Source organism: Oryctolagus cuniculus, chromosome 12, assembly GCF_964237555.1.
Source record: "Oryctolagus cuniculus chromosome 12, mOryCun1.1, whole genome shotgun sequence".
Classification (NCBI taxonomy): domain Eukaryota; kingdom Metazoa; phylum Chordata; class Mammalia; order Lagomorpha; family Leporidae; genus Oryctolagus; species Oryctolagus cuniculus.
This window is the reverse complement of record NC_091443.1, coordinates 28,182,572-29,310,466: the sequence shown is the minus strand read 5'-3', so window position 1 is coordinate 29,310,466 and position 1,127,895 is coordinate 28,182,572. Positions and strand designations below refer to the sequence as shown.

General features: G+C 38.3%; 1 protein-coding gene, 2 long non-coding RNA genes and 1 pseudogene across 3 annotated transcripts in view; 1 reads left to right on the top strand and 3 right to left on the bottom strand.

The window, feature by feature from the left end:
- Positions 1-155,018: 155,018 nt before the first annotated feature.
- Positions 155,019-1,051,773, bottom strand: MDGA2 (MAM domain containing glycosylphosphatidylinositol anchor 2). Its single transcript, XM_008269620.4, has 17 exons — positions 1,051,486-1,051,773; positions 662,807-662,946; positions 560,786-560,960; positions 492,855-493,051; positions 470,001-470,133; positions 442,610-442,879; positions 404,487-404,816; positions 379,939-380,232; positions 303,403-303,672; positions 254,420-254,568; positions 201,686-201,863; positions 197,692-197,712; positions 193,890-194,045; positions 192,753-192,911; positions 183,259-183,389; positions 174,183-174,288; positions 155,019-171,856 (listed from the first exon to the last, which is right to left on the bottom strand). The coding sequence occupies exons 1-17, from the start codon at positions 1,051,556-1,051,558 to the stop codon at positions 171,768-171,770; spliced, it is 2,871 nt and encodes a 956-aa protein (XP_008267842.3). The 5' UTR covers positions 1,051,559-1,051,773; the 3' UTR covers positions 155,019-171,767.
- On the top strand, positions 218,664-219,941 carry LOC108178310 (26S proteasome regulatory subunit 4 pseudogene; annotated as a pseudogene).
- LOC138844537 (uncharacterized) lies at positions 955,793-1,009,631 on the bottom strand. The gene is made up of 2 exons (XR_011380456.1): positions 1,002,123-1,009,631; positions 955,793-1,000,920 (listed from the first exon to the last, which is right to left on the bottom strand). It is a non-coding gene; the product is annotated as an uncharacterized lncRNA (long non-coding RNA).
- A 55,997-nt stretch (positions 1,051,774-1,107,770) lies between the features above and the next one.
- The window catches only part of LOC103351248 (uncharacterized), a 406,717-nt gene continuing 386,592 nt past the window's right edge, over positions 1,107,771-1,127,895 (bottom strand). The window contains exon 11 of the long non-coding RNA XR_011380454.1: positions 1,107,771-1,108,177. This is a non-coding gene — a long non-coding RNA (uncharacterized lncRNA). The remainder of the gene's footprint in view (positions 1,108,178-1,127,895) is intronic.

The following is a 1,127,895-nucleotide window of genomic DNA, read 5'->3' as shown; positions in this document are numbered from 1 at the left end:
TCACTAGGCTAATCCTCTGCCTTGCGGCGCCGGCACACTGGGTTCTAGTCCTGGTCGGGGCGCCCGATTCTGTTCCTGTTGCCCCTCTTCCAGGCCAGCTCTCTGCTGTGGCCAGGGAGTGCAGTGGAGGATGGCCCAAGTGCTTGGGCCCTGCACCCCATGGGAGACCAGGAGAAGTATCTGGCTCCTGCCTTCGGATCAGCGCAGGGCGCCGGCCGCAGCGCGCCGGCCGTGGCGGCCATTGGAGGGTGAACCAATGGCAAAGGAAGACCTTTCTCTCTGTCTCTCTCTCTCACTGTCCACTCTGCCTGTCCAAAAAAAAAAATTTTTTTAAAGAGAACTTTCTCTTTTGGAACAATCTGAAGAACTAATTTCACACTTTCTGGGATCTTAACAATGCCTTAACACCTATGTTCTCTTGATTTATCATTAGACATTGTTTTCCTGAATGTATCCTCCTGGATTTGTTTTTTGCCAGGAAGTTTTTTCCTAATTTGTTCCTTGGAGAATCTGTAAGTGAAAGATATTTTTATTTTGAAGCCAACCGATTTCAGCTTTTTTTTTTTTTTTGTAATATTTATCAATCTATTCATTAACTAACCTCTTTTTTTTTTTTTTTTTTTTTTTTTTAATTAGGCAAGTAGAAGAAGCCAGGTAGCAGTTTGAAAATTTTGCTGGACTCTCTATCTACAGCCATCAGTTCAGTGAGCACATTTTTTATTTTCTGTGCTACTACAGGCATCAATGTTGCCCTTAGGCAGAGCTGGAAATCCACTTGGAGACTTCTCTTCCATGTAGTTATGGATGATGGGAGTGGTTGCCAGGGTTCTCACCTGTAGCTGTCTGTCAGTTTTCTGCACTTACCTATTCCATGTGCCCAAGGCTTCCTTAAAACATTATTTCTGTGTTTTAAGGAATGGAATCCTGATAGAAGAAGTTGGGTAGGTCCTGAGTTAACTTTTTGTAACTAGCCTTACAAGGCATGTGGTACCACTGGCACCACATTGGATTTGTTAAAAGTTAAATGGCAATAAGATTTCTAGAATAGCTGAGAAGGGACCTATGAAAATCTGCTTCTCCATAAAGGCAATAATAAGTTTGACAAAAATTGTAAAAATTGACTTTTTCTGAACTCTGGAAATTAAGATTTGCAACAGAACAAGGAATACTTATTCTAGAAAAGTTGCTTCTTTGTATTAAGATCAGTGAGCTTTGTGGCAGGGGCTGGGCCAGGCCAAAGCCAGGAGCCAGGCAGATGCAGGGGACCAAGAACCTGAGCCATTCTCCTCTGACTTTTCAGGCACATTAGCAGGGAACTGGATTGAAAGTAGAGCAGCTGGGACTCAAACCAGTGCCCATTTGCCATGCCAGTGCTACAGGCAGCAGCTTAACATGCTACAACACAACACCCAGCCCAGGAAATCCGTCCTTACAGCAAATGGTACTGAGACAGCAATATGCATGCAAACCTGGCTTCAGATCAGGGCAGCTCTGGTCATTGCAGCCATCTGGGGAGTGAACCAGCAGATGGAAGACTTCTCTATTTCTGCCGTTGCCTCTCTGTAACTCTGCCTTTCAAATATATAAGTTAATCTTAAAAAATGACCACAGATGTGAATGCAAACTAAATTTATAAGAGTTTTAGAAGAAATATAATGATAAACCTTTATGGTTTCTTTTATGTGACCTAAAAGCACAAGTAACAAGGAAAGCTGTTGGATTTCATCAATTTTAAAAACCAGTATGGAAGTGAAAAGATTATTTATAGTATTTCTTTAAAAAAGATTTATTTATTTGAAAGGCAAATTACAGGGACAGCAGGGGAGACAGAGGGAATCTTTTATCTGCTTACTCTCCAAATGGCCACAATGGCTGGAGCTGGGCTGATCTGAAGCCAGGAGCCAGGAACATCTTCTGGGTCCCCTTTGTGGGTGCCAGGGGCTCAAGCACTTGGGCTGTCCTCCACTGCTTTCCCAGGTGCCTTAGCAGGGAACTGGCTAGAAGTGGAGGAGCTGGGACTCGAACCAGTGCCCACATGGGATTCTGGCATTGCAGGTAGTGGCTTTACCCCTTAAAGCACCAGCCTCATATAACTTTTCTTACATGTAATCATTTATCTGTTAATCAACACATGGTGTGCCCTCAAAATTTTTTTAAAAGACTAAACCAGATGGTAGTAATACTAGAAAAGTTTAAAAATGTACATTGGAATACTCTAGCAATTACATTTAAGCAGATTGAAACAATATAAAAGATATACAGAGACTCTTCATTAATATTATATTGGCAGGAGCTGGTCTGGATATTTTACTTCTCTTTGCTGCTTTGATAAATATAAGGCAAATAAAATGCATATATTAAACAACAGAGAAAACAGTTATTTGAAAGAACGCTATATAATGCATATTGCTCAGGCTTCTGTTTTCCTAGAAATAAACAGTAACGACTGGTTACTTTCTAAATAATAAAATGTAGACAGAATTAAATCTAAGAACAATCTTTCAGAAAATTATGAAATATTAGAATATTAATGACTAATTTAGGTTTCCATGAAATAATCCTCTTCAGCAATCTCTTACTAATTTTCAAATATAACTGTTACTAATATGAAAAACAAAAATCCCACCAAGCTTTTCTGGACATTTTTTATAAGGTATCGTGATAAGAAAATATAATTATTGATGTGCCAGATATTACAGCATTTATATACCATACAGATTTCTAAGAATGAGATAATTATGATGATTAAATTATTATAAAGCAGTTAATTGGCTCCTTTATATGAGTATAAATATTTAGAGCTAAAAATCTATAAAGACATGGATATTAGGACATATAAATTTTTAATTCTCTTCATTGATCCAGTGTTGCCATCCCAAATCATCTTTACTGTTTAATGGATACAGTTTCATCCTCTTGGAAAATGGCTTATAGGAAGCCTTTCCTGCCTGGCACATCAAAATTCACACCTTCTCTCCTAATGATAACAGTGGCCACTCCTCATCTGGTCACTGACACATGGAATCAGACACTATCTCTTGTGTACAGCTGCATGGATCTGTCAGCTACAAACTTGATCAATCTCAATGTTCTGATTATTTATTTATTAAACAAAGTCTTCAGTTTTAATTAAGACTAAACTAAGTTAAAATGTGTTGTGACTTGCATGCTTTTTACCTGAGTTAGTTAGCCAGGAGCTGAGGACCAATGCTACTAAGTTAATTCTGGAGATATTTCCTCACAACAGAACTATTTTTTTGTTTGTTTGTTTGTTTTGACAGATAGAGTTAGACAGTGAGAGGGAGAGACAGAAAGGTCTTCCTTCTGTTGGTTCACCCCCCAAATGGCCAATACAGTCAGCACTACGCCGATCCAAAGCCAGGAGCCAGGTGCTTCCTCCTGGTCTCCCATGCGGGTGCAGGGCCCAAGCACTTAGGCCATCTTCCACTGCCCTCCCGGGCCACAGCAGAGAGCGGGACTGGAAGAGGAGCAACCAAGACTAGAACCAGCACCCATATGGAATGCTGGTGCCGCAGGCGGAGGATTAACCAAGTGAGCCACAGCGCCGGCCCACAACAGAACTATTTTCATAACATCTCTTTTTGCAAGCATTTTTATCTTAGTTGACTCTGTCTGAATCAAAATCAACTGTAATTTTCTATGTAGCATTAAATCAATCTGATCAACTAATCCACAAATATCTATTGAATGCTAAATGCTAAATTTTATGCTACCGTATTCTCAACGTGTGGGTAGACATAATGAAGAATAGATGATTTGGGAGATAAAAATTTGTGCACATGAAAAGATGACTAAAACCTCAATATGATAATTGCAATATAATTGGTATACACAATCGGAGATAGGAAAGGTGGAAGAAAAGAAAGTGTTCCTTAAATTTAGATGGTGAAAACACCCCATGGAGATTTCATCTGTGAATATCAACAGTGTTCTCCTTTGCTTCTTCTAAGATGGCACTTTTTTTTAAGATTTATTTACTTGAAAGGCAGTGTGAAAGAGAGAGAGAGAGACAGAGAAAGAGATTGATCTTCCATCTGCTGTTTCACTCCCCAAATGGCCTCAACAGCCTGAGCTGGGCCAATCCGAAGCCAGGAGCCAAGAAATTTTTTTCAGTCTCCCATGTGGGTACAGGGGTCCAAGAACTTGAGCCATCATCTACTGATTTCCAGACCATAGCAGAGAGCTGGATCAGAAGAGGAGCAGCCAGGACTTGAACTGGCCCCCAAATGGGATGCCAGCACTGCAGGTGGCAGCTTTACCCACTAAACCACAGCGCCAGTCCCCCTAAGATAGCACTTCTGATGATTGAGAGGAAACTTGTTTGTGAATCTTCTCTATTTCCACTCAGTGTCCTTCCTCTTCTGTTGTCCTGTAGCCTGAAACCTACTAGTATGGATGTGGTCTTCTTTTGCAATAGAGGTGTTTCAACAGAAATCCTGATACATCAGCAGAAAAGACAAAGTTCTCAACACGTGTAATGACAAAATGATTGTTCATATACTCATTTTTGTTCATGCAGTTACTGGAACCTGAGGTCAGAATAAGAACTTCAGGTCATTTAATAAGGCCTTGTAACTCAATTAGAAGCAATTAGAATGAGAAGCGAAGGAGTCAGCTTCTGTTGTATGCAGTTTGTTATCAGAGAGAAAATATGTCTTTTTTGAATTCTTCCCTGTAGTTTCTACAACTACCTTAGCTAGATAAATATTATCTACTTCTATGACAGGCTTGGAGATCGGAAGCCCATATGAATGTTTTCCATTTCAGCATTTCATCTCTAGATTAAGGATTGTAAACAGCTTCTACCTGTATAGATACGGTTTTGCCTAACATACCTCACACTTTCACTTACAGCATTACACTCAAGTCCTTCTGAGGATGAGTGGCACAGACAGTCACACCAGTTTATCATCCAACCATAACTTTCTGCATACATTTCAAATAAAAATCGAAATGATCACTACAATTTTGTGACAATTTTCACAGCACTGCAGATTTATTATTTTATTGGGTTGGATTGTTGTTAACATGCATAGTGATTATTATTATAGTTATCAGATATCTCTTATATACCCCAGTTAGGTGTGGAAGGAAGGAAGGAAGGAAGGAAGGAAGGAAGGAAGGAAGGAGTGCTTCACATTCAGTTTGAGATTAAGATTTTACATCTGAAGGTATTTGAAAGGTTTGTGGAAAAAATGGAATTAAAAGGTAAGTTCATTTTGTAACAAAAACAAGAACTCCATGCGTAGTTTTTTCTAAGATTTATTTATTTTGAAAGAGTTACACAGAGAGAGGGAGAGACAGATATCTGGTTCATGTCCCAGATGGCTGCAACAGCCAGGGCTGGGCCAGGGCAAAGCCAGGAGACACTTCATCCACATCTCCCATGTGGGTAGCAGGGGCCCAAACATTTGGGGCCATCTTCTGCTGCTTTCCCAGGCCGTTAGCAAGTGCTACATGAACCAGCACCCATATGGGATGCTGGTGTCACAGGTGATGGCTTTAACCACTAAGACACAACACTGGCCCCAGTTTTTTCAAATATGTATGTTTCACGAACATTTTGAACACTCATATTCATGGATTTCAAATGTATTTTGCCCCCAAATTATATTTTTATCCCATTTCCCAATAACTTCATGAAATAACCTCATATTGTTTAGGCTTAGATCTCTCAGATTAGGTGAGTAAGGTAAAATAACAAGTTGCCCCAACAGTCCTAGGAAAATGAAAAAGTTCTCCGTAGATGGAAGATTAAACCAGGGGATTTCTTTTTAACCTTGTTAGTGGGATGAGTTTTACAGATAGGGACGATTCTGAATCAGAGGAACACAGGGCTTGCAGCAAAATTTTATATTTGTAATATTATAAAGAATAAAAATGTTTTTGAAAGTATGAAATGAGTAGATTTTTTTTTTGCCTTTTTTTTTTTTTTTTTGACAGGCAGAGTGGACAGTGAGAGAGAGAGACAGAGAGAAAGGTCTTCCTTTGCCATTGGTTCACCCTCCAATGGCTGCCGCAGCTGGCGTGCTGCGGCCGGTGCACCGCACTGATCCGATAGCAGGAGCCAGGTGCTTCTGCTGGTCTCCCATGGGGTGCAGGCCCCAAGCACTTGGGCCATCCTCCACTGCACTCCCTGGCCACAGCAGGAACTGGCCTGGAAGAGGGGCAACCAGGACAGAATCCGGCGCCCAGACCGGGACTAGAACCCAGTGTGCCAGCGCCACAGGCAGAGGATTAGCCTAGTGAGCCGCAGCACCCACCGAAATGAGTAGATTTGAACAGCAAGCCTCCCGTGCAGTGCTTGGGTCTTGACTGATGCTCTGTAGCTCCTTCTTGAGCCTGGCAAGATGCACCACAGCTGTGCGTTGGCTCCTACACTGGCCGCCTGGCTCCCAGAGAGCCTCTCCGTGCTCCCCAGCCCACCTCTGTTCTAGGTTCTAGGTCAGCATCCTAAGTACCAAATCTAATACTGAAAAAAGTTCACCATTGCGTGTTGGAATAGGGTGGGCAAATACAGAGAGGATTATGATGCTTTTCCACACATGGTACCAAGGTAGGATATCCTCAAATACTGGGTCATTTTTCTTGAAATATCACTGGCTGACTGTATCTTTGTTTCCCCAGATGGACCAGAAAGTGATGGTGTTTTGCCCCCAGATTGCTTTCTGGCTGTGGATTTTAGTCATGGATACACAGGGAGATAAGGGTTGTTGTCAACAGCTGCATTCTATAACCAATTTCTGAGCTCTGAACACTGCTCATCTCCCTCGCCCCCTCCCCAGCTGTGGTCGTGGACTCTACAGCACAGTTCTTACTGATGATCTGACTTTCAGGTGAGGTGCTTATCTTCTATTAGTTATTCTCAGGGGAGACATGGGGTGATGGTTTATTTTATGTGGCAGTTTAGGCCAAGGGATGTTGAGATACTTGGTCAAACATTTTTTAAGGGAAATTAATATTTGGATAGTTAAACCGAGTATTCCTTAATGTAGTCTCTTTAATGTGAGTGGTCCTCATCCAGTCAGTTGAAGGCCCAAAAAGAATAAAAAGCCTGGATCTCCAGAGAGTAAAAAGGTATGCCTGATGCTTGACTGAGTTAGGACATCAGTATTTTCCTGCCTTCAGGTGAGAATTGAAACATGGGCTTTTGTGGGTCTAGAGTCTACTGGCTTTCACATGAGAGCTTATATCCTCAGCTCTCCTGGGTCTTCAGATTGCCAACTACAGGTCTCAGGACTTCTTTCCCCCTCATAACTGTGTGACAAATTCCTTATAATAAATCTCTTTTTCTGGCTTCCCCTCTCTGACATAAGATGAGATGATAAATTTATTTTGATGCAAAATAATTTTAAATACATATCATAATCTCCTGTCGGATTTCTCTGCAGAACTTGGAGTAAACAGAAGAGGTGTAGGTCTTCTACTAACTTCAATTTCAACTGCTACAACTGATGTAGAGGTGTTGTGGTCAGTGGGGGTACCCAGCTGGGTTCATTAGAGGCTCTTTCTCCCACATATGAAAGAATTCAAAGTGGAGACATAAAGATGTACAGGGAAATGGAATGCATTCAAAGCAAAGAAATATTCAGGCAAGCTCGAGAGAAACAAAAATACAACACACAAAGAGATCCTAAACAAGCAAGAGTCCTTCACAAAAAATACCCTTCCAAAAAAGGTTGGTCCATCCCGTCATACTCTCTGGAGGTATAGAGAGTGATGTCGGGGTAGAGCTTAATTGAACATTCAAAGGAGGTGTGTAGTTTGGGTCAGCGTTTGAGAAACACCCATTTCTCCGCCCTTTTTGGAAATATCAGCTATGTCATGGCATTGGGTGCATTGTGGGAGTGGGAGTGCCACAGTGGCATAAATGGCATCATGGGGAAACATCCCACAGCCGTACTGGATCTTTCTGGTTGGCACTGGTTCTAAATTTACAGCGTTGTGGAACTTGTGGTTTCTGCTGCATGGCTTGGTGGTGAAGAGAAGATGGTCATGGGTGGTGCACAGAAAGTGCGGTGTCGTGCAGACTGGGGTAGGTTGTTAAGCAGGGACTGGCCCCAGCTCTTGTGAAGAGAGCTGTTAGACACCCCCTGCACTGGGTCATTGGAGCTGTGAAATGTTGGCCCACAGTGCTGCAGGGGTCAGCTGAGCCGACTTCCAGTGGCCTACACTACCGCTGTGCATCAACGGTAGCTATTAACTCACGGTGGGGCTGTGGCTCTCAGACCTTTTAAACCAGCTAATATTACCTGCTTTCCCACATCAGAGGAACAAGGTCACAATATATACAAGAAAAAAAACAGATTGTAGTCACCATTGCTGAGCGTTCTTGACTTTTCTAGTTAAAACACAACTATCGCAACTATTTTACAAGGAGAAATTAAAATATATTTAATAGGAAAAAATTTCCATATACAGGTTTATATTTATGTTAAATTTATGTCTTTTATTTCAGCTGGTTTATACATTTACAAACAGAATTTTAAGAAAAAGCTACTCATGTACTGGGGAAGGAGGAAGGACTTGACATTTCTTGCACAGAGCAGGTGAATGTTTGGTCATCTCTGTGAAAGGAAGGTGGAGTGACTTACTCCTGAAAGTTTGTTTCTTAGTTAGAACAAAGAGTAAGGTCAGCAAAAGTCTCTATAGGTCATATAACCTTTACTTGCAGGGAGAGTGAGACTTTGTCTTAGTGGAGATAGTTAGCTATTTCTGGTGTGGACAGCATTTAGTCCACTGTGTGGCTATTTTAGAGTGAGAATGTCTTCAGAGAGTTCTATTCAAGAGGAACAGAAGTCAATTTAAAAATTCAACTTATACTGGACAAATCTCAGATACCATACCTGGGAAACTCTAAAGAAAAAAGGGTAGAAAGTTAAGAAAATCACCTATTTGAGCTCAGTTTTTTAATGGGAATCTACCCTAGCTTTTGAATTTAAAGTTTATAAAAGTCAGATACATGTACATCATGAGTGGCACATCGCCTTGTCAAATTGTAAATGTTTTTAATTATACATTAGTTAACTACATTCATGCTTATGAGAGTGAGCTTCCTGTCTTTGGTACTTAACTGAGCCACAGAGAGCTACAAATAGAACCTAAGCAACCTCTAAGGACACTTAACCAAGTGTATTTAATTTTAATGGTACCAAGTGTTAAACTGGTTTAGTAGAAATAATGACTTCTTTAATGAATGTTAATCAAATATTTTGATAGAAAAGCCCCTGAACACCATAGGATATATTGGATTCTACAACTCCAAGTAATGTAACTGTTCCTTAGGTGGACAACATGATTATTAAGACACATCCCCTGCTAAACTCAGCATTATAATATCACTTCAAAGGCATTCTTCCTAGAAATACTAAGAAAGCAGATTCCATTTAAAATATCTCAATGTTTTTAAAATTTTGAGGAGCGTTAGATGTTAAGAATTAATTTAATGTGCGCTTTATTTCTTGGATGTCTTTTGTAAACATCCCAGTGAAACTATGGCAAGATTGAAAAGTTTCTGCATCTACTCAAGAATTATATCACAAAGCAAGATTTGTCACTGGCTAGGAGAACACGTTCTGACTGCACTGTAAATGCCACCAACGGTAACAGCCGCTCTTGTTTGTAAAACACATGACTGAAAACAACAGCATTTTGCAATCATCTACATGGGGCTGGCATCAAAACTTTATCTACTAGTGAAGCTTCAGCAACATGGAGGGAGCCTGGGTACCTTGGATTAAAAAGTTCTGAAGGCATTCTGAATTTCCAAGAAAGATCAACTAGCAAAATCCATCACCAGTGGTTGCCATGGAAAAGTCAAAGTAGAGAAGTATGGCAGTACCTGTTCAAATTACACAGAAGCTGATTTTCAGAGTTACCTCTGGCATGAAATTCGGCGAATTTTCAGAGGGCCCCATCAATGAAGACACCAGAATTTCTACAGAGTTTGCATAGAAGTTAAACCCAACGTCCTGATACTGTGCTAGAGGAACAAGTCGGTAACTAATCCTTCATCATATGGATAGTACAAATTTCAAAGGAAAAAACAGGCAAATGTTGATAACACACAGTACTTGGGGACATGTTGGGATAATTTTAAAAATTAGCCAAAATTTAAAATGCGCAAATTCTTTGACTCCACTATTCTAAGCTCTTATTCCAAAGAAATAATCAACAAATTTGTGTATTCTTAATTAAATCACAAATTCATGGGAAATTCAAGTGACTTAAAGAAGGAAATAGGAAACAAATCGTATAGCAAATATGCTGTGTAAAACATATTGATAAGGATGGTAAAATATTAAAAAGAGTTAAATTTGTACAGACAATAAATGACATTAGATTTAAAAGTTTAAAAACAAGGTAAGAAAAATTTGCAATATTCTCTATGTATAGTGCTAAATGCTCCACCCTAAATTCCTAAGCCTTCTCCATCAGATATTTCTGGTGCCTGAGGCCTATTTCTAGCTCTGAGAATACACAAGGCAGACATGAAGTGTATAAAATTAGCACCTTTGAGAAAAACAGCCCTCAGCCAATAGTGGATAGGAGTTTGTGATTAAATAACCCAGGTGCCTAACCCATTGTGTGGGACAACTCCAATTCTTAAGTTTCCTAGCAAGACTGAGCCCGAGGTTCCCACACCCATTACGGATTCATTAATGCTGCCCACTGGGCTTTCTTCTGTCTGAATGTGCCTTTTCCACACATGCTTCTGTTTCAGCCTCCACCTACAATGATTTGTTCTTCATTCCTCAGTAACGGTGTGCTTATGGGAAAATCCATGAGCAATATTTTATGCATATTTTATGATATGTATGTGTAGTAAAAGGCAATAGGGATAAAAACCAAATATAACAAATATTTCTCTGTACTGTCAAAGTACCATTTATGCTGTGTTGTATTATATTTTATATTATTCAACACAAGGAGGTGTGGGCAAGCAAGACAGTCAATGAGGCCTCCTGGGTGGATTGAGTTCTAGACCTAGTAAACATATATTCCAAATGGCAAAGGCGAAGATTTGCAGCTCATATCCCTCCCTCTTGCTTTAGGATTATCCTTTCTATGCTGGAACTTGGCAGGGTACAGACTGGAAGCCAGCTCTCTCAGTGGGCCTGTGGTGCGGAACTGCAGCAGGCAAAAGTAAAGGCAATGAGGTACATCTGTCACAAAGGCCAGCGAAATCCCAGCACCCTGGCTTTCGGCAGCGTATCAATTCAGCACAGACTAAGAATGATTTAGTAATTTCTTTCCCAGTTAGATGAAACTTCCGTCATCTTGACTGCTGTTTTCTGTTACTTCTGTGAAAATAACACAATTGTATGCATAGCAATGTCTTTGTACCATGATGAGGGCATATCCAGCAGTGCCACATGAGTTCACATGATGGAATGTCAACAGTGAAGATATAGACATTTCAAGGAGTAAAGCTAAGGATTAGACAACTTCCATTAATTTTCTCTGTCTTGAAAGACAATGATTTATCACCATATCTCTATATCTATTATGTGTTTGTGTTATTCCCTATTTACTGTCTTAGAAGTAGGGATTTTTTGTTATAAAATTCAGACATCTCAGAATTTTATTTTTCACTTATTATTGAACTAAAAGATAAACTGACACATTTCCATAGTGTCATTCATTAAGGCCATGGATTAATAATCTTACTTCATTAAGCATTACTTATCTGGTTTATTCCATCTATCTCTAAACAGAATAAAAACTTGTTAGCATTTTTTATTAACTGTAATTGTACATGATCCTAACATCAGATTCTACTCTAAAGCTAAGAAATAGCAGAAAAACATAAGTTGTAGATAGCTAGATAGTCTTTGAATATCCTTATAGAAAAAAAACAAATATTTTACTTAGATTATTATGTAATATAAGTATATTATTAACTGCAGAATGAAATTTCATTACCTTTCATCATTGTGATACTTGCACTATAATATTTGGTTAAGGGAAATTGAAAGATATGCCTACATAATGACTGAGAAATTCTATGAGGCCAAATTTTTATAAGAAACATGGGTTATTAAAAATTATTTGTAAATTATATGTAGAATCATATTACTTACTAAAACTTTAAATCATACACACAAAGATGTAGTCTAAATTTTAGCCCCAAACATAAATTCATTCAAAGCACTTCATATTTCCAGAAAACAAAAATATAAAATACAGTTCATGAATGGCTTAGGATTCAATTGAGAAGAAACAAAGCTTATTATTAAGAATAGCCAGGGGGAGGCCTTTGACTCAAGGGTTAAGAAATTGTTTGAGACACATGCATCCAATATCAGTGTCTGGGTTTGAGTCCCAACTCCCCTCTGATTCCAACTTCCTGCGGATGCACACCATAAGCAGCAGCAGGTGACGACTCAGGTAGCTGGTTCCCTGCTACCCATGTGGGAGACCCAGGTTGGGTTCCTGGCTCCCAACCCAGGCTATTTGCAGTTATCTGGAGATTGAACCAGTAGATGGGAGTTCCCTCTTTGACACTCTTTCTGCCTTTCAAGTTGATTGATTTGATTAATTAATTTAAAAACAATAGTGGGAATTTTACTAAAGAACTAAAAGGCAAAAAGCCAAAACAAGTATATTAAGATTTATGCTAGATGGCATTTCTTGTATAGAACAATTGTGTACAGTCAAAATCATTTCAAAATGATATTTTTAAGAAATTCTTTCCTTTTAACAGCACTCAAATACTGAAATGTTTAGAGTGAGATGAAAAATATGCTACTGCTATGGTATATTCAGTGTCAGTGTTTGTCATATGTACAAATTGAAATACTCTTAAAATAACCCTATTAAGCATAATGATAAAGCTTAACTTACCAAGTATTAACTGCCAATAAAATGTGGTTTATTAAGTATGAATGAGCAAGGTTTCCTTATATCTCTTATAAACGGAGATAAGCATTCAACTCAAGGTTGAATACTAAATTTAAAAAAAATTTTCTTGCTAGAAAAAATTCCTATGTTAAGTGAATGAACAGATTTTGTTTTTATGTGTGAATAATATTTTAATCTAGAGATCTTTGACCACTTTAAAATTATAATATTCAATTTTAATATAGAAATAGTGAGAAAAATTCAGTGACTGTACATTATTTTTAAGTACCTCTTTTGTCTCATGAATGAACCTCTATTTTCATGTGTTCAGTTACAATGGGATAATAAAATAATCACTTATTTTATTCATTTTTTAATATTTGTAGTTTTAATTTTCTACTTTGTCAGATATTTTGTTATTTAGAATGCATTAACTAGTGCCATTTTCAAAATAACTATCTTAAATAGATTAGCTTATTAGCCTTTTTGAGCAGATGAGATCATTGAGGTTTAAGTGACTCACCTAAGTCCACACAGCTTCTAAGTAACACAGTTGGGATTTGAGTAGATCTAAATCAGAAACTGGGTTTGGATTATTTCCTATAACTAAGAAATTCTCCTGTCACTTCTTACTTTATGCTTATGTCTATTACCCTTTATAGGAATTGAATATTTTACAGTGAACACATTTACAATATATATTATTTCCTCTGTATTCTTTGGAAACATGTTGATGCAAAATACCATTAAAAACAGCAATAACAGTATACTGATATTGTTCTTGTATGCATGCTCTCTTTCTAAATCTTAAATTATGAAAGTGTTTTTTGTTAGAATGTACTGCTATTATGTGAAATTATTTGGCAATGAAGAGGCCCATCATTGTAGAGTGTTGTTGCTGTTATTTTAATAGAAACACAACAAAAAAATCTGTCTATCCTGCAGTTAGACTGGCATCATGGTCTTCTTCTACCATTTACCAATTACTGATCATATACACTGGGAAATTTACTGATATGTTCTTGGGGTCTTGTTTTTTTGTTATTTTAAAGATTTGTTTTACTTGAGAGAGAGAGAGAGAAAGAGAGAAACAGAAATAGATCTTGTATCTGCTAGTTTACTCTGCCAATAGCCACAAAGGCTAGGGATGGGCCAGGCTGAAACCAGGAACCTGGAACTCCATCCAGGTCTCCCATGGGGTTGTAGGGGCCCAAGCATCTGGGCCATCTTCTACTGCCTTCCCAGACTCATTAGCAGGGAGCTAAAATGGAAGTGGAGCAGCAGGAGCTCGAATCAGTGCTCCTGTATTGGATGCTGGCGTCACAAGCAGTGGCTTAATCTGCTTTACCACAATGCTGGACTCTGGCTCTTATTTGTAAAATGAGCACACCAATTATACTTTGTGGAATTTTAGTGATAATTTATACACACACACACACACAATTTATGAAATGACTAGTAGAAGGGTTCAGTTAATGTTAGGTATCAAGATGAAACCAACGGTAGGCAATACAATATGGAAAGTACTTGTGTCCTTTCCCCATACTAATGGCTTCTATTCCTGTCTGTCTTAGTTTATTTCTTCTTCCTTATAAATCTTGGTGATTTTTTTTTTTTGGCAGGGGGGGAGATACTTCACTTTTCCATTGAATTAAAATATGCAAACTTCTTTGACAAAAAAAAAGAACTTGGTAATTTATGGAAGGTTTATATTATTTCTTTTTTTTTTTTTTTTTTTGGCCCAATGCACAAAGTATAAACTCAGTTACTTTCTAATCAATCACTCCAAGTATGTGGGTTTGGCATTGCATATGGGTTGGTTAATAGCTCTAATGATGTTCTCAGCAGTAGGATGGTTTTTTAGCACATGTTTCAATCTTCACTAATATTCCCATGCAACATTCTCTTTTATCATTTTGTCATTTTCCTGATGGATTTACATATACTGAGATATTTGTAAAATCTATCAACTGTCAATTTTAGGATTACATTTTTGTTACAAAAGGTAAGCTTTCCAAATGTTTCATTTCAAGCCTGCAATTGATCACTTCTTTCCTTTTATAAGAATCATCTAATCATTATAAAACAGCTAATAAAACCTACATTTCTTCTTCCACAAAAGTGGGCAAAGAGAAATATCTGTTGCGTATTATCAAACTTACTTCCATATTCATCTATTATTCCAACGATTTAGTAAGACATAAAATCAAAGTTTGAAATAAAGGAAAAGTCTAAACATTCTCAGTGTGAATCAGAGAACAGATCTATCCAAAGTTTCTCATCAATATATTTTCCTGTTTATCTGACTTTATTAATAAACTTTCTGAGCAATTAAATTTAGATAGTTAAATGATTGAAAAAAATCTTTGGTTCATGACATATGCTTAGTAAGGTACATCTGGGTAGTTTCTGATCAAATAATCTGGGTAGTTTCTGATCAAATATGCTGACATAAATAAACTTACAGTTTGAATGAACATTGTTTTCTTCTCTGTCAAGTCTAATACCATGTTTCTACAAAGATAAAATTGATTATTGCAAAGAAAAAATGAAGCAAATATGTCCTGGACACTCAACAACAAATTGAAATCCTGAAAGTTGTGTAGGGGATAAATAAGCTACAAAAGACATACAGTAAGTCACAGGTGGAAAATGAGATAATTACAGGCCACATGAACAAAACCCACAATAAACTAGAAATAACATTTTTATTATATGTGGACTCACGTGTTTAATATAGTGCTAATAATTTGAGGCTCACTAAATCTTTTAAAAAGAACATGATGGGCCGGCGCCGGGGCTCACTAGGCTAATCCTCCGCCTAGCAGCGCCGGCACACCGGGTTCTAGTCCCGGTCGGGGCGCCGGATTCTGTCCCGGTTGCCCCTCTTCCAGGCCAGCTCTCTGCTGTGGCCATGGAGTGCAGTGGAGGATGGCCCAAGTGCTTGGGCCCTGCACCCCATGGGAGACCAGGAAAAGCACCTGGCTCCTGGCTCCTGCCATCGGATCAGCGCGGTGCGCCGGCCGCAGCGGCCATTGGAGAGTGAACCAACGGCAAAGGAAGACCTTTCTCTCTGTCTCTCTCTCTCACTGTCCACTCTGCACTTTGCCTGTCAAAAAAAAAAAAAAAAAAAAAAGAACATGATGGCCGCTATAGATTCTCCCACTGCAGGGTATCTATGTATGTATCCCACATCAGGAACACTTTTAGTTTTGTCAACATGTCAAAAAACGTGCAACTTTATTCCCTTTAAACTTCAGCTGTCCATACCCATTGCCATTCTTCATACAAACTGCTATTTTCCTGCAAATGTTGCTATTCTAAAGCTTTCATGTCTGTATTCCAGTAAAAGCAATCTCTGTTTGGTCTGATAATCTCATCCTTATCAACTAATTATATCTTATCAAGTGGCTTGACCCCTTCACATTTCACACTTAACCCTGTTTTGAGCAAATTCCCTTCCTTCAAACCAAATACTAAACACTTTCACGCCTCGCCTTAGCAGCTCTCTCTCAGACCTGTTTTCCTTGTCCCACCATGTCCACTCTCAAAACAGCTCATTTTAAACATATCCCAACGTCTGTCTGAGATACTTCTGCCCTAAGCTGGGGAGGGTTGCTAGAAATAAAAAAATTTTATGATAGCACCAGGTAGCCTGTGAAGTTATTTTATTTATTCATGTTCCGTTCTTCTCCCACTCATGTCACCAGTGTGTGCAGACAGCTGTTTCCTTAAGTCTCCTAACGATCCCTTACTTAACTCATCCATTGGCAGACAACTGTTTTATTTCTAACATGTGGTGTCTTTGTCTGGGCTGCTCTACCAAAAATATCATTGACTAGGTGGTGTATATACAATAAGTTTATCTGTTGGAGTTCTGGAGATTGGAATACCCAAGATAATGGTGCTGGCAGATTCTGTGTCAAGTGAGTGCCCACTTCCTCAAGCATGGCCGTCTTCTCATTATAAACAGACAAGATGGAAGGGGTGTCATTATTAAGAGCACTAATTCTACTCATGATGTCTCTACCCTCATGACCTAATCACCTCTCACTTCCTAGTACCATTCCTCTTTCCTAGGACATAAACATTCAGACCATAGTGAATGGGAAATGTGTAACGCTCTGAATTCCAAATTGCCACCAGAGTGATCTTTCCATTGAAAGGAGGAAAATGCAAACATCTGCACATTCTATGATGCAGTAGCAGCAAGAAACTGAAGACCTCAGTACTGTAACAGCAAGGATTGCATTCTTAGTGACCTGAAGGAGCAGCCTATGAATTCACTCCCCAAAGAGACATAACAGCCAGGACTGGACCACCTCAAAGCCTGAAGACAAAAACTCCATCCTGGTCTCCCATGGATGTGCCAAGAACCCACGCATTTGCACTGTCTTCTGCAGCTCCTAGGCCTGTCATCATGGAGACTGAAAGCAGAATAGCCAAGACTCCCATGGGCACTCCAATGTGGGATGTGGATGTCCCAAGTAGTGGCTTAACCAACTACACCAAAATTCCCACTCCTCAAATTCTTGTGATTTTTCCCGTGGTTTTTCTCTCTTGATACATTCTTCAAAAAATATAAACAAACCTTGGTGATGACCTGTGTTACTTTAAAATAATTATAATGTCTAAAGTCTACACAAATGCTTTCAAGAACTTTTGATTCTTCCTTCAATCTCTTATTGTAAAAAATGTTAGGCTATGGTCCCATCATAGATAGATCATCTCATTCATGAATCAACAATTTTTTACTCGTTTTTAATTTTGGATGATAACTTCATTTCAACCTCTTAGAATGATCTCAAAGTCTTCCCCATGTTCATAAAGTCATTGTGGTAATCCACAGAGAGTGAGAGAGAAAGGTGGGGGACAGAGATAGAGGGAGGGAATAGGGGAGAGGGAGCTCCCGTCTATTGACTCACTCTCCTAGATGCCTTCTACAGCCAGGGTTGGGCCAGGCTGAAGCCAGGAGCCTGGAATTCAATGCAGGCCTGCATGAGTGACAGGGACTCAAGTACTTGAGCCACCACCTCCTGCCTCCCAGGGTGCACAGTAGCAGGAATCTAGAATCAGAAGTGGAGTTGGAACTTGAACGCAGCAACTCTGATACAGGATCTGAGAGGCAACTAAACGATTGCTGCAAACACCCACCCTGGGTTAATGTTGTCTACAAGACTACATTTTATATTGTTCACTAAATGGTGAAAGCAGAATTTTTAAGAGTACAGAATTTGGTTTGATCTAAGTTAAAATAACATAATAGATATTCATCATAGTTTCAGTTACTAGGCACCCAAACATCTTTCCTGTTTTTGTAAGATCTGTCTAGACTTTCTCATATAAATTAGGTCAGTTCTAAGAAGAAAAAGTATGAGCTCTTAATTACACCAAATCAGCCAGCACAGATCAGGAAGTAATTAGACAAATGGCATCATGGAGTCATTCTAATTTTAGGGAAATTCTTGGATCAATCGGAGTAGCACCCTGCTTCCCACAACGTGACTTCAAGGGCATAAAAAAGTTCCTTTCTTCCACTCTGTCACAGCTATGACCTGAGCAGCATGCAGCCTAGCCTTAGTCAATTAGATACTTGAACCCAGGATAATTCTGAGCAATTTTTAGAATACAGATCCAGAACCAAGGGTGATCAATGGTAGAAGGCTAGGTTCTAGGAGAAGGTAATACATGAAAAACATTGATATGGATGTGACTACAAGCAGAAGCTCATTTAATGATAGCTGTTTGTTAATACAAAACTGTTTCCTTGATTTTTAATTGGTTTTATGTATATTTCTCTAATATTTTAGAATTTACAGTAGTAAATATAATTGGCCTAAAACAGCAACAAAAAACCTCCATGACATCTCTCCTTTAACTGAAAATCTTTTGATGAACTTACTGATGTTACAAGTTTAGCTATAAAATGTTTTAGACTGTTTTAACTTCAGCAGTGCTTCAGACGATGACCCTCCTTGTTATCTCTGAAAATGTACTTGCTAGGGGTGGGCATTTGGCACAGAGTGGTCAAGATGCAACTTGGAATGTTGGCATCCCATATCAGAAGGCCTAGTTTAAGTCCTGCCTCTGTTTCTGGTTCTAGCTTCTTGCTAATATGCACTCTGGGAGGCAGCAGGTGGTGGCTCAAGCAGCTGGGTCACTGCCACCCACGCGCGAGATCCAAATTGAGTTCCTAGCTCCCAGCTGCATCCTAGTTTAGCCCTGGCTGTGGCAAGCTTTTGGAGATGAAATCAGCTGATAAGATCTCTCTCTGCCTGCCTCTGTTTATCAATAAAAATAATGAGAAATAAAATGACCTTGTTAAAGTTTTGCTACTTTGCTGCTATTCAAAGGAAAATTATTTGCACACATCAGTTTCTTAGGGCTAAAATATTTCTTATGACCTCATATTAATCACTTATTAAATAAATTTAGATTATGTGGCTAAGGGATTTTCTTGAACAACTTTCTACTGAATGAAATGTCAGAGATAGCTAGCGGTAACTTTTATGTTAGGTTTGTGCACAATGGAATGTTCTACTTGGGTTACACTGCTTTAAAGATTATGGTCAACAAACAAACAAAATATCATTGACCTGTGGGATAGGACTTCCTTTACCTGATTCCAGTGGACTGATTATCCTAACTGGTTTAAGAAACATTTCCATGCATTTCTAGGGGCTCTAAAGCCCCTAGTTGTTGTTTTCCTGTCTTTTCTTGAGACTTAGGAAATATTCCAGGGGAAGGGCTGTCATTCCACCATGCTGAAATAAACATTAGCAAATCACTTCATTTACAAAAGCCTCTGCAAACTTGATGGAAAGGAAAAGCACATACATTTCTCATGCAATTCCATTGATAACTCAATGTAACTTTTGAGTAAATTTCCATGGAAATAAATACAATGTAAAACAGTGAAGGTTAGGATAATTTCTGTTGAAGGTTTTTGTATCCTGAAGAAAAGAGCCAGATGTCAATTCCTATAAGATTTGCACTTTTGGTCATTTTTTTCTAGTCTTCCAGGATTCATTTTAGGGTTTTGGCAACTTTCTAACAACTCTTGGAAACATAAAGAGTTTATTTTGTCCCTTTATAGGAGAGCTTAACCTCTCATCAGCAAGCGGCTTACTGCGAAACAATGGCGACAATAATAGCACTCATCAAAGAGCTTATTTTTTCCAAAGGCCTGACTACTGTCCTAGAATAGTAGTTAATCCATTTATTCCCTCCACTGGATTCCTCTCTTCATCTGTCTCCGCAACCAGTCGGCACAGATGATTGTTTCTTTTTTTACTGCAGCAGAAACAAAGGAAAACGTATTTGAAATTCTCGGTATGTCCTTCTATCTCCCTTCTCATAAAGAAGGACTTTAAATAAATTGGGAGACGCACATGGAGTTCCAGCACCTGGTGTTAGTCTGAACCAGACCTGACTGTTGTGGCCACTGGAGAGAGAACCTGTGGATGAAAGACCTCTCTCTCTCTCTCTCTCTCTCCTGCCCCCTTCTGTCACTCTGCTCATCACATGATTTCTTTTAAGCCTTTTTTTATAAAACAAAAGGATAGTACTTTTTGGGTAGCTGTATTTGTTGGAAATGGTGAAGAGAACATATCAATGTGTATCTTAGGATGGATCACATGTGGTACACTTAACAATGAGAAAAACTGGAAAAAAGCATCTATACATGCTTTGGATGAGAAGAAAGGCATTAAAGAAAAGGACGCGGACTTGAATTCACAATTATCTCAAAACAAAGTGTGCACACTGAAGAAGATTCCTGTAAAACGAGGCGAAAGTGCTCAGCACTGGCCGGTGTCTTAACCGGGAAATAGACACGCTGGAAGGCCTTCTGTGACTGAGAACTCGGAACAGGACACTCCTCGGACCCTGTTCAACCGGACTGAAGAACTCAGAGGCGGTTTGTCTGCTGGGGGAGAATTTGTGTGGACAGAAAACGAAAGGGAGATGTCTGGAGTTCCGTTCCCTAGCAGCAGAGCCTGAGACTGCGGGAAGTGATTTCTGGAGGGAGAACCGTGCACCTGACTCCTAGGAGGGCCTGAGGGAAGCGCTGTAGCGGGGGAGCTGCTTCCCTTCAGCCTGGTCCCCCGGGAGCCCTGGAGCTTGTGTGCTGTCACAGACTTTTGTCCCCTTGTGGCCAAGAGAATCAGTCTTTGATGGACTCAGCTTGAGGAGCGGAGGGAGTGGGACCCTGGACGTGGCAGCTCCTACGTGCAGAGGGAGGATTTCAGCGGGATGTCTTGCTGGGAGTCCTGAGCAGTCAGCACTCCCTGGGAGGGTGGCTGACCTGAACTTACTGGTACGGGGGCACCACCCGGAACGCTTAGAGTTGTGAGTCAGCATCGTGCATCCGCGCTGAGACATCGCTGGCACGCTCAGGACAGGACAGAAAGACAAAAAGCACTGAAATATTTCCAAGTTTGAATTAGTTCACTCCAAATGAACCCTCCTCAGAGCATTGTGTTGGTTAAGAAAACAAAGGCCTGTCATTTAACCTCCTTTTACTTGGGTCTTCAGTTATAACTGAAATAAACCCTATCTGCTACACCCAACTTTCTTGTACATGTAGCTTTGAAAACATCTATTTAACAGAAACATAAAATATAAAAAAAAACACTAATCCTATTCAATGGATAGGGGCACCTGGTATGTAAAATACATTGTGCAGCTTCTCACTTCCCTCCCCATTAGGAAATTAGATTTTTTTTTTTATTCTGTAAAAATCCTTACACACCCAGCTTTAAATTTGAAGCTATCAAAAATATTAGTCCAATTTATCTAAGTCTTTGCTTTTGCCAGGCAGTATAGCTATCCTCTTGGCTACTTTTCTTACATAAAAAGTTGCACCATTTATCAACTGCAATTACTGACCACACACAGGAGCTCAAGACCCTGGATTTTCTGCTTGACTGCATCCTGAAGAGTTACTTTCCATTTTTTTTTTTTTTTTAATAATCTCTGTCATGGAAGAGACTTATCTTACAAACTTTCCTAATAGTGATAGGACAGCCTTCTACCAAAACACTGTCTTATTATACAACCTCATTGTTTTAAAGATCAATTTATTTATTTATTTGAAAGAATGACAGAGATGCGTGCGCGCACACACAGACACACACACACACACAAGAAGAGACAAAGAAATCTTCCATCCACTCGTTCACTCTCCAAATAGCCACAACAGCCAGATCTGGGCCAGGCCAAAGCGCCGTCTAGGTCTCCCATGTGGGTGGCAGCTGCCCAGGCACTTGGTCCTTTCTCCCCATTGCTTTCCCTGGTGTGTTATCAGGAAGCTGGATTGGAAGCAGAGTAGCTGGCTGGGACTTGAATCAGCCTATGCTGTAAGTGTAGCTTAAGCTGCTGCAACACAACACTGGCCCCTTGTTACATATTTTAACACATGTTCTGGTGAAATAGTTCAACTCTCATAAGCAAATGTCAGGATTACAAACAGTTCAGCTGTCAGGTAAGGCATTTATCCTAGGGGACAGTATTCTATTCCCCTGTTGAGGGTATCTCCTTTGAGTTTGAAAAGTTGGTTTCCACCCATCCTTTTTTCTTCTCCCCTTCCCCTTCATGAATAATGAAATATGCTCCTGGAAAGACTAGGAAAGGGATTCAGCACGCATCACATCTCACATCTCCTGTGTTAGTCTTTTTTGTTCCTCCTGCAAATATCAATTAAACTTACCTCCTCTCATGGGGAATTGAAAGGTGGGAAGCTTGCAGGTTAGTTTTAGATGGCAGGTATAACAAAGCACCACCAAACGGGTGACTTAAAACAACAGCAATGTCTTGCTTTATAATTTTGAAGGATACAAATCTGAAACCAAGTTGTTGGCAGGGCAATGGTCCCTCTAGACAGAGGTTGGGATTATCTGGCCCGTGGGCCATATGAGACTCGTGAAATCATGCAGTCTGACACTGCCAAGGCAACTGCTGGTGGAACTCAAAATTCAACCAATCTATAGCAGGCTAATTTTTAAGTTGATAATTTTGCATGGCTCACGAATGATATTATAAATATTCAAATGGCCCTTGGCAGAAAAAAAAAAAAAAAAGCTTTCCACCTCTGCTCTAAAACCTGTGGAGAAGAATTCTTTCTTTCCTTTTCCAAGCTTCTAATGAAAGTCATTGATGGACATTTAAAGTTCCGAGGCTTGTGGTTGATTCACTCCAATCTCTGCCTCTCACCACAGGGTGGTTTCCCTCTGTGTCTATGTCTTCACATGTCATTCTCTTCTGTCACTCTCTTCTTACAAGGTCATCATTTCAAATAGGATTAAAGTCCTATCCTACTCCACTTGACCTCATGTTAACTAATAGCATCTTCAATGACCCTATCTCTAAGTAAGCCCACATTCCAAGGTGTCTCAGGTTAGAACTTTAGCACTTGTTTTGGTAGGATACAATTCAATTTATAGCAAATAGAAAGTTTAAGTTGGGCTCTCCAGTCATTTGTTTATTTTTATTTTTATTTATTTTTTTGACAGGCAGAGTGGACAGTGAGAGAGAGAGACAGAGACAAAGGTCTTCCTTTTCCGTTGGTTCACCCCCCGATGGCCGCAGCAGCTGGCGCACCGCGCTGGTCCAAAGCCAGGAGCCAAGTGCTTCTCCTGGTCTCCCATGTGGGTGCAGGGCCCAAGCACTTGGGCCATCCTCCACTGCACTCCCGGGCCACAGCAGGGAGCTGGACTGGAAGAGGAGCAACCGGGACAGAATCCGGCGCCCCAACTGGGACTAGAACCCAGGGTGCTGGTGCCGCAGGCAGAGGATTAGCCTATTGAGCCGTGGCACCGGCCTTTTCCAGTCATTTATTTAGCAATAAAATTTATTTTTATCACTATCATACCTATGTATGTTTCTCAATTGTTTATTAGTGAATGAAAGAATATAATTCACACATCAGTAGGAACTCCAAAACACGCCCAGATGATATGTTTCATAGTCACTGCTATAGAATTTTCCCATAAATAGTATAACTTGTTCTCTTATCTGCCTGAATCATTTGATAATTCTGCAAATTCATCATTCTCCCTCAGCCACTTTGTCCACTCCCTACTCATGTCCTCCAGCAACTGCATATTTTTTCATGAATTGAACTATTTGTTTCATTTCTCTTCACCTAATGAAATCCTACTCATTCTCCACACTCCAGGTTAAGTGTTTCTTATTCAGTAAAGCCTATCACAAAAGTTTGATCAGATTCCTTTCTTCAGTATGCTCACACATACGGTTTCTTCCTTGAAGAACTATATTAGCAGTCTGACATTGGAAATTAGAACCATCAACTAACTTCTATTTCTCACTCTAGCCTTCAAAGTTTGTAAGGGATCAGTTTGTTTTTGTTCACTGTATTAGTACTAGAGATAAGCAAAATTCTTGATAGGCCCCAAATAAATATTTGTTGAATATGTAAATGAATATTGTTTTGTTAAAATATTTTTGCATGATTTATGTAAGTGAATCTTTGAAATCTGCCTTAAATGCATTTTGGATGATGTAGAAGTTTTTTGATTTATTTTCTTTTTCTGGGATCAAGATGATGGTTATTATCACGTTCTGAAATTTAGTCAAACAACTGGATATAATTCCATGATTCTTGAAAAAGCATACTCAAGATGTCACTTAAGGTTGATCTTTCTCTTGGTATTTCTAAAAATGTGTGCTTTATCTGTGCAAGTGGTTCGAGTTTTTAATAAAATGTAGGCATAATACAAAAAGTCTCCCTTTAACAGTTTCAATGGAGAATTCATTTTACATTTTAGTTGATTAAGCCAGAAAAGTAGCAGCATTTTCTCTTTTCTGCATTATATGAAAATTATGTTCTTGCAAATGTAAATCCCATAAAACAAAGTTTTATTTATTACTTTATCTCAAACATCTCTTAGTAGATACTAAATAGTTTTTTTTTAATTAACATGAACACATGAACTATAGAAACCAGCAGTTCACTATATGTTGGTAGTAGCTATTCTGAAATCCCAAGAAGGATTACGTTTGGCCAATTTAACCCCATTTTAGCGAGTGCAAATAGCACATAGTCTAATATTCTTCTAGTTCACTCTTAGAAAATCCTCTTAAATGTCTAGGAAAATAGCAGTGATATGTTTTCAAATATTCTGTATTGACTGAATGAATAGACGATAGTGGTATCAATTGCTACCTTGGTTATATTCAATCCAAGATCCGTTTTTTCTGAATCTGTCATTAAGTTTCTATTTCACCTGAACATTAGACTGCCATAGACCTGAAAAGGAATGGTATTCAAAACTATTACTATTGATCTGGAATGGAGGCCCAGTATTTAAAAGTAAACTATCAAAAAAAGTGAAATCATTTCAGTATTCATTTCATATGAATGGGTAGATTTCCTCCAGCTAGTTCGCAATTTGGCATTCATCCTGTGGGGATATACCCAAGTGCCCCAACTCTAAATGTGGCCATTTACATTATTAATAAAGGTCATTGAATCTAACCTGTGCCCTTGTGGGACTGATGAACCTCAGAGGGGTTTGCTTATCTCGTTTATAAATGTCAATAAGATGTTAAATTTTTGCACTCACTTGTATCAAAGTGAGCATAAATGATCTTTTTCAAATGGTATTTGGAATGAGTTTTTTATTTCCCTTGAGAAGAGTTAGCTGTTAAGAAATAAGTACTTTAATGTCAGTTCATGAGACACTAGCAAGTCACCTAACCTTTCAAAATTTCTCTGCCTCTTATATCCCCATATTTATGATATTTGACAATGCTGACCAGCTTCTCACAGCAATATAGGGAATTGTTAATTGGTGTGATTCACATAGATTCTATGACTGGGCTACCAGCCTCCAGTTTCTCATACCAGAGAAATATCCCCAAATTCAGGTTCTACAAATACTTAATATAGCCTTTCTCTGTGCCAAGTGCTAGACATAAAAAGTAAACACTATGCAAACCAGTCTATGGTTAAAGAGAAAAACAAAAGTAAACAAGCACTAAACATGTTCAATAATAGATGCATATATGAGTTGTTAAGGGCAGGGAAGTTAAAGGCAGAGCCTCTAATATTTCATGGATTCCGGGCATTATATGTAGCAGGATAAATTCTATAAAGAGAAAAAGGAGGAAATGAATTGTCAACAATCAACATGATTTCACGGTGGACCTATTGTGGACAAGAATGTTCGAAGAACAACTTATCTAAACCAAGTAGTTTGAAAAGTCTAAGAAATCTGAAAAATGAAATAATAACTAATAACTTAAACCACTTTACATGAAAGAATGGAATGATAAGATTTCTATTTTAGAAATTCACTCATTCTCAGATGATTCATAGATATATCCCCCCAAAAGGAAGAATTATGGGTAAATGGATTCTGAGAGAGCAGATAACTGACATTAGATAACAGTATGCAAAACACTGGGCAAACAATTATGAATAATATACACAATTCTACAATTAAAATTCAATCCATAGCCCTAAATTCCTATTTGAATTTTACAGCTCATGACTCTCCTGCCAGTAGTTTTACTTGAACTATTTTCTTGCTCCCACTTGGCTTTACCTATTTGCTTTGCTCATTCTAGTCTCTTAACTTGAACCAACCTTATCAAAAAATGAACCCGAGGATATGTAACAAGTGTAAGGTATTAAATACCTTAAGAAAGCTGTGTATAATATTCTGGAATTAAAGGAAGACATAAATTCTTCCTTTCATATATCCTCTGGGCCACTATAGGAGCAATGAGAAGGAAATTCAGAAAAGAGAAAAGATCAGATTAAGGGTGAAAGTTAGTCTAAATATCAATACTTGGATGGGGTTTAAATACTCAGCTTTGGGAGAGGAAATTTTCTTGATAGAATATAAGCAAAATGTGTAAGGAGGCAATAAAATTAGCACATGTTGCTAGAATATAGCTCCCAAGGGGTGTCCTGCTTCCTTTGAAATCTAGATGGAGGTGGTCCTACCTCCAGGGCTCTTGAAATCTGTATACTGGCAGAATTGCCATCATGTGAGTATTGTCACAGCTTACAGCTTGCACTCTCCAGAGCTGCAGCCCAAGTTGCATCTGGGGATATCTGAGCCCTAGGTGGATCAACCAATGAGTGCTGCACCAGAATTCACAAAGCCAAGTTCTGAGATGACCCTGGGCAGCAGGTCTGAAGAAGATTCCCTATGCCAGCCTTCTGAAACCATTCTACCCTCCTGGAGCTCTGGACCATGTATCACTGGAAACCTAATCTGAAGACCCCTGAAATGCCTTTGGGGTCTTTTGCCTACTGTTTTGCAATTAGCATCTGGCTGCCTTCTGTCTTCTCCCTTCGGCTCATCTCTTCTGTAACCTGTCACTCAGCCACACTCTTGGCATTCTTTGATAAGCACATATTTCCGTTCTTTATATATAGTCTGGATATAAATTTCCCAGATGTTTATGTTTGACTGCCTTGTTAATTACAAATTATTATCAATGAACACAAGGCAAGCTTATTTAACACAAATGGGCCCAGGACCTCATCAGAATGACTTTTACTGTCCATAATCCAATCAGCACTCTGGACACAACCATGCAAGTAATAATTAAGTTCCAGACTTTCTTTATTCTTTTTTTCTTCTGCTATCACACCAAAATGACCATTAGTGATCTGCTCGTGACATTCTTGGTGTTTCCTAGCGTGTTCCTTCAAATCCTTCTAACACCTGGCTATGTTGCAGTTCCAAAGCTGCTTTTACATTTCCAGGTATCTTTATAGCAACACGTTAATCTGATACTAATTTTCTTTATTCATTTTCTGTTTTCATAACAGAAAACTTGATACAAATGACTTTTAAAGAAATGAAATTTATTTAGCTCACAGTCCTGGAGGCAGGGATGTTCAAGACCAGGTGGCCATATCTGCTTGACTTTAGTAAAGTCCACATGCAGCTCCATGCATGACTTAAAGTGAAAGGGGAAGTGGGTACCTACGTTAGAGAGAAGGGAGTCAAAGGAACTGACCCACTTTATAATAACCCATTCTTGCAAGAGCTAATTCACATCCATGAGAACTAATGCAGTCTCATGAGAAATGTTCCATCTCTCAGCATCACTACAATGGTAATCAATTTCAACATGAATTTTAGGGGAGGACAATTGACATTCAAATCATAGCAAATAGGATAACAGAGAACCTTGAATATAAGCCAAGCTAAGGATATTGGGATTCAGTTCTTGATCAGGCAAATCTTAGAAATTATAGGTTTCTGGCATCTTTTTCCTATTCCTATCTACTCTCAAATCAGGTATTCATCCAGCCCCTCAGATTCCCAGGTTATTGGTTCCCTTGTACTTCAAAACCTTAAGTTTTGGTACACAATTGGTATGTTAGTTAAGATCCTCCAGAGAAACAGTACCAATGGGATATATGAAGGGACTTTAACTTTATGAAAAAGTTAAATTAAAAATGTGATTTAATTTTAGTACAGATTCCTGATGCAAATTTTTGGTCATGATACGTGGAAAATGTGTGTTATGGAAAAACTATATGTAGATTTCAAAAAAACTTGCTTGCACCAAAATAAACCCATACTTAGAAAAATTATTTATTTGAAAGTCAGCATGGGGGAGAGAGAGAGATCTATCTGCTAGTTCACTGCTGAAATGGCCACAACAGTCAGGTCTGGGCCATGCTGAAGCCAGGAGCCTGGAACAGCATCTGGATCTCCCACACAGTTGGCAGGACCCAAGTCCTGGAGTCATCTTTTGAGGCTCATTAGTCAGAAGTAGACCCATACTTCTGGTTCTACTTCAATAAACTTTTTGAAGTAACCTGCATAGAGATTCCTGAGGGAATTTATTATGAGAGTTGGCTCACTTCATTATGGAGGCCCAGAAGTCCCATACTTCACAGTCTTCAAAGAACAAAAAGAACAGGAGTATAATTCATTCTGAATCTATTCATGCTAGTCTCCTTAGCCAAGGGTTACTCCACCACACCATTGCTTTTCTCTCCTGGTAGTGTGCTTTCATTCCCTTCCACATGGCTCGGCTGAACACTGTCCAAAATTTTCCACTGTCCCATTTTTAATTAAAAGTCTCTCTTTAAATTATTTTCTCCCTCTTGTTTCACTATAAGCAGTCAAAGGTAGCCATGTGGCTGCTGAATGTGTTGAAATCTCCTCCACTAGACAAATCATCATTTTTAGTTTTCATCTTAAGTCTTGGACACATGTATCTTACGTTCTTTGCCGCAGTGTAACAAGGGCAACTTTTAGTCCAGTTTTGAATAAAGTCCTTATTTGCATCTGTGACCTCAGCATTATAACATTTATCATCCACATTTTTAAAACATTGATTTTGTTTATTTGAAATAAAAAGTTACAGAGGCAGAGTTACAGAGACAGAAATAAAGATAGAGATCTTTCATCTGCTGGTTTACTCCCCAAATGGCCACAACATCTGGAGCTAGGCCATGCCAAAGCCAGGAGCCAGAATCTTAATCCAAGTCTCCCGCGTGGGTTCAGGGACCTGAAACTTGGGCCATCTTCCACTGCTTTCCCAGGCGCATTAGCAGGAAACTGGATAACTGGAGCAGCCAGGACTAAAACGGGTACCCATAAGGGATGCCATCACTGCAGGTGACAGCTTAATCCATTACACCACAATGCCAGCCCTGTATCGTCCACATTTCTAACAGCATCTGGTCATGACAACCTAACCAATCTCTAAGATAGTCTAGCTCTTCCCTGATCTTTTCTTCTGAGTCACAAAGATGATCCAGAACAGTCTGCCTATAGTATTCTAAACATTTTATCTGCTATTGCGAATTCTTCCCACCTCTGCCATAACTTCAGTTTCCAAAGCCTGCTCTTGTGTAGTCAGAGTAACACTTCCCTCCTTGTTGCAGATTTTCTGTATTAGTCAGCTTTTCATTAGTATAATGAAATACCAGAGGAAAACCACTTTATATGTGGCTTAGCCTTTGATAATGGCCTTCCTGCTGGCAGATCAGGAGGTAGCACAGGGAATGCAAGAGATAGGGAATGGGCATGTCTAGCTCTCTATCAGTAGGTTCTCTCCCCCTTCTCCTCCCCCTCCCCCTCCGAAAACCATCAGGACCCAACCGTAGGGGCTCTATTCTAATGTTCTTCTCTATAATCACAATATTACATTAAGTTTCTGCCGTGACAAACCCATGCATCCAATATGGGATGGGAGGCTCTCAAGTGTTGTCTTAACTAGTAGGCCAGACACTTGCCCCATGGGTTTCCCACGTGCTTAGTTTAGTTTTTATGGTGGTGGTGTTTATTTAAGCAGTTATATTCTTTAATTGTTTTAGTTTTAATTTTACTCTTAAATAGTTGTATATAAATTGAGAAATAGTTATGTCAGGAACATTATATACTGGCAAAATACATACAAATTTGGTGTTTTCAAAACAGTAGATATTGAGATGATTCCCTTTGCTTTGTTTTGTTTTGTCTTGTTTCCTCCCAGGCAGGAACTGGCTGTGTTGAAATCATAACCCTCAGTGTGATACAAATAGCACCCTTAGGTTGAAGGCCCCTGAGGACTGCCTTCCCCTTCTACCATGGGAAGGAGAAAGTAAGAAATGGCCAGTCATGAATAAGGCTCTTTTAAACACTGAATCTTCTGGCAAACCCAGGACCTTTGACCTCTAAGACAATGAGAAATTTCTTTTGTTTATAAGTCATCCAGCTTATTATAAATTTGGTATAGCAATCCAAATGCACTAAGATGCTTACCCATTTTCCAAGCCATTTTACCATTATCAGATGAAGGATTATTCTGCACTTTTTTATCTTCAGAAAGCAATTTATGTAAGGCAAATGGTTTCCTTATAAAAAGCACTTTTACAATATTTACTTTTATGTAAACATTATAACAAAAATATTTTGGATCCTCCACTAAATTAAGTGAACCATACATTATGTATCTCTTCTTCAATAACTTCACCATCTGTGCTTAGATTTGGCCCTTTGAAGGCATTTACAATTATCTGCTTGAGTTTATTTTCTATCTTCATATCCATGTCTGATATCCATTGGATATCAGATCTATCTTTCATTATAGATAAATAAAATATTGATTGATAGAGTCTTTACAGTACTACAACATTCACTCTGACAAATAAGGTCAATAAGCAACAAGAATTGCAGTGATGAAAAGTGGGAAGTCATACATACAAAAGCATCTTTTTTTTCAAAATCTTTTAAGGGACTGGCATAGTGGCCTAGTAAGTTAAGCCCATGCATTACAATGCCAGCGTCCCATATGAGCACAGATTTGAGTTCTGGCTGCTTTACTTTTTTATTTTTTTAAGATTTATTTATTTATTTGAAAGGCAGAGTTACAGAGAGGCAGAAACAAAGAGGGAGGAGACAGAGAAAGAGAGAGAGAGAGAGAGAGAGAGAGAGAATAGGTCGGTCAGTCGGTTGGTCGGTCAGTCTTGCATCTATTGGTCCACTCCCCAGATGGCCACAATGGTCAGAGCTGCACCAATCTGAGGCCAGGAGCCAGGAGCCAGGAGCTTCTTCCTGGTCTTCCACATGAGTGCAGTGGCCCAAGGACTTGAGCTATCTTCTACTGCTTTCCCAGGCCATCACAGAGAGCTAGATCAGAAGTAGAGTAGCCAGGACTCAAACTGGCGCCCATATGGGATGCCAGTGCTACAGGCAGCAGCTTTAACCACAGTGCCAGCCCAGGGATGCTTTACTTCTGATCCAATTCCTAGCTAATGCACTTGGGAAGGTAGCAGATCATGATGCAAGTACTTGAGCCCCTGCACTCACGTGTGAGACCTCAATGGACTTCTGGCCTCACCCAGTTCTAATCTTTGTGGCCATATGTGGAATGAACTTGAAAATTGAAGATATCTGCGTTTCTTTCTATAACTGTCTTTAAATTAAAATAAATAAATCTTTTTTAAGAGTGCTGTGATATCTTTTACATTCCTCTAGAACTGGAAAAGATCTGAGCAATTTTTATCAGTAACAGATACTACAAATTAAATCCTACAGCAACAAAATTCTGGTTTTTTTCCTCCTAATTGTTGATAAATTATTTGAAAAGTGGACCATCATTAAGATTTATACCTAGAAACCTTGAATATATATAGTATTGCTTTTGTAAATAGATTTTGACCTAAAATACTTTAAAATTATATTTAGAAATATGTGCTAATGTAGTACTTCAAAAGTATCTCTTCCAGAAAATTATATACCAATTCAAACCATTACTGCTTAGAATTACTTGAGTTTATCTACAAAGGGATAAGCGATACATGAATTAATGTGAGAATGGTTTATAACAAGCATTGATTCTGATTTCCTCAGTAACTAAGGGAGTGTGTATATATGAATTACACCAACTATGTACAAGTTACATTAGTGTGCCAGTGATCTGTGGTCATCTCAGAAGTGAATATTTTGCACGGAATTCTTGTGACAATATTTCCAAATGATTTTCCTTTACAGTAACAGTATTTTAATTAATCTAGAGTTAAGAAATAAAGCTGAATATAGTCATCAATCCTAGAAAATTCATTAGCAGACTGTTCATGCATTTATCAGGAGCAGTAATTATTTGGGAGCAGTCATTTCAAAATTTGTGTTTACAGAAAGGCAGCAACCGAATAACTTTAATGCGTGGACATGAAGCAAATGCCAAAATGACATTTGTAAATAATTACACCAATGCAAGCCTGCATGTGCAAATTGTAATTTACTCTCTAGAAGAGTCTTCCTAACAGTGCTAGAAATGTTAATATTTATAGACTAATCCTTTCAATAAGGTCACTGACGTGGCATGTCATTGTAGATAGCAGGATGTGTGGGGCTTATTAGCTAATTTATACCCATTTATTCAACCAATAAATTCCTATCAAGACAACAAATTTCTTAATTAAGTACATAAAGTACCCACAGTACACATTTTTAACAGTAGAAACTTAAAAACATTCAGAAATTCACTTTTCAAAATTCTTTCTGCCTTTATAAAGGTATAACTGACATGTCAAGCTACATATATTTATAATGCATAGAATGATGTTTTGATAAGTATATACATGGTGGAATGATTAAATTAATCTGATTAATATGCCCATCACCCTGTATAGCTATTTCACTTTTTGTGGAGAGAACATTTAGTATCTACTTTCCTAGAAATTTTCTTTTTTTTAAACCTTTTATTTAAGGTATACAAACTTCATGCATTTCATATATACAAATTTAGAAACATAGTGAGTCTTCCCACCCTGACTTCCCTCCTGCCTGAACTCTCACCCTTCTTCCTTCTCCTTCTCCTATCCCCCTTCTTATTGTTTACAAAGATCTATCTTAAGGTAACTTTATACTCATAAGATTAACCCTAAACTAAGTAAAGAGTTCAAAAAATAGTATGAAGAAAAAAATACTGTCTTCAACAGTCAAGACGAGGACTGTTCAAAATCATCACATCCCAAAAGGTGAATTTCACTTTTATATATTGCCTTTCCATACTCTATCAGTTACCACAGATCAGGTAAAACATATTGTATTTGACTTCTAGGGACTTTCTTATTTTACTAAGTATAATGGCTTCTAATTGCATCCACTTTGTTGCGAGCAACAAGATTTTTTTTTTTTTTTTTTTTTTTTTTACCGCTGTGTAGTATACCTTTAGCTAATCTTCAGCTTCAGCTGATGGACATCTGGGCTGATTCCATATTTTAGCTATTATGAATTGGGCTGCAATGAACTTGGGGATACAGATCACCCTTTCATATGATGATTTCTTTTCATTTGGGTGAATTCCTAGGGAGTAGCATGGCTGGGTCATACAGTAGGTCTATATTCAGATTTCTGATTAATCTCCATACTGTCTTCTGCAGTAGCTGTACCAGTTTACATTTCCACCAACCATGGATTAGGGAAACCTTTTCCCCCACATCCTTGCCAGCATTTGTTGTTTGTTGATTTCTGTATGAAAGCCATTCTAACTTGAAAGAGATGAAACCTCATTGTGGTTTTTGTATGCATTTCCCTGATGGCTAGTTAGTCTGCACATTTTTTCTTTTTTTTTTTCTTTTTTTTTTCTTTTTTGACAGGCAGAATGGACAGTGAGAGAGAGAGAGACAGAGAGAAAGGTCTTCCTTTGCCGTTGGTTCACCCTCCAATGGCCGCCGCGGCCGGCGCGCTGTGGCCGGCACACCGTGCTGATCCGATGGCAGGAGCCAGGAGCCAGGTGCTTTTCCTGGTCTCCCATGGGGTGCAGGGCCCAAGCACCTGGGCCATCCTCCACTGCACTCCCTGGCCACAGCAGAGGGCTGGCCTGGAAGAGGGGCAACTGGGACAGAATCCGGCGCCCCGACTGGGACTAGAACCCAGTGTGCTGGCGCCGCTAGGCGGAGGATTAGCCTAGTGAGCCGCGGCGCCGGCCTTAGTCTGCACATTTTTTCATGTGTCTATTGGCCATTTGAATTTCCTTTCGTGAAAAATGGCTGTACAAATCCTTTGCCCATTTCTTAACCAGACTGTTTTGTTGTGAATTTCTTAAGCTTTTTATAAATTCTGGATATTAATCCTTTATCACTTACACAGTTTGCAAATATTTTCTCCTATTCTGTCAGTTGCCTCTTCAATTTGCTGAATGTTTGTTTTGCAGTGCAGAAGCTTCTCAATTTCATATAATCCCATTTATTGATGTTGGCTTTGATTGCCTGAGCTTCTAAGGTCTTTTTCTAGAAGTCTTTACCTATGCCAATGTCTTGCATAGTTTTCCCAGTGTTTTTTAATAATTTGATGGCATTGGGTAACAGATTTAGGTCTTTAATCCATTCTGAGTGGATTTTTGTGTAAGGTCTTAGGTGTGGGTCTTGCTTCTTACTTCCAGTTTCCCCAGCACCATTTGTTGAAGAGACTTTCCTTGTTCCAGGGATTGATTTTAGCTCCTTTGTCAAAGATAAGTTGGTTGTAGATGAATGGATTAGTTTCTGGAGTCTGTCTTTTCTATTTCTTTCTTTAATATTTTGTAATTCTCATCATAGAGATCTTTGGCATCCTTGGTTAAATTTATTCCAATGTACTTATTTTGTAGTTATTGTGAATGGAATTTATCTCAGAAATTCCATCTCAGCCATGGCATTGTATGGGTATATAAAGGCTATTAATTTTGTGTGTTAATTTTATATTAAGCCAGTTTACCAAACTCTTTTATGAGTTCCAACAGTCTGTTAGTGGAGTCTTTTGGATCCCCTATATGTAGAATCATGTCATCTGCAAATATAGTTTGACTTTCTCCTTTCCAATTTGTATCCATTTGATTTCTTATTTTTGCCTAATGGCTCTGGCCAAATCTTCTAAGACTATATTGAATAATAATGGTGATGGTGGGCATCCTTATCTGGTTAGATCTTAGTGGAAAGCTTCTGGCTTTTCCCCATTCAATAGGATGCTGACTGTGGGTTTGTCATGAACTGTTTTGATTGTGTTGAGCAATATCTCTTTTATATTCAATTTGCTTAATGTTTTCTTCATGAAAGTATATTGTATTTTATCAAATGCTTTCTCTTCCTCTGTGGAGGTAATCATATGGATTTTGTTCTTCAGTTTGTTAATGTGATATGTCACATTTATTGATTTATGAATGTTGAAACATCTCTGCATACCAGGGATAAATTCCATTTGGTCCTGGTGATTGATCTTTCTGATATGTTGTTGAATTTGGTTGCTTAGTGTTTTGTTGAGGATTTTTGCATTTATGTTCTTCAGGGAAATTTGTCTATAGTTCACTTTCTCTGTTGTACCTTTCTTTGTTTTAGGTATCAAGGTGATGGAGGCTTCATAGAAGGAGTTTGAGAGGATTCTCTCCCTCTCAATTGTTTTGAATACCTTGAGAAGAATGGGAATTAATTCTTCTTTAAATGTTTGATAGAATTCAGTAGTGAAGCCATCCTGGTATGGGTTTTTCTTTGTTGGAAGGGTGTTTGTTACTGATTCAATTTCCATCTTGGTTATTTGTCTGTTTTGGTTTCTGTGTCTTTATGGCTCAATTTAGGTCGGTTGTATGTGTGCAGAAATCTATTCATTTCTACTAGGTTTCCTGATTTGTCAGCATGCATCTCTTTGTAGTAATTCCTGACGATTATTTTTATTTCTGTGGTAACTACTGTTACATTTCCTTTTTCACCTCTGATTTTACTTTTTGGTCATCTCCCTCTTTTGTTGGTTAGTTGGGCCAATGCGGTATCAATTTTGTTTATTTAAAAAAAACCAGCTTTTTGTTTCACTGATCTTTTGTATTTTTGGTTGGTTTCAATTTTGTTTATTCTCTAATTTTAATTAGTTCTTGCATCCTACTAATTTTGGGTTTGGCTGGTTGTTTTTCTAGGTCCTTGAGATGCACTGATAGCTCACTTATTTGGTACCTTTCTAATCCCTTGATGTAGGCACCAATTGCAATAAACTTCCATCCTAACACTGCTTTTGCTGTATCCGATAGTTTTTTTTTTTTTTTTCAGGCAGAGTGGACAGTGAGAGAGAAACAGAGAGAAAGGTCTTCCTTTGCCGTTGGTTCACCCTCCAATGGCCACCGTGGCCAGCGCGCTGCACTGATCTGAAGGCAGGAGCCAGGTACTTATCCTGGTCTCCCATAGGGTGCAGGGCCCAAGCACTTGGGCCATCCTCCACTGTACTCCCTGGCCACAGCAGAGAGCTGGCCTGGAAGAGGGGCAACCAGGACAGAATCCGGCGCCCCGACCGGCACTAGAACCTGGTGTGCCAGTGCCGCAAGGCGGAGGATTAGCCTAGTGAGCCGCGGTGCCGGCATATCCCATAGGTTTTGATATGTAGTATTCTCATCTTCCTTCATTGCAGAAATTTTTTTTATTTCCCTTTTGATTTCTTCTGTGACCCACTGTTCATTCACAAGCATGTTGTTTAGTCTCCTTGTGTTTGCATATGTTTAGTCTCCATGTGTTTGCATATGAGTTGATTTCCAGCTTCATTCCATTGCAGAGAAGATGCATGTTATGATTTCAATTTGTTTGCGTTTGTTGAGACTTGCTTTATTGCCTAGCATGTGGTTTATCCTGGAGAAAGTTTCATGAGAACAATGTGTATTCTGCAACTGTGGGATGAAAAGTTCTAGAGATAGCAGTTATGTCCACTTGGTCCATAGTATTAATTAGCTCTGCTGTTTCTTTATTGAATTTCTGTCTGATTGATTTGTCCATTGCTGAAAGTTGTGTGCTGAAGTCTCCCATTTCTATTGTATTGGAGTCTATGTCTCCCTATGGATTCATTAACATTCCTTTTAAATAGCCAGGCAACCTGTAATTTGGTGCATATACATTTATTTTAGTCACATCTTCCTGTTGAATTAATCCCTTAATCATTATGTAGTGCCCTTCTTTGTTTCTTTTATTAAATTTGTGCTAAAGTCTATTTTGTCTGATATTAAGATGACTACAATAGTTCTTTTTTGCTTTCGATTGGCATGTAATATCTTTTTCCATCCTTTCACTTGCATTCTGTGGGTATCTTTGTTATTGAGATGTGTTTCTTGTAGGCAACAAAAAGATGGGTCTTGTTTTTTAATCCACTCAGCCAACACGTATCTTTTAACTGAGAGTTTAAGCCATTTCTTTCAGGTTACTATTGGTAATGAGTTAGCCCTGCCGATATTTCCACAAATATTCCTATAGTTCACTTTTGATTTTCTTTGTACTTTTACTGGGAGATTTTCTGTCTTCACCTTCCTTTATAGTGATGACTGTGTTTCTTTGTTTCTGTGTGTAGTCATCTTTAAGCATCTTTTGTAAGCCTGAACAAGTGGTGACAAATTCTTTCAATTTTTGTTTGTTATGGAAGGTCTTTATTTCTCCTTCACTCCTAAATTAGAACTTTGCAAGGTACATAATCTGGGTTGACAGTTTTTTTCTTTCTCTTTAGACTTGGACTATGTCCTGCCATTCTTTCCTAGCCTATAGGGTTTCTGATGAGAAGTCAGCTGTGAGTCTAATTGGAGATCTCTGAAGTAATCTGGCATTTCTCTTGTGCATATTTCGGAATCTTTTCTTTACATTTTACTGTTGAAAGTTTGACTGCAATGTGTCATGGTGAAGATCTTTTCTGGTCATGTTTAATAGGAGTTCTCTGCGCTTCCTATATTTGGACATCCCTTTCTTTCTCCAAATAGGGGGAATTTTCTTTAATTATTTCACTAAATAGGCCTACCAACCCAACTAACCCATTCTCTCTTTCCACACCTTAAGGAACTCCTAAGACACATATTTTGGGTATTTGGTAGTATACCATTTATCTTTAAAACTTTTTAAATTTATCTAATTTTTTTCTTTCTTTTTTTTTTTTTTGGTCTGAAAATTTTCAACAATTTGTTTTCTAGTTTGGATATTCTTTCTTCCACCTCACCAAGTCTGTTGTTAAGGGTTTCCACCACATTTTTTTTTTTATTTATTGAATTCTTCATTTCTAATATTTCATTTTGATTTCTCTTTAAAATATCAGTGTCATGGGAAAAATTGTCATTCATGTCATGTATGGAGTTCTTTGGTTCAGGGATTTGCTTCTGATTGATTCTGTGTAATCCTATGATTAATCTTTTGAATTCTGTTTCACATATTTCCTCAATCTCTTGATTTTTGTATTCTAATACTGAAGTGTCTTTGTGTTCCTAGGGGAGGGAGTGGGGTCGCATTGTCTTCTTTATTCATGTTTCGTGATTTTTCTGTGTTTATTTTTAGGTATCTGTGGAGATAATTGTTGTTGTTGTTGTTGTTTTTCTTCCTGTCATGGCTGTTATCTTTGGACTATACCTATGTGGCTCAGTGGATTATCTGCTCTTTCAGGGAATACCCAGAAGCGTGTTCTGGGTGTGGCCAGGGAGTTCTCACCAGTGCTTGAGGGTTGGGCAAGTATCCAGGGTGACACCCCATTGGGCATGGTAGATCACCTCTTTTTTATCAGAAGGGAGAGTTTAATCAATTCTTTTTGCACAGTCACACCCTCACTTCAGCTTTTCTTAGGTGATCAGTGCCCACGTGGTAGCCCAAAGTGGGTGCAATACTCATTCACACTGCAGTAAGAAGCCCACAAAGGATCTGTGCAGTCCTTGGTATGAGCCTGGATCCCAGTGCCATGACCCACCCCAGGCAATCAGGAAGCTCTGAACATGTGGAGCCTCTCACAGTGAAAACCCAGCTATACCCTGTGCCCTCTTGTGCAGTCAGTGTTCCCAAAGTGTCTCATGCAAGGTTCCCACAGTCATGAGGTGCTGAGGATCCAAACTACCCCACTATTCTGTCCTGTGCAAAGAGAGGCAGAGACACTCCCAGAGCCAGCTGTCCATGGGTGCTCCATCTAGGCAGTTTGAGCCCCAGAGCCTGTGATGCATTGGAAGGCAGGGGCACTTCACTGTCCTACATAAGCACCTAGTCTACTGTTCATCCTCTTAGCCAGGCTCAGGCATCTCCTCTCAGCTGGTTTTGGACACACACCAATTATCACTGCAAATGCATAATAATTACACCAAACAATGCACACAAATTCTCATGTTAATGTGATATTAGTACAAAGAGAATAAATTCCTTGTAGTTCATTCTCTCTGTTTCTTTCTTTCATAGTTTCTTTTTAAATTTTTGAGATAACACTTTTACTTCAAACTATAGTCAAAGCTTAGTGCTCCACTAAATAGACTTCAACAAGTAAAAATTAAAAAATAATAGTTCACTGGGAATACATGCAAGGGCTATAAACAATAAAATGAAAAGTTGTCCATTTCATTCATATGCAGTAAATTTAAAATAGATCATAAAAACTATAGTAGCATATCATTCTCAACCATTGGACATTAAATGTTGATGAAATATCTATTCAGGCCGGTGCCATGGCTCACTAGGCTAATCCTCTGCCTTGCGGCATCAGCACACCGGGTTCTAGTCCCGGTCGGGGCGCCAGATTCTGTCCCGGTTGCCCCTCTTCCAGGCCAGCCCTCTGCTGTGGCCAGGGAGTGCAGTGGAGGATGGCCCAAGTCCTTGGGCCCTGCACCCCATGGGAGACCAGGAGAAGTACCTGGCTCCTGCCATCGGATCAGCGTGGTGCACCGGCCGTAGCACGCCAGCCACGGCGGCCATTGGAGGGTGAACCAACAGCAAAGGAAGACTTTTCTCTTTGTCTCTCTCTCTCTCACTGTCCACTCTGCCTGTCAAAAATAAAAATAAAAAAAGAAATATCTATTCAGTGTGAAGATATAACAATTATAAACACATATGTACTCAACAAAAGACCACCAAAATATATACAGCAAATATTTGTTGACATAAGGGAGAGATAGACTCTAATACAATAATAGTAGATGACTTCAGCAACACACTTGATCAATGGACAGATCATCTGGACAGAAAATCAATAAAGATACATCAGTGTGAGAGAAATGGATCCAACAGACATTTCCAGAGCATTTCACCCAATACCTCATCAGCACACAGAAAATTTTCTAGGATAGACCACATATTAGGTCACAAGTCACGTCTCAGTGAATTTAACAAGACTGACATCCCATGTGTCTTCTCAGACCACAAAGTAATAAAACTAGAAATCAACAGGAAGAACAACTGAATATTCACAAAAACATGGAAATTAAATGACATGCTACTGTATGACTGATAGATTACTGAGGAAATTAAAAAAATAAATTGAAAACATTTTTAGAATACATGAAAATGAAAACATAAGTGGGATACAGCCAAAGCAGTATTAAGAGGGAAGTTGATAGCATTAATTGCTTATGTTTAAAAAAGAAAAAGTCTCAAAGATGAAATGATACATCATGAAGACTTAGACAAGAACGAACCAAACCCCAAATTATCAGGATGCAAGAAATATAAGAATCTGAGTAGAAATAAATGAAATTGAAACTGAAAAATGCAAAATATCAATAAAACCAAAAGCTGTTTCTTTCCCAAGAAGCTTAATGAAATCGACAAACTGCTAGCCAGATTAACAGTCTAAAGTAGAACCAGCACTAATAAATCAAATTTGAGACGAAAAAGGGGACATTCTAACAAACACTGTTGAAATGCAAGCCTCATAAGAAGCTACTATGAAAAACATGTTAAGGAGCTGGAAAATATTAAAGAAATTGGTAAATTTGTAGATACATATAACCTAACATTAAATCAGGAAGATAAAGAAAAATCAATATAGACCAATAGTAAGCAATGAGACTGAAACAATTAAAATTGTCATCAAGGAGAAGTCCATGACCTGATAGCTTTTCTACTGAGTTTTACAATATATTGAAAGAGGAATTAACATCAATATTTTTCAAAATATTCCAAATATTGAACAGGATGGAACTCTGTCAAACTTTGTATGAGGCCAGCATCACTTTGATACCAAAGCCATACTAAAACACAACATAAAAACTACATACTGCATCTTGGTCTCAACAAAATACTAGCAAAGCAGTTCAAAACCGCATCAGAGAGAACATACATCACAATCAAGTGAGATTTATCCCAGAATTGCTAGGTGGTTCAACATACACAAATAAATGTCATAAAACATCAATAGAATGAAGGACAAAAACCATATGGTCGGATGGTGCCGTGGCTTACTAGGCCTATCCTCCACCTGCGGCACCGGCACCCCAGGTTCTAGTCCTGGTTGGGGCGCTGAGTACTAGTCCTGGTTGCTCCTCTTCCAGTCCAGCTCTCTGCTGTGGCCTGGGAGGGCAGTGGAGGATGGCCCAAGTGCTTGGGTCCCTGCACCCACGTGGGAGACCGAGAGAAAGCACCCAGCTCCTGGCTTCAATTCTGCGCAGCGCCAGCTGTGGCGGCCATTAGGGGAGTGAACCAACGGAAGGAAGACCTTTCTCTCTGTCTCTCTCTCTCACTGTCTATAACTCTCTCTGTCTCTCTCTCACTGTCTAACTCTGCCTGTCAAATATATATATATATATATGGTCCTCTAAATAAAAGTAGAGAAAATGTTTGGTAAGAGCCAACACCCCTTCATGATAAAACGCTCCACAAATTAGGTATAGAAGGAATATGCCTCAAAATTATAAAGGCTATATCTGACAAAACAATAGTCAATATTATACTGAATAAGGAAAAGCTGAAAACATGTCCCCTCAGAACTGGAATAAGACAAGGGTGTCCACTGTCACCACTCTTATTGAAAACAGTATTGGAAGTACTAACAAGAGCAATTCAGGAGGAGAAAGAAAGAAAAGGTGTCAGAAAAGTCAAAATATCCATGTTTGCAGATGACATGAGGTTGTACATGGAAATACTCAAGGTAATGATATGATACATTCTTGTAGTAAAATAGCATTGTTTAAACAACAAATGTTGGCGAGGATGTTGGGAAGAGGTCATCCTAATCTGCTGTTGGTGGGAATATAAACTGGTGCAGCCACTGTGGAAGACAGTATGAAGATTCTTCAAAAACCTGAAAATAGATCTGCATGACCCAGCTGTCCCTCTCCTGAGAATTTATCCAAAAGAAATGAAATCAGCATATCAAAGAGTTATCTGTGGCCCTCATGTTGATAGCAGGTCAATTCACAATAACGAAAACCTGGAATCAACCAACCCTGATGTTTATCAACTGATGACTGCATAAAGAAAATGTGGTATATATACACTATGGAATACCAGTAAGCCATAAAAAAGAATGAAATCCTGTCTCTTGCAACAAAATGTATGCAGCTGGAGACCATATGCTTAGTGAAATAAACCAGACCTAAAACCACAAATGTCATGTATTTTTCTAATTTGTGGTAGTTAATATTTAGAGTACAAAAAAGTAATGTATGTGAGTGAAATATACATCTTCAGATTTGATTAAGTTCAACATAATGGTTGTTGAATATTCGTTTATTTATTTGAAAGGCAGAGTAGATGATAGAAAGGGGAGAGAGACAGATCTTCCCACTGCTGGTTCACTCCCCAAAAGGCTGCCTGAGCCTGGCAGAAGCCAGTAACTCCATTCTGATCTCCCTTGTGGGTGGCAAAGGCCCAAAAATGCAGCCATCTTCTAATGTCTTCCCAGGCCATTAGCAGGAAGCTGGATCAGAACTACAGCAGCTGGGACTCAAACTGGCACTCCATTATGGATGCCGGTGTCATAGTTAGTGGTTTAACCTGCTGAGCCACAATGCTGGCCCCCACAACTTAATGCTTTGTATGTAGCTCATTGTGTTAGGCTCAATAGGCTAATCCTCCGCCTAGCGGCGCCAGCACACCGGGTTCTAGTCCCGGTCGGGGCGCCGGATTCTGTCCCGGTTGCCCCTCTTCCAGGCCAGCCCTCTGCTGTGGCCAGGGAGTGCAGTGGAGGATGGCCCAGGTGCTTGGGCCCTGCACCCCATGGGAGACCAGGAAAAGCACCTGGCTCCTGGCTCCTGCCATCGGATCAGCGCGGTGCGCCGGCCGCAGCGCGCCGGTCGCGGCGGCCATTGGAGGGTGAACCAACGGCAAAGGAAGACCTTTCTCTCTGTCTCTCTCTCTCACTGTCCACTCTGCCTATCAAAAAAAAAATAATAATAAAAAAGAAAAAAAAGAAAAAAAATAAATCCCAAATATTATAGTAGTGCTACAGGTCTCTTTGCGTTTAAATTATTGGAAACTATTAAGACTAATTTGAAATTCATATATTTGAAAGCTGTTACTTTAAACCTAAAATACAACAGAATTATTTATTACTAATTCCGACAATGTATGACTAATTGAGATGTCTTGATTAAAATTTATGACTGTGTTTTGTCTCTGTATTTAACGAACATTTTTTAAAAATCCTATTTTCATGTTGGTGTTCACTGCCTTGTTAATTCAGTAAAGAGGCTTCATAATTTACCACCTGACATTTAAGATTTTAAATTGTTATGCCATTTTCATGTAGCACATAGGCATGGTCTAAGACAAAGCAAAATAAACACAAAGTTAACCAATTTTCAAATTATTATAATAATCTACATCAGGGTTTAGAAAACATTTTCTGTGAAGGGCCAAGAGCAAATACTCTAGGCTTTTGGGGCTTGTACCTGTTGTGAGCAAATGGAAAGTGAACCAGCAAGTAGAAGTTCTCTTCCTGTCTGTCTCTGTGCCTCTCTGATTAATAAAATAAATAAACGTTTGTTTTTAAAGATTTATTTATTTACTTGAAAGAGTTACACAGAGAGAGGAGAGAGAGAGACGTCTTCCATCCACTGGTTCACTCCCCAGTTGGCTGCAACGGCCAGAACTGCGCCGATCTGAAACCAGGAGCCGGGAGCTTCCTCCTGGTCTCCCGCATGGGTGCAGGGGCCCAAGGACCTGGGCCATCTTCTACTGCTTCCCCAGGCAACAGAAGAGAGCTGGATTGGAAGTGGAGCAACTGGGAGCAGAACCAGCGTCCATATGGATGCAGCGGATTAACCTACTGCGCCACGGCATCGGCCCCAATAAATATGTTTTTATGTTTTTAAAACTCAATATTTTTACACCTAATTCTTTTCTGAAAAGTATATTTGAACAAAATTTTATACTTCATTATTGTTTATATTTTATATATTAAAACTGACCTAATTTGGTTTCTTATAACACATGAGATACTGAGTTTCACAAGAGCCAAGCTTCAATTAAAAAAAAAGAAAGGAATGGATACATGAAGCAGTTCTAAGGAATGCTCCATTCATTCATCCTAATGAAGAAATAAAGCATTATGCTTGGTGAAATAAGCAAGTCCCCAAAAGAGAAATACCATGTTTTCCTTGATCTGTGATAACTAAGAAACAGAGTACAGAAATGCAAGGTGTATGAGCAAAATTAACATTTTGAGATTTGATTATTATTTAATATCTCTTGTCTATATTCTTGTGGAACAGTGGTTTTTCTACTTACTACTAGTTGAATTCTTTATTTAATGGAGGGTTAAGCTTATGATTATAAAAGAAACTAAAAGTATGTCATTATAAAAATTAAAATAAGGAAGGGAGGAGAGGGGTGAGAGCATGGGTAGGAGGGTATGGTGGGCAGTATCATTATACTCATAGATCTGTATATATGAAATACATGAAATTTCTCACTCTATATAAATAATTTTTAAATAAAAATAAATATTTTTTTAAAAAAATAAATAATCCCTAAGGTAGGCTCATATAATTTTTTTAATTTTTCCATATACTAACTTTCTAAGTGCGCAAATCATTCATGTCTATGTTTACATTTGTTGACTAGCTATGGGTTATAACTTTTACTTCTTTTAGACTATTGAAGCCAGTTTTGAAGGTAGTTAATCATAGATCAGTTTGGGCGAGTCAAAGTAAGTTTCACTCTAGGGCTGCTTAATACCTTTTACTAAGGCATATACTTCTTGGGGTTTTACTAACTACCACAAGTATTCAACATAGCTTTCCACTCTGGCTGGTCAAAATGTAAACATCTGCTATGCCTATGTTATATCAGAAAATTGTTCAGCTTATAGTTTCCTATCGGCTGTTCTGACTTGAGGGATTTTCACCCCAGCTATGTGTCACAAGAGATCCCTAAAGCTTAGTTCTCAGTTCAATTTCCTGTATTTCTGGTATGCTGATCTACAAATTTCAGCCTCCTGGGTTTCCCTAAATTTTTATCTTGGTATCCTCACTTTGTCAAGACATCGTGGCTTTGGGATTCTCTCGGCATGTATGGAAGAAACTGCTTTTCAGTAGGCAAGTGGCATCGTGGCTTTCTCAGGCATTTGCCCTCTCTTGGGGATCAAAGTTATGAATCACCTGTTGTCCAATACCTGAAAACTTTTTTAATGTTTTACTCTACTTTTATTATTATTTACAGTGAGAGAAAACATAATTCCAATTGTTTTTAATAAGTGAAAGGAGGAAATTACTTTTGTCATTAAATAATAAGAATCCTACATTTTAAAATAAGACTCATATTTGACTTTTTGTGAAATATGAGATCCTGTTCATCTTTTCCTTCGTATTGAATATCACCTGAACTGTGTCCAAAATGGTCATCAGTACAGGCAAAGACGTGCTAATCATTATTTCCTGAATTTAGAAACCCATTGTCTTTTCAGAAACTTAAACAAGTGTAGTCATCCTTCTGTATCTGTGGAGGTGTTTTGTCAGGATCCTACCATAGACACCAACACCTCTGGCTACTCAGCTTCCTTCTATAAAATGTCATAATATTTGTCTGTTACCTATCTACATCCTCACATATTTTTCTTTTTAATATTTATTTAAAATGTAGAGTGACAGAGAGAGAGAGAGACAGAAAGAGCAACAGAGAGAGAAAAGGAGAGAGAGAGAGAGGGAGAGGGAGGGAGAAAGAGAGAGAGAGAGAGAGAGAAAGATCAATCTTCCACCCACTGGTTCACTGTACAAATGGCAGCAACTGCCAAGGCTGGGCCAGGCCATGGTTGGGAGACCATAATTTCATCCAAGTCTCCCACATGGGTGGCAGGGATACACTTGGGCCAGCTTCTGCTGCTTTCCCAGGCACGCTAGCAGAGAACTGGATAACAAGTAGAGCAGGGGCCAGCGCCGTGGCTCACTTGGTTTATCCTCCGCATGCAGCTCCAGCATCCCATATGGGCGTCAGGTTCTAGTCCCGGTTGCTCCTCTTCAAGTCCAGCTCTCTACTGTGGCCCAGGGAAGGCAGTGGAGGATGGCCCAGGTGCTTGTGCCCTGCACCCGCATGGGAGACCGGGAGGAAGTATCTGGCTCCTGGCTTCGGATCGGCATAGCTCCGGCCATAGCGGCCATATTGGGGTGAGCCAATGGAAGGAAGACCTTTCTCTCTGTCTCTGTCTCATTGTCTAACTCTATCTGTCCAATAAACTATGAAAAAGAAGTAGAGCAGCCATGTAACCAGTGACTTAATATTGTTGCACCACAAGTCTAGACTCTCTAGTGTTGTTTAAATTATTTTTAGATAACTTATCTTACCTTACAATAAAATAAATGCTATGTAAATAGTTGCTATACAATATTATTTTATGAAGAATGTCAGGAAAAATAATTTGTACACATTTGGTTAGAGGTAATTTAAAATATGTATTTTTTTTTATAACTATGGTTAGTTGAATCCAAGCAAGTGGAGCCCACAGATGCAAAGTGGTCACTGTAGACACCATCAGCTATCTGGATTCTGCATTGTGGAGCTTATGTATCAGAACTTCAGAAATTTTTAGCATTTTATTTTAACAAAGGTCACTTCAGTAATAAAAGTAAATACACAAGATCATCTGCCTTTCAATATAAATGATACTAAAGAGCTTTAGAGTGAATTGAAAATGAATAACCACATCTTAAAATTGCAGAATAAATTGACTTATTGGACAGTACACTTTCCACTTGACATGACATTGGAGAATTTTAGTGTCTTTTATGTTAAGGTATTCTTCCTTGCTAACATTAACAAACACTACCACATGATTCTCAAAGAAACTCTTAGCTCGAATTAACACAGATCATGCCAAAAACGCATAAGTGGATGCTCTTCTTTTGCTCTCATAGATTGTCAACAGCAAAGAAATTATGAGTGGGTCTCCTCAAGCTTTGTAAACAATAGTAATAAATTATTTCAGAGTGAAATCTTAAAATGAGAACATGTTTTATTCCATTTGCTGGTAGAAATTAGAATTGAAGTTTGATCTCTTAGCAGTTTTTCTTTTCTCTGATAATGGCTGTATTGTTTTGTGTAGACATTGAAAATTTGTTATTAGACTGAAAGTTGTGTGATCACAATTTATCACAATGCCCTATCTCATACGACTTCAGATAGCTTTAAATAGTAAAGATATGCATGTTACAAACATAGACTGTGCCCACAGAGTAAATATTCGCCACACTATTTCCATTTTCTTCTGAGGACACAGCCAGACCAGTTTCTCCAGATTACTATTTAGTTAGGTTTGTCTGGGTGATCACTGGGAGCATAAATTATAAATCTTTCCAGGCTTGCCTCATGATAATCTTCACCATGATCCTCCCTCCTCTCACCTCCCACTCATTCTGTTGGATTCCAAAGATGATTCCAAAAATATGAAGGAGGGCAGCAGAGAATAGGAAAGGAAGAAGAGTCCCTGAGTGGAATGCTGGTCACACTCTTGAACACACTGGACTACATGCACCCAAGAAATCAAATTTTATTGTATTAAGTCACTAAGATTTGGGAATTTTATAAAGTATAACTAATGCATACTTATATTCAAGCCATAAAGACTCTCGTCCTGTAAGTTGTAAAGAGGGAGATGCCCATTACACAGTGTGAAATATTTAGTTGACTGAACTGAGTCTAATGGCCCTGTACCCTATGGGCAGTTAGAAAAACTCACGGGGTTATGTATGTGGCTTTAGCTTTCTGCTTTGGACAATATATTTCCTGAAAGCGATATGTTTTAAGAAAAATTTCTTGGTTTTCAGACATCAAGGATATTATTAAGAAGTGAGAGAACATGGACTGTACAGGCTTTGAAAGGCCAACTTAGTTTATCTTTGACGAAGGAGCTAAAATCAATCCGTGAAGCAAGGACAGTCTCTTCAACAAATGGCGCTGGGGAAACTGGGTCTCCTCATGCAGAGGTATTAAACTAGAGCCCTACCTTATACCTTACACAAAAATCCACTCAAAATGAATCAAAACCAAAACTATCACCCAATACCATTAAATTTCTAGAGAACATTGGGGGAAACCCTGCAAGACATTGTCATAGGCATCTACTTCCATGTATTTTCCTACTTCCTGGAAAAGATCCCAGAAGCACAGGCAATCAAAGCCAAAATTGACAAATGGGATTACATAAAGCTGAGGAGCTTCTGCACTGCAAAAGAAACACTCAGTAAAGTGAAGAGGCAACAGACAGAACCGGATAAAGGGTTAACATCCAGAATCTATGAAGTGTTCAAGAAATTCAACAGCAAAACAAACAATACCGTTAAGAAATTGGAAAAGGATTTGAACAGCCATTTTTCAAGAGAGGAGATTCAAATAACCAACAGACACTTGAAAACATGCTCAGGATCACTGGCCATCAGGGAAATGCAAATCAAAATCATATGGCATTCCACCTCACTCCAGTTAGAATGGCTCTCATATAGTAATCAACAAACAACAAGTGCTGGTGAGGATGTGGGGAAAAAGGTATCCTAATACAATGTTGGTAGGAATGTAAATTGGTACCGCCACTGTGGAAGATAGTATGGAGATACATAGACCTTCCATATGATCCAGCCATCTCACTCTTGGGAATTTACCCAAACCAAAATACATCAGCATCTAATCAACCAAGATGTAGATCAACTATTGACTGGATAAAAAAATTATGGTATATATACACTATGGAGTACTACTCAGCTGTATATATATATATCTTTATATATATACTTAGCTGTATATATATATCTTTATATATCTTTATCTATATATATATATATATACCTGTATATACATACAGATATAGATATATATAAACCCTGTCTTTTGCAACAAGATGGACACAACTGGAAACCATTATACTTAGTGAAATAAGTCAGTCCCAAAAAGACAGATATCGTATTTTCCCTGATCCAAGGTAGCTAATATACTGGAGTGAAATGGACTGTTTGAGATTTGTTGATTGTTTACAGCCCTTGTCTCCAGTGTTGAGGAACAGTGTTTTTTTCTTCATACTATTTGTTGAACTGTTTCACTTAGTGTAGGGTTAACTTTATAATAATTAGTAAATGGAAAGTAGATATTTATAAAAATTAAGCGTGGGAATAGGAGAGGGAGGAGGAAGAAGGGTTGGAGCGTGAGTGGGAGGGATGGTAAGGTGGGAAGTATCACCACGTTCCTAATTCTGTATATATGAAATATATGAAATTTGTATAGCAAATAGAATGTTTAAAAAATTAAAAAAGAATATAAATGAAGGGGCTGACACTGTGGCACAGCAGGTTAAGCTGATGCCTACAACACCAGCGTCCCGTATGGTTATCAGTTCCAGTCCTGGCTGCTCCATTTCTGATCCATTTCCCTGCTAATGTGCCTGGGAAAAGAAGCAGAAGATGGCCCAAGTCTTTAGGCCCCTGCATCCATGTGGGAGACTGGAAGAAGCTCTTGGCTTACAGGTACATGAAAATACATTCATAGGTCAGAAGCTAGCTATAAATTGCTAACAGAGTTATGTGTGCACAAGCACACATCTCCTATCAAAGTAGTCTTTTTATTACAATCTTCCTATATCTGTTCTGTCATTCTATATAAGGTATTAGAAGGAGAGGGATAAGTTATCTTCTATTGAATGAGTCATTTGGCCTTATAAGTACATCCAGAACCCACAACCTGATAGGAAGGATGGCATATCATACCGAGTCCCTGCACTTCTTCCCGACGCCATGACTACAGAGGGCTTTGGTTTACCTTACTTCGGGGAAAAAGTGATTCTCTTTGAGAGATGAATAGATAACCAGTGGCAAACAAGGTCAGGCTATGATAGAGAACAGCTAGCAGTTCACCAATTCCCATTTCTCTTCCTCCTGGGCCTGGAGCCAGTCTTTGTCTAACTTTCTCTTGGTGGTTGGTGGGACCATAAGCTAAATACTGAATATGGAAGATAAGTGGCATTTATAGATGTCATTTCCGCAACCCTAGGAGAATGGAGAAGACCCTGATTGTGTAAAGAAAGGCTAACCGTAAGAAGGATGGAGCCTGCCTGCATGCTTGACAGCTGTGAATCGCAGCATTCTTCCGCTACCCCCTGAATCTCCCAGCTCTCCTCCCACGCTCACTGATTTTCCAAGAGAATTCACTGAAATTATTTTGTATTTTTATTTGTTCATTTCATTTATTTAAAGGCAGAGTGACAGAGAGACCCAACTGTGGGTTTACTCCCCAGATGCCCACATCTCAGGGCTGGACCAGGTCAAAGCCAGAAGCTAGGAAACAAGTCCCAGTCTCTATTGTGAGTGGAAAGGACCAGCTACTTGAGCCACAGCATGCTATCTCCAAGGGTGCACTTGAGCAGGAAGCTAGAATGGAAACCTGTGCCACGAGTGAAACCCGGGTACTCCAATATGGAATACAGGGGCCCCAAGTATGGTTCAAATTGCTATGCCAAACACCCATCCCGACATCAGGTTTCTATTGTGCTAACTCTGAAATTTCAATGCTAACAAATTACAGCCCCAGTATTACTTTAATTAATATCCATATGTGAATGTATCTTCTTTATATGCACTTGCAAAGCAATGTAGGAAATAGGAATAAATGTCACAGTGATGAAAGTACTGATTTCTGAATTTTGTGAAGGCAAAGGGGAACATATTAAAATGTTTAATAGAATAGTGTATATATATATAATATTAACAGCTACATGTATTAAGTGACCTCTGTGCTGAGCACTTGTTAATTTATTTACTCAACAGCATTAAAATGAAGACTTGTCTCGTGCTACTCACTGTAGTTGGAGAGTTGAACAACAAACAGAAATCCCGCTTTGATGATGTTCCTGTCTTAGGAAGACAGCATGATAAAATGAGGTACGTGTTGTTATGCCATATGTTACAGATGATTTTATGACAGTCAGGAGGCTAAATATTTTGCCTGAACTCATAGAATTTTATAAAAGATCACATGTCTTTGACTCTAAAGCTTTTAATGAATTTAAGTCTGGACACTTTAAGTTAAAGTAACTAGTGGTATTTTAGCCATCTGAAAATTGCCTCACTTATTGTTTGGATGTGACCACATGGCTTATTGCAAAGTCTTTAACGTTACTGCACTGCAACATTTGGAGAAATCTTTTCTGTGAGAACTTGATACACTTAAGTCACATAATGCATTTCAGCCCAGAAAAATTTCCAAGAGAGGGCAGGCATTGTGGTGTAGTAGGTTAAGCTGCCCTGAGATGCCTGCCTCCCGTAGCCTAGTGCCTGGGCTTCAGTGCAGCTTCTGTTACTGACGCAGATTTCTGCTAATACACACCCTGGCAGGCAGCAGATGGTGGCTCCAGTGCTTGGGTTTCTGCTCCCCGCGTGGGAGACCAGGTTGGAGTTCCGGCTCTTGGCTTTGGTGGCCTGGCCCCAGCTGTTTTAGGTTTGGGGAGTGAACAAGCAAATGAAGATTCCCATTCACCCCCCCATCCCCTCACCATTGCTTTGACTCTCAAATAAAAATAAGCCAATAGAAAAATCTTCCAAGGATCTTTGACTTAATGTATCAGCAGCACAATTTTGTGTAATATATTTAACCAATAGAAGAAAACTTTGGCAAGTTTTTAATCATTCTGATAATTCCTTCACTTTTTCCTCCTGCTTAATATATGCTTAACCAGTTGCTAAGTTAAAAGCAGAGCTAAGCATAAGCAGAAACGTGATAATCACTGACAAATTCTTATCTTTCACTGTATGTAGATCACATATTTTGAAATTGATTGCCTATATCACTATAAAATCTTGTGTGAATATTGTCGCAGGTAGTAAGGAACTGGTTGAATAATATGGCAAAAATGCAAACTATAAATTAGAAAATGAAATCTTGATTGATTTTCTATTGTAATTCAAGTGTGAATATGAGTAAGTTCAAGGAATTTTATAGACTTTGGCTCCATAATACACTGTTGGTTTGAAGTTTCCTCTTGACTCTCAGTTCCTTGGGTAAAGCTGTTAGATTTCATATGTTCGTGTCAGACTTGACAAATGGTACCCTGACTGAAGCACACTGATTACAAATGAGAAATTATTACTCCAGGAGCAATTTGATGAGCTCAGAGAAAAGTCACTTACTACTTTGTGTCTCTATATCCAGAGAAACTAATTAGTGGAAATGTTGCTGGAATTATAATCTGTTAGCGTAGCTACTTTAATATAAAACCTTGGTGATTTTCATTTCAGTTTGGCTGCAATTATTTTTCAATTAACAGATCAGAACAATGAACTCTAGAGTTTTACCACTAAGCACTATATTTCTCTGTACAAAATGAAAATGTTTTCAATAAAATGATCCTCTTTCAAAAAGAAAAGAAGGCACCACCTAAAGAGACAGTTAAATACTCGCTGATATTTGAAAATCTTTGTTCCAAGTTAAATGCTACATAAGCAAATCTGAATAAATAAAATGAAGTAATACAGTTCATCTTGATCACTGATTATTTTATTGAGTGACAAAAGAATACCTTTCATAAAGATACTATTTTAGAACAGTGGTCAACCCCATCAGTTTAAGGTTATTTATCATTTTATTCTGTATCGGTATACAAATGGTGCTATAAGAAGTTATCATAAATGTTGTAGCTCAGGACAACACAGAACTATTGTTTTACAGTTCTGGGGTCAGCATTCCAAGATGGGTCACAGAGTGAGTGGGATGTGCTCCTTCTGAAGTGTGGAAACCCATTTCTTCATCATTTACAGCTTCTCCAGGCTGCCAGGATTGCTTAGCTCACAGCACCAAGTAACTTCTGGTTCTGCTTCCTTTGTCACATTACCTGTTCACTTTTAAGACTACATTGGACCCAGCCTGATACTCCAGAGGAATCTCCCCATCTCCAGATGCATAACTTAATCACATATTGTCTAGTCCCTTTTATAAAAGAAAGTGGCATATCCATGGGTCCCAGTGATTTGGATGTGGGCATTTTGGAGGGACTTTTAAGCAGTTAGCAACCCTTGATTTGTGATATTTACTGAATATTAATTTATTTCAATGCATGGATGTTTTAGGTGACACAAAGCTGAAAAGAACTGGATTCTATATTAAACAGTTGACAGAAAAGAAAGGAGAAATATTGGCTATATTAATAAGTATCAGTGCAGGTACAGGAGAAGTGTTATGTAAATTCAAAATAAAAGCTACCTTGCCCCTTTCAACTCACAGAACTTTAGTTCTAGAAATCACAATAAGATGCAAACCGTTGCTTATTGATATAACAAATAAAATTGTTATAGATATGGGGAAAAAGTCAGATGAGACAACATTTTTTAAACTGGGGATATTTAAATCGGCCTTAAAAATGAAAGAAATCCTTGTATTTGCAACATTATGCGTAGAGAACATAATGCTTGGTGCAATAAGCCAGAAAAAATAGAAAAATATTGCATGATCTCATATGCACAATCGAATAGTGGGATTCATGAAAGAACAAGGTCAAACGGCAGTTGTTGGGTTATAGAGGTGGTGGGTGAAACGTGAAGTTGTTGGTCAGAGGGCAGAGTTTCAGTTATGGATAGTTAGTTCTGGAGGTCTAATATATAGCATGGTGACTACGGTTAACAACACTGGCTTGTATACTCAAAATTATCAAAGAGGGTAGATCTTTATTATTAAAGTAATTATCAAAATAATTTCCATGTGAGATCATGCAATATTTTTCTACTTTTTTTCTGTCTTATTTCACCAAGCATTATGTTCTACACACATAGTATTGTAAATAGAAGGATTTCTTTCATTTTTAAGGCTGAGTGATCCAAACCTTAACTAGTTTGATTCTGCTGATCATTTTTTTTTTTTTTTGACAGGCAGAGTGGACAGCGAGAGAGAGAGACAGAGAGAAAGATCTTCCTTTTGCCGTTGGTTTACCCTCCAATGGCCGCCGCGGCCAGCACGCTGCGGCTGGCACACCATGCTGATCTGATGGCAGGAGCCAGGTGCTTATCCTGGTCTCCCATGGGGTGCAGGGCCCAAGCACTTGGGCCATCCTCCACTGCCCTCCCAGGCCACAGAGAGCTGGCCTGGAAGAGGGGCAACCGGGACAGAATCCGGCACCCCGACCGGGACTAGAACCCGGTGTGCCAGCGCCGCAAGGCGGAGGATTAGCCTAGTGAGCCGCGGCGTCTGCTGATCATTTAACAATGGATACATACATCAGAATATCAGATTTTCCAACTGTATTGAAAAAATTTCTATTTTTTCAGTTATACATTGATAAAGGTGAAAAACAATTTTTACAAAGATGCTGTGGTAGCCATCTTCCTATGTTTGAGAAATATCCAAAAGTATGTGTCTTGCAAAGACAGTTTTACACAGTACATGTAAACTATAGGAGCCACCCTTTGACTCAAAGTAAGAAACATGTCTTTGAGGATCAGTTCCATCCACAAGAGGAAGGGCATTCTTCAGGAGGAAGGAAATTATTTTGAAAGCAAACAGGATGACTGCTTGGCTGTGGAATCACAGAAAAGCTTCAAACAATAGCTATGTGTTTACGCTAGGTGACCCACTGTCTGCTTTCTAAAGTCTCCAGTTCTGTGGTCAAACTCTGGGAGTTTTCTGTGATTCCACAACCACATAGTCATCCTGTTTGTTTTCAAAACCACAATCTTCAGATAAAGAACAAGATGTGGAAGCGACTATGTTTCTTTTATATATGTATAGGTAAAATGAAGCCATATTTTCTGGGGATATATTTATAAATATTAAACTTAAGAGAATAAAGGTAATTATTATCATAAAATACTGAAAAATAATTCTAGGGGCAAATGAGGCTATTGCAAGCAAGGAGGGGCATGTGGTGAGGACACAGGTTTTGGGCGATGTTCTAATTCTCTCCTCGATGGTAGGTAGGTGGAGCTATGTCTTGTTCTCTTGCTCTTACCTCATGAGATCACCCATTCATTGTCCCACATTTTCCGTTAAGGTTTAACCCCCCCCTTAAATTCTATCAGCCTACTCTTCAGCTAAACATATTGGGACTTATAATACTCTGTTGTCTTCAGATTTTTAAGGAAGATAAGTTCATACCCACAATTTCTTCCCTTTGTCCCCTAAGAAATTAAATTTCTTCCCCTGTAATAGCAGTGGACATTTAGGAGAGAGTACATTTAGGAGAGAGTGCATGAAATATCAGTGATTTTCATTCTATTGTTCTTCCCCACCTCTCTCTCTCCTTCTGTATTTTCCTTGGTACCATCCTGTGTGTTTTTCTTTCAGTTCTGGTTCATTTATTCCAGGGATTTCATACCAGAGTTTTGGATTACCATTTAAAACTATATCTATATTTTTGTAATGGAATAAGCTTATTTACAGTAGAATGTCAGGTAGTTATACCATAAGAAACAGATAAAATGAATTTATTTGCACATAAGACTAAATTCAAATTCAGTAGGAGAATTACAGGTAAGCATACCTAACATCTCAGCACCTAGAGGGTAGCCAGAAAAAGCTATAATAAAAATAAAATCCCAAAGCCATTCTTGTCATTTTACACAGAATTTTAGTGATATGTTAATACAGTGCATGCAACTTGGTAATACTCTTTTATTGCCCGTAAAATGTAATATCATCATAATAAGTCTTTATGGCACAGAGACAAGCTATACTTGGCTTCTTGACTTTTCTTTAGTATTTAAACCCCAAATAAGAAAGAAACAATAATTTTTTTCCAAAAACTTTTGATCAGGTGAGAAGTGTTGGAGAAGTTTGTGTGTGTGTGTGTGTGTGTGTGTGAGAGAGAGAGAGAGAGAGAGAACAAGAGAAGTCACAGCCATCTATATACTGATGATGACCAAATTGATTCCTCAATACAAAGTTATCTTAAGCTCAAACGTGTATATTAATTACTTATTGAATTTCTCCATGTGAATATCTGAGTCACTTCAAAGTCAAAAAAATAAAACTAAACTTACCAACATGGTTCACAAAATGCTCCCATCTCCTATACTCCTTCTCAGCCTCTCACATGGTTGTACAACCTCCTGCTCCCTGCTCCAAGCCTCAGTTTTAGGCATTTAGTTCAGAATGATCTTTCTGAACCCCATATCCAATAATTTGATTACTCTGAATTGTTCAGATTTAACCTGTGTCCAAAGTACACATTTTATCTTCTCTAAAAATCCATCAAATCCCTGATCATTCTGTTCTGGTCCCTGGTTACCCCTCCATTATCATGGACTTTACCCTTCTCAGCTCTGCCATTTTCGTGCTAATTCCAACTAGTTTGTCCTACTCTCTACAATCTCTGGCCTTCAGAACTTTAAATGTCTCCTATTCCACCTACTTCATCTACTTAGTCACTACACATTTTTAAAATCTCACCATATAGTGAGATTTTAGTGGCTAGCATATCCACTAAAAAGTTTCCCTAACCTCCTGAGTCCAGACTAAATCACTGCATTTCGTGATGCTACTTCATGGACAACACTAAATTACGTGACGCCCACTCTAATGTAAGGCTGAGACAGTCAAGAAATCTCCCCAGCCTTTATGCCCTGAGAAATTTCTGCAAAGGACACCAGGCTCTAGTGTGTTCCAGAATCACACTTGCCTCCGTCCCTCCTCAACAATTCCCTTATTGCTTGAATAAATGATAGGATACAGCAACTGATGACTGAAAAAAGAATAGATCACTTCTACAGATTTCCAAATAATATATTTAGATGCTACTCCTACAAGAAAGGGGAGCTTGATTTCCCTCCTCTTGATTTTGTGCTGGTTTAAGTTCAAAATAAGTGTTCAAGGGAGAGAAAAAAGACTAACTGTACAGTGGAAAAACCTGGTAGGCACCACCTTAATCAAGTGATCAATGTAGATACCACTAATCAGTTGTCAATATGTGTAAGTGCCTTCATCTCTGTATAATCTTTCTAAAGATCCACACTTTTAATTTTATGAATATTAGACAAACCCAAATTGGGACACCTTCTACAAATTACCTGACCAATATTATTTAAAAATACATTCAAAAATTTATAAAAGACAAAGAAAATAGAAAACATTGACTTAGTGAAATCAGCCAATGCCAAAAAGATAGATATCATATGTTTCCTGTGATCTGAGTTAACTTAGAATACCTAAATGTAAGGTATTGGAGAGAAATAGACATTTGAGATTCGTCGATTGTTTATAGCCCTTGTCTCTTTGTTTGAGGAACAGTGTTGTTTTTTTTTTTTTCATACTATTTGTTGAAGTCTTTTACTTAGAGTAGGGTTAACTATACAATCATTAAGTGTACTGAAAATAGATCTTTGTAAAAATTAAGAGTAGGAATGCAAGAGGGAGTGGTGGAAGGTTTGGAGCACGGGTGGGAGGGAGGGCAGGGGAGGAAGTGTCGTTATGTTCCTAAATCTGTATATAGGAAATACATGAAACTTGAGTAACTTAAATAAAATTTAAAAACAGTTTTGAAAACAGTAAAAAAAAAAAAAAAGACAAATAAATGAAACACAGTCATAGATAAGGGATGCCTAAGGAGACCTAATGACTAGATGCAATGTGGTATCTACCATTGGATCCTGGAATAGACAGAAGACATCCATGCAAAAACAGGTGGGATAGAAATAAAGATCATAGTCTACTAAATGATACTTAATAGGCAGTATGCTTATAATATGTATTCATTATATTTGATCAGTATGCCATGGTGATGGCACTTGTTAATGTAAGTTATAGGGAAAGAGTATTCAGGACTCTGTCCTATATTTACAACTCCTTGGTAAATCTAAAATTAATTTTTACTTAGTGGAGGATTGAGCTTGTAATTATAAAATAAACTGAAAGTAGGCCATTGTAAAAATTAAAAGGAAACATAAGAAGGGAAGGAGCAGTGAGGGTGGAAGCGCGGGAGGGAGGGAGGGAGAAAAGGGTGAGAAGCATCACTATGCTCCTGAATCTGTAAATATGAAATTTGTTCATCCATATAAATAAACAACCTTTTAAAATGAATAATAAAAAAGAACAAGATAGATATTTAAATTTCTATTAAGCAAGTCTGGAGTTAAATAAGATTTGGGTTAAAAATACTTCAGTTCTTCTCTGATTTTTGTCATCTACTAATGTATTCAGCTCTCAGTGTTTTAAAATGTGCTATGTATAGGCTAAACATATTTCAATTCTTCCTTTTCAGTTTGCTATATGAAATTTTTCAGTAAATTCTTTAAGTTCTCTCTTGTGTTACTTCTCTGTGCTTGCTTCTTAAAACTACTGATCCTTATTTAAGTGCAGAAGCTTGTCAACACACATCTGAACTCCTTCAGTAATGTCCTATTCTTCAGCTAATGTTAATAAGCTCACCAATCTTACCAAGTGTAGACATTGATACTATAATAAAATTTTAGATCAAACTACTATCTTCTTAACACAAATATACACATGTACACACACTTATACGTACAGGCCAACTGTTTTCAAATCAGGGGTATTGGTTAAAGTATGAACTCCTCATTGAGATTTTAAAGACTTGACAGAATTTCGATCTGGGAAATATTTTAGTGTTATGCATAATTTCCAGACCTGTACTTATGGCAATCTACTCTTGATGTCCTTGTGTGTCTCAGCAAGCTTTCACCAAATGCTTAATATTTTTATCTTAAAAGTAGAAAGTTTGTAGACTTTTGATAGAAAATTTCATGTTAATGAATATGTGAATAACGAATAAAGTTTTATAAAGCAGTCTTGGAAATAAGTTATAAGCAAATTAAATAGTCATACTGATGCAATGTATTGTTCTTTGAAATTCCTGATGTTCCCAAATACTCATTATTCTAGCAATTTATTTCATACCAAAATGTATTTGGGCCAATAAAATAGTTTTCAAGTACTCATGAGATGTATAGTATTTATAAATTACAACCCATTTCGTATATTGCCCACAGTACAATATTATGCAGTTATTTAATATAAATTACAAACTGATATTTTAAAAACACATTTAAGAGCACCTAAAATTTTTAAAATCATTTTATAATATGAAGTATGTTGTTACTAAATTAGGTATAAATTTTAATGAGATCAATGATCTAAAATTATAAAATTATGTCATCACTCTTAAAAATAAAATACTTTAAGTACTGAGAAGCTAAACATTTTTTTTTTTTTTTTTTTTTTTTTTTTTTTTTGACAGGCAGAGTGGACAGTGAGAGAGAGAGACAGAGAGAAAGGTCTTCCTTTGCCGTTGGTTCACCCTCCAATGGCCGCCGCTGCAGCCGGCGCACCGCGCTGATCCTGGCAGGAGCCAGGATCCAGGTGCTTTTCCTGGTCTCCCATGGGGTGCAGGGCCCAAGCACCTGGGCCATCCTCCACTGCACTCCCTGGCCATAGCAGAGAGCTGGCCTGGAAGAGGGGCAACCGGGACAGAATCCGGCGCCCCGACCGGGACTAGAACCCGGTGTGCCGGCGCCGCAAGGTGGAGGATTAGCCTATTGAGCCACGGCGCCGGCTAGAAGCTAAACATTTTTAAAATATGTAGAATTTGTTTCATAGATGGCAGTTTTTAAATTTTATTAATAAAATAACTGAACATTGTGATTCCAATTTGCAAAAGCATACATACTAAAATGTATCTCTGGATTTGTTATTCTAACACTTGAAGTTTATTTATTATAAGAAAAGATATTGAGCATACAGAAAAGTGCCTGTTAGCATTATTTTTTCAATGTTTAGATAAATGTTGTATGAGGCATGGCCACAAAAATAAAACTGAGCTTATCCATTGGAGAACAAAAAAAGGTATTTAAAAGGAAAACCAAAATGAACAAAATGATCTCCCCAGAACAGGCTTATTTGAGACTAGTAGGATTATAATCAAATTATCTCTTATAATAACAATGACTGAAAATAAAAATTACAAATATCAAACTTGCCCATTTACTTAGTTAATAGCTTTAAAAATTCCATGTGGAGCACAACACCTAAACGTATGAGTGGTCTAGGCAAAATAAACTGATGCTTCAAACAACTGCTTTTTCCACAAGACTGGTCACAGAACCTGACTGACTGCTGAAGTTGGGTTCCTGAGATGAGGTGTATGTAGGTAGACAACTTCCTGTTCTCCTCCCTAGAATGACTGCTAACAGAGTGTGTAGTTCACACACACGTACAAGTGCAACACAGCTTACTAAATGTTACGTAATACTTTAGATGGTAAAAAATACTCTGTTCTTTATTTTCTAAAACGTGTACCATGCACCAATCAAAAATCTCACAGAATATTCTTTATATGATTTGTAATCATATCCCTGTATTGGATGGTCACAAATTCATTGTTAATAGCCTGACATTACTTAATATACTACTTAATATACTACTTAATATAAATATGATTTATGTAAATTAATAAATAAAATAACAAATGAAGACTAATAAGTTTCTAAGTGTAAGATTTCAAAATTATGTGAGCTGTTTTAATTAGTTCAGAGATAAAAATGGAAACAACTATTTGTAAACATCAACTTATTTAAATTAGTTATAAGTTGTTGACTGACTATGTAGTTAATCATTTCTCAGGAGCTCCTATGGCACACAAAATATTAAATAGCTTATCTTCTTTTCAAGTAAATGGTAAGCCACTCTGAAAAGTCTGTAATCTCATCCAAAGAGAGCCACTGCATATTGAATTCAAACTTCATGCCAATGTTCCTTAAAAACAAACATCAAACAGTTAGAAAGCATAAATTACATATAATTTATGGTTATAAGCAGCATTACTGCTGCCATTTTTTCACTTCCATCTCTTAAATCATACTACTCTTAATTGATGATTCTGTTCTCCTGGTTCAGCATACTCATATATTTTATGATTTATTCTTTCATGGAGATAAGCTGCAAAAACTTTCTGAAAGCCAAATACATTCCAAAGAGTCATTTAGAAAAATGGCATATTACATATAAGGTATCAATTTATTATCATTTTAAAGTTTTCTTTCTGAAAACATTTTTACTTCATGATAGTAAGATATATTCAGTATAGTAATGATAAGTAAAGTATAAAATTCTCCAGTAATATCTCACTTCACCGAGAACTGCTTTTATATTTTGACTTTTATCTATCACACTTTTATACATATATCTAAATACATATTTTATTGTATACACGCCTTTGAAATATAGAGTCATAATGTGCTTACTGCTTTATAAGTCTCATAATGTTTTTCCACTGTTAAGTATTGGTCAATAATATTAATTGATGATTGCATATTAGTTTGTTAATAATTCATATGCCATAATAAAATTAACCTAACTCCTCCTGTTGGACAAGTAGACAGTATCCTTTTTAAATATTTTTGTAGTGAATATTCTTTTTATCAAATTTATTTGCACCTGCATAATTTTCTCAGCAGTATAAATTCCTATACATATAAAGTCAATAATCAAAGAAATGTAATTATACATCTTTTGAAAAGCATAATAATATTTCTAATCCCCAAAGCAATGCTACCTTTAACTCATACCAATTGATAACTAGAGTGTTTGTTTCTTTGTTCTGTAACTACACTGTAGATTATCTTTCATTTTAAAACTTAAATTTATTATGTGTTATTCTGTTATAAGCTGTGAAGTCTTCTTATATATTTGCCTCCAAAAATGTCTCACTTGTTTTTATACTATTTGTTAAAAGTAGCTATTATTTCTGCCATTGAAGCATCAACTTAGCTTGAGTTAAATTTGTTCATATTTATTGGTCTTAGGATTTCTGTTCCTTTGGTCTATTTCTGAAGCGAATCCAATGCAGTTTTCCTAATGCACTTCATTCTGTGTGCTGTCTGACAGCACTCTATTCACCCTATCATATTACCCATCCTCACAGCATTGTCATTTTATATTTCCCATCCCTATATCTCACCCTAGACTTTGAATTCCAGGGTTTCAGAGACTGTCTATAGTGTATTCTCTATAAGTGCATGAAGCAGTCATGAAAATATATTTACTCATAGTCAGTATCTGAGAGGTAAACACCTTGTAGTCTTCCTCACATCTTTTTGTTATTTTGTTTATTTTTCCCTCAGATCTCAGTGTTATTTTGACATCACTCATCCCAAAATCTCAGTGCAATTTTATGTTATGTTTATGAGTTCATTGAGAAAAACATACAACCTTCAGGAACCAGAGTTGTGGTGCAGTAGACTAAGCCAATGCCTGCGATGCCAGCATCCCATATGAGTGCCAGTTTGAGTCTTTGATGCTCTACTTCTGATCCAGCTTCCTGCTGATGCACCTGGAAAAGCAGCAAAAAATGGCCCAAGTGCCACTGGTTCACTCCCCAATTGCTTATAACAGCTAGGGCTCTGCCAGGCCAATGCAAGAGCCAAGAACTCTATCTAGTCTCACAGATGGGTGGCAGGGACCAATGTACTTGAGCCATCACCTGTCTCCCAGGATGCATGTTAGAAGGAAGCTGGAATCAGAAACAGCTGGGTCCTTCCCAGGCACTCCTCGATGGCATATGGGAACCATAGCCAGCCACTTAATCTCTGCACCACAATTCCCGCTGCTGAACTTTTAACATAGTTTTCCAACGATTCTTAAAGTACTCTTAGAGTTTATTGCTGAATTTTGTATATATTTATTATTTACTGAATTATGATTATAATTTATACTCCAGAGGTCTTTATTTATTTTTTTACACTTATGCTATGAATGCATCGGGAAAGGGTTCCAGCAGCTCAGGCCCCTCTTGGTTCTGACAAAGTGGGCTTCTCTGGTTAGAGTGGGCTGGGCTTCTGTTGAACCCAGGTACCTTTCGCTTTCACTTGCTTCTTTTTCTGATCATTTTCCTTCACGTTTCAGGAAGCTATCTCAGCTCTTACAGAGCTTTATATGCCCAATATGCATGTTTATTCTCTTAGCAAGGATCTTGCCCTTAACTTGGTTGTTTACAACAATGCCAACAGCATTTGCTGGCTAACAGTATGACTCTTCCAATGTTGCCATAGTAACATTTTGAGGCATTACATTTTTTTTAAGGGAAAGAGTTTATTGGGGAAGCTCAACAGACTGGAGTGAAGGAGCAAAGGGGTGAAAAAGGAAAAAGAGAGTGAAGGAAAATGTAAGAGAGAGAGTGAGAAAGAAATCCAGACAGAGAGAGAGACACAGAGGTCAGGAGATGGAGAGAGAGAAAGAAACGTGTTCCGGAACACGTCCTTTTAAAACTTTGCCGGGTGGGGGAAGGGTTGGCGGGCAGGGAAGCAAGAGTAGCGAATCCCTTCAGGGTGGGGATGGAGCTTGACACCGGTGGTTGGGCCACATGGCCACCTGGCTTCCAGCAATGGCAGCGGGGGCTAGAGCCTGGGATGGTGTCAGGGTGTAGATGGCACCATAGATAAGACCGTGAGATTTTACTAACATTCCCCCCTTTTGTTTTTTATATAGCAGGAGTTGTATGGGATTACATTAGCCCCAAAAGTCCAGAATGGGTAGAGGGATGATCTTTAGAGGTGCTTCCTGTTGACGTGGGGTGATGAGGTACTCCCTGCTGGCATGGGCAATGTCTCAAGCCGCTGTCCCCTGGGTGGGGAGCCAGGATATCCCTGTAGCAGCATTTGTTTGACCACCTGGTTGCTGAAGGCCTTGGTTTGTTCTGTTATCACCTCCTGTAAATACTTAAACAGACAGTGTAGCATAAAAGGATGAGAATAGCAACCAATGATCCTAAGAGTGGCATTAACCAAGTAGGCCTGGTTAGTACTTGGATGGGGCATTGCTTTTTGAATAGTACCCATTCCTTTGATGTCTACAATGTCAGTTTGTGTATATACACATGTGTGTGGCCCAAAGAACAATTCTGTGTTTTCTCAAAGGGCTGGAGAACACATAGGAGGTGTCCTCTTTCCTTCTGTGTTCCTCATCTTTGTGAATTACTGGAAGATGATGGTTCCAGCTGAAAGAACATTTATTGAATTATTATTATTTTCACAGTTTTACATCTTATTTCATGGGATTTCTAGAAACATATCTTAAATACACTTTATATATTTATATCACTTTTCTGACATTGTTATTCTAATTTATTTTTATGTTTATTGTATAGGCTAACATTTCCAGAGTAATATTAAAAATCATTAATGGGCATAATTAATACTATTCTAATTTTCACAGAAATGGTTCTAAGACTTCATTATAATGTAGAATGTTGGCTCTTTGCTTGAAATTTTTATATCATGATAAGGAAATTTTTATTCTGAATTTACAAGGAGCATTCTCTATTAAGTTTGATGCAATATGTTCACTGCTTATGATAGGCATTTGAAGTGCTAGGGAAGTTGATGTAGGCCTTTCTATTCTGTGACCATCTCTATCCTCCTAGACATGGTTAAGAATAGTGTGAATAGATCCTAGAAGGTCACTGTTGCTGGCTGTTTCTTCAAGGGAAGTGCTCGGTGACTCGCACACCCTGATGCCCTGTTATACTAAGCTTGCACAGTGGAGCTTACTGTGGCCTCCGTTAGAGCAGATGAGATTAATTGCATCAAAGTTTCTCAGCTTCCCTGATCACTTTCATGAGTCATCTTAATATCACGAACTCTGCAAGCTAATAAATCCAATATATCTTTGTTGTTGCACAGCCAAATTAAAAGGCGCCTAGAAAAGATCACAGGAAACAGAAGAGAATATGTGTTTCCAAGAGGGAGCTGTTGCACAGTGTAAGATTTGAGTTGACAGCCGGCACCATGGCTCACTAGGCTAATCCTCCACCTTGCGGCACCGGCACCCCAGGTTCTAGTCCCGGTTGGGGTGCCGGATTCTGTCCCGGTTGCCCCTCTTCCAGGCCAGCTATCTGCTGTGGCCCGGGAGTGCAGTGGAGGATGGCCCAAGTCTTTGGGCCCTGCACGCCGGCTGCGGCAGCCATTGGAGGGTGAACCAACGGCCAAGGAAGACCTTTCTCTCTGTCTCTCTCTCTCACTGTCCACTCTGCCTGTCAAAAAATAAAAAATAATAATAAAAAAAAAGATTTGAGTTGAATTACCACTGAAGAACAATATAGGTCTGAACTACATTAGGGTCACTTTAGCTTTCCCTTCCCTCTAGTCTTTACTGTTCATCACTGCCATTCTTGAGCTTTGGCATTTGTATTTTTTCTTCCTTAGGTAATGTACTTATGTGCCACAAAACTGCATTTCTGACATCTGTGTTACTTTTCTTTCATTCATTAATTCACCAAACATTTTTGAGAAAGTCATTAAGCAGGCCACATCAGACTGGAGAAATAATGCTAATGGAATTTGATGCATTCGTGACAACTATAGCTTCCTTTCTAGTCAAGAGATTATAGGCCAAATGTTATAGATATAAACAAAACTTGTATCATGTGTTGTATGATGCAAAAATTAAAACCCTACGATGTGATCGAACATAATTGGAAGACTGCTTTAAAATCATTGAAGGGAGGGGCTCTGGCGAGAAGAGTCTAAAATTCTGCGACAAAATGGAGTCCTTTAATTTAGATATCAGCCTCCTTAAGAGTGTGAAGTTCTGGAATCAGCAACACACAAAGCTGGTAGTAGCCCATACCAGTTTTACTTAGAAGATCAAAATGTTGACGGAAAAGTAGAGGTAATCTGGAATAAATGGTAGGCAAAAGCAAAGGACACTGAAAGAAGAAAAGAAATAAGAAAAGCATAATACAAGAATATGTGGACAAATTGTAACTACTCCACAATATCTCCCACAGCTGATATTCAGCAAAATGTGTCATACCAACAATGTATAATTAGTAGGGCTCCTGCTCATTTCAACCGTTTGTGTGACATATGGCAACAGCGCCTGGAACAATGCTCTGTAAAAGCATTTCTGGAACTCTTGTAGCTGTTACTGAAGATATCTTTACTGCTGCGGTACAACTATTGCATACTACTGGCAGGGATATTATTATTCCTATTACAACCTGTTCTAGCAAAAGATTTTCTCAAAATTGAGAGAAGAAATCTTGTATTTGTTAAAGAACTCCATCGCTTAGGAAATACCTATAGTTAAGTTTCAATAATCTTCCTAGTATATGTGGACTTTTTTTTTTTTACATCATTGCAAAGCTGACATGCTGAATTAAAAATAAATGTAGACTTTGAATTTCAATCAGGCTGAGAGCTTCTTATGAGCAGGGTACTTAGAGTTTATAAAACTTTTAATCTCATACTATTTAATGTAATGCTTAGTACGTAAACAAAGCCAGGAACGAATTATCTGAATGTTGTATACCACACTAAAACAAATATACAACTCTTCTTATTTTTTTGGGTCACTGTTCTTTGAGAGACCTGCTTATGTAAAACAGAACCAGAGCCATTGTTTCCCAATATGTAGAAGAATTCATCAAGTATGCCATATTACTTTACAGAAAGATTTATAGAACATTATTTGCCATAACAAATATTTTTTTAAAAACCTCATCAGAAAAGGTCTACTTTTGATATTTACGGGATATCACGGCATTCTCATTTTAACCTGGCCTTGAGCTGATTAATCCGAACTCTGACACAAGCAAGTCAACAAGATTTGATACTAATCAAACAAAAATCTTCAAGTGAAAATGTTTGCTTACAAAATATTCTAAAACTTCCTTATAATTATTTCATCTTATTTTTTCCAAGAAAAATAAGCATTATCGAAAACCTCTTAACAATTGTAAAGGGATTTTTATACTAAGATAAAACATCCAATATATTCCAAATGCATGCAATAATTAAATGAATGATTAGTAAATATTAAGGCAAGGGGATATTTCCATGAGCTTACTTTAGAAGAGATACTTTGTTAAGCTGCACACTCTGTGTCTACCTATCCTGCTGCTGCCACATTCTTTGAAGTAGGTCCTGACTCCCAGGCCCTGTTCCAGGTGAAAATTACTGCAGTGGATCCCTGGGGGCTGAATCCTTATATGAATTGGGTCAAAGCATTACTGACTTCAACTCAGGAATCCAAGTATCCAAAATAGTACCAGTATCACTATACACAATTGACAGAACTTTAATGTTATATCTTTCAAGTATATTTTACATGTGTATGCTTATAGTTTGCTATAAATTATCCAATAAAATACCCAAACATGGATTATGTTTAAAAATGCAAAAATTAATAATCCATTGACAACTGATGGATTGAGAAAATTGAATCACACCTATGAAACAAGTGTATGAAGATATCATAAAGAAGGAAATTGTAACACTAAGTAAATAATGTTTACTCATGATTTATCACATCAGGCAAGATGGGGTTCTCCTAGTACACAATAACTTTGTATTTATAAAAAAATGAGTAAGAATAAACAAATGTTCAACTGTAGGAACTTGGTAGTATCTTTTGGAAAACACAGCAAGTATCATAATTTATTAGAAAACATAGGGCTGTTAAGCTAGCAAATAAATCACGTAAAACAAAATTTACATAAATTATAAGGTTTTGTGACAAATGATATTCAGTAGGTCAGGTGTATTAAAAGCATTTTCAAGTCATTATTTTCAATTTACAATAAGTTTATTGGAATATAACCCCATTGTCAATGAAGGATCTGTTAAATATAAGAATGGGAATAAGAGAAGGAGGAGATGTACAATTTGGCACATGCTCAATCTGACTTGCCCCAAACAGCAGAGTTAGAAACATGCCAGGGGATTCCAATTCAATCCCATCAAGGTGGAATGCACCAATGCCATCTCACTAGTCCAAGTGATCAATTTCTGTTCACAATTGATCATAATGATAGGACTAAGAGCCAAAGGGATCACATAAACAAGACTAGTGTCTGCAAATACTGGCTGATAGAATAAAAAAGGGAGAGAACGATCCAACATGGGAAGTGGGATACACAGCAGACTCATAGAATGGCAGATGTCATAAACAGCACTCTGGCCTCAGAATCAGCCCTTAAGGCATTCGGATCCAGCTGAAGAGCCCATGAGAGTATTTCAGGCACGGAAAGCCAAGACACTCTGGCAAAAAAAAAAAAAAACAAAACAAAAAAATGACCTACATGAAAGATCTCTGTGAGTGAGATCCCAGTGGAAAGAACAGGCCATCAAAGAAGGAGGTACCTTTCTCTGAAGGCAGGAGAGAACTTCCACTTTGACTATGACCTTGTCTAAATAAGATCAGAGTTGGTGAACTCAAAAGGCCTCTATAGCCTTGGAAACTCATAAGAGCCTCGGGTGATTACTGACACCATAAACAAGAGTGTCAATTGTTAAGTCAACAACAGGAGTCACTGTGCACTTACTCCTCACGTAGTATCTCTGTCCTTAATGTGGTGTTCAATGTAAATTATTGCTATAATTAGTACTCAAACAGTATTTTACACTTTGTGTTTCTGTGTGGGTGCAAACTGTTGAAAGCTTTACTTAATTTATACTAAATTGAAGTTCTGTATATAAAGGGAATTAAAAATGAATCTTGATGTGAATGGAATGGGAGAGAGAGCAGGAGATGGGAGGGTTGGGGTTGGGAGGGAAGATATGGGGGGAAAAAGCCACTGTAATCCATAAACTGTACTTTGGAAATTTATATTTATTAAATAAAAGTTTAAAAAAATGAAGGAACATCTGTAATTACTGCAGATTCAAAACAGATCAGCTTGAGATTGAAAATCTCCTGGAATTTTTCAAATTTAAGTTACAGGAGGCCCCCACACATTTGTGGGTTTTATTGCCAAATGTCAATAAAAGTTCTCATCGTGACAATCAGAGTAAAATTTCTCTTGTTGAACCAGCAGGCTTAAAAATGTAACCATCTTGAAATGTGCCCAGGGGAGAGTCATCATTTTGAAATAAGTCCAATGCATTCTCTACAACAAAAGCAGGACCATCAAGAGAAAGATATGCACCTCTTTTATCTGACTTTCAGGCAGGAAATTTAGCAAACTCCAGCTACCTCTTGCTTTCTAGTCTCACCTATAATGAGGGAAAAAAAAGCTGAAAATCATTTGTGAATGTCACAGCCCAGCCCGGGGAGGAAGGATTTGTAGGATTACAGATAACTACTTCTTCCTTCACACCTTACCACTACAGCAACCAGACTCCTGCATAATAAGAACCAATTACAACTGAAAGGACCACAAAGCTCACTCTATTATTATGGAATTTCTAGGGAAAACCTACCAAACAGGAGAGATAAAATAAGAACCCTAGAGTATATTGAAGTCACATATGAACAGCCACCGCAAACAATCTACTTCTAGCCAGATAAGCATAAAATTTCACACTATTGGTTTATTTTCCTGAATTCCTATGATTAATGCATCATAGTTGGCTTTCAACAAGGAGAAAAAAAAAACACAAACATGATCGGAAGAGACAAAGCAAACATCAGAAATATCAGATCTGACAGAGATTTTGTGATTATCAGGCTGCAAATGTAAATTAAATATAGTTTATCTGCTCCAGGCTCTCATGTAAAGTGTGAAAACCATGCAATGACTAATGGATAATGTAATCACAGAGATAAAAATGCTAAGTAAGTATCAAAAGGATGGCTTTGTTTCTGCTGAATGCTTTAACAGAAATGAAAACCACCCTGGATATGCTCATCAATAAACTGGACACAACCAAAGAAATAATTGTGATCCAGAAAGCATGTCAATAGCAGCTTCCCAAACTGAAATTAAAAGATGAAACAAGAATGCAAAAAAGTAGAATAGAATGATGAAGAACCATGCCAATTCCAAACATGCGATGTGTAACAGCCAAAAAGGACAAGAAGAAAGGAAGAGAAAAAAATACATTTGCAGTAATATTTGTTAAGAATACTCTAAAATTTAAGACAAAAATCAAAACACAAACCCAGTAAACTCAGAGAAGCCCCAGAAGGATAAATACCAAAACCCCTACACCTATGTACATCATATTCAAAGTGCAAAAAGACCAAAAGAAAAAAAAATAAAGGAGAACAAATCTTAAGAGAACCCAGAGGAAGAAGATACCTTTCCTATTGTGACAATGAATTTTTATGTGTGAACTTACCTAGGTCAAGAGCACACTTTATTCTTTTAATGTGAGTGATCTTTGGATGAGATGAATATTTAAGTTGGGAGACTGATTGCCCTCACTAATAGACTGGGCCTCATCCAGTCACTGGAGGACCTCCAAAGAACAGAAACACTGGCTTCCTTGATTAGGAGAGGATTTTTCTTACCTGACTTCCTTCTTCTTAGAATAGCAGCTGTGGCTTGCTTTTACACTCAAACTTCCATTTCTGCTCTCCCTGATTCTCAAGTCTACCATTTGTAGGACTGATATACAATAAAAATACACTTTATGTATATTCAATAGTGTAGCTATGACGGTACTTCAAAACATTCATGGGAAAATCGAGTCAAAAGAAACATACTTCTTTTTTTGCAAAATGTTTGGAAGTCCATACATATGGAGGGGCTTCAGAAAGCTCATGCAAAATGTATATTATAAATTATGCATGGACATAAATGAACCTTTAGTAGCTTTTAATCGATTCATCAATTAATTGACATTATTTAGTACTTAGAGCCTAGGATGCCTCAAAAACTAGACAAAAGGTAACTATTCAAGATTTGTTACAGCAGTACAACCATACAAACGATCCAGAACCTTGTCCTAACATTCTGTATTGGTCAGGTTTCTCCAGAATAATAGGCGCAGCAGAATAGTGAGAAGAGTGAGGGAGAGGGAGAAAGGGGAGAGGGAGATTTATTATGGAGAACTGGCTCGCAGGATTACAGAGGCTAAGAAATCCCTTGGTCTGCCATCTGCAAACTGAAGCCTGAGGGATTGCAGTGGTAGAATTCCCAGTTCCAACTCAGAGGTCTGAGAGCTGGGAGAACCAATGGTATGAGTTTTAGTCCACATCTGTAGACCTGAAAATGAGAGAGCTGATGGTATAGGTCCTGTTCTGAGGGCAAGGGAAGTCAGACATCCTATCTCAGGCAGAGAAAGGAAATTCTCTCTTCACTTCTTTGCTTTTCTATTCAGGCCTTCAGTGGACTAGCTGAGGCTCCCCAATACTGGGTAGAGTAGTATGTTCTACACAGTCTACACATTTAAATGTCAGTCTCTTTAATTATCCAGAGATAATTATCCAGAGATAATGTTTCATTATCCAGAGATAATGTTTGACCAAGTATGTGAGCATCCCATGGCCCAGTGAAGTTGGCAAAGAATTAACACCATACCTACACAGGACTCTTACCCTGTTGTAAGCCAGAAATTACGAACTAAGGACTCATCAAATATGGCCTTTTTGTGATTTTGTTTTGTCTGTAAATTACTTTAAATTTAGTAAATTCCCAGATTACTACATATTTATAAATATAAAAGATCAGTCAATTTCTATTGCATTTCTATTCTCTCATAATAATTTGTGGCTTTAGTTTGCCACAGCCCCTAATACTCTCTGTTATCCCTTGCTCATTTAAATGACTGATCTTATCTTTAAAGACATTTTAGGTTGGATCCTTAAGTCTTTATAAAAGTGAAATATTGTTCAGAAATTGTTAGCTAAAGAGTATGCTACTAATTATTTGGTGATTTTCCTCAGGTAGACAAACATCAGTCTTTTACACAGGACAATATCCAAATCATAGTGATTTTAAGAACACATTCTGAATACCACTTTTGTTTTCCAACAAATGATCAGCAAAACAACCTGTAGTATCACTGATGAATGGTTTTGCTCACAGCCGAGAAGAAAATGATTTCTTCCAATCCAATGCAACAGAATTTTATAGGTATATATAATTTTCCTGTATGTCTTTCTCTAACAGAAAGAAAAACAATGTGTCTGGGTCAATTTTTAATATTCTACAATGCTTGGCACAGTGCCTATACAGAACATTTAATAAATATTTACTACATAATACATTAAAATAGCACATTCATTTTCAGTACCAGAAAATATTTTGAGATTGGAAAGTCACCAAAAAATAATTTTCCAAAAAATAATTTTCCAAAGCACTTAACATGTTTGTAACTCTCTCATCATTACCAGTAGAATAAAATAGCTTCAACAAATGGTTGAAAAAAATTGATTGTGTAGATATGATTTGCTGAAAAGTACATACTTTTCCTGTTCTCGAACAGTAATTTTCCATTGTGAAAATACATTAAAGAAAAAAAATGAAAGTCTAGAAATTGCTTTTATTGCTTTTAAAAGACTTATATAGGTATCTGATATTTGGAACTGATTGACCAGCTAAGTGTTTTCAAATGTGTCAGCTTTCAATCTCTTGAAAAGCCAGTTGCATCCAAAATAAATGTACCAATTCTAGCCTGATAGAATTGGATCACTTTAGTAGAGGACTAAAAGCTAACTGGCACAAATACATCATGTAAAACAAAAGAAGGGGCGTTTGAATAGAAGTCCCAGAACTAATGATTTCAACTTCAACTTTCCTGACTACAAATGGTTGCTATATAAGTATCTGTGCTTTTTAAAGTCCCCAAGTGGTTGAATGCAAGTTAAACAAACAGAAGATCAGGTTTGCACATTAGCATGGGATTAAAATAAAAAGGTGCATATGGTTTCTACCCATAGAGATTGATTAGACAGGTCTGAGGTCTAGCTGCAGACCTGTCCCAAGTCGTTTTAGTGCATAGCCAAGTTTGAGAACTATTATTCTAGCCTAGGATTTAAATTCTGTTAGTAGCCCTTCTCTCACTCATATGTGAAGAAAATATGCTTATTTTACTTCAGACTTCATAGATTAAAAGAACATTAATGTACAAGCCTATATCAAGAATGATCCAGGTAAATGTTGTTTACTTGGTATCAGCAATGTCTGGCTTTATTTATATTTTCTTGACTATACCATTCCTTTCAACCCCTTAAGACACACACACACAGAGAGAGAGAGAGAGAGAGAGAGAGAGAGAGAGAGAGAATCATTTTATTCTAGTCTGCCATTTCCAAATACTCTTGGTTATGTCTCCTGAATAGATCCATTGTTTTGTATATACAATTTGAAGTTATAATTTTTCCCAATCAAAATAAGCACATCAACAAAGGGTATGCTTTTGTGTTTGTTGCTGTAAGTATTTAATGTCTGAGCTTTCAGCAACTGTGTCACAACCTCCATTGTGTCTAACCTCCAATATTCTTTGTACAGCTTCTATTGAATTGAAAAAGCACTTTAAGTGATGTGGGCAGAAAGGCTGCTCACAAAGAGGAGCTGAGAATTGCCAGCCCTGGCACCACAGCCTTACCTGCACTGCAGCGCCATGCGCATTTGCCAAGCTCCACCTCTTTGCTTATGCCAAGACAACAGCTAACTATATCAAATACAGCTGCTGTGTCCCCATGATGACCTTTAGTTCATTATAGTGGAATTACCATTGCTGACACTCCCACTGTCGTCATACATCTGATGCCATGACATTTCCAGGATTGCAAAACTTTAAAAAAAAAGTGAAAAAACAGGCAATACTCAAGCTCCACCCTTTTTAAATATTCAGTTAAACCTCATGCCAGTACCCTGCCTAACGCTGTCAGATCTTAGAACGGCAGAATTCTGCTAATTATGGCTCTTTCTGAGTTTGCTTGCACTCATTCCTCATTGTGTACTTCTGTTTTGAATAAATTTTGAAAACTGAATTCTTTCTTGGGATGAAGAATCTGACCTACCTAGCCAGGGGCAACCCTATCCCCTAAGCACAGTGAGGCTTTCTTACTCAGAAACAAGGGCAATTCAGTGCTTATATAGAACAAACATGGTTATAGAGAACAAAAATTCTCTAACCTAGCAAAGACATCTCATCCTTATAGGGAACTTGTGCGCCTCAAGAAAGCAATGATGGCACCCCCAGTGTAACTTTCAGATTGTAAAAATGTGAATGCAATTTGAACTATACCTCTGTGGCAAGGTGGAAGGGCCTGTTTTCATGTTGTAGCTCTCTTTACCAGGCAGACTGGAACCTAATATTTTTCAGTTGCAAGTTATGTCTTCTAAGATAGCATCAGAGAATTTGGAGAAGCTTGAGTTTCCAGGTCCCACAGTATTTAATCAAAATCTCATGGAGTCTGGCCAGTAATCTGTGTTTTAACAATTTTCTGTTTTCATGCATCAGAATGTATGATGCATCTGATGAATATTAGACTGTTCTAAGTACTATTCTTATGGAAAGATGACTCCCTACCACCTACAATAAACTAAGTTCAACTCATGTCAGAATAAAGGAAAAGATTTGGACGATTGTTCTTTGGTGGCTTGATACTGTCCAGGAGTTACAAAGTCTAAAAAGAAATCTTTACTGAATATAAAGGAAAACAAGCCAATAAAAGTGATTAAAGGGTCGAACTGTAGTTTTCCACAGTCAGAAAGGGTATGTAGTGGTGTTACATAGCAGGTAACATAGATTTCATGTTTTTTGTACATGAAAGGATGCTTTTGAGTTTGAATCCAATGTGGAATTTAATCTTTCTGTCAAAGGAATTGAATTATAATCTCACCTTTTGCTACAGCTCCATCAGAACACACAGGAAGCTGGCCAGGAGCACAAACAAGTCTCAGAGAGACAGAGGAGAGCATACGTCAGTGCTAGCACAGTAGACAACATTTCTAGGAAATAAGGCACTGAGAGAAGGCATTTTCAGAATGCCAGAAGGAAAAACTTAAACGTGTGAGTTCTATGAAGCTAAAAACAGAGATAACTCAAACTCAAGAAATGCAGCCAACAAAGATCTTGTATTTCAAAAACTTCCTGCAAAAACCAAAAATATAAAACTAGTGGATTTCTTTCATGCATATTTACTGAAATATCTTAATCTAAAATTTGAGTAAACCAAAAGGATGTACTCTTCCCTGCAAACAGGATGTGATATTATTAGTCATGTCTGTCCACTGAACAAAAGGAAGAGAACTTCGCACCTGTGGCTAGCTGACTTTTGTAACTTTCTGTCTGGTAGGATAGTCTTTCAGTGAAACCTCTGGGTTTTTTCCTCCTTTGTAATTCTTCTGAAATATAATTCTCCCACGACTTGAATAGACGTGGTAGACAAAAATGACACAAAGAACCTAATCAAATATTAAAATCAAATCCTTGATTGAAAAATAATTTTGAAAATACTACTTTCAAATGCAAAACCTGAGTTTCTTGACAGTAAAAATTACACACACACACATATATATATATAGAACATCCAAAACTTATATATATATGTGTGTGTCTATGTGTCTGTGTATGTGTGTATAACATGCAAGCAATATATATATATATATGACCCCAAACCTATATAAATCAAAACCCAAAGTGAAAAAATCAGAATATGAAGTTTATAGTATAATAACAGAGTGGGAAGTGCATCATAAAAAGGTTGTTTAATAGATATATTTTTGACAATGAAAAAAATTGAGAACTAAATTCAGTGCAAGTGGTTCAGATTTAGATGTTAATGTTTATCTCAGAAGAAGATCATAGACACATACCTAGCTAAATACAAGTATAAGGATGGTATAAAACAATAAATACCCCAGATAAGTTTGGGGCCTAGGTATAAGAGCATCAGGAACTGGCTCTTGGGAAATATTCTAGTAGACCCTAGATATTATCATCAAATCTGTTCAAAAGTAGAATAAGAATGGCTGATGGAAGTCCTTGGGTGGGTCCACTTGCATATAATATCTTAACACTCACATTCCAGGTTGGTTCAAGAATGCTACTTAAGAATTCTCAAATACTACCCACCAAAAAAAAAGAAAAAAAAAAAAGCCCATAGGAATCCTGAAATACTCTCTGAATAATGACTGATATAGTGCTAGCACCTATGGAATCCTATTCTTTGAGTGGAAAGGACTTACCAAGATTTACCCCTTGAAGTCATGAGAATACTTCACATTCTTTTGGGAACAGAAGTCTAAACTTTCTAATTAAATGATAAAAGACAAAAGAAATAAATAAGGTAGGTGAAGAGACTAGGGTATATTATATGAATATATGAATATGATTGTGGATTTAAAGACTGATGAGGGCTCAAATGTTTTGAGAGCTGCAATAGTAAAGAAAGTGATGTATAAATAGAGGAAATGATAGAGAAGGAAAACTTGCAGATGAAATGGAAGGACCATAGTTATTGGTGACACTTTGAGTCATGACGAAAATAGGCTAATAGCTGAAGAGGAAATGCCAGAGATAGGAAAGAGGGCAAGATTGCACAATGTCGGGGAACTGAAAGATAAGCTGCTATAATGATCACTGATTTTCAAGAATACTGTGATTGCATTGGAGATCCTGGTGCAAAAATTTCAAGATGTTAAAGAGCATGGGCATGGTAGCAGATGAGCACAAGAAAGAGGGGAGTGAAAGCTGGGGGATGATACATTAGGGAAGGAAGGAGGGAGCCTGCAAGTGGTAGAGAAGCACCTCTGTGCTCAACTATACTCATGATAGCACAGTGGGCATGGGGCTCAATATCCAAGAGGCCTCAATTGAAGCAGGGTTTTCAGATCCATGGATGTTACTGTGTTTCCATTTGTTTAGATTGCCTTCACTGTTCCAGCAAAATTCTCTGCTTTTTCAGAGTATACACCTTGTACATCTTTTGCCAGATTTATCTCAAAGTATTGCAGACATTTTGATGCAATTGGAGCTGGTAGTGTTTATTTAGTTTCAATTTTTGGTCATGCATTATTAGTAAACTAAAAATTATTAAAAGCAACAGTAATTATTACCTTAAAACTTCAGAGGACTAGGAATATGGGATCAGTCCAGCTGAGTGAATCTGGTTCAGTGTCTCATGGGGCCATTGTCAAAGTGTTGACCAACACCCTTTCAAGTCTGGACTAAGGCTGGACAACATACACCCATGTTCTCACCATTCTTCCTTGGGTTGTTGGAACGAGAGTTTTAGGTTCCTGCCACTGAAAATTCCCCCATAGAAGAACTCACAATGTCATTCTCAACTGACTCTCTCATACCCTGGAGCCGTTTTCTGGTCTCCTAAGCTCTGTCTGTGGAAAGGGTGAATTTCAAGATGGGAGATCCAGGCTGGACTCCCAGAAGGCTGTGGAGTGAGGCCAGAGTTCAGAGTGCCCTTATCACTCTGCCCTTATTATTTTTAAATCTCTTTCCTCCTTTGTTCCAGTTCAGATAGCTTGTACTGCTGTAAGTTAACTAATCTTCTCTTCAGTAAACACAGAAAATGCCTTTAATTCTACCCACTACATTTTCTTATTGGACATTACAGATTGTTATCTCCAAAAGGTTGGTGTCTTTTACATTTTCCATATCTCTACTTCCTCTTTCCAAATAGCTTCTTGAGCATACAGACTACATTAGTAGTAACTATTTTCCTGTCCTTCTCTATTGATTCTGGCATCTCTATCCTTTCTGGGTCAATTTTGACTTCCTGAAGTTTCCTCCTCATTGTAAGTCATTTTTTAATGCTTCTCTGAATGAGTCCTAACATTTTTTATTGGGTGGTAGACATTGTGAGTTTTATCTTGGTGCAGAAGCAGACAGCTACTTTAGAACACTTAATGAAGATACTGGAAATACTGTACCACAGTATGTGGTGGATCCCAGATTTCAGTTTAAAAGTCTATTTCCAGAACTTTGTGATCTATAGCATTTCTTATTGTCTCTGCTTTTCCTTGGTGCATATACTTGACCACTGGGCCTTTCTCTTCATCCACTGCCATTCCTTGCTTGTCCCTTTTTGCCTATAATAGTATCTATGCCACTAAATTATGTCTGTCTCTGAGCCTGCAACACTGACATGCTTTTTTTATTTGAAATAATCACAGTCTCAATCCCTCACTTTTCTAGAACCTTTAAAATGTATACGCTTCCTATTACTCTGTATGTCAAATGCAGTGATAGCAAGTAGGCACATTTTTGCTAAATTGAACTTAAGCTTAGTGTCAACAAAAACAACTCCTCTGTTAGAAGCATTCATCTAGAACTTGGAAGGATAGAAAACATCCTTTAGGGGTGTGACACAGTGGTATCAGGAGCATTTTGATGCAGATTCGATTGCCTTGAATTAGGGGCATTTTAACACAAAGAAACAAAAACAGGTGAAAGTCAAACACACTGCTGTCCTATATTGCTAACAATGGAGAGCTTCTGGGTTGTGGGGAAAAGTGTTGGGGAAATATAATTAAAAAGTGAATTCTTCAAACTCAAATATTCACAAGGTAATGGAGATAGAAAACGATTTTATTATTGAATAAGAGTTAAAACAGAATATGATGCACATCACAGGCTGTCTACTAAAAGAAATCACACGTTGTATTATACAGCCAAGAAGGTTCAACGTATTACTTGTATCCACATAAACAATAATTAGTCCTCAAGGGGACTTGGGAACACCAGGTTCATTCTAAATGTTCTTGGTTCATTCTAAATGCACAGTTCATTCTAAATGTACTTGGTAGCTGGGTGCCCTCTTGTGAGTCTATTCACTTTAGACAAAGGAAAATAAACTTGTCCTATCTTTATGACAAAAGGTAGTTTAGCAACTTGCAGCCTAAAGATCCCATAGTCCCACAGAAATGGGGAGATAGAGTGGTAGCTCCTTTGACATTTAGTCCCTTCCCCCATCCCTTCCTTCCTTCTTTGTTCATTTATTTATTCCATAAAATTTATTTGTTTATATATTTGAAAAGCAGATTTACATAGAAGGGAGAGAGAGATCTTCCATTCTCTGATATACTCCCCAAATGGCTGCAATGGCCCAGCGTGGCCAGGAAAAAGCTAGGATCCAGGAGTTTCTTCAGGGTTTCTCCCATGGTTGCAGGGGCCAAAGCCCTTGGGCTTTTCTGCTGCTTTCCCTGGCACATTAGCAGGGAGCTGGATGGGAAGTGGGGCAGCCAGGAATTGAATTGGAGTCCATATAGGATGCAGGCATCCCAGCATGTGGCTTACTGCTATGCCACAACTCAAGACCTGTATCCCTGCATTTCAAAAAGATGGCTCCTATGTTTTTTCCCTATGTTTTGTCATAAACGTGACAAAAAGGCCTAGAACATTGTCACGTGGATTTGTATACATTTCAATGAGAGGAGAAAGTGTTTAGTTGTCTAAAGTAAGTGGCCTAAGATAAAGGATGGGAAATAAATATCTTTCCTTACTTTTCACAGAAAAAAAATTAAGCCTCTTTTTAAATTTGTCTTTGTTCTTAAAATGACAGTCTAAATCTTTGTTCTCAAAGTGTGAGCTCAACACTAACAACATAGGATCCTGTGGGGATTTTATTAGACATGCAGAGTTTCCATCCTCATCCCAGGCCTACTGAATAAGAAACTGCATTGTTAATCTCCCGTTCTTACCCCTCCTCCCCAGTTTAGCTTAATTGCCAGTGCTCTCTCAAAAGCACTGCTTTATTGGATGTTATAGGAGTTCCAGATCTTCATCCACCCAGAGTCCAGGCTGTAAACTATTTCAGGCTTCAAAAAACCGTTCTGTCTGGTTATTTAACATCATTTTGGGTACTCAAACCAATGAAAATTCAGATTCCAGGCAAGTATACCTGAGTCAGTGACTTCAGGTTGAATGGCTCTGTATCTCATGACTCGTGGTCTAATTTCTAATCCCTTATACTCCACTCCCACACATATTTCCAAGGCTTCTTCATACTGGTGAGACTTTATAAAATACTTTTAGAGTATGAGCTATTTCTCCTTAAAGTAGGTTGGCAACTTCAATATCCCATCTATGTTTTGACTTACATAATGCGACAGAAGACAGTGTCCAGTGGTTGGTATAAGGCTTTCTATCTGGCATTTTACACAAGTTCAGTAGTAAGAGGCATACACAGGAGAAGGCTGGGACTCTCAAAATGCTAAGTGTGGGTGATACCTCCTTCTAGTGGCAGGACAGCTGCAGGGAGATGGGAGAGTATGAAATTTTATTCATTTTGTCTAAGATGTTCCCAATCAAATATATATCATAAGACCTAGTTCCTTTCCCTCTACTTCCCTTACCTTAGCTTACAGTCCCGGGATGGGGTGCTTGAACAGTTCATTAGGGTGAAGTCTTAGCTTTGCAATTGCAACTGTGTAATTCTTATAACTGCAATGCAGGTGTGATCTGCAGTCATGTACTAAGTATAGCAGTCAGCAGTCAGAGATAAGGTATTTCTTTCAAGCTATTTTTGAAATTTCTTGATCATCAAGTTGGTTATTCATAATCTTTCATTTCTCCTTCTTCCTGTATATGTTTTCTTGTGCCCCCAGAGGAAACCATGACACTGATAGTCAATTTTTGTCGTGGTGACTGGGTGCTCTCCTTTTATATGCCACACTTGTGATGTGAGTAACAGTGATCTCAGGGGGTGGCTACCTTGCAGCCACAGCCTTACCTCTGGGAAAGAGGCTGACCGTGTGCTGTCGAGGAGGGACTATGCTGGGGCTACTCCTGCTTTCCAAGTCTTCCTCTGACGTAACATTAACAAACATAAACTGACTACCATTTTGCCACCCAGCGATTTGCTGTGCCTCCCATTTCTCAAATGAGAGAGTGGGAGAGCTGTTTGGTGCAGTCCACAGATATCCTAAGACACAGAGGGCAGGATGAATCTGGAGGGGAAAGTGGAAGATACCCAACGTATCCACTATCTGAGTTCTCAACACAGTATTTACCTTTCAGGTTTCTTCCATGAGGAGAAAAGCATAACAATACTCATTACAAAACTGTGATTATAGTGCCAACCCTTTCTATTTCTCCTTCACTAACAGAAAATAATTCTCACAGCAATACTGAGACTGGCCTTAGACAAGACTGCTCATCAGATTGGCCCCTGGCTTATGCCTGAAAACTTGACTAGTAAATAGTTTTCACCAGTGATGTAAAACTTTATGAATGGGTCTGGCAATGTAGCACACAGGTTAAGCTGCACTTACAATGCCAGAATCCCACATGAACACCGGTTCAAATCCCGGCTGCTCCACTTCCTATCTAGCCCTGTGCTAATGCACCTGGGAAAGCTGTGGAATATGGCCAAGTCCTTGGGCCCTTGCTATGCATGTGGGAGACCTGAATGGTGCTCCTGGTTCCTGGTTTGGCCTGGCCATTTGGGGAGTGAAACAGTGGATGGAAGATCTCTCTTTTCCTCCCTCCTTCCTTCCTTCCCTCCCTCCCTCCCTCCCTCCCCTCCTCCTCTTCCTTCTCCTCCTCCTCCCCCTCTTCCTTCTGTGTGTGTGTGTGTGTGTGTGTGCAACTTTGACTTTCAAATAAATCAGTGTGCCTCAACCATACAATGTGGCTTTGTGCTGAGTATCTACTTTCTCCCTAATAATCTGGAATTTCACATGGGATCATGCCCTAATAAAATTCCTGGAGTCTACAGCTCAGTATAGCTTCCTTTGTAGACAACACTTTATATGTGTTGTCATAACGTGTTGGTTGCTGGAACAGTTAAGCCCATCCTGTGTGATTCCTCTGGGAGAGAACTCAAAATTTTGTTCCCGCTTTCCTCTGGATTTCACCCCATGTACCTTCATCCTTTGATGATTTTTGCTTTGGATCATTTCATTGTAATATGTTCCAGCCATAAGAATGACTGTCTGGGCCGGTGCCGCAGCTCAATAGGCTAATCCTCCACCTTGCGGCGCTGGCACACCGGGTTCTAGACCCGGTCGGGGCACCGGATTCTGCCCCGGTTGCCCCCCTTCCAGGCCAGCTCTCTGCTGTGGCCCGGGAGTGCAGTGGAGGATGGCCCAAGTGCTTGGGCCCTGCACCCCATGGGAGACCAGGAGAAGCACCTGGCTCCTGGCTTTGGATCAGCGCGGTGCGCCGACTGCGGCGGCCATTGGAGGGTGAACCAACGGCAAAAGGAAGACCTTTCTCTCTGTCTCTCTCTCTCTCACTGTCCACTCTGCCTGTCAAAAAAAAAAAAAAAATGCCTGTCTGGTGGGTCCAGTGAGTCATCTAGCAAATGGTGGAACCTGGAGCTTGTCATAGACACTACAGTCCAGGAGCATTCTCCAGTGTTAGAACATCAAAGATAGAAAGTGTACTCATTCATTCATCTACTAAAATATTTTGGCGTGTTGCTGTGCTTTGAATATTTGTCCTCTGAAACTCATGCAAAGTTAGTCTCCTCAAAGTCTTGTACTAATAGTACTCAGTGGATGGAAACATAATGTGGCTACGGTGTTTAAAGAAGGAGAAGCTTTTGGGAAGTGATTAGATTGGGTTAGGTCGTTGGGTTGGAGCTCCCATGATTTAATCCAGGTTGCTTTCGGGGTGGGGGGGAGAATTATTGAGCCAGCAAGTGCTCGTGAAAGCTTCTGAAACAAATACAGACAAGCAACTGCACTCCTGCCTGACGTGAGTTTGTCCAGGGCACCCTCTCGAGGGCCTGTGCCAACCTGCTTGGACTTTGTATTTCATAAGTTATAGTAAGAAAAAGTAATTAATACAAGTGCCTTCTGAAAGGTAGATACACTATGCTTTCAGAAAATATCTTTAAAGTTAAGCAATTTCCAAAGTCTATAGTTTGATCATTTTCATGGAATTAAACATCATTTTCAAAAATACATAAAAATTGTTTGTGCCATTATACTATTATCCTATATCCCTATCTGAAACAAGTAATGCAAAACAGAAAATTAAAATGTTTTATAAGATGTCATAGTCTACCAGTAGAATTACTTTCAGCAAGATATTGAGCATGAGATTAGAGCATGACATTTATCTTATATTAATTTTTTTTGACAGGCAGAGTTAGAAAAAGACTGAGAAAAAGGTCTTCCTTCTGTTGGTTCACCCCACAAATGGCCACTAAGGCCGGCGCTGTGCTGATCTGAAGCCAGGAGCCAGGTGCTTTTCCTGATCTCCCATGCGGGTGTAGGGCCCTAGCACTTGGGCCATCCTCCACTGCACTCCCGGGCCACAGCAGAGAGCTGGACTGGAAGAGGAGCAACCGGGACAGAACCTGGTGTGCAGACACTGCAGGTGGAGGATTAGCCTAGTGAGCTGCGGCACTGGTCAATCTAATATTAAAATTTAGTACTGAAACAAACAGGGCATAAGTATACATCTTAAAAATCAAAGTCGTATGGTAATCTTTCTGAGACTAAATATAAACCCATTCCAAATTATGATTTACAGATCTGATGTTAGCCATGTCCATTTCATGTGTCAATAAGCTCAAGATCTTTAACTGAATGTATACTTATATATTAAAAATTGAACTAAAATAACCTTCTTATCTATGACTACAAAATGTCCACCTATCTTGTTCTCCATTTAACTTATTTTAAAAATATTGTAATCACTGGCAATAATTTTAAATACCAGTTTTAAAATTTAAGGTTTTGCTTTCATTGGTAGCAATACCTAACATAAGAGAAATCCCTGAATCCTATTGCTCTTTTGACCAATGCTTTCTTGTGTATCTTAAGTCTATAACTGTGTTCCACCACTTTTAACTACATATAGACAAAAGGTCTTTTCATAGTAAGAATAAAAATGGGCAGCTCAAATAGGCTAATCCTCCACCTGTGGCGCCAGCACCCCGGGTTCTAGTCCCTGTTGGGGCGCGGATTCTGTCCCTGTTGCTCCTTTTCCAGTCCAGCTCTCTGCTGTGGCCCAGGAGTGCAGTGGAGGATGGCCCAAGTGCTTGGGCCCTGCACCGCATGGGAGACCAGGAGAAGCACCTGGCTCCTGCCTTCGGATCAATGCGGTGCGCCAGCCGCAGTGCGCCAGCTGTAGCAGCCATTGTGGGGTGAACCAACAGAATAAGGAAGACCTTTCTCTCTTTCTCTCTCTCACTGTCCACTCTGCCTGTCAAAGAAAGAAAGAAAGAATAAAAATGTAAAAATGAACTACATTAACTATGACCTCTTTTTTTCATTTTCAATTGTCTTTACATACAGAAGATCAACTTATTGTAAACTAAGTAAAGATTTCAACAGACTGTACCCACAAAGACATACAAAGTATAGAGAACTGTTTGGGTAGTAGTTTTACCGTTAATTCGCGTAGTACAACACATTAAGGACAGAGGTCCTACATGGGGATCAGGTGGACAGTGACTGCCGTTGTTGATTTAACAATTGACATTCTTGTTTATGGCGTCAGTAATCACCCTAGGCTCTTGTCATGAGTTGCCAGGGCTAAGGAAGCCTCTTGAGTTCACCAACTCTGACCTTATTTAGAAAAGGTCATAGTCAAAATGGAAGTTCTCTCCTCCCTTCAAAGAAAGGTACCTCCTTCTTTGATGACCTGTTCTTTTCACTGGGATCTCACTCACAGATATCTTTCATTTTGGTCATTTTTGTTTGTTTGTTTTTGCCAGAGTGTCTTGGCTTTCCATGCCTGAAATAATCATGGGCTTTTTAGCCAGATCTGAATGCCTTAAGGACTGATTTTGAGGCCAGAGTGCTGTTTAGGGCATTTGCCATTCTATGAGTCTGCTGTGTATCCTGCTTCCCATATAGGATCATTCTCTCCTGTTTAATTCTATCAATTATTATTTGCAGACACTGGTCTTATTTATGTAATCCCTTTAACACTTTTTGATCTTTTTGATCAATTATGAACTTAAACTGATCACTTTAACAAGATGTCATTGGTACATGTCACCTTGATGGGATTGGAATCCCCTGGCACATTTCTAGCTCTACCATTAGGGGTAATTCTGAGTAGGCATGTGCCAAACTGTACATCTCCTCCCTCTCTTATTCCTACTCTTATATTTAACAGGGATCACTTTTCAGTTAAATTTCAACACTTAAGAATAATTGTGTATTAACTAAAGAGTTCAACCAATAGTATTAAGTAGAACAAAAAATACTAAAAGGAATAAAATATTAAGTTGTTCCTCTTGAGAACTAAAATGTGCCTCACAATTATTTTAATATATTACAGATCTGAAAAGCAGGTAACCTTGTCCAATAATCAGAGACAGATGCCCAGACATATGAAATATCTCTCTTTAAATAGGGCATAACATTTCAGGAATACATGTATTTCTTTTTAAGTGACTGACAATGCCAGTTGTGTATTGCGTTAAAGCATATTGTTGATTTTCTAAAAGATGTGGTCTTCATGAAGGACAAAGTCCATGGAGTAAAGTAGAATGAATAGTAGCTGTTTTCTCTCTAAATAGTGACTCTAAGGACAGAAAAGAAAAGTCATTTAAAAAAATAACCTTGGTATTACAATGAAAGTATCAAACCCAGTGGGAGAAAAGCACATAATATACTCCAAAGTGTGTCGCATGTATTGCACACATATATTTCTATCAGGAAGATTACGGAGAGACTCATCTCTTATCCAGTTTTTTTTTTTTTTCTTGACAGGCAGAGTTAGACAGTGAGAGAGAGACAGAGAGTTATAGATAGTGAGAGAGAGACAGAGAGAAAGGTTTTCCTACCGTTGGTTCACTCCCCTAATGGCCGCTACAGCTGGCGCTGTGCCGATCTGAAGCCAGGAACCGGGTGCTTCCTCCCGGTCTCCCATGCAGGTGCAGGGCCCAAGCACTTGGGTCATCCTCCACTGCCCTCCCAGGCTACAGTAGAGAGCTGGACTGGAAGAGGAGCAACCGGGACAGAACCCAGCACCCCAACTGAGGCTAGAACCCGGGGTGCCGGTGCCGCAGGCGGAGGATTAACCAAGTGAGCCACAGCTCCGGCCTATCCAGTTTGTTTTTAAACACAATAAGGACATATTTTTGGAAAAGAAAACCATATATGTAGAGGAAAGACTCTTTTCACTGAAGAATAAGAATAATGATATTCTAAAATTAAAACTTTGGGGGAAAGAAAAGTGATGTTAGGCTTGTGGAAGTTCATGCATATATGATCTATCACTTTTCAATATCTTTTCTCCTAAAATGTGATTTAAGAGACTTGCTTTTTAAACAATTCTATTTAGCACATATTAGTTTAAAAAAATCCCTCCAGTAAGTATCATAGACTAGATTCATGCAGGCAATGTCAAAAGCTATTATGCTTTCTCTTTGGGGAGCTGCCACCCAACGGATTAGCTCCAGCAGTGATCACAGGAGCTTGATAGTTGGAAGCTTATTGTTAGCCGTAATAGAGCTTAAAAACATACAGAAATCAGCTTCCCTCTCGAAAACCTCCGCAGCAGTTATTTCATTTTCAGCTTTTTATGAAATATGTATCTAAAATGTATAGCAATACATTTATATTATAACAATAAAAATGTTTTCTTTCATTTTAATCAAGGGAAGGAGTAGTTGTGATGCAGCTGTCTTTTTGGTGAGGATATGTTTAGTTGATGATCTGTCCCATATACTGAAATATAAAAACAAAGTGACTGTATTAATTCAAACATTCAAGGAAGCCTACTGCTAAAAATTCTTTATGGTTTTACTCAAAGTGCAGTTTTTTAAATCAGAATAAATACATTCATAAGAAATCAAATACAAAACTAGTTATCTTGGCTTCAGAATGGCTATTTGGTTGCTGAATAAAAAGGAGAATATATGTAACTAAACTAGACCAATAATTTTTATCATAGTCCATCTCATATTCGAGTGAATCATTATATTCTTATAGATGCAATCAAATTTAAGATTTATCACAGATTTTTCTGGGATTACTTCTTTCTTAATATAGAATTCAATGAGTCACTTGCTTAGGCTGAAAGAAAATCAATACTGCAAATATACTCAATTTTTCCACAGAAATTCCCAAGAGAAATTATTCTATGGTCCAATAAATTTCTCAGTGAAGAAATATATTCTGTTGCTAGGCCTAAATATGTACTTAGTCATTTTACTCCATAACATTCACTTATACTGCACACTTGTCTTAATAATATAACCCTTTCTTCTTCTTTATAGAACAAATTTTTATATTTGCATAAGTTGCAGGCAGTTCTAATGTTCCTTTCAAGTTAGGTTACAAAATATTAAGGTAACAGTTTCTTCCTAAAACTGACAGCTATAAAAATCAACACATAAAAAGTATCCTCATTTGCAGCACCAAGACATTCTAAGAAACTATATTTAAATATATTCCTAATGAGGCTATGTTGCTAGCTCTGTCAAATTTGGGTAGATTCTGAAAACACAGTAGCCAACAAAATTGTTACATAAGTTAGGAAATTATTACTTTGAGGAAGTACTGGATTACAGTCTGCATATGAAAACTCTAGTTACTTAGAGATACAATTTCTTCAGCAAGATGTGTGGGTAGAAAACCCTTTGTCCAAATGAGGAAAGTCATATAATAACACCCATGCTTGGCAAACAAGCTCTTGTCATTAGTTTTTACCTTGCAAAGAGTCTTAAAAGTGAAGAAACCTTCTGGCCAGGTTTACCTGGCAGCTGTAGTTAGCAGTAGAAATTAATATATTTTACAGATTAAAAAAAAATCAATCCTTAGAATTGAATTTGCCATACCATAGTCACAAATAGAGTCACTTCTAGATGAATTATAACCAACTTTGTCAGCCTGAGCCATTAGAAACTAAATAATAGAAACGTAAAGATCACCAAAAAAAATTATTCAAACCTTATTGGGTTTTGTCTGAAATGAAAAGACAGCTACCTATTTTGAAACTTTTGATGCATTTACTTTTTCCACAAGTATGGGGCCTGTGTTCCAAGCAACAGCCTAGCACCTCAAATACATGCACAAAGGACTGGCAAATCTGAACCCCACTACATTAGTAAAATGTTTTATAATAGGTACTTTTTTTAAGTGACTTATCTTTCCTAGCAATGAGAAGTTTGGAAGATTAGGATCAGAGGAAGCTTTCAAGAAAAACAAATACATTTCATCTGAGTCTTAAAAGACGAAAACAGAAACTGCTGTGTAACAAGTACATATAACATGGCTACAGCAAAAATAGGCTACCAGAAAATACCATCATACGTCTCTCAAGCCTCCAACTCCATCCAGGTGAAGAGTTCAAGATGATAGGAATGTTATGGAAGTGAGTTACTTCTGAAGAAGTGGGCTGTGAGTTCCATCTTTAACCCCATGTCCCTAAGAGGAAACATGGGTAGTTATTTTGATCTCTCTGAAATCAGAGTATATCTTAAAATCAATAGTACACTATATTTTTTGGCAGCTTGCTTTTTCCTTTTAGCAGAAAATAAATTACTGGAGAACATATCATGCGTGGCTTCTCAGCTTCAGTGAAATATGGTAGGAAAGGCCCTGTGAAGAGAGTAATTTGGAAGAACTGCCTGGATGCTGTGCCTCAAAGACAAGCCGCACCCTTACCTCATGTGCAGGGCCTTGCTGTGTCTGATTTCTTTCCAGAGAGGAATTTGAAAGAGACCTGCTCTTTGATCTCAGGTGAACTCAGAGGACCAGGTTCAAATGTAAAGGGACAGAGCTTCTCTGAGAGAAAATGAACTGAGTTTAGTCTGCACGTGCAAAATTAGTGTTTTCTATGGATCCTAGGCAGGAGTGCACAGGATCATCTCATAGCCCATCCAAAGGGTTGACTGAGGGCCTGGTGGGCTCAGGGATTGATTGACTACTAACCCAGTGTGCCAGAGTGGAAGACGAATGTAAAAAACAAACAAACAAACAAAAAAACCCAGAGAATACATCCCTGGGATAGGTTGAACCCAAACTGCAAGAATCCTTAAATTTCAAGTTTCAAAACTGGGTATTGATTCTCTATGCATTGGAGAGCCAATTTAGTAAGCTAACAATAGTATGTCCTGATCTCTGTTTTAAAATGTTAGTTTGTAGCAGATAGTGACTAGTGAGGAAGAATGCAAATCTAAAACAGAAAATCGATTGTTTAAAGCTAGCAATACAAATAAAATTCTTTGGAAAAAGCCGAGAGATAAGTTGTGCTAGACAAGGCATTACCTCTGAAGTGTTTTCATATAAGGAGGAGTTCCTCCTTTTCCTATCTTAAAAACACCCATTTTAAGTGGAAGGGTTTAGGAATTTTTTAAACTACAGTGGTATCAAGAACTCTTTCATTTTCAAATTGAAATTTATAAACTCATTTAGCTAAAATGCATATTCTTCCAATCTTTGCCATACAACATTATGTGGCTGGAAGTCACAGAATATGGTTTTAGAAGAAGCTTCAGTGATATCTGAATGTTTGAATTAAATTGAATAATAATTTAGTGCAAAACATTTTTGCTTTAGATCTGCAGTTTATTCAATATTTGCTGCAGTTTTTAATCTCACCATGCCTTCATCATAAATATAAAACTGTGGGAAAAAATGCAGTAGCCTGTAGATTATGCATCCTATTGTATAAGTTTCTCCCATTGTATTCTGAGCAGAATAATGAAACAGTAGTAAAAACAGCTGAGTCTCAGCAAAAAAAAAAAAAAAAAAAGAAAAGAAAACCTACTACTGCTATCTTTCCAATTTTTATTAGCTAATGTCCTATCATTTTACCATTTAAGATCTTTTTAATACTAGAGATAACTCTTTCTTTCTGTTATTTTGTCATCAGGCACAAAATTTATCATGAATTTTTCTGAATTTTTCAATTGCATACACAATTAGCATTTTGTTATAAGAAAAAAGTAATTGTAAACACCATACAATATTGCTACTGTACTGCAAGTAATATTTTTGTTTAGTTCTTATGAGCAGTGTCAACTAAATGGATTTATTTATCAATAAAAAGCCCTTCTTAGAGTCATATAATTACTGAACTGTAACTTTATATTTAATACATTTAAGCCACTGGCTTTTACTGATGATACTACTGTCTTAGATTGAAATGAACTATGGGCATCTGATAATCTGAACTAAAACTTAATTCTCATCCAAGTTTAGTAACTTTTTTATGACTAGATGGTAAATAGATTCTTACTCTAGAGGGGAAAACTCCTGCAGATTGATGGTAGCTATGGTATTGAACCTTAGCAGATTAAGTGTGGAAATGCTGGCAAAGGTAAATTTCAAAAGTGATGATTTCAGTGGTTTGGCCAGTCTTAAACCAAATCATAATGCTTTTAGAATAGAAACTTTATTCCATACCATAGCGATTTATGAAACATTAGCCCAGGTTATTCATCCTGTGGACAAGTTTCACCAAAGAAGTCCACAAATATTTCCCTCTTCCTGGAAAAATTGATTGGCCAAAATTGAAGCCTCAGCTGGCAGACTTCCATTCATCCCTTCATTCAGAAACATAGCAGGAAAGCAAGAGCTGTGTGCAGAAATGACTAAGATATAGGTCTTGATCTCAAACAGCTCATTATCTAGAAGAAGGGATGGGGGTTAATAAATAAAGGAAAATAGTGTCTGGAGTACTGTTAAAAATTAAGTTGTCACACCAACAAAGGAAAGGGGCATGTGAGGCTAACTGCCCAGGTGACGCTTCCTGCCCATGTCCAGGAGAGAGCGATGCCAGGGTAACAATATTTCCTCATGCCACAGGAGACAGTGCCTTTGATAAATGAGAGACATTTTCTCCCAACTGAACAGTGGGAGTCCCTCGTCTACTAGATCCTTAATACCAGGGAAGGCATTATAGAATTCTGCCCTGAAGGAGTGTAATTCTACCCAAATCAGCCATGAGCATCACAAACAAACAGTTAAAAGTAGTTGGAAGAAAAAAACTGAAATATCCCAAAAGCAATTTATAGATTCAATGTGATACCAATCAAAATACCAAAGACATTCTTCTCAGATCTAGAAAAAGTGATGCTGAAATTCATATGGAGACACAGGAGACCTCAAATAGCTAAAGCAATCTAGTACAACAAAAACAAAGCCAGAGGCATCACAATACCAGATTTCAGGACATATTACAAGGCAGTTGTAATCAAAACAGCATGGTACTGGTACAGAAACATGTGGCTAGACCAATGGGACAGAATAGAAACACCAGAAATCAACCCAAACATCTACAGGCAACTTATATTTGATCAAGGATCTAAAACCAATGCCTGGAGCAAGGACAGCCTAGTCAGTAAATGGTGCTGGGAAAACTGGATTTCCATGTGCAGAAGCATGAAGCAAGACCCCTACCTGACACCTTAAACAAAAATTCACTCAACGTGGATTAAAGACCTAAATCTACGACCTGACACCAACAAATTATTAGAGAACACTGGAGAAATCCTGCAAGATATAGGTACCAGCAAAGTCTTCTTAGAAAAGACCCCAGAGGCACAGGCAGTCAAAGCCAAAATTAACAATTGGGATTACATCAAATTGAGAAGTTTCTATACTGCAAAAGGAACAATCAGGAAAGTGAAGAGGCAACCGACAGAATGGGCCGACAGAATGGGAAAAAATATTTACAAACTATGCAACAGATAAAGGGCTAATAACCAGAATCTACAAAGAGATCAAGAAACTCCACAACAACAAAACAAACAATCCACTTAAGAGATGGGCCAAGGACCTCAATAGACATTTTTCAAAAGAGGAAATCCAAATGGCCAACAGGCACATGAAAAAATGTTCAGGATCACTAGCCATCAGGGAAATGCAAATCAAAACCACAAGGAGGTTTCACCTCACCCCGGTGAGAATGGCTCACATTCAGAAATCTACCAACAATAGATGCTGGAGAGGATGTGGGGAAAAAGGGATACTAACCCACTATTGGTGGGAATGCAAACTGGTCAAGCCACTATGGAAGTCAGTCTGGAGATTCCTCAGAAATCTGAATATAACCCTACCATACAACCCAGCCATCTCACTCCTTGGAATTTACCCAAAGGAAATTAAATTGGCAAATAAAAAAAGCAGTCTGCACCTTAATGTTTATTGCAGCTCAATTCACAATAGCTAAGACCTGGAACCAACACAAATGCCCATCAACAGTAGACTGGATAAAGAAATTATGGGACATGTACTCCATAGAATACTATACAGCAGTCAAAAACAACGAAATCCGGTCATTTGCAACAAGATGGAGGAATCTGGAAAACATCATGCTGAGTGAAATAAGCCAGTCCCAAAGGGACAAATATCATATGTTCTCCCTGATCAGTGACAACTAGCTGAGCACCTAAAAGGAAACCTGTTGAAGTGAAATGGACACTATGAGAAACAATGACTTGATCAGACCTTGTCCTGACTGTTGATGAACAACTTAATACTTTATCCCTTTTAGTATTTTTTTTGTTCTACTTAATACTATTGGTTGAACTCTGTAATTAATACACAATTATTCTTAAGTGTTGAAATTTAACTGAAAAGCGATCCCTGTTAAATATAAGAGTGGAAATAAGAGAAGGAGGAGAAGTAGAATTTGGGACATGCTCAATCAGACTTGCCCCAAATGGCAGAGTTAGAAACGTGCCACGGGATTCCAATTCAATCCCATCAAGGTGGCTTGTACGAATGCCATTTCACTAGTCCAAGTGAGCAATTTCTGTTCACAATTGATCATAATGATAGGACTAAGAGTCAAAGGGATCACACAAACAAGACTAGTGTCTGCAAATACTAACTGATATAATAAAAAAGGGGAAGCAGGATACACAGCAGACTCATAGAATGGCAGATGTCCTAAACAGCACTCTGGCCTCAGAATGGGCCCTTAAGGCATTCAGATCTGGCTGAAGAGCCTATGAGAGTATTTTAGGCGTGGAAAGCCAAGACACTCCAGAAAAACAAACAAACAAACAAACAAAAACCTATATGAAAGATCTCTGCAAGTGTGATCCCAGTGGAAAGAATGGGTCTTCAAAGAAGGAGGTACCTTTCTCTGAAGGCAGGAGAGAACTTCCACTTTGACTATGACCTTGTCTAAATAAGATCACAGTCAGTGAACTCAAAAGGCCTCCATAGCCTTGGAAACTCATGACAAGAGCCTCGGGTGATTATTGACATCATAAACAAGAGTGTCAATTGTTAAGTCAACAACAGGAGTCACTGTGCACTTACTCCTCATGTAGGATCTCTGACATAAATGTGCTGTACATTGTGATTTAATGCTATAACGAGTACTCAAACAGTAATTTACACTTTGTGTTTCTGTGTGGGTGCAAACTGTTGAAATCTTTATTTAATATATGCTAAATTGATCTTCTGTATTAAAAAAAAATAAAATGTTGTGTATATTCACTATAGAATACTACTTAGCCATAAAAAATCAAACTCTGGCTGGTGCCACAGCTCACTAGGCTAATCCTCCACCAGTGGCGCCGGTACCCCAGGTTCTAGTCCTGGTTGGGCACCGGATTCTGTCCCGGTTGCTCCTCTTCCAGTCCAGCTCTCTGCTGTGGCCCGGGAAGGCAGTGGAGGATGGCCCAAGTGTTTGGGCCCTTCACCCTCATGGGAAACCAGTAGGAAGCACCTAGTTTCTGGCTTCAGATCAGGGCAGTGTGCCGGCTGTGGCAGCCATTTGCAGGGTGAACCAATGCAAAAAGGAAGACCTTTCTCTCTGTCTCTCTCTCTCTCACTGTCTAACTCTAAAAATGAAACTGATCTTTTCAACAAAATGAATACAACTAGAGATCATTATGCTAAGTGAAATATTCAGACCCAAAAAGTAAAATACCATATTTCACTAGTCTCTCTCATTTGTAGTAGTTAATATATGTAGATACACTACTATAGTTAAATAATCTGTGATTATTTTAAAATTTACTGTATATGAGTGCAATGGACTTATTTGATTTCATTATTTGTTCTAGCCTTTGCCTGTATTTCTGCTCAACTAAGATGTTCTTATTTTTTTACTTCTTGAATTCTTTATTTGGGGTAGCATTAAATCTTTAATGTACATTTAAAGTGCTGTCTCAAAAATTAAGAATGAGAAGGAAAAGCAAGTGTACATAAGCAGGAAGCTTGAACAGAAGTCGAGCTAGAACTTGAATCAGGCACTCTACTGTGGGATGTGGACATCCCAACTGGCATCCAAACTTCTGTGCCAAACACCCTGCTCAGACATTCATGAACTTCCTTTAATATATGACTTTGAGAGATTTTTTTAATTTACTAAAAACTTTATCAAAAAAAAAAAAAAAAGAGAGAGAGAGAAGGAAAAGCCAGAGAGGGAGGGAGGGAGGGAAGGAGGGACATAGGAAGGCAAGTATCATGTTCTTAGACTTGTATCTACACACTGCATGGAGTCTGCTCTCTTTTTATTAGTACCACATGAACATGAGAATTGAGGAACAAAGATGGCAAATAGGCTAAATAGCTGATATTCAAACATCAAATCGCATAAATGGCATGCATTAAAAAGTTACACCATAAAGAAGAGAAGATTAATAATAAAAAAAGAAATGGCAACATCAGGAATTGTTCCCTGAGATACCAGAGATGCCTGACTTCAGTGTTTTTATCCTGTGCATTTTACCATGCCACCTCCAAATAATTCAGGCACTAAAAAAAGAGATCTCCTTTCATGATCATTATACATGGTTCCTACTAGTGTACTTTATGTCAAAGCTCATGAGTTAAACTTCAGAAAAATAAATTTCAAGAAAAAATAGAATCAGAATGAATTCAGTCTCCAGTTTTCCTGATTCTCCACGATGTAGACTACCTGCCATGGGACTTCTTTGCCTTCATAATCACATGAGTCAATTCTAAAAATAATAAATAGACATGCTTTTACACACACATATGTAACACACATATAATATACACATACACGTATACACACATGTGTATATGCACACAAACACACACACACATGATATGGTTGTTTCTTTGGAGAATCCTAACTTCCCCTTACAAATCTTGCAACCTGTTACATAATAAACCAAAGTTAGCCAATTTGTATTGACCCCAAGGTTTTTTTGTTTGTTTGTTTTTTTGACAGGCAGAGTGGACAGTGAGAGAGACAGAGAGAAAGGTCTTCCTTTGCCGTTGGTTCACCCTCCAATGGCCGCCGCGGCCAGCGCGCTGCGGCCGGCGTACTGCGCTGATCCGATGGCAGGAGCCAGGTACTTATCCTGGTCTCCCATGGGGTGCAGGGCCCAAGCACTTGAGCCATCCTCCACTGCACTCCCGGGCCACAGCAGAGAGCTGGCCTGGAAGAGGGGCAACCGGGACTAGAACCCGGTGTGCCGGCGCCGCAAGGCGGAGGATTAGCCTAGTGAGCCGCAGCGCTGGCCATCCCCCAAGGTTATTTATTTACTGTAGGCTAGGACCCATTAGCTATAATGCCCACTGGTGCCATACTCAAATTTTTACACAGCCAATGAGGAGATTTTTTTTTTTTAATGTTACTTAAGTTATACAAGTTTCATGTATTTCATATACACAGGTTAGGAACCTAGTGACACTTCTCCCTTCCCCCCACTCGTCCTCCTGCTCATGTTCCAATCCTTCCTCCTCCCCATTCCCAGTCTTAATGTTTACAAAGATCTATTTTCAGTTTACTTAATGATCATATAGTTAACCCTGCACTAAGTAAAAGAGTTCAGCAAATAGTATGAAGAAAAAAACAAAAACAAAAAACAAAAACCCTGTTCCTCTACAGAAGAGACAAGGGCTGTAAACAATCATTAAATTTCAAAATGTCTATTTCATTCCAATACTTTATATTTGAGGTGCTCTTATCATTGAATCTCAAAATATCTATTTCATTCCAATACATTACATTTGAGGTACTCTTAAAAGCTATTGAGAGCCTTCTTGCTCTACCTACCCTACAAAATCTATTACCATTTGCTGGAGCTTTCTATCCCAGGGATTCTCCCCATCCTTGTACTGCTGAGCAACAATATCTAGACACGAGTCTGCTCTTTCTTCTCTCACAAAGTTTCCTACCCCTTCTCTTCTGAGAATGGATCCCAACTACGCCCTTAGCCCTGAGGGAATTCTCTTGTGATTTATCTTCACACAAACCTGTAGCTCATCCCCAATAAAGCTGTTTGTTACTGCCCCCTGGTGGTAGCATCCTTTTCTTTGCTCACTCCCCAAATTCCTAGAACCTGCTACACAACCTAACGAGGGGATTCTCTACCCTTCACCAAGGGAAATGATGAAATAAATTGGCTTTGTGTTTTAAAATTGTCAACTTAGAGACTGTCAGGAAAAAGATAAAGTCATATCATTGATTTGATGAGGGTCATTGTATGGACTTCCTGCTACAATTTTTATATATTGAAGGCTATCATCTCTTTCTAAACAAGTTCCTAGCCCTTCACATCCCTCTTCTTTCTCCATTTTTCTCTACTGGATAGTTACATCCTAAGTTATCAGATACTGCAAGAGAGGCACCCAAGACAGTTTGAGCTACAGGGTGAATGGTGAGGAGAAGCATCATGCAGCCAGAGAGTGGCAGAGTGCATGGTATGGAAAGGGTCTTTGTGGGACCAGGGCTAGTACAGTGTGAAAGCAGCTGGCATGTGGCTTGTTGTGGAGTATCAGAGCCTTGGAGAGTTAGCAGAGGAATCCCTGCAGAGATGGTCTCACAAGAGATAACAGAACCCACAGAATAGGGAAGCCATCCTTGCAGAGTCATGTGGCAGGAATGAAGACGGTATTTATTCTGTGGAAAGTGTAGGAGAAGAGATAAGAGTTGGTTTCAGAGATGGATTTATCAGATATGCTAAAGATAAAAGGAGTTACAAAGATGGAAAGGAAGGGCAGGTGCTATGGCGTAGCAGGTTAAGCCTCCATCTGCGGTGCCAGTATTCTAATATGTGTGCCAGTTCAAGTCCTGGCTGCTCTACTTCTGATCCAGCTCCCTACTGGTGGCCTGGGAAATCAGTGGAAGATGGTCCAATTGCTTGGCCCCTGCACACACAGGGGAGACCTGGAAGAAGCTCCTGGCTCCTGGCTTTGGTCTGGTACAGCTCCAGCCATTACGGCCATGTAGAGAGTGAGTCAGTGGATGGAAGACCTCTCTCTGTCTCTCCTTCTCTTTGTCTGTAACTCTGTCTGCCTCTCACATGAAAAATAAATCTTTAAAAAAAAATGGAAAGAAAAAATTAGTAGAATGAACTCTGTGGTGTTATACTAGAATTAGTGGTATTATCTTTATATTAGTTCTTAGGGTTAACAGCAAAATACCACAAACTAGGTGACTTAAACAAGTGTCTTTTCTCACCATTCTAGAAGCTGAAAGTTCAATTTCAAGGTAAAAGCAGGCTTGCCTTCTTCTGAGGCTTTTGTTCTTAACTTTGCAGGTTGTACCCTATTGTGTCTTCCACGTCCTTCCTCTGTGAGCATATATCTCTAGGTTCTTGCTCACCATATTCAGATTTATTCATCTTATATGGACACCTATTAGATTGGATAGGACTCATGTTACAGGTCTCATATTAATATAATCCCCTCTTTATAAACCTTGTCTGCAGACATGGTTCAATGCTGAGTTCCTGAGCACTAAGACCTAAGCCCATGGCACTGTTGTACATTTCAGGTACACAAATGCGTAGGGATCCAGCTTGACATGATTGCAATTATCTTCATCGTAAGCTTCATCTTGCCCTCTGGATGACCCTGGCAGCCATCCAAAACGATATGAGGTTAAAAAAAAATAATTAAGATAATCTTCTGCTTTTAGGTGATATCTACGTCTCTTTCTGATATCTAAATGTTAATATTTCTACAGAAGTGTATATTCCAGTTGGCTACAGACTATCTTTGTTTGAAAACGCCTTTTCTTCCATTTCTTCACACCAGGATCCTCTTATCTTATAGTTTTCCAAGGCTTGATTTGGTCTGAAGTCTAATAAATTAGATGTTGTGTAATCCTGGTTTCCCCACTTCTTTCTTTGATTTCATGGGTCCTTCCACCTTTGTCCAAAGTAAATAGATGAATACATTTAGGGCAGGTTGGTGACATAGTGGGTTAAGCCACTTTTTGGGATGCCCATTTCCCACATTAGAGTTCCTGGTTTGAATCCTCATCTATTCCTCCTCTGATCCAGCTTCCAGCAGGTGATGGCTAAAGTGGTTGAGTCCCTGCCATGCACTTAGGAGACCTAGCTGAAAGGTAGTCTTTCTTTCCCTCTCTGTTTCTCTCTCTGTCACTGTCTTTCCCCTTTTGAAATAAATGAAATAAAAATTTTAAAAATCAGCAAATTTGGGTCATGGTTTCAAAAGTAAATGATAAAAGCACATGTAAATTTCATTCTTAATTAAGTCTGAAAGAATTTGACATGGAAAAAATGCCTTTTGGAAGGTGAAGAGTTGAAGGACCAGTGTCCATTTTTGTTGGACTGTTTAGTGAATGGAAGAATTTTACCATTGTAATTAAACTAGGTTGTCTTTTCCACAGAGATTATCTTGGTAAATAGAACCACTGAACTTAAATGTTATCATCACAATTGTATTTTTTAATGTTTTCTAAGATTTATTCAATGACAAAATCAGATAAGTGAATCATATTCAGTGGCCAAAACGTCTATTTTGCTGCTATATATGTGGGTTGCTACAGAGGCTTGTAAATAAAATACTTGATTTGGTGGCTTAACTTGGGTACTTCATAGGAGTGCCACACTTGCAAGGTGCAATAAACTTCCGAATATACACTTGTATACTTTGGGGAACCAATGGGTGAAGAAAGCAAGAGAAGCAAAAGGCTGCTGGGCTAGAGTGAGTGCTGAGACCTGCAGCAGGTTACAATGGATGTCCATGGCCAGGGCATCTAGTTATAAATTCTTTTTAAAAAGTGATGATAACCAAATATATCAGTACATGGCCGCTGACTATGCTTAAAATATTTTATTTTTATTATATAAAGCATTTAGCATTTCTGGTAAGTTTGTATATTAGTTTTATAAACATCTCAAAATTTAAAGTGCCATACTTTCATATGAGAGAAGTTTGTTCTTTTTGTTCCTTAAATACCCAAGGGTTTCATACACATATTCTATCACTACAAACTACCATTCTTGGCATCTACTAACTGATTCATATTTAGAAGAGATAAAATTAAATAAGCAATAGTAATGATATTTCATTCCCATTGGGAAATAGAGCCATTTTCTTTTTTAAAATCTCAGATTGCTGAGATTGTCAGCCAAAAGTAATAAAAAAGTATTAATGTTCATGTCCTGTGAGGTTTTATTATATCTACCTAACCAATACAGAAAAAACTAGAGGATTTTTCTCAGAAAAATGTATGTTCAGAGTCAACTACTTTAAGAGGTACAGTATAATTATACCCACCTTGACACAGCAATGCATGAAAGATTTCAAATGTAAGTATTAATATAGAATAGGATTATTGATTCATCCAGCAGTCCACTTTCTATCACATAATTGCAATTTATGAAAGTCATTGTGTTAAAAATTTTGAGCAGCAAACCTAAAACTATCAAAATGTGCCATGAAAGAATGACAAATTAGGAATCAGTAGTGGGAATTGAAAACTTGGGTATGTTTGTAATCCTTTCAGAAAGCCCTGATAATTTCAACTGACATGCAGAATGAAGAAGTTCAATGATTATCAAAATAGTTCTAGATAATAACATTTTGGTTGGAAAATATATAGCAACTTTAAACTGATTTGGAAGTATGATTTTTTTGAATTGTACTTAGTTCTCCTTGCTTTGTGCAAGTAAACACAGTCACGTTAGATACACATCTCAGCAGTTCCACATCTGGGGATGTACTGAAAAGAAATCAAAATACATTTTCATGTAAAGACTTATGTGCGAGTTCATTGGAATATTATTCATTATAACCAATGTTTATAACTAATTAAAGAAAAAGTGATATGGAATACCATCAGCAATAAAAAGATATAATGATGGCACACACTATAAATAATGTGAATTAATGTCATGAACATGAGGCTGAATGAGAGATGCCGAATGCCAAAGCAGTGCATGTTGTGTTCTTCATGGGATCGGTGCTGTGGCATAGCAGGTAAAGCCACTGCCTACAGTGCCAGCATCCCATATGGGCGCTGGTTCAATCCCGGCTGCTCCACTTCCAATCCAGCTCTCTGCTATGGCCTGGAAAAGCAGTAGAAGATGGCCCAAGTCCTTGGACACCTACACCATGTGGGAGGCCTCAAAGAAGCTCCTGGCTTCGAATCGGTGCAGCTCAGGACATTGTGGCCATTTGGGGAGTGAACCAGTGAATGGAGGACCTCTCTCTTTCTGCCTCTGCCTCTGCTTCTCTGTAACTCTGCCTTGCAAATAAATAAATAAACAAACAAACCTTTAAAAATTTTTGCATTCTTCCATTTATTTGTAAGAGAGCTGAGGGTAAGTAGAATTGCTACAGAAGAACATGGAGAGTCTTCTGGGGCTACCGGCACTGTGATAATGATTGTGTCACTGGAGGAAAGGTCGTGGAAGCCGTGGGGTTCTTGTCTTCATGTAAGAAAGAATTCAGGCGTGTGAAAGATGAGAGTGATAAGGCTTTATTGGGGATGGGGCATCCCTCAGAATGGAAGGGACAGAGAGAGCACGCCCAGTTGCTGGGACTGGGGGAGAGCGAGGTGACATGGTTGAATGGGGAGAATACACCTGGGCAGGCCAGGCGGGGGGCTCAGCCGAGAGGCAGAGGGCTGAGTCTGCAGTCTGTTTGGACTCCCTAGGTTTTCAAGGGAGTCTGTTTACCCACCTCCCCCTCTCCTTCAGGACAAAATTTGGTAAAACTTAGCAAACTCCTCCCCAGATTTGCTGGTGCTGGGCAGAGTGGAGGGGTTTCCCTTGGGCGTCTGTGAAGGTTTTATGCCCCATGTTATCAGGTCAGGTAGCCCATTTGGTCCTGAGGAGAGGATTCTCCTGGGAGCTTTCCTTGGGGGAAGGGCTGGGACCCCCTGGGAGGTTATCAGGGTCTGTGCAGGACTTTGAAGTGCGAGATGCTTGGCTTCTGGGGCTTCCGCAGTGGGTGCTGGTCTTCAGGCCTGTCTCCACACACACATAGCCTCAATTTCTGACTCCCTGCCTAACGGTTGTACATCTCTATAAATTTACAGAAAATTACTGACTTGTTCACTTATAATAAGTGAGTTTTGTGGCATACATATTATATCTTCATAAAGTTGCCAACATTTTAAAATAAAGTAGCACAGAATGGCAAGAAGTGGTAGTCGGGGGGGGGGGATAGATGAAACAGATTGGTGATGAGTTGATAATTTTTAAAACTTGGGAATGAGTGTGTGGGATCTTTTCTCACTCTTTTTCTGTCTTTGCACATATTTTACACTTTCAAAACTAAAAGTTAAATTTTTAAAACTTGGTCCTGTTGTATCTAGATTCCACAGCAAAGAAAGTCAGCCTTGATAATGTTACTGTATGGACTAATTACACAATTAATTTTCTGTAAGATCAATGTAAATATAAATAAGTCAGCATTTACTTATTATATTATTTTTTTTACCCATTTGTTTAAATAGAAGACAATATAAGAGTTCTTTAAACAAATTTATTGTAACTAAAATAGTGTATATTTGACATGCCATGGGCAAACTAATCTTTATATGTCAGTTATAATAGCTTCAAGCACACTTGGAGTAATAATTTCTGGACCAAGTGTTCAGTGTACTGGCATTTCTGGGAAAAAAATTATTAACTATGAACAGAAATAGAAGCCTTCTGTTTGTGGTGTGCTAGAATAAATTAATGAACCATAGTACAAGTTTAAAAATTCCTTTTATTAAATGAAACAGAAGGAGCAAATTATGTCCGTTGTTTGGGACCTTGTGTCGTTGTTAACTTATAGCAGTATATTTTCTTTGATTATTTGTCTGGCATATTTGTCTCAATAATAGAATCCAGTGTAAAGGATCTCCTTGAAAGATTTGTAGCTTAAGATAGGCAGTAGGGCAAAGAAGCATTTATCTCATTCTCTTTGGAATCATGGTGCCATTTCTGTTGGCTATTGGTACACACAGACTAAAGTATCTGAAGAGTCTACAGAGCATGGCCTGATGTGATTTTTGAAGCATTGAATGTTTGCTCCTTCTTTCCTTATGCTATGAAACTTCAAAGGCCAAGTTTCGATGATATAAAACATTGAGTCATCTTTAACTCAGATTCCTATCGAGAGCCGATGTTTCATGATCTCTGAGAAACTATTTCAAAATGTTTCTGATCCTCCAAGTTACCGTATCCTTATCTACATTGAAGTGTTTCTGAAGTATCAGTGCAGTTTACTTAACTTTTATTTTGATATAATTTCAAGCTTATAGAAAAACTTCAAAAGTAGTACAAAAATATTCATATACCTTTATCCAGATTAACTACTTATTAACATGTGGCCCCATTTCTGTATTATTGAAGTAATTTTATAAATGTGATTGTAATAATTTTATAGCGACATACTTAAATAATTTAACTTTGAGCTAGAGGAGACTGTTTGCTGCCTCAGTCAGTAAATCTACATCCAACTGCCAGCCTTTGAACTGGGAAGCTGATTTGATTTCGCCAAATCTGAAATTCACTACCAATCATGGGTGATTTGAGTGTCAGGACACCCAAAAGTTTCCCAAAGAACCACTGCTGCTCCTCAAACTGATCCGTCAAAGCGCCTTGAGTTAACGAGAGCTGGAAGGACCTAGAAGCTGCTTTAGATCCAAGGTCTCTTTTACGTTCCCTTGTTTTTCCCTGCAAGCTCGGGGAGAGGCTTTCTCTGAAGTTCCTTGTCAGATGGAGGAAATGTCTCCCAAAGGAACTGCAATTGTCTTAAATTCCCTCGGAATCTCGTCAACTGGCCAGGAAAGACGAACCAGAGAGGAGACTGAAAGTCATCACCAGGCTGAGAGACATTTCCTCTCCTGAAAGTTTTTTAATGTTCATTTGTTTTCATCAACTGAAAGGTAGAACAGGAGAAAGCAACAAAGGGAGAGGGGAAGAGAGAGAGCGAGCAGGAGAGGGCTTCCCTCTGTTGCTTCATTTTTCAAATGCCTACAGCAGTCAGGGGTGGCCCAGACCAAAATCAGGAGCACGGAAATCTCTGTGTTTCCTTTCTGGGTGGATGGGACACAGGTATTTCAGCCAAGATCTGCTGCATCCCAGGATCCGTTAGCAGGAAGCTGGATGGGAAGTGGTGTAGCCAAGGTTAGAATCGACACTCTAACATGCGGTGTGGGTGTCCCAAATGCAGCTCCAGATACCGTGCCATGTCACCACCCCTATCCAAATTTGAAAGGATGGAAGCTCAGGGCTCAGTGCTGTGGCATAGCAGGTTGGGCTGCTGCCTGGAATGCTGGCATCCCACACAGGCGCCAGTTCCAGTCCTGACTGCTCCACTTCTTTTTATTTTTCTTTTCAGAAAAGAAAATGTTTATTACACAGTAGAATATATGGAATAAGATGCAAAACTACAAAATAATATAAAGAGAAAGTATTTTTGTATGTAATTTTTTACCCTCCTGGATTATGCCATGTGTCAGGGTATAGATAATTTTAATGATCCTGGAAATGCACTGTGAAATTGCTTATCCAAAATGTCAACCAATTAATACTGCCACTGTCACTAGATTTAAATGATACTGTTATTCTTTGATTTTAGTTTATTATTAATCCACTGGTGTTAACATGTTAATTTCAAAACTACAGAGGTGAAAATAGTGTCTTTATTCTTTCTTTTCAAAGAATTGGGAGACATGTTTTCTATAAAATAAACTGAAATCAATTAGATAATTGTATAACTTGACTTCTTTTTTAAACTTTTATATAATAAATATAAATTTCAAAAGTATAACTTTTATGTTATAGCGGCCTTTCCCCCATAACCTCCCTCCCACCCACAATCATCCCATCTCCCACTCCCTCTCCCATCCCATTCATCTTTCAGATTCTTTTTCAAATATCTTTATATACAGAAGATCAGCTTAGTATATACTAAGTAAAGATTTCAACAGACTGCACATACAGACACACAAAGTATAGAGTACTGTTTGAGTAGTAGTTTTACTGTTAATTCGCATAGTACAACACATTAAGGACAGAGGTCCTACATGGGGAGTAAGTGTACAGTGAATCCTGTTGTTGATTTAACAATTGACACTCTTAGTTATCACCCAAGGCTCTTGTCATGAGCTACCAAGGCTATGGAAGCTTCTTGAGTTTGCCAACTCCGATCTTATTTAGTCAAGGCCATAATCAAAGTAGAAGTTCTCTCCTCCCTTCAGAGAAAGGTACCTTCTTCTTTGATGGCCCGTTCTTTCCGCTGGGATCTCACTCACAGAGATCTTTCATGTAGGTCTTTTTTTTTGTTTTTGCCACAGTGTCTTGGCTTTCCATGCCTGAAATACTCTCATGGGCTTTTTAGTCAGATATGAATGCCTCAAGAGCTGATTCTGAGGCTGGAGTGCTGTTTAGGGCATCTGCCTTTCTATGAGTCTGCTGTGTAGCCTGCTTGCCATGTTGGATCGTTTTCTCTTTTTTAACTCTACAAGTTATTATTGGCAGACACTAGTCTTGTTTATGTGATCCCTTTGACACTTATCCTATCATTATGATCAATTATGAACTTAAACTGATCACTTTAACTAGTAAGCTGGTATTGGTACATGCCACCTTGATGGGATTGAATTGGAATCCCCTGGCACATTTCTAGCTCTACCATTAGGGGTAAGTCCGAGTGAGCATGTGCCGAACTGTACATCTCCTCCTTCTCTTACTCCCACTGTTATATTTAACAGGGATCACTTTTCAGTTAAATTTAAATAACTAAGCATAATTGTATGTTAGTTAAAGAATTCAACCAATGGTATTAAATAGAACACAAAAAGAATATTAAAAGGAATAAAATAGTAAGTTGTTCTCCGACCGTCAGGACAAGGGCTGCTGAAATCATTGTTTCTCATAGTGTCCGTTTCACTTCAACAGGTTTCCTTTTAGGTGCACAGTTAGTTGTCACCGATCAGGGAGAACATTTGGTATTTGCCCCTTTGGGACTGGCTTATTTCACTCAGCATGATGTTTTCCAGATTCCTCCATTTTGTTGCAAATGACCGGATTTCTTTTTTTTTACTGCTGTAAAGTATTCCATAGAGTACATATCCCATAATTTCTTTATCCAGTCTACTGTTGATGGTCATTTGGTTGATCCCAGGTCTTAGCTATTGTGAATTGCTGCTCCAGTTCTAATCTAGCTCCTTGCTAATGCTCCAGGGAAAGCAGCAAAGATGGCCCAGTATCTTGGGTCCCTGCCCCTACATGGGAGACCCAGGGGAAGTGCCTGGTTCCTGGCTTTGACTTGGCCAAGCCCCAAAATTGCAGGATATAAAATTAACACACAAAAATCAATAGCTTTTTTTAAAGATTTATTTATATTTGAGGAGTGAACTAATGGATGAAAGATCTATTTCTTCCTTTCTCTATGTAACTATACCTTTCAAATAAATAATCCTTTTTTAAAATATGTTTTTAACTAAGGGAGTTTTATTTTGCAGCAAGAATTTGTAAGACTGACTTCCTTTTTAGTAGGTAGCTTCTCATTCTCCAGTTTTTGAAATTTTCCAACTGTGGCTAAAGAAAAATGGTTCTGAACTCTAGGGACTTCAGTCTACAGCCTGCTGTCCCAGGTCATTAAATGATGGTATGAGCACCTAATTTTCAATACTGCACACTTTCTAAGATTAGATACAAAAAATTGGAAAGGAGCAAGTCAAAGTATCCTTGTTTGCATATAACATAATCTTTTATATAGAGGAACCAAAAGATTACCTTAAGAGACAATCAGAATCCATAGAGAATTCAGCAAAATTGCAGGATATAAAATTAACACACAAAAATCAATATCTTTTTTTAAAAAGATTTATTTATTTATTTGACAGGTGGAGTTACAGACAGACAGAGGGAGAGACAGAGAGAGGTCTTCTTCCACTGGTTCACTCCCCAAATGATCACAACAGCTAGAGCTGGGCCAATCAGAAGCCAGAAACCAGGAGTTTCTTCCAGGTCTCCCATGAGGGTGCAAGGGCCTAAGCACTTGGACCATCTTCCACTGCTTACACCACAGCACTGGCCTTAATCAATAGCATTTCTTTTCTTTTTTAAAGATTTTTTAAAATTTATTTGAAAGAGTTATACACACAAACACACACAGAGAGAGAGAGGGAGGGAGAGAGAAAGAGAGGTCTTTCATCCACTCCCCAATTGGCCACAATGGCTGGAACTGCACCAATCCAAAGCTAGGGGCAAGGTTAGCTTCTTCTAAGTCTCCCACGCAGGTGCAGGGGTCCAAGGACTTGGGCCATCTTCTACTGCTTTCCCAGGCCATAGCAAAGAGCTGGATCAGAAGTGGAGCAGCCAGGACTCGATCTGGCACCCATATGGGATGCCAGCACTGCAGGCTGCAGTTTTACCCACTTTGCCACAGCACTGGCCCCTCAACAGCATTCTTATACATCAACAATGCTTTGCTAGAAAGAACTTGTAAGAGCATTCCCATTAACAATAGCTATAAAAAATTTTAAATACTTTGGGATTAATTTAATCAAGGATGTGAAAGTTCTCCATGATGGAATTTAGAAAACATCATTGAAGGAAATAGAAGATGGCATGCACATGCGCACACACACACATGCATACACACAACTAGACACACCTTCCATGTTCATGGATTGAAAGAATTAATATAGTCAAAATGCCCATACTAGCTGAAGCAAGTTACAGATTTAATGTGATCCCCATCAAAATACCAAGGACATTCTTCAGAGATCTAGGGGAAAAAATCCTAAAGTTTATATGGAAATACAAAAGACCCTGAATAGCCAAATGAATCTTAAACAATAAAAACAAAGTTGGAGGCATCACAATACCAAATTTCAAGAATACTACATGGCTGTTATGATCAAACAGCTTAGCACTGACACAAAACAGACATGTAGCCCAATGGACCATCACAGAAACTTCAGAAAGTCATCCATGTATCTGCAAACAATTAATCTTTGACAAACAAACTAAACTCACTCCCTGGAGAAAGGATGGTCTCTTCAACAAATGGTGTTAGGAAAATTGTATTTCCACATGCAGAATATTGAAACAAGACCCCTCCCTTATACCTTTGAACTTCAGCTCACAATGTATCAACAACCTAAACATTGAACCTAAAACCATCGAATTACTGGATGAAAACATAGGGGAAATGCTGCAAGACATTGGCCTAAGGAAAGATGTCTTGGATAAGACACCAGTAGCACAGGCAATAAAAGCAAAAATGCCAACTATGATTAGATTAAGCTAACCAGCTTCTGCGCAGCAAAGAAAACATTTGACAAAGTAAAGAGGCAGCTAACAGAATGGGAGAAAATACTTAAAAACTATATTTCTGATAAAGGTTTAATGTCCAAAATATATAACGAGCTCAAGATACTCAACATTAAAGAATGTTTTACAGGGTCCAGCATGGTGGCATAGCAAGCAAAGCTGCTGTATGAAATGCTGACATCCCACATTGGAGTGTTCACATTCCAGCTGCTCCACTTCCCATCCAGCTCTATGCTGATGGCCTGGGAAAAGCAGCGGAAAATGGCCCAAGTGTTTATATCTCAGCCACGCACATGGGAACCTGAAGGAACCTCCTGGCCCCTGCCTGGCCTAGCCCTGGCCATTGCAGCCATCTGGAGAGTGAACAGGTAGATGGAAGATGTCTCTCTCTTTCCATCTCTCTGTAAATCTTTCAAATAAAAAAGAAATAAAGCTTTTTTTTTTTTGAAAAAAAGGAATGTTTTACAAAATACTTGGTGATACATAAATATACAAAACTATTTAAAATATTAATTCAATGTGAGACAGATTGGCTAACTGAATGTAATAAGCAAAACAGGGCTAGTTTTTCCTAAACTGTTATGGATTTTTAAATTATGTTTCATAAGCATCAGTGATTTGGTTAATATTGTGAATAGATTTTAGCATGGAGCCCATGATCCCCTCTTTCTGATATTAATATCCGTGGGTAATGGTCTCCCTTTGAATGTGAGTAGCCCTCTCTCTGAGAGTCTGAAATTAACTGAATTCTGCAATAGTATGAGTAACATGAGTAAAACACATGAATGAGGTAACAAATCCTTTCACACTCAAGCACCATATGAGACTTTAATCCATACTGAAACCTTGATTTAAGCCTGGCAGATGTCTCAGCTAAGCAGTGCCCAGAATCTAACTCTCAGAAACTGTGAACTAATATATGAGCCGCTTTAAACCACAAAGTTTATGGCGATGTTGTTACATAACAACATATCATTTGTACAGCTAATCTGATGTGGTTGTAACTACAATGCACCCACAGAACTGAGCATTCTTTGATATTCCACTCAGATAACAATTCACATATGTCATAAGCAAATCACATATGTAATGAATAAAACAAGCCTATATGCTTTGATGCTCAAAATTGAATTCTGTAGTGAAAAAGCTGCTTCTAACCAGCACAAAATTATAGTAAAATAATTTGCTAGGATGTTTATTATATGATAGTAGTAGTGGAAGAACTGCATTTATCTACAGATAATCACCTGAAGTGAAGTTCTATTTGTTTAATAATGTGATAAAGATAACAGGACTTAAAAATTCATAGAAAAGTAAAATTAAAAGATAATACATGTTTTCAATGAACATTTTGAAGATGCCTCATATATATTAACTATGCATTTGCTCTTCAATTTCTTTTTTTGCTTCTGTGTTTTGAAGATGTTTGATATATAGTTCAATTCTTACGTGAGTTTCTTGTACTTTGTTTACATGGCAATGTTTGTTCCTAAAACGTCTTTCATTAATTCATATTAATATCATTAGGTATATACCAAATATATTTTCCAAAGGGTAAAAGTAGCACAACGAGCACTTCAAACAAATCACCATCTTCAGCAATCGTGAAGTCTGGCTGAGCTTGTTTCTTGTACAGCTCTACCTGCTTCCACAGAATTCCTATGTGTCCACATGTAAATATCTTAGAATACAGTTCTAAATTTTAAAAAGAGCAACCTTTAATTTCAAATCCCTTCAAACTTGTAGGTGTTAACAGAATAACAAAATACCATCTGTTCCTTTTATCATATGTGAACTTTTTTCATAAATGAGAGAACATTTACAAATTTGGAATTATGTGTACAATTGTAAATCAATGTTATGAGCTTGTAACATATTGGTAGCAATTACATCTCCATGCTTGTATTTGAAAATGAACTTGTTACAGCAATATCTTTCTCATTTAAGGAGATACTTACTTTCTGATATAAATATGAAGTTTCAGAAATGATAATAATTCAATACCAAATGTGTGAGTTGTGAAGATTAATGGGATAAACAGTATCCAGTATACAGTGAGTTTTGGGAAATGTCTGTTCTAACATAACATTATTCACTTCATGTTAATATTTTTGTGGAGAAACCAAAAATATATCTAAATGTTTCTATATGAGTTGCCAAGAAATTCTATTTTCAAATATTTATCCTAAGGAAGCAGCATAACACAAGTACAAAGGTATATTTTCTCATATGTACAGTAAGCATTATTCTACTATAGGGAATTATTTACAAAGAGATTATACTTTAAATTAAAATGAAATACTTAATTACTAAAAATGATGCAGAATCATATTAAGTATTATTAGTGGGATATCAGATTATACACATATATGATACACTTATTATTAGAGGCACTCACAACCACTGTGTGGTACAATTCCTGAGGCAACATTCACAAACACTACAATGCAACTGCTGTCTTGGTGGCATCTCCTACACTACAGAGTTCAGGACAGGGATCTGGGATTGGGTTCATTCATTTTCTAACCCTTGTCTCCACATCTAAGTTGTGTAAGTGTTAAAATCATTTCTCTGGAGTTAATGTGAATATTAAATGAGCTTATTCATCAAATGCACATTATATCATGACACTCATTATTTTTATTTGTTCATGTAGGATCTGTACCAATTATGTTTTTCTCACTACTGTATCCATATATATAATTGCTTTTCAATAGTATTTTTATATTTTAAATTAAAAATTAATCCAAGTGTAAGTTGTATTGTATATAATTCCTTTATAGGGTGGAAATTCTGCAACACGTGTCTAGCTTTAATAGTGGTATTATTATGTAAAGCTTAATTTTGTTGTTTATATTTTATGAAGATTTTAACTTGAGCATATATTTTTTTTTAACTTTTATTTAATGAATATAAATTTCCAAAGTACGGCTTATGGATTACAATGGCTTCCCCCCCATATCGTCTCTCCCACCCGCATCCCTCCCCTTTCCCACTCCCTCTCCCCTTCCATTCACATGAGGATTCATTTTTGATTCTCTTTATATACAGAAGATCAGTTTAGCATACATTAAGTAAAGATTTCAACAGTTTGCTCCCACACAAACATAAAGTGAAAAATAATAGATGATTTTTTAAGTGATGATGAAATCAGATCAGACCTATTGTCATGTTTAATCCCAGTGAGAGTCAAGTTGGGAATTGATCATTTCTTTTTTTTTTTTTTTTTTTTTTACAGAAGATCAGTTTAGTATACATTAAGTAAAGATTTCAACAGTTTGCACCCCCATAGAAACATAAAGCAAAATATTACTGTTTGAGTACTCATTATAGCATTAAGTCTCAATGTGCAGCACATTAAGGACAGAGATCCTACATGAGGAGTAAGTGCACAGTGACTCCTGTTGTTGACTTTACAAATTGACACTCCTGTTTATGGCATCAGTAATCTCCCTATGCACCAGTCATGAGTTTCCAACGCTATGGAAGCCTTTTGAGTTCACCGACTCTTATCTTGTTTAGACAAGGTCATATTCAAAGTGGAGGTTCTCTCCTCCCTTCAGAGAAAGGTACCTCCTTCTTTGATGACCTGTTCTTTCCACTGGGATCTCACTCACAGAGATCTTTCATTTAGGGTTTTTTTTTTTTTTTTTCCAGAGTGTCTTGCCTTTCCATGCCTGAAATACTCTCATGGGCTTTTCAGCCAGATCCGAATGCCTTTAGGGCTGATTCTGAGGCCAGAGTGCTGTTTAGGACATCCACCATTGTATGAGTCTGCTGAGTATCTCACTTCCCATGTTGGATCACTCTCCCCTTTATTTATTCTATCAGTTAGTATTAGCAGGTACTAGACTTGTTTATGTGCTTCCTTTGATTCTTAGTCCTTTCATTATGATCAATTGTGAACTGAAATTGATCACTTGGACTGGTGAGATGGCATTGGTACATGCCACCTTGATGGGATTGTATTGGAATCCCCTGGCACGTTTCTAACTCTACCATTTGGGGCAAGTCAGCTTGAGCATGTCCCAAATTATACATCTCTTCCCTCTCTTATTCCCACTCTTATGTTTAACAGGGATCACATTTCAGTTAAATTTCAACACTTAAGAATAACTGTGTATTAATTACAGAATTAAACCAGTCATATTAAGTAGAGCAGACAAAAAAACTACTAAGAGGGATAATGTATTAAGTTGTTCATTAACAGTCAGGGCTATGCTGATCAAGTCACCGTTTCCCATAGTGTCCATTTCACTTCAACAGGTTTCCTTTTTGGTGTTCAGTCAGTTGTCACGGATCAGGGAGAACATATGGTATTTGTCCCTTTGGGACTGGCTTATTTCACTCAGCATGATGTGTTCCAGATTCCTCCATTTTGTTGCAAATGACTGGATTTCGTTGTTTCTTACTGCGGTATAGTATTCTAAAGAGTACATATCCCATAATTTCTTTATCCAGTCTACCGTTGATGGGCATTTAGGTTGGTTCCAGGTCTTAGCTATTGTGAATTGAGCTGCAATAAACATTAGGCTGCAGACCGCTTTTTTGTTTGCCAATTTAAATTCCTTTGGGTAAATTCCAAGGAGTGGGATGGCTGGGTCGAACTGTAGGGTTATCTTCAGGTTTCTGAGGAATCTCCAGACTGACTTCCATAGTGGCTTGACCAGTTTGCATTCCCACCAATAGTGGGTTAGTGTTCTTTTTCCCCACATCCTCGCCAGCATCTGTTGTTGGTAGATTTCTGCATGTGAGCCATTCTAACCGGGGTGAGGTGAAACCTCCTTGTGGTTTTGATTTGCATTTCCCTGATTGCTAGCGACCTTGAACATTTTTTCATGTGCCTGTTGGCCATTTGGATTTCCTCTTTTGAAAAATGTCTATTGAGGTCCTTGGCCCATCTCTTAAGTGGGTTGTTGGTTTTATTGTTGTGGAGTTTTTTAATCTCTTTGTAGATTCTGGTTATTAACCCTTCATCTGTTGCATAGTTTGCTGTCGCTCCCCGTCTTCGTGGAGGAACGACACAGGACCCTGCACTGTTCTTTTGTCTGCTCGGCCCTCCCCGGGTTTGCTGCTGGTTCTTCCCGGGTTGGCTACCGACCCTTCCACCTCCGTGGAAGGGTGGTTCCCCCTAGCGGCACACCGCCGGCCGGCTCTCTCGGGGGCTGCACAGGTGTTCCTTCAGATAGATGTTCCCCTTAGATGCTCCTGGTGCATGTTGTCTCTCTCTTCCTTTATAGTCCTCTTCCACCAATCCCAACTCTGCTACCCACACGCCGAGTATGCTGCTCTCCTCCAATCAGGAGCAGGTCCTACAGTTTATTGGTTGAACTGGAGGCAGCTGTGTAGAAGCTGTTTCCTCCTCTCCCAGCGCCATATTGTGGGAGAGCAGATGCATAGAATAAGCCTTAATTCCAGTAACTTAGTCTAGTCCGAGTTGCTCCCAGTTGCTCCCCACAGTTTGCAAATATTTTTTCCCATTCTGTCGGTTGTCTCTTCACTCTCCTGACTGTTTCTTTTGCAGTACAGAAACTTCTCAATTTGATGCAATCCCAATAGTTGATTTTGGCTTTGACTGCCTGTGCCTCCTGGGTCTTTTCCAGAAATTCTTTGCCTGTGCCAATATCTTGAAGGGTTTCTCCAATGTTCTCTAGTAACTTGATGGTGTCAGGTCGTAGATTTAGGTCTTTAATCCATGTTGAGTGGATTTTTGTGTAAGGTGTAAGGTAGGGGTCTTGCTTCATGATTCTGCACGTGGAAATCCAATTTTCCCAGCACCATTTATTGAATAGACTGTCCTTGCTCCAGGAATTAGTTTTAGATCCTTGATCAAATATAAGTTGGCTGTAGATGTTTGGGTTGATTTCTGGTGTTTCAATTCTGTTCCATTGGTCTATCCATCTGTTTCTGTACCAGTACCATGCTGTTTTGATTACAACTGCCCTGTAGTATGTCCTGAAATCTGGTATTGTGATGCCTCCGGCTTTGTTTTTGTTGTACAAGATTGCTTTAGCTATTCGAAGTCTCTTGTGCTTCCATATGAATTTCATCATCATTTTTTCCAGATCTGAGAAGGTCTTCAGTATCTTTATTGGTATTGCATTGAATCTATAAATTGCTTTTGGGAGAATGGACATTTTGATGATACTGATTCTTCCAATCCATGAGCATGGAAGATTTTTCCATTTCTTGGTATCCTCTTCTATTTCTTTCTTTAAGGTTTTGTAATTCTCATTGTAGAGATCTTTAACGTCCTTGGTTAAGTTTATTCCAAGGTATTTGATTGTTTTTGTAGCTATTGTGAATGGGATTGATCTTAGAAGTTCTTCCTCAGCCATGGCATTGTCTGTGTATACAAAGGCTGTTGATTTTTGTGCATTGATTTTATACCCTGCTACTTTGCCAAACTCTTCTATGAGTTCCAATAGTTTCTTAGTAGAGATCTTTGGGTCCCCTAAATAAAGAATCATGTCACCTGCAAAGAGGGATAGTTTGAGTTCTTCCTCCCCAATTTGTATCCATTTAATTACTTTTTCTTGCCTAATAGCTCTGGCTAGAACCTCCAGAACTATATTGAATAGCAGTGGTGAGAGTGGGCATCCCTGTCTGGTACCAGATCTCAGTGGAAATGCTTCCATCTTTTCCCCATTCAAAAGGATGCTGGCTGTGGGTTTTTCATAGATTGCTTTGATTGTATTGAGGAATGTTCCTTCCAAACCCAGTTTGCTTAGAGTTTTCATCATGAACGGGTATTGTATTTTATCAAATGCTTTCTCTGCATCTATTGAGATAATCATATGGTTTTTCTTCTGCAGTCTGTTAATGTGGTGTACCACATTGATTGTCTTGCGCACATTAAACCACCCCTGCATACCAGGGATAAATCCCACTTGGTCTGGGTGGATGATCTTTCTGATGTGTTGTTGCATTCTATTGGCGAGAATTTTATTGAGGATTTTTGCATCTATGTTCATCAGGGATATTGGTCTGTAATTCTCTTTCAGTGCTGCATCTTTTTCCGGCTTAGGAATTAAGGTGATGCTGGCTTCATAGAAAGAATTTGGGAGGATTCCCTCTTCTTCGATTGTTCTGAATAGTTTGAGAAGAATTGGAGTTAGTTCTTCTTTAAACGTCTGGTAGAATTCAGCAGTGAATCCATCTGGTCCTGGGCTTTTCTTTGTTGGGAGGGCCTTTATTACTGTTTCAATTTCTGTCTCCGTTATGGGTCTGTTTAGGTTTTCGATGTCTTCCTGGTTCAATTTAGGTAGGTTGCATGTGTCCAGGAGTCTATCCATTTCTGATAGGTTTCCCTGTTTGCTGGCATACAAGTCCTTGTAGTAATTTCTGATGATTCTTTTTATTTCTGTGGTGTCTGTTGTTACATTTCCTTTTCCATCTCTGATTTTATTGATTTGGGTCTTTTCTCTTCTTTTTTTAGTTAGTTGGGCCAATGGGGTGTCAATTTTGTTTATTTTTTCAAAAAACCAGCTCCTCGTTTGGCTGATTTTTTGTAATTTTTTTCTTGATTCAATCCTGTTGATTTCTTCTCTGATTTTAATTATTTCTCTTCTCCTACTAGATTTGGGTCTGATTTGCTGTAGGTTTTCTAGATCCTTGAGGTGAATTGAAAGCTCACTTATTTGGTGGCTTTCCAATTTCTTGATGTAGGCACCTATTGATATAAACTTTCCTCTTAACACTGCTTTTGCTGCGTCCCATAAGTTTTGGTATGTTGTGCTGTTATCCTCATTTACTTCCAGAAAATTTTTGATTTCTCTTTTAATTTCTTGAATGACCCAGTGTTCATTCAGGAGCATGTTGTTCAATCTCCATGTGTTTGCGTATGCTCTAGGGATTCCTGAGTTGCTAATTTCCAACTTCATTCCTTTATGGTCTGAGAAGCTGCATGGTATGATTCTAATTCTTTTGAATTTGCTGAGACTTGCTTTATGGCCTATTATGTGGTCAATCCTAGAGAAGGTTCCATGTACTGCTGAGAAGAATGTAAAATCTTTAGCTGTTGGATTGAAAGTTCTGTATATATCTGTTAGATCCATTTGGGCTATAGTGTCGTTTAAATCTACTGTATCCTTGTTGATCTTCTGTCCTATTGATCTGTCTATTTCTGAGGGTGGAGTATTGAAGTCCCCCAGTACTATTGTATTGGGGTCTAAGTCTCCCTTTAAGTCCGTTAACAAATCTTTTAGATAAACTGGTGCCCTGTAGTTAGGTGCATATACATTGATAATTGTTATATCTTCTTGTTGTATTGATCCCTTAATCATTATATAGTGCCCCTCTTTGTCTCTCTTAACAGTTTTTGTGGTAAAGTTTATGTTGTCCGATTTTAAGATGGCTACGCCTGCTCTTTTTTCATTTCTGTTGGCATGGTATATCTTTTTCCAGGCTTTCACTTTCAGTCTGTATGGATCTTTGTTGGAAAGATGTGTTTCTTGTAAGCAGCAAATAGATGGGTTTTGTTCCTTAACCCAATCAGCCAATCGGTGTCTTTTAACTGGACAGTTCAGGCCATTAAGGTTCAATGTGACTAATGAAAAGTGGTAACTTTGCCCTGCCATTTGCCAAGGAAAAGTTCTAATATATGCTTTGAATTCCCTGTGATCTTTTGCTGTGAGGTTTCCTTCCTTTACCTTCTTTCATATTGATGACCGTGTTTCTGTGTTTCTGTGTGTAACACATCTTTAAGCATCTGTTGCAGGGCTGGACGAGTGGCGACAAATTCTTTCAATTTCTGTTTGCTATGAAAAGTCTTTATTTCACCTTCATTCACAAATGATAGCTTTGCAGGATATAATATTCTCGGCTGGCAGTTTTTCTCTCTTAGTACCTGGGCTATATCTCGCCATTCCCTCCTAGCTTGTAGAGTTTCTGATGAGAAGTCAGCTGTGAGTCTGATTGGAGGTCCTCTGAGAGTAATCTGACGTTTCTCTCTTGCACATTTTAGGATCTTTTCTTTATGTTTCACTGTGGAGAGTTTAATTACAACGTGTCGTGGTGAGGATCTCTTTTGGTCGTGTTTATTAGGGGTTCTGTGAGCTTCCTGTACTAGGATTTCTCTGTCCTTCTCCAAACCTGGGAAATTTTCTGCTAATATCTCACTAAAAAGGCCTTCTAATCCTTTCTCCCTCTCCATGCCTTCAGGAACTCCTAGAACCCGAATGTTGGGTTTTTTTTAATAGTATCCTGAAGATTCCCAACAATATGTTTTAGATTTCTAATTTCCTCTTCTTTTCTTTGTTCTGACTGTATCCTTTCCTGTTCTCTGTCTTCTAAGTCCGATATTCTCTCTTCTGCTTCACCCATTCTGTTTGTAAGGCTCTCTATTGTGTTTTTCATTTGATCTATTGAATTCTTCACTTCAGTCACTATCACAGTTTCCTGTTGTACTAGTTGTTTCGTTTCATTTTGATTCCTCCTTAATATTTCATTTTCACGAGAGAGATTTTCTATCTTGTCCATTAAGGATTTCTGTAGTTCAAGAATTTGTTTTTGAGAACTTCTTAATGTTCTTATCAATTTTTTGAGATCTGCTTCTTGCATTTCTTCTATGTCATCATCTTCATAATCTTGAATTGGGGTGTCTTTTTCATTTGAGGGCGTCATGGTGACTTCCTTGTTTTTATTACCTCGGTTTTTGCGTTTGTTATTTGGCATATTGGAGATATTTGGTTTCTTCACTGTGGTGCTTTTTCTTGTTATACTATGACTCTAGATTAAGTGGACTATCTGTTTTTGATGGAGCCTTAGGGCTTGAGATGGGTGTGGCCTGAGAGCTCTGTTTGGTGTGCCAAAGGTGACACTCCCAGGTTAGGTGTGGTAAATCTCTCTCTCTCTCTCTCTTTCTTTTTTTGATTCAAAAGGGAAGTAATTCCGCACAGCTGAACAAAGTTGGAGGTAGTTAGCAGGCAAATGATATACCCACAGGAGCCAGAAATCGGAAGCTCTTTCCCAAGGACCACACAGTGAATCTGTTCGGCCCTCAGAGTGGGCTCAAATTCTCCTTCAGTCTTCCACTGGGTTGCCAAAGTTACGGAATTGTAGCGTCTCTGGAGAGTGCCCACGTGAATTCCGTGAGTTCTCTTCCCCACCGTCTCTTTTTTCACAGTCTCAGTTCAGTAGCACCACAAATTTACTAGGGCCTACTCTCCTGTTAATTCGCCCCGCCCAGAGTCAGGTTTTTCTGCTAGGCTCAGGGCCGGTGCAGACCTGAGGTCGCTCTGCTTATGATGTATGTCCAAGATGTCGCCTGCTCTTTGTCTTGCTCACCCTTGAGAGGTGAGTGGAGAGAGAGAAACCCGTGTCAGTACCAGTCACCTTTTTTTTTTTTTTTTCTCTCTCTCTCTCTCTTCCAGTTAGCCTGGTGAACTTGCCCCCCCCCCCCAGGGGTCGTTCCCTCTAGTCTCCTCTCTCCACTTGCCTGCCGGTGTCTCGGGCTATTGAGGTTCGGCTCACCTCGCGTTCCAGCACTGGTGTGTTGAGTCTGCCGGCCAGCACCATTTTTTCTGAGCATATATTTTTAAAAGTATTGTAAAATGCCTCTGCATACCTGCTTGCACTTATCTGACCTTTGACTCAGAAATTCCATTCCCAGGAGTTTACTCCCCCTCAAGTGGAAACAAATATTTTTAAAAAGTTCAACAATGTTCAAATATTCATAGGAGTTTTATTTATGCCAGCCAGAAACAGGAACTCAGCCAACTACCAATCAATAAGTGAATTAGTTTAACACACTGTGATGAAAGTTAATGCAATACTAATACATGCAACCACATAGATGGATTGAATATATATATATATATATAGAGAGAGAGAGAGAGAGAGAGGGAGAAAGAGAGCAAAATAAATTATACTGATGCTGGTATCACATCCTTTATATCAAGATTTATAATAAAATAATCAGTGAACGTAGTTGTTTTGTGGAAAGTGAGGGCAGAGTTTTATTGTGAAGAATAGAAGAAAATTTTCTAGGGCTTTGGTCAGATTCTATGTCTTAATAGATTTTTGGATTACAATTACATAGCTGTAAAAATTATTAATATATTCATGTGCACCAAATGCACACTTAAAATTTGTACATTTAATTAAACTTCACAAGAAAAAAAACTCATAACGATTATTTAATACAAAGTTGAATTATTTAGCAGAAAATACACTGATGAATTTAAGGATTACTCTATATGGTGTATTTCTAAAAGAGCAAATATAGTAAAATATAAATGAGAGATCTAGAAGAGAATATGAATATTCCTCTTAAATAAAACATTTTTTGTGTCCTTGAAATTTTTGATCAAAACTTAATAAATATATTTTAATAATAAATTCATAAAAGAAGTGTGGGTCACTGATTCTTGACCCATATCAAATGTACCTCAATGGTGACAAATTTAAGATATAAATAACCTCTTCTGATATGAAAAGTACCTAACAATAAAATTGAGTTGGTACCACTACAAATGAAAAATGGTATTTAAGCTATGATTTGCATTTTTGATTTTTTAATTTTGACATAAAATTACTTTGATCAGTTCAGCATATTAGGAAAGTAAGATCTGCTACAAATTTAATTTTATGTAAAAGTATATTTTGGCCAGCGCCGTGGCTCAATAGACTAATCCTCCGCCTTGTGGCGCCAGCACACAGGGTTCTAGTCCCGGTCGGGGCGCCAGATTCTGTCCCAGTTGCCCCTCTTCCAGGCCAGCTCTCTGCTGTGGCCCGGGAGTGCAGTGGAGGATGGCCCAAGTACTTGGGCCCTGCACCCCATGGGAGACCAGGAGAAGTACCTGGCTCCTGGCTTTGGATCAGCGTGATGCACCGGCCGCAGTGGCCATTGGAGGGTGAACCAACGGCAAAAGGAAGACCTTTCTCTCTGTCTCTCTCTCTGTCCACTCTGTCTGTCAAAAATAAATAAATAAATAAAAGTATATTTCATGCTTAAAAGTATTTTCCTTGTGCTTCAAATCAGATTCTGTGTAAGTGATTTGGTTCTTAACCTTCAAAGAGGAAAGGATAGTGGAGTAACTCGCCTTTCCCTCAAAATTCCTCAGTATAGAGAAGGCAAACACTCGGACACTGTGTAATACAAAGGAAGGCTTAGTTGATAATCCTCTCTTTTCTCCCTTGTTTTCTTTTACATTAAGTATGGGATAACTGAACACTAGTCTTATTTTGAAGTTAGGCTTAGTCATGAGACTATCTGAACCACAAGGTGGTCTATGTGTGGGTTATTTCTGGAGAAATGATGTATTTTCCCTCTTCTATATAAAGCAGTATTTCAGAGATCTGTTGCTATCTTACAAACAAGCCCACAGCACTTTGGCTTAGAACAGAGATTTGCCAACAAGGACATTAGGACCAACCACTTATTATGAACAAAAATTTATATATATTTTAACATTAACCTTTTTAAAAATTAATGTCATAATTTTAAATGCAGTCAATATGATGTTAATGCAATAGCCATTTTAAATTATATGCATTCTCATCTATTTAAAAATTTGTGGAAAAGCATTTTCTAAAGAGTGATAGTTTTACACTGTTTTTATTTGAATTCATATTTCCATTTCACTTCTGCAAAATATTTAAATTAAAATATTTTTGTCTGCATGTAATTCATTAATATATTTCTCACATAAAGAAAAACTATTCAGAAATATAGTTATCGGTAAGTGCACAAGATTTTTACAATCTTACATTGAAGAAACAAGTCCCCTAAAAGGACAGTTCAAAAATGTAGCCATAACAGGGCATTCGAAGGGACAGGAGAAGGGAGAGACTAGTTATACAATCATTGTGTTAGACACATGAAGCAATAATGACTAAAGATTTCCTGACTCTGCCTGATAGCTGAGTGTCAGTAGAGTGAGGTGGTAACTACTCCATTGAACAGATCTTAATTCCAAAAAAAAAAAAAAATTCCAGAAAATATTTGAGGATTTCATCAGGCACATAATTTCTTCTCAGGAAAAAAATGAGAAAAATTCTCTCCATCTGCATCTGGTACTTCTCCACTTTCAGGCACTCTTTCTTGATCATTGTATTATGGCTTTGGAAGATGTTAAGATGAGAAGAAGCAGAGTAAGGGATATAAGGGAAATATCTGTACTATGTTTAGAATCCTCTAAATCTAAATTACTTCAAATATTCTGATTTTAAATTAAATATTTATGTAGCCCCAATATTGTTGATTAATGTTATTAGAAACTATCAGATAAAAAGTGGGAAAGTGAAAATACATAGTATTTAGATTAATATCTGGAAGAGATACATACATAGTACAGAATATAAATAAATATAATACTAATGTTTAGTATTGTTATACAAATTTGTTGTATATAATGTTATTTAATGCCTATATTTTTCTTTACTTTAAATTTTTATTTTTGATATAGGAAATGCCTATTAAGATAAGTGCCCTATATTTAATGTATCTCATGTTTAAACTACATTCTGCACATATCAATGGGAATTGGTACATAAAGTATTCACAAACCATAAATGTATTTTGAGCACTGATTCCTCTGACTTACTCACCAAAAGAAATGGGACATTTGAAGAAAGTACTCAGAATCCATGGTATTAAACAGAAATCTATTTAGAGGAGCAAACCCATTCATAACAGGATACGTTCCTAGGGTAGTTTACACTTAGTCTACAAACTATTTCAATTTTTGAATCATGACTACTTGTTATGGTAATAGATGGCACTTTTACCTAAGTGATTTCATGTTTTACTCGGGACAAAGTAGGTGACATTAATGGAAATTGGTGTTTCTTGGAACTAACAAGTTCCTAACATACAGGGATGAGTGTGGTGTCTTTTCATGGTACCTGCTTCCAACGGAAAGTACCTTGTGGGTTGACAGTAAAGGTCCAAGAATTACTATAAATGTAGGGGGGTACTTTCATACTAAATCTGCTTTTTGTCTTGGGTAAAAACACACCCCTAAGTGAGTGTGTGGTTGGAGCAAAAATCGGCCCATGTGAAACTCCCTGTTGCTAATGTGTTGGCACAAGGAGGACTGACAGTATTTAGTGCTCAGTCAATGTTTCTTTGAAGTGAACTGAGTTTTATTGAGATTTTGTCTCCATACTGTTTCACATTTTTTTCCCAAGACAATTAGCACTATCCAATCTTGGTTTCAGTTTTATGGCCTCCAGACACTTCATTTACTACCTGGCTGAGCATCCTTTTTCGTTTGTTTATATATTCCTTTAAAGCCCCTCATTATTCACCATGTAAATACGCAGTCTGCACCCAGCAGGCTTTCAGAGTGTCCTATTCTAGCTGATTTTCCCCCTTTGCTAATGCAGTCTGCTTTGTTTCACAAATCAAATCTTCCACAGCTTCAATTCTTTCATGTACTTCTTTAACTGATTATTCTAATTGTTTTGCAGCAAAATTTCAGCCTATTCCTTTTTAACTTATGATTGATATTTCTTTAACTTGCATATGAATAGAGAAAAGCTTATTTTTTCCTAAATATTCATTCATTTCCTGTAAGAGCTCTATCTAAGGGTGAAAATTTTTTGGCATTTTTTTCTTTATTTTAAAAAATGTATATATTTTCCATGAGGTCTTTAAATTGATCTATTTTGTGTTTTGCTAATATCTTGCATATATCTTGCTAATCATTAGAAATTTAGTGTCATAGTACATTATGTACCAAGCTCAACAGTGACAAATCTTTATGTATTATTTCATTACAACATCAAAAATTATAAAAATTGATACCATTATTCCTACCTTTCAGTTGCTTAAACTGAGGCTTAGATATTTTAAGTAAATTTCCTACATAATTTTTGGATGAACAAATACAGGTCCTTTAACCCCAAAGCCTGCTTTCTTCAAAGATCCGTTCATGCAGTTCAGAGCACTGTTCAGCTAATAACTGACAGTCCACTTAGTACAAGCGTGTGTGTGGTGCTTTTCTGCAGTTCATTTAAAGGAAAAATCATTCCTTCTGGAAACTAGACCTTCCAAAGGTTAGTGATGTTGAATCTTAAGCCTTCAATGCCAATCTCTCAGGCCAACAGCCTAAGGGAAAGTGTGAAAGGAGAACCAGGGAAACATCTGTTTGAGATGATGTCACACTTATTTGGAACCTTCCCTCTTTGTCTGCCTTTGACAGCCTGTCATCATTTGATATCCATGTAAGTGACGTAGGAGATCTGTGTGGGGTGATCGGTTATAAGTCCCTCGGTGTCATTTTCCTGATCACACACAGCCACCTGGTTGAGAATTTGGCATAGGGACCAAGCCATTGTCGGATGTGTCCCTGCGGTGAAGTCAGTGTCTTCTCCCAATCCAGAGCCTCCCATGTAGGAGGAGCATCTTGGCAGTTTCTCAGGTCTGCTTCAAGTGTGGAATTGTAGTTTATATCAACAGGTGTCTGTTTGCAAGGCAGGCTTCTGCAGGTTGTTACCTGTTTGACATTTAACTTTCTGGCACTTTCATGGCTATTTTAGTGAGGAACAGGAAGAGACCATCGCAGCCAGAGGAGCTTGGTTAACAGCTTCTGGAAGCCCTGCCTGTGTTCACGGATGCAAGTGTGATATTCAGACATCGAAAAAACCTTTGAAGTCAGCAGTTTCTCTTCCAGATATTAATCTAAGGAATCATTTTTTTCCTGTTTCTTGACAGTTTTGCTTTCAGATAAATATATTCCATTACTCTACACAAATATATACATATCTAAAGTGTTAAAAGGTATGCAAATTATTTTATTTTGATTTTAAATGGGAAAGTATCCTATTGCATCAACATTAGCATGGGTTTACTTCAAAATGTTGGTGGAACAACTGAGTTAGAATTTAAGCTTATTGTGCTGCAAAAAGTTTTTGAAATCAATGCATAATTTTTAACACAATACTCATTTTGAAGACTCCTGACAACATAGCAGAGGAAGAGTGTCTTCAACCCTTCCAGGGTTCCTAGAGAGGTCTGAGGTGTAATGAAAAATGATTAATAGGAGGAGAGTGGAACAAACTCATTATATTAAAATTTTATATGACTTGGAAGCCTTCAGCAATTACCCCCAAAACCCAGGGGAAGCTGTCTATTTTCATGCTTAGTACATGAAGGATGGACAGCTATGAAGAGCTGTAATTGGACAAAAGGGTGTGACCTGATGATCATAGTCGCCCATGTGGGAAGCACAGCAAGACCTGCCCCCCGATTCCTCTTGGTCGTTGTGTGTGCTGTTCTTTTCTCCTTGGCATGGGGCGGGACCCCTTCTGGAAAGAGGATCTTAGGACTCATTCTCATACAACATAGGCCAGAATGGTTTTTTATGGCCAGCTATTAGAGAATAGCAGGGGAAGGGTAGAGGAACATTTGCAGGAATTATGGTGGGCTTGGGGGAGGGGAGTTCTATGACTCACCTTCAGGAAGCAGAATTCTTAGTTTCTGATGGTCTGCTCTGGGGGAGAAGGGGAATGGGGGAAAGAATGGCAGGAGAAAAATCACAAAGAGCCAGAGCCTTCGCATCTGAGGCTTGTCCACCATCCAGCAGTTTAAAGTACTAGGCGCATCAAGTGCTGTACTCTGGGATGTTGTTTTCTGAACCCTAACAATAACACTATTCAATAAAAGATATGCTGGCTGGCACCATGGTTCACTAGGCTAATCCTCCGCCAGCGGCGCCGGCACCCCAGGTTCTAGTCCCAGTTGGGGCGCCGGATTCTGTCCTGGTTGCCCCTCTTCCAGGCCAGCTCTCTGCTGTGGCCCGGGAGTGCAGTGGAGGATGGCCCAGGTGCTTGGGCCCTGCACCCCATGGGAGACCAGGAGAAGCACCTGGCTCCTGCCATCGGATCAGCGCCGTGCGACGGCCATAGCGGCCATTTGGGGAGTGAACCAAAGAAAGGAGGACCTTTCTCTCTGTCTCTCTCTCTCACTCTCTAACTCTGCCTGTCAAAATACATAAATAAATAAAAAGATATGCTTACTTTACAATCATATTGATCTTTTTTTTAAAAAAAGAATATTGACAATTTGAAAATTCATTCACAGATAACAATGCCTACCTTGTAATAATTGGGATTTCGGATCTATGTCCATTTACTGGATATTCTCTCTACTCTCAAAACCTATTCCATATTTCAAACTATTTGAAAGACAAAACATGTTTTCAGATTATTCTTAGTGTGATTTTCCTAGAAAGTTATTTAACACTACCTTCTGCTTCTTTGATTTTTCTTTTTTTTTTCTAAGATTATTTATTTGAAAGGCAGTGTTACAGAGAGGCAGAGAGAGAGGTCTTTATCGGCTTGTTCACTCCCCAAATGACTGCAGTGGCTGGAGCTGGGCCAATCCAAAGCCAAGAGCCAGGAGCTTCTTCAGGGTTTCCAATGTGGGTGTAGGGGCCCATGGACTTGAGCCATCTACTGCTTTCCCAGGCCATCACAGAGAGCTGGATAGGAAAAGGAGCGGCCAGGATATGAACCAGCTCCAACGTGGGATGCTTGCATTGCAGGCAGCAGCTTTACCCGCTACTCCACAACACCAGCCCTCAACTGTATCTTTCACATACAACTTTCCAGAGGGGCTAGCATTGTGGCTAAGTAGGCTAAGCCTCCACCTTCAGAGCTGGCATCCATAAAGGCCCAGGTTCAAGTCCTGGCTGATCCACTTCCAATCCAGTTCCCTGCTAATGGCCTGGGAAAGCAGTACAAGATGGCCCAAGTTCTTGGGCCCTTGTACCCATGTGGGAGACCCAGAGGAATCTCCTGACCCCTGGCTTCAGATTGGCATAGCTCTGACCCTTGCAGCCATTTGGGGAGTGAACCAGCAGACAGATCTCTCTCTCTCTGTCTCTCCTCTTTCTATCTGTAACTCTGCCTCCCAAATAAATAAATCAATCTTATAAAAAGAGACTTAATGAGGTAAAACTATGGTTCTAATAGAGATATAAAATTAATGCATGTCAAAAGAATATGTCTCCTTAATTATTGAGGCATCCAGAATGGATTCAAGTAACAATTTGACATGTTACAACAACAACAAAAAAAAAAAAAAAAAAAGAAAAAAGAACTTAATACTTTACCCTTTTAGTATCTTTTATGTTCTACTTAAAACTATTAGTTGAACTCTGTAATTAATACACAATTACTCTTAGGTGTTTAATTAATGCTATAACTAGTACTCAAATAGTATTTTACACTTTGTGTTTCTGTATGGGTGCAAACTGTTGAAATCTTTACTTAATATATGCTAAATTGATCTTCTGTATATAAAGATAATTGAAAATGAATCTTGATGTGAATGGAAGGGGAAAGGGAGTGGGAGAGGGGAGTGTTGTGGGTGAGAGGGAAGTTATTGGGAGGGGGAAGCTATTGTAATCCATAAGCTGTACTTAGGAAATTTATGTTCATTAAATAAAATTTAAAAAATTTTTTGACATGTTATATATATGTAATTTTACTGGACATATTTACATTAATAGAGATGATAGCATTTACATTGCTATTCATTTTCTATAGCCTAAGTTGTTTTATACCTCAGAAGTGTAAAATGGCCTTTTAGAAACAATGAATGCTACACATTGATTCTTTATCAGGTAATCCTCAGTACAAGTTCTAACACTCATGGCTGTGGTGTAGTGTAATCACCCTGGTCTGGACAGTAAATTGCCAAGTCATCAGTCTAGTTAATTAATAGTCTTTGACTCATTCTTTTTAGTTGTTAAACACCCATCAAGTTCTAGAAGTAGCAGACCCTGGAGTTAGAAAAATTACAAAAGAGAGAGAGAGAGAGGAGACAAAGTGCTGGCCCTGAAGCGACTCACAATCAGATACAGTGGAGTGACAGGTAAAATTAGTTACAAAGCACGTGCCAGCTACAGGATGAAGGTACAGTGTGGCATGAAGAATGCTCTCCACTTTTGCTTTAGGGATTGTCAAGGAAATCTCTGTAGAACTGGGGTATAATAAAACATTTAAAAATGAGCTCATTTAAATTAAAAATAGTGTGACACTTCTGACAGGAAAACATTAAGTATATATGAGAAAAGTAAAGATGGCCGCCAACTGAAATTTCAGAAACCCCACAAGGAGCAGAAACTGCTATGAAAGCCCATGTAATGCTGTCGATCCTATCTCTGCAGGCCCTCTGACACGGGATGGCCATCCTCAGGCTTCCCGCTTCCTAAGCTAAAGCCTCTGGCTTGTTCCTCTGTGCAATGTCTGACTGCAGAGCCTCTTCCTTTTCCTTTTATGACAGCCATTTCTAAGACTCTTAAAGCTTTGCTGTCATTTCTCCCTCTCTTTTCTTCATTGTCCCTCTTCCGTCATTGTTGTTGCCAGGAAGGTATGATTTTTAAATCTCTGCTGATTTTTTTTAAAAAGTAAATCTTTGCTTATTTTAGGAATTTGCCCTAATATATCTAACATTCTTACATAGGAATTTTTGTGGTCCTAGAGTTTCTCTCATTTGCCTTCTTACAACTCAGAAACCAAAAACAAAAAGGAGGAGACTACGAATACCTACAAGTTTTTTTTTCGTTTTTTTTTTCTTTTGTTCTGGGTAATTATACAAACTATTAATATTATCTTTTCTTCAAAACAAGATAAATTTACATGATCACAATGGTCATTTGTGTGTAGTATTTTGGAGAGTCTGCTGCTGTGTCCCTGTTTTCAGTAAAACAAGACTGGAAGTGGAAGATCTTGAGAGAGAATGAGATGTGTTCAGAAGTGCAAAGACTCAACCTGAGATGTCTCTACTGGAAAACAATTATATTAAAAATTTTTACCTATTTGTAAAGCAGAGAGAGAAAGAGGGAGAGATATCCATTCACTGGTTCACTCTCCAAATGCCCATAAAATCTGGGGCTGGATCAGGCTGAAGCCAGGAGCCAGAAACTCAGACCTGGTCTTCCATGTGGGTGACAGGGACCCAATTATTAAGTGGATGATGAACATTTTAAGGAAATAGTGGAAAATTAAGGAAAATGCATGATTAATTAGAACTTCAGGTTAGATTGCATTCATGTTTCCTTCTCCAACTCTTATTTTTATAACCATCTATCTTGTGGTTTATTTCTCTTTAAGAGTATATATATTTTTTTAAAAAAATGAGGTGAGCTATCTTTTGCAACCCTAGGATCACATACTCACAATGTTGTATGCAGTGATAAAATGCCTCTTTCCATAACCAGTATTTGATAAGAACCATGGAAGTCTTTTTTATTTCTATGGCTGTAGTTAAATGTTTGTATTTTCTACTAGTACAATTACTAAGCTGATCTTTGTGAGGTTATTTTTTTAATGTGGTAAATAGAACTAATTTTTAAAATTTGAAACCATACAGTCTTGGAGTAGACCACACTAGATAAATTTTCTAGTTATCTGTTTATGCATAACAACCATCCTAAACTCAGGGTTGCTATAATTTAAAATATTACTTTTATATCTGTGGTTCGGGGGTGGACCAGGCTCAGCTAGGTGGTTTTTTGCTCTCAGACACTCAAAATGTTGCAATCAGGTGGTGGTCATGTCTGAAGTTATACCAAAGTCTTCCTATCCATCTACTGTAAAACAACTGATGCTGGTCAAGTGGGATTTGAGCTTGGGGTGCCCACTGGAACACAAGTCTCCGTACGATCTTCCCTATAGCAGTGGCTCAGTTCCCATGACAGTCTCTCTATAATCTCTCTCTACAATCTAGCCAAGGAAGACTTTCAAAGTAAACAGACAGCATTCACCACAAGTAAATCTGCATTATAAGAAATATTGAAAGTTTTTTTTTTTTTCAGATGATAGATTTTTGCAAAGCCCTGGGACTTTCAGGGTTTACTGTCCCTCTCACAGGGGAGAATATCTTGTTTCACAGGAGAGAAAGGTCTCAAGTCTGTGTGAGATTTCATGCCCTAGCCCAAGAGCAGTAAATCATCCATTGCACAACTTTGTCTCCACGATGGTCCTTCTTGTCCCTTGCTCGATTCTCACTTTTTCTCAAGAGCATCTGCCTTTGACTCATGGGAAAGACCCTGAGAGAAAATGTAAAATAACCTTGTCTCAGGAGACTCACCATTCACGTCCTGCTGTCCTATGCTTTCTCTGCACGAACACATTAAAATTGTAGCTATCTTGTCATGTATGCTTTATGCTGTTCATTTTTCCTTCCAGCGGTTTGCCAAAGATGAAACTGTTCAGGAAATTTGTCATTCTTTAGAATTCAAAATAGTGATTGCTTTGTGATAAACGGCACACAAATAACACAATTTTGTGGGTCCCTCAGGTATTTTCTCATTGTTGGTAGTATGATAACATTCTCTTTGGCCTTTCAGTGTCCAAAACAGCAGTGGAGCCATCAACTTTAGTATGGAGGGATATTTTTACTTGATATAAAATTGACATTAACAGAACCATTTTTTATTTCAACACTCTGAAGATGTCTTTTCATATTTGCCTCAATTGCATAATTGATGATAAGTTTTTTTAAGTTTAGAAACTTTCATTTATCATTTCTCTTTTTGGCTGATTTCAATATTTTTCATTCTTTTATTATCAACTTTTGATTGCTCTGTAACAAGTTATATTAATTTGGGTTTATCTTGCTTTAAATTTGATTAACTCTTTGGACATATGAGTTGATATTCTTCATAAAAATTTGCATTGGACTTCGTTGCTTCAAATATTTTTCCATTCTAATTGTTAACACTTTCAATTTCCTTCTCTTCCATTAACAATCCGTTAGACTCTTTTCTATAATCTCTTTTTTCCTCAAAACTTTGTTCACATGTGTATAATATACAAAACAAATTCATGGAAAAGAAAGAAATACAATATGACACCCAAATAAGTTTACAGTGATTGACAGTGACAAAGTTAGTTTCAGCACAGATTCTTTTTTTTAAGATTTATTTATTTGAATGGAAAAGTTACAGAGAGGAAGAGAGAGAGAGAGAGAGAGAGAGAGAGAGAGATCTTCCATCCACTGGTCCACTGCTGGATCTGCACCTATCTGAAGCCAGGAACCAGGAGCTTCCTCCGGGTCTCCCATGCGGGTGCAGGGGCCCGAGAATTTGGGCCATCTTCCACTACTTTCCTAGGCCATAGCAGAGTGCTGGATCATAAGTGGATCAGCTGGGAATCGAATGGGCACCCATATGGGATGCCAGCACTGCAGGCAGCCACAGCACCAGTCCCTCAAAACATTCTTTTTCTGTGTGCTTCAACTAGGGTCATTTTTACTTACATATCCTTTCTTTTGTAAGAACTAATCTATGGTTAAGCACATTCAGTAAGTTCTTAATTTCATAGGTAATGTTTTAAAATATATAATTTCTATTTGGTTCTTTATATTCTTTCACTTCTCTCTTAGGGTTCCCATCTCTAAATTCATTATATATATATATGTGTGTGTGTGTGTGTGTGTGTGTATACACATATTTATTGATTTTATTAAATCAGCAACTTTGTTTTTATAGCTGGTTTCAAATTCCTTGACATCTGATTTCAATTTATATGTACATATACATATGTGTCTCTTCCTCTTGTTTCTTTTCTTTCCTTTTTTTTCTTCTTATTTTAGGGATCTCTTGGTTATGAGTCTGATGTTCCTTTACACTTCTCATTTTTTCCGTTGCTATATGCTGCACATTGTCAAGGTAATATTGCTAGATTTGATTTATTCATTTTTAGTTAGAGGATATTAACTTTAGCCCTAGAAGTCTGTTTATAATGTAGCCATTAAGATTGGCTCTAAATGCTGATTCAGGATGTTTAGGACAGCTTTACAGTAGCTAATTTTGGGACTTGTAATAGCCTTGTTTTTAAAGTACAGCTTAGTTTTAAATTGTAGTTGCTTGAAGTAACACCTCTTCTTTCAATGATCCTTTGGTTTTATTGTCTTAACCTTGATTTACTGCTAAGAGAAAAAAAATATTTCTTTGTGATTGGCCAAGACGTGGTGTCATGGAGTCAGAATTTTTGGTAACTGTTGAGTTTCACTTCCCTGTTTTGCAACTGTTGAGTTTCACTTCCCTGTTTTGCCTTGATGACAACGTGGGTACAGTGACAATGAATGCTAGTCTAGTGCTGACTTTCACGGAATGCTCTTTCAAGAGCAGTACAGGAAGGGCCAGTTCACAAGGCATTACTGCATTTGGAAGTGCTCTTGGGATGAAAAAGAACACCAATTGCTCTATTTCACCTTCTGAGGATTTAGTTTCTTTATTGTTTTTGCGTTAAAATTAATTCTGCTACTTTCATAGTAACAAAATTCATGGCATCAGTTTATGAAAAGATGTGAATAATTCAGCTAAATAAACCAGTGCTGACAGCTGTAATTCATTTCCACAGCAATCAATATGCACCAAAATGAAATCATTTATAAAAACATCTCAGAAAGCAATTCGTAGAATCAGTTAGAACCACATGATGGAGATGTATTCTGAGCTGTGTTTCATTACATAAAGAGAAAATCAAATTTGCTGCTTCAAATTAATAGGAACTTGAGGTACACAGACATACAATAATAATTTTTAAAGTGATGTTTGGCCTGATATTTTTTTTTCTTTAACAGGCAGAGTGGACAGTGAGAGAGAGAGACAGAGAGAAAGGTCTTCCTTTTTGCCGTTGGTTCACCCTCCAATGGCTGCCGCGGCCAGCACGCTGCGGCCGGCACATCGCGCTGATCCGAAGCCAGGAGCCAGGTGCTTCTCCTGGTCTCCTATGTGGGTGCAGGGCCCAAGCACTTGGGCCATCCTCCACTGTACTCCCTGGCCACAGCAGAGGGCTGGCCTGGAAGAGGGGCAACCGGGACAGAATCCGGCGCCCCGACCGGGACTAGAACCCGGTGTACCGGCGCCGCAAGATGGAGGATTAGCCTATTGAGCTGTGGTGCCGGCCCTGATATTTTATATATCTATAAAATATGAGAGAAAATGTAAAATATAAAATTTAATTTTTCCTTTTATTTTTCCAATTATCAGCCTCTGCCTTGACTATTTCCTTTGGTAATTAAAGCTTTGTTTTGTATGTCATAAACTTCAACTTCTCACTTACTCTCTTGGGAAAAGTAGCTGCTATACTGTGACAAGAGACCCAGTGGGGAGAAGATCAAGCTTTATGCCAACAGCTGTGTGAGTAGGGTATCTTTAAACAACTTCTTCACTTGGTCAGATCTTCAGATGACAGCATCCCTGGTGGACAAATGACTATAACTACTCAAAGACCCTGGCTCACAACTATTCAGTAGGCTCCTCCGGAATTAATGACCCACAGAAACTCTGATATATTTGGTTTAAACTATAGAACGTGTGGAATAATATGTTATGCAGCATAAGATGACTAATATATATGTTGGTACCCCGAGGTAGGGAGCTACTATAAAATAATGCTATCTTGTGGGAATGCCTTTGAAATCGAACAGGAGAAAGAAGCTGGGGAATCTCAGGCTGTTTGTAAAAGCTGAAAGAAAAGCCTAAAAGAAAATATTTGCTAAAGAATCATGGCATTGTCTGAGACTATGCATGAAAGCTAAAAGGAACAGGAGGAAAATACTACTAAAAACTGAAGGGAGGCAGATACTTCCAATGCAGCAGGAGTTAGCAATATTGCCTCTTCTGATAGTGTTCAGAAAGCAAAATACATTCAATGAACTGCAGGCTCCAACTTCACATGTTTCCAGCCTAAACATACTGTCTGGTGGCTTCTTAATGCTTAGAAGTAGGATATGGGAGGGAAGGTATATACAAGGGAGGAAATATTGAACATTAATGATTAATAGTTTTATGGCATTGGCAATTTTCAGACTTTACAGAAGGCAAACAAGGTTCAAATTAAACACCGGCTTGCTTTGAAAGATTATGTACTTATTTGAAAGGCAGAGTTTACAGAGGGAGATGCAAAAAGAGAGAGAGATGAGAAAGAGAGAGCTTCTATCCGCTGGTTTACTCCCCAAATGGCTGCAATGGCTGGAGCTGGGTGGATCTGAAGCCAGGAGCTTTTTAAGGGTCTCCCCCTTGGATGGCAGGGGCTCAAGTACTTGGGTCATCTTGTGCTGCTTTCCCAGGTGCCTTACCAGGTAGCTGGATTGGAAGTGGAGCAGCTGGGCCTTGAACTGAAGCCCATATGGGATGGGGGCACTGCAGGCTGCAGCTTTACCTGCTACGCCACAATGCTGGCCCCTGCACTTACACTTTTACCAATATCACAGTCTCTCGGTCAATATTGTGTTGAAATCCATTTGTGTGTATACTCCATTTTTTTGTCTTTTCATTTTCAAAATTTTCTTGACTATTATAGTTTTTATTTTTCATGTAAACTTTAGACTTATCTTGCCCATTTTTAGTAAAAGTGGTCATACAAGAGTTTGATTACAATGCATTAAACCCATAAAATTTAAAATGATTTTTTACCATCTCAAGAATATTTTTCCAGTCTTTGATCTAATAATTCCCTACATTTACTCCAATCTATTTGTGTTTTCATTAGTGCCTCACAATTTTCAGAATGTAGATTTTTATAATTTTTGTGAGATTTATATGTATTTCATGTTCAGTGTCATTATCTTACTGTTTTCTACATTTCAGTTTCCAGTTACGATTTTTGCAAATTGCATATTTATTACCCTCACTAAATTCACTTAATATTTCTAGTAACTACTTTGTAGCTCTTCTGAGTTTGTTTATGTAGATAATCCTATCTTGTGTGAATTCAATAGTTTTAACTCTTCATTTTCAATTGCAGTCTCTTTTGTTTTTCCTTATTATTAGCTCCTTCTCTTCTATTTCATGATAGTTTATCTGTTATGAAGCCATAAAGTGCTACAGCCATATAGTTTTCTTAAGAGCAAAGATTCTTTTACAAAGGTGAATCATCAATTGTGTTAGTAAAGAAAAGAAAAGAAACAGGGTTCTTTTAGGTTCATTTAGGCCACTTAATCAAATTAATTCTGAATCTCATTCTATTTCTGTCTTTCCAATATTATGAGCAAGGTCTAGGTTGTCTGCCATTTGAAAGCATTTGCATCATAACAGATGAATAATTACGTAATCTTCTTAGAGCCATTTTAAAATTTGCAATTGTTTACTCATTAAAGGTTCAGTTTATAACAAAATCTGCTGTTCTCTGCATAGAGTGCCTAGATTATTTTGTCTTTTCCTCTCCTTCACTCTCTAAACTTTGGTCCACATTATTTTAATTTTCTCAAATATGGCGTATCCTATCCTGCTCAAGGTTTTTTTGTGTGTGGTTTTCTCTACCTGAAGTACGTGCCCTAGGGTAATCACACAGCATATCTCACCTTGAAATATTTGTTCAGAGATACCTTTGTTTAGGACCACCCAATCAGATTCCTCAATCCTAACATGATCCCTCCCTGCTTCTCTTTTTTTTTTTTTTTTTTTTTTTTTTTTTGCTTTTTCCTGTTTGCACAGTTGAAAGGAAGAATTTCTACAACCTCCCTCTCCAGTGTTGATAATTTGCTAGAATAGTTCACAGAACTCAGGAAGACACTATTAATATTTATCTGCTTACTATAAGGGATACAAACAAACAGATTAAGAGGTTGATAGGGTCAGATCTTGAAGGATCCTGGGCACGTGAGCTTCTGTCCCAGGGAGTTAGCACGTGCCACCCTCCCCACATGCCGACATATTCACCAGCTCTGAAACTCTGAACACCCTTGTTTAGGGATCTTTACGCTAAACTCATTTATAGGCATGATTGACTAAACTATTGACCATTAGTCATTGACCCAATTCCAGGCCTCTCTTCTCTCCTTGGAGATTATGGGATAGTGCTGAAAATTCCAAGCTTCCAATCATGACTGGGTGATCAACCTCATCTGGAAGCTCTCTAGAAACTCCATAGCCAAGAGTGATGGTCAACATAGGAAGGATACTCATCACTCAGGGCATTCCCGGGGTTTCGAGGGCTGTGTGTGTCAGCAAACAGGGACCAAGTCCAGTATATATATATATTTTTTTTTATATCACAGGTATAGAAAATGTGATTACAGTCTTTTACTATAAATGAGTATTACTAGGAAAAAAGTTTTATTATATCACAGTGCCATAAATGAGATGAAGTTTGAAAAATGAGCTTATCTTTAAAAATGGAACTGTATTAGTTCTTGGAAGCAATAAAAATAAAATAGAAAAATCCAAACTTTTCTAAAACAGAGTTAACTTATGCCTAAAATATCGGTGAACAATTATACTCAAACATACTGAGTAGGAAAAGTTCCAAAGTGATTCTGAAATGATATTTTAAAATATACATGACTTTAGCTTGCTTAACTTATCTTTGCCAATTTGAATCTTTTGGTGGAATAGACACTTTACTGATTATTTTCTCTATTTCCAGACATTGAATAATTAATAATTAAGTAAATCATTGCTATACTATCAATAATAAAATAGCTTATACTTGAATACACTCAAGATTTCCAATTAATTGTATAGTAGCTGATATTGACTGCTATATATTTGGTTGTGATTTTTTTTAAGCTCTGAATACCAGAGTTATATAATATTCTTGTGTGTCTTATTTTCCTCTTGGGAATCTGAAATGTTGAAATGGGTGGGCTATTTTAAGACTTGATTATTCTAGCCTGGGAGATGTTGAAGGGATTATATCACTTTTCATGGTAGTCATCTCATTCTTCAGCTGCTGTGGAATGGAAAATCAGCATTGGGTGTATGTATGTATATAGACAACATAAGTTCTAATTAGGCATCCAATAAATCCCTCTGTTTTTCTCTATTTTAGAAGATTGACAGAATGCATTCATTAAACATAAAGTTATGGTTATATTTAGTGATTTGGGGATTAATTGGAGATAATCAAAATGACCTAAATATCTAATTTATAAGAAATGAAAGGAAAAGTTACTCATAAATGTGAGACACATGGATATGCTTCAAGTTGATCATAGATGTTTTGCTTGTCCCTCAGAGGAGATGGACTTTTGTATAAAATTGGTTAGGATGTAAAAATTGATGAGGCCACATACATCAAAAGGATTGAACAGATTATTAGTAACACACCGATCCATTTGTGAAAATCAAAAGAGGGTCCAGGACACCTTCCTGAATGACTTGAGATACCAAAGAGGAATAACCGGTTCTGGCTTTTATTGCGGTTAAGAACTGGGTGGAAGTAAAGATTTCCTCAGGAAACCCAAGAATTAGGTGAGTTGAACTTCCTTCCAGTGCCAAAGGAGGGAGCATCAAGCTTTCTTATTGGCTTGTCCAAATGTGAGGCAAGAAGAGAAAAGGGAGAAAGAAATTAAAAATTGTTACAGTTACAAATCAAAAATGAAATCAGTCTTTTTATTTTAATAAGTTTATCTGAGAGGTTCTTTACACAGCAACCCTGCTTAGGTATGTTAAATGTGAAGTGCACGTGCCCAAGGCAAGAGGCTTCTTCTACGGCCCCATTGTATGCACTATCACCATCCCCACTACATCTTCATCTTCTGGATGAAGGGTTTTGGCACTGGTGAAAGAGGAAGAGACCTGAGTCTTGACGCCCAGATGGACAGTGTTCAAGAAGAATTAATCATTACAGTGTTCTTGCTTCCTTGTGGGTTACAGGCAGAGGGCTTAGAAAAACCTCTTTCACATTTTTTCCCCTTTTAGAATGTTCCATCTTATTTCCCCCCCCCTTTTTTTTTTTTTTTTGCATTTTTGTCCACATCCTTCTTTTAGACATATTACTCAGCTTTGTATTTATTTTTTGGGAATGTGTCTTTATCTAATCTCACAGGGCTGTTTGAATGGGGAGTTAGAATCAGGCATATTCGGAAATGTCACTATGACTTGCTCTTTGGAATATAAAGCCAAGTGAAAATTCAGTAGGGCCTAGGAGAGGGAAGTAAGTATAGAGATATGTGAGCCTGCCTTTTGTCTGTGCCAAAACACTGTGCTTGTTGTTCACGTATTGTCTTGTGCAGCTCATGTAAGATTCTTGTGGCAACCAGCATGTAGTACACAGACAGAAGACTTCTGATTCATGTCTATATGATAATACTGTGAATGAGTCCTTATGGATAAAACAGTTACCACACTGCCTAGAGACATAAAAAAAAATCCAGTACATCATAAGTATGTGTTACATAATGAACACATATACTGTGTTCTTAAATCAATGCTTTTGAGAATGGAACTGGAAAAGTCTTGATTTGTTAGCATATATATATATATAATAGCATATATATATATAGCATATAGCATATATATAAAACCACACATACCATACAATAGTCTCCTCTTATCCATGAGTCATGCTCTAAGAAATTCTGTGGACGCCTGAAACCTCAGATGTTAATGATCCTTATGTGCTTTTGCATATACAAATGGGGTAGGGGAGAGGCTTCAAATAGTTTATGTGACATGGTTTGTTTTGTATGTTTGTTAAAAAAAACTATGCATGGATTTCCAATTCTTGGAGCAAAAGTTATTTTTAATTACAGTTTTCAAACATTTTGAAAGGCCCTCTTACATACTGTTAATAAAGTTTAATATCTAAATTAGGCATAGTAAGCGATTAGCAACATTAAAAAGCTAGAACAACATTCTGTGATATAAATAAAAAAACAAAATAGCAACATCCTGTAATAAGTTATTTGACTTATGAGTTATTTCTTCTGACATTTTCAAATTAACATATTTAGACTATAGTTGCTCCCTAGTAAACTGAAATCATGGGAAGTGAAATTGTAGATAAAGGAGGACTATGATACACTGATTTCTGTGATATCCTCATATAAATCTTTGGAAGAAGCTATGCCCATCATTCGCTCTCTGAATATGGACCTGGAAATGATAGCAAGAATGTATCAGTTGGTGTCAGCAGTCATGCTAAAATGGCACAGGAGAGTAATCTATGTATCTGTAATATTTATACTTCTGTCATTCTAAGAATCTTTTGTAGTAAGGTGCACGTCATATTCTTTCAAAATGATGTAAAAGCTGAGTATCTAGAATCTGTTGTGTAATACTCAAATTGTCTCATTCATTTCCTTGTTTCCATGCATTCAATTTACTTGTGAGTGCTTTAAAATGTCATATTAAGCAAGAGATACAGATATATAAATCTATCTTTATAAATACATGAAATATATATACATATTGTATAAGGTATGGATGAATCCTGACTAAACCTATGGAAGAATGTCCTATGTTTTATATAGATAAATGTAGCTGAGAATTTCACGTTTAGATTTAAACTCAGATTTCTCTCCCAAACTTTAGAATCTTATTTACTGTATTTAAAAGGTAGTATTAAAACACAAAATATGCAAAAACCCCAAACCTCTGAACTTAAACTACTCCCACCCTAACTGCTCTGTTTCCTTTCTGATCTTGGTTAGTAGCAATGCCACTCTTCCAGTGGCCCAGGCCCAAACCTGGGAATTTTCTTCAACTGTAAGCTTATTCTCACATCACACATCGAGCCTACTGAGAAATAATACCTCTGTCTTCAAAATCAATCCATCTTCAGCCACAAAGCTCACTGCAGTGATTCTTGTCGCTATCCTTGTTTACGTGGATTTCTGATTTGATCCTCTGTTTCCACCTTTGCTTCCTACGGTCTTCTCAAGTGGGCAATCAATGTGATTCATTTAAAACATGGCCTCCACCTCAACATTCTTTGAAATATCTCTGTTTCACTTGGTGACATATACAAAGCCCTGTTTTCTCTGTCTTCTCTCACAGCCTCTCTGATCTCATCTCCTACTAATGTCTCTGGATCAATATGTTGTAGTTACAAAAGTTATTGTTCATTTCTTAGAACGAGCCAGGCACACTCTCACTTTTGATCTTTGATCTTATTGTTCTCTCTTTCTGGAATATTCTTTACTCAAGCATTTATGAGTTAACGTTTTCACCTCCTTCAACTCTGCTCAAATTTCATCTCATCACTTTTTATTAAAATTACCATGTCAAATTTAAAATTCTGTCAATTTTAATTCTAAATCATAATTTCTCTGCCTTACATTTTCTGCATATCCCCTGCCACTCCCACACCTGGCACCAGCACATCTAAATACTACATGATTTACTGAACAAATGATACTTTTTGTTTATTGTCAGTTTCTCCGTATCTAAGATAAACATCCAAGAAGCCTGGATATGTATCTGTTTTGTTCATTGATGTCTTCCAAGTGCCAAGAACCGAGTCTGACACATGGTAGGCACTAAGCAAATATTTGTTTCTTGAATAAAGGATCCAGATGATAACAGAAGGAGACACAGCTAGATCTACATAGAAACAGACACACAGAACACAGTTGAGTCAGTGTAAATAGGAAACATTATCATACACATTCAGGAAGTTCTGCTACTCACCAAATGTTGAACCCAGAAAGAATTATAGTCTGCAGTAGCATAAAACTTCTTTTCACAGATGTATGTGAAATTCAGATTCTCTTATACCCATAAATGAAAGGCTTTCAAAAAGCTCATAAGAAAATGCAGATTCAATTAATTCCATTTTCCCAGAAACTTTTTGAAGTACTCTCCTAAGTGCTTAATCCTACTTGGTACTACCTCAGGAACAAGTATTTATGATTAATGGTACCTAGGAAAAACACAAACAAAAAAATTTCTAGACCATATGATATGGAGCCTCCCAAAATATTTTTCAAAATTATCTTGGCTTTCACTTAATATATAGTAAACTTATGTATAGAAACGGAGGAATATTCATGCAAGAGAGTTAATTATTGTATCTATTCCTTAACATCATAAATTATAGCCACATTCTAAAAATAGTCTGGCAAAAAGATAACTAATTGCAATATTCACAGTCAGTAATTCTTACAGTAAGTTTATTTTCAGTTTTAAAAAAAGGAAATTCAAGGGAGATTGTATTGTGTTCTCTTTGAAGCTTGAGTTGAACTATGAAATCAAAAGTAATCAAAACTTCTTTAAACATTGAATATGATATAGTATATTTATACCCTTGTGTTATGCATATTTATTTTACATAAGTTAAAAGTAGGTCTATGAGATCAAATGTTTTTTGATTATTAAGTAATCTTTTTAATTTTTAAATTTTTATTAATAGAAAAAGAACAGATATAATGTATTCCATAGATCCAATTCTAAAATACTCATACTTCCCTCTTTCTTTTTTTGCCTCCATCAATCTTCCTCCCTCCCTCCCTCCTTCCCTCTCTTCCTCCCATCCTTCTTCCTTCATTTTTATAAAACCATAAATTCAGTCCGCTCTACAATCTCAGGCTTAATGCACCACTAACCATAACATTCAACAAGTAAAAAGTAGAAAAACCAAGTCCCACAAGAATATGAACAAGGGTTAAAAGTGATCAAATCATAAGATGTCCATTTTGTATATATTTTTAATATTCTATATTAACTGCCACATATCAGAGAAAACATGATGTTTGTCTTTTGGGGCTGGCTTATTTTACTAAGCATAATAGTTTCCAGTTGCAACCATTTTTTCAAAGATAGGATTTCATTCTTTTTTATATTTGAGTAATATTCCATAGTGTCTATTTATCACACTTTCTTTATCCACTTGTCAGTTGATAGATATCTGGGTTGATTCCATACCTTAGTTATTGTGAATTGAGCTGAAATAAACATAGGGGTACAAATAACACTTTCATAATCTGATTTAATTTCCTTTGGGTAAATTCTTAGGAGTAAGATGGCTGGGTCATATGGTAGACCTATTTTCAGATTTCTGAGGTATCTCCATACTGTCTTTACAATGACTGTACCAGTTTACATTCCCACTAACAGTGGTTTAAGTTACCTTTTTCACCACATCTTGTTGATATTGGTATGAAAGCCATTCTAACTGGAGTGAGATGAATCCTCACTGTTGTTTTGATTTGCATTTCCCTCATGACTAGATTTCCTGCACATTTTTATGTGTCTGTTGGCCATTTGTATTTCATCTTTTAAAAAATGCCTGCTCACATACTTTGTCCATTTCTTAATTGGCTGTTTGTTTTGTTGCTGTTGAGTTTATTGAACTCTTTATATATCCTGGATATTAATTCCTTATCAGTTTCATAGTTTATGAAAAATACTGTCAGTTGCCTCTTCACTTTGTTGAGTGTTTTCTTTGTAGGGCAGAAGTTTCTTAGCTTGGTGCAACCCCATTTGTCTATTTTTAGTTTACTTTTTTTTAAAAACAGAGTTACAGAGAAAGGGAGAGAGAGAGAGAGAGAGAGAGAGAGGTCTTCCATCCACTGGTTCACTTCCCAGATGGCCGCAACAGCCGGAGCTGTGCTGATCTGAAGTCAGGAGCCAGGAGCTTCCTCCAGGTTCCCCATGTGGGTGGAGGGGCCAAGGACTTGGGCCATCTTCTTTTGCTTTCCCAGGCCATATGGGATGCCAGTGCTTAAAGCCAGGGCTTTAATCCACTGCACCATAGTGCTGGCCTCCTGTAGTCTTCTCTAAGGAGTCATTGTCTCTGCCAATATCTTACAGAGTCTCCCTGTTTTTTTCCTCTAGCAATTTGATTGTATAAGGTCATAGGCTTAGATCCTTAATCCAATGTGAGTTGACTTTTATAAAAGGTGTAATGTGGTAGAGGTCTTTCTTCATACTTCTGCACATGTAGATACAATTATACCAACACCATTTGTTGAACAGACTACTTTCTATAGGGAGTGATTTTAGCTACTTTGTCAAAGATTAGTTGGTTGTACATGTATGGATTCATTCTGGGGGTTTCTAGTCTGTTCCATTTGTTTACATGTCTACTTTTGTGCCAGTAGCAGGCTATTTTGATAGTAACTGCTCAGTAGTACGTCTTGAAATATGACATTGTGATACCTCTGGCTATGTGTTTGTTGTTTAATAATGCTTAAGCTATTTAGGGTCTCTTGTGCCTCCATGTGAATTTTAGCATTGTTTATTCTAGATTTGAGAAGAAAATCTTTGATATTTTGATTGGAATCACATTGAATCTCTAAATTGCTTTGGATAGCATGGACATTTTCATGATATTAATTCTTTCAATCCACAAACATGGAATTTTTTTTATTTTTTTGAATCTTCTAATTGTTTCTTTAATGTTTTATAATTGTCATTGTAGAGATCCTTCTTATCCTTGATTAAATTTATTCCAAGGTATTTGAATTTTTTGTAGCTAGTGTGAGTGGTACTGATCTTAAAAATTCTTTGACGGCCATGGCACTGTTTACGTATACAAAGGCTATAGATTTTGTGTGTTGATATTGCATCCTGCAACTTTACCAAACTCTCTTATGGGTTCCAATAATCTCTTGGTGGAATCTTTTGTTTCTCTATATATAAGATCATGTTGAGCCTGGAGCTGTGGCATAGCCAGTAATACCGCCACCTACAGCACTGGCATACCATATCCACCAGTTCAAGTCCCAACTGCTCTACTTCAAATCCAGTTCCCTACTAATGGCCTAGGAAAGCACTGGAAGATGGCCCAAGCACTTGGGCCCCTGCAGCTATGCAGAAGGCCTGGAGGAAGTTCCTGGATCCTGGTTTCAGATCAGCCAATCTCTGACCATTGCAACTGTTTGGAGATTGAATCAGCAGATGGAAGATACCCCTCTCTCTCTCCCTCTCTTTAACTGTTCCTTTCAAATAAATAAGAAATACATTTTTTTTTACAAAAGGGATCATGTCATTTGCAAATAGGGATAATTTGACTTCCTCCTTTCCCATTTGTAGCCCTTTGATTTCTTTCTCTTGCCTAATGGCTCTGGGTAAAACTTTCAGCACTATATTGAATAGCAGTGGAGAAATTGGGCATCCTTGTCTGGTTCCACCTTTTTCCCATTCAATATGATGCTGGCAGTGGGTTTGTCATTTACTGCCTTGATTGTGTTGAGGAATGTTCCTTCTATACCCAATTTTCTTAAGGTTTTTTAATGAAATTATGTTGTATTTTTTCAGATGCTTTCTCTGCATCTATTGAGATAATCATATGGTTTTTAGTCAATTTGTTAATGTGATGTCTCACATTTACCAGTTTGTGTACATTGAACCATCACTGCATCCCAGGGATAAATCTCACTTGGTCTAGGTGAATTAACATTCTGAGGTGTTAGATTTGATTAGCTAGTATTTTGTATGATTTATGTATCTATGTTCATCAGGGATATTGGTTTGTAGTTCTCTTTCTTTGTTGTATGATTTTCCAGTTTTAGAGATAAGCTGATGTTGGCCTCATAAAAGGAGTTTGAGATCATGACCCCCTTTCACTTGTTTTGAATAGCTTCAGAAGAATCGCAATTAATTAATTTAAAAATTTTGGCAAATTTAGCAAGGTAGTCATCCTGCTTTGGGCTTTTTTTGTTTGGAGGGTTTTATTACTGATTCAATCTCTGGCTTGTTTATTGGTCTGTTTAGGTTTTCTGTATCTTCATCACTCAATTTTGATAGATTGTATGTGTCCAGAAATCTATCTATTCCTTCTAGATTTTCCAATTTGTTGACATAAAGCTGGTAGTAGAAATTCCTGATGATTCCTTTTATTTCTTTTTGTTTTGTTTTCCTTTTTTTTTATTGTTTTTATTTCTGTGGTGTCTGTTGTAACATCTTCTTTTCCATATCTGCTTTTATTTTTATTTTTTAAATATTTATTTATTTGACAACTAGAGTTATAGACAGAGAGAAAGACAGAGAAAGGTCTTCCTTCTGTTGGGGTTCATTCCCCAAATGGCCACTACAGCTGGCGCTGCGCCGACCCGAAGCCAAGATTCAGGTGCTTCTTCCTGGTTTCCCATGCAGGTACAGGGTCCAAAGCTCTTGGGCCATCTTCCACTGCCCTCCTGGGCCACAACAGAGAACTGGACTGGAAGAGGAGCAACCGGGACTAGAACCTGGCGCCCATATGGGATGCCGGTGCTACAGGCGGAGGATTAGCCAAGTGAGCCAGGGCGCCGGCCCCATATCTGCTTTTATTAATTTGAGTCTTTCCTTCCCACACTTTATCTAGGGGGTTAGCTGGGCCAATGATATATCAATTTTATTTTTTCAAAAAACCTATTGTTCATTTCACTGATCTTTTTTTTTTGTTTCAATTTTGTTTCTTTTATAATTTTAATTATTGCTTACCTCATAGTAATTTCGGGTTTGATTTGTTTTTGTAGGTCCTCGTGATGCATTACTAGATCATTTATTTGATGTGTTTCCAATTTATTAATATAGGCAGTAATTGCTATAAACTTACCTCTTAATAAAGTTTTTGCTGTATCTCATACATTTGGACATGTCGAGTTGTCATCTTCATTGGTTTCTAGGAATTTTTTATTTTGACTTCGTTTATGTCCCACTGTTCATTCAGGAGTATGTTGTTCAGTTTCCACGTGTTCATTTATTTTCTAGAGTTTCTTAAGTTGTTAATTTCCAGCTTGCTTCCATTGTGGTCAGAAAATGTACATGGTAGGATTTCAATTTGTTTGAAATTGTTGAGATGTTCTTTATGGTCTAGCATATGGTCTATCCTGGAGAAAGTTCCATGCACTCATGAAAAGAGTGTGTATTCTGTAGTTGTGGGATAAAATGATCTGTATATATCAATTAGGTCCTTTTGGAACTAAATAATCTTTAATATTCAGTTCTCTCTTCATGAGTGGTGGTTGCTATTGTTTTGTTTTCTTCTTACTTTGAGCAACTTCATGGTACAGTGTTTAGCATTTGCAGTAAGCCTTCCAGATCATTCTTAGTTTAAATCTTAAATATTCATGAGTAATTTGATTAACTACAATTTGTCACATCGAACTTAGTATGTTAATGATTTGAAAGAAACATCTTAAAAACCTCTGAGTTTTTCAGAAAATACAACTCTGAAATTGCTTATGTTTGCCATATTTTTGTTTCATTTCTTAATGGTAACTTTTCACTCCCCCAATCCTGCTCTTGAGCAGACAATGATCCAATTCCTAATAAAGTGACCAAGTGCTTACCTTTGATGCAACCACTTTCAGGTCACTTGAGTCCATTTAGTAAATTGCTACTCCAGCGCAATAAGTGGAACCCCAATAGCTTAAAATCATTAATGCATGTAAAATTTGGCACTTGCCAGTGATGGTAGAGCACTTGTTTCCAGATCCTCATTGTAATGATTATGAAGAAAGAATATGTGCCCAAAGAATAATATGGGTAGCCATTAGAATTAAATACGCTCTCAAATTTATTATAAAACTTTGTCATCTAATGTCAAATAATATATATTTCAGAAAATAATGGCCAAAATTTTATTTCCTGATAAAATACAATGTTTATTATGCTTGAAATAAAAGGACCCACAAATATATACTCTAGTGTTTACATTTTTCTAAGATTTATGTATTTGAAAGGCAGAGTTAGAGGGAGAGACAGAGATCCATCTGCTGGTTCACTCTCCAAATGGCTGCAATAGGCAGAGCTGAGCCAGGCTAAAGCCAAGAGCCTGGAACTCCATCTGTGGCCCCAGCCTACGTACTTCCACTGCTTTCCCTGGTGCATTAACAGGGAGCTTAGTTTGAAGTAGAGCAGCCAGGACTTGAAATGTTGCTCATATGGTTGCCAGTATCACAGGTGCAGTTTAATCTGTGCCACAGTGCTGGCCCCAAGTGCTTTCTTTTAATTTTCTTCTCATATTTAATCAGATTACTACATTAGTCTCTAGGCAAAAATGTTGTAAGATGTGGATAGAAATGAAAGTATTGGGCTACAAAGTTTGTGTTATACTGAATGAACAGGTTCTGGAGATCTAAGGCACAGCGTGGCAACCATAGTTATTAACACTGTATTTCACACTTGGAATTTGCTAAGAGAGATCTTAAATATTATGACAATGAAAAGATAAATAGGTGATAAATTCATTAATTAGCTTGATGGGGATAGTCATCAAATGGTATGTGTATATCAAAATATCATGTTCTTTCTCAAATACATACAAGTTTGTTTTGCCAAGTATATTCAATAAAGCTGGGGGAAAAATAAAGTCATAGAAATGGAAAGAATTTGAACAGAGTTTTCTGACAATTAAAGGGCTATACCTTCACAATGATAGTTTGGTATCCTGTGTATAAAACTTCAGGGAGTTTCTACTAAGTATCAAAAATCTTTTTTTTTTAAGATTTATTTATTTATTTGAAAGGCAGAGTTACAGAGAGAGAGAGAGAAGAGGCAGCAATATCTTCTATCTGCTGGTTCACTCCCCGAATATTGCAACAACCAGGGCTGGGCCAGGCCAACGCCAGGAACCAGGAGATTTCATGGGTGTCTCCCTCATTGATGGCAGGAGTCCAAGCATATGGGCCATCTTTTGCAGCTTCCCCAGGTGCATTAGCAGGGAGCTGGATTGAAAGCAAATAACCGGGACCCGGTGCCCTTATAGGCTGCCAGCATTGCAGGTGGCTGCTTAGCCCACTACACCTCAATGCAGACCCCTAGTATCAAAATCCTAGTAGAAATGCAATGGTTAGGATGTTTTAAGGCTAAATTGAAGCCATAATCACCTAAATCTCTATGTTGTGCTAAATTAGCACTCAGTTATCAAATGCAACAATTGGTGCCAAGTATTTAGTTTCAGTCCACAGACGTGTTTTTGGCTCACTTAAATCCACTGATTATCTCTTCATAATGTGCGACTCACCTTTTGTCAGTGTATAAATCAGAGAAACAGTGTCTAAGTATCTGCGCTGTGCAAAGCATGAGCAATTGTTCCAAAAGATCCAGTTCACTCTCCTATTTCTTTTTTTCTTCTTCTTCTTTTTTTTTTTTTTTTTTTTTTGACAGGTAGAGTCAGACAGTGAGAGAGAGGGAAAGAGAGAAAGGTCTTCCTTTTGCTGTTGGTTCACCCCCCAAATGACCGCTATGGCCAGAGCTACTCTGATCCAAAGCCAGGAACCAGGTGCTTCTCCTGGTCTCCCATGAGGGTGCAGAGCCCAAGCACTTGGGCCATCCTCCACTGCCTTCCCGGGCCACAGCAGAGAGCTGGCCTGGAAGAGGAACAACCGGGACAGAATCTGGCACCCCAACCGAGACTAGAACCCGGGGTTCTAGTCCTGAGGATTAGCCTAGTGAGCCGCAGCGCCCGCTTCACTCTCCTATTTCAGTACTAAAAGCTCAGCAGAATTCTGCATGTATTTTTGGGCATCCTAATTTCCTGGTGTTCAGTTCTTAATTAGTCAGAGAGAGGTAAACTAGGATCTGTAATCCTGGGGGGTTGAGGTAAGGGTTGTGTTTAATTGAAGGTTTAGAATTACTTGGAAATTGGTATCCTTAGAGATATGGTGCCTGTCCATCATATTGGTATCATTAAATGTAGCCTGTATAAATCACGAGACACCTTTTAAGCCTTATAATGAAACCAGTTTGTTCTTTGCTTCTATAAATTTTTTTGCTGTACTCTGTAGAGTGTTCCATTTAATTTGTGTGTAATATAAGATGGTTTTATTTTTCTTATAATTGTTACCCTCTCTGCTCTGTTAGAACTGTGTGTGTGGAATATCAAGATCACTTTTTGATATCTCAATTAGATTTCCCTAAGTTGTGATTCACCATGGGTTACTAAGACAGTTCTATTATGGCAGTTCTATTCTGCATATTTTAAAACAAGATTCATCTTTGAGTTAATGCCCTTCCACTTCTCCCAATGCAAGCTCAGTGAGGCCTCAATAGCTTGTCTTGTAAGGTGGGTGAACTTGGTCGACTGCTCTCAAAATTTCCTTTCTTCTATATCTTCTCTGGAGGATGAAGCAAGGGGTTATAAAAGGGAAAGTGGTTGTTTTTGAATGTCCATGGCCGGTGGGCTGATTCTGTGGTTCCTGTGTAACATAGGAAACCCCATATTGGAGGTGATAAAGTTGAGGGCTTTCTTTGTGATAGCCATTATTGATTTTTTTTTAAAGATTTATTTATTCATATGAAAGTCAGAGTCACTCAGAGAGAGAAGGAGAGGCAGGGAGAGGTCTTCCATCTTCAGGTTCACTCCCCAATTGGCCACAATGGCTGGAGCTGTGTTGATCCAAAGCCAGGAGCTTCACCCCGGTCTCACACATGGGTGCAGGGGCCCAAGGACTTGGGCCATCTTGTACTACTTTTCTCAGGCCACAGCAGAGAGCTGGATCATAAGTGGAGCAGCCTAGACTCGAACAGGTGCCCATAAGGGATGCTGGCACTGCCGGCGGAGGCTTTACCTGCTATGCCACAGCTCCACACCCCCCCCCCCATCATTGACCTTATAGTTTATAGAACCATTGAGAAGAAAGACACAAATCTCACTGAGAAGACCTTCGATTATAGTCTCCCTAGAGATGTTTTCAGAACATGCCTCAACCTTCATCTGAGCCCGTCTGCAGGCTCCCCACCGCCTCCGCTGTGTGGATCCTCCTTCCCAGGGTGGCAGTAAATGAGGCGACCCTGTTCTAGTGTGCTTGAGCAAACCTCATCTGCCTCATGTCCCAAACCTGGCACGGGATCGATTCCAGAGATCCACCTTCTCTACCGTTCAGGAATCTAAACGGGCAGAAAAGCCTCACTTACACCCAGTCTCTCTGTGCGCCAAGTCGTCCTGCCTAAAGGACCCCGCCAACCCTGCCGGGAACTGCTTCTCTGGGTTCCGACTTTCCCTGTTCACCCTTTCTGAACCACTGTGGGCAGTGGCTTCAGGCTTTGGGTTTGAAACTATCACGTGCGAAAGTTTCACTGGGGGAGTGTGTTGAATGTAAATGTTGGTTTGTTGGAAGGAAATATGCTGTGGTAAGGACAACACAACAGAAACCATGGGACACAGGCTGTCCTCAAGCCCAAACTCAAGCCCCGGCCGGGATTCCAGCGGAGCTCGGCAGAAGTTCCAGGGTGACGTCATCTGCGTGACTCAGGACCCCCGTACATGTATTCCCTTCTCAGCATGTGATGGACTACTTTGCTTTGCTTTCAGTGTTTTTTTCCCCAACTTTATGGCTTTTTTCTCATATTTTTATGCTTTGTAGTGTTCTTGTCCCTACAATGGGGAATAACTAAGTCTAAATTCAGCCCCATTTCAAGCTGATACTAGGCAGAAAGATTCAAGGAATCCCGAATTTGGGTCTTTGGGCAAAGCACCAAGTAAACGCTCTTGCTAGTTGGATCTCTGTGCTTTAATTCAATGGCAACTTAATGGAAACTACTATGTGTCTAACACTGTTTAAATTTGTGGAGCAAATTTAAATAAGTTTGTCTAAAAAGATACTTATACAAAAATTTAGGTATACAGTGTATCTTAAGTGTGCTGTGGAAACCAAAACTCACTCAGCAGAGATGATTAGAGGAAAAGGCAACATGAATTGGATCTTATAGGGTGATCTTTAGTATGGCTTGATTAAATATTGATCCCTGTAGGGATAGCTACTAACCTCCAGTGCCCATTCTTGTGATATCTGGTAGGACAGGCACAATTTTAGCAATTCATTTTTCCACTGTAGTAAGCCAGAATGTACCCAGATTTAGCCAACATTCAAACTGATGAGAGCCAATGTTTAACTAGAAAAAAATAAAATAATATAAACTGCTTTGATGGAAGATGAGGGAACATCCCCCAAATTAACATGAAATTTCAGTGGACAACTGTTAGCAAAGGAGAGCTTCTTCAGGAACTATTGATTGGGACAAATACTGAATACAAATATGTATGAAGCCATTTTGTGCTGAAAGAAAAGACATCTTGGAAGATAAAACAGCCTGAGCAAAAATTACAGAGTCATGAGAACAAGGCTATAAGTAAGCCCAGTCATGTGCAAGGTGAAACTGGTGAAACTGCTGAATGGTTATAGTCTAGAGGTCATGAGGAAAGAAAGACTAGGAGCTGAACTATATATACTGGTTTGATTTTTTTTTCTGGAAATACAGATCGAAGGATCTGTCTTACTGATTTTATTTCTTTCTTTCTTCCTTTCTTTCTTTATTTTCTTTTTTCTTTCTTTTTTCTTTCTTTCTTTCTTTTGACAGGCAGAGTTAGACAGTGAGAGAGAGACAGAGAGAAAGGTCCTCCTTCCATTGGTTCACCCCCCAAATGGCCGCTACAGCCAGCATGCTGTGCCAATCTGAAGCCAGGAGCCAGGTGCTTCCTCCTGGTCTCCCATGGGGGTGCAGAGCCCAAGCACTTGCGCCATCCTCCACTGCCTTCCCAGGCCACAGCATAGAGCTAGACTGGAAGAGGAGCAACCGGGACAGAATCTGTCACCCCAACAGGGACTAGAACCTGGCGTGCTGGCGCCACAGGCAGAAGATTAGCTTAGTGAGTCACAGAGCTGACCGTAATAGCTTCTTTAGATGTGGACACATTTAACCAGAGTTAAATATATATATATTTAATATATATATATGTATATATATATAACACAGATATATATATATAAAACAGATATATATAACATATATATAAATAAAGGACAGATATATATAACAGATATATATTATATATTACATATATAACAGATACATATATTTTTTTTCTCAATTGACTATATAGCAACACAAATTCCGTTAAGCTCCTGGTAAGTATATTTTTGAAAATTAAATTTAAGGTTCTGCCAGAGCAAACTCCTCCAAAAGACACTTTTCTCATGTTGTTTCTTCAGAATTTTTAACATGTTTACTTTATAAATTTGTCTAGTCATTTTGTAAAATGTCAGGTCTGTGAGAAATGAGAGATCTTTGAGCAAATGACTTCACGAGACCCTCACAACCTCCAGAGGGACTTCCTCCCTTCCCTTTGTGATCACCCTATGTTGGTCACTCTAGCAATTCTACTCTGCAACATGATGCTAGCTTAATAGGTTATGAATGGCCTGTAGAAACAGGAAATTATTTTCACATGAAAAAATGTTCAAGATCACTAGCAATCAGGGAAATGCAAATCAAAACCACAATGAAGTTCCACCTCACCCCGGTGAGAATGGCTCACATTCAGAAATCTACCAACAATAGATGCTGGAGAGGATGTGGGGAAAAGGGGACACTAACCCACTGTTGGTGGGAATGCAAATTGGTTAAGCCACTATGGAAGTCAGTCTGGAGATTCCTCAGAAACCTGAATATAACCCTACCATTCAACCCAGCCATCCCACTCCTTGGAATTTACCCAAAGGATTTTAAATTGGCAAACAAAAAAGCAGTCTGCACCTTAATGTTTATTGCAGCTCAATTCACAATAGCTAAGACCTGGAACCAACCCAAATGCCCATCAACAGTAGACTGGATAAAGAAATTATGGGACATGTACTCTATAGAATACTATACAGCAGTCAAAAACAACGAAACCCAGTCATGTGCAACAAGATGGAGGAATTTGGAAAACATCCTGCTGAGTGAATTAAGCCAGTCCCAAAGGGACAAATATCATATGTTCTCCCTGATTGGCGACAACTAACTGAGCACCAAAGGGGAAACTTGTTGAAGTGAAATGGACACTATGAGACTTGATCAGCTCTTGTCCTGACGGTTGATATACAATGTAATACTTTATCCATTTTAGTATTTTTTTTTTGTTCTAGTACCATTGGTTGGACTCTGTAATTAACACACAATTATTCTTAGGTGTTTAAATTTTAACTGAAAAGTGATCCCTGTTAGGAATTTGGAAAACATTCTATTGAGTGAAATAAGCCAATCCCAAAGGGACAAATACCACTTGTTCTCCTTGATAGGTGACAACTAACTGAGCACCAAAAAGGAAACCTGTTAAAGTGACATGAACACTATGAGAAACGGTGACTTGATCAGCCCTCACCCTGACTGTTGATGAGCAGCTTAATATGTTATTCCTCTTAGTATTTTTTTTGTTTGTTCTACTTAATACTTTTGGTTGAATACTGTAATCAATACACAAGTCTTCTTAAGTGCTGAAACTTAACTGAAAAGTGATCATTGTTAAATATAAGAGTGGGAATAAGAGAGGGAAGAGATGTGCAATTCAGGACATGCTCAAGCTGACTTACCTCAAACAGTAGAGTTAGAAACATACCAGGGGATTCGAATTCAATCCCATCAAGGTGGCATGTACCAATGCCCTCTCACTAGTCCCAGTGATCAATTTCTGTTCACAATTGATCGTAATGATAGGACTAAGAACCAAAGGGATCACATAAACAAGAATAGTGTCTGCAAATACTAGCTGATAGAATAGAAAAGGGAGAGAATGATCCAACATGGGAAGTGAGATACACAGCAGACCCATAGAATGGCAAATGTCCTAACAGCACTCTGGCCTCATAATCAGCCCTTAAGGCATGCGGATCTGGCTGAAATGCCCATGAGAGTATTTCAGGCATGGGAAGCCAAGACACTCTGGGGGAAAAAAAAACCTAAATGAAAGATCTCCACGAGTGAGATCCCAGTGGAAAGAATGGGTCATCAAAGAAGGAGGTACCTTTCTCTGAAGGGAGGAGAGAACTTCCACTTTGACCATGGCCTTGTCTAAATATGATCAGAGTCAGTGAACTCAGGGGGCTTCCATAGCCTTGGCAGCTCATGACAAGAGCCTAGGGTGATTACTGATGCCATAGACAGGAGTGTCAATTTGTTAAGTCAACAACAGGAGTCACTGTGCACTTACTCCTCATGTAGGATCTTTGTCCTTAGTGTGCTGTACATTGAGATTTAATGCTATAACTAGTACTCAGACAGTATTTTTCACTTTATGTTTCTGTGTGGGAGCAAACTGTTGAAATCTTTACTTAATGTATGCTAAACTGATCTTCTGTATATAAAGAGAATCGAAAATGAATCTTGATGTGAATGGAAGGGGAGAGGGAGTGGGAAAGGGGAGGGTTGTGGGTTGGAGGGACGTTATGGGGGGGGAAGCCATTGTAATCAATATTCTGTACTTTGGAAATTTATATTCATTAAATAAAAGTTAAAAAAAAAAAGAAATAGGAAATTATTTTCAATATGAGCCTCTTAAATTTTGTAATGCAAAACAAAAGTGGAATCAGTTCTCAGAAATCCTGTATGGTTTGGGTTATGTTTAAGAAATATTTACTGAGAACTGAGAGCAATTCCACATGCATATACAAATATTTTACTCAAGATTCATTATTGTTTCCCATGCAGATTATTGAGACTAAATTTCTTTAAATTTGAAAAACAAAGCACAGTTAAATAGATAAAATTAGCTTAAGAACAGGTGGTGTTGGGCCGCCACCATGGTTCACTAGGGCTAATCTTCCACCTGTGGTGCCAGCACCCCAGGTTCTAGTCCCGGTTGGGGTGCTGGATTCTGTCCCGGTTGCTCCTCTTCCAGTCCAGCTCTCTGCTGTGGCCAGGGAGTGCAGTGGAGGATGGCCCAAGTGCTTGGGCCCTGCACCCGCATTGGAGACCAGAAGAAGCACTTGGCTCCTGGCTTCGGATCAGCGTAGTTCAGGCCATAGTTGCCATTTGAGGGGTGAACCAACGAAAGGAAGACCTTTCTTTCTGTCTCTCTCTCTCTCACTGTCTAATTCTGCCTGTCAAAAACAAAAGAGCAGGTGGTGTTGACATTTTGCTCACAATGAATTCTTAGTTCTTAGCACAGACCAAGCGCGTAGTAATGTGCTGTACTTGTGTAGCTTCAAAAGCAGGACAGTTATAGATCGACTGTAACTGACTCATAAGTCCCGCACTCTGCTTAATACAGAGAACCCTCAACTTCCAAGACCAAATCAATTCACAATTGTAAAAAGGGGTGTGGTGGGCCTTTGGCATCAGCATTAAAGCACTGCCTGGGACTTTGTGTGCCATGGGAGAGAGCCTGAGTTTGCTTTATAGCTCCTCTCCAGATTCTAGCTTCCTGCTAATTCATACCCTGGAAGAGAACAGGTGATAGCTCCAGTATTTGGGTTCTTGCCACCCACCTGGAAGACTGGATTGAGATACTGACTCCTAGTTTAGCAGGCATCTGGGGAATGAACCAGAGATGGGAGATCTCTTTCTGTCTCTGACTCCGTGTCTGTATGCCTTTCTCTCACTACTTCTCAAATAAGTAAATGAAATGTAAAAAATTAAACTGAAAAGGAATAAAGATGTAAAAAAATCCTCTGAGAAATATGATAAGCCAAATTTTATTATTAAAAGTACTTTATAAAGATGGAAATGTTCTGTTTCTGAACAAACATTTAGGACACAATTTTCCTTTCTAACAGGAGAAACTGTATTTCATGTAGAACAGGACTCTTACTCTACCAAGTTCAAAATTGATCTTTTTGAATCTTATTAAGGTTAAAAAATAAATTCATTTAAAAAATATCAGCAGCATTGTGAAATTTTTAAAGAAATAACAAGACATTCTTCTTAGTATTTGCACTTTGAATTCCAGCATTAATCCCCACTTCTCCTTTGACTCATGCATGTTTAAAATCTCTCTTTATGAAGTTTATCTCTACTTAGTTTCAACATAAAATTAACCGTCTATAAATCCCATTTTGATACTTATATCCATTTGGAAGTGGCTATAGGTCCTGTACCAAACAATTTTTCAGGAAGGAAATTACAAAGTTCGGTTTTCCTTACAGCTAATTCATGTCATTCATTTAGCAACATCAGTGCACTAGTGAGTGTTTCAACCACTTAGTCACACGGGGTTCTCTGTGTGAGTCTGCTAGCATGGCTTTTCCAGTTCTATTCTTGAGCCTATACTCAGTGCTAAGGAAGAATGAGGAAGATTGTTGATGTTTACACCCTACGTCTTCCTTGCGCAGTTTCCAGTATAACTCTAGAACCAAACCATAAGGTATCATAGAGACTCTTATTCTGGCTTGTTCCTGTGCAGACTGCAGTGTCCGAGTGACACCACAGTAACTGAAGTGGCAGCAGTCACTTGAACCTTATTTTATGCTATGTTCTGATGATTTCAAATTAACATGAACATGATTAAAATTTGATGTGAATGCAAATCCCAATTTTGTCACCTCTGAGCTACAATGCGATATGCAGATTTGTAGTTCTTTGTTGAAAGATTAGTATGCCTTCTGAGAAATGGTCTCTAAAGCCTTTATTCTGTATCATAAGGTTGGAAGAAATAATTACATGCCTCGGATTTTCAGTCACATGCTATACATATACATATATATACACACATAGATACTATATATACATTTATATATACCATATAGACAAAACAGATTGTGTGTATACATATACACATGCATACAAATGTGTATGAAAATTTACATAATTTTTGCTTATATATAGTTATAAATACCTGATAAATTCTTATTTTGGCATTTATTTTTACACTAAACTGTTTTGTCCATCTTCCCATCATTTAATAGAATATCTAGTGTATGTTCTACACAGATTATGCCTCTATAAAACAAGATATAACTATCAAACACCATTAATATATCAATTCCCTTTTTATGTGCAAATAGTACTAGGATTAGGAGACTATGTTACAGCAACAAATGTTAAAGACACTTGGTTTTAATTCTGGCTGTGTTTTCAGTCATTTTACCTTAAGTAGTTAAATGATGAAATCTCTGTACTCCCAAACCAATAGGATGATTATTATTTGTTCTATCTTATAGATCATTTGAGAATGTGACTCTGTTAGAAAATTTGAAGATAATTCCTATAAACTTGGATAATATTAAATCTTATAATAAAACAAATGATACAACAGGAACAATAAATTCTTTATTCTATACATTCTGATGTACAAATTTTACTGATTTCTTAAATTTTTCTATGTATATATGTACATTTTTATTAGTTTGGTTTCCTACATATTTAATTTGATTCAACAAATAATAGTTGAGCACCTACTGTATGCCAACCCCTGACATTGGCATTGCAGGGAACATAAAATTAATAACAAATAATACCTGCTCTTAAGGAGCTTACAGTCTCTATTAGGGAAACAAGACAAGGACCCAATAGTAATAAAGTAAACATGGATTCCATAAAATAGGTGCCAAAAGGTTAGGGATTTCAAGAAAATTATCAGGTAAAAAAGATTTACTTGACATGAATGTTCAAGAATTGGAAGGATTCCTCCCACCCCATCCCAAGAACATGAGCTAGAAGTCACTTAAATAGCAGAATAGAAAGATAAAACTGAAGAGTTTAGAAAGTGTGAATATGTTCTAAGGATGGTATGCTTTCCAGTAAAATTGCAACATCTGGCAAGGTATATTATAAACATTTAGGAAAACACTGAAGGTATGCACTTAGATATTTGTACTCTTACTCAATACATTATAGGTAGACACCAAGGATTCCTGAGCAGGGAAACAGTATGTTTTAGGCTCCTCATTCTTTTAAGAGAACGCATCAATACTTAGGAAGACTGATTTGACAGGTTGTGGTGATGAATTTGGCCACAGGGGTTCCAAGGGTAAATAACATGATTTGTGATAGCACTGTGTAGGGAGGTGAAACAGTCCAGTGTCTCTGAAAGCAGGGTTTGATTAAAAACCCTTTTTAATCAAAAAGCGTTAAGAATGACATAAAGGAGGAGACAATACTGACTATACTTGGGACACAAGAAATATGGAGCAAGGATGATTCTATGAGTTTTGACTAGGGGTAGACACAATTGACAGGAAAACAGGGAGCACAGTGATGGACAACTTAGCCAAGACAGAGGATTAAAAAAGAATTTCAGAACGCAGGAGAAAAACAGGATTTTGAGAATAAAGACACTGATCTGGAACCTTTTAAGGTAAGATGCAACATAAATCTTGATTGTCCCTAACAAATGTGGGCTAGAGAATGAGGTCAATTGTGTATCATCCATGGAGATGCAGTAGATGGGACAGACTTTAACAAAGGAACATAGACCTCTAAAAATACCTAACAGGTTAGATGAGGGAGTATGTGGCATATGACATGATAAATAATACCCAAAACAATCAAGGAAAATCAGCATGAACTCTAACATATGCTAACATTTTTAATTTTAAAAGAAGAAAATGATTGAAGAAAGAATCTTAGGGAAGTGTTTGGACTTGGCTTCTGTGGGGTCAATAGTGCAGAAGCCCAGTCATTCATTGTTACTGAACAAATATTTGAGGCTCTTCCATGCCAAAAAATAAAATAACATACTATGATATTATAAAAAGTGCATGGAAAATATACATTATGAGGAGAAATACCTGGATTCCTTGGTCTTTTTGCACCAAAATAAACTCTTGATTTTTCATGAATTTTGAACTTTTTTTTATTTTCTAGGCAGAGAGAGAGAGAGAGAGAAAAACAGAGCTCCCGTCTGCTGCTTGAATCTCCATGTGCCTGACAATGACTCAGTCTGGTCCAGGCTAACATTAGGAGCAGAGACCTCATGTGGGTGGCAGGAAGCCAACTGCTGGGGACCTCACCTGCTGCCCAGGGTGTGAATTAGCAGGAAGCTGGAATCTAGAGAGGAGCCAGGAGTCAGACCCAGGCACTCAGATATAAATTGTAGGTATTGAAGTTCCTGGTCCAAATGACTTCCCCTCTGTGAACTTTTTAAGTAAGTATTCTGGTGAGCATGTTTTCTGTAGCTTCCTAGAATTGATAGTAAAGGGAGCTCCTAAAAATAAAACAAATACTCAAAAAAAAAAAAAAAACCTTTTGAGAAATAGTGTAAGGGAAAGGAAAATACAGAAGAAACTTACTTGGCCTAAATGATGAAATAAGAATTCCCAGAGGAACACATGTGCATGCCAAGACCAGGAATGAACCAGGCGAAGGGCAGGAATGCTTACAGCATTTAAGACACTACAAAAGCATATGCCGAGCCTAAGTGTGGCAGCAGCACTGGTGAAACTGAAGACATGCTCTGTTTCTGAAATGAAATAAGCAACAGGGAGCACGGTAGGGTAATGACCTTCCATCTAGATAGGATGATCTGTTATGTAAGGTGATGCATATGGCACAGCACCAGTACCCAGCAAACAAGGGAGATAAGGCTGCATTCATGGAAAGAGGCTGGATTACGCAGGCTTTTTATGCTGCTTTAAGAAATTCAGTTCTTGTCTGGCAAGCAATGGTAAATCATTAAAAGACTTTAAGAAGAAAAATGAACTTGTATTTGTATTTCAGGAAATACAAGTTACAGTTAAAAGAATGACAGAGGGTAGCAGGCAGGAGGTAGAGGAACATGATGAGAAGTTACTGTAGTATCCTTACAAGAGTTCATGGTGACATGGCCAAGGGTAGTGGCATTGGAGATGGCAGGAAGCAATTAGATTCACAACATATGCAGAAGGCAAGATCAACAAGATGTGATAGATTTTATGCAGGAGGTAGAGAATGGGGAGGCAGCAAGGTTGACTCCAAGGCTTTTTTTATAGTGACTATTGGTGCCTTTCTAGACATCCAGGTACATTAGTGTGAAACATGGTCTTCACACTTTCATTCAATATTGATAATGATAAACATCAATTTAGCCACACGATCTCGTCTTTGTCCTATTTCTGAGCAGTAATAAGCATCTGTTAGATGTTTGGCTGAGACTAGCAGTGTGTTTCCATGGACTTCAGCTCTCTATGTACAGCTAATTAGGATGGGGTTTGATTGTACATCACTGCCCTCATTAGTACATGCCCACATCAACAGAGCTAATCAGATGAGAAAGATGAAAAGAAATGCACTCATTGTGATGGGAACTGCTTTCATGTACAGTGTACTGTTGTCTAAAACAGATAAATACATTTGAGAGACTGTAATTGAGATCAACAAATAATTAGTGTATAGGAGGAGAGATAAAAGAGGAAAAACAATCTTGTAAAGCAGGTCCATTCTGTTCTAACACAGCAATTTCTCCTGGCATGTAAGCTATTGTCATTCACCCTTAACTCACATGTCACGGTTCTGATGACTTACAGACATGATTTTCACTTTTCTCCTATTAATATACACAACCCAGATGTTGAAATAAGGATGTTTTATGAAATCAAGCGAATTTTGACCCATCGACCTATTTCTTTTCCTTTGCTAGTATCTAATATCAGGTGATGTTCTGTCCTTGCTAACTGGCCTTTTTGCATTATTGTGGGACATCCCTAAGACCTGACCAGGCAGGCACACAATTCTCTGCCCTGTGTGATCCCACACACGGGATACCTAAAGCTGTCTTTTCTAGGCCATAGAAACTTAGAAAAGACCTACTTCTTTTGAATAGGAAAACACACCAAAAATCTCTTCTGTTACACCAGCCATTTTCTTCTCTTTCTCTCCTGGGGAATTTTCAAACTACAAATTTATCATTTATTTACTGTGTGTGGGAGAATTGGGAAGAAAACAGAAAATGTTAACTATTAAGCTACACTTGCCAGACAGGAAGAATGCCAGTAGTTGGGTGAACACATGTTTTTATAAATACTCTCTTAACCAGTGACATTCATGTTACAAAATTTTTAGATAAGGTAATATATAGTAGACATTTATATTTTAATACATACAGTTAGAGCCTGTTGTTGAAAACAGATTATTGGTTCTATTATAAATAAAATGGTTCAGCGGGGTTCTTTCAGGGGCAGTCTCAGACCAGGGTTTCAGTGCAGTATTTTATCTGGATGGTGATTCCAAGAAATACTAAAAGGGATGTGAGGAAATGAGAAAGGAAGTTGAGGCAACAGATGCAAATACAGCTCTTCATCCAGAGACCACTGAAGGTAACGTGTGGTACCCACTGGAGAACTCTGCCTGTCTACCAAACACGATCTTCAGAGTTAAGCTGCAAGGGCATTGGTTGAGGGCAGCTGGTGCAGTGTGGGGTGGAGTGGTGCCTGCTTGCGGTAGTTAAGTATCTGACTCCTGAAGAAATCTCCCACTCCACTGGCAGTCCTAGGGCTGCGCCATGCTGTTAAAACCAGAGGGTACATGAGCCCGGCTATATGGTGTTCAGCATTCCCTTCCTGATGGGCATTTAGATTGTTTCCAGTTTTTCACCATTCTCACATATTCTAATACCCCCTTATATACTTTTTAACATGGATGTCTGATTATTTCCAGGACAAAATTCCTATAAGTGAAACTAAAGAGTTACTCAAAAGACTCCATTACTTGCCAAACAAGTAAAAGCTTTAAAAACTAAACACTTAGAATGTGTTTTGGGATGGAGAGAGGAAACTTTCTTCAGTTTATATAAATGATTTTTTGGAATGTTTATGTAATATTTTATAATTAATTTTAATTGCAATAATCTAAATTTAGTTTAATATTCAAAGTATCCAAGTTTATAGGCATATTTAAAAAGTTATTTTACATCTTCCATCACTGCTATAATTGGAACTAAAATAGACATAACCTTAAGACAGAATTTAATATTTGTATAATTATCCTTCTTAAGATAAGGGTAACATTGATTTTTGCCATGGTGCTGGCATCACATATGGGCACTGGTTCTGGTCCCAGCTGCTCCAATTTTGATCCAGCTTTCTGCTGTAACCTGGGAAAGCAGTGGAATATGGCCCAAGCTTTTGGGCCCCTGTACCTGCATGAGACCTGAGGAAGCTCCTGGTTCCTGGCTTTGGATCAGTCCATATCTGGCCATTGCAGCCATTTGGAGAGTGAACCAGCAGATGGAAGACTTCTCTCTTTCTGTCTCTCCCTTTCACTGTCTGTAACTTTACCTCTCCAATAAATAAATAAAAACCTTAGGGGAAAAAAAGGCTGTATATTTAAAAAAAATACAATCCATTCAAGGAAAGAAAAATATAAACTGAATCCCATCAAAATTAAAATATTTTTCCTTTCAAAATAACAGATGAAGACAAGGATAAGACAAAATATAGACTGGGAGAAAATATTTGAAAGCATATATCTGGCAAATGACTTTAATGTAGAATATAAAAAAATTCTAAACAGTTTAAAAATTGCAATTAGAAAACTGGCAAAGGACATGGCTAGACATTCCACAGAAGAGGATATTCAGATGGCAAATGAAAAAATGCCCAGCCTCATCAGCCTTTAGACTTCATTTCAAAACCATAAATGGGGTGAGGACTTGGGGTAGTGATTATATTGGGCTGCAGGTTCCTTTATCAGGGTGCCTGGTTTTGAGTCCTGGCTGTACTCCTTATTCCAGTTTCCTGCGAATGCACCTGGGAGGCAATAGGTGATGGCTCCCACATGGGAGGCCTGGAGGGAGTTCCTGGCTCTTGACTTTGGCCTGGCCACTGCAAGCACTTGGGGAGTGAACCAGTAGATGGGAGCTGTCTGTATGCCTCTCTGCATGTCATATGAGTAAAATAAATGAAAGAAAACAATTAAATATGCATAGTGAGATACCACTACACACCTATCAGAATAGTTAAAAAGATGGTGACAATAGATAGAATATTCACTCTGGAAAATACTTGGGCAGCATTTTGTTTGTTTGTTTATTTTTACAAAACTAAGCATGAAACTACCACAGTACCCACCAGGAATTACACTCCTGGGCATTAATCTCACAGAAATGGAAAACAAGTTTCAGGCAAAAATGTATCCGTGAACGTTTGTCGTAGCTTTATTTGCAATAGCCCCACACTGGAAACAAACTAGATGTCCTTCAATCAATGAATGGTCACACAAACTAGCACAACTACACACAGAATAACAAATATAAACCATTGGTGCATACTGCAGCTGCAGTAAATCTCTAGGCAATGAAGCTGAGTCAAACAAGTAAATCCCAGAAATGCAGATATCATATGCAACACCATTTCTAAAACATTCTTGCAATGACAAAACTGAAGAAAGGAAAAATGTGTAAGTTATTTCCAGAGTATAGGACGCATTAGGGAAGGGAGAAGCATGGTAAAATGGTGGAACAGGAGGGTTTCTCGTGGTGGTGAACTGTTGAACTTGAGTGCGGTGGTGGGTACATGACCCTCTGGGTGCAACTGAGCAGACATAGTAAGCAGAGCAGCAAGTACAAACAAAACTGGGGAACAAGATGAGTGGTTCATATCAAGGCAAGATGTCACTATGGAAAACTGGGTAGAAAAAATAGAACAGTGTGTATGGGATCTTTGTACCACTCCTTAAAACCACACATTGAATGACGTCAAAATTAAAGTTTTTTTAAATGAGTGTTCGTATAGAACGTAAGTGTATATGTAATGTTAAGTTAATGCCAAACTTGTCCTTTAAAACTAACAAGTATTTTTTTCTGTTAAAAATTTTATAGTCTAAAGCATTTTATTAAAAATCATTTATATTATAAAGTAAAGCCAGAGACTTTACTTCACTGAAGGGCTAATATATAAAACATAGGTCCCCAAGAGCATTAAAATACTTGAATAATTTAAACATCATGGAGGGGCAGGTGTTTGGCCTCCCGAAAAACAGGAGTGCCTGGGTTTGAGACCCAATTCTGGCTCTTGCATTCAGCATCCTCCTAATGCAGACCCCGAGAGGCACTGGTGATGGCTCAAGTGATTGGGTTCCTACTACCCCCATGCAAGAACTGGATTGATGACCTGGCTCCTGGCTTAGGCCACAGTTCAGGGCCACAGTGGACATGTGGGGAAGGAACAGTGAGTGGGAGTTCTGGCCAATAATTAAGTAAAAATTTAATAAAAATATATTGTGGGAAATTCTTCCTTGCTTATCTTTCAAAAGTAACAAGGAAAAGGAAACAAGGGTTTTTCATTAAGTTAACCAATTGTGTATATGTGTATGTTTTCTTTTTTAAAAAGATTTTATTTCAGAGGTAGAGTTATAGACAATGAGAGAGAGAGACAGAGTCTTCCTTCCGTTGGTTCACTCCCCAGATGGCTGCAACGGCCGGAGCTGTGCCCATCTGAAATCAGGATCCAGGTGCTTTTCCTGGTCTCCCACATGGGTGCAGAGGCCCAAGGACTTGGGCCATCTTCTACTGCTATCCCAGGCCATAGCAGAGAGCTAGACTGGAAGAGGAGCAGCCGGGACTAGAACCGGTGCCCATATGGGATGCCAGCGCACAGGCAGAGGATTAACCCACTGTGCCACGGAGCTGGCCCTGTGTATGTTTTCTAAGAAGCATACTTCCTTTGTGAAATACTGACATCATTTGATTATCATGACATTATGAGAAGGTACTATTATTCCCCATTGTTATAGATGAAATGAGATGCAGTACTTGTTAGGACCAGTAATATTCTAAGTGTTTATGCATTTAAGGTTATTAACCAGAGAGTGCACGATCCCCTAGTACAGGTACTGGAAATGATAAGGGCAATTATGTTAAGGAAAAATTTAGACTGGCTCTGGCCTTCTACGCCATGTCTCCAGGGAGCTCTAAATCAGAGAGATTTTAATCCATCTACTCAAGGGACTCCTACCAATAAAATCAAGACCTGAAAAGAGGTTCTTTCCACTGCACTGATGTGTTTCAAACTGTGAGGTTTTGAGGGGGAATCACTTACATCAGAAGCATTTGGCAGCCTTTTACAAAAACCTGGGCTCTCCTGTCCCCCAGCTCTGTTGATTCATCTGGTGCCCAGAGCCTGGAATCGGAATGGTCAACAGCCCTCCTAGGAGATTCTAATTAATGCAAAAGTCTGAGTCTAACTGCACCCTGACACACAAAACCTGTGAGGTTCAAGTGAAATGTGCAGTGTAATTATTAATGATGTCATACTTTGTCAATTTTAACACTCAATTGCTTCCCACAGCTCAACATCTCTGAAATAGAACTGTGTATTATATCTGGTGGTGTCTTGCAATCCCAGTGAACACAGAATGCTTTTCCTTCTTGGTACATAAAAGAATATTTTAGATTTGATGAAATTTGAATTTCACTGGACAATAAAATACAAATTATAGTGCTTAGTAAGTACTGTTCTTTTTATTCCAGGGTCACATGTGTAAGGGTTCCATATGCATGCTATGAGAAACGGGGTGCTGGGAAGAGATCCTTGAGCCATTCACCGTACCTAGATTCACGTACACCATGGGTAAGTGACTAATCAGCAGGGTTACAATAGATGAAATGATGCTTGAAAATACTTTGTAAAAGGTAAATCTTTGTGAAAATGGTGTTGGTGTATAAATGTGCCTGTATGCATGGAGTTGGGGTAAGTTTAGTAGAGAAAGTGAAAATACTCATTTCCAGATAGCATATGTGTAACATTATGACTCTTTGTCTTCTAGGAAAATCAAGCACCTTATCAAAAAGGTAGTGCTCCTTAGTGCTTGCTATGTCTGTTCTGGGAAATTATCTAAGTGCTTTACAGAGATTTTTGCATTTGAGTCTCCCATCAATCTTATGAAATGCAATGTGATTACTATTGCTCTTACCCCTATTTTTAAAGGGGAGAAGACTGAACTTTAGTGACCTTAGGCGAGCTTAGTAAAATTACATACTGAAAAAGTGGTGGAGTAAGAGTGTGAACAGGGAGGCATTTGAGACAGGAACTCCGTTCCTAAAGTTTATCTGAAAGTAAAATGCACTAACCCACATACTGTGGACTCAGATAACACAGGAAGGAGCACGCAGACAGAGGATGAAGTGGAACCATTGTCAGTGAGTAGGGAAAAAGACAAAGCAAAAGAATGTGAGGTAAAATATCTGTAAACACATTTATTGCAATTTTTCAAACCTATTTTAATATACCATTTTCATAGACATTGAATAGGTATGGATTATATGCTTCATGATTAAACTAATCAACTTAGAGTGTTCATAGAATGAAAAGAAAAATTCCATAACTGCATCTGGTAGAGACACAGAATATGAAAATGGCATATTAAAATAAGTTTGAAAAAAATTGCAATAAATACATTTACAGATATTTTACCTCACATTCTTTTGCTTTGTCTTTTTCCCTACTCACTGACAATGGTTCCTGTTCATTCTATGAACACTCCAGGTTGATTAGTTTAACCATGAAACACATAATCCGTACCTATTCAATGTCTATGTTCCCATCCTGGAAGCTCTTTCACTTTGTTGTTGGAGGCTTTGCCTATACTGGAGAGCCTGGCCTTGCTCCCCTTCTATCTATGCTTTTTTTTCTGGGTATGCAACCTGGACCTGGGATCAAGGAAAACCATGACATGAGTGTGGTGCTGGAAGTTCTGTGCCTCTCCTCTCAGCATTACTTCTCTATGTTTTTTCATTCCTACACCTTGGTCCAGGGTTTTTCTCATCCTGTTTTTCTTGTCCTAGAAGAGAATCAGCTGATAAAATGTTACCCTACAATGTTATGGAGTAGGATGTTTCCTTTATGGAAGTACTTGTAGTTTAAAGCCCAAATGGTGAAAGCATGAAGGATTGAGCCGCTGAAAGGGGAACTGCAAGGCCCTGGTGGGGCATGTTGATTGGAATGGATACAATTCTAGTCACTTCAAGTAGGATGACATTGGAAAGGCTGATTTGACACATGCAAAAATCCCAGTGTCATACATGATATTGCCAATCTAAATCAGTGAAAAATTAAATATTCATGTTTATTTCATTAAAAATCCTAACAGACACTATATTCTCTATTCCATGTATTTTAAAATTATTGTGTGGCTACCACATATTAGCATTACAAAAACCACTTGGGTACACTGGGCTGTAGAATTTTTTTTTTTAATTTTGGAAATTAAAACATACTCAAAGTAGAAATAAATTCAAATGATAAAAATTAATACTTTCTGTTCGGCCCTATTTCCAATTTTAAAATTAATTTCTCATGATTTTGTTCCATGCATATTTTGCTATATCAACTATTACCCACACTATCTAATTTTTATCATTTTGCTTTACAATTTGAAGGAGTAAGACTGAATTTAGCCAAGAGCTCATGCGATCTAACATAAAAAAATTAATCATAGCTAATACAATACATTCTAGGTGAAAGAAACGTTTCTAGTGTTGTTGTGGATAATGCTGGCATCTAACACAAAACAAACAGGATTTGCTTGATTTTTCCTTAGTTAAACCATATAATGATTTCATTTGCAAAAAACATGAACAACATTTGCCCTTCTTCTCTACAGAATATCATTTTTTTTGTTATGAAACTAAGAAGTGCCAGAAAATTGTGTTGAAAATTGTTTAAACTTACTTCAGGTGGGTTGACTTCTCACTTGCCATAGTACACTGGAGATGTCTTCTCTCCTTGCAATTTCATTGATTTTATAAACGAAAGATTAAAATTGCTGCTTATTTCCTAGGTTCACCGAATAATCCCATTCTAAATATTGCTCTAAATCATGGGTAACTCAATAATCATTCATTCAATAATCTCTATAGGATCTAGATACAATGAATGTAGGACCTATAGAGAAAACTGAAGATGTAAAAAGTGTATATATATATATATACATATACATAATATACATATTATATATATCCTTGCCATGAGGAGGTTACAATTTCATCTAGAAAGCAGATATGCAGACAACCAAAGACTACTTTAATAAAAGTAGTAGAAGAAATAAAAATTATAGGTAAAATCAATTTGTTAAACTAAAAAGTTATATAAAGAATAAACAGTATTTTAATATGATTTAGAGAGTAGTTGGAGGTTTGATTTTCAAACACAGTGACTGTTAATGTTAACTATATTTACATGTCCAAAATTTCATGAATTTATTTAGAGACATGATACCAAAGATAAAGAGAAAATTAGCTAAATAGGCAGTAGGGAAACAATAATAAGCAAGTTAATTTTTTGGATTCCATTTAGACTTGGGCTCTCTCAATCACTGTCAAACTGTCTTGTTAGTTTTCCCACAGAACACCCACGTATACTTTAGAGAGTGACCATGAAATACATGATTAACATGATCTTCCTGGATAACATCAGCACCATTAAACCACAATTATTTCACATATCACACAGAAGCCCAGAGTTACTAAATGGAGCCATAATTCTGAAATCACATCCATTCAAGAAGATTTTAGTGCCTACTTGTTTAACACAATCTTACAAATGATCCCTCACAAAGGATGTGAAAATCAACACATATCTTAATGGGCTAATTGTGCTCGCTGCAGTGTTGAGTCTATAAAAGCATTTTAATAGTGAGACAAATGATGGCAGTCTCATCTTAAATTGCAAACATAATTGCCATTCTAAATATCTTTTTGTTCCTAAGTTAAGTGCTCATTGACAGCAGAAATTCCCCCAAAACACTAATAGAGTGTTAAACATAATTTCATTTATTGAAAAAAATCCAAGGGAAAATAACACAGAGCTAACTGGAACTATTTAGCAAAGGAAAATATCAAAAGGAAAATGAAACCTTAAATTTGAGATCCCAAATGTAACTAATAGTCAACATAAATTCAACACAATAGATGTTTGATTCAACTTGTACATTTAAATATAATGATACTGAAGAAATAAAAAGCATATCCTGGAAATCCAGGATAATGATTGAGACCCACACAAAAACAAACTGCAACTAACAAGCTAAACCCTATATCATAGAATTTCTCATCATTTTATTGAAAAATGAAAATACATTTCAGCTCAACTCATAGAATATTAGTACAACTGAAATTAAATTCAATCCATTGTAAATATTATGTGGAGAACACCGAGTTTCTATCCAGTGTTTAACTTCTGTCCTACTCAATGTTTGTTTTTATTCCAACTTCTTAATTTCAATATATTCAGTGTGGGTTCAGGGTAGTGAAATCACCACTCATAATTAATTAAGCTTTAAATTAAATGTGTCAATAAAGTAATCCACATACAAATATAGGGAATATCTTCTTTTATGTTTCTAAGCAGACATGAACATATGGTGGATTGATTCTAAGCTGACATATTGCACATTAAAATTTCAAGTCCATAAGTTTTTCTATATAATAATAACATACATGTTTACTTATAAATATTGTGGATATTCAGCAAAGACTTTTTATACTATATTTGAAAAAAATTCTGATCATTCTGTAGTAGCGTTTCTTTTAAGTTGAAGTAGAAAATGCCAGACATTGATTTTTAAAAATAAGCACTAAGAAAACTAATTAAACTGGATAGCCACAAAGGGAACATTGTAGGAAAGGAAAATAGTTTGGGATTGAACCCTATGATTTTATTGTTTTCACAGAAAATGCAATAACTCCTCATTGACATCAACTGCCCAGTTGCAAGAAGAGTATATACCTTCTGCTTTGTTGAGACACAGGTGAGGCAATTCCTAAGAAGTAGTCATGAACCAAGAAGCTAATGAATTTGGGGTAAACTTTTTCCAATTTAAATGTCTGTTGAGTGGCCCTGATCTTTGAAAGGCACATTAAAAAAAATGTTTTCTGGTAAGGAACATGCGTTCAAAAGAATCCTTTGAAATCTGCCATTAAAATCAGATTAGTATGTCACCATCTTTCAAATCAATAATCAAAACAAACAAAAATAGGTCATGAAAAATACCACAGTCAATTTCATCGAGTCTTAAATACAGAACTAAATGAATTAATTGCTCTTCAAATAATACATTTTATTGACAGATCAGTTTATTATGAAATCTTTAAAAATGCATGTTTGGTGAAAAGTCAGTACAGCTGTAATTTCTATTTCACTATATTAGAAAATATAAGGAATGGGCTTATTTTAACTATTGATCACATGACGTGACTGACTAGTTGGGTGCTAATTCTGATTATTATGTTTGTCATAATTCATTGCCATGCTAAACTCAATTGTGATACATTTGAAATGAAGTGCTATTACTTTAGCCTACTGCATGACATTGTGGTATACCATGCCTCTTTCAAATGTTAAAGAAAATTTAATGACAGGCCAAACTTCAGGCCTGCTTGGTACTGGGATTCACATGGAACCAGGAAGTATTTTAAACCAGGGATACATAGCGGGTTGCAATTCATGGTGGAACTAAAGAATAAACAAAGGCTAAGTCTGTATGGAAAGAATGTAAGAGACAATTTTTTGAAAGAACAAAATAAGCGTTATTTGTTAATACTGCATAGTCAGTGAGCATTGAATATAAATCCCACAAACATGAGTGGCTATCTTTTTGTCACTTCGGGGTTTGTTGAGATGTAATAACGTTAGGCATTATGTGGCACTTCTGGAAACTAGCGTGAAAGTCATCCTATCTCTGATGCTATCAGTTCTAAGATGTATTTTATATCTTATGAAACAGAAATGCCACCAGTTCCAACTAAAATAAGCCTGATTGCAGCAATATTCAAATGTAGTGAAACAAGGATTTTTAAACTATAGAGTAATGCTTCTAATTAATGGACTCAATTATAGGCAGTAGGGGAATTACACTGTGATGTTTTTGTCTCAGAAAATTAGAGGCTTCAGTGCCTGATACCTTGCTATAAAAGAAATATAAATGGCATCATTAACTTTGAATATGTTATCAAAATGGAAGAGGGGAAATGTGTCAGTGAGCTCAATTCACAATAAATATAAAAAATATTAGGAAAAAGAAGGCAGTTGCTAAACAGTGTTTGAAAGTTCTCATTATTATTACTAATATTAAAGAAGAGGCTACTTAACATAATTTACATTTCAGTTATGCCAATATTTTCAAGTTTTCTGCATTTTTACCCATTTATTTTCAATGAAAGCAACTAAACACTTGATCTGAAGTGAAAAACATTGATTCTAATCTTGTTTGTTGGTTTACATAAGAGAACCAGAAGCTACTTGACAAATGCATTTCACTTATCACCATCTCAGTAACTCTCATTGTGAACTACTTCCTCTGATTGCCCCTTTGTTCTTCACATTCTTCCACAACTTCTCAAATATTTAACTGAAATTAATTTTGAAGTACCAGCCAGTTCTCATAAACTTTGAAGTGTTAAGTGTTCTTACTGTGTGAGAAGTTAAGAAGGATTTCAGTATTTTATGAATTCTTATTGGCAAAAGTGAAGCTTTCACTTAGAGCACTTTCGCTGTGTAGGATTACTTAGGAAAAAAGGAAATTTGTTTTCTTGGAAAGGATACATATAAACTCAAATATTCTGAACAGTTTTCTGCAAAAGCCTCGTTCCAATCAACTTAAAGATCATGGGAAAAAGGCAATGAGTTAAGTCTCTTCAGATCTAAAATATTTTTACTGATAGTATCACCTGCAAGTGTATAGATAAGAGAGCAATCTACTATTTTGGATAGTGAAGAGAAGTGGTTAGGTGTCATAAAGTGATAGTCAGGGTGAAGGGAGATTTTGCAAATATTAAACTTAGTTCTCCAGCTATAATTCACTTAAATCTCTTTGGTTTGCTAAGGTAAGTGATTTTGAAAAGTTTTCAATATGTGTTACTTGTTTGAAAAAGTCATGAAACTCATTTGTTTATTGTGTTTCATTTAAAGGACTTGGTTTCACTTAGTTCTATCACTACCTGTATAGTCTGACTGGTTCCCCCTCTTTAATTGACCATGAAAGTATTAAAATCCAAGTTCATATTTGTTTCCTTATTTTACCTTCAAATGTTTAACATGTATTACATGTCTTACAAATATAGGCGTGTGCATCAGGGAATTGTTATTAAAATTTCTTCCTGCAGATATTAAGGTAGATGAACCCCTGACGATTTATCCCATGATAAAATAACCAATAAACTGTGTAACTAATCTCATTTTAGTGATAAATGAACACTGCTCAACAAACACACATACCGCTTGTCATACCTTACCTGGAAAGAGGCTTTATTGAACAGAGCTGTAAAATTATATTTTAAGATGAATTACTGAATTTGCACAAACATTTCTACAGATTTGTTTTTTTAAAAAAAATCAAGCTTCATCATTTTCTACTACATTTTGTTGTGCTTTTTATATTAATAATTGCAAATGTTATAATTAATTTAATGCTTATATCCCAATTACTTGCATAATCAGTTTTTTTTTTAATCCTGGGGTGTTGAAAGAACATATAATAGTAATATTCTCCTTTAGACAAAAGTCTTTTTAAATGAAGTTAAAAGCTGAGATAATTTAAGGAAAAAGATCTTCAAATTTTCATAATCAACAAGTTTAAGTGAAATTTACAATGCATTGGAAAACTGGCTGGTTAAAGGTATGATTTGTCCTCAGGTAGCTCAAAATCATTTTTACAGGTTTTTGTTTTTTTGTAAAAGTGTTTTTTAATCTTGGTAAAATAATAAAATAATATTTCACAATTTGCACAGAGTCTGACTAAAGGGCAGAGGCATATGACCCTCAGTGTTTGGAATAAAGCCGGATTTCTCAGGCCCAGTTCCGCTGCAGTTTGTATGCACTGCAATCACAAACATTTTCTTGTTCCCTCTAAAGCTAGGGCCAATTTCATTTCAAATGGAGGTTAGAGTAAAAAAAAAAATCACTTTTGTGTTTTACCACCTTCTAAGTATCATCTTAATCACCTTTTGCTCTGGTTGACCCATTTAATAACCTGGAAGAAAAAGTGTTGCTCCCATGTCTGGTCTGAATGGAAGTTATTCTCTAATGGACAATATGCCGAAAGGCCATGGCTGTCTAGGAGGTTAAACAACAAATATCTTGTCTGCTTGGGCTTACGCAGCAGCTCCGGTCCCTTCTTCTTCAGAAGCGGCTCTGTTGTCTTGCCTGTCGTTTGCACATTTAGGCTCTGCAGTTTGTTTATAAAATAGTTTTACACAAACCACTCGTAGCAGTGCAAGCTTCTGAGTTGAAAATTATTCAGGCTTGTTTCATTGAAGGCACTTGGTTTCCATGGCAATTTATAAAAGATGGTGGTTTGGTTTCTTCATTGAACAGATGACGTAGTTTGGGTGTTCAAGTGGCCGCAAGCAAACTCCGCTAAGCCTGTGTAATATGTAAGCCCAGGTTTACCGTCCTGGAGAGCAGTGCATGCAAGAAGAGACAGCATACAGTTATCTAGCTTAGCCATGGGAGGAAAATAATAATTAATAATAATAATGATAATCAAGGTAGGACGGGAATAAGGTGGGGAGGAACATGAACGCCTTAAATAATTCTCAGTTCGGGTTCTTTGCAAGGAAGGGTAACAGCCAAAGGTAAAAGGGCCTACATTTATTTACTTCTCTATGTAAAACCTTCTTGAAAGGAAAATAAATGCCAGCTCTTCACGTACCCTGTTTACAGTGAGGTTTTTGTTGGCAGGCCATTAGGTTTCCATGGTAACAAGCAAAGTATTCATTTGAAACAAAACCAGCCATGACTTTGTGCTTTGACAAGGATTTCTATAGCTCTTTCTTTCTTCTTCTTCTTCTTCTTTTTTTCCCAAGAGTTCAACCAGATGACGCCGTAATCTTTTTAGCCACAAAAGCACCTGAAGGTCTCTTCTCAACTCAGGTCAATATTATCTTTTATATGTAGTTTGGAATAAGTTATACTTCCATGACATCTTTTTATCCCCAGTGCTTAAAAAATTTGTTTTTATTATTTTATTTTTGAGTCAGTAGTCAGTGGAGGAATCTTTGGTAGTTTGTTTTTTCAGTGTCCATTTACAAAGACTCTTTCTTCATGCCAGTGCCTGGTGAATCTTGTATAGCCTCTGCCAGGATAAGGTCACCTTCGAGGACTTAAGATAGAGATGAGGACGATAACTGGAAAAAGCCATATATGAACTAAAATCCCAACAGCACCATCCACGGAATCTGAAGATAGGGCAAATAAATGCCAAAAAAGAAAAAAGAAAAGAGAATAAGCCTTCCATGCAGCTACTAATATAACTTCAGCGAACTAATAAAATTTATTGTCTGGAAAGCATTATTAGAAAGTTTGTCATTTATAAACTCCATTTCTAAGGCAAGTGAAAAGGAAATCACTTGAATACATGGTTAGAGATTTCCTAAGATATTATTCACAGATTTTTAATGGCTATAACATGCTATGAAAACTTGTTCTGGAGATATTCTTGTGGGTTTGTGCTGGACCTCATCCTCACAGTTCTGCTAACTATGTGAAACAGTGCACACAGAAAAATTCTCAAATTATAAAGAGATGAGTTTAAAAGACAAGCAAAATTCCAAAAGTATTTAAGGCTTGAAGACTGAGATTAAACTGCTCTTGATGGAAACTAGGAATAGATGACAATGAGGAAGGAAAAAGAGTTCTTTTTATATTAACTTTTAGAGGCAACATGAAGTCCATTCTAACTAAAAACTGCATTATACCAATGTGACATGACATTCCTACTGTAGCTGATATTGCAATGAAAGCCACATGTCCAGGTGATACCTCTTGGAATGCACCCCTTAAGCAAGCATAAGCAAACATGGTGAGGCATTGACCTGGGCTACATTTACAAAATGGCTTTACCTAGGGGAGATTTGGAATTTGAAAACAGAGACACACAGTCTTAGCTCTGGGGGATGAGGGCCATGGAACCAAAGAGTGGGAAGGGTTGGGAGTCTGAGGAGGATTTTGACTCGCAGGCTGGTCTGCACTTAGAACATTGTATATACGTGTTAAAACAGTCACCCATGTTTCAGAATTTACTAGGTTGGGTGGGTGAAATTAATACGGAAAATATTGTGGTGTGCATTAATGAACTCCCTATAGGCACTCATATTCATTTTACTGCGATTCCTCTGACCGTTTCTGGTTTCTCTCTAGGGAATAAATTTTGTTCTCCTGCTCTCCTCTTTTGGATAGTTAACTCAATTTGTTGAACTAAATATATGGTATTTTCTAGCAATCAAATTATAAAAGTGTAAGATTCCTGTATAGAAATGATGACTACTTTCAGTTAATATGTTACAGCCACTGATTCATGCTTTGAAATTTAAATAGAATTTCATTATTCTCCAAGGAGAATGCAAGATTTTCTGTACATGACACAAACCTGGTTCATGCAGGCACAGCTACTAGTTTACTAGTTTTCTAAAGCAAAATTTAGCCAGACTCAGGCAGAAGTTGTTACTAAATGTGATGAAATGCTAAGTGTAATGGCAAGAAACTATGAGCAAATGGCTCATTGTTATCCACAATCTTAGTATTTGTCTTATTACAATGCTTAAAAATGGAGGTAATTCAGTTCATAGGAGCAATCACTGGATAGTTGTACGAATTTGACTTTCAACATCTAGACTGATAACTTAGCATGTTTAGTGAGAAACTTTAACAAAGACTCTGATTCGCTCTAGACTCACACAACATTGATTTTAATGCTTTGGTATGTACTGAATCACTGATGAGTTATTTGTGTAAATTTGTCTTGATTGCTACCTCTTTATATGACCACAAAATTAGAGTCCAGATTAGCCTAAGAAAATCCTTCAACAGGAAGAACCTCTAATCACAAAGATATTACATTTGTCAATTTCAAATGTATAACAGGGAGATTAAGATTTTAATAGGCAGATGAAGAAGAGTTTAATAGCTTAAACATAGTTATAATGCTATTTGCATTTTTTTATGTCTATGGTTAAAAAATATATTGTTAAAATGTAATCAAATCAGGAAAATAACTAAAAACCAAATTATTAATCAAGACTGAGGAACTAACAGGAGATTAATTATACTATATAAAATTAGGGTTCTCTATTCTGCAATACGTGTACTAAGAATTTTTGTATGAAATGTGTTACAGTAATTGGCATAAGTTAGATCTAAGAAATATATACCTAACCTGGTGATATAAGGACAACTATGGTTATATAAATGTGTGCTGAGTATGTACATTCAATAAAAGCTTTTTGAAATAAATAGTATACATTAAAATATTTAAAAATATTATTTAAAAATGAAAGTGTGGTTGCCTTAAATAGAAAAAATAAAAATTACTTTTATCATATGACAAGCTGCCTACAATGAAATTTTATACTTTGATTTAAAAATATCTTCAAAATGTTAACATCTTAGATATTGGAAATTTCTAAGTAAATTAAAAATAACATTTGAAACAGTAGAATATATTAATTTACTAGTAGTTTCACTATTGTAATGTCATATCAAACCAGTCCAAGATAAGACACTTACTCTTAGTCGTTAGGTCTTGTTTTGCACACTCTCCTTCTGCAATTGATACATCATCAATGGCAATGTCTCCTTCTATTCCAGGACCTCGAATACCTTCGAAAATGAGCTACAAATGTGAATGAAACAAACCTAAATGAGCTGCAATTTGTTGATCAATTTTACTGAGAAGTCAAGGAAACAAAAGTCAATAATTCTGGCGTAATTTATTCTTGATTGTTTTCAAAACTGTTACTCACAAAAATGTAAACCTAAAAGGGAACATGGAATCCATTATGGAATTGCATAGTATCAGTTTCTCAACACTAAAAGCATTGTGTCAATTTTAGAGCAAAACTAAATCTAATTGGGTAGTAACAGTAAAAAACACCAACTAAATTCCTCTTTTCTGGAGCAAGCGGCAGTTCGTATTTGAGCAATCTTCCTCTCAAATAGAGTCCTTTCAGTTTTCTCTAAACATATCTCAAAAATTAGTGTTTTAGAAACATTTTTTTTAAATGAATCAATTCTGGAGTCTTAAGAGTATTATGTTTATGGAAGCTAAGAACAAAACTTTATCAACTCTGTAATAGTTTATTCTTTTGTAAACAGGTTGAATAAGTTCCGCATACATCTATGCTTTACATTTTGATACCCTCGTTTTAAAGTTGAAGATATTTATGAGTCCACTGGTGTTGAACGTCTCCTGGTAGGCCTATGGATTTCCTGTCTGTAACAGTGTATGGCACTGGGGCTTTACTCGTGAGATTGAAAGAAGAGATTAGTGAAATCAGATTGCCCTTGTGACTTCATTGTAGATATAATGACAACATATGGACAATTACCAAATTTTTGTTTAACAGCAACAAGACTCTCGGAATTTTCTCTAACCTTCAAATACTTCCGGCATAACCTTTCATTCTTTTGATCCTATAAGAAAGCCTATGCATTTAATGATTTTTTTAAAAAAAAGTTTTATTTATTTGAAAGTCAGAGTTACAGCCAGAGAAAGAGAGATGGAGGGAGGGAGGGAGGGAGGGAGATCGTCCATCCACTGGGTTCACTCCACAAATGGCCACAACATTCAAGGTTGCTCCAGGCTAAAGCCAGGAGGCAGGAGCTTCATCCAGGTATTCAAAGTTGGGCCAGCATCTGCTGCTAGGTGCATTAGCAGGGAGCTGAATCAGAAGTGGAGTAGCTGGGACTCAAACTGGTGCCTATATGGGATGCTGGCACCAGAGGTGGTGGTTAACCTGCTGTGCCACAGTGTGGGCCCCCCAAATTAGTGATTTGTATTCACAGAAAAGAAAGTTTGAATATCAGAATGAACTATGTAGTTGGTCTTTCCAAAGAAATGGGCATTTTATGCAGCTCTTAAGATTCCACTAGGGAAGCCCAAATCCCAAGAACCTGTTTCAAGTCCAGGTTCTCCTTCTGCTTCCAGTTTCCTGCTAGTGATGTGTCCTGGGAGGCAGCAGACAATGGCTCAAATACTTCAGTTTCTGCCACTCACATGAGAGACTCAAACTGAGTTCCTGGCCCCTGGTTTTGGCTTGGACCAGCCCTGGCTGTTCCAGGCATTTAGTGAGTGAACCAACAGACAGAATCTTAGAATCTCAATATCTTTCTCTTTGGTCATTTAGGGAATGAAATGATAGATGGAATGTCAAAATCTCAATCTCTCACACCCTCCCTCTCTCTTTCTCCTTCCTTCTTCCTCCCTCTTTCTCCTTCCTTCATCTGCCTTTCAAATAAAATTTAATAACTTTCACGGACTAATTAGCAAAGCTGTTTCTAATACCAAACCGATGTGTGTGATTTTATACAATTTCTATTCTTATTTCATTACAACAAATTTGAGTGAAAGTATATTTTTCCCTTTTCCTTTAAAAACAACTTCTTAATGGCAAATTTAAGATGATGTTCAGAAAAACATAGCTCCTTTAGAGAAAATGGTCGCCTGTTTTTTCATATGCTGTCATAGTTTTCTCACTGGAAATCGCTAAGTAGTCTGCAGAAGTATTGGTTTTCAACTTTGGTATTGAGTTGTGTCCCCCATTTAAACAGCCCCTAAGAATAATTTTCACAATCAGATAGAGTAAAACAGGTGTAAGGAATTTTTATTAATAGAGTTTCCTGATTACTTATGTTGAAATAAAGATGTTAATCAAGATTGCCCAAAGGCATGTCTTAGGTGCTTACAACATATGCCCTTTAACATATTCATAAATTTCCCATCTCATTGAGCTATCTGTTTGAAGGTACTGTCTTGTTCTTACCAGCAAGTTTTTAAGGCTTTCAGGTATTTTTTTTTTCTTTGCTATGTGCTTCTTACCTGATAGAGAGTCAATTTTAGAATAAGTCCTTAGCTAGCCCCAATCCCTAATATGAAGGGAATTTTATCTTGGAAAAAGAACTTAGATTCCTGCTGAGTCAGTCTGGGTCCATATAATCAAACATTTTTCACTCCAGCCACAAGGCTAAAACTGGGTTGCCTGAAAGTGTAATACTGCCATTACAGTAAGCTTTATAACATATCCTAAATAATTAAATCCTAAATAAATTAATACATATGGATGCATGCATACCAGAGAGGTTTTAATTCTGGAGTGCAGAAGTGAGAATGCTTTACATGGGAAAATTGGGTAAATGGAGAAATCTCAGTCATCCAGAATTTTAATTTCAAAGGATGGAATTGGGAATGAAAAAGAAGTAACTGCTGCCTATTGAGTATGATACAGAGTTTGCACTGTAGCCATGGGGATAATAAGAGTGATACACTGTCATCTTTGTGTATGGAAGTAGGATGTAGGCGAAGACTCCAATAAAGAAAGGGTGGAATGTTTCCTCGGCAGCTGACACTTGAAATTCATACAGATGAAGCTGAAGTCAGTGCTGTCATGGAGGTGGATGCTGAAGAGATGAGCTTGGTAGCGCATGGACTTCCCTTAGCTTTCTAAGAGTAGTCGGCTTGTTAAAAATATCCACAATTTTTAAAGTACGTAGTGATTGTCCCTTTGTATGTTCATGATATCTGCAGGTAAGGGTCAATCTAAAATCATGAGATTATGTTAAACATCAAAACTAAAATATATAAATCAACGAGGTCATCATTGAACTTTTCAAAGTTGCTTTCTCTGGAAAGCTACATTTTAATTATAATGATCTTGCCATTGCTCATTCTCCTGACTTCCTGTCTGGCCTGATCAAAATCAGATGGCTGGACCTAGACTTGTGCTAGAGATAAAAGTTAGGGACAGTAACTTTTATGGTTCAATTGAGAGCAAGTGCTGTGAAGCTGCTCATAGCACACACCAGAGGGGAAATTGGCTGACAAGTTCATTTGTTGTTGCTGGCAATATATTGACTACAAGTGTGTTGTTAGTCAAACAGCAAAAATAAAAGTGAACAAAGGTCATGCTGTCATGTTTTTGGAGGGTTCCATATACCAAGAACACTACCATAAATGAATACTTCATCCTCTGGTGATAATTATGAATGAAGTGGTACAGCAATAAAAACTGCTTGCATTTACAGCCATGTAAATTGTAATTTGCCATTGAATGAAGCAGGTTGATTTTTTTCTTATACATGTGTAAGTACAGCATGAGTTACAAACATTGTGAGGAAAAACATCATGGAATTAGTAGCTATTAACTAGTATGATAAAATAATTTCTGTGTATTAAAACTCTTGGAACAATCATAATTAATGTCTTCCTATTTTTTTTGAAATCTTGTGATGATATGGATATAATTCAATAGACCAGACAAATATTGTTGATTTCCTCTGGGTCTTTTTTGAGAAGAGAAAGGTCCTGAGCAGTATATGTGTTTCTTTTGATTTCCATATAGTTTGCTATTGGGAAGGTACTAGTTGTTTTCTTTATATCCGTGTTAACTATGAAACACATTATAGAAATGAAATGCATAGGTATCAAATTTAAAGTATATACCTGAGCCAAAGTGTCAATTGTTTACAAAATATAAATCTTGGCTGACAAACAACTTTTTCTTCAATATAAACATGAGACATAACAATAGTCCATTAAAATATGCTGTATTTCAACATGGAAGTTGTGATCTGGATACATTGGAAGTAAATCTGTGTCATGTTGACCTTGAGCAGAAAGGTTATCTAATTTTAAAAGTTAAATTGTCATGTTTTTACAAAGCTCACCTTGATTCTATTATTGTATCACAGAGATTAAAGTATGTTCCCTTCCTCTCCAGTTTCTCTAAAATGGATTTCGTTTAACTGACTTGAAGAAGGAATTGAATTGCATCTGGATACCCAGGTAGAAAACGTGGAAGTTCAGGTCTCCCTTTCTTTACACATAGTCCTGTTGATAGTTTTGTAGTTTTCCTTAATGGAAATTTAAGTGTTTTCCTAGTGTATGCATGTGATTCTGAAAACCTGATATGCAAAAAGTACTGTATAATAAGGCAAATAACTCTTAGTGTGGAAATTTATATGACTTTTTTTTTAAATCTAGAAACCTTTTATTTAAGGTATATAAACTTCATGAATTTCATATATACAAATCTAGGAACATAGGGATTCTTCCCACCCTGCCCTCCCTCCCTACTTCTCACCCACCATTCTTCCTTTTCCCTCTCCTAATCTCTGGATGGCAATTTTTTAAAGTGCACTACTGTATTAGAATAACAGCACACAAAATTGTTTCTATTAAGCAGCTGATTACTTTCTGATATTAAATATAATGCTTTAAAGCATATATATTAAATATCAATATTTAAACACATATATGATGCTATTAAAAGTTGTAGTATTCGGATATAATTTCTCAGCAAGAATAGCTTCACATTAACACTAATGAGTAAAAGTTGATGGAGACACCAAAGAACAAAATGTATTTCGGATTATACGATATGCTTTTGTTAATAGTGTCTTCTGCAAATGTGGGTAACATATTTTCTGACAAGAGACAAACCATTCTGATTACTACTGATGAAACAAGTGCAGTAATCTGAGCTTGAAAATCGACAGCGTATATCACTTTGGGAAACTGCAGGAAATAAATACATGTGGAAATAGCTATTATCAACAGTATTACCTTTATTTTGTTACTTATTCAGCCCACAACAGAACTATCTTCAATTAATAATATTATTTGAAGAAAGGCAACATAATATGCCAACTAGGTGGACTTGTCCATTTCCCCAAGTGAACCCGAGGCAGCTAGAGTGTCCAGAGCAGAATACCAGAAAAAAGGAATTGCATAGAGACGGAGCATGAACAAGAACTGCCTTGATGATTCAGCATAGTACCGATTAGGACATGAATATAAGGAAACAACACAAGATCTAGAGGAACTAAAATGATGCACTTACTTACTAGTGCCCAGCCCACATAGGACTGGGAATGGTAATACGACCACCAACAAAACTGGAAAACCTTGTAATTCAATGGTTATTGCATAAGGTACTCAGAAGACTGTCAATGGAGTTGTATGAAATAATTTGCTGTCCTCAAAACACTGCTTCAGTTTGAACTAGCAAATTTTAAAAGCAACACCTAAGAAGATCAGACTGTTTCCAAGTTTCTATTTCCTCCAAAAAGCCAAGAATCATAAAAATCTCTGGCGTCTGTGAAGGTATAATGCACATTGCCTGGCACACAATCACATTGCCAGACTTGCAAAGAAGTTGGAAAGTAAAGATGCGCAATGGGAAGAAAAATCAGTCCACTGAAACCAACCAGGAACTGATACAAATGTAAGCTTTAGTAGATAATGCCTTAAACCAGTATAACTGAATTTCACATGCTGAAAACAACAACTGGACATATAAAAATATTTTCTAAGAAGATTCACATTGAAATTGTAGAGATGACCAATGACTGATAGGAATGAAGGAAGATTGGACATTGTGGATGAAATGATTAGTAAATGTGACAATACAATTGAAAGTACCAAAAAGTAAACATGAATAGAAAAAAGTTTTAAGTGACAAAAAAGTATAAATAATATGTAGAACACAAGGAGCTTTATATTTGTTTTTATTTATTTATTTATTGACAGGCAGAAAAGACAGTGAGAGAGAGAGAGACAGAGAGAAAGATCTTCTTTTACTGTTGATTCACTCTCCAATGGCCCCTGTGGCAGGCACACCACGCTGATCCGAAGCCAGGAGCCAGGTGCCTCTCCTGGTCTCCCATGCGGGTGCAGGGCCCAAGGACCTGGGCCATCCTCCACTGCACTCCCTGGCCACAGCAGAGAGCTGGCCTGGAAGAGGGGCAACCGGGACAGAATCCAGCGCCCCGACCGGGACTAGAACCCGGGGTGCTGGCACCGCAGGTGGAGGATTAGCCTATTGAGCCGCGGCGCCGGCCAAGGAGCTTTATATTTGTATATTTGGAGCCTTCAAAGGAGAAGGGAAGCAAAACTATGTTAAGAAGGAGAAAATCCTCAAATTATATGCAAACCGTAAAACCACAGACCCAAGTTAAATGAATCTTAAGCACATAAAAATGAAGAAAAATACATTAAAGCCCAGCCTTATCAGATTTCTCATAAACAATGATAAAAAGTATCTTAAATCAGAGGGAAAAAGACACATTGCATAAATATAAGCATTTCTACAAGTTTATCATGGGAAAAAATACAAGAAGACAGTGAGATATTCAAAGTTTAGAAAAAGAAAGGGATAAATCTTTCAACGAATAAAGATTGAAAAGACCCTGTTCTTCAAGAAATGTTAAATGTAGTCCTTTAGGCAAAAGGAAATTGATACAGATGAAGATAGGGATGTAAAATATTAGATTAAGTGTACCAGAAATGGTGCAAATGCTGAGTGCCACCTGTATAAATCTCATCTGATGTTTAAGTTGGAATGAGAAGAGTTTATGAATGCAGAGAGTAAGGCTCTCTAAGGTTGTAACCATTATGAATAAAGCTTCAGTCATCTGAACATTCCTAAACATCTCCTTTGAACATACTTTTTGTAGATTTAATATGCTACAGAAAACCTGTTTACATTTTCGGGAAAATGTGAGAAACCTCTGCTCTGAGTTCACTCTGACTCCAGTCTTCCTGATAACAAAAGACTGTCTTCTTGAAGTTCCTCATTTTAATGAATAATCCTGAGAAGAAGATGGAATGAATTAAGATTGGCCAAATCACAAACAAAATCAACTCCTTTGCACAAAAGTGGAACAACAAACTTGGAGCTAGTCCTTTGCTTCTTTTATTTTCCTAATGGAACTCCTATCATTTCATGCAATGTGTGGCACATATACACTTAAGACTCCCTAATTGAAAAATTCTTAGTCATCCATAACTACTTCCCAAATTCCAAACATTAATCTGCTAGTTATTATCTAAGCATATCTTGGGTTTGTTTTCTATCATTGTCCTTCAAAATCTTTTAAAATTTTCTTAACTGCTTTGCCAACCCCGCCTGCTATATAACCTGAGTGTACCATAGCATCATGGGTGAAATATTTTTGATGACTCCCCATTGCCTAAGCCCTCATCAGTCCTGGATTTATTTTCAAGCACCAAAATTCTAGATAAACAGCTTTGTATTTCTCTGGCAAATCCTGTGGGAGATGACCTTGATGTTTCTGTGTGCTCCACACTTTGCCAGAATCCCACTGCTGGCCTCTTGTCTGCTTTGCGACTCTGCTGGATTCAGGTTTTACCGCATAATAAGCTTTTCTTGACCCTACTGACTACTCTTCCTGTTGGTTGGGCATGTTTACAGAACTTTGTGCATATCTATATTGTTGCAATTATTACAAGTATAGGATTTACCTGCTTAGATGTATCTTTGCATCAATGTGAGGCAAATAATCATTTTTAAAAATCTCCCTGCCTTGCATTGTGCTTGGCCTATAACAGGAATTCAAAAAATATTTTTGCTCCACTGTCTATAAGAACAAATACTTGTTCTGAAGGTGTTCAGAATGCTTTTTTAAGTGAGTGCAAATGCTAATAAAGGAGAATCCTGAAGGCAAAATTAATATGACTGCACTGCTTGATCTTGTGTATGTATTCCATTTAATAATTTACTGTTGGAGAGAAGTCAAGGAAGAGACAAAATACCTCTACAATAACATCAACCTTTTAGAAAGAAAAGCTTTTTGAGGCCTACATAAATTTTTAATTTAGTTTACATGTTGGCATATATTGAATTTTCATAATTGTATTGTCCTTCAAAAACAAAACAATAATTTTTTCAGAGTCTTATGGTTGGGGTTGCTGTTATGTATTTGTACACAGTTGGCTAGTCTTAATTATTTCTTTACCATTGTGAATAGCTGTATGCATTTTAACCATCCTGCTTAGATCCAGAAGTGCTATCTCTAAAATTAGAATCTTATGTTAAAAGAGGAAGGCATTCCACCAACTAAATATTGGAGCAGTATCATATATTTTCTATATGCATCTAATAAATCATTAGAAGAAACAGTGCTATAATCTCATAAAAGTATTTTATTCCTTTCAACATAAGGGATAGATCTATAAAATGTATGATTAGATTTTAAAATCACTATATTTTAAAAATATGAAAAAACTGGTTATTTGTAGGATATTTATGTTTATAGTTATTAGATCACTGAAAGTGTATTAACATCATTGAAATAGTTTCACGATCTCATCATTCGTTTTGATGGTCACTGTTAAAATCTGTTTTTTTTTATAATTAGCTCTCTTCTATCAATTAGAACCTTACTTATGTCTACATAAACAAAGTAACTTCTATAAAGTGGTAAATTACTGAAATGACTACCTTGAACATTAACATTTTGTTAAAGGTGTATGGAATTCCAAACACACTAATTGACTAGCCAGTTCCATTCATATAAAACTTGGATTGTTTTTCTTCACAGAATAAAATATTTCATGTGATTTTTATAGAAATGGAGTGCATTTTCTCCAGGTGAATTATTTTAATTTTAGTATACTATTATTCAAATTAAAAGGGGCATTTTTCCCTGTAAGACAGCCATTAGTACTAGTGGGGAACTTTATCTGTGATGGCCATATCACAGGACTCCTGAACACTCATATTTGAGTATTTTTCAAGCACTGGCTTTAATGCTATGCTCCCATAGAGTTACCTATCTTTCTTACCTGAAATGAAGTAATAGGATAAATATTAACATGAGCCTCATTCCATCGTTGTCCTTTATTCCCACTGGAAGACCACAGTGGATTCTCTATTGTCGTCTGCCCTTTCAATCGTAGATAAACATTTAAAACACCTAAAAAATAACAATGACATTTTATTTTGTTTAATTTTTTGCTTCACAATAGTTTCTCCTCCAAAAAGTAGAAACTTTTAAACGTGTAATTTCTCAATTGATTCTAGTGTTTCTTCTCATTTCTTACCTTACACTTTCGGCGTGTGATATTTGATCCAAAGATAACCATGACCTAGTACCTAGAACTTGTAAATGCTACCTTACGTTGCAAAAGGGATCTTATTGAAAATAGGAAGCATGTAGTCTACAAACTGTACTTTACCATGAAGTTTTTTTTTTTCAAGAATATATGATGCTTCGAGTATGTGCCAGAATAACTTTAATTTTTTTTTCTCTGTGATTCTTTATTTTCATTCTTAAATTATAGACGGCAATTCTATGGTGGCTTTCCTAAAACAACTTTGAGAGTTCTTTGGTATCATTTTACATAGACATTATATGTTTGTTGAGTACCATGACCTCCTGTTCTGATTGAGAGGAAATTGAAACTATCATCAAATCAATATATGGACATTTTAAATATATTATATTACATACAATATATTCTGTAGATGCATCAGTTTTAGTTCACTAACAAAATAATGCATGTCTTTTAGAATTAAGGGATATATGCTTTAAAGAAACACATTTACGACATGACTTATTATTATATTACTAATAAGGTCTTGTGCCAGAATTGAAAAAGTGTTTTCTCAGCGATATGCTTTGCCAATGACCATGTTTACATTTCTTAATTAACATTTCCATTTCTAGATATATAGTATAAATTCAAATGAATTTAACTTAGGTTTATTGAATATATATTATGTGAAAAATATTTTGTCTAGGTAGCTCCAAAGAAACCAGGTCTGAATTATTGTAGACTTTAAATTAGGTTTTCAAACAGATAAAACAGGCTGTTTTCATTTGTGGCTGTATTTTATTTATATAAAATATACTTGCTTTACAAGAAAAAGACACTAAAATTATATTATGGGTCCAGCTCTGGCTGTTGCAGCCATCTGGGGAGTGAACCAACAGATGGAAGAGCTCTCTGTCTCTTTATCTCTCTCTTTGTAACTCTTTCAAATAAATGAATATTAAAACAAAGAATAAAAACAAGACTTAGAGTGAGGTCAGACATTGCATTTTTAGACATGTTGAGTTGGGAAGCAATCCACACAGCAGACTCATAGAATGACAATTGATTTAAATAGCATACTGACCTCAGAATGAGTCCTTAAAGCATTCTGGTATGACTGAAAAGCCCATGAGAGCATTTTAGGCATGGAATTCTAAGACATTGTGGGAAAAAAAAATTCCTGCATGAAGGATCTTCATGAATGAGACCCCAGTGGAAAGAAGGGGCCATCAAAGAAGAATGTACTTTTCTCAGAAGGGAAGAGAGAATTTTCATTTTGTCTTTGGCCTTGCCCAAATACTGACAAAGACTGTGGTCTCAAAAGGCTTCCATAGCCTGGGCAACTCATGGCAAGAGCCTTGGGTGATCACTGATGTCACACATAAGAGTGTTAATTAACAGCAGGAGTCACTGTGTACTTACTCTCCATGCAGGACCTCTGTCCTAAATGAGTCATACTATGAGATTTAAATGTAAAACTTGTTCTCAGTTTTTTTTTTTAATATTGAATGCATGTGTTTGTGCACAAATATTTGAATCTCTGTTTGAAAAAACAAAATATTTGAAATCTTTACTTAGTACAGAGCTTGTCTTCTGTGTATAGAGTTTATTGAAAATGAATCCTAATGGAGAATGGGACTGGGTGTGGGAGCGGGAGGAGGAAAGGCGCATGGAGTGGGTGTGGTTTGTGGGTATGGTTGGAAGAATCACTGTATTTCTAAACATGTACTCATGAAATTTATACTCACTAAATGAAAGTTTTAAAAAAATTATAACTGAAATAAAGCTTTTAAACATAATTTTATTGCCTTATTAAGTACATAGTAATAATTATCATGCTAATCAATGAATACAAACTACTTATTCACTGTTATATTTTAGAGCCTGATTAATATACCAATGACCTTGAAACTCTCCTCTCCCAGCAAGTTTCTAGTTCTTAAGTTTATAAAATAGAGCTCAATGTTAAAAGATATTTAAACTTAGGGCATCTTGGTCAACAAAGTTAGAACTTGTGAAACAGTATAAAGCTGTTGAAGCGAAGATGAATTCAGCAAAGCTGATTCAGCAAATAATAGGGCGTTGTACTAAGAAAATGGCAAAGCGAATATGATGGATTGTGTTAATACCCTTTAAAAGTAATTTTAAATCTTCAGAGACTCTGTATTTACGCTTTAGTGGGCACCAGATACCAAATCATATGAATTTAAATCATCCCCAGAGATTTTCAAAGGCTGTATAATTCCAGGATAAAAGTTTGAAGCAGTTAAGCAAAACTTAAACTGTCTTTTTTTCCCTCTTGGTTGCTAATACTCATCTTGATCACCTCTCCCCAAGCATCATATCATCTCCCATATGCCAGAGGGAGAATGGACTTTGGTAATCTCTTAAAGTTAAGGATTTACATTCATAAAAAGAAAAACTATCTAAATGCTCTTTTACCTCTTGACCAAAATTTGGGGACCATCTCTGGCATATGAAAAAGAAGTATTGTTACTTTAATATATTATTACATAGAAATTGGCATATAAAACATAATTTGCATAAATATTATCATTACTATTGCCTTGTTCTCATCTTTCAATCTTTAATATTTTACCATTATTTTACTATAAATATGTATTGCATTTATTTCAGAAACATTTATGTATATGTCCAAAACTGTGCATATATACTTCTAATAGATACTTGAAATTGCCAAGTTCACATGAATTAATTTGTGATTTGGTTTAACTAAGACCTGGAAATCCCTTGCATAAAAATAACGTTGTTATTATAATCAGTAACACAGACTCATTCGAGTTTCACGTTTCATGAAAGGTGAGGATGTGCCAAAATCATCCGGCTCCATGCGAGATCTATGTAAATTGATAGGTAATTGTTGGCATCATTTCTTGTATTCATACATACATAATGAGAAGTCATAGAATCATTATTTTCTGCTTCAACAGAAACGGCTGTATGCATCCATTATTTTTCCAGCACATAATTACAATTGTATCTTAAATAAAAACTGTCAGTTCACTTTTTTCAGTTATTACTGTAACTTCTGGAATCCACTTAAACCTGTGCATTAGTGTGGTAACAGATTTTCCAAAACATAGATTTCATGAGGCTTTCTATTTCTGTGACTTATGTCACATCCCGTAGGCGGATCTTTTCACTCTTTGGTTGTATTGCTGTTCCCATTCTTCTATTATGTAACAATATTTCACATTCCTGCAGCATGGCTACTTCTACTTCCTGCTTACCTACCTCTTTTGGAGGATGCCTTGGGTTTCTCCTCGCCCACAGAAACCCATGTTGCCCTAAGTGTTCTCCCCCTTATGGATGCACAACATGGCCTGCCATACTTGAATAAATATCACTACCTGACTTTGATTTTATTCAGTAATTTACTATCTGAAATAAGCTATATGATGGATAAGGACTCCTACCATAGTTCTTTCTATCCTGTATCGAATTCAAAGTCTATAGGCACATGTGCAGTTTGTGCCATTGAATACAATTAAGTGAATTCAAGACCTATGGGTAAAAATACCCTAAACAAGAAATATTTACTTTCATTGAAGTTCGTTCAAAAAGTTTTAAGAGTGAGTAAGAAACTAAAGTGGTAAACTCACTTGGTTACCATTAATTCAATAGGTTAGATGATCTTTTCTATAAATTACAGTGGAAATAAACTTGTATATTTTGAAACACAGCTAATTCGGCCTGTTTATTAATTTGATTTAAGCATACTATCTCCTATTATCCACGATATTGGGTCATCAACAATTAAGAATCAAATAGAGGCAAAATAAGTTTACAGGCAGTTGGTAGTTTGAAACCAGATACCTAAAGGTCAATGAATTAGCTCTTAAAGTTTCATTAGAGGGTCAGTAACAAGTGTCTGTTATAAGGTTTACATTGTAAGTGCTAGTAAATCGTGACTAGATTCAATCTACTCCCTGCCCTTTAAAACATGAAGGCACTTCAAAAAGTTGGTAAAAAGATAGATTCAACAGACAATATACATTTTCCACGAATTTTTAAAAGATTCTCTCACACCTTTTTTTAAACAAAGAGGTTTACTGAATGAACATCTTGCACCAGTAGCATTATTTTCACTGTGATGGCACTGGCATGATTAGTATAAAATGCACACTGGGCTTCACTCAGCATTGACTAATGCTTACCAGAAAGAGACTTAATGTCACTATTACCAAACAGCTCACTCTTTGGTAGCAACACTCAGTGATCTTTTCGATTTCCTCAGTTACCTTGGAATGGCTTTTTTGCAAAGAATTTAATTTTGAGAATGTATCAAAATATAAGCATTTTACAAACTCATTTTACTGACAGTCTTTTTTTAAAAAAAATCATTTATTATTTGAAAGCCAAGTTAGAGGGAGGGGAGTGAGAGACAGATCTTTGATCCACTGGTTCATTCCCCAAATGGCCACAATGGTCTTGACTGGGCCAGGCCTAATACAGGGGCCAGAAACTCAATATGGGTCTTCCATGTCTGTGGCAGGGATCCACGCATCTGAGCCATCTTCTGCTGCTTTGCCAGGCACATTAGCAGGGAGCTAAACTGGAAGTATAACAGCTGGGACTTAAACCTGTGCTCATATAGGATGCTGGTATCATGGCAGCAGCCTAAGCCACTGTATCACAATGCTGGCCCCATATTTCCCTGATATTCCTCTAGAGTCAATGTAGTCATTGCTCTAAAATAATGGCAGCTTATTGTAATGGCGTCTTTCAATTGGTGTTGAAATCCAAGGAGAAACATCCCAATGTCTGAAGAGATTTCTTATTTGAGGAGTATATGCAAGATCTAAGTAAGACTGTTGGTATTTTTAAGTTTAATGAGAAAAAATATGGTGTTTGACAAAAGTGATAATAAAATTCTGAGTTATAATGCCATGCAAAATATTGTCAGCATTGATTTCTTGGTGTCAAGTCCCTAGTCTAAAATCTTTGGATGTTGGCATATCTGGCAATTAAATACCTTTAATTCAACACTTGTTAAAGAATAACAAGATGTATTCTTAACAAAAGATAATGAGAGGTTAAGTCTGGATTCTTTAAATTCTTTTCCTACATTAAGTTACATCATCATAAGGTCATATGTCTGGATCATACTTCAGGTGTCATCTCTAGCCTCTCCAGCTCTCTGTTTCAATGATAAGTTGTGCTCCCTTATACTGATCTCCTAAAACTGTCTAACATGCACCTGTACATTTATTTTTTTAAAGGAAACAGAGACTCTCAGGAAGGCAACTTTTGTGTGTGCCTGCTGCTCTAACATCTAGAATCTTTGAGAAGCCACATTGGTTTTTCCTTCCTTCCTTCCCTCTTCAAGATTACTTCCCTCTGACTTTTGTATTTCTTGGGGGCAGGTGTTGTAGCCCAGAGGTTTAGCTACAGCTTAGGAAGGCAACCTTCCATATCAGAGAGTCAGTTCAAGTCCTGGCTCCTGTTCTTCCAATTAATGTGCCTGGGAAGGCAGTGGATGGAAGCCCACATCCTTGGGTCCCTGTCACCTACAAGGGAATCCCTGGCGCAGCCTTGGCCATTGCAGACATCTGGGGAGTTAACCAGTGGATGTCCATCCACTCTCTTTCCATTTCTCTTTCTCTCCCTCTCCAACCCTGTCATTTTGACTTTTCAAATAAACTAATGCAATTTAAGAAGTCACCCTTTCTCTATACTTTTTTTCTATGAGTATCATAAAACAGTAGACTTCATTAGTAAACTCCTATTTCTTTGCCCCCATTTGCTTCACAGTAAAATTTGCTTTCTAGAGACATAGCTTTTTAAACTCTTCTTGTCAAAGTCACTGAATTCATTCATAAATGTCTTTTGTATTGTAATTTTTAATTTCCTGGGGTGATATGTTTATATCTCATTTTCTTTATTTTAGAAATATAGTCTATATGTAGTGGCTTTTAACAAGTTTTCCATATACAGTGAGATTCATTTTTTTTTTTTTTGTAGGAATGTTAGAACTTCCGATGATTGATCAAGTAGTAGAATGCCCTTTGGTAACCACAGGAATGCTGAAATAACTTAGTACTCTTACCAGCCACAGGTATGGTACGATTTACATCTAAGTTAACAGTTCAAGGGTAACCTGTAGTGGTTATTTACAAATGTGTTCTCTTCTTTCAACAAGTTGGATGAAACATTTACCATGAAATTTTTCCAGGGCGGCAGGTTGCCTTCCAATGATCTCAACCTCCTGTCATTAATAATACTCTGGTATAATTCCCTCCCATTGAGTAGGAGTTGTAAATATCAACTTGAGTAAAGAGTAAGGTAGGAGTCACAGGATGTCTGTCTCTCTGACAGATTGCTTGCTAGAAGGAAGCCTGTTATCATGGCTTGAGACAGCTTTGTAGGGAGGTCCAATCAAAAGCCAGCAAGAAGATGCTATGTGTAGTGCAACACCTGATCCAAGTATAGGCATACCCTAGAGATGAATCTTCATATTAAACTGGAGTCCTTGCTTGGGATCTTGACTTCAAACTTAATGAGAGACCTTGTGTCATAAGCAACCAGCTAAGCTATATTCCTGACACTCAGAAGCTAGAATAACAAATCCTTGTTGTTTCAAGTCACAAAAGTTTGATGATATTTGTCATGCAGCAATAGATGAATAATACAAACCATTTGGCTTTACTTCAGGGGAATCTCACTTCTAGAAAATGCATCACCCATATCTGTATTATTAGAAACTTGTGACTCTTCTCAATGATATGCTATCCTTTAGTCAGTTAAACTGCAAGATTTATTTATAATTATCCAAAAAGTAACAGGTGCAATACTCCCCTGGTTTACAGATGAATGAGGGTCTGAGCAGAATATATGGAAAGAAGAAAAAAGTTTGAATTACAGGCACCATCTCCCTAATGAAGTGTTTTTGGTTAGAAGTTAGTAGGCAGCATGGCTGCTGTGCCCTTCTGAGAGGGACTCAGATAACAGATTTGATGCCCATCCTGCAACCTTGAATCATCTAATAAAGCAGCGAAGTGGCACAGGGCTGAACACAGTACAGGTATTCCAGGAAATGGAGAGCTATCTTCCTCAGCCCAACCCCTGAAACAATCAGCATGGCGTTAGCAGAAAAGTAACCTGAAGACCTATTGACAATAAGAACAAGAATAATGATTGGGAAGCTTTTTGCCTATAACATTACCCTTGGTGTCAGCATAAGCACACAGAACTTTTAAGAGGAAACTCTAAAAGAGCCACACACTTAGGCAATTGTGTGTATATCTGCATCCTGTCATGGTTTTCACTGCACTGAACTGATGGCTACTCTTGTAGCTTTCTAAATGCTTTTCCAGTCTGTATTCTGTTTTCCAATTATTTTGCCCACTCCTATGATATCTACTTGTCTAAATCAAAGATCTCACTATTTTTTTTGCCTACATAATAACTCACCCACACGGCTAAATAAGTGTCACATACTTAGCTAGGGTTTCATGGCACTCCAGAAGTCTTCCTGATGAGCAGTAAGACAGACAGACTCTGTGTCCAGCTTCTCCAATTGGAATTATGGCTTCACTACTGGCTATCTGGTGGGCATTCTAATTAAAATATTTGTATCTCAGTTTCCAGGTCTATGAAACAGGACAATGATATTAACTGGTACAAATGTTTATCGTGAAGCTTACAAGAGAGTAAATCAGAAGGGTCTTGATGCAGGATGAGCACTCCATAAATATAAGCTATTAATTTATCGCTATTTGAAATTCAGTGTAATCTAGAATTATGAGTTTCTACCATCTGATAGAAGATATTATTTATGCTATCGCAGTTTTCTGAAACAGGAATTGTTTTTTTTCTCATTTTATAGAACAGAATACCAAGAGCCAGACCTTCTATGTGATTTCTCAAAAGTATTATAATGACTGAGTACTATAACCAAGTAGCAGCTAGTCCCTCTGATTTCTAGTTGAGGGCACTTTTCTCTTCTAAAAGCTATCTTCCTTGTCACCTACTGCTCTACTGTGAAGAGTATGGGTTACTAGTGTCAGCTATGAGTTTGAAGTCCAGCACTTGGCAATTTTATAAACATCTTGAAGTTCAGTTTTCTCCACTGCTAAGGATGTATTGGCATGTTCATTTTTAAAAGAGAATTATTTAGTTTAAATGTATATGATGTGTCCAAATTTATTAGTTTTGGTATTTTATTAACTTAAAACAAGACAGCACAGTCATCCTAAATTCCCACATTTTACCGTCTCATTATCAGTGTCATAATCCGCACTGAGCTAATCCCTAACTCTTGTATACCCAGGACAGATCTTTTCCTTTGTTTTGAAGCATTACCTCCTTCACAAACCACAAATAGGTCCACAATCCCTTGTCTAAGATCTGTAGGCCTACATACACTTTCTTACTAACGATTTTGTCTTAGGTTAGAAAAGTATATCTCTTGTATATGATATGCTACCACTGTAATCACGGGGAGCAGGATCCTGTCATTACACATGGCATTATTTTTGCTTTAAATGATATAAATCTTCATAGTCATGTGCATAAATGGGTTCATATCCATTCAAGTCATATATTCCCAACACATGTATTGCCAAATGATTACTTTTAGAACTTGTTGGTGTTAAACTTTTCTTGATTTTGGAATTGCACATTTGCTAATCTGCCCCACAGGGAATCCACTCTCAGTATTATATGCTAAGCTATCTTTTACTCATCTTAGCCTTCATTACTCCTGTCTACAGATTCTCATGGCAAGGGATGTATCATCTCGGCATGCTCTTTAGAACCTAGAATGTCCTTAAATTGTAGTACTGTGTTAGGCTACTTTATAAACAAGGAAAAGATCACACCGATATCCTAAACAGGTGGATGGTGTGAAAAGTACTTGACAGTATGAAATTATGACTACATTCCTTTTCATCATTATTAATTTTTGCATTGAGACACTATTCAAGCACATTTCTTTAGAAACAAACAAGCTAAACTGTGAAACCTGTTGATGGTCAACTTAAATCAGGATATCTGAGCAGTTAGACTTTGAAAATTTGGAAAATTTACCTAACATCAATGTGTAAATCAGATAGCAGAGGATAATTCTTAGCATCTTATTTTTGCATTTTTCAGGTAGGTCACTTAAAACAACAGTTATGACATTATTTGACTGCAATTGTTGTCATGCTATATTGGTGAATCTGTCTCTTCTTAGCTATGACAGCCTTTACAGGAAACACGACTCGCTGTCATCTCACCTATGTGTTGTCCATACATGTGGTAAAAGAAGCTGAAACAGTATGCAGTGTTGGTCGGTCCATACGGGTTTTTAGGAGCTATGCTGAAAACAGGGCTGAGAAGTCGAGCCTTTTCGCCTTCCAGTCTGGGTCGAGAGGTCTCAATGTACATATAAAAACCTTAAAACAGACAAAATAGAATGGTTAAATATATTATTAGGCAACATGGCCTTTCAAGTCCTTAGGGATTTGTAGAATTTCCATGTACACTCAAGAACAATAGGAGGATCTGCATCTCCTATATCAACTCTTTATGTGTACATGATGAACAGTGGCTTTAACAAAATGAATGATCTTGTTCATAAAATAAGGTATTCAATTAGAAGTTTATGGGCAATGTTGTGAAGCAGTGGGTTAATCTACCACCTGTAACACTGGCCACCCATACGGGCACATGCTGCTCCACTGTCCCTGGGAAAGCAGCAGAACATGGCCTGAGTGCTTGAGCCTGTGAGGGACTCCGGTGGGGTTCCTGGCTCCTGGCATTAGCCTCTCATTGTGGCCATATGGGTAGCCAGTGTTACAGTGTTACTAAATCAGTAAGTTTCACTGTAAACCAGCAGTGAAAGATCTCTGTAACTCTGTCTCTCAAATAGGAAAGGAAGAGTTATAGAGACAGACGAGAGAGGTCTTCCATTCACTGGTTCACTCCCCAAATGATGTAAATTTAGGCAAGAGCTGGGCTGATCTTAAGCCAGAAGCTTTTTCAGTTAACCTACGTGGGTGGAGGGGTCCTAGCACTTGGACCATTTTCCACTGCTTTCCCAGGCCGTTAAAACGGAGCTGGATCAAAAGTGGAGCAGCTAGGACTCAAACCAGCATACATAAGGGATGACAACACCGCAGGCAGAGACTTAACTTACTATACCACAGCACTGGTCCCATCAAATAAATAAAAAGTTTAGACAACGATTATATAAAAGATTTACAAATCTCTCAGCTATGCCAGTTCTAAGAAAAAAATATATGGTTGTTGTACCTAACATTTATGTGGAATTCTATCTTCTAATAAATGGCTAATGATTCTTTGTATTTCCTATTCATAGCATTTATAAAACGACCTGATTTCTATGAACACAGCACTTCACAACCTCATACCTTCTTTGGAGCCACTACGGTCAGCATTAGGTCCCGTGTTGGGGGTATATTTCGTATTTCTTGTTGCTGTACTTTGTTTGGTCCAGTCAAAATTATCTGTATCATCTTGCGTGAACAAACAAATGTTTCCATCTTCAAACCCACAGTGAAATTCCCCTGTTAACAGATTTTCAATACATTTTTAAATGTTAATTAAATCAATACAAACATTGCAATACTAGTATAAGGAAATTTAAAACATTGTACAGAAATAATTGTATCAGAGCTGTAACAGACCACAAGATTACAGCTAAACATAAAACTAATTTTAATGAAGAAGAAAAATTGCTTGTAAAATTGAACATGACTTATGTAAGTTTCCTTTGAAATATCCATATAACTTAGGGAATATAGTTCATACTTGAGAAATTTTCCCAACTTTCATTTAGTAAATTTAGGGACAACAAAAACATAACTGTCAGTTAGATAACAGTCTTAACTAATCCAATTTTTCATGCCATGTCTAAAATTTTTTATGTGTACCCACTTACAATAATGAAAGGTTACTAGGGCAATGTGATAGCAACGTATTTTAGAAAATATTTTTCTTCACTTTCATACTTTGTGAGTTTGTCAGATGCTTGAATTCACTTGAAATGGAATATTGAAAAGATTCTGTGAAGACTCTGATGCACAACTAGGATTAGATGCCTACCACACACTGAATTAGATCCAACACAAGGTCTGAGAGCAACTTTTTCATCTGTCCTGATGTCTGGGTAGTAATAATGTTTCTAGGTATAAAGGTTTGGGTCTTATTTATTTTTTTAATTGGTGATGGCCCTACCTGAAAAATAAGTATAAGAGATTGATAAGCTCCATTAGATACAATGTACATCCTTGAGCAAAATGAAACAGTATATATTATTTCATTTGACCTAATAAAACTCTATGAAATTCCCCAAATACTTATTAAACTCACAGAGAGGCATTCTTTGGATAAAATCAGCTATTAAATGATAAATTCAAAATGACATCCAGATTAATGGAGATTTAAACTTTTAAGGAAATCCGGTGCCACGGCTCACTTGGCTAATCCTCCACCTGTGGCGCCAGCACCCCGGGTTCCAGTCCTGGTCGGGGTGCCAGATTCTGTCCCGATTGCTCCTCTTCCAGGCCAGCTCTCTGCTGTGGCCCGGGAGTGCAGTGGAGGATGGCCCAGGTCCTTGGGCCCTGCACCCCATGGGAGACCAGGAGGAAGCACCTGGCTTTGGATCAGCGCAGTGCCAGCCATGGTGGCCATTTCTGGAGTGAACCAACAGAAGGAAGACCTTTCTCTCTCTCTCTCTCTCTCTCTCTCTCTCTCTAACTCTGCTTGTCAAAAAAATAAAAATAAAAAAATAAACTTTTAAGGATAAGGGACTCTGGTTTAGTTTTCCTGCCTTGCACAGTTGTGAAAAGATAGCTGAGTTAATTGGAAACAATGATACTTACAAATAAAAAGAAAATAGGTGGGCTTCCCATTACATTAAGGAATATGTTTTTGTCATGTCTTTTTTTCAGGTTAGACTGCTGTACTTCTTACTCATATTTTATATTCTGAAGAATGTAGGATTTAAGAAACTCTAAATCAGTAAGTTTCTGGATAAACAATATTCCACACAAATATAAGACATGTTTATGTCATAGATCTTATAATAAGATAGGACTTTTTGCTATTATCCATGAAAAGTATCATGCTGAAGTAGCAGTGCAGTTACATCCATGCATGATGTCTTTTATATTTAACACAAATTTCCCTTAGCTGCTACTTTGGAGTACTGTGGATTACTGTAAATATTTTTGCCTACAAAATTATATATTATGTATACATAAAAAGATGTTAGAGAACATGTAAAGATTTTAAGATTATAATTTTAATAAGATAAAAATTAAGATTTGGATGCAGATCTATAATGATATTTATCCATCTTATTTTTAAAAATGAATAAAAAGCATTGTTTTACAGTGAGTTAAGACACAGCTTGCAATACTGGCATCCCATATGGGCTCTTGTTGCAGTTCTCAGCTGCTCCACCTCCAGTCCAGCTTCCTGTGAATTTGCCTGAGAAAACAGCGGGAGAAGGCCCATGTAGTTGGGCTCCTAGAGGTGGAAGTTTGAGGTGTGAACCAGTAGATGGAGGATCTCTCTCTCTTCCTCAAACTCTGCCTTTTAAATAAATACATAAATCTTTTACAAAAATGAATAAAAGCTTCAAAAGTCTGAATAATTGTCTCTCAAAGTAAAATTTAGGAATACTACAGCTTAACTTACTTCATGTATAAATTGTTTATGATATTGTAATTACTATAATCAAATCGGGCAAATATATAAGCAACATAAGTAACTCTTCATTACTTCTGAAGTATATAGTTAAAAAACCTATTACTGGAGAGATTTTCATAAACAGTTTATAGATATAATTGAAAAAACACTAGTTTGGAACATAATAATTTTATGACTGTATACTCAGCTTCAATGAAATAATTATAATTATGTACAAGGAAGTTGACTCATAAAACATGCATGGGAATACAGAATATTTGATAAATAATGAAAATGTACTCAGCTGTATAAATTTATCAAAAGAACTCATAAAATAGGAAAGTAATAGAGTCTAGGGTTTTTTACAGTTTTTCTAATTAGAACCTGATTTTGGTAGAGTTTTAGAGGTCACATGGAAATAATAAAGAGATTTCAAATAGTTCACATTACAAAATCGCTAAACTTTTGTTATCTTTTCTTGAACCTTTCCCAATGTGATGATGACTCTTCAGGATTCAAAAATAAGAAGCCTGAGGGCTGGCGTTGTGACACAAGAGGTGAAGCCTCCACCTTTGACACCTGCATCGCGTATGGGCACTGGTCCAAGTCCTGCTGCTCCACTTCTGCTCCAGCTCCTTGCTGAGGCCTGGGCAAAGCAGCAGCAGATGATGCAAGTGCTTGGACCTCTGCCACCTATGTGGGAGAGCCACATGAAGCTCTTAGCTCCTGTATTCAGCTGGCCCAGCCCTGGCCATTGAGGAGTGAACCAGCAGATGAAAGACCTTCTCTCTGTAACTCTGACTTTCAAATAAATGTATCTTCAAAAAAGAATAGTAAGTCTGATACCCAGCAACCCTCTTGCACCTGCCCTCTTTAACCCTTCCTTAGAACCTGCAAAAATCTAACCTTGCAATAAAAATAAATGCTCTCCTGCGCTGACATTTTAGAGTGGATTTTCATGGTAAATCAATTTTAGTTCAAAGTGGCTTTCCAGAGATAGGGCAGTTTTCAGGCGTGGGAATTTCTGGTAGACAGCAAAAGACAATTTGCCAAAAGCACTGAAATTTGATAGTTTTAAAAATCTGTAACCTACATCAGACCAATCACATTGGGATTAAAGTAGAGATGTATGAAAGAAACACACACACACTTGGTCAAACCATTCCAATAGTCACTTCCCAAGTGATAATACTGTTTCATGAGTGGAATATGGAAATTCAAAGTGATATGCAATCCCACAAAAGAAAAAAAAACTGTAGTTATAGAAATACTAAACAGATTGGGAAAATGGCTGTACATTTCCATATTCAGGAAAATTTATAAACATCAACTATCAATATTAAATAACTTGTCCCATGCCCATATCCTCTTAAATTTAAAATCCACATTTAGTGCCAATCTTACTGAGGATAAACCATTGTGTTTTACATTTAATAATAATAGTTAGATAATTTATATATTGTCTACTTTTCTTAATTATGAAAGATAGTGACATTTTTAAAGTAAAAATATACTTACTCAAATGAGGATTTACAGGAGCTATAAGGAAAGCAAGAAAATAAGACAATGTTAGCATGCTTGAAATAAATAAATGTCCAGTGTCTCATAGTTCCTCCCAAAAACTTAAATGATCATCCCCACTGTGGCCATGGAGAATTATATCTGCAATTCATTTTGTTCTAGAGGACTGAATAGAGTATAGCTTGGAGCTCAACAATAACCACCTCAAAGAACCAAGAGGATCAATGCTAAATAGCATAGGGGAATTGCTCATTTCTAAAAGAATGGATTGCTGGGCTTTTACATCTTAAGCAGTGCTAAACAAACCCCAGAAATCAAATCTGAAGCTGACAGTAGGCCAACTGATGATGATTTGAAAGAAAGCGATATTCCAACAGAGCTTACACTACGTTGTTGCTGTTACTTACATTCAGAAAAAAATGGCATGGCATATGTGAAAATAATTTGCATGCCATGTAATGTGTCCCAAAACAAATAACTACTTCCATCCCACTTTGTCACACACACCCCCACACACAACTTGCATGCATGTGAGTTTTCAAATGATAAGCAACACATTTTACATTTTGTGCAACAAAATAAACATTTGGTTTACAAAACTACATTTACAATATTACTGTTAACTGCTGTCAAAAGAGAAATGAATAAATTTCACTAAAATATGGACAAAAATATATGTAACCTAAGAGACAAAATGGTATGCATATGTATTACTTAGGTATTTAATCACTCAGAGAAAATTGCATTCCGGTTGAAAAGAGTATTATTGTAGTCTCCTTAGATTACAAAAGGTAGTTAATCTATCCTTCATAACTTTTTCTATTTAGTCATTTTATTGTTACTTCTTATTTGCCTTTATCTAACCTGTGCATTACTAATGAAGTATGAAGGAAAAAACAGATGCACAAATCATATTCATATTCAGTTACCGCATTAACACACTGAGATGAATTTTAACAACCTGATTTAGCTTCTCAATCATAGTTACTATTTCAATATATACAAAGGAAATGCTATTACCTTGATTACTTTTCTGATTTTGCTTTCAGATTGTAAATTATGAAATGAGTAATATAGACAAAGAATGGTATATTTACTAGTTCCACTGAAGTGAACTAAAAACAATTCCTTTTCCTGCCTGATACTAATAAATTTTATTTTGAAAACTCAAATAGTTAAATTTAGTTATTTCTATGAAATATGTGTCAATGAAGTAAGCATCTCCAAATTAAAATTTAGTTTTAAGAAACATCATACCTACATGCAACCTCTGTTGATACCTAGTCCCCAGTCTGACTGTGCCGGGAACTAGGGCCTTTAGTGAAGTAATGGAGCTTAAGTGGGATCCTAAGGGTGGGACTCAAATCCTGGTGCCCTTGTAAGGAGAGGAGACACTGAAGAGCTCTTTGTGTGCCATGTGATGCATTGTGAGAAGGCTGCAATGTGCAAGCCAGGAGAGAGCAGGAAGCCAACCATGCTCCCTCCTTGATCTTGGACTTTGCATCTTGCACACCTGTAAGTAATAAATTTCTTTTCTTTTCTTTTCTTTTCCTTTTTTTTTTTTTTTTTTTCAGGCAGAGTGGACAGTGAGAGAGAGAGACAGAGAGAAAGGTCTTCCTTCCATTGGTTCACCCCGCAATGGCTGCTGCGGCTGGGGACCGTGCTGACCTGAAGCCAGGAGCCAGGTGCTTCCTCCTGGTCTCCCATGCAGGTGCAGGGCCCAAGCACTTGTGCCATCCTCCACTGCACTCCTAGGCCACAGCAGAGAGCTAGACAGGAAGAGGGGCAACCGGGACAGAAACCGGCGCCCTGACTGGGACTAAAACACGGAGTGCCGGCGCCGCAGGCAGAGGAATAGCCTACTGAGCCACAGCGCTGGCCCAAAAACATTTTAAATTTACTTTATTGCTTAAGAATTTTTATTAAGAATTCCTGAACTGCTATATTTTTTAAAATTCCTCTTTAGAGAAAGTCATAAGGACCTCCAAAACTCAAAGAAGCAAGATCATCTGCAATAGAGGGGTGGACAGTAGTTCTAGTCAGGGTTTATTATTTCACAGCTGTTTAACTTTGGAGGATACCAAAACTTCCTATTTTCTAGTATTTTCCATCTTTTAAAAGAATGAAAATTAATGCCTGGTTTCTAATGTCCTCCTTCAAATAGTCCACAATTTCTAACTCAGAAGCAGGAAAATACTATGTAAGAGGATGTAACAAATATTCTATAAAAATATAAAACATAACAAATGTTTATAAAATACATGAAAAATTTCATAACATTTATGAAACAAAATCTATAAAATATATGAATCAAAATAAATATAGATAGACTTCTCAGTGGAATCATGAAGCTGATTACAATATAACAATTGCTACTATGTGTTTATTTTTAATTCCAATACAAAACATCCACATATTCGTGAAGGACTATACTTGAGAAGAGATATCTTTATCCTAATGTTTTCATACAAATATCTCAGTCTTTATTATATATCCTAACACTTCAGTGAACATTGAATATACAATTTAATTGGTTTTAATAGTTTCATTTAATTTTTCACTTCTGACATTATTCATTGTTTCCCTGGGAAGTAGGAAAACTACACCTAATGTAAGACAGTGGAGTCCTTCAACTGCAAACAAAATGAAGGCTTTTGTTACCTTTTCAGTGACAGCCCTGATAATTAAAAAGAATGATATCCCACTGAAGCAATGAAATAAATATGACATATTTCTTAGTGATTCCTTAATACTGAAAAATTCTACAGATAGTCAATGATCGTTAAAGTTTTAAAATGCATAAATATATCAATTTATATTCACCTCTTTAAAAGACACAAAAATAATAGCATACCTTGAAGTAAATGCCATTATTTTTCTTCGAACTAGTCTAGATAAACGTTTTAGATCACCTTGTAATTTTCTCACAGTTCTAAGCTAATTTCTATTTTTGCTTAAATGTGAAGAAATATTTTATGCCTAGGTTATAAAGGTAAGCTAGACCAACACATACATACACACACACACACACACGACTTTTAAAATACTAGTAACTTGAAAAAAAAAAAGGACCATCAACAAAAATACACACAACAACTCTGATGGCCTTCACAAACTGAAAGGATACGCTAACTGTGGTATTGTTACCAACAGTATATTATTTAACAATAACAAGAAATGAGCCAGTAAGCTACCAAAACACCTTGGAGAAAACCCAGATATGCATTGAAATCAGCAAGGCTAACAAGTCTACTGGCAGTACAAATCCAGCTATGCAACCTCTGCAAAAGGAGAAGCTACAGATACTGATTGTCAGGGCTAGAGAGGGCAAGGAGAAGCAGACAGGTGGAACGCAGGGGAACTGCACGTCAGTGAACCTTCTGTACGGTATTCTAACTGGTGGACAATGACATCATATGCTTCTCAAAATCTACATAACTGAACAAAAAGAGTAAGTTCTAATGAAATATATGAACTCTAATAACATTGATATTTATGAATCAATTGCAAGAAATGTACCATATGTCAGATATTAATAATGGAGAAACTGCATGGGGAAGGAACTTTGTATATTCTGAATAATTTTCCATAAATTGAAAATAGCTCTAAAAAATAAGTGTATATTTTAAAAACAGAAAAAAAGATTTTGATCATATTTCTTAACTTCTTAATAGTATACACTTTAAAGTCATCACAAATTGGACAGACAAAATCCAGAAAAATATTGCATCATGCATTGGGATCACATTTCTATCACAGAGGTGCAATGTCTATGAAATCATTATTGCATATTTCTACATTTGTAACCAAATACTACCATTTTTGGTGACTAAAGGTTTTCTGACAGTTTTCTGTTTGGTTACTTAGATGATTATCTAGAAAGTCAATAATCTAAATTTCACTTTTTATCTAAATTTGGTTGATAGTAGCATCATAAATGTTACATATATTTAACATGTGATTAAATGCTTTCAAATAAAAGGCTACTTACCACTATATTTGATCACACGAATTGTTGAATCTCCTTCACCAAATTTGGTAAGAGGAGTCAGTCGAACTTCATAAGCCTCTGGTTTAATTAGCTCTGTCAAGTTATATGTAATCAATTCTCCCTTCTGAATATTCCCATTTATTTTAATCTCCTGTTCCCACCATCGCTGCTGTCCAGCCTGAAATCAAAACAATTATATAATAATGTTCCAAGTGTTTACCTCAGAGGGACTTAGCGAGTTTTAAGAAAATGAAATAAACCTCTAAATTGTATTACATTTGAAAGGCATTACATAAATTTTATGAAAGTTTAATTCCCATAATGAACAACAATTTTACAGATGTTTGCATGCAAATGTTTGCAGAAAACTGCCAAATTATTAGAGGTTAATTAAATAAATTTAATAGGTCATCCAGAAAGTTCAAACAAAATCCCACTAATCAAAGTTTTGAGAGATGTAACTTTAACTACTTCTTAGTGACATATTAATGACATATTAAACTCTTGAGTACCTGCAACATCTTTATTATGTTAATAAACTATGTATTACATGTAAAACAGTTGTCAGTATGTATTGAGGGCATTAGTAATATACAGAAAACTGATTCTTTAATGTCTAAGTTTATTAAAAAAGACAATAAAATAAATGAAATATCCATATTGCAATAAAGGAAAATAAAAAGTGCCAAGGGGATTAAGAGTGATAAAGAGGAGGTTGGTGTAGGCACTCTTTTTATTTTAGGTAGTCACAGGGCAGTTCCAAAAAAAGGATGTTAGAAAGTTAAATAAGAGGACAGCTAGGAATTGGCCGCTGGCTGGGCTTGACAGGGATCTTGAAATAGAGTGCCAGTGGAATGGAGAAGATGAAAACCTGATTGCAACAAGTGACGAAGGATCTTCACACTACTTTCCACACTAAAACACACAGTACTCAGACACCTTTACGGGAGAGTTAGACAAAATGGTCAGAAAGCACAAATTCTGATAATATATAAATTTTTCCAGAGATGTAAGAAAACTAACTTTCCAAATAACTTTAATGTAAACAACCAAGAAAAAAAAATAAATGGCACTAGAAAAGAAAATTACATAACTGAAAACCAAATTCACCAGGTTTTATCAGTCATACTATATCCAAGCTGGTTTACCTTACCAGGATGCAAGAATTACTTAATAGTAGGAAGCATTTTAATGTATGTAACTGATAAGAGAAGAAAAAAAATACATTTCTCTTAAATAAGGTAAAATTTGACCAACTTCAACTCCTATTTACTATAAAACAGTAAAGAAGTTAGGAACTACATTAAACTGGTAGGTAAAAACCAACAAGTATTTATTGGATACTTTATTTGTAATTCTTGTACTTTAGAATGATTTCCTTGGGGCCAGCACTGTGGTGAAGAAGGTTAAGCCACCATCTGCTACACCAACATCCCATAAGGATGCTGGTTCAAGTCCCATCTGCTTCACTTCCAACCCAGCTCCCCGCTAATGCACCTGGGAAAAGATGGTCAAGCACTTGGGCCCCTGCATGTGCATGGGAGACATGAAAGAAGCTTCTGGCTCCTGGCTTTGGATCAGCCCAGACCCGACTGTTACGGCCATCTGGGGCTTCTAGCAGATGGAAGAACTCTATCTCTGCCTTTCAAATCTCTCTTTCTCTCTGTAATTCTGCATTTCAAATAAACAAATCTTTAAAAAAATAATTTCCTTTAGAACCACAAATGAAAAAATAAGCTAAATATCATGTGTTGAAAATTCCAATTTATGAAACATCTCTAGGGTTGCTACAAAGAAATCAATCTGTGTATGTGTGTGTGTGTGTGTCTCCTCCCCTCTCCCTTTTCATGTAAATGTTTGGTTTTCTCGTCCCCCCATTTACTTCAGACTTACTATATGTCTTTTTAAGACTTTTACATGGTCTTCATTAAATTTATTAAAATTATGCATGTAATACATGAGATTACATGAGATATATTTTCATATATTTGCTGTTATAACATGGGATTTTGTTTTATTTTAAGCTATTTTTTCTAGTCCATATAATTGTGATTTTTATTTTTTCCTATATTCATATATATATTTTTGTATGTGTGTGGTGTACATATGTAATAGTTTATCTAGCTCTGCTTCCTTATTATCTGTCATCAGTATAGCTGCCTCATAGCAGGTATCTGCTACTTTTCATATTTGATATCGATGTTGTTGTTTCTTGTGACATTATCATACTAGCAGGAGACTGGAGACTCCTGGGATAAAGAAAAAGATTTGCAACATGACAGACCTCGTAAGTTGTGTGCTAGGTTGCTTCCTTTTGCCCTCAAAGTCCCATGGAGGTAACACAGAAGTGCCAAGGTGAAGAGACAACATGCCTTGGTTGTGCATCACATGTGAGGGAGGCCAAGGTCAGGAAATTTTAGCATTTTAAAATTTTTAAGAAGATTTATTTCTTTGAAAGTGAGAGAGAGGGAGAGATCAACTTTTCTTACATCTGCTGGTTCAAGTGGCTGCAATGGCCAGAGAGGAGGAGCCAGGCTAAAACCAGAACTGCATCCAGGTCTCCAAAGTGGGAGGCAGAGGCCCAAGTTCTTGGGCCATTTTCTGCTGCTTTTCCCAAACCGTTAGCAGGGAGCTGGATCAGAAGTGGAGCAGCTGGAGCACCCATATGGAATGCCAGTGTCATACGTAGAGGCTTTACTCACTATGCCACAACGTTGGCCCCTGTATTTTTTGCTTGAAAGGAACCAAACTTCCGAATCAATGCCCAGAAAGGATACACCTTTGTTTACTGTACATCAAACTTCTAGTATAGACACTATTCTAATATTTGCAAATGACCTTGAAAAGACAGGCCAAATGCAAGAGGTCACGAAACACTCTTCTAAAAATATAACCTTGATGAATATATACACCGCTATAAGCATGGATAACAAACTGGCAAAAAAAAAAAAAGTTACAATGAGAACAGGTAAACTCTTGTACTTGAAAACAGACATATGCATGGCATAGAAAGCAATATTATTAGTCGTCTATCAAAAGAAGTAGAATGATCAAAATGTAGACTCCTCATAAAATAGATACAAAATGCAGCCTAAAGAAAGAACCTAAGCTACGCATATCAACATGGGTGAGTTTCAAAAAGGTCATATTGGGCTAAAATTAATTTTGCGGCAGACATATTTTAAGTTTACGTTTTGAGACAGATGCATAGATCGGTTTCACAGTATAAAGAAATGCAGAAGGGCACAAACACCAAGGTGAAGGTTCTCGTTATTCTGTTCATGGGCATGTTGAGAAGACCTTTAAAGCACATACAAAGAACTCCAACGATATTTGTTGATTTTTGCTTCTTAAGATCGGTTGTCTATTTCCAAATTGCATTGTTTTGTTATGCCTGAAATTGTTTACATTATTTTTTTTGACAGGCAGAGTGGACAGTGAGAGAGAGAGACAGAGAGAAAGGTCTTCCTTTGGCCGTTGGTTCACCCTCCAATGGCCTCCGCGGTCTGCGCGCTGTGGCCGACGCACCACGCTGATCCGATGGCAGGAGCCAGGTGATTCTCCTGGTCTCCCATGGGGTGCATCCTCCACTGCACTCCCTGACCACAGCAGAGAGCTGGCCTGGAAGAGGGGCAACCGGGACAGAATCTGGCGCCCCGACCGGGACTAGAACCTGGTGTGCCGGCGCTGCAGGCGGAGGATTAGCCTAGTGAGCCATGGCACCAGCCTATTTACATTATTTTTTAAAGAGAAAACTGGTGAATAATAGAAGGGTGGGTGTTTGACTTAGCAGTGAAGACCCCACGTGGAATGCCAACATCCCATAGTTGGAGTGCCTTGCTTTGAATCTTGGATCTGCTCTCCATTCTAGCTTGGATCTGCTTCCCCAGCAGGCAGCAGGTGATGCTCAGGTAGCTAGGTCCTGCCATCCGTGTGGGAGACCAACTTCCTGGCCTTTGTCATTGGTTTGGGCCAGCTCCAGCTAGGTAGGATTTGGGCAGTGAACCAGTGGATGGGTGCTCTCTCTCTAACCGAAAAAAAAAAAAAAAAAAAAAGGAAATTTTGAACTTTCTTAAACTTTGTTTCTTCTGATTTCTGAAGCAGAGCTCTCCCTACATCAGCATTTCTGATGACTATTTATGCCCTTTCTGGACTGCACTTCATTCTTCTGAGTTCTAAATGTCGGTGTCTCCAAGATCATGTTTTGGTATTTTTGATACTCTGTATTAGTTGTTCTTATTTTTGAGTATGCACGATAGTTACTGGACAACCTTGTAAAAAGCCAAAATTCCAAGTATTACCAAAAGGTAATTTATGCTTCAGTGAGATTGCAAAACACAGTTTAAAAAAAAAGCATCACCTCCTATCCCACAAACAGATTTAGGAGCAGATAACCCAGGGTTCCAGTTGCTGAGTCAAAGCTCAGTCTCACCTCCTAATTAATGCCATAGGTTTCCTAATACCTCTACATTGATAACTCCTTAACCTGTTTCTTAAGATCAGATAATTTAAAAAACCTATCAATCCTTTGTGTGCCAAGCACTAGATTTAAATATATCATAAGTATTATATTTAATCTACCACAAAGCTTACTATGTAAGAACTAATATTAGCTCTATTTTATAAATGAGACAACAGAGGCACAGAAGGTTTATGTGTTTACCAAGCTTGAACAGCTGGAGAGCAGCAGCTCCAGAATTGGATTACACCTAAAATGACTCTTCCTTATGTCACTTTCTTTTTTGCTTCTCAAGAATTTACTATCTTCTTAATTGTTTTGAACAGAGCCTTTGCATATTTAGTTATGATACAGCTATAGTACCGCTTTTTTGCATATAGGTTGTAAGCAAGAACTACTTTCTATTAATTTTTATACTCACATTCATGATTATCTTGATAAAGACATATGTATATATATTTATATATATATATACATGCTAAATTCCAGCATACACTGCATATTTAACTGGCCTCAAACAGGTACATTAGGAAATCAAAGTTATTTCAGTGATAATTGTATAAAGTCACTGATTTTACTGTCATGTATGTTTATGACAGCATAGAAGAGATACCTTGGGAAAGGATATAAGCCTAAATTCCAAAAGAAACAATTCAGTATTCATGGATAATCATGCAAAGCTCAGAGCACATTTTACAAATATTTTTATCAATTCTGGAAGCTTAAATTCCTAAAGTAATTTAAAGCAAATAATAATTTCACTATCTTTAGTTTTTACATTTTTATATGTATGGGTTAAAGGCAAAGTGCTGTTATTTCAACAGGCAGATAAAAGCAGTTTAAACCTACAAAACTGTGTACAGAACAATTGACATTTTACTAGCACCTTAAGACTCACAAGTTTAATGAAGATGTGCTTTTCCGGATGTTAATGTAATTTTAGTGTCACTCAATATCCGTAGTACATCCCACGAAAGAGATGGTAGATATTCTGTTGTTATAATGAGTTGCTCTACTCAAGTAATTTTAGTTAGCAGATCTGTTGATGTTACTTATTACAAACTCCAGAGTGTAAGTTCTTATGTGTATTAAAAAAGCAATAATTATATTTACAGTTGGAGGAATACACAATGTAATATTTTATATTGTCAGTGAGCTATGCAAAATGGAAAAATGAAAAACTAAATACAATCATTGCATATACTCAAGAGAAAATGTGATATTCTCCTACTGATTGAAAGCAAGCCCAGGAAAGCCTCATGTAATGTGGAGCAGAAACCACCATGGCAGACGGCAATCTCCAGATCACATCTATAAGCACACAGATAAAGACGTCAGTGCCAACATATATTTTCACATCACTTTAAAAAACTCATTTGGTTTTTCTTTTCCCCAGAAATTCGTTTCTTTCATTTAATTTAGGGATTAGCCTAAAAAATCCCCACTTTTCCTACAATGAGAGTTTTCATTAAACACTACTTGTTATTTTTACCACAGAGAATAATTAAAAGGTTATGGATGAAAAAGGTCTCAGAATGAAAAACGTTCTTTCTCTAAAATGTGTAAGGAACAAACAAGCTCCTTTAAGCACAAGGCTTCTGCAGCCTTTGAGATGTGAAGAGGGAAGTCCTGCCATCATTTCCTTTGGACTCTGAGCTTTTTTCTGCACTATAATGAATAAAAAGCACTGGGGGAGTGAGAACCTAAAAGAGAGGAAGGGAAATATCCATCCACTGACTCAAGGCATATGTACCCTAGATCAGTCCATCTGTGTTCATGTAACGCTGTGGGGGAGGCATCAGTAGTCCCCTTCGGTGAGAAATTATTATTCATGTTTATCAGTCACCTTGCTAGAAAAAATAATAGCTCATGTTAAAATTCTAGGTATTACAAACCCTAACTCATATACTCTTAGAAGATTTCAAAGGACATAAGCTTGCTTACTTGTTATGTATTAAAATCAAATTGCTTACAACACAAAATAAAAGATAATGTGGATTACACGATGCCCTGTAGTTTTTGTTTTTTGTTTTTGTTTTTTGTTTTTGTTTTTGTTTTTGTTTTTTTTTGACAGAGTGGACAGTGAGAGAGAGAGAGAGGTTTTCCTTTGCCGTTGGTTCACCCTCCAATGGCCGCTGCGGCCAAGCTTGCGGCCAGCACACCGCGCTGAACCGAAGGCAGGAGCCAGGTGCTTCTCCTGGTCTCCCATGGGGTGCAGGGCCCAAGCACCTGGGCCATCCTCCACTGCACTCCCTGGCCACAGCAGAGAGCTGGCCTGGAAGAGGGGCAACCGGGACAGAATCCGGCGCCCCGACCGGGACTACAACCCGGTGTGCCGGCGCCGCAAGGCAGAGGATTAGCCTAGTAAGCCGCGGTGCCAGCCAGCCCTGTAGTTCTAATAACACTTTTTAGAGGGTAAGATATAATAAATTATATGGCATTAAATGTACCTTACTTCTATGTTCTACTCATAATCACATACATTTTTCCAGCTAATTACATACCCTTTCTTCCCTCCTTACCACACACTTGCGTGTTATCTCCTTCACGGTCTATGAATTCTGAATGAGAGTTACTTTTCACAAGTCCATAGAAGTATTTTGCGTATGATACTTTGTTCACGATATTAGCACTGTCAGCAGTGACAACGTACTTTTAAACGTACAGGTGTTTACTAGCTTCTGTCTGCCATTTGTCTTTGCTGGCTTGCATGATTATGTCTACATTAGTTAAGTAATGCTCCCTGAAATTCAGCCTGAAGCTCTGACAGGCTGACTTACGACTCATCCCTCGACAGATGACATCAATACCTGTTCACTTTGGAAATTCGGTGGCTCTGCAGAGGGATGAGGGCAACATCAGCTGCTTTTCACTGCGTTTCCACCACCACACATTATGATAGGTCATTTCCAAGTACCTATTTTCTTTGATTGTGAATGCACAACACATCATACTGTGACATAAAGGCATTTTAGAAAGCATTTAGACATCAACATTTAAAACACAATTCAAAGATATAGTGTGGCAACAGTGGAAATAATGCAACTCATGTTAGATATGAACAATCAGCAACTAACATCAACCCTTTGTAAGTCTAAACAGCTAACATGAAACTTCCACTATTTCAAGAAACCATAAGCCATAATTTTCTTGCAACCAAGATATATAACTGAAAATGTTTAAATTGTCTGGAAATTATGATTCCAGTTAGTGAGATCAGAATAGGGTGACAACATGAAAATATGGAGCATTAGAAAACTATATTCAGTAGCAATTAAAGACTATTCTTAACTACCAACTTGACTTTTCCAAAAATGGAATATTCTTATCTTTCTAAAATTAAATTTTACTTATCTAATTTCTGATGACAGAAGAATGATTTTTGTGAATTCAAATTAAACACCGTATATTTAGAATTTTATTATGGGTGAAACGGCGGTAGAGAAAAGATGACTTGGTTCTTTGTCTCACATGGAAGAATTTCCAAGCAGACATGGCAAAGAGAAAAGCAGGATGCATTTAAAAGCAAGGTATGGGTCCGGCGCTGTGGCTCAGTGGGTTAACGCCCTGGCCTGAGGTGCCAGCATCCCATATGGGTGCTGGTTCTAGTCCCGGCTGCTCTTCTTCTGATCCAACTTTCTGCCATGGCCTGGGAAAGCATGGAAGATGGCCCAAGTACTTGGGCTCCTGCACCTGCAGGGGAGACCGGGAAGAAGCTCCTGGCTCCTGGATTCGGATCAGTGCAGCTCCGGCAGCTGTGGCCAATTGGGGAGTGAACCATTGGATGGAAGACCTCTCTCTCTCTGCCTCTCCTCTCTCTGTGTAACTCTTTCAAATAAATTAAAAAAAAAAAAAAAGCAAGGTTAATTTAAGTCGGAGATCTCCTGCCAGAGTGGCCTGGAGGGGAGTTCCAAAAGAGCCAAAACCTGAAGGGACTGGAGGTAGTGGGGTGTTTAAGCACATTTTTGTGGAAGAAAAAAAAAACAACTTGATGATCAGACTGACATTCATATACAAGCAAAGACAACACCCACCAAAACACCTGATCTGTTTGTATAGCAAACTGTGAGCTCAGAAGGATGAGATCATCATTCTCTTGCTATGTTCATGGTAAACTTGGAAATTAAGAAATTAATTAAATTAATATATTAAGAAATGGGGCAGGCACTTTTGGCCTTGCTAAAAGTAGCTTTGGGGGAAAGCAAGCATTTTGCATCTTGAATTTCCACTGGGACCAACCTGATTGCCTATTAACCTGGCTCCTCAAAATCTGAACTTAAACCCAAGTTTAAAACTCAATCACTCTCAGTACTAGGTACTGCAGAGAAGTACTTAAGTGGAGGCAGAGGCAGAAGCATACCCAGCTTAGGTGCGTACTCCCATGGTAATGGAAGGGCTACTTTTTGATTGGGTTTCCTTCTGTTTCCTTTGACACTGTCTCACTTAGTCACCTTTATCTGGTCTTTCCTATTCTGTTCTAAGATCTAGTATCTGTTTTAGTGATTTGACCTCTGCTCAGTAGTCTATTAAGTCTGAGTCGTTCTACAGCACACACAGGTCCTAAAGTCTAGCCACATTATCTCTGCTTCCTCTCAGGGCCTTGGAAGCCTGCCTGCCTCCCTGGTACTCCAGTACTGATCAGTCCTTATTTCCTGAAAATCTGACTCAATTACCCTAGCGGTTACTCAACAGCTCCTCAGGTGGGACCCCAAGTTCTTGTCAAGTCTTGGTCTTCCTCAAGTACAAGATGGGAAGACAGCCCACACCTACCAAAGTCTGTTCTTTAGAAATAGACACATAGATACAGTATGTATTGCTTGTACCTCACTTTCACTAAAATAACCCCTTCCCCAAGCCTGGAGCTTTGTGCAGTGGGGATTTCTCAAATTTTTTTTTTTCAGACATCAAGCATTTGGAAACTCAACATTTTTTATCTCATTCAATCACATCCTACCCAGTTCCATGGTCATGACTTCCACTTGCTTTAAAATGAACGCCTTCAAGGCTGCCGTTTCTGTTGTATTTTAGACAATCTAACCAAAGTTCACTTTGTCTCACTTTTGTTTCATGCAAATACATGTTTGTGGGTTTGCCTTCCCATTCTTAGGTCTTAAACCTTCTCTTCCTCTGTTGTCATTTTAAATAATAAAGAGTAGCTACTATAGAGAATAATGAGAAAGAAAAAAAATCCATTAGTTAATATTTCAAATTCTCAACTGACCTCTGCAATTAGTTTTTAACTTACATAGCAAATTACTGCTGACCTGTGTTTAGCTTTGCAGGCTATGAAAATCATTCCCTAAAGTACCTCTTATTTATGCTATATTTCTTTTAGCAATAGTTCCTAGATTATAAATTAAAACAAAAAGTCACCCCTGCATTCAGTTAAAGATGGTATTAAGTGGGAACCCAGCTTCAGGGTCTTAATCTTTTATGTAACTTGATAAGTTTGCTTCCCTTTCTTATGTCAGTGAACCAGTGGTGTCTGGAGAGTCTTGAACTGAATTTACAGGAAGAGTCTCTGGCAAATATCACTGGTATATGAATGAAAGGCCTTGCAATATACTTCAGGGATGTTTTAGACAGAGAAAACTACAATCAGGCCCACAGCACAAAGTCTTCTGTGATAACCAAATGAAATAGTCTTGCTCAGTGATCTTAAAAGAAAAAGAAAACATAGGAATAAAAGAATATTCAAACTGAAAACTCCCTCAGTACATTAAAGGTGATATAATAAAGTCAAAGAAGAGGTTGCACAAAATGCAAGACAAAGAATAGAACATTGGGCAAAAGGGCACCCCTTACTACCCGGAAACAGAATGCTTCTGCAATAGCAATGAGTGGAATGCCTGCAGGGATGAAATACACATCTAGAATTTTACACAGTGTTTAACATTAAGTAAATAATTTTATGTGAAATAACTTTATGTTCCAATGTTATAGACATGAACAATTGTTAATTTCTTTTAGTTGTATTTATTTCTTTTATTTGAAGGAAGAGCAACAGTGAGGGGAAGAAGGGAGAGAGAGAAAGAGAGAGACAAGGAGAGGGAGGGAGAGCCTGCAACAGCCAGGGCTGGGTCAGCCTGAAGCCAGGAGCCAGGAATCCCATAAGCATCTCCAATTTTGGTGTAGAGACCCAAGTACTTGAACCATCACCTGCTCCCTCCCAGGGTGAGCATTAGCAGGAAGCTGGGTCAGATGTGGAGGCAAGACTCCATGATGTCCCAGGCAGCAGCCTAATCCACTGTACCCCTGCTCCTTTTTTTTTTTTCTTTTATTTATTTGCAAGGCAGATAGAGAAATGCAAACGGAAACACAGAGATCCTCCATCTGCTGGTTCACTCTGCAAATGAGCACACCAGCTGGGGCTGGGTCAGCAGAAGCCAGCAGCCCCGAATTCAATCCAGGTCTCCCACATGAATAGCATGAACCAAGAATTGAGTTATAACCTGCTGCCTTCCAACATGCACATTAGCAAATGCTGGAATTGGAAGCAAAGCTGGGTCGCAAACCCAGACGCTTTGGTATCTGGTGCCCCAAGCAGTATTTTATCCACTATGACAACTGACAACCCCCATGAATAATTTTAAATATAGCTAATGATTATTGAATAATTACTCTGTGCAGAATCTAAGCATTTGAGTTATTAATTTAATCTCAAAGAACTCAATAAAGTAGCTGGATAATTAAATTTAAGTTGCATTCACATTCTTAAGATTTTAACACATTATACTAAAATATGTAGAAGCATTGCTTCTAGTGATAACAATATCTGCAAAAATGGAAACAATAAAAGTGAGCAGAAAGAGATGAGATGCAAGATCCCAGAGGACAGATAAAACAATGTGCAACTCTGGCCTCAGAATCAGCCCTTAAGGCATTTGGATCTGGCTGAAGCACCCATGAGAGTATTTTAGGCATGGAAAGCCGAGACACTCTGGCAAAAAAATAAAAAATAAAAAAATAAATAAAAAATAAAAATAAAAATAAACCTAAATGAAAGATCTCGGCAAGTGAGATCCCAGTAGAAAGAATGGGCCATCAAAGAATGAGGTACCTTTCTCTGAAGGGAGGAGTGAACCTCCACTTTGACTATGACCTTGTGTAAATAAGATCAAAGTCAGCGAACTCAAAAGGCCTCCATAGCCTTGGCAACTCATGACTAGAGCCCAGGGAGATTACTGACGCCATAAATAAGAGTGTCAGTTTGTTAAGTCAACAACAGGAGTCACTGTGCACTTACTCCTCATGTAGGATCTCTGTCCTTAATGTGTTGTTCAATGTGATTTAATGCTATAACTAGTACTCAAACAGCATTTTATACTTTATGTTCTGTAAAGATTTCTGTTGAAATCTTTACTTAATATATACTAAATCGATCTTCTGTATATAAAGACAATTGAAAATGAATCTTGATGTGAATGGAATGGGAGAGGGAGCAGGAGTTGGAAGGTTGCCGGTGGGAGGGAAGTTATGGGGGGGGAAGCCATTGTAATCCATAAGCTGTACTTTGGAAATTTATATTTGCTAAATAAAAGTTAAAAAAAAAAAGTGCAAATGTATTTCTAACACTTATTTTTCCTGTCCCTGTCATTTGAAACATTTTGCTACTTAGTTTAGAGAATGCTTGAGAAAATTTCATATATTTAAAATATTTAATGTACATTAATGTAATTTTTTCTGATTTATGTAGTTACTTAGTGATAACATTAACAATGAATTATGACTGTACAAGCTACACTGAATAATACAGTTTAAACTTATATTTTGGTAGAGTTTAAACAACTTGATATTAACCGATAGGGTATACAAAGGTCAAATTTAGATAAATTAAGTGGTCTTTTTTGACTTTATGAAAGAATAGGTTCTTTTTGTTGAAACAACAGGACACAGATAAATACCTAATAATTAATTTCAGCACCTGACGCATTTCTGATTATTGGACATTTTTTAACAATGAGACTAGAACATTCCATTTGATGCCATGATTATAGTAAAAGCTTTTAAGACTTCAAAATGGAACAATATGAGCATTTGATTTTTTGTAAGCTTCCTGTGCAAACACAAATGAGTAAATGTGTTATGGAGTAGAGCTGAATGTGTGTAGACTGGTCTCAGAATAATTGTAATTGTGGTCACACTGAGACTAAACTACTCCTACTCGTGGGATATTGTCCCTATAGGAAGCACAGATTCCCAAGTTATAAGTGGCCACTCCTTAAAAAGGGAGAATTTGCTTCTTTTAAAAACATAATACAAAAATGTTTGTATAGAGAAATAGTGACCAGAAACAGAGTGGAACTGGCATAAAACAGACACAGAGTTCAGTGGCCTAGAATCCAGAATCCAGAAATAAGCTTAACAATATATATTCAGCTAGACTTTACAACGCCACCAAGAAGACACAATGCAGAAGGGACATTCTCTTCAATAGACAATGCTGGGAAAACTGGGTATTTGTGTACCAAAGAATGATTTGACCTTTATCTTATCACACTATACACAAATTTTAATTCAAAATAGAGACCTAAACATAAGATATGAAGCAATGAAATTCCGAGAAGAAAACAGGGGGAAAAGCTATTTTAACATCTATCTATATCTATATATGTATCTATCCATCTCCTACTAAAAGCATTGGCAACAAAATAAAAAGAAACAAGTGGGACTACATCAAACTAAAAAGCTGCTATTCAGCAAAGAAAAAATTTACAAAACAGAAAGGCAGTTAATGAATAGAGAAAAAATTTGGTAACTGTATTTTAGATAAGGGGATGATGTCCAAAATGTACAAGGAACTCACACAACTCAGTACCAAGAAAATAAATAATCAAACCGAAATTGGGCCAAGGACTAAAATAGGTATTTCCCCAAACAGGAACTAAAATTGGCTAACAGTTATATGAAAAGGTGCTCAAAATAACTAATCTCCAAGGAAATGAAAGACAGCTCCACATGTGTGTTCACTGTAGCATTAGTTACAATAGCCAAGATATAGAAACAACCATCAATGGAAAAAACATATAAAAATATACAATTTGACCTTAAAAAAAGGATTCCCTGCTATTTATGACAACACGGATGCACTCAAGTAGTATAATGCTAAGTGTGCTAAGTGAAATAAGCCAGACATGGAAAAATATTGTATGATTTCATTAAATGTAGAGCCTAAAATAAGGAAAAAACAAAATAATGAAATTAAATACAGAGCATGAGACTATGGTTGCCAGTGTCAGGATTGTTGGTAAAATACAGAATTGAAAGTGAAATGGTACAGTGTTCCACTTATGTAGGATAAATGAACTGAGATCTACCATTAGGAATGTTGACTAAATATTATTTTAAATTGTATATGTATGCTAGACATTTCCTAAAAGATTAGAGTGCAGGGGCCCAATCACGTGGGCATTCTTCTGCTGCTTTCCCAGGTGCATTAGCAGGGAGCTGGATCGGAAGTGAAGCAGCCAGGACTTGAACTGGAACCCATATGGGATGCCAGCATCGCAGGCAGCAGCTTAACCTGATATGCCACAATGCCAGCCCCTAATTATATAATTTTATAGCAATCATTTTACTATATACATGCATATCAAAACCTCATATTAGATTTTCAAGTATATAAAATAAATAACAGAAATTAGAAATGTAACAGTATATGCACATTTTAATACAGATGTGCCTCAACATATGATGAGATTAGGCCCTGATAAACATATTGTCAATATTAAGTCAAAAACCCATTTTGTGCTCAACTTTCTGAACATATCAGGTTAGCGCATCAGCTGTTCTTCCTCAGGATTACATTCATGTGGCTGACTAGAGGCTATAGCTCTGTGTTACCTCCACCCTCCTGAAATATTATTATACTGTACATTGCTAGCCTGGGAAAATATCGAAATTCACAATTCAAAGTATAGTTTCTACTGAATGTATATCAGTTTTGCACCATGTAAAAGTGAAAATTGTGACTCACACCACTGTAAGCATCGTCTGTAGGTACTATACTAAAATTTCTAGGATCAAATTTGGAAACTGCAGTAATTTTCACATGGCCATTAAGAAATTAATCAAATACATGAGATTGAGCTTATTTGTGCTAAAAACACATAAAAGGATGTGTTTTTAGTATAAATTATATCATAACAGACTGTGATCTCAACCAGTAGGGTGTCTAAATGCCAACTTCTGTCTATTCCTAATTCCACCACCAGCTATTAGGAAGGCAGATCCTCTAACAGCACATATTCATCTTACACCATTTATGGAATTCCAGTCGGGATGGTATTTTGGAACATTTAAATGAAGTACTTTTGTTTACTAAGAAAAGTACAAGAAAAAAATAATCGCTGCCAACATTTCAAGGACTCACTATTAACAGTATTTTACAACAGCTTTTATACTTTAATTACAAATATCCACTGTAGTATGATTACCCTTATTTCCACAGTTGAGGAAACTGATAAACTAATAGTTTCTTAGGTCACACAGCTGGTAAGAAGACAGAGATGATATAGGCTCACAATTAACCTAATTTCAAGTCTACGCTCTTCATCACTATCCTCTATTTCCTGTTATTACATACATGTTGTCTTCACAGATTACCCAACATTCCTTTAGAAAAACGATAGTGGGTTTTTTTTTTTCCTCAAGGGGGAGGCCTAATTATGTTGAACTGAATCCACACTAATGAATGATAGCCTACGATAATAAATCTGTCTTTAGGAGAAGGGTTAATCAACAGAGCTTGTTATTCTGCAAGGCCTGACAGTTTCAGTGGTGTCAAATTCTGCTTCGGAATTTTATCTAGGGACTGCTGTGAAAGTGTGCTCTCACGGCGCTGAGTTTTCACTCATGAATGTTACATAAGTCACTAAATGACAGCATAGTTCACATTGTTGCATACGCATGTTGAAAGTATTTGTATGTTACTGACATATTCCCTCAACCATGTATGTATTACTTCCATCTGTTAAAACAACAAGACTGAAAACTACCCAAGAGACCATGTATAACAGTAAAAATAATCATTTTTAGCAGGCTCTGAGAAACTACTATGGAAGAAAAATCTTGTTTCCTATCAAGTTTGAAAATAACATAGTCTAATTATTTTCTTGCCATGCTTGGATCAGCAGGTGAAAGGACATCTCAACCTAAAGATTAATGTATTATAGATTTCAACTCTGATAAATTGGAATTAAATGGCTCAGTAAGCATCTTTCTTCATAAGTTAGATTTCTCAGGGAGTACTAACAGATTGGTATTTAGGTTCTGAATGTTTAGAGTTCTTATTTTTCTTGGTATCTCTCTGACATGGGCGGATCATAATCACTTCCTACAGTTATTTTTATGAATGATGAGGTGTATGTCTTTACATCTATAAGATATTCTACTGTTGTTATGTCCTGGGCTTATAATTAATAACCTTATACCTATTCTTACATAAATGCCACCTGTCCCTTCCACTTCTCATTGGAAACTTGCTTTAGTTATTATTTTTTAATTTTTTTAACTCTTATTTAATGAATATAAATTTCCAAAGTACAGCTTATGGATTACAATGGCTTCCCCCCCATAATGTCCCTCCCACCTGCAACCCTTCCCCTTCCCACTCCCTCTCCCCTTCCATTCACATCAAGATTCATTTTCGATTCTCTTTATATACAGAAGATCAGTTTAGCATACATTTGTGGGGAGCAACTCGGACTAGACTAAGTTACTGGAATTAAGACTTATTCTATGCATCTGCTCTCCCACAATATGGCGCTGAGAAGGGAGAAACAGCTTCTACACAGCTGCCTCCAGTTCAACCAATAAACTGTAGGACCTGCTCCTGATTGGAGGAGAGCAGCGTACTCGGCGTGTGGGTAGCAGAGTTGGGATTGGTGGAAGAGGACTATAAAGGAGGAGAGAGACAACATGCACCAGGAACATCTAAGGGGAACATCTATCTGAAGGAACACCTGTGCAGCCGCCGAGAGAGCCGGCCGGCGGTGTGCCGCTCCCCTGCGGAAGTGGGGAATGTGGCAGGGGGAACCGCCCTTCCACGGAGATGGAGGGACAGTAGCCCACCCGGGAAGAACCAGCAGCAAACCCGGGGAGGGCCGAGCAGACGAAAGAACAACGCAGGGTCCTGTGTCGTTCCTCCACGAAGACGGGGAGCGACAACATTAAGTAAAGATTTCAACAGTTTGCTCCCACACAGAAACATAAAGTGAAAAATACTGTTTGAGTACTAGTTATAGCATTATAGTTCATAGGTACAATTCTCTCAATTGTCCTCCATCTCCCTTTTATTTTTTACTTTTTGAGATAATATTGCTTAAATTTACATTACAGTAAATAGACAATGCTTCACCAAATATGAAGTTTAAGAAATAACAAGCAAAAAAAAAAAAAAAGACCCAAGTAGGCAACGGCTATAATCAAAAAATGAATAGAAAAATGACCATTTTTCCAAAATGCAGTAAATTTTACAGTAATCATGGATCAGGCAGTAGCTTGAGCAGCCGAGTCATGATGGGTCAAAGTCAGATTGGTGGTCATGGTCCTGGAGGTGGCCAGAAAAACGTCAAGGACAAAAAAAAGAAATACAAGCCTCTGCCAAACCAGAGGGGGAAAACGAAGAAGAAAACAAAGGGGCCAGATGCTGCCAGCAAACTGCCACTGGTGACATGCCAAAGTCAGTGCTGGCTGGACTCACTGAAGTCAGAATGAAGGACTATCTTTTCATGGAGGAAAAATTCATCAGAAATCAGGAACAAATGAAACGATTAGGAGAAAAGCAGGAGGAAGAAAGAGCAAAAGTAGACGACCGGAGAGGGACCCCACTATCAGGAAGAACTTTGGAGAAGATCATCGATGACAGACACGCATCGTGTTGACATCTGTGGGCGCAAAACACTATGTCAGCATCCTTTCCTTGGTGGGCAAGGATGTACTGGAATTAGGCTGCTCGGTCCTGCCCAGCCACAAGGTACATGCTGTGATGGGGTGCTGATGGATGACACAGCCCCCTGGATGTAATGATGAAGGCAGAAAAGGCCCCTCAGGAGACCTATGCTGTAATTAGGGGGTGGCAAATCCAGGAAACGAAGGTATCTGTGGAGTTTCCTCTCACCCACCCAGAATACTGCAAAGAGATGGGAATAAAGCCCCAAGGGAGTCATTCTCTGTAGCCCACCTGTTGGTTTTACCAATAGGTAAAACCTTGTTGGCCAAGGCAGTGGCAAACCAAACCTTGGCCACTTTCAGAGTGGTTGGCTCTGAACTTAATTCAGAAATACCTAGGTGATGGGAAGTTTCGCATTGCCAAAGAACATGCACCATCCATCATGGGTACTGATGAAGTTGATGCTACTGGAACTAAAAGAGAAGACTCAAATTGCGGTGGTCAGAGAAAACTTCAGCGAACACTGCTGGAACTGTTGAGCCAGCTGGATGGATTTGATTCAAGAGGAGACGTGAAAGATATTACTGCCACAAACCAAACAGAAACTCTGGATCTAGCACTTATCAGAGCAGGCCACATTCACACGAAGATGGAGTTCCCCCTGCTGGATAAAAGCCCAAGAGACACATCTTTCAGATTCACAGGAGCGGGATGCGGCTGGCTGATGATGCAACCCTGCACGACTTGATCCTGACTAAAGATGACCTCTCAGTGCTGACATCAAGGCAGTCTGTGCAGAAGCTGCCCTGATGGCCTTGAGAGGATGCAGAATGAAAGTAATGAATGAAGACTTCAAAATATCTAGAGAGAAAGTTCTTTATATAAAGAACAGAAGGCACTCCTAAGGGCTCTCTCTCTTGTGGACCATGGCTGCCCACAGGATAATGCCTGTACTTTTCCTTATCAACAACAGAGGTGTGGATGGGGAAGCTGCTCCAGGGAACCCATGTTCCAGCTGATTTTTACCAGCAAACATTCTGTGTGTCTTTCTGAGTGTGAGATGTTCTTTGGTCACTGCTCATTCTGCTTCCCAGTTAAGTGTGCCCTTACCCACACAAAAAAATTTAAAAAATTTTTTTTAAATAATCACAGATCAAAACTATAGTAGTCTAACATTCTTAGATACTGGTTTGACAAAGGCATAAAATAGAGTTTTACAAAACTATATCTGCAGCAATACTAATACACACGGGCATTTCATTTTTTTTCTAATTATCTTTTTTTTAATTCATTTTAATTCAAATATTTGTTGAATATTTCACAGTACAGGAGTTCAAATAAGCTAATGACAGGATGATTTGTATTTTCTTTTTTTTAATTTTTTTATTTTTTTTTCTTTTTCTTTTTTTTAATTCCTTATTTTTTATTTTTTATTTTTTAACTTTTATTTAATGAATATAAATTTCCAAAGTATGATTTATGGATTACAATGGCTTCCCCCCCATACCATCCCTTCCACCCACAACCCTCCCCTTTCCCACTCCCTCTCCCCTTCCATTCACATCAAGATTCATTTTCACTTATCTTAATATACAGAAGATCAGCTTAGTATACATTAAGTAAGGATTTCAACAGTTTGCTCCCACACAAACATAAAGTGAAAAATAATAGATGATTTTTTTTAAATGATGATGAAATCAGATCAGACCTATTGTCATGTTTAATCCCAGTGAGAGTCAAGTTGGGAATTGATAATTTCTTTTTTTTTTTTTTTTTTTTTTTACAGAGGATCAGTTTAGTATGCATTAAGTAAAGATTTCAATCGTTTGCACCCCCATAGAAACACAAAGTGAAATATATTGTTTGAGTACTCGTTATAGCATTAAATCTCAATACACAGCACATTAAGGACAGAGATCCTACATGAGGAGTAAGTGCACAGTGACTCCTGTTGTTGACTTTACCAATTGACACTCCTGTTTATGGCATCAGTAATCTCCCTATGCTCCAGTCATGAGTTTCCAAGGCTATGGAAGCCCTCTGAGTTCTCCGACTCTTATCTTGTTTAGACATGGTCATAGTCAAAGTGGAGGTTCTCTCCTCCCTTCAGAGAAAGGTACCTCCTTCTTTGAAGACCTGTTCTTTCCACTGGGATCTCACTCACAGAGATCTTCTGCCAGAGTGTCTTGGCTTTCCATGCCTGAAATACTCTCATGGGCTTTTCAGCCAGATCTGAATGCCTTTAGGGCTGATTCTGAGGCCAGAGTGCTATTTAGGACATCTGCCATTCTATGAAGTAAGAAACAACGAAATCCAGTCATTTGCAACCAAATGGAGGAATCTGGAACACATCATGCTGAGTGAAATAAGCCAGTCCCAAAGGGACAAATACCATATGTTTTCCCTGATTGGTGACAACTGACTGAACACCAAAAAGGAAACCTGTTGAAGTGAAATGGACACTATGGGAAATGGTGACTTGATCAGCATAGCCCTGACTGTTAATGAACAACTTAATACATTATACCTCTTAGTAGTTTTTTTGTCTGTTCTACTTGATGGGTTTAATTCTGTAATTAATACACAGTTATTCTTAAGTGTTGAAAATTAACTGAAATGTGATCCCTGTTAAACATAAGAGTGGGAATAAGAAAGGGAAGAGATGTATAATTTGGGACATGCTCAAGCTGACTTGCCCCAAATGGTAGAGTTAGAAACATACCAGGGGATTCCAATTCAATCCCATCAAGGTGGCATGTACCAATGCCATCTCACTAGTCCACGTGATCAATTTCAGTTCACAATTGATCATAATGAAAGGACTAAGAGTCAAAGGGAGCACATAAACAATTCTAGTACCTGCTAACACTAACCGATAGAATAAATAAAGGGGAGAGTGATCCAACATGGGAAGTGAGATACTCTAATTATCTTTAAAATAAACTTTTTACTTCTGTTGACTCATTTTTACTACACAGACTACAGATTTCCAATAAAGTAGCTTATTATTATTCTCCTGCTCAAATTTTTTGTCATTTTTTGTATTATTTACAATAGCAGATAACATTATTGAACACCACTATGTACACTGATGAATTACTCAACTTAAGTAAAAATTCATGCCACCATGAATGTTTTATACACTGTGTTAAAACTGTTTTAGCTTGATACTATTTAAAGAAGTACCCATTTGGGTGCTGACCTGTGGCATAGTAGGCTAAGCTGCCGCCTGCAGGGATGGCATCCCATATGGGCTCTGGTTTGAGCCCAACTGCTCCACTTCCCATCCAGGTCCCTGCTAATGGACCTAGGCAAGCAGAAGATGGTCCAAGTGCTTGGGCCCCTGAGTCTGAATCCCTGGATGAAATTCCTGATTCCTGGCCTCAGTCTAGTCCAGTCCTAGCCATTAAGGCCATTTGCAGTACATAAAAGACTTTCTTTCTCTCTCTCTCTTTCTCTCTCTGCTTCTCCCTCTCTGTAACTCCTCATTTCAAATAAATAAATAAATATTTTTCAAAAAAAAGAGATATAGCCATTTGGGTGATCAATTTTACACTGATGAGAAACCTCCAGCTTACATATTTTCATAGATTTTTTATACTAGAGCATATTTATATACAAATTTAAATGACTGAACTACAGGGGCTTTAGTTCAATTATTGACACTGATAAAAAGTTTAATCAGCAAAGTGTTCCAAAATTATAGACTTAGAAGAAAAGTAGGAATAGGGAAGCTCATATAAGTGTTTAGAAAGAATTTGACATCACTAACTCATTTTGGGACAAGAGCCTAGGGTGATTACTGATGCCATAAACAAGAGTGTATATTTGTTAAGTCAACAACAGGAGTCACTGTGCACTTACTCCTCATGTAGGAGCTCTGTCCTCAATGTGCTGTACATTGTGATTTAATGCTATAACTAGTACTCAAACAGTATTTTTCACTTTGTGTTTCTATGTGGGTGCAAACTGTTGAAATCTTTACTTAATATATACTAAACTGATCTTCTGTATATAAAGAGAATTGAAAATGAACCTTGATGTGAATGGAAGGGGAGAGGGAGCAGGAAAGGGGAGGGTTGCAGTTGGGAGGGACGTTATTGGGGCGGGGAGCCATTGTAATCCATAAACTGTACTTTGGAAATTTATATTCATTAAATAAAAGTTAAAAAAAAGAAAAAAAAAGAGAAAACATTACACCAAATGAAAAAAGCTAGAAATGAGGACTGCACATTCTATGAATCCACTTATGTAAAAGGTCCATCATCTGCACCTCTAGAGAGAAAGTATTCCTGCCTAGGGACAGGGAGGTGGGGAGATTGGTTGGTGCCTGTTAAAGGTATAGAGTTCCTTTCTTTGGTGAAAAAAAGTGCTCAAATATTGGTTAAGGGGAGAGGGCTGTACAACTCCATGAAGATACAAAACATCTGAATACTGAATTATGTGATTTGCATGTTATCTGAATTATAGCTCAATAAAACTGATGCTAAATAAATAAAAAAATAAAAATATCAATATGATAAAAAGTTTAATGAAAGTGTCACAAACTTATAGATTTAGAAGGAAAAAAGAACAACAAGTAATGCTTATAAAAATGTGTAAATGCCGTTTAGCGTCATTCACTGGATTTTGGATTTAAAATGTCAATAATACTCTCTTTTCAAGGAAATCATTGAACAAAACCATTGACTGATAAAACTATTTTTTCATGAAAATTAGCTAACTTAGGTACTTATGATAAACAAAAGTAATCAAAAACCATACAGAGTAAGCTCCTTTTATATTATTTCAGTATTAAAATTGAGAGAAAAAGGGAGAACAGACAAAAACATGGCAATATTATATAAAACATATTCAAACACAGTGTAATATAATTTCAACATGTTATACACTGTGAATCTTATAAAATTTAGAATTTAAAATTCACCAAAATGTAGTCTTATCTTGTAATGAGTGTATGGCCTGTGAAATAGAATATTTTTTAATGAAAAAATAGGACAATGTGGCAGAAAAGCCTGCCTGCTAAAATATTCCCAGTTCTTGTGCTCTTTAAAAGAGAATTCAAATTTCAGTTGTTCTATACCAGAGCATCCCTTGAAATTAGGTATGGTCATGTGACCTAGTCCTGGCCAAGGAGATGTAAGTGGAGGTGCCCTGTGGTGCATCTGGGAGGAGACTGAAGTAAGCCTCAGAAACCAGGCTTCTTCACTCTATTATTTTGCAAATTATTCTAAATTTTTTTGTGTTTTCCTTTTCCTTTTCATTCTGATCTACCACTATCTGAGAGGATCAGGAAACCTTAAGCCTGATAGTCATGCCCTGTAACAAAGAAATAAAAACAAAACAAAACAAAAGTGAAAAGCAGGCTGTCAGGTAATACTGGGAGCACCAGGTGAAGAATGGATTGCTGGCATCTAAATTTATTTTCTGCTAGACATATTTAAACATCTGTTATTTTGCTCATTTTAGATATATGCAGTCATATGTGATCTTAAGTATTATACTAGTCATTTTTTTTTTTAATTTTTTGACAGGCAGAGTGGACAGTGAGAGAGAGAGAGAGACACAGAGAAAGGTCTTCCTTTTGCCGTTGGTTCACCCTCCAATGGCTGCCGCGGCCGGCGCACCACACTGATCCGATGGCAGGAGCCAGGTACTTATGCTGGTCTCCCATGGGGTGCAGGACCCAAGCACTTGGACCATCCTCCACTGCACTCCCTGGCCACAGCAGAGAGCTGGCCTGGAAGAGGGGCAACCCGGAAAGAATCCGGTGCCCCGACCGGGACTAGAACCCTGTGTGCCGGCGCCGCAAGGTGGAGGATTAGCCTACTGAGCCGCGGCGCCAGCCTGCACTAGTCATTAAAGATAGAATGTTGAGTTTATTCAATGCAAATAATTATTAAAGAATTTTTAATCATTAATCATATCAGGTTTTGTTAATATCATCATGTATCAATGTAGCAGACTGCAAATTACAATATAAGATATGTCAAATGTAACAACCAGCATTTATTTCTTACTGGTGCATCAGTAGGTTGTCTGTGCTTTAGCTGATCTAACCTAGGAGTAAATAGGAGTGTGTTTGGTCATGGAAAGAATTCAGATTAGTGCTGTTTGTCTCTTTTTTTTCTTGGACCGCTGAGCTACCTAAAGCAGGTTCTTCTCATTTATGAGGTCAGATTGTTCCAGAGAAGTGAGCAGAATCATGCAAGGACACTTAACGCCTAGGCTCGGAACTAACACTCTTACTAATACTAAACATATTCCACTGCCAAAAGTAAACTGCATGGCTGAATCCAACACCGTGGGCCTTGAATGTATTCCTCCCATGAGAAAACAGAGCTGGGGGAAATAAACCTCAGATGAAAGGATAATCTACTATGAGGTTCCAGTAGAATTTGGAACGACCACATATTTCCATTTGTACAACTGCATTATTAAAGAGAAAGTAGCAAAAATATAAGCTCTTTAAGCCTAAAATTAAAGGTGTATCATGCAGTCATATAAATCAGATTTTTTCATATATCACAAATAAAAATAACATTTTGAGAAACCATCATCTACCTACAATAAGAAAGGCCATCAATTTTAGATGCTTAGCTATATATTCATTCATTTCTCTTATATAACATGAGACTAATTCTAATTTTATAAAAGGTATAATTACTAAAAATTTTTCTACAACCTTCTGTGAATAGCATATTATTTGGTATTGTTATAATTTGTGCTTAACTGAATTATACTATATACATGACATATACCCTTTTCTTCTCACTTTATGATCACTGTCATGAATACCATTTTTTGTGATATTAATATCCCTGTTTTCAAGAAACACAGTATGTATTTGTATGTATATAGTATCTACATATTAAGTGAATATGACAAAATATTAAAGGTTAGTAAATCTAAAATTAAAAACAATTAGAAAAAAAGAATTCAAAATTTTAAGTTTGAGAAGCCACTAAGGCATTCAAGCAGAGTGAGTAGGTTTAGAGAGGTAACATTAAAACTTTGACACCCCCATTCATTGTCATATTCTTTGATATTGATAAATAAGATAATGGCAATCACATATTTTATAATTATTTCTTTAATGAAAAAAGTAAATTGGGTTAAAAAAAAGAGAGATTAGAAGCAGATACTCGATGGCGAGACTGCAAGACTCGATGGGAGGTGAGGGTCTGAGGAAAATGAAACTGAGAGCAAAGGGTCTCAATCATTGCAATTAAACAGGTGATATCAGCAAAATATTGAAACAGGATAAAAATTTTAGCCCAGGTAGACAGTACTCAACTGTCCACGGTTTAGTTCTCAATTAAAAATGAAACTTCCTCAATGCCAGCCCTGGAAATGCTGTAAAACAAGAGGCAGACCAATGGGCCCACAGGGAAACCTGCAGTCCCTATAGGAAAGGAGGCCATGTCACAAACAGGGGTAGCTGATCATCCTTTTGCCTCCCAGCCCTTATCACTGTTATGAATTAATCACCACTAAAGCTTTTCCCTGGAGACAATAAAAATGAATCAAAACAGATAACAGATCAGGAGTATATAACATTTACAGGTGAATTAGCGACTACAGTATTCTCCATCCCCTTACTTTCCTCTCCCCATAATTATTACTTGTGAAGTGGCCACTCCAAAGCATTCCATTCCACATTTTCATGAAAGTAGGGTGGGAGACCGGGACAGGTCAAGCCCAGTCTGTAATGCATCAGGCTACACTCTGAAATGAATTCATTGTAACATCCACTTTCTAATCGATTCTCAAACTCCAGTGACTGCAGAAGTTGTGATCTGAGCCTTAGCTTATCTCACAGATACTTATGACTACCCAAGATAGTAGACACATCAAAGGAACAAAATGCACTCAGGATGAGAATTGGATGGGGTGCCTAGAGGAGCTCAATGACGATAAAGAAATAATAAATAAAGAAATAATAAAGAAAACAAGCTACAATAGTTAATGTTACAATGTAGAGTTAATGTCAAAAATCTTAACCAAAATGTCAGTTAAGATTTTAAAATCAACTTAGCCATCCCCAGAGAAGTAGAAGCATTTTTTAAAAATACTTGATATAAAAAATAGCTTTGAAAATCTCTGAGAAATACTTGGTGCTTCAATGACTACAATAAAGAACTAAAGAGACGTGCTCAATGAAATTGGATGTAGCTTAAGAAAAAGTTTTGACCCAGATTACATCAAACAAATCTCTCAGGAGGCGTCAGTAAAGTAGGGTTAAGAAATTATAAAGAAAAGTTAATAAGTAGGCAGGGAAGAAATAAAAGTATCAATATTCATATAGAAGAAAAATATTGATACTTTACTGACGCCTCCTGAGAGATTTGCTGAGAGACTGAAAAATATTCAATATGTAAAGATAGAATCACAGAATTTTCTAGAAATGAAATGCCTATTTTTTGTAAAGTGTGTCAAAGACATGCACAGCCATTTCTCTGAAGAAGATATAAAGATGAAAAATTAACATGAAAATGTTTTCAGTACCAATAATGAATTCAAATATGTAAATATAATTACAGTACTAGAATTGCTGAAAAGAAAATAGTGATAGCATCAAGTCTGGGTGACTGTACAGAAACTGGGTCACTCAGGCAGCTTTCGTGGGAGTGTAAATGGAAAAAACGCTCTGGAGAAACAGTGTGTCAATTCCTTTTTAAAACTAAAAATGGACTCACTCTACCACTCTGACACTGCACTGTTGGCATTTATCCTAGAACATGAAAATTTATTTCCACACAAAAATGTGCAAATGAATGTTCATAGCAACTCTATTTGTGATAAAGACTTAAGTAACTGACTACATTTCAAAGCAATAATTCTTCATCAAACTGCGGTATACCCACACCATGAAATACTGTTCAACCATAAAAATGAATTAACTACAGAGACAGGCAACCACTTAGATGAATCTCAAGGAGATTATTCTGAATGCAAAAAAGTTCACTTCAAATCATTATCTATTGCAGGATTCCATTTGTGTAACAATTGTGAAATAATATAAATGTAGAAAGAGAGTGGAAACGAGGGGTTTCTGTGGAGTTTGACAAGGGTGTGGTTTGAAAGGAATGACATAATGAGATAATGTTGGTGAGAATAAATACAATGTCTTTATAGGAATTACTGTCTAATTTTAAATTAGTTTTAGTTCATTCTTTTCATTTGTGTCACTAAGACTTCAATTTTGAAAACAATGTTAACATATGAATTGTTTTTATTTAGCGGTGTTGACATGTGAAAATTAGTGAAATTTTATTTACCTTATGCCATCATTAACTTATTAAAATATACTTATAGACTGCCTGCCACATACATGGCATTTCTAGACAAAAGTATATAGAGTACTCCTTATCCAAATATTTGCCACAGTACAAATTTAACAACAGTGAATAAAAAAACACAGTAAAAGAAAAATGCCCAGTTCTTACACATTAAAATTTTCACTGTGGGAAACAATGCTAAAAAAAATAATTAAATACCTGATACGTAGGAGGCTAGTAACTGTCACAGAGATAGTAACAGGGAAGTTTGGTAAGTAACACAGAATGCTCCCTAAAATTATAGTGACAAGAAAACTCGGGTGGCACTCACCATATAATTCCTTAACTCAGGAGGTGGCTTTTGCAGTATGTAGAATACACTCACGATTCCAAGTGAACCTTTCTCTAGAGTTGTGCAAATGTGATCTTTTTAATTCATCTGTTTTAAGCGTGACACCTTGTTGTATTTGCTTTTTATATCTTTATTTAAAACATTATAGATTTTGAAGTTGAAACATAGATCATAGTGTATTTTACTATAAATATCTAAAGGTATTATTCAACAATATTAGCTAAATGGAAATTCAGGAAACAGCATATATGTGTTAAAACATCTTAAAAAAACAGGTTTCAAATGTGCTAATAATCTAAGTCTGGTTACTTGAATTCTACTTGCTTTATTAAAACTTATTTCAGACTGTTGAGGTGTAATTGACAAGTAGGAGTTACAGACATTTAAGGGTGTGTATGTTTAGATGTACACAGACATTGCCAAACGATCTCCTTTTCATCACGTGTTAGCTGCTTGTACTCAGGCACATCATGAAATCTGAGGTTGGTTGGGTTTTTGGTAAGTGTTTAAGACATGGCTTGGGACCTCTGCACACCGTATCAGAGAGCTGGACTTCAAGTTCCACGTATCTCCTAATTCCAACTTCCTGATAATACATACCCGGGAAGGCAGCAGGCGATGGCCCAAATACTTGGTTTCCTGTCAGCCACAGGTGTGGATTGTGTTCTGGCTCCTGGTTTTGGCCTGACTCAGCCCCAGCCATTGTGAGCATCAGAGCAGTAAATCAACAGATGTAAGATCTCTCTCTCTCTCCCTCTCTCTCTTTTCTCTCTCTCTCTTCTTTTCTCTCTCTTCTTTTCTCTGCCTCCCCTTATCCCTTTCATATAAAATGAAAATAACTTTTAAAAAAGAACTTCGATGACTAGTAACATTAAAACCAGCTTTAAAACAAGTTTTGGCACTCAAATTTATAATAAGTATTTGAGCATTGTGGAATATCTAATTCTGAGGACTACACTCTCATCCTCTATTATCCTTTTTTCTATTAATAATGGAGCTAGCTAAATATTTTCTGGAAGTGCACTAAGTTCATCAATTTTACTGTGTAACAACACAATGATACATCAGAACTACAGACACATCTTAATTTGAAAATACTTTTAAAGCTATGAAAAAAAATGTTGAACTGCAGAAGAGTACACAGAATAAGATGTTTGCCTGAGATTTGTTTATTAAACAAATAAAATTTCACTGACAGATGAGATCTCATAGTCTACTTCCACCCAGACCTTTTCGTCTTTTCCCACAACACAGAGGACTATATTCAGAATGTCTTATCTTCTTATCTTTTCCCAAATATGATTTTATACTTATCCAACATATGTTTGACTATATAGAAATTATAGTTATAGTGGGAAATATACCCTATTACTTCTAAAATATTTGGATTTTTTTTTTTGCTATGCCAAGAATGATTTTTTTTTTACAACAGAGTTTTTATTTCAAAGTGACCTCACCAAAGTGGGCATGGCATTGTATTGATTTAGAACATACATAATGCAAGAGCTATAATGAAGAGTTTCTTCTTTCCATTTGTCTACTTTTATTGCTTTCTATGTGGCAATAATATTCTCATGCTCTCAACTAACAATGACTAAGAATCTGTTTTATGTTCAAGATAATGCTGTCTGGCATTTTATGGTACAGAAAATAAGCATTTTCTCAAGACTTCCATTACCTGGTATGGCAATATATTTGCTACTACCTCTAAGGCATCAGGAATACACAGGCTGAGATAAATATACAGTTAATCACTGTGTCTCTTTTTGGTTGTAAGATATAATTCTCTTTTTAAATAAATTCCACAAGAAAATTAAACGCATAAGTTGTTATATGCCAAGAATTAACTTTTATATATGAAAAGAAGTAACTTTTATATATGAAAGTCTCTTATTTATAGCCAATATAATGTACCTATTTTCTGACAAAATTAGTTTAACAGATGAAGGTACTTCACAAAGTTTGTGAAAAATGGAATTAATAGATAATTTTATTTTGTGCTTTCATCTCTGACATAAACACTGTTCTGTTAAGACCTCTTGCCCTAACAACCTAATCACTCTTCTCATTTGCAAAAGGCTCAATTCTGTTTTGTTGGTCTTTGTATTATTATAACTACTGATTCACAATAAAATCTTTAACTTAGACCTCCATTGTTCTGACTAGCTGTATTTCTTGAATAGACTGCTTGCCAGTGCTTAAGAAAATAAATGTAAAACATATCTAAGATGTACATGTTCTACTTTCCTGTGATATATGCATGTGTTGCTATCCTATCTGGGTTCACTTGTGACTCCTACTTCACATTTTCATATCTCTGCTCAAATATCAAGTCCTCAGAGAGGCATCCTCTGACCCAGTTTCATAGAGAGTTGCAGCATCTTTCACAACTTCATCATCTGGCTGTGTATCTCAAGAAAAACACTTATTACAACCTGAGACCAGAGCGGCAACATATTTGTATGCACAGTGACTTCCTGAATTTAAAATGGGGTTTCAAAAGGTAAGGAATTTTGCCAGAGGATTTTGTTAAGATCTATTCTGGTCTCCTCATTAGGGTAGAGTGAGAGACAAGTCTTTGTCCTGTGCTTCACAGTATAAAGCATTGATTCAAAGGCAGCAGGAAGAGTTCTAGGCATCACATTACTGTGAAATAAGGTCTCCGAAACAAACCACTCTCGCACCTATCAGCACATTGCTATCACATCAACACAAAACCACACTGTTAACATGTCTATTTCTGATGCTCATTCAAAAAATGAAAGTTAAAATTTGAATAAAAATTTCATTCGGAATTTCACAAGAAAAATGGGCTTTTTTCAAGGCATAGAGCAATCTGTCTGGGAGGGGGGAAACAGTATTTCCTAATATTATGCATGCTGAGTTGGGTAACACTTCCCTTTGAAATTTTTGCCTTTGTCGTGGTGCTCTTAGCATTGTATAACTCTAACTCCTGTGATTTGGGATCATTCTATCCTACTTATAAAAATGTGATTAGTAGGACAGAAAACTCAAAGTAATTATTTAAATAGGAAAAGTACATTATAATTGAAGCATTTAGGAGTCTCAGCCCCTTTTAAAACCTGCACCTACAATAATGCCTCTTAGAACCTCATAGGTTCTTATTAGTTGGCAATTTGGTCTTATGCCAGTGGCTTGTCTTATAAACTGTCATTATGTTTTGCATAGCCATCAGATAGAATACACTCTCAATAGATTATATAGTACATATTTTTATTAGTCCTACATAATTTATAGTATGAATGCGGTCATTCAATTTTTAGATAATTTTCCTTACCTCAAATAGCTTTTAAAAATCACTAAAATGGAAAATGAATGTGGGAGAAGCTATTATTGCTTCATTTTAGCTAATTTGCTGGACTGTCCGAAATTAGATTCTTTTCTTTTCCAAAATTTAACCATTAGTCTACTTCTCATCAATATGGTTTTAAAATGATGAACATGTGTAATAATTGAAAATCAGCCTTTAGATACCTTCTCAAATTTTCATTCATTCTGGGTACAGAATGAATTTAAAGGTATCCTCTATTTCTTCCTAACTTTTTACATAGCATTAGTCACCTTCTGAAATTATTCTGTCTGTTCTACTCCCTAACCAGAATAATTTCCATAAAATCATGGACTTTTCTGTTGCATTTACTTACTTACCCAATGTACATGTAATGGTATGAAACACCTAATTAAAAGAGAACAATATGTTGCATCAAATACTGCTGTCCATAAGGGCAGCCCTTGGTGGTAATTTGAGCTCTTTACCAGCATCTTGTCCTTTTATTCTTGGCAAGAACACAGAGGAAAGCAGGTTTGCCCAGCGGACCTAAATGAAGTCATGGCTTTACTCAGATGAAGGAAGTATGAGCAAAAGTGATTTGTGCCTCTCCCAGAAGGAAAACTTAAAAGCTGGCACATGTGTTAGCATGCTCTCTGCAAAACACATGTAATAGGTAAGATCATTCAGACTATTACATACAAACACAGACTAGTACATCAGTATTTGTGGGAAACTAGGACATGATGAAAGGAAAAAATAAAAATTATAAAAGAGATCATGTAAAGATGAAAAAATACTTCTAAAATGAAACTACTTTTTAAATTTTCTAGGATACTATTTGTTGAACTCTTGATTTAGTGTTGGAATAATCATATGACTATAAAGTAAACTGAAAATAGATCTTTGTAAAAATTAACAGTGAGAATAGGAGAAGAAGGAGGGAGAAGGGTGGGAGCGCAGGTGGGAAGTATCACAATGTTCCTAAATTTTTATAGATGGAATTTTTATGTCTTAATTAAAATAAAAAAATTTCCTAGGATTTTTAAAACTTAAGATTTACTCTAATATCTGATATGCTTTCATAAACACATGTATACTCAAAATTAACTTCTCTAAGCAGACACTAATTATTATATAAATAAAACTACCTTTGACTTTGTTATTCTTTTTGCAAAGGCATGGATCCTAGAAAGATAAATTTTAGTTTAACATCTTTGAAACAGGAGGTCTGACATGGCCAAATACTGAGAAGCTGCACTGACCTCAGCCACAGAAACATTCCAGGAAATCAAAGGAAGGACCACATTCCTGGGGCACTGACGGAGAGAAATTTCAGTAGAGAAGTGAGTGAACAGAACAGAGATTCCACGGGGCAGTGAGGAGAAAGGACAGACACACTGCCACCAGCTGGGTCACCAGCCACCCCTGCAGCTACACCACTGTTTCCCTGAAAAGCAAAATCATCTTCCTAGGATAAGGTAGAAAGAAGATTTAACCAGGGGAGAATTCAGTCCCCTGCATTCAGGTCCAGCCTGGAGAGCTGAGGGGCACTGAGCAACCACTTTGTTTTGCATAGGGAAGCCACATGCCTGTATCCTATTCTCCCACCAAAGCACTGGACCCGGTTGGATGCAGTAGAGCAGCTGCAGAGCTCTGTTCCGATTCAGGGAATACCAGAAGTCCCACTGCCACCAGAGACAGGGCAACTTCCAGGAGGGAGAGCTGATCCCCCACACCCTGTGACTGTGTGAGTCCTGGGCCTGGGTCTTGGAGCTAAGAGAATCTCAGTACGAGGCTGGTTTTCCATCATCTGCCCAGTATGACTGCAGCGACTCAGAGCGCCCTAAACACTAGGGGTGGATCTCACAGCGGCTCAGAAGACACTGCAGAGTGAGCTGGTGCTCTGGATGGTGCATGCCTCAGTGGGTAAAGCACGCTGGTACCTTGTGCTCACTCTCAGCTGTGGATTAGCTTGTTCACACCAGCACCTGGAAATGGTGGAACTGCAAACAAACCAGTTGGCTGCAATATCCCCGACCCACCCCCCACAGGCCACTGACAAAATGGAAGAAAATATTTTCAAACTATGCATCCTATAAAGGATTGATAGAATTATAATGGGCCCAAGAAACGTCACAAAAACAAAACAAATAATTCAGTTAAGAAACGGGCAAAGGATATCAGTAGACATTTTTCAAGGGAAGAAATACAAATAGGTAACAGACACATTAAAAGTGCTCAGGATCACCAGCTATTAGGGAAACACAAATAAAAACCATGACACAATTACACTTCAGTTAGAATGGCTAATATCCAAAAGTCAAAAAATAACAAGTACTTGAGAGAATATGGGGGAAAAGGTATTCTAATGTATTTGGTGGGAGTGAAAATTGGCATGACCGTTATGGAAAACAGTATGGAGATTTCTTATAAAACTAAAATTGGATCTGTCATATGACCCAGCTATCCCACTCCTATATATATATATATATATATATATATATATATATAGAAAATGAAATTAACCTATGAAAGGTATACCTGCAAACCTATGTGTATAGCAACTGAATTCCCAGTAGCAGACATAAGGACCCAACCTTGATATACAACAACTGATGAATGAGTAAAAATATAGTATATATACACAAAATTGGATCTCTGCATGCAGAAGTGTAACAAGACCCCCTCCTTACACCATATACAAAAATCAACTCAATATGTATCAAGGATATAAATCTATGACCTGATACCATCAAATTACTAGAGGAGAAAATTGGGGAAACTGCAAGACATTGGCATAGGCAAAGGCTTCTTGAAAACGACACAGAAGCATAGGTAATCAATTCAAAAATAAGACAAATGGGATTACATCCAGCTGAGAAACTTCTGTGTTGCAAAAGGAACACTCCATGAAACTGATAAAGGATTGAAATCCAGGATCTATAAAGAGCTCAAGAAACTCAACAACATAGCAATAAACAAACAAAAATGAAATCCTGTCATTTGCAACAAAATGGATGCAACTGGGAACATTATACTTATTGAAATAAGCCAGTCCCAAAAAGGACAAATACCATGTGTTCTCACTGATCTGTGGTAACTAATAGAGCACACTAAAAGGTAATCTACAGAAATGAAAATGACACTTTGAGATGCGATGACTTAGCCTTTGTCTCTACTGTTGAGTAACAGTTCTTTTCTCTTACTATTTGTTGAACTCTTAACTTAGTATAATACAGAGTTAATCTTACATGTATAAAGCGAATTGAAAATACAACTTAGTAAAAAATAAGAATGGGAGTAGGAGAGGGAGAAGGAAGAAGAGTGGGAGTACAGGTAGGGTGGGAAGGATCACTATGTTTCTAAATTTCTATTTATGAAATGCATGGAGTTTGTATACCTTAAATAAAAAGATTTCTGGAAGAAAAGTAAACAACAAAAGAAACAACTTAGTTAAGAAATGGGTAAAGGTCTTGAACAGGGATTTTTCAAAAGAAGAAATTCAAACAGCCAACAGACACATGAAAAAATGCTCAGGATCACTAACCATCACGGAAAAACAAATCAAACCAAAATGAGGTTTCAATTCACCCCAGTTAGAATGGCTCTCTTACAGAAACAAAAAAAAACAAAAAACGCTAGCAAGGACGTGTGGAATAAGGTATCCTAATTCACTCTTGGTAGGAATGTAAACTGGTGGAGCCACTGTGTAAGATAGTATGTAAACACCTCAGAAATCTGAATACAGATGTACCATATGACCCAGCCATCCAACTCTTGTGAATTTACCCAAATAAAATGAAATCAGCATATGGAAGAGTGATCTGTACTCCCATGTTTATTCCAATTCAATTTACAATAGCTAAGATATGGAATCAACCCAGATGTCCATCAACTGAAGATAAGATAAAGAAATTATCAAATAGATACAGACAGATAGACAGACTATGTAGAATACTACTCAGCCATAAAAAAAATGAAATCCTGCCTTTTGCAACAAAATGGATGCAACTGAAAACCGATACACTTAGTGAAATAAGCTACTCCAAAAAAGACAAATACCATATATTTCCCTGTTCTGCGTTAATAGAGTAACAAAAATGTAATATATAGGAGTGAAACTGCTATTTTGAGTTTTAATTATTGTTTACAGCCCTGAACAGTGTTTTTTCCCATTTTTACTATTGTTGAAACTTTTACTTAGTGTAGGGTTAATCTTATGAGTATAAAGTAAATTGAAAATGGATCACTGTAAAAATTGAGAGAGATTAGGAGAGGAGGGAGTAGGAAGGCTGGGAGTGTGGGCGGTAGGGAGGTAAGTGTGGGAAGTATCACTATGTTCCTAAATCTGTACACATGAAATTTGTATACCTTAAATAAATTGTTTTAACAACAAAATGGAGAAGGGGAATAGTGGTAACTCTTTTCGTATGAGTAGTGTTTTGTTCTTAATTTGGGTGTTGGTTATGAGTGTGCTCACTGAGCAAAAAACTCTTTTATATGTACAGTCACATTCATTCCTTGCTATGTATACAGTTCTTCAGTGTAATGTTTAAATAGATTGTTGGAACACAAAACAAAATGTTGCATGTATACATAAGTATGTTAAAGCAATTGTATACTATGACTTCAAGCTTCCTGCAGATTATCTTTTAAATTCATTTTATATTTCATTGAATATATTCCATTAAACTTGTGCCTAACACCCATCTCAATAACAATTCATTTCTCTATTAAATATGAACAATCATATTCAAGACTCTATTCTAAACTTGTAGAAATGAGACAGCAAATAATATGTTTTCACATAGGAGTCTTTAAAGACAACAAGCCCGTAGGTAGCAAATACTGTCCCCATACCTGTCTTCTTGCTTCTTGTACTTCTTACCTCCATTTAATCATCAGATCCAACAGATTTGCTACATATATTTTTCACCAGTTCCCAAGGCAACATCATTGATTTGGGTAGTTACATTTCATTAAAAAAATACAACTGGCTTTAACCTGTTTCCTATTAATTTTATACAACAATAATGATGAATGGAATCCCTGTTTTGACATTTTCAATGTCTTCCCACTTCTCATGGTATAGCTTAATTTCTTTGAAACATTTCATAAGAGCCTTCAGGACCTGTGTCTTTCAGATCTCCAACTTGATCTCTTTCATTTTTTTCTGACTGTGATCCGGATATACTACACTATTTCCAGTTTTCCAGAATTTTATGGTATCTGTGTCCAGCACATGTTAATTCTATGCATCCTTCAGGCTGCATCTAGCATTTCCTCTGTCAGCATTCCTGACTTCCCACAGTGATCTGAGGTTTCCCTTCATACTTCTACAATACTTTATGTGCACACCTAACATGATACCTGTTATACTATATTGTCATAGCCTGCTTGACTGTTTTCACAGTTTAAACTCTCCGCATATAAGAACCATCCTCCCACTCACCTACCACTACCCCGTCATCAAGTGAAATGTTTAAGTACATCATTTGCTGATTACATGTATGAGTTCTGATTTTCTATTTTTGACTTTCTTATAAATGGACATGAAATAGAGAACATATATAAGCATTTTATTAAAATAAAGCCTACCCCTATATTATCAAACCTTATGTATTTATGGAAAAGTAAAACTTCTATTCTTGAACTAATTTTTTAATTTATAACATTCATTAGTAGAGGTAAAGACAACAGCTTAGTAGACAGATATAGATCTTCACAATATGACTCTTACCTACCTCTCCAGCCTCATCTCCAACCAAATCCCATCACTTTATATACCATAATTCCAAGAATCACAGTTATGTATGTAACACTGAAGTATAAAGCTTAAGCAGAATGCTGCTAAAATTAGACAAGCAATGTTGATATAATCTCCCAGTAACCTCGCTTTGCAAAATGTGGGTGCATAACTTAACCCCTTGAAGATTATTTCCTCAAAAACCAAGAAGATGATACAAATTAGACAGAATTTTATTAGTGATCTATATTATATTGAAATGTCCTTTAAGCACAGTTATTAAAAACAGGTAATGCCAAGGACATTAGAAATGTTACCTTCAGATTTTGAAACTCATTTATGTCTTTCCAGAAAAAACTTTCAAAGTTTGAAATACACTGAAGCAACTTATGTAGTATAAAAGGTTTTGCATTTCTTGTTCGAAATTTTTCAAAACAAAGAACTAACCTTAGAAAATACAGCAAGCCATTATTAAGCAATTGTAAAGCACTAATCATACAATTTTACTGAAATCTTTCATGTTCAACATTTATTATTCAATGATCAACATTGTTCTAACCACTTTAGTTAAATATTTTAACTGCTGAAAAGTGTTAGGGTTTTGGTATAAAAATAGTGTAAGAGAATGTGCAGCTTTACACTTTAGGATAATGTAAGAAATTTTAAAGAACAAAGTGGAAAAGCTAAACCTAAACTAACAATAATTTATAATTAAAATTGAGACAATATTGAAAAAGATGATCAATTCAGAACAATCTAGCAACAATTATTTAGATGACCTCGTAGGAAGAGTTTTGATGCCACCTACTCCTTTCCAGCTGCATGCCTTCGTATGGCTTAGTAGGACTTTGTCATCAGAAAACTACCAAATGCAGGTTTTAGTTTCTGTGTATCATGATTAAGTAACTGATAATATTTCATTAGTAGGTTTCTTAGAAGTCTAAAAATCATAAGCCTAAAGAACTGTGTACACCCTCAAGAAAATCGATGAATATATTTGCATTTGGAATAGTGCTGATTCCACCACGTGAACTTTGAGGCTTGATGTTGTAATAATCTTTGACCTGGAAAAGCATTCATCCAAAGCATAACAAAGAGTGGAATTTCTAGTGAGTAATCTATAATTACCAATGTAATATGCAAATTTCAAATTAATTTGTTCTCACAAATGATTTTTGAATACCATATGTCAAACACTGTCTTTGACACTATTTATAGAGTTAGTTTTCATATTCAGATTATATAAGAATGCGAATATGTTAAAAAGTCAAAATATGGAAATGTGATCAGATCTCCATCTTTAATTTTAGTGTGATGAAATAAAACAGTGGTTCTCAAAATATGAACCTAAACTAGCTCTATCAGCATTACACAGGTGGTTTTTAGAAATATAAACTTAAATGTTAAATGAATGACTATTTTCTATTGAATTCTACATACCTAGTTATACACTGGTTTATTGAACAGTTTATTTGACTTGGATCAAAGTCTTGGAATTCATAATAATAATGTACTTGTAATCTATAAAGGAAACAGTTTAGATACTTAAGAACTGTTCTTTTGTCCAAGAAAATACATATGTAAGTAATCCTTTCTTTAATAAAATATTGACACAATTGGACAATCAAGACAACCCAGGTCAATTTAATTAGGTTTGCCATCAGTTAACCTGGGAATAATACTAAATCCATCTACAATTTTTGTTATCCTCTCCTTAACTGAAATTTTAAAAGTAACACCAATTGGTTGGCATCTAATATATTTTAAAGATTTTATTCATTTATTTGAGAAATAGAGTTGCAGACAGAGGGAGAAACAGAGAAAGGTCTTCTGTCGGTTCACTCCCCAATGGCGGCAATGGTCAGAGCTGTGCTGATCCAAAGCCAGGAGCCAGGTGCTTCTTCCTGGTCTACCATGCGGGTGCAGGGGTCAAGCACTTGGGCCACTTTCTACTGCTTTCCCAGGCCACAACAGAGAGCTGGATTGGAAGAGGAGCAGCCGGGACTAGAACCGGCACCCATATGGGATACTGGTGCTGCAGGCAGAGGATTAACCTACTGTGCCACAGCGCCAGCCCTGGTTGGCATCTAATATCTTGAAATTTTAAGTGTTTTAACTCCCCATACCACACACATTCACAGACTCTTCCATTAACTCCCATTAATGCATCAGATTCTTCCACCTCTCACTTCCTTCCCTTTACTGGAAATTCTATCACTGCTGCATTCATATGGTAAATTTATATCTCCACATATTTGGTAATCTCAGTTCTCATGACTACTCTACCGTAACTTTCTTTACTCAACAGGAAGTGTTCACCTAAGTTCTAATATGTCCTAACTAGGGTACCATTGTTTATTTCATCTCCTTCTATTAATCATTTTTAAGAAGCATAAATTTGAAAATGCAAGCACACTTGCCAACTTCGATTTAGACTATATTTATGCCAGTAATTCGATAAAATTTCATAACAAAAACCTCTTCAGAGTTGTTCAATATCTACCACATCCCGGGTCAAAAAGAGAAGGAAAATTCTAATTAGTTTTCCCAAGCCATATTGTTAAACAGAGCAAAATCTGTTGGGCCACAGACTCAGACAAATTCTTCAGAGAGAACTTGGAATTTTCCAAGGCAAGGAACCCTTATATTGTAGTGGAGGTCTATATATCACTCATTTGCTGCACATTTATTTACCATATAGTTACCACATATTTATTTGTCACAATAGATATACTGCAAAGTTAGTGGTTACAGAAATGAACCAGACACGTGCAGGGGCCGTCACATGGAAGATCAAGGTAATTTCACTTTTGATTAAAGGGACTTATGGCTTATTTCTTTTTTAGAGCCAAAGAGAACATTTGCAAAATGTTCGTTCTATATGTCTCCTATATGTATCCTGTTTCTTTATCTCATCTCTATACATTTTATATTTTTCAGAACATTCATTAAAAACATTGCAGTGAATGACAGATAACGTTAAGTCATTGTTCTTTTCAGAAATTTTTCTCAAATTTACATCACTATTGTAGTTTTGTCCATTTCAATAATTTATTAGCTCAATTGTTCTTCCTCTCTCCCTTCATTACCTTAATCTAAATCATTGCTTCTTATTTCAAACATATACCCAATGGTGTTCTTTTTCTCTGTTATATTATCAATATAATCTATACAGTATTATCAGATTAATCATTAGAAAATCTCATATTGAGATATGGCTGTTTAAGAAAATACTTGCTGACCTTGACCACAGGAATGTACGAGAATAGGGGAGGAACCAGATTCCCAGGAGACAGGTGGAGAGACATTTTCAGGGGAGGGTACAGAAAGAAGAGAGACTGTGGAGCTGTGGGGACTGTATCCTGCCCGTCATTCCTGTAGTCGAGGGCTAGTGGGGACCATATTCTGGGAGTGAGGTGAGAGGAACCTGCAGCAGCCCAAGTGTCACTGGTGATACTGTCTGAAGAAGAACTTGTAGCCCCCACTGACTTTGAGTCCAGCCTAAAGTGCTGGTGGTAGTGGTGGGGGGCAGGGCAGGTGGCCATCTAACCTAATGAAGGGGGAACATGTTATTACCCTCCAACCCCACCAAAGCCCTGGACTCAGCTTTCCAGGGCACAGCACTGACCAATACTTCAGGCAGGTGACTGGCTCTGGGAATTGCGTGGCTGTTTCCATGGATGCACTGGTTTGCAGGGCAGAAGGAAGATTCCTGCTCCCTGTTACTGTGTGATGGGTCTTTTGGAAATTCACTGTGTCTGGCTCCAGAAGCTCAGCATTCCCTGAGTGTTAAGGAATATCATTGTGGAGGGCTCTGTGCTTACACTAAACAGCACAAAGATCCTTTGTGTGGGTTATGAGCCTGAGAGGGTAGGATGCATAGACACTGTGGGCTAACCCTAGGTAGTCTGTTTACTATGGCAAGGAGTGGCTGTAGCTATGACCAGGCCAGCCAGCTTGATCATACCCTTCAACCTATTAACAATAAAGGAGACCTACCACACCCAATCTGGGTGCTACTCTGTACTCCTGTCCCACCCGCAAGCTCTAGCTGGACCTCCCTTACCCCACAAAATACATTTATGGATATCCACTGAGGGAGCAAACACTCCACTAAGCAATAGAGGCACATTTCAAAGGACAAAGCTCTCAGAGAGAAAACCAACAAATGTTTCCACAGATGAGTAAAAATAAAAGTAGAAATAAATACAAGAAACATGTACAAAGAAGACAATATGACTTCCTCAAAGAAACACAGCACTTCAGTATTAGATGTGAAGATGAGTAGATTGAGGAAATGCATGAAAGGGAATTCAAAAGAATTATCATAAGATTACTCCAAACACAGAAAAAAATATTATAAGTTAAAGAAATCCATACATGACATCAATGAGAAATTCTGCCAGGAGAAAGAGATATTAATGAAACATCAAACAGACATATTAAAATTAACAATTCAATATGTCAAATAAAAATACAGTGGAAAGTTGTAACAACAGATTTGGTGAATCAGAGAAAGAATTTTTGAGCTAGAAGACAAATCTCTGGAATATGTCAGACAAGAAGAAAAAAGAAGAAAAATTTAGAAAAAAACAAAAATGGTGTTCTAGATTTTTGGGATGCCATCAAACAACCAAATATAGGCATCAGGATGTCCTGAAGGTATGGAAATAAATAATGGCTTAGAAGACTTAGGGAAATAATAGCAGAAAATTTCCCTAATATGGAGAAAGACATGGATATCCAAGTACAGGAAGCATATGGAGTCCCTAATAGACATAATCAGAAAAGATCTTCACCAACACACATTATAGTAAACCCTCCAAAAGTAAAACATAAAGAAAACATCCTAAAATGTGTGAAAGAAATACACTAGATTACCATAAAAGGCTATCTAATTACATTGAAAGTTGATTCCTTATCACAAACCCAATAGGTTTGGAAAGAAAAAAAAAAAAACAAGCCAGAATACTTTACCTAGCAAAGCTCTCATTAAAAATGAGTGTGCTTGTCCTGACTGTTGATGTACAATGTAATACTTTATCCCTTTTAGTATTTTTTTTTTGTTCTACTTAATACTATTGGTTGAACTCTGTAATTAACACACAATATTTCTTAGGTGTTTAAATTTAACTGAAAAGTGATCCCTGTTAAATATGAGAGTGGGAATAAGAGAGGGAGGAGATGTACAATTTGGGACATGCTCAATCGGACTTGCCCCAAATGGTGAAGTTAGAAATGTGCCAGGGGATTCCAATACAATCCCATCAAGGTTCCATGTACCAATGCCATCTCACTAGTCCAAGTGATCAATTTCAGTTCACAGTTGATCACACTGATAGGTCTAAGAGACAAAGGGATCACACAAACAAGTCTAGTGTCTGCTAATACTAACTGATAGAATCAAAAAGGGAGAGAATGATCCATCATGGGAAGCAAGAGACACAGCAGACTCATAGAATGGCAGATGTCCTAAATAGCATTCTGGCCTCAGAATCAGCCCTTAAGGCACTGGGATCTGGCTGAAAAGTCCCTGAGAGTATTCTAGGAATGGAAAGCCAAGACACTGTGGCAAAAAAAAATGAGGACCAAAATGAAAGATCTCTGCGAGTGAGATCCCATTAGAAAGAACAGGCCATCAAAGAAGGAGGTACCTTTCTTTGAAGGGAGGAGAGAACTTCCACTTTGACTATGACCTTGTCGGAATAAGATCGATGTCAGTGAACTCAAAAGGCTTCCATAGCCTTGGCAACTCATGACAAGAGCCTAGGGTGATTACTGACGCCATAAACAAGAATGTCAATTTGTTAAGTCAACAACAGGAGTCACTGTGCACTTACTCCTCATGTAGGATATCTGTCCATAATGCGTTGTCCTATGTGAATTAATGCTATAATTAGCACTGAAAGAGTATTTTACACTTTATGTTCTGTGTGGGTGCAAACTGGTGAAATCTTTACTTAATATATACTAAATTGATCTTCTGTATATAAAGATAATTGAAAATGAATCTTGATGTGAATGGAATGGGAGAGGGAGCGGGAGATGGGAGGGTTGCAGGTGGGAGAGAAGTTATGGGGGGAAAAAGCCATTGTAATCCATAAACTGTACTTTGGAAATTTATATTTACTAAATAAAAGTTTTTTTAAAAAATGTGAAATAAAAGCCTTCCAAAACAGAAAGTGAAAGAATTGTTACCAACTGGCCAGTAAAAATACAAAGGAAATCCAGAACAAACAACAGGGATATTTACAGAAAAGTGGCAAGACCCTGTCATTACTTATCAATAATAAAATTGAATGTAAATGGCCTCAATTCTCCAGTTACAAGACTCAGACTGGCTGAGTGGATTAAAAAACAAGATCTATATGCGCCTATAAGAAACACACCTCACCAACAAAGATAAACACAGAATAAAAGAGAAAGAATGGAAAAAGATATTCTGTGGAAATAGAAATAGAAATGAACAGGAGTTGCCGTGTATCCATCCTGGTATCAGACAAAATAGACTTTAAGACAAAACTGTTAAAAGAGACAAAGAAGCAGATCTTTTCATGAGTGCATGGAACTTTCTCCAGGACAGACCATGTGCTAGGCCACAAAAGTCGTCTCAGAAAAAAAAAAAAAAAAAAAAAAAAAAAACACCTAAAATCATATCATTATCTTTACTGACCACAAAGGAAGAAGCTGGAAATTAACAACTTCAGAAACTTGTGGAGCCAGCATTGTGGCATAGATGTTTATGCAGCCTACAATGCTGGCATCCCAAATGGGAGTCAGTTCCAATTTTGGCTGCTCCACTTTCAATTCAGCTCCCTATTTATGTGCCAGGGAAAGCAGTAGAAAATGGCCCAAGCATTTGGGTGCTTGCATCCATGTAGGAGATCTGGATGAAGTTCCTGGAACCTGGCTTTGGCCTGGCCCGCCCATCCTTGGCCATAGTGGTCATTTGGGAAGTATACCAGTGGATGGAACTTAGAGATTCATTCTCTCTCTCTCTCTCTCTTTCTCTCTCTCTCTAACTCTGCCTTTCAAATAAACAAATCTTTTTTTCCAAATAAAACCCTGAAAAATATACAAACACATGAAGATTGAAGAACATGATCCCAAATGAGCAGAGTTCATAGAAGAAATCAAAAGGAAAATAAAAAAATATTCACAGAAATGAATGAAGATGACAAACCAACATATAAAAACTTATGGGATACAGTAAAAACATTGGTAAGAGGAAAGTTTATAGCAATTAGTACCTGCATCAAGTAATTGGAAAGCATAAAATAAATGACCTAACAACGCATCTCAATAACCTAGTAACACAAGAACAAATAAACCCCAAATTAGGAGGAGGAAAGATACAATAAAAATTAGAAAAGAAATAAATAATACTGAAATAAAAATGATATAAAAGATCACTGAAATGAAGAGCTGGTTCTTTAGAAACAAAAAGAATATTTATAAACCATTGGCACAAGAAAAACCAAAAAAATGGAAGATGATTCAAACTAATAAAATCAGAGATAAAAAAGGAGTTGTTACAATGAATACTACAGAAATAAAAAGAATTATCAGGAATTACTATAAACAGCTACATGTAAAACTGGAAAATCTATAAGAAACACAGATTTCTGGACACATACAATTTACTAAAATTGAAGCAGAAGACATAGAATGTCTAAGTAGACCAATAACAAAGACAGAGATTGAATCAGTAATAAAGACTCTTCCAACAAAGAAAAGCCCAGCACTGGGTGGCTTCACTACCGAGTTCTACTAAACTGTTAAAGAAAAAACTAATCCTAATTCTTCATATATTCAAAACAATTGAAAAGGAGAGAACCAGCTCCAACGCCATTTATGAGCCCAGAATCACCTTAATTCCAAAATCAGAAAATGATACAACAAGGAACAAGAACTACAGACCAATATCTCTGATTAGAATAGATTCAATAATCCTCAACAAAATACTATCAAATGGAATCCAGCAACAAATCAAAAAAATCATCCACCCGCACCAAGTGAGTTTTCGCTGGGCTGCAGGGATGGTTTTGTATACTCAAATCGATAAACATGATACATTACATTAACAAATGTAAGAATAAAAACCATATGATTATCTTAATAGATACAGAGGGATCATTTGATAAAACACAACATCCTTTCATGATAAAAACTTAAGCACATTCAGTATAGAAGGAAGATAACTCAATAAAATCAAGGTGATAAATGACGAACTCACAGCAAACACCATATCCAGTGGGCAAAAGTTGAAAGCATTTCCACCAAGCTCCAGAACCAGACAAGGATGCCCACTCTTGCCATCAATACTCAGTACAGTTTTGTATGTTTTATCCAGAACCATTAGGCAAGAAAGAAATAAGAAATCAAAGGGATTCAAATGAGAAAGGAGGAAGTCAAACTGTCCCTTTATCCAGACGACATATTATTTATACATAGGGGAACCAAAAGAATTTATTAAGAGATTATTGGAAATCATAAGGGAGTTTGACAAAGCTGTAGGATGTAAAATAAACACATGACAATCAGTAGTATTTGTATACACAAACAAAGCCATTGCTGAGAAAGAACTTGTAAAATTATTCTAATTCACAAAAGCTTTGAAAATATTTAAATATCTTTGGATATTTTGACCAAGGAAGTGAAAGATTTTCTACAATGAAATTACAGGGTCAGCAAGGTGGCAAAGCTGATAAAGTTGGCATCCCATATCAGTGCCAGTTTGTGTCTGTCTGCTCTGCTTCTGAACCAGCTCCCTGACAATGGCCTGTGAAAGGCAGCGGAAGACGGCCCATGCGGGAGACCTGGAGGAAGCTCCTTGCACCTGGCTTTGGCCTGGCCTGGCATGGCCCAGCCTTGGCTACTGTAGCCATTTGGGGAGTGGACCAGCAGACAGAAGATCTATCTGTTTCTCTCTCTCTGTCTATATATATGATTCTCAAATAAATAAATAAATCTAGAAAAAAAGAGAAAATTATAAAACATTAAAGAAAGAAATAGAAGATAAAAATAAGGAAATATTTTCATGTTCATGAACTGGAAAAATTAATATCATCAAAATGTCCATATACTTAAGGCAATTTACAGATTCAATCTGATACCATCAAAATACTAAGGACATTCTTCTCAGAGGCAGAAAAAAATAATCCTAAAATTCATAAGGAAACACAACAGACACTGAATAGCTAAAGCAATCTTAAGCGATAAAAACAAAGTTGGACGTTTCACAGATATACTACATGGCAGTTCTAATCAATACAGCATGGTACTGACATAAAAGCAGACATGTGGACCAATAGAATAGATTAGAAATTAATCCACATATTTACAACCAACTGATCTTTGAAAAACAAGCAAAATCACTCCATGGAGAAATGATAGTCTCTCCACAAACTGTGTTGGGAAAATTGGATCTTCGCATACTGAGGTGTGAAACAAGATCCCTCCTTTATACTCTCTGAAAAAACCGATTTTCAGTGGATCAAGAATCTAAATGTAAGATGTGAATACATCACATTACTAGAGGAATACAATTAAAACATTGCAAGATACTGGAACAGGCAAGGACTTCTTGAATAAGACCCCAAAAGCACAAGCAATAAAAAAAAAAAAAATACAAATAGGATTACATCAAGCTAAGAGGCAAAGCAATGAGGACAATGCATCTGATAAAGGATTAATATCCAAAATATATAAGGGGCTCATGAAATTCAACAACAACAAAACAAATAATCCAGTTAAGAAATGGGCTAAGGATATGAACGTGCATTATTCAAAGGATGAAATACAAATGGTCAACAGACACGTGAAAAGATGCTCAGGGTCACTAGCCATTAGGGAAATACAAATAAAAACCTCAATTCAGTTTTACCTCACTCTAGTTAGAAGACTGTCATTCAAAAATCAAAAAGTAGCAAATGCTGGTGAGGATATGCAGAAAAAGGTATCCTAATACACAGTTGATGGGAATGTAAACTTGTAGAACACTGCAGAAAATGGTATAGAAATTCCTCAGAAATCTGAAAATTGATCTACCATATGATTCAGTCATCACACTCCTTAGAAGTTACCTAAAGCAAATGAAATCAGCATATGAAAGAATTATTTGTACCCGCATGTCTACAGCAGCTCAAGTTAAAGTAGGTAAGATATGGAATCAACCCGACATACATCAACTGACAATTAAAGAAAATATGATGCATATATATATATATATATAAATACTATATATGTGCAAACTACTCAGCCATGAAAAGAATGAAATCCTGTCTTTTGCAACAAAATGGATGTAACTGGAGATGATTATGCTTAGTGAAATAAGCCAATCCCCAAAAGATAAATAATACTTTTACTCTGATCTTTGGCAAAAAAAATGTAATGCATGTGAGAGTGACATTTTGAGATCTGATTATTTTTACAGCCCTTGTCTCTGTTGCTAAGGAACAGTAGTTTTTTGAACTTTCTACTTTATAATTCTTTATTTAGTGGAGGACTAACCTTGTGACTTTAAAGTAAATTTAAAGTTACTGCAAAAACTGAAAGAAAAATAAGAAAGGCAGAAGGATGCAAAATATTATGTTGTAAACCTGTATCTTTGAAATACATGAAATCTGTTTTCTTTTTATAAATAAATTTGCATAAAAGAAGAAAATGTCATAGTGAAACCAAGTCCCTGTATAGTGCCCTTGATATAAATGCTACATATTGTCAGAACCTAGTCTCTCACAATCTCCCCATCTCCTTCCTTTAGCTTAATGTCTCTGAAATATCAGCCTTTTACTAAAATTAACTAAGTAAACTCAGATTGTGATCATTTATATCCTCTTCAGGTAAATGTTTAGTTTTTCCTTGGTGTTTTTTTTTTTTTTTTCCCCCAGGATACCCAGACCTTGGATAAAAAGTAAATACTGTCTTGAGTAAATCCCACTTTGCAACAATGACAATGCCCTAAAACCTGTGCTATCACTGACTAATGAAACCTGTGCTATCACTGACTAATGAAAGGAAGACCCCAAGTACTGGAAACTCTTACCTGAGCTGAGTATGCAGCCCCCAACCCTAACTTCAATCCACCAGATCCCTTATCCTTACCTCCCTGGGGAGCCCAGGAATTCAAGGAGAACTGCCCCGCCCCTAGTTCTATGCTTTGCAGGAAGTAGCAAGTGCTTTCAGGCACAGCAGGTAAGATGCCCCTGGAATGCCCACATCTCCTATATAAGTGCCTGATTTTGAGTCCTGACAGTCCTGACTCTCCATCCCAGCTGCTTGCTAATGTGTTCCCTGGGAGGTCAGAGGTGATGAGCCAAGCGCCTGAGGACCTGCCACACACAGAGGAACCCTGCATAGAGCTCCCAGCTTCTGGCTTCAGCCTGCCCCAATTCCAGGGAACTAGGGATGTTAAACGAGTGACACAGAGATGGGAGAAATCAGTCTCTCTCTGTTTCTGTATGTCTATCTTTTTATGTTCCTTTGCGTTTCAAATAAATAAAATTTAAAATAATTGTTTTTAAAAATTTTACCCTTTGCTGGTGTCAGTGATGGGCTGCTGCATGTCTGGTGAGTGGATGTAGATTTTAGAGTTCTACAAAGATACTGATGATGATTTAAAACTATTCAAAACAATTCAGATTATTGATCAAATCTATAGATGTCTCTGCACTAGAATTAAAAAGCCCATGTCAAACAGTCCCTCAAACATCTCTCTCGACAAAGTCTAATTGGCTTGAGTCAAGCACATATGGTATTCCATTTTCATTTTTATCTTCCATTCTCTTTCGGCATCTATACAATGTACTGCAATACTAATACTTTTTCATACCAGTAGTTTAAGTATAAAAAGTCATTCCTCACAATCTTGCAAACTCTGCAAATTTTGATTTTTTATAAACATATTGAGTACTTAGAAACCACAATAACCACAATTATTACATACATTGTTATCTATAAGAAATCTATAATTTTTTATTTACTATGAAGTATTACAATATTGTGCTTTCACTAGCATAGGGAGATTACTGATGCCATAAACAGGAGTGTCAATTTGTAAAGTCAACAACAGGAGTCACTGTGCACTTACTCCTCATGTAGGATCTCTGTCCTTAATGTGCTGTACACTGAGGCTTAATGCTATAACGAGTACTCAAACAGTATATTTCACTTTGTGTTTCTATGGGGGTGCAAACGATTGAAATCTTTACTTAATGTACACTAAACTGATCTTCTGTAAAAAAAAAAAAAAAAAAAAGAAATTATCAATTCCCAACTTGACTCTCACTGGGATTAAACATGACAATAGGTCTGATCTGATTTCATCATCATTTAAAAAAAAATCATCTATTATTTTTCACTTTATGTTTCTGTGTGGGAGCAAACTGTTGAAATCCTTACTTAAGGTATACTAAGCTGATCTTCTGTATATTAAGATAATCGAAAATGAATCTTGATGTGAATGGAAGGGGAGAGGGAGTGGGAAAGGGGAGGGTTGTGGGTGGGAGGGACGGTATGGGGGGGGAAGCCATTGTAACCCATGAGTCGTACTTTGGAAATTTATATTCATTAAATAAAAGATTAAAAAAAAAACCCAATATTGTGCTTTCACTAAATAACAGTAAGCACGAATTATTTACTAAAACAACTTCAAAAAATGCTTAACCAGAAAGAGGAATATGCAGTAACTCAATTACTCAATTGGCAAAAACATGTCTGAAGACCAGAATGAATCTTATAAGACAATAGAATAATTATAAAACAATTTATATTTTGAGGACTGATTTCTTTGTTAGTGATTATTAATGATTACCACTTGAGTAGAAAATTTGGAAATAAACCTATAAAACTAACAAGGTCTATGTTAGTGATGCTGTAACCCACTACTGGGCAGTAGTAGCTGCTCCCAAACTTGATTCTGTGGCACGTTGTATATATTTCTATTATAACATTTATTTTAATAGGACATTTAAGACAATTCTTCATTTTTAAATACCATATGATTAATTAAAGTTTCATTGATTGAATGGGTGAGGAAATACATATGATAACTCTAAGCACTATAATATACTATGGTTTAAGAAGGGAGGAGTGGGGCAACTAAAGCACTCTAAGCAATGACATATCTTACTTTCTAAAATGATCATCAAAATGTCACACTCATTGTAAATTTGTATGGCAAAATATGAAAAAAAAGTGTATAAAACTGTAAAATCTCTTATTAAAAACTGTAATTGTCTCTATTGCCAGTGGATTCTAATGATGTTTATGTTGGTTAGTATATACAAGTTAGAAATAATTTTGCTAGTTTCTTAATTCCTTAGATACCATCTGAGGCAAACATTCAAATAACTCTTTTCTCTTTCCTATTAAGCAACAAATGAAGCAAGTAATTGGAGACTAGTAGCTGTCTAAGGAAATTAAACAATTGCTTAGCTGAGCCTGAAAAGTATAACTTAAGAACATTAAGACTTTAAGAAAAGTTTTTTTCTGCAAATTAGTATTTTGGCTTCCCATGATATATTTCTCCTTTTAAAGCTTCTTAAAGTAGTTATTCCAGAGTTCCAGTGCTTTACTGTAGATACTGTGAAGTATTTTACTTGAAGTATATTGGGCAACGGTAAAATTTTTTTTTTTTTTTTTTTTTATTTTTGACAGGCAGAGTGGACAGTGAGAGAGAGAGAGAGAGAAAGGTCTTCCTTTTGCCGTTGGTTCACCCTCCAATGGCCGCCGCTGCAGCCGGCGCACCGCGCTGATCCGATGGCAGGAGCCAGGATCCAGGTGCTTTTCCTGGTCTCCCATGGGGTGCAGGGCCCAAGCACCTGGGCCATCCTCCACTGCACTCCCTGGCCATAGCAGAGAGCTGGCCTGGAAGAGGGGCAACCGGGACAGAATCCGGCGCCCCAACCGGGACTAGAACCCGGTGTGCCGGCGCCGCAAGGTGGAGGATTAGCCTATTGAGCCACGGCGCCGGCCAACGGTAAAATTTAAAGACACTGTTCCACATCACAGTTAAGTACTGATCATATATTTTAATAAAAAGTCAGTTAACACTATTAGAAAACTACAAGGAATGCTGTTTTTCATTTTACCAACTCTATCCATAATGGGTTTAATAACAGCAATAATTTTATAATCTTATTTAAGAATAGGTAATGAAGTTTCTAAATGTTTATAAATTAAAAAGAAATTATAGAGTTTTTAGGATTGAATTTGTCATTAGTCTTAAAGAATCAAATTTTTTCCCCAAATCTTCAAAAATACAATGAAATATTGTGTTCTGAAGGCCATATTTGATATTAAAAGGAAGATATTTTATACTAAATGACCTAGGTATTTTGAAGATTAAAGAAATTAGTTAGATCTATGGGATTAAAATGTAAATATAGCATGAACATTAAGACTCCAGAATCAATAAAATATATACTGTGAGTTAATAATTCCTGGAAGAAAATTTCATCTTATAACCAAAAACATAAATAGCAGTGATTAGAGAAATGTCATTTTTTTTAAAACTTATGTTGTAGAGTCCACATTATAATACAGTTTATTTAAACTGTTTTGTTGATTATATTCAAAGTTCATTGATTCAAGATTCTGAGAGAGTTTTGGAAATGAAAAAAAAAAAAAACACGTGCATGTAAGTCATAAAGCCAGCAGCCCTTCAGATTGGCATGGTCAGTTACCCAGAGACTGTGAAAATATGGCTGAGGAAGAAAATAGAAACTAAACGTAAAATTCTGACTCTCATTGCAAATGAACCCATAACCAGAAAATAGTAAATGACATCTAAAGAAAGCAGCTTAATTTTACAAATACCAATTACTCTTGGAGATAGATAGATAGATAGATGAAAATGGATAACCAAATAATGTGGTAGGGAACTAAGAAAAATAAAAGAGAAGAATTCCTTGAGAAGTTTCTAACATGAAAATTTAAGAACAATCACTGTAGCAAAGAAAGATGTACTTTTCTCTGAAGGGAGGAGAGAATTTCCACTTTGCTTATGGCCTTGTCTAAGTACTGACAGAGTTTGTGGACTCAAACGGCTTCCTAGGGAGCTCATGTCAACAGCCTCGGGTGGCCACTGATGTCATACAGTGTTAATTGTTAAATTAACAACATCAGTCACAGCACTAACTCCCCATGCAGGACCTCTGTCCTCAAAGAGCTGGATTATGAGACTATCAGTAAAACTAGTTCTCAAACAGATTTTTTTGGGGGGGAGGGTGCATGTGTATGCAAATTGTTGAAATCTTTACTTAGTATAAAGTTGGTATTCTGTGTACAAAGTTAAATTAAAATAATTCTTAATGGAGAATGGGACTGGCAGGGGAGGGGTGGGAGGTGGGTATGGTGCAAATAACTATATTCCTAAAGTTGTACTTATGAAATCTGTATTACTTAAATAATTAATTAATAAAAAAAGTAAGCTCTCAGAAAACAAATGATGCAAAACTGAAAAAAAAGAAAACAATGGCTGTGTTAAGAAAAGAAAAATATAGTCATATCCCACTTGTCAGAGTGAAAACTGCTAACCACTTTTGCTTTCACTTTTATCTTCCATGCCAATAAAAATGATCAAATTAGAACAGGTAGAACAATCAACTTTGATGTGGCTTTAGGATTTACATAAATTTACCCAAGGACAAGTGCAAATTTTCAGAATGGTCCACTGAGATCTGCTGTGAGCATTCATGCAAGCTATCAGTCATTAACAAGTAGCAGTATGTTTCCACCAGGAGGGATCTCTTACATTTTTAAGACCATTAACTAATAAGGAGGACATATTCAAGTTCCAATCTATCTTAATTTGAGAGGTTGTCTAACAAATTCTTTTATTAAGTCATGGTGAGCACTATAGAGAAACAATGGCTTAAAGACAGAACTGCTGAATCGGTTGCTAGAAGTTTACCAGTCTTTTATCAAACAAATTTTTTCTTTTCTTCTGTTCCAAATCAAAATGTTATTTCTAGGATTTAGTTATACAAATAGAATGTACACTTTGCAAATCTGCAGATGATATACAATTGGGAGGAAGAGCTAACTGACCAGGTGCTATTCAAATATATCTTGAAAAACATTGTGTTAGGCTGAAACAGTTCCTCGGATACTACCTAACAAGAAACAACGTAAAGATCTACATTTAAATTTGAAAAATATTACTTATACCTGCAAAGGCCAAATGAGCTTAACAGTGGCTCATTTGAAAAAGATACATGTTTTCATGTAGTGCACAGGGAAAATACCATACTTTATTATTTCTTCATATTTTACTAAAGCATATTCTTTGTCAGATCTATTAAATTAACTTTCAATGCATTCTCTGTATTTCTTGCATGCTTCAAAAATAATATTCAAAATGTACAGCTCCTCTGGAAACAAATGATTAATGAATATGGTTAAGTAGGGCACATCTTAAATAAGTTCCTGGCATTTGTAGCATACAATTTCTCCAGCATATCTAGTACGGAAGGATTTCAGAGACCTCCAATAATGTTGCTTTAATATGTCTGCTGTCATAGGGGAAAGTATGTAAATCAACTTAAAAAATTTGTATGTAATTCAGAGCAGTTTATACAACAAGATATTATCTCTGATAAAGGAAAATACATCCTGAAATTCATGAAAAAAGGTTAGAAAAATTGTAGTAACAAAGTCTGCACAAGGGTTACAAAGGAAAAATAAAAGATGGCAATTAAATTTCTTACCTGCCTAATACCCAATCGGTACGCAACAATCCGATCCACGGCGTCGGGATTCATTTGTGTCCACTGAAGGCTGTAGGAATAAACACGGTGTCTGTTCTGCCACACGGGATTGTAGGTATCATAGTAGAATTCTGGAGCATATGCCTTTCCTGAAAATAGAGGGGTGCTTCAATGTGAGTGATGACATACTGCAGTTCAATAGTGCATATTTCCTTTGACCCTTTCATCTCCCTCTACTGAACTACTAAAAAAAGCCACATTATTAAAATCTAGTCAATTTTATATATACTTTTGAGAGCAGATATAAGAATAGATAAGTGGGCCGGCACCGTGGCTCACTTGGCTAATCCTCTGCCTGCGGCGCCGGCACCCCGGGTTCTAGTCCTTGTTGGGGCGCCGGGTTCTAGTCCCAGTTGCTTCTCTTCCAGTCCAGCTCTCTGCTGTGGCCCGGGAGGGCAGTGGAGGATGGCTCAAGTGCTTGGGTCCCTGCACCTACATGGGGGACTGGGAGGAAGCACCTGGTTCCTGGCTTTGGATCGTGCAGCGCTGGCCATAGCGGCCATTAGGGGAGTGAACCAACGGAAGGAAGACCTTTCTCTTTGTCTCTCTCTCACTGTCTAAAACTCTCTCTCTGTCTGTCAATCTCTCTTACTAACTCTGCCTGGCAAAATAAATAAATAAATAAATAAATAAAATAAGAAATAAAGAATGGATAAGCACTGTGAGAAGTCAAGACTGAGAAATGACTCCAAGCTTTCTGTTCTGAGCAACTGGAGGAATGTAATTTCCATTAAAACAATAGAAAGCTAGGGGAGGATCAAAGTTTGGGGGAGAAGATCGGGAAGTCATTTTTTGAAAATTTTAAGTGAACCATATTGAAACATGAAGCATACAAAAGGATATAAGTATCCTGGACTAAAGGAAAGATCAGAGCTGGATCTAGGCCTAGTGTTGTGGTTCAATGTGTTGGGCTGCTGCTTGTGACACCATAATCCCATATGAGTGCTAGTTTGAGTCTGGAATGCTCCACTTCCCATCGGCTGCCTGCTGATGTGCTTGGGAAAGCAGTGGAAGATGGGCCAAGCACTTGGACTTCTGCTACCCTACATGGAGTCCAGAATGGAGTTCTAGGCTTCTGGCTTTAGCTTTGCCTAACCTCATCCGTTGTGGACATCTGGGAAATGAACTAGCAGATGAAAGACTGTCTCATTCTTTCTCTGACTCCTCATCTCTTAAATAAATTATTTTAAAAAATAAAATTTGAAAAAAGAACTAGAGCCATCATCTTGCAAAGCACAAGTTTACAATTAGAATTTGAATCAAAAGCCGTGAGACAGAAGAGATACTACAGAGAGTTTGAGTAGACCAAGAAAATCTGATCACTGGGCAAGCCATAGTTGGAGTCATGGGAAGAGATAAAAATCACATGAAGACGTGAGATAAAACAACCAGGGAAAAGGAAGAAAACCAAAAGTGTGGATCAAGAGAAGCGTACAGGGGTGAATGACCAAAACTATTTAAAAACAAATAAATAATGAAAAACCAGGGCAAGCCTTTGAGCTAGCTGATAAGACACGTTTAAGATGCTGCATCCCATGAAACAGTACATGGGCATGAGTATGACTTCTGGCTCCTGGCCCCTGCCTCCTGTTAATATAAACACTTAAAGGCAGCAGTAATGGCTCAAGTAGATGGTTCCTGCCTCCCACATGGGTGACCCAAATTGAATCCCTGGTTTTCAATTTCAGCCTGGCTTAGGACAGGCCATTGTAGGCATCTCTCCACGACTCTCAAGCAAATAAAAATTTAAATGTTATTTGAATATTAATTCAGTTGAATTGAAAATGGATTACTACTAATATGAGGAATCTCACACAGAAATATCGAGAAGAGCCATTATATTCATATTATATTTCTTCTTCCATTTTACATAGTATTTTTACTTACTATAGCACTATTTCACGTTCACAATAGCTAAGAACACAGCCTACTTGAGAGGTAGCCACTACACTAAATGGAGGAATCATTGCCCAAAGTATTTTTGACAACTTATATAAAAAATCAAGGTTCCTTTGGCTGGCACCGCGGCTCACTAGGCTAATCCTCCACCTGTGGCGCCGGCACACTGGGTTCTAGTTCCGGTCAGGGCGCCGGATTGTGTCCCGGTTGCTCCTCTTCCAGTCCAGCTCTCTGCTGTGGCCCAGGAAGGCAGTGCAGGATGGCCCAAGTGCTTGGGCCCTGCACCCGCATGGGAGACCAGGAGAAGCACCTGGCTCCTGGCATTGGATTGGCACAGAGCGCCAGCCGCAACACGCCGGCCGTAGCAGCCACTTGGGGGGTGAACCAACAGAAAAAGGAAGAACTTTCTCTCTGTCTCTCTCTCACTGTCTAACTCTGCCTGTCAAAAAAAAAAAAAAAAAAAATCAAAGTTCCTGAATGCCATGGCTGAGAAAGAATTTTTAAGATCACACCCATTAACAACAGCTACAAAAAATTAAAATATCTTTGAAGAAATTTAACCAAGAATGTGAAAGATCTAAACAATAAAAATTATAAAGCATTAAGAAAGAAATAGAAGAAATAACCAAAAAATGGAAAAAATCTTTCATGTTTGTGGAATGGAAGAATAATATCAAAATTATCCATACTATTCAAAGAAATTTAAAGATTCAATGGGATTCCAATGAAAATACCAATAACATTCTTCTCAGATATAGAAAAAAATCCTAAAGTTCATATGGAAACATAAGAGAACCTGAGTAGCTGAAGCAATTTTAAAAAATCAAAAAAGTTGGAAATATCCAATGCCATATTCAAAGACATACTACAGAGCTGTTATATTCAAAACAGCCTGGTTGGTATTGGCAGACAAACAGGTGTGCTGAACAATAAAACAGAATAAAAGCCCCAGAAATTAATCCATGCTTCTATAACTAAGCTTTGACAAATGAGATAAAATCACTCCCTGAAGAAAGAATGATCTCCTCAACAAGTGGTGTGGGGAAAATTGGATCTCTGCATGCATAAGTATGAAACAAAGACTCCTCAACTATCCTATACAAAACCAAATAACGATGGATCAAAGTTCTAAACCTATGATCTGAAGCCATCAAAGTACTAGAGGAAAATACAAGTGAAATGCTGCAAGACATTGGCATAAGCAGAGACTTCTTAGAAAAGACCTCAGAAGGTCAAGCAGTAACAGCAAAATAAACAAATGGATTTACATCAAGCTAAGAAGCTTTTGTACAGCAAAGGAAACACTCAACAAAGTTAAGAGGCAACAGACAGAATGGGAGAAAATATTTGCACAATGCATCTGATAAGGATTAATATTTAGAATATATAAGGAGCTCAAGAAACTCAACAACAAAACAAACAATGCAGTTAAGAAGTGGGCTAAGGATTTGATCAGTCATTTTTCAAAAGATGAAATACAAATGGCCAACAGACACATGAAAAGTTGCTCAGGGTCACTAGTCATGTGGGAAATGCAAATAAAAACCACCTTGAGGCTCACCCCAGTTAGAGTAGCTATCATCCAAAAAATAAAAAAATGCTGGCAAAGGTGTGGCAAAAAAGGTACCCTAATGTGCTGTTGATGGAAATGTAATCTATTACAACCATTATGGAAGATAGTATGGAGATTTGTCAGAAATCTTAAAACAGATCTCCAATATGACCCAGCCACCCCACTCCTGAGCATTTACCCAAAGTAAATGAAATAAGCATATGAAAGAGGTGTCTGTACCAATATACTTATAATAGCTATATTCAAAATAGCTAAGATATGGAATCAACCCAGATATCAATCCACTGATATTTAAATAAAATATGGTATATATACATGATTTGACACAGCCGTAAAATAGAATGAAATTCTGATTTTACAACACAATGAATGTAACTATAGACCATTATGCTTAGTGAAATAAGACAAATCTCTCCCCTGAAAAAGATATGTTTTTTTCTGATACGTGATAGTTTATACAGAGTCAAAAGAAAACCAAAAACCCTGAATATCTAAGGGTGAAATTGACATCTTACGGTCTGATAATTGTTTATAGGCCTTGTCTATATTTTGGTGGAACAGTGGTCTTTCTAGATTCTACTTCTTGAACATTATGTTAGTGGTGATTAAGCCAGTGATTATAGAGAAACTGAATGTCCATTATTGCAAAAATAGAAGCAAGGAAACATTCAAAGCAAAACAGGGACAGAATAGATTCACAACCAACGGCTATGTAGCACAGATAAGAAGTATCTGTTAAAGGTGGATACATGGAGTTTTTTTTGAGTTGATAACATGTGATAATAAAGAAAATCAGACTAAATGTTCAAAGATCTATAACAAAATACACATCAATGATTTTTATTAAGCAAATACAAAGTTTGACTTTGAAATGTCCTATCAATGGTCTCTAAATACAGAATTGCCTACCCTACCAGACTCTGAATTTCCTTTCAGGAGAGGTGTTTTAGTCAATATCCTAAATAGCCATTCAGCTATTTCAAAGTCACTGTCTCTGAGATAGCCATGAAGGAATCTTTCAGTCTTGACTGCACAGTGCTCTGAAATGCATGCCTAACATCAAATCGAATTTAATACCCTATTTTAAATGACATATGGTTAAAAAATGGAGGAACTAGCAATTACAAATTATATTACAATTTTGTATTAAGTATTTGTTTTGAAAGGGCTTACACTTACTATGAAGAAAAATGTTGCTCCAAATTATATTTAAGTATGAATTCATTTTAAGGCTAGCCCAGGAAACCACATAATTTATAAATATCTTGGGTTATTCAGATGAAGGAATGCAGGCAACACATTTTGAAATGCTTTAAAGGATCTGAAATCACCTCCAAGTCTGCATAACAAAAGACTAAAAAATTAATTCTAGCGTAAGAATCGTCTATCTCTCGGGTTTTCATCAATCTCTAAGAGAGCAGCAGACATGATCCAACAGCCAAGTTCTGTAGGGCAAGACTAAGGAAGGTCAGATAAATGGGATTGTGACAAAGTGGGATAGAATTATGAAAAGAAATTCTATTCTGGGCATTTCCATATTCTAGAATATTTGACACTTAGTTGACTGCTGGCAGAGAGGGGGGTGGATCTGCTTCAAGTAATTAATGCAAATTGTTATAATTCTAGGAAGATTGTTGATTTAAATTAATACTTTTAAGTTTATTGAAATTGTTTGACCTTGAGGTTTTAAAAGGATCCTTGTGACCTGGTGAATAATATGAATTTGTTCATCAAGAGTTATTTTCAAGCAGTGAAAAAAGATAAGTTCCAATCTAATCCTCATTTAAATATTCTAAATAGATCAATTACTTTAAAATTCCATCATTATTTTTATATTTAATTGCAGATTATTAGAAAGGCTTTTCAATGCATTTTTAAAATGCTATATTTTTCTTATTTTTTTATTTCAACTATCTTTAAAACAGATAAGAACAGGGAAGTAAATATGGAATCTTCCAGCATTATTGAACATTAACATAAGTCCTACTGATTGCAACATTTGAATGGAACAATCGGAAAGTAGAAAACCTGTCGTATCTTCCCTGCTCTCATTTCTACCCCACCAAGTAGGGAACCATTTTCTTGGTTTAATGGTTCCTCTTGCGAATGCAATTTCCTACTTTTTAATTGTTAAAAATATTATTAATATACACAGGATAGATTTCATGCATTTCATAGATACAATGCTGGATAATCATACTTCCCTTCATCTCTCAATCATCTCTCCTTCCTTTTTTTTCCTTTACTTTTTGAGATAACATACTTTCAGTTCACTTTATAATCACAGACTTAATGCATCACTAACAATAAAGTAGAAAGACCACTGTTCCATAGGAATATAGACAGGGCTGTAAATAATAAGCAAATCTGAAGATGCCTGTTTCATTCTTATACACTACTTTTTTTCATGTTGTCTACCACATATCAGAGAAAGGACATGATATTTGTCTTTCTGGTACTGATTTATTTCACTAAGCATAATGATCTCCGCTTGCATACATTTTGTTGCAAAAGACAAGATCCCATTCTTTTTATGGCTGATAGTATTCTATTTGTGTATATACCACATTTTCTTATCCTGTCATCAGCTGAAGGACATCTGTGTGGATTCCATATCTTCGCTATTGTGAATTGAGCTATTATAATTATGGGTATACAAATAACTCTTTCATATTCTGATTTCTTTTCTTTTAGGTAAAGTCCCAGGAGTATGATGGGTGGGTTATACAGGAGACCTATTTTCAGATCTCTGAGGAATCTCTATACCGTCTTCTGTAATGGTTGCAATTTTCACTGGTTAAATCATATGTAATAAATTTTCATGGAACACTGAATTAGAAAAACTTTAGATATCATTCCAATGTCATACAAAGAAATTTAGGATAGACTAGAGACAGTGATGACAATATAGAAAATTATATATTAGTAATAAAAATTATATATTAGTAATAAAAATTATATATTAGTAATCAAATACAATAACTCAAGAAATTTTTAAAAATTAGGAGCAAACCTTATGGTTCAGTGGGTTAAGCTGCTGTCTGCAACGTCAGCATCCCATATAAGCACCAGTTTGAGTCCAGGCTATTCCATTTCTATCCATCTACCTGCCAAAGTGCCTGGGAAAGCAGCAAAAGGTGTCCCACCTGCTTGAGATCCTACCACTCATGTAGGAGACCTAGAGGGAGTTCCAGGCTCTTGGCTTTGGCCTGGCACAGCCCCGGCTGTTGGGACTATTTGGTGTGAATAAAAAACAGATGGAAAAATCTCTTTCTTTCTTTCTCTGTAATTCTAAATTTCAAAATAAAAAAAAATTTAAAAATTTTGACTACTTTTATAGCTGAATAACTACATTACCTTATAATTACATGTTAAATGACTTTAGATAATTACTCATGTTATTGATCAGTAAAAAATAATAATGGATCACAAATAATTTTGAATAGCTGTAGTTAAAAATAGATATGCTTGCTTATGTCCCAGAGCAAACTTCTTTGGAAAAATCTTAGAAAACAAACACATTTCCTGATTTCAACTGAGAAATAAATCTAAAAACTAAGCAAACACACAAACTTAATTTTTTTGTCTAATTTCAGAGCCAATCATAATTAATGTCGATATACTCATTTGTAAGTGCACAATAATATCAATAATTTTAGGATTGACAGACTAATGGGACATCTGCTGGTTGAACAGAGAAAGATTTCATAATACATATTTTTTTCTTTGTTTTACTTCAGGCATTTATCTTATTTCAGCAAGCATTCCAAGAAAATATTCTTGGGCTCTCATACTCTAGTTTTATTTTTATACAACATTATTCCAGTATAAATATTCTTTGATTAACTGATCTAGAAGCACATTCAGTATATAAACTGGAAGATCATTTTTAGATACATTATGGATAATGATATATTTTAAAATATTTTAAAATGTATAGGAAAACATTATATGTCCAAAATATCACATACAATTTATGTGAAAGTATAGACATTCTTTTTTGAAAACAGCTTTATGGAAATGAATAAATGAGGGTTGAAAACATAATTTTAGGCACAAAACTCAAATACAAATGGAAAATATCATCCATGTAAAGACTTAAAATGTCCTTAGCCATATGAATCGATTTTAATAAAGTCAAAATAGCTTTCGTAATAAAAACAATTAAAGAATTGCACAGTAGTGGTTCAGCCCACATATATTTCTTGAAGGCAACTAACATTTTGGAAAGTATCCTGAAGGAACACAAAGTAAAATAAAACAGCTAAATTTGCTTTACAAAAATATTTATAAGGTACCTTTGCACACATGAGGGATATCTGCTAATCTTTTTCATTTGTAGAGAGATATTAAATAGCTAATCATGTCACGTTATTATGAAGTACTAACAAAATCTAGACAAATAAAATCAAGTCAAGTCTCCCATCAAAGAAAAGCTCAGGATCAGTTTGATTTGCTTCTGAGTTCTAAGACACATTTTAAAAAGTGTTATGTTCTTACTATCTGTTGAATTTTTTAGTGGAGGGGTAAGATTATAAAACAAACTGAAATTATGTAATTGTAAAAATTAAAAGAAAGAATAAGAAAAAGAGGAGGAAGGAGGGTGTAAACACGGGCAGGTGGGAGGGCAGAGTGGGAAGTATCACTTCGCTCCTGAAACTTTATATATGAAATACATAAAATTTTTTCAACTTACATGAATAAAAAATTTGAAAAAAAGAATTTACATTAATTATTCTTAGTCTACCAAATACAAGAGGGGGGCTAGCATTATTGCATGGTTGGTTAAGCCACTGCTTGGGATGCAAGCAACAACAGCAAACCATATGAGTGCTGGCTAGAGTCCTGACTTCTCCACTTCATTGCCCTTTCCTGCTAATGCTAGTGGAACAGCAGCATAAAATGGTCCAAGAACTTGGTTCCCTGCTACCCATGTGTGAGACCTGGATAAAGTTCTAGGCTCCTGGCTTTGGTCTGGCCCAGCCCTGGCCATTGTAGCCATTTGGGGGATTGACCAGTGGGTTCAAGATCTCTCTGGCAGTCCCTCTATCTAACTCTGCCTTTCAATTAAATAAATAAATCTTAAAATAAAATAGAAAAGACTGGGGCTGGTGCTGCAGTGTAGAGGGTAAAGCCACCGCTTGCAGTGTCTGCGTCCCATATGGGCACTGGTTCGAGTCCCAGCTGTTCCACTTCCAATCCAACTCTGCTATATCCTGCAAAGCAGTAAAAGATGGCCCAAATCCTTGGGCCCCTGCATCCAAGTGGGAGACCTTGGAAAAACCTTTTGACTCCTAGCTTCATATCGGCCCAGCTCCGGCCGTTGCAGCCATTTGGGGAGTGAAATAGCAGATGGAAGATCTTTTTCTCTCTCTCTGGCTCTGCTTCTGCCTCTCTATAACTCTGCCTTTCAAATAAATAAATACATCTTTAAAAAAAAATAAAAAAGGCAAGAATTATTCCAAACATCATCCCTTGAGTCTAGCACTAACTTGACCTCATAACCAGACAAGGACACAGCAAAACAAAACAAAGCTTCTGGTCAATAGCCTTGATAAATTCATATGCAAAAATACTCAACAAAATGCTAGGAAATCAAATCCATAGCAGGTTTAAAAGATTATTCACTTCTTTCAAGGGGGATTCATGCCAGTGATACAAAGATGATTCAACATATACAAGTCAATAAATGTTATACAACATCAACACGAAGAAATACAAAAACCATATAATCATTTCATTAAGTGCAGAAAAGGCATTTAAAAAATTCTCATCATTTCATGATAAAATCCCTGACCGCATCAGGTATAGAGGAGAGAGACCTCAACACAGTAAAGATTATATGTGGGTATAAGAAGCCAATAGCTAACATTGTAATGAATAGGGGAAGCTGAAGACTTTCTAAGATCTAAAACAAAGCAAAGATGCCTACTTTCACCAATCATCTAGAACAAAAAAAAAAACCTGGAAATCCCAGCCAGAGCAATTAGGCAAGAAAAACAAAGAGCAAGTACTTCACAGGGTGGTTAAAACAGTTCTTGGAATACCCACATCCGCTTTCAGATTGCCAGGATCCAAGTGTCAGCTCTATTCCTGATTCCAGCTTCCTGCTTATGTACACCCTGGGAGGCAGCAGGTTATGACTTAAGTACCTAGGTGCCTGCCACCCACATAGAGGACTCTAACTGAATTCTGGACTCCTGGCTTTGACTTGCCCTACCTAGCTGTGTTGACATTTGAGAAGAGATAACCAGCTAATGAAATAATTCTCTTTCTGCCTTTCAAATAAATAAAAATTAAAAAGAAAAAGGTAAAAAAAAAAGGTAATTAATTTGCACAAGGTGATGTCAAATTTTCACCGTTTACCAACGACCTGATCATACATATAAAGCCCGATGGGGCCAGGCTGGTGCTGTGGCACAGTGGTTAAAGCCCCAGCCTACAACACTGTCATCCCATATGGATACTGGTTTGAATCCCACCACCCCACTTCCAATCAAGCTCCCTGCTTATGCCCCTGGTAAAGGCAGAGGATGGTCCAAGTGCATGAGCTTCTGCACCTGCATGGGAGACCCAGATAAAGCTCCTGGCTCCTGGCTTTGGCCTCGCCCTGTCCCAGTTGTTGTAGCTATTTGGGGAGTGAACCAATGACAGAAGACCTCTCTCTCTCTGTGTCTCTACCTGTCTCTGCAACTCTGCCTTTCAAATAAATAAAAATAAATCTAAAAAAAAAATATTTTGAACAAAAGCCCAAAGCTTCTACCCATAAATCTTTAGAACTAAGAAATAAATTTGGCAAACTTTTAGGATGTAATATCAATGTACAAAAATCAGTAGTACTGCTTAATGCAAATAGCAAATTGTCTGAAAAGGAAATCAAGAAAGAAATCCCATTTCCAATAATTGGACAACTTCATGCACAATAAAGAGACTAGATCCCTATATCACACCATGTTAAAACAAAACTCAATTCAAAATAGATTATAGATTTAAATGGAAGTCCTGAAACTATGACACTTCTAGTAGAAGAAAATGTATGGGAAATATTTTTATATATTGGAATGGACAAGCATTTTTGGGGGGGATCTGAGCCCAAAAGCACAAGAAACAAAATCAAAAATAAGCAAACAGGATCTCATCCAACTATAGAGCTTTCACAAACCATAGGAAACAATCAACTGAGTGAAGAGACAACCCACAAATTGAAAGAAAATATATCCAGATGTCAATGAACTGATGACTGTATGAAGAAATGATGGTATACATACACTATGGAATACTGTTGAGTGGTTAAAAATAAAAAGAAATCATGTCTTTTGCAACAAAATGGATGCAACTAGAAATCAATTTATGTGGTGAAATAAGCCAGTCCCAAAAAAACAGATATTATATGTTTCCCCTGATCTATGCTAATTAACAGAGTACTTAAAATGTAATGTAAAAAAGTGAAACTGACATTTTGAGCTTTGATGATTGCTCACAGCCCTTGTCTCCATTGTTGAGGAACAGTGTTTTTTTCTTCATACTATTTCTTGAACTCTTTAGTTAGAGTAGGATTATAATTATGAATATAAAGTAAACTGGGAATAGATCTTTGCAAAAAATTAAGAGTGGGAATATGAGAGGGAGGAGGAAGAAGAGTGGGAGCATAGGTGGGAAGGAGGGTGGGGTATGAAGTATCACTATGTTCCTAAATTTGTATAAATGAAACACATGAAATTTGTATACTTTAAACAAAATTTTAAAAAAACAGCCTTGAAAAACCGAAATATTTACAATCTTGCATGTGACAAGTGATTAATATCCAGATCATATAAGGAACCCAAGCAACTGAATAGCAAAAGGCAAAAACAAAAAACCAAAACAAACTTGCACAAAAACCCAATTTTACAAAGGGCAGTACATTTAAACAGGCATTTCTCAAAGGAAAACATATGAATGGCCAATACACATCAGAAATTAAAACAAAGGCTCCCCATCACCAAGCATCAGAGAAATGCAAAACAAAAAATAATGATATTACCTAACTCCAACACATTGGTTATTATCAAAAATATAAAAATTAACAAGTGCTGGTGAGGATTCGGAAAAAGGGACATCCTTGCACACCGCTGGCAGGAATGTGAATTCACATCACTATTGTAGAGAATAGTATAGAGATTCTTCAAAACTACCAAAGGATCTACTGGGTAAATCCAAGGTAAATGAAATCAACTTGTCAAAGAGGTATCTTTAATCCCATGTTTATTGATGCATTATTCACAATGACTAAAAAATAAAAACAACCTGTCAACTGATGAATGGACAATGAAACTGTGGTAAATACAGTTGCATAGAATTAAACTTTTTGCACTGAAAATTTTTATTTTCAATTTTCCACAAACTTTTAAAACTACCTTCATATGCAGTGGAACACTTTTCTTTACAGAAAAGAGGAATGCACACAAATAACAGAGTCTGGCTTATTTTTTGGTATATGTAGTAAATAAAGCTAGAAAAAATCTGATTTTTTTCCCAAGCACACTAAATTATTAATACATATATTTCTAGGAGTATACCTAAGCTTACAAGTAAACAGAGGAATTCTGCAATGAAAGACTGACAATAAACAAGAGTTGGGGGGAGAAAAAAGATTGTTGTTGGTCTTTCTGCCCTCCAGAGATGGATTTTTTTTGGGCTCATGACAATGAAATCAATGGGCCAGTGTAAACTGAGAAGTCAGAGAAGATCCCCAAAAAAGTGACAAAATCACAAAGAGCTTTAACTTCAGAGAATACTAGAAACAAATGGCCCTTTCCCAGTTGAGACTGAAAACAAAAATATTTAAATTAACTAAAAATATTTAAATTAATATTTAAAAACACCATTGGCTAGTGATACCACAAATACTTGAGGAGAGGCCAACACTAATAGATTTTGAAAGATAAGTGCACAAAATTCTACCAAGAAAAAAAAAATCCCTCCACAGCCCAATGATTCCAACATTATGAACACTTAAAATGCCCCATGTTGTATGACTCAAATGGCCGAGGAACAGCAGAATTAGGCCTTAGGCAATAAAAAATGAAATAAACTCATAAGTGAGTATGCAAAACATCAACTGACACACATATAGAGAATATAAACTGGCACTGGGCATAGTCTATGAGAGAATAACACTCTTTAGATTAAGGAAAGGCTTCATGGGGTACAGGTCTGACATTTGCATTGACTTAAAGGACAAGAAATTGCTCAGACAACTGTAGTTCACAGAGGAATAAAGAAACAAGGCATGATCACAGATGGTAGAAAAATCAATGGTATAATGTTTCTGAGTCTATCACAAGACACTATGGTTATAAAATGCAGTGAGCACCTTCGTTACCCAATCATCGTTTACCCGAATGGCTAACACAATACATGTGCTAGAATCAGACATCAGGCATCTTATCTGATAGGATAACATGTTGAATGCTGGTCAGTTAAATTAGTTTAACCTGTACTCACATCTGGTGTTTCTCCTGATTTTCATTTCCCAATGTTAAAAAAAAAAAAAAGATAGCAAAAAATTGACGGGAACTAAAATAATGAGTAATAACCAAAAGGTAGTAAGGAAACAGTTTGAAAAAACACATTTACTGTATAAAAATAATTGTACATAAAACTTCTCATATGTTGGGAATAAGAGAGGGAAGATGTGTATAATTTGGGACATGCTCAAGCTGACTTGCCCCAAATGGTAGAGTTAAAAACATACCAGGGGATTCCAATTCAATCCCATCAGGGTGGCATGTACCAATGCCATCTCACTATTCCAAGTGATCAATTTCAGTTCACAATTGATCATAATGAAAGGACTAAGAGTCAAAGGGAGCACATAAACAAGTCTAGTACCTGCTAACACTAACCGATAGAATAAATAAAGGGGAGAGTGATCCAACATGGGAAGTGAGATACTCAGCAGACTCATAGAATGGCAGATGTCCTAAATAGCACTCTGGCCTCAGAATCAGCCCTAAAGGCATTCGGATCTGGCTGAAAAGCCCATGAGAGTATTTCAGGCATGGAAAGCCAAGACACTCTGGCAAAAGATCTCTGCGAGTGAGATCCCAGTGGAAAGAACAGGTCTTCAAAGAAGGAGGTACCTTTCTCTGAAGGGAGGAGAGAACCTCCACTTTGACTATGACCTTGTCTAAACAAGATAAGAGTCGGAGAACTCAGAGGGCTTCCATAGCCTTGGAAACTCACGACTGGAACATAGGGAGACTACTGATGCCATAGACAGGAGTGTCAATTGGTAAAGTCAACAACAGGAGTCACTGTGCACTTACTCCTCATGTAGGATCTCTGTCCTTAATGTGCTGTACATTGAGACTTAATGCTATAACGAGTACTCAAACAGTATATTTCACTTTGTGTTTCTATGGGGGTGCAAACTGTTGAAATCTTTACTTAATGCATACTAAACTGATCCTCTGTAAAAAAAAAAAAAAAAAAAAAGAAATTATCAATTCCCAACTTGACTCTCACTGGGATTAAACATGACAATAGGTCTGATCTGATTTCATCATCATTTAAAAAAAATCATCTATTATTTTTCACTTTATGTTTCTGTGTGGGAGCAAACTGTTGAAATCCTTACTTAATGTATACTAAGCTGATCTTCTGTATATTAAGATAATCGAAAATGAAATGGAAGGGGAGAGGGAGTGGGAAAGGGGAGGGTAGTGGGTCGGAGGGACGGTATGTGGGGGAAGCCATTGTAATCCATAAATCGTACTTTGGAAATTTATATTCATTAAATAAAAGTTAAAAAAAACTTCTTATATGTATATTAATTCAAAAAGTACTTGTTGAAATTCATGGTAAACTTAGAACAATGAGGGTTCAGAGATTTTTTTAAAAGCAGTCTTCAAGTATACACATCACAGCTCTGAGCTTGTTTGTGTTTTCAGTAGAAGCTGAACAGTGTAGTCAGCTGATTTTGGAGTCAGGGTCATTATACATTTAGATCCCCAGACTGACTAAGCAGTGGATTAGTCATTCTGTTACATTTTATACAGAGCAAAAATCTGCACGGCTCTGTGTCATTCTTCCACAGAGCAGAGGAAAGAACAGTCAATTGCTGGAACCAGAATGACTAGTTTCTCTTCAAATGAATCAATCTTGAGTCATAAGAAAAAGAAAAGAAAGGAACTATGGGGGGTAATGCACAAATTAATTACCCGGGTTTAGTCAGCATACAATGTAAATATACTTCAAAATATCATGCTGTAGCTAATAAACACAATTTTAACTGTCAATGTAAAAATTTAAAAAATTAATAAAGAAGAGAGGAAAAGAAAGAAAAGGATTGATTTTTCTAATTTTTTTAACCTGGAAAATGATGTAACATCATTTTCAATTTTGCTGTTTTGTTTATGAGAGAAAGAGATAGACAAAGACCTTCCATCTACTGGTTTACTACCCAACTATCTGCGATGGCCAGGCTTGAGGTCACTTCAAAGTCAAAAGCCAAGGACTCTATCCAGGTCTCCCATGTAGATGGCAGAGACCCAACCTCTGGAGCCATCACATGCTGCATGCCGGGATGCACATCAACAGGGAGCTGGAATCAGGAGTGGAGCGAGGATTCAAAACCAGGTGCTCTATAAGGGATGGGGACACCTCGATCAGCTGTTTAACCACCAGGCCAAATGCTCATCCCTAAATTCATTTCATATTTTACAAAAGTATCTGGGGGAAATGAGCAGGATGAATGGAGTAGGCAAGAAGCCCTAGGCAGGAAGAAGATACTGACTACAGAAAAAAGACATGTGACTTGGGGAATGAAGACAAAGCAGACGAAGACTGCACACGGACAACTGTTCCATCCATGCTCTTCCTCTGACTGCAGTCAGCGAGGACTCCTGAATTTCAATCTCCAGAGAGGGCCTGTACATGCCAACCTTGGCTGAGATGCAAAATGACCTCACGCATCTCACCCTGGAAAGGAGCAAAAAACTGCATTATTCCTTAGATCCCATCTTTCTAAAAGCTTATCATTTGGATTCAAGGCCATGTAAAAGTTACTGGAGGAAAACTGGTACTTTGGGGGATAAAATTCTTTACCTGTAAAGCCAAGAAAAATTGCTTAAAGAGAAGGTCAATGAATTCATTCTCTGTCACCTGTATTTGGTATTTAGTTGAATAATCTAAAGATAATATTATACCTGACATCAAAAGTAATAAAGGAATTATTATTACTTTGATAGGTTCTACCTATTTTCTTTTGACTTGAAAAGTAGTAAATTAATGTGAAGAAGGAATTTAATAATGGAATACATGTAAGTAAGACTTAACAAAAGAAATTATGGTATCTAAGATGACTATCAAAACAGTAGTAAAATTCAATGTCATCAATATGTTTTCCAACAGTGATAACTTGTGAAGATGTATGTAGAAAATGTAAATATAACACATAAATAATACAAATGTGAAGTCAATGACAACATCTAAAGACTGCTTTGACTTGTTTGAAAAAAAAGGAAGATGTATGTAAGAAACTAACTCAGCTATGCATAGAATTTAGGTGAGGGTATTTTTGCTCAAGACAAAGAAACATTACCCTTACTGTGCTTTCCCATTTATAATTTCAAATGATTGATCACTGTTACCACATTTTAAAACTACAACACAACTGATTTTATTCATCCCCTATGTGAATCCATTTCCTTATGCACAGCGAGAGTTGTGCATACTACATGGTAGTAACCGCTTGTGACCACACATCAGAACTCAAGAACTGCCTTGGAATTCATACTCTGAAGAGCAAGCTCATTGATCGGTTAAATAATAGAACTATTGGTAGTATTGTCAGGCTTTACAAATCAGTGGGATCTCTATAGAAAGCCTTCAATCCATTCAAGCATGAGGTACAGTTGTTATATTTACAGTATCTTGATTTGTCCTGTAGGCATGAATTTTCAAAAATAAAACTGCTAAAAATTAGGTTTCTCATTCCAAAAATGTTTTCACTTAAAATATACTGTATTGTTGGTATTTGTGTATTTCTTTTTTCTTTCACATTTTTTTATTTAGTAAATATAAATTTCCAAAGTACAGTTTATGGAATACAATGGCTGCCCCCCCCATAATTTCCCTCCCACTCGCACCCCTCCCATCTCCCGTTCCCTCTCCCATTCCATTCACATCAAGATTCATTTTCAATTCTCTTTATAAACAGAAGATTGATTTAGTATATATTAAGTAAAGATTTCATCAGTTTGCACCCACACAGAAACACAAAGTGTAAAATACTGTTCCAGTACTAGTTATAGCATTACTTCACATTGGACAACACATTAAGGACAGAGCCCACATGAGGAGTAAGTACACAGTGACTCCTGTTGTTGATTTAACAATTTGACACTCTTGTTTGTGGCGTCAGTAATCACCCTAGGCTCTAGCCATGAGTTGCCAAGGCTATGGAAGCCTGTTGAATTCGCTGACTTCGATCTTATTCCGACAGAGTCATAGTCAAAGTGGAAGTTTCCTCCTCCCTTCAGAGAAAGGTACCTCCTTCTTTGATGGCCCTGTTCTTTCCACTGGGATCTCACTCACAGAGATCTTTCATTTAGGTCTTCTTCTTTTTTTTTTTTTTTTCCCCAGAGTGTCTTGGCTTTCCATGCCTAAAATACTCTCATGGGCTCTTCAGCCATATCTGAACGCCTTAAGGGCTGATTCTGAGGCCAGAGTGCTGTTTAGGACATCTGCCATTCTATGAGTCTGCTGTGTATCCCACTTCTCATGATGGATTGTTCTCTCCCTTTTTGATTCTATCATTTAGTATTAGCAGACACTAGTCTTGTTTGTGTGATCCCTTTGACTCTTAGATCTATCAGTGTGATCAATTGTGAACTGAAATTGATCACTTGGACTAGTGAGATGGCATTGGTACATGCCACCTTGATGGGATTGTATTGGAATCTCCTGGCACATTTCTAACTCCACCATTTGGGGCATGCTCAATCGGACTTGCCCCAAATGGAGTTAGAAATGTGTCAGGGGATTGCATTACAATTCTTTCACTTAATAATTGTTATTTTCAACTTAATATTTTATTTTTGGGGGATAATGTATTTTTGATTTATATTACAGTCAAAGGCTTAATGACCCATTAAATAAAGTGTTCAACAGTAAGAAGTAAAAAGACCATAGTTGAGTAGGAAAATAGGCAAGAGCTATAAACAATAATCAAATTAAAAAATGTGCCACTTCATTCAAATGAATTTTAGTCAGAAAATCATTAAACTAGTTGTACATAATTCTTAATGTGTTTGAAAAAGACAAACATTGACAAAACACTGAATTTACACCAAAATTGATACAGGCAATTTTTTATTTTAGTTTTTAAATTTTCTTTAACTTTAGCTCCCACATGTAAGGGACAGCATGCAGAATCCTTCTGTCTTCTGCATTCTTCTGTCTTGCTTATTTTTCTCAAGATGATGTCCTCCAGGTCCAACCATTTTGATGCAAGATAGAATTTCATTCTTTTTTTTTTTTTTTCTGACAGGCAGAGTGGACAGTGAGAGAGAGACAGACAGAGAGAAAGGTCTTCCTTTGCCGTTGGTTCACCCTCCAATGGCTGCCGCGGCCAGCGCGCTGTGGCCGGCGCACCGCGCTGATCCGATGGCAGGAGCCAGGAGCCAGGTGCTTTTCCTGGTCTCCCATGGGGTGCATGGCCCAAGCACCTGGGCCATCCTCCACTGCACTCCCTGGCCACAGCAGAGAGCTGGCCTGGAAGAGGGGCAACCGGGACAGAATCCGGCGCCCCGACCGGGACTAGAACCCGGTGTGCCGGCGCCGCTAGGCGGAGGATTAGCCTAGTGAGCCGCGGCGCCGGCCGAATTTCATTCTTTTTACAGCTGAATAATACTACATTTTTCTTACCCATTCACCTAATGATGGACACCTTTGTTGATTCTATATTTTGCCTATGGTGAACTGTGCTGCTATAAATGTGGTACAGGTGCCTCTTTGATACAGTGAGTTCATGTCTTTTGCATGTATACCTAGTAGTGGGATTGCTGGATCATATAGAAAGTCTATTTCTAATTTTTAAAAAATTTTTATAGTTTTTTCCACAGTGACGGCACTAACATATTCCCACCCAAAGTGTATAAGGGTTTCCTTTTTTCCACATCCTCACCAGCATTTGTGGCTCTCTGTCTTTTGGATAACAGCCATTCTGACATGAGTGAGGAGATATCTCACTGTGATTTTGATTTGCATTTCCCTGATGATTAGTGATATTGAGTATTTTTCATATATTTGATAAACCAATTCAGTAAAGTTACAGCTTATGAAATCAACATAAAAAAAGCCAGTAGGTTTTTTATATGCCAATAATAAACCTGCTGAAAGGAAATCAGGATAGAAATCCAATTCACAATAGGCACAAAACAAGCAAATACTCAGGAGTAAGTTTACCCAAAGAAGTGAATAATCTCTACAATGAAAGTATTAGAATATTAATGAAAGAAATCATCCAGACATACAGAAACATGGTAACATATTTCTTGCTTATAGATTGTAAAAATTAATATCATTAAAATGTCTATACTATCTAAAGTAATCTATAGATTCAGTGTAATCTATATCAAAATACCAATGGCATTTACAGAATTACCAAACACAGTCCTAAATTCACATGGAATCACAAAAGACCCATAATAGCCAAAGTTATTTTCAGTAAAAAATATTTGCGCTGGAGGTATCCACAGTACCTGACAGAAAATCATACTACAAATCTATAGTAATTAAAGAGGCATGACACTGGCATGAAAATCAACACATAGAGCAGTAAAACAGAATATAGGTCCCAGAAATTAATCCACATATAGATGGCCAACTGATTTTTGATAGAAGTGCCACGACCATACACTGGAGAAAGGATAATCTCTTCAATAAATGGTGCTGGCAAAACTGGATGTACATATGTAGAAGAATGAAATTAGACCCCTACCTCTCACCATATACAAAAGATAAACTCAAGAGAGATCAAAGACCTAAACTTAAGACCTGAGACCAAGAGGTTACTGGAAGAAAATGTGGGGGAAACACTTCAAAATATTGGTGTAGAGAATGACTTCTTGGATAATACCCCAAAACACTGGGAACAGAAACTAAACTAGACAAAAAGGATTATATCCAACTTAGAAGCTTCCACACAACAAAGGAAACAATCAATAGAGAGAAGAGATATCCCACAGAATGAGGGAAAATATTTGAAAACTACTTATCCAACCAGGGATAAATATCCAGAATCTATAAGCAACTCAAAAAAATCAACAGCAAACAACAACCAATCCAGTTAAGAAATGGGCAAAATGGGGCCAGTGCTGTGGCTTTGCAGGTAAAGCCTCCACCTGCAGTACCAGCATCCCATTTGGGCACAGGTACGAGTCCCAGCTGCTCCACTTCTGATCCATCTCTCTGCTATGGCCTGGGAAAGCAGTGGAATCTGGCCCAAGTCCCTGGGCCCCTTCACCCACATGGGAGATCCTGAAGAAACTCCTGGCTCCTGGCTTTGGATCAGTGCAGGTCTGGCCATTGCAGCCATCTGGGTTGTGAACCAGTGGATGGAAGGCCTGCCTCTCTCTCTCTCTCTCTCTCTTTCTCTCTCTGCCATTCTGTAACTCTGCCTTGAGAATAAATAAATCTTTAAAAAAAGAAATGCACACATAATCTGCACAGTTCTCAATGGAAATGTTTTTATTTTCTATGTAGAAAAAATATATAATAAAAAATTGTACCATCATTTAACAAATACATAGTCACTAAAACAAAACTTTTAATACATATACGAATTTGTCTTATCAACTGATAAATTCCTAATCATCTGTCTAAAGAATTTTATGGTGGAAATATGGAACAAGCTTTATGGGATTTACCATTAAATTAATTTATAAAAGGAAGCCTTACCCACTTATATTTGCCATTGTTCTTTCTTGTATTTGCAGACTCATGTTTTGGCTTGTTTTTATTTGTAGCTGTTGAAGTTATCCGCTAACATCTAATTTCATATCATCATTTCATACTAACAAAAACCTGATACCTCAATATTTGTAGAGGAGGTGAGTTGGTAAACTTTTCCACCAGGTTCATTTCTCTGTTCCAGAGTGTAATGAATCAGAATTGCTAAGGGTTAAAGTTTCTTTTTTTTTTTTAATTTATTTATTTATTTGAAGTCAGAGTTACACACAGAGAGAAGGAGAGGCAGAGAGAGAGAAAGAGGGAGGGGTCTTCCATCCACTGGTTTACTTCCCATTTGGCCGCAATGGCCGGAGCTGTGCCAATCCGAAGCCAGGAGTCAAGAGTTTCTTCCGGGTCTCCTAGGTGAGTGCAGGGGCCCCAGCGTTTGGGCCATCTTCTATTGCTTCCCCAGGCCACAGCAGAGAGCTGGATCGGACATGGAGCAGCTGAGACTTGAACCAGCACCGAAATGGGATGCCGGCACTGCAGGCAGCAGCTTTACCCACTATGCCACAGTGCCGGCCCCCTCATGCACCTCCTTCCCATAAACAAAAATATTTGCTCTCGTCATTTTTCTCTGTCTTTCTTATTCTTATGCACCTTTTCATCTATTTCTTCTGTTAATTTTTCTATTTAATAAATATCATATGTTCTCCCTGACCAGTGACAACTAATAGTTAATTTGGAAACCCCAGTGTTATATAATATATAAGTCTTTGCTGATGGTATGTTTGTAAAATCATTTCTATTTCTCACTGAGTCCCTCTCCCAGATTTAGACATAACTGAGAGGAGTACAGGGTGCTCAACAATGCAAGCTACTCCTGCCTGCTGTTACAAAATAATACAAATGCTAACGATTTAAATTTCAGCTAAAATATTTTTAAAATGAGAATCATGGTATAATAAACAAGGTTTCTAAATAAAACTTTTACTTTACTTAATTACAGCCATTAAAGAGATGTACTACTACTGACCACGAGAAACTTTCCTTGCGTATGCGTATGTTTTTAATGTTAATCCTTCATTGAAATATTTTGTATGATCTACAAAGATACAATGAAATGGCATCATTACTATAAAAGTAATATAGTACTTACGTATTTTTATTTACAATTACAGTTTAAGACCCTACATAGGGACTTCAGGAAAGTCACATTAATATAAATAGTTCAGGATATACTAAGTTTGTAACTAAAAAAAAAAATGCTTCTATGAGGCTCTACTTATCTTCCAAATTGCTTATTTTAAGTATGTAATTTATGTATTTATGAACTAGAACTATGATGAAATGGTTAAGTTAGCCATATAAAATATCTTACGATGTGTGTAGCAAAGCATAAATGTTGAAAGCCTGCAAACAGATTCCCTTGGATAATCTGACCCATGTATTGTCCAACTCATGTCACATCAGACACTCATGAAGGGAAAAGGAATGACATATTTTTGATCCCTTAAAAAATGAATGCTGAGACTGGTAATCTCTTGTATATTTTGTGAATTATTAATAAGATTTTACATTGTAAAAGATCTATGATTCATGTGAACTTGTTTTGACAACATGAACCTTTTTGGTAAAGGAAATATCTAATCCAGTTATACAATATTTGAAAATAGATGCATGACCTTTTTATTTAGAAATTTAATTTGTAAGTTAATTTGATTAGTGAATAAAATGAAGGGGTCCTTCAAAAGAGTCTTTCAATATATTTTAAATAACATAAATATATAGACATCTGAGCTGATATGTGCTTAAAATTACATACAATTTTTAATAAATATATGTAGTCCACAATGATATAATTTGAGAGGGTAATACAAGTGCAAAATCACTTAATTATCAGTGAGTTTTCAGGTTGCTTAATTTCCTTATTTTATGTTTTTCAGAAGTGATATGACATTCCAATTCTATTTCTTTCATGAGTATTTAATACTCAAGTAAGGAAAAAGTCAGTATTTCTTACTGTAATAGCCAGATGTTGACAAGTAACTTCAGTATATTTTAAAATAATTTATTGTATCTCTTACAAACATTTGATTAAAAATAGGTATCAATTGGGGCCGGCGCTGAGGCGTAGTGAGTGGATAAAGCTGCTGTCTGCAGTGCTGGCATCCCATATGGGCGCTGGTTTGAGACTCGGCTGCTCCACTTCTGATCTTGCTCTCTGCTATGTCCTATGAAAGCAGCGGAAGATGGCCCAAGTCTTTGGGCCCCTGCACCCACGTGGGACATCCAGAGAAAGCTCCAGGCTCTCGGCTTCAGAGAACCGGCCATTACAGCCAGTTGGGGAGTGAACCAGTGGATGGAAGACCTCTCTCTTTCTCTCTCTGCCTCTCCTTCCTCTCTGTGTAACTCTGACTTTCAAATAAATAAATCAATCTTTAAAAAAAAAATAGATATCAATTGCAGTTTGTAGAAGCACAAGTAACTGTTTACATTTTTTAGAACAAATTGAAATGGACTTAAAATGTATCAGTAGGTATTCTTTAAAAGGCCAGTCAATCTCATATAGTTTTAGATAGTCTATGCATTATTCTCTGATATATCGCCATTGATCAATAAACTTTGGTCACTGACAAGAATATTTAGAATAGAGATATAACAAGTGTTTTAAAAGTATCACAAACTTGAAAATATTTAGAAAACTTCAGTTGAAATAAAATTATATAATTTTATATGTCCTTCTTTATGACAAATAATTTAAAAGTTCAAGATTCCATTGGTGAAACATAATTGAAATGGAAGAGAATTAATTTCACCATATGTTAAGTAACCATTCTGTATATTTTCTTTAACATTAGTAATAAAGACCTTACTTATACACCTTGCTTCATTTTAATACAATTACTAATGCTCTACACTACATTTTCTACATGTGCTACCCAATTAAATTTCACCACTCTTTCTGTTGTTACTTTATCTTATTCTTTAAAAAAATCTTATTCTCTTTCTGTTGTTACTTTATCTTATTCTTTAAAAAAATACATTAAATTAATGGCAGGTATCTCTTTCAAATATTATCCTATTAGTAAAGGATCTGAAGGAAATCAATGGAACTCAAAAGAAATCTAAATTTTATCACAAAAGCAGTCATTTACAACTGGTCTTTTTTGGGTGGGGAAGACAAAAATCCTGGTGATTACTGTTTACATAGCAGTTATCATAGTACGTTAATTAAAATTTTAAAGCTGGAAAATTATTTTGAAATTTGTAAACAGTACTCATAAATAACTCCTCAGGATAGAGCACTCACATAGGCAGCACCAATCTCAGTGATATCTTGGAAGTTATGTCATCATTTCCAGTTTTAAATAAGAAAATAAAATATTTTTTCTAAATTTATTTCAATTTACTTTGACCATTTTTAGGGTAAATGAGATCATGTTGTCAGCTAAATTGAAATAAAACTCAATTTCAATAAAAGCCATTACTGAATTGTCTTTAACTCTTATTAAATAAAAGTTATTAGAAGATTACACAAACATCAAAATATACCACTGGAATAACAAAATCTATACAGAGCTAAAAGGAAATATGTGTGTACATTACTCAGAAATTAACAAATATTTAAATTATTAAAAATATTTTCTTATTTGCCTTTGACTTATCTACATAGGTTCAAATTTGATTAGGATCATTAACAGAATGTTAAAGATAAATTTGGATAAGGCACCATAATAGAACTCTAATGATATGCTTGTAAGAAAGTATCATATAGTTAATGGATTTCATTAAAATATATTAGTATAACGTGTTAAAGTTATATGGAGACTCTGATATTGTTTTCCTAAAGTAAAAAAATAATTTAGACATAAGAAAACTTATATCTTTTTATAGTTCGCATCAATAATTCAGGCTCATATGAATCTAATGTCCCATGTGTTTCAATGACTAGGTATTTAAAAGAAATGTGTTTCTAGAAATATCCACTTGTGACATTATTTGACTATAATGAATACAAATTGTCCAAATTTAAAAATCATTTAAAATGGATAAACACAATTTATAAACTTGCCTAAAATCATATTCCTGTGTTAATATTTAGCCTTTTCCTTAACCTCCAGGAAAGCAGTGGCTCAATATGGCCTCCAGGCCTATTGCTAAGAGGCAGAAATAATGAGAATGATCATTAAATCCATAGACTATAAATAATTCACCAAGAATCTTGCCATTGATTATTAGGAAACAAGTCATTCATGCTAAAGTAGGTAGATAACCGAGTACTCAGAAGTAATATGGGTTTGTAATTACTTCAGTTTCACCAAAAAAAAAAAAAAAAATCTTCTTTACCAACCCCCTAAATACTCATTCCATATATAATCCACATCAGGTAGAAGGTAACATGATATGTTTCTTATTGATAAATTTCTTCCCCAGTTGAAAACACTTCTCAGAAGTGTTCATGATTTCACTTGAAGAGGACTTCATGGTACAAAACCATTATCCTTTACTAACACAGTAATTAATAAGTGTGTTTTTACAGAGTATTAATAACAGACATTTAATTACTAGTTAAAACTCAGGCTAACATTTCTCAACATGAAAATTTTTATATGAAATTCAAAGGGGAAGGGGTAGAATGATATGTCTGGAAATCCATTTATTCAATATATATAAATATTCTTTTAAAAATTTGAATAGGAGATTCCAAGATGGCAGAATAGTGACAGGGCAGTCTGCTTTAGGCTAGGTGAAAATAGTTTAAAAAAATAAAAGTGGAGCAAGTACATACTCAAGGGAGAGTTGAAGGGCAAACTGCAGTGGAGATCCGGCAGGAGCAGGAGAGGTGCTGTGGATCTGTGCGGAGGGTGCAGTCACTCAGCGATGGGCATGAACACAGCAAACAACCCCAGCAGCCCTGAGCAAAGTGCCAGCTTTGAAGACAAGGTAAGATCAGACTGACGCGGTCCATGCCACTGGTGACAGAGCCAGAGAGAGAGCCTAGTGGACTACAGGAACTTTGAGTCCAACCAAGAGCACTGAAGGGGACAGGGTGCTTGCTCACCCAGAGACAGAGATGGGGGGGCGTCTCTCACTATGCCTGATCTCCCCCAACAGTAGTGCCCATCAGCTGGCTGAGAGAGGGCAGGCACCACTGTGGACATTACTAGGTAGCAGCTGCTACAAGTCTTGTGTGTGCAAGCAGCAACTGGCAGACAGGCGCCATCTTGTCAGCACAGGCAAACATAGGAGCTCCAGTGCACAAATCTGGAAACGGATGGGGAGAATGAGCCATTCCAACATTAGTACCGGCTGCAGAGACCCTTGTACATGCCCAGCACGGTCATGAGACCAGTAGGTCTGCAGCAGGCAGGTGTTATGTATGCACGTGATCCAAGGATTTTACCAGAGGGGGAAAAAAAAAATCTGTGTTCCCCACTGACTTTCACTCTGGCTGAGAGATTTGGTAGGGGGCTGAGCACCCACATATCTCTGTGAGGTGCCCCCAGCCTCTCAACCTATCATCAAAGGCTCCGGGGATCCAGGGCTCAAATCGCCTAGGCAGAGCACCCGCAGGGAGCTATCTCTGGGAACGTGTCAGCATTTCTGTGGATGGAACAGGCTAGCAGGGTGGAGTGGATTATCTGCACTCCTTGCCTGTAGGAGCCCTGAGTGGTGAGACTGGGAATCCTGAGACTGCATGAGAGGGCGTAAGGTGTAGCTGTGTCTCTGGGCTATTACTGTGTACGGCACCACGTGCTCAGAGCTCCTGATTGCCTGGCAGGGTCATTGCACTGGAATCTGTGGTTCATATAGAAGCACTGATGAGTGTTGCACTCACTGCGGACTGTGGGGAGCAACTCAGACTAGACTGTTACTCGAATTAAGACTTATTCTATGCATCTGCTCTCCCACAATATGGCGCTGGGAGAGGAGGAAACAGCTTCTACACAGCTGCCTCCAGTTCAACCAGTAAACTGTAGGACCTGCTCCTGATTGCAGGAGAGCAGCGTACTCGGCGTGTGGGTAGCAGAGTTGGGATTGGTGGAAGAGGACCATAAAGGAGGAGACAGACAACATGCACCAGGAACACCTGAGGAACATCTGAGCAGCCCCCGAGAGAGCCGGCCGGCGGTGTGCCGCTCCCCCGTGGAAGTGGGGAAAGTGGCAGGGGGAACCGCCCTTCCACGGAGGTGGAAGGGTCGGTAGCCAACCCGGGAAGAACCAGCAGTAAACCCGGGGAGGGCCGAGCAGACAAAAGAACAGCGCAGGGTCCTGTGTCGTTCCTCCACGAAGAGGGGGAGCGACAGCGGACAAACACCTGGGCACTGATCACCTTACAAGAGAGGACGTGAGGGTGTGATTACACCAACAGAGGTGACCATACCCCTATCCCCCCCCAACTTCTGTTAACAAGAGATCTATCACTCTCAACTTGGGTGTCACTCTGGATACTTGCTCCACCCTGGAGTACTGACTAGAGCTCTCTGGTCACACACAGCACCCAGGTATGGATGACTTCACAGTTGAATTCTACAAGACGTTTAAAGGAGAATTCCAATTCCTCTCAAGCTATTCAAAACAACTGAAAAGGAGAGAGTCCTCCTAAACTCCTTCCATGAAGCCAGCATAACGTTAATTCCTAAGCCAGAAAAAGATGTGAGAGAGAATTATAGACCAATATGCCTGATGAACATAGAAGCAAAAATCCTCAATACTAACTAATTGAATCAAAAAACACATCAGAAAGATCATTCACCTGGACCAAGTGGGATTTATCCCTGGTACACAGGGATGGTTCAACATTTGAAAATCAGTAAATGTGATGCATCACATTTACAAAAAGAAGAACAAAAACCATAGGATTATCTCAATAGATGCAGAGAAATTATATGATAAAATATAATATCCTTTCATGATGAAAACCTTAAGCAAATTGGGTATTAAAGGAGCATTCTTCAACACAATCAAGGCAATCTATGACAAACCCACAGCCAGCATCTTAATGAATAGTAAAATATTAGAAGCATTCCCACTGAGATCTGGAACCAGACAAGGATGCCACTCTCACCACTGATATTCAGTGTAGTCTTGGAAGTTTTAGCCAGAGGCATTAGGCAAGAAAAAGAAATCAAAGTGAATCAAATTGGAAAGGAGGAAGTCAAACTATCCCTATTTGCAATGACATGATTATATTTATAGGGGATCCAAAAGATTCCACTAACGGAATTCTGGAACTCATAAAAGAGGTTGATAAGGTAGAAGAATATAAGACTAACACACAAAATCAATAGACTTGGTATACACAGACAATGTCAAAGCTGAGAAACAACTTCTAAGGTCAATCTTATTCACAATAAATAAAAAAATGGCCAGCGCCGCGGCTCAATAGGCTAATCCTCCACCTTGCGGCGCCAGCACACCAGGTTCTAGTCCCGGTCGGGGCACCGGATTCTGTCCCGGTTGCCCCTCTTCCAGGCCAGCTCTCTGCTGTGGCCAGGGAGTGCAGTGGAGGATGGCCCAGGTGCTTGGGCCCTCCACCCCATGGGAGACCAGGAAAAGCACCTGGCTCCTGGCTCCTGCCATCGGATCAGCGCGGTGCACCGGCCGCAGCGCGCTGGCCGCGGCGGCCATTGGAGGGTGAACCAACGGCAAAGGAAGACCTTTCTCTCTGTCTTTCTCTCTCACTGTCCACTCTGCCTGTCAAAAAATAAATAAATAAATAAATAAATGATTAAATACCTTGGAATAAACATAACTTAGGATCTCTATGAAGAAAATTATATATAACAAAAATTATATATATAATTATATATAACAAATATATACAAAGGTATATTTACAATATAACAAAGATCTCTATGAAGAAAATTACAAAACATTAACAAAATAAATAAGACACAAAAAGATGGAAAAATCTTCCATGTTCATGGATTGCAAAAATCAATCTCATAAAATGTTTATACTACCAAAAACAATTTACAGATTCAATGTGATACCAATCAAAATACTTAGGACATTCTTCTAAGATGTAGAAAAAATGATACTGAAATTCATATGGAAAACACAAGATAATCTGAACAGCTAAAGCAACTTTATACAACAAAAACAAAGCCGAAGGCATCACAATACCAGATTTTAAGACATACTACAGGGAAGTTATAATCAAAACAGCCTGGTATTGGTACAAAAAGAGATGGATAGACCAATGGAAAAGAATAGAAACACCAGAAATCAACTGAAGCATCTACAGACAACTTTTGACAAAGGAGCTAAAATCAATCCTCGGAGCAAAGATAGCCTTTTCAACAAATGGTGCTGGGAAAACTGGATCTCCACATGCAGAAGTATGAAGCAAGACCCCTACCTTACACCTTACACAAAAATCCACTCAAAATGGATCAAAGACCTAAATCTATGACACAATACCATCAAATTACTAGAGAACATTGGGGAAACTTTATAAGATATTGACATAGGCAAAGACTTTTTGCAAAAGACCCTAGAAGCACAGGCAATCAAAGCCAAAGTTGACAAATGAGATTACATCAAGCTGAGAAGCTTCTGCACTGCAAAAGAAACATTCAGCAAAGTGAACAGCCAATGGTCTGAATGGGAGAAAATATTTGCAAACTATGTAACTGATAATGTGCCTGAAAGTATCACTATTTTCTTGAATATGTATTTATGAAATACCTGAAATCTGTATAATTTAAATAAAATGTTCATAAAGAAAATAATATTTGAATAAAACCTTTTATACAGTACTGACTGGACACATAATGTGTTCAATAAATATTACCTCCCACTGCAACCCATTAACACAAAAAATAAAGAAGTTAAAATAAAACTCTCCAGGAAGATTTGTATAAGCTGGTTTTACTGTTTATTGTCAATAAGCACAGGAATATGAAACAATTTTAAAACTAAATTAGATAAATTTAAATGAGCTCCCATTTATTTTTTTAAACTTTAATAAAGCAGTATTTCAACACAACTGAATCACCCTTGCTCCCTTTTTGGCATCATCTTAAGGAAAAAATTATTTATGCAAATCACTGGAACATATGCCAAATATATATAGTTGCCTTGAGCCTTACAAAATAAATACATGCATTTATCAGATAACAACATTTCAAATTAAATGAATATTGCTTTTACCCTATAACTTATACTTTGCAAAAAAATGGTGAAAATATTAATAATGTAAGTCCTGTTTTTCCACATAAAGCTTATAGTAGAACCTGGTCCAAAAATTCTAAAAGGTGATTTGGATTTGATGAAACAGTTAGCTTTGACACTTGGCATGCAACTTGGAAATTGCCTAAACATTTAAGGAAAGTTTGAAAATAAAACATGTTAGTTCATTGATGTTTAACTTGGAAACACCTAAGTAAATGTTATGTACATTAAAACCCCACATTTTAGAGAAATATAATCTGGAGAGCTCCTTTGAGAATACAGATTTTTGACCACTGGTGAAAGAGAGACTTGTATGCAGAGGAAGAAGAAGAGGTATCCTCCAATTATCCTTTCATTTGTATACCATAAAGATTTCCCAGGGGCCTTCACTCATCACTGCTCTACTAAGTGTTTTAGACACATGCCAGAATTGTGTGCATAGGGATGCAGTTTAATAGTTGCTCTATTGTATTTTTACTCTTCATCAGGACTCATGGAACAAGAAAAAATAAGAGATAATACTACCTCGAAGTTATATAGGAATTAGCAGCATACAAAGAATTTTCACTAATACTAAGTTCAGTCTTCAGAGAGGTGGTAAAAGAAAAATAAGCAAAGGAATATTAATTGGTTTGCATAACAAGCCTGAATAGTTAAAAACAGCAACATAATTATGGACCTAAAATAGACTATTTTCCTCACTGAGTCTGAAGATTGTCTCTCAAAAAGATCTTAATGGGTATTTCATCAGAAGGAATGCAGAAATATAATTCACTAAAACAAAGAAAGATGGCATTAAAACAGAACCTCTGATTCCTACCGTCCTTAAATTATAGTCATACAGGGGCTGGCGCTGTGGCAGAGCAGGTAAAGCCACTGCCTGCAGTACCAGCTACTCCAATTCTGGTCCAGCTCCCTGCTACGGCCTGGGAAAGCAGTAGAAGATGTCCCAAGTCCTTGGGCCCCTGCACCCACATGGGAGACCTGTAAGAAGAACAAGGCTCTGGCTTCAGATCAGCCCTGCTCCAGCCGCTACGGCAATTTGGGGAGTGAACCAGTGGATGGAAGACCTCTCTTTCTCTCTCTTTCTTGCCTCTGTAGCTCTGCCTTTCAAATAAACAAAATCTTTTTTTAAAAAAAATTACAGTCATACATCACTTAACAATGGAAACGTCTTATGTAGAAACATAGAAATTTGTTGTCAGGTAATTTCATTGTTGTGTCAACACCACAGAATAGGCTACTACACAAGTAGGTGGCATGGTATACTCTGTTGCTCCTAGGCTGCAAACATCTGAAGTATGTACTGGTACTGAATATTGGAGCATATGAAACAATATATTTGTGTACTAAACATATCAAAGGAGATTTGTTCATAAGCACCAAATATTGGTAATACATTGAATTATACTACCTTAGGTGATAATTTTTCAACTCTTCTTAGAATCTTATGGGGCCACTGTTATATACCTGGTCTGGTGTTCACTGAAATGTTATTATGCAGTACATGAATGCATATTAGATCAGGAATAATATGAAAACAAAAATATGAGAAACCCTTCTTTATGGAAATATTATAGCAAATATTCCCCAAGGCAGAGGAAACACAAACCTATTTTTGCTTCATTTTATATTTTCAAAAATCATATTGTTAAAATATGAAATGTGTTAATTGTCATTCTGACTTTATTATTTGTGGATGAGGAAAGATGGCTACTCTGACCTGCCACACTTAACTACACCACAATTATGGCCTTAGGTCAATTCTCCTTTGCTTACAAGTCAAGATCTACAGACTAGCTCTTCAAAAGTTATGCCCCTTCTTTCCCGTATCACCACTTTCTCAGTGAGCCAACTCTAGAATATTTGAGTGTGGTTGGGTGGGAAACAGAGAGATAACTGACACTGCAATAGAAATTCCATAGATGTCACTACATATCACAAGATAGCAGCAAAAGCAGATGCAGAAAATTATTAAATGTACATAGTATCCAATTCCTGAGATTTCACAAACACCCCATGTTGCAGTGAGTGTACCTTTGTTAAAAACTTCCCATTTTAAATGAATACTGAGCACAATCAGTCTGTTTTTTCCAGCTCCCCCCGTACATCCTTTATCTAAGACATACTTCTAAGTTATCTGTTAAAGAATCGAATCACTGAAGCACCTAGCAAGTATTTAGAAAGTCAATTGCTAATTCTTACCTGGTACAGAGAGGGAAGAACTCCCTCTAGTTCTGTTAAATATAAAATACATACAAGAGCATTTCTGAGCCAAAATGGAAAAATTCCCAGAACTCTGCTTACTTAACAGGTTCACATATTTTAAGCCCTGGAACTTCTTCCTGACTGTTTTTACAAATCCCCACAGGACTACTCACAGGTAATCTTTGCTTTTCCTTTCTTGCTTCAACTTCCACCTATCCATTGGAGAGGCCCATGAGTCTAGGTAGCAAAGGCTAACCACACCATCTACCTCCATCGTCTCCAATGTTCTGTCTCCAGAAGCTTCCAGCAGTTCACTGGGTGTAGAATGGAGTCATAAACTGGCAGAAAATTGCTGAGCTGACATAGAGAGGTAAGAGAAGTTCCTATACTTATACCCCACTCCTTAGGGATGATTTATTCATTAGACTACTGGAGTCACAGCGCCTGGGGCCCAGAAGGTATTAAGGGACCAAGAAACCTTTTAAATTTTCATTTCTTTTAAACTTGGAAGAAAATTAACATAAGATTGCATAAATAATAGTTGGAATTAGTTTATTTTTAAGATGTAGATATAGTTATATATATTTTTAAAGATTTATTTGAAAGAGTTATAGATAGAGGGAGAGACAGAGAAAGGTCTTCCATCTGCTGGTTCACTCCTCAGATGGCCACAGCTGAGCTAACCCAAATCCAGTAGTCAGGAGCTTCTTCTAGGTCTCCCACATGGGTGTGGGGCCCAAGCCCTTGGGTCAAACTCCACTGCTTTGCCAGGCCATTAGCAGGGAGCTGGATTGGAAGTGGAGCAGCCAGGACTCGAACTGGGGCCCAAATGGTGCTGCAGGCTGAGGTTTTAACCCACTGTGCCACAGCGTGGGCCCCTAATTTTAAACTGTAACTTATTCATGTATTGTTCAGAAGAACAAGCGGTTCACAAAGACAAAAGGGCCTAAAACCCAAAGAAGTCTCAATGCTGCCCTGTCACTCAGTGCTTCAAGCTCCTGCTAACGTCTACAGCTTGACACCTGCACGCCTCCGTCAGTTTAAGACATTAGCCCACACCGCAGGAGCACAGGAGACCAGATGTCAAGGGACATTCAGAGGAACGAGAAGACACCTTTCCCTTCCATCACCTGACTCTTCTATGAGGCCTGCTCTTCCCCTCTAGGAACTGATTCTCCTCCCCCCAACCCGACTGTGTATATTGGTTAAGTTGGGGGGGGGTGGATATATATGAATTTGAATTACGTAGATGAAATAATCTATGAAAAGCACCAATGTACAAAATTTGAAATAGAGTACATCTAAACAAGGAAAAAAATCTCAGAGGATAAAATATTAGAGAGTTGATTTATTTGGGTTCACGCCTTATATCAGACACTGAGATTTTTCTCTTCACTTCATACACCATAAATACATCTGTATAGATGGATAACTTCCCATGAAATTTTCTTGGGTCTTCCTATTCAAGATTTTACAAGCCCGCTTCCAGTGTTCTACCTCATAAAGAAAATATTTTAACTGCACCTTCTAAATCATTGCAAGGAAGTTTAATATTGGGAATAAAACAGTTTGTTCTAGATTTACAAAAAGAAGAGATCATTTATTTCTCCAAGACAAGAAGAAGCTATTTAAAGGCTCTTTTTAGTTGCTCCTATTTGTCAACTTGCATTTGTTTTTTTTTTAAATATTCACAACTTCCTACAAAATGTCAACATTCTTATCTATTATCTATTTTATCCTTACAGAAGATAAAAGTGAAGACAGGGGATCGGAACTTTGCCTCTAGGAAGCAATCATCAAACCACAAAGCTACATTCTAGACTAGGCTGTCCAAAGCAGGTCTCACTGGAAGATCCAAAGCCTCTGGGTGTGACCGCTCACAAGCGTGGCAACCCCTGGCTGACGGCTAAGTGGAGCTGCATCTAGGCTCAGTGCGTCCTGTGACATCCTGTGCCCTGGAATAAGACTCCATGTCCTTCAAGAAAGCAGCTTTGGATCCTCTTTAGTTCACACACAGACACTGTACAGGCTGATGGGTTTCATGATAAGAGGGTACTTCCACTATCCAAAAAGGATGGCTACTTATCTACTTTGCCCTCTGTGAATATAGAATTTTAAACCACAATTCTGTGTCTGGGACTCAACCATATTTTCCACATCACATCACTACCTGAAAGTGTTGTCCACTCAGGAATTTATAAAAATAAAGTTTGTATGGGGCTGATGTTATGGCGCAGTAGGTTAAGCCTCAGCCTGCAATGCCAGCATCCCTTAAGAGCACTGATTGAAGTCCTGGCTGCCCCACTTCCAATCCAGCTCCCTGCTAAAGCATCCAAGGAAAGAGCAGGAGATGGTCAAAGTCGTTGGGTCCCTGCCACCCACATTGGAGACCCAGATGGAGTTCCTGGCTCCTGACGTCTGCCTGGCCCAACCATTTGGAGAGTGAAACAGAGGGTAGAAGATCTCTCTGTCTCTGTCTCTGTCTCTGAATATCCCTGCCTTTCAAATAAAAAAAAATAAACCTTTTAAAAGACGTGACTAAATCTCTAATTTGAGAACTGCAAGTATTTTATTAAACATTTAACTCAGGAATAATGAATAACGAATAGGCTGCAAATAAATGTATTCAGTCTCCCTTGAATCTACACATCCTCTTATAACTTAGCAGTTCCAAACTATCTAAAGCCATGTCTCCATTTAAAGGGCCATTGGCTGTCAGGTGTGTGTTGTGGGGAACAGATGGATGACTGATTCAGTGGCACCCAGGCTGAGAGCACTGAGTGTTCAATGGTGTACTTACAGACCACATTAACTTCTTGGCAGTTGCCACTGCTGTACACGTGGGTGGCCCATCAGTGAATATGAATGTGCTGAATATCATTGAAGCAGGGAGCAAAAGGAGATCAAGCGAGTTGGAGAGAAGCCCAGAAAGTCTGCTGTTTATCTTCTAGGAACATTTATTTTGACCAAATCACATAACTTGAGCTAATAAAGTGGATTAGGGTGTGAATAAAGGAAACTAGTTATTGAAACTGCATCACTGTGATGCTGTGAGAATAAATAAAAGATCCTTGAACAAGAGAAGGATTAGAGCACAAAAAGGTGTTCTAATCACGCTGCTAAGAAACACTGGTCTGGATTTGAGTATGAAGCAGTGTCAGCCAGCAGTCAGATCCTAAAGTGTCCAGTAAGTGTCTTTTTGCTAAGTTCCTTAAAAATGGACAAAGTTCATTAGAAATGTGAGAGACAGAGATTTCTTGAATAATGCTCACCTAAGCAAGGGGAAATTATTAAGACTATGGTTATATTCTATGGTGGGAAATCCCAAAGTAATTTACAAAATAAAAACCTGTATTGATTTTCCTCACTTACAGCTTTGTCACAAAATCTCCCCTGAAAAATGATGCCTGATCAGGCTGTGTGCTGTCATGTGTGGGATCTCCCTCTTGCCCGCATTAACTGCTTTCTGGCATGCCTTTGCAACAGGTTCTGCACTGATCTCGTCCATTAATCATTCTCTCAGGGTGATGGACAGAGGCCAGGTGCCTAAGGAGACACTTGGAGGCTTCAGAGATGGCTTTGATACCAGTGAAAAAGTCCTGTGAGTCATTCATAGATTACAGCCACTTGATATCTATTGGAAAGTCCAAATACACTGAGTGCTAAACAGGCTCTTACGAAAGGAACAGAAACAGTACGCAGATGATAGTCAACTATTTACGTGCGGATTTCTACTGTCTACTTTTTTGTCTTGGTTTTTATTCTGGTTCTATTCTTTGAGGGACACCTGAGATTTCAGATTTTTCTTATCTTCTACAAATGAGATCTAAAGCAGATTCCAAACGAAGGTAAGGAGTTGTGAGAATAGTTTTGGAATCCTATAGCCTCACTTACTATGCTAATCTGTTTTCTCTTTATTCTACAGTACAACAAGTCTCTGCTTAAGAAACAGGTATGCTCCAAAGCCCAATTCTTATCTTTCTGAATAACTTTTATACATGCCCTCTGATACCAACAGGAGAGTATGAGGTCATTTTAGATTCTTGACATAATTGCTACTGTCTCTTACTTAAAGCAAGAAATTATGAAGTACTTATTTCCAAGTCTAGCTTACTTGACAAATATCCATTTATTTGACAGCACTTTTTAAGCTATAATTTGCATTCAATAAAACACATATATTGTAACTACACTTTTTTTGATCTTGGAAAAAAAATATTACTCTGTAATCATGACTCTGAAGAAGAGACAAATTTCCATCACTGCACAGAGTTCACTTCTACCTTTTATAATCAATCATCTCCACCCACAGTTCAAGGTAAATGGGAATAGACTTTCTATTACTGAAGATTAATTTCTCCTCTTCAGGAAAGTCAAATAACTGGAATCATAAAGTATAAACTTTCTGTGTCTGGTTCTTTTCATGTAGCATTGTTTTCAAAATCCAATCATCCACAGTATTTCATGTATCAGTATCTTACCTGTTTTTAGTGAGGAAAATTCAGTTAGTAGAATGCAAGTCATTTTCACTTTTGATGGGTATTTGGGTTGTTTCTAGTTTGAAGCTGTTACAAACAAAGCTGCTATTAGCATTTGGGCATAAGTCTTTGTGTAGACTATATATGTTCATTTCTGTTGGGTAATAATCCAGGAATGAAATCATAGAATCATTTGGTAAGTGCAACTTTGAGTTCATAAGAGAATGACATTTTTTCATATAAAAATTTCATAAAATATCCTGATTTTATTTTGCATTCCCACCAGCAGTGTGTGATAATTTCATTTATTTTATATCTTCAGTGCTACCTGGTATTGTCAGTCATTTTTGCTTCAGATATCACAATGTATGTATAGTATTATTGTAGTTTAAATTTATTGATAACTAATGATGGTGACTAGTTTTCATATGCTTTTTTTAAAATAAACTCATCTTTTTAAAAAAATTTTTAATATTTTTTATTTTTTGCCAGGCAGAGTTAGACAGTGAGAGAGAGAGAGAGACAGAGAGAGAGTTATAGACAGTGAGATAGAGACGGAGAAAAAAGTCTCCCTTCCATTGGTTCACTCCCTAAATGGCCACTATGGCCAGCGCTGCGCCAATCTGAAGCCAGGAGCCAGGTGCTTCCTCCTGGTCTCCCATGCGGGTGCAGGGACCCAAGCACTTGGGCCATCCTCCACTGCCCTCCAGGACCACAGCAGAGAGCTGGACTGGAAGAGGAGCAACCAGGACTAGAACCCGGGGTGCAGGCGCCTCAGGTGGAGGATTAGCCAAGTGAGCCACAGTGCTGGCCTTCATATGCTTATGTGTCAATGTTCAATCAGACTTCTTATCACTGAAATATAGGAATTATTTCTATACTCGATGTAAGTCCCTTGTTACATATATGCATCTCAAAGACTTTCTTCTAGTCTATTACTTGCCTTTTTTTATTTAAAAAAATAATTTGTATATTTATGTGAGAGGCAGATGGAAAGAGACACACAGAGAGATCTCTCATCACTAATCTACATCCCAAATACCCACAGCAGCTGGGATCAGGCAAAGCTGGACTCAGAAGCTGAGAACTCGATGCAGATTTCCCACATGAGTGGCAGGAGCCCAGTCACTTGAACCATCCCCTGCTGCATTCCAGGGTCTGCAAGTGCAGGAAGCTTGAATCAGGAGCCAGAGCCTAGCAGTGAACCCCGGTGCTCTGATATGGGGTACAGGCTCCTTAGTGAACATCTTAACCATTAAACACCTGTGCCTTTTGCTTTCTTACTGATGTCTTGGAGAACAGAAAAATATGGTACCAATAAAGTGTAATATGTTTTACCAGTAGCATTTTTATTTAATATCTAAGACATTTTTTGCATATTTCAAGTTTGTGTAGGTTTTGTTATTTTTCTTCCAGAATCTTAAAGCTTCTTACAGTTAGATTTATAGTTATAATCTTGCAGGTAGTGCAATGTCTTGTGATATGTTAATTTTTTTCCATCTGAATATCCAGTTATTATAGTATAATTTATTCTCAAGACTAGCTTTTCTCCAGTGGATTGTGTTGATTACTTTGAAAAGTCAAATGACTACATTGCTGCTGTATATGAAACTATAGAAGTCTATTACTGGGGGCTGGCGCTGTGGCACAGTGGGTTAACACCCTGGCCTGAAGCGCCGGCACCCCATATGGGTGCCGGTTTGAGACCCAGCTGCTCCATTTCCAATCCAGTTCACTGCTATGGCCTGGGAAAACAGTAGAAGAGGGCCCAAGTCCTTGGGCCCCTGCACCCACATGGGAGACCCAGAAGAAGCTTCTGGCTCCTGGCTTCAGATCGGAGCAGCTCCAGTTGTTGCGGCCAATTGGGGAGTGAACCATCGGATGGAAGACCTCCCTCCCTCTCTCTCTCTCTCTCTCTGCCTCTCCTTTCTCTGTGTAACTCTTTCAAATAAATAAATAAATCTTTAAAAAAAAAAAGAAGTCTATTACCTGATTCTCTATTTTCTCCCATGGATCCAGATGTTTATTTTTACAAAAAACAAAGTAATCCTTTATAGTAAGCCTTCAAGTAAGGTAGTACGTGTTGCCAATATAGCAATAAATAAAAAATTAACAAGCTAAGATAAGACATATTCAAGTGGTTTTTAAAGAAATATTAATGGCCTAAATATTCATTCAGCAAATGGACTGGAGTTTGGCCTTGTGGAATACACATTATAATAGTGGACATGGTAAAAAAAAAACAATAATAACAAATATAATGACAACGGGTACATAATTCCTGAGCTTGGTAATATTCTGAAGAAATGATCTCTGGAAAGTGACGATCCGAGGAAGGAGCTGGACACAGAAGACCTGCAGTAAAGCGTTTTCCAGAATGAGAACTTTCCCTTTCGCTCCTGAAAGAAGGGCTGCCCTTCTTGCTGATGAATGTCCACTCCAGCCAGCCTGCGAGTCTCCCTCATGCTTAGGTTCCTCCCCCTAATGCTTCCAGTTACAGCTAGTGGTTTCCTGCTCCATGCTAAGGCCAGGAAATGGCCCACCCATAACAAAATACAGAGGGAAAATCCTCACCTGTAAGACACAGTCCTCTCTCAAACTAGCCCCAGCATGTTGTCACTGGCTGCTTCTGCTCCAACCTAATAATCTCAACACACTTCTTCCTCCAAGGTGCAGCGTAAGTGTCATTGGTACTCAGAATGACTATACGTCAGATCAGCCATTTCTTGATTTGATATGATCATACTGTTTTGCTTTGAAAATACCTTCATATTGATTGGCTTATTTGATACTCCTAAAATCATGGAAATATTATCTCACACGCGGATAAAGAGGCCAAGACCACAAAGAGTCATATGGGTAGTATAAGGCTGTACAATTAGAAGCTGCTTATGTTTGACTTTTAGAACTATCTTTACATAGTGAACACAAAAACAGAGCCATACTCACAATAAATTATTCAGAATAATTTAATACAGATCAGAGAAGTTCATATTTTTACCCCTTATTAAAATTTTATCTGGGATTTCTGCTGTGACATTGTACTTAGCACTGTGTACTTACTTGGGTTCTCAACAAAACACTATAGATTAGGTTGTTTAAATAGGTATTTATTTTCTCAAATTTCTGGAGGATAGAAATCTTCAATCATTGTTTCTCCACATATTCATCGTGTTCTCCTAATGGTGGAGAGTGAGAAGCATACTTTCTGATTTTTCTTATTATATGGTGGTAATCCCTTTAAACTGTCCTCATGTAAAACTAATAACTTCCCAAAGAGACCAACTCCAAATACCATCACCCTGGGAGTTAAAGCTTCACGTGAAAATCTGCAGGAAGAGGACACAACTAATCTCATAGCCGAAGCCTTTCTGAGTTTGTGTCCTGTCTCCTGCTTCTGGTTACATGGAGATTTTTTTTTTTTTATTTGACAGGTAGAGTTATAGACAGTGAGAGAGAGAGACAGAGAGAAAGGTCTTCCTTCCGTTGGTTCACTCCCCAAGTGGCTGCTACGGCCTGCGCTGCGCCAATCCGAAGCCAGGAGCCAGGAGCTTCCTCCCAGTCTCCCATGCGGGTACAGGGCCCAAGCACTTGGGCCATCCTCCACTGCCCTCCCGGGCCACAGCAGAGAGCTGGACTGGAAGAGGGGCAACCGGGACTAGAACCCGGCGCCTATATGGGATGCCGGCGCCGCAGGCGGAGGATTAGCCTAGTGAGCCGCAGCGCCGGCCAAGATGTGGTCATCTTAACTTACTTTTACCTTGAGTCCAGCTATCAGTTACACTCCCCTCCCTGGCCTTCTGACCAGATTTCTAAACTTTGATGTATAACTTTTTCAAACCTAAGTTTACTAAATTCAATTAACTATAGGACTTACCATGTTATTTAGCCCTAAAAAAGCACAGACATTTTTCTCTCTCTAGAAATATAGTATCGTGGGAATGATGATTTTCTTAGTTTATCTATCACTTTATCTGTTTTTAATGAAATGTAAATGCCTAAAAACTACACTAAATTGATCTTTGACATGGCAGTCATTTGTTAAGAGAGCCCAATAATAGACTTTGATAGCAAGACTGCTTTCATGAATCTTTAATGGGAAAAATTATGATATTTTAAGATTATTTATTGAAAAGCAGTTACAGAGAGAGATACGGAGAGACAAAGAGAGACCTTCCATCTGCTGGTTCATTACACAAATGGTAGCAACAACTGGGGCTTGTCCAGGCTGAAGCCAGGAGCCAGGAGGTTCTTCTGGGACTCCCACATGGGTGCAGGGGCCCAAGGACTTGGGCAATCCTCCACTGCCCTGCAGGCACATTAGCAGGGAGCTAGATCAGAGGTGGAGCAGCTAGGACTCGAACTGTTGCCCATAGGGCTTTTCGGCACTGCAGGCCATAACTTACTGCACCAAAATGCCGGCCTCAAATTATGATTTTTTTAATGAAGAACTTGTGAGTATTGCAGAGAACTTAAGGAGCCATCATGCTACTGTGAAAATAAAGAACATTTTAATTAAATTTTTATTTAAGTGTGCTATGAATTATTCCTGATGTGTTTACTGGGGGAAAAATACACTTTCCTAAAATACTATATAAATTTATATTGAATGTCAAGATATATATTTTAGTAAAACTTTTTTCTAAGTGATAATACTAGCTTCCTTAAATTGCATTTATATTTTATTCTTGCTTTTTCAGATTGTACATGGATTCACCTCCATTTTATCTGGTTTTATTATTAAAAATTCTTTTAACACCACTAATAAAAGAGTCACTGAGTTATCAGAAAGAACTTGAACTATTTATTCTTGGCTTCCTGGGCTTCTGTCACTTATCTGTCAAAGAAAGGTGACAGAATCTCTTCAGCAAATGCATTAGGGATGTCAGGTATGTGGGATCACTTTGTACACCAGAGAATGCTATGTATTAAGTTGTTGTTTCACATTTTTTACTATAGGCTATTTTTTAATGTAACTTCAACGTAAGGCCAAGCTAAAACATTAGGATCCACTAGTCTATCCATTATATCATTTAAAAATCTAATTAAATGAAATTCTTGCCCTGAAAACATTTGCTTGAGATGGAAGTTTCTTGAATTTTAAAATTGTCACAGGGAATTTCACTAAAAGGTATTTTTTTCATTTTCACAGTAAGATTAAGCTGCTCTTATTTTTCATAGCTAATAAGGACTTTGTAACAATCTTATGTCATTTATTTTAAATACTCATGAGAAACAAGGATTCGTGCCAGCGTTGTGGTGTAGTGGGCTACACTGCTACCTGCAGTGCTGGCAACCCATATGGGCACTGGTTCGAGTCCTGGCTGCTCCACTTCCAATCCAGATCCCTGGTAATACGCCTGGAAAAGTAGCAGAGGATAGTCAAAGTGCTTAGGCCCCTGCACCCATGTGGGAGACCCAGACCAAGCTCCTGGCTTCAGCCTGGCCCAGCCTAGCCACTGGGGACATGTAGGGAGTGAACCAGTAGATAGAAAACTTGTGTCTCTCCTCTCTCTGTAACTCTGCCTTTCAGATAAACAAATAAATAAATCTCAAAAAAAAAAAGAAAAAAGAAAAGAAAAGAAAATGAAACAAGTATCTAGATGAACAGCACAAAAATAAGCACTGTTAGAGAATAAAACACACTTCAATGTAAAATCAGAATACAAAAATAGAATATTTGACTAGGAGTCAAATCTCCTTTTGTTTCTATCCTTTCTCCTCACTCTGGAACACCAGGAAGATGCTAGAGTGCTAGAGTCCTCTAAAATCCTGCCACAGGTAATACCACAGCCTCACATCATTCTGAATCTCTACATTCACTGAGTGACATTTTGAAAACTCTCCTCATGCCTGGTGCTGTGGCACAGTGGGTGAAGCCACTGTCGCCCATGCAGGTGTCCCATATGGTGCCGGATGGAGACTTGGCTGTTCCTTTCCCAATCCAGCTTTCTGCTAATGGCCTGGGAAACAAGTAGAGGATGGTGCAAATGCTTGGGCCCCTGCACCCACGTGGGAGACCCAGAAGAAGCCCCTGGCTCTTGGCTTTGGATCCACTCAGACCATTAGCAGGGAGCTGCATTGGTAGTGGAGCAGCCAAGACACAAACTGTGCCCATTTGGGATGTCAGTGTTGTATGCAGTGGCTTTATTTGCTACTCAACAACACCAGCCCCAGAACAAACATTTTTATACCAAAGGTAAAAGTAATTTTCATGGCAAATTTTTATCTGGTAAATCCTATTTGCTATGACTATGGGAAGAATTAAGTATCATAATAGAGCTAGCACTTACATTCATATGTAAATTAGGTTCTAACCATAGTAATGGCAGGAAAGGTTGGCATGAGTTGCTACAGACCCTAAATTAATTCCCCAGGGTTCCTACCTCCTGGTTTTCATGTCTATGTAATTACCTTGTATTGAAAATGGGAGAAAATTGTTAATTCTTTCTAATGAGTAGAAGCCAGCAAAGGTGGTTAGATGTTACTTCCATGACGGTGTTAGGTTATGCAGGAGTCTATGTCAGCAGACTGGAGCTAGATTCTCCTTGTAGGCCTGATGAAGTAAGCAGTCATTGTGGAGAAGCTCGTGTGACAGAGAATTGCAAGTGAGTTCCAGGACCTCCAAGTACTCTCTAGTCCCTGACTATAGACTCCAGCCAAGAACCAGCACACGCCAGGGCTCTCTCATAATGTAATCACAAGGAATCACTTCTTCTAAAACATGAATAAGGTTGGGAGGACTTCATCCCCACTTGAACTTCTAGATAAGAACACATCCTAGCCAACACTCTGTGGTCTTGTGAGAGCCAAAGCCAAGAGTCAAGCTAAGCCATGTCTGAACTCCTGACACACAGAAACCCTGAGATTATAATTATGTGCTATTTCTACATGTTAAGTTTGCACTAACGTGTCTTGCAGAAATATGTAAATGACACAGCCCTCTTAAACCCATTGTCCTTATTATTAAAATTTCTTTCTTGTGATTATAATTTAAACATTTTCTTATCTTTTTAATTATTCTAAGACTTTTGATGCTCATGGCTCCTTGAAAAGGAAGTATGACTAATAGAAATAGCATAAAGTTTACAGATCTGAAACCATTCATACAGTATTTTCCTTTACAATCTCAGTTTGAGCCCCATCACAACATTTTCAAATAAAGCCAACTTCTCTCTCTCTATGTAATGTAATTTATACATACAGTCTTTACTGAAGGTGAAGCAATATGATGTCATTATATCCAGTGACATGCAAGCATAAAGGGTATGAAAAATTACTGGGAAGAGTCCTCAAAAAGAATGAGTATGCTTTTACTTTAGGCTGAACTGGGGAAGTAACGGTTGGAACTTAAGTAGGTCTGTGAGATGTGCCATTTATTAATGATGTTTGAACAATAAGATATAGGAGGCCTGAATCCCTGAGAGCCTTGTAGCACCAAGCCATCATTTTAGTTTATGAAATGATACATCAAGGACTTAGCCCAAGTGAAATGATTTTCCATCCTGTTTAAATCATGGTTACTTGGAACTTATTGATACTTTCAAGTGTTCTACAAATATTAACATATCTAATTGTTTTGTGAATCACAAAAGTGTAAGCTTTCACAGCTTGTATTCTCTCAAGAACAAAATTCAACATAACTGTCAGAAAGTCATATAAAGGTAGTAATAACTATAGAAGAAGAATATAAACAGAGGCTAGTATTTCAGAATAAAGAAGCATGTGAACAAAGGCTGAGAGTCTTGAAGTGTATAATATTTGGTGGAAGGCAGTGTAGTTCAGTCTGAATATAGTTTGGAGAATTGATATAATTTAGGGAAATATGAGTGTGAATATTTTCTTTGGAATATTACTAATGAATGGTCTGAAGAATTCTGACAATGAGGAATTTGCATACCATCCAAGAGATCATGAGGAGCATCAATATTTCTCACTTAGAAATATAGATCTAGAAAAATAAAATCAAGCAATATAAAAAATGGCGTGAAATAGTAAAAGGCTAAAAGTTCAGAGGATAGATAAGAGACTATTCCAATATCCAAGAGGAAAATATGAAGCTCAAGAAAGGCAACATGAATGAAAATAAAACTATAGTTTCAAGAGATTAAGCAAATATAAAACTGGACAAGGTTTTGGGAGAAATTACTCATTGTTCTGTTTCTGGTCTCTAATCTACTACGTTATACTTAGTAAGTACATAGCAAATAGTTGTTAAGTGTTTTCCTGATTGCAAAAAATGCCATTAGTTGAGAGAGTATATACTGATTATTTTCCATCCATTTATAAATTACGGGTACACAATAAAAATTTATATAATACATATCCACTGTTATCTATTTAAAGAGAAACCATTCCTTCATTTAAACAAATATAAAATTGTCTTCATTGAGCACATTCCTAACTATTTTACAGGTCTACGTCAATATAACTCTGTGCATATATTTTCTGGAAGTTATAAAGTCATTTTACTTTTACTTTAGGGACATCATATAAGATGGTGATTACTATTTTCTTTGACCTAAAACCTAGTGTAATAACTATTTATGGCTATACTATCACATGATATTTAAGCAACAAGTCAAAAAAGCTATATATAATATTTTCACAATACTCATTTCCTCATCCAATCCACTAATAAATATTAGTCTCTTGATATCTATAAATATTTCAATAAAACATTCTCAGAAACAAGTCTGTTAAAGGAAAGATATATAAAGATAAACTGGTTAGTGGGAACATAATTGGAATAGCCTAGAGCTAGATACTGATTGCTAAATATTGAGGAATATCAATCAGAACTATTTAACACATGTATAATGAAATACTTTATAAATCAACACTACATTTTACTGCCAGCAGCCTGTTTTTTTTATTATTATTATTTTTTTATTTTTTGACAGGCAGAGTGGACAGTGAGAGAGAGAGAGAGAGAGAGAGAAAGGTCTTCCTTTTGCCGTTGGTTCACCCTCTAATGGCCGCCGCGGCCGGCGCGCTGCGGCCGGCGCACCGCGGTGATCCGATGGCAGGAGCCAGGAGCCAGGTGCTTTTCCTGGTCTCCCATGGGGTGCAGGGCCCAAGCACCTGGGCCATCCTCCACTGCACTCCTGGGCCACAGCAGAGGGCTGGCCTGGAAGAGGGGCAACCGGGACAGACTCCAGCGCCCCGACCGGGACTAGAACCCGGTGTGCCGGCGCCGCTAGACGGAGGATTAGCCTAGTGAGCCGCGGCGCCGGCCCGCCTGGTTCTTAATGTTCAAGAAAACAGTAAAGGTGTATTTTTATTGACCTCAAGTGCAAGATTTAATAAAATCTGCCAAGAGATTCTTTTATCTGGTTTCAGGATGTTGGAGTCATCTTGTCTACCGATCATGTAAACAGATCATAGCATTTCAATGGGAGTTGTCCCTTGTACATATATTCCCCGAATTATATTGTATTTTGGATTCAACCTTTTACTTTTCTTCAAACCTACAGTATATTGTATGTGGAGATCTTGAAACAATGAGGTTAACCTGATGACTGAAAAATACACATTCTAAAGAAATTAATACATGGGGCTATTTCCTCTTTCTCTGTGGTGCAACCTATAAAGGTCTATTCTTTTTGATAGCTATCAAAATCTACTTGCTGCACCCCAAGTATGTTGATTGGAAGAATGTAGCCCATGTTTCCTCTGGTCTCAGCTTGCCTTCTGGTTCAAAGAACAGAATGTGGATCACATAATAGAGAGCAACTGAAAATTTCCAGAGGCAGCATGGATCGAAACCTTCTAGCTATAACAAAACACTGTTACCACAGAATGGTTTATAAAGCCAAAAAGGTTGAGGAAAGAGATTTAGTTAACTTTATGGAGTATTTTAGTTTGGAGAGATTAATGAATGAAAGTGAGGTGATTCATTCACATTCAGATGTGAAAAATAATAGTCTCTGAAGAATTCCTATAGATTTTATAAATAATACATAAACAAAAATTGAAAGCAGTTTTGTGTTAATGGTTTAAGAATCAAAATGAGGGCCATGCTGTGGTGCAGTGGGTTAAACCGCTGCTTGGGACACCTATATCCCATATCAGAGAGCTGGTTCAAGTACTGGCTCTTCTTTTTTAAATTATTTTATTTTATTTATTTATTTATTTTTTATTTTTGACAGGCAGAGTGGACAGTGAGAGAGAGAGACAGACAGAGAGAAAGGCCTTCCTATACCGTTGGTTCACCCTCCAATGGCCGCTGCGGCCGGCACACCATGCTGATCTGAAGCCAGGAGCCAGGTGCTTCTCCTGGTCTCTCATGTGGGTGCAGGGCCCAAGCACTTGGGCCATCCTCTTCTGCACTCCCAGGCCACAGCAAAGAGCTGGCCTGGAAGAGGGGCAACCGGGACAGAATCTGATGCCCTGAATGGGACTAGAACCCGGTGTGCCAGCGCTGGAGGATTAGCCTATTGAGCCGCGGCGCTGGCCAAGTACTGGCTTTTCTATTTCTGATCCAGCTCTCTGCTAATGCACTTGGGAGGCAGGGAATGATTACCCAAATACTTAGGTTCCTGCCAGTTACACAGGAGAACCATATAAGGGGTTCCTGGCTCTGGGTCCTGGTTTTGACCTGGCCCAGCCCTCACTGTTCACTGTCAAATTGAACAGGAGGAAGGATGCTATTTCTCTCTGCCCCTCCTCCTCTTTCAAATACACAAAAGGTTAATCAATAGGCTAATCCTCTGCCTGCGGCGCTGGCACAGCTGGTTCTAGTCCTGGTTGGGGCACTGGATTCTGTCCCAGTTGCCCCTCTTCCAGTCCAGCTCTCTGTTGTGGCCTGGGAAGGCAGTGGAGGATGGCCCAAGTGCTTGAGCCCTGCACCTGCATGGGAGACCAGGAGAAACACCTGGCTCCTGGCTTGGGATCAGCGCAGTGCGCCGGCTGCAGCGCGCCGGCCACAGCAGCCATTGGAGGGTGAACCAATGGTAAAGAAGACCTTTCTCTCTGTCTCTCTCTCACTGTCCACTCTGCCTGTCAAAAATTAAATATATATATATTTATATATATATATATATTATATATTTATATATATATATATAAAAGCTTCAAATTCAACTGAAACTTAATAAAAGGCACTGTCAAACAAAAAGGAAGAAAAATCAACAGAGGACAGTTTCATGTTCTTTGGTTAGCTGGTTATATTTCATTTAATTAATAATACACTTTAGGAAGCAGTCAATATTTTCAGAGTTCTCTTACCAGTAAGAATTTATCACTAAGAACTAATGTTATTAGTGAAGAGGTCTTCAGCTTGAAACACTGTGATAATTTTTTATGACTGCTTTTTGAAGAGTACATAAATTCAAGGTTTTTCTCTTACTAATATAAATACTGAAACTATTACAAGTAATTCTACCTTGGACAAAAGAACAATGAGAAGTATTTCCTTTTATTATATGGCTAAACTCTATTTTGAAAAGAGCACAGATTTACTTTAGTACATAAAATATAAAATAATATAAATATGTAAGGCTTAATATTGAGAGAATACTTAAAAGATATTAACATAAGAAAGTGTGAATATATCTCCCTAGCTTATTAAATGCTAGGTACAATTTATGTGGGTACTTCAAATAGTATGGAATGCGCTATAAAAAGATCTTATTTTAATGCAAAAAATTTTGAAATCTATGTTAACAAGGGATCTTCAAAAGATAATGGAAATGAGTATTTTGAAAAAGCTATTCATCTATTTTCAAATTTGTATGCAACAAAATAAGCTGATCTTTCTCTCTAAAAATTAACTTTTTCTCTTTTATTTACTTAGATGGCAGAGAGACAGAGACATACACACAGACAAGCAGGATCGCCCGTGTGCTGGTTCACTCCCCACCCACAATAGTGGGGGCTTGATCAGACTGAAGACAAAAGCTGGGGACTCAATCCAGGTCTCCCATGGGTGACAGGGACCCAATCACTTGAGTCATTATCTGCTGCTTTGCAAGCTGCACACTAACAGGACACTGGACTTCGGAGTAGAGCCGGGACTTAAACCCAGGTACGCTGATACGGAACGTGGGCATCCTAGTGTCTGCAACACTGGGTCAGATACTTGTCCTTAAACTTTTACTTTTTTTCCAGGAACTACTTGAATCTCCATATTGTTTTTCTGCGGAATATTTTTAAAATTATGGCAGACTAAGAACAGAATGGAAAGTTATCATACATTGAAAATAAATTCTTAAGTGAATGGATAGTAAAAATCACTTTCTCTGCTATTAAGAAAACAGGAGTAGGCATATCTTCACATAATTTTAGACTTGACTTGCATAAGAAACACATAACTATTAATACCTGTAATGTGATCCAGATGAAACTAGTTAACATCACTAGTTCTCACTTTATTACTAAAATACTCAAAATAACTAACCTCATCACTGACTCAATTTGAATTCAAGTTAACTTCTAGGTAGTCTAGAGGCACATGTACTATTTTAACTATTAAAATAGGCTGGCTTTGAAAATAAACAAGCAGAAAGTCTAATTTGCAGATCCAAATTGCTCATGGTATGCTCCATGGATTTAAGAAATGTTTACATTTTTATATTGACATAGACTTAACGTCCCTTGGTCTAAAAAAATAAAAACATAAAAGCAAAAATCTGGAATCTTACCTGTAACAAGAAAGCTGCATCTCCCAGCTCCAGCTTCATTCATGATGCTACAGTTGTAAACCCCATAGTTCTCATTGGAAAGACTCTTCACCGGGTACTCCGTGTACTCCTGAGAGTCAAACTGACCCGTCCGTAATAACTTATTGCCCAAGCGCCACTCATAGGTCAGTACCCGTATTGGATAGGCTCTCAGCACCCTGCAGCTCATCGTGACACTTCGGTCCTGTCCTTGCCGGATCTCCAGGAACGCCGGTTCCACGGCAGGGGGATCTGATAAAAACACGGTGGAGAAGAGATGAAGGATATGCCTTGCAATAAGCCAATGGCCATTCTTATTATGAGAACTTATTTTTATAAACACAGTCCCAAGTAATAGGGAAATAATTTTTTTTTTTAAATTTACCCAGAACACCTGGTACCTTATTCATTTTCATTCACTATGATTGCTAACATGGTTAGATACAAATATTAAAGTCCTTGTGAGGGCCAGCTTGCGGTTGCAATTTCATGCGTGGACTTCGCTATCACCAATGCTGTGCTCAGTTCAAAATGACAATTTTCTGGCACTCCCTTCAGAGTGGGAATGTGTAGACTGGGTTTCCTGCTGCTCTAGTCCTACCCATTCAAGAGCTACTTAGACTTTTGACTTATTAGATATTAGGCAACAAGATATACAAACATGTGGGTTCTTTTACACTCCTAAGTATTAGGTTGGTTTGTTATACAGTAAGATAATTTAAAGAAATGCCCTTTACCCTTCAAAAACATGGCAGTTTGATACTGTATCTGGAGGCTTGGTATAGGAAAACAAAAAGACAAGAGGATAACCCAGACAGGACAGCATAAGTGTCAGACAAAGCTGGCTCTGGAAAGATATGACTTCAGAAGGAAGCTAACAGGAGAACATTCAATTTACTGGATCAGTAGAACAACTTGAAAACCTGGACAGCAAGTAATGGAGAGGGTCAAAGAATCTGGAAGCCAAAAAAGCTGCCGTCAAGGGACGGAACTTTTTTGGAATTTAAATATTACAGAGGCAGAGAAATCTGGAGTGCTTACAAGATCAAAGATACATTCAAAAGAATGAAATGCTAAAATGGAGTAAAGCTTAGTGATACTGGAGTCAAATGCATACAAGTGAATATACATTTGCTCTCACTTTTTATCTATGTAACAAAACTAAAAGTGTGCAAAGATTTATTCTTAAGAATTTCTTTAAAGTGGCAAGGGTTATCAATGAAAATAATTATTCTTAACACAGGAAATATTCTAAAATACATATTTACTTAACTTGCTGTGAGGGGCCACTGCTGTGGTGACTCAATGTCGATGTCCCAGATTGGAGTGCCCAATAATGCATCTCAGGAAGCAGTGAAATACAGCCCCAGGACTTGGGCCCTTGTAACCCATGTGAGAAACTTGAATAGAATCCCTGGCTCCTGATTCAGCCTGGACCAGCCCAGGCCATAGTGGCCATTTTTTGGGAGGATGGGGGTTTCGGAGGTTGGTTGCTCTATCTTTCAAATAAACAAATGGATCTAAAAATTTTTCTGTGAGAATTATTTGAATTACTCTGACCTACTGGATTGCTTAAGTAAGTTTTTTAGAGCCTTCTATATATGAATGTGACATTTTTTTCTGTACCTAAAAGATTCAACCTTTTCAATTGTTAATGATCTATAATCATGTCTGATATGGTAGTTAAAATTATTTAAAAACAGTATACTTTCCTGAATTTTAATATAGTCTAAATTAGAAAGCATAATTTCTATAAAAAAGACCACTCAAAATATTTGTACACAGGGTGGTTCCTTAATTTAAAGAAACCTCATTTTCCAAAAAGACAGGAAGTATGAAACTGAACACATTCATTATAGTCCAATCAACTATGACTATGGTAACATTCACATTCACTTCAAGTGCCCAGGCTATTAAAGAGCTCAACATTTTAATCTTTGTATATGCAGGGAGAAGGACTGATATTTGCAGTTATGATTTGATTTATAATATGAAGTCTTTGAATATGATGAAGAAAGCTTCAGATGTTAAAATTAAGAGCTCATGATTCTGATAGACTCAGTTTTTTCTGTTGTCACAGTTATTCAATATACTTTATTATGAATTACTTAGCATTATGAAAGTGAAATAAATGAATATGTTATGAGAAAAATAAACTTTCATATGAAATATTAAAAAGTAAAACTCCTTAGAGAAATAAATAGGAACGTATTTTTTCAGTTGAGCAAAATGATTCTTAAAATATTAGTTATATAACTTATTAACTTATATATTATATATGATTTAAAAGTCAATCAAAATTCTCACTACATATATACTGAATGATGATAAAATTAAAATAAAATTATATTTGTTGATACTGAAAGTGAATATTTGCTAGGCACTAGGTAAGGTATTTATAAGACTTCCTTTTATAGCAGTCACCCATTTTATAGAAGAGGTGAAGACTACAGAGGTTAAACAAACTCATTCAGTTACCAAACAAAAGGTATAATAAGGATTAAAAAAGGCAATCTGATTCTAGAATATATACTCTTAACAATTATCATTTTTGACTATAATTACTTCCAAATACAAATATTATCAATAGTGTATGGTTTGTCTTTATTCCTCAAAAGGGCTTTGAAAATTTTACCCCATTGGTTATTTTCTTTAAAGATTTATTTTTATTTTTTTGCAAGACAGAGTTATAGAGAGAGGTAGAGACAGAGAGAGAGGTCTTCCATCCGCTGGTTCACTCCCCAGATGACCACAACAGCCAGAGTTGCACCGACCTGAAGCCAGGAGCCAGGAGCTTCTTCTGGGTCTCCCACGTGGGTGTAAGGGCCCAAGGACTTGGGCCATCTTCTACTGCATTCCCAGGCCATAACAGAGAGCTGGATCAGAAGAGGAGCAGCCAGCACTAGAACCAGCGCCCATACAGGATGCCAGCGCTGCAGGCCAGGGCTTTAACCGGCTGCACCACAGCTTCAGCCCCACCCCACTGGTTATTTAAAATTATCAACTAAAATAGAGATTGATGTGTTCAAATTACTTAGAATTCAAAACTTTCTAGGTAAAAAACTGAAATCATACTTTGTGGAAAGCATGAAAGTATTGCAACACAACTGCTAGGTTAAGGAAAAAGTGCTAATGGGTTGTTACAAACCAGATTCAAATTGCGGTTTATGTAGAAGGGTACTCCATATATATTATGTATTACTTGTAAATTAATATATCTAAGTGCATACAAAACAGTAAGTTGTGAAGGTTAAGGTGTAATGTACTAAATACATTATGGGTTTTAAGTGTATAAAGTGCTCAAAATTAATTCCAAATTTGACATTTTCCTTTCTTGCACCTATAGGCTCAAGATGTCTGACAGGTATTCCACAGTGAGGGTAGTTCCATGTTCAAGTTCATTTACAGATGCCTAACACTTCTGGAAAGGGAAATGCATGAAAATGCTGGATTATTTAAAAATGTGTACAAGTTTTTGTCTTAAGGGGATCAGAGATTAGTTTATGAGTTCTTTTTATTTCGCATATGAATAAAATTTGTCTTCATTTCTTGAGAACAACTGCCTGCTTCAGATGTGTATCAAAAGTGTAAGACAGGGGCCAGTGCTGTGGCGCAGCCCGTAAAGCCGCCATCTGCAGTGCCGGAATCCCACATGGGCGCCCATGTGAGTCCACCTCCTATCCAGCTCCCTGCTATTGCACCTGGGAAAGCAGCATAGGATGGCCCAAGTGCTTGGGCCCCTGTACCCATGTGGGAGATCCAAAAGAAGCTCTTGACTCCTACTTTGGTCTGGCCCAGCTCCAGCAGTTGTGGCCAGTTGGGGAGTGAGTCAGTGGACGGAAGATCTCATTCATTCACTCTCTCTCCCCTCCCTCCCTCCCTCTCTGTAATTTTGACTTTCCAATAAATAAATAAATCTTTTTTAAAAAAAACCTATAAGACAGGAAGTACATTTAACATAAAATAGATCTACAATATATGATCCAGCAATCCCATCCCTGGGCATATATCCAAGAGAAATGAAATCCATATGCCAAAGAGACATCTGCTCCCCATGTTTATCACAGCACTGGACAATGTATGTATGTATCCACTTATGAATGGATACAGAAAATGTGGTATATATCCACAATGGAATATTACTAAGCCATAAAAAGATGAAATTTTGTCATCTGCAACAACATGAATGGAATTGGAAGTCACTAACATTAAGTGAAATAGGCCCCAAACAGAAAGACAACCACCAATGATCTCACTCCTAGGAGGAGTCCAAAAATGCAGGATCTCATAAAGTTAAAAATACAATGGAAGAGGCCGGCACTGTGGCAGAGTAGGTTGGGCTGCCACCCTCAACGTGAGGATCCCATATGAACACTGGTTGAAATCTGGGGTGCTAATGCACCTGCAAAAAGCAGCAGAAGATGGCCCCAGTGCTTAGGAGTCCTGGATGAAGCTCCCAACTCCTGGCTTCAGCCTGCCCAGCATTGGCTGTTGGGGCTATGTGGGGAGTGAAACAGTGGATGGACTCTTTGCCTCTCTCTCTTTTGCTCTCTCTCTCTCTGTAACTCTGCCTTTCAAATAAGTGAAATAAATCTTTTTTAAAAAATGGTGGATGCCAGAGGCTGGGGAGGGATTTGGGTATCGAGGGATTAGAAGAGATTGATTGATGGGTACATACTCATAGCTAGAAAGGAGTAAGAAGACTGGGGGTTCTATTCCACAGTGTAGTAATTATAAATAGTGTTAATAAACTGTATACTTTTCTATCTAAAAAACTTAGAAAATAGGATTTGGTAAACTTTCACTATAAAGAAATGTTAAATACTTGAAAGCATAACTATGTTTACTCTGGATATTATACAATATATATGGGTAATGAAACATCATGTGGTCCCTAATATATAAGAATGCTTTTATATGTATGTTAATTTAAAATAATAAAAACAAGTCATATTTAAATAAGACTCTTCAAACTAATTGTAACAATATTAATAGAAAGCATCTTAAAATCCTTATGGGAGTATGATACCACAGATATTAAAAATAGAGTTTTATTCAGTCACTAATAGTAAAAGAAAAGAATGTTCACTACTTTGGAGTATGTTAGCACAAGTATGACCACAATTAAACATTAGAGGGGACAGCGCTATACCTAAACAAGTCAAAAGGTTTCCCAAATTCTTGTCATCTGCTTTTTGCTAGCTTTAAAGGGACTAGAGAAACTGCACTCAATAATTAACATATCCAATATTTACAGGAGAAATCTAAAATTTGGAGTATTAAGTCAATGGATGAAATTCTTCCTTTTTCCAGTAAAAATAATAAAGTGGCGACACACAGTATGATGACCTCTAGCTCCATGAATACACAGAGGTCCTGGGAGGTGATGTGCCAAAAGACAGCAAGGAAGACCCACCATTCCCCAACATCCTAACTCTACACACCTCCTCCATTTGGTTCTTCCTAAGTTGTAGACTTTATAATAAACCTGTAAATGTAATTATTTTCCTGAGTTCTCTGAGTTGTTTTAATAAATGATCAAATCTGAAGTGAGATAATCAGGAACATCTAAATTTATAGCTTGTAGATTACAGATGCAGGTGGCAACCTGGCATCTGAATAGAGGCACTCTTGTAGGACTGAGCTCTTTAACTCGTGGGTTCTGAACCAGCTCTGGGTTATAGCTGAACTGAATTAATGGATGTTACGTTGCTGTTGGTAAGTCAGGTAATTGATTCAGAGATCAGCTCTTTAGAGAAACTTTAGGTTGGACATTAAATTTGAATCAAACAATTGGTGAGTATTTAACAGTACAGAAGGATTTGTATGGGAAACAAACATTGGCAGTCTTCAATCTGCTGTGAACTCAAAAAAATGAATGGGATTCAGAATATATGCATTCTAAACTGAGGCTTTCAAATTAGGCAGCTTCTACTGAATTGCAAAGATTGTTTCAGCACAAATAGAGTAAAAAGTAATAGTTAGGCTATATAAAAGGTTTCATGAAAATTGACTAGAACATAATGATAGAGTTAAATTATGGTAGTGCACCATCCCAAGGCAAAAGTTAGCAATATAAAGCTACTGAGCAAGGGAATGATACAGTTTAAGGAAAACTAATTCTATTTCTGATTTGAGTAAGGGTCCAGGAAGGTAATGATTAATTATGTAACATATTCCTATTGATGAAACTGTCAACCCTAAAGCCATCTGATTTCTTCATAGAGTATCTTGGAATTTCAGTTTGTGAGCTTATAACTCAATGAGGTAGTTTCAAAAAAAAAAAATAAAGATATAAGTTGGAGTACTGACTTGCAGCAATAAACTACATTACAGATAAAGTTATCCGTGAGGAAGCAGAACTGGAAGAAACTAAATCTTCATGTCCTCAACCCTTTCTATCTTTTTTACTTATCAATGTAAAGTGTATTTCAGAAACTTGGTGACCAGTAAGGGTTATTTCAACAAAAACCATTTTTTAAATTAATTTGAAGTGAACCAGAAGTCCAATTAAGCAGAAGAACTTTCCCAGAAAAGTGGAATTGCAATATCTACAGTTTATGCTTAAGTTTGATTTATAACACAAAGAAGATGAAATAGACTAAGTTTTGCAGTCAATAGACTATGATGCCAAGTCACCAGTTCTGTGTTTTGGAAATTCATACACGCCATCAAATGCCACTTTCACGATTAATTCAAACTAAAATAAAAGGATTATCTTAAAATAGGTTTTAGGAAAGAAACAATTGGGGAATCATCTAACCTATCCTTTATACGACAGAAGATGAATTTGAAAAACAGGAGATAAGTATCATGTAGGAGATACAATATCATGCCACTGACATGTCAATTCTTGAGAACTTGGAAGAACTCACATTTTGTACTTAGACTTATGTTAGGGAGGTGACAATTTAATTTGTTCATGAAATACATTTCCCAAGAGAAATGTAGTTCACACAGGATTAAAGAAGAGTTGAGACAGTCTAAGAAGAGTGATTTTGACACTGAAAATTAAATTTTGGAAAAGATACAGAACATTGGTGTGAATAACAGAATATGCCATATGTATCATCAAGCTCTAAGTAAAAACTGACTCTAAAATTTTGATATTACGAGACAATTTTTTGAATACCTTCTTCAAAAATATTTTTTCATACAAGGCCCTCATTTTTTTTTCTTGAAGGATAGTATAAATTTCTCTGAAGATGTTACATGGAAAGAGTTCAAATGAGAAACACTGAAATTTCTAATGTTTTCTTCCTCTCAAAAGAACAGACAACTATTAACAACAAAAGAGACAGAAATTCAGACTTCTCATTTTCTATGTTCAGATTTAAGCAACCATAGTTAGACAATCTATTGTACTTTTGATTATATTTCTACATACAAAAATTAACTGGTTATTTGATAATAGCCCCAATTAGGCTAATATTGGACTATTCAAAATTCAGTTAAAATGCTGCCTCTAATATCTGATTATTAATTATAACTAACTCTAAGTCATAGAATGTAACTTATAATAAATGCCTAATTCAAAACTTTGGATATAAATTGATTCATCCTTTACAAAGGGGATAAACAGGTAAAACAGCACATTAACATGACAATAAATTTGATAGGAATGAAAATTTTTAGAAATACATGTTTTTATTTTTTCCTGCAAGAATTGGCCAGATAAAATTGAGGAGACTCAGAATATTAACTATCCTTGAAAATTTTATAAATGATATTTGAAGCCTAATCTTAGGCCAGAAGAGCTGAAGATGTACACTTTAGTTTTAGGAGAAAGAAGGTATTAAATATTGATTTCATCAACAAAAATGTGAGACAGTAGTGGCTGTAAGTTTTTCAGTTTTTGCTCATGGTGTAATGGTTTTGTTCAAGGAGTGTTTCTCTACTTAGAAGATACTTATTTTATTTTCCTTGGGGATTAAAATCCTTCTCAACAAAACCAAAAAAAAAAATCAAAAAAAAATATTTAAAATTGTGTCATATCAAATTGATGACCATATTGTTTTAATTTACTCTTTTTCTATTATAATGAAGATGAACACTTTGACGAAAAGGATTCTTAGACAACACTCATACAGAAAATATTTAAATCAATATATCATTCTAGTCTTCATAATGGTTTATTCATTCATAATAATTTAAGGAAAACATTTAACATACATCCTAATAGTCCTGCAGTACATTAAATAGATTTGTGTGGAATGGAGGCTATGGGTAGTCACTCAGCAGCATGTGTTACATTGTTGACACTAATTACTAGGACCTAAGGTGAATGTGCTCAGTAAATACTTCAAAACAGTCTACCACTACTTACAAGGACAACACATATTTTCTCTAAATTTCACATAAATGTAATAATAGAAGAAGCAAGTCAATTTTAATGTGCTATGCATTTTTATGGTAAATCTGAGGTTTCGGGTTTGAGAGGTTATTGTTGGTAACAGAGGAAGAATTGTTTTCATTGCCTCTGTCAAGTTGGGCTTTCTATATTTGAACACCTTGGGAAAATACTGAAGAATCCCTATTAAAAGGTGTTAAATCTTTCCTGAAGAATGACACAAGGAAGCAAAATATTTTATCTCCAATCGTATTCAGTATATTGGTAATTATATATTTATGTTTAATACTGAATTTGCAAATTAGGTCATTTCCTGGATTTATCACATACATATGCCCTGACAACAAATGTAAAAAGAGATTGGGTTTGTATCCAATATTACCACTGTAAAAAATTCATGTACTCAAATTCTAAAAAACTTCTAATCACCCATTACAGTAGAGTCTTTATAATTTTTCCTTAAGAAATAGCACAAATTTACGTCAACAAATAAACAAACACCTATTGAAATAGTTGAGAACCATGTAAAATATGTTTCCTACACCTCAAGGACTTTAAAGAGTCTTAACTAGAAGATAGGAAATAAGATGAGAAAGTGTTTATAACACTGTGAGAAATACAAAGTCCCTTTCTTTTTAGGATTCATGGTCTGGGTCGGGTAGACACAGCTTGGACCCATGAACCTTTAAAGAGCACAGTGAGTAAGTCTGAGTGTAAGAAACTTGGAGTGAGTGATAGATGCACAATGGGTGTGATAGGGTACTAATGCTCCAAGTTACCATGAGAGACAAATGTTATTATGTATAGGGTTATCAAAATTTTCATGACCCAATTTTAAAATAATATTTTGAGAACCCAGAGAGGAGGAGGCAAGGAAAACTGCAGAGAAGCACCACTTAGTGTGGAGAAGAGCTGGGACTGAAAATCTAAACATTGTACACTTCTTCAGTCTGCACTTTCTCATCAAATACCTGAGTTTTAGCTAATCAAAGGATTTAGGGGCCGGCGCTGTGGTGCAGGTTAATCCTCCACCTGCAGCATCATACCTGGGCGCCAGTTCAGGTCCCAGCTGCTCTACTTCCAACCCAGCTCTCTGCTATGCCCTGGGAAAGGAGTAGAAGATGGCCTAAGTCCTTGGGCCCCTGCACCCGTGAGGGAGATGGAGAAGAATCTCCTGGCTCTTGGCTTCAGATGGGCACAGCTCTGGCCATTGCAGCCACTTGGGGAGTGAGCCAGCAAATGGAAGACCTTTCTCAATCTCTGCCTCTACCTCTCTGTAACTCTGCCTTTCAAATATATACATATACATAAAATAAAATAAAATAAAATAAAATAAAATAAAGTAAGATTTAGACTGGGGTGGGCCTTTGGCTAAGAGATAACACGCACACTCAATAAGAAAATGCCTGGATTTGATTCCCAGCTCCTCTCCAGATTTCAGCTTCCAGCTGATGTGTACTCTGGGAGGAAGCAGGCATGTTTCAAGAGGTTGACCCCCATGACCCCCATGTGTGAGACTCAGAATGAGTTCCAGGTTCCTGAGCTTCAAACTGTCCAGCTCCAGCTCTTTCAGGCATTCGAGGAGTGACCCAGTGAATGGACGCACTCTTTCTCTGTGTTTCAAATAAAATCAAAGTTAAAAAAAGGCTTAGACTGACCACAGAGATGAACAATTCTCCAAACAAAATTATACAAGTGGTAAAACTAAAAGCATGTGGACAGCAGTGAAGGATAGAAAGCCACAGATGGATATCATCTTCAGTGCGTTCAGGTACTGGGTAATGTATGATGTGTGTGGAACTGGATTCATACATCTGGTCATTCATTCATTAACACTTAAACATTACTCAAATATTGATGACTCCTTTGGGGACAGGTTTAGAATTATGTCAGATTCTGCACTGCATTCAAGAAATCTGTAATTTTCCTTGGTAGTTAAGATATATACGTATATCTATCTCTATCATATACGCATCATATATATCACACATACACACATATATTTGCTATAATACAAGCACCAACATGAAAAGACAACCAGGATAACCCTATGATTTATCTTCTTACCTTATATAGAAGATCTCTAAATCATTAAATTGGTATAATATTGAAATTTATTGGCTGACAAATTATTTTTAATAAATTGTTGGAAGGCAAAAATTAGCTTCTTTAAAACAGAACTCAATTTTACTTTAATGAGCAAAGTTTATATAGCATAAGTCTATATTAACTCATAAACATTTTAATTTCATTAAGCATTATCAAAACTAAACAGAATAATTCTTTTAGATAATCATGTATCTTACTCAGCTCCTTAGCTGACTGTCCAATAGCATGCCATCAGTATTTTTCTGAAAATTAATTTTCTAATTATTTTAAAGGAAAATCTTTATTAAAAAATCATTTATTGTGGCCAGCACTGTGACGTTACTATTAAGTTAAGCCTCTGCGATGCTGGCATCCCATATGGGCTCAAGTTCACGTCCTGGCTTATCCTCTTCTGAGCCTCTTCTCTGCTATGGCCTAGGAAAGTAGTGGAAGATGGCCCAAGTTCTTGGGTCCCTGCACCCATGTGGGAGACCCAGAAGAAGCTCCTGGCCCCTAGCTTTGGATTGGCCTACCTCTGGCCATTGCAGCCATTTGGAGAGTGAACACATGGATGGAAGACCTTTCTCTCTGTCTCTCCCTATCTCTGTCTGTACCTCTGCCTCTCAAATAAATAAGCACAAGGAGAGAAAGGAAGAAAAGACAAAGAGGGAGGGATGATAGGAGGGGAGAGGAGGAAGGAGAGAGGGAGAGAGGGAAGAAGAGAGGGAAGGAGGGAAGGAGAGATAAAGAGAGAGATAGAAAGAGCAAGAGAGAGAGAGCAAGAGAGAGAGAGCGCAAGAGAGCGCTCTCCCATCCACTGTTCACTCTCCAAATGCCTGTAAGGCTCAGGATCTGACTGAACTGAAGCCAGGACTCAATAACTCCATCCAGGTCTCCCATGTGGGCGGCATGAACATAGCTCCTTGAGCCATCACCACTGCTTTCTAGGTTGTGTATTGGCAGGAATCTGGAACAAGAAACCAAAGCAGGGAATGGGGTCCCAGATACCCTGATGTGGGACGTGGGCATTCTAATCAGTGTCTTCACTGAGATGCCAAATGTCCTCCACCACACTCCCTGTTGTCTATTACTTATAATTTTATATAAGATTTCTGATGTGTTCCTTCATAGTTGTAATTTTTGATTCATAAATTCAAAATTAAGTCTTTCTCTTTCAATGAGAATTTTATATGAAAAAGTCTGTTAATGTGTTTCCAGAGAAACACCATCAAAACATTCCTATCAAAAATGGAAACATCCCGAAGTGCCATTGGATATTTAAAAATTCTGTGCCATACATTTGAGTCCTCCTCTCATTTGTTAAATCTCTACTTGTTCTATAGGGTGGCTTTCACTATCTTGCTGGTTGCTCTTCGCTAACATCAATGTGTTGAAAAATTTAACAGTTGAAGTTTTTTGGCACTCCAGACATATAAAAAGAGTTTCAGCTGTTGGTAACTTTACACTCACATCATATTTCTTGTCCTATGCCATTAAAAATGGAAGGGAAATGATGAACATTTTTACTAGTTTTCTTCTTTTCCTAATAGGCTCATAGCAGCCTAACTCAATAAAATCAGGTACTCAATAAAAATCAGGTTGGATATTAACTTATTTAAATGTACAGAAGTAAAGCCACCAATATCACTAAGTATAAACAAGCTATACTATAGACTTATTATTCTATTAAAACATTAATATATTTGTATTAGTTTATAGCTCAAATTAGAACTCAACATTTCAACTCCTATGCACACCTGCATCTAGCCTCCTACATCTTTGTTTTTTTTTTTTTAATTTTTTTTTATTTTTTGCCAGGAAGAGTTAGACAGTGAGAGAGAGAGAGAGAGAAAGGTCTTCCTTCCGTTGGTTCACTCCCGAAATGGCCACTATGGCTGGCACTGTGCCGATCTGAAGCCAGGAACCAGGTGCTTCTTCCTGGTCTCCCATGCAGGTGCAGGGACCCCAGCACTTGGGCCATCCTCCACTGCCTTCCCGTGCCACAGCAGAGAGCTGGACTGGAAGAGGAGCAACAGGGACTAGTACCCTGTGCCCCAACCAGGACCAGAACCTGGTGTGCCAGCGCCGCAGGTGGAGGATTAGCCAAGTGAGCCATGGCGCCGGCTTCATCTTGTTTCTTTACTTTTAACACAGAAAACTCTCGTAACTATTTGTTTTACTGATATTTCAAGTGAGTATCTGACAAAAATTACGACTCCTCAAATTGTTACAAGGAAATAAATGAGGAATTATTATTATTTCTCTCTAGGAAAGTGTTCACCATGCTCATTTCTGTTTCATCTTAGTTTTTCTATTTGTTAATGACTTTGAATAAATGGCTCTATTTTTTATGGTTTCATTAAGTCTAAAGCTTCGTTTCTCTTTTCTACCTGACAATGGTCTTCCACAAATAACTGTGGCCGAGGTTAAGGATTCTTCTGTAGGCAAAGGCCTTTTGCCAATTTGAAGAACCAGAGATTACTTCCATGTTCTACATCTGTTAGTAAGAAAATACACACGTGGCTCAGGTCTTCATTTTTCTCTTTCATGCTGTGCACTTACATTTTTCTATAATTAGAAAAACTTTAGCTTGAACATAATAACATCACTGTAAATTATAATCAATCCTGAACACCCTAAACAGGCATTTACTGAATTTCCCTGAAGACATTATTGTAACTGGGAATTGTTATTTAAATATTTAGTAGTAAATTTCATTTTATTTTCAATTCATTGTTTTCCTCTAAGGCTTCTAAAGAAATTACAAAGTTATAAGAAAAGAACACAGTTTCAGACAAGAAACTAGAACTCTCTTCTTGTTCGTGAAACTGATGGCACTGGTGACTGGATCAAACAACTGAATTTCCCTTGGATTCAGTTTCCCAGTCTGGAGTTCTGTGCTTTTTATATAGAATTTTCCTTTGTCTACCAACGTGCTATTGTGAAGGTTATATGAAATAAGGTTTAAAAGTTGTTACAAATAATTCATAAAAATATAAATTAGTATCATTGCAAGGAAAAAATCTATTCTACTAATTTATTTTTTTTCAGTTATCTAGTACAGACTATTGAATGTCCTTATCAAGAAAAATTTGTTGAAAAGAAGTGAACCCCGGGGCCGGCACTGTGGAGTAGCAGGTAAAGCTGCTGCCTGCAGTGCCGGCATCCCACATAGGCGCTGATTCGAGGTCTGGCTCCTCCACTTCCAATCCAGCAATCTGTTGTGGCCTGGGAAAGCAGTAGAAGATGGTGCAAGTGCTTGGGCCCCTGTACCCCTGTGGGAGATCTGGAAGAAGCTCCTGGCTCCTAGCTTCAGATTGGTGCAGCTCCAGCTGTTGTGGCCAATTAGGGAGTGAATCAGCAGATGGAAGATCCACTCCCCCCCTCTGTGTATGTGTATGTGTGTGTAACTCTGACTTTCAAATAAATAAATAAACCTTAAAAAAAAAGTGAACCCTGGAGAATTATACATTTACATGTAATGATACTTTTTAGTTTTTATACACCAGGGGATGTTGAAGCTGAATTGCTTTATTCAGTTTAAATTTCTACTAATGTTCTCTTTTTTCTCAGTGCCTGTGATTATGTCATAGTGATTTATAATACAGATAGATTATTGAATTTTGGGGAGAAAGTTTAATTTTCTTAAGTGCATACCTAACCCACACTTATCTGACTTACTGCTACCCCAAACAGCATATTGGGGAAAAGGATATTATGTGCAAGAAAGGAATCTAGACCACACTGGAAACTTGCAGTACCAAAGGTAAGCAATGGAACATGGCCCTTGACAACTTAGCAAGCCTTTGTTTAATAGCAATGGAGCTCATAGAGTTGAGAATCAGTTAGTTGCGCATCTGAGATCATAACAAATACTTACATTGATCACAAAAATAACATAAGCAAAGAAAATAACATGGATGTCATCAATTTGTCCTACTGCACTACTACCTTATTCACCATTAGACCTGTACTTGGAATATTTTTTTCATGAAAAAAGATTTCCAGTCTTCTTAAGTTTCACAGATTGATCCATAAGTTGGATGTATCAAGGGGCAACTATTCTCAGTAATAGCTTTGCTTATATAAAGTGTCAGTTATTTTGTTAGTCTTGACAACCTGATGAAGCTTGCTGGAATATCAGATTCCATGTGAGGGCTAGTATACTACAGTAGTCACAAACCACTGTTTTCACCTTACGGTGTTGACACTTGGCACAGACACAAAACAACAGATGGCACAAAGATAACAATTGTTCTCTACTCAAAAGCAATGTCACATACAGAACTCAATTATGCACAAATGGTTACAGAAACCCTTTGTGTAAGAAGTTTTATCAGCTACCTCTACATCTGTGCCTCTGTTGTTTGTATCAACAAAGCCTCTTTGGGGATTCTTTCTGAGAGAAAGCTACTTCTTTTAATTATAGCACTAGGGTGCTTTGCTCAACATTAATTTCCACATAAAATGGAGAAACAATATTTAAGGCTGACAACTTGAGAATTTGTCAACACTGATCCCAAAATATCCCTGAAAATATTTATGTGAGAAATTTTTTCCAATTCTCATTTACAGGCTGATTAAATTCATGATTAATTTTGCTGGAATTCAGTCTTAAAAAGGCTATTAAATAACTTTTCAAAAGACAAACTTCTTAAAAGCAATTACGGAATGAAGCTAGAAATTAAAACTTAAGAATTTCTTGAAAATATGCAAACACATCAACACTAAACAACATGTTTTGAAATGAACAGTAAATATAAGAAATCAAAAGGAAAGTAAAAAAATTCCTGGAAACAAATGAAGATGATTATATAACATATCAAATCTTATGGGATACAGTAAAAGTAATGCAAAGAAGGAGATTTATAGCATTTAGTGCCTACGTCAAGAAGTTGGAAGCATCAAATAACTGAGCTATCAATGCATCTCAAAGGCCTAGAAAAACAACAACAAACCAAATCAAAATTTAGTAGGAGTAAAGAAATAATTAAAATTAGAGAATAAACGAAATTGAAAATAAGAAACAAAAAAAAATACAATACAAAAGATCAGTGAAATGAAGAACTTGTTTTGACAAAATAAAAAGAATCAATATACCATTGACCTAACCTCCCCCCCAAAAAAGAGAAAACTCAGTAAAATAAGAGACGTAAAAGGAGATGTAATGACAGATACCACAGAAATAAATGAACGATTGGGAATTAACTACAAATAGCTATATACCAACAAATTGGAAAATCTAGAAGAAATGGATAGATTCCTGGACACAGGCAATCTACCTAAATTGAGTCATGAAGATATATAATACCTAAACAGACCAATAATCAAGATGGAGATTGAATCAGTAATAAAGCCCACGGCAACTAAGAAAAGCCCAAGACTGGATGGCTTCACTGATGAATTCTACCAGCCATTTAAAGAAGACCTCATTCCAAGTCTTATTCAAAACAATTGAAAGGGAGAGAATCCTCCTAAACTACTTCTATGAGGCCAGTATCACCTTAATTCCAAACCAGAAAAGATACAACAAAGAGAGCTATGGATTAATATCACTGATGAATATAGATGCAAAAATCTCCAACAAAATAATAGCTAATTGAATCCAACAACACATCAGAGAGATCATTCAAGCAGACCAAGTGGCATTTATCCCTGTTATGCAGGGCTGGTTCAACATACACAAGTCAATGTAATGCATTACATTAACAAATTGAAGGATAAAAATCATATGATTCTCTCATTAGATGCAGAGAAAGCATTTGATAAAATATGACATCCTTTTTTTTTAAGATGTATTTTATTTATTTGAAAGAGTAAGAGAGGTAGAGACAGAGAGAAAAGTCTTCCATCTGCTGGTTCACTTCCCAATTGACTGCAGTGGCCAGAGCTGCACTGATCCAAAGCCAGGAGCCAAGAGCTTCTTCCTGGTCTCCCATGTGGGTACAGGAGTCCAAGGACTTGAGCCATCTTCTACTGTTTTCCAAGGCCATAGCAGAGAGCTGGATGGGAAGTAGAGCAGCCAGGTCTTAAATTGGCACCCATATGGGATTCTGGCGCTTCAGGCCAGGGCATTAACCCACTGAACTAAAGTGCTGGCCTCAGTATGACATCTTTTAATGATAAAAACATTAAGCAAATTGGCTATAGATGTAACATTCCTCAACACAAGGCAATTTATGACAAATTTATGGCCAGAGTCCTATTGAATGAGGAAAAGTTGGAAACATTCCCACTAAGATCCAAGACCAGACAAGGATGCTCACTCTCAACATTGATATTCAATAGGGTCATGGAAGTTTCAGCCAGAGTTATAGGCAAGTTTGAAGATGACAAGATTCTATATATATAGAGGAACCAAAAGACTTCACTAAGAGGCTACTGAAACTCAAAAGAGAGTTTGATAAAGTTGCATGATATAAAATCAACAAAATAAACAACTTTTGTAAACTCAGAGAGTGCCATGGCTGAGAAAGAACTTGTAGGATCAGTTCCTTAGAATAAATTCAATCAAGGAGTTAAAAGATTTGTTCAATGAAAATTATACAATATTAAAGAAACAGAAGACACAAAAACATGAAAAAATCTTCCATGTTTATGGATTAGAACTAGTATCATCAAAATGCCCATACTACCAAAAGCAGTTTACAGATTCAATGGAATCCCAATCAAAACAACAACATCCTTCCCAGATCTAGAAAAAAAAATGATGCTAAAATTCATATGGGGACACAAGAGGTCCATGAATATCTAAAGCAATCTTAAACAATGAAAACAAAGCTTTAGGCACCACAATACAAGATTTCAAGACATACTACATGGCAGTTGTTTTCAAAACAGCCTGGTATATGCACAAAAATAGACATGCAGACCTATGGGACAGAATAGAAACTACAGAAATCAATCCACAAATCTACAATCAACTACTCATTGACTCAATTCCTGGAGAAAGGACAGTCCCTTCAAAAAATGGTGCTGGGAAAATTGGATATGTGCATGCAGATGTACGTTACACCTCAACTCCAAATGGATTAAGGATATAAATCTACAACCTGGTGACATCAAATTTTGGTAGGATAACACAGGAGAAACTCTGCAAGACATTGGCCTAAGCAAAGACTTTTTGGAAAAGAACTCAGACGCATAGGTAGTCAAAGCCAAAATATACAAATTGGATTACATCAAGCTGAGAAGCTTCTGCACTGCTAAAGAAACACCCAGCACACCGGGTTCTAGTCCCGGTTGCTCCTCTTCCAGTCCAGCTCTCTGCTGTGGCCTGGAAAGGCAGTAGAGGATGACCCAAGTGCTTGGGCCCTGCACCCGCATGGGAGACCAGGAAGAGGCACCAGGCTCCTGGCTTCGGATCGGCGCAGCTCCGGCCATTGCAGCCATTTGAGGGGTGAACCATCGGATGGAAGACATTTCTCTGTCTCTCTCTCTCACTGATTGTAATTCTACCTGTCAAGTAAATAAATTAAAAATCTTAAAAAAAAAAAAAAGAAACACTTAGCAAAGTGAAAAGGTGAAGAGGCGACTGACACAATGGGAGAAAATATTTGCAAACTATTCAACTGGTAAAGGATTAAATACCCAGAATCTATAGAGAGCTCAAGAAACTCAACAACAGCAACAAAAAGCATCCAGTTGGAAATGGCAATGGACTTGAACTGGGATTTTTCAAAGGAAATACAAATGGCCGACAGACACTTGAAAAAATGCTCAGGATCACTGGTCATCAGGCAAATGGAAATCAAATCACAATGAGGTTTCACCTCTCACCAGTTCGAATGGCTCTCATACATAAATCAACAAACAAATGATGGCAAGGATGTCTGGAAAAAGGTATCCTAATCCACTGTTGGTGGGAATGTAAACTGGTGCAGCATTGTGGAAGACTGTACAGAGATATCTCAGAAATCTGAAAATAGATCTAGCATATGACTCAGCCATCCCACTCCTGGGAATTTATCCAAAGGAAATGAAATCAGCATATTAAAGAGTTATCTGTACCCTCATGTTTCTAACAGCTCAACTCACAGTAGCCAAGATATGGAATCCACCCATATGCCCATCAACTGATGACTAAATAAAGAAATTATGATATAGGTATAGTATGGAATACTACTCAGCCATAAAAACTAATGAGATCCTTTGTTTTGCAACAAAATGGATGCAACTGGAAAAAACCATACTTAGTAAAATAAGCCAGTCCCAAAAAGACAGATACGGTATGTTTTCTCTGATCTTTGGTAGCTAGTAGAGTACCAAACAAAAATGTAATATGTTTTGAGATTAATCATTTATAGCCCTCATTTCTGCTGTTGAGTAACAGTGTTTTTCTTCTTCCTATTCACTGAGTCCTTTATTTAGTGTAGGGTTAATCTTATGAGTATAAAATAAACTGAAAGTATAGATAATTGTAAAAATTAAAGGAAAAATAAGAAATGAAGGAGGAGTGAAGGTAGGATCACAGGCCAGAGGGAAGGTAGGATGGGAAGTAACGCCAGGCTCCTAAATCTGCATATATGAAATACATGAAATTTGTTCACCTTAGGGAAAAAAGCAGAGTGAAAAAAGAAGAAATCAAAAGTGCAGCAGAAATTACCTACTCAAAAGACACAAGTAGGTGTTAGGTGTTTAGCATGCTGCCCTAGCTATCCTATAGACACACTGGTAATTTTTTCCCCAAAAGTATCACCAATAAGCTATATTTAATTGCTAAGGACTGATTCAGTTATGGAAATCAGTATAAATAAGTAACTTACTCTGTACTTCTTAGCATAAGCTGCCAAGTGTGTCAGATTTTCTCTTAGAAATTGCTTAGAAACTTTGATTAAAAGTATTAATTTTTAGGACCATTCTTCATGGACCTTATGATGTTCAAAGACAGCTATTGACATTTGCTCAAAGTGGCCCTAATTTGATTTCCAACTATCATAATGACACACTTACTCTGTTCCACTGGTGTATGTATATATGTATGCATGTGTGGTGTGTGTGTATGTATATGTGAGTCTAACTACCTGACACATAATTTGTATATACATCAACTTTTTTAAGAAATGTATTAAGACAGAACTTACTTTCAAATGAAAGTTCTCTATAGAATATGAAATAAGTATTAATGTATACCAGGTAGCTCTTTGGGAAAAGGCTGGTCAAATAAACAAGACTGGGTTTTTTTCATTACTGGTTTGTTAGTTGATGTGATAGTTGAGTGCCCTTGATTATTAGTGAGTAAATATGACAAAATATTGTTTGTGATCTTCCCTAACATGATGTAACAAAGAGTTTGATACAAAAAAGTCTAAGGTAATAAACATCATTTTCTGCTCTTTATTTGCAATATCTACAACAATTTCTCCTTGACCAGAGCCTGGATACTTGGGCAGATGCTCTCTACTCTGTGCCGGTGGACATAAAGAGGCCTATATGTTGAGTTTTCCTGATTATGGACAAAACAACATGGCAGTTGCTGTACTGACACACCGAGGTAGAGTTTTCTTGGTGATCTGAAAAGAAAATTGCTTTAAAGAGCAACACTGGTGTATTTGACAGTTGTTTAAGCCTAAGACTCACAAAAATGTTGAAAGAACCATCCCCCTAATAACCCACAAACATGAAATGACTGACGCTGACATTTAATAAGTTGCTACTGTGTGTTAGACAACTGACCCTGGATTGAGTAAAGTGAAAATGCAGTAACAACATTCTGGCCTCAAAAATGTAGCAAAATAATAACACCGCAGGGTATCCTTACTGTGATCAACTGCAATGCCCAGGGACGTAGAGGCAGGATGTATGCCAAAGGCTGTTGGGACTGAATAATCTGAGGGATATGTATGTATATAAGTTATAATTTTCCATTGATATTTACTACAATTATTTGCAATTGATTTTTTTATGTGGTGGTAAAAGGAAACATTTTTGAGATTAATATTGTTAAAGTAATATGCTAAATATTAAAAAATAGTAATAGAGAATGGAGAACGTCATGTAGAAGGAACAAAGAGGAGACCAGCATATATAGAAATCTGGAATACTTAGCTCTGGTGTTGTCTGAGATCTCAGGATAAGTCATGGAGCTAGAGATAAATGAAAGACGATGCCTGAGACACAGGTATCTCCGTCAAAAGAACAAATCACACCAAATAACCCACCCACTGGATTTCTTGGAGAGTCTCACAACATTCCAAACCACTCTTTGGAAAAACATTACTCAATACACTCCACTGCCTTTTAGAGATAAGTAAAATATTGTCAATTCAGTGCTACAGTTACCAAGAAGGGAATCATCAAGAATTCAAAACATAAAACTGAGTGAGCTGTGATAATTATTAATAAGCACTAATAATAGTTGTCTAAAATTATTTTGAAAGAAAAACTAAAAGATTACAAATAATTATTGTAAGATGAACTGGCATCAAAGGGTTATCAAGCATTTAAAGAATGCAAGTTGAGAATCCCAACCTCAAATCAATGAACTCATTCATTTGAATACTTGGAGATTGTCTTTTTCACTACTTTTTCTAAATACCCCATGTTTGCTTCATTTTCTTCTTCTAACTATAATCATAAAAAAGAGGATAGGAATAAATATAGAGCAGAACAAATTTCAAAGCTCACTCCCAGGGAGCCATTCTGCTATTTTATCTGCTCCTCACATCCTCCTCATTTCTATCAACCTGCACCCCTCCATCTACCCACCACTACCCATCCTACTCTGACTTTTTTATTGAATTACAAGAATCCTGGTCCTACCCTCTGGGTCTCATTAACATTCAGTTATTGTTTGTAACTATTGCCTATATTCCCACTAAACCAGAGCCTTTTTGCTTTTTACTTGTTTTTTACTTGTTAAACTCCTTGTTCGGTGAAGTGTTAATTCTTTTTACTGTAATGTAAACTTAAAATATATTATCTCAAGAACGAAAAAAAGAAGGAGGGAGGGAGGGAGGGAAGGAAGGAAGGGAGGAAAAGAAAAGGAAAGGGGAGGGAGAGGGAAGGAAGATGGGAGGAAAAAGGATATTATATTCCTTGAATCGTATCCATGAGCCCATGAACTATACTGAGTCTGTTAAAAACTGAAATTTAAAAACTAAAAAAGAATGTGCTGAAAAAGAGGGGTTGATGGGGAAAAAATTAAAATAACAATAACATAGTATGACTACACAACTCAGCTACTGCCAGAAAAATCTAGTTTGAGCTTATGCAACTTAATGAAAGCAGAAGCACCAGGGAAGTAAGGGTTAAATTCTGACAAGTTGCCTGACAGCAAGCCACAGTTGCTGGGTGTGGTGACCACAGTATTCCAGTCATCAGAAGATCCACAGCAGCACTGTGACTCCAGGGTGGGCACATTATGGTCAGGAAGAAGCCAAAGAATGGTCAGGAGGCTCTCTGAGATAACAAAATACAATGGGGCAGGCATCGTATGTGACGGTATTGATGTCATAAGTGAGCTGGAGATAGAGATGGGTGGAACAGAGTTTTAAGAAATCTCAGCAAGGTGTGATTTACCTCTTTCTTTTCAGACTGAGTTGAAAGTCATGCTCCTTGGTGGCTCTGCCAATGGGAACGAGAACTGCTTCAAGAGAGCGATTTTCAACTGTTTCTCCAGAATGTCACTTGGTATTAGTCCCATATACAGTACAAGCTTGTGTTCTTGAAATAGGAGCAAGGATTATAAACACCTACATGCTACATGCAATTACTGAACCGCTAGAGTGAATTATATTCACTGTTTTAAATAAAACACATTCAAGGGGCCGGGCGTTGTGGCACAGTGGGTAAAGCCAATGTCTGTGATGTCAGCATCCCAACTGGGCACCGGAAGGCACCCCGGCTGCTTCTCTTGGATCCAGCTCCATGCTTCTGTGCCTGGGAGAGCAGTGGAGGATGACCCACGTCCTTGGGCCCCGGCACCAATATGGGAGACCCAAAGCAAGCTGCTAGTTCCTGACTTGGCCTGTCCAGTACTGGCCATGTGGCCATCTTGGGAGTGAACCAGTGGATGGAAATTCTCTGTCTCTCCCTCTCTCTTGGACTGTAACTCTGAATTTCAAAATAAATAAATAGTATTCCCTGATCTGGGGTAACTAATAGAATACCTCAATATAATGTATTGGAGTGAAATGGACATTTTGAGATTCAATGATTGTTTATTGCTCTTATGTCTACTGTTGAGGAACAATGTTTTTTCCTTCATATTGTTTGCTGCTTTATTTAGTGTAGGGTTAATCTTATGAGTATAAAGTAAACTGAAAGTATATCTTTGTAAAAATTAAGAGTGGGAATAGGACAGGGAGGAGGGGTTGGAGTGTGACAGGAGGGAGGAAAGGGCGGGAAGTATCACTATGTTCCTAAATCTGTATATATGAAACATGTGTATACCTTAAATAAAAATTTTAAAAAGTTACATGCCAAAAATAAAATAAATAAAATTTTTGAAGAATGTATCCAAGGAATAATCCCAAATTTGTGCTGACCTATTTAATTTTATACTTAAGAAACAATCCCAAGTCACAGATACTAATTTTAATTATTCTAATATAATTATTCATCAATGTACCTGTAATTCGCAGCCCACTTTGCACTTTTGAGTCAATCCATATAACTCTCTGAGTCCCAATGTCATTAAAATCTCTACTTTCTGTGTCTAAATATATTGTCCTAATTTCCTAATTCTATTACCAGCTCTTACGGCTTCTTACATGTCTAGGAATTAAGAATGCTTGCAGAAGAGTGAAAGGAAAATGGAACTTCCCCAAAAATATGACAGGATAGTTGTAGTGAATTAAAACTACACTTGTGAGGGCGATACAGAAGACATTCCTGAGGAAGGTGATTTCTTTTTAGATTATGAGCTTTGGAAAATAAAAATGCAGGGTAGAAAGCTCATTTTTTAAAATATTGGCAAGTGACAATATGTGACTAATCTATCTTTTTCACTGTGGCTAGAATTACATAATGCTAGTACAATGGCAGGGGAGATGAAATGAAACATCAGCTTGTATCTTCTGTGGGCAAAGGTTTCTCAAACCACATTCAGTTAACTCCCAAGTAACCATGCCAATTGGAGAGGAAAAGATACAGATGATATGAAATAACAGATTGCTTCTACTTCCAAAATAACTTTCAATTATACTGCATTTTATGAGACAGAATTACATACAGGCCCACATGTTCTATCATTATGAGACACACACCAAGTGGTGGAGGAAAGAGGTGGCAGAGGCCACCAAGAAGATCCTGAGTATTTCACAAAATTACAGACCTCTCAGATCTTCAGAAACACTACAGGTCAACAGTCCAACAGCCCACTTCAATCAAATGAAATTCATGCTACTACTTTCCCACCATTGATCTGTATAATAAAACCAAAAATGCACCTCCAAATTTCATGTATATAAAAAATGCTTTTTCTTATGTAGGACAGCTGCTATAAAGATCATTCCTCTATATAATATAGTGTCACTATATTAGTATTCCTAGGTTCAAATCTAGACTTTCTAATTTGCTAGATTGGTAGCCTTGAAATACGTAAAATATATTTCCCTTAGCCTTTAATTTCTACATTTCTAAAATTAGGATTACAACAGTGCTTAATTCATACCTTTGTTTTGAAAATTAAATGAGATAATATGTACTAAGTTTTTAATGTAGCCCCTTATTCCTTCAGGTGTCATAGAAGTTTTATAGAGCATGAGTCCTTAGAAATTAGCTTATTAGAATATACATAACATGAGAGGAAGAATTTTTCAAATTTTTAGCTATGATAATTTAAGTACCCATTAATCTCTTGAATCAATTATCAGACATAAAAAATTCATAGTAAAACTTTTAAGATGTTATATATTCTGGCGGGTGCCACGGCTCACTAGGCTAATCCTCTGCCTTGCGGCGCTGGCACACCGGGTTCTAGTCCCAGTCGGGGCGCCGGATTCTGTCCCAGTTGCCCCTCTTCCAGGCCAGCTCTCTGCTGTGGCCAGGGAGTGCAATGGAGGATGGCCCAAGTCCTTGGGCCCTGCACCCCATGGGAGACCAGGATAAGTACCTGGCTCCTGCCTTTGGATCAGCGCGGTGCGCCGGCCGCAGCATGCCGGCCCGGCGGCCATTGGAGGGTGAACCAACGGCAAAGGAAGACCTTTCTCTCTGTCTCTCTCTCTCACTGTCCACTCTGCCTGTAAAAAAAAAAAAAAAAAAAAAAAAAAAAAAAAAAAAAAAAAGAAAAGACGTTATATAGTCTAATCTCTTGAAAATAGGATTTCATTTTCCAATTAAATATGGTGCAGAGTACTGTAAAAAGGTACAAATAAGAAAGCTATTGATATGTGTGAATAGAAATTTTCCAAAAATGTCAACTACTCCTTTTAGTTTTTAGATTCTCCTAATGTCCATGGTTGAATGTGTACACACATTGGAAAAAGTTGGCTTTGAAATGATATGTCATGAAAAAAATGCAAAATTGAGGATTAAGAATAACTTCCAGAAAGGGTATTCGTATTCAATACAGATAAACAACAAAACACAAATTTAAAATATTAAATTTCACTTTGTTACATGAAATAGTAATCTAATTAAGTACAAAATAAGTTATAAATATCAAATACGAAGTTATTGTCTTCATATACAGAATAGGTAAAACACACAAGCACACTAACACACAGCCAGAAAATGAGACTGCTTCCATAAAGTAATGGGATTAGGACTGCCAATATCACAGAACACACTCTGAGTTAAGCTTTCTTCTCAGCGATTTTTTTTCTAGTTACCATCTGGTCATTCAATATGAAATAAGTAGTATTACTATATTTAACTTGTCTTATTGGGGTCAAATAGCCAGCCATTTTTCATCCTTATGAATGTATTTCCTATTCTCTCCTTTCATATTTCTACTTAATGTTCTGTGGAAATGCCACCACTTCAAGAGGAACTTTAGGATTCAGAATATTAATAGGTAAAACATCTGCAGCTTCAGAAAGGTCATCTCCTGGGGATTATTTAAATACTTCATGAAATATAAAGATCTCACAGTTTTCCGAAAGAAAAGAAATAGTATACCCATCTTGGTACTTAGAAAACAAATTTTGTGAAGTACTGAATAACCCATTGTATTTATCAGAGACCACTTGTCCAACAGCATTGTCAATTGTCATTTAATAATTTAGCTTAAAAGTCTCCAATACCGATAGGGGACTAATCAGGAAGATAGAATTAGGCTGATGAACTGGAGGCCACACCTCCTATCCCCCAGGTGATCTCATCTGTATCCACCCACCTGTCAATCAGACCATGTAACCACTCCCCTTTTGGAAGAGAGTAGGAGGCTGGAACACACTGAGTCGGCCCCCCATTTTGCCACAGGCTGCTGGTCTCACGCCTGCACACCCTCTCTTGCTTGCAGTCCATGGCCTGCTTCTTGGAAAAGACAGGCATGGAACTCCCCATTTTCTTTTTCTCCCACTTTCCCTTAATAAAGCCCTCACATTCCTGTGATTTCTCTCACTTTCCAAATAAATCCAGAACTTTACCATGTTGTCAGTCTTGTTTGGGCCAGTGCTTAGAATTCTTTTTTTTTTTTTTTTTTTTTTTTTTAATTTTTGACAGGCAGAGTGGACAGTGAGAGAGAGAGAGACAGAGAGAAAGGTCTTCCGTTGCCGTTGGTTCACCCTCCAATGGCCGCCGCTGCAGCCGGCGCACCGCGCTGATCCGATGGCAGGAGCCAGGATCCAGGTGCTTTTCCTGGTCTCCCATGGGGTGCAGGGCCCAAGCACCTGGGCCATCCTCCACTGCACTCCCTGGCCATAGCAGAGAGCTGGCCTGGAAGAGGGCAACCGGGACAGAATCCGGCGCCCCGACCGGGTCTAGAACCCGGTGTGCCGGCGCCGCAAGGTGGAGGATTAGCCTATAGAATTCTTAGCTAACTAAACAGCAAGAATCCAAAATTTTGGCTTAAGCAATCCCATAACAATACCACATTTCCTTTTTTCCCGTTTATGTCCTAAGATTCAAAGCAGAAAAATTTATTCATCTATAACTTTCATGTTTACAGTACTTGACAATTTTATATTCTCTATATTGTACATATAAATTTTTTGAAAAAAATAATGTCTGTGAGAATATTCAGAAACATAACTTACGCTGTTATTTTTTCCCCTCTCAGACTGAGAAATTCTTACAAAAATGTGAAATTCCTTCAACCAATGAGACTAAAAGAGAAATAATTTCTGTTATGCATACAAGAAGAATAAAATAGTTAATGCCACCATGTTTCATAATAAACAAAATCAAAAGTAAACCTTCAAATATCTATGTCCATTAATCACAATGGAATTGTGCTAGGTCTCTATTTGTCATCACAGAATTCAGTACCAGATTTTCTTGGATCCCACTTAAAGGTTATACAGAAAAAAAGCCTTGTTTGTGGGTCAGATTTTTGCCACATTCTCAGAAAAATGTATAGTTGTGTGATGTCAACAGCAGGAGAATAATTGTTTCCAACTCATGATTTGGTGAGAAAAGCTAGCTCTGAATATAATCTTGCTTTCAAAAGAGCAAAACCAACAGATGCTATCAACAGCTCTCTATAATTCATTACAATAAAACTGCTTCCAGTGACATCACTTAAAGAATTCCCACACAGCTCAAATCGTTGATGTGAGAGCCTCCATTAAAGAAGAAAAATGAGAATAATATCCATGATACATATAATTTGGAATTTCTAATATGTAAATAAAAGTTATTAAAATGTCCACTTGAAATTAAATCTGTAATCCTATTAAAAAATTAAAATGTAGATAAAAATCCACCAAAATTACCAAACATTCAAGGTTATTTCATGGTTAAGTGATCGGCAAAGAATTTCAAGCAAAATTTTTAGACTATTTTCTTATTTTCATAAAGGAACAATTTCTTAAAGCTCATTGTTGATTATAACAAAATGTTACAGAAAAATCCACTAGTAATTCATATATGTAGCAGCCACTAGTACCAATCATTTATACTTAAATTTATGCTACAGGACAGTGTAGTAATTTTTACTTGAATAGTATTTTTTCCATCTTAAAGAGAGCATTTTGTCATACCACTCTAATCATTTATTAGTACATTTTTCCAAGTAGTCTGAGTTCTCCAGCAGTCATATACTTATTTGTAACATTGCTAAAAGCTCCCATGTAATGAGCATAGATATGTAAATTGTTTCACTTTGATATGTGGAGAAATTAAATTTGGGGCTCAGCCCTAGAAAATGAATTGTGAGACCAAAACAGGTTTCGTGACTGTCCTGATGATTCGCGGGACATGAGTGAAGTTGATTAATGGCTCAGCAATGTGCCTTGACTAAACCTCATCATTTACATGTCACTTAATACTGACGAGGGGAAGTAACTGGTGTGAAAACCTTTTCTACCCAGTGTACTGAAATTTTTCCCCAATAACAGTTAATTATTCAATCTTAAGCATTGTCTCTTGTTTGTGAATACTTAAAACTATTTTTCTTCTCATTCACTAGGAATGTATTTTCTGCTATAGAGATGATAGCAGCTTATTAGGAATAGATAAGGGTGTTCTATTACTCTAGAATAATGATGATACATGCCCATAATAAAATAGCATTGTTTATTAAGCATATTTGATACCTGTTATCCGTAAATGGATAGAACTATTTTAAAATGCCCAGAAACCATTTATCTCTCCTGTCAACATTTTACTTCCATAGGTCCCTGCATTACTTGATTCTCCATGGTTAATACTGAACAATTAATTCTAACTCCTGTATCTTAAAATAACTGATGACAATTTTTTCATTTGATCATTGTTCATAGCCCTTGCTTTTTTTTCCCTGGGGGACTTTGGACTTTTTATTTTTTATTTGTTGAACTCTTTATTTAGTAAATCCTGCAAGCCTTTGTCTATAATGTAAATTAAAAATACTTTACCTCAAGAAATTTAAAAATCATTTTCCTGTGGAAAAAAACGTGACAAATAATACCTATGAATATGGCACTGATAGCACATTTTTTCAATTCTGTTCGTATATTATAGGGACATGTTGACTATCTTTCTATATAAATAATATAAGCTCTTCACCTTTATACTTTAAAATACTGTGCAATAAACAATTTGGTCTTTCCCAAAGAGAAGTGTTGCCTTTGTTGTCAGCTTCTAGGGGGTAATCTAAGCTGCACCTGATAGAAGTGTCTTCCTTCAAGGAGGGAGCTGGCCACATCAGTAGTCTGAGGTTGAGGTGCAGAAATGTCACAAAGACAAACTGTGTGATTTTTTGGTGATAGCTGTCAAACAGAAATACTAACCATGTGATGTATGGTGAGGACTTTCCATCACACCATATTAGTTGGCCAGGAAACTTCATTCCATGATATGAGCAATCCATCAACCATGCCCACACAATGAAGATCCATTAAAGTCTCTAAACATGGAATCAGGGATTAATTTGTCTGGTTGGCAACACTCTGTAAGGTTGTCACAAATCAATGCTGGAAAGGAAATATATCCTGATTCCATGGAGAAGACAATGGAAGTTTCACACTTAGAACCATTTCAAAATCTATGCTGTGTTTCTCTGTTAGCTGGTTTTAATCTGTATCTCATCCCTGCAATAGTTGTAACTTTAAATATGTTAGCTTTCTATGAGTTCTGTAGGTTGCTCTAATAAACTATGAAACCCAAAAGTGGTTCTAGATACTACCTGAGTAAAATCTTGCAGCTGGTGTGAGAAGGGAGTACTATCTGTGAAAGACTGTGCCCTTGAACTATGCAACGAGGCTACACCCGAAGCAGAAGAGCTTAGATAACATATTAACTAAGAGGCAGACAGGCACACACAGACACACATTCAAATATGTGAATACAGAAACTCAGTCCAACCAAAAATTAACATCTCATTCCAAACTACAGACTAACAAGTATAGTTTAATAGCTTACTGTTACTGCCAAGTGTGCCTCTGCTCCTGCCTCTTGGATTCTAATAGAAAATTCAAGTATTCAGGCAAAACACCATTAAATATAAGAGCAAAATACCCTTAAATATAAGCCCTCTCGATTTGAAAGTATAACATTAATTTTAAATTTTGATGAAAAGAAAATAACCACATGGGATATTGGCGCCAATCCGAAGCCAGGAGCCAGGTGCTTCTCCTGGTCTCCCATGCAGGTGCAGGGCCCAAGCACTTGGCCCATCCTCCACTGCCTTCCTGGGCCACAGCAGAGAGCTGCACTGGAAGAGGAGCAACCAGGACAGAATCCAGCACCCCAACCAGGACTAGAACCCTGGGGTGCTGGCGCCGCAGGCGGAGGATTAGCCTAGTGAGCCATGGTGCCGGCCTATTTTTTTCATTTTTAAGAGAGAAAATGTAGTTCCTTTAATCAGTTTTCTTGAGATGTCATCTTCAGGCTTGGCCTCATTACTGTATTATTCTTGTGAGTACATTCACATTGGTCAGTACCAGTATTAAAGTGAAGTGTTTGGAATTCCTAATTTCAAATTTAGCATGCTTAGTACAGAGCAAAATCATACTTCTCAAATTTTATGAGTAAAACGGCATTTCTCAGATCAAAGGGAGATGGTAGATCATTATATGGTGATGAATATTTTATGTAAAGGATTTAGGGCAGCAAAAGGAAGATTAAAATAAAACAAAACAACATCACTGGGGCCGGCACTGTGGCGTAGCAGGTAAAGCCACTGCCTGCAGTGCCAGCATCCCATATGTGTACCGGTCAGGTCCTGGCTACTCCACTTCCGATCCAGCTCTATGCTATGGCCTGGGAAAACAGTAGAAATGGCCCAAGTGCTAGGCTCTTGCACCCATGTGGGAGACCTGAAAGAAGCTCCTGGCTCCTGGCTTCGGATTGGTCCAGATCAGGCCATTGTTGCAATTTGGGAAATGAACCAGAGGATGCAAGACCTCTCTCTCTCTCTCTCTCTCTCTGCCTCTGCCTCTCTGTAACTCTGCCTTTCAAGTAAATGAGTTTTTTTTTTTTAATCATTTCTATATGCTTTGCTTCTGTTTTATTCTATTACAACTTATTCTATTACAGCAGCTATCAAATCAGTGGCGATGATAACCAACTTGCTGATATTTTGATGCCCAGATACTAATCCAAGCAATCTTTAATTGTTATATTGGGCAGGATTCTGAGTTTCTGTATTTTTAGCAAGCTCTCTAGATAGCTCTGTTAAATACAAAAGTTAAATAAGTGTTGCACAAATTATAATTTTCTTGAAGGGCTGGCATTTTTTTGTTGCAGGTAAAGCTACTGCCTGTGGTACAGGCATCCCATATAGGTGCTGGTTGGGGTCCCAGCTGCTCTACTTCTGATCCAGCTCCCTGCTAATGGCCTGGGACAAGCAGTGGAAGATGACCTAAGTGACTGGGTCCCTGGCATCCAAGTGGGAGTTCAAGAAGATGCTGCTGGCTCTTGTCTTCAGCCTGGCCCAGCTCCAGCCATTGCAGCCATTTGGGGAGTGAACCAGCAGACGGAAGATCTCTCTGTCTCTCCCACTCTGACTTTCAAACAAATAAGTAAATCATTGGAAAAAAATAATAAAATTTTCTTGAGTATTAGAAGTAGCAAACTGCTTTACTTTAAATAAATGTGGAGTGTATATTTTAGAAAATAATTTTTAACATTTAATCATTTAATTGTGATTTTAAAATTAATTTTGATTTTTTTGTGAGGTAATATATTTATTTCCATTACAGCTACTTTTTTTTTACCAGTATATTTTGTTGAATTCATTATGAAAAACTAACTCTTCCCACCTATTAAAATTTTAATGCTTTAGTTGATGATATTTAGGTCAGCTTTTTAGGAGAAACTTTTTCAACTTAATATTGTGAATGTGAAAATTCAGCTCTTTATACTTTTAAAATAACAAAGAGATTAGTATAAGAAAACGTTTAATATAAAACTACCCTTATTCATGTGACAATAAAATTTAGAATTTGAGCTAGTTTCTTAAATTCTGCATATAAATAATATACTTCTTAGAAAACAGAAGTATTTTATTTAGCTGCCTGGGAAAAAAACTGAGATGTCACTTCATTTGTAACATTAGGAAGAAAAAGACCTGGGGCTGTCATTTGGCCTGGTGGTTAAGAAGTCAATTAACATGTCAATGTCCTATATCAAAGTGCCTAGGTTTGATTCCCAGCGCTGACTTCCAATTCCTACTTCTCACCAACACCAGCCTCTGGGAGGCAATAGGTGACAGCCTCACTCACATAAGTGACTTGGAATGAGTTCCTGGCTCCTAGCTCTGGCTATGACCCAGGCCTGCCTGTTGCAGGCATTTGGGGACAAACCAGTGGATGGGAACTCTTTCTGTCTCTCTGTCTACCTCTCTGTCTCTATGTTTCTGTCTTTCAAATAAAAAAAAAAAAAAAAAAACAAAACAAATCAATCTATCAATCTACATCATTTAACTTCACTTCTAATCTAGTGGCCAGTATCTTAATCAAAGATGTCATTGATCATAGAGGTTTGAAAATAGTATGAATCTATTAGTATTTTTGGTGAAGTTTTTAGGCAGGCTCCTCGGAGTGATGAGCTAGTAACATAGTTGACATATGTTATTGCAAAAATTTCTCATCGCCTTAAGTTGTCAACTACTTTCAAAGAGCACCACAGTCCTGTTCAGGGACGGAAACACTGCTTTAAAATCTTGGTGGACTCAAGAATCTTCACAATCCAATTGCAAAAGGAAGCCAGTAAAGTTACACAGTAAACAACAGGTGTCTAAGGGCTCCAGTGAGCCCCCACAACTGGAACCTACAGAGATTCTTTCCTGCGGGAATGAGGATATTTAATAGTAGATGTGAAATCTAAGAAAGTTCTGATAATGCAGTAGCCAGTGACTACTCATGGTTCCATGAGCCCTTTGACAAATTGATGCCAGGTTCAGGCGTAAAACAATTCAACAGCCTGAGCCTTCCACACTGTACCCTGTACCATATCTTAGCTGCTTTCTTGTTAAATATATATATTTAACATGCTTAGTACATATATAGATATGTTTTATATATATGTGTGTGTGTTATATATTTGAAAGGCAGAGAGGGAGAGATCTACTGAAGATCATCAGAATAAATTAAGAATAAAGAGAAATGGATGGCAGATATGAAAAGAGTTATTTTACAAGAACCCTCAAGAAGAAAAGGTGAATGAAGTAAAATATCATGAAGCTTTGACAACAATTCTCCTGCCTACAAGGGTAAGAAAATAAAGCCACTTGTATGAAGAGCAGAGCTCATGAGCTATCTAGAATAACCAAGGGTTATGCAAACTTATGTGTGAGCGAAAGGTTTGGAAATACATTTTCTGGGTAAGTTTAATAAAGCTGGGTAGGCTAAATAAAGGTTACATAAATTTTGTTTGAGCTTAACACTCTAAGATGAAACTTTTCTATATTTCCAAACCCAATGAGACCAAGAAGGTAGAGGCCAAGAACACTGGGTCACAAAATAAGAAAAGATTACAGAAGACCAGTTACACATTAATAAATTCTTTTAGTTCAGCTATTCTTTGCAAAATAACAAATATTTGAAATGACATCTCAGACTTCCCAAGTATTTTAAGTTTATTAATCAATTATGAATAGTAAATACATACTACCACCAACCGCTACAAATTAAACATGTGTATTACATCATTTATATGATTTATGTAGTGTGTTACTTTTATACTATTTCAAAGTACTTACAAATAGACAAGGTGTTTGATGCCATCACGGATAATCTTGGTTCCCTTATCCTGTTTTGTTTTTCTCAAAAAATGTCAAGTTGTTCAACTACAAATTATTTTGTCATGGGAGATTTTCACAATTTAACTCTCCTAACAGAAAATAATCTGCTGTTTACTAAATCATCTATCAGTAAAATAATATGTGGGAATGGAAATGCAGAATATGATGTAGCAGATGAAAAGTACTACCTCTGGCAAAACTCATTATGATTACTATTTTAATCACCACTTCTAACCACAATTTTTTGGTCAAATTTACAACACACCATTTTGCAACGTGATTTTAAGTACAAATTATGAACCAGAAGGGCTAAATTTCTACTGTTAACATTGCAATTAAAAAAAATAGCCACAACACAGCCTACATTTTTTTCCATCGAGATTATACACAGTAGTGGAGTATAAATATTTTGAGGTATTGGTGCTTGGTTTTCTACAAAATCACTAAGGTCAAGCACTTAGAGAGGTTTTACAAATTTAAAGATTCAACATTAACAGCCTAACTGGGCATAAAATTTCTTGATTCTAGATCGACAATACCTCATTAAGAAAATATTTCTTGCACTATAATTGGAATTTGGAAAGGTGGTTTTTTTTTTTTTTTTTTTTTGCTGCTTTTGTAATCTATCTACAGATAAATCTATAATGAGCTAAATTTATCCCATCAGGATGACTGAATAAAAAATTCCATCATTTAAAATTATTTAAAACCCTGGCTATGGAGGAAAATGGGCTGTAAAGAGAGAAAAGAGGCCATATCTTCCTTCTCCAGCTAGGATGGACACCACAAAGAAAGCGAACTTCTACTCCCACTCCTTATCACTCCTTAGCCTACTAATTCTCTCTTTTGAAATTCTGACCAGCCTGAAAACTGCCATAAATTAATGAAAAAATAGTTTAGAAGGGCACATAACATAAAAACTGGGACATACAAGACAATCTACTTTGTCTACTTGAACACACATTCACAGGTAGCTGGGTTTTATGAGAATGATGTCTGTTCATTGTACACAACACACTGGATTTAATTATGATGATATTTGAAGTGAAATACCTGAATTAGAACACAAGCATTATCCTTCATGAATAACACAAATTTTACACATAATTTGTCCTTTATAATTTTTAGTTATCACTCCTGAAAGTAACTGCAATTTTATGCATAATAATAGCAAAAATTAAAAGCTAAAGAGTTACATAAACATTAATGGTTGTTACTTATTTTATACTTACTGTACACCAGGTATAGTTAATTCTCATAACACCTTGAATTAGAAATAATTGTATCTACTTAATAAGCAAGGATGTTGAACAATAGAGAGCCCAGTTTCATAGCATGGGAAGTCACTAAGGATAATAATACATTCTTTGCCTCAGTTCTAGGTAGCCCTGATATATAATAAATAAAATGTGTGTAGAATCTGCTAGTTAAATTTCTGGCTGTACATGGTGAGATTTGTAGTATGATATTCAAGTGTAAGTTTTTCAAGGGAAAGGGAGTATTTCTCCATATGTTCACGGGAAAAGTACAGAATTATTATAGAGTTTTACAGTCAGGAGTAAATTATTTTTGATATCATCTAGTCCTGTGTTATTTATTCCTACCTTCAAAAATGAGACACAAATCATTAGATGACCTGCCCAGGACCATGTAATATGGTAGCAATAAATCTAAGAAGAAAACTGAATTTCTTAGATTCCTTATTCCACTGTTTTAGTATCCATAAGGTAGCTACACTTTAAATATGTGACTTTTCATGGATAATCTTCTTTCAAATTTCTCTATATAGAAGAAAATAATAGCATGCAAAACCTAAATAATTTTATTATTCAGCTAAGCACAGTCTGATACCAGAACTAAGAATCTATGCACAGTATTTCGATTTGACATCAAAACAAATAAGTTCGCTTTTCAAAATATCCTAAATGAGAGCAAAATACCATATCATCAGCCTATAGTGGGGACAGAACATAAAATATTCAGGCTTCCAACTCAAGCCTAGGGCAGCCAACAGTAGAAATACAGCATGAAAACCAATTGCACTATATCACAACAAATAAATTGCCTATTCTGAGCTGCCAAATCAAGGACAAGATGGAAAACAAATTCAAGCCAGTTACATAACCAGATCAAGAGTGTAAAATATAAGCAAAAATTTAAAAAGGAGGGCATGCAGTGTGCAAATATAGACAAGAAACCCAGCTGATCAAAAATGCATAATCTCAGGAATAGAAGAAACTTTTACCTAAGTGTTCTCTAAAGGACAGTTTAATAAGAACCTGAGTTTTGTTAAATAAATGTTCATAGTGATCAGTTACATCAAGATAGAATGAAAAGAGAAACTCAACTCTATGGAAATAATATGAGGACCAAAACAACCAACTGAAAGAAAACCAATCAAACAGAATAGAGCAAAACGCACAAGGCTGCAAGTTGAGTTATTAATGTGATAGAAAGACTGGATGTAAACAGAGTACCTGTACACAGAAACAGAAAAAGACTTTATCAATCAGAAGGAAACTTAAAAATGACAAGCTCAAATATTTGTCTAACACAAAACAAAGTGTACTGAGGTAGTGATCTAACAAATGAGACTGAAAATAATACATAGCACAATATATTAGTTTCTTAAAATACAGAACCTTCATTTTTTCCTAAGAAATCTAAAGATGTAGAATACAAAATTCTCCAAAAATTTCAATGCAAATTCTATTTTGAAGCAAAAGAACTATAAATATCAGAATGACTAGATTATAAGTTAGTGCTTAATGTGATAAAAATCAAAAATTACCAAATTATTAGTTACAGTGGTTATACCCTTTTAGATTTCTAAAGAGTAGGGAATGTTAGTTCTATTATCTAATCAAATCCTCCAGCTATTGGCATGGCTACTATTATTTATATTAGTCAGCCTAATAAATAGCAGCATCTCACAGTTATCATTGTCCTGTGTCGCTCCCCCTCTTCTCGGAGGAACGACACAGGACCCTGCGCTGTTCTTTTGTCTGCTCGGCCCTCCCCGGGTTTGCTGCTGGTCCTTCCCGGGTTGGCTGCCGACCCCTCCACCTCTGTGGAGGGGCGGCACCCCCTGCCACTTTCCCCGCTTCTGCGGAGGAGCGGCACACCACCAGCTGGCTCTCTCAGGGGTTCCTCAGGTGTTCCTTCAGATAGAGATTCCTGGTGCATGTTGTCTCTCTCCTCCTTTATAGTCCTTTTCCACCAATCCCAACTCTGCTGCCCACACGCCGAGCACGCTGCTCTCCTCCAATCAGGAGCAGGATCAGCTCCTGCAGCTTATCAAACTGATGAGGCAGCTGCATAGTTGTTTGCTCCTCCCCAGCGCCATATTGTGGGAGAGCAGATGCATAGAATAAGTCTTAATTCCAGTAACTTAGTCTAGTCTCAGTTGCTCCCCACAGTCCTGCTCTGATGAACAATTACGGTGAGTACTCATTCAGGTGATTATGTGCCATTGATATCTTTGATCAAATGTCTACTTCAGTCTTGCTCAGCGGCAGGTATCATGGAACTGTAGGTTCAGCTGCTGCCTTGGATTGCCTGCCTATCCTATTCCAACTATTCTTCTTCTGAGCCAGTTCCCTGCTATTGCACCTCAGAAGCATCAGAGGATGCTTCAAGTACTTAAGTCCTTATCACCCATGTGGGGAACCAGGATGGAGTCCCCGGCTTGACTTGGACATGGCCCAGCCCTGGCTGTTGTGGCCACTTGGGGATTGAACAAGCATCTAGAAGACAGCTCTGTGTGTGTGTGTGTGTGTGTGTGTGTGTCCCTCTGTCACTTAACTTCTCAAATAAGTAAATTTTTAATCTTGTTCATCTGTTGTTATTCCATCGCTGAGTTTTGAAAATAGTTTACATGCCCTAAATTTGCTTCTCAATTGTGGTTGTCATTTCACTCTTCTATCAGTGTCGTTAAAGAAGTCTGTGGTTTTCTCTTTTTATAACATCTAATTTACCATTTCTTTCTTTTATGACTTGTAGCCTGGATGCAGCATCTAAGAAATCAGGGAACTGCAAAACTTTCAGGAGAAAACACGGATTAGGCAAATGTTTCTTGAATGCAAAACTCAAAATATAAGCTAAAAAATGACAAATGCGACTTTCCCAAAAACTTTTGTGAAGAGACACTGAAAAGAATGCAAAAACAAACTACAGACTCAGAGAAAACATCTGCAAATCACACATGTGATAAAATGGACTTATAGAGAATTTTCAAAACTCAGTATTGAGAAAACAACTTAATAGAAATTGGACAAAATTTGAGCTGACGCTTCACCAGTGAAGAAATACAGATGGGAAATAATCACAGGAAAAGATGCTCAATATTATTACTTATTAGGGAAATCAAATTAGTAATGAATTATGGATCAATTTTTCCATATTGATCAGGGAGTAAAATGCAAACGAGTAATGAATACTGTGTTAATGTCAGTATATAGATCAAGGAGTGGATCCACATTTACTTTTAAGCACTTGCAAATCCAGTTATTATGGTTCAGCTTGTTGAAAAGTTTATGCTTTGTCAACTATATTGGCTTAAGAAATTTAGTAATGATCAATTGACTACACATGTAGGTTTTATTTATGGATCTTTGGTCCATTGCATTAGTGCATTAGTCTGTCTATATACCAAGACCACATTCTATCATTATAATAACACTTTATAGCAGGTAGTGTTAGAAGTTCAGCACTATTGTTAGTTTTCAAATGTTTCAGTCACTGCAGTTTCTTTAAATTCCTTATAAATTTTATAATCAGTATTTTAATTTTTACCCAAAAAATCTGCTTAATTAAATTCAAACCTTTAAGTTAAATTGTTTTGAATCTATACATTAGGTTGTGGAGAACTGAAGTCATAAAAACATTTAATTATATTCTATGAATATCTTAAGTGTCTCTATACTTCCTTTAGCAATGTTTTATTGTGTTCATTGTATAGATCTTCCACATCTTTATTCACATTTTTCCTTGTATAATCATATAGCAACACATTTTAAGTACGGTTAAATATTATTCCTTTCTAGTTTAAACCTCTGTTGATTCTTTTGTCATATACATAACTGCAATTAATTTTTGTATTTCTAGCTTTTAACCTGTAACTTTACTAAATTAATTTATTAGATGTAGTGTCTTCTGTAGATACCACCAGATTCTTCACATAGATGTCATATCAGCTTTAAACAAAGAGAATTTTCTTTCTTTCTAATATAGATGTCACTTCTTTTCCTTGCTTTGTTGTAACACCTATTATCTCATATTCTGATGGACAAAAGCAGTATGGGCTGCACTCTTAGATAAGCTTTCTGGAGTGCAAGTTAGGGAATGTTCCTTCTCAATGCAACTATTTGACTCTACAAATTTATGCAGACATCAAGAATCTTTTAGGAAACAAAATTTCCTTTAAAACTTCGAAGTTCTGATTACCTGGTGAACTAAAATAAATGAGGAAATCCAATGAATGAGTGGCTAAAACTTCCTAAGAGTTGTACCATATGGGTTTTATTACTTTGGTCCTGATAGTTTAATTTCATTCCTGGGTCAAAATTTTTTGCCAAAGGATGGACTAATGCATCGAGATTCCTCATTGTAGAAAATTATATATTTATGTAGTAGAGTTGAAAATGTCTATTACAAATATCTCAGGAAAAAAATAAGTATCTAGTCATAAACTTTTGCTACCCTCCAATTTTCACATTAATTATCATCAATGAACTTAAGCTTGAGATTTCATGTTTTGTGTCTACCATGTTGTGGTGTATTCACTGCAGAGTTCGACGAACCTGGTAAACGAAGGCAACAAGCAAGAGCCTGGTCATTGGAAATGTTCTCATAAACATAAAAGCTATTTTAGTCCACCTTAAGATTGCATTGTATCCTACTGTTTGTGAGAGAAACATGGGTCACTTCATAAAGACTCTTGCAGTGAACATCGCCTTACTACTCTGAGAGACAAGGAAAAACACTTTCCATAGACTATGTATTACAAAAGACCTATTTGTTTTTCTCTATCATTAGAAAATGAAAGAAGACAGGTAGGAAATGAAACAATGCAAAAGCACTGATATTTCCCATGGTTTCCTGGTCAATCCTCTTGCTCCTTAATTATCTTGTTGATTGGATCAGATTGTTTTGCCTATCATGTTAATGATGCTCATTTTAATGATGTTAGTTATTTTCTTTATAGAATTATATTAAATTTGGGTTAATCAAATTCTAAAAGTATCCAATTATATTCATCTCCAAGGAAAGAAAATGAGCACAGGGTGGATCGTAACATGATGAGAATTACTGTAGCAAGCATGCCATTTCTAAATGTTCTTGCTTTATTTAGAAACTTTATTTGTGTTGACAATTCCAATTCTTAGAATATTGAGCATCAATTTGTAAACAACTGCTGTTTAATCACATCTTTGACTAATCCATAATGGATACATGTATACTAAGGTTTCAAGGTACACAGACATCATGCAGACCAAGGAAGCCACATTTTAGAAAGGTGTCTATTAGAACAAAAACAGTTCAGAGGTCTTCTGGTTAAACCTGAAGATTGCCAAAGGGATTATGACGAAGACAAAAACAAAGTGTTAGCAAAAATCTCAAAGCTAAATGCAGATCTAAAGAACAATTCCGATTAGATAGTGTCAAAGAAACCGGTTCATATCTGATTACTAGAGTTCATGTAAATGACTCACGGAAGCAGTTAACAATGATGCCTTTATATCTAGTATGTGGAACTAAGCCTACAAAATTAGATGTTTCCAGGACTACCTTGTAGAAACAGGTGCCCATTCCTAGGAGTCATCCATGTGGAATTCTACACTTGAGAAGCATGGTGTCTTTCACATTTTTGCCAAGAAAAATTATTTTTGCACAGATTTAAATATTTAAGTTCTTTATCTAATTTGGCAGTATGGAGTAAAAAATGGTACTGGACTAGATATGTGGGCCTAAGTTTTATCACTAATCAGCTGCGTGATTCAGTTAATATCTGCTCTGGAGGTTTGAATAACATAATGTTAATGCTTTTAAGAATTAAACAACTCCTGGGGCTGGCACTGTGGCATACCGGTAAAGCAGCTGCCTGCAGTACCAGCAACCCGTATGGATACTGATTCGAGTCCCGGCTGCTCCACTTCCCATCCAGCTCTCTGCTATGGCCTGGGAAAGCCGTGGAAGATGGCACAAGTCCTTGGGCCCCTGCACCTGTGTGGGAGACCTGGAAGAAGTGCCTGGCTCCTGGCTTCGGCTAGCACAGCTCTGGCCATTTTAGCCATCTGGGCAGTGAACCATCAGGTTGAAGACTTCCTCTCTCTCTGCCTATGCGTCTCTGTAACTCTGCCTTTCAAATAAATAAATCTTTTTTTAAAAAGAGAATTAAACAACTCCATAAATATAATTACAGAACATTCAGTTTCCACACTTCTCCCCATGAAGTATCTTTATTCTTTTTGCAATAATACATTAATTAAAAATATTGAAAATCCTTATTCAGAATTCATTCAAAGGTTTACTTCTCCCTGAGCACATATTAGCTGTTTAATGACTAAATCTTACTTAGCAAAATAAGAGATTATCTATTTCCATTATCTATTTCTTTCCATTTTTATTCCAATACATCAAACTGGAATATCCCAATTACTCAATTCATAACTAAAATAATGCACTCTTGTTTCTAGTGAATACTATTAGGCTAACTTTGCTTGACAAGTAATAATGTAGGGGCCAGCGTCATGGTGCAGTGAGTTAATGCCCTGACCTGAAGCACTGGCATCCCATATGGGCACCAGTTCTAGTCCCAGCTGCTCTTCTTCTGATCCAGCTCTCTGCTATGGCCTGGGATAGCAGTGGAAGATGGCTCAAGTCCTTGGGCCCCTGCACCCAGGTGGGAGACCTGAAAGAAGCTCCTGGCCCCTGGCTTCGGATCAGCCCAGCTCCAGCTGTTGTGGACATCTGGTGAGTGAACTAGTGGATGGAAGACCTCTCTCCCTGTCTCTACCTCTCTCTGTTACTCTATCTTTCAAATAAATAAAATCTTTAAAAAAAGAGTAATAATGTAGGCCGGCACCGCGGCTCACTAGGCTAATCCTCCGCCTAGCGGCGCCGGCACACCGGGTTCTAGTCCCGGTTGGGGCGCCGGATTCTGTCCCGGTTGCCCCTCTTCCAGGCCAGCTCTCTGCTGTGGCCAGGGAGTGCAGTGGAGGATGGCCCAGGTGCTTGGGCCCTGCATCCCATGGGAGACCAGGAAAAGCACCTGGCTCCTGGCTCCTGCCATCAGATCAGCGCGGTTTGCCGGCCGCAGCGCGCCGGCTGCGGCGGCCATTGGAGGGTGAACCAATGGCAAAGGAAGACCTTTCTCTCTGTCTCTCGCTCTCACTGTCCACTCTGCCTGTCAAAAAAAAAAAAAAAAAAAGTAATAATGTAACAATTTTTTTTTGACAGGCAGAGTTAGACAGTGAGAGAGAGAGACAGAGAGAAAGGTCTTCCTTCCATTGGTTCACCCCCAAATGGCACTACGGCTGGCACTGTGCCTATCTGAAGCCAGGAACCAGGTGCTTCTTCCTGGTGTCCCATGCAGGTGCAGGGCCCAAGCACTTGGGCCATCTTCCACTGCCTTCCCAGGCCACAGCAGAGAGCTGCACTGGAAGAGGAACAACCAGGACAGAACCCAGCACCCTGGTCGGGACTAGAACCCAGGGTGCCAGCGCCGCAGGCGGAGGATTTAGCCTTGTGAGCCACAGCACCGGCCATAACATTAATTTAATTTATAAATAAAAATTGTATAGTATGGCACTCCAAGTAGTCCTAGAGATTAGTTTACATTTTTCATATAAATCAAAGCTGGCGCTATATCCATTTTTGTAATAATTAAATAATTATTTTGTTTTCTGGAATAAGCACTGCATCTATAACACACCATGGAAATGTTCAAATAATGTGATCAGAGGTTCTAATAAAGTTGTCCATTTTAATTTGTAGCTTTTCCTAAGGTAACTAGCATGTGAAAAATAAATACAATTGGTTTCAATTTGTCCTCTCTTTCCAAATGGCCTTACGGATCTGATTACCCAAACCTTTTCTGCCTCCCTTGATAACTAAGGAAACTTAATATGTTAACTAACCTCCCTGACCCACTGATTCCTAATCATTAAGATTTAATCAATATTCACTTTTCTCTAATCAAGCACACTTTAAATTACATCAGTAACACAAAGTTTAATGGGGTGGGTGGAAGCAGATTTGGGGAATTATTTTATTACCGTCAATGCATACAATGAATGAGCCACGTGAATCTATGATTCAGGCTTTTCTCGCTGGATACACTTACCACCACATTGGGTTTGTGTAAGAACTTTGAACTCAGTGTCTCAGGAAAAGATAGCAGCTGTGGTAATAGGCAGTCAACGAGCCAAGCCAGAGGCAGGAGCATTTTACGAATCAATTTCCACCTTCTCCAACCACATATGTGCTTTTTGAGTTTTCAATTTTCATTCTAGAAATACTGAGTCTATTTACGTCTTTTGTACATAACAACATTTCCAACCCACTGAACCTTTATGCATGCTGATTTCTCTGCTTTGTACATCTTCTACAAGCAACAAGGTCATGGCCACCCTTCAGAACTCAGGTTAGCCATCACCTACTACTTCTGCTTATACAGAATGCATCTCCCTCCATTAGTATTCTTATAGTGTCAAGAACAGTAGCAACTTTCTCCTTACTGACTAGCATTTAAATGATCCATGGTTATTTCTGATTTACCAACCAGATGGAAAGTTTTTAGAGGATGAGAATTAGATCTTAATAATCTCTGTACCTGCAGCATTCAGCCCCACTGTTGGTATGCAGTGAAAGCAGGTAGGCTTTCTGAACTGATTTGAAGAAATAGATTAGAGATATTCATATAAGCGTTTGCTATCTTCTTAGGAAGAATTTTAAATACATAAGGATAATATAAATTTCTAGTTTTTTTATAGTTGCATGTATATACTTTGAGATAGTATACTAAGGAATCTACCTGTTTAAAATCAGGGTAAAAATAACTCACCTTAATGAGTTATTTCAATAAATATTTTTATCTGAATATGATGGAATAATTACTTCAATTTATAACTGTACCTTTGTAACCAGTTTTGCATCCCATATTATTTAAAATTTGGTGGAGGTACAAATGTTGAGCCCAGAAGTTAAGATGCACACAATCCCTACTGTTGGTGGGAATGCAAACTGGTAAAGCCACTATGGAAGACAGTTTGGAGATTCCTCCTCAAAAACCTGAATATAGCCCTTCCATATGACCCAGCCATCCCACTCGTTGGAATTTACCTAAGGGAAATTAAATTGGCAAATAAAAGAGCTGTCTGCACCTCAATGTTTATTGCAACTCAATTCACAATAGCTAAGACCTGGAATCAACCTAAATGCCCATCAACAGAAGACTGGATATAGAAATTATGGGATATGTATTGCATGTAATACTACACAGTGGTTAAAAAAAATGAAATCCGGTCATTTGCAACAAACTGAAGGAATCTGGAAAACATCATGCTGAGTGAAATAAGCAGTCCCAAAGGGACAAATATCATATGTTCTCCCTCAGACAACTAACTTTTAGGTTGTCACTAACTGAGCACCTAAAAGTAAACCTGTAGAAGTGAAACTGACAATGTGAGAAGCAATGACTTGTTCAGCCCTTGTCCTGTTGAGGAACAGCTTACTATTTTATTCTTTTTAACCACTGGTTGAACTCTTTACTTAACACAGAATTATTCTCAGGTGTTTATAATAATTGATATAATTAAAAAGGAGAGAATGATCCGACATGGGAAGCAAGACACACAGGAGACTCATAGAATGCCAATTGCTCTAAACAGCACTCTGGCCTCAGAATCCGTCCTTAAGGCATTCGGATGTGGCTAAGAAGTCAGTGAGAGTTTCTTAGGCAGGGAAAACCAAAACATTGTGGCAAAAAATGACCTTCATGAAAGATCTATGTAAGATCCCAGTGGAAAGATGGGGCCATCAAAGAAGGAGGTACCTTTCTCTGAAAGGAGGAGAGAACTTCCATTTTGACTATGGCCTTATCTAAATAAAGTCAGAGTTTGTGAACTCCAGAGGCTTCCATAGCCTTGGCAGCTCATGACAAGAGCCTTGGGTGATCACTGACATCATGAATAAGAGTGTCAATTGTTAAATCAACAACAGAAGTCAGTGTGCACTTGCTCCCCATGTGGGACCTCTGTCCTTAATGTGTTATACTATGAGAATTAACAGTAAAACTAGTCTTTGGACAGTACTTTATACTTTGTGTATCTGTGTGGGTGCAAACCATTATAATCTTTACTTAGTATAGAGTTGATCTTCTGTATATAAAGGTAACTAAAATTTAATCTTTTTTTTTTTTCCTGTGGATCCAAATCTGTGTATTCAACCAACTGAGGATATAAAATATGAAAAAAATTGTGCTTATACTGATACATACAGGTCTTTCTCTTGTCACTGACTCCTAAACAACAAAGTACAACAACTATTTCCATAGCATTTACATTGTAGTCAGTGTTAAAAGTCATCTAGATGTGAATTAAAGAATAAAGAAAATATATGTAGGCCAAATGCAAATGATATGCCATTTTATGTGAAGAACTTGAGCATCAGTAGATTTGCATATCTAGGAGGTTCCTACTAAGCTGATCTTCTGTATATTAAGAGAATCGAAAATGAATCTTGACGTGAATGGAAGGGGAGAGGGAGTGGGAAAGGGGAGGGTTGCGGGTGGGAGGGACGGCATGGGGGGGAAGCCATTGCAATCCACAAATAGCACCTTGGAAATCCATATTCATCAAACAAAAGTTTAAAAAAAAGTATATCTTTTTTTTTTAACTTTTATTCAATGAATATAATAAAATTTAATCTTAATGAAGAATGGGATGGAAGAGGTAGTAGGAGGTGGAATGGTTTAGGGGTGTGAGGGTGGGTATGAAGGGAAGAACAGCTATTATCCAAAAGTTGTACTTATAAAATTTATATTTATTAAATAATTCTATAAAAATTTTAAAAATACTTAAAATAAATAAATAAATATTTTAAAAAGATGCACACAATCCTCATTATAGTATATGGGTTTAACTCCTGGCTTTGGCTCCTGCTATTAGTGTATTGGGAGTTTTAGAGATTATTTTTCCTAATTTAAATTAGTTATACATGTAACCTCCATTAATTTCACACTCTAGCACATTTGTAGAAATTTCTTTGGTGTCATGCTAACATCACAATTTTAAACATGCATATTTATAAAAAATTGCCTCTGTGGCTGGTGCCGGGGCTCACTAGGCTAATCCTCCACCTTGCGGCACCGGCATGCCGGGTTCTAGTCCCGGTTGGGGTGCTGGATTCTGTCCCAGTTGCCCCTCTTCCAGGCCAGCTCTCTGCTGTGGCCAGGGAGTGCAGTGGAGGATGGCCCAAGTGCTTGGGCCCTGCACCCCATGGGAGACCAGGAGAAGCACCTGGCTCCTGCCTTTGGATCAGCGCGGTGCGCTGGCCGCGACGGCCATTGGAGGGTGAACCAACGGCAAAGGAAGACCTTTCTCTCTGTCTCTCTCTCACTGTCCACTCTGTCAAAAAAAATTTTTTTAAAAATTGCCTCTGAAATAAACAAGTTATATCTAATAATTCATATCTAATATTATATAGCAATTAGAACTATAGATATTAAGAAATCCAAAGAGCACTAAGAGCTATCAACATGTAGAAACTGAAATTCATTAAGAAAAACAAAAAAAGCAAAAAAATAGATAACAAAAATATATACTAGTGTTAGTTTGCAGTTTAATCCTAGGATAAATCACAATTATAATTTGATAATTTTACTAATGATACCTTTCTGTGGATAATTTAAAATTAGAAACAATGAAATACTACACAATTTTCTAAGTTTCTGTTTTTGTCATTTTTCCCAATTTCAGTTTTAACCTATAAAGACAAAACATAATAAGGTGCTCAGTTGAATATATGCTATTTTCATCACTACTTGCCTGAATCATTTTGTTATCATTATCTTTTAGGCATTTATTTATTTTATTTCAGAAATAATTTTGCTTAATCTCTATGTATACCATAACTGTGTTAAACAGTTTATGATGCTATGCTCAGAGGGAAAAAAAATGTAAAAGTTGAGCAGTGAAAACTCAAAGCTTGGCATAAAAAACAGATTCATTCACATATTCCCTGAAAGTCTATACGCTAAATATAGCTGTTTCTGAGAATAGGGACTTGCATAAAATGGATTGACTCATCATGAAAATGGTCAATTTAATCAACATTAATGATGCAAAAGTTAAATCACTTCAAACATACACTTCAGGCCTGAATTCTCAAGGTGGATATTTTCCAATGATTTAGTACATCATTTAATTATGTTATATATTGTTTTCAAATACCAGTTTCATCTTTGGCACTGAACTGTTTAAACCAGAAAGCATAAAGATAAATCAATCCCAAATTTAGCTTTAACAAGCATTAATAAACTTACAGTTTGTAGGCTAGAGAAGGAACATAGGGAGCTTAAATAAACACACCATCAAATGAAAACACAACGTACAGTTACAGGGGGCTGAGGGTAGTTACTTAAAGATTAAACCCAACACTGCATGTAAAGTCATTTAGAATAAAGTGAGTATGCCACAAATGGTGGGTTTTGTTAATGATCTTACTGCCACTGATAAAACAGGTGTAGAGGCAGTAGGTAATATTTCAGTGGGTAGGTTCAGTGCAAACATCTTCATGAAGTTGCCATGTGTTATTCTCAAGGAAAAGGACCAGGAAAACATGAAAAATTAAATGGGCAAGAACAACAGAAGTAGGTAGAAGCATGAAAACCTGGGGACATGAAATCCAAGTAGTCCACTCCGTTTGCCTTGGGGAGATTCTACAGAAAATAAGTGAAAAGGCTTGAGGCAAATAAGCGAGGATGATGGTCTAAGGCTCAGCACCCAGGATTAATTTACAAGGCAATGAGAAACACAGAACTCTAACACATTAGAATGACAGCAACTGAAGCTAGGGTTATGGAAAAGATGAGCAAGAAGCAAGGCAGATCTGAAATAGGAATCTGGAAATTAAAACAAAGCATAACATATGTATTACAGGCAGGACTATGAGAAATATACTCTAAAAGTTTGAGATGGAACAAATGAATCCCAGAAAGTACAGAATTACAGAGATACTAGAATCCGGTATGGGAAAAATAAAGGAGGTAAATTTTGTGGAGATGTAAAGTGACAAAGAAATTAAGGTCAACTATTCAGGAGATTCCCAGACTAGCCAACTGGCATCAGTAAAGCATTAAGTGACCCCCTTGTTTGCTTACTTGATAGACCTAACATTGGTAGTAGGATGCTGGCAAAATTCATATCCAGTTTTCAATTTTATTGCTTCAATTAGACTTTCTAAACAAGTATGCAGGTAGCAAGGAATACGGTGAAACAGTCTAAAACTTGCCTTTGGATCCTCTGATCTTCCATGCTACATTTGCCAGCTTGTGAAAACATTTGCTTTCTCTGGTTTTCAATAAACTAGCCTCTAGAAAAACATGGTGGATGCATTCTACACAGGATAGTTATGAAGAGTAATAGGGAGTCCTTCATAACATACAGTCCAAAGTGTAATATGTAAAACAGTTTCCCAAATAATGTAGAACCCAACATTATATAAGATCTTTAAATTATTGGTTTTCAAGACTGACATAACATACTATTGATTTCTTTATCATTCAAAATTTGTTCTTTGCATTTTTTACTTGGTTTATTCACCACAGATTTAGCATTTTATAAGAAAACAATTTCTGAATATGCAATGTCAAAGGAAAGGCATGAGAGAATGCTGGGATTATACGCAATTCAATGACTCAATGATCCTGAGTATCTGTAAGTTTCCTAAATGCAAGGAATGTCAGAAACCCTATTAGTAGTCCACTACTACTAATACTACTACTACTAGTAGTCCACCACTACTTCTACTAGTCCATCACTCTGTGATGACGCATTTTGGGCTGGACTTTTGTAGCTGTTAAATTGTCTTACCAAATGAATTCATCATGAAAAGGGTAGCATCAACTTTTTAAACAAATATGTTCATCACTGAAAAAAAATGTTAAATGAAATTATAGTCTAAGATTCTCCTGCAAACCATTTCGGAGTGCCCAGGTTCAAATGCCAGCTCTGCTGCTGATTTCTGCTTCCTGCTAATGTGCACTCTGAGACACAGTGATGGTCCAACTGGTGGGATTCTTTCCATCCAGGTGGGAGGACAGCAGACTACTCTGAGTTCCTGGCTTATGCCTGGCCCAAAGCTAGCTATTGCAGGCCTTTGGGGGAGCAAACCAGCAGGTAGAACATCTTTTTTTCTTGTCTTGTCTCTCTAAGTAGATTTAAACAATACACAGGTTATATTCATAACTGATGAGAAATTATTGAGATGTATAATATACAAATGTCTCTAAATCACGTGCTCTAAATAATTTGCTACCAGTCATAGTTTTTATTGTTTTCTTCCATATGCTAACCTATTTTTTTTCTTGGTTTTTGTTCTTGCTATGTTTCCATCTTGCAAAGTACCTGCGTTTTATGTGTAACTGTCTTTCTTATCTAGGAATAGTAGAAGATATCACATATATCTGTTTATGTCTCTATTTCTCCTGGTTTCCATTTGTGTTTATCTAGTCTGATTCACTTTTATCAAGGTGCTTTATCCTTGAAATTGACTTTTCAAGCTTATCAAAGAAAAACATTTTCCTGACTTCATGCTCCCTTGCTGGCAGTAAGAGACAGGTTTTATTTTAGATCTAGATAGGAAAGCTGAGCTCCACCAAGGCCTTTGAACCAAAGGGTCACAAAGAATTAATCTAGGTTCACATAAAGCAAAGGAATGAAAATTAAATATGGTGTTATTTTTGTGGAGTTTTTCTTAGTGAGATCCTCAGTAAGGTGGAAAAGTAGGCCTATTTAAAACACCTTCCTTTCACTTGAGCACCCCCTTGAATTGCATCCTCTGGTCTGCTTTAACAAAACCCAGGAGGAAAAGAAAGCTAGGCATCAGAAGCAATGTAAAGATAGGCGGTTGGCCTATTAAAGGCTGCTCTGAACAGTGATCTGCCATCAAGGAGACCCAACACGCCAGTCCACTGCAGTGGCTTTCAATGTGGTATGCTTGGGCTTCAGCAGAAGTCAGCCTGTGAAGAGCCCTGGCAGTTCTGCCAGCCAAGAGTTGGATCACTGGAAATGGATCTGCCCTGGAGTCGAAGGACTTCAGGTCGGATGCATAGACCTTGCTGGCTCTAAGCTGAAAAGCCTTTCACTTGGCTCAGCTTCCAAAGTGACCACTACTGCTGAGGGGATGGCCAAGTAGGGTCAGCAACACTGCAGACAGAACTGTAAATTTCCTGTTAGAGATGCCACCTGCCTTTACCTGGCCAGCTCTCCTCCCAGGCCAGCTAGGTAATGGAAGTCAGCAGGGTGCCTTCCCCAAGAGGTTCACACTTCCCTTAGGATGTACCCCATGTGAAGCCATACACAGGTATGGGCCTCATAACTGACAAGGCCTTAAAGCCCACCTAATTAATTATCAGGCCCCTTCTGTCAGTTTCTATTTGGCTGAGACAGCACCTTTCTTAGCTCCTCTAGTAACAACTCTGTCCTTTGTATCTAGCCCACTTGGGCCTCATTCCTTTGTAACCATAGCCTCTACTCTAACATCAATGGCTCTACTCTCAACCTGTGTGTATTGATGGTCCTTTCCCCTACTTAATGTTGTATGATTGTTCAGAATTTCTCTACAGACAAACCCCACTACCTGTAAAAGTTAAGTGGCTTTTCTCCCGGTCTTGGCTGGGATCAGCTTTAAACCACATTCATCAAACAATCTTCACAAGAGTCCAGAGACCCTTCTCATTTCTCTCTTCTATGAGATCCTCTCATTACCTGGTTAATGCCACTCTTAGGATCATTGGATGTTGTTCTCACCCTGTCTTTTATACTACAGTGTCTAAGTGTTTATAGCAGGTGATAATGGAACGAACCAAGGCCTTCAGCAACCAGGTGGTCAATCAAATGCTGCTACAGGGATATACTCGGCTCCCTACCCAGGAGACAGTGGCTTGAGACATCACCCCATGCCAGCAAAGAGTACCTGCCCCATGCCAGCAAAGAGTACCTCGTCGCCCCATGTCAGCAGGAAGTAGCTCTAAAGACAGGCCATCATCCCTCTACCCCTTCTGGACTTTTGGGATTAATGTAATCCCACACAACTCCTGCTTTATAAAAAACAAAAGGGGGAAATGTTAGAAAAATGGCCCAGTTTTATCTATGGCACGATCTACACCCTGACACCATCCTAAGCTCTAGCCCCTGCCGCCATTGCTGGAAGCCAGGAGGCCACATGGCCCAAAGGCCATGTCAAGCTCCACCCCTATCCTAATGGGATTTGCTGCTCCTGCTTCCCTGCCTGCCCTCCGGCAAAGTTTTAAAAGGACCTGCTCCTGAACCTGTGGTGTGCGTTCTGCTCTTGCACTCGCTAGTGCTCTCTCTCTGTCTCTCTCTCTCTCTGTGTCTCTGCTCTCTCTTGGTTCTCTCTTGCTCCCCTCTCTCCTCTCCCTCTCTCGGTTCCTCTCTCCTCTCTCTCGCTCCCCTCTCTTTTCTCTCAGCTCCTCTCTCTCCACCCCCCCCTTCTCTCTTTTTTCCTTCTTTGCCCCTTCCCTCCGGTCTGCTGGGTTTTCCCCAATAAACCCTTTCCCTTAAAAAAATAAAAAAAAAATAGATAAATAAAAAACCTTCCTTTCTCCTTATTTATTGGAAAGCCCTGCCCTTCACCTCTGGACTGTGGAGAATATATGTTCTCAAATGTCAAAGAAGGGGATTGCACACAATTGTATCAATACTACCACCTTGTGTTCCTTTAAATGTGAGTATTGCTGTAATGAGACCTACATGATGTCAAACTGTTAAAGAAGACCCCATGTATGATGTTTATGTTTCCTTTAGTTTTATTCTTTCATCATTATATTAATTTTACATTCAATAATTGTGGTAATTATTATCCTTTGTTCTGCACAGGGTCCTTTGTCTGTTTACAAAGCCTGCAGACACAGACACCCACATACCCAGATATATTTAGCATATGCACACTAGCACACAAAAATACACACACACTATGCATGAAAAAAAGGAAAAAAATGTTCTGTTTTAAAACCTGACTTGATTATAAGATGTGAAAGTATAATGACCTTTTTTGGTTTTCTTCCTTATCTTTTTTAAAGAAATACCTTTAATAGTTCATTTGGTTGTGACTGGGTAGTCTGACAAAGGGAGCATTATCACGAAAAGAACTAAACTACTATACTTGACAAGTGAGACATTTAAGACGTCCTCAAGGTGAGGAAGAAAAGAAGTGGTACGGAGGGAAATTAGCAGAAGACCCCCCACAGAGAAATTGCTTTTGGAGAGAAGGCCAGTGAAGGCCATCTAGGAACAGGCACTTTTAAGTCACAGTGCCTCCTCCGTTTTTCTATCCCTCCAGCAGTTTCTGCAAACCTTCCAGAATCTCTCTGTTTGGGAGAGATCCTACCCAGGAAGTGAAGTTATGTGAGGCAAAGTTTAAAATGAATAGGGATGAGTGCTGACACACTGAAAACACAGGAAGAGCTCTGAACGACAAACTCAGAGAAGATCTGAAGCTCCCAGAAACATGAGAGAGGCAACTTCCCAAATTAACGGCATGGCTCAAGCCATTTTATAAAGGAATTTAAATTGAGAGAAACAGAAGAAAGTAAGAAGATTAGGGAAAATCATTTTACACATGCATCAATAGACACATCAATGTCTATTCATATAGGTGAACTCAAATGTAAAAATACATATAATAGATCTGTTTGGAAAAAGCATTATCAGCTAGTAACCCCTCATCTTTGCTTAGAGGAGACGTCTGTAATATCATGTATGTTAAAAGATTTAGAGGTTAGGCATTTGGTTAAGGGGTTAAGATGTCAGTTAAGATGCTCACATCCCTAACTGGAGTGTCTGGGTTCAATTCTCAGCTCTGGCCGATTCTAGCTTCAAGCCAGCATAGATTGGAGGCAGCACTGATGGTCCAGTCAGTTGAGTCTCTGCCACCCAAGCAGAAAACTAAGATTGAGTTTCCAGCTACTGTTCTAGCCTGTTCCCAGACCTGGCTTTGTAAACATCTGGGAAGTGAACCAGCAGATGGCAGCTCTCTGTTTTCTGTATTTGTCTATATGCCTGACTCTCTCTGCCTCCCAAATAAATAAAAGTAGTTTCTGTCTGCTTCCACATTAGATCATAACCTTACCTATGCCAATGATTACCTTTAATTATTATTTGAATTATTTTAGTCTACAACAGAAATCAGTATTTTTATTGACTGAATTACTATCTTTTCCTTTTCTTTTTTAATTTATTTATTTGAGAGGCAGAGTTAGAGAGAGAGAGAAGGATACACAGAGAGGTCTTCCCTCCACTGGTTCAGTCCCCAGATGGCCACAACAGGTGGAGCTGGGCCAACCTGAACCAGGGGCTTCTTCCAAGTCTCCCATGTGGATGTAGGGGCCCAAGGCCATCATCAGAGAGCTGGATCTGAAGAGAAGCAGCCAGGACACAAATCTGTGTCCATATGGGATACCAGCACCACAGGCAGAGGCTTGGCTTACTATGTCACAGTGCTGGCCCCTATATTACTATTTCTTGACTGAACATATTTATTAGCCAAATTAAGTGTTTCCAATTTAAAATACTGATTAAAGTGAGATATAGAAGAAACAGTTTAATTAATCAGAAAAGAATGAAGCATTTAACAATAAATTCAACAAAAGTAGTTCAAAACTCAAAATAATGTCAATATCACAAGTTTAGATGACATAGGGATATTTTGAAGAAATTAGAGAAAGTATGTAAAATAATCAAAGTAAAGCACAAAGGATATACCGAAGGTAGACTTCTTTATTTTTCAGGTTGGTTTATATTTTTATTATTATTTTAACAATGTGTAAATAGATTTGCATAATTTATATGGAAAAAGGGGGTCAAAGGTTATCTACTCAGCAAAAGAAATCAAATACTTATGAAAATTAGCATCATATCTAAAATAAATGTATGTAGTATTACTACTGCTAAAAGCAAAGCCATGTACTTTCATCTCTATTAGTTTTAGTATAATTTGATAACTGTTGAAATTTTATTTTCAACAGGAACCTATTGGAATTCACAGATAAACTGAGCCTAACTGTGCAGATTTTTAGTCAATAATAAAGCTTAAAATTCAAGGCAGTGAAATTGTGAGATCAAATATCATGAAGTATGCACAGATATATCATTTCTCATTTTAATTTTTAGTTTTTAACAGATTCAATGTGGTTTGTATGTACAATTCTAAGAACATAATGACATTCCCTTCCTCCCTCCCTCTCTTTTCTCCCTCCCACTCTCCTTCCTACTCACTTTCTTTTTTTAGTTTTTGAGATAACATATTTTAAATATACATTAAAGTAAAAAGGCTTAATACTTCACCCAATAAGAAGTTTAGTAAGTAAAAAGCAAAAAGACCTAGTTTAGTGGGAATATAGACAATGGCTTCAAATAACAACTGAATGGAAAAATGACGATTTCACTTGCAGTAAATTTTTTAAAGTAATTACAGATCAATAAAACTATAATAACCAAAACAGTCTTAATCATTGGTTAGACAAAGGTATAAAACAAACTTTACAAAACTATATTTGCAGCAAGAAGGGGAAAAAAGGAGAGAGAGAGGAAAGAAGGGGATATCATCATGTTCTCAGAATTCTATCTACAAATCACATTGAATCTGTTAAATCCTAATTAAAATTAAAATTTAAAAAGTATACATAAAAAACTAGAAATACAGATAAATCATTTCTATTTTTCATTTGTAGGACCTCTTTACCTAACAATGACATGAATAAATACATCAGTGTTAAGTAATTCAATAGATGAGCTAACTAAAATTAAAAAAAATCAAATTACTAGAACCTAAAGTTGGAGGATGTGGGTCATTTGTTAATTCAGTGATCATTGATAAACTGAAGAATAATCAAGTTACAGTTTGGGGACAAGCAGGGATAGCACTGTACCCATCTTAAGAAGTTAAAGGAGAGAAAAAATTATGGATTTCTTATGTAAAAGTCTAAAGAAAATCAGCTTGATTATATAAAACAAACAAGTGACAATGCATGTCCCATCTTCAAACAAGGAACAAGATACTCAAGTTATCATCTCCTCAAAGTGTGTGTGTGTGTGTGTGTGTGTGTGTGTGAAACAGAGGAGAAAGAAGAAAGGAAAGGAGGAAGAGGGAGAGAGAGATGCTTCTCTGAAGGTTAAAATCTTCAATAGGTGCCTAAGAAAATAATCATAGATTCCCAAGACTACTGGAGAGAATCTAACACAGAGATGGATATTGTAAGATTTTCACATGATTTATTAAATGTAATTTGGATGTCACTCAAGGTCAAAGTGGACTTTTCAATCCAAATATTTTTTAAATCCAAACACTAATGATTTGTACTGAAAAAAATTAGTTTGTTTTACCCCAATTAATTGATTTAAAACATTTAGAACATAAGAAGCAGGGCTGGTGCTGTGGCCTAATAGGCTAAATCTCTACCTGCAGCGCAAGCATCCCATATGGGTGCCAGTTCCTGTCCCGGCTGCTCCTCTTCCAATCTAGCTCTCTGCGTAGGTCCTGCGAAAGTAGCAGCAGGTGTTCCAAGTGCTTGGGTCTCTGCACCCATGTGGGAGACCTGGAGAAAACTCTTGGCTTCTGGCTTCAGATCAGCCAAACTCTGGCCATTGTGGCCATTTTTGGAGTGAACCAGCAGATGGAAGACCTTTCTCTCCGTCTTCCCTCTCTGTAACTCTACCTCTCAAATAATAATAATAAATTTTAAAAAACACATAAGAAGCATACTGCTTTATAACATACTTCTTGTGTGAGGGGTAACTCATACTTTTCACAAAAAAAAATGCATGCTAAGGAGAAATATAATTTTAATTTAAGCATTTCACATAAAATAAATAACTTCTGAAAGAGAGAGAGGAGACAGACACTGACTCATATTGGATAAGGCAGGGAGGAAGATGAGTTAGAAGCCACACCTCCCCCACCCTATGTAATCCTATCTGCCTATCAGTCAACAAAAATATCCTTTCTCAGGATGCTTGTCCCTTCATCTGGGTCCAGGGGAGGGGTCCCATAACCACTCCCCTATTTAACCTCATAAGAGGACTGCAACTGGGTGGAGCTTGATCTCTCTGCGAGGCAGATGGGTTAGGGTACTGAGGCATCATCTCTGTTCTTCCCTCCCTAATCCTTTTCCCTTCCTGGCCCACTCTATTTCTGAACAATGCTCACGTGTGCATGTGTATGTGTGCGTGTGTGTTTTCCTCACCTGTCGGTCCCCCTCTTTGTGGAGGAACGACACTAGACCCTGCGCTGTTCTTTTGTCTGCTCGGCCCTTCCCGGGTTTGCTGCTGGTCCTTCCTGGGTTGGCTGGCAACCCCTCCACCTCCGTGGAGGGGCGGTTCCCCCTGCCACTTTCCCCACTTCCGCGGGGGAGCGGCACACCGCCGGCCGGCTCTCTCGGGGGCTGCTCAGATGTTATCCGGATGTTCCTGGTGCATGTTGTCTCTCTCCTCCTTTATAGTCCTCTTCCACCAATCCATGCTCTGCTACCCACACGCTGAGCACGCTGCTCTCCTCCAATCAGGAGCAGGATCAGCTCCTGCAGCTCATCAGTCAAATTGGCGAGAGGCAGCTGCATAGAAGTTTACTCCTCCCCAGCGCCATATTGTGGGAGAGCAGATGCATAGAATAAGTCTTAATTCCAGTAACTTAGTCTAGTCCCAGTTGCTCCCCACACTCAGCTTTTAAATAAACTTTATCACTTTGTGTACCATATTTGTGCCTGTACTTACAATGTTTTTCTAGCTAAAAAGAAAGTACCTGGAACAGGAATTTGGACACTAACTGGCCCACAACAATAATGATTTCCAAGCTATGCTTATCTTATTATTTTGTAAAATTTATGATCTTGAGGAGATTCTAAGATGGTGGATTAGGGAATGATATACTGCACTAGGCTAGGGATTAAAAAAAAGTGCACCATCAGGGGAGAACTGGGGAGAAAACTGCACCGGAAATCCTACAGGAGGAAGAGGAATGCCATGGACCTGGGTGGAGGGTGCTGACCCACAGCAGGAACACAGACATGACACGTGACTGCAGCAGCAGAGAGCTGGAGTGGGAGGCAGCTTGGAGATGGAGGTGGGACAGGTGATATAGCCGGAGGGAGAGTGTGGAGTGAGTCTGGACTGGAGCCCTGGGGGTCCGCAGACCAAGTGGAAGCAGAGGGGACATGTGTATCTCACCCCAACTTCCCCACAGCAATGCCTGCTGCCTGGCACCACTTTGGGTTTAGGCGGCAGCTGCGGGAGCTTCTGTGCGCCCTTGCAGCAACTGCCTGACATCTCAGCAGTCATGGGGGCAGTGGCGGGGGGAGCAACATTCCACCAGTGTCTCTTGTGTACGTGTGACCCAGAGATTGTAGCAGAGGGAAAAATCTGCAGTCCCCACTGACTCTGAGCCTGTCTGGGAGGCGGCTGGGCAACCATGTAGAACGGTGAGGCACATGCAGCCTCCCACACCTAGGTGGAGCTGGCGCAGGGAACATCTGCCTTGCTGCTGACCGGGCAGGCTGGCAGGGCAGAGAGAAGCCTCTGCTCCCAGTGACTGTGGGAGCCTTGTGTGCTGAGACAAACCAGGGCACTATGTAATGATTAAGGGAGCAATTCAACAGGAAGATGTAACTATAACAAATGCATATGCACCCAATTACAGGGCATCTGGCAATTTAAAAGAAATGTTAATGGATCTAAAGGGAGACATAGACTCCAATACAATAGTAATAGCAGACTTCAACACCCCATTTGTATCAATGGACAGATCAGCTAGACATAAAATCAACAAAGAAACAACAGAGCTAATCGACACTACGGATCAAATGAACCTAACATATCTACAGAACTTTTCACCCACAGTTGCAGAATACACATTCTTCTCTCACTACATGGAACTTTCTCAAGGTAGACCATATGCAAGGCTATGGCACAAGTTTCAGCAAACTAAAAAATAAAATAAAATAAAATAAAATAAAAAAACTGAAATCATATGATGCATCTTCTCTGATTACAATGGAGTGAAGCTGGAAATCAACAACTCAAGAATTTCTAGATTATATGCAAACACATGGAGACTGAACAACATGTTCCTGAATGAACAGTAGGAAATAGAAGAAATCAAATAAGACATCAAAAACTACCTGAGAAGATGATAATACAATATATAAACACCTATTGGATACAACAAAATCAGTGTTAAGAGGGAAATTTATAGCAATTGGTGCCTACATCAAGAAATTGGAAACACAAAAAAATAAATGAACTATCAATGTATCTCAAGGACCAGGAAAAATAACAACAAATCAAAACGCAAATAAGCAGAAGGAAAGAAATAATTAAAATGAGAGAAAAATAAATACAATTGAAATAAAAATTATAAAAGATCAATGAAATGAAGAGCTGTTTTGTTTTTAAAAATAAAGTTGACATCATTGGCCCAACTAGCCAAAAAAAAAAAAAAAAAAAAAAAAAGGAGAAGACCCAAATCAAAATCAGAGGTGAAAAAGGAAATGTGATGCAGATAGCACAGAAATAAAAAGAATCATCTGAATTACTACAAAGAACTGAATGCCAACAACCTGGTAAACCTAGAAAATGGATAGATTCTTAAATACATACAACCTACCAAAACTGAGTCATGAAGATACTGAAAGCCTAAACAGAGCAATAATCACGAAGGAAATTCAATCAGTAGTAAAGACCCTCTCCACAAAGAAAAGCCCAGGACTGCACAGCTTCACTCCTGAATTATACCAGACATTTAACGAAGAACAAATTCAGATTCTTCTCAAGCTATTCAAGACAATGGAAGTGAGAGAATCCTCTAAAACTCCTTCTATGAAGCCGATATCTCCTTAATTCTTTTTTTTTTTTTAATTTTTTTTTTTATTTTTTGAAAGGCAGAGTGGACAGTGAGAGAGAGAGAGAGAGAGAGAGAGAGAGAAAGGTCTTCCTTTGCCATTGGTTCACCCTCCAATGGCCGCCACGGCCAGAGCGCTGCGGCTGGCGCACCATGCCGATCCAATGGCAGGAGCCAGGTACTTATCCTGGTCTCCCATGGGGTGCAGGGCCCAAGCACTTGGGCCATCCTCCACTGCACTCCTGGGCCACAGCAGAGAGCTGGCCTGGAAGAGGGGCAACTGGGACAGAATCTGTCGCCCTGACCAGGACTAGAACCCGGTGTGCCGGCGCCGCAAGGTGGAGGATTAGCCTAGTGAGCCGCAGCGACGGCCTCCTTAATTCTTAAACCAGAAGAAGATACAACAGAGAAAGAAAACTACAGACCAATTATAGACCAATATCCCTGATGAATATACATGCAAAAATCAACAAAATACTAGCTAATTGAATCCAACAACACATTAGAAAGATCATTCACCCACACCAAGTGGGGTTTATCCCTGGTGTTCAGGGATGGTTCAACATTTGCGAATCAATAAATGTGATGTATCACATTAAAAAACAGAAGAACAAAAACCATATGATTATCCCAATAGATGCTGAGTAAGACTTTCATAAAATACAACATCCTTTCATTATGAAAACCTTAAGCAAATTGGGTATAGAAGGAACATTACTCAACACAATCAAGTCAGTTTATAACAAACTCATGGCCAGCGTCTTATTGAATGGGGAAAAGCTGGAAGCATTTGCACTAAGATCTGAGACCAGACAAGGATGCACACTCTCACCATTGCTATTCAGTATGGTCCTGGAAGTTTCAGCCAGAGCTAATAGGAAAGAAGAAGAAATCAAAGGAATACAAATTGGAAAGAAGGGAGTCAAACTATCCCTATTTGGAGATGAGATGATTCTATAAATAGAGGATTCAAAAGACTATACCAAGAGACTATTGGAACTCATAAAAGAAATCAATAAACAAGTGCTGGCAAGGATGTGGGGAAAAAGGTACCCTGGTCCACTGTTGGTGGGAATGTAAACTGGTGCAGTCACCGTTGAATACAATATGAAGATAGCTCAGAAATATGAATATAGACCTATCATATGATCCAGCCATCCCACTACTGGGAATTTACCCAAACCAAAAGAAATCAGCATCTGAGAGTTATTAGTAACCCCATGTTCACTGTAGCACAATTCACAACTCAGATATGGAATCAACCCAAGTGTCCACCAACTGTTGACTGGATAAAGAAATTATGGTGTATATACTCAGCAATTTAAAAAAAACCCATCATTTACAAGCTAGACACAACTGGAATCCATTATAGTGAAACAAGCCAGTCCCCAAAAGAAGGATGGCATGTGTTTTCCCTGATTTAAAGTAACTGAGTACCTAAAATGTAATGAATTGGAATGAAATGGACATTTTGAGATTTGATGATTGTTTACAACCCTTGTCTATTCCGTAGAAGAATAGTGTTTTCTGGGGCTGGCACTGTGGCTCAGCGGGTTAACGCCCTGGCCTGAAGTGCCGGCATCCCATATGGGCACCAGTTCGAGACCCAGCTGCTCCACTTCCATTCCAGCTCTCTGCTATGGCCTGGGAAAGCAGTAGAAGATGGCCCAGGTCCTTAGGCCCCTGCACCCACATGGGAGACCCAGAAGAAGCTCCTGGTTCCTGGCTTCAGATTGGCACAGCTCCAGCTGTTGTGGCCAATTGGGGAGTGAACCATCAGATGGAAGACCTCTCTCTCTCCCTCTGTCTCTCCTTCTCTCTGCATAACTCTGACTTTCAAATAAATAAATCTTTTTAAAAAAAGGATTAGTGTTTTCTTTTTCATACTATTTGTTGAACTCTTTTACTTCAAAAAAAAGCACCTAGTTAAAAACTACATAGGACAATGAATCACTCTCCTTGATTGCAATGCACATATGTAGAATAATATTTGCCCTTTTAGGAGACTGAACTTTGACATGCAATTAATTAACCACCACAGATTGCTTTCAGGGAGGGAACAATTTTGGCATTCATGCCTCTATTGCATAGGGTAGTTAAGCAAGTTAACCCAATAGTATTCAGTTGCAGTTAATCCTTGAATGAGAACCACTGAGTGGAAGGCAAATACAAGAACTGAGTTGATACTTGAGCAAACAGTGCTGTGGAAGCTCCTGGAACGCAATACACTTTTTTTTTTACCTTCTGTTGGTGGCAATGGAAAGTGTTTCTACTCCTAGTAGAAAGTTCACCTGACACTAGTGCTGTGAAGGGAAAGAGAAGACATGAAGTAGAGGGAAAGGGAAGGAATGCTTTGGAGGAGATCTCACGCTTCAAAATAACAGGTGGAGTGGAGAAGTCGGGAAGTTTTTTCAGAAGGAGGTGACATTTAGGGAGAGTGATCCATTTTTCAAATGTGAGACTGAGCATTTCCAGGCATCATCTAGCACAATCCTATGAGGTTTCTTTGCATCATAACAAATATATGAAAGTGAACTCAGAAAGCATAGTTGAAGTATCAAAGCCAGAATTGAAACTGGCTAATTATTTAAACTATGCTGAAAACATAGAGATAAAATGGTGACTCTGGACTTGGTTTCAAGAAGAGGGATCCTTTAAGTTAGGGCAGGAATACAAGAGGAGAAAAATTAAGGGGATAATCACAACTTTAATTTCAGTCACACTGGATTGTTGAATTCATCAAGAAACTGAGGTGACATTTCACAGAATTTAATTAAATCTCAAATACAAATTTGAAAAAGATGTGCACGATAGTGATATTCATTTTGCTACAAAGCAAGAGTGTAGAGTTTGAGCACAACAGAATCCTGATGTGACTGGGAGACAGGAGAATAAATAGTTAACTATGATTAGAAATTAAATGGAATTAACATACACGGTATCATAAAAAATGAGAAAGAAAAATACAGTAAGCAGAATGAATATTCATCCAACAAATATACCTGCTGATTGTAGCCAACAATGAGACAAGACAGATGGATGGATGGACAAACTAACATACATTCATACTGCTAAATATTTGCATTTTTATATCTCCACGTGTATGTATGTGTGTATATATACACAAATATATGTGTGTATACATATATACACATATATGTATGTATACATATGTGTGTGTATATACATATGATGGATTGATGCAATTGTACCTTAGGGATTCAAGTGAGCACTGAAAATGAAAATTTCACTTTGAAAAATTATTTATATATCAGCTACAAAGAATTATTTTCATCATTTTCTCTTGTACACAAGGCAACTATCTTTAAAACATGTACCTTCCAATACTAGAATCACCAGAGAAACTGTTAACACTAATGAGCACTAAGGAACCGAGAATACTGAAGGGACTTCAGATAACCTCTGCCACATCATCCCCACATTTCAGCATAAACAATTTATGTGACAATTGACTGCACAGCAGTTTTCTTAAAAACCCTTAAATTTCCCACTCAGTTCTTTGTGTGTTCCTCCCATGATTAGTTTTGTATGATTATACCCTTTTATATTTAAAACAATGGTACTGGAGTTACTTAGTAACCTTTTTTGTGGGAAATATTTAAAAACTTTTATGTTAACTGCTAAATAATATTAAAGAAGAAAATCCAAATATTCAGTAATTTCAAAAAATATATTTGCCTTCTTTCTCTTTGAAAATAGTTGGAAAGCAGGAGAAAGTAATTTCTAAAGAAGTCTTGTATGGATAAAATTAAGGGAGAATATCTTTCAGTTTGAGAATGCTTGGTCAGCTTAAATTCTGACGTTTCCTTTTGAACAACTTTTGCTTTTGTTTACTGTACTCTTTAAGGCTTCAAGGAAATACTCATTTGCTAGAAGAAAGGAACTCACAAGATGCATCAAAATGATCTATTGGAAGCATGAAGTAAGCTACTCCCTGCCAAACCCAGATAAAGAAGCCAAAAGGCTACAAAGAAAGAAGACAGGCACGGAAGAAGCATCAAAAGCAAGATTCAAAAAATAGGTATGATGGAAACACACTGGCTTAATATACAAAACTACAAATATTACGATCAAATAAATAAAAATACAAGAGTAAAAGAGTTGCTAAGAAAGCTTATCATGGCAGATAAAAAGAATAGATGTAGTTAAAGGGATTTAAAAAACAAAGAAAGAAAGAAAAACACAGTCTTTCCCTGCTGCTTGAGAATCAGACTTCCTTGTAATGCCTTAGTGCTAACTCTGGTAACCTGACAAGGGAAGTTTTGAGTTTAGGCAACATTTCTAAGACTGCTCTTGGATTTGGAGGACTATTCAAGCTGGATGTAAAGCTACAGCGTCGGTGATTCTTGTAACTGTCAGGTCTCTTAAAAAATCCTGGATACTGGGGATAGTGTTGTGGCATAGCAGGACAAGCCACCACCCACCCGCAGCATCAGCATCCAATATGGCCACCAGTTCCTGCCCTGCTGCTCCACTTCCAATCCAGTTCCCTGCTACTGTACCCATGAAACCAATGAAGATGGCCCAAGTGCTAAGGCCCCTGCAACCAACATGGGAGAACCAAAAGAAGCCACAGGCTTTTGGTTTTGGCCTGGCCCAGCCCAAGCCCTTGTGACCATTTGTGAAGTGAACCAACAGATGAAAGATCTCTACCTCTCTTTCTGTAACTGCATCTTTCAAATAAATAAAACCCTGGAAATTGTGAATACAGATGTGTTACAAGAGCCATTGGCTCCGAGGGGCCAGAGGATTCTGCCAGAGTTCCCATTCTCATATTATGTAAATTTTGTCTTCTGATGTATGACACATCATTTAGGTACTGGTTCTTAACCTGGGTGATTTTTCTAATCAGCGAACGTATGGCAATGTGTGGTGATATTGTTGTCATCATGACATGGGGAAAGGGCATCCCACTGGCATCTAAACACCCTATAATTGCCAGATAGTTGGCAGGCCAGATTCCCTCTCCCAACAAAGAACTACATTTTGGAGTTAGGAGAGGCCCTTCGCATTAGACTTTTAGTAGCATCCCTGACTCTTACTCGCCAGACACAGCTAGCACTCCTCCCCTTCCAATCATGAAATAAAGCAGCTTTGAGACATCTTCAGCTGTCTCGAGGGGATGGAGAATGATGAAGAGAGCTGGATAGGTGTAGGTTATTTCTGACGTACATGTGACTGCATCTGATACCAAACATGCCTCTAGTAGTCCCTTGAGTTTCAAATCAGTTGAATTTAAGAAGATTCTTAGTAGAATATATCATAAAGGAGTTTACAAAGTACCTTATTAAAATATAATCCATGATAATAGAATCTTATATAATACATACAAGTCAAAAATCTATGGCTAGTAATAAGTATTTAAAATTATATCAAATAAATTGTAAATAATATCCCTGATAACAATTCTGTTCTAGGGATACCAGTCACGTTTCTGACATTACTAGCATCTGACTTCTACTTTTCTGATTGACTACACCACGTACTAAATAAAGCGCTTTTCTGATATTCAGTTTCTTACATTGTCACCTATCTCCTGAAGTGCTTACACATATTTTTTCTTAGTCAGAGACTCATGGTTTTTGTACTTATATATCCCTCTACAGAAAGCATATTAGTAGCATATTTAAAATAAACTGATAGGGGACGGTGCTGTGGTACAGTGGGTTAAGCCGCTGTCCACAGCACTGGCATCCCATACGGGCGCCAGTTTGAGTCCTGGTTGCTCCACCTCTAATCCTTCTCACTGGCAATGTCCTAGTGTTTGGACTGCTGTACCATGTGGGAGACCTGGAAGAAGCTCCTGCCTTTGGCCTAGTCCAGCCCTGGTAATTGTGGCCTTTTGGGGAGTGAACCAGCAGATGGAAGATTGCGCGCGCTCTCTCTCTTGCACTCTTGCTCTCACTCTTGCTCTCGCTCTGACTTAAAAATAAATAAACATTAAAAATGTAAAAAAACTGATAACATCATAGCAATGTTCATGTGCTATATTACTGTTTACTTCTATGTGTGATTATTTTAATGATTATTATTGGCTTTTTATTTCATTGGAGAAGATAATAGTACTCACATTTAAAAATGCCTAAGTTCTATATTTAGAAATACAATGCTGATTTTTGGAAAACAGATAAATTCTTTTTCAACTAGCAAATATTATAAAGGCACAACACTTTCATATATCAAATATTAATATCTATAATAACATATTATTGGAAAATGTGTTGATATTCACTTCTCCTAAAAGAGAATCTATTTTCATAAAGCAAAAACAGGAGGAAGGAGGAGAGAAAAGGGCCCCAGGAAATGAGGTATACCGCTTTCTAGTAAAAATATATTTACTTTAATCACATATCTGGAGGGTTTTGAGGGAGAAATACCCTTAAAGTACTATGGAAACACTAAAATCATCCACTTGAATTCATTTCTGCACAACTGGGTGGGCAGATGTACTTAGCCAACAACATCAACAAACACAAACCTTGCCTGGCTTAAGTTGCGCTTTTAACTACTGAGTTATTAAACCTAACTGGTTCCAATCTACCTTTTTGCATAGATACCCAACATAAAACTTAATAGATGAAATCTTTCTAAATATTGAACAGTGATTGTACCTACGTTAAAACAGCAATAGAGACAAATAGAAAAACAAATGATGTATTATTTTCTTAAATGAGCTCAATACTAACAAATATCCATTTTCCAGGTAATGTGTAGTGGCATGGGCTAGATGTGGAAAGCACTGTATCCATGCTCTGAAGTGAGGAGTCCTTGAGAGAGGGGCAATTTCTTTCTATTTTTGTGGACGATGATTATCTAGTCCTTAAGTGGTTGTCTATTTGCTATGTTTTTTGGAAGGCAGAAGCAACAGAGCGCAAAAGAATGCCCAGGATGACAGGAGGAATTCAGCTAAAGTAATATCCTCCTAGAAACCTCCTGGAAAATAATATGCCCACATGGGAAGTTCAATCTTCAAATATGCTAGAGCAAAGTAAATCCATGGGAAAATGAAGTAAGACATGAAATATTTATATATGACATGCTGACATGAAATAATAATCCAAGAACTTACTCTGCATAGAGTCTAAACTGGGTACAAACAGAATTACATTTCTTCCCCTTTTTTTTTTAAGAAAATTACTTAAGCACAGGGTCCATGGGAACAGTAAGATAAAATAAAATATAATTATTAATGTTTTCAAAATGTTAGCATTGCCTTAGGGTTTAGTTGATTCATGTTCCTAATACCTACTCTAAACCATAAAAGAACCAATAAAGGTATTTAATTCATTTTGAGGAAGATTGTGTAATGAATGTTGGGTTCTATTTAATAATCAATCATGTTAAAATACAAAAAAGGAATTTTTAAAACATTAAGTATTTTTTTAAAGATCTATTTATTTATTTGAAATTCAGAGTTATACAGAGAAAGAAGGAGAGGCAGAGAGAGAGAGAGAGAAGAGAGAGAAGAGTGTGAAGAGAGAGAAGAGAGAGAGAAGAGAGAGAGAGAGAGATCTTCCATCTGCTGGTTCACTCCTCAATTGGCCGCAACAGCTAGAGCTGTGCAGATCTAAAGCCAGGAGTCAGGAGCTTCTTCCGGGTTTTCCCATGTGCGTACAGGAGCCCAAGGACTCGGGCCATCTTCTATTGCTTTCCCAGGCCAAAGCAGAGAGCTGGATCAAAAGTGGAGCAGATGGGACTTGAACTGACGCCCAAATGGGATGCTGGCATGCAGGCGGCAGCTTTACCCACTAGGCCACAGTACGAGCCCCTAAAACATTAAGTATTATCTTAATAAATGTGATCTTGTTCCAGTAAGGACATAAAAGAAAGAATTTCTTAATGATGAGAGTTTTAAATGTTAATTTTTTCCCTGGAAGAGATGCCTAAAATGGATCAGTTCTCACAGAATCTAACAATGTGTAGTTGTGTGGTACAAAAAAGAAAAAAGTTGATTTGGCCCTCAAGGAACTTAAAATACAGCAGGATGTGGGGAATAGGGTGCTACTCTCTGAATATCTGTGTCAGTCCCAAATTGAAAGAGTGAAGTGTGACTGCTTATGTGACAGCGTGCCATTAGAAGGTGGGAACTTTAGGAGGTGGTTAGCTCATAGGGGTCTTCTCTGGAATGGGATTAGTGATCTTACAAGAGTCTCCAGAGAGTTGAATAGCCCTTTCTACCACGCAAGGGCAGAGCAAGAAAGGGTCACATGTAAAGCAGATGGTCAAGGACTTCTCAACCTCTAGAACTGTAGGGAATAAACTTGTTTATGGCTGTCTTGTTAAAACAGCTCAAACGGACTAAGATATTGGTTATAAGAGGAACAAGTAGGAAAATGGAATTTTTTAAGTTAAAATATCAGAACTTACATATCAAAAGGATACTCTTAATGATAGTAATTGCCAGTATGTATTAAAAAGTAAGCAGTGTTCTAGTAACTTTAAAAAATATTTGAATCTCCAAATACTAACTGAAAATTGGGAAAATGTTTCCCTGTCTGGGGGTAAGAAAACCAAAGTTCAGGTTCAGGTTAAACTGCTGCTTGGGATACCAACATCCAATACTGGAGGTTGGATTTGAGTCCCGCTTGCTCAGCTTCCCAGCCAGCTCCCTGCCAATGCACTTGGGAGGGCAGCAGCAGTTGGTAAATGTCCTTGGGCTCTTGCATACTTAAGGGAGACCTGGATGTAGTTGGCTCCCAACTTTGACTAAACTAAACTAATCTAAAACTCCAAGAAGTTAAGCATGTGCTAAGAGATATATATGTAGCACTAAGTGGTAAAACTAAGATTATTTGAGTAAAAGAAAATCCTCCAAATTAATATTCTCTTCAAATTATGCTTACTGAGGCAAGGTAAGTCTTCTGCTTTTGAGAATTATTTTATGGAAAGAAAGCAAAACTTTTAAAATCCAGTCACTTTGGTGACAGAATTAAACTGAAACCATCAGAAGTATTTCTTTTTTGTCGCTCAAACTGACTCTAGACAATATGACAATATTAGAGGAGAGTTCTGAGAATGGCAATGGTGACATAAAAATTAGTAGTTGACTGGAGCTAGTGTTGTCACACAGTGGGTTACAGCACTGCTTGATATGAGCGCCCCATATCCGAGTGCTAGTTTGAACCATGGCTGCTCTTCTTCTGATCCCTCTAATGTGCCCAGAAAGGCAGAAGCTGGCCTGAGCACTTGGATCCCTGACACCTATGTGGGAGAACAAGATGGACTTCCTAGCTTGCCATTGATCCATTGGGGACTTATTTATTTATTTATTTTTTGACAGACAGAGTTAGACAGTGAGAGAGAGAGAGACAGAGAGAAAGGTCTTCCTTCTGTTGGTTCACCCCACAAATGGCCACTACAGCTGGTGCGCTGCGCCAATCGTAAGCCAGGAGCCAGGTGCTTCCTCCTGGTCTCCCATGCTGGTGCAGGGCCCAAGGACCTGGGCCATCCTCCACTGACTTCCCAGACCACAGCAGAGAGCTGGACTGGAAGAGGAGCAACCGGGACAGAACTGGTGCCCCAACCGGGTCTAGAACCCAGGGTGCTGGTGCTGCAGGCGGAGGATTAGCATAATGAGCCATGGCACCCGCGATCCATTGGGGATTGACCTGGAAGATGGAGGATCTCTTTTTTTGTGTCTTTCCCCTTCTCTCTATTGCTATGACTTTCAAATAAATAAACAAATGTTTAAAAAAAAAAAAAAAACATGATTTCTGAAAGAAGTATGTCATCTGATGTGCATCTGTAAGATGAAGAGATGAAGTTTCACTTTGAAGTTCCAAATTGTCCTGTACAGACTAATAATGCAGGTGTACATAGAATTATCAGGAAAAGATCCTCCATGGTCACCAAGAATCAGTCTAAATCATTCACACAGATTTAATTAAATTTAAAATGTCATGAATTAAACTTATCTTTAGCATTAGTCATGAAGAAATCTCATTTGGAAATTTAGAACATTAACATTAAGCCAAAGAGACTGTTTCATATTTACATATAATAAGTATAAATTATAACTATTCACTTAAATGACTTAAGTATACTTAAGTGACTTCAGTATACAAAAATACTATTTATGTGTAAATCCTTCATACAATTCATAAAATTAACTCTCTTAATTGTAAATTGTGTAAGTGGACAGAAGTAAAACTATCACTTCTCGATCTTTTGGCTAAGATCAAGTGCAGAAGTAAAACTAAATGAAAAAATGCGCTTTGCAGGTGTAACATTTTTTCTTCTTTGATTTAGCTATTTCTTTTTCAATCTTATTTTTCACTACATAAGATTATATATAATATAATAAGTATTTGAAGAAAAGAAATCCTCACTAAGTGTAAAGTTCATAAACTCTAAGAGGTATTCCAGAAAAGACAGAATAATGTGACATTTTCTCCTTTCATATACGTGGACACCTTCAAATGTAAGCAACAAGTCCTGGGATAGTCCTGAAACCTAAATAACACAATAAAAAAGGCATACAAGGAGAAGTGTGAAATGTACATATATTCCATTTGTTATCATAGCTTCCATTTATTCAACAAGTTTACCAAATAACTATAATGCAAAATATGCTATGCTACAAATACAAAATAAATAAAATGTAGCTTCTTAACTATAATGACAGAACTAACGCCAATGATGATAGAAAAAAACACACACCTACATAGGTGTGTGTGTACATACATGCAATAAATAACATGAAGCATTGCTATCTAAGTAAATCAAAATATATGTAATTATTTTAATACTTCTAAAAACTCACAATGAAAGTTAGTTTATTGGTTTAACAATGACAGGTTCCTGTGACATTTGTTTTATAGGAATAAGCCTTAGGCAAGCATGTAGGCTGAACCTGTTATAGTTTCAAGCCATATGCCTGGAAAATGAACTTCTAATTTACTTAGGAATATTCTGCAGTTGTTACAAGTTATTTTTACCTGGAAAATACTCAATAATATATATCCAATTCTGCAGAGAACTTGGAAAAATGTGAGAGGAAGTTCGTTCAAAGATATGATTGTATTCTCACCTGGACTATGAAGAGTGCTGGCTAGATCCAATCACCTCCCTGGATGGGCCAGGGAAGCTCATTAGGCTACACCTCTTTCTCTGTCAAGTTGGCTTCAAAGGCAGATAAATTACACCTTTCTTCATATATCAAAAGAGCTAGATTTTTCCTGTGTCTGCTGGTATCTTTTTGCCAATTTCATTCTTGTCATACTACAGACAACTGTACTCTTATTTATTATTATCCATGATCATAGGATTACATTTTAAAATCTGCTTTTGAACTTAGCATTTTCTAAGGGACCTATTAAGAAATGGGAGATAATGAAAGTTTAGCTAAACAACAGAACTTGGGATTTAAGTATATTATATCAAGAATAGAGATCCTTATTCATTTTTTAAAAACATATTACTTTAAAAAAGCTTTAAATCTACAAAACAAAAATTGTGAGGAGACTGCTATTCTTGAAGTTACCAGTCCTACAGCTTTTATGTGCATCAGAGTTTTCCCAGCAAGGAGCGAGCACACTGAAAACCAATTGGTCTAATAGCTCCGGGGTCACTGAAGTTTGGTGTTAGCTCCAGGAGCCTCCAGAGTCCTGTGTACACAAGAGTGCAGTGTTCCAAGTCCCATCAGATTCCTCTGTGGTCACTGCATGGTGTCTCCTCTCTGCTTAGAAAACTGAAGAGTGGGATCAACCCAAGATGGCTGCGCAATGAAAAACTGCACTGACTTCAGCCACTGAAAGATATCAGAAAGAAAAAATAAAAGGCCATGTTTCCAGTGGACTTACTGGGAGAAATTTCCAGTGGAGAATGGAAGAACCAAACAGAGATTCCGTGGGACAGAAAGGAGGAATGACAGACCCACTGCTGTCTATTGTAACCACCCAGATGGTCTCATCAATGGTACATAAAGATGTACTACACACAGAAAAAAAGAAAACAATGGGTATCATGAAATAACATGAAGACAGAAAGCCTCATAGTAAAAGAACAAGGAAGATTCAAAATAAACAAAAGGATTACTAATGGAAAAATGGCAGGATCAAGCCTTTATTATAAATAACAACCTTGATTACAAATGTCCTGATTGTTCAACTAAAAAATATAGGCTGGCTGAATGGATTTTTAAGAAAAAGACCTATCTGTATGCTGTCTACAAGAAACACTCTTCCACAATAAAGATACACATAGACTGAAAAGGAAAAAAACACAGATACTCCATGCAAATGGAAATCAAAAGTCAGAAGCCAGCAGTTGTTAAATTCATACCAGACTAAATAGATTTAAAAAATAAAGTCTAAGTTCGGAGATTGGGAGCATTCAGGGTAGTATGGCATAGACGTAAAACAAAAACTGTTAAAAGGCACAAAGAAGGTCATTATGTAATGACTAAGAGATTAATTCAACAGGAAGATGTGAACATAGTAAACATATATACACCCAATGTTGGGGCTCCCAGTTTTATAAAACAAATGTGAATGGATATAAAGGGAGACAGAAGCTCTAATACAATACTACTGCAAAAGATCACTGAAATAAAGAGATGGTTTTTTGAAAAGATAATCAAAATTGATCAATTGTAGGACCAACAAAGGAAAAAAAAGGAAGATGATCCCTACCTTATATCCTATACAAAAATCAACTCATAGTACATCAGGAATCTAAATCTAAGACCTGAAACTATCCAATTCCCAGAAGAAAATATAGGGGAAATACTGCAAGACGTTGCCATAGGCAAAGACTTCTGGAAAGCACAGGCAATAAAAAAAAAAAAAAAAAAAAGTAGACAAATGGAATTACATAAAGCTAAGAAGCTTCTGAACAACAACAACAACAAACAATTAACAAAGTGAAGAGGTAACAAACAGAATGGGAGAAAATATTTGTAAACTATGCATATGATAAAGGATTAATATCCAATATATGGAAGGAGCTCAAAAGACTCAAAAATAACAAAACATACTGTGGGGAGCAAACCGGACTAGACTGAGTTACTGGAATTAAGACTTATTCTATGCATCTGCTCTCCCACAATATGGCGCTGGGAGAGAAGTAAACAGCTTCCGCACAGCTGCCTCCAGTTCAGCTAATAAACTGTAGGACTTGCTCCTGATTGGAGGAGAGCAGCGTACTCGGCGTGTGGGCAGCCGAGTTGGGATTGGCGGAGGAGGACTATAAAGGAGGAGAGAGACGGCATGCACCGGGAACATCTATGGGGAACATCTATGGGGAACATCTAGCTGAAGGAACACCTGTGCAGCCCCCGAGAAGAGCCGGCCGGCGGTGTGCCGCTCCCCTGCGGAAGTGGGGAATGTGGCCAGGGGGAACTGCCCTTCCACGGAGGTGGAAGGGATAGTAGCCAACCCGAGAAGAACCAGCAGCAAACCCGGGGAGGGCCGAGCAGACAAAAGAACAGCGCAGGGTCCTGTGTCGTTCCTCCACGAAGAGGGGGAGCGACATAATGGTGCCGTGACTCGGATATGAAGCCTAGGCAGGGCTTAGTGTCGTTCCTCCATGAAGAGGGGGAGCGACATAATGGTGCCGTGACTCGGATATGAAGCCTAGGCAGGGTTTAGTGTCGTTCCCCCATGAAGACGGGGAGCGACATAATGGTGCCGTGACTCGGATAGGAAACCTAGGACGGATAGGAAACCTGGGAGGGAAGAACTGGGAAAATACCGGAGAGAGAGACTAGCAAACAGCCTAGGGAAAAGCCGGACGAAAAAGGTGCCGGAAGAAGCTATTGAAAGCCTAGGCATAGATTCGGATACGGACTACGGGGGGAAGCTGGGAGAAATCTCTAAGGTCGAAAGCGAAAGTGAAAGCTAGAACAAACAGACTCGGATGCGGACTGTGGGGAGAGGCCAGGAGAAATGAGGGAGGAGTATTGTTGGAGGAAAGCTTGGGGAAACATACCGGGTAGAGAAAAATGTTAGGGAAATTGAAGCCGCGGGGGGCAGGCCGAGGCGGATACGAAAGCCACTTTGGGATTCTCAAGTTAGCCCGGGAATAGGGGGCGAAAAGTTGAAACCAGAAGCTGAAACATAAGCCAGATTGGGATCCGTCTGATTAGCCCGGGGAGCAAAGGACGGGAAGCCAAACCGTGGGGCGGAGACGTAAGCTGGGTTGAATTCGCCAGGCTAGCCCGGGGAACTTGGATTGAATGCTAGTGGCGGACACGTAAGCTACGCTGTGTGACTCGCGGAGGCTGCCGCGCGCAGACAGAGCGTGCGGGGCTCAAGTACATAGGGAACGCGGGGCTGGCGCAAGGCCGTGGTTCAGACGCGAAAGGGTTAAGTGCGAGACCGCGGAGTGTGTGTGCAAAGCCGAGCCGCGCAGATGAGGCGCGGGCTGAAGCGGCGCAGAGCCGGGAACCCGCCAGCGGGGCAAGGCGCCGGAAAGCCGCAGGGATAAGAGAAACAGAAGTTTAGAAGTAAAAGAGAAATAGGAATGCTGGAAGATAGAAGTAAAATGGGAGAAATAGGAATGCCCGGAGATAGAGAAATAGAGAAATAGAAAGGCCTCCCTACAACACTGCAATGTGAGAGCTTGGATTCGGTCTGCCTGATTAAGTGAGGCGATGAGCACGATGAGCACCTGTGGCGGCTAGCAGCTTATGCGCCGCAGTTCACCGAAGACAGGCACGAATTAACATCAGTAAGGCCTCCCCACAAAAAGGCAATGAGAAGGCTTGGATTCGGTTTGCCTGATAGGGCTTGTAAGCCCCTGCAGGCAGAGCAGAGCATGCGCTGCAGGGCACCGAACACAGGCACGCATCAGCGCCTAAAAGCCTCCTCACAACATGGCGAAGAGAGGACCCGGATTCGGTTTGCCTGATTGATAGGACTTGCAAGAGCCTGTGGCAACTCTAGCAAGTAGAGCAGAGTGTGTGCCGCGGGACACCGAAGACAGGCGCGTATCAACGCCAAAAATAAAAAGAAAGGGGGATCTGTGGGGAGCAAACCGGACTAGACTGAGTTACTGGAATTAAGACTTATTCTATGCATCTGCTCTCCCACAATATGGCGCTGGGAGAGAAGTAAACAGCTTCCGCACAGCTGCCTCCAGTTCAGCTAATAAACTGTAGGACTTGCTCCTGATTGGAGGAGAGCAGCGTACTCGGCGTGTGGGCAGCCGAGTTGGGATTGGCGGAGGAGGACTATAAAGGAGGAGAGAGACGGCATGCACCGGGAACATCTATGGGGAACATCTATGGGGAACATCTAGCTGAAGGAACACCTGTGCAGCCCCCGAGAAGAGCCGGCCGGCGGTGTGCCGCTCCCCTGCGGAAGTGGGGAATGTGGCCAGGGGGAACTGCCCTTCCACGGAAGTGGAAGGGATAGTAGCCAACCCGGGAAGAACCAGCAGCAAACCCGGGGAGGGCCGAGCAGACAAAAGAACAGCGCAGGGTCCTGTGTCGTTCCTCCACGAAGAGGGGGAGCGACACATACAACTCAACTAAGAAGTGGGGGCTGGCGCTGCAGTGTAGCGGGTAAAGCCACCATATGGGTATAGAGTTAAGTCCCAGCTGCTCTACTTCAGATCTAGCTCTCTGCTTACCCAGGGAAAAAGCAGAAGATGGCTCAAGTCTTTGGGCTCCTGCACTCATATGGGAGACCTGGAAGAAGCTCCTGGCTCTTGGCTTCAGATTGGCCCAGCTCCAGCTATTGTGGCCATTTGGGGAGTGAACCAGTGGATGGAAGCATTTTTCTACCTCTGCCTCTGTAACTCTGCCTTTCCAATAAATAAATAAATTTAAAAAATAAATGGGAAAAGCATACAAGAGGATATTTTTTCAAGGGATCAAATAGAAATGGTCAACAGACACATGAAAAAGTACTCAGGATCATTAGCCATCAGGGGAATCCAAATAAAAACCACAATGAGGTATCACCTCACCCCAGTTAGATTGGTTATCCAAAAATCCAAAACAAATACTGGCAAGGAAACAGATACCCTAATATACTGTTAGTGGAAATTCAAATTTGTATAACTATTATGGAAAACCATATGGATATTCCTCAGAAAACTAAAAACAGATCTACCATATAAACCAGAAATCCCATTCATGAGTCATATTCAAAGGAAATGAAATTAGCATATGAAAGAGATACCTGTATGCCCATATTTATAGCAGCTCAATCCATAATGATATGGAATCAACCTAGATGTCCATAAACTGATGACTGGATAAAGAAAATGTTGTATACATACACAATGGAATGTTACTCAATCATAAAGACAAGTGAAATCTTGACATTTTCAACAAAATGGATACAACTGTAGACCATTATGTTAAGTGAAATAAGCCAGACTACAAAAGGCCAAAACACATGCTTCCTCTTATCTGTGATAGTTGGTATGTACAGCAAGTCTAAAAATTGTGTGTATATCCTGTCATTCAGTATAGAGCTATAAAATATTGCTTCACTGAACCATAGTATGCAAATGACAATATAATCTTTGCCAAGTTAAAAGAAAAAAAAAGAAATGGGGAGGGCCAGTGAGGACTCTTGGGATACAACTAATGTGCTGTTCTCAGTTTGGATATTGGTTGTAAGTGTGATCAGAGGATCACAAACTCATTTATCTACACACTTATATGTGCTTCTTGGTAGGTATACTGTATTTCAATAAAATGCTGAATAAAATTTTAAAAAGAAGATTGAGGAACTGTTTTTCATTCTTTGCTTTTCTTCCCCTCCTCCTTTTCTTCCCTTCCCTTTCTTTCCTCCTTCTTCCTCATATTTCTTTTCCTTTTCTCTAAAATCTGTTTTCACATGAACCTCATATCCGTGAGCATACCTTGAGAATATAAAGGATAGTAAGAAGCATGCAATTAAATGAAACTTGAAATCTAAGACCCATTTTCTTCAAGAAAACACTAACCATTCAGTACAATCAGTCAAGTAACTTGACATTTGTTTGCAAATATCAGATTGCGTATTTATAAGACAAATAATATTCCTAGAATCTGAGTTCCCTCAGAGTAGGAGCAGGGAATGGTTAAAGAACAGCACCTTGTCCCCTCTCTTCCTCCACACACCTCCTTTAAAAATGTATTGGCTTCTAAGACACTCTAATCACAATATTTCCATATGAAAATTGTTTTTCATATTTAAAACCTTCTAATTCATTCTGCAACAACCCTAAATTTAATATAAATATGACATTTTTGGGATCAATTCTATTTTCAGTGTTCTGGGTTAAAAAAGGATCACTGAGTGTTTATTAAAGTGCATAGATTCGACTACTTCAACTGTTTTCTTGAAGACTACAGTAGCAATTATTCAATAAATGGTACATCAGTTATAATTTCCAGCAGCACTAACAGAGATGGGTCAGATTGTGTACAGTTTGCTTTGTCTCAGCAATATCCTCACCACCTGGCAACAAAGTCACCAAGACCTACTCTAGGGACGCAACAAGAATAATGTTGCTAAATCTGTATGGACCCTTACATTTATGGATTTAGAACCTTTAGTCCTGAAAGCAAATGGAAAGCCTGGGGTGTCTATTTTTTTTAAGCTATCACCATAATGTCAATTAAAAAGCTGAAAACTTATCTTATTGAACACTCAGTTAAACAATTATCTGTTAAGAAAGTCAGACAAAAATCCAGAACCTAAAAAATCTGCCGAATTAGTTCTTTGTTACCAGATAATTTTGTACCCCATAGTTATAGCTTCCGATGTACAAATAGCACTTTAATGATTCCATATCCACAATTTAAGCAAAGGATGCTTTAAAATAGGTGGATAATTTGGACAAAGGGCAGGCAATTGTCTGCAGTAGAAACATGAACTGTGAAAACAAAAGAGCATTAGCAATTAGCAATTACTTCTAGTCTCCACTTTGCTACACTGCACATGGACAGTTTTTAACCATTAGGCTTGTCAGTCCTTTGGCGTTAACCAACCACATAACTCTATCATAATCATCGCACACACTAATACAACTCTTTCCTAGTAGCTCAAGTAATAAGCAGATTTAAGGAAAATTAGTTCAAATTGGATAGCAATGAGGTAGAAACATCTCGTTCTAATCCAATTCCAAAAATCACCTCGTTTCACTCAGAGAATAAAGGTATCATTTCTCCTGTTATCCCCAAAATTGAAATACATAAAAGGAATGTACTCACACTGCACGATGAGCTGCACCAGGGCTTCCCGGGGTTTCACATTAAATCCGTTGTACTGGCTGGTCTGGCATCTGTACATTCCTGACATTTCCCTAGTCACATTCACAATCCTCAGTGTTCCATCGTAACTCTCCATCTGCATTGACCCATCAGGCATTGCCACTTCTTTGTCTGCTCTAGACCAAAGGATGATCGGTTTAGGTTTCCCAGTTACTTGACACTGCAGTTCTATTGTATCTCCTTCTCTGGTGACCAAAGGTGATTTTTCCTGTGGAACAGTCAGATTGGGTGGAACTTGAAATGGGAAAAAGAAAATTTTTCAAGGTTAGTATAAATTTGGTGAAGCATATGCAGACACAGAAAATCATTAGGAAACAATATCTGCTGGTTGAAGAAATGTTACAATTCAGATGACAAACATAAGGAGACCTTGTGAACAGACATCCTTACAAAAATAATATAGAGTGGTTTTCACTGAACACTCTCAAATTAGGGTTTCAAACATTAGCACAACATACAAGGCACTGAGTTGGAAAATGAATGGTCAACATGAAAACACCCTCCTCAGTCACATGTGCTCATTAGCCGTTGCCTGGGGCTTTAACACCAGTTTTTCTCACGAGCTGGATCCAGACTGCTGTGGGTAGGAATCAACTTCATAAACTTAGCATCCACAGGAACTGCAAGTAGTGGGAAATGAACAAGAGGAACCTCTGACATAAAATCAGAAGTTGTCACTCTGGTTTAGAACTTGTGGCCAAACTGCCTAACTTCAGGGTCCACTCTCTGGCTAGTGGGAAGGGAACTGAAATATTGGCTACAATGACACACTCTTTGAAAATCCACTGCTTTCTCTTATTTCGGATTTCTAATTTTTAAGATTTATTTATTTCATTTAAAAGAGTTACACAGAAAGAGAAGGAGAGGCAGAGAGAAAGGCCTTCCATCCACTGCTTCACTCCCCAGATGGCCACAACGGCTGAAGCTGTGCCGATCTGAAGCTAGGAGCCAGGAGTTTCTTCCAGGTATCCCATGTGAGTGCAGGGGCCAAAGTATTTGGGCCATCCTCCACTGCTTTCCCAGGGTATAGCAGAGAGCTGGATCAAAAGTGGAGCAGCCGGGACTCGAACTGACACCCATACGGGATGCCGGCACTGCAGGCAGCGGATTTACTCACTAACTCTAGTTGTTTTTGACATGTGAATTTCATTTTAAGATATTTGTAACCAATGTTTTGCCATGATGTTATCACTATTTCAGTAAAATTTTAAAAATAGATTTCAATGCACATAAGTACATTTTTCTCAAGTAAAGGTAATTTCTGATTTTACCAGGAATATTTATAGTGAAATTTTATTTTACTGAATCTTTTTTATTATACTATAACATGTATGAATGAGGATTTAGTGAAAAACATGAACTGAAGGAGAGACTACAAATTATTTTTGTTACAGACACTGTCACCTTTCCATTGGAAGTATTTTTATATTATGCAATTATGTATGAACTCAAATGGGTTTACAGAACAGTGTATCTATTAGGAAAGCACAAATAAAATAAAATGTCAGAGACAAGAATAACCAGAAATATGTGAATAACTTAATCCTTCTTCTTATTAACATCATATGTTCTCTTTGCATATAGAAATACATGCGGAAGGGGAAAGATTTGAGGGGCAGCACTGTGGTGTAGCCGGGAAAGTTGCCACCTGCTATGCCAGCATCCCCTATGGGCAGCTGTTCGAGTCCTGACTGCTCTACCTCCTATCCGGCTCCCTGCTAATGGCCTGGGAAAAGCTGTGGAAGATAAGCCAAATGTTTGGGTCTCTGTGCCCCCTTGGGAGACCCAGATGAAGCTCATGTCTCCTGGCTTCAGCCTGGCCTAGTCCTGGCCGTTGTGACCATTTGGGGAGTGAACCAGAGAATGGAAGATCTCTCTCTCCCTCTCCCTCTCTCTGTGTAACTCTGACTCTCAAATAAATATTTAAATAAAAACAAAACAAAAAAAGAAAAATGAAATTTTTTATTCTCCCTCTAGTACTGAAATACTCTATTTCCAAGGTACAAAAACTAACACAACTAGGTTTTAAAATTATTTTCAATTAATGTTGACATGTATCTTATTACAAAAAGAGAAAAATAAATTCAAGTTCAAAGTGATAGAATAATCTTGCTCATACAAAAATAACCAATCTACTTTTTATTTAATTCCTTCATTTAATTAAATAGCTTTCATAATGCATTATATATTGTAATTTAAAAACATGATAACTTAAACGCTCTCTTCTTAGTAGATATATACCTTTTAGTAACTACCTTAACCAACTCTTATGCCTCTACTATGGGTCAGAAACAATTAGTAATTTATCTCAATTAATAATATTAATAACCAGCTAGTTAACATTTAAAAATTAGAATATTGAGTCGAAGAGATAAGAAATATGTTGGTTTTCTAGAATACAAGCCAAGGCCAATATATAGCAGGTTGGCAATGTAGTCCTAACTCCTGAACCAGGTTGCAATGAATATGGAATTTGGCAACCATAAGTGAGTAAGCACTGGACTCCCTTCTTGCTGTATCCATCTGCTCACATGGACAGGTCAGACAGAATGTCAGCCCATTTTATGGTCACTGTCCCAGGGCAATATGAGATGAGACAAAATGTGAAGGAGTATATTAAAATATTTTGCAAATTATCTGACTTCTAACTTATATATGTCAAATTAGTATTTTCATCCACCTTAGGCTACTTCCCATATGCATCAAAAACTGCCAACCAAATAAATCCAAAATCTGATAAGTTCTGTGAAATAATTTCCTTTGAGGGTTATCTCTTGGAATGTTCAATCCATATCTCATCCAAAAACAAGCCCCATGATCTTAGTAAATTGTAACCTTTTTGAGTACTGAATCGTGAAAAGACAAAGTTATACTTTGTGTGCCCCAAGGTTATCAAAATTCTGAACAAAGGAGCAAAGAGTGAAAAGTTAAAGAGTAGACCATATGAAATTACGTATTTTCTTATTTACTAAGACAAATAGTTAAATATCTTATTATATTTTGTCATTCTAATCCAAAAATTTTCTTGAATAGTCATACTGTTAAAGCTTATCATGCTGAAAATTTGATGATTCTCTTTATAAATTTGTTTGTTATATACTTATTTAAACTTTAACTTTTCCTTTGCCTGATAAAAATGATAAAAATCTCAATCTCAGTTTTAATTTCAGTAACTTAAAAATAGTTTCTTAGATAAATTATCCCAGGCTCTACTACATAGTAAAAATTGACTAAAAGTTGGTTTAAATTCATCTCTTCCACAAGACTTTGAAACTTAAAATCAGAGTTACAACTTGTCAGCTCTCTTGGCCAAAAAGACCTCATCATTTTTCAAAGTATTATAGTTTTCTCTTACTCTCTAAATCCTCTAATTACATTTTCTATTCTGCAGAATTACAAACTAAACCCTCTTAGTTATTACTATAGATTTTCCAGTAGGAGTTCTTATGTGATGTTTTACTATCATATATTCATAGTATAAATTTTTACTTTATACCAAGGTTCTTCCAGCCTATGATTGCACCCTATTTTTATATTCCAAAACTCTCTCAAATCTAATCACCACTTACTTCTTGATTAGGATAATAGTTAATTATCAAAACATCCCGTCTATTAATTAAAATCATGGATTTTTTTTTTTGTTTCACCATTTGCTCTTGTCCTCCACTAATATCCATCAAATCCTATTTTTTATTTATCAAAAATGTCTCTCATATTTGTCTGTTTCTTTGCATGGCCACAGGCAGTTTTCTCAGAAGTCATTTTTCCTTCTTGTGATAATATCCTAAACTGACTTCCTGTCACCAGTCTCATTCTTCCAGGTTTCCCATTACCTTGTCATAAATGTTATAATAAACACAATTCCATTCGTATCACTATCAACACTGCAAACCCCAGGGAAAATGCTTCTTATAACACTGTTTTAATTTAAGAAAAAAAATTGAAAACAGCAGAATCTCCTTGTTAAGTAAACCAGGGAACATTAATGTAATATATTACAGAAACCTTTTAAAAATGATATAATAGACCTATTAAAAATAGACCTATCAATTGATTTATTGATAAAGGTATTTATATTATCAAGGAAAGCGTATTAGTAGACAGTATAACCATTATTACTGATAAAAATGTGTTACTATATACAAGAACAGTAATATACAATTTTTATACAGAGTTTAGCAGCTCCTGTTATGTACATATAAAAATAAACAATGTGAGATGACAGCATGTTAATCTGCTTCTCCATAGTTATCTTCCTCTCTAGGTATATCCCATGACATCATGTTGTAAACCTCGAGGGCATACAATAAACTGTATTTTAGCAGGCAGACAATAATGGATGTGACTAAATAGTTTTCTGAAGGGAAGAATGCAACTGCTTACTCCCTATATTGCCAGCATTCAGTGCACTATACCTCCCCTAACAGGAACTCAGGAAAAGATTTTATACCTGTTGTACAAATTAAGACAGTAAGGGAGAGGAGCACTGATTCAGGGCACAGGAGACCAATGCAGGGAAAAATCTAGAACAAAGAAAATCCCAGAAAGAACTACATCAAAAGATAAACAGTGGTTCTTTCACATTGAAAAACTATTGGTAAATTTTATTTTTATACCTTCCCTTCATTGTTCACTTTCTCTACCACATGTGCAATGCATATTGGTATATTATAGGCTCCAGAATCCCAGAGAAACTTAAAAGGTCATTTCAATCTATTTTCAAAACTCACTCAAAAAACATCCACTTTTCAGTAACACAAATATTTCACACCAGAAATGGGGCTCTGCACAACATAGTCAGAAGTGCTCTCTCCTGGTACACTCCTTTGCTTGCGGTTTCCCTGATTAGTTAACCTCAGAGCTCTGTAGCAAATAGCTCCTTCCAGTGTTCAGACTGTCTGTTCCCAGCACCCCTGCCCACCCTCTGTGTTGAAACTCAGCTTAAATGTCACTGCTTTTCCAATGTCTTGCCTACTCCAGGATGACCTGATTAGTCACTTTTTGGGACCACATTACATTGTATGTTGTATACTCATCTAATCTGGGCTTGTAGCTTGGCTTATAATTATTTTTTTGGAGGGAAAGACAGGAAATTGATTGGGGAGAAAAGAGGGATGGGGAGGGGGAGACAAGAGGCAACAGAAAACAGACAGCTGCCATCTGCTGGGGTTACTTCTCTCAAATCTCCACAAATAGCTGGGGCTAGCATGGGGCTAGAGCCAGTAGCTAGGAGCTCCATGCAGGTTTCCACATTGGTGGGATGGGCCATAATCTACTGCTTTCCTACACGAATTAGCAAGAAGTTGGATTGGAAATGGAGCAGCATGGGCCTGAAGTCACACTCTACTATGGGATGCTTATGTTGTAAGTGACAGCTGTTGCACTGTGACACAATGCCAGTCCCTTGGCTTGTATTTTCTCCCTTGCATGTAGCTCTGACAACATGGTTCCTAGAAGGCACACTGTAACTTCTTCCATCTTGCATGTCTAGTGCCTGCTTTCCTGCTTGGCCCACAAGAGATAATTATGAATGATTGAGATAGGAAGAAAAAGAAAAGGGGAGAGGAATTTAGGGTAGCATAGATAAAAAGCTCTGAATTTAATTGTTAGTGGGAATAAACACAACACATAGATCATGCAAATTTCAGGAAAAAGTGAAAAGTAAAATAAAGTAATTCTGCAATCAGTTACACATAGGTACCAAAATTTTTTGTAAAACATTGACAGGATAGATTCTTGAAGTACCTCTTAAGATGCAGAGAGTGTCTTAAGAATCAAGAAGGAACCTTTCCAATTTTCTTTTCTCTTCTTTTATTTAAAGACACAAATAGGGGCTGGCATTGAGGTTCAGTGGATTAAGCCACCACTTCCTACACTAACTCTCCATGTTGGAGGGTAGATAGGTTTGAGCTCTGGCTGTTCTGCCTCTAATCGACCTGCCTGTGTAAGACGGTGCAAATACTTGAGCCCCTGACACTCATGTAGGAAACCCGGACGGAGTTCCTGGCTCCTGTTTTCAGCCTGGCCCAGCCTGGGCTGTCGTGGACACTTCGGGGACTGAGCCACTAGATGGAAGATTTCCTCTCTTTCCTTCCATTCTTCAAATAAATAAATTCTTTTAAAAACAGATGTGGAGAGATAAGTTGTGAATCCAAATAAAAACATACAAGAAAGAGGCAATTTGAAGATATGCCATCCAATTTTTCTAATATTTTTATGTTATTAACCAAATAAATTATTTTCCTAAAACTAAGCCTTACAATGAAACTAAGCACAAAGTTTCATTTGTCTACAACATGTCATATCTGTATTCATAACGCACTTGCTAGAAAAACTCCTTCCTAGTAAAACATACAGATAAATTCTCTGACATAAAGTCTATACTCCGCCTTTGCTTTGAATTGTCCTGCCTGGAATGTCACTGCAGGATATTCTACAATCAGAGAAACTTGAAAAACATGGGATGACACCAAAGTTTCTCATTCCCAACATAAACAAACAACTGAACAACTGGTTTTCTGTGAACTTCATTGTATCATGGACTATAAGAAGCTCTAAACAAGTTTGATGCTTTCATTTATTAATTAGGAAGGAAGCGGAGGAAAGCTGACCCTCAGTCTGAGAAGATCACAGGTTTATTTTCCTTATGCAAAGAAATGCAAGGGAAGCTTAGCTTGAACTGTGAGATAACATGTGATATTGTCTGAAATACAGACAAAATATGCTTTGTGTAGACTTATGGTCTTAAAATATGTAAATATAGTTCAGTTTGCTAATAAATATACAATAAAAATAAGTAATAAAATGAGTAATATGCAGAATTTTCTTTAGGACAACAACACTGTTTTCAAGAAATGAAAAATTTAATTTTATATTATACTTGACCTTTGAGGGGAATAGTTTACAACAAATACGTATGTTCCAGAGCAGAATGCATAGTCTATATCAAAAATACAAATATAAATAAGATTCCAAGAATTGTTTGTTCATGAGAATGACCCTAGGAGACCAGATATTAAGAATTCTCATGATGATCAGAAATAAACAAACATAAAGAAGACTGAAGTAAATGATGACTTTATGTCACTATGGTAAATAATGCAAATTAATCAAATCTATTTGTGTGTGTGCATGTTTTTCAAGAACAAATGGGTTAAAGAATTTATTGTAGACTATGGGTTTCAACCCTAGTGACCTACTTATTGAGAATCTCAAGTAAGCAGCATCCTTACTGAGACCCCATAGTTGTAAAGGAAAGATACTGTGACACTAGATGCTTTTTCACTGACTACGTCAGCAATCCTGACTCCTCTGTTAGCAGCTTTTTAAGTAAGAGTCATGCAGATAGCTAGAAAACACATGACCATTTTGAGAAATCACTAAGTAATTTTACATATAAGGAAGGAACTAAACAATTTACAGTAGCAACAACTGTCCCTGGCACATCAGTAACAATGTCTCACAATGGGCTGTGGTATAAAAAAGATAAACCACTAGTGTAGGGAGATCATCAGCATGCTTGTTGTAATACCACTCCAGAAAGTATATTTGGTGTGAAAATAATTTTATTATTGTAGTCAATATATTCAAACCTTCATACCCTAATACTGGAAATAGTCTAATAATGACACACATCATAGATCTGAATATACCACCGAGATTGGGAATAATTGCCTTATATACAAAGTTTATAAGAACACAATACTCAGAGGCCCCTGGAAAATATGCACATAATTATTTAAGACAATTTTGAGAATTTGCTTCAACGTAAAAAAAAAATTATGATCTAAGTCAAGTAATTTTTAACTAATAAGGTTGACCTACATAAAGTATGATTAATAATTACATGTCACTAAAAATATAAAATGTGTTTGAAAGGTATTAGCAATGAAAGAAGAAATCCAATACACTAAAGATCCTCACAAATTGATAGATTTCATAATATCTGTTTCCTTGTAGAGTTCACAACTGGTAACATACAATGTTTGATGAAAAGCAGCACAACTTCTGCACATTTTTCAATAAAGGAATAAAGATTCCCACTTGACTGCAAATAATTCCTGGTATGTAAAAATACAAAGAGATAATATGGTGAATTATATGATACACAGTAACAGAAATTTATTTTTTGTATTCGTTTGTTTTTAAAAGTGCAGAACTTAATAAAATTTATTAAAAATAAAATATGTAAGGGCCAGCACTGTGGTATAGCAGGTAAAGCTGTCACCTGCAGTGCCGGCATCCCATATGGGCGCTGGTTCGAGACCCGGCTGCTCCACTTCTGATCCAGCTCTCTGCTATGGCCTGGGAAAACAGTGGAAGATGGCTCAAATCCTTGGGCCCCTGCACCCACATGGGAGACCGGGAAGAAGCTCCTAGCTCCTGGCTTTGGATCAGTGCTGCTCCGGCCATTGCAGCCAATTGAGGAGTGAACCATCGGATGGAAGACCTCTCTCTCTTCCTCTCTTTCTCTCTCTGTGTAACTGTGACTTTCAAGAAAATAAATAAATCTTTAAAAAATAAAATAAAATATGTAGAACATTCCTGGGCTATAGATTAATATAATACGCTGCATTGTTGTACTTCCTCCTGAATTATCTTTTCTCTTATAAACAAATTACTAAATCCATTTAATAATGTTTCTTTCTCTTCCTAAAAAAACTTATGTGCTATTATGAATCTTTCTTGAAAATCATGTCAGATATCTATAACAATTCACCATTTTTCACAATAGAAGGTGTAAATCCCTTTGCTTGTTTTCCATCTTACATGCAGAATCTTGGTAAACCCTATTACTTCTATGAAAAAGTCTCTACTCCACTGAGGCAGGATTTCTAATCTGATAACTCACATGGCTTACAACTCCTTACCTTCCTTCCTTCTCTCCAGAAATGAGTTTGTTCTCAACATATTCACCCAATGACTGTCAATTGCTAAATTTACAGTTCAGTCTTATCTTTCCTGATGTCCTCACAAAATGAGTACTTCTTTATTCACTTATAGCTAACCATGCTGATAACAGCGTAACAGTTTTTCTGAGTTTTCAGTAGTTCCCACATCATGTGACATCTTAAAGTATTTAGAGGAGATTGATATATTCTTGATGGACTGATGCAACACTAATCAAGGTTACCAAGAAATCCAAGTATGAAAACTTTGGGTGAATAATCACCCTTGACTATCCAATGTTAATTATCAAACATACACATTTCAAGATCATTTTTCACATGTAATTATTTTAGTTTTCAAGTTTAAAAATCCAAAAAACACAACAGATATTTATAATATCAGCATTTCTACTGGATTTGGACTTGTTCAGATGGATGATTCAAGGGAGTAGAAATAATACACTAAAATAGTGGAAGCATTTGATAGTATTGAGTAATTTGTCCATTCTATAGCTCTCCTTAGTTAGCAGGAAAGAAAATGTTGGTTCTACAAGACTGTCCATGTGGTTCCATATTCTAAGTTTGTATTACTGATAGTCCCATAAATTAAATAAGTATTTATTTTTGGATATATCTTTATGCCAGATGGCATGCCTACTGTTTTGTCCATGTTACAAATACGCATAAACGTATCTCTTCTTACATTCTGTAAATAAAAATTGCTCTTTATCTTTGCAATGGCACACACTTAAGTACCTCACCAATAATAATTTGGGAGATGCTAATAAGTCAAGATCGATAATGCTTTTACAAAGCTGGCAATACAGCAGGAACATTAAAAATAGACATGAAGTTAAAATAAAACATTTGCATTTCTAAAGGGAACTGTACATTCATACACACACATGCATGATGTTTATTTTTGAAAGAGTTGGGGAAATTTTATCAAAATGGTGGTGTTAGCTATTTGAAGCATACAGGGAGAGGCATGTAGTGCCTCTGATTGGTTTGGTATTGGAAGATGAAGGACATGCAGTGTCATTCAATCAGGAAAACAAGTTTGGCAGGCAACAGTGTGGCTGTTCCAACTTTCCTCTCCCAGCAGGTGTTGCTATGGCAAGAATAGTCTTTGAGGGATTTGATAGAATACAAAATATAAGGTGAAAGAACAAAACAGAAAATTGTTCTTGTTCTCTGGGTGGCATTCATACCTTCCCTCCTACACAAGACACAAGACCAGTTGCAGTAAACACATGTTCTACCCTTGCTGCCTCATGAACAAGTGATTGATGGGGATTTAGGCTAAGGTTGCTCAGGTCAATTCTGGTTCAGCTTTCAAACAGCTTGAGTTGTTATGATCATTTAATAAAGTATTTTCTAGAATCATTAAAACAAATGTATACTCATATGAGGATTTTCTATCAACCTGTTTGGATGTGCATTATTTCCTTTCTCTTGCCTAACTGCTCTTGTTAAACTTTGGGAAAAGCCATGAAAATGCACTTTCTTTTTCTTTTTCTAACCTCTCTTCCCAAACATTTTTTTTTTTCTCAAAGAAATATATAAATGAAAGTCAGTAACTGAGAACATACTTAATGTCCTCCATGTGGAAAACTCTGTTTTCTGAAACAATGAAACAAATTAACAAGAACAAGATATTTTTTCTAGTGACTTAAATTAGGTTTACATTTTAACAAGTGAGGAAGACAGCCTACTCTGGCAATGTTGGAAGGAATATGACTCTACAACACAAGCAGTCACTCTTCTGTCTAGTAACAAAGGGAGTTTTAAGAGTCAAAACATTAAAATAAGGGTTCTAAGACAGTGAATTATCAAGATGTTAACTAGGTCATTTGATGAAGCAATAACCAACCTATCAACAATTCCTTAGTCTGGTAGTAAATTCTTCAATTTAACTCTTTCAATCAACTTTCATTTCAGTTTTGCTACGTTTTTAAAAGCACAAAGTTAATAAGGAAAACTAATTATTTGAATTTTAAAGTGAAAAGTTGTATACTGAACTACAAACATTGTATCTTAGCAGTTAAATATAATGGGCAACAGAATCCTACATTTACTGAATTTAGTTGAGGATCCCAATTCCTACAATATCTATAGTTCATACTGTATGGACAGATTTGCTACCTGCTCTTAAAATGGGTGCCATGGCTTGTCCAAATACATTTATATGCATGGATACATGCATAATCTTTTAAGCTAGCAGCACAGACTCGAGACAAACAGAAGCAGGACCATATATTTGGGAATTTGTATCTTATACTAGAACTAATTATCAATGTATTTCACATTGTTTAGTATCTCCGATAGAAAAATATGCTATGACTGAAGAAATTAAAGGTAAATTAGGCCATTCACTGCCTGTAAGAATTACACTATGCATGACGGAGACTGAAGAATATGGAGCTTTCTTAGCAACTGCTATTTATTCCTATCTATTTCTAAATCAAAAGGGACTTTTTCAACAGATACAAAAGGTTTTGAAAAGTTTTAAGTGTACAAGACTGGAAATTTGACTTGAGCACAAGAGGTGACTTAACTGTATAATCATGACAAATGGATCCTGATCTTGGGTTTTTCGCATGCAATTTAGCTAACTGAAAATGAAAACTGAAGAAGAAATTTGAGATGTCACAACACATAGGAAAGTGTCCTCTACACTGTAAAGCGCTGTGAGTTGGGCGCGACACTTGTACAAAGCAAGGTTCAGGTCTGGATGCTGAGGTTCAGACTCCAGCTCTCTTACCTCCCAGCTGGGTAACCACACAAACTTCACTAGTATGCATCTCTCTCTTTAATGGACATAAAGTGACCATAATAGTACTGACTTTGCTTTTTTCTATATATAAGATATCAAACACAAGGTACAGCATATAATAAACATGGAATACATGCTAGTTATTATGTCTTATTATAATTACCCTTTGAAAGTGGGATATCAATGACCCTACTTTTTATTATGCATATATTTCTATATTGCAGGTATAAATTATGTTTCATTCATACCTACAGTATCTCAAGTACTTAGCATAAGTACATATATGGTCAATGAACAATTGTATATATATATAAAAAAACTCACTGGCATTGTCAGTCATCTGGGAGACACATGCATGTTTCCAATGAGAGCCTCTTTGAAAAAAATATTATTTTGGAAGGGTAAGAATGAGCCTTCCTGTGGCTGGTGCTGTGGCACAGGGGGTAAAGCCACCACCTGCAATGCTGGCATCCCACATGGGCACCGGTTCAAGTCCCGGCTGCTCTACTTCTGATCCAGCTCTCTGCTATGGCCTGGGAAAGCAGTGGAAGATGGCCCAAGTCCTTGGACCCTGCACCCATGTGGGAGACCCGGAGGAGGCTCCTGGCTTCAGATCAGCACAGCTCCGGCCATTGCGGACATCTGGGGAGGAAACCAGCAGATGGAAGACCTCTCTCTCTCTCTCTCTCTGCCTCTCCTTCTCTCTCTGGTAACTCTGACTTTCAAGTAAATAAATAATTCTTTAACAAAAAAAATATGAGTCTTTCTGATCTGAATACATAGAGGCATCCCACAAAGCCAACCAAGAAAGTTGAATTAGTCCTGCCATGGCACATACTGTTTGTATGTTTGGGTATTATCATAAAATGACATACAATACAGATAACCCAGCTCTCATTCTGTTTCTGTGAAGCAATGAGTTTTAGACATTCCTAAATACATCTCTTCCTCCCTTACAAGGATGACAAAATGTCAGTGCTGTCCCTTTTCACAAAGGTCAGGGTGTTGCCATGAAAACCAGGGACCAGTAAGTTTAAAGGAGCTGTCTGATCAGGTTAATTATTTTTCCTTTCTTGTGGATGGAGGAAATCTAAATTGAAAGGAAGATAAACTATCAATTATATATAAAATGCATTTTAAGAGAGCATGGTAAAAGAAAGATGCTTTAAAGCAGTCCACGATTTATTATACTTTCTAGAGCAACTGTTGCTCACAGTGTTAAACTCTTCAATACAGAATGGCCAGAAAAATCTATTTACTTCTACAATAAAAAGGCCATTTGTCTTCTTGTAGAACCCATATGACATTGCTAGGCCTCTTATAAATGATCACTGTGGACAATGCCTGTGGTTTACGAATTCCCTAATTACACCACTGATTGTGTACCACTACATATGCCTTATCCTGAGGAAATAGACACGATTGTCACTTTAATAAATGTTTTGACATAAAATGAAGGTGATTGTTTCGTGTTTTGTCAAGAGCAAATGAAAGAGCCAGAGCACACAATGTTCCCTCAACAGAACAGGGACACATGTTCTTCAGAGAAAATGGGATTTAATGATCAGATCCGTTAGTAGATAACTGGTTAATTAAAACACAGGAGGCAAATTTTCTTTTAACACATGAAGACCTTATTAACAAACGTTGTACTGATGCATGATTGCATTTTATGATCCATTCTGGTAAGTCTATAGAATTATAGGGTGCCACAATAAAAATATGGACCTAATTTTAAAACCACATAAAAACTCATGTAATGCCATTGATTGGAATGATCCATAACTCATGGTAAGCTAACACGTGAATGTGAACAGTTTAGTAGCATTTTATTAATATGGTTTTACAGTGCATTTTATTTCCCAGCAAGAACATTTCTGTTTAAATGTCAACTAAATATATTTTGTTTGTAAGTATTATTATTTAGATAGGCCTAGTAAAATTGGACTACTTATATTTCACTTCTACCGGACTGTAATTCACGCTAAATACATTTTAGACACAGACATTTGAACTGCTTATGATTTTATTTCTACTTCACATATTTAAATTATCAGTATATTTCATATGTGCATAAAATGTTTTAAAAATACAATGACATTATGTTCTATTCACATATTTTTAATGTAGTCATTGTTACTAGTAGAGCATCAGTTAAAATCAGGAAGTTCTGTGTTCTCTACTTGTCATATGCGTGAGAAGAGTCAGGAGAACTCAGTTCCCCTCTCCCTTGCAAATGATTGTCAGCCTTTCCAAAAGTTTTCAAACCTAACCCTAGGTTCTCTTTGGCTGACCCTCACCCAGTCAGAGTTGCCAGGTTAAATTACTTTGGGAAAGGGATCAGAAGACAGACAACATGATTCGAGGTATTTGGATTCACTCACCAAAAATACATTTCTCAAAGTATAGATCTTAGGCCTAAAATGTTTTACATGAGCTCATTCTATTGAGAAACTATCTTGTAGAAAGAACTCAGGTTATTGGGGCTGGCACTGTGCGTAATGGGTAAAGCTGCCACCTGCAGTGCCAGCATCCCATATAGGTACAGGTTCAAGCCCTGGCTGCTCCACTTCCGATCCAGCTCCTTGCTATGGCCTGGGAGAGCAGTAGAAGATGGCCCAAGTCCTTGGGCCCCTGCACCCACATGAGAGACCTGGAAGAAGCTCCTGGCTCCAGGCTTTGGATCGGCTCAGCTCTGGCCGTTGGGCCAACTAGGGAGTGAACCAGCAGTTGGAAGACCTTTCTTTCTCTCTGCCTCTCCTTCTCTCTGTGTATAACTCTGACTTTCAAATAAATAAATAAATCTTTAAGAGAGAGAGAGAGGTAGAGAAAACTTAGGTTCTGCATCCAGAACTGACCTTTGTGTAACATTTCATGTTACTAAGTTACTCAGAGGCTTGGGAAAATCAGCTTTGGTTGCTAACGCTGAAGGATCTCAACTATAAAACGAGTAAAATCGGCCGGCGCCGCGGCTCACTAGGCTAATCCTCCGCCTAGCGGCGCCGGCACACCGGGTTCTAGTCCCGGTTGGGGCGCTGGATTCTGTCCTGGTTGCCCCTCTTCCAGGCCAGCCCTCTGCTGTGGCCCGGGAGGGCAGTGGAGGATGGCCCAGGTGCTTGGGCCCTGCACCCCATGGGAGACCAGGAGAAGCACCTGGCTCCTGGCTCCTGCCATCGGATCAGCGCGGTGCGCCGGCCACAGCGCTCCGGCCGCGGCGGCCATTGGAGGGTGAACCAACGGCAAAAGAAGACCTTTCTCTCTGTCTCTCTCTCTCACTGTCCACTCTGCCTGTTAAAAATAAAAAAATAAAAAAAAAAAACGAGTAAAATCACAACATCTACCCCTCAGCATGACCTGAAGACTCAATGAAGCATCGACTGCAGTGTTTAGTCCTGCCACGAAAATCTGATACACACTCCAGACACCTTGGTTCTTCTGTGTGTATGTAAATAAACAGGTACTCTATTTGATATGGCCTATAACTGAAACACCACCGCAAATGGAAACGCTTTGTTTCTGATATAGGGTATGGGTATGTGTATGCATATTTAAACTGAACGCTTACCATCCATGCATTTTTTCTGTGTTTGTTATACAGCTATATGAGTCTTTTAAAAAGATACTTCACCATAGACAATGTGCTCTCCATCCATAAGTTGCAAGGTTTAGTATATTCTCTAGAGGAGCTATTAACACTTACATCATGCTACTCTTGATGACACATTTCAAATGCAGTCTGGTAACAATTTAAACACACAAACTTAAGTCCAGTGTTTTCAGGCAGAATACCATTACCTTGATAGGGACTAGAAGAGCTCTGACTTAGCATCATGGTGGTGGACCATCTGTGTTCATGGGAGGGCCTCCCCCTACTTTCCTGAGTGGCACAGAACACCAGCAAGCAGAATCTAACATCCTAACATTCTTGGACGTGGCATTTTTGGACCAGGACTCAATGAAAACAGTTACATGGCCGGTGCCGCGGCTCACTTGGCTAATCCTCTGCCTGCGGCGCTGGCACCCCGGGTTCTAGTCCCGGTTGGGGTGCCGCTTCGGTTCCGGTTGCTCCTCTTCCAGTCCAGCTCTCTGCTGTGGCCCGGGAAGGCAGTGGAGGATGGCCCAAGTGCTTGGACCCTGTACCCTCATGGGAGACCAGGAGGCAGCACCTGGCTCTTGGCTTCAGATCGCTGCAGTGCGCCAGCCATAGCAGCCATTTAGGGGGTGAACCAACAGAAGGAAGACCTTTCTCTGTCTCTCTCTCACTGTCTAACTCTGCCTGCCAGAAACAAACAAACAAAAAGTTACAAATGTTACTTGAGTCCCTTCAAGGATATTTTAACACTTGTCTCTAGTCACCATTTTTATGCAAGATCCTCATCAAAGGTGTGTGAATGAGTATTACAATCACTGGAGAAAGCAAAGGGAAATGTCCATTTCATCCATATTTTCAATGCATTCTGCCAGCTCTGGCACTAGATTTGGAACCTGAAATTTTAAGCTCAAGTCAGAGTAGAGCTGTAGGAAGTGAACAATGTATCTCAACTTTTCATACCATTTTCTTCTCTGCAAAATAAAAAGCTGTTAGATAATCTACAAGAACCTCCAATGTTGCAAATCTGTAATAATTAAGACATATAAGAATATTTTTGAAATGTCTAATGAAATATGTAGTGGAGTACCTCCCTCAATAATCTGTTATTTTTTATTTATTTATCTAATGAAAAACAAAAATCAGAGCACACAAATGTCCTATAATTGTACCTTTAAAAACCCCAATTAACAATTTTCTAAAGTTTCCTAACTCGTTGATAATAATGAAGGAGTAAAACTAAGACTGAAATTTCATGAGGCCCCTTTAAACTTTAAAATGTATTCATCTGCAAGCAGATTTGGGAGGGAAAATTTTTAGCACTATTGATAGTTATAGTTTCTACTTTGGAATCCTTGATGAAATAAATTTAAGGAGTGGGTTATGAGCAGGTTTAAGCTGCCACATGTATGCCCATAACCTATATCAGAATGCCTGTAATCAAGTCCTACATTCACTTCTTTTTTTTTTTTTCTGGATTTGTTTATTTATTTGAAAGGTGGAGCAACAGAGAGGAGGAAAGACAGAAACAGAGAGATCTTCCATCTGCTGGTTCACTCCCCAAGTGCCTGTTAACTGCCAGGGGTGGGCCAGGCTGTGCCAGGTGTCAGGCACTCCAACTGAGTCTCCCACGTGGGTGGCAGGGCGTAGGCACTTGAGCTATCATCTGCTGCCTTCCCAGACAGATGAGCAGGAGGCTGCACTGGACATGGAGCAGCCTGGACTCAAGCAGACAACCAGACAGCATACACGAGTGTCACAAGCAGCAGCTTAACACATGGTGTTGCAATGCTGTTCCCCAACCTCGGCCTCTGATCCAGCTTCTTGCTAATGCATATCCTGGGGGCAACGGATGATGGAACAAATACTTGGGTTCTTGCAACCCATGTGGGAAACCTGGATGGTGGTCCTGGCTCCTGGCTGTGGCCTGGCCCAGCTGCTGTACTTGTGGGCGTTTGGGGAAAGAATCAGTGGATGGAAAGTTTTTTCTTTCTCTCTCTCCTTCTGTCTCTTTGTCTTTCAAATAAACAAAAATACACAAAGAAGGAGTTTAAGACAGTACATATTATAAAATGAAAATTAAAGATACCAAGTATCAATGAATCACTATAATAACTTTTCTCTGGTTTCAGAAAATCTAGGATTCTAGAGATTTTGCTATCACATGGATCAAAATAGTAATCAAACTACTAGTCTATGGATCTGGACACATGGCTGCTTCTGCTTAATTCTGTTGCCCAGTTGCTAAAGGTAGGTTGATAGTGTCTTCTGTGAACATAAACATTTGAAATGTTATCAAGTTACATAATTAAGTGAACATAATAGCAATTCCCATATCTCTTCCATCTCTTCTTCCCAAAAGAGCCGGGGTTAGTATTGAAACTGTAGCTTCAAAATAATATTTCCCAAATTATATTCTATTCTTAACTGCAAATCTGATGGATTCAGTTTCTATCCATCACCTCAAGAAAATATTTGTTACAAGACTTCAGCTCTAGTAAATTACTGCTGGTTGTTACAATTTCAAATGCAAATTATAGAAATAATGGTTTTCCGTTCTCAATAGATATTTTTATATTCATTTATGTAACTTTTAAATAGACGATATATTCCCCAATGCTTTGATAGAAAAGATGAAGGATGGCCGGCGCCGTGGCTCACTAGGCTAATCCTCCACCTTGCGGCTCCGGCATACTGGGTTCTAGTCCCGGTCGGGGCACCACATTCTGTCCCGGTTGCCCCTCTTCCAGGCCAGCTCTCTGCTGTGGCCAGGGAGTGCAGTGCAGGATGGCCCAAGTCCTTGGGCCCTGTACCCCATGGGAGACCAGGATAAGTACCTGGCTCCTGCCATCGGATCGGCGCGGTGCGCCGGCCACAGCGCGCCGGCTGCGCCGGCCATTAGAGTGTGAACCAACAGCAAAGGAAGACCTTTCTCTCTGTCTCTCTCTCTCACTGTCCACTCTGCCTGTCAAAAAAAAAAAGAAAAAAAAAAAAAAAAGAAAAGATGAAGGGTACAGAAAGCAAAATTTGGATAACATTTCTCATGTATCACTGATCTGTTTTATTTTAAGGTAATCTGGGAATTCAAAAAATGTTTAATTTCACTAAGTGAAGAAAGTTCTCACTGTGAGATAGCATAGACAAAAGATAACTAACAATTGCTAATGCATAACTTCTATCTAGAACCTTTGCTCTGACATTAGGGGAAAATATTTGGACATTTTAAAATATAATAATCAGGGGGCCATCTCTGTGGTGCAGTAAGTAGGTTAATCTGCTTACAGCGCCGGCATTCCATTTGGGTGCCGCTTTTAGTCCCGGCTACTCCTCTTCCAATCAGGCTCTCTGCTATGGCCTGGGGAAGCAAGCAGTACAAGATGCCCCAAGTCCTTGGGCCCCTGCACCCAGGTGGGAGACTGAGAAGAAATGTCTGGCTCCTTGCTTTTGATCTGCACGGCTCCAGCTGTTGTGGCCATCTGGAGAGTGAACCAATGGAAGGAAGACTTTTCTCTGTCTCTCCCTCTCACTGTCTGTAACTCTACCTTTCAAATAAAACAAATAAAATCTTTAAAAAATATAATAGATGGAAACTATAAACATAATGCTATTTCCATAACTATATACTTTCAATTCTATAAAATATTCTAATATTGAAACAGAATTAACATATATTGAACTATTATAGGAAATGGAATTAATTCAATATAGCCAGCCTTTAAATTTATATTCTCCCAAAAATAATGAATAAAGATATTGATACTTCTAAATTCAACTAAAACTAAAATGTTGCAAAATTTCATTTTTTTAAATGATCTAATTGAAAAGAAGGTTACTATGATGGTTATTTTCTGTGTTGATCTTTCAGGCTATCTGTGCCTGTTAAAAAAGATGGTATAAAATCTGAGAATTGAATCTTCATACTTAAATATTATATTTAAACTCTGATCCCTTCTTCTCTCCTCTCCTCTCCCCTCTCCTTCCATTTCTTTCTCTCCTCTCCATTTCAGGTATTTTTCAAACTTACTTAAGTGTGAGAATAAACATAGTTAGAAAACTTTGCTTCCTTTGCCATTTTCCTTACATTATTTTAAGCATGCCATATGAATACTATTTATATAAATACGGATTCCAGATAAGTCTCCTAGACACTCTGCACTTTTAGACTGTTGCATTTACCTATCTCCTTTATGGACAATCTGCATCAGCCACTGAACAATGCAGGATTTATACAAGAGAACAGAAGACATAATTCTAAAGAATATTTAATAATTCTTTAAAGCATTAGAAGTTTTAATAGAAAACGATTCACATTTTTAAATAAAAACCCATTTAAAGAGAAAACTTATTTTCAAATAAGTAATGTTAAGCATGTAATATTCTTGGTAACTTTTATAAATCAAATATGAATTTATTTAACTGTGTCTACCATATAGTCTGATATTAATATTATTACTTACTAAAAACACAAATGAAAGGAATTACGTATCTCTATGAGTGTGCTTAATCTAATATTTCTAAAGAATGTTCTATGTATACATTTTAGTGAAACACACGTGCTCAATAAGAACGCTATTACATAATTCAGCATCTCTCCAGAAAATTCACTCAGCACAATAGCAACTCAGGACTCTGAGATTAACACAGTAAAGATACCTGTTTAGTCACATTTAGTTACAGTCCCGATGGTACAAGTGAAGAGAAAAAGCTATAAAAGAAAAATGATAAAGGTTGTAGAGGAGGTAATTCACTGTTTTGTTTTTAGGGGACAGTTTCCCTAGTGACATCCTGCTCAAAATACTGTGATTCTTCCTGGCTCCTATCAAGGACAGATAAAATACCCCTTTCAAAAAAACACAGAAGTCAGATGGTTAAGAAAGGAATCTTCAAGAGATAAAGAGCAAATATAATCTGTGTGAAGCCAGTGCTGCCAGTGGGAAAAGTGACCAATGAGCCACACAGAAAAAACAGCCCATAATCAAGATACTCTAAAGTTCTCAGAGCATCTCATTGTTTCTAAAGCTGTGTTTTTCAGTATGCCTTCTCAATTAGACAAAATATTAAAAAATACTTAGAAACAGATGTATAAGGTAGATGATGGAATAGGAACTACAGCACAAAATTCTGTTTATTAGGAATGAAATGTATGCAAAGGCAAAATAATCTCAGGAATCTCCGTAGCATAGTCCCATTCAATGGAATATTCCAGCACTAATGTCCTCACAAGGCAGCCAACAAACTGACACGTAAAGGGGGAAATAAGACAGATGTCGCCTCAGTCTTAAAACATATCAATGTCTGTATGGACAAAAATAGGTTAAATATGGGTTTAACTTAATTACCTAGAAGTCCATAGAGTTTAATTTTCCTATTATTTGACTTCTTAATTAATAGTGTTTCAAAGGTGTAGGCTAAAAGTCAACAATCTATGGCCTGTGGGCAAAATATGGCCTACCAACTGTCTTTGTAAATAAAGTTCTATCAGCACACAGCTGTGCCCATTTATTTACTGTCATGGCAGGATGCCCATTCTAATCGCCGAGTGGAACAGTTGTGACAGAAACCATACAGTCTGGAAAGCAGAAAATATTGACTGTCCAGCCCTTGACACAAAGTTTGCCAACCTCTGATAGCCATCATTAATTTGGAAGTTATGGATTGAACTTCATAATTTTGGGTTCAAGGAAAGAAATTAACTTCTCCCCATCCAGTAACCCTGGTCCTAATTACATAACTTTTGACTGAATGGATGCTTGCTCTGCCCAAGCATGGCCAGGGCTGCTTCTGTCACTTGTATGACTTCTTCTTACATAAAATAACCATCCTCCAGTGAAGTCATATTACAGAACTTCGGATTTAAGCTGCAGACTTATATGAGTTTCTGTTCTTTCTTAACTGCAAAAGGGCCAAGGAGCACATGCAATTTTTTTTCTTTACTCCCTTGCTCAATAACTGTTCTTATTCATTGCATACTGTTGTCCTATGTTTTCCTGAACTTCCATTTCAAAGTTGTGAATTCTTGCACAGGCACTGGTCAACTTTCACAATGACAATGCCTAGACAGGCAGTCAGCAGCAATGTTAAAATGTGGGGCTCCTTTTCTCAGTTGCTCACCACTGTGCACCTATGTTTATGTTTCAGTCTCCTATTAGATCCTCTACATCTGGCTCCTCCACATTTTGCTTCCTGCCATGCAGAGTGCCCATAGCCTTAACAAGGAAGAAAACAATTCATCCAAACCTTATTCTCTATGTGCCCAGCAGATGGCTCAACTGTGTGTCATGGAATTCCAATAATCACGTCTTATTCTTACATTTCCAAGGTGTAAGAGCTTCAGAGTTTACTATAAACTAATAACTCTACGGCATCATTCAGAGGAATACCTGTAAGCTAATGAGCGCTTGGGGATTTTACCATGGAAGAAAACTGGAGAAAAGAAGATAGTCCTAAATATTAATGTTACTTCTTTAAAAATTATATTTATACAAATGAATAATGATCTACTGCCATGTTTTAAGAATTTTTGATTTATACTGCTACTTAAATTTTAGGCTAAATTCCTGTGCAGTTTTCAGCAACTATCTGAAGCACTTTTATTGTATAATACTGAATTATAATACTTGTTTCAATAATTTAACAACAATGAATATAATGTATTTTTAGATATCCATGGTCTAGTCAGGTACTGTATAGCTCAATAATAAAAACTGTAAAATTGAAATAAACCAACACTATTGGTTTATGTTAACTAATATCAATGCTATAGTAAAAGCAAGAAATAAAGAATTACTAGTATTCCTGGGACTTTCTTCATCCTGTGTATTTTCTCAAATGTACTCTCCTGCTGTTACTACCAAAATGAAACTTCCATCAAGATATAAAACCAAATGTCAGTTTTCTATGAAACTTTCTTGCATCTACATTGACAAAATCATCCACAAGATTTTACCAGAAGTATGCTCAGACTTAAAAAGCACAGTAGCCATCCGATATATTTGAGGTCTAATTTCTCTCGACAACTCTAGAAGAATCAGGGATGTCTGTAGTAGGTAGGGGATTTCAGGGAGGAGTATTTTGGAATAAGATTATATTTCCTTTTTCTCTAGCATTTTTATCTTTGATACTGAGGCATACTGATAATAATCAAGATAATTTAATTTTTTCAAGTAATCTCTTATTACTAAGAGGTAATTCTTGAGTACAATGTGCTTCCTGATAATTTTGAAATTTCCTTTTAGGATTTTTGGAAATTTCATGAATAATGCTGGTCATCTTTTCTACTTTGCCGTTGAAAAACAGTTTCATATAGGCAACAGAACCAAAGAAACTAAAAGTGAACTTTAGTACTCATTTTGTAAATAACTGCACAATATTCCTTTGTTTTCCCTGATGTGTGCTCCCTCTTTTGTCTAATTTTAATAGCATGTGAACTGTGCTCCTTTCAAACAACTCCTTTCAGATAGAAATATTGATTCCTTGGATCTGGTCTTTTAATAACTGGTGCTGAAAAAGAAACAGCAGAAAAAAAAAAAAAGCCAACAAATGACCAAAGAGAATGCTTATAAAGAAATGTAGAACAATTCTTGAAAAATGTACTTCAGAAATAAGAATGCATGATCCTGAATCATAAAAAATTGTTCTTATCCTAACAGAAAACACCAGATGTGGGTTGTCATCTCATACAATGTCACATAGCAAACTGATACAATGATCAATAGGTATTTACCAATTAATTGATACTTAAATGAATAACTGGGCATAGCTACAGTTTTCTATCAGATACCATAAATAAATCCATCTTCTAATGCTAAGAGCAATATTTAAATATCCATTAAATTTAAAAATGTTGTTTTAACCTAGAAAAGGACTAATATCTGAAACATACTTTTCATTACCCTAATTTCATTTTACACTAATTTTAACTAATAAAAAATGGAATACCCTTTAAAATAAAGCAGAATTGTGAAAAGTAAACACATTTCATCAGCCTCAAGTGTGGAGCTGGTGCCCTCAAGGAACAAAATCAATCCCAAGTGCACGGCAATTTGGACCCAGCAGAAGGCACAAAGTACAGGTGAGTATATTAACACTCAAGAGTCAACACGCTGTCTGACTGTAAAGGAAAAGCCAGTTATTAAATATTCCTCAAAACAGAGTACGCTCATAACACTTGCACTCCACATTTTCAACACATATCATTCAAGAATTGTCAATCTGGTAACAGGTTGGCAAAACACAGATAGTTTGGAATTCTGTGGATACATGCAGATCATATTTCATGGAAGCACAGGGCTTTCTATCGTCCTGAGGTGAAGCTAGTGTGTCCTCCCAGTCCCTCCCTCGACATTTTTCTCATCAACAGACTCATATTCAGTCAAGAGAAAATCGCAGCATGGTCTCATCTTTAACCTTAAAGGAAGGAATTTTAGAGCAATATATTTTCATGTTTAACTATTTCCATTGTGACAATACTGTATCACAGGATTCTTCAGAATGTCACATCTGATAACCACCTTAACACAATTCTTATTGGTTTTTACTAGTGTAGTGCATATTGGTCTTTAAAAAATTCATGAAAAATTCATGCTATAAAAATTACATATACATTCTAGAATATTTGGGCCAACATAAACTTACCGTGAAAAACTATACATAGGTTTCAAAATTTTTGTACCGAAATTAACTGATCTTTGAATTGCACTTTTCCATGAACTTTCCAAAGCACTCACATATATTTTGTATTTGAACAGTCTTAAATTATCTCTCAATATTTTCTTCTTACAACAAAAGAGTTTCTGTCTATAATTTCTGAAGACCATCTTAAATTTTTAAACATTCTTTTTTAGTGTATCAATATAATTGTAGGCTCCATAGGGGGTAATTAATGAAAAACTGATATAATTTAACCTAGAAACATATATATATATATATATATATATATATAGCGCCAATGGAGAGTGAACTAGTGGATGGAGGACCTCTCTCTCTCTCTCTCTCTCTCTCTCTCTGTATCTCTCTCCCCCGCCTCTCTGTAATGCTGCCTTTCAGATAAATAAATCTAAATATATATAATATATGTATAAAGTCACAATATATTTATTGACCATTTAGAATAATAGGAATTTTTTTAAAGAATCTTATAAGAAGAATGGTCTTACTTTAACTAAAGATTATTTCTTTTTTGGCAACTTAGTTTTCTAAACCTGAATATCGTTTCATTCGTAAATACGTGCCTTACCTGTGCTGCTGGATATATTAACATCAATACTGATATCAGAGATCCCTCCTCCCTTCAGAGATGCCACACATGTGTATGTTCCAAAATCTGTGAATTTTAAATCAATGATGTCCAAGTTTGTTGTTCCGGGGGAAACATCAGGATCAGTCTGGGTGATCACCATCCGCTCAGAGCTTCTTAATGGACGGCCATTCTTAAACCAACTAAATGTCAACTCCTCAGAAGGAACAGCTTCTACTTGGCAAGATATTTTCACCTCACGCCCAATCTGGATGTTGTCATCTTTGTGATAAGGATCTGGTGTTATCCAGAATCGTCCTTTTTTTAATGCTAAAATAAAAAAAAAATCCATAAGTGGTTAGTGTTACCTTCATAATTTTAGAAATTCATTGACTGCAGGTTCCTCTCTGGGCTGAAATAAAACAAAAAATAAAATATATACATATTTCTTTGCTATTTCTAAATAGTGTGCAAACCAATAAAGCTCATTTAGGTAATCAAATAAACTAAACCTTAAGACACTTAAAGGCTCCAAACACTGATTTTATAAATTGCATATGTTTCTCAGTGATATTAAAAAGTAAACTTTTAACCTATGTATAATTATGCTTAAAAAATACTGCCACTGCATTTTGAACAAATGATGGAATCTGGTACCACCCAGAATCCCGGATGGATGTCAGTTGGAGTCCTGGCAGCTCTGCTTCCAATCCAGTTCCTTGCCAATGGCTTGGAAAAAGTACCAGAATGTGGCCTAAGTGCTTGGGCCCCTGCAGGCACATCAAAGACCTAAAAGAAGTTCCTGGCTCCTGGCTTCAATTTGGTCCAGTCCTGGTTGTTGAGGTCATTTGGGGAGTGAAGCAGTGGATGCAAGATTTTCTCTCTCTGTGTCTCCCTCCCTTTCTTTCTGTAAATTTGCTTTTCAAATAAATAAAATAAATCTTGAAAAAAATGATGCAATCTTTATATTAAATCACTGTATATTAAGTTTTCAGTTAATATGTAACACTCTAATCGACACCCATCAATTATTGGGTAATTTCTTTTCTTTTTAAGATATATTCATTTATTTGAAAGTCAGAGTTACACAGAGAGAGAAGGAGAGACAGAGAGAAAGAAAGGTCTTCCATCTGTTGGTTCATTTGCCAACTGACGGCAACTGCCGGAGCTGTGCCTGTCTGAAGCAAGGAGCCCGGAGCTTCTTCCTGGTCTCCCATGCAGGTGCAGGGGCCCAAGGACGTGAGCCATCTTTTTCTTTTTTTTGGCAGCTAGAGTTAGTGAGAGAGAGAGACAGAGAGAAAGGTCTTCCTTCTGTTGGTTCACCCCCTAAATGGCCACTACAGTCGGCGATGTGCCGATTGGAAGCCAGGAGCCAGGTGCCTCTTCTTGGTCTCCCATGTGGGTGCAGGCACCCAAGCACCTGGGCCATCCTCTACTGCCTTCCCAGGCCACAATAGAGAGCTGGACTGGAAGAGGAGCAACCAGGACTAGAACCCGGTGCCCACATGGGATGTCAGTGCCATAGGCAGAGGATTAATCAAGTGAGCCACAGCGCCGGCCCCCCATGGGCCATTTTATACTGCTTTCCCAGGCCACAGCAGAGAGCTGGATTGGAAGTGGAGCAGCCAGGACTAGAAATGGCACCTTTATGGGATGCCGGCACTACAGACAGTGGATTTACCCACTACGCCACAGCGTGGGTCCCCTGGGTAACTTCCAAAATAAATTAAGTGATATGCAAATGCCATACTGAAGAAAATTCTTTTAAGGTTGTACTTGCTGTTGACATGTAGTTTGGTAAAAATTTAATCAATTCACATTCATGAGGTCTCTTCATGTACTGAAACAAGCTAAACTGAAGAAAAAAACCACAGTTTTGCTATGAACTGCTCTTTTCTACCATAAAGAAACATCTCCAGTTAGAATCTGCCAGCAGGCTTTCTCATGCAGACAACCAAAAGCACTTTTGTGACAAGAACTGGAAAACCTACCGTTTGTATCCTAACAGCAGTGCTTTCCAAACCCAAGGTCAGTGCTGTCCTCAAGATCTGGGCAGTGGTGAGGACTACCAGAAGTCCACTGGGGAAGCATCAACAGGCTTCCTGGGGACCTGAACTCTGAACGACACCCTGAGACTAGCATCGAATAGCTTTCTCCAACAGTGATTCTCCTACATGCACAGTGTTCTTTTTTCCAACATCCTCCCCACTTCCCTCTGTTTTCACATTGCTAACCCTATCTGATAAAACACAATATATGTAGTGTAACACAATGACCGGAATATTGGCCACTTTTACCACTAAACCAAAATACATAATTATACTGTCAAAATCCACATCATTTTAGTGGATCTGCAGACAACAAAGCCTGTGTAAGCCCTTTCTGGATAACTGTCTCTGAATTTAGCCACATTTTCTTGTTAGTCCAACACAGCCAGGATACATCAAGGAAATCTGTAGAAATGTTCAGAATCAACTACAGATAGATACGTTTTTAAATCCTGAAAAAAAAATACTTCTAAGTTTCTTTACTCTTATCCTCCAATATTTTCATCCATTTTCTGATTTGCCTCTTGATGATAGACAAATGAGGATCAAAAGCAATATCTGCACCTTCCTTTCTACTCAGGAGATATTTTTAAGGCTGCTCCTTATGAGCAGGCACTACAGTATGTCCTGATTACATGTAATAACCAAAGCAGACACAGGATCCTCATTCTATTATCTATAGTTGTATAATCATATTTTCATAGGCAGTAGGATATGACTTCACATTGTCTCTGGCAAGGGAAATGTGAGCAAAATGCTTATTTCTAGATATTATATTTGTTAGATAACATTCTGTACCTACAATGCAATCATAATTAGAGTTTTATATATAAACAAATCATAAGAACACAGAATATAGTTTTCTTTTGTAAATAGATCTGAAAAGAGCATGTCAAGAACACTCACTCTTGCTAGCACCATAATACTGAAGTGAGAGTTGCTTTCATTTGCTAAGAATTTTCCTCAAGAGAGAAGTAGTAAATCTAAATAAAATTTCTGAACAAGTCAAAATTTGTTTATAATTCATATTCTATGTTAATGTATTAACAATTTCCAATTGTTAATATAAGAGTACATATGGGAGTACTCTTCAGAATAATTTTTATTACAAAGTTATATGTTGTACATCTGCAAACACACACAAACTCGTGTCTAAGTGATTAATATTTATTTACCATGCACTTACTGATTGCTAGTTCTGTTTCTGTGGAGTGACCTATGAAAGTGACTAGACAGTGAAGAAAACTGCAAGCCATTCAAATTAGATTTACACTACTAAACAACTCAAAACCACTGATAAAACATATTAAACATTCATGTTACATCTTAGAAATTTTTTTAAAAAATAATCTTTAAAACTCAAACTAAAAATGTTAAAGATTATAAATTTTATAAACAATAAATACATTGAAAATGTCATTTTTCATTTCTATAGAAAGCATTATATGAACTCAAATACACTTTTAAGAAAGAATGAACTGCCAACATTATTTGTTGATATCTGTATCAGACAAAGTTTTCGCATAAGCCAACCATCTAAGTCTTTCTAATGACACAGATTCCAACGAGAAAAAGAGGGGCAATCATTCTGTTAAGCAAGTTCCAGTTCAGGAATACTGGAAAAAATCACAGGAATCATTTGACACCAGGGTCGGTCTCTGTATTTGCCTATGTTGTCCTTGTAACAAAATAACTGCTTCTCATGTCTAATACTCTAAGAAAATACTCGAAGGAAGAAAATTGGCTGAGTGAGGGTATGTGCGTGTGTGTAGACATCTCTCATAATGGAGTACAGAAAACTTTTTCATTTTGACTAGTCAGAAAATGAGTAAGAATATAGCCCTGTAAACTAGATAGGAGTATGAACATTGAGAACTTCAAACCTAATTATTTTTTCCTTTCTATGTGACCTAAGATGGACAATCTAATTTTTATGGGTTAAGCGTGCCATTTGTAAAAACAGGAGGTGATAGTATAAGGCTCCTCAATCATCCATTCTGAGAAATGGATGTCTAACAACTGTATTTGAATTTTGAAAATATAAAGTGTTTATCATAGTTAGCAAGCTGGAAGGCACTTTCCTTCATCTATAATTAAATACTTTATTTTTCAGTGAACAATTGATAGTAGTTCATATAACGTTAATTTAAAGTCATTCCCAGTTAAGATTTCAAACTCTTAAAATCAATCTGCAATTAGTGCTGAAGTACAATGAGGGTCCCATACACTTAAGAGACTCTGTAGAACTAAAGAAATTCTAGGCAAAAAAAAAGAAGAAATCCCTTTCCTCAAATGCAATTTCTTAGTCTGAACACAGAAAATCCCCTAACACTAGCCTGAGAGAACACTAGATTCGGTATAATGTAGTATAAATTGTGATGGATGAACCCCAAAAGCGACTTCTTTAGTCTGGCACTGCATGTAAAAGACTGGCAGGAAGCTGAGCCACTGTTCTGGATAATCAATTTGGAAACGTTGCATTGTAACCATCGTCTCATTTTTCAGTACTGAAAGATCTAAAAGCCGTCTTGGTCTATGTTCACTGTTTTTTATTTATGTATATATTTACTTAATTTGGAAGGCAGAGTGACAGAGAGTAAGAGAGGACGAGACTGAGAGAGACAGACACGGAGGGTTAGTTCTTCCATCCACTGGTTCATTTCCAAAACGGCCGCACAGCCAGGTCTGGACCAGGTGGAAGCCAAGAGCCAGAACTCCATCTTGGTTTTCCATGTGGGTGGCAGGGACCCAAATATCTGGTTCCTCATGAGCTGCTTTTTCAGGAACATTAGCAGGAATGTGAAGCGGAACGGCCAAGACTTGAACTGATACTGATACGGCTGCTGGTGTCAGCAGCTTAACCCACTGGGGCACAATGGGTTCTGCAATGTCCCACATGTCCCACCACAATCATTTCTGACAGGTTATCTATAAGGACGATCCAACTGCACTTACTGTAGTCCCTTTACTTTAGGAGAAACAAAGATGCTCTGTGAATGGAATGAAAACCAATGTATAGGAGCGGAGGCCACAAACTGAAAAATCTGCATAGGATTTGCTGCTCACTTTTCCCTAGAGACAGAGATTATTTTGCTTGTGAATAATGACAGTTCTTTCAACACCAGTGGTTTTACGGAAGACTTTCAGTGCTGAAAACTAACTTACTTCTTGGTCTTGAAACAGAGAGAACTGGCTTTGAAAAAGTCTAGTCTTGTGGTTTCCACAGGAGGAAGCTATGAAATTTACCTTGACTATAACTTTAGACGCAAAGCTGTAAGATACATTGCTTTCTTGGTCAAATGTCTCAACATTAATAAAATGATATTTGTAGACAAAACCAAACTTGAAAGTAATGCCTTAAAATTTTAATAAGAAAGCATCTCAGGGCTGGTGCTGTGACATAGTGAGTAAGCTTCCACCTGCATTGCCGGCATCCCAGATGGGCACAGTTTTGAATCCTGGCTCCTCCACTTCCTATCTGGCTCGCCACTAATGTGCCTAAGAAAGCAGCAGAGGATGGCCCAAGTACTTGGGCCCCTGCACCCATGTGGGAGACCCAGATGAAGCTACTGGCTTCTGGCTTTGCATCAGCCCAGATCCGGTGATTGTGGAAATTTGGGGAGAGAACCAGTGGATAGAAGGAAGGTAACTCTCTCAGTCTCTCCCTCCTTCTCACTCTCCGTAACTCTGCCTTCAAACAAACAAATAAATGAATAAATCTTGGTAAAAAAAAAAATAAAGAATCTCTTTGGAGGTAAGATATATCAACTCAGATTTTTAAGCTCTGAAAAAAAAAATCTGTTTCAGAACACAAGGAATGACTGCTGATCATCATTTCAAGGTGATAAATTAGTGAAACATCTCTCCAAATGTATTATATCTTATAATCAGTGAGATTTTGGACAACATGAAAAATTAACAAAATATTTCTGAGATCAACAGATTTGAAAACCAATAACATCTTAATAAAAATCAATAAAAATTTATTTTCTCATCTATTCTTTGCAAAAGAGAAAAATATTTGTGTGAGAAAGTACCTTCCAGTCCCAGCAGATACCAATTCAATAAGCAGTTGGAAATAGATTATATCAGCAGAGCAATTAAAAGACAGTAAATTATATATATATATGGATATATACACGGATATATATATATATAAATAAATAAAAACTATTCTAATGTAATTAGGTATTTATCTGTCTCCTAGAAACAACTGTGCACATCTGGGTGGTATGGCCCCACATCATTCTTCTTTATTGTCCTCAAATCCATAGTAGAATTTCTGGTTATGGTTGGCACTCAGCAATTTTGCTGGATTTAATTACAGTTGACATTTCATTTCAATGCACTGACTCTTCGGATGGTGATTATTTTCATTCAGTCTGTCATGTATGTGTTACCTTTGACTCTGTTTTTACAGTCCTATATTCTGAAAAGCATTGCAAAAAAGGAGAAAGGGAAAGGGAAATATTCGATGTCTACTATGATTCCGAAGCCTTCTTGTGGGAGCACAACGGTACTTGGTGAACCAATAGTAGCAATGCAAGTTCCTATGTGAGAGTGAGGGGCAGGATTCTGCACAGAACACAGGGAGCTTCAGTGCAGTGTAGTCGTAAACACATGGTGTCAGGGACATCAGGAGTCACGCATCCCGCTTGGTAAAGGAAATTGCTTCAGAGCCCAATTAATAATTACTTCTGAAGAACAACGAAAGCAGGAAGAAAGCTAACAACTAAGTATACTTGCATTATCTAAAATAATATTTTCTTCCTAAACCTGCTTCAGAAAAAGGTTAATAAGAGTTAAGCTGGAGGCCGGCGCTGTGGCTCACTAGGCTAATCCTCCGCCCTGCAGCGCCGGCACACCGGGTTCTAGTCCCGGTCGGGGCGTCGGATTCTGTCCCGGTTGCCCCTCTTCCAGGCCAGCTCTCTGCTGTGGCCAGGGAGTGCAGTGGAGGATGGCCCAGGTGCTTGGGCCCTGCACCCCATGGGAGACCAGGATAAGCACCTGGCTCCTGGCTTCGGATCAGCGTGGTGCACCAGCCATAGCGCACCGGCTGCGGCGGCCATTGGAGGGTGAACCAATGGCAAAGGAAGACCTTTCTCTCTGTTTCTCTCTCACTGCTCACTGTCCACTCTGCCTGTCAAAAAAAAAAAAAAAAAAAAAGAGTTAAGCTGAGCTGGGGCAAAGCAGAACAGAGAAAAACTGAAGACTGACTATATGGGTCAAAACTAGCTTTTCTGCAGAACTTGTCAGAGCTTTGACCATACTACCATGCACACTGCCACATTCCTAGAGAGCCTAACTCTAAGGATAGGTCAGCCAAAATGAGTATCCCAGAAAATAAAGTTGGAAAGACAATGGCCTAACAGAATCTGCCAACTGAAGGGGATAATGAAAAGATTTTAAAGTAGATTCCATTCTTGATGTTTGGACATTTCCATTATGAGTGTCACAAAACATTACAAAATATCACAAGTTGTATCACAAGATAAGACTCTTTAGCAAAAATAAAATTAATAAAAATCTTTATTTTTTAAGTAGCTAATGGCAGCCTGAAATTTTAAAAAATATCAGTTCTTCACTAAAACTACCTGCAGTAAGGGCAGCATGTCTCTTTCCTTCCCTACTAAAAAAACGATTCTTTTGAAAAGAAATATCAATTTCTTCCATTTAGAAATAGGCATTTTGAAATATTCAGAAAGCAATAAAAAGGAACTAAATATATTCACATTTGTACAATTTCCAGCACTGATATAAACTCATTAAGGCCCAAGCTAAGTTTCTTAAGAAAATAAAAATCAGAGTACACTTACAGCTTAAATTGTTATTTAAAAAGTATGTGATGTATTGTAAAAAGTATAATAGTATTAAAGCTTATAGAAGATGGATGGGAGAAGGGAGGTCTCCTTTTTCTTAGATGCTATCAGGTATTCTTATACTCACATCCCTTATCTAACAACTCTGAATTCCAAGCTAGGGTCTGCACTGAAGTTCATTAATCATGCAAGAACAAAGAAGATCATTATACTGTTTCCTAAATGTGGTTTAATATAGCACTGCTTATAATCTGAATGTAAAATTTGATGTTGAAAGGAAGTTGGGGTTCTATTAAATTGTAAGGTATCAAGACACTATTTATTTTGTGAATTTACTTGGAGCTAATTACTATAGTTAATCATTCAAATTGTTGTAAGCAAAGTATAGTTGAATTTTAATCATCTTTTGAATGCTCTTACTCAGTAGAACAAATGCAGGTAAGCACGCAGGGTAGGAATTAAAAAAAAGGATATTTTAGAAGGGCGTAAATTGAGCTTTTTAGAGTAGTTGCTTCTTTGATAAGGGGGAAAAGAGATCAATCAAAATAATACTATTATCATCATTATTCCAACCAAATAAGCCCTGTCTTAACCAAGGAGAAAATATGTGCATAAGTGTCATAAATAAAAACATTTCCACAACATGGCTGCCACAAAAATAATAGTACTTGACACAGCACAGGGTTTCAGTTTCTGAATAGATGATTATTCATCAGAATGACTGGCCCTGCTATGTTAAAAAATTGTGGATATTTATATTACATTTAACAACACTTCTTCACTGTGAGAAATGAGACTGCATCCAGGTTAAACTATAATTTTTTTATTAGTTGTTAAAGATCTGGGACTTGAAACAGCCACCATAAGATGAACTTCAACTTATAATGACTGAACCAAATACAATTCTGTTGGAATTATTTCAAGAACAGTACGTTCATATTATATGTGGTATTGGTAATCAACAGTATAAACTTCTAAAATACTGAGATTAACTCAAACCAATAATTTTTCTTTACCTTTCTTCCTTTTTTAAAATATTTTGTCTCAAAAGATTTGGCCCTTTTCTTTCCAAAATGATCCTGCCCATTTGCCTACTTCTCCCAGTGTTACCTAACAAAGTATGTTTTTTTTTTCTTTCAGTTATCTACTCCTTTTGAAATCTCAATATTTTATTTTCCATATCCTATTCTCCAAGACTAGAAATATGTTTATATCATATATGAACTTGTCTTAATCCTCATAATAATAATAATAATCTCTCAAACTGTCTTCAGTTTTGTGACACCAGTTGTATCTATTGTTTTATCACATACTCACTTATGTGGACACTTTGCACTCTGGTTTTCAATGGTGCAAAATGATTTCTTAACAAAATAATGAAATTTTCTTATCATCTACATTTTTCACTTTACTTCACGTTACATTACTAATTTTTTTCCATCCTGAAAATCTCTAGTGCTGGTTTCTACGACTGGTAAGAAATGGGATAACATGTAAGTAAATAAATCAATGGCCTTTGCTCATTTGCCCTGCAATTTTCCTGATCGTCCCCTTCCTCAGCTGAGATGGAGTATTAGATCAGTAGTTACACAGTCAGGCTTGCTGCAGAAGGAAGGACCTTTCTGAATTGTTTTTCCTGCAGATCATGGAATTTTTCATTAATGAAATACCTTCCATCTTGCCGTCCATGTTAGAGGAACATAGGGTTGGTTTTTATTTCTTATTGTTTCATTTTTTGAGATGAAATGCTTTAAGTCCTCCAATAGTTTATTAGAAAGAATGTAGACATTAAAAACATCCCCACTATGATGAACATAAACTGAGGTTTTCAGCCCTGGTATAATTTAAATTTTAAAAAACTGATTTAAAAAAACAAAGATTTCCAATTGTGTATTACCATTTTTCATTCATTTGCTATACTGACAGTGTAAAAACAAATCATGAAAATGTTACAATCATATCCATGTACATTTCAAAAGTTAAGGAAAAATGCATTTAAACCACTGAAATATATTCAATCATTTTATCACTACAGAACAAAGAAAATAACCTAGATATATTGAATGACTAAATAAATAGTGTCTATTTTCACTAGGAATTCAGGTAAATTATCCTAATCATCTTATCCTACCTTATAAGAAACTGAGGAGTCAATGTTGTTGACCAAGACTACCTAACCGTCCCCTCAGTCCGCCTGTTACCTTTCTGACTAGAGGTCCCTGACCTTCCTGTCCTCAGAGCATCTACTTTAAAAAACCTGAATATTCAGAGAAATTGTAAATTTTCTTACTGCTTCTTTGAGATGTAAATTGCCTAAACCACAGAACTGTTTTTCTCAAGTACCTGGGAGCCATCCCTTTGAAATGTAATCATCAAAGACTGAAATACTCCTATCTCCCAGTCTCTGTGAAAGCTGAGTGCCTAACTTTGCAAAGTGAAAATATATCATTAGCAGACATAGATTTAAAGACATTGACCAACCTCCCCAGTAACATTTTCAGGTATTTTTCTATTAGCTCACCCCAGCATTTTAAAAATCCTTCCAGCACTATTTCACTGGAGTTGAGTTCACTCTCTTCTTCACTGCAGCAGTGTTGAAAATCTTCCTTGCCATTTTTAACAAGTGTCAAACTTTGCTTTTACACTACTAAATTTAGGATCGTGTGTTACTGAAATAGATTAGAGTAGAATCAGTCTAAGAAATTCATTACCACAAATTTCAAGTGCTTAACAACACTCATACACATACTATAATATGTTACCAAAAGATGGAAAGTCACATGAATATAAGAGTATATGAGAGTTGCAAGGTGAATTTAATTTCTTTAGAATGTCCTAAAAGGTCAACACTATGTAATCTTTAATGTACTGTAGACAAGGATACAGACTTAGCGGTTACCAACAGATGGCAGGACTGCTAAAATGAGCTGTGAAGAAATTACAAAACTAAATAAATCCTATATGGATATATAACATGTGTGTGTACATGTACACTATATACATACATATATATATGCTACAAAGAGATATTTCCTTTAAAAAGGGAAAGGATATTGTATCTTGCTCCAGAGTCTTTAAGGCAAATTTTAGAAATATATTCTGTTTTTCTTATTTTTAATGAAAAATTAAATAAGGTCAAAATGATGGTGGTGTTGCAGACATGTTTATTGGTCTATAAGTTAACCCTACACTTAATAATATTAGAACAAGGGCAAAGAGGGAAATACTGATATTTCATTTTCTACAGTAGCTATGCATTAAAAATACTCCAACTCTTCCAATAAACAACAGATGAAAACACTAATCCTGGTTCAGAGATCTGGTGGGAATTTATCTTCTTAAACTGCATAAAAGTCATACCATGAACAGTCTTTTTAACCACATCCTTAAAGTGATGGTAACAATGAAACTCAAACGATCGATTAGCTGTCAATCTTATCTCATGATAACAATTTAAAGTGATTTTATACAGGAACCAAAGAAGCACATGCCAAGTGCACAGGTTCTCAAACCCAATTCAAGGATGAATCCAAATACCATGTCTTGGTACATATTAAGTAGGAGTACATACATGTTAATATTCTAGGAAAATTAACCAGAAAGTCTGTTGGTGGTGGCGTTGGTAGTGTTCGTGTGTGTGTGAGAGGGGTATTGAGAAATTATATGCTGAAAGTTATGTGGAAACATACTCTTTCTCTAATTCTGTCAGAGTTTAACAGAGAGTTTAACAGCCCAGCACCACTTTTCTGAATGTCCATGGTTTCTTGGAGATTTACTATGGAAACGAATTGAAGACCAAGAATCCTGGAGGCAGACAACCTGTGTTCTAAATTATTTATTACCTAGAGAGATGTGACGTTGTGTAATTAACTACAGAGCCACAGATTCCCAAATGTGTAAAATGGCGACGACAGTAAAACAAAATCGATCAATTAAGCTCTGAGTATGCTAATACCATCCAAAAATAAATAGCAGATGTCAGTAGCTTTACTTTCTAGTCAGTGTTTCCTGAGCTTTCCCAACATGTTTTTGCAACCAAGGGTACTAAGGTCAAAAGCCTCAAAGTGGAGAAAAGCATAGAATTTACTAATTTCATAAAGACAAGCAGTGAGGGCACTCGGTATTATGGGATGGAAGTTATTACGGCCGAGTCAGAAAAGGCTTCCTGCAGTTGGTGGTGCCTGAGAATTCAGGGGTAAAGGGAAGGCAGTGGAAAATGCTGCAAGGTCACTGCAGAGGGTGACACGTGGAGCAGGAACTCTTACTGTCCCAACAAGCAGTGTTAACTTAGCTCGGTGACTCTAGCAAACCCTTTCCTCTTCCTGAAAATGTATTTCTCTGGAATTTCAGTCACTTTTATTTCTTTCCCATTTCTCAGGATGCAGAGTGGTTCCTCTTTCCAGGGCTGACTTTTTTTTTTTTTTTTAAGATTTATTTATTTATTTGAAAGGCAGAGTTAGGGGGAAGGGGGCGGGGGAGACACACACAGAGAGATCTTCCATCTGTTGGTTCATTCCCCAGATGGCCAAAATGGCTGGAGCAAGGTGGATCTACAGCCAGGGGCCACTTTCAGGTCTCCCACGTGGGTGGCAAGGCCATCTTCCGCTGCTTTCCCAGGTGCATTAGCAGGGAGTTGAATTGGAAGTGGAGCAGCCGGGTGTCCAACGGGCACCCATATGGGATGTAGCAGGCAGCAGCTTTACCTGCTCCATCACAGCACTGGTAAAGGGCTGAGCTCTTAAAATGGACTCCTGAACTCAGCTACAACTGTTAACGGAACACATACAGCACTAGGGTTAGTGATGTGACAGAACAAATACAATGCACAATTTATGAAGCGTTTCATCCATGAAACGGACATTTGAGGTTATTGGCAAGTAGATATCAGTTTAATTGTCATCACTGAACCATTAATCTTAAAAATTTTGTCAATTATCAGACAACTGATATTTGAATATGGGCCATAGATGATGCTAAAATTTATACACTTTTAGTAACTGTCCTGGATTGTATGGAAAGTATTCACTAAAGTTTTCTGGGAAAAGGAGAACTGTATCTCCAACCTTCTCTTAAATGGGTCATAAAACATCCTTAGACAAAATTAGAGAAAGAGTGATAAAGTAGGGGCTGGCGCTGTGGCGCACTGGTTTAAAACCTTGGCCTGAAGCGCCGGCATCCCATTTGGGCACTGGTTCTAGTACTGGCTGCTCCACTTCCCATCCAGCTCTCTGCTATGGCCTGGGAAAGCAGAAGAAGATGGCCCAAGTCCTTGAGCCCCTGCACCCACTTGGGAGACCGAGAAAAGGAACTTGGCTCCTGGCTTCGGATCAGCGCAGCTCCGGCCATTTGGAGAGTGAACCAGTGGATGGAAGACCTCTCCCTGTGTGTCTACCTCTCTCTGTAACTATGTCTTTCAAATAAATAAATAAATCTTTTTTTTAAAAAAAGGGTGATAAAGTAAATAAAGAAAATGCAAACTAACAATGAAGCTGGATAAAGACTACATATTTATGGGAGTTCCTTGTACTACCTTGGATATTTAAATATTTTTCTTAAGCACTTGTTTAATAAATTAATTTGTAGAAAAATCAATGGGTTTATTGTTACTACGTATACCTACAGATTGAAAATTTGTACTCCCTGTGGAAACCAGTTTTACAGATCTAGATGATTCCACTCATGTTAATCTATTCTCTTTATATTAAGCTAAACTTAACTCTTATGACCATTCAGAAATTATCAATAGGAAAACATTATAAAATATTGACATAATATGCCAAAAAATCTGCAAATAATATAGGGCAGCAAAATAGACGTTTACTCATTAAAATATTTGTCAAGCAAATGGAATAATCATCCTTACACAAGTGGTTGCCAATTAATGATGGTGCCTGATTAGTAATAGATGATTTTTATAAATTTTTCTTTAAAATCTTGAAGAATTTTGTTGCAGAATATTTGTCTTAGTTGCCTTCAATTAATCATTTGTCATTATGAAATAAAATTCACTTAATATGGCAGAGAAATAAAAATGCTTACTATTTGATAATGACAATTCTCAAGATATTTTGAAAAAAATAAGTACTCAAAATGTGGAACTATCATCTATAATATTTTAATGTTATATTTAATATTCAATATATTTATTATATTTATATATTATATACTTAATATAATATATACTATTTTTCAATTTCAAATCAAAAGAATGCATTTTATATGGCTACATATAACTGTGAAAGCCCAGTCAGACCAACATATGTGCGGATTTATACAGGTGTGTATATATATATATGTATGTACACATATGGCTATACCTATATAACCCAATGAGCACTGTTTTTAAGCATGTTTACTTTTACTCTCCTTTTTATTTCTATTTTTTTCTAGACATATAATCTAATGTCAGAAATACGTATCTGAAATACTATTTGGACCAGGCGCCTTTATTTGTAAGTCTATATGAAACATGGAAGCAAACCAATGAGAATTTTATAGAGGACTGATTCAAGGATTATCTCAGACTTAATTTTCCTGAGTTCACTCCTTTGGAGTGATGAAGCAAAACATTAGTTTCCTAAATTCTGTTTCATTGTTATTATTCATTGTATAAAAAAGAATTAGAATCTAGCTCGCCTTGAAAATATTTTCTTACTTGAACATATGGTACAATTCTACACACTTAAGATCTTATTTACTTTCATTTGAAATAACGAGAGAAGGAAAGAGAGAGGGAAGAAGGTGGAGGGGAAGGGGGCAGGAGGGGAGAGGGAGGGAGAGAGAGGGAGGGAGAGAGAGAGAACCATTTACAAGGCAGCAACAGGCAGGGCTGGGTAAGACTGTGGCCAGGAGTCAGCAACTCCACTTAGGTCTCCCCTGTGGCTGGCAGAGATCCAGGTACCATCCTGTGCCATCATTTGCTACCTCCCCTGATGTGCATTCAAAAGAAGTAGATTGGAAACAAAGCCAGTACTGAAAAGGAGTGCAGGCATCCCAAGTGGCATTTTAGCCACTGACCCAAAAGCCCACTTCTGTTTGCTCATTTTTCACAGACATTTCTCAGTTAATGGTATCTCACATGAATGTTAAATATATATACATTTATAAATATATATTATAAATTATATTATATATAATTATATATATAAATTATATATAAATATAAATATATATAATTATATTATGAATTATATATATTTATGTATATATAATTATATATAACATATTACATATAATTCATATAATTATATATAATATCATATATTATATATAATATATATAATAAAATACATAAATATATTTATATATGCAATGTGAATTATTATGCCAATACAAACACACACACACAAATGGCCTCTGGATACTTTCTAATTAACAAAAATATTTTTTCTTCATTAAATGGCTAAAGACAAGCATGCATATTTTAATTTGTGTCAATGGCTTTTTGAGGCTTTACCATTTTCTTTGTTGGTAGCTATTAGCTCTTATTTCTCACTATCATCATAGATCATGCAATCACTTTACTCCCTTTGTAATTTGTTATTCTTCTTTTATGAAAGATGTACATAAACGCAGTTGCGCTCTTCCTTGGTTACACTGTCATTAATTTTGATTGTCTTTTCCTGTATCCCAATTTTCAGCTCTGTTCTTTGGGCTCAGTATGATTGTTACATGCATGTGATGCTACTCTGTGCTCTCTATGTTATGGGATTTAACCTGCAGCTCATTTATTTATACCAGGCTGTGCTCTAAGAAAGATTGAATAGGCTTTCAGTATTTATCTGTAATATATTGCATTTCACAGTAAAAAAAAAATGATAACATAGACTGACATTCCAAAAGCACAACTTATAACCTATGTACCTGTTTACTCCATATTTTTGAAACTATAAAGATAATGCTTTAGATATCTTCACACACACATTTACCCACAGGAAAATAAGATAATATTTCAAAAGCAAACTTTTGAAGAAAAATGATGACTGCTTAGTTTGGTAAACATCACATTTCTGTCCTTACATAGCCTATATCATTGTCATAAATTAATCCTAAGAATGTTTCCTACCCAGGATTATAACATCTGAAAACCATTTAGGACACACTTCTCTAGATAGCCATTAACAGGAGGTGACTTCAAACATTTCATGAAGAAATGGAATTTATTTTTATGCAAAACTTTCTGAAAATTCATGCATAGATTTATCATAACATGCATTTTTCCATGTACTTTTTGAAGAGGCTTCAGATTTGATCAGCACGGGCATGCATGCAGGGACCTCTTGAAATATTATTCTTATCTGGCTGAAGTTTCCCACCCTTTTGACTTACATCTCCTCCCTGCCCTCAGTCCTGGGTAATCATACAGCTCTTCACTTCTATAATTCTAGTGTTTTCAGATTTCATATACAATCATAAGCGAAATGAGACACACACACACACACATACACACACAGTGACAGAGCGATAGAGATCTGCACTTTGATAGCTAATTTAGTCATTACTTGACGTTAACTTTCCTTAATGAAATACCATTTGAATGTGCAGATTGTTTGGGAGATATTTTTAGTCATTAAAAGAGGGCGCACATTTAGGATAGGTTAAAATTATGTGGACAATGTCTCACTAATGGAGTGAGAGATGCATTGCTGAGTGCTCCAGAAAACTAACCCTGCATCTGCCTGTGACTCTAATGTTTCTGTTTATTAAACTGAGAAGGAGCCAGGTATTAATGAAATTTCATTCCTTTAATCTTTCCTATAATAGCTGAGATCAGTACAGAATTATGTTTTCTCTAAGTATTTTCTTATTCAGATTACTTGAAGTTGAAGGCAGCACAGAAAAATACTAGAATTTATAGGCAAATCAAATACAAAATGTATGCAGTTTCTAAAAGCATTATTTTGAATTTGGTAATGAATTTTAGTGACAAGACGAAAGTTATCGTCTCATTGCATGCAATATTACTATAGAAAATTACATATTGAATCCAAATGTTAGAATGATGCTAATAAATAGTTTTAGGTCATTAATAAAAGATGAATTTTGTTAAATGCACTGTGTTATTTGGGTCAGGTGTTGTTTTTCTCCCAATTTCTACTTGCAGTCCACCTGGAATTCAATAAAATAGAATAAGAAGGTGAAGGTTAACACTCTAATTCAATTAAACAGGTTTGCTCAACACCAATTACATAATGCAGGCACTCCTGGAACAGTCCTTGTCATTACAGATAGAGAAGAAAAATGATTCTAAAACAAACTGAATATACTGAGGACTACAAAAAGTAAAAAAAAAAAAAAAAATTATATTGCACTTAGAATTAATTCAATGATTTCTGGTTGAAGAAATGTTTGTTCATTCATGTAGTCAGTTTATAAGCAGAAACACAGATACTTTGGTATGGTTGTATTTCAATGAGAAAACAACGTCTGACTATCAATGTAAAATCGACAGAGTGGATGAAACTGCCTCCTGTGATGCCAGCATCCCATATGGGCACCAGTTCATGTCCTGAATGTTCCACTTCCAATCCAGATCCATGATAATGGCCTGGAAAAAGCAGGAGATGGCCCAGTACTTGGGCCTCTGCCATTCATGTGGGAAACCAGGGAGAACTCCTAGCTTTTGGCTTCCACCTGGCCCAACCCAGGCTGTTGGGGCCATCTGGGGAGTGAACCAATGAATCGAAGATTTGTCCCTATCTCCGCCTCTCCCTCTATCTTTGTAATCCTGACTTTCAAATAAATAAATGTCTTTAAAAATAAATAAAAATACTGTTCTATAAAAGGTATCTTGATATATAAATTATTATTATTTTTACAATTTTCTCTAGCATTTTGGAAAGAAGTATGGCACAAATACCTTAGATAAAAAGCAGACATTGCCTCATTTTAAATAGGCAGTCATGAAAACATGCTTTAATTAAACTAATTTAAATAAAATAATCACTATCTCAGTTAAACTCAATTATTCAAGTAAACATAGGCAAAATCAGCAAGCACTGGCTTGACATAATAATTATGAAAGGTTAGTTTTGAGTTATCTTGTTTATATTATTAATGAAAATTAATCACAAGGCTATTAAAAATAGTCCACTCTCTTTTGCTCAGTAATGTTCTCTGCAATCTACAGCGAGCCAAAGCTCATTTGTAGTTTATTATAGCTTATTTTTAGCTTCTTATACAGCTCCACCCCCTTCTACCCTTTCCATTCAGTCTCAGAGTAACCCCTTCTAGGTTCTGCTGCTATTGCACAAGGCATGGATCTACCCTGTTCCAGTGATCCCTCTGGACCCATTTCCTCCTTTTGATTTTCAATCTCTACCCTGCCACTGACTCAAGCTTCTACAAGTGCTTAAGTCTCTGTAATCTTAAAAACAATCTTCCATGCCGGCTCCCGCGGCTCACTAGGCTAATCCTCCGCCTTGCAGCGCCGGCACACCGGGTTCTAGTCCCGGTTGGGGCGCCGGATTCTGTCCCAGTTGCCCCTCTTCCAGGCCAGCTCTCTGCTGTGGCCAGGGAGTGCAGTGGAGGATGGCCCAGGTGCTTGGGCCCTGCACCCCATGGGAGACCAGGAGAAGCACCTGGCTCCTGCCATCGGATCAGCGTGGTGCGCCGGCCGCGGCGGCCACTGGAGGGTGAACCAACGGCAAAGGAAGACCTTTCTCTCTGTCTCTCTCTCTCTCACTGTCCACTCTGCCTGTCAAAAACAAACAAACAAACAAAAAACAATCTTCCAACATTCCTGCTTTTTCTCTATTCACTGTCATCTTCTTCAAATAGGCCATCTTCATTGTCTGCATTTCTCAAAGGCCAGTCACTCCCTAATATGCTGAAATTTGGCTTCTGATCTACCTCTCTCTGTTACACTGACATCATTGTCAAATTTCAGCCCTTCCTCTGCCTTAACTCTTTCTAGAATCTTAGGGTGTTAACCATACCTTCATTTTTGAAAGCTTCTTTTTCCTTTCCCTTAAACCTCTGAAAATCTTTCTCTCATTTTGTGAAAAACAATTTTTTGAAGTTTTAAACATTGTTGTATAACTCTCAAATGGATACATTTTCCAAAGACTTATTTCTAGTTCACTTGATACCATATTGCCACTAGTCTACAGATGAAACATAAAATTTAATGTAAAGATGTCCCTACATTCCAAACTCGTAAGGAATATTTTGTACCCACAAATTATTTTAAATATTATTTCACAAAATATCTTCTAAAGTAGTGTATTTTCCACATAATGCAAATTCTACACTTACTGATTAATTGTGCCTTTTGGGTTTTTCCTCAAAGGTCAGCAAGAACAGCTGGAAAATTTGGTCACAAAATGCTTCCAGAATAACAAAAAACAAAACAAAATCAACCCCCTTGGAGTTTATTTAGCAAGTACAAGTCATTGTGAACTTATGTTTTTTGAAAATATGTGTTTCTTAAATGAAATGTTTCAATTACATGCAATTAGTATCATGTATTAACTGGTAACCATGAATGGTCCATAAATTGTTGGTGGAAAAATACATATTCATTAACATATTATTTTCAGTTCATGGTGCCTGCAATTAAGACATATCCAATTAGGGAAGAAAGAACTGTGAAGTTATTGCTCAATTTGAATTTTTCATTATTTGCTGATTGAACTATTTGTTAATTATTGTTTCTGTGCTGTTGATCACTACATTGTGAAATTATGATACTGTGGGCACCTTTCCATGCAAATGTACCAGAGACAGATCTTTTCATATTCCATCACATTTTTTTTTGGTTTTTCAAAAATGAAGAAGTAATAAAATCTCCCTTTATTATAAGAAGTTTCATATCAAATTTAGGATGGAATGCTGAAACAACCTAACACATTCAATTCTTTTCTATTTCACTTACTTATAAAATTTTTCTGTGTTCCATCATCATTGTTCTTCAAAGACTCAAATACAAAATGAGTGTACAGTGCTACAAATACACAAGTGTTGCAAATATATGGACTCAGGTTTCTTTCTTTTTTACTTTACTGGGGTTTCTTACAGCTGACCAACAACCCTATGGAGAAAATTAAAACAGCCTAAAACATTTTTTTCAATTTCCTTTTTGAAAGTATCAGATTTCATTCAGAAAGCCTGAACATGAGGGGTCAACATCTCAAGTAATGGAAAAAAAAAAACTGCCATACTATAACTACTTTTCTTTCAAGTCAATTGCCGGTTTCAAGCATACAGCAGGAGGCTGAAGATCCAAGCAAAAATCTCCAGTGAGGAGGCTATTACATTCAGCAAAAGAAGTTAGAAACAGAAAGACCAATACCATATGATTTCAATCATGTGGAATACAGAAATGTTGACCTCACAGAATTAGAGAGTAGAACAGTGGTTACTAGAGACTGGGGAGACTTTGGCTGAGAGCTGGGGTGAACTGAGATGGGACAACAGGTATAAAGTTATGGGCAGATAACATTAATTCTGGTGTTCTGCACAACAGGTGACTGCAGTTAACAACAATGTATTTGCATTTCAAAACAGTTGATTATTACACAGTGTATATAACGTTATCAAAAGATCACTGTCCCCCATAAATTTGTAAAATGTTATGTCTCAATTAAAAACAAATGAAGACTTGTAAACAAAGAGTAATCTTCAGTGAATAGCCCAGATCACTCAGTTGGGAGCTCTGAAGAGCTATGTCATAAGAGCAAATCAGAGACAGAGCTTTACCAAGCCATATTTGAATCCACTTATCCCTGTTTGAATGGGGACAATAAATCTGCCAAGCATAACATAAAAAACAGGAATATAGAAAATAAAAGAAGAATATTTCTGAGGAAAGCTACCATTATCTAAGCCAAATTTTCATAAAGAATAAGCTGCATCCCATAAAATAATAAAACAATGAGAAACAGAGTAACAGCAGACCACAGGAGATCAAGACTTGGATTTATCAACAAAAATACTAAAGTAGCATGAATGAAATGCCTAACAAAATAAGATAAAGAGTTGGAAAAAGCTAAAGGAAAAGCTATAAAAGTATACCAGATAATAGGAATCTATAAAAATAAATGAAATATAAATTATGCAAAGGAAAAAATTTGGAACCCAGTAACTGTTTTATAGCAGATTAGAAGCAAAATATATATGATCAGTGAATCAGAATATAGAACAGTAAGAAATATATAGGGGGATGGTGCTGTGGCACAGGGGGTTAAAGTCCCAGCCTGCAGAGCCAGCAACCCACATGGGTGCCAATTTGAGTCCTGGCTGCTCCATTTTCAATCCAGCTCCTTGCTAATGAGCCTGGGAAAGCAGCAGAGGATGGCCCAGGTCCTGCACCCACATGGGAAACCTGGAAGGAGATTTGGCTCCTGGCTTAGGATCAGCTAAGCTTTGGCTGTTGTGGCCATATGGGGAGTGAATCAGTGGATGGAAGACCTCTCTCTGTCTCTACCTCTCTCTGTAATTCTGTCTTCCAAATAAATCAAAAAGAAAGAAACATATAAAGTAAAAGAGATTAGAACAAAGAAGAAAAGTTAGGAAAGAGTATAAAATATGAAACTCAGTGACAGGTCTAACATAAGTGAAAATGGAATCAGTGAAGGAGAAGAAAATACAAATTAAAAAGGAATTGCAGGAAACAGACCAAAGATTTTTCAAAACTTACGTGACTATAATCCATAGAATCAAGAAGCTTAGAAAAATCCAAGCATGGTAAACACATAAAAAGCCACATCTAAGTACATATCAGTAAATTATTTAAATCTCTAAATATAACAAGAAATTCTTAGAATAGCACGCAGGAAAAAAAACTTTCAAAATGGAGGATAAATTAAAAAACATTACATATAAATCAAACCGTAAACCGAAAACATTTAATTATATTTAGTGGGGGGAATAGGGAAAAGATATCTTCTCCATATTCCAGGAAGCAAAAGTTCTTTATGTACCAAGAACCCACAATAAGTTAGGGCAAAGAAAGCAGGCATAAAAGGACAAATAAAAAAAAATAGCTCTAATATTTCAACATGCATATTCAATGTAAGTGGTCTAAATAAACCAATTAAACATAAATGGCACAGTGCATTAAAAATAAATCAACTATATATTCTCTATGCAAAACTAATATCTGGGCTAGTGCTGCACCCAGCATTCCAAATGAGCATTGATTTGAATCCTGGCTGCTCCAATTGCATTCCAGCTCCCTGCTAATAGCCTGAGAAAAGCAGCGATAGTGTTTGGGCCCCTGCTACCCACGTGGGAGACCGGGATGAAGCTCCTGGCACAACCCTGGCCATTGTGGCCATATGGAGATTGAGCCAGCAGATGGAAGATCTTACTCTTTCTGTCTCCTCTCTCTGTAACTCTGACATTCAAATAAATAAATAAATTTAACAAAAAACAAAAAAGTTCATTTCAATTATGAGGCTCCAGGTAGAATAAAAGTAAAAGGGCAAGAATATAACATGAAGACATCAATTAATGGTAAGCAGGAGGGACTCTATCAATGAGATGCACCAGACTTTAAAGCAAAGAAAGCTGCCACATTCATACAATCTCTAAAAAGATGGCAATTCTAAATGTACAAATGCACATAAAAAAGTAGAAAAATATATAACCAAGAACAGATAGGGAAGGAAAAACAGGTCAACAATTAGAGTCAAAGACTTTGACCCTACTCGTCCACAATACAATGACTAGATAGCAAATCAATATGGATACTGAGGAACTGCATCAGCCAACAGAAATAAATCTCCATTTATAGAACATTGTGCCCAACTGCAGCAGAACGCATATTCTTCTCAAGTATCCATGGAGCATATGAAGACATGCTGTATCCTGCTTATAAAACAAACCTCAATAGATCCAAAAGAAATCATACATAGTAAATTCTCCAGTGGGAGTAAAATTAAGCTAGAAATCAATAAAAAAAAAAAAAAAGGTAACGAAAATATTCAAACTCTTAGACATGAGAAATCCCATCAGGGAAATAAAACAAAAAACTGAAAACCACACACATTAAACAGAATTAAAATGAGATAGAATACATCAAAATTCCTGAGACATAGCTGAATAAGTGCTGAGAGGCCAGCATTGTGGCACAGTGGGTTAAGAAGCAGTTTGCAATGCTGGCATCAGCTGCAGTCCCGGCTGCTCCACTTCTGATCAGGCTCCCTGCTAATGTGCCTGGGAAAGCAGTGGAAGGTGGCCCAAGTCGTTGGGCCCCTGCCGCCCATGTGGGAGACCCCGATGGAATTCCAGGTTCTTGGCTTCAGCCTGCTCCAGCCCTGGCCCTTGTAGCCATTTCAGGAGTAAACCAGATGGAAGCTCTCTCTCTCTCTCTTTCCATCTTCCTTCTTTTAGTTCCCTCTGTCCTTCTCTTCCTCTCTTTCTCTGTAACTGACTTTCAAGGAATTAAAAATATTTTTTAAAAGTGCTGAGAGGAAGCCAGCGCCGTGGTTCACTAGGCTAATCCTCCGCCTTGCGGCGCCGGCACACTGGGTTCTAGTCCTGGTCGGGCCGCCGGATTCTGTCCCGGTTGCCCCTCTTCCAGGCCAGCTCTCTGCTGTGGCCAGGGAGTGCAATGGAGGATGGCCCAAGTCCTTGGGCCCTGCACCCCATGGGAGACCAGGATGAATACTTGGCTCCTGCCATCGGATCAGCGCGGTGCGCCGGCCGCAGTGCGCTGGCCGCTGCGGCCATTGGAGGGTGAACCAACGGCAAAGGAAGACCTTTCTCTCTGTCTCTCTCTCACTGTCCACTCTGCCTGTCAAAAAATAAAAAAAATAAAAAAAATAAAAAAAAAGTGCTGAGAGGGAAATTTATAGTACAAAATGCATGTAACACATATGATGAAAAGTCTTCAAGAACCAAAAAAGAAGAGTAAAATAAAACTGATTTACTGAGTTGTAAAGTACAATAAAAGTAACTCAGTAATATTATTAGGGGATACATGCTTGTCTCTCAAACCTCTTCTCATGAAGCTCTATCCCTTTCCCCATGTGATGGTCTTAGGTGGTGGGTCTTTGGGCTGGGAGATAATTAGATTAAGGCATCAGAACAAGAATTAGAGTAGAGTAACACATTAAGGATGAGAACTCTGATCATAATGAAATTAAGCTAGAATTAATAATGAAAATAGAATTAGGAAACCCCTTGTGTTTAGAACTTAAGCAATATAATTCTAAATGACCCATGGGCCAAAGAAAAAAAAATCACAGTGCAAATTAGTAAGCACTTCAAATTGAATGATAATGAAAATATTACATATCAAAACCTTTTGGCAGAGCTGGTGCTATGGCATAGTGGGTAAAACTACTGCTGCAGTGCCTGCATCCCATATGGGTGCTGGTTCGAGTCTAGGATGCTCTACTTATGATCCAGCTCTCTGCTATGGTCTGGGAAAGCAGTAGAAGATGGCCCAATTCCTTGGGCCCCTGCACCTGCATGGGGGACCCAGAAGAAACTCCTGGCTCCTGGCTTTGGATCAGTGCTGCTCTGGCCGTTGCAGCCATTTGGGGAGCAAACCAGCGGATGGAAGACCTCTCTTTCTCTCTCTCTCTCTCTCACTGCCTCTGCCTCTCTGTACCTCTGCCTTTCAAATAAATAATTAAATCTTAAAAAAAAAAAAAAAAAAAAAACACCTTTTGAGGGGCCAGCATTGTGGCTCAGCAGGTTAAGCTTCTGCCTGGAATGCCAGCATCCCATATCAGAGACTAGTCCCAGTCCTGGCTGCTATGCTTCTGATCTAGCTCCCTTCTTATGCACATGGAAAAGCACTGAAATACCTGGGCCCCTGCCACCCACACGGAAGACTTGGGTGATGTTCTTGACTCTTCGCTTCCTGATTTACCCTGGGCTAGCTTTGGCTGTTGTGGCCAAATGGGTAGGGAAGACCTCTTTCTCTGTTTTTGTCTCTGGCTCGCTCTCTCACTCTGCCTTCCAAGTAAATAAAATGAATCTTTAAACAATCATTTTGGATACAGTTAGTAATCTGTATAAAGAACCATCTGTAATCTTTTTTTTAACTTTTAATAAATATAAATTTCCAAAGTACAACTTTTGGATTATAGCAGCTTTTCCCCCCAATAATCTCCCTCCCACCCACAAAAATCCTCAATAAAATTCTGGCCAACAGAATGCAACAACACATCAGAAAGATCATTCACCCAGACCAAGTGGGATTTATCCCTGGTATGCAGGGATGATTCAACGTTCTCAAATCAATCAATGTGATACATCACATTAACAAACTGCAGAAGAAAAACCATATGATCATCTCAATAGATGCAGAGAAAGCATTTGATAAAATACAAAACCCTTTCATGATGAAAACTCTAAGCAGACTGGGTATAGAAGGAACACTCCTCAATACAATCAAAGCAATTTATGAAAAACCCACGGCCAGCATCCTATTGAATGGGGAAAAGTTGGAAGCATTTCCACTGAGATCTGGTACCAGACAGGGATGCCCACTCTCACCACTGCTATTCAACATAGTTCTGGAAGTTTTAGCCAGAGCCATCAGGCAAGAAAAAGAAATTAAAGGGATACAAATTGGGAAGGAAGAACTCAAACTATCCCTCTTTGCAGATGATATGATTCTTTATTTAGGGGATCCAAAGAACTCTACCACCTGTAATCTTAAAAGCCTACATTAGGAAAAAGAGATAAGATTATAATAAGAAATCAATGACTTACAAAATCAGAAAAATAAATGAATTTTTAAATCCAACAATACAGGGCTGGTGCACAGTGGGTAAAGCCACCGCTGGTGACACTGGCCTTCCATAAAGGCACTGGTTAATGTCCCAGCTGTTCCACTTCTGGTCCAGCTCCCTGCTATTCACATGGGAGACCAGGCAGAATCTCCTGAGTCATGGCTTTGGCCAGCCTCTGCCCTGATCATTGAAGCCACGTGGGGAGTAAACCAATGGATGGAAGATCTTTCTCTTTCTTTTTTGCTCCCTCTCTTGGTAACTCTGACTTTGAAATAACTAAAAGAATCTTAAAAAAAAAAATAAATCCAACAATACAAATGGAAGAAAACAATCAGGGTCAGAAATTATTAAAATAGACTTCACATGCACAACTGAGAAAAAGCAAGAAAACTGAGTACAAAACTAGGTTCTTTGAAATAACTAATGAAACTGAAGGACCTCTAGAAAAAAGAATCAAGGAAACCTGAATGAACAATATCACAGTTTCATTACAAATGACAATTTGGAACCTCTCAAACCTGCTCATGGGAGTAGAAAAGGTATCTAGTTTCTTCTGTTGTATCTATTTCCAACCACAAAACTTGGAAATGCAATATGGTCTGATTAGGTACACCACAGAAACTGGGAAATGTTACAAAGTGTTTTTTTTTTTCTTTCAGAGAATTGATTTACCAGCAAACACTGCCTCTCCCCAATGAAGGTAATTGATAAAATTTTAACCACTTTATATCAATACATTTGACAGCTTAAATAACATTCAGATTCTTAGAGGAAAAAAAGATGGAAAAAGAAACAGGTATTGTAATAGTCCTATATTTATTAAAGAAGCTTGATTTATATTTGTAGAAATGAAAACATTTGTAGAAAGCAATGTGTAAGCCCAGATGATTTTTCCTTTAAAACAATTAACGAGAAAATAACAATGATTCTCTATAAGTTAAAAGATAGCCAAAAAGAAGATATGCACCCCAACTTACTGTTAACTTTTCTTATATTGAAATACAATTTACATGTAGTAAAATGCTCATTTCTTTAATATTCAGTTTTGTGAGTATGGAATTTGAAAAGGTAAGTTCTTCTCTAATCAATAACTAATTCTTGGTTGATCATAACAGGTAGATTTTGGCTAAGATGGACTTGAGTAACTTGGGCTAATGATTTTTTAAAAAAACTATATATTTTTGGATTTAATTTTTTTTAACAATATGACATTCACTTTATGCTTATCTAATGTACATAAACATACAGATGATTTCTTTGTTCAGACAATTCTTAGATCTTTGTTGAGTCAAAAGTGTAAAAAGGCCGGCACTGTGGCTCAATAGGCTAATCCTCTGCCTGTGGCACCAGCACACTGGGTTCTAGTCCTGGTCGGGGCGCCGGATTCTGTCCCGGTTGCCCCTCTTCCAGGCCAGCTCTCTGCTGTGGCCCAGGAAGGCAGTGGAGGATGGCCCAAGTGCTTGGGCCCTGCACCCCATGGGAGACCAGGAGAAGCACCTGGCTCCTGCCTTCTGATCAGCGTGGTGTGCCGGCTGCAGCGTGCTGGCCGCAGTGGCCATTGGAGGGTGAACCAATGGCAAAAGGAAGACCTTTCTCTCTCTCTCTCTCTCTCACTGTCCACTCTGCCTGTGAAAAAAAAAAAAGTGTAAAAAAAAAGGAATAAAAGATTTTTTGAGTGCTTAAATTAAGAAATCATATTATGGAAGACAGAAGTCAAGTAGTTTGAAAATTAGATTTGAATGGCTCTATTTAGAAATTCCCAGAGCATTTGGAATGAGCACTGTTGTTGGAAGATTATTGGATGAAATTCAAAGGTAAACAGAGAAACATACGAAACAGAAAATTTGGCAGTTTGTTAATTCAATTAAAAACTGTCTATAAATCTCATGCAACTCAATACTGCAGAAAATTTAGCTCTTAAGCATATTTTAAAATCATAGAGTGAAATGTATAAATAATTTGGTTTTGAAAAAATTCTATTTTTAGATGTGAATTAAACCTATGTTTTCCTTTAAAGGATGATTAACAGTTTTTATACTTCATAAATAAGAAAATGCACTGGGTTTAAAAGGACAGTTAATAGTACCATTCTGAGCAGCATATGAAAGAGATACATATACATCGTTTCTGAAGATGCAAAGTCTCATTTTTCAAAGCCCAGCACGAATGGCACCCTCCTTTGTGGAATTTTCCCCCATCTCCCTAATCAAAATTAATTGTTCCTTCATCTCAGCTTCTAACAACACATTGCCTATGCGTTCCTGTGAAGTTAGTTTCTCCTTCCTTAGGCTGTACAGTGTTTCTCTCCATAACTATGTGAACACCATGGGTTCAGGACGCGTGCATTCCTTTTCTCTCACTGATAGAAACTGACATAGTTCTGGCATGGAGTGGAAAATTTCTAAAAACCTACTAATTAAAAGAATCACTTACAGGTATCTTCCTGGATTAATATATTGAGGTAAGTAACTAATACATAATCTTCAAGAATTGGATTCTGTTTTGAGTGTCCTTTAGTAATTATACATAAACTTCTGTAGATCTATAGAGCTCTGTGTTCTCATTCATTTGTCAACAACAATAGTTTGTAAATAAAGGTAAAGAGTGATGAAGTCCAGAAAGACTTTACTAGATTGTTAAAGTGAATATGTCTCAAAGTTTATCTATTGAAATGTTTTATAGAGAAAAGTAGTCAGAGACCTATTTCTAAATTCATGTGAAAGCTATGAATTTATGTAAAGGCATTTACAACCATATCTCAGATATTCTACCATGTCACTTCTTACCTACAGACTCCTTTTCCCACACAAAGTGAGTTGAGCCAGTGGGTCTGGGAAGTCAGTCTCTGCTACAGTAATGGGGTGAAAATGTTGACTTGGGAGTTAGCATCATTGTTTGGGGACCATTGTACAGCTGGAGGGTATTAAAAAATAAAAACTACAGAGTGCCTGGATTGAAAGCAATCAAAGAATTGGAAAAAAAAAAAAAGCTTGAATAAGAGTCTTCTTTTCTTGCATTAACTTTTAGAGCACTGCTATCGATGGGTCCATCCTCTTTTGGCTACAGTAAATGCTAAGCAGGGAAATTTTTTAGAAAAATAAACATGTATAACTAAACTGTTTATCATTAGATAAAAGTATTTGTAAGATTATCCCACAACCAGGCCAAAATTCTTTTACCTGAAATTGTATTTCACCATAATTCTTCATGTTATTTCAATGAACAAAGATGGGTTTATTTACAAAAGAAAGCTGAACTATCTCTATTCAGAGGAGAACTACCGAATTTGATAATTTTTGTATGGTCCTGATTAATTTTTTGAAGAATAATAATGAAAGCTTTTCAGAGCTACAAAACAATATATTAAAATTCTCTGTGGTGTTTTGGGAAGGTGTAATTAGCACGAATATTAAGTTGGGAAAAGAAAAATAGAGTTGCTAATCTGCATGAGTAATTGGGACACCTGCACACGCCAGACAGTTCTGCTTTGGTGGAATGTGAATTTCAGCTGTTATCACTATAGTTTTAATAAATAAAAGATTATAGCACTTCTGATGACTGTAAATTAAATGTGATAACTCTATGTGTCTGAGAAAAGCAGCACTGACCCTATCATAGGTAATTCACAAATAATTTCCATTCAGAAATGCACTGTAGACAAAATTTGATCAATTCTTTCTGAAAAACTGCCAATTACCTTAACTTTCAGATCAGCAGCATGAAGATTTATTCCTTTCAACATATACTGATCATAGATTTATAACCATATTTTACTTGTTGTATGTTTTGCTTATGTTAAATGCTTTAATCGTGCAGATATTTTGTCTTTAATGATACCATTGATCCCTTCTAACCAGTAGACAGTCTTGAAAACATTTGTACAATAATTTGTAAGGCAGCCTGTGAAAGAGTCATGCCACATTCTTCAAATTACAATATTATTTAGAAAATCATGATAAATACCATATTGGTTAGAATTTAAAGAAAAGTTTGTTCACTTCTATGAGAATAAAAATGTTGATTAACAAAAAATACAGAACTCCCTCCAATGAACAGTGGCTGTACATTTGGGAAGGTAACAGTGTAATTAGGAAAAATATGTGTATATTCAGTATTGATAGGTACCTTTTTTCATAACTATGAAGGGAATTTAATCATGACAGAGAAGGGATCCCAAGTCAGTCTTTGGCAATGAGAGGACAGAGGAAGAAAGAGCTTAGGTCAGTTTAAATATTTAGGAGGCAATTAAAATACTTTTAAAAACTGGCTAACTTTTGAAAACCACCTAGGGGTTTCTAGCTAGTAGACCAAGAACCATACAATGTGTTTTATTTATTTATTTCTAATCAACTGCTCTGTTTCTTATAGAAGGCTTATTTTGGGGAAGTTACTTAACTTCTCTCTCTTCAGTTTTACATTTGTTTAAAATGGAAATATTATTTCTACATGATGTGCTGATATGATTAGACAATTATTTTGTATCATATGCTTCCTAGCATGGTATGTAGTAACTGCTCCATCAATGTGAGCTGTTACTATTATTTAAATAGAAAAGGTACATTCAAAAGTCTACAATGTTCTGCATACAATTTTAGAATTATGAGATTCTTTAAAATAAGCATAAAGGAGATCATTTTGAAATGTTAGCAGTGCTAATATTTGATATATTTCAGTAAAATGAATTCAGAACAAATATGTTTAATATTAAAATTCAGATTTGAAAGATGCAGTTCTTTCGTGTGGATAAACTAGAGTTAGGTAATTCATCACCTCTCAGAAGAGAAGGTTATAATGTTCTTGGAGATTACAGTATATTTCTGTGCAGATGGGAAGTGTAAAATCATGCCCTACTGAATACATATTGACTTCTTTCTAGAAAGGTTAACTCTATTTCAATATTGACTTTTTTTTATTTCTCCATACTAGGAACCTGGGATCACAGTCATCGAAAATATGCTGAAACATTTCTAAAATTAAAAAACAAACACATTTATAGTGTCACCTTGCAGGTGTCATGGGTTCAAGAGAGGGGTTGATAAAACAGAGAAGGGGAAAAATGAAGGCCTAGATTAGCAGTCAGGCAATGTGGGAGCATGACGTAAAGAGTGCAGTTATGGAGTACAGTACCATGGTGGCATGAAAACCATCTGAAAATTGTTTGACATTTCTCCCACCAGTGAGTAGAACTTTTTCACCCTTCCTGGAAGCAGGCCAGACTTGCTACTGCTTGGAAGTTCAAACGCAATAATGATGTTGAAGGACTTTAGAGGTGAGGTTCTCAGAGCCCATGCAGTTCTTAAGATATTCCACCTGGGAGCCTTCGACAGATGAAGCTGCCATGCAGAGCGCTGCTATCAACAAATGGAGTGAAATGGTGCGGTAGGGTCAGGTAGAGAGAGAGAGGAAAAGAGAACGAGAGCGAGCACAGGAGCTAGACCGGCCTGAGGAGCCCTGCTGTTTTGTGTTTTTCAATCCACTTAGCAGATTTTCTTTTCAACTGAGAAAGACTTGAAGATGATTTCAACTCCAGTCACTTCTGACTATAATGTCTGAAAGCCCCTGGCTTTTTCAATTGAGTCGTTTAAATCTCATATGTGTGAGCAAAACAAAAGACTGTTATTCCTATTAGCTACTGTTGGATGGTGGTGCTAAACAATAGGGAATAATCAAAAAATGTGGCCTTTTAAGTGAGCTACTCATATCACACAAGGGATATAACAAGACTTAACATGCAAATAAAAATCCCAATTTGCTAACCAGAATTTAATATATACTTTAGATAGCAAAGGGGGATGTCCAGCATAAGTTAGTGAATTTACAAAAGATAATGACTCTACATATACTTATCAAGCATCTAATGTTCATGGGGTAATAACCTAGGCTCCAAGGACACCTAATTGAATAAGGTGACACATAAATTCATTATTCCGAAAATCTCAACAGACAATAAACAAGGAAATATGTACAAAAGAATTCCAAGTGGCTTTGTGATAAGAAGAACCAATAAATCATGGGAATTAGAGGTGGAGAGGGTGTTATTTGAGAATTAACATTTTAGGCAGAAATAACAGCAATGCCTAAGTTCTGAGTTGTGAAGAACAAGGATCATGTGGCTAAAGCAGGGTGAGTAAGGAGAAGAGGCTTATGGGATCATGATGAAAAATTTCTTTCTAAAGATTTAAAAAATATTATTTGAAAGGCAAAGTTCCAGAGAGAGAAAGACAGACAGTGATAAAAGGCTCTTCCCTCCCCTGGTTCACTCTGCAAGGGTCCCCAACAGATGGGGTTGGTCCTGGCCAAAGCCAAGAGCCTGGAATTCCATCTGCATCTGCCCTGTGGACGACAGGGGACCAAGCATTTGTGTCTTCTGCTGCTGCTTTCCAGACCTATTAACATGGAGCTGGATCAGAAGTAGAGCAGCTGGAACTCAAAATGCCATGTGATACGGGATGCCAGCATGGCACGGCAGGCGGTGGCTTAACCTAATACACCACAACACCAGCTCTGATGATGCGGACTTCTAATGCCATTCTGCGTGGCACAGAATCTATGGGGGAATTTGATCAGGAAAATGAGATGACTTTAATTATGTTGGCTTTAGCATGAATGTAGCAAAGATGGTTAGGTGTGGAAAAAAGTCCATGTCTTTTTATTCCCCAGTGCTTAGAAAAAAATGTATTTCCTTGTCTTAGTCAGTGTAGTCCTTTTCCCAAGTTCTAGCAACAGAATATAACTGGAACTAACGGGGCGTCTGCCCATAACAGTGTCGCCTGTCTGTTGATTCAAGCTCCTTCCTGCTTCCAGCCGACAGGGATGGAGGCAACATTGAAAACCAGCTCAGTAACCACAGATTGAAGATGGCAAAGACATGACCAGCTTAAATACCAGAATGAATACAAAATGCACACATGTGCCCTCATGCACACCAGAGACATACAAAACGCCATCATCAACTCGGAAACACGCTATCCTCTCTCACGAATAAGATCTGAAGTTCTTCTTCTTGTAGTAATAACAGGCACAGGTCTATTTACCAGTGCTGCCTGGACTGCCTTACCTTATACAGTGTCTGAACACTGGAAAGAGAGGCTGAAGTGGGAAGACTGTCAACTAAAAGGCTATGCTAATCAACCCAGAGAAAGGCATTGATGGTCTGGGCAAGGATGGTAACACTGACCTGAAAGAATATGATTAGATTCAGGGATGTTTTGAGATAGAACAAGGAGGACTTACTGAAGTACCTTAATTTAAAAAATACCAGGGGAGCTGGCGCTGTGGCATGCGGTGAAGATGCTGCCTGCAGTGCTGGCATCTCATATGAGCGCTGGTTCAAGTCCTGGCTGGTCCTCTTCCTATCCAACTCTGCTAATGGCCTGGGAAAGCAGTGGAAGATGGCCCAAGTGCTTGGGCCCCTGTCGTCCACAGGGCAGATGCAGATGGAATTCCAAGCTCTTGGCTTTGGCTAGGACCAACCCAGGAGAGACCTGGAAGAAGCTCCCAGCTCTTGGCTTCAGATCAGCCCAGCTCCAACCATTGCAGCCATTGGGGAGTGAACCAGTGGATGGAAGACCTCTTTCTCTCTCTGCCTCTACCTCTCTGTAACTCTGCCTTTCAAATAAGTAATCTTTAAAAAAAATTAATACATAAATACCAGACAGAAATTTTTAAATTTCTCCCTATCTTTCTTTATATTTTTGTGAAAAATAGATGGTAAAATAGATTTTCCTGGCCCTGTTTTGTCCAAGAATGTAACCCAAACAATTCTCTTCTATTTAAATTTATTTTATTTATTTAAAAGGCACAGTTAAAGAGAGGAGGGAGGGAGAGAGAGAAAGATCTCTCATCCACTGGTTCACTCTCCAAATGGCTGCAACAGTGGGGGCTGGGCCAGGCCAAAGCCAGGAGCCAAGAGCTTCTTCCAGGTTCCCCATGAGGGGTCAGAGGCCCAAGCACTTGTGTCATCATCTGCTGCTTCCCCAGGTGAATCATCAGGAAGCTGGATCAGAAGTGGAGCAGCTGGGACTCGAACTGGTGCCCATATAGGATGCAGGTGCTGCTGGTGGCGGCTTACCCAGCTATGCCAGTGTCAGCCCCAACCCAAAGAATTCCAGAGTGCAAAACAGACCTGCAGAACTTTCACAGGAAACGGAAGAGTGTCAGACTTTATAGACAATGAAGGGCCAAAGAGAAGTCAGAGACCAAATTTGATTTGAAGGATATTTTTTTGAGAAACCTCTTAGGTGCAACTACTCCAAAATCCAAGATATGGAAAATAGAACCTGTATATTTAATGTCAACCCAACTGAGTAGCTTTCCATGGGACCCACTAGAATTCTGAAAGGTTTCCCTGAAATGGTTCTAACTCATATTTGAAGAAACCTAAATGAGGGTAGCAACAGGATAGAGGAAGTCACGTGAAACTTGTGTGTGCTCATGGAGTTCATGTCAGCATCGCATTTCAACAGTCAGATCTGAGTCTCACAGGAAAGCAGCACAGGCTCGTCTTAGGCTGTATGACATGTGAGGAGACACACACACACATACACACAGGGAGGGAGGGAGGGAGAGAGAGACGCCTCAGGGCAGAGGGGTAGGTGTACAGTAGATGATGAGAAACATGGCATATGCAGGGATTCTCGGGAGACTTCTGTCTCTGGAGGCTTCCTGCACCACCTAAGTGTGTGTATTTCTTAGGTGGAGGAACCTAAGTGTCCACTAATGGATCACATAAGGAAAAATGCTTCCTATAGAGAGGATGTCTGTACAGCACCCCAAGCCATGGTGGTCAGAACCTGTCAGGCTTGCGGTGGGGTAGCTAGAGAGGAGGGTGGAGAATGGGCAGATGAAGGGAAAGGAACCAAGCACCTCCCTCTCCTTTTCCCTCTGCAGGTGTCCTATCTAATGTGGACCTAAACTGAGGAGGGACTGAAATTTTGCATTTAATCAGATTTAGAGATAGTGAATATTTTGGATTATGCATCAAAAACACTGACCTAATGTGTCTGTGATCTGTATGTGCTGTGTGATATTCAAAGAGGCCACGGGATCCCAAGTAAGAGTAATATCTTGCCATGCACACTCAACACAATATTTTAATTAATGACAGAAGAGGAAGGTAGGCATTTATAGTGAATCACAACAGCAGAAAGCTTTAAACAAGAATGACATGCCATCTAACTGCAGCCCCAAAAGCAGAGAGTTCAGGAAAGCAAACGTGGGACTGGGAAATCAACTGATGCTTTTGAAGTCACATGAAGAGTTTGAGTATACTTTGAGAGTTTCATTTCTGTCTGCATCCTACACTCCTGCACTGTACATGGACATTATCAAATAGGAAGAGGAACTGTCTGAACAACAAAAAAAATCCTTTTGCTTGCTCAGAAACCTGATCTATAGATCCTGATTTAATTACAGGAAAGAATGAGAGAAAATAAACCTAGAGTTCTATTTCGACTGTATCAATGATACAGTTAATCTAAGACACTGCAGAGGTCTACAAATTCAGAAGACTGGAAAACAATTTCTTTGATATAATAAAAAGAAAACTATTTCCCTTAACTGAATTTCTTGGCCTCTGTGGACATAAATCAGAAAACTCATATAACTGCAGTAGTTTTTTCTCCCCACAGCTTAACTAGGACCCCTTTCGAAGGCTAGTTCCCTATTTAGTGAGATTGTATATAAATTTGATGTTATGGATGCCACTGTGGAGAATTCCCACTTGTGATATGATACAATTATGCAGATTCACACTTCAGAGAAATTAAAGACATAAAAAGAAATTATAGATCAGAGAAATGAATTTTTAGGGTTTTATTTATTTTAGAGCATTTGTGTCAAAGTGTGAAACTTTCCTTTGTAAGGACACAGATGAAAACTGATAGGTGGGGTAGAAAGGAACAAATCATCTTTGAGCATCTTCTAGCTGTGCTCTGAGTTCGTTTTTCAGAAAGGATACCTGAGCAATAGAAACATTTAATGTCTGACATTTTATCAGTTGTGCATGAATTCAGTGTTGCAAATGATCCTGTTTTGCAAAACTAGATTCAGTCCATCATTTTTTCCTAGTGTGCTCCTCTCCTTGATAAAATAATGAAACAAAAAGTTCTACATTGCAGCTATACTGCAGAAGGATAGGTACTTCAATACTTCAATTAATTTCACAATCATTTTGAGTGTATTAATCAGTTTTTCATAATTATAATGAAATACCTAAGGTAAGTAATTTTTTAAAAAGCAAAATTTATTTAGCCCATTGTTTTAGAAGTTCAAGTCCAAGATCGGCTTCTGATAGGGTGGCAGATGGCAAATGCAAAGCATGCATACAGAGGGAGGATCACATACTGAGCCAGGAAGCAGTGAAAACAGGTAGGCCCACCTCAGGCTTCCATACCCAATCTCTGTTGTGATCTACCTGCCAAGAATATGGCCCTGGTAACCTTATGACCTCCTTCTAGGCCCACCTCCTAAACATCAGAACTGGATTAAATTTGCACTCTCTTCCTACCATTAATTTAGCACACTAGGATTAAAAGTCCTGCCTGGGTTCAGGAATAAAAGCATATTCGATCATAGCACCAAGATTTGATATATTATTTCATGGCTATTTGGAAAAGCAAGTACTTAGAAAACCAAACGAAAAAGAAATAGACACTGGAGGCCATACAGTTTTGGATTCCTTTTTACTTTTAATGTGGGGTAGAAGAAAAGAATCCAGTTACTCAGTGAGACAACGCTTAAAATGACTCTCAGTCCATCAATTTAAAACAAGAAGATTAGATTCTTCCATTAATGAATCCTATCTTTGAATTTATTTCCATATAAAATTCTTTTTGCATTTCTATCTTCCTTGCAGATTGCAAAATCCTTTGAGGGAAGGGATCTTTACGGTTAACCTGAGCATGACTTACATTTGGCGAGTCCTGAGCATATGGTACTTGTCCAGTAGGGGTTTGTTAATTGAAAGGCAGATGAAATTTCACTGGTCTGAAATATTTATTTTTTTCATTTCACATTTCCTAAATTAGAAGATATCTGACATTCTTACCCTCTTACAGCTGCTACGATTTAAGCACAGCAGTGGTCACCTGACTTGGAAGAAAATTTCCCAGACAATGCTTCTCTGTAAGCCTGAGTTGCAAATGCTCTTAATGACTTACAGAAAAATATTCTGTAGAAAACCACGCTCATTAAAGTCTTTGAAATGAAAATATTCAGAAGCTGAATTCTGACTATGAAGTGTTTAGATAAATCAGATCAATTTATCTGGTTTCATTTTACTTTTTATATATGCTAACAGGTGGTTTGAAGCAAACTCAAGTATAAACAAATTTCAAAAGGCTCAATAACATTCCATCTTATAAGAAAATATTGGGACAGCATGTTTTATTTTTTATAATAGATAAAATAATGATGCAACTGGCAGTTGATATTGCATTGCCTACAATCTTGTAGCACACAGTACATTATCCAGAGTACTTTGATTCACATTGCAATACCTTGCAGCATTTTGAATCAAATCTATTTTATCAAACAGCATATTTCTAATAATTGGAATGATAACTAATAACTGTGCTCACCAAGACTACAACAATCTATACTCACACAATCACAGTTGCTTCTCTTGATACATTCTATTATGTTTTTGTTTCCATCCCAATCCACCATCATGAATAATTTCCAGTTGCATGTTCTAGTGCATACAGATGTCTATTTAACTTCAGAGGCATCATTGGCCACACCGTACCTGCAGCTCAAGTCCATGTCAGTGATGTGAGATGAGAAACCAGAGGGTCTCTGCCCATCCTCCTTGAACCCTCTTCTCCTCCTTCAAAGTGGATGGACAACATCTCCTCTTCATTGTTGACTTAGGGACTCATGCCCTACTTTCATTCCTCACATACATTTTGTTTTTTCTTCCTTGAACATCCCCAGGTCTTCCTCAAGTTTTGGTCTGTCAAACCTTTACTCCAGTACTAGTCTACTAGCACAAATGTCATCAACAACCCTAACAACCTTAGCCAAAAGTCATTAGAAATTCATGTCCAAAAATGCTACACTTATTGCTTATGCTTTTCAAATACCATATGACCATCAATATATTTCATTTTCACTCCCTGTCAATGGAATCTTTCAGTGCAATCCAATGTTTTACAGGTCCTTGTCTGATTTTACAATCGGAAGCCCTGATTTTAACAGGGCTTCAATAAATGCTTCATAAACATTACACTGATGAATTCACCCAGTTCCTAAACTAATATACAATGTATGTTACAATGCCTTATGTTCTAAGTTGCATTTTTTTTTAGTAGGAGCATATTATAAAATATATCCGATGATATCACTAACAATATGTATATGTTGTAAAAACTATTCAATGCAAATATAAGGTACTGTAGTTAAGATTTAGAAATTTGAGGCTCCATTAATAATTAGATACTATCTTATCATTCAAATGATTTTTTCTATAAGTATGCAATACTTGAGGAAATCGTATTATATAAAAAAGTTCATGATTTGCCTGGTTAACACAGGACTTAGAAATGTTCTCTTGGCAAACTTACCTCTCACAATGATGTTGGTGGACTTTTTTGCAGGGTTCCCCACGTTGTTATTGGCAATGCAGCTGTAAGTACCAGCATCATCTGAGGTGATGGCAGGTATGGTCAAAGTCCCTCCATTCAAAACAATCTTTTCAGGCAGGGTCCCAAAGGACCTAACCCAGGTGAGAGAAGGTGCAGGCTCTCCTCCTGTTGTAACACACACTAATGTTATGGCCTCTCCAGGATTTACAACTATAGGATCATCCACCAAGAGTTTAATTGACGGAGATGCTAAAAAACATAAACAAAAGAACATGCACCTATTTAGATATACTACAACTGACATTCAGCAGCTTGCTTTATATGCATTCCTGTAAGCAAATGAAATATGCTCTTTTTGCTACAATCTCATGTATTACACCAATTTAAACAATATTTAATTATTTGTATTTTATTCAAATGGTACAAATAGATGGAACTCTTAAGAGTTTTACACCTGACAAGGGGGATTAAAAATTATTATTATTGCTCTGTCTGAAATTAGAATAAGAGGGAGTGAAGTAAAACAAAGCACCTCTCACTGGCTTAATGATGACAGCCACCTTTTGTGTCTGTCAATCCCAACACAGAAACTATAGCTGTTTAGTCACTGTGTTTTCACAGCAAAGACAGTCACTTTTTTAGTCTTTGATCATTTGAGGAGAAATAATCATTTTTTGCAACCTTCAAATAACTAAGAGATGAAGGCCTAAGTCAGAATAGCCTTTTATCATACAGTAGACTTGATTTTTGTTCTTGAAAGAATAACAAAATTATTTAATTTAAATAAATGGTCATACTTCATCTCTAACCACTTTCATTGCAAAGTTTAGGTACCAATTCTCATAATAATTTCTTTAAAACTTAGATGGAAACAAACATGAGAGCTGAAACACAGACCACAAACCATGTCTGCCATTACTTTAATTGTTGGATTATAAAAATCCCCATTCAAAATAAATTACTTATAATATTTCAGGTTAAACACACACCCATTCAATAAAGATTTTTGTGTTACAGCGTTTCATCAGACATTTAAAACAAACTGCACAACAGCTACATGCGTATATGGCACTTTTTTCCCTTTGTATGCTTCAGTGTGAGCCTAAATAATGCATTTGTAAATAAAAATGGGACAAATGCACTTAACTGAAATCTGAGTTCACACGTTCAGAAATATCTTACATCGATGTTGGAACTGTATTGTATGAATTCAGTGTACATTAGAAATGTTTAAACTGCTCTATTGCACTGCTTGACTTTTTTAGATATTAACCTCAGCTTAGAATTGGTGAGTGCTCTCCCCAGAATAAAAGTTAGACTCCTTTTGGTTCTGTCCTGTTATTTAAAAAAAATTCAGAAGAGAACAAGAGGGAAAAAATGGTATTGTGGTTTTGTGGACAAGACATGGGGTTCTTTTATAACTTTTTAAATCATTACTGCTGCATGCTGGCTCTTCTAACATCATTTAAAAGCATTTGGGAAATTAAAACTGTCATAGGATTAGCCTTTCTGAAGTATTCAGTTGAATTATAAAGATTTATGGTTAAAACCTGCTGGGAAGTACATGTAGTGGAAATAATATGCTAAAGTCAACACAGTATGGTATAAGAGTATCTCAAAGAGTTATTTAATACTGTTGTACTGATAGAAAATATTGCTAAATAAGTACTCTGAAAAGAGATAATATTCTTAATTATTAATATATCATTATGAAGAGGTAAAGGAAATCCCATTTTAAAGTAAAGACCATAATTTTACAAAAGTATTTCATTAAAATACAATTACAGAGATTTCAACATTTATAGCATATTTAAAAAGCTTGATTGGTTTATACCAAATTTTAGCCAAATTAAAATGCCTAAGGCCTAAAAGTCCAGTAATTGCATATATTTGGACTATAGAATACATCAGAGCCACATTAAGGAATATTTTTCCCTGTCATTGATTGGTATAAGGATGAGTTGCTTTTTATTAAGCATTATTTAAAAAAAAATTCAAGAGAATCTTAAGCAAAAGCAAAAGCACATTATTAAAATATGTTTTCCAAAAAGAGAGTTAAAACCACAGAATGCTTTTCAAGTTAATTTTATTGAGTATGCCATGTATTTTCTGTGATTGTTCATGAAATTAAAAATAGCCTAAGTAGAACACAAAATGGTTAACAATTTCAACTCTTTAAGAATATTCAGATATATATTTTTAGAATCAAAATGTTTTAGCTTTAAACCTTCAAAATGTAAACCACTGTCATCTTTTGTTACAATATCCCATTTTGATTCCAAAAATATCAGCTTTTTACAACTACAAAGATTTCTGTAAGAACCACAGAGATGCAGGGATTCAGAAAGTTTAAGTACAAATCATGTCTTGGAGAAAAAACAAACATAGCAAAGAACTAAGACTATTTTTGTCTGTTATTAAAATACTTTAAAGATTCATAGTGGTGGATTGTGTGCTAAGTTGTGGGTATATCAGTGCAACATTAAAGATTCTGAACTAGTTACCTCTTCCTTACAGGCTTTCAATTTTTCCTTTCGTGTAACACTATATGTTATTAACTAGACTACCAACATGGCTCTTCAGTCAGAAGTAGTCTGTTAGGATTGTATCAAAAGCTGGAAGTGATAGTTAACTGGTAAAAGCACGGCTTCCATATACAGAACCATTGGTTCAAATCCTGACTCTGCCATTTAACAACTTAGTGTGCCTGACAGGTACTTTTACTTCTGAACCCACTCTTTGAGAGGATTCATCTTGTGTAACATCCTTATGATAGTATCTAGTACAAAACATGCACTGAAAACAAAGTTTGCTTTTGTCACTGTTTTTATTTCTACTGTGATAGCCTGGCACACAGTGGGTGATTAAAAAATACCAGTAAGACAAATCAATTAATAGAAAAATGAATAAATGAATGACTATATAAAATATGTAATCATTGTCAAACATAGTTGTTCTGATTGCCTATTATAGAAATTTTAAATCATTTTGACTTTCTGAGGTCCCGTATATCACAGAAACACATTTAAATGGCATTACCTTTTAAAGAAATATAATGCTAATTTCTCAGTGTCCTAAAGCTTCCAACCATCCAGACTGTATGCATTCTAAGCTTACTTTTCTTCCCTTAAATGGCCAAATAATTTATCAAAAAAATAAGGCTCATTTCACTAAACTATATACATAACCCAGTTAGTGTTCAGTACATGTCTACAACCTATATTGAATAAGTTATTCCACTGCCATCTGAGGGTACTTCAACAAGTTCACAGAAAAAAATGGAATTAAAACATAAGCTCAAAAAAAAAAAAAAAACCATAAGCTCATTTTGGTTCAACAATTTTGAAACCCATGCTTATTGTTTTTATAATATGTATTTTCTATGAACTTTATCTTATGTAAAGAGTTTTGAAAAACATGTTAAGTCCATGGAAGTCATAATATGTCTTAGTACATGAGGAAAATGCTCTGATCTATAACACTTACAGAATCTAGGTGCCCATTCATTTCTCACAGCAGAATGCGAAAGAGGTTATCACCATAGCTCATTTTTAAGTAATAAAGAATTTAAACATGAAGACTAGAACTGGAATAATAGAAACACTTAATGGGTCAATTTGTCATTTTATTTGAGACGTTCATCAAATCAAAGAAAAAGGTAAAATATATAAACCAAAAATCCTTCAATGAAAATGCAACATTTATTTAACAAACTCATATTTTTAAACATGTTTTATCATTATTGGCAGACAAAGTTCTAATTACATAGAATTATTTCAAGTACACCACCAGTTATAAACTTCCTGTATGTACACAGTGATTATAAATGACTGTGGTGCCAGCCAGACTGTGAGACTGGTAATTAGCCAGCACTTAATGATGGAAGGCACAACCATCATGATAGCTGTCACGGAGACTTGACTCCGCTCTACAAGATACGCATACAAACACTCTGGCATGCTGGCTGTGCTCTGTGGTGGAAAAGTCTGAGGGAAGACAGGCAGAGTGGATAGATTCTTGATGGGATGGATGGATGCATGACAGATGATGGAGAGACAGATGTGAATCACTGGTCCTGGGAGAGATGAGATGAGATGAGATGAGACAGAATGGCAAGACAGGAAGAGAAAGAACTGAAGGAGAGGGAGAGGAAGGCAAGGGACAAGACTGTAGTTTCCATTTTTAAAACTGTTAAACATTAATAACTGGAATGTAGCAAGTATGTCTTGCAAAATATCTGCTAGAAAGGGATTCCTTCCCATTCTCTTTGAAAATCCTCTCCTCCGGGAAATGCAAGAAAAGTTTTCTTAAGCTGGGCAACAGGTACTTCAGAAGAACTAATAGAAAAGCAAGTAGGCCCCACCAAAATTCCAACTTAGTATGTTCCAGCACAAAGGGGATCTTCAAAAGATTCACACCTCATGTTCCAGGCTGTGGTCCAACAGGGCATGCCCTAGGATTTAAACAAAAATGGAACTCCAAACTGAGATCAAATATCTGAAATGATCGCAGAATAGGGGGATGTAGAAAAATAGAGTTGAATCACAAAATGATGAATAAAGATTGTTTTTTCAAACCTGAATGTGTAGACTGGGATTCATGATAACTACAAATTTTAGTGATTCAGATCCTCATAAGGTCCTCTGGACATGTGATGCAAAGATTTAGCTTGGGTTATTAAGAATACACTCTGTAGGAAGAGAATATTATTTTAGCAGAATTCAATGGCTTCTTGGGAGTTTTATTTTGTTTTTTTAATAACACCTAACATAATAGTTAAGCATGAAGATCAACACCTGAGGATAAAAACGTGAATGCAGGATGCAATACTAATCATCTATGTACCCTTTAGGCTTTGGCCATCGATGGATCTTGGGCTTTTAATTTTGAACAGGGAGTCTAGCTTTCTACTCATACTTTGATGAAATTTGTAAAAACTACAGTAGAAGCTACTTCAGAAATCTGCTAGTCACCTTATGTTTTGGATATTCTAAGCTGTGATGCTTTGAAAAGAAGCGATTTAAATCTTAGAAAGTAACCAAATTCTTAGAAAAATCACAAAGAGGTAACAGAACAGAATGAACGTGAATAAAAATGTTCATCTCCGACAGTAATGCCTCCAAAGGGGGGTCCTGACACAGCTGTTCATTTGGGTAGGAATCATGGGAAGCATATTGAATGGGCAGAGCAGGGAGACAGGAAAAGGAGAAAAGCCACTAATTAGTAGGTTGTGCCTGTGGGAGACTGGTTCCCTGCTGCTGGGAACCCTCTGAGAGACTGCATTGAAGTCAGCTCAGAAGACTCCTTGGAAAAGCCCAGGAAACTGGCTGGGAGGTCCCACCACCAACTCACATCCCTTGTTAACTGAGGATTTTTCTGTGGGCCTTACATTCCTAACGTGATTATCCAGAAACTTCAGCAAAGCAAGTTCTCAGGTAGAAAGAGAGCAGAGATGGAATCTGCCCAAAGAAACAGCAGGAACCTTCAGGACAAGTCAGGAGGGAAAGCAGGGCACTACCAATGTCTCATGTAAATTCAGCGATGGGTTATCCTCTACGTGGACAGAATGCGAAAACAGTGAAGACAGGAAGAGTGAGGAAGGGATGGGTCTCAGTGGAAGCCTTTACCAAACAGGAATCAGGCACAAAGGAAATGAATGAGAACACAGCATGAATTCAAGTGGGAAGAGGTAAAAATATGCAATTAACTTTAATTTTTTTTTTTTTTTTTTTTGGACAGGCAGAGTTAGACAGTGAGAGAGAGAGACAGAAAGGTCTTCCTTTTTCCATTGGTTCACCCCACAAGTGGCTGCTACAGCCAGCACATTGCGGCTGGCGCACTGCACCTATCTGAAGCCAGGAGCTAGGTGCTTCCTCCTGGTCTCCCATGGGGTGCAGGACCCAAGGACCTGGGCCATCCTCCACTGCCTTCCCGGGCCACAGCAGAGAGCTGGACTGGAAGAGGGGCAACTGGGACAGAATCCGGAGCCCCGATCGGGACTAGAACCCGGGGTGCCAGCACCACAGGTAGAGGATTAGCGCCAGCCAAAATTAACTTTTTGTTTCTGTGAGCCTGTATTTGCTTAAACGGTAGAACATACACAGATGCTAAGCCACGTGCAGCCTTGTGGAGATATATCCAAGCTATTCTTTTAGATTCAAAGAATAGAAAAAAGTTCTCTCAAAATAACTAGTCCTTTCACTGAGAAAATATCATCACTATATTTTCATATATTTTATTAAAATCCATTTTCAACATGCATTTCACTGAAATAAAAGTATACATACCAGTGAATATTTCACAAAATAAAAATGAGATATGTTAGTAGTTGATTTGAAAACACAAAATAATCTACCCATTTAGTTGGTTTATTATTCAAATATTTTATTCACATATTGATTGATTCTCAAGAAACTCTAGAGTGGTATCATACTGGGGAATTCTTCTTCAAATGATGCCTTGGGTACAGTAATATTTGAAAGAGTATTCACAAATAGTTTTCAGTGCAATAATCAACCATTACTACATATATTCAAGCCAATAAGCATTTTTTTCATAATTTTAATAATTACAGGACAGGTATTTCCAAAAATGATTAAGAAGGCAGAGTAAGTGCATCTCTTCATGGAAAACTGCATAAAAGTCTCCAAGAAGAGACTTTTCTCATTTGACCTTGAGTTCCTAACCAGGAATTCTCCAGGTTGGTTTTGTCTGGCTGGCACATTATCTGTTGTTGCTATCAACAGTGAAGGAGTGTCTTCAGGCATTGTTTTCCCTAGTATAACACACTCCAGTAATCAGTAAGAACTTACAGAATACCATGGATCTGGCATTGTGACAGGCATTTGCAAAATATCATGAACAAAACACCCACAGAATCCCTGCACTGAGGAGCTTAGGACCAGATAGGCAGGGAGTCAGCCAACTCCTCGCGAGCCCCCTCATCTCTAGAATGTATCCCATTTATATCACGTACACTGGTTTATGTCATCAGAGCACTGTGAGTAAACAGAGTTGCCAAAAGATATATTCACCAGTGCAATGAGACTTTACAAAACACACCAGCAGACACATTTGCATCTGATCATTGAACAAGATGAAGTTTGTACAACTTAAATAAAAAAAATTTAAAAAGGAACCTGCATTCTCGAAGAGCTATAGTGAATGAAGAGAATAAGATTGTCACAGTCAATAAGCTAGCTCAGAATTTGTGAGCTAACATCTAATAACCTGAAAAGTCTTAATAAACACTGAAAATGCATGAAGAACAGAACCTTTGGCACTACATCTTGTAGTGCTAAGGTTTACCACCTCCCTCCCTTGATCAACAATCCCTTAATGTTCTTTCCATCAGATGAGGTTTTGGAAAACTTGTTTTTATTCAATTTTACAAGAAACTGACCATTGATTGCTGCTGTAAGAAACACAGATGTTCATCTCGCATGAAGACAGGTTCTAAGCTAAGCACTTCCAATGAAGACCTGTGATAGTAACAAGTTTTTTTTTTTCCTTAATGGAAAAATACTAGAATTTTGAGAAACATAGTGGATGGCAATGACATCATCACAGATTAGCAGATCACAAACTATTTCTGCAGCCTCAAATCCCTTTTTTGTACTTGTAATTTGGTAATCATGTCAGCAAGTATTTTGTAAAGCTCATTTAGTAGCATCAATTATTCACCACAATTCCTAGTTTTTGTGCAGACCAACTGAGTGGCTTCCTTTTTCATACCAGTGTAGCTGTTTAAAACACATTCCCATGAGAACCTTTACCCCTATCATTTCATTGTGAGTTATTTAGGAAAAAGGCATCAGTGTGAAAAGTTGGTGTTCCAATCTTTGTACCTCAAGCATGTAGAGAACACTCACAAAGAATCAAGCGCTCAATAAAATCTGTCTGAATAAAATAGTTAGCTTAAAACTTAGATACCAGAAAAATCCACCTCAGCCTGACTGCTCATAATAAACTTAACCAAAATAAATAAAAGTGAAAAAAGACATGGATTTCATGAGCCAGGTACTCAAAAACATTGATCAAGGAGGTCTGCAAGTCATCGATTTGACCTATTTGAATTTCACTGCTTTCTATAACTCAGAAAGATAACAAAGAGTTTCTGTAAGGAAGTTAGCACACTATAACAAGAAACTAATAAGGTATATTACTTTCATTCTTCCCTAAGCAATTCTTTGTTCAATTTTATCACTGAATATTACTATTAATAAGCCATGTAATTAATTCAACTTGTGACTCAAACAAAAAATGGCATATGGCCTTTTCCATATGATAACCAGCAAGTAAATAATTCATTAAGGATTTAATAATTCATCCAAAGTTTAAGTTCTTTTTAATTTTTTTTTGACAGGCAGAGTTAGTGAGAGAGAGAGACAGAGAGAAAGGTCTTCCTTCCATTGGTTCACCCCCCAAATGGCTGCTACAGCCGGCAAGAATCATTTATCTATTTGACAGTGAGAGTTACACAGAGAGGGAGAGGGAGAGGGAGAGAGAGAGGGAGAAGGAGAGAGGGAGATCTTCCATCTGCTGATGGCCCCAAGGGCAGGGCTGAGCGAAACTGAAGCCAGGAGCCAGGACCTTCTTGCAGGCCTCTCACATGGGTACAGGGCCCAATCACTTGGGCCATTTTCTGCTGCTTTTCCCAACCCATAGGGAGCTGGACCAGAAATGGAGCTGCTAGAACATGATGAACTGGCACCCAGATGGAATGCTGGCTTTGCAGGCAGTGGCTTTACCTGCCATGCCACCATGTTGGCCTCTACATCTCTTTTTTTTAAGAATTATATCTTTAGCAGAACAGATGAAAGCATCATCTACCACCTATAACACCACCTGGTATTGATTTCATAGCCGCAAATTTCATTTTATAAAACATTAGGACTGTAGGAGAAGATACTCTTAGTGGCTAAAGATTTTGCCTGATAATCCGTCCTGGGGACATTTTATTTTAGTGTTATATTTTTAACCTCTTTATGAGTCTGTATCTTAATTTTATACTAACTTGGGCTGATGTCAGAGAATGCTGTTGAACACATTTTAACTCTTCTAGGCTTCTGTTTGAGCCTCTAATCACGAAGGGAACTCTGTTAGAGAAATCCTGCAGGTCTGCCTGAACACATTTCTACTATGATTTATAAACTATCTGGTCACACAGCCTCCTAAGCTTATGATCAAACAATATTCCGCTTAGTCAAAGGTCTAAACTGGTTCCTTGACATAGCAGAGACAGCTAGGTCATTGATAGCAACAGAATAATCTAATTACACACAGAAGGATGTATGTATGTTTTAAGAAAACTTGCTAATTCAATATATATCTAATATGGACCAACTGTGTACTAAGTTCTGTTCTGGACACTGGAGATAATCAAAACAAAAAAATCCATTCTTCATAAAGTTTGAAATTACAGGGCAACAACTATAGCTCTTAATATACACCAATCAATATTAAAAAAGCTTTATGTATATTAACTCATTTCATTAGATGAGGTAGATGCTATTATTTTTTTTATTAAGGAAGAGTTGAGAAATAGTTTCAATAAGTTGCTCAAAATCACATACCCAGTGCATTATGGAGCTGGCATTCTAATTTCAGATGTCTGAAATTTAGATGGATATAAAGCATTATAGATAAATTCTAAAGTGAAATAAATACAACTAATACTTTTCATGTTTAATCCTTTGGTGATTTTTTCCAGAAGAAGGATTAGCACTATATCTCTAACAGAAATAAGGGATGGCATTAATAATCTCTATTATTCTATAGAAAACTAGATGGGGTGAAAATAAACTTGGTCTATTGGTCAGAATTCTAAAACATATATCATCCAAATACAAGCTGAACAGGACCTGTGAATCACTTAAGCTGTAATTACAAAACCTGAATTCTGATGTCTATGAAAGGTGCTCTTAAAACTCTTGTTCAGGGTGTGTTCCCACCTGACTCAGACACAATTTTAATGGAATCAGTGACTTAAATCTCTAGACACCAGAAGGTAAACAGGGAAATTTAAACATGGAATGTCTTCATGATATAGCAAAATGGAAAGCCACAATGGCTTTCTGCCAATAAGAAAAGTATAAAATAAATAAGTGCACTGCTATTTAGGAGAGTAAATGAAATTACAAAGAAGAATATTAACAGAGACCCAAACCATTTCAACCATCACTCCCACCTAGAAAAATGGGATTAGTTTATGAAAGCATGGAAAGTGGTAATTACCCAAATATTCAGATTTTATCAGTAAGATGAAAATTTTTGAGACACAGAAATTACATCCTTTTCCATGGAAGAGCCTAGAGGGGATTTAGAGAGTCTGACTCCAAGGTTCATAATCTGAGACACTGTCCCAAGACAATTCTGTAGCATGGACTTAAAATAAGACAAGTGAGCAGATTAAATCGACAGGAATCAGACAAGACACCTGGAATGTAGAACAATGGCAAAGCTTATTCAACGCAAAAATGAGGGAAGGAAGGAAAAAGTAAAGATAGAAAGAGAGGAAGATGATTAAGAGTTGAGGAGAAGCACAAAAGGATCCCTAAAGGCCTGTGTTCTGGTATAGCGAGTAAAGCGACAGCCTGCAAGCCAGCACCCCATATGGGTGCCAGTTTGCGGCCCAGCTGCTCCACTTCCATTCCAGCTCCCTTCCAATGTCCTGGGAAAAGCAGCAGAAGATGGCATAAGTGTTTGGGCCCTTGTACCCATGTGGGAGACCCAGAAGAAGCTCCTGGTTCCTGGCTTTTGCCTGGCAAAGAACTGGCTGTTGTGGCCATCTGGGGAGTGAACCAACAGACAGAAGATCTCTCAGTCTGTCTTTTCCTCTTTCTCTGTGTAACTGCCTTGCAAATAAATAAATAAATAAATATTAAAAAAATTTCCTAAAGAGAGACAGAATGAAAAATTTGTGGTGCCTTCTAAGGTTTTCTATGAAATCTCCAAAAAAAAAAAAAAATAGACAAAAGATGTGATAAAAATTTGCTAACCTCAGTATTAACACCTAAGATGAAATAAGATAAATTCAACATAAAATTATGTATACATAGTCATTCTTTTTTTTTTTTTTTTTTTTTTTTTTGACAGGCAGAGAGAGACAGTAAGAGAGAGGAGACAGACAGAGAGAAAGGTCTTCCTTTTCCATTGGTTCACCCCCCAAGTGGCCGCTATGGCAGGAGCCAGGTCTCCCATGCGGGTGCAGGGCCCAAGCACTTGGGCCACAGCACTCCCGGGCCACAGCAGAGAGCTGGACTAGAAGATGGGCAACCGGGACAGAATCTGGCGCCCTGACTGGGACTAGAACCCGGGGTGCTGGGGCCGCAGGTGGAGGATTAGCCAAGTGAGCCACAGCGCCAGCCCTACACAGTCTTTCTTAACATACTCAAGGATTATCATTATCCATCATTTTTAATTCTGAAAGTAGTTTTACAAAACAGACTAAGAATATCCTGTCTTGATAACATGAATTGTCATAACCTAAACAAGTATGGAACCATTGTACTGCTCAAACCTTACCCAATAGTCATTAGAATCTCATGGTGTGGATTTCTGCTCTAGCCTTGAATAGATATATGTATGATAAGGATGCCAGAATTACGAGTGTAAATCTAGAAGGTGAGGGTATATCACTAAACTAAGATCTCCCCCCAGAAACTCTAGAATTACAATGATTCTGTATTGTTTGTGACATATAACATGTTTATCCTGAGGTATACATATATCAAATATTTTTTACTTGCATGTTCATACTGATATACATTACCAAAGTAAGTTCAATTTTAAAAAGGAAAAAAGAAAAAAAAAACTATTCAGAGCACAACTTGTTAAAAATCAATGTCACTCAACATAAGAAAATTAATAAATATGACACATCACATTAAACAGGATTAAATCACATAACTGTCTAAATAGCTACAAAGACATATTTGGCACCATTTCATTATGAAAAGGTTCAGCAAACTGGGAATAATAAGAAATCGCCTCACTGTAATAAGTGCCACATATTAAAAGCCCACAGCTAACAACAGGCTCAATAGTGAAAAATCGCAAGGTTTCCTCAAGGATCTGGAACAGGAAAGGATACTTGCTTTCACTACTTCTTCTCAGCTAAGTGCTGGAAGTCCCAGCCAGGCCAATTGCACAAGAAAAAGAAATAAAAGACATTCAAATTGGAAAGAAGTGAATCTCTGAAGACATTGTGACCTTATATCATCATACAAAAGCATAAAGATTCTACTGTTAAAAAACCTCTTAAGCCTAATAAATTCAATAAAGCTTCAGGGTAAAAACTCAACATAAAAAATAGTTCTGTTTCCATATAACAACAACAAACTAACTGACAAAGAAATTAAAACAGTCCCATGTGCCAATTAAAAATAATATCACACAGAATAAAGTGACTAGGGATAATGTTAACTAAGGAGGTGAAAAATTTACATCTGAAGACAACAAAATATTGGTGAAACAAACAAACGAAAAGATACCTTGTGTTTACAGATTGGAAAAATTGTGGTGAAATGTTAGTACAGCCTAGCATGATGTCATGATTCAATGCAAGTCCTATTAAAATCCCAAAAGCATTTTTTAAACAAAATGGGGGGAAAAATCCTAAAAGTCATACAGAACCACAAAAAACAAAAAATGACCCAAATCTGTCTTAAAAAAGAACAAAGTGGAGGTACCACACTTCGTGATTTCAAAACAGATTACAAGTCTAGAGTAATCAAGCAGCATAGTACTGGTATTGAGGCAAATACAAAAGAATATACTCAAAATGGCCATGTAAAATTTGATTTTGGAAAACATTTTGAATTTCAAAAAAAAAAAAAAACCACATCCAAATGAACTCATCTATTGTCGCCATTCGTCCCCATGAAACCTCTCATATAGAAGAATAAAATAGCAAATCCAGAAATCCATCCAGGAACGTACAGTCAACTTACACTCAATAAAGCACCAAGGGCACACAAAAGGAAAGAGATATTCTTCAAAAAATTTTCAGGGAAAACTGGATACCCACATCCTAAAGAATGAAATCAGATCCTTAGGAGACTTTATACATAACATCAGCTCAAAATGGATTAAAACTTAAACATGAAACTATAAAATTATCAGAGTACGGCATAAAGAAAGTAATTCATGATGTTGGTGTTAGTTATTTCATTAATACAACCCAGAAAGCTCAGGTAGCAAAAACTAAACTAGAAAAATGCAAACAGATCAAAATAAAAGTTTCCGCACAGTGAAAGAATCAAGAGAATGAATACACAATCTAAAGACCAGGAGCAGCTAATATCCAAAATATATGAATAGTGCAAACATGCTGATGGCAAGAAAACCAATAACCTAATTTTAAAAAGGACAGGGGCCAGTGCTGCGGGTGAAGCTACCGCCTGCAGTGCTGGCATCCGATATGGGCACCAGTTCGAGCTCTGGCTGCTCCACTTACGCTTCAGCTCTCTGCTACGGCCTGGCAAAATAGAGATGGCTCAAGTCTTTGAGCCCCATCTGCATGGGAGACCTGGAAGAAGCTCTTGGCTCCTGGCTTCAGAATAGTACAGCTCTGGCCATTGGGGCCATCTGGGGAGTGAGCCAGGGGATGGAAGACCTCTCTCTCTCTCCTTCTCTCCCTCGCTCTGCATTTGCCTCTCTGTAACTCTGCCTTTCAAATAAATAAACAATCTTTTTAAAACATTTTAAAATTATGTCTCTAAAGGAGACATAAAAATGGCAACAGTCATTTTAAAAAATTTCAACATTAATTTGCCATCAGGGAATTACAAATTAAAACCACAATGAAATATCACCTCACACCTGTCAAGATGACTGTTACCAAAGGGAAAAAAAATTAAGTATTGGCAAGGATGTAAAGAAAAGGGAGACCCAACACACTATTGATGATTTGTAAATTGGTATGGCCACTTAGGGAAATAAGTATGGAGTTTCCTATAAATTAATGGGACTACATATGATTCAGCAATCCCACCACTGGGTAGATGCCCAAAGGAAATGAAATCAGTATTCTGAGGAGGTATCTGTACTCCACGTTTACTGAAACACTGTTAATAATAGTCAAGATATGAAAGCAACCTCAGTATCTATCAGTGGATGGATGGATAAAGAAAATATGGTATGTATATACAATGGAAAACTATTTGGTCAGAAAAAGAATGAAATCCTGTCATTTGCAATAATATAGGCCAACCCAGGGATCATGATGTTAAAGGGAAAATAACCTGACTCAGACAAGTTCTGCATGACCTCACTCACACCTGGAGTCAAAAAAAATTGATCTCATACAAGTGGAAAGTAGAATGGTAGTTACCAGGGGTGGGGATACAGGGTAGGCAATAGGGAAGATATTGGTCTAAGAACACAAAGGCAGTTAGGTAGGAGGACTAACTCAAGAGAGCTATAACATGGTGACGATGGTTAATAGCACATCCTCAAAATGCAAATATATTGTTCTTGCCACACAATAATAACTGAGACTAAACATTTTAATTATCATTTCACCATGTATATATGCTACAAATCATGCTGTACATAGAAAATACTGTAAATAAAATTTCATGTTAAGCAAAAAATGAAAAGGGGCTGGTGCTGTGGTATAGCAGGTAAAGCTGCCATCTGCAGTGTCGACATTCCATATGGGTGCTGGTTCGAGTCGCCCGCTGCTCCACTTCCAATCCAACTCTTTGTTGTGGCTTTGGAAAGCACTAGAAGATGGCCCAAGTGCCTGGGCCCCTGTACCCATGTGGAAGACCCAGAAGAAGCTCCTGGATCCTGGCTTCGGATTGGCCAGGCTTTGACCATTGTGGCCATTTGGGGAGTGAACCAGTGGATGAAAGACCTCCATCCCTCCCTCCCTCCCTCCCTCTCTGTAATTCTGCTTTTCAAATAAATAAATAAATCTTTAAACAAAATGAAAAATACTTTTAAAAAATCATAGGCAGTAAAGCAAAAATAAACAATTGGGACCGTAGCGAATGAAAAAGCTTCTGCACAAACAGCAGAGAACACAATCAACCGCGTGAACAGGCAACCAGTGGCACAGGGGACGATATTCTAAACCATGCATCTAATTATACATCAACCTCTGTAAAAGTGAGTCACAAGCCAAACAAAAAACAAGTAACCTGACTGAAAAATGGGCTGAAGACTAGAAAGGACTTTCCTCTACAGAAGGCAATACAAACGGCTAACAGGTATATTCAATCAAAAATGCTCAACATTAAAGAGCCAGTAAGTATTGGTGAGAATGCAGAGAGATGGGAAAGATGCGCAAAGTGGTGCAGTTGCAATGGAAAATAGCATGAAGTTGCCTCAAAATATTAAAACTAGAATTATCACATTACCCAGCAGTCCCACTTTGAGGACTGGATGTTTATCAAAAAAAAAAAAATGAAATGAGGATCTTAAAGAGATAGCTGGACTCTTAGTTCACTGCAGGACTAGTCGTAGTAGCTAATAGGTAGAAACCACCCAAACATCTACCAACAAAGGAAAGGATGCAGAAAATGTGGTATATCCATAAAATGTAATTCTGCTCAGCTGTTAAACCATGCGAGAGTACTGCAATATGTGACAACATGGATGATCTCTGAGGACACAATGCTAAGCCAAATGAGCCTGTCACAGAAAGACAAATGTGTGATTCCATTTATGTGAGGTATTGCAAAACACCCACTCCAGAGAATCCCAGGGTGAAATGCTGGCTGCCAAGGGTGAGGAGAGAAGACAATGAAATGTGGAGAGGTGAGTTTTCCTGGGCATGAAGTTTCAGCCAAGTGACAAGAGTAACCTCTCAAGGATCTGTTGTACAACTTTGTATTTATATTCAAAAACTAAGCATTATACAAGCAAAACTGTTCAGAGTGTAGATCCCATGGTAAGAGTTCTTACTATAGGGGCCAGCACTGTGGTGCAGTGGGTTAACACCCTGGCCTGAAGTGCCAGCATCCCATATGGGAACTAGTTCGAGGTCCGGCTGCTCCATTTCTGATCCAGCTCTCTGCTATGGCCTGAGAGGGCAGTGGAGGATGGTCCAGGTCCTTGGGCCCCTCACCCACGTGGGAGACCTGGAGGAAGCTCCTGGCTCCTGGCTTCAGATCAGCTCAGCTCTGGCCATTGTGGCCAGTTGGGGAGTGAACCATCAGATGGAGGACCTCTTTCTCTGCCTATCATCTCTCTGTGTGACTCTGACTTTCAAATAAATAAATAAAATCTAAAAAAAAAAAAAAAGAGTTCTTACTATAATAAAATAAAAAAAATTTTAAAAAATGTATTTAAAAAATAAACATGCCAAACAAAACGAGGTAATTCCAGGTTGCGTGTGCAGTAGGAGCTAATTTACCAGACTGAACTACAAAGCCGCAGAATGTGGTTTAGACAGGCAAAAATGATAATTTTTCACTAGACACCTTGTACTATGTGTGACGGCAGTATCGTGTTGCCTTACCATAAACACTAATGGTGGTTTAATACTGTTCCTACAGATCTAATTCCAACAGGAGTCAATTCCAGTCTATTTAACTAGCTCCATTTCTTATCTTAGTATTTCAGACATTCAGAGAACACTGAAACATATTTTTGCCATGTTCTAGGACAATGCTTCTGTGTGATAAGGGAGGTGTTTGTTTTTTGAATAAAATAATCTTGTAATGTAACATACATAGAGTAACTAAGTTGCACAAAATGGAATATTACATAAGGAAAGATTTAAAAGCCAATCAAAGCTTTTTTCAATACTATTTTAAAATGAAAAACATTGAAACACCTCCTAATTTACTTCCACTCTACATGTAAGAAATGCATGTACACAATATCCTGCCAATATTTAATTTCTTAAAGCTACTGAATATCCAATTTTCAGATTCAAGCTCTGGATTTTTAAAGATAGATCTGGTAAAATCACATTTCCCCTTTTTGAATGACTGAGGAGCGACTGAGATACCTTTTGTGAACAACAACAAAAAATATCCTTTACTTTTAATAGAGAGGGGTTTTCTTTTTTGCTTTTCAAATTCTTAATAGTCAAATGTATTGATTTGTTTCTCCAACAATTTATAAATTAGATCCACATTACCTTTGATCTGCTTTTGTAAACCTTACTGGGGCCGGTGCTGTGGCACAGTAGGTTAATCTTCTGCCTGTGGTGCCGGAATCCCACATAGGCACCAGTTCTAGTCCTGGCTGCTCCTCTTCTGATCCAGCTCTCTGCTATGGCTTGGGAAAGCAGTAAAAGTGTTTGGGCCCCTGCATCTGCATGAGAGACCCAGAAGAAGCTCCAGGCTCCTGGTTTGAGATCAGCAAAGTTCGATGGCCGTTGTGGCCATCTGGGGAGTGAACCAGCGGATGGAAGACCTCTCTTCTGTACCTCCCTCTCTCTGTCTGTAACTCTACCTCTCAAGCAAATAAATATTTAAAAAAAACCTGTAACTTATATTAAATATTTTGTTTAAACACATAATGTCGGACATGTCAAAATCTACATCTCACTAAGTTTTCAACTTCACCGATTATAGACACAGCTCAAAGTGTCCTAATTCTATATGGATATAAGATTTTTTTTGATCAATTATGCCAAAAAATTCTATAGGTCATTTCTTGATCTATTCCATTTTGTCAAATCCACACAATAGATACCATTAAAAGAATAAGAAAACAAAGTTACAATAAACAAATCCTTAAAACACAGTGTTTCTATCAAAAATCAATACTGGTGACTTAACTGCAGATTCACTGGACTGTATGTGATTGAAGAATGCAGTGAAGAAAATTCTCAACTAGTAAAAAACAGAATCCAAAGCAGAGCAGCTAAAATATAACCTGAACCAGATCATTAAACCATTGTACACGACTATTTTCTACAGCAACAGAACAACAGCGAAAAAATACAAGGCACTTTTTAGACAGACTGCAGAAACAGGACATTGGGCAAACAGTTGAGATTATGATGCTTTGGAAATAGTTCTGCAATAACAAGCAATAATTACATGTTGCCCTGGACTTACAGTCAAAGGTTGATGGTTATTCATGTCTGATCCTTTGTCTGCCCATTACTTCCCAGCCTACCAACCCTCCTGTGTCCTTCCACTTCCTGTAGCAATGCAATGGATACACCACCCCCCAAATATGGACTACCATGTGCAGTCTCTTTTTCAAACCTAATTAAAGATGCTGACCCAATATAGATCTTTTATTTATGCCTGGTTGTGGTAGACATTTTTCCTGCAGTATTTACAGTAATCTCAAAACTACATTTATCTATACTACCCAGCTCATTATTTTCTCATTAAGATTTAACAAAGCATATTTGTATGTGCATTTCATCATATCAGAGTACCAGGGGAAGACCATACACTTAATGCCAACTCAAAGGAAAGCTGTTTGTATTTTATCAATTCTTTAACTTAAAAAATGTATTCTATAAGTGCTCTTTGGTGAGATATGGAAAAATTTCTATTCTCCTAATAAGAATTTTAAAAAATCATATTTATCTGGCTCTGATCAAAACATTTGATTTTAAGAAACAGTAAGGCTTATATTTCTTCATTATGGAAATAATATATTATAAAAAGGCTTTATAAAATCTATCAGAACTAATGTGGTAAATATACTCCAAAATTGAGAATAAAATAATTTGCATTTAATGAATACATATTTGATATTTACTTAATTTTCTAACAATTGGCAAAAAATTGGAATTTAGTTGTAATTTACTATTTTTGCTGAAAATGTCAGATTAGTAGGTTCTATTATTGATCCTTTCACTAAATAAAAGATAAGATACATATGTATGTATTTATGTGTGTGTGTATATATAATCAATCAATGGGCTAGATGAGACTTTAGAAAGCCTTATTGCTTTCTTCTCAAAGGAGAGTTTTATAATATCAACCACCACCACCATGACTAGGAATCTATGATATATCAGGTACTTTGAATATATAATATCATTTCATCTTCATAGTATCTATAAGGAGGAAGATTCTGGGAGGAAATTTCTGCTCCAAGTGCCTTAGAGTTTGATGGAGGCGAGGGGCCAGGTATGCATCTTCTCTGTGAGGTTAAAGACTCACAGAGTAACTTTTAGTACAAGAAACAATGAGAGCACAAACATTCCCTAAAATAGGTTGAGAGATTATTTGTTGACAACTTTTCTTCTTGAACAATCACATACACCCAGATGTAAAAGGACAATAGCACAACTAGGCGTCATCTTCAAATTCTGGAAGCCTAGACCTTGAGGCTCAAGGACAGCTGTGTTATCTTGCCAACCACAAGCGAAATCTCACAGAGGGTGTTCTCTTCCTATCAATCTGTAAATCTATCCTAGCCCAGAGCACATTATCAACATGATTTAGTAGAACATCAAGTTCAAAGAGGTTCAGGAATTGATTATATCACTTTAGAATGGTTTGATGAAGCATGGAGTTAGACTGGATGATTTCCCAGGATACAGGACTTTCACCGAGTCCAAGGCAAACTGGGATGCCTGCTCATCCAAAGATGAAGCCTGGATATAAATCATCCTAAAATTGTGGATAAATAAGTAATGCAGGTAGCTACATGCACTCATGGAAATGGTTCCATTGTCAGAGTCAGTAATCTATAAAATCAAATTTGTCACTGAATGATCATGTTATGGGTGGCAGGCTCAAAAACCATGAAGAAATTATTAAGAAAAACACTACAGCAACCAAATTATTTATTACTTACCATAACAAATCTCAACAATTTCACTACAACAGTAAAAACTAGAAAATAGGCAAGACATGGACTATAAATTCATGATTCAGAGTGGTACACAAATTAAACATTAGTAGTTCAAAGTAGCATAAAAAGTTTTACCTTATTTTAGTATATTTTTACTCTACTACCTGAATCATGTAGAACATATGCTTTGATTTTCTGTAATATTTTCCTGTGAATAAGTTTAAAATATTTAATTGTAAATATAACCTAGATAAATCAAATCAATAAATATTCTTAACATTCGTTAAAACAAAGACTATTTGATATGGTTCAAAGCATTTGTGTTAAGTTGTGAGACAGCAGTTCAACATTTTGCATCCTTTTAATTAAGTATAATAATGTTGATTTTTATTTGACTTTTTTTCAACTCCAGCTTCTTAGTAACCATTGTATCTAAGTTATGGTATCTTCTGTGAGAATTACTGGTAGGTGGGTCATATTTTAGGTAAGAATTCAGTCTCAAACTATACTTGAATACAAGGACCCTACAAAATTCATTGCTAGGGCAACAAAACTCATGGGCATAAAGAGATCCCAGAAACATGCAAACTTCCTGTTACCATGCTAATAGGATTTTGAAAAATCTGGGTCATCTTGTTGCTTTGGAAACTGTCTCAGGAATATCAAAGTTGAAACTCCATAATGACCACATTTTCCAAAATTTACTGTCTAACCATCAGTCATACTTTCACATTTCAGAAGTTATGTGAGAAAAAGCCACACATAAGTTTAATTAGTTTATGAAATAACAAACCAGTGAGATGAAGAGAATACATTCAATATTAATAATGTTGCAAGTCTCTTCTATTTTCCTGACAAATAATTGATTTCACCAAAGAATACTATGTATTTATGTGAAACATTTATGCTGAGAATAAGTTAAGTGCAAATATACCCTAAAATTCACATTCTTTTCTATAGCATTTTGGGGGAAGTATTAATAACTGATGTACACATTGACAAAAAAAGTCTATAAATGATTGTGAATGTATTTTAAGATGTAATCAGTGGTTGAAGCTGTACATTATACTCAAGCAAAAATTTCAAAGGTTTTGTCATTCATTACTGATGCCAGTTTTACCCTTTCTTTCCATTATCTACACTGACAACTCAATTAGACATCCTGTTCACTGGGTGTTTTCCTAAATTTTACATAGACTTTACTATCTACAAAACCAAATAATGTGGGTATTTTTGTTATCCTCACTTTAAAGAAAGTGGAAAACAGGTTAAATGACACTAACAACACCAATGTTGCAGAATCAAAATTTGGACGTTAAACTTCTGATTTTAAATTCTAAGCAAAAGAGATCAAAAGAGACGGGATATCTTGTTTTCTAGCTAAAGTATATCACCATTATTCTAATAACATTTTTTGCTTTCCACTCGTGTCTATAGAAGTAAATACTGTTGTTCAGATAATGAGTTATCTACGCCTAAAAAATAAATAAATAAAATAAAATCAGATGGGCAGATTTGGCTTAGAGATGCACACACCACTTGGGACATATGAGTCCCTAAACAGAGTGTCACAGTTTGAGTCCCACCTCCGATTCTGGCTTTCTATTAATGTACACCCCAGAAGGCAGCAAGTGATGGCTCAAGTAATTGGGGCCCCTGCAACCACTGGGGAGACTTTAATTGAATCCCCAGGCTCTGTCTTGGCTTGACTCAAGACTGGCTGTTGCACATATTTGAGGAGTGAACCAGAAGATGAGAGATTAGTCTGTCTCTGCTGTTTGAATGATTTTTTTTCAAAAATTTAGGAAAGCATTTGTATATGTCCAACATTTTAGCACACAAAAAAGTGAAAAGTCAACAATTTTTAATTATTTTATGTACTAACTTTGCCACTAGAAAAAAAATGTACACAAGTTTACCCACATATCATTTGTGACCCTATTTTAAATATGACTTTCATAATTAACAGTATTAATTACGACATGAAGCTTGTCACTTACTAAAGCGTCATCCTTCCTTCTTCCTTTAGAGTCGCTTTCTTCCTACTTCCCCTAAGCTAAGACTATATGGTCATAAAGATTACCAATAGTTTTCTCTCTTTATGTTGACTTTCGATTGAAAAACGGGTCTTTTAAAAATGTCCAAATAACTTTCTTATTTTAACCCATAAATTCATATTTGACATTTTAAAGGAAAAGCAAACCTAAATGCAGACTACTTCAAGCAATTTGGGAGAGTTATGGACTGACTTGTACCCTCTCCCAACAGTCATATGCTGAATCCTGAGCTGAGCTGTGACTGTGTCAGGAAGGAGGCCTTTCAGGAATGCAAGTAAGGTTAAATGGGGTCACAAGGAAGGGACTCTGAGTTCCATATGATGTAGAATGTGACAAGACTGCTGTCCTTAGGAGAAGAGAAAGGGACACTGAAGCTCTGCCTCTTTCCCTCCACGCATACACACAAAAAAAGGTCATTTGAGGGCAGAGCAAGAAAGTAGACAAATGCAAGTCAGGAAGAGAGGTGTCGCAGGGAACAACCTATATGTGCTTTGTTCTTGCTCTTGTAGCCTCTACAACTACAACATGACTTTCTATTACCTAATCCACTCAGTCTATGGTAGACCAACATAAAACAGTATCATATTAGCATTACATATTTCTCACCAACCTTCATGATCTTTCTTCAAAACTAAGATTACTGGTAAAATAACACAGGTAGTTTCTAATAAATGATGTTGCTGATTACATAGATATTATGGAGGTCATCTAAAAGAAACTAAACATTCTATATGGTTAAGGAAAATGTCTGAAATCTGTATTATGCGCAGGTGACAGCAAAATTACTTCTTTTGCACTTAACCTGAGTATCCATGTCAAAGAGAAAATCTTATCAAGAGAAAATTTTTAATATGTTTGTTTCATACTCAAAGCTATCAAATTACTATAACTGAGATATTATTTTATGTCTTATAAAACTTAGTTAAAAGAACTACCACGAATAGATCACAGCATGCAGAGTTTTATGTTGAAGTTCCCAGCAATTGTGGGGCCCTTCTATTGCAACTAATCTATGAGTTCTGGAAAAGAGTAAGAACAGATAAGAGTTATCCAACCTAAGATGGTTCTTAACTTGTAAATTTTCCCATGAAAAGTTTATTGTAACAAACTGAAGAATTGAAAGAGGGAGTGAGATGAGAAAGAAGAAATAGAAAGACAACAGAGGAATGAAGAGTAGAAGGTCATAGGCTTCCCCCATTCTTTAATCAGTAACACTTTTGTGATGACTTGGTTCTTTTATGCAACGAACATTTAATGAAGACATCCTAATCAGACAGTAAGGTTGAGTAGACTAAATCAGAGACCTTAATAAGTAAAATGAGCCCCATCTGTCCCATTTCTTTATGGAATTTATCATAAATGCCCAAGCAAGTAATAACTTAAGTTTTCTGTTCTAACATAGGTAACTTACTTACTCTTATTTGCTTTTGAAATCTTAAGACACAAACATGTTTGAAATAAATTAAAATATATGAAATTTACTATCATAATTCCTATGTGCCTTCCCATTACGAATACACACAAACTGAGAAATTTAAGATAATTTATACTTAGTTAACATAATTTATTAACATTCCAAATCTGTAAATCTTATTGGGCCTTGTTTTAATAAACTATGAGTAAAACAGCTACTTTAAAAATTCACCAACTGTTTTCTTTTAAATGGGTGCAGGAAAACAATGAAAACTTCTTGTGTACCCCACTACAGCATAATGTAAATTGATCGGTGTGCAAGACAAGAAAGCATGGCACCTCATACTGCATAACACTCTATGAACTTTGACTGGAAGGCTTAGAACAGCTAGATTGAGAATTATACATAATGACCCAGGAGACAATTTCACCGTATGCCCAGCAATCAACAGGGGCCAACAGATTATTGGTTGCTTTCTATGGCTTGTATATAATTAAAGTTCTACTATAATGACAATTCACAGTAGGAAAGTTACGAAATACATTGTTGGTAAATCAATAGATGACACTGACTATAAATGATATCTAGACATGGGCTTTCCAAGCAATTCTAAAAAAATTGATTTCTATGAACAAGTTATTATTCACATAATGGAATAGATGGATGCAAAATAACATAACAAAGTCTACATTTTATTATTATCCACATTAATTATTTAAGCCTGTTTAAGATACAGACATTGTCATGCAATCCTGGAAAAAGTGTAATTTGACAGATAGAGAATAGGCCCTAGAGAGTATAATCTGTGGTGCAGTGGTTCCCCTATAAAGATTTTGAGGGGATGAGCATTGTGGTACAATGGGTTAAGTACCTCCTGGGACTCTGCATCCCATACAGGAGTGCTGGTTCCAGTCTAGGCTCCTCCAATTACTATCCAGCATCCTGCTACGGCATCTTGAGAGGCAGTAGATGATGGCTCAAGAGCTTTGGGACCTGCCACCTACGTGGGAGACACTATGGAGTCTACCTGTTGTGGGGCATTTGTGGACTGAATCAGGGGATGAGAAATCTCTTTCTTTCATTTCTTTCCCTCTCTCCCTCACTCTCCTTCCCCTTCTCTCAATCCCTTTTCCTCCCCTTTCTCATTCTCCCTGCCTTTTAGGTAGATGAAAAATAAACATTTCTTAAAACAAATAAAAAAATTTTCAAGAAAATCTTACCCATAGCAGACATTGCCTCCATCTGAACATGCTATGTCATTTGGGCACTATGCAAATCAAGTCTATAGACTGACTGCAATTAAAAAGTTATTTGTAGAGAAATTTAAACAAAATTTTGTTTTTGCTGAAAGTATATTTAATAGTCAATTATTTGACTCTATTAGAAAGATAATTTCTAAAATCAGTATTTTTCTTAATACATGATTTTACAGAGGAGGAGATGTACTAAACATACGACACAGTGGCAATAAAATGTTCTCCCGTACAATTAGGGACATATTTCCCTCCATGTTTTGCAAACTGAGTTAGAAATATGGGAATTTTACCTATGTTACTGAGAGAGTCATAACAGAGAGACTCCTATGGAGCCCCTGCCTCTCACTGGGGAGTGGCAATGGTAATTCATTTTCTCTGGAAGAACAATGAGCTAGCTTGCATGCTCTCAGCTGGCAATGTAAGGCCTGCTTGCATAAAGATTCTCCAAGCTTAATTTACTCCCAGTGTACTTGGAGGGCAACGATTTTAGCTGTTTGGAATGCACAAACCCTTACAACTATGAGCACTATCAGAATGGGAAAAGAGCTGAAGCAAACCCGGTTAGAATTTGTAAAGTATAAGACAGACACACGACCTGCCTGATGAGTGACTGCAGAGTCAAAAAGGTAGTAACTTATGTTTTTACACCAAATTATTCACCGTAACTCTAATACTCTTTTTGTACCAAACCTCAATCTAAAATTGTTATGAGGTAGTTTATAGAGGGGAATAATAGCAGTTTTCATTGGTCTGGTTGACTGGAGTACACACTACCCTGAAAAATGAAGCCTGGGCAGAAGTATAAAAGCTTAAACATAACCTCTACAGGGCTCGTGCCCTCTGTGTGACAGGTAGTCAGGAATCTGTTTTCTGAGCTGCCAACTGTTAAAAATCACCTCCAAAAGGAAATGATCCATTTACTTTAAAAAGATTTCAGGAATTCTGTCACCTTCTATGGTCATCTCCTTGCACTTTCAGGTAAGAACTACTTACATAGTCCTAATAGAACACCCTGGCTGAGTTTCACACCCTTTTGCTCCAGTTCTATGACAATGGTGAACAGCTGGTCAATGTTCTATTTAAAATAACTCTTCAGACATAGAATCAACTTATCCCCACCGCTTACAAGCTGTGGGGCCTTGGGAAAGAATAACACTACACTTCTAGAGCACAGCAACATAAAAGAATTTTATTGCATTTCAGTCTTCAAATAATTTTCATGTGTGTTAGCTTAGTTCACTCTCAAAACAATCCAATGAGGATACTTTAATCTGCACAGGCTACTTAGTTACATCAGATTAAAGAAAAAGCTATGATTTATTTTAAAATACCTGTTTATGTCCCAGTAGTTATAACCTGCTGTAACAAATATGAAACATTTTAAAAACAAATAAAGCACTACTCAAGTGCAATGTGGTAATACAGCTAAAATAAATCCAGGGTTTTATTCTTCCTTAATCTATTGCCAAGTCTTTACGGAGACCACAGCACCTGTATTTATTTCATTATTAATTTTTCTCTTTGGGGCATGTATATTTTTAAAATATATGAAAGAAACTAAGATAAACAAAATTAGTTATAAACACTCACAATACAGTTCATGCCAACAAGAATAGAATTATTGTCAGTTCTTTTAAATCATTTCTTATTTCCTTATTTCTTACTCCCTCTTGTTAAGTGACATGGGGTTATTAACCTTTTTTAAGTATTAGGTACACTAAGATTTTGTATTTCTATTTTTCTGCCACATAATTTCTATAAAGCATTTCTCATTCTATTTGATAGAGCCTGCTTTTCTCAGCCATACTGTTCTGGTACTTTCCTCTAATGACTCTATCTTACACTTAACAGAGCGTTCTCTGGGTTAGCTAATATCCCTATACCTATTACTGATTTCCCATAAGAAGAGTCCAACAAATTTCTGATGAATAAAAGAATGAGCATTTCAAAATTTTAGCAGTTGAATACATTTTTCTATATCAATGCATGTGCACACATTTTTTTTCCCCTCAATACAGTCTGTCAACCAAATGGGCTCGTTGGAGCCACTGACCCGTTCTTTGCTGGAAGAACTAAAAAAGTGTATTCCACAACATTTATACATATCAACTTATTAATTCTTTCCTACAACTTCTGTGTTCATGAAGAAATGAAACAAAGAAAGACAGTCACTTGCTTAACTAGATTGGGGAGCTACAAGAAGACAGAAGCAGGGACAACGAAGACTGAGATACAAAAAAGTCTATACGGTTAGAAGCTTTTGTTAAATGGAAAAGGATTTCTAAAGTCCTTTAGTTTAATGCAGTTATTTGAAAATAAATATGTAATTGGCATTGAAAATTGGAGTTTTCCCAAATCAGTTCAAATATTACTTTAATAAGGTGAGTCTTTGTAGAAGATCATACAAAAGACAGTTCATTCATGTGCTCCCCATGCTTTTTGTGTAGCGACTCTAATCTGCTTAGTGATTCTGATGTCTGTATTACAAATATAGGTTAGCAAGTTGTAGATTTGCTAATATTTTGATATTTTCCACAAAAATACTGCCCTAAACACACCTACCTGAAATTACCAATTATTTTTCTTGACTTGAAACAGAGTAAAAAAGATTTTTGAGTTTTTATTTGAAGAGTCCAATATTTTTCAAAAATATCTGAGTAGAATGCATAGTATTTAAAGAACTATAATCTTATATGCTATATATAAAAATGCATGACATAGAATACATGCTATGAAATGTTACTGTGTCCATTTACAAAAAACTTTTCAGTTATCCCAGAATTTCCTGGGAAAAAAAGATTCTTGTTCCTATCTATGCTATAGAAATTATTTGGCCTATAAGAATATTAAAGAGCCTTTTAAAACATTATCTGTAGATAACAGACATGTACTCCATGGAGACAGTTCCATACCTGTTTTATTGGAAAGTCTAAATGATACCATCTTATCAGGAATATTACACACATTCCTCACTGAAGCAATGCAGCTATAATTGGCATAGTCCTGAGGTCGAAGATTCTTTAGCTTTAAGATCTTTGTTTCACCCTGAAAATATAAAGAAGGTCATTAGAAAAAGCCAATGGTAAGCAGAATAAATGAATGAAACACAACATTATATTGTATCAAGTCATTATTATAATGTGGCAAACTGTCTTATTTTTATGAAAAATACTCTGAAGTTAAAAAGAACTCTGCATTTAAAAAATAACAATTTAATATACTCAGATAAAATCCAATAGTCTACAAAGAAAACTAATAATGTTTTCTTTGCAAGCTAGCTTGTAAGAGAGACAAATCTATTTCTGGTGATAGTTATGCAAATTATATCCAATGATTAGGACAGTGTACTTAATAATGGAGTTTATTCAACAAAAAATATAATCTATACAGTCTTCAACATGAAATTTTATGAAAGAAAAAATTCTGAGGAAGAATCAATAAACAAAACCCTGTTACTTGAACAAAATTAATAAAACATGTCTAATACAGATAATTAAATGTTTATACATAAATATGAAAGTGACAAGTGACACATCTAAAACCCAATGAAAGAAATATTTATAAGTACTTCTATACTATTAATGTTCTTGCTGTTTTATATTCAGGAGTTGGGGAGTTAGGTTTACCAGGGAAATCTGCTAAACCACAGAGAGACCCAAGTCATGCAAGCAGTCAGAAGTATCTTACAAACTCTTGATGGACCCGAAAAGACCACATAAAAATTGCTCAAAGGGTAAAAATAAACAGTAATGGAAACAATTAAAAAAAAAAAAACCTCCTGCCCCTTGCCCTATTAAAATTAAGCCCTTGCAATTTCTTTGCCTTCTAAATTCATTAATCCATCTCAAAATCATCCCTCTTATAACTTACTTACTTATGGTGATGGCAAAACAATGTCCACAGACTTAAGATTTGGAGTAGCAATTTTTAAAATGTTATTTTTTTTTAGGTAATGTGTTCCTTTCATATTAATGGGGTAAAGTAACTAAAGTCCTAAACATTACAATACTTTCACAAGCTATTAAGAAGGAAGGATTGGAGGGCCTGTGCCATGCACAGTAGGTTAATCCTCCGCCTGCAGCGCTGGCATCCCATATGCGTGCCGGTTCTAGTCCCTGCTGCTCCTCTTCCAATCCAGCTCTCTGCTATGGCTTGGGAAGGCAGTGGAAGATGGCCCAAGTCCTTGGGTCCCAGCACCCATGTGGGAAACCGGGAAGAAGCATCTGTCTCTCTGTCTCCTGGCTTCAGATCGGCGCAGTTCTGGCTGTTGCAGCCATTTGGAGAGTGAACCAGTGGACTGAAGACCTTTCTATCTGTCTCTCCTTCTGTCTGTAACTCTTCCTTTCAAATAAATTTAAAAAAAAGAATTAAAAAAAAAAAAAAGAAAGAGAAGAAAGATTGGAATACTTAGTGACCTAATTTTTTTTTTTTTTTTTTTTTTTTTTTGACAGGCAGAGTGGATAGTGTGAGAGAGAGAGACAGAGAGAAAGGTTTTCCTTCTGCTGTTGGTTCACCCTCCAATGGCCGCCGCGGCTGGCACACCGCGCTGATCCGAAGCCAGGAGCCAGGTGCTTCTCCTGGTCTCCCATGCTGGTGCAGGGCCCAAGCACCTGGGCCATCCTCCACTGCACTCCCGGGCCATAGCAGAGAGCTGGCCTGGAAGAGGGGCAACTGGGCCAGAATCCAGCGCCCCGACCGGGACTAGAACCCAGTGTGCCGGCACCGCAAGGTGGAGGATTAGCCTATTGAGCCACGGCGCCGGCCGACTTAACATTTAAAGACATCATGTGCACTGCAAAAAAAAAAAAATTGTCCAGACACTGGCACAATTTCCCAGATGTGTCCAATAAACCTCTACTTCAGTGTGCATGGGCATTGTGGACAAAATTATTTGATTCACTGTCAAAATGCAATCTTCAAACAGGTCCACCTTTAAAATTTTCTTAAGTAAATTAAGCAAAAACTCATTATTTTTAATTTTCTTTAGGAAATGTGTCCATTTTTCTATACAAATATAATTGCATCCCACACAAATATATTCAGAAGTCTCTGTGTTTCTAGAACTTATATTTAAAATACTTCCCCTTGTGTTAGAGAATTCTCATACCCTATAATAGAGCTAGCTACTCAGAAACGTTTTGTAAAAATTACTCAGAAACTTTCTGAATGAGGTGGTAATACCCCTCCTATCTCTGAGACACTTACAGTTTAGATTATTCTGCTTTTCTTCCTTTTCTTACCACCGAACTACTGGTATTCCCAGAAGCTGTGTTTGTTCCACACTTAAACAAATTTTATAAAATTTCCATAAGTGTTGTTCCCCTTGTTGATCAATTTATATGACAAACCTTATTGTCATGCCTCACTTCCAAGTCTGTATCTATATTTTAGAATTCTACCATGAATTTCAGATGCATATACCAAATTTTTGCTTCAACGTGTCCATTTTATCATTTCACAAACAGCTAAACTGGACTTTAAATCTATTCCTCTAAAATCAGTTGCCTCTCTAATCCATCCTCTAAACTATCCTCTCTAATCTATGAGGAATCTTAGACTCAATTATAACTTTATATTTACATGTTTAGTGTCTCAACTAGATCGTTTTAATGATTACATATATACCATCTCAACTATTCTTTCTTTCTTTATTTTTGGATTCTAATGCCCTTAATCCTCCATTCAGATGAAAAACTCCTGATTGTCTTTACAGTTTAAGGATTAGAGGAGACAAAATGATCCATATTTCAACTAGGAATATTTTCAGCTTTACTGAAGTATGGGTGACAAATACAAATCATATATATTAAGGAACCTAACATGATGCTTTTTTTTTTTTTTTTTTTTTTTTTTGGACAGAGTTAGACAGTGAGAGAGAGAGAGACAGAGACAAAGGTTTTCCTTTTCCGTTGGCTCACCCCCTAAATGGCTGCTACCGCCAATGTGCTGCACTGATCGGAAGCCAGGAGCCAGGTGCTTCCTCCTGGTCTCCCATGCAGGGCCCAAGGACTTGGGCCATCCTCCACTACCTTCCTGGGCTATAGCAGAGAGCTAGACTGGAAGAGGAGCAAGCGGGACAGAATTCGGCACCCCAACAGGGACTAGAACCCCGTGTGCTGGCGCCATGGGCGGAGGATTAGCCAAGTGAGCCGTGGAGATGGCCATCCGTCATGATGTTTTGATATGCTTATACATTGCAAAGTAATCCTCACAATAAACTAATTAACATATATCCATCCCCACAGTTATCACTTTCCACACTTCTTAAAAATATTAAATCTGATCATATCATCTCTTCACTAAATCACATGAATGATTTGCAATTGCTTTTTTGTTTAAAGATTGATTTGAAAAATAAGTTTATTTGAAGAGTTACAGACAGAGAAGTTGAGACAGAAGGTGAAGTCTTCCATCCACTCATTCACTCCCCAAATGGCCACAAGGTTGGAGCTGGGCTGATGCAATGCCAGAATCCAAGAGCTTCTTCAGGATATCCCATCTGTGTGTAGGGGCCTCAGCATTTGGTCCATCTTCTGCTGCTTTCCCAGGCCAGCAGGGAGCTGGATTGGAAGTGGAGCACCTGGGACTTGAATCAGTGCCCACATGGGATGCCCATGCCGTAGGTGGAGGTTAAACCTACTACGCCACAGAGCCAGGCCTGATATTGTTCTTACAAAGAAAACACAGTACTAGGAACGTGGCTGACAGTGCTATACGATGCACATTCTTCTTGCTTCTCTTAGAGCCCAGGACATGGCCAGCTTCATCCTTTCATAGACCCTTTTCACATATACCTGGCTCTTCCTGTCTATCAACTCCATCTCATTCTTGGATGCCAACATGCCTCACTTTCATGTCAAGTCTTCTTACTTTCCGAAATAGGAGTGATTCCTTTTTATGAGATACCCTTCTGTTTCTAACAGTTGCATCTTTACACTTACTTGGGTAATGGATTTATTTTCTGCCAGATTCCTTCCCCTTGCCACTGAGTACCTGGAAGGAGGAATTTTATCTGCCTTGCCCCCAGCGCTATATTCTGGTAATAGCCAAGCACTTGTACAGAGGAGCCATTCTTAAAATCAATACTTTCACAATTCAAAGTACTGTGCCTACATCATCCATGGCTTTGCTTTATACAGATTATTACCCCAGAGGGCACCTGCTATGAACTCAATAAACAAATGAAATATAATTATAGATTAAGTGTATAAAAGAGAATGTATTTACTACATTACAGGTAATCAATAGATATTTATATATTCCTCCAGTAACAATTTGCTTTGTTTACCCTTTTAATTTTAGGTGGAAATATGCCCAGACAGAATATTAAATCAAAGCTTGAATCATATCAAAGGAAATAGTGAAAATCAACAGAAATATAAATGATAGGTAGATATATAGAGATATATATATACAAGCACATACATAATGCAATACAAGAGTATCATAAAATTACATAAATTACAGCAAAAATAATCCATCTGTAACCTTTCTTAAAAAGTTTATTATGCCAATATTCCAAAAACAATCACATTGTTATAACTATTCCTAAGTATTTACAAAGATGAATGAACAGTATCATCAAGAAGCAAAAAGACAAATGTTTTCCCTGATTTGTGGTAACTCAGTACAAAAAGATGTAATGTATACGAGCAAAATTGAAATTTTATTTGATTACTGTTTATAGCCCCTGTGTCTACTGTTGAGCAACAATGTTTTTTTATTTTTTTTTCTATTTGTTGAATTCTCTACTTAGTGGAGGATTAAGCTTATGATTATAAAATAAACTGAAAGTACATCATTGTAAAAATTTAAAAAAAGAGCAAAGTGTAAAATGAGAGAGAGAGAGAGAGAAAGAGAGAGATGTGTATTTAGAGGCTGACATTATGGTATAGCAGGTTAAGCCACTCCTGCAGCGCTGGCATCCCATATAGGTGCCAGTTTGTGTCTCAGCTGCTCCATTTCTAAACCAGCTCCCTGATCAGGGCCTGGGAAAAGCAGCAGAAGATAACCTGTTTTGTTGCCTGCCACCCACATGGGAAACCTGCATGAAGTTAATGGCTCCTGGCATCAACCTGGCCCAGTACTGGCCACTGTGGCCACTTGGGGAGTAAACCAACAGTTGGAAGATCAATCTCTCTTGTTACTCCTTCTATCTCTGGAACTCTGACTTTCAAAATAAATAAATCAATTAAAAAAAAAAAAAACAGAATGTGTATTTAATGATGAAGTCTTTTTGACAACAAATTAATTATAGTCAGTGATTATTTTTTCTGTTTTCAAGGGTCAATTGTTCTTTAATTTACATTTTCTTGATATTACTTTTCAATGCCAACACTGGAACTGTATCTGCAAACATCCTAAATGACACTCTTTGGTTAAAATCCCTTTCTTTTTTATGTATCCATACCTCTCTGCTTATTTCTAACATTACTTTTGTTACCTTGACAGCCCCTCATGTGTAGATGGTTATAGATAGAATAATTTAGCCATTTCTTGGTTGTTCTCCAGTTCATTTTATATCTACTACACAAGTTTAAGTCTGCAATCTTCTTCTGATACACTCCTAGTGAATCTAACCCATTAGCATAGTTTCAGTTAGCACCAGTGCATACACAGCTGGCAAAACTCTGAGCAAATAAAAAAAACAAATTACTTGCAAAAGTAACCAATAGCATTGTAATTAATAAATTCTAGCTTCTACTGCTTTTTTCTTTCTTCCTGATTGCACTGTTTGCTTGTGATTAGCTTTTGGCCACCTCCTATTCAGGTTTTCTAATTCCCTTTGGCAATTCTTCTGTTTGTTCTTTTATTGACTTTTTTTTCCTACTTTATTCATCCCCCCAAGGGGGAGAAAAAAACACATACAGCACACTTCCTACTTTGCAAAGGAAGAAAATATTGAATTTTTTTCTTCTGTTTCTAGATATAGATAGATAGATGATAGATAGATTTTTTTTCTCTTTCTGGATTTGCCACTGAGCACGCGGGGCTCTCCCACATTTCTATCTCCACCTCTGACCTCCACTTTCATTTCATGTCCTCTGAAAACTGATAGACTCTTGCAGAGCCAGAGCAGACAACGTGATAACAACTCAGTGGGTTCTGCGTCTCACTGCATTTATTGATCCTGCCGCCTCCCATGGGTTTTCTAATGATAGCCACCAACACTCTCCCAAGCCCAGATTCAGAACGTTTGGTATCATCCGTGTCCTCTCCACCGAGTCTCATGCCCCTAAACGCATCGACGGCACTGCAGTGGACTCATGTTGTCATTTTCCTTTCACAAAGAGTCTTTTCCTATCCTAGAGGCATGATGCTTGCTTTAGAACCTGAACAACCACTGGCTTAACAAATACTGCTTGAGTACTTATTCTGGTGAAGGTAATGTGTGGCTTAATGCTAGGAACTGCAGCTCTCTTTAGCGTAATCCCTCAGTATGCTGCTACTAGCCAAGGTTTTATCATGTCATTTGAATGCTGGAAAATCACAAATAACTCTCCTTTAATGAAAGGTCATTTCTAAACCCTCAGGTTGTCATTTGAGAACCTATGTAGTCCAGCAAAACTACTTTGTCCTTATTCCACAAATAAACTCTCCATTTTTCATCCATTTATTTATGTCAGTATTTTGAGGTGTTTCTTTATGACTTCTAACATTTTGCCATTAAAAAAGAAACCACTGCCCAGTTCTTGTTCTGAATAATTTTCTGTTGCTATCTGAATTGCTTTAAAAAATGTATTCTGTGATGCCCTTTCAGACCTCATCAATTATCAGTAAGTTCTCTTCCTTTAGAGTACTTATTGCATCTGTATACTATAGCGTCTCTTCAGGACTCACCTTTCAGGTTTGGTTACCAGGAATCACGCGGTGTGCTGACTCATATTCCTTAAGCAAACTGTAAGGCCACTGAGGGGAGAGGAACCCTGCATCTCCATTAACATGTGGGGAAGTTCTCAAAGCCATTGCTCAATAAATATGTGTCTTAATGGTGATATGGACGAACCAGGCAGGGAGTTAGGTAGTGAAAGGAGCCAAGAGCCGCCATAAAAAAGGCCTTAATAAAACAGTCCTGGGAAATGGGGAGTAAACTAAGTTCACAGAGAAAGCAGATAGCTACTACCCAGAGATAAGGGCTACTACCCAGAGATAAGGGCGACAGAACATCCTGGTATGCACCTAAGCCCCCTCCCCTGTGCTTGTTCAAGCTTAACAAAGAAACCGCGAGACACGTAGGGCACGTAGCCACCCCTTTCTGCTCTTCAAGGACCCCCTCCCCATATCCAAGCTAAGACACGTAGGGCACGTAGTCCCCCGTTTCTCCTCCTCCTCGACGACCTCCTCCCCTTGTAGTTGCCCAATAAACTTACGCCACCCTATAGTATGTTAATTTTGTGGTTTTGCCCTTTAAAAACTGTGTAAAATGATTGTTCGGGGCTCCTCTCTCTTGCTCGCTGCTTGCAGCAGTAGAGGGCCCATTTGCGCAAATGAAATAAAATTGCCTCCTGCCTTTTGCATCGTCTGGTCTGGAGTCTGTGTTTCTGGGGTCGTCACAAAAGGACACCGCTTTTGGGGTCCTACAGTAGGGATAAACGAAGTAGGAATTTTTTTCTTCATAATGTCTGTGTAGCCCTGCATTGCATCTTTACTCTCATACCTGGCAATCCAGTATGGCCAGTTTCCATGAGGCAGGGATGTCCCATCTGGAACCAGGAAGGATGGCCATGTGGAAGTTGAGCTTTGGCCGGAGGCACCAGGAAACTCCCAGAAAGCCTCACTCATGTTAAACTCTGTCCTCTTTGTATATTCAACTAGAACACCAATGCCTACCTTATAAAAGGGACTAATAACCTGGGAGCATCTCTTGTTCTGCGCGTGGCTTCTGGACCGTGCTTATTCACTCTTTCTCTCTTGAATAAATCCTTTTCTTAAAAAAATTCATTTATTTGAAGGGCAGAGATACAGAGAGAGAAGGTGAGACAGAGAGAGATCTTCCAACTGCTGGTTTATTCTCTATTTAGCTGAAAAGGCCAGGACTGTGGGCCAAGATCCAGGAGCCCAAACATTTGGGCCATCTTCTGCTGCTTTTTGTTATGGGAAAACAGTGGCAGAGCTCGGTTCTTTGTCTCACATGGAAGAAAAATTTCCAGACAAGCAGAGAGATTTAAAAAAGCAAGATTTATTAGAGTCAAAGACCTCCAGCCAAAGTGGCATAGAGGTGGGCTTTCAAGAGAGGAAAAATCCCAAAGGGGTTGGTGGGAAAAGGCTTTTTAAGTACAATTTTGGGAAAGAAACTCAATCAATAAGGTGGAGCAAACCCAAGAAAAGACTTGATTTACAATCCTTTATCCTGTCTGGCTTGCTCAAGGGCAGGATAGGTATTTTGTTTTCAGAATAAACTGTGGGCTTAGGAGGATGGAATCGCCACTCCCTTTGCTATTCTCATGGTAAATCTGGAGATTCCTAAGGAAGGAGGCCACTTTTGATCTTGCTTAAGATGACTTGGTGAAGGGAACATTCTCTACCCTCAATTTCCAGACTGCCTATTAACCCATTTGACTCCTCACACTTTTTCCAGGCCATCAGCAGGGATCTAGATCAGAACAGAAGCAGCTAAGACAGCAACCAGCCCACATGGGACACTGGCATCGCAGCTGGCAGCTTTTACCCTGCTACACCACAATGCCAGCCCCTGCTATAACTCTTGCTTCATCCTCATTGCGTTCTCATTTTTCTGCCCTCTCTGTAAATATTATCTCACTAACAACCAGCTGTAGACTATGTGATTCTTCTCTATTTTGTTTCTTTGTTCATATATTTTCACAGGGCCTAGCAGAAATGATATATTGCTAACTTTCATTGTTAAGAAACTGGCTCAGTTTTAGCCAGGTGGCCGCAAGGCCCAGCTACCTGAGCCAGGCTCCACCCCCATCCTTATGGGACTTGATGCTCCTGCTTCCCTGCCCGCCCTCAGGCAAAGTTTTAAAAGGGCCTATTCCTGAACATGTGCTCTCTTGGCTCTGCTCTCCTCTCTCCTCTTCTCCGCTCTATCTTCTCTCCTTGCTAGCTCCTCTCCTCTCTGTTTCTCTCTTATTTTCTCTCTCTTTTTCCTTCGCCGCCCCTTCACTCCGGTCTGTTGGGTGTTCCCCAATAAACCCTTTCCCTTACTCCGGTGTTCGGTGTGTTTTGCGATGGCTAACATTAATATATAACATTCATATACCTTCTTGTTCAATGTAAAAAAATAAAATTACACCAAGGAAAGTCAATTTTTTAAAACTCATGCCAGTTAGGGCACATGCTAGCAAATTTTAATAAGTTGCCAGTTGCTGAATTAAAATTAACTACAGCAGTGGGGTGGGTGATTGGCTCAAAAGTTCTTTTTCTTGATTTTCATGCTACTAAGAGGGATATGATTGTTGTAAAAATTCATCAGAGGAGATGTTTACCCTGGCAGTTAACATGCGAATTTCAGTGTTTGCATCCCACAAGCAAGTGCCTCAGTTATTCTTCTGGCCTCCCTCCCAATTCTGAGTTCATGCTGATGAAAGTATGGGAGGTAAGAGGTGATGGCTCAGGTAGTTGAGTCCCTGCCACCCATGGGAGAGACCTAGATTCAGTTCCAGGCCCCTGGCAACAGCTTGGCCCAGCCCCTGCTGGTATGGAAAATTTAGGAGTGCATCTGCTAATGAAAGTGAAACTGAGCCTCTAAACAAAGTCTTGAATGTAGATGCTAAATACCATCAAGCCCAATTGCTGAGCTCCCCTCCCTTATCTTGAAGTGTTCTTGCCCAGCCTTTTGAAAGTAAATCAACCACTTACTAAAATTAACTCACTAATTGAAGGAGTACTATAGACTGGCTCTGCAAGTTTCAAATCACCTGACTGAGAAGATCATTTGCTTCTCCAGTAGATAATACCTTGATTGCCACTATTGTCTTGAGAGGTTTATCTTCAGATAATTCCTGGTACAAGACAGAAAGTAACTACCACCTCAATATAGCCCACAGAGACTAAAGCCCACTTGGGCATAGTAAAAATTCCCTAAACATGATCTCTCAGGCTAATCAAAGGGAGGGACTATCAACCAATCAGGAAACTGGACACATGCTGGACACACACCTCTCATCCCTATTGCAACCCAAACGAACCTTCACCCCAACCCCTTGTGGGAGACTGGGAATTAAGCAACAGCTGCTTAGCTCCTTGCTCTGTGCTTTGTAACTGACATCTCTTTTCTTCTACCAATCCAATGTCAGTGATTGGTTTTCTGTGCACTGGATGAGCAGAAACAGTTCTGGGGGTTCTATAGCAATTCCTCCAATCAGTTTTGGGGGTTGTTCTATATCAGAGGCTCTCTCAACCACTCCTGGCCTCTCAAATAATAACTTAAATAGCTTTTCAATATGTATACTTATATCTAAACAGAGGATGAATTTAAAGCAACTTAAGTGGTATCAGATAACTAAATACAGAGAAATTTGCAAGTAGTATACTAAGCTATTTCAGATGCGACAGTTTGGGAAGCATGCCTACAGAAGTCATATCTGACTTGAAACCTGAAGGACCAGAATGACAGGTGAGGGATGAGTGACACAGCATGGCACAGGAAACCACAACTCTGGAGACTAAAATAAAACTAACGTTGAGTTGCCCAATGAGACTAACTTCCCAAACTGAGGTGAGCATGGAATGATATGAAACCTCTGAGATGGGAAAAAGCCAGAGTGGGTGGGCTGGGAGAGTAGATATTCCTTTATCCTAAAGTTACCTAGGCTGTGTTTCATGCTACTAAACTCATCTGACTTTTATCAACCAGGCTTGTGTTTTATTTCATGGAAAGTATTTTTAACATGATTTCCACCAACCGTACTGTCTGTTATACCAAACAGCCTTCCCCTTCAGTCATTTTGAGAATTACCTAGCAAACATTATTTCAAGAAACGGTTTTCAAGCTAAAAGTTCTTACCACTGAGCCTGCCTCTAAAAATCTTTCTTCTTATAAGCTTTCATTTTCAAAGTTGCTATTTACCTATATCACTAGTATTTGTATATATGCTTATGTGTGTTTTATGCCACTTACATTAATTGCATTCATAATTGCATTCATCATGTGTTTTACATTATTGGAGATAACTTCATTTGAATTCTAATCCCTGCCGTTTGTACAGTGGTTTGACTGCTGTCAAATGAGTAGAAGTAAATAATAGGAAAAGAATAGCTTTCATTGAACATTACTGAAATACATCGATTCCAATAGAAGTGATAGAAATGGAAAAAAATCTTAACATAAAAGTAGGCTACAAAATGGGTAAATTTAACCAATTACATGAAAGATCTTGGGGACTGGCGCTGTGTTGTAGCGGGTAAAGCCATTGTCTGCAGTGCCGGCATCCCATATGAGCACCGGTTCGAGTCCCGGCTGCTCCACTTCCGATCCAGCTCTCTACTAAGGCCTGGGACAGCAGCAGAAGATGGCCCAAGCCCTTGGGCCCCTGCACCTGCGTGAGAGACCAGGAAGAAGCTCCTAGCTCCTTGCTTAGGACCGGCACAGCTCCGGCCATTGAGGCCAACTGGGGAGTGAACCGGCAGATGGAAGACCTCTCTATCTGCCTCTCCCTCTTTCTCTGTGTAACTCTTTCAAGTAAAATAAATAAATCTTTTTTTAAAAAAAGAAGATCTTTACAATGAAAATGATAAAACATTAAGGAAAGAAATAGAATAATATGACATAAAAATGGAAATCTTCCATGTTCATGGATTGGAAGAACTAGTATCATATACAAACATTCGTACTACCCAAAGCAATTTAGATTAAATGCAATCTCAAACAAAATACCATATTCTCCTCAGATAAAGAAACCAATGACCCTAAATTTCGTATGGAATCACAAGAGACCCTAAAGAGGTAAAGCAATTCCAAACAAGAAAAATAAAACTGGAGGTATTATAATACCAGATTGCAAGACATAATACTTAGCAGTCAAAATCCAAAGAGTCTTGTACTGGCACAAGAATAGACATGTGGACCAAAGGAACTGATTAGAGACCCCTAAAATTAATCTACAAGTATACAACCAACCAAGCTTTTACAAGCTAAAATAACTCCCTGGATAAAGGATGGTTTCTTCAACAAGTGGTGCTGAGAAAACTGGATCTCTGCATGCAGAAATATGAAACAAGACCCCTTCCTTACAATCTATACAAAAATCAACTCAACAATGGATCAGGGGTCTAAACCTAAGAACTGATCATCAAATTACTAGACAAAAACATAGGGCAAACACTACAAGATACTGGTATAGGCAAAGACTTCTTAGGTAACCTCTCAGGAGCACAGACAATAAAGGCAAAAACACAAAAATGGGATTACATCAGGCTAAGAAGCTTCTGTACAGCAAAGGAAACAGTCAACAGAAACAACTGACAGAATGGGAGAAAATATTAGCAAACTAAACATCAGTAAAAGGACTATTATCCAGTATATATAGGAAGCTCAAGAAACTCAGCAGCAACAAAACAAGCCATCCAGTTAAGAAATGGTCTAAGATCATGAACAGGTATTGTTCTTAGAATGAAATACAAATGGCCAACAGACACATGAAAAGATGCTCAGGATCACTAGCCATCAGGGAAATGCAAATAAAAACCAAATGAGGTTTCACCTTATCTCAGTGAAAATGGCTATCATCCAAAAATAAAAAAAAAAAATTACAATTGCTGACGAGGATGTGGAAGAAAAGGTTCATTAATATGCTGTTGGTAGGAATGTAAACTAGTACGACTATTATAGAAGACAGTATGGAGATTCCTCAGAAATTTAAAAATTGATCTACCATATATCCCACTCATTCTACTCTTGGGAATTTATTCAAAGAACATGAAATCAGCATATGAAAGAGGTACAAGTACCCTCATGTTTATAATAGCTCAACTCACAGTAGCTAAGATATAGAAGCAACCCATATATCTATCAACATATGACTGGATAATGAAAATTTGGTATATGTACATCATGGAATACTATTCATCCATAACGATGAATGCAATCCTGTCTTCCCAACAAAATAGATGCAGTGGGAGACCATTATTCTTAATGAAATAAGTCAGCCCCCAAAGAAAAAAAAATCATGCTTTCCCCAATTATGGAAACTAATATACAGAGTTCAAAAATGTAATGTAGGGGTCTGAACTGTGGTGTAACAGATAAAGCCACCACCTGCCATGCCCACTTCCCATAGGGGCACAAGTTCTAATCAAAGCTGCTCCACTTCTAATCCAGCTCTCTGCTATGGCCTGGGAAAGCAGTAAAAGATGGCCCAAGTCCTTGGGCCCCTGCACCTATGTGGGAGACCCAGAAGCTCCCGGCTCCTGGCTTTAGATCGGCACAGCTCCGGCCATTGTGGCCAACTGGGGAGTGAACCAGTAGGTAGAAGACCTCTCTATCTGCCTCTCCTTCTCTCTCTGTGTAACTCTGCCTTTCAAATAAATAAATAAATAAATAAATCTTTAAAAAATGCAATCTCTATGAGCAAAACTGACATTTTGAGACTTGATTATTGTTTTAGCCATTGTCTATACTCCTGAGGAACAGTGGTTTTTCTAGTTACCACTTCCTGGATTTTTTATCTAGTGGAAGTTTAAGCTTGTGATTATAAAGAAAATTGAAAGTATGGATTATAAAAATTAACAGAAGAATAAGAAAGGAGTGAAGAAAGAAGGGAGGGTAGGGTGGGAAATAGTATTATACTCTTAAAACTGTATATTTATTTGCTTTATACAAATAAAAATATTAAAACAGACAGATCTATGAATGTAAGCTATGGGCCATTCATAAAGAATTAAGAAGCCAATTATGGACAAGAGAATATAAGTGGAAATAAATCCTCAAGAGAAATAATTATAAAATAATCAAATATATTATAAACAATATCAATGAAATTATGGCCATTAAATTGCAGAGGTCACTTTTTTAATGGATACATTTGTGAAACATTTTGTATACCTGAAATTTTTATTGTCAAGAGTGCTTTTGGCATTTATGCCACCCCAAAATAAAGGATACAAGTGGGCAGTAATATTGATACTTTAGAGCTTACAAAAAGAATTATGTTACTCTTTGAGTTGAAGCCCATTCTTTAAAAACCAACAAGTATATTCCAAAGATTACAATGGTTTGCATACACATACTCTACTTAATTCTTCAGAACACAGTAGCAAAATGTCCATATTAGGACAAAGAAAGAAAGAAAATTCTTGAAATCTGCAATTTCCAAATATTCAGCCACCATGAATGAGACTGCAAAATCATTCTGGGTCATCTAAAATAATTATTTTTCCTACTCAGAAAATAAAATATCAATAGGTAGGAGACTATAGGACCCATGTAAAACTGTCTACTAAATTAAAAATAGGATTAACTTATACATCATGTAAAGAGATTAAGGACTAATATAGACAGTCTGTTTAAGAAATTAAAAATACAGTAGGCAGACATAAATAAGAATTGGAAGCCTACCCACTTAATAAACCACTTCTGGAAATGATGTAGAATACAATTATAAAAATATAGCATGAGGTATAGCAATAGAAAATACCATTATTTATATATACACACGCAGATACATGTTATCAAATGTTATGTATGTTTATATGTGATTCTGTACATGGTTAATACCTTATTATCTACAACTGCTTTATGACATAACATTAATTTGATTTTTTTAGCCACATAAATTTGATATTCTGTGATGTTGGGAGATTTTTGCATGAGAATTTCAGTAATTTGCAAAAAAGAATTTTGAGTTGATCATTTTCTAATTGCATAATTAGCCTATTTGGTCTAATTATAACTAATTATGTAATTGATGTAAATATGCTCAGTTTTGTAATTAGTTGGTATAATTACAATCCACAAAATGATGTCACGAACATTTTACAAAAGTTCTAGAAAATGGCAAGTGAATGTGCAACTTGAAAAATTTAAGTACACAATTACAAAATAATTTGCAATAACTATATTTAAACTTTTATAACTGCATTTTAAATATAAGATATAAATACATGCTATTCATTTAGACAGTGGTCCCTTACCATTATTGACATTGCTCTAGGAATATAATAAACATAGCTACAAGAAGTATTTCTACGCTACTTATATAAACTGGAGCTTAAAAAGTTCTCTAGTTGTTTATGATGATCCTTAGATACCACAAAGAAAAGTAAAATCTTCTAATATATTCATTCTGGTACCTCTCATGATTGAGTTATTAAAACCTGTAAATAATGATAAATGCTAGTCTATGTCTTTTAATATTGAGTAAAGGTATAAAAGGCATAATTATTCCTTTTAGACTTATTATATTGTAGTTTTATGAATTCATATCAGCCTTAGTAACTTAGACCAATATTTTCTGGAAACATTATCTATCAAAAACAATAAATACGGTTGTGTCACTCAATGGGATCATGAAATAAATATTCAGTTCAAATTGATATAGTTATTAACCTAGTATGAATGGACATGCAGGGTAGAGATATATTGCATAGTCTCATAAAGTATACTGAGTAGCATTATTATTGAAAACACAATATCTTTAAAAGAAATTTAATTTTCTCACATCAAAAAAGTAAGCAGACATATGATCTGTCATCTGAATCCTCACACAATATAGTCCCAATATGCCTTCCCAGCATCACAGCCAACTGTTACCCACACATACCAATTATTTTTCCAGCCAATCTGATAAACTGTCTTCCTTGTTTGCTTCCTGCAGGTGCTTTTGCTTCCACTGTAACACTGCCTCCATGGCAGCAGCCATACCTCTATATTGACCAAGATTTTTCCTTTGATTATAATAACTGTATACCTCATTTTCCCTTATATAAGAGCAAAATTAGTGGAGGAGGAAGGAGCCTTTCCTGGTGACCTCTATATCTCAGGCACCAGTTTACTAATTTCTTACACTTAGTATATCTCAGTTATTTTAACTGGATCTTACTGACATTATGAAGTTACAAAATCCATAGGCTATAGATATAAGGATGCAAATTGAAATCTTTTGCAGTGGTTTGAATATCGCTTCCAAAACTGACACTGAAATTTAACTGCTACTGTACAGGGAGGTGGGGCCTTTATGAGGAGATATCTTGGGAGCTCTACCCTCATGGATGAATTAATGTGGAATAATTATCATGGGAGTGACCCTTGTTAGAATAGTGAGGCCCCATCTCACATCGTCTTTTGCCACATCATGTACTCTGCCATGTTAGGATGCAAAGACCTCTGGGATGCCGAAAACTTGATATTGGACTTCCAAGACTCTAGAATACTGAAAAATAATTCATCTTTCTTTATAAATTTATTTTAAATTAATTCTTTATTCTCTATATTAACAAGTTTGTGGTATTCTGTTGTAACAGCAGTAATACAAATAATATGATAGTAAAATGGAAAATATTTTAAGTAAAAATTATGTATGACAGTAAAAAATCATTATCATCTCACAGTAATAGAATATAAAATCACTAGCACAATAAGCAAAAGGAAAAGTAAACACCATTGCAAACTTGCACAAATAGCAAAGTCATATTCCAGGAAGGCAAAATAAATCTGTGCAAACACTTCAACTATTCAGATTTATATTTTACCATCGTGAAAATAAAACAGCAACTAAGTCAACCGGGTTGTTCTCCATGGCTGGACAAGCATAATTGAGCACACTTCCAAATTTCTTAGGCAGCCGTAAGCTACAAATGAGGACACTATCTGCTATCTAGTAGACTCAGGGGTAAAAATATTTCCCATATAATTTTCATCTGCATTATTAAACTTTGTCTTAGAATCTAGACTTCTCAACCTATTACTTCTAATATTTCTTCTTCATTATAACTTTTAGGAAAAGTTCTTTTATTCTAGAGCTTTCTGTGAAAGCACATGAAACTATCAATGTTCTTTGTACCACTACATCTATCCAGAAGAATCTATGTACAACTAAAAATCTGCCCTGAAATATAGCCTGAAGGACATAAAGAAGAGTTTCAGAATAGCACCTGCAGGGGCCCAGATACAGCAGTCTGGTGGCAATGAGTAGTTCATCGCTTTCTAAGGAGTAGGAACGCACTGTCAAATTCACATAATGTTGCTCCACTTATTTTATATTACCAGACAGATTCATGTATTTGTGCTACCTTTTCAACTCAGTAGGCATTTGCATTTGTGATTATTACACAAAGCTCACCTAATAGAGCACAATTGAAAAAGAAACACTTGGGCTGGCGCCGCGGCTCACTAGGCTAATCCTCTGCCTTGCGGCGCTGGCACACTGGGTTCTAGTCCCGGTTGGGGCGCCGGATTCTGTCCCGGTTGCCCCTCTTCCAGGCCAGCCCTCTGCTGTGGCCAGGGAGTGCAGTGGAGGATGGCCCAGGTGCTTGGGCCCTGCACCCCATGGGAGACCAGGAAAAGCACCTGGCTCCTGGCTCCTGCCATCGGATCAGTGCGGTGCGCCGGCTGCAGCGTGCCGCAGCGTGCCGGCCGTGCGGGCCATTGAACACTTGAATGTGTAGGAAGCTATTTTATACAGCAAACTGTCTTGTTGCTGAGGAGCAATTTCTTATAGGAAACTCTCCAGACTTTAAGTAAATGACCAGTTTCCTATGCATTTACAATAAGTGCAGCTATATTGAGAGAGACTCAAAACATAAAACTCAACAATGCTCTCAAACTTTTTGTACAGCAGTAATTTGCCTGACAAGTAAAATACAAATGAGAGAGGTCAAAGTTTTCTTCTCGTGATTATAATATACTGCTAATAGCAGTCACCATCAGAGGAGTAGCTTCAGTAGCATTCTCCTCAACTTGATCAGGAGATTCAAGCCCTCAACATTTTAGCAGTCATTCTGTAGAGACCAACCCAACAGCTCTGAGATTCAAGTTGAAACACAAATTCAAATTTGTATATTCAAAATATTCAAAACAATCCTGGAAAAAAAAAAAAAAGATGAACACCTCTGGAGGACTTATTCTTCCTGATTTTAAGAGTTATTATAAAGCCATAATAATTAAGACAGTATGATATTGGCCTAAAGATAGAAAAAAATGAGTGGGAAGAATAGTAGTTCATAAACAGATACCAATATACACAGCCAACTGAGTATTCATGTAGGTGCTGAGGGAACGCAGTTGTGAAATTAATGTTTCTTTTCTTTTCTTTTCTTTTCTTTTTTTTCTTTTTTTTTTTTTTTTTGACAGGCAGAGTTAGACAGTGAGAGAGAGAGAGACGGAGAGAATGGTCTTCCTTCAGTTGGTTCACCCCCCCAAATGGCCGCCATGCGCTGATCTGAAGTCAGGAGCCAGGTGCTTCCTCCTGGTCTCCCAGGTGGGTGCAGGGCCCAAGCACTTGGGCCATCCTCCACTGCCTTCCCAGGCCACAGCAGAGAGCTGGGCTGGAAGAGGAGCAATTGGGACAGAACTGGTGCCCCAACCAGGATTAGAACCTGGAGTGCCGGCGCTGCAGGCAGAGGATTAGCCTAGTGAGCCGTGGTGCTGGCCATGAATGTTTCAATAATATGTATACTCATTGCAAAAAAACAAAACAAAACCCAATGAACTAATGCATTCCCTTACACTATAAACAAAATGAATATCGAACAGAAACAGCAAATTGGATAATAAATTTAATGGATAATGATTCTCCTTGAACATAAAAAGAAGTAGGTATCTGGCTCAGGGGTCAGGATGCCACATAAGTTACTTGGGTTCAGGTCCTGATTCTGTTTTGATTCCTGCTTCCTGAAAATGTGTACCCTACAAGGCAGCAGGCAATGGTTCAAATACTTGGGTCCTTGCTACCCATGTGGGGAATTTGGATTAAGTTCCAGATTCTCAGCTTCAGCTTGGACCAACTCTGGTTTTTGCAGGCTTTTAGGGGTAAACCAGTCTATAGCATATTCTCTCTCTCTCTCTCTCTCTCTGCCTTTCAAATAAACAAAATTAATATATAAAATTTTAGGAATATTTTATAATAAAAATCTGTAGATGTAAAACACTTGAAATGCAATAAATACAAAAAAGTAAATATGATTGTACTATTCTAGCCATTACTATTGAGAAAATGGGAAAGTAATGATCAAGGATATAAGTTTAAGGTTACCAATAAATGATACTAAGATAATAAACTCAGAGAAAACACAATGATAAAAATATTTTATAAATCCAAAAGAAGTCAAGAAAAAGGCAAAATAAAATAAAACAAGTGAATTATATACTGGTATAAAAAACAGATATTAATTGATTAAATGTATTGTAAGCTAAGATTGTCGCACTTAATTAAATCAACAACAAAATCTATTTATTAGTTACAAGTAAAATATTGTAGGTGTAGAGACATAAAAAGTTAAAAAGTAGAAGCAGAGCTGAATGTTTATCGCCATCTATACTACTCTCCTGTCCCCAAAACACTCATCTAAAGAAAGCTTGTGCCATTACACTGGAAAACAGAAAACACGTTAAGGCAAGAAACACTCCTAGAGATTAAGGAAGATAATTCTGAAAGATAATCTACCAAGAAGATAAAATATCAGGAAGGTAACATACATCTATAATGCACTAACAAGATCATCTATGATACAACATTCTAAATCCCGAAGCAGTAATAACACCTCTTCAAAACATGCTCGTCTAAAGTAAAAATGACAGCAAAACAGATAAATCCACACCTGTACTCACAAGGGTTAACTGATCTCTCTTAATAGCTCTGAGAACAGCAGATGAAAAAAAAAAAAAAAAAACAGAAGAAATACAGATTTAAATAATACAATTAGAAAACCTGAACTAACTGGCACTTGAAAATTTTAGAATGCACATTATTTTCAGTGCATACACAATATTTATGAAAACAGACCACAGGCTATGCACAAGGCAAATTTCAATTTCTGAGGACTGAAGTGATTCAGAATGTTTTCTGGTATAGTAGAATTAAACTATAAATCAATTAAAAATTACAACTACAAAATCTCCAATAGTTGGAAATTAAATACAATAAAATGGATTCATTTATAACACCATTTTCATTTATGTTTCCCTGTTTCTTTATTGGTTATAGAGAAATTTACAGAGAGTGATTCAGGAATTACTTGTACCTTGGAGCTAACTTTAACTATTCCACAGCTAGTAATTCAGATGTCTCCAAAGGAGTATTAGTTCAATTTTTAACATGTTTACTGAGAATCTTCCATGTGCCAGGCATTGTTAAGCTTGTTAAGAGCAGGCTAAGACTCTATAGTTAGAGTTTATGTCTGAAAAAATAAATAATTTTATCATTTGTCCCACAATAAAAATAAAACTTGTTATTGTGAAGTGGTAACTACAGAAAGGCAGAGATGTTACTTCATACATGATGGTGCAGTGAAAGATTTTGTGGGCAAATGAAATTAAAAGATAAATTCATTCTGGTGCTAAATATTTTGCATTCCGTGCATAATTTTTCTTGACACACATTTTCCACGAACTTGCTGGTGACTCATCGTAGATTTGTCAGGGAAATTCTCTTTGCAGTGATGAACCTCACGTATTAAGAAGAGCCCCAGTGTATTATCAAGTACAGCACACTCTGGGTGTAGGGATCAACACTGTGCAGAGCCCTGGCGTAGAGGAACATGGCCAGCTTTAGCATGCTTTGGCTAGAGCAGAATAGCAGCTCAGGTAAAAGACTCCAAGGCAAGGCATGGTAGAGGCCTGTTCTAATAGACTACAAGACATCATCTGGATTTATTGTGAACACTGGGAAGCAACTAGAGGTATTAAAACAGAAAAAAATACCTTATCATATTTGTATTTCTAAATTATCACTCTGGATGTTTGCAGTTTTCTGTAATAAAGCATGAACGCCATGTAGGAGCCTACTGTTTTGTTCCCTGAAGGGGTAATGGAACAAGTGTGATATGGTGGTTTACCTGTGTGTATCAGTTGCACACAGTATATCAAGGTTGAGTTCTACAAGGAAAAAGCATCGATGATCTCCTCTCTGTGAAAAAACCAACCAAGAATACGGCCGCAAGAAGTAGACTTGCTATATGCTGATGTCTGAGTCTTTCCATCAGTTTGGACTAGAACATATATTGTACATTAACAAATTAAGTGTACATCTAAAATAAAAATATTGAAATATTTTTTGCTTCACCTAAATTTTCTGGACACGTACTAATACCAGCTAAAGAAGAAGGAAGGATAAGCATCATAATTAAAGGCAGGACAATCTTTTTAAATAGGCACAAAAGCAACATGATTGATAATTATTAACTAAAATTGCTTAATCTAGCACACAGTATTGCAAGGAAAAGCCGATTATATTTCTTAGATTTTTAGACATTTAAGGTTTCTGTGGTTGTTATTGTTCACTCTCCAGATAGCCACAATGAGGCTGAGGCTGAAGCCGTGAGCCAAGAACTCAACAGAGGTCTCCAACAGGGTGGCAGAAAACCAATCACCTGAGCCATTAGGGACCATCAGGTCAATGACTCTTCCTCTTAGATATTTTCCCAAAGAATTAATGTAGACTAAGCAGCAGATTTACGAGCAAAGCGAAGGTGGGATGTGGTGCCAGTTAGTAAGCACTAATATTCAGATAAAAGGAAGTATTCATAATAACATCTTTGAATAAAGGAGTTGTTTTCTCACAAGGGGGTAGCAGGATAAAACAGAAAAGAGAAAGTGAAAGTGTTTTTTAAGAGGGCAGAATCAATAGCTACAAGTTTCAGAGCTCTTCCAAGATGGCCTCCCAGAACTGCTTCCGTAAAACAGAGACAGATTCAAAGAATGAGTGATAACCTTGTTTAATAGCTTTAAACCAAATTCTTAGTTATTCTGATAGCTTAAAAGATTTCCCAAAATTTGGACAAGGTCCATATGTTCATTCCCAAGTGCTCAGACTATCTGCAGATGAGACAACCCAAGAGTGAACAGGTGTTTAGAATTATCTCAATCCATAAAAATTATCATGTTTCACAAAATTCCAGATGAAAATTTGTGTCCTAAATTGTTACAATGTTCAATTTAAAAAAATAACGAAAAAAGATGAATCAAACTGGTGAACTTTTATCTGGATGAGAATGATTTTGTTTCTCATTTTTTTAGCCAATGCAAACAATTTTAGTAAAAAAGAGAAGAATGAGTTGCAGTTGCAGTAGTACAGAATATTTAGGGGAAATTAAGTCCTAACTTGCAGGCAGAACACAGTTGATACCTTAGGGGCCTCAGTCAAGAGGGGGTTAGATCAGAATAGGCTTCAATATTCTGCCATGGAAGACTACTAGCAACTCATGTGCAATGATGATCTTCAGAGGCATACAATGTGGCAAGGCACAAGTGCTCTACACTTACTTACCATTGCAAATAGGGATATCAAAATCTCTCCGTGTTAGAAATATTTTCCACAAAAACAAACCAGTCAGCAAAATGTATCATTATGTACTTTATAGTGAAACATGAATAAATGCTTGGACAAAGAAATATGTTAGGATGCATACACATAAAAACATATTCAAGAGTTAACATTTCAAACAAAATGTTGGAAATTCATTTTTTACATAAAAATGTTACCCTTCACATTCATATTTGAGTCCTCTAAATCTTTCAGTCAAGGACCTACTGTTCTTAAAAGGCCAAATTAGGGGAAGTTATCTTTCCTAGCAGCCACAATATTACATGTTGCTGAGTTAGGAAAGTATCTTAGCAAAGTATGACAGAAATATTATAGCTTAGTTCCTACCTGGGTAAAGAAGGGTTCATAAATCTCAACTCCTTTATCAGACCCTTGCAGTAACACCTCCTGGCCACGTCTCCAGCTGTACCGAACAGGTGGATTGGAATTGGCAACACACCGGAGGAACACTGTTCTCTCATAGTAAAATTGTTCTTTAGCTTCACCTATACTTTGATGGACAGTTACTACTGGGTCATCCAAATCTAAAAGAAATAAAACAGGCAACAGGCAACGTTAAGAGTTACACACTTACTTTCAAATGTTATACAAATACAAATAACAAAGGTGAACACTTCTGATTCTATTACTCATGGCTAGGCTTTTTTTTCCCTCACTGTTTATTCCGCTTATCTGCAAGAAATTTCGAGAGGCAAGAAAGAAATGTTATTTCCTAAGATACTTTTGTTGAGATGGTACAAATGACTGTGTATTTCCAACTTCTAATCACATAAAAGTAGAACTCCGAGAGATCAAAATTCAAAACTCTTAAATTTAAGGGTTTAATAAAAAGAATACAACAGAGGAATTATTGTCATTACCATGCAGCGCAATTGGCTCAGTCCCATAATGTATGGCTCCTACCAATAATTTATAAATGAAACCTTGAAAGATCAAAGAATATTTATAAATTATTTCAATTTTTACGGAAACAAAATGTGCCTATACAGTGAACTGAAGTTTACCTTGTTCTCTGTAACCAAATATAACCCCAATTATATTTGTTGATATGAAATGTGCGGACAGAAGACAATATTAAAAGGCATTAATATTTCTAATATTGAATACTACAATTAAATGTGTGCCATTTTACACAAATTCTAAAGAGAGATCACAGGTGTAGCATCTCCTGGAAAAACACTACTCCATTAAATCTTGGGGTGTGTGGGTCATATAGTCATCATCTTCACTACTCATCTCTACCAGTGTAAAGTGAAAGCAGCCAAACACAATGGAGAAACGAGTGAATGACGAGTGTTTCTGAGTTTCAGTAAAAGCTTATTTATAAATACAGGCTGAGGGGCCATAGTTGATCACCCCTAATGGAGCATACCCAAGGGTCTTAAATGAAGGCAAAAAGAAATTAAGAAGTATATTTACCTGAGTGTAACAATGGCTCTCAGTTCCATGTGCTCATGCCAATTTAGTACCATAGATCCCTATGGAATGTGATGCAAACATCTGCTGCATTGCCATAGTTCCACCCATGTTAATTTTATAAGAGGCAAAGTTTACTTAACCTTTGTTATCATTAATACTTCTTTATCAGTAAAATAGTAATAATAATAGTACCATAATAATCAGCCTATTGGAGGATTACATGAACAGTTCATAAGATCCTGGGCATATAAAAAATGCTCAGTAAGTTAGCTATAAATATTATTATTTTTAAAGTCTCACTGAAACTCCCACGGATTCCATGTTATTTCCGTATCTTTATTTTACTACTTCATAATGCACTAATCTCTTGTTTTAAATAGGTAGAAAATGTCTTTGTCTATTGTCTAAGCCATCAAAGGCTTCTACATGACAAGCACTTTGTTGGAAAAGCCTGAAAAGAAACTACAATATTTATATGGACATAACAATGTTAAAGTTTATGGGCACATTCTGCCCTGAATATTTAAAAGGCGTTCTTCTTCAGAAAAGATTCTTTCTGATGTATTAAAATAATAAAAAGCCAACAAAAGTAGTGAAGAGTTGCCCTATGATATCCAAGAACATAATCTAAAATTTCTCCATTTTTAAAAAAGTTTTTTTCAATGTGAATTGTTTGACAGCCCTACTTTGATTTCTAGTTTTGCAATTCTCTGAGGTTTTTTTCTCTTTTCCAACATTAGAATCTTTTCACAGCTACCTCAAAAGTATAATTTTAGCAGTGTAAATTCACAGAACAAATGCTGCTTTTGGTAAAGTTTAAGGAATTTGCAGTTTAAATTCACTCTATTAATTGCTCAGGGATATATGCTGACTGGTTTTAATAAGCTGCAATATTTAGAGTGGCTGGCTTCATTATCATTAAAGAATAATTTTAAAAAAATCTATAAGATATTCATGTATTTGGTGATTAGTCCTTACATAAATCAAATAATACAGAATATTGACTGAATTCAGCCTTAGTAACTTTTTTTATAACTTTTTAAAGATTTATTTATTTATTTGAAAGTCAGAGTTACACAGAGGGAGGAGAGGCAGAGAGAGAGAGAGAGGTCTTCCATCCAATGGTTCACTCCCCAGCTGGCCGCAACTGCAGGAACTGTGCCAATCCGAAGCCAGAGGCCAAGAGCTTCTTCCCCGTCTCCCATGCAGGTGCTGGGGCCCCAGGTCTTGGGCCATCTTCTACTGCTTTCCCAGTCCATAGCAGAGAGCTGGATTGGAAGTGGAGCAGCCAAGTCTTGAACCTGCGGCCATAGTGGGTGCTGGCGCTTCAGGCAGCGCAGGCCCCCCTGCCTGAATAACTTTTAAAAGTGGACTCTGAATCAGTAATAAACTACTTCCTTTCTTTGAAAGTCTAAGTTATAGAGAAGGAGAGATGAGAGATCTTCCATCTGCTGATCACCCCCACGATGGCTGCTATGATCAGGGGTGGGTCAGTCCGAAGCCAGGAGCCAGTTGCTTCATCTCGATCTCACACCTGGGTGGCAGGGGCCCAAACATTTAGGTCACCCTCTGCTGCTTTTCCCAGGCCATTTGTAAGGAACCAGATCCGAAGTGAAGCACCCAGGACATGCACTGGTGTCTATATGGGATGCCAGAATCACAGGCAGTAGCTTTACCAACTAGGCCACAATTCTGGCCCAACTCTTTCCTTTCTTATTAAAAATGTATTTTCTTTAGGTCATAGGCTCATTTTTAGAAGACAGGACCTGCATTATGTTATTAAAAAACCTAAAAACTGTGAAGCTAGAAAACCTAAGAACAGAAAATAATTGGATTCTCCTTGGGTTCCAAATAGTTAATAGCTTGGTCTTTCCACTTACTGATGTATCCTTAGCTCTTCTGTTATTGTTGGCAATGTCAACAGGCTAAAGCAGAACAGAACAAACCTGAACCATCATTTAAATATGCTCTTCCCTGACTTGGATGCATTCTAAGGCACTGGTCTGAGAATCTAATCCCACGACCCTGGCTTGCTGAACATTCTCTTGACTGAATTATATGTTGGATTCACTCATGTGTAGGAATTTCTGCTTCCCAAAATTGCTGATGACTTCTTTCTTTATTTTAAAACATGACAAAACAAACTTTGTTTTAGACAACTCAAATATTATTTGTGTAACTATATGTATACATTAATTATATATACATATAATATACAGTTTAAGCAAAACATACATTATAACATTTAAAGATGTTCTGATATTTAAATACATATGTCCTATGTATTACTGAATATATACTGGGCACATACATTTGTCTTAGGTCAGTCTTCAGAGAAAACAAACTCTGAAGACAGAAATGTGTGTGAAGCAACAGTGTTGGGATTTACCTTCTAGAATAACATGTACGGAAGGCGGAAGAAGTGGGGTTGGACATGGGTTGGACATGAATCCTAGGACAGTAGCAACAAAGGTTTTTCAAGCTCTGGAGAAGTTCTGAAACTGTGACATGTCACTCAGAGCTGTACTGCCCTAAGCCTTTATGCACCTATCGCCCTCCTCATTAACCAGTCATTCAGTTGTACTGCTCTTCACAGGTCAGATGAGTGGGAAAGTCCACTGTGTTTGGCTTGGGAAATTTTCTACAGAGGGGCTCAGTGGATAGCCAACGGCTGAAATTCTCAGGAGCTGCAGAAGTGATAGGTCAGTCCTGAGAAGGATCTAGCTGGAGCATCCACTCAGATAAACTTCTACATGTGATAATTCTATCTGGGAAAATCTACTTTGGGATTCTGGTTAGTCTGCTTTCTTGGAGTAAAATTTTAAAATGAACTATGGTGAGATAATATTCATAATCTATTATTACCATTATAGATTCCTCTCACCAACAGTCAGTTCCTTTTTTTGTGTAAATAGTTTATCTAGTAGGGTTACCAGCGTTTTGTCACTGAGTGCTCTTGGTCACCACACCCTTCTCAGACCAAGACTGATGCCCTTACTTGGTTAACACCAAAATTGAGCAGGGAATCCAAAAAGGGACTCGGTGGATACCAATATGTATATCAAACATATTCTTTACTAACTTGTGAGGTAGTAACAGCTTACTTTCAGCAGATCATACAAACTAATTGCTCCTGCTAGGATGGCAACTCTTCCTATCTGCCCTTCCAGACACAAGGACCTTAAATTAACTGAGAAGCAGAAATGGCTTAAAGATTAATGGGGTTCTTTCTGTATCACTTAATAGACGTGTTTTCCTTTTCTCGGAACTTGAACATCTGAACTGGCAGAGTACAGAGTTGCGGGAAAGGATACAGATTTCCCCAAGTTGAGTCATTGAATGTGATAGTAGTAAGTGAGGTCATCCCATGGTACTTGGACCTGCATATTCTACAAGAAAAAAAATGATATAATAATGGTCATTTATCTAGGATTCAGCAGCATCCTGCAGGACAGTACCCCTTCCTTCCAAGATATTATCTCCATAAGACCTAGCTGCCCTTTCAAAAATGCCATTTTATCTCGAGTAAGCTGGCATTTTTAGGCGACACTGTCTAGGTATGAGTAGATAATCCCATAGTAATATGCCCATTTCATAATCTGAGATATTCATGTGGAACTGCATCCTATTTGTGATGCTTCTCAAATGTTCCAAAGGTCCTCCTTCCATAGTGTAGAGTTATATAAGTAAATAATACACAGAAAGAAGTGAAGCACTACCATATATACTTGCAGTGGTATTATAGTTTGTTTTGTTGGTTGGTTGGTTGGTGATTCAATCAACCCTTCAATCAATGAGTTCAAAGACTATGAACCATCTCAGGTTCACATATTGGGCACAGTCATGACATGTTATAAGATGGCAATATTTATCATCTTGATAATTCATCTTTGATTTGTTTTAGTTGAGTAGACTGTATTGTCTATTCAATTTTTTTCCCTAGGCATGCTGTGTTCTGTTAACCATCTTGATAGCTTTCTGTGAGTCCTGGATACAACTGAACTAGTTGGTCATTAAGATAATTGTGCCAGGACTGCTGCTACAACACAGCAGGTTAAGTCTCTGCCTATCTAGCCCATGTTCCAAATCAGAGTGCCAGTTTGAGTCCTGGCTGCTACATTTTCTATCCAGCTTCAAGACTATGCTACTGTGGAAGCAGTGGCTGATGGCTCAAGTTCTTGGGCCCCTGTTACCCATGTGGGAGACCCATAGGGAGTTCCAAGCTCCTGGATGACCTAGCCCTGGTTGGTGCAAGCATTTGGGAAGTGACTCAGCATATACAACTGGATTTCTCCATCTCACTCTCCATTTCCCTCTTGCTGTTCTCTTTCTCTTCTCCCTGCCTTTCTGTCACTATTTCAAATAAATACATATTTAAAATAAAAACGATAATTGTGTCCACTTTACACAACTAAGCACCACCATCTAGCCTGAATTATTTTGACCACTTCCCATTCTGATTCTGAGTAGACAGCCCAATAGCATCTCCTGCCATCCAAGTTTGCCTGTGGAGGACAGTCACTCCCAGACTATTCAATGATGCCCATGTCTCACTTCCTAACTACTACAGTCAGTAGTTGTCCTTCAAGCCTTTACAAAGAATAGACTGATCTGGTGGTACTTCTGGACAACACCTGATTTACTTACATTAGCATGCCTAGTTCTCTGAGTCTTTTGATCTTTTCTTTTGTAGTAATTCTAGCACTTACTCATTTAGTGGGGATCACTAAACTAATCCTAGCTGCATTTAGCACTGTTCCATCCCTTTATCACAGAAAAATATTATCACATTAATCAACTCTTATTCTTCAAACTTAATCTTATTTTCTACACCACTTAATTCAGAAGCCTCAGTATCTAGCTCCATATGTATCTCGTAACTCCTAATAAATATTGACTAAGGTCTATAGGTCACCTGAGGCATGGTCTTTTTCTTTTCTTTGAGAATCAACACTTTCCTAGCCATGTATTGTTGCCTATTAGCCTTGTACGTTGATTTCATGACCAGGAATAAAAGTGGAGCTATATTCTAAGAAGTTTGTGTTGCACCCAAAGAAAAGAAGTTTCTGAATCATCTTCAAACAAGACAGAAGTGCTAGCTTCCAACAGAGACAAAGAGGCCACTTTTGAAACTCCTGAAGGTTTAGAAGAAGAAGGTTTCAAGGTTTTTGAGTTCACAAACACAGATGAAGCCCAATCCCCAAGTCAGAGTTCCACTTGTTCCAAACTAGGACTCAGACCCTGGTTTAGCTAAGGATACAAGATCTGTTACAATTTTACATAAGCACTGAGCCTTATTCTCAGCTTTTATGACCTCTAATTAAGAACACAGAGTCTCTTCATACTTTACTAAAGAGGTCATCTTATCCTCACACATCACCCTCAAGTAATGATTAGTTATGTTCAGCCTTTCATTATCTTTTTCCACAGCCTGAATGGAACCTAGTAGAAGCTAAATGATCCAGCTGTCATGTAATTATTACTTTCCCTTGAATTCTCCAAAGGTCTGAAATATTGAACTCACAGTGCATTACCTGCCACAAGTACCATTCTTCATTCACCATGAGTGAAAGTTTTAACAATTGCACCACTCTAGAATTCAAGGGTTGCCTGTGGTCCATTCTTCCATGAGTAATCAAACCCTTACTCCCATTCAACTAGTTGGGTGATGGGTGATCCACTCCTAGAATTTTGAGAGTCAACTTCCTCAGAATAGGCTCTTTGGAAACATTATTCTTGGGTAAAGACATACATTTCAGAAAGTTATTGAGGACTACCCACAGGGTGCACTCATATGGTTATATGCAAAAAACGAAGACTAGGCAGCAGGAGAAGTTAAAGCCTCCAGCTGATCCAGGCAGAGCTTGAGCCAAGAAGGCCATTCGTGACTGTTCTGCAGAGCTTTCCTGAAAAAAACAATGATCAGTCACTACATTAGGACTTCTCTTACTGTGAAGTCTTGACCTTGCATTAGGTGGCTCTTCTCGACAGAAAACGAATCCATGAGACTGACTCACTTGAGAGTGAACATTTTCCAACATTCTTGGTAAGATTTAGAGCATCTGCTTCACATCATTACCCAAGGACTTTGTGGTCACCTTCTGCTACTCTTCTCAGTCTTTACATGTAGTTTATAGAAGGTAAAATCTGTATCATGCCATATGGCCCGGTGATACCATAAATTCACACTGGACTATTTTCTGTTATTGGTGATATTTTCATATATTTATTGCATCTCTTTAAAATAAATTTTAATTTCATAGGCTAAATGTGTGAAATTCAAACATTTTTGAAATTATATTCACTGAGAATACAAAATGTTCTTTAAAGATCATATGATTTTTATTACTTAAAAGTCGCCAAAATATTTATGATGCAATTAAATCTGATTATTTTATTTAAATATTTAAATATTTCCTTAAAGATATTTTAATTATATGACTAATATGTGTTATGCTAAAATACATCTGTAGTGCACAGGATCTATAGCTTAGTCATGTTTCTATTACCAAAAACCAACATAACGTCCAAGAAGTCAATAATAATCTAATTAATAGAGATGTTATTAATATAGTCAATGTCTATTCATCAAGGACAGCCATGCATATCACAGTAATAATATAGGGGGGTAATTTTTCCTTTAAATGCAGGATTTTTGGCAGCTGGGCAGACTGAAACATGAATCGTAAAGTGTGGGTGTGAAAGGGAGGGAAGCTGATGGACTTTGTTTAGATTAGTAGCTATAGCTACTCCAGTCCCAATGTCTGTGAGATGGAGCCAGAACGCAAAGTATGATCTGCAGATAGATTTAGGAGCCATCAGCATGCAGTAGGGGAAAAGAATTCATTCAAGGAGTGTGCGGACTGAAAAAAGCAAAGGATCCAGAATCCCTAGGCAGCATCAAAAGCAGATATAGAAGAAGGAATTCCTTCCAAAAGATGGAGGAAAAAGTAATAGGAGAGATGGAGTCAAAGAATATCAATATTGAATGAAATACATGTTTAAAAGTACTTTCATGACACCAAGCAGTTGGAAAGCAGAATAAATGGTGGGAAAGGACAATAATTTTAAAAAAAAAAAGGATTTGGAAAGTAATTTTAACTTTGGCAACAATCACGTCATTCGCAACCTTTGCCAAGGTTATGTAGCGGAGCTCTGGAACTAACAATTTTCTGTACTTTAAGGAGGGAAAAGCAGGTAAAAACATGGCATTATTAACGTGTATACTCCATTCAAGAGATGGCTCCGTACATAAAAAGTTGAGGAGCAGCAAGAAGACAACATCGGATCAAAGGAGTCTTGGTTTGTTTTGTTTTCCCCTAAGTTGAGAGGTGTACATTTATAGCTGCAAACACAGAAGAACCAGGTTAGTGAAAAAACGTAAGGAAAAAAATCACTCTCTGAAATAAGTATGATAATAAACAGGAGTCACTGTGCACTTACTCCTCATGTAGGATCTCTGTCCTTAATGTGCTATACATTGAGACTTAATGCTATAACGAGTACTCAAACAGCATATTTCACTTTGTGTTTCTATGGGGGTGCAAACTGTTGAAATCTTTACTTAATGTATACTAAACTGATCTTCTGTAAAAAAAAAAAAAAGAAGAAATTATTAATTCCCAACTTGACTCTCACTGGGATTAAACATGACAATAGGTCTGATCTGATTTCATCATCATTTAAAAAATCATCTATTATTTTTCACTTTATGTTTCTGTGTGGGAGCAAACTGTTGAAATCTTTACTTAATGTATGCTAAAACTCATCTTCTGTAGATAAAGAGAATCGAAAATGAATCCTCATGTGAATGGAAGGGGAGAGGGAGTGGGAAAGGGGAGGGATGCGGGTGGGAGGGACGTTATGGGGGGGAAGCCATTGTAATCCATAAGCCGTACTTTGGAAATTTATATTCATTAAATAAAAGTTAAAAAAAAAAGTTCATGGCAAATGGAATGAAAAATAAAATAAAAATATATAAATTTTATTCCTCAAAAAAAAGAATATATATTTTCTTAAGAAAAATAGCACATGGGGGTACTAAAAGTTATTATTTTCCATTTTATGGAAAAGAGTTTATATCACTGCTATTAAAGGATGAGCACACATAACAAAATACCATGCTAACTATATGCATGTATCAACTGCCATAATGTGAATAAAATTAAATTACCTCTAAGTGTATAAGGAAACCAATTAAATCGTTGTTAGACCAATCAGTAATGAAGAACAAAGTACTGTATTGTAAACAAAGCATCTTTGAAACTGATCTGTAGCATTTTCTGCAGATACCATTTCAAAAGTCTGGCTTTCTTTGATAAATCAATGAGAAATTTTGTGCGAATATCAATGACAAGAAATGTTTCATACAGTCTCCTGGTTCTTCAACAATGACTAATTTTATCTGATAACCCATGAAAGAAAACTAACAAAATGAATACTTATAGCCAACTTCTCAAAATGTGACATGTAGATGAATGAGGCTATTTTTAAAATACAGACTTATTCTTCTGGGAAATTTTGCTCTTACTCTTACTCTTCTACTCTTTTTTTTCATAAATTACATTTCCATATGAATTTTTTTAAAATTTTATTTAAGGCATACAAACTTCATGCATTTAATATAATACAAATTTAGGAACATAGTGACTCTTCCCATCTTACCCCCCTCTCGTCTGCACCTCCACCCTTCTTCCTTCTCTCTCTCCTATTCCTACTCTTAATTCTTATAAAGATGCATTTTCAGTTTCCTTTGTGACTCATAAGATTAACACAAGAGTAAGTAAAGAGTTCAACAAATTATATGAGAAAAAAACAAAACACTGTTCCTCAACAGTAGAGACAAGGGCTGTAACCAATCACTGAATCTCAAAATGTCAATTTCACTCCTAATAGATTACATTTTACATACTTTATTAGCTACCATAGAACAGGGAAAACATATGCTATTTGTCCTTTGGGGACTGGCTAATTTCACTAAGTATAATGGTTTCCAGTTGTATCCATTTTATTGCAAGAAACGACCTCATTTTTTTATATAAGCACTGAATAGTATTCCATTGTGTATATATACCATAATTTCTTACCCATTAATCAGTGGATGGACATCTGGGTTGGTTCCATATCTTAGCTATTGTGAATTGAGCTGCAATGAATATGGGGATACAGATTACTCTTTCATATGCTGATTTCATTTTCCTTGAGAGTATTCCCAGGAGTGGGATGGCTGGCTCATATGGCAGCTCTATTTTCAGCTTTCTGAGGTTTCCCCATACTGTCTTCCACAATGGCTGTACCAGTTTACATTCCCACGAAGAGTGGAGTAGGGTACCTTTTTCCCTACAACCTTGCCAACATTTATTGTTTGTTGACTTCTGTATTCTACTCTTAAAAACTAGAGTTTTTACAACTACACGTAAGTACGTTTCCTCTTAGTCAATACTATGCAGATGATTCTTTCTGGGGAAAGTGTATTTAAATTTGAAGATGGCCTAGATAAACTTCCCTAGGATTTTCACTTTATCTCCTCTTCTCACTCATTTTCTACCACTTTCCTAAAAAAATGAGGATAAGAGACACGGATATTTGAGATATTTATATGTATACAGAGATAGGACAATGGTATGACAAACACATAATTATAATTTATGCATACATGATATATATAATTATTTATGTGAAGGGCAGGGTGACAGGGAGAAAGAGGGAAGACACTACTTTTTTGTCTTATTTATCTTCTCACATAAAATACCTCATGGAAATCCCTCCAAGATAGAAATCTAAGCCCCTCCTTTTGCTTTATTTTTTAAAAAGATTCATTTTATTTATTTAAAAGGCAGAGTTACAGAGAGGTGGGGGGTGAGGGGAGAGAATGTCTTCCATCATCCGGTTCGATCCCCAAGTGGCCACAACAGCTTGAGTTGGAGCAGTCCAAAGTCAGGAGCCAGGAGCTTCTTCTAGATCTCTCATGTGGGTGTAGGGGTCCAAGCACTTGGGCCAACTTCCACTGTTTTTCCAGGCACATTAGCAGGGAGCTGGATCAAAAGTGGAGCAGCCAGGAAGCAAACCAGACCCATATGGGATGCTAGCTCTGCAGGCAGTGGCTTTACCCGCTACGCCACAATGCTGCCCCCCACCCCCAACACTTTTTTGCTTTAAGCAGCTGTACAATATCCCTTAAGTGAACGGATTGAAATTTGTGCATTTTCATATTATGGTCACTGACTTTATTTCTATGATTCTCCTCTACACATATTGATCAGGAATTGTTTCAAAGCACAGGCCTTCAAACTGATGACTTTATTGAGATGGGAGAAATTCTTTTAAATAGAAAGCTGGCTCTGGTTGCTCTCCAGGGGGAATGTCCCTTTCACTACAAGCATGTGATTACTGCCCTTCTGGCATCTCAGTCATGATGGGTTTTACTGCCCTTCCACACTCTGTGCCATCTGAGCGTGTGAACTGTCAGCTCCTTGCTACCTCAGATTGCACTTCCCTTACTCCTAGTGAACTCGCGTGTCCTCTGCACTGGGATCTTCCAGGCTTTTGTTTCCTAGCTGCTGCATCATATCTTTAGCTATTTTTCATTTGGGTTAGGTGCATTTTTCTTTAACAAATCCTTAAAAAATCTCTTTGTGCACTATATTCTTTTCATTATTGTTTATTAATCATATTCATCTTTTTGCACAATCAAAATAACTTAAATTTTATAGAATGAAATATGACTGCCTCTTTTTTAGATGGCTTTGGTTGATATGGAAATAAAGTTTGGGAAGTTTCCCCTCAGGTTGTACATGAATTTTTTGCTCCATCTAGAACTGAATTTTCAATGTCCTATTACTTAGAGGTCTACCATATTTTTTTTCTGATTAGTATGCAGTAGCAGTAGCTTTTACAATGAACTGACTCCCAAGTTCTCTACCACAATGATTTATATTCTAACTTTATCATATCTCACATAAATTAGGAGCTATTTCCTGGTTTATCTTCTATGTTATTTGTCTATCCCTCTGTAAAATCACATTACTATGATATGTAAAAATTTTATCCTCTTAATTCTATTAGGACAGCTTATCCCTATTCTAGTCTCATGCTTTGTTCAAATTTATACCATTTGGTTTAATACTGTGCTTTGGTCTTGAGATAAATATCCAGATTAATTTATTTTTATTCAGATTCTGAAAGAGTTACACACAAACCTAAGCCTCTTTGCATTATTCATTGAGATCAAACTTATATAGTATTTTTAATTTTAGCTAAGCTAAAATACAAAAACTCATCTGGCCTGATGCCATCAACAAAGACAGATATTTGATCATATTTCTAATTTTATCCAACGCAGTATATTTTCAACTTGGTACTGCTCATTGTGCAGTTATACATCACACATTTCCATGAGACATATGAAGTACCTCAATTTTTGATCTTACTTATGATGTCTCACTTTTAATTTTGAAAAATTTATTTTCACTGTATTTGATAGGCAGAGAGACAGATTTTCCTTCTGCTTGTTTACTCCCCAAATGCCCCCATCAGCTGGGGTTATGGCAAGACCAAAGCTACAAAGACCAGAACTCAATCCAAGTCTCTCAAATGAATGGCAGGGACCACAGCCTTTAAGCCATCACTGGCTGCCTTCCAGGGTGTGTGTTACAAGGAAGCCAGAAGCAGAAGCAGAACCAGGACTCAAACCCAGGCACCTGAATATGGGATGCAGGCAATTCAAGCAATGTCTTACCACACTGCACTAAATGGCTACTACTCTCATTGTGTCTCTTCATGCTTCTGAATAAAGCCCTATTTCTGCTTCCTTTATTTTCTTTTAAACTAGAATTACAAGAAGTTCATTAATTTTGGGGGGCCTTTTTAAATAAGCAGATTTGGGAATCCAAGACAGCTAAACAGGATATAGCCATACTAACTCAAGTTGCTCTGAGATCTTAAAAGAACAAAGGAAGGATCTAAGTTTCCATGGGTCCAACTGACAGAAATTTTCAGAGAAGTGAAAAAACAAAACAAACAAACAAAAAAAACCCAAACAAACAAGGAAGACTTTGTGACAGAGGAGAGAAAGCAGAAACTGTTGCAGCAGGTCTTGCTGGCTGTGAGCAGCCATCCTAACACATTAACAAGTCAAGGTAGGAAAAAACTGCCACCTGCCCTGCCACTTGTAGTTTTAGCTAAGAGAGAATTCCACAATCACCCACTGACTTTTACTTCAGCCTGGAGAACTGCTGGGGCTTGAGCAATGCCAGGCTTAGAGTAGGGAAGCCACCTTGTTATCCTTTCCTCCCCTCCACCACCAGCACAGAGCACCATCCTCCACAGTAAAAAGCCACAAGGCCCACCTCTCTTCTGCTCCTACCAGCATCATAGGCAGAGTCAGGACAATGTGTAGGGTAAAGGACAGATCCCTTGCATCCTAGAACTGTAGGAGTTTTGGGGTATTAGCCTCAGAGCTATGCTCACAAACTCTATGTGAACCAGGGGGATTTGCCAACTCTTCTGAGGGCTAACACGAGAAGAAGCCAATAAAAATAAGCTTCCACCCTGGGAGATCTGAGCAATAACCCACTATATCCTCCAACACTAGAACTGTAACAATTCATTCTAAATTTCTTGGTGCCACTGGAATCTATCTGGTGGACATAAGGAAGAATCACCTGCATTCCACATCTCTAAGATTCATAAAATCTCTTCTATGCCTTGTGGTCACCCTGTAGGATTAGAACAGGGCTCACTTCACATCCTCTAGTCCTGTGACTAGAGCTGTTGGTGTTATATGCCACAGCACCAGATGGACTCTCCTAGCAGGACCTGAGGAAGGACCCATCTGTATCACACAGTCCTAAAGCCACAGCAATTGGTGCCATAAGCCCCAACATCACTCAGGCTTGCCAGTATCACATTCACCAAGAGACTGACACCAAACTTGCTGTGGGCCAAAGACACACCAAAAAACAAACAAACAAAAAAAACCTTTATTCATCTCAAAGCCACACTTTCTATCCCTACAAACTGCAGCAAACTAGACTACGATGTCGCTTATAGACACAGATGATATTGATTAAGACAAAAGAAATCACCCAGAGACTACACTCCTGGGCTTACTTAGAACCAAAGCCAAAGCAACAACCCAAGTGATACCTGGCATTCCAACTAAACCATAAACTCTTTTTACAATAAAACCTAACCCATAAAGAAGAAGGGACGGTTACACCAGATGCACATAAGTCAACATGGGGACACGGGGAACATGAAGAAGCAAGGTAGCATGACACCTCCAAAAGAACACAAAAATCTTCCAGAATTAGATCCTAACCTGAAGGAAAACTATGAAATGATAGATACAGAATTCAAACTAATGATTGCAAGGAAACCCAATGAAATGCAAGAGAATACAGACAGATTAAAGAAATGAGAAAATCAATGAGTGACATGAATGAAAAGATGACTAAGGAGACAGAATTCACTTAGAAGAACCAAACAGAAATTATGGAGATGAAATAATCAGTGAAATAAGAAATACTACTGAGACCCTTAAGGGCAGAACAGACCAAGTGGAAGAAAGGATTTCTGACCTTGAGGACAAGAATTTTCAAATAACTCAATCAGACAAAAAAAGAGAGAGAGAGAATTAAAAAGAATGAAGAAAGTCTTTGCAAAATATGGGATACCATTAAATGACCGAATACTAGTATTACAGATATTCCTGTAGGATAAGAAAATGAAGAATCCCAAAACAGTAAGAGACAAGCATCAAGTTACATAAAAACAAACATCAGACTTCACAGCAGAAACCCTACAGGCCAGAAGAGAGTGGGATGATACACTCAAGGTCTTAGAAGGAAAAAAAAAAAAAAAACTTCCAACCAAAATATTATATTCAGTGAAGCTTAAAAATGAAGGAGAAATAAACTATTTTCTAGATAAACAAAAACTGAGAGCATTCACCACCACCACACCAGCCTTACAAGCAATTCTGAAGGGTGTCCTATATTAGAAGTAAACATGAAAACCCAAGACACCAAATTTACTAACAGAGCATGTAGAATCACTATCTAATCAAAAGAATGACAGGTCTTAGTTTTTATCTATCAGTACTAACCTTGAATTTAAATGGACTAAAGTGAGATGACATTTCAAACCAACTGGAAGGCAGTAGACCATTCAGTAAATACTGCTCAATTTTGCACTCGGGAAAAAATAAAAAAGACTGGATTCCATGTAAGGATGGGGTAGCTGGCAGTTTTCTTCTTATCTATAGGATGTCTAGAAGTCTGCTACTGTTTCTTTGTATGGAATTGTTAGCTAGTAATTTCCATATTCCAATTAAAATTGAAACTCATCTTGAAGTATGATATATTATCTTTCTACATTATTTAGCACTATATACAGTGCTGGTTTAATTGATCACACTGTTTAGCTAAGATACAATGTATATAAAATATCTGGTTCATAAGCTGAAGATAAGTATGTACTAGGGCCAGCACTGTGGTACAGAGGGCTAAGCTGCACCTGTGATGCTGGCATCCCATCTGAGCGCCTGTTCAAGTCCTGGTGCTCTACTTCCTGTCTAGCTCCTTGCTAATACACCTAGGAAACCAATGGAGGACGGCAAAAACACTTGGGTCCCTGGCCCCACGTTGGGAGACCAGGCTGGAGATACTGGATCCTGGCCTGGGCTGGCGCTGTGGCACAACTGGTTAAAGCCCTGGCCTGCAACGCCAGAGATTTCTGCCACAGTCATGCATTCTTTAACATCTTTTTATGAGGCCAGCATTACTTTGATATCAAAACCAAAGACTCAACACATAAAGAAAACTGAAGACCTATGTATTTAATGAAAACAGATGAAAAGATTCTCAATAAAATATTAGCAAATCGAATCCCAAACCACATCCAAAAAATTATACATTATGATCTAGTGGGATTTTTCCCAGAAATGCAAAGGTGATTCAACATATACAACTCAATAAATGTCAAAAATCACATCAATATTATAAGAACAAAAATCACATGGTCATGTGGAGATAACATTTTATAAGATTCAATACCCCTTCATGATAGTCAGACAAAAAAAAATCAAATATTCAGGAATAAATTTAACCACAAACTGAAAGATATCTACAGTGAAAATTATCAAACACTGATAATCATCAAGGGCACAAAATAATAGAAAGATATCAGTATCATTAAAACGTCTATATTACCTAAGGCAATCTACAGATTCAATGAAATTTCTATCAAAATACTAATGACATTCTTTACAGAACTATAAAAAGCAAAGCTAAAATTCATATAGAATCACAGAAGACCCAGAGAGCCAAAGCTATTCTGAACAAGGAAAATCATGCTGGAGGCATCACACTATCTGACTTCAAACATACTACAAAGCTATAGTAATTAAAGCACCATAGGATTGGCATAAAAACTGACACATAGATCACTGGAACAGAATAGGGAGCCCAGAAATTAATCCACATATATACAGCTAACTGATTTTTAACAAAAGTGCTCAGATCATACAATGGAGTAAGGATAGTATCTTCAGCAAATGGTGATGGCAAAACTGGATGTATGTAGAAGAATAAAATTAGATCCATATCTCAAACCATATACAAAAATCAACTCAGGGTTAGTCAAAGACATAAATCTAAGACCTGAGATTATGCAGTTGTTGGAAGAAATGTAGGGTAAATGTTCTAAGACACTGGTATATGGAACAACTTCTTGGAAAAGACCAGCAAAGCACAAGCAACACATGCAAAACCAAATAAATGGGACTATATCAAACTCAGAAGCTTTTGGACAGCAAAGGAAATGATCAACAGATGAAGAGAAATCCAATAGAATGGGAAAAAAATATTTGCAAACCACCTATCTGACAAAGGATTAAACTCTCAAATATATGAGAACTTAAAAAACTCAAAAACAAAAACAACCGATCCAGTTGAGAAATGGGCAAAGGACTTCAACAGACAGTTCTCAAAAAAAGAAATATGGGGGCTGGAATTGTGGCATAGTGGGTAAAGCTCTGGCTGCAATGCTGGCATCATAAATGAATGCCAGCTAGAGTCGTAGCTGCTCCACTTTCAATCCAGCTCCCTGCTGATGGCCTGGGAAAAACAAGATAAGATGGCTCAAGTTCTTGGGCCCCTGATACCCCAGAAGAAGCTCCAGGCTCCTAGCTCTAACCTGGCACTGCCCTGGCCATCGAGGCCATCTGGGAAATGAATCAGAGGATGGAAGATGTCTTTCTCTCTCAATCTTTCCCCTCTGCCCTCCATTAACTCTGACTTTTGAATAAATAAATACATCTTCAAAGAAGAATGAAATTCAGTTATTTGCAGCAAAACAGACACAAAAGGAAGACATCATGTTGAGTGAAAAAAGCCAGGCCCAGAAAGACAAATACCATATTTTCTCCCTTATATGTGGGAATTAAAATTTAAAAAACAAAAAAGAAGAAAGAAAAAATAAATATCTGTTTGTATCAGTATTGCGGCTAATACAGCTTTGTAAAACTCTGTTTTATACCTTTGCAAAACAGTGCTTGAGAATGTTAAACTACCACAGTTTCAGTGATCTGGGATTACTTTAAAATTCATTCCATGTGGGTGAAAAAAAAAGAACTAGACCTGCTCAGTAATAATATATTCTGTGATTATTTAATGAGAAAAAATAAAAATAATCAGATTTGGATATGTGTCTTATTTGCCTTTATGCTGTTTTTGCTCTTACTTTACTATCTGTACCTTTCCTGATTCATTTTACTCAATTTATTATTCCTTTCTAATTCACTGAATATTAATTTCTACTGTATTTTATTTTAATAACAAAGGCATTTAAGTATACATTTACCATTGAATTTGGCATTTGTTGTACTCACAGATTTTATTACACATTGTCTGTTTAGCTACCTTCTAGTTGGCATTTTCCTTGGACTTGAAGGTTATCAAGATCTGTTTTAATAGTTCAAGTAGAATGGATTTGATAATTACCTCTTCGTTAGTGATTTCTATTATGGTTAGAATTTATGTCATATAAATCTTTACATTTTACAACTTAAGGTTTTCTATAAATATTTTACCCAAACACATGAATTCTTTTGTGAATGTAACCATAAAGAAGTGATGTTTTACTGATCCAAGGTACTCAGTGTCTCCATTTCCTCCTCATATCAATAAAGTAAAATTTTGGGGTCATCTACATGGACACTCTGACCCTTTTCTGCTCTTTATTCCTCGCCTGAACTTGGAGTGCCTTTGTGTTCTTCTACTCTTTGTTTCTATTGGTTTAAGGTTTCCCTTACACTCTCACCTTTCAGTTTTAAGAACTGCATTTGGATTCTCTTTAACACAATGCGAGCTACCTAGTGCTCCCCCAGTAAACACATGCCCTATCTTGGGTTCACTAATCTTCTCTCCAATCTTTCCTAGAGTACACATCTCATACTGTACCACTGAAGATGTCCTCACTGAATTCCAGAAAATCTTTTGCCCTCAAAGTCAGTGAATGGCGTGGTCACTGGCTATAAAATTCCTGAGGTACAGTTTTTTTTTTTTTTTTTTTTTTTTTTTTTTTTTTTTTTTTTTTTAATGATCTGTCTATATTATTCTACTGCCTTCTGACATTTGATATTAAAAAGAAAATTGGCCGGCGCTGTGGCTCAATAGGCTAATCCTCTGCCTTGTGGCACGGGCACACCGGGTTCTAGTCCCGGTCGGGGCGCCGGATTCTGTCCCGGTTGCCCCTCTTCCAGGCCAGCTCTCTGCTGTGGCCAGGGAGTGCAGTGGAGGATGGCCCAAGTCCTTGGGCCCTGCACCCCATGGGAGACCAGGAGAAGCACCTGGCTCCTGGCTTCGGATCAGTGCGGTGCACGGGCCGCAGCGGCCATTGGAGGGTGAACCAATGGCAAAAAGGAAGACCTTTCTCTCTGTCTCTCTCTCTCACTGTCCACTCTGCCTGTCAAAAAAAAATTTTTCATGTAAATTCCTAACCCCTTTTTTTTAACCTTTGTCCTTTTTCACTGTGCCATTAACTCTAGATTCAAGGAGAGTACAGAACATATTTTGAGATAAAATGGTAGATTAAAAACTCAATTATCTCTTAAAGAAATAATTATGTGAAAATTAGAAATTGGTTTACTGATGTTAAGTAGTTTTGAAATTTTGGAACTAAAACAATGATAGAATACTTAGACAATGTTCAAAAGTTGAAAATTACAAAAAAGAAAATATCAGTAAAAAACATTCTTAGTTGAAACTAATATGTAAAAACTAGTAATTGTTCATTATTATTACATGTAGAGTACATATCTAATTAAATTTCAATTTATTAGAAAATATCTCGGGGCTGGTGCTGTGGTGTAGCGGGTTAAGCTGATGCCTGCAGTGCCAGCATCCCATATGGGCTCCGGTTTGAGACCCAGCTGCTCTTCTTCCAATCCAGCTCTCTGCTATGGCCTGGGAAAGCAGTAGAATAAGGCCCAAGTCCTCGGGTCCCTGCACTCTCAAGGGAGACCTGGGAGAAGCTCCTTGCTCCTGGCTTTGGATTGGGGCAGCTCCAGCAGTTGTGGCCAACTGGGGAGTGAACCAGCGGATGGAAGACCTCTCTCTCTCTTTCTCTCTGCCTCTCCTTCTCTCTGTGTAACTCTTTCAAATAAATAAATAAAGCTTAAAAAAAAAAGAAAATATCTCTATTTAATAAATATAACTTTGTGTCCTAGTTATGCTTTCAGTAACGTTATTATACTAATAAAATTAATGTTTGTAATATACACCTAATGTCATGGGACACAAGATCACAATATACAATTTTTTTCATTATTTAGCTTTTTCAGGAATTATTTCTGAAAATATGCATATAGATCATGAATTAAATCTCTAATTGTCATCAAGTGATTTATGTGAATAAAATTCATCTTGGAACTTTCTGTGTATATTGCATGGTACATAAATTAACATAAAAATAAGCAGAGCAGAGAGCATGATTGTTCTCAGGAAGATGCACACACATACTCAATCTCAGTGAAAAGGTGCCTCAATTCCACAAGCTTAGAGGGGATAGATGGATTAATTTCAAAATTGTGTAATGTTTTGGTACAAGATATTTGTAAGATTTCAAGTATTAATGAATAAAGATGAGATAATATATTTCCTTAATCATGTTTTATCCTTAAGAACTATCAGACATAATTATGAAAATATAATAAAGTATAAATAAAGGGGAGAGTGATCCAACATGGGAAGTGAGATACTCAGCAGACTCATAGAATGGCAGATGTCCTAAATAGCACTCTGGCCTCAGAATCAGCCCTAAAGGCATTCGGATCTGGCTGAAAAGCCCATGAGAGTATTTCAGGCATGGAAAGCCAAGACACTCTGGCAAAAGATCTCTGCGAGTGAGATCCCAGTGGAAAGAACAGGTCTTCAAAGAAGGAGGTACCTTTCTCTGAAGGGAGGAGAGAACCTCCACTTTGACTATGACCTTGTCTAAACAAGATAAGAATCTGAGAACTCAGAGGGCTTCCATAGTCTTGGAAACTCATGACCGGAGCATAGGGAGACTACTGATGCCATAGACAGGAGTGTCAATTGGTAAAGTCAACAACAGGAGTCACTGTGCACTTACTCCTCATGTAGGATCTCTGTCCTTAATGTGCTGTGTATTGAGATTTAATGCTATAACGAGTACTCAAACAATATATTTCACTTTGTGTTTCGATGGGGGTGCAAACTGTTGAAATCTTTACTTAATGTATACTAAACTGATCCTCTGTAAAAAAAAAAAAAAAAAAAAAAAAAGAAATTATCAACTCCCAACTTGACACTCACTGGGATTAAACATGACAATAGGTCTGATCTGATTTCATCATCACTTAAAAAAAAATCATCTATTATTTTTCACTCTATGTTTCTGTGTGAGAGCAAACTGTTGAAATCCTTACTTAATGTATACTAAGCTGATCTTCTGTATATTAAGATAATCGAAAATGAATCTTGATGTGAATGGAAGGGGAGAGGGAGTGGGAAAGGGGAGGGTAGTGGGTGGGAGGGACGGTATGTGGGGGAAGCCATTGTAATCCATAAATCGTACTTTGGAAATTTATATTCATTAAATAAAAGTTAAAAAAAAAAGAAACTATGTGACAAAAACATAATCTATACAAAATGTTTAATAAACTTGGGTGTATTTCCAGCTAACACAAGAATGAATTTCATATAAATCTAAATCTTAAGGGTTTTTGCTTTTTCTTGTGTGTTATCTTAGGAAGCTAAATTTCTTAGAAGAGGGCTAGGGAAAATTTTCAGCTCTTAAATTTTGCTAATTTTAGGATAGGGTGTTAAAGTTTATCTTTTTAATTTCATCTTATATTGATATAAAGAGAACAGATCTCATATATTTAATAGATAAGGTGCTAAGAATATAATGATACTTTCCTCCCTTCCTTCCTCCTCTTGTCTCCTTTTTTTCTTTTTTCTTTTTAACTTTTGCAGTAATGTACCTTAAATTTACTTTATAATCACAGGCTTAATATCCACTACATATAGTGTTCAACAAGTAAAACATAGAAAAACCATTGTGGTTTTTGCTCTTTTTTTTTTTGAGTGTCTTACGACATCATTTTTTTCTTGATAAATATGCATTCTATCCTTTCTTCCCTTATTAATTCAATTGCAACTTAATCATGATGTTCAGGTCATATTTTAGTCACTAACATCACAATAGAAAGAAAGGAGGCCTGCACCACGGCTCAATAGGCTAATCCTCCACCTAGCAGTGCCAGCACACTGGGTTCTAGTCCCGGCCGGGGCGACGGATTCTTTCCTGGTTGCCCCTCTTCCAGGCCAGCTCTCTGCTGTGGCCAGGGAGTGCAGTGGAGGATGGCCCAGGTGCTTGGGCCCTGCACCCCACAGGAGACCAGGAGAAGCACCTGGCTCCTGCCTTCGGATCAGCGCGGTGCGTGGCGGCCATTGGAGGGTGAACCAACAGCAAAAGGAAGACCTTTCTCTCTGTCTCTCTCTCTGATTATCCACTCTGCCTGTCCAAAAAAAAAAAAAAAAGAAAGAAAGAAAGGAAGGAAGGAAGGAAAGAAAAAGAAGGGAGGGAGAAAGGGAAGGAGAGGGAGGAAAAGGGAAACGAGGAAGGGAGAAAAAAGTGACCAGTACTTATGTTTCCTTTTGAAGCTTGTATTCTACTGAAATAAACAAGTATCAGGCAATAAATTATGTAACTAAATATTTATCTTGGTAACAAGTATTTGCTTGTCATTATGATAGATGCTAGCAGGACAGTATACAATACTATGAGAATGAGTTAAAGGCAAATACGTACCAGTCTGTAGCAACAGGGAAGACGTCCCTGAGAAAGAGGGTGTTTTATAAAGGTGAATTTGATAGGGGCCAGTTGGCAGAATTTCAGGCAAAGACAAGAGTATGCTGAACCCTTGGAATGGGCCAAGTCTTTGTGGATTCCATGAGGTGAAACAAAAGTAACATGGCTGAAGCAAAGACAGAGAAATGGAGAGGACCTGGAGGTGAAACTTGAGATGTAAACAGAGCTTAGATGAAACAGGGGCTTGCAGCATTTGGCAGTGAGACACCTCTGAATGGCTAAAGCAGGGTGTTACATAAGCAGATCTACTTCTGTAAAAGTCTCTGGTTGCAGTGCTGAGAACATACTGAGAAGAAGCGACTGTGAATACAAGCAGCCCCGGTAAACGGCTGTGATACATGGCTAGGGTGGTGCTAATGGAAAGGTAAAGTAACTTTGTTTAAATGGCTATACAATAACCATTTATAGTGCAGATACAATGGAATTGTATAATAATCTTCAACTTTTACAAAAGAAATAGAATTCATTATGTACAAACATTTTGAAGTTAATGTCATGATGTAAATAAATGAAAAGACAGCTTGTTAATTATATGACCTATATAATTATATGACCAGTTTGATTTCATTCTTCGTACTGACCACCATGAAAACAGAGGCTGTCTATATGACAAGCATAGGAATCCTGACAGTTAACAGGATTGACATGGAGCTAAAAATACCAGAACACAAACTTTCAAGATGTCCCAGAAAGTACATCTTTTATACAATACTGTTCTGAGATTTGAGATCTGTAAATATCTTAGCAAACTCGTAAATGGCTGCCTCTTGTCAAATACCAGGATTAACATTTGATCAAACTCTGTTCCTGTATTTTGAGTATTTCCCATACCCCATCCAAAGGGATGAAATGCTAGGTACTTTCTTTCCAGGCTCAGCTTACACAATTGAATGCACCCACCACAACTCTTGCATTGGGAGCTACCAATCCATTCCAGTGGCATATGGTGGGGAGTAGTGGCAACGATGCTGAGTTTCCTGGGAAGCAGGAGAACTGTGCTAGTGACAGCTCCTAGCGTTTAATATGAGCAACACCACTGCATTTTGGGAAATTTGGGGCATACTAGCTGTAGAAGTAGTAGCCCTGTGCTCAATGGTTTGTGGAGGTACTGGGGACTGTGTTCCTCCATGCTGGTTATATGCTCCTGTTTCCCAGCTTATTTTCTAAATTTCAATCTGCAATATTGAAACAATTCTATGAAATTCAATTTTACCTACTTATTTAGCTTGCTAGATAGTTAATCAGGCTGTTAATTATGTAGGTAGTTTATATTGTCCCTATTTGAAATTCGTTGCTTGTATCCAATGGTTTACTGAATTAGCACTATTCAGCCAGGGGGAGCTATAAGTTAACTTTATTTCCTCTACCAGTTGCTCTTAAAGCCTATGTGATAGATTATTTCTTGTCCTGCTTTGGGAGAAATTTCAGGCACATCAACTGCTTTTTTAGTTTCCTGTAGTGAATCACAAGAACAATCTCATGTCTTCAATTAAAATGTCCAATTTAGTAATTTTAGAAAACTCAAACTATGAAGTTTTTACGTTGGACTTAGTCTATTCCTTCAGTTGTGCTCTAGTTCATGCTTGATGCCCTGAAAATCTGAGGGGGGAAGGAAGGGAAACTGAGGTTACTTCACCTGTTATTTCCCTTTCCTTTCTTCTTTGATTCCTCCCTCTACACTCACGAGCTACAAATAGTTCTTGCAGGATTGTCTTTATGGTGATGGAAAGGGGTGAAGTATGAGAGATGGAGCTCCATGCTTCATACAAAAAGTCTACAGATCTCAGGGGAGGAGGCTTGACCTCCCTATAAGTCTGGAAAACTTCAGTACCAAGCAGTATTCTGTTATTCTTGAATTCTGATGCATAGGGCTTTTGACTGTTCCAATAAACTCTTTTCCTAAAGTACTAGCATTATCTAATTATATTTAGAATGAAAACAGATATTTTTGTCCTACTTTAATTAACATACCTAATAAGTGCTTTGGTGACTAAATAATAGATAATTATATTTTTTGTTGGCCAATATACTCTTCCTAGAAACTTTGAGGTTTTTTTTTTCAGTTTTACAAGCACCAATGTGCACTACTTTAAACTTCATTCATCCTTAGAAAGTTTTACAATTCAATAACAATATCAGACATGTAGTGAAGTACTTATCAGTCCAAAAATATGTATTTCTATGTAATGAATTTTTTATTTTTTTCTGTATTCTCAAACAAAATGCATATTGCATTTCCCTTCCTTTAGCTGTTAGTATTGGTTATCTCTCACATAATTTAGGCATCAGAATCTCCGGTCTTAGATAAGGTATCCTAGCACCTTGTACAACCTAAATGAGACGTGACCAAGAGTAACAATTATTTCCAACTCCAGATAACAACACCTTAAAAAACATTAAAATGAAAACTAAAAATCTAGAACAGAGATATGAACCCATACAGCCAAGCTTCACCTGAAATAAACAGACTGCCTCATGCATGACTAGTATTAGCCTGACAGCACCAAGAAAATAATACTTTGTGCTTTCCACTAATTACCAAACGCTCCTCATTTTAATTACTAATTTAAAAACTCATCAACAAGGGCTCCTCACTGGCAGACAAGACAATTTGTGTCAGATTGAATGTATCACACAATCCAGCCAAATATTCAGAACACAGGATTCTGCTCTCAGCTGGCATCTCTTAATGGTCTGCACTTTGCTTTCAGAAAATTGAGAAAAATTAGCAATACTCCCAAAGGTAGATCCTGGCCAACCACAGCATGTTTCACTTATCAGAATCACCCCCCCCCACCTCTTCTAAAATATTATTTATAGGAACATCCTTCCAAAATTACATATGGTTATCCCTTTTTCACAAACTATTGTTTCTGGAGTTGTTATTTATTTGAAAAGGTTACTGGGAAGAGGGACAATGGGTTAGGCTCCAGCACACATCAATATCGGAGTGCTGGTTATGACCCAGCACCTCTGATTCCACTCCAGCTTCCTGCTAATGCATCCTGAGTAGGAAACAGATGATGGCTCTAGGGCTTGGGGCAATGCCACCAATATGGGCGAGCTGGATGGAGTTCTAGACTCCTGCACTTGACCTAACCCAGCATGCAAATGTATAAATAGAAATTAAAGAAAGTAACCAGATGAAACTAATTCCCATTGTGATTGAATAAGAATCACTTTAATCTGCTAGTTACAAGAACAGCTGAGGAGTAATTACCCAAGTCGTTACTGTGTTCTTGACTAAAACTGCAATTTGAGGGAAGTTAGTTATCCTCTCAGCGGCGTGTCTTTTCCTTATAAAAGTTCTGCTGTGGGAAGCACCTCAGAGCCAGTTGATTATAATAATAATAAATAAAAAGCAAAGAGTTTTCTGACAGAATGCAGACATACAAAAGCAATGGAGATTGACCAGAAGCAGAAAATCAATAGCAGTGAGCATTCTTCTCACATGAAACAAAGTAGCAGCCAACACAAGGAGCAGAGGCAGCAGGAACACAGAAATCAGGGACTTCTCAGCCAAGGGCAACGCTCTGGTGAACACATTTATCTCCGAGATGTCAGATTAGAGGGGCTAACACACCTTCCAGCTGTACCTGTAAGCACCTCAGGGAGTCAGTGAAGTACTTGAGTACTATAAGTGAAATGGAATTTTATTCTAAATACAATTTTTTAAATTTATGATAATCAGACACAACTGAGCACCTTGATAGACTAGCTTTTGAACAATGCATGACTGTTGTCTGTAATAATCTAAGCATATAACTTGATTGCATTCTCACACCATTTCAATTAAATATACAGCTTCACTGAATTGAACCATGTGAATTGTTTATAAATAAATACTTCTACTACTTGCCATTTTCAATGAACTATTCCCAATATAATCGTATCTGGTTCAGCTTATGCATCTTTAACTCATCTGGCTGCTGCTTGATTAAGTCAAACATTTCTCCCTTTTGAATTTGCTTTCCATCTTTCGGGAGTTCTAAAAAGTTAAAAAAAAAAAAAAAGTCGAAGAGCAACCTGTTGCTACTTAAACAAGAAATATACAGTAAACTCAATGAAAGCGGTGGAAACTTCACACGACTACTATAGCCATCACCCAAGTGTAACCAGCTTGGGTTGACCTCAAAATGTCAGTGCCAAGTTTCATGCCATTCCTTTCCTCTTATGTGCTTTATGATTATGATCGATGCAACATTTAAACTCCACACCGCCACTTCCACCAAGCTAAGAAAAGAGGTTAGGAACTACTTTTTGCTACCAACAGGGAGAGAAGAATACAAGGTTTGTGGCCACAAGAACTCAAATAATTGCTTTTGATCAGATTAATTGTTTCTACAAAACTAGAAGCTGTCAATCAAGATGATCAATGGCCACTTATTCACACACCAGTCAAAATGTGATAGGATTTCTCCATCCTAGCTTTTAAATGAATTTATATCAAGGAAGAAATAAGATCAGCTATTGGCAGGACTTCAGGCAGCAATGAAATATTTGAAATTTAATAAGTTCATTTCCAACACTGAGGGATATCATATGCAGATATAGATGGTAAAATCTTGTTAGGAAAAACTAAATAAAATTATATATATATATGTGTGTGTGTGTGTGTGTGTGTGTGGTGTGTCTGATTCATAAGTTGAAAGACAAAATTATGTATATATTGCCCCCTTGCACATTTATAATGTTCTAGTCAGACAAGATGATAAAATGGATTATTACATAAATACCAAGTGGTAGGTATAATAACATATCCACTATCCAATTCTGCCTATACTGGCAAGCACCAGAATAAATCACGGTGTTCACATGTATACATAAAGCTCTCTGTCTAAATAGAAAGAAGTCTGTGCCTTTAATCACAGGGGTCATCACCTTTGCTTTTGCTTCCAATCCACTCTAAGCTTTTAGATTCAGGAACAAATTGCTTTTGGTTCACTTACTAAACTCTGTAAGTAAGCAAGAAGAGGAAAAATGACAGCAACAGTAAAAGTTCTTTGAGCAGATCAACAAAGAGAAAATAAACCATAAATCATAACAAATAATATTTATTTGCTATCATTTATCAGAACCTAAATGTGCAAAAATGCTCTATACACATTTAACAATTAGGCCAACTTTTACAGGAGTTTTAGGCCTGAAGCAGTGGCAATTTTTATAGAAAGTATTAACAACTTTTCTAAAATTCTCCTACATGGTTCATTGAAGACTCATGATACAGAATAATAGATGATTTCTTATTGATAAAAGGGAGAATTTTTTTCTTTAGTATTGGAATGTACTTTTTAAAAATGAATTTATTAATACATTAGATTCTCAGGGTCACAGCAAATGCATGATTGTAACTACAACACAATTCTCATGTTAATGTGATATTAATACAAAGAGAAAAGTTTCAATGTAGTTCATAGATTCAATTCTGGGAATATGATACTTCAGTATCCACTTCACACAGACACTGCTAACCATGACAGAATCTATTCTACTTCAGAAATTTTATGTCTGTTCTTTTCAGACTATTCCAAAATACTGAATACTCTGCCGCACTCTTTTTATAAGAGCAACATCACTCTAATGCCAAAACTGAGTAGACACAACACAAAAAGAAAACTACATATCTGTATCCTTGATGTATAAAGATGCAAAGATTCTCAACAAAACATTAGAAAATGGAATTTAAAACCAAATCAAAATATCATACATCGCAATCAAGTGGGATTTAATCCCAGTGACGTAAGTGTAGTTGCTTACAATAAACATCATGAATCACACCAATGAATGAAGAACAAAAATCATATGGTCATCCCAACAGATGGAAAGAAAGCATCTGATAATATTCAACTTCCCTTCATGATAAAAGCCCTCTACAATTTACATATAGAAGGAACATATCACAAAATTATAAAGGCTATATATGAAACACCAACAGCCAATATCATATGGAATGGGGGAAAAGTTGAAAGCATTTCCCCCAGATCTGGAATGAGACAAGGATGCCCACTTTCATCACACATATTCAACATAGTACTGGAATATTAACAAGAGCAAGTAGGGAGGAGAAAGAAACAAGAACATCAAAACTGGAAAAGAGGAAGTAAACATATCCATGTTTGCCGATGACAGGATGTTGTACATGGAAGAACCTAAATATTCCACCAAAAAGCTGTCAGAAGTGATAAACCCTTTCTGTAAAGTTTCAAGTTACAAAATAAACATATAAAAAACAGTAGATTTTTAAACATGAGTGATGAATTCACTGAATGAGAAACCAAGAAAAAATTCCACTCAAAATAGTCACAAAAAATCAAGTATTTAGGAATAAATTTAACCAAGGACGTGAAAAAATCTCGACAATGAAAATTAACACTGATAAAAGAAATCAGTAAGGACATACCCAAGAAATGGAAAGATATTCTTTACTCATGGATTGGAAGACTTAATATTATTAAAATTTCTATACTACCTAATAAAATTGAAATCTACAGATTCAATTTAATTCTACCAAAATACCAGTGACATTCTTCATAGTCAAAAGTCCTAAAATTCATACGGAATCACAAAAGACCCAGAATAGCCGAAGTGATCATGAGCAACAAAAATCAAGCTGGAGGTATCACAGAATTAGCACAATACCTGACTTCAAAGCATACTACAAAGAAATAAAATAATGTGATATTGGCATAAAAGCTGACACACAGCGATCGGCACTTGGTGTAGCGAGTTAAGCTGCCACCTGCAGCATCAGCATCCAATATGGGCGCCAGTTCAAGTCCTGCTTCTCAACTTCCAATCTAGCTCCCTGCTAATGTACCTGGGAAAGCACTGAAAGATGGCCCAAGTGCTTGGGCCCCTGAACCCACAGGGGAATCGAAGAAGCAGCTCCAGGCTCATGGCTTCTCTCTGGCACAGCCCCAGCCATTGTGGCCACTTGGGGAGTGAACCAGAGGATGAAGACTTCTCTCTCCACCTCTCTATGTCTCTCTCTGTAACTTTTTCAAATACATAAATAAATCTTTAACAAGTACTGTTCAAAAAACTTGACACATAGATCAATAAAATAAAGAGCCCAGAAATTTGTGCATGTACATACAGCCAATTGACTAGACAGAAGTGCACAGACTGTACAATGGAGTAAGGATAATTTCCTCAATAAATGGTGCCAGCAAAACTGGATGTACACATGTAAAAGAATGAAATTAAGTTCCTAACTCTCAGCAGATGCACACATTAATTCAAGATGTATCAAGGATCCAAATTCAAGACCTGAGACTATGAAGTTGCTGGAAGAAAATGTAGGGATAACACTCTAAGACACTGGTGTAGGTGATGACCTCTTGAAAAAGACCCCTAAAAGCACTGGCATCAAAAGTAAAACTAAACAAATGAGATTACATCAAGCTCAGAAGTTTCTGCACAACAAAGGAGATGATCAATAGAGTGAAGAGACAACCAACAGAATGAGAAAAATATTTGGAAACTGCCTGACAAAGTATTAATATCCAGAATATAACAGCAACTTTAAAGAACTCAATAACAAAAAAGCAAACAATCAATTAAGAAATGGACAAAAGACCTCAACAGACAGTTCTCAAAAGAATAAATACAAATGGCCAACAATTATATGAAAAAATGTTAAATGTCACTAGCCATTAGGGAAGTGCAAATCAAAAACACGAGGAGATATCGCATCATCCCTGTCAGAATGGCTATTATCCAAAAGAGAATAACAAACGCAAGTGAGGATGTGGAAATTCGAACACTTACACACTGTAGGTGCAAATGTAGATTGGTACAGCCACAGTGTAAATAGAATGGAGAGAATAAGTAGAAATAGATTGCTCTATGACCCAGCAATCCCACTATTGGGTATACATCCCAAAGACCCGACAACGTTGTATCGAAGAGATACCTGCACCACCATGTTTATAGCAGCACTGTTCACCAAAGCCAAAATATGTAATCAACCAAGCTGTCCATCATCAAATGAATGGATAAAGAATATGTGATACACACTGACACACACACACATACACATATGTACACACACACAGTGGAAGATTGATTATTCAGCTATTAAAGCAATGAAATATACCATTTGCAGCAAAATGGATGCAACTGGAGGACATCATGTTGAATGAAATACATTCAATACAGAAAGACAAATATCACATGTTCTCTCTTATATGTGGAAACTAAAATATTAAAATTAAAATAAAAGCAAAAAAGAAATGCCTGTGTGTATCAGTATTGCTGCAGTTTTGTCAAGTATGTTTTATATCTTCGTTAATAATGTTGTACTACTCTATTTTAATGACCTATTATTACTTTAAAATTTACTGTATATGGGTTCAAACAGTTGTTTTTTCATTTCATTATTATTTGCAGGCTATGCATACATTCCTACTGAACTGGAGTCTTCTTTTTGCCTGCTGAACTCCCCTGATTGTAATATAAATTCAAAGTATGCTATCTCAAAACTCAGAAAGAAAAGAAAGAAAGAGATACAGAGAAAGAGACAGAGACAGAAACAAAGGAACACACAAAGGGGGAGGGAGAAAGGGAATATCATTATATCAGAATTTGAATGATGAACCCTATTGAATGTATATCTCTTTGTATTAATATTACATTAACATGAAAAAATAAAAGAAAAAAGGAGACCTAAGTAACTGAAACAATTATAACAATAGATAAGAATAATTTGCTGGATATACTTTTTTTTAAAAAAAGAATTAGTTATTTATTTACTTGAAAGAGTTACACAGAGAGCGAGTGAGAGGTCTTCCATTCAATGGTTCACTCCCCCATTGGCTGCAATGGCCAGAGCTGTGCCAATCTGGAGCCAGGAGCCAGGAGCTTCTTCTTGGTCTCCTACTCAGATACAGGAGCCCAAGGACTTGGGCCATCTTCTACTGTTTTCCCAGGCCATAGCAGAGATCTGGACTGGAAGTAGAGCAGCCAGGCCTCAAACTGGAGCCCATATGTGATGCCGGTGCTTCAGGCCATGGTGTTAACCCACTGCGCCACAGTACCAGACCCCTGGATATACTTTGAGGTCAACTAGGGAAGAGCCAACCAACCAGTGGATCAGAACAGGGAGCCCCAGATAACACCCATGTGTACACAGAAACTTAATTTGTAAGTGCGATGACATTTCAAACCAACTGGAATGCAGTCGACCATTAAGTAAATACTGCTCAATTTTGCACTCAGGGGTAGCTGGCAGTTCCCTTCTTATCTATAGGCTGTCTAGAAGTCTGCTACTGTTTCTTGGTATGGAATTGTTAGCTAGTAATTTCCATATTCCAATTAAAATTGAAACTCATCTTGAAGTATGATATATTATCTTTCTACATTATTTAGCACTATATACAGTGCTGGTTTAATTGATCACACTGTTTAGCTAAGATACAATGCATATAACATATCTGGTTCATAAGCTGAAGAAAGTATGTACTAGGGCCAGCACTGTGGTACAGAGGGCTAAGCTGCACCTGTGATGCTGGCATCCCATCTGAGCGCCTGTTCAAGTCCTGGTGCTCTACTTCCTGTCTAGCTCCTTGCTAATACACCTAGGAAACCAATGGAGGATGGCAAAAACACTTGGGTTCCTGGCCCCACGTTGGGAGACCAGGCTGGAGATACTGGCGCTGTGGCACAACTGGTTAAAGCCCTGGCCTGCAACGCCAGAGATTTCTGCCACAGTCATGCATTCTTTAACATCTTTTTATTAGCAAAAACCAGCAATCCAGCTTCCCTTACGTCCTCATGGGCTGACGTTTTACAGCGTTCTCTGGTTACAGAAGAACAGAGAGACTCCTCGGCCACCATATCCCACCCCAGGAAGTGTGTATTGCAAATTACTCTCTTCTACGTTACTCCCTACTGCAGGGGACGCACGTAAAACTTCATTCACAGAAAACTGGTACAGGATGGTGGTTGCCCCTGCATTATCCGGCCCACAGTGATAATGTCGTGCGCCTGGTGACTGAGCAGTCTCCGTATCTTGGTGAAGAGAATTCCCATCCTCGGGCAGCGGAGGGGCAGAGAGACGCACCGGGGCCTCATCCTCTGCTGCCGCTGCTCCCGCGCTGGCCTGGCCGACGCCCACGTCCAGGGAACCCGAGCCAAGCATCCGCCCAGCCCGGCCTCCCGCTGCCACCGGGGCACACTCAGCACTCGCCGGCCCCATGGACACTGCCACCGCATTTTCTGCTGCGGGCCTTGCTGGCCACCGTCCTCCCCTGCACCTCTCTGGCCGAAATAAATTCTAATACTTGGAAGTACAGATTTAGAATTTTTTTGCACCGAGATAAACTTTTTTTTTTAATTCCGTTTTCCCACAGATTTTCTGAAATACCCTAATATTACAAGGTATTACAGCTACTTGAATATACTTAATAGATATAGAAATCTAGAATGGCGAAATTGTGGGTTTATAGGAGCATAACCATTTTCATTGAAAGCAATAAATTATTTTCTAACGGTTGGAAATCAACACATGTTTGACTTCTAGCAAATAATAAAAGCTGACATTTACTGAGTGCTTATCCTAGGCATGTGTTTTACAAATGTTAACTCACTTACTGCTCAGCGAAATTCTATTAGACACAGGAGGGTTATGAGAGAGGAAACAGAATAGGAGAATTCAAGAACTTATCAAAGTTGCCTAACTACTAAGGGACAGAGCTCATTTTCAAATCCAGACCATGGAGTCCAAGCTATACACCATGCGGGGTGTATCCGAAACAATGTATCCTAAACATGAATTGACTCAACTGTAATCAGATCGTTCTGCCTCTGCAATTCAACAGACAGAGAGCCACCCTCTCTGAGGAAAGACGCTCTCTGCCAGGTTCTTTCCATTTTCTTGGGTTAGTATGTATTGATGACTATCAGTATTACCACCTTCTTTTGTTAATTCGTTCTCTTGCTTGTTACCAGTTTCTAATTATTTGTATCTCATTCTGAATGTGGCTGTGTTTCTATGAGAAGACTGGGCCAATATTCCCCTTTATTTATGCAGCCAATAATGAAGAGTTAGAAAGATGCTATTTACACGTTAGTATTTAAAATGTAAATGGTTAGCCACAGCTGCTGCAATTTTCCCAATTTTAAGACAGAAATGAGGTGAGGATATGGAGGCACAAATATGTCAACAGGGTAGACATATTCTCTAGGCATACAGAATAAAATGTGAAAGAAAAAAAATAAAAGGACAGCAGACTTGGAACTAAATGGACATAGATAAACCCTGACAATACCTAACATACACAATGAACATAACCTAAAGACAGGTTTGGAATTAGTCATTAAAAAGTTTATATTTGCAGGGAATTTTGCAGAAATGAGATTCAATTTGCCCTTGTAAACACTGTCAAATTTAAAAACAATAAAGTATGCACTAATGTCGTTAGTTTCAGGAAAAGTTATCAGGATACATTTTTAAAAAGAAATTTTGAATTGCATTCACCCTCCTAAAAATCAGTTGATTAGAAATATGTGTATTAAAATGTTTTTTCAGTACTTAAATGAATCCACAATAGTGACTCCAGTTTATTCATTTTATCTAAGTATATTCAATTTTATAAATATATCACAAATTCATATATCCATTTTACTATTAAAAGAAATATTTTTTATTCTCCTTTTGTCTGTTATGAAAAATGCTCTTTCCAACAATATTTTACATATCCCTTAGGAGCACACAAAATACTAGCAGCATTAATTGAAGTTTTAAAGCACATAAAATAATAATACATTGTTAATAATGTACATATGAGGTAAAATGATAAATAAATATAATGGAAGGAAAAACCACTCGATAACAGAATAGCAATTATCCCTGAGAAAGGAAGGATATATGGGGATTCTCACTATGATGGTCATGTTTTATTACTAAAGTAGTGTTTGTCCTCCTCTTCTGTCCTCACTTAAGACCCAAAGGGCTCTGTGAAATTAGACAAAGTTGGTCCTTTATTCGAAAATATGAGGGCAAAAATATTCTAAAGTGAAAAATTTTCCCACAGAGCTTTTCCACAATGACTCAAGAAACTGGTCATTTGCTGTTGGTACAGTCATTGATAGCACAGTTGTTTGTGGTAAACAGTTTCTAAAATGACCCCCGACTGTTCTCCCCCGTGGTATTTGTGCTTCTCCCTTTCAGTGAGCACTGGATCTACTGATTCGCACCTAATAAACAGCATAGAGGAAAAGCGAATTTCAGCTCAGAGTTCTGTGCTTTCCTTCTTGGGTGCTCGTTCTCACTCTCTCGCCCATTTGCCCTTTCATGTTGCAGGCTGACAAGTCGCAATGATCTCATGTCCCTGGGGAACTGTCAGAGAGGATGTGAAGTCTGTCAACAACCATGTGAGTAAGCTTGGAAGTGACTCTTCACCCAGCCAACCTCGTGTGACAGTAGTCCTGGCTGACAACTTGATGACAGCCCGTGTGAGACCCTGAGCAAGAAGACCTAGCTAATACTTTGGAATTCCTGACACACGTAAACTATGAGATAACAAATGTCTGCTATTTTTAAGACCCAAAGATATGGGGTAATTGCTTGTGCAGAAATAAGTAACCAAGACTCCATTATTAAGAATATGAATTGGACTATCAAACATAAAATATTTCCAGCAGTAACATTAAAAATGAAATATTCTTCATATATTTAAAAATATAAAGAGGAGACTCATTTTCAGTATAACAGAGTAAGATGATCAAAAACTCCTCAGATACCTGCCCCCCAAAACAACAAGCTTAAGAATATTCTATAAGTTGACCTTGGCAATAAAATAAACTGAGAGACACTTATTCTGAAAAATGACTAAACTTCAGGTAGGAGCAGCATAAATCAGAGGTGTTTTGCCTGTGGCTACTCTCCTACTCTAACTAGGCTTTGCATAGTAGCCTAAGCAGTCTTTGGAACCCAATCCAGTTTTGCTGTTGCTGTTATAGACAATTCACTTGATCTGAAGTGTTTTCAGTTAAATACAAACAGCACTGTCAATAGATACAGTATCCCAAGTTTGCAATCTCAATCACACACACACACACACACACACATTCACAAATATACTCAAGTGCATCAACAACTCATTATCAAGGCTGCTACTGAACTCTTTAAGGTCAGGGATAGTTTGGAACCATCATTCTGCTCCTTGGTGAAAATGGGTTCCTCCCAGCGGGACTGGATGGGAAAGCATGAAGATTATTGCCCCAGAGCCCTGGAATACAGTCAGCTCAACTACTTCTCCCTGACTCATCGAAACCACCCTGAAAAGGGTAAAAAATACTATGGGTGGCAAGCACAACTGCTGATATTGAGTCAGCTGCCATTTTTATGCTTTCTAGTGCAACATGGAAATAGCCTGAAATCATCTACCTCTCTCCCCACTCCGCCTACCCCACATTACCTCTTAAACTACTGTCTGTGATTTGCAGGTGTAATGGCTGCAAACATGCCTGAACCATTAGGATATCAAGCGGCATTTACTGTAATCCCAGAGTGGTCTCATGATAAAACAAATAGCACTGGATTTCAATTCATTAAATTTATTAAATCCTTTATGTGAGAGACAGAGCTCAGATTCATGATTTTTGGAGAGTTTGGACTTAAAGAAGCATTCATTCACTGTCAGGTGGGAGATGGACTTAGTAAGCTGGCCTCATTTTGGGGGTAGGGGGTCACCCTGGTTGATACAGTGGTAATTAATGTTTAGAAGGCACCTGAATGGAGCAATGAATAGAAATAATGAGATTGCTCCAATAACTTAGTAAAATGTCACTCTTTTTACTTCTGCAGACTTTGACTTGTCTGCCAAGTCCCTTTGTTTCTTTCTTTTTTTCTAATGCTTTAGCTGTCTCATCATGGCAACATCTTACAGAAGCTCTCAGCTACCTGGCTTCTGTATTTACTTAAAAAAAAAAAAAAGAAATAAAGCAAACAGGCCATGATAAATTTAAATCAGTTTGATCTGAAACTACACCACAATAAACCAGAGCTAATCCTGTGCAAATTGAAACACAGAGCATGTGTCTTTGTTTCCATGTAGTGCCTGGAAATGGCCACTTTGCTCATACAGGAGATGGAACCTTCTGCAAAGCTCGTGTGGGAAAACAGCATGAATGTGTAACTAGTCTCAATGACCACAATATGCCTCCCAGGACAGCAAGCCTGGGAGGGTTAATATTAATTAAATGGGCTGAAAGGGCCTGTCTATCCTTTGGGGTGAAATATTCAGTAGTCAAGTTATGTCCTGTGTTACCACATCTGCTTTCAGGGCGTGTGTCTTTGGGAATTTTTCTTATCATCACTGCTAGAAATATATAAACATCAGCACATGGAATAAGCAATCTCAAAAATTGACTTGAATGTAAGGTCAAAGTTACCAGGATGACACAGTGCTTAAAATATTATCTTTGTCTATGCAAAGACAAACAAAAGATCACATCCCTAAAAGATTTCATATCCATATGACACGTAACATTTAGTCTCGTAATATTCACAAAATTGGGGCTGGTGCTGTGGTGCAGTAGGCTAAGCCTCTGCCTCCGGTGCCAGCATCCCATATGGGCACCGGTTTGTGTCCTGGCTGCTCATCTTCTGATCCAGCTCCCTGCTGATGGCCTGGGAAAGCAGTGGAAGATGGCCCAATTATTGGGCCCCTGCACCCACATGGGAGTCCCAGAGGAAGCTCCTGGATCCTGGCTTAAGATCAGCCCAGCTCCAGCCATTGTGGCCATTTGGGGAGTAAACCAGCCAGTGGAAGACCTCTCTCTGTCTTTCCCTCTTTTCTGTAACTCTGCCTCTCAAGTAAATAAATACATTTTTTTTAAAAAACTCACAAAATCATGACTTTATAAGCTACTGAGGGTTTTTCTTTCCTTTCCCCTCGTAATAAAGTAATTTTATCAACAGAAATCTTTCCCATGAAAGACAATGTAGCTCAGTATGGAACTATCTAAATCAATTTTCTTCCCACATCCACAGCTGAATACAGCTCTGACTGGCTGGGGTAATATAGTGGAAAATCCAATGTGGGAGACTTGTATGCGCACTGGCGTTTTCAATCTTATTACACTACCTTGTTTGAAACAATATAGTTAAGGGTCAGTTAGTGCAGTTTTTTGTTTTTCTATATATAAGCTCGGTTTTTCAGGAGGCACTCATTCACTCAACTGTTTCAAAATGCATCAAGTTGAAACTTGCCTACAAGCTATTGTATTAGCTTTAGGCAAGGCGGATAGCTTTTCAACTGAAACATTAAAAATATTTTTAAATTAAAAAAACTTGTATCATCTGATTTAGTTTCTATTATATGTATATGTTTGTAAGTATACATGCACACATACGTATTAGTGTATTTCTCTACTGTAGGACTAGAACTTCATGTATATTAGTAGTTCAAAATTTTGAAGCCAATACTAAGATTCTAGAAACTCATAATAATTTTCTGACTTCTTCTTTTATATATCTGTATTATTTACACATCCAATACACTAGTATCATTTATTTTATTTCAAAGCATCAAAAATTGTTTTCTACATAAATATTAATCTATGAATAATTACAAACATTCTATAAACACTGTCATCAATTCCTATATTAATTATAAGAGGCTATCTTCATATTTTCACTGTTTTAGTTGCCACATCTGTAATTAAACATCTTCATTTGAGTAGGATGTCTATTAACTACTTTTTTAACCAATATTCTTTACTAGAAAGTGGTTCTAATCCATGGAAATAATGATATTAGCAAGTATCAATGATATGAATGCTTTCAGAATTTTTCCACTAAAGATGGGTTGCTTCTTGTACACCTGTTTATCAGTGGTCAATCTTAGCAATTAGTAGAAACACGTTGTTTAAACAGTAAACCTCCTGATGCCCCACAAATATCTAGTAACACTACATATTCATTTATCTTTCTCTTCAACGTCAGAAGAGTAAAATGAATACACTTGTGATGAGCACACAGTGAGTTAATATCAAGGCAGAAAAATCTAGATGCTAATTAAGGTACAGAATAACACAGCTGATGGAAACAAGGAAACTTTCCAAGATAATGAACAGCTGACTGCTTGTACCTTACTGAGTGTACAGGAGAAAGCAACCGCCTTAGCCATGCAATTAATGATGCCTCTGCATTTAAAATCTAAACAGTATACAACTGCAGAGACTGAGAACTGTCTGCAATTAGTAGTTAATAAGAAGGTCAAGGCAATAACAATTCGAGTGCAGATTAGTGTGAGGCAGACTAAGGTTTATGGCAGTCTGGAATAGAAATAATTGCCTTACTAATTCTTTGGAAAGAGGTATATAAAATAATAACAGCAGCTCTCCAGAATCTGTCATTAAGAGTCCATTGTCCAAAACTAAATTTTATTTGTAACAACAAAGTATATACAATTATTATTCCATCAGGTGTGTACAATCATTCTCAATTAACTATTAAATAAATGACTCAGTTGAGGAAGTCAACTCTATATTCTTACTGATTTTATCAACCATGCCATCTAAGCAGCTACTTGTGAAAACAGGTTGGCAGTCACTGGCATAGACAAACATTTTCTCTGGACTCATCAACAGTACAGTCCTGTGGGTTCAAAGGCAGGTTCTATCAATATGGTTTTTATGTAAACCTCCCTCCAGGGCTGTGTGAAACTGACCACTGCAACACTGAAAAATCCTAAGTTCAGGAAATCAGGAAATCTTACGATTCTGAAATTATTGATGAAATTCCTATTCATACTTTGAGAAATAGCTCAAGTATTGTCCTTCTTAGAAACCTTTGCCAGTGCTCTGTGACAGACTAAGATTCTCCCTCATCTAATGTAGCCTTGTTAACCACCTGGACTAACTAGGGCAGCAGCAAGAGCTACCACGGTAGTAGCAGCAACAGAAGAAATACAACTGGTGCTGGCATGATGGTGTAGCAAGTAAAGCCACCACCTGCAACGCTGGAGTCCCAGATGGGCACTGTTCATGTCCCAGATGCTCCACTTCTGTTCCAGCTCCTATGAATGTGCCTGGGAAAAGCAGCAGACGATAGCCCAAGTGTCTGAGCTTCTGTCACCCATGCACAGAGACCAGAATGAAGCTCCTGGCTTTAGGATTTGGCCTGCCCCAGTGTTGGCCACTGCGGCCATGTGGAGAATGAAATAGTGGACAGAAGATCTGTTTCTTCATCTCTATGTAACTCCAACTTTCAAAATAAATACCTAAATCTTTAAAAAAGAAACACAACTAACACAATGGGGAACTTAATATAACTTCTGAACATATTTTATTCATTGGTTTAACACTTATAATCACATTGTATGGCAAGTACCATATCTCTAACACTATTTAATACGTGGGATCTTACCTAGTGTCCTACAGCCAGTTAGGGTGAAATTAAGAATGAGATCCAGCCATCCAAGAGCCACAGATCTTAACCATGTGACATCCTATTCTTTGTCTTGACTGTGCCCTTTTTAACCATGCACTGTGAGTTTTCTAAGGATGCAGAACATGTCCTCCTCTTCAAGTTTGATCTCAGAATATGTAGCATAAAACAAGGAGCTATTCAGCTAGGTTAACTGGCCCCTTGGGCCCCCTCTAGGAAACCGCTTCAAAACAGCATTTGGATCCACTGAAGAATCAGCTCATAATAAGCCAGAAACTTTTATGCAATAAAACCAAGGTATTGAACTGAAGATTCAGATAAAGCAAAGGCAGGATTGCGATTCATTAATTAGGCAGAGGTCAGTGTCTGTTGGCCTCCTTCCCTCCCTCCCTCCCTCTCTCTCTCTCCCATTTTTTCTCTCCTCTCATCTTTATAAGTTTCTTTTACAACTATTATAGTCATAATAATTAAAAAATGAGTTTAAACACACTTCATGCTCTCTCTCATTTAGCTCTTAAATAGACACAGGGTCATATGTGTTGTTTGTTTTCTGTTACATCACATTCACATTTATTTTATATTTTCTAGAATGATATATATTTGATATAAGACACAGACTCTCACTTTGTCATATAATGTAGAATCCCTCGATTTTAGCACAAACCTTGGGAATCAGTTAATGAAGACACTGTATTTTCTATTTCAAACCAATGGGGTAAAATTTTTCTTCCTTCAACTTCAAATTGTATTCTTTTCATGTGAATTTTACTTATCTTTCAAGTTTCAAAGGTTAAATTTCATTCTTTGCGTTTCCATAAAGTTTGGCAATATTTTCACATGAACTGAACCACCATGAAAAGAATCCTCTTTTCAACAAAATTATTAAGTTAATATTGCAATTCAATTATAGAATATAGAAAATATGCTTAAAAGTCCAAGGAAGGCTTTTGAATCCTCAAATTCATTTAAAGTTTTAATCTGCTGAAAAATATGTTTCATTAAAATGTGAAGACATTAAAGCCCATTATCTACTACACCTCACTGCAGGGTATGTTTGAAGAAGAGCCAGTTTAACTGAACCACATGAAAATGATAAAGAATTAACATAGACTTATATCTGCAACGTTTAACAAACTTCATATTACAGTTTCTTTTGATAATCAAACCAGGAAATAAACTGGTGATTTGATGAAATAAAAAGCATATAAAGACAGATAAGTTCAAACAGTTCACTGACTTCTGTTGTGTATCCTGAATGAGAACGTGAAATGCTATCGCAACAAGAATTCAAAGTCGGCTTCAGTCTCTGACAGTCAGAAGTGAGAAGAGCAGCGGAGGAATCTGTGAGTGTATTACATATTCCCTTCCAGCTCTGGATTAAACCTGAGTGCTTCAGACCCACAGACAGCTACTGAAGGTCATCTGCAAGGTATGCCAAGGACAGGCCGATAATTGATAAAAAGCTGCACTTAGAACAAAATTAAAATCCACATAAAGGGAAAAAATTGTTATGATTTTGAGCATTCTACTAACAAGACTAATTTTAATTTAACAATGGTTTCTTATGCATCCCAGTTTGACATTTAGAATAGTTATCTAGCCACATATATATACATATATATACACACACACACATAAAGTAACTAAAAATATTTATATGTATTTATATACTGACTATATACCAGTAAGTATATATAAATGTCACTAGTTTTATAATTAAATATTAGCCTTATAAAAGCTTTCAAAATAAAAAAACTCTTTATATACTGAGTTTTTAAGCTATCTAAAAATTCTGCATTCATGATGAGAAAGTAAGTTCTCTGGCTCTAATTACTCCTTTTAAGGGAAAATTTAACCAGCATACATTAAGATAAGCTAAATAATTTTCCCTTGAGTTAAGAAATTTATGTAAAATACCACATACATGCTGAGAACAGCTAATACTTATTAAACATAGTATAGAGGATAGAATATGTAGTTGTACTGATAATAATAATAGACTATATATGTATATATTGATATATATCTACATATTATGTAATAAATATAATATGTAGTTGCCTTGATAATAGTAATAGAATAGAAACAGCAATAATAGTACTATAGTGTTTTTAATTGAAACATACTTGCATATATTTTTTATCTATAGGGTGGTAATTTGGTCATGTACACTATGTACAATATCAGATTAATAATTATGAAAAGTAAAGAATAGCAAAACTGATGGAGAGTGGCTTAGTACAATCAGTTTTCACTCTATATGATATTTAAATTTTTTTTCTATTAAGTAAAAAAAAAAATCAACCACAAAATTAGAGCTAAAACTAAATTGGCATATTTATTATAAGAGAAGAAGGAATGAAATAGTAATGAAGAATTGTATCTTTCTGAAGCTATTCTCTTTCAATATAATGGATCTGGTTTGTTGAAAGCAAAAACATAATTTGATGTCATACATCATATACCACAATGTTTTTTAATTATTCATATTTGCAGTATCTCCCCCTTCTTATTCTTAATGCATCATCTGCTAGCTTGAACACTCCATGAATTTCTTGAAGAACATTTTTACATCTGTTTATAACCCCTCCCTCTACTGCTACCAGACAGTAAGATTTCAAGATCCACATCAATATTATATTCATCTTTGGTAGCACCATATTTGCTAATACCCTCTTCTGGAAGAAAGGTCACTTTCATTCCACTTTAGCAACCTTCTGAATAGTTTCTTACATGGAACTTAAGATGACACAAAGGCATTCTATCCCTGCAATGGTAAACCCAAATAGTTCTCTTTCTTACGTAGGCCTCCCATTCTTTCTCTGCTTCTTGCCTGATGTAACTATCCATCAAACCAACTGAACCTTCAGTGGTGTTTCACAACTCTCCTCCAAGGAAATGAAATACTCCATGCTTGACAACAACTAATACGGGGAATCTTCTCCAGACCTCCAACCAGCCTTTGCCCACATTATCAGCAAATAACTTATGCTCTATGTTAGACGACCAAAGGGTCAACAGGTATGAACTTCAGCTTCACAAATACTACCCGTACTCTGTTTATTTGTATAACTCCTTATTGCATGTCTTCACGTAGGAAGTTGGAGAGTAAGATTTCCTCTGGTCATCTGGGTTTATTCATTCTGTTCCCTTCACATAATCAATACCCTCAAATATTCTCTCTGCCTTACATCATTTATCTTCCTTGTACTCAATTTCATCATCCGTAAAATTAGTATTATGCCTATTTAGTGAGTTATGTGAAGCAATTAACAGAGTGTATAGTGCATATTAGATGCTATGAATATATTTTATTATTGTTTGTAGAATAGCAGTATTCATGACCCAATTTTTGCATATATGTCAAGTCTCTGGCACAAAAACAAAAGTAATAATTAAAATCAATAAGATATATCCCACCCTCTCTTCCTTTCATCCTTACACTTTTTATTTGAGACGCCCTTTATTGAATTCTTACTACATCCCTCACCCTTCTCAACCTTTTTTGCAATTACAAGATTTAAACAGGAAATTATTTATAATGGGCTTAATACTTCCAGAGGCAAACAACTGATCAATGCTGGTACAGGTAACCGTGATGACCAAATGACAATGACTCTATGGATCAGATGTCATTACTGTCCCTGCATAAGGAGGGTCACTTAGATTAACTAACTGACACAATTTTTCTTAATGATCACTACCCTTGGAAGCTTTCAATTAAATTCCTGATTTTTTAGAAAGAGCCCTTTCCAGGCATCAAATCACAGAGTTTACACTGCTGTTCATGAAACTATCCTTCCTGCATCTCCTCCCTAATCTTCCACCTGTCAACAGTTGTGAAGAGCTGAACTCTAACTTCTGTTACCAGCCATGAAACCATGAGCCACGCATTCCCTAATCCTATCCTTACAGCAACCCACTAAGGAAACCATTCATATTATTATCTACACTTTACAAATAAGCAAAATTCATTGCCTGAGATTCAAAGAGTGGCATTACATGGATTATTGAGTTATACAATTTATACATCTGACAGGATGTAGATCCTGGATGGGAACTCAGCAGCTTAGCTCAATGTTTATACTCGCTCTAATGACACTCTAATGCTCTCATGCCCAGGTCACATATAATCGATGCTGACCATATGCTTGCTGAACAAATACTTTTGTTCCAGAATTCACATAATAAATGGCTAAATACAATGTTAAGGGCAATCATTGAAATACTGAAGTATAACTCTTTTCTCTACAGTTCTGGTAGTTTCAATACATTAAACAGTTCTCAGTTATGATGTCAGGATTTTCCTTTATGGGTGTGACACACACCTGTCTGGTTAAAAGAAAATGGTGTATAAGCAAGTAGAGCATGTGATGGATACTGCCTAGTAACAGGGAGCCAGATATTTCTTATGTGACCATGAGGATGTGGAGGCATGCAACTAATATTTAGCAGATGTTCCTCGAGGAAAATCACTGCTTTACATGCATTAGTGTGCAGGGGAAAGCAAACGAGGGCAGAATGCAGGGAGGGCCCAGTCTCAGAGAAGGGTGATATGGTTTTTCATGGTGACAGATAGGAAAGGTAGAAGAAGAAATGACGAGGCAAAAGAAAGGCACCAGGAATACAGGCAATATCTAGGGACACTGCGGGGACACAACCAAGTATGACCAATGCCTTTAAGTGCAATGATTTTGCCCTGAGCAGGTAGCATTGTTTATATTGCTGGAGTGCAAATCCAGCTACCACCACACCTGAACAACTCTGAATAAAGTCCTTCTGTGCCATGGGAGAGTGTGATTGTGGACTTTCGGTGTGAAACCAAGAGACATCCTGCTTCACAACCGGTGTCACAGCACGGCCTCTCAGCAGGGACAGAGAACTAGAAGCCCAGTTTACAGTAGGGTGATTTTCAGGAACCCCGAGGCAGGACTTTGGACTTGTCAGAGTTTGAAAATGACACACCTGCTTCTGAGTCACGAGATCTTGGGCTTGGACACATAATCTATAAATTTTTAAAGATCCACGTGAGCTTAGGATGTATAACCAGAGACAAAAGCCACAAAACGACTTCAGGATAATAGAAGGGAGGAAAACTTCTCCATGAATATTTCCTGAGGACTTTCTCAGTTTGACAGAGCAGATAAATGTTTTGGGTGCCTCTATGAAAGGCAAAAAGAACTTACAGTTGCATGAACAGGAAAAATTAAAGTTGACACAGAAAAACATTTGGAAAAGTATAGATATGAACAGTTCTGATCGAATTAGAGATGAGCATACACAGTGTGAACATTTTGAAAGGATAATTTGATCTTTACTGAAAGCCCTCCCTATTAAGTTGCTATGCACAGCAAGAGTAAGCTTTTCAACACATTTTTTCCCAAGAGTTATCATCATAATAATGAATTACATTGATTCATTCCTGTTTTTTTTAAGTTATATAGGTTTCATGTATTTCATATATACAGATTTAGAAACATAGTGATACTTTCCACCCATGACCCAACCTTTCTCTCTCCTCCCTCTCACATTCCCACTTTTTATTTTTACAAAGATTTACTTTGTTTACTTAATGATCATAAAATTAACCTTACACTAAGTAAAATAGTTAAATGAATAATATGAAGGAAAAAAAAAAACAGTGTCCCTCAAGAGTAGAGACAAGGGCTCTAAACAATTATTAAATTTCAAAATCATTCCTGTTTCAATACAACACCTTTGGGCCAGTGTTGTGGTGTAGCAGGTAAAACCGACACCTGCCATGCTGGCATCCATTATGGACACCGATTCTAGTCCTGGCTGCTCCACTTATGATCCAGCTCTCTGCTAATGGCCTGGGAAAAGTAATGAAACATGGCCCAAGTGTTTGGGTCCATGATCCACATGAGAGACCAGATGACTCTCCTGGCTCCTGGTTTCAGTCTGGTCCAATGTTGGCTGTTGTGGAAATCTTTGAAGTGAATAAGTGAATGGAAGATTTTTTTCTCTTTCTATCTCTCTCTGTAACACTGACTTTCAAGTAAATAAATAAATCTTTTAAAAAATACAACACCTCTTGTTTACTTTGCAAGAAAAGGTAAGTGATAGACAAAGCAAAATAGACAAGGACTTACCATGATGAGAGAAAATTTATCAAGAGCAAGTGCTAAAAATAATCTTCATTATAAAGTTATACAGGGGATCTATGCATGTCCATCAAATACAACAGACATAAAAGCAGTATGAAAGAAAAGTATAGAATAGAAAATATTACCTAAATCTTGTCTCTTTGGGCAGCTGTGGGGTACATCACCTGAGTCATCACTTGGGAGACCTCAATACCATATGAGAAAGCCCGGCTTGAGTCCTGACCACTCTGCTTCTGATCTAGCTTCTTGCTAAAGTACTTCCTGGGAGGGACTCACCACCCTGGGTGCTGCCTCAAATACTTGAGTTTTTGTCACTTACATGGGACACCCATGGCCCGGTTCTGGTTATTACAGACACAAGTAAGTCAACCGGCAAATGGAAGATTTCTTTCACTGGCTCTCTCCCCTTTTTGCCATGTCTCTGTCATTTTGCCTTTCAAATAACATGAAAAAAAAAAATCTTATCTCTCCAAAGACCAATGTTGTTATTAACAAATTATATAATAATCAGTAACTTCATTTTAGGTATCTGGCTTTTTTTCTTCTAAACTAAGTAAGTAAATACTAAGACAATGACACTCATTGTTGCCACACGGTTAAAAAATTTAATTTCTAATATTTGTTGGGCCACTAATACACTAAGAAGACCTGAACACCTTCTTAATATTTGAGTAGCTTAGATGGGAGTTAAGCCTAGTGGTGAAGACACCAGTAAGCATGCCTGCATTCCGTTCTGGAGTTCCTGGGTTCAATACCCAGTTCTGCCCCTTGACTCCAGCTCCTCGCTGAGGTGTACCCTGACAAGTGGTGGTGGTAGCTGAGTAGGTTCCTCCCATTCCCGTGGGAGACATGGACTGAGTTCTTAACTCCAGGCTTCATCCCTGCCACGGCTATTATAAGCATTGAAGGGATAAACAAATGGATGGGACCCCTCTTCCCTCTTTCAAATAAATAAATAAATTAAACTAGAAGGCCGGCCCACCAGCTCACTTGGCTAATCCTCCGCCTGTAGCGCCAGCACCCTGGGTTCTAGTCCCGGTTGGGGCACCGGATTCTGTCCCAGTTGCTCCTCTTCCAGTCCAGCTCTCTGCTGTGGCCCAGGAAGGCAGTGGAGAATGGCCCAAGTGCTTTGGGCCCTGCACCCGCATGGGAGACCAGGAGGAAGCACCTGGCTTTTGGCTTCAGATGAACGCGGTGCGCCGACCCTAGCGGCCATTTAGGGGGTGATCCAACAGAAGGAAGACCTTTCTCTCTGTCTCTCTCTCTGTCTAACTCTGCCTGTCAAAAAATAAAATAAAATTAAATTACATTAAATTAAATTAAATAAATAAAACTAGAGTGGCCTAAGTAGCAGATATAGGAAGAAGTTTCTATTAGCTTTTTCTCTCTCTGCATCCTTCATATTTCCACCAGAAAATTTTCTGATATTATATATTATACATACACATATTATGCATATATATATGCTTGTGCATATGTGTGATTATACATGTAAATATGAATTTTGTGTTTCTGAGTGTGTATATAAATACATAAACAGTCTTATTCTCCCAATCATAAATATTCTCTTTCTTCACCTAGACTTACTAAATCTACTCTGTTTTGATAGTTTCAAGCTTTTCCTTCAATTATGACAATGTCTAGAAACGATTTCTTCCCTTATTCTTCTGTAATACACTTATTTGTGCTTATGGTCTAACATCCATCCTCACCTCCTAAAAGGCTGTAACTTATTGGTGGGCAGATAAAATGTTTTATACATTTTCATATGACCAAGTATAAACACATGCTCAGAATCTGTTTATTGACATATCATTATAAGTATTCAGAGCTGCTCTTAAGAGAGCAAAGTAAATGCTCATTAGAAGTATTTTTCCATCATGCTCAGCATACATTTATAAATGCTCATTCAGAGTGATTTCAGATTGAGATATGCTCTCAATGAAGAGAAGTATAAGATCAGCAGCTCCCCCACAACTTCCCCACAATGTCCCAGCTTCGAATAAACACCATTCTACAGTCTACTTCTATATACGTTGTAGAGATCAAGTAGTATGTAATATTTTGTGCCTGACTTATTTTTACTTCATATAATGGCCTTCAGGTTCACCCTTATTGTTGTGAATGACAGGATTTCATTCTTTGTTTTGGTTGAGCATTGCTCCATTGTGTATATATGCCATATTTATATATATATCTATTGATGGGTATTTACTTGGATTCCATATTATCCATCAGTGTTGCAATATACATGTGGTTATAGATATTTTGACACATGGATTTCACGCCATGTATCATAAAGTATTTCTGACTTTAATTTTTTGAGGAACATTCATGCTGTTTTCCATAATCACTGCACTTTCATTCTTAGCAACACTGTCCATATTAGAATGGAGGAATAAATTCAGATCTGTTACACAGAACGGTACCTACAGCTAACAACAGTGGCTTCTTGAAATAAGCAAAGAAAGTATATGTTAAGTGATCACACCACAGAAATGATAAATTCATGAGGTAATACAAAGGTTCATTAGCTAGATTTTCCATCCCATAAGGCATATTTATTTCATAACATCATGTTGTATATTGTAAATACATATAATGTATATGTTAATTTAAAAAGAACAAAAAAGTCCAAGATCAAAGAATCTAAAAGCTTTGGGGGTGATTAAGTGTGTTTTCATCCCATCCATTTATCTAGAGACACATAAAAGTCAAGTCTCACTGAATTCGTAATTTAGCAAGTCTCAGAGCCAACATAAGAGATGAAGCTATAATTCCTCTCTCTTCCTTCAACATTTCAGCTTCTGCAGCAAATATCTCAACTCTACTCTTGTTGCATTTTGCTCTCACTGAAGATATGAACTGTGTTGCTTTGTTTACCACTCTTTTCCCAACACTTACTCACTCAGAACCTGGCACACAGAAGTCACTTGATAATTGTTTGTTGAATGAATACTGAATGGCCCACTATAAACTGTACCATATGAAGCAGAATTTTACTCCCACAAACAGCATTGTTCAAAGGCATTGCTTTCCAGATCTCAGCTTCACTTTGGAAACATTGCTTTCATATTCAGAAAGAGAAAAAAGGAAGACACAGCTCATTTTGTAATTCTGTTTTCCAACTGCAGCACACTGCCCTCTCTCGACACACTGCAATTAAGATCACAAGCACATTACTTTCCCTAATGCATATATGGACACAAGCCATCACATCTTTACCTGAATTTTGCCTTGAGGAAATTTGTGATAACACGTTTAAGAAGTAAAATACCTATCAAATGCAAACATTATTGTTATTAGGCATTGTTAAGATTGGCAGTGGCAGGGAAGGGTTTGCAGACTTTAAAACATATAGACTTCTAAGAATTCAGAGGGTATAAAAGAGAAGCCATAAGCCTAAAGAAGGATGAAGAATTAAAACAAACTGAAAAAAAAAAAAAAAACTCAAAATACACAAACTGAACAAGATTACACCAAGCATCTTGGTTTTACTTCCAAGTGCCCTTGGGTAACTAATCGTGACCTCCATAAGCACGCTTCTCATACCCTACTATAAGCTTGTCACTGAACTTGTCATGTGAACCGAAGTATATTAAATAATGTATAAGATGATCTCTGTTCCCCTGGCGTTTATAAGACTTTTAGAAAAAAACACTATAGCATGAGCTGTTACATAATACTGGTCAACAATACAGAATAACCCACTGTGTCTTAATGTACCATTCCACAATTCCCCCTATATGACTCAAGTCTAGAAAACTCTGCAAAAAGAAAGTTTTTCCAAAAATACATGAATGCACACTTGTTCTGACTGTAGCTATTCCAAACATTGCCCTTGTGTATGTTTAGCCTATTTATCAAGTTGATATATCCCATTTTATCTTTGACATAACTGAGTGTATATCAAGAACATACTGAATATTAAGGTTTTTCATCATGATGTAGTGCCCCAGACCTCACTGAAGATGTTACAAAACATTTTGTGTATTCTACATAAATTTTCTAAAATTAGAAATACTCTGAATCCCAGAATGGCTTCAATGTTTCATAAAATAAGTTGTGGACATAGAACAACAAAAGGCAGGTAATCATATTAAAAAGCACTTTACAAAGCAAAAAAAAAGTCATACTTCCTGAAAGAGGAGATAAAGCAAGACCTCAACAAGTAAGCCAAGAGCAGGACATATTTGGAAGCTGGAAGGAATAATGGAAAGCCAGATATACTACAACTCACGATAGGAGCACGTCCTTTATGCAGCATTAGAAGACCAGCCAGGTAGAATACGAGAATGGAGAAGGAAGGCAGTAGTGGGATTGTTGCATCATACGGTAGTTATAGTTTTAGTTTTTTGCATTATTGCTGCACTGTTTACAATATCCCTCCCAGACATCTTCCAAAGAGACTTCTGCACTCCCAAGTTGATTGTACTATCGTACTATTTAGCCACTAAAATGAAGGAATCCTGTCATTGGAAACAACATGGATTCAAACCAGTGGACAGTATAAGTGAAATAAGCCAAGCACAAAGTGGTAAATATTACATTATCTTATTCATATGTGAAAGCTAAAAACTAGATAGTCTCACAGAAGTTAAAAATATAGTGGTGGATACTAGAGGCTGTGAGGGGGAGATGGGGAGAGGTTGGACAATGTGTAATAGGTTATAAGCTGGAGAGGAGTAGGAAATTCTCGAGGTCTAGTGGCACAGTACGTTGACTACAGTCAATGTTAATGTACTGTATATTTCTCTATAAAAGACTAAACAGTAGAATTGGATCGTTTCACCATAAATAAATGTTAAAGTCTTGATAGGATACACATATTTACCCTAATTGGATGTTACATAATGTAGAAAAGCAATGAAATATCACATAGTACTCTACAAATATAATTTTTGTACATGAATTTTTTAATTTAACATTTTTTAAAGGAGAGCAGTGGATAGGGAGGAGAAGAGGTGAGGTGGGAGAATGGTATTTTCCGAGGATGAGAGATTCAGTTTCAGGAGAACATGAAAAAAAACAACCAGATGAGGCTGGATTTTCATTCATTAAAAAACAGAATGAACGCAAAATTCTTTTTTTTTTATTAGACATGCACAGTTAGACAGTGAGAGAGAGACAGAGAGAAAGGTCTTCCTCCCGTTGGTTCACCCCCCAAATGGCTGCCGCGGCCGGTGCTGCGCTGATCCAAAGCCAGGAGCCAAGTGCTTCTTCCTGGTCTCCCATGCAAGTGCAGGGCCCAAGCACTTGGGTCATCCTCCACTGAATGCAAAATTCTTAATAAGAGCAATTAAAACTATTGAATTTAAAGAAGATTGATCTGACAAGAATATGCAGAATAAATTCAAGGAGAGAACTATTATTGTATGAGAGGTCTTTTGGGAGACTTTTTGCAGGAGCCAGACGTGAAATGATGAGAAAATGGAATAAGATTGTGGAGGTAGGATTAGACTCAACCTGTTATTTATTCTTTTCCATCTTAGTTCTTTCTGAAAATCGGAAAGCATGCCTAAAAGTCTTTTCACATGTTCAGTTCTGCATTTAGAATATAACCACAGAAAAAAGGACACCTGAAATATCTGAAATTAAGCAAATCTTTTCATTTACTTCATTTACAGCCATCTCGAAGACTTGATTGCATGTTTGCTGCAGTTACCACATGACACATGGGCTTTTGCATTCTCAGCCTGGTGACAAACTCAAGGGGCCCTGAATAAAACCAAGGCCGCGCCCTTTCGTCAACAGTAACGTTTCCACTTCACACAGTTTAAAAGACTGAAAGTAGGCTACTTGTCAGCTACTTCAGTATTCCATGTTGAGTAGTCACACCTGTATGTTTCTCAAGTTAAAAATTACCAAGCTAATTTTTTCCTCTATCAATAGAGAACAGAGGTAATATTTTTGAAAATATGAAATATCAAGGCAAGATCAGATGTCTTCTCTGATATCCTTGGCAAGAATCATTTCTGCCAATTATCAAAGGAAAAAAAAAAACTTTTTAAAACTCTTGCCCTTAAAGTTGGAGGCAGATATTATTTTAATTTAAAGTCTTTCTCATCTATTATAAATCTAATGGCTTTTTTACTCTTTATCAGAATCTTTCCCTCTTCTCCTAAGAAGCTGGTTAATTACTGATATTTCAAATTATCTGACCTGACCCATGATACAAAACAAACTGCAGAAGTAAAAGTTTCCAGGTTTTCTGGGGCTGTTGTAAATGTAAAGTGGATACAGTGTGGGCATTCGGCCTGGCAGTTAGGATGCCAGCTCAGAGACCCGCATTCCATAGTGCACTACCTGCGTCTGATACCCAGCTCTAGCACCCAACTCCAGCTTCCTGCTAATGTGCACCCCAGAAGGCACCACAGGATGGCTCTGGTAATTTGGATCTTGCCATCCACGTCGGGGACCTGGATTGAATTCCTGGTTCCCAGCTGCTACTTGAGCTGGTCAGGATGTTGCTGGCTTTTGGAAAATGAAGCAGTGGGTGGGAGCATATTCTTTTTCTCTCCCTCTTCCTCTGTCTCTCCCTCCCTCCCTCCCACCCTCCGCCCTACTCCTATACCCCAACCCTCTCAAATAATTATTTTTTCAAGAAATTTAAAAATCAGTCACCTAAGCATTGCTTACATTTAAAAAGCAGAAATTATGATGCATTTTTAATAAATTCAGAAAGTATGCTATACTCATATAACAGCCTCAAGTACTAAAAAATAAGCAACAGATTACTATTCTAGCTTTTACTTTATCCTCTGTTAGATTCAGAATTTGCCAGATTTAAAAAAAAAATGAAAAACAATTACATTAAGTACTCTCATTTTTAAAAATGCAAACCATTTTAATAGCTCACTTGATTTGTACAGATGATATTCCTTTTCCTGATTTTTCTTGTTTTAATGAAATGTGTATGTAATACAGAGTTGAAAATTGCAGGTTTTGCCCAGGGGGAGAAATTCGGGTTCAGATGGTTCATGACTTGACTGGATAACACTCGACGCCAAACTATTCTCTGGCTGACTCAGCAGCAGCAGGTGCTGGTTCTTTAACCTTTGCCTAAGAAATCCCATACAGCCCATGGTCTGTGTTCTTAATGGTATTTTAGTCAATTTAATAATGGATTTAATGCTCTAAAATATCAGTTAAATTTCATAGTTTTTTTTTATGAAGGAGAATCTTTACTAAATTTAGAAGTGAACACTTTTCTACATAAGACCACTGGTTGAACTCTAATCAATGCACAATCATTCTTAGGCGTTTAAAAATTAACAGAAAAGTGACCTCTGTTAAACATAGGAGTGGGAATAAGAGAGGGAGGAGATATATAGGTTGGCACATGCTCACTCGGACTTACCTCCAATGGTGGAACTAGAAATGTGCCAGGGGATTTCAACTCAATCTTACCAAGGAGGCAGGTACCAATGCCAGCGCACTTGGTAAAGTGATAAGTATAAATACACAACCGATCAAAAAGATAGGGTATGTGTCAATGAGATTTCACAAATAAGACCAGTGTAAGCAAATAATGAAGGATAGAATTAAAAGGGAGAGAATGATCCTGCGGGGGAAACAGGACACACAGCAGACTCATAGAATGGCAGCACTCCTGCCTCAGAATCAACCCTTGGGACATTCGGATCTGGCTAAAAGGTCCATGAGAGTCTCACAGGCATGGAAAGCCATGACACGGTGGCAAAAAACAATCTAAATGAAAGATCCTGGTGAACAAGACCCCAGCAGAAGGAACAGGCCATCAAGGAGAGAGGCGCCTTTCTCTGAAGGGAGGAAGGAACCTCCACTGTGATACGGCCTTGACTAAACAAGTTCAGAGTCGGTGAACTCAAGGGGCTTCCATATCCTAGAGAGCTCATAGCAAGAATCTCGGGTGATTGCTGACGCCATAAATAAGAGTGCCAATTGTTAATCAACAACGGGAGTCACTGGGTACATGCTCCCCACGTAGGATCTCTGTCCTTAATGTGTTTTACTATGAAACTTAAAAACAACACTACTAGTTGAACAATACCCTATACCTTGTGCGGTTGTGTGAGTGCAGCCTGTTGAAATCCTTGCTTAGTATATACTAAGTTGATCTTCAGTATATGAAGGTAATTGAAAATGAAACTCGATGAAGGGCGGGATGGGAGAGGGAGTGGGAGAGGGGAGGGCCACGGGAGGGAGGGAGGTTTGGCGGAGGGAAGCCACAACAATACACAAGTTGCACTTTGTAAATTCACATTTATTAAATAAAAAAAAAACTATATAACAAACAAAAAAAAGAACTTAATACTTTACCCTTTCAGTATTTTTTATGTTCTACTTAAAACTATTGGTTGAACTCTGTAATTAATACACAATTACTCTCAGGTGTTTAATTAATGCTATAACTAGTACTCAAATAGTATTTTACACTTTGTGTTTCTGTGTGGGTGTAAACTGTGGAAATCTTTACTTAATATATGCTAAATTGACCTTCTGTATATAAAGATAATTGAAAATTAATCTTGATGTGAATGGAAGGGGAGAAGAAATGGAGGGGAGTGTTGTGGGTGGGAGGGAAGTTATGGGGGGAGGCTATTGTAATCCATAAGCTGTACTTTGGAAATTTATGTTCATTAGATAAACTAAAATATAAAGAAAAAAAAGAAGTGAACACTTTTAACAAAAACAGCAAAAACAAATACAACTGCACATTAGAATAGGCTGAAATCTTTGTCAAAAATATTGCAACTTTTCTGTTAACAGGAATTAATAGCTTTTATCCAAAAAAACCACCAATATTAAAAATACATAAATGTGATCATTACACACAACTTCATTAATTCTTTAATATATTCAATTCGGTTTCTAATTAATGTCATTATTTCTATCACTTTTCCATTAGCACTTTTAATATGCAAATCAATTTTGTAAGATTTACTAGTCTTATTTTTAACTAAGTTCTTTTTTATTTATTTATTTTTTTTTTGAAAAAACGGCCAAAGGATTTGTGTTTTAGTTTGATTTCTCACCAGAACCTCCAGTAACCTGTTTTGCATATAGCTGGCCCTCAATTAATATTGCAAACCAACAGACTGTAATTGGAAGTGGACTGCCAGGGCCTCTAGTCCAGCAGCCTCAAAGAATGTCTGTGATTTTCACAATCAGGTTGAATGAGCCAGGAATAGAAAAGTAGTAGGCACAGGTGCAGAGCAACGAAGGGAAAGCTGCTGGTTGCCACTCTCATTGTGTGTCTGTGGGATGTGGGAAAGATTCTGACAGGTGCTCTGTGAATACACCTTCAAAGGGGGCATTTGACTGGTACTGAGTGGCTAATAATCAGCTTCATAAAGGTAGGGTTAAACTGACTTCAAATGAACTCTTCCCTATGTCTTCTGAATAAGCAACAATGGACAGGGAAGAAATAGGGTTTTTGGAGTGAGCTTTTTTATTAGGAACTCGAACATCATTTACGAGTTAGAGTGTAGGCTTTCTAGTAAATACTACAGAAAAGCAAGAATTCTTCATCTGTTGCCTACATAAAATTGCAAAATCCTGTCTTGATTTTTTATTAATTGGGTCATAACCATGACAGTAACTTACTCTAACAAGCATGGTGATTACTACATCATATATTATGAAGACTTTCTAAACCCAAGCCTGATGTTTTGAGAGGATGGGTGGTTGGTAAACAGATTGTGCCTTTGGGATTGTGAAAGGCATTTCTTTTGTGCCAGGGTTTGCCATGCTTCCAGAATTCCCATTAGTGATTCTAGCCCTTTCCAAAACTTTCCTGTCTAGAAGTCATGCTGATGGAGCCAATAAAAATTTTAAAGGTTCAGTGTCAATAATCTTTAACTGTACTGTTTATAATTCTTCTAACACAGGTAAACTGTATTTATGGAACAAATCAATAATATGTTACCCTAATCTCCCACCAATTTCTCAGGTGAAAATGTAATAAATAAACCTAACAGACAAGGATCAAAAAGATCACTGTTTGTTCTGAACATAATGAAATGCAGTGATCTACATAAATAAAATCAAAGTGGGGGTATGTTTTAGAAATAAGAATGCTTTCAAATGCTTAATAGATATTGGAAAAGATTTCTTTCATGTGTGAACAGTGTCTGCACATATGAAAACTTATTACATTAATGCCTCTGAATCTAATTTCTTTTTGAATTAAAAAATAAGTTTTAATCAAATCCTAACCTTTAAGGTTGTATGACCTCCATTACCCTGTGAGCAACACAGTCACAGCCAGGAATGAGTGAAACAATTAAGCTAACACATTCTCAGAAATCTAAGTGTCCTCAAGAATCTAAGATAACATATTTGGAGGTGACAAACTTGTCCACAAAAAATACATTCTCTCCTCCTCCAAAGACAATTTCCCTCCAAAGACAATTTGGGGCTCCCAATGGGTATCTACTGCTTCTTAGGGCACAGGAAGCACTACTGGTATTAGGAGAATACAGATTTTCATCAATAATCCTGCAGTCATTAAAACTATAATTCTTTGTTTTATATCTCATATAAATGGCAGATCATTACTCATATTGTCTAAATACATCAGCAGTAAAACTGTAATACAATTTATGAATCTGTCTTTCAAATTAAACTCTCCCGGGGCCGTCATTGTGACAGAGCTGGTTAAGCTGCTGCATGCAATGCCAGTATGCATTCGAGTCCCAGTTGCTCCACTTCTGATCCAGCTCCCTGCTAATGCATCTAGGAAAGCAGTGGAAGATGGTCTAAGTACTTGGGCCCCTGCACCCACATGGAAGACCTGGAGGAAGTTCCTGGCTTCGTCCTGGCCCAGCCCCAGGTATTGCTGCCATTTGGGGAGTGAATCACTGGACAGAAGATCTCTCTGTTTCTTTGTCTCTCTCCCTCTCTTCCCCCTGGTCTCAGCAACTCTGTCTTTCAAATAAAAAAAATAAATACAAAAAAATTAAACTCTCCTTCCTACTTCAAACCCAGCATTCTAACCTCTGTTCCTCCAAAAACTGTCTCTTCCCCTACCGTGTCTTTAATCATGCTTCTCTCATTCAAGAACAGCTATGGTCTTCCCCTCTATCCTAAACCCTCCTCTGCCAAGGATTGTGATGGTTTTGGTATTTTTTCACATGGTGGCTAACGTGAAAGCCTGCCGAAGTTTCAAAGATGCTGGCAAAACACGAGATTCCTGGGTCAGAGACAAAGACTTTACTGCTTAAGTCTCTGATGGAAGCCTGAGCTTGTTGATTTCATGGATTCTCCATCCCTTTCAATTTCACCAGGAATCAGCACATTAGTGGAGCAGCCCAGGTGGATGCCACGCAGTCAGGTTGTGGCACAGCTAAGGAATCATGAGTTTATGAAGCTCCACTAGTTGTAAAAGTCCTGTTAGACAACCTGCTCAATCTTTGCTCCTTATGTAGACATTATCTTCCTTACTCTTGTTGGGGAACAAATTTGCCCTCCACTCTGAAGACAGACACTCTCTGGATGTCCCAAGGCCATCTGCTACATAAACATGCTTGACAAAGAAGTTTCAAGACACAGCTGTCAAAGGACTCACAGAAATGTCACAGAGATCCATCTCTGAAAACTCATCCTTCAAACTACAATTAAATCCCACTTGCTTCACACAGTAACATCTTGCTCTTGGCACTGTATTTTCTGTGCCATTGGTACCTCATTCACTGTTGTGATTTGATGAAATATTAACCTTATTAATAACTGCATTCCACTTAAGGTAATTAGATATTTCCTGTTTAAGCTTAAACTCAGAGAAGGTACAAATTATTTAACAAACTACTTTTTAGCCTTAAAAATTTCTATGGAACAGTTTTGAATGGTCACTCAAATATAGAATGAATGAATGAAATATGATTCAAAAGTTTAAAAACATTTCATTCTAAACATGTAAGCAAAAGGAAGGTAGTGTGGAACAGCATGAAAGAATCTTATTCTAAAACAATTTTTAGGAACAATGTAGTTATCAAAATGTGGTACCAGTAATATCTACGCTACCGCTTATCCATTTCTTGTGAGGCAGGATCTGTTGGGGTAACTTTATTTGGTGTTAAATAACAAGGAGCATTAATTCTTAAGAAGCATAAAGTGTTCTCAAACATCAAGAATCAGTAAAAAATCAGTTCTGATGAAAATTTAAGGAAAACTGAGTTTAAATCTCATCTTAGGCTTTGGAATTGACAATGACCTTCTGAAAAAAAAGTTAAAATAAAATTTGTTTTGACTTCTTGAATCTTACAATGCAAATGTCCTTCACAGTTAAACCCTGTATATGTTTATATTTCATATAGTGCTTTTCTGCCTTCATTTGATTTTGTACCATCAATTTTCTCCACCTCTACCATGATTTCAGAATTTCGATGGGAACTTTAAGAACTCTCTCTAAAACTTCAGGTAACCACAACTGGATCAGATTCCTGAAGACCCCTTCTTGCAGTCTCTTTCTTCCAGCTTCCACCTGGCCTGGCTGCCTTTTGATGACCAGCACAAAGCTGTTACCACAGTGTCCAGTTTTTCAGACCTCCTGGGTTTCCATTCCATATTCTGCTACACATAATTTCATATGCTTTGGATTTTATCTATTCTGTTTCCAGTTACTTCTTTGTTTTGGTGGATTATATCTATAAGCAGTCCTCGGAAAAAATTTTAAATATTCTACATTAAAAAAGAGCTTCCTTCCTATTTCAAATTTGATTTTTAAAAAGATTTATTCTATTTATTTGAAAGACAGAGAGGTAGAGTTACAGAGAGAGGTAGAGACAGAGAGAGAGAGGTCCTCCATCTATTGGTTCACCCCCAGAGGGCTGCAACGGCTGGAGCTGTGCTGATCCTGAAGCCAGGGGCCAGGAGCTTCTTCTGGGTCTCCCACGTGGGTGAGGGCCTTGGGCCATCTTCCACTGCTATCCCAGGCCGTAGCAGAGAGCTGGATCGGAAGAGGAGCAGCCAGGACTAGACCGGCAGCCATATAGGATGCCAGTGCCTCGAGCCAGGGCTTTAACCCACTGTGCCACAGCACCAGCCCCTCATATTTGATTTTTTTAAAATCTGACTATATAGAACATTCCAGTTAGGAAGCAATTTTCTTTAAGAATTTCAAAAGCTTTATTCAAATGTCTCCTAACTCCCACATTTCTTTTGTGAAGACTTGTACCACACTGATTCTCCATTTTTCTTAATATTTGATCATTTTGGAAAAACAAAAACTATTTTAAGATGTTTAAGGTCTGTTTTGGTCTTAGTGTGTTGAAACTGTCCAGTGAAGTGCTATAGTGTGAATTTTATTTACTTTGTAGTGCAAGGCACTCAAGGTTCCTCTTCTAATTAAAAACATACATCCACCTATGATGAGGAACTTTTTTAATTAAAAAGTTTTTTCATTTCGATTTTAATCTATTTGGACTTTTTATTTAAATACCACATCAGATGGACTAATTCTCTAATTTTTTATCCTCTCTTATGATCATTAAATTTTATTTTACTCTGTAAGATTTCTTCAAGTTTCTCTCTATCACTTCTGATTTTATACAACCATTTTTAGTATTCTAAGGACTCTTTTATGTTATCTGTAAGTTCACTGTTTATATTTTTCTGTTGTATTAACACAAGGGAAATATTTGCTTTTCCTGAGAATTCTATTTATAAATATTAAGAATTATCATTGTTTTCATATGTTAGCTACTGAATTTAGCTTATTTTCTGAAGTATTTTTCTCATTTATTTCTCTTAGTCTCTTTCTTTTGATTGTTAAAAAGGTATTCTAAATGCCTGGCTATATCCAACACATTCACATCTAAGAATCACTACTAGAGAGCTTGTTGATAGCTCTACTGATCAACAGAAAGTTTTATTTTGAATGCACAAGAGACTTCAAAAAGTTGGTTGAAAATAGAATTAAAAAGTTATTCTTGTTGCAAAACAAAAGCCTTAAGTCCATGCATAATTTCTTCATAATATGCATTTCCCCTTAACTTTTTTGAGACCTTGCATATTCATGCGTATGCATGAATTCATGATTTTTGCACCAAAGTAAATTAATCTTTTAATTCTCTACTTTGAACTTTCTAAAATGCTCTCATACTATCCAGACTTTTTTTGCAAAGACCCTCAGTTTGGGGATTCTGTAGCTTTTTCTCTAGATTCATCACTTCTCTGTAGAGAGGAGCCCTCCCATCTCCTTCCTAGCTGGCATTGAATCTGAGGACCATCATTCTTGGAACCAATGTGAAAAGAGACAGAAATCAGTATACAAACTGTCACAAACCCTGATTTAACTACAGTAAGCTGCCTCTTCTGAGTTCCTTAGCCCAGTGTTTTTCTGGTTCAATTTCTGAAGAAAGTCTATTTCTAGTATTCTGGGAGGATTGACAAGGCAGCTGGCAGATGCAGGGGTGGGTTTAGGCATTGTGATACATGAAACATGGCAGAAGATAGGGATGTGTGTCTTATACACACTTTCAACCGGTTCTTCTGTTTTTAGACTCAACCATATTCTTCTCTAAAGCCAGCTGGTGACTCCAATTATTGAGCTTTTCAAGGACTCCATAGCCTGGGCAGTCTAACTCTGACCTCCACACTAAAAAATCTGGTTTAAGTTTTCTTTGGCATGCTATCGCACTAAAAATCCCTTAACCTGATTCTTTGCCTTCAAAATTGTTTTTTGTCATTTACTCTCTCAAACTCTATATCCTTATTGATAAGTGTATTTTCTATTGTTGAGGTTTTTATTTTATTCCTTTACTGTTGTTTAATCATGGTTTCAGGGAGAAGAGAGGAAGAAATCATATGTTTAAGATACCTGGCTTAAGCAGAATTTAGCCTTCATTTTTATCGAATCACTGTTAGTATTCAGACTCTCAGGAATTATTTCCCAACACTTGAAGAATTATAACTGATCAGTGTTTGATCAGAAATATTTATATAAATGATGGCATCAAATTAAAAAAATATTTACATCACTAAGTGGCTATGAAACCTACCAAACTATAAATATCCAATTATGAAGAAATTATATTTCATAGAATTCTTGGAATGATGGTATAACATTTAATAAATAAAAAATGAACATTGTTAAAATAATTTCTAAAACCATATTGATTAAAAAGATAAATATAAAACTTCATTTGATAGTTCATTTTTATTTTTTAAATTTTATTTATGGTATACACATTTCATGTATTTCATATATACAGATTTAGAAGCACAGTGATTGATAGTTCCTTGATAAAAGTCTATGGAGCCCAGCTTTTTCTACTATAAAACATTTTAGAAAATTATGTGGGGAAAGCTGCTAATGCAGAATAACAGATCTCACAAAAATTATCATATTGTAACTCTAGTTTCACAGATATTTCAACATAGCCATCTAACAAGCTCACCTCATTTTATATGTTACCACTGTGGTTAACTTCCATTTCTGAAAAAATTTCTTCATCAAAGTAATGAGTGGTTGACATTAGATTTTATTTTAAGTCACTTTGGGCTCTAAAGTATAGAAACATGTGTGACAAGGATCTTGAATTTACTGGATCACTCCTCAACTGGTTACAAAAGCCAGGAGTAGGCCAGGATGAAGCCAATAGTGGGAACTCTATCCTGATCTCCCACAGGGGTGGCAGGGGCCCAAGAGGCTAGATCATATACTGCTGATACCAAGGCACACATTGACAGGAAGCTGGATTGGAATTGGAGTAGCCAGGAATCCTACAGCATTCCAATATGGGGTGCTGGCATTACAAGTGGTGGCTTAACCTGCTCCACCACAATGCCAATCCCTAGAACATGAGATTTAATGAGTGACACCCATATATAACAGTATGAAAATTCTCCAAGAATACTATGTGACATTAATATGTGTATTATGTATTACTTGTACTTTATTAAGATTTTACTTATTTATTTGAGAGGTAGAGTTACAGACAGAGGGAGAGACAGAGAGAAAGGTCCTCCATCCATTGGTTCACTCCCCAAATGGCCACAACAGCCAGAGCTGCGCCAATCTGAAGCCAGGAGCCAGGAGCTTTTTCAGATCTCCCACATGGGTGCAGGGACCCAAGGACTTGAGCTGTATTCTGATGCTTTCCCCGGCCATAGCAGAGAGCTGATTGGAAGAGGAGCAGCCGGGACTAGAACTGGTGCCCATATGGGGTGCCAGTGCAGCAGGTTGAGGATTAACCTACTGTACTACTGTGCCAGCCCCTAATTGTAATTTAAATGCATCTGTGAGAGATCTGTGGGATAATCTATACCAAGGGTCTCAATGCTAAATTCTGAAGATATTTATTGTTATTTTTGTTAAATCCAAGTCAGTGTATCTCAGTTTACTATCGCAAATGTGGTCCTGCAGATTTTGGGTGTGTATTTTGTATTGCTTCTCCTCCTATTTTCGAGTTCTCCCAATGATGAAAGTTCCACTTGTGAAACCAGTTAAAGAGAAAAAGAAATTAACAGTGCAGATGATGAGTCTAAAATCAGAGCTCCAAATAGAAAAGTTGATCCTATTAGCTTAGCATTTCCTAAAAATAGTTAATGCAAATGTATCTGACACAGTGCTGTTCATTTGCTTATGCTTTATAAAAATGAGCATCTTACTTCTAACGGTACAGTTTAAAAATTTGCCATGGGACCGCAAGTCCCCTTAAGCTGGGTGGTAAAAATACCATCTTAAGTGTTTAAGAGATCATATGGATAGGATTAAATTTCTGGTAATAATAAGATACAGAATTAAAAAGGAGGGAATGTTCCAACATGAGAAGCAATCCACACAGCAGACTCACAGAAAGACAATCAGTTTTAAATAGCACTCTGACCTCAGAATCAGCCCTTAAGGCATCTAGTATGGCTAAAAACCCTACAAGAGCATTTCAGGCATGGAGAGCCAAGACACTAAGGCAAAAAATGTCCTGCATAAAGGACCTTCTTTGGTGAGACCCCAGTGCAAAGAAGTGGTCATCAAAGGCGGTACTTTTCTCTGAGGGGAGAGGAGAACTTCAACTTTGCTTATGGCCTTGTGCAAATACTGACAGAGTTTGTGGATTCAAAAGGCTTCTATAGCCTAGACAGCTCATATCAAGAGCCTGGGGTGTTCACTGATGTCATATATAAGAGTGTTAATTGTTAATTAACAACAGGAGTCACTGTGCACTAACTTCCCATGCAGGACCTCTGTCCTCAAAGGGTTCTATTATAACTATATCTAAGTGCTCCCAAAAGATGTATATCATTCTTGGTTGCCTCTTTGAAGTTAAGGAAGTTTCCAAAAACAAAACAAAACAAAACAAAAAGATGAAGTGAAATTAACTTCAAGATGTAGTAACTTTGAACATCCATTGTCTTGACTGTTGAGGAACATTTTTTTTTATATATATACCATGCGAACTGTTGAACTCTTAGGATAGAGTTGGTTTACTGTGTATAAAATTAATCAAAAATGGATCTTAGTGGATAATAAAACTGGGAATGGGAGGAGGAGGAGGGGTGTGAGAATGCATGGGAGGGCTGCTATGGTGGGAAAAATATTCCTAAGGATGTACTTATGAAATGCATGAGGTCTGTATTAATTAAATAAAATGTTTGTTTGGGGGGAGGCAATAAAAAACAAATAAAAAAAATAAGCATCTCATTCAAGCAAGCAACATCAAATCTGAATTCAAAGATGACACTGAACTACACATTATAATACATTTTTAGACATCAATGTTGCCAAATTTAAAATAATTAACATGCTAGTATTATCCTCAATTACAATGATAAATCCTGTGTATCAAAAATTCATGTAGAGGGCTAGCACTATGGCATACAGGGTTAAGCCACAGTCTGTACTGCCGGCATCCTAAATGGAGAATGGAAGCAGTCCTGGCTGCTCCACATCCAATCCAGCTCCCTGCTAATTGCCAGGGAAAAGCAACAGAAGATGGCCCTAGTACTTGGAACTCTGCACCCACGTGGGAGATCCTGAGGTAGCTCCAGACTCCTGTGTTCACCCTGGCCCAGCACCAGCCATTGTGGTCATCTAGGGAGTGAACAAGCGCATGGAAGACCTCCCTATCTCTCTGTCTCTGTCTCTGTCTCTATCTCCCCCCCTTTCTAATTCTGACTTTCAAATAAATCTTTAAAAAATCATGTATATATAATATACTTCAACATAAGACCTCTAGTTGTCTATTAATTTATATTTGGAAAGCCTTATTCTTCAAATAGATCATTGTCTGTATTGTGGAGTATTTGTATTCCTCAAAACATGTTTGAAAATTTACTATTGAAAGAAATATATGGGGGCGGTGCTGTGGTTTGAAAATTTACTATTGAAAGAAATATATGGGGGCGGTGCTGTGGTTTAGCTGGTAAAACTGCCACCTGAAGTGCCAGAATCCTATATGGGCATCAGTTAGAGTCACAGCCACTCCACTTCCTATCCAGCTCTCTGCTATGGCCTGGGAGAGCAGTGGAAGATGGCCCAAGTCCTTGGGCCCCTGCATCCATGTGGGAGACTCAGAAGATGCTCCTGGCTCCTGGCTTCAGGATCCGCACAGCTCCAGCCACTATGGAAGGAAGATGTTTCCCTCCCTCCCTCTCTTTCCCTCCCTCCCTCTTTCTCTCTCTCTCTGCTTTCAAATAAATAAATAAATCTTTAAAAAACAGACATATATTCATTAAAACATTTAAGAACAGACCTAAGTACTTAAAAATTATGTCAACATTGCCATACTATAACAATCTACTTTGGAGCCAAAGTTAAGGCATTCTCTGAGTTATCTGTATTACACAGATACCACATTTGTTCACAGAGTCTAGAATTCCACATGCCATTTTCTCAAATAATATAATTTTAGTTTTTCTTTCTAATAGCAACCAAAACAATACTGAAAATAATACTCCAATACAGTATATATCACAGTGACATTTCACATAAATACCATGGAACAAGATGTCTGTCATGTTCCGGTGGTTTGAGAAAAGCCCCCAAAGGAATTCAAAAAAGGAGGTAACAGAGCTAGAGCCTTTGGGTGCAGCTGAACACAAGATGATGCAAGCCTTAGAAGACTAAGAAGGCTGGGAAAACTGGAGGCAGCATTGTTATCATTTCTAGGTAGGTGTCCAATATGAACTAAGATGTGAAGACATAATGCATTCTAGACAAGAGATATGAGGAGATCAAAAGGAGTAGGCATAATACAAAATAGTACTAAAAAGCTCTGCAATAAAGGAGGAAAGAAGACATTTTTTTAAACTCTAAAAAAAGTTATTTCCTCTCTTTGTATTTGATTTTTAATCCAACAGTACAATCTTCTTTTTTTTGTCAAATCTATTGTGGTAGCAATATGGGTCATGATCCTTATTCAAAACCTTTGGAGACTATGCTTCAGAAGTCTTCTGATTTTAGAGAAATAATACAGTACATACACGATTAATTACATAACACAACGGGATTGTTGGCTATACTGTGCAGTCCAGTGTGTTGTTAGCCAAACATGTATTATTCATAAAAAGTAGGGTAAACAGAGTATACAGTATTTTCTATTTTTAGATTCAAGTTATTTCAGGTCAAATTTTGCCACCAAAGTAGTTCACACATCAAGTTTTGTGAACTAAAGTCACCCCCTGCCTCCCAAAATAAACAAAAAACAAGTTTCCATGTACCAGGGGATTCCAATTCAATCCCATCAAGGTGGCATGTATCAATGCCATCTTACTTGTTAAAGTGATCAGTTTAAGTTCATAATTGATCAAAAAGATAGGATTAAGTGTCAAAGGAATTACATAAATAAGACCAGTGTATGCAAATAATTGATAGAATTAAAAAGGAGAGAATGATCCTACATGGGAAGCAGATATACAGCAGATTCATAGAATGGCAAAAGCCCTAAGCAGCACTCTGGCCTCAGAATCAGCTCTTAAGGCATTTGGATCTGGCTAAAAAGCCCATGAGAGTTTCACAGGCATGAAAAGCCAAGACAGTCTGGCAAAAAAGAAAAAAAAAATAACCTAAATGAAAGATCTCTATGAGTGAGATCCCGGCGGAAAGAATGGGCCATCAAAGAAGGAGGTCCCTTTCTCTGAAGGGAGGAGAGAACTTCCATTTTGAATATGGCCTTGTCTAAATAAGATGGGAGTTGGTGAACTCAAGAGGCTTCCATAGCCTTAGCAGCTCATGACAGAGCCTCGGGTGATTACTGACATCATAAATAAGAATATCAAATGTTAAAACAACAATGGGAGTCACTGTGGACCTGCTCCCCAGGTAGGACTCTTGCCCTTAATGTGTTGTACTATGAGAATCAATGGTAAAACTACTACTCAAACAGTACTGTATACTTTGTGTGTCTTTGTGGGTGCAGTCTGTTGAAATCTTTACTTAGTATATACTAAGTTGATCTTCTGTATATAAAGATAATTGAAAATGAATCATGATGAAGAATGGGATAGGAGAGGGAGTGGGAAGATGGGATGATTGTGGGTGGGAGAGAGGTTATGGGAGGAAAAGCTGCTATAATTCAAAAGTTGTACTTTGGAAATTTATATTTATTAAATAAAAGTTGAAAAGAAAAGAAAAAAAACAAGTTTTGAAAAGTTTTTAGAGCTTAGAATTGTGTATAAATTCCTGAGTAGGTATATTTTTACATGGATCATCTAAATTATAAGAAAAAGTACAGATACATGCTTTAGAACATGGTATTATACAATTAATGTCAGTTAAATTTAGGATAAAATTATATGTCAGCAAAATGACTGGAAATATTAGGTCAAGTGAAGGGACACAAGGGGTTTTAATGTTGTGACTGGGAAGTATACAACCATGGCCAACCCGTGTACCTATGCTGATAGGAAGAAGGTGGCATGCCGGAAGAATGTTGCTTAAAAATATGCCAATGGATGTCTCAGGGAGCAAAAGATACTGCAAGAGAATGGAGTACAGGCTGCTCTCCCATCTTTTCCAGAAAGGAAGCAAGGACCTGAATGTGCAATACAAATGTCAAAAGCTATTCTGTCACTCACTTGCCAGTCACTGAATAACGAGATTCAGCATCAAGTCTGATAAATAACCTTCGTACTCTTTCAAGACACGTCCTAACACTGTCCTGAACTGAAAAAAAACGAAGAGGAAAATAAGAAAGATGAGTAGAAAACAGGCACTCTTCCCTTGCTACTTATATCTGAATTACTATAAGGAAAGAAAAAGTTGCCTTATATTCTAACATTAGAGATTTAAAAAAAATCAAATACAAGTTCTTGTAATAAGATAATGGACTGATAGACAAACTGGTGAAAAAGACCAAGCTGAATGTTTTGGGCCCTGATTTGTTCTAGTGCAGATGTAAGGAAACCCAGAGCATTTTAAATATATTTGTCAATAGCAAAAAGTAGGAAAATGAGATTAAGAACAAAAAATAAAACATTTTCCAGGTGGCATAGCATTGCCCAGGGTTGGTGTTGATTATTTTTAATAGAACTGGGTCAAAAATATACTCTACACAGAAATTTTTGGGAATTCACAAGACAATTCACTGTATGCTTCTCAGACTGCATTTTCAAATATTCAAGAAGAATAGCATGATTCACACACGGTTAAAACAGACACAAGTTACACTATAAACAAAATGATCCTTTCTGTATAAAAATATAGGAATAAATATATAAAGTATATACATTACAATGCTAGGCTGTTAGGATTATCAATAATATTTTGTCTTCTCATGAATATGATTCCTAAATGCCCGATAAGGAATATACATAATATCATAAAATTCATGAAAAATTCCTTCTTTGGGAATGTGGTAAAGGAGCCATCATTTTCTTACATATTTTTCATTCCCAAGTAAACAGAACTCTATGGTTTTTGAGAACAGCAGCGATACCAGAAAGAAAACCCAGACTGCACTTATTCACAATTTTCAGGGAAAGTTACTTACAGTACACATCCACTCGGATTGACTTTATCGCTGGGGACCCCAAGCCATTCTCTGCTTTACAGTAATACCGGCCTCCTTGGTGTCGCTGAATATTTGTAATCCGCAAAGTCTCATTGAAGACACTTGAGTCCTGGAATCTGTCAGAGGCACTTCCTGCTGTTTTGGTCCACCTGATCTGAGCAAGCATCAACAAAGATTGTTACTTTAGGTTGGTTTTCCCACAGAAAAACAGCAATCACTCATTTGAAGAGTTTGCTTTCAGAGCTGGAACACTGCATTTCCTGTTAAATTACTGACAAGGTTTAAAAGAGTTTGTATGTGTAACTAAATTATAGAATTTTAAATGCAATGTTATCCTTGAATAGTGAATGCAATTTAAATCCAACTGCACAGGACTCATGAAATAATTAGTCCAGAGGACAACATAAATTCAAAAAGAGTTAAATGTTGTTAGTACATTGGAAATATGGATTAGTTTCTCTTTTTGTTGAGTATCTGAAGCTTTTTTCATATTTTCCAAACTGTGTAAGATACTTTTTACTTATTTAGTCCAGGAAGGCTCACTTATTTTCTTTTTAGACCTGCTTTGTTACATAATTTTAAATTTCCTATTTGATTTGGGTAGTTTGAACATATTACCATAAAGCCTTATGGAGATGATGTATAATTTTATACACCTGGTTGATAAAAGCAAGGTTTTATTTCTTTAATAGCTTTGCTTTAATGCACCCATAAGGGATTTATCTACTTTGATAATCAGAATTTACATCAATAATTATTTTTGAAAATTGTAAACCTTTTCAAGGAGAACATTTCTACCAAACTGCCAAGCCACTCTGAATATCCAGACATCTCATTATAAACATCATTCTTTTAAACACAGCTGAGTATCACGCACTTCATTTCTGCTACCAATAATGACTGGCATTCAACTCATATTTTGTGGATTTTGGTTCATAAAACTTGAACAAAAGCCACATTCTGTTACTGTAATATGATGCAAAATAGAGAGTAAAAGGATTTGACTTTATTTCTCTCCTGGTCTCTGCTGTGTAACATATTTTTATTTCATTTTATTTTTTTATTTGATAGAGTTAGACATTGAGAGAGAGATACAGAGAGAAAAGAGAAAGCTCTTCCTTCCGTTGGTTCACCCCCCAAATGGCCGCTAAGGCCTGAGCTATGCCAATCCGAAGCCAGAAGCCAGGTGCTTCCTCCTGGTCTCCCATGCGGGTGCAGAGGCCCAAACACTTGGGCCATCCTCCATTGCCCTCCCAGGCCACAGCAGAGTGCTGGACTGGAAGAGGAGCAACCGGGACCAGAACCCGGCACCTATATGGGATGCTGGCACCGCAGGCAGAGGATTAACCAAGTGAGCCACAGCGCCGGCCCCCTTTTTGTTTTATTTTAAGATTGAGAAACAGCTGACAGAAGTCCTCTGGTCAAACACATGGTAAAACATGGAGAATAAAAATAAAGACAGAGTCTTGATAATTGAAATTTTCTAACAGTGCTAATATATATATACCTATTTTCTATGATAATTACATTGCATGATTAATGGTATAAAATATCTTTAAAAAGTTCTCCATATCATAAAAATGTTACCATGAATATGATGCTTTCCCTTAACTGTAAATGAAATGAAAATGTTACTTAGGGGTTAATAAAAATTAATTAAGCCACAAAACTAAACAAATATTTATTCAATACCTTCTATCTACATGGACTGTAAAGAAACAAAGAGAATGATTCCTCACTTCAGACAGCTTATAATTTTATTACTAACATGCCCAGAAAAAAAAAAAAAAAAGGAGTGACAAGGGCACTGTTTTGATTAGTCATATTTGGCAAGCCTGAGATTCTATTTTTATTTAAATTTTAACATCTAGAAGTTCACAAATTAAAAAATCGCATTTTTTGCTTTTATACATATAGATCTTAATCCTCTCTTAAATGACTGAAGTATTTATGATATAATCTAAGATATAAAAAAACTCTTAAGATGTCACATTTTCTGTTGCGAGCCTTCAGTCCAGCTGGTAAGATGCCCATGTTCCTCATCGGGGTGCCTGGGTTTTAAATTCTTGGCTCAAAGTCTTATTTCCATCTTTCTGCCAATGAAGACTCTGGGAGGTGGCAGGGATGGCTCAAGTAATTAGGTTCCTGCTAGCCATGTGGGAGACTGGAATTCAGTTCCTAGCTCCTCACTGTGGTGGCTAGCGCTGGCCATTGTGTGCATTTAGGGAATGAATAAGCAGAAGTGAAGCCCTCTCTGTCTCTCTGATCGCCAAATAAATATTTTCCTGAGATTTCAAGTTTTACTTAAAAATCACAATATAATATTAAAGCTGATTTGAAAAAATAAATATTTCAGAATGTAACAATAGGTGCAAAATAAGGAAAGCTACAGAAACAGCATAGCACTAATGTTATTAGCATACAATAATTAAGTGGCACATTAATAAATCAGGTACAAGAAGGGGGGATTCTGTGTGAGTGTGTATATATGTGTGTGTGTGTGTGTGTGTGTGTGTGTGTAAGGGAAGGAGTGAGACAGACAATTGTGATACATGGAGCCGGCACAGTGGTACAGTAAGTTAATCCTCCACCTGTGGTGCCAGCATCTCATAAGGGCAACAGTTCTAGTCCCTGCTGCTCCTCTTCAGATCAAGCTCTCTACTATGACCTGGGAAAGCAGTGGAAGATGGCCCAAGCACTTGGGTCCCTGCACCTGCATGGAAGACCTGGAAGAAGCTCCTGGCCCCTGGCTTCGGATTTGTGCAGCTTTGTTGCGGCCATTTGGGGAGTGAATCAGCAGATGGAAGACCTTTCTGTCTCTTCTACTCACTTTCTGAAATTCTACCTCTCAAATAAATAAATAAATAATCTTTTTAAAAAATGAGAATTGTGATACACACTAGTAGTTATTAAAATTCTTTCTTTTCCTCCAGAGTATTTTCCTTCTTTTTCTCATTCATATGAATCACTGAACACTATACTTAACATAGAGCTAATCATATTCGTATAAAGCTAACTGAAAATAGGCCTTAGTAAAGAATAAGACTGAGAATAAGAAAGGGAAGAGGAAGGGGAATGGGAGAGTGGGTAGGAGATGGGCCTGGTGGGAAGAATTGCCAAAACCCTAAAGCTATAATTTTGGAAAGAATGAAGGGTGCAACTATAAAACAATATAGTCCTACATACTCCCCGAGACCCACTTCTAAGGGAACAGCTAAACAAAATGCCATAGGACCCCAAAATCCCTTAAGTCAGCTAATAAAAATAGCAGCTTAAGTGTTATAAAGACCAAATAGATAGGATTAAGTAATAAAGTGACCACATAGATAGGATCAAGTGAAAAATTCATTATATAAATAGGATTAAGTGTATGGAAACAATAATAAACAGAATTAAAAAGGAGAGAAGGCTCCAACATTGGAATCAGTCCATACAGCAGTCTCATAGAAAAACAGTTGCATTAGGTAGCACTCTGACCTCAGAATCAGCCCTTAAGGTACTCCAGTCAGACTGGAAAGCCCAGGAGAAGCATTTCAGATACGGAAAGCCAAGACACTCTGGCAAAAGACTTCCTACACAAAGGACCCCTATAGGCGAGATCCCAGAGGAAAGAAGGGGCCACCAAAGTATGATATACTTTTCTCTGAAGGGAGGAGGGAACGTCCATTTTGCTTATGACTCTGTTGAAATATGGCTCTTCATAAGAGCCTTTATGCATTGAAAAGCCATCATGTTAATGTTGACAGGTTTTCCAAAATTCTCATTTTTCTCTCAAAAACATTACTTTTATCATTCACACTAAATATATTCAATGTATTTTCTTTGAGATGGCAAGTTCAATTCATTTTTTCAGAAAATATTTACCAAATGCTCAAGTCTGAATAATTATAATTTCTATATCTATCACCATTTAAGTACAAAGGTTAAAAGAGTTGTGTAGACCAATGGAACAGAATAGAAACCCCAGAAATCAATCCATACATCTACAACCAACTTATCTTTAACAAAGGGGCTAAAATCAATCCATGGAGCAAGATGTTTTCTTTAACAAATGGTGCTGGGAAAACAGGATCTCCACATGCAGAAGTATGAAGTAAGACCCCTAACAAACACCTTAAACAAAAATCCACTCAAAATGGATCAAGGATCTAAATCTATTATCAGATACCATCAAATTACTAGGGAACATTGGGGAAACTCTGCAAGACATTGACATACACAAAGATTTCTTGTAAAAGACCCCAGAGGCACAGACAACCAAAGCCAAAATTGATAAATGGGATTACATCAAATTCAGAAGTTTCTGCACTGCAAATGAAACACTCAAAGTGAAGAGACAACCAACAGAATGGGAGAAAATATTTGCAAACTATGCAACTGATACAGGATTCATATCCAGAATCTATAAGGAGCTAAAGAAAATCAACAACAACAAAACAAACAATCCAGTTAAGTAATGGGCAAAGGACTTAAACAGGTGTTTTTCAAAATATGAAATTCAAATGGCTAACAGACACATGAAAAATGCTCAGGATCACTAGCTGTCAGGGAAACGCAAATCAAAACACAGTGAGGTTTCACCTTACCCCTCTTAGAATGGCTTTCATACAGAAATAAACCACAAAGTATGTGGGCGAAAAGGTACCTAATCCACTGTTGGAGGGAATGTAAACTGGTGAAGCCACTATTGAAGACAGTATGGAAATACCTCAGAAAGCTGAATATAGACCTACCATATGACCCAGCCATCCCACTCCTGGGAATCTACCCAAAGGAAATGGAATCAGCATATGAAAGAGTAATCTGTATCCACATATTTATTGCAGCCCAATTCACAATAGCTAAAATATGGAATCAACCCAGATGTCTATCAGCTGATAATTAGATTAAAAAACTATGATATATGTACACTATGGAATACTACTCAATGCTAAAGAAAAATGAAATGCTTTCTTTTGCAACAAAATAGAAGCAACTAGAAACCATTATACTTAATCAAATAAGACAGTCCCCAAAAGAAAATTACCATATGTTTTCTCTGACCAGTGGTAACTAACAAAGTAACTAAAATATAATAATGTATAGGAGTAAGATAGACATTCTGAATTTTTTTATTTTTTTGACAGGCAGAGTTAGAGAGAGAGAGACAGAGAGAAGGTCTTCCTTTTTTCCATTGGTTCACCCCCCAAATGGCTGCTATGTGCCGATCCGAAGCCAGGAGCCAGGTGCTTCCTCCTGGGTTCCCATGTGGGTGCAGGGCCCAAGCACTTGGGCCATCCTCCACTGCCTTCCTGGGCCACAGCAGAGAGCTGGACTGGAAGAGGAGCAACCAGGACAGAATCCAGGGTCCAGCACTGCAGGCGGATGATTAGCCAGGTGAACCGTGGCGCCGGCCGACATTCTGAAATTTGATAACTGTTTATAGCCCATGTCTCCTCTGTTGAGGAGCAGGTTTGTTTTTTTTTTTTTTTTTTTTTTTTTTTTTTTTTTTTTTTTTTTTCCCCACACCATTTGTAGAACTCTTAGTGTAGGGTTAATCTTATGAACATAAAGTAATCTGAAAAAAATCCTTTGTAAGAATTAAAAGTGGGAATAGGAGAGGGAAGAGGACTTGTGGGCAGGAAGGGTGGGTAGGGTTCAAAGTATCACTATGTTCCTGAATGTGTATATTTGAAATACATGAAATTTGCATACTTGAAGCAAACTTAAAAAATAGTACACACGGTATTCTGTGAAAAGACGTGGCTTTTCAATCATATAGGTTTTTTGACTTGCGGTAAGCATCAAACTGTAGTAAGCCGTAGAAATGCATTCTAGATATTTTCCATTTTGTCATACAGAACATAAAAAATAGTCAAAGACATCAAAAACTAATAATTTTTGGTGATTTAGCAAAGATTTTTAGTGACTGAATTTTTTTTAAAGTATGGCGTTAACAACACAAACACTGCTAGTATAATTTATGCCTCTGCTTTGTATTTAGGTGCCACTTGTTTCTCCACCATTTCTTTGCACCATCACTGCAAACACAACATATTTTTTTTAAAAAAAGACATTTTTCTTCACTATCACTATAAAGAATGCATAGAACTCCTGGAGATCTATGAACCACACTTTGAGAATGACTCATTGTTAGAGCTGGCCATACACATACACAAATATTTTGGTTTCATAAGGTGGCATTTTAATTTTCTAAAAACTCATGAGAGAAAGTACACAAATTCATAATATTTTAATACTGTACACATGAATTTAAGCCATTTATATCTTTACTGTGAAGACTAAAACATTACAATCACTATATTGAAAGACATAGAATGACAGAATAGATTAACAGGACTCGACTAAACACTGCTTACAGGAAACACACTTCACCTATAAAGACACAAGCAAACTGAAATCAAAAGAAAAGAATATTTCATGCAAATAGAATCCAAATGAAAATTGGAATAGCCATACTTTTTTTTTTTTTTTTTTTTTGGACAGGCAGAGTGGATAGTGAGAGAGACAGAGAGAAAGGTCTTCCTTTTGCTGTTGGTTCACCCTCCAATGGCCGCCATGGCTGGTGCACTGTGGCCGGCGCACTGTGCTGATCCGAAGGCAGGAGCCAGGTGCTTCCTCCTGGTCTCCCATGCGGATGCAGGGCCCAAGCACTTGGGCCATCCTCCACTGCACTCCCGGGCCACAGCAGAGAGCTGGCCTGGAAGAGGGGCAACCGGGACAGAATCCGGCGCCCCGACCGGGACTAGAACCCAGTGTGCTGGCGCCGCTAAGTGGAGGATTAGCCTAGTGAGCCGCGGCGCCGGCCGGAATAGCCATACTTCTAGCAAACAAAATAGATTCTGAAATCAAAAGCAGTAAAAAGGTAATAAGAAGGTCATTATATAATGTTAAAGGGCTTAATTTAGCCAGAGGAAATTATATTTATAAATATATATGCACCCCAATATTGGGGCATCCAAATACATAAAGCAAATATTAATAGATATAAAGGGAGATATAGACTCTGATACAATAATAATATAGAACTTTAATACCTCATTTTCAGAAATAGACAAATCATATAGACAAAAAAAAATCAATAAAGAAGGAGCAGACTGAATTTGCACCCTAAATCAACTGAACTTAACAAAGTATCTTCCGAACTTTTCATCCAACAGCTACAGGATACATAGTTGTTTCTCAACCACACACCGAATATGTTCAGGAGAGATTATATAGTAACCTGCAAACAAGTCTCAATAAATTCCAAAGAATGGAAAACACATTAAATATCTTTTCTGATCACAATGCAATAAAACTAGAATCAAAAACCAAGAAATTTCTGGAAACTACACAAATACATGAAAATAAAACACCTTACTCCTAAACAGTCGATGGATAAACAAAGAAATCAAGAATGACATTTAAAGAAAAAAATTCTTGAAACAAATACAAATGTAGCCGGCGCCGCGGCTCACTTGGCTAATCCTCCACCTTGCAGCGCCGGGCACACCGGGTTCTAGTCCCGGTCGGGGCACCGGATTCTGTCCCGGTTGCCCCTCTTCCAAGCCAGCTCTCTGCTGTGGCCAGGGAGTACAGTGGAGGATGGCCCGAGTACGTGGGCCCTGCACCCCATGGGAGACCAGGAGAAGCACCTGGCTCCTGCCTTCGAATCAGTGTGATGCGCTGGCTGCAGCGCGCCGGCCGCGGCGGCCATTGGAAGGTGAACCAACGGCAAAAAGGAAGACCTTTCTCTCTGTTCTCTCTCTCTCTCACTATCCACTCTCCCTGTTAAAAAAAAAAAAAAAAAAAGAAAAAGAAAAAGAAAAAAAATGCAAATGTAAACGCAACATACCAAAATAAATGGGATGCAGCCGACAAAGTACTAACAGTGAAGTTTAAGCAATCAATGCTTTCATCAAAAAACTCACAAAGATTTCAAAGAAGCAACTTACCATTGCATCTCAAGGAACTAGAGAAATGAGAATACATCAAATACAAATCTGGTAGAAGGAAACAAGTAACAAAACTTGTAGCACAAATAAATGACACAGAGACTAAAAACAAACAAAAAACCCACAAAAACCAATGTATTCAAGTGCTGCTTTTTTCAAGAGTCCCTCTGTGCACTTTTTAAAGACCAGCCCCACACAAATATTCTGTATTAAACAATGTAACAACAGAAGAATTAAGGTCATGATGGGAGGGAAAAGTCACAGAGGAGTTGGTAAATAAGATATCTATATATATGGATATATACAGTAAAATCAGTCAATTTGGAGAAAGAATGTGATATATTAACAAAAAATTTGTGCTCTGAAATACTAACAGCATAGGAAAGCTATTACTTTTTGTAATGTTGAAAGCAAAAAGCTAAAACATAATGTCAGTAATTGGTATTCAGTAAAGTACAGACAGCTGAAACACATACAACAAATAAAATTAGAAAGGGAAGCACGTGTAAAACATGCAAATGCATTAGGAAATTCCAAAATACCTCTCTGAAAATCAGGCGGTTCTAGATAATATTTTTTATCATGTTAAAGAGTAAATAAGACAGGAGGCAAGCAAAAAATGCCATCCACATGTATGACCTACAAATATATAGAAGGTTTCCTACCCACATTAAGGTTTTTAAATATCTACTAAACATTTACAAAAGCTGATCATGTAATAGGCAGCAAAGACAACCTCAATTAATAGCAAAGGTAGAGACAGTACTGACCCTGTTTTCTGGACTTCATTTAATGTAATTATAATAATCAAATGATCACAATACATGGATATTCAGCCATTATTCACGTAGAAAATTAAAGGGGAAATTGTTATCTAGAAGCCAAAGAACTGAAAACCATTTTATACGGAATCCATCAATGCAATGAAAGAACTACACAGAGCAAAATGTAAAGCTTCATTACCTCTTATATTAAGCATATATAAACAAGTAAACCAACAAGAAGTACTCATTTAATGTGTTCTAATTTAATGGAGGTTTTCCTGGGCTCCACCCCATGACTGCTTGTTAACCATGGCAAACAGAAGCAGTTCATCCTTATCATCTTTCCTTGGAGTTTCTTCTAAACTAGAAACACAAAGGTGTGCAGACTGGTAATGGGGAAATAATAAAACAGGTAACACATTCCACAGGAAGATTCTGTGGATAATTCAACAATGGATCTCTAGAATTGAGTGCAACAGATGGTCCTCACATATTTGTTGAATGCAAACATGGCATCTGAGTTAAAACTCGAGGGGCTGCTGGATATAATGGTTAGGATTAGTTCAGCTGCAAGAAAACTGACACAGCAACAGTGACTTCTGTAGCATGAAAGTGAGATTCCCCCTTGTGAAACAATCTGGAGTGAGGCCGGCCAGCACTGTCACTCTGCTCCAGTCAGTCCTCAGAGACTCGGGCTACTCCAAGGCTTTCCCTGCAGAACGCTGCAGGAGTTCAAGGCCCAAACTAGCAGATCCAGTTTTCTTTTTTTTTTTTTTTTTTTTTAATTTTTTTATTTTTTTTTTTTTTTGACAGGCAGAGTGGACAGTGAGAGAGAGACAGAGAGAGAAAGGTCTTCCTTTGCCGTTGGTTCACCCTCCAATGGCCGCCGCTGCAGCCGGCGCACCGCGCTGATCCTGGCAGGAGCCAGGAGCCAGGTGCTTTTCCTGGTCTCCCGTGGGGTGCAGGGCCCAAGCACCTGGGCCATCCTCCACTGCACTCCCTGGCCATAGCAGAGAGCTGGCCTGGAAGAGGGGCAACCGGGACAGAATCCGGCGCCCCAACCGGGACTAGAACCCGGTGTGCCGGCGCCGCAAGGTGGAGGATTAGCCTATTGAGCCACGGCGCCGGCAGATCCAGTTTTCATATATTCTTCCCAGCAGAAGGAAGTGCCTGTCAGTTGCTTTTACAGAAGGCTCTGGGAAGATCAAAACACTTCTGCTTCCATCCTCATCAATAACTACATGGACAGCTAGGTGATACACTCTCTACTGTGAATAAATACCACCTCCCTGAGTATTTCATAACTGGGGAAAAAAAGGGAATCAACATTTGAGAAAACTACTAGTCCCACAATGGGAATAAAATATATCCAATATTCAGATATGCTCTATATTAAATATGCTTATATATAAATCCTGCTACAACAGTATAAGATTAAATAACTATCTCCATAAAAGGTCATAAAAATACTAGAATTTAGGAAATACTTTTTATACTGAAACTATCACTTAAGCCAAAGAGGCAACATGTAGATACTTTTAGGCTGCAGATCACAACTCTTAGCTTAGGGCTACCCAACTTCCAACAGAGAATTCTGTATTGTGCTTTTTGATATAATACTACTATGAAACATCATTGCTTTTATATAGCCTTAAATAAAATCAACATCAACTGAGATAACCTTAAGAAAATATCAAAACCCTAAAGTATACATCCAGAGAGACTTGCTGAATCCCAAAAGTACATTGCATAGATGCTACAAACTCAGTAAGGGCTTAGACCTTGACAGAGCGAACACTTCTAGGTTTCCTCCTTTAATTAAGTCTAGTGAGTGAGAATTTGTGAATTGAAGCTATTTTCTTTTAGTTGCCAACAAGTTAAGCCAAATATCCTGAAGTCAATTTATGGAGACTAACCTGAGTTTTGTCCCAACATTATTTGTATGCTGTATAAAGTTCCTTCATCAGTGAGAGAAAGCTAGAGAAAAAATAAAGTAAACATCATCTGATCTGCTGTAATTATCTGAAGATCTGCCATCAGAGCCTTTGGGAGTGAAACTTAAAAATCCAGTTGCAAAGTATCAGCCTGAAAGAGTATAGAGGTATATCTATGGCAGATAATTACGAGCCCGGTGTTCATTATAGTTTTGAAAATAAAGGTTACCCTCTTCTCCTGCACTGATATCAAGGAAAATTACAGAGGAAATAGGTTTCTTTGAATTGCTTAATATAAAAGATAGAATTCTGAATACCATGGAACTCTAGATCATACAGGTTCAATTTTTAATAAATTGTTATCAGTCTACAATACATTATAACAACATGTCACATTTGCCTCTAAATCTGCTTTTAAAAAGTGCCATGAATTTCTGCCAAAGCAACTAAATTTTAACCTGAAAGTTTCTATGCTCTATACATAAAGCATTGTTTTTCTAGTATGACCAGAATAATATGGATCATGATAGTTAACATTGCTACTATCACTATTAAAAAATCAATAAACAGCTTTAAATGATTTCTACAAGTTATAATTACTGTCTGACATATGAGGGCATTGCAAAAAAAATTCATGAGAGAAATGGAACAAAAAGGCAAGTTTACTTTGGGGCAAACATTTTTGAAATTAATGAGGTTAAGTACTCAGGTAAGAAGCTCCTGGGCACATACAGATGGGCACACACAGAAGTGGGAGTCTGAAAGGGTACACAAGCTGGGTCTTCTCTCTAACCAGAACACAGAGTAGGGAAGAAGAGGGAGTCATTGTAGCAGAAGAGCTGGAAGCAAGGAAAACAGTGGGTGAGAACAGAAGTATTTCTGAACACTACCTAAGATGGAAAGTGGGGAACAGCAGGTTTTGATCTTTTTTTGTCTAAGCCTTTTCTCTGCACTTAAACTTTGAGGAATTGATTTACCTCTTGTAAGAATACACAATGGAAGACAACAAATAAACGCAGTACTTATAACTGTCAGACTTCTGTATGCATACGGATCTCTAAACATAGCCTGCTAGCATTATTTCAAACCAGAGATCAGAGAAAAGGGGACAGCTTGGTGACAGGGGTTATCACGTTGAAATGTTTTAATACAGATCACATCGTGCTTATGTAGCACAACCAAGAAACTGACCACAGATCCCCAAACCACTAATAGCACCTGACTTCTTTAAAAGTCTATACAATACTTTTATATTTCATTCTATGATTTTAATTCCATAACAAGAAGAAAAAACATTTTTCTCTTTTCATTTACAGCTCCAATTTTTCTGTATCCAGGTGGCTTCTTCTTCTCGTGCACTTGATTCCTGCTCATCTCTAAGTTCTCTGTCTTTCCTGCACTTGGTGTCCAGTTAATGCCCTATGATCCTCCAGATAGCATTATGAAGGGTGCCCTTTCCTATATTATGTCTTCTTCTTTTTTGGTGGCATAGTACAAAAAGTGCTATGTATTTCTCCTATGAGATTACTCATCACATGACATTCAAATGAGCTGCCTATATGTTGAAGTACGTACTGCTCCGCCTAATTCTCCTAGAGTCCTTTATCCTTCTGATACGTGCCCCACTACAATTCCTGGTTTTCTCACTGGAAGAAGGTTCTTTAGGCTGTGAAGTTGCTGTTCTCAAAAGTAAAGTCTTTGAAATCTGAAGAGCTTACCCCTTATCACTGCCACTTAGCTAATGAGGGATTCCTGTGGGATATGAAACCTACTCTCTTACCTCCACCTGGGACAGACTCTACAGCAAAATTTATCCTCCAGAGATCCTTGAAGTCTCAGGCTGAAGCTCTCTGCTTGAAATCACATCCCTGCCTATCTTCTCCCCCTTCCCTCATTTCATGCTCCATTAGCAGTTTCTCCGAAGAATACTCCTGAAACAAAATCACTTGCACAGGAATCCTCATCTCAAGCTGCATTTGTAAAGAACTCAACCTCAGACATAATTCTCTTGCCTTTAATGAACTGTAAGCTCATTATGGAAAGGAGTATACTTGATCTTGGCATCCTCAGCACGAAGAATGGAGCCTGGCACACACTATTCAGTAACAAAGTCTCTGTGGCTGAGTAGATTCCTGGCACTTTAATTCCTGCGACAGTACAAATATCAATTGTATATAAAATTTCACTCCACAAAGCACTCACAATATAGTGAATTTCAGCTAATTGAGATGTTCATCTTTTAATACATACTTCTTAAATGAAAGTTTTCATTTTGCAGTATAGACAAAGGGATTTTTACTTAAGTTCTATAATTTTTACTGAATTTTTATTGATACATGTAAATTTTTTATTATATTTTGAACAAGAGTAGCTGAAGTTAGATGAAAGTATCAAAAGATAGCTTTGTAACAAAATTATAAATATGCACTGAATTAATTATGAGCATTATTATGACTAAAATAAACTGATAAATGGATAAAATGAATTCATAAGGTAAATTTGTTCAAGAGAACTGATACTGGAGAAAAAATATAATCATGAAAACAAAAGGCTAGGTGATAAGAGCCAAGAATCAGTTTACAAAACCACTCAAGTGTTAGTATAGATTTAAATTACCAAATGAATCAACAGTACAATACAGCTGGTATCAAAAAGTCGAACAATGTGCTGAATATACTCAAATACGAAATTTAAAGATCTGACTTCATTTCTATCATTATAATATTACATATATGCTATAGACAAATCAGAAAAAATTGGCCACAAGGTAAATGGAGAGAGATTTTTTAGTCGTTTACACAATGAAAATTCTCTCTTAGATTTCACCTGTGATTTGTACTCACCTCCCTAACTCTCAATGGCCGAGTGCCTTAAATGAAACTCGCCTCCTCGGTCATCTCATCATACACTTCTTCTTCTCTCTTTTTTTTTTTTTTGACAGGCAGAGTGGACAGTGAGAGAGAGACAGAGAGAAAGGTCTTCCTTTGCCATTCGTTCACCCTCCAATGGCCGCCAAGGCCGGCGCGCTGTGGCCGGCGCACCGTGCTGCTCCGATGGCAGGAGCCAGGTAGTTATCCTGGTCTCTCATGGGGTGCAGGGCCCAAGCACTTGGGCCATCCTCCACTGCCTTCCCGGGCCACAGCAGAGAGCTGGCCTGGAAGAGGGGCAACTGGGACAGAATCCGGCGCCCCAACCGGGACTAGAACTCAGGATGCAGGCACCGCAGGCAGAGGATTAGCCTATTAAGCCGCGGCGCTGACTTCAATATACTTCAAATATCATTTACATAATGAACCGAAATTAGTGTATGTAGTTCAGACCTCTCCACTAAATCCCAGAATTAGAGCTACCAGCTGTTTGTTCTCCATGTCCAATCTAACATATCCAGTAGGAACCATTGGTCTCCCTTCCAAATGAACTCTCCTCGCCTTTCCCAACTGAATTACTGGTAACTCTGTGCTTTCAGTCATTTAGACCCCAAACTGTCTAGCTTAAAAGAAAGGGAATTTCAGTAAAAACAAAAAGTCATACTATTAAACTTGGTTCCAAACAACTACACCAGATCTTTGATAGACTTTATATTATATAACTTGAGAAGAAAATTAGTCATTTACTCAATTTTTATGTTTGTAAGGGGTCCCCAAGACCACACCTAGGGTCAATGATTCACAAAGCACTCATGGACCATAATATATAGTCACACTCATAACTATGATATATTACAATGAAAGCATACAAAGCAAAATTAGCGGAAAGAAAAAGGTCTATGGAGCAGATTGAAGGAAAAGACCACAAGTTTCCAAGAGTACCCTCCTTTATGGAGTCACAAAAAATGTTGTAATTTAGCCCCATCATTGAACCATGGCAATGAACCATACAATGCTGAATATGAGGGAGGCTCATTAGAGACTCAGGGCTCAAAGTTTTTACTGGGGTCTGTTTATTACACACTCTCTGCATAGGATATATCAAAATCCCAATATCCCAGGAAAGAGAGTGAATATTCAGCAAAAATAGAGTTTTCAAAAGCTATGTAGATACAACGAGCTACCCTGATGTTAGGGAATGCTGGGACTGCTCCTGAAAATCAATTCCCAGATGTTAACCAAAGGACAACCTTGCACATTAGGTTTTCTAAAGGCAGTAGTCTCAAGACTGCTAGGTTAACATTTTTCTGCACACATATGTACCATGTAAGTAGAAGTGTTGTGTGGGCATCGTGGAGAGGCCCTGTAAAAGTGAAATGAATTGATCTAATTATATTTTGACCTTTCCGTCATCACTGTCTGAAAATCAATTGTGATACCTGGAGCTCTAGAATCCACCTCAGATTGTGCGTCAACTCCAATGTAGCAGTCCTGAATAGGTACCTGATGTCACCAAGAAGCCATCCTCGCATCTCAGCATTGTCTGCAATTATATCATTCTTCCTGTCACTCAGAGTCAACACTTGATTAGTTTAATCTACTATTATTTCTGAATTCAGTGACTAAAAGCCAAATCGGAATTTTTCATGAAAAGTTTAAGCAAAATAGAAGAGATACATTTTTAACATTTGAAGATCCTATAATTGAAATATCTGCTTTGTTTTTCAAGGACAAAATAATCACCCTTGGAGGAACATCTAGATATGCCCCAAGAAATAAAGGAGATTGCACATATTGGAAATATTGCATTTTAAAGAATCTTGATGTGAACAGCAGCTCACATGAGAAGGTACATACTATTGTACTGGTTTAAACAAACAAACAAAAAATCCCTAAACTGGGCTTCAAACAGCCTAAAGTGGAATATCCCAACTTAATCACAATGTGTCATTTTAATATAGGGAAAGTACTGTAATGACATATATGGTATTTCAAACACATTTGTTTCTATAATGTGAGTAGATAAACATGAGCTCTGGAGAGCATTCCGGTTTCACTGTAATGTTTCTCCCGCAAGTCTAAAAGGCTTCCCTGATTTAAATTTACCGTGATTACACTTAACAATCAATATTGATTTACGATAAATTTTACAAATTAAAGATTCTGTTTTAAGTGTTGCTGCTGAGTAGCGTTTCCATCTTCTCCTTATGGGTTTCTTATGGGAATTCTCTCACCATTATTCTCAATCTTGTTGAAAGTGAAGCCCTAATGTCTTTAATGCTTTTTTTATAATAGAATATAATCTAAATTAACAGCACTGCAGACACTGCTGAGTATCAGAAATGTAATAAAAGAATACGTTGCTCCGTTCCACTCACTCCAAGACAGCAATCTTCTAAAGTTGTATTTACATTTGCATATTTGCAAGGTAACCAATGAACTCTTGCCATTTAAGGGACTAAAAAATATGTATCAGCACATAGAGAAGAATGAGAATGTCCTCAAGACGTATAGGCTTGAAAGACATTTGTAATTATAGTAATCCAGGATTCTCCTACCAAGTTTAATTTAATCAGGCCGTGCCAAATAAATATCACAGAGAAATTATATTTCATGTTTCTGTATACTCGCTAAAGTACCTCTAAATCGCCAAAGAAATATTTTAGAGTTAATCATCTGTCACTGTACGTTTTTCTAGGCGTTTGGGACTGGAAAAAGAAAAATTAGCATCTCCAATTCTTATGGGCAAATCTTCACCTCTCATTTTGCTGCTGAAATATTTGACAAACGTCTTTAGGACTGCCCAAACAAGACCAGTAACATTTTCAGGGCACTTTACTGCACCAGGAGGCGTAAGCGACCTTCAAGCACAACTGTCAGCTTAACACTGCAACTCCACACAGCATTCAGGTGACCGCAAGCCTGCCAGCAAGAAGATATGCACAACTCAACCGAGACCTAGGGAATGCTGCACATATGTTCATGTACACAGCCCAGTATCCAAACCCATGAGTCAGACAGCATTATCAGTACACTATTCTCACACAGACTAGAAATATTTCAGCCAAGTAGAATAACGCCAGGGAGGGATACTGAAAAACATTGAACTCCTTTCCATTTTAAGTAAAGCTTAGGGAAAAGAAGAAATACGAACTCTTCTTGTGCTAATTTCTCTACTAGACAACTCGCATAGCTGTATTCATAGAAACGCCACTGATAAAAATTGTTGTCCTCAACTGTCAGATGACCGAACTAAGACTCAGAAATATGACCTTAGTGTACCTTTATTTTTGACATGTTGTGGCCATGTATTCCCCATATAATATATAGATAAACATGTTCCTTGAAGGAACATGATATGCAAATTTGATAAACCAAATAATTAAGTTTCTTAATGTGTGCTCCTGTAAAAACAAAAAGAAATATAAACTAAGTTCCTCAAAGCTACATAATGAGTAAATAATGGTTCTTGGATTCTAACAAGAACCCGCACAACTCTTTCTAGTAAAAATCACAAATATGAGTATTTGTTAAGGACTTACTCTGGCATATTCTTTAGAACTATATCTCATGTAATCCTCACAAAAACATACTAATTTAGTATTATATTCCCAGGTTACACACGAGAAAAATGAAACTTTAGGTAGGGAAATTATTTTCCCAGAACCTCTAGTATATAAGGGCCTGGGCTCAATCTCCGGTATTAAGAACTGTCTACTGGCTTTAATTCAAGCAGACTTGAAAATCTTTTTCTAAGTAAAAATACAAACACACATACATACAGCTTTAATCCAATGCACTGTTAAAACTTTACTGAATCACCTATTGTAAAGTTTTATGGCCAAAGAGGAGGGTCCTCAAAAAGTTCATGGAAAACATATTTGTGATATTCAAAAAGTATTTTAAACCAAAAGAAACTTATCTTGGAATTCCATTTTTCCACAAACTTTTAAAAGCCCCCTTGCATTTAAGTTTTGCCAGATTATTTTTCGTAACTGAAACGGTGATGAGGGAGGTAGAACAAGATGCTCCAATGATTGCGTCTCCACAAAGACATTAAGCTCAACAGCTCCTCACTCACCGAGCCGCCTGCACAAGAGGTAAAGAAGCCAGCTAAGAGGCTGCAGGGCCTGGCTCTAGTAAAACATTAAGTAAAACCCAGTACCGGCAGGGCCCCACAGCCCCTGCTCGCTGCCCAGTACCAGCAGACTGAGCTTCTAGTCCTTTCTCAGGGAGTGAAGAGAATGATACCACAAGCCCACCTCCTAGGTTGGGGGAACAGTGAAGCAAAAATCTCATCAGTGGGGAGTCAACTGATAAACTGAGCGCAGCACTTTGCTTTGGAACTCTGTGCTGGGCCTGCCCCAGTGAGACCCGGAACCTGAAAAAGCCCAGTGGGCCATGTCCCCAGGCAGTGTAGACAGAGAGAGGGTCTACACCTTTTCTGGCAACACGCAGAGACTTGCACCCCAGTAGGATCGATCCAAGTTGTGGACTATGTCATCAACTCCTTGTGCAGGCATGGGATGTATGCGAGAGGCACAGAGGTTTTCTGCAGCTGTGAGACCCACGTAGAACACATGTCAGTGTCAGCCTCTGCCACCAAGGCCATGCCTTCACTACTCCCTCTCCAAAATACCTCAGGCAGACAGCAAGGGGCAAGACTGCAGCCACCGAGAGTACAGCATGACGGCGAGCCCAAGACTGGTAATTCAGTGTTGTGTTGGCAAAACCTGCTCCTGGGCAGTTCTTAATGGTCCTTGTCCTCAGGCCAGTGCCTGTGCATAGGTTCTCTGGACCCATTTTGGTGCCAAATAGAGAGTTGGTGCACAGCTAACTGGATTTATATCCCAGCCAACAGCATCCCATATGGGCGCTGATTTGTGCCCCGGCTGCTCCTCTTCTGGTCAAGCTCTCTGCCATGGCCTGGGAAAGCAGTGGAGGATGGTCCAAGTGCTTGGGCCCCTGCACCCACGTGGGAGACCCAGAAGAAGCTCCTGGTTCCTGGCTTTGGATTGGCGCAGCTCCGGCTGTTGCGGCCATCTGGGGAGTGAATCAGCAGACGGAAGACCTCTCACTTGCTCTCCCTCTGCCTCTCTGTAACTCTCCCTTTCTAGTAAATAAATAACAAGCACATTACCAAGGCTGAATCCAGAAGAAACAGAGTATCTGCACATACCAGTAATGAATAAAAAAAACAATCAGAAATAAAAAGTTTCTCATAAAAAAAAAGCCAGTACCCGATGGGGTTTTGGAGACTGAGTGTTCCAATTACAGAAAAAAAGTAACTTGAAGCTATATGCTGAGCAAAGAAGGGAAAAGATGAGTGTAAAAGCTCTAAGAAAAGGATCTCCAATAGAAGTCTTCTTAAAGCAAGAAGTTTCCACAAACAGTAGTGAACTGTTAGGATATCATCGTCAGCACAGATAATGTTATCAGTTTCAAGATACATGCACCAAATAGCAAGTTAGAGATTTTGATTTTCCCCTTACAATCACCCCATATCCTCAGGATACAGTTCACTAATTGCTATATATATATATATATATATATATTTTTTTTTTTTTTTTTGACAGGCAGAGTGGACAGTGAGAGAGACAGAGAGAAAGGTCTTCCTTTTCCGTTGGTTCACCCTCCAGTGGCCGGCGCACTGCGCTGATCTGAAGCCAGGAGCCAGGTGCTTCCTCCTGGTCTCCCATGGGGTGCAGGGCCCAAGCATTTGGGCCATCCTCCACTGCACTCCCCGGGCCGCAGCAGAGAGCTGGCCTGGAAGAGGAGCAACCGGGACAGAATCCGGCACTAGAACCCGGTGTGCCGGCACCTTAGGTGGAGGATTAGCCTATTGAGCCGCGGCGCCGGCCTCACTAATTGCTATTGTTTCGGAGGGTGCCTTCTTGCAGCTCAGAGTCTGGAAGCTAAAAAATCTACCAGAATCCCTTGCAATAACAGTGCAAATCTGGATTGTGGTCGATAATAATTCAGAATGAAATTAACTGGGAATAGATCTATTTTGAGAAGAATAACTTTGCAGGTGCAAACAACAGTATGCATTGTTAAAAAAATGGACCCAACAGTTCTAGGCAGAACTACCTAAAGCCTTGATCATATCCCAGGTACAGTTTGTCTAACTCTTGGGAGGAAAATTTCATGATTTTAACAGAGGAAGCCAATTCTTTTGTGGACAGGCTAGTGATATTATGTGGTTACCCTGGATGTTACTCCTAGAGATATAGCCATAGGATTTTTGCCTGCAGTCTTTACAGTAAGTTTTGCAAGGAGTTAATTACTTGGATTAATGTACATGTTCTTAAACAATATAGAATGGATTTTATTATCTCTAACTGTACTCTACGAAGCCTCTTCTCCTCTTGCTCTGACCTGCCTGCAATCCGATTCACCTTGAAAGTCAGGCTTTGTGGAGAAAATGTCCAATGTCAGCAACACCTCTTTGACCTTCATTCTCCAAAGTTATGCTTCTCTTTTTGGAATTAATTTTCTGTGTTACCCATAGCCAGGGACTACCATTTTATTCCATAATTATAAACACACACTGAAAAATCTAACTACCCAGCAAAATTGATATATTGACAAAGACTCTTTACTGCTTAAATATTAGCAGTCAATTCTAGAGTATAAATGATGCATTTCAATTCTTTCATTTTAATGAGAGCAACAGGAAGGATGGAGAATAGGAGGGCAGCAGCAAGTGAGGCGAGAAGTGGCTCCTTCGATTTACGATGAAGAATCAGAATTCTGAATCTGCTAAATAGAAATATTATTTGGGGCTACATGAAATATGCAAAAACTACTGTGCATAATCCATAAATACGTCAGTGTGACTTCTACTAAAGGTAAGCTCTTAGAAAAGTTTTACAGTCAGTATTTAAATTACCAGTGTGGCTACATTTCAATAACTAACTATACGAATTTTTAAAATAAAACTTTGCTCTTTGACGGTAAATTATGTACAAGTTCACCTGTCTACATAGTTAACACTAACACGTATAAAAGCATGACTACTTAGTGAATGCTTAGTTTCATCTTTACATAATGGAGATTTCTTTATAATACCTGTAATAATAGAATTCGTAAGCATGAGAGAACTGCTTATGAAACACTAAGCTATATGTCAGGCAAAATATGCATAAAACTGATTACAAAATTAACATATTAAATCTATGTCAAAAACAATGCATATGATATTGTTCCTCACTTAGTTTTGAAGCCAACTGTGGGGAAATATATTTAATTTGCAATAGTGGACTGTCCTTATGCTTTTTTACATCTGAACTTTGTACATTAGGCCTCTGCTACCGTTTTGTTATGTGCATCCCAGTGCTTTGAAAACTCTTCAGGTGCTAAGAGATATGTGTGAAGTGAAGCAGGAGAAAACATGGGGCCTGCTGTTCCTAAATATTTATTAAAAGATGCTGCTTTACAAACGCAAATGACAGAAAAGTGCATTTATTAAAAGTTTATAGGAACCGGTGCCGTGGCACACTAGGTTAATCCTCTGCCTGCAGTGCCGGCATCCCATATGGGTGCCGGTTCTAGTCTCAGCTGCTCCTCCTCCAATCCAGCTCTCTGCTATGGCCTGGGAAAGCAGTAGAAGACAGCCCAAGCCCTTGGGCCCCTGCACCCAGGTGGGAGACCCAGAAGCAGCTCCTGGCTCCTGGCTTTGGATTGGCCCAGCTTCAGCTGTTGCAGCCATTTGGGGGAGTGAATCAGCAGATGAAAGACCTTTCTGTCTCACTGTCTGTAACTCTACCTCTCAAGTACATAAATCTTTTTAAAAAAAAGTTTATAAAAGAAACCATACTTTGTAGTTAGGTAAAAGGCACAATACTGACCTAACAGCATGTTGAACTATTCTAGTTCAGACTCACATTGAAAAGTTTCTGAGTAACAAAAAAATCACTGTGTATTCAAAACCTTTTTAAAATCATGAAGTAGGGTGCCTAACTCACAATTAGCTACATAACAAGAACTCAGATACTTTAGGAAAATAGGTGACACTGATGAAACTAGTTCAGCCTGCCTACTGGTCCTTGAGTTATTAAGGGAAATCCTGAAGATATTTTCACCTATCTGGATAATCTGAATTATGACCAGTGCACACCACCATAAAAACCTACATTTTATTTGATATATTTTTCTTGTTATTTACTTTATTTTTTACAATTTGATAACAACCCAAATCACACAGTGATAGAGATAAAATAATCAGATATAAGTACTGAATATTTGCGTAATATTTATGTGTATGAAATGTATAATATGAAATATCTACATAAATATTTACACACACTACTATATCTTTAAAATGCTCCCTGGAATGTACATTTTGAAAAAATGTATATTTCAAAATTTCATTGGACTAGAGGCTTCCATAGCCTTGGTAGCTCATGACAAGAGCTTCTGGTGATTACTGACGTCATAAATGAGTGTTAATTGTTAAATCAACAACAGGAGTCACTGTGCACTTACTCCCCATGAAGGATCTCTGTCCTTAATGTGTTGTATTATGTGAATTAATGGTTAAATTAGTCTTCAAACAGTACTTTATACTTTGTATGTCTGTGTGGGTGCAAACTGTTGACATCTTTACTTAGTAATACTAAGTTGATCTTCTGTACATAAAGATAATTGAAAATGAATCTTAATGAAGATGGGATGGGAGAGGGAGTGGGAAATAGAATGGTTTGCAGGTGGGAGGGTGGTTATGGTTATGGGGTGAAAAACTGCTAAAATCCAAAAGTTGTACTTTCAAAATTTATATTTATGTTATTTAAAGAACTATTTTATTTATTTGAAAGACAGAGTTACAGAGAGAGGTAGAGACACAGAGAGAGAGGTCTTCCATTCTGCTGGTTCACTCCCCTGATGACTACAACAGCAGGAGCTGCACTGATCCGAAGCCAGGAGCCAGGAGCTTCTTTCCAGCCTCCCAACTGTGTGTAGGAGCCTTAGGACTTGGGCCATCTTCCACTGCTTTCCCAGGCCATAGCAGAGAGCTGGATTGGAAGAGGAGTAGCCAGGACTAGAACCGGCACCCATATGGGATGCTGGCACTGCAGGCTGGGGCTTTAACCCACTGTGCCATAGCGGCAGCCCCCCCAAAATTTATATTTATTAAATAAAAGTTTTCTAAAAAAAAAAAAAGAGAGAGTTGGAAAAACCGAAAAAGCTCTTTGGCTATAAATAATAAAATGTAATTAAGTCTCAATAAATGGTACCTCCCAATCTTATAAGACATATACTATTATAGTAATTTTTTTAATATTTTTTTATTTTTATTTTTTTTAACTTCTATTTAATGAATATAAATTTCCAAAGTACGATTTATGGATTACAATGGCTTCCCCCCCATATCGTCCCTCCCACTCACAACCCTCCCCTTTCCCACTCCCTCTCCCCTTCCATTCACATCAAGATTCATTTTCGATTATCTTAATATACAGAAGATCAGCTTAGTATACATTAAGTAAGGATTTCAACAGTTTGCTCCCACACAGAAACATAAAGTGAAAAATAATAGATGATTTTTTTTAAATGATGATGAAATCAGAGCAGACCTATTGTCATGTTTAATCCCAGTGAGAGTCAAGTTGGGAGTTGATAATTTCTTTTTTTTTTTTTTTTTTACAGAGGATCAGTTTAGTATGCATTAAGTAAAGATTTCCACAGTTTGCACCCCCATAGAAACACAAAGTGAAATATATTGTTTGAGTACTCGTTATAGCATTAAATCTCAATGCACAGCACATTAAGGACAGAGATCCTACATGAGGAGTAAGTGCACAATGACTCCTGTTGTTGACTTTACCAATTGACACTCCTGTCTATGGCATCAGTAATCTCCCTATGCTCCAGTCATGAGTTTCCAAGGCTATGGAAGCCCTCTGAGTTCTCCGATTCTTATCTTGTTTAGACAAGCTCATAGTCAAAGTGGAGGTTCTCTCCTCCCTTCAGAGAAAGGTACCTCCTTCTTTGAAGACCTGTTCTTTCCACTGGGATCTCACTCACAGAGATCTTTTGCCAGAGTGTCTTGGCTTTCCATGCCTGAAATACTCTCATGGGCTTTTCAGCCAGATCCGAATGCCTTTAGGGCTGATTCTGAGGCCAGAGTGCTATTTAGGACATCTGCCATTCTATGAGTCTGCTGAGTATCTCACTTCCCATGTTGGATCACTCTCCCCTTTATTTATTCTATCGGTTAGTGTTAGCAGGTACTAGACTTGTTTATGTGCTCCCTTTGACTCTTAGTCCTTTCATTATGATCAATTGTGAACTGAAATTGATCACTTGGAATAGTGAGATGGCATTGGTACATGCCACCTTGATGGGATTGGATTGGAATCCCCTGGTATGTTTCTAACTCTACCATTTGGGGCAAGTCAGCTTGAGCATGTCCCAAATTATACATCTCTTCCCTCTCTTATTCCCACTCTTATGTTTAACAGGGATCACATTTCAGTTAATTTTCAACACTTAAGAATAACTGTGTATTAATTACAGAATTAAACCAGTCATATTAAGTAGAACAGACAAAAAAACTACTAAGAGGGATAATGTATTAAGTTGTTCATTAACAGTCAGGGCTATGCTGATCAAGTCACCGTTTCCCATAGTGTCCATTTCACTTCAACAGGTTTCCTTTTTGGTGTTCAGTCAGTTGCATGTTATTTGTGTTAGAATGAAACATTGATTTTGTTATGTTTTGGAATACTCAAGTTGTAATAAAATAAATAAAACCATTAAAAAAACAAAAACAAATAATTTCATTGCACTAAAATACACAACTTTTTAGTCTTTTAGATTCTTTTAGTCAGATCATAGGATCACACCAAATGCATGAAAATTACTACAACACAATTTACATGTTAATTTGATACTAATGTAGAGAGAATAGAGTCAGTGTAGTTCATAGATCCAATTCTAAGAATATAATACTTTTTGCCTTCCTCCCATTTCATTGTTTTCTTTTCAATTTATATTATAGTCAAAGGCTTAATGATTCACTAAATAAAGAGTTTAATAAGTAAAAATGAAAAAGACCTTATTTCAGAGGGAATACAGACAAATGCTACAAAGAATAATCAAGTGAAAAGGTGATCATTTCACTCATATGTAGTAAATTTTGGAATAATCATTGATCATTAATACTATAGTACTATATCATTCTTAACCATTGGTTTAACAACAATATAAAATAAAATTTGACAAAACTATAGTTTCAGCAATACTGATAGACACAGATGTTTCTTTTTTTGTTTTGTTTTTTGCTATTTTTTTGCTTTTTTAAAATTTTATCTCCCACATACAAGGGCGAACATGCAGTGTTTGTCTTTCTGTGTCAGCTTACTTCACTCAGTATAAAAATTTTAAATATTTATGGAATACCATAAGGTGTTTTGATATATTCAAACACTGTAAAATAGCCAATCAGGATAAATGTATCTATATCCTCAAACATCAAGTATTCCTTTATAGTAAAAATATTCAAAATCTTTTCTTCTAGATTTCTTTTTTAGAGAAATATATAATAAACTAGTATTATCTTTAGTCATTTTACTATGAAATAGAACATCAAAATTTCTTCTAATTTCCATGAACTCATACATATACATTGATCTATTATAAATGTATATATACCTATACATGAGTATCATACATTCTCTATAATTATAAATCCTCTAACATATAAAGTACCCTGAGGTAAATTATAAATACTATTTATCAATTATCAGTTAAGGTACTAACACATCTTAAACTTTATTTTCAGTAGTTTCCACATCATATTCCTTCAGTAAAGGTAACAATAATGACCTAAGGCCTCAGGATTCCAAGAGCAGATCCAGCCATGCTACTCTACCTGAAATACCCAGAAAGCTTAGCTATCAACTATACCTAAATATTCCAGACATTTTTTTCTGGCAATAGTGCATGTTAAGTATACAAAACTAAGAGAAGATAAACATTGGTTGAATTTATCCCATAAAAGGAAATGATGTCCATTCCAAGATACTACCATGACATCCCATGAAAAAGATTTTTAGCTCTTCCATTACATTTATATAGTCACTACTTCGGATAAGGTAAACTTTGTCACAAATCCCACTGCCAAAGGAATGCAGTCATGTCAGATCTCTAATAAACAGCAAATACTAGCGTACACTGAATGGCCCTATATATACACATATATTTTATTTTCCCATAACATTCTTTGATGAAAGTTTTTACTTCAGTCAATTAATGTCTATTTATACAATGACTATAACTGTTCCTAATTGGGAAAGCAATGTTCATATATATAATTATTTGAACACATAATTATACATCTAATTGCATAATTATAGGGTATACTGAAATGATCAAAATTTCATTATCTTATAGATTTTGGAAGACTGTATAGCATTTATTAAGAATCAAAAAGACAACAGAGTCAAGCATCATTGATAATACTATCTTTAAAAATGCTTATTTTCCAAAGTTAATTTAAGACTTGAGAGAGAAATAAGGTAATGACATGCTAATGTTTCCATACCAGTTCACAGAACAATTCCTCTTTCTGCCATGTTATTTCAAAATGGCTGTTGATGATATCCCACCAGTCCTTTGTTTTGTTCATTCAATTTATTAATTTATGGTACATTTTTCATTTCCACGTTTTGAACAGGTGGAGATGTTTTTTTAAAAAACAAAGCAGTTTTGAGGGGAGGCCAGTGTTGTGGAACAGTGGGTAAAGCATCGGCCTGCAACACCATCATCCCATATGGATGCCAGTTCAAGTTCTAGCTGTTCCACTTCCAGTCCACCTCCCTGCTAATGGTCTGTGAAAAAAATCCATGAAATATGGTCCAAGTGCTTGGGCCCTTGCACCCATGTGGAAGATCAAGATGAAGCTTCTGGCTCCTGGCATTGGCTTGCCCATCCGATAATGAACCAGTGGATGGAAGATCTGTCTCTCTCTCTCCTCCCATCTTCTCTCTCTCTCTCTCTCTTTCTGTCTCTCCCTCTCTGTAATGCTTTCAAATAAACAAATCTTTTTTTTTTTAAAAAAAAAGGAGGAATTTTTTTTTAGAGAGACTCATTATAGAAAGAATAACATGAAAATCTGAAATTCATCCATCCAGTGTAGGGAAAAGGAATTTTACAGCCTTTTCCATTCCTTATAATCTTGGCTAAGTGAATACATTAATACTAGCTATCTTACTCTAGATGCTTTAAAAAGAACATAGCCTGAGGCAAGGATTAGAGCAGTCACATTTTCTTTGGGAGATGGAAGTCCAAGAAAAAAAGCTGAGGTTAATAAAGGGGTAGAGGGGATCTTAGCAAAGAAATATGTGAGACAAGGCCCAGAATATGCTGATTATGATATGCTTGTCCTGTGCACACACAATTACCTGGAACGTTTGCAAACAGGAAACACACTTGCACTTAGTAATCTAGCGAGAAATAGACAGGAATTTGTCTCTTTCTGTTTGTCCATATTCATACCACAGATTCATGAACTGCTTCTCCCATATGATTGAGCTTCATTCCTTGGCCCCCAGTGCTTGTTCAAAAAGCCAGAATTTGAAGACTTCAAAATGACCTTGGGACTCAATGACTTAACCCCTATCAATGTCTGGGTCAAAAAGTAAAGAAAAAAGGGGAATGAGGAGGCAATCCTGCGCTCTGAGAAAATGGAACAACACGAGGAGACACCAATTATATTACCAGGTAAGTGTTACAAAGATTAAAGCTGAAGAATCCAATTTACCCTACAGGAAATATCTGGGAAAGTCAGGCGAATCATGACTGAAGCAGACCGAACAGCACATGCTCTTTCTGGAATAAAAGAACGCTAAGCAGGCAGCATGCCTTCTTCCAAAGTTTATAAAAACAGCGACTTGGTCACTGAAGTTTTCCCAGATGCTAAATGAGTGCTAAATTAAGGAATCGCCCATTGTGAGGCCCTCAGAGAGGGGATAGAAGGGTGTGGTCCCTTCCCACATTAGCGAAGTATTAATGTATCCAATAATCACCCCACTTGAAAATGTTTAAAATGAGTTAACGTGGATTTCTGAGAAAGTTTCCCAAGCTGGGCCACAAAATGCAAAGAAAATCTTTCATGAAAATGCACCCTTTACCTCTGCTTGCAACATAAAGGAAGCTGTTAGGAAACCTTATGAGGCACCAGTTCAATATCTCCCCCTGACCCAGTTCCTAGAAATCTACTCAGTTACCTATTAAAATAACCTGCTAGTGCAAACACCCTGAATTTGCAGTACTTACAATATCAAGGTTCACGTATAAATAGCAACTGCCTCCCCTAGAGTAAAGCAAGTCTTCTCTTTCCCACAACCTAAATCTAATTTAGACAGATTTATTATTAATTCAAAATGTCAGAAAATCTGGTGCATAAAAAGGAGAGCTGTGCAAAGAAAAAAGCTACTCATTTCAAGAAGGGAAGATCTTAAAATATAAATATCTTTATTCCTTGATTTAAAAAATAAATCAAAATCAGATTAAGCAAATTGAAGAACTCTGACTTCTGACAAAATCAACTGATCTTACTGGGCACATTTATCACCTCAGTCACTCAGATCTTGCCCTTGAGGCAAGCTTTTCTTTGTTTTCCACATTCACATTAGACCACATAGCAGAAAAGACTCTCAATGGAAGGGCTTGTGAGCATGACCTTACAGTGAAAGAACAGACGGAAGATGGCTCTTTCTCTCTCTCCCTCCCTCCCTCCCTCCCTCTGTCTCTCTCTCCTCTGCTTTCACTTGCCCTTTCAAATAAACAAATAAATCTTTTCAAAAAATGATATTTATTGGGGCTAGCAGGGGTTAAGCCAGAACCTGCAACCCTGGTCTCCAGCCCCCGTATCCCATACGGGCACCAGTTTGCATCCCAGCTGCCCCACTTCCGGTCCAACTCCCTGCTGATGATGCTGGGAAAGCAGTGAAAGATGGCCCAAGTCCTTGGGGCCCTGCACTGCGTGGGAAAACCACAAGGAGATCCTGAGACTCTGGCTCCTGGCTTTGGCCTGGCCCAGCGCTGGCTGTTACAGCCATTTGGAGGAACCAGCAGGTGGACTCCCTCGATTTCTCTCTCTCTCCTCTCTCGGTGACTCTGCCTTTCAAATAAAAAATATTTTTTTTTAAAAACTCGGTTGGTTTCTCATCATTCACTAACATTTGTGGTGAAATGGAGCAAGGCCCAGACATTCTTTCTGGAATGGTCACAGATTATTCCTTTGTAGCACAAAATCATTAGTGACTTGAGATTTGTTAAGTACCTCTTTTGATAACAGATCCAAACTTTACCACCAAAAATTAATAAAACTCTGTATCTGTGTATTTGGTACCCACCATTAACTCAGTACCCTAGACCAAAATTCTTGTTTAAAAATGTTTATGTGAGCCGGCGCCGTGGCTCAATAGGCTAATCCTCCGCCTTGCGGCGCCGGCACACCGGGTTCTAGTCCCGGTCGGGGCGCCGGATTCTGTCCCGGTTGCCCCTCTTCCAGGCCAGCTCTCTGCTATGGCCAGGGAGTGCAGTGGAGGATGGCCCAGGTGCTTGGGCCCTGCACCCCATGGGAGACCAGGAAAAGCACCTGGATCCTGGCTCCTGCCATCGGATCAGCGCAGTGCGCCGGCTGCAGCGGCAGCCATTGGAGGGTGAACCAACGGCAAAGGAAGACCTTTCTCTCTCTCTGTCTCTCTCTCTCACTGTCCACTCTGCCTGTCAAAAAAAAAAAAAATGTTTATGTTTAATTGAAAGGCAGAAAGAGAGGTAGAGGGAGAGAGAGATAGAGAAAGAACTAGAGTGCTAGCAAATACTCATAACAGGCGGTTTGGGACAGGCTGAAGCCAGGAGCCTGGAAATCCACCCTGGGCCCATGTGGGTGGCAGAGTCCCAAATGCCTGACACATCTCCTACTGCCTTCCACACGCAGTCATAGGAATCGGGAGTGAAGAAAGCAGAGCATCAGGGCTCAAACTAGGTACTCCAATGTAGAACACGGGAGTTCTGAGTAATGGCTAAGCCAGCCGCCTCACAGTCAGCAACACCGGAAGTCTTCAATCCTTTTTGAAGTGATCTTCTCTCACCTTCATATCCATTGGCTCAACAAAACGCTCCACTCAAAACATACATGGGGGCAGGTATCTGTCATAGTAGGTAAGATGCCACGCAGGAAGCCCACGTTCTCTATCTCAGTGCCAGGGCTCCAGTCCTGGCTCCATTCCACATTCCAGGTTCCTGCTCATGTGCACCCTGGGGTGCAGATGCAAATGGCTGACCTAGTTGGGTACTTAGCACCCACAAAAGAGACTCAGATTGAGTTCTCAACTCCTGGCTTTGGCCAGGGTCAGTCCCAGCTGTTGCAGACATTTAAAGAATGAGCCAATGCATTCCAGATTTCTTTCTCTTTCAAATACATAAAACAAAATACAAAGTAAACATATATTTTTATTTATTTAACCTACTTTCTTGCATGACCTCTGAACATTACCCCACAGCCCATGCCATCATCTGCTCTCCGTGGATATGAAACTACATCTATTCTTGACTCCTCTAATCTACTCCCAAAAAGTATTAAAGTATTCCTGTTAAAACACAAGCCATATCATGTCACCTTCTTCTTAAGCCCTCCTTCGTTCTTCCCTTGTTCACAGAATGGAACACAGCCCTTTTTAAGGCCCTATTCCTACTTCATGTCCCATCCCTGGCTCCTCACTCAACTCCAGCCTAACTGGAGTGACACGCACAGTCCTCCTAGTTCAGGGTGCACCCTGCGCTTTCCCTCTCAACTTCAGACAAGCCTCTGCTCGAAGGCCAGTCCATCACAATAGGCTTCCTAGACTTCCCTATGCAAGAGAGAGATCTCTTATTCTCAGGCATCTTATCCACTTTAATTTTCCTCAGGACACTTACCAATACCAGGAATCAGAATGTGTGCTTATCTGTTATTACACTCCCTGGGTGAGCATTAGAAAGCAGAAACATCTTCATTAACACCCCCCTGTAATTCCAAGGAAAATTCAATGCTTCCGTGCTCACCAAAAAACAGGTTAGCCCCTCAGCAATAATAAAAACATCAACATTATTAATTAGAATGTTGTGGTTTAAGTTACCCTACAGACTTGTCCAAATAAATGTGGAAGTGTCATGTTCCCAGAGGGCATTTTACTCAGAAAAGAGGTTGTAAGAAAAGACTATAAACGCTCAGCACTTTTACGAAAAGAAAGTAAAAGCTCAGGGACAAAAAGGAAATTTTTTTTAAACTGACTTCTCCACTCCTAATGAGATACAAATAAATCTTAGCAGAAACTCAACAAAAGTCCGTTTTTAGTAAAATATGACAACACAGATCCTCTGCTTTAAACCAGTATTACAAAATCATGTAGAAGATTACTTTTCAATTAATTAAAAGATATGGCAAGATGTGGAAATGCAGAAAGCAAGCCCTTCCCCTGTCAAACAAAAAAAAGGTCTAATTTTAAAATTGTAAATAAGCTGTGATCACCTCTGCAACCATCTGCTAATTCTTCACTAAAGATTCCAGTGCCTGCACATCCGTGGCTGGGTCCAGTTACCCCCGAGTAACCCTCTGAGCTTTTTTAACAACTGTCACCTCTCAAAGTTCTATTGAGGGCTTCATATGAACCATGGGATAAACAGCATATTCAGTAACCCCAAGAACCTTAATCCCTACAAAATCCCAAATTTATTTTTAAAAAGTCTCTCATAAGTGTTCAATTAAATAATGAAAAACTTCTCTCATACAGCATTAGCTTATGGACTAAGATCCCTGAGTGGAGACAAATTATCAATATTTTTACAAAGGTTTCAGCACAGGTTTTTACTTTTAACATATATCATATCATGTAAATTACATTGTATGAAATTATTTATAAACTAAAAGAAAGTCAACCTTGCCTTTACAGTAAAAGGCAGGTAATAGTCTTTGATCAGTTCAATGTGAAATATAAATGGCTTCTTTTATATAAAACAGATATTGGGCATACAATTTTAATTGAGGACGATTTTTAAAAATTTTTAGTATTTTGAAGGAACTCACAACAAAGAGAGCTGTATATCACATTGCTTTTTACTTTTATAACGAAATGATAATAAATCTTTTTTGGGAAACAATATCTTCAGCCGGCAACGTGGCTCACTTGGCTAATCCTCCGCCTGTGGTGCCGGCACCCCAGGTTCTAGTCCCATTTTGGGCACTGGATTCTGTCCTGGCTCCTCCTCTTCCAGTCCAGCTCTCTGCTGTGGCCCGGGAAGGCAGTGGAGGATGGCCCAAGTGCTTGGGTCCCTGCACCCGCATGGGAGACGGGGAGGAAGTACCCAGCTCCTGGCTTCGGATCGGTGCATTGCTGGTTGTAGCGGTCATTAGGGGAGTGAACCAACGGAAGGAAGACCTTTCTGTCTCTCTTTCACTGTCTATAACTCTCTGTCTCTTTCTTTCACTGTCTAACTCTGCCTGGCCAAAAAAAAAAAAAAAAAAAAAGAAAAGGAAACAATCTTCAATGCTTACATCCAATCATCCTAAATTATCTGACTAAAACATCACTATGTTTTTAAAAAATTTACTTATTTGAAAAGCAGAGTGACAAAGAGGGAGAAACAGAGAAAGAAGTAAAGATCTCCCATCCTCTGATTCACTCACTCCTGTAAATACCCACCACACTGGGGACCAAGCCAGGCTGAAGCCAAGAGCCAGGAACTTTATCTGGTCTCCCACGTAGATGGTAGAAACCCAAACACTTGGGCCATCTTCTGCTGCCCTGTAGGCCCGTTAGCTGAGAGCTGGATCCACAGTGCAGAGTAGCTGGCACTCTGTAGTATGGGATGCAGACATCTCTAGTGGTAGCTTAACTATTTTAATAAACATTTATGATATTTTGTTTATTGAAGCAAATTGAAAAATTCCATCTTTTTTTAAGTGTATCTTTTTCCTGAAGTGTAAATGCCATCTTTATCTCTAAATATTTCAGTCCTCAAAGCATTTTGGTACATGCAGTGTTCTAACCTTGTCACTCAAATGTCTGATAAAACACAAAGTTCTTTCACCAGAAACTAATGAGAGGATAGGTGCTATTCTCAGTCAGAAACACTGATTAAGGGGAATGATGCTCAGTTTCTTGAATCAGGTTATAGGAGTGGGTTAAGTTAGTGAACATTCAATAGACTAACAATCACAATCAGAAAGAGAAAACAGATCATGAGAAGAGTATCAGATGCTAGCCCCCGTCAGCATTCTGGAAGAGACCATCAGCAGTGCTTCTCTTTAGGATCTCCCATGTGTGAGAAAGCCAAAAATGAAAAGGAGCACAGCCGGTGCCGCGGCTCACTAGGCTAATCCTGCGCCTAGCGGTGCCAGCACACCGGGTTGTAGTCCGGGTCGGGGCGCCGGATTCTGTCCCGGTTGCCCCTCTTCCAGGCTAGCTCTCTGCTGTGGCCAGGGAGTGCAGTGGAGGATGGCCCAGGTGCTTGGGCCCTGCACCCCATGGGAGACCAGGAGAAGCACCTGGCTCCTGCCATTGGATCAGCGCAGTGTGCCAGCCGCAGCGCGCTGGCCGCGGCGGCCATTGGAGGGTGAACCAACGGCAAAGGAAGACCTTTCTCTCTGTCTCTCTCTCTCACTGTCCACTCTGCCTGTAAAAAGAAAAAAAAAAAAAAAAGAAAAGGAGCATAGTGTGGGAGGGAATGGAAAAATATCTGAAGTCCTGGAATCCATGGACAAAAACGAATTCATGATTATTGCAAGAGATAGTGTATGTTTCAGAACACACACAACCGAGAGGTTTTAGATGAAAATACATTACCCAGAAAGGAAAGGGAAAGGTGGAAACAGTGTGCTAAATTGCTGCTGCTCTCTCCTGATCTCCCAATTAGTGAGCGCTTAGCCAACCCTCTTGAAAGTAAATGCCTCGAAGGAGGGTGGTGTCAGTTAATTATTCATACTTTATTGCCAATTACTTTAATCAGTTGCTTTCTTCCAAACATTGAGCTGAATCAGCTGAATTTAGGAAATGTTATACATAGCAGAGTATGAAGAGATGTGTGTGGTGCGATTATAGAAAATAGGTTATTTGGAGGAAACCTGCTGTAGGTAAGTCTGTTGAAATCATTGTGGGCTTCCAAAATCTACCCGCCGAACCCTGAAGTGTGAATAACCAGTTCAGGAGATGGGCTTTCAGAGCTACCTAACATTGCGAATTTCAACATCTTAAATTCTACTTTAATAGTTCCTTAAGAAATTTCCAACTCAACTTTTTGGTATCTTACAGCGGACTGGGAGTGATCAAACAAAGCTAGGTCTGTGGACTTAAGGTTGGACTCAAGATAGGCAAACTGGCGAAACCACTGTTCTCATTCAGGCACCAAATTTCTTTTTCAGATCAACACCCTAACATCCTCACACCATCACAGGTAATCTTCCCAAGGGCACTCCACCCTGCTCCACAGAAGTTGGATCTTCTCCACTAATGTGGCAATACCTTCACAGGTAAAAAGCAACAAAAAATGACTTTTGAAATTCATCAATACAGTTAATGCTCTGTCCTCATCTAGGAATTAAATCAAGCATGCATGGAAATGTTTGGAAAAAACCTGCATTTGTATTTGACATGCACAGATTTTTTTTCTTGTTATTATCCCTACAAACCAACTATCTACATGGCATACACTCTGTTTTAGAGATTACTTAAAATATACAGGAGAATGTATGTAGGTTGTATACACACGCTGGGAATTGTGTACAAGGAACTTGAGCATCCTCAGATGGTGGTACCTGTGGGTGCTCTAGATGCAATTTCTCATGAGTATTAAGGGGCAGCTATGTTCCTTAATGATGGAGAAGATGTCAGTTGCGTGTTGTAGCAACAGCGTCCTTTAATTAAAGATCAGTGCGCCAAACAAATCACTAGGTCTCCAGGAAATTATTTGTGGCTCCAGAAACTTGCATGAAACTTTCCTGAAACTCCTGCATTTCCCACCTCTTTTCCTCTTTCTTAATCTTCACAATTCAGAATATTCTATGTTACCATAAAACCCTTGTACGTGTTCTATAATTTTTTCAGTGAGATAAGAATAATATTTAATATCCACACTGACAAGGTGCCACTTATGTACCAAGAATATGTTTAGGTAGAGAACAAACAAAACAAAATAGCTAGACTGAAATTCCATTTGCATTATGAAGTCACTTTGTGATCATTAGGAAGTTTCTCTTTGTTATCCAGAACTTCACATTCTACATCAGGAAAATGGAGACATCTGTACCCAACACATAGGGCTGCTATAAGGACAACAAGTGAACAGAATAGAACATGACAATAAGGAATGTTTACATTATCCTGTATATCTTTGCTGCTTCCCCAGCATTTGGTAAAATGTTCTAAGCATTTTCTTATAAAATCTATTACTATTGCTATTACAGATATTTCATTTAGAATTGCCCTTACAATCAACAACCTCTGCTGCACACAGCTGCAGTTCTTTTTTTTATAGTTATACAGTTATTTAAAATCTTGATAACATATTGCCTGCCATAGAGGATAGCAAACCTATGAAGCTAAAAACTGGTAGGTCGAAAAACAATTAGATGACCACTGCAGTGTTTCAGTTTTAATAATTCTGAAAATCATGGCTGATTATGATTTTCCCTCTCTGGCATTTAACACACTTGAGAAATTGCCCCTGTATCTGTCTCTTCCAAGGTATGCTGCCTTTGAGGGGGAAAAAAGGAGACTTATCTTTCTTGTTAATTATTTTATCCACATAGTAGGTTTTTAAACACATCCACTGGAAATATAATGAATTAGTTTAATGAATAAATGTCCAATACATTAAAGTGAAAGGACAATAGGGGTCTGTGCATTTTAATGCATTTAAATAACATTCCATTTTCTGTTTGCCCTAAAGTAATATATTTTCTGTGTGATTTAGGCACCATCTGGAATTAAATAAATAAGTCTCTATGTATTCAATTACAGACTCTTACAAGTTCTATTTCTATATCTTCTCTACTTTATCCCAGTTCTGAAGGCTGGTCTTCGGCCTCCAGTGCCTAACACTTTTTTTTTTTTTTTTTTTGACAGGCAGAGTGGACAGTGAGAGAGAGACAGAGAGAAAGGTCTTCCTTTTGCCGTTGGTTCACCCTCCAATGGGCGCCACAGCCGGCGTACTGTGCTGATCCAATGGCAGGAGCCAGGTACTCATCCTGGTCTCCCATGGGGTGCAGGGCCCAAGCACTTGGGCCATCCTCCACTGCACTCCCTGGCCACAGCAGAGAGCTGGCCTGGAAGAGGGGCAACCGGGACAGAATCTGGCGCCCCGACCAGCACTACCACAAGGCGGAGGATTAGCCTAGTGAGCCGCGGCGCCGGCATCACTTTTTAATCACATATATTACTCAATGAAAATCCCTGAAAAGAATCTTATTCACAAATACATATAATTGTCTTAATTCATTCAAATAAAATTTCCTTCTATCTTTGACTTGATTCTCGTATCTACTTCAAAACTGAGTTTCAGAGCATCAATGAAGGAGCGTCAAGCCTTCACGTACTGTGTTGTTGTGTGCGCTGTAACCCACAGACCATCTGGCTGTTTTCAATGTGGTGACATCGTGATTTAAGGACAGAAGATGCTATCCTGTGAAGAGACTTGAAAATATGGGCTCTGTGTCTGTGCATTTTTACATACATGTCCCAAAACAATCCTTTGTTCCCTTGGTGACTTAAAAACAATAAAAATGTTCAATGAAACAGAATAAAAAAAAAAGATTTGGCTTCAAGACAGAATTTCACTGTGCTTCTTTAAACAAGTAGTGAAATTAATATGATTTTATTTGCTTTCCACATGTCCCTCCCTTGTTGCCGTTTCAGAGTCAATTTTGTTGGGGAGTAAATTATGACCACAATGGTGCCAGGCCTCCTGCTACCTGCTATAAAAAGATACTTGCCTCTCACTCTTTTTTTTTTTTTTTCTTTTTTTTTTTCTTTTTTTTTTTTTCTTTTTTTTTTTGACAGGCAGAGTGGACAGTGAGAGAGAGAGACAGAGAGAAAGGTCTTTGTTTTTTCCGTTGGTTCAACCCCCAGTGGCCGCTGTGGCCAGCGCACCACGCTGATCCGAAGCCAGGAGCCAGGTGCTTCTCCTGGTCTCCCATGTGGTGGCAGGGACGAATCACTTGGGCCATCCTCCACTGCCTTCCCAGGCCACAGCAGAGAGCTGGACTGGGAGAGGAGCAACCAGGACAGAATCTCGCGCCCTGACTGGGACTAGAACCCGGGTGCCAGCGCCGTAGGCGGAGGATTAGACTAGCGAGCCACAGCGCCGGCCACCTCTCACTCTTCTTAAAGAAATTGTTTCTCAGTCATAATGTTAACGGTATGGAATTCTTGAAATCTTTTCTCAGGGCTTTGCTTCAAATTCCTGAATGCCACCACAGAAAATAGGGCTAGTTTTTACAAAATAGATTTTTGAAGGCTCCCCCATATCCATGACTCTATTCTTAAAATCTAGTGAGGAGGACTCCACAAGTATTATAAAGTTGTAGAAACATTCATTTTTTTGCCCAATACATTTTTTGGGAAAATTCTACGCATAATTTGGCATCCAATGATTCTAAGAGATTTTTTTTCCTGAAATACAAACACATTCCCTGCTTATCCAAGGGAATCACTGCCAGTCTATTACGTGTAACATTCGCTTCTACAAATCTAAATGATACATTTGATTGTTTCTCCTCTGTTTTCCATGTGAAGCACTGTGTAGTAGCTCCCCACTGTGGAAGACGGAAGGTTAGCTCTCCCACATGGCCCAGCCTCACCTCCGCCACCACAGGGACACCCAAGGGCAGACACCCAGAGCCTGAATCATCATCGATATATTGGAGGTGGAGCTTCATAAACAGTACTTACACTAGTGTGACTGTGTGAACACTATACAGGCTGACACTCACAACTTTTGGTTTTCCTCGAAGTAAAGTTCTTTTATGTTCAATCTCTTTTTGAAAGTCATCAATAATTCATTCCACCCTCTTTGCCAGAGTGCTTATCTTTCTCAGGTCATACAAGCACAGAGGGTATTTCAGTCACTTGCTCTTACTGACAACCCCTGTCTGTAGCTTCACCCTTTCAGTCTGGGTAAGCTGTTCAGCAGCTGTCCTCTCAGAAAAGCCCTTCACCATTGTCACCGGGATACCTTTGAACTTGCTTCTCTACTATGATCTTACATCCTGAGAAAGTTCTTGTATTACTTCTAGGATAGTGACTCAGCAATTTTTACTCTTCATTTGTTTTTTCCTGGTAATCATATTATTTGAATGATGGGCTCCTGGAATAATTCCCTATTTTTTGAAGGGTCTCTTAGTTTCCATTTCATTTTCTGTTTTCTCTCCTTTCTGAAAGACTTAATTTTCAAATCTCCTATTGAGATCTTGCTCACCACTATCTGCTCTTCAATCATCAAAGAGCTCATTTTGGTTTGATACTCATTTTTAATAGCAAACTATTCTTGTTTCATGATTTCAATGTTAGGATTTTATCACAAGATTACTAATGAGGAGTTTTGCAGAGAAACTCACTGCTCAGCATCTGTCTCTTTTTGACTCCTTCTTTCTTCTTTCTGCTTAGATTCCACAAATGTGCAGTGATCCATTGTTATCTATTTGTATTTTAGGGCAAAACATTAAAAAGCTGATTGGAAATTCAGTAGTGGTAGGTGAGACTGGTTAACCGTGGTCCATTATATGTTCATCTACTGAACCTTCTGCTTGAGGGCCTGAAATATATGTGCATGGGGGCCATTCCCTCTATTCTCATTCCCTAAAAAGGCATCTTTCATTTTCCAGCCTGGGGTAAGTACAGCATGTTTCTAACATCCTGGATGTTAGATGGCAGAGGCTTAGGGAAAATACTGAACATCTAAAATCCACCATCTAGATGTTCACATTCTCAGTCTGTTTTAATTCAGTGCCTCCTACCTAGGTAGAGATTATCTCATTCACTCTCTCCAAAATAAAAAACCATCAGCTGTCAGGGTGTGGGAGGAGGGATCACTCGACTATGCAAAGTCCAGGAAAGAAGATCTGGGTCTAATCGCTTCTTTTAAAAAAAAAGATTCATTGATTGACTGATTGATTTGAAAAGCACAGTGACAGAGGAGGGAGGAGAGAGAGAAAGAAAGAGAATCCCCAAAAGGCACCCTGGGGCTCTGCCAGGTAAAGTCAGAAGCCAGGAATTCCATTCCATCTGGGTCTCTCACTTGGCTGGCAGGGGCCTAAGATTTGAGCCATCATCTGGTGCTGCCCAGGATACATTATCAAGGACCTGGATTGCCTAAGGGATGCAGACATCTCAAGCAGCAGCTTAACCTCCTGTGCCACAAAGCCTACACTTGCAACTGATTCTTAAACAAATTTTTAACCAACTCTCCTTTTTTCTAAGCCTTGTATCCCCCTGCATTTCCAGGAGTAGATGGTGTCGCAGGTTTATAAACCTATAGTGGTGAAAATGAGGGATCCTGGGGCCGGCGCTGTGGTGCAGCTGGTTAAAGCCCTGGCCTGAAGCGTTGGCATCCCATATGGCCACCAATTCAAATCTCAGCTGCTCCTCTTCTTATCCAGATCCCTGCTATGGCCTGGGAAAGCAGAAGATGGCCCAAGTCCTAGGGCCTCTGCACGCATGTGGGAGACCTAGAAGAAGCTCCTGACTCTTGGCTTCAGATTGGTGCAGCTGCAGCCATTGCAGCCATCTGGAGAGTGAACCAGCGGATGCAAGACCTCTCTGTCTCTACCTCTCTCTGTAACTCTTTCATATAAATAAAATAAATATTTTCTAAAAAAATGAGGGATCCTGTTGCTGTAAATCATGTCCTTTGCTTTAACAACCCTGGCTTCAAATGCAGTGTCATTTCCCTTTTCTGCTGGTCAGTTGCGATTCATCTTTCAAAAATTTGTTTGCCGAAGTCTCTTTGACTATTTTTACAACTGTATAACATAACAGCCTTAATGCATGTGTTTAGTCTATTATTCTTAACTGAGCTTTAAAAGACTGTAGTATTCCACATTTACATATGCCACTGCTGTTTGTACAATACTTTATGTAGTTACATGGGTTTAGACTTCATCAACTGCACAACAGTTAGAATGGCATTAATAATGAGAACTATTCTTTTGGGTGGGGGTGTTAGGAAGATATCATTCTGAAGAAAAACAACTATGTGTAGTACAGTTTTATATCAGATGAGACACTGAGTCCAGGCATTCCTATCCCTAGACCGTAGCAAAGGAAACATCTACGTGGACCCTTTCATGCGAACACTGCTCAAGTCAGAACAGCTAGGTGGATTTTTAGGAGGCTAAATTCTCAACAGACTGCGTGGAGTAGTCCATGCAGGATTTGGAGATGGTCAAGATGGTTACTGGCAGATACTGGATGACAGTGCTACCTACTTACCTATGATTTAGCAAAACAATATGCCCTTTTGGTGTACTAAAGATCTCGATATTTGTATAAGTCCCAAATTCGTATCTTGGAACCTAATTCTCAACAAAATGGTATTAGAAGGTGGGGCCTTTGGGAAAGGATTAGGTTGTGAGGGGGAGAGCCCTGAGGAATGCAGTTAGAGCCCTCCAGGGGGCTGAGCAGTGCAGAGTCCTCCCCTCCTGTTGTGTGAGGACACAGCACATCTTTCCCGGACACCTAATCTGCCAAGGTCTTGATTCTGTACTTAACAGCCTCGGTAACTAAAGGAAATTTCAGTTGTTCTAATCCACCCAGTTTATGGTATTTTGTTACAGCAGGCACTGTTCCATCCTCGCACCACACCCTGCCCAACACACACAAACACACACATCTGGCAATCACTCAAGAAGATTTTAAGATACTGTGGCAATTTTAAAGCACACTCACACATTCCTTGAAGCTTTCCCCTTTGAAAGATGGTGTCTAGACAGATTCACATCTCATCTCTTACCACAATCCTGTAGGCCACCCTTATCAACTCACTGGAAATCTGTCAATCATTTCAAAACTAGATGCTCAGTCTTAAACTGTTTCTCCCTGTGGAAATTGTTCTTGCCCTATGGCCCACACTTCTCACAAAAGAAAGAAAACTAATGTTTGAACATAAATCAAAATGTGTTATACCATTGCTTAAAAGTATCTCCTAGTATATCTACTAGTAGTTTCCTAGTATTTAGCTTCAAATGGCCTACAGCAGCGGCAGACTTTGTTGCAGCATTTAAGTCCTCACCTGGGGTACTGGCTCCCATGTCCGAGTGCCTGGTTTGAGTCTGTTACTCTGCTTGTGATCCAGTGTGCACCATGGGAGATAGCAGATGGTTGCTTACATACTTGGGTCCCAACCTCTCACATAAAATCCTGGCTTCAGCTTGGCCCAACTCTGGCTGTTACAAGCATTTAGAGGAGTGGACTAGTGATTGGAAGGTCTCTGTCTGTCTCTCTCTCTCTCTTCCCCCCACCCTCCCTCCCTCTCCTTTCATATAAAACGACAATAAACAAATGCCTACTGGAAATCTGATGTTCATATGTTTTCTATTTTTAAATTTTATGTATTCAAGTATTTATTTATGAAAGAGAGAGAGAGAACATGCAAGTGCTACCATCTGCTGGTTCACTCCTCAACTGCAACAAACAAAGGGACATCTCTGGAAGAATGACAAGAATCCAATTATTCTAGTTATCACCACTGACTCCCAAGGTCCACATTAGCAGAAAGCTAGACTCAGGAGCCAGAGCCAGAAACTCTGATATGGGATGTGGGATTCCCAATCAGAGACTTAACTGCCATACAAGAACAATCATCTGTCCTTATTTTCTGTTCTTCGATTTCTTCATGTTGGTCCCTGCATCAGGTCTTTTCCAACTGCAATTTCATCTACTGGAAATTTTCCCATAGTTATAGAGAGAGAAAGAGAAAGAGAAAGAGAAAAAGAGAGAGAGAGAGAGAAAGAGATAGAGAGAGAGAGACAATATCTTCTATTAGTCTACTCCCCAAATGGTTGTAACAGCTGGGGCTGGGCCAGGCTGAAGCCAGGAGCTTACTTATTGTCTCCCACATGGGTTAAGGGAGCCAAGCTCTTGAGCTATCCTCTGCTGCCTTCCCAGGCACATTAATAGGAAGCTGCTTTGGAAGTAGAGCAGTCAGGACTCAAGCAGCACCCATGAAGGATGCTGGTGTTGCAGGCTGCAGCTTTAACACACTACACCGCAACACAGACCGTCCTTCTGCCTCTTGCCTCATATTACCCTACCAAAAGCTCTGTGTAGCTCAGTCCTTTCTCATGATTTGGATTTCAGGTAGATATTATTATCTCCAAAAGCCTATCTGGAAGAGTCCTGCAGTCCCCTATTTTATAGCCTATTCTGTATTCTACCACTAGAAGTTACTTGTTCACAATTGCCTTCTCCACTAAAATACAAATTTCATAAGAACTTAGAACTTATTTATCTTATGTACATTTATGTCTCCCCAAAATAAAATAATTCCACTAAATGTTAACATTTACTTATGTATAACATTTACTAAAGTATTTTTTTTTTGACAGGCAGAGTCATAGACAGTGAGAGAGAGACAGACAGAGAGAAAGGTCTTCCTTCCGTTGGTTCCTCCCCAAATGGCCTCTACAGCCGGCACTGCACCGATCAGAAGCCAGGAGCCAGGTGCTTCTCCTGGTCTCCCATGGGGTGCAGGGGCCCAAGCACTTGGGCCATCCTCCACTGCCCTCCCGGGCCACAGCATAGAGCTGGACTGGAGGAGGAGCAACGTGACTAGAACACGGCGCCCATACGGGATACCGGCGCCACAGGCGGAGGATTAACCAAGTGAGCCATGGCGCCAGACAAAGTATTTAATATTTATTATGTGAATGCAAGGAATACAGAGCTCTGTCTTATATTTCACTAGTTCTGATGAATATATGTAGGATATCTTAGGTACTATTATACTGGCAATGAATAAACTATCATACAAGTTTTCCATTATTATTTTATGTCAATAAAAGTATGATTACCAAAAGCAAACACTACCTATTTATTATTTCACCAAAACTATACCAAGATGCATAGGTCCCTGGTGAACCATTAAGACTCATGAACTCTGATAGACACTAAATTAAACCAACTCAACATAGAGCATCTATTTTTTTTCCAAACTTCAGGCTAAAAAACAATCAACACAAACAACAACATACTATAGTTTTATTTTGTACTCTGCTATTAGTTGAGTGCCCTTGAATAAGTCCTTTAACCTATTTCTGAGTTAGTTCTGCCTTAAAAGTGGGGAAAACAATATTATCCAATATACAGAGCAAAATGGGTTTCCCTGGCATTTTACAATTATTGTTATTATTACTAATTCATAGAGACTGGGAGGGAAGGAGCTATTAGAAATAGGCTATAGCCGGCCAGAGCCGTGGCTCACTTGGCTAATCCTCTGCCTGCGGCACCAGCACCCTGGGTTCTAGTCCCAGTTGGGGCACCGGATTCTGTCCCGGTTGCTCCTTTTCTAGTCCAGCTCTCTGCTGTGGCCCGGGAAGGCAGTGGAGGATAGCCCAAATACTTGGGCCCTGCACCCACATGGGAGACCAGGAGAAGCACCTGGCTCCTGGCTTCGGATGCCAGCCACAGTGGCCATGTGGGGGGTGAACCAATGGAAGAAAGACCTTTATCTTCGTCTCTCTCTAACTCTGCCTGTCCAAAAAAAAAAAGGCTAGAGCCTCTCCAGAGCTACCTCTACACACTGCCATTCCTTCCCCTCACCCCAGCTATTCTGCCTTCTTCTAGCACCATGATCCATACCACCTCATTCTCAATCCAGATTTCTAAGAAGGAACATAATGCCATTTTTATTTTAACTTTATCAGGCCATCTTACAGTTAAACAGCAAGAAAGGGAGCGCATTTTGATGAAAACAGACAATGAAGCTCAGGAAATTTAGAATTACTAGACTCTCATGAAATATGTAAACCTTGCTGGAGATAATATAATAAATAACAATTTATCATACTTTTCAGGAATACCACTTTCAGAACAGAAAAGGGATGTGACATATTCAACTGTGGGAGACACCCTTTCTTTTCACATAAAATAATCTTTACACAGGTCCCATTTTTAAAAAATCTATTGAGTATATTTAATCACAATTTTGCATATTTCGATTAATGTGGGCTGCTCTCTTCTTTCATAATCCAGTGAACTAAAGATAGCTTTGAAGACTTAAAACTATTTATGGAAAAATATGTAGAACGAAGACAATCCAATCTGTTAACATATTGTGATTTTCTTGAAAACTGAGGCATGTCTTCATTATTCAATTTGGGTGGTGAAACAGAAGTCAATGGGAGTGTAATTTAAGAATGACAACCACAATTCAAAGCTCAACACACAGAGAAATGATGAACATACCTGATGCAAGAATACAGAAAGAATTAGCAAACCGTGAGGAGGAGGACATGGGGAGAAGGTTGTCTTAATAAAGGAAGAAGAAAAACACTATGTGTGACATGTTCCCATTTTAATTTTTCAAGAAAAGTGAAGATCACTTTTCTAGCAGTCATAGCTTATGGTAATAGGAAAGCTTGAAATAGAAAAATGTAACAAATGGTCAATATCTCACTCAATATTCCTTTGGCAGCTTTCCTTGACCTTACGAACCTGAGACAATAATTTGCTATTGAAGCTCAGCCATCTGCACATTATGTTCATGAAGTCTCTCCTATTTACAAAACACTTAAAAGACAGAAAACTCATTTTGCATGGTAGGATCTTGTTGTCTAAGAAGTATGGTGTCTGAGGACTTCAAGGTGGTTAGATTGTGTTTTCTCTTATTCCTCACTTAGATTTTAAACTGAAAAATGGATTGAAATTGATAGATGGTAACCCAAGGCTGATGTTACTGTTCTTTACTTATTCATTAAGTCAGCAAGGGGTGTGAGCCAATTGCTAGGGGTCATTGATCACCAAGCTACAGAGACACTGGGGAGAATTGGATTGGAGTTTTGCCTCCAAGGAACTTCCTTGTGAAAAAGGCAAACAGATCAAGAGATAATTATTATTATAATGAGGCAATTAGGACAACTGCAGACAGAGATTCACTGAGAGACTAGAAACTTTATAAAAGGACAAAGTGAGAGCAAAGTCACAAAAAAAGAAGAAAATTCACAATTTTTTCCACTGACTTCCTTTTCCTACCTCTTTGTCATTTCTAAGCATACAGTTCCATGGTGTTATGTGAATTCAACAATGCTGTGCAACGGATCTCAAGAATTTTTTAACCTTGCAAAATTAAAACTCTAACCCCATGAAACAACCAACAGCTCCCAGTTTCTCTCTTTCCACAGTCCTGGAAATTGCTAGCTATTTTGTGTTTCTATGAATTTGTCACCAGTGCAATCACACAGTTTTTGTCCTATGATTGGCTTATTTCACTTAGAATAATGCCCTGAACGTTGATTCATGGTTTACTATGTGGCAGGATTTCCTTATTTTTAAATGCTGGATATGACAGTACTTTGAAATGTTTATGGGGGAAGGGAATTAAAATGTAAGTTCTGCTGCAAAAACATTTTTTTTAACTTTTATTTAATGAATATAAATTTCCAAAGTACAGCTTATGGATTACAATGGCTTCCCCTCCATAACTTCCCTCCCACTCGCAACCCTCCCCTTTCCCTATCCCTCTCCCCTTCCATTCATATCAAGATTCATTTTCAATTCTCTTTATATACAGAAGATCAGTTTAGCATATATTAAGTAAAGATTTCAACAGTTTGCACCCACATAGAAACATAAAGTGAAAAATACTGTTTGAGTACTAGTTATAGCATTAAATCACAATGTACAGCACATTAAGGACAGAGATCCTACATGAGGAGTAAGTGCACAGTGACTCCTGTTGTTGACTTAACAAATTGACACTCTTGTTTATGGCATCAGTAATCACCCAAGGCTCTTGTCATGAGTTGCCAAGGCTATGGAAGCCTTTTGAGTTCACTGACTCTGATCTTATTTAGACAAGGTCGTAGTCAAAGTGGAAGTTCTCTCCTCCCTTCAGAGAAAGGTACCTCCTTTGATGACCTGTTCTTTCCACTGGGATCTCACTGGTGTAGATCTTTCAGTTAGTTGTGTGGTTGTTTTTTTTTTTTTTTTCTTTCCAGAGTGTCTTGGCTTTCCATGCCTGAAATACTCTCATGGGCTCTTCAGCCATATCCAAATGCCTTAAGGGCTGATTCTGAGGCCAGAGTCCTGTTTAAAATCCATTCCTACTTTTTCATATTATATGTTTTCCAAGAATTTTTTTTTGAAGATTCTCTGAGCAAGGTGTTCAGGAAATCTGTAAGTCAAATATACTTATGTTTTATTTCCATGCCCATGATCTTTTAAAAATGTATATATTTATTTAATATATTTATTTATCTGAAAGGCTGAGTGGCAGAGAGAGGGAGAAATAGAGATCTTCCATCTGCTGGTTCACTCCCCAAATACTCCAAATGCTACAAACTGCTAAGGCTGGGTCAGGTTGAAACCAAGAGCCATAAGTCCCATCTGGATCTCTCACATGGGTGGCAGAACACAAGTACTTGGGCCATCATCGACTGCTTTCCTAGGTGCAACAGCAAAGAGCTAAATCAGAAGCAGAAAACTGGAGCATGAGCCGGCATTCCATTATGGGATGTGACTTCACAAGGAGAGGCTTATCCTGCTGGTCACAAATCTGAACCTTCTATGAACGTTTTAAAGTATCTGCATAATACTCCATTGTGTATATAAATATGTAACACTCAAAAATACAATAATACCTCTTGGATATTGTGAATAATACAGCTATGATCTCAGTTGTGCAAATATCTCTTTGAGAATCTGCTTCCAAATGTGCATTTTTACCCAGAAATGATACTTATTTGTAATTACCATTTTATCTGACTATACTGGCTGGATCTCAACTACATTATCTAAGTTAACCATTTTAACACCAAAAAAAAAAAAGAAAAAGGTAAAATTCAATTTGTAGTGGTAATTGGGTAAACTGAAGGACTTAGAGAAACCAAGTAACTTGATATAGGACTTCAGATAGTAAGTAATGTGGAAAATGTCTAACCCAAACACTGTGATCCTACCAAATATGTAACTATTGCAAGTAATTAAGTTTTGAAGATATTAAAATATCCTCAATTCTAAAAGGATTGGAATTAAGAAGATTTATCTTCACCCAGAGAAAGAAGATATTCGCAATCCTAGCAAATCAATGGAAGTACACAAAAGGGAAACAAGGAATGGATTTGACAGGAGTCACTCATGGGACATGAAACAAAGGCAATGAAAACAGACTGATCATCATCTTTCAGGTACTAGAGTCCAGTAGGTGCCTTTTTTTTAAAATCATAATTGAAAGAATTTTATTAAATATGTATGCTACAATTCACTGCAAGAAAAGGATATACAATGGCATTAATTTAAAAAAAGTTTTCTGTGGGCATAAGGTTCAAAGGTTTTATTTATTTAGTTGTCAGAAGGACATACAGAGATAACAGAGATTTCTGATACACTGGTTCACCTGGTACCATCATGTTATTAGAGAACATTTAGGAAACCCTGCAAGACATTGGCATAGGCAAATATTTCTTGGAAAAGACCCCAGAGACATAAGCAATCAAAGCTAAAACTAACAAATGGGTCTACATCAAATTGAGAAGCTTCTATACTGCAAAAGAAATACTCAGAAAAATGAAGAGCCAACCGACAGAATGGGAAAATTATTTGCAAACAATGCGACTGATAAAGGATTAATAACCAGAATATACAAAGAGATCAAGAAACTCCACAGCAACAAAACAAACATCCTAGTTAAGAAATGGGCCAAGGACTTAAACAAACATTTTTCAGAAGAGAAAATCTAAATGGCCAATAGACACATGAAAAAATGCTCAGGATCACTAGCTGTTAGGGAAATGCAAATCAAAACCACAATGAGGTTTCAGCTCACCCCAGTTAGAAATCAACAAACAATAAATGCTGGCAAAGATGTGGGGGAAAAAGTACCCTAATCCACTGTTGGTGGGAATGTAAACTGGTGCAGCCACTGTGGAAGACAGTTTGGAGATATCTCAGAAACCTGAATATAGACCTACCATGTAACCCAGCCATCCCACTCATGGAAATTTACCCAAAGGAAATGAAATCAGCAAATAAAAGAGTTATCTACAACCCCATATTTATTGCAGCTCAATTCACAACAGGTGCTTTTAAGCAAAGGGTAAACACCATCAGATATGCGTGTGTGTGTTGTATTATTTGTGTATCTAGGTCTAGGTTGCCTACATTCGGCATGGTCAACTTTGCCTATGCCAGCAACTACAGGACTGCCTCCAAAAATTATCTGCAGCGACTTTCTCCATAGGAATTTTTCTGGACCATAAGCTTTTTCTCCACATTTTACTGTAGACTTACTTTCTGGCTTCCCTTATTTCCAAAGGATGAGCTCTCACTGACATTGGATTTTTTCATCATTGCTTAAAAATGAGAATTAGAAGCTGGCACTGTGGCATAGCAGGTTAAGTTGCTCCTGTGTTGCTAGCATTCCCTATGGGCACTGGTTCAAGGCTCAGATGCTCCACTTCTAATCCAGCTCCCTGCTAACAGCCTGGGAAATCAGAGGATGACAGCCTGTGTGCTTGGGTGCCTGCCACCTATGTGGGAAACCTAGAAGCTATTGGATCCTGGCTTCAGATTGGCCCAGCCCCAGTCATTGCAGCCATTTGGGGAGTGAACCACTGGATTGAAGATCTCTCTCCCAATCTCCTTCTCTGTCTTCTCTCTCTTTTCTCTCTGTACCTCTGCCTTTAAAATACATAAATCTTTAAAAATTGTTTAAAAAATGAGAATTAGGTTTAACAGCTGCATGGCTTTTATTCTGGTATCCGCTAGTTATATCACCTCTTAATTTTCACATTGCTTAGCTTCACCCAATGCAACTGTAACACAAAATAAGCTTACAGGACAGTTTTGTGTGTGAATACTTTGTGTCTGTTAGTCCTTCTTGTCTCATAAATAAGATTGGAGAATATATTTTAACCAGCTGTGTGTTTCTGTAGCCCAGATGTCACCTGAGGTCATCTCCTTTGAGGTATGTTCATAAAATGAAGCTGACATCTTTCCTGTCCCTTCCTCTCATAATTCTATCGTCTGCATTTTGTGAGAAGCCTGGTGCCTACCTCTAGATTCCTATCAATTTCTAGAGTTATTTTAATTTCTTTTAATTCAAATTTCCATGTTTTCTCTGAATCCCTAATGTAACTTTTATTTGTATCTCACTCCCTTAACTGTTTCATTCTTCATGTCTCATAGCAACCTAGAACAAGCTCCCTTTAATTCTATGTTGCCAAGAGACAAGTATCATGGAGCACGCGTGAGATAACAGAGTCTGGGAGCATTTGGAAATAGGAGCCATGATTACATCATAGAATTATCTAGCAAACAATAAATCCATATCCCTAAAATAATATCCATATCCCTAAATATCCATAATCCTAAAATTCTTTCAGCTACCTTCCCTCCACTCCAAACAAGAGATTATCAATGGCTGGCATGTAGCAACAGCATCACCTCCTCCCGTACTTTTTTCTCTGCTGTCTTCCTCCCTACCTCTCCTCCTACCTTCCTCTGGTCTCTCTAACTCTCCTTCTGGTCTCCTTAACTTCAGAGCATATCTCCTCCAGTGAAACAGTTTATCTATCTGCTCATTTCTTTCAACTACCTTATGCATTTAAACAGTCCCCTGTATACTTAAAGAACATACCACAGTAAATATAAAGCTATTGCTCTGCAAGGAAATATTGATACTCTATTAGGAAAAGTGACCAATTGTAATGTGAATGTAAGTAGAATATTATCTTCCTGTTTTGTAGTTTTATTGGGGTCTACTTTTAAATTAGGAGGGAATGGGACAAAAATTTTATAAATGCAATAAATCACAAAAATGTTATCTAGATACACATGACTCTGAAAACAAAAGGGAAAGCAAAAAGAAAGGAAAAGAGAGAAAAATGAGAGATAAGTAGAGAAAGGTATAGACATGTAGAGAAAAGGAACTATGTCAGGACAGTAAGGTTATGAAAACCTAAGTCTGAAGTAAATAACTGTTTTAACACTACTCTGTTGTGGCTTGCAGTGTCTGTTCAAAATATTCCAGCTTCCCAGTTTAGAATAAAATCCAATATCATTTCAACAGATGACACAGCCCTGTGCCTCTGCCCTCAGCCTCTCAGATCTTAACTTCTACACTTCGTAGCTCATACCACTCCATTCACATTGACACTTTTCTCAACAACATTTGACATGTTCTCACCCCAGGGATCTGCTATTTGCTGTTTCCCCTTTTAGTAAGGATTTGCCTCAGATACTCATGTGGCTCACTTTCTCACTTGAAGTCTCTGTGCACATAGCTTCTCATGAAAGTTTTCTCTAAACATCTCATTGAAGTTTTTTTCTTTTTAAAAAATTTATATAAAGGGACAAATCTTACACATGACAGTTTTAAGAATGTGATACTTCCCACCCTACTCTCCCTCCCTCCCTCATTCACTCCCACCCATTTCTCCTCCTCCTTTTATTTGTCTTTTAATTTTTACAATGACATACTTTTCAATTTACTTTATAATCACAAGGTTAATCCTCCACTAAACAAAGAGTTCAACATTTAGTAGAAGAAAAACCAGTGTTCCTCAGGAGTATAGACAAGGGCTATAATCAAATCTCAAAATTTCAATTTTAATCATATACATTATATTTTTTGTACTGTGTATATTAGTAACCAGAAATCAGAAAAGACAAGATACTTTGATATTTGTCTTTATTTGGGACTGGCTTATCTCACTAACCAAAATGATCTCCAATAGTATTAATTTTGTTGCAAAAGTCAGGATTTCATTGTTTGTATGGTTGAGTAGTAATCTATCTTGTATGTATATCACAATTTCTTTATCTAGTAATCAGTTGATGGGCATCTAGGCTGAGTCCATACATTAGCTACTATTCTGCAATAATTGATCTACTATAAAAATGTAGGTACATATAACTATTTCATATGTTTATTTCATTACCATCAGATAAATTCCCAGGAGTGGAATGGCTGGGTCATTTGGTAGATCTATTTTCAGATTTCTGAGGTATCTCCATATTGTCTTCCATAATGGTTGTACCAGTTAACATTCCCACCAACAGTGGATTAAGGTACCTTTTTCTACATATCCTAACTAACATTTGTTGTTATTGTTGTTGTTTTAGATTTTTAGATGATAATGATGCAAACTGGGGTGAAGTGAAATCTCATGATTTGCATTTCCCTGATGACTAGTAATCCTGGCCATTATTTGAAGTGTCTGTTGGTCATTTGTGTTTCATCCTATGAACAATGCCTGCTCATAGCCTTAGCCCAATTCTTAATTAGATTGTTTGTTTTGTTGTTGTTGAGTTTCTTGAGCTCCTTATATATTTTGGATATTAATCCTTCATCAGATATATAGTTCACAAGTATTTTCTCCCATTCTGTCAGTTGCCTCTTCAGTTTGTTGAGTGTTTTCTTTGCAGTATAGAAGCTTCTAAGCTTCATGTTATCCCATTTTGTCTATCTTTGCTTTTATTGTCTGTGCTTCCAGGTTCTTATCCAAATGTCCTGGCCTATGCCAATGGCCTTCAGTGTTTCCCCTACATTTTCCTCCAGTAATTTGATGGTTTCAAGTCTTAGGTTTAGATTCTTGATTTTTGTATAGCGTGTAAGCTAGGGGTCTTATTTCATATTTCTACATGCAGAAATGCTATTGTTCAATACCATTTGTTGAAAAATATGTCCTTTATCCAAGGAGTGATTTTAGCTCATCTGTCAAGATTAGTTGGTTATGGATGTGTAGATTAATCTCTGTGTTCTCTAATCTGTTCCAATCGTCCACATGTCTATTTTTGTGCCAGTACCAGGCTGTTTTGATTATAATTACCCCATAATATGTCTTGAAATCTGGTATTGTAATGTGTCCAGCTTTGTTTTTGTTGTTTAAGATTGCATTACCTATTCAGTGTCCCTTATGTTTCCATATGATTTTTAGGGTCATTTTTTTCTACATCTGAGAAGAATGTTGTCGCTCCCCCTCTTCGTGGAGGAACGACACAGGACCCTGCGCTGTTCTTTCGTCTGCTCGGCCCTCCCCGGGTTTGCTGCTGGTTCTTCCCGGGTTGGCTACTATCCCTTCCACCTCCGTGGAAGGGCAGTTCCCCCTGGCCACATTCCCCACTTCCGCAGGGGAGCGGCACACCGCCGGCCGGCTCTTCTCGGGGGCTGCACAGGTGTTCCTTCAGCTAGATGTTCCCCTTAGATGTTCCCCATAGATGTTCCCGGTGCATGCCATCTCTCTCCTCCTTTATAGTCCTCCTCCGCCAATCCCAACTCGGCTGCCCACACGCCGAGTACGCTGCTCTCCAATCAGGAGCAAGTCCTACAGTTAATTGGTTGAACTGGAGGCAGCTGTGCGGAAGCTGTTTACTTCTCTCCCAGCGCCATATTGTGGGAGAGCAGATGCATAGAATAAGTCTTAATTCCAGTAACTCAGTCTAGTCCGGGTTGCTCCCCACAAATGTCCTTGGTATTCTGACTGGGATCACATTAAATCTGTAATTTTCTTTGGGAACTATGGAAATTTTGATAATGTTAATACTTCAAATCCATGAATATGGAAGATTTTTCCTTTTTTTGTGTCATCTTCTATTTCTTTCCTTAATGTATTATATAATTTTCATTGCAGAGATCTTTCACCTCCTTGATTAAGTATATCCCAAGTTATTCTTTGTAGTTATCGTTAATAGGACTGATCTTTAAGATTTATTTATTAAGGATTTTATTTTTATTTATGTGAAAGGCAGCATTACAGAGAGGGGAGACAGGGTTTGGGAGAGATCAAGATCGATCTTCCAACCACTGGTACATCACCTAGATGGCCACATTACTTAGCAATGGACCACGCTGAAGCCAGGGGCCAACAGCTTCATCTGGATCTCCCATGGGGGTGGCAGGGGCCCATGCACTTGGCCATCTTCTATTTTTCTCAGGCCATTAGCAGGGAGTTGGACTGAAATGGAGCAGCTGGGACATGAAGCAGGGCCCATATGGGAAGCCAGCATTGCAGGCCATTGCTTCACCTGCTACATCACAGTGCCAGCTGCTGGACTGATCTACCTCAGCCATGGCACTGTTTGTGTATACAAATGCTATTGATCTTTGTGTGTCGATTTCATATCCTGCAATGCTACCAAACTGTCTTATAAATTCCAATAATTTTAATAGAGTCTTGGTTCCACTATGTACAGGATTTTGCTATGTACAAACAGGGATAATTTGACTTCCTCCTTTCCCATTTGTATCCTTTGATTTCTTTTTCTGGTCTAATGGCTAACCACCTCTTCCCAATCTCCCTAGCAACTACTCTTATGTACATATGTTTGTTGTCTATGTTACATATTAAAATACTCACACAGATAAGGATTTATATCTTTGTGTTTACTAGTATCATTAGTTCACTAGTGCCTATAACTGCCTGGCATAGGTGTTCAATAAAATGTTCAGAGATAGTTGAATTCCACATTCTTTCTTTTTAAATGTTTTTAAATTTACTTTTAAGGAATACAAATTTCGTAAGTACAACTTTAGGCATCTAGTTTTTCTTTCCACCATACCTGCCCTCCCACCCACATTCCCACCCTTCCTTCTTCTCCCTCTTCCCTTTCCAGTCCTATTCTCCATTAAAATTCATTTTCAATTAACTTTGTACACAGAAGACCAACTCTATACTAAGGAAAGATTTCAACAATTTGCACACACACAGACACACAAAACTGTTTGATAACTAGTTTTTCTGTTAACTGTCACAATACAACTCTTTAAGTACAGAGGTCCTGCATGGGAACAGTGCACAGTGACTCCTGTTGTTCATTTAACAATTAATACTCTTATGTATGACCTCAGTGACCACTCGAGGCTCTTTGACATGAGCTTCCTAGGCCATGGAAGCTTTTTGAGTCAATAAACTGCCAGTATTTACACGGGGCTATAAGCAAAGTGGAAGTTCTCTCCTCCTTTCAGAAAAAAAAGTATATCCTTCTTTGATGGCCACTTCTTTCCACTGGGGTCTCACTCACAGAGATCCATCATGTAGGACATTTTTCTGCCACAGTATTTTGGCTTTCCATGCCTGAAATGTTCTCATAGGCTTTTTAGCCAGAACAGGAAGCCTTAAGGGCTGATTCTGAGGTCAGGGTGTTACTTAAAGTGATTGTCATTCTGTGAGTCTGCTCTGACTCCACATTTATTTTCAATTATCTAAGCTGACTACATACTTTGATTAGCTACTTAATCACCTTTTAATTTTTAAAGAGCTCTACAACAAAGGGCAGCAGTCCTGAAAAGAAGGGAAGAACAGATGAACTTGGATCCTAGAAGGAGAATTTGAAAGCATGGATCAGTGCTTTCCAGGCAGTGCTTTGTAGAACTGCCGAGTTCAAACATTTTTTGTTCACATACCTCCTACAAGACTTGAAAACCCAGCCACTCCAAATATATTTTTAGGTTGACATCTAAAATTATTCTCTTAATTTTAACTAGCAGCAAAGATGGATTTTAAATCTTGCAATTTATAAGTAAAATGTCTTTTCTCTTACATATTTTTAAATTTATTTATTTGAAAGAGAGATGGAGACAGAGACAGTGAAAGCAACAGCGAGAGAGAGACTGAGATTTTCTACACCTGTTTCACTCACTCCCAGGAAGCTCACAACAGACAGAGCTGAGTCAGGCAGAAATCAGGAGCTAGGAACTCAGTCTGGATGTCCTACATGGATGGCAGTGGCCCAAGCACTTGAGCCATGTCCTCCTGCCTCCCAGGGTACATATTATGAGGAAGCCGGGATCAGAAGTAGAGTCTGGATCAAAACCCAGGCACTCCAATATGGGATGCAGGCCATCCAAGTGGCATCTTAATCACTGCAAAAAACCCATCTGTTTTCTCTTTTTGAACAGATCCACAGAATATACAACATGATGTATTGAAAAATATGAAAACACCATCTTCAATAAGAAGTTTCACATCATTTCTTTTTCTCCTTTAATGTTTCATTCTACTTTTCTCCACAGAATTTTATCCTAATACACTTGCATGTTTCAAAATGATTTACTGATCACACATTAATATTAACTGAGGAAGGAATATGAATGTATCTTTGGAGATTGAGATTCTTGAGTTATCACTAAAATTGCATTAGTAAACAGGAGCGCTAAACAATATAAACATAATTTGAAAAAGCATTTATCAGAAATCTCTTAATCACATGGCTGAAATTACTTTTCTCAATCCTCTCATGTCCTTGGATGATCATTGCCTACTGCTAAAAGAGACAAGAGGTTCAACATAATGCTTAATTCTATTTTTAATTTTTCTAATTAAAAAAAGAAATTCACATAAATAAATAAGAATTTAAGAATTTTAATTCCTCCTTGCTTTGGGAAGACTATCATGCAGTTCAATGCTATACCATTAAAAATTATTTCCAGTATTAAAACTCTATTACGGCCAATTTTGATTTTGTTTAAAGCTGAAAGAATTCAAAACCACCTTAGCTGTAGAATAATGGGGTTCTCAAACCTAAAAATCAGTCACTGGCTTCCAACAAAACCAATTTCCATTTGTTTGGTGCCCTGGAGTTTTTTGCACTGTGGAGTAATGTACCAATAACAAGATTAAGCTACCCAAACACGTGCATCTATTCCTCCTGTGTAAAGTGATCCAAGGCTGATTACAATCTCATCAACTCTTTCTCAAGCGGATGAATTACAGGAAGGCACACAAGTGAGGTTGAAGATATTAAGGCTGATTCTCTTAAAACTGCCCTTTAGATACTCTTATGTGAAGACCGTTGCCTAAAACAAAACAATCAGTCTCACAAATGAGAATCCTTAGATATCTTCAAAGTAGCCGTGAAACACTACTTCTGTTTCTCTCCTTAAGAGGTCCCTGGTGTTGTCCACTGGCACATAATGAATGGATGTTCTTTGCTGAAGAAACCTAGTAGTCTTATTTAATCCAAGATTTTTAAATAATATTTGAACATAGGACACTTTTCTCTTGTGACATTATTTGACAATTGATACAACTAATATTCCATTGGTACATATTTAAAACTATGCTAGGTGTTGCTACTGAAAGGTATAGAGATATACAGCACCTTTAGAAATTAAGGGCTTGAGGAGACAGATGGCTGGAGTCATAGGAAATAATATTTTCCCAAGTAAGGAATCTAAGAGAGTCCTGAGGGACACAGGGGATGCGTTGGACATTGTGTACTCAGAACAGAAATGGGCTACTGGGAGAAATACGGAGGAAGGGAGAGGACGCAATGTCCCCACCAAGTGGTTACATAAGAGACGGTGACAAGATGATCTAACATCGAGGATATTTCATACATATTCAAGAGAGAAGCTGCTGCTGCTCAGAGAGTGTTCTTTCTTCTTGAAGCTGGGGGCGGATGGGGAGCCTAGGCAGAAAATAACTCTGATCCAGGGAGTAAGAAAATCCATTCAGCCTTGGAAGGTGGTAGCTGGGAAAATGGTGATGGGGTGAGGAGAGGACAGCATGGCTCAAAATATAAGGCTACGTAGGAAGAGAAAGATACATAAACTCATGTGAGATGAGGAAGGATTCAAGCAGAATCTGTATATACACATCGATACAAATTCTCTCTCTCTCTCTCTCTCTCTCTCTCTCTCTCTTTTTCATTGGCCTTATCTCTGACATGCCCTCTATCACCATTATAAAATTTTGTGTTCTGGGGCAGTGCACACATCTGGGGGAAATAAAAGAATGGTGCAGGCAAAGTGAGAGAGTACAGGCCGATGGCAGAATCTCAAGCAGGAGGTGGAACCTTTACTGAGCCCTGGGAGAGGGCGATCAAAAAGCCTCTCAAGATAAAGCAGATTAACAGGTGTGCCTCAGAGTCACCTCTCCTGAAAGGTTCTCTAGAATGTGCCTTTTCACTTCTCTCTACCCTTAGAGAACATTACAAAGATACAGAAAAGACACAGCATGGTAAATACCCACAGTCAATGAACACAGTTTTGAAAAATCAAACTTTTCCTTCTACACCACCCCTTAAACTGAGATAAGGACGCTTGAGGGCTCCTGAGCATACATCTGCTGGAACTAGTCTGCGCCTGAACAAATCCCAAGCTGTGAGCTGAAACTGGCTGCCACTGAACCAACTCCTCAGGCAACCCAGAATAGTCAAGGCCCCTCTTGCAAAGCTTCATGGTCAGTCCACAGAGTCACTAAAGCATGCAGAAACAAGCAATGACTTAAAGGTAAAATCCAAGACACAGATTATATTTATACTTAGCATGGTTACTATGACAATCAATGGGCTATTTAACGTTGTTAGCATTCTAGCTCACTGAGTTAATAACAGAGAAGAATGGCATGAAAGTTGGTCCAAAGCAAATTACTTCAATTTCATATAACACAGCAAGATGATGAAAGCCATGCAGGCTTAAGAGAGTTCAGAGGGTTTGCAAAAACAAAGAACAAATCAATCAGCAGGTTATTATAAATAAATATTTGGAAAAACAAAGAACAAATCAATCAGATTATTATAAATAGTCATATTTATAACTAGCGACACATTGTTGATACCTCTTCCCTGTCAGTTCTTCAAGCTTTTAAAATTAATTTTTTTAAAAAAGATTTATGTTTTATTTATTTGTTTGAATGGAGGAGTTAGAGAGAGAGAGAGAGAGAGATAGAGAGAGAGAGATCTCCCATCTGCTGGTTCACTCCCCAGATGGCTGCAGTGCCTGGGGCTGGATCAGGCTGAAGCCAAGGATCTAGAATTCCATCCAGGTCTCCCATGTTGGTGCAGGGGCCCAAGCACTTGGACCATCTTCCACTGCTTTCCCAGCCACATTAGCAGGGAGCTGGATTGGAATGGAACAGCCAGTACTCAAACCAGTGCTCCTGAGGGATGCAGGTGTTAGCTAAATCACCGCCTCACAATGTCAGCCCAATGCTTTTTAAAATTCTAAGCTGAGGATTTAAAATGAAACAAAACAGAAAGTCAAATTGGAATGTACAAATTGATATTTGGCCAAAATCTTTTCTTTTTTAAAGATTTATTTATCTATTTTGAAAGTCAAAGTTACAGATAAACAGGGAGATACAGATGAAAGGAGAGATCTCCCACCTGCTGGTTCAGTCCCCAAATGGCCACAAATGGCCAGGGCTGTACCAGGCTGAAGACAGGAACCAGGATCTTCATGCGGGTCTCCCATGCGGGTGCAGGGGCCCAAGCACTTGGGTTATCCTCAGTTGCATTTCCAGGCACATTAGCAGGGAGCTGGATTGGAAGTGGAGCAGAGGGGACTCGAACCAGCACCAATATGAGATGTGGGTGCTGCAGGCGGCAGCTTAACCTATTACGACACAATGTCGGCCCCTTGCCAAAATCCTTTACAAGTATATAAGCTCCATCTTACAAACTGACTGTCTCCTTTGCATCTCAAGTCGTGATGAAGAACAGAACCCAGAATTAGATCCAGGACATCCAGCTTTTAACAGGGAAAAAGGTGATGCAATAAGGAAGCAAGGATCAAGTTTGCTGAACTGCTGTTTGAAAGATTCATCTGCTAAAAACAGCAAAGAATGATATATCATAAGACGTTAAAACAGATGGCCTCAGTCACAGTGCTACATCACACAAGAACGGAGACTAGGCCTAAAATAGCCCAAGTAATATTTTTATTAACAAGATGCCAAGTACTGCAGCAAAAATACCTTTAGGAAGAAATCTCACTTCAAAAAGGTTTTTTCCTCCTTACACTTGATGCTATTTTCTGAATTACTCTTGGTCCATTGCCTATGTTTAAGTATCTGGGTGTCTGCCATACTCAGATGAAATAAATTCACCTCTTTCATTAAATGAGGCCTCCTTGTCTTATAGGACCTCCTGCATGATGGAGATAAATGAGAGTAAATTAAACGAGCACCTAGGAAGAAGTATTCTTGCAGAGAATTTTTTTGCACATTAAACAAGCAGAGAATTCACAAGCCTTTGAATTAGTTATGAAGAGAGACCGCTCGTTAAATCTGAAGACATTAAATGTTGTGACCTTAAGATTATTAAAGGCAATGCCAGGAAAGGAGTTGCAGAATACGGACACACAGAGCGGCGTGTGTAAACAGCAGCTGTGATTCCCACAGGCATTTCAACTACAAAAGCACCGCACAAGATCAGAGCACCGACCCTCGGAGAGTTCTAAATCCATTCTGAAATCAGAAGAGCAGGCTGAGGCCAGCATTATATTCATCTCTATGACCCTACAAGTAAGTACTGTTCATTAACAGATGTGTATTCATTCATCTGTGAGTTACACCTCAGGAAAGTAGCACAGTGCTGTGGTTAGCAGTGTGGAATCTGAGGCCAGCACGGTGGTGCAGCAGGTTAATCCTCTGCCTGTGGCTCCGGCATCCCGTATGGGCGCCGGTTCTAGTCCCAGCTGCTCCTCTTCCAATCTAGCTCTCTGCTTTGGCCTGGGATAGCAGCAGAGGATGGCTCAAGTCCTTGGGCCCCTGCAATCGTATGGGACATTTGAAGAAACTCCTGGCTCCTGGCTTCCGATCGGCGCAGCTCCGGCCGTGACGGCCATTTGGGGAGTGAATCAATAGACGGAAGACCTTTCTCTCTCTCTCTCCCTCTCACCGTCTGTAACTCTACCTCTCAAATAAATAAATAAAATCTAAAAAAAAGCATAGAATCTGGAGCCAGGCAACATAGGTTAAAACTCAACCCATCTACTTCAGACAAGTTTACATGCTAAATTTGGTTTCTTTCTTTTTTTTTTTTTTTTTACTCTTTTACTCTTAAGACTATTTAAATACCAAATGTCTTTAGGGGCTGGCATTGTCAAGAAGCAAGTTAAGATGACACTGCAAGCCTTCATCCCATAACCCAGCTGATTATTCCTGCTGTTCTAATCCCCATCAAGCTTCCTGCTGATGTACCTGGGAAGGAAGATGATAGCCAAAGTACTTAGGCCCCGCCACCCACGTGAGAGACCTGGATGAAGGTCCTGCCTCCTGGATTCACACTTGTCAAGTCCTGGTGATTGTGGACATTTGGGAAGTGATCGAGCAGATAAAGGATCTCTCTCTGTCTCTCCTTCTCTGCCACTTTTTCAAATAAATTAATTAAAAATTAATATAAAATACTTTAAAACTCTTAGAAGAGCAAATGACAAAATTATCACCAGACACTACAAGATATTATTAAACATTTATGTACTTGTTAAAATATACATAAAATGAAAAATGATGAAAATAAGCATGAATGGAATTTTTAATATTTTCCTCTTTTGCCACATGAATCTGTCTTCACAATACTGTCCAGGCCATCAGTATGGAAGATAAAAGTTCAATAGGAAAAGTTTTGATCAAAATAGAATCAAAAGACAAAGATGGCAGTTCTTGTCAAATACGACCAGCAAAGAGCAGAACAAATGGTCCCAGTGTTTGGTTTGACAGGCCCTGCTATCTCTGTCTCTACTCTTGTGGAGATGAACAAAATAGGTTTTTGGAACCTATTACTATTCTATTTTGAATCACATGCCTAATTCTCTTTATTAAAATTTGGTTTTCCCTTCATTTTTCCTGCCAGGAAGCAATGTTCTCATCAAAGCATGAGGTGATCCACTTGGCAGTTAAATTTATGATAAGCAATTACTGATCATGCTGCTTATACACTGAAAATGACTGTGGACTGGGTCAGCATGAGTTAGCCTCCCAAGTTTACTGGAAAATTTGAATTGTAGGACCTACCAGGGACGTGAAGCATATCCAGTAGAGTAGCAGATTTATGAGGATAATTCTTGCCTGTCCGTCTCTGGCTGCCTTGACAGTCAGCTTGGCTACACTGTCTTGGTGACATCCCTGCTTCTTAGAGGCAAGTGATGTAAGTTTTCTAAGTTCAACTGTAGACAACAGGTCTTGCAGAGTTGACTCAAAAAATAGAAAATTTCTCCTTGCAGTTTTCATGACACACAAACTCAAGAACCCAGATTTATTTAGGAATGTAGATTCAAACGATCCGTTTTTTCGGTTTGTTTTACCTACTACAGCCTTATCTCACTGAATTACTTGCTCAAGAAAAGTATTTAGGACACAACTATTTAATAGTATAGAGTAATACTTTTAATGTTCCTTTTCAAACGTGCAAATTATGGTTCATGCTGAGAAGTAATTATTTGCATTAGAAAGATTCGGGCCAATGTTGTAGCACAGTGGATTAAGCCACCCCTGGAGACACCTGCATCCTGAACTGGAGTGCAGGTTTGATTCCCAGCTATTCCGCTTCTCATCTCATTTCCTGCTCATGCACACAGGAAGGCATCAGAAGATAGTCTAGGTACTAAAAGATCTCTGCAACCAATATGGGAGACCTGGATGGAGTTCCAGGCTTCTGGCTTTAGCTTGGCGCATCTCTGGCTGCTGGGGTCATTTGATGAATTAAACAATGGGTCAAAGATCTCTTGTTCACCCTACCTAGTAAATGATTAAATATAATAATATTTTTAAATATTTGTTTATTAGAAAGCTAGAGTTATACAGAGAGAGGGAGAGAAAGAGACAGAGATCAAAAGATCAATTTTCCATCTGCTGCTCCACTCCCAAGATAACTGGAGGGGCCAGGGTTAGATCAGGTTGAAGTCAAGGGCCAAGAGCTTCATATCTAGGATTCCACATGGGTGGCAGGGGCCCAAACATTTGGGTCATCTTCTGCTGCTTTTCCTAGGCCACGTGGGGAGCTGGATCAGAAGTGGATTAGACAGGGCATGAATGGGTGCCTATATGGGATACAGGCATCAGAGGCAGCAGCTTTACCTGCCATGCCACGACACTGGACTATAAATGGTGTTTCTGTAAGGTTCTCATTAATACCTTATTTTATGATAATCACTGTGATATTCATACATATAGAAGAGATACAAAGAGATTCCAAGATGGTGGAGTAGGGAAAGGTGTACTGCTGTAGGCTAGGGGTATATATTAAAAAAAAAAAAAAGTGGAGGAAGTACATTCTTAGGAAAGAGCTAGAAAACAGCAGTGGAAATTCTATGGAAGGAAGAGGAACATTGTAGAACAGTGTGGAAGGTGCAGAAGTGCAGCACAAGCATGGACACAACACAAAACCCAGCAACTGAGTGCCGGAAAAGGGCCAGCGTTGAGGTGAGATCAGGCTGCAGCATCCCGTGCCACTGGTGATATAGCTGGAGGGAGAGCTTGGAGCCCTGAGGGGGATAGGATATCCGCTAATCTAGCGCAAAAAAGAGGATGTTTCTCCCCATCCCTTCCCCCAACAATGGGGCCTAGCAACTGGCTGAGAGAGGGTGAGTGACATTTTGGGTGAAAGCAGCTGCAGCAGAAGCTCTTGTGTGTAAGCCCAGCAATGCACCCTGACAACAAGCTAGCTTCTTAGCAGTAGCATAGCTGCAGCTTGGGTGCATGCACCCAGAAACCAGCATGGAAAAAGCAACATTGTGAAATGAGTAGGGGCTATGGCCAGTGACTCTCATGCCTGCATGTGATCGAGGAATTCTACCAAAGCAAAAAGTTTGCATTGCCCAATGACTTTGAGTCTGCCGGAAAGAACTGGCAGGGGGCTAGGATTGTGAGGTGCCCACAGACTCTCAACATATTATAGGCTTTAGGGTTCAAATGGCCTAGGCAGAACACCCATAGGTAGCTGGCTCTGGGTATATCTCTGCCTCTCTGTGGACTGGACAGGTTAGTGGGGTGGACACCCCATGACGGTGAGAGCCTTGTGTGCTGACACTGTGGGAACTCTGTGACTGCACGAGAAGGCACAGGGTGTAGATGGGCCTCTCGGCAATCAATGTGGGTGTGTCCACATTCTCAGAGCTCCCTGAATCCTAGAGAGGGTCACTGCAGTGGGATCCATGCTCACACTGAATTCATTGTGTGGCACAGATTCATTGTGTGGTTCATACAGCAGTGCAAATGAGTATTATATCCACTGTGGGCTAATATCTAGGCATTGATCACCCTGGAAGAGAGGAGGTGAGGGTATGATTACGCCAACAGAGGTGATCATACCATCCTTTTTGCTAAAAGAGGAGATCTATCATGCCCAATTTTGGTGTTACCTTTGATACCCATCCTACCCTGGAGCACTAAATTTAGAGTTCCCTGGACAAAAATCTTGGGGTATTCATGAAAGAAGAGACACTCCACTAAGCCAAAGATGCATAATCCAAAAATAAGTTATCAGAGGAAAAAAAAACCCAGAAGTATTCCACAAATGTCTACAAATAAACATAGAAATTCAAAAAGTAATAAGTAAGGCAACATGACGTTCCGCACCCCCCCCCAAAGATTCATCTATTGGCTGCCTATAAGAAATATACCTCACCAACAAAGATACCCACAGACTGATAATTAAAAGGATGGAAAAAGATATTCCATGCTAATCGAAACCAAAAAAGAGTAGGTGTAGCCATTCTAATATCAGACAAAATAGACTAACACAAAAAGTGTTGATAGTGACAAATAAGGTCACTATGTAATGATTAAGGGATCAATTCAACAGGAAGATGTGACTGTAATAATTATATGTACTAAATGCCAAGGAGCCTGGCTATTTAAAAGAAATGTTAATGGATCTAAAGGGAGACATAGATTCAATACAATAATATCAGGGGACTTTAACACCCCGCTTTCATCAATGGACAGATGAACTAGACAGAAAATCAACAAAGAAGCAACAGAGCTAACTGACACTATGGACAAAATTGACCTGATATCTACAGAACTTTGCACACCACAGTCATAGAACACATATTCTTTTCATCAGTGCATAGAAATTCCTCTGGGCTAGACCTTATGTAATGCCACCAAGCAAGTTTCAGCAAACTCATATAAACTGAAAGCAAACCATGCATCTTTTCTGACCACAATAGGATGAAGCTGGAAATTAACAACACAAGAATCTCAAGGATATATGCTAACACATGGAAACTGAACAACATGCTTCTGAAAGAACAGTGGGTCATAGAAGATACCAAAGGAGAAGTAAAAAAAAATCTGGAAATGATTGAAGACAACAATACAACATATTAAAAATTATGTGAGGGGCTGGTGCCATGACTCAGTAGGTTAATCCTCCACCTGCATCGCTGGCATCCCATATTGGCACTGGTTCTAGTCTCGGCTGCCCCTCTTTCAATCCAGCTTTCTGCTGTGGCCTGGGAAAGCAGTAGAAGATGGTCCAAGTGCTTGGGACCCTGCCACCTGCATGGGAGACCGGGAAGAAACACTTGGCTCCTGGATTCGGATTAGCGCCGCTCCAGCTGTTGCGGCCATCTGGAGGAGAGAACCAATGGAAGGAATTCCTTTCTCTCTGTCTCTCCTTCCACTGTAACTCTACCTCTCAAATAAATAAACAAAAAAATCTTAAAAAAATTATTCAATACACCAAAAGCAGTGTTAAGAGGAAAATGCATAACAATTGGTGCCTACATCAAGAAACCAGAAAGATACCAAATAAATGAGCTATCATGCATCTCAAAGACCTAGAAAACAACAACAAAAAGTAGGAGGAAAAAATAGTTAAAATTGAAGAATAAACAAGGTTGAAACAAAAAAAAATACCAAAGATCAGTGAAATAAAAAGGGGGTTTTTAGGAAAAACAAACAAAAGTGATATACCATTGGCCCAACTAACCAAAAAAGAAAAAAAAAAAAAACATAGGGAGAAGACTCAAATCAATAGAATTAGAGATGAGAAAGGAAATGTAACAATAGATAGTACAGAAATAAGAATTAAAAAGATTTTCTACAAAGAGGTATATGACAACAGAAAAATCTAGAAACAATGGATAGATTCCTGGACACATACAATCTACCAAAATTGAGTCATGAAGACATATAACACCTCAACCAATGAATAACCAAGATGGAAATTTAATCAATAATAAAGACCCTCCCAACAAGAAAAGCTTCATTTCTGAATTCTACCAGACATTTGAAGAAAAACTAATTCAAATGCTTCTCAAGTTATTCAAAACAATTGAAAGGGAGAGAATCCTCTCAAACTCCTCCTATGAAGCCAGCATTACCCAAATTCTGAAATGAAATAACAATATCCCTGATGAAAATAGACACAGAAATCCTCAACAAAATAGTAGCTAATGAAATCCAACAACACCACATAAAGATGACTATTCACCAAGAGCAAGTTGGATTTATCCCTGGTATTCAGGAATGGTTCAACATTTGCAAATCAACAAATGTGATACATCACCTTAGCAGACTGAAGAACAACAAAAAAAAGTGTGATTATCTCAACAGATGCAGAGAAAGCATTTGGTAAAATATAACATCCTTTCATAATGAAACCTAAAGAAAATTAAGTATATAAGAATATTCCTCAACACAACTAAGGCAACTTATGACAAACCCACAGCTAGCATCTTAATGAATGAACGAAAGTTGGAAGCATTCCCACTAAGATATTGAACCAGACAAGGATGCCTACTCTCACCACTGCTATTCAATACAGTTCATGAAGTTTTAGCCAGAACCATCTGGCAAGAAAAAAAAAATCAAAGGGATACAAATTGGGAAGGGGGAAGCAAACTATCCCTGTTTGCAGAGGACATTATTCTAAATATAGGGGATCTAAAAGACTCCACTGAGAGACTATTGGAACTCATATAAGAGGTTGGTAAAGTAGCAGGACATAAAATTAACACACAAAAACCAATAGCCCTTGTTAACACAGACAATGCCATGGCTGAGAAAGAACTTCTCAGAAAGAGAAGTTCTCAGAAAGAACACCCACAATAGCTACAAAATAATCAAATACCTTGGGATAAATTTAACCAAGGAAGTCAACAATCTCTGCCATGAAAATTACAAAATATTAAAGAAATAAATAGAAGACACATAAACTCAAAATGGAAAATCTTCCATGTTTGTGGATTGGAAAATGTCTATACTTTTGAAAGCAATTTACATATTCAATGTGATACCAATCTAAATACCAATGACATTCTACTCAGATCTTGAAAAAGTGATGCTAAAATTCATATGCAAACACAGGAGAACCTGCATAGTTAAAGCAACCTTATACAACAAAAACAAAGCTGGAGGAATCACAATACCAGATTTCAAGACAGGCTAGTTATAATCAAAAGATCCTGGTACTGGAAAAAAAAAAATAATAGACTTGTAGACCAATGGAACAGAATAAAAACTCCAAAACTCAATCCACGCATCTACAATCAGTTTATCTGTGACAAAGAAGCTAAAAATCAGTCCCTGGAGAAAGGACAGTCTCTACAACAAATGGTGCTGGGAAAACTGGATTTCCATGTGCAAAAGCATGAAACTAGACCCCTACCTGACAACTTACACAAAAATCCACTCAAAATAGGTAAAAGACCTACATCTACGACCTGATATCATCACATTATTAGAAAGCAATGAGGAAACCCTGCAAGATATTGGCATAGGCAATGACTTCTTGGAAAAGACACAAGAAACAAAGGCAATCAAAGCCAAAATTGACAAATAGGATTACATCAAATTGATAAGCTTCTGCACTGCAAAAGAAACAGCAAAGTAAAGAGGCAACAGACAGAATGGGAGAAGATATTTGCAAACTATGAAACTTATAAAGGATTAATAACCAGAGTCTACAAAGAGCTCAAGAAAATCAACAGAACAAATAATACATTAAGAAATGGGCAATGGAACTGAACAGGCATTTTTCAATAAAATAAATTCAAATGACCAAACACTTGAAAAAATGCCCAAGGTCACTAGCATTCAGGGAAATGGAAATCAAAACTATAATGAGGTTTCATCTCACCTTAGTTAGAATGGCTCTCATATATAAATTAAAAATTAATGCTGGTGAAGATGTTGGGGAAAAAGGTACACTAGTCCACTATTGGTGGGAATGTAAACAGATACAGCCACTGTGGAAGACAGTATGGACATAACTCAGAAATCTGAAAATAGATTTAGCACATGACCCAGCCACCCCACTGAGAATTTACCCAAAAGAAATTAGATGAAAGAGTTCTCTGTACCTCCATATTCATTACAGCTCAATTCACAATAGCTAAGATAAGGAATCAACCCAGATGTCCATCAACTGATGCCTGGATAAAGAAATTATGGTATATATACATTATGGAATGCTACTCAGTTGTAAAAAAAATGAATTCCTGTATTTTGCAACAAAATGGATTCCACCAGAAATCATTATACTTAGTGAAATAAGCTGGTCCCCAAAAGACTGATGCCATATATTTCCCTTGATCTATAATAACTAATAGAGTACCCAATATGTAATACACTGGAGTGAAATTGACATTTTGAGATTTTATGATCATTTACAGCCCTTGTCTCTAATGTTGAGGAATAGTGTGTTTTTTTTTTTTTCCTACTATTTGTTGAACTCTTTACCAGTTTACTGTTAATCAGGATGTAAGCTTGTGGGATCAGTGCAGCGATGTAGCAGGCCAAGCTACCTGCAGTGCAGGCATCATATATGGGCTCCCATTCTAATCCCAGCTGCTCCTCTTCTGATCCAGTTCTCTGCTATGGCCTGGTAAAGCAGAAGATGGCTCAAGTCCTTGGGCCCCTGCACCCAGGTGGGAGACCTGGAAAGAAGCTCCTGGCTCCTGGCTTCAGATTGGCTCAGCTCTGGCTTTTCCAGCCATCTGGGGAGTGAACCAGTGGTTGGAAGGCCTCTCTCTCTCCGTCTCTCCCTCTCTCCCTCCCTCCGTCCCTCCCTCTCCCCCTCCCTCCTTCCCTCCCTCTCCTTCCCTCTCCCTCTCCCCCTCGCTCCCTCCCTCCCTCTCCTTCCCTCTCTCTCTCTCTCTCTCCCTTCCTCCCTCCCTCTCCTTCCCTCTCTCTCTCTCTCCCTCCCTCCCTCCCTCTCCTTCCCTCTCCCTCTCCCTCCCCTCCTCTCCCTCTCCTCCTTCCTCCCCCTCCATCCTTCTCTCTCCCTCTCTTCCTCCCTCCCTCTCCCTCTCTCCCTCACCCTCCCTCCCTCTCTCTCTCCCTCCCTCCCCCCTCCGTCCCTCCCTCTCCCTCCCTCCCTCCCTCTAATTCTACCTTTCAAATAAATTAATCAATCTTTTTAAAAAATTTAAGCTTGTATAAATCCCCATGTGCCTGGGAAAGCAGTGTAGGATGGCTCAAGTATTTGGCCCCTGCCACCCATGTGTGAGACCCAGATGAAGCTCCTGGATCCTGGCTTTCCTCTGGCTGGGCCAGGTTGTTGTGGCCATCTGGAGAGTAAAACAGCAGATGAAAGTTCTCTCTCTCTCTCTCCTTCTCTCTCTGTTACTCTTTGAAGTAAATAAATAAATGCTTTTTTAAAAAGAATAATAGATGTAATATTGGAATCCAAATCCAGGTCTGCCTAATTCTTAATCTCTGTTCTTTACTTCACTATATTTTTCTGTGCATATCTGTATCTCATTCACCCCTTATTCACTCAGTGTTCGAACAACAAGAAATTTGAGGCTATTTAATTTTGTCTAGTTCATCACCTCTTAAATTTACTCAATCTATGAATCCGATTTCCAAAATAGGTCTCAATGGTAGGTATTTAGCCCAGCAGTTAAGACACTGCTTGGGATGCCTGCATTCTGTTGTGCTTATATCAAAGTCCTGGATTTGATCTTGATTCTAGATTCCTGCCAAGGCACTCTCTGGGAGTGAGATGATGGCTGAAGTTCTTGGGTCCCTGCCCCTCAAATAGAAGATTCTGGCTAAGTTCTTGGCTCCTGGATATAGCCTGGCTTAGCCTTGGGTCTTGTGGGCATTTGTGGAGTGAATAAGCAGATGAAGGAACACTTTCTGTGTCTCTCTGAGCTGTTCATCTTTCAAATAAATAAAAACTAAAATTTTTAAATTTCAAAAATAGCTCTCATATATACTTAGCTGCCCTGCCATGATTCTAGTTGAATCCTTTCATCTCCAGTGCAGGCCACTCCAAGAATCTCCTACTTGGTCTCCTTTCCTTCTATGTCACCACTTACTCTGTACTTCCCCATGTACATTGTTTAGCATGAACTTTTAACCATATTCACAAAATTCAAGTCTAATACTGTAAATATCTTTATTAAACTATTCCAGACTGCTGCAGTTAACTCCAAATTTCTTGAAGGAATTTCTGCAGGCTTTTCATGATCTGTTCCTTATCACCTCTTCAATGTCTGAAATTGAAAGTCCCCCTCTTAAAGGAACCAGCTTTAGTTCTCTGAGAGTCAAGCTCTCACCATGTGGCTTCTGAACTGGTGATTTTCTCTGCCAGAGGCGCAGATCAAATCTGTTACCATTCTTCTCCAACACTTACATTGTTCTCTGGTAAGATTTCACCTCTCGACTTAAAAATCACCTTCTCCAGGAAGCTAAGAGGGGAGCCCTGTCTGCATGTTATCCACAACACTTAACCTCACCAAATCATAACGCTCTATTGAGTCTGTGAGGTCAGAAACCATGTCTGTCCTGTTTATGTCTATATGAGTTTATCCAATACTGAATAGTTTGTTTAAATAAGTAATGGTAACCAATAAACATGTGAATGACAGAAGAGTTTGTTCTGAAGATTAAAAAGGGAGAATGAGGGGAAATACCTGATAATCCTATCCTAAAGAACCTAAACATTGAAAGAGAAATACAAAGCTTGGAAGAGACATGACAAAGAATAAAGGATCTTTTGAGTTCTCCACTTCAACCTCCAAGTATGATCCTTTTTGACAGAAACAAATTTAATCATCATAATTTGGGTATATTTTAAGTGAGAAACTAACCCTTAAAATGAAGGATACAAAAGCAGTTTAATTCTCTAAGAAGGAAATTGAATGATTTTAAATTCCATTAGCATTTTGTTGAGTATTTTCATTTGTATCCATCATTGTTAATGTTAACTAAACAAAAAGGATTTGATTCATCCATTTGACTTTGTCTATTTGAATTTTAATTGCTAATTGTTTTTTGTTTGTTTTTTGGCCATTGTGACTATTGATTCCTAATTTTTCAAGTCAATTTTGGCAAACAGAAATTTTTCAGAGGAATTTTATTTTTCTTTTATCCATTGAGGATTACATTGGCAATACTTGCTTATCTAACCAACATCAGTTTTTTATATAAATTTTTAAGAGACAAGTACTCAAACATACTCACATACAATTTGAAAATCCCTTAGACAATCTTCTCTTGGTTATTCATTTTTTAAATACATTTGAAATTGTTCAATTTTATTCTTTGTTGGATTTACGTTGAATTCTTTTTCTAAACGATATTATTTATTGCAAATGGTATAAATAGTGAGTAATTTTATTTTCTTTGGAGTAAAATTTAAAGCTCAAAATATTTTTTAAAAGATTTATTTGAAAGAATTACATAAAGAGAGAAGAGGCAAAGATAGAGAGAGAGAAATCTTCTATCCAATGGTTTACTCCCCAGTTGGCTACAACAGCTGATAAAGCTCAAAATATTTTAAAGTCTTTTAGCTGGTCAAAGGTGTGCTAGTCAGGGAGCTCAATGTAAGAGTCAAAATGTTGTGGTTTGAATACAAAGTATCTACTAGAATTACTGAACAATTCCTTTCTGCCCACCTCTTGTGTTTTAAACACTGTACTTATAAGTAACACAGAGTGACAAAGTCTATAACCGATTCAGGAGGGTTCAAAAACAATTCATTTCCTATTTTTACAGAGGAAGCATCATCATGAAAAAAAGGAAAAATCTGTTTATAAATACCAAACAAATGACTGGAAACTACAAAATATTTAAAAGCAGAAGAGGCATGAGTACAGCAGGAGTTGGGAGCAGAATTCAGAGACATTTCCTTCTAAAATCCTGTCCTCAATGAGCAGGCAAAAAGGCTGCACAGTTCTGGTCCCTTTGATGCAAAAACTCTATGTATTCTTTCAAAACAGCCATGGAATTTGGGTTCTACTCTTTTGTCTACACTAAGAAGGCCTGATGATACTTGACTACTCCAGTTTAACCTATCTTCACAATACTTTCAGCACTCATGAAGCATAAACTCAGCAAGAAATACATGACTGGCAGAGTGAGTGGGAATCAAAGTTTAGGGATGTTAAGTTGCCATATACAACAGCAAAAAGAAGCAAACTCTGAAAAATAGTAAGTTTTAACTTTCCAAAAATTGTTCTTAACACTTTGAGGACTATATAGTTTTCAGAGTGCTTTGAAGCAAGACTAAGTACTATGAGCAAAGACCTACACATTAATACTTGAATAAAATTGAGGATAAGCCCTTTATGGGTCAAGGAAACTTCCAAAGGGAGACTTCCTGCAATTAAGGACGTGGAGTCTGCCAAAGGGAATATTTTAGGAAAATATACTCTAATATTTAAGACTCTTTCCTAGGACTATATGTTGTATAAACTCATGGGCCTTTATGCAAGGTTTTTTTTTGGGGGGGTAGGATGTATCATATGTTTGTTAAAGAGAAACAACAGGCCATTTAATATTATCCATAATCATCCTTAACTGTATTCATTCATACCAGCCTGCATGTTAAAAAGCATACAGTAAATGACTGAGTTGCCTAGGGACCAGTTCCCTTAGGCAGTACATGAGAAGACTGGACCAGCTGGTTACCGTACAATGAGTGTATGTAATTTGCACTTCTAAGTTGGAAGATTTTGTTATATTCACTCTGACAAGTAAGGGACACAAGTAATAAGCACAAGTTGTAGTAGCACCTTATTCTTGACAGCAAGTAGCATTTTCTCAATTAAAACATTATGAATAATCAGTTTTTGAAAGAAGTCAGATAACTGCAAGCTATAAAGTATAAATATTTTTTTGTTGCTGCCTGCTCCATTAAAATAGTAGTGAAATATAAAAAGGAATTCTAGAATTAGGAAAGCTCTGGGCTCTTAAGATACTGCTTTTCAGATTTCAACATAAAATACCCAAGTTTATAAACCCTCTCTAAGTATCTGGATAGGGAAAAATTCAATAGGATTGAGAACGTGATACAGGCACTTTTGAGGAACTGATTTTACCTATAACCTAGATACTTCTAACACATCAAAAAAAAAAAAAAAAAGGCAGATGAAGTCAAGCCTGAAAAAACACCAATATTTTCCACCTTGCAATCCATTACGTCAGCCAGCACTTTCCTGGAGTTGTGATTATTACATTATGACTTGATTACTAACTATGACTGCCACAGTTGGAGAAGTGGAAGCACAGTGTGAGGCCATTTCCATTAAAGGAATATGAGAGTCCATAACAAGCTCTGAGGCCGCCCGGCTGCTGTGGGGCTGAGCTCAGAAGTACATAAGTATCTACTTAAGATGCTGTTTGAAGGAGCACCCTAACTTCCATCATTATTTCATTTAGCTTGAACTGTAGCACGGATTTTTCCATTAAGCAATATGAGACACTTAAACACCAAATTGAGGTTATCTGTCCTCCAAAAAAGGCAATGCAATTTTTCTAGCTTTTCTGGAAATTTTTCCAATTTTTCTTTTGCATGTATATGCAACCCTGATTTTGCCTAATAGAAGAGACTCCATGGTTCTATAAATTAGGAAGTTCTATAAATTAGGAAGTGATGCTGAAGTGGCAGAACTGAGAACAGAAGCATTAATGTTCATTTGAAATATGGGCATATGTTTTAGGAAATCGGAGGCAAAGGAGTTGTGGCTGTTAAAATTCAGCCAGTCCAGAAAATCCCCAATACAAAGACTCAAATGTATTCGAAGCATAGATTCTGATATTAATAGGCAAAAGGAGTCATTATATCATTTTGTATCTATTCTTGGTTTATGCACGGCTCAAATGACAAAGCAGCCTGGGATGTGCCAAAAGATGCAGTAGAACAGTAAACTACCTAAATATTTCACAGGGGATGATAATCACTGTAAGAAAACCACACTTTCAATTGTGGCTTGGGACAGATTACATGTAATGGTGTGTTGTCATGTGTGTGCTTGTGTGAATGGGCACTAAAAATAACAGAAAAAAAATCACAGAAAGGCACTTCTAGACTTCATTTCCCAAAGCATGGAGCTTTGTTTACTTACATGATTTCCTCTCTCAAAATCTTACGGAGAAAAATCTATACTTAGCAAGATTAAAGCTGTTGCTAGAGGCATTTTCCGTGTAAAAAGGAAGCTCCTCTTCTGTCTGACTTGGCCGTTTTCTTTCCTGTGTGGGATCCCTAACTTTAGGCACAAAGGCATATGCTCTGGTGCCTGTGCAAGGTTTGAGAGCCTCATTACCCGAAAGAAGAACTTAACCATGGTTCCAAACCTTAGCATCTATGCTCCCAAGCTTCTCTTTCACCCTAAAGCTTGGTTCTACCTCCTTTTAAAAAAGTACTATTCTAATTTGAGCAAAAATTTTACTAGTGAATTCTTTCTGCCTTTCATTTTTAATTTTTTCCAAAATTTATTTATTTATTTATTTGAAAGTCAGAGTTACACACAGACAGAAGGAGAGGCAGAGAGAGAGAGAGAGAGAGAGAGAGAGAGAGAGAGAGGTCTTCCATCTGATGGTTTACTCCTCAGATGGCCACAATGGCTGGAGCTGTGCTGATCTGAACTCAGGAGCCAGGAGACTCTTCCAGGTCTCGCACATGAGTGCAGGGGCCCAAGGACTTGTGCCATCTTCTGCTGCTTTCCCAGGCCATGGCAGAGAGCTGGATCAGAAGTGGAGCAGCCGGGACTCAAACCCGTGACCATATGGTATGCTGGCATTGCAGGAGGCAGCTTTACCTGCTCTGCCACAGCCCCGGCCCCTCATTTTTAATTTTTAACAGACTTAATTGATTGAAAAACCAATAGTTTAATTCTAATTCGCTCAGCCTACTGATTTTTGCAATTAAACTTCTGCAAGAGTCCAGGAAAGTATGTGAAAATTTGATGCTTTACTATTTTAAACTTTGGGGATCCATGTTTATGTTCCATGCAGACACACACACACATTTAAAAAAAAGATGAGGATTAAATGTAAAAGGCTTAAATTTGATTCCAAGCACATTTACAAAGTCACCCTTGAGCAGAGGATGAAATAAGAGTGTATGGAGAACCTGGAAGAATTGAAATTATGATTTTAAAAGTCCTGGGAGATGCCCTAGAAAGAGTTATCAAATAGCAAGAATGATGAAAGTCACAGTTTCCACCCCATTTCTCTGGCAGGCTCTATACCTCCTGATCTTGTTGAAGTCTCTCATGCTAAAGAGTAACTCTATTTTCCCCTAATAAATAGTGACTCCACTAATGTAAGAAAATAAGAAATTTTAAAAATAAAAAATAATTTTAAATAATAAAATTTGCTTACAAATGATTCCCCAAAATCAAATATTATCTAATTTTCTCCTGGATTTCTAAAATGGTTTTCCTTCTCAATTGTGGATAACCAACTCCACAAAAACTGTTTTTCCCTTCAATTTACTTATTTGAGAGAGAGAGGAGGAGAGTTAGAATAGATATCATACATCCACTGGTTCAAACACAACAGCCATGGCTGGGCAGGGCCAAAGTCAGGAGCCTTGAACTCATTCTAGCTGTCACATATGGGTAGCAGGGATTATAGTCAGCATCTGCTGTCCCCAGGAGTGCACATCAGCAATTAGCTAGATCAGAAGTGGATCCTGAGGAATGGATTAAGCCACTGCCTGTGACACCTGCACTGGCTGCTCCACTTTGGATTTAACACTTTCAAGCCATACCAACTGTTACTCCACTCTTTCCTGTGTACTCCAATTGGGGAATTTAATGAAGAGAAACAAATGGAATAAAAACAATTTTATCAAAGAAATAATCTCAAATGGTCACTTTTTCAAGGAAAATTTTTTTAAATGAACATATATATTACTAACAAGTTGCATGTGACACATTCCATATTTGTTTTTATCTGACTAATGTGTTCATACTGAGAAAACCTATTAAAACCTTTCTATAAAGTAGCCTGTGAAACAATATATGTATGATATAGGTACCACTGTTTGCTGATCAGTGAGCAAAATTCCATTAAGTTAGCTTAGCTCAAAGTAATTCGTCCCTATCGAAAAATAATTCCTCAGGTGCAGGAAGATACATAGCCCTACTTTCCAATCAACAAAAGCAGTGATTTTTACTCTCAGGAATTCCCTCCTGGGGTCTATGGTGGCTAGAGGTAAGGTCTCCACTCTCTTTTTTCAATCTCTAATAAGCAGAGCAACTCGACTTACATATCGGACTAGGAATAAGATTTTAGTTGAGAAAAGAGTTCCAATAAAAAAAAAAGTTTTGCAGGGCCAGTGTTAAGCCACTGCCTGCAATCCCAGCGTCCCATATGGGCACTACTAAGAGTCCTGGCCTCTCCACTTTGAGATCCAGCTCCCTGCTAATGTGCCTGCAAAAACAGCAGAAGATGGCCCAAGTACTTGGGCCCTGCCATCCACATGGGAGACACGAGTGGAGTTCCTGGTTCCTGGCTTCAGCCTGGCCCAGCCTCTGTTGTTGCAGAAATTTGGGGAGTAAATCAGTAGTTGGAAGTTCTGTCTCTCTCTCTCCCCATAACCCTATCAAATAAATAAAAACATCTTCAAAAAAAAAATGTGCAATTCATTGAGATAAGGGTCCTGTTACTGTCCTTAGGCATAGCTGCAAATATAAACTGTTAGCTGTCTCAAAACTCATTTCATAGTATATTCTGTTGTTATTAATAAAACTTGGATGACAGTGAAATCTTTCAGGTAAACTATATAATAATATTTGAATAAGAAGGTTTTAGTGGCTCAATCCAGCTCTTCTGCTCAAGAATATGGAGGAAGAAAAAGAGTAAATTAACAACACTTGAAAATCTCAGTGGTACATTAACAAGTGATAAAATAAGGGCTTTTTCTGGTTTATAATATCTGCATTATCGGGATTTAAAGCTGAGCATCTGCGGAAAAAACACAAATATTTTCATGGGCCACCACTAGGAATAACAGAGAATGGCAATACATTTATAAATGAAGTGATTAAAAATAGCAATTCTAAAGACTTATGTGCCACCCTACATTCAAATATGTGTACTCAGACATAAATTATTTTCACAGTATACTAGTATATTTACTTCTTTATAAGGCTGGAAGTGATATATAGGGAAAACATATCCACATTGCAATATTTAGTAAATATTTCCTGAATACCAAGTTAGAAGAAAAAAGTAAAATTCAGATCCCAAAGGGAGTGAAACCTTTGTGCAAATTTTCATGTAAGTTTCTGTAGATTTGTTGTTGTTCTTGTTGCAATTTTTCAAACAGGAGTTTTAGAATATTTTTGTTCCTAAAAAATGTATTTAGACATAGGAATATTTATTGTCTTCCTATCTCTGATACTACCTCCACAAATACAGTGTTGTAGTGCAGTATCTCCTAAGTTATTCCCTGCCCTTTGAGTCATTTATGCCACTTAGAATTCTGTGATTTGAGGTGGCTGCTGTTATGGCATAGTGGGCTGTGTCTGCCTGTGGCTCCAGCATCCCGTAAGTTGCCCATTCCAGTCCCGGCTGCTCCTCTTCTGATCCAGCTCCCTGCTGTGGCCTGGGAAAGCAGTAGAAGATGGCCCAAGTGCTTGAGCCCCTGCACCCAGATGGGAGAAGCTCCTGGCTCCCGCTTCGGATTGGCTCAGCTCCAGCCGTTGCAGCCATTTGGGGACTGAACCAGTGGATGGAAGACCTCTCTGTTTCTCCATCTACAATTCTACCTCTTAAATAAATAAATAAAATCATTAAAAAAAAGAATTCTGTGATTTGAAATGAAATTTTTCTGGGGCTGGTGCTGTGGCGCAATTTGTTAACGCCCTGGCCTGAAGCGCCAGCATCCCTTATGCGCGCTGGTTTGAGACCCGGCTGCTCTACTTCCTATCCAGCTCTCTGCTATGGCCTGGGAAAGTCGTTGGGCCCCTGCACCCACGTGGGAGATCTGGAAGAAGCTCCTGGCTTCAGACTGGTGCAGCTCCAGCCATTGCAGCCAATTGGGGAGTGAACCATCGGTTGGAAGACCTCTCTCTCTCTCTCTGCCACTCCCCTCTCTGTGTAACTCTTTCAAATAAATAAATAAATCTTAAAAAAAGAACAATGTTTATAAAATTTTTTTTCTTAGCTTGTGCTCTGAGGAAACAAAACAAAACAAAAGAGCTACATTATAGGAAAAATTAATGAGTCTGATCTGATTTCTCCTTCATAAAATCATATCCATGTCTCAGGACACTGTGTTCCTTTCTGTATATGAGCACTGATTATCTCCTCTTGTAACTTATACTTAACAGGCATCCTTTCAAGGTAAAATGCCTCTCATCAAAAAAAAATGCACATAGAATTTGACAATTAGGATACAGTTTTTTTCTATCCATAAAGACTTTTGCTGTTATTAAATTTTGAGATATCCTCGAATGTTGTTTGAAAACAGGAATAATGTATTCATCACTGTGCTAGATTATGGCAAAAATAAAACTATAAATAATAAAGAAGCTATGAACATGAGTAACTTTTTAAAATTTAGTAATGCCTTAATTAAGATATATCTGTGAGATTTTAATATTAATATAAAAATATACACCATCAACACAACGAAAGGATAATTAGTTCAAATGGAGCTTTTAGAGAAATTTTTCTAGAAGCCACACTTAAACACGCGATTTTTTTTTTTTTTTGACAGGCAGAGTTAGACAGTGTGAGAGAGAGAGACAGAGAGAGAGTTATAGACAGTGAGAGAAAGACAAAGAGAAAGGTCTTCCTTCCATTGGTTCACTCCCCTAATGGCCGCTACGGCCGGCGCTGGGCCAATCCAAAGCCAGGAGCTGGGTACTTCCTTTCGGTCTCCCATGAGGATGCAGGGACCCAAGCACTTGGGCCATCCTCCACTGCACTCCCGGGCACAGCAAAGAGCTGGACTGGAAGAGGAGCAACCAGGACTAGTACCTGGTGCCCAAACCGGGACTAGAACCTGGGGTGCCGGCGCCACAGGCAGAGGATTAGCCAATTGATCCACAGTGCCGGCCCTGTTTTGCTTTTTAACAACTTCATTGAGATATTAGTGAAATACAATAAAAATCTACCCAGATTTTTGCTCACATATTTCAAAAACCATCACCAAATCAAACTTCAGAACATTCTGATTCCTTCTGAAAGAAAACCTGTAGCCAAGCCAATTAGCACCTCACACCACGGGTCCGCATTCTCACAAAACTAGTCTTAAGTCATCTACTGCCTACAGCATTTGCTTATTTTTAACATTCCCTATAAATGGAAGTAGATACTACATGACACTTTATGACTGGTTTCTTTACATAATATAATGTTCTCAAGGTTCATCTTTGATGCAACACATATTATACATCATTAGTTTTTACTACTGAATGCTGCTCTATTGTATTTTAATTACTTGTCAGTTCATGGATATTTGGATTGTTTCTACTTTTGGAAATTATTAGTAATATTGTATGTGTAAAAGTTTCTGTGTGAAGATACAATTTTCTCTCTCCAGCACATGCAAGAGTGAAACTGTTGGATCACATGGTAAGTTTGATATATTTACAAATTTTCTTTTTCTTTTTTTTTTAAGATTTTTTTGTTTATTTGAAAGAGCCACACAGAGAGAGGGAGAGACAGAGAGAGAGACAGAGACAGAGACAGAGAGACAGAGACAGAGAATCTTCCATCCACTGATTCACTCTCCAAATGGCCCCAACAGCCAGTAGGCCAGGAGGCACTTCCAGTTTTCCCAACTGGGTGCAAGGACCCAAGCACTTGGGACATCTTCGGCTGCTTTCCCAGGCCATTAGTAGGGAGCTGGATCATAAGTGGAGCAGCAGGGACTCAAACTGGCACCCATAGGGGATGCTCACGCTGCAGGCATTTAACATTCCCACTGGCAGTGTATAAGGTTCCAGTTGCTCCACATCCTCAACAACTCTTATTCTTTTTCTTTGGGTTTAGAGCCATCTTACTGGATAAGAAGATGTGTCTCATAGCTTTGTTTGGCATTTCTCCTAACGACTAGAGAGGGTGGGCATCTACTTCATCTGCTTATCTTTGCTTTCCTTCTTTGGGAAATGTCTCTTAATCCTTTGTTGAAAAGTGCAAACTGCAGCCAAGTGTGTTATGCTACAACTTGGGACGCCCAGATGCAATATCAGAGTGTCTGGGCATGAGTCCTGCCTCTAATTCTAATCCAGTTTTCTGCTATTGTACATCCTGGGAGGCAGGCAATGATGGCTTAAGTAGTTGGGCCACTACCATCCATGTGGAAGACAGAGATGGAGTTTCTGTTACTGGCTTCTACCTGGCCATGCCTCAGTTGATGTGGGCATTTGGAGGAATGAATCAGAGATAGATGATATCTCTCTTGGGCCTGCTCTGTCCCTGCTTTTCAAATAAATAAATAAATAAATAAACTCTGTGCCCATTTTAAAATTGCACTATTTGTCTTTTTATTAATGAGTTGTAAGGGTTCTTTAAATACTCTGTGCATAAGTTCCTTTATCAGCTATGTGACTAAACAATATTCCCATTCTGTGGACTGTTCATTCACTTTCTTGGTGGTCTCAACTGCAGCACAAATATTTCTAATTTTGACTTACTACAATGTATCTGCTTTGTTGTGCTTCAAGTATCATTTTAGCAAAGTGAGCTTAGGCCCTGCATGAAGAGTAAGGAAAAACCAAATTACAAACAACAGAAGCTTAGGGCCGGCACTGTGGGGTAGTGGGTAAAGCTGCTGCCTGCAGTGCCGTCATACCATATGAGCGCCGGTTCGAGTCCTGGCTGCTCCACTTCCGATCCAGCTCTCTGCTATGGCCTGGGAAAGCAGAAGATAGCCCAAGTCCTTGGGCCCCTGCACCCACGTAGGAGACCCGGAAGAAGCTCGGGGCTTCAGGTTGGCACAGCTCCAGCTGTTGCAGCCATTTAGGGAGTGAACCAGAAGACATAAGAACCCCCTCCCCCCTTCCCTCCCTCCTTTTCTGCCGCTGCCTCTCATAACTCTTAAAATAATAGAAGCTTATTCCAGATGGAAGAAATAGAATGAGCAATGGCATGGAAATAGAATTCACTGTCAATTCTTCTGTATGTCCAGAAGAGGACAAATCCCTACAGAGCTATATCTTGCAATACTGTCATACCACACTTCAATTCTGCAATGTACAGACAATGTGGCTCCCCAGATGGAATTGTTAGCACTGTTCTAGTGAAAGCTACACGGTAAGCTTAGTTAAAGATGTAAGTAAATATCTCAAAGATGCATATATTCTTTCTGAAAATGAGAAGATTGGCCGGCGCCGCGGCTCAATAGGCTAATCCTCCACCTAGCAGCGCCGGCACACCGGGTTCTTTCCCGGTTGCCCCTCTTCCAGGCCAGCTCTCTGCTGTGGCCTGGGAGTGCAGTGGAGGATGGCCCAAGTGCTTGGGCCCTGCACCCCATGGGAGACCAGGAGAAGCACCTGGCTCCTGCCTTCGGATCAGCGTGCTGTGCCGGCCGCAGTGTGCCAGCCGCGGCAGCCATTGGAGGGTGAACCAACGGCAAAAGGAAGACCTTTCTCTCTGTCTCTCTCTCTCACTGTTCACTCTGCCTGTCAAAAAAAAAAAAAAAAAGAGAGAGAGAGAGATTTGTGCCTTCTAAATTGGAAGTCCTCAAGCAATGTCAAGTTTCCAAAACTAATGATTATTATACTAGATTTTAAGTTAAATCTAGAAGACTACCAGATATACTCAACATTATAGTTCAATTTAAAAATGGTAGAAAGCAAGTCATTTCAACAGTATAGCTAACAAATGCTTTTTACTTTGGACGAATCTTCCTTTCCAACAGCATCTTTAAACATGGAATGTTCCGCCTTGTTTTTGTTAATGTTTAGTAAATTAAATTGAGAAAAGGTCCTGAGCATGTTATCTTACAGCAGAAAAATATTTCACTTCCTCTTGAGAACAGCCTGCAGAACACAAAGCACCAAACCTGAGCAATCCACACATAATTCCTGCTCTCTGCACTACTTGTCTTCTGATACCACACTTACCCCTATGCACGCCCACCACCTCATCTGAAACACCGGAAGGTCTGACTGCACAGTATCTCCCACTGGGACTTTCTGGGATGGTGTTCCAAACAGCAACTACTGGAGAGGCAAGAGGTGGACGCCTCGGCCAGGGAATGCGGACATGCAGGAAACACTTGTCCACCTCAGCGTTTTGATTTGAAAATGCCAGCTGAGCCTCTTAGCAGTACCCTTCATCTAGTCATTTCTTTGCTAAACATAACCAGTCATGGCTTTCAAAAATACAAATAGTACCTGAGCCCAAAATGTGAATTCTAATCCAACCTATGAGACAAAACAGATGTCCTTCAAATGGATAAGGAAATTAAGTCTTGGAGATGATAAATAAATTGGCCAAAAGCATATCATCACTTGGTGCCAGGTCAAGAACGCCACTCAGAACACCTGCTTTCTCCCACGTTAATGTTCTTCTGTAGTGCTTCAATATGCTTGATAATGGAGAAGAGTATAAATCAACCATGCTTGTCATCCCAGTGTCTTCCCAGATTACTTATCAGAATGGAAGTAAATAGTTGTAAAATTGCATTTTATATTAAACCAAATTTCCATAAAAATATAAACCAGGCAACAATCAATGAATTTATTAAGGTGTCAGATAAATTAAACTGCTTAAGGAGAGACTTCAGTTACTGTAGTACCTTTACCAAAAAGGATCATTTTTACTATTAAGAAGCAAGGAAGGGATGCTAGCACATAGTATGAGTCTACTTTTTTTTCCTCAATGGAATTATCTTTTGAATTAGGAAAAAAATGTCCTTTCAAAGAGACACTAAGAAAAGACAAACAGTAAACCTTGTCAATGCCTCTGCCAAGATGGTAATAAGGGTTCTGTGCCCAGCTGCATAGTTTTTGGAACAGTCAATGGGTTTCACCAGTTTGATCTAAAGTAGGCATTTTTTGTCCCTCTTCTGAACTCCAAAGTTCTTTTATTCCTAATGCTCTAAGGGCTTTGATAACATTTCTCATTATCTTCTTATTACATGATATTCCCTACCAGGTAGGTCTATTTTCCATTCATTTACTTAGCAAATATGTACTTACTAAGTCTAGCTTACTGGGTGCAGGATACAGACTGGAACTCTGAAACTAAAATATCATCATCCTTCCCCTCCTACCAGGGAATTCATTTTGCCAGAGATAGGACTTGACCATGACTGACAGTACAGTGCAGTGAAAGCCATAGGGACAGAACTCTGAAATGAAACTCACACTGCAAAGCTCCCCTGCAGGATCAGACTGAAGCCCCTCTCAGGGCCTCCCCCTGAGATCACCGCCTTGAACTTCCTCCTGCTCTGCCCTGACTCACCCACTCCCTCAATAGTCTCTTACGAGTACTTCCATAGCAAACCTCCCATACACCAGTCCTCATCTCAGGAAATGCTTCCAGGGAACTTGACCTAAAACATTCTGACAGGGGATACAACAACGCAACAGGTAGGCACTTTGAACAAATTATATTTTTCAAAGGTAGCCAGATAATAAATTGCAAATTTTAGATGATCCTTATCACCTTGCTTTGACTAGGACAGCACTAGTCAATATTTCATAGAAATGTTTAACTGGAAAATTATGATTCATTAATAAGAATGGACATTGAGGAACAAACGTAAGTACATATACGCATTGTGTAATTCCGATGTCTTTGATTTGGCAACATGGACTAGAGGGGAACTTCAGAGAAGAATGTATTGTATAATATTATTGACATTAATTGGTAGAAACTGAAGGTAGTAATTAGGAAGTCTACATAGGCCACTTGTACCTAACAGTCAAAACTATGAAATGTTTCTCCAACCAAAATGAGAAGAGCAAATTGTTCATGCACCACATTTGAATATCTCAGAAACAAAACATCCAGACAATCTTACAGCTGAGCAGAGGCTGTGCAGGACTGTCCCAGAGGAAAAGTCAGCCGAAGCAAAATACAGGAAGGAAGATTCCAGAAAGCAGCCAGAAGATAAAAGGAAAATGAGAAAAGGAAGACTCAAGCAGTTATACAGGGGAGTACAAGGTAGAAGAGAAGACTATCTCTGAGGTTTCAAACTCTACGTTATGCCATTGTTTGTGATCATGATGTCCCATAACTGACTGCTGGCTTGAGTCCTGGCTGCTTCACTTCCATCCCAGCTTCCTGCTAATCCACTTGTGAAGGCAGAGGATGATGGCCTGACTACCTGGGCCCTTGCTGCCCATTTGGGAGACCTGGATGGAGTTCCTGGCTCCCGGTTTTTGCCCTATCAAGTGGGGACATTTGAGAATTGAATCAGCAAATGGAAGATCCCTCTTTCTCTGCCACTCTGCTTTCTGAATAACTCAATCAACCTTTATGAAAATACAGAGGAATAAACAAGTAAAACCAGAGAAAGCTACCTACAATAGTGACCAAAGTTAATATGGAAAATAATAGCAGTAATAATGAAAATGTTATATACGTGGAGAATATGTTGATGGTGCTAGAACTTTATGGCTGGTCTTAGACATGGGAATCACTGCCCCTAGAGCTGTACTGTGTGCCCAGCGAGACCAGTTTCCACCACAAACTGACACACACTGAAACAGACAGGTGTGCTAGGCAGCCAGGCTCCTTGGGGAGATCTCCAACTAGATCTGCAAATCTGCATTTAAGTGTTGGGTTTACCAAAGGAGATCAGATTACCAGGACATTTTTGGAATATTACTTGGCTTTTAATTGAAAATATGGTCTAGTTAGCACAGTTATCCCTAAGTATCTGCCAGGGACTGGTTTCAGGACCTCCTGTGGGCAGTAAAAACCACAGATGCTCAAGGCTCTTATACAAACCATACACATCCTCTAATATACTTAATATAATCTCTAGATTATTTATAAAACTAAACCAATGTAAGTGACATGTAAATAGTTGTTACACTGTGTGCTTTAGGTAATAGTGACAAGAAAAAAGTCTGTACATGTTTAGTACAGATGCAATTTTTTCCAAATATTTTCAATCCGTGGTTGTTTGAATCTGTGCTGTCAGACGATTTGCATATAAAGAGCAGATTGTATATGGATATGGGACACATCCAAATGAATCAAGAAATGCACATAGTGAAGTATTTCTCTTTCCATGTGTGCTGTGCCCCAGTTCTCCTAAGGTAGTACCCTTATTATCATTTTCTATGCTTTTTCAGGAATAGTTCACAAATTTTGCAGAAAAGTGCAAGCACTGTTTTCCTACTTGCCTTGTGATTGCACCATATAATTTATTTTTTATTTTTATTTATTTATTTATTTTTATTTTTTTGCCAGGCAGAGTTAGACAGTAAGAGAGAGAGAGAGACAGAGAGAAAGGTCTTCCTTCCGTTGGTTCACTCCCCTAATGGCTGCTACAGCCAGTGCTGTGCTGATCCAAAAGCCAGGAGCCAGGTACTTCCTCCTGGTCTCCCATGCGGGTGCAGGGACCCAAGCACTTGGGCCATCCTCTGCTGCCCTCCCGGGCCACAACAGAGAGCTGGACTGGAAGAGGAGCAACCGGGACTAGTACCCCGAGCCCCAACTGGGACTAGAACCCGGGGTGTTGGTGCTGCAGGCGGAGGATTAGCCAAGTGAGCTATGGCACCAGCCTTGTACCATATAATTTAAAAATATATCTTAAAGACAGTGTGAAATCAGAATGTGTAGGAAAGCTTTATTGTTTCTAAATAATTGTACAGTATTCTATTTTAGTGGATTTATTTATCTAATTCCTTGATAATTGACATTTAGGTTGTTTCTATCATTTTGCTAGTAAAAAATGTTGCACTGAAAATCCTTGGATTTATCTATGTGTGTAATATACTCAGAAGACATGTGCAAGAGTACATCTATAAGATGAATACATTGAAATGCAATTCTACCAAAAGCTAAGTGTATTTTTCTTAATCCAATCAGAAAATTGACAACAAATTTAACAATCTGTGCTCCTACCAGCAATATTAGAAATTACGCGTTCTGTCACACACACACTGACAGTGTGTGTTATCAATTAATTTTCATCATTGCCAGTGTCACAGTTTTTTAAAAAGGTCCTGTTTTCAATTTTCATAAAGTTCATTAATAAGCATCAGATTAACCTAATTTTGGTCTGGGACATTTGTGGTTTTTGGCCAGTTAATGTTCTTGATTTCTACTTTTTCTTAAAAATAACTTATTTAAAACATTGCCTCTTTGTTTTGAATGTAAATTGAAAATATCTTATATATTTTCCCAGCTTGAATTTTGCCTTTAATTCCAGATTTTCCCTACAGTTATTTTGTATTATTATTATTACTATTAAAAGTATTCAAACATACTTTTATATACAGCTTCAGGATCTCATGTCATCCTCAGAAGACTTGTCTCGGATTTAAAAAAATAATTACCATTTCCCTCTACTTTTGTGTCTTCTAAAAAAATTTTAACACTTACAGACCTATAACACACACTCACACACACACTCACACACACACTTTTTCTATTTTAAAAGAAGCCAACAATATAATTTTTGTTAACTCCTAGATAGGACTTCTTCATCAGACACCTGGTCCATGTCTAATAATAAAAAGGACTAGAGCTTAATCTAAATCCCAAATCCTAGTTTTGTAAAAAATATTTTTTCAGATATTTATCTAAGTAGACACCAAAACAAAAATGTGAATTTTCATGTATCATTCCTTAAATAATGCATAATTTATTTTATATTGTGCATTATTAAGAAGCTGCTATGTTCAAAATTAAATGTTTTATGGGGCCGGCGCCACAGCTTACTAGGCTAATCCTCCGCCTTGCGGCGCCGGCACACTAGGTTCTAGTCCCGGTCGGGGCGCCGGATTCTGTCCTGGTTGCCCCTCTTCCAGTCCAGCTCTCTGCTGTGGCCAGGGAGTGCAGTGGAGGATGGCCCAAGTACTTGGGCCCTGCACCCCATGGGAGACCAGGAGAAGCACCTGGCTCCTGCCATTGGATCAGCATGGTGCGCCGGCCACAGCGCGCTGGCCGTGGTGGTCGTTGGAGGGTGAACCAACGGCAAAGGAAGACCTTTCTTTCTGTCTCTCTCTCTCTCCCTGTCCACTCTGCCTGTCAAAAAATAAAAATAAAAAAAATAAAAATAAATGTTTTATGGATGTTCTAATATTAAAAATGATCTTGTCTAGCTATTTAGCTTATCTGCTTAAAAGTGTTTTTGAGACTAAAATTCCAACAGCTAAGCTGTGATACTGACTCTAGTGGTTCAATCAACCATTCATTGCTAGGCTAGAGCCACTCCATAAGACATTTTGATCTATATCCTACTACCCTGGAATACTGTAAGCTGACAGGAAAGAAAGGAAATTAGTTCAACCTATTTATACACATTAAACAACTTCATCAAATAAATGTTTGCCATTCATAATTAGCCTATCCCATATCATCTTTAAAAAAAATGTTTTCTATAATGTCTTTAACAAATTCCAGAACTCATATGTTAAACTATGTAAATATTTCAGTATGTCTCTCTAATGGATAAGCATAAAAAACCTACATTTCATGCCTTGTGAATAAAGTTCTTCAATATAAAAATCAGGCAGTTCTTTGTCTCAAAATGTATCACTATGTTCCCAAATCTGTATTTATTAAGTACATGTAATATGTTCACCTTATATAAATTTTAAAAAATTGTTTTAAAAAAGGTTAAGTAGAAAATAAGAGTGGGAATAAAACAGCAAAGAGGAGGTAGAGTGGGAGTATGGGGGGTGGGCACAGTGGAAAGAATTATCATGTAGCTAAAGTTGTAATTATGAAGTATATGAAGTTTGTAACTGTAAAGCTGTATCAATCTGCATATATTTCTATGGACTTACTTTTTTTTTTTTTTTTTTTTTTTTTTGACAGGCAGAGTGGACAGTGAGAGAGAGAGACAGAGAGGAAGGTCTTCTTTTTGCCATTGGTTCACCCTCCAATGGCCGCCGTGCTGATCCGATGGCAGGAGCCAGGTGCTTCTCCTGGTCTCCCATGGGGTGCAGGGCCCAAGCACTTGGGCCATCCTCCACTGCACTCCCGGGCCACAGCAGAGAGCTGGCCTGGAAGAAGGGCAACCGGGACAGAATCCGGTGCCCTGACTGGGACTAGAACCCGGTGTGCCGGCACCACAAGGCGGAGGATTAGCCTAGTGAGCTGTGGTGCCGGCTGGACTTACTTCTAAGGGTACAGTTTAAAAACTTGCCATGGGACCTCAAATCCCCTTAAGCTAGGTGGTAAAAATACCACCTTAAGTGTTAAAGTGATCATATGAATAGGATTAAGTCTCTGATGAAAAATAATAGAATTAAAAAGGAGTGAATGCTCCAACACAGGAAGCAGTCCACACAGCAGACTCATAGAATGACAATTACTTTATGAAGCACTCTGACCTCAGAATCAGCCCTATAGGCATTCTGGTCTGGCTGAAAAGCTCAAGAGAGCATATCAGGCATGGAAACCCAAGACACTGAGGCAAAAAAAAAAAAAAAAAAAAAAAAAAAAAAAGTTCTATATGAAGGACCTCGGTGGGTAAGACTCCAGTGGAAAAAAGTGGTCATCAAAAGAGGTACTTTACTCTGAAGGGAGGAGAGAACTTCCACTTTGCTTATGGCCTTGCCTAAATACTGATTGAGATTGTGCATTCAAAAGGCTTCCATAGCCATGGCAGCTCAAGTCAAGAGCCTCGGGTGATCATTGATGTTATACATGAGTGTTAATTGTTAAATTAACAACTGGAGTCACTGTACACTAACTTCCCATGCAGGACCTCTGTCCTCAAAGAGTTGTATTGTAATTATGTCTAAGTACTTGTAAAAGATACGTCGTTCTTGGGTGCTTCTTTAAAGTTAATTGTTTCTAAAAAAAGAAGTGAAATTAACTTCAAGATGCAATGACTGGGGGGCCAGTGCTGTGGCACAGCTGGTAAAGTCCCAGCTGCTCCACTTCCAATCTAGCTCTCTGATATGGGCTGGGAAAGCAGCAGAAGATGGCCCAACTCCTTGGGCCTTTGCACCTGCGTGGGAGACTGGAAAGAAGCTCCTGGCTCCTGGCTTTCAGACTAACACAGTTCTGGCCATTTTGGCCACTTGGGGAGTGAATCAGTGGATGGAAGACCTCTCTCTCCCTCCCTCCCTCTCTCTTTCTCTGCTTCTCTGTAACTCTGCCTTTCAAATAAATCATTAAAAAAAGATGCAATGACTTTGAACATCTCTTGTCTCGATTGCTAAGTTTTTTTTTTTTTCCGTGCAAATTGTTGAACTCTTTACTTAGTAGAGTTGGTCTTGTGAATAAAGTTAATCAAAAATGCATCTAAGAGAACAATGGTATTGGGAATGGGAGAGGGAGGAAGGGGAGGGGTAGGAGAGTGGGTGGGAGGCTCAGTATGGTGGGAAGAATCACTATATTCCTAAAGTTGTACTTATGAAATGCATGAAGTTTGTATTGCTGAAATAAAAGGTTTCTTTGGGAAAAAAAGTATTTTTTAAATTATTATCTGAAACGGGTATATCCATTGCATAAAGATTACACAGTTCTTAAATATCCTAATCTGTGACATCTCTCCTAATTAGCCCCTTGCCTGAAAGCAGATAAAATTCCCTGAAGGACTCCTTTGCCCCTGCATTCTTTCAAGAAACCAGCTCAGTCCCATGTCCTATATTGTTCTCCTCCCCATGCTCTACATTCTGTTTCACCTTTGAAAGTCCATGGAAAAACCCATAAAAGTGGCTCAGCTCTGCCAAGACCCATCCTCATGGAGGGCTGCACTCTCAGCCACTTGTTCCGGCCGTGTGCACACAGGCAGTCAGCCACTTCTGTGAACTTATTTTTCCTGGAATAAATTCATTTTGGCCGTGCGTTTGTAGCCTGTCTGCTCTCTCTTCTGCCCCGCTTGGCCTACATCGGTACCCACAGCATGCTATCTAGGTAATTCCTAAGTCTTCCTGTAGCATGTATGTCTGTGATTGCACCCTCATGTCATTTAGGTTTTTACACTCGATCTTAGCCCAAAGGCTGAGAAGCAATATATTTAGTAGATTCTTAACTAGGTATTTCCAGAAGTTGCTTTGTTCTCAGACTTCATTTTATATTTCACTTGGGACAGGGCATGACTAATTCACTCATAGATGGCACTGAAGTGCTTGGCAGTTACCAGAGGCACATGGAGTTCATGAAAAAGGAATTAAAAGATTCGTCTTCTAAGAACTTCTTGCAGCCCCCTGGTACAATCTCTGCTTGTACCATTCTTCGTTAGGTTAAGGCATATCAGATGCTTTTGCCACCATCCTATTGATCAATCCATTTTCATTTTCTCAAAATATTTCACCTACAGCTTTCAGAAGTTGCTGATGCTTAGCTGTAGAATGGTGATCTTTGATTTATGGAATTTGTTCAGCATGTATCAGTTGAGTGCACCTGAAAAGAAGACACTGTCTTCAACAACTATTTGCCTCAAAATGCAATTGTACACAAAATCAGAAAAAAAAAAAACCTAAATTATATTATCAATCTTCAGAAAAGTCAATGTATATGTAAGCAAATTCTAAATGTGATCATTAGGGTTTAATGTTGCCTTTGCTGTTTTGGTGGCCTAGTGACATTACCTACTTACAGACACTGATATTTTGACCCTAATACAGTTACCCAAGGCTCATGTGACTGTCCATAAATCTACACAAATAAATACATGACCAGAAGAGCTAGAACTCAGCTAAATATTCATGGATGGTTGTTTCAGAAATTCAGACAGCTACTCTGTCCAATACAAGAAGTCATTACCATCACTGGGGCTGGCACCGTGGCTCACTTGGTTAATCCTCCGCCTGTGGCACCAACATCCACATGGGCACCTGGTTCTAGTCCTATTTGCTTCTCTTCCAGTCCAGCTCTCTGCTGTGGTCTGGGAGGGCAGTGTAGGATGGCCCAAGTGCTTGGGCCCTGCACCCACATGGGGGACCAGGAAGAAGCACCTGGCTCCTGGCTTCAGGTCAGTGCAGCACTCACCATGCTGGCCATTTTGGGGGTGAATCAATGGAAGGAAGACCTTTCTCTCTGTCTCTCTCTCTCACTGTCTATAACTCTACCTGTCAAATAAAAAAAAAAAAAGTCATCATCTTTATGAATAAGACATGTAAGTATTAATAATGGAAAGGCAACGGCAATGTTTACTGTTCATATATACTCTTGAAAATCCCATCAGTGTTGAAATGAGCACATATCAGAAGTCTCTGCTCATGGCTATTAGTCTTGACCAAATATTGAATGATTCTTTTAAATGTACTGATTGTGCTAATAGCAGAATGAAGGGGATGTAAGGCTTGAAAAGACATACAAAGTGAAAGAGAGCAAACTATATAGAGAAGCAGTCAGTAAGCTGGCAGGTAAGATAAAAAAATCCATAAGGGGTAAATGGCATGTAAATAAGGCCTCTATTCTCAATTAAGGAGAACAAAATAAGATTTGGAAAAGGACATCATGAATATTGTCACACTATTTTTTGGGAACATACTGTATTCCACCTTTTTTTTTCTATTTAATGCAATAAAATTTAAAATTCTAGTAATTTCCTGGTAGGTGGGACTTTTGTGTTTTTTTTTTTGCATGCCACCGAGTGTATCATATTATATGCCTATATTCTCCATGCTCTGCAAAGAAGTTAGTAATACAAATTACATGAATACCATTTTGTCACTTTTGAGACTAGTTACAAGAACAACCATAAAAACTGCAAATACAATTCCAGAGAAACAACTACATATTGTATCTTAAGTTAAAAGCATTTTAACATCAGGTACATGTTACTGTCAGATTCTTAAGCCCTGATTTCAGGTAAATAGGGTTTTCTTTTCATTTTATCTGTTATAAAATGTTGATAGTCTTTAAGTGTTATTTTTATTTTTTAAAATCTTTACTACTGGGGCCAGTGTTATGGCATAGCTGGTTAAGCTGCTGCCTGCAGTGTTGACATGCAATATGGGTGCCGGTTTGAGTCCCGGCTGCTCCACTTCCTATCCCATTCCCTGCTAATACAGTTGGGAAAGCAGCAAAAGATGGCCCAAGTGCTTGGGCCCCTGACCTCACTTGGGAGACCTGTATCCAGCTCCTTGCTCCTGGCTTTGGATCAGCCCAGCTTGGGCCATTGCACCCATTTGGGGAGTGAATCAACAGATGGAATCAATCTCTCTCTCTCTCTCTCTGTCCCTTCCTCTCTCTCTCTCTCAAATTCTGTCTTTAAAATAAATATATATTTTAAAATGTTATTATTTTAATTGGCACATAATTGGACAAATTTATGGTATATAGTATGATAATTTGATATCTACACACAATATATAATAACCAAGTCACAAAAATTAGCATTTCTGTATGTTGACAATCTCTGAAATTGTCTACTCTAGTTATTCTGAAATATATAATCAACTGTTATAAACTACAGTCACCTTACTCAGATAGAAGGCACTAGAGCTTATCTCTTCAATTTAACTGCAATCTGATTCCTGTTATCAATCTCTCTCCTGTATCCTTTCTGATTTTGATCAAACACATATATAGTTGGATGGAATGTAAATGGTAGATTTATATGATGGAATATTTTGCCATAAAAAGAATAAAATCGTGTCATTTGTGGTAACATGGATGGAACTGGAAAGACATTGTCTTAATTGAAATAAGGCAGTCCCAGAAAGTTAAATACCATATGCTTTCACTCATCTGTAGAAGCTAAAAAAGTTGATCACCCTGTAATGTTATTTTTGAAATCAGTAATTTAAATTAACCATCAGCATCCCTCTCCTAAAGTAATCTTAAAAGACAGGGGCTGGGGCTGCAGTGTAGTGTGTAAAGCCACTGCCTGCAGTGCCAGTTCAAGTCCTGGCTGCTCCTCTTCCAATCCAGCTCTCTGCTATGGCCTTGGAATACAGAAGATGGACCAAGTGCTTGGGCCCCTGCACCCACATGGGAGACCGGAAAAAGCTCCTGGCTCTTGGCTTTAGACTGGCACAGCGCCAGCTGTTGTGGTCAGTTGAGGAGTTAAGCAGCAGAAGGAAGACCTCTCCCTCCCACTCCCCCCCACCCTGCCTCTTCTCCTCTCTGTAACTCTGACTTTCAAATAAATACATAAATCTTTAAAGAAAAATCTTCAAAGACAAATAGGGCAGAAATATCCTGCAGATAGGGGCATGTTCTGTGCGCATGATGGGTGATGATTGTGAAACGTGAACTAGTCAATTAAGAGCATTTCCAGTGCACCAGGCTGAAAAGTGTGCAAATCCTAGAAAAGGAACAGAATAGGCGTAAACATCTGAAGACTCAGAGTGGTACAGTGGGAGGATGGTGAGACAAAAATTTGGTGGCAACTTAGTCGTCCAGTCTCTGTCTCCAAATGTCAGAGTGGCCTTACACTCAGCTTTTGCAGTCTCATTGCACACATTTGCCGAATGAGGAGGACAGGATAAGGTAAGATAAAATTTCATCAAGGTTTCTTCTTTCTAATAAAAATCTAATAGGGTACATCCATGCTAAAGAACTCAGATACAGAAATTAAGAATGTCCTCAGAGTGGTAGTTATAATTTATTATGTGTAACAATTCATAATAGAAATGTGCAAAGTCAGCTTAATGAAGTCAAACTGTTAAGACATCTCTGGGTCTTGGCTATCATGCCACGAAAGGCATTAATGTTAATACATCTCAAGAAAAATATGCCAACCACGACTAGAATTGGTCAACCTTGGGAAAAGAAAAACAAGTTTTGAGGAGGACAAACTGGCAGGCAGTAATCATTTGGGAGCCTTCCAGGGAATTTTTACTATTAGACTCGAGCATTATGGTTTCCCACCCTATAGTAGACAAGATGGCCTGTAGATACCCCAGTTCAAGGTGTCTGCTCATCATTCTCATTTATATTTGGCCTCCCTACTGGGCGAGTAATCCTGTTAGACAAGAGCAATGTCCAGACCATTCCCCATGGGAACATATGAAACTGGCTGTTCTATTATAATTTACCATTATTTGTAGCTCATCTACACGGATTGACAGACCGAACAATCTGCTATAGTCTACAGTTGTAGTTTTCACTAGGAATACTGAAATCTGATTGTTGAAATGACTGAAATCTGATTCTTTGCAGGTATATCAGCCTTTGTGAGTTTGGAAAATGCGAACTCATCCACAATCCACTTTCATTATACTACCAAAACTAGGTTTATGAGCCTCCATGAGTACTCCAATCTGGAGTGGCCTTATTTACGGAAGTAAATGTCCCTTTGTGGCTAACTGCCTCAAAAGCGGTTGATAAATTAAACTAGGCATCAGCCTTAAACAGGCACAAGTCAAGTTATGTGGCTTGTTGTGATCACCAAACGACAGTCAGAGGAAATCTAAATTTCAAGTAGATAAATGGTCATAAGGACAGTAGTAGACTTAGTTAATGTGCATATATAATAAGAAATAAAATGTTTTAAGCTTAACCCATGAACATATCAAATCCCTATAAGTTGTAAAAGAATGCTTAGCAATGTTCAGACTCACAGCATGATTTACAGTCTATCATCACAAATTAGAACACTTACTGGTTATGTTAGTTAACATAGTGGGCCAAATGAAGATGTTAATTCAGGTATGTCAATAAAGAGTATATGCTTCAAAGAATAGACTTCAATAAGCTACGGACCATCCATTCTATTTCATGCACAAACATCCATTGTACCTATGAAGGGATTAACTCCATCCTGGGACTTTGAAAAAACAAGAGGCTAGGTCTCCTCAAAGGCTTCTAGCAAAATGAACCACAGCCAGTTGTCAACGTGAAGTCGAACATTTCATAGCACATACATTTTCTAACTCTGTTCCACCTTCTATGATTTTTCCCTTCACTGATGAACGTCAGTCTCCTATCATCACTATATTATTTAGACATGGGATTCTGATTTTAGAATTTGCTGTTTACATCAAATTATAAACAATGAGTTTCCATGTTTTTGTGTGATACTTTGTGAATGTGATCTAAATGTTTAATGGCTACATCTGGACTTGAAAAATGTACAATACTATCCAAAGCCATATAAAGAGTTTAAAGTTAGAATTTTCTCTGATGAAAGGCTTTAATAGACTCATATTATTGACTCTCATCTTACAAGTGTTTTTACATCCTTGTTACATGGAAAAACGGGAAGACATTAAGTTTTCTAGGCCACCAACGGAGCATTTAATGCATTCCTACAGACACCGAGGGATACAGATTCCAACAGCAATTCACAGACATCAGTGTATCTGAAGATTTCCTTAGATGCTGAATGCTTAAAGTAAATGACAGGCAAATACAATTTACTATTTTTAAAAAGCAATAAAATTAATTAAAATACCGGAGAATTAGCTTAAACTGATAATGCTTGTCTCATTCATTCAGTAAGCTATTGTAACCATCCACATGTGACTTTTTGTTTTGGTTCCCATATATTCTATCCTTGAATACAGGGCACTAGTTAAAGTAGAGAAAGGATGATCTTAAAAAGTATGCCAGAACAGCCACAGACAAGAGCTGTCTAAGACAAATCACAGCAAATATGTACCCTAATAGGATAGAAAAGAGGATGGCAAAACCCAGTGTCTACTCAGTAGCTGATAATTCACTGAGAGAAAAACAATGTATTCAAGAAGAACGTGATCATTCTATTATTCTTGCAACAAGTAATTATTTAAAATTTTAAGTCTTTACTGGCATGATATATTTGATCCTTAATGAAACTTACTGCTTAATTACTATTAATAACTTCATTTTCTACATGAGTAAAGCAAGAGAAAGGAAGGTTAAGTAATGGTGAATCATGCAGTTAGATTCCAGAACCTAAAATCTCACTCACTTGCTAAGCAGCATGCCATGACAGGTAGGCAAACAGGAAGGTACCACACAGAAGTACAGAAATGGCAATGAAGTCCCTTAAACCAGACAAGATGTAAGGGGTACAAACCAGTGGAAGAGACAACAAATAAAAGGCAGTAGATAACAAGCTCCCTTCATTATTATTTATATTAAGGTAAAGTTGAGAAATAAAAATTGTATATTTTTATGGTATACAGTGTGGTGTTTTGATCTATGTATGCAATGTAAAGTGGTTAAACCAAGGGAATTCACATATTCTTCACCTCACACCTCTATCATTTTCTTGTTGTGAGAATGTATAAGATCCACTCTCTTGGCAATTTTCAATTACACCATATATTATTAGTAGGTATGGTTGCCAGGATGTACCATAGACCCAATGAAGGCAGCCTCAGAACACACTCACTAAAGATGTAAGTAATTTAAAACTACAAATAACATGTCTCGTGACTTCAAAACTATGTTTGCACTCTCCCCAATTCCTCAGATGTGAAACAATCTGTGTGGGAGTTCAAATAAAATGGTATCATTTTTGTCTAGTCCCAAACAAAATAATAAATGCAGGGGGTCATACAGGTGGGGGAATCTTGTGTATATATCTCCAAATACAGCTATGTACAGAAGACTGCCAGAATCACAACCTTGCACAAATGAAACCAACTGCTTATGTAAAAAATACTTGGGTAAGGATGTCTGCTCAACTATCTAATCGTGGAATGACACTGCACTTGGTATTGTTTCTAATGGGCAAGGATTTTTGTTTCAATACATCTTAGGTAATCCTTCTCACACTGCCTTTCCAAATTCCCCATCCCTCAATCTCCTGAATACACCCGATTTATCAGAGGGCCTGTATTCCTACTGCAATGTTCTTTTCCCAAATAAATACCATTATTCTTTGAGATCTCCCTCCTCCACCCCTTCCCCAACTCTGTTATCTGACATTTGAGTACAAGGTGTTGTAAATGTAATTGGTTACACTGAGGACACTGGAGACTGGAGTAGGGGGAACCCATAATGCACTATTCCTGATATCTTCATCTTGCAAGACAAGGACACCATGAAGCCTGACATACACATATGGACTCCTGCGATGCCAGAGACGGATGCAGATGAAAGCCAAGGGACACCAAGGATTGGTCACTACCGGAAACTAGCAAAGGGAAAGGAAGGATTCCACTCAGAGAGAAGATGGCCCTGCTGACACCTTGATTTCGTAATTCTAGCATCTGAATGTGAGAGAAGAAATTCTTGTTCCATCTAGAAGCATGGTCTGTGGTACTTCCTAACAGCAACCCTAGGAAACACAGTATACAATCATGTGATTCAGTCACTGACACAATTTGGAATCAGAAAGCAAGGAAGGCTAAAAGCAGAAGCTCACCAGTACACAATTTATATATCTCATGAAATGTATTATATTCACTGTATAATACTTCAGAAAACCCTTCCAAAATGATCTGTAAGTACGACTGGTTATACTCCATCTTCTTGAAAGTAATACAGAGCTATCAAAAAGTCCAGTTGTTCTGATTCCACATGGTGTAAATGCAAAAGATCACTTGGTGTCCGGCGCCGTAGCTCAGCTGGTTAATCCTCCGCCTGCGGCACCAGCATCCCATATGGGCTCCTGGTTCTAGTCCCAGTTGCTCCTCTTCCAGTCCAGCTCTCTGCTGTGGCCTGGGAAGGCAGTGGAGGATGGCCCAAATGCTTGGGCCCCTGCACCTTCATGGGAGACCCAGAGGAAGCACCTGGCTCCTGGCTTCGAATCGGTGTAGCTCCGGCCATAGTGGCCATTTGGGGGGTGAACCAGTGGAAGGAAGATCTTTCCCTCCCTCCCTCCCTCCCTCCCTCCCTCCCTCCCTCCCTCCCTCCCTCTCTCTCTCTCTCTCTCTCTCTCTCTCTCTCTCTCTCTCCCCCTCACTGTCTAACTCTGTCAAATAAATTAAAAAAAAAAAAAAAAGATCACTTAGCTTGCCTTCTACACTTCAGGCCTAGATGCCCAAGTCTTAATTACAAAAAATATACAATATCCATGACACCCAAAAGAGAAGTCACCAACTAGAGATTTTGCTATGCTCTAGCTTATTCAGCGTCTTTTAACGATTTCTGCCCCAGGCAAGTAAGTAACAAGAAGGGGCTAGGTTGTAAAGGATACTGTTTCCTCCTGTACCACTAAGTAGTGGAAGAGGGAAGAAATCGATGTTTGCTGATAGAAAAAGATAAAACTGTCAGGAAAACAAATGTTACTTTCAGATTTCTGTTAAGGCCTTGACACTAAGTGAAAACAAAAATAAAAGACTAACAATTCCTACCCCAAACCCACCCCCCCAAAAAAGAACTGAGTCATTTTTAAGATATTTTCTCATTTTGGGGAGAAAAACACATTTTATAAGCACATTCTTTGTAGCATAAGTTAACTTTTTCAGATTACAACAATGGTTTTTATTTCTTATTGATTTTGTTCAAAGCATCGCTAAGCACTTTGGGAAAAGGCTGTGATGAGCCTAATTTAGAATAAATGCTACATGTTTATAACCAACACTGGTATAGATCATCAATTAGCACTGACAATATAATCTTCACATAGAAGTTGACAGGTAGTATTATGAAACTTAAATTTCACATCTCCATATTTCAAAGCTATTCCAAGAAGTGCTCCAAAAACTAGGAATTTGAAAACTAAAGTAACTTTGCCATAATTAAAATATTTAATGTACTAACCATAAGTGAAAAAGGATTAATCTGTTTTGATAAGATCAAACATAGATCACTATGGGTGATTAAAGGAAACAATGTATTATTTTATTCTTCTAGTTAGGTATCAGGACCCAATTCTGCCCATATTAACTGAACATAAATAAAAAATTCGAGTATATCAATTTTTCATGAGTATGCATTAGCATTTTGTAACAATTTTAGTGGAATGAATGAGAATAAAGTATGAAAATATGAACCAAGATTTATAAAATATCTACAAAGAATAAAACTAAAAATAACTGGCCATCTGAGATTTTCATCATGGCAAGATGGTAACTTCAGAATTTTCATAAAAGATTAATGAAGACAAAAGAACATCAGTAACTCTGCAACAGCCTTGATAATTGAGAATGCATTTATAGGGTAATCAAATGACTGAATATGATTCTAATAAACAATTGAAAATGGCCAACACCAATGAGGGTGAGGTATTATAAGACTGTAAACAATTTTAATGCTTCTTAGATAAATGTTTTTGATATAAATAATTTTTATAGAATTGCTTTCAACATTATCCATATTTTAGTGATGACACATATTATTCAAATGAAATCTCATCCAGCCAACATACAAAACACATAAAAGTAAAGCTGCTTGGGTTGATGCACATTTTTTTCTTCTCTTTTCCCTTGTTTTTAAAAGATGGAGAGGTCACTATATTCCAAACTTCCAGATACGCATTTCCATGTTTATTATTAAAGCAAATTCAAAGACCACCTTTTTCACATTACAATAAAACCATCTTCTTCTTTAAGAAGGCTGAAATATTTGAAATGTCCTATTGAAAATTTCTTTTTAAAAGTTCTCTAATGCTTTCTAGCACATGATCTCATTGCAAAAATAAAACAATGCAATTAAAATCCCAATATTTATTTGGAAAGGACATATGAAAACCTCTTCTAATTCATAGGGAGATAAAAAACATTTGAGGTCAATCGAGGAAATATTGAAAAACAAATATAAAAGAACACTTTCAAAAATACTATAAAGCAATAGAAGTTAAAATAGTACAGCATTGGTACAGAAAAGGAAAATAGAAAGGCAATATATCCAATTTTTAAATGAATGACAAAAACAGCACTTGGAAGCTTTAGGGTGGAATGTAGACGCTCCTGTTTGCTTAAGGCAAGAGAGAGAAGACAGAGAAAAAGCAAACACTAGACTAATAAACAAAATACAAGAACCAAAAATGAAAAAGTTGAAACAACTAATATTTTATAACCAAACAAATGTGACAAAATCTAACAAAATAACATAAACAATGTTTCAAGGCAAACAACATCCTGGGAGGTAAAACATGCCACAGATTTATTAAAAACTGAATTTTTATGTAGTATTTAACAGCTGGCACCAGTCTACAAAAATATAGGCAGCAAGTTGGTTAGAAAATACAAGATAAGAACAAAGATGTACAGGAGGCTGAAAAATGTGTGAGAAATTGTTTAAATTGAACAGCTATTTAAAATGCACAATCTTAAAGTGCATGAGTGTCATTTACTGTCTCACACATAATATGGTTGCATGTATGTACAAATACATAGTATATGTATATATATATTTACAATATAATTTTCTCTCTCAAAGGTATCCCTTTATCTAAGTATGATGTTCATTATCATCCCTATTGTAGAAAAAAAGAAGAAAACTGAGGGTCAGAGAGGTTAGGAAACTTTTCCAAGGTCACACTGTTAATCAAGGTGGGACCAGGGTTATTATAGGCAGTCTGGTCCCAGTGTCACCTCTTCACCACTTTATGCTACTGACCTCTCCACCGTTCATTTTATTTTTCTTGGATGTCAGTATCATCAGGTCACTATCTATCAACAAACATCATATCACATTAAAACATTTATATAGAGCCTAGAGGGGAAAACTGTCCCACAATACTTCTGGAAACAGACAATCATTGGTATTCTTTGGGAATGGGCAGGAAATTAAGAAATAGGCCATTGAATGATTGAGAAACTTCTCTCTCCCAGTGCATTTCAAGTATAATCATGTTCAGATTAAACAAGAAAGTCATTCTAGCTTCATGATATTTGCCAAGAAAAACCCATCCTCAGACCCAATGGCCAACAGCATGCCCTGGTCTTTTGGGCAGGCTGCCAAGCCCTAGATGATCTGTCAGCTTTCCTTATCCACTTTGGTGACAGAGGAGGAAGCCCAGTGAATTGTTTTCAAACTGGCAATACAAATGGAAACTGATTCACCTAAAAACAAGTGTTTTCGAGGAATAAATAAAGAGGGATGCTGAAACATACAGTGAACAATACATTGAGCTGCTGGTGTTGTGGTGCAGTGGGTTAAGTTACCACCTGTGGCGCCAGCATCCCACCTGGGTGCCAGTTGGAGTCCTGATGGCTCCACTTCTGATCCAGTTCCATACTAAAGTGCCTGGGAAAGCAGCAAAAGATGATCCCTGCACTTGGGCCCCTACCACCTACATGGGAGACCTGGAGGAAGCTCCAGGCTTCATCCTGGCCCAGCCCTGGCCATCACTGACATTTGAGAAGTAAACCAGTGGATCAAAGACCTCTTCTTTTCTCTCCTTCTCTCTGTAACTCTGACTTTCAAATAAATCTTTTTTTTTCTGTAAAAGAGCATACACTGCAATACTTCCAGAAATAGAACTGCTTAGGGAAAGATCTATCTAACTTCTTTGTTTCAGAACTTATTTTGTATTGGCTAGAGATCAAAGACTGTGCTCCCAACTGTGAACGATGAAAAAGACGATGTATGGAGAAAGTAAGACATCTCTAATATTAAAGAGACATAATCATGGAGATAGAGGGAGTAGAGTAACTCTTGTGATGAATCAGGCACAGAGATAAGAAGCTGTGTATTCAAGTAAAAGTTGCAGCTCAAACACTGCGGGTTTGGTACATTGATTGTGGGGAAGGGGGGAGCTTTGATATGTCTTTTCTTGCCATAAACTGCCTCTCCTCTAGCTCCTTGTGGTTTCTTTTAGATTTATTTGGACCCTCCTTTTCAAAATGCAGTTTCATTTTCGCCTTATGCAATACAGCTTTATGGAAATACATGAGCAATTAATTAATCATCACAGAAAGAATAAAACACTGAAACTGATGCACAAAACTGAGGATTCGACTGACCCTCTTGGGTTGACTTCAATGTATGATTCTAGCATTTTTATTCCATGTCTAAAAATACAAAAATAATAATCACATTATAACTATTATAAATTTTCTTTCAGCAAATATTCCCTATAGATAATTCTATTATTTTTTAATTTTAAAATTATAATATTATTTTCACTGGACTCCTATGTTTTCTGAATAAATTTAAGAACAAAAACACATATTAGCTCTACTATCTGTATCATATTTTAACAATATTATTTATATACTTGTATATTTTCATCGGGAAATTTTTTCTAAAACATTGAATTATCAATTTTGTTGATCCAGATTTCATTAAGACCGCTTATCCATTAATTTATTTGTAGTTAGTACTAAATATAATATGAAATGTTAGCTGTTTCATTTTTTCAATAATTTATTAACTATTTTATGAGTTTTTCTACTTTCCACTTTAACAACAGCATATATTTTGGGAAACATTTTATTATTCTAATTTTGTCCATAATATTTGTCAATCCATCTACCTCTTTCCCTATCTATCTATCCAATGTCCCATTCTATGATGATTCATATGCCTATTTTTATTTGTTCTTCAAGGTCAAAATGTCAAGATCAAAATCTTTGAAGATTAAAAGTTAAGAACACCAGAAGTAAGCACCAAGGTTAAATACGAGTTCACAAAATCACCACAGTGCTCTTCACTTTCCCCTCTGTGACTGTGTTAGCTGGGTGCTTTTCAGTTAATGCAAACAGTAAAAATACGTAGTTTTGTCTACTAAATAAGACTTCTTTTCCTGCCATGTGGTTCATAGAAATCACCACTGTGAATTTTGAACTAGTCAGGTTAAACATATGACAATAAAAGTTGTCAATTAACCTTCTATATCCAAATTTGTGGGTTTTTTTGTAGTCTTATGTATATAACTCTAATAGAGCACCTAGGGTCTAGCTCTGTCTAGCTCCTTTTATTCCTTCAAGTTTTTCTCTTGGGATATGCCCTTTGAAAGTCTTAGTTTCTATTCCTGCTATTAAATCAGCTTAAGAAATTCATAGTTATCATAGGTGATAACTCTCAAAGCCTGAATTCATATAGCACCTGCAAATGTCTGTTTCTCATAATTTTCCATGAATATAATGACTAGGAGTAAGCAAAGCACATGTGACCTCACACATCACATTCTTGAGAACAAATGCTTTTTCAGCTGCAATTATGTCATCATGAAATCATGTTACACATTCTAAAATAAGCTCATTGCCATATGAATTGTTATCTTACTGAGATATTTTTATAGCTGTGTTTTAACAGCTTCCTAAGAAGTGTCTTCTAAATAGCTCATAATACCACAACAAACTCTTTTTTCATCTTATGCACACGAATATTTTGTTTGAACGTTAAGAAATCACAACTCGGGTCCTGCACTGCACATACACAAACACTTGAGTAACACACACACACACACACACACACACAAACAGCTATTTCACTAAATCTAAAACATGTAATTTTTGACTTTTAAAGAAAGTCAGTTTTTCCTCAATGTCACAGTTCGGGGCTCACCTGTGGACGGGGATGTCCTGTGACAAGACAGGTCAATTCCAGCGTTTCTCCTTCCCGGATGGTGTAGACTCTTTCAGAGTAGCGTTCCTCCTCTATGTTACAGGCCAAGCCTGAGTGAACAATGCGAACCGTGGGGGGAGCTGCCAAGTCAGGGAGAAAAGAGAAATAAGAAGGTAAGTCAACTGTCTTCCCATGAACCATCATGATTGTTAGAACAACTCTTATCTGATTTCTCCACAGTAAGGCCCATCAGTCTTCACATTTTGAGCTTCCCCAGGGGATTAAACAGTTTGCTGGAGAGAAAGTTCCAAATTTATCTAATAGTCAGCATCACCAACACATTCTAAAAATGGCTAAGGGGAATGGGATGGGAGAAAATTAACACCTCAGGAAATGACCATTATTACAAGACCATATGATAAAATTTGATTGTCGAAATGTCAGAAGGCCCCTCTAATCTGAAATCCAAGTTTTAATATAGTAAGGAAAGTTGTACCAAAATAGATACTGCACACACACACACACACAAAAAAAAAAAAAAAAAAAAAAAAAAGAGAGAGAGAGAGAGAGAATCATTAGAAGGGAAAAAGGACTCTGATTTGACAACAATGGAATGTGACTACTAATTATATATCATGTGGGGCAAGGAAGAAGCTAAATAAGAAGGTTTGACCCTGTACTGAGTTGAGCAAAAAGATAATCACACCAGCACAGTGGCATAGTGGGTAAAGTCGCTGCCTGCAGTGCCAGCATTCCATATGGGTACTGGTTCAAGACACAGCTGCTCCACTTCTGATCCAGCTCTCTGCTGTGCCCTGGGAAAGCAGTGGAAGATGGCCCAAGTCCTTGGGCCCCTGCACCCGTCTGGGAGACCCAGAAGAAGCTTCTGGCTCCTGGCTTCAGATCAGTGCAACTTCAGCCATTGCAGCCAATTGAGGAATGAACCAGTGAATAGAAGACCTCTCTCTCTGACTCTCCTTCTCTGACTTTCAAATAAATAAATTTATCTTTTAAAAAAAATAATCACTGAATTAAACCAGTGAAGGCTATATATCATTGATGCCTGAGTCTAAAATCCTCATTAAAGAGAAACTCAGTTCTCAAGAAACTGTCCAAATTCCTAAATATAATTTTCTCTTATTTAAGTCCCTAAAAGGCAAATAAAATTTGATTACAACTCATTGGCTTATGTATCATCGGAAACCAACTATATGCAAAAAACTATGGGCCATGAGAAATAAAGTGTGGTACCTGTCATCAAATACATGATTGACAGCTACTACAGATTGGAGATCATCCTTATTTATGAAGTCAGACTTTTTGTTGTAATACAATTAGGGGTGGAAGAGAAATGGTTATTTTATTAAAGGAAAATGTTGAGGTTATATCCACAAGTCAAGTGCAGTAGTCTCAAGAATTTTCTGTAGACATCTTCAACCTAAACAGCAATATTCTAAACAGAGCCTTTAACTGCTTAAAAATGAATGCTGATAGATTTGGATTTTTATTTAGGATTAAAAAGACAATGAATCTACAGAATTTGAATATAAACTTGGTGATTCTCTGAAGTAAAAAAAATATATATAAGGCTAATTTATGGGAGGAATCTCTTCCACAAATTTACAGAAGTAAAAATACAGTAACACCTAATACTAATAACACCTGATACTTGTCTTTACATAACATACTGATATGGGTCACACAATAGTGTTCCGTAATTGGCAAGGGCATATTTCATTATACTTGTCAGTTTCAATCAGAAACTGGGAGATGGAAAATTACATTTAGGACTAATGAAACAACTGCTTATTTCCATCTCATGCTAGGTATTTGAGTATACTCCTGCTCCTACACCTTGAAATTTATAACACTCTCTCCAAAATCCACCATCAAATGATGTACAAAACCTTCCAATGGTAGCTTAAGATGGAGGAGTATTTCTAGAAAAGTAATTTTTACATCTAATACAAAACCACCCAAGAACTTGCTAAAACACAGATTTCTACATATGTGTATAAAAATCTCTGAAATTTGCCTTTTTAACCATGCACCCCAGGTGACTACCATCACAATGCTACTTAGACTAAATTATTAAAAATATTTTTCTGGGTCTTATAAATATTTATGAACTAAAGGAAGATACTCCTAGGGATAGAATGTTCTTTTCCATTCAACTTTTTAAAATAACTAACCTTCATTATATTCATCACTTCATTGGCTTGAAAGATTAAATGCTGCTTAAGTAAATCAAATATTTAGTTTGTTCTATAAAGTGTATCAAAAATTTTATGTCATGTTTTTGGACTCTGTCTAGACATTATAATAATTTGTCTAGGTCTATGACATTAGAAATTCTTATTTTTATCCATTCTCTTGGTGCTCTGATGCTTCACCCAGTGTTTCCCACAAATCATTTCCGACAGTCATCAAATTTAGACTTCAATTGCAATAAGTAATACTAGCAAGATACTTATTCTTAGACATCTGTCTTATACAGTTGTAAACATAAAATGCTGAAAGACTGATCAAAACTAATAAAGGCTTGCAAAACAAAAATAGAAAGATTTCAAATAGAAAATAGATTTATCTTGAAATATATTTCCAAGCCAAATTTAGTTTAGTGACAGCCCACTTACTTATTAATATGTCTAATTATATAGTGACCTGATATCTTTCCCAGATTAATTTACACTTGTTATTTTTGTTTTAATTTTAAATCAGTTTAAAGTATTGTTACTTTCAAGATGTATCTTTCAAAAGCATCATTATGCAAATGAGTAGCTTTATTTAAACCATTTAAATTATACAGTAAGCACACTGTGACATTTACAAGGGTTAATTTTCTGCTATTTTCTTCTATATTTTAACACATTCTTGGAAAAGGTAATTGCCTACATAATGCAGTCATCATGAATCTACCACCTCTCCTGCAGGAGGCTGGAATACACCACCAAACTGTTAAGTGATAAAGACATGTTCCGTTCAGTATTTATTAAAATATATGCTCAGTGCCTTAAATTCCCAATAAGATGAACATGTGAAAGCTTCCATCTTTTGTCTGAAGAAAGCTCACCTATAAGGGCTGTAGAGGTCACCCAAGTCAATGCTTTTATTTCCACTTTAGAGATATCAAGGGACTCACATGGTACTTTGGCCAGTTATGGAGTAACTGAGACCAAAAGCACTGGTCCTTTGTTCTTCTCGTATTTCTGGGGCATATCAAAATAATCACTGGGCTGGGTTTCATTGCACAGATTAGGCTGCTGCTTGGAATGCCCACTTCTCACATCAGAGTGCCTGGGATGGAGCCCTGACTCTCCATTCCTAACCAATCTCCTGCCAACCATCGGGGAGACCAAGATGGAGAGCCTGGCTCCTACCTTAAGCCTGTTCCCGTCCCAGGTGTTGCAGGTATTTGAGGAGTGAACCAGAGAGTAGAAGACTTCTCTGCCTTTTTATCTGTGTGTCTCCCTCACTCTTTTTCCCTCTTTGGCTCAAATAAGAAAGAAAGAAAACAATGAAAAAAAAACAAAGAAGCAAATGAACCTGTCATTGATAAGTTAGGGTTGTATAGTAATTCCCAAATTAGACCTAGACTACATTAGGGGAATAATAATTATTATTATAATAATAAAAGAATGAGAAACATTATTGAAGTATTTAAAGATCATGACAAGGCTTATGGTATAAGTAGATGGGGAAGGAGTCCAGCCTAGTGATTGAGTTGCCCACATCCCACAATGCAGTGCCTGGGTTTGATTCCCAGCTCTGGCTCCTGACTCCAGCTTTCTGCTACAGCAGAACCTTGGAGACAGAAACAACAGCTTAAGTGGCTGGGTCCCTGTTACCCACATGGGAGGCCTGGATTGAAATATTAGCTCTCTGTGGCATAGCAGGTAAAGCCACCGCCTGCAGTGCCGGCATCTCATATGGGTGCTGGTTCGATACCTGGCTGCTCCACTTCCAATCTAGCTCTCTGCTATGGCCTGGGAAAGCAGAAGAAGATGGCCCAGGTCCTTGGGCCCCTGCACCCACAGGGGAGACATGGAAGAATCTCCTGGCTCCAGAATGGCACAGCTCCAGCCATTGCGGCCATCTGGGGAGTGAACCAGTGGATGGAAAATCTCAATCTCTCTCTCTCTTTCTCTGCCTTTGCCTCTGCCTCTCTGTAACTGACTTTCAAACAAATAAATAAATCTTAAAAAAAAAAAAAAAGAAATATCAGCTCTCAGCTTCAGCCCAGCAAACACATCACAGGGCATGTGGGGAGGGAAACTACAAAACACAGCTGTCTTTCTGGCTCCTAATTAATGAAGAAACAATATAAGTAATATTATTGTTCCAGTTCACCACCCGGTTTTCAGACGCTGCCAAATGCATTGATACCTTGAAAGTTGCCCAAACTGTATTTTTTGGAATTTCTGTTTCATCTGTTATTTTCCAGCTTAAGAACCAAATCTCCCCATGTCATTTAACAGGGCCCTAATCCCTTCATGTAGATTGTCCCGAGTCCAACCATCCAACCTGAAATCCTTGTTCTCTGTAGGATCAACCCTTTATCAGTGGGAAGGTACGGACTTTAACTTTCTTTGCCTATAGTTTCCCCCACCTAGCATTTCCAGACTGATACATGGACCCATATTCCTGATGCCTTCTAGAATGACTTAGCAATGGTTCTCTTCTCCGTTTTCTAATATATTCCTATTGCCTGAGACGTTTTCACCGTCAGGATGAGCATAGTTGGCATCTGTTCCCTATCACCTAACTATAGCACAGAGCATGTATTTATTTAATAATTTGTAACTTTTATTTTAACAAATATCACTATAGTATAATGACTGGATTTTCTATTTTAGCAAGATATCAACTATTATGGCACTGGATTCAGTTACTTTAAAAATAAATGCTCTTTGCCATATTATAGCTGAAGCAAAATGTCTTTTATCATCTTCCTTATTGGAAAAAGCTTCAATTCATCATCCTGAAATCGGAGTAAGGGTTATGATCCCCTTTGCCCTGTAGATTCAACAATGAATTAAAATGTTAAAACACTGCATGGAACTCTTATTCATCCAAATTTTCTTGAAGGAAACCAAATCTCATTACATAAAATCTTTCCTAACACTAATCATATCAACTACCTTAATTTGAATAAATTGGCTTTTGAGTTCAAGAGGTCAGCCTCAAAGGGCAAAAGAGAGGCTTTCTTTTATCTTGTTAGAGTACACTTTTGAAGGTTAAACCAAATTATCTGTTTTCTGTTGGAGAAGGAACATAAATAAATTTTTCTCAAAGGAGACAACCAAAAGCATTTTTGGTTTTTTTAATGTAGTATACTAACGTTTAAACATATATTTATTGAGCAACTGGTATATCAGACTGGGTACTGGGATATGAAGAGTAACACCATGATCTGTGCCCACATTGGTCTACAGCCTATTGCTTCTGTGCAATTCATTAAAAGTAACCATGATGGCTGAACAGAACAGGTACTTTAACAGAAGAAAATGAAAAGTACTACATGAGGACAAAGTGCAAGATAGATAATTTTGTCTGGAGGACTCCAACAGTTTCTACCAAATCAGTAACATTTAACTTGCACTTGGAAAACTACTTGTGAGAACAAAAGAGGACGCACACTCTAGAAACAGAAAACTGCTCAAAGGCCTGTCTGTAACAAAGTGCGTGCTGTGATCCAGACTACAGTAAAATGAGTTCCACATCTTTTTCAATTTACTACAAATCTCTTTTTAAAATTTATTTATTTGAAAGACAGAGTTACAGAGAGATAGGGAGATATTCCCAAATGGTTACAAAGGCCAGGGCTGGGCCAGGCCAAAGCCAGGAGCCTGGAACTACATATCAGTCTCCCACACTGGTAGCAGGGACCCAAGGATGTGGGCCATCTTCTACTGCTTTGCAGTTTGCAATAGCAGGGAGCTGGATGGGAAGTGGAGCAGCCAGGACTTGAACCTGTACCCACAAGGGGTGCTGGCATCCTAGGCAGTGGCTTAACCCAGTGCACCACAACGCTGGTCCCTACTCCAATCTTTACAAAGTACCTATGGTCAAGTTGCCATTATGCGGCCAGATACAAGACATGCGCTGTTTAAGGCACAGAACAGACATGAGGAGAGAGATGTAGTTCAGAGGTCTTGTTAGGATGCATTGATGAACTGAATCTGCTGGGTGAGGGAGGAGCGGCCAACACTTAATTTAAACACTGGTTAGCTAGGAGAAAGATGAAGCTTTCAAAACAAAGATTTTCCCCCAGTGATCAGACAGCTCACGTAACTTACAGTTGCGAGAAGCTTGAGATGAGGGGCTCTATGAGGTGGGGGAGATGGCTGCTACACTAAGGACTTGGCTGAGAGGTCTTTTTGAAGGAAAAACTTCCAGTAACAGACACAGCTCCCGAGGGGCATGCTGTTATAGACAACAGTTGTTTTGGTATTAGGAGTTTTCTCTCCTCTAAGAATCCCAAGTTAAAGTCTTATTCTTTAGTAAATCCTTCAAGTCCCTCATGCACCTAAATTCTGGGAATTCAAGTTGCCACAAAAACACTGCTACTCTTCTATACTAGGTCAATGTAACTTGTTTTCTTGGTACAGGTAACAGATACCTGTGTCACTGCTCACTGATCTCCTAGAAGCTCTGGTCAAGAAATCAATGAGCCATTCTTCAACAGCACCCCTCAGATACTCCAGAGTTCTGTGGCATTTGAGAGAGAGAGAGAGAGAGAGAGAGAGAGAGAAAGAAAGAGAGAGGGAATATACAGTCAGGGGGTTTCAAATCGTTCTGTTCCCTCTCATGGCCAGACACAGGCCATAGAGCTGGCATATGTCCTACCACTCTCTTAGATGTCACTGAATTTTGCTTTCAATGTAAAGCTAGCAGTCATCAAAACTCCCTTACATTTTATCTAATGATACAATGATTACATACTTCCATAATGCATACCCCAGTTTTCTACATCTTACATTTACTTAATCAGCCCTGCCAGTCCTTGGTCTCATCTCCTTATTTCACAGTTTCAAATATAACACATATACACAGGTGGCTTCCAATTCTTACTTGCTCTCTTTCCTTCCTAATTGCTGGTTACACATACCACATGTGTCCTCTCCACTTTTCCTTTTTTCATAATGTCTCCCCAATACAGCTTTCAAAATAGTATTCTGTGTTTAAGCCTAGTCCATTATTCCTCCTCTCGTTGAAAACTCCCTCGTCTAACATCTTTTTCCTTAAACTAGTTATATTAGATAGCGCATATTACAACCTCAGATGGGAAAAAGGAGAATGAAGATTTTTGTGGACAAGGTAAAGAATTCCATTTTGAATACTGATAATAAGTTGACCAGAAACAGACAAGCTACTGCTGGACAAGATTTAGTGTTTTTGAGTGTTAGTTGATGGCTGCAGTAATGGAATAGATGAAAGATCAAAAACAGGGCTGGCACCGTGGCTCAATAGGCTAATCCTCCGCCTTGCGGCGCTGGCACACCGGGTTCTACTCCCGGTCGGGGTGCCGGATTCTGTCCCAGTTGCCCCTCTTCCAGGCCAGCTCTCTGCTGTGGCTTCGGAGTGCAGTGGAGGATGGCCCAAGTGTTTGGGCCCTGCACCCTGTGGGAGACCAGAAGAAGCACCTGGCTCCTGCCATTGGATCAGTGTTTTGTGCCGGCCGCAGCGGCCATTGGAGGGTGAACCAATGGCAAAGGAAGACCTTTCTCTCTGTCTCTCTCACTGTCCACTCTGCCTGTCAAAAAAAAAAAAAAAAAAAAGATCAAAAACAGAACATGAGTAAGGGAATAAGAGAGTCATGATGATACCAGGACAGATGTGAATTCTTAGCCAAGGAACACAGAAAAAGAAACTTGGTATGACTGTGAAGTCAGATAGGCAAAACAGAAGGAGTACCAAGGACGGGTGGTACTTCAAGAAGTGACATGAAGTCATACTGCAGCACGGTGGCCTGGCCATCATCACAAACTTGTCAGTTTGGAGGAGCACGGACAGCGAGCCACTGCCACTGAGAGTACAGACAGGCTTGGTGGAATCCGAGCGAGATGTGGCAGCCGAGAAGCAGGGTCAGAGGAAGAATGAGGTGTGATTAACGGAGGCGGAAAACCTTGATGGGTCCAGCCAAGCTCACAGCTAAAGTGCAGTCTGCCATTGAGGTTCACCCATATATAAAGAAGAAGACTGAGTAAAACGCTGTATATTTTACCAATATGATATCACCATCTCAGAAATGCAGGGAATGTTTTACATGGTTAAAAAAAAAGCTGTAACATTTGCCCTTAAACATAACTGCAATGTATGCATGTATGTATGTAATTATTGCTAACACTACAGTTCTAATATCTTTCGTCACTCTTTAAATATATTTCCTGGTGCTAGCATTGTCGTACATCATGTTAAGCCACCGCCCATGAAGCCAGCATCCTGTATCAGCACTAATTCGATTGATTCCTGGATGGTCCACTTCTGATCCAGCTCCCTGTAACATGCCTGGGAAAGTAGCGGAAGATGACTTGAGATTTGCATCCCCGCTACCCATGTGGGAGATCCAGATGGAGTTCCAAGCTCCCGGCTTCAGCCTGGCCAGCCTTGGCAGTGGCCCATGGCAGCCATTTGGGGAGTAAATCAGTGGATGGCAGATCTCTTTCTGCCTTTCAAATAAATAAAAAAATCTTCAAAATAAATGTTAATAAATACAAATGTTTCCCTAAAAACCTACTTTATTTCCTTTCCCCTTTTCCCCTTTGTCTTAATTTACTTTTTTTACAAGTTCAACTTGGCCAATTTCTGTAGCATATATGAAGAAATCCCTAAAAACTGCCATCAATTTGTAAAATAATAACCAATCAGGATTAATCTGCACAGCAAAACTATGCTTAATTTCTCCCATATTAAAAACAGATTCGACTAACATTTATCCTTTTTTTTTTTTTTTTTGACAGGCAGAGTGGACAGTGAGAGAGAGAGACAGAGAGAAAGGTCTTTCTTTGCCATTGGTTCACCCTCCAATGGCCGCCACGGCCGGCACACCGCGCTGATCCGATGGCAGGAGCCAGGTACTTCTCCTGGTCTCCCATGGGGTGCAGGGCCCAAGCACTTGGGCCATCCTCCACTGCACTCCGAAGCCACAGCAGAGAGCTGGCCTGGAAGAGGGGCAACTGGGACAGAATCCGGTGCCCCGACTGGGACTGGCATCCGGTGTGCTGGCGCCACAGGCGAAGGATTAGCCTATTGAGCCACAGCACCAGCCCATTTATCCTCTCTTGACTTGTCTTTATAGTCTAGTGATTAGGAATAAGGATACTTACTCTCAGCCACCCTCTGCACAAGCCTTGCCATCCCCCTCCTAAGGTAGCCTGGCTTCTGACCCATCACTTACATTTGTAACAGAGGAGGGAGGGAAATACAAGACCACTTTGGTAGATTGCATGTTTTTGTGGTCGTAATTCTGATCTCTTCCCTCTCCTTCAGCTTTATTTTACCTGCCTTTCGTCTACTGGATCCTTTGAACGGCACACTTGTCCCACAGTCAGAATAACAGACAACAGAGTATTAGATCCCAAACCGTACCCCTGCATAACAGCACACACCCAACATGCACATAAGCAAACATTATTTCTCTGTCTAGCTGAGTAACTTCTTCAAAAAGAGTTAAAATTTTTCTGTCACTGTCATTAAATAATCCTTAATAGTACACTATCCTGGTACACAAAAAAACATATATATGATTTTAAATCAGCTTTCGGCTCACTGGATTTACTTGCTTTTATGGGTTATTTTGAATTAGCTACATCTCAGCATCAAGCTGATTTACCCCTCCCTCTTCCTGCCCCGTGCCCTATATTTGGTTAACACTGTATTCCTATCCCCTAGAGGGAAATGCTTTATTATCTTAGAATGTGATGAGCTGCAAAATGAAAGTAATAAGGCCTTATTGATTATACTGGATTTAATCAAAAAAGATAATATGTATCCCATATGACTTTGTTGAAAGGCTTTGATTTATGAAAGGTTTTGAATATTTTGTATTATTTTCTCAGCACATGTTGAACAGCAGTGTTATAAATTAACTGATGTGCCCTGAGACACTCTCCAAAGGCCCAAGTAAGGTAAAAAAAAAAAAAAAAATTAAACCTTCAAGTGTCTGGTTTTAGAAGGTAGCTATTAATGCTTCCAAAATTAAAAACAATGTGAACATGATGTTTTTTTTTGTAAGGGAGAGTCAAGAATTTAAACCAAAATATTAAATTTAATATTAAAATTTAAATATCAGTATCTAATTACATGTATATATATATACTACTTAAAAAGATGGAAGAAAGGTTGTTACAAAAATGCAACGACATTCAAAACAACTTAATTATATATTAGAGGAGGATCTAAGATGCTGACCTCCAGCCCCAGAGAGGTAACAGTTTTCGGGGAACTGAATGACAGAAATTTTCAGGGAAGTGGGAACAGAACAGAGACTCCATGGGAAAATGAGAAGAGAAGACACACACACCGACATGACCAACTGTGCCGCCAGCCCGCCCTGCATCTGAACAGCCAACCGCCGTCAGGGAAACACCATTTTCCCAAGTCGAAATAGGAAAAAGTCACTGCGGCACGCCAGCATGGGCAGCTTTAGGTGAGGGAGAATTCCACAGTCCCACACTGACTGCAGGTCCAGCCTGGAGCTGCTGTGCTCTGCAAATGAAGGCCACATAGTCCCAACCCTCCTAAGTGCCATTCTCAACTGAGTGTGGGACAGTCCTGACTGAACCCTGCTCTGACTGCGGACGACACACAATCATGCAGCTACCAGAAGCAACCAGAGCCAGAGTCAGGGCCATTTCCAGGGTGGGGAACACACTCCCTGAATCCTGCAGCTGTGGGAATTCTGGGCATTAAGTCCCAGAGCTGTGCTCAACTCAATGCATGTGATCCAGGGGGTTTCCCCTCAGCTTCTTGGGGTTAACACCAGCAGCAGAACAAAGAAATCCACACTAGACCTGCAGAAGTTCTCTCCCTAACTCCTAAATCCCAGTGCTGAGAACAATGGGCACAAATCCCAGCATCACCCCTACGTGCCACGTGACAACAACAGGCAGTTCCATGTGTGTCCCGCAGAGCTGACGCTGTTGACGTCAGTACTGCAGTCTTTGGAGTCACCTGCACTCGGGTGCACTGTGTGGAGGGCTCTATTGCAACATTCTGCTTCAGGTGGGTGACTACAGCATCCCCAACATCTGACTCCCACCCTGGGAGATCCTGGTAATAACACCACTGTATCCTGCAACACCTGGACTGTACTAATCAACATTAGCTTCATGAAACCCATTGGAATTTACCCAGTGGGATCCAGGGGAGGACCTCCCTGCATTCCACCTCTCTGAGCCCCTATCTATCAGTGCAAAATCCCCTGTATACCTTGTAGGAAGCCGGCAGGACTGGCCCAGGGTTCAGTTCACATCTCCCACTCCAGAGACAGGAGCTTTCGGGGTTATAAGCCCCAGCATTAGTTCTAACTCTCCCACCAGGATCTGGGGACTGTTGCATCTACATCACACAGTCCTAAATCCATAGTTAGTGCCACAAGCCTCAGCATCACTCAGGTTTTCCAGTAGGACAAGAGGAAAACTCTCTTTATATCCCTCTATACCAAGAATGAGGCCTTGTTATCACCATCCCTGTGTAACTAACACCCAGCTCTCTGAGGACTGAAGATAAATACCCTAGCAAGACCACAATCACCACAAAGTGAAGCTTTTACCTCTACAAATTACTGCGGACTAGACCACTGTGTCACTGAGACACTGATTTAAGCAAAAGAAATCAGAGGTTTCACTTCTGGGCTCACCTAGAACTGAAGCCAAAGCAACAAGCCACCTGATACTGATACCCTGCAGTCCAGCTAAACCATAAACACTTTTCAAATAAAACCTACTTTGTAAAGAAGAAGGGACTGTTATACCAGATGTGCAGATGTCAACATAGGGACACAGGAAATATGAAGAAGGTAGCATGATACTTCCAAAAGAGCACAACAGTTCTCTAGAAATAGATCATGATCTGAAGGAAATCTATGAAATGCCAGCAATAGAATTCTAAATAACGAATGTAAGGAAACTCAGTGTGATGCAAAAGAATAGATAGACATCCTAATGAAATGAGGAAACAACAGGTGACATGAATGACACATTCATAAGGAGACAGAATCATTAAAGGTATTCAAACAAATTTTGGAGATGAAATAAAATATATGATTCAGAACTTCAACAGTGGAACAGACCAAATGGAGTAAATAATTTCTGAAGGATAAGACTTTTGAAATAACTCAATCATACAAAAATAAACAGAAATGAATTAAAAATGAAGTGTAAGGGCTGGCGCTGTGGCATAGTGGGTAAAGCTACCGCCTGCAGTGCCAGCATCCCATATGGGCACTGGTTCAAGTCTTGGCTGCTTCTCTTCTGATTCAGCTCCCTGCTGTGGCCTGGGAAAGCAGTAGAAGATGACCCACGCCCTTGGGCCCCTGTACTTGTGGGTGACCCGGAAGAAACTCCTGGCTCCTGGCTTTGGATCAGCACAGCTCTGGCCAATGTGACCATCTGGGGAGTGAACCAGTGGATAAAAGACCTCTCTCTCTCCCTCCCCCCGACTTCTCTCTGTGTAACTTTCTGACTTTCAAATAAACAAATAAATAAATCTTTAAAAAAATGAAGTGTATATGAAATATGGGATAACCTTAAATGACCAAATATATATATTATAGGGATTCCTGAAGCAGAGGAGAAAGAAAAAGCTGTTGAGAACTTGATAAATGAAATCGTTGAAAATTTCCGAGGTCATGAAAGAGACTTGGAAATTAAGATGCAGGAACTGCAAAGGACCCCAAGTAGATTTAAGCAGAGAAGATCTCTAAGACACACTGCAGTCATATCGTCAAAAGGACAAGACAAAAGCATCAAGTTGTATGTAACTGTTACTAACAGTAGACTTCTCAGCAGAAACCCTAAAGGCCAGCAGAGTAGGATGGTAATGTTCCAGGTCTTAATTATAAACATTCAATTTGTCAAACAAAAAGATGTAATTTAAAATTTTAGCTTAAAACAACGATAAAAATACTAATGTTTTGTGTCAAAACTACCTTGTAATGCCATTTTTTGTTAAATTATCAAGATATTAACTTCACAGAAAATGGACTACAAAGCTGAAAACCACTTATCTGAATTTATCTCACAAAATGACACATACGCAAGCATACTTTTTTAACCAAAGCATGATACATTTTGAAATTTTTACATTTGCAACTTAGGATTTCACCAGAAACACTTTCTTTTGTTTTCATCCACAAGTGCTATTTATTAAATCAAAGGCTCAAACTTCAAAGACTCCTTGTGTTTTATAGATGAAAAAAATAAAATTTCATAGAATGTACGGTTCTTAACATTCCTTTCAAAGTCAGCATTTGATAACCTCTGACATATGTGTGAGAGTAGGACTGGGAGCCACAAAATCTGACACAGCCGTGCCCAGCCATTGGTCACTGGTGTCTCCATCCCACACCTAGCCTCTCACTATGGTTCCTCCAGGTATTCCCTATGAGAAATGCTGGACTCACATCTAGACGACACTTGAAGGCCCACTGAATATTTCACGACTTTCAGCTTTTACTCACAGAGGACTTCCTTGAGCAAGCTGAATATTTCAACATGAAAGTAAATATTAGGGGAAACTGAGATGTCTCCTTGCTGGGTAGGAATATGCTATTCTATACCCAAATTCCTGTTTTTATATTGAATTCTACAGCACACCCTGAATTGTCTCAAAGTTTGAGTCAGGTCTCTACCTAATCAGTGCATTTCAGATAAAAATAACAATTACACAAATTCTGGAGACTAAGCCACATAGACCACTTTAAAAAAAGATGAAGGAAGGAAAGAAACAGGGAGATGAAAGGACAGGAAAAGAGAAGAAAGGGAGGCAGGGAGGGAAAAATAAACCAAGGGACTTTTTCTCTTGCTTTCATGATAGCATTCTTAGTAAGGTCTGGAATTTGTGTGGGGGCAAAGTAAGAGAGACAAGCAAACTAGTGTGATATTGCAGGAGAGCACAGCATTTAGTATTTAAAGTCTCTGAGCAGGTGTCTCCCTCTCGATCAAACTTGTGAGATATTTTGCTGTCAATCATCTCATACCCACATATCAAATGGGCAGTTAACTCACCAAGGGCTTTGTCTCTTATGGATTATCATAGTACCTCAACGGATCAGGATCCTGATGAGCACAGCTACCCATAACACCACTGTTTTTCCTCTTTTGGATTGAAATGAATACCAAAATACATTCCTCATTTTCCTATAAAATTAGGAGATTTTCAGCTTTCTTAGAAATAACCACAAAACTCCAGCAAATACCAACCAAAATGAAATTACAGTCATCATTACCTCCCAACCTTAATCACAAATGGAATTTAGAGAACAATTCTTTCTTTCAACCCAGCTCATTAAGGAAACAAATGAGACTTACTACAAAATATGTCAAAAAATGAGAACTTCAATTTGCTTTCTCCCAGAGTCGCAAGGGCACAGAGAACGCTTTCAGAATCTTCTCTGCCAACTTCTCCACTATTCCTGTCCACTGAAAAATCACTGCCACTGTGACCAGCCCTAAGAAGGTCAAGTTAGTTTCTCACCATGTCACCAAAATTTCCTGTGGCCTCTGGAATAAACGAATTGTATGATGGTGGCATGTAACCAAACTCTGTCTTCTCCTGAACCCGGCAGAAGAACAGTTAACACAAAGAGAATAGTTCACAGTCTACTCAGGCCAGACTGGCATGGCTCAAGAACTTAGTGAATGGGGCCTGAGCTGTGGCATAGCAGATAAAGCCACCACCTGCAGTACAGGCACCCCATATGCAAGTCCCGGTTCTTCCACTTCCAATCCAGCTCTTTGCTATGGCCAGGGAAAGCAGAAAATGGCCCAAGTGCTGGGGCCCCTGCACCCATGTGGGAGACCCAGAAGAAGCTCCTGACTCCTGGCTTCGGATCAGCGCAACTCCAGCCATTGTGGCCAACTGGGGAGCGAACCAGTGGGTGGAAGATCTCTCTCTCTCTCTCTGCCTCTCCTTCTCTCTCTGCGTAACTCTGACATTCAAATAAATAAATAAATAAATCTTTTTAAAAAAAGAACTTAGTAAATTATAGGCACCCTTAAAGCACATATTATTTTGATCATCTCTAGTTCTTCCTAAAACCCCAAAAAGCATTTTACTTCCATTTGAGAAAAAAAAAAATATTTCCAGGTAAAGTCAGTGAATGACAAAGCTTAATTTAGATTCAAATCCTGCCTTGTACTAAAGACAGTTTTTGTGATTTTCATTGTGTGTGTACATGTTTTTATTTTTCATTTCACCATATTGTTTTCCCATTTTTAAAAGTTTAGCTATTCTTTATTTCTTTGGGATTTATGTAATAAGAACAGAATACAGAAAACAAACTATCAACCCTATATTCTGATAAGGAGAGGATAATTTCCATTAAATTTTCCTGTCACTCTGGGCTGGCACTGTGGCATAGTCGGTAAAGCCACCTCCTGCAGTGCCGGCATCCCATATGGGTGCCAGTTCGAGTCCCGGCTGCTCCATTTCCAATCCAGTTTTCTGCTATAGCCTGGGAATGCAGTAGAAGATGGCCCAGGTCCTTGGGCCCCTGTACCTGCATGGAAGACCTATAAGAATCTCCAGGCTCCTGGCTTCACATAGGCTTAGCTCCAGCCATTGTGGCCACATAGGGAGTGAACAAGTAGATGGAAGACCCCCCCCCCCCCATTCTCTGTAACTCTGCATCTCAAATAAGCAATAAATAAATCTTGCTTTAAAAGGTCATAGAAAATAGAAATAAAAGATAAATATATTTTAAACACACACACATATTGCTTGAAAGAGAGAGGAGGAGGAAGGGATGGCCCATTTGCAGGTTCACTCCATCCACTCTCTCAAAACAAAATATCCGCAACAGCTGGGCCTTGGCCTGGGTTACGGCTGGGCAAGGTAGCAGCCAGGAGCCTGGAACCAACTGGTTATCCTCTATGGGTGGCAAGGACCCAAACACTGAGCCATTAACGGCTGCCTTTTAGTTTGTACCTTACCAGGAAGCTGCAACCGACAGCAGAACTTGGACTCAAACCCAATTCCAAAGTAGGATGCAGGTCTGAAGTCGTGTTTTAACTGCTATGCCAAACATCGAAACCTTCCATAAATTTTTCTGAACATTCCTCATATTATATATGTATTTCAATATTTTTCTATCAAAATAAATTTATTTTCAATTTCATTTTTAACTTTTATTTAATAAATATAAATTTACAAAGTATAACTTTTGGATTATAGCGGCTTTTTTCCCCCATAACCACCCTCCCACCAGCAACCATCCCATCTCCTACTCCCTCTCCCACCCCATTCCTCCTCAAGATTCATTTTCAATTATCTTTATGTACACAAGATCAATGTAGTATATACTAAAGATTTCAACAGTTTGCACCCACACAGAAACACAAAGTATAAAGTACTGTTGAGTGCTAGTTATACCATTAATTCACATAATATAACACATTAAGGACAGAGATCCTACATGGGGAGTAAGTGCACCGTGACTCCTATTTTTTATTTAACAATTACACTCTATTCATGATGTCAGTAATCACCCAAGGCTCTTGTCAATTTCTAAGAATTTTTGAACTCCTATATATATTTATGACATATATTTGCATAATATTTTCTAATTTAAAAGTCTCCTATGATAAAAGTTATATCTCCCAATGTTGCTAATTTAGCATATTGGGCTTTAGTTTGGAGTACAATTTCTTAAACTGAGAAAACAAGTATATAATCTAACTTTCTTCATATCTAAGATGGGGATGATAAAGTTTTCTACATCATACTGTTGTAGCAATCACATTAGATAATTCACATCTATGTCTTACCACAGTTCCTGGCTCACAGCACTAATTGTTTAAAATCTCAGCTTTTGTCTTCCAGGCCAGCTCTCTGCTGTGGCCAGGGAGTGCAGTGGAGGATGGCCCAAGTGCTTGGGCCCTGCACCCCATGGGAGACCAGGAAAAGCACCTGGCTCCTGGCTCCTGCCATCGGATCCCGGCAGCAACGCGCCGGCCGCGGCGGCCATTGGAGAGTGAACCAACGGCAAAAGGAAGACCTTTCTCTCTGTCTCTCTCTCTCACTGTCCACTCTGCCTGTCAAAAATAAAAAAAAAAAAAAAAAAAAATCTCAGCTTTTGCTCACAGTCTGAAATCTCTATGTAGTGAGCAACACTGGAGTAACATTATTGCTGATTATTAAAATTATTTTCTTAAAATGTACATAAAACAAATAAAATAAGAAAAATGAGGATGCTTGTAAATTTACTAACTTAACACAATTTATATAAAACAAAAATCTAGATAAAAAGAGACACATAAAAATTACCAACTTTACATAAATTACTCAATGTAATGAAACAATCAAATATTCCACTAAACACGAAGTTCTCTTTTTGAGGTCAAATAAACAAACAAGAAAATAACGGCTAAAAATTTCGTCTGATATTGGACTTCCCCCCCCCAAAAAAAAAACACAGAAAAAATTCTTTGGGTAAATATTATTTTATTTGCTAATATAATACACCACTTTTAAATAAATAACAATTCTGCTGTGGCCAGGGAGTGCAGTGGAAGATGGCCCAAGTACTTGGGCCCTGCATCCCATGGGAGACCAGGAGAAGCACCTGGCTCCTGCCATCGGATCAGCGCAGCGCGCCAGCCGTGGCGGCCATTGAAGGCTGAACCAACGGCAAAGGAAGACCTTTCTCTCTGTCTCTCTCTCTCACTGTCCACTCTGCCTGTCAAAAAATAAAAAATAAATAAATAAATAAATAAATAACAATATATCAGAGCTGACGTCATGGCGCAGTAGGTTGATCCTCTGCCTGCAGGTGCCAGTATCCCATTTGGGTGCTGGTTCTAGTCCTGGCTGCTCCTCTTCTCATCCAGCTCTCTGCTGTGGCCTGGGAAAGCAGTAGAAGACGGCCCAAGTCCTCAGGCCCCTGCACCCGCATGGGAGACCCGGAAGAAGCTCCTGGCTCCTGGCTTCGGATAGGCGTAGCTCTGGCGGTTGCGGCCATTTGGGGAGTGAACCAACGGAAGGAAGATTTTTCTGTCTTTCCCTCTCACTGTCTGTAAATCCACCTCCAAATAAATAAATAAAATCTTAAAAATAAATATATAGAAACACCTAAATTCTAATACTCAGAATGCAGAATTGCTTCCCTATTACAACTTCAAAGGGAATCAAACACTTGCAGAAAATTCCAAGAAAATCTAAATTTCTTCTCTATTGCAGTTTCACACCTAGAATGGAGAGGCAGTAAGATAAACCAGAAATGTTATTATGCAGATGAGGTCTCCATTTTAATTAAGGCCTGAAAATGAGAGACCTAAAGGCCTCATTCCAGAGCTATTTTGACATATATCAAACATTCCTTAATTTACGATGAAAGCCCTGTTTGACAGGTTCTCAAATCAGTGAGCTCCTATTAGCTACCAGTACCTGTAAGTGGTGTTTTGTCACTGACCTACATTAGTATATCAAGTTCTGACAGCACATTAACGGCTGCACATCCTAACAATTCAGATTACAGACTCCAGTCAAATAGTGAGAGAAGCACCTCAACAGCAATGAAATGCACATGTCTCTGCTTTTCCTTCACTCATTTGATGAGACATTAAGGAAAAATTAAATACAATGATAAATAGCTTTACAGATTCTCTAAATGTCTTTTTTTTTACTTGGGAATTATTACACAGATTGTATCACTGAACTCTGGAAATATCCTCTATGAATGAATGGGATGAGAAATTGCTAACTTTGTGGAAAAAAATATACATATATCTGTTCATGAAAGCCTCAAATCATGGTGAACTGAGATTTGTCTCCTATTTTTTTCTGTTATTCTTAGCATGGAGGTTGCTAATAGTGTGCCATGGAGCTAGAAGCGGTTACATTATTTTCAGAAGACTTCGCCCAAGGTTTCCAATTATATCTTCTCAAGAAAAGATTCTCATAATGCTTGTCAATACTGCCAAAGCATTCCCCTGAGAGAGCACCTTCTCTCATTAATGATCTACATGGAGAGAGGACCATGAACCATCCTAATCTGGTTATTCGGGAAGAACAGTTAAAACTCCAAGGGTGTCCAAATGCTGTTCACCTTCTTCTCATCCAGTCTAAAGACAGAGGAAACACAGAGTAAGTTGTACAATCTCCCAGTCCCCATCTATGTGGCTCCCCTTGCTTTGCCTTCCAGGCCCTAATACTCAGCTGCTAACTTGCCAGTTTCTCTTGAATGTCTTAACTGTGTGTGTTGCAGCTCATTCAAAACTGAACTCATGAATCAACACCTCTTTCCCTTCATGAAAAGGTGTCTTTTAGCTCCTCTCATTGGGAAATGCTTATTAAATTGTTAAATGTTGTATAACTTAAAGATGTAATAAAATATTATCCTTTTCTGAGTGAAAGAGGAAAACGTGTCTTCTTTCAGCCTTTCCTCCATCATTGAATGGAAATACCTCCAGAAAAGTGGCTTATACCAGAATCGGAGGACTCCCCTAATGTCATCACTAACTAGGTCATTTCGATCCCCTAACGCGTCCATTCAGTCCGTCTTCACCACCTTCTGCCATCACAAGCCACGGGCACCTCCAACGATGACTACTACAAAGCTTCCCTAACCCAAGACCCCTTTCCAGTCAACCCTCCAGACAACAGTGGATCACCTTTCCTACATGATCGACTCAACCCCTCATGGAAAACCTTCAGAAATCCTTTACTACTTTTTAAATAAATTGGTTGGCAACCTGACTCTGAGAAGCCCGCAAATCCTAGTTCTGTTTCTTCCTGGAAAACAACCTCCCTTCTCTCTTCTTCCTGACTCTGCGTGCTCTGTTTAGTTCCAGCCTAAGGCCTTTGTCCATGCTGTGCTCCGGAGCCCAAAGTCCTCTACACTCATTGCCTACTCAGAACTCAGCTCTAGCACCCTTTAATTCGGGACACATTCTTGACTACCCTGCCAACAAACCCAATCAGTCACTAAGGGGCGCTCAAAGGAGCATGGGCCTCTTCTTTCTGCTACTTGCAGTAGATATAAGTGCACACACACACTTGTGATGGTTACAGTCTGCATCTTCCAGTTTAAAGTAAACCACAGAGGCAGCACTATGCCTGAGTGTGCCCAGTATCAAACTCCAAGCGTCTGGCACTGGGTTTAGCACATGGTGTTGTTCATGAAACATTTACTGAACAAAGTGAATGTGGTAAAACAAAGTAGCTCTTGTAAAACAGAAAGGAAGGAAGAGGGAGGGGAGAGGGAGGAGAGACTGGAAAAGAAATGAAGGAAGACTGGAAGGCTGTTGGCTCATGGGAAAAGAGTCTAATTCTTGCTCATAATTTTTTTTTTTTTTTTTTTTTTTTTTTTACTATTTGAACAGAGAGAGAGAGAGAGAGAAAGAGAAAGAGGAGAGAGAGGTCTTCCTCTGCTGGTTCACCTGCCAAATGCTACAAAAAGCAGAGCTGAGCTAAGCTAAAGTCAGGAAACTAGAACTCAGTCTGGGTCTCCCACATGGCTTCCAAACATGTGAACCATCACTTGCTGCCTCTCAGGGTGTGTAGGTTAACAGGAAGCTGGGATAAGAAGCAGAGGAAGACAAGTTATATCTCAATCATTTTGCCCATTGACTGTCCCTAAATATTACTTTGTAATATGCAAGAATATTCTATAATTCTAATTTCATGAATAACTTATTGATCTATTTCTAAAAGTTTATTTTTTTCCTGATTGTCATTGCATCAGATGAGAATATATCAGGACCATATCTCCATGGTGAGATAAGTTACAACATAATTTCTTTCAACATGCAGAGTAAAGACCGTCTTTCACATGGTCTATTTATTATGCAGCAACTTCCGCTTATTAAATGTGTGAAAGGATGTTACTTAAATATTTACCATGATTTATGTTACAATCGTTTCCCTAAACGCTACATTATGGTATTATTGAATGGCAGATTTTCAGTCACCCCCTATGTTTTGTGACTAGAACAGACTAACTGCTTTAAATAGGTGAGTCACAGATACATGTGTGAACAACATTCTTAGGTTCAACCAGATTCAAACAAAATATCTTGTATCCAACTGCAATGTATATTTCTGGCTTGCAGTCAGGTTGGAAAACATTTATTATAATTTGCAAATGTAAAAAGACTTTCAAATAAAGAAAATGTCCCTGCCTACCTCTAGGTCTACATTCACCTCAACATATTAGACTTATATTCCTTTTTCTATTATAAAAATACCTTACAAACAAATTTATAATCACAAGTGTCATCCTCCAAAAAAGAAATAATTCAACATGCAGGAAGGAGAAAGACCACTGTTACTCAATAATATAGACAAGGACTATAAACAATAATCAAATCTCAACATGTCAATTTCACTCATATACATTATATGTTTTGTAATGTATAAATTAGTTACCAAAAGAAAGAGAAAGTATATGATATTTGTCTTTTGGGAACTGGCTTATTTCACTAAGCCTCATGGTTTCTAATTGCATCCATTTTGTTGCAAAAGACAGTACTCTATCACACACACACACACCCACACACACCCCACATTTTATTTAACCAGTCATCATTTTATTTACGTATCAGTGGATTCCAAATCTAAGCTATTGCGAACTGAGCTGCTACAAACATGGGGGAACAGATAACTGCTAAATATGCTGATTTCACTTCCTCTAGATCTATTCCCATGAGTGGGATGGCTGGGTCATATGGTAGATTAATTTCCAGCCATTTGAGCAATCTCCATATTGTCTTCCATAATGGCTGTACGAGTTTACATTCCCAACAACAGTGTATTAGGGTACCTTTTTCTCCACATCCTTGCCAGCATTTTTTTTTTATTACAGCCATTCTAACTTGGGTGAGGTGAAATTTCTTTGCAGTTTTAATTTGCATTTACCTGTTGGCTAGTGATCCAGAGCACATTTTCATGTGTGTATTGGCCACTTGTATTTCATCCTTCAAAAACATGCCTGTTCACATCCTTAGTCTGTTTCTTAACTGGATTGCATGTTTTCTTTTTGAGTTTTTTTGAATTCCTTATATATTCTGGATATTAATTCTTTATTAGATGTATAGTTTGCAAATACTTGACAAACCCACAGCCAGTATCATATTGAATGAGGACAAGCCACAAGCATTTACACTACATTCTAGAACCAGACAAGGATGCCCACTTTCATCATTACTATTCAATATAGTTCTGGAAGACTTAGATAGAGCATTAGCAAATAAAAAGAAGTCAAAGGGATACAAATTGGAAAGGAAGAAACCTAATTATGCCTGTTAGCAGATGACATGATCCTATACATGGGAGAACCAAAAGACTCCAGTTAAGAGCCTATTGGAACTCATAAATGAATTCAACAAAATGGCAGGATGTAAAGTCAACAGACAAAAATCAGTAGCATTTATATACGCAAAGACATGGCTGAGAAAGAACTTCAAAGATCAGTGCCATTCACAATGGCTACAAAAAATGTAAATATGTTGGGATAAATTTAAGCAAGGACCTGAAAGGTCCCTGTAATGAAATTTATAAGACATTAAGGAAAGAAACAGGAAAAAAAAAAGAAAAATCTTCCATGTTCATGGATTCAAATAATTATAACATACAAATGACCATACTACCCAAAGCAATTAATAGATTTATTGTGATATCACTCAAAATACCAAGGATATTCTATTCAGATCTAGAAAATAATAACCCTAAAATTCATATGGAAACACAATAAGATGCTGAATGGTGAAAGTAATCTTAAAAAATAAAAACAAAGCCAGAGGCATCACAATATCAGATTTCAAGACATATTACACAGGCCAGTTATAATCAAAACTCCCTGGTAGTGGTATAAAAGTAGACACGTAGACCAATGGAACAGATCAGAAAACCCAGAAATTAATCCAAGCATCTACAACCACCTAATCTTTGAGAAATGACCTAAAAGGAGAACCCCCATCTGCACCCCCCATGTTTGTAACAAAAGGATAGTCTTAAAGAATGGTGTTAGTAAAATGCAATCTCTATGAAACAATATCCCTACCTTACACCCTACACAATGGATGCAGGATCTAAACCTATGACCTACAACTACCAAATTACTAGAGGAAAACATAAAGGAAACACTTAAAGACATTGGCCTAAGGCATGACTTCTTAGATAAGACCCCAGAAGCACAGGAAGTAAAAACAAAAATAGACAGATGGGATTCACCAAGCTAGGAAGCTTCTGCACAGCAAAGAAAACACTTGGTAATGTTTCTGGGAAAAAGGCAGTAACGTGCCCCATCATGTTGATGTTTGTGTGTATACACGTGCACATGCACGCCCACACACACACACACACACACAAGTGAACTGTAATTACTTCCGGAAAATCCTATACTCTGCTCCTGAGATTCTTGCTGTTTGCAGGCATAACCAAGGTCACTGCAGGAAGGGAAAAGATTACTTGTATTTTTTCTTTCAGTTAATGTTCAATACAGCATTATTAACATCACATAAAATAATTTGATTTTTTCAAATGTTGTGTCTTCACCAAGAGATGTATTCCACTTCTGGTCATCACACAGTGCTTGCCCTAAAAGGCAGAAACTGAACCTTGACCTCTAACTGCTAAATGTGTCAGCATTCAGTGCCAGTTGTCTCCAGCTAGAGAATGTTACCTTCTCCTAGTCTGTAGTTTCATTAGCGCTACACACAGATCTAGGAAGAACTATTTAAGCCAATTAGCAGACATGCAATACCTTAGGTACTCAACTGACTAATCTGAGCCAGAGAAAAAAGAAAAATTACAAAAACATTCACAGTGGCAAGTTAAAGATGATTGAGAACAAAGACAGATGCAATGGTTTTAATAAAGATGCAATCACAATCTAATAGGAAACTTCCACAATCGTTTTGGCTGCAAAATTGCCATGCCTTACTTTTATCTTTTCTCCCGTTAACAACTATTGATTACATGTATTCAGAAGGAGAATGGTAATTATTTTTAATAATTCGCCTTTACAAGGTCCCTTTCAATCCTGTAAGGTATGATCTTACAACTACAGGCAGCATTCTACTGAAAGAAATAGCTGCTTATTTACCCACGGAATGCTAAAAATGGCTCCATTTTTCCAAATTTGCAACTTCTCATGTACTAGCAAACTGAGTGGAGAGACAGAAACATAAACAGGCAGATTCAAAAGTTCTCTACATACAGAGCATTTTTGGTAACAGTGTGCCACTTGGACTGATTCCCTGTCATTGTAGATATAGACTCACGACAGACATGGCCATATGTCACAGAGCTTAGGTTTATAAAGCTTACCCAGCAGAAACTGTCATACACAGCAGAGTAACCAGCTGTAAACGGGAGAGGCCTAGGGTTTCTACACGTAAAACAATGCTGCCCCTTCCTTAATAGAATTCTGCTGACAAATTCTGAAGAGTCCAAATTAGGTTATCCCAGAAGGCAGGCTTGGGGAGTTGCTTTACCACATAACTCGTTTTAAGCTTTATTACTACCATTATTTTAATCTTTCAGTCCTCGAGCAAGACAATAAGAAAGACTAAAATATGAAACTTCTTCTCAAATTTAATAAAGTCAAACACCCTGCCAAGGAGATGCAGATTGAGGAGTAACACAACTCACTCTGATCCTATCTGTCAGGAATGATGCTGGAATGCAGACTGTGGGACTTTATCGTGAAAGAAGCCAGCAAGCATGACCTGCGTGTGAAGGCGCTAACTTCCCTGGCATCCCCACCTTTCAGATTGTGATTATCTTGTGGGTACTCAGCTGCTCTTTGGATTAAAACAGCAGGATAATGTCAGGTTCTTTGAAGAGTAGTCTGCTACTAGTATTTAAAGGCCTGTGTTTTGACCAAAAATTGAGTATTTTTCAGAATGAACCATGATGCAAATATGGGAAAGTTTTAAAAAAATTTCTATTGATTTCTTGGGATGCAGAAAGAGAGGCAGAGAGAGATGGAGAAAGAGAGAGATTTCATCCCCAAATACCAGAGCACCGGGAACTGAGCTGGGCTAACGCTAGAAGCTGCCAACTCAAGCCAATTCTCATATAGGGGCAGGAACCTAACTACTTGAGCCATCACTTCTTCCTCCCAGGGTCTGCATTATCAGGAAGGTGGAGTCAGTGGCCAGAGACCTATCAGAATCAGGTACTCTGATATGGGAGAAAGACATATTTACTAGCATCTTACCCACCGGGTTAAATGCTTGCTCTATTATAGGAAACACTTTTTTTCAGCACTGGATTGCTTCAGTTAACGTGCAGCATCTTTGCTCCACCCACCTTTCCATATCCACCACCCCCACTTCCATCCACTTCTGCAAACAGCTGTATCCACTGCCCTCTGATGTCTGCTTACTATTCACGTTAATAGGAAATTTGCAATTTCCACAAAAAGGGGAGAGGAGGCCAAAGGCTATGTCACGGAAGTGGAAAGATAGACTATAAGGTTGTAGAAATCCCCTTCTCTTCTAAAAAGTAACTTTCTCCATTGTCCTGGGAAGAATTTCGGTTATTTGTTAGATAACTCTAGCCCTAAGGAAAAGTCATGCATATGCATGGTATTCAGTTCCAGATGACACTCTAAGTGACTATATATAATGATTGCATAGAAGTGACTCAACTACAATTATTTTTTAAATGACTTGTGTCTAGATTTAGTTAATAGATGTGATAAGATAAATGGTTCATTTCCTACATGAGAGAAAAAAAAGAAATTTGTCTAAAACTATAAAAGGGTTGCTAAATATTATCAACTGGAATGACATCCTCAACTTGAATTAGTTTGCAACACAATGTGTACAGTAGAAGTAGGCAAAAACATTAAAGGAAAGAACTTAAAATAAGCTAGAAAGAAACTAGTAAGAAGAAAAGTATGAAATAACATGAAACAGGAATGAGAAAAGTCAAATTGCAAGGAATTACATTTAATGCCATTTGAGAAATATGTGAGTGAAAATTTTATATAAAACTACTATTAAGATCTGTGAGGATACTGAAGTGTATAAAACATTGTTTCTTCTAGGAGTTCAAAATATAGTCACAGAGTTGGATATGATGTTTAGAGCTGCCCATGGGTCAGAAGAATAAAACATCCCTGGGAATGCATGTCAAAAAACACACATTCTGTTCATCAGCAAGAAAACGTCAAAACCCTCTTCCATTTGGAGAAAGTCAGAACATTTTGTGGCTGCTGTGCGAATGATCCAGATCCTGACATTCTCTATGGACCTTTCTTGGCAAAGAATCACTGCATCAAATCACTGTCTTATCACAATTATCATGAGGATCCTAAAAAATATTCCACTTTGACTACGACCTTGTCTAATAAGATTGGAGTCCACGAACTCAGAAGGCTTCCATAGCCTTGGCAACTCATGACAAGAGCCTAGGGTGATTACTGATGCCATAAACAAGAGTGTCAAATTGTTAAGTCAACAACAGGAGTCACTGTGCACTTACTCCTCATGTAGGATCTGTCCTTAATGTGCTGTACACTGTGATTTAATGCTATAACTAGTACTCAAATAGTATTTTTCACTTTGTATTTCTGTGTGGGTGCAAACTGTTGAAATCTTTACTTAATATACACTAAATTGATCTTCTGTATATAAAGAGAATTGAAAAAGAATCTTGATGTGAATGGAATGGGAGAGGGAGCAGGAGATGGGAGGGTTGCGGGTGGGAGGGAAGTTATGGGTGGGGAGCCATTGTAATCCATAAGCTATACTTTGGAAACTTATATTCATTAAATAAAAGTTAAAAAATAATTTTCCCTTCTTAGTTTCCTTGCATGATAAAAAAACAAAAACTCATGCATATTGTTTTTGACCCTAACTATTCGTCACCAAATTTTAGATTCTAACAAGAGTTGTTTAACATTTTTTACTTTATAAACCGATTTAAAATGTAAACATGCAAAGGCTTTTTCTTTATTTCTCTTGGTGATTAGCTTAATCTTGGTAAAAGCCAAAAGAATGGTAAGTTTTATAAATGTTATTACATTTAGGATAAAAAAAAAGTCAGCCAGAGAGAAGGGGACAGGGAGAGACAGAAATGAGGCAGCCCTAGCAGTAATTAAATCAAAAGATGTAGCCTCCATTTATGCCATAGGAAGTTTGGAGAAGATGTATCAGAGAAAAATAAGCTCATGGATCTGAACCAAAAATAGAAAAACAATGCTATAATGGAAGTAAATTACACAGCATGCTCACATATTGCAGCATAACTTCAGAAATAAAATCTCGCAAATGTAGGAAAAAATAGAATAAAAAAAGAAAATGAATGTAGTAAGAAGGAAAATAAAAAGAACACAGAAAACACAGGCATGACAGACCATGTTGTGATTCACTTTGCTTGACTGCCAAGACCCGATTTGATTTCTCAACTTCATGTAACTACAAGACTGAAATTGACATGCAGTGCCACATTTTTTTCTCTAGGATCACTGATCACTGCACAATTGGGATCTATGTTAATGTCTGGAGAGCTAATGAATCCTAATCTCCTGTGTTGGACCCAAGAAGCTTCATTAGTGACATTCACCATAAACTCTGAGTATCTTGTTCCTAATATATTTTCATATTAAAAGTACTGTAACAGATCTTCATTTAGCATGTGATGGGGATATGAAGGATGGAGAGAAGACAACTGAGGTCGAAGACAGAATCTTAAGATTGCCTCTGAGAAATGACCTGAGCTGAGATTTGCAAGATGACTACTACTTCACTGGGCACACAGGGATGAGGAAGACACGTGATAGGCACAGGGGAAAACTGCAGCAAAGCTCAGAGGTGAGATGTGGGATCAATCAAAACTGTCTGAAGACCATTTAGATAGCTGACAATGGAGTAGAGTGAGGAAGTAATAGGCGAACTGCACTAGTATGAGCTTTGGGTTTTAGATTAAAGCAATGAATGCTGGTGATAACAGAATTGCAGAGGGTTTTTTAAAATGCATAAGACTAAATCAGACAAGATTACAGAAAGGCAACATTTGACAGGATCAATCGAAAGACTCACTAGCCACTAAGGAGGCCTCTAACGGGGTAAAGGAATTGACTTCAAACAGGATTATCACCTCGAATGCAACTGACATGCTAGCCAAAGGAACTGGGGTTTTACTTAGCCATATTTTGAACACAATCATGACAACATCAGACATTAAGAGGACAGCAACATAAATTTGAAAAAAACAATTTATGTGGGAGAAAAACTTAAAGATCACTATGGGAAATGGTGGCTTGATCAGCATAGCCCTGACTGTTAATGAACAACTAAATACATTATCCCTCTTAGTAGTTTTTTTTATCTGTTCTACTTAATATGACTGGTTTAATTCTGTAATTGATGCACAGTTATTCTTAAGTGTTGAAAATTAACTGAAATGTGATCCCTGTTGAACATGGTGGTGGGAATGGGAGAGGGAAGAGATGTATAATTTGGGACATGCTCAGGCTGACTTGCCCCAAGTGGTGGAGTTGGAAGCATACCAGGGGATTCCAATTCAATCCCATCGAGGTGGCATGTACCAATGCCATCTCACTGTTCCAGGTGATCAGTTTCAGTTCACAGTTGGTCATGGTGAAGGGACTGGGAGTCAAAGGGAGCACATAGACAAGTCTAGTACCTGCTAACGCTAACTGATGGAGTAAATAAAGGGGAGAGTGATCCAACATGGGAAGTGAGAATCTCAGCAGACTCATAGAATGGCAGATGTCCTAAATAGCACTCTGGCCTCAGAATCAGCCCTAAAGGCATTCGGAGCTGGCTGAAAAGCTCATGAGAGTATTTCAGGCATGGAAAGCCAAGACACTCTGGCAAAAGATCTCTGCGAGTGAGATCCCAGTGGAAAGAACAGGCCATCAAAGAAGGAGGTACCTTTCTCTGAAGGGAGGAGAGAACCTCCACTTTGACTATGAGCTTGTCTAAACAAGATAAGAATCGGAGAACTCAGAGGGCTTCCATAGCCTTGAAAACTCATGCCTGGAGCATAGGGAGATTACTGATGCCATAGACAGGAGTGTCAATTGGTAAAGTCAACAACAGGAGTCACTGTGCACTTACTCCTCATGTAGGATCTCTATCCTTAATGTGCTGTACATTGAGATTTAATGCTATAACGAGTACTCAAACAATATATTTCACTTTGTGTTTCTATGGGGGTGCAAACTGTTGAAATCCTTACTTAATGCATACTAAACTGATCCTCTGTTAAAAAAAAAAAAAAAAAAAAAAAAAAGAAATTATCAATTCCCAACTTGACTCTCACTGGGATTAAACATGACAATAGGTCTGCTCTGATTTCATCATCATTTTAAAAAATCATCTATTATTTTTCACTTTATGTTTCTGTGTGGGAGCAAACTGTTGAAATCCATACTTAATGTATACTAAGCTGATCTTCTGTATATTAAGATAATCGAAAATGAATCTTGATGTGAATGGAAGGGGAGAGGGAGTGGGAAAGGGGAGGGTTGTGGGTGGGAGGGACGGTATGGGGGGAAAGCCATTGTAATCCATAAGTCGTACTTTGGAAATTTATATGCATTAAATAAAAGTTTAAAAAAAAATAAAAAAAAAAATAAAAAAAAAAAAAAGATCTGAACTTCCTACTAAGTTATCTGCTTCAGTGTTTGCCACCAAAATCACACACTCCACCAAAACGTCATTTGCAAGTCATGGCAGGTGTGTAAGTTCTCTGTACCCATAAGCGTCTCCAGCCGTCAGTCAAGCACTGCCTACCAACAAGCATACGCTCTGAGAAATGTGTCATGAGGGGATTTCCTCACTGCAAACACCACAGAGGGGATTCACACACACTGAGAGGGCTGTAGTCTCACCGGGTGTCTAATCGTGGGGGCCCCTGCTGAATATGCAGACTGTCATCATGTGGTGTATGACTCGATACTATTAATAACACTTTAAATGCGGGTTATACTGTGTTGGCCATGTGTCAGGCGCACTTCACACATACCAATTTAATCCACAAAGCAAGTAAAAAGCTGAGCATTTCTAACCACTGTGCTGTGAGGCCCTTTAAGTAGCTCATTCCTCCCCAGCACACCTGTCCTCTCACTGATGTAGTTCAAGTTACTTCCACCTCTCACCTAACCCACACAACAGTTTCCAAATGAATGCTTGCACATTCAGATTTTTTTCTTTCTCAATCTACACTTGTTACGGCCATATATGTCATCCATTTTGTTTTAAAGATTTATTTATTTGAAATGCATAGTTACAGAAAAAAGTGGGAGAGAATGATAGCACACTAACTTCCATCCACTGGTTCAATTTCCAAATAGCCACAACCATAGGGCCTAGGTCTCCCACATGAATGGCAGGGACCCAAATACTTGGGCCACCTTCCATGGCTTCAGCAGGCATTCTATTAGGGAGCTGGATCGAAATGGAGCAGCAGGGACTTGAACCAGCAACCATACGAGATTCTGGAATTGCAGGCAGGGACTTAACCTCCTGAGCCACAACACAGGCCCTAGCCCACTGTCATTCTTAAATGCACCCCACGACATCACTGCCTGTAAGAGACCGTACGCAGGCACAAACAGTTGTTAATCATTTGTGTAAACTGTTAATCAGAAAGAGTGAGCAAGGGTGAGAGGAGTGGAGGACAGAGATTCAGGCAAATCAGTTACAACTGTCTGGCTTCAGAAATAGAGACATTAAGTACTATTGATCACTGGAGTTGAATAATCCATTATCCCTTCCTCCCTCCAGAGAAATCATTAATTTCGTTCCATCGAAGACATTTTTATCAGTCCAAGTCCTGTCAGGAATCAGATGGAGCAATCAAAAGGCCTGATGGAAGAGATGGTTGTGAAGAGAACATTTCCTGAGCAGAGGGTGGAGCTAAGGAAAACATCGAGGACAGCCGAAGACTCAGGTGACACTGAGGGCTGGAAGCCATGCCCCCCGCTGGGCCAGAACACACTGGAAGGCTGAATCTGGTCAGATCTCTAGCTGAACAGGACCACCAGACAGGAGCCCTCACAGGTGCGGAGGAACACAGGCACTGACCAAGTGTGGTCTCCTAAGAGAGGAATCCAGGACAAGAAACTGCCCAAGCTCTTCTCCCACAAACCTCTCCCTTCCCTCTTTGTCCCACTGAGCCAACAGAATCAATGCCCAATGGAACCAGTACACACAGGCCAGATCACCAGAGAACAAACCAGGCAGACAGGGTAGAGAGCCAATAGAGAAGCATAAAAGGAGAGTATCCAGCATATTCATCTGCCTTTATGTATTATTAGCCTTGACATTAAACTATATAAACTATATATATTAAATTATATAAACCAAAGCCTGTCTAAAACTAAGATAAAAGCATATTGCTGGGGGTGGTATTGTGATATAGCAAGTTAAACTACACCTATGCCTCTGACATTCCACATCAGAGAGTCAGTTCAGTTCCTGGCTGTTCTACTGCAGCTCCAGCCCGCTGCTAATACACCTGGGAAAGCAGTGGATGATGGACCAAGTACCTGGGCCCTTACACCCACATGGGAGATTTGGATAACTCAGGGATCCTCCTTTCATCCTGGCCCAGACCTGGCTGTTGTGGCCATTTGGCCAGCAGATGGATAATTTCCAATCTCTCTCTACCTGATCTCTATCTCTCCTTATCCCTCTGTAGCACCGTCTAGCACATAAGTAAACAATTAAAAAATATCTTCTGACATTCAGCGATGGGAAGGCTTCTTGGGCTTCCATTTCCCACTGCCTTACAGTTGGATAGTCTTGCCTCTCTTCTATCACAAAAGTAAGGATTTTGGCAGGTGGAGACCTGTGTATACATTTACTACCAACAAATAATTGCTTACAGCCCTTGGATGTTCAACAATTTTCCCTTAGTTTATAATAAACACATCAATTTCAAATATGATTGACTTATCACTCTCCCGAATATGGTATTTATTAAGTAAGCAATTAATATCAAAACAGAGAACCAATTAATAACCTTGTAACACCTGCTGTTTGATGGAATCAATGTATCCACACCTACACGTGTATTTCACAAATGGCAATTTTAAATGTGCTCAATTGCTCTCATTTTTATTAGTGAATTACCCACTATCCAACAAAAATTTAATTCATATCAGTTGTCACACATGTCCATTTATTTTTATATAACTAGATATAAAACTGATATATACCTTAAGAATTATTACTATTCCTCTGTATGTTTCTGATACCTTAGTCTATAATACAACTTCTGCTTGATACTTCAAATGCCACGGTTAGGAATATATGTCTGTGCTTTGAATTACTGAGAAATCCAAAGAAAGGCAGAGAAAGGAGGACACATTTCAGGCAGTATTTATATGACAAGTCTCATAATTTAGTACAACATCACAAGGAGTCATCTACAGACGTTTGGTGAATTTTAAGTTGGAAAAGCAGCTATGAAGTTACCTCCTTGAAAAGAGAGGCTTAAGTGCACAGGGCACAAATATAATCAGTATAATGTGCATTGTCAACTCAGTTCCAATCATAATATTAAATAGTAAACCACAATGAAGACTAAGCTAACACATAATAATTAATATCTTTCCCCTATAGCCAGCAGCAAAGAAAACCAAAGATATTAGATACTTGAAACTCAAAAACATATGCAAGTTTTCCCAAGGAACCTCATAAAGGTCATTTGTCTTTTGATATTTAAAGTATGTATAGGGGAGATGAAGAAGCTATGGAAACAGTTCTATTGGACAACAATTCTCAGAATCCTATCTAGCTTACACATCTTCCAAAAATACAATTAAGATGCAGTATCAAAAAAAATCACATAATGCTCTGTTTTTGTGATGACTGCAGCTATTCAGATTGAGCTTTTATCAATTTTGATAAACATCTTTATCAATTTCAAATTGATAAATGTCTTTATCAATTTTAGAGACCCAATTCTTAGCTTCAGGTAGATGTGCTATCTAGAAAGCTCTCTATGACACACGTTTTATGAACTGCAGTCCCCATTAATGAACAATTTCACGAAACATCAATGAAAAACATTAAGGATGAAACCACCCAGTTGCATAAAAATATAAATTTTTACAAAACAAAACATATCACTGTTTTCAACACTAGGGAAATTTTTTAATGAAAAATAGTCTCCTTAAAAGATAGAAGCTGACACATTCCTTTAATCAAATACTGTCTTTGGGAAGAAAAATGTAATTTTCTGTATTTAACTCTGAGCATTTTGGTATAAAGCATGAAAGAAAAATCAACAGAAAAATTACTATATGTGTCACTATGACAAGTAACAGAAAGGTTCTAAAGTAGAATTTATATTGTAGAAACTAGTATTTTAATCTATATACACTCAGTTTACAAACATAAATATCTGACAAAGGGTTTTTTTTCAGAATACTTTTTTTTTAAACACAAATGTCTTATAAACTCTTATACCCCCTCATAGGACACTTCAAATTTCCCATCATTTTGTTAAATCACTTGATGTTTTTCTGGGTTATTTTAACAGTTGTTTGGAAAGTTACTTGACAGGTTTTTTTTTTTTTTTTTTTGCTAACAAATAAGGACATAAGGAAAGAAGTTTATTAGATTACCTGATAATAGAATTAGTATAGATTGTTGCCTTATTTTGTACTCACTTATTAGTCTAACTAGGTCAGTGATAGCTTTGCCATTAGTGATTAAATTTGTATATTAGTGAGTTTTCAGTTTTAACTCAAATATTTCAAAAGCAGTCTAACAGTCTTTATAATAGTTGATCACAGAGATGTGTTTCTAAAAGGAGATGAAATAAACTAGCTCTCAATACACACAGATATATTGGCATAAAGAAGTCAATCAATTTAACCAAGGAGACAGGATTCATGGAAGTAGAAGAAATAAGATCTTTACTTAGATGTCTCATTATTATAAAAACTTTTACAATGATTTGGAACATACCTAACACATAAAATCGCAATGTTAAGTTTGACTACATGAATCATCTTGTTCACACCGTAAATCATCGAGTCAACTCTAAAAATCTCCGTCATCTGTGTGAGCCTGGACAGAGCGATTGTATTCAGTAAAGCTCCATTTTCACAGCTGGAAAATAAGGACAGTCATTTGTGAAGTCGGCCTTCAGCTCTCCAATTCTGTTTATCAGCAACTGGTCTACATTCAGACAGCAGCCCAGTGACCGCTGGCCTTACTCCAGTCACTTTTGGCAACACCATGTCAACACATTAGCAAAATGCAGGCACGCTGGTGAATCACAACAATGATAAAATAGTGGCAACAAATTTCAACAGCCAATTTGAGTGAATATCTAAAACTATAAACCTATTAAGAAAAAGAATAGCTGGTGCTGGCATTGAGCCATGCTGGCATTCCGTATGGGCACTAGTTCAATTCCTGGCTGCTCCACTTCCAAACCAGCTCCCTGCTAATGGGCTGTATCTGCCACTTTTCCAGGCCAAGTGATAAGATCCCTACTACCTACGTACAAGTCCCAGGTGAAGCTCCTGGCTCTTGGCTGCAGTCTGGCTCAGCCTTTGCGGGACTGTACCAGCAGATGGAAGATGGATCTCTCTCTGTCTCTCTATCTCTCCCTCTCTCTGTAACTCTGCATTTCAAATAAATAAATCTTTTCATTTTTTAAGAAAAAGAATAGCATGTGTCTGCAGCAGAAAGTACAGATTTGTCCTCAGTCAGTCCTATTCAAAGCAAAGGTTTATCAGGCTGGCAATGTGGCATAGTAGGCTAAGCCTGTGCCTGTTGCACCAGAATCCCTTATGGGTGTCAGTTCCAATCCAGCTCTCTGCTTCTGCCTGTGAAAGAAGTAGATGATGACCCAAGTGCTTGGACCCTGGCACCCACATGGGAGACCCTGAAAAAGCTCCTGGATCCTGGCTTGGGATCGGCCCAGATTCAGCCGTTGAGGCCACTTGTGTAGTAAACCAGCAGTTGTAAGACCTCTCTCCCTCTCCCTCTCTCTCTCTCTCTCTCTCTCTCTCTCTCTCCCCCTCTGTCTGTAACTCTACCTCTCAAAGAAATAAATAAAAATCTTTAAAAAAAAAAAAAGGCAAAGTTAAATAGAACTCAAGACTGGGCACTAAGTTGATTCAATGTTAGTATAAACTGCCTTTCAAAACATATTTCTATCTTTATATTTAAAAATCAAAATTAGATGACTTACTACTTTAACTTACAAGAGCTCACAAACTGTCACACTAGCACAGAATATATTTCTTTATTTTCCAAATACTTTTAAGTCAGTTACATTGCAATACGTTGTTACCATAGAAAGTATGAATAGTGTTAAGATTATCATCACATATACTGAAAATTAAATTTTGTTCATAAAGCTTGATCACTCTAATCCATATGCCCTAACAATTTTTATTTGCTTTAATGATATCGGTTTTTATTTCAGTAACCCAATACTATGTAAATAATACTTTAAAGTTACAAATTTAATTGTAGTTTTAGCATCAATTGTAGCCTGGTTTCTACCCTCAACCTTTACAGTCACAAATGTACAAATTTAAAAGCCATTATTTAACAAGATAAGAAAATGATTTTATAGATAAAATTATAAATCTATTTTCATGAATAATATGTGTTAATATTAAATTCTAAGTTGACTTGACAAACTAATGAGAACCAAAAATATCAAGAGCCTGTATTTTAAACAAACATAGATTATAACAGTAGTATTACTAGTGGTAGTTTTATTTGAAATGAGTTCACAGTTCCCAGTGACAAACAATAATATCTCTGGATTCTCATGTACTTTAAGTTATGGTTACGAAGTTCTCTCCAGTAAAATTAGGTGCAAACCAAAGCTTTCAACTGAGATGATAATGACACAGTACGCCTGTAATGGCATTGTGACTCAAAATGTGATTTCCAGCATTATCTGAAGTCTTCAAATGACATGAAAACAAAGCAAAAAGCTCTCTGGCTTTGGAGAGCTCTTGAGCACAGATTCACTGAAGAAAAGGCCAATGTTTAAAAACATGTTTATATTGCAGTTATATCAGACCTTTTTTTCAATATTAGGCCATGTGATTCTGACTCACTTTCATCATGAAACATAGATCACACTTACACGCATTAAAAAATATTTTAACAGGCTATCTGCACCTTCATGGATTAACTAATTTATTGTGCCATCTTTAAAACACAAGGTTCTAGAGAATGCCACTGTGAGTTTAAAATTTTTTGGCTGCTTATAAAATCACAGGAAAGCATCCAGCTTCCCGAAGCTTCAGTTTCTCTGAGCAGGGGGATAACGACACCTCATAGTGCTGTTGAGAGGATTAGCGAGACAATTCCTTTCAAACACATCCAGCAAATACACAGGGGTTAAATTTAAACTTTTATTGAACTATCCAAGGGCTTCAAAAAAGTTTGTGGCAAATTTATATGACCTTTTAGTTCCATTTTTCCATGCGTTTCATGAAGCCCCCTTGTATACTGCTCTTAATAGCTTTCATTATTTCAAGGTTTATGACAAATTAAAATTAAATTATGTAAGTAGCTAGTATTTTCTTGGTAATTCTGTAAGGAGAGTGAACCTCTTACAGGTATCTGTCTGGCTACATTCAGAGTATCAGAATGTAAATGGCTATAGCGTGACTTGTAATTCACAAAGAACAAACCAGAAGGACCTATGGCTGCTCTGAAATAATCTTTTGTGATGGAAGAATTCCAGATCTGTCTTTATGTTGGCTGAGCACTACTGTTCACAGAACAGAATAGTTGAGCCTTGGTTTCCCCATCTAAATCATTAGGTAGTAGAACTGCATAACTGGAAATGCAGATCTGGTCAAGCTTTAAAATTTGGTGGTTTTTAAACAGTAAGAAAAGCATTATTATTTATTGCAGATTTATTGGCCCAAAAAGCATGTAGTTTACATTTATTTCCTCATTTAATTTCATTCATTTAAATATATTCCTGAATACCCACTATAAATGCCAGCTCATTACTCTTTACAATGGTCAGTTTAGCAGTGAAAAGGCAAAATTCTTGCCTTCACTCCTATAATGTGAAAGCAGAGACAAAGGCAATTTAGATAAAATACATGCCAGATTATTAAGAAGTACTAAGGAAAAAAAGGAAAAGTCTAATGTATGTAAGGCTTGCAGGGGGATGAAGGGTTACAACTTGAAGTAGATTGGTCAAGGTAAACCCCTGAAATAAAAATAACTGAACCAAGCCTTGACATCAGTAACATAGAGAGCTATAAGGATATGCACGACAGAGTCTTCTGGGTGGTTAAATAATACGGCACAGACCCTGAGGTGGTCAGGGTCACAGAATGAAAACTGAGGGGGCAGTCATAGCAAATAAGGTCACCTGTCATAGCAGGAAGGGCTAAGAGAGGTTTTTAGATATTTGTGTTTAATCTGAAAGAGGTAGGAAATCATCAGGGTGATCAGATGATTTTTAACAGTGGGACAGTGTAATGTAAAACACACACATGTAAGTATGTACATGTAAATAAGTGTGTGTACCCGCATCAGAATGCATATACGTGTCTATATTATAGAGAAACATACATTTCCACACACATACACATATAAACAGGATCATTCTATTACATTGATAATGGACTGAAGGAGGACAAAACTTAGAACAGGAAGACCAGCTGGGAGGCTGGCACTGTGAAACAGCAGGTTGAGCAGCTGCCTAAGATACAGGCACCCCAAGTGAGCACCGACTGAGTCGTGGCTGCTCCACTTCTGATGCAGTGTCCTGCTGCCCCTGCCATCCAGGGCCATCTGGCTGGAGTTCCAAGCACCCGTCTTCTGTTGATCCGGCCCTGGCTGTGCCATCCATTTGGGGAGTGACCCACTAGATCAAAGATCTCTCTCCCTTTATTTCTAAATCTGCCTTAAATAAATAAATAAATCATAAAAAAGAAAGATCAATTAAAATGCTATAAGAAATTAGGGTGGATGTGTGGACTCAAATGTATAGTTTGGCATTCATATGCTATGGAGTAGTACTCAGCCATAAAAAGAATGCAATCCTTTCTTTTGCAACAAAATGGAGAGAACTGGAGTCCATTATACTTAGTGAAATAAGCCAGACCCAAAAAGACAAACACATGCTTCCCCTGATATGTGGTAACAGAGTACAAAAAATGTAATGTAGATGAGCAAAGTTGACATTTAGAGATTTGATTATTGTCTACATCCCTTGTCTCTTGTATTGTTGAGGAACAGTTTTTTTCTTTCCTTTTTATGATTTGTTGAATTCTTTATATAGTGGAGGATTAAGCTTGTGATTATATAAAAAAAAACTGAAACAGGTCACTGTAAAAATTAAAGAAAGAATAAGAAAGGAAGGAGAAGGGAGGGTGGGATCACAGGCAGGTGGGACATATAACTATGTTCCTAAGCATATATAAAATGTATAAATAAAAACTATAAAAAAGAAAGAGAAAGCATGACTTCTAATTATTTGTGGAGCTAATGAAAAATCAAGATCACTTGGAGTCCCCTGTTCAAATTTCAATGTAAAATTAAGAATTTTCACACAGTGATAGTAAAGCACTAATACAAGAACCAGAACTGCTCTGAGTGTGTAGAACTCCAAGGTTTTAATTGAACCATGGAGTGATGGAGCTGCTATTAACTTAATGAAGAAAAAGGTACAGAGGAGGAAGGACTGATATTGAGGAAAAGATCAAGACTTGCACGTATCACCATCCAAGGCATGCCTTTTAGATTTCATGCAGAGATGTAAAGCAAACATCAAGATTTACTGTAGGAATTTAGCTTTCTCTTTAACAACACGGGAGTCATCACTGACCCCAACAGGCCAGTTCTCATGGACAAAGCGTCGGAGAAAGCAGTTGGCAAGGACTAAAGCAGTTCTGAGCAAAGAAAGAATTAGAGCAACCAGCCTCAGGAAGCACCCAGGCTCCTCAAGGCAAACAGAAAACAGAGTGGCAAGAGAGCATGAAGTAAAAACAAGTATCTTTGAGAAGAAGAAATAATTGAAACCTCACGATAATTCTCTGAGGTTGGCATTAATTTTGTTGTTTAAAAAGTGTAAAATAAAATAGTAAGTGACCATGTATTGTTTTGTTGAAATTGGAGAGTCATTGTGAATCAATGACTTACTTAAATCAATTAATTACGGTCTTAGTGCCTTAGGATTGAGTAAAGAGCTTTCATACCTACGTATTGCCTTAAAACAGCGAATGTTTAAGATCTCAGCCTAAATGTCATCTCTCCAGTGAAGAGCCAACTGCCCCACGATCTCCATAACATCAAACCGCATGTTCTTTAATAGCATTCAGTAATCTACAGTTATCCCATTTAGTTATTCCATTTATTTACTTACGTATCTTCTGTTTCTCAAGTGTGAATGAGTTTACTCTACTTTTCTGATTTGATGGCTATGTTCACTGGACACAGCCCAGTGCTTGTATTAGTGTATGCTCAGTGTATGTCTAATAATCTTCAATAAATGACTATCTTTCTGTCCTTTCTCCCTTTCATATCCATGCCAATAGAGGGGGGAAATGTCTGTAGCTATTTCTTGGATATTCTTCCATTTTATCAGTTGCTAAACTACAAAAATTCATTAAAAAGATCTCTCTATGGGTAGGTGTTTGCCCTGCAATTAAGACACTGGATAAGATGACTGTTGCTCCTATCATAGCAGCTGGGTTCAAGTCTCAGTTCCACTCCTATCACCAGCTTCCTGCTAATGTGTAACACAGGTAGCAGGCGGTGATGGCTGACATAATTGCATCCCTGCCATCCACGTTAAGACCTGGTTTATTTTCCGCAATCCTGGCTTCAGCCTAGCTCACCTTTAGCCACTGTTGGTATGTGATTTTCTTCATATATATATATAATATATATTTACATAAATTATATATTTTATATATATGTCTCCATGTCTCAAATAAAAATATCACTGTAATTACAATTAGACAATAAACTAGCTAAGAATATATTAAATTTTAATGATACTGTTTGTATCAGTTATTTTTCCCTATAACAAAACACCTGAATTAAGTAACTTACAAAGGAAAGAAGTTTACTTTGGCTCACAGTGTTAGGGGTTCTTGTTCCAAGAGTGGGTGGGCCCCGTTTGTTCAGCCATCTCATGAGGCCAGAGAGGATGACCATGGCACAATGTGTTTGGAGGAACGATCACATGAAAATCCAGGAAGGAGAGGAAGAACGAGGCCCAGTTCAGGCTTTTATAACCAACTCTCTCACAAGAACTACTGCCCGTGGGCATAGCCCCAGTGATTTCTACCAGGCCCACCTCCTAAAGACCACAATGGGAGTAAAGACCCACCCTCCCAGCACTGTCATCACAAATTTCTGCAGTTGAAACTTTCAACATGTCATGAGTTTGGGAACCTTAACTTAAATAATAACACAGATTTTAAATAAATTATATCCTTCACTTAGTTTCTCAGACAAACCAAGGAAGTAAACAGTGAATTCAAGCAAGGCAAAATGCATGAAAAGTCAGTAGAGAACATGTTATGAAATCTAGATATTCAAATTAGTTTGTTTTTCTAGAACTTTAATGATGATGACATCTGTGTGTCACAGATACAGCCCCCAAAAGTATTGAACACAGATGTTTCTCTTAAAATAAATTTAAAATAAATACTTGAAGAATGAGATTAGTTTCAAATGACTCATTTGCTTTTCAGCATTCTCCTGTTTACAGTCTCGCCCTATAGCACTTATCTAGAAAGATCTTTTCATTTAGCAGATACAAAGTGGTTCAGGTGCTACTGACAGATCAATGGCCTAAACCTCAAATCAAAAGAAAAGTGACCACCACCTTGCCTTATTGGTTATTTTCTTGTGAGAAACTTGACAAAAATTTGTTAATAAATGAGAGCTTTTGTCTATTGGACTAATTTGGCAAGAATAATAAGGGTCTTATACCATATAAAATCAAAGATATTGGCGTAACACATACAAGAATAAGAAGAGAGGCACTTTCTCCAGTAACTGACCCCACAACTCTGTTTATTGGGAGTACAGGTACAAAAACAAAACTAAAATAAATCAGAAAAAGATTTAATGAAGCAGGAGAAACACGATAAAAATAAAGGTAGTAATATGTGGTTACTGTCTAGATGGTATTACTTTTTGCCCTTATTTTCATGATCTATGATATTAAACATTCTAGATTTAGAATTAGAAGGTATTTAATAACACATGATCCATTTTCATACATTATTATGATTACAGGAGAAATCAAGAAAAAAAGACACATTCCTTCATTCCGTACTTTGTTTAAAGTAAACTTTCTCTAAACACCATTATTTTTTAAATGTCTCATGCCCCATTTTTTTAATGATATAGACACTGAAACACAAGAGTGTAGTTTGTGTTGCATAGCCCATTTTTCTTTTGAGAATCAGTTAAATAATTACGTGCTGCAAAACAGCAATTCTGTTCTGAAAGCATCTCAAAATAATCTGTGTGTTTACTCTTTTAAATAATCTAGGTAAGATGAGCCTGCTTTTCAATAACTGTTATATCCTAATTGTGTATTTGTTCTTTTTAATTAGCATGCCATCAAACCAGATCATGAGGATTAGAGTGAATGAGATTCCATTGTGCTTTAGATGGTCTGCTTTAAACAGTTTGTGCAAATTTATGGAAATCACTTTACTGTCTAGATAACACATATTAAATATGTAGTTTCTGAAGAACTCTACTATGGTATCACAGGGAAGAAACACGAGGCTAAAAAGACAAAAGTTATAGCTGAACAGACTATATATCTTTTTTTTTCTTTTTTGACAGGCAGAGTAGACAGTGAGAGAGAGAGAGACAGAAAGATCTTCCTTTTTTTCCATTGGTTCACCCCGCAATGGCCACTGCGCTGCCACCGGCGCACTGCGCTGATCCGAAGCCAGGAGGCAGGTGCCTCTCCTGGTCTCCCATACCTTAACAGCAACATGGGTTATACTGTGTGTGTGTGTGTGTGTGTGTGTGTGTGTGTGTAAGCATGCTTCCCTGGTATTTAATCCCAAGCATAAAATAATGATCACATCCTCACTGATTTATGCAAATTTACAGTGCAATTACATAAGCATACATTTTCCTAAGTGCCTCATAGCTTATAAAACTTTCAAGCACTGCAAAGGGGGTGAATTTGACATATTTCTTAAATTTGGGTTTTAAAAGACAGTGGTAAAAATCATGACTATCATAAATGGCTTATGCAAATCCATAGGCTCTGATGCTAGTGTTAGCCAGGATTCAGAAGTCCACTGACTTATTGCTCAAAGCAGAGAACTGAAATGTGCCTGCTTTGACGTATCAGAATGGCTTTGCCCTACAGCCGTGTGGTACCTAAGCTCACTCTGTGCTTCTCAAACAGCCATGAATATTAGACTCTGTCTTTACACGGGCACATTACCGACCAGGTTGCAGTTTTGCATTTTAATTAAAAGCAGTGATTACAGTATGCTTAAACAATCACTCTTAGGAGAAGAGTAGCTTATGCTTGTTGGAAAATGGAGACCCATTCTAGACTGTCTATCCATTCAAGAGTACTCTGGAGGTAGAGTTGCAGGTTCATGTATGCCTCAGAATTCTACCCAAGGTGACTGTATCTTTGTTTAAACATAAAACATATGTATATCCTGGAATAAGGATTATAAGTCAAAAGACCTGTTTTTAAGCTCTTAAAATATTATGATTTATTTCCTTAACTCTGAAATATTGGCAAATAAGGAAACCTCAATAGTGAGAATTTTATTCCTGAATCTTGGTGTTCAGGAAGATGAAGAACACGTATTTTTGTTCATAAGATGCACACTTCTTTCTAACTGGCTCACAAAATCCTAATTTAATTAACAGAGTGCAACTAGCCATTATCTTCATTAGGAGATGCTCATTTTGAGAATTTCGACATGCCTTCTAAGAATTTAGGGAGGAAAAAAACTGTGTCTACTTCATTCTGACTGAAATTAATCACTGGTACTAAACTTTTGTGTTTTGCAGGGAAAGTCTATTTAAAACAGACCAGAATGTCTACATTTATAATCATGGAGCATCCAAAATACAAGGGTGTGTTTATCACATTTAGAGACACAAAAGAACCAGGAAATTGTCGTGTATAGTTAGAAAAGGAAACACTATTTTTTGGATAGCTTTAATTCTTGTGATTTTTAATTTTTTTGATCATGTAAAAAGAGATTTTTTGTTTCTCAGAGAAACAGAATATAAATAATAAAATTTAGGTACTAAAAACAGATACAGTAAACCTGAAAACTTTATAACTGAGAAAGCATTTCTGAGGCTAAATGACCTCTACATATGTACATGTACCCATGCATATATATTATGTATGTATGCTCAAATGCGTTTTCACCACTAATGCCAGTATTCTAAATTTTCAACATGAGTCATATAGTAAATTTAAAATAAATATTGAAAATAACACAATTCATCAAATAAATGCCCTTTAAAAATGGATGTTCAGGCCAAGAATTGCTTTTGATCTCACAATCAAATTACAGGGGCCGGCGCTGTGGCGTAGCGGGTAAAGCCGCGGCCTACAGCGCCGGCATCAGATATGGGCGCCGGTTCGTGTCAAGGCTGCTCCACTTCCAACCTGGCTCTCTGTTATGGCCTGGGAAAGCAGTAGAAGATGGCCCAAGTTGTTCTTGGGCCCCTGTACCCACATGGGAGACATGGAAGAAACTCCTGGCTCCTGGCCTTGGATCGGCGCAGCTCTAGCCATTGCGGCCATCTGGGGAGTGAACCATCGGATGAAAGACCTCTCTCTCTCTCTCTCTCTCTCTCTCTCTCTTCCTCCCCTTCTCTCTGTAACTCTTTTAAGTAAATAAATAAATCTTTTTTTAAAAAAAGAATCAAATTACAAGGAAAAAGGAAAGTGTTGCCATGATGCTGGTTGGACACTATGGGAGGGCTTCCAAGGACAACCTTGACATTCACAGTTTCACAGGTAGTCATTTAATTTTGTCAGCATAGCCAGAGACCACAACAAGGCAAACTCAATCAGTTTCATTCTGACTACCCAAATTCTCAAGACACAATCTGAAAACCAATTTATAAACTCATTTCTTAATTTATTATGAGAAATATGAATGCCAAACAAATCAAATATTTGTACTCATATACTCTTGGTCAATGTGGTCTCAGTGACTAAAATGGAAGATTAATAAAAAAAAATTTTGAATATTGATTTGTAATATGATTTTAGGATCTAAGATAATTTTTGAATATTTATTTACATATTTGAAAGAGTGAGAGAGAGAGAGAGATACAGGGGAGACAGAGAGAGGGAGAATTTTCTAACCACTTGTTCACTCACCAAACTGCTACCACAGGTAGGTCTGGGCCAGGAAGAAGCCAGAAACCAAGAACTCCATTTAGGTCTCCCACATGGGTGGCAGGGATGCAATTACTCAGGCCATCACTGGCTGCCTTCCCAAGTACATTAGCAGGAAGGAAGATTGGAAGCAGAGCAGCCAGGACTTCAACTGGCACCCTCCAATGTGAGATTCTGGCATTGCATGCAGTTGCTGAACCCACTGTGCCACAATGTTGGCCTGATCCAGGGAAATCAGCAACATTACTCTGGGCTGTCTCAGTCTCAGTCACAGGCTCTACCTTCCACAGGGGTCTCCTGTGGGAGTGATACTCACTTGTCAGCACTAGAACCAAAGCAAGAATTCATTTCAAAATTATCTAATAACAAAGTCTTTCTTATTGGGAGTAATGTTGCACATCAGAGAGCCTGAGTTCAATTCCTAGTTTTTTTTTTTTTTTTTTTTTTTTTTTTGACAGTCAGAGCGGACAGTGAGAGAGAGAGAGGCAGAGAGACAGGTCTTCCTTTTCCATTGGTTCACCCCCCAATGGCCACTGCGGCCGGCGCACTGTGCTGATCTGAAGCCAGGAGCCAGGTGCTTCTCCTGGTCTCCGATGCGGGTGCAGGGCCCAAGGACCTGGGCCATCCTCCACTGCCTTCCCAGGTCACAGCAGAGAGCTGGACTGGAAGAGGGGCAACTGGGACAGAATCTGGCACCCCAACCGGGACTAGAACCCGGTGAGCCAGCGCCGCAGGTGGAGGATTAGCCTACTGAGCCGTGGTACCAGCCCAATTCCTAGTGCTGGCTCCCAACTAGCTTTTGGCCAACGCAGATTCTGAGAGGCAGCAGTGCTGGCTCAAGTAAACTGAGTTCCTTCTGCCCACATGTAAAGAACTGGACTCCATTTCTGGTTCCTGGCTCTCACAAATGGGGAGTGAACCAGTAGATGGGAGCTCTCTTTCTGTTTCTCTGCCTCTTTGAAAATCAAAATGCCTTAGTCACTTCCTAGGATCTTATAAGACACAGTAAGAAGAGGCTCAGTAGATGGTGTGCTGCCTTTTCCTAGTGTCCTCCCGAGGCCATTACCAATTAGGGCCCTCTTTTCTGATAAAGTTGCACAGCCTTTTAGACACTTCCTCTGCCCAGGTAGACACTATCATTTGATTATAATGGGTATATTAAATGAAGTTTACTCAGTATTCCACAGCTAACATTAAATTTCAGACATGTCATATATTCAAACACTCAAGATTCAATATCACAGAATTGTTCCTGCTTCTAATATTTTGTTTCTGTGATCTCAGATCTGATATTTACACAATACTGATTGATGTGAGCTGCTTCTATTGATTATTGATCTCATCTTCCATATGTAATATCATGTAACTTCATTCTCAGTGAATGCTTTATCTTCAAATACTGGGGGTGTTGCTGTTGCTTTCTATGTACTAACTATATTCAGTTCCATTTGTTCTACCATAAGGCTGATTTCGCCCATGTTGATATTCTTTTAAGATTTATTTATTTATTTGAAAGTCAGAGTTACAGAGGGAAATACACACACACACACGCACACACACGTACACACACGTACACACAGAGAGACAGAGAGAGAGAATCTTCCCTCAGCTGGTTACTCCCCAAATAGCCAGGACTGAGCCAGGTCTAAGCCAGAAACTCCATTCCAGTCTCAAACTTGAGTAGCAAGGGCTCAAGTACTTGGGCCATCCTCTGCTGCTTTCCCTGGCCAACAGCAGAGAGCTGGATGAAGCTGCTGAGACTGCTCCAGGCACCTATATTGGATGTTGGAGTTGCAGGTAGCGGGATTGAGTTCCCAGTTCCCATGAGGGGAGTGAACCAGTAAATGGAAGATCTCTCTCTACTTGTCTATCTGCCTAAGAAAATAACAAATGAATTTAAAAAATTATATTAACAATGAAAAGTTATGCCAAGTAGATAAAATATTTTATATATTATCTCACATAAGATATCTTAGATCTATATGAAATTGACAAAATTATTACCATGCTACAGCTGAAGAAGTAGTAGTTCATAACCAGTGAGTGCTAGAGATGAGATTCAAACCTTGGCATCTTATTACATAGCCCAAGTTCTTATATTCTCTACTGCCCCCATGCCCCATCAAATAGTCCAGAACAAGACCAAGACATTATCACTTTCAGACTACTACATTCTTATATTTGTAGAAGAGGATGATAATGGGTTTCCTCTGAAAAGTGTTGAGAATGCACTTATACATTTTCCTAGGAGGAACTCTAGGATGGGTTAGAAGAAGTGTCTTGTGGAGACATCAACTTGGGGAAGGCAGTAATGCTTTTCAGGTAGAACTGCAGTTTGGAGAAGGCAATTCTGATTGTGGATATTCTCGGAGGACCTAAACTGTCCAAGACCTGGGCAGAGAGTGGCCCTATCTATAGGGCAGACAGCAGCCTGAAAGAGATGTTCATGTAAAGAGATCTGCATTGGCGGTGCATGAAAGGAGCCACTTCACAATAGCCGTAAGTTCTTCTCCACATTATGCTTCTCTTCTATTAACCACAGAAAGCTTCCTTGAAGATTTAAAGCCCAGTTGCTCTTGTGAATAAAACTGAGGGGCTTATTTCATACTTGGGATAGAGCGGAGAAAATCACGCCCTTTGTTCTGAGGTCAGAATGATGGGAGAAAGGAAAGGCAGCTTTGCTTGGCAAAAAATGCTGCAGGGAGGCAGCCACAGAGCAGGAGAAGCAGGCAGATGACCATGAGCCACAAACAATCTCCAAGGACTCATGCCCGAACCTGGAGGTCATACCTTGGTGAACCAGAAACCTGACACACTTGATAGATGAACGAAATAGTGGGGGTTACTGCAAGAAGGATTAGTCTCTCCTAATTCACCTGTAAGGCCTCAAGCCATTTAAGGGAAGGAAAGCTGATTTAATTAATTAGGGAGAGACTATTGAATCTCGGGCATTACATTATATCAGGAAGGTAACATGACCTAAGTTACAAGTAGCAATGAGATGCGGTGAATCAGCGAGGAACCAAACACTCCAAGAGGGCATAAAGTAGTGTGAAAATTCCAGTGTGAAGCTAACTTTGCACTTTCTTCTTTCTTACCAACATAACCAAATGGCACGTATCAGTCTCAGATAGTACAATGTTTTTCTTTCCTTCTTTTTGTCATTTTCCAGTCAATTGTTTTTATGATGACTCCTTTTTAAGCTTTATTTTGAGTTGATAGAGCATAATTAACTGTCATGGGTGAAAATACTTTCTCTAACAAAGAAGGCAGATACCAAAAAATAAAGATAACATTTTCAGCCAACTAAATAGGAGGGAGGGAAGGGTGGAGGGAGGGAAGAAAGGAGGAGAGGGAGGACACTACAATTACATTTTTAGAATTGTTTTTATGAAGTACAAGAAATCTTCTCTTTTTATTAATATATTTGCTCTATGAAAACTGGTGAGAATTATGTTGTAGTAATTATCATACATTTGATGTGACTCTGAGAATCTAATGTATTAATAAAGTCTTTAAAACAAATATATATGACATAAAAATATCAACAGGAAAGTCATTTCTCATTAAATATAAATTTTTCACTTTTAGGTTGTTATAATTTCATATAATATAATTTCATATTGTTCTGTAAATTGATTTGCTAAAGCATTGCCTACTGCTTAATGTCTGCCTTTTGCCGCCTGCATATTCAAACACTGCACAATTCTATGGCTTCTATACATTTTTGCTTCTGTTCTCTTATATTAACAAAATTTTTTTAAAAAGCAATGTAGCTGGGGCCGGCGCTATGGCACAGCGTGTTAACACCCTGGCCTGAAGTGCCGGCATCCCATATGGGCACCGGTTCAAGACCTGGCTGCTCCACGTTTTTTTTTTTTTTGACGGGTAGAGCTATAGACAGTGAGAGAGAGAAATAGAGAGAAAGGTCTCCCTTCTGTTGGTTCACTCCCAAAATGGCCACCACGGCCAGCGCTGCACCGATCCAAAGCCAGGAGCCGGGTACCTTCTCCTGGTCTCCCATGCGGAGCCCAAGCAGGTGGGCCATCATCCACTGCCCTCCCGGGCCACAGTAGAGAGCTGAACTGGAAGAGGAGCAACCGGGACTAGAACCAGCGCCCATATGGGATGCCGGTGCCACAGGCAGAGGATTAATCAAGTGAGCCACACCGGCTAAGACCTAGCTGCTCCACTTTCGATCCAGCTCTCTGCTATGGCCTGGGATAGCAGTAGAAGATGGCTTAAGTCCTTGGGCCCCTGCACCCACGTGGGAGACCCAGAAGAAATTCCTGGCTCCTGGCTTCGGATGGGCGCAGCTCTGGCAGTTAGCCAACTGGGGAGTGAACCAACTGATGGAAGACCTCTCTCTCTCTCTCTCTCTGCCTCTCCTCTCTCTCTGTAACTCTTTCAAATAAATAATTTTTTTAAAAAAAGCAATGTAGCTTACCTAGAATCAGAATGACCAAAAAAAAAAAAAAACCAAAACAAAACAAAATTAATGTCTTAAATACAATCAAGGTGAAAATGCAATCACTCTAAATAAAATAGCTACATGTATGTAAGACCTCAACAAAGTTATTCATTATTCAACTCAACAATGGAATTCACAACTCTATGGGTCACTCCTTTATCTGCTCAGTAAAATCAGAAAAGAATATACCTCTGCGCATCCAGAATTAGCTAACTGTGATTGTCACCCCTTCTGAATACAAACAGCTCATCATTGTTTACCACACAATCACACTCAACTACAATTGTCTCCTTTGTTTTCTCTACAATCGCCTCTGCTTTCTTTATCCTTGGCACTGATCAACCGTATTTCTTCTGAGCAATAAGAATTTCTTTACTGCATAAAGAAAAAAGCATCGCAAGTCTGGCATGTGCATAAGCCAAGTGTTTTACACAATACCACATTGTGGGGACCAGCATTCGGCCTCATAGCCTATGATTAAAGACCGGCCAGGGTGGGGCCTATTGACATTCTTTTGTGTGAAGAACCTCCCCTCAGTAATACAAGAACAAACCATTCTGATGAAATGTTTTGCCAGGCAAAACCACAGCCAATTGTGATACTAGTTTCTTCTTCCCTGCTGTCCCAGAAAGACCATAAAATTATAAAAGCGTGTGAGTCCCTTCCCTCCCCCATCACTTATCTTCAATACCCTAGTCAATATTAGAGAAGGTTTTATAGGTGAATGATGGCTAATGTCTACAAGCAGTAAGTAAAGTCAGGTATTTAGGGAAATTCTGAAAAAGCAAAGTAAACCAGATTATTGTAGTTATTTACATTTTTTTTTCCTTTGGAAATTGGTCCTACAGCTCCTTGAGAACAGACAATTTCTATAAAACTTCCCAAGGCTTTCTCCGCCGCATAAAATTATACCCTGTAGAGGAGAATTTAATATTTATGTACCTATATAAAATGCCTTGATTCAGTTTGTCTCATTTTCATACGTAGCTTCAAAACCGATGGATACTTTCAGTCTTGGGTGAATGAATAAAGCACTGTTGCGAGTCTAAGGAGGTCTGTCTAAGCTAGATGCCGGCCAAGAAGCTGCACTTGCTCCACCAGCGATCGTGAGTCACTGTACAGGTCATTCATTTATCAGTCAAAAAAATCAGGAAAGAATATCCCACCACTCTGAGAGATACTCTTCCAGGAGCCAGTTAATGTGACTTGTCACTATATTGCATTACCATAGAATACCAATGTGCTATGTGACTGCAGGACAGACATATGTGTATTTGTTTTGGAGTGTATGTTATACACACAGTATCAATGAACTGACAATCACAATTCTATAATAAATTAAAAGAAACTTACAGGAAACACAGAGAAATAAGGCAGAATAGTCTTAGCCTACTTGATCTTAAAATTCAACTTAATGTTTTATAAATAAAAATGAAAAATGAATGTTTTCAATTCCTCCATACACCTGAGGGAGACAGACTCACTCTCTCACACACACACACGCGTGCACGTCTCTCCCTAGAAAATACACAACCTCCTCTAGGAAAGTTGAAAATCATTTTTTTTTAAAAAAGGAAGCAAATTCCATTTAATATTTATTTTTAGCTAGGACTTGGCAAAACCAGTTGCCAGGAGTAGTTCTCCAGTTCTGAATACTAAATATTCAACAGATGGCTCTGCTTCGATTTCACCCAATCTGGAAATGCCCCAACAGGAAACAAAGATGGTCTTCAGACTGTCCCTTTTCTATTAAAATATACTTCCCACACGTGCTGTGAATAGGAAGCTGAGAATTACAAGGTTGTTCTGTAAAACAATGAGCATTGGAAGACTGTACCAACATTCTTCACACAAATAAATATCACTACAAATTTCATGTCCGTTAACAAGTGAAGTATCAAGGGATTAAAAGATAATAAAAACTTCAAACATGTTTATGAATCCCTACTTCTAACCACTTCTGAGCGACAATTCTCAACTAGATATCCTTTTAAAATTTTAAAATTGAAGTTGATTCCTCCCCCTTCCAACTCTCAAATGAAGCCACCCAGTTAAACAATAAAACTACAGAGATCTGGCGATTTCCACAGCATGATGATTCTTCCATTTTAAGACTAAAGATGAATTTCATTGATGTTCAAAGACTGGTCATAAATTAGCTAATCCACATAAGGGCATTTTATATCCTATGGAAGCACAGTGTGTGTTGGCTGTTTTATTTCCATTATAAACAGAAACACATTTGTGAATGGCATTGGAGTTGAGGCAAGAGATTTCTGATTAGTCAAGTTAGCATCAATTAAAAGACAACTTTTGAGTACTACAGTAAGCTTTCAATAAATGGTAAGTATTATTCTTGTTTTATTATTAGTTATAATCAGCAAGGCATCACACAGACTCATCTAATGTAACAATATATATAAATTTTGTTCTTTCAGCACTTTAGAATTTCAGCAAGAGTGGAATGGTAAGAGCAAAACCGAAGAAAGCACCAGCTGCCTGCAAAGCACTTTTTCAAAAACATATTCCTCTCAAAAAAAATTAATAAAGGAGGGGCCGGTATCTTGGCTTAGTGGGTAAACCTGCCACTTGCTGTGCTGGCATCCCATATGGGCACTGGTTTGAGTCCCAGCTGCTCCACTTCCAGTCCAGCTCCCTGCTAATATTGCTGGGACAACAGTGGAGAATAAACCCAAGTACTTAGGTGCTTGCACCCATGTGGGAGACCTGAAAGAAGATCCTGGCTGCTGGCTCTGGCTGACCTAGCTCTGGCCAGACAGCCATTTAGCAGGTGAACCAGTGAATGAAAGATCTGTCTCTTCCTCTCTTTCTGTAACTTAGCCTTTCACACAATAAATACATTTTTTTAAAAATTCCTTCTTTCTGAAGTTAGGTAAATAAATTCGACTATTTTTAAGTCTCCATATTCCCATATACAAGAAGACAGACCTTTCTATTCTGAGAATCGTTCTTAGTGTTGGATATTAATATATGCAAAAAGTATACATGTTAGGTGTTAATATTCCAACTGGAATAAATGAACAAATATTCCTTTTAACTATAATTTTCTTATGGTACATGTTCTATTTTTTGTTAATTCACACATAAAATATTTATTAAGCATATATTGTATCTGGCACTGTTCTAAGTCCCAGAGAAATGATGATGGACAAAACTGGTATGTTTTCCTTGCTCATGAAGTTTGTAATCCATGAGAAATACAATTCATGGAGGACACAAAGAAAAATATAAAAACATAAATATGTAAAGCAGTAAGATAGTGACATATACAAAGGAGGAGGAGTTCAGTGGTTCCTGTAATTCAAGAAAAACTAAGAAACAACAGTAAACACATCTGAAAACATGAGCCTGGTGGAAGAATGGGGATGGGGCTACACTCCACATTTCAGGGCAGAGTCAGAGCAAGAGTGTTTAATAGAGAAACAGAAAAACCTGAAGGGCTGGTTCTAGAATATGTAGGTACAGGAATGAGGAATGAAAGTGGGAAACTACTTATACAGAGCTTGTTAGCCCCATTGAGAATTCTAGACTTTCAGAGCCATGGATATTAAACAGATGAACCACACAAATTATCATTTTAAAAGTCATATGGAAAGCAACTGTGAGTAATGGGTTATCCAGGTAAAAGTGGAGATGAGGGCACTGCTTAGGAGACCATGGATATAATTCCAGTGAAAGATAGGTTAAGTATATATGAAAGAAAAGGTGGCAATGAGAAGGGATAGAAGTGTGAAACATAACGCATGTTTTGATGATAGAATATCAGCATTTTATTGGCATGTAGGTGGGAGCAGGCATAAGAAAATAGGAAGAACTGGTTATGAGTCAAGAGGACAAGACTTCAGAATGTCTGCCTTAGACCTCCAGGTGGCTGGTACAGTCACTGTGCTAGAGAAGACAAAATGAAATAAATAGAAGTTTTTTAAGGGTATGAATTGAAATATAAACATCTGGAGTTTGAGATACTTGCAGTACTTCAACCTGAAGCACAGAGCAGAGCTCTGGAATGCAGATAAAAATGGAGAATCATCAATCTACAGTAGAAACCACTCAGGACAGTTTGACAGTTCATTGAAACTACATGAAGTGTTAAGAACTGCATTATGAACGATATCAACATATAAATAATTGTGTCTATAGAAATGATTGATCTGATATATAATGGGGTAACAGTAGCCTCACAGAATCCAAGACACAAGGAAACATTCAAAAACAATAGGTGCTAAGAAAAGGTAAAGCATAACAGAATTGAGAGAGTGCTTCCCAGGAAGAAGGCAAAACTGAAGCTATTGGCAAAGTCACACTGAAGTTGGCTGAATAGTGACTCAGATGTAAGGAAATACAGCTAGGAGTACAAGGGAAGGGAGAGAAAACATGATGGCAGTAGCTGGGAGAACACTTGAGACTGAAAGGAGTAATATTTCTCTGTGTGAGTATATGCATATTTAAAACAAGAAAATTTCCAACATTTCAGGGCTGATTTGTGTGAAGTCAGCAGAATGAAAAATTAGTGATAATTACTTGAGAGAGTTCTCTGAGAAAGTACATTGGAGGGATTTGACGTGGAAAGGAATAAAATACCTCTCTATTTATGGGGCAAAGGGGTGTGTGTGTGTGTGTGAGAGAGAGAGAGAGAGAGACAGAGCGAGCGAGCTAGAGAGAGAGGGAGGAGAAAAAGGGAGATGTTCAGAGAGAGAGAGGCAGAGTCAAAAAGAGAAGAAAAGATGAGTATAAAAATCCTTGTAGATACGTTGGCAAGAACTTATGAAAATTCTGGCTTGATGACTTTATTTTTAAACTCATCTGCTGAATTTATTGGGAGAAGAGGCAGCTAGTTTCCAAGTACAGACAAGTTCAGGTTTGAAATAGCTTTCAAGAGGAAGTGAGACTCACAGACAAATAAAATTATTATTAAGAATCTAGTTGAGATCAAAGGGATGGAAAAAACTCAATTTAGAGGGAAAATCAATCTTTTTGTTTGTTTGGCTTCCTGGATAATTCGCAGAATTTGTGGTGGACAAGTAAAGCAAGCAAGCACTTGGCAGATACAGGCTTCAGGTATCGATGAGCAGCTATGGCACAGGGACAAACAGAAATGGAGGTCAGAGGATTTCCAAGAGTGTCCCTAAAGTGATAAACCAAGAAATCTGAACAGGATACAGAGCAAAGTGGTAGCAGGAGAGGACTGCTGGAGTGCACTAAAGCCCACTGGCACTGGAATGACCTAGACAGGAGCTCAGAAACCTCTTCACTTGTTTGACTTGGGAGGAATGAAATTTATATGAGGCACTGGGCCTCTTAACAGGTGCATGTCTGATAGCCAATAGACAATCACTGATAATCATTATCATTATTATTGACAAAGTCAAAATTTTGTTGTTAGGACAAAGTATGGAAGGTACATAATAAATACCTTCAAACAAAAATTAATTTAGGGTGACTAAGCATCCCTTCTTACAAAAATAAGCATGACCATTCAAAGTATGGTCATGTTATTATGCTATCTCCAAAACATAATAACTTTTCCATACTTTGGTGCAAAGCTTTTTTTTTTAGTGTTTTCATTGCTTTTTATTTTTTTATCTTTATTAATGTAACAAAAGATTTATTTGAAAGTCAGTGTGATAGAGAGAAAGAGAGAGAGAGAGATGGGTGGCAGGGCCCCAAATACTTGGGCCATCCACTGCTTCTCAGGTGCATTAGCAGGGAGCAGGATCAGAAGGGTAGTCATGACTTGAACTTGTGCTGGGATACGTGATACTGGCATTGCAGGCAGGTGCTTAGCTCACTATGCTACAACACCAGCCCCAACTGTGGTTTATTTTTCAGAAACCTCTTATTTTTTAAAAATAAGATGAACTGCAGAATAAAATAAAGACATTACTCAGAGGAGGTAGTGAGAGTATAAGACTGATGAAAACGAAAATTGTCATGTCTTACCACTGGAAAAAAGCAGCAAGCATTAAAGCTGCATTTTCATCATTGGCAATGCCAGAGGGGATGGCACAAGGGAACAATTTCAGGTTGAGCACGTTTTCACAGCTTGAGTTGTAATCCTAACAATGACACAAACCAATCCCTTTGTTGGGGAAAAGGCTTTTGGCATTTTTCATCCCATTTGTAAAAATGCAGCTAAGAAGACAGAGCTATTTATTTGCAACCAGAGTGCTTCAGTCAGAGGCCAGCATCCCAGTACTGGAGGGAGTGCCCTTCCAGAAACAGTTGTGTAGAACAGGGATATATGTTTGTTTGTTTTTCTTAGAACATGAACAGAGTTCTCTCAACAACCATCTGTCAGTTGCAAAAGGACCCAGACTTAAGAGACCTTAAGATAAAGGAGCTGAAGCTGCTGTAGTGGCGCAGTGGGTTAAGCCACCACCTGCGACATGGGCATCCCATATGAATGTTGGTTCAAGGGCTCGGGTCTCTGCCACCCACATGGGAGACCTGGATGGAGTTCCTGCCTCCTGGCTTCAGTCTGTCCCAGCCCTGACCACTGCAGCCATTGGGGAGTATACTAGATGGAAGATAGATAGATAGATAGATAGATCTCTCTCTCTCTCTCTCTCCCCCCTCAAATGTTGCCTTTCAAATAAATCAAACAAATACATATTTTTAAAAGGTAAAAGAGTCTTCTCTCATTTCCAGTAATTAACCATATGCTCCCAGTGTTATTGCCTTAATCATATCAATAATAGCCTGCAGTGGTCCCATAGTTTGTGGGGCCTAAAGCACATAGAAGAAAATATACAAAAATACCAATGCCATATTTGCACATGGTTTTTCAAGGGGCTCATGCAAGAGAGATGATTCATAGCTAAACCTCAAACTTTGAAGGAATCCCCCTCTGCTGCTTTATGTACTAACTGTGAAGAAGAAATCATCTATATGACAGCATTATGGCAAAATAAATTTGCCTATACAAATGTAAGAATCAAAACTCAAAGGCACAGCTTTGATCCCTGCCATAATATCTGCATAGAATTAAGTGTTGACAAAATTTTAATAGTCCCATTCTCAAGAAGGGCTCACGCAAAATTGCAAGCATCCCATGTGGTGTTACTGGAGGAGATCTGAGACTATCACCAGCTCCAGATATTTCCTACCTGTGGGAGTGACAGATTATGAAATCTTACTATTAAGGGCTCAATTCTCATCAAGTCATATCTGCCTCCTGGCGTGACGGAACCTCTGGTTCACAATGCTCACCATGACATCTTCACCATAAATTATGAGCCTAAATCTGTTCATGGAAATAGATCTAACTATCCATATACCAGAAATATAGAGGACAGGGGACACACTTAATGTCACACAGATATAATCATCAAAATCTAGAGTAGAGGAAATTTAAAGGACAGCTTGCCTAGTTTCTTCAACAAATACATGCAGGAAGGGGAAGCAGAGAAAATGGAGGAAGTTTCATAATTCACAAGGGACAAACTATCTGCTACATACAGCAACCCAACTAAAAAAAACCAAGGACATCAAATCACTAGTTCTGAGGATATTAAACCACTACTCATTTCTGGGTGACTGAAAGTGAGGTACTATGGTTATGTTTTCAAAAATAAGACCTTAACTTCCGAAGTGTTTAGAGATGAAAACAACGAATAACAGAATCAGCTCTTTGTGTTTCTGTCTGAGCTGCAAATTAACTGTTGACCTTTCCAGGTCCTTTCTGTCTCCATCTCACTGTTGCACCATTAAAGGTCATTCTCTTAGGGTCCATCAGCCTGGCATTCCCTTGGTCTCTGGCCTCCATTTGGCCTCAGCCAGTGAGAGGCCCTGGCAAAAGATGAAAGGTCGGGAGAAACAAGCCCAGGTTTCCATTCCCCGAATTTTCCCTCTGAGACTCAAAAGTTGGGTAGTAGTTGTGTTTCTCTATTAAAGACCAGTGTTCCTGTTGGGTGAGCCTAGCCTATAGCTGCAGCAATTCCAGAATCCCAAGATCCACTTCGTCCCCTTGTCCTTCAGAGCCAATTCTGGGGCAGATTTCTTAGGGAGCAATCATCCTTGTTGCCATCTCTTTTTAGCTTCCTACATGTTGAATCATCCTTATTGATGGGAGAGAAGTAGGGAGGAAGAGGGGGAGAGAGAAACAGAGACATATAAAGAGACAGAGAGAGGGAGAGCAAAGAAGGAGGGAGAGGGGAGGAGAGGAAAAGAGAGGGAAGAGGGTGTGAGAGTGAAAGAGAGAGGGGGGGGGAGGAGAAGATGGAGGGGGGAGGGGAGGGAGATGGAAGGGGGAGAAAGATGGAGGGGGGAGGGAAGGAACAAGGGGGAGGGAGGGAGAGAGGGAAAGAGGGAGAGGGAGAGAGGGAGAGGGAGAGAGGGAGAGAGGGAGAGGGAGAGAGGGAGAGGGGGGAGAGAGAGGGAGAGAGAGAGAGAGATTGATTTTCTATGTACTCATCCCTCAAACACCCACAACACCCAGGGCTGGGTCAGGTTTAAGGCAAGTGCCAGGAACTCCATACTGACCTGTCTTGTGTGTGGCCAGAACCCAAATATTTCAGCCATCTTCCCCTGCCTTCCAAGTGCATTAGAAGGAAGCCAGATTAGAAATGAAGCAGACAGGCTTGAACCAGGCACTCCGATATGGATATGGAATATGGGCATCACAAGTGTCATTTTAACCATTAAGCTGCAACACCCGACCCGAATTTTAATTTTTAATCTGTAACAAAGTCATTAGAATAAAGCCTATGAAAGCCTACATATCCCAATATCCTTTGAAGCTAATTTGGGTCATAAAACTAACTTTTGTCCATTGGTACACAAGCAACAATATGTAAAACATCCTCCTCCTTCCAAATGGGAGGAAGGCCCTTTCTCATATCATCTAAGCTGCAGACTAGAAAACAGGCAGTCGCTGTGAAAATTCCCACAGCTATCTTGGAACATAAATAGCACTGAGAATAGAAGAAAGGATTCTTGCTCCCCAACATCAAGAACTATGTTAACATTCCATTACCCTCAAGTTCTTCAACATGAGAGTAAATTTTACCTTGTTGAGGTTACTGTTATTTTATTCTTACATTATTGTTTAATCACAGCTTCACTTGTTTAAAAAAAAAGCCTGAGGCCCATTTGCAGTAACTGGATTTCTGCCATAATGCCCGATACTGGCTTGCTGATTTGATACTGTATTAGACATAGTTTCTCCCAGATAGACTCTGCCCTAATCTAAGCCTCTTTTCAAGAGGTAGGACTTGAACCCTACAGCCCTTCAGTGAGCATATAGCCGATTAGGTACAATTAGATCTCTGCATATTTGTTTAGAATCAAACTCTATTTCTGCTCTGACAATATTCTGGACATCTTTTTTCCCCTTCTACACCCAGAGAGAATACAACCTATTTTAAATAATCACCTGTAAATACTGCTTCTTGATAAGTTAGCCTGCAGCCTTGCTGTGTGCTAAGTCTACTCAAGGACATGAGAAAGATTTCTGTATGCTGCTCCCCATTTGCTGATGGGAATAATATGAAGAATGATGAGCACTGTCAGGATAGTAGGACTGTCCAGTTATGCTAGAACATAGGGAGTGATGTGGAAATAACAGGTAAAATAACAGGTCTCAGATCAGGAATCAATACACTAAGGGAATATTTAAATAATGCAAAGTTACATATTCAAACATACAAGTCATGTTAAATTTAAACATACAAATTAAGCATATGTAAAATGTATTAATTATAAGGGACATCACATATATGTACATAATCTGGATGAATTATTAAAAATAATCAAATTCTTCACTCGGAAAACTTTTGAAAGACTTTCTGACATCTGAATTTCCACTCAGAATCTGCCTTTGAGGCAGACCTATCATTTCAGTAAATTTCCATTTCAGTAGCTCTTAAGTACCTAAGTGGTTTTGGTGGCTGGATCCAAGGAGCAGAGAAAGGTTCAACAGAAGATTTCAATAGACGGCAAGGGAATTCTAAGTGTAGGGGGGAGGGGAGAGTCAGAGGAAGAACAATGATTTCCTATGCATGTGAACTTCTAATACATGATCAGGTATTCTTGGATTTCGTGATTGGCACCAAACTGACAGGTACCAAAGACTATCTATTAGAACAACTGAATTTTGTTCTTCTTCCATTAGTTAACTATAAAGGGCAAGGATTTGATACCTTCAAGATTACAACTTCACTTATAGTAAAATGCCCAGTAAACATTTGTTAATGAGACACAGGGTGTAAAAACCTGGACTCTTTCTCAGTCTTTCATAAGGTTCTTGTGTATCCATCATTCTTGTCATATTTACTGAAAAGCTCTGTATTGATTATGCCACTGCTCATAGGTCTCATGTTAATACTTAGGAAAATAAGTTAACCATTCTTTAAATGATGTAGACTGACAACAAAAACAGCTTCACAGATGATTCCAGGAAAGCCAGAAGAATTACTCAAAATATCTGAAGTTACAAATGATAACAAGAATTCAAAAGCCTTACCATGTCTTCAGTAACACTAAGAAGTAATTTTCAGAATGATATACCCCATATGTCCTTAATGAGTTAAATTATATGCACAAATATATATGTAATTCTATAATATTTAAAAATCAAAGAACCTGGTAGGAAACATGCATTTCGTAGCATCTCTGAGTTACGGTTACCTCTTTGTAATCGGAGATAAAGAGTTACAAGCATTATGGGTCCTAGGTGGAGTCACAGCAGGTTGAACCACCCCCTGAAATGCCAGCATCCCATATGGACAACAGTATGAGTGCTGGCTGTTCCACTTCTGATCCAGCTCCCTGCTAATGCACCTCAGAAACCAGAAAACTGCCCACCTACTCGAACAGGATCCTGCCACTCACACGAGAAACTGAGATGGATTTCCAGACTCCTGACTTTGGCATGGCACAGCCCTGGGATTGTGGCCATTTGGGGAATAACCCAGTGGTTACAAGATCTATCTCATTATCCCTCTCTCTCTCTCTAACACAAACAATAAAAATAAATCTTCACAGAACACAGATAACATTTTCAAGTTGCTTACCACAATTTGCCTACCACCATGTGTTACACACAGCAGTTTCATAAAGTAAATGTTATATATCATATATATATATACTGAATTTTGCTTACCTATCACACATTTTTTTAAAGATGTATTTAATTATTTGAAAGGCAGAGTTTACAGAGAGAGAGGGAGAGACTGAGAGAAAGACATCTTCCTTCTGCTGGTTCACTCCCTAAATGGCTACAAAGGCTGCAGCTGGGCCAGTATGAAGCCAAGAGCTTCTGGGTCTCCCACATAGGTGACAGGGGCTCAAGACTTGGACCATCTTCCACTGCTTCCCCAGGCACATTAGCACGGAGCTGATCAGAAATGGCACATCTGGGACTCCAAAAAGCGCCCATAAGGAATGCTGGTGTTGAACACAGCAACTTTGCCTGCTATGCCACAATGCCGGCCCCTCACAAGGATATTTTAAGAAAAAAAAAATGAGATAATGTTTGCAAAGGTTCTTTGCTAATATTAACAATTAAACATATGTTAATTATGATTTTTAGACCACATTTTGGGAAATCCTTTATTTTACAATGCTTAATTCTTTAGCAAATTAATTGTGTCTCCTCAAAATTCATACACTGAAGTTCTAAAGCCCTCTACCTGACAATTTAACCATAAGTGGAGATGAAGTGATTAAGTTAAATAAGGCTCTTATGGTAGGTCCTTATCCAATCTGACCGCTATGCTTATAAGAAGAAAAAGAGAAAGCCAAAACCGTAATAGTAAGTACAAATCTTTAACTAGTAACTAAACAGTTCTCAAACAAAAGTCCATATCCAGATGGCTTCATGGATGAGTTATACCAGGCATTCCAAGAAAAATTAAGATTGATACTTTCAGAAAATGGAAGGAAAGGAAGATTTTCTAAACTCAAATTTGAGGCCAATAAAGTTTGATGCCAAAGCCAGACAATAAACCACAAGGAAAAAGGTTAGTTAAGTTGACTGTCACAGCTGTAAAATCACCAATGAAACACTAGTAAATCAAATTCAGCAACACATCAAAAAGATCCTACAGAATGACAAAGCCAGATCTGTCCTTCAAAAGCAAACCTGGTTTAATATGTACAAATCAATGTGAAAACCACATTAATCAAATGAAAAATAAACATCTCATGATCCTAAAAATAAGTGCAGAAATAACCCTTGATCAGCCTCTGCATCTCTTCATGAGAAAAACTCTCAATGACTTAGGTGTAGATGGAAATTCCCTAACACAATGAAGGTCTCTAATGAAAAGGCCACAGCTAAGATTGTCATCAATGGGAAGAACTTGGAAATGTTTTCTCTAAGTAACTATGTGATGTGTTAAATTTGCTCAACCGTAGTGAACATTTTACCATACATGTATATTAAAACATGTTGCACATCTTAAACATGTACAACAAATGAAGGAGAAGATGGTAATCAAGACACACAAAAGACACTAGGGGTTCAGGGATCAGAGGCATGATAATATGAAGAGACTTCAAGAAAGCATTTATCTGCAAGCCAGGAACAGAGACCTCGGAAGATACCACGCACACTACATACCTTGATGTTGGACTTTCAATCTTCAGAAGTAGGACAAAATACATCTCTTTTTCAAGCCAGCTGGACTGAGGCATATTATTATGGCAGCCCTAGCAAATTAATACTCCATGCCTACATTCCGAAAAGTCCAAGATAATTTACAACTCTGTGTTGTCTCTGACCTGTGGTAAGAAAAGGTATTTTGCCCTTACTCCAGATTAAGTAATTCTGATGTCTGTTTTGCTCCCATACATTTTTTTGTATTGTATATTTACTACCATATCTCACAAAAACATATGATATTTGTCTTTTGGGGGACTAGCTTATTTCATTAAGCATAATATTTTCCAGTTCCATCCATTTTGTCGCAAAAAGCAGGATTTCATTCTTTTTTATGGCTGCATAATATTCTATAGTGTGTATATACCACATTTTCTTTGTCCAATCATCAGTTGATGGAAATCTGGGTTAGTTCCATATCTCAGCTATTGTGACTGAGCTGCAATAAACATGGGGGTACAGACAACTCTTTCAAATACTGATTTCACTTCATTTGAGTAAATTCCAGGAGTTGGATGGCTGGGTCATATGGCAGCTCTATACTCAGATTTCTGAAGAATCTTCATACTGTCTTCCACACTGCTTTTACTAATTCACATTCGCCAACAGTTTATTAGGGTGCCTCTTCCCCACATCCTCACCAGCATTTATGAGTTAAAATAGTCTGTTTGTGGAGTCTTTGGTTCCCCTCTATAGGGCCATGTCACCTGCAAACAGGGATAATCTGACTTCTCCTTTCTAATTCGTGTTCATTTGATTTCTTCTCCTTACCTAATGGCAGTGGGCTTTTATTTTAACATGATACTTCACAAAGCAAAATGGTTGTTATCTCAGATATAAGAGCACAGTTGCATCTATCAATCTCCCATTAAATTTAGCAGTCCTGAAATGCTAACTGGAATCCTGGCGGCTTGTCTTCTGTACTAACTGTCCTTAGATTTAATGCTTTATCATTCAAATACATGTTCTTCAGTAATCAAATCCCATAAAGAAAACCTGACATCTGTACGGCTTATTAAGCATCTTCAGTTATTTTCCATTTTCTTCAAGGAGAAATCCTTTCCAAACAGGTACTACAGTAAAATTATAAACAGACTTTAAAAGAGTACAAAAATGAGGAGCAGGCTTTAACAATTAAGATGCTTACATTTTACATTGGGGTAGCCAGGTCTGATTCCAGGTTCTGGCTCCCAACTACAGTTTCTGGCTAATGCAGACCTTAAATGGTATGGATGATGGTTCAACTGTCTTGAGTTTCTGCCATTCACAGGGAGGCCCTGGACTGAGTTCCTAGCTCTCAGCTTTGGCCTCAGTCAAGCCCCAGCCATTGTGTGCATTCAGGGAATGAATAAGCAGATTAGAACTCCTGCTATTCACCTCTCAAACAAAAAGTTTTAAAAATAACAAAAATTTTGAAGGTATTGAGTGTGTATATACACTGTAACACATCATTCCAGTCCATTTTTATTAATCTAATTACTGCTTATACAATGTTTATTGCCTTTAGAAGGCATGGATCAGCCATACTAAGTGTTCTATAAGACAAACAAAATTTAAGGTAATGATATTCTTAAAATTCTTAATAATATGCAGTTATTTGTTATGTTGATTGCATTTACTTTTTAAACATTTTCATTTATTTTTTAAATTTACATAAAAATTTCATCTATTTATGGAATCATGTGATATGAGATACATCTACTTGTGTTATATTCAAATCAGGGTAAGCACATACATGTCCTCAAATGTCAGTTCCTCGTGGTGAAAACTTTCAAAAAGCCTTTCTTCTAGCTTTTTATTTTGTTTAAATACAGAACACAGTATCTTCATCTGTAGTCATCCTACTGTGCAATGGAGCACCAAGACTTACTTCTTCTATCTAACATTTACCTTTGCTTTTTTGCCACACGGAAAATTTTCATTCCATTGTACTTTTTTCTAAAAAGATAACTCTGAATATGTAAGGTTATAAAATAACCAGGTACAATTCAGAGTCACAGGCTGCTAAGTATTGCAAATAATTTTGAAGAAATATTTTACCAAATTTAAAGAGATTTTTTTTAATGTTTTGCTATGTCCTATCAGTCTGACATTTCTTTGTTACTGTTATGCTCAAATGGAAGCTTTTTCACTGGTTTTGACAATAGGTACTATTTTATTTTCCTTATCTTGAATTACTTCAAAACAAGTGCATCAAAGATCACAGTATTAATGGATTGCTCTCTAAAAATCTCATTCTGTAAAAGCACTTAAATCTAGAAATGCTTGACAGCTTTGATTCAAAATTGAATGTATGCATTCCTGATATAAAACAAATTAATAAACCTTTGGGAAATAGTTATAAATTTAGTCACTTTGCTCAATTTTATATCCTGCAAAAACAGCCTGATTTCTCTGCCACAGGAAAAGCTCTCTGAGACCTCAAGATATTGGCGTCTCTGTTTACTATTTTGGTGAAACAACAATCCATGTGAAAATGTCTTTCTCCACTTGTATGTACCTCATTTTCATAACTTTTATATACACTTCCATACTTCCTAGTTCATTAAAAATGTTTGAGTATCTGGGTTGCATCCGATTTGTATGTTCACCAAATATTGACTACAGATCCAAGATTTAAACAGCTCTTTCTCATCAAATAATAATATAAAGTCACACAACATGGAAAATGAATTGGTAAATATTTAAATTCTTTTATAAATAAGAGCTATAAAAAGAAGTATATGAAGGAGGAAGAGGAATACAGAGAAGAGGGAATACTTTAATTTTTAGATAGCATCTAATTCACTTTAAAATATGAGTATGTATTTAATACTACTCAAAGTCTTTCTCAATGTATGTTTTATTGGCTTAGCATCTTTTTTAAATTTTGACTCTATATCTAAAAGTGTTCATATGTATTTTTAAACAGTAACTGCTTAAATAGAAATGAGCTTATTAAAAATTCAGTGTTAAAAAATGAATTAGCATCTCTAGCAAGTCACGTGATTGTAGGTGAACTTAGAATCTGAACATTCTCATGTTTGAGCTGGTTGTCCTTATTTCAAATAACCACTATGGTGATTTTCTCTGAGTTTTATTGATTCAACTCAATATGCATGAGTCATCTCTAAATGTTAAGTATGTATATACATAATAATTTTTCAATGCTGAATTTGTGAATTTGCTAATCTTGAATTATATTAGATGCCAGAGTAGTTTTTCTACTGAGTGACAGTAAAATGAGGTCCTTCTTTTAAAGCAAATTCAGATAGTTAAACAGTGATTGCTGCTAATATTCATTGCATAAAAATTCACTGAGTGAACTGGCCCTCAGGAAAAGCAGTCTCCTGGTATCCTGAGTTCAAACTTAAGAGTTCATTTTCTCAATATAAACCATGTAAGCAGAATTATCTTGTAGAGTTCAAAACAGAATTCTTAGTAGTTTTTAGTGAAATGGAGTTTCTTGAACTATTCTAAATCTGAATTACCAAATTTAACACTGTTTTCATGAAATAATATATACACACATGAATTCTAAGAAACAAGTGAAGTCAGTGGGAAAGAAACCCATCTGTACCAAATAAAATTCCTTAGGGGAAATTTGTAGTTTCTTTTCTTCAGTAACAAATAAGATCAGGACTAAACAGGTGCTCGGGCATATTACGGAAATCAAATAAATTCAATTCCTTCATTTCCACCCACTTTTCATTAGTATATCATTTCTGATATACTGAAGATGGAGTTCATTTTTCCTCTTCTGAATTAGAAGAAAAATGTCTTTCTGAGCACCACTGGAAAATAGGTGTCTTGGGGCTCACCCTTGACTTTCCCATCCATTTAGGCTTCCCCCTTGGAAGCTGCAGCTAACAGTATGCGCAGCTGCTAAGGCAGAGATAACTCTGCCCATAATAAATGAGTTGAGTTCTTTACCCCATGGAACACAAAGAGTTGACTGTGCTGGAATGGGCAGAATCGCCACAGCTATGCGGCTGGCTGTTCAACTCCTTGCTATTCCTAAACTATTCAGTATCCGTGAACTGTACAAGTAAACCTAGCAAGCTGACAATGTAAGTGCTCAAATATTAATAAAAAATACCCTCATTTTGATTTTTTTCCCTCAATTTAAGCAGTAAGAGGCAGTTAGGCATATAGTGAATGATAACTTATCCCTTTTCCAAGACATGCCCAGAACATTTAGACAAAAAATTCAGAAGGAAGGATTTTGGTACTTAGTATTAACCTTCCCTTTCTTGCCTAACATATTGGTTCACTGGAACAATGTAGAGAATTTTTCCTCCTCTCTCTGTTTACAAATATAGCTTATAGCATGCTACCACATCCTAAGTTGGCACTAAGCCAAAGCAGATTCATTCTTTTAATCTTTTCTCATACATCAATACTTCTCTTTCATCATTTTTGTGGCTTTTCTCGGAAGCTTTTTTAATTTATCTAAATATTTTTTAGAGCAGAGGTGCCAAGAACTCAATCAGAAAGGCAATCTCAATAATCATGCCCAAAGGGGAGGGGCAGCTCCAAACCATTTTATAAGTCACAGTTCCAGCAGCACTGTTCTCACAGCAAGGTTTTCTCTTCCTATTGCACAAGATGCACTCAGTGGTCCCTTCACAAAGCTCAACCTTCTGCAGACTGAATGCTTTGGGGTTTTGTTGCTGAAGGGAGGCGAGGAAAACTCTTGGAATTGTGCTGAATTGCAGAATCCCCAGTCAATCCTGTCTTATGTAATGGTGCCTTTTCTGCAAAAAGGGTAGAATTTTAAAATGTGAATGCCCCAAGGATATCTGGCTCTGATTTATTAGTCTGCAACAAAATTCAAGAAAAGAGTTCTGCTCTAGAGCATCCCTCGAGAGAAGACTAGTCTTTCTGGTCCTTCTGAGATGAGCAAGTGTGAGCTGGCTTTTTCATGGCCTCTAATACTGATGGCCACAATAATGGCCAAATATGGAGGCCTTACTAATTCTTTTCTTCACCCTTCACCACAGTACTTTTACCAGGAATTTAAGTCCATTTGTTGACCAAATGAATAATACAACCTCTTCTTCTATTCCAAATAATATGTAGTATATTTTTCAAGTATATATTAAGTGTTGCCTTCTCGCTCATGTATCATTAATCAGTACAGATTGAGTCCAATTATCCTTCAACAGTAGTAATGGAGGCAGGGAGGTAGCTAGCAAACAGGAGGCAAAATCATCAGCCTACAGCCTTCACTGTGCTACAAAAATACCACCAGCACCATACTGCCACCCCGCTGCAGAATCTTCCCATAACCATTGGCTCATTACACTGTCATCCTAATCAAATTATCACGGCACATACTCCTACTCTTATTTTGTACCTGATGCCAAAACACTTCTGGGATTTCAAAAAAAAAAAAACAAAGGACAAGCAAATGGATGGTCCTCAAGCCCTGCCCCAAAGTCCACATCATCTGAACGTTCAGTTCATTTCTACCCTGATCCTCTGAGATCATATAAAAGGACAGTCTGAACCTTGCTGAGGACGGTACTCTTCCAAGCATGCCAACACCTTCCTGAGTGTGAACTTGCCTGTACATCAATTTTGCTTTCCTGCTGATGTTTACCCGTGTCTCATCCTTGAATTCCTTCTTGCATTGGAGAGAACTTATATGCAGGCACCCCACAACAGTAATATTTTAAAATATCATATGCAATTCAGTCCATAAAACAATACTCCTATCCAAATAGATTTGAACTTTCTCAAAGTGTGACACCAGGGGGCCTGTGCTGAGGCTTGGTAGGTACAGCTGTCACCTGAGGTGCCAGCATCCCATGTGAGCACCAGTTTGAGACGTGGCTGCTCCACTTATGATCTAGGTCCCTGGTAATGTACCCTGGGAAGCAGTGGAATATGGCCTAAGTAGTTGGGCCCCTGACTTATTTCACGGTTTTTTAAAATCAAACCAAACCTAACATAAACAAGAAAAACAACTTCGCACATGCTTCTTGACCTCCTAAATCCCTCTGAAATTAGGTTTTCTCTGCCCTAGTCAACTTTTTTACTTGGCTGAAGTCCTTCTAATTCTTCAAACTTGACATCAGATGACTCTAAATAAGAATCTCAATTTCTAGGGCAATGTTTTTATTATATATGAGAAAGTAAAAAAATGACTTTGTAAAAACTGAGTTCTCCTGAAATACAAAATTAACTATTTCACCTAAAAATAACCAAGTGCTCTGTTAGCCACACTCCTTGAAAAAACAAAGGTGTGCTACATTAATCTGAAAATGAAATAAATAAATGATGCAACAAGACCTAAGAAACATTAACAAGATGTACTCACAAATTAAGTTTGAGCCCTGGGTTCTAGTCCCAGTTGCTCCTCTTCCAGTCCAGCTCTCTGCTGTGACCCGGGAGTGCAGTGGAGGATGGCCCAAGTGCTTGGGCGCCTGCACCCACAAAGGAAACCAGGAAGAAGCACCTGGCTCCTGGCTTCGGATCAGCGTAGCTCCGGCCATCACAGCCATTTGGGGGGTAAACCAACGGAAGAAAGACCTTTCTCTCTGTCTGTCTGTCTGTCTCTCTCTCTCACTGCCTAACTCTATCTGTCAAATAAAAAAAATATGCTTTCAATGTCATGCTTGAAAAAAGAAATTTTTAATACTGCTAGTCAATGGCAATTTTTTGTAACCATCAATTTAGAATCTGAAATATATGTCGTTATTTTATCACATTTTAATAATTAGTATCTATAATGACAATATTCATTTTAAAGATCATCTCATTTCATATTTATTCAGGTTTTAAACTGTCTTTAATATAAAACTTTGAGTTCAAAATTAAAGGTTTAGTAGAAAGTGCACAAGTTTTACATAAAATATATGCATGCTTCTTTATTATTTTTATGTGAGCATTCCGAAAGAAATTTATGTGTAAGTCGATCTCAAATGCTCCATGTTGAATTCAAGAAGTTTTATTTGTTTAAATGTTTTGTTTCTGTATAATTCAAACTGATTAGTTACTGAAATGGTCACTATGTTGCTAAATTCATAAGTCAATTATTTTGTCAATTTGTAATCTGCTGTGTCCACCACCTCAGCTTTCTCTTAACACAGCTGCGACGTGTTTCTACTTTTCCGCCTTCACTGTGGCAATACCTGATGTGAACCACTCCCTTGTGAACAAACAACTCATACCAATTACCCACTTATTTAATTTCAATGACTTTCAAACCTCAGATGCTACCTCCTTTTCTGTACCACTGTTCCGCTTAGATGGTGTCCCACCACCTAATCACTTAATACATTTTTTCTTCTGGTTTTATAGTTAATACTGCTCAGAATGTACATTTTATATCTCCAATCTTGTTACAAACTCATCCAGAGCTGGGGATGTATTCCAGATCCAGGAGACAGCACATGAGGATTTTTAAAATATCCCTTGACTTGAGAAAGCTCTTAAAACATATAACAGGTGAAAAATGCATCAAATAAAAGAAAAGTAAATTTACAATTTGAAATAAGCTTGAAAAATAGGAAATACTATCACTCTTCTGTCAAACAAAATGATCAACCAAGATTCACAGGCAGGACATTAGAATGTTCATTTCTTTTCCTAACAGTGGTCTTTCTGTTTTTAATGGTCTTAACTTTCTTCTGCCATCCACAAAAGTTCATTCCTCTGTATCATTTTACTGTGCTTTTTTCTTTCTTCAAAGCATTTGTCAACACATGTCATAATAGGACAAGCAAAGTCCAATAACCTCATTTTAAACTATATGTTTGCATACCCATATAGAAACCAATCGATATTCATGGACTAAGAGCCAAAAGGTAGAAACACCATATATCTATTAACTTATGAATGGGCAAGCATGGGTGTTTGGCTAGTGTCTGGAATGTCACTGAGGACACTGGCATCCTGTGTTGTAGCTCATGAGTTCTGAGTCTTTGCCCTGCTCCTGAGCCTAGCTTCTTATAAACATACACCATGGGGTGTAGCAGGTGATGGTTCAAGTATTTCAGTCTTGACCCAGATTAAGTTCCTGGCCCCCAGTTTCTGACTGATGTTGTGGGAATCTGGGGAAGGAAATATATGGGAGATCTCTGCTCCCTACTTCTCCCTCCCCTTACCCGGTAGCTCCGCCATTCAGTTAAACAAAGCTTAAATAAATACATGTATGTGTGTGTATATTATATATTTATGTGTATGTATATATTATGTAATATACATATTATTTATATAAAATAAATCTCATTACTGAGGAGGCCTATACTTCCAGTAATAATATAATTAACCTTAAATGTTTACATATTACGATGTCAGTTTTTACTGTTCAGGTATCTTCTTCCTTAATTTTTGACCTTCACCTTGTTCTGTACAGTTTAAACTATCAGGCAAAAAGGTAAACGTGATAATAAACACTCTGATCTTTGGGCCTGGCATTACAGTGCAGCAGGGAAAGCCACCATCTGTGACGCCAGTATCCCATATAAGTGCTAGTTTGACACACAGCTGTCGGACTTACGATCCAGCTCCCTTGCTAATGTACCTGGGAAGGCAGCGGAGGATGGCTCAAGTGCTTTAGCACCTGCACCCAAGTGGGAGGCCCAGAAGCAGCTCCAGGATCCTGGCTTCGGGCTGGCCCAGGTAGACCACTGCAGCCATTTGAGAGTGAACCAGCGGATAGAAGATATCTCACCTCTCTAACTCTGCCTTTCAAATAAAAATAAACCTTAAAAAAACACTGATTTTCAGTCTGGGCAGAGCTGACATTCAAATTATTGAGATTTTCACATCTAATTTTTCTCCATTGGTGATTTAAATTACTGGATGAATATCTATGAGCTGTCTACAGTTAGACAAATGCAGTTTTCATCAACACAAAGTCACATTTCAAACTAAACATCAAAATGGTTTCAACTTTTTTGACAAATCAACTCAAGAATATTACATAAGATTAAGAGAGAGCTTCAGGTGCTAGAACACACAACTGGATTTGTTTTGTGGCTTTCTGCACATTCCTTCCTTCCAATGACGAAAGCTATTAATTAGAATTAGAAATATGTGAACTATTCTGAACCAGTCTTCTATCTGTAATGGAATCTCTTTAAAAAAACATATCAAGCTAATAAGCTAGATGCTTACCTGGATTAAATACACAACCTATTAGTTTTCCAAGTGTGCCCTTCTCCACATACTGTCACCTTTGACTCAATTTCCTTTTAACCTGATCATCCCATAACTAATCATTTACCAATATTTCAAAGAATTTTTCACTGTGTTTCAGTAGGAAGACGCTGAACTTTTAAGCAAAAAAGTATAGTTACTTTGTAATCTAGCCCAACTCTTTTCTAAGCATATCTTTGGTGACTGACAACATTAACAGACATATTTTTCCACTATCAGAATTGAGAAAACGTGTATCTAATTTATAGTTGTTCAGAAAGTTTACTCATTAATAAAATGTTGCCCATAGCGCTTTACCAAAAGTGAGTCACACTATAATAGTTAATTCTCTTTTTCTTAACTTTTTAGCCTACAACTTCCATCTTAATGAAAGCTGTTACCATGTTGCTTGATCTTGAATCTAGACCAAAATCTGCTGTCAGCTTTATCTCCCTAAAATCCACTTAATGTTTTCACTCCTCAAATGGTCAAGGCCAGGTTATGGGAATAACTGGCCAAATAAAATTAAAATGCTTCTGTTTGACCTTTAAAATCCTCCTTAGTCTGGTCTCATCTTTCTCCTTTTCTACTAAAATTGAAGCAATCATATATCTGAAATAACCCACGCTCCCCGAATCCACCATTTTTCTAGTGCTAGTCTTTCACATTTAAAAAAGAAAAAAGATTTTTAACTTTAAGTTGCTTTTCTCTAGTTCCATGACTAGCCACACTTCACAATTTCCTTTCCATTGATCAACCTCATCGTGCCTGCTCTATCCCAGTCCTTACAATTATCCAGGTATCAATGTTTAACTGCTTTGTAAAACTTTCCCTAATTATTTAAATTATAAGCCATGCCTCCCTTTCTCTAAAACCCCAGTTTTGAAGAGTTTATAAGGCAATTAATTTTGTGCTGTGAAACCTGATTTCCTCTTCAAACATTTATTTATTCACTTGAAAAGGAGTGTGACAGGGACAGGGACCAGAGGTGGGGGCAGAGAAAGAGATATCCTCCATCCACTGGTTTCCTCTCCAAATGGCCATAACCACTGGGGCTGGGTAAGACCAGACAGGAGCCAGGAGCTTCATCTAGGTTTCCCACTTGGGCCTAGGGGCCGACACACTGGGACATCTGCTGTTGCTTTCCCAGGCACATTAGCAGGGACTTTAGCAGCCAGGTCAAGTGCCCACATGGGATGTTGCTGTCACAGGCAGCGGCTTAATCCATTGCACCACAGTGCTGGCCCTGATGTCTTGTCTTTAGCCAGTTTCCCTGCAGCTTAATCAGCCAACTAAACCCTACCCATATTTGCAAGGTTATTCAAAGCATTACATTCTTCTAAATCATCAGGAAAATAAAATTCCAGGAAACTCAGTCTTTCAGGCAGAAAAGATTTAGAAATCACTAAAAAGACATTTTGTAGCATTTCCCCTTACACAGAAAACACTATTTCAATGCCTCAATCTTAAAGTATCTTCATTTGTCTTTATATCAATATTTTAATTACTTTTTGATTTTTGATTACTCATTTTTAGAGACCTATCTGAACAGTCTCAAGAATTATAAAAAAAAGTGACAGATGCTGGAGCTCATTCATGAGCCAGACATTTACACATATTCCTTCCACACTTATTTATCTAGCAAATTTTATTATCAATATTTACATGCCTATTGCATAGACTTGTATGCCTAACAAAAAAAGTAAACAAAAATTATTCTTGCTCAAACTTAGACCTGACTGTACAAAAAAAAAAAACACACAAATTTCTCACAAACACAAATGTATTTTCTACAAAAATTTTCATTTAATATAAACTTTAAACTTTGCCTTTACTATTTTTTCCCACTTCAGTACAGAATTGTGAAATCTGAGAAATACTTGCTTCGGAATCTCTATATAGAAATACACAAGTTTTAGAGGAGTGAGCCTTTTAAGTAATTAAAAGAATTAACTAACAAAAACAATGTTTTCTGTGGAGAGAAGAGAGATATTCAGAGGGAGAAGGCATATAAAATGGCAGAGATGCACTATGAATCCTGAAAATCAAGGCATAACACATCAGTTCAGTTGAAGAAGATGGCTAGGACTAATGATAATAAAGGAAATCCTGGATGATTTAGTGCACATTAAATGCTTGTCTATTAAGATCCCTGTGTTAACTCAGTACTTTCTGTAATTTGTGACTATCGAAGGAAATGGATTCCGTGGAAAGTAAAGTGCACACATCAGACCCTTCTGAGCACAGAGTCATGCCAATTTTTTCTGCACAAAAGTGCTCTAATCGGGAATATGTGATCAACTTATTGTAACCAACACTGAGGCAAAAGGTGGGCTACATGGTGCATAAGGCAGAAACAAAAGCCTCAATGCACAGGGTCTTGGATACAGGTGCAGTGTCTTCTAAAAGTTCATGGAAAGCATGTAATAAAAAACTGGAAGGATTTCAAAAAATTTCTGTATCAAACTTATCTTTTAATTATATTTTTCCATGACCTTTTTATTGTACCCTCATAGGTAGTTCATATTGGTATTTCACATTGGTTAATAACTAGGCAATAACATCACATATTTTCTCATGTACTTAAATAAAGTAATCTATACAGAGACTTACCAAGTATTATAAAATAGAACCTCATGATCACACCATATTAAAAAAGTAGGGCAGAGTTTGTACTTGACAACACTGATGGAGGCAAAGGAATTGAGTTAAGAGAAAAGATGATGCCAGCAGCTTCTATTGAGCCAAGAGGAAGGGCTCTGGTGAACCCTCAAGTTCTGCATGCAGCTAGGCTGCACAAAGTCAGAGAAAGCTCCCTACGATTTTAAACGGATAATGCAAATTGAAAATGATATCAAATCTCATAATAATCTCAAGATCTGGAAAATATGAATGTACAGATCCTACTTTATTTTTCCTGGAAATTAACTTTCCTGGATCATCTCTGTACCTGCTGTTTTCTCCTTGGTATTGGACTGACTGCACTTGGAACTGCTATTCGGGTTTTCCATTATTTGCATCCTCTCCTCTGCAACCAGGGGCATTTCATACTTTTATGCTCTGCACTATGGCTCGGGAGGGCTACTTTACCACATACCGCCACAAAAATCAGTGCCGCTGATTGCTTGGGTGGGTGCCACAGTACTTTCACACAGCTCCCAGTGGTTCCATCCCACCTGATATACCCACTTAGAGACTCTCCAGTAGAGAACAAAATATTGCAAAAACAAATTGGAAGTCACTGAACAAATGAGGGTGTTAAGCCCAGTGGGGTGGACCAGAGGAACAGAACACTGCGGAGCTAATCAGAAAACCATGCAACCTGGGGACACAAAGACAGCTGAGCCTGTAACAATGGAGAAACTGCACAATGAATACTTCTGACGCCTTCACCTAGTTCAAATTTTTCTTGCCCGAGTTTCCTTAGAGAGAGAAAACATTGTTCTTGATGTGAAAAGACAGGATTTCAAGTCCCAATTGTGTTATTAGCAGCTTATATAATCCCGGGCAACGTGAGTGAACAATCTGTGGAGCCCTAGAAGAAGATAACACTGACTCATCCTACATTTGTGAGTATTTAACAATACCCGTGAACCAATTAGAAGCATAAAACTACAGACTTTATTTCTAGAAAGCTCTTGTGCATTCTTCAATAAACTGCACGATAGAGCCTGAAGACTGTAACTATACAGACATGGGACGATATTTACTGTGTCACTGATAATTCTGGATCCAAACAAAATTCACTGAGAATGGTAACATTTCTCAAGATCAGGAATTAGCCTTCATGATCTTAGATACAATAAAATGCTTTCCTAGTAAAAACTGAAAATGAAGATCAAAACATCTGATAAATGTGATTTATTAAGAATGAGGTAAGCTACCATACTTAGTGACCTATCAAACTGAAAATTCAAACACAGTAAGAAATATTTGCAAGAAAGACACACAGGACCTTGTTTTCAAGATGGATTTGTAAGACTGTTATTTCAGAGATCCACACTGATGATTGAAACAGGAGCTTCTTTTGCGTGGTTTTAGATAGCTCCAAAGAAAGGCCAGTAAGCATCAGTGTATGCTCTCGCCACCTTCACTTCTCCTTCCTGCCCTCCCCCCACTACCAATTACATCATCATTCATCTTTAAATGCCAGGAGTGGAAGAGCCTTACACTAACACTCTGTGGAGGACAGAAAAAATGGGTAGTTTCCTTTAACGACAGAGAGCAAGTTATGTCTAAGATGTTCTAAGAAAAGTCATTGATGATATCTGCTTACCTACCTTTACAATTGGATTAACCCTAGCACTGAGTAACCATTAACATGTAGGGTTGACAGAAAATAATAAATGTAGATTATTATCATTCAAAATGTCATAATGAGAATACTCAAATCATTAGAGTAATTTTTGACTTAAAATAATCTAAGATTTCACTTATAATCTTTTGAACAATTCTGATTTCACAAGAACTGATTCTAGTGGATTCTATCAAAGCAAGGAATGCAACCATTGACTGGTACTATGTAGTTAGCAAAGACATAATCATCACCTTTAGTTTTACAATTAAAAAGACCACCATTCCTCAAAAATGTGAACTGGGTAAGCATGTCAGAAAAAAAAAATAGTAACAACAGTGACAATTACAATGTGAAAGAGTTCTCAGGAAATGACAACATCAAATGTGAGACTTGCCGAAAGGTACTGATTAGCTATAGAAGAGTAAAAACACATCCAGAGAAAAAAGAGAAATGGTGAGACAAGAATCAACAAGATCAATACCTGTTGAGGCTAGCCTCGAAGGGTAGCAGTAACAGTAAGAGAACCCATTTCCATTACTTTGCCATCCGTGTCATGTAGAGATTACATGGGAGCCACAGCCTGATTCAAAGTGGTGAACTGCCTATGAGTGTGAACTTGTAAGTCAGAATATCTGCCTGTTAACTCTGCTCCCCATTCCCTAGATGTGGGATCTTATAAAGTGACTTACCTTCCTTACCTGCAAAATGGGAACATTATTACCTTTTTCACTGGCTTCGCATGGAGAAAATATGACGAGTTTAAAAATGTACACATGGGATGTGGTGAACACTTAATAAATGACAGCTCTCCCTACAATGATTTTCAAATATAAAGCAAATATCCAGACTATATGGGGAAATTTCAAAATGTCTGTGGAACAATAGAACCAAAAGATACATTCGTCTTGATGTAAAATACTTTTAAAATCCATGCATAGTTTTTTCAAATACACATTTTCCATTAACTTTCTTAAGATGCAATTTACCTTCTCATAGGTCTTTTTAAAAGTCATCTTAAGAGGGCATAGTTCTGCCATGTCTACTACTTTTGTGTTTTTTTAATATTTATTTTATTTATCTGAAAGAGTTGAGAGAGCGAGCGAGCGAGCGAGCACGGGAGAGAGCGGGACAGAGAGACAGAGAATCTTCCATCTGCTGGTTCACTCCCTAAATGGTCACAGTGGCCAAGGCTGGACCAGGCAGAAGCTTCCTTCCCCAAATGGCTGAAGCTGAGCCGATCTGAAGCCAAGAGCTTCTCCAGGTCTCCCAAGTGTGTGCAGGGGCCCAAGCACTTGGGCCATCCTCTGCTGGTTCCCCAGGGGCATGAGCAGGGAGCTGGATCAGAAGTGGAGCAGCCAAAACACTGGCTCCTACTATTTTTAGTGTTTTTTAAGAGCTAGTTACTGGATAATCCCAGGAAATATTAAGGACTCCTCTAAAAAGTATTTCAAATTTTGTAGGCTAAATTGACTCTTTTCTCCAATTCATAAACAAATCATTTGAGCTCAACACAAATGGAAACAGATCAAGTGTTTTCACTGTGGTTCCCCCATGCCCACCTACTCCTGCTTTCTGAAGGGTCAAGTCCTAAGCTGGAGATGAGGCTAGGGCTTCATTTAGATGTTCACGACCAATATACCAAGACAGCTCCATGAGGCTCCCTGTTTCTTGTCACTGCCATGTAATGTACTCATGTACTCTACTCTTCTTTATCACTCTTGATTCAATTTCACTTACATAAAAATAAGAAGAAAAGGGGCAGTGCTGTGGTGCAGCAGGTTAAAGCCCTGGCCTACACTGCTGGCATCCTATGTGCGTACCAGTTCAAGTCCTGGCTGTTGCACTTCCAATGCAGCTCCCTGCTAATGCTCCCGGGAAAGCAGCGGAGGATGGCCCAAGTCCTTGAGCCCTTGCACCCACCTGGGAGATCCTGAAGAAGCTCCTGGCTCCAGGCTTTGGATCAGCTCAGCTCTGGCTGTTGTGGCCGTTAGGGAGTAAACCAATAGATGGAAGACCTTTCTCTTTCTCTCTGTCTCTACCTCTCTCTTTATCTCTTTCAAATAAATAAATCTTAAAAAAAAAGAAGAAAAAATAGAAGTTGCTGCAGTGGGTGTATGGTGTACCAGTGACAATGTTGCTCAGGATATCCAAGTTCTTTATCTGAGATTCTAGATTCTATTCCCAGCTCCGTTCCTGATTCCAGTTTCCTGTAATGCGTACCCTTGAAGACAGGAGATAATGATTCAAGTATGTGGGCCCCTGCTACCCACGTGGGAGACTCATATGGATTACTGGCTTCAGCTTGGCCCAGCCCTGCCTGTTGTGGGCAACCGGGGAATGAACCAGCAGGTAGGAGATGCCTCTGTGTCTCTCCCTTTTTCTTTCCCAGCCTCTACAAATGTTTTCTGCAGAACACACATTTTTGTTCAAACATCATCATGTTGATGTAATTCTGATTAATGTATTTATACTTCAAGTATCCTTTATGACAGGATAAACACATCCTTTAATCCTAAGTAGCACACCCTAGACTTCATGTAGAATGGGTATGACAATCTTGAAAGCCACAGATCTCACCAACTGTCTGGTATGTTAGCATGTAAGCAGGTCTCTTGTCTATTTCCACACCTGTCTATATTTAAGGACTGAGTCACATCAGCATAGCTTTCAGTTTCAAGGACTATATTGACATGTGGATTAAAAATCCTTTTTGGCCAGTAAGCCACACTTTTGAATATCTACTTGATCTGGTCTTCATTTTCTCTTGATCTCAATGTTATTTGCTGTAGAGACCACAGATGACAAAGTAAATGATGAGAACGCCTAGTTCTAAATCTCCCTTCCTCTCTAAGAACTCATCTCCTGATGACGTGAAGAGTCTGTTTTTTGCTTTTATTGTTTCAGTCTATTTTTGATTTTATTGGTTTGTGTTGTTCTTTCTTCTGTTAGATACTCCCAAAATATGAGTTACAATTGTATTTGTCTTTGGAGACATAAAAAAGGAGAAATTTGTGGTATAAATGATTCCTCATTTTAGTTCTTTCACTAAATCTAGTTTGAAATTAAATAATAATTATTCTTGATTAATTATTCATATTAAGGATTGTATACTAAAGTAAATGGAATCATTGGGCAGTTCTGTAATGACACTAAGTCAACTCTTTCATACTCAGTTCACACAAACCCTAAAAATGTACAGGTTAGCGATCTGACTCCTCTCTTTGAAGCTGTATCAGTAACACACAATTGGATGTTACACTAATCGTCAAAGGAGTGTTTCAAAAGGGGGATTAGGGACATGGACCTAACATGCTAACAGTTTATGGCAGAAATCCACGATACCTGGAATGACAGCTATGGATGATGGAGACAGGCAGACTCAAGTTGGAAATGTTTGCTTCCACTCACTTTAAAAAACAGCCTGTTAGGACCTCCAGGTATCTTTGGTTTCTTTCCTTCCACTGTCAAGTGTCTGAAATGATTGATCTACGAATGCCGCCTTCATTTTTCACATCCATTCAATACTTTAATCCTGTGCAACCTGGTTTCTCACCAAGCCAATCTCCTGATTCTACTCTCTCAAAGGTCACTGAAAGCCTCCTTATTGCCAAATGCAATGGCCTTTTCTCCAACCTCATTTGTCTTCATGTTCCTACCGTGTCTGAGACACATTCTGCCCTTCCTTGAATCACTATTCCTCTTCTGCTTGGTATAATGCATTCTGATTCTCCAAAGGCTTTTTGATGCAACTCCTGCGTTTGTTCTAAGGTGTGTGGTCCTCAAGGCGAATTCTAGACCTTTATTTCCCCTGCTCTGCCTGCTCTCACTGACACTGCACATGCTGTCTCTTTGCAGCTTTCTCCTCTATGCTGCCAACTCCATCTACAGAACAACCAACACCTGTCAACTGTCAGGAACTGCCCCGCTTTTCAGCCCCTCAGACTCCTCTCCCAGTGAAAGTAAACCATGCTCCAATGATCTATTCACGCTGTAAAGACTGCCTCCTCGTCTTGACACAGACCACTTAAGAGGTCTTAATGCTGACTGAGGGTTTCTCACTTACAGACAAAGTTACTCTTAGAAGTCACGGCTTCTAGTAGCCTGAAGTCCTTTTTCTTTCCCCACTCACTGTCGACCTGATTCAAGACCACTTGCATCCTTTATGTCTTGTTGAACTTCTGGGACTCCTGTCTTAGCTGCAGCATTAGTTTTGACAGAGAGTCCTATCAGACTCCTGGCCACTTGATTCAAGTTCCACACAATGCAGTATCTTACTGCTTTTGAACAGGAGGTGGGGGGGGTGTTAAGTGGCTTTTAAGACACTGGCAATAAAGCGAAGGATCTGCACAAGGCCTGTTTTGTTTTTTGTTTTTTGTTTTTTTTTTTTTTTTTTTTTTGATAGGCAGAGTGGATAGTGAGAGAGAGAGACAGAGAGAAAGGTCTTCCATTGCCGTTGGTTCACCCTCCAGTGGCAGCCTCGGCTGGCACGCTGCGGCCGGCGCACCGCGCTGATCCGATGGCAGGAGCCAGGTGCTTCTCCTGGTCTCCCATGGGGTGCAGGGCCCAAGTACTTGGGCCATCCTCCACTGCACTCCCTGGCCACAGCAGAGAGCTGGCCTGGAAGAGGGGCAACCAGGACAGAATCCAGCGCCCCAACCAGGACTAGAACCCCGTGTGCCAGCGCCGCAAGGCGGAGGATTAGCCTAGTGAGCCGCGGTCCGGACTAGGCCTGTTTCTTAAACATGTTTGCTAGTTGTCCTTCCAACTTGGAACGCTGTCAGACTCAAAGCTTTCAAAAACACATTCTACAAGACATTCATCATTCACAGAATGACGCACAGTTTTACAATGCTATTTTACCTCTCACATACCAATGTTCCCTCCTGTTTTTTACACATTCCCACAACCTTGTCCACCTCCACCTGAATATCCAACTCCTGCCTTCCTTACTCCCTTCCTGGGAGACGTATTTAGGGTCATGTACATAAGTTGGCTGTGCTTTTGACCAGAGATGTGTGACCTTTCTTTACTGTGTCAAACTTACTTTCTTAGGACATTAAAATTCAGGATTCTGGGATGCTAGGCAGCATGTGCTAGGCACTCAAACTACAGAAGAAAGCATCTGGGAGTCTGGGATGTGAGCAGTCTTCCATTCTGTAAAGAAATATGCACCCAGATGACATCAGGAAAGAGGGGAGTGATGCAGGTGCACACGAAGAAGCCTACTGGGCACAGGTAGCTCAGAGTCATCACGAGAAGAGAAGGGAGACGCTGCCCATCACCCCTTTCTGATGGTCTTTTGTTTTATCATGAGCAAGCTAGACAGGATTATCAATCTGACCTTTTGATGTTGTTTCCCCCACTTCTGACTGTCAGCTGCTGTTCTGTGTCTTTGCCTACCCCCACCCCCCCCCCCACACACACACAAAAATTGTACAGTCGACCATCACAGTTTCTCATGTCTGCCTCTCTTGGAGTCCCCCTCCTGGCTGCTGTGGCAAGAGGTTTCTGACTTAAATAAATTTTGCTTTGCTCACTGTCTTGTCTGCTTAGCAATTCTTTCACTGGACACAAAGAATTGAGGCCGCATTCTAAAAGACACTCATCTTTCTTTGCCGTCATTTTACCCATAACAAGTAGACTTCTGGTAGTTACAAATACGGGTCTCTGGGTTCTAGTCCTGGTTGGGGCGCTGGATTCTGTCCCGGTTGCCCCTCTTCCAGGCCAGCTCTCTGCTGTGGCCCGGGAGTGCAGTGGAGGATGGCCCAAGTGCTTGGGCCCTGCATCCGCATGGGAGACCAGGAGGAAGCACCTGGCTCCTGGCTTCGGATCGGCACGTAATGGCCATTTAGGAGGATGAACCAACGGAAGGAAGACCTTTCTCTCTGTCTCTCTCTAACGCTGCCTGTCAAAAAAAAAAAAAAAAAAAAATATGGGTCTCAAGTGAGACAACCAGTCAAATGCAAGGTCATGATTTTATCCTCTGTACACCATCTTCCCTGGTTACTATTACCACTTCCTGAGTCACAGAAATTTCAGTGCAAACATGGCTTTCAGTCGTACTATTCTGTACTACTGACCGAGCGTCCCTCACGTTCTATGTCCGTTATTCACATTTCAACACTGAGTTCACGAGCTTCTGTAATGGGCACCATGTCTTTACTTTTTCTGTATTTCCAAATATACCATGAGCTGCTGCTTCATAACAGCTTTAACAACGTATGCATTTGGAATCTCAGAAATGGAAACATAATTGTTGTATAAATTTTACACAGAGAAAATGTAAGTGTAAGCACATGAATATGTTGACTCCTAAAATAGACAAGATATGCAAAAGTCCCAAAACTAGTTTTTAGCGGTTAAAAACCTATTTAATGATACATCATGATTCTTAGGGTGAGATTACTTTTTGTGATATTTTATTTGAAAGGTAGAGACAGATAGAGATTGAAGTCTCCCATCTACTGGTTCACTCCCCAGTGTACACAACAGCCGTGACTGGGAAAGCCAGAGCTTGGTCCTGAAAAATCCAGTTTGGGTCTCACAGGTGAATGACAAAATGCAACTACCTGAGCTACCACCTGTTGTCCCTCCACCAAGGGTATGTATCAGCAGGAAGCAGGAAGCCTAATTGTGGGCTGAAATCTAGGCACGCCCATCCGTACGCAGGCTTCCTGACTGGTGTGTTAAACCCTGCCAAACACTTGTCTAGATTTTTGTGATTGTCCCAATTTGTGTGATTTTAAAAAGGCATATACAAATGCTTCTTTACTACTTACTGACAACATTCTTGCATCACACTACAATGCAGGCTCTAAAAGCTGCTGTTTAGAATATCTTCAGATGATGGATACATAAACAAGAAAAAGCTATATGAACAATTACAGGGGACTTGTCAATTTCCTGGTGGGGAAAAAGTCTTGGGAAAGTGAAACAGTTTACAGCTTTACTGCCCTCTGCAGCTGCAGAAGTGTGAAGGCAAAGCACCTTAGTTTTCAGGCCTTGGAAAAAAATAAGGTGGGTAAGGAGGTTGGGGGGAAATGGACTTCCAGAGAGCTGTGAATAAAAACTCTCGCCAGAGTCATGCGTTTTGCAACACCTACAGGTACAGGATTCCAGTATCATTCCCTCCAATACAAACAACATTTTAAGCACTGAGTCAAATGACCTCCATGATATTAAGAGGCCATCTGGGGCCGGCGCCATGGCTCACTAGATTAATCCTCTGACTGTGGTGCCAGCATCCCATGTGGGCACCGGGTACTAGTCCCGGCTGCTCCTCTTCCAGGTCAGCTCTCTGCTGTGGCCCAGGAAGGCAGTGGAGGATGGCCCAAGTGCTTGGGCCCTGCACCCGCATGGGAGACCAGTAGGAAGCACCTGGCTCCTGGCTTCGGATCGGCGTAGCTCTAGCCGTAGCAGCCATTTGGGGGGTGAACCAACAGAAGGAAGACCTTTCTGTCTGTCTATCTGTCAAAAAAAAAAAAAAAAAAAAAGAGGCCATCTAACTATTTAGTAGTAACTTCCTGACTCCAACTGAGAAGTTAAGGCAGCCTGGCTTTTTCTCTGTGCTCCCACAAATGGAGCGGACAAACAGATGTAGCACACAAGCCTGTGATGGTGGAAATTTAGACACTCCCTGTTACCCTGTTCTACCTCCTGTCCCTCAGCCCCCATCTCATGAACTTCAGCTTTGGAGCAATTTGATCACTCCTAATTTAAAGCCATCCCAAAGGGCAAACAGAAATTACAATGAAGATCCTAATTCTCCCCGCTGAAAATAATGGAAGGGATTTTTCCCTTTCCTTTTCCAGCACTTCCTTTAGGAGAATGTGAATTCTTTCCAGCCAAAGCCTCCCTACAGAGCTACCTTCTATCATAAAGATAAATACATTTCCTTGAATAAAGTCACCTAACAAACATGGTCACCTAATTACCAAGCAAACGTAAACTATGTGTGACAATGGTATCATCGCGTTTTCTTTCTTAAGGACTAATTATCATTTAGCCTGAGAACATGTATGCAATGGTTCTGTCTGACCACACAAAAGGGTGAAACTAGCCTTTGCAGTCACTGTTGTGGATTGCTGTGCTGCCCACTTCACTTTGGGACGATGCTTATTCCACAATGAAACTATTCTGTTCCTTTCTTGCTGTTGTAGAGAGGTTTTCTGGTTTGATAGAATATTTTGTTTTTCATTATATTTTCCCAACACCTCCTCTTGGCTTCTGAACACCAGTTTCTCCTGAATTATCTCTTGTGTCTCAGTATGCTTATTATTGATCTTGATTGAAATAGCTGCCACAAAGGGGTCTAGATTTTTCAATGTCTGATCTCTCTTCACCTTTCCAGTCCTTGTCCTGGCACGTTCTAGCCCTATTAAATCCCACCCAGACAGACTTCGCACATCAATCTCTTCGTTGTAAATTGCTTAGGTTTCATGATCCCAAATGATTTTCTGGCTGTAATTTCATGTGGAATACACAGGTTTGTTCTGCCAAAGGGGAAAACCGCACTAGTCTATTCCAGAATTCCTGTTGTGCAATATGACCGTGAATTCTCATCACAAACTAGTCCTGCATTGTTTACCATCTTTTTTACGAATGAGTTTCTGTGGGAGGTGAGAGTCAAACTGTGCCCAAGAAGGATGATCCAATCAGAGTATTTCTGAGGTTTCAAGCTGTGAAATTCAGACCCAAGAGGATGTCATTTTTGGGCCTCCATGTTTGACAGCCTGTTGAGCTGCCTTGGTTATCAACCTCACCTTACTTCCAAAATATGTTTAAATTGCACTTGTTATAGCATAATTTGTATATAAACAAAACACATTATTAACACAACTCATTTCTTTGATCTTGGTTTTTTAATCATAAAACATTAGGTTTGATCTTGATTATCTCCAAGTCATTTCCACGGTAATATATGTGAGTCTGCAAATCTTCCCATAATTTCTAATGTCAACATTACCAAATACTAGGAACACCCAGGCACGTATACACGATTAGTGACAGGCATTCTATTTTTCCCTTCTCAAGCTGTTGCTACTATATACCTCTCTGCATCACAGGCAGTATAAAGATCCAACACAAGCAACTTAACAGCACTAGTTAAAGTTGCTTTTTTTTTCCTAATTTTTGCAAGTCACATTCCTGGATCTATTTTCTCCAGTTAAAAATTCCATTTTATTACCTTATTATTAAATTTTCTTTTTTCATTAATTATTCTTATAGGTCTCAAAAGGGGAGAGGGCTTGACTATGCTGTTTTTGGTATCCTGTGAGCTGAAGTGGTGCATGTGGGGAGCAACTGAGACTAGACTAAGTTACTGGAATTAAGACTTATTCTATGCATCTGCTCTCCCACAATATGGCGCTGGGAGAGGAGGAAACTTCTACGCAGCTGCCTCTTGCCAATTTGACTGATGAGCTGCAGGAGCTGATCCTGCTCCTGATTGGAGGAGAGCAGCGTACTCGGCGTGTGGGTAGCAGAGTTGGGATTGGTGGAAGAGGACTATAAAGGAGGAGAGAGACAACATGCACCAGGAACATCTGAAGGAACACCTGTGCAGCCCCTGAGAGAGCCGGCCGGCGGTGTGCCGCTTCTCCGCGGAAGCAGGGAAAGTGGCAGGGGGAGCCGCCCCTCCACGGAGGTGGAGGGGTCAGCAGCCAACCCAGGAAGGACCAGCAGCAAACCCGGGAAGGGCCGAGCAGACAAAAGAGCAGCGCAGGGTCCAGTGTCGTTCCTCCGCGAATGGGGGAGCGACAGGTGCACATCTTAGTACTTCTATTTCAAAGACAGTGACATCAAACTAAGTTTGGCTCTATCTTATCAAACTTTCAGGATTTCATAATCAACTCTGAGAGCTTCAGAGAGGGGTATCAAAGGGAGGGTATGTGTTAATTAACAAGTAAATGAACGAACAAATACCTAAGGGAATACGTAAGTAAGTTGTATAGGATGAGGTTGCAGTGAGAAAAAAATCTCAGTTAATTATTAAGGTCAAAGAGGCAAAGAAAAAATAGAGCTTAGAGGTCATTATCTTTTGTCATGAAGCAAATGATCTGACATTTAAAGTGATGGGAAATTATAGCTATACGATACTGTAATGCAAGATCTAATTTTTGCTGATGTCTCAGGCTGAACCACATCAAAATGTTGATTATGTTGACACTTATGCAACTCAGCCTGGAGTCCTGGCCAAATTTCAGGGAAAGCTTTGTTCATTCGACAAGTATCTCTGAGTGGATGATACAAGGATGAACAAACTAAATTCCCACTTTGCCTACAAGAACCAGATAGACTCTCTGGGCACAAAGTTCAGAGATGCTTTGCTGAGCTGCATACACCTTGGATGCTTTTGGAACCTTGTTAAGAAGAAAGGCCAGAAAACAAGGTGCTATTTGCATCTCTTTGAACACATCAAGAGCAGCTACACACAGCAAACTGGCTGAGCCTACATTTCCATTTAAGCTTGCTTTTCAGAGGTAGGCATATTTTCAACATACAAAAACAACCTAAGAATAAAGACCTGATGAGTGAGACTTCAGAATCCAAACAAAAAGCACATAAATCTGTTACTGCCTGAACAGACACAAGATCACATTTAGAGAAATGAAAAGGCTTAGGAATGTGGGAATCATTCCTATTTGGGAATCTCATTACTTTTACTTCTTCACCAGTCAAGAGAATTCTAGAGGGAAAAAACACAGACCTTCCCAGGGCTTTCTAAGAAGACTTTGTGGCTAAAAGACAAGTTAAATTTCCACAGTACTAAAAACTAAAATGTTAGGTGAACCCTAAATTGCTTCTAGCTAAATAACAGATAACAATAATCAGAGACAGCATCAAGGGCTACAAATAATTAGCTGCGTCAAAAATCCATGCATGTTTTCTAAGATTGACAGATTTGAAGAATAAAACAACTTTATAGATGCTTTAATTGTGGAGCCTAAATCATTCCTTTCCTTAACATTCAGAATCTGTGTATAGGTTGCAGCAATATAACTTACTTCTGCATATACTGTTGCTTATATAGATGGGAATCACTTTTTCAAAATTTTCAATTTATAATTTTTGTTTTATACAAATTGAAGTTTTCTGATTTCAAAAATATAACTCAACACTTAATGCATGAATGTTCTCCTAGTTGCCACTGAAAAACGAAAGTATCATAGATAAGACATTCTTTTAAAATGTGTGTAGAAAGGTACATTTATAATCAGTTGAAGCAAACTTCCAAAAACAAGGCTCAAGGCTTCTTTTTGCACAGCCTATTCCCAAGAAGGGCCCTACCTCTAGTTTTTATTTGCTGTTTTAAATTCTGTTTATTTAAAAGGCATTCCCTCTTCCCCTCAATTCTATATGAAACTTAAGGGTCCATTGAAATCTGAACTTAACATTGACAGTCACTTAACAATCTGCCTCTATAGGAACTCCAGCTGTTGGTGCTCTTGTCACTACAGAGAAAATCCTGCCATTTTTGTGCCTTCCTCAGAGATGAGGAAACCCATCTGCAACCCAACCAGTCATTCTGATTCACCAGGACACTAAGAATTTTCCCAGAAAAGTGACATTTGGCACTGAAATACAAGCAACTGATCAGTGGAATTCGGGTTGGACAATGGTTTAGTCAAAGAGAAGAGAAAAATTAGGTCCACTTAGTCATGTCCTCCAAAGGCAAAATTGCTTTTGAACCTGCTTTTTCTGGCCTTATTTTTCCTCTATGAAAATCAAAATGCAAAATTTTTACTTCTATCAGAGTAAAAAAAAAAGCCACAAAAGGAAAAAAAAAAATACAACAAATTGCTATGTACTTGTTAGCATCAACATTATTTTTCTGCTTTTGCATCTGTTCAGTCATCTGAACTTGTAAACCACACAAAGAAGTAGGAATAATATTTTTTGTTTTGAAAATCAATTGAATCACTGAGACTTCCAAAAAAACAGCTGAAGGCCACATGGTTTTTATAGCCTGAAATTCTTGAATTAGAACACAACAGATCACCTAGTGGGCATCTGAAACCTCCAGACTTCAAGTATTTACCAATCAGAAACTATCTTGAGGTTAACCTTGGCTTTCATAGAAATTAAATAAATCAGGAAGCTCATCTTATACACACAGTTATTTATGACAACTAAATAGTAAAACACTGTCCTTGTCCCACACAGAAAGGCCACTGAATTTCTACCTGAAGGTACCACATAAATAGAATGCAAAGAACACTTAGTGTTTTCCTTCATACATGTTAGTACACTGCCCTTTCATGGTAGGTCTCTTTAAAGTCATAATCATCTAATTTGCAAGTTGCATGACTACACAACCATTAAAATCCATGAGCTTATTCATATCATTAGAATGTAAAGTGTCCAATGAGAACAAAAGTAAGATTATGAATTCGTCTCGAAAACAAAATTTTTATAAAGTTTATAAATAAATTATCCTAACTGAAAATGGAAAGTCATGCAATAGTGACTAAAAAACAAAAAACAAAAAAAAAAAAACTCTGATATGCCTAGACACTAACAGGGTGTCTCAAATTTAAACAAAGTAGATGCCTTCCAAAAAGAATTCTGACAGAATACTTCCAACTGTTTACATTGTTTTGAAAATAAGTCCCCAAAGTTACAACTTCACCTATTTTTCTGTAGCTTTCTACAGAAAATCAAAAAAATGTCACCTTATAATACATGTATCTACAAACAATATTTTACCTGTAACATTTAAATTTGTGACTTCATGGCAAGTACCAAACAGTAATACTAAACATGTCGAAGGCAATAATATTTAATCTGTGAGTATAAAGTTAATAAAGTTACTGGAAAATGATATGAATGCAACTTTTGGGACTTATAAACTATGCCAAGTAAAAGGCATAATGCTTAAGTTATGAGTAATTCACAAATCAATAATTAACTTACTACATAATAGGTATACAGTATCACTTCAGAATGAGTTCACACACAATTCTAACTCAAATCACATTCAAGTATAAAAACATTATAGTCACCATTTTCATTTAAGTTCATTGTAGTAATCACAATGCTTAATTATATGCTAAGTTTGAAATAAAGGACTTCTTTTTCTTTCAACTGTGAATTAGCTAGCAATTTATGTCATGGGCTTCCCTATTTACTTCAGTGTGTAGTAAGTACATAGGAAAAGACTAAACCAAAGTCTGATTATTTTCTGACTTGTAAAGCAATTTATATGGTTCCTATGTGTTGGGATACTTAAAATTGAGGTTAAATAGTAGACTATGTATTAATATTTTTAAGGCTATACATAAGTCAATATTCACTAACAAACATAATGAACAACTTCAAGTAAATATGCATCATTTTCCTAATAATAAGTATTTTTTAAAGTTAAGGAAATTTAAAGTATTTTTTCACTTTTTTTCATTTTTTCACTTACTCATAGATAATAATCAACTATGGTGGAAAAGTTACCTAACTTTAAAGACAAAATAAAGTATAGGCAAACCAATGGATTCTGTTTTCTCTATGTAATAGATATATAGAAAACTTTCAGATTTTTCTGTGGAGATAACTATGAATATATTATATGCACATCTAAATATATGCAAATATATTTACATATAAATAGAAGCTAACACATGCAAATACATAGTTTAAAAACCAATGCTGTAAAACAGAGTCATAGATACAATGAGAAAGCAGTAGGTGCTGATGGAAGACAATCAGATTGAGAGAAGTATAATAGTTCTTAGCTGAATTTGTATTATCAGTTATGTGGATTTCTCTCACCTATTTAGATACTTCAATAATTAGCAATATCCAGTAATTAACAATTATACAAACCTTAAGGTTCTAAGAACTCTGACATATGCTTAACACTTTATAGCTTTATATGTAGTTGCTTCAGTCAGCAACACAGCAAATTCCTTGATAATTGCTATTTACATGCAACTAAATTTACCTGCACCTGTACACTAACTTCACCTGATTTCATTATAGAAGAAAGGTTACTCTTTCAACAATTAGGATCTACTTATGTTCACTCTCTGTCTCTCCAGGAATTCTTCCTTCTCCAGTCAGGAAAGAAAACCAGGTTTGGACAGCAAGTTTATCATTGACAAAACAATGGGTAATACTGAGAAATAAATGTGTTGCAATAGAAATGAGGGAATTACAGGAGAGAAATGTTAAACATATAACCAATGAAGAAAGAAAAGTGCCCATCTTAAAGTCACATAAAGAATTCTCTTAAAGAGTAACATACAGAATTAACTGAAGAGTCACATATAGAATTATCAAAGCAGAAGAAGGTGAAGAGGAAAGAGGACAATGAAGTCTGACGTAGGTTCACTGTATCCAACTATGGGGGATAAGGCGTTAAGGGACCAACAGAACTGTGAAACAGGAAACACAGAAAAGGGAATTGGGGATTATCCATTTTCATAGTCAGAAGAGGAAGAACGGGGAACTATATGCATAGTTCAATATCTGAATTCTCAAAATAAGCAGCTACGGCTCCTTTATCTTAGAAGGAAATTTCCTTCCATCTGCTTTGAGGCCTCAGACAGCCATGAACACGACTGGCTCAGGTTCTAAGACACTGCATACCATGACAGGCTCGGCTGCCCAGCTCTAGGGAAAAGCCCTTTCTGCCCCGGGAAGCCAGCCGAACACATTCAAAGGTGTCAGAGCAGATGGACTGAAGCGTGTCGATACACAGTGAAGCACCCAGCCAGCACTGGGCAGCCCATAACCATCTCTTCTCCTCCATGAGGAGCTTAAAAAACACTCAGGAAACCAATTGTGTCTGGTGAAAGTAAAGATGATGGTGGGTAAAAATACATGGTAATTATCAAATATAAGTAGCCAGCTTTGGGATTTCAGAAGCAAGGAAAACCAGCACAGGTCAGCTGATTGTCAGAGAAGGCAGCCATGAGGAGGTAGTTCTAGTCTTCATCCAGCTCTCTCTATGTGGTGCAGAGAGCATATAATTAGGCAGAGACACCTAAAAGGCTGACCCGTGGCACAAGAAGAGATGTTTCTCCAATTTGCTTCCCTTCTATTCTCACATTACTCTTCCAGTTCTAACGTGCAATGTTCTGGCAAAAATAATCTCGTTGACAAAGCAATCGTATTTGGAAAAAAATAGAAGTGCATTTATAATTACATAATTATTATGAAAAAATATATACTAGAACAAATATCCCTGTGTTATTTCTTTTTCTGCCTACTTCACAATTTCAAGTCAAAATCTTCATTCTTCAACATTTATCCCCATGGTCTCTGGCTTCCAGATGCAGCATTTAATCTCAATTCTCCCCCAAACTCATTCAAATTTATATTAAATGTCTAAAGTCCTTTTTTATGACTATTTTTTTCCTAATAATTTTTGCAACTTCTCTCTCTCCACTTTTTTTTTTCTTTTTTTGACAGGCAGAGTGGACAGTGAGAGAGAGAGACAGAGAGAAAGGTATTCCTTTGCTGTTGGTTCACCCTCCAATGGCCGCCACAGCCGGCATGCTGCGGCTGGTGCACCGCACTGATCTGATGGCAGGAGCCAGGTGCTTCTCCTGGTCTCCCATGGGGTGCAGGGCCCAAGCACTTGGGCCATCCTCCACTGCACTTCCTGGCCACAGCAGAGAGCTGGCCTGGAAGAGGGGCAACCGGGACAGAATTCGGCGGTGCCCCAACCTGGACTAGAACCCGGTGTGCCAGCGCCACAAGGCGGAGGGTTAGCTTAGTGAGCCGCGGCGCCGGCCTCTCTCTCCACTTCTAATTTATGCAGAATAAATTTAGATTGCTCTCTCTATCCCATTATATTTGTATATTTCTACCAGGCTCTAGCCAGAAGTCTATCACACACATTTGTTTATCTGATAATAAAGTATATTTTGTAGGGGTTATATTGTTGACACTGAACAAAATACTGGGAGGAAACAATAGATAAGCTTTAAAATCATTTATGGCAAGGCATATGGTTTTTCCTCTGTGTCATCAGTACTGTTACAGATACTCTCCTTATTGAAAAATTAATATCAAAATAAAAACATACTATTCAACATTAATTTTAAAATAATTTCATTTATTTATTTGAAAGGCAGACAGACACACACACATACCCCGCAGAGCACCTAGCCAGTGGTTCACCTGCTCCATGTCCACAAGATCAAGGGCTGGGCCAGTCCAAAGTCAGGAGCCAGGAACTGAATATGGGTCTCCCACATGAGTGGAAAGGATCCATCTTCTTAAGCATCACCTACTCCTTGTCAGGCAAACATTAGCAGGAAGCTGGCCTGGAGAGCGGAGCTGGGAGTGAAACCCATGCACTCTGACACAAGTGGCAGGCATCCCAACGGCAGCTTCACTGCTGTGACAAACGCCCACCCCCATTATTAATTCTCACTCCATTCATGTTTATCAGGTGCAGTAGGGCTACAAGGATCTTCAGAAGGCTACACTTGAAAGCAAAGTCTATTAAGGAAGAGAACAAAACCAGATATAACTAAACCAGGCATTCATAGCTGAGGGTACCCTAGGATCAAACACTGAGCCATTGTGGGTAGGAGGGTAGAGGGACAGAGAAACCAGGTTTTGTTCAGTTTGCCAGAAAAAGGCAATAATGTAGCCTAGTTGCATAGAAACAGCATGATCACACTTAAAGACCTAGGTATTCACAAAAATGCTTGGATTTTTTTTTAACCAACAAATTCCCATGCAGTTTGGCTCTGTGCATATGTCAATATTATCTGATTAAACGGAATCAAACTGTGATTTGGGGTTATGACCATATGTTTGGCATCAGGCTACTTGGCAGCAAACAGCTAGCCGGGCTGGACAGTTGTTGTACGGCCCTCTGTGTGCACAATCGGATCAATGCACTCAGAATCTGAGGTGTTTTGCAGCTGTACCTCCTGCACCATCTCCTGAGAGCTGTCCTTCTGACAACCCCATGACAGTCGATGTCAGGTCTGCCTGGGCCACTAATTACCTGTCTTTTGCTGACTAAAATAACTGATAAATTATAATGTCTATTGAAACATAAGATTTATTCATTGAGAGGCAGAATTAATGCAAGAGTTCTCGTAGGAGTGACAGAGAAGAGACACCAAACAAGCAATATTCAAATGCCTCTAGACAAGCAAAGCTCCTGGTTCTAGGACAGGAGATCTAGAAGTCTGAAAATCAGTGGCCAAGAAATTCTAATTTGTGGCAGAAACCATTAAAACAACCATGTGGTTTTCCTGTGTTTACCTTTTATGCGTTAGGGGCAATACTTGAGTTTTTCTTTTTCTTTTTTTTTCTCATGGGATTTCATTCAGCAAATTAAATTTTGTTTTGCTACCTATGTTCCTAAATCTGACACAGGCAGCATTAGCACATCTTTGAAAGACCCCTGGGGGCCAGCACTGTGCCACAGCCTGTTAGGGTACTTCCTGCAGTGTTGGCACCCCATATTGGAGCCCTGGTCCAAGTCCCAGCCCCTCTACTTCCCATACTGCTCCTTGCAAATGAGCCTGGGATGGCAGCAGAAGATGGTCCAAGTGCTTGGACCCCTGCCACCCATGTAGGGGATCAGGGTGGAGATCCTGGTTCTTGCTTTAGCCTGGCCTAGCCCCAGCTGTTGTAAACATTTGGGGACTGAATGAGTAGAGAGCTCTCTTTCTCCCTCTTCACTCTGCCTTTCAAATAAAGTAAATAAATATTAAAAAAAAAAAAAAGAGTTGCAGAGCTCAAGTTAGAATGTTGAATCCACAAACCAAGTGGTAGTGTGACCACTACGTTCCCACAAGGCTTATTTACAACAAGTTAATAATTATCTTACACTAGGTCAGAATCATCGGAGGCAGAGACAAAACACAGAAAAAAAAAAAAAAAAAAAGAAGACGAAAGTTACTCCAACAGCCCCTTCCTACTGGCTCTAAGTAGAAGTGTGCACTTGGCCTCGAGGGTCACATTTCCAACTCACAAGGAGCACTTATGCCTCTGTGCTTCACTGCATGTTGTAGAAGTCTTTCAGTCTACAAAGTATACTCATTCTGTAATGTTTGTAGGACAAAATGGATAAGGAAGAATCAGAGAAGAACGTAAAAAAGGAAACAAAAAATGAATTGCTTTCCTTCAAAAACGGTGTTTTGCATTTTTCTACAGCTCTACACAGTTTACAAAACACTAAGCGCATATGTCTTATTTTGGTCTTTAAAACTGCATGCAATAGAGAAATTACAAATTAGAATAAGGGAACACAATTAACTTCCAAAACGTATCTATTAGGAAGTACAGCCAATGTTTCAAAATTCTTCTCTTCTGTTTCATGAACAAACAGTTGCTAATATGCTGTGTGACTATTCTTTGCACATTCAGGCTGTGAATTTTCCACAGTTGCATTTGTTTAGTTACATGGCACCATCATTGAACTCCCTTCTGTATGTAATTTCTCCACAGTGACTTGCTTTTTCCCCGCTCAACTTAAAGTCATTCACAAAAAAAAAAAAGTAAAAATAAAAAAAAAAACTCACAAACTTTTCCACATATTAAAAAAAAGGCAACCTCTCCCAACACTGTCTCTCAGTAGCTCCCATGCTCCCATGCTATGGGACCTCTTCCCCTCATTCTTTTTTAAGATTCATCTCCTGTCTTCCATTTCCATGACCATTCACTGGCAACTTGGTCTTGTGCTTCCCAACGCCATAAAAGCTCTCTGAATACACTCCAGATTCCCTACCTGCTAATTCAGGTGGGCACTGTCTCTTCTTGACCAGATTAACATCCCTGCTGTGGGGAGCAACTCGGACTAGACTGTTACTGGAATTAAGACTTATTCTATGCATCTGCTCTCCCACAATATGGCGCTGGGAGAGGAGTAAACAGCTTCTACCCAGCTGCCTCTCACCAACTTGACAAGCTGCAGGAGCTGCTCCTGATTGGAGGAGAGCGGCGTGCTCGGCGTGTGGGCAGCCGAGTTGGGATTGGCGGAGGAGGACTATAAAGGAGGAGAGAGACGGCATGCACCAGGAACATCTAAGGGGAACATCTAAGGGGAACGCCTGTGCAGCCCCCGAGAGAACCGGCCGGCGGTGTGCCACTCCCCTGCGGAAGTGGGGAATGTGGCCGGGGGAACTGCCCTTCCACGGAGGTGGAAGGGATAGTAGCCAACCCGGGAAGAACCAGCAGCAAACCCGGGGAGGGCCGAGCAGACAGAAGAACAGCGCAGGGTCCTGTGTCGTTCCTCCACGAAGAGGGGGAGCGACATAATGGTGCCGTGACTCGGATATGAAGCCTAGGCAGGGATTAGTGTTGCTCCTCCACGAAGAGGGGGAGCGACACCTGCCACATTTGACACAGTTTTCCTCTTCCTCAAAGATACTTTTCATTAGTCATTCTGGAACAGGGCACCGCTGTCTCCTTTCACTTTCTTATTGATTCCTTGTCAGTATTCTTTGAAATCTCCTTGCTCTGTGCTGGCTACATGAATGTCAGATGATCACACCCACATTCAACACGGCCGACTTCTCGGATTTCTCCCTCTCTTTTTCCTCACAGCAATCCATTCTTCACCAGGACGGTGCATTCAACTAACTCCTCACTTGCAAATGCCAACCTGTCCTCTCAGTTGTAACTACCATGGTCTTAACTCATTTCCCCACTATCTATCACTTGTATTACATGGATGACTACAGAGTTATGGTAACAGTTCTTGTTTTTATTTTTTATCACTTACACCATCATCAACATTGACAAGCACCACTCATTCATCCTCCACAAATTCAAATAGTACTTTCCAACTTTACCTGAAAATCAAGGCCCCAACTCATTAAAATGGCAGATTCATTTTTTAAAAGGATTTATTTATTTAAAAAGTATAGTTAGACAGGGAGAGAGAGAGAGAGGGAGGGAGGGAGAGAGAGAGAGTACTACCAACTGCTGGTTCACTCCCCACAAGGCTGCAATGGCTGGGGCTAGGCCAGGCTAAAGCCAGGAGCCTGTAATTCCATCTGGGACTTGCATATGGGTGGCAGGAGCCCAACAACAAGAGCCATCCTCTGCTGTTTTCCCAGGTGCATTAGCAGGGAGCCAGGTCAGAAGTGGAGCAGCTGGGACCCCAATCTGCACTCATGTGGGAACTCAGTATCACAGGCAGTGGCTTCACCTGCTGTACCAACACCAGGCCAGCAAGCTTATTTTTAAGGCTCATACTTTTCTAAGCTTCCTCCATTGTTCATCTCCAGCCACGCCAACCTGCAAGGTCAAGTTGCACTCTCAGGCCTCCAGTTCTATGCAGGTGCCATCCCCTCGACCTAGAAATGCCCTCTTTGCCACTTATCTTTAGTGGCCTGTACTTATGTCTTTTTAAAATGTCCTAAGACTTACTCAAGTGTCCTTTAACTTTCTATAATGATGAGGTTCATGACAGCTAGCACAAAATACAGCCCCTTGATGCTGGAAGAAACAGGAGCAGGCGGGTCCCTCTGACCTTCTCCTGCCCATGTCCCCTTAAACAGGTGACAAATTAAGTCAATTAATTCTATGGCCTTCTTCTAAGGATCATGCTGACACTGGAAGAAATAAAATGCCCTCATCTTTGAAGATCCAGGGACAAAGGAAAGAATCTGAACAAACAGGCCTTGCTAACTTACCCTGGGTTTATCTTCTTACAAATATTTATTTATTTAAAAAGCAGACTTGGAAAGAGAGAGGGGGAGAGGGGGAGAGGCAGAAAAATGAATCTAGAGATCTTCCATCCACTGGTTCACTCCCCAAATGCCTGCAACTCCTGGGGCTGTCTCAGGCCGAGCCCAGGAGCTTCATTCTGGTTGCCCATATGAGTGCAAGGGCCCAAGGACTTGGGCCATCCTCTGTTGCTATCCCAGGAGCATTAGCAGGGAGCTGGATTGGAAGCAGAGCAGCCAGGACACTCATATGGGATGTCTACCTCTCAAGTGGTAGCTTAACTTGCCATGATGCTGGTCCTACCCCTGGTTTATTATCATTAGATCATTCCTGGTTACCCAAGCATACATCTGCATGACTCACTCTTCATCATACAAAACACACAAGCTCCCTGTTTCTTTGGGTTTTCATTTCTGCAGGCTTCCACGCCACGCGAAACTTATATTACATAAATGTACATGGTCTTTTCTTGCTAACTATACTTAGGCTATTGCTGCATTGCTGGTTCATTTGCCTACCTCACAAATTTAGACGAGTGATTATGACAAATGTGTATCTTTTAAGGAAATTAAGCAAACTTCTCTTACCTGAAATGAATCTTAGATGATCTATTTTTGTCATAAAGTCTTAAGACAATGATAAACAACTGCAGCTCAGATTCTGTATATATTAATTTCTAAGTTTTATTATCTGAAGTAATAAATGATATTTAAAACAATAATTCATTAATCAGTTCCTTCTAAGCATTACCCCCAGGCAGAGTTAGACAGTGAGAGAGAGAGAGAGAGAAAGGTCTTCCTTCTGTTGGTTCACCCCCAAAATGGCCGCTATGGCTGGCACGCTGCGCCAATCCGAAGCCAGGAGCCAGGCGCTTTCCTCCTGGTCTCCCATGTGGGTGCAGGGCCCAAGCACTTGGGCCATCCTCCACTGCACTCCCGGGCCACAGCAGAGAGCTGGACTGGAAGAGGAGCAACTGGGACAGAATTCGGCACCCCAACTGGGACTAGAACCCGGTGTGCCGGTGCCGCAGGCAGAGGACTAGCCAAGTGAGCCCCCAAAACAGTTTTGTATATATCTTCTCAGACATATACTTGCATGTTTATGAGAAAATAAGTATGTCTCAATGAGACTTTATCCAGAGAACAAAAGAAATAATAATTAAAATACTTTTTAAAAGAGGGAACTATAATACACTCTTCATCTGGCAGTTCTTCACTGAATTCTTAAAAATATTTAAGGCATAACCACATTTTGTGGTTTCCATTTGGCTCTCTCCTGATAAATATGAACTCTGATGTCTACTGCCATAGTGTAACATTCTGTCATATCTCTAAATTCCACAAAGTCGCAAGCCATGGAATAGATGGTTACATGCTGTTTTTAAAAATGTCTCAGAATTAATCATTGATGTCCCTTTTCTGACGTGTCTTTTATGCTTTGCGTGCTTCTCAAAGATAAGGGGAGTAGCAATGTTAAGCAGTGTTACTATCCTTACTGGTAAAAGAAATGCAACTATCAATCCCAAAGCTATGCACGTGACTTTGAAGGTCCAATAATTTGCCCAATTTCAGACTTTTCCACATACCTTTTGTGAATTATGAAACACAAAACCACTTTGACAGTTACAGATCCTATTTTTAGAATCTGTGCCTTTTGTCACACCGTTTTACATAATCTTCCAAGCACTTGGAGCATGACAATAGGAGGGAGATTGAAAGAACTTGAATTGCAAGAGTATAAATGACACATGAAGCAATCATATAAATTCAATCAACAGATTTACTTCTATGAAGATCCTGTCTAAAATCTTATCTATGTTCACGCATGACCCAACATTATTAACAGCACCTTTACAGAAAATATTTGAATAAAAAGAAACAATTGAGAACTTCAAGAATTAATTTTGGCTTAAGCTTTTCACGTTTTCAGTATGATGAAAACTTTTCCTCTAAAGTATAAATTTCCAAGTGCAGGGAATAGTCCATAGAATTTGAAATTACAGATCTCTTTATGTAGAAATCCTATTCTAGTGGTTTAATATAAGACAAGGTTAAGAGTAAGAAAGTTCATCATAGTTCTAAGAATTTACATGAATAAAACAAATTTACTCAGACTGCCAGTAGGGGTACAAATAATATTTTATTTTAGAAAAAATAATTTAATAGCTAGAAATCCATCTCATAGAAATTATCAGAAACCAATACATATGTACTTATATCAGTAGTTCATTGCAACATTCTTTAAAGTAAAACTATTGGGAGCAGGGGTTTGGCCTAGCGGTTAAGATGCTAATATTCCACATGGGAGTACCTGAGTTCACTTCCAAACCCCAGCCCTAGACCCCAGTTCCCCAACAAAGCGGACTCTAGGAGGCATTTCTGATGGATCAGACATCGGGCTGCTGCTGCCCTTGTGGAAGACCTGGACTGAGTTGTTGACTTCTGGCTCCAGCCCCTGCCCAGCCCTGGCCATTGTGTGCATCTGGAGAGTAAGCAGCAGTTGGGAGCTTCTGTGTCTGTCTGTGTCTCTTGCTCTCCACCTCCCTCCCTCCTCTGCCTGTCAAATAAAAACCAGTTAAGTTAAATGTCCATAGTACGAAAATACAAATTTCTGAAATTATGATGTGTTTATGAAATGTGGTAGAGATGACTGACAACATAGTAACTAATTAATTATAGCACAAATTTAGGTTGCTTTATTATGTATACAATAAGATAGCAATAATTATGGAAACAAAGAAAATTAAATCTGAGCAACACAATTTTCCATGAAGAAGTAGAAGAAAGAAAACATAACCTAGACTTCATATCTCATTAAATCTTTTCTTTCAGACACAGATCAAGAAGAATGGCTAGAAAAAGCCATAAAGTGTGTCAAGTGCTATTTGCCTTGTTTCCACTTCACTTCTCTATTCTATTTAATGGATACTGGCAGAATTGATGTGGTTGGACAAGTAAACTTTTGATTCTATGTTGAACATACATTTATTCTTCTGTGAGGTTTTAAATAATTTCCCCTGAGTACTAAAGTAATATATCCTGACAGAAGAGAATTATAAAGCTCTGAAAAGGTATAAAACATATAAACATTATATAGCATTGCTCTCTCTCTACGGACAAACACTGAGATGTAGGGACCTTTCATTTTGATTATTATATATGAAGTACAAAGACAGGAAGATATACTACTAAGCACTTTTTAACCCAATTAATAAGATCATACTGGAAAAACTTTCTTAAGTGAATTGGTTTGGTTTTCCATAATGCAGCAACTTAATACTCCTAACAGATACACATGTATGTTCATTTCATTGCACCCTAGGCAACACTTCATATACTCATTTACAGATAGTTTACTACTTCTCTTGGACCTTAAAATGTTTTCAATCATTTGTTTAATAACATAGCTTAGAATTTAATATTTTATTAACTATCCTACTTTTTCTTCTGTGATTGCTTTATGCATAAGTTTCCTTTCTTCAATGAAACTACTATTCCTTTACAGACTACCATAATTTCTTTAAACAGCACCAAAAAACCAGCAGTTTTTATACCCCTGAAAATTTGTTTCTTATTCCCTTGGCTTTTAGATTTCCCAGGACTTGTATATACTTAGAGAAGGATAAGAAATCACACTTCTATATTCAGATTTAACCAAAGATCAGAGAAAGTTTAGATTTTTCTATATGCCAAACTTTTCTGATTCATCATTACCCAGATGTACAACAGTTGAGTATTATGGTGAAAATGAGAGGCACTGTTCATTTATTTATTCATGCTTTCAATACTAATCATGATTTGCTGAGTAGTTACTAAGCTGAAAAGACCTCCTTCCTAGCACTGTGAACCATTCAGAAACTAAACAGATGGAGATTCTTGCCTGTATGAACTTTGGCTTACATTCCAATAGAGGGCAATTGAGAACACCACATGTAGTAGGGAGTATATTAGCTCAGAGATGCTCATGTCCTAATCCCCAGAACCTGTATATATTTCACCTGACATAGCAAAAGGAATTTGCATATCATTTAGGTGGGAGACATAATATAGGGAAATCATCATTTATGAAGATCCTTAAAAAGCAGATAACTGTCTGACTGGAAGTGGAAGGGAGGTACAGCAGAGATATTTCCCCACCTCAGAAGGATTCAAGGAGTAAATGCTGGCACTGAGACACAGGAATCCACAAGTAAGGACTGCAGAAAGGACTCCGTGAGCTACGGCCATGCAGCTGACTGCGGCGAGGCCACTGAGAGCTCTGCTGGCAGCAGGACTCCACCAGCAATCTGAATGAGCTTAGAAATCTCTTCTTGGGCCGGTGCTGTGGCGCAGCGGGTTAACGCCCTGGCCTGAAGTGCTGGCATCCCATATAGGTGCTAGTTCTAGTCCTGGCTGCTCCTCTTCTGATCCAGCTCTCTGCTGATGGCCTGGGATAACAGAAGATGGCCCAAGTCCTTGGGCCACATGGGAGACCCAGAAGAAGCTCCTGGCTTCGGATCAGCACAGCTCTGGCCGTTGCGGCCATCTGGGCAGTGAACCAGCAGATGGAAGACCTCTCTCTCTGTCTCTACATCTCTCTGTAACTCTTTCAAATAAATAAAATCTTTAAAAAAAATCTTTTTTTTTTTTCAAAGCGGTCATTACATCTGTGTTATCTGTCCTGAGATCAGTAGAAACCTAACATAAAATGCAAGATAAATAAGTTAATTTGATATTAAGAGGTATCAACTGCTCTAGAAAGTAAAATTAGTGCAAGGTCAGAGAGGTCAGAGACGCTTATGTGTAGAGACTGGACCACTGGTGGCCAAGCTGGGCCTCTTCAGGAAGGTACTATCTCAGAACAGACATGTCAGAGGTGAGGCTGGCTGCCAAGCAGACACCACAAGAGATGTTTTTTCCAGGCAGATGAACCTGCTAGAGGGAGACGAACATAGGCACAGCATTTCTAAGGAACAGTGTGGGGTCTCATATGCCTGGAATGGAGTGGGTTAGGGTGAGATAGGGCAGGGGAAGACCGAGTCAGAGAAGTATGGTGCCCTGGTTCACATGCCATGCTGGCCCTTGGAAGCGTGAGTTTCGACTACAAGTGAAATGGCAAGCCCCCAAATGTTCTGAGTGCAAAAGCCATGTGATCGGATTTAAATGTTTCAAGGAGCAACGTGGCGGTTATAATGAGAAAGCCTATGACGGGGACAGAGACAGGAGACAGGCGATGTGTTCTGATGTCACCTCACAAATTCGCACGGAGATGATGAGGGCTTAAACGGAGGTGGCAAAAGCGGAGGCGATGAGAAGGAATCGGTCATGGAGACAACTTTTAAAGTTTCCAAATAAAATGTAAGGGATAGTTTTTCCAGGAAGTGCCCAGGATACGCTTAGATAGTTTCATTTAATTATAATTACAGAACACATGATGATCAAAGCACTTCCCACATTGATCTGAAGATACCTTCTTTTTTTCTCCTTCTAGACAACAAACTGGATTCTAAGAAAAGCAACTGCGTATTTTTAGGTGAGCCTAACACAAAGCGACATCCTGCCGCCCCTCCTTCTCATCTGTACTCTAAGTACAGTCAATCTTCTACAAAGACTTATCTTTGATGACTAAGCAGAGGTCCTCCAGGTCACCTCCCTCAGAAGCTGTATTATTTCAAGCAATCTAAATGACACCTAGACATAAAAATCAAATTCCTATTGTTCATATATTTTTAGCCAAAAGAACATCTCAGGAAGATAACTATCAATAGACAGACTGTTCACATGGAAGGCTGCTTCCTGGATTGGATTCACGCTCCCTCATCCTTGATGGGTTGGGCCATTCTTAATAAATAATTCCGTAAGCATCCCATAAAAAGAAAACAATGACACATGTGAGGGTATCACTGAGGAGTGGGGTACAAAGACTTACAAAGCCTCAGAAGGATGTCTGACAGGTGATTTCTGCTCAGCAGGAGGTAGCACACTCATCACAGGCTGTGAGTTTCTACTGCTTCACAAACTTTGTGGGTTTTTGTTGTTTTACTGGTGGTTGTTCTTTGGCCTACATTCTAACAGAAATGAAAGACAACTCACATTTGTTATCTTAGACAGGAAGCTCCTCAGGGTCTGAGCATGATATTCTGCATTCTAATCACTGTTTAGAAGATGCTACTAGCTTTAACCACTTAGTACCAGGAAAAGCATAATCATCCTGGAGTGAGCCTTTGGTTTTCATAGCTGATTTAAGAGAATTATAAAACACAGAGGAAGAGAGAGAAAAATCAAGAAAAACTTGTCACTACTTTCTAGTCCTGACACATTTTACAAGAAAGCTAAAGTACATTCACTGTTTTGAAGTGTATATTTGTAATAGACCTGGAAGAAGTCACTTCAGGAACAAAGGACACATCAACTATAATAATTTACAAAAAAAAGAGTTACAGGTATTCTTCTAAATGTGAATAAATATAGGCATGGGGGAAGAGAAAGAAAAAGTAGCAAAACTTTCAAAAACTTATTATCTTAATAGGAAGTGTAGACTGTCACCCCTCCCTATTTTTCCCATTTTTTTTTTTTTTTTACAGATTGATTTATTTGAAAGGCGGAGTGATAGACAGGAAGAAAGAAAGAAAGATCTTCCCTTCCACTAGTTCACTCTCCAGATGGCTCCAATAGGCAGGGCTAGGTCAGGTTGAAGCTAGGAGTCAGAAGCTTCACTCAGGTCTCCCACTTGGGTGGAAGGGACCTAAGCACTTGGGCCATCTCCCACTACTTTCCCAGGAACGTTAGCAGGGAGCTGGATCCCAAGTGCAGCCTCAGGAATTCAGTGCCCATATGGGATGCTGGCATCACAGACAGTGGCTTAACCTGCTGCACTACAATACTGGCCCCCTATTTTTTCTTTCTTTCCATGTAAATCAATCAATGGTTTTAAGTTTTTTTGAGGTTAATTTGATCACATTGTATGCTAGACTGCACTAATATTAAATTTATGTATTTATCCAAAAGGTATTTATACAAATTCACTATTCATCAAGTATCCTGGCAATCACCAGAAATAAAAGATGAAGACACAGATTTTATTTTTTTGTGTTTGAATATTTATTATCTTTGTTTTTGATATTAATTTGAAAATCCACACAGTTGACCTTTCTGTAATGGCTGTGTTTCACAACTGCTTTGCAACAAAATTCCTGAAAATTGAACCATTGGCTTTCCTGAACCAGAGCAAGCCAGCTGCAGGAGCCCAAGGATTGGGAGGATTTCGCATCCACACTAAGACCCTGTTCAACAGGACAGCCTTGGAGCTGCTGCTTAGTGGGGCACTTCGTTGCAATTTGGGGGAGGAAGTGGGACAGGAATTTACAGGCAGGCTGCCCTGCAGAAACCAGTGGTGAAAGTGGCCACAGATACAGGAGAGGAAAAGTGGAAGGTGGGACTCATTCCAGGAGGAGGACAAGGCTTAGTTTCATTTTTCTTGATGCTCTCATACTACAAACATCTAAAAGTTCAGATGACTGGAATTCAGATAGCATTTTTATCATTCTTAACTCATTGAAGGTCTTATTTATATTTTCAACTGTGTAATTTTTTTTCCAAGTCAAGGAAAAATTGGTCATCCAGGAAATTTCTCCTAACTATGGTCAGGATGTTCAATATCATTTTACTTGGAGCTGGAAGCATTTACTTTTGAACTTGGATATAGTAATATTATGTTGTATATGTAACAAGGTGTCTATGGCATAAAAGTTTAATCAAACATTGAACATTTATAGGTAAATAACTGGAATGTAAAATAATCTTCTTCTTAAAAAACAAAAAGAGAGAGACCTGAGTCTTGCCTTTGAGGACCTTATATTTCAAATCAAACTTTATTCTGCTGATTAGGCCTTCAACGCTACTCAGGTGAAATATGTATCTTCTGCACTTTCATGTTCATTATCATGTATTTGACCTGCCACTGGCTAACTCAATGTGAAACCAAGCCTATAAACAGTCTTGAACACAGATGCTAGATACCATGAGGTCCCAGTTGTTAGCCTTCCTTCCTTAATTTAGGGGTCCTTGTGCTCCCTTTTATAGCACTAAAATTAATTCACTGAACTGAGGTGGTGGTATGGCTGGCTCAACAAGGTTCTGCTCTCCTGACTCACAAGGTCATTTGCGTCTCCAACAGGTAACATCCTCATGGCTGTTACGGTCTCTCATGGTTTCATCTCAGGGAAATTCCAGGTCTGGGGCAGAAATTTACCACCTCTTTATTGTGCCCCCTGACTGACTGAAGCCCACTCGGACATCATAAAAATTCCTAGAAGAGGACGATATTGCCCATCAAACAGAGGCAGGCCTCAAGCATCACTGACCAACCAGAGACTCGGACATGAGCTGAGAATGCACCTGTCTCAGCCCCAACTTCAATCTATAAGAATCTTTACCGCTAACACATTGAGGAGCCCAGGAACTGGGCAACAGCTGCCAGACTCCTCGCTCTACAATAAAGGACTACTTTCTTTTATTACCCTGATGTCAGCGACTGGCTTTCTGTGTGTGTGAGAAGAGTGAACCCAGTTTTGGGATTTCTACAGCAACTACTCCAATCAGTTTCTGGGGATCTGAAACAATGTAGAGCTTCTTCAAGTGCTGGGAGACTAAACTGTTTCCCATGAAAACAGGCACATCACAGGTCATCAGGGAGGAATTGCAAATCTCTTCTGAGGGTGAGAGTAACCAAGAAAGGGCCCTTTCTTGAGAAAGATAAAATGTTACCTATGTAATTATATCAGGAACACACATATTTTCTCCAAGACAGGAAGAATCAATGGTTGAACAAGGGTCAAAAAAACATTTCCATGCTTTGAGAGTACCCTGGGGAGTAAAATGCCACTACGGACAAGAAACTAAGGTATGTGTAAATGTGGCTTGTGCGGTAGGGCTGGAGCACTCTAGAATGTCCTTGACAAACTCTGGAAAAATCGCCATGGAAAGAACTAAGGCCATTAGCTTCCATGTCTGGGCAGGCAGACTGTGGCCAAACCTTGCAAGCTCTAATTAAATACAAGTTTATCTGAACTTTCTGTAAATTTCCTTACATCTCTGAGATAGTAACAGTAGTGTCAAAAACAAGAAAACTATAAAGAGGAAATCTCATACGGACCCAGAGGACAGGAAACGAAAGCACGTAGGCATGAAAAGAAAATGTTAACCAGCAGTACTAGGCTCATGAAGCAGCACATAAGGAAAAAGTCAGCATGTGTACATTAGGAAGATCACACCACGCTACTCTATTGGTCTACCAGATGCACTCATGCTGCCAATCAACGGGCATTTTAGGAGGTCCCAACAGGCATAGGTTCTCAACCTGCAACCTGAGCCCTGCCTGGCCTTATGAAAATATTTAAGAAAACCCCAAATGCCTAGAAGGCTGCCCACTGAGTGTTATATCTCAGGTACTCTTGCCCGTATTAATCATTCTTCACAATGACCCTGAGCGGTAGGTACTGTTATTAGGGCTACTACCATCTCACATGCTGGGAAACTGAAAACCAGAGCAATGTTACAAAGCTTGCTTTAAAATCTCAGTTAATAATCCACTGCAGACTACCATCCACCTTCTCTGGTAATACTGACTGGGAAGAAGGCAAGTGCAACCACCAACCATGACTGGTTTGTCTGATATAAAACGCTTGTCAGTCTTCATGGGGAAAGGGAAAAGATGAATAATGGGAGGCAGGGAAAAGCACTAGACAGGAGTCTGTTTAGAACAATTGTTTAGAAGAAAAATAAAATGGAAATGAAAATATTTCAGATGGCAAACCTACTTTTGAAACATTGTGGATTGCAGGTAATGTATAAATTATGTGGTGAGATAAATTATTTTGACAGCAGATTTGCAGAGGGAGAGACAGGCAGGAATGAAAGGAGTGCTCCAGGCTGTCACCCACATTTCCCTGGGAAAGAAGCCCAGAGGTTTTCAGACGCTACTGATGTGCAAACACAAGCCACATGTTGCTCCTGTGATTTCAAGGTGACATTCCTGGAAAAGGCCCTTTGAGCTAAACAGTTGTGCGTTTATCCTTAATCAGAAGTCAAAGATTTTAATCCTATGTGCATTGAAAACTAAAAATCGTAAATAAAGGCAGCCAATGTATCTCAGAGTTTTATTAATGTGCTTTGAAAACTATCAGCATCTCATCAAAATTTCATTTGATTTTCTTCAGAACCATTTTCACGTTCGTTCAGAAAATTGTATCACCTCAAAACCTTTTATTCCACATCAGTTATATCATTCCATCGGGCTGATTAAACATTTGAGCTATATTTCAGTGCTTCAAACTGATATTAAACCTGAACTATCAGTATTAAATATCTATCAAAGGACAAAAGTTTTCATCACGTTTCAAAATACATGACTGAAAATAAACAATACATGTCAGAGAAAGCGCAGCCTCAAATGATTGGTACCTAGCTTAGAAGTTGGGCTTGGTTAATTTCTGGAGTTGGAAGCATGCTTTTCATAAAATAAACTCAAGAAAATTAAGTTTTGACCATGGTTCATGCACGCCTGACAGTAGGTGTCTGAGTTTCTGAAGATGGAAAATAAAGACAATCAAGGGGAAGGGCAGTGAGAAAGAGAAAAGTGACATGAAGTAACCAAGGGCATTGTGTGGGTCTTCAATGATTCTGTAAGAAAAAGATTCAAATTGGAGGGACTAAAACACATCTTAACATATCGGTGTACATTTCTAGAGCTCACATTTCTGAAGTAAATAACTCTATAATAAAAGATGGGCCAGCTTTCTTGATGTTCTTTCCATTCCACCCAATGCCCAGGTATAATTTACAAAGATGAGAAAGAAAGACCTTAATCAGCTAATTGGGAGAGGACTAAAGACAAAGTAACATTCTACCTGCAAAGCAGTACACACAGCAAAAGAACATAAGCCAGTAAGAGAATAAGGTGGCAACAGCAAGGTTAGAGATGTATCAAAAATGGATGTAACACCTTGAGTTCTGTCCTCAAGATCATTAACATTACAGTGTCTATGTGCCAGACACTAAGCTCCAAGGAAAGAAGGAATGGGTTAAGTTCTCTAGGACTTGAGAGTCTATTCCAAATAAAACTGTATTTATAACAAGATAAGTAGCATTTCTTAAGAGATAAAACGAATCCAAGTGATAAAAGGTCAGATGGGAATGAAAGGTGAAATCTCAGAGGAATAAAATAGTGTGGGAAAACCCATTGTTCTTCAAACTGCTTATCCTGAATCAAATTTGCTCATCTCCAGGATTACTGTGGCTATTGTAGGTAGGACCACCGACTAGGAACCTCATGAGCTGTATGCCCTTGGCCGAACAACCATCCTCTAAAACTGAATATCTCATAACAGTATGAGGATAACGACTACTTTCATCAGCTAGTTTTAAGAATTAAACTATGCGAGGCCAACGCTGAGGCACAGTGGGTTGACGCCCTGGCCTGAAGCGCCAGCATCCCATATGGGCGCTGGTTCAAGACCCAGCTGCTCCACTTCCAGCCATCTGCTATGGCCTGGGAAAGCAGTACAAGAAGGCCTAAGTCTTTGGGCCCCTGAACCAAGTGGGAGACCCAGAAGAAACTCCTGGCTCCTGGCTTCAGATCAGCGCAGCTCCGTCGCCGTTGCAGCCCATTGATGAGTGAACCAACGGATGTAAGACCCCTCTCTCTTTATCCCTCTCTCTAACTCTTTCAAATAAATAAACAAATAAATAAATTAATTAATTAAACTATGTAATTCATGAAACATACTTAGTATATACCAAAGTGTTTAGTAAATTTTAGCTACTAAAGACAATAACAACATTTGCTAAATTATAAAGCAGTGTCTAGAAATAAATTTCTGAGACATATGAAGATGTCATCATGTCATCAGCTAATGGGCTGAGCAGCCAATCTGTCTTTATTAGCATTACCTCGAAACCCTAAAACTTCCAAGCCACCTGATGTACAAACTTGTTTTTCAGGTACTTCAGTTAAGACCCAAGAGGATATAAAACTAGCCAGTGGAGAGATCCAAGATGGCAGAATAGGGAGGGAGCTTACAGCTCTGGTCTAAGGGAAGATAGTTTTTAAAATGTGGATAGAGTGCAGTCTCAGGAAAGAGTTAGGGAAAAAATAGCAGAGAAAACTGCACACAAATCAGAGCGACACTGTGGAACGACATGAAACGTGGCCAAGTACAATTCAGGACCCCAGCAGCTCAGAGCCTCAGCACCAGCTTTGGAGTGAGGTGAGACCAGTCAGAAGCAGCCCCAGCCACTGGAGACAAAGCTGCAGGAAGAGCCTGGCGAGGGCCCAGCTTGGAGCCCTGTGGAGGACAGTGTACCTGCCAATCTAGAGGAGAAAAAAAGGGGGCACGTTTCTCTCTCCCAGACCACCCTGCACCAGTGTCCTGTAACAAGCCAAGAGAGGGCAGGCGCCATTCTGGACATGTGTAACAGCTGTGCCAGCTCCTGTCCATGCCTCCCAGCCAGCAGAGCAGAAACACCCGAGTCTGGCTGGGAAAACTGACAGGGGGCTAGCTGCTCGTGACTGTGGGAGGTCTGTGTTCCCAGACTGTGAAACACTGTGGCTGCATGGGAGGGTGCAAGGTGTGGCTGAGTCTTTGGACAGTCACTGTGGGGGACTTCCCACACTTTGGGACTCCTTGATTCCCTGGAGGGTCATTGCTGTGGAATCTGTGTTCACACCAAGGACTGCACAGATCCTTTGTGTTGTTCTTGGGACAGTGCGAATGAATATTGTCCCCACTGCAGCTAGTCACAGGCAGTGGTATGCTTTGGGGAGAGGAGGTGAGCCTGAGACCACACCAACAGAGCAGAACAAAAAATTACCACACCTAACCTGGGTGTCACCTTGGACACTCCCCTCTCACACCACTGGTCCAACTAACCAAAAAAAGAAGAGAAAGGACTCAAATTAATAAAATCAGAGATGAAAAAGGAAATGTAACAACAGACATCACAGAAATTAAAAGAATCATCAGAAATTACTGCAAGAGCTGTAGGCCAACAAACCAGGAAACCTAGAAGTGGATAAATTCCTGGACACATACAATCCACCAAAATTGAGCCATGAAGACAAAGAAAATCTAAACAAACCCATAACCAAAACAGACATTGAATCAGTAATAAAGATTCTCCCAATAAAGAAGAGCCCAGGACAGGATGGCTTCACTGCTGAATTCTGCCAGACATTTAAAGAAGAATGAATTCCAATTCTTCTCAAGCTATTCAAAACAACTGAAAGACAGGGAATCCTCCCAAATTCTTTCTATGAAGCCAGCATCACCTTAATTCCTAAACCTGAAAAAGATGAAACTGAGAAAGAGAACTACAGACCAATTTCCCTGATGAACATAGACACAAAAATTCTCAACAAAATTCTAGCCAATAGAATCCAACAACACATCAGAAAGATCATTCACCTGGACCAAGTGGGATTTATCCCTGGTATGCAGGGATGGTTCAACGTTCAAAAATCAATCAATGTGATATATCACATAAACAAACTAAAGACCAAAACCACATGATTATCTCAGTAGATGCAGAGAAAGCATTGGATAAAATATAACACACTTTCATGATGAAAACCCTAAGAAAATTTGGTATAGAAGGAACATTCCTTGTTGGAAGCATTCTCACTGAGATCTGGAACCAAATAAAGATGCCCACTCTCACCATTGCTATTCAATATAGTCCTCAAAGTTTTAGCCTGAACAATTAGGCAAGAAAAGGAAATTAAAGGGATACAAATTGGGAAATTGAGAAGGAGGAAGTCAAATTATCCCTATTTACAGATGACTTAATTCTATAGGGGATCCAAAGGACTCCATCAGGAAAATATTGGAACTCATGAAAGAGTTTGGTCGGGCCGGCGCTGTGGTGCAGCAAGTTAACACCCTGGCCTGAAATGCCGACATCCCATATGGATGCCAGTTCTAGTCCCGGCTGCTCCACTTCCAATCCAGCTCTCTGCTGTGGCCTGGGAAAGCAGAAGATGGCTCAAGTCCTTGGGCCCCTGTACCCAAGTGGGAGACCTGGAAGAAGCTCCTGGCTCCTGGCTTTGGATCAGCGCAGCTCTGTCTGTTGCGGCCATCTGGGGAGTGAACCAGCAGTTGGAGGACCTCTCTCTCTGCCTCTCCTCTCTCTGTGTAACTCTGACTTTCAAATAAATAAATAAATCTTTAAAAAAAAAAGAGTTTGGTAAAGTGGCAGGTTATAAAATCAACACACAAAAATCACAGCCTTTGTAAATACAGACAATGGCACAGCTGAGAAAGAATTTCCCAAATCAATTCCATTCACCGTAACAGAAAAAAAAAAAAAATCAAATACTTTGGAACAAATTTAACCAAGGATGTCAAAGTTCTCTACAATGAAAATCACGAAACATTATTAGAGAAATAGAAGAAGATACAAAAATTGGAAAAACCTTCCACGTTCATGGATTGGAAGTACCATCAAAATGTCCATATTACCAAAAGGAATGTACAGATTTAATGTGATACCAATCAAAATACCAAAGCCATTCTTCTCAGATATAGAAAAAAATGATGCTGAAATTCATATGGAAACACAGAAGACCCCGAATAGCTAAAGCAATCTTATACAACATAAACAAAGCTGGATGCATCACAATACCGGATTTCAAGATATACTGCATGGCATTTACAATTAAAACAGCCCAGTACTGGCACAAAAACAGAAGGATAGACGAATAGAACAGAATAGAAATGCCAGAAATTAAACCATGCATTTCCAATCAACTTATCTTTGACAGATGAACAAAAGTCAATCCCTGGAACAAGGACAATCTCTTTAACAAACGGTGCTGGGAAAACTGGGTTTCCACATGCAGAAGTATGAAGCACGACCTTACCTTACACAAAAATCTACTCAATATGGATTAAAGACCTAAATTTTTGACCTGATACGATCAAATTATTAGAAAACATTGGGGAAATCCTATAAGACACTGGCATAGGCAAAGGTTCTTCGAAAAGACCCCAGAGGCATAGGCAATCAAAGCCAAAATTTATGAATGGGATTACATGAAATTGAGAAGCTCTGTACTGCAAAAGAAACACTCATCAAAGTGAAGAGGCAACCAACAGAATGGGAGCAATTATTTGCAAATTATGCAACTGATAAAGTATTAATAACCAGAATATATAAAAGAGATCAAGAAACTCAAGACCAACCAACCAACCAACCCAGCTGAGTAAAGGATTTACACAGGCATTTTTCAAAAGAGGAAACCCAAATGGCCAACAGAAACATGAAAAAAATGCTCAGGATCACTAGCTGTCAGGGAAACGCAAATAAAAACCACAATGAGATTTCACCTCACACCAGTTTAAATGTGTTTCATACAGAAATCAATGAACGACAAATGCTGGTGAGGATTTGAGGAAAAGGTATGCTAACCCATTGTTGGTGGGAATGTAAATGGGTAAAGCCACTATGGAAGATAGTACGGAGATACCTCAGAAACAGAGTATGACTCAGCCATCCTACTCCTGGGAAATTTACCCAAGGGAAATGAAATCCACATATGAAAGTGATCTGCACCCTCATGTTTACTGTAGCTCAATTCACAATAGCGAAGATACGGAATCAACCCAATGTTCATCAACTGAAGACTAAAGAAATTATGGGATATGTACACCAGGGAAGACTGCACAGTGGTTAAAAAATACAAAAATAAAAATAATGAAATTCAGTCATTTGCGACAAAATGTATGAAACTGGAAAACACCATACTTATTAAAATAAGCCAGTCCCAAAAGAACAAATATCACATGTTCTCCCCAATCCGTGATAACTAATAGAGCAACTAAAAGGTAATCGATAGAAGTGAAATTGACACTTTGAGAAGCAATGACTTTGAACATTCCTTGTCTTGACTGTTGGGGAACAGGGTTTTTTTTTTCCATATCACTTGTTGAACTCTTTACTTAACAGAGTTAATCATATGCATATAAAGTTTTAACTGAAAACCGATATTAGTAAATAATAAGAACGGGAATATGATAGGAAGGACGCAGAGGAGTGGGAGAGTGGGTACAGTGCAAATAATCACTGTGTTCCTAAAGTTGTAATTATGCAATGCATGAAGTTCGTATTCTTTAAATAAATGGTTTCTCAGGGAAAATAAAAAATAAAATGTAAACATAACAAAAAACAACCAGCTAGCATTCTTAACCAGAATAGACCCTGCTATAAGGACACTACAAATAGGTCAAAAAATGCCCAAATGCCAGCTGCCTGTGCTTGAGTGCCCATCCCTATGTGTGATAACCACAACTTTCCTCTTTTAAATTCTTTTGCCCCTAAAATAGAAAATACCCATTTCCCTTTGCTCTAAGATCCAAGACTTTGGAAATCATTCTCTATAGTCTTCTTATTTGATGCAAATAAAAATTATTTTTTTAACAACTACTTCTGGTAAAGGTTTTGATTTCTGCTTACCAAGAGGCAAACTCACGTTGGCCTGAACAAGGATATTTCAAAAAGTTCATGAAAGATGGGATGAAAAGTTTATTTTTGTGCAAAAAACCTAAAATTTATCAATAGTTTTTTTCACAATATGTATTTTTCATGGACTTTTTAAAGATTCATGTGCATGAATTTCAAAATTTTCGCACCAAAATAAATTAGTATCTTTTTCTTATAAAAGATTTATTAGGTAAAGTGACACAAAGAAAGAGAATGCCCATCCTATGGTTCACTCTCCAAATAGCCTCAACTACCAGAGAGGGGCCAGTCTGAAATTAGTTGCCAGGAACTCCATCTTGGTCTCCCACATGAGCAGTAGGGACCCAAATTCTTTCATCTTCTGCTGCCTTTCAAATGCATTAGCAAAGAACTGGATGGGAAGTGGAACAGTGCTCCAATATGGAATGTAGGTGATGCAGGCAGCGGCTTAGTCCACTGTGTCACAATGCCTACCCCATAAACTTATCTCTTAGTTTCAGTTTCCAGGAACTTTTGGAAGTACCCTTCTGTACACACCCTGGACATCACTAACTTGAAACCTCATGAGTTGTTTACCTTGCCTAACAATCATCTTTCAAGACTGAACATACACTGAATATAGGTGGAATATGTGTATGTGTGTATATACAAGGGTATATACATCTGAGAACAGAAATAGAACTAAATACTAGCTGATCATTAATTTCAGTAAAAATGAAAACATTGAGTTGCCAGAGCTCTACAGAAAATGCTAACGTACACTACTTGTAGAAGAAAAACCTGCCGAGGTTGGAGTTTTCAAAATTACTTTCTTCGATTCATATTTCATTCTGTACATCACTGCTGTTGAACATTTGACCATTATTAAGATTTATGAAGTTCTGTCCTGATTTAAATTCGTGTCACGTAACCAGAAACCCAACAAAAATTTAGATACAACAAAACAGATATTTAAAAATAGATGCAAGAAAGGAAAAGGAATAATCATGAAAATTAATGTCACTGTCATTTTTACTAATATTGTAAAGATTCAGAATTAATACCATTGCAAATAAAAAAAAAGGATTCCTTTTTGTTCAAAGAATCTTTGATTAAAATGTGAATCAATGTGTGCATATGTTTACATACAAATTAGGGTATTTTCCTTCAGGAATGAATTATGAGGTCACTCATTTCTTTTAAAATCCCATTAAACTAATCTTACTATTCTGACTTGATGAAGCCAGGTTTGGAAAATCTAGTTTAGGTAAACCTAAGTGGATCCAAATGAAGAGCAATGTCCACACCAGCAATACTGTTAAGACTATATATGATTGTTATATATGTTTGTTTGGTTAACATATAAAGAAGAAATCTTTATTAATCAACAGTTTTTTCTGAGTGACCAATTCATAGTACCAGATAGTAGACACCATGTACTCCATAATTTAACTAACTTTGGTCACTCTAATTTAACTGAAATGTGTCTTCTCTATGTGCTACATTTTGGAATCTATGCATATACATAATTTCATCCTCAATATAGTAGACTAAAACACATTGCTTTTCAAAGTTTATTTTAGATTTTTATTCTCACCCAGAAAGACTTTTGTTTGGAAAAAGCCTAAACCTGTTATTACCAAGAGGACTTTTGGCTAACTTATAACAAAAGATCATGGACCAATTAGTTTATAGATACAAAAATCTTATCTCTCAGTTATGGAGGTTGGGAATTCAAAGTTCAAGGCATCAACAGGCCCTCTTCAGGTTGCAGACGGTAATCCTCAGCTGCTATTTTACAGTAACAGAGGGAGAAAGATATTCTCTTGGGGCCTCTTTCATATGGGGTGAGAGAATTCATAACCTAATCACCTTCAAATGCCCTAATTCTTAATAGCTAAAGAGTTAGGATTTCGGCCGGCGCCGCAGCTCACTAGGCTAATCCTCCGCCCAGCGGCACCGGCACACCGGGTTCTAGTCCCGGTTGGGGCGCCGGATTCTGTCCCGGTTGTCCCTCTTCCAGGCCAGCTCTCTGCTGTGGCCAGGGAGTGCAGTGGAGGATGGCCCAGGTGCTTGGGCCCTGCACCCCATGGGAGACCAGGAAAAGCACCTGGCTCCTGGCTCCTGCCATCGGATCAGCGTGGTGCGCCGACCGCAGCACGCCGGCCGCGGCGGCCATTGGAGGGTGAACCAACGGCAAAGGAAGACCTTTCTCTCTGTCTCTCTCTCTCACTGTTCACTCTGCCTGTCAAAAAAAAAAAAAAAAAAAGAGTTAGGATTTCAACATACATCTTTTTTTGGGGTGGGGAGACATAAACATTCAGACCATAGCACTACACCCCTGCTCCCTCAATGCCCTTCTCACATGAAAAGTACATTAATTCCGTCTCAATAACTTTCAAACATTTAACTACTTTCAGCATCTCCTCAAAAGTCTAAAGTTGAGTTTCATCTAAATATCATTTCAGTTAGTTATGAGTGAGACTTAATGTAGACTTCATCCTGAGGCAAACTGGCCTCCAGCTGTGAATGTCTGAAATGTAATCAGTTATGCCGACTTTCATAGGACAATGGTTGGATGGTATAGTATAGACACTCCCATTCTGCAGTGGGTAAATATGGTAAGTGAAATGTGTTACAAGTCCTGAGGCAACCTAAAACAGTTTTCTGGGACTTAATACCCAGCCTCCCAGACATACAGGGGCAAGAGGAGCTGAGAGGAAGGAGGCAATGCCCTCCCCAGTCCTGCCCCTTCCCTGCCCACCCCACCCCGGCTATGCTGGTCACAGCTCAACCTCAAACTCCCATGGCTTGTATTTGGGTGCTTGCAGCTCTTCCAGGCTCAAGTCACATGGACATGATCTATCTGTATACCATCATGAGGGTGGTCCCATCTCTGATCGCCCTAACTGGGGACTTTCCGCAGAGTCCCTGCTCTCTGGGTAGCCTTCTACCGTAGGTTCCAAAGGACTCTATCCTTTGAAATCTAGTTTGTGTGTGTAGACATTTTCCCACAGCTCAGGTACTGTGCATGAGAGCATACAAGATCTACTACTGGTGCCTGCATGAGGGGAACTCCTCATGCTGTGACACACATGGGCCATTGGAGCAACACCTGGGGCAGTCAAGGAGTATTCCACCAGGATGCGGTGAGCAGAGGCTGACCATCATCTTACCCCCAGTCCTGGTCCCCCAGGACCTTACCCTCTGAGTGTGTGATGGATCGGGCACACCCTACTCCCAGCCCAGTTTCTGAAATACCCTTGGGGTCACTCTTTCTTGGCTATTACACAGAGCAAGTGCCTTTTGCTATGATGGCAGACTCATGCTCATCTTACTGAGTGGTTATCGGCCACACCACTGTTCCGGGTCAAATGCGTTTCCTCATTACTTTCAATAGATAACATGAGAACTTTCCAAATTTTAAATTCTGAGTCCCCTTTGATAGAACGGTATATCATTGAATCTTTTCCCACATTTTATTACATCCAAGAGTAGCTTTAGCATTTTTTTTTTTTAGCATTTTGCTTAGAGATTTCTTCTGCTAACTATCCACTCAAAGTTCTGCCTTTCCTAAAATATTGCAACAGGAATCTAATTCAGGCAAGAGCCAATGCCACCTTTCTGGTTTCCAACTAAGAACCCATCAGAATGCTCTTCACTGTCCATTTGTCTACTAACCTTTTCCTGGTGTTCTCTGACATGACCAAGGCTTTCATTCAGTTCACCTCTTTCTGAGCCCTCACCAGAATCATCCTGCACAGTCCATTCATGGCAATGCAGGCTTTTTCTAGCACGCACCCCAAAACTCTTGCAGTCTCTACTCTCAGCCAGTTCCAAAGTGGCTTCCACATTTTTAAGTATTTGTTATAGTAACAACCTACTGCCAGAACCAATTTTCTGTCACAGTCTATGTGTGCTGCTATAACAAAACACCACAAACCGAGTGGCTTGTCAATAAGAGAACATTCTTTCTTAAAGTGCTACAGGCTGGAAAATCTGAGATCAAAGTGCAAGATGTTCAGTGTCTGATAGAGGTTCATTTTCTGTTTCACATATGGTTCATTCTTGCTGATTCCTAAGATGGTGGACGAGGGAAAAAAAAAAAAAAACTAAAGCCCTGTGGTCTCTTTTACAAAAAATATTAACTCCTGGGTGGGCATTTGACATAGAATTTAGAAGCCACTTGGCATATCTGTATCCTGTTTTGGAGAGCCTGAGTTGGAGTCGCTACTACATTCCTAATTCTAGTCTCCCGCTAATGCACCTTGGAAAGTAGCAGGGGTGGCTGAAGTAGCTAAGTCTCTGTAACCCATGGACATGACCTTGATTTTATGGTGATACCTACATTTTTTTTTGTTTTTAACTTTTCTTTAATAAATATAAATTTCCAAAGTGCAACTTTTGGATTATAACGGCTTTTCCCCCCATCACCACACTCCCACCCACAAACAACCTATCTCCCACTCCCTCTCCCATTCCATTCTTCATCAAGATTCATTTTCAATTAGCTTTATGTACACAAGATCAATTTAGTATATACTAAGTAAAGATTTCAACAGTTTGCACCCACACAGAAACACAAAGTATAAAGCACTGTTTGAGTACTAGTTATACCGTTAATTCACATAGTACATTAAAGACAGAGATCCTACCTGGGGAGTAGGTGCACAGTGACTCCTGTTGTTGATTTAACAATTGACACTTTTATTTATGACATCAGTAATCACCTGAGGCTCTTGTCATGAGATGCTAAGGCTACGGAAGCCTCTCAAGTTTGCCAAATCCAATATTATTTAGACAAGGCCATAGTCAAAGTGGAAGTTCTCCCTTCAGAGAAAGGTACTTCCTTCTTCGATGGCCCATTCTTTCCGCTGGGATCTCACTCACAGTGTTCTTTCATTTAGGTCATTTTTTTTTTTTTCCAGAGTGTCTTGGCTCTCCACGCCTGAAATACTCTCATGGGCTTTTTAGCCAGATTTGAATGCCTTAAGGCCTGATTCTGAGGCCAGAGTGCTGTTTAGGACATCCGCCATTCTATGAGTCTGCTGTGTATCCTGCTTCCCATGTTGGATCGTTCTCTCCTTTTTAATTCTATCAGTTAGTATTAGCAGACACTAGTCTTGTTTATGTGATCCCTTTGACACTTAATCCTATCTTTTTGATCAATTGTTAACTTAAACTGATCACTTGGACTAGTGAGATGGTATTGGTACATGCCACCTTGATGGGATTAAATTGGAATCCTCTCTCGTTTCTAACTCTACCATTAGGGGTAAGTCTGAGTCAGCATGTGCCTAACTGTACATCTCCTCCCTCTCTTATTCCCACTCTTATATTTAACAGGGATCATTTTTCAGTTAAATTTAAACGCCCAAGAATAATTGTGTGTTAATTAAAGAGTTCAACCAATGATATTAAATAGAACAAAAAATACTACAAGGAATAAAGTAGTAAGTTGTTCCTCGACAGTCAGGACAAGGATTGATCAAGTCATTGTTTCTCATAGTGTCCATTTCACTTCAACAGGTTTCCTTTTAGGTGCACAGTTAGTTGTCATCGATCAGGGAGTACATTTGATATTTGTCCCTTTGGGACTGGCTTATTTCACTTAGCATGATGTTTTCCAGATTCCTCCATTTTACAAATGACCAGATTTCTTTTTTTTTTTTTTTTTACTTCTGTATAGGATTCTATAGAGTACTTATCCCATAATTTCTTTATCCAGTCTTCTGTTGATGGACATTTAAGTTGATTTCATGTCTTAGCTATTGTGAATTGAGCTGCAATAAACATTGAGGTGCAGACAGCTCTTTTATTTGCCAATTTAATTTCCTTTGGGTAAATTCCAAGGAGTGGGATGGCTGGGTTGTATGGTAGGGTTACATTCAGGTTTCTGAGGAATCTCCAGACTGACTTCCATAGTGGTTTTACCAGTTTGCATTTCCACCAACCGTGGATTAGTGTCCATTTTAAGAAAAAAAAATATTGGCAAAGAAATAACAACATGGAAAGATTGTCTGAAGCTGAAGTGGTATTGAATGTGAAGGTATTATGCATAACTACACTATCCTATCATTCATTTGAGAAAAGAATTGCGCAAAAAGGGCTAGCTAAATTGGTTCTATCAAATATTTACTTATTGAATTATCATATGGTATTTGTTATAGGCTGATTGACCCATGCGATGTCAAAGACCATGACTATGACCCAAAGAAATTACATGTATTTCAAGTAATCATGAGAAAAGTGTATAAAATATTTCTGGATAGTAACTTTCTTTCAAAGAAACACACTTGAGCACCTAAGAATGGGCTTGACTCATTGGACTCAGTACTCCTATATTTACCAGTCATGATCTTTCTTTAAATATTCCTTACATCATTTCGCTACATATTTCCATACATCTGATATAATTCTAGCAAAGAAGTAAATTTGTTTAATTAGATAATTAATTTTTGTGGAAATTGTGTAGAGAAACTATATCTCCAAATATACCATATATCAAATATATACATTATATTATTCAGAAAACCACACTGACTGTTCCCAATTTAATTGATAACTATAAAATTATTTTGATAATTGAAGCAACAGTAAGCAATCTTTTCCCAATAGGATCATTTTTCTTGGGAGCCAATGTCGCTCCCCCTCTTCGTGGAGGAACGACACAGGACCCTGCGCTGTTCTTTCGTCTGCTCGGCCCTCCCCGGGTTTGCTGCTGGTTCTTCCCGGGTTGGCTGCCGTCCCTTCCACCTCTGTGGAAGGGCAGTTCCCCCTGGCCACTTTCCCCACTTCCGCAGGGGAGCGGCACACCGCTGGCCGGCTCTCTCGGGGGCTGCACAGGTGTTCCTTCAGATAGATGTTCCCCTTAGATGTTCCTGGTGCATGTTGTCTCTCTCCTCCTTTATAGTCCTTTTCCACCAATCCCAACTCTGCTACCCACACGCCGAGTACGCTGCTCTCCTCCAATCAGGAGCAAGATCAGCTCCTGCAGCTCAGTCAATCAAGTTGGCGAGAGGCAGCTGCATAGAAGTTGTTGCTCCCTTCTCAGCGCCATATTGTGGGAGAGCAGATGCATAGAATAAGTCTTAATTCCAGTAACTTAGTCTAGTCCGAGTTGCTCTCCACAGCCAAAAAAGAATAGGGGTGAGTGTATCCTTCTATGGAACAAGGTATACTCACCAAGGGCGGGACTCTTTGGTTCATAGTTGGAACCCACAAACATGAAGAAGAGAATTCAAAAATTATAGTGGTAATAAGAGATAAGACTTCTGGTGTGAATAAAAGACAGCAATAATACTAGTAATTAAAATATTGTAGAAACAATAAAGATTATAGGGTAAATTCTACAAGTTCAGATTTTGGTGAAGAAAGATGAATAAACAGATATGACATACATAAGCATGTAATTGCAAAGTTGCCCATATAAAACCATATGCATACACAGAATATACATGGCAGCTAAAATTCACATGATATTTTAAAAGGTAACTTTCATGATTTTAAATTGGAAGGCACTCAAACAATTCAAGTGTGATCACTGGCAAGGCATCAATCCATCTGAATCTTTGCAGAAATAATCCTGCCATGGAAATATGCCCATATAGCAGGATAAAGATGAATTATAAAGATGGATTCAAATGTGAAAGGAAAGAGACTAGCTCTAAAATAGCTCCTGCTGTTCTATTTTAAGCTTGCCAGTATCTATTGTGGTTCCAAGAAATTCTACATTTGGGGAAAATTTATATATCAAATTATTATAAAAGATCTTTTAATTAACCCTGAGTAGAGTGAAACCTAAGAGAGGAGAAGGGAGGAGAGAAGGGAGAGGATGAGAAGCAGGGCCCTGTGGGATGGACACAAGAAGAGGAGAGAAAAGGAGAGGGGAGGAATCACTGAGTAGTATGTTGGCATTTTTGGTGGTGCTGTAAAACACAGACATGAAAATTCAGAGTTGATAAAAAAAAAAAGGACACATTTAGCCAGATGGGCTCAGCTGTGTGACATACTCTATACCTTTTCTCATTGCAATGCTTTTCCATGAAGTCACAGGTATTACACATTTTGACACGTTAAGGACATGGTATTTAATACCATGTACTCATTTGTATCAGGACTCATTTTCCTTAGATGCAAAAGCCGTCTCTAAAAAAGTGAGGGTGAGGGAAATGATTTTTCAACAGGCATCACAGAACACATCCTGTCTCATCCATCAGCAAGCAGTATGAATGGTGCACCCTTTCAGTAGACCATTTTCATTGTGTTGTTTTGCATTTATTTCTATGCAAGGAAAACATTCAATTTCAAGAATAAAACCTGAATAATGTAGTACAGTAAACAGACCGCAGAGCCAAGAACAAGATATGAAGAGAACCCCTCTCCTTCCCAGGGAGCTGAAAGCACACAAATCAAAATATTTAACCTGGTCATTCACTAACCCATAATACATTCTAAAAACTACCTCCTGTATCAGTTTAATGTCACAGATCTGGAGAACTGCATTCTGGGGTCTCCACTTACGTCCATCTGTAATACTCACATTTTAAAATTCTGTTATTCAAAGGCAGTGAGGGGACAAAAGGATCATTTTATGAGACTTTTTAAATTGAATGAGTGTAAGCACAAGAAAAGTCAAACCAAATGAAACCCAACCAAACCACAAATTATAGAGAAGAATCCTGCCTTCTCTGCTTGGCCTAAGACAAAGTCAAGACAAACAACTTTGAGTACTAATTGTTATTTTTGAGAAAAAATATTTGCAAAGTAGCCAATATTTCATTAAGTTCTGACTCAATATGTGGCCAAGCTGAAATGAAAACAAATGCATAACTGTGCTAAAAATACTTAGAGCCTTGTTTCCCAGTATAAAAGAATACAATCATACAATATTGATACTTATGGAAAATGTTTTACATTATAGTACATAGAGTTTCAAATACTCCTTATATATCATTGAACTACTACTGAACACCAAACTGTTGTAAAAAAAATTAACTTTAAGAGAAATTTCTCACTCATAATAGCTAAAGCTGTTTATTTATCATTAACAGGCAAACTAGTACAAGTAGATCCCTCTTCACAAAAACCAGGTTATATTTCCTGAATGTCCTTAATATTTTCACATATTTAAGAATGTGCATTTTGTTTTGCTGTGAGATCCTCTATTCATCAGGTTGACTTTTAAACTCATTTTTCTAAGTTAAAAAATACCAAGTACTTGAAAACTCAAGATTTGGAGACTCTAATAAAGTATTTTGCAAACTTCACACTTTCTTTGAGGTGTAGTGCCACTCAACAGATTACCCATCTCTTTATACAATGTGGAAGTTGTCCTCCCTGGCCTACAGCATAGACATTCACCCATTCTGTTTACCAGTTGGCCAGGCCAGCAGTTTCTGATTTTTAATTTCTAAATGTGTAAATTTTCTGCTTTCCTCTTCAGGAAAGCACTCTCAGCACACTGTAATAGCAATAAATGAAATGCCAGTGTTTATGTGCCTGTAAAACTTCCACAGACCAAGAAGTCAATCTTAGTGCTGACACAGATCTTCTGACTGCCTTTCTGCATCATGAACGAAGCTGGAGATTTTCTCTAAGTTTGGTTTAGCAAGGCAGATCTCTCCAGGCCCCTGAAAACTCCCACTTCCCTCCTCGGCTTCCAGGCTTCCAGAACTACAATGAATTCACACACGTGTCTCTCAAAGAATGTTCCACCTTTCAGGATAATCCCAGAAATCATGTGAAGGACTACAGAATTCAAGGCGGACACGCAAAGGTAGCTTCCATTAAAGACATGTTTACATTGAGTACAGTTTTGTTTTCATCACTCACAAATTAGGCCTGAAATTTTTTAACTTCTTATATTAACAGGTCCACTAAATATTTATAACATATATATATATATATATATATTGTGTGTGTGTATATATATATATATATATCAGATCTATCAGTGTGTGTGGGTACAGGTGCATCTTAATAATTTGAAAGGCAGAATCACAAAGACATGGATAGAAAAAGATAGTTCCCTAAATGCCTTCAAGAGCCAGTCTGGGCCAGGCTGAAGCAAGAAGTTGTAAAACCCAACTAGGTTCCTCACATCAGTGGCAAAGAAAGAACATGGGCCATCACCTGCTACCTCCCAGGTGCAATACTAGGCAGCCGGATCAAAAGTGGAGGGTGGAGGTAAGTCTCAAACCATGCACTCTGACGTGGTGTCCCAAGCAGCAGGTTAACTGCACCACAATGCCTGCCCTCTATGATTGAAAAAAAAATATATATATATAGCTATATATATATATATAGCTACTCTTTTGTCTCCTTTCCAATTCCTAGGTTCATTGAGCTGATAAAATAAAAACACATACACACATATACTATTTGGCTAAAATTTTGCTTAAGTTTTTTTAAACCCCACCAAGTTGCAAGTCACAATGGATGTCTCCTTCATGTCAGGCCACTCAATAGTACTGAGTTACAACTTACATTTGGAATAAAATCTAGAAAGAGATAACAGAGGGAGGGGCAGTCAGACATTTAGACAGACAGGTCATTACTGCACCTTATCCTTCTTAATCATAGTTTGTTCTCCTTTATGTATGTGAAGCATCTAAGGGAAATTCAGAAACTTGAGGGAAGATGTGCTGATTTGATTTTAAAGTTTATACACTGGAGAGGGAGAGGGACAGAGAGGCTGCCCATCTGCCAGTTCACTATCCAAGTGACAAAATGGTAGTTAAGGGACCAGGGCCAAAGTGGGAGTATAAGCCTCGTCTCCCACATGGGTGGCAGCAACCCAAACACCGGAGTCAGTACTGCTACTTCCCTGTAGTGGCAGGGAGCTCGAGCTCAGAGCCTGAACTCTTAGTCAAACCCAGGCATTCTGAGAAGGAATGTGGGCATCTTAACCACATAGGCTTAAGATAGGTGGAACACCTGCCGCTGGGCCTTATCTTTTTATCCACTTTTCTACAAACTTTTTAAAGTTTTTATACTTATGCAAACTCTTTTGCAGATATACAGGTCTTCGATTTTCAATGTTGTTTTTTTTTAAATTAATGACTCCCTTTCATACAACATATTTATATATTTATTTATTTATTATTTTTTGACAGGCAGAGTTAGACAGTGAGAGAGAGAGAGAGAGAGAGAGAGAGACAGACAGACAAAGAGAAAGGTCTTCCTTCCGTTGGTTCACCCCCCAAATGGCCGCTACAGCTGGGGCGCTGCACCGATCCGAAGCCGGGAGCCAGGTGCTTCCTCCTGGTCTCCCATGCGGGTGCAGGGCCCAAGCACTTGGGCCATCCTCCACTGCCTTCCCAAGCCACAGCAGAGAGCTGGGCAACCGGGACTAGGACCCAGGGTGCTGGCACCACAGGTGGAGGATTAGCCATGTGAGCCGCGGCGCTGGCTATATATTTAAAAAGTAATATTCATAATATTATCATGGACTAAATTTTAAATTAATCATGTCTCTCCTCACTGATTATTAAAATAAGGTTCAAAAGCATGTGTGCAATGCTTTAAATGCCTCAAGTAATTCATTTCTCTGAGTCAATTTATTCTTTTCTCCGTACTAAGTTAACCACACACAATATTTATTAGCAATGGTTGGGAAGTAAACATTTACTAATGCTGATATCCACGTACTAGGCCACAGGCTGAGTGCTTAAATGCATTGTTCATCTCACTTAAGTACTAGTTAAGTTATTTGACAAGTGAAGAAGGGGAAATTTAGAATTGTGTACCTTCCCCCAGATCACACTACTGTTACCAAAGCACGGATCAGAATTCAGCTGCCACTCTCCCTCTCTTCCTCTCCCAGACCCCACAACTCCCCTTCTGTGTGTGTGCTCTTCAACTGCAGTATGGTGGTTACATGGAAACTGAAATTTAAAATGTGTAGTGTGCATCTGACTTATTATTTTTTACTTGTGTAGCTTTTTCAACAATCATGTGATATTATTTCCTACTGAATTTTGTGCATGCATATGTCTGTGTGTGTTCTAAGAACATACAACTTATTTAATTTCACCCTTATTTAACTTTTGAAAGATAATTGGATTGTGCAGGGTGACTATACTATCTGCTTTTCCACAATTCATCCAACAAGTGAATGACATATGGACATGCACATTTAAGCTTCTTGAATTCGACGTTTTAACATTCCACATATTTCCATGTGTCAGAGCTCATATCACCACTTGCAGTCATTTGTACACAACAGGTGCATCACTTTCAGGCATGTACAATTACAGGGGTGGTGATTCTGATTACTGATCAAATGTTGACCCTCCAGTTGCTACAATTGTGTAGTTAATGCTGAGTGGAGACAGAGTTATGCACAGGAATAATTCATACCTACAGAACTTGAGCAACTAGTATCTGTATAGTTTTGCTTTTTTGTAATTAAACTTCCAAGATTTCACAGACTAAGATGCCCATCTGCCCTCTCCTTGCCAAACTATGGATAATCCAAAGCGAACAAATCCACACATCCCATAATTTTAATTTTTTAACTCTAAAGGAAACAGAAGAAGAAAAGGCCTCTTGGGTTGCTATGTTCTAGGAGAAGGTAGGCTGGAGTGTGCAGAGACGGGTGGAAACTGTTGAGAAGGAAGAGAGAGAGATCCAGTATAGAAGTAGCCCAAGTGTGATGGGAATTGGAACAGCTCCCCAGGTAGAGTTTCAAACAGAATTTCTCATTTAAAGTTATCAGGCAATTTCAATTTAGCCTATTTGATAAGACTGTATGATCCCTTGTGTATTTCCCTAGGTTTCTGAAATTCCTTGCCCTTGAAAAACATAGTTCACTGTTAACACCTTATTGGGAGAGGTTACACCAAGACTGCAGTTCCTATTCCACACTTCAATTTGGGGCTATCAATTTTTAGTACTACCTGGCAAATAGCTTTCAAGTAACAGAGCACATATCTGTACAGTCAACAAAATGAAATCAGACAAATAAGCCCTCATTTAAATTTGGCAGGAAATAATTGTAGAAAAAGTTATCTAGTAGCAGCACACTAGTATTTATTACCATGAAATCTTAGGAAGTACCTAATGTGAGTTGTTTCAGAACCAGTGAATATGATGTGAATAAAATGTAAGGGAATAAGGGAACTATTAGACACATACACATGGACACACACAGAGGCCCGAGTCTTCCAGGAACAGGGGGTTAGTCTGTGCAGGGCTACTGAGAAGTGTTCAGATATCTTTCACTAAAGTGTAATTTAAAAGCACTTTTTCCAGACTTAATAATATTTTAGTCCAATTTTGGTATATGACTTCTGAATCATTTTATTTCTGTATTTTTTAATTTTTTTCACTTTTATTTAATAAATATAAATTTCCAAAATACAGCTTATGGATTGCATTTTATATGTGCATGTATATATATTAAATTGACTTAATACTAATCTTCCATAAGAACCATAAAAGAGCCTACGTTTTTCCATATGCCCTTCACCAAGTATCCCCTCATGCTAACATCTTAAGAAAACTATAATTTTTTCCCAGATTTCAGTTTTCTTTCACTAGTGACCTTTATATTTTCCAGAGTCTATCATTATTTGTTTTTATTTCATTTATTTATTTTATTGATCAAATTACTCCAAATTTGATTGCTGGGATTGTTTTTAGATTGGTTTCTATACCATTTCTTACATATACTCCAATTTTTAGTAATTTTTTTATAACCACAGATGATTCCATTAACTCAATTACAGTGACTCTTTGAACCATAAAGTAGGAAACATGAAAGTTATTACTAATAAGCAGATAATACTGTTTTAAATTTTTTATTTAAAATCATTTTATTAAAAGCATCCTAATATTTTGGAAAAAACAATTCCTAGCAAAAGCTTTCAAATACACACACAAACATGAGTGAACCTAATTGTCAATAATAGACAAATGCCTACATTTTAGCATTAGATGTACATAGACTATGGTGTACATAACATATGTACATATAAATGCATAGTATATACATATTATATATAATATACATAAAATCATGTATGTTATATATAGATGTACATAAAGTATGGTGCAGACCCATATTTGTAAAAGAGAAAGGACAATCACAAATCACTGCTTGGTGAACAACTACCTTGTAATTCCCTACATATTGTGAGTTACCCTATTAACCATAGGAAAAATGTCTGGAAAGAAAAACATCCAACAGATGAGTGAAGTTAGGTGAATTTTAGGTGCTTACTAAAAGCATATGGTAATTTATATTAAAATATGACTAAATAAGATTGTTTCCATATGGAAATTATTTAAACAAATATGCAACCTAAACAAATATAAATGTCCCTTAAATTACCATCATTCCATCATTATAATAAAATGATGTAAAAGTCATTAGTATTTTGATATTTTAAAAATGGCTTAAATGAATTCTCCAACAGTATAAAGAAAATAATACCCCCTAACCCTAAAGAAGTCTGAGGCTAACAGGAACAGAGAAAAGACTGGAAGGAAATGTTATGATTTTTGCCTTGGAATAGAAGTTACGACTGAGGAGTGGCAGACAAAAGGAAGGGAAGGGTTACAATTTTCAGATGCTGGGGTGTGCACATGCCAGTTTCTCAACAGTGTTCTAAATACTCTTGGTCCTCATCAATTTAATCAAGGTAACAAGGAAAAAGAAGCCTTTGGACCAGGTTTTCCCTACCATTTTTGCTATTATTCACTTATATAAACACAAACACACACGCTCCTTATTCTCTGCAGTCCTCTCCTCTATTTTGCAAAATTCTCAGTGGATGGCTGAATTAACTGCATCTGAGTAATTGTCAGAAGGCTAGGTGGTGGGAGCCAAGAGACAGGGTCAGAAAAGCAGAACCGCTTTTCTCTTTCCTGGGACTTAATGTGATGCCAGATACTTCAAGCGGTGAATGCGCTTCTATTGTCCTGCAATTCTTTCTCTCAGAAAGTGCCAATGAGCAGTGAGCTCTGCTAAACATTTGATTCAGTGCAGGCTGTGTCAGATGGGCTTCTCATTATTAATAGATACATCGTTTGAACATGCCAGGATTACAATTTATCATGCAGTTAGTCTAGATTTATGGATTAGCTACAACCTAAGAAAGAAGTAAACTATTTCTTGATTTCACTAAAGCACATGTATTGATCTTACCAGATTTTTTTTCTTCCCTTTTCTGTAGAACAGTTATTTGTGATTTGATGATCAGTTCACAGGCAAACTTCAATATGGATGCATTACATTAAAAATACACTATTTGCACCTCTTCAAACCTGATATAGAATTAGAAAACAGTAAAGAATTCTTTTTTTCTTTCTTTGTTGTATACACTGCATATAAGTGGAAATAATTATGCTGGAGAATATCACAGTAGTAAAATGCAGTCATTCTCATATTTGGAAACATTAACATGCAGTTCTCAAATTCAACTTTTACACAAGTTGTTGCTCTAGAATATTTTCAAGATTTCAATGAGGTATTCCCTCCTCATACTAAAGTAGCACAGAAGTTTTATTATTATTATTATTATTTTAATATGAGAGGCCCAGAGATTCAGGGAGAGTGGGTGGGAGTTCAAATTCTTTACTTCACTCACCAGATGCTCCCAAAATCTAGCGCTGGGGCAGGTTGAAGCTGACAACCCGTAACTCAATACAGGTCCCCTATGTGGGTTGCAGGGACACAGAGACTGGAACCATCACTGTTGCCTCCCAGGGTCTGCATTATCAGTAAGCTGGAATCTGGATCCCAGGCGAGGATTGAACCCAGGTACTCCAACATGTGACACGGGTGCCTTACCCAGCATTTGAAATATTAGAATAAATGCCCACTCAAATACAAGAGTTTGTTAAAAACAAAAAACAAACAAACAAACAAACAAAAAACAAAAAAACCCGCTGTTCTATAACACACAAAAGACGACCCTGGTTAGCTTATATGAAGCCTAATTTTTAAAATCAAGTTTATTTTTTATATATTTTTTTTTTTGACAGGCAGAGTGGACAGTGAGAGAGAGAGAGACAGGGAGAAAGGCCTTCCTTTGCCATTGGTTCACCCTCCAATGGCCACTGCGGCCAGCACACCGCACTGATCCGAAGCCAGGAGCCAGGTGCTTCTCCTGGTCTCCCATGCGGGTGCAGGGCGCAAGCACCTGGGCCATCCTCCACTGCACTCCCTGGCCACAGCAGAGAGCTGGCCTGGAAGAGGGGCAGCCAGGACAGAATCCGGCACCCCGACTGGGACTAGAACCCAGTGTGCCGGCGCCACTAGGCGGAGGATTAGCCTATTGAGCCGCGGTGCCGGCTATTTTTTATATACTTTTTTAAAAGATTTATTTATTTATTTGAAAGTCAGAATTACTCAGAGAGAGGAGAGGCGGGGGGGGGGGGGGGGAGGAAGGGAGGGAGTGAGGGAGAAGTCTTCCATATGATGGTTCACTCCCCAACTGGCCACAACGGCTGGAGCTGCACCAATCCGAAGCCAAGAGCCAGGAGTTTCTTCTGGGTCTCCCACATGAGTGCAGGGGTCCAAGCACTTGGGCCATCTTCTTCTGATTTCCCAGGCCATATCAGAAAGCTGGATTGGAAGTGGAGCAGCCGGGTCTTGAACCGGCGCCCATATGGGATGCCAGCACTTCATGCCAGGGTGTTAACCCTCTGTGCCACAGCGTCCACCCCAAAATAAAGTTTTTATTAATTCCTACTATTTGCTTGTTTAAATATGAAAATTATCACCATAAAAGAAATTTATAAGCATCTCAGTTCAAAACACATTAACAATTTTTGTATCTAACCATCATCAGTCAAACTCAAATAAGGAACCTAAAAGGGGCAGCTTTTTCTACATGCAGTTTTCTATGAAGAACTTTTCTCTAATATTGTTCATTCTAATTCCTCCATTCCCCACCCCCACATTCATACCACATACTCTCAAATTCATGAGATCACAAAAATCACATTTTTATAAAATGTGGCTATACAGAATAGTATTTTGCAGAAATTAAAATGAAAAATAGAAGCATCCATACTTACTGTACAATAAAAGAAAGGAATGGAGGGAGGCAGGGAGGAAGAGAGAAAGAATTTGCTATTTAGGAATGATCTTTTTCTCCTGAAAGAAACTAAAACCATTCTTAGTAAATGTGAAATATCGGTTTTTATTTTCTGGACTTTTCCTTCATCTTATTCTTGTTCTGCAGATCCTCTGTCACTTTCACATCATTTCTCTCTCATAGCATTCTGTCCTATGATACTTTTACTTTTGTTATAAAGCATTTTTCATCATTAGCATTTCTGCATAGTCAATTATCAAGTGCTCAAAATTCACTGTAGATGCAATCTTCATAAATCAGTTTTTGTGGATTTACTCCTTCCCTGTAAACGCCTAACGCCAACTTTGTTGATTAATCATGATTTGCTGTATTTATTCATTTATTGTAAGATATTGTTTATTGAGCTCCTCAATGTCCCCGGCACCAATCTTGGTACTGAGTACAAATCAGTGAACAAGAAGACCAAGACTTAAAGTCTATTAAGGAAGATGGAGCAATAACAAGTAAACCTAATGGTAAGTCCTTAGAAGAAAATAAAATAATGTGACAGAATGACTAGCTTTGGGGAAAACAAGCAGCAGGGGGACAGCAGCATCGGATAGTCTGAGGCCTGAAAGTGACTGAAAAGGAGACCTGGATGGTAATGACAAAAAAGAGCTTTCCAGGAAGAAATGCAATTGCAAAATTCCTGATGTAGGAAGGAGAGAAAGTTGTTGTATCATGAATGTAATGAATACATGGGAAAACAGGGTTGAAGTCAGAACAGTAGGCTAGAATTTAGATCTGGTTGCAAGAAAACAGAATTCATTTTCAGCAAGGCAGTGACATAATCTGAAATGCATTTATAAAAAGCCACTGTACAGTGAAAAGAACCCTAGTCCAGAGACTGTTGCAGGAGTTTAGGAGATAATTCAAAGAAACAGAATGATTCAGAACATATTTAGAATTAAAACCAGTAAGGCATGCTGTTTTAAGCACCACTAGTAATAACCTCATGCACTATTACTTCAATGAGTGAAGTCTGGAAGCTACACATATATATGGTGCAGCACTTAGTCACCAAAAATGACTAACTCCTACATAGACTATACATGAAGTCTGAATATTCTAGATGACTGGGACAATCTATGGACGTTGGTGTGGGGAGCAACTGGGAGCAACCCGGACTAGACTAAGTTACTGGAATTAAGACTTATTCTATGCATCTGCTCTCCCACAATATGGCGCTGAGAAGGGAGAAACAGCTTCTACACAGCTGCCTCCAGTTCAACCAATAAACTGTGGGATCTGCTCCTGATTGCAGGAGAGCAGCGTACTCGGCATGTGGGTAGCAGAGTTGGGATTGGTGGAAGAGGACTATAAAGGAGGAGAGAGACAACATGCACCAGGAACATCTATCTGAAGGAACACCTGTGCAGCCCCCGAGAGAGCCGGCCGGCGGTGTGCCGCTCCCCCGTGGAAGTGGGGAAAGTGGCCAGGGGGAACCGCCCTTCCACGGAGGTGGAAGGGACAGTAGCCAACCCGGGAAGAACCAGCAGCAAACCCGGGAAGGGCCGAGCAGACAAAAGAACAGCACAGGGTCCTGTGTCGTTCCTCCACGAAGAGGGGGAGCGACAGTTGGTACATGTATCTAATCATGACTGTATTGCAAGATAAGTGGATTTCACATGAGAATGCTTAGCTTATGGTTTTATGATTAAAATTATTTTAAATCTGACATAAAATAGAATTCTGAATATTAAAAGTGAACTGGGTATCAATGAATTAAAATCTATTTATGATGATTGAGGAAATATCACATTTACATATGAGATCATAGCTCTGCTTAAATTTTATCCAGCAGTGTGTCTCCTACCTATCTACAAATTATATTTCCAAGTCTTCTCGAGCTATTCCAAACAACTGAAAGGGAGGGAATCCTCCCAAATCCTTCCACAAAGCCCTCTTCACCTTAATTCCTAAACCAGAAAAAGATACAAAAGAGAAAGAGAACTGCAGACCAATATCCCTGATGAACAGAGATGTAAAAATCCTCACAAAGTACTACTTATTGGAACCCAACAACACATCAGAAAGATCATTCACACAGACCAAGTAGGGATTTATTCCTGGTATGTATGGATGATTCAACACTTGCAAATCAATAAATGAGATACATCACATTACAAACTGAAAAATAAAACTAGAACATTAGCTCAATAAATGCAGAGAAAGCATTTGATAAAATACAATATAATTTCATTATAAAAAGCTTAATCAAATTAGGTATAGAAATATAATTCCCCAACACAATCAAGGCAATCTATGACAAACCCACAGCCAGCATCTTAATGAATGGGGAAAAGTTGGAAGCATTTCCAGTAAGATCTAGAAACATACAAGGATGCCCAGTCTCACCACTGGTATTCAGTAGAGTCCTGGAAGTTTTAGCCATAGCCATAAGTCAAGAAAAGAATTAAAGTGATACAAATTAGAAAGAAAAAAATCAAATTATCCCTATTTGCTGATGACATGATTCTACATATAGGAGTTCCAAAATCTACTGAGACACTATTGGAACTCAAAAAAGAATTTGGTGAAGTGGAAAAATATAATTATACACTAAAATCAATAGCCTATATATATACAATGCCATAGCTAAGAAAGAATTTCTAATATCAATCACATTCACAATAGGTACAAAAAATTAAATATCTTGGATTAAATTTAACCAAAGATGTCTGATTTCTATGTTGAGAATTAGAAAACATTAAAGAAAGAAATAGGGGGCTGGCACTCTGGTGCAGCAGGTGAGGCCTCCGCCTGCAGTGCTGGCATCCCATGTGGTCACCGGTTCGAGACCCGGCTGTTCCACGTCTTTTTTTTTTTTTTTTTTTTTTTAATTTATTTGACAGGTAGAGTTACAGACAGTGAGAAAGAAAGACAGAGAAAGGTCTTCCTTCTGTTGGTTCACTCCCCAAATGGCCACTATGGCTGGTGCTGCGCTGATCGGTAGCCAAGAGCCAGGTGCTTCCTCCTGGTCTCCCATGAGGGTGCAGGGCCCAAGCACTTGGGCCATCCTCCACTGCCTTCCCAGTCCATAGCAGAGAGCTGGACTGGAAGAGGAGCAACCGGGACAGAATCTGGCGCCCCAACTGGGACTAGAACCCAGGGTGCCGGAGCGGCACCACAGGCGGAGGATTAGCCCAGTGAGCCGCGGCGCCAGCCTGTTCCACTTCTGATGCAGCTCTCTGCTGTGACCTGGGAAAGCAGTACAAGATGGCCCAAATACTTGGGCCCCTGCATCCATGTGGGAAGACCTGGAGGAAGCCCCTGGCTCCTGGCTTCAGATCTGCACACCTCCAGCCATTACAGTCAATTGGAGTGTGAACCAGTGGATAGAAGACCTCTCTCTCACTGCCTCTCCTTTTCTCTGTGTGTAAGTCTGCCTTTCAAATAGATAAAATAAATCTTAAAAAAAAATGAGAGAAATAAAGATACAAAAAATGAAAAAAATCTTCCATGTTCATAGATTCGAAGAATCAATATCATCAAAAATGTCCATACTACTGAAAGCAATTTACAGACTCAATGTGATCTCAATCAAAATATCAATGCTGGCCGGCGCCGCGGCTCACTAGGCTAATCCTCCGCCTAGCGGCGCCGGCACACCGGGTTCTAGTCCCGGTCGGGGCACCGGATTCTGTCCCGGTTGCCCCTCTTCCAGGCCAGCCCTCTGCTGTGGCCAGGGAGTGCAGTGGAGGATGGCCCAGGTGCTTGGGCCCTGCACCCCATGGGAGACCAGGAAAAGCACCTGGCTCCTGGCTCCTGCCATCGGATCAGCACGGTGCGCCGGCCGCAGCGCGCCGGCCGCGGCGGCCATTGGAGGGTGAACCAATGGCAAAGGAAGACCTTTCTCTCTGTCTCTCTCTCTGTCCACTCTGCCTGTCAAAAAAAAAAAAAAAAAAAATCAATGCTGTTCTTCTTAGATCTAGAAAAAATGATGCTGAAATTTATATAGAAACACAAGAGAGGCCAAATAGCTAAAGCAATCTTATGTAACAAAAACAAAGCTGGAGGAATCACAATACCAGATTTCAAGACATAGTACAAGGCACTTATAATCAAAACATCCTAGTACCAGCAAAAAAACACACATATAGACCAACAGAACAGAATAGAAACACCAGAAATTAAACCATCCATCTACAACCAAGTTATCTTTGAAACAGAAGCTAAAACTAATTACTGGAGCAAGGACAGTCTCTTCAACAAATGGTGCTGGGAAAATTGGATCTCTATGCAGAAATATGAAACTAGACCCCTACCTTACACCTTACACAAAAATCAACTCAAAATGGAGCAAACATCTAAATCTATGTCCTGATACCATCAAATTACTAGAGAACATTGGGGAAACTCTCTAAGACTGGAAGAGGCATTTTTTCAAGAGAGAAAATTCAAAAGGCCAACAGACACTTGACAAAATGTTCAGGATCACTAGCCCTCAGGGAAATGCAAATCAAAACCACAGTGAGGTTTCATTTCAATAGCCCCCCCTCCCCCAGAGTGGCTTTCATACACAAATCAACAAAAAAACAAATGCTGGTGAGGATGTGGGGAAAAAGTTGCCCTAACCCATTGTTGGTGGGAATGTAAACTGGTGTAAGCACTGGAGAAAACAGAATGGAGATATTGGGGCCAGCACTGTGGCACAGTGGGTAAGGCAGCCACCTGCAGTGCCGGCATCCCACATGGGCGCCAGTTCAAGTCAGGGCTAGCTCTCTGATATGGCCTGGGAAAGCAGTAGAAGATGGCCCCTAGTCCTTGGGCCCTGCACCTGCATGGGAGACCCAGAAGCAGCTCCAGAATCTTGGCTTTGGATCAGCGCAGTTCCGGCCATTGTGGCCAATTGGGGAGTGAAACAGCGGATAGAAGACCTCTCTCTCTGCCTCTCCTTCTCTCTCTGTGTAACTCTGACTTTCAAACAAATAAATAAATCTTTTATAAAAAAAAAAAAAAAGGATTGGGAATATCTCAGAAATGTGAATATAGTCCTACCAAAAGATCCAGACACACCACTTCTGGGAATTTACCTAAAAGAAAAGAAACCAGCATATGAAAGAATTATCTGTACCCCCATGTTCACTGAAACTCAATTCACAATAGCTAAGATATGGAATGCACCTAGATTTCCACCAACTGATGGCTAAAGAAATTATGGAATATATACACTAGGGAGCATGACTCAGCTGTTAAAAAAATAAAATCCTGTCTTTTGCAACAAAATGGATGCAACTAGAAACCATTATGCTTAGTGAAATAAGCCATATATCATGTTTTCTCTGATCTGTGGTAATTAATTAGAGTAACTAAAATGTAATGTATTAGAGTGAAATGGACATTTTGAGATCTGATGATTGTTTTCAGCCTCTGTCTCTTCTGTTGGAGAACAATGTATTTTTTTCTTCATACTATTTGTTAAGCTCTTTACTTAGTGAAGGATTAATCTTATAATGTTAACTGAAAATAGATATCCATAAAAATTAAGAATGGGAATAGGAAAGGGAGGAGGAAGATGGGTTGCAGCATGGATGAGAAGGAGGGTAGGAAGTATCACTATGTTCCTAAATCTGCATATATGAAATACATGAAACATTTATACCATAAATAAAATTTTAAAAACCACAGGATAGGCATCTGCATATCCAAGTTACTTTATATGTACTTGTGGCTCCTATTTTATCTTAACCACATGTAGAAGGGTTTTGCCATGGTGCATTTAGCTGAAAATAGTTATATGAAAAAACAGCTTATCGACTACTTACTATGCTGTGTATTTCTTAAAAAAAGTCTTTCTTAAATATAAAAATTGAAAGGAAATTCTAAATATGACTACTCTGAAAATTGATTTTTCAATCTTGATATCACCAACATAGATAATGAAGCTTAAATAAAATATACAATAAATAACTGATTGTTGAAGCAAGACATTTCACAAGCTCTGATTTGAAATAATTATTTTACTTTGCTGGATGATGTAAGTAAATGTAAATAAGAGTTTGGAAGATTAATATTTATCTCAGGGGTTGGCTGCAGACCAGGATTCAGGCTGTGATATAATTTCATGCACTCCTTCTGCATTTATTCAGTATTTACCTGATGCCAAGCCCTGGCCCAAATACTGGGATATAGAGATGAAGAGAGATAACTTCATGCTCCCAGGCAGCTGCCCTCACAGTCACATGAAGACGACATGCACCTAGCCAGTAATTAGAGACAAAATTGCCTTTTCAGAACAGGACGAGCAGGGTATAAACAGAATGAAAAAGTATTGGAGAGGAAATGCAATTTGCATAATTATAAAATGGTCAAAACCACAGAGCAGTTTTTAATTAAAGGCATTCTGATAATATTAGACATACATGGAAAGTTTAGGACCAGCAGAGCTGTCCTTCTGGGCAACAGGTTCTACTTTTTTCTACTTGTCTTGGCTGGCCTGTCTTCTGGAAACACCACATACTGATTAAGTAGGAATGTGACTTTTCATGTGATTGAACTTCTGGGAGAATCTAGCTTTCAATTCCCAAAGTAAATGCATTGAAAAATACAGAACAAAGGAGAACTAAAATAAAATTAAAACACTTTAAAAAACATACCCTGTAACATAATCAAAATGACTAATACTAGTTTTGAAGAAAGTAGCCTGAAATCTTAATGGAAATATACCCTAAAGCTTTATAAAACTTAACTTAGGACAGAGGAGACATTTGGAAAACTATTCTCAAAGGGAAATGAGAAATTCTGAATTCAGTACATCAGGGAATTGAAGTGTTGTGGAGTTGATGCTGCCATTTACAATGTTATTCCATGAAAATGGAATAAAGCTGTAGACTTGAATTGTAAATACATTGAGAAAAATGAAATCATCTCTTTGTTATTCAAAGCAGACAGCATTCTCTGCTATTTAAGTATCTCATCTAGTTGCACAGGAAACTAATGCATGAGCTAATTCAGGAATGTGTTGAAGCTTCACAGAGCATAGCCTTAGTTATGGTCAGCAAAACAATTATCAGTTATTACTCAATTTTTGCATGTGTTTGGAAATTTAATTATGGTGGACATATCTGAATTTAGAATATGTATCCATGATAATCATTCTCAAATTAGTTCCAAGCCCTTACTAAAGATAGTGAACAGAAGGTAAAATATCTCTTGAAAGATAGATGGCTTTTGGTAGCTGAAAATGAAACATGAAGACTTTTGATTACAAAAGAACTCCAAGATTTTTGGCTAAGAAAGTACACATGAAATCTTTTGTTTTGGGAAATATCCATTTAGGTAAAGTTGATCCATTATTGAATAGGTGCCCTTTGTTATTCTTCACCTATGACCATTCTGTAATACTTCAGTTTTGACGAAGGTTCAACTGTCATTGAACTTAGAGGCTATCTTATAAAGTTTACTTAAAGACGGTTCCATAAGTAGCTACTTATAGTTGCTTTATGCTACTTGGACTATTAATGCTACCCTTTATTTCAAAAACCAGACTACAGAAGCTGCATCTCACACAACTTCGATGATTCAGAGCTTTGTGAAACTCTTGTACTCATAGCATACCCAGTTAATATTTCAATTGGAAATTTAACCTATGTCTTATGTTTCAATCAAATCATTTTAACAATTCTCGACTGTTTCTATGATGTCAAAGAAGGCAGAATATCATATAGAACTGATTGTTTTCATATTCATTGGTTAAAACAAAGTATCTCACAGGGCATGGTAAGCAATCAGCAGGATGGCTGGTATATTCAGCATAAAACAGACATTTGGTGAATATAAACAGAGCGTGTTTGAATAAACTGAAGCTGTTTCTCTATTCTAGTCCCTTTCAGTTGTAACTAGTTTTAGTTAGAAACAACATTTAAGTGCAAGGTACACACATTTCTGTTTGTTACTCTGGACCCCAATACATCAAGATGAGGGGTTGTTTACAATGCTTTAATTGCATCCACACAGCAATGCACACGTGTCCTTTTTGTGGGCAATCCCACAGTCGGTTACTATTCTTGGCTTTGGTGGAACTATTACTTCTGAGGAGCAGCAGATGCCCTTCCTAAAAATATCACATTCCCTTAATTTTTAGCTAAGCCAAGACTTTCTTTTTGTTCTGCCAGACACTTCTTGAATATATTTTTGCAGTGCTGGTATTTTTGGCTGCTGTGTGGTCTCTCCCAGATTTTCCATCATTTTCTGAATGGGTAATTGTACACATTTTTACCTGGACTGACTCATCAGTGAGAGTTTAGACTGCGGGGTGTGGCCCAGAGCCCCACATCTGGACATAACGTTTAAGAAACCAGTTCTTCTCAATGTAGTTTTCGCTCCCAAAGCCTTTACTCACACTTTAACCACTTGGCTTAGTCTAGAGTATGCTCTATGCAGTGAGTTACTATTGCCTTCATAATAATGTTTAACCTGTTTCCTGAAAGCTTCTCCATAAATTGCCTTTTGTGTTCATGGCAGATTCACAAATATTAAAGACTTACTGAGAAACACTAGTCCTGTCAAATGCCTCTTGTACTGGGAAGCATCTAACTTTACGTTCTTGCCAACAACATGCTGATGCATGATTCCTTTCCTTTATGACTAGCTTACTGAAAAAAATCCCAAAAGACTTTATATTTGTGGGCTCACCTCTCTCAATTTCTTTCCTTATGAATTTCACAGACCATGGCTCATCAAACTGATGGCATTGTTCAGTTTTTTTTTTTTTTTTACAAGATTTACAGAGTCCCAAACTGACCTATCTCAAACTTTAGGCCTTTTTTCTAGAGTTCTTTCTCTCTAAAGCAGAATACATATTAAAAATTCTGCCTTAATTATTTAAAAGGCAGAATGACAGAGAGAAAGAGATCTTTCACCTACTCATTCAATCCCCAAATGAAGCCAGGAGCCAGGAACTCCATTCAGGTCTCTCTTGTGGGTGGCAGGGGTTCAAGCACTTGGGCCATCCTCTGCTGCTTTCCCAAGTGCATTAGCATGGAGCTCAGTAGAAAGTGGGAAAGCTGGGATTCAAACTAGCTGCAGGAGACAGCTTAAACCACTGCACCAAAACACTGGCCCCTGCTACTGACTTCTAATTAGGGAGCCCACTCTCTTCAGGAGAAGTTTACTTGATTTTAACTCATGCATTCAGTGCTCCCAACACTCCAGTGGTTATAATGGTAACTTATAATTTTCTACAAACTAGGACATCTCAAAGAAAACTTATCCACAAATAATAAAACTCTCATACCCCCAGCATTATAACTTCTCTACCTGATAAGCTGCCCTTCTCACAGTTAAGTGGAAGATAAGAGATTCAAGTTTTAAAAAAAGACTAGAGTCAGGATTTAGCGTCACAACTAAGGTAATCTCTTGGATGCCCACATCCCCTATCAGAGTGCCTGGGTGAGAGTTCCAGCTCTGCTTCCAATTACAGCTTCCTGCTAATGTGCACCCTGGGAGACAGCAGGGGATGGCTCAAGTACCTGGACCCCTGTCATCCACATGGCCCAGCCCACGCTGTTGTGGACATCTGGGGAGTGAACTAGTAGATGGAAGGTCTCTGGTTGTGTTTCTCTCTGCCTTTCCATGAATGAAAATTAATTTTAAGAATTTAAATGGTTTAAGTTGTTAGGTGGTTGTTAGGTTTAAGTTGTTGTTGGGTGGGTAGAAAGCTAAGTATTTTCAGGTTTATATATAAGATGGCATTTCATAAAGTTATATGGACCAGCTTTCTAGCAATACAGACAAGCAGGACAGATGGCATTTTCTGAAATATAGAGAGGGAGCCTCAGCTGGATTTCATAGGTATTATAAACCAGAGAAAGGCAGGAAAACAGACTTCATGTGGTATGGTATACCATTCTTTGCAGGTCAACCCACCAGATTGCTCTCCCACACCCTAGACTCCCAGGGAAACCACAAAAAGTGCCCTGTAGCCAACTTATCTCTTGAGGAAAGGCTCAGCTCAGGATCGGAGTTTCTGATCCATGTTCACAGCAATGGTACCTGACTGTAACAAGAACAGGATCTCCTCTGGGTCTTGAGTGGCCCCTGTGTGCTCACCATTGTCATGTGCAAATATGCCTTAACAGCAACTGTCACTGGGTGTTGGAGTTGTGATCAGTATACCTCTACAACCACATAGAAAATGGTTTAAAGAGTACCTAAATTAGTTGACTTTCATATCTTCATTCTAAAATATGTATTTTTCATGTCCGTTACTCTAAATCATCTCTTAGAGACTACCTCACATTAATTCTTCTCCATTCCAAAGCAGGTAAGTAAAAATATGATTTATGGAATAATGGCTACCTCTATGGACTACCATAATTGGAGTCTTATTTTTTTAGGATTTATTTGAAAGAGTTACAGAGAGGTAGAGACAGAGAGGTCTTCCACTCACTGGTTCACTCCCCAGATGGCCACAATGGCCAGAGCTAAGTCGATTTGAAGCCAAGAGCAAGGAGCTTCTTCTAGGTTTCCCACCTGGGTGCAGGGGCCCAAGGAGTTGGGCCATCCTCCACTGCTTTCCCAGGCACATCAGCAGGGAACTTCATTGGAAAAGGAGCAGCCAGGACTAGAACCAGCACTCATATGGGATGCTGGTGTTGCAGGCCTGGGTCTTAACCTTCTGTGCCATAACACCAACCCCTGGAGTCTTTTTTAAGCTTTATCTATTTGCATTTTATTTGAAAGGCAGTGAGGCCATGGCAGGGAGAGGAAGGGATGAATAAAGGAGAGAGAGAGAGAGAGAGAGAGAGAGAGAGAGAGAGAAACAGACAGACATGCACTTCCATCCAATGGTTCAATTTCCAAATGCCCACAATATCTGAGGCTAGAACAGGCCAACGAAGAGTCCATAAATCAATCTTGATCTGGATCTCCCCTTTGGGAAGCAGGGACTTACACATCTGAGTCATCATCTGCTGGGTGTGCATTAGCAGGAAGCTAGAACCAGAGGCAGAGTTGGGACTTAAACGCAGGTACTCCAATATGGGAAGCAAATCATCCCAAGTGGTTTCTTCACTGCTGCCTGCAGCATTGAAATTTTTTTTTAAGATTTATTTATTTGAGAGGCAGAGTTACAGACAGAGAGAGGGAGAGACAGAGAGAAAGGTCTTCCATCTGCTGGTTCACTCCCCAAATGGCCACAATGGCTGGAGCTGGGACAGGCCAAAGCCAGGAGCCAGGAGCTTCTTCTGGGTCTCTCATGTGGGTTCAGGGGCTCAAGCACTTGGGCCATCTTCTACTGCTTTCCCAGCCCATAGCAGACTGCTGGATCAGAAGAGGAACATCTAGGACTAGAACCAGCAATCAATGGGATTCTGGCCTTGTGGGCAGAGGCTTAGCCCACTACACCACAAGGCCCACCCAGCATTGGAATCTTAACCGAGCTAGTTATCATCTTTGAGCCTTAAGTATCTCAACTAGAGAATAAGGATGACAAAAGTTCCAATGGCACAGAGTTGAGAAGCTTACATACAATAAAGAACCTAAACTTGGGTTGATCTGAGACATACAGTAAATATCAGTACACTTATATGTTATTTGCATTCTATTTTATATCTGATATAATTCCAGTTGTTGACAACATACTACATAAGGGTAATGTCATTCTAGAAAAACTGCTAGTTGCTGGGATACACAATGTCTGTGCCTTCATTTCTGTAGTGGCAATAGTATTTCTTCATCTTTGGCACTGAAATCCACCCACAGTTTATAAATGGGATGGGCCACAAAATCTCAAATGGAGTCCAGGGTGGAGTGGAGGCAACAGATGACAAGAAGTTACTGTGTGAAACTCATCAGCTTTCAAATGTGATTGGGGAACTAGGGCCATCTCCTAATTTAAGACAACGATCAGAATTTCTTCAGCAGCTGATCTTTTAAATTAAACAAACAAGCACAGCTGGAAAAACACATGCAAATTTTGGTATTTCCGTCTAGCAATATGCAAGCATATCCACAGTAGGGGTAATTTGCTGAAGAAGCCTCATTAATGAGCTCTCGCCCCGGTTTATTCCAGGCAGTCATGCTACACTCTAATAAAGGCAGCGTTTTCCTGAGTGCTACAGAAGGTCACGTCTTACATGCAGTGTCTTTCTCCAGAAAGTACCAGTCTTTTCAGTCTAGAATCTGCTTCCATTATGGGTAGCTTGTCAAATACACATGGAACTTGTATTTCTCAACACCTCTTTCTGAAGTTTCTCTGGACTTAATCATTGCAATGCATCCTACGTTGGGGTAGGTACAACTCTGTGGGCTACGTATTACTCACCCTTTTCTGGTTTTTACTGTTTTTAGCTACCTGTGCATTGATTTCACTTCCTACTGCATTCACAAATGTGAAGTTTAAAAATAGGATAAGCGCCGGCGCCGCGGCTCACTAGGCTAATCCTCCGCCTTGTGGCGCCGGCACACCGGGTTCTAGTCCCAGTCGGGGCGCCGGATTCTGTCCCGGTTGCCCCTCTTCCAGGCCAGCTCTCTGCTGTGGCCAGGGAGTGCAGTGGAGGATGGCCCAAGTGCTTGGGCCCTGCACCCCATGGGAGACCAGGAGAAGCACCTGGCTCCTGCCATCGGATCAGCGCAGTGCACTGGCCGCAGCGCACCAGCCGCGGCGGCCATTGGAGGGTGAACCAACGGCAAAGGAAGACCTTTCTCTCTCTCTCTCTCACTGTCCACTCTGCCTGTCAAAAAAAAAAATAGGATAAGCATAAAGGAAATCCATTTTATGGCATGTTCAATACAAGAGGAAGTTATGATTTTGCAATGATGTAACAGAAAGGTAAGCAACAGCATAGTAAGAATCACCACCTCTTTTCAAAGAGGCGTGGCATGTACATCTCTCAAGCTTCAAATTCACCCCACAACCCTGAAAGAAACATCACTGGATGCAACTTGGCAGGAGAGCACTGGGTTCTGACCTTACAGCCCAGTGCATCACATTTTACAAGGGATTGTAAACATTCCTGATCAGGTTCTAAAGAACTCCCACGTCTCAAACATGCAAGCCAGTAGGGATGCTTCCCTCCCCTAGCTTCACGATGCCATTTTCAAGAGACAGGAGCCAGAAATATGCTGCAGCTCTATCCGTGCAGCTGCGCTTCCCAAGCTGGAAGGAGGAAATGTAAGCAATGCAGAAAGCAAAAGAAGAACCAGACCAAGTGGTACTGCTAGTGCCTGATTCATTAGCCAGGGCCCGGGATTGTTTTCCAGTGTAGAAAGAAGTTGGCACCAACGCTTGGCAATGCACTCCAAGCTCTATCAGGGAAAGGAATTGATCATTCGGATAAGAAAAAAAGTCTCTCGCTGTCTCACTGTCTCTTATGTGTGGTGCTACTGTACTGCTTTAGGAACAAACATAGTGTGTCTATTTTTAGGGCGAATGCGCCTACTCTCTTTGCCAGCTAAAGCGTTCTACATGACTAATTTGCAAGTTGAATTATCTCAGTAAATAGGCTGACTCACTAGCAAATAATCTGTAAAATTTAACCATGCATTAGCCTTCTGTAGTGAATTAGGTCCTTTTGTCTTGCTCAGGATGCTGAAATGAACTGCAGTAGTGCTCTGGTTAATAAAAAATAAAAGTGGAAGAAAAGTTATTGTAAAGCCAGGAAGGATATTTCTTTAGAGGAGTTGAATATGACAGGTTCGTATATAGCAAGCTATATTGAGAAACATAAAAATATCTGAATTCAAATAAGGAAATGAACTACAGTTTAAATAGATATTTATAAACTTCGCATATAAACAAACATATGAATGTATATATATATATATATATATATATATATATATATATAAAACCACACATAGCATGTGTGTATCTCCTACATTTATTAATGGAATAATGCTTATGTAATCATTCATCAAAAACAATGAATAGCAGTCAGTATCCATAGCCAAACCATTGTTCAAGAAACAGCTGCAGAATAGATGATCTGAAATGCAAGGTTAACATTCCTCACTGTCAGTTTGTCTTCCTTCTCTGTCCTCTACTCTCTCCAGGCCTGTGGTGTTTGAGGAGCACAAGGACATCTCTGTCCTTCATAGAAGTAGAAAAACATTTCTTGTTTTCCATTGTTGTTGTTTCCATGTGGTTTAGAAAGAATACCAAGTAATTTGTACCTAGGGAGATAACGACCGACTTTTTAAAAAGGATCTATCTTGTCCAAATGTTACTGTTTAACATGGCAAGGATAACAATTTTAGCCACCAAGAATCTAACAATGGCCAGGACAGTGGGGCACCAAGGCTGTGCATATATGAACAGGTGTGTGTGTGCATGATGTAGGGGAGTTTCTCGAAGCACTTCAGAAGTGGCAAGGTTCAGAACTGTTGGTCCATGATTACAGAAAGTATTCTGAATTTTTATCACATTAAGATTGTTTAAATTCCCTACAGTCAGTGTACCTCTTGATGGGGCTGTCCTGCTCCTCAGCCCCGCCCTGGTTGGGTCAGTATTCTCAGCGAAACTTGCAGGAACACAGGCAGCCTGCTACGGGCGGTGCTACTGTTCCACCCAACCCCATAGGATCCCTTCAGGATCATGTGCGCTGGCTCCAATGGGCTCTCACTTTCAACAGCTTGTACCTGTAGCACTCTAGAGGCAGGCTGCCCTCTAGCTGCTGGAGTCTGACTCACCTACGCATAGAAGTAAAAGCCCCTTGGACAGACCTTAAAGAGGACACATAAATTATCTTGCCCCTGATTTGACATTATCTGGAGAGCTCCCTTGAGGAACTGGGTCCATGGGATGTTGACTTGATTTGCTGTCTTATGACCTTAGCTGTACTTGCTGTACTTGACCTTTACTTGCTATCCTTCCCTATGCCATTTCTTCATTCCTATGAATACTTTCTAATGAAACCTTATTTTAGGGTCTACTTACGGAGAGTATGAGAGTAACCACAGCACAGATGATTGTGAAAGCTATAACTATGGACTGGTGTAGCGTAGCAGGTATAACCTCCCTCCTGCGATGCATGAAGCTCATATGGGTACTAGTTCTTGTCCTGGCTGCACCGCTTCTGATCCGCCTCCCTGTTAATGGTGTGGGGGAAGGTGCAAAAGATGCCAAATGGTTAGGTGACTGCCATCAATGTAGGAGACCTGTCTGGTTTCCCATGCGGGTGCAGGGCCCAAGAACTTGGGCCATCCTCCACTGCACTCACTGGGCCACAGCAGAGAGCTGGCCTGGAAGAAGGGCAAGTGGGACAGAATCCGGCACCCCGACCGGGACTAGAACCCGGTGTGCCGGCACCGCAGGCGGAGGATTAGCCTACTGAGCCGCAGCACTGGCCAAGATCTCTCTTACTTTCAACAGCTCTCTAGCTCTCACTTGCTCGCTCGCTTGCTCGCTCTGTGTGTGTGTGTGTGTGTGTGTGTACTCTGTAACTGACTTTCAAGTAAATGTTTTCTTTAAAAAACCAAAAATTGGCAGAACTAGAACTGAGACTCTCTGGACAAATACATACCCCTCTTTTTCAGAAAAAAAAGTGAAAAGACAAAGTCTTCTAGTTCCTAATCCTGATACATACCAAAAAAGAATAAAAGGGAAGCCAATATAAGCCCCATGGTCTGACTCAGTATGATCCTACACTTTCTGTATTGCTTCCAAGAGTCCCTAGGAAGAGAAAAGATTCAAAAACAAAGACACTCACTCTCGGCATGCCCTTTGCCCCCAGAATAATGCTTAAATGAGAGAAAGATGTGATTGTTTTCCCTTGAATCATTACACCAACATTTTTTCACTTTTCCCTTGTCAGGCCTGTTCTACTTCCAATGGTGGGATTAATTTTGCAGCAGAGCAAAATCCCTGAATATATGGTAAGCCCTGATTCCACTCAGGCAGTGCGGATAAACTAACAATCCCCACCTTCAACTGCATTACGGTACTTTAGGAATGATGGACATGTGTACAACAACTATAAAACAAGGTAGGAACCATGCCTCGAAGGGAATACTACAGAAAGGTCTATGGCAGCTCAAAGTTGAGATGGACAGAACACTGAACTGAGTGGGGACACAACACACACGGCACAGAAACGATGGCCCTTGACGAGACCTTTCCCTATGAGAGATTTGGTCAAGCAGAATCTAAATGGAAGAAGGCTTCAACATTGGGAAGAGTGCATCAGGGAACAGGTTAGAATGGGCGAGGGCCTGGGGGAAGCACACGTGGAGAGTAGAGAACCAGCTGTCCTGCAGGCAGCAGTTGAACAAGACTGAAGAAGGAGGAGGCAGGGTCTTGAGCATCCAGAAATGCAGTCAAGACCCACTGGTCAATTTCACTGTCCTTCGAATTCCACAGACCCAAGGTTATCAACACCACAAGTAAGCAAAGCAGCGCATTCATTCTTATCTTACAGTGAATGATTCCTGAAATACTGTGATTCACAGCTGGCTTTGATGGAGAAGGGAAAGTGAACATCATGGTGAAGTGACTAGTTTGTGAGGCCGCTGTTAAGAAACAAACACAAGAGAGCACCCAAAATAAATGATCTGTACTTTAAAAGTTTCATCCCAACGGTTACAGTAGCCCCAAACTATATGTAAACAAAACATGCAAGTAAAATGCTTCTCACAGTAAAGGAAAGAGTCATCATAAACATCTGTGACCTATGTTAACAGTTTCTCAAATCGCTGGGAATATTCTTAGATACAACAAAATACTGAAATTATCAGTTATAAATTATTTGAATTTGAAGCAGCTTAAATTTGGTAAGAGATTATAACTAGAAATAATATCAGAATAGTTTAGTAGTTAATCAGATGTAAGGAAATAAACCCGCATTGTTTCAATCTTTTAAAATGATAGGACCAGTATTGCGGCACAGCGGGGTAAACCTCCACCTGCAAGATCCGCATCCCATACGGGCACCAATTCAAGACCTGGCTGCTCCACTTCCAGTGCAGCTCCCTGCTAAGGTGCCTGGGAAAGCAGAAGGGGGCCCACCTGCAACCACGTGCGAGACCTGGAAGAAGCTCTGGGTTTAACTTGGCCCAGCCCCGCCCATTTGAGTAGAGAACCAGCAAATGGAAGATTTCTTTCTCTCTCCACCTCTCTAACTCTGCCCTTCAAACAAAAACAAACCATTTGCTAATGTAATTTTTTTAAAGTCAAGTTAATGAAAGTGACTAAAGGAAAGCATTTTTAAACAAACCGAAGAACTTACTAGGAAAATGAAGGAATAATCTAATTTTAACTACCAAAATAAATATATATTGTTAACAAATATGCATGAGGACACTTTTGCTTTAAAGTTCTTCTAATAATGGAATTAAAATGTCTATTTTGGTGCAAATTTGATGTCCAAGCACACTGTTTTCAATGAAATGTATTTCTATTAAATTTTTGAAGACATTTCTGTATTAAGTAACTCTAAGTTCTAGGGTTACAATATCGTTTCATTAAAAATTCACTTTCCTCCTGAAATTTGTAGTTTTGTGAAAACCTAGTTATTGATGGGAAACAAACAACATGAGCTCGTAAAGTAGTAAAACATATAGCTGGTAGATAAACAACAGAAACACACATCTACAACTATGTCAACACACTATTGTAGTAGAAACATAAACCAGTAAATGATGTTTCAAAGAAACCTGTTAATGAGACCCAGTGACATGAGTATAAACTAAGAATGATTACAAATGGCTGCCAGAATAGAGCTGGGATAGAACTGCAGTGTCAATGCATGGATTCTGTGCCACAGAACAAATATTTTCCTATTTGATTTCAGAAAGTAGATAACTCAGTCAAATATATTGATTCAAACTTCTACTTAAAAAAAAAAAAACTAGGTATAGCACAGAAAAAATAGAACTCTGGTGGAGAGATTGTTGAAAAATCAAACAAACATTATCATGTGGTTTATCATTGATTGTTATCAATTTATAATAAAGTTGATAATAAAGATAATGGATAGCAAATCTTTAATATTTTGTAATGAGTGGCCTATTAAAGGACTCATAAATATTTATTGTTTCCTTAATCACTGAATTTGCATTTCTTGAGTATCTATGTAGTGCCAGGCACTCCTCTAGCTGCTGAAAATGCAATAGAGATTAAAGCAAAAGTTCCTGTTCTTGTACAGCTCACCTTCCATTAGTGCAAAGGCAGCAACACAAACTGAAAAGAGGGGAAATACAAAGAAGTCCAGAGAAAGGTGCACTTAATGTAAAGTGAAGCAAGCTAAGATAATCAGTCCACCAGTGGAGGAGCTGGCCAAGAGAGGCCTCTTTGATGATTTGAGAGACCCTCAATGAAAGGTTAAGGCAAGGCACCGTGCGAAGGCTCAGTCTCCCCAGCAGAGGGAGCTGGAGGGGACAGCTGGGAGGAATGGTGCACCTGACTTCATCAAAGCCTGAAGAGAGGAGACTGGGAACAGGTGGTGTGAGCATGAACCGTGCCTGTAGACAAAAATCAGTAGAAAACAGAAGTCCAATACTCACATGCTAATCTTCACAATGATCCTGCCTTACAGGTTTTATTATACACTTCATTCTCCACGTGCAAACAAGACTTAAAGATATTAAATAAATGAGGCACGGTGGATAGCATACAGGTTATATGAGCCTGGAACATGCACCATAACCCTCATCTTCACTGCATCCCTGCAGACACCATGTTTATGGATATAGCACCAAGAGACCTCTAGCCTTAAAACAGATTACAATAGGTAATTCTGTTGACTAGCTCATAAAATTCAAAGAATCACATTTCTTTATATTACATGTCTCTATATGCATCTATGTTTGCTACATAAATATGCAATGTTCAGAAATTTATAACTCCATTGGTCATCTATAAAATATACACATATAATTTACCTTTGTAATAAATTATCCAACATGGTAAAATTGTCCAAGTTCATCCTCAAATGCTTGTTTAAACACTATAGTGTCTGCAGTTGAGTTTGATATTGGCATAACCAATTACATGCAACAATGATTCAATGGACAATAAATTCAGAATCAAAACTGATACGCCAGGGCAGAAACCGAATGCAGTGGTTAAGACACTGCTTGGGGGTGATGCCGCGGCTCATTAGGCTAATCCTCCACCTGTGGCGCTAGCATCCCGGGTTCTAGTCCCGGTCGGGGCGCCGGATTCTGTCCTGGTTGTTCCTCTTCCAGTCCAGCTCTCTGCTGTGGCCCGGGAGTGCAGTGGAGGATGGCCCAGGTCCTTGGGCCCTGCATCCACATGGGAGACCAGGAGGAAGCACCTGCCTCCTGGCTTCGGATTGGTGCAGCGCACCAGCTGTAGTGGCCATTTGGGGGGGTGAACCAATGGAAAAGGAAAACCTTTCTCTCTGTCTCTCTCTGTCTAACTCTGCCTGTCAAATAAATAAATAAATAAATACAGACACTGCTTGGGACACCAAGTTCCCCCATCAGAGTGCTTTGGTTGGAGTTCTGGCTCTGCTCATTAGCAGAAAAGTGGTATCAGAAGCATTCTGGGAGGCAGTCTCTCCTAGCTCAATACTGGGCTGTCACCTATGCGAGTGACCTGGATTTGGTTTCTTGCTCCTCCCTTCAGCCTAATCTGACCCAACCCCACTGCAGACATTTGGGGAGAGTAAACAAGTAGATGGGAGATCCAGTTTGTTTCACTTGATCTTAGCCAAAAGGCCGAGAAGCGATGTGTTTGTTTCCATCTCTGTCTCTCTGCATTTGAGATCAATAAAAACAATTAAATCTTAAAAATGGATACACAAACGGATACAAGACAAGGCACTGTTGATCTACAAAGGAGCAGGTAAGATCCTCAAGAGGGAAGATCTCCAGTGAATGTAGGAATTCAGGTATTCATGTAACAAAGTAAGAAAGAAGGGCTAAGGCTTAAATATTGAAATAAGGATACTCTTCAACCCCAGGCTTATTTCTTTCCCACATGGTTTCCAGGTTACCCTTTTTGCCTCAATCCTACAAACTGTCATTAAATTATTCTACTGCAGAACAGGTCATTAAGATTGCATTTACAAGCTCATCTCAGTTTTCTACATTTAAATTATCATACACCGTAATGTAACTGAATATAGTCATGTTATCTGGATTGCCTACTTCAAAAGGCTGTATATTCAAAAGAATCATAAAACATACCAAGCCACACCAGTCATCCCAGTATGTGCTCTGAAATAAGCCTCTGGTAATGTGACCATGGAGACCGAAGTTTGGAAATGTGATTGGTGAAAACGTAACTGTTAAATCTTGGGTACAAATGGAGAAAATGAAGGGCGAGGAGGCACAGATCCCAGCTGTCTCTTCAATTCTATTGCTATGCTGCCTCTCCTTTTTAAAAGGATGTGAAGTTCAAGGGTAGGGCATTTGGTACTCACAGCCAAGATTGGTATTGATTGAGGAGAATGGATAAAGAAAAGAAGGAAAGAATAGATCATGAAACAGCAGCAAGGTTTTGGGAGATGATGTGCCTTTAGCCACCTCTATCAGTTGGCTGTAGCTACCTTTTCTTTTTAGACATGTTATTCATGGGATAATCATTTATGCATTTTCCCTCTGAATTCAAAGAATAGTAAGTGTAATTATTAAAGTTACAAATCACAACTAGAGTAGGCTCATTGTATTTTAATTGCAACAAGAGAATTTTTTTACTTTTTAATTAGTGAGTTCATTTGCACCAGTTTCCCTTTTTTATTATTAGATGATAAAGACTCATGGAAAAACATTTTTCCAACATGTAAGTAATTTCTTAGTTTGCATTCTTACCCATTTTCCCCTATCTGTTGAGATCACAAAACATAAGACAAAGCAAAAATAATTTCACAGGAATTAGAGAAAATAAGAAAATAAAGATGACTTGGAGGGATGAGAGGAAGGGGAGAGAAATGACAGCAAAATTGCTGCAGGCCAGCTTCAGTGGATGCTGTGTGGTTCCTTTGTAAATGGCCCGGGATGACACGAAGCACAAACAGGACAGGCAAAGTAATGAGTCAGAAATGGAATTCAATTTCTTGATGGTACCAACAGTAGAGGTATGATGTCTGACAAACAGCAAGGAAAGAACACAATGGGAAGAATATAATTCATTTCCTTAACTCTCAGAGGAACACAGAAAGCAGTCAGGGTCAATACTTTGTTCATTTGACAAGCACAAAGCTTTGTAGTCTTCATCTGAAAAAGCACTTAGCTATTTCTTTCAAGGCCACCCTCCCAATAACTCATCTCTCTGAGCCCACAGAAATCATATAATTTTGATTTTTTAACTTGATTGGTAATACATAAAATAACTAACTTTAATCTTCATTTCAATTTTTTAAAAAATATTTTACAAATAGAGTCAACCCTGTATAGAATTTTTAAGAAAAAAGATTTTTCACAGAGAAATTTTTCAATAAAGAAATGTGTGAGTACTTGGTTTGATGTAGAATGCAAAATCACTTTGGGAATTATATATGAGCAGATTACACAATAAATCTGAGTATAACGTTATAGTCAGTGGCTTTATCAAAAAAGATCATGTGCTTGTGATCCAAAATTTACTTAGGTTATGTTACAGTTGTAAGGCTTAAAATTTGAACAGAAAGCAGCTGATTAAGTAGTATTAGTTTCTCTTCTCTTTTGGTGGGTTCATTGCTAGACAAGTGGAAAAAAAAAAAAAAACCCTGTGGTTGGGTTTGAGAGACAATTCTTTGTAAAAAGAGACCTGCAGAGTGTGGTTTGGGACTGGGAAGAAAACACGAATATTCTTGTTTCATGAAAACTTAAAGTCTGAATTCAGCTTTACAAAATGTCCAAAAGAGAAAAAGACACAGTTCTCCTAGTTTATCTATGAAAATATAGGCGGTTCTCTTTTGCTTCTCCTTAGCTTGGTCCCAGTAGTAAATGCAATTTAAAAACTTGAGGAGCGGCCGGCGCCGCGGCTCACTAGGCTAATCCTTTGCCTTGCGGTGCCGGCACACCGGGTTCTAGTCCCGGTCGGGGCGCCAGATTCTGTCCCGGTTGCCCCTCTTCCAGGCCAGCTCTCTGCTGTGGCCAGGGAGTGCAGTGGAGGATGGCCCAAGTACTTGGGCCCTGCACCCCATGGGAGACCATGAGAAGCACCTGGCTCCTGCCATCAGATCAGCGCGGCGGCCACTGGAGGGTGAACCAATGGCAAAGGAAGACCTTTGTGTCTGTCTCTCTCACTGTCCACTCTGCCTGTCAAAAAAACAAACAAACAAAAACAAAAAACAACTTGAGGAGCAGGGTTTTGGCTTAGTGGTTGAGACACCAATTAAAATGTCCCATCCCATACTGGAGTGCCTAGGTTCAATACCCAACTCTCACTCTTCATTCAAGATCCCTGCTACTGCAGCCCCTGCGACACAGCAGATGATGGCTCAAGTATTTCTAGCCCTCTTGCCCTTGTAAGAGTCCAGGAATGAGTCCCTAGCTCCTTGCTTTGGCATCACCAGGTTCTGGCTCTTGTGGGATTCGAACTACCAGATGGGCAATTTCCCCCATTCTTGTCTCTGTCTCTCGAATAAAAATTAAAACTAAGGGACTGACATGGCACAGATGGTTAAGCTGCTGCTTGCAACAATGGCATCCCATTCTGGAGTTCTGGTTCCAGTCCCAGCTGTTCTGCTTCTGATCCAGCTTCCTGTTAATATGCTTAGGAAGCACGAGGAGGATGGCTCAAATCCTTGTGCCCCTGCCACCAATGTGAGCGACTAGGATGAGGTTACCCATTTCTGGTTTTGGACTGGCTGAAATCTGGCTGTTGTGGCCATTTGGTGAGCAAGTGAGCATATGGAAAATCTCTCTCCCCCTCTCTCTCTCCTTTTTCCTCTCTGTTGATTGCCTTTTATGTAAGTCAATAAATAAATCTTTAAACATTTTTTAAAATAAAATTCAAAAAGAGCTATGCTAGGCATACATAAAATTGAATAAAAACAGAAGAAGGGTTTTGGGAGAGGTGTCCATCGGAGGGCAGTTACTTTCCAAAACCAAATTTAAATTGTTGATGTTAATATCCACCATACTTATTTTAGCCTGGCTCCATGGTAGACTTATGTGCAGCAGACCAGAATTCTAATCACAGACTGTGAATAAATTCTATGCATCTGTGTAGCAACTTCAATCATTATACTGAATGGGCTGTACACAATGGCATGCAATCAGAAAACAATTTATTTTTTCCCCTCACACTGTTCTCTTAAACCTGACCCATGGACTTATTCATCCCTAACCCCTAGATGAAATATTTTCCTATTACTCCAAAATAATAAATATTGTCATGTGGCTCTCACATAGTAAATATTACCATCTTAGTAATAAAAATTCCTACCTCAGGAAGATCTTAATTTCATTGAATTTAATGCTTTCCCTCATACCAAACTCAAGATCAGCTTGGTACTGCTAGCCTGGACAGTTTCTTTTTGAGGACAGGGGAAAGGACAAACATTTATCTTATTCTTACTCCACTGCATCCCACTGTTTGCTGGCAATTCAGGGTGCTACAGCAGGGAAGGAGAACAGGAAAATCAAAGGAACCGTGAAGCCATTCTGCTATGAGACTCCCCTGTACGGTAGCTACCTGGTACTAATACTTTTCTTCTTGATGTTCCTTCAGGTTACATGGAAATTTTCCATTTTGGTGGAGATATAGGAGTAATGCACTTCTCTGGTCATTTTTGAAAACTTTTCATTTCAGAATAGTTCTAAATCTACAAAACAAAAATTGCCAGACAACAGAGTTCCCAGATGTCCCTCATTTCCCCTATTAACATCTCTTTTCAGTATCTTTGTCACAATTAGTGAAGTAATCCAGCTTCCCATCACTTTTTAATCTAAAATCCTTTTATTCCTTCCAACCTCTAGTAATCAACATTCCGTGTTCAGACTGAATTGCTTACTTGTGGTACTTGTCTTTCTATGTATGGCTGATTTTACTCAGTGTGATGTCCTCTAGTTCCATTCACTTTGCTGCAAATCACAGGATTTATTTTTTTAATAGCCAAATACTATTTCAATGTGAACACATTCAACTTTTTTAACCTATTCATCTGGTGTACATCTTGGTTGATTCCGGATTTTGGCTATTGTGAACAGTGTTGCTATAAACATGTGGAGCAGCTATCTCTTTGACACACTGAGTTCATGTATTTTGGGTACATACCCCATAGCAGGATTGTAGCAGTTCCATTTCTAGTTTTTAAAGAAATCTTAACAGTGTTTTCCAGAGTGGCTGCACTCATTTATCACGCCATAAACAGTGTATACGAGTTCCTCTTTCTGCACATCTTCTCCAGTATTTGCTGCTCTATGTCTTTTGAATAACAGCCATTCTGACAGTAGTTAGATGATACCTCATTGTGATTTTGATTTGTATTTCCCTAAGGGGTAGTTAGGTGGAGGATTTCTTCATATGTTTGTTGGTCATTTGTTCTATTTCTCTGGAGAACTGTCTATTCAGGTCCTAGGCCCATTTAACCAGAGTGGCTGTTTTTTCATCGGTGAGTTTTTGGAGTTGTTTATGTATCTGGGATATGTTAGATTAAGTAGCCTGCAAATATTTTCTCCCATGCTGTCAGATGTCTCTTCACTCCCCTGGCTGTTTCCTTAGCTTTGCAGAAGCTTCTGACTTCAATCAAACCCCTTCTTTCTCGTTTTGCTTTTGTTATCTGTGCTTTTGGGGACTTATTCAAGAAGCCATCACTTATAGCAATGTCTTAAAATGTTTCCTCTGTTTTCTTCTAGCATTTTCATAGTTTCTGGTCTTACATTTAGATCTCTGATCTACATTGAGTTGATTTTATATATGGTAAGAGGTAGGGATCAAATTTCAAATTAGCAATCATGAGAAAAGAGTTGTGAAACATCTTGAATTTAAAGCCAGTTGGTCGGAAGTCCCAGTGGCCTAGGACTTATCGATGGTATTTAAAAGGGGGCAGTCATGCAGGACTCAGCCCCTAACTTACGGGTCCTAACACTAACTTCAGGTAGCTGGTGTCAGAATTGAATGGAATTGTAGGCCACCCTACTGGTATATGGATAGTTGAAAACTGACTGCTGATGGGAAAGGAAATCTCTCACATTATCAGCATTTTTCTGTAGGTAGACCCAGACCATACTGTATGACAAGGAAGCATCTCCCCAGCTTTTTTCTAGAAAACATTTAGCTCTGTTTGATTTCTAACTTCTTAGAGTAGGAGGATACTTCAAAAAATGTATGGGAAAATGGAATTAAAAATATTAGTTCATTTTGGTGCAAAATCAATTTTGAAATTCACGCTTTTTTAAATAAAATGCATGGTTCACACACTATGAAAAACATCTGCATCAAAATGAACATATATGCCTTTAATTCCATGTTCCATGACCTTTCTGAAGTCTCCTCAAAGATGAACAGCTCAGACTTACTGGCCCTGAATTTTGACTTTTCCTGTCCTGCAACAGTAGTCCAGCACCTTTCCTAAAATATGTGAAGGTTCACAGCACTTCTTTCATTCTCTACTTTTGGAATCTTATTTATGCCCAACTGTGTATTTCCCTTGAAAAATCATTACATCTACAAAAAATTAGTTTATATGAAATTCAGATTTCATGTAGTCTGAAGCAGGAATAAAAGATGGCGCAGCTAAAGAAACATTGTTAGATTGACCCACACTATAAATGATTGTAGGACACACTATCAATTTTTGTGTCCAGGACTGTCTTTTCACATAATAGAGACATAAGAATTAGCCACGGTTACTGTGTTAATTGAAAGGAGGGCAACTTTTTGATTAGAAACATATGTGATCAGGGCCAGTGCTGTGGTGCAGTGGGTTAACACCCTGGCCTGAAGTGCCAGCATCCCATATGGGCACTGGTTCTAATCCCATCTGCTCCTCTTCTGATCCAGCTCTCTGCTATGGCCTGGGAAAGCAGTAGAAAATGATCCAAGGCTTTGTGCCCCAACACCCATGTAGGAGACCTGGAAGAAGCTCCTGGCTTCAGATCAGCACAGCTCCAGCCATTGTGGTCATCTGGGGAGTGAACCAGCGGATGGAAGGACTCTCTCTCTCTACCTCTCTCTATAACTCTTTCAAATAAATAAAAATAAATCTTTCTTTTTAAAAAAAGAACTAGGTAGGCCGGCGCCGCGGCTCACTAGGCTAATCCTCCGCCTAGCGGCGCCGGCACACCGGGTTCTAGTCCCGGTCGGGGCGCCGGATTCTGTCCCGGTTGCCCCTCTTCCAGGCCAGCCCTCTGCTGTGGCCAGGGAGTGCAGTGGAGGATGGCCCAGGTGCTTGGGCCCTGCACCCCATGGGAGACCAGGAAAAGCACCTGGCTCCTGGCTCCTGCCATCGGATCAGCGCGGTGCGCCGGCCGCAGCGCGCCAGCCGCGGCGGCCATTGGAGGGTGAACCAACGGCAAAAGGAAGACCTTTCTCTCTGTCTCTCTCTCTCACTGTCCACTCTGCCTGTCAAAAAAAAAAAAAAAAAAAAAAAAAAAAAAAAAAAAAAAAAGAACTAGGTGTGACCTTTAAATTATCCAGTTTTTTTCTGAAACAGTTAAACAGTCACAAAGTCACTAGCATTAAAACTATAGCTTGAGAAAGCCATAAAATATTCATATTAAATTTTGTAATTAACACAAACTACCAAAATAACAAGAAAGATGAAAAAAAATTGTGAAGTTTTATGCTCTCAGAATATAAATGGTATGCAGAACAGAAGCAAAACTTCCTATGCTCACAGTGGCCAAGTAATTCCCTTGTGACGAAAATACTTCAAGTTCTTAAAATATTTTAAACATATGCTTTTTTTTTTTTTTTGCAAAAAAAGAATACAATGGTATTTTTAAAAACCTGCTACCTGGGGTTAGCCTTGTGGAGTACCAGTTTAAGCCACAGCCTGCAATGGCAGCATTCCATACTTTGAGTACCAGCTACTCTGCTTCCAGTCCAGTTCCCCGCTACTGCACTTGGGAAAGCTGTAGATGACTGCCCAAGTGCTTGGGCCCCTACCACCTCTGTAGGAAACCAGGCTCCTGGCTCTGGCATGGCTCTTGTGGCCATTTGGAGATTGAAACAGCAGATGGAATAGCTTCTGTCACTCTACCTTTCAAATAAATAAAGTCGATCTTTTATTTAAAAAGGCCTACCTAAAAACAGTAAAAATTATTTACTTGAATAGGACTTCATGAATTCAATTTTTGGCCTAAGATTTTTCAGTCTTCATCGACAGACAACCTGTATGTTCTCAATTTGTATCTTCCTTTGAAGGTTTTCTCTGAATAAACAGCTGTGCTTTTCAAGTTTACTCCCATCTTGCTTGAACATGAACTTCTTGGCATTTAGTGGCATATACTTGGACCTCCAATGTGCATAAAAATTGCTCCATGGAACTGTCACTTCTAATTTCTCTGAGCAGAATACTTTGAGACATGAACACTAACTTCCTTCCCCATGCCAAAGAAAACAAAAGGTGTATCTCTCAGATCAGACTTACACAGCATCATCTATTTACAGAATAAAGCAAGTTGCAGAATGGACCTGCTGGGTCAGAAATGGGGAAGTAACTTCCCAGCAGTGCTTTATCCATGCAGACATTATTTATCATTATTAAAGGTACTGAAGAACATTTCCAGAACCAACATAAAGACAAAATTTAAAATGCCAGCGTCGGATAATTTCTGGCTTTTACCACCTGTCATTCTGAATTATTCTTTTTTTTTCTTTTGGTTTATGAGCATTTAGCAAGACATTTTTGAAATTATATTCTAATGTGATACATTAGAATCTTCAGAGAAGTTTCCTATGGGCTTTATAATAATGGAAGAAATACCGTATTAGGGAATATGAATAGGGATTGCTTATTTTCAAGTTAAAGGGAAGAACAATTGTTGCACACAATTGTGAATATCATCATTTTTTCAAGTGATTGCTATTGGAAATCTTAATAAAGGTTAATGGAATAGAGAACGGAAGGGGGCTTGCTTTTCAAATAACCTCAAGGATTCAAATACATCATTCTTACTCAGTTTGAACACTATTAAATTAACATTTGTATAGGGCAGGTGCTCTTAACTTTTTTACTCGCCAGCTCATCTGACAGAAAGGAGACAGACACACAAGTCAGCAACCATGGCCCACTACAAAGCAGTTTCAAAGAGGCAGTCACTCCCTAGAAAAGGTGCCTTAGGAGATTCTTCCCACTCCACTCCCTGCATTCTACAGCCCTCTACAGCCTGCCCATGCTCACTAGAGAAATGCTTACTACATGTAGTTTCTAAAGGCTTGCAAATACATCACACCTTATAGATATAAAAAGTAGCAGCACTTCATCCTTTGCTACCCAGAGAGGACGATATCTGGTCTGGAAGAAGCCCATCAAGGATTCTTTAAAAATGCCCAAATCAGAGCACCAAGATAGGGAGGAATCCTACTAATTCTGCTGCAGGAATCATGTCATAAATCGATCTGAACTGGGGAGAATATTATTGCTTTGCTTTATAATCATTGCGCTTATTCCCACCATACGCACCAGGCGTATTAAGACAGCATCTCTGAATGTATCCAGGTAACGTGCAGTTGCCTGCTGCAACCTTCATCTGATCATAACCCAAACTACAGGATTTTTAAGCTAACATATAAATCAACAAGCCTACCAGGCTTAGAAATTACCACAATTAATGGACCAAAAACCTACCAGGCAATCAAGACAGTTTTAATCACTAGATTTCTCAGTGTATCTCTGTTAACTGCAGAGGGTAACAGTGACTGCATTAGGCAGTTAGCTCCTCAATGCAGTTAAACTTCGATCCGGGCCAATAGGTATTACTTACCATCCTGTAAGTAAATTAAAATTCTCTAACATGTGTAATAAAGAATTGTTTCCAATTTCATATGGTCAGAAAACTAAACAAATGGACATAACAGAGAAACAAAAAAAAGTCCTTGAAAACCAAGACTTAGCAATGTTCACAATAAATGGAAATAAGTGAAGACATATTATGCCTTAGCTTGGGGGGACATGCAGACATGTAATTTCTCTGGGTGTGTAGGTAAACAATGCTGGAATAGAGAAGCCTTAGCTTTGGTCAAAATGGTGCACAGTTAGGGGCCAAGGAAAAAAATCTTCAAGCAGTCATGCTTTTTTGTTACTGAAAACTTTCAAATAGAATCCTTTATGATGAAAAGAGCAGTCTTGAGTGTCAGCAACTATGCTATCACATGCATGGTGTGCATAAGCAGGTAAATGTCTCTCAAGCATTCACACACACACACACACACACACACAGATGGCATACATGTTTGCAGCATGTTCTTCCCCAGGTATTAATGAAGGGAGTCAATGACAATATTTGGCAGTCTAAAATTGTGTAGAATCCCTTCCATATTGCTTGAACAAAGAAAGAAATGAATACAAATAAAAATAAGAATGAGTAAAATCATTTATAGCAAAAGTGAGTCTTACGAAAACTTTACTATTTTTACCTACAATATTGATTCAAACTCATCTCAACTGGTGGATATAATTATAGGCCAGTATGTGCCAACAGACCCAGGTCTGAGCAGGGTTGCTACTTCATTAAATTTCATACAAGGACTCAAACATCAGAAGCATGGTTATATTACATGACCTTTAGAATTTCTTCTAAAATATAGATTTTATCACACAATGACCAGTGGTCTGCCTAAGACTCGTGATTTCCTTCCCAAAATAAACTTGTTACCACAAAACAGAAGCCTAGCCAAAGGCATATATTTGCAGCCCCACTATAATATACATGGGGCCAGTCGATTGTCAGCAGAAGTAGTATGTATCAGTTCTAAAGTAAAGTGGCTAAGAAATCACTATGGGGTCCAGCGCTGCGGCGGAGCAGGGTAAATCCCTGGCCTGAAGTGCCGGCATTTCATATGGACACCGGTTCTAGTCCTGGCTGCTCCTTTTCAAATCCAGCTCTCTGCTATGGCCTGGGAAAGCAGTAGAAGATAGCCTAAGTCCTTGGGCCCCTGCACTCACATGGGAGACCTGGAAGAAGCTCCTGGCTCCTGACTTCGGATTGGCTCAGCTCCGGCCGTTGTAGCCATCTGGGCAGTAAACCAGCAGATGGAAGGCCTCTTTCTGTCTTTACCTCCCTCTGTAACTCTGAAATAAATAAAAATAAATCTTAAAAAAAAGAAATCACTATATTTTCATCATGATCTCATTTCTATTTATTTCTAACGGACACATAAAATTAATCATACTTATGGGGTAGTATATGGATGATACTACTATCATTGTATAATGCCCAATCAGGGTAAATATATCTATCTCCTCAAACATTTGTAACTTATCTATGGTTGAAGCATTCAAGAGTCTGTTTTCCAGATTTTTTTAAATGACAATCACACAGCAGGGCAAGTATTTGGCATTGTGATCCTAATACTGCTTGGGATACACCTACCCCATGTAACAGTGCCTGGGTTTGAACCCTAGTTCTGCTCCTGATTCAAGCTTCACGCTAAGGTGCACGCTGAAACTCCGCAGGCTCAATAACTGAAGTGACTGCACCACTGCCTCCGCACATGGGCAACCACACAAGGGTTCCAGCCTCCCAGCTTTGACATGGCCCAGCTCTGTCCACTGTAGGTATTCAGGGAGTGCATCTGTAGATGAGCATATACTCTCTCTTTTTCAAATAAGTAAAAGAAAAGGCAGGGGGCAGTGCTGTGGCGAAGTAGGTAAAGCCACTGCCTGAAGTGCCAGCATCCCATATGGGTGCCAGCTTGGGTCCTGGTTGCTGCATTTTCAATCCAGCCCTCTGGCATGGCCTGGGAAGGCAGAAGAAGAATGGCCTAAGTCCTTGAGCCCTAGAACCCTTATGGGAGGCCCTGAGGAAGCTCCTGGCTCCTGGCTTTGGATCAGCTCAGCTCCAGCCATTGCAGCCATCTGGGGAGTAAACCAGCAGATGGAAGACCTCTTTCTCTCCCTTTCTGCCTCTCTCTGCCATTCGAATAAAATAAATCTTAAAAGAAAATAAGTATTAAAAAAACTAAGAAAAACATACAGTACATTATCATTATTTGTAGTCAACCTATAATGCACGCTCTCATTTCTTGTCTTCTTGCTATAAGACAGAGGACTCAATATTGGAATGGAGTGGTGGAGACACAAGACTGAAGGCATATGAGACCATGATTTGTGGGAGACCATGATTGCAAGATCACCATTTTTACATGCGCATTACAGTAAATGCCACATTAGTGAGAAAGTTATATTACATGGTCACTAACATTTGGGTGTTAATTTGTTATAACAGTCTACAAAGTAATAAAAATTATGATACTTTCTCCTTTAATGAACTTCTACAATATTTTACGTAGTCTTACTCTGTAATATTACTATGATTTATCACTTATCTATTACTATGTACATTTATGACAAGGGAAGAAATGTCAAGAGAGTAACTAATTAAAGGCTACCTCTTCTTTTCAAGTCCAATTAATCAATGGTCACACTTGGGTTTAGCTTTTGTTTTGTCTACCTTTTTCATATTTATGAAATTTTGTCTTTGGCTTCTCATTTTTAAAAATAAAAAGTTCCCTTAAAAAGGAATACTACAGAGTTTCAAACCATACCAAAGTACCTTCTCTTTGATAAGTTTGAGATATGAATTTCAAAGATCTGAAAATTCATAAATTTGTATCATTGAAAAGCATTAAATCTGGCAATAATCTGTTAATTAGCAAAGTTATAACTGAAAAAGCTTCATACTTATCTCCCCATGGTAATTTCTACAAAAATCTTGAATTATCTTTAAGCCTGTTTTACTAATTTCTTTTATTTTTCAAGATTTATTTATTTGAAAGGCAGAGAGAGATGGGAGGGGAGGGATCTGAGACTGGACCAGACTAAAGCCAGGGGCCAGGAATTCCATGCAGGTGATAGGAAATCATGCACTTGAGCTATCATCCACTACTTCCTAGGCACATTGGAAGGCAGCCAGATTGGGAGCTGAGTAACTGGGACTCCAACTTGAGAGACAAGCAACCCAAGTGATGGCTGAACCTGATGTGCTACAACACCTGCTATTTTTAAGTGCTGTCTTCCCTACTGATTACGTCTCTAACTTTACCTAGTGGCCAAACTGAAAAGGTTTGAAAACCCTCACATTTGCAAGCCAAAACAGTAAAGAAAAGTAAATAAAATATTAGATGAGGAACTCTGACAAAACTTGTTGTAATCATGCAAATATTACAGTATATCTGAAATGCTTTGTTAGTTGCAAGTGACTGACTCATGCATAGCCAGTATTGAAAAGGGAAAGAGTTGGAAATGCACAAGAAAATCCAACTTTGGGTGACAAATGACAGCCGTCAAGTGCAGTTGAGTTTCTTGAACTGAAGTTGACTGATGAGAATGTAAGGGCCATCTCTGCTCCTATGAGTCTTCTAATTTCATGGAATATCAAGCCACATAAATGAGCATTTAAAAAGATGAGGTATCAGATGCTAAATGTCATGCTAAAATGTTAGCATACAGCACTTTGAAATCTTTGATTTGTCATATGATAAGCTGTGCATTCCCTCTGCTACTAGAACGGTGAGAACGGGACCCAGTAGGGAGGTTTAGCTTAATAAATGTAGCCACTTTATTCCTCAGACTGCTGGTCCGTGTGATTGATGGAGCTTCTGTCTCTTCAAGGGAGGTGGGATAGGGTCTTAGGCAGCAGACTCTGAAATGTTTGATGTCTGACAGAGCAACTGACATTCACGTGACGCATTTTCTCTTCCCCCCCAAACTACGTCAACATTTATTTATGATAAAGGATAAGCTGGGTGAAAACAGGCAATACTGTTTATCATCAATCATGAGGTTTTACATTCTCCTTTTCAGGAAGAGGAATGACTTGTCTGTGGTATATTTATCACCTCAATATTTCTTTAATACTTTAAATGTATAAAATGTAGCACTTAACCATCCACAAGCTGTTCTATTGATAGTAAATATCTTTAAAGAATTACTGGGAATTATTATTCATTCTACCACTTTTTAAAAATATACTCTGTATACAGTTTCTGCACACAGAGTAAGGAGTAACACATATATTTAATTCTTGGGGCTTATAATCATTTCTCAGGTTCAGTAGTGGCAGTATACACAGAAAGATTCTAGTTGAGATGCTAATTAGTGATCTGCTGGGATGCTTGGAATGAGAGGATCTGAAAGCTTGTTCAGACTGCTTACAAACATCACACAAAAATGGTATTTTTGAGGATCTCCTCAGACCTGGAATGCATTAAGTGAGACAACTGCACCCTTCTCCAAGTAAAGCTCATTTTGAGAAAATTTAGAATGTGAAGGATAAGGAGATTTTAACTGATGGAAATGGGGAGATAGCACTGATTAATGAGCACTAATCATGACAGGAGAAAAGTAGATGTAACACAGTGATTGAAAACAATGCATCTATCTTTTCTCTCAGCTTTCCTCAATGGTATAAAAAGATGAAAAAAGTAATAGAATGGAACAAGATTTACAACATGAATATTTAATTATATAGAACATAGACACTATGTAAAGAATGACAAATACTAATATTTCTGTTATACAAAATAATGAACCAAAAGGAACAAGAAGGTGTTTATAAAATACATTCTTTGGCTTTTGAGAATATATGGAAGTATGATAAAAACGGGTATGCTAGATTAACCTAGAAAGGCGCTAGTAAATATCAGATAAGATAACATGGCCTAATGAAGAACACTGATACACAAAATCAGGAGGTTGATTATAGCCACAGAAACAGTATTTTTTGTTTAAAAATACATGGATGAAACAGAGTCACAGTTTAAATACTGGAATAGGGGGGCATGTATCTGGCCCAGTAGTTAAGTCCTCACTTGGAACACCCATATTTCATACCTGGAGTGTCTCACATATGTGCGTGCTTTACCTTCAAACAAATAAAAATAAATACTGAAAACACTAAAGATGAGAATTGGACAATCTTTCCCTGCACATCCTTTCTAGCATTTATTTCTTGGCTTTTGAATGATAATGATAACCATTCTAACTGGGTTGAGGTGAAACCCCATTGTGGTTTTTATATGCATTTCCCTGATCACTAGTTATCCTGAAAGTCTTTTCATGTGTCTTTGGCCATTTGAGTATGTTGTTTGTGCTTTTTAATATTCTTAGTCCATTGCTTAAGTGGATTGTCTGCTTTGTTGTTGTTGAGTTCTGTGAGCTCTTGAATATCCTGGATATTAATCCTTTATCAGATGCATAGTTTGAAAGTATTTCCTCCTACTCTGTCAGTTGCCTCTTCACTTTATTGAGTGTTTCCTTTGCTGTGCAGAAGCTTCCAAGCTTGATATAATCCCATTTGTCTCTTTTTCTTTCATTGTCTGTCCTTCCGGGTTTTTTCCAAGAGGTCTTTGCCTAGGCCAACATCTTGGGAGTGTTTCCCCTAAGATTTCCTCTAACAACTTGATGGTTTCAGTTCTTAGGTTTAGATCCTTGATCTATTACAAGCTGATTTTTGTATAGGGTTTCATACTTCTGTATGTGGGGATCCAACTTTCCAACACAATTTATTGAAGAGATCGTCCTTTAACCAGGGCATGCTTTTAACTCATTTGTCAAAAATGAGTTGTAGATGTACAGATTAATTTCTGGGGTTTCTAATCTGTTCCACTGATTCACATGTCCATTTTTGTGCTATTAGAAGGCTGTTTTAATTATAACTGCCCTGAGGTATATCTTGAAATATGGTATCGTGGAACCTTCAGGTTTTTTACTATTTAAGACTGCTTTAACTAACTGGGAGAGGGTCTCCTTTAATACCATAATTATTTTTACAATCTTTCTTCCTAGATCTGAGAATAATGTTCCTGGTATTTTGATTTAATCAAGAAATGTGCTATATATGCATGATGGAATTCTATTCAGTCAGAAAAAAAGAATGAAATCCTCTCTTACAAAACAAAATAGATGCAATTAGAGACCACTCTGGCTAGTGAAATAAGCCAGTCCCAAAAAGACAAAAAACATCTTTTCTCTAATTTCTAGTAACTAATACATACAGTACAAAAATATAATGTACATGAATAAAACTGACATATTGAGGTTTGATTATTGTTTATAGCCCTTGTCCATTCATCTGAGAAACAGTGGTCTTTCCACTTAGTATTGTTAAATTCTTTATTTAGTGGAAGATTAAGCTTGTTATTATAAAGTAAATTAAAAGTACTTTATCATAAAATTATAAGAAAGGAAGGAAGAGGGAGGGAAGTATCATTATGTTTTTAAGGCTGTATATAAGAACTATGTTACATTTATGTAAATTTAAAATTAAAGAATTGGAGTATGTGATATGAGAAAAAATTAAAAATTTCTTTTGAGTTTGTATCAAATATAAATGACAGGAAGACAAAGAGAGGCCTTCTAGTGCCACTGCATTTTGTAAGGCTTTAGAGAGGGCATATTTTAGAATATGAAGTGATAGTTGAAAAGCTTTCTTTTTTCAAATAAATTTATCTTTCATTTATATATTACATTAACATTTTTTGAAAGTGGAGTAAGAGATAAAGATGGAAATGAAGACAGGAAGAGAGAGCGAGAGAGAGCGCACATTCATGTACTGATTCATTCACCAAATGACCACAAACATCAACACTGGGCCAAGCCACAAGCCTAAACTCAATCTGATTCTCCCATTTGGGTGGCAACACCTAAGTACTGAGCCATCAACCTTTATCTCCTAGGATATACATTAGCAAGAACTGGGAGAACAGACAAGATTCAGTAGGAATTTAAATAGATGAGAATATCCAAAGTGGTATCTTAACCAGTGGGCCAAACACCTGCTCCTGAAGAAGTTTTCAACAATGAATTATAACACTTATACTAAAATAGGCAATTGAGTCACAGCTTGCAAGACAGTAGTATATAGTATATTTTTAAAGATTAACAGAGATGTATAGCCATAGGGTAGAAGATGAATCACGAGGCAAATGGCAAGTTATCAAGTCTCTATGTGTGAGATACACAAATGCAAATCATAGGAACTAACTTCTCTGAAGAAAAGACTATGATGTTTGAATTCATAATATCATTTCTCTAATGCTAATATAAAAGCAATAGAAATATAGTTAATGATTCTCCGTTTGTTAATATGTTTTGGTTGAAAACAGTATGAGATTTTGTTGAATAAATATATTTAAGGAAATAATTTATAGCATTCCCCCTAAATTCTGGAACCAGACAATGAGGCCCACTCTCACCACTGATATTTAATATAGCTTTGGAAGTTTTAGCCAGAGCCATTAGGCAAGAAAAATAAATCAAAAGGATACAAATTGGAAAGGAAGAAGTCAAATTATCCCTATTTGCAGATATGATTCTATATATATAGGGGATCCAAAAGACTCCACTGAGAGACTATTGGAACTCATAAGTTTGGTAACGTGGCAGGATATAAAATCAACACACAAAAATCAGTAGCCTTTGTATACACAGACAATGTGATAATGTGATGGTTCAGAAAGAACTTTTTAAGATCAGTCCCATTCACAGTAGCTCCAAAAAAAATTAAGTAACTTGGGATAATTTAAGCAAGGATGCCAAAGATCTCTACAATGAAAATTATAAAACACTAAAATAGAAAGAGAAGTTAACTGAAAATAGATTTTAGTAAAAATAAGAATAGCAATAGGAGAGGAAGGAGGAGAAAGGGTGGAAGTGCAGGTAGGAGAGTGGGTAGGGTGGGAAGAATCACTATGCTTCTAAATTAGAATTTATGAAATGCATGAAGCTTATATGCCTTAAATAAAAGGTTAAAAGACAAAAAAAATAGAAAAATCTTCATTGTTCACATATTGGAAGAACATACATCATCAAAATGTCCATACTACCAAAAGCAATTTACAGATTCAATGTGATCCCAATCAAAATCCCAGTGACGTTATTCACCGATCTGGAAAAAAGATACTAAAATTAATATGGAAAAAACAAGAATTCTAATAGCTAAAGCAATCTCATACAACATAAACAAAGCCAGAGGCTTCATATTACCTGATTTCAATTCATAGTACAGGGAAATTATAATCAAAACAGCCTAGTACTGCACAAAAACAGATATGTATTCCAACAGAACAGAGTAGAAACTCCAGAAATTAATCCATGCATCTATAACCAACCTATCTTTGATAAAGGAGCTAAAATAAATCCATGGAGCAAGGACTTTCTCTTCAACAAGTGGTGCTAAAAAAATGGGATCTCTGCTTGTAGAAGTATGAATTTAGACCATAAAAAAACCCACTCAAAATGGATCTTAAATCTATGACCTGATACCATCAAATTACAAGGGAACACTGGGGAAACCCTATATGACATTGGCATAGGTAAAGACTTGTTGGAAAAGACCCAGAAGCACAGGCAATCAAAGCCAAAATTGACAAATGGGATTACATCAAGCTCAGAACCTTCTGCACTGCAAAAGAAACACTCAGTAAAGTGAAGAGGTAACTGGCAAAATGGTAAAAAATTATTTGCAAACTACACAACTGATAAGGGGTTAAACACTCAGAATTGATAAAGAGCTCAAGAAATTCAACAACAAAACAACTAATCCAGTTAAGAAATGGGCAAAGGACTTGAACAGGCATTTTTTCAAAGAGGAAATCCAAATGGCCACCAGACACTTGGAAAAAAGTTCAGGATCACTAACCATCACAGAAATGCAAATCAAACCTATGGTGAGGTTTCACCTCACTCCAGTTAGAACAGCTCTCATATAGATACCAATAAACACCAAATGCTGGTGCAGATTTGGGGGAAAAAGTTACTCTGGTCCACTATTGGTAGGAATGTAAACTGGTGTAGCCACTGTGGAAGACAGTATGGGGATACCTCAGAAATCTGAATATAGACCTACCATATGATCCATCCATCCCACTACTGGGAATTTACCCAAACCAAAAGAAATCAGCATATGAAAGACTTACCTGTATCACCATGTTCACTACAGCACAGTTCAGAATAGCTAAGATATGAAATCAACCCAGGTGTCCATCAGCTGTTGACTGGATATAGAAATTATGGTATACACACACTATGGAGTACTACTGAGCTGTAAAAAAAAAAAAAAAAAATGCAATCTTGTCTTTTGAAACAAAATGGCTGCAACTAGAAACCATTAAGCTTAGTGAAATAAGCCAGTCCCAAAAGGACAGTATGTTTTCCCTGATCAGAGGTAACTAATAGAATGCCTGAAATGTAATGTACTGGAGTAAAAAGGACATTTTGAGATTTTATGATTGTTCCTCAATGGAAGAGACAAGGGCTATAAACAATGTGTTTTTTTTTTCTTCCTACTATTTGCTGAACTCTTTTACTTAGTGTAAGGTTAACTATATGATCATCAAGTAAACTGAAAATAGATCTTCGAAAAATTTAAGAGTAGGAATGTGAGAGGGAGGGGGAGGAAAGATTGGGGTCTGGGCGGGAGGAAGTGTAAAGGGGAAAGTGTCACTATGCTCCTAATCCATGTATATGAAATGCGTGAAACTTGTATAACTTAAAACAAAATTTTTAAAATTCAAAAAAGAAAATAACTTACAGTATGCTAAAAATGTCACATGGTTATAAATTCTGGATATAAATACTTCAGCACTACAGATATTCTATATTTATCAGTATAACAAGACATTTAGAGTCTAAGCTGACATACTGCAACAACTGGTCAAGTCCATGTTGGAGAGATAAAAAAAAAAAATTCTAAGAAAGTGTGTGTGAATGAACAAAGGGATATACAGTATTAAGTTATAGATTACTTAGTGGAAATAGGTTTATGATTCAATTATAAATATTTTAACATGTTTATTCCCAATTTGTAGTGAAAAATCTATTGTTTCTTCTCAGTATATGTTCTTCCATAAGGAAATATTAGTTAGGCATTATCAATCATCATTAGAGGAAGATTGATTGTGTTCCTTAGTATGCAATCTTCCAAAAGAGGAAATATTAGACAATAACAGAGAACCTACATTTTAGAAGGCATGCTTTCTGTATTTATATGATGAATATTAGACAATAACAGAGAACCTACATTTTAGAAGGCATACTTTCTGCATTTATATGATGAATATTAGACAATAACAGAGAACCTACATTTTAGAAGGCATGCTTTCTGTATTTATATGATGAACACTGTGATAATCATAGCAAAAACACACTAATTGCCCACCATAATTTAAAATAAAGTTGAGAATTAAGACACAAAGACAGGTCATTCCAATTCAAGGAACCATGTGAAAAACGGTTTTGGAAGATACAATTGAAAACGTAGAAAAGGAGCTAGGAGAGGAACAAGATAATATATTTTTTCCAAAGCAGACATTCTGAAATGGCTTCCATCAGTATTACTCTACATTACCTACTTTTCTGTACTATGCACTGTGCTGCTCATTGCCTCAAACTTATTATTTGCCTCAAATCTATTATTTAAATAGCAGTAAAAGAAAACTGCATAATAACATAACATTTTGTCTTGCTTTTAATGCATATCTTGGGCAGTTTATGCTTTTTAAGTATAATTTTCACCTTTTATTGTGAATTCCTTTCTCAGATCGTAAGAAAATTTTTCATTAAAACTAAGGAAAATGACAAGATTATAATAGCATATATTTTTAATAAACTATCCACTCTTGGGGCGAGTGTGTGGCATGGTGCTTGGTATACCTGCTCCCCTACTTCTAACCCAGTTTCCTGCTAATGCATCCAGAGAAGCATTAAGAAATTACAAAATACTTGGGCCACTGCCATATATGTGGGAGACACAGAGGGAGTTCTGCCTCCCTGGCTTCAGCCTGGCCCAACCCTAGCTGTTGCTGGCATTCAGAGAGTGAACTAGCAGATGGAAAAAGGATGTCACTCTCCCACTCTCTGTCTTTCCAAGAAAATGAAAATAAACAAAATCTTAAAAAGTAAAATTATCCATTGTTACTATAATAAACTATTTTTCCAAGTGGTTGAAAAGGCATTGCTTATTTTAATGAAGCTAATTAAATTTTTTTAATATTTATTTCATTGGGAGGCAGAGTGAAAAAGAGATAAAGAAAGACCTCTCCCATGAGCTGGTTCATGCCGTGGAGGCCAGGATTGACCTGGAGGTCAAAGCTGGGAACCAAGAACTCAATACAGGTCTTCCAAAGGGAGGCCAGGCACGTACTTACTTGGGAAATCACTGTTGCCTTTCAGGATCTCAATTACCAGCAGACTAGAATCAGGAGCAGGAAACTAGTATTCAGTCCATGCTTCCCAATATGGGATGCATGACCATTGTCTTCTGGGAATGAAAAAACACATCAATTTTTGGCAGGTTGATAATACAGAGTTTCCAGTTCAAGTTACAGTAGTGGCCAAAAATTCTCTAGTAAGGTTTGTTAGATAAAGGTATATTCTCTTCTGTTGGCCAATGATTCCTGAACTAGAAGGAGAATTTGTGTCCTAGTGAATATGAGGCAGTCTATCATTCTCTGAACAGAAAAGTCCTTAAAGCCCTTTGACCCAGAGTATTTCTACTATTGTACAGAATATTATATACTGAAAATAAAACTCCAGAAGGCAAGATGATGCCATCAGTTCCTCCTCTGTGATCCTCTTTGATGTCTACGGATTGTTGACTTAATGATGATGGTGAAGGAAAACCACTCTGACTTGCCCTAGAAGAATTTCTTAAAGAAGGCCAGCAGAGATCCTGTGTTTGGGGGTGAAAGATGGTAGTGTGGTTTTTCTCCATAGCACAGGTCCTTCATACTCAAGTGAACCTAGCTGTACTATTTTAAAGAGTGAGGAATTCATCATATATTATAGTCATCACTCAGTTGTTAATTTCCCCCTTGCCCCTCCCCACCAAAATGTTAGATGGATGTGTTTTCTTGGCTTGTCTTTCCTTTCCTTCTTTCCTGTTCTTTCCTTTTCTGCTTTCTTTATCAAGTATATATCAAGTGTGTTGCTCAGTAAAAATTGTATAAAGGTTGTATCAAACCCTTAAAGTGAAATTATGCACAGGAAGGAAAACTCAAATAATCCAAAATATTTTAATAATTTTTAAGTCTCAAATACTTTGGTTCTTTTCCAAAAATTTTATGATAATACCAAAATGAACTGATCTAAAAGAGTAACTTCTTCTTGTAAGGTCTATTAAAGATTCTAGGAAGCAGAATTATTTTCATAGAACTGGGAAGAATTGAGAAAAGAAGATTATGTTCAAAATCTGCAATACAGACAACTTATTATGTGATCTAGAGATTTTTCAACATAGTACACATTAATTGACTATGCACATTAATTTGGATTATGTTTAACTTCAAAACTACAAAATGAGTACTTTCACTTGATCTGATACTAACTTTCCATGAAAAAAGTTTTCTTGGTTCTCAGTATCAATATTAATTTTTTTTACTTATGTCTTGTATAGAATCTGTTCTAAGGACTTCTGACTCCTTTTTAAGGTATTGGAACTTATGATTCTTTAAGTTATGATTAGGTATATGCAATAACTTTTTTCTTCTCTGTCTACATATGTGGATACATGGAAAAGGAAAAAAAATGTAATTGGGAGTTTGGGGATGATTTTGAAATACTTTGAGAATCATATAGGAGCAAAGGAAATGTGTTAAAATGGAAAGGAGACAACTGTATCACAACGTTTACAGTGTGGTACACTTCTGCATTTAATATATTAGAGTTAGTCATTTAGAAAAGACAGAGAAAGAGGAGAGAGAAAATCATTGCCATGAGAGTAAAGAGCTATAAAAATCCATGCAAAATTCATCAAGAAAGATGAAAAGACAGAGATGGACCACCTGACAGAAGACAGCAAATAAAATTTACACAACAATATTTTGACACTCCATCTCTCACTCTGCAGCCCAGAAAGGGTGTGCCATCGGTAGAAGACTGGATGTCATGTAATAGCATGCCATGGACACAGAAAACAAACCCAGAATGTCCTTGCAGCTGGGTGGGGACTGCCAGGTAGACTTGGATAAAATAAACCAGCATTCCTGGTATTGCTCACCTTGGAAAGCCTGGACACCAACTGCAGAGATTCACAAATCCCATCAGAAGAAATGCAGACAGGCCCTCAAAAAGTGATTCTCAACCCTTTTATCTGGCTGAAAACATCTATTAGTTATGTGCAGTTGCCTAAATATTATATACATTTAAATAAGAAAGGAATATAACGCTGCCCATTTCACATACCTTCACATTCTACAAAGGGACTGACTCTAATGTGTTTCTATTTTTAAAATTTTTTAAATTTATTTGACAGGCAGAGATATAGACAGTGAGAAAGAGAGACAGAGAGAAAGGTCTTCCTTCCGCTGGTTCACCCCCTAAATAACCGCTACGGCTGGAATTGCACCAATTCGTAGCCAGGAGCCAGGTGCTTCTTCCTGGTCTCCATGCTGGTGCAGGGGCCCAAGCACTTGGGCCACAGCCGGGACTAGAACCATCGCCCATATGGGATGCCGGTGCCGCAGGCAGAGGATTGACTAAGTGAGCCACGGCGCTGGACCCTAATGTATTTCTATTTTTAATAGAAGAAAAATCTTCAAATCTTATGGAATAATCATTGTTCCACTGTAGCAAGTGAAAAACTGTTCATCAGTAGCAACTGTGATTTAAGCCCTCTCCTTGCACAAACATCAAAATTACACTATTAACCAGCCAGCAGTATGGGAGGTGAGAAGGCTAAATAAGGACTCTAATCAGAGTAATCCTAGAGTTTCCTAAGAATTTCAATGAAAGACTCAAAATTAAGCAAAATCATGACTTCAAATATCTCAAGTTAAAATAAACTGAAAAAAATCTTGAGGGTGTGGCCAGCATTGTGTCCTAGTGTGTAAAACTACTGCCTACAAGGCTGGCATCTCATATGGGCGTCCTTCAGGCTCTACCCTCCATCCAGCTCCCTCCTCATGGCCTGGGAAAAGCAGAGGAAAATGCCCCAAGTATTTGGGCCCCTGCCACCCACAGGGGGAGATCTGGATGAAGCTTCTAGCTCCTGGCTTCAGTCTGGCCCTGTGCGGGCTGGTGGGGCCATTTGGAAAGTGAACAAGGAGAAGGAAGCTCTCTCTCCTTCCTTGACTATAATTCTGAATTTCCAATAAATAAACAAATCTTAATAAATAAAAAACAACTGGAGAGTACTTTAAATAGTGGAAAAATAGATTAAAACTACTTTATCACAAAAATTTGAAATCCATAATTTTTTTCCTAACATGCATTTTTATAACTTTTTGAAAGCTCATCGTATGCATGGATTTTCATTTTTTTGCATAAAAATAAGCTTATCTTTTAACTCCATTTTCGGTAAACTTTCTGAAGTACTCTGCTACATGTATTGCTAGGCAAACACACAAAATCAGCATGGTCTAGGCAGCTGGACCAGGAATAACATTTGCTCAAACTTCTCCCTCAAAATACAATTAAGAAAGAAAATTTTCCAGATCTTAGAGCACGGGGGGTTCAAATCTGGAAATAACAACAGAGACATATCTTATATACAGAAGAGCCCCACAAAAAACAAAATGGAATCAATTTAAATTTTCAGCACAACATTTGTTTCTCAAGAAAGTGGCTTCCTACTGTGAACATTCTCTTCCTCACAGATTCTGTGTGAAGCAGCCCAGACATTTTCCAGTCCCAAGAAAACCTGCAATGATTGCAGACCACAGACTGATCCGCCAATAAAGCTTCAACAATGAACAAGAAAAACCACCAAAGGCAGATACTTGATCAAAAAGATTTGAACATATGATCCTGGCTTTCTTATTTTCATGTGAAGTGAATGATAGTACTGAAGTTCAAACCTATTCACTTTTTCTGGAAACCCATTCAACTCATTTCATAGAAGGGCACTTGGAAAGGACCAAAAACAACAATAGTGAGAGAAATTCTTCAGTGAGGAACATGCTGTGCTTTCAGCACAGTTCCTGAATTCAGATCTGTAGGATTTTCACCTGTTCTACTGAGGACATTTTGTTGCTCTAATTACAAAAATAAGCAACGAAGATTTACCAAATAGCAATACTCTGAAGTGAGTGATTTTCTTTGTGATAAAAAGAAGTTTATTAAATTCTCACTACTTTCCCGATTTTAAATCTCACTTGCCAAAGGTGTTTCCAACAAATTCAGTGATCCTGTTGGGTGATGCCCACAAATATTTGTAAGTAGGAATAAAGGAAGCAGACACGAATGCTAACTACTTCATAGAGGTGTGTTTGAAAACATCTCAGAATTGCCTGAGTTACTTTTAAAGACTATACAATTCTGCCAGACTAGAAGTTATGGTTAACAATAAAATTTCTGGTAGAAATTACAATTTGATCAAAGTCGGTGAACTCAAAAGGCTTCCATAGCCTTGGCAACTCATGACTAGAGCCTAGGGTGATTACTGACGCCATAAACAAGAGTGTCAAATTGTTAAGTCAACAACAGGAGTCACTGTGTACTTACTTCTCATGTGGGATCTGTCCTTAATGTGTTGTCCAATGTGAAGTAATGCTATAACTAGTACTGAAACAGTATTTTACACTTGGTGTTTCTGTGTGGGTGCAAACTGATGAAATCTTTACTTTATACTAAATTGATCTTCTGTATATAAATATAAATTGAAAATGAATCTTGATGTGAATGGAATGGGAGAGGGAGTGGGTGATGGGAGGGGTGCGAGCGGGAGGGAAATTATGGGGGGGAAGCCACTGTAATCCATAAACTGTACTTTGGAAATTTATATTTACTAAATAAAAAAAATAAAAATTAAAAATTAAAAAAAGAATGTCAATTGTTAAATCAACAACAGGAGTCACTGTGCACTTACTACCCATGTAGGATCTCTGTCCTTAATATGCTGTACTATGTGAATTAACGGTAAAACTAGTATTCAAACAGTACTTTAAAAAAATTACAATTTGTACCCAAGAGAGGCTAACAGTTTCCCAAGAAGGGACAGGAAGCTTTGTGTACAGTGTTCACATGATTATTACCAACACAGAAGTTTTGGGCAACACGGATACCAACAGTAGAGTATTTGAAAAAGAAAGCAACTAACATACAGCTACAGGTTTGTTTTTGACTAGAAGATTTCAACTCAACAGTTACTTGGAATTTTTCTCTTCCCATCTATCTGATGTGAAAATTGCTGGGCATATTAACATAAGATGTTCAAAACACAGAAATCAAACTTTTAAAATTGTATTTTACTAATAAAATCAAAGTACTTCAAGTTGTGGTTTCCCAGAAAAATTCAAGAGGAATTATCGATTATTTTATAAAAGCAGTCTCTAATGTGTGTGTGTCTGTGTGTGTATATCGAAGAAATGAATTAAAATCTAAGACATCAAAAAGTGCAGGGGCAGTCAGCAGTCCAAGAATTCCTAAAACGCTAGCTAAAGAACTGAGGGAAATAAACAGTAAATCAGGAAAAACTTTCTAGCACTTTTGAATTTTGAATTTCTATTAAATTTGTCTTTATGTGCCCTTCTCCTATTCCTCAGAAATTCAGATGAAAATTATTCAGTCAAAAATTCCTAAAAGGCATCCTATGAAGACTTGCCCAAGCATGTGACACAATGGCAGATACTGTGGAGACTATGTCTTAGCCTTTGTTTTCAGAATGTGAACAATGTAAGTAAAAAGGTGTTAGAAACATCTAAAAATAAAATAGTCAATAGTAAATACAACTATAAATAGTTATACCGTGTTATCCAATATTTCTATACTGCATATTCTCTAAATTAGGCACCAAACTTAAATAATGTGAATAGGATTTCATGTCCATGAGTTCTAACTGGATAGCGAGGTCTTCACATAGGAAGCAGTGAATGAATTAACTTCGATAATGGGGGAAATTTAGCAAAGAGATGGGTAAGGGATGTTGCGGATATAAGAGCTCTTAGTTTCCAAAGAAACTTTTGGGTACAGGAACATGTATCTAGTATAGTTAAAACAATATTTGGTGCTTTTAATTATCAGTTATGTAGCATGCATTGTACTTGTTTTCACCTCATTTAATCTTATTATTTTTTGTTTCCTTTACTCTAATAGTATGGAAACTCCACGGTTCTTTTGATTACTCTTTAGTTAATGACATTCCTTTAGTCTGTAAAGGATGTAACTTAAAATACAGTATTGAACCTGTTAGCAATGTAATTTAAAAGCCAAATGTTCATTAAGAGGATTACCAAAGAAAGATCACTAGTGGGTTTGACCTACGAATACTCTAACAATGATGAGTTATCCCTAGAAACTACTGCACTATAAACTAGGCAGCTTAGTTTGAAATTCATTTCCAATATACTACATATACAGCCAAACACCTTTCATACATATATCGACATGTCACACTATACCCCATAAATACGTACAATTATATCAATTAAAAAGAAATATTTACATATATAAAATCACTAAATGATTCTTGTTAGATGACTTACACTGTGATGTACGTATGTGGCACATGTGAAAGCAGATGGAGTGATAAAACACCCACAAGCAGGGGCCGGCGCCCTGGCTCACTTGGTTAATCCTCTGCCTGCAGCGTTAGCATCCCATATGGGTGCTGGGTTCTAGTCCCGGCTGCTCCTCTTCCAGTCCAGCTCCCTGCTGTGGCCTGGGAGGGCAGTGGAGGATGGCCCAAGTCCTTGGGCCCCTGCACTTATGTGGGAGACCAGGAGGAAGCTCCTGGCTCCTGACTTCGGACCCATGCAGCGCCGGCCGTGGCGGCCATTTGGGGGTGAACCAACAAAAGGAAGACCTTTCTCTCTGTCTCTCTCTGTCTGTAACTCTACCTGGCAAATAAATTTTTAAAAATCTAAAAAAAAAAAAAAACCACACACATACACACATAAGCAGATGAGAAAAAGGAAGAGAGGGAACCAGACATAGAAGCTTACACACCAGGATTATCCTGGAGAAATAGAGGAATTTTACTTTCCTAATTTTCAATTTCTTTTTTTTTAACTTTTATTTAATGCATATAAATTTCCAAAGTACAGAATATTGATTACAATGACTTCCCCCCCATAACGTCCCTCCAACCCACAACCCTCCCCTTATCCACTCCCTCTCCCCTTCCATTCATGTAAAGATTCATTTTCGATTCTCTTTATATACAGAAGGTCAGTTTAGCATACATTAAGTAAAGATTTCAACAGTTTGCTCCCACACAGAAACATAAAGTGAAAAATACTGAGGTAGAGGGCAAGATGGCGGAATAGGAAGGGAGCACACTGATAGTCCGGGGAGAGACAGTTTAATAAAAGTGGATATACTGCAGATTCAAGGAAGAGTAGGGGAGGAAACAGCAGAAGAAACTCTTCCGGAACGCGTGATTCACAGTGGACCTGTGTGGAGCGCATGGGAGCCCACAGTTCAGGACACCAGCGGCAGACTCAACACACCAGCGCTGGAACGCGAGGTGAGCCGAACCTAATTTTCAATTTCAATCTCAGCCTCTGTGACAAATTTTCCAGGTGATAACTTGATATCATATTCAATTTACATTAGAATTGGTGGGTTCCTGCTCTTGGAACTATGAGAATACTTTTCAAGAAGTCTGTTATTTCAAACTGAAAGCATTAAAATTTTTCTCAGAAATATGTGCCTCTGTGTAAATACATACAAATACACACAATGTATTACCAACATATGGCTAGGGTAATAATATAATACAAAAGTTTTTACATATATTCCATAAGCATCTTCCATTTTTTTCTAAAGCTTGCACTGTATGTGTGCAACAAAAGCAGTAGATAATGTGCAAACAAGGAAGGGGAGTGATTATTCTAGAAGGAATAAGGCCAAATGTTTGGAATAAGCAACCCATTAACTGTAACCCAGGGTAATAGTGGGGGTGCTTATAGGTAACTCATTCTATTCTTCCAAATGGGACCAAGAACATAAATTACTACTAATTCAATGAAAAGCCAGAAAGATTTGATAGATGCCAGCCAAAACGGCCCCAAGAAGAAGCCAAAATAAGGCTGACAAAGAGTGTAAGAAATAAAGCTCCTTAGTATTTGAGAAGGTTTCCCTTACTCTACCAAAGCCTAAACATTATTACTTATCACCTGCAGACAATGGGTCGCTAAGCTCAGAATAATGGCAAAGAATACAACAGCATACAAAGTACAAGAACGAAAAACTAACACAATACAAGCTTCATGCAAAAGGAAACCTCAAGTGGAAAAACACAAACTTTGTAATATGACATCCAGTAGAAGTTCTTAATAAGGGAACTGAAGAAGGAGATGGTCTTTCTTCCTTCTCCCTCATAAATGTGCCCTAAAATCACTCAAATGGGGGCATCATTTAAAGGTTTTGATAGCTTGGCAAAACTTTTTATTCAGAAGTAGCTATTATGCCAGCAGAATACAATGGGTAGAGAGTCTCTTACAACCATGGAAGAATTCTCACTTAACTTTTTGACCTTGAACAAATAATTTATCCTTCTATGCCTCAAGTTTCCCATCCATAAAAATTAAAGTTTAGTGTCTGCAAATACTAACTGATAGAATAAAAAAGGGAGAGAATGATCCAACATGGGAAGCGAGATACACAGCAGACCCATAGAATGGCGGATGTCCTAAACAGCACTCTGGCCTCAGAATCAGCCCTTAAGGCATGCGGATCTGGCTGAAAAGCCCATGAGAGTATTTCAGGCATGGAAAGCCAAGACACTCTGGGGGAAAAAAAATTGACCTAAATGAAAGATCTTCAAGAGTGAGATCCCAGTGGAAAGAACAGGTCATCAAAGAAGGAGGTATCTTTCTCTGAAGGGAGGAGAGAACTTCCACTCTGACTATGACCTTGTCTAAATATGATCAGAGTCGGTGAACTCAAAATGCTTTCATAGCCTTGGCAACTCATGACAAGAGCCTAGGGTGATTACTGATGCCATAAACAAGAGTGTCAAATTGTTAAGTCAACAACAAGAGTCACTGTGCACTTACTCCTCTTGTAGGATCTCTGTCCTTAATGTGCTGTACATTGTGATTTAATACTATAACTAATACTCAAACAGTATTGTTCACTTTGTGTTTCTATGTGGGTGCAAACTGTTGAAATCTTTACTTAATGTATGCTAAATTGATCTTCTGTATATAAACAGAATTGAACATGATTCTTGATGTGAATGGAAAGGGAGAGGGAGCAGAAAAGGGGAGGGTTGTGGGTGGGAGAGAAGTTATGGGGGGGGAGCCATTGTAATCCATAAGCTGTACTTTGGAAATTTATATTCATTAAATAAAAGTTAAAAAAAACAAATTCCAAAAAAATTAAATTTTAATGAAAGTGTTCTGATGATGTAATGTGTGTTTATACATGTGTTTATAACAGTTTAATATTCAATGCCATATATATATAATTTAATATTTAACTTGTTAATTAGCCTTATATAAAGTAAACTTTAACTCCATAGTAAAAACAACAGTACAGTGAAAAATATACTAACACTAATGAAATGTCCTTGTAAAATGGAGCAGAAAGTGGGAAGCACTGGGTAACAGACCAAGGAAATTGGACCTTGTTTTATAATAACACATAGTGAAAGAGGACAGTACCTTATGGAAGAGGCATATTAAAAGCCAAACAGGTTTGCATTTCTGTCATGTAAGTATTCAAGGAGAGCCAAGGAGGGAGAGCAATGCAGAGTGTCATGAGAAATCTAAGCATTTCTTAGTGGCTAGCCGTGACAAAGGCAGTCTCACCGTGGCCTCAAACCAACAACATCGAGATCCAGTGCAGCTTTCTAAGGTCCTGCCTATCCACGATCTTCCTAAGTCATCTCAAAGAAAAAAAAAATAGACCAGTAGAGTTGTTCTTGCACGGAGCTGCACACAACATAATTAAGACAACTACAAAGTAGACGGACATACGTGTTGCTTTGCTGCATTTCATTTTCAATCGAATTTGAAACATTTAACACAAAGTATCTGTCCCTACATGCCAGAAAACTCATCAGAGTGCGTGGAGTAAGGAGTTTTCCTTCCTGAATCCTCTTGCTCTGTAGACACCAATTCTAACCGTGATGAGGGTTGGCAGTTGAAGCCAACACTATTCCAATTCAATATAATACTTGATAAATCTCCTGAAACAAAGGCAGACTGGCATCCTTAGCTCTGCCCAGCAAAGTTTCTTCTGGTTTATATACTGTATTCCTTAGTCTTCTTCCTTTACTAGAAAGTTAAGTATTACAATGAAGCTCAAGCCAGTGGAGAAATTCTGTAAAGTGTATTTCAGTTAAACTTGGCATCTCTTACGGATATAAATGCCAGGTACACTGCTTTTCAAACAACTTCACTTCATTGCAAAGTGTCTGAGCATACAGAGAATTTTGAGAATTTGCTATGCAAATAATAATCACTTAAAATTGCTTGAAATGTCAAATCTGCTCCATACTGAGGGCTGGAAATTAAAAATGTTTTCAAGTTTTACACCTATAAGAAAGCTCTAGAAATAAATGCAATCTATTATCTTAAATTACTATATACATGAAATATCCCCAGAGAAATGTGAAAACCATGTATGAGTTATATCATGATATAAATATTCAGAAACTTCTATCTTAACAGGCTCATATAACATAAATTAGCACCTTTGTATCATACTTAAAGGGCAATATGAGAGCTAGACTCTGTAGACGTACCTAAAGTGGGGTCTTTTCTCCTTCTCACCTTGTCCCTTTTTGGCATGAAACAAAAAACTGCAAGGGATTAAAAACGCTAAGTGACACCACAGGCAGGTCACTGCAAGGTTCAACTCCGACACAGTGGAGCTAGCAGGTGCTAAGGCTTCTTGTAGAACTAACTTTCTCATTTAATGAGACCTCGACTAAAGGAATGTCCATCATTTCTGTTAAGATTGAGAAATTCTCCTGATCAGAATTAATTTAAAAAATTAATTGATTTAATATTTATCTAAGAGGACAGCATTTTTCCATAAAGTGCATATTGGAAATTTCCAAGGAGTGGATTCGCATGTTATACTTTTCCAACAACAGTGGATGTATTTACAAGGCTCATCAGAAGGCTGGTGACAAAGGGGAGAAGGAGGGAAGATGATTGTCTACCTGTACGAGGGGTAATCTCAGAGACTGTCTCTAAATCACACTTCCCACTGCTCTAGTATCCCCAAATGTTATGGGGTGACAGTGCAGGAAACAAATGTTCTCCTTTTTTATCTGGCCAAGTATGTATCGGGTGTCTCTCAGAATAGTAAGTAGATGAGTAGCAGTGATACTCCTGAACATTTTTCTGTTTCCTGCGATAAGCATTATTAAAGGAGACTTCTTGACTCACTAACAGATTCTAGATTCACTAACCAATCACCTTTTTCACAGGGTCTATCCTAAAGCATGTAGTCATGAGAAAACTGTATGTTTAATAGTCTTGACTTTTAAAAAGATGCCACCTTGTTTCAACTCCAGATAAACTAGTTAGATGCTTTAAAACCAGTGCAGTCAAAATGTGGGACAATTATTATTTAAAAGGTTAAAAAATAAAATTTAGTGAAAAGCTTATTTTAAAAACTTAAAAATTCATCATAGCAAACTTTTTCCTAGTTTCAGTATTAATCTCTTGCAAATTGCCTTCTATTTTCAATTCACAAATTAATTCAATTCACAAATTAATCTTGGTTGATTTTTTTGAATCAAAGAAAATAACTTAGGTACTGTTAATGTTTAAACAAGATCAATTTCAAACTTGAAAATCACCTCCATATTTTCGGTAGCATATTTATTCACTGGCAATCAATTTGAACTGTAACAGCAAAAATCATAAATAAAAATAGAAGACTTGGCAAGTAAAATAATTCCTGTGTTTTAAAAGAGTTCCACTTTGTATTAGAATAATAATTTGCTAAATTGGAAGAGGGTATCTGAAAAATCATTCACACCAGTAGCTCTTGCCAAATAACTTCAATCATGTTTCATGACCAGGTTTCTACAAATAGAACACTTATGGTGTCATATTTTGAGCAAATATGAATAAAATGGTTTTTATTCAAGGTAATGTAGTATATTGGAGAACGGAAAATAAATGCCAAACAATACTGTAATTCTTTCTTTCCTTTTATCCACAGAAATAATACGGAAAAGCTAATGACAATCCCCAAAACTGGAGGAAAAGCTACACACAATTCCACTACCCCAGGATTATGTTGTTATTAGCACTTATTTCATTTTGAGCTATGCTTGTATTTATAATTCAGTCATAAAATAAGTAGTCATGTTTACACTATATATACAATCTTATAGTTTTATACTTTTTCACTCGATATTTATCTTGTATTTTCACTTTTGAATGACAGTAGAACTGACTATACTCTTCTACCAAACCCATCCATGACTTTTTTTTTTTTTTGACAGGCAGAGTTAGAGAGAGAAAGAGAGAGAGAGAGAGAGAGAGAGAGACAGAGAGAAAGGTCTTCCTTCTGTTGGTTCACCCCCTTAATGGTCGCCACAGCCGGCGCGCTGCACTGATCCGAAGCCAGGAGCCAGGTGCTTCCCCCTGGTCTCCCATGCGGGTGCAGGGCCCAAGCACTTGGGCCATCCTCCACTGCCTTCCCAGGCCACAGCAAAGAGTTGGATTGGAAGAGGAGCAACCGGGACAGAATCCAGTGCCCCTACCAAGACTAGAATCCCGGGAGTGTCGGCACCGCAGGTGGAGGATTAGCCTAGTGAGCCACTGCGCCAGCCCATCCATGGCTTTTCAACTAAGAATTCTAAGATCTTTCAAAAGGTGGAATGATGGTTTAGAGCATTGTCAAGACCTCCTTGTGGTGCCAAAACCCCTATTTGATCAGCAGGTGCAAGCTTTCTGATTAATCTGAAGAAATCTTAACCCTGAAGACAAAAGCCCCTATCAATGTTTAAACAGCTAAATGGTTGTAGAGCCCTCCGTTCCAGCCTTGTTATTTGAAGCCCATTGCCCTGTTCTCCAAAGCTTGATGCTTCTAAGCTTTTAAAATGTACTCACTGCTACTAAACATTTTTTTTAAAAAACAAAGTTTCTGGTATTCTAGTTCTCAATGCTCAAGGCAAACCTTAGTCGTACACATTCTACGCAAAGAAAAATGCAAATAAGTTTAGCTTCAGAAAACTGCAGTAACCTAACTAGAAATTTTGTCTTCCTCTTGATAGGGTAACAAATTAAAGCACAGGGCTTTCTATTGGGAGTTCTACCTTTCCAAAGACTGACATGCTGTACTTACTCTGGATAAACATATTGATGGCCAAAACAAATACAGTATCCAGTATCTAATGGTACATTTTTGATACTTTTACTATTAGCCAATAATTTAGAAATGTTACTTTATTTATGTTTTCACTTACAAGAGCAGTATCTCTTCAGGCAACCCTTATTTGCTGGGGGGTCAGGGAAGAAAGACAAATTCAGAAAAATTCTCGACCAATTAGGCCATCAGTGGAGACCACTTCCCCAGTGAGTGACATCATGCTAAGCAAATGAGAAAAAAGGCAAGGCTTTGAAGTGTTGTAAATCTTTCATCATCTTGAAATCTTTGAAATGTTGGGTAATTCTAAAGAGCCTCACCTCTGGCTTTTTTATAGGCAAGTCAGAGTTAACAGCAGTTCCTGGAACCCTACTGCATCTAAAGGAAATACCCACAATGCTTTAACAATTATTTCTCAGTGTAACAGCAATTGATGCTTTGTGGCAACAATCCTACAAATCTTTTTTTTTTTTTTTTTCCTCAAACTGAATTTGCAAGGTGATTTGCACTTGGAAAACCAAATCCTGAAGTAAACTTAGAAAGAACTCTAAATCAATAATATCTTCCTACATTCCTTTTGAAGTAGAGAATAGAATATGACAATTTAAATGATAATATGCAATGCTAAACAATTATTTCATTTTCAAATAAGGCTTGAGTAATTTCAAAAGCGAGATCTTAATGAGGAATACACTATTAATGCTATAATCTATAAAAAGAAAACTTAAATACCTCACCTTGGTGCCTTTATAGGTATACAGTGTCTCATAGAAGCAGTGATTGCCCCACACAGATGATGTAAAGACTTAATGATGTAAATATTTTGTTTACTGAAATATTTTCCTAAATAATCATGGGTAAACCTTCAGTATCTCATGAGTAAGGAAAAAATCCAAATAGCCTAAGAAACCAGGTATTACAATCAGAAATTATTTGTAAGATGCCCTATATTCCTTGTCTCTGTGATACTACCCCCCCCCCCCACCTTCTAAGCACAGGAAAGCCTTGGGATCATTCTGAAGCACCACCTGTTGGGAGCTTCCTGTTTCTACAATTCCTCTTACATCCATTCTGTCTTCTCTATTTCCTCTGCCACTGTTTCACCTCAGGGTCACATCTTGTCTTCAAAAACCATGCAAGAACATCTCTTCTGTCCCCTCTCCCTCTAGGTTCATCCTTTCCCATCTGAATGTGCTGAACTGGGCATAAATACTATAAGTGATGAAGTTTCCTTATTGAAAAAAAAAATGTTGCTGTTGTTTAGAAACTATTTCAAATCAAATAATTTCCTTAGTATTTATTTTAAAACTTTCAATGAGCATCTTGTTAAAAAGTAATCAACCTTTAGTCCTGTAAAATTAATTGAATAACATGCAAAGAAAAATATTTTCAGAGAAGATATTGGCTATATCATAACACTGCATCAATTCCTATCAAATACTTTCTAGTGATACTTAAATTAAACATTAGTTGACTACTTTATTTAATCATGTTGTTCCTAGTTCACATCTTTTAGGCCTAAACAGGAAAAGTACTATGAAAGTAATATTCACCACTTACCTGCAATAAAATTATTTTTACCAATAGCAGTAATATTCATTTCTACTTCCTCTTATCACTTGGTAAAAATGATTTTAAGAATTATTTTGAGCAGCAAGTACCAACAAACAAGAATCTTTCACTGTCAAAAAATATAGAATAGATTCTTTCCTAGATACTCATACAATGAAAAAAAGAGAAATAATCCTTTATTAAATATTTTCCTATATTTCTCCCCAACCTTTGAATATGCAGTTCATTTTCTAACTATTGTTCATAAGACAGAAAAGAATACATCAACTACATCCACCAGAATTTGTCCCCAGACATCCACTGTGGATTCTGAAGCAAGGTATTGAAAACTGGGAAAGTGTGCCTAAATAGGATCCTTTAAGAAGAATGAGATATTGTAAATTTTCCTATAGTAATTAAAATGTGTTATTATAAAAATTCTCAAACTATAGGATGATCATATGATTCATTTTTACACTGATAGGGAGAAGCACCCCAGAGAATTGTTCTGATAGTAATAATTATCTTGCTGTTATAATGGTAATATTCATGTTGTATGAGTAGAAATGGAGAAAGAAAGTGGGAAAAAAAAACCTTGAGAAATTAGAAATCATTACATGAGCACATGCTAACACTTGAGAATGACTAACATCACTAAAATGTACACAAGTAATGACACTACCATTGCAAACAGAGTTAAGGAGGTACAATTGTTTGCCTAAGTTAGTGCGATGCTAAGCAGAGGTAGCAGCCTCACTGGCCCTGCTCTTATACTCCTTTATCACAAAAAAGTCACAGATAATCCCAGGAAGAAATCTGACTTGGAAAAGAACCAGCACCATTTCCAGGGAGAAGAAACCATTTTCAACTTAGACTGTGAAATCAGCATCTGAGTCGTTTATCACAGCCTTGTTTGACAATGTTCACATGATGAACCAGTTGATGGGAAATGAAATTTACAAATGATTAGGTCTGTCTGTAATGCAGAATAAGGTTTACAGATGCAAGGTAGCTCACCCAACATATTAACAACCAAGAAGGAATGAGTTGTAAGGAACACTAACATCTTGAACTGCCTGTATAATGTCTCTTTGTGTCTTAATACAAATTGGGAAAATTTTGCTTCAGAAACACCCAAGCTTTGCCTACAGACAAAAGTAATAAAATTATCCCAGGGTATTATAATCACTTATCTGTGGATAAATTGGCTCAACTCCTTTTTATTAATGGATAAATTAAAGAATCAAAGAGAAATGATGCATTGATTAGTTATTTATTCTAGGTAGAAGGTCAAAGAGAAACATTTATCATCCAGAAAACATTTATGTTTGACTTGGACACTGTGTAATCAAAAATATTCTATATGGCTTATTTATGTGTTAGTGAAAATCAAAATACTACCCAAAATACAGAGCTTTCAGAGGAAGTACCAAAAACTAATTCTGATGACAAGAAATTCAAGGAGTATTGGATAACGGGCCTTCAAAAAGCACAGAAAATGCATATCATGAAAAAACCATACAGTGATTTCAAATAATTTTTTGCACAAAAATAAGCAGGTTTTAATTCCATTTTTCCCTCTACTTTTTTCAAGTACCTATTTTGAGGTACCATATAACTGTCAAATAAAAAGTCAAAAAATTACAGTAATATACATCAATCTTAATGCTGGAGACATGTAGGGAGTCTAATATAAGTTTCATTTGATATATTACTAATAAAATTAGTGACAATTTCTGAAGACTTAACCTACATTTTCTAGCTAGAACTCATCGTGGGTTTACAACTATGAGTAGGCATCAGAATCAGTTCTTGGAGATATAATTGCTAGGTGAAAAGCAAATTATTTAGCTTTATCTCTGAATGCTGTAATACCCAGGTATGGACGCAAATCACAAGGTCTCAGGAGTGATACAGGTTTAGGAAGAGGGCAGCAAAGGGAAGTCTCTGTAAGGTAAACATGCCCTCAAGTTCATTTACACTGAAATATCTAAATAGCTCTGATTTTTATGCATTTTAATTTATTTGACAATACTTAACTGGAATCTAAGTTCCTAAGCTATAATAAAGGAAACCTGTGTCAAAGACATGATCTTTGTCTTTCTTCATTCATTCATTTATTCATTCAATAGTATTGGCCACCTGCTAACAATCATTCTAACTGTTCCAGTGACAAAGTATTGGAAGTAAGGTGGAGTCAGCAGAGACTACAGAGGCTCTCTAGGCTTATACTATGAAGTTCGGGGCACAGACCATGGGAAACGAGTCAGATTCTAGATATGCTCATACTCTCAAAGTACACACAGTCAAGAGTACTTGCTGAAGAATTGGTGTGGGGTGAAGGAAAGGAATAAGACCGGATGGGAGAGAGGGAGGCAGGAGGGAGTGGCTACTATAACAGCTATTTTTCTAATCTGTCCCTTGCAATAATGGACTGAGACTTTATACATACATTGAAGCTTAAAAACAACAAAAAAAGACAATACTTGCTTTCCATTTACCATTTTTTTTTTCAGTTCATGGTAACCCTAACAGTGCACCTTTGTGAGTGCCTTCGCGACCTCCTCTTTCCCACTAACACAATTCTAAATTCCCGTCCAAGTCTTTTTGTCAAAACTTGCTTAATTCTGTTTACTGCCACTTCTTGTCACACCGACTTTCGACAAACATACATTTCATATATCCCACATTGTTTTCTTCCCTCCCTCTCCAAATTGTCCTGCCATTCTCAAGTTCTCAATCAGAAGCCCTGATATAAAGAGCCTGCTTCAAGCAGACCGACAGTCTACATAACCATGATGGCTGCAGACTCTTTTGTCATTTCTGCTCACTCCTCCTGCCCCATCAATCTCGAGTCCAAAGCTGACCTTCATCTTTGAGAGGCTTCAACTGAAAAAAAAATCATCGTAATTATTGATCTGAGACCCTCCTTTCAAAGAGTTGCAACACATAATCACTCTCAATCTTGTCTCACACAGCATCAAGGTCCATCCTGTAAGTACAGAGAAGTACAGATGGTGACAGACAAAGCTGAACACTCGGGAGTACATCCCAGAAGTCAAAATCACAGTGGCTCTCCATCTGTTAACATATTCATATTTATCTCATTTTCCTATAAGTACTCCTTTGTATTCTCCACTCACGCTAGCAGATCTCAGCAGGCAGCGAGCGGTTGGCATCTATATTCATCTTGTAGTAGTTCTCGAGTCTCCATTTTCTAAATAGCATGATGTTATAAAGACAAGTGCCAAGGCCATATTCTAGCCCCCAAGAAATGTGAGTAGTCCTCAGCATTTTTCAGTTAACTGACCAGTAGTGGTGAGCAGTGCACCTATTATCTGTCCACTGGTGTCAAAACCCTTAAGACAAACTTGCCCTAGCCAGTAGTTATGTCATCCTCTTGGGCATTGAGCCTAACAGTTAAGATGCCACTGAAGGGGCCACCCTCACAGTGCAGTGGGTGAAAACACTGCCTGCAATGTTGGCATCCCAGATGGGTGCTGGTTCGTGTCCCAGATGCTTCACTTCTGTCCCAGCTCCATGTTATTGGCCCAGGAAAAGCAGCGGATGATGGCCCAAGTACTTGGGACACTGCACCCACGTGGGAGACCCAGATGAAGATCCTAGCTTCAGCGTGGGCCAGGCCCAGCCATTGTGGTCATTTGGGGATTGACCCAGCAAAGGAAAAGATCTCTCCATCTGTCTCTCCCTAACTCTTTCAAATAAATAATTTTTTTTAAAAGATGCCAGCTAAGAAGCCCATTTTCCACATTGGAGCACCTGGTTTCAATTCTTGGCACCAGACCCTGATTCCAGCTCCTAGTAATACAGATCTTTGGAAGCAGTGGTAAATACTTAAGAAATTAAACCTCTGCTAACCATATGAGAGCCCTGGATTGATTTCCAAGCTCCTCACTTTGGATTCAAGTCCAGTTCTGGACATTGTGGGCATTTGGGAGTGAACCAGAAGTTGAGATGTCTCTTTCTCTACTTCTCAAAGAAATCAGGGCAGGCGTTATGGTGCAGCATGTTAACCCATGCCTTGGGATGCCTACATTCGATATCAGAGTGGTGGTTCCAGTCCCAGCTATTCTACTTCTGGTCCATCTTCCTGTGCATGCACCTTGCAAGGCAGCGAATGATGACCCCGGAACTTGGGTCCATGCCATCCATGTAGAAGAACTAGATGGAGTTCCCAGGTTTGGCCTGGCCCAAACCTTTGGGGAATGAACTCATGGATGGAAGAGCTCTCTGTCTCTTCTTCATTCTCTATCACTCTTTCAAAAATAAGTAAACCTTTAAAGATTCCATGGTACATGTGTAGGAGAAATCTCAAAATGAAGAGTAGGTATATGGTCACATATTAGACTGACAGATTTTTCACTCTGTAATTTGAGTTTTTTTTTTTAAATAAAGTATTGGCTTTATACTATTAAGCTATATTTTAACAATAAGTTATAGGCCATGATTTAAAAATGAATGATTGCATATTTTCAAATATACTTTCATAGACACAAATAAACACAAAACAATGCAATCAGAGTTTCAAATTTTTTTAGGATTTATTTATTTATTTATTTGAAAGGCAGAGTTATAGTAAGAGAGAGGGAGAGACAGAGAGCTCTTCCAACAGCTGGTTCACTCCTCAAATGGCTGCAAGGGCTAGGCCGAAGCCAAGAGCTTCTTCTAGGTCTCCAATAGGGGGTCGAGGCCCAACACTTGGGCCTACATCTGTTGCTTTCCCAGGCACAGTAGCAGAGAGCTGGATCAGAAGTAGAGCAGCCAGGATATCAACTGGTGCGCATTTGGGATTCCATTGTTGCAGGCAGTGGCTTTACCAACTACATTACAATGCCAGCCCCTGATTTTCATATTTCATGGAATTATAAAGGGATAATTTGCAGGCTTGACAAAAACTGCAATATTTGGCCAGCGCCGCGGCTCACTAGGCTAACCCTCCACCTGCGGCGCCAGCACCTGGGGTTCTAGTCCAGGTAGGGGCACCGGATTCTGTCCCAGTTGCTCCTCTTCCATTCCAGCTCTCTGCTGTGGCCCGGGAAGGCAGTGGAGGATGGCCCAAGTGCTTGGGCCCTGCACCTACATGGGAGACCAGGAGGAAGCACCTGGCTCCTGGCTTTGGATCGGTGCAACTCATCGGCCGCAATGCGCTGGCTGCAGCAGCTGTTGGGGGATGAACCAACGGAAAAGGAAGACCTTTCTTTCTCTCTCTCACTGTGTAACTCTGCCTGTCAAAAAAAATGGCAACATTCAAATCCATCCAAGAAAGCATTAACAAAAATGTATTTACTTGAAAGGCAGAGTTAGAAGAATTAGAGAAAGAGAGTGATCTCTTGTCTGCAACACTCAGGGCTGAGCCAAGCCAAAGCCAAGAGCCTGGAACACCATCCACTTCTCCCACCCCAAGGACATCTTCTCCTGCTTTCCCAGGTGCTTTAGCAGGGAGCAGGATAGCATATGGAGCAGCTGGAACTGGAACTGGTGCTCCTATGGGATACTGGCATGGCAGGTGGCAGCTTAACCTGCTGAGCCGCAATGCTGGACTCTAGTAGGGCATTTTTTGAGGACAACAGGTCAATCAAAAGAAATGATTCATAAATCAATGCTTTATGAAGCAGTAAACATATTCATCACAAAGTACAGAGATATCGGTTGATTTTAGGAAGGGTTACATGACTGAAAGTCTCCTTGAAACTTCCTAGGATTCAACACACCATGTTAATTTGCTCTCATGCCTGATGTTAAGCTCTTGAGATTTCAGTAGTCCAAACAGCTACCCAAGTTTGATGTGGGGCTGCCAAATTAACACCTTTTCCTTTATCACTTTTATGTGCAAATGTGTTTCAGAAGCTTTGTGATTTCATCAATTTACAAGATTAGAGACACAGAAGTCTTTTCCCGTAACTACAGGAAATAACTGCTCAGTTTCAATGATCACTCAATTCATCTCAATTATTTCTTCCTATGTCAAAACTTGAGAAAACATGCACTTTATAGACCATGTTCCAAACAAGGGACAGAGATGCTTTATACAACTCTGCTGTTTTCCAATCTTCCTGAAGTATGTTCAGTCACATTATAATGGATGATCCCAACAGAGATTCAGGGAGTCACATTCAATCAGAAAGGAGGTTAGGACATTTATGCACGACTTGAAGGGGATTTAATATTGTTCCCTAAAAACAAATGTAGAGAATAATATGTTCAAAACTTGCACTATGGGCAGGTTAGCAGAAAAATCTGTGTGTCAATTCTCTCATCTATGAAACAAAATTGTATTTCAAATCTACAGAATTTTACATTATATGGAATAAGGAAAGTGAGTCTGGAGCAGACAAGGCTCAAAGAAAATGAAAATTTTCATTATTATTCTCTTAATTGTGTATTTGGCTGTTAGTATGCACATGTTTTTAGCACCTTCTTATCATTTGAATGACGTCTTCACAGATTAGAATGAAAATTAGTATCACATAATTATTTGAGCCTGGTAACTCTGAATGTTACTTTTAAAACTTAATGGGTGCCTATTTCTAAATTTCAAAGCAGCATCATAAGTAGAAAACATGTAACCCTCCCTTGCTGTTTCATAAATCTTTTGAATTCACAATTAGCTTATCAATCTAGCTTTTCCAAGAATTCTTTTTTTCCTTATTTTAGAACATAACTTCAAAAATCTCCACTGTCACAATTCTGTCTTTATGCTTTTTGTGAATAAGTTGGCTTGAAAATTATCTCTTTTTATAACAATCCAAATTTATCTACTTTATTATTTATTTTAATGCATTATACAAGCATTTCCTTACCGTTGGAGCACTGTGACATTAGGAAAATATTAGGAATGACTGTTTTGGTGGTACAAGCTGTCTGTATCACCTTTAGAAATTATTTAATGCTATAGAGCCCTGGAGGCTCTCTGAGCAATCTCTAGGTGCCATTCTCTACCTGATGAGATCACTGTGCATTCTAAGTGTGAAAGTATATGTAGTGTACCTATTAGGTCATCCTATGAAGTGTGTTGTCAGCTGGCAAAGAATATTTCAAACCAAGACCGGCTGCACTCTGGCCAGAAGGAGAATAGCACGTTTTAAATTTTAAAACTACAGTAAGTACAATGTGCTTACAAACTCAACTCTGCAAAGCATGATATATAAGCTGACTAGTGCCTTGACTTAGTGGATCAAGTGGCCCATGCACTGTGTTCACATATCAAATTAAAAGGCATCATCATGCTGTTAAGTTGCCAACTCCTATGTATTACTATAAGAAAGAATAAACCAAACAGGAATACAGGGAAGAAATGGAATGAAGACACAGCACAGAAGTACCAACAAGTAATGGTCAAAGTTCTAGTTTTTAATGGAAATTTCCTCAGGAAATGCATGTAAGAGATTCTTAAGGAAGTTAGCAAACAAGTTAAAGCAGCTACTTGTGGAACCATACTGAGAGTGCATAATGAACCAAAGATGATAATCTCTGCACAAGAAGGGAAAAATATGCTCAGATAAACATACAGATTATAAATAGTAGAAACTGTAGCATTTACTTCCACTTAATAGGAGGTGACTCATATAAACGATATGATAGGGCCGGCGCCGCGGCTCACTAGGCTAATCCTCCGCCTAGCGGCGCCGGCACACCGGCTTCTAGTCCCGGTAGGGGCTCCGGATTCTGTCCCGGTTGCCCCTCTTCCAGGCCAGCCCTCTGCTGTGGCCAGGGAGTGCAGTGGAGGATGGCCCAGGTGCTTGGGCCCTGCACCCCATGGGAGACCAGGAGAAGCACCTGGCTCCTGGCTCCTGCCATCGGATCAGCGCGGTGCGCCGGCCGCAGCGCGCCAACCGCGGCGGCCATTGGAGGGTGAACCAACGGCAAAGGAAGACCTTTCTCTCTGTCTCTCTCTCTCACTGTCCACTCTGCCTGTCAAAATAAAAAAAAAATAAATAAATAAAAAAAATAAACGATATGATAGTTTTGATCCAATAAATGACCAAACAATATACTTAGGAAATGTGGTTCCTGTACACCATTCTGAGTACTCTGAATTATGATACCAGCTCTACCATTTATTTTGTTGCAAATTTTGTTTAAAAAAATTATAGTTAAAGATACACAAAAATATAAGCTCCTTGCTAGGTTAGGGTGACTTGAGCACCAACAGGATCTAACAATAAAGGAAACTTGTGCAAAGCACATAAATAAATAAATAAATAAAATAACCACTATAACCTTAATGAGAATGAGCATTTAGAAAACTTAAAAACGTTTTTCTGTCTTCAATTTTATATCTGGAGTGTATTAAATTAGACTTATAACGAATTCATGGTGATTTTTCTTGGCACATATTGAAGATTTCACCTAGTTGCTTTTAGTTTTCACTTTATCCTTGAATATTTTACCCAAAGAATTAACAGTTAAAGTAACTGACAAGAATAAACGTGCTATTTCCTAAATAGTCCCCCCCTTTTTGGGGGGGATTGTCATTTTTACTCTCTATTCCCCATCTATTTGGTGGAAACCATAGTGGTCTAGAAAACCACTAAACCAGTAGTCAGTCAGAATAACAGAAGCAAATGACATTGATAATCCAAATAATATTCTGTCTTTTTAATATTTGCACAATAAAATTTGGAATTTTTTAGTTTTTATTTTATGCTATTTATATAATGAAAATTCTGTTAGCATTAAGAATGGTTACCATCTCCATATATTATTATCAAGGGAAAACACAGGCAGCCCATCTGTGGGAGGGCTGTTTTCTACAGCGATTCTAACAAAGAAGGCCTCTATGTGTCAACTTTTAATTCTCTCCTAAAATTCAGACAATGATGCCTGCTCTAATGAGCAATGGTGTGGCAACAGCAGGATAAAAATCTATTCCCCAAGTGAATGCCTACAATAAAAAAGCCAGTGAGCCTACCTGCTACTCATAAACTGTGGGACTTCAAACTCTCGGGGTCTGCTAGCACAAACAACGGTGGAATTCTTTCCTTCTGTGCTTGTCACTGTTACAATCACCTTTCCACTCGCAGAAAACGTGGACTTCACTGACTCCCCGAGTGATGGTTTGCATTCAGAGCGAGCAATCAACCCTAGTCATTTGAAAACATTTCATTTAAAGCTAACACTATCCGGGATGCCAAAGAAATCACAGAGTTGGGGCAAAGAGTCTTCTTATGAATTCACTGCAAGAAAATGAGCTGCCGCTCAGAAACTGGTGACTGACCGCATCACATAATACTTCCTTGAGGACTAAATGAAGACTCGCTTATCAGACGGTGTAGTCTGTCTCTTCAACACTGATGACATTAATGCAGTAATTTCCAAACCTTACTTTCACAAAGCTGAATGCATATGTGGAAATTAAAAAAAAAAAAAAAAAAAAAAAAAAAGGTGCTAAGGGGCAGGTGATGTGGGTAGCAAGATAAGCCTCCGCCTGCAGCGTCAGCATCCTATATGGGAACTGGTTCCTGTCCCGGCTGCTCCATTTCTGATCCAGCTGCCTGCTAACACGCCTGGGAAAGCAGCAGAGGATGGAACATGTTCTCGGGCCCCTGCATCCATGTGGGAGACCTGGATGAAGCTTCTGACTCCTGCCTTTGGCCTCGCCCAGTCTTGTCTGTTGGGGCCATTTTGGGGAGTTGAATGAGCAGATGGAAGCTGTGTCTTCCCCCACCCCTCTAATTCTGACTTTCCAATAAAATAAATCTTTAAAAATAAAATAGGTGCTGATGTGTATTTTCCTTTAAAAAAAGTTCTAGAAAGCCATAACAGAGCAACATTAGATGCATTCAATAGAAATTTAAGGAAAAGGGAATAGAGTGTGAGATTTTATAAAGGAAGAAACTAAGAAAAACTAAAAACATGAATTAAGTAGCAATGAGGAGTCCGAATTGACATAGCAAGTAAGATAGCATTGTGTATGGAAATTCTGGAAGATCTCTTTTAACTGACACTCCAGTAGAGTCATTTCTCCTGCTTATAAGAATCCAGTGGCCAGGCCTATTACAGGCACCTTTTTCCAACAATGTCTGCACACATATAATAAAAAAGAATGTTTTACAGGAATTATGACAAGATTCATATTAACAATATTATTTTCTTAGATACTACTCATTACTTGTGTGTCTATTTAATAAAATCTCAGAAAATTCATCTTTGACATCCTGACAGCAGATGGATAAAGGGATAAATACACAAATCCAATCAATTCCTGAAGACAAACTGACTTCCGGGAAATAATTATAACAGCATGTTGAGTGAATTATTTTCTGTATTCTAGAGATAAGGCCCATAACTAAAAATTAAATTACTTAATTACCTTACATTCCACACTAACACACAAGAATCTCAAGTAGGGATCAAATCCCACTGAAAGAATCTACCGAGGAGGGCACTGCTGGCACCACTACCAACACACACAACTGTGCCGGACACTGCAGAGTTTCTCTAAAGGTCTTGCTGGGAGCGCATACCACACAGTGACAGAGTCCACCTCTGTCAAGAAAGAGAAAGGGAAGCTTTCCCCTGCGTGACGCCAACTGAGAGAGCTATCAGTAAGAACGTTCAGGGTGCCTACAGGATGTAGAGACTAGCACTTCATCTGCTAAAATCTCCGTGCAACCAAGAGATCTGCTGATTAGCTCAAGTAAGCTGACTTCAAAATGACAAACATGAAGACAGCTGTCCAAGCACAAAGCAATGGCAGTGTGTGAGGGGAAGGACATGCCAATCAGGCACCACCACTATGTGTTATATATATTCACTAATACAACATACTGAACCCCAAAGGTAAGTATAATTACTTTGTATAAATTAAAAATATAAAAATAATTTTAAAAGGGAGGTATAGGGGCAGGTGTTGTGGTGCAGCAGATCAAAACTGCTACCTGTAGCACTGGTATCCCATGGGAGCTGGTTGAATCCCGGCTGCTCCACTTCCCATCCAACTCCTTGCTAATGCACCTGCGGAAGCAGTGGAAAATGACCCAAGTACTTGAGCCCCTGCCAAGTATGTGGAAGGTCCTGAAGAAGGTATTTGCTCTTGGCTTTGGACCAGACCAGCTCCAGCCATTGTGACCATTTGGGGAGTGAACCAGCAGGTAGAAGATTTCTCTCTCAGTCTCTCCCTCTCTCTCTGTAACTCTGCCTTTTAAATAATGAAAAAAATAAATCTTAAAAAGTAGTTGTATCATTAAAAGCAAAAGGGTGGTTTAACAATATGTCATTTTGGTTTTGTATGCTGAACTGGCCACCAGAATATACAACCATGCTTAAGAAATAATTTCATTTTTCCACAGTAGTACAAAAGGGTAATAAAAATGTTTTATTAGTAAATATTAACTTGGGCATTATTATTTTATGTGTATTCTGTGGTTGCTACACGGCAAGTCTTCTTTAAAGATTTTAAAGCCATTATTAATTTCCAAAGTATGAAAGTCATCTCAATAAAAGAATTCCATAAAATTTAATTTACTACATTTGGCCACAGAATGGTGACAGCACTTTCATATATTTCCATAACTACTCACTTTTCATTCAATACATAAATAATTCTATGAACAGAAATGACATTATCTAGAATCTACGTTAGACTAGCAAATATATTTTTCTACAAAGAATCTATAGCAATCTGCTACCACAAAACATTCATCCCCTTTCAACCATTAACCACAAATATAAATTCCTGGGGCATACATTTAGAGCCTAGCATTAGGACACCTGCATTTCACATTCGTGTACCTGGGTTATGTTCCCATTTCTGGCTCCTGACTCCACCTTCCCACCAATGGAGACCTTGGCAGGCAGTGGTGATGGCTCAAGTAATTGTATTTCTGATACCCACACGTGATCTCTGCATTGAGCTCCTGGTTCCTAGTTTTGATCCTGGCCCAATCTCAATGGTTGAAGGAATTTGGAGAGTGAAAGAAAAGATAGCGGCTTTGTTTCTCTTCCCACTTCCTCCCCTCAAAAAAATAGAAGTTTTAAAAATGAAAGAAAAATTCCTCTTTCCTTCCAATGCTTCCTAAGCCAAGAATTCCCAAATGTAGCTGAGTAATTATGTACTTGTTTCCACTTTCATTTAATATTAATTTTCTAGTATTAATATTTAACAATGCTGACTCTGTTACAGAATCAACCCCAGATGCCAATCATGATTGCATGTTTCTAATCTCAATAGCCAGCAGACATGAACAGACTATGGAAATCATTATTCAATCATCTATTAAACAATGTTAAGTTTCTATATTATTTAAATGCAAGATTCAACCTCATTTCTGCAGATAATATAAACGTTAACCAAAGATCACACTCCTAATTAGCATATGAATAATGATCTATACTAACATACCCAAAATTATGAATCAGGCCAAAAAATTGAAAAAAATGACAAAAGGAACTCAAAGAAAATGAGTGCTCTAGAAGAAGGAAAGATCATTTATAGTTGATTGAGTTCATTCATTCATTCCAATAAAGGTTACTTAAAAGTGAATCTTGATTCCAGTAGCTAAGTTAAAATGCTATCAACTTCAGATCCCATTATCTGAGCTTAATTTTAGTTTAACAGGTCAGTTTAACCTTCTGAAAGACTACACTGAATTACATTGTATTTATGAAACATGAAAAATCTTTTTCAGAGTCTTTAATGATGTAAATGATTCTATTTGATTATATGAACAACGATAACACTATTTCCATTACATTAGACTCACGCAATATACAAGTCTTTCACTTCATAAGTCAAGGTCAGCCAGCTGTAGCATCAAAGAATCAAGCCAAAAATGTAAATATTACTACTTCACATGAACCTTGAGAAATTGTTTTCTCATTTTTTCCCAAACTGTAGCCATTTCCTGTTTACATTCTCCATATTCATTTTGAAACACTTTATCTCTTCTATTGATGCTTCACCAACAAAATCAAGGTGTGTTATCATCAATGTGGCTCCTAATATTTGCTAATTCTGTATATTAAAATGTCTATAAAATACAGAACATAGATCTAATTTACCTAAGGAAATGTGAAAGACAGTTAACTCATCTGCAATGAAAATAGTGATTATATAGACAAATTATCTTTAATTATGATATAAATAATGTCAGTCATCAAAGGGTTCAAGTTCATATCAGTTATTTTCTCACAGGTCAACTGGGTTCCATAAATTTAGTGATCATTAACAAATGTCCAGTGAGGATCAGACTTGACCAATTTTGAGACTTTCAATACAGTTTTTATAAAGAGATTTATATATTCATTCATTCAAATGGCAGAGAGACAGAAAGGAAGAGAGAGAGAGAGAGAGAGAGAGAGAGAGATATCTTCAACCTGCTGGCTCTCCCACCAAATGGCCTCAAAAGCCAGGGCTCTGCCAGCAACTCCATCAGGGGCTCACACTTGGCTAACAGGGACTCAAGTACTTGGATCACTGTCCACTGTTTCTCAGACACATTAGCAGGGACTCAAATCAGCACCATGACACAGGATGCCATCATCTCAAACAGGGTCTTAACTTGCTGATCCACAACACAGACTCCAATACTGGGTTTTTCCAATACTCAGACTCACTTGAAACACAAGTCACTCATGACCATTCATTGGTTTGGTGAGCAATCTGGTCTGTGATTGCACTTCAATTTTAATAGAGGGTTGAACAGTGCTATCAGAATATATTTCCTTTTCTAATTACATTATCGAACATTCCTTTGTTTTTTTTTTTAAACAAATTAATTTGATTATTATTTAGAAGGCAGAGCAACAGAGAAAGACACACCCACACACAAATATCTTTCATCTTCTGGCTTACTTCCCAAAGGGCCACAACAGCCAGGTCTCGGCAAAACCAAAAGCAGGATCCAGCAACACCATTCCAGTCTCCCACGTGGGTAGCAAGAGGCCAAGGGCATCTTCCTCCAACTTCCCAGGCACACTGCAGGAAACTGGATCGAAAGAGGATCAGCCAGGTCTTGAACTAATACTCCAACACGGGATGCCAGTGTTGTAGCAGTGGCTTAACCTGATGCACCACAATATTAGCCCTACAACAGTCTCCTTAAATTATAATTAATACCTTAGAACTCTTTGTTACCAGATTAGTCATTTCTTATGGATACACATCTGAGAGGTTTTAAGATGTACTGATCAGAGGCTACGGAAATTTAAAATGTTACAAACATGGCACATGTCTGTATTATTAGTGTAAGTCAATGGAAAAATATAATCTAATTCACAGTAGTTCACTTAGTATACTATTTTTCTGGTAATTATTCCTTTAAGTAAGAATCAAGTATGAAATTCTATTTGTGGCACTCTCTCTGAAGTTAAATAAGTATCAACAAAAGCTGCACGTGGGAAACAAGAGGCAAAACTATGGGAACAGAAATGCCAACAGGAGCACAAGAAAGGCTAGCTGAAATGCACATTACACATCTCTGTTTTCCATCAACATCTGGGTACCAGCATTTTCTATGTTTACCTCTCCTGCCTCCTGTAATTCCTTCAATCTCCACACGGGGACTAATGTTAAACACATTGCAACTTACTCAGCTAATAATCAAACACCAGAGATAAAAATTCTGTTTATCATGAAGCTATTTCTGGTACAGTATGGACACTAATGCCATACTTTCTGTAGTCTGATTAAGCGGTGATGCAGAAATTCTCCTTTTTACCGCATAGCATTAATAGACAGGCATGTTCACAAAGTCCTTCCCACCCTGAACAAATATAAGAGAAATGGTACTCCAAGAGGGTATACAGAACTTTCCTTCAGGCACTCACCAAGAAAGGATATATTTAAGACACACTTCCATGTCAGAAAAAAAATACATCATTTAAACTATTATTAAATGTACTAGAAAAAGTAGCAACATACATGGGATAAATGGGCCTAAGATTTAATAAAATAAAAATATTAATATGTCAAATCTTGCAATGAAAGATAGGAAAACATATACAGAGAAGTTTCCAAGTAGCTTTTTATATCATGACATATTTTGGTCTGAAAACTTAAAAATAGGAAAATAAATTTCCTTATTCATTTCCATGACATTATCATTTATAGACATGAAACCACAGCTTATGAATCATGTAGATAGGAAGTAGTCATCTAGAATTTTTTTTAAAATACTGAACAATTTCTGGTACATTTTCTTTTCTGTGACCTTTTTTTCAACATGTCATATGCTAATATGTTCACAGTTTTCCAGGACAGTTAATCCTGATTTGTATTTGAAACCAGCGGTGTGTGTTCATGATTTAGGGATACATTTTCCTAATTATTCCAGCTGCAGCTGGTCCATCATGACAGAACAAAGTTGCATAAAGTGTACCTGGCTGTCTTCGTGTTGATTGTTCTTTAGTCAATTCAAATATTTTAGATCCATAGCAAATTTTATAGGATTGGGGATATCATGATGTGCATCCTGTTTATCTGTTAATTACCGGAAAATCTCTGAAAAATTATCTGAAATGTCTGTTCCAATATGCAAATAATATTTATGCAAAATTTTAACCATTAACCAGATTAATGCCCTTTGATTTATAGCTACAATATAAGTACTATTCTTCTCTAGTCTTCCAAACCAAGTTAACAAGCAATTAATTTTTTCAATGTCTATTTTTAGACTCCTAACAGTGTAGTTGTCCTATAGTTCACTACCACAATTACCTTACTCACCTATAGCTTCCAGCAAAAGAGATGAGTACACCTATTCCAAAAATAACAGTACACAACAGGAGAACTTATGCTTACCTTGTGATGAGTTTTCACACTCACTAAATCAGCACAGCTAAGCTCTACCTCCAGGGAAGACATAGTATACAGGCACAGCGAGTTCATGATTGAAAATGTGCAGATTTTCATTGTCAATCAGATCTAATATAGTCTATTAGAACTGTATCTTCTCTCATCTTGTATTAGGGCATTTATCTTTGTCCAGGTAAGCAAAGAGATTTATGTGTCTATATTAACTTGAAGATGAAAGAAGATGTGGGGTGCAGTTGTAGGTATCTTTGGAACACTAAAAATATTTTGCAATTTAAAATTTCCAAGTCTATTTCCATCGAGAAATCATTTGTAGATTGCCACACAACCTTATGAAATACACATGAAAACACACATGGTCCCCATATGTAAGTCTGTGGCTCATATCCTTTCAACTGAGTGAAAAGTATGTTGTACACATTTCCTCATATGCTCCAGGTAACTGCAATCTTTGTTTAGTCTGAAAATTCTTTCAAAAGTAACATTAATCCTGTGACAAAATCCCATTTAGTGGCTCAAATCAGTAGTAGGAATTCCTTCCCAATTTAGACTATTTGGGACATTACAACTGTGACAAGGACTCTTTAATAAGACAACAAGACAAGATCAAAACCGGTAGCGGAGAATATCTACTGACTTAGATACTTGAGCCAGAAAGTCTGAAGTGAGATTCTATTGAAAATCAAAACTTGACACCTAGCACCAAGGTTGTGCTACAAGAATACTAATTTCTACTTCAAAGGAACCTGAGCTTTCCATAGAAATAAGTGATTTCTAACAAGAAAAAACAGATAAAAGATGACTCTGGGAAATGTGCCTGCCAGTATGGAAGTTGTCAGAATCAAGCTCAAGGGACTCCGACAGATCCAATAAGCAACTACATTAATGTCCAAAAGACATGTGACTACCAACTATCAGAATACCTCCAATATTTACAATCCACAGATTCACAATGACACTCATCAAGCTAACTCCTTAAAACTCAAGATTCAACCAGTTTATTTTGAGAGTTGTTTCTAAGGGTTGGGGGGAAGAGAGTAATGGACATTTCTCATGCTTTTTCCTAAATACTGATGGATAATTCTAATTTACTAAAGATTCCAACTATAATTCAAAAATAAAAATTAGCAAATCACTGTGCTGCAACTCTAGCGAAATACTGGATATTGTGCTCATCAATTTGTTAGACTGAATATTGATGGGGAGTTTGTAATACAAAAGTTTCATGACATTTTAAGAATGACAATTGTGGCATAGAAGCTAACGCTGACATTCCATATAGGCACCAGTTCAAGTCCTGGTTGCTCCATTTCTGATCCAACTCCCTGCTAATGGCCTGGGAAAAGTGTCAGAAAATGGCCCAGGTGCTTGGGCCCCTGCATCCACACTGGAGTCTATGATGAAGCTCCTGACCTGGGCCTGGCTCAGCCCTGGCTGTTGAGGCCATTGGGGATTGAACCAGCAGATGGAAGATCTCCCTCTCTCTTTCTCTCATTCTGTCTCTCCGTAACTCTTTCAAATAAATACATCTTTAAAAGAAAAAAAAGGAATGACAGTCAAATAAAAAAATGTAGAAAATGTGGAACATTCTATAGGACATAAAAAGATCAATTTCTTGATAAATCATTTACAAGAAAAATAATAGGATAGGGTCCATTACAGAATAAAAAGACATCACATATAAGTATCAACATGCAGAATTGTTAGGCTCCTGATTTGAAGCAAGTCTACAAAAATATTTGAGAGTTTATGAGGGAAACCTAAAACAACCCCACATATTGGACACTACCCAGGAATTTTTTCTATGTAACAATGAGTGAAATGGATTAGCATTTACTGTGTGTTAAATTATGTCCCCTTGGGGCTGACATTGTGGCCTAACAGGTAAGCTGCCAGCTGCAAGGCCTGAATCTCATATGGACGCTGGTTTGAGTCCTGGTTACTCCACTTCCAATCCACCTCTCTGCTGATGCGCCTGGAAAATCAATGGAAGATAGCCCAAGTCATTGGGTCCTGACACCTATATGGGGGACCAGGATGAAGCTCCTGCCTCCTGGCTTCTGTCTGGCCCAGCTCTAGCAATTGTGGCCATTTAGGGAGTGAACCAGCAGATGGAAGATCTCTCTCTCCCGAATTGCACATCTCTTCCCTATTTTTTTTGCAATTCGGGACATGCTCAAGCTGACTTACCTCAAACAATAGAGTTAGAAACATACCAGGGATTGAATTGGTGGCATGTACCAATGCCATCTCATTATTCCAAGTGATCAATTTCAGTTCACAATTGATCATAATGAATGGACTAAGAGTCAAAGGGAGCACATAAACAAGTGTAGTATCTGCTAATACTAACCGATGGAATAAATAAAGGGGAGAGTGATCCAACATGGGAAGTGAGATACTCAGCAGACTCATAGAATGGCAGATGTCCTAAACAGCACTCTGGCCTCAGAATCAGCCCTAAAGGCATTCGGATCTGGCTGAAAAGCCCATGAAAGTATTTCAGGCATGGAAAGCCAAGACACTCTGGCAAAAGATCTCTGTGAGTGAGATCCCAGTGGAAAGAACAGGTCTTCAAAGAAGGAGGTACCTTTCTCTGAAGGGAGGAGAGAACCTCCACTTTGACTATGACCTTGTCTAAACCAGATAAGAGTCAGAGAACTCAGAGGGCTTCCATAGCCTTGGAAACTCATGACTGGAGCATAGGGAGATTACTGATGCCATAGACAGGAGTGTCAATTGGTAAAGTCAACAACAGGAGTCACTGTGCACTTACTCCTCATGTAGGATCTCTGTCCTTAATGTGCTGTGCATTGAGATTTAATGCTATAACGAGTACTCAAACAATATATATCACTTTGTGTTTCTATGGGGGTGCAAACTGTGGAAATCTTTACTTAATGCATACTAAACTGATCTTCTGTAAAAAAAAAAAAAAGAAATTATCAATTCCCAACTTGACTCTCACTGGGATTAAACATGACAATAGGTCTGATCTGATTTCATCATCATTTAAAAAAAATCATCTATTATTTTTCACTTTGTGTTTCTGTGTGGGAGCAAACTGTTGAAATCCTTACTTAATGTATACTAAGCTGATCTTCTGTATATTAAGATAAGTGAAAATGAATCTTGATGTGAATGGAAGGGGAGAGGGAATGGGAAAGGGGAGGGTTGTGGGTGGGAGGGACGTTATGGGGGGGGAAGCCATTGTAATCCGTAAATCGTACTTTGGAAATTTATATTCATTAAATAAAAGTTAAAAAAAAAAAAAAGAAACATACCAGGGGATTTGAATTCAATCCCATCGAGGTGGTATGTACCAATGCCATCTCACTAGTCCCAGTGATCAATTTCTGTTCACAATTGATCGTAATGATAGGACTAAGAACCAAAGGGATCACATAAACAAGAATAGTGTCTGCAAATACTAGCTGATTGAATAAAAAAGGGAGAGAATGATCCAACATGGGAAGTGAGATACACAGCAGACCCATAGAATGGCAAATGTCCTAATAGCACTCTGGCCTCATAATCAGCTCTTAAGGCATGCGGATCCGGCTGAAATGCCCATGAGAGTATTTCAGGCATGGAAAGCCAAGACACTCTGGGGGAAAAAAACCCTAAATGAAAGATCTCCACAAGTGAGATCCCAGTGGAAAGAACGGGTCATCAAAGAAGGAGGTACCTTTCTCTGAAGGGAGGAGAGAACCTCCACTTTGACCATGGCCTTGTCTAAAAATTATCAAAGTCAGTGAACTCAGGGGGCTTCCATAGCCTTGGCAACTCATGACAAGAGCCTAGGGTGATTACTGAGGCCATAAACAAGAGTGTCAATTTGTTAAGTCAACAACAGGAGTCACTGTGCACTTACTCCTCATGTAGGATCTTTGTCCTTAGTGTGCTGTACATTGAGATCTAATGCTATAACTAGTACTCAAACAGTATTTTTCACTTTATGTTTCTGTGTGGGAGCAAACTGTTGAAATCTTTATTTAATGTATGCTAAACTGATCTTCTGTATATAAAGAGAATTGAAAATGAATCTTGATGTGAATGGAAGGGGAGAGGGAGTGGGAAAGAGGAGGGTAGCGTGTGGGAGGGACGTTATGGGGGGGAAGCCATTGTAATCCATAAGCTGTACTTTGGAAATTTATATTCATTAAATAGAAGTTAAAAAAAAAAGATCTCTCTAACTCTGCCTTTCAAATAAATAAAATCTTAAACAAATGTCCCTCTCAAAAATGATATGTTAGAGTCCCAACCACCAATATATAAGAATGTGACTTTATTTGGAGAGGGTCTTATATAAAGTTAAATGAGATCAATTAAGTTCAAGTTAAAAATAAGTTCATGAATGTGGCCCTAATCCACAAAGACTAATGTCATAAAGGGGAAGATGTGAACATGGAGACTGACCAACAGACATACAAAGAATATGACATGGAGAGACATGGGGGACAGTCATCTACAAGCCAAGGAAAATGGCAAGGAAGATTTCTCTCCCAGCACTTTCAGAAGAACCAGAGCCCTGCTGAGACCTTGATGTTGGACTTCTGGTCTCTAGAACTAGAAGATGATGAATTTCTATTGTTTAACTCACCCAGTATGCAGTACTCTTCATAGAAGTCTTGGCAAACTAATACATCCTTCAAATGTCCTTATTAGTTAGATATGCATTCTAAAGTATTTACACATGAAATGGTATGTGTAAGATGTACATTTTAAGTATCTAGCAGGGGCTGGTGCTGTGGCACACAGTGGGTTAAAGCCCCAGCCTGCAGCACTGGTATCCCTCATGGGCACTGGTTGGAGTCCTGGCAGCTCCACTTCCAATCTAGCTCCCTGCTAATGTGCCTTGGAAAGCAGAGGAAGATGGCCCAAGACTTTGAGCCCCTCATGCACACGGGAGACCCAGAAGAAGCTCCTGGCTTCTGGCTTCAGATCGGCCCATCTCTGGCCATTGCGGCCATTTGATGAGTGAACCAGTGGATCAAAGACTTATGTCTCTGTCTCTACCTCTCTCTGTAACTCTTTCAAATAAATAAAATAATCTTTAAAAAATATATAGCAAGAAAGAGTGAGAGAAGAAATAAAGAATAGAAACTCTTTAAATTATTTAAGCTAAGGTTCATAATACAATATGGTCTATCTGCAATGAACTGGATGTATAACGGTAGCCTTTAGATTTTGGTGACATTGGAGGAAGGGATGATGGAGAAAATTTAATTAATATATATTAAGTTGCAGTTAGAGAAGAGAAATTCTAGTGTAGTACTGCACAGAAGGCTAACTATAGGTATTGCTAAGGTACATTTTTTAAATTTAGAGGATTTTTATGTTTTACCATCAAGAAATATTAAATGTTTGAGTAGACTTGTTAACCCTTATTTGAACTCTGGATGATATATATATATATACATATATATATATATGAATGAAAGCATCATGTGGTAACTCACAAATACGTAAATTTTATATATTGAAACAGCAAAGTGTAAAGTTTCATAAGAAACATTTAAAAATCAGAAGATAGGCATACGCATCTGGCCTAGCTGTTATTATGCCTACATCCCATCTCAGGGCTCCTGGGTTTGCATCCAGGCTCCATTCTTGATTCTGGCTTCCTGGTAATATGCACATTGGGGGACAGCAAGCAATGGTTGAAATCATTGAGTTGCTGCCAACCAGGAGACCTAGACTGATTTCCTGGCCCTCAGCTTTGGTTCTCAGCACTGAGCTTTTGTGGACATTTGAGGAGTGAAGTGGAAGATTCACTGTGTACATTTCTATCTGATAAAAACAACTAGTTTTAAGTGGGAGATAAATGAACAAAATTAGTGGGTAAGTTTAAACATGAACACACAGCTGAAATTAAAGCCGCTTTCTAAAACAACATTCTGCCTGATATCTACAGGAAAACTACACAACCCTAGTTAGAGAATCCAGCTATATTTCAATATTTATGATGACAATTTATAAATTCATGCCCTTATGATGTCATTGAGTTTACTTTAACAACTAATTTTAGAGAAGGATTTTAGGTAAGTACTATGCAAACAATTGAAATATTTCATGAACTCAGTGCAAAATTGTAAATACCAAAGACACATTCTAATATTTGCTGTTTTATTTAGAGCATTCCTGATCATTTCATGGAAAGGTAAAAACAAAATAAAGGATACTGTTTAACAGTTAGTGATTCAAACTTATCCTCCAGGGTAGCAGTCTGCTCTAGTCAGACAAGGAAAAGGCTGGTGCCTCTTCTTGAGATATTATAAAATATATATAACTGAGTATACATATTAAATGTGAATATACATATTATATATGGAATAAAAAGTTTCAGAATGTATTAATGCTCAATAGGGTAGAGACATATAAAATGTATATACTTGAAATTTTAAAAACCTAGCACACATGGTAAATTTATGATGTTATTTCACAGACTCTAGTGATATGATAGTCAATGATTATTCTATAAAGAAACTAATAAACCTGAGTTTTAAAATTAAGGGACGACAAGGACCAAATTACCTACAGGAAAAAAATTAATAAGTTCTTTCAAGATATCAGAATTTTAAGTAGTCAGTGATTCAATCTATCATGTTCTCAGTTTGAAAACTGTTTTTTAAAAGTGTGTAGTTCCATAATTTTTCTTATATGTGAAAATAATTTCTGAATATCAAATTATGAGCTAGGAAACTGCTAACATGCACCAGTTCTGAAAACATCACAACAGTATGTGGGTACATATAAAAATATTTGTATAAGAGAAATAATATAGACACATGTATCTAATATTCATGTTCTTCATCATACAAGTATTATTTATTATATAATAATATTATATGGTGGAGAAAAAGATAGTATCTGTATTCTTCATGCTATGTCTGCAGTTGAAGGACTCAATCAATGTTGTATTATTAATCACTCTTTAAGCACTTTTTGAACAGTAAATTAGGCAAAGTGTAAGTGAATTATACAGGTTGGTCACTCCAGTAAGAAAAAAAAAAGTACTGGGCAATTTTTATGCCATTACTTTCAACTGTTGATTAATTCTTCCCTTATTTTGAGTTAAACTAAAAATTTCAACTACATTGCCATCTGTTGGGACAACAATACAAAACCAGTTGAAGAATAGAATTTGAATTCAAATCCAGAATTCATTTATCTATAGAATAATTCCTAATTCAGTGGCGATACTTTTCATATTCTCAATATTCTATTATTTTCTTCATTTACAGATTTTTCACTCTATTGGGCCAAACTTGACAAAGATATCATTCTACTCTACTATCTGTTGAATCAATACTGAGCAGAAATCATAGGACACACTGTCCTCAGTAAAATGGTAGACAATTATGAACAGAAGCAACAAATAAAAGCTGATAGGAGAGATTAGACAGGCACATAAGCAACTACCAAAATACAGAAGTTACATGATGAGAGCAATTTAGCCAATACTACAAGAGTTTTGTAGATTTCTAATGGCTGGAATAATCAGTATATTTGCTGTTGGGCAAGTGTTTTTTGAGCCTGAAGTGTTTAAGTAAATGGAGCTTGAATGTCAGAGACAACATCCACATGGAATAACCCAAAAGTCTACAACTGGGACTGATGCATGAAATAACAAGAATAAAAGAAATACAGAAAATAGAATTGGTGAAGAAAACATCTACCGTCCCCCTCAAAGACCTATTTTTCCCTCACCCACCTATTCAGAAACCTTATTTACCACCCCTGCCTACAGCACACATGGCCATGTGAACAACTTCTTGTCACAGTACACATACACAAATGTTGGATGCAAATCCCTTCCTGCTGTCTTCCATTAAACTGCTTGTCTTGGACTTTGTCTCTCCTTCTCATCTCCATAGGCTGAAAGTTTCTGACCTCGATTAGATTTCAAACATGTGTGTGACATAAATGCACCTAGAAATGGAGTCATAAAAAGAACAAAACCAAGATCCCTGAAAGATACCCTAGAGCAGAGCCAGCCTAGACTTCATCATGTCATGGCCTTGGAACCAGATAGAGGGCAGATCACTTGTCTTTGTTATTTATTTTTTTTTTTGCATGTTATCATGCTCTTGAGAAGCATTTGCTAGCAGTTGTGCATTTCATGGTTAGAAATACCAGATGACAGCATCAAATCAGTGAACATCATAAATCAGAAAATAAAAGAGAATAGACGTCAACTGTACAGAATGCAGAACTGTGTATATTAACAGATTAATTAGCTACTGCAGTATTAGCCCAGGAGGAAACACAGATTTGCTACTTTAAAGTTAGGCAATGGGGCCAGCGCTGTGGCATAACAGGTATAGCCACCCCTTGCAGTGTCAGCATCCCACATAGATGCCAGTTCCAGTCCCAGCTGTTGCACTTCCAACCCAACTTCTCTGCTATGGCCTGGGAAAGCAGAGGATGGCCCAAGTCCTTGGGCCCTTGCACCCACGTAGGAGACCAGGAAGAAGATCCTGGATCCTGATAGGCATAGTTTTGGCGATTGCAGCCATCTGGGGATTGAACCAGGTGGGTGGAAGACCTCTCTAACTCTGCTTTCAAATAAAACAAATAAATCTTTTTAAAAAGTTAGGTGGCCGGCACAGCGGCTCACTTGGCTAATCCTCCACCTGTGGTGCCGGCATCCCGTGTTCTTGTCCCAGTTGGGGCGCCAGATTCTGTCCCAGTTGCTCCTCTTCCAGTCCATCTCTCTGCTGTGGCCAGGAGGGCAGTGGAGGATGGCCCAGGTGCTTGGGCCCTGCACCCGCATGGGAGACCAGGAGGAAGCACCTGGCTCCTGGCTTCGGATTGGCACAGCGTGCCAGCCGCAGTGGCCATTTGGGGGGTGAGCCAATGGAAAGGAAGACCTTTCTCTCTGTCTCTCTCTATCGCTGTCTAACTCTGCCTGTCCAAAAAAAAAGTTAGGTAATAAGCGGTGGGAATATGGCCTTGTTATCAAGATGCCACTTGGGACACTCCCATTCTGCATCTGAGTTCCTGGCATCAAGTCTTGGCTCCACTCTGAATTCTGGCTTCCTGCTTATGGGAACCTGGAAGGCAGCAGGTGATGGCTCAAGTACTTGGGTCTCCTCTACCCTAGTGGAAAACCTGGATTGCATTTCTGGCTCATTCCAGCTGTTGTGAACATTTGAAGGGTAAACCAGCTGAAGGGAGATTGCGCTCCCTCCCCACCTCCCCTACATCTCTACCTCTCAAATAAATAAATAGTAGGTGACAAAATAAGGAACAGGATTTAGAAGAGGGAATTATGGTTTGTGGAAAAATATGTTCTATGTGTTAAGATTTAAAGCACACACTAGCCAGAGAGCAGAACTAAATCTTCAGTTTACACATACATTTGCATAAAAATAAGTTCAGGGTAATACGAACTGTAAAGAATATACAAGAGAGAACAGATATGAAAAAGGAAGAAGACTGGATGTCTCATATCCACATTTGATCCTAAATAAAAGAGCTGATAAAACTCTCACTTTAAGTTCTTTTCAAGTAGCTATAACATGTTAGCTACAGATTATCAGACACCCAGAAGAAAAAAGGTTTTAAACAGTGATTTCAACTTTTCACTAGTGATAAAGATAATACATTATTCTCTTAACATTTTTCTTTATGCTCTCTAAGATAAAACTTACATGGATCTTATCTCCACCGTCAGAACTGCCTAAATAATTCCCACAAAAATTCTGTTATTGCCAAGATTACGTCAGCAACCGAATAAAGCCGCACTGTGGCTTAAGATCTCTATGCTGATTACCTCAGTTGTTCATTCTACTATTCCAACACAAAGTCTAAGAATTCAATTCGCAATTGCAACAGTGATTCAAGTCCAACACAGTCCAACTCATCCTCATGTGCAAATCCTCCTACACCTTTTCTGACAAGTCTTGCCTCCATCTAACAATCACCAGGTTACCTTCCTGACACCAGTGAAAGAGAATTCTATTTTTAACTGGTTCTATTCATCAGGAAATATTCCAGTTATGGTAGTTGTCAATTCTCTATTGACTACTCTTTATATAGAAAAAATTACTTTTCAGCTTGTCTACTATTCAGGTATTTGAAGGAGTTAAACCTTTCCAAGCTACACATCTCCAGTTCCTTAAAATATCTCTTCTTGTGTTGTTTGCACCACTATTACCATCCTAGGCATTCATTCTAGAGCAGCCTTTTCTGCATGCCCATATTCTACAGACATTTAGAATGGATGACTGGATTACCAAATTAAAGGGTATTTGATTCAAGTACAATAGATAGGAAGTCTCATCTCTTATGACCAAACTATTACAGTGAAACCAGTTCAATAGTACTGCTAACGTCGAAACTTATTGAGTATAACAAAGAATACACAGAAGTTTGCTTGCTTTTTTTAAGATTTCATTTATTTGAGAAGTAGAGTTACAAACAGTGAAAGGGAGAGGCAGATAGGTCTTCCTTCCATTGGTTCACTCCCCAAATGGCCACAATGGCCAGAGCTGCACCCATCCAAAGCCAGGAGCCAAGAGCTTCCTCCGGGTCTCCCACGCGGGTGCAGGGGTCCAAGCACTTGGGCCATCCTCCACTGTTTTCCCAGGCCACAGCAGAGTGCTGGATCGGAAGTGGAACAGCCGGGACTCAAACCAGCACCCATATGGGATGCCAGCACTGCAGGCGGTGGCTTTAACCCACCGCGCCACAGCAGCAGCCCCTTAGATCTTTGAAAAAAGTAGGAATTGTTAGTCTTTTCTACCTTAATTGATTAATTCTGTTATTCTAACCTATTGAGGAAATTAGTACATCCCAATCCTGTGCCTGGATTATTCATCACTGCTTTGCTTGTAGATTTTATCACTGTTAAGACTCTCATTTTTAAATAATAAACAAAGGACAAGGTTGAAAACAACTACACATCTCTTCCCCAGTATGATATTATTGTTATAAGTTCTAATGTACTGTCATCAAGTCTATTTATAAGACCAACTTAATAAATTCTGTCATCTAGTTATTTCATACTAATAAAATTTTCTCAAAACTATTAGATAGTGTGTTTAGGTAGAAACATAAAATTACTGCTGGAATCTTTTTCAACTCTTCGGGTGTCTTAAAAACAAAAATACAAAGAATAAAAATAAGAAACTAAGGTATCATTGCTTTAATGTGAAACTTCCCTTTTAGCTTGACTATAAACTGTGTACATCACCAGTGCTACATTAATATCTGTAAATATCTGAGTAATCAGAATGTCAGCCAAGTACCTCTCTAATTGTCATTTGGCTTCATGTTTTTACCCATGAGCAGTTTATCTGCGTTTGTTTCATTTTTTAAGTATAAAGTTAAAGGATATTGATCTTTATTTGTCAACTGTTGCAATAAAAACAAATACTCCAAGTGGATGAGGTCACAAAAATAATTTTGCTAATGCTGTTTCATTGTTTTCATGAACACTTTATTTGAACTAGAGATGTGGTTTCTAGCTTACAAATTGTGACTTGCACAATCACAACAAAATAAAATACAAATTACACAAATACAAATAATTACATGGGCAGGAAGGACTCAGAGAAGGAATTAAGCTGGCTGCAGATGTAGATAGGTTCCCACGAGAAAAGCTGAGGTACTGAGGATAATACACACGGACACATCACAGAAAGCAGCTGCCATTTGTAGGAAACGGCTGTGAATAATAACGTGGTCTAAATCAAAGAGAATTTTTGCCTACTTGTTGTAACTGTGCAGACTATCATAGAGAAAACACAGAATGCTAAAAGAAGTTTTGCTGGGATGGGGTAGAGTTGGATCTACCTAGTAAAAACCCTGGATATTTATTCTGGAGCTGGTAGAATGAATTGCAGATCAGTTTGGATATTATAAACATAGTGACGATTCAAGAGACTGGACTCTATCAATCAAAGAATGATATGAAAGCACAGAAGGAAGTTTGATTAAGTCCTTGTACTTCAGAAATGTGGGTGTTCTGGCAAGGGATATACCCAACAGAGTCTTGGGGGCATGGCTACTCCTATCTAGCTTTCAAAAGACATGACTGCCTGGCATAGCCACAGGCATAGGACCCCGGAGTAGGACAGGGGCAAGACATGGCCAGACAGCCACTAGGAAGGTTAGGACACATGACACATCCTAACAAGCCATGTGGCAACACATTCACGCCTGTGGGCCTGGAAGGCAAAGAGGAGACTCACGTGATTAAACCAGGGCTTGAAATGTAATGGTCTTTCTCCTTTCGTTTGATCGTAGGAGCTTGTATCTCTTCTTCCCTATTTTTCCCTTTAGGAAAAGAAGTTCTATACAACAGCTATGGTTTTGGAACCTGGTTCACTTCACAACTGAAGATAAATTTGCCTCAGGATGAACTGTACCCAACTCACATTCTTGTCTAATATGGATGATATTTAGAAAACACTGCAGTTTAGAGTCTAGAATTGTTTGTGGGAGACTGGCCTTGTCACACAGTGAGTTAAGCTGCCACCTGCAATGAGGAATTGCAGAGTGCTGTCTGGAGTCTTGGATGCTCAGCTTCTGATCTAGCTCCCCACTGATGTTCCTGGGAAAGCAGCAGAAGAGGGCCCAGGTGCTTGGGCCCCTACACCCATGAGGGAGGCCTGGAATGAGTTCCTGGCCCTTGGTCTGGCTCAGCTCCAACCTTCATGCTCATTTAGAGTGAACCAGTGGATATAAAATCTCTAAAATCTCTTCATGTCTATTTGGTCCTTTTCCTTTCAAACAAATCTTAAAAAACAACAACAACAACAATAAAAAAAAAAAAAAAAAACCAGTTGACCATAAAAAGGTACTGAGACTTTCAGGGACGCTGGCAAGTAATGAGTGCATTTTACATGGGTGAAGGACATGCATTTTGGCAGGCCAGGTATGGAATTCTAGCTTGATTGCTAGTATCTTATCAAAATTCATATATAGAATCTTTTAAAAAATTATTTATTTGAAAGTCCAAGCTACAGAGAGAGAAAAAGATACAAAGAGACACATCTTCCATCAACTGGGTCACTCCCCAAATGGCTTCAACAGCTGGGACTGGGCCAGGTCAAAGCCAGGAGCTGCTTCTTCCACCGTGTGGCACAGACTCAAGCACTTGGGCCATCTTCTGCTGTCTTCGTCATTTAATGATGTGCTTAAGAGCTAATCTGCACAGCCTCCAACAGTCCTGTTGCTCCATTTAGTTATGCCTCCTCCACTGCTCCTTTTGAAATCAAAGACCTTATCACCCAGGTGATGTAAGGATAAAGGGAAGCTTTCCAGTGACTCCTCCTTGTGAATACAATGAAATCCAAATTCCTTGAGGTTGTCGGTAAGTTTTCACAGGAGTTGGCACCTGCCTCTCTTGACCTCATTGCATTTTACCTTCTATCAGAAGTGTATTCTTTTGGTCTCTGCACCAAAATATTCCTACTGGAGGGACTCTACATGTCATTCAATCAGCGTACCATGTGAATGCTTAACTAGCACAGTGTGGATCTCAGCTTCAGTGTCATTTTCTTGACACAAGCTTTAATTATTTCAGCTAAAGTAGCCTTCCTCATCCTATCTTTTACAACAAAATGGATGCAACTGGAAACCATTTTACTTTGGGAAAAAAGCTAGTCACAAAAAGGCAAATACCATGTTTTCCCTGATCTCAGGTAACAGAGTACCAAAAATGTAATGTCTGTACTGCTGAGCAACAGTGTTTTTTTCTCTTCTATTTGTTGAGCTCTTTACTTAGTGCAGGGTTAATCTTATGAGCTTAAAGTAACCGGAAAGTACATCATTATAAAAATTGAGAGGGACTAAGAGAAAGAGGAGGAGGAAGGGTGGGAGTGTGGGCAGGAGAGATGGTAGGGTAGAGAGTATCACTATATTCCTAAATCTGTATATAAGAAATACATGAAATTTGTTTACACAAAAAAGTTTTAAAAAGTAGCCTTCCTTCCCTCCTCCCAAGTTGTTGCTTCCTATTCCATTGTCTTTTATGAATTCCTTTACAGTAGCAACTATGATCCAAAGGTCTCTTATTTTTATTGGTTTGTGTTGTATCTACTAACGCACCTCCACGCATTACCACAGGCAAGGAGTGTTTTTATTCATTAGTTTATGTTCAGGTTTTGGACCAGTTCCTAGCAGAGAGAGTCTACCAATCTCAGTAAAATGAATGAATCAATGTATGAATGAAGACACTAACACCTTGATCCCACAGAAGCAACATTACTCATGGAAAGGAAACTGAATTTTGAAAGGCCATGCCATAAAATCAGCATTAAGTATGTTTACAGAAAAAAAAAAAACACAGAAAGTACACATTAAATAATTAAACTTTTAAAAAATTTATTTTATGTGCAAACATTTGAAAAGTAACTGGGTTGCTTTTACCCTTTTTTAATAAAACTCTAGAAACTTAAACATTACCTACAATTCCCTGAAAATAAAAACTGTTGCCATGAAATTATTTAAATTTCTTAGGTATTGCACACATGGACGAAAGGAAATAAAGTTGAAAAATGAATACATATCATAGAGACACACTTTAAACTAGAAATATAAACCCAACTGAGGAAGCCTCCAAATTCAAGGACAGTCTATCTTCACCCTAGCAAATATGCAGGAAGTAAATGAATATAGTAAAAAAGGAATGAGGGTAATGTACAAAGCTGAACAAGTAATGGAAACACACAGTCAGGCTTATCTAGGAAACAGGTTTTTTTTTAAAAGCAGGCCTCCATACCCCAAATTTCTGGAGCCATCTTCTCAATCACACATCATAACAGCATCATAAACACAACACCAACAAATAAAAAAACCTAATTCAGTAAGGGTAAATTCCTGCCAAGATCACAGAACTGGCTTACACTACACTGCTTCATAGAAAATCATGTGTCTTACTTACTTCTCACTGCCCATCATGTGTATCAACTGCTTTCCTATTTTAATTCTTTGTAAGTACAGGTAGCATATTTGGACATGTAAAATAGTAAAATGTAAAACATTTTCTGTTACAACTGTGTTTGATCTCCAATGAATAAAAATTAAATAAGCATCACATGCAAAAAAAAGCATAGTGACCTTAAAAGTACCCACTGTACATTTTCCTTCCAACCTTTTTGCATTAGGAAAGTCATTTTTGACATGAACAGTTTTTCACTACACAAACATTTAATCTGATCTCAATTCAACTATAGTTAATAATCACTCATAAAGATTCAGAGACCCCAAAATTCAAGGACTGTAAAATCATAAATCAAACTGGCCATTTTATTTCCTGAAATGGTATCAACCTCTCAAGTGCCAAAGGTCTGAATGACTGATGAAGCCATGCCTTGTTCCAGTGGCATCATAAATCCATCACCATGGATGCCAGAGTCCATGCTTAACATTACTTCCACTGTGAAATGCTAATTTGGATCCACAGTTCAATGATTTTCTTAAGAGATGACAGTATAATGTTGAAATTATTGATGTCAGTCTCTTATAAAGCAGATTACCTGCAGAGCCACTCAAAATCCCCATTTTCTCTCACTGTGAGCATACCAGCCACCTCTGAACTGGAGGAAAATAGGGGCCAGTGCCACACTCATTAAACATACACGCTTTTAAATATCTTGTTTTTTAGTTTATCTGCATTGAGATTTTTATTACAACTTCTTTGGGATTGAGTCAGGAATTCTTGCTTCAAAAAGACTGAAGGTAACCTGAGTATACATTGTGAGTATTTTTGTGTGTGTGTGTAAAATTCTGCTATGGACTATACTATGCCATAAAAATCTGACTAACTGGGATTCAAGATAATTTGATAATTTCAATAATATTTTATATTCCCTTAATTATATAATTCATTTCATGTATATTTTAATAAAGAATTGTGTTATCTTGGGCCGGCGCTGTGGCACAGTGGGTTAATGCCCTGGCCTGAAATGCCGGCATCCCATATGGGCTCTGGTTTGAGTCCTGGCTGCTCCACTTCCCATCCAGCTCTCTGCTATGGCCTGGGAAAGCAGAAGATGGCTCAAGTCCTTGGGTTCCTGCAGCTGCGTGGGAGACGTGGAAGAAGCTCCTGGCTCCTGGCTTCAGATCGGCACAGTTCTGGCCATTGTGGCCAATTGAGGAGTGAACCAGCGGATGGAAGACCTCTCTCTCTCTCTCTTTCTCTCTCTCTCTCTCTCTCTCTGCCTCTCCTCTTTCTGTGTAAATCTCTCAAGTAAAAAATAAATCTTTTAAAAAAAGAATTGTTATCTTTTCTTTTTTATGTAGTTATTCTATATTTAGTACATGCATTTAATAAATACTTCTGAAACACAGGAGAACTTTTATGCAATCAGTTATTTCTTAGTGGTGTTAGTAAAGTAATGCTGGTGATGATAGAAACTATAATTGCAAATTAGAAATATAACAAATTATAGGGTTCCCTCAAATTCTTCACATATTATTTCCTACATGCATGATACCTCAGTGAATGAAACAGTAATAATTTATGTACTATTGGGCCTCTACCAAACTATTATCATATATTTACATGGGATTGTTTGATAACTGGTGCTAGAGGCCCTGATGTGAAAAATGCTGGATTATTTAATCCTTTGCCATTTTTTTTTATTCATGTTGAGAAATAGATAACTTAAGAATCTAAAAATATGTATGAGTCAATGAGTATTTCACCAGTAATAGCATAAGCAACCACAAAGTAAACATTTCCTGGCATATAAATTCTGATACATATTGTCAGTACACCAAGAATCATACATAAATGAAAGCCTCAAAATGTTTGAAATTCAAGGAGGTCCAAGTATGTTATTTTCTTATTCTTACCATATTCCCTGAGTTAAAAATTGACTTCTAGTGCTCCAGAAATTCATGCTAAATGTTATCTCCAAATGAAGACAATCTTATCCGTATGAATTCAACTAGTATTTATTGTGTGCGTCTTATTTTTTTATGCATTCAGACATTATTGCAGAATACTGAAATGAATGTGTTGTATATGAAATATAGTAAATACTTAGCAAATCTTGTAGATTTTAAAAAAAATGAAATAGTCTACTAAACCAAACACCAAGGAGAATAGGGTGGATTCACAGAGCTGTCTCAGAGACTGAAAACAAAGCAACTGAGAGTAGACTTAATAACAGGAGTTCTAATTTTAACAAGGTGATCATCTTAACAGCCTTTCACTTAATTCTCTTTGTTTTGTTTCACTTTAGAGAAAGGTAAAGGGAATATTTGCCACAATTATTAGTTGTAAATTAAGAGAAAAATCTACCCCCAGCACATTTTTTCCCTTTAACCAACAAGTCTAACAGAGAAATGGTTAAGATCGGGAAAGTGTCTGAGAAATGGGATACTTACAAGCTCTACTTCATTTGCGTGCTCCTAACTGGGCTTAGAAAGCCAGTCTAACTGCATCAGAAAGTCACTCCAGAATGAAAATAATTTCCTGAGTTTTCCGGATTGATTAGAGAAAAAGGGATCTTCTGGTGCTTTTAATCCTTGTTTTACAAAGGAGAACACTGGAACTCATTAACAGTTTTCCAGAAGATCACAAACAGGTTAACACCCGTCCTGGGTCTAGAAGGACTCCTCAACTGTGCCATCACACAGGAATAACAAGGGTGTTAACTTAGGAATCTTTCTCTTCCTCTCCTTGTTTTCTTTCTTCTCTTCGTTGTTAGCGAAATACCCCACATTTCTTCCTCCGATACCCTCAGATACCCCTTATCAGCACTTGTTGGTCTCAAGGGGGGTCACTTCACTCCAGTATTAGACCCTTTCTTCTCTCTCTCTGTTCTCGTTATCCTCAGACCCACATTAAACCATTCCTGTCCTCCTTTCTCCTGTGAAGAAAAGCTCTAAATAACCTAAGAAGAGTTATTTCTGAAATATTAATTGCTCTTTTATTTCTTTATACATCCCAATTCTGTTTACTGAATTAACCAAAGATTAGTGGGAGAACACAAAGTAAGAAAAATAGCTCTGCCAGCCCCTCTTGGAAAGCAATGATGAATAGTTTTTGCAGAAAAGGAGTCTATTTCAACAGAGAGTAGCTCACTGACTTTCACAGCACAACAGAGAAGTAAGGCTGCACGAGTGGCTAGTTCCTTGGTTATTCATAAAGTTGAGAGCAAGGAATGAATATGTAAGATGATACCTCTATCATCATCCTAGCGCTTTTCAGCAGCGCCTCTGGAATCATAATTCAGTTGCGCCTACTGTGCATAACCTATGAATACCCTGCACACTTCAAGATGCAAAGTTGACAACTGCTAGGCCACGCCTGCTTCTCACACGGACACTTCTGCGGTCAGAGTACGGTGAGTCTCTGCTGTCTTTCTCTGCACAGAGCCAGTGAGAATCATTGCTTGCTAATTCGACCAGAACCTTCCGCCGCCCAAATCACTGAAAACACAACGCATGCTCAGTGGCTGAGCACCAAGCAAGGACAAGTACCCAAGGCAGAGACAAGTGGGGCATCTCCTGTTTGCTGGGAGCTCACTTCTAGCCTCAGAGCACTGTGAGCAGCAGGATCAAGACAAATAAGCCACGCTGGGCAAGTCTAGAGAAGGAAACATCAAGTACCACAGGATTCCTCTGGGAACTAAAAAGGTGGCCCGTGTTTGAGGAACACAGTGATTTAGAATACTGACTATGCAGAGAGAAATACTATATATGCCATTCATTAGCTGTTTTCCCATGTGGTTGCAGAGGCCCAAACACTCGGGCCATCCTCCACTGCTTTTCCCAGGCCATTAACAGGGAGCTGGGCCCTAAGTGGAGCAGCCAGGATACAAAGCAGTGTCCATATGGGATGCTGGCCTCAGCGGCAGTGGCTTTTACCTACTATGGCACATGGCCTGCCCCTCAATGATTGTTTTTCCACAAAGAATTCTATGAACTGGTCTTTTACACATAGATCCATAGCCAACATCGGTTGCTTGACTCCTGAACATCTCCTCTATACTGCTCTCACCAAGTGCACTCAGAATTTGCTCCTGTGAATCCCCTTGACCTCATTCCCAGCCTCCTGGGATGCAGGTTCTCAATGGCACCTGCTTCAGCTGGGTAGTTACTGCTATTCCCTGGCCTGCAAACTTTGACTCACAAAGGAACACACAGCCCAGGTCATGCCAGTGAACCTAAGGATGGATCTGTGAGTCGTCCCAAGAAAATAGTTTCTCCTCCCTTTTGAGGGAGGAAAGGCCACCGAGAGAAATGTCTCCTCTTCCTTTGAACTTCATGGTGTGAAGTTATGAGGTTTGACCCTTGCATGGCAACCAGGTGGCAAGGTAATAAACATTATGCCTACACAAAGGAGAGGGCACAGTTAGACAAAAAAAAAAAAAAAAAAAAAAAAAAAGATAAATAAAGGAAAAGTCTGGTGACATCACAAATCTATGTATCAAAACATGCATGAAGTCAGAAAACCTTGTTTTCCCGGGACATGAGTAAAATTATTTTTAAATTATAAGCCAATTTGGGTTGAGATTTCTACATATGCAACTGAAGGATCTCTAATTTAAGAGCAACTCAGTGAACAGTGAGAAAGTACAAACTTATACAATTAAGACCCAAAACTGCAGACATTTTCAAAAGAATTCTTTGTGTACTATATACTCAAAGAAACAACTGGATGCAATCAGGTTGAAATTTGTTAATTGTGACAAGAAAAAATGGTTTACAAATATCAACAATTTTTCACAAATGACTATTTTCCTTTTAGAATGAAAATATCAGTCAGATAAAAAGCATGTTAGATTGATTTTTCCACAAGTACCTAGGAATAAAATGCCTGCAAAAACGTTTGCTGCTGACTTTCACAGTTGATCTCTACTTGCAAGGTAGGAGCTATTCAGTGACTGAAGTCTAGGGAAATCAAGCTCTAAACACCTGAGAATTTTCAAGGAAAATTATGATGTCAACATACATCCTTCAGCTAAAGATAATGCAGAGATATTAGTGTGCCACCATGAATACACTCATCCCAAGAGTACAAAAATGGGGAAGAAAACAGGATATTTAGAGAAAAATATTTAGAAAGTATTTTAGAACTTTCAAAAATACTAACTTTTTAGACCCTCTAAAAAAAACAATATAGAAATTACCAAGATAATAAAATAACTCATATATGAGCAGGTGTTAAGTTCATATTAAATGGAAAACATGATGTTTATAGATGACTTAGGATAAAATTAGGCTATTCTAAAAGAGGCAATGAACTTGAACTAAGTGTCTGCCTATCTCAATGAACTTGGGCAGAATATAAACCCTTTCTGATCTTCGGTTACCCTGAACACTTGTAGTTACAGAAGGCTATCAAATGACATAGCATAATTCAAACATCATGAAGAATATATTTGAATATATGAAAATTAGAAAAAAAAGCCTATGACCTAACTACATGATTTACATATATCCTTGTTTATTAAACTATTATTTTTCAACTACAAAACTGGAAAATTTTGTTATAAAGATGTTTTAAGAGGGAAATCCTAACTAACCAGATCAGATCACCACACACGGAACACAGGTAGTGAATTAGACTGTACCCCGATTGTGCGGAAGTAACACAAAGAATGGTGACTTCAGCATATTGTGCATCTTAAGTTTTCATTTTTCTTTCTTCTTGACACCTTCAAAAATGCTACCACTGTAGTTAAGTTAAAGAATAAGAAAGTAATCAGTCAGGATGAAGAGGCAGATTTTGTGGTATGATGCTGTAGGGGAGATTATATCATGGAAATAGATCTAACTTTGCAAGGGGCTGCAACACTAAAGAATGAAGTGCTAAGTAGACATGCATATGTAAATTGCCAAGTGAGGCCAATAGTTCTCCAGCAACAGCCTATCTGTGCTCACAATTCTAGAAGCAGAAACATCCAAGTTTGCAGAGATGAGAGACTGGCATGTGGGGGTGAGTTCAGGAGGCTTCACAGAGACTAAAGTAGAAGATATCTGCTAAATTTCCTCTGCTTCAGAAAACAGCAACACGCTCTTAAAAACACCTTGGTTTCTGGAGGAAAGATAAGCTAACACCACAAAGGGATTTCATAAAGTATGTGGAAAACACTGTGGATGTCATTATTTTGGCATAAGAAACTGATATTGGTGCACATGAATGGTCTTCAAAATGTTTATGGAAAATGAACTATGCAGGGATTTTAAAAATTGTACTAACAGAAGCATGCCTTTCATTCCATTTTCCAAATTTTTTTAATGTATATATTCATTTGAAAAACAGAGTGACAGATACACAGAAAGAGAGAGACATCTTCTATCCACTGCTTCCCTCCCCAAAAGGCTGCAATGGCCAGGGCAGAGCCAGGTTAAAGCCAGGAGCCTGGAATTCCATCGGGGTCTCCCATCTGGGTGACAGCGTCACCAGTTCTTGGGCCATCCTCCACTGCTTTCTGAGGTACATCAGGAGTTTGGACAGGAAACAGAGCAGCCAGGACTTAAAACAGCACTCCAATTGGGATGCTATGACTACAATATGGCTTAATCCTTTCACAAAGTTTTTTTTTTTTTTTTTTTTTTTTTTAAAGATCTATTTTATTTGAAAGATTGAGTTACAGAGAGAGGTAGAGGCAGAGAGAGACGTCTTCCATCCGCTGGTTCACTCCCCAGATGGCCGCAACGGCTGGAGCTGTGCCAAGCCGAAGCCAGGAGCCAGGAGCTTCCTCCGGATTTCCCAGGAGGGTCAGAGGCCCAAGCACTTGGGCCATCTTCTGCCGCTTTTCCAGGCCATAGCAGAGAGCTGGATTGGCAGCAGACAAGACTAGAACAGGTGCCCATATGGGATGCCGGTGCTTAAGGCCAGGGCTTTAACCCGCTGCGCCACAGCACTGGTCCCACCACAAAGTTTTTGAAGTCACCTGTCATACACTTGCCTTCATTATCAATCTACAAATGTGAATATAATTTACATCAGTGTTTGTGCCAAAAATTCTCATTTTATACCTTCCTTTATGTTTTTTTTTTCCTAATAGTCTACAACATTACTTATTTCTAAACAGAAGCCTTTTGAAAACAAAGCTGGGCCTGGATTGTTTCACTAAGCATAATGGTCTCCAGTTACATCAGTCATTTGGTTGCAAAAAGGGAAATGTTGCATTTTCTCTTCTTGGTGGTAGCTAACATATACAGTACACACATTTTAATGCATGTCAGTGAAATTGACATCTTGGTATCTGATTATTGTATGCAGCCCTTGTCTCTACTCCTTGTTGAACTCCTTATTTAGTGGAGGAAGAAGTCTGTGATTATAAATTAAAAACATGTTACTGCAAAAAATAATTTAAAAAAAAGGTGGAGAGAGGGAGGGAAGTACCATTGTATTCTTAGAACTGTATCTATGAACTGCATGGACTCTGTTTTCTTTATATTAATATGAAGCAGACAAAGAAAGAAGGCAAGCCTGCTCGAGTACCAACCACTTAAAAGCACAGCCAGGTCTAACTGAAGACCTACGTCTTAGCACCAAACTGCGACTGTCAACAAAATCTAGGATGCACACAGAGCCAGATAAGGGCTAGGTCATCATCATTTTTACTATCTTCACCATCTTCTGCATATTTTGATGGAATTCACATGTCCTTTGTTACTAAAAAACAAGCATTCATTTCCAAATGTTTAATCTGCAATTCTGACTCACTCATATTTTAGAAAGCAATGGTGAATAGTTTTACACAATATGCATGCTTTATGTTCACAAATACTGTAGAAAAAATAAGGACTAATATAGTAGTTTTAAGATCTCTTTTGAGCTTGTCTCCTGGTTCTGACTTAAAGAGTTGATTCAGTTCTCTGCTTCTCGGTGTCTTTTACTCCCAAGGAATTGAAGGTCTACATGCCTTAGGTTACTAGTTTTGCCTCTCCCTCTACAGAATTCTTTGAAATTATAACTTTGTGATTCAAGTATGATTTTAAAATATCCTCATTTTAAATAATAAGCTGCAACTCTACCTTGAGCAAAGCATTTGGATTTACAGTCAATCCTTAATTGAAATCCTTTATGTTTCTGAAAATTAAGGAGTAAAAACAAGTACAGAAATGGCAACGGTAAGCTTGTCCGAGTTTTCGTCTGAATCTTCTGTCAGAAGAGCTACAGAAGGATCCCACCCCTCATTGCTCTTCTTTATTACTTTCTAAGTTCTCTTGCCTCAATCTTCATCTTGAGTCATCCTGTCAACTGAAAACCAATCAGGAGTCCGCACTACACCCCAGTGAGACAGCCACTCTTCCCTTCAGGTATGCAGTCAGCTATGCTTTCTGAGATAATGATTTCCACCCCAGTAAGCACTGTTTTCCTCCTTATTGGAATTAAAGGGAAAACAAGATTGCAAACATGTTTCCCCCTATCTTGCTAACATTTCAGGTAAACAAGTGCAAAGAGCTGGAAAATCGGCATCATGCTTCTTGATAATAAATCCTTCCATCTCCAAAAAGACAGGCACCAGATCACTAGAGCTCGCTGCTTGACAACAAGGAGAACTATATTAGACTCACGTAGCAAAGTCACGTCTGATTTCGCAAAGACTGTATCTATACACCTGGAACAACAGATAGATGCATTCCAGATCTCACAGCATACAATGCATAGCTCTAAGTCATGTTCCCCATGAGGTACCACATCATTATATTGCATTCTTAATAGTGCCTATGAGCTCCCAAAGATTTCCATCTGCTGAGTGCCATTCTCTGGTTAATGGTGTTTTCCCTCCTTTTAAAAAGTCCTCCAATGCTACTGACACAAGTAGGCCCTTTTAGAAACTAAGCTGCATGTATGCACACACTCATATATTTTAAATTGCCTAAAATCTTAAAACACAGTTGCTGCTAATATCCTATAGAAGCAACTCATGGAATTCGTCTCCCCGGAGAGGCTGATAATAATGATTAGTAAAGCTGCATATTATGAACCCATGTGAACTTCTGAATGTAAAAATCTATACTATGGACGTTAAAATGTTACTACTTTGCAAAACCTGAAAAATTTTATTAGTCCTTTTTTCTATGACACATCCCACCTTAGTCAGAAAACAGATACAAAACACAGAAGAGAAAGTCGACATTAACAATTCCATGAAAACAAATGAGCTCACAGCCAAACAAAATTCAAGAATCAGTGTTTTCAATTACTTGCTATGTTGGAGATGAATGTGCACACCAAAAAACTGAAGAAAATTGTCACCATTCCTTGAAATATGATTACAAACTACTGGGTTCATGTAAGGCTCAAATAAATCTCCTTCAAGTTAAAGATAAAAATCCAAATCAAAAGCAATATTGACCTTCTCTAAAGTATAGGAATGATGTCATCTAGCATTAAGGGAAAAACTGCAAAACAAAATTAATACAGAATCAACTTCAGCTTACATGGGAATTTTCTTTCTTTTTTAATGTTTAATAAGAACACTGATATTTTGTCATTGATTTAAAGAATAGCAAAACTGTTTATGATATAATTATGATATAATAACTTCAATTTTGCTGGTATTCACATGCACGCACACACACTCACACACATACACACAAATTGATTTTCCATGTCCCACAGGAAATCTGTCACAACCTTTTCAGGAAAAGCCTTTTTCTCCTTCCAAGGCATCTGCCTCAATGGATCAATGACTATCAGTTTTAATGTTCAGTTTCTGAATAACAAAACAGAAACTGGATTTGGAACTGTATTTTTGGATTATCTCCCATGTCCTCCCCTCGGTGTACCTTGCAAAGTTCTCTCATTCGTCACTACGAAGAGGACTGTTAACAAATACGTTAAGTCCAACACTAGAGTTCTTGAATTTCTTTTACTAAATCCCGATCCTTTTCCAAGTAAATAAAAACAAATCTATAGAGCAGCAGTAATTAGTCTCATTTATAGCTCACGATTTAAACAGGACCTTAAGAACTCCAAAATGCTATAAGCCCTCTGCAGACTCTAATTTTGAAACTCATGACTTTGTCTCTATAGGCGTGTTTATACTCCCCTTTTAGAGAAAAAAATATCTGTTCCTACTTCCTAGCTCAAGCCTCTGACTGACTCTTTAAAGGCAACACATTCTTCTCTTTTAATCCCCCCTGTTAATGAACTAATACTGAGCACATTGTCAGCAGTCTTTGCCTTCCAGTTCCTTTCTACAAGCAAACCCAATGGCCCATCTCAGTATTAATGTTTGCCTCCAAAGGGTGAAACTCGTTTACTGTGTAATTCTGCTTTCTCTTACTTGAATAATCAAGATTTCTATATGTCATCATTTACTAAATCTGTTTCTGTATGATCAAGTCAATAGAAAGTACTATGTTCAGTTTGGGTATGCCCACTAAAGAAATTCTTCATTCCCTACTTTAAATAATTTCATAAACACAGTTTTGAGCAGTTTCACTTCCACTTTTCCAAGGAGAATATTTAAAACAGTTAAGTTTGTGGGGCCAACACTGTGGCGCAGTGGGTTAAAGCTCCACCCTGCAGCACCAGCATCCCATATGGGCAATGGCTCAAGTCCCGGCTGCTCCACTTCTGCATCAGCTCTCTGCTATGGCCTGGGAAAGCAATAGAAGATGACCCAAGTCCCTGGACTCCTGCACCCACAAGGGAGACCTGGAAGAAGCTCCTGGCTTCTGGCTTCGGATCAGCTCAGCTCTGGCCATTGAGATCATCTGGGGAGTGAACCAGAGGACTCTCTCTCTCTGTTCTACCTCTCTCTGTAACTCTTTCAAACAAATAAAATAAATCTTAAAAAAAAAAAAAAACTCTTCATTTGAATAGTCCAGAAAAAGTGAACCAAGTAAATAGCCAGTGAAATTTTATTTCTAAGTTTCATATTTCAGAAGGAGTAGGAGCTGCAATAATAGCATAGGTATTTTATCCAAATGAAATGTAGCTGATAATACCATTCTGCTGCTAAATTCATTTTAAACAAACTATTATGTTCTGAAACTTATCTCTGCCTTTTACTATTTTCAATACCCATTTTTCTTATACAGCATGCCCATAACTAGGTTGTATTCATTAAAATGCCAGAATTTCAATTTCCCAGAGATTGACACCTTCAGATAATCTCTACAATTTTAGAGGCAAATCAATCTATTTTGATTTAAAATTGATTAGCATCTTTGGAAATAATGTGGAGCGAATTGCTGAGCTAATCAAGGTAAATGGAGCCATGCATTAAGCATTCAAGAATGTTATTCAATCACAAAATAACCCGTATTTCCAGTCTCCAAATCAACAAATTAAAGCTGCCCTTTGCAAGGCTTAATTTCTTCAGCTCATCAGTATTGTTGTGTCTTTATATAGTTATCAAACACCAACAACATGCTCCTGACAGGGAAAATAGCCGGCCTTGCCTATTTGGGATGCCAATTAAGCAAAGGCCACAGAGGCCAAGAAGTGATGAAAATAGATTCAACAAGTCTATTTATCTTGCTCCTCTGGTTGTCAAATGACAAAGCACTCAGTAAGTACACAAAACTATTAAGTTAAAATCTACCCAAGCAGAACTAACATAATAGTTTTGGGCATACAGTGGAAGTTTAGTCCACACAGCAGGGTTTGCATATCATTTAACTGATACTGAGCCTTAATATATGAATTTTTTTTTATCTTAAAAACAATTTGGAGGATGTCCTAGAGCAGTATGCTTTTAGGATCATCTGTTTGAAGTGGAAAGGACATGTCAGAGACCGAAATCTGAAATCCAGGGATATTACATTTGTTAATCCTCACGTTCTATGGATATAAATTCATATAAAAGCTAAAGAGGAAGGAAAGGTCCACTCAGGGATCTGGGAAAGGCCAAGGCCCCTGAGCTCTGCTCTCACGCCATGGCAGGCTCAGGCTCGGGCTCGGGATGGTTCCTGGGTCTATTTGCCTGCCCAGGCCTGGGCTGATTGTCGCATTACACAGAGGTTCATCAAGCCTTCAGCACACGGTTGTCACAGAGGCAGCTATGTTTTTATTGTGCTGTCCATCATACGAGGAGGTGCTTTTGCCTTAGTTTGTCACTCAAATAAAATGTCCCTATTTTTTTCCTTCAACAGCTTGCAAGAGGAAAGTTGTATCAAATACACCACGTCACAGTTGAAACATCTATCTTCCTCTGAAAACAATCTTCAAGGAGTGGAACTGACAGTATTTTTCAGTCATGCTTGAGGGCAAATCAAGGACAGATATCAATGACCTGAGGTGTGCGGTGTATCTCTCGCACTCCCTCTGTTCTCTGCAAGACTTTTTTTAAAATATTAACCATCTTTTCTGAAACATAATATTTTTATAAGCAGAATTCGGTAGGAAGTGTCTATTTTTGAAGATATGTGTCTGTATCATTTTAAACCACAGAGTAATCCAACCTTTCAGCCTGGGTTAGTAAAACGACAAGATCAAAGATTTGCAAACCCATCTGATTTAGTGGGAGAAAAATTAGGGGGCAGGAAATAAGTGCAGAGGATTTTAATTTAATGGCACAGAAAACACATTTAAAATTAAAGTCAGTAGCATTTTTCTTCTGCCATGACATAAAGACTGATTTGATCACATCATGAGAGAAAATTGCAATCATTACATAGGGACCCACAACAGAGAGTATGGATTTTTGTAGACATACAAGATTCTTTAAGCTAAGAACATTGATACTGGAAGCATGGAGCTACAGTAGGCAAAGCTCATCTATGTGTCCTGTAAAGGGTTCTATTTATGGCAGTTTTCTTCAATATATGACAAACAGTGTGTAATCTCCTCTATAAAATGGAATCAAATACCCATTTGGTAGAGACATTTTTCTTTTATACTACTCAGCCCCATTTTAATAATCTATGTCCTGTCTTTCCTTGTACTAAGTTATATTATAATGGCCTGAATAAGTTATAAACTCTCCAGAACAGGATTTCTCATGTGCACCATAAAGATGATGTCATGGCACTGTGTCTTAGGACTCTTGGTAGTTCCAAAGCTTCTCATGGGGCCTTCCATGAAACAGGCACTCAATGACATTTGGTGTGTCAATGATTAAATCAATGGCTTCTCAGGTTGGTTATAGTCATGAAAATACAATCAATCACTAGAAGGCACGTCATAGAATTATTTAACCTTGGAGTTACAAGAAGTCTTACAGGAGAGCTTGTCAGAAACCCATTCAATTTAGGAATATCTTCCACAACCAAAAAAACCTAGTCATCCACATCTCACTTCAAAACTCTCCATGTGCAGGAAATGAAATCAGTATATAAGAGTTCTCTACTCCTTCATGTTTATTGCAGCTCAATTCACAACAGCTAAGACATGGAATAAAACCAGATGTCCACCAATTTAAGACTAGATAAATACTGCACAGTGTTAAGAAAAAAAATGAAGTCCTGTCTTTTGCAACAAGATAGGTTCAACTGAAAACCATTATATTTAGGCCGGCGCCGCGGCTCACTAGGCTAATCCTCCACCTTGCGGCGCCGGCACACCGGGTTCTAGTCCTGGTCAGGGCGCTGGATTCTGTCCCGGTTGCCCCTCTTCCAGGCCAGCTTTCTGCTGTGGCCAGGGAGTGCAGTGGAGGATGGCCCAAGTCCTTGGGCCCTGCACCCCATGGGAGACTAGGATAAGTACCTGGCTCCTGCCATCGGATCAGCGTGGTGCGCTGGCCGCGGCGGCCATTGGAGGGTGAACCAACGGCAAAAGGAAGACCTTTCTCTCTGTCTCTCTCTGTCGCTATCCACTCTGCCTGTCAAGAAATAAAAAATAAATTTAAAAAAAAGAAAACCATTATATTTAGTGAAATAAGCCAGTCCCAAAAAGACAAATATTGTATGTTCTCCCTTATCTTTGGTAACTAATGGAGTACTTAAAAGGTAATCTTTAGAAGTGAAACTGACACTCTGAGATGTGATGATTTTGAAGAGCCCTTTCTCGACAGTGGAGGAAAAGTTTATATATATATATATATATATATATATATATATAATTTGTTGAATTCTTAAGTACAGTTAATCTTATGTGTATAAAGTTAATTGAAATGAAATCTTTATGGAAAGAATGGGACTAGGAGAGGGTACAGGAAGGAGGGTGGGAGAGGAGGCAGGAGGGAGTTAGGGTGGGAAGAATTACTATGCTCCTAAATTTGTGTATATTAAATACATGAAATTTGTATATCTTAAATAAAAGGTTTCTAGGTAAAAAAAAATCTTCCTGTTTTGGGGTTCACTATTCCATTTTCATTCAGTTCTATTGGTTAAACTTCCCTATGTTCAATCACAAATTGCATCCTAGTAACTTGAATCTTCTGGATTACACAGAGTAAGAAAAACTGCTTTCCCAACTGCAAAGCACTTCAAAATTTTTAAGACTACCACGGTTGTCTCACATAATCTTTTCTCATTTAACATTCAAACTCCTCTAAATCTTTTCATTATCTTTCCGTTTCGAGTTGCACTCTATAGATCTTTCATGATCTCAAGACATTGTTGTTGGGCATTTCTAGTTTTTCATCCACCTTCTATTAACAGGGAACTCAATCAGTTTAAAACATAGTTTGACTGCTTTTAAGATTTCCGTTTCTCTTGCTGGTGATAGCTTTACCACAGTATATGTAGGTTTGGGTTTTACATTGTAGTTAACTTCTTGGAGTTGGGGACTGTGGACTTGGAGCTTAATCACCATTTTTTAAATTTTTTTCATAGCTTTTTGTCACATTCTGTTGCCTCTCACTTTCTACAGCTTTTAATTTCATGTATGTTGGTCAGATGTTATAGCCTTTTAATACACGTCTTCGTTTTCTAGCCATTCCCTTTTCTGCTTGTACATCTTGATATTTCTGGTTTTTATCTTCCAGTTGCTCCTTTGACATCCCAAATCTGTCATTATCATATCCACTGAATTTTTAATTTTTCAATATTCCATGTTCAGATTTCAGTTCTCTGACAAAATTCTCCATTTTTCTTTATTTCTTAAAAATACTAACCAGGTATTTAGGGATTCTTGATAACTGCAGTATCTAAATAATCCACTGAGACTATCATTTTTCATTTTTGTTCATCTGAACCTGTTTATTTGCATGTGAGGTAATTTTAAATGCATACTAAAGAACACTGACATCTTTGGTGAAGTGTGGGTTTGTGGTTTGGGATTTATTCAGATTGAGCTTCCAGTTTGTTCTAACTCCTAGATCACAAGTATTTCTAGGATCAAGTCTATGTGCCTGTGACTACACAAGAGCCACTCCACTTTCAAGGCCACTAAACTCAGACCTCTGTCTCCTGTAGGACCACCAGGCTGCTGGGGCCTTTTATCAGCTCTTTGCTTCCCTGGAAACAGATTTCTATTTTATTTCTGGAATTCTCAAGCTATGTGCTTACGGATTAAGAACTGGCAAATGCCCTTGGAGGCAATCACACGTATCATTTCTGGGTCAAGTTTCTGAGATTCATTCCCCTTTCTTGTCCTGATCTATGTAACTACTCTAAATGCTCACAGTTTTCTCTCCAACCCAACAAATCTGTTGTAAGCCACTACCTGACACTTTATTCTCATTCTGTCTTCCCCTGGCTGAAAATGAGCAGATCCTGTCAGGGAAAAGTAAAGCAATTATAGGGATTAGCATGGTGGGCTCTTCTACCCAGGATATTGCCCCAAGTCCTGCCTACTTTTGGTTTGCACCTGTATCTCCCAAGATTTCACTAGGTGATTTTCATTTGCAGAATGTTGTGACATTATCACAGTATGAGCATAACTGCTGAATATTAAATATTTTTAAAAGTTTTATCATATTTATTGGAACACAGAGTTATGGAGAGGGAGAGGGGGAAAGGGAGAGAGAGTGAGAGGGAGAGAAGGAAGGAGAGAGGGTGAGAAAGTGAAGGACAGGCAGAGGGAGAGGAGGAGGGAGGGAGGGAGGGAGGGAGGGAGAGATGAGGGGAGAGAGAAAGACAGGGAAGGAGGGAGGAAAGAGTGAGAGGAAGAGAGAGGAAAGAGGGAGAAAGCGAGAGAGGGAGCCAGGGAGAGGGGAAGAGGGGGAGAGATTATCTTCCATCCACTGGTTCACTCCCCAGATAGTTTCAATGGCCAAGGCTGGGCCAAGGCCAAAGCCAGGAGCCTGGAATTCCATCCGGATCTCCCATGTGGTACAGAGGCCCAAGGATTTAGGCCATTATCTGCAGCTTTCCAAGGTGCATTAGCAGGGAGCTGGATTGGAAATGGAGCAGTCAGGACTCAAAATGATGCTCAAATGGGATGCCAGTATCATAGGCTGTTGTTTTATTTTTTTGTGCCGCAATGCTGGCCCATACATATCTTTTTTTAAGATTTATTTATTTTATTGAGAGACAGAGTTACAGACAGTGAGAGGGAGGGACAGAGATAGGGATTTTGTATCCACTGGTTCAGTCCCCAAATGGCTACAATGGCTGGAGCTGGGCCAATCCGGAACCAGGAGCTTCTTCAGTGTCTCCCATGTGGGTCCAGGGTCCCAAGCACTTGGGCCATCTTCCACTGCTTTTTCAGGCCATAGCAGAGAGCTGGATCAGAAGTAGAGCAGTAGGGACTCAACCTGGCACCCATATGGGATGTTGGCACCACAGTCAGAGGCTTAACCTTCCAGACCACAGCATCAGCCTCTAAGTATTACATCTTGAGCACTGCACTAAACTAAAAAGATGATGGAGACGTGGTTCTCAGCCTTCATCTAACACAGGGAGTAAGGTTACGTGTCTGAGATGGTAGCAGGAAAGTCAGAGGAACTATTTTTATTGCCTCAGAAGAATAATCTGTTTTTGTTTAAAACTGGAATTAATGTCATTTCATACTTCTGATAATCAAGGTAATTCTCATTCATTGTAAAAAAAAATTAGAAAATCAATGCAACCATGAAAAAAAAACCTTACCCATTAATTTATTGTGTATCCATCAAGGATATATGGTAAAACAAAAGAAACAAGGAGGAGGGAAAGGAACAGCAGGACGTGGAATGACAGGAGAAGACAGCCATTTTCATTGAGGTTGTGGCAAAAACACTAACAAGAGCAGGCATTTGGCCTAGAGGTGAAGATGCCCCCATCGGAGTACCTGGGTCTTTCTCTTGGCTGCAGATCCTGACCCCGCCTCCTGTGGAATGTAGACTCTGAGAGACAGCAGTAACAGCTCAGGTAACCTGGCTCCTGTCACCCACATGCGAATCCACATTGTGTTTCCAGCTCCCGGCTGCAGCCTTACCACAGATTGTAGGTCCATGGGAACCGAACCAGTAAATGGCAGCTCTCCCTCTCTTCCCCTGCTGTTGCTCTGTCCCTCAAATCAATTTTAAAAAATGAGTGAAAAAAATAATAGGAGTAGAAAGGATTATCTATGAAGCTTGTCTGCGTAAGCAAAGCGGATTAAAACTCAACAGCAGAACCTTGGGGAAGAGTGAAGTACAGAGCAGAAGTGCCGCCGGGCTAGTTAGCAAAGAGCAAACTGTGAAGTCGTCGAGACCAAGTCAAGAGAATCTTCAGAGTAAGATGTGAGAGATCTCGAGTGCAGCAAGCATTTCTTACAACCATTCTCTGCATCTGACCCTCCAAATCTCAGCACTGGTGGCTTACAGGAACAACCATGAGCAGGGTAGGGGTAGCAAAGTCACACTGCATAGGGGCTACAAGGAACTGACGAGGGAGAAACTGCAGGCAGCAACTACCAATTATCTTTCTTAATCATGCAGACATTAGAAAAGCAAGCTAAAGCAGTGGGTAAAAGCCAAAGACGTTCCTTAGTTTGAACTCGCAAGAAACTTGAGCATATTTGGAAACTAAGGGCAAAGAACAATGAGAAGGCAGCAAGTTAAGTGCTGGCAAGAGAGCAGGAAGCCAACACACTAGGATCCCTTGCCTGGATGCTCTAACACAGAATATGATTATCCCTGACCTTTCCTGGATTCACTTTTCAGAGCGGGCACACATTCAAATGAAGGCCAAGGAAAACGACCCCATCTTTCTCACAAGAACTGCTGACAGGTCAGGCCTTTTACTCCTAGTGCTTATACTGGCTTCAAGTCCCACCAGTCATGCTTATTGACTTCATGCAAAATATGAAAGCAAGTTCTAGTCAGTGGCTGTGGAAACCTGGGGCAATTTTCCCTCTTCCATCTGAAGAAGGACGTCAAGAACTCTTATTTCAATTGCTAGCAGATTTTCAGAAAAGACTAGGATATCAACACTCACTAAGTTGCAGGTACGTTCTGACAACAAAATTAAGCAGCTCAAGTGCTTTAAAACATAGTTTTAACTGTCTTTTTAAAAATGATCTGTGTATAGCACTGTTGATTATCCATTTTTTTCTTCCAAATACACCAGTATTTCAGACAAAATTGAGTAAAGTGAATAATGTTCTATTTTACATAGACAAGTTCTATTTGCACCTAATTCTGATATGCAGTAAGACTATCAATCTATTTCGATGTGTAACAACCCATCTACCATACAGAGAAAACCATCTACATGGCTACTCTTGACTAAAAACTGAATATATTTCAAGAAATAATTTTGGAAAACTTCCTATAAAGTGGGCAAATAAAAATTAAAGATTTTCTCATAAACTGTATCTGTAATACAGCTCATTGCTGTCTAGCTTTAGTGAACCCTCCCCTTTTTTAAAAAAGATTTATTTACTTGAAAGTCAGAGTTATACAGAGAGAGGAGGAGAGAAAGAGAAAAAGAGAAAAAGAGACAAAAAGAGAGAGAGAGAGAGAGAGAGAGGTTTTCCATCTGCTGGTTCACTCCAGTTGGCCACAATGGCCAAAGCGGTGCTGATCCAAAGCCAGGAACTTCTTCCGGGTCTCCCACGCAGGTGCAAGCGCCCAAGGAGTTGGGCCATCTTCTACTGCTTTCCCAGGCCATAGCAGAAAGCTAGATGGGAAGTGGAGCAGCCACGTCTCGAACTGGCACCCATATGGGATGCCAGCACTGCAGGCAGTGGCTTTACCCGCTAAGCCACAGCACTGGCCCCATGAATCCCTTTTTGGATGGCCATCACGGGACTGTTTTAACTAACCAGAGACAGGTATCAACTCCAACATTTCTTCCAGAGGCTACCATGGTCATTTATTACTCATACTTTTATAGGGAAGGATTTATTTGATAATAAAGAAAAAAAAGTATCCTTGTACAGGTATAATTTAGGAAAATCTTCCTTTTTTACTCTTACTGACCTTCAAATAGCAAGACCTACCCCAGCATTCCGAACTTCTGACCTGACTTTCTGACTTCTTGTGTGGAAGATATCAAGATTGATCAAACAGACCATCCTTGGAGAAGTAGTCTTTCATTACGGTAAGTCTTTGCAATCATGAAATACATAATAGCATTTACTCACACACAAACTTCTTGATTTTGGAAATCTTGTCACTCAAAACAAAGTTTCACACAAAAATTGGTGGGGCATGCATAAACATGATATTTATATAGTTCCAAGCAGTTTTCACCACTCTTGGTAATGACAGAAGTTACATAAATAATATTTCAATTAGTTTGACATTTTTGCAATTTAGAAATATGATGAAGCCAAAGTCCAAGTGATGGGCAAAATAAAACCAACAATAATTTTCTAGAGTTTATCCAAATAAGAAATCAGGGCTGTGCAATCCACATTCCCTTCAGTTTCCAACTAAAATTAATTTTAATTTCCTATGAAAGTTACAAATGCCTGGGAAGTTAACATTGCAACACTTTTCTATTTGGTTTCCCAGCAAGGCTTCAAGTATTATCAATATCAAAGTAAGTATATAAAAATCGAGATGTGTGAGGTCACAGAATTTGCATGTGTTATATGCCCTTCAAAGGCCAATAGAGGGGATGGGTATTTGGCTTAGCAGTGAAGGTACTGGCTAGGAAACTTGTGTCCCACATCAAGGGCATGGGTTTGACTCCTATCTCCTAGTTCCTGATTCCTTGTTTCTGGTAAAGCAGGTTGGGATGCCTGCATCCTATATTGGAGTGCTTAGGTTTGGATCCATTCCCTGCTTCTAATTGCAAAGTCAGACTAACAAATACCTTGGGAGACCTTCTGGCGATAGTTCAAGGAATTTGGTCCCTGCCTCCTATGACTGAGACCTGGATTGTATTCCCAGCTCTTTTTGTAGACATTTGGAGAGTGAACCAGTGGGTGAGATCTATGTCTGTCCTTCTCTTTCTACTTCTTACATAAATACATAAATAAATAAAAGAAAATACTAACCATGATCCATATTAAAAAGGACATAGAAATATTTAACTACTGGGGCCGGCGCCATGGCTCACTAGGCTAATCCTATGCCTTGTGGCACCAGCACACCGGGTTCTAGTCCCAGTCAGGGCGCCGGATTCTGTCCTGGTTGCCCCTCTTCCAGGCCAGCTCTCTGCTGTGGCCAGGGAGCACAGTGGAGGATGGCCCAAGTGCTTGGGCCCTGTACCCCATGGGAGACCAGGAGGAAGCACCTGGCTCCTGCCATCGGATCAGCGTGGTGCGCTGGCCGCAGCGTGCCAGCCGCAGCGGCCATTGGAGGATGAACCAATGGCAAAGGAAGACCTTTCTCTGTCTCTCTCTCTCACTGTCCACTCTGCCTGTCAAAAAAAAAAAAAAAAAGAAAAATAAATATTTAACTATTTTAGGCAATCACTGAATAAATACAATATGACCAGGTGTGGGAGTTACTAACTTTTCTGAGCCTCCATCTCTTGCTTGCAAAATGTGAACAATAGAAACAGCACCACAACTGTTATAGGATTAAATGAATTAATCTGCAGAAAACTTTTACGACATACTAGGAACACAGCAGTTCATTTTTGTCATTCTCACACACTCAACTAAGCATGATTATTTCATCCTAGTGGAAAAGGCTCTTCCTTAGACTTAAGACACCATCAGTAAGGATTTGTCAAACATATATGGCAACAGTCAATTTCTGAATATTTATCCTTTGAAATTAAGAATATAATGGTTTTATATGTGGCACATCTCTTTACCTAGGTAAAAAACCATCTAGCTCGAATTAAGTACTATAGTTGTTCAGGGAACTATGTGCATTTACATTCAAAACCAGAAAATCAACAGATTCATCCTGAAGCAGATTCCATGATATAAAACCAACCAACACATTGCTATGATCAAAACATGTGTTGTAGAAAATTGACCCCTGTGAGGATTACACACCAGACACAGCCATATCAGAGAGCTCCTTACAGGCTTGGCCATCCTTTCATACTATTGGGGGCTGACAGTGCTCAGGAAGGAGGAGACAGCCACAGACTTAGTACCTGGGCATCAAGCAGTAGCCTTGAGCCCTACAGGCCTATGAGTAAATACAAAGCCCTTTAAAGGCAGGGAAAACTTTATTGTTTATCCTCCATAGTTGTTAGTATTGAAGAAATGCAACAGATCTATTCTCCTCAATGGGCATTACCAACGCTGCTTCCTCCTTGGACCTCATGGCTTTGATAGCTCCTGGCTTGGTCATCCTCTGTTTAATCTCATTTAGGGTCTTTTGCCTTAAACTTTGAGTTTCCTAGGTTTACTTATGTACAGTGTTTTACTATGTTTATAGTAAAGCTCATCTTTGATTAACACTCATCCTAAGAGATCTATATTCCTGCCTTCACCCCTATCCCAGGCCTAGTTTCTCAAGGATAACTGGATGTAGACAATCATATCATATTCAGCTCTTTGTATCATCTCATGAAAATAAAACTGCTCTCCGTTGCCAGTAGTTACATTTTCTTCTAACATTATTGAGTTTTCCTCACTATTTATACCACCGAGTATTTTTTTCTTTGTATCCGTTAGAGCTTCTTCTTAAAGATTTGCTTATTCATTTGAAACTTAGAGCTAGACAGAGAGATACAGAGAGATCTCCCATCTGCTGGTTCACTTCCCAGATGGCTGCAACAGCCAGGAGCTTCATCAGGGTCTCCAACATGGGTTCAGGCGTCTAAACACTTGGACCATCTTCCACTGCTTTCCCAGGCTATAGCAGGGAGCTGTATGGAAAGTAGAGCAACTGGGATACAAACCAGTGCCCATATAGAACACTAGCAAAGCAGGCAGTGGCTTTACCTGCTATGTTGCAGTGCAGTCTCCAGTTTAAAAACTTTTTTTTTTTTTGACAGGCAGAGTGGACAGTGAGAGAGAGAGACAGAGAGAAAGGTCTCCCTTTGCCGTTGGTTCACCCTCCAATGGCCGCCACGGCCAGCACGCTGTGGCCGGTGCACCGCGCTGATCCGATGGCAGGAGCCAGGTACTTCTCCTGGTCTCCCATGGGGTGCAGGGCCCAAGCACTTGGGCCATCCTCCACTGCACTCCTGGCCACAGCAGAGAGCTGGCCTGGAAGAGGGGCAACCGGGACAGAATCCGGCGCCCTGACTGGGACTAGAACCCGGTGTGCTGGTGCCACAAGGCGGGGGATTAGCCTAGTGAGCCGCGGCGCCAGCCAGTTTAAAAACTTTTCATAACACAAAGAACAATACAAACCATTTTATTAAGAAAATTAATCACCTCAGGTAAGTTAAAAAATTCAGATACAATTTTGATTTGACTTGTGGTTTTGTCCAGGGCCTTCAAGCAATGTTATCAAGGATCTGGTTTCACAGGATCTGCACTTCCCTATTCTAGCTTCCATGGAAGCAGCTCTACCTCTGGCTGCATATTGTGGCTCTCAAATTAACATCCCCTCATGGGCCGCCTGACTTTCAGTCATCTAATACTCACATCACACTTCACATTACAGAAGCATCTCTTTTCATTGAATTTTACTTATTTGTAGGCCATGAGAGACACAGATGAGAGTGAGAACAAGAGAGAGGCTGGGCTAGTCTGAGTCTGGAAGCCAGGAACTAAACCTAGGTCTCTCACAGGAGTGACAGGGACTTGAGCAACTAGATGTTGTCTCCCAGGATGCACCTCAGCAAGAAGCTGGAATTGGGACCACAGCCAGGACTTGAACTCAGGCACTTCATATGAGATGCTTGCATTTCAGGTGGTATTTTAACCACTAGGCCAAACACCTGTCCCTCAGCATGTCTTCTGGCAGCATTCACCCAATCTGGGGATTAATTCTCTCTAGACTTGACTTAGCTACTATGTCCATCACTAACTGGATAGGTCTACCTATCATCAATAGAAATAGTGATGATCAATCACTACTAGAGATAGTTCTACCAAATCACTACCAATCACAACTTGAGATAGGTCAACCAAACCAGGGAACTACTCGGATGTTCCCACAACACAGGTTTAAAATGCAGCAGGATGACCCCCTAATAGACAACCAGGGTACCCAACAAGAAACAGGTGCTGGGGAGCAAAAAGAGAGATGTTTGTGACACACCCTGGGTTACAAACTCTGAGCATGGATCAAGTACACATTCTACTCTTCCCTCCTGTCCTCCTCACCTCCTTTGCTAGAATACCTAGCACTGCTGAAGACTTCTTAGTTCACACTCAGTACATATGCTAGGATTTATTGGTCAGTATGTGTCATTCTAAGGTGACATACACTTTTTTTAAAAGATTTATTTTTTTATTTATTTAAAAGGCTGAGTTACAGAGAGAGGAGGACAGACAAAGAGATCGATCTTCCATTCACTGAATCACTCTCCAAATGGTCACAATGGCTGGCTCTGGGCCAGACCAAAGCCAGGAGCCAGGACCTTCCTCTGAGTCTCCCACACGGGAGCAGGGGCCCAGACATTTGGGCCATTCCACTGCTTTCCCAGGTGCATTAGCAGCGAACTTGATAAGAAGGAATGGTGGGTCTCCAACCAGCACCCATAGGGGAAGCTGGTGTTTCAGATAGAGGCTAAACTGGCTATGCTACAATGCTACCCCCAAAATAAACATTATATACATTTTAGATCAAATTTCTGACTTGAATGCATCTACTACCAGGTTAGATGCTTGCACACCAAGGTAATATGAGTGGGTATGTCTTTCCAACCATGTTTTCCAAGAATGCTTAAAGTACATACCTAGAACATAATGTAAAATTAACATATACTCTCATGCTTATATTCTGATCTGGAACACTGAGAATCATGACCTCTCCATATTGCTAATGTCCTGACAGCCCACTCAACCCTATAACTCCCACATATTTTTAACTTATTTGTCTTTAGTGGCCTGAGCACTTATTTAGAATAAATTATTCTTATTATTCATTTTAGTATCTCGAGGTCACTAAAAGGTATAGTACATAGTATGCCACATATATGTATTTGTTAAATGGCATTATTATTCTATGACTTGATTAGTAAAGAAAGCAAGCAGAAAATACATGGGTCAGTGTTGTGGTATAGTGGATTAAGCCACTGCTTCCCAACACCAGTATCCTCTGTTGGAGGACCTGTCAGAGTCCCAGCTACTTCAGGTCTGATCCAGCTCCTTGCTAATGTGTCTGGGAAAGCAGAGGAAAATGCATAAGCACTCTGCCACCCATGTGGCATTCCTGATTGGAATTCTAGGTTCCCAGCTTTAGTCTGGTCCATCCCTGGCTGTTGGTGCCATTTGGGAAGTGAACCAGCAGATGGAAGGTAGATAGGAGTGTGAGTGAGTGAGTGTGTGTGTGTGTGTGTATTTGTGTTCTTCCCTCTGTGCCACTCTGCCTTTCAAATATATAAGTCTTTTAAAAGGGAATCAAAAAGTACAAAGTAGGTTTTGTCATTTTCTTAGTCATATTAAACACAGCTGAAATAATCAAACTTACCCCTGTGAGATTTTCCTTATAATTTACAGGAGGTCCTAGTTTAAGCAGACTCTTTTTCAAAATGGTAATCAAACAGATCTGGATATGCCTTGCGAGTCTCATAATTGTGAAAAGTGCAGTGAGTTAGCATTGAAGACCTGAGAGTTTTAAAATGATAGAAACATCTGTTACTCTGACTGATCTACAGTCCAGTCTTTATGAACTTATATATAAATCCCTGAGCACAGGTGCCAATGTGTGGGGTGCTGGAGGATTCAGAGTAACAGTGAAAAGGGCTGGTTTGGGGTTGACAGCTTTGACACCAACAGCATAGTAGCTTTGTGGTCACAGATTGTCTTGGAAAGAACGCTGGCTCTCTGAAACAGGTGTGGGGAATTTTGGAGAATGTATAGGGGCACCAATAGCAGGAAAGTTAGGAGGCATTATGCAGTATGTGACTACAGAAATACACTGAAACATCCAATGAACAACCTCCCCAGGATCTCCGAGGCTACCAGAAGAGAAATACACATCTTACAGATTAGCTTGGAAAAATGAAGTAACACAATATTGCTGTTCGTATTGCAGCCTTCGCAAATGCCACTCAAGTCAAGTCTAGCACAAAACAGATTGTGTCTCAAAATTAGAAACTCAGTTGTGAAAAGCAGTGGGCCAGATAAGCATATTAAGACATCAACACACTGTTCATTTTTCCTTGTTCAGATTTTGTGATTAGGATTTCCAGATGCTGGGGATTAGGGCTCCTCATATGGTTCCAACTTATGAGAGTACAACTTAAAGTGACAAAGTTTTAAGATTCTTCAACCTTATGAAACTGAAATTTGAATTTTTTCAAGCAGTTTGTGGTAGACTCTGATGCTAAACAGCAGTAATGAGTCCTAGCTGCCAGGAACTACTGGATCTCAAGGAAACCAATCAATACTCCACAGTGTGCTGTTTCGCTGTTGTTCAGAAGGTTGAATGTATTAAATATATTTTCAACTCATGATTTTTCTGACAATGAGTTTAATGGACATAGCTTTGCTATAAGTTATAGAGCTTCTATATTTTAATTTTCATCTAGCAAACCAAAAAATTAAGATAAGTAAATTCCATTTATATCACTTACACAACTTGCCTTCATGTACAACAAGCTCCAAAGTGCATCTTCACGTTCTCAAAGACTGAGCAATTAAAAAATAGAGATATCTGCTACATTAAAATCTGACAGTTTCTTCCTTTGGGAAATTCTAATAGCAACAGCACTTTCTTCTTTTTCTGGTTAAGGTCATTTTGATTTCCTCTCTTGCACATGCAGATGTAAGGCAGAAACTTACTTTCTGTAGCTTAACTGTTAACTTTGTAAAATTAAGTAAAATAGAGTTCCAATGAAATGAAAGTAATGCCATGTCTTAAATTAGCAGTCAAGGGAAGGAGTTGCTTTTGGGAAGGAGTTGGAAGTTGCTGTGTGGAATTTCCCGCTTCCCCAAGTTAAAGGACATGACTTATTCTACTCTGTTGTGTAAAGAAACAAAAAGCGGCTTTTAGTTGGGAAGGAAAGGATTTTCATAGTAGAGTTGATAGGCTGAATAGCAGGAACAAATAACTAATCTTAGGAACAACGGTATTCAATATAAATAAATTAAAGACAAAAAAGGAAATTCAATAAACATGGAATAGGGGCAAAGTTTTTCATTTTCTTTTTTTTTTTTTAGTAAAACAGGTCCAAAGTCAATGCTTTACATAAAAGCCACTGCATCAGTCAAAATTTTAACCACATATACATACACACAAATATTATGTTAATATTAGCACACACAAAAGATTTAAAAGTAATAACTATCTTACAGTCTGTGGATTCTGAAATAGCAGATTCTTGAAACTCATATTACTGCAGCAGAGTGAGAGTTCAAAAGTATTCCATTCACCAGTTAATAACACTAGCCAGCAATCTTAGCAAGTTGTACAGTGAGAAAGTGCCATAATATATCCATCCTGTTGTACGACATAATTTTGAGTTCATAATCAAAGTAAAAATTGTCTAACAAGCCAATCTAGAACTATTGAGATATTCTTTGTAAGTAGTAAAAGGCTTTTCTTTAAATCACTAACAGGGGCAGGTGTTTTAGTGCAGGTTAGGCTGCCACTTGGGATCCTGTATCCTGCATCAGAATGCCAGTTCAAGACCTGGCTACTGCACTTCCAGTCCAGCTCCATGTCTGTGTGTGTATGTCACTCTGTCTTTCAAATAAATAAACCGTTATGAGATTACCATCAGTTCTGACAGCTCAGCGTGAATATTCCATACAGCCTGGCCACCGAAATATTTCAGTGGTCTGATCTACCTAAATATATAATTTTGCTCAAAAGCTAGTCACATAACAATACAGAAGACACCTTTTTGCCATCTGTTCAGAAGTTAAATATGCCACTAACTCTAAGCATGTAATTAAAGAATCACAGACCTAATTCGGCTAATCCATGAAGAAAAAGACTTGGAAAAGAGGTCAAGTAACAGTGGAGTAATTTAAGAACAGTAGGCTCTATAAATCAAAGTTCCTCCCAATGTGCAACCATTACAAATTATACCAGCTGTTGACATGGCAGAGAGACGCTACTACACAATGCAAGACTTACTCTGAAGAGGAAACCTGGGGGCTGCCAGTAACCACTGATAACTTCCCTCTGTGAACAGCAAACTTCTAAATAAGCAAAATCTTGTTACAGTACTAAAATGTGTCACATCACTATTCAAATTCATCAGACAGATGGCTAATTTGACTAAACAACCTTTGTTTACACTGGAAATGATCCACGAATCCTGTGCCAAAGAATTGTGGTTTCAACTTCCCCCTACTTCAGTTACCACATTAATTCTAGAGTTCGCTGAGTCTCATGAGAACAGAGTAAAGATTTATGCATATCCCTGTTGGATAAAAACTACCTGTTGAGTTGCAGCTAACAAATACTTAGAAATCAGACTTCTTCAGGATAACACAAAGAGGAATAATCCTAGATAGCACAGACAGGCAGCTTTATATCCTAAACTACCATTTCTGTAAGGAAAAGTATTTTAATTACATTTTTAGTTTTTTTTAGTTTTTAATATAGTTCATAGACAATTCTAATATAATGATATACTCTGTATGCCTCCCTCTCTCCATTTCTTTTATTTTTGAGACAAAATTTTTATTTGCATTGCAGTCAAGGGTTTAATGCTCCATTTAATAAAGACTTCAACAAGTAAAAAGCAAATAGAATCTAATTCAGAGTAAATATAGGAAAGAGCTGTAGATAATAATCAAAGGGCAAGATGACTATTTCACCCACATATAGAAAATTTCAAAGTAATCACAGGTCATTAAAACTACAGCAGTAGCATAATATTCTTAACCACTGGTTTGCCAAAGGTATGAAAAAAAAAGCTTGACAAAACCCTATTTGCAGCAGTACTGATATACATGAGCATTTTTTCATTGTTGGAAAAATAGTTTCAGATGAAAATTACTGTTACCAGCACTGATGTTTGAGACAATATAGATTTTTTTCTTTTGTAATTTCCATTACAATGTTGGGCATTTTAATTTCTAATTACTTATAAGTGGCAGTAAACAAACCACGATGGTTTTAAACTGTGCTAGCACACTTTAAAAAATGGTTTAATGATGCAATTATTGAGTTTTCCTTGCATCAGTATTTTTTTTTAAGTTTGACCGACTGGCATGCTATTTCAATTTTATGAGTTTTTTTCTCTCCAGTAAAAGAATCTGGTAATCATTTCATGAGGGTTAAGGGAGCCCCTTAGAAGTTGACTTCACTTTTAGGCCACCAGGTGATCCTCAGTAAATTATTGTTCTAAAACAGGGAATGATGCAGCACATCATTTCCTTCTGTAAATAAGACAAAGTGTTTTCAGAACTTATTTTTCTTACTAAGGGTTAGTGGTACACAAAATGTTAACAACGCAATGCCTCTGCATTTGGGGTTCTTCTCAGCTAGGTTTTCTCACATTTCAAGTATCTTCAACTCTGAAATGTTTGTCCTTGTCTTCTATTTCACTCTTGTTGCTTCTACTAGAGGTTTCAATGCATCCAGATGAGATTGTGTGGATGTGTGATGTGCTTCTTTGCCTTTCTCTGCCTCATTGGACTTTTTGTTATTTGAAAGGTGAAAATCTGATTTATGCGATGAGCATAGCAATTACCCTGCATGTATCTGTGTGTCAGCACTTAATAAATTGTGTAATGTTATCTCTATACATAGTATTTTATCTATCATCTACCTCTCTATCAAGTAAACTTGGTACCATCTCTTCATAAGCATAGGTTTCAGATGAACTCATCCAGTCACTTTACATGTAAAACCTGTTCAATAAATGTGTACAGCCCTGAATGTAATCATATCTTTCCAATTTTTCTTAAGCCATGATGCTTTGCCTAGAGTGCTTTCACTGACGTCAGGTGCTGCTCTCCCTCCACCTTGCAAGCTAGTCTTACTTTTGCATTTTCTGTTGACCACAGCATAATTCTGAGTTGTTCTAATGGAAGCATCCTTGAGAATACTGTAAAAGCAATCATGTGTTAGTAAATTTCAGAAGTAACTTTTGAATCTCACCACCACCTGTATCACACCACCTGTACAATCAGAAGTCAGAAACCATACCATGATTTACATAGACAAAACTGAATATTATGAATTTTGAAATATGGTAGGGGAACTCTGAGCCTCAGGTGATTACTGATGTCATAAATAAGAGTGTCAATTGTTAAATCAACAACAGGAGTCACTGTTCCCTTATTCCCCATGTGGGATCTCTGTCCTTATGTGTTGTACTATGTGAATTAATGGTAAAACTATTATTCAAAAAGTACTTTACACTTCGCATGTGTGTGGGTACAATGTGCTGAAATCTTTACTTAGTATATACTAAGTAGGTCTTCTGTATATAATTAAAAATGAATCAATGAATAATGGGATGGGAGAGGGAATAAGAGATGGGATGGTTTGCGGGTGGGAGGGTGGTTATGGGAAAGGAAACCACTAGAATCCAAAAGTTGTACTTTTGAAATTTGTATTTATTAAATAAAAGTTTTCTGGGCTGGCGCCGCAGTTCACTAGGCTAATCCTCCACCTTGCGGCACCAGCACACCGGTTCTAGTCCCGGATTCTGCCCAGTTGCCCCTCTTCCAGGCCAGCTCTCTGCTATGGCCCGGAGTACAGTGGAGGATGGCCCAAGTCCTTGGGCCCTGCACCCACATGGGAGACCAGGAGAAGCACCTGGCTCCTGGCTTTGGATCAGCGCAGTGCGGCCATTGGAAGGTGAACCAACGGCAAAAGGAAGACCTTTCTCTCTGTCTCTCACTGTCCATTCTGCCTGTCAAAAAAAAGTTTTCTAACAAAATAAAGAAATATGGTAGGAGATATATGATCTACAATATATTTTTTAAAATATTTATTTGAAAGTCAGAGTTACAGAGAGAGAGCAGAGACAGAGACAGAGAGAGAGAGAGAGAGAGAGAGTCTTCCATCCTCTGGTTCACTCCCCAGATGGCCACAATGGCCAGAGCTGCACCAATCTGAAGCCAGGATCCAGGAGCTTCTTCTGGGTCTCCCACATGGGTGTAGGGGCCCAAGGACTTGGGCCATCTTCTACTGCTTTCCCAGGTCATAGCAGAGAGCTAGGTTGGAAGTGGAGCAGCCGGGTCTTGAAAGGGCGCCCGTATGGAATGCCGGCGCTTCAGGCCAGGGCACTAACCCTCTGAGCCACAGCACCTGCCCCTGATCTACAACGTATTACAAATACATATCTTATTTATGACTACATCACATTTATTATACTGTGTGTGTGTGTGTGTGTGTGTGTGTGTAATGAAAACTCTAGAGCTCAGGGAGAGTAGACAAGGAAGAAACAACTTGAATGAGTGGAGAGATCTCTCCCAAGTTTAGGATTCATATCTCATTGAAGAAGGTATGTTGCAGCCCAGTCAACAGTAAAATCCATTGAGATGCCCACAGCAGAAGCGGATTACAATGGCTAGGCAAGCAGGAAACTCCCCTCAGTGTACAACAAGGCTTGTTGGTGGGCACACAAATGGAGTCATGGCAATGGAACCTCCTGAACAGCAGGGAAGCAGGAGGCGAGCTGTCAGTGGTGTCCCACTCCAAGTTCTGGGTCAGTGTCTGAAGCACAGAACCACCAGAGGATCCCTGGTAAGTAAGAGGAGCACCGAGCAACACTGAATCACAATGGACCTGGAAAGAAACTCTCTACTTGCTGCCATTTTGCATTAGTGCCCTCTACTGACAAAGCTTAATTTCAAGATCACTGCAAAGGAGAAATGTTCAAAGGATCCAACCCCATCACAGTGAAGCAAATAATGACGGCTGACTCTGGAGCTGAGAGACAAAGAATAAGTAGAACATCATTCACAAACCAACAGATGAATTTATTCTCAATAAACACTTCATACTAGGACTTGATCATTCCTACTCTGTCTCTTATCTTTTGGTCCTATCTAACTCTTTCTTAGAACCAATCTATTTCAATGAGATGCACAAGTGGTTTAAAGAGCAAAGGTTATGTGCTCCCATCTCTGAGAAGTGAGAGACATCTGGATACAGTAACTCATATCCAGCCTCATGGAGTAGCTTTCAACAGGTCTGACATAGACTTGTTGGCTTCTGTTTATGGTCATACATTTTATACAGTGAAGGTTGGGCTTCTGTCACCTTTGAGACATTACAGATCAGGATCCTTGTTCCTACTTTCAATGGCCTCTTTAAAGTTCCTACAACACACCAACAAATCCATTTGGGACATTTGCAGCTGGTTTCTCCTTCTGTCCAGAACACTTTTCCATCAAAGAGCCACATGGACTATCCATTCATTTTCTTCAGGTTCTGCATCAACTGTCACTGCTTCATTAAGTCCTTTCCTAACTACCCTATTTAAAATAGCAACCAGCTAATATTCCATGTCCCCTTTCTGCTTTATCTTTCTCATTATCATTGACTCCCAACACACTATGTGTGTGTGCACGTTTAAACATAATTTGATCATTCTGACTATTGCCTGCAATCCAAAGTAGAATACAAAGTCCACAAACCTGGATTTATGTTTGTTTGCTGCACTGTATTTTAGATCCTACCTGGATCAGTTTCTGACACATAATACATGTTGAATAAATACATGTGGAGTTACTCTTACCCTACAACTCAAGTCCAGATTACTGCTTTCTCTTTTATTAGATATTAAAACTTTCCAATTCCTACAGACACCAAGCAGGCAATGTCAATGGCTGATGCAGGCAGCGGTGAGTCCCTGGGTGGAGTGGGAATCCAAGACCTGCCAGAGGGATCAGCTATTCACCACACCTACTGCAAACTGGGCCACACAAAAAGAACAATCATGTCTTGTCATTTTCACACTGTCCAAAAGAGGAAGGAAAAAAAGGACTAAAAAAGGCATCATCTCCTAGTTTGTAAAACAGGTACTAATTCAACTCCAGAACAAAAGGATCCCAAAAATAAAACCCAAACACTCTGCAAGACAAACAAAACAGGCCTGGAAGGAGGATGTAGCTAAGCAGCAGAGTGGCCTCATGATTTTCCCTCACTGATATAAAAGGGAAATTCAGAGGCCTGCGCCATGACTCACTAGGCTAATCCTCAGCCTGTGGCACCAGCACACCGGGTTCTAGTCCCGGTCGGGGTGCTGGATTCTGTTCTGGTTGCCCCTCTTCCAGGCCAGCTCTCTGCTGTGGCCCGGGAGTGCAGTGGAGGATGGCCCAAGTGCTTGAGCCCTGCATCCGCATGGGAGACCAGGAGAAGCACCTGGCTCCTGCCTTCGGATCAGCACATGCTGGCCGCAGCAGCCATTGTAGGGCGAACCAAAGGTAAAGGAAGACCTTTCTGTCTTTCTCTCACTGTCCACTCTGCCTGTCAAAAAAAAAAAAAAAAAAAAAAAAAAGGAAATTCCTTGTTTGCTTTCTAAATCCTCTCTCCCTCTATGGATGCTCAGGTCCTCACATGTCAGTCCCCTCTCACGAAATAGGCTTTGTCCACATAAAGACATCATTGTGTCTCTAACCACCCCCCTTCTTTCCATCCCTTATTTATTTACTTGTTTATTTCCATCCCTGATTTTGCTCTTTAGTGCCAGTGGTCCACACATCATAAATTTTCAGAAGAAGCTTCTTTGGCATCAGAAAATCAAGGGAGCAGGTTGAATTGACTTCCCCTGTTGCTGTAAGAACTTTATTTTCCATATCCACCACCTCTAATTTTTTTCATAATAGTTCAGTTCCCTTGGAAATCATTCTCCATTCTCTTCTTAAGCCTTCCTGTAACTGCTCCATACCAGTCTTCAGGTTGTCCTCCAGGATCCTAAGTGCTCTGCCCTTGAGTAGCCTAAATCCATTTCTACTTAACAGAAAAAAATCACACAAGGCCCCAGTAGCTTAAAAATACTCAGAGCGCTGGTGCTCTAACTCCATTTTACTACCTAACATGCTGGTTCACTCAATCCCTATCTCAGGCTCAATTCATTGTCAACTAACTTTCCTCAGTCTATTGAGAGCAAAGGTAAAGCTGGGGGCGGGGCAGGCAGAAAGGCCCTTGAAGGAAAAGAATGTATTATAAGGTCTTAAAATTATGAGAAAAGAATATTTTATAAAGAGTGAAATTATTTATTTTCAAAACAGTAGTTGCTGTTCTTTAAGAATTCATAAGAGAACTTCTAATCACAATCTCCTGTTATTCTCTCTTTAGCAGACATTTAAAAAGTGTATTTCTGAAAATACTTGTACTTAGCAAAGTTGTCATGGATTTTTAACAGCCCTTAGGAAGCACTTTTGATTAGGCTGATAGCACATAATGGAAATCAGAAGTTGATTTTAACTCATCCTGCACATCTTCTTTCAGTTTTCAACAGATAACTTTTTATATTCATACTGGTAAATTCAGCTAAGATTTCATGATAACCTTCAGATTATATTCAATCATAATTTGAAGAGGGGCAGCACTTAAATAAATTTTGAATTGAAGACATAATAATAGCATTTACATTCAGTAAAACAAGAGTATATCTGTGTTGAAACAAAAAGTTTTAAGAAAAACTATTTTTGATCCAGAAGTCAACTGCAGTGAAAGCAAATAAACCTGTTAGATTGAAAAGATTTTTTTAAAGATTTATTTATTTGAAAGGCAGAGTTACAGAGAGGCAGAGGCAGAGGCAGAGTCTTCCATCCACTGATTTACTCCCCAAAGGGCTGCAATGGCCAGAGCTGGGCTGGTCTCAAGCCAGGAGCCAGGAGCCTCCTCCAGGTCTCCCACATGGGTGCAGGGGCCCAAGGACTTTGGCCATCATCTACTACTACCCCAGGCCACAGCACAGAGCCGGATTGGAAGTGGAGCAGCTAGGGCTAGAACGGGTGCCTATATGGAATGCCAGCAACGCAAGTGGCAGCCTCACCTGCAACACCACAGTGCCAGCCCCTAAAAAAGAATTTGAGACAAAAAATTCTAAAATGTCACAAAAATGCTGTTATTCTTTTATATGTTGCATTATGAACTAATTTCTGGGATGTTGGTACTGTCTAAAGCAAAGACTGGCAATCTTTGTGTTGGGTTATAAAACAAATCTATAAGAGTTATTACCTTTCATATTACTGAGGTAATTAAGTACTTCCAAAAAGTATGGGAAGCAGAAAAATATAAAAAATTGGTTCTCAAAGTATTATAAACACCACCAGGCACCAAGCTGGCTATCTCATGGATGATTGCAATTTACCCTTACTACTTTCAGATGATTAAGCAGAAATTAAAACCCTGAAACAATGTGAGTTGGTTATATTGTTCATACTCCAATTTAAGAAAGTTAAGGACACAGGCTTGATCTAAAACAGAGAATTGAATACAACGTCTGAACAGGTGACACCATCAATTTCCCAGTTTTTCCCCATGGTTAATAAGTTAATGACCCTTGTGCTTGCCACTTCAAATGAATTTACTCAGATAATTCAAAAAGATCTTGTGTTCACTCATGCACTCTGCTGGAGTTATAGTCATAAATCATCCAATCTAGCCACCAGACTCTGTAAAAATCTATAAATCAGCAAGGAAGTGGTGTTGAAAGATGCTATCTAAGAGTTTAAGCACTAAAATATCACTCCCCAAAGTGAATACTGTGGAACGTTAGTCCAGTGAGGTTTCTAACAAAGAGGAGGCAACTCAGGGAGTGTCCTAGAAAACCAAACGCCACTTGAGATTCCAAAGACTGTTAACATACAAAGCCTGCAAGTAAGCTTGTGGCAAGGAAACTGGATTAACTCCATTTAATCCATGATATTTCTGCTTTATTTACCATAAAGTATCCAAACTTTCTCACTACCCCTCAGGAATATCTTCAAGATTTGAGATTCATTCATAAAGTTTAAAATTAACTATATTCAAGAGTATTACAAATAAAAATCTACACTCTTTAAAACTAAACAAAAGTACGTTAGAAACTAAATGCTGGGCTTAGTATCACCAGTGAGAAAATAACAGCTATCCAAAATCTAATTGTGTTCAGCCTCCACCAGTTACAAGACTAAGTGATTAAGTACTTACAAAACCATCAGCAGGTTAAAAACTTACTTTATTAACTCTTCCTTGATGTAAAATGTAGAATTGGCATATTTCAATCCCATAGTCCTAGGTTAACAACTGTACTAAAATATGCAGTTCCTAAATTCCACACTGCTTTTAATTGCCAGAAAGATCAATGTGAAGTAATCACTGCCACTTCAAATTCAATGCTGAATGAATGGGTGCACTGGATACATCAATCATACATCTTCAAAGCCAAATACCCCTCAGCAGTTAAGATGTAACTGCTACTGTAACTAGTGCTAGGCAGTTTATTTCTGTGTATTTGCATTGTTACAACATGCTTGGTTGATACATTGATTGTACTGAGGGATGGCCAAAAAGCAGTCAAGAGGTGTTGACAGAATCTGCAGTCATCAAGCTCATGACCTCTGAAGTGGTGCAGAGTAAGGCTGCCATCTTCCCTCCACCTTGCCTCACAAATCTAATCAAAGCAGTCCCCTCACCCAATCTGTACCAAAGACCAAGAAGCCTGTCTAATGTGATCAAAGATGTGAAGGCAAGAGTGACATCACAGGTCCAGATTACAGGAGCTGATCCTCTGAATTACTTCCCTTCACCAGAGGTCTAGCAGATGCAAACTGGGTTTATAAAAGTAAACCAGTTTGTTCCAAATCTAATTTTTCAAAAGAATGACATTAAGAGAAGGAAGTATAAAATCATCACCTGAACTGTTTATGCAAACTAAAACCAATTTTGACTGTTGTAAGAAAATAATTTTCATTATTAAATTATGTAACACCAAGTTCAATATTTAAATGAAAACTCTTGTATTAGTATAAGGAATCTGTCAAATTCTGTAACAAAGGATTAATCCATGGGCATGACATGCAAAGTCACTATTGGCTGTGTTTAATAAAATTTGTGCAAATATAGTAACAAAATAGAGAGGCTAATGTCACTAAAAGCTGATGGCTAAACTCTAAATGTATTCAAGTGCCTGTATTTCATGGTTACAAAGCACTTTTAACAGCATATGATAAAATCTATCAACATATACGTTTATTTCAAGAGGAACGCTCCATTTTGTGGTCAGATGGACACAATATTTATTTTTAAAGATCTTATGTCCTTGTAGATTAAAAAAGATTAGAGGGGCAAGGATCATGTGAAAGGTGTAAGGCACACTTTATTTTTCAAATTGGTCTACATTGTAAACAAGAATGAAAACCATAGATTAAAGGGCTGTACATTGCCAAAAGCAAACAACAACTATGCAGGGTGCTACTTCTAATTTATTATTTATATGGGCGACTTTCTGCCAACAAAGCTTCCCTCCCTAAAATACATCTCAACTCTGTGGAATCAATTAATGACATTCAAGAACTCTGTGATGGTCAAAAAGGAAAAAAAAAATCTGCTCAGATACTTACATTGAGTATTCAATGATAAGAAAAAAGCAGCAGTCTCACGTATAGCTTTGCGCTACAAACAGAAATAAAGAGGGTCAAGTGAGGCCTTGCAAGCCATGTCCATCAAATGCACTGTTAACAATGTAAAAGTACTGTGAGTGTATTGAGATGCTTGCCTGGGATTTCTGTAATCCAGTTTATGACAGGCTACCTGTCACATGATCATAGAAATACACAACGCTGTACTAGGTATCTTAGGGGAATATTTAAAAGTCTAAAACTTAATCCCTGCCTTTAAATTATTAATATGATGGGGAAATGGAGAATGCACTATATTTAAGAACAATACCTCGAAATGTTCTATCAGTATACTGAAGTTCAGAAAAAATTGGATTATCTAGAACAGGAACAGTTACATATAAGACAGAAAAATACTTTTTATACAAAATTGGAAAATGTATTTAAGGTACCACATACAGCCTAACAGGCAGGGGTTCGGGGGGTTGGGGTGGTGGTCATGGAAACCTTCACAAGAGATGGAAACTAACAAGAGCGAGCCTGGAGCAGCCCTTAAGTAGGGCTGGGCAGAAAAGAGCCCAACCTCAAAGCACTGAAGGTGTCTGTTCACAAGGGGGAAAGCTAAGAAGATGACATTACTCATCAATCATTCATAGGGACTAATTTGGGAGTACTGGCTTCTGACTATGATCCCAAGAACACAGAAACTTCATGTGTATCCAAGTGTTTTTGATAGATACGCGTTTGTATTTACTTGAGGTTCTGTGTGTGTACATGTACAGGTGAAGACCCTCAGATAACTCACAGAATCTAATCAGTATCACTGGATACAATCTTCATTTACTATTAAATAGGAAGAGAATCACCCTATTTCCATAGGAAAATAAATTCAAGGCTCTTATGTGGAGTATCAGAAACTCAGTCTGTGGCAATGCACTGCTTTCTCTTTGCCTTCAACTCCATGCAGAAGACTTTGCAAATGGAAATTCTCTGAAGAAAGCCATATGGGAAAACAGCTTTGTTTGGCAAGAGATTTGGCTGTCAAAGAAGGGAGGTGGCAAGAGATCTCAAGGAATGTCTGGGGCTTTGCGTTCTTTTATAACCTTAGGAACATTCCTTGGTCTCACCAGTTCCTGAGAGTTATTTTCTGTCTTGTCTTCAGCGGGCCTCCAAAAAGGCAGGAAATTGAATCGTGTTAATCCTAAAGTCCACTGCCTGGAAAAGCAACCTAATTCATTTAGAACATACTAAATTCAATCAAATAATTACATATCTAAGTTTATTTTAACCCAGATTTACTCTCTAAACTCACAAAGGAATTAAATAGGTTGTCTTTACAAATGCTTCTTAACTTTTATTTTCCTGAAGGAAGTATTTAGGCTCTTAAAGTTTTTAGTAAGACTGTCCCATACAAATTACTAAAAGGAAATCTGGAATAAAACACTTCCATTTTAGTCATAAGTTATTTTTTTCTTGATTGGAAAAGACCTAAGCCAGCATAATAAATACGTTTTTGTAGCAGACTTTGTACAGGAGAGAATGAAGTGAGTCTTGGCTATTTGGTAGACAAAGAAGAGAATCAGAGCTACTATGAAAGGCGTTAGGTAACAGGCAAAATTGCAGTCATCAACCACCACGTGCACCAGTTGGGCACCTCTGAACATCTGCTCCTTGATTTTTCATCCCTGTATCTTCACCGTGTGTCATTTTGTTGGTGTGGAACAGCATCAGCCACTGGAGAGAGAAAGCTCCAAGAATGTGCACCCTTCACCTTCCTCATTTTTCTCTTTGACTTTCCCATGTGCTCCTTTGTGTTTCTACCCAGGACATGGCCGAAACCATGGCCCAGGAAAAGCAGAAGATGGAATTCAGTGCTGCCAAGTAAGGGAAACAGTAGGACATAAAGCGGCCACACTCAGAGAGAAGTGGACTCCATGGACTAGACGCTTCCATGTGTATCCAGGTAGACGTATGACAGCCGATACTGCTTTAAGAAATTCTTTCAAAGTTGAAAATATGTTAAGAGATTCCAGAGTAAGTACTTTTCAATTTAAAATCCATGGGGCCTGCACTGTGGCATAGTGATCCTAGACTTGCCAGTATTTGAGTAATAAACCAGCAGATGAGAGCATTCTCATTCATACACTGTCTCTCTCTCACTCTCTAATAAATTTTTAAAGAAAATTCTGTTTAATTATCATGGTGGGAATTCAGATTCTCCTTTTGTTTCTAAACCCAATACATTCGTCCCACTGGCATTTGCTCTAAATACAGATGTCCACCCAAACACACTTACAGTCCTTAAGGTGGAACAGTAACATATTTCCAATATTGTGTCCTCATTTCTTGGAATAAAAAATGTTTTCAGTTCAAAGGAGCAAAGTAATTTTTAAATAAATTTAAAACAGATTATTTTACACTTTAAAATTGTGTTAAATGCAATTCTTCGCAGAAGCTAAATGTAAAGACACTGCTATAGTCAGCAGTGTCCTTGAAAACAAACTGTTACAGTCATGCTCACCACGTGATTCCCATGTGTATAATTACCCACCATCCTCTTTGCATTCAAACCCCACTTTCATATAACACTTCTAAGAATTTTTGGAAAAGCTCACATAACTAAGTAATTTAAGTATTAAATGCATGCCTGCTACACTGGACAGGAAAAAGGGAATTATCTGAATGTCAAATTTAACATCACAAAATCTAGATACACTCTTCACAACAAAATAAAAAGAATACATAACCATATTTTAGTGCAGTTATTTTGGGAATATAGGTAAAGGTGAGAGGAAAGGAGTTTGAAAAAAATGTAGTGTGTCAAAGGAAAAAGAAAAAAAAAAAACCTGCAGTATTCCATAGTGACTATGAATCAAGACACTGGAAGCTGGATCTCTGGGTTCATATTTGAGCTCAGGCACTCAAGGGCTGTGCTGTGCGCCTCTGCACGCTCCTTTTCCTATCTGGTATTCTGTGTCATTCCTGATTAGAGAGTCAGTATCATGGCTTTCTGACTTAATAAGGCAAGGAAAGTGCTAAGAATAACATCTGGCACACAAATATTAATGTCCATTGCCCCCAGTGATTTTCTTTGGAACTCCTATTACCTATGTTCTTAGAAATAATGTTTCATAATTATCACTATTACTAGATGGAGGCAAAAACAAACCCTATACTATGGCTAGAAATCTTCCCTTGTTATTACTTGGGATATATGACTTAAAAATTTACCGTGACACTCAAAATATTTATGGAATGTATTACATTTTACATTTTTTTTTTTTTTTGACAGGCAGAATGGACAGTGAAAGAGAGAGAGAGAAAGGTTTTCCTTTTCCATTGGTTCACCCTCCAATGGCCGCTGCGGCCGGCGCACTGCGCTGATCCAAAGCCAGGAGCCAGGTGCTTCTCCTGGCCTCCCATGCGGATGCAGGGCCCAGGGACTTGGGCCATCCTCCACTGCACTCCCGGGTCACAGCAGAGAGCTGGCCTGGAAGAGGAGCGACCGGAACAGAATCCGACGCCTCGTCTGGGACTAGAACCCGGGGTGCCGGCACCGCAAGTGGAGGATTAGCCTAGTGAGCCGCGGCACCAGCCACATTTTACATTTTTAAAGTAGAAATCAGTCATCCTTTAGAAAATACAATTTTATTTACATATTGACATATTTGTTCACATTTTCCCCATGTTAAGTTAGACGCTACATATCTGAATTCTTCCACTTATAACATCCATATTACTTTTTAAAGATTTCTTAAATGTTTTCACAACAAGGTATTGAAAATTAGAGTAACAACTTAACATTTCTGATTTACATTTAGACAGACTAAGGGTTCTACTCTGCAAAATCCAACAGCCATTGTGCAGAGCATGCACATATTTTTAGTTTTTAAACAGAAGATCTGTACGAGTCAACGATTGTCATTAGCCTTATCAGGAGTAAATGAAGGTTTCTGTCAGTCCTTCGGATAGGTGAAAGCATGGCTCAGCATCTTTCATTAATACTTTCTTGAATTGCAAGGAGTTTCCTCTTGCTACTGAGCAGAACATATAAAAATCAATTTCCCTAAAAAGAGACTAAACACTTAATAATCACTGCCTAGTGTCACCCAGATATAGCAATCCTTGGAAATGAATTTTGGAAAAAAAAATTGCTGAAGCAGATGAATCAAGTTACTATATTTCACTTATTTCCAACATTTTGACAACTGTCAACCATTCAACAAAGATTACAGAACTTGCTTGAGCTGACAAAGAAAAAACTACCAATACTTCGGCCAGGCACAGCCAGCCATGAGTTGCAGGGTCTAGGATTAAATTTTCAGTTCTCAAATTTTTCCGAGTTCAGTAGCATGGATCTAACTCACAGATCTGGCTCAGGTTAGAACATCATACATACTTTGGGGGTGCGAAAGCACTGATGTAGAGAAATTGAATAATTAGCTTAATTTGATAATATCAGACATCAGTCATAATTACAAACAATAAATCTGTATTGAAAGAATTGTAACTTTTTCATATCAAGTAACTTCATCAAATTACGCTCCCACAGTTATATTTTCCATGTGTATGTTCTATCTTCAAACATTTCAATTCTCAATTCTCACAGGATTTATCAAAGAGCCATTTTCTCCCATAAATTTCTCGTGTCTACTTTTGTTCACAAAGAAAGTTCTGGAAATGACAAATGCATTATTTTATCCTGGTTCAGTCTCAACTGCTTCAGGCTATCTCTTTTTCCTTTTAACTTAAGTACACTACCCTGTTAGTAAAATACCTAATGAGGACATTTTATAATAAAAACACTGTAATATACAATTTCCATACCGTGTAAATTTTGCACATGTATAGCATGTGAGTTTTTTTAATATGTACCAAGTTTTGTAAGCCGCACCCAAATCTAATTTTAGAATATTTTCACCATCCCCAAAACGAACCCCATACACTCCTTCCCTCAGCTTTTCACAATCAACCAATTAGTCTTCAATGAGTAATCTACTGTCTATGGATTTGTACTGTCTGAACACTTAATACAAGTTGCATCACAAAATATTTATTGAAATTGGATTCATTCATTTAATATATGCAAGATTCATCTACATTACAGCATATCTCATTACTTCATTCCTTTATGGCCAAATATCAATTCATCAGTTAGACATTTGACTTGTTTTGAATTTTGGACCAGTGTGAACAACATTACTATGAAAATTCATGGGCAAGTTTCTATGTGGGATCAATTTTAATTTTTCTACTGTATATTCCAGGGAGTAGAACTGCTATACCTTATGGTTAATATATTAATATTTTAATGAACTTCCTAAGTGTTTACCACATGGGTGCAACATTTTACATTCTCATGCACAGTTTATGAGCGTCTAAATGTCTCCACACCCTCAGTATCTTTAGTTGTTTTATCTTTTTACTTTGCTGGGTTTTTTTGCTATATGCCGTTCAAGTGGCTGTGGAGTAGTATCTCATTGTGATTTTGCTCTGAATTTTCCTATCATGTTATCTTTCCAAGAACATTTACAGGCCTTCTTTGGCAAAATATCTATTTAAATTCTTTGCCTATTTTAAAATTACTTCTCTTTTCATTCTTCTGTAAAAAATATATATTTCAAGTATTTTTACCCATTCTATGGTTGTCATTGTTCATTTGGTGCCAAATTATGGTTTTAGCTCTGAGTAACTTTGAGATTATTATTGTCTATGGCATTAAGAGTCCAATTCTTTTACCTGTAGATAACAAACACTTCAACAGCCCTGGTCTATACACCTGCTGAACAGTGGTTGTTTTACTTGAAGTCTTTATTTAGTAGAGCATTAAGCCTTCAATTATAAGGTAAATTAAAAACATTATTGCAAAAATTCAATGAGAAGGAGGAATGATATAAATAACATTATATTCTTAAGATTGTTAACTACATAAAATGTCTGCATTAAAAAAATTAAACATTGAAAAAATAATTAATGAAATATAAAAAGAAAAAAAGAAAAGTGTGTTATTTGTGCTACTGAATTCTCATGTCATGTTTCCTGAAAGCCATCAAAAAGCTAAGAACTAACTTCTGAGCACTCAATAATTTCCCACTGATCTACAAATAGTCTCTATCTTTATACCAATAATACAGGGTCTTAATATAGCTTAGGGGATAGGTTTTGAAATTATGAAATATGCACATCTATCTTGATTCTTTTTCAATATTGTTTTGGCAACTTAGAGTCCCTTGCATTTTTTTTTTATGAATTATAGGATCAACTTATATATTTCAAAAAAAATCTGGGATTTTTTTTAAAGATTTATTCATTTGAAAGTCAGAGTTACACAGAGAGAGGAGAGGCAGAGAGAGAGAGAGAGAGAGGTCTTCCATCCGATGGTTCACTCCCCAGATAGCCGCAATGGCTAGAGCTGCGCCAATCCGAGGCCAGGAGCCAAGAGCTTCTTCCAGGTCTCCCACGGGTAGTGTAGGGGCCCAAGGACTTGGGCCATCTTCTACTGCTTTCCCAGGCTATAGCAGAGAGCTGGATGGGAAGTGGAGCAGCCGGGTCTCGAACCGGTGCTTCAGGATGCCGGCGCTTCAGGCCAGGGCTTTAACGTGCTGCACCACAGTGCCGGCCCAAAATATCTGGGATTTTTATTGAGAGGATATTAATTCTGGAAATCAATTTTGCAAATGCCATCATCTTAACAGAAATAATTTTTTTGGTTTATGGATGTGAAATGTCCATTTATTTGAATCTTTATTTCAAAGCTATTTCATTGATTTCACTATACAAGTCTTGCACAGCTTTTAAATTTGTTAAGAATTTAGCCTAATTTTTAATATGTTTTAGCCTTAATTTATTTTTGAGGATTGTGTAAGTTGATTTTGTTTATGGAAAATCCTGTCTATAAAAGTTTACTTCTTCCTTTGATGGTAGAATATAATATTAGTTTTGGGTTTTATTTATTTTTGTGGATGTTGTTTATCAAATTGAATAAATTCATTTCTATTTCTTAATTGTTGAATGCTTTAGATATTGTAAAAGATTTTTCTGTACTTATTGCAATGGCCATCTTATTTTATTTTTATTCTGTTAAAACTGAACTTAAGATGTTGAGTCAATCTTTTAAAATAAAAATTTATTCAAAAGGCAGAGCTGGAGCTTCTTCCAGGTCTCCCACACGGGTGCAGAGGCCCAAGCAATGGAGCTGTCCTCTGCTGCTTTCTCAGGCAAATAAGAAGGGGGCAGGATTGAAAGTGGAGCAGCCAGGTCTCCACATGGGATGCTGGCATTGCAGCTGGCAGATTAACCCACTATGACACAGCACCGGCCCCTGAATCAATCTTGAACTCTGATAAATCCAACCTCATCATGCTGTATAATCTTATATTTGGTGCTAGATTTGGTTTGCCAGCATTTTGTTTGTATTTTTCATCTATATTAAAAAAGAACATTGGTCTATATTTTTCTAGGTAAAACTTTGGCATCAAAGCAATTCAGATCGCACAGAATGATTTCAAGATTATTCCCAGGGCCAGTGCTATAGCATAGTGGGCTAAGTCTTGGCTTGTTTGTCTGTATCCCATATGGGCACCGGTTTTTGCCAGCTGCTCCACTTCCAATATAGCAACCTGGTAATGTGCCTGGCAAAGCAGTGGAAGTGGCCCAAGTGCTGGAGCCCCTGCACCGGCATGGGAGCCCCAGAAGAAGCTCCTAACTTCTGTCTTCACATCAGCTTCTCCTGCAGATGCAACCATTTAGGAAGTGAACCAGCAGATGGATGATCTTTGTCTCTCCCTCTCTGTGTGGTTCTACATCTCAAATAAATAAAATCTTTTTTAAAAATACCCAACTCCTCTTTTTTTTTTTTTCCTTTTTTTTTTTTTTTTTTTTTTTTTTTTGGAGGAGGAAGGAAAACATGTATTTAACCTTAGAAACATTAACTGTTTGGGTTGACATTGTGGCATAGTGAGCTAAGCCTCCGCCTATGGCACCAGCATTACATATGGGCACCAGTTCGAGACCCAGCTCTTCCTCTACCAATCCAGCTCTCTGCTTAAGGCCTGGGAAAGCAGTGGAAAATGGCCCAAGTGCTTGAGCCCCTGCATGCATATCAGAGATCTGGAAGAAGCTCCTGGCTCCTGGCTTCAGATGTGCTCAGCTCCAGTACTTGGGGAATTTGGGGAGTGAACCAGCAGATAGAAAACCTTTCTCTCTGCCTCTCCCTCCCTCCGTGTGTAACTCTGACTCTCAAACAAATAAAATCTTAAAAAAAGAAAACATTCACCAGTGAGCCATACACATATAAGGTTTTGTTTGTGCAAAGTTTAAAATTGCTCCCCACAAATAAGTTCTTCAAAAATCTCTTCACTTGCTATATAACATCTAATCAGATTTTTTTCTGTTTCTTTTGAGTCAGTTTCAGCAACTTATGTCTCTGATTCATCCAGATTATCTAATTTTTTGGCATACATTATTCAGTTTTGATAGGCAGAATAGTGGCTCTCCAAAATATCCTTATCTTTAGCCACAGAACCTGTAAACATACGACTTTACATGGCAAAGGGGAAATAAGCCTATGAATCCAGCTGGCCTTTAAATATGGTGACTGTCCTGGATTATGAAGGTGAACCACCACCATCGCATCGATCATTAAATACACAAGAGGAAGGCAGAAAAAGAGGTCAGGCCGAGTCTTGTTCAATTTTTAGTTTTGATTACCATCTTTAATGATTTCCCACTTAATGTTACTACTGATTAGGACTTTTTTGCATTTTCTATGTCTTGTGTGTGTTTTGTTCCTCTACTTGCCCCCTACACCCTTCTGTTTTGTTAGTTACTACCTAGCATTTTATTTCCCTAGTAGTTCTTGAACTACACTTTGTGAATCATTTCCTTAGTAGTTTCCTTGGGGTATGCAGTTAACATTTGAACTTAAAACCATCTAGTTAGGATTAATCCCATCTCACTGCAACAGTAAGAGAAAATTTAGCTCCAAAATATGTCTGTCCCTCCTCTGCTTTATGCTCTTATTAATATACAGCATAATGCTTCATAATATATATCCACCAACTCAATTTTAAAACGATGGAGTTGTCTTAAATCACATAAAGGAAAGAATTACAAAGGCATATAGATTCATGTTGTCTTTACAGGCACAGTACACTTAACCATCATTTGTTCATTTAGATTTGGGTTACTGTCTAGTGCTCTTTGTTAAAGTATTTATTCATTTGAAAGGCAGGGGTAAGGAAGAGGGGTGAGAGAGACAGACAGAGACAGAGACAGAGAGAAGAGAGAGAGAAAGATTAACTTCCATCCACTGATTCACTCCCCCAAATAACCTGAATAGCCAGGGCTGGGACAAACTATAGGCAGGAAGGAGCCAGGATCCCCATTCAGTTCCTATACACTGGTGGCAGATACCCAAGTACTCTGACCATCAACTGCTGTCTCCCAGGCACATTAGCAGGAAGCTGGACTGGAAGCAGAAGAGGGACTGGAACCAGACACTGTGCTATGCGACTTGGTTGCCCAAGCAGCATCCTCTACCTGCTTTTCTTTCATCTTAACCTAAAGGACTTCACTTTGATTTTGTTGTAAGCCATGTCTACGACTGAAAATACCAACTTGTTTATTATGGAATCTCTTAATTTCTTTTTTCAAAAGGGTAGTGTTACTAGACATAAAATCCTTTGTCAACAATCTTTTCCTTTCGGCACTCTGTCACTTGCTCTTTCTGCACTGCATACTTTATTTTCAGTTATTAATCTTACTAAAAGCATCTTGCACATCATGGGCTGCTTTCTTGCTCTGTTTAAGATACTCTGTCTTCTGACTACACTGCATTCAGTAATGAGTTTCTTTGAATTTATCCTACTTGAGATACAGTGGCTTTCTGGATATATAGTTTTTTTTTTAACTTTTATTTAATGAATATAAATTTCCAAAGTACAGCTTATGGATTACAATGGCTTCCCCCCCATAACGTCCCTCCCACCCGCAACCCTCCCCTTTCCCACTCCCTCTCCCCTTCCATTCACATCAAGATTCATTTTCGATTCTCTTTATATACAGAAGATCAGTTTAGCATACATTAAGTAAAGATTTCAACAGTTTGCTCCCACACAGAAACCTAAAGTGAAAAATAATAGATGATTTTTTAAATGATGATGAAATCAAATCAGACCTATTGTCATGTTTAATCCCAGTGAGAGTCAAGTTGGGAATTGATAATTTCTTCTTTTTTTTTTTTTTTTTTTTTTTACAGAAGATCAGTTTAGTTTTCAACTGTTGAAAGCTTTACTTAATGTATACTAAACTGATCCTCTGGATATATAGTTTAAGATTTTTTTTTTATCACATTTCAGAAGTTTTTAGCCATCACTTTTTTAAAACAGAGATTTACTTATTTATTTTGAAAGAGTTTTACAGATAGAGGAAGAGACAGAGAGATCATCCATCCACTCGTTCACTCTCCAGATGGCAGCAATGGCCAGACTGAAGCCAGGAGTTTGATCCATGTCTCCCACATAAGTAGCAGGAACCCAAACACTTGGGCCATCTTCTGCTGCTTTCCCAGGTGCACTAGCAGGGAGCTGGATGGGAAGAGGAGCAGCTGGTGCACAAACCCCAAACCATATGGGATGCTGGCATCACAGGCAGCAGCTTTATGTGCGAAGCCACAATGCTGGCCTCTGGACATTATTTCTTAAACATTTTTTCTGCCATTTTCTGAGACTGCTTGTGTGTGTATCTTTAAACACGTAAACTGCATCTCATCACACAGCTGAGACTCTGTTCACTTTTTTTTTTCTATTCCTCAGATTGAATAATCATAATTCACCTATATTTAAGTTTGTAAATTATTTCTTCTATGAGCACAAGTCCACTTATCAGGTTGAATTTTTCACTTTAGTCATTTATACTTTTAATCTTTAATTTCTAGTTGAAATTTTTATTCTCTTTTTAGCTTTATGTCATTATTACTATTCCCTATTTAGTGAGACACATGATTCTGTTATTTTCCTTTAATTTATTATACATTATTTACTTTCATTTGGTGACTGTATTAATAAAAGCTTATTTTAAGTCTCTCTAGTAAGCCCATTATCTGGGCTTCCTTGGGGTGAGTTACTTTTGAGTATTTTTTAAATTACTGTATGAGTCATACTTCCCTGTTTGTATATGAAATTTTTTGTTGCTGAAAACTCAGTATCCCCTATTCCAACAGTCTGTGGTTGTTGCTGTCTGCTTCATGACTTCCTAGTTAATCCAGACAGTGTGTATATTCTTTGTCATGTGTACCTATCAGAATCCTTAATGCATTGAGCCAAGGCGCTTTTCAAAACTGCTAAGGAGCTGTGTGTGCTCAAGGCATATCCTTGAAACTGCCATTTTAAAACTGTCTTCACTTTCTGTTTATATAAAGCCTCAAGATCAATCAGAGATGAAAAACTAAGACTTCCTGAATTCCTTTTTGGACAGGCACACAGTCTTGCACATGGCTGTAGCCTTATGGACTTCCAGAAATACGGCAGAGATTTTCAAATTTCCGTTAAATTTCTCATTCTTCAAAATGTTCTAATCTGGGGGCAGCTTGTTGTTTGGCTCAAAGAGTTTCATCGTTTCCGACAACTACAATGTTAAAAATTGCAGCTGAGTATTTCTTCAACAAACTCCTGGTGATAGGGCTTTTCTCACTGAACAGACTCTCAATCAGGTGAAATAAAGACAAGCCCTGTGCATGAGGCTTTCCCAGGGATCTGCCAGGCCTGCCAAGTACTGACAATTCAGCCAGGCTGGAGCCTGAGAGGCTCCAAACCTGTCTTCCACACCCTGGCTCTAAGGCTTCTGGTTTCTGTAGCTTCTTGGTTTTCATACATACCTTGGCACTAGGAAGTAGGGGGACGGATATAAAATTTAAAGATGTATACAAGGTTCTCATAATTCTTAATGAAACACCATGATTTTTTCTCAAAAAATCCTTAACTTGGTTGTAATACTTTGAAAGATGTGCAGAACTGAGAAAAATTCATGTTGACAAATTTTGTCAGCATTCTCGTTTTTTAAATAGACGATTTTGCAAAGTCCTTACCCTATCATTTCAGAAGGGCTTCTCCCATGAGGGCAATTTAACACCCAAAGGCAAAGGTTTCCTTTAGTCTTCATCATTCCTCACTATCAGACTTTGCCTCCGGTTCTGGTTTTTTCTGTTTTTTTTTTTTTTTCCTGTTTTTTTTTTTTTTTTTTTTTTTTTTTTTAATACTTAAACTACCAGTATCTACTACTCTCAAACTTTATCATTATGAATCAAATTGTACCTCTCCTCAAATTCATATATTAAAGCTCTAATTCCCAATATGACTATATTTGGAGATAGGGTCTGTAAAAATAAAATCCAGGTTAAGGAAATCATATATCATATTACATAGCTACTATATATATATATATATATATATTCATCAACCAAAGACTGTGTGGACATACAGCAAGAATATGGCTATCTACAAATCAAATAGAGAATCCTTGTCAGAAATCAAGTGCTGGTGGCACCCTGATCTTTGACTTTTGGCCTCCAGAACTGTGAGAAAATACTGTGTTTACTAACACACTCAGTCTATGGTAGCCAAACAACATATTTAGTCACTTACCATCCAAATCAATTTCTCAACCCCACCCCTAACCTCAATTCAGAACCTATAGCATCCATGTTCAACGTCTTGCTAGGCACTGCTTCCTCAGTCTTTTTGGCTTTGAAATCTCAACAGGGTCCAACTACAACTCCCAACTATAAAGCAGAAACTTCTGTCTTTGATAATTTGAAGCATGATTCACAGCTCAGGTACCCAGGCTCATCCTTTGGCAAAATTGATTTTGCAAAATGTCTTTCAAAGCTTCTGAGTAGACATTTCTAAAAGAAGGATTAAAGAGTATACAGCATTTTATTCTCCTTACTAATGACTTCTTTGTGCATAAAATATTTCTATTCTCCCCGTATCTGTAGCAATGGCAATAAATTATAGTACAGAGTCTTTGGCAAGGCACCTCAATATGTTAATATTCCTCCACTTTCTTCAGAATCAGTAACATCAAGCATAAAAACCATGCTCGATAACTGGAAAATCACTATCATAGCCAGTGATATTAAAGGGAATGTACATGTAACATTAAATTTGTGTCTACTGCACTTTAAACTACCCATCAGTTAAGTACACAATTTGGAGAAGAAAAAAAAATCACAGCAACTCTCAGAGATTATGCAAGTTAATGTGATTCATTCACTGATTTGTTTTTCACTCTGAAAATATGACTAAACTCCTGCCTTGCTTTATTCTTCATGCAACTGTCTAGACACTGTCCCTGCATTTAGTACTGAAGTAGAATCCTTGAAATTATATGAGCACGGCCAGAAGGGACAGATCTTTGCTTCTGTTAAAAACTATATCCAGTTCTATCTAGGGCAAACTCATTTTGATAACCAGATAGCATAAAAAGAAAACATTCCCTCATTGAATTTAAAGCTCAGAAATTGGTCAGGAGTATACACAGAGAGTGGCATTCTCTCTCAGAATCTTTACCCTGCCAACCATGGCCATCCAACTAAAATGATGCCCATGGCACATTGAGGAGGGAAAATAATCTATCCTTTTTAAGCACACAATAGTATTTCATTCATTTATGACTTCCAAGAGTTTTCATAAAGGTAAAAGTACTTATTGAAATTAGAAACATCCATATTTAATGCTAATTTATTAAATATATATTAAAAGTAAAGATATAAAGTTTTTAAAGAAATTAGTTACATTATTACATCTTCCAAACTCAACAAATACTGTAAAAATTAGTATCAGAGGAGACCATTTTTGATTCAAAAAATACCTCAACACTACAACTGTAAATTCTGCCTTCATACTACCTACGGGGGTGGTTTTCCTTTTGCTTTTTACAAAACACCAGCCTTCACCTTATTAGAGTGATTTCTGATAACTGGTTCAAAATCACAGCGCTGATTCTTTGAATGGAGATAAACACTGTTGCTTTCTATGCTTTTCTGTTCTATCAAAACATCTCTACTGCACACACCTGCACTTAAGGCTAAATATTTTGATGTTTTTGCTTCTTCACACCACACATGTACATATTACTTCTGCAAGTTTCCATAACAGCCTGATGGCATTTTATTAAATAAATAAAAGTATTGCTGGGATTTATTTTAATAATTTCATAGCTTTCTCAAGTCTGGTCTTTTAATAATCTCCAATAAAGAAGTGTGCATCATCAGACATTTTTTTCTATTTTACAACCTAGCATTTAATTCCCAAGACATAAGCCAAAAAATAATAAAAATACATTCAGAGCTGAGTCTCCCAAACCTTAATAGGTTCATTTATATTTCTTGACATGAGAAAACAACACAAACTCAAAAGAAGTTATTTATAAGGATACTTCTAAAAAACGTCTAATAAGAAAAATATTTAAAGTATTTTACCAAATCATAACTATTTATCAAAACATTTTAATGTCATCATCGTTCATTGGACACACACAAATTAATTTTAGGTAACCTATTATTATAGTTTAAGCTCTATGAAGATCAGTTCAAGTCCAATTTGTTTCATATAATTTCACTCAATGTTTTCATTCCACACTGATTGAATAATTCTGGGTAAGTGGAGAACAAAGATTTTCTAGTATTGTTACTAAGTCATAACACATGAGGATATATAGTGTCTTATTTTTTTGCATTTCTAGAACTTGCTAATGTTTTCTGCATTTTAGGTGTTCAAGAAATATTAACAGTTAATATGTAAATACCATACACTGTCCTAATTGCAAAATCATAGATGAATGTGATCAAACATTTTGTTTAATTCTCAGGTGGGGAAATGGCTGTTGTACATCCTTGAGTTTTCTAACTTTCTGCCTATTTTTTTTCCATTATAATTTAAGAAGTCCATTTACTTCCATGAATACTCTTTATTATGCAAGACTCCTTGATTCTGTGGGTGCCAGTGTACTGGATTTGGGCATGGGAGTTCCATCACATGTGTTACTGATTTCAGTTGTGTTCCTTTCTCTGCATTGCATCTATCTTTTCCATTTGATTATCTGAAGATGAGTAGATAGTATACCTAGTAGTCTGCCTGTATTTAATTTCTCAGGAAAAAAAACTATACATATAGGTGGAAATTTTGCTGCTCATAAAAATATTAAGGATTTTGTTTTGAAATTGTGTTTTTGAGTATAAGCTCAAAGGAACTGAAACCCTTGAAAAATAATCTTGTCTTCATAGACTATCCTGGAAACATGAGACTACACTACTGCAGATGGATAAGTATGTACATGGGCAGAAACAGAGAGGAAGTTAATAATTTAGGAAAGTGTCCATGGAGCAGGTTAATTTTAAGGAGTGATTTTTGTTAAATCTTTATATCTCTAACTGTATCCATGATAAACAGTTTTAATGCTATCACTTTAAATAATGAGTTTATGCAAATTTCTTATTTTAAAGGAAAAAATTATTTTTCCATCTCACTTAAGTGTCAAGTGACTAGGATTGGAATAAGAATTCTAGCACTACACTGTGTTTATACTCAAATACAGAGTTTAAACAGCTTACATTTTAACTAATCTTAACAATCCCTTCTTCTAATTCTTTTTACTGATATGAAAACTAAGATCAAAAGTCATTTGCCACCACCTACTGTGGCACACTTTCATCTCATTCTCACACTTGTCTTTTCTAGTTTCTCTTAGTGGAGCTACAGAATAAGGCCAAATGCACACAAATAAGTAAGCGCAAGTCAGTTAAAAATGGCAAGTTCTGTCCTATAAATATTACAGGAAAGAAGATTATTTCAATCGAGGAACAAGCGGCTAGGAAGGGACAGGCTTACTACTATGAATGCTATAAGTAAACGAACACCAACAGATTACCAGTACCTTCTCTGCCTTAAGCTGGCAAACTGAAGGCAAACATCTCTTAATATTTTTAACCAAAGTCACACAGCTACTTAACACTAGCAGTAAAATCAGACCACAGAAACTTAAACTTGTCACTGTTTTCCATTCATCAATGCTACAACATTCTCAATCACTCATGTTCCTAAGAACTGGGAGTGCGAAGCTGTGGAGAGCTAATGAGTTGTAAGACTAATGAAATCAGGCATGAAATGGAACTATGAATATATACTCCTGGTCTGGGAAAGACACAATGTCTCATTATGAGCAATATGTGTGGAGACACCTCATGCTGCCATACTCAGCATTGCTGTAAAGTTGCCACGTATGTTCTGAAATTCACAATCAGCCTGCTCATAGTGGCATGCCCTCAGAAGGATCTAAGTAATAATCCACCACAGTAACATTTTAATGAGTTTTTTAGAAACTTATCACTTACTCTAACACATTTTTTTCTCAGAACAGAAAATCCAGCAATAGTGAGTCACTGGAAATGATTCTTTCCTACTTTCCATAGTGAAAGAGTTCAGTTGACCAAAACTTCGCTAGATGTTTTTTAAACTACTTCTACCTCCAATCTCTCACACCCTTAAGTTACATAGTTTTCTGCCAGCACAACTGTGTCATTTGCCATGCTGTCCATGTGAACCCCATCTTTAAGGCCTGACAGAATTCCCTATCGCACATCCTTCAACAAGAGCAAGAAATCCTTTGTTAAACAGGCTGCAATCCAGATTATTACTGCATGGAAATAAAAGTTTCCTTTGCCTTGCATCTTGACATTTCTGAGTTAAAGGCCTACCGAACTCTGGGTCTTGCAATTAGTCTTGCTGAGTGACTCCCTTTCAAATTCCTGGCCCCTGCTTCTGCCTCCACTCTGGCTGCATTTAGGTTGTGCTTTAGGGTTGCTTCGTTATCGCAAGTGTCACACAACACATGTTACAAAAAACACGAACTCTGCACACGAACACTTAAGACTACAAAATCTGATCTAACTCGACTTGCAGAACCTGTAATTTGCTGCTTTCTCACTTCTCCCCAGACACCAGGCAGAAAAGCCTCCCAAATGCTTTCCCACTTTGGAGATTTCCTTCTCAACAACCCTTGAGTAGGAGAGGCTCTTGGCAGAATTCCAACTCCACTTGTTAGAATTCCACGCAATTCCCAAGGCTGGATTTTAAAAGTCTAATTTTCTAGAACCCATCCAGAAGTAACCTCTCCTTTTCTCAAATTTTATCACCTTGAGCACAGCATCAGAGCTACTATACTGCTGGCTTGGAATACTTGTTTCTCCAGCTTCAACATTCTGATCAGGTTGTTTTCTTAAGCTTAACATCCTAATCTGAATATTGCAGCTAATAAAGATGATGCCTTCACCAAGTTATTGGGATGATTATTCTGGGGGTAGGTGTCTGGAAAAGTGGTTAAGGCATCTCCATCCCACAATGGAGTACGTCAAATTCAGCCCCGATTCCAGCTGGCTGCTAATGCACACCTTGGCTGTCAGCACTGAGGGCTGAAGCAACCAGATCCCTGAACTCACATGGGAGACCTGGACCAAGTTCCAGGAAGGAGCAGTCCTGGAAGCTCTAAGCATTTGGGAAGTCAACCAGTATTGGGCATTGCCTAAAATAGTCCCTAAAAACATGGTGCCTGGCCAATGTTCGGGGGGCGTGTCTGCAGCCACTGCGGTTAAACCACATGAGATCGGACCACCTGCAGGGATAGGTCTAATTTAGTTCTGGACACGTGGACAGTGCATGATCCCTATAGCTCGCTTAGGATGCCGCTGTGTGTGGTCCACTTATGCCTGCAGGACCTTTTCACTGATTGGCTCCCCTACTGCATATGTCTTTCATAAGCTTTATAAGGCTGTATACTTCCTCAATAAAGTAGTTCCTGCTTTGACAGAACTCACGGGTGCTTGCTGTGTGTGCTTGACCCATCCACCTTACCTCTCCCGTTCACCTTGTTGGGGAGTGCTTGTACTGTTCCCTGCTGGTCAGAGGCCAGTCTCAGGCTTAAGACCCCAACAAACCAGTAGATGCAGGGGGTGAATGCACATGCTCCCTCCTTATCATCAATAATTAAGAAAATAAATAAAGAGTATCCAGTTTACAATATATGCCCAGTAAGATATCTGGTATTACCAGTATTACATCTCTGATGTACTATTACTACAATAAAAAGTAAAATAGGGGCCAGCGCTGTGGCATAGCAGGTTAAAGCTGCCGCCTGCAGTGCAAGCATCTCATATGGGCACCAGTTCTAGTCCCGGCTGCTCCTCTTCTGATCCTGCTCTCTGCTACCACATGGAAAAGCAGAAGACGGACCAAGTGCTTGGGCCCCTGCACCCACGTGGGAGACCCAGAAGAATCTTCTGGCTTTGGATTGGCCCAGCTCTGGCCATTGCAGCTGTTTGGAGAGTGAACCAGCAGATGGAAGATCGACCAATCTCTCTACCTCTGTAACTCTGCCTTTCAAATAAACAAACCAAAAAAAAAAAAAAAAAAGTAAAACATAATAGGTATACAGTATTCATCTCCTTTTGTAAGCTTTTCTGGGACACTTAATGCCTTAATTTTTTTTTTTTTTTTTTTTTTTTGACAGGCAGAGTGGACAGTGAGAGAGAGAGAGACAGAGAGAAAGGTCTTCCTTTGCCGTTGGTTCACCCTCCAATGGCCGCCGCGGCCTGCGCGCTGCGGCCAGCGCACTGCGCTGATCCGATGGCAGGAGCCAGGAGCCAGGTGCTTTTCCTGGTCTCCCATGGGGTGCAGGGCCCAAGCACCTGGGCCATCCTCCACTGCACTCCCTGGCCACAGCAGAGAGCTGGCCTGGAAGAGGGGCAACCGGGACAGAATCCGGCGCCCCGACCGGGACTAGAACCCGGTGTGCCGGCGCCGCTAGGCGGAGGATTAGCCTAGTGAGCCGCGGCGCCGGCCGCCTTAATGTTTTATATGGCATATAATTTCCTAAAATTTCTGCATGCAGTATTAATCCACACAATAATTGTGTGGTCTGCAAGTTATCATTTCATGAAGAAGGAAAACAAACTCCAAGAGAGAAGGTGATCCAAAGACACACAAGTGTTGTAAATGCCCAGCTCTGGGACACCAGAATGAATAGTGCCACAGCTTCTGTGGGAGGGAGACCACGTTTTCACGATCTTTCTCCTTAACAACTCACTGTTTTGTATTAAATGACTACACAATGCATATTGCTATCCAGTTGTAAAAGAGAACTTATTTCAAGTGCCTATAGTGCCTGTATGAATTTATCAAAGAAGAAAAATGGCATCAACATGGACATATGACTGGCAAACCCAATGGTAGTGGAATGTGCACAATTTGGAGCACTGGAACCTTCTAGTATTTAATATTGATCATAAAAATCCTGCTATGACCAGGGACATCTGGGATATCGGTTTATTATATTAAGGAAACCCACATAAAGTATGTAACTTTTATCTATAAAACAGTATCTAGCATCATGAATCCACTGTGAGAATAAATCATTCCACACAACAGGTCTTAATGAACCAGAAAGGAGAGGTGACAATTTTAATACCCCAGCAGGCTGTGGCGTGAGTGGGAAGTGGAGCAAATACTGTATTAGAAAGCTGAGTCAACATTCAAATTCTCAAATTACAGGGGTGAACATATGAGCAACTACTTAAGCCACCGCTGGCGGCACCTGCATCCCATAGCAGTGTCTGGTAGTCTACTTTGGGTCGAGCCAATGCACATGCTAGGAAGCAGCAGGTGATGCTCAAGTACGTGGTCCCTGCCACTCACGTCGAAGATCCAGATTGAGTTCTGCACTCCAGGCTTCTATCCTGCACCAGCTCTGACTGCTGCAGGCATTCGGGGAGTGAGCCAGCTGTTTAAAGAGCATTTTCTGTCTTCTCCCTCTCTTTAATTTTTTTTTTTATTTATTTTTTTGACCGGCAGAGTGGACAGTGAGAGAGACAGAGAGAAAGGGCTTCCTTTGCCATTGGTTCACCCTCCAATGGCCGCCGTGGACGGCGTGCTGTGCCTGGCACACCACGTTGATCCGATGGCAGGAGCCAGGTGCTTATCCTGGTCTCCCATGCGGGTGCAGGGCCCAAGCACTTGGGCCATCCTCCACTGCACTCCCTGGCCACAGCAGAGAGCTGGCCTGGAAGGGGGGCAACCGGGACAGAATCCGGCGCCCCGACTGGGACTAGAACCTGGTGTGCTGGCGCCGCAAGGCAGAGGATTAGCCTGTTGAGCCACAGTGCCGGCCCTCCCTCTTTTACTTTCAATAAATTCTTCCTAAATATTAAACTAAAGCCATGTCTTAAATTATTCATCCAACAAACCTTTACTAAATACCAACTGTGTGCCATGTTCTATATTAGGCACTGATTATACAATCCTGAATAGAAGACTTGTTATGACATAGTGTGCTTAACCCTGGGTCTATAACCTGTGTATGTGCATGATTTATTTATGAGTTACCTTTCATAAAATGCTTTATTTGGCTTTCCTTTCTATATGGAAAAACTCACCTCTTCATATTGTAAAAAAAAAAAAAAAATGGGGTGGAGATTACCAACAGATCCACAGATCAACTAAGTTCATTTTAGCACTATTCAACATTTTCATTAAAATTTTTCACTTTCATAATTATTAGTCTGAATGGTCTACTTTCTAGAAATTATGAGTCATTGTGAATTAAAAGAAATCCCATGGAAGAGCTGAGTGAAAATGAAAGCCAGCGGGGAGCAGTGGCAGAAAGAAGGTGTGACAGATAGTCTACGAGACCACGCTTTTAGCACCCCTTGCAAACAAGATTTATGGTGGAATGAAGACTCATATTCTCAAGTATGACTATGGATAAAAATATAATGCTTTTCAAAATATTACTTTTTAAAGAGCTGCCAATAATGGTTTAAAAAATCTATGATAGGGGCCTGACGTCTTAGGGCTAAGAAGTACCAAGTTCACTCAATTGTCCTGGAGAAATTTTAAATCTAGACCAGTACAATGCTGGCTTTAATTTTAACCTGGCATCTGGAGGAAGTTTTATTTTCAATAGAAAAGTAATATTTACTGAAAATGCGTGACTCAGTATGCAGTTTTCTGGGGGAGTACATTATTTGTACCTAAACAAAATGAAGATCTGTCAAAATTCCAAAAACAATGAATAAACATCTCTGCATTTCAGAAATAAATAAATGATCTAAACTGACAAAAACAAGCAGCCCTTTAAGCAGAGAAATTTATAATTAGCCTATGTTTTCAACGAGATACACACACCTCTGTCCATTCGGATGAGTTCTCTGCCTTTATTATAGTAACTACCACCAGCCAGTCAATTAAAATATCCTTGCACATTTACAGGTGCATATATCTCTTTCCCTAAGGGCAGATAGGGAATACATACTATATAAGGAAGGTTATTAGAAAATCTTGAGTTGGATTAATGAGGTTAAGTGATTTTTTTTAACTTTTATTTGATGAATATAAGTTTCCAAAGTACAGAATATGGATTACAATGGCTTCCCCCCTACATTACTTCCCTCCCACCCACAACCCTCCCCCTTTCTGCTCCCTCTCCCCTTCCATTCACATCAAGATTCATTTTCAATTCTCTTTATATACAGAAGATCAGTTTAGCATACATCAAGTAAAGATTTGAACAGTTTGCTCCCACACAGAAACACAAAGTGAACAATACTGTTTGAGTACTAGTTATAGCATTAAATCACAATGTACAGCACATTAAGGACAGAGATCCTACATGAGGAGTAAGTGCACAGTGACTCCTGTTGTTGACTTAACAATTTGACACTCTTGTTTATGGCCTCAGTAATCACCCAAGGCTCTTGTCATGAGTTGCCAAGGCTATGGAAGCCTTTTGAGTTCGCCAACTCTGATCATATTTAGACAAGGTCGTAGTCAGAGTGGAAGTTCTCACCTCCCTTCAGAGAAAAGTACCTCCTTCTTTGATGACCTGTTCCTTCCACTGGGATCTCACTCGCAGAGATCTTTCATTTAGGTCTTCTTTTTTTTGCCAGAGTATCTTGGATTTCCATGCCTGAAATACTCTCATGGGCTCTTCAGCTGGATCCACATGCCTTAAGGGCTGATTCTGAGGCCAGAGTGCTGTTGAGGACATCTGCCATTCTATGAGTCTGCTGTGTATCTCGCTTCCCATGTTGGATAGTTCTCTCCCTTTTTTATTCTATCAGTTAGTATTAGCAGACACTAGTCTTGTTTATGTGATCCCTTTGGCTCTGTTTTTAACCACAGAACTTCTCTTAGAACCCTGATTACACAAATTGCTAACTATCATTCCTGCCTAGCGAAATTATTCTTTTTAAGGGAGTAAAACAGGCAGCTATAATCTGTACATCTTCCACATTTTCTTAATTATATATATATCTCAATATTTAATACACATATTTTGCAAAAGAGCTGTACAGGAAATTGTTCAAATATTATATTCAGTTTCAAATAATTAAGCACTTTAAAACAGAAATGAATAAAACATTGAAGTATTATTTTAAAAGATATCTAGTCATCAGATATGATGATTTGCAATACATTATAGAACCTGTACCAAACAAGTGTCTGTAACAGAACAAGACTGAATTTTACTTATGACTAGCTAAAATAAGATCCACTCACTTCAATGACAAATGCTTGTCAGACATTATCATAGAGATGCCAAGCGTTCAAATACAAACTCTAGAAATCATTCAATATTGGCTTGCCCAAGCAGCAACACTCTTCTAGAAACTAAACCTCATCTGTTTTCTGAGTCCATCCTAGACGTGGCAGCAAATGCCTTTATGGGCAAAAATATCACTAGGCAAGGAAATATTGAAGCCCATGCTTTGTGAGATCCAGTGTTCCCAGCATGTGTGAGAGGGCTGAATACAACACACCCCTATGAAGCAACTTCTACTCATTTGCACAAAACAGAACCATAGGCTTTAGCGTTCACTTCCCCAAACTCGTGTTCCTTGTTGGACCAGGAGGCCCGACCCAGGAGGTATCTATTTAGCCAAGGCCAACGGTATACCTTGTTTCAAAATTTCACCAAGAGGTAGGCATCTGGCATGGACGTTAACACTGAGATGCCAGCATCCTGTTTTGGAGTGCTGGGAGTTGTATCTGAGCTCTGCTTCTGATTTCAGTTTCCTGCTAAACTATACCCTGGGAGGAAGCAGATGATGGTGCTGGATCCATGGCACCCATGTGGGAGACCTGGGCTGACATCTATATTTCTGGCTACAGCCTAACCCAGACTTGGCTCTTTGGGCATTTGGGGAGTGAACCAATAGAAGATAGATGTCTTTGTCCCTTTATTTTTGCCCATTAAATACAAATGAAAATAGATTCTAAAGATACACATGGACTTCACCAACAAAAGGAGCCCAATTTTATTTGCTGTACTTCCAGGCATGACTAGAGTTCTGCTTTAAGCTGTCAGGTTGTCTAGAAGCGCCTCTCCCTCTGCTTGCTGGCATGTTTCAAACACCTGGGTGATAACTGTTGGATTTTCCTCGATCCTACCACACTAGCTTCCCTGGAAGGATCCAGCCCTATAGTTTCCCTGGATTCAGTCACTTGTTTCAACAAAATCCTATTCTTTTCTTCACTGATCAGTACCACTGGGTCACTAATGGTATGAACTATGTCCAGTTTTCCTAAGTTATGACACCAGTTTATTACAACTGGAAGTTTTAAAATCACATGTAGATTTTATACTCCTCGTGTTGTCTACATGGATGAAAGTCATCAATTAACTGCTGTTCTGGGGGATTTTATTATTATAACACCAATTAGAGTGTTAAGGTTGTTCAGTTCTGCCCACTGAAAACATTACCCAGCACTCTCTTGTTTTTTAACAAATAAAAGTTAACTAATCTTTCAATTTAATAAAATGTAATTACTTGGGAATTTGTTTTGTGACAACTACATCTAACTACTGAGTGAAATGACATGGAATATGGATTCATAATGAATTTTTGACCAAAATATACCACCAGTAAAACAGAATATTCCCTTCATGGTGAATAAAATTTTAAATACATCTTTGATTAAAAATAATATGATTCAGACTATTTTTAAAAAAGATTTATTGATTTGAAAGGCAGATCAACAGACAAACAGATAGGAAAAGACAAAGACACTTCCATCCACTGGTTCAATCCCTAAATGACTGCAACAGCCAAAAATGGACCAGGTGGAAGCCATAAGCCAAGAATTCCATCCTGAATAGGGGCCCAAGTACTCAGGCCAATTTCCTAGCCGTCCTAGGCACATTAACAGGAAGCTGGATGAGAAGCAGAATGGCCGGGAATCAAACTGGCACTCCGGTATAACAGGCTAGCATCGTAACCTCTGCTTAATCTGCTGTGCTACGGCCTCATAAAGGCTATTTAATTGGTCATTTACTCCTATTTCTCTATCACAGAAGTTGGCCCAAACAATAAAGATGAAGAAAGGTTAGATATAACTGGTCTTAAGAAATCTTTGTAGACTGGTGAAATTCTTTTTCTACCAAAGCACACCATATATAATAAAATCAGTCTGGCACACTGGAAATTATTGCCATCAAAATAATTTTTTAAATACAAGGTTTTCATGTGATCCGCTTTATATGTTGCCAATACTTTGCTGGTTATAAAATACACTGTATTTTTTAAGTTAGCCCCAAATGGTCATGAAGTAGGCTCCATTTGCAAATTTTTTAAAACTTCCTTTTAGCAGCTGAGTTTCCTTCACATTCCACTGAAACACAAAACTACTGTCACCTTGGTATAAATTTGGCTGAGTGCTAAAATAATAAATTCAACTTTGTATTCCATTTGTATCTAATGCCTTTTTTCACACTAACTCTGATAATCAAAGATCTTCTATAAAAACTGAGGTTGAAATGACAGGAATACCAGTACTGATTATAAGACAACACATATGTGTGGTGTGCAGGACCAAAATCTTTCTCTCATTCTCAACTTTTTCACCAACAGCTTCTGCAGCTTTTGCTGCTGCTGTTGTATTCATGCTTTCTCCCGCTCTCCTCCCTCCAGAGGCTGGAACTGGAGCACTCTGGGCTAAGCAGGGGATGGTATGCACACAACAGCTCTTACTAATCTGGGTCGGACTACAGAGAGAATCACCTTTCACAGCCAGGCAGACAATTCTCTGCCTCTCCTTGAGGATGAACAAAAACCCCATACACTTCCAGGTCACACTCAGCCATCTCACGACCACAGTGGAAGCCATCCTAGGGAAATCTAATAAGCCAAAGATGGCAGAGCACTCATCACGAGGGCCTGACGATATAGTTCAGTCAACAACAAATTCTTGAGCCCTCAAAAATGCTGAAGGTAGGAACTATTCTTACTGCTTAGGTCAGCTTTGTAGAATTTCCATTGCTCAGAGCTCACAGCATTCTAAATGGGTATACTGAAAGCATCCTGTTGAGAATTCACACTTACACATATTTCAGATACTGAGCTCACTCTTGCAATCTAGTGCTCCACGGAAGTACAAATAAAAACTCCCCAAGGTCTTAATTTCAAAAAGGTCAGCTTTAAAAAAAAATTCATCATAATCCTGCAAAGTTGTAAAGATGCTTTTAAGATCCTATGGTTATAGTCACAAAGCAAATCTTTAAGGAAGCACTGAATAAAATGTTAAGGCCAAACAAATCCCGCTATTGAAGAAGATAGAAAAATGTTTCAAATGGAATGAGATTTAACCCCACACATTGATCAACTTTATGAATAAAGGAAAAGTTTTTTGTCCTTAAGTAAGAACATATCCAATTCAGAGGTTACAAAAAAAAAAAAAAAAAAAACCTTAAAAATGTTTTCTTTATAAAATACACCACAGAATGAAAAGAAAAATTAAAAAGGAAAAATACTTTCTAGACAAAGGAATAGACACTGGCACTCAGTCTTCTGAATAAATGATCCCCAAGTGTGAACATTATGTAATCCTAAGTTGCTAATAAACAAAGATACTGGAATCCAACATAGATGTTCAACCCAACCTCTCAAGTGGGAGGCCCAGTAGAAGCCCAGCCTGGCTGCAGCCTGGCCCAGCTCTGGCTGTTGCGGCCAACTGGGTAGTGAATCACTGGATGGAAGGTCTCTCACTCTCTTCCTCTCCTTCTCTCTATAACTACCATTCAAGTAAAATAAATCTCTTAAAAATATATTCACTGTATATCAAAAAACACACACATCTGTATAGTAGATGCATATGCAAATACATACTCACTCTTCTCATGTGCGAAAGAAATCCAGCAAAAATGTAGAGCCGGCTTTTGGCCCATGTTACTGATTCTTGCTACTCCCTCTACATAGTACACCTTCCATTTCTCAGACTTATGAAAGAAATTCCAAAGAAAATTCTAGGCTAACCAATCTCAATCCCTTCCTTCAATTCCTTGCACTGTTTGTGGGCATTTCTGACTTACAGTGTTGCTACAGTTTTTTTTCAGCAAAATACAAGTTACGTGTATATGCAGTGACCATGAGCAGTAATTTTGACTTCTATGTGCTATTCTTACTACTTTATAAAAGTCACTGTTATATTCCTGACATTTCCACAGATAAACTTTATATACTGTGTGCCATAGGCTATGCATTGGAATTTTGACAACCCACATCTTCCTTGATTTAGAAATATTTGGGAGGTTATTAATAGTAACAATCCTTTGGGTTTTTTAACTATGTTTTTTTAACATATTTAGTAAATATAATTTTCCAAAGTACAGTTTATGGATTACAATGGCTTCCCCCCCCCATAGCTTCCCTCCCACCCGCACCCCTCCCATCTCCCGCTCCCTCTCCCATTCACATCAAGATTCATTTTCAATTCTCTTTATATACAGAAGATCGATTTACTATATATTAAATAAAGATTTCATCAGTTTGCACCCACACAGAAACACAAAGTATAAAATGCTGTTTCAGTACTAGTTATAGCATTACTTCACATTGGACAACACATTTAGGACAGATCCCACATGAGAAGTAAGTACACAGTGACTCCTGTTGTTGACTTAACAATTTGACACTCTTGTTTATGGCGTCAGTAATCTCCCTAGGCTCTAGTCATGAGTTGCCAAGGCTATGGAAGCCTTTTGAGTTTGCCAACTTCGATTTTATTCCGACAGGGTCATAGTCAAAGTGGAAGTTCTCTCCTCCCTTCAGAGAAAGGTACCTCCTTCTTTGATGGCCCTGTTCTTTCCACTGGGATCTCACTCACGGAGATCTTTCATTTAGTTTTTTTTTTTTTTTTTCCCCCCCAGAGTGTCTTGGCTTTCCAAGCCTAAAATACTCTTATGGGCTCTTCAGCCAGATCCACATGCCTTAAGGGCTGATTATGAGGCCAGAGTGCTGTTGAGGACATCTGCCATTCTATGAGTCTGCTGTGTATCTCGCTTCCCATGTTGGATCATTCTCTCCCTTTTAGATTCTATCAGTTAGTATTAGCAGACACTAGTCTTGTTTATGTGACCCCTTTGACTCTTAGACCTATCAGTGTGATCACTTGGACTAGTGAGATGGCATTGGTACATGCCACCTTGATGGGATTGTATTGGAATCCCCTGGCACGATTCTAACTTCACCATTTGGGGCAAGTCCGATTGAGCATGTCCCAAATTGTACATCTCCTCCCTCTCTTATAAGTTTTAACATTTTTATTTAATTATGACCTGACTCACACATGAGTGAAACATTAAAGATATTCATACAATGAACTGGCAATACTAAGTCAATACTCAGCTTTTAGCTGAGATAGCTTGCAAAGTCTCAAATCTCTTGGTAGAAACACTACGTTCTCTTTAAGTAGGGCCGTATCACCAACCCCTTTGGTTCTATTCACAACAGGCAGCTCAGCTTCTGGGAAGTAAAGTAGCATGAGTTAGGAATACAGACTACAGAAGCAAAAATGATCTTTTCTCATTAGAAAATTAGCTGAACCATATTTAAATGGAATTGGATATTCTTGCCTCAGCAGCATTATCCAAAAGTGTAAACCAACCATACCAGCCAAAGTCATTTAAACTTCACACAAGAAACCCATTTACCCAACTCTGATTAGCATTTTCATACAAATTGTCTTTATCTTCTGATTAATTTCATATTTTACATTTAGCTCAGTGCAAGGCCATGATTAAAGACAGAATCAAATAATTCATTTACCATGGCCTTGTGGTTTTATGAACAGGTCCCTGTGAGACAACACCAATGTCTAACCCATCTCAAAGTGATTATTTCTCAAACATGTAATTCTGTAATCAAATTAAGGACTGCACTTCTCTGCTTCATTTTGTCTACCTAGAAACACTAACATGAAACCAATTCCATCATGTTATCAATGTAAATACAAAATGGTTTCAGACTTGATTAGAATAACCCTGAAGACGCCAACATTTTTCTATTGGGGAATATTTTCCCAGAAGCTGATCATAAATCATGCATTACAGAATCCAGCATAATGTACATAGGCTATTTCTAGCCCTGAAAAAATATTATTGGCCACATTCCAATCCTTCCAATAATACAAGTGTTATTTCACTTGTCCCTGCCAGAACCCCAAGGACTTGCCAATCTCAGTTTTTTTCCACATAGTCAGTGTTTGGCATACATGCTTCTTACATTTAACCATTAGATTTTATAAAAAAAGTATACATTTCTATTTTAAATTGTTCAAATTCATTTGTTTAAGTGAAAGTCAGAGGTGAAGATCATTCATACACTGGTTCACTCACTCAACAACTTGGCCAACACCAGGAGCCAAAAATTCAATCTGGGTCTCCCATGTGGGTGTCAGGGTCCCAAGCGGCAGAGCCACTGCCTACTGCCTCCTGGGTGCATTTGCAGGAAGCTAGAGATAGAACTTGAATGCAGGCACTCTGAAATGCAGGCACACCAACTGGTGGCTTAACCACTAAGCCACAGCTGCCTCCAAACATCCTTACGCTCAGTTTTCTTATCTGTGAAATGGGTGAAAATATTAATTTCCTAATGTTTTAGGCATTTTTTGGTTTAACTAATTAGAGGTTGTAAAATCTGGTAAAGTACCAAGCGGTACTAAATAGCCACTCAGCATGCATTCACTGGCCACTGTGGGCTCCAGCTGCTTCAACACAACTGCTTTTAAAAAGCAAGATAAAAATCAGCCAACAGCAGGTGAAAAGCTCATTGGAGGAAATGACATGGAAAGAGTGTTTTATAACTCATGAAATTGTTAACCTTGTTTTAAAATTACAAAGTGATTTCATTGTAGAATGTTACTGTCTTGAAACATTCCTGAAAGGTGCAACTGTGGAGGATCAACCTTTGAACCTGAGAGGAAGAAAATACTTGAAATTTCATGGGTTGCACCAGATGAGCTTTTGAAGTTATCTTTTTTTCACCATCCTGTTGTCTCTTTGCTCTGCTGATAAAACTACCATGATGCGTCCAAGTAGAAACAGAAGCAGGGAGTGAGTAGTGTCAAGTTCTTGCAGACAAGAATGGTTCTGCTCACTGTGGGTTTTATTTATTTTTGTTTATTATTTCTTGCAAGCTAGACTTAGACCAAAGAAGAAAGCAGATTCAACCCATGAGGGTATTAAGGGATTCAAAGATTCTTCTCTCTGCTGAAGCTCAGCATCTGTGGCTCATGCTATCAGCCTAAATTAGGATGTTTCACTGCTTACTGACAGTCATTTCTTGGGCTCTTCCTAAGTTCATGGTGCTGAAATGCTAAGCAAATGGCAGCCTTGTAATTGGCCCTTTCCTCTTGTGGGTTCCTGACACCTTGGCTCACCAAGAGGACTTTCATCTGATTGTCTCTAGCTTCTGGGTCTACTGAATTCGCTGCCATATCCGAATTCTGTGTTTCTTTCTTCAATTTGATATACACTTTCCAATAATCCAAGTCCAAACAATCATTTGTAAATTATTCAGAATTCCTAAATATCCCTTGCTGTTCAACAATTTGCTTTGGTTGTCTTACCTTTGAATTGTACCCTGGTCATGAGAGGCCATATCTTATCTATCTTATAAGGCTCTATCTTATTTATTCTTTTTAAAATAACAGATGTTCTTTATCTTCATTTCAGGTACTTTTACTATTGCTACCAAAAATAAATAGCTAAAATGTATTATTGCTTACTGCAAATTAGAAACTTCTAAGTAGTTACTATACACCACCTCTCAGATATAGCTGCTATATTGGAAAATGAGGCATCAGGGAGTAGATATCCTGCTCAGAGTTACATAGCTCGGGGCCAGCACTGTGGCACAGCAGGTTAAAGCCCTGGCCTGAAGCGCTGGCATTCCATATGGGCGCCAATTCAAGACCTGGCTGCTCCTCTTCCAATACAGCTCCCTGCTATGGCCTGGGAAAGCAGTAGAAGATCTCCCAAGTCCTTGGGCCCCTGCACCCACGTGGGAGACCCGGAGGAAGCTCCTGGCTCTTGGCTTCGGATCAGCTCAGCTCTGGCCATTGTGGCCATCAGGGGAGTGAACCAAAAGGATGAAAGACCTCTCTCTCTGTCTCTACCTCTCTCTGTAATGCTCTTTCAAATAAATAAAATAAATCTTGAAAAAAAAAGTTACATAACCGGTAAGAAGAGCTGAAAATTGAACACAGTATGTCTAGACCCAGAGCCACCGCTATAACTATTCCTATTCTAGTTGCTCTACAGCACTGAGCTGCTCACACCCTCCAAGTACTCAGGACAGAACTGGGTTTTGCCATATCACTGTGGGACAGAGAGGCATGAGCATATGCGGGCCTGTAGATCCAAAGCTGACACGCTGTTATTATTAGAACATTACTGCTATTTTAGTAATCAGATGCTTCCACATTTACCATTCCAAGTTATTTTTCAATTAAGATGGTTTCTCCTTATGATATCCATTGCACAAAATACAATCAATATTAACTTTGCAGATGCCGCCACTGTGGTACATACTAGCATAGGGAAAACACTTTAATATGTAGAGAAAAACAAGCAAAATAAAAGTCAAACCACAGCATCCTAATGATGGTAGGATTTTAACTATCTTCATGGATAACTTTCATACAAAGCAGGAAACAAAAATCTGGTCCAAATATTTATACATGCAAAGAAGCAAGAGGTCATATTAATTCTATCAGCTGCATAAGCAGTACTGTTAATTCAACAAAATCATTTGATGTCCACCAAAGGTTCCACAGACTGAGACAAATTCTACCATGTCATTTGGAACCAGTGATAACCTGGCTGAATATGGTTACCAGTAAAATGAATTTTAAAGCATGTATTTCTAAGCAACCTACATAGGCCCTATCAACCTCAAAAGTCATCACCAGAAAAATAAAACTTTTAATATTCTGCTGTCTATGACCCATAAAGGATGAAAGCGATTTCAAGACAAATCATGAGTCATTCTTTTCTCTCGCTACTTTAAATAGCATTAGTGATCAAGATTACCTACAATTAGAATATGAATTTAAGTTACATTAATTATGTCCCTTACAAAGTCAACTTTGCTAAAAGAAATATTAAGATTGTGCCTCTAATATGAAGATGACATAAAACATGTATATATGAAATCTAATCCTGGTAGCATGTAAAATATGGGGCACTCTCTTTTCCATCAATTTTTATCTAGCACATAAACATCTGCTTGTTATAATTTAGAATTCGTTGCTAAAGAAATCCGGGTTTCCGAACAGGTCTTCAAAGAGGGAGGTGCCTTTCTCTGAAGGGAGGAGAGAACCTCCACTTTGACTATGACCGTGTCTAAACAAGATAAGAGTCGGAGAACTCAAGGGGCTTCCATAGCCTTGGAAACTCATAACTGGTGCATAGGGAGATTACTGATGCCATAAACAGGAGTGTCAATTGGTAAAGTCAACAACAGGAGTCACTGTGCACTTACTCATGTAGGATCTCGGTCCTTAACGTGCTGTACACTGAGGCTTAATGCTATAACGAGTACTCAAACAGTATATTTCACTTTGTGTTTCTATGGGGGTGCAAACGACTGAAATCTTTACTTAATGTACACTAAACTGATCTTCTGTAAAAAAAAAAAAAAAAAAAAAAAGAAAAAGAAATTTTCAATTCCCAACTTGACTCTCACTGGGATTAAACATGACAATAGGTCTGATCTGATTTCATCATCATTTAAAAAAAATCATCTATTATTTTTCACTTTATGTTTCTGTGTGGGAGCAAACTGTTGAAATACTTACTTAAGGTATACTAAGCTGATCTTCTGTATATTAAGATAATCGAAAATGAATCTTGATGTGAATGGAAGGGGAGAGGAGAGGGAGTGGGAAAGGGGAGGGTTGTTGGTGGGAGGGACGGTATGGGGGGGGAAGCCATTGTAACCCATGAGTCGTACTTTGGAAATTTATATTCATTAAATAAAAGATAAAAAAAAAAAAAAATCCGGGTTTCCTCTGAAGCAGTACACTCCTTTCCAGTGCTATCAATTATATAATTACGACATGTTTGCTTTTTCCTGAACCCTACTCCAACTTTCTGGGAGCTGAGAGCCAAATTGGAATGTCAGTCACAGAGACCATTTATCTATGTGCTTGTCCTTTGGCATCTTTGTATTTGGAATATGTTTTCTAATTCAACTTGTCTTTTACTATTTCATTACAAATTACTGGCTTACTAACCAATGTCAAAGTTTTTATAAAACAGGTATGCTATAAAAGATACAATAACTGGCTCATCTTAAAAATAGCTTAATAGATCTTATAGTACAGATCCAGTATTCTTTAAACTGCTGCTCTAATGTACTTTCCATGTGGATTATTGGTATGTTCTTAAAAAAATTTTAGTTCTTAACTCTTCACTTAAAGCAAAGAGCCTTATTTCCCCAGTGTGTCAAATCCCAGTGGAAAGCTGGCAATATTGGAAAAATATAAACTGAAAGGATCAAGTGGGGAACAAACATGAGAAAACACCCTTTCAGAAATCTACCAAATGGTTCCTGTGCAGGAAGAAAACTGTTAATATTCATACAAGGGTCCAGCACTGTGGCACAGTGGGTAAAGCCGCCGCCTGCAATGTTGGCATCCCATATGGACACCGGTTTGAGTCCTTGCTGCTCCACTTCTGACCCAGCTCTCCGCTACTGCCTGAAAAAGCAGTAGAACATGGCCCAAGTCCTCGGGTCCCCGCATCCATGTGGGGCTCCTGGCTTCGAATCAGTGCAGTTCCGGTCATTGTGGCCATTTGGGGAGTGAAACAGTGGATGGAAGACTTCTCTCTTTCTGCCTCTACCTCTCAGTAACTTTGCCTTTCAAATAAATCTTTTTTTAAAAAAAAATGCATACTAACAGGACTAAAAGTATATTATGAGCCAAATACTCATTTAACTGATAAACAACCCCTCAGTGCCCACCTTAACAAAGGCAAAGTGCATTTGCTAGCTCAAGCCTCTCCATCAGTTATGTTCCCTCTGTAGTCCTTTCAGTTTTGTAGTTAAAAAGACTATTCACACCACACAGATTCTGCACCCCACAAGCTCCATCTATTGTCCCTGAAGGTTGGAAAGCATTATTAAATCCAGCGAGAAAAGGGAGATGGGACTTAATATGGTCAGGGAAGAAAGCTCAGCACCCTAGCTTCACTTGAGAATGAGAGCTCCATGACCTCAGTTGATTTCGATGGCATTGGTATTTTTTCATTTCCTTATAAACACACTTCCACAAATGTACCTTTCAAGCCTCCTCTGCAAGGTCAGTACTTTTGCATCCTGGTGACTGGTTTATGTGGAATGCAGACTGCGAACACAAACCTGTGACCTCTATATCTTTTCTTAATAAAATGGAAGCAAACACCATCCTAAAATATGGTTATAGTAACCTAGTTTTGCTCCATTTTCATTCCCGTGTACTTGAATGGTATCACACAGCAGCATATGCCAACGAAGCAGCTGCATGCAGCCCAAAAGGTTTCAGCAATAACAAGATGGTTTACTGTAAAGATAACCACACACACACACACACACACACACACACACACACACACACACGGAGAGAGACAGTGAATAAGTATTAAGGCCAATAAATTACTTTATAGAACATGAAACTAGAAACAAAAACATTATCAAAGTTCACTTCTCTTTGCTCCGCAGCCTTGCACAGTCCTGGACTAGCCAACTAATTAATTATACATTTTCTAGGCTGCATCATTTTTAAAGATGGCATCCAAGTTCACAGATAATCTCAGGTAAGTGCCCAAACTTAGAGAACAGCTGATACAGCAGATGATTTTGTTTCTGTATTTGCTACAGTACGGAGTGCTGGGTGCACAGTATACACACGGGAACATACAGGCCAGGGCTGGAATTTGGACTCAGAAATGTACCTGCACTGTGATCTTAAACATGTCATATTTTGAGCCCAAATTTTATCATACATTACAGTTTGTATAATATTTTTATTAACATCCGTAAAGGACATATGTACAAATATTAAAATCTACCGGCGCCGCGGCTCACTAGGCTAATCCTCCGCCTTGCGACGCCAGCACATCGGGTTCTAGTCCTGGTCGGGGCGCCGGATTCTGTCCCGGTTGCCCCTCTTCCAGGCCAGCTCTCTGCTGTGGCCAGGGAGTGCAGTGCAGGATGGCCCAGGTCCTTGGGCCCTGCACCCCATGGGAGACCAGGAGAAGCACCTGGCTCCTGCCTTTGGATCAGCGCGGTGTGCCGGCCACTGCGCGCCAGCCGCGGCGGCCATTGGAGGGTGAACCTACGGCAAAAGGAAGACCTTTCTCTCTGTCTCTCTCTCTCACTGTCCACTCTGCCTGTCAAAAAAAAAAAAAAAAAAAAAAAAAAAAAAAAAAAAGTCTGCCACAAGCAGCACACCTCAAATACTTAAGAAATTTTGGTGTTCTTCAATCTCTTCCCCTTGATTCTAGACCGCGTGCCCTTGTTGTACTGAGTTTGTCTCACGGAAGCATTTAAAATCATTCAACCTAAGAACCATCTTGCGTGTGTTTATCATAGACCTTTAGGATCTTGGAAAATATGCCTGCCTTCAGGAAGCTTACATCCTGTTTAGGAAGGGGGAAAACAGGCTAAAATATACTCTTGAGCATCACATAAAATTTCTTGGTTTTCACATTTAGAAAGAATGTCTTGTCTTCCTTTAAAGTCCACTGTACTGCCTGGTCAGAGGAATTCTGAAGGAACACGATAAAGTAATCATACTACAATGGGCTTTCAAAATGGAATTAACGGATTATTTTTGTGCAAAGAAATTGAAATTCATGCTGATGGACGTTCTTCAAAAGTTCATGAAGATTGTATGAAAAAAATATGTGCATCTCAGCTTCTGTTATTTTACTGTCTTCTTTATATGACTATGATTTTTGGTTTTAGCTAATCTACCATCATAAAAGTTCTTGCTTTTTAAAATTACATTTACTCTTTGATATACTGTTATCATTCAAATAAGCATATTTCTGAATTTGGAGTCCTCGTAGATATTGCTATTAGAGACCACCAGATCTATCATCCTGCTGATGCATCACAATTTATTAAAGCATTTATATGTTACACATTTAGCTTGTTTCCATTTTGTGCCACAGTGAAATTTTTTCTTGTTTAAATATTTTCATTAAGACAAATTTCTGGGCATCCAACATTAGCTCAAAGCAAATGCATATTTGCCCTGATCATACCAGAAAAAGCAATCATCACTTATCACCTTGGTCTTATTTTTTAATGTAAATATTTTACATCAAAGTTTTGTGAATAATTCACAGGGAACAAATAGTGAAAAAATTACTATAATTTGTAGTAAGATTTTAAACATAGCTTCTTTTTTCCACTCAATTTTAGGATACAAATACTATAAAGAAAATTTTTTTTATCAAAATAAGATGGATCAAGTTTTTGTCTTAAACTTGACATGATCCACTTGAATGAAGTGGGAATGTCATCTTAATTTCTGACCATGAAACGGCATTATTCACTTACTCTTGGTTTCGATAATGGTCATCTAGGACATCATAATTTAAAGACTCATGGTCTGAGATGTTAATTATATAGTTAAAGAAAATATTTATAATTTAACATTTATGTATTATACAGAATTTATAACAAAATTATGTAATAGATTTCACAAGTATAGAGTGCTGTTCTCATTTTCTGATTTACTTAATAACTGAAACAACTTTTTTCTTTCTTAATAGATGAAAATGAATGATGAACAAAGAAATAATTTCTAGGAGGATTTAAAAAAGTAAACTGCTTTAAGATATAGTGAAAATAATACCAGTAAAATCCCAAAGTATGTTTTAGATTTATAAAAGGATCCAATGGACCCACGTGATAATTAGAACACAGAATAAGTTGTATTCTATCTTAAAGAAGTAAATGCACTCTTTGTCCTATGGAAGACCTCTGAGGAATAACTGAAGTCACGATATATCAGTCTTGTACAAACAGAACAGCTCCTAAGGTCCCTAAAATCCAATCAGGGCCAGGCATTTGGCCTGGAAGTTAGGAAGCTGGTTAAGACACCTGCACCCCATGTAAGAGTGCCAGGGTTTGCATTGAATCCTCTCCTAATTCTAGCTTTATGGTTGTTCGCCACTGGTCTGGAAAGCAGTGGTCATAGTTAAGGCAGCTGGGTGCCTGCCACCCACATGGGAAACAGGGATTGAGTTCCGAGCTCCCTCCTGGTGCAGCTCCAGTCTTTGTGGGCATTTGGGAAATAAACCAGCAGATGGGAGCTCTGTTTTTCTTCTCTCTCCCCTACCACCTTCCTCTCCCCAACCATGCAAATAATTTTTTTTCTAAAACTGCAGAATTGACTCCAATAGGCCCTGATAGTATCCAGAAGGCAAATAATTCTTGGTACACATCCATTTTCCCTTTTTCAAAGATAAGGGAATTACATAAACTACTGGGCAGTTATTCTTATATGCATGTCATAACATCAAATAACTACACATACGTGTATTATTTACAATTGTATTTCATTTCCATGGTAGGTCTGAAGAGGGAGGAATTATTATCCCTTTATTACAAATAAAGAAGCAAATCCAAAGAGATTGTGTTTGTCACATTCACATCAAAATTAAATAGTAGCACAAAAATTTCAACCCAGCCCTATTCTATGCTTTCCAAAGCTGACACTTCCACACACAGCTCAGTGTCATACTTAATCCATGTTGTCCACTGTAACAAAATACATTAGAATGGGTCATGTATAAGCAACAGAAATTGCTCACAATTCTGTTAGGATGAGAAGTTCAACATCAAGGTACAGAAGACTCACCACTGTCTAGTACATATCTACTCCTCACAGATGGGGCCTTCCAGGTACCTTCACATGGTAGAAGGGGCACACAGTCTGCCTCAGGCCTGTTTCATAATCTCACTCAAGAGGGCTGTGCCCTCACAACCCGATCACCTCCTCAAGGTCCGGTTCTTAACACTATTGCATTAGGGGTCAGGTTTCAACCCATCAATCTGCTGCGGAACACGAGACCCAGACCATAGCAGTTTGTATTTAGAATTAGGAATCATATAATTAAGATTCTACCTAAGTCACTTTTTTTCATATAAAGAGAACAGACTTCATGCACACCATAGGTACAGTTCCAAGAAGACTGTAACCATCACACTTCCCTCCCTCCCTCTTTTCATTAGTTTTTGCAAAGACATCATTTTAAGCCATTATTTTCACAGGCTTAATTCACCAGCAACCATAATATTCAACAAGTAAACAGCAGGAAGACCACTCTTATAAGCTATGTCAATTAACAGAAGAGCTGAGATAGCAGAACAGCAATGTAAAAGGGAAACAACGCACTTGCCAGGGTGCTCTGAAAAGAGAACACACAGGGTCTCCATATATTTGAAAGCACTAAGGAAAAAAGACCAACATGCCTCCCTAGAAGTCTTTTTTGAACAAAATATATTTACATTTTTCTGAGGTTTCAAGTCAGAAAAAGGCACTGGTTTTCTTACTCCATGGTTTGGAATTATGAGAAATAATGTTTCTGCGAGCTGCCTGTTGATTTTAGCTACCTTGGTGACAATGGCCCTCTCCACAGGCCATACATCAAAGGGTCACATTAACAGTAGTTGGCTGGCTCGGCACACTTCCCTAACTTGTGTTATTTTAGGGGAAAAAAAGATTGCTAGTAAGTTTAAAGTTGTCATGGCTCCACCAATGGATAAAGATCCTCATCATATTAAATCAGGAAGTACTTGCAAACTATCACAAGGCCTTGCTTTTCTTCAGCAACTTAACTTTAAACACTTTTATCCCTTAATTTAGCTTTCCATCTCATTAAAGCTCTAAACACCTATTTTTACAGATATTTAGGCAATAAGATTCTCTATCAACCTCTCCAACATTATTTCTTCATTTTGGTCCACTGACTAAAGAAAATCAATTTTTTTAAGGAAGTAGTTTTCAATCAGATTGGGGACAGACAGCAGTATCCACACTATCTCCACACTATCTGCTGTGCTCATCTGGCTGACATTTCCAGTAAGTCAAGCCTTAGCTGAGGATGACATTTGTAATTATTAGAAGATACAAAAATCAAGAATTGTGAATAACCATTTTTCTAGGGCAATATGTTAAAAATACTCTATTTATTTATAATATATATTTTATTTAAGTTATATAAGTTTCATATATGTCCTTTACATTAGAGGAATACAATGGCACTTCCGCCCACCCCCCTCCCACCCATGCACCAAGCCTTCCTCCCCCTCCCTCTCACATTTCCACTCTTAATTTTTACAGTGATTTTTTTAGTACACTTAATGCTTGAGAATACAGTCTTTTTGAAATAATCAGCAAGTCAATGGGATCCATGTTTAATTGTTCTTAGTTCAATCACATGGATAGGGCATAGAAGGTTTCACTACATGAAGTACATATATTTCATATATCAAGCCCCAATTCTCCCTCTAATGAGAGAGGCACACTTTCTTGATTCATTGATTTGGATGCGGCCACATGACCTGTATTGGTCACTCGACTCAAAGCAGACATGACAGTTTGCCAATTCAGAGAAAAGGCTGTAGTAGACATAAAACTCTTCTGCTCTTTTGTTCTTTCATGGGAACAGCATGCCCCAGGGTTCACTGGTCCCCAAATCAAACACTAAGTAAAGCAACATGAACTTACACAGGAAAATAAATGCTTGCCATTTTAAGTCTCTGAAACTTTGAGGTTGTTATCAGTTATGGCTCATTATTATATACAGATTAATGTACACTATATTTTAACAATTAGTTGCCATCTGTTTCCCTCATTGTGCTGGAAGCTGCAATCATGACTATGGGTCAAACCATCTCACTTAAGAACTCAGGCTCTGAAATAAGATGGACCTTTGGTAAGATATTAATTTGTAAACTTATTCAATTTTAGAAGTGATGTGATGAACAGTACCTCCCTTATTGTTATTGCAATGACTCAATGATAGACTAAACTTCCTAGACTAGTGTTTGCTATATAGTAAGCATTTACTAAATGTTAGTTATGGCATTTTTAAATAAGTTATACCTCAAAAATTGACATAGCTTCATGGTGCAAAGTGTTACTGAAGGCCTCAGTCCTAAGTGGGAAGTGAAACAGGAGGAAGGCAGGCATGGGGCATCCTTCTGATGGCAAGGCAAGTCCCTCATGGCTGTGTTGTGATAAAGAATCCCCTGCCTCACTGAGGATTTCCTGTAATACATTTATGTTTCCAAAATGTGGTAATGAGAATGGCTTTTACATGTGACTGAATATCAATTCTTTCACATTGACATTATCTTTACATCTTCTGATTAGAACTGTTTCTAAATTATTGTCTTAAATATTTCTTACTTGACAGTAGAGTAAGACAGTGAGAGAAAGAGAGACAGAGAGAAAGGTCTTCCTTCTGTTGGTTCACCCCTCAAATGGCCACTTCAGCCAGAGCTATGCCGGTCCACAGCCAGGAGCCAGGTGCTTCCTCCTGGTCTCCCATGTGGGTGCAGGGACCCAAGTACTTGGGACATCCTTCACTGCCCTCCTGGGCCACACCAGCAGAGAGCTGAACTGGAAGAGGAGCAACCAGCACTAGAACCCGGCACCCATATGGGATGCTGGCACCACAGGCATTGGATTAACCAAGTGAGCCATGGTGCCGGCCCCAGAACCGTTTCTAAATTACAGCCTAAATCTCCCCTTTCTCAGTAGATGCATTTTTTTTTGACAGGCAGAGTGGACAGAGAGAGAGAGACAGAGACAGAGACAGAGAGAAAGGTCTTCCTTTGCCGTTGGTTCATCCTCCAATGGCCGCTGCGGCCAGCGCGCTGCAGCCGGTGCACTGTGCTGATCCGAAGGCAGGAGCCAGGTGCTTCTCCCAGTCTCCCATGGGGTGCAGGGCCCAAGCACTTGGGCCATCCTCCACTGCACTCCCAGGCCACAGCAGAGAGCTGGCCTAGTAGATGCATTTTTTAACAAATGTTATTTTTGATGACTTCATCTCTTAGTTCCTTATTTTAGCAATTATGATACTTTGCATTTTAATATAAATTAGAGGCATCCCAACGGATGACAGGACAAAAACTGTAATTTATATTCCTAGATGCAGTGAAGTATCATATTTTCCTTTAATTTACTAAATGCACAATGTATACTTGCTAGGCTTATGGAACATAACCATTGGTCTTCCCAAACAAGTTAGTAAACCTAAAAACTTATCAGCATCCTTTGATCTTGTAGCATTACTTATAACATTCTCTTTTAACTCAAAATTATTCAACATTTCAACCTTTGTCAGATTCAACTCATGCTCTCATTGCAGAAACTTCCAGCTGCGACAAGTGAGCAAATGTGCACCTTACTATGCCTGCCACAGCGCCCATGTTCATGGGCAAATAACATTATCTTGTAAAACTTAAGGTATCAGTTTCAAAGACAATTCCAACTATGAATTTGACTCATAAAACTTTAATCCACCATTACTGAGAACATACAACACACTGATTTTGGCACCAGAAAGGGAGAAGCAAGCAAAGTAGTGCAGATCTTCACTCTCATAGAACTGGGAGGGAGAGGTGGAAAATGGGAAAGTCAATCAGTGAATAAACCTAGTGTGGTACAGAGACTTCAGGCTGAGTTACAGGAGCCATGGCAGCAAGATTATACTGCAAGACCTGGGAAAATGTCTCTCAGGAGATGAGATTTAGGCAGAGTTTTTCATGAATGACAGGCAGCAGCAAGGCAGAGGGAGCAGAGACAACTTGGCAACTTCTGGCTTAAGTGGAATTTGAGTCCTTAATTCATCCTAACAATTCACTTTCCAACTATTTAAGTGACTCCTAATTTATTTCAGAGACTTAGGTGCTAAATAATATTTTATTTGTATATATATATATATATTCATGTATAAACATTGAATCTTTTCTACCTTGAAAAACTCATGAGTATTTCAGATCCCAGCAACAAAATTATCTCCCTAAAACTTTCAGAAGGATGGAGAAAAAGGCCAATTTTAAATATATCTGTTTATTAATATCTGTCTGTTCTTTATTTAAATCCCTGTATTTGGATCTCAGATTTATAATTATCTGAAACTGCATCTGTCTTCAAGGCAAAATGTGATCCCCAGATAATATGTGATTACTTTATAAGACAAATTCTTTATCAGCTGTCTTTAGAAGTTGAAATGATTACCATGTGTGTAAACAACATTTTCTCTGAAGAGCTTTGCCACCCCTTCAGACTTTTAATTTTAATTACTTTAAGCCCACATAATCCTCAACACATCTTAGTGATGTAAATGGAAGACAATCTTATCCTTACTGTGCTAATGAGTAAACTGAGGCACTAGGCAATTAACTTACTTATTCTTGATTACTCTGCACCTTGCATTTTCATATCAAACTGTCTGGATAAAATGTAACCACCCTGGTAGGTTATCCCCCTGATGCCAAGAGGTTGGATATTTAAACAACATACAGATGTTTATTTAAATAATAAAATTATCCAAACTTTTAAACTTTTCATTCTTTAGATCCAATGATTCCATGAAATTTGTTATTCTGTCATTAAAACACTTTTGCTGTGCACTATTTCTGAGACTGTAGTAGGACTGAATACAAGTGTGAATCCAATGTTTTTTCTGGCAATCAAAACGCTCATTTTTGTATGTTTTATGACATAAAATATGATCACGCCAGTGAATAATCATAACTGTTAAAAACAAACCTTTAGTATGGACATACGATGTGTGTTCACTCTGCACTTGTTCACTGTTAATACTTTACTATGTGGATATATCACAACGACAAACACAAAGCTTAGCTTGAAAGTTTGAGAGAGGAAATCCCTGTCCTTTTTTGTACTACAGACATCCAAATTAGTAGTTCTTAAATATCTTAACCATCTTCTTTACAGTCTCTCCTCTCCATACCTTCTGCTCCAGTACTGATTTAGAAGTTTGTTTCCTGTATGGGTTACTGCAAAGTTTTAAGAGTTTTACGAATATCCCTTCTCATGTAAGAAAAAATAACACTCCATTTTTAAGTCTATCTTCTCATGGCATCTGTGTAAACACAAACCGTTAATGGTTCCTTCATCCCTACGTACAAAGTTTAACTTTTTAGAGACTCTTTCAAGTTCCTCCACAAACTACTAATTGCATACATGCCATCAATATCCCAGCCAAAAGCAATTCCCTACAGCTCCAAAACATGGTCTGTTCCATGGCTTCATGCCTTGGTCTCCTGTTTTTCCATGGAATACCTTCCTCTTCACCCTAAATGGAACACATTTATTCATATCAAGACTCCACTCAATGGAGTATTTTCTGCATCTCACTTTCCCAGTTAAGTAAAATCTTTTTTCTTATTTAATTTCCCTTATAACACTTTGTATAGACAAATCATAATCATAACTAAGACTCAGACATAATCCCTAGTAATATATAGATACATTGAGTCATGAGATATGTATTACCAGTTCGCAATAATATGCTGAGATTATAATGTAAAAAAATCTCAGGAAGAAAGAAAAAGAGAGACAGATATCCTCCTTCTTTTGATTTACTCCCCAAAGGGCTGCAAAGGCCAGTGGTGAGCTAGAATGTAGCCAGAAGCCTGGAACTCCATTTGGAACTCCCATGTGGGTGGCAGGAGACCAAGCATCATTTACTCCCTTCCAAGTGTGCAGGGAGCTGAATCAGCAGTGGGGCAACTGGGATTTGAACCAGTACTCATATGTGATACCAACATTGCATGTAGAAGCTTTACTTGTGCTGCCACAATGTCAGCCCCAAAATTTAGACTTTTATCTCTGCATTATGAATAGATAATTTGGTATGCAATGAAAAAAAAAAAACTGAATGCCTATTTAAAAGGTGCCATATAGGTCCCACAGAAAGCTAAGTAAGGATGGGATGTGGTTGATGCCTTTCTCCCAACTCTCTTGATATGGGCGCACCAAAAAACTCTCCATCAGCACCATTCTCCTACGAAAGTAATACTGGTTTATCAAAGGATTTACATACACTTCTTATCTAAGGTCCTGTTTCCACTGATAACTAAATGAACTTGGGAAAATTACTTATTTCTAAACCTTAGTCTTCTCATCTATAAAATAGGGATGATAACAATACACATCTCACAAGGCTGATTAAATAAAAATGCAAACACAAGGCTGACAAAGTATGGCAAATATTAAGTACTCATGAAAGACCCCTGTATAATCTGTGTGATAGCTGAGACACGGGCAACTGATAGACCCAATATAAGCCAACCGAAGCAAAAAATAAAAAATAAATAAAAGTGTTGTTGCCTTCTATAACTAGGAAGCATAGAGTCAAATAGGCTGACATAATTCGTTAATTCTCTTTCCATTTCAGACTCAATCCATCAATCTCTCAATGCCTACTTAGGTCTTATCCTCCTCTCTTCATTATACGCCTATATACACTGTTCCAAATATTTTCCACCATATATAGGCTTCCTCAATCCAGCAGCCACAGATTGTTTCAATCAAACTCTGCGGCAAATCAGACGAGAAACATTGCTCTTCGGAGTCAGCAAATACCATATCGGGGAACGTCTCTGATGGGTCAGCTTGGGATCATGACCACTGTTACATAGGAAGGGGGATTACTGTCAGTTGTCCAACCCAATCTGGATGCTTACTCTTTGAATCTTAAGAACACAATCTGTCGGCACAACAGAGAAGAAGGTAGACTTGACAAATGAAAACCCTAGCTATTACAATAGCCCTCTTGACTATAGTCCCATTTTCTACTCACCTGTAGCTACATTTACTTTTTACTTTCACATGACTACCTTCTAAAGAAGCAGTATTCAAAATTAACCCTTGACATCTAACTATTTAATACTACTCCTGTCACAAATCCAACCAGACATGCTGTCTTCTTTCTCTACCCTCCTCACCTGTGTCAGTTAATATGATTTAGTATATCACTCTGATTGTTCCCTAACACTGTAACTCAGTTCCTGTTTCAGCATTATCTAAAATCAAGGTTCTCTCAGATGAAGAACTACAAAATAAGAATTAGAATATCATGCTTTTTGTAAGATGGCCTTAGGAAGCATTGGAACAAAACAGGAAGCAACACAAAGAATGGAAGACAGCCAGTCTGGTATGTATTAATGAATGGGTTACTCTTGCAAACATGAGGAAATCAAGTCCACTGGGAGCCAATCAGAAATGGTTTAGTACACTTATTTACAGTTATCCCTCCCAAAAAAAACCCGAAGAATCCGGAGTATTCTCCAACAGCCATTCATCAGTGGCTCAGGGCAGCTCCAGAGCATTTCCCCCAAGCATTTCCTGACATTCCTCCATGAGGACGGAGACAAAGCCCTTCAAAGCAAGCCACAGAGGGATGAACCTGTGTACGAAGCCCAAGGGACATGGGCTGAATACAAGGATTTTGAGTGCAACCAAATTGAAGGCAAAATTTTCTCTAAATAGTATCCCATGTACTTTCTAGGATTCAGTTGAGTGTTGGTCTATCCACTACACCTTTTTTAATGAGCATCTTGATCCTGGTGCCTGTCATGTTCAATCTTTCTTGACAATTACTGTATATGCTACATCGTATTTCTCATAGATTTCCAGACTATGGAAAGCTATAAATCTAAGGTTCTTCACTTTGGGTCACACTGATTGTCATCCTACAACAATAGCAGCATCTATCTAGTCCTATTGATTTGACTGTGTCACTCCTATTCCCTATCAGATACTTTGTCTCACACAACAGTCTTGCAAGCCTTTGGAAACACTGAGTCATGTTGGGGTGGCACTCTTAGGTCGCAGCAACACTTCTGCTTTTACTCCAAGAGTCTTTATTACTCTTAATTTTAACCTTCATTTTAAATATTAGTTCTATTGGGATATAATTAACATCATATACTCCATCACTTTCTGTACAATTCAGCTATTTTCAATACAGTATATTTACATAATTTTGCGCTCATGCCCACAATGTAAATCTAAAGCGTTTTTAACATCCCAAAAGAAACCCTGTACTACCTAGAGTCATTCCTCATTTCCTGTTGCTACATATTAGATATCCTGAGTATCACTAATCTGCTTTTTCTATCATTTTGCCTAATATGGACTGTTCGAAAACAATGGAATCACAGAAGGTGTGGCCTTCTGTGTCTGGCTTATTTCACTTAGCTTGTTTCTAACGTTCATCTGTATTGAGGTCTACATTATTTATTCTTAAGATTTTATTTGAGAGGTAGAGTGTGGGGAGCAATCCGGACTGGACTAAGTTACTCGAATTAGGACTTATTCTATGCATCTGCTCTCCCACAATATGGCGCTGGGAGAGAAGTAAACAGCTTCCGCACAGCTGCCTCCAGTTCAACCAATTAACTGTAGGACTTGCTCCTGATTGGAGAGCAGCGTACTCAGCCGAGTTGGGATTGGCGGAGGAGGACTATAAAGGAGGAGAGAGACGGCATGCACCAGGAACATCTATGGGGAACATCTAAGGGAACCCGTGCAGCCCCCGAGAGAGCCGGCCGGCGGTGTGCCGCTCCCCTGCGGAAGTGGGGAATGCGGCCAGGGGGAACTGCCCTTCCACGGAGGTGGAAGAGATAGTAGCCAACCCGGGAAGAACCAGCAGCAAACCCGGGGAGGGCCGAGCAGACGAAAGAACAGCGCAGGGTCCTGTGTTGCTCCTCCACGAAGAGGGGGAGCGACATAATGGTGCCGTGACTCGGATAGGAAACCTAGCTTGGATAGGAAACCTAGGACGGATAGCAAACTTAGGAGGGAAGAAACGGGAAGAACTAGGGAAAATATCGGAGAGAGAGACTAGCAAACAGCCTAGGGAAAAGCCGGACGAAAAAGGTGCCGGAAGAAGCTATTGAAAGCCTAGGCATAGACTCGGATACGGACTACGGGGGGAAGCTGGGAGAAATCTCTAAGGTCGAAAGCGAAAGTGAAAGCTAGAACAAACAGACTCGGACGCAGACTGTGGGGAGAGGCCAGGAGAAATGAGGGAGGAATATCGTTGGAGGAAAGCTTGGGGAAACATACCGGGTAGAGAAAAATGTTAGGGAAATTGAAGCCGCGGGGGGCAGGCCAAGGCGGAAACGAAAGCCACTTTGGGATTCTCAAGTTAGCCCGGGAATAGGGGGCGAAAAGTTGAAACCAGAAGCTGAGACGTAAGCCAGATTGGGATCCGTCTGATTAGCCCGGGGAGCAAAGGACGGGAAGCCAAATCGTGGGGCGGAGACGTACGCTGGGTTGAATTCGCCAGGCTAGCCCGGGGAACTTGGATTGAATGCTAGTGGTGGAGACGCAAGCTACGCTGTGTTACTCGCGGAAGCCGCCGCGTGCAGAGAGAGCACGGGGCGTGAGTAGATAGGGAACGGGGCTGGCGTAGGCCGTGGTTCAGACGCGAAAGGGTTAAGCGTGGAGACCGCGGAGCGCGCGAAGCCAAGCTGCGCAAAGCCGGGAAGCCGCGCAGATGAGAGACGCGGGCTGAAGCGGCTCGGCGGGAAAGCCGCGGAGAAATAGCCTCGGGCGGAGCCTGCCGGCAGCGCGAGGCGCCGGGAAGCTGCAGGGATAAGAGAAACAGAAGTTTTAGAACTAAAGTGAGAAAAATAGGAATGCTGGAAGATAGAAGTAAAATGGGAGAAATAGGAATGCCCGGAGATAGAGAAATAGAGAGAAATAAGGCCTCCCCTCAACATGCCAATTAGAAGGCTTGGATTCGGTCTGCCCGATTAGTGAGGCGATGAGCACCTGGGCGGCTAGCCGCAGGTCACCGAAGACAGGCACGAATTAACATCAGTAAAGCTTCCCCACAATGCAACAATTAGGAGGCTTGGATTCGGTCTGCCTGATTTAAGGCGGTAAGCGCCAGCAAAGCTCGACCAGAGTATGAGCTGCAGGTCACCGAAGATAGGCACGAACCAACACTAATAAGTCTCCCCCACAATAAGGCAATGAGAAGGCTTGGATTCGGTTTGCCTGATAGGTTTTGTAAACACCTGCAGGCAGTTCTAGCAGAGCAGAGTATGCGCTGCAGGGCACCGAACACAGGCACGCATCAGCGCCTAAAAACCTCCTCACAACATGGCGAAGAGAGGACCCGGATTCGGTTTGCCTGATTGATAGGACTTGTAAGAGCCTGTGGCAACTCTAGCAAGTAGAGCAGAGTGTGTTCCGCGGGACACCGAAGACAGGCGCGTATCAACGCTAAAAAATAAAAAGAAAGGGGGATCTGTGGGGAGCAATCCGGACTGGACTAAGTTACTCGAATTAGGACTTATTCTATGCATCTGCTCTCCCACAATATGGCGCTGGGAGAGAAGTAAACAGCTTCCGCACAGCTGCCTCCAGTTCAACCAATTAACTGTAGGACTTGCTCCTGATTGGAGAGCAGCGTACTCAGCCGAGTTGGGATTGGCGGAGGAGGACTATAAAGGAGGAGAGAGACGGCATGCACCAGGAACATCTATGGGGAACATCTAAGGGAACCCGTGCAGCCCCCGAGAGAGCCGGCCGGCGGTGTGCCGCTCCCCTGCGGAAGTGGGGAATGCGGCCAGGGGGAACTGCCCTTCCACGGAGGTGGAAGAGATAGTAGCCAACCCGGGAAGAACCAGCAGCAAACCCGGGGAGGGCCGAGCAGACGAAAGAACAGCGCAGGGTCCTGTGTTGCTCCTCCACGAAGAGGGGGAGCGACAGTAGAGTTACAGTGAGAGGGAAAGACAGAGAAGTCTTCGTTCTGTTGGTTCACTCCCCAGATGGCCACAATGGCTGGAGCTACAGCAATCCGAAGCCAGGAGCTTCTTCTGGCTCTTCCACGTGGGTGCAGGGGCCCAAGCACTTGGGCTATCTTCCACTGCTTTTCCAGGCCACAGCAGAGAAATGGCTTGGAAGAGGAGCAGCCAGGACCAGGACCAGAACCAGAACCAGAACCCATATGGGATGCCGGAGCAGGATTAACCTACTGTGCCAGGGTGCCGACCCCTTAGTTGTTGTTTTTAAAAAAATATTTATTTACTTGCAAGGCAGAGAGAGACATAGGGAGATGGAGAAAAGGAGGAGGAGAGATGGAGGCAGAGAAAGAGGAGATTTAGGAAGGGGTATGGGGGAGGGGGGCCACAACATTCACCCCACCATTCTGTTTCTTCCAACAACGCATGAAGGTTTCAATTTCTTCCATCAAAACTCATTATGATGTATGTTTTATTGGTCATACTATTACTTGTGAAGTGTTAGTGTTTTTTAGCATTTCCTAATGTTAAGCAGCTTTTCATATACTTGTTATATATTCTCAGAGAAATGATTATTCACATCCCTTGCCCATTTTTTTAAAAAAATTATTTGAAAGTCAGAGTTAGAGGGAGAGAGAGAGAGGTCTTCCATCTGCTGGTTCACTCCCCAGATGGCCCAACGGCCAGAGCTGCACCAAACCGAAGCCAGGAGCCAGGAGCTTCTTCCCAGTTTCCCACATGGGTACAGGGGCCCAGGGACTTGGGCCATCTTCTACTGCTCTCCCAGGCCACAGCAAAGAGCTGGATTGGAAGTGGAGCAGTCGGGTCTTGAACCAGGCCCATATGGGATGCCAGTACTTCAGGCCAGGGCGTTAACCTGCTGCACCACAGCACCAGCACCCCTTTGTTCATTTTTAAATAGGTAGTTAACCTTTTTTTTTTTTTTTTTTTAGTCTAAGAGTTCTTCATATTTTCTGGTGTAAATTTCACAAATATTATTTTCAAGTATTTTCTCCCATTCTGTCCATTTACTAGATGTTGTCCTTTGAAGCACATTTTACTTTTTTTTTTTTATTTTTGACAGGCAGAGTTAGACAGTAAGAGAGAGACAGAGAAAAAGGTCTTCCTTCCGTTGGTTCACCCCCCAAATGGCCGCCACGGCCAGCACACTGCGGCCGGCGTGCCGCACCGATCCAAAGCCAGGAGTCAGGTGCTTTCTCCTGGTCTCCCATGTGGGTGCAGGGCCCAAGCACTTGGGCCATCCTCCACTGCACTCCCAGGCCACAGCAGAGAGCTGGGCTGGAAAAGGAGCAACCGGGACAGAACCGGCACCCCAACCAGGACTAGAACCTGGAATACTGGCGCCGCAGGCAGAGGATTAGCCTAGTGAGCCACATCGCCAGCCAGCACATTTTATTTTAAGTCCAATTTATCAGTTACATTTCAATTGCAGTATTATCAAATTACTGCAAACTTATTTAGACCAATATAAAATCACTGCAATTTTAAACTGACAAATAGCTGTATGTATTTATGGAATATAATGTTATATTTCAATGTGTGATGAGCAAACCAAGGTCATAAGTCTGCCACCTCAAATATTAATGGTTTCTTGTGCTTCAACCTTCAAAATACATTCTCCAAGATAATTTGAAATATACTATAAATACTTTTCAATTATAATCACCTTATTGTACTACACAACAGTAGAAATTAGAGGGAACAACCTGAGGCTGCTTGAACTTATTGGCTTTTAGACCCCATATCACTCTACCTATGAGTTTCATGTCTACATTTCTTTCTGATTGTCAGTGTCCTGCCTCCTGTTTCCCTATGCTAAATGTTTGATGATTACACTGGACTCTACTAGATAATCTAGGAAAATCTCTTTATGTTGAGATCCTTAACTTAATGACAACTCCAAAGTCCATTTACCATGTTAACTATAGATGTTGAGGATGCAATGTGACCCTTCTGGGAGGGGGCAGTCATTCTACCTACCACAATCTGTTCTTGTCTCTTTTGCTTCTGGTGTCATTTCTCAGAAGTCACTGCTGTAGATCAAGATTACAAATTAAGGCCTGTGTTTTCTTCTAAGAATTTTAACACTTACACTTAGGTCTATAATTCATTCAGCATTAATTTTTGCATATGGGATGTGGGTGAGACCGAACATCATTGTTTTCCACGTATATATGCAGTTGTCACAGCATTGTTAATTCAGAATTCTGTTCTTTTCCCCTATACACAGTTTGTCATAGCATTCTTGGAAAAGTCAATTTACCATAAACACAAATGTACTGCCAACCTCTATTCTATTCATCTACATCAAAGATTACAGAACAAGGTCTTGATTACTTTAACTTTGTCCTAAGTAATTTTGATAGTGGATTGTGTGAGTCCTCCAATTTTGTTCTTTAAGACTGTTTTGGCTATTGTCTTTTGATTCTCCATTAGAGTTTTATAATTACTCTATCAATTTTTGCAAGAAAAATAAAGAGGTTTTTAATATGCATTGTGCTGAGTCAGTAAAATCAATTTGGAAATTACTGCTATCTTAATAAGAGTAAATATTCCAATTCATGAACATCAGGTATATTTCCATCTACTTATGTGTTCTTTAATTTCTTTCAATATTTTATAGTTAAAAGTTTTACTCTTCTTTTGTTAGCTTTATTCTAAAATAATGTAGTCTTTGATATTATAAATAGAATTGCTTTCTTAATTTCATTTTTATTATCAGTGTATAGAAACACGCTGAGTGTTTGTAAACTGATCATACCCTACAACTTTGTTAAACAAACTTATCCTATTGTGTGTGTATGTACAATCCTTAGGGATTTCAACAACCAAAATCATGTGAATATCTGTAAACAGAGAAATGTTTACTTCTTTCATATGTATGCCTTTTCTTTTTCCTTGCCTAATCACTCACTAGACCCACACAGTAAAGTTGAAGTAGTGAAGGAAGGTATTGCTTTCTTGTTTTAGTGGCATATTAAATTATCTGTCTTTCCTACTAGTCCTACTAGTCTACAAGCTCTGCAGTGGCCTAGCTCACACAATTGTAAAGATTTGGTATTAAATAACAAATTTTAATTGAAAATCACAAAACAAGAAGTACCAAAAATAAGATGCAAAGAATCGAAGTTTCAGGAGCTAGAGTATTCGAACAAAATCTGGATCTTGAAGCATGAAAGCTTTGACAAATCAAGTATACTCTTGAGAGAGCGCAAAGTGAAGACAAAGGCATTTAGAGAGAAAAGCTTGGGACAGGGATATGAATATGAGGAATAACCAAACTTCTTACTGAACTTTTTAAACAGAAAATGGAGATCTGTTCCCATTTTATTGAATTTAGTGATTTAAATGCCAAGAATTTTGAAATGAAAATAAACCAGATCAGTTAAACCAAGACCTCATCGTAAGTATTATCTCAAGGCAAATGCAATAGTATAGACTATTTGGCTGCGTGGTCATTGACCATCCACATCAAGGGCAAGGACATTTTTGCATTGACTCCATAAAGCAGTATTTTTGAGATCTAGTGACCAATCAACAAGATGTACTGTTAAGAAAAAAACATGCATTTAGTTCAACTACAACCTAATTTTAGAGCAGACATGCCATTTAATCTTTATATTGCAATGAAAAAACTTTGGTAAATCTTAAGAAATAACTCTGTTCTATCGAACCTTATGAAATTTTTGTACCAGTTTTACAAAAGTAAATTTCTCTCCGCTTATCCTTGTGGCAGAAGAAAACTGCCAATCTCTGATGTGAAAATTCTCAGGCCCTACTGCTGAGATTGGATATCTGCCATTCATGCCCTCACACTTATTTGTTAAAGCTTGGCAAGAACAGTGGTAAATTCTGAGTGGCATGCAGAGGCAGCAGTTAGTACTCTGATTATTTGTCAGTTTCTATACTGCAAAGAATTTCTTATGGAAAGATTTTGTCAACAACTTGTACATTCATCATATTTAAAATACACTAAAAGCTACTGAAATTTTAAGTGTTACTAGTTTTTAGAATAAAATTTATAAATTTTTCAAAAATCAATCAGAATATTTCCCTCCCTTACAGAGGAATTCAGATTCAGTGTAGATTGAAAGCCACTGCCCTTGTACATAGAACTACTACTTCCCAGTTTAAGACTTGGTCTCCTTCGGGTAATTCACTTGTGTTGCTAGGATGAACATGCAATTAGCAGGGTCACACTTTTAAAATGCAATTTCTTGGGGCACAGGAGATGGAACTGAGAATCTTTATCTTTGTACAGTATCTATTTGTTTAAAACTGAGAGAGAGATGCGTATACCCCATCTCTGGCTCACTCTCAAATGGCTGCAATGACTGGGGCTAAAGCCAGGCTGAAGCCAGGAGCCTGAAACTCACTCCCTCTGGGTCTCCCACATGGGCCATCTTACTTGGGCCATCTTCTATAGTCTTTGCCTTTCTCAAGTGCATTACCAGGAAGTTGGATCAGAAATGGAGCAGCCTGTACTCAAAACCCCACTCACAGGCTCTGTCAGTCACAGACAGAAGCTTAAACTGCTGCACTACGATGCAAGCACTTGTCTTTCTCTATTTTACCTTATTATCTTCCATATCTTTTTTTAAAAAAAATTTTGATGACTGACTGATCCTATTTTTATTATAAAAGTTAGCAGTGAAAATGTCTTGAGAGCATGTGAATAAATTCAAGGTTCCCACAAAAGAACCTTCTGTGGATTCCTTTGAAGGATTATTAAAGCTGTTCTCAATGGAAAGATACTAATTATTAGAAGACAGTGTTTCAGACTGAGCTGGAAGGGATCCCCACCCCTTCTACGTAACAAGCTCTGAGATTTCATACTCCTCAGAGTTTAGAGGGGAAGGCACTGCATCTCAAGTGGTCCTCAGGTTTTAAGGAGTCAGATACAATTGCACTAGCACTTGCTGTGGTTCTTCACTATGTAGTAGATCCAGAGCCAACCCCCAGCAGGTCCAGCACTTGACATGCAGTTCTACACACCACGATTATTTTCAGCAAGTGTTTATAGAGCACCTGCTGTATCATCAGCATGTGCCAGATGCTGAGAATAGAGTGGAACATCTGTTCCAACGATGTTTCTAGGGCAATGGATAAAGGACACTGTAAGGTGTATGTCACATTTTACCTGTCTCCAAGTCCAAACATATCCATCTAACCTTTTGATCTTTATGACACTTTTTTTTTTTTTAACAGCCAGCTCAGAATGCCTGCCCACTTTTCACAATTAAAAATTACCTATTTTCTTTTTTAATGGTCTATGCATATGTCTTGTTATTTGACTTTATTATAAACACTTTTATTTAGTAAATATAGTTTTCCAAAGTACAGTTTATGGATTACAATGGCTTTTTCTCCCCCAAAACTTCCCTCCCACCCGCACCCCTCCCATCTCCCGCTCCCTTTTCAAGGTCTATCTAAATTCCCAACTTTTCCATAAACCCCACTTGGACATTTAACAGCTTTTCTCAAGTTTCTCTCCCAACCTAAATATGATTTTAAAAAGTTGTGTTTAAAATAACCAGGTGCCTACATTATGCACATCAAGTGCCTAACACTGGAACTGGCAAGTTCAAAAGAAGATCCATTAAAGGGCCGGCTCTGTGGCACAGTTGGTTAATCCTGGGCCTGCGGCACCAGCGTCCCATATGGGCTCCGGTTCTACTCCCAGCTGCTCCTTTTCAGCTCTCTGCTGTGGCCTGGGAAAGCAGTGGAAGATGGCCAAGTGTGTGTGCCCCTGCACCCACGTGAGAGACCAGGAAGAAGCACCTGACTCTTGGCTTCGGGTCAGTGCAGCTCTGGCCGTTGCAGCCATCTGGGGAGTGAACAACAGAAGGAAGACCTTTCTCTGTCTCTCCCTCTCACTGTCTGTAACTCTACTTGTCAAATAACTAAAATCTTTTAAAAAAATGATCCATTAAAGACTTTTAACCTTGTGTCTGGATTTCCAGCACTAGTGGAAAAAATAAAAACTGATTCTAGAAAAACAGCAGCTCACAGAATCCCACCCTACTAGGATGTTTTTGTTGTTGGTTGAATCCAAGCAAGTAATTCATTCAAGGATACGACAGCATAAAGCAGTGAGAAACATTCATTTTAACTCTGGAGGATCCTCCTGTAGTTCATTCTTCTTAAATAGTCATTACAACAGTGCCCACACTAGTCTTAAGCATGTAGGCACTTACTGATCTCTGCCCCAGAGTTTGATTTACCTACACAATTTATGTTTTCAAATCCTAACTATAGTAATTGCCTGATAATGCATAATATTTTTTAAGAACAAATCCAAGAGTAACTCCATGCTGAATGAAATAAGGCAAACATGAGAGTAAATTTTATGTGATTCTATTTATTTAAAATTCTAGACTACATAAAACTGATCTATAATGCCAGAAAGTAGATCAGTGGTTGCCTGAGGCTAGGGTTGAACAACTCCCTGCAAAGGCAGCTAGGTAATTTCAGCAGGTGGACATATTTTCTATTTTGATTGTGAGTGTGGCTACACAAGCGCACATCTTTATCAAAACTGACTCATTTAAGAGAGCTGCATTTGGTTGCATGTTAATTCCAGATCAGTACATTTAAAGGTTAAAGAGGACAGGGCCCCAAATTTTCCATTTCTGGGCTAGAAATCCTGGAGTCAAGTAAAACCTACAGAAAAATGAAAGGCATTGAAACCAGTGAGTCACTGGAAAAAAGGAAATCCAGAGGAAGTTAAGGACTTGGCTCCTCATTACCTTCAGAAAGTCAGATTTAGTGGCTTATTTGTTTATTTATTTGTTTCAAATGCTAAGGGGCCACGGTGAAATTGTTAAGCAGCTGTAGTTTGCTCCCACCTTGAACATGAGTTTCCCCAATCTTCCCAGAAAAACCTATTCTCTCCTCTGACTATCTTAGAAGGCTCTTTCAAGAATTAAAGAATAGGAAACATTTAGATATTTTTTGTTCTTTCCTACTGGCATTACCAAAATTAACACTGTTTACCGTTAATATTTTCTAAATAGGTAACATTTCCCAGGCATTCTGCTAACTAAAGCAGTTCATTTAAATATTCCAACTATTCCTCTGAGGTCAGCATTTTGATTTTCTTTTGATAAAAACAAGTGAGTAAACTAGGAAAGCTGCATCTCTCTATAGAAATGACTTCTAACTATTAATAAGTTATGGAGCTTTGGTTCAAGTCTAAATCAAGATCCCACCTCCAGAGCCAATGTATTTTGGGACAAACCATTCTACAGAAGATCTACTCTGCTTCGAGAGCTAGCAAAACAAGGGATTCACACTAATGGGCTGGTGAGGGATCGTGCCACTACACTGAGACCACACTGAAATTCCCATCAAAACATTCCTCCCATTGGAAAACAAGAGGTTCTGACAGACATGCTCAAGCAGCCATGAAACCCTTTCATTTCAAACCCAACATCATGGAAATTTCCCTTTTAAGGTTAAATTTTCTATATAACCAATTAAGATTTCCAAGAATCATCCAAATAAACTAAGACTATTTCTCACAGAATTATTCAGTTTGTTTTCACAATTAAGAAGTGACACCTATGAACTAAACTGATCATTTTTTTTTTTAAACAAAATGAGTATCTTAAGAGTTTTTTTTTTTCTTCTTCTTTGGTACAACTCAAGTCAACTGGGAAAAAGTGCAGGGGAACCTTTCCCTCTGTTTTCCTAGCCAATTTCACCAACATCTGTTTCCAATGATGAACTTAACTTAGTAATGTTGGTTAGAAAGTCCAACCACAATATGTCTATTCTTTAGGATGTCTTGGAATATATATATATATATATATTTTTTTTTTTACAGGCAGAGTGGACAGTGAGAGAGAGAGACAGAGAGAAAGGTCTTCCTTTTGCCGTTGGTTCACCCTCCAATGGCCGCCGCGGCCAGCGCGCTGCGGCCAGCGCACCGCGCTGATCCAATGGCAGGAGCCAGGTACTTATCCTGGTCTCCCATGGGGTGCAGGGCCCAAGCACTTGGGCCATCCTCCACTGCACTCCCTGGCCACAGCAGAGAGCTGGCCTGGAAGAGGGGCGCCGGGACAGAACCGGCGCCCCGACCGGGACTAGAACCCGGTGTGCCGGCGCCGCAAGGCGGAGGATTAGCCTGTTGAGCCACGGCGCTGGCCCTATCTTGGAATATATTAAGTTCCTTTAATTCACAGCTTTATATCTCAGAAATGGAAAAATATGAAAAATAATATTTCCCTTTTGAAGAGATGGCTTATGAATATAAATGCAACAATTTAACAGTCATTTGAATCACATCGACCTTTGTTCAACTCCCTTTTCCCTAGTTATCATTACTATAATAACTTTAAAACACTTCCACACTTTCTTGGCTGGGCTCAATAGCTGCCCAGTAGCCTTCCTTTATAAAATGTAGTCAATTAGAGTTTATTATAGGAAAAGTGAAATATATGGAAGACTCTTATAACACACACACCCAGAATCTAGTCTTGCCATTTCCAGACATAGTTGCCGAAGCCCTAAGAAAGGACAACTACTTACTGAATCAGACATCAAGTGTATGTGCAAAGCTTACTAAGTACATAAAGGACAGGAGCCCTCCTGCATTGTTGGTGGGAATATAAGGTGTTGCAGCTGCTATGGAGAATGGTTTGCTGGTTTTATAAATGGTCAGAGAACTACCATTTTGACTAAGCAATTCTACTTGTAGGTAACCAAAGTAACTGAAAGCAGAAATTCGAACTAATGTTTCAACACCAATGTTCACAGCAAAACCACAATTCACAAAAACCAAAGGAGTAAGCAACACAAGAACTCAAATGATTAAATGATAGCGTATATGTACAACCAAATACTGTTCAGCCATAAAATTGGAATTAAATTATTTTTAAATTTATCATTAAAATGTAACACTGGAACATTTTCATGGGTACAGTATTTCAATACACGTACATAGCATAATTGAGTAAATCAAGGAGTGAGTATCTCCAATTCCTCCTATTTTATGTGTGGAGCTTATGTGCTCCTCCCCTCTAGTTCTATAGACAATACATAATGCACCACTAAGAACAACAGTCACCAAGGGGCTGTGAAACATCAGAACTTTAATTCTTTTAAACTGGGTTTTAGTAACTGTTACCTACTCACCCTTTCTAGCCTCTACTGATCACTGCTCTAAGTTCTGATACAATTTTTATATTATATATAAAGGGAAATACCCTGTATTTCTGGTTTAATTTTTTTGTTATTTATTCAAAAAGCAGACTTACACAGAGAGGGAGAAACAGAGAGATCTTCCATTTGCTGGTTTATTCCCCTAATGGCTACAATGCCTAGGACTACACCAGGAAAAAGCCAGGAACTTCATCTGGGCCTCCCACATGGGTGGCATGGTACCAAGTACTTAGGCCATCTTCCACTGTTTTCCCAGGTTCATCAACAGGGAGCTAGATCAGAAGTAGAGCCATCAGTAACCATATGAATGCCTGTATTTGTTTCTTACGTATTTCACTTAACATAGTATTCTCTAGTTCTATCTAGTTTGCTGCAAAAGTTAGGATTTAATTCTTTGTGGTTCAGTAACATTTCATTGCTCTGTATATGTGCACACACATTTTATTTAGCTATCCATCCATCAATGGAAACATAGGTGAATCATGTGTTGAGTATTCGATGTTCTTGGCAGCACTGAGTGTTGCAGCTATCTTTTCCCTCTGCTGTTCATTTCCTAGGATCTCTCTCACAGAACTGAGATAGCTGGTTCATGTAAGAATTCAATTTTTAGTTTTCTGAGGAACCTCCATATCATTTTCCTTAATGGCTAAACTAATTTCCATTGCCACTATATGGATTCCTTCTTTCTACATCCTAGTTAGCATTTGCAGTTTTTTGTCTTTTGGGTAATAACCATTCTAACTTCAGTGAACTACCTCTCGTGGTGTTGACTTGCACTTTCCTAGTGGGTAACATGTTTGAGCAGTTTTCATACATTTGCTGGCCATTTCTTCTACTTCTTTTGAGAATTGTTTCTTTGGGTCACTTGTACATTCTTTGTTAGGTCTTTATTTTCTTATTTTTTAGTTCCTTATATATTTTGGATACTAATCCTCTGTCAGAGGAATAACTTGCAAATATTTTATCAGTTGTCTGTTCACACTTGATGTTCTTTACGCTTCCGAAGCTTCTTAGTTTAATGTAATACCATGTGTCTAGTTTTGGCTTTGTTGTCTGAAATTCTGTAGAAACAGGAACCAGCAGAACTGATGGTTCTCACCTTAGGAAGAGTTATTTTTGAAAAAATCTACACAGAATACAATCCAGTAGAAGGAATCCAAGTCCAAATCACAAACTGGAGGTCCACGCCAATAGTGTGTCAGTCTGTTTGCCTCCCACCAGTTTATTTCATCTCCTAATCCAGATGAAAAGATGATTTGGGGAAGACGTCAAGTCTGTCCTTTTCTCGTCTGCCTCACGACCTCACTGTCAAAGTGGATATTCCATTTAGTCAATGGCTTTAAGCTAAAAGCAATGTGCCAGGTCATTCCATCTGAAGCATGACTAGACAGAAACTCTGCGGGCAGGAAAGAATCAACTCAGTTGAAAACTAAGCAAGTTCTGTTTTTTTTTTTTTTTTGTCACTTTATTCAAATTGCAGCAAATCAAATTAAGATAATTACTGATGTATAGTTAGGCACACAAAAAAGGCAATCTCTGGAACTCAAAGCACTCACACACAGTTGAGTATTTTAATGCATGCACCATTTTATTTCTTCCAAGAATTAGTTGAAAGTAGCCTGTACCTGGAATGAGTTGGCATGATTTTTTTTCTTAATTTAATCCCATCAGTGAATTTAATGCTAAACCAAAGAATAGGCTTTGAATAAGTAGCTTTCATTTGCCTCAACTTCCCCATCTGGAAAACCAGAATACCTTCCTCCATATATACTTTAAGTTTGTCATCTAAAACTATGTAAATTTTAAATGTGAATGACTTTTTAAAAATAAGTTTGCCTTCTTCTTTCATGAGTGTATCAGGCCAAGAGAATGTTAATTGCATTTTCAAAGTCACCTTGCTATCTTGTGCTGGGGCCAGAACTGAGTATCAAATTTACTGATGGATTATTTTGTGTCATTATAACCTCAACTCTCTGTGTACTCAAATGGAGAAGTGTGTCTGAAATAAGTAAAATATACATAGATGAACGTGAAGATTTAACATTGATTTAGGTAAATAGCCTATTGTACATTCTGTATATCCTCAGTAATATCACTAACAGAGGAAAAATAAGAACTGATTTAGTCATCAGTTTACTTCATAGTGAATAAAGAACTGTGATTCTAACTTGGAAAGAAATGAGAAATAGAAGATTCGTGGCTAAATGGGCTACAAGGCTATCATGGTATTCCAGTTTTATACTTCATGTAGTTGTCCCAGGAGAACAGTTTAATACTTTATAGAATTCTTTCTGAATCAATGACCGCATGTTTACTTTTAGATACAACAGTAGGGTGTCCATACCTTTCCCAGTGCTGCCTAGTAGTTTTGATTCATTAAAGTCTCAGACTTTTGACACACATAAATGCATGTGAACTCATGAGTGGGGATACTTGTCATGCACAGCCAAAATCCCAAGCATCCTAGTCTTAACAATCAGACGCTCTGATGTAGTTAGCTAAGTAACACACACACACACACACACACACACACACACACACACACACCAGGGAAGAATGCATTTAAATTGCTATAAATTCACGACTGCTGCTAAAAGGTAGTTTTCAATTAAGCATCTTTTTGACAGGTGAATAAAAGCCATTTCAAACATTGCAAAAAGAGTCGTTTCACCATTAAGTATTCCATGACTTAATGAGCGGCTTTAACAAGAATATCAAGTTTACCGTATGAAAATTATTTACTGTTATTACCAGCAACTTTTACAGCACACAGAGATACATGCCACAAAATATTTTTTAAAAGCCTCTAAGACTACAGAGTTGGATAGAGTAACAGTCCAAATTTGTCATCATAAGCTTCTCAGAGAGTACAGGCTCGTAGATTAGGAAATTTCCAGTCACACAGGAACACAAACCATTTTCATTAATAGATAATTTTGAGCACCAACTATGTCATTTATTGAGGACTATGTTTTCCATTCCTTTTGCTTTGTGGAATAAAGCTCATAGACATCATCAGTTAGATAGGAGTTGAGTAGCAGGCACAGTAATGAAGGTCTCTAACACAGACACACACACACATACAAAGTAATTAGCAGAGTTTTATTTTATTTTATTTTGAGAGGTAGAGTTATGGACAGTGAGAGAGAGAGAGAAAGGTCTTCCTTCCATTGGTTCACCCTCCAAATGGCCGCTACGGCAGGCGCTGTGCCGATCCAAAGCCAGGAGCCAGGTGCTTCTTTCTGGTCTCCCATGCAGGTGCAGGGGCCCAAACACTTGGGCCATCCTCCACTGCCTTCCCCGGGGCCACAGCAGAGAGCTGGACTGGAAGAGGAGCAACCGGGACTAGAACCCAGCACCCATATGGGATGCCAGCACCGCAGGCAGAGGATTAGCCAAGTGAGCCAAGACGCTGCCCCGAGTTATTTGGAATAAGTGTGGTCACAGGGCAAGATCAAGGATCCACTTGAAGTGACAGACCTGAATTTACTGTGTCCAAAATTTACATATTAATGATTTTCTCTAATAATACTTTAACTTCTAGATCCAGAAACAAGAATTAAAGGAGAAATTACACTGATCGAGGGCAGTTATTTTTCTGGAAGACAATTATTTTAGAGTAAAAATGTAAGGCATGACACTTTAAACTATAAAGGATGCATATAGAGAAAACAACTTTCAATTATTAGTCAAAGGTCAAACAGTATCCATTTCCTTTTCCATTTTCATCATTAAATCCAATGGTAAATTTTCTCTTAAAAAACAGTATTAGGTTGGAGTTACATAATGAGTAAAATCCAAATTTAGTTCTTAAACATGAGGACAAAAGAATTTTTGTTCAAGTTTCAGTGGCATCTAAACAAGGTCAAAGGGTAACACTCCAGCTACATTGTGAACGGTGCTTGGATGTGTTCACACAGTGCGTGTGTAGCTGCAGGGATGAAACCAACCCTATGTACTTATGTGCCCACACTAAAAGCATTCCTTAATGAAATGTAAACTTTCTTTTAACTAGAAGGCGGGCTCTTGACTCTACGCAAGTATACAAATTATGCTCTCTGCCCTAGTTTTGGAATTTTGGCTTAGGCTTATTTTTCTGGATCTGTTATGCAGTTTTAAGTATGACCACTGTAGGAAATTCTCTCATTCCAAAATGAAGGAACGCTATGTATGCTGTGTGATCCCTTCATTGTGATGAATCTCAGGAAGTCTGCCCCAGGGCTGTGTAAAGATGACACTATCTGGAATCTGCAGAGGCACTGTTTTTCTAAATAAGTGGGATATAGTGTGCCTCAATCTTGTACCAACAACTTAATGCTCCTACCAAACGATCATGTTAGATAACTAGCCACCTAGCTGACAGACTCAATCACAAAGGTGCTCTACGAATGTCAGTTATTCTAAATTCCACAGAGGCAGAGGAGACCACGGGATCCTGCACAGAGCCAGGGCACTCAGAGCCCTCATCAGTGTCTGCTTTCCAATCACAGTGCGCCAGGAGAGACGTGAAGCAGGAACCCGGATCAGCTGAATCATGCCAACAGGAGAATAATTCCACTTTATGTTTAGAACGTCTACAGAGCCCCGAAGCCCCACAAAATAAAAACAATTGCAATTCCTCTAAACAAATTGCAGGGAAAGGACAACACCTATGTTTTTTTTTTTTTTTTTCTCACCAAGTTGAAATCTGTGTATGTTTAATTTCCTACTATGTTTACAGTAGATTATTTCCAGATCAGAAAAGCTCCTAACAGGAATTTCTTTTTGCCCCCTTAAGGCCTTGAATGGCAGGAAAACTTAATATTAGTTCCTCTGTAAACTTGAGGAAAGACAGAGCTTGGGGAGGTGGCCCAGCATCCTTATCTCCCTTGTTTGGAGCACAGGGTCTGTGAAATGCATTGCACTGGACAGAAGTGGTCTCTCAGGGCAGAAGGCTAGGATGAAAACTGCCCAATAATTCTGGCCTTTGTTCTCAATCTATCACTGGAGTCCAAGGGAAGCATTCAGCAAGCTTGTAAAGTTACCAGTATGAAGGGAAACAACATGGACCACAAACCATGCATTCAACCCAGCCCATACAGGACTTCCTTTCAGTTACCGCTCACACAAAGCCACAGGAGCCTGCTTCTCCTTTCAAATTCCTCTGGTCAATGTAGGGCGTTGGACTGATGACTCTAAATGTAATATACTCCAGTAGGAATGGAGACTACTGTCCTCTAAGCAACAATACAGTCTGACTTGCCCAAAGCAGACACATGCAGCATTTTCACTCTTTCCACCTTTAACAATTTAAATAAAAGGATTTCAATTTTTCTTCTGTCTCACTAATTGATTTTGCTTTAGAATCCTTTCCCAGTCATTCATTAGACTATGGTATTTTATTTGAACACTTTATTAAACTAACACATGAGTCTGTACCAGTTCCATATTGTGATGTAGTGGCCCAAATCATCAGAGCATATCTTCCAATTATGTGTGGTAGATGTAAAATCATCACTATGCAACTTAGAGTTGCTTCAAAAGGAAGACTATTTAATGTTACACTGAAATGCACTCCTATGTCGGGTTGCACTTCTGAAATAGTTTGCATTTCTATGATTGCCAAGTGCTATAATTGTGTCCAATGACTGAGCTAAAATTAGAATGCCGATTTATTTCCAGTGTGCCTACTCATCCTATCGTCTCTCGCCTTCTCCTTCCTTCTTTCTCTCTCCCTGCTCCCTTCCTCATTTGCTTAAACTGCCCTGGGCCCGTGGTCCCCAAACCCACAGCAAAGACTCTGGAGCATACTGACAGACCCTGAGCAAAATAAGCATAAAATTTCAAAAAAAATGCACACCACCTCCACACTGTTATTTCAAATGTCACTTTTCACACTTCCTTCCCATCTCCCCTTTCCGTATCCTTTCCACCTCTCTCACTGTGTTTCTTGTTTATCTTTAACCTTTCTTCTCTTAACTCCCAGGTTAAAAACAACCATGCATTTCTTTGCAGCTCCTTCCACCAAGAAGGGGAGTGCATTTCCTGACCCTTGTGACTTCCAGAGGAAACAATTTCTGTGATTTCCAAGAAGCCCCAATTATCACCTTTTAGGAGTTATCCCAAAATTATTATGTTCTGAAGAAGTTTTGCTTGGGTTTCCTGAAGCCGGAAGACAGCTTGCAGAGAGGACGTGCCATGGGAGCTAATGCACCTGCTGAAGCATCTTCATGGGACAGCCCAAGCACAACCAGCAGAACCAACACACCACTCACAAAATCTCCAGTAGCAAGTTGTTTTTAAGCCAGTCAATGTGGGAGCAGTGTCATTAAAAAAGGTACCGGGGACGGCGCCATGGCTCAATAGGCTAATCCTCTGCCTAGCGGCGCCGGCACACCGGGTTCTAGTCCTGGTCAGGGCGCCGGATTCTGTCCCGGTTGCCCCTCTTCCAGGCCAGCTCTCTGCTGTGGCCCAGGAGTGCAGTGGAGGATGGCCCAGGTACTTGGGCCCTGCACCTGCAAGGGAGACCAAGAGAAGCACCTGGCTCCTGGCTTCGGATCAGCGCGGTGTGCCGGCCGCAGCACGCCTTCCGCAGCTGCCAGTAGAGGGTGAACCAATGGAAAAAGGAAGACCTTTCTCCCTGTCTCCCTCACTGTCCACTCTGCATGTAAAAAATAAAAATAAAAAAATTTTTTTAAAAAAAAGGTACCAGGGCCGGTACTGTGGCGTATTAGATGATGTCGCCGCCTGCAGTGCCAGCGTCCCATGTGGGCACCGGTTAGAATCCTGGCTGCTCCACTTCCTTTCCAGCTCTCTGCCACGGCCTGGGAAAGCAGTGGAGGATAGTCCCAGCCCTTGGGTCCCTGCGCCCGCATGGGAGACCCAGAGGAGGCCCTGGCTCCTGACTGGCACAGCTCCGGCCATTGTGCCCAGTTGGGGAGAGAACCAGCAGATTGAAGACTCTCTCTCTCTGCCTCTCCTTCTCTCTCTGTGTAACTCTGACTTTCAATTAAAATAAATAAAACCTTTAAAAAAAAAAAAGTACAGCTGATACATTCCATTTACAGTCTCTCATTTTTTCAGTCCTCTTGTTTCAAGTTTAAACTGTCTTGTGCTACCAATGCTACAAACATGTGTCTACTCCCTGGATTCATATTTTCTTGTGTTTGGTAAGTCATTTTGTTTTAGTGAATAACACATAACCATAAACCCAGTAATTCATTCCATTTATATTAAACACAGTAAATTGAAAAAAAGTATTAAAATGAAAAATATCCATTTCTCCATTTATAGATAAGAATCAAAACAGTGAAGTGGCAATGAGTGTTCGCCTGTGTGTGCACACACCCATATGTTTTTAATATAATTAGAAAGATGCTGAACTCAAAGTCCTAGCTGTGGGGGAGATGTGTTGTCCCTCAAGGATGGGTAAGTCAAGCAGTGGACAGTCAATAACAACCATATCCCTCCTATTTCCTGGAAGACACACAGAAGGACAACATGACTTGCTAAAATGGGGAAATCATATCAAATCAGTCAGTAGCAGAAGCTAGCACTTGGCCTGGCTGTTAAAATGCCCATGTCCCACATACGAGTATGTGAGTTAAGACTAGGCTCTGTCCCCCAACTCCAGCTTCCCTGCTAATAATGCAGACAGGGGAGCGGTGGTGATGCTTCAAGTTCTGGGGATCTTGCCACCCATGGCCGAGACCTTGGTCCAGTTCTCAGCTCCTGGATTCTGCCCAGTACACTGGTTCAGACCACTCTGCCATTTAGGGAGCGAATGAATGCGTGATGGGCAAAGGGGGTGGGGTGGGCAGCAAGCACATGTAGCCACACTCTCTCTCCCACTTCCTGTGTCTCTCAAGTAAGAAATGTGAAAAAAAAATTACAAATATTCAAGGGCACAAAGCTCAGGTAACACACAACATTCTCACAGGCTTACAGAGAAGCTGTGAAATCGGCGCAGTGGGGGCCAGTGCAGTAGCACAGTGGGCTCAGCCACCACTTGCAGTGCTACATGCCATGAGCATCAATTCCAGTCCCTACTGCTCCACTTCTGATCCAGCTCCCTGACAATGCCCCTGGTAAAGCAGAAGGTGCCCCAGGTACTTGGACCCTTACATGCGTTTTGGATGCAGGTGGAGTTCCAGAATCCTGTCTTCAGTCATTTTGGGTGTGAACCAGTATATGGACAATTGCTCATTCTTACCCCACTCCTCCCTCCTTCTCCCCTCCCTCCCTCTCTGTAACCCTGCCTTTGTAGAACATAGCCCAGGGATATGGTCCCCTGCCACCCACATGGGCGATCTTGGGTTTTGTCCCAGGCTTCTGGCTTTGGTCTGGCTCAGCAGCCAAGCATAGCCATTTAGGAAGCAAGCCAGAGGATGGGAGTTCGCTTTGTCTATCCTCCCTTTGTAATGCTGCTTTTCAAAAAAAAAAAAAAAATCTTGCATCAAATAAAAAAGTTACAATGAAAGAAATCAACTCTCAGAATTACCAAAAATTACTATACTGTGTGTTCTGAATGAAGCTTGGGGAAAAACTCACAAAATGGCAATCAAGTATGCCCTTCACACACATAAAAAAAGAATTTACAGTAGGTTCTCACAGTAAGTTCTCAAAATCTATTTTCACTTATTATACGATATCTATGTATCTCACACGTACTGCCCACAGCAACCTAGCATCTTTTCCATCTCTCCTCAGTTTCTTCAACTTTCTCCTTCCCTGTTCTGGCCTAAACATACCCAGCTCAAACAGCTCTGCTGACCACCAGCCACGTCTCTTCTTTTATAGTGTTGTTTCACAAAGGCCATCTCTACATGCTGTCCCTAATGGTACCTCCCCTCCCAAGTTAGTGTCTCACATATGGGCATTGCCTAAATCATTAACTGATATTCTTATACCTTCCTCTGTTGACTTATTTTCCCCAATTAAATTATGCATACTATGAAATCAAGGACCTTCCTTCTCATGCTCACTATTTCGTCTTCAGCAACTAGAATACACACATTTTTTAAAATGCACTTGACTAATCAAACAGCCAAGAAGTATAGAGCCAACCACCTAGCAAAGTTCCAACACTTGATCTCATGTAGGATCTTCCTGCCACAGAACACAATTTGGGGTTTCCTCCCTTTCCTTTTCTATCAAAACCAGTACTCAGAAAAGGTGGCCTTGATATAGGGTTAATGAAATAATTTTTAAATGGCAACTACTGAAGGGAACATAATTTAATCCAAAAGCTAAATATGTATTCTCTTATGATTAAAATGCATTTTACTACTCACTTCACCAGGGCTTGACATTTCTGCCCCTCACCATGAATAGAAGTAACTGAGACCAGGCAGTGTATAGCAATCCAGGAACCTCAGCCTCCAGCTAAATGCGTACACCTGAGGCTAAATACTAAAGGTACTGTTTGCCTTGTGTCAGCAGATCCACCCACACCACTTTGAAAATGCACCACCCTTCCCCACAGCGCACAGTACATTTATAAAGATGTATGATATGATTTGTTTCCCACTGGGAAGAAATGGGTTGTAGGACAAAAAGAGCTGCTGTGAGTCAGAAGGCATGCATCTCGTACAAAACTGAAATCCTCGCTCCATGAACCACAGAGAATTTAAGAGAAGAAAAAATTCAGTTTTCCCAACCACTTAAATCTGGCATTTCATTAGCAGTTTAATCATAGTAAAAAATGTCTTATAACACTATGATACTTGAGCAGGAAAAAACTCTGCATGCACTAATGTATTTGAATTATAAATTTTAATTGATATGGGAAGAGTAGGAGCTATTAAATTTTAGGATGTTTGTGTTACTATTTGCTCAAGATTACTTTGGTAATGAATAGCGAGAGTTATATTATCCCTTAAGATGTTTTATCATAAATGTATGTCCAAGGAAACTAACATTTCCTATTACAATCTATATTTCAGTAGAAAATGAGCTGTTTGATATCTCCAGATATACTCCATTTCTGAATTTGTTTACCTTCTCTACACCCCTATGATCGCGATCAGAAAGGCAAAAAGAACAGAGTCCCTGTATATGTAGACAGGCATTTCAGTGTCATTTGTAGTGAAACACTACAGGTACCCTATTAACCTTCATCCACTTATTTTTCACCTTTTTCCATTTTTACTGCATCTAAGAGGAAAAAGCCTTAAGGTATTTCATTTACAATATATTAACAAGACCACTGCCCAGACAAGATAAAAATTGAAAGACAATCATCGATGCGTTTAATTCTAAGACAAACATGTCTAAGGAGAAAATGTTTCCTTTCATTATATTATGGCACTGCAAACACCAGTGGCAGTGGTTTGGTCCATAACAGAGAATTCAAGGACCATAATGGGGAGAACAAAGAGGGCAGGGGGTCCTTCTAAAGCCACAGCCTAGCAAGATCATGAAGACCAATGGGCAAAGCAGGAAGGGCCTTGCTTCCACACTAAGCGCTTCTGACTTCATCACGCAGGCCAGAGGGAACACAGGATTTGTATTTGAGAAGACTGGTTAATAAGCCAACTTAATTCAGTATGTTCAAATAAGTAGTCAATACCTATTCAATTACTTAAAACAGGTTAATGGTTTTGTGCTTGTAAGAAATAGCCTCATATGCCCCCATGGGAAAACTGTGTTTATAATGTGTTATCAAATACCACACCAAGACTTTGGGTTGCATCAGTTGCCACATTTCTTTTTCTCATATACTTACAGAATTGAATGCTGTTAACATGCTACTGTCTAAATTACTGCAAGTTTCTTTTACAATTCCACAACCACAAAACACTGGTAATGATCTGAGTCTATGAAAATCCTACAGAATACATGTTTTCATGTACATTTGTCATTAACTACAGGTCATGGTGGGAAAAGCTCACTGACTGGTGGACAGAATGTGTCACCGTCCATACACCCCAGCTTAGGAATGGCCAACAGGCACTTCTAGTTGCCAGTAAGGTGGGGTCTAGTTTTTCTAAAACTCCTCCACATTCTTCTGAACAGAACTGTGAGAAACAAACCATACCAATTGCATAACATGTTCTAAAGAGAGCAGAAAGGCAAGTTATATAGTCACATTCCTGTGTATATCCTACAAAATCCATACATTTTCCTTCTAAAAAGACTTACTTATTTGAAAAGCAGAGAGAAAGGGAACCGCCATCTGCTGGATTACTCTCCAAATGGTCACAACAGCCATGTCTAGACCAGGTAGAAGCCAGGAACCCCATCCAAGTCTCCCCTCTGGGTAGCAGGATCCCAAGCACTTGCGCCATCTTTCACTACCTTCCCAGATGCATTAAAAGGATGCTGGATTGGAAGGACAGCAATTGGGTTTCACTCCATGTGGGCTGCCACCTTTCCAAATGACAGGTTAACCTGCTACATCACAAGGCTGGTCCCCAAGTCCATTCTTTCTTGCATAAAATATTTGAAAACACACAATGTTCAAGATAAAATGTAAAGCATCATACACAGTAAACAGAACACAGAAAAATTATTTGCTCTCACGGGGCTTAGATAAGTGGGAAATGGAGAGAAAATGATTTTAAGGGCTAATACCTATCAGACACAGATAAATAAAGTGGGAAGCACAGTTGACTATTACTTTGGGTTTGGGTATTTGGTATGGTGGTAAAGGCACCATCTGAGATGCCTGCAACCCTTCATTAGAGTGCCTGGCTCTGCTTCCAAGCCCAGCCTCCTGGTAATAACCACTGTGGGAGGCTTTAAGTGATTATTCAAGTAACTGGGTCCCCATCACCCTCCTTGAAACCCAGATTGAGTTTCCAGCTCTTGGCTTTGGCCTAGCTCAGCCACATGGCCATTGCTGTACTTGGAGAGCAAATCAGTAGAGAGATCCGTTTCTCTTCCTTTCAAATAAAATGAAATAAGTGTCTTTTTTGAAACATAGGATGCTACACTGGTGTGAGTGGACGGACTTTCATTTTCAAAGAGAGCAGTCAGGAAGTATCATCATGTTCAGCCTCGAATAACTCAGCAATGATGCTATCAGGGAAGGGCATTTCAAACAAAATGAGTGGAAGGTATGAAAGCTGTGATGTGGGCAAATATATATCCGTACATGGAGAACAACGGCAGTCAATCCAGATGGCTAGAGCACCAGGAAACAGTCATCGAAATGGCAAGTTTAGAGAGGAACAGAGGCCACATCATGTCAGACTTAAAAACCCACTGTGAGGATTTATGGCTGTTCCCTCAGGTGAGATAGGAAGTCATTGAAAAGTTCTAAGCAGGAAAAGTCAGCCAACGTAAAATTTTAAAAGAATCACTCCAATTGATGTACTGAAAATAGACTGGAGGGACACAAGGACAGAAGCAGGAGACTAGTTTAGGAATGAGTATGATTCAGGTGATGAAATAAGACTTTGATGAGGGTGGTAGCTGGGAAAATGGGTTCTGGATTTAAATACAGCGACTCTCGCAAACTGGAAATAGGTCTGATGAGGAAAATAAGCAATCACGGTTTCTGCCATGAGCAACTTCAAGAATCAAGCTGCCATCTACTAAGAAGAGAACTAAGTGTACAAGTCCAATGAGGAAAAAGCAAACATTCAGTTTCAATGTTAAGTTTGAAATGTCTCAAATCTCAGGTGCTTGGAAACCCATGTGCCCCACAATGCAAGTGAAGAAACACAGTTATCTGAGATGTACTGAAAATACACATGAAGTGTATCAGCCAACAGCACTGCCCATCCCATTAAAAAAAGAAAAAAAAAAAAACGCATCATGGGGGAATCAACAGCACAGTGATTGATCTTTGTGGTGCTACACTTTCCCCATAAGAGACGTGCCATAGTCTACTACTTCCTACAAGTGAAAGGACATATTTAGTGAGGTACAGAGAGCATGCAACTATCCAAAAAAAAAGAGTTAGTAAGGGTAAGTAAGAAAGAAAACATGATTTGGGCATTCTGAGCATAATATTTAGAAGGAACACACTCAGTCTCTTATTTGAAAATACTTCAAGTTTCCAAATGAATATTTAACCCAAGAAATGTGGTTCTCCTAACCTGTACCCTAACACTATTTTATCATAGCACACATCACATTCTATCTTATATGTTGAGTCCCCTGAGATATTGCTGGTTTGTTTCCAGACCACCATAATACAGCACTTATCATACTAAAACAAGTCACATAATCTTTGTAGTTTCCCGGGACATATTCGTCTTGTTTACACTATTCCATAGTATTTGTGTAACATGTTATGTCTAAAAATGTGTATGCTTTAATTTATAAATAATTTATGGATAAAACATACTATTAATCATCTGAAGTATTGGGAAAATGGCATTAACAGACATGCTTGATGCAGGGTTTCTACAAATCTTCCATTCGTGATAAACACAGTATCTGTGAAACAATATACGAGAGTGAAATAACACAATGTATGTCTGAATGTTTACATAGCTGTCCTTTAGTGTTTATTTATTTCAGTATAGAGAGAGATCATCCACATATGGCTCTCTACTCAAATGCTCCAAGCAACTGGGGCTGTTCCAGACCAAACCCAGAAAACTCGATCAATGACAGAGAGGGACTCATCCACTTCAGCTATCACTTGCTACCTCCAGGGTAGGTGTGAGCAGGAAGGTAGATCAGAAACAGAGCCAAAACTCCCTCAAATCCAGGGGACTCAATCATTTCAGGTAGCAGTTTACCCACTGTGTGTATTCCCCATCACACATCTAGCTTCTGCATTTTTATTAAATGTCACTGTCTTGGGGCCAGCACTGTGGCAGAGCAGGTAAAGCTGCCGCCTGCAGTGCCAGCATCCCATATAGGCACTGGTTCAAGTCCCGGCTGCTCCACCTGCTCCACTTCCAATCCAGCTCTCTGCTATGGCCTGGGAAGGCAGAAGATGGCCCACGTCTTTGGGCCCGTGCACACAAGTGGGAGACCCAGAAGAAGCTCCTGGCTTCAGATGGGCACAGCTTTGGCCATTGAGCTGTCTGGGGAGTGAACCTGCAGATGGAAGGCCCCCTCCCCTTGCTCTCACTCTCTAACTCTTTTAAATCAATAAATAAATCTTTAAAAAAAAAGTCATTTTGTTACATGAAGTGTCACACTCAGTAGGTGCAGGATAAAGACTAACTGCATAGAACTAGTGTAAGCATCTTAGGAAGCTACATACACTCACATAAAGACCACAAATGTGAAGTAACTCTATTTGTTATACCACACTTTAAAATTAAAGTATTCATCATACAGAACCTTCAACAACAAAAAATAACAGCATTTAACTATATTAAGCTGCTTAATCTTCTAGATGCTTACTCCTAACTTCTGGCAAATGCATTTAAAACTATTTGAATTTCAAAGTGCATTGTCTTTAAGCTTCTTGAACATCATTTACAATTTTTTTTCACCATAGGCTCTAAATTATTTAGGTATACTTCTATTTGAAAAGTATTAACCTCCTCCAACTAATGTGCTATTGCTGGTGCTAAATACAATTTGTAGTTTTTCTCCCCACCCCACTCCCCACATAAAGTGCCAAAGCAGCATTTCCACGGGTGTTATAGCCCACAACTGTGCCTTATCCTAGTCTATCTCCATTGGTAAAAATTTACACATGAAAATTCTCAAGTAGCTTAAAATATGGAGCTGAGTGGCGACTTATCAGGTAAATATGCTCCAGAATTCTAAACCAACTTGTTCGTATTTAAAAGTAGACCCCATTTGTCTGTGGATCTAAGCTGTCACATCCCAGACTCAATACTTCAGCATCTTCTAAAGACCTACTGATAACTGTATTTTCTATTCCTTGTTGCCTAGCAATGAAACTGAAGTCAGGGTAGACTCTCTGACAGCCATTCATTTTGAGCTTTGTGCACCTTCCATACACCAGCTACTGTTCTGATTGCTAGAGATTTCTTAACAGTTTTTTACACCAGCTCTGAAGTAACTACCTATTTTCCTTAAAAGTTAACTGAGGACTTCAGGAGTACAAATAACTCTCCTAGTGCCCACTCAACCAGCAAGTCCAAGAATCACGCCAAATTTCTGATTCTACAGTCTGTTTTTTGTTAGATGGTAAATGGTCTAAAGCATTTACTTTTCCATCTTCATCTATTAACAGAGTCTGAAAGCAAAGAAACAAATCAAGCTGCATGGTGTAATTTTAGGTACTCACTGGAAGACAGAATTCACATTCTGTTAAACAAGTACTGAATTCACACTCCACAAACATCATTCATTACACACGTATACACAGACACATGTACACATGCATATGCACACACACACACACACACACACACACCTCAAAAACAAATCCTGACTTGCTACAATGTTCTTTATTATGAACAAGGGATTTGTTGCTGTATCAGAAGGTCTAGCAGCACAACCCAGTCTACCTATAGAATTACATACTATCCTTTAACACACTCACATGTAATTTTCCTGATTTGCTTTGTGAATAAAACCCCTCTGTCACATCAAGATTTATTATTCAAAATAACAATTTTCCTCACTTGTACAAGATCTCATTAGTTTTTCACATACGAGAATCTTACATGAGAAAGCACTAATACTTAAGCTTTTTAAGAAATATTTCAATTTCTTTCAATAACATTACTATATTTAAAATATTTTTGCCATTTTTGAGTTGTGCTAAATACAAATTCTATTGGAGGAACTGACAGAAAAATTGGTGAGATATGGAAGTTTATTTACTTCATTTAGATTTAATAGAAAACATCTTCCATATAAAAAGTTAAATCTGCATAGAGAGCTGTTATTTATCATTTAAATCATTGTTTACCCAAAGATGGATTCCACTCTGGTTTATCAAACAGAAAGTTAACAGCAAATACAAGCCAGTGTGAGGGGACTGCAAAAACTTTGTGGAAAATGAATTAAGATAAATTCGAGTGAAAAAGAAATGTAAAATCTATACCTACTTGTTTAATATTTTCAGTGGACCTTAAAGTGCCCATTATTCATTTATTTTCATATACACTGTGCTTTCAGAGTAATTTTAAGTTAATTCTAATACAGTATTCTTTCATGAATGCATATTAGAAGACTTCACCATTGAGTGATCTTTAGAAATAGTAAAAGGTTAAAAAAAATCATCTTCCTGACTTAGAACACTCCAGTAGGACAAGGATCTTAAATGCCACCTGATCAGTAAAAGCTTCTACCAATTCCTATTTTACTTAAATAAAGAAAAGGAATTTAGGAAGCATAGCAATTTGCTCATGTATCACATATTCCACATCAAAGATGCTCAGTGCATGGCTCAAAGGGTTGGCAATGATATAGACCCTCTGTATCTTTGTTCTGTCTTTTTTTGCAGTGTTGTGCCAACAACAGTATGCACTTCAGGTGAGGTTTGTATTTTAAAAGATTGTATCTGTGAAGGATGTAGCCCCAGATTTGGTACACAGTGAGTGTTCTAAAAGTTTAGCTTCATGTTTATTAAAGATAGTCATGACAAAGGAGATTCCACAATGATTAGGTGCTAGTTAATAATTTTGGTTGGGAAGAATAATTAAGTTAAAACAAGTGATAAGCATCATCCATCCTCCTTGGGTGGTATCATTCTTCTTTATCTTTAGATTCTTTCTCATACATACACAGTCATCTGGCATTGTGGCACAGTGGGTTAAGCCACCGCTTAGGACACCAGCATCCCATATCAGAGCACAAGTTCCTGCTCCCTTCTTATGAACCTGGGATGGCAGCAAATTATGGCCCAAGCATTGTGGCCCCTGACAACAACGGGGAGACCCAAAGGGAGATCCTGGCTTTTGAGTGGCCAAGTCCTAGGCATTGCCGCCAGTTGGGGAGTGAACAAGCAGATGAACGCTCTGTCTCTCCCTCTCCCAGTCACTGTCTTTCAAATAAATAAAAACGACCTTTGTAAGAAAAGATATGTGGCCATTGAAAAGAGCACATTCATGTGCCTTGATGTTCTGAGCAAGTGATGCTGGATTAACATAAAATGGTACCATTTAGAATACTGAAAATTACATTTGATTTTGTGGTACTCAATTCCTACCAAAATAACTATGTTATAATAATGTACATTTACTAAAAATGAGTGTAGCATTTCAAGTTCATAAACATTTTAAGGACAATTTCAATTATTCCAATCAAAGGCTATATTAAGTATTGAGGGACAGAAAGACATCATCCTTATGTGTATGACTGTAGCGCAAGATAATCTACTACACCATAAAATGCAGCCTTGGGTAGTTATGGAATTTAAGGTATTTAAGTCTATGCTAGGCAAAATCAATGAGTCTTTCCAATTTCTAATCCAATTCTCAATAGGAGATATTTACAAGGGCTGTTGTGGGACGAGATCATTTGGCAAGAGAAGCAAAGAGTGCAAATGTATTTTGAAAAAGCTACCCCAGAAGAGTCTAATGAACAGTCTGGAAGAATCCATCTTGTTTCTCACTAGGTTAGGTGGGAACTAGTAGATTTCAAAGGAGTTTAACAATAACCTCATTTCCCATCTGAGTGGCAAACTGAGAACCAAGACTAGAACCCCATTTTTACTGCTAATAAAGCTGCAATTGTAAAGATATGGCTATTATCTGCAAGCAACCAGATTCCTGATTCTCATTTCATAACGGAAATGGACTGACTCTGTCCAGTCAGCACTGACACGATCTTACCCAGAGTTCTTTAAGCAGAGTCCATACATAGGGCTGGAAAGACCTGTAACAGCAGACCTTGTTCCTCTTTCCAGTCTCCGGGTCAGGGATCAGTGGGAGTCAGAGGCAATGGGAAGAATGATCGGGACCACCAAAACCTTAGCATGGAAGGTCAATAAGCATGATGCATCTCAATGCTGTGACAAATATATACTTCAACGTGAGTAAAGCAGCTTTACTGTCAGATGTGACAGAACCATCAAGGCTGTACATTGTCTGCTCCTCCTCCGATAGGCTGCTAAAATGCCAACTATCTTGTTCCTGGCAGTTATCTCTGAATTAGCCAATTAGAGGCTTTATTTTAGTGGAGTCAGTTTATGCATTTCTATTATTCATATAATTTATGAGATAATAGATGATCTATTATCATTCTGGGTACGGGGCTAATAGGATTATAAAAGACCTAAGTTTTATGTCACTATTAAATTCTGCCTCCTCTTTACTCACCTGCCTGTATATTTTGAGGCAGACACTTTTTAACTCAGAAGCCTTTTTCTTGAGGCACATCTGGGTTTCCATATACCCTTCTCCAGGCTGCTGCTGCTAGTTACTGTTCTGCCTCAAGCACAATATAATGGGCCAAGTGGCAACTTCTGTTACTTTAGAGGGTGTCACACAAATATAATAACTGAAATTGTATCAAATTTCAATAATTACAACTACGGCACTTGTTGAAGTGAAATGGACACTATGAGAAACAGTGACTTGATCAGCTCTTGTCCTGACGGATGATGTACAATGTAATACTGTATCCATTTTAGTATTTTTTGTTCTAGTACCATTGGTGGAACTCTGTAATTAACACACAATTATTCTTAGGTGTTTAAATTTTAACTGAAAAGTGATCCCTGTTAGGAATTTGGAAACCATTATGCTGAGTGAAATAAGCCAATCCCAAAGGGACAAATACCACTTGTTCTCCTTGATAGGTGACAACTGAGCACCAAAAAGGAAACCTGTTAAAGTGAAATGAACACTATGAGAAACGGTGACTTGATCAGCCCTCACCCTGACTGTTGATGAACAACTTAATATGTTATTCCTCTTAGTATTTTTTGTATGTTTGTTCTACTTAATACTTTTGGTTGAATACTGTAATCAATACACAATTCTTCTTAAGTGCTGAAACTTAACTGAAAAGTGATCGCTGTTAAATATAAGAGTGGGAATAAGAGAGGGAAGAGATGTGCAATTCTGGACATGCTCAAGCTGACTTACCTCAAACGGTAGAATTAGAAACATACCAGGGGATTCCAATTCAATCCCATCAAGGTGGCATGTACCAATGCCATCTCACTAGCCCCTGTGATCAATTTCTGTTCACAATTGATCATAATGATAGGACTAAGAGCCAAAGGGATCACATAAACAAGACTAGTGTCTGCAAATACTAGCTGATAGAATAAAAAAGGGAGAGAACGATCCAACATGGGAAGTGAGATACACAGCAGACCCATAGAATGGCAGATGTCCTAAATAGCACTCTGGCCACAGAATCAGCCCTTAAGGCATGCAGATCCGGCTGAAAAGCCCATGAGAGTATTTCAGGCATGGAAAACCAAGACACTCTGGACGGGGGGAAAAAAATGAAAGATCTCTGTGAGTGAGATCCCAGTGGAAAGAATGGGTCATCAAAGAAGGAGGTACCTTTCTGACGGGAGGAGAGAACTTCCACTTTGACCATGGCCTTGTCTAAATATGATCAGAGTTGGTGAACTCAGGGGGCTTCTATAGCCTTGGCAGCTCATGACAAGAGCCTAGGGTGATTACTGAGGCCATAAACAAGAGTGTCAATTTGTTAAGTCAACAACAGGAGTCACTGTGCACTTACTCCTCATGTAGGATCTCCGTCCTTAGTGTGCTGTACATTGAGATTTAATGCTATAACTAGTACTCAAATAGTATTTTTCACTTTATGTTTCTGTGTGGGAGCAAACTGTTGAAATCTTTACTTAATGTATGCTAAACTGATCTTCTGTATATAAAGAGAATTGAAAATGAATCTTGATGTGAATGGAAGGGGAGAGGGAGTGGGAAAGGGGAGGGTAGCATGTGGGAGGGACGTTATGGGGGGGAAGCCATTGTAATCCATAAGCTGTACTTTGGAAATTTATATTCATTAAATAAAAGTTAAAAAAATAAAAATATAAAAAAAATTTTAACTACAGCATAAAGCACATTATTTTTTAGAGCATGGACTATTAACATTTTTCATATTTGTGCAGGTTTATATACATCTTATGAAAATAAGAAGTATTTATTCCAAACAAACGTCTTGAAAATATGACTTATCTTTTACAAGTACACTGTCTACTAGGAAGTCACAAATCACATGTGATGATTCCAATTTAAATTAAAATGAAGTAAATTAAATTTTCAATTCCTTATTCTTACTAGCCTCATTTCAAGCACTCAAAAACAATGTTTTTATCCACCTCCCTATTGGACAGCAAAAATACACAGCACATCTATCATCCAAGTAAGTTCTACTGGGAAGCACCAATTCCACAGCATCACTGTTGGGAGAACCTAAAAAAAGACTTCAATAGATTCAACTCATGCCTCCAAATGACCCAGCATGCTATCTAGTGAAGAATGGATAGAACTAGTTAACTGGTGAATAAACCATTTCTAAGTCTTATGAGTTCTATCTAAATGAACGTCAGTGAGCTTGCAAGCTGCTATTACGCAAGTCTTAAGAAATGAGTTTCTGTACTAAGACTATCAGCTTGGACAGCTCTTAAACCTCATACGTATTTATTTCTTTAACTCTCAATTTCTTTATGGGCGATTTGGAAAAAATGTGGAAGTTACCTGCTTGCTTGGTACAAAGTAACTCACTTTGTTTCTTTCACCAGATACGTATTAATATGTTTTCATATAATATCTATGCACCAAATACTAAACATTTATAGGGAGAGACAGACTGAAGAAGAAAAATGACAGCAAGGAGATGAGTAATTTTATAATTCAGTATATACAAATAAGTGGATCAGTTTAGGATTTATATCCAAATTCCAGCATATATATATATATAAATATATAACATATTTAATATACTTGAATCTGGGATTCTAAATTCAGTGTATGATTCATTAGCCTTTCTGCTTCTTCGCTAAACTCTACTAGTCTGTAATGGGAGTAAAGATGGCAAAAATCAGAACAATGCTGACATAGACTATGACTGTCTATTTTCAAAATGTAGTCAAACACACACACACCATACTAGTTTGGGGAAGTTTCTTCATATCAGAGTGTTCCACTAATGAATTCTATCAAAATACTTCTTAAATCTCATTACAACATCCACAAAATAATGGGAATCCATTTTTGTGGCCTCCACAGACAAAAAAATTCAACATGAAAGATAAATGAATTCTACAAAAGTTAGTGGGCATTCCTGGCACTGTACTTTTATGTATGTTGCCCTGGTTCTTTGCCAAGTGTCCATTTCTAGACCCCTCACTATCAAAAACCCACCCATTCATCCATGACTACGTGGATGCCAATTATAATGTCACCCATGTGACCTATGCTTTCTCTAGACTCTAAAACTCACCATTCCTACCCTTCTTGCTGCAATATATGCTCCAGATCTGTTACAAGCGGGCACTCTATCTTGTTCAATTTTGCAGTCTTTCTGAATGCCTGATGCAATATGCTATTTCTTCTACCAGGTTTCTTCTCTTATTTGCTTTGCTCCAACTGCTATTCCACCACTTTTAAGTCACAAAATCTAAAACATCCTTATATTCAGAATAAGATCCAAATTAGGCTGAGAAAAAGTTAAGCATGATGAAGCAAAGTAACAGAGTTCGGATTCAACCAGACTTGAGCTCAAATTCCAGGACTTAATCATAGTGGGCTTTGAAGATTTCCAAACTTTCTACTGATAGCACTCAGAGAAGGGCCACCTGTCTAAAGCACACTGAAAGAATGGTGTCAGACGTGGTCCAGACAGGGGCTCTCATGTCCTCAGTGAGAAGAACAAAAATACTGCTATATAGCCTTATAGTAAATACTATACTGCTTTTCATACATGGATATATTAGCATCTCAATTTTTTCTATATAATACTTTCTCCACACATCTGTTGATAGGACAAGAATCAATGCATGTAAAAACTGTAGGACCGTGTTAGATACTAAGTAGACACTGTATAACAAAATTGTTATAGTTTATAAGCTGCATCAATATCACTATGAGAAATGATGTAAACAGAGGATTAGCTGACAAATGTATGAGTATCCACCCTTTTTTCTTTTTATAAATTTAACATATACAAATTAAATGTATTTACTATATACAGATTTAGGAAGTGATTTTCCCCACCCTAACCTCCCTCATGTCCATACTCTGATTCCCCCCAATTTTTTTTTTTTTTTTTGACAGGCAGAGTTAGAGAGAGAGAGACAGAAAGGTCTTCCTTCCATTGGCTCACCCCCAAAATGGCCACTACAGCCGATGTGCTGCACCGATCCAAAGCCAGGAGCCACGTGCTTCCTCCTGGTCTCCCATGTGGGTACAGGGCCCAAGTGCCTTCCCAGGCCACAGCACAGAGCTGGACTGGAAGAGGAACAACCGGGACTAGAACCCAGAGTACCGGTGCCGCAGGCAGAGGATTAGCCAAGGCACCTGCCAGATTCCCTCAATTTTTACAATGACTTACTTTCAGTTTAATTTATACGCTTAAGATTAACCCTACACTAAATCACAAGTTTAACAAATAGCATCAAGGAAAAAAAAAATGTTCCTCAACAGTAGAAACACTAAAATACTAATAATATTACAGGGAAACCAAAGGCTCTCAATCCACACACCAAAGGAGGGTAGAGGTAGCCATACATCAGGGGTTGTGTATCGCATCAGAATGCAGATGTAGGTAAGTAACAGACAAAACAAAATGCTGCCCAAATTTTGGATAGCAGAGATGAGATTTCTGAATGACTGAGCCTGCAAAACTCAACACAGTGCTACTAGCAGGCATGTGAGATTTTTGCCGTCCCCACCTGTCAAGCCAAAAGGGACAACATTCCTTTTTCAAGCCTGGTACTGATCATTAAAAAGTCTGTGGGGTTTGTTTTCTCTGCTTCGACAAAGTCAGTCATCCGACTGCACACTGCTCACCACTCGGGCGATGTCTGAACAGGTTTTTAACACTGATCCTAAATGTGATTGCAATTTAACTTATTATTGGCGAGGCACAGCTGCTCCACTCTCCACAGTGGAGCCTGATGGACCCACAGATTGATCTGTTGCTGTCTTCATCACAGCACACAGCCACCCACTTCATTTCCAACAGCCCAAAGCTCCCATCACATCTTAGCCACGAAAAAAGGCCCTAACAGTCACAGAAGATGCGGGCTAGAGGTATACAGAATTCTTGGCTTAAGGCTGATATTTATGAAATCTGGAGTTGGAGACTTAACGATGATAATGTAGATCTAACAGTATACACATCAGGAAAACCAACATACACAATAGATGCCAAGTTTTAGCAATAGTTAAATCAGGAGCTAGGTGCTTCCTCCTGGTCTTCCATGCAGGTGCAGGGCCCAAGCACTTGGGCCATCCTCCACTGCACTCCTGTCCAGCAGAGAGCTGGACTGGAAAAGGAGCAACTGGGACAGAATCTGGCACCCCAACTGGGACTAGAACCTGGGGTGCCGGCACTGCAGGCGGAGGATTAGCCAAGCGAGCCGCGGTGCCGGCCTAGCAATATAATGTTTTATTAAGACAGTCATCATCATTTGTTACTCAAGAGAATCAGTAACTCAGTCTTTTTCATTAGAGGCGTAACTATCAGTGAAGATGCTGTTCCCTATTCTGGGACGTAAGGAAGAAATTATATACATGTAGTGGACAATAACGTCATGTTACCAATATATAAAGGTGTCATTAGGAAACTCAGGGGGAATCTTTGCAGAATGACAATGATTCTTCTATTACATCAATGTGTCTCAGTTCTAACATTAAATATTTTCTACCAATATATCATACTGTGTCTGCACAGAGTATACGTCCATATCCAAAGACAAGCATTATGGATTTCACATCAATTTTTAAACACTTCAATTTGAACTCTAAATTCTTATAACAAGATCCAATTAACAAAAATGCACCTCATTAAATCACAGGTATACTGGGCATGCCTATGAAATCATTTTCTTCTTCAAATAAGAACATGAGAACATCACCGCTTCCTGCCTAATCATGCTATAAACTATACCTCAAAAATCAGTGTATTTTTATTCTCAAATTATACTAGTAAAAGCATGACATCACAATGTTAAACAGTTGTGTAAGGAAATAAGAATCTGGTTGCTGTGTTATGGCCAAAAGGCAGGACAAAGCTTTCAGAGACACATGGAACAATTAGTGGCAGTGTCTTCCAGTCTTCTGGAAAGCAAACCTGAGCATTTCCCAGGGTACAAGACTGAACGTTATGTTCACTGCGACTGGTCAGACTGGTTGAGGAACACCATCAGTCTAATCAGGGATGCATAAACCATCAGGCAAACTATCTTCTATGGGTCACCTGAAGTCCACTTACGATTGTCATTACTGAGCATCCCCAGCCCTGACAACTGGATTAGTCACTTAGCTCTAGCATATCACAGTGCAACACGTATGTGAAGATTGCTACAATGGAACAGGCCCTCTGAAATTTGTCACCCTCCTTCTACTTGCTAAGCGCAATGATGTTTATGTGAGAATACATACATTTGGCAGGGTTGCCCCCACTCATTAAATCATCCTATTTCCATTACCACTCACATTCTTGCTTATAATAATTTCATTATCCTTTCACTCAGTCTCAAGTCCTTTCAAATCCCTCAACTGCTTATTAAATACATTTAAGACCAATTTGCTAGAAATTACTTTTCTTTTTTGTACTTTTCTCCTTACCCAAAAATTCATGAGAAATCCTGCCTACTCTGTAATAAATTCTTGCATGTTTTCCTGTAATTTTCTAAGCACCAAAGTACCAAATCAAATATTATCTATTGATACATATATCAAAATATAGTCATCAGGACTGGACACGTGACTTGCTTTAGTCAATAAATTGAGAGCAGAAATGATATATTCCTTAAGAATCAACACATGTCTTGCTACAGCCTAAGTGTTGGCATTCCTTACAAAAGGACTAAGACATGTTTCAAACCAAGTCTGCTCTTTCTGCTTACTTACCAATGTGAAGAGGCCCTAGGACAGAGTCGCAGCTGAACCATGGCCAACAAATATTGTTGCATTACTTGCTTTTTAAATAGTCATTCCTGATATGCTTAGAAGAGTGACACTGCTTAATATGTATTACATCAAGTCAAAGAAAACAAGTAACAAAGTAACCTGAAGACAGCCGCATTAGAAAGATTAAAAATGGGCAGAAGGTGAGAAAGGAGAATGGACGACATCATCTGTTTTTATTCAGTAAAAATTTACTGGATGGGCCGGCACCACAGCTCACTAGACTAATCTTCCGCCTGCGGTTGCCGGCACCCCAGGTTCTAGTCCCGGTTGGGGCGCCGGATTCTGTCCCAGTTGCTCCTCTTCCAGTCCATCTCTCTGCTGTGGCCCAGGAGGGCAGTGGAGGATGGCCCAAGTGCTTGGGTCCTGCACCCGCATGGGAGACAAGAAGAAGTACCTAGCTCCTGGCTACCGATCTGCGTGGTGCGCCAGCCGCAGCGCGCCCGCCGTAATGGCCATTTCGGGGGGTGAACCAATGGAAGGAAGACCTTTCTGTCTCTCTGTTTACCTCACTGTCTAACTCTGCCTGTCAAAAAAAAAAAATTTACTGGACATGTAACTGAGTCAGAAAGTGATAAGCATTAAGGAAACAACTGCCAATGATGCAATTCTGCCTTTGCTGGCACACAGAAATAATGACAAGTAAGCAGCAATGAGGAAGCTATGTGTCCTCTGATGTGGAGAAGTACAAGGACTGGAAATGCGAAGAGATCAGGGAAAACATCTTCAGGTTGCGGTTTAGGAATAGGGCAGCAGACAGATCAAGAGGAGCAATGTGGGCCAGCAGAGACAACGTCTGATTACAATTATCTCCCTGTGAAAACAGGTAAAGCCATCTGTTGCCAGGGAAGGGAGAGGGGGAGGAGACTGCAGGATAAAGCTGCTGTCTGGAAACTTCGGTGAGGTCTGTTGAAGCAATTTTCAAACTAGGCAGCTAAGCAGCTGCCTGGGGAATCAGTTTTCACAGCACTGTTGCTGTCTTACTGGAGAGCATGGTGTTGGAGTGGCAGAGTTCTCCGGAGCTGGACGATGTTCTACAGGGCCACGCAGACCATGAGCGGCAAGCAGGTAGGTGGCTTGTGCCAGCCAAGCTCCTGGTGCCAGATGGCTGCACTGAAGCCAAAAAGAATTAGAAATATGGCTAACAGCCAAGGTGTGGCCCTGAGCTACAGACCATAAAGTCTAAGGAACAAAATGAAGTGATGGTGGTGAGGGTGCTTCCACTTTAAGATTCCACAAAAACAGAGTTTGCAAGGCACTAATGACGTTACTGCCTTTTTTTTTTTTTTTTAGTTTTAAGTCACTCACTATCAGGTATTACTGTCTGAGAACCCTTGCTCTCTATGAACTGTTAAAGTGATCCAGTTATTTGCATACCACTTCCTTTTCTTTCAAATGTTCTCCCAGTTATTTAAAATGCTTCATTTAACTGCAATTACCATTCTGTGTTATGGAAAAACCACTATTATTACTATCACTTTATATTTGAAACAATACAGGTTTTTGGAAAATTTTCAAAATTGCCTCTAAGACCCCAAGGTGAGTTTGTGATAGATAACCAGAAAGTAACTGTTACTTCACTGATGTATGCCTCTTAAGCAATCAGTGCAGAACATTCAAAGATTATCCTCGTGGCAATACTCTCTCTATACTGAGGTCTCCCATCATTTCAAATTCTTTGGTTTGATTCACAAACCATGGGCAATAACTGATTTTTGGTCATCTCAGGCAGCAATGTGTCCAGCCACGTTAAATCCTCAGGAGGTTTACTTATGTCAGCCTTGATGTACCCTTTTCTGAGCCCTCGATTTCCCCTTTAACGTCTACCAATGATATCAATTTTAATTCAATTATTGCAAACAGTAATTTTTTTTATTTTTTTATTTATTTTTTTTTTTTTTTGACAGGCAGAGTGGACAGTGAGAGAGAGAGACAGAGAGAAAGGTCTTCCTTTGCCGATGGTTCACCCTCCAATGGCCACCGCGGCCGGCGCGCTGCGGCCGGCGCACCGCGCTGATCCGATGGCAGGAGCCAGGAGCCAGGTGCTTTTCCTGGTCTCCCATGGGGTGCAGGGCCCAAGCACCTGGGCCATCCTCCACTGCACTCCCGGGCCACAGCAGAGAGCTGGCCTGGAAGAGGGGCAACCGGGACAGAATCCGGTGCCCCGACTGGGACTAGAACCCGGTGTGCCGGCGCCGCAAGGCGGAGGATTAGCCTAGTGAGCCACGGCGCCGGCCGCAAACAGTAATTTTAAAGGAGACATTTACAGTCTCAGAAGGTACAAAGTCTTTGCTCCTTTTGAGAAGTCCTTTCATTTCTACTTGATAGAAAAATCTATATATATTACCAAATTATGAGGATACAAATAGAGCAAAGGGGTTGGTTCTAGGACCTGCAAATAAATCATTATTCTTATATCCAATCAATTAAAAAACAAAAGAAAAGCCTCCAGGCTAAGAGAGGTGGTAAACAATTTTCTTATGTGCTTCTAATTTTAAATTAAAATTGAGGTCATATTGAACTCGTGGAAGTCAAAACCAATTTAGCTCCTTTGATCTCAACCTAGGGAAACATACACTTCTACTCATTCTCTCTGTACCAAATAAATAATTTTCAGATAAAATAAAGACTGGGCCACACAGAAATAAGGGAGTTGTATGGCAAGCACCCTGTATGAATAATTTTGTACAGTTTTATTTTTGCCATAAAAGATTTCTGTTAGAATAATAATTAAATGAAACCTTCATTTAGACCCAGTTTAACCACTAACTTGACATCTGAAATCCTACATATGCCTCACACTTGCATTGTTTCTAAGCCCCTTGTCTTCAGGTGAATTTACCTGCACGGATTCACTCACCACCATCAGAATTAAGCGTCTTGCCCCAGATCATGTAACTAGTAAGCAACAGTTGTTAACAGCTGGGTAAGTGTAAGCCCTGACTCAGCTCCCTCATTTTCCACTAACAGGTTACAATATGGTCACTTGCATGATTGGTCTTTATTCAACCTGGAGTGATTTCTTTCTAAGCACAATAACTATATCAAACTTCGATCAAGTTTATCATTTGATGACCCTAAACCACACATACACAAAAGATTTCACTAAGCTTCAGAAGATTATTTGCTGCATTAAAAGACTACTTACGGCCGGCACCGTGGCTCAATAGGCTAATCCTCCGCCTTGCGGCACCGGCACCCTGGGTTCTAGTCCCAGTCGGGGCACTGGATTCTGTCCTGGTTGCTCCTCTTCCAGGCCAGCTCTCTGCTGTGGCCAGGGAGTGCAGTGGAGGATGGCCCAAGTGCTTGGGCCCTGCACCCCATGGGAGACCAGGAGAAGCACCTGGCTCCTGCCTTTGGATCAGCGCGGTGCACCTGCCGCAGTGCACTGGCCACGGCGGCCATTGGAGGGTGAACCAACGGCAAAAGGAAGACCTTTCTCTCTGTCTACTCTGCCTGTCAAAAAAAAGAAAAAAAAAAAGAAATGACTACTTAACAATGCTGTTCTGAGTCTTGAACTAAAACCTACTCCTCTCAGTCACATAGCAAAGAGCACGATTACAAAAGTTTATACATTCAGTTCTTAAATAGGGTAACTGTGGTTGCCAACTATCAAAATTGCTCAGTGACTTTTGATTAAATACAAATGGTAATTGAAAAAATTATTCTAAAAGCAGGCACTGTGGTCTCTCACCTGGCTTCCTCAGAGAGTCTGAAGGCGGCTTGGTGCATGGATAGCTTCTTCAAACTGGGGTTTCTGTGGGCAGATGATCAGCAGAGCATCTTACTCAGCTGCCCTTTGGCTCCACCCCCGTAGATACACATCCATAGATTCATATTTAACATTTCTAGACTCTATTCCTTCATATTTATTTTCAATGCCTTAAAGTAAGTTACTAATAGTATTCGGTCACATGAATAAAAACTGTAATCTTCATGAAATTGTGTAAGCTTATCATCTCTCTAACCAGTTCTCTAGCTCTAATCTTATCACTGTCCAATCTTCACTCCGCATGACTGAGTTGTTGAATATATTTGGGAGACTGTCAGTTTTCTCCTCCACAGCCTCTACCAGTGTCTCTCAGTTTTAAGAAATCAAGGGGTATCTTCCAAAACATTCCTGAAAGTGCATATTACGCAAAAATGCACAAACTTATTACTCTTTTGACCAAAATAAACTTACCTTTGATTCCATTTTTCCACAAACTCATGGAAGAACCCTTATAAACCAACAGTCCCTTACCTCAATCCCAAATGCCCTCCGACTCGGCCGCTGCTCCCTCGTCAGTCCCAGAGACATCTGCTCTCCTTATAAAGCTAGTCATAGTTAAGTGGAAATCGAGGGAGAAGAGTGTTTCAGTCTCCATTAGGGTCATTTTCTTCCCCTCTTGGTTCACCTGAGCTCCCCCCTACATGAGGTCTCTGCACAAGCTTTCCTTGCCTCCCCTGATGAGGTGCCCCCATGAGTGTGCCCACTGTATCCTCCAGACATTCGCGTTCTGTCCGTCAACATAGGCTGAAATCCATTTTCTGCATGTTACAAAATGTAAACCTCATCCTGTTATTAAAAATGGCCAGAACTTGCCTCCTAATTCTGGACAACAGGCTCCATAGGCTCTACCGAAGCCTGCCCAGCCCAATTCTCCAACAGTCTTAGCCACATGCCACAGGTGTGTTTTGTTTTGATTTGGCTTTTTGAAGCAAACTTAGGATGCAAATCTCATCTCTTTCTCAACTTTACTGTATTCTCTACTTTCTGCCTCACTGCCACAAATTCCATTCTTCCTCAGTGTCTATATTCCTGTGGAAAAGTGGTCTTTCTATTTTTTACTTCTTGAACATTATGGTTAATGGTACATTAAGCCTGTGATAATAAACTTAAAGTACGTTATTGCAAAAATTAAGGGGTAAAAAAGGAAGGAGGTGAGAATGAGGGAGGGAAGGAGGAAAAAAGAAAGGAAATATGATTATCTTAGAATTGTATCTATGGGGCCAGCGCCGCGGCTCACTAGGCTAATCCTCCGCCTAGCGGCGCCGGCACACCGGGTTCTAGTCCCGGTCGGGGCGCCGGATTCTGTCCCGGTTGCCCCCCTTCCAGGCCAGCTCTCTGCTGTGGCCAGGGAGTGCAGTGGAGGATGGCCCAAGTGCTTGGGCCCTGCACCCGCATGGGAGACCAGGATAAGCACCTGGCTCCTGCCATCGGATCAACGTGGTGTGCCAGGCACAGCGCGCCGGCCACGGCGGCCATTGGAGGGTGAACCAACGGCAAAGGAAGACCTTTCTCTCTGTCTCTCTCTCTCACTGTCCACTCTGCCTGTCAAAAAAAAAAAAAAAAAAAAAAAAAAAAAAAAAAAAAAAAAAAAGAATTGTATCTATGAAATACTGAGATCTGCTCTCTAGGTTAATAAAAATAATTTTTTTTAAAAAAAGAAAGACTTCTTTGAAAAGTCATTTCTATCACCCAAATTTAATCAATTTTCTTTCTCATGAAAATTTTTATTTTCTTTCACAACACTTACCTAAATTTCTGATTATCTGACCAGTATTTTAATGTTTTCCTCTGCAGTCTTCATAAGTTTTATGAGGTCTGAAACCACTTTGGTTTTGTTCATCACTCCAGACGCATTGTCTGACACAGTGACTTGTACAAGGCAATGCTCAGAAATATCGGTTGAATAATAGTGTCTCTGTTACTAAGGTTCAATGTTCCAGGAGAGTGATGATTCCATACGACTTTGTAACACCTCAAATTGCCTACAGAAGATTCTCCCTAAATATTATATCCAATGGGAAACTTTCAAAGACAACCCAAATCCCTAAAAAAAAAAAAAAAGAATGGTATTAATCTTTCTTTGGTAATCTACATACACTGAAGAACTTGGTATGGCTTTAGCCTTACACTGACTGTTGAGATGTGGAGGCAAATCCCCCTTAGGGAACATGAGCCTTGCCTGCTCCGCTCCTGAGCACGACCTTCCCTTGTGAGTTCAGCTTCAGCTGAAGAAAATCAGTGCAGTGCGGTCTTGTCTCTTGGACACTTCCAACTGAAGGGTCGCTCATCTTTCCCATGTCTAGAAGCCCAGCTTCCTCACTGCAACTGGAGACAATTCTGATAGGCTGCCTTACCTCTGGAGCTCTCCCCAGAGCCCACACGGGCTGCCACACACACATATCATCTTTCACCCTCTCCCCTAATCACACACCTGTTTTTTGTTTCTTGGTTTCTTTTCTTTTTGCTTTCACTTCTAAGCCGTCTGATCTAAAACACCATGCCCAACAAAGGTCCTGCTTGATAAATTCCATTGCAGTGTTTGCTTTGTGGCAAATCCATCCATGACAAGAAAAGAAGTTAGATTTCTATGTACATAAAAGATAGCAGATAACAAACTGGCATGTAAACGTTGTGGCAATGTATATGTTATTACTAAAGAATTGTTCAGGCTATTAGATGAGTGCCATATGTTCTTTCCACAGCTTTATGTTAATAGCAACTCTGATAATGGATGTTTACAAACATTCACATTGTTGTCTTGGGTTCTGAAAGAATATTATTAAGCAGTATGATCTGTATTTGCCTGAAGAGAATATAAACATTGTTGAAGATGGTTTTATGTCAAAAAACAACATGAAGATGCACAGATATGCTATACTTATGCCATTCTAAGGCAGTTCTTGTTCACCTTTCCATGAAACGGGAGATCATCCATATAAGGGCACAGGTTCAGACTGTAAGGCTTGTAGCATAAACACATAGCTAGTTCACAGAAGGAAGGAGTGTTTGTTACTGAAATAAAAGAATGGTCCAGCTGACTTTAACAGTGGTTTTTCAGCTTGCTAGCAAAAATTGAACCCTTATTACTTTCTCCCTTACATGTTAATCATGCATAGTTTATCTTTAAGCAATTAGAATTAGACACATTTTTTTCTAAAGGAATAAGCATTCTCAGAAGGAGAAAGTAGCTTATTAGAAAATGTCTACAGCGAAGGGGCAGGCTTCCCCTGGGGTACATGGACTTCTCAACCCTTACAGTGAACACAAATCACCCAAAGGACCTAATCCAAATGCAGACTCTAATTCACGGGTTCTGTGTTGAGGCCTGGGACTCTGCATCTCTGACAAGCATCCAAGTGATGCTTATACTGCTGATCTGTAGACCACAATCTGAGAAGCAAGGAATAAAAACACACAATAACATGACAGGCCTCCTAGAATATGATTTATAAATAAGGCAATATTTTGGATACACTGTTCAGTGGAAACAAAGGACATACAACACATTTATGAAGGGAAAAAAATGCCCACAAACCCAGTCATGAAAACTAATTTAAAAAGTCATATAGCTAGTTAACTGCTATCCTTGTACAATAAGCACACCAACAAAACCAGTGAGTAGTTGTGGGAAGCAAATGAGAATCACTTCTGTAATTCATACTTCAAAATGTTAGGTATTTTTATAAATATGCATTATATGGAAAACAGAGTATCTGTAGGTTATTTTCATACTGTAGGAATGAAAATTTCTATTGTAATATGGGTACAAATGTTTGTAATATGTGTATATATGCACGAACCTGGGCATGTATGTGTCCATGTGTATCATTCACAGATTTCAAATTTTGTATGCCAAAGTTAATGTGATATACTTCAATGACAGATAATTCCAGTTTATGATTAAGATTCTATTCCAATTCATGCCTATTTCCTGAGTAAAATTCTTACTTTTCCTCTGCTTATGGAATTATTCCTACAACACAGAGACTTTCTGAAAGAACTTTACACTCAGTGTCTGAATATTAAAAACAAAGCGAATGTCAAGACAAACCCGATGTACTCGTGCACTGTATCCCTGAAAATGAGTTGTCACAGTGCAAAAGAAAAGAACACCTGTTCTGTCATTGCAATGAGGTCAACACAGCTCTACTAATGGCCTGCGTACATGGAATGGTTAGATATTAGGAATGAAACACATTTCTGAGATTCTTTTCCATTTGGATACAAAAACAATCAAATCAACGCACTGAGAACTGCACCGGTTGCTCTGTATCTCTTTGCTTATCTATTCTGCACAGCAACATGTGGGGAAGGTCCTGTTATCCTCATTTTATAAATGAAATAGAAATGTTAAGTGATCTATCCTTGGTCACAGAAGGAGACAGCTCCTACTTTCCCTGGAAAATGATAAGTAAAAATCCTCTTAGTATCTCTCAACCATGGATACAAATCACCTGGAGGCCTTATTGGGTCCCACCTCTTGGAGATTCTAACTAAACAGTCAGGTGCTTGGTCTTTAAAGTGTCTACGGTGACTCTAACGTGCACCAGAGTGCACAGCATCTGTGCTGGAGCACTGGAACCCCTGCTCTGACTCGACCCCTCAGCATAAGCAGATAGCCTCATGCCTCATTTCACGGAGACAGCAGGACAATCACACAGGCTCTCCTTCTACTTGTCACTGCCATATCAAGGCAGCAGGCAGGGATATTCTATCCACAGTCTCTCCACTTTTCCTTTGGTTTACACTAATTATATATATATATATTATATATATAATTATATATATATTATATATATATATTCTCTCTCCTTGTCTGTCTCTACCACCCCACACTAATGTTATTTGCACTTGAGTTTGGCATGCAGTGTTCTACATACACACTCCCCACTCCAGCAACCTTAACCAATGCACTGTTATCTCTTTATCACCTGCCTTAACCTCTCTCTCCATTCAATTCATTCTCAATTCTTTAGTTTTAGCCACTCCTTTTAAAAAATATTTTATGTATATGAAAGGCAGAAGAGTGAGAGAGAAAGAGAGAGACAGAGTCTTCCATCTGCTGGTTCAGCCCCCAAATAGCCTCAACTGCCTGGCCCAGCCCAGCAGAAGTCAGGAGCCAGGAGCTTCTTCCAGGTCTCCCACATGGGTGCAGTTCAGCCATCTTCCACTCCTCTCCCAGGCCAGCATCCATTGGAAGTGGAGCACCTGGGACTCCAATCAGCATCTACATGGGATGCAGGCACTGCAGGTGGCAGCTTAACCCACTATGCCACAACGCAGGCCCATTTCTACTCGTTTAAAACAAACAAACAAAAAAAAGCCCTCTTCTGTCAGCATATACACTTTTCGCCTATCCTGTGATCACCTCAGCCACATTTCTTCTCCCAGCTATCCACAATGGATGAGGACATCTGCCATTCATCTCTCCATGTACTATAGGGCCCATCGCTCGATACAGTCTACTCATCAAAATCACAATGCCACTTTTGCTCTAATACTTCACATTTCCTACTAGCATTTGACTTCTAGTTTCTCTCGATCCCTGCAGCACTGCACTTTTCTGGGGTGTCCTCCTGTCACTCATAGGTCCTTCTCAGCTCCTCCGTAGGGTTCGTGCGTCTTATGTGTATTGTTCCACTGGTTCTGTTCAGGGTTTGGTGCTTTTCTCACACTGTGTACTGCAGGGAGATGAAGACAGCACAAACACTGTGATGGACACAAACCCCAAATCTTGATGCCCTCTTTTATCAGTCTTGACCCATGGATTCATGTATGCAATTATATTTTAGACACATGCAAAACTACCCAAACTTACTACATCCAAGAACATTATCCATGGTCCCTAAAGCAATGAATGGCGACAAGACTTGGCTCCATCCTAGAAGTGTAACTTTATTATGAATCCTCTCTTCCCTACAAAGGCTTCTAATGATTCAATCGAAACCAATCATTAAGTCTTAATTCTTACACTTATCCTCTTGACATCAGCCTTGTCTATAAATTAGCAACCTCTAATTTATTCTTAGATTACTGTTCCTAACTTCCTCCTCTGCCCCTAACTTTGTTCCTTCTACTCCACAATCCACGCATGGCAGGCATCGGAATCGTCTGGAATACTAAAAAACATAGGAACGAAACAGACATCTTGCGGTATAACTGCTGTTTTTAGCCCCTGTTTATACTCCTGTGAAACTGTGGTCTTCCTACTGTTGCACTTGTTGAATAATATGGTTAGTGGTGAATTAAGCCTGTGATTATAGAATGGATCAAAATTACATCTGTGCAAAAGTTAAAGAAAAAAAGAAAAAGGAAGGGGAGGATATTGAGGGAATGAGAGGGGGAAGAAGGGAAATGTGGTTATTTTCTTAAAACTGTACCTATGAAATACATGAAAGATATTCTCTTTATAATAAAATTTTCTGAAAAACAAAAAGGAAAGTTGAATAAGAGAAACAAGAACCAGAGGAAACAAAAATAGATTTAAACTCTAAACAACAAAAAAAGGACAAATTGTAAAAGGTCACTTTCCCTAGTGAAACCTTTGATGGCCCCACATTTTGTTCAGAATAAGGTTCTTTTTTCTTTTTTTTAATTTGACAGGAAGAGTTATAGACAGTGAGAGAGGGAAACAGAGAGAAAGGTCTTCCTTCTGTTGGTTCACCCCCCAAATGGCTGCCACGCCAGCACTGCGCCGATCGGTAGCCAGGAGCCAGGTGCTTTCTCCTGGTCTCCCATGCAGGTGCAGGGGCCCAAGGACTTGGGCCATCCTCCCCTCCCTTCCTGGGCCAGAGAAGAGAGCTGGACTGGAAGAGGAGCAACTGGGAAGAGAACCAGCACCCATATGAGATGCCAGCACCGCAGGCAGAGGATTAGCCAAATGAGGCACTGTGCCGGCCCCCAGAATAAGGTTCTAACACAGTGATCTAGCTTGAGAGGTCCTTCATGGACAGACCCCCACTATACTTTCTATCTCTATCCCATGTGTTTCCTCCTTCACATTCAAAGAAATATCCATTACTTTGATTGGCTATTACACAATGTATACATGTACTGATACATCCTATAGCATACCACAAGTTGGTACAATTTTTATGTCATAAAATTTTTTGAAAATTAAAAATAAAATTTTTGAGAAAAATAATTTTGGAATTTGGCTACTAAAATGATGACATTCAAGAATCACTGTTAAGTGTAACAAATCTGTGGTTGTGCTTTTAAAAATGAATTTTGATCTGAGGGATCCTTGCTAAAATATTTATGGCTGAAGTGAAACGATAATATAATCTGCCACTTGAACAGATAGTGAAATAAATGAAAGAATAACTTCAAAAATTTTAAAATTATGAAAGAAAATGAGTTATGGACATATGTTTAAAAATTCCAATTAAAATGTAAAAAAAAAAGAAATATTCATAATCAACTTCTCAAATTTTTTAACCTTGCTGATATCTAAGGCTAAGCCCAGGCCTGGTCCTTTTTCCTCCTGTCTTCACCTCGGCCCCTTCTGGAACACTTCACTCATCTCTCAGGTTTCGTTCAACAGTAGATGCTCACACTTTGGACTGTGTCCATCTCTGCACTGGGACTCTGTCATGTCTTACTGCAGAAACCTAAGAGAACTGTTGAACTTCTCCAACGTGCAGGCACCTCCTCTTCAAAATGAGAGGAACAGAATGCACACCTCATAGAACTCTGTAGCCCTTACGTGAAACAATGCCTGGGAAGCGGTTGGCACGCTGCCTGGGGCACATTGCCAACAAATGCTGTTAATCACGTGTCTCAGCGACCCCAGCAATGCTTTTGGACAGAATCCTAACTGCTCTCACCAAGGCCTCGACTGCTCCTGTCACTGTCCCCATGCCATGCGATGATGATGTCTTTATTATTATGATTATGTATTGTGTTTTCCACTACACTGAAGCTCTTGAGAGTCGGGGGTACCGTCATTTTATTTACTACTGCATTCCTGACACCTGATGCACATGAGCTTCTAACAGCACCAGGTAGACATTAATTCAATAAAAGCACATGAGCTTAAAAATTTAAAAGATCTCTTTTCCAAATTAACGGGGCATTCACTTTTCAAATTATGACACTGTTCCTGGAAAAGATGATAATCATAGTGTATGTGAATATATAAATGTATTAAATTAAACTATTTAAGAATGATCTAACGTTAGGCTTAAATGTATAATTTGGGACATGCTCAGGCTGACTTGCCCCAAGTGGTGGAGTTGGAAGCATACCAGGGGATTCCAATTCAATCCCATCGAGGTGGCATGTACCAATGCCATCTCACTGTTCCAGGTGATCAGTTTCAGTTCACAGTTGGTCATGGTGGAGGGACTGGGAGTCAAAGGGAGCACATAGACAAGTCTAGTACCTGCTAATGCTAACCGATGGAGTAAATAAAGGGGAGAGTGATCCAACATGGGAAGTGAGATACTCAGCAGACTCATAGAATGGCAGATGTCCTAAATAGCACTCTGGCCTCAGAATCAGCCCTAAAGGCATTCGGACCTGGCTGAAGAGCTCATGAGAGTATTTCAGGCATGGAAAGCCAAGACACTCTGGCAAAAGATCTCTGCGAGTGAGATCCCAGTGGAAAGAACAGGTCATCAAAGAAGGAGGTACCTTTCTCTGAAGGGAGGAGAGAACCTCCACTTTGACTATGACCTTGTCTAAACAAGATAAGAGTCGGAGAACTCAGAGGGCTTCCATAGCCTTGGAAACTCATGACTGGAGCATAGGGAGATTACTGATGCCATAGACAGGAGTGTCAATTGGTAAAGTCAACAACAGGAGTCACTGTGCACTTACTCCTCATGTAGGATCTCTATCCTTAATGTGCTGTACATTGAGATTTAATGCTATAACGAGTACTCAAACAATATAATTCACTTTGTGTTTCTATGGGGGTGCAAACTGTTGAAATCCTTACTTAATGCATACTAAACTGATCCTCTGTAAAAAAAAAAAAAAAAAAAAAAAGAAATTATCAATTCCCAACTTGACTCTCACTGGGATTAAACATGACAATAGGTCTGCTCTGATTTCATCATCATTTAAAAAAAATCATCTATTATTTTTCACTTTATGTTTCTGTGTGGGAGCAAACTGTTGAAATCCATACTTGATGTATACTAAGCTGATCTTCTGTATATTAAGATAATCAAAAATGAATCTTGATGTGAATGGAAGGGGAGAGGGAGTGGGAAAGGGGAGGGTTGTGGGTGGGAGGGACGGTATGGGGGGGAAGCCATTGTAATCCATAAGTCGTACTTTGGAAATTTATATGCATTAAATAAAAGTTTAAAAAAAAAAGAATAAGAAAAAAAAAGGCTTAAATGTTTTCAACTTAAGACGTTAGTGTTGTAAACATAAAGGATAAATAAATTCATAGATAAATGTGGCAAAACACTAAGTAGCTATAGCACCAAAATTTTGTTTGAAAAGGAGAATCTGACATTGGGAAATATTGGTGTCATATCAATAATTTCCACAGTAGCATGCAGGTCTGTTTAAAAACTAGAAATTGAACTGGCATATGATCCAGCAATCTCACTACTGGGTATAGATCCCAAAGACATGCAATCATTCTGTCAAAGAGATACCTGTTCCACCATGTTTATTGTAGCATGATTCACAATGGTCAAGATATAGAATCAATGAAGGTGTTAATCATCAGATGAATGGATAAAGAAAACACAATGGAATATTATTCAGCTACAAAAAAAAGAATTAAATCTTGTCACTTACAACAAAATGGATGGAACTGGAGGGCATCATGTTAAATGAAACAACTCAGACACAGACACGTGAATATCACATTTTCTCTCCTATATGATAGCTAAAAAACAAACAGAAAACACACAGTGGTGACTACTAGAGGCTGGGAAGTGTGGTAGGGGGAATGGGTGGGCTGAGTTGAGATAATGAATACCACCAAACCAGAGTTAGTCAAAGGACTAAGTTACTCCTGTGCACAATTATTTGGGAGACTCTAGCTCCCAATAACATGGTAAATAGTGTATGAAAAAAAAAAAAAAACAGAAGAGAGAAGGACCAGGCCTCCAATCATAAAGTGATGCCACACTAGGGGGGATCTTCAATACCTTGCTTTGATCTGTACACACTATAAACGTTTTGAAATGTCAGAATCCCATAAATGGAACAGCTACAACCATAAATATGTACAATTATTATGAATAAAAACTTTTAGCTAAAAATCAAAAGTTTTTAAAATTTCAAAAACCAGTAATTTTCAGTGAACTACATTGCACACTTTGCTTATTTTGCAAATGCTATGTGAAAGCTGTACAATTGGCCGGCACTGCGGCTTACTAGGCTAATCCTCCACCTGCGGCACTGGCACCGCGGGTTGTAGTCCCGGTTGGGGCGCCAGATTCTGTCCTGGTTGCTCCTCTTCCAGTCCAGCTCTCTGCTGTGGCCTGGGAAGGCAGTGGAGGATGGCCCAAGTGCTTGGGCCCTGCACCTGCATGGGAGACCAGGCGGAAGCACCTGGCTCCTGGCTTTGGATCAGCGCGGTGCACCGGCTGTAGCGGCCATTGTGGGGTGAACCAATGGAAGGAAGACCTTTCTCTCTGTCTGTCTCTCTCTACTGTCTAACTCTGTCAAAAAAAAAAAAAAAAGCTGTACAATTTTCATGTTACTATTAAGACCATGTAAATTTTCTCCACAGTATACTTTAAGTCTAACGTAGGTTTTTCTCCCTGTATGGAATACCTACCCAAATCATCTTCAAAAGTGGGTTGTGGGGACAGGCTTTGACACAGTGGTTAAGACACTGTTAAATATGCCTTCATCCCATATCAGAGTACCTGGGTTCCAGTCACAGATCATTTTTTTTAAGATTTATTTATTTGAAAATCAGAGTTACAGAGAAGGACAGCAGAGGCAGAGAGAGAGAGAGAGAGAGAGAGAGAGAGAGATACACAGATATAGATCTTCCATTGGCTCAATCAGCAAATGGCTGAAAAAGCTAGGGCTGGGCCAGGCAGAAGCCAAGGTCTTCATCTGGGACTCGCACGTAGGTATAGGGGCCAAAGGATTTGGGCCATGCTCGGCTGCTTTCCCAGGCACATTAGCAGGGAGCTAGACTGGAAGTGGAGCAGCCCAGACTAGAGCTGGCGCCCACATGGGATGCCAGCACTGCAGGCAGTGGCTTTACCTGCTATACCATAGTGCTGGCCCCAGCTCTGCTTCTGATTCCAGCTTCCTGCAACTGTGCACGCTGGCTGTGGTTGGGCATGTTTGCCACCCTTGTGGTAGACTTCTGTTGAGTCCCCAGCTCCTGGCTTTGACCTGTTCAGCCACAGTCACTGCAGGGATTTGGGAAATGAACCAGTGGGAGGAAAATCTGAGTCTCTTTGTCTCTAACCCACTCCGCAGACCCACCGCCATCTCTGTCTCTCAAACAATACTAATGAAATACACTGTGAAGACTGGCTAAAAGACCATGAGGTTCTGTAACCAGTGTTATCTGTGCAAATGGTATTAATTGGGCAGAAGTTATATAATAAACTCTCTATGTTGAAATGTTGTGATGGTGAAAGCTAAAAAAAGAGATTGTTCTTTTCTAAGATGAAGTACAGAGCAGTTTGTACCTAACCAGCAGGTGAATCCTTTAAGAAAGAAAATAGGTGGGGCCAGCGCTGTGGCTTGTGGGTAAAACCACCACCTGCACTGCCAGCCTGCATCCCATATAGGCACTGGTTCGAGCCCCGGCTGCTCCACTTCCGATCCAGTTCCCTGCTATGGCCTGGGAAAGCAGTAGAAGATGGCCCAAGTGCTTGGGCCCCTGCACCCACATGGGAGACCAGGAGGAAGCACCTGGCTCCTGGCTTCAGATCGGCACAGCTCCAGGCTTCTCAGCCATCTGGGGAATGAATCAGCGGATGGAAGACCTCTCTCTCTCTCTCTCTTTCTCTCTGCCTCTCTGGAACTCTGCTTTCAAATAAATAAGTACACCTTTAAAAAGAGAGAGAGAGAGAGAGAGAGAAAATAGCTTCATGTCTCGTAGAAGGTAATTTGCAAAAATTTTTGTATAGTGTTACCAGTAAACCCTCCTTTGAAAATTCACATTAAAAAATACTTCGAAAGAAGAAAAAAAGCCAAATCCATCAAGTTACTTATTGCAATAGTTCTCCAAACACAGGGATAAAACTGAAAAAAATGTATATTCAAAATGAGAAAAGGCTTTAATATGTTTCCCTTAAAATTGAAATTATAATGACATCACAAACATTTTTTCTATTGCTATGTAAATAAAACAGAAAATATTTTATGTATATTCATTTAATTATATGAAAATTATACATTCATATCAAAAAGAAATGTGACAATATGGATAGGTGATCAATAACTTATTATTGTATAATTTTTAATGTTCATTTTAATAAATGTAAAGTATGAATATTTATTATATTTGCCTTTTAAAAATTTCTCAAATATAAACACACTGTTCTAGTGCTTTACTATTAGATTATCTTTTCCAGAAAAAAAGAGCTTGCTAATCTAGTCCTTAGTGGACAAAACCATTATATTTTTTGTTTTCATAAATGATTCTTTGTGTTGTATTTTGTTGAAAATGAGCACATCTATATCACAAGCCTAAAGTGTACAAAGTAGAAAGACAGATTTCCATACCAGTGAATTTACCATTGTATGTTCTTGAATCACAATTTATACAAAGTGAAAAATATTTTATTTTGTGAAATGTGCAGAATATGTAAGTAGTATTCTAGGTAAAAGACACACCATTCATACATTCTTCAATCTAAATTATGATTATTAACATCATATTTAGCTAAAGAGGTGATTAATGTGAAAAAAAAAAAACTGAATATAAGGGGTGCTCTGAAGCTATATCCCAGCTCCTCACTTACTAAACTATGTGACTTTAGGCAAGTCATTTAACACCTCTTGCGTCAAATTGCTCACCTGGATTATTACCCTGAGCCTATAGAGTGGTTGTCAGCACAAAAAATGTTTGTCAATGGAAAACACGTAGAAACTAAATGGCAGGTAGTAACATATAAATGTTTGTATAATTGCTCAAATTTAGAGCTAGGCTTTATTTTTCTGTGTGTTATATAATGTACTCTACAAAGCATGGCAAGAAATAAATACTGTTTTCTTCAAAGAAAGTCCTAGAAAATTCTGTGCCTGAAGATTTTTGACTTTAGGAAGGTCACTTACTTCTCTGAGTATTAGCTGCCACTAAGAAAACATGACATGTTTTAGATAGGATTAAATGATCAATATAGTAGGAATCAATGTAATATTATTAATATGTTATCTCCCAAATTTTATATGGCCTTGCATAGTATCTAATAGAGGAGATAGTTTGCAAATAATAATTTTAAAAGTAGGCATAATTGGGTCCAAAATTGTTTTTCCAGAGGACACAAATTTATTTTAAAAAATCAACAGGTAAAATTTCATGAGTTGTCATTATTCCTGATACATTAAATATTCTGCTTTCTAGACTAAAAAATATCAGTGTGTGTATAGAAAGGACTGTGGTCATCTGATTTAAATATATCTTCACAGAAAAAAAAAATGAATCTCCAAAGTGCAGTGATCCTTGAAATCAGAAGTGTTAATACTTTGTAATCTTGCAATTCATACTTTCCAGGAATGGTAACACCCTCAAGTACTAATTTACTATGAAGAAAACACACCTTGTTATTTTCAGTGAGTGTAGGCTTCATACAAAGCAGTGTTTGAAATACCCAAGAATGTTGTGTAGATGTATTTTAAATTAGAACAAAAACAGACACACCTTAGGCAAGACTTAATCTAAGAGAATGATGATAAGATACCAAATTAATTCTCAAAAAACACAGGCACTTGCAATCTTCATTCAAAAACTTACCTACTTTAAAATTTCAATAAGCAACAATTTTTAAGAGGTAGCAGGATACACTGTAACATATTTCCAATATCTGCTTAGGGAATATGGCAGACAAATAAACACAATAATTTCTTACAACAGGACATCTTATCACTACATCTGTTCTATTCATGCTAATATAATACTTTCAAGCCCTTTCATGCTCCCAGACACCAGAATTCCTAAAACTAAGGTATCTTCCTAAAGGTATAACTTGAATGTAAGCAAAATGATAATACAGAATATTAAGATGACTATTAACAGCATTGACTTCTAAGTATACCTGGAAGCAAAATACATGAAACCACAATGAATCTAAGGGTGCCTTCACTGAATGAAAATTAAGGAGAGAGCTTTTGCTGGTTTCTACATTTAAAATAATCATCAGAGCAAAATCCACCTAAACTATTGTTCTAAGAGACAGCTACAACTAAAGATATTTAATGTCCAGAAGCTGGCATCAAGAAATGCATGTGTGCATGTGTGAACCCAGCACTCCAAGCACTGAAAAGAAGGCATATGTGGGAGCTAAGAAACAAACAAAACTTCAATTTAAATACAATGTTGATTATCAGAGGCTCCAAGGGGTGGGAGGGATGGAGGTAGTTTGGATTGAAAAAAAGAAAAGAGATCTGGGAGGCCGCTGTGGTTCATTAACTTTAACAAATAGACTAACATGAGATGTTAAGAAAAGGGGAAACTGGGTGCAGGGTATATGGGAACTCTTTGTACTACTTCACAATTTTGGTTTTATAAATGTAAAAGCATTCTGAAATACAAAGTTTCTTTAAAAAAATGAATAAGTATTTACAATGTGCTAAGCATCATAAGCACTGCACATGCTTCTACTCATTTCCATCAGTGATACCTGGCAATGGATCTTCATTTTATAAATGAGAACACACGGTCTCATAAAACACACTTGCACATCTGTATAGGTATTAAGGTCGAAAGACTTGCCTAAGGTCCCTTATCTGTCCCCAAACAGAACAACTCCAGAGCTCCTAATTTTAACTTCTATGGGATATTGGTTTACAGTTGGTGATTAAAATGCCCACAGTTAAAACACTGGAATAAAGCATTTTATTTATTTTCAGTATGAATGATCTTTTCAATTTAAAAAAATTTAAAGGTAAACTAAATTTGTCAGTAAATTACAATAACCATCTTTGGCATGAGTATCAATATATAAAAATGAATTTGAGATAAATATCAGTCTTTTATCATCAAGTTCCTTCTGGGCTTCACAAATGGTCAGTTATAACAACTAGTATAAAGTAACTTTAAAATAATTTTCTAAGAATAATACTCTTGTGAAGAGTTTAAGTGAAAATTTTTGAACCTCAAAAGATTTTGAAGAAAGAGTACTTAACTCCTACCTCTTAGAAGTCAATATTCTGTATAGCATAAATGTGTGCTACTTTGAATAAAAACAATGTAACACAGCATCTGAAATACAAACCAGTGAGAAGTCAATGAAGAAAATATTATACACATTTGACTGCAAAATAGTTTTAGATAGAGCAGTGTCAGATTTCAGATGTGATTATGTATATATAAAATGTGTATATATTATATATATTATAATTATATATGTATTATGCATTACATATGTGTGTGTGTGTGTGTATATATATATATATATATATAATATACATCCTGAATGTTTACTGGTCATTTCATTGTTCTTCCTGAATGACCTATCAGCATAACTGCACAGTTTGTTTCCACACCAGCTTTGGCAAGGCAAACAGTGACACGCGCATATTAAATGTCTATGCGGTTACCCAAGGAGATCAGATGACACAACTCTGATTCACTTGCTCATGGTCTCCTTTGTCTTCATCATTCTGCCAGCCTTTTAACGTGTGATTATGGCGTTCAAAGGCACAACAGAGTCAAAGAGGCTGGCTTAATGATGCCTAACACAAAGAATATAGATGAAGTCGCTGACATCCAGCATCAGAAATACTTCGTTCTGCACAAATTCGTGCTGATAAATCAGTGCATGACCACAGAAGTGCGTGCAAAGGCACAATTTTTAGATAAAACTTGAAATGCATTTTTTATCTGAAATCATTCAAAATAAACTCAGTTTGAGCAATACAGGCGAGGAGCAGAGAGAATTCATGGGAAGATGATAAATTAGAAAAACAGTTTTGTTATGAGAACTTAGCAACAACAGTATCTCCATAATTAAGGAAAATGCCTTCTATCCAGCCTCTCTCATGCAACCTCGGCCATTTACAGTCCACTCTCCACCAAACACCCAGGGCGAGTCCTTGACACCCATTCCAGATGCTCTCACATCCCTGTTCAGAGCCCCTGGTTCCCACAGAATGCCATCAGGAATATATTCTAGCGCGCTTACACTCATCTTCAAGGCCTACCCGATGGGCCTCTACTCACAGCTCAGGGCTCAGCCTCTATCATTTCCTCCAAGTCTGTGGAGCTGCTTGGAAGTCCCTGAGCATGCCAGACCCGCTCCTGCACCAGGCAGGAGGAGTTCCCTCAGCGTGGAAGGATCTGCTGCTCTGCTCTAGCTTTTTCACACAATGTGAGCCTTGGTGAAATACCACTACAGGAAGTCCTTCACGATGTCTTCATTTTAAACAGCAATCTCCTGCCATTGTTTATATTCGCTTCTTAATGTTTATTCTATTTAACACTTATTACCTGGGGCTGGCGCTATGGTGCAAAGGGTTAACACCCTGGCCTGAAGCGCCGGCATCCCATATGGGTGCAGGTTTGAGACCCGGCTACTCCACTTCCAATCCAGCTCTCTGCTGTGGCCTGGGAAAGCAGTAGAAGATGGCCCAAGTGCTTGGGCCCCTGCACTCACGTGGGAGACCAGAGGAAACTCCTGGCTCCTGGCTTCGGATTGGCGCAGCTCCGGCCGTTGCAACCAACTGGAGAGTGAACCAGCAGATGGAAGACCTCTCTCTCCTCTAACTTTCTCTCCCCCTCTGCATCTCCTCTCCTCTCTGTAACTCTTTCAAATAAATAAATAAAACTTAAAAAAAACCTTATTACCTGATACATGTATATATGAATGGGTTTGTATAGTTACACACAGATGAGAATTTGCTGTCTCTTTTGAGCCACTAGAATGTAAGCTCTTTAATCAGAGTTATTTGACTTCTGAATATGTCACTTTACTAAAAATGTGATGAAGGAACACATTCATTAGGTACTACCGTGCATATCACCACGCGTTGTCCCTCACTGTATTTACTCTCTGACCTATGCTTTTAAAGACTTTCTGCTTGAGAAGTTAATCCTCTTTCCTTTCAGAGTCGCTTATGTTCTCCTGTCTAGTTCATGTTTTTCTCTCACACCACCGTTAAGTTGACTTTTACTCACAACTGCACTATGTCTCCAAAGGGTTATGGATAATCTCAGATTTGGAATAAAATGCAATTTTGCTGTTCTAGTTAAGATGTTTATGGCATTTTATATTACATATTGTGCTATGTTCCTGTGACCTCTCTGGTTCAGTTAGCACCACAAGACCTAGGGCGTCTGTCTCCTTCAAGGAAACCTTTCCAACACCAATCTACCAAAACATTAGTGCTCCTAAGATTCCACCTGTGACTTTCTTCACAATAACAACAGTCTACCAGAACTACACATTTTCAGCTCCCAAATATGCACACTGATTCCTGTAATCTTACCTAGATGAGGAAAGGGGGTATAGTTTATTCACTGGATTATTAGCATCAAGCACCGTATTGGGGCATAACAGAAGGTAAGTAAACACCTGCCTAGTGATTGATGACACCCAAGTCAATGGCAGCTCCACGGAACACTCTCCCTAGTTTCCACAGCTATAGCTCTACCTACTACTACACTCGGTATGCTCACTTGACTTGGAGTGTCTTTGACCATATAAGGCACAACCTGTTGAAAACACAAGGCATTATCTGTCCATCACTTGTTTTCTCACCTCTAAATTTAACACCAAGTAATCCCCATGGTCTATAGTCTACATCTTGAGAAATGAAAGCCAGCTAAGGAAGAATTTGACAATCACTTTCCCTGCTTAAATATGCACATCCAGTTTCCTTCTTGGGTAGGCTCTTTTCTTCCAATTATCTGTTCAGTAAGTCCTTTCTTAACATTGGCAGGATTAAGTCCATTCACGTCTTCATCACTTCTTACCAGATTTAAGGCAGTGACTTGTTTGTCCTCCCTAAGGCTTTCCTCTCTTAGTCTTACACATGGCTGTCCTTAAAGGTGTATTTGTTTTTTTCAAGATAAAACCAATCAGATCATATTTCTTGCTAAAAATCTCTGCCGGGCTTCCTATATAATTCTGGAGTGCTTAGAAAGCAATTTTCTATCATCTAAGTCCACATTTACCATGGTCTGCTTCTTCATTAGACATCCTCTCTGCCTCTGACTATGCTCTCTCTTGCCAACATCCATCTACTTTTCCTTTTTCCCACTTTTTATTTATCCAAGGGTCAGAAACCTTAGGGTACAGGTCTGTCCCTCCACCTGAAATATCTTCTGCTCCCTTGTACTTCCAATACTCAAAGATCAGTACTTCTCCGAAACCTTGCATTCATTGTGCTGTCAAGCCTTTTATGTATTCCTTGCTCTATGCAGATCATCAAAATCACAACATAAGCCAAAGGCAGGAGCACTGTCTCTGTTCTACAACTACATATACATGGTTTAATAAGACTTGCATCTAGAAAGTAAATATCGAACATTTCTTATACAAGTTTGTAATCATTTCTTTACATTTGTATTTTCTCAACTTCAATAGGTAAGAAGATAAATTTAACCTATTCCCAGAAAATGAAACATAGCCAGAATTTTTTTTGTTTTATTCATTTAATTAGAAAATACAAAAATATATGTATGCCCATAAATAGGTTTATGTACCCAATGCAAATTAAGTATGTCTAAACTTGATATACTTGGAGTTAAGCTAAGAAGTCTGTAGTTTAACCAGGGATACAGACCACTACCTTGATTCCTACATTACTATGTCTAATCTACATATATAATAACTTCCTTTGGAGACCAGCACTGTGGCCCCACGTGTTAAAGCCCTGGCTTGAAGTGCCTACATCCCATAGGGGTGCCAGCTCCAGCCCTGGCTGCTCCACTTCCAATCTATCTTCCTGCTAACATGCCTGGGAAAGCAGCAGAGGATGGCCCAAGTCATCAGGTCTCTGCATTCATGTGGGAGACCTGGAAGAAGCTCCTGGCTCCTGGCTTTGGACAGGCCAAGCTTCAGTCGTAACGGCCATTTCGGGAGTGTACCAGTGGATGGAAGACCTCATCTCTCTGTTTCCACCTCTCTCTGTAACTCTGCCTTTCAAATAAATTAAATAAATCTTGAAGAAAAAAAAAAGTCCCATTGCAAGTCTGATTCTAAAACATGACCAATTATTCCTCATTAAATCAACAATTCTCCCCACTCTGTGGAGTTGTAATCCCTGATTCAAAGAATGCCTGTAGACATGTCTCATCATTTCTATTGATGTGATTATAGGTGTAAATGTGACCATAAAAAGTAGATTAATGAAAATCCTATAATGAGTGGCCAATTATTAGAGTGAAAAAAAAAGACGGGAAAGAGTAAATCTATGGAGTAAAGCATGCCAAGTAGAAACAGCTTTCAAGCAAGGAGCTGAATGATGACTGAGTTCAAAAGCCCAGATTAAAGTCAGTAAGAGATCAATAGAAAGATTGATAAGTCACGGCTATCTTCCAACCAGTTGTTATTTATCTTTACAGGATACAATACTTGTTGCAGTGCATTTTAGGTTGAACAACCATAGTAATCCTACAATTTGACATGTAATAATTAGAAAATTTTACTGGAATACTTCATTTCCATTGAAAACCTTCAGCTAGGGTTGTCAGACATGCCACGCAAAATGCCACTTTAGAAGTAACTAAATTCATTTACTGGTCCACTAGTCCACTGACTCCTTTTCTTTACAGAGAAAGGAGAAGCAAGGACAAGCAAGAAAAAGAGGAGATAAGAGAGGGAAGAGACTTACGGCTGAGAACAAGGTAGACTCCAAGCAGTGGAGATTGGGAGTACAGCCAACTGGTGGAGATTGGGCGTAGAGAGCCTTCATGGCTATCCTCCTCATTCTGGGTGACACAGAAATGTAGGGAAAATAGTGCACTGGGCTAACCTAGAGAGGAGAGGCTTCTTTCCCAAGGGGAATCTGTTGTCACAGACTTGACCTGCTTTATCAATGAACAGAGATGGAATCTGGAGACAGACTGCTTGGATTCAAATCCCAGGTCTGCCACCTTCTATCTCAGTGGCCTTGGACAGGTTGCTCATTTCCCACTACACAGCTCCCTGAGCAGTAAAATAGGGATCATTTTGGTACTTATCTCACAGGTCTGTTATGAGAATTAAATGAATCAATATTGTCAAGGCCCTTAGAAAAAAAGGCTGATAAATAACAGACTACTATGTAACTCTGTGTTAATGCACATGTATGCATTTTAAGATGTAAAAAATAGGGTTGCAGTATTGTGGCACAATAGGCTAAGCCTCTGCCTGTGGTGCCAGCATCCCAAATGGCCACCAGTTTGTGTCCCAGCTGCTCCTCTTCGGATCCGGCTCTCTACTTATGGCTTGGGAAAGCAGTGGAAGAGGGTCCAAGTCCAAATGCACCCACGTGGGAGACGTGAGGAACTTCCTGGCTCTTGGCTTGGATTGGTCATTGTGGCCATCTGGAGAGAGAACCAGGGGATGGAAGACCTTTCTTTCTTTTTTTTTTTTTTTTTTTTTACAGGCAGAGTGGACAGTGAGAGAGAGACAGACAGAGAGAAACGTCTTCCTTTGCTGTTGGTTCACCCTCCAATGGCCGCCGCGGCCGGCGCGCTGCAGCCAGATCCGAAGGCAGGAGCCAGGTGCTTCTCCTGGTCTCCCATGGGGTGCAGGGCCCAAGTACCTGGACCATCCTCCACTGCACTCCCGGGCCATAGCAGAGAGCTGGCCTGGAAAAGGGGCAACCGGGACAGAATCTGGCGCCCTGACCGGGACTAGAACCCGGTGTGCCGGCGCCGCAAGGCGGAGGATTAGCCTATTGAGCCGCAGCGCTGGCCAGAAGACCTTTCTGTCTGCCTCTCTTCGTCTGTAATTCTACCTCTCGAATAAATAAATAAAATCTTTAAAAAAATTTTAAAATAAGCTTAGATTATGACTTTCAACAAATGAAATATAGACAAGGACCTACCAGCAATGGCCATTCCAAAAGAGGCATATTATCTGGATTGATACTATCTGGGCATCATCTGGATACAATCAAAATAATATCCATATGACTAAATAAAAAATCTGACATTTTATCAACCTGATACATGTTGCTAAACAAGTGTAGCTTCATATTCTTCGAAAGAAAACAAATGTGCTCCTAAACTCATGTCATATTGAACTCCTAGATTCTTCAATGCTACAACACCTAAACATCTGCATTTATATCATAAAATTGTTAAGTTCCACATCCCAACATCTGCTAACTAAAGAGTTAACTTTGTAAATTTAAGCTCCAGAAGATTTGTTAAGTGGGGCAAAGTATTTGCATATTTATCAGGATTACTGCTTAGTAGTATTTTAAATTACTTAGTTTATTTTGTTATGAGCTCAGAGCCTGGGTACAGATTGACTTCAAATCCAACATGTTATTTACTAGTTACAAGACTTCTACTTTACCTGTCCTTGCCTTGTTTTCCTTATATGTTAAACAAGGGTATCAGTACAGGTATGTGGAGGGCAGCAGTGGGTAGTACCTTCCTTCTCCATCATGAGCGTCATGTGACACTCCTACAACAGAAGACAGGTTAACAATGCAAAAGCATACCAACTTATTGTTGTTTCATGTGATATGAGAGCCTTCAGAAATGATCTTGGGAAAGCTATCTATTTTATGATTAGATTTGATAAAGAAAAGACAGCCATGAAAACATGTGACAGGGCAGAAAAGTTATGACCTACTGGTAACAGACTGGGTGGGGAAATCCAGCAAGACCTGCCCATGCAAGAATTCTTCCTGGTCCCTCTATGTGGTGATCCTCTTCCTCAAGGAATAGGACAGGCTCCTGTCTGGACTGCGCATCTTAAGAGCGACTCACACAGCCCAGATCAGGGAATTCCTTTATGGCCAGCTGTACATAGAAAAAGTGGGGCAAAGCTACAGCAATACTTCCAGGTTTTAACACTGGTTTTGGAGAAGAGTTCTAGTTCCTGCGATCTGCTTTGGGCTAGAAGGGAAGGTTAGAAGAAGGTCAGAAAGACTCTTCGCTTTTAAGATGCTCCCACTGTCCACTTCAAAGTACTCAGCATGCCAACGTGCCATATTTCGAGGTATTTTTTCCTGAGGTCCAATATATGTAATTATGTATATAAGCAAAACACTTAGGATATTATCTGACAAATAAGCACTATGTACAAATTTGCTATTATCACAATTGTTATTGTGGACAAAACACGATGGCTATACTCCTTTCCTTTGCTGATGAGTAATCAAATTCTCTTCTTAAAGGAATTGTCAAACATATAATGTATTCTATGCATTTGCATTTATTTTCAATTCTGTTCACAAAGAAAAATTTTAAGAGGAAAACATTTTAAAGTCCCATATTATACCACATTAATAAAATATCTATCAGACGTTGATACACTATGAGCAGACAGTTTTATTCCCAATGATACTTTTTGCCAATCATTTTTAACATAATACAGAAATCACTGGCATTCACCATATTTGGACATGCACCTGTAAATCACTTATTTCTCCAAGTCCAATGGGCTTGCTGTAGGTAGGTCACCAATGTAACTATGAAATGGCAATTTCTTCTCAATCACTCCTTAATATTCTTCCACTACAAGTAGTTTGTATGTGAGGAAATGGCTTCCTCATTATGGAAATAAAGGTCTGAAAAAGCATGCAGACACCAACTGTGAACCCGCCTCACAGAGCCTCTCCTGAAAAGCTTTGTGTGTACATAAAATTATCAAGAAGTAACCACTAGACTGGCATTTTCTTTGAATGATAATAATAATTTTCACTTAGTAGATTATCAAAAATGTTTTTATTTTTCTGTTTTAACTAGAAAGATAAACTTGGGGACAACTAGTACTAAAGTGAAAATGAAATGATTTAGATTCTCCACTCTTTTAAAAGGAAAAAAAATTTTGTGTGGGTGCAACTGATTAAATCATGTCTTTTTTTCATTCAGTAATCTCTAAAAGCTCATTACTGAGCACTCTCCTTGTTGGGTATAATTTACATAGTGAAAAAGAGGAAATGAGCCATTAAAAGGTCATTCAGTGGATCACAGTGTACAGCAGGTGACTTTTCTCACAGCTATTTTTAAATTACTTTATTAGAGCATCTATATTCTTGCAGGAAGATATAGAAAGGTATGTTTTTACAGGAAAAAAGCCACCAGTTTATAGAATAGAATCTAGCTAAAGTAGGCAGATAAATGACCCAACCCCCAATGATGTAAGCATCCTGATCCCTAAGGCTGTAAATACACTGCCTTATATGGCAAAAGGGACTTGCAGGTGTAATTAAGGTGACAATCACCCTGGGGTGTGCAGTATTGTGGATTCCCCAGGTAGCTTCGGTGGAATGACAAGAATGAGGGAGCAGTTTTACAGCAGGAAAATAGTTCAAAAAACGTTACTCTGCTGGCTTTGAAGAAGGACAGGGCCAAGAACCGCGGAGTGCAGGCAGTTGTTAGGATACAGTTTCTGAAAGACCACAGCCCTGGAAACAGGTTTAGTGTAGCCCTGTAAGACTTATTTCAGAGTTCTGATCTCCATAACTGAAAAATAACACATATGAGTTACTGGAAGCCACTAAATACATCATAATATATTATAGCAACACAAATAATTTGAGGGGCTTCCAAAGGTTCACAAAAACAATGAAATTAAGATAATGCAAAATATCCATAAACTTTTCAGATCCTCTTCATATACATTTTCACAAAAATACTGTAGCCACCACCTTCACACAGTTTGCATAAACCAAGGGAAACATCTCTCTTATTAATATGCATTTTTTTTCTGTTTGTGTTAATCCAGTAGCAGCACTAACAAATAATATTTTAACTGATCAGAAGAAGAGCTAACCAACATCCAATGATGGTAACAACTGTTTCAGGACATGTTAACTATAATACTTAATAACAAGAGAAGGTAGGGCCTAGTGTTTGACCAGGTTAAGACACTGGTTAAGACTCCAGTGTCCCACATCCAAGTGACTGAATTTAATACTCAGCTCCAACTCTTGTCTCCCTAGGAGGCAGCAAGGATGACTCAAGTGATTGCGTTCCTGTCATCCTTGTGGGGAAACCTGGATTGAGTTCCTGGCTCTGAGTTTGGCACAGCTCAGTCCAGCCCAGGGCTACTGTGGACATTTGGGGAGGGAACTAGCATAAACGAGCTCTCTCGTTCTATTTCTGTCTCTCTGCCTCTCAAATAAAGAAATGCTTTTAAAAAGAAGGTAATTTTTCTCTATTGTATTGCCTTTTTTTCTTTTCTTTTGGATAGGCAGTTAGACAATGAGAGAGAGAGAGAGAAAGGTCTTCCTTCCATTGGTTCACCCCCAAAGTGGCCACTACGCATTGTGGCTGGCGCCGATCTGAAGCCAGGAGTCAGGTGCTTCCTCCTGGTCTCCCATGCAGGTGCAGGGCCCAAGCACCTGGGCCATCCTCCACTGCCTTCTCCGGTTACAGCAGAGAGCTGGCCTGGAAGAGGAGCAACTGGGACAGAATCCAATGGCCCAACTGGGACTAGAACCCGGGGTGCTGGCGCTGCAGGGAGAGGATTAGCCTAGTGAGCCACGGCACCAGTCGTATTGTATTGCCTTGAACACAAACTTTCATTACTGAAATAGATTCACTAATAAAGATTAAGCTGTAAATACATATATACCAATATTTTTTCTTACTTGCTAAAGATATGTGTGGGCTGGACTACCAGTTTTCATTAAATATACTTCAGTAAGAATCTCTATACTACTTCTTTAAACTTTTCATGTATATAAACATATAAGAATATATAAATATATTTCTATAGTATATAATTTGATATGTAAATATTCATTCCAGATTTCCCTTTAAATTTTAATTCTGAGGCTGGACCAGCAAAGTAGTTGACAAAGCATTCTTCAGGGTCATTCTGTTTGTGTCTGGATCCTGGCCTTCTGGTTATTATTAGGTAAACGTAGATGTTTTATTTATCCTCCCTACATACAGTACTGTAGTCAGTAAAAATGGGGATAACAGTTGTGTACTCTTCTAATAATGAATATAATGTGCTTACCCAACCACAAATACAATTTCTACTATTGAAAGTTTTAATTGCATATAATTTTATGCCCTAGAACACTTAACTCAAGTCCTGCACACCTTCAACAAATATTAGGTGACAGCTGGAATTCAGGGATGAATTTGAATCAAAAAGAGATTTTATGTAGAAGGAGGTTGTTCATGAATCTGAAATTTGAATTTGAACTTTACCAGCTCCTTAAGTCCATATTCATTCAAGTGTGTCAATGGAACTATATAAAATGTTCAAATTTTCTGCTTCTATAAACCAAGTTTAACTCAACTATTGAGTGTCACTCTACTGTGGTGTGATTTATTTACATATTCAAGAGATGGCTTCCTAATGGAACACACTGCCAACTCCTAGGAAGTTGGGATATCAATAGCAAATACTGTTTGAATTAACCTCTATCCCTAGTATCACATATAATATTCTAATATCTCTAATGAACACATAAGTACATTATAAATTAACCAAAAAATCTAACACTGTTAAGTCAGGAAGACTTTCTATGTAAAAATTTTAGTTGATTGAATACATGTGAAGTCCGCACATGGATTTTAAAGCCTCACTTTATGAAATTCGCTCCAGAGGTTTTCTGTTAACTGCAATGTATTCTATTAGATTATCAGCAGTAACATATACGGCCTATTTCAAATGAATTATTCATTTTATTGCATTTCTGCATCTTTGTAATAACATCTTTGGGATGATTTTTCCCTATAATAGTATGTATTAACATTAGATACATGCTAATAAGGTTACAAAAAATCATAATTCCTTTAAACATAATTTCACAAACTATTTGGCTCAGGGACTGGATGTCTTAAGATTTCTCATTCTGGATGATTAAAACAGAACTAGAGAAACAAACTCTAACACAGTAGACAATACAGATCCCATTTTGTTGATAAAAAGTAGTCTTATTATCCTTATTGGCACTTCATTTATCTATTCTATGCAGTAGAGTAACAGTGTGGTGATAGGGTGGCTTGGTTCTTTTCTTCTAACATAAAAAAAAGATAGAAAGTTAATGCCCTAACGTCCCAAATATATGTGTCTTACAGAATTTAGAACAGTAAACACGAAACAGTAAACACAAAACCAGGTATACAACTTGTGGTATCTTTAACATTTTTCTTCACCTCTATAAAATATTATTATGATTTATATAGGTACATTTTTAAAACCTAAAAAGAAAGCCGGCGCCGCAGCTCAGTAGGCTAATCCTCCGCCTTGCGGCACTGGCACACCGGGTTCTAGTCCTGGTCAGGGTGCCGGCTTCTGTCCCGGTTGCCCCTCTTCCAGGCCAGCCCTCTGCTATAGCCTGGGAGTGCAGTGGAGGATGGCCCAAGTCCTTGGGCCCTGCACCTGCATGGGATACCAGGAGAAGCACCTGGCTCCTGGCTTCAGATCAGTGTGATGCACCGGCCGCAGCGGCGGCCATTGGAGGGTGAACTAATGGCAAAAAGGAAGATCTTTCTCTCTGTGTCTCTCTCTCTCACTGTCCACTCTGTCAAAACTAAAAAAAAAAAAAAAAAAATTAAAAAAAACTAAAAAAGGGTAAAAAGAAACTAGGACAAAGCAATTCAAACTGTGTTTCAATCATACCCATCAGCATCTACACTACTTTAAACTACGTTTCAGGCAAGTCTTCTGATCACCTGCTTCTTTCGTGAGGCGTGGTTCTATACTGTTAAGATGCATAAATACAGATGGTGGAGTCAGATACTTCTGGTGTCCAATCTGGGTTTTCACATCTATTACTACATATCTTTTCATGAATTATGCAAACTATCTGGAACCTAGTTTCTTCTGAATTTTGGGCTACTATAAAAGAAGCACTCTAAGAATTTACAAAAAAGCATTTCTGCTACCTAGTACATTCTCAGTAATGTTATTACCATGGGCACAATTACAAACCTCCTTGTCTTTTCAATGACAATAAAGGTCATATGAGGACAAGGAGCATTATTACAGTTCGTAGCACGTTTTCCTCATTGTGTAGAAAGTATCACGCCATGTAGGTAATGTCTAATAATGATTTCCTCAAGGAACAACTGTAACCAGAAATAAATAGAGAGGAATTAACTACTAAACCATAAGGCATTGAAATACAAATACAATAAAGGGTCAGCTTCGTAGAATCAGACGTGAGTGGCCAGGCAGTCAGGGAAAGGTCAGTGACAGACGGGGGACCAGAACAGGCATACAGCATTTTCTAGAGAGAACGAAACAACAGAATAAACTTCAGAAGTCTAGTGTAAGTAATTTTAGTCAGTAAAAAGCTCATAAATAGTGTTCATTAAAATAATTTTTTGTGATGTCACAGAATGTGTTTAACACTTTTTTATTAAACCATATTTGTTGGTGCTGTGGCTTGAATCCCAGCCACACTGCTTCCAATCTAGCTCCCTGCTAATGAACTTGGGAATGCAGCAGCAGATGGCTCAAGTGTTTGGGCCCCTGCACCCACCTGGTAGACCTGGAAGAAGCTCCTGGCTCTCAGCTAACTAAAGCCTCCATATTAACATTTAAAATTGGTTGATGTATATATTACGTGTTACATCTAGAACACTTACTTAGTTGGCAATATCAATACATTTAAGAAACATCTAAACATGTTTTAAAGAAGTATTTATTTATTTGAACCCAGAGTAACAGAGAGAGGGAGAAACAGAGAGAGCTTCCATCTGCTGGTCTGCTCTTCAGATGAATATAACAGCCAGGGCTAGGCCAGGCCAAAGCCAGGAATCAGCAGCCTCTCGGTCTCCTACGTGGATGGCAGGAGCCCAAGCACTAGAGCCATCCTCTGCTGCTTCTCGCAGGCCGTGAGCGTAGAACTGGATCAGAAGTGGAGGAGCCATGTGGGATGCCAGCCCCACAAGTTTCACCTGCTACAGTACAACACCAGCCCTGAAATACCCAAAATAATCACAAAAAATATTTGAATATTTATTGAATGACTGAATAATGATTTTCGTAGTCACAGTGATTCAGAGTATCTGCTAAAAAAAACACAAGGTGATTTATTCTTCTTAATGCATCAATGAGAAAATAATACCACTTTCCTACTGTCCTGTTATTTTGAGTTTGTAAGGACTGTTTAGAAGGTTACAAGAGGGAGCCGGCGCCGTGGCTCAATAGGCTAATCCTCCACCTTGCGGCGCCGGCACACCGGGTTCTAGTCCCGGTTGGGGCGCCGGATTCTGTCCCGGTTGCCCCTCTTCCAGGCCAGCTCTCTGCTATGGCCAGGGAGTGCAGTGGAGGATGGCCCAGGTGCTTGGGCCCTGCACCCCATGGGAGACCAGGAAAAGCACCTGGCTCCTGGCTCCTGCCAGGATCAGCGCGGTGCGCCGGCTGCAGCGGCGGCCATTGGAGGGTGAACCAGCGGCAAAGGAAGACCTTTCTCTCTCTGTCTCTCTCTCTCACTGTCCACTCTGCCTGTCAAAAAAAAAAAAAAAAAAAGGTTACAAGTGGGTAAACTTTCAAAGCATTACCTCATGGATCTTGCCATTCACAAAATAAATGTGTGGTGTGAAAATGGTGTACGAGTTGGAGCAGTTCCCAGCCAGGAACATACAACTTAGTGAAGAAGACATACATCAAACAAATCCTCTCAGAGGTATACACAGAGTAGTAAGTCTTGATAAGTGCTCAGAAACATATGATGCTATGAGAGAATTAACTGTTGGTTTTAATTTAAATGGGTGGGGGTGGGGCACCCTGGAGAGCTGCTGGTTTTATTTGAGAATTGAAAATCCAGAATAAATTAGGCTTGGTAACCTAGCAGGGAAAAAGAAGGGAAGGCAATGGTTCATGCTATGGGTAAACCTGCCTGGATACCAGGCTGCCCAGATGCGTGGTCAAACATTATTTAGGGTGTTTTTATGAGGGTGTTTTTGGATGCGTTTAATACTTCAGTCAACAAACTGTGTAAAATAAGTGGCCTCTGTAAAGTGAGGTAGTCTCAACCATCCAGTAAAGGCCTGAGAAGAACAAAACAGCTGACCCTCTCCTGGATACGAGGGAATTCCCCTCCCTTGACTTCAAGCTGGAACATCACGTGCCCCCTGCCTTTGGGTTGAAAGATCTGCCGTTGCTGGGGCTGCAGCATGGCAGCCTTGGGGCTGGAGCTACACCTGTGTCTCCAGTGTGGCCCCTGCAGATCTTGGGACTTGTCAGCGTCCATAATGCCTTGGGCTAATGCTGCATTATGTATATGCACACACACACACACACACACATTTTGCTGGTTCTGTTTTTCTGGGGAACACTGATTAATACAGGTTAGAACATTTCAGAGCAATGGATAAACACGTACAAAGAGTCAAAAATTGAAAGAACTGGCAGAGTCTACAGCTTTGTAGAATGAAAGTTCCTTTTAAAATTGTGTCTCTAGCACAACGCTTAGAGAAACAATTCAAGACGATCCTGCAGAGGTCGGTGGGGTCCCCGTCTTGAATGTGTGACAATGACAGCAGAGCTTAAAATCTACCTGCAGAATAATGGGACACCACTGAGTACTTCCCAGAGACAGCAGTGAAGTACACCTGATTAGTGTTTTTAAATCACGCAGGTTTGATGTATGCAATGCAGAGGTGTACGGACTACGTAGAGGGGTTGCTCCAAAAGGAGGTGAGGACACGAGTTAAGAGATAAGTGCATTCCTAGACACAAAATCTAAAACTGGCGTGGGCTACGGTGGTGGTGGTGGCAGAGGTACACAGGAGACCTATTTAGCAGGCCGATCCACAGTAAAGATGAAGGACTGATTATAGGAGCATAAAGGACGGGGGAAGGGTGGGGTGGGGTGACGAGCTCAACTGCACAGAACTGGGTGACCTTAAAAGAGAAGCAGATGAAGAAGGACAAAGATTTAGGCAAAAATCCACTGACTTCTGACAGACTAACCATGATGTCTTTGAAGGCTCGAATGTGAAGGAGGCAGTTATGTATGTTGATCTGGAGCTCAGAAGAAAGATAAGATACAGAGTTTAAGTATCAGAATCATGACAGAGATGCTATTCAAATTGCCAGGGTAACAGAGCACATGGTGAGAAGAACAGAGAAAATGATAGAACGCTGGAAATGTTTAATGTTTGGTGATGATGGACAGGAGACAGAACTAGCCAAGGATACAAAGAAGTTTTATCCATCAAATAGATTTTCCTGTTAGGAAGTATGATGATTTTCCTTTACTGTAAAGTATTATCAGATACATCTCAAATTCTTCTGGAATAAGGAATGTTATTTACAGAAAACTTAAATACAGACAATATTCCTCTCATCTATTATTCCTGAGAACAAAATTTTATATAGACATTATAAATTATTCAAAGAAACTTGAACTTTCCTGTTTCATACATAATAAGCAATAAAAGTATCAGATAACATATCAATGTTTTTTAAATTTTACATAAATGAGACTAGCTTCAATGGTAGAAAAAACAGAATAATTTTATCTGCAAATATTAATTTATTCAACATTTATGTGTTCTTTAATAGAATTAAACTTTGCTTCCCACTATAATATTAATATTATTTTAGGATTATACAATTATTTCCCAAGGTTTGACATAGTGTTATAAAACATCAACAAATCAGGCAAATTGATGTTCATTAAAAAATGGTACCTTATAATTTTCAAAATAATCTTTTAAGTTACAAGATCGTTCCAATATCAAATACACACATACACACCCATACCTATTTTGCCATCAACTGATAACTGATAGTGGAAAGAAAAATACCACTTTAAATTTTTATAAAAAATTAAAAATGAATAAAGACTATAACTCAGACTCAGAAATTAGGATTTCAAAATCCATAAAGAGATGGACTGTGGGGCCAAGATTCTTATCAAACCACAGGGAAGTAGCTGGAAATATAAGCCAGAGTCAGGTTGAAAAGGAGACAGTACTGTATGGCATATAGTCTTTTCTCAACTTTGACACCCTTAGTTTCCAAAAACAACTCACAGAGCCGCTTGTCCATATGAATGCAATGCCAGAAAAATGTCAATATCCAGTAAGAATCTTGCATGGACAAGAAATAATTCTTACCATAAGAAGATCTGAAATCGCTATAGACATGGTTCTTTAAAATAGAAAAATCTATTTTCTATGGAAGAACAGAAACCAAAGAAACAAGAATAAGACAGTATCAATCAATTTCCCAGGAGAATCAACTTCATTTATCAAGGGAATACTGTGGAAGCCACAATTCTTTGCTGAGATCTGTGACATACTACGTGAGCATTACACAGTTCTGTATCTTCCCTGGGTGACCTGGGATGATATGCTAGAGGAGAATGTACACACTGTCTGAAGTGTTTAGGAGGCTGAGGGGAGTAATAGTTACAAGAATTACAAAATTAGATGGCTCCTTCTAGAGTACCAATGAAAGCTGATATGATAACTAATATGTTACTGTGGTCAGCACAAAAATGCCCTCCAATGCTCATACATTATTCTCTGGAAACTCATGACTATGTTAGATCAAAAGACAGAAAGGAATTAACATTGGAGATGCAATTAAGGTGGTTAATAAACTAACTGTAAAATAGAAAGAACACTTGTGGATCATCAGGATCGGCCCATTGTACTTAGAAGGGTCTTAGAGAGTGGAAACACCATGTTTGCGCCAGGGAAATGGATCCCCAATTACTGGATGTCAAGACTAAGAGAAGGAAATGTCAGCACAGATCTGAATTCCCCAACAGCAAGGGGAATATCAGAATTTCTATAAACTAGACAGTGTTTTGAGGTGCTAAACAACCAGGAACAATACTGACACAATTATCTTAAGAAACATCATAGCCAGGATGGTATTCAAGGTAAGGACGTCTCTAAAATGCCCACCAGCCCCATCCCAGGCTAAAACAGCGAAGCAAAAATAACAATGCACTCTGGAGTTACGGAAGACATTCATTAGTCCCTTACTCAAAGACCTAAATGAATCAGATGCTGTAACCCCTGTTATTCTCGCCATTTCTCTCACCAGTCTTGTGGCTACAACAGCCAGATGGGATGCTCTAAATTGGTATTTGACAACCACAAATTCAACCAACTGGAAGCCCCAGCTGTAGCATATTTAATTGTGTTATCTTTGCTCAAGGAGATTCATAGAACTGTGGTCACAGTATCTGGCAATTGACCTAACAAAAGCTTTCTTACCTGTTAGTTATTAAGAAAGAGAACCAGAAAAAGTTTTCATTCACATGGGACAAACAGCAGCAAATGTCTACTATTCTGATCCAGGACTACAATAACTTTTGTGTCCTCTGCCATAATACAGTACAAAAGTATTGGAACCCACTGGATATTAGGGAAAACATTACAATCAATTCTGTCAGCAACATCTTGTTAAGTGGACCAGTTAAGCAGAATGTGGCCAGTGTTTTAGAAGCCTCCAAAAGAACACAGGTGCTCTCAGCATGAAAACAACCACCCTGTCAGTGAAAGTTTTAGGAGTTCAAGGTCCAAGTCAAATGAGGACATCTCTTCCAAAAGAAAGGACAAACTATTGCATCCCATAATAACCATCAAAAAGAAGGAAACACAACCCTTAGAAATATTTAGAAGAAAACACAATCAGTGTTGGAAATCCACTCTGACCTATTTCCCACGTGCCACAGAAGGATGCTGGCTTGGATTGGGGCCAATGGGAGTCAAAGACATACAGAACATACAAGTTCCACTGGAGTAATTCTGTAGCTTGGATCACATAACTTTACAAACTCTATGATTTTAGAAGTATCTTTGGTGAGACAAGACACCATGTGGAGTTTACGGCAAGTCTCAGCAGCAAAAATAATAATACAGACACTTAAGGTTTTTGAGCAAGTCCATCCTATTTGCAATATCAAATTACTTGGCAAACAACTGGTGATATACTATTGAGCACTTGTTTTGGCAAAGTATTTACATATATGCTACCTAGAGTCCAGATTGCCACAGATGCCCATTACAACCTAGGATCTATCAGCCAGGTTCTAAGATCAAACACCCTGCAGCAATCTATCAGTAGCTGAAAACAGTATATTCGAAACTGAGCACAAACAGTTGTGCAGACTCATTCTCCTCAACTCATACCTATGACTGCATGGCAAGTCCCTTACAACTACCAACTCCAAGCTGTGTTCACAGAAGGCTTAGCTCCATATGTGATAAAACAAAAAAGGTACTGCACCTGCCCTGCAGCCCCATAAAATCTGCCTTCAAAAACAGCAAAGAGGGAAAATCCACCTGATGGGCAGAGTTCATGGATGTTATGTTTTGTCTAAAAAGACTTGTGGTTGAGGAAATAGTACATATAGCCTTATTGGCGGAAGTAAATGGCTTATTTGGTTGTTGGCTGGAGACCTGAAAATAGAAATAACAGATCAGTGACAATAACTCATGGTAAGTGGAATGCAAATGTACCTCCTATGGGAAGCAGATAGATCTCTGTATACCAAACTACTGCCTCTAGAAAAAGACCATTCTGCACAAAAGGGACACGAAGCAGAAAGCATTTTCTGAAGAAGGCTGTAACAATTTATCTGCCTTACAAGTCTGCCTTTATGTGCTACCTTGACACTATTTCCATCAACTGTTGGAATATAAACTCCTTTCCTTTTAACCTGAGTGGGCCTTTGTCTCTGCCTCAAACAACAGATGACCACAGAATTGATGCGTGTGTCTTCCAAGGCAAGATTGCAAGAGAATGTTTCTATCCTTTCAGGAAAGACGTTCTCAGATTCCTGCCAGGAGACTTTAAGGGCGCTCAGACCATGGGAGAGTCTATATGGTGAAGTCACATGTAATAGTTCTACCACTAATCCAGAATAGACGCCAACTGTCCCCCAGAGTATCCTCCACCACACATGTGAGTGAATACGCCTCCAGCAGATTTTGGCGTCCAGAGGTCAAGTCATCCTGCATCTTTAAGTCTTCCTAGGTAAGGACTCAGAAATTCTGGGACAGAGATGAGCCATTCTGACTACCCTTTGTGTTGATTCTTGGCCCACAAAACAAATGAATATAATAAACTGGATGTTTTGTACCACTAAGTTGGGGTGACTTGTTACACAGCAATAGCAATGGGAAAAAAGTCATAAACAACTAAGCATGCATAATGACTTCAGCAGTTGACATCTGTCATTTTGTCATCAAGCCATCCCAATGTGAGTTCAAAGGGCACAAGAAGGAAGGAATATAAGCCCCAGTATGAAGATTGAGTTCACTGAATGATGCAGAGCTTCATTAGTCAAGATCGAGCTGGTTAATGCTGCTGCCAATGTCTAACCTGCCAGGAAGAGGGTCTCTGATACTCATCATTCCTTAAAGGGATGGGGCAGTCACTTGGTGGTAACTGAGTACCTTGAAATTCATTCACACATGAAAGAGCAAAAATTCACCTGGACTGGCACTTACACATATAGGGAGGCTTCACAAAGTTCATGGAAAATATGTAGTCTTTTAATTTTATCTTTCCATTGGCTTACTGATTCCCCTTATTCTGGGTATAGGTTTGTCCTTCCTGATTACAGGGCCTCAACAAATACCTCAAACCAAGGATTTTCATAATATGAGATCGACCAAAACAGCATCTCTTCTCACACTACACTAAACAAAATGATCCACTGAAGCTCAAAAGAATGGGCATATGATTATGGAATCTAATGGGTCTGCTACATCATGCGCCACCCAAAAGCTGCTGGCCTGAGAGAATGCTACAACAGACTTCAGAGGAACCAGCTCACACAGTAGCTTAGAGATGATAGATGAGTGGAATGGATACCACACTCAGCAGGCAGACTCTTAACTTGTGAGCTTAACCTGAAGCTGTATTGCCAGAGGTAGAATACACACACCCAAGAGCCACAGCTGGAAGGATAAACCCAGTGACCCATATGGGTTATTGGTGCTTTCTTTCCCTAGAATGCTGTATGGCTAACATATATTGGATCCAGAGTAAGAATACTTCCTCCAGGAGCAACAATCAGGGTGTCAAATTCCCCTGACATCTGTCATCTGTACACTTTGGGCTCCTTATGCAAAAGTTAGCAGACAAAGGCAAGAGTTGTCTTTCAGGCCAAAAAAAAATATTAATAACCCTCGATGTTTGGAGGAAGCAAGACTTCTGTTACGTGACATGAGCAGGGGAGAAGACATCTGCCACTCAGGTGACCTACTTAAGAACTCCGTGGCGTTCTCCTACCTAGTTCTAAGAGAAAACTGAGAAACCTCAGCTGTGTCCTGGGGAGGGTGTGGTGTCCAGGATCTCAGGCCCTTCACGCACTTCATCAACTTGCCCATCTGAATTGCTAACTGAGGGAGTGACGGGTGTTAGGAGAGACAGGAGAGGGGGATGATGAGTATAGCTGTCACAGTAGGGGTTGAAGTTTATCTTGCTAAGAAAAGATGCCTAGATCTAAATGAATTCCCTTCAGCAAGCAACTACGGAACAGCACAAAGGGTCAAGTGCGATTTGCCATCCAGAACCCCTTCTGCTTGAAGGCATCCACTCATCCAACCAAAAATGTTACCTGGTGACCTTTCACAGTTGAATTCCTCCCAAATCTGCTTTTGACCACTGGGAGCCACCTCACCCAGAGACATGGCTCCTCCTCAAAAGGGGCTATGTGCAGTGTCCAGTAGAGTAAGGGGTAAAAACGACTGTCCCTGAATAGGGGACATCTCCAAAGGCCCATCCTAGCTTCAGTGTATCCCATCCACTTAGCTTAGAACTGTGTTGCAGCTGAATCAGAGTTCACCGTCTCCCTCTACTCAACTTGGCTCCCTCTTTTCCTTACAAGTGTTCTGCCCAAGAACACTGCCTAATAACCCACCTGTCTGTAAATATTCTCTTAGGGTCACTTTCCTGAAGAAATTAACCTAAGATGGGCAAGTATTGCATTCTGCCACTATTTATTCTGAGTTAGCATTATCTGGGAGCCTTCTATCACTCTGTGATAACACCAAATCTATTCTTGTTGATTCTTCCTGTTTCCCTAGGCCATTATCATGAGCAGGTCAACATATCTTCTGCTACCCATGCAACCTGAAACTCAATCTCCCAGAGCACAACACAGTGGTATGCTGGAAGGCTGCCTTATTAGTCTTCATTACTGGTTTTATCAATAATATCCAAACTGCAGAATTTCTGATTCTTTCATTAATAATGTGAAAACCTCTACCATGCTATTATTGTGGAGAGCATGGCAACATTGTAAAGTGAATGAGAAACAGACAATAGCTAAGTCACCAGAAAGTGCATTTATGGCAAATTTAGAATAATCTTTAAGAAAATCTTGACGATACCTTTTTTCCTTTTTATAAAACGATTTATTTATCTGAAAGGTAGAGTGACAGAGATAATGGGAGAGACAGAGAAAAAAAGGGATCGGGATCTTGCATCTGCTGGTTTGCTTCCCAAGGGGTAGCAACAACCAGATCTGTGCCTGACCAAACCTGGAGCCCAGCACTCCATTCAGGTCTCCTATATGTGCGGCAGGGGTTCAAGTACTTGGGTCATCTTCTGTTGCTTTCCCAGGTGCACCAGCAGGGAGCTGGACCAGAGCAGAGAAGCTCGGACTACAACTGGTGCAATACGGTATGCTGACATCACAAGCGGTAGCTTAAACCACCATACAACAACACCAGCCCTGACATTAAATGTTTCCAATCAAAGACATTTAAACAGATTTTTCATAATCATAAGATATTTCATCTTTTATTTTGTTTAAGAAGCTCTCTGGAGCTGGCTTTGTGTGATAGCAGGTAAAGCTGCCACCTGTGACACTGGAATCCCATATGGGCACCGGTTCGTGTCCCAGCTGTTCCACTTCTGATCCTGCTCCCTGCTAACGGCCTAGGAAAAGCAGCTGAAGATGGATCAAGTGCTTGGGCCCTGGACACCCATGTGGGAGACCCGGAGGAAGCTCCTGGCTCCTGGCTTCAGCCTGGCCCAGCACTAGTTGTTGTGGCCATCTGGAGAGTGAACCAGCGGGTGAGAAACGTCTGTCTCTGTGTGTCACTCCCCCTCTATCTGTAACTCTGACATTCAAAGCAATAATTATTAAAAAAAGAAAAAATATATTTTCCAGCTTTTATGTAAGCATTCAATTATTATATAATATTCAGATAAATTTTAAACCATCACATACAGATACACTTAGGTATATAGTTTTATGCCTATTATTAAGTCACTATCCACTTTCACCGAAAATAGAGCATGAATCTATGGTACTTAAAATGAAAAAAATTGGAAGTGCAGGAAGACATAACTGGGGTATGCTATATTCAAGAAGCACTTCCCAATATAGCATTAATGAGTAAAGTAGTAACAAACATAAGATCTATAAAACTCTTCTGAACTCGGATTTGACTCATCTTTTACTGTATTCCTTCACAAAGACTTTAGTTTAATTTGAAAATATTTGTTACAAAATACATGATGGCCCATGCCACTTCACATTATTACCACAATTTTCAGTGAGCAAAAAGTCATATCCTATTATCTTCCAGGATTTGACTCAAATATGAATAAATCACTGTTTTAGAGAAGGAATTTACAAAGTCAATCCTTCTCCACATTTTTAAAATAAAGAGATTTGGCTTCAAAATCCAGTAACAACACGGTTACGCTACAACTTTAAACGAACTGCCAAGTGTGAAATGTGAATTTATAATGTATTTCAGAGCAGTGCTCTTGCAGCCGAGCTGAATTAAGAGTTAAAGTTCTAAAGATTCAACTTCCTCTGGAAATTTGGGGGGTGGGGCTACGAGTTAAAGAAAACCTCAGCTGCTTAGACATGCATGGCACTACAGCTGCGTATAATACCTTTCCTGTTCTCTCTTGAAATGGTTTCCTATCGAAGCAGCTTCTGTATCAATCACACAACAACCAGAATGGTACAGGGTTACCCATGACAGTCACTGCATTCAAACAGCATAGGAAAAAGTGACTTTTCTAGAAGCAAATGCTGTAGCTTAAAGCCTCCAATCCCTAGCTGCACTAATTGGTAAGCTTTGAGGTTTGACAAACTCACTGGCAGCTAAGAGAAGGGCAGAGCTTGCAATCAACTGTCCTCTTAAGCACAACAAGATTTGCAAAAAAAGAAATCCGCTCTTATAGTCTCCTCAATTAACTCTGCAAAAAAAAAAAAAAAAAATCTCAAGCAATAGCTAGAGGAAACTCAAGGCAAAAATCAGGCCAAATGTGATATTTAACTATCAATCTTACCAAGGCCAGTGACTGTTAATCAGCCAGGGGAAAAATAAAATAGTGCACCTGACAGTGGTTATTTTTTATAAGCACATGCTCACTATTTTACATGGAGAAATATATGACTTCTACAGAATATGTAGTGTAGACATTTATTCATTTTTATAGGTTACTAATTATGAATAAGCTTAAAATATCCTATCAGTCCAAAAATAAACTATACCAGAGAGTCCTCAGTATAGGCATTTCAATGCTAAAGAGAAAAAAATGTCATTTCTTTTCCATAAAAAGAAAACCGTATGGTATAAAATGCTGACATTTGCTACCTACACACATTTCTCAGGCAGAAAAAAATATATAAAATTTATCACTAAAGGTACATTTCAAAAATACAATATTTGAGGTAAGTTCCATGCATGGCAAAATGTGAGCAGCTAACTTGAATGTTATAATTGCAATAAACATAAATATATGAGCATAATGTTAATGATATGTACTTGAATACATATATTTATATTTTTTTATTTTATGCTCAGCCACCAACATCTGTACAGTAATTATTTAAACCTTTTGTGTTTTAGATTTTGGATCTATCTTATTCAAAGATTAGAATATGGTATGATATACATTAAACCCTAATATAATGCATGTCATCTATCAGACACTTGACAGAGATTATTTTATTAAGAATACTATATGCTGTGTATAATTATTTTTCAATAATAGATGGGGAAAGATGGAAGATAACCTGGTACTTAAGTGTGACTTGTGGATACATTTTAGTACCTGCACATGAATACAGGTATGTGTGAGGCATGACAAGGAGAAAGGACCACACAGAAGGAAGAAGGGCCTTCTGTGGATACATGCTGATGCTAGGTGTCCAGTGTTAACATCACCGCAATGCAGATAGAATAAACTACCTATGCACTGTTTTATGCAACTAAAACTATTTCTCTTTTGTCAACTGCAGAAAAGAGAAGAAGTAATGTGAGTTCCTAAAAAGTAATGCTGTGAATTCATGAACAGTACAAACATGAATGAATCACAGAAAATATCAAAAATCAAAATGAAGCTGAGGGCAGAGATCGCATGGCCTGCTGCCAACACTGAATCAAGGTCACCTTTGCAAGGGAAATGAGAAAGTCATCCAATTCCTGAAGCTTTACCTAAATAAAGCTCAGCTACTAGCCCACAACACCCACTCAATGAATACACATAGACATACATATGTATACATGGTGTACAAGTGCAAGTGTGCATGAATGTATGTTTTAGAGTAAATGTATATATATACACTCTATGAACAAATACACGATTATAGTGATTGTGTGTGTGTGTGCGTGTGTGTGTATTCTTATACAATATAAATGTTTCTAAGAGTTATGGCATTAACACGTGTGTTTCAATGATGGCAGAAAACAAAAAAAGTAAGCATTTTGCAATATTAACCCAAATGATATAAGAAACACTGAGTTTAACAGCAACATTAGAGAGAGCAGGAAAAAGCCTACTTGCAGCCCCAGCTGTTGCAATTGGAGGACCATGACAGTGAGGCAGAGGGGATTATCAAACAGCAGCAGCCTCAGAGTAACAAGGCAGAGCACTCCAAGTGCCAGCCCACTGGGAGTTATTCTTATCTCCAGAAAAGAACAGCAAGTTTGGAAATCCCAGTCGTCACACTGATGACAAAACTAAAAAATGTACAATATTGCAGGGTTGGTCCTATGAAGGAGAATCCTTAGACAAGTCTATTTAGGTGAATCTATGCATGACCAAGAAAGAACAAAGCTAACCAAAGACAGAATTTTAATTAATGGTGGACTAAGACTGAGAACTCTTTAGACTAAATACTGCAGCTCTGTTAAGAGAAAGGGTACAGGTAGTACAGAGATCAGGAGGCACATGAACAAAAAGCAAAATGAAACTTGAAAAGTAAGGGCGAATCCCAGCAGTGGTGCAGAATAAGGCATGGCAAACAGTGAACAAGCAGAAAAAGAGGATGAAAACACTAGCTATATCACTTCTTAGTCACAGCTTCACTAACTCTGGGGTACTGAGATAAGACAGTCAGCTCCTAAACTATGTACACTCACACCCATCTCATACCCAGAGTTTCTTGTGTGCATATGCCTCAAGTGACTTGTTTCACAAAGCCAATACTGTCCATTCCACAAAATGGGGAAATTTTCAACTCATAACTTTGTCTGTTTATGTTCCTGATCAAAGATTACCTTCTAGTTTGGCTCAAGAGGAACCTTCTGATATGCCCAAGCAATAAGGAATTAATATTCTACCATATAGACTAACCTAATTAAACAACTGTACCCATTTACTTAAGTTTACCAGCAGGAAGTATTGAAGTGAATTACCTTTTACCTTCAAGAAACAGAATGCAAATGTTTAGCAAGGATAATTAAAAAGAACTAAATATGAAAACTTTTTTTTATGTATGTGGCTGTTAAGAGTATAACACTAAGTAAACCCAAGGCTTTTCAGTTAGTATTCATTTAAAGATTTCCTAAATGATTAGGTGATTATCTGGGAAACAGCAATTATGGTCACTTTGCAATCAAAATGATGTTATGCAATAAGTTGTGATAACCCCATTTACTGATTTATCCTCAATTTCTATTTTTAAACTGCCAATTATAAGTATTGTAATAAATATATCCTCAGGGTCTTTTTTCCCCATTTGGATGGATTATTTTTATATAAATTTCTATTTTAACTTGGTCTGGAATCTTCTTACACCTTGATGCAAAATAAGATTTATAAATATATTTCACAACACACGTACACTTACATAAGTTTAACCATAATCATAAAGCTGAGGTTATAGTAATATTGTTTGCAGTTCTTACATGAGGGAAGACATCAGGGCCCTGCCAACTACCACCATGAAAACTAAGGAGCAGAGGGAGAAATTCCAGGACTATATGCATTGAAAGGCAGGCAGGCAGGCCTCAGTAACAGTATCCACTATGCAGGCATACAAAATACTTTACCCACATTGATATTATTTGTACCAATATACCACTTCAGTTACTTTCTGCTATAGTGTACAACTGGAGTATATTTTACAGAAAAAAAAAATCTGTGACTTGCTCTTTGTTACTTCCTAGTTTCTTATTCTGTTCCAAAAACTAAGTAACAATACATATGAGACTCAACTGGGGCAGCATCTCAATGCAGGGTCGTAAGAAGAGAGGGAACTCTAACTCTCCATGCTTTTTCCCTTCTGTGTCAGATACATTTATTGACATTTCTTCTGTGCACCTGCCCAGTGTCTAAAGAATGTACTAGATGTGGAAACTGAGGGATAGATATTAAGATTTTTGCCTGAGGTCACACAGTAAAATAACAGCTGAACAAGAAGTAAGCCAAAGTTACCCAACAGTTCTCCTCTACATCATGCTGCCTCACACAGGAATAAAACACAATAATGGAGCGCATACCTCTGTTTTCATGAGGGAGATGCATTCATCTCAGTGGCTGTACATTTGTAAAGAACAACATGAGGTTTTAAGTCATTCTGGCCCCACAGTTTGCTGTTTCTAAGCTGCACTTCTTTTTCACACTCTAAAAAGGCTTTGGAAAGACTCCGACTTTAACTCCAGACGGAAGCTGCTATGTGGTTTCCAAGCTCCCCAAGTTTGCTTAGATGTGAGGAGGGCTTGGTATCCCATAACAACTTGGCAGATCACTGTCCCACCTTCTGAAGAAGAGGTCAGTTGGTTTCATATTGAAAACACACTAACTGTGACTCTAGGTGGACATAAATACCTGAGCAAGTTCCAAACTATCACACAATAAAATTTATCTCATAAAACAACGGACTTTTGGAAGGGAATAGCATAGGTTAAAGGACAGATACATCTCAGTTGGGTAAACTTTGAAGACATTTCTTCCAATTTGTTAACACATCAACAACAGGGTTAGTTTTCTCTCTGCCCCTACCATGCCTCTGGGTGAAATCCACACTGCAGCAATGCCCTTTCCTTCATCCTTACTGATATCTTGCCAACTCATTTTCAAGGCTTAAATCATGCTGGAGTGACTTTTTCATGTTTTCTCTAACCATGGTAGCAGCTCTAATTGCTCTCTTGCTCCTATATGCCAGCACTTCTATATCTTTCACAACCTGATTATCAGTTTTTCTACTGGGTTTTATGGTATCAGTGAACTTACAACTTGCTGGAGCTTCCAACTCTTGCTACATACATTCCCCACAGGAGTTATGTATTAATCTGCTGACTGAAGTCACTTGCATTTAACCGAAACAAAGTTAGAACCTGGGCAACTTGTGCAGAATTTCTACTGGTCACAGTTTCTGAAAACTGGCATGCCTTCCTCAACTATTTCTCTTTCCTCAGATGCTCATTGTAGACTCCTTCTTGGCAATAAGTCCACTGTAGTGGAGGCATGGACCCAATTCACAGTGACACCTCCAAGTAACAGAATGTCTCAACACGTGACTTGTGTCTACCTTTCCTTCAGTTCCCAGGTCACACTGTTGCAGCAGGAAGAATACTGTGGCCTCCAGGGACCACAGCCTCTGTTTCAGAGCCCTCACTTCCCTCACCTCTTCTCTCACAAGACCACAAAAGCCTCCCTGCAGATAGATGTCTTTCAGCTTGTCAGTAGACATTTTTCTCCTTTACTCTGTTGGATGCACTTGAACACAGTCCTAGTTTCTTTAGAAAAAAAAAAATATGATTTTGCTATGTTGCCATTACTTAAAGGGCAGACACATTTTTCAAATAGCCTTTACTGCCTGCTCACCTTTTTCAGATCTCTGCTGTCTTTTGTGCTGTCCATTAAGACTCTGGATGCCTGGCTGTGAGCAAACCCTTAAACTTTCAGACCAACATGTTTTCCTCTCCATGGAGTCACTCAATTATTTGTGTTCCCCTCATCCTCATTATTACAAAGTAAGGCAAGAAATATGCTGCTTGAAGATGCAGCAAGAAGTCACACACTTAACCTCTTCTGTCGATCACATAATAGTCCTTAGTAGTGCCTTGATGATGAACAGAAAAAAAGAAATCTTGAGTCTCCTCTTTTTATACAAAGTTGTAGAGCTAGAATATTGAAAAACAAAAAAAATTAATTTTTTCATCCTTCCATAATATGTACTTAATGAGATATTTATAATAAAAGTGTAGAAGCCAAGAACATGTTCCTAATAGCTTAAGTCCTCTTCTGTGATTATTAATTCTTGGGGAATATATGATTTAGATTATGAAAAAGAAATCATCACTTGTAATCCAACCAGTGACATCAATAGGAAAGGAAAGAAAGTGTTTTCAAATATAAGATTAGAAGTAGCATAAGAGTTTTGGAAAAGTACAAGAAACCAACATAAAAATAAATTTTATTCTCCATTTTATATCAGTAAAATTTCATATATATAATTTCTAACTATATCACCTTGCACTGATTTCATTTATTGGATGTAATGAAACATGGGGAATTTCAATAACTAAAAAAATCCATCCAATAAATGTTTCTGGACCCTGGAAAAAAGAGATTTTACTGAATATGACCTCCATTTGCCTAACACAATGGTTAGTCATTGTGTCTTCAGTGTGGTAAGTTATGACATATTCAAGTCTTTTTTCATTTAAAACTTTATTACCTTATATGACCAAAATTCATTAATTATATTTAAAAATAAAAATAGGATGCAGATTTTGATAAATATAATTATTTATTCAGTCTGATTTAAGTAATATATTTATATCGACAATCACTGAATCAAAAATTAAACTGCACTTTGTGGGATTATTCAGTTCTTGTGAATTACCATGAAGCTAAAACCATTTGCCCTATCCATATCTGAAATGCAATCAATATAATAATATTTTCTGTATCCTTCTAGTAGTGAAAAGGGAGATGAAGAAAGACCTTTCCCAATCTAACTTCAACCTGATTTCACATTCCTTTAGTCAACTTAAGCTTCCAAAAGGCACTTTCAGGATTAGACTGGTACATCTGGCTGTTTGCCATTGTCTTGTGGATTACAGCCTTGGGCTCAAGTCTCAAAGGGTCTTCCCAAAGCATGAGAACCCAGCCAGAGAATAGGAGTGATGAATCACCTCTATACTTGGAAAGTAATCTAAGATGATGGATACTAACACCATCTTAATAAGACAGAAAATGGACCCACAAGACCATGCTAAACTTGCATCCCCATGAGCCCTATCCCAATCACACTTGCTTTAAAAGAATACAGGACATCCTCTTTCAGAGAAGTTCATCTGCACCTTGCTCCTCAAGAAAGGTATAAGGTGGTTCACAACTACAAACTAAGATAAACAAGATACAACATAAATATATGATGAATTAGAAGAAGAGGCAATACAATTAATCAAGGAAATCAAGATAACAAAAACGGTCTTCCTATTACCTTTTGAGACATTGTATCACTGGATGAACCAATCTTTTAAACCTTACCACTGGCTCTTAATTCTCTGAACCCTGGCACCCTCACTGACTTGTTCACTCTAAAATGATTCATTAGGTTTGATTTATAACCTCAATTAAGCATAATTATTTTACAGTTAGAAGTACACCTAGAAGATGCACTGGAGTCATACAAAACATGAAGAAGTTACATCATATAAAACAAACTACCATTTTGCACAGGAGATCTCATTAATATGAATAGTATATTCATCTTGAATGGACAAAAAATGATCCCAAGATACAGTGGGCGGCCCAGTCACTTTTCCTTGGTGATAGTGCCCAAGGTGGTAATAAAAGTGTGTGTGAAGACGTGGGGACAGTGGAGTAGGGCGAGAGAGATTACAGACGATCTTATGTAATAGAGCTGCAGATTAATTTCTGTTAGCAGCTTGATTAAAGTCATTTCCTCTTTGGTTGATAACCTGAACACTATCCAGTCAAAAGCAGTATTCATTGCAGGGCCTCTCCTAACTCAACCTGGACAGAAATCACCATCAACGGACCTTAGGATAAATGCTAGGAAAAACAGCTATATCCTAGGATTGGCTTTCATGGCCAAGTGGGCCTCCATGGAAACCTTAGCATTTTGGATTATTGTTAATCCAGATTCAACCCCTTGATGGCCTCAAATATCTTCAGAGCCTTCCTGTCTCACTTATCTCCCTGTTCTCAATTCCACAACGTGTTGTGTGGCCAGCGGCTGCCTGCAGTGTCATTCTTGAATTGTACGAGATTTACTGACATGAAATGTTAATAAAGCTTGCTAATTTGACAAACACGTGTGTTTGATAAACTTTGTCTACTTAGTTCTTCCAACGCATCCTGGAAGCAATGTCTGGACACTGCATTAACTGTTTCAGGATACTATGCGATTGGGCATCCACTCAAATGACTCAGGCGTCGGGCTTGATGTTGTTTTTCCTTTGTTGTGAGATTTGTTTGTGCTAACGCAGTCATAGTATTTTAATTTAAAGCATGAGGACCAGTGGTAAAAATACAGTGTGTGTCAATCAGTGGAGCATTTTTCCCCTTTTTAAGCAAGTCAACTGACAAGTTTCCAGGAGGTATGATTCTTCATACTAAGTCATCATCAACAGAGCTTCAAGAAAATACAGTTACATTACATAACACCACAAAAGGGCTTTGGGAAAATGACCTCTCAAGACTAGGAAAATGCTTTGAGTCACTGGGCTGTAGATACTCCAAGAAGCACATGCAGAGCTGAGTTAACACTCTGACCTTTGACATATAACTGATTATTCTAAACCTAATGCAATGTGAGTGCAACAAAACTGTATCAGTTTATTGTGTATTTAATGATTTTTTTGGGGGGGTTAGTGGTGTCAATTAAGCCAAAAGAGAATTTACCTAGAGCTTAAAAATTCCAGGAATATTTTAGGGAAATAATTAATATAAATAATTTTTAAAATTCAGGAAGAAAAAAATCTATTGCTAAATATATATATATATATATATATATATATATATATATATGCCAGCGCTATGGGCCAGCACTATGGTATAGTGGGCTAAGCCTCTGCCTGTAGTGTCAGCATCCCATATGGGTGCCTGTTCTAGTTCTGGCTTCTCCTCTTTCGATCCAGCTCTCTGCTAATGGCCTGGGAAAGTAGCAGAAGAATGCCCAAGTGCTTGGACCCCTGCACCCACATGGGAGACCTGGATAAAGCTTCTGGCTCCTGGCTTCAAATTGGCTCAGCTCCAGCCATTGCAGCCATTTGAAAAGTGAACCAGATGATGGAAGACCTTTCTCTCTATCTCTACCTCTCTCTGTTACACCACCTCTTAAATGAACAAATAAGTACACACACACACACACACACACACACACAGATTTATGTATAGACCATCTCCAAATGGGTATAACCCAATTAAAAAGTCATCTTGAGAAGGCCACATAATTCTTTTAAACGTTTTTGTAAGTATTTATTTGTTTATTTGAAAGGCAGAGTTACAGCGAGGCAGAGGCATAGATAGACAGAGAGATCTTCCATCCACTGGTTCACTCCCCAGATGGCTACAATGGCCAGAGCTGTGCCAATCCGAGGCCAGGAGCCAGGAGCTTCCTCCCAGTCTCCCACACGGGTACAGGGGCCCAAGGAATTGGGCCATCTTCTGCTGCTTTCCCAGGCCATTGCAGGGAGCTGGATTGAAAATGGAGTGGGCCGGCACCGCGGCTCAATAGGCTAATCCTAGCAGTGCCGGCACACCGGGTTCTAGTCCCGGTCGGGGCACCGGATTCTGTCCCAGTTGCCCCTCTTCCAGGCCAGCTCTCTGCTATGACCCAGGAGTTCAGTGGAGGATGGCCCAAGTGCTTGGGCCCTGCACCCCATGGGAGATCAGGAGAAGCACCTGGCTCCTGGCTTCCGATCAGCGCAGTGCGCCGGCTGCAGCACACCAGCCACGGCGGCCATTGGAGAGTGAACCAACGGCAAAAGGAAGACCTTCCTCTCTGTCTCTCTCTCACTGTCCACTCTACCTGTTAAAAAAAAAGAAAGAAAGAAAGAAAGAAAGAAAGAAAGAAAGAAAGAAAGAAAGAAAGAAAGAAAGAAAGGAAGAAAGAAAGAAAATGGAGCAGCTGGGACTCGAACGCATACCCATGTGGGATGCTGACACTTCAGGTGATGGCCTTACCTGCTATGCCACAGCGCCAGCCCCAGACCACATGATTTTTATACTAATCTATTACAAAGAGAATTTTGCAATCTTTCAGAAGTATTTTCAAACAATTTATGTTACTGTAATGTCAAATCTGACATGATATTTATAAGGAATATATAGGATATCCCCATTTTTAAAAAATTTAATGACACCAGAATTAGTTGTGTGTAGTCAGGCATTCTAGCATAGTCTCCCTTCCCTAATGGCCACATCATATATAAACCTTAACCAGTACACCGTTTGCTTAGTAACACTCACGACCAATGAATGACAGGCAGGTGCCTAGAATCATAGCAGAAACTTTTACACCAAAGTCTGTACATACTTGCCAAACCAGGTATCTTAAGAAGATGACAGTACTCAAGAAAACATAGATTGTGCATTACAACAAGTACTCTTAAGTTACTCAAAATTAAAAATCTGAATTTCATCCTCAAAGTTTTTCAGACAGGAAGTGGTAGGAGAAAGGAATTGCTTGGTTATTCCAGGGAAGAAAGATTAAAATAATATAGGTCTAAATCATGTAGGTAATTTTAGGCTACAATGAAATTATTTTTGCCTGTTATGTAGAAAATTGTCAATGAATCTAGCCACAAGAAAGTAGTATTAAGAAATAATATTTCATGTATAGTATATAGTGTGAATAATCTCATAGCTGGCACACATGTGCAAAGGCAGTGTGGAGGCAGATATATGGATATAGGTTTTATGCTGGCAAAGATCCTATCTATGTGAAATTTCTACTTGAAACTGATCTGCTTTGCAACTAATCTTTTTCAAAGATCTTCATGTAAAATTTCCAAAGCACACTTTAAGAACCTTACAAATACTGTATTTATGTTTCTTATGTTGATCAATGTTCTCTTTCCACTAAACAAAAATAAACTGTTTTCTTCCCCATAACCTCTCCAACAACTGAAAATAAAACTACTTCGTGGTAGCAAAGGTCATGACTGATGAAGCCAAAGCAATGAAAGTGTGAGTCCAGCTCACAGACCTCGGGTCGCACAGCAATGGTCACTTGTGATGAAGAGCAAGGGCTGGGCTGCAGGGTCCCAAACGCTGAGTACTCCATTTAGAAAGGTCTGGGAGGGGCCAGGCGTCCACACTTCTAACACGTTACAAGTTGAAGCTGCTGCAACTTGAGTACAGGCCACCACAGGTTGAGGACTAAATTCTATGACATGGGAGCCATATCTGAAGAGTGGTATGTAGATATTCCTTGTGCCCACATAATAAATGTGGCATATATAATGGCCCGGGATGCTGATTAGTATCTCTTACTGAAGTCAAGTCTGTTCCTAGCTAAGTGACAACCGCATCAACATGAAGACAAACAAAAACAGGATCACCATCTTCATCACAATGACCAGCGAGTCGGGAGAACTGCCTTCTCCTTTATTGCTAAGGGACACGGGGCACGGGATTATTTTAATGCAATCCTTTTTCCACTTGTCTCCACTGTGAGTCTTATGCTCTCCCACCGCCTGGCTCCACAGGAGACTTGGCAAGACAAATCAGGCGACTGACCAAAAGTGACCAGAGAATAGAACGGAACCATTCTTTGGAATCCCTGGGGTCCCAGGGTCCACCACGCCCCCCTCCCCAAATTTCTTACTTCTCATGACTTCCGCCCCCCAACACTGTCTCACATAAACAATTTGTAAAAGAAGAACAAAAGTGTCCTTTTGACTGGGATGATCCGAACCAATGAGAGAGGAACAGACTTGGACATGGCCTGAGAGGCAAAGTCTCCCGGCCTCGGGACAGGTCCCTCGAGAAAGCTCCGCCTGCAGCATTTCCCCAGCCCCAGGATCCCAGCTGCTCAGGACAGAACAAGGTCCAGCTGAGTCCAGAGAGCACGCAGGGAATTCCTGCTGTCTTCGGTCCCACCTCCCGCTGTCTAACAGCTCGGCCAGGAGGCTCAGAGCCTCCCTCGCGCCCGAGCGCCCCCTTTACCCAGCTGCGGCCACTCCCACCACTGAGCGAGTTGTCTTTCCTTAGAAAATTGAGATGCTTTAGAGGCAGGATGAAGTGAAGGTTTCCTGGCCCCAGTCCAGCAGGGAACCAGGAAGACAGGAAAGGGGAGTGGCAGAGCAGGCGGCATCAGAGCTCTGAGGGCTGGGGACAAACCCCCTCGCCGCCCCACAGCCCTGCTCGGCTCCGGACTGGACGTGCAGGGCAGGCAGTCAAGGCTGGCTCTCAGCTTCCGATTTCATCCCCAAATACTCATGCACTGGCACCCACGTCCGTCCACTCGGCAGTCCGCTGCAGGGTCTGCAGGGAAAGCTCGACCACTTCCACAAATGCTCATTCACGCCTGGTGGTCCGGGGCGGGCCGCCACGGACCTAGCCTTGCAGCGCTGGGGTGCAAATCCCCAAGGGCGACGCGAACCGGATGCCCCGCGCACATTTTCCAGAGATTGGCGGGGGGAGGGGGCTGAACTGCGGTCTGCCTCTTCACCTCCCACCCTGGGTCGGGAGAACGCAAAAGTTATTTCCCTTTAGGAGCCCCGTGCCTTATCCCAGGAGAACACTTGCATTTCAGCCCAGTGTTAACTGGGGCCTGCGTGTGTGTGTGTGTGTGTGCGCGCGCGCGCGCGTGTGCGTGTGTCTCAAAGCCAAGGGTGCCAACTGCTGACAGGCGAAGGAACCTGGATTTGCTTTTGAGGACTTCAACGCCCTCGAATTAGCAAACTCGCCCTTCTCCAGTTCGTAACCCTTGCAAGCTCTGAGTCCTCCAGAGACAGGCTGTGAAGACCGTATCCCGGCCGCAGCGAGCTGGCGTCCTGCGGACTCGGCCGCCCGTTCATTCATGCGTTCGTTCATCCATTCACACCAACGTGTCCCTTAATTGTGTCTGGCACTGGAGAGCCCTGCCTGCTATGTTCCCTTCCCCGAGTCAGTGCTCATGGCAACGGCTGGTGCAGAGCGCGACTCCACCGTCACCCCACTTCCTGAGCCGGAAAACCCAGCCATGCAGGCATCCGCGGCACCAGGCAGAGGTGGAGAGCTGGCGGGAGGCGGCGCGGCGCGGGGGACGGAGAAGGCTTGCGGGGGAGACTCGCGGGGGGTCACATTCGGAGCTTCCCTCCCCGAGGGAGCGCGGCCGACCCCTCGCGGCGCGCAGGGAGCCAGACCGCGGTTAGATCAAAGGCAGCCCAAGCTCCAGCCTCCAGCGGGGATCCATCCAGTGCGAGCCACTCGTCCGCGCGAGTGCGGGGCCGCCGCTGGCCCGACCCAACTCCGAGCCCCGAGCCCCGAGCGGAGGCGCCGGGGGAGCGGCTGGCAGCCCAATCCGCAGCGCGCTCGCCGCCTCTCTCTCTCTCTCTCTCTCTTTCTCTCTCTCTCTCTCGCTTGCCCACAGCGCGAGGAAGTGTAAATCAAACCCCGCGCCGGGAGGGGCCCCGGGCGGCGCGACTCCTGCGTTGTCGCTCCCGAGCCTCTCTCGCCTTAAGAACCACAAGGTCACGATAACGTCGCGATGGCACTCACCGTACACTCCCTGGCCGGAGATCCCCTCCAGGAGGACTGTCAGCAGCCACACGAGACCGTACACCAAATCCATCTTCACGTGAACATGAACATATCCAGCCCAGGTCCGGGTGGGGGACGCGGCGGGACCTTCCGGAGGCCGGCGGCCGGCCCGAGCCGAGGTGCCCGGGCACCGCTGACCCAAGAGGCAGCGCCGTCCGTCCGTCCGTCCGTCCGTCCTTTCCCGGCGGCGGCCGCGAGCGGAGCCCAGGAGCCCGCACACGCGCACACACACACACACACACACGCACACACACACACACACAGAGAATACCCTGACACACACTCGCACGCACGCCGCACTCACACCGGGCGCCGGGGGCGGGGGAAGGAAACCGCAGGCGCCGGCGGTGGTGACAGCGAAGGGGAGCCGCGAGGCGAAGCGCTCCTCTGCGAGCCGCGGGCTCGAGTCTCAGCAGCGGCGGCGGCGGCGGCGGCGGCGGCGCGCCGGGCTGGCGGCTGCGCGGGCAGGGGGCCGGGGGCCGCGCGGAGCTGAGCCGGCTTGGACGGCGGAGCTGCAGGAAGTGGCCTCTGACCCGGGGGGGCCCCCGAGCAGGGCTCTGTCGCCTGGGTTCGCCTTTACAAAGTAACTCGCGAAGGTCCCCGGAGGAGCGTCAAGCGGCGGCAGCGGCCCGCCTGCCCGCAGTCCGGAGCCCTCAGCCCTGCTGTCTTGCCTTCCCCCATTCCATCAGTTGCCATTGCAACGCCAATCCTGTTACACGATACAGACTCGCATCGCCGAGCGGGGCGCGGAGGAAGAGGAGGAGTGGGGCTGAGGAGGAGGTTTGGAGGGGGGGGAGAGCAGGGACGGGAGGGGGGCAGGAGGAGGAGAGGGGTCCAACAGGGAGCGAAGTGCGCGTCTGGAGCTCGCCGGGGCACCAGCCGCCGCGGCCGCTTCTGCTCTCCGAACAGCCTTCAGCGCCCAGCCAGCGGAGAGGCGGGTTCTGGCGGGCCGCGCCGATCCCGGGGAGCCGAGAGCAGAGTCCAGGCGCCGCCACTTGCGAGAGAGGCAGAACGGCGAGCTGGGAGGCGAGCGGCACACACGTCGACGCGTGCCCACCGGCACTGCGCGCGTCCTCTTCGCTTCCGCGCCACCCCCGCCAGGTGCAGGGGGTGGGGGCGGTCGGGACCGGCGCGAGCGGAGCCGTGCAAGGGCTTCCCCGCCGGAGCTAACGTAGCGGTGGCATCCAGAGGCGAAGGCGGGAGCGGCTGCCTGCGGAGGGCACCGGGCTGCGTGGCCGCCGCTGCGGCACAGGCGCCCGGGCTGGGCGGCGGAGCGCCCGGGGTTCGACGCCGGCCGGAATCCCTGGGTTGGCCAGGGGGTGCGCGCCGCGGAGGCGGACGCCGGAGCAGGAGGAGGAAGAGGAGGCGAAGGCGGGCGCGGGGCGCTGGCGGACAGGCTGCGGGGCTGCCGGGCTGCCGGGGAGGAAGGCTGTGTGTGGTCACGTTGTGCGCTACGTGCTGAGAGCGCGAGTTGCTCTCCGCAGCCGGGCGACGTCAAAGCCGGGTGCGCGGCTCCTCTGCCTGCGCTGCTCCTCCTTCGCCCTGCCTTCCTGTGTCGCCGAGCGGCTCCCAGCCTCCAGCCTGCCCCGCCGAGGCCTCCGCGGCTCCCGGAGCTCCTCGGCTGCCGGAGCCCCTCACTTATTCCTGCCGCCGCTGTCGGCCAGCCACCGCCTGAGACCCTGGCTAAGTACGTGACACGCTCTCCCCGCCCCGCCGCCCAAGGTCTTCCAGCATCCGTCCTGCGTGGCTAGAGGGCAGAACAGGCCACAGCGCTTGGAAGCGGGAACACTTCCACCCCATTTTTCTTTTTTTTTCTTTTTCTTTTTTTCTTTTCTTTTCCCTTTTCCTTTTCCCTTTCCTTCCTTCCCCTTTCCGTTCTATTATATTCTCATTCTCTCTACTCTCTCACCGTCAATACAGCAGATGAAGGCTCTGTTGGGAGAAAATTCGAGTTCAGGGATTATTTTATTTTAGGTGCCTTATTTCCTCTTAAAGTGAACTGCTTGGGGAAAAAAGTCTTTCATTTTTTATGAAATATCTTGTGCTGAATAGTTCTAATGTTTAAAAATAATCATAGTTTTACAAAAGGGTTACCGAATCCAGAACATCTTTAATGTACCTGGGAACAAGTGTAGAAATAACTTCACCACAAATTAACAGGGAAAATCTGGGGACACGGGATGGGTAGTGATTTATTTCTGGAACCTAAATAATAAGTGTTTACGCAGTTCATTCCATAGAACATGTTTCTCCCTATTCAAACAGCAGACAGGCAGGGAGGGGACGGTAATGGTTAAAAACCCTGCATTTATGCATCCGTTATCAAAGTAGGTGCTGTGGGAAATCTGGAGCACGGTATTCATTTTTCAGCTCCGGTAGCAGCCTGGGAGGCACAACACACTGAGGTGCCCCTCAGACTGGGGGGTGCACAGTCCCCACTTCTCCTCTCTTAAGTGAATTATGCGGGTTATTTTGACCCGGTGTGATCAAGTGCTTACTCTCTGCGTTTACAAAATACGAGGAAACCGAATTTTAGACAGTGTGAAGGACCCCTAATTTGTGAAATGCACCTTTGACTAGATGGAATTAAGTAGCACTCCGGAAGCCAAGCTGGCTGTGTGGCATTTGTGCAGGGAAATGAATGATGCGCGGCTCACTCACGGGTCACCTGTCGGGGCGCCGCGGGCTGTGGCGGGCGGAGGGGCGGGTTGTCTTACACAGGGAGCGCTGCCTTTTGTAACCAGGTGGTTCCCGCACACCGCAGCACCAAAGCTTCACAGGGCAGTACCTCCTCGCAAATGGGAGGTCTGAATATGCCTCCTCTGCAAGGCTCTTCTGGATTTTAGCTCATTCTGTCCCGAAGTCGTACTTCCTCTCGCGTTTGCAATGCCCTTCTAGACGCTTAGTTGCGGGATCAGTAGGGTTTGGGGTGTATGTAGGATTATTTCATCATTCCAAGAAGTCAGTGTATCCCCTTTAGCGAGGAACCCAGACTAAGTGATCAGACCTGCTGGGGTTTACTTTTCTTAATCTTCAGTTGGAAACCAGGCCTTTCTTTTCTCTATAATGCACATCTCCCCACAGCATGGAGCCCTCAGTAATTCCTGAATAAAATACTTAGAGCTTGGAGAAAACTTAGAGAACCTCGTCATTTTACAATTTACTGAAATTGACGTTGAAATAAAAATTGAGGGAAAAGCCACTTGGCATCTGTTCTGATCCATGCTTTAACCTAGATATTGGACAGTTAAAGACCTAGAAGATAATATCTTCATTCAAGAACCAATCTATAGGGCATGTTGATCGTATACACTATTTCTGTTGACTTTCTAAGCACTATAAATAATAAAGTGCTAGGGTACAGTGTCAAAATCTTTGCATGCAACCATTAATTGGATTATACAACAGTGAGCAGGAAAAAAAATTACTGGATTTAATGGAGATCTTTTTTGTTCCTAGGAAAATATGACATAGGTTACTTGGAGGAGGAATTGGCCAATCAACCAAGGTATTATTTTCTTCTTCAAAGTCGACATTTTAGGCTCTGCTGACTCAACAGACATGATGCACAGCGCTACACCATAGCAATGGCTATTGAAAGCCTCCAGGTGGTGAGCCTGAGCTGAGGCTTCAGGACAGGCAGGAGATATTTTAGCAGAGACAAGGGCAGGAGCTCTAGAAGATGCTCATTTGAAATCAAACACAGGACACTGTATAGAGTCCAATTTGAACAGTTTCCAACAGAGGCAGTGCAAAGAACTTAGAGATCACCTGTTTCCTGGATTGTACCCACTGAAGGTGGATGTGGCATAAAGTATGGAACCCTACAGAGACGCACTGTGTCTTACTACCAGGCTCCAATCCCGTGTATTATTCTAACAGGAGCAGTGGTGGACGTGTACCACTTAGGATGACAGACCTTGAAAATGTAGGGGCTCTCCTTTGCTGGATCTGTTTATTGACTAATTGCATTGTAACTTCCAAAGTCTGTTCTCCAGTATGTGCATGATACTCCAATCCAGCCTGCATGGCAGATGCAATGTTGTGGAGGGAATCAGAGGATGGCCCGAGACCCACCCAAAGAAGTAGGATAGAAATGAGGGTGAAAAAAATCCAAAATCTGGAGATGTGGCTGAGTCAGAGAAATTCAGAACATCAATGGTAAATCTGTTTTCTTTCTTACTACAATACAAATACTGGGTCTATTATGTTATTTACATTTATTTCCTGTTTCTTTGCCAGCCAATTAAATTACACAGTCTTCCATAAACAGTACAGCCTGTCCAGTTTGTAAAAACAAAGTGAAAGGCAGTCTCTGGGACTTCTGCACAGTGACTTGCAGCTCCACACTTCTGTGTGCTCTATTTCTCTTGATTACAGATTCCTAGCCCCAACTGCAGCTTGCTGGGGCTCTAACTCCCCTTGAGAGGTGCCTCAGTGAGCTGCATACCTGGACCCCTGGCCTGGCCCTTTTGTCCTGGGGCTAAACCTACAATACAGTTTGATAAAACCCGGAGATTGGAACCGCCCTGTAGTGCACAAAATCTTCGATCCTTCCTGATCAAAGTTTTATAGCCAAATCTCTGAACATAGTTTAATTTCCTCCTACTTTGCTTCAACTAAGCAAGGCCAGACATTTAAGCACCATCACATAGAACTGGCTGTTACAGATGGTAACAAAAGACATGGGTGTGGGGCCCGCACTATGGTGTAGCAGGTAAAGCCACTGCCTGCAGTGCTGGCATCCCATATAGGTGTTGGTTTGAGTTCTGGCTGCCCCACTTCCAATCCAGCTCTCTGCTATGGCCTGGAAAAGTAGTAGAAGATGGCCTAAGTGTTTGGGCTCTGCACCCGTGTGGGCGGACCCAGAAGAGGCTCCTGGCTCCTGGCTGCTTATCTGCACAGCTCAGGCCATTGTGGCTATCTGGGGAGTAACCAGCAGATGGAAGACCACTCTTGCTCACTCACTCGCTCTCTCTCTACCTTTCCTTCTCTCTCTGTGTAACTCTGACTTTCAAATAAATAAATAAATCTCTAAAAAAATTAAAAAAAGAAATCACTCATTGTCTCCTTGATGTAATCCAGTATCCAACAAGGAGTCTATTAAAAACAAAAGAGACATGAATCTACCATTGCATTGAGGACTCCAGGTGCTGGTCATTTCCAGGAGATAGGCAGCAGGCAGTTGCTCCTAAGCAGTGGGATGCAGCACACACTGTGTCAGGTGGGAGACAAAGACTTAGTATGGGGGAATGGCATCGTCTCTCAACACTGAGAGTAAAAAAGAATAACGAGAATATTAAAATTAACATTAGAATTAGGAATACAGTGAAATCCCTATCATATGGACTAAGAGGTTCAAGAAAAAATATTTTGGCTTGAGGAGCAAGAAAATACCCAAAGAATGATTCCTGGAGGCAGCAATTCAGGGCGTAAGTAGAAAAGGAGGTACCCAGCTGAGGTTGAATATGCGGATACTGTTTTGAGTGGATGCCAGGGTAATTTGTAACCAGATGATGGGGCTAAGATCTCAGCTATATTGTGGTTGACAGTGAGGAGTGTTCAACAAGCTGGGGAAAACAGGCAGATAGTCTCCCTCTGAGAACTTCAAAATTGCAGCACATTTCAGTTTCTACACATTTAGTAAGAGGCATTCCCTCTCCTTTACCCTCCTCCTTTCATGCTGGTCCTCAGCCCTAGACTTCCAGGATTCTGTGAACTGCTCATAATTTCTGTACAATTTGTATCCTGAACCCAAAATTAAAAGCCTACCGTTACATACTATGTAGCCTTTGTAATTTTAGTAGGCTGCCCTAGATTTATTCTTATCCTGGCACGTCTCCCTTGAACTCTTATTATAATTCTGACACTATTTCAGGAACAGACAAAAGACTGATTTGTTCCAGAGTAGATGTTCAGTGCAGGGCAATGGAACATAGTGCATAAACGTCTGAGCTTTGACATCAGATGGCCCTGGGCTTGAACCACTGACATTTTGTGATTTGGACACCTTCTTCATTCCATAAAAGGAAAAGAGCAGATGTAAGAATTCTAAATAAAATAATACCTGTAAGATACCATAGCTCAGCACCTGGCACATAGAGCTCAACTAACATATTAATTATTACTTTGACTATTTTGGTTGATAATGTGTGTTCCTTATTGGAGAGCATTATTAAGTGGTATTAATAACTTGAATGATTTCCATTTGGGGATTAGCTGACAGTTTAGAATTCTTAGTTATATGACTATAATGGAGTGGCTTTTTATTTTCAAAAACAATTACTTGCTTTCATTCAAAGCTCATCTGGTCCATGTCTATCCAGCCACACTGAATTCTAATCTTTCCACAGTTGTAATTGTTTGGTATTTTAATACTTAGAAAAATGTTGATCTCTTTTGCACTGAGAGTATTATTTACTTCAAGATTATTTTTGAAAGTACTACATCCTTAATTGTATCCATTAAGAGCACCACAGCTTTAAAAAAAGTTCTTGCTTATTGCTATGCTTGGTTTACTATTTTAAAAAACAGATTAATAAGAAATTATGCTTACAATTCTAGTCACTAATAGACTGGATTAAAAATCTGCATCAAAGTTAGGTTAGAAATTTAGTGGTATAAATACAAAGAAACCCACTGTTTCATACAAAGAAGTGATTTGATTAACCCACTGGTAAGCTATAAGGGTCTAAAAAAGAGTTGACCAAAAATACACCTCTAGATTGTACATTTTGAGCAATTTACAGATGTAAATGTAATACAAGATAAAGGGTAGGAAATTTGGGTTCCAACCAGGTGATGGGTTCAACAGGTGCTCTCACACCATTTAATTTTTAACATTCTCTGCAGTTAAACTCAATCTGTTATCTTGACCTACCCATATCAGCTACTGGTTGGAAAAGGTCAAAGAAACACAATTTTTGCTTGGTTTTAAAAATTAGTGTGTTTTATGAAATGATCAGTTTTTCAGGGTTTCTTTCACACATTCTTACCCTCACCCCAAAAGAGTTGGTTCATGTTTTGAGCTGCTAATGGGGGTAGGTGTCCTTTTTCCAGCATCACTGCTGGCCCCCACTTGATCTTTGCGTGCCTGACACTCATCCTGTTGTATTCAGAACTCACATCTGTACCCAATGACTTTGAGTCAGAAGAGCTCATCTCACTATTTTCGGTCACAGGTTTTCCCAGTCATCTAAACACCAAGCACTTGTCATTCTTCTCCAGGTCCACTAAAGACCTCCTGGATCTCCCATATACATTCACATAAGGAAACCAACAGGCACCCTCTGATTTTCTCCTTACTCGAATACCCCATGCTGATACTTCTGCATCACTGTAGATTCTCCAATTTGTATTGTGTGTGGCATTTAACCAAAGAAGGCAAGATTCAGGAAAACAAACCATGCCATGGTACTCTTAATACACACACACACACACCTCAAGCTTCAAACTATGCTGTCTCTTCTTCTCCCTCCTTTCTCCCCACCTCCAATATCCTCCATTTTCTTTGTTTATAAAGATGTGTTTATTTATTTGAAAGACTGAATAATATTGGGGTGAGGGAAAGAAAAGAGAGAGAAAGAGAGATCTTCAGTCCACTTCTCCAAAATGGCCGCAACAGCCAGGGTTGAGCCAGGCCAAAGCCAGGAGCCAGGAACTCCCAAATGGATGGCAGGGGCTACAAGACCTGGAGCATCTATGGCTGCCTTCCCATTAGCAAGAAGCTGGATTGGGAGTGGAGCAGCCCAGACTTGAACTGGCACTCCAGTTTGGGATGCCAGCATTGCAGATGGTAGCTTAACTCACTGTGGCACAACCCCAGCGCCTCTTATGTTTTTCCCACACAGTAAGGCTCTCATTGCAAGATCCCCAACCAAGGAGGAGGGGGTTTCACCTTTCTTATAAAGGGAAAAATAATGGACCTTATTTCAATCTTGCATTCTCCCTACTCTTTGAAGCTTATTAAAAAAGAAAGAGAAAGAAAAAAAATGAAACCCTGCTATGAACTCTAAGTCAGAGCTTAATAATTTAAAGCTTGAGTACCCCCAAAAAGCATTTTCTCTCAAATGTCTGATGGTTCTTTTTTCCCTGGCTTCTGCCCTTTCCCTGAAGGGATGCTCAACTTCAGTAAATATAAGGCCCCAGAGTAGCAAGAATGACAGAGAATCAGAACTAAATTTAATATAGGTTAGCATTTCAAAATATTAGTTATAGTTGCACAGCCCAACCATCTATAAATAAGTTATTAAGGTGTTAGAGCCCGGGCCTGCCTATTTAAGGTGGCCTAGGAAGGCAAGACCTTGTTAATGAAGCTCAGGAACAGATCCATGGGCATACGGCAGATGTGTGGGGAGTGCAGAAGGATCAGTGAGAAGTATCTTAAAAGGGGGCAAAATGATCTGTAGGACAGAAATCATTTACTAGAATGTGGGAGACACAAGTATCCCACAGGCCACCCAAGTGGAATGTCAGAGAAAATCAGACCAGCCAAATAAACATGGAAGGCCGAGTCACAGTTGTGGGTTCACAAGCAAGAATGTAACAGGATAGACAAGCGAAAAAGAAAAGTGGCAGCAGGAGCTAAGGTTTGGTGGTGTGCCCCTGTTCCCAACACCATTTTTCCTTCTCAGAATCTCAGAATATGTCCTTATTTGGAAATAGGGTTATAAAATGAGATCATATACTGGAGTAGAATGTACCCTTAATCCAGTAAGACAGGTGTCTTCCTAAGAAGACACAAAGACATCAGGGAGTTTACTGATGCCATAGACAGGAGTGTCAATTGGTAAAGTCAACAACAGGAGTCACTGTGCACTTACTCCTCATGTAGGATCTCTGTCCTTAACGTGCTGTGCATTGAGATTTAATGCTATAACGAGTACTCAAACAATATATTTCACTTTGTGTTTCTATGGGGGTGCAAACTGTTGAAATCTTTACTTAATGCATACTAAACTGATCCTCTGTAAAAAAAAAAAAAAAAAAAAAAAAAAAAGAAGAAATTATCAACTCCCAACTTGACTCTCACTGGGACACTGGGATTAAACATGACAATAGGTCTGATCTGATTTCATCATCATTTAAAAAAAATCATCTATTATTTTTCACTTTATGTTTCTGTGTGGGAGCAAACTGTTGAAATCCTTACTTAATGTATACTAAGCTGATCTTCTGTATATTAAGATAATCGAAAATGAATCTTGATGTGAATGGAAGGGGAGAGGGAGTGGGAAAGGGGAGGGTTGTGGGTGGGAGGGACGGTATGGGGGGGAAGCCATTGTAATCCATAAATCGTACTTTGGAAATTTATATTCATTAAATAAAAGTTAAAAAAAAAAGACACAAAGACACCAAAACATAGATTAGATTAGATTAGATTAGATTGGATTAGATAAGATTAGAGATTTATATATATAGGAGAGAATGCCATGTGACAACTAAGGCAGAGATTGAAGTTCTATGTCTGCAAGTTAAGAGACATCTAGAATTTCAGCAACACCAGAGACTGATGCGAAGGCAAGAACCAGATTCTCCAGGGAGCCAGCAGAGAGAGCATGGGCCTGTTGAGACTGTACTTGCAGATTTCTAGCCCTCAGAACTGCAAGAGAAGAGAGCTCCGTTGCTTCAGTCACCTAGTCTGAATTCTTAGAGCATTTCCAGGAAACAAGTATAGGGACTCACACTTGTCCCTTTGGTGGAAGTCTACACAAAGGCAGTTTGGGAAATCTGCCATCTCTGTCTCATTCAGGAAGTTCTGTTCTAAATCGTTAGGGAATCAAACCTGCCTAGCGTGGGCAAATGAAATCCCTTCAGTAGCAACTGAGTTGCCACACCTGTAAAACATGCTACTTGCTTTAGAACAACTGCCTTAGCCTTTAGAGAAATAGTGTTTGTTACATATGGGTGGCATAGCCTGCCCTCTCTCTGGGAACCAGACCCAGGACCACTAGCCTGGAAGGATTCCTGTTCTCAAATCAGCTTTGATGAGGCTGCTCTCCAGTTAGCGGTGGGAAGGCTGGGGTGCCATGGAGAAGAACTGAGGCACAAGTGCCGCCTTCCTCATCGTTCCCCTGCATGTGTCTGATGAACACTACCCACGTAGTCAGTGCCCGGGAAAGCTCCTACTCCCATTCCCTCTAAATAAATGCCACTGACAGCAGAGGTTCCCAAACTTTGTTTTTGTGACTTTTCCCCTCCTCAATCCATAACAACAACTCTGAGCGGTCTTCCAAAAGTTTTTGGGATACATGTGATGTCTTTTATTTATTTATTTATTATTTTTTTTTTGACAGGCAGAGTGGACAGTGAGAGAGAGAGAGACAGACAGAAAGGTCTTCCTTTTGCCGTTGGTTCACCCTCCAATGACTGCCACGGCCGGCGCACCACACTGATCCGAAGCCAGGAGCCAGGTGCTTCTCCTGGTCTCCCATGGGGTGCAGGGCCCAAGTACTTGGGCCATCACCCACTGCACTCCTGGGCCACAGCAGAGAGCTGGCCTGGAAGAGGAGCAACCCAGACAGAATCCGGCACTCCAACCAGGACTAGAACCTAGTGTGCAGGCGCCGCTAGGCGGAGGATTAGCCTATTGAGCTGCAGCACCAGCCACATGTGTTGTCTTAATTCTGTGCTCCATGGACTTTTTGAAGTATCTTAATATATTTTATTTCATGAACCAGTACATACACACTACACACAATCAGACACTCAGAACAGTTTCTCTTTCACAGAGCAATTACCTGTACCATATGAAAAGTATTCGGATATATTCTTTTAAATTTATTACATTCCTTTACACATTAGTTTACTTTAAAAATTGTCATTGGGCCATACTAAACTTATTTCATTTTGATATATTAAGTGAAAATGCTTAATTTTTGCATGCTGAAATAATAAAAAGAGCAAGAACAAAAATAAAAACAATACAAAAATCTCCTTTATCTAAAAAGTCTGGAGAGAACATGCAAACGTTCATTCTCACACTGAGAATAAATTTCATGATAAGGCCTTGGGGAGGGATACTTATTAAAGAGATATACATCAAATAACATTTTTTCTTCACCTAATATCAGGTAATATTTTTTCCCTTCAATGGTGACATCTCATCTCAGTAAGTTTTATTTCCAGCAACATTTTTAATGACTGAATAGCATCCCATTGTGGAGATAAAATGCAATTATTTAACCAATCCTTCTTTCTTTGACACTTGGTTCCTCTCAAAATCTTACATATTCATGGGAGGAATGAAAATTTTAAAACATTGATGAAAACAATCATCAAGGACACAAAACATGGAAAGGTATTCCTAGCTTATTGACTGGAAGAATGTCATTAACATGTCTATCCTACCTAAAGCAAGCTACAGATTCAATGCAATCCTATCAAAATACCAACAACGTTCTTTAGAGAGGTGGAAAACAAATAAAATTCATATCAAATTACAAAAGACCCAGAATAGCCATAGCTACCCTGAGCAAAAACAAAGGAAAAAAAAATCAAGCTGAAGACATCACAATCCCTTACTTCAAAACATACTACAAAGCTATAATAATTAAAACAATAAACAATAATAACATTATTGTCCATAAGTAATATTTAAAAAACAGTGAAGGGACTGGAGTGGCACAGCAGGTTAAACTACAGCTTGCAATAGTGACAACCCTCACCACTTCTACTTTTTAAAAATTTGTTGAAATTTTCTCTTTGGCCTTTTGAAGGGTTTCTTTCTAGAAAAATATTTTAGGGTTTCAGAAAATATTCTGTAATTTTAAATGTAGGATATAAAGCTTATGTGTAAATATATGCAATAAACCTTAATAAATTACTTACATGCTGTGTATCCTATTACAGTATATTTTGATAATTCTCCCTCAGTGTATTCCGCATTCATTGTTGCAAAGGAAAGATCTGAGCAAACTTCAACTTGAATCCACTACAGGTGCTTTCTTTTTCTCCCAAAGTGCTTTCACTGTTGTTATTTCATGTTTATGACTCATCTATTTTAACAGGATGTATCTAGATAAGAGCTTTTCCCATTATTTATACCTTAAATATAGTAATCCCTTTCCCATCTCTGAAATGCTATGTCTTAATTAAACTTTCTGTAGTTCATACTCTTTTGAAGTCAACTAGGGAAAATTTCAGCAAACTTAAAAATGCAGAAATGGTAAAGTCTATATTTTTTTTCTTTATGATATACTTAACATGGCATATAACTAATGACAAGCAAACTATTAAAAATACACCTTTGGCAATCCTCATGATTCATATATGTCTCTGAGAAAGGAGTTTAGGGATCCAAGGTGCAGCAAATATGAAGTCATACACCCACATCTGTGTGTGCTTGTATTTGCATATGTTAACTTTTTTCTTACCACTTCCAATCTGTCATGATCCTTCTCATGCTTTCTCTCTGTGTATGGTTTTAGGGGTCACACAGCAAAGTCAATGAGGATTTTAACTTTATCATTAATTTATGAATTTCTTGAAGTTCTTTTTTCTAACCCTTTTATTGTTTACTTTGTCCCACTGTCTTCTTAATTTTCTCTGACACTTAGGAGGTCCTGAGCCCTGGTGAATGGGTGACTGTAATTTTCTTCTAGATCCTGTGATAAATTATAGCCAGAGCCGTGTTCTTTTCAGCATTGTCCCCTTACTGCTTTGCTATGTGGTGTATTAGCCCAATGCTAACAGTTTTCCTTTTTAAAAGGAATTTATCTCTATGAGAATTTTGCATCTGTGAACAAAGTAAATGCACTGTCTTGGGTCCTGTTCTTCGACTGTTTAAAAGTGCAGTTCTCTCCTGAGAGTCACAGAGACATGGGCTGAAGGAGCCCTAGCTAAGAGCAGGCCACATGCTTCTCTGGTACTCCTGGGCCTTTTCTTCTCACTTGCATAATCTCATTTTCTGGTTCTAAACCGATATGGGAGGCAAATATTATAATTTCCAGAATGCTGCAACAGGAATTTTTTTTGTCTGTGCCTTCTTTAGTGCTCACCTATAGTAGCTATACTTCCCAGAAAGTATGTATTGGGTCACCTTTTTTTTTTTTTTTTTTTTTTTTGTAAATGGCACCTGAAAGGTCAAGAGGGAAGGCAGCCTAATTTTGCTTTAGTGCAGAGTCTGAGTCAGGGAATGTGCAAAGCAGCTGCCTTCTTGCTTTTCCAGGCAATCTCTTGTCCTCAGTCAGAGGCTGGAGCCAAAAAAGATGTAGGTTGCTTGGTTTCTTTCTTTTGCTTGCCTTTGAGCTTCTCTCTCTCCCTCCTGCCTACCTACTTCCTACTTTCCTTCTATTTTTCTCCCTCAAACTATTTGCATTTATTTTTAAGTGTGTTAACACCTTACATATTCAGGCCTAACACTAAGTGTCTACTTTACCTAGTTATAGATTTTTGTCTTTTTCAGCAATTTTTTTCTTCGCAGGTAGAAGGCTGTCTTAGTGTTATCTTATCCAGATGTCTCTAAATATGGATCATAACCCTTAATTTGTTTCGACTTCTTTCAGTTTGAGTCATTGTCTCCATTTCCTTTCTTGTAGACAACCAAAAAATGAGAAATGGCATTCTTAATATTGCTACTTGGTTGCCATACCTTGTTATGTATTTTGGGGTTTTTTTTGAATTCCGTTAAGTTGTTCTTTTAAGTGAAAAAAAAGAAACCCACAAAAAGAGAATGATGGAATCACAGACAAAATCTCAAATAAGACAAATCTGATGCTACAATAATAGCAATAAAACTGAAATGGATTCAACACCTATCTTCAACTTTGAAAATGAGGGAGATCTTGTGTGAAACTCTGGGGGAAGGGGCTGGCACTGTGCATAGCAGGTTAAGCCACCATCTACAGTGCAAGCATCCCATATGAGTCCCAGTTGCTCCAATTCTGATCCAGCACCCTGCTAATGCACCTGGGAAAAGCAGCAGAAGATAGCCCAAGTGCCTGGACTCCTGCATCCATATGGGAGACCTGGTAGAAGATCCTAGCTTCTGGCTTTGGCCTGGCCCAGCTCTGGTTGTTGTAGCCATTTGCGGGGTGAACCAATGGGTAGAAGATCTCTCTCCCCTTTCTCTCTCTTTCCCTCTCTTGTTCTAACTCTAACTTTCAAATAAATAAATCTTTAAAAAAAAAAGAAAATCTGGAAGAAACTACTCAGAATCTTGAAAGGATAAAAAATTCTTGCATCTATCATATTATATACCTTCCAATTTCATCTCTTACTAATACAAAAAAAAAGAAACAAAACCACAAAATATGAATCAAAGGTCATAAACTAATGGGTAGTAATAATAATTTGCATCAAATATTGGTTAAAAACTTATTGGAACATGTCACATTTCTCTGATACCTGGTCTTACTTTCTTGGTCTGTCCTGGAGTTCAGCTTCCAGGTTAGTAAAGAATTCCCAGGCAAGCCAATTGTTTCCCATCTCAGACCCCTCAGCAGGAGGGCTTTCTGCATCTTTTAGAAGCATTTTCTTGTGTCTGCTTAGGAATAGTTCACAGATGTGGGTAAATTAATGCCCACTAGAACCTTAAATAGGGACATTCATTAGTAATTAAAAGAACTTGATTTTTGGTTTTCCTCCCTTTCTGTTCTTTCTCTAAACTTCTTTCTGTACCTGGAAAACCCCACCTGGAGCACAGTGCATGAGAGTGCCAGTGGTAATTTCCTAGAAATTAATGTTATCTAATTAAATGTGTTATAAAGTGTTTGTCTCAAGTCATTATTTTACATAATCATAAAAATGAAACAAAATCTGAATTTAGTGAATTGAAGAAAGACGGCTAATGAAGGCCTACTTTTACTCTATGGCCTTGGACTTTAGTGGAAAAGTGGAGTCCAATGTCCAAGTATGAACGAAACACATTGAGCTTTTGAAGTTTTTCAAACTTGCCACCCTCTCCCTCCATGAATTGAATTATTTTGTTAAGAAACCCTACACCATTATTAACAATATTTTCAGGAGTATTATAGCATTGCATTCTAGCCTTAATCCAGGTATGCGTGTAATTTTATCTAGACTTAAGCCATAATCAGTGTTGAAAAACTGTATTTTAGGTTTACTAGAGGTATTTCAGAATGATCACATTATTTTTTTCTTTTTGCTGAAATACATCTGTTGATTAAATTTTGAATATTTGAAGTACTTGAGCTAATTAATTTTGTTGATTACATAATGGAACATATTTCTGAAATGTATTGACTTTCCCATCATACTCAGTAATTTCATATTTAGTAGACATTGCGTTACTTAGAGGACAAATGTCCAATGGAGATTATTATTGAAGTGCCTGAGTATACTGTCATTTCTGCTAAAGTATAGCCCTTCCCTTGTTAATACAAAGGGCTGGTAGTGAATTTCATGAGGTTATTTATTTCTTTGCATTTACAAATAATGCCCAGCTCTAATATTTATTTTTCATGTTGCATTTATAAATTTTCCAAAAGAAAAGTAGGAAACAAAAAACCATTAAAAACATATCTGGTTAATGATTGGTCTGAAAAATTCTAGGTTTGTAATAAAATTTTTGTGTATTCCTCCTTCAATAGTATAGAACAAATACACAGTCTTCTTATATAACTATTATTACCATATTTAGTTAAAAAATTTCAAGCAAACGCAATATATTAGTTTTTACATATGATTTAAAACTACTGAATATCAAATTAAATGACACAAAAGAAAAACCCTAGGTAGTAGTAAATTACCTAAAATAATTTACAATAACTTATTTTTAATCTTAATTTTCAAGCTACTTGAAGATTCTGTACTGAGAAACAATGACATCCAGTATGTAAAATTGAAAATTATCTCTTCTTATTCTATAGACAGTACACATTTGTGATTTATTTTTGTAATTTACCAAGAATTTATGTTTATGGATTTTTTTTACTAAAGTCATTTATTCAATATCTATTCTCTGAGTTTAAATCAATTTTTGAAGAAAAAGTGTAAGAGCATAGATAAAAACAATGGTAATGGGGGAAGTAATATAAAATTACCAAGTAGTAATCATTTATCTCTCAAGGAATAATTCCAAGTACTTGATTTATATATCAGTAAAAAATAAAAATTTTTTTTCAATCTGTTCTTTCTCTGATATCATTATTATCATGGCTTGTTCGATTCCACTGCAAAATACCAATGGGTAGACCAATGTTCCTGGTTATGATGGTAGACAATTTGGATCAACATTTACACCAAGAAGTATAAAAGATGAATATTTACATACTTGCGTATACCTGTACCTTTGTCAACACTGATCTGTCTAGATGACAGAGAAATAACAATACAATGACAACTGCATAGCCAAGATCTCAGAAAAGATGAAAACTTGCCATGGCCAAGTTGAGCATTTGTATTCATTTTTCACCATGAAGAATTAACCTATCGTTGAAGAGGCAGCTGAGAAATGGAAATGTATGGTAAACATTCCAATACATACAAGAACCTCGGGACACAAAACTTGTGATTTAAGTCGCACCAAAAAATAGAACCTGATACATAATATACATGAACTCCAAAGAACTTGCAAGTTAAAAGTAAGGATGAAACGGAAACAGGCCAGTCCTCATTGGGTCTGCATCACAGCTCTGAATCAACTCCAGCGCTTACTGGATTAAGATGACCTTGAACTGCTAATGTACAGGCTGCATGCCAGGGCAACTATAAATCATCCCGGGAAAGATAATATTGTCTTACAAACAGTACTGATCATTCAATCTAAAAGACATATCGATTGTTGCGGACTAAATTGTGTTGCTGCTCATCTCTCACCCCCATTCAGGATATGACCATATTTAGAGATGGAACTTGTAAGCGGTAACTTAGATAGACAGGTTATATGGGTGGGCTCTAATCTGGTATCTCTGGTTTCTTTATAAGAACAGCAGACTGGGATACAGACATACAGATGAAAAACCATGTAGAAACACCAGAGGAAGATGACTCACTACTAGCTAGAATTGTAAGAAAGTAAAGGTATTTCATTTAGAGCACCCATCTGTGGTACTTTGTTATGGCAGACCTGACACATTGTCAATGTAATCAAAGTCTAAGGAAATCGAAAGTAGAGGGGACCAATGTTATAGTTCAGTGGCTTCAGCCATCACTTGAAACTGGCATCCCTTACTGGAGTTACAATTTAAATCCCAGCTGCTCATTAGTCCTAACCAGCTTTCTGCTGATGTGCCTGGGAAGACAGTGGAAGACAGTCCAAGAATCTGGGCACCTACCGCCAATGTGGCAGCACAGAATGGAATTCCTGGCTCATTGGTTTGGCCTGGACCAGCCCTGTGTTGGGCAATTTGGAGAGTTTGCCAGTGGAGGAATGTCTGTCTGTCTGTCTGTCTGTCTCTCTATCATTCTGTCTCTCATATAAATGTTTAATATATAAACTAGCAATGTCTTTAGAGAATCTAGACTGATGATAGCAGCTATTGACTTAAAGATAAAATCTATTTCTAATACATGTATAGGTAGATAAAGATGCAGCTAACACAGTAACTACAAAATGAAAACTAATTAAAATTTCACAAACTGCAATTAAGCATTGAAAGATAAGTTTAGTAGCAAATTTGATGCAGATGAAGAGAGAATATTGAACTGGATAAAAGAACAAAAGAAAATTTGCCTAACAAGTCATTGCAATTTAAAAGAACAGGAAGTACAAAACAGAGTCTATGAGACAACTGACTAATGTTTTTAAAAAGGACTATGTACACCTTGTTGGATTCCACAGAGAAAAAGATAAATACTGAAGATTTGAAGAAATAATAGCTAAGACTTTCAAAATCTAATGATGATAGAAAACCTCAGATTAAGAAGGAAATGAATAAAAGATACATATACTTAACATGGTAAGTGTGTTGGTAAAAAATACTAAACAGAAAAACAAAGAAACAATAGATGTATTCAGGGGGGAAGATAAATTTACTACAGATAAGTCACAATAGAAATGAAGAAGATTTCTCAACAAAAATACAAATTGAAGCCAGATAACAATGAAAAATATCTTCACAGTATGAAAATAAATTAAGTACATTTTACTATACCCAGTAAAAACAACTTAATACTTTATCCCTTTTAGTATTTTTTTGTCCTACTTAATACTATTTGTTGAACTATGTAATTAACACACAATTATTCTTAAGTGTTTAAATTTAACTGAAAAGTGATCTCTGTTAAATATAAGAGTGAGAATAAGAGAGGGAGGAGATGTACAATTTGGGACATGCTCAGTCAGACTTGCCCATATGGTAGAGTTAGAACCGTGCCAGGGGATTCCATTCTTTCTGCTGGGATCTCATCTTACTAGCAGACACTAGTCTTATTTATGTGATCCCTTTGACACTTAATCCTATCATTAGGATCAATTATGAACTGAAACTGATCACTTAGGCTAGTGAGATGGCATTGGTACATGCAAACCTTGATTGGATTGAATTGGAATCTCCTGGCACATTTCTAACTCTACCATTTGGGGCAAGTCCAATTGAGCATGTGCCGAACTGTACATCTCCTCCCTCTCTGATTCCCACTCTTATATTTAACAGGGATCATTTTTCAGTTAAATTTAAACATCTAAGAATAATTGTGTGTTAATTAAACAGTTCAACCAATGGTATTAAGTAGAACAAAAAAATACCCCACAAACACCTAAAAACCAATGCATAAATTCAAAAAACAAGAAAAGCAAGACACCATGACCTTCCCTTCCCCAACCGAGGAATACAAAAACCTTTCAAAGTTAGAATGTAAAATGAAGATGAAGTAGGCAGGAACATAGGTTAAAATTGATTGGATTTGTGAAGTGGAAGATCACACCTTTGCCATGCCCCTATGTGACCTCATGCCCCTACCTGATGCCTTTGCCATGTCCCTGAGTGGCCTCATTCCCCTACCTGGTGACACCTGGGTGCCCACCAGCCAATCAGGTTAATTAACCACTCCCCTTTGGAAGTGGGTTAAAAGCCGGGACACGGTGTGACCCGGCCGGCTCTTCTTCCCTGGCCTCTTGTCAAGAGGGGGCTTGCCGTAGCCCCGCACCTCCAGGGCGCATGGCCTTTGGGCCATGTGCTCTAGGCTTCGTGGCCCAGATATAGGCCTAGATGCTCTTCCATGTGGCTGGTTCCTGGTGCTTGGTATGAACTCTTATTTACCTCTCTCTGCTAAGTAAAGCTTTCACTCCCCTATGCATCTTTCTCACTAAATAAAAGCTTAAAATGTACCATGCTGCCTCATTTATCTGTGCCGTTATTTAGAATTCTTCTCTAAATATTAAGCAAGAACACTCTTGAGCTTATTAATATCAGGGATTTAGTAATAAGCCCGTGGTGAAATCGTAAGGCACCCCAAATTCCAGTAGCACATGTGGCACCCCAAATAGCATTTCTAGGGAACTTTAAGGGGCCACATTTCAGTGTGAATTTTAGGGGGTCTTGTCGGATTTCAAAGAGATTGAGGAAATGCCAGGAACAGATTCAAAAAGTTAATCATAGGACTACTCAAGAGCAATGAGAAGCAAATCCATGAAATAAAGAATACCATATATGATGTGAATGAAAAATTATCCCATGAAATTGAGATTTTAAAGAGAAATCAAAATGAAATGAAATATTATTAGAAATGAAGAATTCATAGATCAAATAAAAAATGCAGTAGAAAGCCTTAACAGCAGACTTGGTGAGGTAGAAGAAAGAATATCAGAGCTAGAAGGCAAATCTTTGGAAATCTTATAGTCAAACCAAAAAAAAGAAAGAAAATAGAAAATCTAAAAATAGTGTTGTAGATATATAAGATACAATCAACTGACCCAACATAAGGGTCTTAGGAATTCTTGAAGGTGTGGAAAGAGAATGGACTAGAAGGCCTATTTAATTATAGAAAACTTCCCTAATTTGGAGAAAGAAAGGAATGTCCAAATAGAGGGAGCACATAAAATTCCTAACAGACATGACCAAAAAATATCTTCACAATGACATATTGTAGTCAAGTAAAAGGATGGAAAAAGATATCCCATGCTAATGGAAAACAATAAAAGGCAGGTATTGCCATCCTAATATCATACAAAATAGACTTTAACATAAAAACAGTTAACAGAGATGAAGAAGGGCACTATTTAATGATTAAGGGATCAATTCAACAGGAAGAAATGACTATAATAAATATATGCACATGCAATTACAAAGCACCTGGCTATGTAAAAGAAACATTAATGGATCTAAAGAGAAACATAGACTCCAATACAATAGTAACGGGGACTTTGACACCACACTTTCATCAATGGACAGATCAACTAGATAGGAAATAAACAAAGCAACAACAGAGCTAATTGACAATATGGACCAAATGGACCTACCTTATATTTACAGAACTTTGCACCCCACAGTTGCAGAATACACATTATTCTTATTAGTGCATGGAACTTTCTCAAGGATTGACCATATGCTAGGCCATAAAACAAGTCTCAGCAAATTCAAAAAAATCAAAATCATACCATACATCTTCTCTAACCACAATAGAATGAAACTGGAAATCAACAACTCAGGAATCTCTAAATCATAAGCAAACACATGGAGACTGAACAACATGTTCCTGAATGAACAGTGGGTCATAGAGGAAAACAAAAGAGAAATCAAAAAATTTCTGGAAACAAATTGTCAAGAATACATCATGTCAAAACTTATAGGGTACAGCAAAAGCAGGGTTATGAGGGAATTTTATAGCAATCAGTGCCCACATGAAGAAATTGGAAAATTATCAAGTAAATGAGCTATCAATGCATCTCAAAGATCTTAAAAAACAACAAATCAAACTCAAAATAAGTAGGAAGAAATAAATAATTAAAATTAGAGAATAAACAACATTGAAACCATGAAAACAATATAAAAGATCAGCAAAATGAAGTTTTTTTGAAAAAAATAAACAAAATTGAAACACCATCGGCCCAACTAACTACAAGAGGGAGAGAAGACCCAAATTAATAAAATCAGAGATAAAAAATTAAATTTAACAACTGATACCACCAAAATAAAAAAATCATCAGGAACTACTATAAAGAGCTGTATGGCAACAAATTGGGAAACCTAGAAGAAATGGATAGATTCCTGGACACATACAACCTACCTAAATTAAGTCATGAAGACACAGGAAACCCAAACAGACCAATAATCAAGGTGGAAATTGAATCATTAAAAAAAAAGACACTCCCCACAAAGAAAAGCCCAGAACCAGACAGCTTCAGCGTAGAATTCTACCAGACATTTAAAGAACTAATTCCAATTCTTCTCAAGCTTTCAAAAACAGTTGAAAGGGAGGGAATCCTCCCAAACTCCTTCTTGAAGTCTGCATCACTTTAATTTCTAAACCAGAAAAACTTGCAAAAAGAAAGAGAACTATAGACCAATTTCTCTGATGAACATTGATGCAGAAATCCTTAACAAAATATTAGCTAATTGAATCAAACAACAAATCAGAGAGACCATTCACCCTTACCAAGTGAGATTTATCCTTGGTATGCAGGGATGGTTCAACATTCAAAAATCAATAAATGTGATATATCATACTAACAAACTGAAAAACAACAAAAAAAAGTATGGCTAGCTCAATAGGTGCAGAGAAAGCATTTGATAAAATAGAACATCCTTTCATGATGAAAACTTTAAGCAAATTAAGTATAAAATGAACAATCCTTAACACAATCAAAACAATTTATGACAAACCCACAGCCAGCTTCCTATTGAATGGGGAAAAGCTGGAAGAATTTCCACTAAGATTGGAAACCAGCCAAGGATGCCCACTCTCACCATTGCTATTTAAAATGGTTCTGGAAATTTTAGCCAGAGCCATTAGGCAAGAAAAAGAAATCCAGAGTATACCAATTGGAAAGGAGGAAATCAAACTATCCCTATTTGTAGATGACATGCTCCCATTTATAGGGGATCCAAAATAATCCACTGAGAGGCTATTGAAACTTATAAAAGAGTTTGGTAAAGTGGCAGGATATAAAATCAACACACAAAAATCAATAGCCTTTGTATACACAATGTCGTGGCTGAGAAAGAACTTTAAAAATCAGTCCCATTCACAATAGCTCCAAAAATAATTAAATACCTTGGAATAAATTTAACCAAGGATGTCAAAAATCTCCATGATGAAAATTACTAAACACTAAAGAGAGAAATGGAAGAAAACATTTAAAAATGGAAAAATCTTCCATGTTCATGAATTGAAAGTATCAATGTCAACAAAATGTCCATGTTACCAGAAGCAATTTATGATCCCAGTCCAAATACCAATGACATTCTTCACAGATTTAGAAAAAAATGATGCTAAAATTCATATGAAAACACAAGCTACCCTGAGTAGCTAAAGCAATCTTACATGACAATAACAACAAAAAGCTGGAGGCATCACAATATCAGATTTCAAGACATACTCCAGGGCAGTTATAATCAAAATAGCCTGGTATGGGCACAAAACAGAATTGTAGACCAATGGGACACAATAAACTCCAGAAACCAATCCATGCATCTACAACCAACCTCTCTGACAAAAGAGCTAATATCAATCCTTAGAGTGCAATCAGTCTCTTCAACAAATAGTGCTGGGGAAACTGAATCTCTACATGCAGGTGTTTGAAACTAGATCCCTACTTGACACCTTACACAAAAATCCACTCAAAATGGATCAAAGACTTAAGTCTGTGACCCAATACCATCAAATTACTAGAGAACAATGGGGAAACTCTGCAAGACATTGGCATAAGCAAAGACTCCTTACAAAAGACCCCAGAGGCACAGACAATCAAAGTCAAAATTGACAAATGGGATTATATCAAGCTGAGGAGCCTCTGCACTGTAAATGAAACATTCATAAAAATGAAGAGGCAACTGACAGAATGGGCAAAAATATTTGCAATCTATGCAACTGATAAAGGGTTAACATCTAGAACTTACAAAGAGCTCAAGAAATTCAACAACAATGAAACAATCAAGTTAAAAAAATCTGCAAAGGACTTCAAAGAACATTTTTCAAGAGAGGAAATTCAGATACCCAACAGACACTTGAGAATATGCTCAGGATCACTAGCCATCAGGGAAATGTAAATTAGAAACACAATGAGGCTTCACCTCACTCCAGTTAGAATGGTTCACATACAGAAATCAACAAACAACAAATGATAGCAAGGATGTGGGGAAAAAGGTATCCTGGACCATTGTTGGTTGGAATTTTAACTTCATGCAGCCACTGTGGGAGATAGCATGAAGACACCTCAGAAATCTGAAAATAGACCTACTATCTGATTCAGCCATCCCACTCCTGGGAATTTAGCCAAGGAAAATGAAATCAGCATATGAAAGAGCTATCTGTACCCCCAGGTTCATTGCAGCACATTCAATAGCTAAGGTGTGCTATAAACCCAGATGCCCATCAACTGTTGACTGGATAAAGGAATCAGGGTATGCATATGCTACAGAGTACTACTCAGCTGTTAAAAAAAAAAAAAAAAGAAAGAAATCCTGTCATTTGCAACAAAACAGATGTGATTGGAAACCATTATATTTAGTGAAATAATCCAGTCCCCAAAAGAGAGATACCACATAGTTTCCCTGATCTGAGGTAACTAACAGTGTACCTGAAATGTAATATATTGGAGTAAAATAGACATTGTGAGATTCGATGACTGATTACAGCCCTTGTCTCTTCCATTGAGGAACAGTGTTTTTGTTCTTTCTTTTTCTTTTCCTTTTTCTTCATACTATTTGTTGGAATCTTTTACTTAGTAGGGCTAACTGCATGATCATTAATTAAACTGAAAGTAGACCTTTTAAAAATTAAGAGTGAGAATGTGAGAGGGAAGAGGAAGGGTTGGAGCATGGGCAGGAGATAGGGTAGTGGGGGGATGTCACTATGTTCCTAAATCTGTATATATGAGCTGGCGCTGTGGCTCACTAGGCTAATCCTCTGCCTTGCGGCGCTGGCACACTGGGTTCTAGTCCCAGTCAGGGCACTGGATTCTGTCCCAGTTGCCCCTCTTCCAGGCCAGCTCTCTGCTGTGGCCAGGGAGTGCAGTGGAGGATGGCCCAAGTCCTTGGGCCCTGCACCCCATGGGATACCAGGATAAGTACCTGGCTCCTGCCATCGGATCAGCGTGGTGTGCTGGCCGCAGCACGCTGGCCGCAGCAGCCATTGGAGGGTGAACCAACGGCAAAGGAAGACCTTTCTCTCTGTCTCTCTCTCTCACTGTCCACTCTGCCTGTCAAAAAATAAAAAAAAATCTGTATATATGACATTTATGAAACTTATATAACTTAAATAAAATTTAAAAAAGAAAGCAATATCATTTATAACATTTATTCTTACAAAAAGAATAAAATATTTAAGAATGAACTCGACCAATATAAAATACTGATAAAAGAAATTAAAGAAGACAGAAATAAATAAAAAGATTTGCTGTTAAAGTGGCAATGAGTATCCAAAGCACTGTACAAGTTTCATTTAATGTCTATGGAATCTCAATGTAGGCATAAGTGGTGACCTCATGGTAAACACTCCAGTTAAGACATGCACATCCCATATTGGAATGCCTGAGTTCAATACCCCATCCAGCTCTGGCTCCTGACTCTAGCTTCCTGCTAATGTAGATTCTGTGAGGCTGCACTGATGATTCAAGTAACTGGGTTCCGGTTACCCATGCAGGTGACCTGGGATAAGTTTCCAGCTCAGGATTTCAGCCTCAGGCCATCCCTGGTTGGTGGTCAGGAGTTTCTCTCTCTCTCTATTTCTCTCTCTCTCTCTTTCTCCCCCTCTCTCCATCTCTCCCCCTCTCTCTCTCCCACTCTCCCTCTCTTCCTTTCCAATAATTTTTTTAAAAAAATTCAAATGTCACTTTTTACAGAAAAAAAATCTTAAAATTCATATGGAACCACAAAATATCTTGAGTAACCCAAACAATTCTAAGCAAGAAAAACAAAGTTGGAGACACCATATTTCCTGATTTCAAAATGTATTAACAAAGTTTCAGTAATCAAACCAATACAGCACTGCCATAAAGATAGACATATAGACAAAGAGAACAGAAAAGAGAGCACAGAAGTAAACTTGCTCAAGTAAGTTCAACTGATATTAGACAAGGGTGCCAAGAACACACAAGCAGAGAGGAGTCCTTTCAAAAAAATTGTGTCGGAGGTGTGGATCTGGCACTGTGGCTATGATGGCACTTAGGATGCCACATATCATATTTGAGTGCTGGGGTTTGAGTTGCTCTATTTTCTGATTCCAACTTCCTGCTAGAGTGAACCCTGGGAGGCAGCAGTTGATTGTTCAATCACTTGGGTCCTTACCACACACATGGGAAATCTGGGTTGGATTTCAGCTCCTGGCTTCAGCCTGGTCTAGCCTGATATTGCAGGAATTTATACGTGAACCTATAGGTTAAAATTCTCTCTCTCTTTCTCTCTGCTTATATGCCAATATAAGTTAACATTTTCTTTTGGACAGGCAGAGTTAGACAGTGAGAGAGAGAGAGACAGAGAGAGAAAGGTCTTCCTTCCATTGGTTCACCCTCCAAATGGCCACTGCAGCTAGCACTGTGCCGATTCGAAGCCAGGAGCCAGGTGCTTCCTCCTGGTCTCCCATGCAGGTGCAGGGCCCAAGCACTTTGGCCATCCTCCACTGCCTTCCCGGGCCACAGCAGAGAGCTGGACTGGAAGAGGAGCAACCGGGACAGAATCTGGGGTGCTGGCGCTGCAGGCGGAGGATTAGCCAAGTGAGCCGTGGTGCCGGCCAGTTAAAATTTTTTAAAAAAAGAAGTGGGTGTTAGGAAAACTGGATATATACATGCAAAGAATGAAACTAGAACTTTATCTTATACCATACACAGAAATCAATTCAAAGTAGATGGAATACTTAAATGCACTACTGGGAACTATAAATACTCCCATGAGAACATAGGAGGAAAACTTCCTGACAATGGCCTTGGTAGCTGCTTTTTTGGATATGTCATCAAAGGCATATGGAACAAAGGCAAATATAGATGAAAGAGACTACATCAAACTAAACACCTTCTGCACATTGAAGAAAAGAATCAATAGAGTGAAAGGACAACATATTGAATGAGAAAAATATTTACCAACCACATATATAACCAAAAATTAATCTTTAAAATGTGTAAAGAATCCCAACAACTCAACAGCAAAATACCAAGTAACTAACTAGAAATGGACAAAAATTAAATAGATATTTCTCCAAAGAAGACATATAAATAGCAACAAGTATATTGAAATTCTTTTAACATCACTAATTATGAGGAAAATGCAAATCAAAAGCTAATAAGATATCATCACAAATCTATCAGAGTGGCAATTATAAAAATAAAAGTTGCAAGGCTGACAAGTCATTGAAACTCATGCACACTGGTAGAAGAAATGTAAAGTAGGGTAGCCCCTATAGAGACAGTATGAAGGTTTCTCAAAGAATAAAAATACAACTTCCATACAATCCAGCGATCCAGCATCTGGGTACTTATTGAAAGAATTAAAATCAGGATGATGAAGGTGTGCTTGTATTCTGTGTTCATTACAGTATTCTTTGTAATAGCCCAAAGGTAGAAACAATCTAAATATCCACTGGTGGATGAGTGGACAAAGAAAATGTGATACATATATTCAATGGAACATTAACCAAATAAGGAAATCCTTTCAGGTGTGACAACATGGATGAAACCTGGAGGACATTATGTGAACTAAAATAAGCCAGTTTCAAAAGGTCTGCATGATTTCACTTACATAAGGTGTCTAAAATAGGCAAACTCATTGAAACACATAATATGAGGGTGGTTGCCAGGGGCTCAGGGTAGTAGAAATGAGGAAATGCTGTTCAACAGATAGAAACTTCCAGTTACAAAAATGAGTATGTTCAAGAGATATCCTGTTAACCTTGAGCTTACAGTTAATATTATACTGTACACTTAAAAATTTGTTAAGAGAGTAGATCTCTTGTTATAAGTTCTTACCAGAATATAAATATTTAATTAAAAATACTTGGTATTTTTGAATGAAGTTTGGTTTGCTGGGCCCTAGTTTGCCAATTTTCATTACAGCCTAACCTGATTGGATAACAAGATGCACAGTGGAAACTAGTAGATACATGGATGTGAACTTCAAATCATTATCATTGTTACTGATTCCCCTGATGTTTTATATTCAGATTTGTGAAAAAGATGTTATTTATTTATTTGAAAGAGCTACAGAATTAGAGAGGGAGTGACAGAGATTTTCCATCCACTGGTTCACTCCCCAGATGGCTGCAACAGCCAGGATGAGGCCAGTCCAAAGCCAGAAGCCAGAAGCTTCTTCCAAGTCTCCCATGAGGGTAACAGGGGCCCAAGAAATTGGGCCATCTTCCACTGCTTTTCCCAGGTCACTGGAAGGGAGCTAGATGGCAAATAGAGCAGCCAGGATTCAAACCAGTGCCCAAATGGATGCCAGCATCACAAGTTGGGGCTTCACCTGCTCCCCACAATGCCATCCCTTACATTCTGAATTTAGACTAATCTTTGCATGGAGGAGTGAGTAGCCTATCAGTTAAAGACCTTGGGTCTGATATCAGAGTATCTGGGCTCATTTCTCACTTCCAGCACCCGATTCCAACTACCTGCTAATATGGACACAGGACAGCAGCAGCAACATCCAGGTAAGTAATTTCCTGCTACCCATGTGGAAGACCTGGATTGAATTTGCAGCTCCTGGCTTTGGTCTCTTCCAGCTCAGGCTCTCCTGGGTATTTGAGAAGTAAACCAACAGACTCACTCTCTCTCAAATGAATTAATTAAACAAAAACTCCAAACTAAGATTTCCAAAGAAGGTTTGAGATGCTTTGTGGTTTTCGTTTTCCATGTATTTTGTAAAAACAAACTTTAAACTGCATTAAAACAAATTTCAAAAGATACTGGGACAAAAGGAAAAAAAAAGGAAGAAAGGAAAAGAAAACCCAAACCTGTTGCCTACAAAACCTAACTTTCAGAGAAAATAAATATTCATGAGACCAGCAAAGAAACCATATGACAAAGCAAAGAAACAAAAAGAATAACTCTCAGGTCTTGAAACATACAATGCTTACTTGGTTTCATTTTGAAACTGTTGCAATAGCTATTCTATGTTACATGGTTGTTTTTTCATGTTCCACCACTGGTTGGGAAGAGTTGATATCTCTTAATTCACAGATGGAGAGGACTTGTTCCCAGGTACAATTCTCAGAGGATTACCTGACATGCTTGATTTAGATGATGGATTTACCGGTACTATTGGGCTTTCAGCTTTGAGATTTGGACTTTTATCTGATACTGAAATAAGATGAGACTTTGGTGATGTTGGGATGTGGTGAATGTATGTTGTAAATTGGAACACATGATTATTGTGGGCCCAGAGTCTATGGTTTGCCCAAAAGTTTCCCACAAAAACATCCACTCTGTGTTCTAGGAACCAATGATTATATTTCATGGAAATAATAATATGAGGCACTTGCAGATGTAATCAAGATATAATTTAGATTACCCTGGACTATGAGGGTATTTCCCCATCTAACCACATAAACCTTTGCAATCAGATAAATTTATTCAGTTGGTGGCAGAGAGTAAAAGCAGAACATGATGCTGGAGAGACTTAAAATGTGAGAGAGATTCTTCTTTCCATTGTCGAAGGAAACCATATGGAAAATACGAGATGGGTGGCAAGAGCCTAAGGAGAAAAGACAGGACCTTACCTGACTGCCTAGGAAACTGGAACTTGACTACTAACTTCTGCGATGAACGGAGTTGGGCCAACAAATCAAAATAATTTGAAAATGAATTCATCCCCAGAGCCTTCAGAAAATGTGATCCTGCTGATATTTTGATGTCAGCCTCATGAAATACAAAACAGAGGACATAGCTGTCTACATTGCATGTAGACTTCTGACAATAAAATAAGCAGATAATAAATGAATAGCAGGAAAGTATAGATTTAATTAAAAGAGATTAAGGAAATATAGAAGATAACATTCTTGAATCACTATATCAATATAAAATGATTCTGAACTACAGAACGAATAAAATAATATGTATGAAAACTATAATGTAGACTTGATCAACATAGCCCTGACTGTTAATGAACAACTTAATACATTATCCCTCTTAGTAGTTTTTTTTGTATGTTCTACTTAATATGACTGGTTTAATTCTGTAATTAATACACAGTTATTCTTAAGTGTTGAAATTTAACTGAAATGTGATCCCTGTTAAACCTAAGAGTGGGAATAAGAGAGGGAAGAGATGTACAATTTGGGACATGCTCAAGCTGACTTGCCCCAAATGGTAGAGTTAGAAACATACCAGGGGACTCCAATCCAATCACATCAAGGTGGCATGTATCAATGCCATCTCACTAGTCCAAGTGATCAATTTCAGTTCACAATTGATCATAATGAAAGGACTAAGAGTCAAAGGGAGCACATAAACAAGTCTAGTACCTGCTAATACTAACCGATAGAATAAATAAAGGGGAGAGTGATCCAACATGGGAAGCGAGATACTCAGCAGACTCATAGAATGGCAGATGTCCTAAACAGCACTCTGGCCTCAGAATCAGCCCTAAAGGCATTCGGATCTGGCTGAAAAGCCCATGAGCATATTTCAGGCACAGAAAGCCAAGGCACTCTGGCAAAACAAACAAACAAACAAACAAAACCTAAATGAAAGATCTCTGCGAGTGAGATCCCAGTGGAAAGAACAGGTCTTCAAAGAAGGAGGTACCTTTCTCTGAAGGGAGGAGAGAACTTCCACTTTGACTAACTTTGACTATGACCCTGTCTAAACAAGATAAGAGTCGGAGAACTCGAAAGGCTTCCATAGCCTTGGAAACTCATGACTGGAGCATAGGGAGATTACTGATGCCATAAACAGGAGTGTCAATTTGTAAAGTCAACAACAGGAGTCACTGTGCACTTACTCCTCATGTAGGATCTCTGTCCTTAATGTTATAACGAGTACTCAAACAGTATATTTCACTTTGTGCTTCTATGGGGGTGCAAACTGTTGAAATCTTTACTTAATGTATACTAAACTGATCTTCTGTAAAAAAAAAAAAAAAAAAAAAGAAATTATCAATTCCCAACTTGACTCTCACTGGGATTAAACATGACAATAGGTCTGATCTGATTTCATCATCATTTAAAAATCATCTATTATTTTTCACTTTATGTTTCTGTGTGGGAGCAAACTGTTGAAATCTTTACTTAACTTGTATGCTAAACTGATCTTCTGTATATAAAGAGAATCGAAAATGAATCTTGATGTGAATGGAAGGGGAGAGAGAGTGGGAAAGGGGAGGGTTGCGGGTGGGAGGGACGTTATGGGGGGGAAGCCATTGTAATCCATAAGACGTACTTTGGAAATTTATATTCATTAAATAAAAGTTAAAAAAAAGAAAACTATAATGTAAAATTCACAAAATTAGCATCTAGGTTATTGGAGTTACCAAAAGGGAAAAGAAATAGGATGGGAGACAAACTGCATTAGAAAAAGAAATGGGGGGGGCAGCATTTTGGAGTAGCAGATTAAACCTCTGCCTGCAATGCCAGCATCCCATATGGGCTCTGGTTGGAGACCTGGCTGCTCCACTTCTGACCCAGCTCCCTGCTAATATGCCTGGGAAAGAAATGGAATGTGCCTCAAGTGCTTGGGCTCCTACACCCACATGGGAGATCTGGATGAAGCTCTCGGCTTCTGAGTTTGGCCTGTCTCAGCCCTGGCCACTGTAGCCATGTGGGGAGGGAACCAGCAGATGGAAGATATTTCTCTCTCTCTCTTTCTCTCTCTCTCTTTCTGTCTTTGCTCCTCCTCATCCTCCTTTCTGTGTAACTCTGCCTTTCAACTAAATAAACAATAAATTTAAAAAAAGTTGTTTATGAATTTACAAGAGCAACACTTCTGGGTCATTAAGTATAGGTTTATTTTTTTGGAGAACATTGTAATTGTTTATCTCAGAGCCTGAACCACTTTACATTCTTACCAATTATGTTTGAAGGTTACAATTTCTCAACATCCTCACCAACACTTGTTATTTTTCTTTCTCTAAAAGTTACAACTTTCCTAGTGAGCATGAATTAATAACTCATGAGGTTTTCATTTGAATTTCCATGGTATCCAATAATGCTGAGCATGTTTTCATATGCTTATTGGCCATTTGTGTATCTTTCCTGGAGAAATATCTAATGCCGGATAGTCATCTTTTTCTCTTTTTTGACTTTTGATTATTATTTATAAATTCCAGATACTAAAACATATTATTTACAAATATTTTCTCTCTTTTGATTTATCACTTTCTTGGTAATATCCTATAATACACAGGGGATTTTAATTTTGATGAAATCCAATTTATTTTTTTTTGTTGCTTATGCAATTGGCCTCATCTTTAAGAAACTGTTGCCTAATCCAAGTTCAACAATATCCATGCTTATGTTTCCTTATAAGAGCTTTATATTTATTTTTCTTACATTTAGGTTTTTGATCCATAATGAGGATTTCTTTATTTCTATGTGATATGATGCACTCATGCTAACTATTTTGCATGTGTATAACCACATATCCAAGATATATCAGGTATCCAAGATATTGCTGAAGATTATATGCTGTGGATTACTCATATGTAGTCAAATATGCAAATAGTTGAAAGTTAAAGGATTGTCAAAGACATTCCATTCATGTTTATTATACAAAAGAACTTAAAATTTCATAAATTAACATGATGATAAGAAGGGATGCCAAATGGCATATACAGAGAAGTTTACTTTCTGTACCTGATCATTTTTGTAACATAGGAGTCTTTTGTTTATTACTTGCATGGGATATATCTGTTCTTACTCTCTTGAGTCTACTATAAGAGATTTCTCAATGTATATCTTAGGAAATTAATCTTTTCAGCTTTATTAGTTACTTGTTTATTATGTCTCAGCTCCAAATCCATGCTTCATTGCCTCGCCTTGTGGCCATTAAGCTGGACCATCTGAACATGTATCATTTGACAGTTGGTTTGGTGTTAGTCTTTGCTAATAGCACTGGAATGAAAGGTACTGCAAGACAAAAACAGAGCAAAAGTCTCCTCTTCCTTCCCCCATGGGCTTTGTGTCGTGACCATTAGTGTGTTGGCATTTGGGGTGCCTGGTATTATTCATCACAGGACTAACTCTGTTGCATTATGAGTCTGTGCTCTCTGTTTCTTCTCCATCACAGCAGCCATAGCAGCAGTTCTAATTACTCTTTTGTTTCCAGCACCTTTTAGAAAGTTTTGCCTCCACCAAAATCCCACAGTCATACACAATCAGCCAGTAATGGTAACTAGGGCAAAGCTGAAGTTTTAGCTCAAGTTTGTCAGAGTGGGCCCCTGGTTGATCAGATGGATTTCACAGCTATTTTTTCCAGTTCTTGTTTATAGATTGAAAAAGAGTCACGTGCAAACTAGCAGAATCCCACATTAGCTTTGTGATCTGTACATAAAGTCCACAATGGTAGCAAGGCCTAAGTCAAAATTCTAGGGTCTACGCCTCACCATTCAGATATTCAGTCTCAAACAATACTACATTCTCGGAGGAATTGCAAAGATTTGTGTTCTCATCAAAAAAGAGTGGTCATACCCATCATTTCTTCAGTTGACTATTTGGCCAGCACAAAAGTTAGATGAATCTCAGTGAATGAGTTTTTTGACTCTGTTCAAAGCCAGTACTTTAGATATAGTATAGATGGACCTGACCTATGATGGTTTGACTTAAAATGGTGTGAAATTGAAACATATTCATAGAGATAGTACTTCAAATTTTGAAGTTTGATCTTTTCCTTGGCTAATAAAATAAAAGAGAATAACCTTTCACAATTCTGAGGAACAGCATCAAATTACAACACTTAGCTATGTAATCACAAGGGTGAACAAGCCATATTCTGCAGTACACAGTATGTGGAGTATACCCTACAGTAAGCTACGAAGGTTCAGTAAGCTAGGTATATAAAATCCACTTTTGACTTCTAATATTTTCAATTTACAGTGGTTTATGGTGACATAACCCCATCAGAATTCAAGGAGCACCTATAATTTTATCGGAGCAAATCAACATAGCCCTGATTTGCTGGTACTGATATGACAAATTCTTATCTCTACGTTCAAAATTGTTACAAGGGCCACCAGAAGTATTTTTTTTTTTCTGATAGAACCAACATTTCCTCCTTATAGGCATACTTTAGGGTTATGTCAACTCCCCTGCTCTTTTCCATAACACAGTCTTTAGAGATCTTGATCATCTCAATATCCCACAAAAACTTTGCTGTTTCTGTAAATTGTTTATATTACTCAAATTAGATTTGATAAGCTAGAAGTACTACATACTTTAGGTGTACTAGTAAGACTTATGTGATCTAGAGATTTGAAAATAAACCCCACAAAATTTCAGTGCCTTCAAACTTCAATGAAGGTTTTATGAGTCAAAGTCTAATACACAAGCTACATCCTTCAAAGTGAAATACGCTGCCTACCACCCACCCCTCCAGACATACCAAAAGCATTGTATTGGATAGGCAGTTAAGAATTTGAATGAAACATTTGCTACATTTGTATGTTCTACTTTAATCTATATACCAAACTGAGTGTACATTTGATTTCCCAGAGGAAAATAAATTTTAGAAGCAATTCTAGGCTTCCATGCATTCTAAATATTCCCCTTGAGCCTTATAATCCAGGATATTCACTGACACTTGAATTATCTGTGGCAAATAGGAATATTGCTTAGAGAATCTGGCAGGAGTCTACAGTAATTATAAACCTCTTTTGGAGAAACCTACACCCACTTTGGCAAATAATTACTTTCCTTTCAAGAAATAGCTTTTGATTTGCTACTTGGCGCTGGTAAAGACTGATGGCTAACCATGAGTTATCAGGGGACCATGAAGAGGAACTTTCAATGTTTTCCGATCAGCCAGATCAAAGGATGGGCATGAGGAAAAGCAGTAAATTATCAAGTTGGCATAGAATATGAAAGACTAGCCCAGGTGAGTTCTAAAGGTACAAATAACTTATACGAGAAGAGGACTCTTGACTTATTTGAAACCAACACTTGCTGTATTAACTCCTTTCAACCCACCCACACTTCTGACCTTATGGGGAGCTTCTTATGATTCACTGAGTGAGGGGCAAGAAACAATAAGCACACTATTTTGTAGATGGATCTGGATGAGAGCTGCTCATACCACCTCAAAGTGAACAGCAGCAGATATACAGCCCCACACAGACGACCCCACACAAAGGAGGGCAGAAGTGGGACCCCTTCCTTGGCAGAACTTCAAGTGGTACATTTTGCTGTGTGCTTTGAATGGACTGAGAGATAACCAGACGTATGTACTACATTGACTGATGTGTAGTTGTTAACTGCTTGATTGAGTAGAGAAAGACTTGAAAAATAGGAATGGAAGCTGGTTAGATGGAACTCTTGGAAAGAGGTATATGGATTATATTCCTGCATGGATACAAAATTGTGAAGATATTTTTGCTATTTATGAATACCTGACAGAACACATACATTCTAGGGGGCAGAATTGTGAGATTACAGGTTAAACTGTTTCTGTGACACTGACATCCTGTATCAGAATGCTTATTTGAGTCCTGGCTGCTCCACTTCTGATCCAGCTTCCTGCTAATGCACCTGGAAAAGCAGTGGAAGACAGCCCATGTATTTGGGCACCTGTCATCCACACGGGAGACAAGAATGAGTATCCTAGCTCCTGGCTTCTACCTTGCCTAGCCCTGGATTTTGTAGCCATTTAGGGAGTGAATCTGTGGATGAAAGATACTCTCTTTCCCTCTTTCTCCCTCTGTCTTTCCCTCTCTCTCTCCTCCTTCTGCTCCTCCTCCCCTGTATCATTCTGCCTTTTAAATAAATAAATAAATAAATTGTTTTAAAGGAAAGTAATATACTCTAAAAACACCCTATAAATAAGGTACACAAGTGTACCTTATTTTTAAACCAACACCCTTTTTTTCCAGGCCTTCTCCTTCCTCAGGTGCTTATTCAATGGATCAGGAACAAAAAGATCATGGCAGGAGGGATGGGCTTCAACAACTGTTCTTCCTTTTACCAAGGCTGACATAGTACCATCGATGAGTGCTTAATCTGCATGTAAAATAGGCCAACATTGAATTCCATATATGGCATCTTTTCTCAAGTGGGCTAAGCATGCCAGTTGCATTGATAATACTGGAAATTCTTCCATGAGTGAAGTTGTAGAAATTTAACATCACTGTAAAAACATACCTTCTGAATATAGATTTTCCTTCAGTGCCCCCATCATCTGCATCCATGTAGCATTTTGATCTGTCATGAGATTTTGCACAAGGAGCTAATTTTTCAGTATGCTCCATAGCAGTCTTACACAATTAAATGGTCTTACTAATCCTCTCTTATCCAGACATAGTTGTCCTAACGTAACCATGGAGTGTGTTATGGAAGAGCCATTTATGGTGGTAATTATGAAGTGATGTGATCTCATAGATGTAAGATATACTTTGAGTCACAGACAACATTACATAGTTCTTTTTCTTGCTTAGTCAGAAACATGAATCTGAGAAACAAAGATAGGAAGTGGTTTCTCTTAGCATCTTACCTAATACTACAAGCACAGCATATTTGCTTCCCATCTGGAAGGTATGCTGAGGTCTTCATGTCCAAATAAGGGATTATTCTATTAGGAAATACAATGCTTCTAGTTACTTTGAAGTGTAGACTGTGGCCTGCACATGTTTGGGTTTCTCAACCTGCTGAGTGAATGGGCAAAGGTGAAGCGACTGATCCCAATTATTAAGAGAAATTGGTTGATAGCTACACTTATGGCAAAGATGGTATGTCTGGAACTCAGGGGATTCCCTAAGGCTCAGCGAAGTGCTCCCGTGACGACTGGTAAATGTTAAAGGGAGATTAAAACAACAACATCGGAAAATTGAAGCTATTAAAGTCTCAGACCTTTTAGAAAGATGGTTTACCCCACTAGGTGAAGCACCAGAGGCTGGAAAGGAAATTCAGAATATAAAACAGCCTTGGGAAAAAGAAATTGCAGATACCTCTTCTTGATGAATTGCCTAAGTAATAATTGTAGGACCATGAGTAAATTTAATGGTTAATTAATACATCCAACAAGACATGACAATTGAAACAATAAGCTGTTAGAATTGCATGTCTCCTCATTTTCTGGAATCAAACCCCTTTTACTAGCTAACAGATATTTATATAACATTTTCCTTGTTCAATTTGCTGTTGTGGTCTCTGTGTTCTGCTGGACCATAACTGACATATCACTTCCTCTATCTATCATTATATAACAAAACACCAAAATTTAATAGCTTAGTTCCCCAACTGATTACGATCTGTCATGGTTCTGTGGTTTGACAAAGATCAGCTGGATGATGTTCTTTTGGAGTGTTGCCTGCAGTTTCAGTAATTTGTCATGTGGGGCTATGGTAATGTGAAAGCTTTACTGCTACTTGACGCTGGGAGCTCACCTAGGGCTCTCACTTTCAGGACCTATAACAGTGATTCCTCTATGGGCCTCTGGTTTTGCCCAGTATAGAAAGTGGGTTCCCAGAGGTACCTAAGAGCAAATTTTCCAAAGGAAGTAAAAGAAGACATAAAGACAGTTAAGGACTGTCCCTGAACGAGTGTTGCTTCTGCCACTTTTTATTGAAATTCAGCCAAAAAACTATTCCAAGATGCTATTGCTTTTCTGGGGTTCTGCTGTAATACTTTAGTTACCAATTTATCAGTTGGATTCCTTTTGCAGAAACCATCATAATCTGACTTTGGCAACTTAAACATCAAAAACAAACAAACAAACGAACGAAAAACAGAAAAGACCTGCTAACTAGATGTCAAGAGTCTCATGGAAATATCACGAAGCAGGGGGTCTAAACTCCTAAAATTGATAAGGAAAGAGACAAGCTGTATATCCATAGGCTAATTTATTTCCAAACAGAATTACTGTCTACACAGGTATAAACACCATTTCACAATTCATGTCATCAACAACAAACACTACACAGCAAACACTGTTGTCCTTGAAACCTTAGACCTGTTGCTTTTACTATAAAGAATTTTCCATGAGGCCTAAATCCTTCTTCTATACTTCAAAACTCACACTCCATGGATCCCTAAGCTTTGAAAGATCCAGGCACTCCTGAATACAATCTGTCAGAAGAAATAAGTAACTTAGAATCTTATGCTTTCCATTTCTATAACTGTAGTAAGAATTTGCTTCTAGTCTAGACTCAAAATGGAGACTTTCCAAACCTAGGAATAGGACACAGATGCTAAGCAGGGCTCCAAATATAAAAATGTCTCTATCCATACAGTATATTAATTTTAAAAAAAGTTTTATGGAATTATCAAAAAATTCATTTTAAGTCTCTGAGATATAAGCTTATTAGTCAAATAACAAAGTGTGAAAAAATCTTTTGACACACTTATTATTAACATAGGTGAAGTTTAATCACTGTATAATATGGCTTCAGTATACCTGTTTTGGTAATCAAAGAGAATAAGTAAACAATTATGTTATTAAACCTGAGTGATTTACAGTGATATAAGTCAACGTATTTTGTTTTCAGAGATAACAATGTATATCAATATTCTGTGGGCAATATAAAATTCTGACTAGCACTTCTCACACTTTTGTATTACATAAATATTTACCTGAAGTTATAGTGTGAAATTCTTTATTGCTGGAAATAATCAGAAGAGATATAGTGGTATCAAAAGCAATATTAAAGTAATGGAAACAGATTCCATTATTTACTTAGTACAATGAGATTATTTCTAACTTACATTCCACCCATCTCAACTTAATATACTGTTTTGTGATTAAGGAAAGAAAGGTTGTGGAGAAAATAATACACACACACACACACACATATACTTTTTCAAATCTGAAGAAAATACTAACTTAATGAGGGAAGGTTCAAAGCAACAACTGTTAAATATCTACTATGCATGGCTTTAGAGAGGTGACTAAAAGAAAAGAGGTCTCTATTGAGCTAGAGATAGCAAGTTTAGACCACAGAAGCTTGCCCACAAACACTAAGTAGTATTATGTGTTGGGCTGAGAAATCATGATGGCTCTAGGATTACAATTGCCTAAAACACAGTAATAACCATTAGTTAGTTGGGACCCAGGTACAAACCCGAAATAAAATAGTCTTTGAACAGTTAATAAGGTTCACGACATTTACCTCCACCCAATTCATTCATCTATTATTTCACTCAGTAAACATTTATTGAATGTGTCTTAGTTGTCATTGATGAAGCATAAAAATCACTTTTGTCATATATATTATGCTTAAGTAGGGAAGAAGACAAAATACACAAATGACCTTAAAAATGAAACCACACAGAAATAACTAAGGATTACATCTAGAACATTTTACGGAGAGTTCACTGGGTCAGTCACTTGGTGTGTAGACTCTAGGGTCAATTATTGCAGGCCCACAATTATATAAATATGATAGTATATATTTAGAATACTACTATACATAATAATTTGGTGGTTCAAATTTATAACACTCGAATCTTATAAAATATATATGTATGCTTGTGTTTTATATACCTTTTTCATTTTTTCTAGTATTTTACTTTTATTACGTTTTACAAAATTTTAAGTCCACAACAGTTTGGGAAAACTTAAAACATGTTCCTTCCTGAAAATGGATGGAGATCCTTGTCATTAAGAGCAAGCTGTTTACTTTCCTTTCTTATTCATCCAATAAGTTTAGGGTCAGTTACTACAGGCTACTTGTAGGTATCCAATTAACACTACCTGAAAAATGTTGACATGATTTTCATTGATTTCAAGATTCTTATTTACCAAAAAATTACAATAAAAAGAAAGAAGAAACTGCAAATAAGTAAACAGAAATTAAAAATTGGGAGGGGGTGATGACTCAAAGTCTTAACATAAGAAAGAGACATGGATGAAGGGACAAATCAACCTGTACTACCTTAATGTTCTTAACCTGGAGTGTAACTGATTTTTGTAATTACAGACCTGCCTTGAGAGGAAATGTTATAAGTATAAATCATTGTGATTATATAATGTAAAACTTATTTTTAGAAAAATTCAAAATTTAAAAAATATAACTATACAATGCATTGTATAAAAGCCATAATAATAACATAATTACTACTACAAATAACAATATAGATGAATCTTAAAACTACAATGTGGAATGAAATCACTCAGACACAAGAGAACAATGATTTCATTTATTCAAAGTACAAATACAGACACAAATAATTTATACTATCAAAAGTCAGAGTAATGGTTTCCATTCAGCTGAATCTGTAGGGGCCATGAAGGAGACTGTAATTCAATATCTGGTTTTACGATTTGGGTACTGACTACACAGATGAAAAAAAATTTGGGAAAATTCATTGATGCATGTATTTTTGATTGACATACTTTCAATTAACAAAAATAATTTTTGGCTTTGGAAGGATGAATACTCAGCTTTCTATAAAGTTCTATTAATTTGATTGGTTAATTTTGGAATTATCTTTATAGATAAAGGTCATTTGCTTGTTTTGCGAGTATTTCTTGATATAGTACAGTTTGTCCTGTAAATACTGTTACCGATCAGTGATCTATAAGAACACTTGAGATCTTTCCATCAAATCATACTGTGAAAGAAGCAGTCATTGACATTTAAAAAAATATTCACTGGAAGGGCTGGTGTTGAGCAGCATTTTAGGCCAGCACTTGGGGTCCCAACATCCCCTATCACAGTGCTTGGTTTAAGTCCTGGCTGCTCCACTCTGATCCACCTTTCTGTTGGTGTGAATCCTAGGAAGCAGCAAGTAATGATGAGTCAAGAACTTGGTTCCCTGCCATGCACATAGCAGACTCCTGACCTCTGCCTGGCCTAGACTTTGCTGTTTGGGAAGTGAACCAGTAGATGGAAGATTTTCTGTCTCCCCCCACCCACACCTTTCAAATAAATAAAAACAAACTTTTTTTAAAAAATGAAAACCAGGAAGTGTCTAATATCTAAACAATTTCACTACCATTGGGTAATGACTGTGCTAACATAGAGTACCTGCTGGAGAACATATTAGCAGTATGTAGCTACACTTTGTTCTCCACACAATTGTGTTGAACTGTGGCCACGCATGTTTGTTTTTCCTTTCTTGGTTATGAGCTATAAAAACTGATCCTGGCAACTCAAGCAGAAAACCAATTTATTGTAAAATTATCACATTGTGAGCAAAATTGTAGAAAAGAATTTGAACTTGGAGAGTTAAATTCAGAAAATTGGTCAAGACGAGTGGAGACTGAGTAGCAGAGAGCATGGGTAAAGCCTTGTCAAAGAAATAATGCATAGGACATTGCTGGCACTGACACCCTTATGCCTTTCAGGCTAACTCTTGAATTGTTCTCATAATGGCCACCATTTTGAGGATTTATCTTTCCCATATCTGAGAATTTGGTTTACTGTTTCACAATTCAAACTTCCAGGTGGAAAAAATCTGTTCCCAGGCTCTGCTTCTCGTGTAGCCTTGCCCAAAATAAGAAGAGTGTGCAGATGTTGTTCAGCTTAAAAAAGAAATCAAGAAATGCACACTACAGACAAAAAAAAAAAAATAAAAACAACTTCCCAGATTTACTTCAAACACCTGTAGCCTATGTATATCAGAACTCTTACTGCATAAAAGGTACCACCTGAAAGCTATTAAAGTGATCATCTAAATCAATTATGTAAAGCATACAGCATGATGACAAATAGGACTTTCCTCAAAAAAAAAAAAAAAACACACTTTGATCACCATCAGTGCATTGGATTTTGGGGTTACTTCTGTTTTTGGCTTTGTTTGTACACATATATATTTTCATTAAATAAAGTCTAATGAATGAGAAGCTCTGGATAGTAGATGATCATTTATAGGTCCTACCATAATAAAGTTGTTTATTAGTATGACAATTTAAATGTTACAAAATATATTCTTCATATTTGATTTTATGTGCTTTATTAAAATTTTAGAATATAATAGCTAGCCCGTAACAGCTTTTTTAGAGGTAAATGATTTTAGCTGTAAATTATAACCTGAAGGTGTTAGATATTGTAAAAATATTAATACCATAATTTGAGACTGGTGAATTTAAGCACTTTCCATGAGAAATTTGCAGCAAATGGAAAAAATTAAATAGTTGTCAGCATTTTGTTGTCGATACCTTTCACATGAATAAATATAAAACATTTTACATTGCACAAGCAGATATGTCTTAATACAATGTGACTTGGTTGAAGTAGAATTTCTTGATCTAGCAGCAAGTCTCACCGTGTACCTGCCTCAATACAAACTGGTTAGATTATATTTGGCATGTTTTTTTTGTTTGTTTCCTTGGATTTTTTTTCTGACTTCAACTGAGATTGTGTGCTTTAATTTTACCACTTAAAAAGCACAAATCATCATCTTTGAATGGATAATGCATTAAGAAAGACATTAAACTCTTTTTAAATTTTTTAAAGTTTATTTAATAAACATAAATTTCCTAAGTACAACTTTTGGATTATAGCGGATTTTCCCCCCCATAACATCCCTCCCACCTGAAACCATCCCATCTCCCACTCCCTCTCCCATTCCATTCACATCAAGATTCATTTTCAATTCTCTTTATATACAGAAGATCAACTTAGTATATATTAAGTAAAGATTTCAACAGTTTGCACCCACACAGAAACACAAAGTATAAAGTACTGTTTGAGTACTAGTTATACCGTTAATTCACATAGTACAACACATTAAGGACAGAGATCCTACATGGGAAGTGCACAGTGACTCCTGATGTTGATTTAACAATTGACACTCTTAATTATGGTGTCAGTAATCACCCGAGGCTCTTGACATGAGCTGCCAAAGCTATGAAAGCCTCTTGAGTTCACCAATCCCGACCTTAATTAGACAAGGTCATAGTCAAAGTGGAAGTTCTCTTCTCCCTTCAGAGAAAGGTACCTCCTTTTTTGATGGCCCATTCTTTCTACTGGGATATCACTCGCAGAGATCTTTCATTTAGGTTTTTTTTGTTTTTTTGTTTTTTTGTTTTTTTGTTTTTTTTTTTTTTTTGCCAGAGTGTCTTGGCTTTCCATGCCTGAGAAACTCTCATGGGCTTTTTAGCCAGATTTGAATGCCTTAAGTGCTGATTCTGAGGCCAGAGTGCTGTTTAGGACATCTGCCATTCAATGAATCTGCTGTGTATCCCGCTTCTCATGCTGGATTGTTCTCTCCTTTTTATTTCTATCAGTTAGTATTAGCAGACACTAGTCTTGTTTATGTGATCCCTTAGACACTTAGTCTATCATGATCAATTATGAACTGAAACTGATCACTTGGACTAGTGAGATGGCATTGGTACATGCCACCTTGATGGGATTGAATTGGAACCCCCTGGCATGTTTCTAACTCTAGCATTAGGGGTAAGTCTGATTGATCATGTGCCGAACTGTACATCTCCTCCCTCTCTGATTCTCACTCTAATATTTAACAGGGGTCACTTTTCAGTTAAATTTAAATGTCTAAGGATAATTGTGGGTTAATTACAGAGTTCAACCAATAGTATTAAGTAGAACAAAAAAAATTCTAAAGGTAATAAAATACTAAGTTGTTCCTTGACAGGACAAGGACTGATCAAGTCGTTGTTTCTCATAGTGTCCATTTCACTTCAACAGGTTTCCTTTTAGGTGCTTGGCTAGTTGTCACTGATCAGGGAGAACATATATTTGTCCCTTTGGGACTGGCTTATTTCACTCAGCATAATGTTTTCCAGATTCCTCCATTTTGTTGCAAATGACCAGATTTCTTTTATTTTTACTGCTGTATATCATTCTATAGAGTACATATCCCATAATTTCTTTATCCAGTCTTCTGTTGATGGGCATTTGGGTTGATTCCATGTCTTAGCTATTGTGAATTGAGCTGCAATAAACCTTAAGGTGCAGACCGCTTTTTTGTTTGCCAATTTCATTTCCTTTGGGTAAATTCCAAGGAGTAGGATGGCTGGGTTGTATGGTAGGGTTATATTCAGGTTTCTGAGGCGTCTCCAAACTGACTTCCATAGTGGCTTTACCAGTTTGCATTCCCACCAACAGTGGGTTAGTGTTCTGTTTCCCCACATCCTCGCCAGCATCGCTACCATCTGTTGTTGGTAGATTTCTGCATGTGAGCCATTCTAACCGGGGTGAGGTGAAACCTCATTGTGGTTTTGATTTGCATTTCCCTGATTGCTAGTGATCCTGAACATATTTTCATGTGCCTGTTGGCCATTTGGATTTCCTCTTTTGAAAAATGTCTATTGAGGTCCTTGGCCCATCTCTTAAGTGGCTTGCTTGTTTTGTTGTTGTGGAGCTTCTTAATCTCTTTGTAGATTCTGGTTCTTAATCCTTTATCTGTTGCGTAATTTGAAAATATTTTTTCCCATTCTGTCGGTTGTCTCTTCACTCTCCTGACTGTTTCTTTTGCTGTACAGAAACTTCTCAATTTGATGTAATCCCAATTGTTAATTTTGGCTTTTACTGCGTGTGCCTCTGGGGTCTTTTCCAAGAAGTCTTCGCCTGTGCCAATATCTTGAAGGGTTTCTCCGATGTTCTCTAATAATTTGATGGTGTTGGGCGGTAGATTTAATCTTTAATCCATGTTGAGTGGATTTTTGTGTAAGGTGTAAGGTAGGGGTACTGCTTCATGCTTCTGCATGTGGAAATCCAGTTTTCCCAGCACTATTTGTTGAATAGACTGTCCTTGCTCCAGGGATTGTTTTTAGATCCTTGATCAAATATAAGTTGGCTATAGATGTTTGGATTGATTTCTGGTATTTCTATTCTGTTATATTGGTCTATGCATCTGTTTTTGTACCAGTACCATGCTGTTTTGATAACAACTGCCCTGTAGTATGTCCTGAAATCTGGTATTGTGATGCCTCCAGCTTTGTTTTTGTTGTACAAGATTGCTTTAGCCATTCAAGGTCTCCTGTGTCTCCATATGAATTTCAGCAGCATTTTTTCCAGATCTGAGAAGAATTTCTTTGGTATTTTGATTGGTATAGGACATTAAACTCTTGAAGACAGAAATAGTCATGCAAGTAATCCTTGCCCTCTTTAGGTCCAATATTCTCGACTGTTTAGGTGGGATTTTATTCATGCATATCTCTAGATAGATAAATAGATCAGTGGAAATATAGATCGGCAAACAATTCATTAGGTGGATGTGCAGACACTCTTGTAATTATAGAAATTTGTTGCAGAGAAGGCCAAAAATACACTAACAGTGAGCAAACTGACAGTTCAAACACTTTTTATCAATACCCTTACACCATAAATCAGAAATGCTACAAAGTGGATTCTGCTATCAATCTTCAATTTTGATTTAGTCTCAACTATAATGCCAAGGAAATAGTTTTGTTTAGTTTGTACCTCTATGAGCTGTTTTAAAACAAAACCTGAAAACTTAGAAGCTTAATGTATGTACCAGGTTACACATTTGCTGAAGGTCTTTTATTTTAGAGCAGCCTGCAGAGTGCTCTGGGCTCAGGATCTTACACGTGGTCGCACTCAAGCTGTCAAGCAGAGCCGTAGTCATCTCAATGCTGAATGAGGGCTGAAGGATCAGCTTTTAAGCGAACAATATTGGCAAGCCTCAAATCTCCCCAACTACCACCTGATACTGTCATCATAAAAGAGGGCAAACATGATCATGAAGCAAAGGAAGGTCCTTCCTGATGAGGAATTGTCACATTTAAATACAAAGGGACATCGTTAAAATTTAGAATGTCTATTGACCACAGGTTAGCACATGATATCTAACTTGATATTACAGAAAATCATCTGTCTTTAGAGATTTTATAATATACTACAGATATGGTTTGTGAAGGGTTTGGAGAGGAAAGAAGAAAGTCTAGCACTTTCAAACAGGGATAAAGTGTGCAGATTCTTAGGAGCTTCCAGTCTGTCACATCACACTATCAACTGCTTATGTCTAAATTAAAGACATAGTCTAACTTTGCTGCAGGTGGGTACAAAGACACTTTATATCTGGGACACATTTCTGAGCTTATGACTCTGTATATGCCTGGCTCTGTGCTTGAATCTTTGAATACAAACCTCTTTGGGGGAAAAGAGCCTTTTTTTTTTGGTTCTGAAAGTTTTCTCTTGTTGTCTTCATTGCCCTTTAAAGAAATTCAGTGATGATACAAATGACTGGAGGCCATAGTGTTGAGTGATTCTGTGATGATAGCTTGAAAACTTCAGAAAGTGTTTCAGGGCTAATAAGTACCAGGAGAATACCAGCAACACTGTTATGGATAGTTTACAGCTGACCAAGTCTCTAAATTTTGAGCAGTCTGGGCTGAAAATATACTGTGTGATAATTTTTGCAGAAAGAATGAATTCTTATATTACCTGGGAAGAAACAGCATCCACAAAAAACAAATAATTATTTTTTAGCAAACAATCATTTAAAATGATAGCAAGAGGCATTCTTTATTTTTTGGCTTGATATTGATCTAAATATGGAAATTGACAATTGGCTTATGGGCAATATACTCGAAGTTAGAACTGCATGAAAAATGTTCACATCATCTGTGAAATTATTTTTACTGCAAATTTTTTGCCATGAGGATTTCTGTTAATTTAGTCACACATAAAAATAGTTTTAGTATAAGAACAACTTTCCATATTTGGTATTCTACAATTATAACTTATTTTTCCCCCAAATGAATATAATCTTGTAATGTGAACAAGAGAAAAAAATAAATCAATGTAATTATTACAATTAATACACATTTGATTTAAGATCTTTGGACAATGAGGCAGACTTGGATTATTTGACTGGGCTTCACATTATCATTATATATGCACATATGTATGATTATACATACAACTAATTCAAGAATTATAACAAAAACCTCTAATAACTACTGTTCCCTTGAGAGGCCTTTAGCTTTATTGTCATGATAAGATCATTAAAGCTGCTCCAAGCATCCCATCTTTCCACATCAGTCTTCAAAGTAGTCAGAAAGAAAGGGCATCGATTACTTATAAGTAACTGTGTCTCTATTGGACCAAAAGGACTTTTTTGCAAGGTGAACAGTGAAGATAATCATTTTAGGGAGGATCACCCCATGGTCCACACCTGCAAGCAAAATGGCCTATAGATTAACTGCCTTCTTATAAGTATGTCCAAAGTTAGCTTGTTTATTTGCAAGTCATGTCTCCTTTTCTTTCTTTAAGGATTTACTTACTTATTTGACATAGTTACAGATAAATAGAGGGAGCACTTCTATCCACTAGTTTACTCCCCAGATGGCCACATGGCTGGGGCTGGGGCAGGGGCTTAATCCAGGTCTCCCATACAGATGTCAGGAGCCCAAACAACTTGAACATTCTGGGCTGTTTTTCCCAGGCCATTAGCAGGGAGCTAGATCACAAGCACAGCAGCCGGAAATCAAACCAGCACCCATATGGGATGCTGGCATTGCAGTCAGTAGCTTTATCTGCTATACCACAATGCCAGCCACAAGTTACATCTTCTTTAAAAATAGGATGTAGAATAAAACATTTAACCTTATGTTTGTTCAGATTCCGTTAAAATTTATTTTAGTATATGCTAATTTTGTACATTCTGAATATTTTAACTAATATTTTTATTCAACTGGTATACATCTATTAGACCTGAATATTAGTGATTGACAGTAAGTAGGTTAGTCCAAAGTCCATGTTCTAGACTGTAAAGACCTAAGTTACATGTGAGCATATGATCTGGGGAAAACTGCTTTATTTCATTTGTAAAATGTGGATAATGGTAATAATGTTTGTATGTGAGTGTGTTGGCGATATTGAGCAACAAATACACATTTCATAAGGGTTGGTGATAATGAAGAGGGAGAAAAATACAATGATTTGATCTCATATCTCTTGCTCTGAACTGAAAGATAATATGTGCCAAATGAACCAGCTATGTAATCATATAGTACTATGAGTAAATTGAATTTTGAAGTTTAATTTACAAACTCCTTCTTTTCTCTGTCATTTATTGAATATTTGCTTTTTTTCTAGATCCTGTGCAAAGATCTTTACTTACCATACTTGTTAAATCCCTAATATCCCTAATTATTACTCATTTTTATTGAAGAAGCAGGTTCAGCATGGTTAAACAGTCATCTAGATCACAGCCAGGGATTGGCGGGACAGCAATGCAGTCACAGGTCTGTAGGTAGCTTCTGATTCTGACGACTGCAGCGCTTTGCATCTCTTTCACAATGCTTTTATGAGTTTTTAAAAATAAAAATCATCTATGTCATTAAGCTCTAAACCATGGTTTTAGGTATTCTAGAACTCTGTTTTCACTTCTTCCCTTTTCTCTTGCATTTCCCTTTTTTGCATTCTTCATGCTGTCACTCAGAATTACTTACCTAACACATCCTGATAATTTTATAAGAAGCACAGTAGCATGATGACTGGCTTCCTTGTAAACACTGACCTTGGCACAATTGACTTTTTTTCCTGTTAAAATATATTGTTTTATTGACTTTCTTCTGTTAGACCGCTTGAAGTATATGCATACTTGTTGACTAAACAGATAATAAAAAATTACACATAAGTTGGTACTTGTCTGACTTACTGTCATCTTACATTTTAAGCAGAGGATGTAAACGTTCACATGGAATGTGAGTATATTAGAAGACAGTGTTTGTGGCCGGCGCCGCGGCTCAATAGGCTAATTCTCCACCTAGTGGCGCCGGCACACCGGGTTCTAGTCCCCGTCGGGGCGCCGGATTCTGTCCCGGTTGCCCCTCTTCCAGGCCAGCTCTCTGCTGTGGCCAGGGAGTGCAGAGGAGGATGGCCCAAGTGCTTGGGCCCTGCACCCCATGGGAGACCAGGTTAAGTACCTGGCTCCTGCCATTGGATCAGCACGGTACGCCAGCCACGGTGGCCATTGGAGGGTGAACCAATGGCAAAGGAAGACCTTTCTCTGTCTCTCACTTTCACTGTCCACTTTGCCTGTCAAAAAAAAAAAAAAAAAAAAAAAGACAGTGTTTGAAAATGTGATTCAATTAAAATGAGGTTCCTAGATTGGGCTTTAATCCAATCTGATTGGTGATCTTTCAAGAAGAGCAAATTTGGACACACAGAGAAACAGCAGGTATCCAGGTACACACAGGAAAGACCCTGGGAGGACACTGTAGGATCATGATCATCTGCAAGTCAGGGATGAGTGACCTAAGGGGAAACCAATTCCATAACACCTTGAACTTGGACTTCTAGCTTCCAGAACACAGAAAATACATTTCCTCTAATCCATTCAGAAAGTGGCATTTCATCATAGCAGCCAAACTCATGAAACACTTCATTTACTAAGCAAACGTATACTACAAATACCTGCTCTGTTTCAGATGTGTTCCCAGGGCCTTGAAATGGAATACTGAATAAAGAAGAACATCTAGGAAGTCATGAAATGCATGTGTAATGTTAGTCCCCTGGAGGAGATCAAAGGGCTGTACAGAGAGCTTGAGAGCTTATCACCCTCATCACTGTTGTTGCTGGTGAGGATGATCAGAATTAGGATCATGACAACATACCATGAAAATCAACAACAGAGTCTTTTGAATGTTTGAGGAAAACAAATATTGGGACAATGAAATTGTACATATAAGAACTCGGACCCTGTTATTTGATATTGTTGGTTCCTTTGCAATTACCTGTGCCTTGTATCAGCTGAGCTCTAGTGCAGTGGGGTAGTTCAGTGTTAAGCATGGGTTATGGAAATGGGTAACATCATTCCCTCCCTCATTCCCCTGAGGCCTAGTTCATGTATATCTCCTGATTTACTTGGAAGTTGAAATGCCTTATAGGAGAATGTGACATTTTAGACTTCTTGCATGAAAAAATTGAGATCTGGGGATGGAGTTGGCTAGCAGATGTTTTTTTTTTTTAAAAGCATCAAACACTTAAGACAATCAAATTTATTAAATCTTGAGAAAATTGAGTTATAATGGAGTTGATACACAGGGAAGCATTTTTCATAATCCAGATTAATAAATGTATGTTTTTTTAAACTTTTATTTAATGAATATAAATTTCCAAAGTACGATTTATGGATTACAATGGCTTCCCCCACATACCGTCCCTCCCACCCACTACCCTCCCCTTTCCCACTCCCTCTCCCCTTCCATTCACATCAAGATTCATTTTCGATTATCTTAATATACAGAAGATCAGCTTAGTATACATTAAGTAAGGATTTCAACAGTTTGCTCTCACACAGAAACATAAAGTGAGAAATAATAGATGATTTTTTTTTTAAATGATGATGAAATCAGATCAGACCTATTGTCATGTTTAATCCCAGTGAGAGTCAATTTGGGAGTTGATAATTTCTTTTTTTTTCTTTTCTTTTTTTTTTTTTTTTTACAGAGGATAAGTTTAGTATGCATTAAGTAAAGATTTCAACAGTTTGCACCCCCATAAAAACACAAAGTGAAATATATTGTTTGAGTACTCGTTATAGCATTAAATCTCAATACACAGCACATCAAGGAGAGAGATCCTACATGAGGAGTAAGTGCACAGTGACTCCTGTTGTTGACTTTACCAATTGACACTCCTGTCTATGGCATCAGTAGTCTCCCTATGCTCCGGTCATAAGTTTCCAAGGCTATGGAAGCCCTCTGAGTTCTCCGATTCTTATCTTGTTTAGACAAGGTCATAGTCAAAGTGGAGGTTCTCTCCTCCCTTCAGAGAAAGGTACCTCCTTCTTTGAAGACCTGTTCTTTCCACTGGGATCTCACTCGCAGAGATCTTTTGCCAGAGTGTCTTGGCTTTCCATGCCTGAAATACTCTCATGGGCTTTTCAGCCAGATCTGAATGCCTTTAGGGCTGATTCTGAGGCCAGAGTGCTATTTAGGACATCTGCCATTCTATGAGTCTGCTGAGTGTCTCACTTCCCATGTTGGATCACTCTCCCCTTTATTTATTCCATCGGTTAGTGTTAGCAGGTACTAGACTTGTTTATGTGCTCTCTTTGACTCTTAGTCCTTTCATTATGATCAATTGTGAACTGAAATTGATCACTTGGACTAGTGAGATGGCATTGGTACATGCCACCTTGATGGGATTGAATTGGAATCCCCTGGTATGTTTCTAACTCTACCATTTGGGGCAAGTCAGCTTGAGCATGTCCCAAATTATACATCTCTTCCCTCTCTTATTCCCACTCTTATGTTTAACAGGGATCACATTTCAGTTAATTTTTAACACTTAAGAATAACTGTGTATTAATTACAGAATTAAACCAGTCATATTAAGTAGAACAGACAAAAAAAACTACTAAGAGGGATAATGTATTAAGTTGTTCATTAACAGTCAGGGCTATGCTGATCAAGTCACCGTTTCCCATAGTGTCCATTTCACTTCAGGAGGTTTCCTTTTTGGTGTTCAGTCAGTTGTCACCGATCAGGGAGAACATATGGTATTTGTCCCTTTGGGACTGGCTTACTTCACTCAGCATGATGTGTTCCAGATTCCTCCATTTTGTTGCAAATGACTGGATTTCGTTGTTTCTTACTGCGGTATAGTATTCTAAAGAGTACATATCCCATAATTTCTTTATCCAATCTACCGTTGATGGGCATTTAGGTTGGTTCCAGGTCTTAGCTATTGTGAATTGAGCTGCAATAAACATTAGGCTGCAGACCGCTTTTTTGTTTGCCAATTTAAATTCCTTTGGGTAAATTCCAAGGAGTGGGATGGCTGGGTCGAACGGTAGGGTTATCTTCAGGTTTCTGGGGAATCTCCAGACTGACTTCCATAGTGGCTTGACCAGTTTGCATTCCCACCAACAGTGGGTTAGTGTCCCTTTTTCCCCACATCCTCGCCAGCATCTGTTGTTGGTAGATTTCTGAATGTGAGCCATTCTAACCGGGGTGAGGTGAAACCTCATTGTGGTTTTTATTTGCATTTCCCTGATTACTAATGACCTTGAACATTTTTTTCATGTGCCTGTTGGCCATTTGGATTTCCTCTTTTGAAAAATGTCTATTGAGGTCCTTGGCCCATCTCTTACGTGGGTTGTTGGTTTTGTTTTTGTGGAGTTTCTTGATCTCTTTGTAGATTCTGGTTATTAACCCTTTATCTGTTGCATAGTTTGCAAATATTTTTTCCCATTCTGTTGGTTGTCTCTTCACTCTCCTGACTGTTTCTTTTGCAGTACAGAAACTTCTCAATTTGATGCAATCCCAATAGTTAATTTTGGCTTTGACTGCCTGTGCCTCCCAGGTCTTTTCCAGAAACTCTTTGCCTATGCCAATATCTTGAAGGGTTTCTCCAATGTTCTCTAGTAACTTGATGGTGTCAGGTCGTAGATTTAGGTCTTTAATCCATGTTGAGTGGATTTTTGTGTAAGGCGTAAGGTAGGGGTCTTGCTTCATGCTTCTGCACGTGGAAATCCAGTTTTCCCAGCACCATTTATTGAATAGACTGTCCTTGCTCCAGGAATTGGTTTTAGATCCTTGATCAAATATAAGTTGGCTGTAGATGTTTGGGTTGATTTCTGGTGTTTCAATTCTGTTCCATTGGTCTATCCATCTGTTTCTGTACCAGTACCATGCTGTTTTGATTACAACTGCCCTGTAGTATTGAGATCTGGGGATGGAGTTGGCTAGCAGATTTTTAGCTTCCAGAGTTCTACCTTCAAACTTGTGGAGAGCAGCCTGATGAGACAACTTTAAAAACAGGGCTTGAGTTTCCTGGTACAATGAGGCAGGCTTGACCTAGACCTTCCAGAAGCAGGTGTACTTTTGAGAATAAGAGCTGTGTTAAATGCTGAAAGACCTATGTCCTTAAACCATATATGAATATGGGTAGCAGAATAAAATAACACAGGCATTCACTGTTCTCTTCACAGGTGGAGACAGCACTAGTGTTTGGGTCAAGGCAGCAGCAGTGCAGGCGTCAGCCTGGATAGTGCTCTGAAAGGAAAGTTACTAATTCACTTAAGCAATCGCCTACCAGATTGTTAGAGTGGTCTAAATAGTATGCAGGGTATAACCTCTGAGTGGAGCTGGCCTTGGTCCTACTGATTCTTAGGTTCACTGAACATACAGTAAGATTCTGTGCAGAATCTAGATGGAGAATATTTCTTAGAAGAGGTTAAAATTTTGAGTTCTGAGGGCAAGCATTTAGCTTAGCACATAAGACACCTACCTCCAATATGAAAGTCCCCGGATTCAATTCCTGGCTCTAGCCCCTCACATAGATTTCTGTTAATACAGATCCTAGAAAGTAGCAGGTGATGGCTAAAATAATTGTGTTTCTGCCTCCAGCATAGGACACCAGAGTTTTCTAAGTTCCCAGTGCTTTAATTCTGACCAAAGGCTGTTCAATGGAAGGGGTCTCTCTATCTCTACCTCTCAAAAATATTTTTGCAGATATAATGGTACAAAATTTGGGACCAATAATTTGAAAAACATAGACCAAGGTGATCGAGTTGATTATTGAGTATCCTTATTGGAAATCTTCATGTTTGGGGAAGCTTAAAGTCAAAACATAATTCTCACATTATGTATTGACCACTGATATTTAGAGTCTCTCAAAAATTACTTTAGTGCCTGATTTTTTTCAAAGTCTATGCATCACAGGTGTTCTTTGTCAAAGATGCTGTAATTCAGGACAAACGATTGTTTTTATTAGATAATTGCCTAATTTTTATTCATTTCAGGGCAAGAAAAAAGTACTATGTAAACATTAATCTATTCTTAGTTCTTTTACTGAGTTTATGAATGACTTAATATTGCTTAATTACTTTTCACAGTTGTACAAACAAAAACAAGTATAGAACAATCATGAACATAACAAGTTATGACAGTTGCATTACTGATCAAGTCCAGTGACATAAAATCTATACAATAAAGCAGTATTATACATTTATAAATATACACAGCATTATTTGATTTACCACAATTTGTAAGAATAACTTTATGGAACTATTTTTTGCTTTGAGGTGGATTTTTTTCCTGAATGAAACTTCTTGTTTCCCTCCTATTTGTCTTTCTCATTTTTTAATCTTTTATGTTGTGTAAATTGAATAGCAGAAAAGAGGGCATTTTTAGATTACCATTTGCTGCTTAAATAAAGAGTTCAAGTTGGCTGAGGTTTATGAACCTCTTGTGATTGTCAAGTATCTAATTCCAGCTGTAACATGCTATCAGTCTGTTCCAGAAAGGAAGTTAAACGGGCCAGTTACCTTTCACTTCTGCCAATTCACATAAACATAAACATCACCTTTTACATTTTTAGCTTACTCCATTTGTCTAAATCAAATCAAACAACCTTATAGTCAGATTTCCCCTTCATTCTTTGTTTCATGAAATTCTGAATATTCACCAGCAATTATTTCTTTACTCACTCAAAACACATCGAGTTACATTCAAGCAAAGTTGCTCATTTTAAGATATTGAAATGATATTTTATAGAGATTCACTTAGGAATATTGCAATTGTAGTGGATAGTTAAACAACAGACTAAAATGGATCATATTTAAATGTGTAAAATAAAAAAAAAACTGGCAAGCAATTCTCTGTTGATACACGTTATTAACTAGGATAGACATTAACCTTCACATTTCTAATAATGGAAAAGAACATGTGATTAAAATTATTTGGGGGAACTTTCACAGAGAATAAATATATAGTGTTGTTATTAAAATTATATAATACATTTAGTTTTGTCATGGCTTAAATTTCAGCATTCATTGATCCTATCCATTTTAAATAGGATTAACTTTAGAAGGCTTAACTAGGAAAGTAAGATTATAGTCCTCACTCCTTCTGGTAGTAAATACATGTATATGAATATGGACAGACAGTTTACTGTCAATCAAGAGCTTGGATGCAAACAACCTGGGAGACCTAGAAGAAATGGATAGATTCCTGGACACATGCGACCTACTTCAGTTAAGTCATGAAGACATAGAAAATCTAAACAGACCCATTACCAAGACGGAAATTGAATCAATAATAAAGAACCTCCCAGAAAAGAAAGCTCGGGACCAAATGACTTCACTGCTCAATTCTACCAGACATTAAAGAAGAACTAACCCCAATTATTCTCAAGATATCAAAAACAATTGAAAGAAATGCAAAATTCTTTCTATGAAGTCAGAATCACCTTAATTCTTAAAGCTGAAAAAGATGCAACAAGAAAGAGAACTACGGACTAATTTCCCTGATGAACATAGATGCAAAAATCCTCAACAAAATTCTAGCCAATCTAATCCAACAACACATCAGAAAAATTATCCACCCAGACCAAATTGGATCCTTGCCTGGTATGCAGGGATGGTTTGACATTTGTGAATCAAACAATGTGATACATAGCATTGAGCAAAAACTAAAGAGCAAAAACCGTATGATTATTTCAATAGATATAGAAAAAGCATTTGATAAAATAAAACTCTTTCATAATGAAAACTCTAAACAAATTGGGTATAAAAGGAATATTACTAAATACAATCATGGCAATTTTTGACAAACCCGTGGAAAGCATCCTATTGAAAGTAGAAAAGTTGGAAGCATTCCCACTGATATCCAGTAACATACAAGAATTCCCAATCTCACCATTCCTATTCAATATAGTCTTGGAAGTTTTAGCCAGAGCCATTAGACATGAAAAAAAAAAATCAAAGGGATACAATTGGGAAGGAGGAAGTCAAAATATCCCTATTTGCAGATGACATGATTCTATATATAGGAGATCCTACAGACTCCACCATGAGACTATTGGAACTCATAGAAAAGTTTGGTAAGGTAGCAGGATATAAAATCAATACACAAAAACAGCAGCCTTTGTATACATAGACAACGCTAAGGCTGAGAACAAACTTCTAAGATCAATCCCATTCACAATAGCTATAAAAAATCAAATACCTTGGAATAAATTTAACCAAGGATGTCAAAGTCCTCTATGATAAGAATTAGAAAACACTGAAGAAAGAAATAGAAGAATATACAAAAAATAGAAAAATCTTCCATGTTCATGGATTGGAAGAATCAATATCATCAAATTGTCCATTCTCCCAAAAGCAATTTTCAGATTCAATGTGATACCAATTAAAATACCAAGGACATTCTTCTCAGATATAGAAAAAGTGATGCTGAAATTCATATGGAAACACAATGACCATGAATAGCTAAAGTAATCTTACATAACAAAAACAAAGCTGGGGGCATTATAATACCAGATTTCAAGACAGAATAAAAAGCAGTTATAATCAAAACAGCCTGATACTGGTAAAAAAACAGATGGATAGAACAATGGAACTGAATAGAAATGCCAGAAATCAATCCAAGTAACTACAACTAACTTATATTTGACTAACTCCTAGAACAAGGACAGTCTATTCCTCAAATGTTGCATTCAAATTATTGGAAAACATTGGGAAAAACTTTTAAGACCTTGGCACAGGCAAAGAATTCTTGGAAAAGAACCCAGAGGCACAGGCAATCAAAGTCAAAATTGAGCCGGCGCCGTGGCTCACTAGGCTAATCCTCCACCTTGCGGCGCCGGCACACCGGGTTCTAGTCCCGGTCGGGGCGCCGGATTCTGTCCCGGTTGCCCCTCTTCCAGGCCAGCTCTCTGCTGTGGCCCGGGAGTGCAGTGGAGGATGGCCCAAGTGCTTGGGCCCTGCACCCCATGGGAGACCAGGAGAAGCACCTGGCTCCTGGCTTCGGATCAGCGCGATGTGCCTGCTGCAGCGTGCCGGCCGCGGTGGCCATTGGAGGGTGAACCAATGGCAAAAGGAAGACCTTTCTCTCTGTCTCTCTCTCTCACTGTCCACTCTGCCTGTCAAAAAAAAAAAAAAAGTGATACAACAAACATTTTTTCTGTGTGGGAGCAAACTGTTGAAATCCTTACTTAATGTATACTAAGCTGATCTTCTGTATATTAAGATAATCGAAAATGAATCTTGATGTGAATGGAAGGGGAGAGGGAGTGGGAAAGGGGAGGGTAGTGGGTGGGAGGGATGGTATGTGGGGGAAGCCATTGTAATCCATAAATCGTACTTTGGAAATTTATATTCATTAAATAAAAGTTAAAAAAAAATGAAAAAAAAAGTCAAAATTGACAAGTGAGATTACATCAAATTGAGATGCTTCTGTACTGCAAAAGAAACAGGAAAGTGAAGGGACAACTGACAGAATGGGATAAATTATTTGCAAAGTATGCAATTGATAAAGGATTAATAAGCAAAATATACAAAGAGATCAAGAAACTCCACAACAGCAAAGCAAACAACCCAGTGAAGAAATGGGCAAAGGACTTAAACAGATATTTTTCAAAAAAGGAAATCCAAACGGCCAACAGACACATAAATAAATGTTCAGGATGACTAGCTGTCAGGGAAATGAAAATCAAAACCTCAATGAGGTTTCACATCAACCTACTTAGAATTGCTTTAATATAAAAATCAACAAACAACAAATGCTACTTACAATGTGGAGAAAAGGTACCCTGATCCACTGCTGGTATGAATATATACTGTGCAGCCTCTGTGGAAGACAGTATGGTGATACCTTAGAAATATGAATACCTTAGAAATATGAATACCTTAGAAATATGAATATGACCCAGCCATCCCACTCTTGGGAATTTATCCAAGGGAAATAAAATCAGTAAATAAAAGAGTTATGTGCATCCCCATTAGGAATCCACAATTCCTAAGATATGGAATCAACATAAATGTCTGCCAACTGAAGACTGGATAAAGAAATTATGGAATACATACTCTATGGAATACTGCACAGCAGTAAAATAAAGAAATCAGGTCATTTGCAACAAAATGCATGAATCTGGAAAACATCATACTTAGTGAAATAAGTCCCAAAAGGACAAATGTCATATGTTCTCTCTGATCTGTGAGAATAGAGCACCTGAAACAAAATTTTTATAAGCTAAACTGACACTTTGAGAGGGATGACTTGAGTGGCCTTGAATTGACTGTTAAGAAACATTTTTTTCATAATATTTGTTGAATATTTAATTAATATAGCATTAATCATATGTATATAAAGTCAATTGAGGATGATCACAGTAAAAACTAAGAGTGGAAATAAGAGAGGGACAAGGAAGTTTGTAACTGTAAAACTTTATAATTCTGCATACATTTCTATAGATTTAATTTTAAGCGTATGGTTTAAAACTTGCCATGGGACCCCAAATTCCATGAAGCTGGGTGGTAAAAATGCCATCTTACGTGTTAAAGTGATCATATTAAGTGTTAAAATGAACATGTAGATAGGATTAAATGTTAAAGGGATCATTTAAATAGGATCAAGTGTCTGGTAATAATAATAGAATTAAAAAGGAGAGAGTATTCTAACATAGGAAGTGGCCTACACAGCAGACTGATAGAATGACAACCACTTTAAGTAGCACTCTAACCTCAGAATAAGCCCTTAATGCATCCTGGTCTGCTTAAAAGCCCATGAGAGCATCTCAGGCAGGCAAAGCCAAGACACTATAGCAAAAAAAGTTCTATATGAAGGATCTCTGTGAGACCCCAGTGGAAGGAAGTGGCCATCAAAGAAGGATGTACATTTCTCTGGAGAAGAGAACTTTCACTTTACTTGTGACCTTGTTTAAATACTGACCGAGATTGTGGGTTCAGACTTCCATAACTGTGGCAGCTCATGGCAAGTGCCTCAGGTGGTTACTGATGTCATACATAACAGTGTTAATTGTTAATCTAACAATAGGAGTCACTATTCACTAACTTCCCATGCAGGACCTTGTCATTAATGAGTTGTATTATGAGAGTTAACTGTAAAACCTGTTCTCAGTTTGTGTGTGTGTATGTGTGCATGTGTGCAAATTGTTGAAACCTTTACTTAGTATGGAGTTGGTCTTCTGTGTACAAAGTTGATTGAAAATGAATCTTAATGGAGAATGGAACTGGGAAGCAAAGAGGGAAGAGGAGGAGAGGAGAGAGTGGGGATGTGAGTGTGGGTGGGAGGGCAGGTATGGTGGGAATAATAACTATATTCCTAAAGTTGTACTTTTGAAATTTGTATTCATTAAATAAAAAGGTATCTGAGGGAAAATAAAATAAATAAATAAATAGTTCTATGCAGGATACTCAGGTGCCACTCAGATAAGATACTTGTACAAAGAATTTCAGATCCACAATTCATAAAGATTTTCTTGAATAAGCATGGCTCTGAGAGACACAATGACCTACCCTTTATATTATGAACCTGAGAGATACTAAACAAAGAGAGATGAAGAGAATCCAAGTCAGGCTTCAGATTAAGCCAAAAGTACTATGTGTTTTCAAAGCTATGCTCTACTGCTGGCTTGAAATAAAATTCTGGTTAAATATCTACATTTAAGTGGTAAATACATTGTTTCCTAAAGAGGAATTACAAATGAATTTTTATAGTTTTCTCATAATGCTCATATAAATATTAAAAATGATAAAATTATATTAAATGATGAAATGCATAAAATATTAAATAAAATATACAAATGGAATACCACCTATGTAGGACTTAATAAAAATGAAATCAGTTTTATCTAGGGCAATTACATCAGTTTCCAAATTTATCTAAATACAACCATTGGAGTCATGAACGAGAGCAAATTGGCTAAGTTCCCTGCTGAAAGACAGCATATTCATTTGTGTCTCTTGCTAAATTAACATCTCTTCAATGTTAGCTAAACACATCATGTGTGGGAACGGTAGGATGATGATGGTATCAGACATAGTCACAGAGTCGTTTCAATATACTTTGTAAGATGCTGTAATATCCTGTTTTTATAAAATTTCAAATAGAACCTCAAATCCTACCAAAAGGAAGGAGGTTAATATTAAATATTGATAAATCCATAAAATTACAAAAAACCAAATTTGTCCTTTTTTAATATGTCCCTGTGGTGTGATGATAAATTAGCTTTATTTTCAAGATATTCTTTCAATTTCCAAAAAAGGAATATTAAGGCACCAATGTGAAATCAACATTAAAAGCTTCATAAGCCACATAAAGATAAAGGGCCCATGTGGAGAATGTTCTTTGATAGCATTATACTCCTATACTAATACATTTAATCCCCAGTAGAGACATGCAATGAATTGGATTGTTTCTACAGACTTATTTCCCAGATTTTTCTATATTTTTATCCCTTTGATTCATTGTGACACTGCAGCTGGGCAATCTTTATAAAAAAGTTCTCACTCTGTCACTCCCAATTTTAAAACCATTCATTTGCGCATATTGCCCTCAGAGCAAAATCTAAATTCTTTAATGAGGCTTAAAGTACCCTTCCGGATCTGGCTCCTGACTTAATTCATCAATCCAATCTCTCACTGTTCTCAACTCCGCTTACATTCATGCAACCAATCAACATCTATTGTTTTTTTTTTTTTTTGAGACACTAATTTGTGTCAAGTACTGACCCAAACTAAGAAGATACAAAGGTAAATAAAATATATTAACCTTGCTCTCTTGAAACATACAAAGAGGGGAAGAATTCATTTACTTGTTAAATACATAATCATTGATCTTCCATTATATGTCAGGCACAGATGTAGACCATGATAAAATACCATTCATGAGAACAGTGAAAAAAACATACCATGATAAAGAGATGTTCAGTAAATTGGTGCTAAAAAATAAAAGCAAAGCATAATTGACTAAAAACTGTAATACCTATAACCTAAACAATGAGATTCTGTAGATTGTCATGATGGTGAAAATTATCAGGGAGATATGATCACTTAAGTATATCCTTGAGGAGGTGATATTTAGTCTGAGATGAAAGATAAGGTTGATCCAATGGAGGAAGAACCAAATGGGCAGAGACTCTGAGCCAGGGAAGAACATAGAGTATTAGCAGATTCAAAGCCTGAACAACTGAAGCAGAATGCTGAAAAGTGAAGGGTGGTAAATAATACATAGTGAAGGTCATGGTAATGAGTTTTCACCCATTCGTCTAAACAGATTTCCCCAGAAGGTACTCATGTTTTCTATTGTGATTCTTTTTTTTAAAAAAATGTATTTATTTATAGTATTTACTTGAGAAACAGACAGGAAGGGATGAGAGAAAGAGAGAGAGAGACAGACAGAGAGACAGACAGAGAGAGAGAGTTCCTTTGTCCCAGTTCACCTCTCCAATGGCCACAAAGGCTAAAATTGAGACGGGAAAACTGGGAGCCAGGAACTCAGTCAAGTGTCCCATGTGAGTGACAACAACTTCCCATATGAGTCACCACCACTATCTCCAAAGGTCTGTATTAGAAGACAGCTGGAGTCAGGAGCCAGACAAGGTATTGCAAACAGACATTTTGTTATGGGATGCCAACATTCCAACTGGAATATTAACTGCTATACCAGACAACTGCCCATCTCATGCATTTGCTATTTTTCTTAGATGTTTTGTGTTCTCAGTAATACTTCTTCCTCAAAATTGTTCTCTAGTTAATACTCATTTTATATTGCTATGTTGTATTCTAGTAATTCCTTTTTTTTGTCTTAGTTGTGGAACTTATACAAAATATAGATCCCATAATTATCTGAATCCATAGGTTGTGATTTCTTAGGGCAGGGACCACTTCATATTCATCTTTCTATTTGCAGTATCTAACACAGTGGTTGGCACATAATAAATGCCTGGAAAATATATGTCAAACAAATGTGTTCATTTCCTAGTGTCAGCTCTGCCTCAATGCATTTCACTCAATGCTAAGCTTGCTCAGCTCTTGAAATGTCAATCATCCCCAAAGCTAGGCAGCAGAGTTAGACATGGTGATTGCTCTCCTAAGTGTTTTCACTTCCAGCTGGTATTCTGGACTTGGCACTGAAGCCAAGCTACAAGTGACCTAATTAGTCTTTTGGTTATTTAAAAAAATTGGGAATAATCATGAATTGAGATGGCCAAAAACTGGGACATGCAGAGTCTGATGAAAAGTGAAATGTTTAGGATGCCAGATGCAAGTCTTTTAGATGGTATTGATAGTTTCCAAAACAAAGTAGTTTGCATTTTAATTGTTTTCTGGAGCTTTTATCAACAAAGTATGTTCATTGACTAATCAGATCTTTGTACCAGATTAGAAATTAGAACTGTGTTGGGCACAGAAATAAGATACAGAAATCTCTCTTTCTGGCTTTTCTGTAAAAGAATTTCTGACAGCAGAATTCAGATAAATGCTATGTATGTTTCCAGAGTGTAATTTTGGGCCCAACAAACATTGAGCTGCCTTCTGATTCCATGCTTCTAATCAATGTCAGGGAGTAGATGCTAAGAAGGCAACTCTCCCTGAGGAATCAGTACTTAATGGATCTTTGACAGGCTTTTAATGTTTTTTTCTAAAGGCTCATCTCTTGCTTCATAGTCACAATTTATTGGTGAGTCTGATGGCTGATGTCACAGATAAGTGTAACTAATATGCCGTGGTGTCTTATTTACTCAAGAGAAAATGTAGGAAAAGATATTCTTTAAACAAGGCAACATTCAAGGGGTGACTGATGAATTTAAAGTTAGCATCAAACATTTAAGATTACGATAACTGTTATTGTGCAATTATACTCAGATCTTTTGAGCACTTTCGTAGGTGGCTAACACACAATACCATGTTAAAATTCCTGTGGGTGTCTTGCATGTCTTCATGAAGTACTAAAAGGGCTACTTGTGGGGAGCAATCCGGACTAGACTAAGTTACTCGAATTAAGACTTATTCTATGCATCTGCTCTCCCACAATATGGCGCTGGGAGAGAAGTAAACAGCTTCCGCACAGCTGCCTCCAGTTCAGCTAATAAACTGTAGGACTTGCTCCTGATTGGAGAGCAGCGTACTCGGCGTGTGGGCAGCCGAGTTAGGATTGGCGGGGGAGGACTGTGAAGGAGGAGGGAGACGGCATGCACCGGGAACACCTATGGGGAACATCTAAGGGGAACATGTAGCTGAAGGAACACCTGTGCAGCCCCCGAGAAAGCCGGCCGGCGGTGTGCCGCTCCCCTGCGGAAGTGGGGAATGTGGCTAGTGGGAACTGCCCTTCCACGGAGGTGGAAGGGATAGTAGCCAACCCGGGAAGAACCAGCAGCAAACCCGGGGAGGGCCGAGCAGACGAGAGAACAGCGCAGGGTCCTGTGTCGTTCCTCCACGAAGAGGGGGAGCGACATAATGGTGCCGTGACTCGGATATGAAGCCTAGGCAGGGTCCTGTGTCGTTCCCCCACGAAGACGGGGAGCGACATAGTGGTGCCGTGGCTCGGATATGAAGCCTAGGCAGGGTTTAGTGTCGTTCCTCCACGAAGAGGGGGAGCGACACTACTGAATCTCAAAATATTTATTTACTTGGATGGAGCACAGAGGTCTGTGTAGAAATACACAACCGAGTAAAACCTATCCTATTTTAAGGGTTCTATACATATGGTTCTATCAACGAGAGTAAATCTTGTCTAGTTTTAAGGACAAAGCACCAAGATGTACTTTGAGAATCTGAAATACAAAAATTACTGAGAAATATTAGAACAAAAATGGTTAAGGATTATGTGTGCTGATTTTTACAGAAATAACTGACATTGGACATGGGCATTTGGGCTACAGATTAATATACTAGTTGGGATGTCCATACCCTGTTCTGGAATGCCTGGGTTTGAGTTCCAGTTCTGCTCCTGAATCCAGCTACCTGCTAGTGTATACCTTAGGAGGCAGAAGGTGATAGATTAATGGGATTGAGTCCCTGCCACCCAAGAGGGAGACCTGGATTGATTTTCCAGCTCCTGACTGCAATGTGCCCCTGTCTTGGCCACTTCAGGTATCTGGGAAGTAACGCAGTGGATGGGAGCTCACTTTGTCTCTGTCTCTCAAATTTAAAATAAATAAATAAATAACTGATTTTGAAGAAATGCAGTTTTTATTCTTCGGAGTATGTGTACAAACAGGGGAACATAATAGTCCTACTAGCTGATAGGAGCATTTAGGTATATTAGGTAGATAGGTATTTAGGTAGCTTTTAAGTATATTAGGTAGATAAACCCTCACATTGACTTTGTATAGATGCAAGTATTTGTATCATACACTTGGCTAATAGTAGATGAACTGGATGAAAAAGTAGCCTAGAAAATTAAATCAAGTATCCAGGTTAATCCAAGTGTAAAGACAATCATTTTTAACTGCTACATTTCTTAAACTGTATCTTCTCTTTCATAGTTTCAACATTCCAGTAGAGTTGTATAGATTCATTTTGATTCAGTGAAAATATCAGTCTTTCTGTAAAGCCGCTTTCTGATTATAATATTGGCATGTTATAAAATCACTGTGCACATTAACTAATTTTTAAATTAGTAATGGTCTTGAAGATTCAAGTTTTGAAGTTTTCATCTAAAATAGTCTAGAACCACTTTAGCCAGAAGGTTGATACTTGAGATGATACTCCCAAATTGTTTCCTTAAGTATTACACATGCTTACTCTAATAAAAATTTTTCTCTGAGTACAAACTGTCCCTATTTGCTAGGAGCATATTATGGGCTTTGTGGGGGTGGAAATCATACACTTTTAGGGACCTCACAGAAAAAAAATTACATCATGTTATTTTATAATATAATACAAATTATATTGCATTCTCTATATGTCAAAACAGGATATTGAATATTTAGAAACAGAAAGAAATCATACCAATTACAAGTTCGAAACATACCACTAGCAACAAACAATATTAAAAAATATCAAGGTGATGGTTATGATGGTAGAAGAAGAGAATGAGGGATGGAATTTTGGCAATGAAAAATATAGTGCTATTGAGAAATATAAAGATGTTGGAAGTTATACTGGGCCACAGCAATCAAATTATGGACCTATCACTGGAGCAAATTTTGGTGTGGTTATAGATCTGCTGATGGAATCAGTGGATCAGTTTATAGCAAGTTCTAAAAACAGTAGAAAGGGACTAGAGTTCTTAGCAGGAGAGAGGGCAAGTTGTCAGGAAAGCTGCAGGCTACTTTGAAGCAGTCATAGCAAATGCATTAGAGGAACTAAAAAATACATCATAGAAGGAACAATGATCCACAGTTAGAAAAGTTGCTGCAGCTTAAACAAGAGAGCCTTCTTGTTCAACACTGTCATAGCCAAAGTTGGCAGAAAGGTTCTGCCATTGACTAATGCAATGTGGTGTTTATTAGAAATATATTCTTGAAGATTTTAATTTTTTGTTGTGTTTTTCTTTTTCTTTTTCTTTTTTTTTTTTTTTTTTTTGACAGGCAGAGTGGACAGTGAGAGAGAGAGAGACAGAGAGAAAGGTCTTCCTTTGCCGTTGGTTCACCCTCCAGTGGCCGCCGCGGCCGGTGCGCTGCGGCCGGCGCACCGCGCTGATCCGAAGCCAGGAGCCAGGTGCTTCTCCTGGTCTCCCATGGGGTGCAGGGCCCAAGCACTTGGGCCATCCTCCACTGCACTCCCTGGCCACAGCAGAGAGCTGGCCTGGAAGAGGAGCAACCGGGACAGAATCCGGCGCCCCGACTGGGACTAGAACCTGGTGTGCTGGTGCCGCAGGTGGAGGATTAGCCTAGTGAGCCGCGGCGCCGGCTTCTTTTTATTATTTCCATTGTATTTCCCTGTAAATTATGGTAGTAGTACCAAGAATAAAAAATTAAGAAATTTTTAATTTAAAAAAATCAATATTTAGGGGCCGGAGCTGTGGCGCAGTGTGTTAAAGCCCTGGACTGAGGCGCTGGCATCCTATATGGGAGCCGGTTCTAGTCCTGGCCACTCCTCTTCTGATCCAGCTCTCTGCTATGTCCAGCGGTGAAGGATAGATCAAGTCTTTGGGCCTCTGCACCCACGTGGGAGATCTGGAAGATGCTCTTGGCTTGTGGCTTTAGATTGGCGCAGTTCCAGCCATTTCAGCCATCTGGGGAGTGAACCTGTGGATGGAAGACCTCTCTCTCTGTCTCTACCTCTCTGTGTAACTCTGTCTTTCAAATAAATAAAATAAATCTTTTTTAAAAATTTAAAAAAAATCAATATTTAATTAAAATTCTAAAAATTCCCCAAATAAAATAAAATTCAAGTTATCTGATTATTGAAAATAACTTCGAATAAGACTGATGCCACTGATCCTAGAGTGATCCCAAGGACAGTAAGTGGAGTGTAACCTACTTGGGTGGTGGCAAGGAGTCCTGCAGAATCAGTGGGGCTGGCAATGGTGGGAAATAACTGGAGTGACCATGATCATGTAGCTAAAGAGTCAGCAAGGACATATTTCTATATGCTCCCCAGTGTCAATCAGTTGGGCAAAGGTGAGATTTCTGTAGAACACTCAATGCCACACCAACTGGTACTGCACTTGATCTATTCAGAGGAGTTGAGAAATCTGTTCTGGTTCTATCTAGGGACAGCCATATGCAGTTGCAGATCTTGACTGAGGATAAACATTGCAGCTGGAAAATGAGGCATTGACATGAATGTATTTTCCTAAGGAACTAGTGTAAAGTGAAGAAAGCGGATAGTGAACCCAGAATTCTAGCATTAAATGAAAAGGCTGTTTAGGAGAAAATTAAAGATACACATGAAATGCCATTGCAAATTAATTATTTATTGCTTATAAATCCTTAACAGATTCTTTTCTGTGAACTCTGATATTTCTTATAAGCTTTTACCTAAACATTCCATCTTTTTTTTTTTTTTTTTTTTTTTTTTTTTTTTTTTTTTTTGTGACAGAGTTAGACAGTGAGAGAGAGAGACAGAAAGGTTTTCCTTTTTCTGTTGATTCATCCCCCAAATGGCCAATATGGCCGGCGCGCTGTGCCGATCGGAAGCCAGGAGCCAGGTGCTTCCTCCTGGTCTTGCATGCGAATGCAGGGCCCAAGCACTTGGGCCATCCTCCACTGCACTCCCAGGCCACAGCAGAGAGCTGGACTGAAGAGGAACAACCAGGACAGAACCGGCGCCCCAACTGGGACTAGAACCCAGGGTGCCGGTGCCGCAGGTGGAGGATTAGCCTAGTGAGCCACAGCGCCAGCCAAACATTCCATCTTTAACCATATGTTTATCTATTGAGTACTCTTTTTCCCTTGACTTCTACTTTCTTAGGTGAAGTCAACAAGGTTATCTGTTTGTGCATCTCCCTATCTACCTGCCTATCTATTATCAACCTAACTCTGTGCCTCTTCCTATCCTCACCCTGCCCCCAACCCCAACACTATCTGTATCTCTTTAATTCTTCCTATAGAGTTGTACTTAAGATTTAAAAAAACGCCTTCCAGAAGTGGTCTTCCTATTCCTTTTTTGTACCTGCAGTTGTGTTCCTCTTTTATGCCAACATTCTGAAGTGATACTTGTTTTCATGATACAACAAAGTATCATTCTTGCCAAAGCTCATCCTTACAGAGGAGAAACCACTATTTATCCATTAGTATAAACCCTATGTTCTTTGTTATTGTTGATATTGCAAAAAAAAATATTTACTCTTAGAAGTTGAAGTTCAAAAATCACCCAATGAAAAGTGAATCTTCCTCTCAGCCCTTTATGTTAATAATGTCTGTATCTTTCTGAAGTGTTCTGTGCACTTAAAAACTCACATAAGTATACACCCATATTTTCAATTGAGCAGTCACATTATATCAGTTCTTATGCCTTCTATTTTTTTCACTTAAAAAGTCTCCAAGAAACTTCTATATCATCATACAAAACTTATGCACAGGTTTTCCCTAAAGTTCATGAAACTTGTATATAAGAAAAAAACTATATACGTATTTTAAAGTTATTTTGGCACCAAAAATTATCTTTTGATTCCATTTCCATGAATTTTTGAAATACTTTCATATGGAGACCTATGGCTCTCTAAGAAACTTTATTTTCTAGTGTATTGATGTTACATAATTTCTTCACTAATTCCTCATTAATCAGCATTTAGACTGCTTCTACTGTTCTGTGATTATGAGGAATAGACAATCAACCACTTGCAATATTCTTCTTCTTATTGTTATTTTTAAGTGTAATTATTCTGTGGAATAAAATTCTAGTGATGTAATTTCTAGTTAACATGCTTTTGCATGTTTATTGTTGATGGGCACTGTGGATATGCCCTTAAAAGTCACACCAGTTTACATATCTAACAGATGCACACATAGAAATACACATGCACATTATATAAGTATCTGGTTCCCTCTCCTACATTTTATATTACCAAAATGTAAAAGTAGATTTTATTTGGAAAACATAGTAGTTATTCTGAAATACAACTGGCCCATTTGAAAAGGTCAATACAATTAGAATCTATAGACTCAGGGCCCAAAGCAGACATTTCCGTATTTTAGAGTGTCATCCTGGGAAAATGCTTTATCTGTCAGAATTTCCTTTCTTCATGTATAACAGTTGTTTCCATTATTTCTTTCATGTATAACAGTTGTTTCCATTATTTCTTTTTTCTTTTTCTCTCTCTCTCTCTTTTTTTTTTTTTTTTTGGACAGGCAGTTAGACAGTGAGAGAGAGAGAGAGACAGAGAGAAAGGTCTTCCTTCTGTTGGTTCACTCCCCAAATGGCCACCACGGCCGGTGTGCTGCACCGATTGGAAGCCAGGAGCCAGGTGCTTCCTCCTGGTCCCCTACATGGGTGCAGGGCAGGTTTCAGACCTTGTAACTGTGGTGTTGATCAAGATATGGCATGCTGGGATCAACAAGAGCCTTCGTTTCTTGTCTTCTTTCTGCAAATCCTACCAAGCTGCAACCTCTGGCTTGATTGCTATCAGCACACTTAGTTTACTTGAAAATTTTGCATACAGGTTGAAATTCGTATCGCTCATCACTTTATTGAGCTTCAGTCTATGGCAATTTATTTTACAAACTGAAGATTTGTGGCAATCCTGCAAGTCTATCAGTGCCATTTTCCAATAGCTTAGATTATCGTTAATCTTTGCTAACAATAAAGTTATTTTTAAATTAAGGCATATATGATAGCCTAAAGACATAATACTATTTCACTTAATAGACTGCAGTGTAGTGTACTACTAGACATAATTAGAAACAAAGAAAAATGTGACTTCCTTTGCCATGATATTTGCTACACTTGATCTTAACCAAAAGGCTGAGAGGCAATGTGACATTTGCTTTATTGCAGTGGTCTGGAGCCAAACCTGCAATATCTCTGAAATATGCCTACAAATGGTACAAAACAATATTCGTAAGTTAAGATAAGATACTTTCATTCAAAATTTGAGATTCATCAATGTTGTGTGATGAGCAGTTCCTTTAAGTTACTGAGTAGTATTTCATTGCATAAATATATCATAATTTCAGCATTCATGTTTTCCCTGTGATGGACATTTGGCTTATTTTCATATTGGGTATATTGTGAATACAGTCACCACATATATTCTTACACAAAACTTTTCATCTTGTGGAGGAGCATGTGCGTGCATTTCTCTTAGATATTTGCTAGGAAGGGGACTGCTGGGTTGTGGGGCAGGTGCAGGTTTAACGCTAAGGAATTGGTAATTGTATCATACACTCCCATCAGCAATGTATGAGAACCCAGGGCACCCCAGCAATATTCAGCATCTTCAGTCTTTAAACAATTTAGCCAGCCTCGTGAGTGTGAAGTGATAGTTTTCTGATTTAAACTTTTTGATAATTATTGATACCTGTTACTCATACATATAGTGATTTCTGTTAAAAATCTTTTCCCCATTTTTAAATGAGTCTGTTTTTAAGATTTTTGATTATTGGAGTTTCTCAAAAATTCTGGATATAAATTCTTTGCCCTATACATATGTTGTAAATGGTTTTTCTCTCAATCTGTGGTTGCGCCATTTATTTCTTTAATGGAATCTTTTGATGAGCAGATGCTTTTGGTGTTTCTGAATGTGATCAGTTTATCACTTTTCTTTTTGTGTCAACTATTTCTGTGTCATGAAATATCCTTGCTTCCCAGAGTTGTGAAGACATTCTTCATTCCTTTTTGTTATAGATTTCTAGTTTTAAATTTCATAGTGGTGAGTGGTGGGTTTAAAATTAATATTTATATATGGAATAGAGTAGAAATCCAGAATATTTTTCTATGTGGGAAATCATAAAGAGGTAACTGGATGACAGCTATTCAAATCTTTTTTTGTGTGGAAAAGGTATTCTCTTCCCCATTGATTTCATTTGGTGCCTGTATAAAATATCAATTAAACATGTACATGTGGATTCATTTCTATACTCCTCCTGATTGACGTACTGAACTACTCCACACCATTACCACACTATCTTCATTACTGTAACATAAACTTTGAAATCAGTAAACGTAAGTCTTTCATCTTTCTTTAAACTGGACTTTTAAAAATTCAGTTCTTGCAAAGATTTAATGAAAACACTTTCATAATTTTATCTTTTATAATGAGTTATACAAATTATAGATTATGTTAGAGTTAGGTAAAAGCATCTACCTATTTTTTTTAAATAATTATTTACTGATTTGAAAGTGTTATAGAAACAGAGGGAGCCAGGGAAAGAGAGTGAAATAGAGAGAGAGATCTTCAATCTGCTGGTTCACTCCCTAGATGGCTGCAATGGTCAAGGCTGGGCCATGCTGAACTCAGGAGCCCAGACAGTTGGACCTTCTTTTGCTGCTTTCCCTGGGCCATTAGTCGGGAAGTGGAGCTCTTGTGACATGAACCAGCCCCAGTATGGGACACCAGAACCGTAGGCAGCGGTTTTATCTGCTATACCACAATGCTGGCCCCAGCATATATATTTTTTATGAACAAGACGAATCATCTGATAATATGAGTTTATGTCTGAATCAATTTTCTAATTGAGGCTATTTTGACTTTGAGGGTTATCTCTCCCTTTGTTTCAGATTGTGTTGGAGATAATTACCTCATCTACCTCAGGGTATGGCTTAATTATTCTGATAGATTACTAGATGGCTATATTAATCTAATAGATGTTAAACACCTAAAACAATGCCTGGAACACTGAACAGTAAATAAATATTGTTCTTATATTACCTATATTCTGAGCATACCAACTTATACCTAAACCTAGTGCTTACAATAACACTTGTTGTTGTATAGTTTTATGGGTCAGGCTTTTTGGCACAGTGTAAGTTGGCCATCGGTTTCTCTCAAAATCATTATGTGGGCAGGGCTGGGGCTCATGTGAAGGCTTGATCTGGGAAGGATCCAATTCCAAGGTCACTCATGTGATTGCTGGCAAGAACTAGTTCCTCTGGGTTACTGGTCCAAGGGTCTCATTTCATTGTCGGCCACAAACTGCCTTTGGTTCCTCACCCTGTGGTGTTTTTGAACATGATCCCCTGCTTCATCGAAGTGTACAAGAAGGCCATAGTCAGCTAAAACAATGGAAGTCATAATACATTGTATTCCATTGGCTGAAATCAAGCCCATACCACAGGGAGGAAATACACGAGGTGAATACAAAGAGGAAGAGACCCTTTGGAGCCATCCTACAAGTCAACCTACCAGACCTGCCCTGCCTTATTAAGGATGGTTTCACTTCAGTTAGTTTTTTATAAAACTTTATTATGGGGCAAAACTGATACAAATCCAGCAGAAATTGTATTGCAAATATTTCACCTTGATTTTTGTCTTGGCAAGGGATATATGGCATGATACTGTCTCCCATGCCTCAGCAATGGTACCAAGTATTGTGATGTTAAGCTATGGTATCAGGTGGGTTAGTTGTATTAGATGTGTTTTCAACTTATGACGTTTCAATTTAGGATGAGTTAAAGAGGGTATAACCTCGTCATAAGTTGAGGAGCATCTATGTATAATAAGCATTTTAAAATATTTAAATTTTTGCTACTTTTATAATGATTTTAAGCCATAAGAAATAAATTGGATGTTTTAGATAATGTCCCTTAAATATTTAAGTATTACCATGTATGTCAAAATAAGAGCTAACACATTTGTTCCAGTCCTAACAGAGAGGTAGCCTGATGTTATTGTTGTTTTCAGATTGAGAAATGATTGTAATTTGTGTTTTCGCTTTCACTTGGTTGTTAAACTGTGACTTTTTTGTAATATCAAGGTCATTTTCTCATCTTCTCAGTAAGGATTTGTGAAAGTTCTTACACTTTTTAAAAGTCTTGCTTTCTCCCCTTGATCAATTAGTTTTTAATCTCTTTCAAATGTAACAATTTTGTGATGACTAACATACTAGATTTTACTTATTGAGGCCAGAAAGATTATTGTGCCATTATAGAAAACATAATGACTTATTTCTGGAGAATTACACTCATTGATGTATTTTAGAACTAGGCTCATTTTTGTCTTTCAATTATCTTTTTTTTTTCTTTTTTTGAGGGGAAGGGGATTCTAATATAAGTCCTGTTGGTCTAATGTAAGTTCTAGAATATGTATATCCACAAAAATCATTTCTAAACCTCAGGACAAAGTTAGACACCTCCAGTGATTCTAGAAAATGATTGATTTTAATATCCTTTTCAGTGGGAGATTTATACTTTAGAAACTTCAGAATGCTCACACGAATGCCACCATGTTCCAAAGATTTATTACAATTTGGTTTTCAACTTGTTAATCTATCATTTCTAGTTTGGATAACTTGGGGATGTCAACTTTTCTTATCTATAAAGAATAAACAAAGCCATGGGTATTTTTCATTACTATGAGAAAACTACTGACCTTCTTTCTATGAGTATTTTCCTTTTTTTTACATTTAAAAGAGTACAATATGTGTCCACTTAGTTATTGCCTTAAAATATTTATGAGGACTATTTATTATATTTGAATGAGTGTTTTATATTAATACAATGCACTGTGACCAACATTATCTATCTCCACAAATGAGCAAATAGATTTATCAAGTGGTACTATGTTGTAGCTCTATTTTACGGAAGACAAATTTGTGACTGATTCCAAAATAGCTGCATATAGTTTGTATTTTAAGAGCATATTTCCTGGGATTACAAGATATAGTAAATACATGAATAAAAAAGGAAATAAAAAAATTAGAGGTTATAAATGGGTTAGCATTATAGAATTGAAGAGGCATAGATGGACTCACGTGGACTACTGAGAGTGGAGGATATGGTTTACAGCCCTTGTCTATACCCTGAGGAACAGTGGTCTGTCTACTTACTATTCCTTGAATTCTTTATTTAGCAGAGGATTAAGCTTGTGATTATAAAGAAAACTGAAAATATGTCATTGCAAAAATTAAAAGAAAATTAGGAAAGGAAGGAGGAGGGAGGGAGGGTGTGAAGTATCATTATTTTCTGCAAACTGTATATATGAAAGACATTGTTCCCTTTATAGAAATAAATGAATAAATTAAGGATTTCAGTTGCATATCACATAATCAGGGAGACATTGTTGCGATGATGAAGGCAAGCCGTGAAGGAAATGAGACAGTGAATTGTGTAGATAGCTTTCAGCCACAGGGAAGAGCAAGCTCAAAGGACTTGAATTGGCTGCTTGCCTACTACATTTGGGGAACAGTAAAGAACAGAAGACACAAAGCAGTATCTAAAAAGGAGAAGTCACCAGAAAGATAGATGATAAATTATATAAAGCCCTGGAAAGTATTATTTGGACTTTGACAATAATGTTTTCCACTAACTTTCTTGCAAGGTGTAATGGAAATGTAGTCTTCTCTTGTGGGTGAGAAAAGTAAGCTGAGAAGAGTTTATTTCTAGCCCAAGTGAAAATGTGGGGAGGGAGCGCTGAGGGGAGTTAGGGGACGCAGGAGAGTGTAGTGGTTGCAGGGAGGGAGTTGAGATGCACTATCTGCCATGGCTGCATCTCAAGGAAAAAGGATTTCAAGTTTATTCTTTAACCAGATGAGCTTCTGTGAAATCTATCAGTGGGTGAAAAACATATTTCCACTAAATCTAAATTTGAATTTTGTGAAGTTTGGGGAATACTTATCACAAATTTTCTGTGAATTATGCTAATTTAATGTTCTAACAAAGAAAAATATTTCTTGATCATTCTCCTTTTATTAAACATTTTGGTTGTTTCCAGGTTTTTCTAAGACAAATTATACTCCTGTAATCATTCTAATAATTTCTCCTTGAATGTATGGTTTTCAAGGGTGAATGAAGGGTCATCCAAAATCTCATGGAAATGTGAATTATGAAAAAACTGTGCCTAGGTTTCAGTATTTTTCTGTACCAAAATAAACTTATCTCTTAATTCCATTTTTCTGTGGATGTATTGATGTTCCCTTGTGTTCTAGGAGTTGAATTATTGTGTCAGAAGATGCAAAGATCTTTGACTTTTACTTGATAATTTCCAATTTTTTAAAAAAATATTTATTTATTTATTTATTTGAAAGTCAGAGTTACAGTGATAGGGAGAGAGAGAGAGAGAGAGAGAGAGAGAGAGATCTTCCATTTGTTGGTTCACTTCCCAGATGGCCACAATGGCCACAGCTGGGCCAGGCCGAAGCTGGGAGCTTCTTCTGGGTCTCCTAGGTGGGTTCAGGGCCCCAAGCACTTGGGCCATCATCTGCTGCTATTCCCAGGGTCATTAGCAGGGAGCTGAATCCTCATTAGCAGGGGGCTGAATCCTAAATGGAATAGCGGGTCTTGAACCAGCACTGATATGAGATACCAGCATCCCAGGTGGCAGCTTAAATCACATTGCCACAATGTTGGCCCCTCAATTTCTAAAATTATTGTATCAAATTACACTTTGCCAGGATTTGTTTACATCCTCACAAAGAGAATTGTCAGACTTTTTAATATTTTCTCTTTGGTGGGTATAAAATTGTATTATATTGGGGTTGTGAGAGTTTTCAACGACAAATTAGATTGACCATCTTTTCAAATGCTTATTGGACAGATGTATTTTCTCTTCTGTAAAGCTGCTACCTGCTGTGCCAGCATCCCCATATGGGCGCCGGTTCGAGTCCCAGCTGCTCCACTTTCCATCCAGGTCTCTGCTATGGCCTGGGAAAGCAGTGGAAGACGGCTCAAGTGGTTGGGCTCCTGCACCCATGTGTCAGACCCAGAAGAAGCTCCTGGCTCCTGGCTTTGGATTGACCCAACTTTGGCCTTTGTGGCCATTTGGGAAGTAAACCAGCAGATGGAAGCCCTCTCTCTCTCTCTCTCTGTGTGTGTGCCTCTGCCTCTCTGTAGTCCTGCCTTTCAAATAAATAAATAAATCTTAAAAAAACATTAATTGACAATGGTAGTGCTTTACTATATCAACTGGAATATATGAATAAGTTTGGGTAGTTTAGTATGTTCCACATATCCATTCAATACTCAATGTAACTTAATCTAAATTGCTGTATGTAAATAACAAGTGTTGACATATGGTAGAGCAATTTCACACTTATTCTTTTTCAGGTGCATCTTGGACCTTGGTCTTCCATGTAAATTTTAGACTTGATAAAAATCCAAAAACAAACTCAACAAAACAGATGGTACAAGGATGATTGGCACTGCCTTGGTTCTGTATATCAGTTTTGTAAGATTTGATGGCTGGAAAATACTGAATGTTTCTGGTCTTGCCATGGTTAGTAACTCATTTAGATATTCTTTAATGTTTTGCAGTAAAGATTTATATTTTAGGTTACTCCTAGATATTTGAATTGTGTTCTAGAATCATTCAAAGTTTTCTCTTTTACTAATATAAGTGCTGTTTTAACATGTAATTTCTGATTTGATCAATTTTTTTACAGTGATTTTTAAATCTAGTTCTTGCATTTAGAAATATTATCCCTTTCTCTCGTTAACTTCACCTGATATTTTCTGTTAATTCGGAGGCCCACACTCACATTTCCATTCTATTCTTCTAGGGCTGGAACTAGATGCTTGAAAACTCTACTTCCTAGAATGCCTTGAGAACCAGGTGGTACATAGGTTCTAGCCAAGAGAAACATTCTCAGTAGATTAAAGAAGAGTGAGGGAGAAGGTAGAAGCCACTGGACTTGTGGTTTTCATAGGCAACTGCTGGCTCACAGGACGGGAGCAGCCATAGAAGCAGCAGTGAGACAGGTGATTCCAGCATGGCTCAGGACAGAGACGAGCAGGCTCAGAGGAGCACAGGTTTTTGGATGCTAGTGACTGGCAAAGGGCTGGGGTCTCCTGGAGTTGTGCCTTTCATTACAATAGATCAGCTTATTTCCTTTCAGGGTGGTGGTGCTATCCTAATATCAGCCAGTACCTAACATCGTCCCTGATCTCTCCAGAATACTACCTTTGTTTCCCTACCAACAGTATGGTAAATTAGGGTCTTTAAATCCCTCTCTGATAGTTCTGCTTTCTTGACTGTGTCTCAAATGATATATTAACTATATGTATCTAAAGTTTTTTATAATTTAGAATAATATGAGAAATACTTGTTTCATCTTTAAGAATTCTGGCATATGATTTATTTATCCTCCCCTATTATATTGATGTTATCATTGTGTAGACAACAGAATAAAAATGTTCACAATAGGAATCATGTATGGTAGGAATCATTTATAATGTAATTTAGATTTTAGAAAAAAATACTTGATTTTAATATGTTTCATTGAAAGTTTTGGATGACTATTCTTTGTCATATTTTGAAAATTTATTTTTCTTCCTTATGTTAAGGGATTTACATAAAGGATTACAGACTTTTATATTTTTTTCCTGGTATTTATCAAAATGATCATTTAGATTGTCTTATTTAATCTCTTAATTTGGTGAATTATATTAGTAGACTTTCTGGTGTTAAACCAACTCTGAAATTCTTGGTTGCTCTAAAATTCACAATGCTACATGAGGGTACTTCAAAAAGTCCTTGAAAAAAATGTGCTATGAAAAACCTACACATGGATTTTAAAACATTTTTATGCTCAAACAATATTTTAAATCAATGTTTCTATGAAATTTTGCAGTTCTCTTGTTTGTTATCTGCTGATTTTTCTTTTGAAATTTATATTTATACTCCAGAGTGAGAATGATCTGAAAATATTTCTTTCACATGATCCCTATCTGTTTTCCTATCAGTGTCATACTGCTCCTAAAGTAAGGTGGGAGATATTTCCCACTTCATATCCTGCGGAAAAGTTTATTAAATACTATTAAATATTTAGGACTTAATTTAAATAAACCAATTAGGCATGATGTAATTTTGTGGAAAAATTTTATCTTACTGAATTAAGATCTTAGTAGTTACAAATAACCGAAATAAATTACTTCTTTTTCAGGCAGTTTTATTACCTTTTTCAGGAATTTATTAGTGTCATGTAATTTTCAAGCATTTGGCATGAAGTTTCTCTGCTTTCTTATATTCTTTGCCAAGAATCTACCTCACTGGAAGCTGTTGAT

What these genes read in the sequence shown, in the direction of transcription:
- MDGA2 (XM_008269620.4), bottom strand. Translation starts at nt 1,051,558, where the DNA reads ATGGATTTGGTGTACGGTCTCGTGTGGCTGCTGACAGTCCTCCTGGAG. An exon ending in CTCCGGCCAGGGAGTGTACG is followed by an intron (nt 662,947 to 1,051,485) that starts GTGAGTGCCATC and finishes CTGACTTGGCAG; the next exon opens with CTCCCCCCACGGTTCGCATT. An exon ending in TCCTGTAAATCCTCATTTGA is followed by an intron (nt 194,046 to 197,691) that starts GTAAGTATATTT and finishes ATCTGTTAACAG; the next exon opens with GGGAATTTCACTGTGGGTTT.